At 43.2% G+C, this 1,153,433-nt stretch overlaps 6 protein-coding genes and 1 non-coding gene across 14 annotated transcripts in view; 2 read left to right on the top strand and 5 right to left on the bottom strand.

The window, feature by feature from the left end:
* Positions 1-33,996, bottom strand: part of ZCCHC14 (zinc finger CCHC-type containing 14) — a 95,584-nt gene extending 61,588 nt beyond the window's left edge. For 2 of the 3 annotated variants that reach the window (XM_073605722.1, XM_073605724.1), the window contains exons 1-4: positions 33,890-33,996; positions 28,986-29,640; positions 16,131-16,254; positions 910-983 (exon numbers count right to left, since the gene is read on the bottom strand). In XM_073605722.1, coding sequence (XP_073461823.1) covers positions 910-983; positions 16,131-16,254; positions 28,986-29,558 — 771 coding nt within the window. In that variant the 5' untranslated portion in view covers positions 29,559-29,640; positions 33,890-33,996. The remainder of the gene's footprint in view (positions 1-909; positions 984-16,130; positions 16,255-28,985; positions 29,641-33,889) is intronic. The other variant, XM_073605723.1, reaches the window with a different exon arrangement.
* On the bottom strand, positions 15,389-15,517 carry LOC141113107 (small nucleolar RNA SNORA35). Its single transcript, XR_012236734.1, has one exon. It is a non-coding gene; the product is annotated as a small nucleolar RNA SNORA35 (small nucleolar RNA).
* Positions 33,997-75,845: 41,849 nt separating the features above from the next.
* On the top strand, positions 75,846-235,335 carry JPH3 (junctophilin 3). Its single transcript, XM_073605721.1, has 5 exons — positions 75,846-76,349; positions 156,729-157,506; positions 200,890-201,014; positions 208,324-209,225; positions 228,212-235,335. Exons 1-5 carry the CDS (start codon positions 75,968-75,970, stop codon positions 228,290-228,292), a joined length of 2,268 nt encoding a protein of 755 aa, XP_073461822.1. The 5' UTR covers positions 75,846-75,967; the 3' UTR covers positions 228,293-235,335.
* A 10,794-nt stretch (positions 235,336-246,129) lies between these two features.
* On the bottom strand, positions 246,130-299,684 carry KLHDC4 (kelch domain containing 4). Its single transcript, XM_073605720.1, has 12 exons — positions 299,470-299,684; positions 293,054-293,145; positions 287,857-287,935; positions 282,168-282,266; positions 269,157-269,293; positions 266,854-266,946; positions 265,759-265,918; positions 263,824-263,893; positions 256,827-257,035; positions 255,430-255,847; positions 253,307-253,426; positions 246,130-251,606 (listed from the first exon to the last, which is right to left on the bottom strand). Exons 1-12 carry the CDS (start codon positions 299,566-299,568, stop codon positions 251,431-251,433), a joined length of 1,752 nt encoding a protein of 583 aa, XP_073461821.1. The 5' UTR covers positions 299,569-299,684; the 3' UTR covers positions 246,130-251,430.
* Positions 299,685-355,803: 56,119 nt separating this feature from the next.
* On the bottom strand, positions 355,804-410,597 carry SLC7A5 (solute carrier family 7 member 5). Its single transcript, XM_073605719.1, has 10 exons — positions 409,263-410,597; positions 387,986-388,111; positions 375,281-375,386; positions 373,951-373,995; positions 373,684-373,807; positions 369,382-369,485; positions 367,655-367,751; positions 366,373-366,522; positions 359,473-359,650; positions 355,804-356,696 (listed from the first exon to the last, which is right to left on the bottom strand). Exons 1-10 carry the CDS (start codon positions 409,771-409,773, stop codon positions 356,641-356,643), a joined length of 1,497 nt encoding a protein of 498 aa, XP_073461820.1. The 5' UTR covers positions 409,774-410,597; the 3' UTR covers positions 355,804-356,640.
* A 34,858-nt stretch (positions 410,598-445,455) lies between these two features.
* Positions 445,456-500,822, bottom strand: CA5A (carbonic anhydrase 5A). Of its 2 annotated transcripts, none has more exons than XM_073605718.1 (7): positions 500,628-500,822; positions 465,884-466,081; positions 458,797-458,915; positions 457,699-457,794; positions 457,554-457,616; positions 449,073-449,228; positions 445,456-445,970 (listed from the first exon to the last, which is right to left on the bottom strand). In XM_073605718.1, the coding sequence occupies exons 1-7, from the start codon at positions 500,749-500,751 to the stop codon at positions 445,788-445,790; spliced, it is 939 nt and encodes a 312-aa protein (XP_073461819.1). In that variant the 5' UTR covers positions 500,752-500,822; the 3' UTR covers positions 445,456-445,787. The 2 variants fall into 2 exon arrangements, with proteins under 2 accessions (XP_073461819.1, XP_073461818.1); XM_073605717.1 differs by lacking the exon at positions 500,628-500,822 and adding an exon at positions 479,241-479,431.
* BANP (BTG3 associated nuclear protein) lies at positions 481,795-1,144,665 on the top strand. Of its 5 annotated transcripts, none has more exons than XM_073605714.1 (13): positions 481,795-481,936; positions 588,125-588,239; positions 600,943-601,037; positions 609,606-609,805; positions 679,384-679,506; positions 680,441-680,619; positions 826,627-826,866; positions 911,176-911,343; positions 949,124-949,254; positions 969,031-969,093; positions 977,806-977,850; positions 1,135,619-1,135,759; positions 1,142,975-1,144,665. In XM_073605714.1, exons 2-13 carry the CDS (start codon positions 588,170-588,172, stop codon positions 1,143,044-1,143,046), a joined length of 1,527 nt encoding a protein of 508 aa, XP_073461815.1. In that variant the 5' UTR covers positions 481,795-481,936; positions 588,125-588,169; the 3' UTR covers positions 1,143,047-1,144,665. The 5 variants fall into 5 exon arrangements, with proteins under 5 accessions (XP_073461815.1, XP_073461813.1, XP_073461816.1 ...); XM_073605712.1 differs by lacking the exon at positions 481,795-481,936 and adding an exon at positions 527,891-528,047; XM_073605711.1 differs by lacking the exon at positions 481,795-481,936 and adding an exon at positions 599,673-599,895 and having other exon boundaries at positions 588,124-588,239.
* Positions 1,144,666-1,153,433: the final 8,768 nt, after the last annotated feature.

The following is a 1,153,433-nucleotide window of genomic DNA, read 5'->3' as shown; positions in this document are numbered from 1 at the left end:
CTTTCACTTACAGTGTGGTGGGGACATTAGAGTGTAAGCTCCTCTGGTACAGAAACTGATGCGATTGGCTGTGTTCTCTCTACAGCTCCATGGAATATGTCAGGACTATATCAATGTATAATCATAGTGTGTGACTGTGAGAGGACATTATAGTGTAAGCTCCTCTGGTGCAGAGGCTGATGTGACTTGCTTAGTCTGCCTTGTACAGCACTGTGGTATATGTCAGAGCTATATTAATGTATAATAATAATAATAATAATAATAATAGTAGTGTGTGATTGTGGGGGGCAATAGAGTGTAAGCTCCTCTGGTGCAGAGACTGATGTGACTGTCTCAGTGTTCCTTATACAGTACTGTGGTATATGTCAGAGCTATATAAATTTATAATAATAGTGTGAGATTGTGGGGGAGTACCCCGCTGTACCTCTGCTCTGCCACAAGATATCCTCAGTCTTCCAGGATGGATGATGCCCAGTGTCACCCAAACCAGAAGACTGAGGACAAACTGAGTACAGGGTGTCATAGCCCTGCCCCCCGAACAAGGGCCCCTTCAATTACAGTGAAGTAGGGACATTAGAGTGTAAACTCTTCCGGTGCAGAAACGGACGCAATTGGTTCAGTGTTCTCTCTACAGCACCATGGAATATGTCAGTACTATATGAATGTATAATAATAATAATAATAGTGTGTAACTGTGAGAGGACATTAGAGTGTAAGCTCCTCTGGTGCAGAGACTGATGTGACTGTCTCAGTGTTCTCTGTACAGCACTGCGGTATATGTCAGAGCAATATTAATGTATAATAATAATGTGCGACTGTGGGGGGACATTAGAGTGTAAGCTCCTCTGGTGAAGAGACTGATGTAAATGGATCCGGCATTAGAGAAATGTTTATTCGCCACATTGATACCTCAAAACAACAGTCTGCGTTCTTCTCCTTCTTCTTATGCGGCAAGACTTTAATTTCAATCTTCTCAACATTCACTAGAAAAGAGACAAACGGAAAGGATTACTCTCCAGACATTCGCTCTATTCCTGGTCTAGTGGGGGGAGTCGGGGTCTCTTGGTGATCCCCCCCACCAACCCCAGGCCAGTCTTGGCACATCAATCATTCAGAAGGAATTTACACACAGCTGGGGGAATATGGGATATGAAGTGTATGAGGGACGGCGGAGGGAGGAACACTCGGCTCTCTGTCTGATTGTTTACTTAGGACAGCCCAGAGCAGGGCAGGAAGGAGCGGCTGGAGGCTCTCAGTCCACAGACAAACAACAGACAGACTGTACGACACCGCACAACACACTGATATTAAATTAATAGGACAACGCCGTATTAACGGCAAGAAGAACCCCCTTCCTGTAAAAAAACAGAAAACAAAAGAAATATTGTTACTGTTCAGGAAGCCACTGGCATGCATACAGGTGCAAGAATTAAAGGAGACCTCTAGCACTAAATCTAGAAGAGGGAAGTCTGATATAACAAATCTGACCTCCGGCCTTCCCAGTCTTGCACAGTTGTACCGGCTCCTCTCCTGGACTGAAATGGCTTACTCTGATTTCACCGCACACTGTGAGCTTCTCACAATGTGCATTAGAAGCCGCAGCAAGTCAGATGGAGCTCCGCCTCATTTCCTGGCTGACCCGCCCCTTTCATTCATTCAATTTCAGTTCTTTCAATCATGGAAGCTCAGCATCACGTGTGCTTTACCAAGGGTGGTCTGCATGCAAAAACATCAAAAGTGAAAACACCCTGAATAATCACAGCGCACCAACCCCTGGAACTGTAACCACCCCCATACACAGATGTGCCGGTCAGAAATCGGTGTCCTGGTGAGCTAGATGTGAATTTACAGTGTGAAGTAATATAAAACTGTATGATACAATACAAAACCAAATGTCAGATGAAGCTTATGTAAGCTAGATGCTGCGGGTAGCAACACACGACTAATCTAACTCTGGAAGTGCTGCTTCATTCCAGCATGGGTGTGCTGTGTGGCTGCGGGAGATAAAAAGTTTGGAGGGGGAGAGAAGCCCAATAACAAGAGTGTAGCATGTAAAGTGCAATTTTAATAGAAAATATAAAAAAGCACTCACAAAGATAAAATAGAGCTCAGCAAGTCAGGTAGCCTCTGGGACAAAGATCAGACAGGCAATCAGGATGCCTTGGTCAACAGCAAAGGAGCGGAGGTGGATTGGAAGCAGGGAACCGCTGTCATCGGAAAGCCAAAGCCATGGATGGAACACAAGGCCCAGGGAAAGAAGCCACCCTATGTAGTAGGAAATGCTGGAGCTGGAACTGGAATGCGTTTCAAAGCAACCTTGCTTCTGGTGTGCCAACCATGGCTTTGGCTTTCCAGTGACAGTGGTTCCCTTCCCTGCTTCTAGTAGACCTCCGCTACCTTACCAGTGGCCAAGGCAAGGCATGCTGGTTGTGTGTCTGATCTCAGAGGCTACCTGACTGTCATGCTAAGCTCTATTTTATCTTTATGCTTTTTTATTTTTTCCATTAACCCCTTCACGCCGACCGTACGCAAGTTTGCGTTCATGGCTTGAAGAGGTTAAACCGTGGCGATGCCTGCAGCTGCAGGCTTCACCCCAGTATCATTTTAGAGCAAGCGGTGGGCTTTTTAGCTAGAAGCCGCTCGGCTGTTATCCCCCCAGGCCTCCCATGCCACCAGGAGACCCGAGCCACTAGCCGGTGCGTCCGCTGCCTAGGCTGAGACCCGAACAAACCCGGATTCGGCTTTGATCGGGTTTCCGATGTACAATCCCGGAAGCAACGTCACAAAGTCACTTCAGGTTTCCTCGGCTGCCAATGGCGCCGATTTGAAAATAATGACAGTTTTCAGAATCGCTGATTTTGGAGATTTGAATACTTTTAAGTGCAAAGGAGGGACCCCTGATCTCTCCATAAAGTGTACCTGTCACCAGCTATTACTGTCACAAGGCATGTTTACATTTCCTGTGACAGCAATAAAAGTGATCAGAAATGTAATTATCTTTTAAAGGGACAATGTAAAAAAAAAAAATTTATTTATTTTTTTTTTTTAATTTTAAAGCGCCCCCGTGTGCTCGCGCAGCAAAGAAAAAACGCATCTTCCCATTACATTCAGTTAGGAACGCTCCTGAACAAACAATGGTTAAGTCTATTGATTCTACTGCCTCCATGGTTGGACCTGATGATATTGGTCCCAATGGTACTATCATCACTATCATCACTACTGCTAATACTTGACCAGAATCAGATGCTGCTACATACAGTGGTCATATCATTGATTGTTCCTGCAATGTTTATGCTCTTTTACAAATTTTTATGTTAAAAAGTCTCCCTCCACCCTTGATGTCATGACCCATACCCTACCTACAACCCATGTCAATCAGTTGCATATTGAGGTCATGGCGCTAACTTTGACTGAATTGCTGAATGTGTTGTAAACACAACTTTATTACGTTCAATAAAACTTTTCTTGTGAGGAAAAAAAAAACAAAACAAAACAAAAAAAACGCATGCGCAAGTCGCGCCCGCAAATGCAAACAGTGTTCAAATCACACGTGAGGTATCACCGCGATCATCAGAGTGAGAAAGAAAAAGATCTCCTCTGTAACTCTAACCTGGTAACCGTAAGAAATGTTTTAAAGCGTTGCCTATGGAGATTTATAGGTACTGTAGTTTGTTGCCATTCCACGAGTGTGTGCAATTTCAAAGCATGACATGTTAGGTATCTATTTACTCGGCGTAACATCATCTTTCACATTATACAAAAAAATTGGGCTAACTTTACTGTTTAGTTTTTTTTTAATACATGAAAGTGTATTTTTTCCCCAAAAAATTGCGTTTGAAAGACTGCTGCACAAATACCGTGTGACATTAAATATAGCAATGATTCACATTTTATGCTCGAAGGTCTCTGCAAGAAAAAAAAAAAAAATATATATATATTGTTTGGGGGTTCTAAGTAATTTTCTAGAAAAAACACAGATTTTAACTTGTAAGCAACAAATGTCAGAAATAGGCTTAGGCATGAAAGGGTTAAAGTGACACTTTTGGAAAATTACTCCAATCTACACTATGGTTATTGCCCTTCTCTTCCCCTCCCAACTTTTTGTCTCCTGCATGCAAAAACAGTCAGTCTAGGAACGCCCACTCCTCCAGACACACCCATCAATGCATTGTGATTTTTGCACAACTCCTCCCACCGCTTGCATCGGGACTGGGGGCTCTTGAGGAGCACTGAGGCCAGGCGCTGTGATGTTTTCAGAAAGCTTTGCACAGCACCCTGCAGGCCCCTCCCACCAGCCATAATCTGCTTGCATTGCATAGAGAAGCACAGATGCCCACTGATGACATCACAGGGTCTAAAATAAGTAATAAAAATGGAAAGATTTTACTTAAAACGGTCATTAGCATGTTGGTGAGGGGGGGGGGGGGAGGACCCAGGGACAGCAAAATACACAGTGGCTCAGTGGTTAGCACTTCTGCCTTGTAGCACTGGGGTTCTCAGTTCAAATTCTAGCCACTATCTGCATGGAGTTTGTATGCTCTCCCAGTGCTTGAGTGGGTTTTCTGTGGGTAATCCCCTTTCCTCCCACAGACATGCTGGTAGGTGAAATGGCCTTGGTATGTGTATGTGGGGTAGGTACCTTTGATTGTAAGCTCTCAGGGCAGGGACTGATGTGAATGTATAATATGTAAAGTGCTGCTCAAGTTGACAGCACTATAAAAATACCTGAAATAAATATAAGCAGATTAAACTTCAGCATTAAAGGCTTTAGTGTGTAGAGGAGTGCTGACACTGCAACTCTTATTACAACATTGGGACCATGCAGGTGATAAAATCTAAACACCAGTCCTTAGATGCAGTGGCTGCATTATTTTTTTTTTCAGCCTTCTTTCCTTTATTTTCACCTGGTGATCCTGCCAGTAACACACTTTCTGTCCTAGGGTGACAACACTGCTCTTTTTTAGATACAGTACAGTACGTGTTGTCACCCTAGGCTGATTTATACTTGGAACATCTCGGCCTGTGGGGGGCTGGTGGGCATGGTGGGAGGTTTGGGGGGGGGGGGGTCACTGTAGGAGTCTTAGGAGCACTACGGAGGGCCGATGGCTCTACAACAGGCTGGGGGGGCACTGTGGAGGGGATGGGGATTCTGGAAATGGTTAGGGGACTCGGTAATAGACTTAGTGGCCCTGTAGGGGATGAGGTTTCTGGAAAGCACTGTTGGAGGCTCGAGGCCAGTGTGAGAGGATGCAGGCACTATGGATCCCAAGGGCTCTTAGGGGGCACTGTGGAGGGCTGGAGGCTCTGAAGCAGGCTGGATGGGAAATAATGTGAAGCTGAAGAGCTCTTAAGGGGCCTGAGGGGAAATGTGGGCCACTATGGGGGTGGGGAGACTATGGAAAGATGGGAGGCATTGTAGAAGGTTAAGAGATTTGCCGCTAGATGGAGGCCTTGAAGATGAAAAACTGTGGCCTGGTGGTGGAGAACCACTGATCTAGGGGATGAGGTTGGGGTGGGGTCCACTATGGAACCTGATGGTTCCCAGAGAGCCTTGGGGCACTGTGGGCCACTTTGGGAGGTTGAGGAGCACTATGGAAGTTGGAAGGCACAGTGGGAGGTTAAGTGATTTGTAGTTGGCTGGAGGTCTAGGAGAGTGGAGGCTGCGGCCTGGTGGTGGAGAACCACTGATCTAAGGGATGAGGTTGGAGGCCACTATGGAACTCTCAGAGGGCCTGGGGGCACGTGGGCCACTTTGGGAGGTTGGGGGGCACTAGTGGGAGGTTAAATGATTTGTAGCTGACTGAAGGCCTGAGAGAGGGGAGGCTGCAGCTCAGCAGTGGGCCACGGCTCAGTGGTTGAAAACCACTGGTCTAGAGGGTTGAGGAATAGCCTAGAATACTTGCCTTATTTCTCACTGCGGCCTTCTGGTTGGAAGGGGCTCATTATCCTCATGTACAATGCAGGGCTAACAAAAAAACATCTGGATAGCCGCACTCCAAGTGATGTCTTTACTGAATGGAAAGCAGCACAAACAGCATACGGAGTCACAGATGAATGGCTGACGCGTTTCACGCCTCTTTACTGGTGCTTAGTCATAGAGCACGGCTATCCAGATCTTTTTTCATTTGCTTGCATCTTGCATACAGAGCCAGCACCCACCCGGCGCAGGGGAGGTGACTTCCCTGGATTGCTACCTGGAGTGGTATATTACCTACAATGTAGGGCTATTGGTACTGCATTGTAGAAGATGACATCAGAGTGTGACTTTTGGCCAGAACACTGTTGAGAAGAGGTTTTGGAGGACCGTACGCCTGCCAGAGCGAGGAATAGCGTAAGTATAAGAGTTTCCTCTGCTCCTAGATCTAACAAGCATTTAACCCTTGCAATGTGGGGTTGGGGGAAAGGGGCACACTGCAAGGGTCATTTTTTATTTCCTGCCTGGAGTGGGGCTTTACAATGCGGACAAAACCCGCTATGTATTCCAGATGCACAGAGCGATCAGTGACCGAGGAAAATATCCAAAGTGCTGATCAAAGTCAAGTCAACTGCGGCTCCACATGGTTTCTGTACAGTACGCCGAGAGACTAAAACATTTCCATGTGCGGCGAAGCCAGCGGTGACTCAGAGAGCCAGATGTCATTTCATGGATGCAGTCCGAACACAGGGAAATCCCCCGACCACGTCCATACACTGTACGGCTCCTTCTCGTGACCTGAGCCCTCACTGAGCACACAACTCTCAGATTACACACCTCGGTGTAGGGGGGGGGGGAGGGGGGGTTGTGCCGACATCTTGGATCTGCTCCGCAGCTGTATCTAGTACCATGGACCTCCTTCCTGTAATGCACACTAGAGAGCTGCCCCAGCAGAAATTTCTCATCTCCACTCTTCTTACTGCAATCAAAGCATCAGCTGCTCATCAATGTTACTGAAAGCAGCATTGCCAGGGCTCAATGTACCCATATCATGAACGACCGGTGGCCCCTGTGCACCTTAGGGGCCAGATCACCGACGGTGTAACTTCCCCTTACAGAAATAGAGAACAGACATGATGGATTATAGTGGTACCAGAGAAGAACTTTTTACACCAATTAATTAAAAATACATTTCTTATAAACAAAGTTTATACATAGAAAAAAAACACATAAAAACATGCAATTCAATCTGAGGTTCAATGCAATAGTCACAAAAAGTACCACAGAGAAGGTTGACGCGTTTCACTTATTAGCTTTTTCAGAAAAGATTACTCAGTGATTAGTAACATCAGAACCTCATAATAGAAACACAAGATAGCTTCACCTACTCCACCTCTAAGGAATCGATATGCCCATGTCAAAAAGAGGGGGGAATCAATAGATGAACCGATGCAGGATTGCTGGTACACTGTAGCCCCTCTGCTGTAGAATATATAATGGCTCAGTATAGTTGGCCGACAGGGTTCCAACCCCAAAGAGATAATATATAAGGCACCTGAACGCAGTTGTCAAAAAGAAACAACTCATCTGCCACAAGAGACGTCCCACATAGATCCAAAATCGATGTTACTAATCACTGAGTAATCGGTTCTGAAGAAGCTAATAAGTGAAACGCGTCAACCTTCTCTGTGATACTTTTTGTAACTATTGTATTGAACCTCAGATTGAATTGGATGTTTTTATGTGTTTTTTTCTATGTATAAACTTTGTTATAATAAATGTATTTTTAATTAATTGGTGTAAAAAGTTCCTGTCTGGAACCACTATAATCCATCCTGTCGGTTATCTATTTCTGTAAAGTCTAGTAAGGATGAGGTACCCCCATAGCCTTAATGTTCAGTTTTCCATTCAGGTGTAACTTCCCCATCGTACCTTGACTGACAAGGCTAGGAGACTCATGTCCCACCCATATTGACATCATTCCTTGAGTGAAAGACCAGGAGACTCCTGATCTATCCCATCCACCATGACATCATAGCTTGTCTGGCAGGCCAGGAGACTCCTGATCCGTCCCACCCACCATGACGTTATACCTCAACCGACAGGCCAGGAGAGTACTGATGTGATCTGTCTCACCCACCTTGACATCATACCTGACTGACAGGGCAGAAGACTCCAGATCTGTCCCACCCACCATAACATCATAACTTGACTGACCAGACCAGGAGATCCCAGATCTGTCCCACCCACCAATGACATTATACCTTGACTGACCAGGCCCAGAGACTCCAGATCTGCCCCTCCCATCATGACACCAAATCTTGAATGACAGGCCAGGAGGCTGCTGATCTTTCTCCCCCACCATGACATCATACCTTGACTGACCAGGCCCAGAAACCCCTGATCTGACTCACCCACCATGACATCATACCTTGACTGCCAGTCCAGGAGGTTCCTGATCTGTATCGCCCACCATGATGTCATAGCTTGACTGACAAGGCTGGGAGACTCATGTCCCACCTACCATTACCTTATAGCTTGACTGCCAGGCCAAGAGATTACTGATCTGCCCCACCCATCACAACATCATACCTTGACTGACAAGCCAGGATACTGTATATCGAAACTGAAATCTGCAGTAAACCATAACAATGGCCATCAAAATTCCCTTCACTTCAAGTGGCTGGTAGGACGATGGACCCAAAACAGGAAAAAGGAGACTTAACCCCTCTGCTGCCAGAGCTGTTAGCATTTTTTTGCAAAAAAAAAAAAAATGCAGATTTTAGACCTACATGGTATCAATGGTTTACCAAGCCAACGCTTTCATAAAAAAAAAAAAAAAAAAAAAATATAATAATAATTTTAGTGCACACAAGCGCAATATATTACCCAATTTAAAAGATGAGGTTACGCCAAGTAAAGAGATAACCAACATGTCAAGCTTTAAAATTGCGTGTGTTGAACTCTTATTTTTTTATTTGTTAATATTGTCTTGTCACTTGACAAGTGTCATATTTGTACTACGTCGATAATGAAATAAAAATAATTTTCAAAAAGAAATTGCGTGTGTCCATGAAACGGCAACAAATGCTGGTACGCTAAATTTTCCAAAGGGGACGCTCTACAGGTCATCAGTTTGGAGTAAACCATGAATAACAGACCTAGAACGATCGCATCTCACTCTGGTTGCATGTGGCGATATGTAATATGTGTAGTGCAAGCAATGCAACCATTTTTGTACGTAGGTGCCTCCGCCCGATGTGTTTACATTCATGCGTCCAAGTCCAAACAAACCAATCAGGCCGGGGGGGGGGGGGGGAGGGTAAGCTCCAGATAGATTTCAGCATGTGTTCGCGCTCAGCGCTGCGTTTCCTGTTTAGATTGTACGGTTCGGATCTGCAGCCTGGAAAAACAAACCGCGCAGTATACGGCTGTGCGGCCACAAACGCCGATTCAGCGTAATCCTGGGAAAAAAAAACTCGCCAAAAAGGAAGCCGCGTAAATGAGTAAAAATAAACAATTTTCCAGCAAACGCCGGGCGCACGCTCGCTCATCCAGGAAAAGTTAAATCTCACCACTCAGAGGAATGACCCCCTCAAAGTGAGCTCTGGAGTGCAGGGCATTATGGGAAGCGGATAAAAAAAATGTGACTTTAAAATACATTTAAAGAGGAACTCCGCTCAAATATTAACCCAGCTGTGTTTGCAGTCACGTAGTGATGGATTAATATAAAGCCTGAAATACCTTTCCTGGAGAAAATCCTGCTTATAGATCCCTCCAGTGCTGCTTACTTAACCTACAGCGCAGGCATTTTGTCATGTGATCTCTATCGGAGTATGAGATTGGCTGATAATCGCCTTCAGCTGCGATCATGTGACCACACGCCTAGGCTTAAAGCAAATCCCTTTATAGTGTGTACTTGTCTCAGTCCAGAGCACTAACATCTGCTGCTGCATTCCTCTGCATGAATCACTTCTGACAAGTTTTCCTGACACCAAGAGAAAAAAGGTAACAGGGGAGGGAGCTCCAGCACACAGCCTGTGTTTGACAGCCTCAGCTCTGTTCCTGTGTGCAGTGAGGAGGAGGGGTGTGTCCCTTCCCTCCAATCAGCTGTCAGAGCTCTCCTCAATGATCTCTGCAATTGTAACTTCAGCTCTCTGCCCCCTTAATTCTGACAGCTCAGACAAGCTTTAAAAATTCTGGAACAAAGAGAAGACTGCAGATAAACAGGTACAACTTGTGTAGGAGGATTTGATAGATCTCTGGGTATCACCTGAGGCCAGTCACTTCACTGGAAGGGTTTACAACAAGTTTAGGTGAGCAGCAATGAGTCTGGATCAGCACTTTCTGCAGGAAAAGTTTAAGTGGGTGTAAATCCAAAAGTTTTCTTTAGTTTTGGATGGAGTGGGAAAGGGTTAGAGCCCCTGTCAGGTTTTTATTGCTGTCCGTGTCCCCGCTTTGGGAATTTATCCTCCCAATTTGCCTTGCGGATCATTGTCTCTGCTACAGAAAGTAAGGGAAACTCAACATTTTACAGCTGTCACCACAACAGGAAGTGAGAGAATTCTGCCAATGGGGACACCAATTCTGTTGACAACGAATCACGGGTTATAAAATAATGTAATGAAAATTAAAAGGTTTTTTTTTTTTATTTTATTAGAATGTTGATAAGGGGGGAGTGGGGGAACCAAGGAAGATAAAATATAAGTAGAATAATCGCCGGCATTTCCTTTCAAAAATGTAAAAAAAAAAAAAAAAAAAAAAAAAAAAAAAAAAAGGTTTTCGCTTTTCATGCTCTAAGTATTTCCGCAGTATTTGCGTGGAGGTCACTTCACTGCTTTATGAATGAGTATTCAATGACTAGGTAGGTGCTGGTTTTGCCCCCCTTCTCCTCTCTCGGTCACCCCGCACACTCTGCCGGCTCAGCAGTCTCGGGGTCAGCGAAGTGTTAACGTATCCATGCCGGGGATTAAGAGAGCAGCGTACAGACGGCAGCTGTCAGTGTGGCATACCTTCACTGGGGGATGTAATCCGCCATAACACACCATGTAATGAGATCGGATGATGGGACGCGCATTCTACAGGAAAGTAATCCGCGCGGCCTCGAACGCAGTCGGGGAATTCATACATGGCCGACCTTAAAGCTGAGGCGTTCCCTTTCCATAAATTCAACGCTGCTTCTGTACAATCTTCATTTCACCGAGATTCAAACAAAGTAACAGGTTCTCTTGACAGTCTAGGTTCTCTGCTACAGGCACTTCCCTTCCCCCGCTCTGTGTAAGCTCCATGTCAGAGCTTGCACGCAACTGAGGACATCTCTTCTCATGTGACCATGACCTAGCCTGGCGACTGGCCGCTCAGGTGGTGAGCACTGCATTGTGGGAGGAAAGGGGAGAAGGTCACATCATACTCCATACCCAGAAATACTGAATATCTCACCGGGTTCCAGCTGGCAAATGGGAATGGTAAGGTAAGTACTGGAGGGGGCAGGGGCCATCAGATGAACTTGCGTATTCTCTTAGAATGGGCAAAGCGACAGGTCTACTTTAAAGCTGAACTCCAAGAATTAGACAAAATCTACCCTTTCAGTGCACCCCCCTCCCACCAAACGATAAGGTAAGTACCGGAGGGGGCAGGTGCCATCAGGTGAACCTACTTATTCCCTTAGAATAGGCAAAGTGACAGGTCTACTTTAAAGCTGAACTTCGGGAATTAGAAAAAACTACTCTTACGGTGCAACCCCCTAACACCACCACCAGCAAGTAATACTCCCTTCACCTGAATCTAACCTGGTATCAGCTTTCTGCAGGCCCTGTACAGCAGAGCTCAGGACTGGGAGAGGGAGGAGAGCACAAAGGAGCCAATAGGTACATGTGCTGAAGCATGCTGATAGGAAGAGAGAGCACAGCGACAGAGAGATGAGCCCATAAGTCTGCCGCTTCTCCTTTCACTGTCCAATCACAGGCCACGGGCGGGTCCAGGATGACCTGCGCTTAGAGAAAGTGGGTTGAATGATGCTGGCCATCAGACTGAGGGAATCTGAGGACAGAAAAAAAAAAAAAAAAAAAAGTAGTGTGGGGGTAATCTCTAGAAAAGAGAGACCCCATATGTGTATATAGCTTTAGTTTGGGGAACAGCTTTGTAGACCAATAGGGAGGAGACTCAAGGGGCAGGAGGGGGTGGAGTTCATTCATCTGTCTATAATTTTGGCCATGTCCGCAATAAGTTTCAATTACAAAGTCCGGTCATACAATGACAATGTCATAATTTTTCTAAAACTTTATTGTTCTGGATGTGCACACTGGACGCTGGACCTGTGACCCTCAACTGACGCATTTCACCCTAGAGATGGGGCTTCCGATGCACACATTTAGCATTCAGAATAATAAAAGTGGACGGGCTCTATCCTGCCTGTACCCACCCTCCTTGGACACGGGGCATGCTTTCCTATCGTAATAAGTCTACATGAAGACTGGAACAGATAACCTTTTAGGAGTCAATTCACTAAGAGTTAAATAACGCTGAAAAAATGTGATAAAATAACACATGCGGAAACAAATGTGCAATTCACAAAGAATTGTGCGATAAAGTTTCAATGATGTGGTAATTACCGCATATTTTCATTTGGTAATTTATCTCACTGAGCTGGTTGCTAAGGTGCGGGCCGAGAAGCCACCCGCCACGTCCTAAACAACGGATGACTCATTTATTTTTTAATAATGGATTTGTCAAAAACTGTGTGTGTGTTTTTATTTCTTTTTGGTGAATGAGTAAGGGTACAATGTTGAGGGCATGTGGCCTGGTATGGTTCCTCCCTTTCCTGACCTGCCGGGCTGGATGTTCCGATAAGGGTCTGGTATGGCTTTTGGGGTGGACCCCACGTGGTTTTTTTTTTTTTTAATTGCCGACATGTTTTCTTTACATTCAGCTGTCAGCAGGGCATCTACTGCCTCTGTACTATGTGGGTCGCTGGCGGACATCGAACTACGCCGATTCGCGCAGGAGAGCTGACCTGCCGCTGTATAACGACGGCGGTTGGTCGTCAAGTGGTTAAGGACGTGGCGGCTGGCTCCCCCAGCCTGCTTTTTAACAACCATTTAAATGCGATAAAGTACCGCATGAAAATATCGCCCGCTACTGGAGGTGGGACCATACCGCATGCGATACCGCCAGCAAAACCCTGGTAATAAATATTGCGTGGTTTTTTTCTCTCTGTTCTATTTGTACATTGAACTTAACGGGGTTGTAAACCCTTGTGTTTTTTTCTGCATTAAGGTGAAAAAACTTCTTCTAGTATTGGCTCCCGCTGCTGCCAATCAAATCCAATGACGCAGGACCAGGGGGTGGGGCCGAGTCCGGCATTCTATACAGTAGATGGAAATGCTGGACTCGGGCAAGGTAACCCTCCAGGAGAGCGCTTCTCCTTGGGGGTTATACGATGTGGGGAGGAGCTACTAGAGCCGCCGGGGGACCCCAGAAGAGGAAGATCGGGGCCACACTGTGCAAAATGAACTGCACAGTGGAGGTAAGTATGACATGTTTGTTATTTAAAACATGAAGCTTTACAGTCACTTTAAGAGCTTACCACGTTTTTTTTTTTGCAATATTTACGGGCCCATTTTTTTGGTAAATACCATATAAAAAAAAAAAATTACTGCATGCAGTAATTTATGCAAATGAGTCACGTGACTGTGGTAAACGTTAGCGAATTGACACCATAGTCTGAATTCGGGACTATCTTCCCACAATGCCCTCCTTAGCAGAAATCAGTCTAAGGTCCTGCATCATGAATCAGCTGCACAATACTGTCAAGTCCAACATGTTTCAGGTACTAGGGGCTAGGAATTATTTAGTTAGCAAAATTTTCTGGGAAGACAGATGGATGGCGTTTGTTAGCTGGGCAAGAAACAGCAGGCAGGTCCTGGCAATACAACCAATGCACAGATGTCTACCTGTATTTACCCCACCACATGTGACCCCCCCCATTATCCTAAAAAAAAAAAAAAAATCTCCCAAATGGAAACATGAGATTTTACAATTCCAGAAATGCAAAGTACAGCACAGGTAAGATAATAGGATCTCCTCATCTCTTGGGGATGGTGGGCTGCTCCTGGGGCAATACAGACTACATCATAAACCTCCATAAAACAAGTCTGCACAGATCTCGGGAATAATACATCTGATGTTTTGTGTCACCTTCCTCCCCGATGATCACAGATCAATCAAATCTGGCTGAACGCTGCAGAATGCGAACAATGCAGGATTGAGATGGCCCACAAGACATTTGGTCTTAGCCAGGGCTGGGCTGAGGGGACGGCCTTGGGTGCTTTAGTAGGCTGGGGAAGGGGGAGGAGGGAGGGGGAGGACAAAAGTAGCAGAACCGGCAAACTATGCAGCTGAATAGTTCACAGCTCATGAGAAGGTGACACTTTTCCGCACGTGCGGGTCTCCCTTCATTAACTGCTCATTACAACATCCACAGCATTTCGACGGGAATGGTATGGCTGTTCGTTCTGCAATGAAATCACACCACCCTGTTGTCACCCATGGACAGTGTAGTTCTAGCCACTTGAAGGCCAGGCATAGTCTTAAAAAGGCATACTTTTGTTTAAAAGCTGAAATCTGTATTCTTTAATAATATATATATATATATATATATATATATATATATATAAATAATTTTTTTTTTTTTTTTCGTAGGGACCCTAGAGAACAAAATGGCGGTCGTTGCAATATTTTATGTCATGCAGTATTTGTGCAGCGGTCTTTCAAATGCAATTGTTTTGGGGGGAAAGATACACTTTCATGAATTTTAATGCAAAAAAACACTGTAGAGAACCCTTTTTTTTTTGTAAATTATAAAAAAAGATGATCTTATGCCGAGTAAAAAGATACCCAACATGTCATGCTTTAAAATTGCATATGCACATGGAATGGCGACAAAGAAATTTTAAAAAAATCTGCATAGGTGACACTTTAAAATTTTCTACAGGTTACCTGTTTTGAGTTACATGAGGAGGTCTAGCACTAGAATCATTGCTCTCGCTCTAACATTCACGGCGATACCTCACATGTGTGGTTTAAATATCGTTTACATATGCTTGCGAGACTTACTTATGCGTTCACTTCTGTGTGCAAGCACGGAGGAAAGAGGCGCTCTAAATTTTTATTTTTTTCTTATTTATTTTACTTTTTTTTCTTCATTTTTTTCTTTTATTTGAGAATCCTTGTATAAAATATTACAGAAATGTCATTAAGGACAAAAAAAACAAAATTGAAAATATAGGCACACACACCACTATCAGAGATCGTCTGGGACATCACTTCATTAGCTGACCACGATGGAGCCGAGTGCAACAATGAAACCCCCCCATAGGTGTGTGACGTTTAGAGAGACACAATGGATGGGTGCAGCATGTCAGACTCCAGTCACATGGCCGCCAATGTCTCTACAGCATGAACCAATCAGGGTTTAGGTGTTCCCAGCTATCGGAAGGGTCGGCCCACAGCAGAGTCCGGCCTTTCTGCAAGAAGGGGATTTTTCTGGCACTGGAATGAGACCCCAGAGTCAGAGGAAGACCAAGGAGACACTTGACAGTGCGGATTATTTTACTTTTTATTTTTACACCATCCCTTTATTTTTTATCACTTTCATTCCTACGACAAGGAATGTAAACATCCCTTGCAATAGAAATAAAGATGACAGATTCTCTTTATTGAAATATCTCCCATTTACCTTTAAAAGCAAAAGATTAAAAAAATAAAAAAACTTTTTTTTTTTTTTTTTTTTTAAACAAAAAAGGATTTACTATGGCCTGGCAACCAAAAGTGACGTCATGACGTCGCTCTGGTCCTCCAAGGGCATAGGCCTCACTCTTCTCCATACCCGTCTACAGCCAGTGTCAGATCGCTCCCGTGCTTCACCCTTACCACACACTATAGAATCTGACAACATTGTTTGAGATTTTTGTTCGGTGCACAGGAAGTCGGGAGCTCTCCGGATTTCTGGCAGGACTACGAGGTATTGTTCTGTACTTGCAATATTATTTTAAAAGTATAAAACATGGGAGCATTTTTTTCCTTTTTCCCCCCCAGACATAAATTTTAACATGTGACTTTTCAGGACAGGTTTATTTTTTTCAGATTCTGTAGGTTACAGGTTGCCGCAGAGTTCAGAAAACCCCAGAATAATACAGCCAACAGACATCGCGCTCACCTTTGGAGTGCTTTCCAGAAGGCCTCATAGGTAACGAATCTTCTATGGAATGTGCTGATGTATGTAGTGCATTTGCTAAACTGTTACCGATGCTGCTAGCCAGGGTCTCTGTCCGCGGAGCCAGCTGTGGAAGACACGACACAATGTAACGCACACACACTGCAGCTCTACACACACAAAGAAACAATACAAAAGTAACAAAGCTAGCACACCAAAATAGCATTTAGAACAGGGGCGTATCATGAAATAAGTGGGCCCGTGTACAAGATCAAAAGTGGGCCCTAGGCATCGATAAAGAAATAAATGCGGCATGCATAGCGCACTGTGGGGAAAGGTAGGTGTGATTTAAATTGTGAACAGTTGGATGTGTCAGTAGTTTTTTTTATTTTATTTTCTATTATTTTTTACAATTTGAATTTTTAAGTTTTTATTAAATTACATTTTTTAATAACTTTTTTCACAGTGCTTCTGGGGGGCAGTGGACAGTGTCAGTAGACAAGTGGGTGGTGTCAGTAGAGAAGTGGGCGGTGTCAGAGAAGTGGGCGGTGTCAGTAGACAAGTGGACGGTGTCAGTAGACAAGTGGGCGGTGTCAGTAGACAAGTGGGCGGTGTCAGTAGACAAGTGGGCGGTGTCAGTAGACAAGTGGGCGGTGTCAGTAGACAAGTGGACAGTGTCAGTAGACAAGTGGACAGTGTCAGTAGACAAGTGGACAGTGTCAGTAGAGAAGTGGACGGTGTCAGTAGAGAAGTGGACGGTGTCAGTAGAGAAGTGGACAGTGTCAGTAGAGAAGTGGATGGTGTCGGTAGTTTTTTTATTTTTACTAATTCTTTTCACAATGCTTTTTGGGGGGAGAGGGGTTAGTGGACAGTGTCGGTAGGGCAGTGGATGGTGTCAGCAGTTTATTTATTTATTATTTTTTTAATTTTTCACAATGCTTTTCTTTTATTTTATGAGGGAGGGGGGTGAACAGTGTCAGTATTTATTTATTTTTTTTATATATTTTTTTACAATTTTGTTTATTATTACCCCTGATATCTCCCCATTGAGACAGAGATAGGGAAAGAAGGACAGATTTCCTAGTCCCTTTCTCTGCAACCTCCTTAGCTGCACTGAAGAAAAATGAAGCGGAGACAGAGGCTCCTGTTCAATCATAAACTGAAGCATAGTAAACACAGTGAACAATGCATCACTGACTGTTCATTCTCAAAAGGAAGGGGCCGGTAAATTACATATTTACCGGCCTTTTCCGCTGCTCTCCATCCTGACAGTTCCCTGCAACAGTCAGCGGGAGAGGAGAGGAGGGAAGCCGGAAGCGCTGTGGGGATGCAGGGGGGGGGGGGCCAGCGGAAGACACACATGGGGGCGGAGGAGGAAACAGGGGGGTTGGAGGACAGTCGGGGATGATCAGTGCAACGATGGGGGCAGTTACAGGCACTGATCTCCCTGTATAGCTTTCAATAAAGCAGCTGACAGCCATGGGAGAGAGAGGAAGAGAAGCTCCTCCCTCTCCACTTCTCATCCTCTTATTCCTGCGGCTGTCAGCTTCTTCTCTGAAAGCTATACAGGGAGATCTGGGACTGTAACTGCCCCAACCACCGCATCAATCATTCACGACTGTCAACAAAGGAAGGATCATCCATGGGTGCAGTGTGGGTCGGAGCACAGAGGGCCCCCCTCCCCTTCAGGGCCCGTTTTCAGTGAACACCCTGCACCCATGGATGATACACCACCGATTTAGAGGTTTATATTTCACACAATATACAGTAAAACAAGCAACTACACAGTCATGTCAAAAAGTTTGTATACCCCATGAACATTGAGGACTTTTTCAACATATATGAACTGGAAAACATTTGATCTTTATTAAAACACTAGCCGTCCACCGGCCATTTAGAAATGGTCAGGAACATAAATGGTTAAAACAAGCTCCTGTTTATTCAGTACAGTGAAGGTGGTGCTTCCCCCCTGTTATGGCTCCCAGGCTCTCCCACTGCTCCATTGTGAATTGCCCATTTCAAAATCCCCAATGGGATGGAAATCAGGGCTTTGAACTGGGCATTCCAAAACCATCTATTTCTTCTTTTGGAGCAATTGTTGGTGGATTTTTCAATGTACTTCAAATCATTATGCTGAATTTCCAATTCAACCTCAACTTTTAGATATACATTATGTCCTCACATTCTCATCAAGCACACCTTGATAGGATGCAGAATGCAAGGTGAGCTATGACTGTGAGCTGCCCAGACCCAGAAGCAGCAAAGCAACCCCAAAACCATATTTCCACCACCATGCTTCCCAGTTGGTTCTGAAATAGTGCTTTGGTTCTCTACAAACAAGTCTCTTGTTATTGTGACCCAACAACCCTATCTTTAATGGATCGGTCTTTAGCACAATGTTATGGAAGGTCTGGTCTTATAATATATATTTAATGGTAAACTGTAATCTTGCTGTAATGTGCTTTTGGACAGCAAAGGCTTATTTTATTAAAAGACCTCCTGTGGCGGTTGAATTGGTACTATCGTTAAATGTAGATGCATACACTTTGACCTCAACTGTTGCAAGAGTTGCTCTAACACCCCAAAATGAAATTTTGGGGTTCTTGGAGACTGCTTTTAGCATCAAGCGGTCAGCTCTTGGGTTGAACTTGCTGGGCTGGCAGTCGTTTGAAATCTATTGGTTCTATTTGGTGTTCTTTTTAATCCTTTACCAGACTCGTAGGCATCCACATCTGAGGACATTACAGAGCTCTACTGATCATGGCATGGACACCACACGTCAATAGAAATAGGAACACAAGACCCTACATGTGTTGAGGTTTACCTGGGATACTCCCTAAGGAATGTCTAAGCATTGGCACAATATTCTGGAACATCAGATTTTAATTTGATTGATTTGATGTGGTGGAAAATGTAGAAGAGCATTTCAATCCTGCATATGAAGTGGGCTAGCCCCAAAATCAGGGACTATTGGCAACAGTATATTACTGTCATAGGAGTCATTGTATGCATAACGCTGGCGGATGACCTGTCCATTTTTCTTTTGGGTTTGATGGACAGTCTGGAGCTACCAAAAACCAAACTCCGCTTTTCAAGCCCCCCCAAAAAAAAAAAAAAAAAAAGATTCTCATACTGGACGCTGTCAGGCCCTTCTACTTTCTCACAACTGAAATTAATGGTTGATTTGGTTATTCCTCTGTATAAACTCACCTATCTTGGACCCAAGTTGGTCCAGCTGGCTGACCTGTGATTTGTTGCATTGCTTCCTTCCTGAATTGTCGTCTCTCCCCCATCAGAGGGGTCTTTAGTATGATATTGTATGCTCCTGTACAAAGCCTTATACCTCTATACAGCAAGGGAAAAATATATTTGATCCCCTGCTGATTTTGTACCTTTGCCCACTGACAAAAAAAATTATCAGTCTATAATTTTAATGATAGGTCTATTTTAACAGTGAGACAAAATGTCAACAGAAATATCCAGAAAAACACATATCCAAAAAAGTTATAAATTGATTTGCATTTTAATGAGTGAAATAAGTATTTGACGCCTTCGCAAAACATGAGTTGGTACTTGGTGGCAAAACCCTTGTTGGCAATCACAGAGGTCAGGCGTTTTTTGCAGTTGGCCACCAAGTTTGCACACATCTCAGGAGGGATTTTGTCCCACTCCTCTTTGCAGATCCTCTTCAAGTCATTAAGGTTTTGAGGCTGATGTTTGGTAACTTGAACCTTCAGCTCCCTCCACATATTTTCTATGGGATTAAGGTCTGGAGACTGGCTAGGCCACTCCAGGACCACAATGTGCTTTTTCTTGAGCCACTCCTTTGTTGCCTTGGCTGTGTGTTTTGGATCATTGTCATGCTGGAAGACCGACCCATGACCCATTTTCAATGCCCTGGCTGAGGGAAGGAGGTTCTCACCCAAGATTTGATGGTACATGGCCCCGTCCATCGTCTCTTTGATGCGGTAAAGTTGTCCTGTCCCCTTAGCAAAAAAACACATCCAAAGCATGTTTCCACCTTTATGTTTGACAGTGGGGATGGCGTTCTTGGGGTCATAGGTAGCATTCCTCCTCCTCCAAACACGGCGAGTTGAGTTGATGCCAAAAAGCTTGATTTTGGTCTCATCTCAACACTTTCACCCAGTTCTCCTCTGAATCATTCAGATGTTTATTAACTTCAGACAGGCCTGTACATGTGCTTTCATGAGCAGGAGGACCTTGCGGGCGCTGCAGGATTTCAGTCCTTCACGGCGTAGCGTGTTACCAATTGTTTTCTTGGTGACTATGGTCCCAGCTGCCTTGAGATCATTGACAAGCTTCTCCCATGTAGTTCTGGGCTGATTCCTCACCATTCTCATGATCATTGAAACTCCACAAAGTGAGATCTTGCATGGAGCCCCAGATCAAGGGAGATTGACAGTTATTTTGTGTATGTCACCCTCTTAGGCTCGATTCACACAGGGGCAACACGACTTCAACGCGACTTTGCAACGCGACTTCAACCCGACTTCAACACGACTTGTGGATCCGACTTTCAATGAACGGGGATCCGACTTGGATCCCCGCCACTGTGTTTGGTATGAATCTTTAGGGGGAACTCCGCGCCAAATTTTAAATAAAAATTCGGCATGGGTTCCCCCCCAGGGGCATACCAGGCCCTTGGGTCCGGTATGGATCTTGAGGGGAACCTCCCTACGCCGAAAGGACGGCGTGGGGGGTTTCCCCAATCCATACCAGACCCTTATCCGAGCACGCAGCCCGGCCGGACAGGAATGGGGGTGGGGACGAGCGAGCGCCCCCCCCCTCCTGAACCGTACCAGGCCGCATGCCCTCAACATGGGGGGTTGGTGCCTTGGGGGAGGGGGGCGCGCTGCGGCCCCCCCCACCCCAAAGCACCTTGTCCCCATGTTGATGAGGACAAGGGCCTCTTCCCGACAACCCTGGCCGTTGGTTGTCGGGGTCTGCGGGCGGGGGGCTTATCGGAATCTGGGAGCCCCCTTTAATAAGGGGGCCCCCAGATCCCGGCCCCCCACCCTATGTGAATGAGTATGGGGTACATGGTACCCCTACCCATTCACCTAGGGGAAAAAAGCGTCAATAAAACAAACAGTACACAGGTTTTTTAAAATAATTTATTAGGCAGCTCCGGGATCTTCTTCCGACTTCGGGGGTCCTCTTCCGACTTCGGGGGTCTCTCCGCCGTCTCCTCCCGGTGTCCGCATCTTCTGCCGGCTCCTCCGCTATCTTCTGCAGCTCAATTGCTAGCGGTGGTCCGGACTTCTGCCTTCTTCTTTTCTTCCAGAGATGTTGACACGACGCTCTCTCCAGCTGGAATGGTCTCTGAACGCTCCGCAACGGACTTATATAGGCGGTGACCCCGCCCCCTTATGAGGTCACTGTCCCAGGGCATGCTGGGGCTGTGCCGTCATAAGGGGGCGTGGTCATCACCCGGTGACCACGCCTCCTAAAACGTCACAGACCCAGCATGCCCAGGGACTGTGACGGCATAAGGGGGCGGGGTCACCGCCTATATAAGTCCCTTGCAGAGCGCACAGAAACCATTCTGGCTGGGGAGAGCGTCGTGTCAACATCTCTGGAAGAGAAGAGGGAAGAAGATGATCCAGAGGTCCGGACCACCGCTGGCAAAAGAGCGCCAGAAGATGCGGACACCGGGAGAAGACGCCGGAGAGACCCCCGGAGTCGGAAGAAGATCCCGGAGCTGCCTAATAAATTATTTTAAATACCTGTGTACTGTGTTTTTTATTGACGCTTTTTTCCCTAGGTGAATGGGTAGGGGTACCATGTACCCCATACCTATTCACATAGGGTGGGGGGCCGGGATCTGGGGGCCCCCTTATTAAAGGGGGCTCCCAGATTCCGATAAGCCCCCCCCCCGCAGACCCCGACAACCAACGGCCAGGGTTGTCGGGAAGAGGCCCTTGTCCTCATCAACATGGGGACAAGGTGCTTTGGGGTGGGGGGGGCCGCAGCGCGCCCCCCTCCCCCAAGGCACCAAACCCCCCATGTTGAGGGCATGCGGCCTGGTACGGTTCGGGGGGGGGGGCGCTCGCTCGTCCCCACCCCCATTCCTGTCCGGCCGGGCTGCGTGCTCGGATAAGGGTCTGGTATGGATTGGGGGGGACCCCCCACGCCGTTTTTTCGGCGTAGGGGGTTCTCCTCAAGGTCCATACCAGACCCAAGGGCCTGGTATGCCCCTGGAGGGGGAACCCATGCCGGATTTTTATTTAAAATTTGGCGCGGAGTTCCCCTCAAGATCATCTGAGCACAAGTCGCATGCCGAAGTCGGATCATGCGAGACGGCGATCCGACTTCAATGATAGTCAATAGGCTGAAGTCGGATCAAAGTCGGATCCAAGTAGTACAGGGAGTACGCTCTGAAGTCGGAGCGACTTCAGTAGTGTCTATTAAGACGCTCCCATGCACTGTAATGTGAATCTCTTTCTGGGGCGACTTGGGGCGACTTGAGGGCTTACAAGTCGGATCCCAAGTCGCGGTAGTGTGAACCGAGCCTTACTAAGCTGCTTGGCGATGGTCTTGTAGCCCATTCCAGTCTTGTGTACGTCTACAATCTTGTCTCTGACCTCCTTGGACAGCTCTTTGGTCTTGGTGGAGAGATTGGAATCTGATTGATTGCTTCTGTGGACAGGTGTCTTTTATACAGGAAACAAGCTGAGATTAGGAGCACTCCCTTTAAGAGTGTGCTCCTAATCTCAGCTCATTACCTGTATAGAAGACACTCTGGAGCCAGAAATCTTGCTAACTGATAGGGGATCAAATACTTATTTCACTCATGAAAATGCAAATCAATTTACAACTTTTTTGAAATGTGTTTTTTTGGATATTTTTGTTATTCTGTCTCCCACTGTTAAAATAAACCCACCATTAAAATCATAGACTGATCATTTCTTTGTCAGTGGGCCAATGTACAAAATCAGCAGGGGATCAAATACTTTTTTTTTCTCCTCGCTGTATGTCTAATGTCTGAGCTTGTTATGTGTAAAGAATATGGTATTGCTCTTTGTATGACCATGTCTAAATTATCTCTGTATGCCATTATATGATCCTTCAAATGGATGTATCTGCTCTGTATCCACTATCTGTGAAGTTGGAAAAACTCAATAAAACTCTACTGTCAAGAAAAAGAAAATGTAAGAGTGCATTAACTTTTTCCACATGACAGATCTACATTTTTGTTAACTTAGATCAGTGGTCTCTAAACTACGGACCGTAGGCCAAATTACGGCCCCTTGCATGATTGCATCCAGCCCAAAGCTACGGTTGGGTTCTCCCATCTTTGCCGACTTTCTACAAGTCAGTTGGTTGAATGCTGCCGGCATTCTAACACCCGATGACATGCTTGCCCCAGTATGAAAATGGAACTTCCTCCGTTCATGCCTGCTCCACCTGCCGTCTCCCACCCTACCGCTATGCTGTCCAAAGCCATGCTGTAAGCAAGGTAAGGGCAGACCACTGATAGAGAATCGAATATAAGGCTTTAATATAAGTTGGGTTCTGATGTGGGGGGGGGGGGGGGGGGACTTCTAAGGTGGACCCTAATATAAGGGGGGTTATGATGGAAACCTAGATGTAAGGAGGGCTTTCTAAGGTGGACCCAACTACCCAACTACAATGGAAACCATGATGAGCACCCAGATGTAAGGGGGGGCCCTAATGTGGGGGGCTCTGGTGGGGACCCAGATGGAAGGAGGGGCTCCGGTGGGGAACCAGATGGAAGGAGGGGCTCCGGTGGGGAACCAGATGGAAGGAGGGGCTCCGGTGGGGAACCAGATGGAAGGAGGGGCTCCAGTGGGGAACCAGATGGAAGGAGGGGCTCCGGTGGGGAACCAGATGGAAGGAGGGGCTCCGGTGGGGAACCAGATGGAAGGAGGGGCTCCGGTGGGGAACCAGATGGAAGGAGGGGCTCCGGTGGGGACCCTGATGTGAGGGGACTCTGGTGGAGAACCTGATGTAAGAGGGCTCTGGTGGGGACCCTGATGTAAGGGGAGACTCCTAAGGAGGACTCTAATGTAAAGGGGGGCTCTGGTGGGGACCCTGATGTAAGGTAGGCTTTCATGGGGACTCGGATATAAGAGGGCTTCTAAAGCTGACTCTGATGGTGACCCTAATGTAAGTGAGGACTTCTAAAACTGATCCAGATTAAAGGGGGGGCTCTGATGGGGACCCTGATGTAAGGCGGGCTTTGCTTTATTTTAATTAAATTCTTCCCCTTTTCTGAATCATATGCTGATTAAAAAGGAGATTCATGTAATATGTAATCATTCATTGATTCATAAAACGTTTCTTTTTCTGCCCACAAATAAGAGTAAAATATACAATGTGACCCTCATACTGATATGGAGACCTCTGGTTTAGTTTTTTTATGATTTTATGTGACATTTGTCGTGGGGGGGGGGGGAAATCACCTTTACCTGTACGGACTGTCTGAATGAAGATCTAATATTTGCCTGTTCAAACATGTCGAAAAAGTCAACAATTTCCATGGGGTGTACTGAGCCAATGAGCTGTCCCAGAACATACATGATGGAGGCTGCTGGCCTATGATCCGGATACAACAGCTGTCATACGCAGGATTCCGGGCTGTGGTTACCTGTCCAGCTCGGGGCGATTGCTATGTATAGTAAGCCGAGTCTGACTGCCAAATGACTGGCATTTCAGCTTCCAACATTCAGCCGCACTGAACGATGATAAGTCTCTTCTTTCACCAAGGTCATGTGGGCTACACCACTGACCGCGATAATTAATCTGCACGGCATGCTGGGTGTCACACACTGCCCCAAATGAATGGGGAGTGCAATTAATGGCAGGATAGTAAAATTCTCATTTATTTTAAAATTAAAGAGGCGCTCCAGGCTCCTCCCTGAAATAAAAAAATAAATTTCTGTAGCTGCTGACTTTTAATATAAAGGACACTGACCTGTCCAGGGATCCAGCGCTGCCTTCACCCGAGCCGACTCTTCAATCAGCTTCGGGTGCAGGCAATGGCATCTTAAGTAAGGGAAACTGGCAGTGGAGCCTTGCGACTTGTGAATGGTCCCCGTAGTCTTCTGGGGCTTGTGATGGAAGAAGGGGAGGCCGAGTTTCCAGCTTCGATCACTGCGGTGCATCTGACCAAAAGTGGGAGCAGGTACATGCAGAAGACGCAAACAAGCGAAACGTCCTCTTTTGGGTGAAGTTCCACTTTAATTACTTACAAATTCATTATTACGATTCCTTTATACTCATTTTGTTTTGGATTCTTGTACCTTGTGCAGAGTTGGCTGATAGTACAAAGTCAATGCGTTTGAATGTAATTATTTACAAATGGCAATTTTCAACCACAATCACCAAAACAGGCTGAGATAGCCTGCCACCACCAGAAGCTTTCAACAAAAGGTTGGCAACCTTGCTGAGTGTAAAGCCTGCATTAGGGTCTCGGCCCAGTATCTGAATCCAACTCGGTATTAACTCCTTGCAGTCCCCTGTACAGCAGAGCTCAAACTGGGAAAGAGAGAAGATCATGATATATGAACAAAGCATATCCCTCTATACTGTGTACTTGTCACAATTAGAGGAGAAGTCCAGCCTGAGCTCGTTTGGCTGGACTTCTCCTCTGGATCACAGGAGTGCAATTCATTTTGCACTCCTGTGACCCGGTTTCAGCAGACAGCGGTCTGAAGTCCGCTCTCCGCTGACGTCACCAAGTTCAGTCCAGGCACGGTGTCATCCCGACTTCCGAAGTCTCGATCCGCCAGGTGCCTGGACTGATGGCAGTCTCAGCCTCTCAGCGAGCCGCCACCCTCCACAGCTCAGCGGTCCAATGAGTGTAGAGGATCTGAGAAGGAGAGCTGCTGACTGACAGTCAGCAGCTCTCCTCTTGGGGAGCCGAGAGAACCAGTGCAGAGACGGTGGGGGACAAATGCTGCATCCACCTAGGGGTAAGTATGAATAGGGGAAAAAAAACTCAAACCCATACTTCTCCTTTAAGAGCACTGAGTGTCATTTCTGTCTGCAGCTTCATTCCTCTACTATCAGCATGAATCACTTCTAACAAATTTTCCTGACACCAAGAAAAAAAAGGTGACAGATGAGGGATCTCCAACTAAATGACAGCCTCAGCTCTGTTCCTGTGTGCTGTGTGAAGGGGGGAGGTGTGTCTTCCGTCCAATCAGCTCTTAGAGCTCTCCTCACTGAGCTCCGCAGAGTGTAACTTCAGCTCTCCGCCCCCTTTTTTTACTGAACTCTCAGACAAGCTTTATAAATTCAGCACTTTGAACAGATGTAGAGATGAGAAGACTGCAGATACAACTTATATAGGAGGATTTGTTTCAGTTCTGTGTATCACCTGATGATAGTTCAGTCACTAGGTATACAGTATGTAAGGGTTTACTATAACTTTAATGATGCTGGGGGGAAATCTCTAGACTAATGTCGTGCAGGGAGCTTGCTGATAGGAGGAGAAAACAGCGTGACAGAGACCTCATCAGTCCCCTGCTTCTCCTTTTATTGTCCAATCACAAGGTGGGGGTGAGAAGGGCACATATATGACCTGGTATCAGTTTCTTACAGTGTCTGTACAGCAGAGCTTAGACTGGTGGAGAGAGAAGCAGCACAAACCAATTAGCTGTACTGTAGTACATGGAGCATGCGGATAGGAGGAGAAAGCAGGGTGACCGAGATTAGTTTATTACTGTACTGCCTTCTCCTTCACAGGGCGGGGGTGGGCAGAGGACCTGTATATGTTACTGAACTGTAGTAGAGAAAGATTAGGTCCCCTTCCCTGTCAGACAGGGCTGTGCAAATCTTGGAACTGGATGGACAGAATAACAAATCCACTGGCAGGTAAAATAGGGGTTAGAACCTCTGATGATAATATTACTATTGTGTGTGCCCTCCTACCCCGATGAGGACTTCACCTCTAATTGTGTCACAGGGACAGGAAGCAGGGAACAACTTCTCCAGTGGGGTCACACACATACATTTTTTTTAATATGAATTTAATGGCAGTATAATGCACCCCATCAGAAAACTCTCAAAGGCAGACAACAGTGCAATTTTTTTTCCTTTCTTACAAGATTGGAAACAACTTCTGATTTTTCCTGTAACTGACGAAATAATTGCCTAGCCCTAAAACAGCAATACCCTCACTGGCCACCAGGGCGCTACTGCGGACAACCATGGCAAGAGGTGTAGATGCCTTTCAGATGGGCTATAGAACCAAAAGCCGTGGCAGGCAGGCCGATAATGGGCTCTGATGCTCCACTGGGGTACCTCTGATTCACCAGTTAAAATATTTAGTAAGTAGAACAAATATGTACATTTTAATTAAATTAAAAGTGTAATTGAGACTGAAAATATATATATATATATATATATATATATATATATATATATATATATATATATATATATATATATATATATATATAATATAAATTTATGTGACACTGGTAATAAATGGGAAGAGGGGTTTGAATTACCTAGGGCACCATGACCCACCATGGCAGGCATACTAAAGCCAGGCAGCAACAAAACGGCGTTGGCTCTCTTGTCAGAAGTGGCAGTAGAATATACAAGCTAGTAAATGGAGGACTACTAGGGGCTAAAGTCTTGCCAGCTGGGCACTAGTACAGAGCATTGACTGTACAGCGCCCCATCAGTATGGAAGCTGGTCAGGAGCGCTCATGCCATAACACAAAGGAATCATTTAGGACAACCAGAGAAATCCGTACATGAAGAGCATTTGGGGCAATCTGCGTTTTTTAGAGGCTTCATGTCATATAGTAAATTAGGTGCACTAGGGCAATAAGCCAGGAGAGGTTATGCCAAGCTGTAAAGTCAGGTCGCTGGGACAGTCACATAAGTTGGGAGATCTCACGCCAAGCAGCAAGTCAAGGCCAGCTGGGCAACCTGGAGCCAAAACGTCTCATATCATGCAGAGGATCAGGGCACAGGGGCATTTAAGAATCAGAATCTTCCATACCATGCTGACAAGGGGGGCACCAGGGCAAAAAGGAGTTAGAATCTCTCATACCATGCTGACAATGGGGGCAAAAAAGGAGTTGGAATCTCCCATACTATGCAGGTGCACAGGGGCAATCAGGAGTCTAAATCTTCCATACTATGACGATGATGGGGGCACTAGGGACAAATCGGGAATCAGAATGTCCCATATCATGCAGGGGATCTGGCCACGAAGGGCATTCAGGAACCAGAATGTCCAAAAGCATGCAGACAATAGGAGTCAGAATATCCCATACCATGCAGGGGACCAAGACACAGGGGCATTCAGGAGTCAGGATCTCCCATACTAGGAAGATGATGAGGGGGGACAATCAGAAGTGAGAATCCCCCACACCTTGGAGAGAATAGGGGGGAACCAGGTAATCAGGAATCAGAATATGGCAAGGAGTCTGAATGTCCCATACCATGCAGGAGATCAAGGCATAAGGGATGTTCAGGAATCAGAATATCTCATACCAATGCAGATGAAGGGGGGGGGGCTGGGACAACCAAGAGGCAGAATGTCCCATAGTATGTAAGCCATGGGGGGCACAGGAGCAACTAGAAGCCAAAACATGCAAACTATGGGGTCACAGGGACAATAAGGAGTCAGAATATCATGGGGGGCATCAGGGCAATCAGGACTCTGAATCTTATGAACCATGCAGACAGTGGGGGGCACAGGGACAATCAGGAGTCAGAATTTCCCATACCAGGCTGGCCATGGTGGGCACAAGGACAATCAAGAGTCAGAATGTCCCAAACCATGCAGATGATGGGTGCATAAGAGTCACTAAAACCGTACAGTAAATCAGGGACACCAGGAGATCTTACCTTGGGGCAGGTGGAGGAGCCCTTGCTGCTGGTGACAGTGGTGGTGGCGGGGGTGGGCACGCTGTGCCCAGTGGCCCCGTGCCTGCCCTGGAGGTGTGCCAGCTCCTTCCTCAGTAGCTGCTTCTGGTGGAAGCTGAAGGCTGGGTGGTTGGTGGCCATGGTGAAGAGCAGCAGGAACTCATCCCCAGTTCGTCCATCATTCAGTTGCAGGCCCAGGTTGTTGATGATGGAATCCATGTGGGTAAGGGTCCGGCACAGCACCCCTGCCGCCTCCCGGTTCTCCGAGGTCAGCAGGGCCAGCGACACCAGCAGCTTGCTGCGGACGACCTCGTCACCCAGGTTGGTGAGAGCGGCTAGATCCGCCGAGTTGTTTGCTTTGATCTCTGAGTCACGCAATGAGTGGTAGTCCTTACGGGCCAGATCCTCCAGACAGGAGCCCAGGAAGCGCAGCTCCAGTGGTAGGCACAGGTCCAGCAAGCCGCATAGGAACTCAATCCGCTGCCAGGAGCTGAGCTCGGAGAACCAGCGGTACACTGTGTCCCTCTGCACGGGGCAGCGAGCTTTTTCCACCATGGTGACACGCCAGATCTGATCCTCCTCCGTGTAGGGGGTCACCGCCGCTGCTGCATCCCAGGAGACTCAATCATCGCACCTACTGGAACACAACACACACTGTTACAATGTAACACTGCAGAAGAATGGCTGTCACCCCCCCCCATTCCCCATCATTATCTCAACACAACCTGGACAAAAGGCCCCCATCCCATCATTTACCTTACACAGCCCAAAGAAGGGGGTGACACCCCATCTTTATCCAAATAGCACCCAAGAGAAAGGTTGACACTCAATAATTTATCGAACTTTACCTGGAAGGGGCTGACACCCCACCATTTACCTGACACAGCCCAGAGGAGGGGGTACCAGCCCACTGTTATCTCAACACTACCCAAGGGAAGGCCTAACACCCCGTTTTTTATCATACACCCAACATTTACCCTGCACAGCCTAGAGGAGGGGGTGACACCCCATCATTATCCCAACACCACCCAGGGAAAGGCCGGACATTCCATCATATCTTGTACACTGCCAGGTTGGGAAAGGCTGACACCCCATTTACTCTTCACAGCCGGGGGGGGGGGGGGGGGGGTCACCAAATCTTATCTCAATACTCCTTGTAGGAAAAGTTGTTACCCCATCATTTATTGTAGACTGCTGGGCAAAGGGAGGACTGACACCCCTCCATTGTTCCGTTACCCAAGGTAAAGCTGAGACCCCATCAATTAGAACCCACAGGAGGGGGCACCCCATTGTTATATCAGCCCAAAGAGAAGACCTGATACCCCACCATTTACCCTACACTGTTTAAAGGAGGGAAATGACACCCCATTATCTCGACACCAACCCAGGGAGGAGCGGACCCCCCTCCATTACCCTCTAGCACCAGGAAAGAATATTCTACTAATGGATAAAGGCTCACAATAACCTTTTATGATCCATTACCTGAGATCTATACTCTAAATGATGAACAATATGTAATGATTAAATAATGTCTGTCTGCCTGAGGCCTCCATGACAGATCTGTCCTTCCATTCATCTTTATCATAGGAATCACATTTACATCCCTGAGATGGTGGACTTTGTTCCGTGAAACGTGTTGGAAGATAATCAGTCTATGCAGATAATCTGAAATATGATTATAGATCTCATACATATCGTCCTTTTGAACTCCTCTGAGGAGTTATGAACGAGATAAAATATGCTGGTAGTGATTTCCCCCTTCATTCTTATTAAATCCCCTCCTAGACCACTGTTCCCAGAGGTAGTGTCCCCAATTAAACATTTCACCTCCATTTCTGTTCTGGTGACAACTCAACATTTGGGATTTTCACATTTAATAATAATGGTCACCAGGAAATATAGAGAGGACGACTACACCCCCCCCCTCCCCCCCCAACAGAGACACAGATGGCAATAAAAACCTGACAGGTGGTCTAATCTTTCCACACCCCGTCCAGACAATCTAAGTATACCTAAAGGCAAAATGTTTTCTTTTAATTGTGGATAGAGTGGAGAGGGATTAGAGCTCCTGTTGGGTTTTTATTGCTGTCTATGCCCCCCATTAGGGAGATTCGCCCTCTCAATTTGTTAAATTTCTTGTTATAGAGTGAAAGAATATCCTAGATTTTGGGTAACCCCCAGTACAGGAAGTGAGGGGAAATCTTCCGATTGGGGACACTAGTTCTGGTGGCAACCAACCACTTTGAAAAGATTTCCTCTCACTTCCTGTTGTGACAATGGGACAGGAAGTAAAGGAAAATCTCCCCAATGGGACACAAAGGGCAAAAAAACTGACAGGGGTTATAACCCTCCCTTACTCTATCCAAAATGAAAACAAAAAAAAAGTTCTGCTTTAAAATCAGAGCTGATTGACCTCCTCCCCCATGTGACAGCGGCCAGGAAGGAGGGGAGGTGGTCACGTGATCCCCATAGTGGGAAGTACAGGATCTACGTATAGTAAGAGCGCAGTGAGGATATCTATAGGAGGAGAGGGAGGAGGGTGGGGTTTATAAGAAAACCTGTCACTTCACTCACTGACAGCTGTCATAGAACACAGGGGCGGAGCTCCATAATAAAATTAAATACAAAACTCGCCACAGGAGGACCCAGTGGGCTCCCCAATAACTGACCATTAACTATGAAGATCATCCATTGAGGTCCATACAAAACACAGAAGAAAACTAAAAGGCCCAAACAGGCGATAAGAAAATTGGAAGTAAAATTTTATCTGACAAACAATCGGTCGATTATCTGATTGTTAGTATAGTGCCTGCGACAGCCGATTCCGACTTTTCGGATAACAAAACCTAAAGGTGCAGACTATAAGATTTCTAACGTATGTGAACACAATGTCCGCTTTTCGTTTAATTAGCACAGGTTTCGTCCTAAAGAGCAAGACTAAGCAAGCTCAGAAACAAAAGAATACATTACAAAACCATTCAAAATATTACATCACATCCGTCGTTGTTTTCTGTCGTGTGAGAATTTTCGTAAGTTGAGTAACCTCTTCACTTTCTATACGAGACCAGCAACAAAAAACTGAGGATTATTTGTCCGATAATCTCGTCGTGTGTCACACAATTCCTGTAGTGCTGCAGAAGACGGTCAGAGACTGCAGACATACTACAGGAGACGGTCAGAGACTGCAGACATACTACAGGAGACGGTCAGAGACTGCAGACATACTACAGGAGACGGTCAGAGACTGCAGACATACTACAGGAGACGGTCAGAGACTGCAGACATACTACAGGAGACGGTCAGAGACTGCAGACATACTACAAGAGACGGTCAGAGACTGCAGACATACTACAAGAGACGGTCAGAGACTGCAGACATACTACAAGAGACGGTCAGAGACTGCAGACATACTACAGGAGACGGTCAGAGACTGCAGACATAATACAGGAGACGGTCAGAGACTGCAGACATAATACAGGAGACGGTCAGAGACTGCAGACATACTACAGGAGACGGTCAGAGACTGCAGACATACTACAGGAGACGGTCAGAGACTGCAGACATACTACAGGAGACGGTCAGAGACTGCAGACATACTACAGGAGACGGTCAGAGACTGCAGACATACTACAGGAGACGGTCAGAGACTGCAGACATACTACAGGAGACGGTCAGAGACTGCAGACATACTACAGGAGACGGTCAGAGACTGCAGACATACTACAGGAGACGGTCAGAGACTGCAGACATATTACAGGAGACGGTCAGAGACTGCAGACATAATACAGGAGATGGTCAGAGACTGCATACATAATACAGGAGATGGTCAGAGACTGCAGACATAATAAAGGAGATGGTCAGAGACTGTAGGTCTCCAGGGCCTACAGCCATACAACAGATCACATGATCAGACTGATCCAATAACACTACACAATGGTAATATGCAGATTGCACCCTCCCAGCCAATCAGATCTCAGCTCACCCATGCCAGATTGTTTATAAACACTGGTGGAGTAGGCGGGATACAATGTATCCAATGTCCGGACATTCCAATGTATCTACAGAGGAAAGGTTACAATGTATCTGATGACAGTCAGCTGGGGAGGCTCCTCCCCTCTGATGTCACTGAGACAGGAAGTGATGGGAAATCCAACAAGTTACTGTTGTCACCAGAACAGGAAGAGAGGGAAATCCTCCCACGGGGACACCTGTTTTGGTCCAGGACAGGAATTGAAGGGGATCTCTCCACCAGAAAACACAAATAGTAATAAATGTAAGCCTTGAAGAGGTGATATTGCGACCCAGTCTGCCCCCCGTATCGGCTTCCCCATCCCCCCCGTGACACAGTACAATCTGATCGCAGCTCACCAAATACCCGCGACACGTCCGGAGACGTCACATCTGGCCGCGTCCTCGGCCACACATCGTACAATCATTCGTCTTTTATGCCAATCGTTCTGAACAGGCCCCGATCGTCCAATCGAATTGCAGCATGTGGGGACAGCTGTACGGCACGACCTTGTTTACACCTCAGAACCGATCTCCGGATGCGATTACGGTCTCCCAGCTAGAAATCGCCAACGGCAGTGGCGATCCAACCTCGGCGGTCGTTGCCATGGACGATCGCATGGATTGGCAGCCATGGCGGTCCCCCAGTGTGGTTTGGCCCATCGACAAGGACAGGCTTAACTACAACTCCCAGCATGCCATGCTCAGGCAGTGAACCTCCGACCGGGCGCCGGTGACAGCGGACACCCTATGTGGTCCGGCCCAGCGGAGAGCACAGGGTTAACTACAACTACCAGCATGCCTTGGGCGGGCACTCCCAGGACCCCGCCCCCTCCCGCTTACACACACACACCCCCCATGCACAGGCCGGTACACACCGGGAAGGATCCGTCCGCCGCCTCTCCGTTTTCTGCTCTCTTCGGGAACCGTTACCAGCGAACGCCTCGCGCTGGCACCACGTCCCGCCCTCCTCCCTGCGCGCCATTGGCCGGCCGCGCTCGCCGTCCCGCCCCCTGCGCGCAGGACGTGGCTGCCGTTGGCTGCCGGCCGTGTCAATCTCCCGGCGCCAGCGCTGGCGTGTGCCTGTCAATCAGCAAGAGAAGAAGGAGGCGTGGCCAAAGCCTCCTCCCTTGAGTGGCGGTCCTGTGGGCGGGTCCTCGGAAGGAGGAGAGCAGCCTGATTGGCCAGTCACGTGACAGTAAGGGGGGGGACAAGCAAAGAGGACCTGTCTTAAAGTGACAGTTTGCATTTCCAGCATTCCAGGAAAGAAACTGTTTTTTTGAAACCAGTAAATCGGTGGGTTTAGTTCCGCTTTATGATTTACTGCTGTTCAGGGGCTTTGGCATACCTCCCAACATTTTGAGATGGGAATGGGGGACACCTACTAACGAACGTATGTAGGCATAGGACACGCCCCCTGCCACACCCCCTTAAAGGAGAATTAACCCCCAAAAAAGGTTAATTAAATCCACAAAGGCTTTTTTTTACCACTATTTTTCCTTTATATTGGCTTTTAAAATGTACAAATGTAGCAATTTAGAAATTAGATGAAAAGTTTAGCACTGGGAAACACTTTTTGAAAGATAAATAGTGCAATTTATATACAATTATATAGATCAGACCAAAATGAGGGACAAATGAGGAGGAAAGAGGGACAGAGGGACATTGCTCCAAATCAGGGACAGTCCCTCCAAATCAGGGACAGTTGGGAGCTATGGCTTTGGGCTTCAGCAAAATGGCAGCCTCCAGCAAGAAAACACAGGAGAAATGCTGGAGGCAGTTTACAGGACACAATCATTTTTGGAGCATAATTATTAATGTGGAATGTATGTTCCTTGCTAAAGAACATTGACCCTGCCTGGGACTTACAGGAACACTGACATTTACAGAGATTACTTAAAGTGATTGTAAGGGTTCGTTTTTTTTTTCCTTTAAATAACAAACATGTTATACTTACCTCCACTGTGCAGCTCGTTTTGCACAGAGTGGCCCCGAACCTCCTCTTCTGGGGTCCCCCGGCGGCTCTCGTGGCTCCTCCCCACATCAGATAACCCCCTAGGAGAAGCGCTCTCCCGAGGGGATTACCTTGCGGGCGCGCTCCCGAGTCCAGTATTCGGCGTCCATAGACGCCACATGTATGACTCGGCCCGCCCCCCGGCGCCCGCGTCATTGGATTTGATTGACAGCAGCAGGAGCCAATGGCTGCGCTGCTATCAATCTATCCAATCAAGAGCCGGGAACCCCGGGCAGAGAGACAGCGCATCCCCGCCGGGTCAAGTTCCAGGGCTCAGGTAAGTAAAACGGGGGGGGGGGGGGCTGGGGGGCCGGTCACTGCCAGGTGTTTTTTCACCTTAATACATAGGATGCATTAAGGTGAAAAAACACGAACCTTTACAACCCCTTTAAAGCGGCCTTATCCCCTTCATAACTGCCGTCAGAGTAAACCTCAACACCTCAACCAAGCATTGCAACTTTCACTTGTGTTGGTAAAAACTGTACATATCATCCCAAATACTTACTATATAAATTTCAGGACAAATTGGGCTTTTATTTGGTATGTAATGGAAATCTCTTGGCCAAAACTAGTAAAAAAAAAAATACATTTTTATAATTGATCCATATATTTTTATGCCATTACCATGACCCACCACTACAAACATCTGCAAAATAAATTCTCTTAGGCTGCTTTCACACTGGGGAGGTGAGGGCATCGGCAGTAAAACAGCGTTATTTTTAGCGCTGCTTTACCGTTTTTGCAGCGGTATTCGGCCGCTAGCGGTTTTAACCCCCCGCTGGCGGCCGAAAAGGGGTTAAAACTGCTCGCATAGCGCGGCTATAGCCGCGGTATTGCAGCGATGTAGCCGCGCTGCCCCATTGATTTCAATGGGCAGGAGTGGTTTAGGAGCGGTGAATACACCGCTCCAAAGATGCGGCTTGCAGGAGTTTTTTTCTTCTCCTGCCACCGCACCGCTTTAGTGTAAAAGCCCTCGGGCTTTCACACTGAACAAACAGTAGCGGCTGTTTTGGGTCGGTTTGCAGGCAGTATTTTTAGCGCAATAATGCCTGCAAACCGCCCCAGTGTGAAAGGGCTCTTACTCCTGACGATCGCAGTGACAGCACATAGGTGTGTGTTATCTGTTCTTTGTACCCATAGTAGGGCTAAGAAACAATAGTATGCATTTTGTTTTTTGGGGAGGAGCTTTTTTTGTAGCTCGAATTGGGCAAATTTTCATGTTTTTGGCGAATATTTATTCCCATAGAAATGAATGGAAGCGCGCCATTTGCATGTTTTTGTGCGATTTTCTGCACAAATGAAAAAAATGTTAAAAAAAATAAAAATTGTAATAATATATGAATAGATAAAGGTAAAATAAATGCAAAAAAAAAAAATCATCATGAATACATAATAAATAAATACATTTTATATTATGTAATAATATATAAATAAATAATAATTAACCCCTAACCTTAAACAAATAAAACAAATATATTATTATTATTATTATTATTATTATTATTATTATTATTATTATTATTATTATTATTATTATTAATAATAAATAAACACCCAAACCTGAACAAAAAAAATTATTAATAATATTGATAACAATAATAATTATTTATTTATTTTGTGTTAGGTTTACGGAGCTTAGTTATTTATTATTATTTTATTATTACTATTATTATTATTTTTTTAAGGGTTAGGAGTTAAGGTTAGGTGTTAATTATTTCTGTATTAGTACATACTACTCATGCATTGTATTAATTAATTTATTATTTATTTATCATTGTTTTTCTTTATTTGTGTATTTATTTTACATTTACGTATTCATTTATTTTTATTATTAATATTAGTAGTAGTAGTATTAACACCCTAACTCTAACAAAAAATAAAAATAAACAATAAATATCCCTAACCCCAACCCCTAATTCTAACCCTAACCTAACCTTAACCCGAACCCCTTACCCTAAGCAAAAAAAAAAAAAATGAATGAATAATAATAATAATAATAATAATAATAAAATCTAAGGATAGCTGTGATCTACAGGCCCCCTGGACCAGTATCAACCTTTCTTGATGACTTCTCTGCCTGGCTACCCTACTTTCTTTCTTCTGAAATCCCCACAATCATTCTCGGGTCTTCAACATCCCTATTAATACTAACACTCCTGCCACTTCCAAACTTCTCAGCCTAATCTCCTCCTTTGACTTGAAGCAGTAGATACTCGCTCCTACTTACTCTGAAGGCAATACCCTTGACCTTGTTTTCTCTCACCTTTGCACTCCATGCAACCTCTCTAACTATCCATTCCCTCTCTCTGATCACCACCTTATTAGTTTCACTCTCTCCCTCTCCTCTGCCTCCTCACCCTCCAACCACCTAAAAGTTACCCGCAGAAACCTACGTCATCTCAACCCTTCTTTTCTCTACTCTGCTATCGACAACCTTTACGACAAAATCTCACCCCTATCCTGCACCAACCTAGCCACTCCTGACTACAATGCTTCACTTCTAGCCTCACTGGACTCACTGGCCCCCCTCACTACACACAGAATCAGGCCCCGACCCCTTCAACCTTGGCAAACAGATGATACCAAAAGTCTGAAAAAACATAGTCGTGCTCATGAGTGCCTGTGGCCTAATGCCGCGTACACACGGTCGGACTTTTCGTCTACAAAAGTCCGACAGCCTGTCCGACATACTTCCGACGTACCTTCGGCGGACTTGCGGCAGACTTTCTTACGAACGGACTTGCCTACACACGACCACACAAAAGTCCGACGGATTCGTACGTGATGACGTACACCGGACTAAAATAAGGAAGTTCATAGCCAGTAGCCAATAGCTGCCCTAGCATGGGTTTTTGTCCGTCGGACTAGCACACAGACGAGCGGATTTCGGGGTCCGTCGTACTTACGACGTAAAGATTTGAAGCATGTTTCAAATCTAAAGTCCGTCGGATTTGAGGCTAAAAAAGTCAGTTGAAAGTCCGGAGAAGCCCACACACGATCGGATTACCAGCCAGCTTTAGTCCGTCAGCGTCCGTTGGACTTTTGTAGACGAAAAGTCCGACCGTGTGTACGCGGCATAAGACTTATGCCCCGTACACGCGGTCGGATTTAGCGTGTTGTCGGAAATTCCGACCGTGTGTGGGCTCCATCGGACTTTTTCCATCGGATTTTCCGACACACAAAGTTTGAGAGCAGGCTATAAAATTTTCCGACAACAAAATCCGATCGCGTCAATTCCGACCGCGTGTGGCCAGTTCCGACGCACAAAGTGCCACGCATGCTCAGAAGAAATTTCCGAGACGGAACAGCTCGGTCTGGTAAAACTAGCGTTCGGAATGGATAGAGCACTTTCGTCACGCTGCAATGTAAAAAATTGTTTAATACAGCGCACTCTCTTCTTCTTTATAATGAAGTAGTTTTGCTGCTCATATTCACACAGACTTCTCACAAACTTCTTTCTTTATTATTTATTGTGATTCCCTCAATATATTTTTTTTAACATTCAATTTTTTTTTTTTATTTAGTTATCAGAACATAAAATAACAAATAAAGACATTAAGAAAAGTATAACAGGATTCATACTATTACAGTTACATAGTATAGCGAATGCATTTTTGATAAATACATTAAGTCAGTATAATAATTGTGAATAATCCTTCAAATTCATATCTTTAATTCAGTTTCTAGCTAGTAAACCTCCAAGAATAAACCTATTCACCCCTAGGGGAGCAAACTGTGAACAGGTCTATTCTAACTTGAATAAACAAAAGAGAGAACAGGATGTCGTCTAGTAAATCAATGCATTCTAGCGAGTCAAACCAATCAGGAAATGAAAGCAGCATAAGTCTCTACAAGGAATAAGTGATACCAACAGGCTACCTAGTGGTAGTTAAGACTGAGCGTACAAGTCTTTTAGTACTGTAGATGCTTTAGGATGTATGATCCATACATACCAGCAGTGGCGTTGCTAGGGGGTGGCTTTTGGGGCTATAGCCCCGAATCTGGGGCCCATAGCCCCGAGTCTCTGCAGGGGTCCCCAAGGGGAGGGGAGGCTCTCTGGGGACCCTGATGTAAGTAGGGGGGCTCTCTGGGGACCCTGATGCAAGGGGGAGGCTCTCTGGGGACCCTGATTTTAAGGGGGGGCTCTCTGGGGACCCTGGTTTAAGAGAAAGGCTCTCTGGGGACCCTAATGTAAAGGAGGCTCTCTGGGAACCCTGATGTAAGTGGGGGGCTCTCTGGGGACCCTGATACAAGGGGGAGGCTCTCTGGGGACTCTGATGTAAGGAGGAGGCTCTCTGGGGACCCTGATGTAAGGGGGGGCTCTCTGTGGACCCTGATGTAAGGGGAGGCTCTCTGGGGACCCTGATGTAAATGGGGGGCTCTCTGGGGATATATACACACACACACGTATACTACTGTATATACATGTGCATGCCCGCCCAAGCGTATGACTTTCTTTACTACGCTGCTATGGGCTCTAGCCCCAGGTCTTTTGTAGACCTAGCAACGCCCCTGCATACCAGTGCTTCTTAAAGTGAATTACGTTATAATTTTTAAGTGCTAACGGTAATTCATAGTACGCCTGGGTGTTGACTCTAAGAATGACATCAGGTTAGGGGCCTCAATTGATTTCCACATTTTCGTTACGGTAAGTCTAGCCGCTATAAGAATATTCGCCACTAATATTCTGTATTGAAATGGGAAAGTGTCAAGGTTGATACCTAAAAGGGCCATAGCAGGTGATAGTTTTATCAAGTTGCCTGTGAGAGAGGCAATAAAGGTGGATATCGAGTTCCAGAAACTGGTCAGATTTTTACAACTCCATAAAAAGTGGAAGAAGGAACCAACTCGATCCGTACAACGCCAGCATAGTGGTGATGTAGATGGATATAGTTTAGATGATATGTAAGGAGTTAGGTACCATCTATTCAATATTTTCTGAAAGTTGTCCCAATGCTCTAAGCAGGATGTTGCAGTTTGGTTTATTCTCATAGCATTGTACCAACATTCATCCGAAAAGGATTGTCCTAAATCTTTTTCCCATTTATACATATTGTGGTTTTTCTCATATTTAGGATACTGAGAAAAAACTTTATAGAAGAAAGCTATACTTTTATGTTTTACAGGTTTGTTAATGGTGAGGTGTGACCAAATTAAAGATGGAATTTCAAAATCTTGATGTAGATTTAAGCTTTGCAGATGATTAAGCTTATTTAACTTATCATCGATCGTGGCTTTGTATCCTGAAGGGAAGGTGTACGTAAAAGTTAAAGCCCTCAGCAATCCATTTGTTCATCGAGAGTCGGCCTCTACAGTAGTCAAGGGCTCTGAGTGGTATAGGTATCTTTTGTAAATGCCCTAGAGCAGGGGTCTTCAAACTGCAGCCCTCCAGGTGTTCAGAAACTACAATTCCCATCATGCCTAGTCATGTCTGTGAATGTCAGGGCTTTACAATGCCTCATGGGATTTGTAGTTCTGCAACAGCTGGAGGGCCATAGTTTGAGGATCCCTGCCCTAGAGCATGGAAGTTTGAGACAAGACACTTCCATGCTAACAGGGTAGCTTTAATGGAAAGCAATTTAGGAACTATGACCTTAGGGAATATCATGTAAGCCACTGACAGGGCAAATAAATCATTTCCCTTGGTGATTTCTCTTTCAATGGATAACCACAGCTTATCGTCGTTTGGGAAGAACCAGTATTTCATTTGATCCAAAAGTGTTGAGTAGTAAGTAGTATTTATGCATATCAGGTAAGTTCATACCCCCTTTGTTTTTAGAAGATGTTAAAATAGAGAAAGCTACCCTTGTTTTTTGGTTATTCCAGACCACGTTTCTCAATTTAGTATTTAGAATCTTGAAAAAGCTTGAAGGCATTGGAATTGGTATGGCTCTAAAAAGGTAGAGTATCTTGGGTATTTGTCACATCTGACCAAATTTGTTTTTTGTTGTTTTATTTTTGTTTTTTATTTTTTTCAAGGCTGTTTTTTTTATTTTTGTTTTGTATTTTTTTCAAGGCTGATGTGTTTTTTTTTTTTAATTGGTTTTACTCCATAATATTTTTGTGTGTGTTTTGTGTGTCAAGTTACCACAACACCATTGGTATCTTGTGTTATTTAATCTCAAGGAGATTGCTTGGTGTTGGTGTCCCTTGTTAGTTTCACATTGTATTTTTGAAATGTACCTGCCTCCTCACAAACTGTCCTTTTTGAAGGAAAACACACATAGGCGAGTACAATTGAACCAAAAATTCCTTTATTAAGGGCTCAGAAACAAAGAGGGAGGCATTGTTGGATAAACATCAAAAATTGGCGAAGCCTTGGACCCCCAGGGCACACATCAATTCTTTTCCAGCAAAATTGGTGGCCTGAGGAGTCCATATCTAAGGGAGTGCAGTCTGGTCCAGAAGTCCCAGAGATCCGGAAAGCAGCAGATGACATGTATGTCCCCAGGCTGTGGTACTACAAGAGGCTGCATCTTTTGCCAGAGAAGACTGAACCCAGGATCATCACTCTCTGGTCTTCCTTCCACGCTTCCTTCCCGGCTGTGGCTCTGGTGTTGGAGATGTGGCAGGAGGAGGAGTAGGAAATGGAGGAGGAGGAGTAGGACCTGGAGGAGGACGAGGAGGAGTAGGACCTGGAGGAGGAGGAGGAGGACTATGTGTGAGGTCATAAATGTGGGTAGCACATGTTATTTGGCCCCTCAACCCCTTATTGAGAGCTTCCAAAATTAAAAACTCACACAGGAGTCATTGGCCCTCCTCCATCTGCATCATTTTGCAGGCAGTTAGGCCAGCAAAGTCCTCCTCCACACTGTGTAGAAGAATGCTATACCTGGCTCAAGCTGGGCTCCTCCACATGTTGCTGCCTGGAAGGCCCAGGTTGGGCGTCTGAAGCCTCAGCTGGGGGGGGGGAGGAAGCATGGAAGGAAGAGTGGAGAGTGCTGGCCTGGGTTCAGTCTGACCTGCCAGAAAATGCAGTCTGTCATAGTACCACAGCCTGGGGACATAAATGTCATCTGCAGCTCTTGATCTCTGGGAATCCTGGACCTTCTTGTGCTCCCTTAGATAAGTGCTCCTCAGGCCACCAATTAGGATCTTCAAATAGGTGATGTCTGCCGTGGGGATCACCGTCTTCACAAATTCCAACAAATTTTCCTTATTTTCCTTAAAACAAATTTTCCTTTCCTTAAAAGTCCTTATCTTTCAAGAAATCCATTTTCACTGCAAGACACAACACAAGACAAACCCTAATGTCAGCCTAAAGTCTTCTAAACTTGTGCAAATACAGGCCTCAATCTAGAAGCAGTATAGGCCCAATGTTAAATCTTACCTTCGCAATCACGATCGGCGCCTCCGTTACTCCTTCCTCCGCTCACAGATCGTACGTACTACACACGCGTGTTACGCTTTATAGACACTGCTCATGCGTGAAACTCCGCCCGCCCCTGACATTCTTTCTAGTCTATTCCCCACCCCTTCTCCTTCGCCGCTGTGGGGGAAGAGCACATGGTGGAGTCAGAACAGGTGTCTGATAATTACACCAAGGAGGAGGAAAGCCCGGAGCCTGAAACGTCCTGATTAGGAAGGAGATGATTTAAGGCCTCAAATATGTCCTTTGGGGAGATGTTGGAGATGGTTGACATCCTGAAGAGGGCCGACTATGACGGGAAGTATGGACCTTACCCCAACCCCAATGTCAGAAAGGCCAAGATCATGGCAAAAGTGGTCAAGAGTCTGCACCAGAATTTCGGGGTACGTCGATCGAAAGATCAGTTCAGGAAACGGTGGTCGGACCTCAAATTAAGAGAACATGAGCAGTACAGAAAGATCCGGAGAGTGCTGCAAAAAAGTAAGTAGTTGTCCTGTGTTCCTATACTTTATGTTTATTAAGTTCGTGCTGCTTCATGTGCTTTTCTTAACTGTTATCCAGTTTAAAATGGCAACTTTCATGTTCATGGGCACATTATTCGTTCGTATAAAACATTGTTTGTTCGGCCTAGAAAACACCATTGTTTAGGCCATATGTATTTGCCCACATTTTTTTTGGCCTACTTGTCTGCAAATAATTTGGTTGTGTAGATGGGTTAGTAACTAGACGGAAATGCAAACTAGATTCTGTGTAAGGAGAGGACACTCAGCAGCTGTTGACACATCTGGACGCTGGAGCTCTAGTGTGGGACACAAGAACACCCTTTTTATTAGGGGGCCCACACAGGTGCTCCAGTGTATACTATAGGGGTGTCTCCATCTGTGAAGCTTTACAAAACAGGTAAAGTATTGAAGCTTGACAAAGGACACTAAAAATTCTACATCTGGGAACTCTGCCAAAATAGACAATTGTACCCCACTTCCAAGCAATGTTTCATATTCCTATTTCTGCCATCAAATATCTGTGTGCTAAGTATACCTATTTTTTTTACATAGGGGATAAAAGACTCGGAGGACACCCCTCATCCGAGGAGACCACAGACCCCCCACCTCTGGAAGAAGGGAAAATCCACCCAAACCAAGCAGAGCAGGAGGAGGAAGACGTGGTGGAAATTGGCACCACAACAGGTGAGTGTCTGCGACCACAGGCTCAGGTAAGAGATGGATGGCGGCATATTTATAATACATGGTGTGTTTTTGTTTCTATCTTTTTAGGTGATCGTGATGTTGTGGATCCAGATCATTTCACCTCGGAAAGTGCACAGATCCTGATTGGGGAGATCATGGGGTGTAATAGGGACTTGGAAAACATCCAGAAAAGCATCAATGATGTTCTCCAAAAAATGAAAACATCATTGATGTTTTAGGGAGAGTTTAAAACCTCTTAAAATCCCTAATTTTTTTGCGCTTTTTGTCATCTAAAAATGTTTACCATTTTTTGACATATTTGCGAAAAGCCAAATTTTGAAGAGGCACACAGTGGGTCAACATGTGCTATCTGCCATCACGGGAGATCAAAGGACGCGTTTTTGGGGTGCAACCCCTTCCTCAATAATAAAGTAGCTGTGAGGAAGGGGCTGCACCCACAAAACATGTCCCTTGATCCCCCATGATGGCAGCTAGCACATCTTGACATTGGGCAATTGGTGTGCATCTTCAAAATTTGGCTTTTCTAGGGGTGACTTCACCCCATCTGAACGCAATATCAAACACAGTTTGTAAATACTCATGTCTGATATTGCCTTCAAGTTCTACCAAATGTGAACTTTGTAAGTTCAAGATTTGTGTCTTTCTTGTTTGTTTTAAACATGCCTGTTTTATCGTAAATGGACATTTCTACTTTTTCTAATGTGACCCCAAAAATTGATATCCAACAAACATGTTGGTTTGTTTTAAAACCTTTTCTAAATGCACATGTGATTGTGCTGGTATTAAAAAGATTGTTAATCAAGAATGTGTGGATTATTGTTTCAACGCTCCAAAACTTTTGTTGTGCTCTAATTGGTGTTTTCAGTGACAATGGGGGTTATTTGCTAAGGGAAAATCCACTTTGCACTACAAGTGCAGTTTCAAGTGCACTTGTAGTGCAAAGTGTCTTTGCCTTTAGTAAATAACACCCAACAATGCTTTGTAATGTTACACAATCACGCCATTTTCAGGACTTACCACATTTCTGTCAGGGTCAGCTAAAAAAAACACAAGCAGTAAATGTCACCAAAGATTTTAGTAGTTAAATTCTTTTTTTTTATTTGAAAAAGGTTCCAGACATTGTCTGCATATTGAAGTATTCAAGGTATCTTAGACGGACATCACGGGCACTCAGGGGGGGCAAGCCAGGACGGCTACTTTCAAGCGCCGTCAGGGTTGGTTCATTTTGAATTCCAGCCTCAGGCCCAACTGAGCCAGCATAGTTGGCAGAATGTTGCCGTAAAAAGTTGTGTAGAACACAGCACGCCAGGATGATATGATTCAGTTTGTACTCCGCCAAGTGTATGGGTGTAAGAAATAGGCGGAACCGGCTGGCCATAATTCCAAACGTGTTCTCCACCACTCTTCTGGCTCTGGCCAGCCGGTAATTAAAAACCCTCTGGTCCAGGGTGAGGGTCCTCATCGGGAATGGCCGCATAAGATGGTCCCCCAGCGCAAACGCTTCATCTGCAACGAAGACGAATGGGAGTCCTTCCACATTGTCTTCTGGAGGTGGCAAGTCCAAGCTGCCATTCTGGAGATGCCTGTAGAACTCCGTCTGGGCGATGACTCCACCATATGACATCCGGCTATTCTTCCCCACGTCCACAAACAGGAACTCGTAAGTAGCCGACACCACCGCCAACATCACAATACTATTGAACCCTTTATAGTTGAAATAGTATGACCCCGAGTTGGGTGGTGGGACAATGTGGGCGTGTTTCCCATCAATTGCCTCCGCAGTTAGGAAAGTCCCACCGCTGGGCAAAGTGGGAGGGCAAAGTGGGAGGCCACAGTCTGCCATTCCTGTGGCGTGGAAGGAAACTGTGGAGTCAAACAAGAAAAAAATATTATTCATTTTGCACATAAACAGGGAAAGCAGATTAGACACAAACATTCTTGGCCAACATCAAGATAACATTTATTTGAGGGAGTTTTTAAAGATCAAAGTATAAGGTACACCTATCAGATTCCCCCTCCCCCACCCCCCCTCATGGGCCATTTCTAACATTATAGAGGGGGGGAACTCTTGGACAGGTAACCCTCTCCACTTCATTGAGAGATGAATGCCTAAATAATGGGTATTACTTTGGCCAGCCCCTCCTTAGTTACACTATTGGCAGCCCACTGGACAGGTAAGAAGTGTCATAATACAAAGATATAAATACACAATGTACACATTTTAGCACATTTGGACATTCTGCTATTACCTATCAAGATAATAACAGGATCCCAAAACTTTAAACAATACCATTTGAAAGTATACAGGCAGGCCCTTGCGCTACATGCTTTGGGGAATTCATCCATACATCTGAGCACAACAGAGATGGGTATAGTGTGTATGGGTTTGGGAAAGTCAGTAGATGGATGATTGAGGATAGATAGAGAATTGGTATCAGCTGACTAAGCAGTTGGGGGGAGGGAGGGTTCCAAATGATTTGGGGACCCCCCAAAAAAAGCCTCTGGCACACTGCCTGAATTTAAAGCACAAATCACATTTAAAAACATTTTGGGGGTGTTTGGGGTAAAGCACTACTATGGAGCTGATAAAATACATTGTAAAGTGACTACATGAGGTGAATATAGGGCCAGGAGACCATGCTGGGGATGTAAGTGAAGGCAAATATGTATGAAGGACAAAAAATAATTACAGAAAAATCCAGCATGAGAACAAAGGGGACATTCACAGCATATTCCAATCATGGTAATTAGGGAATGAGGAAAGAAATACAATATATTAGCAAACATTAAATACAATAAAATTTGATATTAAAGGATAAAAATCTTACCTTCATATACTCCTTCTGCAGGACCTGGATGATGGCAGAACAGGTCTCTGGGATAATGATCCCCAGAGCCTGGGGGGAGATGCCTGTCGAGAACTTCAAGTCCTGCAGGCTTCTCCCCGTCGCCAAGTACCGCAGGGTGGCGACGAGCCTCTGCTCCGGAGTGATGGCTTGCCTCATGCAGGTATCCTGCCTGCTGATATAGGGGGTCAGCAAAGCCAACAAACGGTGAAATACGGGGTCCGTCATCCGGAGAAAGTTCCTGAAATCATCAGGATTATTCTCACGGATCTCACGGAGCAAAGGCATGTGAGAGAACTGGTCACGCTGAAGCAATCAATTCTTGGTCCATGAACTCCTCCCCACCCTGTTCATGGACTGGACTTGTGTCAAGGTCAGGACCCCAACAGCAAGCCCCCGCACAGCACGAACTCTACGAGGAGTACGTATACGCAACATGGCTAGAAAACGGTCGGCTGCTTAGAACAAAGTAACAGAACGCAATAAAGAACAGCAAGGCCTGTGAACAGCGACCTGAAAAACAGTAACGAACTAACAAGAACACAATGACAAGAGTCACGCGTCACTTGCTGCAGGCACTGAAGAGCAGATACAAACCCACAAGCACAAACTGAACAGCAGAAAACGATCTGAAAACCACGAGTCTGAAAAAAGCGTGAATCGTCTCTCACCAAACTTTTACTAACACGAGATTAGCAAAAGGAGCCCAAAGGGTGCCGCGCTTGGTTCTGAACTGGCCTTTTCTAGTCTCGTCGTACGCGTTGTACGTCACCGCGTTCTTAGCGATCGGAAATTCCGACAACTTTGTGCGACCATGTGTACGCAAAACAAGTTTGAGCCAACATCCGTCAGAAAAAATCCATGGATTTTGTTGTCGGAATGTCCGATCAATGTCCGATCGTGTGTACGGGGCATAAGTCTCAGAGAGATTTCAACCAATATAAATCTGCCTTCCACAAATACAATTCCAGCCTCCTCACTGCCAAGCAGACCTATTTTATTACTCTTACTAGAAAATTATCATCCCGTCCCCTTCAACTCTTCTCTACCTTCAACTCTCTACTTCGTCCTCCACCGCCTCCACCCGCCAACTCACTCACTGCCCAGGAGATTGCCAATCACTTCAAACAGAAGATTGATACAATTTGCGAGGAGATCTCTACTGTCCCTCCACGCTTTACACTTCATGCCCACAGGCACAATCATTACTTCCCTCTTTCAACCCCACAACTATAGACAAGGTTACTAAACTACTTGCTAACATCCACCTTTCCACCTGCCCTCTGGATAGTGTTCCCTTGCAAATGCTACATTCACCCTCTGGCTCTATGCTACACTCACTAACCCACATCTTCAGTCCCTCTCTCTCTTCTGGCATCTTCCTCAACTCCCTAAAACATGCACTTGACAGACCCATACTTAAAAAGCCCTCACTGGACCCATCTTGTCGTAACAACCTATGCCCATCTCCTTGCTCCCCTTCTTATCCAAACTCCTTGAACATCTGGTCTACAACCGACTGAGCATTCACCTCGCTGATAATAGCCTTCTTGATCCCCTTCAGTCTGGATTTCGTCCTCAACACTCCGCAGAAACTGCTCTCCTAAAACTAACAAACGATCTACTAACGGCCAAAACCAATCAACACTATTCTGTACTCCTACTCCTGGACCTCTCTGCTGCCTTTGATATGGTTGACCACCCCCCCAGCTACATCACTAGCCTAGTCTCTAAATACCAACCTACTCGTTCTCTTCGTTCCTCTCAAGACCTCCTGCTCTCTAGCTCCCTCGTCACCTCCTCCCATGCTCGCCTCCAGGACTTTTCCAGAGCCTCTCCAATCCTATGGAACTCCCTACCCCAATCTGTTCGATCATCTCCTACTGCATTAGCTTTTAGACAATCCCTGAAAACCCTTCTCTTCAGAGAAGCCTATCCTACCCACACCTAACAACTGTATTTTCATTTTCCCCATCAGCTCACCCCCCACAGTTACTACCTTTTGTTCCACTTGACCCTCCCTTCTAGATTGTAAGCTCTAAGGAGCAGGGCCCTCTGATCCCTCCTGTATTGATTTGTATTGTAAGTGTACTGTCTGCCCTCATGTTGTAAAGTGCTGCGCAAACTGTTGGCGCTATATAAATCCTGTATAATAATAATAAAAAAAGAAATAAAAGCTGATGGAAAAGCTAGAAAAGCTGAAAAACCTTGCAACAAAAGATTCAACAGATGATAGTTTTCTCTATTGGCTAATAAAAAACGCTCTATATAAATGCGCAAATCACGCAAGTTCGGGTGCCATTCATTTTCAATAGCACGTGGTGCAATTTTGCCTGGATTATTGGGCACAACTCACGCGGCAAACAGCAACACACGAAGCTTGCCGCCCCAAAAAAAGCTCCTTCTCCTTTTTGGGCAACTAGCTTCACACGTTGCGGTTCGCCGTAATTGACTTATGGTTTATGCAACCGCATCGCATTTTAGGCGGCATTGCAAATGAATGGCACTGGAATACGCTGCCATTTAGCAAATGCGTGGCCTTTGTAGATGATTGAGGTGCCATTAACAATTAATGGTACATTGATTGTTAAAAGAGACGTTCGAGTTTCCAAAAAAAGAAAACAATTATATTCACCTAGATGGATGAAGTATTGATGCGATGCTGTATCTGTCCCCTGCCACCTCTGCACTGAGAACTGAGCAAACAAACACTACTTATCGCTCAGTTCTCCCCTCTGCTCTAAACAGAGAGCTAGTGACTATCAGTCACTGGCTCTCTGCTCTGTCCCTCCAGCACTCACTGGAGCACTGGGCTATGGAGGGGGACAGGTGCAGCATTTTGTGCATTTTGTGCACCATTAATCCTGGATTATTGGGCACAACTCACGCGGCAATCATGGCAAACCGCAACACACGAAGCTTGCTGCCCAAAAAAAGCTCCTGCTCCTTTTTGGGCAACAAGCTTCACGCGTTGCGGTTCGCTGTAATTGACTTATGGTTTATGCAACCGCAGCGCATTTTAGGTGGCATTGCAAATGAATGGCACTGGAATACGCTGCCATTTAGCAAATGCGTGGCCTTTGTAGATGATTGGGGGTCGCTCAGTTCTCCCCTCCACTCTAAAGAGAGAGCTAGTGACTATCAGTCACCGGCTCTCTGCTCTGCCCCTCCAGCACTCACTGGAGCACTGGGCTATGGAGGGGGAGGGGGACAGGTGCAGCATTTTTTTGGAACCCCGAACTTCTCTTTTAACAATAAATGTATTTCTCCTATGGATCACAGGAGTGCAATTTATTCTGCATTCCTGTGACCTTTTTTCAGCTGGTAGCAGGCTAAAGTCAGCTGTCGGCTGATGTTATTCAACCGATCCAGGCGCTGGATCGATCTCGACTTTACAGTTTGGATTCACCACGGAGCCTGGACCGGCAGCTGGCTCAGCCTCTCAGCGAAAAAAAAGAAGCTTTGGCCATACCCCTCCTTTAATGGCGCCCCCATGCATCTGCAAATTTGCGCGTTTTTGCACGTGTCAAACCGCATGGTGCTGCATGGACTTCTTTTCCATGTTTCATGTACGTATTAAAATGAATGGGCTGCCCCACACACAACGTGCAGGAACGTGCCCGGGCTTGGTCGCAAATGTATGATGTGAACTGAGCCTTAAAGCTAAACCTTGAAGCACCTGATTAGAGCCATAGGCTCTAATAGGCGTCAAAAAAGGTAAACAGCAGGCGCCATGCTTGGTGCTCACAGTTTACCCAGCTGTGTTAGAAAAGCCAATGAATATTCGCTTTCCTAACACTAAACCGCCTCTCTGCCAGTCAGGTGCTCAGGTCTGTTATCCGTCACCTGATTGGCTGAAACCACAGGCACATTATATGACTTTATATTATTTTGTTATCACATAGGTGACAAAAAGTCCTCTATGTGATACTTTTTTGTGACAGGTTCTCCTTAATAAGTACTAAGTATAAAATTGATGCGCTTTAAATAAATAGTGCACAATATGCTGCTGCGACTACACCCTATATTGATAGCAGCTTTAATTTACTGATTTTATTATAGCACTAACTATATTGGTTTATATATATTTTTTAGCACAATTTATTTATATCAAACATATCTATCCACATCAGCGCTTGGTTTTTATTCATTCATTTTTCTCCTTAATAAGACATCAGGGGTCTATTAAGCCCCTGATGTCTCACCTACCCTCCAATAAAGCTAATGGACTTCAAATTGTGCTCCGTTAGCTTCTTTCCTGGTCACAGCAGGCAGAAATGGCAGTCCGACCTGAAAGTGATATTTTACATGTCACGTTTGGGTTGCTAGTAGGAAGGTGAGATCAGCAAATGATGTTAGCTGGTCTCCCTTCCCTCTACCTGGTGGCCCAGCCTGGTCAGTGGTGTGGAGGCCAGGAAACATGGCTGGGGGGTCTGTGGGGATTGGGGTGCACAGTGGCCTAATAACTTCCATTTGACAGTCAACAGTCGGCGTGTCAGATTTGCACACATTCACTTCCCTTTGTGCAATAACTCAAGTAAGGTTGATGCTGTGATCCCAGGACATGGCCTGGGATGAGGGCCTGGACAAGGGGTGGGCAGAAGGGATATTGTAGGAATGGGGGGCACTGCAAATTCCTTCTACTGTAAGGCTGACAGGAGTAGTGACTGCGGGATCACTACTTCTGTCAGCCCAGTGCTGGAAGCAGCAAGGAGAGGAGGAGAGAGCTGGGAGGAGGTGCAGGCTGTGCTCTTTCTCCCCCTCCTCCTCATAAGCTTGCACATAATATGGGGGGTCCAATGCCTGGGACACTGCAAGGCTTGACAGATGTGGGAGTGTCCTGGCGAATCCAGGAAAGTTGATATCTATGATATTAAGTTCCTGCTCTGGGAATTTCCATTGTACATTTCTTGTCCAACATTCTGCTAAAGAATGCTGAGACTGCCTCTAACGTCCTTCTAACTGCCCGCTGACTTTTGGAACGTTGGATCAGCGATGTTTATCTCTATATTTATGAATGCGATTAGCTGCTCTTTTACATAGAAGTTTACAGAAGTGCAGTTTTATGCCAGCTCTTGCTGGATAATCCGCAGTTGTCAGATCAGGCCAAAACATGTGTATTTCCACAAATCAGTGGATTAGGCTGAATGGGGATTTTCTGCAATCCCATTTTCATCGAGTTAAAGTAGCTTTCCGCAATCCCCGTTGATATATCAGATACCGCTGAACGCAGAGACAGCTCGGTTAGCACTTTGACAAGTGCCTCTCTCCATCAGGTGTTTTCTAGATGCTTCAAAAATTCCTGGACACTTATTTATAAAGAGGACCACCAATACGATCACCACATTTATAAAAAAAACATTTGGCTTATTATCCTGTCAGTCTAATGGTTACAGTTTGGCCAACATCTGCATTTTTTATTCTTCAATAGGAAATTGGAGTCACAAAAAAACACGTCTTTGTTTAGTTGTCTATGTGAACGTGATCACCCTAAAGTGACCATATCGAGTCTGAAAAAATTCTAAACCAGTTCCTGGCAATAGAATCAACGTTATAGTGTTATGCCGTGTACACACGGGCGAAATGTCCGGCGGGAGCTTTTCATCGTATATTCCGATCGTGTGTATGCCCCAACTGACCTAGAAAGAGAACATGTTCTAAATTTTTCCGACGGAACCAATTCCTATCGGGAAAAACGATCGTCTGTATGCTGTTCAGACGGACCAAAAACGACGCATGCTCTGAAGCAAGTACGAGACGGAAGCTATTGGCTACTGGCTATCGAACTTCCGTTTTCTAGTCCCGTCGTAAGTGTTGTACGTCACCGCGTTCTGGACGGTCGGAATTTGGTGTGACCGTGTGTAAGCAAGACAGCTTGAGCGGAATTCCATGGGAACTCCGTCGGAAAAACCTTTAGAGTTTATTCTGACGGGAAAAACGGTCGTGTGTACAGGGCATTAGCTGTTTTTTTTTTTTTCCAGTGATGAAGTCTCCATGTTATGGTCCCCCTGGCAGATGAATTGGGCTTAACCGAGACTTGGGGTCTGGCAGTTGGTCTTCTTCAGAGTTCCTGGCGGTGGAGATGGGCCAGGATTCGGAACGTTAGTGGTCCTGTTTTTCTTTTTGCTGCAAACTGACACCTGGTTTCAGGATTGTCAAACCAAGGTGGGTGGCTAAAAGAGAAAAGCTACAGTGTCGAGACTGTTCACAGGTCAGGTCATTCAGAGGTCTTAGCAGGCTGCAGACAGGGGAGTAGTCAGGTCCAGGTAGAGACTGAGGCAGGCAACAGGCAAGAGAGTAGTCAGGTCCAGGCAAGGGTCGAGGCAGGCAGCAGGCATGACAGTAATCATGTCCTGTCATGCCTTGAGGCAGGCAACAGGCAGGAGAGTAGTCAGGTCCAGGCATGGGGAGAGGCAGGCAGCAGGCATGACAGTATTCAGGTCCTGGCTAAGGTTGAGGCAGGGGACAGGCAGGAGAGTAGTCAGGTCCAGGCAGGATTTAGGACAGGCAGCAGATGAGAGAGTAGTTAGGTCCAGGCAAGGGTTTGAGGCAGGCAGCAGGCATAACAGTAATCATGTCCTGTCATGCCTTGAGGCAGGCAACAGGCAGGAGAGTAGTCAGGTCCAGGCATGGGGAGAGGCAGGCAGCAGGCATGACAGTATTCAGGTCCTGGCTAAGGTTGAGGCAGGGGACAGGCAGGAGAGTAGTCAGGTCCAGGCAGGGGGAGAGGAAGGCAGCAGCTGAGAGAGTGGGTAGGTCCAGGCAGGATTTAGGACAGGCAGCAGGTGAGAGAGTAGATAGGTCCAGGCAGGGGTTAAGGCAGGTGGCAGTCAAGAGACTAGTCAGGTCCAGGCAAGGGTTGAGACAGGCATTAGTCGAGAGAGTAGTCAGATCCAGCCAAGGGTCAAGGCAGGCAGCAGGTGAGAAAGTAGTCCAGTCCAGACAGGAAAAGCCCGGCAGGGATCTTGTGAATACTGGAAGTTCCAGGAATCCTTGAAATTCTGTAAGACCTGGCAGAAATCCAGTGAGTACTCTTACACTCCATCAGCCTATTAAGCATTTGATGCTTCCAGGATTGTGCCCTGCTGCACACTGTGGTTCCCACCCCTACATTATTGTTTTGCATGTAAAGACACAGGGGTTAGTTAATGGAACCACAGCACATGGTCAGGGAATACTTATTGTAGTACTAAATGCCGAACAAACTAACAGAGGTGGCAGCAATGGAACTGGCCACTTGGTGCCCATACCTCCCTGTTGATTGGATTTTTTTGCTTATACCCTCCTGTTAACTAAAAGGTTTTGTGCAATAACTCAAGTAAGGTACTCCTTGTTGTGTAGAAATTTTTCTGCTCATATCATTCTGCTCTAGAAATTGTTGTGCCCATATTCCATGTTGTCTAGAGATTTTTTATTCCATTACCCTCCTGTTGTGTAGAAGTATTTGTGCCCATACCCTTCTGTTGTATAAAGCAGCCCACATGGTTGAGAAATATATTTCCAATATATTTAGATTTTTTTTTTATATATTTGACATACAGTATATATACAATATATTGTAACTATATGCCACATATATCAATTTTTTTTCCTAAATATATTGGAAATATACTGTATTTCTCTTTCATGTGGAAGGGGTCTCCAAACGTTCTAAACAAAGGGCCGGTTTACTGTCCTTCACTGTCCTTCAGACTTTAGGGGGGCCAACTGTGGCCATTTGGAGTAAAAAAGGTCCTGACAGCAGGGGGAAAAAGCAATGCTCCTTCTATGGTGTCAGTGGGAGGAATTATGCCCCATTGTTTTTATCAGTGAGAGGAATTGTGTTCCATCATTGGTGTCATTCAGAGGAATTGTGCCACTTCATTGGTGTCAGTGAGAGAAATTATGCCCCATTGTTGGTATCAGTGAATGAAATAGTACCCCAAGGGCCAGATAAAAGCAAGCAAAAAGCCCCCGTGCCACAGTTTGGAGACCACTGGTATAGAGCTATTTGTGCCCATACCTTTCTGTTGTCTAGTAGTATTTGCGTCTTGTCCTCCTGTTGTCTAGAAGTATTTGTGTCCATTCCCTCCTGATCCGTAGATGTACTTCAGTCCATACTTTTCTGTTGTGTAGAGGTATTTCAGTTCATACCCTCCTGTAGCGTAGAAATATTTTTGCCCTTACCCTTCCTATTGTCTAGAAATATTTGTGCCCATACTCTCCTGTTGTCTAAATGTATTTGTGCCCATACCCTCCTGTTGTCTAGAAGTATTTGATCCCATACCCTTCTGTTGTCTAGAAGTATTTGATCCCATACCCTCCTGTTGTCTAGAAGTATTTAATCCCATACCCTTCTGTTGTCTAGAAGTATTTGATCCCATACCCTCCTGTTGTCTAGAAGTACCGTATTTGATCCCATACCATTCTGTCTAGATGTATTTGTGCATATACCTTCCTGTTGTCTAGAAGTATTTGTGCCCATACCCTCCTGGTGTCTAGATGTATTTGTGCCCATACCCTCCTGTTGTCTAGAAATATTTGATCCCACACCATTCTGTTGTCTATAAGTATTTGATCCCATACCCTTCTGTTGTCTATAAGTATTTGATCCCATACCCTTCTGTTCTCTAGACGTATTTGTGCCCATACCCTCCTATTGTCTAGAAGTATTTGTGCCCATACCCTCCTGTTGTCTATAAGTACCATATTTGTGGCCATACCCTCCTGTTGTCTAGAAGTATTTGTGCCCATACCCTCCTGTTGTCTAGAACTATTTGTGCCCATACCCCCCCTGCTATATAGAAGTTTTCTGACATATACATGCTTATATTTAGTAACTTTTTGTCCATATCCCACTGATATCTATTAGTTTGATTTTTTTTGTGCACATTCATCCCCCCTGTGTAGTTTACATCACAGGCTTTTAGTTAAGTGGGCTGCACACAACTCAAATCTATAAGCCAGGGTAGAGTTTCTCCAGAAGGCAATATGAAGGTCTTTGAATCATCATAAGATTTTCAACTTGCTAGGAATGGGCAACGATCATCTTATAGGAGACTTTATAGGATTGTTATCACAGAAGCACCACATCTACAAATCAGCCGGTCTGACAAAGGGGCGGTATTGGGGCATGTCGGTGGACGGACATTTAGCTGCCCAGAATTCTGCAGGTGTCAGGAGATAGTCATCGATATTAATCGCCCTTTTATTCCAATTCCTCGGAACATACAAAGCACAAACCAAATGACAGAAGAGTCTTAAGAAGATTTTGCGGCTTCTTTCTGGGATTAGACGTAATTTGATGTAATTATCCCCAGTGCAGAGCTAAGAGTCTCAGCATCCATTGTGTTTCATCCAGGACCCCCATCTGATCCCTATTCTATTGCGCACTAAGATTGATGGTTTGTTTAACTTACGGAATTTGCAGAATTAAAAGCGCCTCCTTTGTTCCACACTGATCGATAGCATCTCCGCAGATGGGTATGTAATGGGGGAATAATGGACTTTCTAACCAAACAGTAACAATAGTTACTTTGTATGTTAGTGTTTAGCATTCTTAAAGCTGAACCCCAGGGAAATATAAAAGAGACAAATGAATGCAGCTTTGCGCTCAATGATACATCATTAAAGGGTAAGTTCACCTTTGTACACTTTTTTTCCTTCTAAATTCCAGCTCCCCTATGCACCAATATAGCATTCATGTACTTTTTTTTGCAAAAATATCAAAGCTTTCCATTAAATCTAGAGTCACTTCTTGTCCTAATACACTTTTCCAGAGTTTCCATTAGTATTGTCTTCTTCCTGATCAGACCGTAGGTCATGCCCCAGGAAGATGTCACGTACGACGAAACATGTCGGGCGGTGCTACGCGCTGATGTCATCACGCCTCACGTGACCCCAGGAACACAGGCGTTCCTTTGAAATTTTATTGCCGGAAAGTGCTTCTTAAGCTGTTATTGTACATATTTATGGATAACTTTTTACAAATAAATGAGCAGTGTTTTTAAAAACGATAATGCACCATTGGAGCTTTTATTTTCTTTGCCTGCTCCACGCTCATTTTGGGAGATTGACATTTTTGGAAGTAAGCGGGCGGATGGTGGCCAGTGAGTGAGGAGGACATCCGTGGCTGATCCATACATCTTGGTCCAGGACCCACCTCAGACCCTGCAGAGGGCTATATCTGCTGGCATATATGACCTCGCTATAATAGGAGGTCCACATCTTCTGGTAAGAGTATTCATTTTTTCTGCCCCTCGCACCACGGAGGGATTCCACCCTTTCTCTTGATGGCGGCTGGAAACTTTCCAGCATTCTTCATCTCTCTTCACAGTTGCATCACTGGAGAATTTTTTATACCTACCATCTTTAGAGAGACTATATTCAATAAAGTCACTTTTATTAACTTTTTACTCTACAAGAGACTCTTGAGTTGTATGTGTCACTACTGCATTTTTTATCACACAGGAGTTATATATTATTCTATGTATTGAATTTTTTTTTTGATGCATACCGTAAATACTCGAGTATAAGCTGAGTTTTTCAGCACATTTTTTTGTGCTGAAAGTGCCCCCCATGGCTTATACTCGAGTCAAGCACTTTTCTGCAGCAGAAAATGACATTTTCCAAACCGAATTTGGGGCCCTGTATCTCTGGGCCACTTGGTGCTAGGGGTTCCTAGCATCAGGTGGCCCCGAGATACAGGGCCCCAAAGTCGGTTCGGAAAATGTCATTCTCTTCTGCAGAAAAGTGCTTGACATTTTCGGAACCGATTTTGGGGCCCAGTATCTCGGGGCCACTTGGTGCTAGGAACCCCAAATCTGGTGTGCAAACCCAGTGGAACTAGCACTAAAACATATCCAAAGCTGGGGTTCCTAGCACCAAGTGGCCCCGAGATACGGGGCCCCAAAGTCGGTTCTGAAAATTTAATTCTCTGCTGCAGAAAAGTACTTGACATTTTCTGAACCGAATTTGGGGCCCCGTATCTCGGGGCCACTTAGTTCTAGGAACCACAGCTTTGGATATGTTGTAGTGCTATTTTCACTGGGTTTGCACACCAAATTTGGGGTTCCTCATACCAAGTGGCCCCGACATACGGGGCCCAAAAGTCGGTCAACTGTGCCCATCTGCAGCAATGACATTTCAGGACCCTTTGGGTCCAGAGACCCCAAATTTTGGCTGCAGCTAGGGGGGCATCTAGGAACCCTTAACTACCGAGTTTGAAGTTCGGGGACCTATGGCTGTAAATAGGCACAGTGAGGCTGCATTGTTGACCCTCTTTTCCACTTACGGTAGCTGCGCATTTCTCACCCTAGGCTTATACTCGAGTCAATAAGTTTTCCCAGTTTTTTGTGGTAAAATTAGGTGCCTCGGCTTATATTCGCATCGGCTTATATTCGAGTATATACGGTAATTTATTTGCACTGTTTATTAGTGCGACTATTTTTACCTTTCTAGGTCATGATACAGGAAGGAGTTGACCAGCTGACCTCATTAGCACACACTCTGCATCATCCACCCTCCCACTCCTAGATGCACGTTTTTTAAATGAAATGCAATCAATCAGTGATCACCCTTCTCACTAAATACACAATCAGATTGCATAGTGTATGGCCATCTTTATACAAGTACATAGGAGGGAGTGGACAGAAACACTCAGCTGTCAAGCCCCGTTCACAACTCTGCATAGCGGGAACTCGCATTCCCAAATGTGTTTCGTTTTTTTTAAGCGAGGGGAGAAGCGTTTTGGAGCATTTTCACTCATCACACATAGGGCAGCCCATCCACCTGAATGTGCTGCCCTACACACAAAAATCGCCCCAAAGAAGCTTCAGAACTTCAGAAATTTTTTTTAGAGCGGAGCTTGGTGTGTTTTTTACTGCAATTTTTGGTGCAGAGCATGTCTGAAATGCAAGGAAAACGCACAGATGTGAATGAAGCCTCATTGTTCTTGTGTTACTGCACCAATTTCTAGACATGTGCACTGACAAAAAATTTGTTAGTTTTCGTTTAATTTTTTTTTTGCTTTTTTCGGAAATTCGAAAATTTGGAAATTCGAAAATTCAGAAATTCGAAAATTCGGTAATCCGAAATTTTCCGATTTTTCGAATTTCGAATTTCCAAATTTTCAAATTCCGAATTTCCGGATTTTCGTCATTCGAAAATTTGGAAATTCAGAAATTTGGAAATTCAGAAATTCGAAAATCCGAAAATCTGAAAAAAAGAAAGAAAATCCGAAAATCTGAAAAAAAGAAAGAAAATCAGTAAAATTTGAAATAATAACTGACTAATAATAACTAACTATTAAATTATAGGTATTGGAATTTCCTTTCAAATTTGGCTGTTTGTGAACGTAACAAATACAAATTTATCTGAAGTTACGAATTATCCGAAATAACGAATGCCGTATCTAAACAAATTGAATGCAACAAATTAATAATACATAATAATAATTAAATGGGTTTTATTATTATTATTGTTATTTATTATTATTAGATCGTTACGTTCCATTCGTTTAGATACGGCATTGGTTATTTCAGATAATTCGTTCAAATACATTCACTAACAGCCAAATTTGAAAGGAAATTCCAATACCTATAATTTAATATCTATTATTAGTTAGTTATTATTTCAGATTTTTGGGTTTTAGAATTTTCAGATTTTCATTCTTTTGAATGTTCAGATTTTCATTCTTATTTTTGTATTTTCAAATTTCCAATTTTTTGAATTTTTGAATTCTCCTAATTTCGAATTTTCGAATTTCCTAATTTTGAATTTTCGAATTTCCGAAATTTCGAATTTCCCAACTTCCGAAATTTCGAATTTCCGAAATTTTTGAATTTCCAAAATTTCCCAATTTCCAATCTCTGAAATCTCCAATTTCCGAAAGTTCAATTTTCCGGAATTTAGAATTCCCGAATTTCGAATTTGCGAAATTTGGTAATTTCGAATTTTCGAAATTTCTGAAATTCGAAAATTTGGAAATTCGGAAATTCAGAAATTCAGAAATTCGGAAATTCAGAAATTCAAAACTTCGGAAATTGAAAAATTTCGGAAATTCGAAACTTCAGAGATTGACAGATTTGTCAAAATTTGTTAAAAAACGAATTCGGAACTAAACGAAGTGCACATCTACCAATTTCACTTTCACTTTTGAAAAAGACTCCATTTTGTGTCCCGAGGTAAAGTTCAGTCAGCCTTGAGGGAGGGAAGAGACCAGACCTGAGGGAGAGGTTCTGTCTCTCAGATGATCTCTCTGCGCAATTCAGGCCTCCACTGCCAGTCGGGTGCATCTCCACCAACGGTGAACTGTTCCAGTGTGGGGGGACTGGTTGGGTCGCCGGGAAAGCCTGCCTGTTCCAGGACGTTCGCTTGTGCCCTGTTCACAGGAATTGGTGTGTAAAGTTGGACCTGTGGTGTCAGGGGACAGTAGAGAGAGGCCTGACACAAAGGGAGACATTCCTCTGCTCTCCTCCTGCCTGGACTCATAGAGCCAATCTGAGTAAAGGAGGAGGATCTAGCAGCACGGAGGTGGATAGTAGTGGAGGCACCTGGACCCGGACCAGCAGAAGGGGTCCCTTACCATCAGTGTAAAAGAGGGAATTCAGGGAGCAGTAAAGCTTAAGAGGGACATCCATCAAAGGCAGTCATCCTGAGACACCCACTCTTTTGCCTAATACCCCCTAGGGGGTGACGGAATCTGGTGAGTGGGGGAGCACGGGGGGGAGCACTTGGAGTCACCAGCTTCTACATGCATGGAAGTCACTTATTACCACCCCATGTCAACTGATCCTGACGTTTCTAATATCCTTGTCTCTAAAAATTAAGACTTTTTAACCCTGTTTGGGTTCATCACAGGGACTTTTTTCACAGATGTGTATTTTTATTTTGTTATTTTTTATATGAGTGTTAATGGTTTGGATTTATATTTTTATGAATTTTTATACATGAATTTATTCTATATGCATTCTAGTATTTTAAAGGGCTAATGCACTCTTGTTTCACTTTATGCACAGTGCACTTTTGTCACCATATATAATAGGGATACAAGGGGACCTCACACAGTTACTGATAGCCCCCAATTAGTGTGGTTCGTTACAAACCCCACTAACACTATAGGAGGCTACTTAATAACAATTTTTCAATAAGTTTGATATATATTAAAAGTGGAGTCCTGCAATGGAGGTGGGGCAAATCTAAATCAAACCCATATATTGTGAAATTTATTTATGCAATACAGAGGATTAGCACGTTCACGTTAAAGAAACACATTTTTATTTATTTATATATTTTGGCACAAATGGAGGGGTAAATCTACCTAAGGGCCACACAAATTATTTATTATCTATTACTTTTTGTTTTATACACAACTTTATAAGGTTCGGTGATCTTTAATTAACATCTATTGAAATTAGGGCAGCGCCAATTCCCCAGATCTCTCCTTTAAACAATTTCACTTTCAGGCCCCATTCACATCTAGCATAGTGGGAGCGCACATTTTGTGTCTTGTTTTTCCTGTGACGCGCATAGGGCAGCCTGTTGGTTGCATGTGGTTAATGGGACATTTTGGCGTTTTGTGGGTTGCGTGTTTTTTACTGTGCATTTTGCAGCATTTGCCCTCGTTTTTTCACATGGCAAAATGTGTGTTTGCTTCTGTGTTTGGTGTGCCATTAACTATTAATGGCACTGAAAGCGCAGCTAGTAGTTTTAGGTGTATAAACATTGCCATACACTATGCGATCTGATTGTATATTGTGTATTTAGTGAGAAGGGTAATCACTGATTGATTGCATTTCAACTCCTTCCTGTGTCATGACCTACAGTCTGATCAGGAAGAACGACATTACAAATGGAAACGTCTGGAAACATGGATTAGGACAAGAAAAGTAAGTGACTGTAGATTTAATGGAAAGCTTTCATATTTTTGCAAAAAAAGTACATGAATGCCATATTGGTGCATAGGGGAGCTGGACTTTAGAAAAAAAAAAGTGTACAAAGGTGAACTTACCCTTTAAATCTGAATGCAAGTTTAAAGCGCTTGTAAAGGCAAACATTTTTTTTTTACATGCAGTAACAATCATGTTATACTTACCCGCTCTGTGCAATGGTTTAGCACAGGGAAGCCCTGATCCTCCTCTTCTCAAGTTCGCCGCCGGAGCTTCTGGCTCCTCCCCCTCTGCTGAGTGTCTTATAGCAAGCAGCTTGCTATGGAGACACTCGAGCATGCTTGCTCCTGAGCCGCCACTGTGTGTCTATGAGACACCCACACATAGCTCCCAACTGTCTCCCAACTGTCCCTGATTTGGAGCAAAGTCTCTGATTTGTCCCTCTTTCCTCCTCATTTGTCCCTCATTTTGGTCTGATCTATATAATTGTATATAAAATGCACTTTTTATCTTTCAAAAAGTGTTTCCCAGTTCTAAATCTTTCATCCAAATTCTAAATTGCTGCATTTATAAATTTTAAAAGCCAATATAAAGGAATAGTAGTGGTAAAAAAAAAAGCCCTTGTGGATTTAATTAACCTTTTTTTTTTGGTTAATGCTCCTTTAAGGGGGTGTGTCAGGGGGAGTGTCCTATGCCTACATATGTATGTTAGTAGGTGTCCCTCATTCCCATCTCAAAATGTTGGGAGGTATGCACACAATGCAGCTTGGCCCCGCCCCTGCTCCCTCCTTACTGGCTGTGATTAACAGCAGCAGCAACCAATGGCTCCCTCTCCTGTGTCTCAGCCAATGAGACGGGAGAGTTCAGCTCCAAGTTACATATTCTTTTGTTTCTTTTTTTTTTGTAAAAGTCTAAATCCACTACAGTCCTATTCTACTGCTTTACCTTAAACAACACAAGAACTTTTACACGCATTTTTGAGGGCATTCAACTTTTTTTTTTCCGCATACAGAATGCACAAAGCTGCATGAAAAATGCACCATCACCACCACCACTAAAGGATCTATTTCTAAGCCGTTGCAAATAATGCAAAATGAAATGTGTTTAATATGGATATTTCGTATGACCATTAGCTCCATCTTGTGGCCAAAATGCGGTATTTTCCTGAAATAATGCAATCAGGAAAATACTGCATTATGGCCACTATATGGGGGGGGGGCGATGATAATAGTAACACAAGCACCAGAATGTTCATGATTGTGTCATCTCTAAGTCGACATCCCAGTTCAGGAAGTAGATGGTGACCCTGGATGATGCCTGAGCAAAGATGGTGCAGGCAGGGGGAGTACTGTGATCTTTGCCAGAGGTAATAAATACCTGGAAGGCTTACACTCACACATTACCTAGCATGTTGCACTTATCATGAAGTAGTATACTGTATCTGATGATGGGTCCATTTTACCTTGGAGATTGATGACACATGTTTGGAGGCTGATGACAATTGTCAGCGTTATATGGTTATATGGTCTACTGGGTCCCTCCCACAGCTCTGTTCTCTTTGTATTGCTTCCCTTATGTGAATTCCCTGGTGTTCCTGCTAGTCCCCTTGCTTTCCTATTAAAAACTGACCATACTAAGCAGGAGAGCACAATGTGGTCAGTTCTCTAGCTATGCTGGGAACTCAGCCTGTACTCCTCCAATGGTCAGACTTGTGCTGATACACCCCCAGCTGCACAGCCATTCACTGGGAAGCTCAGTGTGCTGCTGCTTCTCCCCCCCCCCCCAGCTTTTATGCAGCTGAGAACAGAGGGAACATGATCACTTTTAAAATGGGAAAAACTGTATTTATGTTTTTTTTTATATCTATACAAAAATGTTTTACCTTTCATTTCTATCTTAAACTGAATGGGTTGTTTTACTAGGTGATCCTTTACAATCACTTTAACTGGTGGGACTGCAGATCATTCACTAAGCATTGAAAATCTTTGCTTCCTGAACTCTCTCCGCTCCTCTGTCTACACACTGGAATGTTTGGGGAAAAAAAACATTCCTTCCAACTAATGACCAAAAATTTCCATTCTGGTCACAAGCAGAGGCATGCGTAGTAGAGAGTTGAAGAGCTGCGAGATGCAGTACCGGTCCCAGCCCACTAGGGGCCCCCCTTGCTCTGTGCTATGATGCTACGTGATGATTGGGGCCGCAACTGTGCTACAGACCTACCCAGATATTCCGATCACATCTCAATCTACACCGACTGACTGCAAAGTTCCAGCTCCCCCGCGTACTGCTGCTGCCATCATACAGATGATCGCTCCTCAAGGATCTGTAGAACATTGCATGACGCTGATATGTTCTACAGAGTGTTGCACCTAGAGTACTGCAGAACATTGCTCCATCCCACCTTCCTCCTGACAGATACCTTTCGATATATTCTGCTGACTATTATACCGCAAAGCTGGCTTGAGATCTGCAGAACATTGCTCCATCCTATCTTCCTCCTGACACATTGATTTTTTCTGCAGAATATTCCATCTCTGACCTCTTTAGAGATCTGCAGAACATTGCTCCATCCTATCTTCCTCCTGACACATTGATTTTTTCTGCAGAATATTCCATCTCTGACCTCTTTGGAGATCTGCAGAACATTGCTCTATCCCACTGACCCCCTAACAGATACCTTGTCCATATAATTTCTGCAGATTATGACACTGCAAACCTTGCTAGAGATCTGCAGAACATTGCTCTATCCCATGTTCCTCTTGACAAATTCGTATTGATAGATTCTGCAGGTTTTTCCATCTCTGGCCTCTCTGGAGATCTGCAGAACATTGCTCCATCTCATCTCCCCCTGATAGATCTATATTGATATATTCTGCAGATTATTCCATCAATGACCTCTCTAGAAACCTGCAGAACATTGCTCCATCCCATCTTCCTCCTGACACATATTGCTATTTTCTGCAGAATATTCCATCTCTGACCTCTCTAGAGATCTGCAGAACATTGCTCTGTCCCCTCTGACCCCCTAAAACAGGGGCGTTCAAACTACGGCCCTCCAGTTGTTCAGGAACTACAATTCCCATCATGCCTAGTCATGTCTGTGAATGTCAGAGTTTTTTACAATGCCTCATGGGATGTGTAGTTCCTCTATAAAGATCTGCAGAGCATTGCTCCATCCCATCTCCCCCTGATAGATCTATATTGATATATTCTGCAGATTATTCCATCACTGACCTCTCTAGAGATCTGCAGAGCATTGCTCCATACCATCTCCCCCTGATAGATCTATATTGATATATTCTGCAGATTATTCCATCACTGACCTCTATAAAGATCTGCAGAGCATTGCTCCATCCCATCTCCCCCTGATAGATCTATATTGATATATTCTGCAGATTATTCCATCACTGACCTCTCTAGAGATCTGCAGAGCATTGCTCCATACCATCTCCCCCTGATAGATCTATATTGATATATTCTGCAGATTATTCCATCACTGACCTCTATAAAGATCTGCAGAGCATTGCTCCATCCCATCTCCCCCTGATAGATCTATATTGATATATTCTGCAGATTATTCCATCACTGACCTCTCTAGAGATCTGCAGAGCATTGCTCCATACCATCTCCCCCTGATAGATCTATATTGATATATTCTGCAGATTATTCCATCACTGACCTCTATAAAGATCTGCAGAGCATTGCTCCACCCCATCTCCCCCTGATAGATCTATATTGATATATTCTGCAGATTATTCCATCACTGACCTCTCTAGAGATCTCCAGAGCATTGCTCCATACCATCTCCCCCTGATAGATCTATATTGATATATTCTGCAGATTATTCCATCACTGACCTCTATAAAGATCTGCAGAGCATTGCTCCATCCCATCTCCCCCTGATAGATCTATATTGATATATTCTGCAGATTACTCCATCACTGACCTCTCTAGAGATCTGCAGAGCATTGCTCCATCCCATCTCCCTCCTAACAGAGATTAGAGACATTAGATATTGCACACAGTCATATGATGATGATTTTATTCCTGGAGATAATCATCTATAGAGTTTCTTTGGAATCCTGAAATACGGAATGTGTCTTCCTGTTCTCACTTAAATTATAGAGACAAACCTGGAAACAAACAGATCCATAAATCCAGCCCCCACCCCTACTCAGCGCTGTCTCTAGAACCGAGCAGCTGCAGAAAGTGCAGAGCTTCAGACAGATAAACAGCTAGAGCATTGGTGGTTCAGTGGTAGAATTCTCGCCTGCCACGCGGGAGGCCCGGGTTCGATTCCCGGCCAATGCAAGCTCTATTTTTCAATATGTCACTACGTTTATCTTTGACTCCTGAAAAATGTACCCCCCTTCATGACCAAGCCATTTTTTGCGATACTGCACTGCGTTACTTTAACTGAAAATTGCGTGGTCTTGCAACTCTGTCCATAAATGAAATGTATGTCATTTTTTCCCCCCATAGAGCTTTCTTTTGGTGGTATTTGGTCAGCACTGTATTTTTTATTTTTATTTTTTGCACCCTGAACAAAAACATTTTGAGAAATTTTTTTTTTTTGCTTTCTGCTATAAAACATATTCAATAATAAAAAAAAAATCTTCATAAATATGTATTCAGTTACATATTTTTGGTAAAGAAATCTCAATAAGCGTATATTTTTCCCCACAAAAAAAGAGCTTTCTTTTAGTGGTATTTGATCAGCACTTTTTTTTTATTTTTCTTGCACCATAAACAAAATAATTTTGAGAAAAAAATTTTTATTTTTTTTTGCTTTCTGCTATAAAAAATATTCAATAAAAAAAAAAAAAAAAAATCTAATTTCTTCATAAATATGTATTCTGCTACATATTTTTGGTAAAGAAGTCTCAATAAGCGTATATTGATTGGTTTGTGCAAAAGTTATAGTGTCTACAAACTATGGGATATATATACTGGAATTTTTATTTTTTTATTTTTTTACTAGTAATGGCGACGATCAGCGACTCATATTGTGGCGAGCAATCTGACACTTAACTGACACTTTGTGGGAACCAGTGACACTAATACAATGATCAGTGATAAAAATATGCACTGTCACTGTACTAATGACACTGGCTGGGAAGGGGTTAAACATCTAGGGCGATCAAATGGTTAAATGTGTGCCTAACCAGTGTTTATGTGTGTACTATGTGTGCTGCTTTTACTAAGGGATGTGATGGATTTTTTCTTCCCAGCTTTGCAGGGAAAGAAAATCCATCACTTCCCCGCTGATGGGACAGAGCTCTGCCTTGTTCAGATATATGCAGAGCTCCGTCCTGTGTGTCTTCCCGATGACCGGTGGGTGCATGCGGTCATCCGTTGGCTGGCAGCCGCTGATCGTCATCTGTTGTGTCTAATCACAGCACAGCTGGGTCGCCGGCAGTGCGCGTGCGCGCCCCCTACCTGGAGGTGCCGGATCACGTACATAGTATGCGATTCAATGAAGCAGAGCCACCTTGCCCCTTTACGTGTAAGTGATATGGTCAGCAAGCGGTTAATATCCATCAGAGAAGTTAATGGGTAGTAAAAGTAAAAAATTTCACCCTACCCCCCCACACACACACCAGGACTGCCGTTAGAAATCACGGGGCCCTGTACAGCTCCCCTGAAAACAGGGCCCCCCCCTGCCCCCCCCCCCCCCCGAAATACAAAACATTTAAAAAAATTTAAAAAAAAATGTTTAACTTTTACATTTTTTTTTAACATTTTAAAAATTATTTTTATTTGTTTTTTTAATTTTTTTTTACAGTTTTTTTTTATATATTACTGTTGAGGGGAGGGGGTTCTCTAAACAGATCCCTGACATCTCATCTTCGAGACAGAGAAAGGGACTGAGTACACAGATTCTTCAATTCCTTTCTCTTTAGTCTCAGTCGTTGCACTGAAGATGAATGAACAGGAGACAAAGGCTCCCGTTCACTAATAAACCGAAGCGTAGTAAACTCAGTTATGAATGAACACAGGCGTGATCGGCACCAATCGCTCACTGTGTCCAATTCAGAAAAGGAAGGGGCCCATAAATGACATATTTACTGGCGCCTTCCCCCACTCTCCATCTGCTTGTGCGCCCGCAGCAGCCATCAGGAGAGGGAACCCGGCGGCATGAGGGGTTACCGACACAGTGACAGGGGGAATCAGATGTGGGCAGTCCAGGGAGGGGGATCGGTGCAGCGGGACGGGAGGACAATTCCAGAACAATGCACTGTGTCTGTGTCTCTCTCTTCAGCAGCTGAAAGCCAGCAGGAGGGAGAGGAGAAGAACCTGGCTTTCAGCTGCTGCAGGGAGAGACACAGACACAGTGCATTGTTCTCTAATTGTCCTCGCGTCCCACCAGACTGACCCCCCTGTGTGCCCAGGTCCCCTACAGGAGGCCCGGTGGTACATGCCTATCGGCGGGCGGCCCTGACACACACATGCAATACCCCTTTGCTGCAGCAAAATTAAATAAAAAATGCTCACCTAAATCCATGGACATGTGATCCCAATTCTGGAACTGCAGCTAGGGAAGTATTCTTATTTGATTGTCTATGTTGCTGCCTGGTGACATAGATGTGTTCCATTGACTATCCATCAGTGAAATCCTTTCCGGTCTTGAAGACTCCGGTGCAGTGACATCACAATAAGACCCCTTTCACACTGGGGCGGTGCTGGCATTAGCGGTAAAGTGCAGGACTTTTTTTCCCATCCTGCAAGCGCACCGCCCCAGTGTGAAAGCACTCGGGCTTTCACACTGGGGTGGCTTGAGGGGCGCTTTACAGGTGCAAATTTTAGTGCTAAAACACCTGAAAAGCACCCTGGTGTAAAAGGGGTCTAAAGGGCAGCAACAAGACCCATCATCAGCAGGCCACGAATATAGACTGAATCCAGTCTCCATCAGCAGAAGAGGCACTCTTTTATATTTGTCCAGAGATGAGCTACTAATTAAAGTGATTGTAAGGGTTCATTTTTTATTTTTTTTAAGTAACAAACATATCATACTTACCTCCACTGTGCAGCTCATTTTGCGCGGAGTGGCCCCGAACCTCGTCTTCTGGGGTCCCCCGACGGCTCTCGCGGCTCCTCCCCACATCAGATAACCCCCCCTCAGGAGAAGCGCTCTCCCGAGGGGGTTACCTTGCCGAATGTATGACTCAGCCCCGCCCCCCAGCGCTCGCGTCATTGGATTTGATTGACAGCAGCAGGAGCAGCAGCAGGAGCCAATGGCGGTCGCCGCCAGGTGTTTTTTCACCTTAATACATAGGATTCATTAAGGTGAAAAAACACAAAGGTTTACAACCCCTTTAAATATTTTTAATGGGTTATAAATATAACTCTTTCTTTTATTAAAGGCATTTGTTTTTTTATACATTTTAATGTCTTCTATGGTATCAAGTGTCTGAGTTTGGTAAATAGCCTGTAGGTGTCACTATTGCAGCTGCTACTATAAAGAGGGTGAGATTAGAGCGTCAGCATTGGGGCAGCATGATTGAGAGATGAGAGCATCTTCTGATCTAATTCTGTGCTTCTCTTGCATCAACTGGAAGGTAACACGTAGATATTGGGGGGTTACAATGAAGGATACAAAGAAGTCATTGCCAACTTATAGAAATATATATCTCTAACCTCTTAGGTTTCCTTAGGGGTGCAAGGGAGTCCCAATTCTGGCCATCAAGAAGTGATAAAAGGTTAAGGGACAATCAGTGCTGGGGAATAATCAAATACTTCATGAAGAGGGGGCACACAGAAGTGGGCACTCTTGTCCACAGCTAGCAACAATAGCTTTTTGTAATTTTTACCAAAACTGGAGAGTGCAGAATCTGGAGCAGCTGTCCATGGTAGCCAATCAGCTTCTATTTTCAGCTTGTTCAATTAAAATTTGACAAAAAAACAGTGTGAATAAATAAAATGTAATCCAGGGATGGGAAGTTGGAGAGGGGGAACTGGATACCTGAACACATAGATTTACCAGTTTGTTGATTCTTTGGACTCATGCTGAAGACTCCTTGTTGCTTGTGATCTCTTTTTGCTCATCACCTAATTCCCCCTACAATTCATGAGATAAAATACCAATCAATGAGCAATAGACACACGTGATCCCTGTACAATGTGACACACACAGTCTCTATACAGTGTAGGACACACACAGTCTCTGTACAGTGTAGGACACACACAGTCTCTATACAGTGTAGGACACACACAATCTCTATACAGTGTAGGACACACACAGTCTCTGTACAATGTGACACACACAGTCTCTATACAGTGTAGGACACACACAGTCTCTGTACAGTGTAGGACACACACAGTCTCTATACAGTGTAGGACACACACAGTCTCTGTACAGTGTACGACACACACAGTCTCTGTACAATATGACACACACAGTCTCTATACAGTGTAGGACACACACAGTCTCTATACAGTGTAGGACACACACAGTCTCTATACAGTGTACGACACACACAGTCTCTATACAGTGTACGGTACACACAGTCTCTGTACAATGTGACACACACAGTCTCTATACAGTGTAGGACACACACAGTCTCTATACAGTGTAGGACACACACAGTCTCTATACAGTGTAGAACACACACAGTCTCTGTACAGTGTAGAACACACACAGTCTCTATACAGTGTAGGACACACACAGTCTCTGTACAATGTGACACACACAGTCTCTATACAGTGTAGGACACACACAGTCTCTATACAGTGTAGGACACACACAGTCTCTATACAGTGTAGGAAACACACACAGTCTCTATACAGTGTAGGACACACACAGTCTCTGTACAGTGTAGGAGTAGGACACACACAATCTCTATACAGTGTACGACACACACAGTCTCTATACAGTGTAGGACACACACGGTCTCTATACAGTGTAGGACACACACAGTCTCTATACAGTGTAGGACACACACGGTCTCTATACAGTGTACGACACACACAGTCTCTATACAGTGTAGGACACACACAGTCTCTATACAGTGTACGACACACACAGTCTCTATACAGTGTAGGACACACACAGTCTCTATACAGTGTACGAAACACACAGTCTCTATGCAGTGTATGACACACACAGTCTCTATACAGTGTAGAACACACACAGTCTCTATACAGTGTACGACACACACAGTCTCTATACAGTGTAGGACACACACGGTCTCTATACAGTGTACGACACACACAGTCTCTATACAGTGTAGGACACACACAATCTCTATACAGTGTACGACACACACAGTCTCTATACAGTGTAGGACACACACAGTCTCTATACAGTGTACGACACACACAGTCTCTATACAGTGTAGGACACACACAGTCTCTATACAGTGTACGAAACACACAGTCTCTATGCAGTGTATGACACACACAGTCTCTATACAGTGTAGAACACACACAGTCTCTATACAGTGTACGAAACACACAGTCTCTATGCAGTGTACGACACACACAGTCTCTATAGAGTGTACGAAACACACAGTTTTACAAAGTGTAAGACACAAACAGTCTCTATACAGTGTACGAAACACACAATCTCAATGCAGTGTACGACACACACAGTCTCTATACAGTGTATGACACACACAGTCTCTATACAGTGTAGGACACACACAATCTCTATACAATGCAAGACACACGCAGTTTTACAAAGTGTAAGACACACAACGTCTCTATACAGTGTAATACACAATGTAAGACATGCACAGTTCAAATACAGTGCAAGACATACACAGGAGTTGATTTACTAGAACTGGAGAGTGAATAATCTGCTGCAGCTGTCCATGGTAGCCAATCAGCTTCTAACTTCAGTTTGCTCATTTAAGTTTTGACAATAAAACCTGGAAGCTGACTGGTTTCTATGCACAGCTGCACCATATTTTGCACTCTCCAGTTTACGCAAATCAACCCCACACTACAAAATGTAACACACATACAGTCTCTATAAAGTGTAAGACACATTGGGGTTAATTTACTAAAGGCAAATAGACTGTGCACTTTGCAAAGTGCAGTTGCCCCCCGCAAGTGCAATTGCTTCAGAGCTTAGTAAATGAGGAAAAGCTTCACTTTGCAAAAAGTACTCAATCACATGCAAGGAAAATAAAAAAATGCATTTTTGCTTGCACATGGTGGGATGATGGAAGTCAGCAGAGCTTCTGCTCATTTACTAAGCTCTGGAGCAACTGCTCTTGCAAAGTGTGTAGTCTATTTAGCTTTAGTAAATCAACCCCATAGGGAGAGATTTACTAAAACTGGTGCAGCTGGTTATGGTAACCAATCAGCATCTAACTTCAGTTTTTTCAATTAGGCTCCGTTCACATCATGGAATTCTGGATCAAAATTGACGCAATTCTGCCCGCAATTATGAATCGCCGCAAAACGCAGGACGCGCTTGGGATCCTGATTACTTTCAATGGCAAACAGAATCGTCGGACGCCTGTCACCCAAAAGAAGTTCTTTTTTTGAGTGACAGGTGTCCTGTGATTCTGTTTGCACGATTTTACAGAGATTAGTCGGGCGACAATCATGGCAAAATTGGGGTCTCATTGAAAGTAATGGGGATCCCAAGCGCGTCCAGCATTTTGCGGCGATTCAGAATCACGGGCAGAATTGCGGCGATTCCACCAATGATCCAGAATGCCATGGTGTGAACGGAGCCTTCAGCTTTGACAATAAAACCTGAAAGCTGATTGGTTTCTATGCACAGCTGCACCCGATTCTGTGTGTTCTAGTTTTAGTACATCACCCCCACAGTTTACAGTGATAGTCTTAACACAACACATACACATACAGTACATAAAGTACATTGTAACAATATATCACAGACACACACACACAGTATAAATAGTAACATTGTAACGGATAATACTGTACAATATATCACACATAATACACACAATACAATAAATCACACATAATAAACAGTACAATAAATCAAACATAATACACACAATACAATATATCACACATAATACACATAGTACAATATATCACACATAATACACACATTACAATATATCACGCATAATACACACAGTACAATATATCACACATAATACACACAATACAATATATCACACATAATACACAGTACAATAAATCACATATTACACACAATACAATATATCACACACAGTACAATATATCACACATAATACACACAATACAATATATCACAAATAATACACACAATACATTATATCACATATAATACACACAGTACAATATCTCACACACAATACACACAATACAATATATCACACATAATACACACTACAATATATCACACGTAGTACACATAGTATAGTAAATCACACACAATACAATATATCACACATAATACACAGTACAATATATCAAACACAATACACACAACAGAATATATCACACATAATAGACAATACAATATATCACACATAATACACACAGTACAATACCGTATATCAAACTGACTACCGTATCTACACACATAACATGTACAATGTATCACATACAGACACAACGTATCACATATAGACATGAGGTGACCCCGCTCAGTGATGCCTCTTCTGCTGAGCTCTGGCTGGAGCTGTGCTGTGTTAGGCCGCCCATGCTAGCAGATCCTGTGCAGGAAAAGAGGGGGCACCATCCACAGGAGAAGGGGCATCACTGGGGGGGGTGTCATCCACAGGAGAGAGGGCATCACTGGGGGCAGCATACATAGGAGGTGGCATTATCCATAGGAGAGGGGGCATAATTGAATGCATCACCCATGGGAGAGGGGTATCATAATCTATAGGGGAGAGGCATCACTGGGAACAGCATAAGTAGGAGGTGGCACTATCCATATGAGAGGGGGCATCATTCATAGATGAGGGGGCATAATTGAGGGCATCACCTATGTGAGAGTGGGCATCACTAGGGGCATCATCATTTATAGGGGGGGCATCATCCTAGGAGAGGGAGCATCACTGGGGGCATCACCGATAGGAGAGGGGGCATCACTGAGGGCATCATACATAGGAAAGGGGGCATCACTGGGGGCAACATCATCCATAGCAAGGGGGCATCATCCATAGGATAGGGGGCTTAACCGGGGGGCATGTATCATCCATAGGTGAGGGAGTATCATCCATAGTAGAGAGGGCATCATTGGGGATAACATACATAGGGGAGGGCATTATCTATAGAAGAGGGGGCATCACTGGAAGCATCACCCATAGAATAGGGGGCATAACTGAGGACATCATCCATAGGAGAGAGGGCATCACGGGGGGGGGGGGGGCTCATCCAAAGATAGGGGCATCACTGGGGGCAACATTATCCATAGGAAAGGGGAATCAACCATAGGAGAGGGTCAACATTGGGGGGCATGCATCATCCATAGGAGGGGGGTATCACTGGGGGCATTCATCATCTATAGGAGAGGGGCATCATGCAGAGGATAGAGGGCATCATTCATAGGAGAGGGGGCATTACTGGGGCATCATCCATATGAGAGGAGCATCATGGGGCCATCATCCATAAGAAAGGGGCATCACTGAGGGCATCATCCATAAGATAAAGGTAAACACTGAGGGCATCAACTAAAGAAGAGGGGGCGTCATCCATAGGAGGGGGTATCACTGGGGGATTATCAACAAAAGAGAGGCAATTATCCACAAAAGAGGGGGTATCACTAGGAGCATCATCTGCAGAAGAGGGGGCATAATCCACAAAAGAGGGGGTATCACTGTGGGCACCATCTACAGAAGAAGGTGCATCACTGGTGGCATCATTAGCTTCACTAGAGACATTAGAGTGTTAGAAACAGAAGATGGGTATCTTCTATTGGGGCATCTCCTGGAGGAAAGGGGCACCATTCATAGGAAAGGGGTATCTTCCATAGCAGATGGGTTTCATCCTTAAGAGTGAGGCTTCTTCCATAGCAGAGGGGTATCTTCGGCAGGGTATCATCTTTAGGAGAGGGCTATCTTTCATAGAGAGGGTTATCATCCATAGGAGAGGGATATCTCCCATTATTGAGGGCTATTTTCCATAGCAGAGGTTATCTTCCATAGGAAAGGAGCATCTTCCATACTGGAGGTGTATCATCTATAGTAGAGAGATACCTTCCACAGCAAAAGGGAATCTTCCATAGGATAAGGAGCATCTTCCATACTGGAGGGGTATCATCTAAAGTAGAGAGCTATCTTCCATAGGAGAGGGGTATCTCCCATTATTGAGGGCTATTTTCCATATGAGAGGGGCTCCATCCATCGGACAAGGGTATGATCTATAGTAGAGATGTACCTTCCATAGCAGACGGCATCTTCCATAGGAAAGAGGTATCTTCCATACTGGAGGGGTATCATCTATAGTAAAGGGCTATCTTCCATAGGATAAGGAGCATCTTCCATACTGGAGGGGTATCATCTTAAGTAGAGCGCTATCTTCCATAGAAGAGGGGTATCTCCCATTATTGAGGGCTATTTTCCATAGGAGAGAGGCTTCATCCATCGGACAAAGGTATTATCTATAGTAGAGATCTTCCATACTGGAGGGGTATCATCTATAGTAGATAGGTACCTTCCATAGCAAAGGGCATCTTCCATAGGAAAGAGGCATCTTCCATACAGGAGGGGTATTTTCTATAGTAGAGGACTATTTTCCATAGGAGAGGGGTATCATCCATAGGAAAGGGGTATATCCCATTATTGAGGGCTATATTCCATAGGAGAGGTGATTTATCCATAGGGCAAGGGTGTCATGTATAGTAGAGAGGTACCTTCCATAGCAGGGGGCATCTTCCATTGGAAAGGGGCATCTTCCATACTGGAGGGGTATCATCTATAGTAAATAGGTACCTTCCATAGCAGGGGGCATCTTCCATACTGGAGGGGTATCATCTATAGTAGAGAGCTACCTTCCATAGCAGGGGGCATCTTCCATAGGAAAGGGGCATCTTCCATACTGGAGGGTATCATCATCTTTAGTAGAGAGGTACCTTCCATAGGAGAGGGGTATCATCCATAGGATATGAGTACCATCTATAGTAAAGTGGTGTCTTCTATAGCAGAGGGCATCTTCCATACCGGAGGGGTATCATCATCTTTAGTAGAGAGGTACCTTCCATAGGAGAGGGGTATCATCCATAGGATATGAGTACCATCTATAGTAAAGGGGTGTCTTCTATAGCAGAGGGCATCTTCCATACCGGAGGGGTATCCTCTATATGGATGGGTAAATCTTTCAAAGAATAGGGCATCTTCCATACCGGAGGGGTATCATCCATATGGATGGGTAAATCTTTCATAGAATTGGGCATCTTTCTATACCGGAGGGGTATCCTCTATACCGGAGGGGCATCATCCATACCCGGAGGGATATCCTCTATACGTGAGGGGTATCCTCTATACCGGGGGGTATCAGCTATAGGATTGGGGCATCTCGGGTCCGGTGTGTCCCTCGTCTCTCCCATTGGCTGTGGCGGTGGGGGCGTTTTCTCCCGGACGGGTAGCTGCATTGCTCCTCCCGCTCCTCCTCCGCTCTTCTCCCCCCCTCCTCCCCCCCTCCCCGGTCTGCTGGGGCGCCCGCCGGGGATCTGAGCATGCAGCATCGGAGGGGCCCCTGATCTCGGTGCAGTGGCCCCGGCCAGTTACATGCATGTCCAGTGGGGGCAGATTTAATTTCGATGACGGGGGGTCGTACTGCGGAGGCTGGCAGGATGGCAAGGCTCACGGGCACGGCATCTGTACGGGTCCCAAGGGGCAGGGCGAGTACAGCGGCTCCTGGTCACACGGCTTCGAGGTGCTCGGGGTCTACACCTGGCCCAGTGGGAACACCTACCGGGGCACCTGGGCGCAGGGCAAGCGGCACGGCATCGGCCTGGAGAGCAAGGGCAAGTGGCTGTACCGGGGAGAGTGGACCAACGGCTTCAAGGGGCGCTACGGGGTACGGGAGTGTACCGGCACCGGGGCCAAGTACGAGGGCACCTGGACCAACGGGCTGCAGGATGGCTACGGCACTGAGACCTACTCCGATGGAGGTGAGAGGGGTCCCCCGACCGACACCTACTGACTGCGGGGATCGGGGGTACAAGGGGCAGAGAGGGGTCCCCCGACCGACACCTACTGAGGATTGGGGTGTGTGGGAGAGACAGTATTGGGGTGACACAGAGCTATAGGGGGTCATCAAAATAAAGGGGATCCCACAGAAGGATGAGGGGCACAGAGGATGTGAGGAATATGAGGGATGGCTGGGCTATGGGGGGCACAGGTGGATAGGTGGGTGCAGGGGTATAAGGAAAGGGCCCAGGGGTATAGAGTTGGGGGCACAGGGGTATGGGGGATCAAACTGGTATGTGGGTCGCAGGAATATTGGGGATAACATACCTAGGGATATGGGGTGATCATAAGGCTATGAGGGTATCATTGAGGATAGCAGAGGCTTGGGTATCACAGGAATGGGGGGATCATGGGGGATAGCTGGGGTATGAGGATCACAGGTATGTGGGGAATCATAGGGGTATAGTGGGAGGGAGGGGTATATGGAATCACAGGAGTATGGGGGATGGCATGGGCTTTGGAGGATTACAAGGGGTGGGGAGTGATGGGTATTGGGGATCACTGGGACATAAGGGGATGGCAGGGGTATGGGGAATAACAGGAGTATGGAGGAAGACTAGGGTATGGGGGGATCACAGGGGTATTGGGGGTGGCAGTTGTATATGGAATCACAGGAGTATTGGGGATGGCATAGGTATGGAGGATCACAAGGGGTGGGGGGTGACAGGGTATGGGGGATCAAGGGGGCATAGGGGGACCGCAGACATATAGGGAATCATAGGAGTATGGGAGAAGACTAGGGAACGGGAGTTTACGGGGGTATAGGAGGTGGCAGGGTATATGGAATCACAGAAATATGGGGGATTGTATAGGCTTTGGAGGATTACAAGGGGTGAGGGGTAATGGGCATGGGGGATCACGGGGTATAGGGGGATGGCAGGGGTATGGGTAATCACAGGAGTATGGGGGATGACTAGGATATCGGGGGATCACAGGGGTATAGGGGGTGACAGGGGTATATAGAATCACAGGAGTATGGGGGGTGGCATAGGCTTTAGAGGATCACAAGGGGTGGGGGGGGGGTGACAGGGTATGGGGGATTACGGGGGCATAGGGGGATGGCATGCATATGGGGAATCACAGGAGTATGGGAGAAGACTAGTGAAGAGGGGGATCACAGGAGTATAGGGGGTGGCAGTGGTATATGGAATCACAGGAGTGTGGGGGATGCATAGATTTTGGAGGATCACAAGGGATGGAGGGTGATGGAGTATGGGGGATCACAAGGGCATAGGGGGATGACAGGGGTATGGGGAATCGCAGGAGTATGGTGGGAGACTAGGGTATGGAGGGGTTTACAGGAGTATAGGGGGTGGCAGGGGTATATAGAACCACAGGAGTATGGTGGATGCAATAAGTATTGAGGATCACAAGGGGTGGGGGTGACAGGGTATGGAGGATCACAGGGACAGGTGGTGGAAGGGATATGGGGGATTGCAGGGGATGACAGGGATATAGGGTGGATGATAGGAAGGGGTATGGGGTAGGTTGATAGGGGTATGGAGGATAGCAGGGGTATAGGGGGGGTAGTAGGGGTATGGATAAGGTGGCAAGCTGGTATGGAGAAGGGTGTCAGGGTGGTGGGGCTTGAGATAGATGACAAGGTGCTTGGGCAGGATGCCCTGGGAAATGGGGAAGACAGCAGTGACTGGGCATGGGGAGGATGGCAGATGGTTGGGGCAGGATGGCAGGGGTGCTGAGCCCAGGGGTGGATGGCAATGTGTTGAGGCATGTAAGAGTACAGCAGGATGATGGGCAACAGAGAAGGGTGGCAGGATGACCAGACATAAGCTGAATCTGAGAAAACCTCAGGATTTTTGGTGATATGTTGGGGGTGGCAGTAATACCAGCCCTGCTTGGCAGGGAACAGATGGAGGATTGCTGGTTGGGCCTATGTTTGCACAAGGACTCCTGATTCTGCACGATCCAGAGGCACATGGGGTAGCCGTCACTAAAAAATTCTGCCATCAAATACATTTTCTTTCCTATCGTTGGCAAAAAATTGATGAGCACCTGTGCTGGTTCTTGTCTCAGAAGTTGCTGTTCTTGCTGCCATCTGTGGGGTAAATGGCAGAGCTGTGGTGGCACAGACTGGCACAGTTTAAGCTGCCTGACATAAGGGACGCTTATTCTCCAAATGTTGCTGATGTTGAATATTGTAAGAGAGATGCAGATATTACATTAGAATGGTATAATAGTAAATTGTAAACTTGATGTGTGCATGGGTATTTGGGCACCTTGGGGGTGTCATTAGATGAGGGGGGAGACATACAAATAAATAAAAACCCTTTAAAAATAAAACTTTGTCCCATTTTTATTCCCTCAGTGTGCAGTTCTTATGAGCACACTGCACTAACCGTTGCAGCCAGTAGGATTTCTTCCTTTTTCCCATGTGACTGCAGTAAATGGAAATGCGATTGGTTGCTGGATTACTGCACTTTGAACCCAATCACTGCACTTTGCCCGTTTATTTGGATCGCTTTAAATGGCCCTTTTAAACGAAGATTTAAAGTACTGTGGCAAAATGTAACAAATCACTTCCAGTTTTTACAGCTGAAACAGGTGGCTGCCATGATATATCTCTTAAAGTGAACGGTTCAGTATTCTGGGACTTTGTGAAAGGTTTTGCAGAGATTTTTCAAGGAAAGTGGCGGTGATCAGGTCATGTAGGGATCAAAGCTACTGACCTGGGTGTTGTAATTTGGTAGCAGCATGAATTGGATGTTTCTTTAATATTGAAGTAGCGTGTTAATCTATAGTAGAGATAAGTAACTGGTCAGTCCTTAGCTGCTCCCGAAGTCCCTGCATTGAAGACCAAGCTGGCATTTATAGTTCCCCATTAGCCAGAAACCTACAGGTACCAGTGGCCTAATCCAAGAGTTAATATGGGCCTTGCATGTGAGGCTGCAATAAGCGCTTTTCTCTGGAGACTTCAATTGTGACAAAGCAGCCTCCGTCCTTTCTACCTCTTCCAGATTAACAGCCTCCCTAATGCTCCTATTTTATACCTCCAGCCCTTCTAATGCTCCTGTTTTACACCTTCAGCCTCTTTTATCAACTCTATTTTATACCTCTAGCCTCTCTAATGCGCCTATTTTTATACCTCCAGCCCCTGTGATGGTCTTATTTTATACCTCCAGCTCCTGTAATGCTCCTATTATATATCTCCAGCCTCTCTATGTACCTATTTTTTTTTTACCTCCAGACTCTCTATTGCTCCTACTTTATATCTCCAGCCCCCCTAATGCTCCTATTATATACCTCCAGCCCGTTTAATGCTCCTATTTTATAACCCCAGCCCCTGTAATGCTCTAGTATTATACCTCCAGCCTTTCTAATGCTCCTATTTTATACCGCCAACCCCTCTAATACTCATATTTTATACCCCCAGCCCCTGTATTGCTCCTATTTGTTACCTCCATCCACTCTAATACCCCTATTTTATACTTCCAGCCTCCCTAATGCTATTATTTTTTACCTCCATCCACTCTAATACCCCTATTTTATACTTCCAGCCTCCCTAATGCTCTTATTTTATACCTCCAGCCCCTCAAAAGCTCTTATTTTATACCTCTAGCCCCTCTAATGCTCCTATTTTATACCTCCAGCCCCTCCAATGCTCCTATTTTATACCTCCAGCCCCTGTAATGTTCACGTTTATACCTGTAGCCCTTGTATTGCTCCTATTAGTTACCTCCATCCACTCTAATGCCCCTATTTTATACCTCCAGCCTCCCTAATGCTCCTATTTTATACCCCCGGCCCCTCTAATGCTCCTATTTTCTACATCCAGACCCTCTAATGCTCCTATTTTATACCCCCAGACCCTCTAATGCTCCTATTTTATACCTCCAGACCCTCTGATGCTCTTTTTTTTACCTCCAACCTCCCTAATGCTCCTATTTTTTACCTCCAGCCCCTCTAATGCTCCTATTTTATACCCCCAGCCCCTCAAAAGCTCCTATTTTATACCTCTAACCCCTCTAAAGCTCCTATTTTATACCTCCAACCCCTCTAAAGCTCCTATTTTATACCTCCAGCCTCAGGCGCCTTTCTGCAGTTGGTGTGGATTTAGCATTTTGTTATTTTTGCTCTCCACCCAACATTGATATATTTCAGTGGATCTCCTTCTTGCTCCTTATATCTTTTACGGACCCCAGATGTGAGATATCTGCATTTAGGTTCCCAGCTCCGCCTACTCATCCCATTCTTTTTTTGTCTAATGTCCCGTACACACGGTCGGACATTGATCGGACATTCCGACAACAAAATCCATGGATTTTTTCCGACGGATGTTGGCTCAAACTTGTCTTGCATACACACGGTCACACAAAGTTGTCGGAAAATCCGATCGTTCTAAACGCGGTGACGTAAAACACGTACGTCGGGACTATAAACGGGGCAGTAGCCAATAGCTTTTGTCTCTTAATTTATTCTGAGCATGCGTGGCACTTTGTGTGTCGGATTTGTGTACACACGATCGGAATTTCCGACAACGGATTTTGTTGTCGGAAAATTTTATAGCAAGCTCTCAAACTTTGTGTGTCAGAGATTCTGATGGAAAATGTGTGATGGAGCCCACACACAGTCGGAATTTCCGACAACAAGGTCCTATCACACATTTTCCGTCGGAAAATCCGACCGTGTGTACAGGGCATTAGTCTGTTTTAATGGCGGTTCATACTGATGCGAATTTGTTGTAAAATTGATGCTTTACAAAAAGCATTGATTCGCATGTCATCCAAAAACACATTCTGTTAAATGATGGTCGTTCACATCTATGTGTAGTGATTGCTATGCGAATGCGAGGCAGAAACGAAAAGGGTCCTGTGCGAGTTTACTGCTATTTTCCTCACCATAGACATCAATGGAAACCAACATGAAATCGCATCTAGTGTTCAGATGTGTGCGAATGCTGCTTTTTCTGTGTAGATCTTTACATATTTCCCTCCTTGCAGAAATCGCAGCTGCGCCCAATCCCATCCGAAAGAAACGAACAGGAAATTACACACGCATGCACACATTGTTCTGTTTGTATGGTCTTTTAGCAGCACCATCTTTAATGTAATGCATTGTTAGGGTGTGCCCCCCCAAGTCTGTTTGTTAATCCCATCCGAAAACGCATTCAATTTGCATTGTCTTTAGCACAAATCTCAACGCAAAATTGCACTGAACTCCAGCAAAAATCCTCATGAGAATCGCACCCATTCATATTGCATAAGTGTGAATTCAGACTTAGAGTAGATATAACTCCAAACACTACCATGATCAAGATAATATAATTCTGAACGTTTTAAATCATTTAAAATCTGCAGCTTTAAGCCCCCCGGTCACACCAGTATGACATGCGATTTACAAATCCTACCTGAAGTAGCATCTAATGTGTTTCCAAAGCATTTGTAAAGGTTTTTTTTTTATTAAAATACATGTTATACTGTACCTAACTGCTCTGTGCAATATTTTTGCACAGAGCGGCCCCAAACTTCCTTTTCTGGGGTCCCTTGCTGGCGCTGTTCACTCCTCCTATTCTGTGTCTACCCCCCTGCAAGCTGCTTGCTAGGAGGGCAGACATGCATGCTCATTTCTGAGCCGGGCTATGTGCATCTATAGCCACACACATCTTTAAAGGAGAAGTTCAGCCAAAGCTTGTTTGGCTGTACACCACCTGTGGATTACAGGAGTGCAGTTCGTTCTGCACTCCTGTGACCCGTTTTCATCAGACAGCGGGCTGAAGCGCTGTCAGCTGATGTCACAGAGCCAGTCCGGGCTTGGGCAAGATCGTGACAATGGAGTTGGGGTCCGCCCACATGCTTGGACCGGCACCCGGCTCAGCCTCCCAGCAAACCACTGAGAGCCTGAGTTGGCTGCTTCCACCCCCTCCCCTCCACAGCCCAGTGCTCCAGTGAGCATTGGGGGCGGGGGGGATGACAGAGCAGAGAGCTGCTTACTGCAGCAGCTCTCTGCTTACGGAGCTGTGAGAGCCAAGCGATCATTGGTGTTCGATCGCTCAGTTCTCAGTGTTAGAGGCACCAGGGGACAGATGCACCATCTGGGTGAGTATGATTCTAAAAAAAAAACAAAAAAAACCCCATAAATCTCTTTTAATTAAAGGTCTTTGTTTGGACACTTCCTGTTATAGGGTGACAACGCTCAGTCCCTGTCCCGCAAATGTTCTCCTGCATTGTCACCCTGTCACAAGCACTCCCCGTTGGCTGGGCAGACACACATTGCACAGGCATGGTTCACTGTTATCATCATCAGTGAGCAGGTCCGGAGCTGTATTGTGTAGCGACGCTGCAGTGCATATAGACAGGAAGTGGTGGAAAGAGGGTGCTGGAGATCAGCAATATTAGGATTGGGAAAATGAAAAAAGGTGTAAATGGTATTTTATATAAAAAAAAAAAAAGAAAAAGATAAATGGCCATGGTTTATGAAAACAGTGAACAGAGCAAACTAATATTTAATGTGTAATACCTGGGAGATCTTCCAAATTAGGTCCCACAAGGGATGGTTCAGTCCTAGGACACCTTATGCGATGTCCTATTACCATTCATTAGGACAGAGAACATGCTGATCCTGGTGCATGAGAACTGTAAGGACCAAATTCTGATGACTTATTTTATAATTGCGACATCATTTAAATATATGTTCTATCACATATTCCCGACATCAGTTCATCGCTGGTCAGAAGCCAATTACAGTACATCTAAAATTAAACTCTTATTTTGGGGGGGATAGAGTAGGAAGTAGTTAAAAACCTGGTCAGTTTGTTTTCAGTGTTTCATTAGCAGTACAGGGAAGCACTGGCTGCGTCCAGGGCCGACCACTCACAGGTAATCACCGCTTAGCGATTACCTGCAAACCGCTTCAATTACTCTACAGGTGTCCGCATTCTCCCATTGCTTTCAATGGGGCTACCTCCTGCAGTTAATCGCTGGACTCCCCTGCTGATTTTCTCGAATTTGCTCGCTGTCGGCCACAAATACAAAATGTGCCCTTAAAGCAGTACTCTTCTGTCTTCCTTTCAGACTTGCACAGTTGTACCGGCTCCTCTCCTGTACTGAAATGACTTACTCTGATTTCACCGCACACTGTGAGCTTTTTACAATGTCCAATAGAAGCTGCGGCAAGTCAGATAGAGCCCGCCTCATTTCCTGGCTGGAGGACATCCAGCATCATCTAGCCCAGTGATGGCAAACCTTGGCACCCCAGATCTAGGCCTTTCCTCGCCAGCCTGAGCTTGTCTTTGGCCCGCCCCTTTCATTCATTGGATTTCAGTTTTTTCAATCATGGAGGTTTAGCAGCACATACAGCCTGCCTAGGAACACCCACTTCTCCAGATGGACACCCACCCATCAAGGCATTTTGATATTTGCATAACTCCTCCTTAGAGTCAGCCCACTGCTTGCATCAGGACTGAGTATGAGAAATGGTATCGGCGCATCCCTATATGGGACGTATGTGATGTATGGGATGTATGTGATATACGTGATGTATGTGATGAATGGGATGTATGTGATGAATGGGATGTATGTGATGTACATGATGTACGTGGTGTATGTGATGAATGGGATGTATGTGATGTATGGGATGTATTGGATGTACGTGATGTACGGGATGTACATGATCTACGGGATGTATGGGATGTATGTGATGTACGGGATGTACAGGATCTATGGGATGTATGGGATGTATGTGATGTACGGGATGTATGTGATGTACGTGATGTACGGGATGTATGTGATGTACGGGATGTATGTGATGTACGTGATGTACGGGATATATGGGATGTATGTGATGTATGTGATGTACGTGATGTACGGGATGTATGGGATGTACAGTATGTGATGTCTGTGATGTACGGGATGTATGGGATGTACATGATGTACGGGATGTATGTGATGTCTGTGATGTATGTGATGTCTGGGATGTACGGGATGTACGTGATAGCAGAACTGCACCCAATCTCTTCCCCATCACAAAAGCTGACGATCGCAGCTACAGCAAAGTTAGAGAACCAATCAATGTTTCCCATCGTTTACATTGTGTAGGGGCACAGTGCCTCCCCCTCAGTGCAGGTGTGGCATGGGGAACTCTGAAATTGGAATGCATTAGTGTCTTACCGACACTTACCTGCACTGCTCTGCTGATGGGGAGGGAGTGGAGTGCCGACAAAAGAGACTTCGCGTGCTTGTGACACCAGTGCTGGGGGTTGCCTACCCCTGGTATATGATATACATCTTCAATAAAACATGTTTGAAACTGAAAAAAAAACAAAAAAAAAACAAAACCTGACAGGGGACTATGGTTTCAGTCTGCCATTAACTCAATATGTTCATTTAAATATAAATAGAACCAATACAACATACAGTACTAGTAATGCACCGAAATTTCAGCCGCTAAAAATTATCAGCTGAAAATAGGGTTTTCAGCCTTGTGCCCAAATTTTGCCGAGATTCTGCCACGATTTTACCTTGCTTATGGTGTTTTTTACATAGTCATCTGACTCAAAAAATTAATAAAAAATGTAACATGGATATATTTTTGATGCGTTCTTGCTGCATTTTCGAAGCATTTCAATGGGGAAGTGCGTTTTTGGTGCGATTTGCCAAATATGCACCAAAAATACAGCAAGCAGGATTTTTAACACTACTTCAAAAGGTGCCGAAAATGGCCGACAATAAATGTATTTAATTTAAATTCATGATATTAATTAAAAAGTTGAATATAATATAGTTAGTTATAAAAATATCTATTTATTTTAAAAAAATTCAATTTTGGTTTGGGCCAAGTGCATCCTGAATTTTTGGTTTCGGCTCCAAAATTTTTATTTACCAGGAATGTTCAAAGTCCAGCCCGCATTCTGGTTTAATATGGCCCCCCTGGTAATTTGGATATATATATCTTTTGTGGCCCCCAGGGCCACAAAAGATATGTACCGTATTTATCGGCGATGCCTCGGAGGGGACAGGGGTCTGTTTACTCGGCGGCCTCTATAATAGGAAGTCCCGTCTCCTGGGCTGGCATTGCACGACTGTTCTGTCTATCATAGGAGGCAGGATTTTGTATTAAAGAGGCCGCAGCGTAAACATGAGATTTTCCTGTATGTAATCTGTTGGCGCTCGTCCCGCCCCCTCCCTGTCCCCTCCAAGGCTGCAGATGGGCATGGATAAGGCTGCACTGATGGCAATGGTAAGGCTGCATTCATGGCAATGGTGAGGTGTGAGGCTGCATTTATGGCAATGGTAGGGCTGCATTCATGGCACTGGTAAGGTTGCATTCATGGCAATGGTAAGGTTGCATTCATGACAATGGTGAGGCTGCATTCATGGCACTAGCACTTGTGAGGCTGCATTCATTGTACTTGTGGGGCTGCATTCATGGCAATAGTGAGATTGCATTCATGGTAATGGTGAGGCTGCATTTATGGCAATGGTAGGGCTGTATTCATGGCAATGGTGAGGCTGCATTCATGGCAATGGTAAGGTTGCATTCATGGCAATGGTGAGGCTGCATTCATGGCACTTGCACTTGTGAGGCTGCATTCATGGTACTTGTGAGGCTGCATTCATGGCAATGGTGAGACTGCATTCATGGCAATGGTGAGGCTGCATTCATGGCAATGGTAGGGCTGTATTCATGGCAATGGTAAGGCTGCAGATGGGCACTGATTAGGGTGCATTGATGGGCACTGACCCTTATTTTGCTTCACAGTTCTTTATTTAAAATTTTATTTTTTTCCCTGAAATTTCCCTCTGAATGTAAAGGTGCGTGTTTTATACGCCGATACATACGGTATATCCAAATAACGCGTCCAAGCTTATTCTTAGTCCTGAGCGGCGCTCTGGGATTCCTTGGGGGCCACAAAAGATACATATATATATATATATATATATATATATATATATATATATATATATATATATATATCCAAATAACACGCCCAAGCTCATCTCGTCACCACACACAGCCGCAAAGGCAAGAGAATTCTTGTTGGGCAGTGTATTAGTGCTCGGACTAACACAGACCGAATTTTAATGGTTCAAAGAATGTCAGGCAAAATGGTCGGTCCTCACGCATGTTCACTTCATAAAATTGAGCCCTCTTTGAAAAAAGTTTGGACACCCCTGCTGTATACCCTTCAGCTGACAATAGATGCTGGACATGCAAGAAAGCTCTTGGTACGATTCATCAGATATACTGGCTTTGCCTTCTTATGAAACTTTATTGACAAGCTGTTCACACTTTAATCTACCACCTTTTTGATGCTTGGATCCCTTTTACACTTGTTCCTTTTAGATTTACCTCCTCCGGCTTTTTCTAAAACCTCTAAACAACTACCGGTGCATGTCCTCATGCAATGCTTACTTGCCCTTTATTGGAAATGACGTCAACCTCCCTCGCTGACGGAGATCTGCGCCAGGATCAGAGATGTCAAAGGGATGACGTATCTTACAGCTATATTAACAACTGTTGATCAATACAGTAGGGTTTGGAAAATGTAGCATATTTTAGAAAACCCTTCCTGATCTTCTCTGGTGCTCTTTCATCTAGACCAGGGGCGCATGTGGCCCCAGACGGCTATGAATGCGGCACAACACAAAATCATAAAGATTCCCGAAAATGTTGATTTTTTGTAAAAATACATTTACACTTAGTAAAAACATGCGGCCGAGCAAAAAAATTGACAGTGTCTCTATACTTGACTTTTATAAGTTTTAGCTTCCCGAAGAAAAATATCCCACTCTTTACAATCGCAATTCATGGCATCAGTTTTTGGCAGCGCCTATATTTGTAAGGAACTTTTTTTTTTCAAGGATGAAGCACAAAAATGGCAAAATCAGAACCGAAATATTTGATGAGCACCTTGAGAATTAATTGAGAATTGCTACATCCATCGAACCAGACATTGATGCCTTAGTTCCCCAAGATTAAGCTGCGGGGTGGGTTGAAACGCGTTGGGAGTGTGGCCTGGCTGGAGCCCAGGCTGAGGCTGTTACACTTTCTTACCTGGGGTCTTCAGAGATGTGCTGCTCATATGGACTTTTTCTTCCCTGTACATGACTGCTTCATGTACCACGATGGCACTAGATGACTGAGTTGCTCAGTTGACATGCTTACTCTCTGGTCTGTACATTAACAAACCCGACTCATTGCTTCTCTCCTTGACCTTTCAGTCCACAGTGCCCAAATGTGGTTTTGCAGCCCTTGACATTTGCATATCCTGTAGAACCTCTACTGCTTAAATGTCTGCTACTTTCTGTAGTCCAGCCATCCCAACCATATCCATGGAACCTAAGGGTTTCTCCAGAGGTTGCGAGGGGTTCTTTGGATTGCGGTCGATTGACCTTCCATCTGATGGTACCTACATATGGTCCTGGGTCAATGTAACTTGGCAAAGCCAACTGCATGAACCTATTGATCTCTTAATCTGCTTGTATATGTGGCATCCAGACCACCACTGTGAGGGAGCCATTCTTCTCACTAGCCACCATTATAAGGGCCATTTTCCCCTCTGGTGAATTGGGTTTATCAGGGGTTCCCTGAGACCTGAAAGTTGTTTTAAGGGTTCCTATAGGGTAAAAAAGTTGAAAATGGCTGGTCTAACCATTGTATCTTAAACTTGGCATACACTGTGTATCTTCTTTTTCTGTTGTATACCAAATTTAGGGACTCACGGATACCATTCCAATTTAGGGACTCACAGATACCATTCCTTTATTGGCGAGTACGACATATTTTCAGTCAAGTACTCGCCGATACTGAGTACTGATACTTTGCGGTGTGATTTGCGTCCATACAAAATGAACATGCGCAAGTTGCGCTGCAAAGAATCGCATGTCATTTGAACAGGAATGAAGTGCAATTCCTATCTGAATCACGTGCGAATTCCCCCACCGCTGCTGTGTGTGTGAACCCCGAAAAGTGAAGGACCATGTAGCGCAGCAATAGGCAGTTTAAAGCGGAGCTCCACCTTAAAAAAAATTATTAAAAGCCAGCAGCTACAAATACTGCAGCTGCTGACTTTTAATAAATGGACACTTACCTGTCCCAGGGTCCAGCGATGTCGGCAGCCGAAGCTGATCGATCGCTCGTCTCTCGGCTGCCCCCGCCACCATCCTCGGTCAGGGAATCAGGAAGTGAAGCGTTGCGGCTTCACTGCCTGGTTCCCTACTGTGCATGCGCGAGTCACGCTGCGCGTCTTCACTGGTCCCCGTTTTGTTCTGGAGACTGTTTGTTTCCCAGAACACAACAGGGGGGGGGGGTGTCTGCGGCTATTCTGTAGCTATCTATGCCCGGAAGTGGGTGCAGATACCTGTATTAGACAGGTATCTGCACCCCCCTCCCCCCTGAAAGATACCAGTTGTGGCACCAGAGGGGGGGAGGGTTCCGATGAGCGGACGTTCCACTTTAGGGTGGAACTCCGCTTTAATAAAATGTTATAACAACTCACAAAGTAAATATCTAGTCAAATCCATATCTGCAGTGTCCCCATCCCGCCGATGATAGCAAACCACGGCCGCTGGAGGTGCTCCCACGGCCGGAGGAGACATTGCGGGACTCTTGTGGGTTTAGGGTGGAAGTGATGTCAGCTTAGGGGTGGACCGCCGGACATCTCCTCCAGCCCTGTGAGCACCTCCAGCGGCCGTGGTTTGCTATCATCGGCAGGATGGGGACGCTGCAGATATGTATTTGACTAGATATTTACTTTGTGAGTTATAACATTTTAATAGACGTCCTATTGCTGCACTACATGGCGCTTCGCTTTCTTTACTGGGTTCACACACAGAAGCTGTGGAGAAAATTGCATGCGATTCTTTGCAGTGCGATTTGCGCTCATTCATTTTGTATGGATGCAAATCGCACCGCAAAGTATCGGTTTCGGTATTGGGGAGCATTTTCATGAGTACTCATGAAAACACTTAGTATCGGTATCAGGGCATTCCTACCAAAGTAATTTGCAATAAAACAGAGTTGTGTAAAAACCTGCCAGGGGATATAAGGGTCACGTTACAATCTGACCATACAATCTCTATACAATTAACTAAAACAAAACTATGTAATATGAGGACCTACCTAAACTATCCAATCAATTTGTTCTCAGTCAGGCAGGCCATTGCACTACATACACTATATTACCAAAAGTATTGGGACACCTGCCTTTACACACGTGAACTTTAATGGCACCCCAGTCTTAGTCCGTAGGGTTTAATATTGAGTTGGCCCACCCTTTACAGCTATAACAGCTTCAACTCTTCTGAGAAGGCTGTCCACAAGGTTTAGGAGGGTGTCTATGGGAATGTTTGACCATTCATCCTAAATGTGTTTTATCCGGTTTAGGTCAAGACTCTGTGCTGGCCAGTCACGTTCCTCCACCTCAAACTCCCCAAACTCGCTCATCCCTGTCTTTATGGACTTTGCTTTGTGCACTGGTTCAAATCATTTGGTGGAGGGGGGATTAGGGTGTGGGGTTGTTTTTCAGGGGTTGGGTTTGGCCTCTTAGTTCCAGTGAAGGAAACTCTTAAGGCGTCAGCATACCAAGACATTTTGGACAATTTCATGATCCCAACTTTGTCCTGAGTCCTGACCTAAACCTGATAGATGAACTAGAGCGTAGCCTGTGAGCCAGGCCTTCTTGTCCAACATCAGTGTCTGACCCCACAAATGTGCTTCTGGAAGAATGGTCAAACATTCCCATAGACACACTCCTAAACCTTGTGGACGAATTTCGAAGAAGAGTTGAAGCTGTTATAGCTGCAAAGGGTGGGCCAGCTCAATATTGAACCCTACGGACTAATGCCCTGTACACATAATCAGAAAATTCTAAGAAAAATACCGCTTTCGAAGCATTCGTACAATAATCGGATCGTTAGTACAGAGCTTTCGAGAGCCGATCAGGACAGTTCATCCAATATTATTTAATCGGACATGCACAAAATAATATTCATACGATGCTAGATCATACAATTTTCATTTAATCAGTACAGCTGTCATTCGAAAATGTAATACAAATGCATTGCAAGACGTGATATCACTTCCAAATTTTTATTTTGTCATACGAGAATTTTTGTGACTTTAGTAAACTCATCAGATTCAATCTGAGGCTTGCATGCAAAACAAAAAACGGACGATCATTTGTCCGATAATCTCATCGCGTGTACCGAGCTTAAGACTGGGATGCCATTAAATTTCATGTGCGTGTAAAGGCAGGCGTCCCAATACTTTTGGTAATGTAGTGTAGTTGTTGGTAGATCTTAAGGAGACGGTACAGTCAGATTGTAACATGGGTGGTGAGCTTAACTCTTTTTCAATCTAGCCAAAACTACAGAAAAAAGTTCTGGCTTTACATGCAATTTAACTGAGCGGTACCGAGGGGGGGGGGGGGGGGTTCTGCCCCAAGTAACAGGCAGACTGCTGGTAATTGAGCCCACTCTGCTAATCATTCAGCCACCATGCTGCTGCCTCTTGATTATTTCAGAATGTCCGGAGATAAAGGAATGTACACCTTTAGGCCCATCCAGCATGTAGTGCGTATGTGCGGAGCATCGAACGTGCCTTGTCTTAGCTGGCTGATCTAATCTGTGGGTCAGCATGGGGAACAATGTGCACTCGAGAGGTTATACAATGTAAATCATTCCTGCTCAACTGTAATAAAAGTCTTTCAAAGTACTAAAACAACGGCCCCATATAAATCTCATTTAATGTACGTGACCTAAAGGGGGCTCCTAGCCTCGGCCCTAATAGCATCAAATACCCAACAAAGAACTGGGACTTTTCAGGAGCTGATCATCAGATAAAAATAAGTATTGAAGAACCAAAACAGCAATAAAAATATAAAAATAATAAGCTTTATCTTTAACAACTACTTAATTTATCCAAAGGGGCCAATTTAGTAGCAAGCTTAATAGAAGCGTATTGTTAAAGGCAAGTGCATTAAAGTGGAACTTTAGGCCACAGATAAAAATGGGCAAACCGGCAGGAATTTTAATGCAGAAGAGGCATGCTTTGCCTTGCATCATTATTTAAGGTACTTATATAGCGCCGTCAATTTTCGCAGCGCTTTACATATACATTGTACAATCACATCAGTCCTTACCCTCAAGGAGCTTACAATCTAAGTTTGCATTAAAGCCTTAGGGCTGGTTCACACCATAGAAACGCAGTCCAGATGTGTTCCAGATGCTTTTCTGCATGCGTGCTTTTGATGCGTTCCAGTGCATTTTTGATGCATTTTTAGTGTGTTTTTGATGCAGTGTAGTGCATTTTACCCCCATTTTTTTTTCTTAAGGACATATGTGTTCCAGTGAATTTTTGGTGCATTTATTTTTTTTTTTAATTTCAGGTACTTATATAGCTCCATCAATTTACGCAGCGCTTTACATATACATTGTACATTCACATCAGTCCTTACCCTCAAGGAGCTTACAATCTAAGGTCCCTAACTGACATTCATACATACTAGGGACAATTTAGACAGGATCTAATTAACCTACCAGCATGTCTTTGGAGTGTGGGAGGAAACCAGAGTACCCGGAGGAAACCCACGCAGGCACAGGGAGAACATGCAAACTCCAGGCAGGTAGTGTTGTGGTTGGGATTCGAACCAGAGACCCTTCTTACTGCTAGACAAGAGTGCTACCAACTACACCACTGTGCATTTAGGTGCATTCCAGTATGTTTTTGATGCATTTTACAGTGCTCCAGTACAGTCCAGTGCAGGAAAAATGCAGCCTGTTCTACCTTTTGTTCTGGAACTGGAACGCACTGGAACTGCAAGCACTGGTGTGAATGATGCCATTGAAAACCATATAACCTACCTTCCATGCGTTTTTGATGCAGAAACAAAAACCACACTGGACTGCATGTGGTGTGAACTGGCCTTTAAAGTGATTGTAAACGATCACCTTGTAAAACAACTCATTCAGTTTAAAATTGAAATGAAAGGCAAATTATTTGTGATGTAGATATATTGTAAAAAAAAAACAAAAAACATTATAAATGCTTTTTTTCCCCATTGTTATGAGGGATCACATTCCCTCTGTTCCATCTGTTGTTGTCTGCATAAGAGCTAGGGGAGAGGAAGCAACAGCACACTGAACTTTACAGTAAATGGCTGTCACAGGGAGGGTTGTGTCAGGACAAGTCTGATCATTGGAGGAGAGCATACTGAGTTCCCAGCACAGCTAGAGAACTGACCACAATGTGCTCTCCTGCTTAGCGTGGTCAGTTTTTAATAGGAAAGCAGAGGCAGACTGGCAGGAACACAAGGGATTTTCACGCAAAGGAAGCAATACAAGATACTTTCTCACTTTATCAGGAATTTTATCAGGAATTTGAAATGCTCGGGTAACAAACACTTTTTTTTTACCTTAATGCATTCTTAAAACCTTCTGTGCTGCAGCTCCCCAAGGACCCCCCCCATTTTTCTTACCCGAGCCAGATCCGTTCCAACCATGTGCACTAGAGCAGTGGGTCTCAACGCCGTCTCCCTAGCAGATCGAAAGCAGCTGTCAATCAAATGCTGTGACGAGGGAGTGGGGGGCGGGGCCAAGCCACCCACTCTGTGTCAATCGATGCAGACAGGGCGGCTCGGGAGTGAGCGCGTTTGGGTGCCCCCATGAAAAACAGCCTTTAGTATCACTTTAATAATGCACTTAATAACGCTTATTGCTTGTTAACGTCTTTAATATTTATTTTTATCTGATGATTAGCACCTGAAAAGTCCCAGCTCCTTGTTTTTTTTTTTTTTTTGCTTCCCTTTCTGCTCATGTTATGTATACAGAAAGGGGGGCATCTACATCAGCAAAGAGGTTCCTTATGTCATTACTTCTCTGATCTCCGTTGGTTGGCCATACCAGGAAACATTTTTCAAAAAGATTGGACCAAGAGTCCAAAGTATCCGAGCATGCGTCAAATTGTTTCCGAGCAAGCGTAGGACTTTTGCGCGTCGGAATTGGTACAGACGATCGGAATTTCAGATCGGGACTTTTTCCGAACAAAAAATTGAGAACTTGCTCCCAATCTTTTGCTGGCTGGAATTACGCCAGCAAAAGTCCAATGGAGCATACACACGGTTGCATTTTCGGACCAAAAGCTCTCATCGGACTTTTGCTGGAGGAATTTCCGCTCGCGTGTACTGGGCAGTAGGCTGGCTACATTACGATTCCACCAAATTGAAATGATTTTCTCTGATTTTACTGGACACTGTGAGCTTCTCATGTCCATCAGAAGCTAAAGCAAGTCAGGTAGAGTCATTTCCTGACTGGAGGACATCCAGAATCATCTAGCTCTTTCCTCCCCAGCCTGACTGTCCCTGGCCCAGTCGCCCCATGGACTTTGTACTTCAGTGCATGGTAATGCATCATACTGCATTGCGCTAAAAATTCTGTGACACGTCCATGGCAATTTAATGCATTAGTAGCCCGTTATTATCACTGGGCTGCCTTTATGTGATGCATGTTAATTATTATTATTATTATTATACAGGATTTGTATAGCGCCAAAAGTTTGCACAGCGCTTACCAAAATGAAGGCAGACATTACAGTTACATTACAATTTGGTACAAGAGGAATCAGAGGGCCCTGCTCGTTAGAGCTTACAATCTAGGAGGGAGGGTCAGTTGATACAAAAGGTAATAGCTGTGGGGGATGAGCTGATGGAGAAAGTGAAACAGTGTATTAGTTAGAAGCAGGATAGGTTTCTTTAAAGAGAAGGGTTTTCAGGGATCTAAAGATGGATAGATTAGGGGACAGTCGGTCAGATTGGGGTAGGGAGTTCCAAAGGATGGGAGAAGCTCTGGAGAAATCCTATAGGCGAGCATGGGAGGAGGTGACAAGGGAGCTAGAGAGCAGGAGGTCTTGGGAGGACCGAAGAGAGCGGCTTGGTTGGTATTTTGGGACTAGGTTAGTGATGTAGCTGGGGGCAGAGCTGTGGAGGACAGTTTGTAAATTATTGTTAGTACTTTGAATTTTATTTATTGGGTGAATGGAAGCCAGTGGAGGGATTGGCAGAGAGGGGTGGAGGACACTGAATGGTTGGTAAGGTGGATGAGTCTTGCAGCAGCATTCATTATGAACTGAAGGGGGGTAGTGTATGTAAGGGTAGTCCAATGAGGAGGGAGTTGCAGTAGTCGAGGTGAGAGATGACCTGGGAGTGAATTAGAAGCTTGGTGGTGTCATCAGATAAAAAGGGGCGTATTCTAGAGATGTTGCGGAGGCGGCATGATTTGGACAGGGATTGGATGTGGGCCTGAAAGGACAGTTCAGAGTCTAAGGTTACCCCTAGCACCCTGGCATGTAGGGACGGACTGATAGATGTGCCATTGATCTTGACAGAGAAGTCAGGGGAAGGGGCACGTGGGGAGGAAAGATTATGAGCTCAGTTTTAGATTCAGTTTGAGGAAGTGGTGTGACATCCAGGCTGATATGTCTGTTAGTAAATCAGTGATGTGTGAGGAGATTGATGGGGTGAGCTGAGGGGTAGAGACACAGATTTGGGTGTCATCGGCATATAAACGGTAGTGGAAGCCATGGGAGGCTATCAGCTGACCCAGGGAGGACGTGTAGATCAAGAATAGTAGAGGTCCAAGGACAGAACCTTGGGGGACCCCAAACGGTAAGAGGTGTTGGAGAGGAGAAAGTAGAGTTGTAAGTGACACTGAAGGTGCGGTGAGATAGTTAAGGTTCGAACCAACGGAGAGCACAGCCATGGATACCAAGCAAATTGAGTTTTTTGAGGAGGAGGAGGTGATCAACTATATCAAAGGCAGTGGAGAGGTCCAAGAGTAATGCCCCGTACACACGGTCGGACTTTGTTTGGACATTCCGACAACAAAATCCTAGGATTTTTTCGGAAGGATGTTGGCTCAAACTTGTCTTGAATACACACGGTCACACAAAGTTGTCGGAAAATCCGATCGTTCTGAACGCGGTGACGTAAAACACGTACGTCGGGACTATAAACGGGGCAGTGGCCAATAGCCTTCATCTCTTTATTTATTCTGAGCATGCGTGACACTTTGTCCGTTGGATTTGTGTACACACGATCGGAATTTCCGACAACGAATTTTGTCTGAAAATTTTATCTCCTGCTCTCCAACTTTGTGTGTCGGAAAATCCGATGGAAAATTTCCGATGGAGCCCACACACGGCCGGAATTTCCGACAACACGCTCCGATCGGACATTTTCCATCGGAAAATCCGACCGTGTGTACGGGGCATAAGTGTGTCAGAAAATCCGATGGAGTGATGTGATGGAGCCTACACACAGTCGGAATTTCCAACAGCAAGGTACTATCACACATTTTCCGTCGGAAAATCCGACCGTGTGTACAGGGCATTAGAGTACAGAATAATAACCGTTGGTTTTAGCTGTTAGTAAGTCGTTTGTGAGTTTTAGGAGAGCAGTTTCTGTGGAGTGCTGTGGACGAAATCCAGACTGAAGGGGATCAAGAAGGTTATTCTCAATGAGGTGGTCGCTCAGTCGTTTGTAGACTAAACGTTCAAGGAGTTTGGAGGCAAAAGGGAGTAAGGAGATGGGTCTTAGGTTGTTAAGATTGGTGGGGTCCAGAAAGGCCTTTTTTGGTATGGGAGTGACTAGTGCATGTTTCAGAGGGTTGGGGAAGATGCCAGTAGAGAGGGAGAGGTTGAAGATATGAGTTAAAGAGTGTAGGATAGAGTCAGAGGGTGACCGTAGTATTTGAGAAGGAACGGGGTCCAGGGGACAGGAGGTTAGGTGGGCGTTAGAAAAAAGTTTATTGACTTCCTCTGTAGTAGTTGGGTTAAACAAGAGTTTTGATTGTACAGGAGGACAAAGAGTGTAAAGTGAGGGAGATATCTGTAGAATGGAGGGGATGCCGAGACAAATTGTCTCAATCTTTTTTTTGAAGTGATTAGCAATCTCCTGTTAATGTGATATTATTGTGACACATTAATGTGACATTAACGCATAGCAGAAATGTAAATTAGTCCTAAATCCCCTGTAACTGCTGGGCGTTTATACAGTAATAGCAATTTTAGCTCCGTAGAGTGGCCCCACCTCCTAAGCATGTCATGGTTGAGCAGGTCTGAATCGGGAGGGAAAACCTCCAATCCCAGCGTCCAACAGAAGCTTTTCCTGCTTGGCTTCTGAATGATTTGCATTGTCCAGCATCATTTACTGGGGGCTGTTATTTTGTCCACTGATTATTTCTGCATCCACTACACCAGTGTCGGGGGTTATTATTGTATTCACGGACACAAACACTGGAGGTTATTCTTGTGTCCACTGACACCAGTGCTGGGGGTTAATATTGTGTCCACTGACACCAATGTTGGAGTTATTATTGCGTCCATTTACACTAGTGTTGGAGGTTATTATTGTTTTTACAGACACCAACACTGGGGGTTATTCTTGTGTCCACTGACACCAAGTTGGGGTTATTATGCACTCATTGGCACCAAAGCTAGGGACTATTATTGCATCCTCTGACACCAGTGCTGGGGGTATTTTTGCATCCACTGACATCAGTGTTGGGGTTTTTTTTTAATTGTATTCACAGGCACCAACACTGGGAGTATCATTGACACCAGTGCTGTGGGTTATTATTGTGTCTGCTGACACCAATGTTGGGGTTATTATTGCATCCACTGACACCAATGCTGGGGGCTTTTATTGTGTCCACTGACACCAGTGCTGGGGGTTATTTTTGCATCCACTGACATCAGTGTTGTTTTTTTTATTGTATTCACAGACAACAACACTGGGAGTATCATTGACACCAGAACTGGGGCTATTATTGCATCCACTGACACTAGTGCTGGAGGTTATTATTGTGTCCACTGACACCAATGTTGGGGTTATTATTGTGTCCACTGACACCAATGTTGGGGTTATTATTGTGTCCACTGACACCAATGTTGGGGTTATTGCATCCACTGATACCTATGCTGGGGGTTATGTTGGGGTTATTGCATCCACTGACACCAATGCTGGGGGTTATTATTGCATCCACTGACACCAATGCTGGGGGTTATTATTGCATCCATTGACACCAGTGTTGTGGATTATTATTGTATCCACTGACAACAATACTGGGGGTATTATTGCACTGACTGACACCAATGCATAGAAGAGATGGCTCTGGGAAGGGCTGACAGGATGCTGTTCATAGTTTCCTGAAAACATCACAGCACCCTGCCTCAGTACTCCTCTTAAGAGCCCTCAGTCCCAATCCAAGCATAGGGTTTGCTATTGGGCAAATCTATGTCAAAATGCATAGACCACCCTAGGTAATGCCCACATGTGATGCTGAGCCTCCATGATTGAAAGAACTAAAATCCAATAAATTAAAAGGGGTGGGTTGGGTGAGTTAGGCTGGGGAGAAAAGGACTAGATGATGCTGAATGTCCTTCAGCCAAGAAATGAGGCAGGGTCTATCTGACGTGCTGCAGCTTTTAATGCACATTGTCAGAATCACACAGTGTGAAGCAAAATCCGAATAAGCAATTTCAGTCCATCGACAAATATGTAGTAAGAAAAAGTATTTCCGATGGAGACTAAAAGTGGCTGATGCTACATAATACAGTCATAAAAACCCTTCAGCTGTTGTCATTATCAGAAAACCTGCCCTGGGAAATGTCAGTGTGCATGTAGATAGGAATTGGCTGCAAAGAGACTGCGGGAGATCAGCAGCAGTAAAACATGTGACAAAGAATGCAAACATAAAAGGAACCAGAATTATATATTAAAAATTGCAATTTTTCAATTTTGGGCTTCCATCCATTTTAAATCACAGAGTCGGCAGTTTTCTAAATGTCATTTTATTAGATTTGGATTTGTGTAATCCTAGCGCAAAATGTTGTAATGAAAATTTTCAATTGAAATGAAAAATACTGATTGCAAATAGAAATCATTCGTTATCTGCGGGTTAATAGCAATAGATGTTTATTATTATTATATTGTTAAACTCTATGTTATTGTATGTTATCACCTCAGTGGCCTTTGTAGGACTTTATATTATTATTATATTATTGTTATTTTGTTACATTGTATATTATTTTTTGTTATCACCCTAGCGGCCTCCGTAGGACTTCACATTTCATTCACTGGAGTTTGAGGGAGAGGTTATTATTATTATTAGTATTGTTTTTATTATTTTGTTACATTGTATTATATGTTATCACCCCCAGCTGTCTGTGTTTGACTTTTAATTTCATTATTTGGAGGTTGAGGAAGAGGTTATTATTTCATTTTATTATTATTTAGTTACATTGTAAATTATTTTAAACTATCACCCCAGAGGCCTGTGTCACATTTCACTATTTTCTGGGGTTGCGGAAGAAGTTTTTAATAATTTGTTATTATCTATTTGTGTGTGTGTGTATATATATATATATATATATATATATATATATATATATATATATATATAATTTTTTTTTTTACATTGTACATTTTAAGTTGTCACTCCAGTGGCCATTATTTGGAGGTTGAGGAAGAGGATGTTATTATTATTATTATTTTGTTACATTGTATATTATTTTATACTATCACCCCAGTGGCCTGTGTCACATTTCAATTTTTTGGGGGTTGCGGAAGAAGTTTTTAATATTATGATTATTATCTATATTAAAGCAGAGTTCCACCCAAAAGTGCTACCTCCAAGTATCTGCCTCCTCCTCCCCTCCGGTGCCACATTTGGCACTGTTCGGGGGGGAGACAGGGGGGGGGAGACCTGTTTTTGACAGGTCCCTGTCACCCACTTCCGGGAGACTGCGCCGCGGCGACCTCAGTCCCCTTCCTCCTTCCTCCGCTGCCGGGCGGAGGTGTTACATTGTATATTATTTTATACTATCACCCCAGTGGCATGTGTCACATTTCACTTTTTTTGGGGGTTGCGGAAGAAGTTTTTAATATTGTTATTATTATCTATATTATATATATATGTTTTGTGTAGGACTTCTCATTTCCTTATTAGGAGGTTGAGGAAGAGGTTATTATTATTATTATTTTGTTACATTGTATATTATTTTATGTTATCATCCCAGTGGGCCTGTGTAGGACTTCACATTTCATTATTTGCAGGTTGAGGAAGAGGTTATAAATATATTATTATCTATATTAATATCATTACTATTTTTTTACATTTTATATTTAATATTATCACCCCAATGGCCTGTGTAGGACTTTATATGTCATTTTTTGGAGGTTGAGGAAAAGGTTATTATTATCATTATTCTTATTTTGTTACAATGTTATCACCTCAGCAGCATGTATGTGACTTCTCATTTTATTATCTGGAGGTTGAGGAAGATAGAGGAATGTGGTTATAAGGAAATAAAAAGGACCATCGCTGATAATACAAGGGGTTGGTGATCCTGAGTATGAACAATCAGGGGGTCCCGCTCGGGGTTTGCGCCAGCCTTGCAGTAATAATATTTTTCTTTGGTCCTCTGGTCGGAAGCGCGTCAGTCTCCGGGGAGAAACCAGCGCAGTGTTTCAGCAGCCCACCTCTCGGATCATGGGATTGATCGACATGCTGATTAATTTATGGTGGTGGGGGGATGGACTCAGCAGGTCACAGTCTTGATCAATACATAATCCGGGGGCCAGTGTTCCCTGGGGAGCCGCACCATCCTGCATTACGGTGCAACCATTGTGCCTTCCTCCGGCGCCCGGCTCCCTCTGCGGATGGGGGTGGGGGGGGACAAAAAATGTCACAGGACAATTAGATGCAGCTGCTGCGAAGGGCCGCAGCAAGCAGGAGGAACTGAGCAATGTAAAATGCTGAAAAAATCAATGAACGATGGCTGGAGTTGCAAGTTCCTTATTAGCAGACAGCACCCCCCCACCCCCCCCTCCTCCTTCTTCCCCTCCCTGCGAGGAAAATGTCAGCGTAATAACCAAGAGCAGGTCTTATTTGCTGGATTCCCCTAAGAGAGCAATATATATGCAGCTCAGCTCTGCAGTGCCTTCATCACTACAGAAAGGCCCAGTCCTGCCGGATACCAACCAACCTGAGCCAGCTGAGGAGGGGAATACAGATTCATAGAGAAAATGATAGATATTGTTATTACCATTAATATTTATTAACACTGAATTGTAAAACACCATCAGAGACGGATAGACAAATAGACAGATATACTGTAGATAGATCGATCTTCCAAAGGAATCAATGTTAAAACACTGGGAAAAATCAATCACTAACTATATGAATTGAATACATGTTTACAGAAATTTAAAGTGAACAAGGTCAGAGATCATACTGCAATAGGGCATACATCTAAATTGTACTGAAAGCAGCATCTCTCCTGTGTGTAGTGCAGCCGGTCCATTGACTAGAGACCAGTGACATCACTGAGAATGGAGCCTATCCATTCACTAGAGAGCGATGACATCACTGGGAATGCAGCCTATCCATTCACTAGAGACCGGTGACATCACTGAGAGTGGAGCCTATCCATTCAGAGACCGGTGACATCACTGAGAATGGAGCCTATCCATTCACTAGAGAGCGATGACATCACTGGGAATGCAGCCTATCCATTCACTAGAGACCGGTGACATCACTGAGAATGGAGCCTATCCATTCAGAGACCGGTGACATCACTGAGAATGGAGCCTATCCATTCACTAGAGACCAGTGACATCACTGACAATGCAGCCTATCCATTCACTAGAGACCGGTGACATCACTGAGAATGCAGCCTATCCATTCGCTAGAGACCGGTGACTTCACGGTGAATGTAGCCTATCCATTCACTAGAGACCTGTGACATCACTTTGAATGGAGCCTATCCATTCACTAGAGACCAGTGACATCACTGAGAATGTAGCCTATCCATTCACTAAAGACCAGTGACATCATTAGGAATGCAGCCTATCCATTCACTAGAGACCTATGACATCACAGTGAATGGAGCCTATCCATTCACTAGAGACCGGGACATCACTGAGAATGCAGCCTATCCATTCACTAGAGACCAGTGACATCATTAGGAATGCAGCCTATCCATTCACTAGAGACCTATGACATCACCGTGAATGGAGCCTATCCATTCACTAGAGACCGGTGATATCACTGACAATGCAGCCTATCCATTCACTAGAGACCGGGACATCACTGAGAATGCAGCCTATCCATGCGCTAGAGACCAGTGACATCATTTGGAATGCAGCCTATCCATCCAATAGAGACCAGTGACATCACAGTGAATGGTGCCTATCCATTCACTAGAGACCTGTGACATCACAGTGAATGGAGCCTATCCATTCACCAGAGACCTGTGACATCACTGAGAATGCAGCCTATCCATTCAGTAGAGACTGGTGACATCACTGAGAATGCAGCCTATCCATTCACTAGAGACCAGTGACATCATTAGGAATGCAGCCTATCCATTCACTAGAGACCAGTGACATCACTGAGAATGTAGCCTATCCATTCACTAGAGACCAGTGACATCACTGTGAATGGAGCCTATCCATGCGCAAGAGACCAGTAACATCATTAGAAATGCAGCCTATCCATTCACTAGAGACCAGTGACATCACTGAGAATGGAGCCTATCCATTCACTAGAGACCGGTGACATCACTGAGAATGCAGCCTATCCATTCACTAGAGACCGGTGACATCACTGAGAATGCAGCCTAACTATTCACTAGAGAGCAGTGACATCACTGAAAATGCAGCCTATCCATTCACAAGACACCAGTGACATCATTAGGAATGCAGCCTATCCTGTGCTGAGTTTAGAAAATGTTTGTTTTGTGTAATTTTTTCTCACTATGTTTCTAAACACGTATTTGCTATTGGAAATCCTCCTCTATCGCAGTGCTTAATTCAGAGTGCGCGGCGTGTTGCTGATAACCGTAATTATGAGACAAGTGATAGAAGCGACAAGAGGTCTCTGCTGAACGGGGGAATACCTAGCTGTCATACGGATGTAAAGTAACCAACTGTAACTGTTCTTGTGAGTGACATTAATTGCTGCAATCAGCATTTATTTCTGCCCCCGGCCAGCGGGATTGTAAAATGACCAGACAGCACAAAGCCATGTGCCTGCAGATCCATGTCTCGGTCTGTACCCGGCTCACTGTACTGTGCTTCGGACTACTGGGAGGAACCACAAGTATGGAAAACTATAATTCTGCTTGAAGATTATTGGATGTCGGTGGGAGGCGTGCCGTGTTAGTGTCTCAGAGGTCGCTCTTCTCCAGCACCACCTTTTCTAAGAGATGATTGGTGCCAATAAAGTGAGAGCTTGCACTGAAAAGAATCAAGTAACAGGAGGTTACAGTCCTACCTAGAGCAACCATGAAAGCCCACTTAATGTGGCTATACGTAACTCTATAACATTCAGGACCTACATTACATCCATAGGCACACTGGCATGCTGCACGGCACAGAGTGATCTACTATCATGCTTCAGTCCTACCTAGAGGCACTCTACAAATATCAGATAATAGGCAAACAAAAGGAGACTGGTAACATCACTGACAATGCAGGCTATACATTCACCAGAGGCCAATGACATGACTGAGAATGGAGCCTATCCATTCACTAGAGACCGGTGACATCACTGAGAATGCAGCCTATCCATTCACTAGAGACCGGTGACATCACTAAGAATGCAGCCAATCCATTCACTAGAGATCGGTGACATCACTGAGAATGCAGCCAATCCATTCACTAGAGACTGATGACATCACAGAGGATGCAGCCTATCCATTCACTAGAGAGTGGTGACATCACTGAGAATGCAGCCAATCCATTCACTAGAGACCAGTGACATCACTGAGAATGCAGCCTATCCATTCACTAGAGACCAGTGACATCACTGAGAATGCAGCCAATCCATTCACTAGAGACTGGTGACATCACTGAGAATGCAGCCTATCCATTCACTAGAAACTGGTGACATCACTGAGAATGCAGCCAATCCATTCACTAGAGACTGATGACATCACAGAGGATGCAGCCTATCTATTCACTAGAGAGTGGTGACATCACTGAGAATGCAGCCAATCCATTCACTAGAGACTGGTGACATCACTGAGAATGCAGCCAATCCATTCACTAGAGACTGATGACATCACAGAGGATGCAGCCTATCCATTCACTAGAGAGTGGTGACATCACTGAGAATGCAGTCAATCCATTCACTAGAGACTGGTGACATCACTGAGAATGCAGCCAATCCATTCACTAGAGACTGATGACATCACAGAGGATGCAGCCTATCCATTCACTAGAGAGTGGTGACATCACTGAGAATGCAGCCTATCCATTCACTAGAGACTGATGACATCAGTGTGAATGCAGCCTTTCCATTCACTAGAGACCGGTGACATCACTGAGAATGCAGATTAACCATGTGCTAGAGACCAGTGACATCATTAGGAATGCAGCCTATTCATTCACTAGAGACCGGTGACATCACTGAGAATACATTGTATGCATTCACTAGAGACTTTCACAGTTACTGTTGGCGGTACTGCTGCCTTTGGTTACTTGATTCTCTTCAGTGCAAGAGTGTTTTGACTTTGGCACAGTCTAGCTACAGTATGTTTCCTGGACAGGAAATTGAATTTGTTGTCAGGAACAGATTTTCAAAGACCGTCCATGCAGCCGATGAGACCCTGTCAAGGTAAAATGGACCTACTGTTATAAACGTGTGATAAAGCTATGTTAGATCCTTTCTGGGATGGAAACAAACAAGTAGCAGAAGGGCTAAAGTACTTACCTTTGCTGAAGAACCTGCTGCTCTAGGTTTCTGTTAATATAGACAAAAGCTATGGGGGGGTGGACAATCAGATTGGCTAAGATGCAGAATGAGGAGCACATCCATTCAGCCAAGTCCATATAAAGGCAAAGTTCTCACACAGGAGCTAAATCTTGTATATCTTCCTAGTTTGGTCCTTGACTCTTTCCCCTCATACTCATTACCTCCAGCTCTTCTCCTTCATGTTGATGGTTTGTCTTGAGGTCAAAGATTCACAGTCGGAAGTCATTGGAGACTTAATGGTGAACATTAGTGCAGATCGTATTGTAAAATATCGACGTCTGCTACCGCAAATTCAATTGTGCCTCCCAGGGACACGTATGGAAGCGTTCAGCGCAGACGTATATATGTTTCAAATTAACGCTAAATGGAGAAACGTCGTGACTGAGCCCACGAAGGGCAGAGACCAGACCCATCATGCTGTAGGGTTTAATGCTGGAAAAATGTCATGACTGGGTCCAAGAAGCACAGAGACTAAGCCCACCACGTTCTCGGGGTGACCTCTGAATGGCGTTCGGTCATCTGTCTGAATAATCTTCTGGAATTTGGCTCTGTGGCCGATTTGTCTGAGCTCCGGCAGATTCCCTGTTTCTGTTATGCTCTGTCCAATATTTTTCAAGGTATTCCCCTCCACCTTCTGCGCCCCCATTACCCATCCTCCCCTCCCCCAAGAAGTCACATTGGAGGCCACGTTGGCAGCACCCCACTATGAGGCCACTTGTTGCCTTGTCCACTGCCCACCCACTTGTGATTTATCAGACAGCACAGCATGGCAGGGTGACAACATTTTGTGCAAAAGTAACGAAAATACAGTGGTGTCACCACCCCTCCCTTAGCCTGCTGATTTTACAGAAAAGAAGCAGAAGCCCCTTCTCATGTGAATTCTTCTTGAAGCTCGGTGTGCTTTGTGTATATCTTCCAGATCTGTGCAGTAATCCAGTGTGAGACTTTGGGGTTGATTTGCTAAAGGCAAATAGACTGCAGTTGCTCCATAGCTTAGTAAATAGGGTAAAGCTTCACTTTCGTAAAAAATTACCCAATCACGTGTAAGGAAAATAAAAAAAAAATAAAAAACTGCATTTTTGCTTTAATTTTTTATTAAACATTTTTTAAAATACTATAACAAATATAAATTATTATATACATGGAAAATACCACGCTAGATATCAAAAAAAGAGAAAAAAACTAAAAATAAAAATAAAAAGCAGCTGCTAAAAAATGTGAGATACACACAAATACAGATATAAAATTCAATAAAGCAGCGCTAAGAAAAATAAAGGATATATATAATAGTGATATGAATAAAGTCCAGAACGGACACACACAATGAATGTGTGTGAGCTCCACACACAGCAACCCATGTGTTAGCAAAAATATATATAGTCCATATAGTGCACACTGGTAATATTAATGTGAACACCTTTCAAAGACAGTGCACCTCCACCACACAGAGTGCGTGCTGACCAAAAGGCAAGCTCTGATGAGCCTGCAGCTTATTAACCAGCCAGGGCCTCTATCCGGAAGAGTGTTGAATATCCATAGATATTGATTGGGAAGAATTTTGAACTAAGCACCAGACGACCAGGGAAACTCAAACATCAACTGCCAGGGGAATAGATCAAGCGTTGCCCAAAAGATATAAAAAGACTCACCATAGTGTAAAAACGTACCATATAGGTTTATTGGGGTAAAAGATTGCACTTACAGAATTGCTGGAGACGACGTCAGATTGTGATGAAACGCACGTCGGGAGTTTTGACGTGCTGACGTCATCACGCTGTAACACAATGGACGGGTGTCTGCAAACCGGCCAGCTCTTTTCTTGACTTTTATTACCAGCAATTCTGTAAGTGCAATCTTTTACCCCAATAAACCTATATGGTACGTTTTTACACTATGGTGAGTCTTTTTATATTTTTTGGGCATTTTTTTTTTATATATATATATATTTTTTGGGCAACGCTTGATCTATTCCCCTGGGTTGATGTTTGAGTTTCCCTGGTCATCTGGTGCTTAGTTCAAGATTCTTCTCAATCAAGATCTATGGATATTCAACACTCTTCCGGATAGAGTCCCTGGCTGGGTAATTAGCCGCAGGCTCATCAGAGCTTGCCTTTTGGTCAGCACGCACTCTGTGTGGTGGAGGTGCACTGTCTTTGAGAGGTGTTCACATTAATATTACCTGTGTGCACTATATGGACTATATATATTTTTGCTAACACATGGGTTGCTGTGTGTGGAGTTCACACACATTCATTGTGTGTGTTCGTTCTGGACTTTATTCATATCACTATTATATATATTCTTTTATTTTTTATTTTTCTTAGTGCTGCTTTATTGAATTTTTAATATAAATCATTGTAGGGGCAACCCGAAAGGAAGCTCCCTTGATCCTGATTGGATGATGGAAGTCAGCAGAGCTTCCCCTCATATAATGAAAAAGTCACCCCCATTTAGATTCACTTTCCACACTGACATTATTACAGCTTTTTCTTCAGGGATGAAACAGGTAGGAAACTGCAACAAAGTTTGTTAAAATCCTTACAATGTATAATGTACATTGATCACCCAGAGGGGAATGTTTTGTTTTTTCAACAAAAGTGGAGTTACTCTTACATGCAGATTTTTTTTTTTTAAATATATTCCTTCAGGCCCTATTCACACATGAACATATTGGAATGACATGTAGAATCGCAACAAATTGTGCGTTGTGCTTGCGGTGCCATTATTTCTTTTTGGCATGCCATTATTTCCTAATGGCACCCCCAAACGTGCGATTAACTCTTTTGTCTCTGAGCAGGAGCTTCCTGTAGTAAAGACCGCTCACCACTGTTCTCTCTCAGAGTGCAGGGTGACTGGTCTTGTCTCCGCCCCCTCCTGTAGTTTTCTGCAGGCAGCCTCTAGTGGGTGGAGCCTGTCAGATCCCTCCCAGAGCTTTGTTCTCTGCACAGGCTACATGCAGCACAGTGATCATCTCACTTCTATTTTTACTGGGAATCTGTTTCACTAAACATTTTTTGTGCTCACAGTTAAAGTGTTATTAAACCCTTTTTGAAAATATGAATGAATAAATGTAGATGCATACTTTGTTACTATTGCTTCCTGACCCCAGAGTTGTGTTTCCAGCATTACTAGCCTATAAAAGTTTCCCCTATTGAGTTTACATCTATAGGGTGTCACCTTTGTCTCCGGTGTTTCCCTGGGGCCACACCAACATTGTGGAACGCATACTCAGGAGGCGGCACTTGCGCTGTGTCTAGCCGGTGCATGCTCAGTAGTGTCCATTCCCTTTCTGTGCTCTGTCTCTTTGCCCTGGCACCGCATGGCAGCGCTGTGCTTGTGTGGGGTATATGCCAAAGGCATCTACTGGGCAATGCGGCGGGCAGACACAACACTAGCAACCCCCCTACTGCTGTGAATAGGGAGTGTATATAAAAAAAGTAAGCATTTGGGCCACACATAAAAAAGTAAACAGTGTTACTTTGTATCTTTCAATCTTCTCTATGATCATTGTTTTTAAACAGTGTTACTATGTATCTCCCTATCATCCATCTGTACAATGTTTACAAGCGTTGTTATTTTCTATCTCTCTATCTCCCGGCTGAACAAAGTTTATAAACAATATTACAGTGAATCTTCCAATCTCCCATCGGATCAGTGTTTATAAACAATGTTACTTTGTATTGCTCTGTCTCCCGTTTGAACAATGTTTATAAACAATGTTACTGCCTATCTTCCAATCTCCCATTGGATCAATGTTTATAAACAATGTTACTTTGTATCTCTCTATCTCCAGTCTGAACAATGTTTATAAACAATGTTACTGTGTATCTTCCAATTTCCCATCGGATCAATGTTTATAAACAATGTTACTTTGTATCGCTCTGTCCCCTGTCTGAACAATGTTTATAAACAATGTTACTTTGTATCTCACTCTCAAGTCTGAACAATGTTTATAAACAATGTTACTGTGTATCTTCCAATCTCCCATCGGATCAATGTTTATAAACAATGTTACTTTGTATCGCTCTGTCTCCTGTCTGAACAATGTTTATAAACAATGTTACAGTGTATCTTCCAATCTCCAATCAGATCAATGTTTATAAACAATGTTACTTTGTATCGTTCTGTCTCCTTTCTCATCAATGCTTATCAGCAATATTACTTTGTATCTCTCTCTCTATCTCCAGTCTGCACAATGTTTATAAACAATGTTACTGTGTATCTTCCAATCTCCTGTCGGATCAATGCTTATAAACAGTATTAATTTGTATCTTGCAATCTCCCATCTGATCAATGTTTATAAACAATGGTACTTGTATCTCCCTACCTCTCGACTGAACAATGTTTATAAACAATGTTAGTTTGTATCTCCCTATCTCCCATCTGTACAATGTTTATAAGCAATGTCACTTTGTATCTCTCTGTCTTCTGTCTCATCAGTGTTTATAAACAATGGTACTTGGTATCTCCCGATTGAACAATGTTTACAAACATTGTTACTTTGTAGCTATTTATCTCTAGTCTGTCCCCTGTTTATAAGCAATGTTACTTTGTATCTCTCTATCTCCTGTCTGACCAATGTTTGTTATAAACAATGTTAATTTGTATCTCTCTGTCTTCTGTATCATCAAAGTTTATGAACAATGGTACTTTGTATCTCCCTATCTCCCAGTTGAACAATGTTTATAAACAATGTTACTTTGTATCGCTTTATCTCTGTCCATTGTTTATAAATAACCTTACTTCATATCTTCGTAAGCAATATTACTTTGTATCTCTGTATCTCATATAAAAATAAAAAATATTTCACACTATTTGGGTGGAGCTCAATGTAAAATGCAATGTTACTCTTTGGGTTTATTATTACTTTATTGCTTGTACTGGCTTTGGAGGTATCCACGGCCTATCAGGACGGATCTCCACTTTGCCTTGAGATTTGATATGGGAATCACAGCTGCATCTGCGGAACGCTGTGTCTCTGCGCACAGCTAACAACGTCGCCCCGTGTTTCCATAACGCAGCGAGTGTAGGCTGGGTGGCAGATACTTCAAAAGCCTGTACAGGTAGAAAGGAACAAGGTTGTAAGGAGTGCGGACAAAGCTGTGGTATTACATGGTGTTGGGCTGCCCGGCTTTAGAGCAGGTTGGAGATTTATAAACCGATAATTACTCATTTTGGTGATCTGAAAAGCTCCGCAGATCCCCCTCTCTGCCCGGGAAGGTTATTCATACATGTCCAGATGTTTTCACACCCCTGCAATAATAGTTCAGTGCTTTCTGTAGGCATTGTGTGGGCTGCCAGCACCGTTCTCAGATCCCTGCCTGCAAAATGATACAGAATAACCTTTTCATTGCAGCAACAACATTAGTCTAAAGAGAAAGTCCACCCAAAATGGGTATTTCAGCCATGGGTGGCACCTGGATGGTTGCTTCACCCACTGGCAACTTTTGGGGTCCCTAGGGGTGAGATCTCCTCTCATTTCCTTATAGACTTTTCTTTTCTTTCTATTAAACAGAATGCAGCAGAAGGAGTGAGACTAGTGTGCACATCACTGAATAATCAAGGCATGTAGAGTCCACGTATAACTTAACACACCATCCCTGTACACTATGTGAAAAGAAGGTATGACCTCTTAGCCGCGCACTCTGGAACCAACCAAATACATTTCAATTCATAATTAATTAAATAAATAAAGTGAGCAGCCCGTAGTGTGACCATAAAATCAAAATGTGAAATAGAAATGAATACATTTCATACCGCACTCAATAGAACCAAATCATGGGATATAAATTACTCATATAAACATATGCATGTGACAAATAATATAAATAAACTTTATAAATACAACAATCAAATTATAATAGTAAAGTCCATAAACCGCCACCAAACGAGTCTTCAATCCAGTGCACAATGAAAATAAGTTTTGTGAAAAAGAAGGGGGGGGGGTGTGCCGTCCTCCACCAATCTAGGCAAACATGACCCCCGAGGACGTCAGACGTGCTGACAAAACGCGTCGGTTTACGTATGTGATACGTCACTTCCGCCATCGTGGTTGCAGCGCAGGTGGAGCGCAACTTGGCGTACCGGCTCCATTTTATGTGTTCTTAATGGAATGAATCTATTTTTCGAATAAAGGGCTACAAGCTACACTATGAGGAGCTTTTCTTTCTTTTCTTGATTTACAAATCTCTTTTGGCCACATCGTTGGAGAGAGACGCGTATATTCGGTGGGGACATCGTGATATACATTCTCTGCGTATTTGACAACTGTCATGGGTGTCAGAACCATCCGGTGAGTAGGATGTTTGCCTAGATTGGTGAAGGACGGCACCCCCCCCTCCTACTTTTTCACAGAACTGTTATTTTCACTGTGCACTGGATTGAAGAATCGTTTGATGGTGGTTTATGGACTTTACTATTATAATTTGATCATTGTATTTATAAAGTTCATTTATATTATTTGTCACATGCATATGTTTATATGAGTAATTTATATCACATGATTTGGTTCTATTGAGCGCGGTATGAAATGTATTCATTTCTATTTCTCATCCTTGTACACTAATCTGTACCTGTGCGCTCTTTAACTTATATTAAAGTGGACCTGTCATCAGATATGTCTTTATATTAGGTATTCAGTAATGTGTCAGTGTAACCCTTCCAGGTATTTATGACCTCTATCAGGGATCACAGTACGCTCCCTGTCAATGTAAAAAAATAAATAAAATAGATATCATTATGCTTGTCTTCTAATGACTGTTGGCTGGGGGGGTTCCCGGGGGGGGGGGGGGATTCCCTGGACAGGGGTGATGCAAGGCTTGGGTTGGGGCTCAGCTCATCATGAACAATACGCAGTAGATTGGCTGAGCCACATATCAAGTCAAAGCCTGCTGTGTGATAGTGAATGGCAGCCTCAGCCTGGACCCCCGGTTGCCTAATCTGACAAATCACCGGCAGGTGTAGCATGTATTGTTTTATGCTAGGGGTGGGGAGGGGCAGTGCTGTGAAGCCGGTGTTCTGCCGAGAAAGTTCCGCTCGGCGGATAAGGACCCCCCTCTACTGCGCAGGCGCTGCGCCTGCGCAGTAGGATCCGGCGGAAATAGCCGAAGATAAATAGGGGAAAATCAGCTGTACACGGCGCCTGTAAGAGGGCCCCTCGCGGGCTCGCTCTGCTCGCCACGCTTCGGGTATGGCCTCGCTGCGCTCGGCTCTTTTAGATTCCCCCTCTAGGTCCACTTGGATGGTGGGGAAGGAACCTGGACCCAGGGCGCAGGCGCCGTGTACAGCTGATTGTAGATTTTGTCGTTCGGCTATCTCCGGCGGCTGCTAGTAGTTCGTACTGCGCAGGCGCTGCGCCTGCGCAGTACAGGGGGGGAACTTATCCGCTGAGGAAACTTTCTTGGCAAGACACCGGGTTAAAGTAGGAGAGGGGTGGGACTGTGAAGGGCAGGTTAGGACAGATACGGGGCTGTAGGGTAGTAGGAGGGGTGGGGCGGGGGAGAAGCGAAGCTGACAGGGGTGGAGCAGAGCCCTTGGCAGGAAGCGTCCCTTGTGCGTCTCGCTTCTCCCTCCCGCTGGGTGCGTGTCTAGATGGAGGCTCCCTGGAGCAGGAACCGGCAGCTCTAAACAGGCTCGGCAATGGCCCTGAGCCAGGCACCACCTCACAGGGCATCCCCCGAATGCTCCAGTTTCCCCTCTGGGTGGGCTCCGACTGCGGCTCCAAGTGGGTCTGGAAAGAGCCCACTACCCTCTTGGCAGCCAGTGTGGCCTCCTTTCAGTGCACATCAATGCTGCCGTATCAGTGCACATCAGTGCCGCCTCATCAGTGCCCTATCAGTGCAGCCTCATCAGTGCGGCCTCATCATTGCCCCATCAGTGCAGCCTCATCGGTGTCCTATCAGTGCCCTATCAGTGCAGCTTCATCAGTGTGGCCTCATCATTGCCCTATCAGTGCAGCCTCATGAGTGTACTATCAGTGCCCCATCAGCGCAGCCTCATCGGTGTCCTATCAGTGCACCATCATCAGTGACCTAGCAGTGCAGCCTTATCAGTGCCCTATCAGTGCAGCCTCATCAGTACCCTATCAGTGCGGCCTCACCATTGCCCTATCAGTGCATCCTCATGAGTGTATTATCAGTGCACATCAGTGCTCTATCAGTGCGGCCTCATCGGTGTCCTATCAGTGCACCATCATCAGTGCCGCCTCATCAGTGACCTATCAGTGCAGACTCATTAGTGCCCTATCAGTGGACCATCATCAGTGCCACCTCATAAGTGACCTATCAGTGCAGCCTCATCAGTGCCCATCAGTGCAGCCTCATAGGTGTCCTATCAGTGCAACCTCAACAGTGCCCTATCAGTGCAGCCTCATCAGTGCAGCCACATCAGTGCCCATCAATGCTGCCTTATCAGTGCAGCCTCATCAGTGTTCTATCAGTGCAGAATCATCAGTGCTCATCAGTGTGGCCTTATCAGTGCCCATCAATGCAGCCTCATCACCTCACATTAGTGAAGAAGAAAAATTACTTATTTTGTTTTTATATATTTTTTTAGTTTTATAACAGAAATGAAGAAAAGTTTTGTTTTTTTTTCAAAATTTTCTGTCTTTTTTAATTTATTTCGCAAAAAAAAAAAAAACCCCACAAAACTCCAGTGGTGATTAAATACCACCAGAAGAAAGCACTATCTGTCTAAAAAAAAAACGATAAAAATGTCATATGGGTACAGTGTAGTATGACCGCGCAATTGTTATTCAAAGTGCGACAGCGATGAAAGCTGAAAATTGGCCTGGGCAGGAGGGGGGTGAAAGTGCCCGGTAGGCAAAAGGTTGAAAAAAAACTGGCTCCTAACTTTTTTTAGCTGGCTCCTAGCATATTTGTCCAGCCCTGATATACATACATATCATTGTATTTTATTTCCAGTCATTTTAATGATTTACAGTATTTTGTTTGTGTTTTATCTGGAACCTTCTATTTGCTCATGGCCGGTGACAGGCACATCTCCCTGTCTGTCGTCGATAAGATTTGCGCGGGCTTTGACTGCAGGCCCCGGCAATTGCAAATGGCCGCCCCAGCGCCAGGCGATGTTGTCAGAGCTGTCACAGCGCGGTGCCCTGATTGATGGCGCGCTGGTTGCGTAGCACCATATGCCAGTCACTCGGCTCCACGGGGAATTTGACGTCGGCTGTCACACATGGAAATCAGACGGCAGACTCGGAATAAATGAAGTTCTGCGGAGAGGCATCTCACACTCCATTTCCCCCCCCCGCGTGCGTTTTTCCGTTGGGTAAATATTACCGCGCATCCCATGACAAATTTAAAGCCGTAAATGGTTTTATGGGCATTTTATGGTGCTTTACATGTAGATGACTTCCGTGACATTGCGTTCCCCGTCACCGTGCAGAGGGGAAAACTTATTGCCGGCGTCGGCGAGACAATAATTCACAATTTTTTTTTCTCAGATCTTTTAAGAAGAATTCTCCCATTACTACTCCAGATTTTTTATTTTATCCAGATTTTTTTAATTTTATTTTTATCCCATTGGGATCTCCTGTCTGTTACACCCGTACTGGAAATTGTGAGAGTGTCTGTCATTGAGAAAGGAAGACAGACAGCAAAGAAACAGGCTCTCTTATGACTTGCTACACAGTTATAATGCTGCAGTCTGATCACTGGGGGAGGGGAGACAGAGGAAATGCCCCCTTCTGCCTGCAGCAGACTGATGACATCATCTCAGCCTAGGCAAAGTCACTGACTAGAGGTCAAAGGTGGCTTTTTAATGATGAAAGGCAAGGCTTGCCTGATAAATGATACGGTTGGTGCATATTGTGACGTGTCAGGGTTTTAATCATACAGACTTGTGATGTAACTGACAGGTCCACTTTATTCGCCTCCCACCCGCACCAGAACAACTCCACTAGGCAAAAAGTTCTAGAAAACATACAAACCCTATTAAAGTTTATGGGACACGAACATGAAAAATCAAAAGTCCTAATTTTAAAGGCTTATATGCAAGTTATTGCCATAAAAAGTGTATGGGGGCCTGGGTACTGCCCTGGGGGACATGTATCAATGCAAAAAAAAGTTTTTAAAATGATCGTTTTTAAAGGAGCAGCGATTTTAATTTTGCTTAAAGTGAAACAATAAAATGAAATATCATGCCTGAGGGGTCCCCTTAGTCTGCCTGTAAAGTGGTGCATCTGTGCGATGATTAGAACATGCCGCAGCATAAATGTAATTTAAACTTACTTGCAGCTGCAATGTATTGCTGGCTCCCGGCAATATAGATGAAAAAAAAAATGAAAAAAAAACAACGTTGCCCCCCTCCCCCTCAGTCCATACCAGGCCCTTCGGGTCTGGTATGGATTTTAAGGGGACCCCACGCCAATTTTGTTTTAATTTTTCGCTTGGGGTCACCCCAAAATCCATACCAGACCCTTATCCAAGCATGCAGCCTGGCAGGTCAAGAAAAGAGGGGACGAGCGAGTGCCCCCCCCCTCCTCCTGAACCATACCAGGCCACATGCCCTCAACATGGGGGGGTGGTTTGGGGCAGGGAGGGTTCTACACCCCAAAGCATCCTGTTCCCATGTTGATGGGGACAAGGGCCTCTTCCCAACAACCCTGGCGGGTGGTTGTCGGGGTCTGCGGGCAGGGGGCTTATCGGAATCTGGAAGCCCCCAGATTCCGCCCCCCCTATGTGAATTTGTAGCGGGTACATTGTACCCCTACTCATTTACCAAAAAAGTGTCAAAAAGTAAAAAACACAAGAGAGTTTTTGACAAGTGCTATATAAAAAAAAAAAAATAACAAAAATCGAAAACGCTCCGACTCCATGGGAGGCCTCCTGCCGACTGTTGTCTCTTCGCTTTGACCATGCCCATCAGTGACACCAATCTGTGCCCATCAGTGATGCCAATTTGTGCCCATCAGTGAGGCCATTCTGTGCCCATCAGTAATGCCAGTCAGTGCTTCCTTTCAGTGCCACCCATCAGTGCCCATTAGTGCCACCCAAAAGTGCTGCCTATCTGTGCCACCTATCTTTGCCCATCAGTGCCGCCTATCAGTGCCCACCAGTGCTGTCTATCAGTGTCTATCAGTGCCGACTATCAGTACACATCAGTGCTGCATATTAGTGCCACCTCATCAGTGCTCATCAGTGAAGGAGAAAAATTACCTGTTTGCAAAATTTTTTTTTTCTCACAATTTTTGGTCTTTTGTCCTTTTTTTAGCAAAAGATAAAAAAACTCAGGGGTGATTAAATACCAACAAAAGAAAGCTCTATTTGTCACATATTCCCCCTGAACTCCCTTCTTCCCCATTGAATTAGAATAAAATCTCCATATCCTCAGTCTCATTGTTCCTCTCTGTGCTCAGTAGACACCGAAGTGTCAGCAAGACAGGAGAAATTAAAACTCATTGTCGGCAGGCTCGATCCGTAGGCCGCCATGAATTATGCAGGCCTCTAAAGGAACGCACATTAAGAATCCCGCACTGGAATTCACTCGCCGACGTGTTTTCAAAGAGGGATTACTTCAGCTAATAATCAGGATGAATTTCGCCTCTGCGCCCTTCTGCCACTTGTGCCATTATTTGCCTTGATAGTGAAACTGGCCATCTCTAATTATAGCAAGGACAAAAAAAAAAAAAAAAAAAAAACAAGGCAGAAATCCAGCCATATGGCAAACATGGGGATGGTCAGAGGTTTTGCAAAATGTATTCTTAGCTGTGTTCACAAATGTCTGACACAGATCAGACCCAGCTGCAGCCTCTCATCTTGTGATTTGCTACAAAGTTACAATGTTGCAGTCTGTTCACTGGGGGGTGGGGAAGAAATACTTTGATTTTGTTTTAGTTGTTTTGTGCATTTAAGAAAGGTTCCAGTGAAGTGATAGCGATAAAGATTATACATTATTCAGAAATATCATTGGCTTCCTCGCGCCTCTGGGTGTCTGTCTTTAGTTTTTCCATGAAAAAAAAAAATCTGAGCGACTCTCCTGCATTGCGTTCTTTGCGATTTTTGTGTGCGTCTTTCTAGTGGCGCCATTCATATTTCTCTCCGCACCATAAATGCGTCAAAAAAGTATTGAATTTGCCAAGCACACTTTGCAACGTGTGTTTTTGCATGTTGTTTGCATGAAAAACGTATATGTCCCATTAGGAAATAATGGCATCGCAAGCACATTGTGCATTTTAGCTCATTTTTTTCGCGCATTTGCAGAAGCGAGGGAGGAAAAAGTGCGCTTCTGCCAGCATTTCCTCTACACCCAGATTTGAACAGGGCCCAAAGATCAAGTTTAATCTGCTTCAATTTTGCCTTCCCTGGTTCCTCCCTTCGCCCAACCAATAGGCCAATGATATTTGGAAAAAAAAAAAAACTTTCCATTTTCATTACAAACCTTATTTTAGAGCCAGAGATGTCATCACTGTCACATGTCTCTGTAAGAGAAAAACTCACCCAAGCGCTACCCCTATATATAGCATAGTTGGTGTGTAGAGTAGTCGTGTGCTCTGGTTGATTAAAGTCACAAATGATCCATAGAAAGTACAGGCCAGCAACTCGACAGCTTCTCCATAGAAAATATTTATTTAAGCATTACAGCAATAACATCATTCAAAAGTGCTGACGCATTTCGGCCTTAGGCCTTCATCGAAAGCATGTCTCTGTGTTTCTCTCTTCAGTGCAGGCAGATCAGGCTGGTGGGAGTGGCAGGCAGGGTGCTGTACACAGCTTCCTGAAAACATCACAGCACCCCACCATATTTAATAACATTATTGATATAAATATTATTATTATTATTTCTATTGATAATATTATTATTGTTTTAAATATATATGTTATATTTAATAAAATTATATATATATATATAGATAGATAGATAGATAGATAGATAGATAGATAGATAGATAGATAGATAGATAGATAGATAGATAGATAGAGATAGATCTATCTCTATCTATCTATCTATCTATCTATCTATCTATCTATCTATCTATCTATCTATCTATCTATCTATCTATCTATCTATCTATCTATCTATCTATCTATCTATCTATATAGATATAGATATATACCTATATCTATATAGATAGATAGATATATCTATCTATACATATATATAGATTTTTTTTATTAATAATAATAATAATAATAATAATAATAATAATATTATTATTATTAACAACAATAATAATAAATATATATATATATATATATATATATATATATATATATATGTTTCTGGTCTTTCCTATGTGCCCATCTGGTGCCCCTGACCTCTTTCATATCCTCCTCTAACCCTCCTAGAGATGGGTCAGTAATCAAGCCCATATTGCACAAGGGTGCTCATGATGTCATCGGGTCCAGGTCCCCGAGAATAATCCGGCCATCAAAGTCTATCTGTCTGTCTTTTATATCCACACTGTAACCATACAGGTTATACGGAGAGAAGGGACTGAAAGGATCAAAAAGATCTCCAACCAACTCAAAGGGTCGACCAGTAAAGCCTTCCTAAAACAGAAGGTATTCACATGTCTCATCCCATCACATATCCCAAAAATAAGAGGACTATTCCTTACTTTAGGAAAGTGGGCGGAGCCAAGGAAATCATTCCGTCGCACCACATTTTGCCAGATGACCATCCAGAAACGCTGGTGTAAAGTGAAAATATAACCTAATATCATTGAGCCATTTATTCCAAACTGCATACAGCTGTTTCGGGCTTTTTAACTATCATCAGTGCAGTGTTTGGAAACCATGCACTATATACACATAGAATTCTGCTTTTGTATTTTTATTATTTTGATATTGTAGGACCGCTATAGAGTTGCTGGTGGCCTTTCCTCCTCTCTCGTCGGCTGCAGTATTTGAGGAGGGGTAGTGTCAAGGAACGCGTTTGTAGCTCAGTTAATTGACAGGGGGAGGGGGGAATAGGAGACTCATATCGCTACATCAACACCTCCACCGCGATGGGCGTCTAAGCGTTGTGTTGGCGGCTGGGAAGTAATGAAGACGGATGGCCCCGCTTCTCCTGAGAAGCCATCATGCAGTAATGCAATATATTCCTCGCATTCCCTGCCATCTCCATATGGAAGTGTGCCGGGATCTGATTAACTGCGCACAGGCAAATAGGAATTTAGAGATCTCTTCTCTGGGAGATGGATTTGGCCACTTATGTCCTCTCCTACACGTTATCGGGGGCCTATTTTATAGATGTATGAAAAAAAAAAAGGAATTTGCACCCCGAGGGTGTAAAGCTCCCAACCAGGGCAAAAAAAGCGGTTAATTGGACAGAAATGAGACTTGCTGGAAAGAACAAAACTTGTGTTTATTAAATATCAATAAAAGGAATAATGCTTGTTAGGCACACAGTGTTACAAGGAAAATACATAAACAAAACTGTTGCCATTAAAATAAAACAAAAAACAAAAACAAAAGGATGCAATCAAAAAGTCCAGTAACATTATGCAAGATTACCCGAGTTTTTGAATTTTAGACAACCAACACTATTGGCTTTTGGATATTTGGTTTTAACTATGACCCCAAGGAGGGGATACTACATACCTCCCAACTTTTTGAGATGGGAATGAGGGACACCTATCAGCAAAAGTATGCAGGCATAGGACACACCCCCTTGCCACACCCCCTTAAAGGAGAATTGTACAAAAAAACAAGATTGCTTAAACCCACAAGTGCTTTTGCTACCACTACTATTCCTTTTATATTGGCTTTTGGAATTTACAAATGCAGCAATTCATAAATCAGATGAAAGGTTTAGTGCTGGAAAACACTTTTTGATAGATAAAAAGTGCATTTTATATACATCTATATAGATCAGAGCAAAATGAGGGACAAATGAGGAGGAATGAGGGACAGAGGTACATTGCTCCAAATCAGGGACAGTCCCTCTAAATCAGGGACAGTTGGGAGCTATGATACTATACTGATATTTTACTCATATAGAGATGTTCTTTCAAGCCTTGATGAAGGGGGTTTTGACCCCCGAAATGCATTGGTACTCATTCCATTGTATTAATAAAGTGAACAACAGTGGTAATGGTACGTGTATATATATATATATATATATATATATATATATATATATATATATATATATATATATACACACCTGCAGTGCTGCAATCCTCCATGACAAAACAGTCAAGTGGATAAACTAAATAAATGTAGTGATAAAATACTCAAAGGAAGCCACCTGATTGTGGCTAGCCTGTTCACAGCGGTCCTATTAGCAATTTCTCCCTCACTCAAAGTTATACCGGCTTCTTTCAATTTTCAATGTTCTTTCAGGATTTGAAAGACAGTGGTTCTCATAAAAAACAAAGAAAAAAGCATATCACTGCGCAATGCTGTTTGTAATAAAGCTCTCCAAAAGGAAGGTGATTGCATTCACATTTGTTGATAAACAACCAGCGCTTTATGTAACGATCAGACGCTTGTAACGAGTGTCTCCTCACTCCGCATCTAGCATGCACAAGCACCATAGATGTCGTCACTAGGCTCCTCCCGACACGTTGCGTCACATGTCACGTGACTTTTTCAAGGCCCTTCTTGTGAAAGGGACCTTAAAGCTAAGTTCTGCAGCAAAACATTTTTTTTTTAAAAGTCAGCAGTTACAAGTACTGTAGCTGCTGACTTTTAATAATGACATTTACCTGTCCTGGCCGATTTGTCCACCGGCTCGGGTGCAGGCGCCGCCATTCCAACAAAGGGAAACTGGCAGTGGAGCCTTCAGGCTTCACAGACAGTTTCCTACTGCGCATTCGCGAGTTGCATGGTGCTTTGTAAATGCCCAGCTCGTCTTCTAGCACACACACAGGTCCCAGAAGGCAGCGGGGGAGAAGGAAGAGGGCTCGCTGCAGAAGAGGATGTGACGTACTGCAGCGTGCCCGGGCTATGACGGAAGTAAATTTATTCTTTATAAAAAGGTAGGTAAGAAAAAAAAATAGATATTCAAAAACGAGGGGTGGTCTTTAGTTTAGAACCACCTTGTAAAAGTGGGCGGAGCGTCGCTTTAAATAAATAAATAAAAGCTGATCATTGTAAGCACACTTGCCAGTGTTAAATGTTTTGTCTCATCCCTATAAACTGATACATCTGGAGGGGACTGGAGGACCTCAGTTATGAGGATCAACTACAAGCATTAAACTTATTCTCCCTGGAGAAGAGACGATTGAGAGGAGATATGATAGCGATTTACAGAAATCTTAATGGTGATTCTAGCATAGGAAATAATCTATTCAGTCTCAGGAATATAAGACTCAGGGCCACTCAATGAAATTGGAGGAGAAGCGGTTCAACCTTAAACTGCGTGGGGGGCTTTTCACTGTCAGGGTGGTAAGGATGTGAAACTCACTTCCACAGTTGGTGGTGTCAGTAGGAAGTATTGATAGTTTCAAAAAAACTCTTGGATGGGCATTCTAGCAAAGACAATATACAGTACAGGGATATGGACACACACCCACACAGGTTAAACTGGTTTCTTTATTCAACCTTACCAACTATTTAATTTAATAAATGTTTGCTTTTGGTATTAACACTGCTTTAACCCTTTCATGCCGACCGCCTCCCGACCCTTTAAGGGTTCCAAAAGCCGGGAGATGGGCATTCAGGTCATGTGACCTCTGTGACTAGCTGTCACAGTGGTCACATTATCGGAAAGCTCCCAATCGTAAGTATGCATTGGGAGCTTACTGATCTTCGCTGGCTACCATGCTGGGAGTGCGCAGGGAGCGAGTTCTCAGTGCGGTATGTGGTTTACACACGGTCACATATATGCATATGGCCGGCATTATGAGATTAATAGTATAATACAGTATCTCACAAAAGTGAGTACACCCCTCACATTTTTGTAAATATTTTGTTATTTCTTTTCATGTGACAACACTGAAGAAATGACACTTTGCTACAATGTAAAGTAGTGAGTGTACAGCTTGTATAACAGTGTAAATTTGCTGTCCCCTCAAAATAACTCAACACACAGCCATTAATGTCTAAACCGCTGGCAACAAAAGTAAGTACACCCCTAAGTGAAAATGTCCAAGTTGGGCCTAAAATATCAATATTTTGTGTGGCCATCATTATTTTCCAGCACTGCCTTAACCCTCTTTGGCATGGAGTTCACCAGAGCTTCACAGGTTGTCACTGTAGTCCTCTTCCACTCCTCCATGACAACATCACAGAGCTGGTGGATGTTAGAGACCTTGCGCTCCTCCACCTCCCGTTTGAGGATGACCCACAGATGGTCAATAGGGTTTACGTCTGGAGACATGCTTGGCCAGTCCATCACCTTTATTCTCAGCTTCTTTAGCAAGGCAGTGGTCGTCTTGGAGGCGTGTTTGGAGTCGTTATCATGTTGGAATACTGCCCTGCGGCCCAGTCTCTGAAGGGAGGGGATCATGCTCTGCTTCAGTATGTCACAGTACATGTTGGCATTCATGGTTCCCTCAATGAACTGTAGCTCCCCAGTGCCGGCAGCACTCATGCAGCCCCAGACCATGACACTCCCACCACCATGCTTGACTGTAGGCAAGACACACTTGTCTTTGTACTCCTCACCTGGTTGCCGCCACACACGCTTGTCACCATCTGAACCAAATAAGTTTATCTTGGTCTCATCAGACCACAGGACATGGTGAGGAGCACCAACCAGGTGAGGAGTACAAAGACAAGTGTGTCTTGCCTACAGTTCCATGTCCTTAGTCTGCTTGTCTTTAGCAAACTGTTTGCGGGCTTTTTTGTGCATCATCTTTAGAAGAGTCTTCCTTCTGGGACAACAGCAATGCAGACCAATTTGATGCAGTGTGCAGCGTATGGTCTGAGCACTGACAGGCTGACCCCCCCACCCCTTCAACCACTGCAGCAATGCTGGCAGCACTCATACATCTATTTCTCAAAGACAACCTCTGGATATGATGCTGAGCACGGGAACTCAACTTCTTTGGCCGACCATGGCGAGGCCTGTTCTGAGTGGAACCTGTCCTGTTGAACCACTGTATGGTCTTGTCCACCATGCTGCAGCTCAGTTTCAGGGTCTTGGCAATCTTCTTATAGCCTAATCCATCTTTATGTAGAGCAACAATTCTTTTTTTCAGATCCTCAGAGAGTTCTTTGCCATGAGGTGCCATGTTGAACTTCCAGTGACCAGTATGAGAGAGTGAGAGCGATAACACCAAATTTAACACACCTGCTCACCATTCACACATGAGACCTTATAACACTAACGAATCACATGACACCGGGGAGGGAAAATGGCTAATTGGGCCCAATTTGGACATTTTCACTTAGGGGTGTACTCACTTTTGTTGCCAGCGGTTTAGACATTAATGGCTGTGTGTTGAGTTATTTTGAGGGGACAGCAAATTTACACTGTTATACAAGCTGTACACTCACTACTTTACATTGTAGCAAAGTGTCATTTCTTCAGTGTTGTGTGCGATTTCAACAGTAATGCCGTGTGATTCCTGTCCGAATGTCATGCGGTTTCACCCCACCACTCCTGTGTGAACCCAGGCTGAAATCACTATAAGAAGCCTGGGTTCACACAGGAGCAGTGCGGGAAGCCGCATGCAATTCAGGCAAGAATCGCACCCCATTCCTGTTAGAAACATATGCGATTCTTTAGAGTGCGATTTGAGCCTATTCATTTTGTATGGACTTGAATCGTAACGCAAAGGTATCTTAGCATTTTCATAAGTATGAGTATGAAAATACTCAGCATCTGCACATCCGATATCAATGCAACCCTAATTTATAGAATAGAAAGCTGCATTAATTTGCGTCTTTTATATCTGCCCAGAGTTCAGCTTTCATAGACATTTATTAGGTTGGGGATTTTAGAAATGACGTTATTAATGATGATGAACACTGAAGATATGAGACGTTGTTTATAATAAATGTGATGCATCGGAGAAGAATGTCAGAGCGAAGTATGGGAGTTCTTGGTTTTTAGAACGTTACATTCTGTTCTTTTTGGGAAGTCCTCCTGGACCGGCTCTTTAATATGTATAAAAAAAAAAAAGACCGATATATGCAAAGCAGAAATCCAGCGTCCGTCAAACTGGCAGAGACATTATAATCCTGACCACCATTAATCCCTACCTGTCGAGGGGTAGAGAGCGCCCCCCACAGGCAGATCTGTTATGTATCAGTAGGACAGAGCGCCGCGTCCTCGTGATGTATAATAAAGTCTATTATTAAAGTGCTCAGAAAAAGATACAATTGTGAAGCAATCAGCATGGAAAAGAAGAAAGGTAACAGCGCTCTCTGCAGGGACAACTCAATCCATACACCAGGTCCACTCACAGGTGCCGAGGCTCGATGTGTCCCAACACACTCCGATGTAACAGTAATAAGGAGAGCCGGCAAAACTGTAATCCTTGAAGTGTCGTTTATTGGTACATCAGAGTGACAATAAAACAATAAAACTGACGCGTTTTGGCAATAGCTACGACTAAGGCTATTGCCGAAACGCGTCAGATTTATTTTATTGTCACTCTGATGTACCAGTAAACGACACTTCAAGGATTATAGTTTTGCCGGCTCTCCTTATTACTATACTTGTGAAGCAATCAACCACTAATGAAGACTTGGTTCTGTTAAACACAAAAGCTGTCGGGCCAGATTTTACAAAATTATCTGTAGGCCGGCCACCACCAGTAATAGAAGATGAGGCTTGAAGGGAGCAGGACGCCACTCAACCGACCTCAATGCTTATTGGAGTGTATGGCCTCAGCCACCACTGCTTCACTGGCCACGCCCCCCTGATGCATTTCACCCCACCCACCCGGAGCTTAGTCATAGCCCCCAGTGGGCGTGACAAAAAAGATTAGTGGGCGTGGCCGGTAGAGCAGTGCTGGCTGAGGCCATACACTCCAGTAAGCATCGAGTCGGTTGAGTGGTGTCCTGCTTCCTTCATGCTGACATTCCTGGATTAGTGACATCGGATGCCCCCTCCTTTATTCTGAGTACTGGCGGCGTTGCATGTTTTCTTAGGTTGTAGATCAGGGATATGCAATTAGCGGACCTCCAGCTTTTGCAGAACTACAAGTCCCATGAGGCATAGCAAGACTCTGACAGCCACAAGCATGACACCCAGAGGCAGAGGCATGATGGGACTTGTAGTTTTGCAACAGCTGGAGGTCCGCTAATTGCATATCCCTGTTGTAGATGATGAGGCTTAGGGTGTTTTCAAAGGTCACGCCCCTTTGTCAAAGCCATCAAAATTATCCATACCGTAAAGGTTTATCGCTGTTCCATCAAGTCTGAACCCTCCAACCTGCATGACTGGTTCCACCGCACATCAGGCAGCGCACCAGCCAATGGCAAACAGTGTGAATCAGGCCTAATATCAAAGATCGGCATTGTTTACTCCCACTGGCCACAGTCCGGCCCCCCCGTAAATGCAGAGATTGGGGACCCCTGATCTAGCTCTTTCCTCCCCAGCCTGACTGTCCATGGCCCACCCCTTTCATTCATTGGGTTTCAGTTCTTTCAATCATGGAGGCTCAGAATCCCATGTGGGTGTTCTGCATGCAAATACATGCAATGCAAACAAATACAGCTTGCATTGGAACGCCCACCCCTCCACACTGACACCCGCCCATTGAGGCGGTTAAAAATTTGCATAACTCCTCCCACTGCCTGCATCAGGACTGAGGGCTACTGAGGCGGGGTGCTGTGATGCTATCAGGAAGCCATGTACAGCCTCTTCCACCAGCCATAATCTGCCTACATTGCATAGAGCAGGGGTCTCCAAACTTTTCAAGAAAAGGGCCAGTTTATTGGCCTTCCAACCTTAGGGGGCCAGACTGTGACCAGTGGAAATATGCAATGCCCCATCATTGGTATGAATAGTGCCCCATCGTTGGTATCAATGGGAGTAATAGTACCACATTGTTGGTAATAACGGGAAGAATAGCGCTCCATCATTGGTGTCAGTGGGTGTATACAATGCCCTATCATTGGTATTAGGTGGAGGACAAGTGCCTCATTGTTGGTATCAATGGAAGTCATTTACCACATTGTTAGTAATAATGGGAATATTAGTGAACCATCATTGGTGTCAGTGGGAGGAGAAATGCCCCATTGTTGGTATCAGTGGGAGGAATAGTGTCCCATCATTGGTAACAATGGGGAGAATATCGCCCCATCATTGGTGTCAGTGGGAGGAAGAGTACTCCATCATTGGTGTCAGTTGGAGTAATAGTGCCCCATCATTGGTGTCAGTTGGAGTAATAGTGCCCCATCATTGGTGTCAGTTGGAGTAATAGTGCCCCATCATTGGTGTCAGTGGGAGGAATAGTGCCCCATCATTGGTATCAATTGGAGGAATAGTGCCACCATCATTGGTGTCAGTGGGAGGAAGAGTACTCCATCATTGGTGTCAGTTGGAGTAATAGTGCCCCATCATTGGTGTCAGTTGGAGTAATAGTGCCCCATCATTGGTGTCAGTGGGAGGAATAGTGCCCCATCATTGGTATCAATTGGAGGAATAGTGCCACCATCATTGGTGTCAGTGGGAGGAAGAGTACTCCATCATTAGTGTCTGTGAGAGGAATAATGCCCCCATCCTTGGTGTCAGTGTGATGAATAGTGCCCCATCATTAGTGTCAATGCGATGAATAGTGCCCCATCGTTGGTATCAATAGGAGGAATAGCTCCCAGTCCTCGGTGTCAGTGGCAGGAACTATGCCCCACTGTTGCTGACAGTGGGGGGGGGGGGGGGGGGAATAATGCCCAGAGGGCCACGTATGGCCCCTGAGCTGCAATTTGGAGACCACTGACTTAGAGAAGCACAGACTAAAATAAGATATGTAGTGAAAATTGAAAGGTTTTATTTGATAATGTCATTATCCATAGAGGTGCGCACTGGGTGTGCCAGTTGTGCCTGGGCACACCCTAATCACCCTGTGTGGTGCAGATTCTCTCGCCAAGGCTCCCTAACAAGGGCTCCTTAAAAATGTGTAAAAAATAAGAAAAAACAGATTAATACAAATAAACCTATGACCTATGGACACCATCCATTGTCCTACTGACACCAATCTCTGTCCTACTGACACCGTCAGTATATTGTATATACACATGCACACACTCATATGTATTTGAGCTTAGGGGGGACCCTCCAATGCAATAGGCTGTGCACACCTATTTCATTATATTGAAGAGGGGGGGGGGGGGGGGGAGAAACCAGAGAAGGCAAAATATTAAAACCACCCAAAGCCCTTCCCATTGACTCCAATGCATTTTGCCAAAATCCTTAGATTTTGGTCGAAATTTCATGGAATTAAAAACTCGCAGTTTTTCTCCTTTCTCAGTAACAGGTTACATTTAAACAACAGGCCGCCTGCTATGTAAGAAGGAAAGTCCCTGGGTAATTTCAGCCGTCAGTGAGTAGATGTGGCGGCGGGGGGCCCTGGGGGGGGCCCCTCTGTATATCAGGGTTGCATGATGTGCGATGGCAGAGCGACCCCGGCGGCCGGTGATAGATTATTATAACACGGAGCCTCTTGTGTGCCATTCCTGCGAGATCAGCACCATGGACAGCCCCCCCTCCCCCCCCCATCCTATCTTCCAGCACTGAGTGCGCAGACAGGGCCACCCTGAGCTACCCGGCCCCAATGCAGCACAACCGAGAAGGGCCGGCGGCATTTTCTGCCGTCTAAGGACTTTGTTGATTGGCCATTGAGTAACCGGGTAGTGCCAGAGCAGTTAATGGATAATGGAGATTACATCTGGTCAGCATTTTATCCCCAACCCCCCCCCTCCCCCACCTCCCTCTGCATACACCGCAGCCAACAGTGACTCAAGAATCTGCTTCATTAGAGAATGTTTTATATCTCAGGTGCTCCAGCTAAGACGCGCTTTCATCGTGCGCCACTTTCATCGCTTTCTCTTTTTTTTTTTTTTTTCCATTCACGTTTTTATGCGCCACTTTCATCGCTTTCTCTTTTTTTTTTTTTTTTCCATTCACGTTTTTATTTTCCGTTATGAATCATTCCTGTTTGTTGACATAAAGAGCCAAAAAACTGCAAAATCATATTTAAAGGACCCCCCCCCCCCCCCCAAATTAAAAAAAAAAAAAAAAAGCAAGAGCAGTGTGTGGCCCCTCCCCCTCTTTGGCGCGTCATGGCTGAGCTGGTCTGATCTGGCACAAAGGACGATATTTAGAAAGCCGTGTCACCGGCGGTGAATCAATCACTGTCATATAAATCGCATGAATCCGGGAGATAAAAGGAAGACTGACACTATTGGATGATAGATATATATATAGATAGATAGATAGATAGATAGATAGCTAGATAGATAGATAGATAGATAGATAGATAGATAGATAGATAGATAGATAGATAGATAGATAGATAGATAGATAGACTATATTACCAAAAGTATTGGAACGCCTGCATTTACACGCACATGAACTTTAATTGCATCCCAATCTAAAGCTGGATACACACTATACAATTTTCTTTTAGATTTACCAAAACCATATAATAGGAGGTCAAACCTAAACATTTTTAATTTGTATGCAATCAGGCCGGCCCTTGTACTACATAGTTAAAGGTAAATCTAAAAGAAATCCAACAACAAAAGTTGTGTATCCAGTCTTAGTCCGTAGGGTTCAATATTGAGTTGGCCCACACTTTGCAGCTATAACAGCTTCAACTCTTCTGGGAAGGCCGTCCACAAGGTTTAGGAGTGTGTCTATGGGAATGTTTGGCCATTCTTCCAGAAGTGCATTTGTGAGGTCAGGAAAGGATGTTGGACGAGAAGACCTGGCTCGCAGTCTTCTGCTCTAATTCATCCCAAAAGTGTATTATCGGGTTGAGGTCAGGACTCTGTGCAGGCCAGTCAAGTTCCTCCACCCCAAACTCGCTCATCCATGTCTTTATGGACCTTGCTTTTTGCACTGGTGCGCAGTCATGTTGGAACAGGAAGGGGCCATCCCCAAACTGTTCCCACAAAGTTGGGAGCATGAAATTGTCCAAAATATCTTGGTATGCTGACACCTTAAGAGTTCCCTTCACTGGAACTAAGGGGCCAAACCCAACCCCTGAAAAACAACCCCCACACCATAATCCCCTCCTCCACCAAATGATTTGGACCAGTTCACAAAGCAAGGTCCATAAAGACATGGATGAGTGAGTTTGGGGTGGAGGAACTTGATTGGCCTGCACAGAGTCCTGACCTCAACCCGATAAAACACCTTTGGAATGAAATAGAGTGGAGACTGCAAGCCAGGCCTTCTCATCCAACATCAGTGCCTGACCTCACAAATGCACTTCTGGAAGAACGGTCATACATTCCCATAGACACACTCCTAAACCTTGTGGACGGCCTTCCCAGAAGAGTTGAAGCTGTTATAGCTGTAAAGTGTGGGCCAACTCAATATTGAACCCTACGGACTTAAGACTGGATACACACTGTACAACTTTTGTTGTTTGATTTATTTTAGATTTACCTTCAACTATGTAGTACAAGGGCCGGCCTGATTGCATACAAATTAAAAATGTTTAGGTTTGACCTCCTATTATATGGTTTTGGTAAATCTAAAAGAAAATTGTATAGTGTATGGCCAGATTTAAACTGGGATACCATTAAAGTTCATGCGCGTGTAAATGCAGGCGTACCAATACTTTTGGCAATATAGTGTATATCTGTATATATAAGGGAGTCAGTGGGCATCCCATAATGCATTGCATCTGCCTCACCATATCCCCCTAATTGCCTTTAAATCTGACCTCGGGCCTTCCCTTCAGTCTTGCACAGTTGTACCGGCTCCTCTCCTGGACTTAAATTACTTACTCTGATTGCACTGCACACTGTGAGCTTCTCACAATGTGCATTAAAAGCTGCAGCAAGTCACATAGAGCCCGCCTCATTTCCTGGCTGGAAGACATCCAGCATCATCTAGCACTTTCCTCCCCAGTCTGACTGTCTCTGGGTGCAACATATAAGCAGAATAAGCTTTATTCTTAACCAGACAGAGTTACAATTGCACTGAAATAGGACTCAGGCAGTATAAACAAGAAGGCACTATCTTGATTTGGGCGGATGCATCCGGTGGACGGCCCATCCCATTTCACAGTAGCCGGTTGGGTGAAGGTTCACTTTAAATGCAAGCAATGTAAATACCTGAATGTGACCTGGTGCAGTCCTTGTACAGCAGAGCTCAGATTGAGAGAGGGAGAAACAGCACAAGGAGCCAATCAGCTGCTATGTGATAACAAGGAGAATGCTGATAAGGGGAGAAAACAGAGTGACAGAGAAATGAGCTCAACAGTCTGCTGCTTCTCTTTTCACTGTCTCGTCACAGACTGGGGGGGGGGAGACCTGTAAGTGTGACTTAAAGTGGTTGTAAACCCTTCCATACTCCCAGTGAAACAGGTGCTACATGAGATGAAACAAATCCTCCTACATGAGTTGTACCCGTTTATCTGCAGTCTCCTCTCCTCTATATCCATTCCAGAATGTATAAAGCTTTTCTGAGCTGTCAGAACACAGGGGGTGAAGAGATGAAGTTACACTCCGCCGATTTCAGTTAGTAGAGCTCTGAGAGCTGATTGGTGGGAAGGGACACACCCAGTGGCGGGGCACCCGGGCGACGCCCCCTTTGTCACGCCACCCCCCTCTGTGTAGAATGGATAGATACATGCATAGCATGATTCAGGCATACGGCCCCTTTTCGAAAAACCAGGCGCCTGAATTCCAGCGGCGGGGGTGTATTTTTGAAGCACCTGATTTGAGCCATAGGCTCTAATAGGCTTCAAAAAAAGGTGAACTGGTGGCGCAGAGCATTGCGCTCGTAGTCCACCCAGGTGTGTTAGAAAAGCGAATAAATATTCGCTTTTCTAACACTGAACCGCCTCTCAGCCAGGAGGCATGGGTCTAATATCCGTCACCTGATTTGCTGAAGGCACAGAAGCTCCGACTGGACTCATCCCACAGCTCGCCCCCTGACCCGCTGCCTGAACCCCCACCAAGATGGGGTGAGTTCCGGGCAGTCAGCGAGCGGGTGGGGGGCTAAGTGGCTGCATTTGACGGGCACAGAGGCTGCATTTGATGAGCATAGTGGCTGCATATGATGGGCACAAGTGGCTGCATTTGACAGGCACAGTGGCTGCATTTGATGGGCACAGTGCCTGAATTTGATGGGGCACAGTGGCTGCAATTGATGGGGCACAGTGGCTGCATTTGACGGGCACAGTGGCTGCATATGACGTGCACAGTGGCTGCATTTGATGGGGCACAGTGGCTGCATTTGATGGGCACAGTGGCTGCATTTGATGGGCACAAGTGTCTGCATATGATGGGCACAAATGACTGCATTTGACAGGCACAGTGGCGGCATTTGACGGGCACAGTGGCTGCATATGATGGGCACAAGTGACTGCATATGATGGGCACAAGTGACTGCATTTGACGGGCACAGTAGTTGCATTTGATGGGGCACAGTGGCTGCATTTGATGGGGCACAGTGGCTGCATTTGACTAGCACAGTGGCTGCATCCGATCCGATGGGCACAGTGGCGGCATTTGATGGGCACAGTGGCTGCATTCGATGGGCACAGTGGCGGCATTTGACGGGCACAGTGGCTGCATATGACGTGCACAGTGGCTGCATTTGATGGGGCACAGTGGCTGCATTTGATGGGCATAGTGGTTGTATTTGATGGGCACAGTGGCGGCATTTGATGGGCACAAGTGTCTGCATATGATGGGCACAAATGACTGCATTTGACAGGCACAGTGGCGGCATTTGACGGGCACAGTGGCTGCATATGATGGGCACAAGTGACTGCATATTATGGGCACAAGTGACTGCATTTGACGGGCACAGTAGTTGCATTTGATGGGGCACAGTGGCTGCATTTGATGGGGCACAGTGGCTGCATTTGACTAGCACAGTGGCTGCATCCGATCCGATGGGCACAGTGGCGGCATTTGATGGGCACAGTGGCTGCATTCGATGGGCACAGTGGCGGCATTTGATGGGCACAGTGGCTGCATTTGATGGGCACAAAGGGCTGCATATTATGGACTCAGTGGCTGTATTTGATGGGCACAGTGGCTGCATTTGACTAGCACAGTGGCTGCATCCGATGGGCACAGTGGCGGCATTTGATGGGCACAGTGGCAGCATTTGATGGGCACAAAGGGCTGCATATTATGGACTCAGTGGCTGCAATTAATGGCACAGTAGCTGCATTTGATATTCTTTTTTTTAGAACTTTAGTTTTAGAACTTATTTTTCAGAATTTTTTTAGTTTGTTTGCGCCCCCCAAAAAGTTTAAGCACCAGCCGCCACTGGACACACCCCTTTTCACACAGCACACAGGAACAGAGCTGAGGCTGTCATTCACAGGCTGTGTACTCAAAGTCCCTCCCCTATCACCTTTTTTTCTCTTGGTGTCAGGAAAACTCATCAGAAGTGATTCATGCTGATAGCAGAGAATGAAGCAGCAGACAGAAATGAAACTTTGTGCTCCTAATTGAGACAAGTACACACTATAGAGGGATAATCCTTTGTTCATATTTCATGTCTGAGGTTTCCAACCGCTTTAATTTTGGCTTGGCTGTTGTATCGCTAAGACACATGAACTTTCTTCCTGGAAATGGCGGCGGGCCTGCGATTCGATTGATTTCTAAGGCACCAGGAGGAATCTGCGTAGAGAATTTTCATCTTGAAAAAATATGAAACAATTATGATGAAAGGGACTTTGACAGACGCACAATGGGAGCGCGGCGCTGTGCGCGTTACGTCGTGCATGCTGGAGAGAATAATGCAGGACTCTTCGACAATTACAGACAAAAGAGACGAGGGAACTGTTGGGGAATTAGGCGATAACTGAAGCCAGCCGCTAATTCAATTGATGGGAATCCGCCGAGACCTTCCTATAAAAGCGGCATTAGAGAGGAGCGTGATATCAGGTGTGCCGTGGCTGACTTCATTTACTCCACCTAAAAGTGAAATGTCCACTTTTATAAGATTAAGGCTACGTTTCCACTTTTATAAGATTAAGGCTACGTTTCCACTTTTATAAGATTAAGGCTACGTTTCCACTTTTATAAGATTAAGGCTACGTTTCCACTTTTATAAGATTAAGGCTACGTTTCCACTTGTGCGACTTGTCATGTGCCTTGGGATTTCAAAGTCGCATAACAAGTCGTACCCCATGATTTCCAATGAGTACCGTTCATATTTGTGCGACTTCAAGTCGCAGCGACTACAAAGTACTACTTTGGTCCCACTTTGATGGGACTTCAGGTCCACAGACCTCAAGAATACACAGGAATTCTTTCCAGTTGCATCAAAATCGCGGCAAAAAATTTGCGACAAAATTGCATGACTTTCAGGTCGCAATAGTGGAAACCTAGGCTAAGAAACATAATATTTCCAAGTCAATAGTATAGGTTGTAAGGATTGTAGTGCCTTGTAGATTCTTACCTGCTTCCGGTATGTAGATACTGAGATAGTCCTGTTTTTTCTCAATTATTATTTTATAGAGGACACAGACAGCACAGGAGTTCTAACCCTTCCATACTCCATTCAAAAGAAAAAAAAAGTTTTTATTTTCACTGAAAAATTCAGGCAGTGTTCAACAGATGGAAAAGGGGAGCAGGGAGCCGACTGAATAACAGCAACTGTACTTCATTGAAGGGTTTTAAATTCTTACATATATCCAGTGAAGTGACTGGCCTCGGGTGATACACAGATATGAAATACATCCTCCTACATAAGTTGTACCTGTTCATCTGCAGCTGTCTCTCCTCTATATCCATTCAAAGTACTGAATTTATAAACCTTGCCTGAGCGTTCAGAAAAAAGGGGTAAGAGAGCTGAAATTATAATCTGCAGTGCTCAGTGAGGAGAGCTCTAACAGCTGATTGGAGGGAAGAGACCCCCCCCCCCCTTCACACAGCACACAGAAACAGAGCCAAGGCTGTCAATCACAGGCTGAGTGCTGGAGCTCCCTCCCCTGTCACCATTTTTCTTTTGTTGTCAGGAAAACTTGTCAGCAGCAGCAGCAGACAAAAATGACACTTACACTTAAATGACAACTACACACTATAGATCAGTGGCCTCCAATCTGCAGCCTGGGGGCCAGATGCCGCCCTTTGCTTGCCTTTATCTGGCCCTTGGGGCACTTTTCATTCCACTGATGCAAGATGCCAACAATGGGGCACTATTACTCCCACTGACAGCAATGATGGCACTATTCCTCCCACTGATTCCAATGATGAGGCACTATTCCTTCCACTGACGGCAACAATGGGACACTAGTCCTCCCACTGACACCAATGATGGGGCACTATTCCCCCCACTGACACCAATGATGGGGCACTATTCCCCCCACTGACACAAACAATGGGACACTATTCCTCCCAATGACACCCAATGATGGGGCACTATTGCTTCCACTGACACCAATGATGGGGCACTATTCCTCCCACTGACACCAACAATGGGGCACTATTCCTCCCACTGACACCAACAATGGGGCACTATTGCTTCCACTGACACCAATGATGGGGCACTATTCCTCCCACTGACACCAATGATGGGGCACTATTGTTTCCATTGACACCAACGATGGGGCACTATTCCTCCCACTGACACCAACAATGGGGCACTATTCCTCCCACTGACACCAACAATGGGGCACTATTGTTTCCATTAAATCCAACAATGGGGCACTAGGTGTTTTTTTTATTTGGTGCACCAGGTTATTGATTTATTTTATTTTGTCTGCTAAAAAAATTAGCAACTGGTAGAGCGATTATTTCCGCCTGTTTGATTGAACACATATTGGTCGCAGGCCATGTCCCTCGCCTTCCTGCTCACGGGCGAAGACCAGCTTAATCGGGAAGGTGAATTGGGTTTAGGAGTGTTTTCAAAGCACATAATCCTCTTTGTGCTTTGTCTACTGAGACCTGATGGGGGTTGTATCTTATAGCGGACCTGGGAGCTGCAGACAAACAGGACTTATCATGGACCTATGTGCCCTTTCACTGGCTGTGTCCGCGCAGCACTACATGTACCAGCAGAGCCTACAAATCCCCATCACTTCCATGACTATGGAGCATACTTATAAAGCTGTGAAGGTGACTTTCATCAAACTTTCCCTGGTGGTGAATCAATCGCTGTCATTTAAAATGCATGCACATTGCACATGGAAGATTCACTTGCAATGAATGTTCGGGGGAATGTCCCATTCACATATTTTTTAAATATGCCCCTATGTGTTGATTAATAATACTCCAAACCCAATCATTCATAAACTTTAAAAAGTTACTAGACCCACAACAGTAAAATCTGTAGATGCAGTAAAGCATGCTTGTTCTACTCACTGTGGAATCTAAGGGGTTATTCATCCGCACTGTGTAAAAAAGGCTATTTGATCCGGTCTTCTCTGATCCTCCCCTTCCTCCACAGTCCCCAGTCCATCTCCTGATAGTACAGAGCCTTGGGGGCAACTCTACACATGCTCAGTTTGGTGTGTATTGCTAGAGAGTTTATTTTTTCTTGGGAGAGCATATGTGATCAGCACAGGACCAAGCAGCGCTGTTCAGACAGAGGGTCAGGGGTCCTGCAGCCTCATAGGACAGTCAGAGTAGAATGAAAACTCCTCCTATAAGCTTTAACCCATGTGGGCACAACCTGTGGCCCTCAAGCTGTTACAGAACTACAAGTCCCACGAGGCATTGCAAGGCTGCCAGTTACAAGCCTGACTCCCAAAGGCAGAGGCATGATGGGACTTGTAGATGGAACATGATGGGACACCTGGAGGCAGTGTCCGGACAAGGTCATCTAGAGCCCAAGGCGAACTTGCCAACCTGCCCCCCCCCCCCAAAATGTATGAGAATTATGTATTACAAAACCACCCTGCACCAAATCCCCCCTCCCACCACAATAGCAAATTATATTTACTGAAATAATTGCATTTCCATGTTCTGTGTACTGTGGGAGACCAGATATATGTGTTGTGGTTAAGTGTTTGCCGCACCCCCAGGAAAAAAAAAAACTACCAGCAGCCACTGCCTATACAGCAATTCCTCTGATAAGATGACAACACTTTGCCCTGTCTCCCAATTGTCCTGCATTGTCACACACATGCTCCCCTAGTGGAGACCAAAGGCATTGCTCAGGCATGGTCCACTGTTGTCACTATAATGAAGCTGGTCCAGAGCGTCTGAAAAAAGCCGGAGGAGATCAGCAGCACTGAGATAGGATTGGGAAAATAAAAAGCAATGATTTTAAGAAAAAGAATATTATGCAAATCACACTGCATTACTTTCTTTTGTGGCCTCGTAGGCCGGGGGAACTGTGAATGGTGCAATTGAAATCTTTTGGGCCAAAAAAATATGTTGATGCACCAGAAAAAGCAACTGTACTGCTATCCTTGATGCATGCCATCGCAGCGTCAGCGATAAAAAACATAGAAAAGAACAGAGGTTCTCCTGCACATCAGGCAACACATGTTAAATTGCAGAGGTGTGAACAGGGGCCTATTAGGCTAGGTTCACATTTGTGCGTTGTGTGATTCTGTGCGTTCCCGCAGCACAGAAAAAAACGCGCATCCCTTTTGCAGGCACATAACTGTGCAACAAAGTACCATGGGTTCTAGTGCAGTGCAAATAAAAAAAAAAAAAGGTTCATGCACCTCTTTTGTGCATTTTTTACATGTAGGGTAACACATTGAAATGAACGAGCTGCCCTAAACAAGATGCACAAAATCGTGCAAAATCGCATTGATACCTACATAGGCAAGAACACAGCCTCAGACCTGGTTCACACCTATGTGTTTTTTTGGTGTTTTTTCTCTTTTTTTGCAGAAACGCACTACAGTTCATTTAACATGATTTCCTACGGGACACGTTTACACCTATGCTTTTTTCAGCCGCTGTGTTTTTGGAAAGGTTCAGGAACTTTTAAAAAAAAAAATGTTTTAGCTCAATAGACATCAATGGAGAAGCTGCAGAATTTTATTTATTTTTTTTTTTTTACTGCGATTTGCAGTTTTTAATCTGCCCAACAAGAAATTGCGCCCCCCCCCCCCAAAAAAAAGCATAAAAAAATGCAAAATGCAAATCGCGGCAAAATCGCATATGCAGAATGCAAAAAACACTGCTGAAACGGATCAACAGCAAACTACACAGAGTGAACATTTACTTTAAATACATTTTGGCCTAGGTTCACGCTGACTGCAGGTTAGAAATCGTGCGAGTTCAGCTGAACGATTTCAAACCTGCAATGCAGTCTGACTTCAGGGGCGATTTGACAGACATCTGCGCCAGTTCCTGCAGAGATGTCTATACAAATCGCCCCCCCCCAAAAGCCACCAAAAGTAGTACAAGAACTACTTTTGTGAATCGGTGCAGCGCCACAAAGTTGGCCCAGCACCGATTCGGACAGTGCCATTGCCGGCAATAGCTGCCGATTTGGCATGCGATTTGACATGCCAAATCACATGCCAAATCCACCCGATGTGAATGTGGGCTTAAGCAATGGCAGAACTACCAGACTCGCAAAGGTCGCACTTGTGGCCGGGCCCTGGCATTCCGCCACCGTGGGGGGGGGGGCAAGACGGTAGGAAGGGGGCCCGCTGCAGAACATGAGCTCGGTTGGGACCCCAAAATCATGGGGGGGGGGGTGGCAGTGACCAGAGGAAAAGGCCCTGAGACTAATGGAAATGGCCCCGGCAGTTAGGGGTGGTCAGGGGGTCTCTGAAGGTTCTAGTTACGCCTCTGATTTTAAATACTCAAAAGTTCTGATTTCTGCTAGTGGGGAAAAAGAAACTGTCAGCATTGACAATACGGAACTTTCACTGCAGAGTTTGATACATTTTATTGTTACATTTTCTTTATTTGTTTTTTGTGTGTATTTTGTATCTTTTTTCATCCAATTTAATTTAGCATTAAAAGTATTAGTGTTAGTAAAATATACTCAGCTGCCATGTTCTTAAAGTGAACCCCACACCTTCTAATCGAATATGCTAAATAATCGCACTCACAGCCCAGCCAATCCAGCGTCGTTCTCTTCCGGTGCCGCCATCGCCTTTTCTTTGCCAGATTCCTCAGCCGACCCCTGATGGTGCAGCACCAGATCTGGCAAATGTGCAGAGAGAGATTTCATGCAGTATTATTATTATTATTTTTTTTTTTATAGGAACAGGGATGTGGGAGGAGCCATAGCATGACAGGCGAAAAAAAGGTATTTGTGCATAAATTATAAAACCTGTTGGCAGTGCCAGGACAGGGTCATCCAGCGCCCAGGGCAAAGATCCAAACTGTGCTCCCCCCCCCCCCCGCTGCTAACGCATGACATAGATGGACGTACCCCCATATATACTCTTTTTTTGCCGAAAGGTCCGTTTTAACCTTTAAAAAAAATTCTGAGTTTTTTTGCTTTGCAGTTATGGCGTACAGGGAAAGTTACACATTGCACGGGAGCTCACGTTCCTCTTTGCGATTTTGGGTGGGCGATTTTCACATGTGTCGCGCATAGATCAGCCTATTCACTTAAAGGTGTTGCCCTATGCGCGTTTGTTGCCCAAAAGAAGCTCCTGCCCCTTTTTTTGGGCAACACGCTTCACACGATTTTTTTTTTGGGGGGGGGGGCTATTTGTAATGAATGGCACTCAAACACGCAATTGCTGTGCAATTTGAAATTGCTGGTAGAATTGCCGTGATTCCGCCCGCAATTCCAAATTGCCAATTGTAAGTGGGGGCCTTCAATGGAATTAAAGTCATTCAAATAACTATTTCCCCCCCCCCCACTAATAAACTTTATTGTAATCTAGGCAGTAGGTTATTAGGTGGGTTTCCACCCATGCGCACAAATGCCGCTGGGCGCTTTATTACCCATCTACCAGAAGCTGGTGGTATTTGTGTGCATGTGTGGAAATTCAATGCACATGTGCAGATGTGCAGCAGGTCTCCGTTTCAGCTTTAGGCTGGGTTCACACACGTGCAATAGACATGGGCACTGCTAAAAAAATTTGTACGGTTTCATTTTCGTTTCGTTCGTTTTTTTGTTTTTTTTCGAAAATTCAGAATTCGAAAATTTGAAAATAAGAAAGGAAAATCTGAAAATTCGCAAGAACGAAAATTCGAAAGAGATAAAATCAAAAATTTTGAAATAATAACTAACTATTAAATTATAGGTATTGGAATTTCCTTCCTAATTTGGCTGATAGTGAACGTAACGAATACAAATTTATCTGAAGTTACGAATGATCAGAAATAATGAATGCCGCATCTAAACAAATGGAACAAAATAATAATTAATAATAATAATACATTCTTATTATTCTTATTGTTATTTATTATTATTAATTTGTTACGTTCTATTTGTTTAGATACGGCTGTAATTACAGATGATTCGTAACTTTGGATAAATTCGTATTCATTACGTTCACTAACAGTCAAATTTGAAAGGAAATTCCAATACTTATAATGTAATAGTTAGTAATAGTTACGTTATTATTAGTTAGTTATTATTTCAGATTTTCAAATTTTCGGGTTTTTGAATTTTTTTAATTGACAAATGTAAATACGGTAAAGTATTTATTACAGAAATAGTCACACATAAAAAAAAGTAACATACAAAAGGCAAAGCCGATACAATATTGCACATAGTTAAAGATTGCATTGCATTTAAAATACATGAGTATACATGACATCTATAACACCCAACGCGTTTCGTGAGATGTGGCTCCCTCTTCAGGAGTGGATGTATGTGGGATATATCTGGAAATGAATAATCAATAAATAAATAAGTAATGTAACACATGAATAAATGATGGACAAGTGGTAAGAGGGGCCTCACAGAAAAAGGAAAGACCCCATACTCACCAATCGGCATAGCCTAGGTGCCTGTGGCTATGTTCACCGAGGATGGCATCAATTTGCCACCTAGGCTTTGCCGATTGGTGAGTATGGGGTCTTTCCTTTTTCTGTGAGGCCCCTCTTACCATTTGTCCATCATTTATTCATGTGTTACATTACTTTTTTATTATTCATTTCCAGATATATCCCACATACATCCACCCCTGAAGAGTGAGCCACATCTGGCGAAACGCGTCGGTTGTTTTATAAATGTCATGTATACTCATGTACTTTAAACGCAATGCAATCTATAACTATGTGCAATATTGTATCGGCTTTGCCTTTGTTTGTTACTTTTTTATGTGTGACTATTTCTGTAATAAATACTTTACCGTATTTACATTTGTCAATGTTATCGGCCAATTGTGCACACCTCATTCAAAGTCCCAAGGGAGACATCCATGTTTTTGTTGTATTATTAGGGATGGAGGTGTGTTACTGGTGACACCAGACCTTTCTTTTATTTATATTATTCCAAATTCTGAAACTCTCACAAGAACTTTTGACTATGAGAATTGGTTACAACCAAAGGCAGACATTTTTCAGCATGCTGGACAATCCTCAGGATCTTTCCGTGACCTTTCCATTTCTTATACAAGGCCAGTGCTGAGAGAAGGTCATCCAGTGCCCAGGGCAAGATACCAAACTGTGCCCCCCCCCCCGCTTCTCTTAGAGTTGGGCCCTATCCCTACAAGAAAACCATTGTGCCCAGGGCAGCCCCCCCTCCTGCCCCCACCCCTTGTCCCGGCCCTGTACAAGGCTATCAGTAGCCCAGCCCCCCCCCAGAGGTGGCGATAGAGTGGGGAGCGCAGCAGTGAGACATCCGGATGTAGACACGTTCTCGGCTCAGTGAAGACCCCATCGCCGCAGGTAGAAGAGTTAATTGAACGTTCGGCATGAAAACAATCTGAGCGCTCCGGAGAAGCCAATTTTAGCTTTCGGAATAAAAAAAAAAAAAAAGGTGAAATTTAAAAAAGGTCTCTTTGAAGGAAACAGTCAGTGACCTAATTTACTCATCCACCTCGGAGTACGTGCGCAGTCAGCGACAAGTGAGTCAGCGGGAGCGACAGAATATTTTTTTTTGGGGGGCATCGATTAATACCTATTACGGCACAGAGAGGTTGTTTTATAACCTTTTATTCTGTGCAAACAAAGGTGGGCGCTGTGCTTCTGAAGGGGCCGTGAGATCTATAGGGGGGAGGGTGGTGCGGCTTAGTGAGCGATGAGCTCACAGCGCATAACGCTGAGAAAGGCGGCAACCAATGCAAGGCAGCCTTTAAAATGGACCTCAGTAACTTTACAAGCCAGCATGGATACATTTCTGACACAATATACAGCACTATCTTTTTTTTTAAATGCTCCACCTTTCATGAATAAAAAGCTGTCCATATCCAGTCAGTGACTTTGTCAAGCTAAGATGATGTCATCAGTCTGCTGCAGGCAGGAGGAAGCATTTCCTCAGTTTCTTCTCCCCCAGTGATCAGTCTGCTGCAGGCAGGAGGAAGCATTTCCTCAGTCTCCCCTCCCCCAGTGATCAGTCTGCTGCAGGCAGGAGGAATAATTTCCCAGTCTCCCCTCCCCCAGTGATCAGTCTGCTGCAGGCAGGAGGAATAATTTCCCAGTCTCCCCTTCCCCAGTGATCAGTCTGCTGCAGGCAGAGGGAAATGTTTCCTCAGTCTCTTCTCCCCCTGTGATCAGTCTGCTGCAGGCAGGAGGAAGCATTTCCTTAGTCTCCCCTCCCCCAGTGATCAGTCTGCTGCAGGCAGTAGAAAGCATTTCCGCAGTCTTCCCGAACCCAGTGATCAGTCTGCTTCAGGCAAGAGGAAGCATTTTCTCAGTCTCCCCCTCCCCCCAGTGATCAGTCTGCTGCAGACAGGAGGAAGCATTTCCTCAGTCTCCTCTCCCCCCAGTGATCAGTCTGGTGCAGGCAGAAGGAAGCATTTCCTCAGTCTCTCCCCCAGTGATCAGTCTACTGCAAGGCAGGAGGAAGCATTTCCTCAATCTCCCCCTTCCCCAGTGATCAGTCTGCTGAAGGCAGGAGGAAGCATTTCCTCAATCACCCCTCCCTCAGTGATCAGTTTGCAGCAGCAGGAGAAAGCTTCTCCTTAGTCTATCCCTTCCCCAGTGATCAGTCTGTTGCAGGCAGGGGGAAGCATTTTCTCAGTCTCCTTTTCCCCGGTGATCAGACAATATAATATTTCAGACAAGCTTTTTTATCATTTAAAAACCTTCTTTTGCCTCCAGTTAGTGGTTTTGCCAAGGCTGAGATGATGTCATTAGTCTGTTGCAGGCAGGGGCAAACATTTCTTTAGTCTCTCCTCCCCCCAGTGATCAGTCTGCTGCAGGCAGGAAGAAGCATTTCCTCAATCACCCCTCCCTCAGTGATCAGTTTGCAGCAGGCAGGAGCAAACAATTCCTCAGTCTCCTCTCCCCCAGTGATCAGTCTGCTGCAGCAGGAGGAAGCTTTTCCTTAGTCTATCCCTCCCTCAGTGATCAGTCTGTTGCAGGCAGAGGGAAGCATTTCCACAGTCTCCCCTTCCCTTGGTGATCAGACAGTATAATTTTTCAGACAAGCTGATTTTTTAATATTTAAAAACCATCTTTGGCCTCCAGTCAGTGGCTTTGTCTAGGCTGAGATGATGTCGTTAGTCCGTTTCAGGCGGGAGGAAGCGTTTCCTTGGTCTCCCCTCCACCCAGTGATCGGTCTGCTGCAGGCAGGGGGAAACATTTCCTTAATCTCCCCTTCCCTAGTGATCAATCTGCTGCAGGCGGGGAGGAAGTATTTCCTCAGTCTCATCTCCCTCAGTGATTGGTCTGCTGCAGGCAGGGGCAAACATTTCCCTAGTCTCCCCTTCTCCACATTTGAGAACACGGCCAAGAACTGCACCGACACCAGGATTTACATGACCGTGTGCCGGCATGTCAATTCGCCAAGTAGATGGTGACCCTGGATGATGCTAGAACATAGATGGCGTCGTCATTCTGGAGAGAAAAGCAGATGAAGGCCTTGTCAAGGAAAGCACTGTCATTTCTGTAACAGGTGGACACCCTAAAGGGGGTGGCTATAAAATATACGCCTTCAAATTACATTATCTACTTTTCCTGAACCCCACATCTTACGTGTGTCTGGAGATGGCAGCAGGCAGGTCATGTGAACCATTACAAGCACTCCTTGTCTTCTGTAAACCTTCCAGCTGCTGCAGCTTGGCAGTGATCACTACGGAGAGGGCAAGTATATTATATTTCTTAGATATTACAGGAAAATCTTCCCTACAAAATTCCATTTTCTCTTAAAAAAAAAAAAGGAAAAAAAAATGTAATTATGCATGTCGTAACGAATTCCGTTGGCGCCTGAGCTTCCGCCGATAACGCTCGTGCTATTATAAGACGTGGAAGGTGTTGTGCGTATGACTCACATCTGCTGAGAAAGGAACATGTTTTGTTAAAGAAGCACTCCGATCGAATTAACATGCAGGTTGTTATTTTTAAAATAAGTATTCCGGTTGAAATCAGGATATCGATAAAAATCCTTTCCTTGCGACGATATGCAATTAATTAGCAAATCCAGTACCTGACGCCCGTACATGCTATGTGTCTGCACCGCTATGTCCTGCTGGTTTAGGAAGACAGGAAACTTGCCTATACAGTAGGGCTGGGGAAAAAAATCGATTTAAATCTTGAATCGAGTTGAGAGGTCAAATCGATTCAAAATTTAAGCAAATCGATTTTTTTATATATTTTTTTTTTTCACCGCGCCGGTCCCGAGGCACTGTGGGCATGAGTTTTTAGGCGAGGCCGCGGCTTCGGCCTAGTCCGCGGCTACGGCCGGACGCTGTGGACTAGGCCGAAGCCGCGGCCTCGCCTAAAAACTCATGCCCGCAGCGCCTCCGGGCCTGAAGAGCTGCGCGCAAGGAGTTTTTAGGTGAGGCCGCGGCTTCGGCCTAGTCCGCGAGGCCGGACGCCTCGGACTAGGCCGAAGCTGCAGCCTCGCCTAAAAGCTCATGCCCGCAGCACCCCAGGACCGGCGCGGTTTCCAAAGGAAAAAAGAAACTCGATTCGAGTCGTAAATCTAGTTTTTTTTAAGAGAATCGAAGATTTTTTTTTTTAAAGAAAATCTCCCAGTCCTACTATACAGTTCATGGTTATGTTCACAAATGTCTGACACAGATCAGCCCCTGCTGCAGCCTCTCACCTTGTGACTTGCTACAAAGTTACAATGTACAGTCTCATCACTGGATGAGGGGGGGGAGGGGCTGAATGAATGCTTCCTCTTGCTTGCAGCAGACTGATATCAGAATCTTAGCCTAGGCAAAGTCACTGACTGGAGCTCAAGTTTTTAAAGGTTCAATAAGGATCACCAAGAAAGGGCCACTATGCAGCAATACTAGCTTAGTAGCTTAACTAGGCAATCCTCTAATATGGCTGCCCTGATCTTTGCGTTTCATGACATTATAAGCAATGTACCAGATAGATATGGAATGCTGCAGATTGATATTATGCAGCCAGCCAGCAGGTGGAGCTGTGCTCTCCTTTTAACAACTGAACCATTGTATCATCTCACCTGTGCTGAAAGAAGCTCACTCTTCATGGACTGTGGCTTATAATTGTGTCTGTCATTGTTGCCCCTTTGGAAAGCGGTATGCGGTGAATCTCTTTTCAGAGGTGTTTGACAAGCGGCTTGAATTGATGTGTCTCCTTCAGAGGTCATGTTTTAACCCTTGAAAGGTTGCAGCACTGTGCCTCAACCATGTGCATTAAACGCCTTTTGCGGCACGGCCCTATTCACTTGAATGGGTTGAGTTTGGTGGAGGTGCCACATGCCGAATGCGACCTGTGGTATCATTTTTGCCACAGCCGTGAAGCAAAGCATCACAACTTCAGCAGGTGAATCACCTCCTCTGGTTACCATGTTAGGTTAAGGGGGTTGGTAAAAAGGCAAATCAACCGCCCATTTTTACCACCCCGCCAACTGCAGGTGTAAATGAGGTTTTATATTAAAAAATGATCCGCACTCTGGTTGTTGCTCTTACAATTTCTTCATTTTATTGAATAGCCACAGTGAACAAACGCAGATTAAGCCAGTTGACGAGTTTCAGCCTATAAGGCCTTAGTCATAAATTAGGTTTTAGGCTCCATTCACGTCTGAGCATTCCGTGGATGCATCCAAAAGTGCAAATTTTTTGCGTGCGTTCATGGAATGCGTGAAAACCGCACATCAGGCTTGTGGTACGCTTCATTCTTAATGGCTCCCCAAACACAGCATGCAAACGTGTGTTTTTTGCGTGTGTCAAAACACACATGAAAATCAACGCCCAAAAAGGTATAGGAGCTGCTTTGGCACATTCATATTCGCATGAAGGGCAGCCCATTGCGTGCAGCATGAAAAAGCCCCAAAAAAGCATATTCACGCGACGCTAGGTGTGAACCTCATCATAGCTTCCATTCACATCTGAGCCTTCGGTGCAAAAGTGTGTGTTTTCGCGCGTGTTCAAAGAATGCATGAAAAATGTGTGTCATGCTGGAGATGACATTCATTATTAATGGCACCCCAAAAGCAGCATGAGTTTTTGCGTGCATCAAAACTCACCGGAAATACACAAAATCGCATAGAGCTCAACGTATAGGGCAGCCCATTTAAAGCCGAGCTCCACCCAAACGGAGAACAGTGGCAGCCGCTCATAAGGGGCGCTGGGGCGCTGCACTCCCAATCCATGCGCTCGACCCCTAATCTCCATGGAGGGTGCCGGACACATGGATTTCTATGGGGTTTTTTTTTTGAAGCACATGATTAGAGCCTGAGGCTCTAATTGGCTTAAAAAATGGGGGGCTCGGGGCACAGAGCACTGCGCCCCGAGCCCACCCACCTCTGTGACATTAGCGAATTAATATTCGCTAATGTTTTCCTGCTTCTCCTCCTGGCCAATCAGTAAGTGGGTCCTAAGACCCGATTGGCTGGGAACAGAAGCGACCGCCGGGAATGCAGGGGGGAAGCCGCGACCTGGATGGGGTAAGCGTGGGGCTGAAGGGCGATCGATCGAGCGACGGGGTGGGGGAAGTGAGGGGGCAAGGTTTGTTTGCTCCCCCCCCCAAAAAAAATTGAGCACGTAGCACCTACTGACGTGGAAGCTCCGCTTGTTTGCACCCCCCCCCCCCCACTGCCACATTTGGAACTTTTGGGGAGGAGCGGAGTGGTTTTGACAGGTACCCGCTCCCACTTCCGGCTCAGCGCCGCAGCGAACTGAGCCAGAAGTTTGGCCTCCCCTCCTTCCCATACAGTCTTCTGGGACACATAACAGGTCCCAGAAGACTACGGGACCATTCACAAGGTGCAGTACGATTTGCGCATGCGCAGTAGAAAACAGGCTGTAAGGCCGCAAAGCTTCACTTCCTGTTCCCCTTACTACAGATGCTGCCACCTGCACCCGAAGCCAATTGAAGAATCGGCTCGGCAGAGGACACCGCGGAAACCCTGGGACAGGTAAGTGTCCTATTATTGAAACACAGCAGCTGCAGTATTTGTAGCTACTGACTTAAAAAAAATCCTGTAGGAGCTTGCAGCTCCTCTTTAAATAATTAGGCTGCCGTATGCATTATGTAAAGCGTGGCAACGTGCAAAAAAAAAAAAAAAAAAGCACAGAAAAACTCACATTCCCATGATTCTCAGATGTGAATGCAGCCTTAAGCTGGGTTCACATATATGCAAATTCGATGCGTTTTTAACCGCATCCAATTTGCATAACTTGTGAATGTGAACGCCTTCCAATGCAGCTGGTTCACACATGTGCGGGGCAGGTGCAGTGCGGTTTCAAAAAAGGTCCTGTGCGTTTTTGGGTCTGGTTTTGATGCGATTTCAGATAAAAATTCGCACCTGAATTGCACGGGAATCGGTGAACAGGAACGCACTGAACTGCCACACTGAAACCGCAGCCGCACATGTGTGAACTCAGCCTTGCAGTCATCATTTCAGTGATTCCTCTCTTATCAAACAGCTCAGTGGGAGGTTTCAATCAGAAATACCGAGCCTCAAGGCAAAGCTACTTCTGCAATGCTGTCCCCTTTAGCTATCCCACACTGCTCTAGAGATCCTTTATTTGTAAATCAGTAATTGCATGCTGTATGTATAGTACAAAAACAGATATAAAAAAATAGTTTTAAAAACTAATAAAGAGTGACAACTAAAGTAAATGTCATCCAAACCCTGAAGATTTGGAGGCCGCGGACCCTCTGATGTACTGTGAGCGGGGGTGGGGGATTTGTTTTGCACGTTTTGTGTTCTGCGGGTTTATGTTTTCTTTATTTCTCCATGAAGTTTCCCCGGAGATTCCGCCTTTGTCTGGCAACAAAGACTTCCTTCGGCTTGGAGAAGAATGATTAATAGAGTGATATCCAGGCGATTGATAGCGCATGATAGGCCACTGATGATGCAGCGTCAGGCGTCCTTTTTGACGTTGTGTTTGGCATGTTTTCTTTATTATTATGTCTAGTGAATTGAATCTCCTGAGGCCGCCATTGTGGCAGGCTCCCGGTGAGCTCTGCACGGTGTAGAAAGGAAACTGTGACAACGCCGGGAAGTCCTCTTCAGGGGGTCTCTGCTTTGCTGAGAGGAGAGATGGATCCAGATCAACTTCCAACACAAGCGGCTCAGACATTGATTATGACTAATAGGGCCCATTCAGACCTCGGCATCCCGGTGCACATGCGTGTTAATACTCATTTTTCTGGCATTCATTTGCACTGCGTTAAGGCAGCCTGCTAAAATAAACGGGTTGCCAGTGCACTAAATCGTGCAAAAAAATGGACATAAACCTTATTCGGCAACACTGCGTGCCGCAAAGCATAGAAGTGCGTTACCATGCTTTGTGGTGCTCTGCACCTTGGCGCTAGTGCCTCCTGTCCCTTTAAGAGGTTTTAGATGCCAGGAGGCGGGGCTGGGTTTATAAATATGTGACCGCAGTGATTGGCTCTCATGATGGTCACATGATCAGAAAGCTCCAGATTGCAAGCCGCCGGTAACTGTGTCGGGACAGTCTCAGCACAGCTGTGTTTGCAATGAGGTACGCAGATATGCAGCCGCTCGGCACCAAGGCCCGCCCACTGAGAGGCGGCGTATTTGCATGCCGTCGGCACCAAGAGGTTACAGTGGTTGTAAACCCTTACATATACTCAGTGAAGTGACTGTCCTCAGGTGATATACAGAGATTAAACAAATCCTCCTACATAGGTTGTACTTATTTATCTGCAATATTCTCTACATCCATTCAAAGTCCAGAAATGATAAAGCTTGTCTGAGCTCTCAGAAAACAGGTGGAGGAGAGCTGAAATTACACACTACACAGCTCAGTGAGGAGAGTTCTGAGAGCTGCTTGGAGGGAAGGGGCACACCCCCCTTCACACAATACACAGGAACAGAGCTGAGGCTTTTAATCACAGGCTGTGTGTCAGAGATTCCTCCCCTGCCCCCTATTTCTCTTGGTGTCAGGAAAACGGGTCAGAAGTGATTCATGCTGATAGCAGAGGAATGAAGCAGCAGACAGAAATGATACTTAGTGCTCTGGATTGAGACAAGTACACACCAAAGAGGGGTATGCTTTGTTCATATTTCATGTCTGAGGTTTACAACCACTTAAATGCTATGGCGTGCCATTCAAACTGTGTAATGTGTGCATGTTATAAGGCATCCCGATGCCCTAAGGCATGGGTCTCCAAACTGTTGAAGCAAAGGTCCAGTTTACTGTCCTTCTAACTTTAGAGGGGCTGGACTCTGGCCAATGGAAGTAGAAAATGTCCCGGCATCAGTAGGAGTAAACAATGCAATAGGCCTGATGGTCAGTGGGAGTAAAAAAAAAAAAAATTGCATTGTTGGTGTCAGTGGTAGGAATAGTGCCCTATCATTGGTATCAGTGGGAGGAATAGTGTCCCATCATTGGTATCAGTGGGAGGAATAGTGTCCCATCATTGGTATCAGTGGGAGGGATAGTAAGTGCCCCATCTTTGGTATCAGTGGGATGAATAAGTCCCGTTTGCAGTTTGCGAGAAGCCATGTGGGGGACACAGAAAACATGTGGAAGAAGGTGCTCTGGTCAGATGAGACCAAAATTGAACTTTTTGGCCTAAAAGCAAAACGCTATGTGTGGTGAAAAACTAACACTGCACATCACCCTGAACACACCATCCCCACCGTGAAACATGGTGGTGGCAGCTGCTTTTCTTCAGCAGGGACAGGGAAGCTGGTCAGAGTTGATGGGAAGATGGATGGAGCCAAATACAGGGCAAGCTTAGAAGAAAACCTGTTATGCCCTGTACACACGATAGGATTTTCCGATGGAAAATGTGTGATAGGACCTTGTCGGAAATTCCGACCGTGTATAGGCTCCATCACACATTTTACATAGGAATTTCTGACACACAAAGTTTGAGAGCAGGATATAAAATTTTCCGACAACAAAATCCGTTGAATTAAGAGACGAAAGCTATTGGCTACTGCCCCGTTTATAGTCCTGACGTACGTGTTTTACGTCACCGCGTTCAGAATGATCAGATTTTTGTTGTCGGAATGTCCGATCAATGTCTGACCGTGTGTACAGGACATAAGAGTCTACAAAAGACTTGAGACTGGGGCGGAGGTTCACCTTCCAGCAGGACAAGGACCCTAAACATACAGCCAGAGCTACAATGGAATGGTTTAGATCAAAGCATATTCATGTGTTAGAATGGCCCAGTCAAAGTCCAGACCTAAATCCAATTGAGAATCTGTGGCAAGTCTTGAAAATTGCTGTTCACAGACGCTCTCCATCCAATCTGTCAGAGCTTGAGATATTGTGCAAAGAAGAATGGGCAAAAATGTCACTATCTAGATGTACAAAGCTGGTAGAGACATCCCCAAAAAGACTTGCAGCTGTAATTGCAGAGGAAGGGGGTTCTACAAAGTATTGGCTCAGGGGGTACTGAATACAAATGCCCCCCACACTTTTCACATATTTGTTTGTTACAAAAAAATTGAAAACCATTTATCATTTTCCTTCCACTTCACAATTATGTGCCACTTTGTGTTGGTCTATCACATAAAATCCCAATAAAATACATTTATGTTTTTGGTTGCAACATGACAAAATGTGGAAAATTTCAAGGGGTGTGAATACTTTTTCCAGGCACTGTACATCTGCAGTCTCTGATGCTGAATATTAACTGAATTTCATGTGTGGCCCTTTTATGATGTCAGGGGCCCCATATGTCAAAAATGTGACCGCCCATGCTACAGCGTATCACTTGAGTGACAGTTCTGAGTCTGCTGACATCACATCCAAGATGGCAGCACCCAGCAGCAGTCTGGGCACATTTGGATGCCAACACAAGAGAGGCTTTTACATAATAAAATAAAAAATAAAATTTATATAAATATATATGAATGATCTGATGATTGATCAATGGGTACATAGCAATTGTCAGCACCCAGCTTCTGCTGCACTCATCACGGCCTGTTAACCAGCGACGGCGCCAGAACCATTAAGCTTGGGTGACAAGTTTGACGATTAAATTAGAACAAGGCCTTTGCGATTCAACCGCTTGTGCAAACAGCCGCAAGCGCAAACTCTCTGAGCTACTTAGACGCAGCTTTGACATAACGCATCCCCCGGCTGAGCTGCCGCAACATCTGCTGCCTCGGCACCTGAGACCACGTACCTGTCATAGAGAGAATCTACCATAGAAACAAATCTTCACATATTCCTGGCTCAGTGCCAGAGCTGCAATCTGTGATGTAGTACCGGGGATCCCCCTTATCAAAGTAGGGCTAAAGGGGGGCTTAGCCGGGGATAGGTCACTTTATTGGAGAAAATTCAGGGAGCTCATTATTTACTCTTGTCTTTATTTTTTTTTCTGTAACTTTTACAGTTTGCTGTTCCATGTTTTCACAACTGATTATTTTTCTCTTTCATGGAAGAAACTCCTCTTCCTTGCTAAACAACTGCTAAAATAAAATTTCTGTCTTGCTGGTAGCCCATTGTCCAATCTATCTATCTATCTATCTATCTATCTATCTATCTATCTATCTATCTATCTATCTATCTATCTATCTATCTATCTATCTATCTATCTATCTATCTATCTATCTCTATCGACTGTATCTTTCTAGTACCTGTCAATATCTATCTTTGATATATTCTTCCTATGCATAATAACATATAATACATAATGAATATACAATATATTACAACTATGTAGTCGGGCATTATGAGAAAACTTAATATATCGTCTATCTATTATCTATCTACCTATCTATTATCTCTCTATTATGAATTCTATCTATCTATCTATCTATCTATCTATCTATCTATCTATCTATCTATCTATCTATCTATCTATCTATCTATCTATCCAGGGCCGTCTTTAAGGCAGGGCAAAAGGGGCAGCTGCCCTGGGCCCTGTCATTGTTGTGGGGCCTAAAGCAGCTGCCTTATACTTGCCAACTATCCCAGTTTAAATTCCCTTGTCCCTTGAAGTTTTAGTCCTGTGCTGTGTCCTGATATCTCAGTGTGAAGTGCTGGTACTAATGCTGCCCAGCTCTGCCCTATTGTTGTGTACAGATGACTCACCTGCAGACCCTGTGTTTACATGTAAATAATTGTCATTCATATGTAAATAGCGGCAGCATTACTAATTAAATATTTGCTCTTCGGTTCCATTGATATGTAAATAAAGGTAGCATTCATATGTATAACATGCTCCCCTGCAGCGAGGAGATGATGTAATGTAACCTCTAGCAACCAATCAGTGAGCAGTATTACTGTACAGTAATCTCTAGCAACCAATTAACAAGCAGAAATAATTTGCTGTAACCTCTAGCTCTAGCAACTAATCAGTGAGCCATAATGTGTGCTGTAACCTCTAGCAACCAGTCAGTAAGCAGTAATGATATGCTGTAACCGCTGGCAACCAATCGCAATTGCTGCCTGATCTGACACAGTAAACAGAGCAGGTGGAGAGTGAAATTGCATGGGGGGGGGGGGCAAGAAAATTTTTGCCCAGGGTCCAATCAATACTAAAGGCAGCCTCTATCTATCTATCTATCTATCTAGTACCTATCTATTCTATCTTTAATTCATTCTTCCTATACATAATTGAAATATAATACATACAGAATTTACAGTATACTGTATTACAACTACAGTGGGGAAAATAATTATTTAATCCCCTGCAGATTTTGTAAGTTTGCCCACTTACAAAAGAAATGCAGGGTCTATCATTTTTATCATGAAGAGAATAGAAAAGTGCCTCTAAGTGTAATATTTATTGTATATAAAGACAGAAAAAACTGCGCTTGTCACATACAAAGTCAATATTATGTGAATAGCAGCACCACTAATGTGAGATATAATCTTATTAACAAGTATATAGAAACAATTGTGTTGCACTTAAATAATTAAAGTGAATTAAAAAAAATAATATAAAAAAATTTAATCAAAGAAATTCAAAAAAATGTTGGTCCATGTGTCTTCAATATGACATCATTATAATGCTCTCTCATTAGTAAACAGGTACAGAAGTTCTCATTCACTCAGCTTTTCCACCTTGTGAGAAACACCACCACCATAAGTATGGATTTACTCTTACCAGAGAGTGTTGACCACCTATTACGTGGGGGGGGGGGGGGGGGGGTCAAAAGGGGCTCTTATATCTCATATGCTCCATCCACAGTGACTTCTCAGCATCAGAAAGACCAGGGGGATCATCCAAACGTCACATGGAAACCAATACTCCTCTTAGTCTTAGATCTTGGTGCTCAGTGGGATATGTCAGCAAAGAGATAAACGCCAAGATAGTGTAAAATTCATGCAACACAGAATGGTAGGCCTATTTTTCTACATATGTGATGCTAGATGAAGAAGAGGCAGTTAGCTGAGTTGCATAACCAGTCAAGATATGGACTCCTCTATACCTCTGGAGAGATGCTGTGGTACTGGCCAATTCCCTGTTGCATGGATTTTACACTATCTTGGCATTTATCTCTTTGCTGACATATCCCACTGAGCACCATGATCTAAGACTAAGAGGAGTATTGGTTTCCATATGACATTTGTATGATCCCCCTCTTCTTTCTGATGCTGAGAAGTGACCATGTAGTATTTCAACAATAGATTAATTAAACAAACGTAGTCACTTACAGTTAAAATTTGAGGTAAACAGCGTAGTAATCACATAGAATTCCAGGCCCTTTGAAAAAGTCACGTGGACAGTGACGCAACACGTCAGGGAGAGAGGCGGGTGATGTCACTTCCTGTTGCGGCCGAGACTGGAAGTCTATGTGATTACTACGCTGTTTACCTCAAATTTTAACTGTTATGCCGCGTACACACGAGCGGACTTTACGGCGGACTTTGCCCGGCGGACTGGATTTCGTCGGACAATTCGATGTGTGTGGGCTCCAGCGGACTTTGTTTTCTCAAAAGTTGGACGGACTTAGATTTTAAACTTGTTTAAAATTTATCCGTTGAAATCGAGTCCGGTCGAAAAGTCCGCTCGTCTGTATGCTAGTTCGACGGACAAAAAGGCACGCTAGGGCAGCTATTGGCTACTGGCTATGAACTTCCTTGTTTTAGTCCGGTCGTACGTCATCACGTACGAATTCGACGGACTTTGGTGGATTGTGTGTAGGCAAGTCCGTTCATTCACAAAGTCCGTCGGAAAGTACGTCGAAAAATCCGCCGGGCAAAGTCCGCCGTAAAGTCCGACCGTGTGTACGCGGCATAAGTCACTACGTTTGTTTAATGAATCTATTGTTGAAATACTACACTATGGAAGCCCCCCTCTTCTTTTCCATGCCAATGAGTACCTTTAATCCTTGATTGGAAAAACACCAGAGAGGCCCAATTTAGCGGTATATAAGGTGAGAGGCTGGGGCAAATAGTGTGTCACACTCTGGATGGTGGAAACATATTGGACGGTGGCACTTGTACTTTAATGTGATGAACGTTTTGCAGCACGTTTGGACACATTTATAAAGAATTTTGGATCACTGCTGCACTTTATATGGGACTTTTTTCTTAAGCACCAATAGATATTTAATATCTGTCCTTTGTCACTTTTTTTGCTTTTTTGCACAATATTTTTTGCACATTCCTTTTGGATTTTTTATGATGAGTTATATCTTGTATTGATTGTTTGCACCCTATTTATGCACTTTAAATGCACATTAAGTCATCTGGGATTTACCCATGTGATTGGATTATACTTTGAATTATTATAGTCATTGAACATTATTGAACACTGGATTTCACATTATTTGGAAGTTTATTAATCATGTTCCACCTGTGTTAGTGGGATACTCACCTAGGTTTATTAATTGCTCTCATTGATGTTTACTGATCAGTCAGTCATCACCTTTGTTTTATATTTGTGAGGATTTTAGTTATTTTAGTAAGCGCCGCATTACTTGCTATTTATTAATGACCTTAATGTGCTTCTTATTTGGCTGCAGCTAGGGGGGCACCTAGGAACCCCTAACTACCGAGTTTGAAGTTCGGGAGACCTATGGCTGCAAATGGGCATTGTTGATACTCTTTTCCACTTACAGTAGCTGCACATTTCTCACCCTAGGCTTATACTCGAGTCAATAATTTTTCCCAGTTTTTTGTGGTAAAATTAGGTGCCTCGGCTTATATTCGGGTCGGCTTATACTCGAGTATATACGGTATATTTACCACTGCACATAGATATTGAATTAAACTTAAAAGATTTAAAATTGAAGTTATTAAACTTTACATATCAAATAAATTATACACCAAACTTTTTTTTTTTAGGTTTTTCATCTGAATAATCGATCAATCGAAAACAATAATCGGCCAACGAATTGATTATGAAAATAATCATTAGTTTCAACCTATCCATGACCCATCTTCAGTGTTCTGGCTGAAGGAAGAAGGTTCTCATCCAAGATTTTACAATACATGGCCCTGTCAATTGGCTCCTCAATGCAGCAAAGTCAGCCTGTACCTTTAGCAGAGAAACAGCCCCAAAGCATCATGTTTCCACCTCCGTACTTGACTGTAGGGATGGTGTTCTTAGGGTCATAGTCAGCATTTTTCTTCCTCCAAACACGGCAAGTCGAGTTCATACCAAAGAGCTCAATTTTGGTCTCATCTGACCACAGTGCTTTCTCCCAATCCGTCTCTGAATCATTTAGGCTCCGTTCACACCTAGGCGTTTTATGGGCGTTTTTCTGCTGTAAGCCTCAGCTCTAAAATTGCCCAACAAGCAAAATCCCATTCATTTAAATGGCCCCTGTTCACACACATGAGCGTTCTGTCATCTGAAGCAAAATGCCCGTCGCTCAAAAAAGTACAGGAGCTTCTTTTTTTGGCGGATTACAGGCGTTTTACTGCTTTTACATTGGTGACATTTTAACCTTGAAAACACCTGTACAAAAATGCTGCAAAACTCTGCAAAAACACCAGAAAAAACTCTAGAAAGACGCCGGAAAAATAGCAATGACTAGGTGTGAACAGAGCCTTAGATGTTCATTGGTATGACTGTACATTTGTCTTCCTGAGGAGGGGGACTCGCCATGTTTGGAGGAAGAAAAATTCTGACTATGACCCTAAGAACACCATCCCTACAGTCAAGCACAGAGGTGGAAACATTATGCTTTGGGCTCTTTCTCTGCTCAAGGTACAGGCTGACATTGCCGCATTGAGGGGCCATTTATTGTAAAATCTTGGATGAGAACCTTCTTCCCTCAGCTAGAACAATGAAGATGGGTCATGGATGGGTCTTTCTGCATGACAATGACCCAAAACATATTGCCAAGGCAACAAAGGAGTGGCTTAAGGCTCGGTTCACACGGGGGCGACTTGTCAGGCGACCTAGCCGCCTGACAAGTCGCCTCCCGTTCTGTACAATGGAACCGTTCTAATCGTCGCTCTGACTTAGAAGAAAGGTTCCTGAACTACTTTGGGGGCGACTTGCATAGACTTCTATACAGAAGTCGTCTTGCAAGTCGCCCCGGCAGTCGTGTGCAGGTCGCCTCGGTGAGGCGACCTGCAAGTCGTGCCGCGTCTAGTGTGAACCGGCACTAAGAAGAAGCACATTAAGGTCATGGAGTAGCCTAGCCAGTCTCCAGACCTTAATCCTATAAAACATTTATGGAGGGAGCTGAAACTTCAAGTTGGCAAGCGACAGTGAAGAAACTATCTTCAAGCCGGTCACGTGACTCGCGGCCGCTTTACAGCTCTGATACATGGCTTCTGCGAAAGGGGCCGAGATCTCCCTCTGACGTCAGCCGGGGAGATCACGTGGCCTCCCGTAGAAGCCCTGTCTCAGAGCTCTAAAGCGGCCGCGAGTCACGTGACCGGCCTGAAGATAGCTCTAAATAGGTATTTACAACGCTCGTTTTTAGAAATGACTTGCGTAGTGTGGTATGCCAGGCTCTAATAGAGGGGCTGGCATTGACCATTGTAGGTTTTTAATTTTCAATCATAGTAGCGGTGGGGGGGGGGTGGGGCGGGGCGGAGACAGAGACACAGAGAGGGAGCTGACAGGCAAGAGGGAGGGAGAGGGAGAGAGGAGAACAGAGAAGAGAGCTGCGGATGACAAAGGGACGCACTCTGACCACGATGGTCAGAGCTCAGCAGCCCTGATTTTCGTGGTCAGTACAGAGAGGGGATACAGGAAGTGGCATATTCAGGGAGGTTTTTTTACAGTTTAGAGGGGGGCAAATTACACAGCACAAGCACTGTGCTGTTTAATCTGCTTTAAGGGACCAGGATCTGAATTTCTTTTTTTTTTAATTAACAAACACTTTAATATTTTTTAATAATAAATAATACATTTTAATAATAAATAATATATTATTATCTATTTATTATCAATTCTATCTATCTATCTATCTATCTATCTATCTATCTATCTATCTATCTATCTATCTATCTATCTATCTATCTATCTATCTATCTATCCAATACATAACAACATATAAATTACAACTCCGTAGTGGGGCATTATGGGAAAGGTGAATTGTGTTTTCTCCGGTAATTGTCTCAGCTGGAATCTTGAAATGTTTTTTTCTATGAACAGTCTCTGTACACAAATACAACAAAGAAGTATCACCGTGTAGTTTCATAGTTGACGTTTGTCTTTGTTCCTTTACAGAGAATTATTTTTCAATTATCAGTGCTTTTCAGCCAATCAGATTCAATCTTCCATTCTTTCAGCTGTCACTTTCTTTAAAGAAGACCAGTCATTTCCACACAGATACTAAATGGGCTGCAGCAGTACAAGGCTTGTAGATCAGAAATACGGGGCCCCAAATCCCCAGCCAATCAGCTTCAGCTTTTTACTGGTAGTATCATGAGCTTCCCCTCCAATTGGAAATAAGTCCACTGATCATAGTTATGGGCCAATTGGAGATTGCAGGAAGTGGGAGAGCTCTTGACACTACCAAAAAGTGTTGAAAATGATTGAGATTTGGAGGACCCAAGGTGCTATAGTGGTCCTTGTATTGTCACAGCCGTCCCAGTACCTTTACGTTGATGGTGTCTATAGGGCACCTCGGACATTATTATTTCAGACATTTTGAATAATGAGGTCCATTGCAGTTTTTGGTAACGCTGTCCTCTATTTTTGTCTCTTCCAGGTACCTACCAAGGTCAGTGGGCCGCGGGAATACGACAAGGGTTCGGAGTGCGCCAAAGCGTTCCCTATGGGATGGCTGCAGTTATCAGATCCCCTCTTAGGACCTCTATAAACTCGCTCCGTAGCGAGCATACCAATGGCACGGCCATGCACCCGGACGCCTCATGTGGGGTGGCCGGCAGCCCCGCCGTGTCCAGGGGAGGGTTTGTGTTGATGGCGCACAGCGATGCAGAGATGTTAAAGAACAAGAAGAAGGGCATCTTCCGGAGGTCCATCCTCAGCGGCCTGAAGTTGCGCAAGTCGGAGTCGAAGAGCTCATTGGCCAGTCAGCGGAGCAAGCAAAGCTCCTTCCGCAGCGAGGCCGGCATGAGCACCGTCAGCTCCACCGCCAGCGACATCAACTCCACCATCAGCCTAGGCGAAGGCGAGACGGAGCTGTCGGTCATCGAGGACGACATCGATGCCACCACCACCGAGGCCTACATGGGCGAGTGGAAACATGATAAGCGCTCTGGCTTTGGGGTGAGCCAGCGCTCAGATGGGTTGAAGTATGAGGGAGAGTGGGCCAACAACAAGCGGCACGGCTATGGTTGCATGACCTTTCCGGACGGCACCAAGGAGGAGGGAAAGTACAAGCAGAATGTCCTGGTGAGCGGAAAGAGAAAGAATCTGATCCCGCTCCGGGCAAGCAAGATCCGGGAGAAGGTGGACCGGGCCGTGGAGCAGGCCGAGAGGGCGAGCAACATTGCCAAGCAGAAGTCGGAGATTGCGGCGTCAAGGTGAGGGGGACGGGGTTCTTGTGCATGTGCAATCTTGGAGGGAAGAGATACATGGTTGCCAACATTACCCCAGGTTGTGGGACAGCTGAAGGGGTGGAGCTTTACCCCGAAATAGGTGGGGTTAAGGCATGATTTAATATGTTTTGGTTGGAATTATATTGGACCAGGGGTGTGGCCTGCTTTACAGTGGCATATAATCAAGAATGTTGGGAAATGTGTAAGTAGAGTTTTAGTGTTAGGGTTAAGGGCAAGGTGTTAGGACTGCAGTTAAGGTGTAGGTTAGGGTTACCATTAAAATCAGGATTATTGTTAAGATTACCATTACGGTGAGGCTCAGTGCAAGCATTACTATTAAGGTGACTTTTAGTGTTAGGGTTCCCAATGAGGAGAAGTTTAGTGTTAGGGATACTGTTAGAGTAAGGATTAGTGTTAGGATTACTGATAAGGTAAGGGTTAGTGTTAGGGTTTCTGTTATGGTGTAGGTTAAGATGAGGGGGTACCATTAGGGTGAGAACTAGTGTTAAGGTTAGGGTTACCATTAAGGTTTAGGTTGGTGTTAAGGTTACTATTAAGGTTTAGGGAAAAAAATATCCAATAGGTGCTTAGACTCTGATGTGAGTTTGTACTAAGTAGTGAGAGGACAAAAACATTCAAATAGCTCACTGGCTCACAACAGACAAGGGTACCCACCAGTGGATACCCCAGCAGGTTACCAGAAAAAAAACACAAACTACAAATTTTAAGGTGAGCCAGACCAAAGAATAACAGAGTCCAAGTAAATTTATTAGCTATTTTTAAAAAAACAGCTAATGCATTTTGAGGATCAAGAACCCCCCCTCAGGGCTTCAGTTAAAGAGTGTTACCCTAAAAAAAAAAGGATTCTGTCCTTTTAAAGCATGTTATGCAGCACAGTGCTTGTGCTGTGTAATTTGGACCCCTGTATCACCTGAAATACCTGGCTGATCTTGCCTGGCTATAACCTCCCCCTTGTAAACTGACCACGGGTAATCATGGCTGCTGAGCCCTGACACTGTGGTCAGTTTATGTGCCTCCGTCATCTGCAGCTCTCCTCTCTGCTCTCCTCTGTCCTCCTCCTCACCCTGCCTGTCAGCTAGTCTGTGTGTGAGCCGCCCCTCCCCTCCCCTTGTAGCACCGCTCCGAGCAGTGCAAACATTACTGCTCACAAGCTCTGCCAGCCCCACTGCTAGTATAACATGTAGTATATACCATATGCCATTTTTTTAACATTTATCTTTTAAATACCTTATTCTTTCTTCCCGATCAGTGGTCACGTGACCGTCCGTTGCTCTCTCCCTCCGATGTATACAATACAGAGGGAGGTCACATGACCGCCCAGCAGGTGTCATAGGAAGAGCTCGGCCCTTCCCCCCCTAGTACATACATCAGAGGAAGAGTGCGACAGGCGGTCACGTGACCGCTGATTGGGGAGAAAGAAAAAGGTATTTAGAAGATGAATTTTAAAATAAAAACGGCATACAGTATATACTACATGTTATACTAGCAGTGGTGCTAGTACCTTAACAACCCCTTTAAGTTAAGAACATTGAATGGACTCAAAATAGAGCTTTCCTGTATAAATGATCTTAAATAAATCAGGAGAGTTACTGGCCAGAAATTAGCTTTCCTACTTCCTTCACACAGGAAAGCTCTGTTTTGAATCCATTCAAGGTAAGGTGACCAGATTTTTAAAATGAAGTCCGGGGACATTTTTTTTTTTTTTTATGGGCAAATGGTATACTATTTTATAAGCATATTTTCCTCAAATGATATATGCAGTGTATGTGGTATGTGTTTATGAAATGATTGTATGATATATACGTTATTTCTCACATTTCGTCCATGAGATTAAAAAAGAAAAGTTAGTTCTTAGAATTTTTTGGGATATGACTACCAAATGTTAAGACGATAAGAAGAAGAAAGGAAAAAACTTTTCAATGCATATTTTGTATTTTATTCTTACCAAAGAATTTTGGTTCAATAATAACAATATAAATGACCAATTCAGAACAGTAAATGATTGCATGGTAAGCAGAGCTTTCTTTTGGTGGTATTTAATTGCCCCTGGGATTTTTTGAAAAAACGTTTATCTTAGTTTCTGTTATAAAATGTTATAAGTAAGTCATTTTTCTCCTTCACTGATGTGCACTGATGAGGCTGCACTGATGGGCACTGATAGGTGGCACTGATATGTGGCAATGATGGGCACCGATAGGCAGCACTGATAGGTGGCAATGATGGGCACTGATAATGATGGGCACTGATAGGCGGCAATCATGGGCACTGATAGGCAGCACTGATAGGCGGCAATTATAGGCACTGATAGGTGGCAATCATGGGCACTTACAGGTGGCAATGATGGGCACTGATATGCAGCAATGATGGCCACTGATAGGTGGCACTGATATGTGGCAATGATGGGCACTGATAGGCAGCACTGATAGGCGGCAATGATGGGCACTGATAGGCAGCACTGATATGCGGCAATGATGAGCACTGATAGGCAGCAATGATGGGCACTGATATGCGGCAATGATGGGCAGTGATAGACGGCAATGATGGGCACTGATAATGATGGGCACTGATAGGCAGCACTGATAGGCGGCAATTATGGACACTGATAGGCGGCAATGATGGGCAATTATAGGTAGCAATGTTGGGCACTGATATGCGGCAATGATGGGCACTGATAGGCGGCAATAATGGGCACTGATAGGCAGCACTAATATGCGGCAATGATGGATACTAATAGACGACAACGATGGGCACTGATAGGTGGCACTAATATATGGCAATGATGGGCACTGATAGGTGGCACTGATATATGGAAATGATGGGCACTGATAGGTGGCAATGATGGGCATTGTTAGGTGACATTGATGGGCACTGATAGGTGGCAATGGTGGGCACTGATATGTGGCAGTGATGGGCACTGATAGGGGCACTGATATGCGGCAATGATGGGCACTGACAGGCAGCACCGATATGCGTCATTGATGGGCACTGACAGGCGGCGATAATGGGCACTGATAGGCAGCACTGATAGGCAGCAATGATGGGCACTGAAAGGCGGCACTAATATGTGCTGCATTAGTGGCAGTGGTGTCAGTGTTTCATAACCCCTTTGTGCTGGGGCATGAAGGGGATAATAAACACTGCCACCAATGCAGCCCAAAGGGGTTAATTAACTGCCGCTGGTCACTAATGTACCAGTGAACAATGGCAATACATTAACCCCCTGCATGCTGCATATTACAAGTAGCACTTTAGATTAATTAAACCCCCCCCCCCCCAAAAAGAAAAACAAAACTAAAAACTCTTCAGTAACATCACACATTTAAGCCAAAGCAGTGCAGCATTTTTAGCAGCTTCACTCACTTTGTCACAGTAGTGGACGCTCCCCGCAGGTCGAAGCATCAGCACTCCTCCTCTTCCATCCCACCGCCCGGCCTCTTACTGACGTCACACCGGGCCGGGCCTAGGAAGTTCCTGTTGGGCTGGGTGGAGATTCCTGACAGGGAAGTGACAGTGTACCGCTTCGCTGCAGCTCTGCTATCGTAGCACTGTGTAGCAGCAGCCGTCCGCCCCTGCTACCCGGGGACAAAACTGGGGACAGACTTGGTCCGGGGACAGTGGCCTCAGTCTGGGGACTGTCCCCGGAAACCAGGGATGTCTGATCACCCTAATTCAAGGTTCTTATCTGATTCCCTGATGAAGGGGGAGTCATTCTTGTCCCCAAAAATGCGCTGCCTATTTTTTAGCATAACTAATGAATTTGTCCTTTGGTCTTGTGTTCCTTCCATTTGTGAATGTTTTTTTCTACTATTAAGGTACCATTAAAGTAAGAATTAGTGTTAGGGTTACCATTAGGTTCAGGTTGGTGTTACCATTAAGGTTAGGCTTAGGGTTATCATTAAAGCAATATTAAAGCCTTTTTAAAAAAAAAAAAAAAACATACGTTATACTTACCTGCTCTGTGCAATGATTTTGCACAGAGCAGCCCGGATCCTTCTCTTCTCGGGTCCCACGGCGGCTCTCCCGGCTACTCCTTCACTACTGGTGGGTGTACCCAAGCAGGCACGCTGCCGAGCCACGGCTCCATGTATCCATTTACACATGGAACCGTGACTCAGCCCCCCCCCCATCTCCTGATTGGCTCACTGGCTGTGATTGATAGCAGCAGGAACCATTGGCTCCCACTGCTGCCAAAAGCCAATAAGGAGTGTGAGTCCCTGGAGAGGCAAGGCTCTCATGAGGGCTACAGCGCGGCCAGCTAGTTCTGGGATGCCGTCAAATGAATGGCATCTCAAATCCGAGTTCCGCGTTTTTTAATTCACACCTTGGCGCTGTCAAATCCCGCCCGCGATTCAGAACGCCGTAGTGTGAATGCAGCCTGAGGCCGTTTTCAGGTGTTTTAGCGCTAAAAATAGCACCTGTAAAGCGCTTGAAAACTGCCTCTCATGCCTCCCCAGTGTGAAAGCACTCTGGCGCTTGCAGGATGGGAAAAAGAGTCCTGCAAGCAGCATCTTTGTGGCGTTGTAGGAGTGGTGTATACACCGCCCTGCCTATTGGAATGAATGGGCAGCGCTTCCGAATCGCCGCAACACGGGCGGTTATAACCCTTTTTCGTCCGCTAGCGGGGATTAAGAGCACCCCACTAGCAACCGAAAAGCTCTGCTAAAATGACGGTAAAGTGCAGCTAAAATGACAGTAAAACGCCGCTAAAACGAGCGGCACTTTACCGCCAGAGCGCCCGCGACTGCAGAGAGAAAGCAGCCTTAATGTGAGGACTATGTTGCTGTTGAGGTGAGAAATAAAAGGATGAAAAGAATAGATGACGCTGGACATCCTCCGGCCAGGAAATGAGGCGGGATCTATCTGACGTGCTGCAGCTTCTAATGCACATTGTGAGAAGCTCACAGTGTGCGGTGAAATCAGAGTAAGCCATTTCAGTCCAGGAAAGGAGCCGGTACAACTGTGCAAGACTGAAGGGAAGACCGGAGGTCAGATTTAATGGTTATTTATTGGACAGCCATAGAGTGTTTAGTACATACAGTATATGTGGAGTTGCACTAGTCGCAAGGCAGTAAGTTGTGTCTGAGCACCTGCAGCTGTCACACGGAAGGAATTCCTCTGCTTGACCCAGTTCCCTTCCTAATCCATTAAAGCCTGTTGTGTTCACCTGTCCGCCCTCTCTGATCACCTTGATGCGCAGTCAGTGCCGTCGTCTCCCTTTTCAGACTCTCAGATGTGACAGAGCATACGGGGGGAATCGCTTTGTGCTGCCGCCCACCTACCATGTGTGTTCAGCGCTGGGCTCCAGCGATTCATCACCTGTGTGATCGCAGTGGCTCTATGGGAAGTGGGGGGAGGGGGAGGTGCAACGACACCCGTTAAAATCCAGACAGATCATGTGCCAATACAAAAAAAAGAGAGAGTGGTGCGGAGTGATGCTTTGCACACTAAAAAGGAGATTATGGAGAGAGACGAGACAGAAAAAGTGATCAGACATTACCGGAGCCTGACATTTGTTGTAAGGAATGATAATTCTCATGTAATGCAAGATAAAGATAGAGCTTTCTGCTTCTATGGGGTCTGGAGGACATAGCAGCCATCGCACACAATGTGATTCCATCTGGCTGTGATCTCACTTCATTTAGTAGTTCAAGTTTCAGTTGAAACATCAAATTGTGCACCCTGTATGTAGTTTAGGGGGCCAGATGCATGGATAGAGGGGGCTGCGCCTGTGCCCCCTAATGGGCGGGCAGCCACTGGTTAGTGTTAAGGTTAGGGTTAATGTTAGACCCCTTTCACACTGGGGCGCTTTGCAGGCGCTACAGTGCTAAAAATAGCACCTGCAAAGTGCCCTGAAAGAGCTGCTCCTTACACTCCAGTGTGAAAGCCCAGGGGCTTTCACACTGGAGCGGTGCGCTGGCAGGATGCTAAAAAAAGTGTATACCGCTCCTTCACCGCTCCTGCCCATTTAAATGAATGGGGCAGCGCGGCTATACCGCCGGCAAAGTGCCGCTGCAGCGCTTTGCGGTGGTTTTAACCCTTTCTCGCCCGCTAGCAGGGGGGTAAAACCGCCCCCGCTAGCGGCCGAATACTGCTGCTAAAAGGACGGTAAAGCGCCATTTTACCGCCAGCGCCCGCACCGCCCCACTGTGAAAGGGGCCTAAGGGTATTGTTAAAGTGAAAGTTAGCGCCAGGGTTGCTGTTAAGGTGAAGGTTAGTTTTAGGAATAATGTTAGGGTGAAGGTTAGCGTAACGGTTAATATTGAGGTGCAACTAAGGATTACCATTAAGATAAGGGTTAATGTTAGGGTCACCATTCATTTGCAGGTATGTGTTAGGATTACCATTAAGATAAGGGAGGGTTCTAACCTCTTTCAGTTTTTGTTTTGACATCTGTGTCCCATTGGGGAGATTTCCCTTCGCTTCCTGTCCCATTGCCACAACAGGAAGTGAGTGGGAATCCTGGCAAGTTAAGGGAATCTCTTGGAAGATTTCCCCTCTATTACTGTTCTAAGGACAACCCAAAATTTTGAATTTTCTTTTACTTTCAATTTTATCAGCAATTAAAGTTTCATTTTAAATTTATAATCGTTAATAGGAAGGGAGGATCCTCACCATGCCAACATCCAAAATATGTATATAAGGATTGAGAAACTCAAAAAATTGGTGGACTTTGTGGACACATAATGAGAGGAAAGATCATTAAAAAAAAAAGTATAAATTTTATTACAACTTGATTAAAAAACATATAAAGGACATACAAACAACACATATAGACACAATTATCAGTTACCCAATAGTGCAGTTACAGAGGGCTGAATCAGAAGTATAAAGATTGACTTTGTCATATGTCTAATAAAGACAATTGATCCAGTAACGCCTCCAAAAACTTGACGTGTTTCACTAAATTATTAGCTTCCTCAGGACAAATACTGGGTAGGTGCTGGTAAATCTGTGGCTCGGGGTTTGGGGACATCTCACAACACTAAATAGACATCCAAGATGACAAAGTTTCAAATCTCATGTGTGTACGTGTGTACGAAAACGATGTGTATACAAGTCATGTGGTCTATAGTAGACACAACTGATGTGTAGCAGGTATGTGAGTTTGAGATGTAAAAATGTCATAGTGTAGGCCAACAAGAGAGGTAAATTGCCGTGAGTTATCACTACAAACGTTTCCAACAAGATACCAACAGCCCCAATTATGACCCAAAAATGCAGTAACAATATATCAAGTGAATAACTACATAGGATACCCTACATTATGAAGACCGATAGCACATCTGAGTGTATAAGTATAACACTTATCCCAAATGGGAAGGCCTATTATTGAGGCCCGAGCAGATAATGCCGTGTAGGAAAGGGAGAGTTTACACCCCTTGGAAGATGCTCCGGTGTATACAGCTTTCCTCTCCGTGTGCAACCTTCCAGAGCACCTTCTCTTGTTGGCCTACATTTTGATATTTTTACATCTTGAACTCACATACCTGCCACACATCAGTTGTGTCTACTATAGACCACATGACTTGTATATACATCGTTTTTGTATACATATATATGAGATTTGAAACTTTGTCATCTTGGATGTCTGTTTAGTGTTGTGAGTTGTGAGTGTTATGTCCCTATTCCCCCGAGCCACAGATTTCCCAGCACCTACCCAGTAGTTGTGTTGAGGAAGCTAATAATTTTGTGAAACGCGTCGAGGAGCGAGTTTTCGGGGGCGTTACTGGATCAATTCTCTTTATTAGACATATTACAATCAATCTTTATACTTCTGATTCAGCCCTCTGTAATTGCACTATTGGGTAACTGGTGACCGCATCTATACAGGGTGTTGTTTGTATGTCCTTTATATGTTTTTTAATCATGTTGTAATAAAAAGTATACTCTTTTTAAATGATCTTTCCTCTCCTTATGTGCCCGCAAAGTCCACCAATTTTTTGAGTTTCTCAATCCTTATAATCGATAATGTTCTATCATCAACAGTGAAGACAGCATGGAAATTTTCATTTGGACCCCTATCCTTTTTTGGGGAAAATTTTGCCAGATGGAGGGGGTGATTGTTCTTGAAGTAAATGTCAATGTTAACTGGGTGACACGAGTTTGCTCTGTGCAGTGAATACCATAAACAATTGTTCTTTTTAAAAAATTCTCGTTTTCACTTTTTTTGTCATCTGCTGTTCCATCTCAGCACTGGTGATCTCTTGCAGCCTCTTTGCAGTCACTTCCGGTTTGCATGCTGCAGGGGTGGATGCATGGCATTTCTCTGGGCAGGTTTCCTGATATTGTCAATACGCCATGTCTGTGTAATGTGGTCTACATGGAAAGTCCATTGGGTGACATCACAGGAACACAATTAGGCAGGGGTGGAGAGTTGTCACCTTTTAGCGGGACGTGCCTAAACAAAAGCAAATAACCTTCATGACAGGATCAGCAGGCATTATTTTAAAGCGGAACTTCAGTCATTTATTCATCTTTCCATCTATTAAATCTTCTGCCCTTGTTGTTTTAATTTTGCATAGTAAAACATTTTTTTTTCTGCCAGTAGATCCCTTATACAGCCCACTTCCTTTTTCTTGTCTGGAAGAAAAGCCTAGGCTAATGACATCATGCGCAGCTCCCTCTCTCACTCATGTGAGAGTTTGCCAGGAAGGGAGGAGGGGTGAGTCATAAGAGGGCCAATGAGAGCTGACGAGCTGGAGGTGTGCCTCTGTGTGTCTGTTTAAATCCAGGAAGTGAACAGGCAGCAGCTTCAGCTGCCCACAGTTAAAATGGATGCATCCAGACTCAGTGGAAGGAGATTTCTGCAGCATATTTGGCAAGTACAGAGCCACAGTATATATTAAATAATATGCAAAGTGGTTGGAGGGAAGCTTCAGAATGGCAAAGATGTTTTTATTACAAATTATATGAGCAGACTGCAGTTCCTCTTTAATGAATTTTGAAGTGATAATAACAGGTTAAAGCGTATACAAGATTTTAGTGTTTGGGTTTACATTTACTTTAATGACTTCCTAAATTAATGCATAAAGGTATTAAGTGAGATATATACAAACACACTGGGGTCAATTCACTAACGTTTACCGCATGCAATAACATGGTAACATGACTAATTTGCATAAATTATCGCATGCGGTAAATACGTGTACACTGCTGCTGGTAGACGGACGTTTAGGAGCAGTTGGGCATTTTTTTTCAGCTGCCCCTGAACTCTCCTCTATGTTATCTTATCAGTACATGTACACAGGGGCGTTTATAGTCGTTTCCAGGCAGTTGTGTTTAGAAGCTTTTTTGGAACGCAAAAAAATGGGTTCAGGCGGATGTTCAGAGGCATTTGAAATGCCTGTAACAGCTTGTAAACGCTGCTAAACGCGGTAATTCACATTTAGCAGCGTTTTGTTTACAGTCGTTTTTCATTTTAACAAAAAAAAACATTTTTTTTTACAAACGCTTCTAGACGCAAACACGGCTAAACACGGCATGTAAGCATGGCTAAACAGACATTTTTAGACGCCGGTTTCTAGCTGTCAAGGTAAATCGTTTAGGATTGGTTAAACAACCTCCCCGTGTACATGAAGCCTTATGCAGTATTCACCGCAAAATTAAAAATGTGCTGGTAAATATCGTCAAAAAAAACATGTGGTAAGCTCTTAGTCCAATTCACAAACAGAACAGAGAGTAAAAAAAACATCCGATATTTATCACCAGGGTTTTGCTGGCGGTATCACATGCGGTATTTTCCAGAAATGGCCTGGGGGTCCCCCCCCCCACACCCATAGCTGGCTGGTAAGAAGCGGGCCAGGAAGCTGGCTGCCGAGTCCTTAACAACGGATGACTCATCAGCTGTCAGCGGGTTCCCTGCTGACAGCTGAATGTAAAAAAAACATTGACGATGGATCTACATCGGCGGACAGTTGTTTCTATTTTTTTATTAAAGGAATTGTCAAAAACTAGTGTACTGTCTTTACTCACTTTTTTGGGGGAATAGGTAGAGGTATTATATACTCCATACTCATTCACAGAAACAGGGGGGGGGGGGGGGCGTGATCTGGGGGCCCCCTAGTTAAAGGAGGCTTCCAGATTCTGATAAGCTCCACCCCCGCCTGCAGAACGCAGTCCCCTTCAACATGGGGACAAGGGGCTTTGAGGTGGGAGGGGGCATCTAAAGCACTCCCCATGTTTCGACCCTTCTCCATAGCAACTAGCTCAATGTGCTGAATTATTGCATGAAAACAAGTGGTAATTATTGCTCAATCGAACAAACACTGCATTTGTCATTTAACGCAAAATTCTTAGTGAACTGCACTTTCAAAACTGATTTAATTCAAGCACTATTTTACTGCATTTTATTGGCTGTTATTTAACTTCTAGTGAATTGACACCACTGCGTGTTATGTGTGTTAGTATATAGGAGTATATACTGTATATCATCATAGTTGAGTACTGTTCACGATATTATTTTATTTGCAATAAATATATACAGGACCACTGATGGGGGCAGCCCTCACTTACCAGGCTGGGCCCCATCAGGTTAGCAGAAGGGTTCAGTAGGGGCAACTCACAGTCCACCACCAGAATCCCCCACACCCATAGTGGGTGGTGTGGCTCAGCAGAGCTTACTGCATAAAAACTTCAGAGGATCAGCTGTGTGCCATGCAGAGGGCGCCATAACAATTCCTACAGAAAGGGCCCCAGGGGCCAGTGGGTGCACCCTCTCCTGGTGAAGTTTAACTCAAAAGGGTGCAAAATGTGGTGTATTGGGGGATCTAGGGGTGCCAAATTTAGTGTAATGGATGCAGGGGGAGCAGCGTGTGGGTTAATGTGGGATGCAGGGGGTGCAGAATGTTGGGTAATGTGGGATGCAGGGGGTGCAGAATGTAGGGCCAAAGGGGTGCAGGGGTGCAGAATGTGGCATAATGTGGTGTGTAGAATAATGTGGGGTAATGGGGGGTATTGGGGGATCCAAAGGATGCAGAATGTGGGGTAATGGGGGATGCAGGGGTGCAAAATGTGGGGTAATGGGTGATCCAAGGGGTGCAGGAAGCGGGGTGATGCAGGAGGCAAGGGGTGCAGACTGTGGAGTAACGCTGGAGGCAGGGGGTGCAGATTGTGGAGTAATAGGGGGCGCAGAATAAGGAGTATTGGGGAATATAGGGGATACAGAGTGTGGAGTAATGAGAATGCAGAATGTGGAGTAATGGGGTATACAAGGATGTGCAGGGTGTGGGGTAATGGGGGAATCAGGGGGTGTATAATGTAAAGTAATTGGGGGGATGCAGAGTGTGGGCTATTAGGGGATGTAGAGTGTGGGTGCTGATAATTGGGGGTGGAGTGTGGAGTGATGCAGTGTTGGGTAGTGGAGGATACAGGAGGTGTGGACTGGGGTAATGGGGGATGCAGGGGTGCAGAATGTTGGGTTAATGTGGGATGCAGGGGGTGCAGAATGAAGGGCAATGGGTGATGCAAAATGTAGAGCAAAGGGGGGTGTAGGAGGTGCAGAATGTGGGGTAATGTGGGATGCAGAATATAGGGCAATGAGTGATGCAGGGGGTGCAGAATGTGGGGTAATGAAGGATGCAGGGGGTGCAAAATGTTGGTCAATGGAAGATGCAAGGGGTGCAGAATGTGGGGTAATGTGGAGTGTAGAATTTGGGGTAACATGGGATCTAAGGGGTACAGAATGTGGGGTGATGGGGGTGCTGGAGGTGGAGAATGTGGGGTAATGGGGGATCCAAAGGATACAGAATGTGGGGTAATGGGGGATGAAGGAGTGCAAAATGTGGGGTAATGGGTGATCCAAGGGGTGCAGAATGTGGGGTGATGCAGGAGGCAAGGGGTGCAGAATGTGGGGTAATAGGGGGGTGCAGAATGTGGGGTAATAGGGGGTGCAGAAAAAGGCGTATTGGGGGATATAGGGGATACAGAGTGCGGAGTGATGGGGATGCAGAATGTGGAGTAATGGGGGATAAAAGGAGATGCAGGATGTGGGGTAATGGGGGATTCAGGGGGTGTAGAGTGTGGGCTATTAGGGGATGTAGAGTGTGGGTGCTGATAACTGGGGGTGGAGTGTGGAGTGATGCAGTGTTGGGTAGTGGAGAATACAGGCGGTATGCAGGGGGTACAGAGAGCAGGACAGTGGGGACTGTGGGGTAGTGGGCAGGATTGAGATGTACCAGGGGGGTCCTGTCAGGCAGGCTGTACGGGCCCCCATGATTTCTTCTAGTGGCTATATATATATATATATATATATATATATATATATATATATACTGTATATACACACATTTGTTGTGCATTATTGCCATGGCAAAGTCAGAGACTTGGTATGAATCATGCCGAGGACAGCCTGGTTCCCTGTCCAGATGGCTCCTCTCTGCCATGGCACTCCGTACAGCAGGCCCCGTCATGTATGGCGTCTGTCCATAGCTGTTACTCATTATGAGTCACTTTCCAGCATCTCGGAGCGAGAGCCACTTCTGTGTACTAAATGATGCTTCTAAGCATCTCTTGTCTCTCCTCTGCAAAATATGGGTCCGGAGGCAAATCCAGCAACCAAACGCCATGTGTAGCGTGCTGCGTATTGTGGGACTGCAGCTCATCCTAAGAAATATGCAATGGCACCGCCTGGGCCCACAGTGGCATCATCTGAAAATAAAACGTGTTACTCTTATAATACTATTAAACATTTGGGGTTGGTGGGTCATCTGAGCACCAAATCCCTCCAAATAATGAAGTCGATAACCTTGAAAGTTTAAATACCGGTAATAAATAAATATACATGGCACTATTCAGGAGCCAAGCAGAAAAATTGATCTAGAAAACTATTATTTCAATCTTTTTTGTTTATATTAATATGTTTGTAAATTGCATAAAACATATGACAAGGTTCATTTTTCTGTATAGATTGTTATACAAAATTATAATATAGAAATGATCTGTAAAATGATACAAATGTTCTACAAAATTATATTATACAAATGTTCTACAAAATGATACAATTCTACAAAATATTGTAGAAGTGTTGTACATAATGATACAAACGTTAAACAAAAATATACTGTATTATATAAATGGTATACAATATCATAAAATGTTATACAAAATCATATACAAATTTTCTACAAAATGATATTATAGTAATATGATACATAATAATACAAATGTTAAACAAAAATATATTATACAAAATGTTTTACAATATTATAAAATGTTATAAATGTTATATTATAAATATATAATATTGTAGAAATGTTTTACAAAATTATATAAATTTTATACAAATCTTATACAAAAATACACAAATATTATACAAAAATATATCCTAGAAGGGTTCTACATATTGATATGAATGTTATAAAATTTTATTATTTTGATATTTTGACCTGACCAGTCTGTATAACAAAATGAACCCTTTTTTATGTTCTCTTATGTGATTTTAAAATGTATTTACTGTATATTAATAAAAAATAATAATAATTAAAATACTTTTCTTTTCATATTTTAGTTTGTTAGATCTTTTTGTATGCTTGGCACTTAAAAAGTCTGATATACTTTCAAAGGTTATTTACTTTGTTACCATAATGATGGCGATGTAGGGAGGTAAATCCCTTTTAGATTGTAAGCTCTAAGGAGCAGGGCCTTCTGCTTCCTCCTGAATTTAATTGTATTGGAACTGCACTGTCTGCCCTCATGTTGTAAAGTGCTGTGCAAACTGTTGGCGCTATATAAATCCTGTATAATAATATTAATAATGATGTGTGGAGACTATAATGATTATATACCTGCAGAGACTAAGATCCCTGGTGGATAGACATTCAGCCGGCTCACCAGGAACCAGACAGATTTCTATCCATGTATGGGCAGGTTGGTTGTACAGAATTCAATCTACCGAATACCGATCCACTTCTGTTCAACCAGCATGTCGTATTTCCCCGCTCGATCAACACTGCAGGCTATAGCTGCGTCAGTGTATTCTGACGGAGGGGAAGTCCTCCCGCTGTCAGAATACAATACCTCAGCAGGGAGGATTTCCCCATCCAAATCAAGTGTGTGAATTTGGGAATAGAGTCATTGATTAATCTATGGGCTGCTTTAACGGGTCGTGGGAGAAGGTTCGTAGGCCTTCAGTTTCTTTATGGTTGGGTCACTCACAGGTTTTGTGGTCTTGTAGTGGGACATATCCACTCACTGGCCACTTTATTAGTTGTTCAATTGCTTGGAAACACAAATTGCTAATCAGCCAATCACATGGCAGCAACTCAATGCATTTAGGCATCTAGACATGGTGTAGGTGACTTGCTAAAGTTCAAACCGAGCATCAGAATGGGGAAGGAAGGGGATTTAAGTGTTTTTGAATGTGGCTTAGTTGTTGGTGCCAGATGGGCTGGTCTGAGTATTTCCAAAACTGCTGATCTATTGGGATTTTCACCATCTCTAGGGTTTAGGCTGGGTTCACACCGCCGCATGGAGCGACTCACAGCAGGGGTCCAGAGCATCCCTGTTCACCATTTCAGGTCCGATTTCAGTCCGAATTTTTGGCTGAATTCGGACCTGAAATGGACCAGAAGACTCACAGGACTCCTGTGCAATTCACACCGAAGATGCTCCAGAGATGTGTGGACCGGCTTCATAGAGAGCTGATCACAATCTTCTGACATGCAAATTGGATGCAGGGAAACCCACATCCAATTCGCAGTAGTGTGAACCCAGCCTTACAAAGAATGGTCCGAAAAAGAGAAAATTTCCAGTGAGCGGCTATTGTGTAGACGAAAATGCCTTGTTGATGTCAGAGGTCAGAGGAGAATGGGCAGACTGGTTCTAGATGATAGAAAGGCAACAGTAACTCAAATAACCACTTGTTACACCCAAGGTATGCAGAATATCATCTCTGAACAAACAACACATCGAACCTTGAAGCAAATGGAAACAGCAGCAGAAGACCACACCAGGTGCCACTCCTGTCAGCTAAGAACAGGAAACTGAGGCTACAATTCGCATAGGATCACCAAAATTGGACAATAGAAGAATGGAAAGTTATTGTCTGGTCTGATGAGTCTCGATTTCAGCTGCTACATTCAGATGGTGGGGTCAGAATTTGGTGTAAACAACATGAAAGCATGGATCCATCCTTCCTTGTATCAATGGTTTAGGTTGGTGGTGGTGGTGTAATGGTGGTGGGGGAGATTTTCTTGGCACATTTCGGGCCCCTTAGTACCAGTTGAGCATTGTTTAAACACCACGGCCTACCTGAGTATATTTGCTGACCATGTCCATCCCTTTATGACTACAGTGTCCCCATCTTCTGATGGCTCCTTCCAGCAGGATAATGCACCATGTCACAAATCTCCAATCATCTCACCACTGGACAATGAGGTCACTGTACTCCAATTTTCTCCACACTCACCAGATCTCATCCAATAGAGAACCTTTGGGAAGATTAGCATCATGGATGTGCAGCCAAAAAATCTGCAGCAACTGCGTGATGCTATCATGTCACTATGGACCAAAACTTCTGAAGAATGTTTCCAACATCTTGTTGAATCTAAACTATGAAGAATTAAGGCAGTTCTGAAGGCAAAAGGGGGTCCAACCGGGTACTAGCAAAGTGTACCTAATAAAGTGTCTGGTGAGTGTATATTACCTCTATGTGGAGTCACTGTAAAGGGAAGGTTAGTGCAGCCTGCATCTTTATGGTGACCATCACTAATAGGCTGTGGCAGGGGAAGGATTGTCAAAGCTGGACTGAAGATTGGAAACACATTGACTCATTGTAAACCTATGTTCAAACCTTTGCATGTTGGGAACACGCAAAACATCATGTGGTTTTGCACTTTCCCACCATGCAGAGAAGCACGCTGCCATTTAGCAGCCGTATGGCAGTGCCATTAATTTGTACAGCCAAAACTGCATGGTGCCGCACATTTTTTGGAAAACGGTCTAGGACTTTTTTCCTGTGTTTCTCGTGGAAAATGTTTTAAGCATCTATGATGTAGTGGGGATTTTCCTGCCATTCCAATGCTTCATAACAAAGATTTCCCTTCACTTCCTGTCCTGATGGCAACTGGGTTGATTTACTAAAACTGGTGCACTCGGAACCTGGTGCAGCTGTGCATGGTAGCCAATCAGCTTCTAACTTCAGTTTGTTCAATTAAGCTTTGACAATAAAACCTGGAAGCTGATTGGTTTCTCTGCAGAGCTGCACCAGATTTTGCACTCTCAAGTTTTAACGAATAACCTCTGTTTCATCAAACAGAAAGTGCGGAAAAGTCTCCAGCAGCAACACCGACACAAAAAAGAATAAATAAAAATATTAGGGTTGGGGAAGGCTAGAACTCCGAAGTTTTATTCTTGTATCCCTGTTACAGTTTTTCTCTCACTTCCTGCCTGATAAAACGTGGCCAACACGGCGGGCTCACCACGTGGTGGCAGAAATGTCCGCACAGTGACATGACGGAGGGCAGACGTCCTTCACACTCTCTTCCTCTAAATTGGGACTCTGATAAGGAGGCCAGGCGGCAGACCTCTTATCTGGAGACACAAGGTGCGGCTCTCCACTCATAATGACTACAACACACAAACTCAACAATTGTTCAATGTATTCATTACAGTGGAGGGACATTAGAGTGTGAGCTCCTCTGGTGCAGAAACTGATGTGACTGGTTCAGTGTTCTCTGTACAGCACTGTGGTATATGTCAGCACTATATAATTGTATAATAATAACAGTGTATAGTTGTGGATGGCGGGGGACTTTAGAGTGTAATGCCGCGTACACGCGATCGGACTTCTTGTCGGAAAAAGATATGATGGCTTTTTCGGCGGGATTCCGCTCAAGCTTGGCTTGCATTCACACGGTCACACAAAAGTTTGCTGAACTTTCGACCATCATGAACGCGGTGACGTACAACATTACGACGAGCCGAGAAAATTAAGTTCAATGCTTCTGAGTATGCGTCGAATTGTTTCCGAGCATGCGTAGGAATTTTGCACGTCGGAATTGCATACAGACGATCGCATTTTCGGATAGGAACTTTTTCCGACCGAAAAATTAAGAACCTGCTCTCAATTTTTTGCTGGCTGGAATTCGGCCACCAAAAGTCCGATGGAGCATACACACGGTCGCATTTTCTGACGAAAAGCTCTCATCGGTCTTTTGCTGGCCGAATTTCCGATCGTGTGTACGCGGCATTAGCTCTCCTGGTGCAGAGACTGATGTGACTGGCCCAGTGTTCTCTGTACAGCACTGCGGTATATGTGAGTGCTATATAAATGTATTATAATAATAATAATAACAGTGTATAATTGTGTGTTTGTGTGTGTGTGTGTGTGTGTGTGGGGGGGATATTAGAGTGTAAGCTCCTCTGGTACAGAGACTGATGTGACTGGCTCAGTGTTCTCTGTACAGCACTGCAGTATATGTCTATATAAATGTATAATAATAATAGTGTAGAATTGTGGGGGTGGAGGGGGGCATTAGAGTGTAAGCTCCTCTGGTGCAGAGACTGATGTGATGGGCTCAGTGTTCCTTGTATAGCACTGTGTATGTATATGACTGTATATGTCAGTGCTATATAACTGTATTATAATAATAATAATAAATAGTGTGTAATTGAGGGGGGGATATAGAGTGTAAGCTCCTCTGGTGCAGAGACTGAAGTGACGGGCTCTATGCACTCTGTACAGCACTGCGGTTAGGGTTGCCACCTGTCCAAGATTCACCCAGACAGTCCGGGGTTTTGAATCATGTGTCCGGGTTTCAGTCCTTCTGAAACCCGGACACATTATTCAGACAGGAATGTGGCTTTGAACAGGGCTTAACAGGAGGGTAAGGGGGGCACTATGTGCGCCACATTACTATTCTCTTTGGAGTGCCCAAAGGTGTCCCAGGTCTGTATATCCCAGGTATACAATCCTATAGTGTATACTAAAACAAAACAATTTTACTGTGCTGCTAAAGTGTTCGGGTTTGGCTTGAAGAAAAAGTGGCAACACTAACTGCGGTATATGTCAGTGCTACTCACACATATAATAATAATAATAACAATAATAATAATAGTGTGAATTGTGACTGGCTCAATGTTCCCTGTACAGCACTGCATATGTATAGGTCAGTGCTATATAAATGTATAATAATAGTATGTAATTGTGGGGTGAAATTAGAGTGTAAGCTCCTCTGATGCAGAGACTGATGTGACTGGCTCATTGTTCTCTGTACAGCACTGCCGTATATGTCAGAGCTATATGATTGTATAATAATAATAGTAATGGTGTGTGTTTGTGTGTGTGTGTGTGTGTGGGGGGGGGACATTAGAGTGTAAGCTCCTCTGGTGCAGAGACTGATGTGACTGGCTTAGTGCTCTCTGTACAGCATTGTGGTATATGTCAGAGCTATATAAATGTATATTAATAGTAAGGACTCTGTGTGACATGACGGAGGTCGGACATTCTTCACGCTCTCTTCCTCTGAAGTGTGACACTGATACAGAGGCGAGGCGGCAGACTTCATATCTGAGACACAGGATGCACCTCTTGACTCAACAACTACAACCACTTCTGGGAGGCCAGAACTTTTCTTTTTAGTTTTGACTTGAATATGGAAGGAGATGTGGGAGGACCCCATGCCATTCCTTTTTTTTTTTTTGCATGGGGCCCCCCTTAAAAATACACCTCAGACCCTTATTCGAGCATGCAGCCTAGGTTGCCACAAGAAGGCGGCAGCAAGCATGCCCTCCCCCACCCCTGTAACACACCTCCCTACTGTCCCTGATTTCGAGGGACTGTCCCTGATTTGGAGCAATGTCCCTCTGTCCCTCTTTCCTCCTCATTTGTCCCTCATTCTGCTCTGATCTATATAGTTGTATATAAAATGCACTTTTATCTTTCAAAGTGTTTCCCAGTGCTAAACCTTTCATCTGATTTCTAAATTGCTGCATTTGTACATTTTAAAAGCCAATATAAAGGAATAAAAGTGGTAAAAAAAAGCCCTTGTGGATTTAGTTAACCTTTTTTTGTGGTTAATTCTCCTTTAAGGGGGTGTGACAGGGGGCGTGTCCTATGCCTACATACATTTGCTAGTAGGTGTCCCTCATTCCCATCTCAAAATGTTGGGAGGTATGGTGTAATAATATATCAGGCACATGCCCCGCTGAAGAAAAAAAAAAAATGACATTGGGTCCCTCCTTTCCCCCTCCCAAAAAAAAAGGGGGGGGTGGAGTGTGCCCCCTCCCCCACCTCCTGTAGCATTTCAGTTCTGGCAATGACGGAGGCTCAGCATCACATATGGGCATTACTTATGCAAACACAGCCTGCCTAGGAACGCCCACTCCTTCAGACTGACACCCACCCATCAAGGTATTTTTATATTTGCATAACTCCTCCCATTAGCCAGCCCACTGCTTGCATCAGGACAGCGGGTCCTTGTGAGGAGTGCTGAGGCCGGGGGGGCCTGGGATGTTTTCTATCTACAGCACCTTGCCAGCCCCTCCCACCAGCCATGATCTGCCTGTATTGTATAGAGAAGCGCAGACACCCAGTGATCACATCAGTGGGTCTAAAACAAGATAAGTAATAAAAACATGTCATAAGTGTGTTGATGAGCGGGGAGGGGGGAACAAGGTAAGGAAAAATATAAGCAGGTTAAACTTCAGATTTAAGCTCTCACAAAGGTAAACGGAGAGGACTCCCGAATCTCCTGACTTGAGCTTGCTGCAGTGTTTGCTGGTTGGGATTGGACGCACACAGAGCGATTTGTCTTGTGGTTGGAGTCAACCTTTATTGAAGCCGATAAGAAAAGAACCGAGGAGGGGAGAAAATTTTATAGAAAAAAGTTGAAAAAAAAAAGAAAAAAAAAAAAGACCAGATGGCCAACTTGATCCCAAGAAAAGAAGTGGGAGTGATGACAAGTGTCGGCAGAAAATTCATTTGGCACAGCGGAATTCTGCAGCAAGATTATCTCACAGAATAAAAATGTTCTCTTATCACTTCTTCATCTGCATATCCAGAATATATCCAGGCAGAGGAGAGGACAGCATGGCTTCCCGGTGGACATCGCTGAGGTCCTGGGCTCCATTCCCCATAGAGTCCCCATAGAGTCCCCATAGAGTCCCCATAGAGTTCTGAATGTGGGCGATTAAATGGTTTCCACACAAAATTTCCAATCCAAAAAATGAGTGTAAGCTCCTCTGGTGCAGAGACCAATGTGAATGGCTCAGTGTTCTCTGTACAGCACTGCAGTATATGTCAGAGCTATATTTATTTATTTATTTTTATTTATTTCAGGTACTTATATAGCGCCGTCAATTTTACGCAGCGCTTTTACATATACATTGTACATTCACATCAGTCCCTACCCTCAAGGAGCTTACAATCTAAGGTCCCTAACTCACATTCATACATACCACGGACAATTTAGACCGGATCCAATTAACCTACCAGCATGTCTTTGGAGTGTGGGAGGAAACCGGAGTACCCGGAGGAAACCCACGCAGGCACAGGGAGAACATGCAAACTCCAGGCAGGTAGTGTATAATAATAGTGTGTGACTGTGGCGGACATTAGAGTGTAAGCTCCTCTAGTACAGAGACCGATGTCACTAGCTAAGTGTTTTCTGTACGACACTGTGGTATATGTCAGAGCTATACACATGTTTAACAATAATAGTGTGTATCTGTGGGGAGATATTAGAGTGTGAGCTCCTCTGGGGCAGAGACTGATGTGACTGGCTCAGTGTTTTCTGTACAGCACTGCGGTATATGTCAGAATTATGTAATATGGGATGGTGGTGGGAGATAGAGATGACACAGATGGAGTTGGATGAAGAATTTTGAGTGTGAGATGCTGCAGGTTGCAGAGTTGTCACCACCAGAGGAATTGCAGAGGGGATATTGGATGGTGGGAGAGTTGCGGTGTAATCCTGATAAGGAGGATGAGGCTCTCTCTCTCTCTCTCTCTCTCTTTTTCTCTCTCTCTCTTTCTCTCTCTGTCGTCTTTGCTGCTTCGGGGTTAGAATAAAGCGTGTTTCCTTAGACAGGCTAACAGCTTAATTGCTGCCTTTCAGCGCAGCTCTCTGAAGCTTGTAAACCCAACCGCTTGACTTAAAAAGCCCTTAATCTGTACAGGAAATGTTAGTTCATGAGCCTGCGTACAGTGAAAGTGATCTTGATAGAGTGGACAATAAGAGGGACCCCGGCTATTCACACTCCTTGTGCTCCTACCTTCTGTAAATTATTCCTGGGTGCTCCCACTTCCCCCATATTATTCCTGGGTGCTCCCACTTCCCCCTTATTATTCCTGGGTGCTCCCACTTCCCCCTTATTATTCCTGGGTACTCCCACTTCCTCCATATTATTCCCGGGTACTCCCACCTCCACCATAATATTCCTGGGTGCTCCCACCTCCTCTGCATTATTTCACGGTGCTCCCACCTCCCTCAAATTATTCCTAGGTGCTCCCACCTCCCCCATAGTATTACTGAGTGCTCCCACCTCCCCCATATTATTCCCCGGTGCTCCCACCTTCCCCATATTTTTTCTGGGTGCTCCCACCTCCTCCATATTATTCCTGGGTGCTCCCATCTCTTCTGTATTATTCCCAGGTGCTCCCACCTCGTCAGTATTATTTCTGGGTGCTCCCACCTCCTACATATTATTGCTGGGTGCTCCCACCTCCCCCACATTATTCCTGGGTGCTCCCATCTCCTCTGTATTATTCCCAGGTGCTCCCACCTCGTCAGTATTATTTCTGGGTGCTCCCACCTCCTCCATATTATTGCTGGGTGCTCCCACCTTGTCTGTATTATTTCTGGGTGCTCCCACCTCGTCTGTATTATTTCTGGGTGCTCCCACCTCCTCCATATTATTGCTGGGTGCTCCCACCTCCCCCACATTATTCCTGGGTGCTCCCATCTCCTCTGTATTATTCCCAGGTGCTCCCACCTTGTCTGTATTATTTCTGGGTGCTCCCACCTCGTCTGTATTATTTCTGGGTGCTCCCACCTCCTCCATATTATTGCTGGGTGCTCCCACCTCCCCCATATTATTCCTGAGTGCTCCCATCTCCCCCATCATATTCCTGGGTGCTCCCATCTCCGCCATATTACTCCTGGGTGCTCCCACCTCCCCCATCATATTCCTGGGTGCTCCCACCTCCTCTGTATTATTCTTGGGTGCTCCCACCTCCCCCATAATATTCCTGGGTGCTCCCAACTCCTTTGTCAGAATGGCCAAACTCACAGTGCCAGCAATGTAGCCAAAGGTGGTGGAGAAATGGCTGTCCCGCATCCGTGAGGGCTGTGGGGGCTTTCTGATGATTGTTCCCATTAGTACGGTGTATTGGTTACAGCAATAAACTGTTTTAAATTTCACATGGATTCCATCTCCAATTGATTCCTTGCCACCTCCTGGATCTGCGCTTCCCAATTCTCTTATATATTTACAGTATGTACAAAAAAGTTCCCCTCCCCCCTGTCCCCCTGTGAAATTCTGTAATCCCGAAAAAAACCCTTAAAGTCCTTGTAAAATCATGTAATCCGTTCTGTAAAAAGATGATATAATGTGCAGTGTGTCTCCTTGTGTAACATTATTGTGGAAAATACCTTATTTACAGCGGCGCTGGGCGCTCACGTAACCCGCCGGAGGTTTTCTTCCCCGCTCTGAATACTGCCGAGGGTGGGGCCAAGATCCCCACTAATGTCAGATGCAGTGGGAGGGGCTTCTGACATAAGCCAGGAGGAGAGGAGAAGATCTCCGGCGGATCACGTGAGCGCCCAGCGGCCCTGTAAAGAAGGTATTTTCCACAATAAAGTTACACAAGGAGACACACTGCACATTATATAACCTTTTTACAGAATGGATTACATGATTTTACAAGGACTTTAACTAGGGCTTATTTTCGGGTTAAGGCTTATAGAAAACTCACGCTAGGTCTTACTTTAGGGGTAGGGCTTATTTTCAGTGAAATTTTCAGGGTATTATTCCTGGGTGCTCCCACCTCCTCTGTATTATTGGGTGCTCCCACCTCTGTATTATTCCTAGGTGTTTCAGCATCCTCTTTATTATTCCTGATTGTTCTCTCCTCTTATGTATTATTCCTCAGTGCTCCCACATCCTCCATGGTATTCCTTTGTGCTCCCACCTCCTCTGTATTATCCCTGTGTGCTCCCACCTTCTCTGTATTATCCCTGTGTGCTCCCACCTTCTCTGTATTATCCCTGTGTGCTCCCACCTCCTCTGTATTATCCCTGTGTGCTCCCACCTCCTCTGTATTTTCCCTGTGTGCTCCCACCTTCTCTGTATTATCCCTGTGTGCTCCCACCTCCTCTGTATTATGCCTGTGTGCTCCCACCTCCTCTGTATTTTCCCTGTGTGCTCCCACCTTCTCTGTATTATCCCTGTGTGCTCCCACCTCCTCTGTATTATGCCTGTGTGCTCCCACCTCCTCTGTATTTTCCCTGTGTGCTCCCACCTCCTCTGTATTTTCCCTGTGTGCTCCCACCTCCTCTGTATTTTCCCAGGGTACCCACAGCTCCTCCATTTAATTTCTGGGTGCTCTCCCCTCCCCATGTAATCTCTGGGTGCTCTCACCTCCTCCATATTATTCCTGAGTGCTCCCACCTCCTCTGTATTATTACTCGGTGCTCCCACCTCTGTATTATTCCTGGGTGCTCCCACATTCTCCATGTTATTCCTGGGTGCTCCCACCTCCTCTTTTTTATCCCCCCCGATGCTCCTGCCTACTCTGTATGATCCATGGGTCCCCCCCCCCCCCCCCCGATCCTCCATAGTAACTCCTGAGTGCTCCCACCTCCCCCCATATAATTCCTGGGTGCTCCATGCTCTGTATAATTCCTGGGTGCTCCATGCTCTGTATTATTCCTGGGTGCTTCAGCCTCCTCTTTATTATTTCTAATTGTTCTCACCTCTTATGTACAGTGCTTTGAAAAAGTATTCATACCCCTTGAAATTTTCCACATTTTGTCATGTTGCAACCGAAAACACAAATGTATTTTATTGGGATTTTATGTGATGGACCAACACAAAGTGACACATAATTGTGAAGTGGAAGAAAAATGATAAATGGTTCTCAAAATCTTTCACAAATAAATATGTGAAAAGTGTGGGGTACATTTGTATTCAGCCCCCCTGAGTCAATACTTTGTAGAACCTCCTTTCACTGCAATTACAGCTGCAAGTCTTTTTGGGGATGTCTCTACCAGCTTTGTACATGTAGAGAGGGACATTTTTGCCCATTCTTCTTTGCAAAATATCTCAAGCTCTGTCAGATTGGATGGAGAGCGTCTGTGAACAGCAATTTTCAAGTCTTGCCACAGATTCTCAATTGGATTTAGGTCTGGACTTTGACTGGGGCATTCTAACACATGAATATGCTTTGATCTAAACCATTCCATTGTAGCTCTGGCTGTATGTGTCGTTGTCCTGCTGGAAGGTGAACCTCCGCCCCAGTCTCAAGTCTTTTGCAGACTCTAATGCCGCGTACACACGAGCTGACTTTTCGACGGACTAGGTCCGACAGTCTTTCCGACAGACTTTGCAACGTAGGTCCGCCGGACTTGCAAACGAACAGACTTGCCTACACACGAAAGTCCGTTGGAATCCGTATGTGATGACGTACGACCGGACTAAAATAAGGAAGTTGATAGCCAGTAGCCAATAGCTGCCCTAGCATCGGTTTTAGTCCGTCGGACTAGCATACAGACGAGCGGATTTTTCGACCGGACTCGAGTCCAGCGGAAAGATTTGAAACATGTTTTTTTTCTAGGTCCGTCGGAGTTTTGGGGAAAAAAAGTCAGCTGGAGCCCACACACCATCGAATTGTCCGACGGAGTCCGGGCCGCCGGACCAAGTCTGCCGGAAAGTCCGCTCGTGTGTACGGGGCATTACAGGTTTTCTTCTAAGATTTCCCTGTATTTGGCTCCATCCATCTTTCCATCAACTCTGACCAGCTTCCCTGTCCCTGCTAAAGAAAAGCATCCCCCCAGCATGATGCTGCCACCACCATGTTTCACGGTGGGGATGGTGTGTTCAGGGTGATGTGCAGTGTTAGTTTTCCGCCACACATAGCGTTTTGCTTTTAGGCCAAAAAGTTCAATTTTGGTCTCTTCTGACCAGAACACCTTCTTCCACATGTTTTCTGTGTCCCCCACATGGCTTCATGCAAACTGCAAATGCAACTTCTTATGGCTTTCTTTCAACAATGGCTTTCTTCTTGCCACTCTTTCATAAAGGTCAGATTTGTGGAGAACACGACTAATAGTTGTCCTGTGGACAGATTCTCCCACCTGAGCTGTGGATCTCTGCAGCTCCTCCAGAGTTACCATGGACCTCTTGGCTCTTCTCTGATGAATGTTCTCCTTGCCCGGCCGGTCAGTTTAGGTGGACGGCCATGTCTTGGTAGGTTTGCAGTTGTGCCATACTCTTTCCATTTTCGGATGATGGATTGAACGGTGCTCCATGAGATGTTCAAAGCTTGGGATATTTTTTTATAACCTAACCCTGCTTTAAAAGTCTCCACAGCTTTATCCCTGACCTGTCTGGTGTGTTCCCTGCCCTTCATGATGCTGTTTTTTCACTAAGGTTCACTAACAAACCTCTGAGGGCTTCAAAGAACAACTGTATTATTTTATACTGAGATTAAATGACACAGGTGGACTCTATTTACTAATTAGGTGACTTCTGAAGGCAATTGGTTCCACTAGATCAGTGGTTCTCAGCTCCTGTCCTCAGGACCGACTAATAGGCCAGCTTTTAAGTATTACTTTGGGGAGATGCAGACTAGAATACTGCAATCACTGAGCAGCAAATGATATCACCTGTCATGTATTTCAGTTATCTTGCAGACCTGGCCTGTTAGTGGGTCCTGAGGACAGGGGTTGAGAACCACTCCACTAGATTTTAGTTAGGGGCTATCAGAGTAAAGGGGGGCTGAATACAAATCCACGCCACAGTTTTCACATATTTATATGTAAATAAAATTGAAAACCATTTATCATTTTCCTTCCACTTCACAATTATGAGCCACTTTGTTTTGGTCTATCACATAAAATCCCAATAAAATACATTTACGTTTTTGGTTATAACATGACAAAATGTGGAAAATTTCTAGGGGTGTGAATACTTTTTCAAGGCACTGTATTATTCCTTAGTGCTCCCACCTCCTCCATCTTATTCCTGGATGCTCCCACTCCCTCCGTATAATATCTGTCCCACTATACTGTATGTAATGTGATTTTCTCATCATTCAGAGAGAACCTTTGTAGTCGCATACACGAAGAAAAGCTTTATTCCTTTCTTTGGAAATGTGAAAAATCAATTTTCACTGACAATGAAAACTCCTAAATCTCAGGTTGATTTGGAGTGACAGAAGACGTCTGAAGGAGCTCAGCTGTGACAGTTCCTCTCAGTACAGGATTCCTTCATTAAAAAAATATGAGCAGGCTGTGTATGGTGGGCAATGAGCCATGAATTGTGTACGGAGGAAGGAAGATTTTCTTATCAGTACAGGAAGAGTTCTTTACAGTAAGAGCGGCTCAGCTATAGAGTGCATCACCACAGGAGATAGTAATGGTAAAATCAATAATGGAATAAGGGACTGGTGAATGTTTTACAGTGTATGGAATCCACAGGGCGAATTTTATAATATATAATACGGTATGATGGGAAGAGTTTGATTCCAGGAATTGATCTGAGTGCATGTTCTGTGAGCAGAGAAAGAGATCAATTTCTTTTCTTTTTTTTTTTTTTTTTTTTAAATCAAATAATTTTTATGTTATTTTTTTGTTGTAATACATATAATCAAAATATATCAAATTAATCCATAAGATATTTTTGTTGTAATATATATAAACAAATAACATATCAAATTAGTCCATAATATATTCTTATTGAGATACATATAAACAAATCCCCTGTTTCCCCCAAAATAAGACCTAGCGTGATTGTCGGTGATGGCTGCAATATAAGCCCTACCCCCCAAATAAGCCCTAGTTAAAGTCCTTGTAGGTCTTATTTTCAGGGTAGGGCTTATTTTTGGGAAAACAGGGTAGGGCTTATTTGGGGGGTAGGGCTTATATTGCAGCCATCACTGACAATCACGCTAGGTCTTATTTTCGGGGAAACAGGGTAATATATCAAGGTAATCTGTAAAGTATGATAAAGTAAGAAAACACACAAAACAAACAAACTTTGATCAGTTTCTAAAGAGAGGCAAAGCAATACCTTTTCAGTTCACCGGGCTTTGGACAATTTCATCAATTATACGCATATTCATAAAACAATGCAAGGTCTGAGTATACTCCCAAAACCTACCAATCAGAATCTATCCTGTACTGGACATCAGTAAAGTGAATTCTGATTGGCTGGAATAGACTCCTCAGTGTTGTTTTTAGTCTGACAGAGGAAATCAAACTAAAACAAAATGTAACAAACTGATACACAACATCATCTATTATCAGATATTATTTATTTTATTGTATTTAGAATTTACACCCGTTTTAAAATATTTGACTTCAGTTATGGTGTCTCTAGCCCTGACGAAGAGGGTGGGGCCTGGCCCTCGAAACGCGTTGTTATGATTCGCTTAAAATTAGGAAATCAGTACATTTATGCCGCGTACACACGGTCGGACTTTTCGTCTACAAAAGTCCAACGGACGCTGACGGACTAAAGCTGGCTGGTAATCCGATCGTGTGTGGGCTTCTCCGGACTTTCAACTGACTTTTTCAGCCTCAAATCCGACGGACTTTAGATTTGAAACATGCTTCAAATCTTTCCGACGGACTCGAGTCCGGTCGAAAAATCCGCTCGTCTGTATGCTAATCTGACGGACAAAAACCCACGCTAGGGCAGCTATTGGCTACTGGCTATCAACTTCCTTATTTTAGTCCGGTGTACGTCATCACGTAAGAATTCGACTGACTTTTGTGTGATCGTGTGTAGGCAAGTCTGTTCGTTAGAAAGTCCGCCGCAAGTCCGTCGAAAGTCTGTCGGACAGGCTGTCGGACTTTTGTAGCTGAAAAGTACGACCGCGTGTACGCCCCATTAGACTTTCATCTGTCTTCCCTAAGAGCCCTTGCACACTGGGGCGGGGGGCGGCGTCGGCGGTAAAACGCCGCTATTATTAGAGAAAGGGTTAAATACCACCGCAAAGCGCCTCTGCAGAGGCGCTTTGCCGGCGGTATAGCCGCGCCGTCCCATTGATTTCAATGGGCAGGAGCGGTAAAGGAGCGGTATACACACCGCTCCTTCACCGCTCCGAAGATGCTGCTAGCAGGACTTTTTTTACCGTCCTGCCAGCGCATCGCTCCAGTGTGCAAGCCCTCGGGGCTTGCACACTGGAATGAAAGCAGCGGCGCTTTCGGGGCGGTTTGCAGGCGCTATTATTAGCGCAATAGCGCCTGCAAACCGCCCCAGTGTGCAAGGGCTCTAAGAGCCAGTTCACACCATATAGGTCAGTGATGGCGAACCTTGGCACCCCAGATGTTTTGGAACTACATTTCCCATGATGCTCAACTACACTGCAGAGTGCATGAGCATCATGGGAAATGTAGTTCCAAAACATCTGGGGTGCCAAGGTTCGCCATCACTGATATAGGTGCATCTGAGCTTACGTGTTCCCACGCGTTCCTGGCAGCCCATTTATTTCAATGAACTGCCAAACGTACCAGAACGCACAAAAAGTATGGCAAGCACAATTTTTAAAATCACGCCGCAGCAAACTGCATGGTACTTCTGTACCATGCATTTTGATGCCCGGGTTTGCTAAATGCGTGGGCAGAGGGCAGCGTGTTTCCGTGCAGCGTGGGACAAAGCGCTCTTGCACGCGTTCCTGCATCGCAAGTGGTGTGAACTAGCCCAAAGTTTGCGGCAACGTGCATTGCGGGGCTGTGATGCCATAGGGCTGGGCGGTTTTCTAAAAAAAAAAAAATCTGTGATTTTCTTAAAAAAAACTCAATTCACGATTCGAATCAAGTTTTTTTTCTTTTTTTTGGACACCGCGCCGGTCCTGAGGAGCTGCGGGCAGGAGTTTTTAGGCGAGACGAGGCTGCGGCTTCGGCCTAGTCCGCGGGGTCCGGCCTCGCAGACTAGGCCGAAGACGCGGACTAGGCCGAAGCCGTGGCCTCGCCTAAAAACTCCTGCCCGCAGCTCCTCAGGACTGGCGCGGTGAAAAAAAAAATCTAAAAAAATTGATTTGCTTAAATTTTTAATCGATTTGACCTCTCAACTCGATTCAAGATTTAAATCAATTTTTTCCCCAGCCCTAGTGCCATTCATTCCTAATGGAACGTGGGCTTTAGCCACTTACAATGCGCAGTAACCCATTACCATGCGTTGTGGTGCGCTGCCTTTCCCAAAAAGTACATGCACCTTCTTTGGTGGAGTTTAGAGCATGAAGAAGCCCAAATAAATAATTTGGCTGTCCTAAAACAACGCACTTAAATGGACAAAGTAACGCACTTTGTGTTAACGCACCCCAAAAGTGTGAACCCAGCCTAAAATGATACACTGGGGACATGTAGATGAGGCAACATTCACAATAATCAGATGCCCATACAGTTTAGGCCAGGGGTCTCAAACTGGCGGCCCTCCAGCTGTTTGCGAAACTACAAGTCCCATCATGCCTCTGCCTGTGGGAGTCATGCTTGTAACTGTCATCCTTGCAATGCCTCATGGGACTTGTAGTTTCGCAACGGTTGGAGGGCCGCCAGTTTGAGACCTCTGCTTTAGGCGTTCACAATGATTGCTCAGTGATTAGCTCTACATGGTGCACAGCTTTTACATTGCATTTTATTATTATTATTTTTTAGTTTTTTGTATGCATTTTCTGGACGGGGCAGTATTTTATGTACTTGTGGTGCATTTTTCATGCATTGAGTCATTTTGAGGGTTTAAATAAACTGCAGCAAAAATGCTGCTTGCAGGACTTTTATAGCTGTTGTCTATATAAATGATTTAACAGCCCCGTCCAGTACAATGGCTCTGACCGCACTACCGCACTATGCATTGTGCGCACCGCTTCAACCAGAAGTGTGAATGGTGCAGATCAGCCAATCAGCTTGCAGATGACCCAAGTCAGATTAGTGGGGGGGTGACCCCTGATTGTGGGTTTCGGTCACCTGCACATTATCAGTTACTGTAAAAGTTTTTTTGCTTTTCCTTTCTTTTTCAGCCACGTTTTTTGTTGATGCTGGAAACAATATTACATGGCATTCAAACCACACATGTGAGGTATTGCCACGAACGTTAGAGCGAGAGCAACAATTCTAGCACTAGATCTCCTCTGTAACTCTAAACTGGTAACCTGTAAAAAAAATTTACAGATTTTTAAGTACTGAAGTTTGGTGCCATTCCAGAAGTGTCCGCACTTTTAAAGCGTGACACGTTAGGTATCTATTTACTCGGTGTAACATCATCTTTCACATTATACAAAAAAAATCGGGCTAACTTTAGTGTTTTTTTTATTTCATTTTTTTATTCATGAAACACTTTATTTCCAAAAAAAAAGCGTTTGAAAAATGTTTGCGCAAATACCGTGTGATATAAAAGGTTGCAACGACCACGATTTTATTCCCTAGGATGTCTGCTAAAAAATATAAATATAATGTTTGGGGGTTCTGAGAAATTTTCTAGCAAAAAAAAATTATGATTTTTTTACATGTGGGAGAGAAGTGTCAGAATTGGCCTGGGTGGCAAGGGGTTAATTACCATAGGTAAGTAATATACAAATTATTATATATTGTTTTTAAGGTCATTTATTATATTTTTCTGTACTCAAGCAGGTGGCTTAACGGACACATTACTGAAGTTTGAAGTTGTAACTTCCAACCAGTGATTGCACAGTAAATAGATAAATAATAAATTATTATGTTATAACATATAGCATTATAATATAGGATTTAGCTTGATTTAAAAAGTACCTTTTCAGCAGCAGCAGATTCTCCCTCTTAACTGTGTGAGAAAAACATGGGATTGTGGGTAAATCTTATACACATAAACATGCTTTTTTCCTTGTAGTTAAAGCGGGGTTCCACCCAAATTTTGAACAATATCTGTATGTATTCTCTTCCTTGCCTAGATGCTGACATGCCGTTTAAAAAAATTTAAATCGCCCTAATTACCTTATTTTTCTATTCTTCTTTGCACTTCCTGGTTCTCCTCCCGTGAGGGAGTAGGCGTGTTTCTAGCCTCTCCCAGACTCCTGGGAGCTAGTCTCAGGCTTCCCAGGATGCCACTGAGCATGTGCGGGAACGAGCGGTGAATGCTGGGAGCACAGCATTCACCGCATCCAGGAAATAAATGCTTGTGGGCTTCAAATGCCCACAATGAAGATGGAAACCGCCTGCAGTGAATAATATAAGTTATTCTTTACGACGAAATCTGACACAGGCGGACATATTACACACAATATGTGAGTATGTAATGCTGAGAAGAAAAGTTTGTGAATGAACTCAAAAAAAAAAAAACGATAGATAGGTGGACCCCCGCTTTAAGAGGGCTGGGCAGGAAGGGAGCATTTGTCTTTTAGACACACCCCCCTTCCATGACACTGCAGTGAGAGACATGCCTCCACTGCAGCATTTTTATTGGACAGCTTGGACCAATGGTACTTTACCATTGATCCAAGGCTCCAAGCTGTCCATTGAGCTCAGAAGTTAGAGGCACTGTGAGCACATCCTCTCAGTCTGCTGCAAACAGAATGTGCCAGCTTGTATTTAAACTGGCTGCGCTGTATGTAGCTACTGACAGGCTGTGCAAGGAGCCTTGTATCTCCGGAAGTATATCGCCGAACTATGACTCTCGAAGCTCGATCTTTTTTTTTTTTATGTTCATGGCTCTGCCTTACCTGCCTCCCCTGACTGCACGTCCCTGTAAGGAAGTGCCTGAACAAGGATCTTTATGGCAGGATCACCAGGGATTATTATATTGAATGTTGTAGATCTGGACCCCTGGCACAGTGGGGCGTTTCGTTGCAGAGTGTCCCTCTCGGTTCAGGAGTGACAGGTGCAGCATTCAGCTCATTAAAGTCAATGGCAGGCTTCGGCTGAGTGGACTGTTGTCACCATCAGGAAACCTTCCTTGAGGAATGCCATTGTTGGAGTGCATGTAGACAGGAAGTGGCTGCAGAGAGGCTGCAGGAGATAGATAGCACTGTAACAAAGGATGAAAAAGATGAAAATAGGATTTTAAAGCGGGATTCCGGCCGTAAAAAAAAATTTAAAAGTCAGCAGCTACAAACACTGTAGCTGCTGACTTTAAATAAGTACTTACCTGTCCTGGGTGCCCGCGATGTTGGCTGCCCGAGGCCGACCCGTCCCTCGGCTCTCGGGGCCCGGCACCGGCATCCTAAGTAAGGGAAACAGGCAGTGGAGCCTTGCGGCTTCACTGCCAGTTTCCTATTGCGCACGCGCGAGCGGCGCTCTGTGAATGGCCCTGTGGTGTTCTGAGAACACACACAGTTCCCAGAAGACAACGGGGCCGCTGACCGAGGAGCAGAACACGCCGCGGAATAGGAAAAGGCAGATTAGGAAGACTGCCTAGCAACAAGGGTTTAGGTAAGTTTAAAATTTTTTTTTTTTTCAAATGTTTTTTTTTTTTATTTTTTTTAGGATTTTTGGTGAATTTTTTTTTTTCTTCAGGGTGGCCCTCCACTTTAATTTTAAAAAATGGCAATTGTATACAATATTAAATGCATAGAGCAATATAAATGTTATCCAGTTTGGGTTTAAACCTACTTTAATTTTTTTATTCCTCATTTGAGGAATGTCAACCAACAGACTGTGCTGGAATCAAGAGGGCCAAAGGTAAAAGTCAGGGTTTTTTTTATAAAGAGTGAACATGCTTTCTTCTTCTTTCTTTTTTTTTAACAGAAATTAATAGTAATTAATGAAATAGTTTCTCAAATAATACATTTAATTTATTAATAAGTAAAACATTAATATATAATAGATAAATAATTAATAAAAAATAAATAACAAATAACAAGTTAATTAAATAGTAATTAAGGGGGTTGTAAACCTTTGTGTTTTTTCACCTTAATGCATCCCATCCTATGCATTAAGGTGAAAAAACACCTGCCAGTCACCCCCCCCCTCCCCAGTTTTACTTACCTGAGCCCTGGAACTTGACCCACCGTGAAGTGCTGTCGCTCTCTGCCCGGGGTTCTCGGCTCTTGATTGGATGGATTGATAGCAGCGCAGCCATTGGCTTCCGCTGCTGTCAATCAAATCCAATGATGTGGGCGCCAGGGGTTGGGGCTGAGTCCAGCATTCGGCCTCTATGGATGCCGAATGCTGGACTCGGGAGCGCACCTGCAAGGTAATCCCCTGGGAGAGCGCTTCTCCCAGGGGGTTATCTGATGTGGGGAGGAGCCGCGAGAGCCGCCGGGAGACCCCAGAAGAGGAGGTTCGGGGCCACTCTGTGCAAAACGAGCTGCACAGTGCAGGTAAGTATTATATGTTTATCATTTAAAAAAAAAAAAAAAAAAAAACGAACCCTTACAATCACTTTGATACAGAATATAATTCTGTGTGTGTGAGAAAGAGTGTGTGTGTGTGTGTGTGTATGTATATATATATATATATATATATATATATATATATATATATACATACAGTACCTTGAAAAAATATTCATAACTCTTGAAATTTTCCACATTTTGTTATGTTATAACCAAAAACGTAAATGTATTTTATTAAAGATTTTTTCCTTCCACCAAGTGGAAGGAAAATGATAAATGGTTTTCAACATTTTTTACAAATAAATATGAAATGTGTGGGGTACATTTGTATTCGGCCCCCCGGAGTCAATACTTTGTAGAACCGGCTTTCACTGAAATTACAGCTGCAAGTCTTTTTGGGGATGTCTCTACCAGCTTTGCACATCTAGAGAGTGACATTTCTGTCCATTCTTCTTAGACACTTAGAATTTCCCCATATAGTACATCTGTGTCCCTATCAGAGTCTCCTTGCCCATTTGTGCCCCAAACAGAATCTCCCCACACAATTGTGTCCTCATCAGACTCTGCCTGCACATTTGTGTCCCCATTAACACCCTATTGCACCTTTGTGTCCCCCTTTACAGCCACCCTCCGCACATTTTCAAGTCTTGCCACAGATTCTCAATTGGATTTAGGTCTGGACTTAGACTGGGCCATTCTAACACATGAATATGCTTTGATCTAAACTATTCCATTGTAGCTCTGGCTGTATGTTTAGGGTTGTTGTCCTGCTGGAAGGTGAACCTCCACCCCAGTCTCAAGTCTTTTGCAGCCTTTAACAGGTTTTCTTCTAAGATTGTCCTGTATTTGGCTCCATCCATCTTCCCATCAACTCTGACCAGCTTCCCTGTCCCTGCTGAAGAAAAGCATCCCCACAACATGATGCTGCCACCACCATGTTTCACGGTGGGGATGGTGTGTTCAGGGTGATGTGCAGTGTTAGTTTTCCGCCACACATAGCGTTTTGCTTTTAGGCCAAAAAATTAAATTTTAGTCTCATCTGACCAGAGCACCTTCTTCCACATGTTTGCTGTGTCCCCCCCAGCTTCTAGCAAGCTGTAAACCAGACTTCTTATGGCTTTCTTCTTGCCATTGTTCCATAAAGTCCAGATTTGTGGAGAGCACGACTAATAGTTGTCCTGTGGACAGATTCTCCCACCTGAGCTGTGGATCTCTGCAGCTCCTCCAGAGTTACCATGGGCCTCTTGGCGGCTTCTCTGATTAATGCCCTCCTTGCCCGGCCTGTCAGTTTAGGTGGACGGCCATGTCTTGGTAGGTTTGCAGTTGTGCCATACTCTTTCCATTTTCGGTTGATGGATTGAACAGTGCTCCGTGAGATGTTCAAAGCTTGGGATATTTTTTTTTATAATCTAACCCTGCTTGAAACTTCTCCACAACTTTATCCCTGACCTGTCTGGTATGTTCCTTGGCCTTCATGATGCTGTTTGTTCACTAAGGTTCCCTAACAAACCTCTGAGGGCTTCACAGAACAGCTGTATTTATACCGAGAATAAATTACACACAGGTGAACTCTATTAAGTAATTAGGTGACTTCTGAAGGCAATTGGTTCCACTAGACTTTAGTTAGGGGTATCAGAGTAAAGGGGGGCTGAATACAAATGCACGCCACACGTTTCACATATTTATTTGTAAAAAAAATTGAAAACCATTTATCATTTTCCTTCCACTTCACAATTATGTGCCACTTTGTGTTGGTCTATCACATAAAATCCCAATAAAATAAATTTATGTTTTTGGTTGAAACATGACAAAATGTGGAAAATTTCAAGGGGTATGAATACTTTTTCAAGTCATTATGTATGGTAAAATTGCTCTGTGCGATCCTCGGCTCATTATGACGACAACCCAGCAACAAGAATTCTGCAGCCAATTTATAGACATTTTGCTGTAAATCTCGCAGATGATTGGCTCCTCATTATACCATCATAATAAATAATTCAGAATTTTTATACACTGTATTACAATGTATCAGTTCAATGAGAAGAGATCCATCTTACTGGGCTCCATATACTGTGTTCCAACGTAGAGGAGTTTAATGACGAATATATAAAATCCAGCAGACAGATTTCATACAACGTGTCTATGGTGCAGATCTGTCCTCATGCTATAGTAAATTACATGTAATTAAAACCTCATTATCCTAATAAATGTGTGCGGTGATATAAAGCTTCCCACACTTGTAGCAAATCCTCTCCTGTGTACTCTCACTTCCATCTCCACGGTATAATCCTATGAAGCTGCAGCAGCTACACTATATTACCAAAAGTATTGGGACGCCTGCCTTTACACGTACATGAACTTTAACCGGTTCAATACAGGGCATTTTCACCCCCTTCCTTCCCAGACCAATTTTTAGTTTTCAGCGCTGTCGCACTTTAAACGACGATTGCGCAGTCGTGCGATGTTGTACCCAAACAAAATTGCCGTCCTTTTTTCCCCACAAATAGAGCTTTCTTTTGGTGGTATTTGATCACCTCTGCGGTTTTTATTTTTTGTGCTATAAACAAAAGAAGAGCGACAATTTTGAAAAAAACACAATATTTTTTACTTTTTGCTATAATAAATATCCCAATTTTTTGTTTTTTTTAATTTTTCCTCAGTTTAGGTCAATATGTATTCTTCTACATATTTTTGGTAAAAAAAAATCACAATAAGCGTATATTGATTGGTTTGCGCAAAAGTTATAGCGTCTACAAAATACGGGATAGATTTATGGCATTTTAAAAAAAAAAATGTATTTACTTTTTTTTTTTACTAGTAATAGCGGCGATCTGTGATTTTTTTTCGTGACTGCGACATTATGGTGGACACATCGGACACTTTTGACACATTTTTGGGACCATTCACATTTATACAGCGATCAATGCTATAAAATTGCATTGATTACTGTATAAATGTGACAGGCAGGGAAGGGGTTAACCACTAGGGGGAGGGGTTAAATGTGTTTCCTAGGGGAATGATTCTAACTGTAGGGGGAGGGGACTCACAAGGGGAGGAGACCGATCGGTGTTCCTCTGTACTGGGAACACAGATCGGTCTCCTCTCACCTGACAGGACGTGGATCTGTTTACACACACAGATCCACGGTCCTGCTCGGTTAACGGGCAATCGCGGGTGCCTGGCGGACATCGTGGCGGGAGCGCGCCCCCTAGACGGCCAGGAAGCCCAGGATGTCATATGACGGCCGCCCAGGATGGGAGATCCCATCTGCGGCCGTCATTTGACTATGGGCGGGTACTGAAGTGGTTAATGGAGTCTTAGTCCGTAGGGCTCAATATTGAGTTGGCCCACACTTTGCAGCTATAAGAGCTTCAATTCTTCTGGGAAGGCCGTCCACAAGGTTTAGGAGTGTGTCTATGGGAATGTTTGACCATTCTTCCAGAAGCGCATTTGTGAGGTCAGGCACTGATGTTGGATGAGAAGGCCTGGCTCTCAGCCTCTGCTCTAATTTTTTCCAAAGGTGTTCTATCGGGTTGAGGTCAGGACTCTGTGCAGGCCAGTCAAGTTTCTCCACCCCAAACTTGCTCATCCGTGTCTTCATGGACCTTGCCTTGTGCACTGGTGCGCAGTCATGTTGGAACAGGAAGGGGCCATCCCCAAACTGTTCCCATAAAGTTGGGAGCATGAAATTGTCCAAAATGTCTTGGTATGCTGACACCTTAAGAGTTCCCTTCACTGGAACTAAGGGGCCAACCCGACCCCTGAAAAACAACCCCCACACCATAATCCCCCCTCCACCAAATGATTTGGACCAGTGCACAAAGCAAGGTCCATAAAGACATGGATGAGCGAGTTTGGGGTGGAGAAACTTGACTGGCCAACTGGGTGGAGTCCTGACCTCAACCCGATAAAACATCTTTGGGATGAATTCGAGCAGGAATGCGAGCCAGGCCTTCTTTTCCAACATCAGTACCTGACCTCACAAATGTGCTTCTGGAAGAATAGTCAAACATTCCCATAAGCCGCGTACACACGAGCGGAATGTCCGACAGAAAAAGTCCGACGGAAGCTTTTCATCGTCTATTCCGATCGTGTGTGTGCCTCATCGGACTTCTTTTTTTGAAAATTCTGACGGACCTAGAAATAGAACATGTTCTAAATATTTCCGACAGAACCAATTCCTATCGGGAAAACCGCTCGTCTGTATGCTGTTCCGACGGACCAAAAACGACGCATGCTCTGAAGCAAGTACGAGACGGAAGCCATTGGCTACTGGTTATCGAACTTCCTTTTTCTATTCCCGTCGTACGTGTTGTACGTCACCTCGTTCTGGACGGTAGGACTTTGGTTTGACCGTGTGTAGGCAAGACCGCTTGATCGGAATTCCGTCAGAGTTCCGTCTGAGTAACCTTCGGAGTTTATCCCGACGACAAAACCGATCGCGTGTACGCGGCAATAGACATCCTCCTAAACCTTGTGGACGGCCTTCCCAGAAGAGTTGAAGCTGTTATAGCTGCAAAGGGTGGGGGAGGAGAAGCAACAGCACATCGAGCTTCCCTGTGAATGGCTGTGCAGCAGGGTCATGTCAGGACAAGTCTGATCATTGGAGGAGAGCACACTGCGTTTCCAGCATGGAGAACTGACCACTCTGTGCTCTCCTACTTAGTGTGGTCAGTTTTGATAGGAAAGCAGGGGGGCTGGCAGGATCACCAGGGATTTCACACAAAGGAAGCAATACAAAGAGAAGAGGATACTTCCTCATACAAGTACATGGTACAGCAGCAACAGATCAGGAATATGAAGTGTGGGGGGTAACAAACGCTTTAACTTTAACAATGGCAGCCTCTTATTTCTTTCAGGTTAGATAGTTGGGAACAAAAAGGGGGCAAATTTCAGTCTTTCAGATTTCTGACATCAGAAGTTCTTGCACAAGCCCAATCTTGGCTGCCATGGCATGCTGGGACTTGTAGTTCCACAGTCACATATAGAGATGTGATATTTGTTCATGAAACGTGGCGAGTTCCTCCTAGAGAAGTATCGCCGCAGCGAGGGAAGATGAAGTAGGAAGGTGCAAGGAGGAGGGGGGGGGGGGTATTCGCCTCTCTGTGCTTCCACCGCCGTGCAAATTGTCCCTGAATTATTAATATCCGCTGCAGACAGCTGGCCTTCTGCAGACAGTGTGGAGGGCTGGGAGTGGAGCCTACGCAGCCTGCAGAAACCAGCTGAACCATGCCACCTGTCTTATGCCACCTCACCCTCTTTACACCCCAAATTCCACCTACAGGGAGCTCCCGAGAGGCGCTCAGTTGGGGGGGCGTTCTGTGCCCGCCCCACCCCCATGACACCTGGCAGTACAGCAGGACATACTGCATAATAAATATCCATATTAATGGACTGACGGAGGGGGCCGCTGCATAATTAATCACTAATCTCTGACACAAAGGACCCCGGAAGATTTATTTTTATTAATTCTAATTATTCTCTTAATATCAATGCAAAAAAAAAATGAGATGTGGGGCCCAAGTGACAACCTATCACAGCTCCCTCAGTATTATTCAATTATATGTAATACTATTCATTTATAATATTATTATTTAATGTATTTATTAATATTATTCCATTACATTTTAGCATGATCTCACTAATGTGACTACTTCCATTTAAAGCACAGCCAGCTCCCGCCATGCGCTCCCACCATTAACATGCCAAAATATTTTTAAAGTAGACCTGTCAGTAACTCCACACATCTGCATTAATTCTACCTCACATTGCACAATACGCAGCAATACTTTCATTTTCAGCAAAAAAAAAAATTAAAAAGCCATGTTCCAGCTCCAGCCAATGACTTTGCCTAGGCTGAGATGATGTTTGCTGCAGTTAGGAGGAAGCATTTCCTTAGTCTCCCCTCCCCCTAGTGATTAGACTACAACAATGTAACTTTGTAGCAAGTCACAAGGTGAGAGACCGCAGCAAAGGGCTGATCTGTGTCAGACATTTGTGAACAGGCAACCAAAATGTAGATGATTAGGTCATCTCTGAACAGGCATCTCAGTCCAGGGAGTAGACGGTGACCCTGGGTGATGCCTGAATGAAGATGGTGCCATCCTTCTGGAGAGAAAAGCAGAAGAAGATATTATCAAGGGGAGTCCTGTAATCACAGTGAGAGGTAATATATACACGGAAGGGTTATACTGACACATTACTGAGCATGCAGGGACTTGCCAAGAAAATATATCTAATGCCTTGTGATTTGATATTGTGAACAATGCCTAGCCAAATGGGAGTGGGGCTCCATTGCCATAGAAGACATAATATTAAATAATAGATGTTGGGAAACAGAGTATATTTTGGGGAGCCATTGAAGCCTATTTTCACCCTCATACCACAGGTGAGCTCCTTCCCTTCTATAGGCTGCCCAATTATTGCATGTTATATAAAAGATATATAAAGATATAAGAAAAAAAAATAAAGTAAAAAATTATATATATATAAACACACATATATTGGGACGCCTGATTTTGGCCACTTAGCTGTACAAAAGTGGACAAATGAAGCAAGTAACCTCAATATACAGGAAAGTGGAACTCTATACAAATGCAGAGAATGGCCTTTGGTCCAGTGATGTATTATATGAGATTTACAAATAACTAGAACGTACAGAGCCCGCCGTCTCTGCTCTAATTCAAGGCTGACGCCTTAAGAGTTCCCTTCACTGGAACTAAGGGGCCAAGCCCAACCCCTGAAAAACAATCCCCCCACCATAATCCCCCCTCCACCAAATGATTTGGACCAGTTCACAAAGCAAGGTCCATAAAGACATCGACGAGTGTGTTTGGGGTGGAGGAACTTGACTGGCCTGCACAGAGTCCAAGACCTTAGGGATGAATTAGAGCAGAGACGGCGAGCCAGGCCTTGTCATCCAACATCAGTGCCTGGGCTCACAAATGCTCTTCTGGAAGATTGGTCAAACATTCCCATAGACACACTCCTAAACCTTGTGGACAGCCTTCCCAGAAGAGTTGAAGCTCTTATAGCTGCAAAGGGTGGACCAACTCAATATTGAACCCTACGGACTAAGACTGGGATGCTATTAAAGTTCAGGTGTGTGTAAAGGCAGGTGTGTGTGTGTGTATGTAGATATACTGTACATTCTAGTTATTTGTAAATCTCATATAATACATCACTGGACCAAAGGCCATTCTCTGCATTTGTATAGAGTTCCACTTTCCTGTATATTGAGGTTACTTGCTTCATTTGTCCGCTTTTGTACAGCTAAGTGGCCAAAATCCTATTGTCATACAGCATGTCATACAGCAGCCCCCAAGTGAGATTGTGCTGGGTGGACTGAAGATCTTTGTGATACTTATATGTTTTGATATTTATTGTGGCACTATTGATAAACTATAGATGAGGAATTTTCCTACCACTCACAGTTGAAAACCAACAAGGAATAAAATTAGGAAATACTAAAAAACGTGCAGCTGCTCACGTTAAAAGTATGTGCCCTCACATAAATACAGTTATAAATGCATAAATAATGTGGTGCTTGCTCTAGTAATTAACCATACATCATAGTTAGTAAGAACAGAAAAGAAGAATGGTAATACTATGCCAATCAGTGCCACATCCAGTATTGAGAACAAAGAAGAGGAACAACTCCCCAACTCCTTATGCTTTTTAAAACATATTTACAACGCATATGAAGTCCTCTTTGCACCCAAAGAGGACTTCATATGCGTTGTAAATATGTTGATAACATCCAAAATTGTTTAAACATTCCATTGCTCTATATTTGTATATGTATCATTTTTAGTGATAATGTTTAAATATCAATAAATATTTTTGTACTACAATTACTCTATACACCTTTTTAATTACATTTTTATGTGCCTTTAAAGTCCACCTTAAGGGAGTTCCTCTTCTTTATAGTTAGTAAGAAGAGTAATATTCTACCATAGTAAAAAAAAGTTATATTCCTGAAGAAGTCACGTGAGCGGTGGCACAACGCATTTCTGGTCACGGCCGATACTTCCTTTTATTTGCATGATTGCTATTACTGGGGCATACTAAGGAGAGGAGCGGCGATTGACGTTGCGGTAACAGGAGTGGAGAACTGCATGAGGATTTCTGGTTTAAGCGTTACTAGACCTGTATGAAAATATGGGTCTATATCCAAGGTGAGCGGGCACGCTACACATAGGTGGAGCATGGGGTCTGTGCGCACAGCGAGGTGGAGTGAATTTATTTGGATCAACTATTGACAGAATTGCATGGGATTGAGAAATTTCTGAACACCAGATATTGGATTTGATTTGTTTTCCTGCTTGCATGGACATTTACGGACAGCACTTTAGTGAATAATACAAATTTCACTGACAGCGCCGGGACTACGGTATCAATTCCCACTTGTGAATGATATGTTGTCAATATTGGATTATCTACTCTTTGCACTTTATCTAAAGCATTGGAATTGTGAATTCAATTTCCAGTAAATCACACAGCATTATTAGCGTACTCATTGATAAGTACCATTTCTTGCAATTTTATGAATGAATTGATATGAGTGAATTTGTTTTTCATGAATATTCTTTAGCACGTTTTGTATATATATATATATATATATATATATATATATATATATATACATTTTATTGTTTGTACAGATCACATTAACTCTGTAGCTTCATGAGAATGTTACTCCTCTTACTAACCATGGTGTATAGTTAATTACTAGAGCAAGCGCCACATTATTTATGCATTTATATTGATAAACTGCCACTATCATTCTATAAAAATGGTGTCTGGTGGGTTACATGAAACAGTCAATCAATAATCAATAGTCAGTCAGTGACAAGCATCTCCATTGACCAAGCTCCAAAACCTTTGAAGCGAGGAGGGCTCTCTGGCATGCATATGTTGCTGCCAGCAGCAGACTGGGTACTTGTGTGCCAAGAACTGAGCGGCCACAGTAGCACTATATTTCTGCTGACAAGGACTTATGGGAAAAAATCTATATAGCGGGCAGCCGTGATAGCGGGGTTTATCCTCCAATAGGAGGGTCATGTGGTTACACGGCTCTGGCAGTAGAATGCAGACGGGCGGTTCACCATTTTTGTTTAAAGTGATACTAAACCCACAACAGTGAAATCAGTCTGTATACGCAGTAAAGCATGCTTGTTATACTCACTGTCGAACCTAAGGGGTTAATCCTCCGCATTGTGTAAAAAGGCTGTTTGATCCTGTCTTCTCCGATCCTCCCCTCCTTCCAATGTCCCCTAATAATTTCCTGATAACACAGAGTCTATGGAGTCAGGCTGCACATGCTCAGTTTGGTGTGTATTGCTAGAGAGGGTTTTTTTTTTCCTTGGGAGGGTGCATGTGATTAGCACAGGGCCAATCAGCACTGTCCAGACAGAGGGTCTTGCAGTCTCATAGGACAGTCAGAAAACTTCTCCTACAAGCTTTAACCAATGCTTGGCTGGACACTGATAGAAGTTATAAGACTGCTATATACGGCTGATGAGAAAAGGTATTTAGCAGTTTATATTTATGAAAACTATTGCATTTCCATGTTCTGTGTACTGTGAGAGACCAGATATAGTGAATGCCGGGTCCGGGGTTTAGTTACACTTTAGGTTCTCTGGGTTTTGTAGCTCAGCATGCTGTCATGTTCTTGTGGCTGCCTAGCTCCATCCTTCTTTCCACCCAGCACAACCTCACTATGGGGCTGCTGTACGAGGAAAGCCCACCCAGCTGTTACTTGGATTAGGGGTTAGTCTGTTACTTTGGTGTTCTGGGATTTGTAGTTCTATAATGGATCGTAGGTTACATCTCCTCTCCCTACCTTTTTCATCGGAGGATCTATGTCTTCTCTCACGCAGGACGTCCCACTCCAGAGCCAAGGCTGAAGCGGCAGCTACTGCAGCTCTGAAGGCGCAAGAGGAAGCTCAGATCGCCAGGATTGCTGCCAAAGAATTCTCTCCATCCTTCCAGCACCGAGAAAACGGTCAGTGCCTAGTTCTGGGTCTCGGGGGGGGGAAGGGGGGTAAGAAAATCATCAGAAGATGGTCTGTCAGACCCAGATACGTCTATCTGACCTTCTGCATCAATAAGGCCAAAAAGATTTGTAAAGTAGGACAGTTTTTAGACCCCCCCCCCCTCCCCCACCGTACTATATGGCTGCAATGGGACAGGGTGACAACATTATTCTACAGGCTCCGTGCCACTGGTCTGCCTCTGTGCCCACCATGAGCTCTCTCCTTCCCCTAAAGCTGAACTTCGGGGGAAACTTCAGAACTTCTTTTCGGTACCATTAAAAAGCACTTTCATGTACCTGATCGATCGCTCATGCAGGCTTCTTCCTTACCAGGCCACTGGTTTCCCAAAGCAGCTTCCCTTCAGTGCTTCATTGCTCGCACTGTGACGTCATCACGTACAATGCAGGACCAGCAGACCTGCATTGTAAATAAGGATGCCGAGGGCCCCTCCACAACCAAGAGAGTCAAGAGAAGGAGGGATAAGGTAAGTAATTGTGTTTTAGCCCTTGCAATGTGGGGGTAGTATTGAAATTTCCTGGAGTTCAACTTTCAGCTCGCTCTCCTGACCATCATCATACAGATTGGGCACACCCGCTGCCAGCCAGATGTTAGCTTTCAACTGCAGACTTATCAAGAAACAGCCGAATTTTATACAACATACATTGTAATCTCCCAGCCTCAGTGGTGTCATAGGACCAAGCAGCAGTAAAAGGCTAACGGCTTTTCAGCTGTCAATATGGCTGCCTCCACTGCATCTCTGTGACAGGTTCACTTTAACGTGTGTATATTTAGTTTTGGATAGAGTAGAGAGGGATTAAATTGAATAATTAAATATTTTTTGAAGTTTGTTTTCCATTGTAAAGATTTCCCAGCACTTCCTTTCCTGGAGACAGAACAGGAAGTGACAACAAATCTCCCCAAAGTGGCAGGAAATCCCCTCTAAGACAGTTGTCACCCAAACAGGTGCCCCCAAAGGAAGATTTCTCCTCTATTCCTGTTTGGGTGACAATTGTAAAATTTCGGATTTGTAGTTGTAGTCCCAGTGACGAATAGAGAGGGCGAACCTCCTCAGTGGGCAATAAATTCCTGTCCAACCCTCCCTGGCCCCACATACACTTTAACAGGTTCTCAGTTGGTAGGATGTTAGAGAACAAAGAGGTATGATGTCGGTCTTTTCCGAAAACCCAACTGTTCTGATTGGCTGCCCTGATCCACTCCAGACCCCCTTCTGCCCCCACGCCCCAAGCTGGCAGTCGAGCATCTTGGAAAAGACGCTGCACAAGTCTGAGCTAATCCTGATACTAGGGGGAAGGGGCAGACCAGGAAGCAATTAGGCGGCACGTCCCTAGAGCCAGGGCTTCACCGCAGTGACTGCTGCTACGTCCGCCATCAATGCCGCCCGCCTTCGAGTGATCTTCTTTCACCCTCCCATTAATAAACCCCAGCGGGGCCGAGCTTCACTGTACAGAGTCTAATGCAACACGCCGCTAAGAACGAATGTCAGGGCATAATTGGTGCTTCTACTACAATCACAAGGAGGACTCACAGGAATTAGAGTTTTTTCATATACTGTGTATACAGTATATATATATATATATATATATATATATATACTGAGCAAAATTATAAACGCAACACTTGTGTTTGCCCCTATTTATCATGAGCTGAATTTAAAGAATTACAACTTTTTCACGAAAGGCCTATTTTTCTCAAATATTGTTCACAAATCTGTCTAAGCCTAGGTTTACACTGGAGTGGTTTTCATGCAATTTGAGAGATCAAATAGCATGACAAGTCGCAGCCTATTGGAGGCAATGTCACTGTTCCAATCGGCGGCACTACTTCTGTTGATTTCAGGTGCGACTTCAATAGATATCTGTGCATGAAGCCACAAAGATGTCTATCAAGTAGCAGCTGAAATCGCGCTGCTAGAAGTGTTAGTGAGCACTTCTCCTTTGCCGAGATAATCCATCCACCTCACAGGTGTGGCATATCAAGATGCTGATTAGACAGCATGATTATTGCACAGGTGTGCCTTAGGCTGGCCACAATAAAAGTCTGGGGGGTCCGAAAACCAGTCAGTATCTGGTGTGACCACCATTTGTCTCACGCAGTGCAGCACATCTCCTTCGCGTAGAGTTAGGTTGTTTGTGGCCTGTGGAATGTTGGTCCATTCCTCTTCAATGGTTGTGCGAAGTTGCTGGATATTGGCAGGAATTGGAACACACTGTCGTATACGCCGATCCAGAGCATCCCAAACATGCTCAATAGGTGACATGTCCGGTGAGTGGCATGCTGGCCATGCAAGAACTGGGATGTTTTCAGCTTCCAGGAATTGTGTACAGATCCTTGCACCATGGGGCTGTGCATTATCATGCTGCAAGATGAGGTGATGGTGGTGGATGAATGGGACAACAATGGGCCTTAGGATCTCGTCACGATATCTCTGTGCATTCAAAATGCCATCAATAAAATGCACCTGTGTTCGTTGTCCATAGCATACGCCTGCCCATACCATAACCCCACCGCCACCATGGGCCACTCCATCCACAACGTTCACATCAGAAAACCGCTCACCCACACAACGCCATACACGATGTCCGCCATCTGCCCTGTACAGTGAAAACCGGGATTCATCCGTGAAGAGAACACCTCTCCAAAGTGCCAGACACCATCAAATGTGAGCATTTGCCCACTCAAGTTGGTTATAAAGATTAACTGCAGTCAGGTTGAGACCCCGATGAGGACAATGAGCAGATGAGCTTCCCTGAGACGGGTTCTGGCACTTTGTGCAGAAAGTCTTTGGTTATGCAAACCGATTATTGCAGCAGCTTTCCGGGTGGCTGGTCTCAGACGATCTTGATGGTGAAGATGCTGGATGTGGAGGTCCTGGGCTGGTGTGGTTACAGTTACACATGGTTTGCGGTTGTGAGGCCTGTTGGATGTACTGCCAAATTCTCTGAAACACCTTTGGAGATGGCTCATGGTAGAGAAATGAACATTTCATTCAAGGGCAGCAGCTCTGATGGACATTCCTGCAGTCGGTATGCTAGTTGCACGCTCCTTCAAAACTTGCGACATCTGTGGCATTGTGTTGTGTGATAAAACTGCACATTTCAGACCCCTTTCACACTGGGGCACTTTGCAGGCACTACAACGCTAAAAATAGCGCCTGCAAAGTGCCCCGAAAGATCCGCTCCTGTCTCTTCAGTGTGAAAGCACAAGGGTGAGAGCGGTGCGCTGGCAGGACGGTAAAAAAAAAAGTCCTGCTAGCAGCATCTTTGGAGCGGTGAAGGAGCGGTGTGTATACCGCTCCTCCACCGCTCCTGCCCATTAAAATCAATGGGCAGCGCGGCTATACCGCTGGCAAAGTGCTGCTGCAGAAGCGCTTTGCGGGTGGTTTTAACCCTTTTTCGGCCGCCAGCAGGGGTTAAAAGTTAAAAGGCCGAATACCTCCGCAAATATGACGGTAAAGCGCCGCTAAAAATAGCGGCGCTTTACCGACGACGACGCCCCCCCGCCCCAGTGTGAAAGGGGCCTTAGAGTGGCCTTTTATTGTGACCAGCCTAAAGCACACCTGTGCAATAATAACGCTGTCTAATCAGCATCTTGATATGCCACACCTGTGAGTTGGATGGATTGTCTTGGCAAAGGAGAAGTGCTCACTAACACAGGTTTAGCCCAGGTTCACACTGAGCCGCGCGATTTCACTCCTGTATGTCAGTCCCGATTTCGGCCGCGATTTCAGAGACATCTGTGCAGGTTTCTGCACAGATGTCAATGTAAATCGCAGCCTGAAATCGCAAAAAGTAGTACAGAAACTACTTTTTGAAATTGTTGCTGCGCCGCAAATTCAGAGTCGTACCGATTAGGACGGTGCCATTGCCGGCAATTGCCGCCGATTTGACATGCGATTTGACATGTCGCATTGTACCAATGTGAACCAGGGTGAAGACAAATCTGTGAACAATATTTGAGAGAAATAGGCCTTTTGTGTACATAGAAAAAGTCGTAGATCTTTAAGTTCAGCTCATGATAAATAGGGGCAAACACAAGAGTGTTGCGTTTACAATTTTTCTCAGTGTATATACACACACACTATATTACAAAAAGTATTGGGACACCTGCCTTTACACACAAATGAATTTTACTTTTTTTTTTTTCTGAAACAAAAAAGACAATTATTGAGCATTAAAAATAAGACATACAAAATTCCAGAACACATTGGATATAGAAGACAACAGTCAACAGGCGTGGAAAACCCCGTACCACATACATTGGTGTACAGTTTACCTATAAAAGAAGGACAATGAAGTGTTATTGTTGAACAATTGTTACACAATCATCCAGCTCATAGTGCAATGTCAGCATAACTATTGAAGTAGACGGTCCATGACTAGGTCCGCTGGAGCCAGCCCTGGAACATCTAACCACGAGGACCACAATTTGTCAAATTTTCCCCTGCTACCTCTGTGTTGGTAAATTAACTTCTCAAGTTGGATGGTATCACCCATTTGTGTAATCCATTACTTCAAGGTAGATGGTTCTGTGGACTTCCAATGTCTCAAAATTAGTTTACGGCCTGAAAAAGGGCTCTGGCCATAGGTCATCTAATATACCCAACAAACAATAATTAGGGTCTTCTGGAATCTGGACTTAAAAACCTTATTAAGACACACATGAACTTTAATGGCATCCCAGTGATGTATTATATGAGATTTACAAATAACTAGAACGTACAGTATATATATATATATATATATATATATATATATATATATATATATATATATATACACACACAATATATTACCAAAAGTATTGGGACAACTGCCTTTACATGCACATGAATTTTAATGGCATCCCAGTCTTAGTCCGTAGGGTTGAACATTGAGTTGGCCCACTCTTTGCAGCTATAACAGCTTCAACTCTTCTGGGAAGGCTGTCCTCAAGGTTTAGAAGTGTGTCTATGGGAATGTTTGACCATTCTTCCAGAAGGGCATTTGTAAGGTCAGGCATTGTTGTAGATGAGAAGACATGGCTGGCATTCTCTGCTCTAATGCCGCGTACACACGAGCGGACTTTACGGCAGACTTGGTCCGGCGGACCGGACTCCGTCGGATAATTCGATCGTGTGTGGGCTCCAGCTGACTTTTTGTTCCCCAAAAGTTCAACAGACCTAGAAATGAAACATGTTTCAAATCTTTCCGACGGACTCGAGTCCAGTCGAAAAGTCCGCTCGTCTGTATGCTAGTCCGACGGACAAAAACCGTACGCTAGGGCAGCTATTGGCTACTGGCTGTGAACTTCCTTATTTTAGTCCGGTCGTACGTCATCACGTACGAATCCGTTGGACTTTGGTTGATCGTGTGTAGGCAAGTCTGTTCATTCGAAAGTCCGTCGGAAAGTCGGTCAAAAAGTCCACCGGACCTAGCCCATCGAAAAGTCCGCCCGTGTGTACGCGGCATTATTCATCCCAAAGGTGGTCTTTCGGGTTGAGGTCAGGACTCTGTGCAGGCCAATCAAGTTCCTCCACCCCAAACTCGCTCATCCATGACTTTATGGACCTTGCTTTGTGCACTGGTCCAAATCATTTGGTGAAGGGGGGATTATGGTGTTGGGTTGTTTTTCAGGGGTTGGGCTTGGCCCCTTAGTTCCAGAACACATAGATGCAAAGGGCGGACCAACTCAATATTGAACCCTACGGACTAATGCCCCGTACACACGGTCGGATTTTCCGACGGAAAATGTGTGATAGGACCTTGTTGTCGGAAATTCCGACCCTGTGTGGGCTCCATCACACATTTTCCATCGGATTTTCCGACACACAAAGTTTGAGAGCAGGCTATAAAATTTTCCGACAACAAAATCCGTTGTCGGAAATTCCGATCGTGTGTACACAAATCCGACGCACAAAGTGCCACACATGCTCAGAATAAATAAAGAGATGAAAGCTATTGGCTACATTTATAGTCCCGACGTACGTGTTTTACGTCACCGCGTTCAGAACGATCGGATTTTCCGACAACTTTGTGTGACCGTGTGTATGCAAGACAAGTTTGAGCCAACATCCGTCGGAAAAAATCCTAGGATTTTGTTGTCGAAATGTCCGATCAATGTCCGACCGTGTGTACGGGGCATAAGACTGGGATACAATTAAAGTTCATGTGCATGTAAAGGAAGGTGTCCCAATACTTTTGGTAATATAGTGTATATATATATATATATATATATATATATATATATATATATATATATATATATATATATATATATATATATATAATGTGATTTCCTGGTGGTGAGTGTAATCAGAAAGATAGAGAGAATGTCAGGAGCAGACTATTTTCTACCTTATGGAGGGTCATGTTGCTGGCGTCACATTTCAATGGTGAGTATAATCAGAAAGGTAAAGAGAATGTCAGGAGCAGAGTACTGTCGACCTTATTAAGGGTCATGCTGGAGGTGTGATATCCTGGTGGTGGGTGTAATCAGAAAGGTAGAATGTCAGGAGCAGTGTATTCTCTACCTTCGCCATTGAGCTGATATGGCCACATGACCAAAACATGGACAACGTCATTAAACAAATATGACCGTGTGGCCATATTAGGTCAATTATGTCACCTGCATCCCCGCCCACAGCCGCACATAACAAATAGGCAGCGATGTGGTGACATCATTACCTAACATGGCCATGCTATTGACCTAATTTGACCATTTTTGGTCAATGATGTCACCAGCATCCCCACCGCACAGCCCCATGTAACAAAGGGGCAGAGATGTGGTGACATCATTAACCTAATTTGACCATATGGCTATATTTAACAAATTTCATTGACAAAATCTAACCAGGTAGCCATATTAGGTCAGTAATGTCTCCAGCATCCCTGTCCCACAGCCACAAGTAACAAAAAGACAGGGATGTTGACATCATTGACCTAATATGGCCACATGACACTGAGCAAATATGGCCAAAGTTGGCCAGGTGACCATATTAGGTCAATGATGTCACAAGAATCCCCATCCCTTTGTTAAATACTGGTGGCATCCTATGGCCATATTTGGTCCATGACATTATTCAGATATTGCCATGCAGGGAGGGTAATTTCAAGACTGCAGCAGACTGAGCCAGCAGCCAGCTATCATGTAACCATTCTCCTAGGTTTGGGCCAAACTCTAGCAAATTTCTAGTCATAGGTATCCATATGTTGTTACAGGAACATGGGTTGTTTTTTTTTATGCCTGCATAACATTGGTTTTCCCTTTCTCTGTGCCCAGGGCTCAAATGCCAGAGGCCAAAACACCAACACTCCAGTGACGACATTGAGGTCATCTCAGCAGAAACCCCACCGCAGCAAGACAGCCCAGAACTGTACCGGAAAGGAACCACCCCGTCCGATGTCACTCCGGATGACAGTCCGACAAGGAGCCCGCTATGCAGCCCACCCTCCACCCCTCCTCTGTCGCAGCCAGCCCCCAAGTCCAGGAACAAGAGTGCCCACTTCTCCCGACAGCTGTCTGTGGACGAAGACAGGGGAGGGGACATCCAGATGCTGCTGGAAAGCCGAGGCGGGGACTATGTAAGACCCAACAGTTGGGGAGAAGTTGGCGGGGGTAGAGTGGGGATAGGGCCGGGTAACCCGCTGGGACCTTGTTCCATCCCAGAAGACCTGGTGATGAAGAGCACTGGCCACAAGCACCAGGTCTCCAACCACAAGCCGAGGGAACGGTGGGCCGATTCACCCACCACAGTATCATGGACTTCCCACCGAACCCACAACCACAGCCCAGGTGGTAAGCTGCTGGAGGTGGACGAGGAAAAGCTCAGCAACTACGAGATGGAAATGAAACCCCTGAAGAGGATGGATTCTTATATGCAAGAGATACAGACCCAAAAAAGACACTACGGCAAAGGCGGCCCACGGAATCCCGCCGAGGGCCACCACCTAGAGGAGCGCACGTACGGCGTTCAGAGACTGAGGTCCAAACCGCAGAACAAAGAGAACTTCCAGCCGGCAGCCCTGGCCGAGCCCACCGTGCAGAAACTGGATACACTGCGGTTTGGGGAGAAGGGCGAGTCGCGGCTCCTGCGACGGGATTTGACCCTTTCCCCGCCGCAGAAATCTTTACCTGTTGCACTAGAATCCGATGAGGAGAGCCCGGCGGAGCTCAAACCCACGGTAAGGGCTGAGCTCCTTATCTGCTCTTCGCTATCATTTTTTTTATACTTTCTACCCTGTTTCCCCGAAAATTAGACCTAGCGTAATTGTCGATGATGGCTGCAATATAAGCCCTACCCCCCAAATAAGCCCTACCCTGTTTCCCCGAAAATTAGCCCTACCCTGAAAACAAGACCTACAAGGACTTTAACTAGGGCTTATTTGGGGGGTAGGGCTTATATTGCAGCCATCACTGACAATCATGCTAGGTCTTATTTTCGGGGAAAATGTATAGTATCAAAGAACAGACTTTACGGTGTATGTATAGCCAAAACTTTTTGTATATATTTTGGATAGAGTAGGGAAGGAATAAAACCCCGATCAGTTTATTTTCTGCTGTCTGTGTCCTATTAGGGAGAATTTCCCCTAAAGGAAGTTTATTCTGCTATTTCAGTCCAGGAGAGGAGCCGGTACAACTGTGCAAGACTGGAAGGATTTAACTTTCTGCATGGCAGACAGAACAGGAAGTGAGAGGAAATCTCTCCAAAGTCTCTTAGACAGCTCTTACCAGAACAAGTGTGCCCAGTAGAGGATTTCCCCACTTTTCCTATTCTAGTGACAACTGTAAAATGTTGGATTTCACTTTTTTTTCCTCAATAACAGTGGGGACACAGATAGCAGTAAAAAAAAAAGTCTAACCCTTCCTGCTCCATCCAAAAGGCTATACGTAGGCTTTCTAAAAAAATATATATATATATGTATATATATATATATTCCACAGTTAGTTTTACGAATTCACAAACGTCTGACACCCCCACACCCCACAAAAGATGTTTCCGTGCCCACCCTCCACCCATGTTGAATGAGAGCGCTGCTTAAGCTGGAGCAGAGCAGGGAAAGCTGTCTGCTGTCACTGTATTCCTGTGGTAGCTCAGTGAGATGAATAGATACAGTGCCTTAAAAAAGTATTCATACCTCTTGAAATGTTCCACATTTTGTCACGTTACAACCAAAAAGGTAAATTTTTGATTTTATGTGATAGACCAACACAAAGTGGCACATAATTGTGAAGTGGAAGGAAAATGATAAATGGTTTTCAAAATTTTTTACAAATAAATATGTGAGAAGTGTGGTGTACATTTGTATTCAGCCCCCCGGAGTCAATACTTTGTAGAACCACCTTTCACTGCAATTACAGCTGCAAGTCTTTTTGGGGATGTCTCTACCAGCTTTGTACATCTAGAGAGGGACATTTTTGCCCATTCTTCTTTGCACAATATCTCAAGTTCTGTCAGATTGGATGGAGAGCGTCTGTGAACTGCAATTTTCAAGTCTTGCCACAGATTCTCAATTGGATTTAGGTCTGGACTTTGACTGGGCCGTTCTAACACATGAATATGCTTTGATTTAAACCAGGGTTCTCCAAACTTTTTACTTCGAGGGCCACATCATATATTTCACAGATATTCGTGGACCGAAAAAAAAGTTATTTATAAATGAATCCTCAGCCATGAAATAGAATAGAATTTGAAAGGCTGCCATCAGAGCCCAGAGCCTCATGCACCAGGGCTAAACACTTATGCCCCGTACACACGGTCGGACATTGATCGGACATTCCGACAACAAAATCCATGGATTTTTTCCGATGGATGTTGGCTCAAACTTGTCTTGCATACACACGGTTGCACAAAGTTGTCGGAAAATCCGATCATTCTGAACGCTGTGACGTAAAACACGTACGTCAGGACTATAAACAGGGCAATAGCCAATAGTTTTTCGTCTCTTAATTTATTCTGAGCATGCGTGGCACTTTGTGCGTCAAATTTGTGTACACACGATCGGTTAACGATCGGATTTTGTTGTCGAAATGCTCTCAAACTTTGGTGTCGGAAATTCCGACGGAAAAAGTCAGATGGAGCCCACACACGATCGGAATTTCCGACAACACAATCCGATCACACTTTTTCCGTCGGAAAATCCAAGCGTGTGTACAGGGCATTAGAATTTCCCCATACAGTACATCTGTGTTCCCAGAGACTCCCTGCACATTTCTGTCCCCAGCAGGGTCTCCCCATACAACTGTGTCCCCATCATAGTCTCCTTGCCCATTTGTGTCCCCAACAGAATCTGTCCTCATCAGACTCTGCCTGCACGTTTGTGTCCCCATTAACACCCCCTTGCACATTTGTGTCCCCCTTTACAGCCACCATCCGCACATTTGTGTCCACATCAGAGACCCTGCCACACACTATCCTCAAAGCCACCTCCCCACACCCATTAAATCCCCTCCTGCCCATTTGTGTCCCCATCAGCGCCCCCACATTTGTGTCCCACATCAGAGTCCCCCACCCACACTTGTGTCCCAATCAGAGCCCCCCTGCACATTTATGCCCCCATCAGAGCCTCCCCTCATCTTTGTGTCCACTATCAGAGTCCACCTCCCACATTTGTGTCCCCACCAGAAACCCCCCTGCACACCTGTGTCCCCATCAGAGCCCCCCTACATACTTGTGTCCCCATCAGGGCTCCCACACTTGTGTCCTCTATCAGAGTCCCCCCACACTTTTGCCCCCATCAGAGACCCCCTGAACAATTGTGTCCCCATCATAATCCCCCTTGAATATGTGTCCTCATCAGAGCCACCACCAACACTTGTGTTCCCGTCAGAGCCCCCCCACAATCGTGTCCCCCTTCCACATTTGTGTCCCCACCAGAGACCCCCTGCACAATTGTGTCCTTATCAAACCCCCCCTGCACACTGCCTACCAGAGCACCCCCCCCCCCCCCCCCAGCACATTTCTTTCTCCACCGATCTCCCTGCACCGCCCTATACTTCCCATGTAGATCTGTGTCCATTACCGATGTGGTACTCCTCTGAAGGGCTGGCTGCAGTGCAGATCTACTGCACTTCCCGGCTCCCGCCCGGCTGTTACACAGGCACGCTGTATGTGAAATGACAGCGTTAAGGACACTGAATTTAACTGCGGCTGGGAGGTTCACTGAAATAATCGGAACTTTGACGGTTTTCTCAAGTTGCAGGACTTGCGCTGCACACCCCTATGCAGAGCAAGCCCCGCTACCCAAGCAGAGACCGTCTCTGTAGTGAGTCTGATGACACTAGCTGCGGGCCGAAAGAAACGTCCTAGCTTGCCGGATGTGGTCCGTGGGTCGTACTTTGGAGAACCCTGATCTAAACCATTCCATTGTAGCTCTGGCTGTATGTTTTGGGTCGTTGTCCTGCTGGAAGGTGAGCCTCCGCCCCAGTCTCAAGTATTTTGCAGACTCTAAACAGGTTTTCTTCTAAGATTGTCCTGTATTTGGCTCCATCCATCTTCTCATCAACTCTGACCAGCTTCCCTGTCCCTGCTGAAGAAAAGCATCCCCACAATATTATGCTGCCACCACCATGTTTCACAGTGGGGATGGTGTGTTCAGGGTGATGTGCGGTTTAGGTGGACGGCCATGTCTTGGTAGGTTTGCAGTTGTGTCATACTTTTTCCATTTTCAGATGATGGATTGAACAGTGCTCCAGGAGATGTTCAAAGCTTGGGATATTTTTTATAACCTAACCCTGCTTTAAACGTCTCCACAACTTTTTCCCTGACCTGTTTGGTGTGTTCCTTGGCCTTCATGATGCGGTTTGTTAACTAAGGTTCTCTAACAAACCTCTGAGGGCTTCACAGAACAGCCATATTTATACTGAGATTAAATGTCACACAGGTGGACTCTATTTACTAATTAGGTGATGTCTGAAGGCAATTGGTTCCTCTAGATTCTAGTTAGGGGTATCAGAGTAAAGGGGGCTGAATTCAAATGCACGCCACACTTTTCACATATTTATTTGTAAAAAATAATTGAAAATCATTTATCATTTTCCTTCCACTTCACAAATATGTGCCATTTTGTTTTGGTCTATCACATAAAATCCCAATAAAATACATTTACGTTTTTGGTTGTAAAATGGCAAAATGTGGAACATTTCGAGGGGTGTGAATACTTTTTCAAGGCACTGTATCATTTACATTCATAGAACGGTTTCTGACACCACCAAAGGATTTCCATCAATCCTGCCACTCTCTAAGTAGACCAAAAAGACTTTTAACAAATTCTTCTGATTTGTTGAGAATTCTGACCCCGGGGGATCCAACATTTTCATTTCCTTTTTTAAAGTGTTTTTTTTTTTTTTGTCAGATTTTGCCTTTTATTCATTCTGTTTAGCACGGAGGAACATTTGTATTCGATTTTGGGTTTCAGGAAGCCACTACTAATAATTATTATAGCTACAGCCTTAGGGGACATTGACTGAACAGTAAGCTGAGAAATAAGGATACATAAAAGAATACAGAACCGGGCAAACTAAAAGTATTTACCCATAAAAACTATGTTTAGTAGTAATAATAATAAAAAAACAAAAACAAAATAATGGGCAGGAAAAAATGCAGATCGTAAAAAATTGTAGCATTCCCTCACATTAGTGGTTATGGCAAGAACGCTCATTACATTAGTGGTCAGTGGGAAAAATGCTTGTTACATTTCTGGTCAGTGGAAAGAATGCCTCTTTACCTTGATGGTCAGTGGGAAGAATGTTCCTTACATTGGTGGTCAGTGGGAAGAATACCCCTTCATTGGTGGTTAGTGGGAAGAATGCCCCTTACATGGTGGTTAGTGGGAAGAATGTTCCTTACATTGGTGGTCAGTGGGAAGAATACCCCTTCATTGGTGGTTAGTGGGAAGAATGCCCCTTACATGGTGGTTAGTGGGAAGAATGTTCCTTACGTTGGTGGTCAGTGGGAAGAGTGCCCCCTATATTGGGGGCAGTGGGAAGAATACCCCTTCATTGGTGGTAAGTGGGAAGAATGCCCTTTACATTGGTGGTCAGTGGAAAGAATGTCCTTTATATGGTGGTCAGTGAGAAGAATGTTCCTTACATTGGTGATCAGTGGGAAGAATGCTCCTCACATTGGTGGTCAGTGGAAAGAATGTCCTTTATATGGTGGTTAGTGGGAAGAATGTTTCTTACGTTGGTGGTCAGTGGGAAGAGTGCCCCTTATATTGGGGGTCAGTGGGAAGAATACCCCTTCATTGGTGGTTAGTGGGAAGAATGCCCCTTACATGGTGGTTAGTGGGAAGAATGTTCCTTACATTGGTGGTCAGTGGGAAGAGTGCCCCCTATATTGGGGGCAGTGGGAAGAATACCCCTTCATTGGTGGTAAGTGGTAAGAATGCCCTTTACATTGGTGGTCAGTGGAAAGAATGTCCTTTATATGGTGGTCAGTGAGAAGAATGTTCCTTACATTGGTGATCAGTGGGAAGAATGCTCCTCACATTGGTGGTCAGTGGAAAGAATGTCCTTTATATGGTGGTTAGTGGGAAGAATGTTTCTTACGTTGGTGGTCAGTGGGAAGAGTGCCCCTTATATTGGGGGTCAGTGGGAAGAATACCCCTTCATTGGTGGTCAGTGGGAAGAATGCCCCTTACGTTGGTGGTCAGTGGGAAGAATGTTCCTTACACTGGTGGCCAGTAGGAAGAATGTTCCTTACATTGGTGGTCAATGAGAAGAATGCCTCTTACATTGGTGGTCATTGAGAAGAATGCTTCTCACATTGGTGGTCAGTGGGAAGAATGTTCCTTACATTGGTGGTCAGTGGGAAAAATGTCCCTTACATTGGTGGTTAGTGTGAGGTATGCCCCTTACATTGGTGGTTAGTGTGAAGTATGCCCCTTACATTGGTGGTCAGTGGGAAGAATGCCCCTTACATTGGTGGTTAGTGTGAGGTATGCCCCTTACATTGGTGGTTAGTGTGAAGTATGCCCCTTACATTGGTGGTTAGTGTGAAGTATGCCCCTTACATTGGTGGTTAGTGGGAAGAATGCCCCTAACATGGCGGTCATTGAGAAGAATGCTCCTCACATTGGTGGTCAGTGGAAAGAATGTCCTTTATATGGTGGTCAGTGAGAAGAATGTTCCTTACATTGGAGGTCAGTGGGAAGAATGTCCTTTATATGGTGGTCAGTGGGAAGAATGTTCCTTACATTGGTGGTCAGTGGGAAGAATGCCCCCTTACATTGGTGATCAGCGAGAAGAATGCTCCTCACATTGGTGGTCAGTGGAAAGAATGTCCTTTATATGGTGGTCAGTGAGAAGAATGTTCCTTACATTTGAGGTCAGTGGGAAGAATGTCCTTTATATGGTGGTCAGTGAGAAGAATGTTCCTTACATTGGAGGTCAGTGGGAAGAATGTCCTTTATATGGTGGTCAGTGGGAAGAATGTTCCTTACATTGGAGGTCAGTGGGAAGAATGTCCTTTATATGGTGGTCAGTGGGAAGAATGTTCCTTATATTGGAGGTCAGTGGGAAGAATGCCCCCTTACATTGGTGATCAGCGAGAAGAATGCTCCTCACATTGGTGGTCAGTGGGAAAAATGTCCCTTACATTGGTGGTTAGTGTGAGGTATGCCCCTTACATTGGTGGTCAGTGGGAAGAATGCCCCTTACATTGGTGGTTAGTGGGAAGAATGCCCCTAACATGGCGGTCATTGAGAAGAATGTTCCTTACATTGGAGGTCAGTGATAAGAATGTCCCCCTTACAGATATCTAAGAAAATTACTGATCTAAAGAAGAAATTGCTTATTCTGAAGGAACCTCTATCGGTCTCTGGAGGAAGTCTGGTGTTCTATGGAACCCTGGTTGAGTTGGGCTGCTCTATACAATGTATCAATTTCAAACTTTCAATAATAACGCTTTCACTGCTGGCCAGGGCTTTAGGATTCCGCACTGTGGGCTAAATTTGACCCCGTCCCATGGCCGAGTCCGGACCAAATCCCAGCTCATCTCTTCTCCTGTTCCTCTCGGAGGAGCTGCAAGATCCCGGGGGGTTAAAGATGGACGGTTACGGCAGGGTGTTGGTGCATGTCTTGTATCCAGCCAGCTGACTGTCACCCTGTCGCATTTGGTTGGCTGCCTTGTTGCTAGGCAACATCTTACGCTTCCCCTCTCTCAGCAGCATCTCAGTCAGCTGACAAGGGGAGAGGCGATGCAGAGGATAACAGGAGGGGCTGCAGCAGACGATTAGCACTGATTAGCTTTTGCTGGGCTTATAATACGGTTTCTACGATGTGCGCATAGTGTGTGTACGTGTGCATATGGTCGATGTCTGACATCCAATCACATTCTATCATTATATCTGCCCCCCACAGTCACACACTTTTATTATTATTATTATACATTTATATAGCTCTGAGATATACAGCAGGGCTGTACAGAGAACACTGAGCCCGTCACATCAGTCTCTGTATCAGAGGAGCTTACACTCTAATGTCACTCCATAGTCACACTTTGCTATTATTATACATTTATATAGTTCTGACTGACATATATATGATATATTGTACAGGGAACATTGAGCCAGTCCAATTAGCGTCTGCAGCAGAGGAGCTTACGCTCTAATGTCCCTTCACATTCACACATTATTATTAATGTTATACAATTATGTAACGCTGACATATCCCATAATGCTGTACAGAGAACACTGAGCTAGTCGCATCAGTGTCTGTACCAGAGGAGCTTACACTCTAATGTCCCCCCACAGTCACACACTATTATTATTATACATTTATATAGCTCTGACATATACCACAGTGCTGTACAGATAACAATGAACCAGTCACCCCAGCCTTTGCACCAGTGGAGCTTACACTCTAATGTTCCCTCTCAGTCACACTATCATTGTTATTAATATTATCATACATTTATAGATCTGACATATACAGTGGGGCTGTACAGAGAACACTGAGCCAGTCACATCAATCTCTGCACCAGAGGAGCTAACACTCTAATGTCCCCCCAGTCACACTTTACTATTATTATACATTCATATAGCGCTAACATATACCACAGTGCTATACAGATAACAGTCACCCCAGCCTTTGCACCAGATTAGCTTACACTCCAATGTTCCCCCACAGTCACCTACTATTATTATTATACATTTATATAGTGCTGACATATACCACAGTGCTATATAGATAACAGTCACACCAGCCTTTGCACCAGATGAGCTTACACTCCAATGTTCCCCCACAGTCACACTATCATTGTTATTAATATTATCATACATTTATAGATCTCTGACATATACTGTAGTGCTGTACAGAGAACACCAAGCCGGACACGTCAGTCTCTGTACCAGAGGAGCTTACACTCTAATGTCCCCCACAGTCACCTACTATTATTATTATACATTTATATAGTGCTGACATATACCACAGTGCTATACAGATAACAGTCACCCCAGCCTTTGCACCAGATTAGCTTACACTCCAATGTTCCCCCACAGTCACACTATCATTGTTATTAATATTATCATACATTTATAGATCTCTGACATATACTGTAGTGCTGTACAGAGAACTCCAAGCCGGCCACGTCAGTCTCTGTACCAGAGGAGCTTACACTCTAATGTCCCCCACAGTCACCTACTATTATTATTATACATTTATATAGCTGTGACATATTCTGTAGCGCTGTACAGAGAATACTGGTCCAGAGGGGAGAATAATAAATATGTGTTCAGAGACACCCGGGGCTTACACAGCAAGCTAAAAATTTTGTATAGTAGAGGGGTATCCTGCACTAAGCCATCAATGGGCCGATAATTATTCCGATGGTTCGCTAGCGGTCGGACAGAAGATGGCTCTTCGAATCTTTCCGTTTCTGAAATAATGCCACGTTAATAATTTTTCATAACATAATTACACCACAAAAGAATGAATTCACCGGGAGGAATCAGCATGTATCACCATACTGAATGTTTTAGTGGTTTAATCAAGATTCTTCTGTGACCCCGGGAAGAAGCGTTCTGTCTATAAACTCCATCCAGAACTTTGTAATTCCTCATTTACAGGTCAGCTAACCCAATAGATTTTACTCGCAGTGTACTAAAGGTCCGTAGGACATTTGCAGGACGTCTAGGCAAGTTATACAGTTTATTGCATTATGCAGTAACCCAGATTACGGAAAATGATTATCAGATACATACCGTCATTTTCCTTTCCTGGGATCTCCTCATGACAACATACCTTGGGTCAGCTCCGGCCACTATGACCCCAGAAAGACCACCTTAGTAGCAAATAAAAAAAGAGCAATCGTCCCTTACCCAGCGTTCTATTTCTTAGTCTGGTGACAGGACACTGGATGGGAATTATGCTGTCATGCGGAGATCCCAGGAAAGGAAAATTAAGGTAAGAATCTGATAACAATTTTTTGTATTCCTGGGTCTCCTCATGACAGCATACCTTGGGACATACTGTAACTAGCAATACATACAAAAAGAGGGAGGGAAGAATAAGACACAACTAAGAAACCAAAAAATGCTGCGAAGTACTCATTTACTTTTGGGAACAGAACAGCCTTGCCAAAATGGGAATGGGAGGTTGACATTACATCAAGTTTAAAATGCTTAACAAATGTATTTGTTGAGCTCCAGCTGGCTGCATTGCATATAATTTACGTTGAAACCTTAGCATGAGATGCCCAAGATGCGGATAAATTCTTCGTATTCAAGAAGCGATGACTCTCTGAGAGACTGATTTCCCTTTCTTTGGTCCTTTCGGATAATGAGATTTTATCTACTCAGAACTCCTTGGTTTTTAGGAGATACAGTAGGTCTTGTTAGGGTAACCATGTCCAAGCCAGAGAAATCTTCTGACTCCCCTGCTAGGGAGCGTAGAACTGCTTCCCAGTTGTAATGGAAAGCAGAGGAAACTTTGGGTATAAATTCCAGAGAAGGCCAAAGAAGGACTTTGTCGGAATGGATGATACAGAAAAGTTCTTCTGAGGAGAGTGCTTCAAGTACAGAAGCTCTTTGAGCTGAAGTTATAACACTAAGGAAAACTACCTTCCAAGTAAGCTGTTCCATGGGACATGATTCAATAGGGTGGAAAGAAGGACCTCCAAGGACTTCCAATACCAGAGTCAAATCCCATGAGGGAAAAAACATTTTCAACGGTGGTTTTACTTTCATAGCTGCTTGGAGAAATTGCTGCACCAACTTTCAAGCTATTGTAGCTGAGACCCATATCTAGACCCGTCTGAAGGAATGTCAAAATTTCCACTAGTTTAGGGACCAGGGGATTGAATCCTTCCGATTTTGCCAAGGAAAAGAACTTCTAAGATAAGTGACTTTCATGGAGGATAGTTTGCAAGACAGACAGAGGAAAAACCTATGTTAACAATTTCTCCCTTTCAATAAGAACACAGTCAGGCTCAGCCTCTGCGGATTGTGATGTTGCCAATGCTTCTGAAGCAACAGGTCTGTCCTCCAAGGTAGATGATAAGGAGGAGCTATCATCATCTGGATTAGGAGTAGAAACCACGGCCTCCTCGGCCAAAATGATTGCTATCTTCCTGCTGATTTTCAGAAGGGTCTTCAAAATTTAGGCTGTTGGTGGAAATACATACAAGAGGTTGAAGTTTCAGTGAATAGAAAAGGCATTCTGAGCCATTGCTTGGCGACTGAAGAAGTGGGAGCAGAAGTGAGGAAGATGGGCATTCTTGGGAGTTGCCATCAGGTCCACTTCTAGAATCCCCCAATTGTTGGAGATTGGTCTGGGATTTAAGGACCATTAGCTCTTGCCCGGAAACTCCCGGCTTAGTCTGTCCGCTAGGGTATTCTCCCTGCCCCGAAGGTAGGAATGCAGTCAAGGTCTGCAGGTGTTCCTCTGCCCAAGCAAAAATTTGTGCCGCTATTTTGAAAAAGGGGGAGACTCCTCGTGCCGCCCTGATTCGCTATATAAGCTACGGCTGTCTTGTCCATCAGGAATTTGACACAGGTCCCGTTCAGAAGACTGGAACATGCCTTTAGCGCATGTGATGCCACCATGAGTTCCAGAATATTGGATTGAGAAGGAAGAGATGTTTGCCATCGTCCTTTAACTTGGTATCCTAGGCAATGCGCCACCAACCCTGGAGACTGGCATCTGAAGTAACAATGATTCACTCTCCAGGGTTGAGGGGAGCCCCCGAGTCAACTTGTCTCATGTTGACCACCAGATGAGATCTTGGTGAAGAGAGTGGGAAATGAGGATTCTTTGATCTGGGGACAATCGATCAGACAGAAGGAAAGAATTCACTCGGCACTCAGTGATGGGTATAACACGTCCATTTGGGTACAGGTCAGTAACTGCGCAATCTTCCGATGGGGAAAAATTAGACTCCCTCTAACCGTTTAAAAAATGACGCCAAAATACTCCATCGATTGCTGGAGAAACAGTTGGCTTTAACCAGTCAAACCTCGTCAGGATCCCTAGCACCAAGATTTTTTGTTCCCTCAGGATCTGTGGAGAGCTTGGCAGGACAAGAATTGTCTAGATCAGACCCAAGGTATACTGTCATGAGGAGACCCAGGAAAGATCTGCAGGACATTTGCAGGACATCTAGGCAAGTTATACAGTTTATTGCATTTTGCAGTAACCCCAGATATACACATTATTCACCATTTACATGTGATAATGCCATGCCACTTCCATTGCTCTGCTGTAGTCATTTTTGATATGACACTTTTTTTTACATTGCTCTCCCTGGTGGCTCTGCTTGTACAATGCATGGTCAATGTCTGTGAGCACCTGACCGTCACACCTATATTATATGGTCAGATGTACATAAACTCCCCTCCCGAATTATGGAGTTCAGGTGTCTCCCGTGAAGGCTACTGTTAATACTATATTATACTAAGACATTGTAGACAATTGTGTTCTTCAAACCTTGTGTTAACAGTTTAGTGAAGACCTTTATCTGTTCCCCCATGACTGTGCCCCTGTGTACAAAGCCAGCTCCATAAAGACATGGTGTGACCAGTTTGTGTGAAGGGACTTATGTGTCCTGTACAGAGCCCTGACCTCAACCCTACTGAACACCTTTGGGATGAACTAGAACGCCAATTGTTAGCTAGGTCTTCTCACCCAACATCAATACCTGACCTCACAAATTGGCACAGATTAACCCCAAACACCCTCCAAAATCCTAAAGAAAGTCAAGAAGAGTTGAGGATTTTATAGCTACAAAGGGGGCAACTCCATAATAACTGGCCATGGGGGGAGGGGGCAACTCCATATTAGTGGCCATTGGGGAAGAGGGGAAACTCCATCATAATGGCCATGGTGGGGATGGGGCAACTCCATATTAATGATCATAGGGGTAAGGGGCAACTTCATTCTTATGACCATAGGGGGAGGAGGCAACTCCATATTAGTGCCCATTAAGGAAGGGAGGCAACTCCATTTTAATGAGCATGGGGGAGGGGGCAACTTTATATTAACGGCCATAGGGGGAGGGGGCAACTTCATATTAATGGCCATGGGGGGGGGGGGCAACTCCATATTATTGACCATGGGGGAGAGGGGGCAACTCCATAATAATGGCAATGGGGGGTGGGAATGCCATATTAATGGCCATGGGGAAGGGGGCAACTCCATAATAATGACCATGGGGGGAGGGGGGCAACTCCATATTAACTGGAATGGGAGGAGTGCACAACTCCATATTAATTGGAAAGAGGTGAGGGCACAACTCCATATTAATTACAAGGGAGGGAGGGGGCAACTCCATAATGGCCATGGGGGGAGGCAACTCCATATTAATGACCATAGGGGGAGGGCCAGCTCCATATTATTGGCCTTGGTTTTGGAATGGGAGTCTAACAAGTGCATGTAGGTGTGATGGTCAGCTATAAACAGGTTTCAGCTATATAGTGTATCTGTATGGGTATACAATGTATATCAGCCTTCTGAGGGACTGCTGAGATTACAGGATAAGCCATGTCCCACATCTGCAGCTTTCAATCAGTGTTAAAGTTGATCTCTGGGAATTAGACAAAATCTACCCTTTCAGTGTAAAAAAACAAAAAAAAATAATATTAATAATGATAAAAAATGTGATAAACTAACAAAAATATAATATATTCCAAAACTGTATATAGAGTATTTTGATTGCTGTGATGATAAATTCTGTGTTAAGTGTCACATTCTACAGACAAAATAAAAATAATAAGCAAACTAATAAAAGTTAAATATATGGTGCCACAAACGTGAATCATAAAGTGCTATAGTGCATATAACAGTGACGTTCTAATCAAACACAGATCAGTCCAACATATTCGGTATATAGTCCTTATTAAAGGTATAATGGTGACTTCATAAAAACGTGAAAATAACGTGTTGCGGCGTCCCCACTCAGGTGCTCCCCACCCTCTGGCAATGGCCGCTCACCTTAGAGCGTACCACCAGTTTGGTATACCGCCAAAAGAAGGCTCTATTTGTGTGAAAAAAACTATAGAAATTTCATTTGGGTACAGTGTTGTATGACCGCGCAATTGTCATTCAAAGTGTGACAGCGCTGAAAGCTGAAAATTGGCCTGGGCAGGAAGGGGTTAAAAGTGCCCTATATTGAAGTGGTTAATGAGCAAACATTGAGGCCCTCACATCAAAATAACTGTAGAGAGGTAGAGTCATTAGACATGTAATCTTGATTTCAAGTAACCAGGAAAAAAGTTGAACTCAGAACAAACAAGGTGCATGCAGGCTAAATCTAGAGGAGCACTTTTTTTCTCCTATTTAACTTCCCTCCTCTGCACCGAGCGTCATTTCTTCCTGCAGTCTCTGCCGCCTCCCGCACTCACTAATACGAGCTGGGGAGATGTCTGCTCTCTGTCTGTATTTTCTGCTTTAACTCTCACCACCCATTGAAGCAACCAATGCATTGTTATCTCCCCTCCCACTTTGACCAATCATTATTATTTCAGGAGGAGAGATTTTCCCGCAGGCGTAACTTCCTCTGCAGCTTCAGATATTCCAAAATGCTCAACATCGCCCTCTAGTTGGAGCTTTAAAGGGGTTGTAAAGTAAATTTTTTTTTTTTTTTTTAAATAACAAACATGTTATACTTACCTTCACTGTGCAGCTCGTTCTGCACAGAGTGGCCCCGAACCTGGTCTTCTGGGGTCCCTCGGCGGCTGTTTCAGCTCCTCCCCGCAAGCATTTACCACCTTAATGCGAGCTCCCTCGCACGGTGGTGAGTGCTTGCGGGCGCGCTCCCGTGATACAGCCGGCGGCTATAGCCGCTCGCTGTATCACTCGGCCCCGCCCCCCAGCGCGCCGCGTCATCGGATGTGATTGACAGCAGCGCGAGCCAATGGCTGCGCTGCTTTCAATCCATCCACTGCAGCCAATCAGCGACCAGGCTGAGCTGCAATGAAGATGACGAGGACGAGCAGCGAAGATTCGAGGCGTCAGGTAAGTAAAACGGGGGGCCTGGGGGCGGCGGTACTGTCAAAAGTTTTTTCACCTTAACGCATAGAATGCGTTAAGGTGAAAAATTTTTTACCTTTACAACCCCTTTAAGGCTGGGTTAACACTATTGCGATGCCAGACACCGCGTGTGATTCGCACTGCATTGCTGTGCAGACTGTATGGCTGAATTTGCACCATTTGAACCATAATGGTGCAGGACCCTTTTTTTTGGTCCGCACTGGAATCAGATTGCATGGGTGTTCACACCTGTGCAATTACGATTCCTGCACCATTTTACAGTTCGCACTGCGATCTGCAAACTGATCTAATGCCCCGTACACACGGTCGGATTTTCCGATGGAAAATGTCCGATCGGAGCTTGTTGTCGGAAATTCCGACCGTGTGTAGGCTCCATCGGACATTTTCCATTGGATTTTCCGACACACAAAGTTTGAGAGCTTGCTATAAAATTTTCCGACAACAAAATCCGTTGTCGGAAATTCCGATCGTGTGTACACAAATCCGACGGACAAAGTGCCACGCATGCTCAGAATAAATAAAGAGATGAAAGCTATTGGCTACTGCCCCGTTTATAGTCCCGACGTACGTGTTTTACGTCACCGCGTTCAGAACGATCGGATTGTCCGACAACTTTGTGTGACCGTGTGTATGCAAGACAAGTTTGAGCCAACATCCGTCTGAAAAAATCCTAGGATTTTGTTGTCGGAATGTCCGAACAAAGTCCGACCATGTGTACGGGGCATAAGGGTGTCATTAACTTTGTATTGACACCCGCAGCAGTACGCATAGGGCAGTATGAACTGCCTGCAAGAGACATGCGATGCGGAAACCCGCATAGGAATCGCGCTGGTTTCCAAATCGCATATGTGTGAACCCAGCCTTAATGTCCTCATAGTTACATTATATCATTGTCAAGACTCACTGACTGAAACTTTTCCAGTGCAGAAAGAACAACTAAGGAGTAAAACACGCATCTCCGTCATTATAATAATGCTCAAGTCTAGCCAGGACTTTTTCTCAGACTTGAATAGAGTGGGAAAAGGTCTCTTTTTAACTTTTGCTGCACAAACATTTTCCTGTCTTGTTGTGAACGTGTCCAACAAATCAGGAAGTCAACAAAAAATCTCTGCAATAGGGAAACAACTGAAACAATATTTGTAGTACAAACAGGCTTTTATTTATTTTCACTGTGTGTGTCCCCATTTTGGGACATTTCCCCTCACTTCCTGTCTAGGTAACAGAACAGGAAGTGAGGGAGAATCTCCCCATTGGAGGCATAGACAACTTTTAAAATCAACCTCTCCGCAACCAAAGCTAAAATAAAGTTCGGGTTTGACACTTTACTAAACTCTGTGTATATACTGCATGTAATCTGGCTTGGTGATTCTTTTTAAAATGTATGTCAAAACAAAAATGTGTCTTTTTTGCTTTGGATGGAGCCGCGGGATATTAGAACTCCTGACTTGTTTTTGCTGCTATCCGGGGCTCTGTTTTGCCAGATGGGACGTGAGTGGAACTTTACATCAGGGACACAAACAGAATTTAAAATATTAGAGTGGGGGGAGGATAGAACCCAAACTAAATTTTTATTTCTATGCCTAATAAGGGAGACAGAGTGCAAAATCTTTTAATTAGTCACAATATAGATAACATTGAACAACCAACGCGTTTCATGGGGTTTAGAATCTCCCCCTTCCTTCATCATGTACATGATTGACTGCAAATGGTTATACTGGGGTTATCGCTGCAGCTGTCAACCATAACCCTGGTTTTAAAATTTTCAGCCAGCAATCCTAGTGGCTAATTAGCCGCTGGATTGCTTTTACAGGTGGCGGGAGGGGGGCGGGGACTCTAGTGCCCATCAGATGATTGTGCCCACTTACAATAGAGGTGTTCGATGACAGGGGTCTCTAAACTTTCTAAACCAAGGGCCGGTTTACTGCCCTTCAGACTTTAGGGGGGCAGGCTGTGGCCAAAATGTCCCACTGTCAGTGGGAGGAATTGTGCCCCATCATTGGTGTCAGTGGGAGGAAATGTGCCCCATCATTGGTGTCATTGGGAGGAACTGTGCCCCATTGTTGGAGTCATTGGGAGGAATTTTGCCCCATTGTTGGAGTCATTGCGAGGAATTTTGCCCCATTGTTGGGTGTCATTGTGACCCACCATTGGTGTTATTGGGAAGAACTGTGCCCCATCCTTGGATCATTGGGCCCCATTGTTGGTGTCAATGGGAGGAACTGTACCCCATCATTGGTGTCATTGGGAAGAACTGTGCCCCATCATTGGTGTCATTGGGCCCCATTCTTGGTGTCAATGGGGGGGAGGCGAGTACCTGTTTTTTACAGGTATCCTGTCCCCATGTCTGGGAGACCGTGCCACAGCGAAGTACGTCAGCAGCTCAGCCTCCCTCCTCCTCTCCCCCTTTACCAGCAATGGTGGCGGCAGCACCTGACCAGCTGATGTAAACATCGGCTGCGGTGCCGGCATCGCTGGACTCCAGGACAGGTAAGTGTCCTAATGTTAACCACTTGCAGACCGCCGCACACCGATATACGTCCTAAATTTGAAGAAGTATATCTTTGTTATGGCAGCAACTAGCTGCCATAACCCCGGTATCCTCTTCTTCAGCGGGCGGTCCAGTTTCCGATAATAGTGGTCTCTGCAGCGGATTCACCGCAAGATCACTTTTAACGGCGGCAGGAGAGGGCACCCCGCCGCTCTCCGGTGCCCTCCGCCGCTTACCAGAGCCATCGGTAGTGGCAGAGGCGATCGGATCCTTCCCCTTCCTTGGTATGGAGACGAGTGAGGGGAAGATGGCCCCCCACCCGTCTCCATACCATTGCAGGGCGGAAGCCACGTCAAAACGTCACTTCCGCCCATAGATCTTAAAGGGCCTTTGTTTTTTGTTTGTTTTCAAATGACAATTTTTTAGTGTAAATATGAGATCTGAGGTCTTTTTGACCCCAGATCTCATATTTAAGAGCTTGCTGTCATGCTTTTTTTTCTATTACAAGGGATGTTTACATTCCTTGTAATAGGAATAAAAGTGACACATTTTTTTTAAAGAACAATATAAAAATAAAAAATAAAAGGTAAAAAAAAAAAAGAAAAAAAAAAGTAAACACGCCCCGTCCCGCCGAGCTTGTGTGCAGAATCGAACGTATACGTGAGTAGCGCCTGCATATGAAAACGGTGTTCAAACCACACATGTCAGGTATCACCACGATTGGTAGAGCGAGAGCAAGAATTCTAGCCCTAGACCTCCTCTCTAACTCAAAACCTGTAGAATTCTTTAAATGGAGGTTTTTAAGGGTAAAAGTTTGTCGCCATTCCACGAGCGGGCGCAACTTTGAAGCGTGACATGTTGGGTATCAATTTACTCGGCGTAACATTATCTTTCACACTATAAAAAAAAAATGGGCTAACTTTACTGTTGTATTATTTTCTAATTCAAAAAATTTATTAATTTCTAAAAAAAAAGTGCGCTTGTAAGACCGCTGCACAAATACGGTGTGACAGAAAGTATTGCAACGACTGCCATTTTATTCTCTAGGGTGTTTGGGGGTTCTAAGTAATTTTCTAGCAAAAAAAAAAAACTGTTTCTAACTTGTAAACAACAAATCTCAGAAAGAGTCTCGGTCCTTAAGTGGTTAAAAGTCAATTTTTAAAAGGGGTGGGCAGAACTCCTCTTTAAGGGGTGTACCTTCATTCCTAATAATAGTTCCATAAAGAGTTATACCAAAATAATGGGACTGTCATGATACCCAAAAAGTCTACTTAAACCTAAATCATTACTTAATGCTGACATTGGGGTGACGTCATGTGATTGTCCAATGTAGTGAATACTAGCAGTGTGATGTCATGTGATCGCTCAGTGTAGTGAATGCTGACATTGGGGTGATGTCATGTAATTTCTCAGGGTAGTGAACACTGGCAGTGTGATGTCGTGTGATTACTTAATGTAACGAACGCTGATATTGGGATGATGTCATGCGATCACTCAGGCACACATAAGTCTAATGATGTACATGCTCTAGATTTTTACTTCTGTCTATGCACCTGTTGCAGATTTCCCTCATTTTCTGTCTAGTGAAAAAGTTGTCAGCAGGACAGGAAGTAAAGGGAAAATCTGTTTAATGAAGCACTAGATAGCAGTAAAAAAAAAAAAAAAAAAAAAAAGATAGTGGGTTCAAATCCTTTTCTAGGCCATCCAAAATAAAAAAAACATTTTTGGTTTGACATACACTGTAAGGGGTGTATTCCTAAAATAAATTGCAAAGCTATGCACTATGCAAAACTGCACCAATATTCATTTTAATGTTACTAGGCAATTATTATTTTTTTTTCTCCAGGTTGAATGTTCTTCTTTCATGAGAATAACGTGAATCAGGAAAATACCACATTATGGCCACTAGAGGGAGCTGACGATTATAGTAAATAAGTATTAATTTCTTATGATTATCAGCTCCATCTAGTGGCCATGATGTGGTATTTTTCTTATTCACACTATTTATCAGAATGAAGAACATCCAACCTGGAGTAATAATAGCCTAGGAAAGCACATGCAGTTTCACAGGATGAATAGCTCTGCCAATTTTTTTGTATAAATACACCTGTAAGTCTTTCGTCCACATGGACTATGCTATTCCTTTTTTTCTGTTCTGTTTTCTAACTCTTTCTGTCTCCTTTCTTTCTCTTTCAGGGCTCCGCCCCCATCCTGGTAGTCATGGTTATTTTGCTAAACATCGGAGTTGCCATTTTGTTTATTCACTTTTTCATTTGATGGGACTGCTCCAACGTTTGCAAAAAAAAAAAAAGAAAAAAGATAAATAATAAAATTTTCAAAACTAAAAACAAAAAACATATATATGTAAACTAAAAATTCTAGAAGTCTGGACGCAGCTTATAGAGCCAGGAATGCAACTATGGCTCCGTCATCGGCTGAATTTTCTGATTGAGCCTCTACATTTTAATATCCATTATTTTATTTTATTTTTTTCTTCCAAAGGAACAAGAATTAAGTTTAAATCACAGTTTGCCTTTCCCCTCCCGTGGGTAACGTCATTTATTTTTTTTCTTTTTCTTTCTTTCTTTTTTTTTTTTTTTTTCTTTTTTTCTTTGTTTGTTGGGTTTATTCTTTCTTGCTTGTTTGGCATGTGAGAATGCAAAAAGATATTGACTTACTTTTTTGGTTTTCTTTTTTTATCCTGGTCAGTCCTTTCCTGAAAGCTGCGTTGTACATGTGAAATGGGTTTTAACAGGAAAAAAAAAACCTAGAAAAAAACAAAGACACTTGGTTGACCCACTTAATGGACGATGTTGCAAACCGTTTATGGTCAGAGGTTACCCACGACTGTTTAATGGTCTTCATTCTAGGCAGATGCTATGAAAAAAAATGGAATGTGTAGTGCCATTGCTGATTAATATTTGAATACTTTTTTTTTATTGTAGAATTTTTTTTTTTTTTTTAGAGTTAGACTTTAGACAGGTGGACATTCACTTGAGTTCACAGCAAATGGTTCTTTGTGAGGTCAGTTCTATTATTTTCCACTTTTTATTGGACCCAAATTCTAAATCGTTTTTTTCCCCAAAAAATACATTTGTAAAAATTGTCTACAAATTATATGTTTATTTCCAGCCAAAAAAAAAAAATGTTTTGGCTGGACAGAGAAAAAAAAAGTTATACATTGAAATGAACCCCTTTCTTTTGTTTAACACTAAACGAAACTGGACAACTCAAGGGCAGATAATTCTTGAAGCTTCGATTGTCATCAACCAAGGGTCCACTTCCACCTCTCAGTTCCATTGTTCACAATGGCGCCCCAAGACACCTCGGACACGTGAAAAATAAAAATTGAATAAAAAAAAAAAATTTGGATAACGATCCATTTGTGGTCTTGCAGAATTACTTAAAAGATTTTTTTTTTTTAGGATGCACATGTTCAGAAAGAAAAAAAAAATGGATAACGACCCATTGGTGCTCTTGGAAAACTATAGAAAAAGTTTTTTTTTTTTTGTTTTTTACTGAATGTGGTCCAATAAAAAGTGCACTTAATAGATAGTTCACTAGCATACATTTTTATGTTAAATTGTGTTCACTTCATACATCCAATTTCTTTCTGAAAAACGCATACTTTTTTTTTTTTTATTCACTTTCTATATACTGCTCACCAATAAATTAGACTCTGCCAAATCATTTTAGAAGACACAACCAATCAGTCTGCAATGGGAACTGATGGCCTAGGTCTGTGATGCGGTGATTGGCTAGCCAAAAAAAGCAGCTACCTCCATTATTTTCATGTCACCTTTGTACCTAAACGGACCTGTGAAGTGAACACAATTTTGCTTAGCCCGCCAAGAATGCTTTGGAGGATGTCATTTTCATGTTGCAATATTCACTTCTGACCGGCTAAGAACAGCACCCCTTCCTTCTACCCCCACAAAAACTGGAATGTAAACTGCGGGGCATTATACAAAACTCGCTCTGCCGCTGCTGAAAACCATCCCTTCCCCAAATCGGGATTATAACAGCAAAGTGAACATTGTATCTCTGGCAAAAAAAAAAGTTATTTTAATCAGCTGAAAAAAATACCCGTACCCCCGTCTGTTCCTGCATGCATGATGTTGGCTTCTCGTCTTTCTTTTCATCCACTGTAATTTTTAATCAGAGTGCCACCTGTCTCTTCACTAACACATTTTGGGCCATGAGAAATTTTGGGAAATGTTAAAATTGTTGGTTTTACTTAGAGGGAGGTGTTTTTCTGACCTGATACTCTTCCTTTGTCTTGGCACCAAATTGGTGGCATTGATGGGTTGGCCATAAACCGCTAACCAATTCTTTGCTAGTTAATATTTGGGGCTATGGACTATTGGGTGTTTCACGTAGGAAGACTTACTAATAGAGATGCTGGGACTTCAAAATTAATTTGTACAGTCAAGTGAAGGAAGATTTCCAATAAGCCCACTAGCTTTGGTGAGGTGCCTCACATGGTTTCCTCAATGGGTACTCAGAGGTGACTCAAACCATGAAGTATAGAACGGAGCACCAAACCACAAGATGAGAGAGTCCAGGAAGCAAGTGTTCATAATTTGATCATATAATAGCCAATGCCTTTCCGGAGCCAAACACTCTTCCTTCATCAGGGCTTTAAAAAAAAAAAAAGAGTTTAAAGTGGAGTTCCACCCACTTTTACAACTCTTCAGCATCCCTCACTAAACTGCACACTAAACAAATTGGATATTTAAAAAAAAATGTTCTCAGCACCTACTGTATATCTGCTGTATTCATTTTTCACTTCCTCCTCCCTGGCCGTGGCCCATCGCATCATTTCCTGTTTGCAATGCCTTCTAGGAAGGGGCGGCAACTTCCTCTGACACTGCCGTTGCTATGGAAACCTGACCTGAAACCTATTACACTGCTTGTGCTGCACTGAGCATGTGCGAGATCTGCAAGGATGAGATCCAGGAAGAAATACAGTCTGGCTTCAGATGCCCACACTTAAGATGGCCACGGCCTGCTCTAAGTTTATAAAATAACAAACTACTGCTATAAACTAACAAAACAGACCTTAGTTTACAGACTAACTTTAATAGAATACATTAAGCTTGTGTATTATAGGGGTATTTTTATTTAAAAAGTATAATTTCGGCCGGAACACCACTTTAACTTCTGCTATTCATTTTGGTATAGCGGTTTTTAAAGAGAACAATGTCAGATTTAAGTTCCATTTGTGTCCAATTGTTTTAAGCCCTGGTGCAGCAGTATGTTTGATCCCCAAAACGCTTTGGATTTTATATGATGAAATTATGAGCAATTAAAGACTTCTTGGACTTTCATCTTGTGGTTTGGCTTCCTTTTCAAAACTTCTATGGTTTATACAGGAAAGGAGCATCCTGTATACTATCTGTAGAGCAGCTGCATTTTCATAAACACGAAATTACAATGATCAGCAGGACCTTTCCAAGCCAGCCAACCGGTTCTGTTAATTTTTTTTTCTATTATCGGAGACAAAGTTATAAGAGAAAGGTTGTATTCAAAGATTTGGGGATTTAAAATACCACACCCCCGGATTATTTATTTTTTTATAAATGTCTTTACAATCTACAAAACCTGGAAGAGGAAATGTCATTTTATGAGTGTGGTCATCAGAAAGAACATAAAGGAGTTGGTCCGGGTTTAACTATGTGAGATTTCCAGGTTCCAAGGCCATTCTACCCTGACAGCTAACAAATGAGAAGTATCAGATCACCAAGCAAAAGAAAGGTCATTAATCAGACAGAGGTCAGGGCAGGCAGTGTTAGGGTTGAGCCATTACATGGGCAGAAGGTTAAGACAGGAGGCAGATAGGAGTCATATCACAGGCAGAAGGTCGAAAGTACGTGCCCTACAGACAACAGGAACCAGAAGACAGCCTTCATTAAAACAAGAGTAGTAGTCTGATGTAGAACAGAAGAGCCCAATTTATCCTCCATACAAGGTGCCTGCTACAGTCACCCAACTTCTTTGTCCCAATCCTTTTCTCTGCTATATGTGAAGTCACACGTACCCCACTGCCACTGCCAGGCAAGATTGCAGGTGATCCGGTGACTTGATCCAACCTAGCCAAATATCTTCTCAGTCTGTCTATCCCAGTAAAACTGCCTGACATATTTTACACCGTGAGACAACTTTCATTCGATTGATAGTTCATTTTATCAGCCTGCTACCATTTTAACCACTTCAGACCCAGAAGATTTTATCCCCTTCCTGACCAGAGCACTTTTTACAATTTGGCACTGCGTCGCTTTAACTGACAATTGCGCAGTCGTTCAACGCTGTACCCAAATGAAATTTGTGTACTTTTTTTCCCACAAATAGAGCTTTCTTTTGGCAGTATTTGATCACCCCTGCGGTTTTTATTTTTTGTGCTATAAACAAGAAAATAGCGACAATTTTGAAAAAAAAACAATATTTTTGACTTTTTGCTATAATAAATATCCCCAAAAGTTTTTTTAAAAAACAAATTTCTTCATCAGTTTAGGCCAATATATATTCTTCTAAAAAAAAGTGGCAATAAGCGTATATTGATTGGTTTGCGCAAAAGTTATAGCGTCTGCAAACTATGGGAAAGATTTATGGCATTTTTATTCATTTATTTTTCACTAGTAACGGCCGTGATCTGCGATTTTTAGCGGTATTGTGATATTGCGACGGACAGATCGGAGACTTTTGACACTTTTTTGGGACCATTGGCATTTATACAGCGATCACTGCTATAAAAATGCACTGTTTACTGTGTAAATGTCACTGGCAGGGAAGGGGTTAACACTAGGGGGCGATTAAGGGGTTAAATGTGTGTTCCCTCAGCATGTTCTAACTGTGTGGGGATAGGAGTCACTAGTGGAGGAGCCATATCGTTTTTCCTACTTTGTAGGAACAAACGATATGGCTCCTCTCCTCTGACAGCACAGGGATTTGTGTGTTTACACACACAAATCACCATGCTGACGCTCGTGCATGCGATCGCGCGTGCCCGGCAGCAATCATGCCTGCCGGCCACGCGCATTGGGTCACCCGCTGTGCAGCAGGCACCTCCGTCTACGCGCACTCCCTCTGGTGGCCGAAAACCAGTAGGACATACCCGTACAGGATTTCGCCCAGGGGAGCCATTATGCCGCAGTATATCTGCGTGACACAGTCGGCAAGCGGTTCATGCAAGGTTCTGAGCAGGATGGCATCATAGTAGCTTGTGCGAGGTACTAAGCAAAATGACATTATGGTGGCTCATGTGAGGTTCTGAGCAAGATGATATCATGGTGGCTCATGTAAAGTCCTGAGCAGGATGACATTGTGGTGGTTTATGTAAGGTCCTAAACAGAATGACATCTTGGTCGCTCATGAGAGGTCCCTCGCGAATCGACATCATTGTGGCTTATGTAGGGTCCTGAACAGGATTTCATGGTGGCTCATATGGTCCTTACCAGGATGACATCATGGTGGCTTGTGTGAGGTTCTTAGCAGTATGACATCATGATGACTCGTGTGAGGTCTATAGCAGGATGACATCAGGGTGGTTCATGTGAGGGTCTTAGCAGGATGACATCGTGGTGACTCGTGAGGTTGTGAGCATGTTAACATCAGGCTGGGTCATATAAGGTTCTGAGCAAGATGACAGGGTGGCTTGTGAGGTACTTAGAGGAATGACATCATGGCAGCTCATGTGAGGTACATAGTAGGTTTACATCATGGTGGCTCACATGAGGTCTGAAGCAGGATGACAACTTGGTGGCTGGTGAGGTCCTGAGCAGGATGGCTGAGCAGGGTGGCATCATAATGGCTCATGTGAGGTCTTGAGCAGAATGACCTCTTGGTGGCTCATGTAAAGTTTTGAACCGGACAACATCACTGCCTCGTGTGTGGTCTTCAGCAGGTTAACATTATGGTGGCTCATTTAATCTCATTAGCAGGATGACATCATGGTGGCTCATGTAAGGTCACAAGCAGGATGACATAATGGTGGCTCATTTAAGGTCCCGAGTAGGATGACATCACAGTGGCCTTTGTGAGGTCCATAGCAGGATGACATCACCGTGGCTCATGTGAGGACCTGAGCAGGATGACATCTTGGTGGTTAGTGAGGTACTGAGCAGAATGACATCCTTAAGGTTTTAAGCAGGACAATATCACTGTGGCTCATGTACAGTTCTTAGCTGGTTTACGTCATGGTGGCTCATGTGATGTCTCTAGCAAGATGACATCATGGTGGCTTATGTGAGGTCCTTAGCAGGATGACATCATGGTGGCTCATGTAAGGTTCTGAGCAGGATGGCATCATGGTGGCTCACATGAGGTTCTTAGCAGAATGACATAATGGTTTTTCATGTGAGGTCCTTAGCAGAATGACATCAGAGTGTCCAACGAAAAGAAACAAATTCTCTTAACTGCCCTTTCCTGCAGCTTATGCTCATCTTCCCTTGACTGCCCTTTTTCTCTGGTAGAGCAAAGTGAAATACTTTCATGTTTTAAGATTGGGATCCTTTCCTTTCTCCCGCTATACAGTGCTGGGTACCTAAGCGGCTAACCCCAGGACTCCAGTTCGATAGCTTGGGGGTGGAGAGAGTCCTTAGCGACTACAGGGACTTGGAGCTTACAAAGCCCTTCTACTCTTCTTTCTGGAGGTTGAATGTGGCAAGGTGCAGAGAAGGAAAGCTAAAAAAATAAGCAGCAGGACAAGAAGGGGGGCAATTAGGTAAACCTGTTGCAAAGCACAGGTTCACCTTCAAGTGAATGTATTACAATGCACACAAGCAACCTATCACTCCACTAGAAACGTCTGATGGCACCAATTTTCAGGGCATTGATAGACTTTGTTCTGCCCCCCTGACCACTGCTTGGGACTTGTAGGTAATAAATAAGTCAGAAGATTCTTCAGTGCTGGATGGTGCAGCTACAGCATTATCACCAGGTCTTACATTCTTCACCACCAGATATTGGGGGAGGGGGGGCATCATTTATTGGGGGTGGGATGGAACCGTTAAGTGGGTATCAGAGGGTCCATGGATGTCTACGCTTGAGATTAACAGCATGTTATTTCTTTGCACAATATATGCAGAATCTGACTGACCTTGTACAGAGATACTTTGGAAATGACAAAAACAAAAAAAAAACAAAACAAAAAAAAAAACAGAAGAAAAAAAAAAAAAAAAGACAGAAACAATGTATTCTTTTCTATATGTCCCCCAATCTCCATTTGTTGGAACTTCTTTGTACCATGCCTGCTGACCCCGTTCCCTCAGTTCCTTATGATAAATATGCATATTCATTAAAAATTACGCATTCTTGTTTCACCTTGCTTGTGGAGCCTCGTATAATTCCACCATCGTGTGGGGTCACCAGTATTAACGCTTTTGTTCACAGGTCCCACGAAGAGGTATTCTAAAAAAACAAATGGCGAAAATCAAGTGGATTTTTCTACCTACTTTCCTGAATCACTCAACATTCGACTTGGAGAGGAAAATAGCCTAGGAACATTCGATGTTGCCCGCATTCCCCGAGGAGGAATGTACATGTCGTTTTTTCGGGTTATTAGCTCTTTTTTTAAATAAATAGACCTGTAGGCGTTTGTCAGGGCACAAAATAACATATTTATTATTTCTTAGCAACACATGCACATTTCACTGCCTTTTATCCCTTTACAGCCAACAAGAGATGGCCCTTTAAAAGTTTGTAAAACCAGTGGCGTTAGATGGGCTTCCTGGTCATGTGATCACTGTAATTGGCTGTCAGAGTGAAGTGATCCACAGCCTACCCCTCTAGCTCCCAGTCATTAACAGTGCCTGGGAGCTTGCAGTGACAGCAACGCCACTGTGTTGGGGATGCTGAGTGAGCACACTCCCAGGATGTCGGGTGTATGCATATACAGTGTCTTGAAAAAGTATTCATACCCCTTGAAATTTTCCACATTTTGTTATGTTACAACCAAAAATGTAAATGTATTTTATTGGGATTTTATGTGATAGACCAACACAAAGTGGCACATAAGGCCTCTTTCACATGAACGATCCGTTCAGGTCCGCCTGTCAGTTTTTTAGGTGACATGTCCGCTGACATCCGACCCGCTCCGATCCGAAAAAGTGTAACGGAGGAAAAACCTACTTTTACATCCTTTTTCGGATCGGATCAGGTCAACTGATTCCCCATAGGGGAGAGCGCCTCTCTGACAGGTCCGTCGCTGCACAGTGTGCAGAGACAGACCTGTCATCTTCCTGCTCAGCGGGGATCGGCAGAGCGATCCCCTCTGAACAAGCGGATGTTCACGGGGCGGATCATCACGGATCTGTCCCGTGTGAAATGACCCTAATTGTGGAGTGGAAGGAAAATGATAAATGGTTTTCAAAATTGTTTACAAATAAATGTGAAAAGTGTGGCGTGCATTTGTATTCAGCCCCCCTTTACTCTGATACCCCCAACTAAAATCTAGTGGAACCAATTGCCTTCAAAAGTCACCTAATAACTAAATAGAGTCCACCTGTGTGTAATTTAATCTCAGTATAAATACAGCTGTTCTGTGAAACCCTCAGAGGTTTGTTAGAGAACCCTAGTGAACAAACAGCATCATGAAGGCCAAGGAACACACCAGACAAGTCAGGGATAAAGTTGTGGAGAAGTTTAAAGCAGGGTTAGGTTATAAAAAAAAATACCCCAAGCTTTGAACATCTCACGGAGCTCTGTTCAATCCATCATTCGAAAATGGAAAGAGTATGGCACAACTGCAAACCTACCAAGACATGGCCGTCCACCTAAACTGACCGGCCGGGCAAGGAGAGCATTCATCAGAGAAGCTGCCAAGAGGCCCATGGTAACTCTGGAGGAGCTGCAGAGATCCACAGCTCAGGTGGGAGAATCTGTCCACAGGACAACTATTAGTCGTGCTCTCCACAAATCTGGCCTTTATGGAAGAGTGACAAGAAGAAAGCCATTGTTGAAAGAAAACCATGAGAAGTCCCGTTTGCAGTTTGCGAGAAGCCATGTGGGGGACACAGCAAACATGTAGAAGAAGGTGCTCTGATCAGATGAGGCCAAAACTGAATTTTTTGCCTAAAAGCAAAATGCTATGTGTGGCGGAAAAGTAAAACTGCACATCACCCTGAACACATCATCCCCACCGTTAAACATGATAGTGGCAGCATCATGTTGTGGGAATGCTTTTCTTCAGCAGGGACAGGGAAGCTGGTCAGAGTTGATGGGAAGATGGATGGAGCCAAATACAGGGCAATCTTAGAAGAAAACCTGTTATGCCGCGTACACGCGGTCGGATTTCTCGTCGGAAAAAGACATGACGGCTTTTCCGACGGGATTCCGCTCAAGTTTGCCTTGCATACACACGGTAACGTAAAAGTTTGCTGAAATTATGACCGTCAAGAACGTGGTGTTGTACAACACTACGACAAGCTGAGAAAATTAAGTTCAATGCTTCCGAGCATGCATCGAATTGTTTCCGAGCATGCGTTGGAATTTCGCACGTTGGAATTGCTACAGACGATCGCATTTTCGGATAGGAACTTTTTCCGCTCGAAAAATTGAGAGCATGTTCTCAAGCTTTTGCTGGCTGGAATTCGGCCAGCAAAAGACTGATGCAGCATACACACGGTCGCATTTTGCGACGAAAAATTCTCATCGGTCTTTTGCGGGCCGAAATTCCGATCGTGTGTACGCGGTATTAGAGTCTGCAAAAGAGACTGGGGCGGAGGTTTACCTTCCAGCAGGACAACGACCCTAAACATACAGCCAGAGCTACAATGAAATGGTTTAAATCAAAGCATATTCATGTTGTAGAATGGTCCAATCAAAGTCCAGACCTAAATCCAATTAAGAATCTGTAGCAAGACTTGAAAATTGCTGTTCACAGACGCTCTCCATCCAATCTGACAGAGCTTGAGATATTTTGCAAAGAATAGGAAAAAATGTCACTCTCTAGATGTACAAAGCTGGTAGAGACAACCCCAAAAAGACTTGCAGCTGTAATTGCAGAGAAAGGAGGTTCTACAAAGTATTGACTCCGGGGGGGCTGAATACAAATGTACCCCACACTTTTCACATATTTATTTGTAAAAAAAAATGTTGAAAACCATTTATCATTTTCCTTCCACTTCACAATTATGTTTTTGGTTGTATCGTGACAAAATGTCAAGAGGTATGAATACTTTTTTAAGGCACTGTATGTGGAAAGCCGGGCTGCCACATTATGTGCATGGCAGTGTTGGGGCTGTATAGGTTCTGCAAGTACAGAAAAGTGCCTGTTGATCTGCTGAAAATCCAGTGAGCTCCTAACTTCCTGTAGTGAACTGAAAACACTGCTTGTGCTGCACTGAAATCCCAAGCGTCATGGGCAGCGCTCCCCAGTGACACGACAGGAAGTGAGAGTGTATGTACCGGCAGCAACACAGACAGCATCGAACATGTAACAGAATTTATCAAAGCAATGCCTCGGACACAAAGCCTGACCTCCTGTAGTCACTGTGAGGAGCACTATCCATAACCCTCATCTCCTGCCCAGCCAATTAGGAGTCACTGTACATGCAAGCTGCTCAGCTTTGTGAATGAGGCCCAGATCTTCACTGACCTGTGCAAGGCAAGGCATTTCCTAGCAGCTGGTGGTGTCAGGCGTTGAGGCCTCACATGCAGCTTAGTGTTAGCGCCATACATCATATTAATAAAGCTTCATAGGCAGAGAGAGAATTGTTCAGACAACACTTGTGGACCCGACAGGACAATTCTTCACACCCCATGTAGCAGCGCCTTCACGGATTTAAGTCATGGCTGCAAAACAGATGGCAGCAGCCCTTTTCTGGAATGTGGTGGAAGAAAACGGGGACAAGGCAAAGGTGGTATTACCAATGAAAATTCAGGTTAAAAAGGAACATATATATAAAATATATATTCTAATAATGAAAAGAAATTTATATATATATATATATATATATATATATATATATATATATATATATATATATTACACAGTATCTCACAAAAGTCAGTACACCCCTCACATTTTTGAAAATATTTTATTCTATCTTTTCATGTGACAACACTGAAGAAATGACACTTTGCTACAATGTAAAGTAGTGAGTGTACAGCTTGTATAACAGTGTAAATTTACTGTCCCCTCAAAATAACTCAAAATTAATTGCCATTAATGTCCAAACTGTTGGCAACAAAAGTGGGTACACCCCTAAGTGAAAATGTCCAAATTGTCCCCAATTAGCCATTTTCCCTCCCCGGGGTCATGTGACTCGTTAGTGTTACAAAGTCTCAGGTGTGAATGGGGAGCAGGCGTGTTAAATTTGGTGTTATCACTCTCACTCTCTCATACTGGTCACTGGGAGTTCAACATGGCACCTCATGGCAAAGAATTCTATCAGGATCTGAAAAAAAGAATTGTTGCTCTACATAAAGATGGCCTAGGCTATAGGAAGATTGCTAAGACCCTGAAACTGAGCTGCAACACGGTGGTCAAGACCATACAGCGGTTTAACAGGACAGGTTCCACTCAGAACAGGCCTCGCCATGGTCGACCAAAGAAGTTGAGTGCACGTGATCAGCGTCATATCCAGAGGTTGTCTTTGGGAAATAGACGTATGAGTGCTGCCAGCATTGCTGCAGAGGTTGAAGGGATGGGGGGGGGGGGGTTAGTCTGTCAATGCTCAGACCATACGCAGCACACTGCATCAAATTGGTCTGCATGGCTGTCATCCCAGAAGGAAGCCTCTTCTAAAGATGATGCTCAAGTAAGCCCGCAAACAGTTTGCTGAAGACAAGCAGACTAAGGACATGGATCACTGGAACCATGTCCTGTGGTCTGATAAGACCAAGATAAACTTATTTGCTTCAGACGGTGTCAAGCGTGTGTGGAGGCAACCAAGTGAGGAGTACAAAGACAAGTGTGTCTTGCCTACAGTCAAGCATGGTGGTGGGAGTGTCATGGTCTGGGGCTGCATGAGTGCTGCCGGCACTGGGGAACTACAGTTCATTGAGGGAACCATGAATGCCAACATGTACTGTGACATACTGAAGCAGAGCATGATCCCCTCCCTTCGGTGACTGGGCCACAGGGCAGTATTCCAACATGATAACGACCCCAAACACACCTCCAAGATGACCACTGCCTTGCTAAAGAAGCTGAGGGTAAAGGTGATGGACTGGCCAAGCATGTCCCCAGACCTAAACCCTATTGAGCATCTGTGGGGCATCCTCAAATGGAAGGTGGAGGAGCACAAGGTCTTTAACATCCACCAGCTCTGTGATGTCATCATGGAGGAGTGGAAGAGGACTCCATTGGAAACCTGTGAAGCTCTGGTGAACTCCATGCCAAAGAGGGTTAAGGCATTGCTGGAAAATAATGGAGGCCACATAGAATATTGAGACTTTGGGCCCAATTTGGACATTTTCACTTAGGGGTGTACTCACTTTTGCTGTCAGCAGTTTAGACATTAATGGCTGTGTGTTGAGTTATTTTGAGGGGACAGCAAATGTACACTGTTATACAAGCGGTACACTCACTACTTTACATTGTAGCAAAGTGTCATTTCTTCAGTGTTGTCACAAAAAGATATAATAAAATATTTACAAAAATGTGAGTGGTGTACTCAGTTTTGTGAGAATATTTTTGGAACCTTTTTTCTTTACTAGTAATGGCGATTAGCGACTTATAGCGGGACTGCAATATTGCGGTGGACAAATCGAATACCTGATACTTTTTGGGAACCAGCGATACTAATTTAGTGATCAGTGCTAAAAAATATGCACTGTCACTGCACTAATGTCACTGGCAGGGAAGGGGTTAACATCAGGGGCAATAAAAAAGAGTTAAATGTGTTCCTAGGGAGTGCTTTCTAACTGTGTGGGGAGTGCTTTTACTGTGAGAAGGCAGAGATCTGTGTTTCTGCTTAGAAGAAACACAAAATCACTGCCTTCCCTTGTTACAGGTCTGCCTTGTTTACATAGGCAGATTGGCGTTCTGCCTGTGCCTCGAACAATCAGCAGGACCAGACCCGGAAGTGCAGAATCACGTACCTGTACGCGATTCTGCACAGAGTGGCCGCCCTGCCACAGTAAATGTGCGTGGGACGGTCAGCGCAAGGTTAAACTGAGAAAATTTTAAGAAATAAATAAGGTCATTTTGAAATTAATGGCAGCAACACGTCTCAAACAAAGTTGGGACAGGACAACAAAAAGCTGGCACAGTAAGTGGTACTAAAAAGGAGGAGCTAGAAGAACATTATACAATTAGGTTAGTTGGCAACAGGTCGGTAACATGATTAGGTATGGTAACATGATTGGGTATAAAAAGAGCATCTTAGAGAATCAGAGTGTCTCAGAAGTAAAGATGGGTAGAGGTTTACCAATCTGTGATAAGCTGCGTCTTATAATTATTGAACCATTTTAGAATATTATTCCTCTACGTAAAATTGCAAAGACTTCAAAATATATCATTATCTACAGTATATATCATCAAAAGATTCCAAGAATCTGGAGAAATCTCTGTACATAAAGGGACAAGACATAAATATTGGATGCCTGTGATCTTTGGGCCCTCAGACAGCACTGCAATAAAAACAGACATGATTCTGTAATGGACATCACTGCATTGGCTCATGAATACTTCCAAAAATAACTACAGTATGTGAACACAGTTCACAGGTAAATCTCAATTATGCAAAGAAGAAGCTATATCAGAAACGCGGCCGTCTTCTCTGGGCCAAAGCTCATTTAAAATGGTCTGTTGCAAAGTGGAAAACTGTTCTGTGGTCAGGCGAATCGAAATTTGATGATCTTTTTGGCAACCACAGAAGTTACATCCTCCAGACTGAAGAGAGGGACCTTCCGGCTTGTTATCAGCGCTCAGTCCAAAAGTCTGCTCCTCTCATGATGGGGGGGGGGGGGGGGGGGGGCATTAGTGATTATGGAATGTGCAGCTTGCACCTCTGGAAAGGCACCATCAATGCTGAAAGATATATCCAGTTTTTAGAGTAGCATATACTCCCGTCCAGGCGACATCTTTTTTAGGGACGGCCTTGCATATTTCAGCAGGACAATGATAAAGTGCACACAGTACAGGACTAGAGCATGGCTTCATAGTAGAAGAGTCCAGGTGCTTAACTGCCCTTCCTACAGTCCAGACCTTTCACCAATTGAAAATATTTGGTGCATCTTCAAAAAAAAAAAATACAACAAAGAAGACCCAGGACTGTTGAGCAGGTCTCTTAGAATCTTAGGTCAGGCAAGAATGGGATAACATTCCTCTCCCAAAACTCCAGCAATTGATCTCCTCAGTTCCTGGACATTTATAGAGTGTTGTTAAAAGAAGAGGGGATGCTACACCGTGCTAAACATGGCCCTGTCCCAAAATTGTTAAGATGTGTTGCTGCCATCAATTTCAAAATTACCAGATGTTTTTCTTAAAATGGTACTTTATCTAAGTTTAAACAGTTAATATGTTTTCTATTTTCCATTGTGAATAAAATATGGAAATCATTGCATTGTTTTTATTTAGATTTTACAGTGTGTGTTATCTTTTTTGGAAATGGGTTGTACAGTATATATTATTTACCAGTACAGAGTTATTAGTACTAGGTAGACAGTAGATTAAGTAAGTTTAGTTGCCTCTCCATTTTAATCTGTACTCAACCATGACTTTTTATAATTGCCCAAAATGTCCAATTGTTGCTACCTTACAACTGTGGCGTTGTCCTCTTCTTTGTTAGTTGATTGACTAATTGCTTTTCCTGGCAGTTATTGCACCAACTATCAGTGATCATGTGACTATACAAAGCTGCCTTCGCCCACTTCCTTCAACTTGAGAAATGTGCTTTCTTTTAAAAGGTAGCTTTGAGAACGTGAAAAAAGTTTGTTTAAAACATTTGCAAATTTATTAAAAAATAAAAAAGGAAAAACATCCCATGTACGTAAGTATTTACAGCCTTTGCTCAATACTTTGTTGAAGAACCTTTGACACCAATTACAGCCTCAAGTCTTTTTGAGTATGATGCTGCAAGCTTGGCACACCTATTTTTGGGCAGTTACTCCCATTCTTCTTTGCAGAACCTCTCAAGCTCCATCAAGTTGGTGTCGGTGCACAGCCATTTTTAAATCTCTCCAGAGATGTTCAATCGGGTTCAAGTCTGGGCTCTGGCTGGGCCACTCAAGGACATTCACAGAGTTGTCCCATAGCCACTCCTTTGTTAGGGTCTTTGTCCTGTTGGAAGATGAACCTTTTCCCTAATCTGAGGTCCAGAGTGCTCTGGAGCAGGTTTTCATCAAGGATGTCTCTATACATTGCAGCATTCATCTTTCACTCGATCCTGACTAGTCGCCCAGTTCCTGCCGCTTAAAAAACCTTGCCACAGCATGATGCTGCCACTACCATGCTTCATATTGGCCAAGTGATGAGCGGTGCCTTGTTTCCTCCAGACATGACGCTTGCTATTCAGGCCAAAGAGTTCAATCTTTGTTTCATCAGCCCAGAGAATTTTGTTTCTTCAGGTGCCTTTTGGCAAACTCCAGGTGGGCTTTCATGTGTCTTTTACTGAGGAGTGGCTTCTGTCTGGCCACTCTACCATACAGGCCTGATTGGTGGAGTGCTGCAGAGATGGTTGTTTTTCTGGAAGGTTCTCCTCTCTCCACAGAATACACTGGAGCTTTGTCAGAGTGACCATCAGGTTCTTGGTCACCTCCCTGATTAAGGCCTTCCTCCGCCGATCGCTCAATTTGGCCGGGCGGCCTGCTCTAGGAAGAGTCCTGGTGGTTCCAAACTTCTTCCGTTTATGGATGATGGAGGCCACTATGCTCATTGGGACCTTCAATGCTGCAGACATTTTTCTGTACCCTTCCCCAGATCTGTGCCTCAAAACAACCTGTCTCGGTGGTCTAGACAATTTCTTTGGACTTCATGGTTTGGTTTGTGCTCTGAAATACATTGTTAACCGTGGGACCTTATATAGATAGGTGTGTGCCTTTCCAAATCATGTCCAGTTAACTGAATTTGCCACAGGTGGACTCCAATCAAGTTGTAGAAACATCTCAAGGATGATCAGTGGGAACAGGATGCACCTGAGCTCAATTGTGTGTGTCATGCCAAAGGCTGTGAATACTTATGTACAGGTGATTTTTTTCGTTTTTTTATTTTTAATAAATTTGCAAAGATTTCAAACCAACTTCTTTCATGTTGTCATTATGGGGTATTGTTTGTAGAATTTTGAGGAAAATAATAAATTTAATCCATTTTGAATTAAAGCTGTAACATAACAAAATGTGGAAAAAGTGAAGCGCTGTGTATAGTTTCCGGATGCACTGTATACTATAATTGATGGGGGGTTCCTTGAGCTGCCCATACATTAAACAGTTTTCTTGTACAATTTTCCTTTATATTTACCAAAGCCATACAATATAAAGGCCAAACCTAAACACTTTAAATGTGTATGCATTTAGGCAGGCCCTTGCACTACATTGCACCACATAGTTAAAAGTAAATCTAAAGGAAATGATTAAACAAGAAAAACATATAATGTATGGCTAGCCTTAGAGTGGATTTAGATAGATAGATAGATAGATAGATTAGATAGATTAGATAGATAGATAGATAGATAGATAGATAGATTAGATAGATTAGATAGATAGATAGATAGATAGATAGATAGATAGATAGATAGATAGATAGATAGATAGATAGATAGATAGATAGATAGATAGATAGATAGATAGATAGATAGATAATGTCTTGCTATCCACAGAGCAGAAGAAGGTAAAAATCCTATATGAAGCTCGTGTATAAGGTATATCATTGCCCCAAAAGGGATTTTTTTTTTTTTTTAGTTCTAAACAAAAGTGGAGTTCAAAGTTAAGAGCTCTTGGAACTCCCCAGCCAACTGGAGTGTCAACAAATGCGGATCAGTGATCTTCAGTCTGCACCCGCGACCTTTCCCGAGTGTCGGAATCCTGATAGGGCTGCAAACTCTCTGAAGAGTGAGGTGGCATCACTTGACCGGCAGACAATGCATTCTACACAATTGACAAGTCACTGATAGAGCCGAGGTCCCACTTGACATGAAAGTGCTTCTGTCTAAAATAAAGGGCTTTATCAGCTGACACATGCTTACCATTTAGCCAGCAACAGATGAAGAGAGAGAACGGACAGCAAGAAGATTTTAAGACTTACAGCAGTCAGGGTATAAAAACAAAAAGACAAAAAAATACCAAGCCTCATTTCTTGACTTGAGTAATCAAGCCTTATCTAGCTTTTTTCTCTTTAACTGTCTCTGGCCCAACCCTATCATTCGTTGGATTTCATATATTCTAATCATGAAGGCTCAGGATCACATGTGGAAACTGCTTAGGGCAGTCTACATGCAAATATATTGCATAGAGACCCAGTGATGACATCACTAAATCTAAACAAAGGTATGTAATAAAAATGGAAAGACTTATTTAAAAATGTCATTAGCAATTTGATTGGGGTGGGGGGTTGCCTGGGAAAGCCAAATACAAAGTGGATGTGGTATTTCATGCACCAATGTCCAAGAGAACAAAAAGCTGGACCTTCACGGTTATTTCATGCAGTACTTGACAGCGCATGGTATGTGCATTGTGGTGGGCTGCAGTGCAGGTCCTTCACCACCTCCTGCACATTTGCTTTTTGGTGCCATTATACATTAACAGAACTGCACAAAGTTCTGTGTAACCATAACACAGTGGTGTGAAGCTAACCTTAAAGAGGAACTGCAGTCTGCTCACATAATTAAAAAAATAAAAAAAAATAATAAAAACATCTTTGCCATTCTGAAGCTTCCCTCCAACCACTTTGCATATTATTTTATATATATATACTGTGATTCTGTACTTGCCAAATATGCTCCAGCAATCTCCCTCCACTGAGTCTGGCTGCATCCATTTTAACTGTGGGCAGCTGAAGCCACTGCCTGTTCACTTCCTGGATTTACACAGACACACAGCTCCAGCTCTGCCGCTCTCATTGGCCTTCTTGTGACTCATCCCCTCTCCCTTCCTGGCAAACTCTCAAAGAGTGAGAGAGAGAGCTGTGCATGATGTCATAAGCCTAGGCTAATAACCAGACAAGAAACAGGAAGTGGACTGTATAAGATATTTACTGGCAGAAAAAAAAAGTTTTACTATCCAAAGTTAAAACAACAAGGGCAGAAGATTTAATAGATGGAAAGATGAAAAAAAATGAGCGAAGGTCCGCTTTAACCAGTTCCCAACCAGCCGCCGCAGTTATACTGCGGCAGGTCGGCTCTCCTGGGTAAGGCGTCGTAGCTGTATGCCGGGCACGGGCAGCCGCGGCGATCGGATTCGCTTCTGAACTGATCAGTCTCCATGCCCAGGCCAATGATTTTTGGCCTGCTGATCGGTTCTGGCGAATGGGAGACTGTCCCCTGCCTGTGTAAGTGTAAACACAGGCAGGGGAAGTGATGTCATCTCCTCTCGTGGAATCCTTTTCGGTTCCAGAGAGGAAAGAGGACATCCAAACGTGAGTTGCACCAACACAGTACACATGGGCACACTTGCCACCCCCCCAGTTAATCCCTTCACTCCCTGTCACTGTCACCAAGTGCAGTTTTCATATTTTTCTTTGATCACTGTACTGGTGTCATTTGTGACACTAATCAGGGTTAGGGTAGTTAGTAGTAGGGCCAGGTACCCCCTAATAAAGGTTTAACCCCTTGATCGCCCCCCAGGTAACCCCTTTACCCCGTCACCAATATAGTGTACAGATCTCTTTTCTGATCGCTGTATTTAGTGTCACGGGTGACGCTAGTTAGCCAATAAGCTAGTTACTGTCACCGTCAGGTTTTTATAGCGTCAGGGTACCCCCCATATATTGCTGAATAAAGGTTTAACCCCCTGATCGCCCCCCTAATACAGGTTTTAGCGTCAGGGTCAGCGTCAGCCCCAGGGAGAGTCAGATTAGTGCCAGTAGCGCTAACACCCACCATACACCTCCCTTACTAGTATAGTGTCTGAACGGATTAATATGTTTGATCTGATCAGATCTATACTAATGTCCCCAATAGTTTAGGGTTCCCAAAAACACAGCGTTAGCGGGATCAGCCCAGATACCTGCTAGCACCTACGTTTTACCCCTCTGCCCAGCCCACCCAAATCAGGTGCTCTTTTTGCGTGTCAGTCTCACTAGTTGTACTAGTAAATTTATAAGCCACAATGTCCAAATCGGAGGTACACTAGTGAAGAGGCCTACACATTTCTGAGCATGACAGATGAGAGTGAAGAGATGGTCAACCATCTGTCAGAGTCAGGCTCAGAATACAATCCTGTAGACAGCAGCGGCACCCTGACAGATAGCTCTGACGATGGAGTAGTGGCCCCTGCTAAGGTCAGGCATACCCAACACCGTTCTTCTGTTGTTGAGGTGCAAGAACCGCAGGGCTCTCTTATGGAGCAGAGAGTCAGTACTAGTGCCGCTCATCCTTCTGGTGATCTGGCAAGCACCAGCAGCCCAGTACATCCTGGTCGTACATCCAGCACTGCAGTAACACAGGGTCACGTGATGTCCCATAAGTGCAGTTCAAGCTGGTGCAGTGGCTAGCACAAGTAGTGTCCCGCTGCCACCAAGAAGACAAAGACAGGCCCATCGAGCCCATAGTGCCCTTCCCGCTGCATTTGCCAATCCTAATTGGGAGCCCACCACTTCTGCAGCACCCGTACGTCCCATTCACTGGCCAACCCAGAATTCTGGTGGAAACAGTGTTTTTTCCGTCACTTGATTTTTATTCGCCGTTTTTCACGGAAGATCTCTGTAGATCTATTGTGGACCAAAGCAATTTGTATGCTGGTCAATTCATCGCCGCTAATCCCCAGTTGACCCTTGCTAGAGATTGGAAACCTATTACGGTTTCCGAATTCAAGACCTTCCTGGGCCTATCCCTCCTCATGGGCATAGTTAAAAAGAGTGAGTTGCGGTCATATTGGTCCACTCACCCAATTCATCATATGCTCTCTGCCTCCAAGAACAGGGCTAGATTCATGCATTTTAATGACAATGAACTCTGTCGTCCCCAGGGAGACCCTGGATACAATTGGCCCTACAAAATTCGGTCCCTCATAAACCACTTCAACCAACAGTTTGCAGCCTTGTTTACTCCTGATCAAGTTGTCTGCATTGATGAGTCCCTGATTAAATTTTCTGGCCGCTTGTCTTTCAAACAGTATCTTCCCTGCAAGCATGCCATATATGGGCTCAAGTTGTAGAAGCTCTGTGACAGGGCAACAGGCTATACATGTAGTTTTATGGTTTACAAGGGAAAAGATAGTCACGTGGAGCCCAAGAACTGCCCAGACTACATAGGGAGCGCTTGTAAGATTGCGGGGGACTTGATGTCACCCTTATTCGGAAAGGGGTACTTGTACGTGGACAATTATTACACGAGCGTGCCACTTTTTAGTCACCTTTTTGATTGTGGAATTGGGGCATGTGGCACCGTGCGATCTAATCACCGGGGCTTCCCCCAACGGCTTGTAGAATCCCGACGGGGGAGAGAGCCTGCTTGAAGTGTAATCATTTGTTAGCAGTGAAGTGGAGGGATACACGGAATGTTTTCGTTCTGTCCTCCCTTCACGCAGACACGACGATTCATATTCTAACGACGACTGGTGTTGTGGAGAAACCCCTCTCTGTCCATGAATACAACCTTAACATGGGAGGGGTGGACCTCAACAACCAGTTGTTGGGGCTGTACCTAATTGCCCATAAGGCCTGACACTGGTACAAAAAAGTGTTGGTATATTTATTCCAATTGGCTCTGCTGAATGCTTATGTGCTATACAAAGCTTCAGGATGAATTGGATCCTTCCTTAAATTCCAGACGGTGCTGTGGCCCACCTTCCTAGTGCAAATGTAGTGAGCCGGCTGCATGAGAGGCATTTTCTGTATGTTTTCCCTGGTATCCCTACCCAAAAGAAACCCCCAAAGATGTCATGTGTGCAGAAAATGCAGATTTAGGCGTGACACCCGATTTTACACACTAGTGGAGTATTAGCGTAGCACAGTGCTAAGGCACACTTAGACAGGGTCTCGAAAGATGAGATGGCCATTACACTTTGAGAGACCCTAATCTGGAACGTTTACAGGTTATATAAAAGTGCAAAAAACAAAAACACACACACAAAAAAATAAAATAAAAAAGCCAAAAATAGTTGTGGTTTTATTTTTCTTCTCTATTGTTCTCTCTCTATTGTTACTGTAATTTAGAATGGTAATGTTTTATTTCAGGGGTAGGCAACCTTTTGAGCACGGTGTGCCGAAAAATGTTTTCAAAGAAATTGGGCATGCCGATTTTATAACAAAAAAATTTCAACTTCACACTCTCAATTACGAAAATGATTTTTTATAAAGTAAATGCTGTAAACTACTTTAGTAGTGAGACATTAACATCCCGCACTCTCACGCCTCAAATAAGCCCCAATTACTGCAACTCCACACTTCAGATCAGCCCCAATTCATGCACCTTCACACCTCAGATCAATGTCCCCCCTGCGAATCTGTTTACCACTGTACCCCCTTGCTCATCTGTCCCACCACTGTACCCTCCTGCACATCTGCCCCACCACTGTAACCCCCTGCACATCTGACCCACCACCGTAACCCCCTGCTCATCTGTCCCACCACTCTAACCCCCTGTACATCTGCCCCACCACTGTACAACCCTGCTCTTCTGTCCCACCACTGTAACCCCCTGCTCATCTGCCCCACCAATATACCCCCTTTCTCATCTGCCCCATCACTGTAACCCCCTGCTCATCTGCCCCACCAATATACCCCCTTTCTCATCTGCCCCATCACTGTAACCCCCTGCACATCTGCCCCACCACTGTACCCCCCTGCTTATCTGTCCCATCACTGTAACTCCTTGCACATCTGCCCCACCACTGTACTACCCTACACATCTGCACCCCCCTGCTCATCTGTCCCACCACTGTAATCCCCCTGAACATCTGTACCACCCTGCTCTTCTGTCCCTCCACTGTCAGCCCCTGCTCATCTGCCCCACCAATGTTCCCCCTTTCTGCCCATGCCCATGGCATGTTTGAGCAATATTATTTAGTGCCAACTTTGTGCAAAAAAAAAAAAAGTTTGTAATTTTCCCGCAACTTGTGGCAAAATATAAAATATTCCATGGACTCAACATGCCTCTCAGCAAATAGCTTGGGGTGTCTACTTTCCAAAATGGGGTAATTTGGGGGGGGGGGGGGGTTTGTGCCATCTTGGCATTTTATGTCCTTCAAAACTTCCCTATTGTTTGCATTCCCTAATATGGGACCTCGTGGCCAAAGCGTCAAGTCACAAATTGGGATGAACGTTAATTTTCTCAGAGCTGGAAAGAGCTACTATATCTTTTGTGGCTGGCCCATTATGTTTCCCCGCAGCACAGAGAGGAGAAGCCAGCTGGGACAATGTGCCATTGTTTATGTTGTCACATTGCATCAGACGCAGCTATCAGGTGTTTACTCCAACCATAGAGGAGGATGAGAGCCCATCGGGAGTTTATAAAAAAGGCATCAGAGGTGCTAAGCAGGTCCCAAGTCACTCAGCTTCAGGATTCACTTACTAGAGATTATAACATGAAGCGAGTGTGTGCAGTGTATGTGAGAGAACAAGATTTAATTTATCAAAATGGAGCCTATTTACTAGAGACCAGTTACATCACAGATAATGCAGCCTATCCATTCATTAGAGACCAGCAATACGACTGAGAATGGAGCCTATCTCCTCACTAGAGACTGGAGACATCACAGAGAATGCAGCCTATCCATTCACTAGAGACCAGTGATACGACTGAGAATGAAGCCTATCCCCTCACTAGAGACCGGTGACATCACAGATAACGCAGCCTATCCATTCATTAGAGACCACTGACATCATTGTGAATGCAGCCTATCCATTCACTAGAGACCAGTGACATCACTAAGAACGCAGCCTATCCATTCACTAGAGACCGGTGACATCACTGCGAAAGCAGCCTATCCATTTACTAGAGACCGGTGACATCACTGTTGAATGCAGCCTATCCATTCATTAGAGACTGGTGACATCACTGTTGAATACAGCCTATCCATTCATTAGAGACCGGTGACATCACTGAGAATGCAGCTTATCCATTCATTAGAGACCGGTGACATCACTGAGAATGCAGCCTATCCTTTCACAAGAGAACATTAACAGCTGATTGTTCTCAAAAATATTCTCTCTTGGTTGAATAATAGACATCAGAGAGCCAAAAATACATATAAAATTAATTCTCTGTTAATTTTGCAGCAAAAACCGTCAGAAAACATTCTCTCTCAGGAGTCAGTAAACAGTCCAGAAAAGTTCTATAAGAACACCGAATTGTTCATGGAGCTGTGAAGACGGTCTAATCCCTAAACTCATAGAAAGTCTTTGCCATGGCATGTGCCACTTTTAGCACTTTTTTTTCTTTGGCCTCGGACCCCAGGTTGGTTCGAGCCAGCTGGATCCAGTACTGTTCTGTCCGGGGCAGGTAATCCGAGTACTTCTCCTTCGGTTCCACTGCGGGATGCTCGTCATCGTCTGTGGGCGGGACAAAGCATGACATGAGGCTTAAAATAGGTCCATACAGAATCTCCACCACAAACTTCACATACCTGTTGCGCTGCCACTCCATTCAACCACTAACAGTGAAGGTTAGCTTATGAAAGGTCCACCTCATGACTGGTTGCTCCCTCCACTCCCATTCAACAGCGCTGAGCCAATCACCAGGCATGAAAGGAAGGGGAGTGAGTCACATGTTCCCCTACGCTCAGAGGTATAAGATACTTCAGTACCGATTGCCGAATCAAGCAGTGGAGGAGGCGGCTCACTTTAACCACTTCATGACCGCCCTATAGCAGTTTGACTGCTACAGGGCGGCCGCTGCGCTGGATCACATATATATATATATATATATATATATATATATATATACACATGATCCCGCACTTACGGGTAGCGGCTCGCACCCACTGTGATTATGCATAGCGGGAGCCAATCTGCAGGTACCGCAGACTCGATGTCCGCCGGCACCCGCTGATCGTTTGTTACAGAGGCAGAACGGCAGTGTGCCTATGTAAAAAAGGCAGATTGCTGTTCTGTCAGTAGGGAAGGCATGGATCCTGTGTTCCAGCAAAGCAGGGACAACAACCAATGTCTTCCCTTAGTAAAAGCACCTCCCACACTGTACACAAACACTGGCTAGGCACACAGTTAACCCTTTGATCTCCCCTGATGTTAACCCCTCCCCAGCCAGTGTCATTAGTACAATGACCATGCATATTTTTAGCACTGATCACTGTATTAGTCTCACTGGTTCCCAAAAAAAGGGTCAAAAGCTTTAGTGTCCAATTTGTCCGCCGCAATATCACAATCCCACTATAAAAGACGCTGACTGCAGGCAGTCCCCGAGTTACGAACACAATAGGGACTATAGGTTTGTTCGTAAGTCGCAACACTGCATTAGTAAGTGTAACTTCTGGTCGGAACACTGCGTTTGTAAGTGTAACTGCCGCATGTGCACGGATGTGGGATGTTCCGGGCGCTTGTTATGTTATCTGGGGCATAGTACAGCAGTGTGGGATGTATTCAGAAGTGCTCGAAAGGTATCCAGGACCCACGTGGAGCACAAGTGGCCGGCGTTTGAGGCCGTTCGAAAGTAGGAGTCGTTCGTAACTCGGGCGTTCGTAACTCGGGGACTGCCTGTACTAGTAAAACTTAATAAAAATTTCATAAATATATCACATAGTTTGTAGACGCTATAACTTTTGCCCAAACCAATCAATATACGCTTAGTGGAATTTTTTTTTACTAAAAATATGTAGCAGAATACAGACTGGCTTAAATTGATGAAGAAATTATATTTTTTACATTTTTTTTTTTTTATTTGATAGGTTTTATAGCAGAAAGTAAAAATTACTTTTTTTTTAAATTGTCGGTCCTTTTTGGTTAATAGTGCAAAAAATAAAAACGCAGAGGTGAGCAAGTATCACCAAAAGAAAGCTCCATTTGTGGTAAAAAAAAAGGACATACATCTTATTTGGGTACAGTGTGGCACAACCGCGCAATTGTCAGTTAAAGTAATGCAGTGCTGTATCGTAAAAAATGGCCTGGTCATAAAGGGGGGGGGGGTAAACCTTCTGAAGCTAAAGTGGTTAAGTTGGGGTTCTATAAGGGTGCAATCTTCTGCACATGCTATACACAAACAAATCTATGAAACGCATACAAAGATCTCATCATACCGCTATCCTCCTCGCTTTCATCATCTTCATCCTCCTCTTCCTCTGCCCCTCCCTCTGCGCCTTCGGTCTCTTCCTCCTCGTCACCATCAGAGTCAGATTCATCCAGCCACTCTTGTGTCTCTGTTTAGACCAAAAAATTGCAGTAAACACAATACTGCTTAGCCAAATTATTCTTTAGATCAGTAATAGTCAACATACTAGATACAGGGGTCACCAACTGCAGCCCCTGATACCCACAGGGGGACTTCCATAATATTCAGCATATGTAATGTCAGGAAGGACTGTCAGAGACTGAGAATAACCTGCTGGAGATGGTCAGAGACTGGTGACATGCTATCGGTGTATCCAAAAAAAGGTGATAAAACTGACGCCATTCAGTAAAAAAAAATTACATATGAAATGAAAAAATCATGTGAAAATAGAACTAAAACCAGCAGCTGCCCCTTTAAAGTAAAAGTGTTGCTTCAAATAAACAATAACCATATGAAAGGTACGGCGATACTTTTTGACAAACAGTGATTAAACAGTCCAAATGAATAGAAGATATCATAAAACGTGTATAAAACTTAAAAGTTCTTCACAGCTTTTCCAATCACTGTGCTTCAAAAAGTATGTGACTTGCACACTCACATGATGCACAGGAAGCTTCTTGATGACGCACTTCCTGCGAAATGCATTAAGGCTGCGCAGTCGCCACATCTGACGTCACCTGCGAGGGACCCACATCACTTCTGGATATTGGAACGCACGCCGCACCGGTGCAAGCGGCTGAGCGACTTTACTGACAGGCTGTCTGTATTGGTACTTACTTAAAGCACCTTATAATGTAAGTGCAACATATACATTTTTTTACTGGCAATTTTTAAATAAAATACTACACTATATATTACTTATTACTCTCTTTGGGACTGGCTCATTATCATCGAGTGAGGAAATTTCTTGGGGAGTGTCTGAATGTGCTGGATCCACGATTGCTGTTGGAGGTCATAAAAGAGAACGTTATTGGATTAGTGGGAAAAGCGATTGAGGCCTTATAAGGCCATTTGCAGTTGGTGAGTGTGCATTTTATCTTCACTCTGCTGGAGCACCTTGAATGAATCTACAAGTCACATCCTTTTTGAAGCACGGTGATTGGAAAAGCTGTGAAGGACTTAAAAGGTCACTTCAGAGTGCAGGTGCCTACATCAGGGGTTCCATCAGTGCAAGGGGGGTCCAGCTTATACAGTCACCTCTGTCTCAGCTTCCGATGGGAGGGCTATCGTCTTTTGCTGCCTGAGGAGGAGGGTTATAGGGGTTTTGGTTTGGGAGAGTATAGGTTACTGGGGAGATGGTGGTGTTTTTCTAGGAGGGAGGGAGGAATTAGAGTGTTGTAAGAGCCTTTTGCTTTTGTTGATGCTGTTTTACCTATACAATAAATTATGAGGAAGTAACCTTTGGGTGGTCAATTGTATTACTTTTTTGTTTTTTGGCCTTGCAGAGTGTTTTTATTTTTTATCAGAAAATTGGGCAATATGTTGCACACGTGTGCCCTAAAATTAACTGTGTTTTTTACTGAAATTTTGTGCTTTATAAAAAATATATCAGAAAATAATATAATAATATAATATATTATAATATATCAGAAAATATATATTATTTGGTGGTTTTAACTAATCTTTAGGCCTAAAATGATTTTTTTTATAAACATGTGTGCAAGAAACTGGTCATGAGAGCACACAGGGGCTTTCATTGCTGAACTCCTCACTGGTAATACTCAAGTATTAAAGTGGACCTGTCAGTACCTATACCTCTCTAATAATATATTACAGATATGTTCCAAAATACAGCAACTGTAGATGGTGATCCTAGATGATGGCAAAGGCATTTCACATTACTTAGCATTCACATATGTAACATGGGAACATATATCTAATGACAGGTCCGCTTTAAAAGCCAGGGGGATCAACAGAACCAAACAGCTAGCACGTTTAGAAGAGAAGAGCTGTGGCAGTCTCCATGTTTCCTTTCTTCCACTTAGCCTGGCTTTAAGTTACATCTCTATGTATGTGCTGCTTATAGTAACCAATCATATTCTTCCTTCCAGGGGAAGTTGCGCAGTACAGACAGATAATCTCCTGACTTACTCGGGTCCATTTCCACCAGCACTTTCCATTCCTCCATCTTGTGAAGGTCAAGGCAGTAGAGGTCATTCAGGGTGAACTGTCGGTCGCCAACCTCGAACATTCCTCCGTACACATACAAGAGCCCTTGCTTGACGGTGATCATGGTGTTGGATCGCGGGCACGGCTCTACCCGCGGCCCTGTTGCTTCTTCCTTCTCGTCGTCCTCTTCTTCTGCGCTGTCCTCCGGGTCGCTGGCTGGTCCTGCCTGGTTGGAGATCACCTGCTTGATGGTCATCACAGTCCCATCTTCAGCCACAATCTCCTTGATGATTTCCATGGGTTCTGCTGGGCACTGTGCAGATGCCTCGTCACTGCCGGCTGGCTCGGTCTCTGCGTTCTTCTCACCACGCCGCCTCTTCTTGCGTTCTGATTTGGGGCCCTGAAATAATAAAAGACACAGACTACAGATTAAACAAATCTCTGGAGACAACAGTCAATGAGAGCATGAACGTGAGATATCTTTTCTCTTTACCCCAAGATTAAAAGGTGTGCTCCAGGATAGTTTAAAAATTTGCTAAATGCAGCTTTTAATAATCAGTAACTTAATTTCTGTATAAAATGAGGGACTGAAGAAGTGCCCTTGTTAGTGTACATCGCAGCTGTTCAAAGCTACTTCAAAGCTACTTCTTGTACAATATGAATTGTTGTATTCAACCGGCGTGTCCACGGTCTAGAAGGCACAAGTGGACATGGCAGACCAGAAATCTCCTGGCCAATCAAGGTATGATGTCATGCTGGGCGGGAAAGATCAAGTGTCTCCTGGCTTGTCAGTCAAGGTATGTCGTCAGTCAAGGTTCAGCTGGTGATCGGCTTTCTTGTAAAAGTGATCTGGGTGGCTGCAATGGCCCCCTTCCTCCCGCTGCCAGCTGCAGTGTTTCCTGAGCCTAGGACTCCAGTAAACAGATGGTTGTCCACAAAGGAGAGGGAGGAACATCCGTCCCCCGATCTCCTCTGTGATGAATTAAACCTGGAAGCGACGATTATTTAATCACTTCTGGCTTCAGAGCTGTCATCCCCTGGCTGTTACAGCCAGGGGAGCAGCTAACCAAGCACAATCTGTACTTGCTTAGCTGCTTTGCAGGGTAGGGGAGACATTGGGGGGTCTTATAAATCCCTACGTCTTCATAAAGAGGGCCTGTCGCCTGTCCAAAGGTATTATAAGGGGGTATACCCCCTTGTGGCAGGAATGAAGGTAGATAAAATGTAAGAAAAAAAAAAAAAAAAAAAAAAAAAAAGGAAACCCTGGCTCCCCAAAGTGTACAAATTCAAATGCACACATAGGTCCGACACACACACACGTAAACGGTGACCGCACTACACATGATATATTGCTCCAAACATCAGAATGAGAGACTTACTTTAATTTGGCCAGCAAACCAGCGGTTCTTCGCCTGATCATAAAAGTAGATGTCGTTAAAGAAATCCCCTTCGATGCTTTCCTCCTCTTCCTCATCGAAGACACCCCCAAAGAGAATGCTGCGGTAATTAACGCCGACTGCCATGGCAAAACCTGTCCGAGGGTTAGGCTTCACGCCAGATGGGTTTAGTCTAGTCCAAGTCCATTTATCTGGAGGGGAAACGAAAGATATTGGGTTCAGACTGTGGAAGAAACAGCCATGTTGCTGTGAGCTGCATTGTGCATGAGTGCCTGAGGTATCTGGACATACACACATGGTGTAATGATGCGCAACAGTTGGAATTTTTTTAAAACACCTACAGTAGAAGCTGCTGATCCACATACACAGAGGAGAACGGATCCCCTTTTGTTTGTTTTTAGCGGACCGGGCTGGATCAGAGGTAGGTGGGTGTAAAAGAACAAAGGTCTGTTTACATCCACTGCTCTGTAGGGGTGAATGGACCGTCCAATCAGGTCTGCCTGAAGAACTGACTGACACGGTCGTGTGAAAGGGGCCATAAAGAGATACAAAACAACTTTGTTTATAACCACCTGCGACGTACCCGCATGCCACTGGACTTCAAGTGGCTATATTGGAATGATGCCTGAAGCTGCAGGCATCATCCCAGTACCGTTTTTCTTTTTTAAAAGAGCAGGCGGTCAGCTCTCTTGTAAAAGCAATCCTAGTGGCTAACTAGCCGCTGGATTGCTTTTATAAAGGAGCAGGAGGGGACATTCCCCTCTCCCAACCGCACTTCCACTGGCTGATCGGAGAGCCGAACAAGGCCCAAATCGGTTTTAAATCAGCTCTCGTCTAGCGTAAACCTGACACCCCCTCTGGTTTATTGGGAGGTCAACGGCGCCATTTTCAAAAATCAAAAGCATTCGAAAATACCGATCTTGGCATGATCGAATGCTTTTAAAGGGCAGAGGAGGGATTTTGGATTCTTATAGACCCCAGATCTTTCCATCAAGAGTACCTGTCACTGCCTATTGCTGTCACAAGGATGTTGACATTCCTTATGACAGCAATAAAACTGATAAAAAAAAAAAAAAAAAAAAAGCAACAGTGTAAAAATAAAAAATCAATAATAATAAAAAAAATAAAAAAAATGTAAAGTGCCCACCTCCCCCTGTGCTCAAACACAGACGAAAGCATGCATCGGTCCAGCACGCACGCAAACAGCAATTGTCTCAAACATGAGGTGTTGTTGTGAATGTCAGATCACGGGCAGTCATTCTAGCACTAGACCTCCTCTGTAAATCTTAAGTGCTAACCTGTAAAGGCTTTTAAAACTTCGCCTATGGTTAGAAACATCTATGGCGTTTATCGCCGTTGCACAGGCGTGTGCAAAATTTAAAAAGTGACATGTTTGGTATCTATTTACTCAGCATAACATCATCCTTTATATATATCACAAAAAAGTGCGTTATGTATTGTGTTTTTTTTTTTTTTTTTGCATTCAAATAAAAAAAAATATTTTTTCCAAAACAATTGCGTTTGAAAAAACGCTGCGCAAATACCGTGTGACATAAATTTTTTTTTGCAAAACCCACCAATTTATTCTCTAGGGCCTCTGCTTTAAAAAAAAACGTAATTTTCTAGCAATAAAGTTTTGCAAGTGAGACTGAAATCAGCGTTCTACTTTCTGTTTAGAGTTTAAGGTGCAGTGATGAGGCCCGGACTTCACACGACGCCACTGACCAGAGTACAGCTTGGAGCTTTTGAGCGGTAACTTATCTGGCTATATGTAGAACTACAAGTTCCAGCTTTCTTGACTGTCAAAGAAAAGTCTGCCACTAACAATCAAGATGGATGGGAAGGCTACAATGCACAAGTGTGACCTCCTCCCCCCCCCCTCCATGTCTCTCCGGCGGCCCAGTTGTTCCACTAATAAAATAGTTTCAACTTTTTTTGCCCTTTTCTTTTCTTGAAGCGTCTAAGTGCGTCCGAAAAGCCTAATCACCCGTGTTTATCCATATGCTCCCTGTAACGTCTGCAGGCCCACGGGATATGTGTTTATTCAGATGAAACAGCGGATCAGCTGGTTAACGCGGCTGCTCAACATTCTCCATGTTTTTTACTAGGATGCAGATTTATAGTATTAAGCAGGACGCCGCATAACAAGTGCAGCACAGGGCTGATAACACCACAGAGAAAATATTGCAGCCATGCTGAAGATAGTAAAGTCTGCTTAAAATCTGACCTCCTGTCTCCCCCTCTAGTCTTGCACAGTTGTACCGGCTCCTCTCCTGGACTGAAATGGCTTCCTCTGATTTCACCGCACACTGTGAGCTTCTCACAATGTGCATTAGAAGCTGCAGCAAGTCAGACAGAGTCCGCCTCATTTTATCCAGCATCATCTGGAGCTTTCCTCCTAAGCCTGATTGGATTTCAGTTATTCCAATTATAGAGGCTTGGAATTACATGTGGTCGTGCATACAAATACAGCCTGCCTAGGATCTCTCACTTCTCCAGACTGACACCCACCCATCAAGGCATTTTCATAATTGCACAACTCCTCCCAAAGTCAGCCCACTGCTTGCATCAGGACTGAGGGCTCCTAAGAGGAGTACGGAGGCCGGGGGCTATGATTAGGAAGCTATGAACAGCCCCCTGCCAGCTCCTCCCACCAGCCAAAATGTGCCTGCATTACATAGAGATGCACAGAGATCCAGTGATGACATCACTGGGACTAAAACAAGGTATGTAATGAAAATGGAAAGGTCTCATTGAAAAAAAAAAAAAAAAATCGATCGGGGGGGGGGGGGACTAGGAATAGAAAATAGAAGCATTATGCTTAACCACTTCTGCTCCGAGCCTCTTCTTTACACTTGTTGTTTACAAGTTAAAATCATTTTTTTTTTTTTTGCTAGAAAATGACTTAGAACCCCCAAACATTATATATATATATATATATATTTTTTTTTTTTTTCTAACACCCTAGAGAATAAAATAGTGGTCGTTGCAATACTTTCTGTCGCACCGTATTTGCGCAGCTGTCTTTTTGGAAAAAATACACTTTTTTGAATTAAAAAAAAAGGACAACAGTAAAGTTAGCACAATTTTTTTTTATATTGTGAAAGATAATGTTACGCCGAGTAAATTGATACCCAGCATGTCACGCTTCAAAGTTGTGCCCGCTCTTGGAATGGTGACAAACTTTTACCCTTAAAAATCTCCATAGGCGACGTTTAAAGATGTCTACAGGTTAGCAGTTTTGAGTTACAGAGGAGGTCTAGGGCTAGAATTATTGCTCTTGCTCTCACGATCGCGGCGATACCTCACATGTGTGGTTTAAACACTGTTTTCATATGTGGGTGCGACTTATGTATGCGTTCACTTCTGCACGCGAGCTCGACGGGGCGCTTTAAAAAAAAAAAAAAAAAATTTCTTATTTATTTTACTTTTAATTTTGACACTTTTTTTTTTTTTTTAAATTGTGTCACTTTTATTCCGATTACATATTACATCTCTTGTAATAAAAAAAAAAAAAAAAAAAAAAAAGGAACAGGACCTCTTAAATATGAGATCTGGGGTCAAAAAGACCTCAGATCTCAAATTTACACTAAAATTATTTAGCGTCAGTACTGACGTACGGGTACGTCGTTTTGCGTGAAGTGGTTAAGGGATTGAAATGGAAATCTGAGCAGGCATTATGTGTTATGACCTAAAAAGGCTCTGTTCACACCTGGGTGATTGGCATTACCGCCATTCTGCCCGCAAATCCAAATCGCGTGATGCCATTACTTTTTAATGGCACCCCAATGAATCATCGCACAAGCGTCCCATGATTCCAATCGCCCAGGTGTGAATGAAGCCTTATGCTACGCACACACGATAGGATTTTCCGACAACAAAACCGTGGATTTTTTTCCTTCGGATGTTGGCTCAAACTTGTCTCGCATATACACGGTCGTACAAATGTTGGAAATTCCGAACGTCAAGAACACGGTGACGTACAACGAGCCGAGAAAAATGAAGTTCAATAGCCAGTGCGGCTCTTCTGCTTGATTCCGAGCATGCGTGGAACTTTGTGCGCTGGAATTGTGAACACACGATCGGAATTTCCGACAACGGATTTTGTTGTCGGAAAATTTGAGAACCAGCTCTCAAATTTTTGTTGTCGGAAATTCCGACAACAAAATGTCTGATGGAGCCTACACACAGTCGGCATTTCCGACAACAAGCTTAAAGCGAACATTCGTTGTCGGAAAATCCTATCGTGTGTACATAGCATTAGAGTTACTAATATACCAGTAAGGCTGGCGGCACATGACAAACTGATCCAACAAATGCCTCTGCCTAGGCCAAGATTAGGTCATCAGTCTGCTGCAGGCAGGAGGAAGCATTTCCTCAGTCTCCCCTCGCTTCATAGATCAGACCGCAACATTGTAACTTTGTAGCAAGTCATAAAGTGGGAGGCTGCATCAGGGGCTGATCAGTGTCAGACATTTGTGAGCAAAGTGAAGAATTACAGACACCAGGATTTACACGATTGTGGTTCAGCATTTCAGTCCATGAAGTAGATGTGACCTCAGGTGATGCCTGAACAAATATGGGGTCATCCTTCTGGAGAGAAATGCAGATAGAGGCATTGTCTGGGGTAGTACTGTGATTTCTGCGAGAGGGAATACAATACCTGGAAGGGTTGCACTGACTCTGTCCCAATCCAGGTCGTGATAAACCATGAGGTTAGAATAATCCAAGTAACTGTGTGCAGCAATATGAATAAAAGCACATGTAAGCTGATGCTGCAAGCCCATATACCCCATACAAAGGAAATAGATGTTTTTTTTTTGCTGAATAAGCACGTGTTAGTTGCATGCTGCGACTCCCCAGAGATCCGCCCCGCCCCCAAGCCTTACTGTCTCCCAAGATACAGCATGTCACCAGCCACCCGCTGCTCCTGCTAATTACTGGTTGGCAAGGCCGGCATCGAGCGCATCACCACCTGATGTTTGTTTTGTGGGCTGCATGAACAAGGCATCAGCCCACTGGTGAAATTATAGTGTGCCGCTCGAGGGGGAGAGTCAGTTACATAACACACAGGGAGCGGGGGAACGTTTATTATATTTAATTCAGCCACAAATGGGGATCCTAAAGTAGTGGTAGAAGGTATAGGGGTCCTCCTCAAATGTGGCCCCCCAACCGTATATAATGTTTATTATACAGAAAACTGTCATAGAGGGAAGACCTACTGGAGGAAATGGCTACAGACAGTTCTATGGAGGTGGTTGGAGAAGGGAGTTCATGCTATATATATAGGATATTGGTCTCCAAACTGCAGACTTTTCCTTACCTTTATTCAGCCCATGGGCTCCATTTCTCCCACTGACACCAAAGATGGGCCACTATTCCTCCCACTGACCCCAACGATGGAGCACTATTCCTCCCAATGGCACCAATGATGGGGCACCATTTCTTCCACGGACACCAATGATGAGTAACTATTCCTCCCACTGACACCAATGATGGGGTACAATTTCTTCCACTGACACTAATGATAGGGCAGTATTCCTTTCCTCCCACTGACACCAATGATGGGGTACTATTCTTCCCACTGACACCAATGATAGAGCACTATACTTCCCACTGACACCAATGATTGGGTACAATTTCTTCCACTGACACCAATGATGGGGCACAGCTGACCACAGCTGCTATGTGATCTTTTTACTCCCAAGTGACCACCAAGCCTGAAGCATTTTTACTCTCATTGGCCACAATTCAATCGAATATTAACGGCCCCTTCCAAACCAATACTCCCAGTGCGGACTGTTTGGGTACCACTTAAACACCAAAGGGCAGCATGTTGACCTCCGTTTGCAGGTTGAGCACCAGAGCCCAGGATCTTCTATATCTGACCCTGATATGCTTAGCAACATGTGACCAATCAGATCGCCCAAGCACAGTCATGTGGGATAAAGAAAGGAGCATGGCCATCCCTGTGCTGATACCAGTCCTCAGAGGTATCGGGTAGCTAGATAAGCGCTGTAAAGGCACCGTAGGGTCTTTTCTGTACAGCCACTGTGTAAACAACAGCTTACAGGTTTGCTTTTTGGCTAAAGTGGCTGCTGACAGCACCATCTTTGTTCAGCCATCATCCAGGGTCGTCATCTACTTCCTGGACTGAGATGCTGACTTAGAGATGACACCGTCATGTAAATCCTGCCTGTGCAGTTCTTGGTTGTGTTTTTCAAAAAAATGTCTAACACAGATCAGCCCCCTGCTGCAACCTCTCACCTTGTGACTTGCTAGAAAGTTACAGTTATAAACAAAAGAACACCGTTCTAGGCCCAGGCAGGCTCATGGTGCATCCCACCTGCTAATGGAAACAGGTGCTGGCTCTGCATGTAGTAATGAATCGAAGAAAAGACTGGACAGCCGCACTCTGTTGACACCTTTATTGAAGACGGTTTAAAAAACACTGGTACAAAGACATCAGAGGCACAGGATCAATGAAAAGCTGACATGTTTCACACCACTATGGGGGTGCTTAGTCATAGTGGCATGAAATATGTCAGCTTTTCATTGATCCTGTGCCTCTGATGTCTTTGTACCAGAAGGATTTTTAAACCGTCTTCAATAAAGGTGTCAACAGAGTGCGGCTGTCCAGACTTTTTTTTGATTCAAAGTTACAGTTATGTCGGGGAGGGGAGACTGAGGAAATGCTTCCTCCTGCTTGCAGAAAACTGATGACATCATCTCAGGTTATACAAAGTCAATGGGTGGAGATCAAAGACAGCTCTTTAATGATAAAAGGTGGAGCTTTTCTGATAAATGACACTGTTGTTGTGTAACGTGACACGTCAGGAATTTACTGTTATGGAGTAAACTAAAGGACAGGTTTGCTTTAATCATTGTAGCGCCTTTCACTTACCATTCAGGTTTTGTGTAAATTGCTTTTTAGCTTTCTTTTTAGTTTGCAATCAAGAAAACGGAAGATAGTGCTCACCTGCACCCTCAGTCTTCAGTAAGAACAGGTCTGTGTGGACGGTCCCTTTATCAACATCCTTCTTTATTCTCTGGAAAGAATGATTACGGTCAGAGACCACCAAAACTAAGACACACAGGGTGAAATAATTCTGAACTGGCATCATATGTTGGCGCTGCTGCCAGCTAGATTAAATCTGACCTCCGGCCTTCCCTTCAGTCTGGCACAGTTGTACAGGTTCCTCTCTTGGACTGAAATGGCTTACTCTGCTTTCACCGCACACTGCGAGCTTCTCACAATCTGCACTAGAAGCTGAAGCAAGTCAGATGGAGCCCTCCTCATTTCTTGGCTGCAGCATCATCTAGCCCTTTCCTCCCCAGCCGATTGTCTCTGGCCCACCCTTTTCATTCAATCGTGAAGGATCAACATTATATATGGGTGTTACCCAGGGTGGTCTGCATGCAAACACACCCTGCCTAGGAACACCCACTCCTTCAGACTGACACCTATCCATCAAGGCATTTTGAGCCTGCCTACTGCTTGTATCAGGACTGAGGGATCTTGAGAGGAGTACGGAGGTAGGATACTACAATGTTTTCAGGAATCTATGTACAGCACCCTGCTGGCTTCTGCCACCAGGCTATGACCTGCCTGCATTGCACAGAGACCCAGTGATGACATCATTGGGTCTAAAATAAAAAACATAACGCAGCAAACAAGAGAAGCAGACTGCTGGCGTTTTACTTCACATATCCTATAATGGAACGTTTTCAGCAACAGAATTTGATGCATACACATTGGTTAACAAGTTGTGTGAGGTCATGTGATGCTCACATTGGGTCCTTTCATGAAACTGGAAGGCTACAGATTACCTAAAGGTTTAATTAATAAGGTGGACAGGAAAGCATTTCTAGATGAGGAACCGCAGTATTGGTAAATATTCTCCACCTACAATATTCTGTGATGTAAAAACCAGATGCAGTTTAACAGCGGAGTCTGAGAGTCACATACTTTACACTGGCTGCATGAACAGATCTTGGCTATTCATAAAAAAACAAATAATTTAAAGTGATTCTGGCCGCACAGTCTCTAAACATTTACCTCTCTCAATCCAGCGCTATCCCATCTGCAGCAGCACCACTGCACTCTCTTCCTGGTCTCACAGGAGACACAAGCAGCAGTGGGAGACATAGGCCCTGCTGCAGTCAGTCAAATCCTGTGAAGAGAGAGTGGGGGGTGTAGTCGAGCCGTATTGTCTATGGACACAGCACGGCTTGGAAGCGCACCCACACAGGTACCCCCTATCAGGGCTGCTGTAAGGAAACCACAGGGCCCCATACAGCTAACATGACAGGGCCCCCCCACCCAAATAGACACAATTTACTATGCTTCAGTTATGAATGAACACAGTGAGTGATCGGTACCGATCAATCATTGTGTTCATTCAGGAAAGGAAGGGGCTGGTAAATAAGACATATTTACTGGACCCTTCCCCCACTCTCCATCCTGAAGGATCCTATTGTGTGCTTGCAGTTGCCGGCGGTAAGTAAAGAAGTGAAGCAGCCCTGCCGTGGTAGGAGGGGGTGGGACACACAGGAGGACCTGGGCAGCAGGTGGAAATGTATGGTGCACAGGGAGGGTGATCAGTGCGGTAGGGGAGCAGTTTGTAGAACCAATCCCCTGTATAGCTCTCTTGGCAGCAGCTGAAAGCCGGTAGGATTAAGAGGGGGAGAATCCAGCTTTCAGCTGCTGAAGAGAGCCACACATGGGATCGGTTTCAGTAACTGTCCCTCCGCCACGCTGATCACTCTCCCTGCCCACATCCAATTCATCCTGCTGCCTGGGCCCCCCTGCTGGCCCGAACCCCGTACCTTTAATATCACTTTAATTTTGTATGCATTACCCATTCCACTATTAAAAGCAACACTGCAGCCTGTATGCAAACACACAACTCACCTGCTTGGAATAACCGCCATAGATGACCAAGCTGCCATCCTGAGTGGTGGTCACTTGGCATCCGGATCGTGGTGAAGGACCCGTTCCAGACGGAGTGATCTTGGCCCACGTAAAAGTGTCAAGGTTAAATGTGTATAGGTCATTATAGTAGATGTAGTCCCTAGAAACGAGCAGACACTTTTTACAGAAAGTAGCTTGGAATGGGCAGTAAGACGGAGGACATCCAAGGCAGAGAAGATGAGAAAGCACACAAAGAGCAGGCAAAAAAAAAAAAACCAGGAGGAATGGGCCAGGTCGAAAAAAAAAAAGTAAAGAAAAGGGCAAGCGGGAGAAAGAGAGGGCAGGGAGGAAAATGTAAGACAGGAGAACAGAGGGCCCAGGCGAGAGAACACAGGGCAGCGAGGGCCCAGGCGAGAGAACACAGGGCAGCGAGGGCCCAGGCGAGAGAACACAGGGCAGCGAGGGCCCAGGCGAGCTGAACAGAGGCAAACAGAGGGGGTTAATGGGGCAGTCCAGAGAACAGAAGGCAGTGAAGGGGTAGTCGAGAGAACACAGTGCAATAAAGGGGCAGTCGAGAGAACAGAGGGCAGTGAAGGAACAGATGAGAGAACAGATGACAGGGAAAGGGCAAGCAGGATGGCTACGAGGGGGCAGGTGAGAGCACAGAGGGCAAGGAAGGGGCAAGAGGGAGAAAAAAAATAAAAAGGGCAGAGGTGGGGTGGGAACAGGATAGGACAAGCAGGAGTATGAGATGGGAGAAAACACAGACACGGCCTCACCGTGTGTGTGAGGCAGGTAGTAGAAGGAGATAGGGAAGAGGAAGGCAGAAGAACAGAGGGCGGGGAAGAGGAAGGCAGAAGAACAGAGGGCGGGGAAGAGGAAGGCAGAAGAACAGAGGGCGGGGAAGAGGAAGGCAGAAGAACAGAGGGCGGGGAAGAGGAAGGCAGAAGAACAGAGAGTCGGGAAGAGGAAGGCAGAAGAACAGAGGGCAGGGAAGAGGCAGACAGGAGAACTGATGGTAGGGAGAGGAGGTATACACTTAGGACTAGGACAGGCAGGGGTATGAGTTGGCAGGACACACTGACACAGTCTCACCTTGTGCTTTCATGGAATCCTCCAAACACGATTAGTTGTCTCTTGGTATAAACCATACGGTGCCCACTTCTTCCAGAGGGGCCTCCAGTAGCCCTACACATGAGAAAACAGCAGGTCAGTCAGTACTTTTGTTTACCAAGTAGGAAAAGCTGATTAACAGGAACATTATGGGGCTGATTACCTAAAACTGGAGAATGCTAAATCTGGTGCAGCTCTTCATGGTAGACAATCAGCTTCTAACTTCAGCTTGAATTAAGCTTTCACAAAAAAAAAAAAACAAAAAAAAAAAAAAAAAAAAAACTGAAAGCTGGTTTCTATGCACTATTTTTTTTTTTTTCTATGAACCGCACCAGTTTTTGCACTCTCCAGTTTTAGTAAATAAACCCCCATGTGAAATAGAGCCTAAAAAGAATTTTTAAAAAATCCTTATAAAATGTAATGAGAAACCATTGATGGAAGACACTTCCATATCCTTCCCCCACCTGTCTACTTGTGGTAGCTAAACATTTAAAAGGACAATATTTGACAGTATCATATTGCTGGGAAATAATTATTTTAGGACAGCTCTGATTCTTAGAATATCCTTATATATTTTTTTTTACTCTCTAGAAGACTATAGCATGTATTTATTATATCAGGTTCAGAGTCACTTCTATTTTACTCAGGTATTTATCCATCTTTCCTGCACAGATGAAAGCTTCTCATCCTGTGAAGTATCTGGAGAGACACCTGCAGGAAGGACGGGATCTGTCACATCTGTCCTAGCAACCAAACGCTTCACGACGGCAGGCGGACCAGATGGGATGAGCGCTCTGCAGAGCTCCTCTGGCGCTGCACTTGTCACCTGTGCACCTGACACCTGGCCAGCCCGGGGACCTCCGCACAGCCGCCAGAACCAATCACTGCTAGATAAGCAGCCTCCTGGGAACTGCCGTTGTTGTGGTGATGGTAGGCTTGACACAAGGAGGAGACAATTAACTACATACAGAGACCCGGCACACAATTAGAAGACTGTGAAAAGAATACAACAGGTCCTGACATCTAGCCAATTAGTCCATTACAAATTCTGCAGAGATCCCAGCTGTTTAAATTGAGCATCCAGCTATAGTAAGAAAACAAATCCCCCAGTTCGGTTTAATACAAATTGCCTGGCTTTAGCAAACTTTACAGTAGAGTGAGTCCTACATGCTCCTGTCCTGTAGATGCTGATCGCAGAACACAACCGTGCAGGCAATGAAATTTTGCAGAATGAGGACCAAGTGAGACCTAACACTATGTTCACACTTTATGCGTGTCAGGAACGTGTGTAAAATCATGCCTCTCCAGACATACAAAATCACGCTGATTATTAGCAGATGCCTGGCGGAGCCACGAATTCTTAATGGCACCCCCATGTATCTAACATTCACGTTTTCATGTGTGCATGGATACATAGGCTAACATGGAGGGCGGTTTAGAGACCGAAAAAAAAAAGTAAAACAGGTGTTTTTGAGCTGCAGTATGCATAAGGCCTTTGGGTAACAATGCCTATCGCAGTGTGAAGAATCAGGGCAAGAGGTGTTTTTGATTTTCTATATTACTTGGCTGGTCATCACAGATACTGAATGGCTAAGCACAGCTACCTTGCAGCACTGCAATCCCAGATTTCTTTCTTAATACGGTCATAAGCAAAATGAAGTTTGCACGTTTTCTGCAGGTGTTCCAGCTAATTCCTTGGACCCAAAATCATACTGGTAGGTTGAATAGTGTGCTGAATAAATTGGGCCTGGTCTGAATTTCCCACGCCACAATGTCCAACCTCACATACGTGGCAGGAAAGCACTGAGCTGAATGAATGAATGAGTGACTTGTATAGCGCTACCTATGCGAACTGAATCGCCTCAGGGCGCTTTTTACCACTGGTGTCCATCTGCGGTATAGCACCTTCCTTTACCCCATGGGGTCCCGAGGCGCTTACAAACACATACACATACAACATACACATACAACATACACATATTTGGCCAATTTTTTTGACAGGATCTAATTAACCTACCAGCATGTCTTTGGAATGTGGGAGGAAACCAGAGTACCCGGAGGAAACCCACGCAGGCACAGGGAGAACATGCAAACTCCAGGCAGATGGTGTCATGGTCGGGATTTGAACCAGCGACACTATTGCTGCTAGGTGAAAGTGCTAACCACTACACCACTGTGCTAGCAACCTGTGCCCACAAGAACAGTCACCTGTCACAGCCAAAGCAGCAACTGCCACCTGATGTGCCTAGAAATGCGGGAAGCACTAAACTCCTGTCAGTCCTTACTTGATATGCTCCCACGTCTTGGTGGTGAGATGAAGCACCCACAGGTCCTTGTAGTGGTAAAACTGCTCCCCATCAGGAGATGCAAATTCTCCTCCGAAGACCCAGATCTGCCCACCGGCCTGCGGTACTGCCACTGCCTAGGAGCAAGACATAAGAGAGCAAAAAGGTAACAATCACACTATGCAATTTTTTTTTTTGGGGGGGGGGGGGGTCCCCAGGAGTGATAGAGACAGTGATAAAAAAGTGTGCAAGGAGGCAAATGCCAAAAGCATAACATATAAAAGTCGAGATTCAATTTCATTCAGACTTTTATGCCATAAACAGCCAACACATTTAAGGGGTTCAAAGGTTTCCTCCTTCACCCTGGCTACAAACAACACAAAGGATTATGATCAGTATATAGTATTGACTAGTGTGTAGTGTGGTATTGGATATTTGCCATAAAGGCATAATGTTACGCAATACAAAATTTGGAAGTCAGGTACAAATGGACACACAGTGTGTGTGTGTGTGTATGTATGTATATATATATTTATATCACACATACACAAACACGTGAGGCGAACAGCACTTAGTTCTCTTCCAGGTGCATGCAATCTCGCCCTACAAAGGCCACATATAAGAAAAAAGTCCAGGTTTGCTGCACTCAAATTTATTGAAAAATAGAAGAAAAATTCATGGTAGTTCCATATCGATACAAGATATACATATCTATATTATGAAACTACCATAAAATTTATAAATATTTTTTCTTCTATTTTCTAATAAATTTGAGGGTATATATATGTTTTTTTTTATCTCACATACATACATACACACTGTAAGTAACATGTAGATCAACTATAAAAAGGAAGGGTAGAGAGAATTAAAAATGATTAAAAATCAGGTACAGCTGTAAATACAACAGTTTTAAAAAGGATGGGAATAAATCAATCATTATACTTGGTGGGAACAATTTGGTAAATCCTCAGAGTAATACATAAGTGAATATGGAACAAATGCAAAAGGATCCAAAGGGCTGAACACTTGAAAACCGGATCCACTTTATTATTAATGTTCAAAACACCATGTACAGCAAAAGTAGACATCATGGGAAGAAAGAAACACAGTCAACGGGTTTCGCGGTGATAGCGCTTATTTACGATTAGTGACTAGTCATGAATAAGCGCTAGCAGAGCAAGATGCGTTGACTGCTTCCTTGCTCCCACAGTGAAGATTATTAATAAAGCGGATCCAGTTTTCAAGTGTGCAGCCCTTTGGGTCCTATTGCAGTTGTTCTGCATGGCTGGATGAGCGGTGCTTGCACCTGAATATACAGGAGGTGAAAGAGATTGTGTGGGGGACCTACCTGGAACAGCAGCATGCACATTTAAATATGAAAGTGAAACTTTGTAAAAAGGAGACTTTTTATGGAGTGAACTGTATTGTAAATACGTCCGTTGACACTGCACTGTACTGCTGAACTATAAAACCTGACAGGGGTTCTAACCCCTCAACACTACCCAGAAAAATAAAATATTACACTCTAAGTGCAGGGCACTGCAGTGACAGCCCCTCGGGAACAGGTCTATGCTGCCTTGCGCTCAGAGTATTTTTTTCAGTCTTAGGACATCTAGTGGTAAAAAGGAATTACTGCAGGGGACAGCAGGTTTACTGAGTTTGGTGGTCTTGCTGACCAATAAGGAGGCTTGAAAACAGAGAATTGAGGATTTCTTTCTTTGTACGCTTTAACTTAGTAAAAAAAAAAAAAAAAAAAATTATATATATATATATATATATATATATATATATATATATATATATATATATATATATATATATATATTATTAATTATATATATATTTTCTTTTTTTTAATGAATACATTATTGGGCTAATTATATCATACATGCCAGGAGCTCCATATTAATAAAACATCTCCGCACGCCGGAGGGTCTTCTGAGAGCAGGCGCTGTACACGTTTCTCTGTCAATCAAGTCTATTAGCCTGAGCGGCGCACAGATAATTGTCACGGCAGACAAACTGCTGTACTCGTTCAGCTCCAGCGCCTCCACCTAATACAAGCAGCAAATGAGGCTTCACGGACGGCACGGCTGCTCACACTCATGTTTATGAAGATTACATGCATGACATGATGAGCGCAGCCGTCTCACTTCCACACACAACACATCCAATCCCATCACATCTATAGGAATTATTCCTGAATAAACAGAAGGGGAAGAATTCCTGGAAAACAACAAACGCCATTCCAGGAATTATTTTACATAAAAAGGACCTTTCCAAGGAAACAGCTGGTTCGATGTTAACACAATGTCCCCTCCTACTCTTATTCACATGTTTATCAAAGAGACCCTGTCACCTTGCCCATACAGAGGAAAGAGGAACTAGTTTTGGACACTGACCGTGCCCCAAAAAAAAAAAAAAAAACAAACTATCTGTCCTGATTGCTGCTGCTCCTCCCCTTGCACTTGCCAGCAATTCCCAACTGTCAAAATGACAGCCGGGTGTTGCTGTGTATATACAGAAGCTGTAGAGGCTGCTGTCAAAAAACTGGCACAGTGTATATAAAAATTATTCAGACAGATACATGGTTTTTTTAAACATTGTTCAAACAGGAGATAGAGAGATACAAAGTAACATTATTTATAAACATTAAGGCTGCGTGCACACAGGAGGTTCTGCAAACTCTCCCAGAAGACTTTCCTCCCTGCAGCAGCGTTTTGGAAAAAAAAAAAACAGCCGAGGCTTATAAAAGTGTATAAAACCTTTAGGCACATTTACAGGTGTCAAGCACGTGGGCATTAATTCATTTAATTGGCCGGAATAATAAATAATTTTGGCCAAGGAACTGAATTAATGTTCAAGCGCTAAACGAGCCTAACGTTATCACACATTCAGACGCGTTTACAAGCATCAAGTGTTTTAGCTTCCAAAACTCTGCTGCTCCTGGACGCACTGGCAGAGGGTTTTTTCCTGCCTCTAAAAGCTGCTAAATATGTCTATGTGTGCGTGGACACATAGGCTAACATGAAGGGGAGTTTAGAGGCAGGAAAAAAAAAAAAAAAAAAAACACACAACACGCCTGACACCCCTAGAAGCAGCTGCAAAAAACGTCCAGTGTGCATGAGGCCTGATCAGATGGGAGATAGAGCGATACAAAATAACATTGTTTATAACCATGGATCACACAGGAGATGAACACAAAGTCATAGACTGGAGATAGAGAGATACAAAGCAACATTGTTACTTTTGAATCTACTCCATTCACCTGCAGATTAGAAGGATGAGCTTCCCTCTGCATACGAGGTCAGTTACAGCAACCCAACCGGGAAAAAAAAAAAAAACAACTGTAAATGGGTTCCAATTAAACTCCTTATTAACCCCTAGTTTACCCCAATCAGCCCTAATTAATGCCTTCTTACCCTTCTCCACTTATCCATCTGATTTCTTAAAAGACTGAAATAAAGTTTTTTCTGGTTTTGATACTTTTTTTGTCTATGGATTGCATAGATTATGATAGCGTTTTTGCAAAACAATATCACCATAAGAAAGCATTGCTTGTCCTAAACAAATTAAAAAAAATTTAAAAAAAATACCTTGGTATCTTAAGAAAAAAAATAAGAAATGTAAAAATTGTTGGGCAGGTACAGGTGTGAGCAGGGTCAGGACAAGGGGTGGGCAGAAGGGACAGCTGCCCTGGGCACAGCATGTATTGTAGGGATGGGGGCGCTGCAAGTTCCTTCTACTATGAGGCTGGCAGGAGTAGTGACAGCGGCATCACTTCTTCTGTCAGCCCAGAGCTGGAAGCAGCAAGGAGAGGAGGAGAGAGACGGGAGGAGGTGCGGTCTGTGCTCGCTTTCCCCTTCCTCCTTATAAGCTCACACATAATGAAGGAGGGCGCAATTTGGCATCTTTGCCCTGGGCACTGGGTGTGAAGACTGAATTGCTTAAAGTTCACTCTCTGACCCAGTCAAACTAAACTTTACACCTCTCCCCATTTGCTCCTCCTTCTGCTAACTTTTGTTAGGGCTTATAAAAAGTAATCAGATCACCCCCTCCATCATGTGAGAGTGTTCAGGCCTAGCACTGCATTGTGGGAGATTGTATGCTACCCATACCCATCATGTGTTTTACAATGGAAGCAGGAGCTGTGGGGGGACATTGTGAAGAGCAGTAGTAGAAGTAGGTGATAGGTGGGCTTTAAATAGACCCTGCCAACATATACAGTATGTATTTTTCAAGTATTTGGTCATTAGGTCTGTAACATTGAAGTCAAAAGACCAAATAGCAGGTCCAAAACACTACAAATCTTTGCTGGGGGGGATGGCGGTGCCATACCCCATACAATGCGACTCCATGCAAGACATCTGGAAAAGGCAGAGATCAACTGTAAAAGCATGAAGAAAACAGAATTTGGGGAATCATGATCTATGTGACTCCATGCAAGACATCTACAATCTACAAAATGAATACTATTGTAATTGAAGCCTGCTACAGATTGAAACAGAAAATGAATTTAAAAAAATTACAAAACTTATGTAGCAATAATAAAGTTACATTGGTGTTTAAAAAAAAAACAAAACACTATTATCAACACCCTTCCCCCACCCCCACTAGAATGAGAGCCCCTCTGTTTCTGGGTTTTCCAATATTTGTGCGGATTTTAGAATTTTGATCCTTTTACTGATGTTATACAGCACTCCGGAGCCTGCTAGCATTCTATAATTTAATAAAATAATGAATGCCGACATGTTATTTGCTCAATGGATTACATGTGAAATGTTTTCATTTCCTGAAAGAAATACCTGCGCTGAGCCCGGCAGCAGAACTCACTTTAGAAGGACCTTCAGAGCTAAAAATAAGTCAAAGTAACAGTAATTAAAAAGGAAACGGATGTTGTCATGGAGATATTAAGCGCTAATGATACCGTTTGGGGTTGTATTATATAGCACTTTACAAACTGTGGTTTTTAATTAAACACCAAAATGTTAAATGAACTTTGTTCTATAGGGAAGGGGGGCGGGTGTCATTTGTTTTAAAGTGGTTCTAAAGCAAACATTTTTTTCTCACCTTCATACACATGGGTCAAACACAAGGCCTGCATCTGAATCAGGCACTCCAGGCCATTTCACGAGGCCCCCGCACCTCTCCTGCAGCTTCGGTACCTCCCCTCACCTTGTCTCCGTAGTCGGCAACGGAGAGGACAGAACTCCTCCTACAGATCCTGCGCCTCTCTTTGCAGCCGCAGCACCCCCTTGTCTCCTCGCCCCCTGATCTTGTGCAGGTGACTCCAGCCCTCCTCCAGACCCTGCCCTTTCCGCTTCCCAGCTCTGCCGCCAGCTTCTTCATGGAGGCAGCAGCACAAGGTAAGGGGGGGGGGGGTTCTGTTATGTATGGGAGTGTGAAGGACTCTTGACTTCCAATGGTGGGGAGGCTCTTGACATCTAATGTAAGGGGGGTGGGGTACTCTAAACATCTGCTTATGATTATTATGAGAATAATATAACTCTATGCCAGTTCAAAAGGCGGGTTTGCACACCACTGGTATCATCCTCAAGAAATGTTACTGGAGACTGCAAGGACAGAACACCATTGTAGAACCAGGTTCTCTTTGAGAAGCCTCCAATAAAGCTTCTTGTGGATGATACCAGTGGATTGCGACCCTCCTTTTCAGACATACATTGTCTGCTACAGAAGTGTGAGTGGGCATCGTGCCAGTCTGCACCTGCCCTTCACAGCTTAGCCCACCCAGATGTGTAACATTAGCGAATATTAGCAATCGATTGATCGAGCTCTGGGGGTGGGGGGGTTGTTGGCCGGCGGGGGGGAGGTCGCTGGCTGGGTGGGGGCCGTGTGAAAATTGAGCACCAGCTACCATGGTAAACAGGTACAACATGTGTAGGAGGATTTGTTTCACCACTTTAATGCAGGGAATTACTAAACTAAATTACTAATCATGTGCTTCAAAAAAAATAAATAAATGAAAAACTCCATTGATATCCATGCGTCCGGCACCATACATGTAGATTAGGGGCAGGGGCATGGATTAGGGGGGCGTATAAGCGGCCGCCACTGTCTGTTTACCTGCAGTCTTCTTTTCTCTACATCCGTTCAAAGTGCAGAATTTATAAATCTTGTCTGAGCTGTCAGAAAATACGGGGCAGAGAAGGGAGAGAGGAGAGCTCAGAGCTGATTGGAGGGAACAGACCCACCCCCCCCCCCTTCAAACAGCACACAGGAACCGAACTGAGGCTGTCAATCTGCTGGAGGTCCCTCCACGGTCACCTTTTTTCTCTTGATGTCAGGAAAACTTGTCAGAAGTGATTCATGCAGATAGCAGAATAATGAAGCCACAGACAGAAATGACACTTAGTGCTCATAAATGAGACAAGTACACACTATAGTGGGATAAGCTTTGTTCATATTTCATGTCTGAGGTTTAGAACCACCTCGAAGAGGAAGTAAACCCTGATGGCTTTTACTTCCTTTTTCATTCCCCTGCAAAGTAAAAGCATAATGGGCTAGTATGCATCGCCTACTAGCCTATTATGTTGCACTTACCTGCAAATGAAACCCGTGATATCCCCGAGGTGGCCGCATCCATCTTCACCCCTCTTCCTTCCGGGGCCGTAGACTCCGGCTTTGTGACTGGCCGGAGTCGCGGGAGCTGCCGGTCACGTCACAGCCCTATAAAAACTTCAGGATCGTGGCCTTTCAGTACATTGGCGCTAGCGTATATGGTAAATATCTCCGAAACCGTGCAGGATCAGGAGATATTTCAGTACCTACAGGTAAGCCTTTTTTTTTATAGTCTTACCTGTAGGTAAAATGGTGTGTAAGGGATTACAGCCACTTTACCCTCCTTGGCGGTTTTCCAGAGTGTGGCTCGGGGTTAAATTTCAGCACCATTAGGGGTAACCCAAAGTCACACTCGGGATTACATATCAGGATCCTGGTGCGGTGTACTTACCTTGTCCCCAGGATCCTGCGATGTCCCCCCTGCTGTGTCCGTGGGCTGTGTCCTCCGCCCGAAGCCTTTCTGTGCCGGGCTCTGTTCCCTGCGAGCGTCGCGGAGCCTGGCGGCAAATTCAAAAAAGTGAAAATCCATAACACATACAGTACACTGTAATCTTACAGATTACATTATTGTATGAAATCATTTCACATCTGTTCTGTCCCCAGTGTTTTGTCCAGTGCCCTGCATGCAGTTTTATAGAATATACACTGTTCTTTCTGCCTGGAAACTGGAGATTGTCCATAGCAACCAAAAAGTGTCCCTTTACGTCAAAAGTGGTTTCTAGACCAGCTAGAAAACAGCGATAGTAAATTAAAACACTTGCAGAATCGTGCGATAGTGAATTGTGGGGAAATTTATTTTATTAATATTAAATTATTATTTTTTATAATTATTTATTATATTATAGTTTATGATTTTGTGTTTCAAACTTCACAACATCATACCCGGGATATCTACTAGACTCTTGGTGGACAGATTTAAATGTGTTATTGCTAAGAATTACAGGCCTACAATATAGAACACCCAATTTCTATGCAAAATAATTGTACCGCTTTGAGACGCAAAAATCTGAAATAATCATACCGCCAGGGAGGTTAAGGTAAAAGGCATTTTAACATTGGCATCTACATGGGTACCCCCCTCAGCACACAGCTTGCTATGGGGCACTCACAGAAGAGGAGGAGTGCACAGCTTCCTCCAGAAGAGGAGGAAAGGGACTGCTCTGTGCAATACCATTACAGAGCAGGCAAGTATAACAGGTTTATTATTTTAATTAAAAAAATTTACAACTACTTTAAGCTTTTTTTTTTTCGGCATGCTTTATCTTTAATAGCAGTTTACTCAATGTCCCCCCCACAATCACACACTATTATTATAAATTTATATAGCTCTGACATATATAGCAGTGCTGTACAGAGAACACAGAGCCATTCACATTAGTCTCTGACCCAGAGAAGCTTACACTCTACTGCCCCCCCCCCCCCCCCCAAGAAAAAAAAATAAAAATCACACACTATTATGCCCCGTACACACGGTCGGACATTGATCGGACATTCCGACAACAAAATCCATGGCATGGATTTTTTCCGACGGATGTTGGCTCAAACTTGTCTTGCCTACACACGGTCACACAAAGTTGTCGGAAAATCCGATCGTTCTGAACACGGTGACGTAAAAAACACGTACGGCAGGACTATAAACAGGGCAGTAGCCAATAGCTTTCGTCTCTTAATTTATTCTGAGCATGCGTGGCACTTTGTGCGTCGGATTTGTGTACACACGATCGGAATTTCCGACAACGGATTTTGTTGTCGTAAAATTTTATAGCCTGCTCTCAAACTTTGTGTGTCGGAAATTCCGATGGAAAATGTGTGATGGAGCCTACACACAGTCGGAATTTACAACAAGGTCCTATCACACATTTTCCGTCTGAAAATCCGACCGTGTGTACAGGGCATTACTATTCTACATTCATATAGCTGCAACATATACTGCAGGGCTGTACAGAGAACACTGAGCCAGTCACATCAGTCTCTCCACCAGAGGAGCTTACATTCTGAATTCAGCTCACAGTCACACACCTGGCTGATGTTTACTGGTACTGTCATCTATCACGCTGTAATACATTTTTTTCCTTTTCCTGTTGCAGAAGATCAAACTAGGCGACCTTCACCTGTGTATTATTGATAGGAGATTCTGTGGTAGTGTCGCCATCTGCTGGTCGATTGCAGCACACAGTTCTGGTGCAGGAGAGATTTCCAAACTTTGCACAGACTGGAGACTGAGTACTTTGTGTTTTCTGTTCTGTCCCGTTTTGAGTATATCAGAGATCCAGGAACCCCCTATTTTTACCCATTTTTAAAGTGGGCCTTCATTCACACAAAACACTTTTTTTGCTTTACAGTCAGGGCAAGGACAAGGAGGGGGGCGGAAGGGGACATGTGCCTTGGGCACAGTGTTTCTATGTGAGGGGAAGCAAGTTGGGACCCTCAGCCGGTCCCTGTCTCTCTCTGACTGATGTGATTGCAGTGTCACTATTGTTAGCATGCTTCTTTCCCATCCAGAATGCAGCAGTAGTCAGTACCACCACCTTCGGCACTAGCCCTGAGCTTGCAACTGTCACCTATTGTCGGCTTCCTCTGCCAACAGGTTTATCAAGGAGCATATATAAATTTATAATAAAAGATTTTGTAATAAGTCTGCTGCTGTGCCGAACGCCCACGTCTCCTCTCATTACTTAGATAAAGTGACGCCCACTCTTCCCGGGTACGCCGCTCTCCACAGCTGACAGTGGGCGGAAGGAAATCCCAGGTTCCCTGACAGGATCGCTCTAACAAAGCATTAGCTTGTCATCTGGAGGGCGCAATTAAACTGTTAGTTGCCACGGCAAACAAAAAAATAAAAAAAGTAATCTATGAGACACAGCCCAAGGGGCAAACCTGGAGGCAGCATCTGTAGGCATGGGCAGAGTGCCAGTTGTTAGTGAACTACAACTCCTAGCAGGTCCTGGCACTCAATGGCATTTGGCAACACAATGTGCATTTGTGAAACAATCTTAGATAAGTTGAGAAAACAAAAAAAAAAAAAAAGGTTACCTGTGTGAGTGCAACATCTGGTGCAGCTATGCATGGTAGCCAATCAGCTTCTAACTTCAGCTTGATCAATTAAGCTTTGACAAAAAAAGCCGGAAGCTGATTGGTTTCTATTATATACAGATTACTGATCCAGCACTGCCTCCTTCTCCACTATCTGACAAGACACACTGTCATTGTATATATATATATACACACACACACACACACACACACACACAGTCGGGACGGAAAGTATTCAGACCCCCTTAAATTTTTCACTCTTTGTTATATTGCAGCCATTTGCTAAAATCATTTAAGTTCATTTTTTTCCTCATTAATGTACACACAGCACCCCATATTGACAGAAAAACACAGAATTGTTGACATTTTTTCCAGATTTATTAAAAAAGAAAAACTGAAATATCACATGGTCCTAAGTATTCAGACCCTTTGCTGTGACACCCATATATTTAACTCAGGTGCTGTCCATTTCTTCTGATCATCCTTGAGATGGTTCTACACCTTCATTTGAGTCCAGCTGTGTTTGATTATACTGATTGGACTTGATTAGGAAAGCCACACACCTGTCTATATAAGACCTTACAGCTCACAGTGCATGTCAGAGCAAATGAGAATCATGAGGTCAAAGGAACTGCCTGAAGAGCTCAGAGACAGAATTGTGGCAAGGCACGGATCTGGCCAAGGTTACAAAAAACATTTCTGCTGCACTTAAGGTTCCTAAGAGCACAGTGGCCTCCATAATGCTTAAATGGAAGACGTTTGGGACAACCAGAATCCGTCCTAGAGCTGGGCGTCCGGACAAACTGAGCTATCGGGGGAGAAGAGCCTTGGTGAGAGAGGTAAAGAAGAACCCAAAGATCAATGTGGCTGAGCTCCAGAGATGCAGTCGGGAGATGGGAGAAAGTTGTAGAAAGTCAACCATCACTGCAGCCCTTCACCAGTCGGGACTGGCAGAGTGGCCCGATGGAAGCCTCTCCTCAGTGCAAGACACATGAAAGCCTGCATGGAGTTTGCTAAAAAACACCTGAAGAACTCCAAGATGGTGAGAAATAAGATTCTCTGGTCTGATGAGACCAAGATAGAACATACTGGCCTTAATCTAAGCGGTATGTGTGGAGAAGACCAGACACTGCTCATCACCTGTCCAATACAGTCCCAACAGTGAAGCATGGTGGTGGCAGCATCATGCTGTGGGGGTGTTTTTCAGCTGCAGGGACAGGATGACTGGTTGCAATCGAGGGAAAGATGAATGCGGCCAAGTACAGGGATATCCTGGACGAAAACCTTCTCCAGAGTGCTCAGGACCTCAGACTAGGTCGAAGGTTTACCTTCCAACAAGACAATGACCCTTGGCTTCACAACAACTCTGACTGTTCTTGAATGGCCCAGCCAGAGCCCTGATTTAAACCCAATTGAGCATCTCTGGAGAGACCAAAAAATGGCTGTCCACCAACCATCCAACCTGACAGAACTGGAGAGGATCTGCAAGGAGGAATGGCAGAGGATCCCCAAATCCAGGTGTGAAAAACTTGTTGCATCTTTCCCAAAAAGACTCATGGCTGTATTAGATCAAAAGGGCGCTTCTACTAAATACTGAGCAAAGGGTCTGAATACTTAGGACCATGTGATATTTCAGTTTTTCTTTTTTAATAAATCTGCAAAAATGTCAACAATTCTGTGTTTTTCTGTCAATATGGGGTGCTGTGTGTACATTAATGAGGAAAAAAATGAACTTAAATGATTTTAGCAAATGGCTGCAATATAACAAAGAGTGAAAAATTTAAGGGGGTCTGAATACTTTCCATCCCCACTGTATAACCAGTAGCGTCTCCAGCTCTCACACAGCTAGCAAGAGACCAAATCAGGACGGGGACGGGCCGCAACCTGTTTCCAAGGCGCCGCCTCGTTCTTCAGGCAAAAAACGAAAGAAGGAGGTGGCGCCTCGGAAATGCATTGCGGCCCGCCCCCGTCCTGATTTGGTCTCTTGCTAGCTCTGGTGAGAGCAGGTCTGAGAGCTGGAGACACACCTCCATATGGCAGGTCTTAGCTTATCCCTGCAGTGGTCTTGCATTCCCTTGTGATGGCTGACTGCTTGATAGGTGATCCACATCCACCCTGTGTGCAGCTCACAAGATACTTTTATATAAGTGTATCTGAATAAAGTGTTACTTGCTTTTACTATCACACTGACCCAGGAGCCCTCTTTCTGCTGTTGTTCGTCTGAGGGAACTCCCATTTCCTGCTGAGGAGCTGTCGGTGACTGTGTGTGCAATCCCCATCCACCGGTAGATCCATCTGTCCTGTGGACTACTTCTTGATATCTCTTACTACTATGGACTGTATGGACTAATTCTTATTATTTCATTTTGGGTATATCTTGTTGTTCTCCTCCCCTCCCTGTTATTGATCCTTTATGATCCACCTTATAGCTGCCAGTGAGAGCTGACACACTACCTGACAGTTGTGTGTGATATATTGCTAATGATTCTAACACAAGACCCCCTGTAACACTAAACCGATACCTATAGGGTACTGAAGTTTAAAGCCATTTTGCGGGTGCACAAAAATTTAAGGTTTGGCATGTTGGGTATCTATTTACTCTGTGCAACCTCATCTTTTATATTTTACCAAAAATGTGAGTAATTTATTGCGTTTGTTTGCCCTAAAATTCCACTACCACCATTCTCTAGGGTGTCTGCTTTCGGAAAATATATGTTTGTGGGTTTTGTGTAATCTTCAGGCCTAAAATTATTTTTTAAACATGTGTGCAAAAAAGGCAAAAATGGCCCTGGCAGCGAAAGAGTTAATGGCTGTGTGTCGATTCATTTTGAGGGGACAGCAAATTTACACTGTTATACAATCTGTACACTCACTACTTTACATTGTAGCAAAGTGTCATTTCTTCAGTGTTGTCACATGAAAAGATAAAATAAAATATTTACAAAAATGCGAGGAGTGTACTCACTTTTGTGAGATACTGTATACATAATAGTTTGTAGATGATATAGCTTTCAAACAAACCAACCAATCAATATACACTTATTGGGATTTTTGTTACCAAAGACATGTAGCAGAATACAATTTGGCCTAAATTCATGCCGAAATTAGATTTTAGTGGATATGTTTAATGATAGAAAGTAGAGAATATTGTTTCTATTTCAAAATATTTCAGTTTTTTTTTTTTGTTTATATCGTAAAAAAATAAAAAAAACCAGTGGAAAAAAAAAAAAGATAAAAATTTCATTTGCGTACAGTACTGCATGACTGAGCAATTTCCAGTTAAAGTAGCGCAGTGCTGAATAGCCAAAATGCCCTGGTCATAAAAGGGGGTAAAACTTACCGCAGCTAAGGTGGTTAAATGGACTTGGCACTGCCAAGGAAACGGGAGAAGGGTCTTACCTGATGCGCACAGCGCCGAGGTGGCGGGTTTGGGACGTCAATTTTATTCCAGCTGTTCTTCTTTATATTGTAAATATACAGCTCATTATACAGAAAGGTCTGAAAGAAATAAAAGACAAAAATATTAAAAAAACAGAATACATTTCCAAACCCTAAAATAAAAAAATACGTTGTTTTGTAAAAAAAAAATAAAAATAAAAAAACAAAAACAAAAAAATAAAACCATACTAATATATACTGCATTTGCTACACAAACCAATGGGTGGGGTCTGTGCCCAGGTACGACCTCTGATTGGGTGGCCCTGCTGGCCTTATACTGTCCTATGGCTCCACACAGAGCCCAGGACTGTACGAAGAGAATTAGGACAAATTGTTGGCATTTGTATGGATTTTAGAAAGGGGTTTGGGGTGTAACATAGACTAGCATTAGGTTATGGTTTATTTTGATTTTTATATAATATTCCCTTAATCCCTTGCAGCCCTTTTGAACAGGGCTTTCTGGGCATGACTTCTCTCTGGTCAGTCATTCTTTGCCATCCCTTGCAAGGCCCCCAGAAGTCTTCAGAGATCATGGGGCATGAATAATTGAATTTAGAATGATAAGGCGTGTACCAATTACACTGCACCACCAGAATACAGTGCCTTGAAAAAGTATTCATACCCCTTGAAATTTTCCACATTTTGTCATGTTACAACCAAAAACATAAATATATTTTATTGGGCTTTTATGTGATAGACCAACGCAAAGTGGCACATAATTGTAAAGTGGAAGGAAAATGATAAATGGTTTTCAACATTTTTTTACAGATAAATATGTGAAAAGTGTGGCGTGCATTTGTATATAACCAGCCTGCTGGATTTACTTGCGATTATCTGAGAAGACAATTGCTTGACAGGAGGGATTCCCCTGTCAACACGGTCTGTGTTGATGTGGGAATAGTGCAAATTTCTTTTCTGCAACCCGTGGTTGCAGGAAAGAAATTTGCACCATCTGAGGTCTGCCTTAATCTATCAGCGAGACTGGATTGTGCCTTTAAAAGCTTGAAGGAGTCTGATCCACACGGTTTGTCATAGGTGAGGAGGCAGATTTATTCATTCCCACCATGGGGGCTGACACTGATCTGCAGATTAGAGCACAAAACACGCCACAGCCTGCAGGCAATCAGAGCCCATTAAATATTAACAGGGAGCTGACACTCGGAGACCAGTAATGGGCACAGATTTCTATTGGTTTATGTTTCAGCGCGGGAGGGGGGGCGGTATTGATGTCTGGAGGGGGTTCGCTGGGAGTCTCGCAGGATGTGAAATATTCCAGGAACTCAGATCTGTCAATGTCCTGGGCAAAAGAATTACAACATACAGTATATATACATACATTTCAGTGTTTTCTAATAATACCCTGTCCTAACAAATGAATTTTCACACATTGCAAAAATACACGGCACACTAATTACCCCACACGTACAATATGATGCAGAATTACAGTCGCAATTACAATATACTTGGAGCTCAAAAGAAAAATTCCAGATATGGATATTTTATACTTAGTTATATTGATCCACTGGACCAACTACACTGTCAAAAAAAAAGTATGTGAACCCCTTGGAATGAACTGGTGTTCTGGAGTATTTTGCCATAAAATGTGATCTGAGTCACAAGAATAGACACAATGTGCTTAAAGTGGGTAGTAAAGGGAGAAGATTTTTTTTATCTTAATGGATGCTATGCATTAAGATGAAAAAGCCTTCTGTGTGCAGCAGGCAGCCCCTAATACTTACCTGAGCCCCATCTCGATCCAGCAACGTGCACGAGTGCCTCAGCCATCCAGGATTCTCCCTCCTGATTGGTTGAGACACAGCAGCGGCTATTGGCCCTCGCTGCTGTCAAAGTCAGAAAGCCAATGAGGAGAGAGAGGGTGCGGGGCCGAACCGCGGCACCGTGTCTGAATGGACACAGGGAGCTATGACTCGGCTCGGGAGCCCCCATAGCAAGCTACTTGCTGCAGGGGCACTCGACAGGAGGGAGGGGCCAGGAGCGCCGGCGAGGGACCCGAGAAGTGGTGGATCGGAGTGAGAGAGGTGAGATCAGGAGACTGGACTAAGGTAAAACTTATGGTTAACTAATAGCACTTGTGCATTCTATGTTCTGCTAATGAATAATTAAAAGCTTAAAGTGAATGTCTGCATTTAAGTTTAGGAGAGCGTTTTTTCCTCTGCTTGGTGCTAAATTAAATACGTCTGTATAAATGATTAGCATAACAATAAGAGGTGATCATGTTGGGCACAGATTTGCATGACGGTGACATTTGCATAGGTTTGTCATTACTAAAATTCTATATGACATTGCACTCACCCATGTGACTGTCGCTCACAAAGTAAATGAAAAAGTAATTTAAAATCAACTGATACATCTTTCAGGAAGGAATGTTTTTTATCTTAATATTCTGTTTAACTTTAAATAGATATTATCATTACTTGGGCTACAGTTTTCCTGTACCAGGTCCAGGCTCTTCTACTATTAAAGCCTAAACAGGATCACATCAGCTGCATCCAAGTTGCTCTGTCTTGCAGCCTCTGTCCAGGACCAATCAGATGCTGGCAGAGAGGCAGGAGAAGGCAGCTCTGTGCTGCGAGGCATCCTATTGGACATCTCACAGCTCAGTCATCACAGCTTTTGCAGACTCCCTCTGAAGATAATAGACATCCTTGTATTAGAGGAAGAGGACTGACTGCTCTTCACAGTGCTCTGTAACTGTGTAGAGATGGCACTGTTACAAAAATGACCTTAAGCTCTGGAGGTTGGTGGAGATCTGGCCCTCCCAGGCAGATCTGCACCAATACATTACCTGTAATAGTGATCCATGGCTGCAGGAAGAGGCAGGACAGAGCTGCATCAAAACTGGCGCTAAAGCCCACAGGGAAGGGCCAGAGTCCTGGCGCAATTTTAAAACTTGAGTTGGGACAAAAATTGTCAATGATACAATATGACAAAGAATCAAAGTCAGAGGTACTGAAATATAGCACACTGGTGCCCCCAAGTGGCCAACCAAAACAAAAAACAGTGAATTGATTTCTATTATCAAAGCAGAACTAAAAGCATTTTTTTTTCTTATTTTGGATGGAGTAAGGGAGGGTTATAACCCATGAAAAAATTTTTTTGCATCTGTGTCCCATTGCGGTGATTTCCCCTTCACTTCCTGTCCTATAGACAAAAAAGGAAGCAAGAGGAAATCCCTCCAAATTAAGGGCATCTTTGGTTGACACCAAAATTATCGCCCCACTGGAAAATTCCCCTCAATTCCTGTTCTGGTGACAACACAAAATTTGGGATTTTCTTTAACTGTCAATGATAACTGTAAACGGGACAAATAGAGGAGACAAGTCTCTCTAATGGAGGCACAAAACAGCAAAAAAAAAAAAACAAAAAAAAAAACACACATACACAAACAGGGACCCCTCTCTACTCTATCCAAAACAAAGTTTTGCCTTTTCATTTTAACAGCTCCTTATCTTCAAAGTACATCAAGGCATTTTTTTCCACATTTTGGATAATATAGGCGAGGATTAAAACCACTGTCAGATTTTCTTTTCTGGCAATCTGTATCTCATTTGGGAGATTTCCCTTTACTTCCTGTCCTATAGACTCAACTGGGAAGTGAGAGAAATCCCCTTTTAGACAGTTGTCAGGGTACCAATTGTCCTCATTTGAAGACATCCCCTCTACTGCTATAACATATTGGATTCCCCATTACTTTCTCTCCCAGTGACAACAGTCACAAGGACAAACAGAGAGAGCGAATCTCCCCAATGGGGACACAGACAGCAATAAAATATGACAGGGGGTCATATTTCTTCATACTTTTGGCTGTGGACAAACTTTTATTTTGTGACACCTTACTCCACGTAAGGTCTCAGCCTTATGGGCGTATCTAAGCGTACATCCAAAGGGCCGTGTTTGCCTGTATGGGATGCACAGGTGTTCAGTAAATCTGCATGAGGCCAGTCCCCATTCAGGTCTATTGGGATGCAGTAACTGCACGAACACAGGCGCTTTTCCCAACGCGATAGCCGTGCAGGTGCGTGTCCCTGAATGCAAGCAGTGTGCGTTCAGGTGCACATCTGTGAAATTGGGACCAGTGGCTGCGTCTGTGCAGCTACTGCGTCCAATTAGACGTAATAGGACTGCCCATACACAGATGCACAAACACCTGTACATCCCACGTGGGCAAACACGTCCCTTTTCGGGAAAGTAAGCTTAGGCTAGGTTCACACCATACAGGTGTGACCTTGGATGTTGCGTGTAGGGCAGCCCAATTATTTTAATAGGCTGCCTTACATGTGAGAAAGCAGAAAAAAATAAATCGATGACCCTTTCCAAAAATGGAGCACACCAAACTGCATTGTCCTGCGGCACCACGTATCTTGGCGCACATGAAAATGGGTGCGTTAGCAGATGCGTAGGGAGGCTAATAATTAAAGGCACCACTAAGCATCTGCTAAAGGGCCGCAAGTTTCTGTGTGTGTTGGAAAAACGCCCCATTTTGCGGACATTGCCAGCATGCAAAAGAGGTAAGCTTAGCTGAAGATATACCTGTGTGAACGAGGCCTTAAAGGGGTTGCAAAGGTTCGTGTTTTTTCACCTTAATGCATCCTATGCATTAAGGTGAAAAAACACCTGTCAGTGACCGGCCCCCCAGCCCCCCCCCCCCCTTTTACTTATCTGAGCCCTCAAACTTATTCCACGGGGACGTGCCATCTCTCTGCTAGGGGGTTCTCGGCTGTTGATTGGATAGATTGATAGCAGCGCAGCCATTGGCTCCCACTGCTGTCAATCAAATCCAATGACGCCACCGCCAGGGGGCGGGGCTGAGTCCTGCATTCGACGTTTATGGATGCCGAATGCTGGACTCGGGAGCACGCCCGCAAGGTAACCCCCCCGGGAGCGTTTCTCCTAGGGGGTTATCTGATGCGGGGAGGACCCGAGAGAGCCGCTGAGGGACCTCAGAAGAGGAGGATCAGGACCACTCTGTGCAAAACGAGCTGCACAGTGGAGGTATGTATGATAGGTTTGTTATTTTAAAATAAAAAATAAAAAATTAACCTTTAGTGTCACTTTAAACAAATATATATGTAATCAGGAAGCCTACAAGAAGAGTCAGCATTACAAAGTATCTATAGAACGATACATACAATAACTAAGCGAACTTTGCACTTCAGACAAGGTCTGCTCATCTAACGTGACCCCTCCCTTTTATTAATGTAGCATAAAATAACTCATCAAAGGATAAAATACTCACTTTCTCTGATCTCTGTAGTGTGTGTGTGTCACATCATCCTCTTGCCAACAAGATCCCTTGGAATGCTGAGTAGCTCAAATCTCATGGGACAATAGTGCAACACATTGCAGGATCATCTTCTCACGAGATTTGAGCCAAGCTACATTCTCCGAGATCCGTCCGGAAGATGACGTTATTCTCACCTATGCACTTTGGGAGGAAGCCGGGCAATTAAGTATATTTATTTCACGATTCCTCCCCTCCCAGGTTTGCTTTTTGTTTTCAATTTCATACAGTTTTTTTTTTTTATGGAGGAGGAGGAACTTAAATAAGCAGACCTTGTCACCGAGGTGCAACATCAGCCTTAGCTCAGACATGATAGAGTGATAAGTAGGAAGTAAAAGAATACTGTACTTTTTGGCCATTGAAATATTCACCTCCAAAGAGAATCAGCTCGTCCTTGTCAGGGTGGGAGGTGAGTGAGGCATTCAGCCTGTGGGGAGAGGAAGAAAGTGGTAAGTGATGGATTGCTCTATATTACATAGGATAAAACTAGCACATGGTAATGTACATTTCTAATCTACACTGGAAAATATAGACTGTACTAACAAATTTTATAGACTTTTTTCATCATATATGTGGAATCCAATGGAGGGTGCTGTGTGCCAGAGCAATAAATAAAACAGTCGTACATATACGACAGAGGAAGGACCTCTCCCCTCTCCTAGCAGACACTTAAAAAAATATCCTGACACCTTTCTTTTTCAGAAGAAAGTGACTCGGTCTGTTTAACCATTTGCTGTGGATAAGAGTCCTGCATTAAGTTGGTCATAACAAAAACATGGCTCTGTGAGAGCCTGGAACCACAGTAAATGGCTGGGATAGCAAGCTACAAAGAAAATCAAGGACCAATCATTCCACAATCTCCTCTGTAACTAATAAATCTGGAAGCGAGGACGATTTCGTCACTTTCAGTTTCGGAGCCGTCATTCCCTGGTTGTTACAGCCAAAGAAGCAGCTGATCAAGCAATCTGTACTTGATTAGCTACACTGGAGGGTCTAAAAGACTCTTGATGTCTCCATAAAGAGTACCTGTCACCTGCCCAATGTTATCACATAGGGGGATTGTTAGCCCCCCTGTAATAACGTACATTTTAAATGAAAAAATAAAAAATGAACAAATGAATAATATTTAAAACAAATAAAACCAATTAAAAAAAAAAAAAGTTGAAGAACCCCCTGTCCTCCCTGTGCATGCGTGCAAGTGCAAACATGAGCGCAGGTCCTGCATGGGTATGTAAAGAGCAATTGCACCACACATGTAAAGTGTTGCTGCGAACAGAGTGAGTAATAATTCTAGGGCCATCATTCACGATTAACTCTACAATGATAACCTGTAAAAGGTTTTTAACGCGTCACCTATAAAAAATGTTAGGTACTGTAATTCATCGCCATTTCCCAGGTGCACAGTTTTGAGTCTTGACATGTTTGGCATCTATATATTCAATGCAACAGTATTTATTATTTTGCCAAAAAATTTAAAATTTGTTTGTCCGCACCAAAATATATTTTAGGGTATTTTTTTTCCAGAAAATGTTGCGTTTGATGAACAGCTGTACAGATATTTTGTGACATACAGTGCCTTGAAAAAGTATTCATACCCTTTGAACTTTTCCACATTTTGTCATGTTACAACCAAAACTGTAAAAGTATTTAATTGGGATTCTATGTGATAGACCAACACAAAGTGGCACATACAGTATCTCACAAAAGTGAGTACACTCCTCACATTTTTGTAAATATTTTATTCTATATTTTCATTTGACATCACTGAAGAAATTAAACTTTGCTACAATGTAAAGTAGTGAGTGCACAGCTTGTATAACAGTGTAAAATTTGCTGTCCCCTCAAAATAACTCAACACACAGCCATTAATGTCTAAACCACTGGCAACAAAAGTGAGTACACCCCTAAGGCCTCATGTACACTACTACTGGTAAACAGACGATCAGGAGGCAGTTGGATGCTTTTTTCAGCTGCTCCAGAACTCATCCAATGTTATCTTATGTGTACATGTACACAGGTTCATTTAATGTCGTTTTTAGTTGAGTTTAGAGGCCTTTTCTGGAAAGCAAAAAAAATTAGTTCAGACGCTGAGTTAAGACGCATTTCAAGAGCCAAACGCTTCTAAACGCGGTAACTTGCATTTAGTCACGTTTTGTTCACAGGTGTTTTTCATTTTTGGCTATTTTGAAAAAAAGAAACTTTTTTCCCCAAACGCTTCTAAACGTAAATGCGGCTAAACGCAGCATGTAAAACGAGGCAAAACTGACTTTTTACAGGTGGGTTACTATGTCAAATTAAATCGTTCAAGAGAGGTTGTAAAAACGTCCCGTGTACATGAAGCCTCAGTGAAAATGTCCAAATTGGGCCCAAAGTGTCAATATTTTGTGTGGCCACCATTATTTTCCAGCACTGAATTATCCCTCTTGGGTATGGAGTTCACCAGAGCTTCACAGGTTGCCACTGGAGTCCTCTTCCACTCCTCCATGATGACATCACGGAGCTGGTGGATGTTAGAGACCTTGCGCTCCTCCACCTTCCGTTTGAGGATGACCCACAAATGCTCAATATGGTTTAGGTCAGGAGACATGCTTGGTCAGTCCATCACCTTTACCCACCTTTTCTTTAGCAAGGCAGAGGTCATCTTGTAGGTGTGTTTGGGGTCGTTATGTTGGAATACTGCCCTGCGGCCCAGTCTCCAAAGGGGGGGGAATCATGCTCTGCTTCAGTATGTCACAGTACATGTTGGCATTCATGGTTCCCTCAATGAACTGTAGTCCCCAATGCCGGCAGCACTCATGCAGCCCCAGACCATGATACTCCCACCACCATACTTGACTGTAGGCAAGACACCCTTGTCTTTGTACTCCTCACCTGGTTGCTGCCACACAGCTTGACACCATCTGAACCAAATAAGTTTATCTTGGTTTAATCAGACCACAGGACATGGTTCCAGTAATCCATGTCCTTAGTCTGCTTGTCTTCAGCAAACTGTTTGTAGGCTTTCTTGTGCATCATCTTTAAAAGAGGCTTCCTTCTGGGATGACAGTCATGCAGACCAATTTGATGCAAGGTGCAGCGTATAGTCTGAGCACTGACAGGCTGACCCCCCCACCCCTTCAACCTCTGCAGCAATCATACGTCTATTTCCCAAAGACAACCTCTGGATAGGACGCTAAGCATGTGCACTCAACATCTTTGGTCGACCATGGCGAGGCCTGTTCTGAGTGGAACCTGTCCTGTTAAACCGCTGTATGGTCTTGTCCACCGTGCTGCAGCTCAGTTTCAAGGTCTTGGTCTTCTTATAGCCTCGGCCATCTTTATGTAGAGCAACAATTCTTTTTTTCAGATCCTCAGAGAGTTCTTTGCCATGAGGTGCCATGTTGAACTTCCAGTGACCAGTATGAGAGTGAGAGCGATAACACCAAATTTAACACACCTGCTCCCCATTCACATCTGAGATCTTGTAACACTAACGAGTCACATGACACCAGCGAGGGAAAATGGCTAATTGGGCCCAATTTAGACATTGTCACTTAGGGGTGTACTCACTTTTGTTGCCAGCAGTTTAGATATTAATGGCTGTGTGTTGAGTTATTTTGAGGGGACAGCAAATTTACACTGTTATACAAGCTGTACATTTACTACTTTACATTGTAGAAAAGTGTCATTTTTCAGTGTTGTCCCATGAAAAGATAATAAAATATTTACAAAAATGTGGAGGGGTGTACTCACTTCTGTGAGATACTGTATGTGCCACTTTTTGTTGGTCCATCACATAGAATCCCAACTGTTATTGTGAAGTGGAAGGAAAATGATAAATGGTTTTCAAAATTTTTTTTTTACAAATAAATATCTAAAATGTGTGGGATGCATTTGAATTCAGCCCCCCTGAGTCAATACTTTGTAGAACCACCTTTCACTGCAACTACAGCTGCAAGTATTTTGGGGGGTTGTCTCTACCAGCTTTGCACCTCTAGAGGGACATTTTTGGCAATTCTTCTTTGCAAAATAGCTCAAGCTCTGTCAGTTTGGATGGAGAGCGTTTGTGAACAGCAATTTTCAAATCTTGCCACAGATTTTAGATTGGATTCAGGTCTGGACTTTGACTGGGTCATTCTAACACATGAATACGCTTTAATCTAATCCATTCCATTGTAGCTCTGGCTGAATGTTTAGGGTCGTTGTCCTGCTGGAAGGTGAACCTCCGCCCCAGTCTCTTTTGCAGACTCTAACAGGTTTTCTTCTAAGATTGTCCTGTATTTGGCTCCATCCATCTTCCCATCAACTCTGACCAGCTTCCCGGTCCCTGCTGAAGAAAAGCATCCCCACAACAGGATGCTGCCACCACCATGTTTCACGGTGGGGATGGTGTGTTCAGGGTGATGTGCAGTGTTAGTTTTCCGCCACACATAGCATTTTGCTTTTAGGCCAAAAAGTAAAATTTTGTTCTCGTCTGACCAGAGCTTCTTCCACATGTTCCAAATGGCTTCACGAAACGGCAAACGGGACTTCTTATGGCTTTCTTTCAACAATGGCTTTCTTCTTGCCACTCTTCCATAAAGGACAGATTTGTGGAGAGCACGACTAATAGTTGTCCTGTGGACAGATTCTCCCACCTGAGCTGTGGATCTCTGCAGCTCCTCCAGAGTTACCATGGGCCTTTTGGCTGCTTCTCTGATGAATGCTCTCCTTGCCCGGCCTGTCAGTTTAGGTGGACGGCCATGTCTTGGTGGGTTTGCATTTTCTGGTGATGGATTGAGCTGTACAAAGCTTGGGATATTTTTTTTTTTTATAACCTAACCCTGCTTTAAACTTCTCCACAACTTTATCCCTGACCTGTCTGGTGTGTCCTTGTCCTTCATGATGCGGTTTGTTCCCTTAGGTTCACTAAGAAACCTCTGAGGGCTTCACAGAACAATAGGGATCACATTTATCAAGGATTGCATATATATTGGGGATCACTTTTGTTAGGGAGAAAATTTAACAGGGACCACAGAGTTAGGCATTACATTTATCAGCTATCCCATTTATTGGGGGGGGGGGGGAATCACAGAGGTAGGGCTAACATCTATTAGTGATCCCATTTTTACCCTGAGTGGCAGGGACAGATTAGTTAGGTTTTCTTTTCCAGCTAGCATGAAGGTGTGCTGAAGACCTCTTTACATGGTTTTGTAACTTGCCACACCCATGAGCACCTTTCTCCTTGTTGTTGGTTTCAAACTGATCTGAGCACTTTTTTTTTGCTGGTGCAGCAGGTGGGTCCAAACACCCAGGAGGGACTAAGGCTAGCCATACAATATACAATTGTCTTGTACATTTTTTTTCTTTAGAGTTACCAAAACCATATAATAGGAGGTCAAACCTAAACATTTTCAATTGGTATGTAATCAGGCAGGCCCTACCACTGCATAGTTGAAGGTAAATCTAAAAGGAAATTGAATAAGAAAATTGTATACTGTATGGCCAGCTTAAAAGTCCCAGCATCCCCTGTTCTTCTATGTCTGAGAGATCCCACCCCTGCAGGAGGGGCAACAGGTTGCCTTGCCTTGGGCTGGGTGGAGCACACGCCGTCTCCACCACCTGAGTCTTCTTGGCATCCAGAGACTGGAACTCGGCAATCAGAGCCTCCAGATCCTCCTGGGGGAATACAAAGAGAAATCCAATTATACAAAATATAATCAACAGTTTCTCACATGGAAATACACCGTACACAATTCCTGCCTGTCCAGATCCATTCTATTGTACACAAGAACACAGTCCCACTTCTGGGCTGCTGTATAACAGACACTCCAAGCTTAACTTACTTAATGCCTTACTCCAGGCAGGGGTTATATACAGTTGAGCTCAAAAAGATTACATCCCCTGGCAGAAATTGTGAAATTTTGGCATTAATATTGAAAATATGACTGATCATGCCAAAAAACTGTCTTTTATTTAAGGATAGTGATCACATGAAGCCATTTATTATCACATAGTTTTTTGGATCCTTTTTAAATCATAATGATAACACAAATCACCCAAATGGCCCTGATAAAAAAAGTTTACATACCCTGGAATGTTTGGCCTTGGTACAGACACAGAAGGTGGCACACACAGATTAAAATGGCAATTAACCACTTAAGGACCGCCGCACGACGATGTACGTCCAAACTTTGAACGGGGATATTGTTGTTATGGCAGCAGCTAGCTGCTATAACCCCGGTATCCCCGTTTTCGTGCGGCGGCCGGCTTTCAGGTAAAAGTGGTCCCTGCGGCGGATTCGCCGCGAGATCACTTTTATCGGTGGTGGGAGAGGCCACCCCCCCTCCCGCCGCGATCCGGTGCCCTCCGCCGCTTACCGGAGCCGTCGGTAGCGGAGGCGATCGCGTCCTTCCCTGTGGTGTGTCTGGAGACGAGTGAGGCTAAGATGGCGCTCACTCGTCTCCATGACACTGCTGGGCAGAAGCGACCTCAAAACGTCACTTTTGTCCACACCTTTTAAAAGGCACATTTTTTTCAAATGTAATTTTTCTAAATGACTTTTTTTTTTTTTTTTTTTTTATTGGATTTTAGTGTAAATATGAGATCTGAGGTCTTTTTGACCCCAGATCTCATATTTAAGAGGTCCTGTCATGCTTTTTTCTATTACAAGGGATGTTTACATTCCTTGTAATAGGAATAAAAGTGACACCATTTTTTTTTTTAAAAAAACAGTGTAAAAATAAATAACATATTGTAAAATAAATAATTTTAAAAAAATAAAATTTAAACCCCCCCCCCTCCCGACGAGCTCGCGCGCAGAAGCGAACACATACGCGAGTAGCGCCCGCATATGAAAACGGTGCTCAAACCACACATGTGAGGTATCGCAGCGACCAGTAGAGCAATAATTCTAGCCCTAGACCTCCTCTGTACCGCAAAATATGCAACCTGTAGAATTTTTTAAACGTCGCCTATGGAGATTTTTGAGGGTAAAAATTTGACGCCATTCCACGAGCGGGCGCAATTTTCAAGCGTGACATGTCGGGTATCAATTTACTTGGCGTAACATTATATTTCACAATATAAAAAAAAAAAAAATTGGGCTAACTTTACTGTTGTCTTATTTTTTTATTCAAAAAAGTGAATTTTTTCCAAAAAAAAGTGCGCTTTTAAGACCGCTGCGCAAATACGGTGCAAAAAAAAGTATTGTAACGTCTGCCATTTTATTCTCTAGGGTGTTAGAAGAAAAACCATATATAATGTTTGGGGGTTCTAAGTAATTTTCTAGCAGAAAAACCTGTTTTAAACATGTAAACACCTAAAATCCAAAAGGAGGCTGGTCCTTAAGTGGTTAAAAGGTTAATTTCTCACATTTGTGGCTTTTTAAATCACAATTAATGTCTGTGTAGAAATAGGAGTTTGTTAGCTCTCACTTGGATGCCCTAAGCAGGCTAGATACTAAGCCATGGAGGAGGTAGAAGAGAACTGTCAAAAGACCTGCGTAACAAGGTAATGGAACTTTATAAAGATGGAAAAGGATATAAAAAAAAAAAAAAAAAAAAAAAAGATACCCAAAGTCTTGAATATGCCAGTCAGTACTGTTTAATCCCTTATTAAGAAGTGGATTAGGGGCTCTTTTGATACCAAGCCAAGGTCAGGTTGACCAAGAAAGATTGCAGCCACAACTGGCGGAAGAATTGCTCAGGATACAAAGAAAGCCCCACAGGTAACCGCAGGAGAAATACAGGCTGCTCTCCAAAAAGACAGTGTGGTTGCTTTTAAGGAACACAATTCAACGGTACTTGAACAACAAAAAAAAAAAAAGAAGAAGAGTTGATTGGTTGAGCTGTCAGAAGGAAGCCTTTACTACGCCAATGCCCTAAAAAAGCCCAATGAGGCATGTCAAGGTGTTGTTGGGCATATTGTAACCAAGTTTTTTCTCTGGAACTTGTGCAGTAAAGGCTTCTTTCTGGCAACTTGACCATGCAGTTCTAAGTATCATCCTATTGTGCTCCTTAAAAACAACCACACCATCTTTTTTCAGAGCAGCCTGTATTTCTCCTATGGTTACCTGTGGGGTTTTTCTTTGTATCCCGAACAGTTCCTGTGGCAGTTGTGACTGAAATCTTTCTTGATCTACCTGACCTTGGCTTGGTATCAAGAGATCCCCAAATATTCCACTTCTTATTAAAGTGGTTGTAAACCCTTACAAGCCACTTTTTACTACAGGTAAGCCTATAATAAGGCTTACCTGTATCTACCCCGGATATCTTCTAAACCTGCACGGTTTAGGAGATATCTCCTGTATCAGCATGTGCCGACGTCATCGGTACATGCGCACTGAAGCTACGGCTTGTTCCTGCCGTTGCTTCAGCTGTCGTACCATTGATGGCGGCTCCCGCACTCATGCGAGGGAGTGACATTTACGCCGCTCCGGCCAATCACAGCGCCGAAGCCCACGATACCCTGAAATAATGACGGGAGACATGTCGCTGGGCAGAGCAGTGTGCTGGGACTGCTGCAGGGGCTTCAATCTAAGGTGAGTATTTAACCCCTTCCCGCCGACCGAACGCACATATGCGTCCTCGGCTTTCCGGGGTTATACCGGGATGATGCCCGCAGCTGCAGGCATCATCCCGGTACCGTTGTTTTCAGCGGGCGATCGGCTACCCGAATATAACAACCGATGCGGCTAAAAGCCGCTCGGCTGTTATACCGGAGGAGCGGGAGGGGACATCCCCCCCCCTCCCGCCGCCTCCCGCCGCTGTTACCGTGTCCATTCGGGAATCTCCGGCGGCTGGGGGCGGGCTGGAACGAAGCTGCAAGCGGCTTCGTTCCAGCCTTCTAATTGTAAACGCGGAAGCGACGTCATGACGTCACTTCCCGTTTACTCGGCTGCCAATGGCGCCGAATTTAAAAAAGTACACAGTATTCAGAATCGCCGTTTTCGGCGATCTGAATACTTTGAAGTGTAAAGGAGGGATGGGGGGTCTTTTAGACCCCCCATCCCTCCATAAAGAGTACCTGTCACCACATATTACTGTCACAAGGGATGTTTACATTGCTTGTGACAGCAATAAAAGTAAAAAAAAAAAAAAAAAAATTTTAAACACAATTTATAAAAGTACAAAAATAAATAAAATAAATAAATAAAAAAAAAAAAAAAAATTTTTTAAAGCGCCCCCGTCCCCGCGAGCTCGCGCAGCGAAGAAAACGCATACGGAAGTCGCGCCCGCATATGTAAACGGTGTTCAAACCACACATGTGAGGTATCGCCGCGATCGTCAGAGCGAGAGCAATAATTCTAGCCCTAGACCTCCTCTGTAGCTCAAACCTGGTAACCGTAAAAATTTTTTAAAGCGTCGCCTATGGAAATTCATAGGTACCGTAGTTCGTCGCCATTCCACGAGTGCGTGCAATTATAAAGGGTGACATGTTTGGTATCTATTTACTCGGCGTAACATCATCTTTCACATTATACAAAAAAATTGGGGTAACTTTACTGTTTGGATTTTTTAAAATTCATGAAAGTGTCACTTTTCCAAAAATTTGCGTTTAAAACACCGCTGCACAAATACCGTGTGATAAAAAATATTGCAACAATCGCCATTTTATTCTTTAGACTCTCTTCTAAAAAAATATATATAATGTTTGGGGGTTCTAAGTAATTTTCTAGCAAAAAATACGGATTTTAACTTGTAAACACCAAATTTCAAAAATTGGCTTAGTCATGAAAGGGTTAATTTCTATGCTTACTAGCTCATTATGCCTTTGACTTGCAGTTTTTTTTTTGGGGGGGGGGGGTTTAAAACCACTTTATATGATTGAACAGTGCTGACTGGCATATTCAAGGCTTTGGGTATCTTTTTATATCCTTTTCCAATCGTTATAAAGTTCCATTACCTTGTTACGCAGGTCTTTTGACTGTTCTTTTCTGCTCCCCATGGCTTAGTATCTAGCCTGCTTAGGGCATCCAAGTGAGAGCTAACAAACTCATTGACTATTTATACACAGACACTATTTGTGATTTAAAAAGCCACAAATATGAGAAATGAACCTTTAATTGCCATTTTAACCTGTGTGTGCCATCTTCTGTGTCTGTACCAAGGCCAAACATTCCAGGGTATGTAAACTTTTTATCAGGGCCATTTGGGTGATTTCTGTTATCATTATGATTTAAAAAGGATCCAGAAAACTATGTGATAATAAAAGGCTCCATGTGATCACTATCCTTGAATAAAAGTTTCTGGGCATGATTAGTCATATTTTCAATATAAAATTGGCATCCATGATAGGAATCACTCGTTCCACCACATCCCAAAGGTTCTCTATTGGATGAGATCTGGTGAGTGTGGAGACCATTGGAGTACAGGGACCTCATTGTCCAGTGGTGAGATGATTGGAGCTTTGTGACATGGTACATTATCCTGCTGGAAGGAGCCATCAGAAGATGGGGACACTGTAGTCATAAAGGGATGGACATGGTCAGCAACAATACTCAGGTAGGCCGTGGTGTTTAATCGATGCTCAGTTGGTACTAAGGGGCCCAAAGTGTGCCAAGAAAATATCCCCCCCACCATTACACCCCCACCACCAGCCTGAACCGGTGATACAAGGCAGGATGGATCCATGCTTTCATGTTGTTTACACCAAATTCTGACCCGACCATCTGAATGTTGCAGCTGAAATCGAGACTCATCAGACCAGACAACGTTTCTCCAATCTTCTATTGTCCAATTTTGGTGATCCTGTGCAAATTGTAGCCTCAGTTTCCTGTTCTTAGCTGACAGGAGTGGCACCCGGTGTGGTCTTCTGCTGCTGTAGTCCATCTGCTTCAAGGTTCGATGTCTTGTGTGTTCAGAGATAGTATTCTGCATACCTTGGTTGTAACGAGTGATTATTTTCCTTCACACAACTGCCACTCTCTGGATATTTTCTCTTTTTCATACCATTCTCTGTAAACCCGAGAGATGGTTGTGTTTGAAAATCCCAGTAGATCAGCAGTTTTTGAAATACTCAGACCAGTCCGTCTGGCACCAACCATGCCACATTCAAAGTCACTTAAATCCCCTTTCTTCCCCATTCTGATGCTCGGTTTTAACTTCAGCAAGTCGTCTTCACCACATCCAGATGCCTAAATGCATTGAGTTGCTGCCATGTGATTGGCTGATTAGCAATTTGTGTTACCAAGCAACTGAAAAAATATACCTAATAAAGTGGCGGGTGAGTGTGTGTGTAATATATATATATATATCTCCCCAGGTCTCATCAGCCCAGTGACGTTACAGGTTCTCTTCATTCTCTATTGGCGGGTGGATCCTAAATGATGCACAGTGCAATGACATGGCACCATTATCTGCAGCATTCTCCTATGAGCCCAGAGTGGGGGCGGAGTCTTGACAACCCAGCCTCGCAGAAAGTGGGGGGCGGAGCACTGACAATCCAGCCTCACAGAAACTGGAGGCGGAGCCTTAATAACCCAGGCTTGCAGAGAGGGAGGGGGCGGAGCCTTGGCAACTCAGGTATACAGAAAGTGGGTGGAGGGCAGGGCCTTGACAACCCAGGCTCGCAGAAAGTGGGGGTGGAGCCTTGACAACCCCCCAGGCTCACAGGAAGTAAGCTGAAAGAAGCTGGGTGTCATTCAACCATAAAGTGGAGTGGGATGATGATTGGAGGAGAATGTCAGCTGATTTTTCTTTTTTTTGCCCATGCTAGAATCAGGCTTTAAAGGGGAACTCCAGCTTTTCCCATGAAGCTGTCAAACAATACAGAAATCCCCTATAAAAAAAAAACAAAAACAAAAAAAAAAAACACTCTGTATAAAAAGTTCACATTTCTTTCAGTAATTTGGGTGAGGATCTGACCGGAGAACTTCTCCCTCACTTCCCTTTTCCATTGAGGATGAATGGGAACATGCAGGGGTGGGGCTTTATAGGGGTGAGTGATAACATGAGAACCTGCAGTGGATGGCCCCTTTAATACCCAGGTCCCGCCCCTCACCTCCTCCTTCTTGGACCTCTTAGAGACTTTCTTCTCCATTTTGGCGGCCGTCTTCTCCGCCCCCTTCACCTTCTTCTCCTTCTTCCCTTTCTTCCCCATGGCTGCGCTTCTCCACACCGGGGACAGGGGCACGGGGTGACGTCACCGCAATGCGACCAGAGTCCCCGGGAGATGACGCCACGGCCATGCGGCTGACTGGGTCACATGATTCCGAGACGCATTCTAACCCCGCCCCCGGTGTACCGTGTATTCTGGAGTATAGCGGCATGACAGAGGCCTGTGTGCCGTACTGTATGTAATAGGAGGTCATTAAGCTATGGGAGCCGTGTACCGTATGTAATGACGGGGGGGGGGGGGGATTATTTTGCCTTATAAAGTAACCAATTCAGATTAAAAAATAAAATGTCATGCAAAACTTTGTGTATAGATTAAAAAAAATTGTAAATATTTGTTTTTTCATAAGTGATCACATGACATTAGTTCTATGCTGCAAAGGGGGTTTAGAAAGCTGGGGGGTGGAGACTGCAGGAGGCAGAGAAACAGCAGTGCACTAGTCTTCCCAATGAAGAGCTGTGTGGGGGAAGGGTTGTGTCACCACAAGTCTGACCAATGGCGTACAGGCGGACTGAGCTCTCAAATACAATGCAATTTGGATGGATGTGCTCTTATGCCTAGCGTGGTCAGTTTAAAATAATGAAGCAGAGGGACTGGCAGGGTCACCAGGTATTTCACACATAGGAAGCAATACAAAGAGAACAGGCTTTTTAAGGGCTGGCCCACACTAGATGCACTCCATTGCTTTTATTCTGCATCGAAAAATGCATGGACAGTATTAAACATGAATTCCAATGGTCCTTGTTCACACCAGTGCAGTGCATTCCAGTGCAATCATCGAAAGTTAAACATGCTGTATTTCTTCTCTATGAAATGCATCTGAATTGCGCCCAAAACACATTAAAAAACGCCCCAGAATGCACGTCATCAATTGAGATGAAGGGAAAAAAGGTGGGAAAAAAACGCCCTGGGAGACATCAAAAACATATCAGACGCATACGTTCACTGACACCGACACTGGGGATTATCATTGCATTTTTATTGACACCAGTGTTGGCGTTTATTATTGCACTTATTAAGACCAGTGTGGGGGGCTATTATTGCATTCACTGACACCAAAATTGGGTATTATTATTATTACATCCACTTTCACCAATGCTGGGGGTTATTATTGTGTCCACTGACACCAATGCTGGGGGTTATTATTGCGTCCACTGACACCAATGCTGGGGGTTATTATTGTGTCCATTGATACCAATGTTGTTTTTTTTTATTGAATCCATTGACATCAATGCTGGGGGTTATTGTGCCAACTAACACCAAAGTTGGGTATTATTACACTCACTGACACCAATGCTAGGGGTTATTATTGCATCCACTGACACCAATGTTGAGGGTTTTTATAGTATCCACTGACACCAAAATTGGATATTATTATTATTACATCCACTGACACCAATGCTGGGGGTATTATTAATGTCACTGACACCAATGCTGGGGGTATTATTAATGTCACTGACACCAATGCTGGGGGTATTATTAATGTCACTGACACCAATGCTGGGGATTATTGTACTCTAACCTCTTTAGTGTTCACTGTGATATGCTGCAAAAAAAATCAGCAGGACCTAAATTTATGGGCATTGCGGTGCTCTGCTATTGTACAGCCCTGTAGAAGCAATGTGGGCTCTCTATAACTTTCAAGTTGAAAATAAAAAAAGAAAAACTGCGCTGTACACTCAAAAACATATATGTGAAATATATAACAAATATTCCCAAATCATTAAACAAAGTGAAATTATAAGAAATCAAACTGGTGTCTAACTATTATCACGTGCATATATATAAAAAAAAAAAAAGGTTGCCAAAACACTTGTGGTGAAAATGAAATGAAAACACCAAGTCCATAACCGGATGAACAGATGTCCAGTGGGCAATGAGAAGAGACCCTTGATCGCTGTTCATAGGGATCGATGTGGAAAAGTGGAAAGTAGGAAAACACCCATTATAGTGATCCACCACCACCTAAAATGCAACTTACCAGATAGCAAAGCTTAATAAGCTTGTCAAAAAATCAAGAAGCCGAATGGACATGGATCAAAAACGTCCCTCTGTACGCTTATGACAGGCAGCAGACAAACTGGATGAAGTGAAGATCTGAATATCCAACTTTTTAGGTTGACCTCCACTAGTGTGCGGCCACCTTTTACACCCCATCACCCCAATGTCAGTTCATTTCTCTGGTGACCCGAGTAATGATGGGTGACGAGTCCCCCTCCCCCACTCCCTTCCCCCCCAGGGATTGGGATTCTGTCTACCCCAGCAGAGTTTACGCCTGAAGTGTTCAATCCGCGTTCATATAAAAAGTGCGGCTGGGAGCCTCGCAGGGCGGCATGTTGGCTTAGCTGTACTGAGGGTTCAATCAGCGGGGAAATCATTTCTGCAGTGTCAGCAAATCTTCACACATGGGTGACATGGAGAGCTAAAAAAGACTGAAGAATTCCGCCATTCTTTGTTATGTCCGGTTATCTTATCTGCATCCTAAAGGGGACTCTATATTCTTTTTATAGTAATTGGATGTGATTGGCTTAGAGGTCCACTGTAGTGAATATTTTATTCAGGTGACTGTATGAGATCATTACCTGCAATGATCATGTTCAGTATTTAAGATCCTTCTAATATTTCACATGCCTTCATTTATATGTTTCTCCATGCAGGCCAAGCTGTCCAGCAAAAGTGACAGGGTGACAACTCTGCTGCATGATTTAACTGTACAACAAACAGTGTTGTCACCCTCTTACAGGAAGTGGAGAAATAACTGAGTTACTAACAGGATGCTCCCTGCTTATTGGAGAGCTCTAGCTCTTGATTTAACGGTGGGTGTGGGGGGACCTCTGCAGAGAGACTGCTGCTTCCACACGGAATCCTCTGCAGCATGCTGGCGGGGGACAGGCTTTTCTACTAAGGCTGTGGCTGCTTTCTAAAGTAAACAAACTGTAAGGCTAGTATAGCAGTGTGTGAATGTGTGAAAAAACACACGTCTCTCTTGCGATTCTTTGTTATCGGCATCCCAAACGTTGCAAGCATTAGCAAGTTTTTTTTTGCAAGAAGCTCGAAGCCCAAAAAAGGTGAATGAGCTAATTTGCCACATTTGTCACGCATTGGGCAGCCCATTGAAGTGAATAGGCTGCCTCAGGCATGTAGCGCAACAATGGTAAAAAAAAAAAAAAATGTGCGTCATTATGTGAATGGGGCCTGAGACTTTGCACACTGCTTTGTTTTGATGCACCGGGAATGTCTTTAGCACATTCAATCATTAACCACTTGCTTACCGGGTACTTTCACCCCCTTCCTGCCCAGGCCAATTTTGAGCTTTCAGCGCTGTCACACTTTGAATGACAATTGAGCGGTCATGCAACACTGTACTCATATGACATTTTTATAATTTTTTTCACACAAATAGAGCTTTCTTTTGGTGGTATTTAACCGCTTCAGTCCCGGAAGATTTTACCCCCTTCCTGACCAGAGCACTATTTGCGATTCAGCACTGCGCCGCTTTAACTGACAATTGCGCGGTCGTGCGACGTTGTGCCCAAACAAAGTTGACGTCCTTTTTTTTCCCCCACAAATAGAGCTTTCTTTTGGTGGTATTTGATCACCTCTGCGGTTTTTATTTTTTGCGCTATAAACAAAAAAAGAGCGACAATTTTGAAAAAACGCAATATTTTTTACTTTTTGCTATAATAAATATCCCCCAAAAATATATAAAAAAAAAACTATTTTATTCCTCAGTTTAGGCCGATATGTATTCTTCTACATATTTTTGGTAAAAAAAAATCGCAATAAGCGTATATTGATTGGTTTGCGCAAAAGTTATAGCGTCTACAAAATAGGGGATAATTTAATGGCATTTTTTGTATTAGTATTTTCTTTTTTACTAGTAATGGCGGCGATCTGCGATTTTTATCAGGACTGCGACATTATGGCGGACACATCAGATAATTTTGACACATTTTTGGGACCATTGGCATTTTTACAATGATCAGTGCTATGAAAATGTATTAATTACTGTAAATATGTCACTGGCAGTAAAGGGGTTAACCACTATGGGGCAGTGAAGGGGTTAAGTGTGTCCTAGTGTGTTTTCTAACTGAAGGGGGGATGGGGACTGTGCAGGGGAGATGACAGATCGCTGTTCATACTCTGTTTGAACAGACGATCTCTCTGTTCTCCCCTCAGAGAACCGGAAACTGTGTGTTTACACTCACAGATCCTGGTTCTCGGTGTGCTCCGAGTGATCGCGGGAGCCCGGCGCTGATCGCGACCACTTGACACTCGCATAGGCTCAGTGGGCAAGCGGGGGGCGCGCATATGCGCCCCCCTAGTGGCCGAACATGTTACCGACATAACATGACGGCGATTCGCGCAGCCGAGCCATGTTGCTGCAGTAAAACTGCGGCGGCTGGTCGGGAAGCGGTTAATCACCATTGGGTTTTTTATTTTTTGCTAAACAAACAATGATGGGCGCTGAAAGGTTCCACTGATAGGCTGCACTGATGGGCACTGATAGGCACTGATGAGGCAGCAATGATGGGCATTGATCAGAAGGCGATGATTAGTGGCACTGATGGGCACTGAAAAGCAGCACTGATGGGCACTGAAAGGTGGCACTGATGAAGCAGCACTGGTGGGCATTGATCAGGAGGCACTGATGAGTGGAACTGATGGACACTCATAAGCGGCACTGAAGGGCACTGAGAGGTGGCACTGATAGGTAGCACTGATGGGTACTGATAGGTGGCAATGATGAAGCAGCACTGGTGGGCATTGATCAGGAGGCACAGATGAGAGACACTGATAGGCAGCACTGATGAGCACTGATAGGAAGCACTGATAAGTGGCACTGATGGACACTGATTGGCAGCACTGATGTGCACTGATAGGTGGCACTGGTGAGCACTGATTAGTGGCACTGGTGGGCAATGAGGTGGCCGATGTCCCTGTAACAGAAACCGTTTAACGGCTTTTTTCTTTTTTCCTCACGCTATGAAAAAAGCCGATAACTGGCTTCTGTTTACTTCCGTGATCAGCTGTCATTGGCTGACAGCTGATCACATGGTAAAGGGCCGCTGTGATTGGTCCTTTACCCCAATCTATGATCAGCTGAGTCCCAATAACTCGGTGATCACAGAGCAAACCGCCTGCGTGTTCCCAGTGTGAGACTGGGAGGACATTGATGGAAGTCCTCCCGGCATTTTAAGCTCATACTTTAGCCGCCTTTCCGCTATAGTAAGGGTGGGAAGGGGTTAAGATTAGTTGGGCTTTAAATCCAGAGCTGTCCCCCGGCAGTACTTCTTTTTTGCCACAAGATGTCCTTAGTATTCTGGGCCGAATAATGCCTCTGTTACTGGCCGGAGTCGCGTGACGTCACCCCGCGCATGCATGCGGGAGCCGACGGTCGCGGCACGGGCACTAGAGAATCGGCACGATCGTGCCCTTTCTTCAGTACACATGCACCGATGACGTCGGCACAAGCGTATATGGTGAATATCTCCTAAACCGTACAGGTTTAGGAGATATTTCCAGTACCTACAGGTAAGCCTTATTATAGGCTTACCTGTAGGGAAATATGGCTGTATAGAGTTTACAACCACTTTAAGGTCTGTTATTTTTTTTCTAAAATAACAAACATGTTAGATTTACCTGCTCTGTGTAATTGTTTTGCACAGAGCAGCCCGGATCCTCTTCTTCTCGGGGTCCCACGCCGGCGCTCCTGCCGGGTGCCCCCACAGCAAGGAGCTTGCTCTGGCAGCACCCAAGCAGGCGCACTTCCGAGCCGCGGCTCTGTGTGTCCGTTCACAGAATGCATGAAGGTAGAAAAACTTGTGCCTTTACAACCACTTTAAGTTAAAAGTAATAAATAAAGCAGGGGTCTCCAAACTTTCAAAACAAAGGACCAGTTTACTGACCTTCAGAAAGGGGAGCCGAACTGTGGCCGTTGGGATTAGAAAAGGTCCCAAAGTCAGTGGGAATAAACAATGCCCCATTTTTTGGTGTCAAATGAGAGGAATAGCGTCCCATCGTTGGTGTCATTGGGAGGAATTGTGCTCCATCAATGGTATCATTGGGCCCCATTGTTGGTGTCATTGGGAGAAATTCTACCCCATCATTGGTGTCATTGGGAGGAATTGTGCCCCATCATTGGTGTCATTGGAAGGAATTGTGCTCCATTACTGGTATCATTGGGCCCCATTGATGGTGTCATTGGGAGGAATTCTGCCCCTTCATTGGTGTCATTGGGAGGAATTCTGCCCCTTCCTTGGTGTCAGTGGAGGGAATTATTCCCTACTGTTCAGTGGATGAAAAAGTGCCCCAAGTGCAGGATAAAAGCAAGCAAAGGGCTAAATCACGGTAAAAACGCACAACATGCTTTTTTGCAGCTTCTCCTTTAAAGTCTATTGAACCAAAAAAGCAAAAAAAGCACCATTTTGCATTTAGGGCTAGTTCACACCACAAAAACGCACTCCACATCAATCCGGATACGTTTCTGCCTGCGCATTTTTAAGGCGTTTTTTTGACGCGTTCCGTTGCGTTTATGATGCGTTTCCGGATGCTCTCCAGATGCTTTTTTTACTTTTTTTTTCCCTGTTTTTTTTTCCACTGTCCTGAAGACCAGTGCATTTTTTGTTGAGTTTTTTATGCGTTCCAGTGCATTCCGGTGCTTTTTTGATGCGTTTTACCGAGTTCTAGTACAGACTAGTGCAGGAAAAATGCAGCATGTTCTACTTTTTTTTTTTTTTTCTGGGACTGGAACGCCCTGGAACTGACTGCACCGGTGTGAACTATGCCATTGGAAACTATATGGCCTATTTTCCAGTTTTGATGCAGAAAAAAAAACCACTTGACTGCATGTGTGTGAACTGGCCCTCAAAAAAGTCCCTGACCCTTTCCAAAAACACAGAGGCACAAAAATGCATTGATGTGAATGTGTTCCACAGAAACCCACGTTAAAAATAATGTCCTGCATTTCTGCAAAAAGCGTGAAAAAACACATTGGTGTGAATAGAGCCTTATAGGGCGTACACATGGTCGGACTTTGTTCGGACATTCCGACAACAAAATCCTAGGATTTTTTCCGACAGATGTTGGCTCAAACTTGTCTTGCATACACACGGTCACACAAAGTTGTCGGAAAATCCGATCGTTCTGAACGCGGTGACGTAAAACACGTACGTCGGGACTCTAAACGGGGCAGTGGCCAATAGCTTTCATCTCTTTATTTATTCTGAGCATGCGTGGCACTTTGTCCGTCGGATTTGTGTACACACGATCAGAATTTCCGACAACGGATTTTGTTGTCGGAAAATTTTATCTCCTGCTCTCCAACTTTGTGTGTCGGATAATCCGATGGAAAATGTCCGATGGAGCCTACACACGGTCGGAATTTCCGACAACACGCTCTGATCGGACATTTTCCATCGGAAAATCCGACTGTGTGTACGGGGCATTAGTGTGTAGAATATGGCCAAAGAGTGCAATTCCTGAAATCTCCCATCAGAGGGCGGTCTATTCCCAGTATTCGCCCTTCTATTCTCTTCCAATGTTCATCTTGCAGGCGTCTTCTGCGATCGTTAGATTCTTTCTAATGCAACTCCCCCCCTAGTATTGCATCATTGTCTTATGTGAATGGCTCTTCTGCAATCCTAGACAAGAAAAAGGAAGAGACTCATGAAATCCCGGGCGTGTCTGATCATATATAATTATGTCTGACGCACCACACCGCCGTAATTATACATATACATTTTTTGCTTGCCTTTGAAGAAGACGGGTATATGTTAACAATGGAAGGATTCTTTCTGAGTCTAAATTCTGCGTGCAAATCTGAAAACAAAATCATTTTTCGTTAGCGGTCGTGGAATATTACTGAACCGCAATTAACATTTTAAATCTGCTTCGTGGTGTTCCGCCAGCAGGAAATCCTCCGATACGTATTTGTTTTCCTCTAAATTATATCCATTTGTTTACGTAGAAAAAAAGAGCGGAGGTTCATATTTCAGCCTGCATTTGTTAAAGTGGACCTGTCACTTACTTTACAAATCCGCCTGAATAAATCCCTGGCATGTTACAACAGTATCATTTTTGAGAAAAGTTCCACCTGTTACCATTAAAAAGCAGTCCCTGAGCTCCAATCAGTGACTTTGCCTTGCCTTGGCTAAGATGACGTTGTCAGTCTGCTGCAGGCAGGAAGAAGCATTTCCTCAGTCACCCCCCCCCCCTAGTGATCAGACCAGTGGCAGCCTGTCCATTAGGGGCGCCCGGGCGCCCCACCCCCTCTCTCCACTCCACCCCCCTATATGGTCATGGATAGATTCATGCATCCCCTATTCATGCGTCCAGCCCATTTCAGGGCACCGGGCGCATGAATTACAGCGGCAGGTTTTTTTGTTTTTTTTTAAGCACCTGATTAAAGCCAGAAGCTCTAATAGGCTTCAAAATCGGGTGGGCTCAGGACGCAGAGGATGCGCTCTGATCCCACCCAGGTGTGTTACAACAGCGAATGAATATTTGCTGTTGAAACACTGATCCTCAATCCGGCCAATCCGAAGCGGGTAGGGTTGCCACATCATCCCTTTAATCCAGGACACCCAATAATTACACAGGTTCTGCAGCTGATTAAGGTGGTAATTAAACTAATTTGGTGCCTTATCTGCATTAAATCAGCCTCAGAACCTGTGTAATTAACATGTGTCCTGGATTAAAGGGATGATGTGGCAACCCTAGAAGGGGGGTGTGAGACACATTTTCCGATTGTCCGAAAAGAGAAGATTCCCGATTGGCCGCCGGAGGAGGAGGGAGGTAACGTAAGCCGCCGTGATGACCCCGGAGAACAAGAAGCTGCAGGAGAACAGGAGGAGAACGGGAGGTCGCCGGGGAGGGGAAGCCGGCGGTGATGGGGTAAGTGCTACCAACCGACCAACCCGGGGGGGGCATTTTGTCTGCTGCTTCCCCCCCCCCCCCTAAAAAAAAAATTTCCACCACCCGCCACTAGATCAGACTGCAACATTGTAAAAATATTGTCATCTCTGAGCTGTCCTCTCAGTTCAGGAAGTAGATGGTGACCCTGGATGATGTCTGAACAAAGATGGCGCCGTCCTTCTGGAAAGAAAAGCAGTTGAAGGCATTGTCAGGGGGAGAACTCTGATCTCTGTTAGAGGTAATTAATAACTAGAAGGGTCACACTGACACCCGACTCAGCATTAATGGACCTTATAAGTGAACATATATGTTATGCTAATTCTGAATTCAGACATTCTTGCCATGAACAAGCACCCTTTGGTAACCAGAGTGCACCCGACTGATCACTGGAGGGAGGGGACAGGAAGAACAGACACTTTAATGCCAGCACAGTCCCCTCCCCCTCCACCAGGGGAGCCATTCATTATTTATACTACTGGTTTCATTTACCAGCAGATAAGCCATACGGAGAGTTCCTTTTAAGTGCTGCCAGCAGAGTTACCTACATTTATTTTATTTTCTTAAAGTCCTCTGTACACCAGAAATTAGGCTGGGAGTGGGGGTGTCCGCACTGTCAGGTAGTCAGGATCTAATGCATTGCATAGTGAAGGCAAAACATGTTTCAGGCACTGGGGGGGGGGTTGGGTTGAGACTTCAGGTTAGCAGAGTATAGGGTGGACCTCAGCAGTTGGAACATGCTCATTCACAGTCCAGTGGACAGGCTGAGTGAGAGGAGGTGACACGGGAAGATGCAGGCAAGCAGACACATTATTATGTGTGACAAATGTGTCAAAATAGCGGTTAAAAAAATGCGCGGCACTCACACGTACAACAGCCCATTGAAATAATGGGCTGCCCTATGTGTGAAGCACAAAAAAAAGCACACAAAAACGCATGTTCACAAAACGCTTATGCCGCGTACACACGATCAGACATTCCGACAACAAAATCCTGGATTTATTTCTGACGGATGTTGGCTCAAACTTGTCTTGCATACACACGGTCGCACAAATGTTGTCAGAAATTCCGAACGTCAGGAACGCGGTGATGTGCAACACGTACGACGAGCCGAGAAAAATGAAGTTCAATAGCCAGTGCGGCTCTTCTGCTTGATTCCGAGCATGCGTGGAATTTTGTGCGTCGGAATTGTATACACATGATCGGAATTTACGACAACGGATTTTGTTGTCAGAAAATTTGAGAACCTGCTCTCAAATTTTTGTTGTTGGAAATTCTGACAACAAAATGTCTGATGGAGCCTACACACAGTCGGAATTTCCGACAACAGGCTCGCATCAAACATTTGTTGTTGGATATTCCGATCGTCTGTACCCGGCATAAGTGTGAACCTAGCTAAGACTGCATAGACATTACCAATAGTTTTCTACATATACTATACAGGTCTCTGATTATAATAATTCGTTACTGTTTTGGATAATTGTTACAAAGAAATACAAATTGTATGAATCAATAAATAAATGAATGAAGTGCTGCGCTGTCCCTTAAATCATATCATCAAAGTGAATATGTGAAAAACACCCTCAATTTTATATATATATATATATTATAAAATAAAATCAAACATAAGTTAAAATCTGTGTATACCTTGACTATTTAGCTCTAATTTAACTCTGTGTATATATACAGCGTCTTGAAAAAGTATTCATACCCCCTTTTCCACATTTTGTCATGTTACAACCATAAATATAAATGTATTTTATTGGGATTTTATATGATAGATCAACACAACGTGGCACATAATTGTGAAGTGGAAGGAAAATGATAAATGGTTTTCCACTTTTGTTACAAATAAATATCTGAAATGTGTGGCGTACATTTGTATTCAGCCCCCTTTACTCTGATACCCCTAACTAAAATCCCGTTGAACCAATTGCCTTCAAAAGTCACCTAATAACTAAATAGAGTCCACCTGTGTGTAATTTAATCTCAGTATAAATACAGCTGTTCTGTGAAGCCCTCAGAGGTTTTTTTAGAGAACCTTAGTGAACAAACAGCATCATGAAGGCCAAGGAACACACCAGACAGGTCAGGGATAACATTGTGGAGAAGTTTAAAGCAGGGTTAGGTTATAAAAAAAATATCCCAAGCTTTGAACATTTCACAGAGCTCTGTTTAATCCATCAACCTGAAAATGGAAAGCGTATGGGACAACTGCATACCTACCAAGACATGGCCGTCCACCTAAACTGACAGGCTGGGCAAGGAGAACATTAATCAGAGAAGCAGCCAAGAGGCCCATGGTAACTCTGGAGGAGCTGCAGAGATCCACAGATCAGGTGGGAGAATCTGTCCACAGGACAACTATTAGTCGTGTTCTCCGCAAATCTGACCTTTATGGAAGAGTGGCAAGAAGAAAACCATTGGTGAAAGAAAGTCATAAGAAGTCCTGTTTGCAGTTTGCGAGAAGCCATGTGGGGGACACAACAAACATGTGGAAGAAGGTACTCTGGTCAGATGAGACCAAAATTGTTTTTTTTTGCCTGAAAAGCAAAACGCTATGTGTGGTGGAAAACGTGAAACATGGTGGTGGCAGCATCATGCTGGGGGGATGCTTTTCTTCAGCAGGGACAGGGAAGGTTGTCAGAGTTGATGGGAAGATGGATGGAGCCAAATATAGGGCAATCTTAGAAGAAAACCTGTTATGCCGCGTACACATGAGTGGACTTTTCGACCGGACCGAGTCCGGCTGACAATCCGACCATGTGTGGGCTTCATCGGACCTGCAGCTGACTTTTTCGGTCGAAAATCTGACAGACTTTAGATTTGGAACATGTTTCAAATCTTTACGTCGGAACTCCGCCGGACCCAGTTCCTATCGAAAAGTCCGCTCGTCTGTATGCTAGTCTGACGGACAAAAAACGATGCTAGGGCAGCTATTGGCTACTGGCTATCAACTTTCTTATTTGAATCCGTCGGACTTTGGTGTGATCGTGTGTAGGCAAGTCCGTTTGTTCGGAAAGTCCGCCGAAAGTCTGTCGGATAGACCGTTGGACCAGTCCGGTCGAAAAGTCCGCTCGTGAGTACGTGGCATTAGAGTCTGCAAAAGACTTGAGACTGGGGCGGAGGTTCACCTTCCAGCAGAACAACGACCCTAAACATACAGCCAGAGCTACAATGTAATGGTTTAGATCAAAGCATATTCATGTGTTAGAATGCCCCAGTCAAAGTCCAGACCTAAATCCAATTGAGAATCTGTGGCAAGACTTGAAAATTGCTGTTCACAGACGCTCTCCATCCAATCTGACAGAGCTTGAGATATTTTGCAAAGAAGAATGGGCAAAAATGGCCCTCTCTAGATGTGTAAAGCTGGTAGAGACATCCCCAAAAAGACTTACAGCTGTAATTGCAGTGAAAGGGGGTTCTACAAAGTATTGACTCCGGGGGGCGCCATACAAATGTACCCCACACTTTTCACATATCTATTTATAAAATATTTTACAAAAACCATTTATCATTTTCCTTCCACTTCACAATTATGTGCCACTTTGTGTTGGTCTATCACAAAAAAAATCCCAATAAAATACATTTACGTTTTGTAACATGACAAAATGTGGAAAATTTCAAGGGGTATGAATACTTTTTCAAGGCACTGTATATATAACCAGTTTTCAAAAAAGTCTCTGTGAATATATAACCAATGTTCAAAAGTCCACCAAAAATATTCCTTCAATCGCAAATAAAGTTCTTGTGTGCAGTGCTCCTTCACCCAGATCGGAATCTTCTTACTCTTGTGTTTAGTACTAAAATCATTTATCATTACATCTGCTTCATGCGCATCCACCAATGCTATCCTCTCACCAGATAATTATGACCCCTATATAGCAATATATTGGTCTATACAGGCATCTGAATAACTCTCCCTCTAATCGGCTGTCCGGCCTTCCATGTCCCCCAGATGATCACCTCTCAATTCGTATTACCTCCGTTCATCCACCAACCCCCGAACAGTTCTTACATGGGGTGGCTGCATTTGTTTCTAGTTTTCATTTTTCAGGCTTTCTTCCTTTATTTTCACCTGGTGATCTGGCCAGTAACCAGGGCCGCTGATAAGGCAGTACAGCCGGCCCTCCGGTACCGGGCCCAGGCCCCATCACTTCAAAAGGGTATTACCTTATTGCAAACACCGATTCTCTTGTGCCTCCCTCTGCAGTGCTCCCAGCTTCTACTCCTCTTTCTTCCTTCAACTGTGCTGCAGGAGGATCGGCTGCAGCATCTGCACCAGTAGAGGCCCATCCATTAGGGTCGCCCGGGAGCCGCCCCCTCTCTCCAGGCCACTCCCTTTATTCAAAGGATAGATTCATACATAGCATGAATCCATCTTCAGGGCACCAGGCGCATGAGTTACAGCTGCCAAGTTTTTTGTTTTTTTTTGAAGCACCTGATTAGAGCCAGAGGCTCTAATAGGCTTCAAAATAGGATGGGCTCGGGTCACAGAGAATGCGTCAGGAGCCCACCCAGGTGTGTTACAACAGCAAATTAATATTTGCTGTTGAAACACTGATCCTCAATCTGGCCAATCAGAAGCGGGTGTGAGACCTGTTTTCCGATTGGCTGAAAAGAGAAGACTCCTGATTGGCTGCGGAGGAGGAGGGAGGGAACGGAAGCCTCCGTCGCTGTGATGACCTATGGAGAGCAGGAGAACGGGAGGCCGCCGAGCAAGGGAAGCCTCCGGTGATGGGGTAAGTGTTAAGTGTTACCGACCAACCGGCTGACCAGGGGGGGGGGAATGGCATACTGTTTGAAGCCCCCCCAAAAAAGATTTCCACTGACAGCCACTGATCTGCACGTTTATCTCCCTGTTGTCCAGGCCTCTCTGTGTGCTCCTTTCCCCTATAACGCTGCCAGCTTCCCTCCTCTCCTCTCCTCTCCCACCGGCAGCTGCTGCGGGCACACAGGGGGATGTTTCAGGATGGAGAGCTGGGGGACTGGGCCGATAAATATGTCATTTACAGGCCACCTGAATGAACACAGTGAGTGATTGGTACCAATCGCTTCTGTGTCCATTCATCACTGAAGCACAGTAAACTGTTTACTATGCTTCAGTTTGTGAATGAACAGGAAGCCTCAGAGCGCTTCCAATTCATTTATCTGTTCAGCTGAGGCTGCAGAGAAAAGGGACTGATGAATGTGTGTCCTCAGTGCCTTTCTGAGTCTCAAATGGGAGACATCAGAGGTCTGTTTAGACCCCTGATATTTTGCCAAAGCCTCCCCAACAGGATAGTTAAAAAAATGTAAGTAAATAAATAAAAAATACAATTCTTAAAATAAAGTAAAACAAATTAAAATTCCAAAAAACTATTTTAAATAATTAAGGACTCGTTCACATGTGCTTTGCTTTCTATAAATTCTGCCATGCCTGCGAAGCATAGCGTCACGGCTGTGGAATGTGGACACCCCTAGCCACTGGCTCTGTTGATAAAGAGGGTAGTGGTTGGTGGACGGTAAAAGCGGATATAGTGTGAATGAGTGGATTGTTCATGCTGGAGGCTCCTGTTAGGTAAGCTGTACAGGGCCCCGTGATTTCTATTGGCAGCCCCGCCAGTAACGCACTTCCTGTCTCAGGGCAGCTCCACTCTATGGAGGAGTAATGGAGGCAATATTGGACAGCAGCAATGTCAACTCTATATTGTGAGCTGCATGTTGCTTCAATGTAGATTGTGAGCTCTAACAAGCAGGGCCCTCTGGTTCCTACTGTATTAACCACTTGCCGACCAATGCACGCCGATATACGTCGGCACAATGGCAGCGGTGGGCAAATGGACGTACCTGTACGTCCCCTTTAATTGGCGGGGCTAGCGGGATCGCGCGCGCGCCGCATACGGCGTGACCGTGCCCGCGGGTCCTGCGATCGTGTCACAGAGCCGCAGAACGGGGAGATGCCTATGTAAACAAGGGATTTCCCCGTTCTGCCTAGTGACATGACAGATATCTACTGCTCCCCGTCATCGGGAACAATGATCTCTGTCATGTCAGTGGTAGCCCATCCCCCCCACAACAAAATCCATGGATTTTTTCCGACTGATGTTGGCTCAAACTTGTCTTGCATACACACGGTCACACAAATTTTGTCGGAAATTCCGAACGTCAAGAACACGGTGACGTACAACACGTACGACGAGCCGAGAAAAATTAAGTTCAATAGCCAGTGCGGCTCTTCTGCTTGATTCCGAGCCTTCACGGAACTTTGTGCTTCGGAATTGTGTACACACGATCGGAATTTATGACAATGGATTTTTTTGTCAGAAAATTGGAAATCCAGATCTCAAATTTTGTGTGACGGAAATTCAGATGGAAAATGTCCGGTGGAGCCTACACAGCTCGAACATTTCCCGTCGGAAAATCCGACAGTGTGTACGGGGCATTAGAATCACTCCCTAGGACACACTTAACTCCTTGATCACCCCCTAGTGTTTAACCCCTTCCCTGCCAGTGTCATTTACACAGTAATCAGTGCATTCATGCACTGATCGCTATATAAATGACAGTGGTCCCAAAATAGTGTCAAAAGAGTCCGATGTGTCCTCCATAATGTCGCAGTCATGATAAAAATCGCAGATCGCCGCCATTACTAATAAAAATAAATAAATTATAATAAAAATGCCATAAAACTATCCCCTATTTTGTAGATGCTATAATCTATATATGATTATTGCGTTTTTTTTTTTTACCAAGCATATGTAGAAGAATACATATCGGCCTAAACTGAGGGAAAAAAAATTACTTTATATATTTTTGGGGGATATTTAATATAGCAAAAAGAAAAAATATTGCCTTTTTTTTCTAAATTGCTGCTTTTTTTCGTTTATAGCGCAAGAAATAAAAACCGCAGAGGTGATCGAATACCACCAAAAGAAAGCTCTATTTGTAGGAAAAAAAGGACATCAGTTTTGTTTTGGTGTAACTTTGCACGATAATAATAATAATGATGTTGCTAATGCTGTGCAAGCATGTGTGTGCCTGATGATAGATTCAATAGTAGTCTCTGATGACTCCAGAAGCTTCCTTGAGAAAGATTGGTGGTATCCAACCGAAACATGTTGATTAAAGCCCCGTACACACAATCAGAATATTGTACAAAAAATACCGATTTCAAAGCGATCGTAAGATAATCTGATCGTTAGTACACAGCTGTCATCCAAAATTTTTCCAAAGGGACAAACGCGAAAATGTTTCTCGTACGATACCAGATTGTGCGATTTTCGTTTAATCAGTACAGTTTTCATTCAAAAATACCATACAAATACATTCCATCACTTCCGAAATTTTTATTCTGTGGTACAAGAGATTTTGTAACCTATTCATTTTCGATATGGAGACGAGCATCCAAAAAAAAAAAAGGATGATCATTCGTGCGATAATCTCATTGTGTGTACTAGGCTTTAGGCAGTAGGGGACAAGGACATTGTTGTAAAGTGTGGACTGTCATCAGACTTTCCGTAGGCCGGGGCCCAGCCTGTTTGCGTTAAGTTGATTAACCGCTTGCTGACCGTATACTGAACAATATTGGATAAGTTTGCAGAAAGTAAAAAATGTTCTTTTTTTTTCAAAATTGTCGGTCTTTTTTTGTTTATAGCGCAAAAAAAAAAAACAGCAGCGGTGATCAAATACCACCAAAAGAAAGCTCTATTTGTGGGAAAAAAGGAAATATATTTTGTTTAGGTACCGCGCAACTGTCAGTTAAAGTAACACAGTGCCGTATCGCTAAAAATGGCCTGGTCATGAAGGGGGGGTAAACCTTCCGCAGGTCAAGTGGTTAATGTGCCTCTTCCTTGCTCTGCTCCTACTAAATCTGTCATCTGGCACACACATGCTTGCACTGAATTAGCAACATTGAAGTGACACCGCTCAGAAGAAACATGCAGATGGCAATATAAAGTTGACATTACTGCTGTCCAAGCATGCCTCCATTACTCCTCCATAGAGCAGAGCTGCCCTGAGACAGGAAGTGCGTTACTGGGCAGATCACCAGGTCAAAATGAAGGAAAATGCCTGAAAAATTGAAACTAATGCAGCCACCCCATGTAAGAACTGTTTGGGGTATATGGATAAATGGAGGAAATAGGAATCGAGAGGTGATCATCTGGAGGACCTGGAAGGCTGAATGGCCGAAAAGGCTCGGTTCACACTGAGACGACATAGGATGGCAAGTGAATGTTTCCCTATGAGAGCCGTCTTAACTGATACTACACAAGTCTGCCTGACTTTAGAAAAGGTTCCTTCACTACTTTGGTCCAACTTTGACTTCAGTGCCACAGAGTGTAATAGGCCCGGTTCACGCTGGTGGGACATGACAGTCGTACCATTGTCAATCCGACTTTGCTCTGCGACTTCGGTCTGATATCGATCCGGCTTCCATTCGACTTTAATGAACGGGATACGATTTTGATCCGACTTTGAGATAGTCCGGCTTGTCCTTTGACCAATCAAAACAATACCGGTGTGACATAAGTTCCTTTTCCTGCTGCTGTAATCCATGTCGGATGTCACAAGTCGGATAGTTAAAATGATGATCTGACTTGGATAGGACTTCAATGATAATGAATGGGCTAACATCGGACCAAAGTCGGACCAAGTAGTGCAGAAACCTTTTCCAAAGTCGGACTAGTTAGGATGGCTCTCATAGGGAATCATTGATTTAAACATGTTTCTGCGCAAACAACAAATTAATAATCAAGTGAAAAAACTGCTTATTTCAAAATACAGTCCTGACTAAGATAACACAGTTTAAACAAATAAATGCAGAGTGAAAGTCCATAAAAAACGTGCATCAAGGTGACTGAGGTGTTAATAAAATCACACAAATCATAAAATCATATGACTGGTGGGTGAACATGCGTTGCTAGGTGATCTGGTGACTGTTCGTGGAAAAGGACACCCACTCGGGGCTCCCAGAACTCTCACCTTCCTGGCACAATATGAGTGCCTGTAGCTTTCAATAGATATGTAGTTGCTATAGTCCGGTGGTGGTAGTGGCGTCCTGGACCTTCTCCGGGGTGGTGTCACTTCCTCTAATGGATAAGCTCCATATGGTGGTGATAGGAAACAAAAAGGCTCCAATAGTATAGTAGGTTTAAGCCAAGGAGTTTAATAAAATATAATAAAATGGCTGCTTACATCAAAGTAAACGAAAAAAGTGCCAAACAACAGTGGGGACAGCTTGTTTGCGATACTCGCTACGTCACTTCCGGTCCGCGTTCTCGTATCTCCGGTTACGTGCCTACGCGTTGCGTCATATCACGTGACTTCTTCAGGGCCCTGAAGAAGTCACGTGATATGACGCAACGCGTAGGCACGTAACCGGAAATACGAGAACGCGGACCGGAAGTGACGTAGTGAGTATCGCAAACAAGCTGTCCCCACTGTTGTTTGGCACTTTTTTCGTTTACTTTGATGTAAGCAGCCATTTTATTATATTTTATTAAACTCCTTGGCTTAAACCTACTATACTATTGGAGCCTTTTTGTTTCCTATCACCACCATATGGAGCTTATCCATTAGAGGAAGTGACACCACCCCGGAGAAGGTCCAGGACGCCACTACCACCACCGGACTATAGCAACTACATATCTATTGAAAGCTACAGGCACTCATATTGTGCCAGGAAGGTGAGAGTTCTGGGAGCCCCGAGTGGGTGTCCTTTTCCACGAACAGTCACCAGATCACCTAGCAACGCATGTTCACCCACCAGTCATATGATTTTATGATTTGTGTGATTTTATTAACACCTCAGTCACCTTGATGCACGTTTTTTATGGACTTTCACTCTGCATTTATTTGTTTAAACTGTGTTATCTTAGTCAGGACTGTATTTTGAAATAAGCAGTTTTTTCACTTGATTATTAATTTGTTGTTTGTGCAGAAACACGTTCACAATCTGACACGATTGTACACATTTTAGTCTATTAGTAGTGAAGAGTGTTCACTACATCTGTTTTTGCAGCACCAATACGTATCACCTTCATAGCTCATTTTATTTAGCCCTATTTTTTAGCGCAGAAGTTCTTTTTTTAGATTCTATTGATTTAAACATGTCATGTGCTCTCAAAGTCTGTCGTTCCAGTGTGAACCGGGCCTAAAAAGTCACATCAAAGTCGTATCAAAGTCTGACTTCAAAGTTGCACTGAAAGTCACACTAGAGTGAACCGAGCCCTAGAGGGAGAGTTATTCAGATGCCTGCAATGGATTATAATTATCTGGTGAGTGCATTGCAGTGGAAGATGCACATGAAGCACATGGTGTTGTTTTTGAAGCAGGTGGAATGATATATGTTTTTGGCATTAAACACAAGACTAATGCATGGGTCAAATTCCGAATGATTTTTCTTTCGTAAATCAGAAATTTCATGCTTTTTGTTATCCAATGGTACCACCGTTGATTTCAAAATTTGAACAACCAAGCCTTCAATTTTACTTCATGTTGCTACAGAAAATAATTTTCGTGGCTGGGAATCTTCTTTTCTTTCCAGGTCACAGAGCATTTCTTTTTCGATTATATTTCTCGCACGATTCTCCCATCATTGATTAGAAATTTGTTTTTCCAAAAATGTCCAACATGCCTGATCACTCAAATTCGATAGCTGCACGAAAATTGCCCGTTGCTGCAGACCACCAATGGTGCGAAATTCGAATGAAAATTCTTATGCCGTGCACACACGGGCGGACTTTTCGACCGGACTGGACGAATCCGTCGGACAATCCGATCGTGTGTGGGCTTCATCGGACCTGCAGCGGACTTTTTCGGTCGAAAATCAGACAGTCTTTAGATTTGGAACATGTTTCAAATCTTTCCAACGGACTGGAGTCCAGTCGAAAAATCCGCTCATCTGTATGATAGTCCGACGGACCAAAACCAACGCTAGGGCAGCTATTGGCTACTGGCTATCAACTTCCTTATTTTAGTCCGGTTGTACGTCATCACGTACGAATCCATCGGACTTTGGTGTGATCGTGTGTAGGCAAGTCCGTTCATTCGAAATTCTGTCGGAAGTCCGTCAAAAGTCCGTCGAAAGTCCGTCGGAAAGACCATCGGACCTTTGATGCCGAAAAGTCCGCCCGTGTGTACACGGCATAAGTTACAATTTTCAAAAGAAAATTCCTTTGGAATTCAACCCATGTATGGCCATCTTAAGAAGATTCCGTTCTGGGTGGAGGAGCACTGTATACAAGAACTAGTCACAGCTGAAGGAATATTTTTGGTGGACTTTTGAACATTGGTTATCCATTCTCAGAGATTTTATTGAACATTGGTTATCCATTCTAAGAGACATTGGTTATATAGACACAGAGTTAATTTAAAAGCACTAGTAAATGTATACACTGATTTTCACTCATGAATGATCTTATTTATGTTTTTTATATATTTATTTTAGGTTATTTTCACATATTTACTTGGTTTGATATGATTTAAGGGAAAATACTTTATTTATTTATTTTTTATTTATTCATATTATCATACATTTTGGATTTCCTTGTAACAATTATCCAAAACAAAATTATTGTAATCAAAGACCTGATAGCTTGTTTGAGTCTCTTTTCTTAAAGACAGGTTTCCTTTAAAGGGAACATTTATGGATACGATGCTTTGGAAGACAAAAATAAATACAAATAAAGGAAAAGAGTAAAAGAAAGAAAGCAACAACTTCTTTAAACCAGCAAATACTAACAAATACTGTATGAAAATTTCAGCAGTCAGCTGGTCCTAGGGAAAGTACCAGCAGCTTCAACAACACCTCCTTCAGCTGAATAAACCCGATAACGCAGAACATCGATTCAGCTCGAGACAGGAAACAAACTTCCTCCTACTATATATAATTCTACACATTGTTGACGCTTGTACTTAACACTTCTGTACAGTGCCTTGAAAAAGTATTCATAGCACTTGAAATTTTCCACATTTTGCATGTTACAACCAAAAACGTAAATGTATTTTATTGGGATTTTATGTGATAGACCAACACAAAGTGGCACATAATTGTGAAGTGGAAAGAAAATGATAAATGTTTTTTCAAATTTTTTACAAATAAATATCTGAAAAGTGTGGCGTGTATTTGCATTCAGCCCCCTTTACTCTGATACCCCCAACTAAAATCTAGTGGAACCAATTGCTTTCAGAAGTCACCTAATTATTAAATAGAGTCCATCTGTGTATAATGTAATCTCAGTATAAATACAGCTGTTCTATGAAGACCTTAGAGGTTTGTTAGAGAACCGTAGTGAGCAAACAGCATTATGAAGGCCAAGGAACACACCAGACAGGTCAGGGATAAAGTTGTGGAGAAGTTTAAAGCAGGTTTAGGTTATAAAAAAATATCCCAAGCTTTGAACATCAAACGGAGCTCTGTTCAATTCATCATCCGAAAATGGAAAGAGTATGGAACAACTGCAAACCTACCAAGACATGGCCGTCCACCTAAACTGACCGGCCGGGCAAGGAGAGCATTCATCAGAGAAGCAGCCAAGAGGCCCATGGTAACTCTGGAGGAGCTGCAGAGATCCACAGCTCAGGTGGGAGAATCTGTCCACAGGACAACTATTAGTCGTGCACACCACAAATCTGGCCTTTATGGAAGAGTGGCAAGAAGAAGCTATTGTTGAAAGAAAGCCATAAGAAGTCCAGTTTGCGAGAAGCCATGTGGAGGACACAGCAAACATGTGGAAGAAGGTGCTCTGGTCAGATGAGACCAAAATTGAACTTTTTGGCCTAAAAGCAAAACGCTATGCGTGCCGGAAAATGAACAATGCACATCACCCTGAACACACCATCCCCACTGTGAAACATGGTGGTGGCAGCATAATGTTGTGGGGAATCTGGGGATGCTTTTTTTTACAGCAGGGACAGGGAAGCTGGTCAGAGTTGATGGGAAGATGAATGAAGCCAAATACAGGGCAATCTTAAAAGAAAACCTGTTTAGAATCTGCAAAAGACTTGAGACTGGGGCGGAGATTCACCTTCCAGCAGGACAACGACCCTAAACATACAGCCAGAGCTACAATGGGATGGGTTAGATCAAAGCATATTCATGTGTTAGAATGGTCCAGTCAAAGTCCAGACCTAAATCCAATTGAGAATCTGTGGCAAGACTTGAAAATTGCTGTTCACAGACGCTCTCCATCCAATCTGACAGAGCTTGAGCTATTTTGAAAAGAAGAATGGGCAAAAATGTCACTCTCTAGATGTGCAAAGCTGGTAGAGACATCCCCAAAAAGACTTGCAGCTGTAATTTCAGCGAAAGGCGGTTCTACAAAGTATTGACTCAGGGGGGCTGAATACAAATGTACCCCACACTTTTCAGATACTTATTTGTAAAAAATTTTAAAAACCGTTTATCATTTTCCTTCCACTTCACAATTATGTGCCACTTTGTGTTGGTCTATCACATAAAATCCCAATAAAATACATTTACGTTTTGGGTTGTAACATGACAAAATGTGGAAAATTTCAAGGGGTATGAATACTTTTTTAAGGCACTGTATGTATAACAAATTCAGAATTGTTGTAACTTCGCTAACCTTACTTCTGGAACAGATCTATAGTTATTATCACTAGAGGGATCACCAGCAGGAGGAAGCAGGTCCTGATCCCTTTATATAGATCTTTAGTTATCACTAAAAGGATCACCAGCAGGAGGAAGGAGGTCCTGATTGCTCTATATAGATCTTTATATCACTAGAGGGATCACCAGCAGGAGGAAGGAGGTCCTGATTCCTCTATAAGGATATTTAAATCACTAGAGGGATCATGGATCTGGGAAGGGGTTAACACTGCAGCACTCCTGTCCAAGGGCTCTTTCCATTACGCAGTGACGGTTCTGCCGTAAAGGCAACTCATGTATGCTCTCCATCCCTGGGATCATGCCGTTTTATGTTAGTTCTCATTATCTCTATTACTGCTTCTTATCACAGAGCACTAATGCAACAGATTGTGCCGGTCACATGACCCTGCTGCACCGTCTACCCCCCTCCAGGCAGTGTCACGACACATACACTAAAAACGCATCTCCGTCCTTGGAAAGCCTTTATAAAAACCTGTAGCACGAAGCGCCTCGTGCTTCAGTCCTGTTGCCAGTTCCTTAAAAAGGATCTTCAGGCTGTATGAAAAAAAAATCCAAATACTGTAGCTGCTGACTTTTAATAAAAGGACACTGACCTGTTCAAGGATCCAGCGCCGTCCTCACTGTGGTAGGTGTGAAGAAATGTTGTGAAGAATGCTTTCAAAAATATATATTTTAATTGTCTATTCTTATCAGTTTATAAAATGCAAAGTGAGCAAACAAAAGAGAAAACTAAATAAAAACAATATTTGGTGTGACTACCCTTTTGGCTTCAAACCAGCATTAATTCTCATGCCCCGTACACACGGTCGGACGTTGATCGGACATTACGACAACAAAATCCTAGGATTTTTTCCGATGGATGTTGGCTCAAACTTGTCTTGCATACACACGGTCACACAAAGTTGTCGGAAAATCCGATCGTTCTGAACGCGGTGACGTAAAACACGTACGTCGGGACTATAAACGGGGCAGTAGCCAATAGCTTTCATCTCTTTATTTATTCTGAGCATGCCTGGCACTTTGTCCGTCGGATTTGTGTACACACGATCGGAATTTCCGACAACGGATTTTGTTGTCGGAAAATTTTATATCCTGCTCTCCAACTTTGTGTGTCGGAAAATCCGATGGAAAATGTGTGATGGAGCCCACACACGGTCGGAATTTCCGACAACAAGGTCCTATCACACATTTTCCATCGGAAAATCCGACCGTGTGTACGGGGCATAACACTTGCACACTTTGTACACTTGCACAAACTTGGGAAATTCATAGGATTAAAGTCAGGTGTATGATTAACCAATTAAACAAAACAGGTGCTAATGATCATCAATTTCATATGTAGGTTGAAAAACAGTCATTAATTGATACAGAAACAGCTGTGTAGGAGGCTTAAAACTGAGTGAGGAACAGCCAAACTCTGCTACTAAGGTGGTGTTGCGGAAGCACACAGGAGAGGGGAGGGGGGAGAAGGGGGAGCCGTGAAATCAGCTGTGTGTCCTCTCTCATCCGTGCCAGAGAGGACCGACAAATAGAACATTAATGCCGCTGCCGGTGTCTCTCTGTGCTATTGTTCCATGACACACGATCTCCGCTCAGACCCTGTGTGAAGAGCAATCCCGCTGGCCCCCCCCCACAGTGGCGGAATGCCGGGCCCCGTCGCAACTGCAACTGTTACGACCCCGGTAATTCCGCCACTGATGTGTCTCTTCCCTCCAATCAGCTCTCAGGGCTCTCATCACTGAGCTCTGCAGTGTGTAACTTCAACTCTCTGCCCCCTTTTTTTCTGACAGCTCAGACAAGCTTTATAAATGTTGGACTTTGAACGAATGGAGAGAACAGAAAACTGCATTTAAACAAGTACAACTTATGCAGGAGGATTTATTTAATCTCTGTGTATCACCTGTGTGTCACTTTACTGCGTATATGTAAAAGTTTACAACCACTTTAACCCTTCTGCACTTTTAGCAGCTGATTTAACCACTTAAGCCCCGGACCATTTGGCTGCCCAAAGACCAGAGCACTTTTTGCGATTCGGCACTGCGTCGCTTTAACTGACAATTGCGCGGTTCTGCGATGTGGCTCCCAAACAAAATTGTCATCCTTTTTTTCCCACAAATAGAGCTTTCTTTTGGTGGTATTTGATCACCTCTGCGGTTTTTATTTTTTGCGCTATAAACAAAAAAATAGCAACAATTTTGAAAAAAACACATTATTTTTTACTTTTTGCTATAATAAATATCCCCAAAAAATTTATAAAAATTTTTTTTTCCCTCAGTTTAGGCCGATACGTATTCTACATATTTTTGGTAAAAAATTCGCAATAAGCGTTTATTGATTGGTTTGCGCAAAATTTATAGCGTCTACAAAATAGGGGATAGTTTTATGGCATTTTTATTAATAATTTTTTTTTTTACTAGCAATGGCGGTGATCAGCGATTTTTATCATGACTGCGACATTATGGCGGACACATCGGACACTTTTGGCGCGATTTTGGGACCATTCACATTTAAACAGCGATCAGTGCAATTAAAAATGCATTGATTACTGTGTAAATGACACTGGCAGTGAAGGGTTTAACCACTAGGGGGCAATGTGGGGGTTAAGTGTGTCCTAGGGAGTGATTCTAACTGTGGGGGGGCGTGGCTATGTGTGACACGACACTGATCACCGCTCCTGATTACAGGGAGCTGTGATCAGTGTCCTGTCACTAGGCAGAACGGGGAAATGCTTGTTCACATAAGCATTTCCCTGTTCTTCCTCTCCGTGAGACGATCGCGGGTATCCACGCGGACATCGGGTCCGTGGGACCTGCGATCACGCTCACTGAGGTCGCGGCGCGCCTGCAAGGGCTTCTTAAAGGGCAACGTACAGGTGCGTTAATCTGCCTGTACGTGCCCATCTGCCGTCGTATATCGGCGCGAGCCGGTCGGCAAGCGGTTAAAGTGATATTAAAGGCGTTAGAAAAAGAAAATAATACTTACCTGCTCAGTCATACTTACATGCTCCATGCAGTGGTTTTGTGCAGAGCAGCCCTGATCCTCCTCTTCTCAGGTCCCCCACCGGTGCTCCTGGCCCCTCCCTCCTGCCGAGTGCCCCTATGACAAGCAGCTTGCTATTGGGGCACCTGAACAGGCATCCCTCCCGAGCTGCTGCTCTGTCTGTCACACCCAGAGTCGCAGCTCAGACCCGCCCCCTCTCTCTCCTGATTGGCTCAATGGCTGCGATTCGTTTAGTGTATTTTTTCAGGAAAATATGCATTTGAGAAATAGTTATGCAAATATTAAGCTGCATCCTGTAAACAATGAATAAAAAAGAAGAGATTTTTTTTTTTTTTTTTTACATTTTGCATAGACAGGTAAATTAACAATATTGAGATTTTTCATTTTCTGAGATCCCTCCGCCAGCCGCCATCTCACCGGATCGTCGTCTAAAGCTTGCTGCAGTGTGCGTGTCGTCAGCGCTCTTCACACGCGTGTGTTGAATGGTGATATGATTATTATTGTCTGTAGAACGAAGGCGGAATCACCCAACTGATATGTCAATAACGTGCTCTGGGGTAATCTGAGTCATTAACACAACATCCTCCCGCTGCTCAGACCGCGCAGACCAACGTCACCGCCGAGACCAGGAGCTGTACAAACATCACTGCCTACTCTATACAAAGAAAAGTATCACTGATTACACTGAGGCTCGCTTCACACCATCGCCGCATCCGGCGCACAGCAGGGGTCCGGTGCGTGCTGCTTCACTGTTACAGATCTGATTTTGGGCTGAATTCGGACCTGAAACGGACCAAAAAAGACACACACATTTTTCCTGCAAAAAACGCACCGCACCCGCTGCGGAGATATGTAAACCGGCTCCATAGAGAGCTGCTATACGAAAAATCCACATCCAATTCGCATAGTTGGGAACCCGGCCAGAATTGGATACTGTGGGGATTATTTACTAAAGCTGGAGCGTGCAAAATCTGGTGCAACTCTGCAAACAGACCAATCAGCTTCCAGGTTTTTTTTTGTCAAAGCTTAATTGAACAAGCTGAAGTTAGAAACTGGCCACCATACACAGCTGCACCAGATTCTGAGCACTGTGCGTGTGGATATGGTCAGCCCAAAGTGGACCTGTCATCAGATATACATTTCCATAGGTATTTATTACCTCTCACAGAGATCACAGTACCCCCTCCCCCGACAATGCCTTCATCTGCTTTTCTCTCCAGAAGGACAGAACCATCTTTGTTCAGGCATCCTCCAGGGTAACCATATACTTCCTGGACTCAGATGTCAGCACAGGGATGACACAATCATGGAAATCCTTGTGCCTGTGCAATTCTTGGTTGTGTTCACAAATTTCTGATACAGCCTCTCACCTTGTGCCTTGAAGTTTCAATGTTGCAGTCTGATCACTGGGGGAGGAAAGACTGAGGAAATGCTTCCTCCTGCCTGCAGCAGACTGACCACTGGAGAAGGAGAAACTGAAGAAATGCTTCCTCCTGCCTGCAGTAGACTGATCCACTGAGGGAGGAGAGACTGAGGAAATGCTTCCTTATGCCTGCAGCAGACTAATTACTGCAGGGATCCTCAAAATACAGCCCTCCAGCTGTTGCAGAACTACACTTCCTGAACACCTAGGGGGCCGCGGTTTGAAGACCCCTGGATTACTGGGTAAGGAGAGACTGAGGAAATCCTTTCTCCTGCTTGCAGCAGACTGATCAATGGGGGAGGAGAGACTGAGGAAATGCTTCCTTCTGCCTGCAGCACACTGAACACTGGGGGAGGAGAGACTGGGGAAACGCTTCCTTCTGCCTGCAGCAGACTGATCACTGCGGGAGGAGAGACTGAGCAAACGCTTCCTTCTGCCTGCAGCAGACTGATCACTGGGGGAGGAGAGACTGAGGAAATGCTTCCTCCTGCCTGCAGCAGACTGATCACTGGGGGAGGAGAGACTGAGGAAATGCTTCCTCCTGCCTGCAGCAGACTGATCACTGGGGGAGGAGAGACTGAGGAAATGCTTCCTCCTGCCTGCAGCAGACTGATCAGTGGGGGAGGAGAGACTGAGGAAATGCTTCCTCCTGCCTGCAGCAGACTGATCACTGTGGGAGGAGAGACTGAGGAAACGCTTCCTTCTGCCTGCAGCAGACTGATCACTGGGGGAGGAGAGACTGAGGAAATGCTTCCTTCTGCCTGCAGCAGACTGATCACTGGGGGAGGAGAGACTGAGGAAATGCTTCCTTCTGCCAGCAGCAGACTGATCACTGGGGGAGGAGAGACTGAGGAAATGATTCCTTCTGCCTGCAGCACACTGAACACTGGGGGGAGGAGAGACTGGGGAAATGCTTCTTCCTGCCTGCAGCAGACTGATGACATCATCTCAGTCTAGAATAAAGTCACTGCACTGGCGATGTCTTTTTAATGATAAAAGGTAGAACGTTTTAAAAAAAATGAGACTGTTGCTGTTTGTTGTGACTTGTCAGGAATTTATTTATGGAGACTTTTAAAGTTACTAACTGGTCCACTTAAAGAAAAAAATTGCACAAAAATTCACAGCATGGACAAGATTACAGGGGTCATGTGCTGAGCATCATGGGAGTTGTAGTACAGCAGATGTTGTGCAGTGCTTGGTCTGTGGAAGGCTCCATCCACTCAGGCAGAAGAACATTCCACATGAATGGTCAATGAGCAGAGACTGCAGACACAGAGAAATTTCTATTATTCTCCTCTGACGCTTTCTGGAATAACGGGGCTCCCTGATTGGTGGAAGGCGGGGGGTGTGTCTCCCTCCATGATCGACCATTAAATTGTGTTTTATTAAAGGTGGTGTCAGTATAAGGCCAATGAGCTGCAGTTCTTCAATAGTCTGGAATACATTCAGGGGACGTGTTTCAATCAGACAATTAAAGCGAAAGTAATAGAAAACTGCTTCTTATTCCTTCGGTATTGAACTGTATTGTAATTGTACTGCCCCCTTTATATTGTAAAGCTCTGTGCAAGCTGTTGGCGCTGTATAAATCCTGTAAGATAATAATATCTTCATTTCTGAATAGCTGAAGTTTAACCACTCGATCTGCGGAAGGTTTACCCCCCTTACTGGCCAGGCCAGTTTTTGCGATACGGCATTGCGTTACTTTAACTGACAATTGCGCGGTCGTGTGACGTTCTACCCAAAAAAAAATTGATGTCGTTTTTTTCCCACAAATAGAGCTTTCTTTTGGTGGTATTTGATCACCTCTGTGGTTTTTAATTTTGCGCTATAAACAAAAAAAAAAGACCAACAATTTTGAAAAAAAAATATATATATTTTTACTTTTTGCTATAAAACATATCCAATAAAAATGTAAAAAATAAAAATCTAATTTTTTTAAATAAATTTAGACGAATTTGTATTCTGCTACGTGTTTTTGGTAAAAAAAAAAAATCCCTCCCAATAGGCACATATTAATTGGTTTGCGCAAAAGTTAATTTTTTTAATTTATTTTTTACTAGTAATGGCAGCGATCAGAGGGACTGCGATATTGTGGCGGACATTCTAACACTAACTGACACTTTTTGGGAACCAGTTACGCTAATACAGTGGAACCTTGGATTACGAGCATAATCCGTTCCAGGAGAATGCTTGTACTCCAAAGCACTCGCATATCAAAGCGAGTTTCCCCATAGAAGTCAATGGAAATGAAGATAGTTTGTTCCGCATTGACTTCTATTGCATGCAATACCGCATGTGGCCAGAGGTGGGGGGGCGCCAGAGAGCCTCGGAAATACTCGGGGACAGCTCGGCTGAACTAGGAAACACTCGGAAAGGCTCGGAAACACTCAGCAACGTAGTATTCCAGAGTGGTTCCGAGTATTTCCGAACGGCTCCCAACCGTTCCGAGTGTCACCGGTGCCACCGCACCTCTGGCCAAATGTGGTACTGCACACCCCATTGGCTTGAATCCTGCTCATTTTCCGAGACAACACTTGCAAACCGAGTCAGAATTTTTTTTTAAAAGTTGTTCGTCTTTCAAAACGCTCGCTAACCGCATTACTCGTAAACCAAGGTTCCACTGTACAGTGATCAGTGCCAAAAATATGCGCTGTCACTGTACTAATAACATCAAGGGCGATCAAAGCCTAACTGGCATTGTTCTTCGTAGATTCTGGTGAGTCACACAGACGCCTCCAGCCAGACTACAGTTACCTGTTTAACACTGTGCACAAGTAGGTCAGGTATGACGCCCACATTGTAATAAAAACTCATATTTGTCTCTGGTGATCAGCATGATACAACCCATCCTGCGTCTTCTCATCACGTCTGCCCTTTTTCACATCGTCCTGCAACCTGCATAATATCTGTTCTTTGCTACACACTATTATTTTTCTGTATCAAATCCTTTTTTATTAATTATTAATCAAAATTTCATAAACTTAAAACATTTCAATACATGATGTAGCAATATGGACTACAATTGTAAAGCACCGTACCCTCCGGTGTTTCAAAGCATCGCCTGTCCCTTTTAGTGATCAGTGTATCAGGTGACATCATCCCCAGCTTTGGATATGTTGTAGTGCTAGTTCCACTGGGTTTGCACACTAAATTTGAGGTTCCTAGCACCAGGTGGCCCTGAGATACGGGGCCCCGAATTCGGTTTGGGAAATGTCATTCTTTGCACCAAAAAAGTGCTTGACTCGAGTATAAGCCAAAGGGGGGCACTTTGAGCACAAAAAATTATGCTGAAAAACTCGGCTTATACTCGAGTATACTGTATACGGTACATGAAATACCTGCTAATAAACAATAAATGAATACATACCGTCCTTCACTGTCAATCCTCTCCTGCCTATAGGTGAAAGGCACCGACCTGTGTATTAAAATGCTTGTTCCTCGTGAGTACAAAGTGTACACTGAATGATACAGGTGGAAAAATTCCTTGTGTTTCAATTTTATCACTGTCTCCTTGGTAAGGTGCGTCTCCTGTAGGCAAAGGACCAAGGCCTTGAGAGTGGAGACAAAATTAAACATACAGTAAAACCTTGGTTTGAGAGCATTTTGCAAGACAAGCACAATTTGTAATTAAATTTTGACTTGATATACAAGCAACGTCTTGATATACAAGTAGCGTCAAGTCACAACAGAGTATTAAAGAGAAGAGAGGCGCCTCTAAGTGTAGCAATATGGTTACATTTAATGAATGTACAACATTTAGCAACTCATATGGTTGATGATTAAACTAGACACATCTAAGTATGCAGGCATCCGGGGTAAACCTGTCCACATAGACCATCCTCCGCACCGCCATCGACGTCATTCAGATCACTCTACTGCAGGATAGTCTTCCCAGTCACGATTGTAGATTGACAGCGGTGAGAGCCGGCGATGTGACGGAACGGTCTATGTGGATAGCTTTACTCCGGATGCCTGCATACTTAGATGTGCCTGTTTTTAATCATCAACCATGTGAGTTGCTAAATGTTGCACCTTCATTAAATGTAACCATATTGCTACACTTAGAGGCGCCTCTCTTCTCTTTTATACTCTGGAGCTCCTACTGGATTTTGCTTCTAATCCCCTTGTGGAGGCTTCCATCCGTGGATGGACATTTTATGGTTACACAACCTATCACATTGCTATAATCTTTTTATATGGACTATAAACTGAAGGACCTATGAATAAATGGTCGTGGAACGAATCATCTGAGTTTCCATTATTTCTGTTTGCAGAACGAATTATGCTCGTAATCCAAGGTTTTACTGTAGCTATTTTTGTAACTGGGACTCCCAATCCGCTCACATTCCAAGAACAGATAGTTACTGGTTTGCTCATCCTGGAAAGAAACAAAGGAAATGTATACAATCAAATGAGTACTTAACCAACAAGCAGTTATAACTTTTTATCCCTTCATCTCTCCTCATGGTCCACACTACCCTTATATATCTATGTGAAAAATCTAATTTTTTTAAAAAAAACCTCCTTTTCCTTATTGTGCGTTTGCTCTTTTGTGTCATAAACATTCCCAATTGTGTTTTCTTCCAAATGAAAGAAGGGAGAAAACAAGGAGAGAAAAAAAAACACTGCATCTGTGTTGGACCCTCTGCCAAAAAAAAGAAAAAAAAACACTCCCCAAAAATATGAGAAAAGTGTATACATATATTCTTGCCCTCCCCCCCCCCATCCCTCCTGGGGGCTTTAGATGTGACCCCATCTTTTCTTGTGTAAATAAAAGGATTTTCCCTTCCCTCTCTACTACTGCTATCTTGTATCAGTGCCACTGCACTAGAGACTCTCTAAACAATTACACACTAGAGCTTAAAGTGTGAACTGTGTGTCTGCATACTGCTATTCTTTTAAATTAGACAAAATGTTAGATGTCTTGTTTCTGGGTCCTAATATGCTTGCAAGGATTGCTTATTTTTTTCCAACCAAGAGGCTGCCAAAGCGGGTGTATCAAAAAAATGAGTTCCCCCGTTTGCAACGACCCTTGGTCTCGCAGGATATAACATAACATTTTGCACCTTTAACTGTCGCATGCGCCTCTTGATCTCTACAAATTTCACTCTCCCAGACTGTACCTCTGTCGAAAAATCTGGAAAGAATGAGATTCTTACTCCATTGTACACTATTTCCTCCATTGCCCTGGCTTTCCGCAGTATTATCTCTGTGTCCTTGAAAAATAATTGTTTCATAAGAACTGGCCTTGGCATTCCTCTGGACAGCGGGGTCTTCGTAGGAATTCTATGAGCCCTTTTCGATGGCAAACAGAGAAGAAATAAACTGTGTTGCGCTAAAACTAAAATTATAAATAAACAAAATATCAAAAAACACTAAATGTGTATAATATTGGAGAGTCCAACTGTCAACCAATTGACAATGACAAAGAGTCCCAAAACCGTGAAACAAACGAGATGAGTTTTGATTTCCAAAATACCAAAGACCACCTTTGTGAGTTCACCGCCACCACATATAGATGTGCTTTTACCAGAGAGCATAGACCTCCTATTATGGGAGCTCAAGAAAGCTTGTGAGTATTGTAAATATCATCCTCTGTTGTATCCAGCCAGGAGGAGATGATGGAGGTCTCTATATCAGCCCACACACGTGCCAACAATTTTCTTGTCTCAGAGCATCAGAACCAATGTCATAAATCAATTGAGAGACAAGCGCCAATAGTGTAAAACCATTTAAATTTCAGCTTTAATAAAAAGTAATGTACTTACAATTTCTCAAGATAAAAACAGCATTCAGTCAAGCTAATAAGTAATGATTGTTGTTGGATCCGAATAGACGCGATGACACGGATATGACCCACCGCCCGACCGGTTTTGTCTCAAAGAGGACTTCTTCCGGGGCATCAGTTTCTGCACCAAAGGAGCTTACACTCTAAATTTTAATAGGTGACACCAATAGAAATAAATATGATATCTCATTCTCGAATGAGTGACTTGTATAGCGCTACCTATGCAAACTGAATCGCCTCTGGGCGCTTTGCCGCCGGTGTCCATCTGTGGTATAGCGCGGTCCTTTACCCCATGGGGTCCCGACTCGCTTACAAACACATACTCATACAACATACACATTTTTTCGACAGGATCTAATTAACCTACCAGCATGTCTTTGGAGTTCTCAGGAATTGGCATTCTCAGGAACATGGGGTCATGACGAAATGCATTTCTTGGACTTGACAATATTAACATATGGAGATAGGCTGCATATAAAAATGCACTTCAAAGAGACTGACAGAAAAATAGTTTCCTAACCACTCATAGCTGCCACCACCCAAAATGGGTTATACAACATACCTAAGGAACAAAGGGACAAATGTTCAGAATGATCAGAATGCGGAGAAAGTGTGACTTTGATAGGGACTATCATGAACAAAGTAACATCTTGATAGAGAGGCACTGAGGAATATGGTAGTTAAGAATGTTATGATCCCCCCACCAAAAAAAGTAAAATCTTTTGGACACCAAAGGATTTACTAGGTGTAAAAGATGCATTGCATGCAAGACCAGTAAAAATAAAGAAAGAAGGAGAATGCATTTGCAGTCTAAACATACTAACAGGGAGTATGAGATAAAGTCATTCATCTCCTGCTGTAGCACCCATGTCACCTATGTACTGGAATGCCCTTGCAGCTTTCAGTACGTAGCAAGAACCATTTGAAGACAATTGAGTAAATGTATCAGTGAGCATATTACCAACATAAAATACGACAGTGCATCAAAACATTTTAAGGAATATCACAATAAAGATGCTAGGGAGCTGATATTTTTGGGATTGATAATGTACAGGGGCATTGGAGAGGGCCAGATAGGAGAAAGCAGGTATCTCTGAATGAAACCAAATGCATTTATATCTTGGATACATTAACACCATTTGGATTGAACATCTATATGGATTTAAATTGTTTCATTACAAATTATTAGTTGTAAGGGTGTAGAGAGAATATGATGTTTATGGCGTTCATGATATGATTATGGTATGTGTATGTGTATGTGTGTGTGTGTGTGTGTATATATATATATATATATATATATATATATATATATATATATATATATAATTTTTTTTTTAATATATACATTTTTATACTATTTTATATATTTTTTTTTACATATATTTAAGTGATATCATAAATTGTTCTGTTTGAAGGATTTGTTCATGTATTGACCAGTTGTATGAAATTAATAGCTTGCATACCCCTTTAAGAATGTAAACTGTGGCGATATGACCTAATTATATATATTGATTGATGTAGCATGCTTATGGATACTCTTATATGGCCATTGCATAGGCGATTCAATTGCCAATCTGTGGCAGAAAAGGCAATTAAAGGATAAGTTCACTTAAAGGCTGTCAGATTTCTGTGAATGAACAATGCGGCTAGGTAGGCGGAGCCCCACGCGGCCAATTTTTTATTAAATTATGACAGCGAGCAGGGGGAGAGAAAACAGGGGATCGGGGGGGGGGGGGGGGGGCGGTGCTACAGTAAAATGTTACACCCTGAATATATTATATGTTACGAAAGGTGAGCATATCCTTTAAGGGTTAATTGCTGTGTATAAAGTGAGTGGGGTGGAAGTATCCTGCTGCACCTTTTGAGAACGGCAGAATGACGAAACACATCAGGATGGAGCAGGAAGTGACATCATCGCGACACAGTACTCCCAGAAGTGACCCAAGTTCACCTGGAAGTGAGGTCTGAATAATGAGTCCCTCGCCCAGATTGTTTGTGGAGTCAGCATCCCATAGAAAACATTGCTGTTTTAACCTTTGTGCTGGGCAAAGCACTTTATCATGTGAGTGGGCATTACCTATATTTTTATGGGTAGATTTTAAAATAAATGGTTTACACTATAGAGGATTTTCTGCTTTCTCTATGGAAACTTCATAAATGAATGGAGACGCATTGGTACGAGGAGTGGAGATGGTCCTGGTTTGAGAGTGACCTTGGAAGGAAATAACCCCTGGAACAACATAAGCCCTTAATGACTTACCTGACATAGGTGGTCATGGCAATTTGTGAGTTCTCTGATGTAGACATGGAGGATCACAGATGTTTTCTCATGGATGGAAAAGTGCTTTTGGAGAGAATTTGCACATCACTAAGCACTTTTTTAATCATTCGGACACCTTATTTAAGCATAGACACTTTAAGATGTCTTTGTTTGTTTGATGAAGATTATGCTAGCGCTGCATATATAGTGATTTATATTATTATTATGCATGTATATATATATATATATATATATATATATATATATATATATATATATATATATATATATATATATTCGCTATTGTCTTCCTGATTGTCCTCCTGGCCAATCAGCAGGTGGGTTCTGAGGCCCGTCACCTGATTGGCTGAGAGGAGAACCGATCCTATTGGCCACCGCGGAGGAGGAGGGAGGAGACTAGGGGAAGCCGCCAAAGCCAAGGAGGATGAGACGCAGGGTGAGGAGGAAGCGGGGCCCTCGACCTAGATGGGGTAAGTGCAGGGCAGGTGACCGATCGGGGGAAGGGGTGTGGGTGCCTGTGACCTGACTGACTGGGGGGGTGGATTGTTTGCTGTTTTGCTGCCCCCCCCCCAAAAAAAAAAAATATACCACCAGCCTCCACTGGTATATACAGTATGTAGCTCTGATATATACCACAGTGCAGTACAGAGAACACCATTACCATCAGTCTCTGCACCAGAGGAGCTTACACTCTAATGCCCCCCAAAGTCACACACTATTATTATTATATATTTATATAGCTCTGACATATACCACAGTGCTGTACAGAGAACACTGAGTCAGTCACATCAATCTCTGCACCAGAGGAGCTTACAATCTAACATTCCCCACAGTCACACATTGTCCTGTAGTCAGCTGTATGACACCATTGATGAGTGTGAATGTGACTGATGGCTCTGATGTTGCACAGACCGCTCTTATATAAGATATTTTACAGAATAGGGCCTAACGGTCTATACACTAAAAAGACATCTATACAATTGTATAAACATGGCCCTTGTTTAACAAGCATTCACCACACCCTGTCTCCACCTGTAAACTCACCGATTACTCCATCTAGCCATATAATGTTGGTGGGTTTAAAGTCAAGTATTTTAAAAGCGTTGTAATTTAAGTATTAGGCGAGAAGACTCAAATAAGTTACCGCAGGGTGTATTTCCTGAGCTTGACGCAGCTACCAATAAGTTTAATGGCTGTTTAATGGATTTAATGAGGTAATATACAGTATTTTCCTCTTAAGGGGTGCGGGAAAGACACAAGGGTGTGATCAGCAAGACAGATTTGTGACAGCTGAAGATAATGGAATTTGGATAAAACAGGTACAGTAAATCCGACTTCTCCAGTGGGCAAAAAAAAAATCACTGGGCCAATGAGCGTGAAAAAAAAAAAAAAGCTTTGGCTGCAATATTCTCCTTCTGTCCAGAGCTGTCCTTCTGCATACTCATTACTCCCTATACAAGCACTGAATCTCTTCTGGGATGAGTGATGCCTATGTCACTTCACATGCGGCTACCCATCACATTTTTGCTACCAGCTGGAGTGCGCATGCGCAACACTGCCATATGCGTTTCAACACTGTTGTAAGACCACTTTGCTACAGGGCCCCTCGCAGGCTCTCTTCGCTCTCCACGCTTCGGGCATGGCCTCGCTTCGCTCAGCATAATTGTAATCTAACTCTATGTCCACTTGGATGGTGGGGCTTGAACCTGGACTCAGGGGTGTGGCCACAGAATTCTCAAGCGCAATTCAAGCGCAGATCGCCACAGTGTTGGAACGCATATGGCGGCGTCGCACATGCGCAGTCCAGCGGGCCGCCATATGTGACGCTACACCCAGTGTCATCCAACTCACTTCCTGTGAGCCCAAGCTGCCATGGACACACCCCCCTGGAGGTGTGTCATCATTTTGATTTGAGCTCACTGTACTCCTGGACAGTGCGCACAGCACTCCTGGTGAACACCTCATTGCCATCATATAATAACCTCTCACTGCTAAGAAACAGTGAAGAAGGGCTTGTGAAATCACAGGACTGACAAGAAGACTACAGTGATAAAGGTATGTATATTAAGCGCAGGGGGCTTCAGGGAAGAAACCGGCAGCAATAGTAAAGTAGACTGGTTTCAATGCCCTGTATGGACAAGTGCAAGTTCACTTTAAAGTCTGTGCCCAGTCAAAAAAAATTTCACATTTTAAATGGAGCAGGGGATGGTTAGAACCTCCCGGGGATACAACAGTAAGTGACAGTAAATCTCTCCAAAGTAAGAGGAACAGGTGTCCCCATTGGAAGATTTCCGCTCACCTCCTGATCCTGTGACACTTTGTTTCAGTGATAATGGCCACCAGGACAAATAGAGAAGGTGACCCTCTCCACTGGGGACATAGGCAATGATAAAAACCCTACAGGGGGTCTAATGTTTCCTTACTCCATCCAAACCTAAACGAAAACGTTTTTCACTTAGTTCTACTTTAATTTCCAAAAGGAAAACAAATCTTAAAGTGCTTCTAAAGAACCAGCACAATATGTGGCCCCAAAGAAGATGGGATACTGACCCAGGTGTCATTTTGAAATGTTATTAGCCCCCCCCCCCCCGCTGGACAGCTTGGTCTGCATGCAATGGGGAGAAGAATAAAGGTGAAATAAAAAGAAAAAGGAATCCATATCATTAATCTTTATTCTGTATATAGAGACATGTGAAGCAGTGCTTTACATACTGTACATTCAAATTTGTCCCTGCATCAAGAAGCTTACAATCTAATGTCCCTATCTCATACACATACTGTACACATACCAGGGATGATAAAGACAGGAGCCAATCAATCTACCAGCATGACTATGGATCATGGGAGAAAACTCACACAAGCACAGAGAGAACATGCAAACTCCATGCAGACTGTGTGCTGGCTGGACTTTGAACCAGGGACCCCAGTTCTGTAAGGTGAAAGCACTGAATACTATTATTACATGTATTAATCACATACATATTGTTCACAAAGCTGCCCCTAGCTTGTTTTTTCAATGCCAGCAGCCCGGTTATCCGAGAGAAAAGTGACACTATGATAATGGCAGTGCACATGAGCCAGACAGATGCTGGGGTTTGGCGGGGGGGGGGGGGGGGGGGGGGGGGGTTGGGGATATATGGAACGTGTTATCCTGATGGAATTTCTTCTTGTTTACTTGAATTTCCAGTTCCAACTAGTCAGAAATCCATCCTCTGCTCCAGAGACATGCTTTCCTTCTATGGAGAGCAGAGCAGCCTCAATCACAACCTTCCCGAAGATCATAGAGTCCTGGGGCCCAATCTGCAGCCCCAGGGGCCACATATGGCCCTTTGATGCGTATTGTATAGCCCTTAGGGTCTTTAAAGATTTGTGTTATGGTGCTTACTTGAAGTATAAATAAAGGCAAAAGTTTTTTGTTTTTTTTTAGTTTTGGATAGAATGAAGAGGGATTAGAAGTTTTTATTGCTGTCTGTGCCCCCATTAGGGAGAGTCACCCTCTCTATTTGTCCTGTTTACTATTATCATTGAAAGTAAAAGTAAAAGAAAATCACACAAATTTTGGGTTGTACATAGTCAGATTTGCCTCTGTTCCAGCTTGGCTGAGTTGCATGTAGTTTCACACTGTGCTTGTGGGTGTCGCTATCGCCATGGGTCGGTGTTGGAAAGGCAACACGCTGAAGCGTATGAGTGCTCCTCTGTCCCGGAGATAACTCGGTGTAGGTGGTCCTCCGAGTTGCATTCTGGGGGAGGGTATTTATGGGACAGACGCCATGTTTGGGGGTACATTTCGTTCCACCTGCTGGCCCTCCTGGCCGACAGGTATGTGCTAGTAGTACTACCTCGTGGTCCTCCGTCCGGGAGGCCCACGTAGCTGCAGCGCGTGGGTGGCCCAGAAGCCTGTCTGGGGCCTACCACAGCAGCAGAGGAATGGTCCTGGGCTGTCTGTCCTAGAGGGAAGAAGCTGGACAACTGAGAAGATCCCAGGGGAGGACCCGTCATGGAAGGATCATGCAGAGTGCTGGTCTGGAGAGGGGCCTGGTGACTCAGTTGGAGGACGCATCCTAAAGTAACCTACCGCATAGTACTGCCGAGTCGGCTTAAAGGTTCTAGTGCTGTGTTTGCTGTTCATCTTAAACCATTACATCCTGTGGCAGAGGATCGTAGGGGTTTCAATCCAATCAAGTCTGTGGCAGAGACTTTTGTTCGTGCTGCGTACTGGCTGCTAGGTTAGTGAGAGAAACCTATCCAGGGGGGCAAAGATTCAACTCTACAGAGAGAGTATATCCATCTACAAGCTTTCACGTCCTAATGCTACACTAAGACAAGGTATTTGAACTTCCCTGCAACTTTCCTTCTACCTCTTACCTGCTACTTCCTTCAATTCATGTTTATTAAAGCATTGGAAAAGATACTCAAGTGTCCGGTGCCTATATTGACTGGTGTTAAACTCAACGTGAGATCCTAGACCCGGTTCTGGTGAAATAGAGGTAACGAAGGTGACGGTAACAGCCCGCTTAAACCAGCAGCTACACCGAGAGTTATTGCTACACCTCTATTAATTTCCCCAAGGGAGTACGAATAATCTACTTGAATTCCTGAAAGAAGCTGTAGTTTGCAGGTAACATCTTAGCACTTTGGAGATGTCCAATTCATGCAAGGACCCTGACTCTGGATCTGGGAAGGCAGGTAGTGCCCATGGCTCTGAGAGAGGGGACCGAGAAGAAACCTTTGGAACAAATCTTTGAACGGTCCGCAGTTCCACTCTATCTGGGAAGAAAGAAATATGTTCGTCCTCTGCCCCCAAGGCTTGAAGTTCTGAGGCCCTTTTACCGGAAGTAACAGCAATCAAGAAAGCTGTCTTGAGCATCAGGTTCCACAAAGAAGAGGATTTTGATAGGGCAAAAGGATGAGCCATTAGAATGTCCAACATAAAGGATAGATTCCAGGCAGGGAATGCTCACTTCACTGGCTGCCGAATTTTCTTGACTGCTCTGAAGAATTGGATTATAAGCATATCTTCTGCCCATCTCTTTTGTGTAGCGGCTGAAATTGCTGCCACTTGGACTTTTAAGGAACTCAATCCAAGACTGAGGTTTAAGCCTGCCTGCAAGAAATCCAAGAGAAGCGAGGAAGAAGGAACAGCGGGGTCTGAGCCCTTGCCGACTGCAAACATCTTGAAATTGTCCCACATTTTAGTGTATACACAATTTGTGGAAGGTTTCCTGGCTTTCGAAATTACTTCTGATGAGCAGCCTAGAGACTGGAACTTTTGCCTCTCAGTGTCCAAACATGAAGGATCAGCTTGTGAGGTGCTGGGTGTACAAATCTCCCTTGAGAGAGAAGATAAGGCAGGAGCAGAATCTTTATGGGATGACAGGTACTGAGATACATTGCCCAAGGAAACCATGGCCTCCTGGGCCAGTATGGAAGAATTGCTATCACCCTGACTTGCTCTCTCAATAATCTCAAAAGAAATCTTGAGAATTAGAGGCTTGGGGGGAAAGGCATATGCTATCCCAAATCTCCAAGGACTCGAAAGGGCATCTACTGCATCTGCTTGGGGATGAGGCAGACGGGTGAGGAACCTCGGCAACTTGGTATTCACTGGTGAGGCAAAGAGATCCACTTCCGGGGAATCCTGGAGGTTCACGATCCAGAACACTGACGGATGAAGGGACCATTTGTTGCTGTCCTGAAAGTTATAGATAGATGGTCTGCTTCCTCGTTCAGGTGGCCGGAAGGTAGACCGCCCTCAGTTCCAGCAGGTTCCTCTCTGGGCACAACATAATGGGCTCCACCTCACTCAATAGAGGGGTGCTGCGAGTTCCCCCCTGTCGCTGGATATAAGACACCGCTGCCCTGTTGTCCATTTGCAGGAAAACTGGTTTGTGTTGCAAATGATCCTCCAGGTTTATCAGGGCTAGATAGGCCACCCGCATCTCTAGTATGTTCGAGACTATCTCTGCTGCGGGAAAATCCCATTTTCCTTGGATTGCGAATTGATTGCAGTGTGCTCCCCAGCCCCTTGTGCTTTCATCAGTAGTAAGTATGGTCCAGGAGAGGCACTCCAGGAGACTGAACTGTGAAAATCCTATTTCTTGAAGATTCAAATTTTGAAGAAAACACTCTAAATCGTCTCATCCTTCTGTCTTGGGGAAGTAATCTTTCTTTCCTCCATTCACCAGGGAGATCACTTTATGGAGCCTGTCCCCAAACAAAGCTTTCCCATCAAAGGGGATTTTATACCAGTTCTGCTTAGAGGCTGCATCCGCCGCCCATGGCTTCAACCACAAGGCCTGCTTGGCCATTACCGTACGCAGCATAGCCCTGGCTATGGTATCAATGGCCGCTTCACCAACAAAATCGGCTGATAACTTGAGTTCCTCTAGAGCCTTCATTATGTCGTCTTTCGGCACGTTTTTACAAAAGGCCACCTCTATGTTATCAGTCCAGACCCTAATCATGTCTGAAACTGAAGTTAAAGCAACTGCTGGCCTGCAGGTGCCCCCGGCCGATTGGTAGGCCTTTTTAAGATCAGAATCAATGCGCCTTTCTAATGGGCCCTTAAAAGATGCAGAATCTTCCATTGGCAATGTGATGTTTTTGGCCAGGCGAACTACTGCTGCGTCAACTATCGGTGAGGTGTCCAAGAGTGCTGAGTCTGGTTCTACTAACGGTTAAAGCTTATGTAAGCGATTCAGGGAAAACCGTTTCTCTGTTTTCTTCCACTCATCCTCTATGAGGTCCTTCACTTCCTCCATAAGGGGGGAGGACTGGTGCAGACACTAACGGACCATTGCCAGAGGGGCCTGGAATGCTTACATCCGTGGTTATATCTTGGACACTTGTTGCAGCCTGCTGGGAAGGTGTTGACCCCATCAGTTCCAACAGTCTTTAACCACTTTTTTTATCAAGTCTGTCACCTGTTGAGCCTCCACTTCTCCTTGAGCAGCATAGCTTTGGAAATAGTCTTTTCAGACTAACTTATCTGCCATAGGGGACGGCTCCACAAGCCCGACACCCTCTAGAGTTTTCCCATCTAGGAAAATTTGAAGATCAGTGCCTCTTAGAAGATGTTCTTCCATCAGAGTGGTGTCGTGATCTAGATGATCAACTACGATCAGAGCTTGGGTGCGAACGATCTTTATGTCAGCCAGAAGTCTTCTAATGCCGCGTACACATGAGCGGACTTTACGTCAGACTTTGCCCGGTGGACTGGATTTCGTCTAACAATTCGATCGTGTGTGGGCTCCAGCGGACTTTGTTTTCTCAAAAGTTGGACGGACTTAGATTTGAAACATGTTTTAAATCAATCCGTCGAAATCGAGTCCGGTCGAAAAGTCAGCTTGTCTGTATGCTAGTTCGACGGACAAAAAGCCACGTTAGGGCAGCTATTGGCTACTGGCTATGAACTTCCTTGTTTTAGTCCGGTCGTAAGTCATCACGTACGAATTCGACGGACTTTGGTGGATTGTGTGTAGGCAAGTCCGTTCATTCAGAAAGTCCATCGTAAAGTCCGTCGAAAAGTCCGCCGGGCAAAGTCTGCCGTAAAGTCCGCTCGTGTGTACGCGGCATTAGACTTACTTCGGCATACAGGGCTGTAACAAAAAGTAACAGCATAAATGCTTTTTTTTTTTTTTTTTTTTCCTTTTTCAAGCGGACCCGAAGTGAACGTCCTTAGCTAAGAGAGCGAGGGTCTTGATCTGTCGGCAGCTGACTCATTATTGCAGGGCAGACAGAAAAAGCTAGATGATAGATGGAATTAACTAGACATATAGAGAGTGAAACAGAAAATATTGAATATGTCAGCTCCTTCCTGCCCACCATACACTGTCCCCCTCTTTTTCTTTTTTCACCAGAAAGGCAAGCTTTAAGGGCTTCCAGGAGCACGCAGTATACACAACCTCCCAATTCCAGGCAGGCTGCCACACTGACATCCCCATAGCCCTAAACAGGGCACGGGGGGAGAGGCATGGTCTCTCACCAGAAGCACGCAACTCCACCCCACCAACGTGAGAGCAAAAAAGAGACCTCTTTCCCCTAACCAAAATGGCCACCATCACCATGCACAGGATTTGCACCCAGCCTCTGCTGCCTAGAAATTATATCAAGACGCCGATGGCTCGTGTGCACGTGCGCGCGCATGCCAAACAGCACAAGGGACGCTAGGGGCAAATGAGATGTCAGAGTAGAAGAAATAGAAAGAATAGCAAGAGCCGAAGACAGTTTTTTAAACAAAAAAATGACAGAAAGCAGAAGTAGCAGAGCCGCTCTGTCTGCCCACACAAAATACAGTATATGCCATAGTATGACTGCAGACCTACCGCTCCTGGTTAGGAGACTGCTGCTGTCCCAAAAGACCCACAGAATGGACTCCCCACCTTACCAGTGCATTTAGCAGCCCAAGGATGATGACTAAGGATGTGCTCCGGCGTGTTCGCACAGCCCACGTGCAGAGCCCGCCAGGAAGTCGGCACTACTCTGCGCTAATCACAGACAGTGAGACATTGTCCCGATGTGCGGCTGCAGAGATCAGGAAATGTCTCACTGCCTGTGATTAGCGCGCAGTGCCGACTTCCTGGCGGGCTCTGTACGTGGGGTGTGAACATGCCGGAGCTCATCCTTATTAGGCACCAGGAAAAAGTTTTGACCAATGGTTCTAGTTTACTCCAATTAAGAATATATATTTAGTAGGAGCCTGCATATTGTCCCTGTGCTGGTGTGATCTATTATGATGCTGAGGGAAATATCAAATGCGGCACTAGTAATTTTTGTTAAGGAGTCTCTGACCATCTCCTGTAATATGTCTGCAGACTCTGACTATCTTCTGTATCATGTCTGCAGTCTCTGACCATCTCCTGTAGCATGTCTGCAGTCTCTGACAGTCTCCTGTAGCATGTCTGCAGTCTCTGACAGTCTCCTGTAGCATGTCTGCAGTCTCTGACAGTCTCCTGTAGCATGTCTGCAGTCTCTGACCATCTCCTGTAGCATGTCTGCAGTCTCTGACAGTCTCCTGTAGCATGTCTGCAGTCTCTGACAGTCTCCTGTAGCATGTCTGCAGTCTCTGACAGTCTCCTGTAGCATGTCTGCAGTCTCTGACAGTCTCCTGTAGCGTGTCTGCAGTCTCTGACCATCTCCTGTAGCGTGTCCGCAGTCTCTGACCATCTCCTGTCCATGTTTGCAGCCTCTTGACAGTTTCCTGTAACATTACTTTCACTGAGTATTATGTGTGGCCCTTCGGTGATGTCAGGGGCCACACTTGAAGTCCACTTCATCTAGTAAGTTGACCACAACTGTTTTAGAGAGTGATCAATCATTCAGGCAAGCTCTGATGGTCTATGAGGGAAAGTGGTTATATGGAGTGTGTATTGGGATGCTGACTTTGGTTTATTAATGGGGAGGTAACAAACACAAGGGAAGTTATTATTCTGATGGCAGATTCGATGACAGACTGGGGATCGTTATCAAAAACAGGCAGTTGGTAACTCATATTGAGAACTCCATCAGATCTCTGGTTTTGGAGTCTTGTCAATGAAGGACGATTTTTGGAGGTTGTGGAGGGTGGGGGAGGGGGAAGACTTATGGAGAAGACCTTTTTTATTTTGGTAACAAATGGGGTAATGAGTGCAGCCCAGATAAACATTGTGTGCATGGCGCTGCTCCTGTCAATGGGGACGGGGGAAGATCTGCCCGGCCTCTACCGGTTGGCTGAGCTTTTAGGGCGGACTTCAATAAAAAATTCAAAGGCCAATTACATCCAGACGGGTCCCTGCGGGCGCAGCTTGTTCACATTAGAGTTTTTTGCTGGCATTGATGAGAAGCCGACTTGTTTTTCACTTCTATGGTATTGCAAAACAGGACAATCTAATATCCTGCAGACACTTTTCTTTTTTGCCTCTCTGTGCATGACGGCACAGCAGTATGAAACAAAGGGCAGCAGTGCTGTTCTTAAAGCAGAACGTCAGTTTGGATTTCTTTTCTCTTCAGAGGGGCTCTGGACTCCTCTTCTTTATTCCTGGTCATTACAGCTCCATGTTCTGGACGCCGGGCCCCTCTGTGTACTCTCCTCCAGGAATGGCTTTGCGGGAACTTTTGGCTGCACAACATTGAGCCTCAGCAGCCTCTTTCTGTCTTTTTAATGCCCCCCAGTAGCTCATAGTACTTCCGGGGTGACATAGCGATGAAGCAGCTGCAGCCAGTAGTCGATAATATTGGTCTAAGCCAGGGATATGCAATTAGCGGACCTCCAGCTGTTGCAGAACTACAAGTCCCATGAGGCATAGCAAGACTCTGACAGCCACAAGCATGACACCCAGAGGCAGAGGCATGATGGGACTTGTAGTTTTGCAACAGCTGGAGGTCCGCTAATTATATATGCCTGGTCTAAGCAGTGAAGTAGCCACACCCACAGTTTCTTGAATGGCACAGACTTCTGGGACATGTAGTCCTTTCAGTGCCGCTGCTTTCTCCTCACCACCATACCAACAGAAGTAGAATGGGGCTGGAATAGTCATGTGATCATTACATTATATTCCTGAAAAAGGGATTTAGCTAGAAATATAAGATAAAAGGGTGTATATTGTCCAGGGGTGGGAGAGGGGACTGGGGTAAATGATTAATATGATGTCCGGCTTTATTAATCCTAAAATCAGGATTTCAACAGTTTATTTGCCCTCTTAATGTGATGTCCTAAGAGTCCTTTCACACTGGGGTGGGGGGCGGCGTCGGCGGTAAAAGGCTGCTATTATTAGCGGCGTTTTACCGTCGGTATGCGGCCGCTAGCGGGGCGATTTTACCCCCTGCTAGCAGCCGAGAAAGGGTTAAATACCACCGCAAAGCGCCTCTGCAGAGGCGCTTTGCCGGCGCTATAGCCGCGCTGTCCCATTGATTTCAATGGGCAGGAGCGGTATACACTCCGCTCCTTCACCGGTCCGAAGATGCTGCTGGCAGGACTTTTTTACCGTCCTGCCAGCGCATCGCTCCAGTGTGAAAGCCCTCGGGGCTTTCACACTGGAATGAAAGCAGCGGCACTTTCGGGTCGGTTTGCAGGCGCTATTATTAGCGCAATAGCGCCTGCAAACCGCCCCAGTGTGAAAGGGCTCTAACAATTGTACGAGTTCAGGTGAACTTGCATGATCTTATTTCTGCATGTCAGTCCCGACTTTGGGGGCGATTTGAAAGACATCTGTGAGGGGTTCTGCATAGATGTCTATTGAAATCGCACCCCAAAGTCACCAAAAGTAGTACAGAAACTACTTTTTGGAATCGCTGTGGCGCCGCAAATGTGGCATCGCACCGATTCAGATGGTGCAATAGCCGCCGATTTGGCATGCGATTTGACATGTCAAATCGCTGCAATGTGAACCAGGGCTAACTGTTAGAAGTTAATTTATTCGAGAAAAACTTCCCAACTTCCCATTTTTTTTAAATTTTATTTTATTTTTTTTTTAATCACTTTAATTCCTTACAGGGCATGTAACCATCCCTTGTAATAGGAATCATTTGTGACAGGTCCTCTTTATGGAGAGGTCAATAAGACCCTACATCTCTCCTCCAGGCTGGAAAGCATGAGATTGGAAAAATTTCATGTTCTCATGCTTACCAGCCGCGATCACGGCTTTGTTTACATCTGCAGCCCGGCCGCGAAATCATAACATTGCGCCCGGGCCTCCGGTCATAGAAATGACCGGAAATCTCTATGGTCATCATCCGGCGGCGGGCGATTCTTTCTCCGGGTCCCCGATGGCACAGGAGAGCCCGGAGAAGCACAGGATGGCGGCGGGAGGGGGGGTGTCCCCTCCCATTGCCTGTAAGAATGATCAAGTGAAGGAACTGCTGCTATGATCGTTCTTATGGTGCACAGAATCGCCAGCTGAAAACAAGGATGTCTGAATGATGCCTGTAGCTGCAGACATCATTCAGATATTCCCACTGAAAGTCAAAGACGTCATATGGGTGGGAAGTGGTTAAACAAATCCTCCTACATAAGTTGTACTAGTTTATCTTCAGCCATCCCTTCTCTACATCTGTCCAAACTGTTGAATTTATAAGCTTGTCTCAGAAGTCAGAAAAGGGGTGCAGAGAGCTAAGGTTACACTCTGCAGAGCTTAGTTAGGAGAGCTCTGAGAGATGATTGGAGGGAAAAGACTCCCCTTCACACAGGATAGAGCTGAGGGCGTCAATCACAGGCTGTGTGCTGGAGGTCCCTCTACTGTCACCATTTTTCTTTTAGTGTCGTAAAAACTTGTCAGTAGTAACTCATGCTGACAGTAGAGGTACAAAGCAGCAAACAGAAATTACACTTTGGGCTTTTAATTCAATCAAGTACACACTACAAAGGGCTATTCTTTGTTCATATTTCTTATCTGAGGTTTACAGCCACTTTAAGGATAGGTCAGAGTCATCTGATTCATCAAAGTGCTTTAATTCATTAATAATTATCCAATGTTCATTAAATCAGAGGACTCCGGACCTGTCCTAGGACATATGACAACGGTGTCTCTGCCTATAGGAGCACCACCTAAGAACACTGCGGAGGATCTGGGACTCTGCAACACTTGGTGGGCTTGTAGGGGGTATGAGGTTTCTGGAGGAGGCTGGGGACAACTATAGGGAGTGGGGTCCTTGGAGAGGTCAGGGGGTCTCTCCAGGAGGCTGGGGGCTTTGTGAGGAGCACTGCAGGACACTTTGAGGTTGTGAGCACCATGGTGGGCTGGAGGGTTCGCCGATGAATGGAGGCACTGCACTGAAATGGGGGGGCACTTTGGGAGGATGGAGGGCACTATAGGGGCTGAGAACTTCAGAGGAACTGGGGCACTCTTGGAAGTTGAGAGCTATTATTGGAGATTGGGGGGGGGGGGGGACTATAGGAGTTGTTAAGCGCTGTGGGACTTAAGGGCTAATTTTTATTTTTTATTTATTTAAGGTACTTATATAGCGCCGTCAATTTACGCAGCGCTTTACATATACATTGTACATTCACATCAGTCCCTACCCTCAGGGAGCTTACAATCTAAGGTCCCTAACTCACATTCATACATACTAGGGACAATTTAGACAGGATCCAATTAACCTACCAGCATGTCTTTGGAGTGTGGGAGGAAACCGGAGTACCCGGAGGAAACCCACGCAGGCACAGAGAGAACATGCAAACTCCAGGCAGGTAGTGTCGTGGTTGGGATTCGAACCAGCGACCCTTCTTACTGCTAGGTGAGAGTGCTACCACTACACCACTAATGCCTGCACATGTGTAAACGCTGCTTTTAGGGGCATCTGGAGTTTTGTTTTTTTTTCTGCCTCTCAGCACCCCTCCATGTTAGCCTATTTGTCCATGCACACATTGGAGTTTAGGAGGCAGGAAAAAAAAAAACACCGCCAGTGATCTAGGAGCAGCTGCGCTTTGGCAGAACAAACATTTGACACGGTAAACTAGAGTTTTCTTCATGAATACTCGTGAAAATGCTCCAATACTCGAAACCAATAACTTGTGGTGCGATTTGAGCCATACAAAATAAAATGGGCTCAAATTGCACTGCAAAGAATGGCATGTGATTTGAACAGGAATGCAGTGTGATTCCTATCTGAATTGCATGTGGCTTCCCACACCGATCTGGTGTGAACCCAGGCTTGTCGTAGTGACTTCAGCTTGGGTTCAAAAAAGAGCGGTGGGGAAACCGCATGCAATTCGGACAGGAAAGGCACCACATTCCTGTTCAAATCGCATGCAATTCTTTGCAGTGCAATTTGAGCCCATACAGTTTGTATGGGCTCAAATCGCACCACAAAAGGTATCGATACTCAGTATCGGCGAGTACTTGACTGAAAGTATCAGTACTCGCCGATAAAAATCAGGTAACAGTGCAACCCTAGTGTAAATGCGTCTAGAAGCGCATTAACACCAGGCATGTCAAGCACTTGAGCTTTAATTAAATTTCAATGACCAAAATTCTGGCCAATGAGATGATATAATGCCCAATCGCTTGAAGCACCTAAACACATCTAAACGCATTTACATGCACCAGGCATTTTTTACAGATAAAAGTAAAGGCATTTAGATGAGATTAGCTAATGCCCTGTCTGCAAGCGGCCTAAGGGATCTGGAGGCCCAGAGGGAGGCTGCGACCTGGCAGAGGGGCACGGCCCAGTGGTTTTTAGCTTTATAAAGGATTAATATTATTTTTGTTTCTGATTGGTTGGTTGTTGTAGTTTCGGTAGCAGGTATATACTGTATATAAACTAGGAACTAATTTGTGGTGTAAGTCTTTAAATGATTTATAATGGTGTTGCCACAGTCTGCACTTCCAGATCCTGTCTTTATCTGAGCACCATATTTACAGATTATCAATTCATTTTGAGTTTTCATGATAAATATTTGATTTTGATTTCCAGAAAAAAAAAAAAAAAATAAACTCAAGCAAAATGCAAAATCATGAGCATCAGACTTTATTTTGGGGGAAAAAGAAAAACATAAAAAAGTACAATATCAGCTAACACTACATCCAATTCTTAGAATACTGCAAGGCCTCCAATACCATTCAAAGGTCTAAAGTATAAAACACATCAATACCGTTTCCTCTAAGGAGTACAAATAACACAACTTTAATTAAAAAAAAAAGACAAAAAGAAAGTTTCATTGCGGTGACCTCTCCAGGAAACAAGACTAGCGAGGAGCACAATGGTCCCCAAATTTCTGCAAACTGTTGAGGGGGGCGACACCTAAAAAAAAAAAAGTTTCTCCTTTAATCTGTGTCCTTACAAAACTTTTTCCTTTTAATTCGGCAAATCTACAATTGGCACAACAATTTGTAGGCGGGGGATGAAAATTATTGAGGATTGATTCTTATGTCCATTTTGTATTTGACCATTTTAAATGTATTTAAAGGGAAAGTCCACCAAAAACTGACATTATACCCTCCTCCCCTTTGTTAACCCTTCTCATTCTGACTGCTGCCCATCTTGAATCACTCACATCCCTTACAACTCGTGAAGTGTGAATGGCGGCACCGAAACAGGCCACACTCACATCACTGTTTTATTTATTTTTTTTTTTTTGTAGACTTTCCCTGCTATGAACAAATTCTTAAAATTGTTCAACCAACATTACCCCAAGCAGAATCATTTTCCTACGTATTCAGCTGCCGTTAGATTAGATCTAATACTCTGGATCAATTTACACCTGTGTGGTGAGCTAAGGCATGTGTGTTAATCATAGACATGCACAGGGGGTGTGCCCCCGGCGCACCCTAATCACTATGTGCAGTGCCGATTCCCCCTACTGCCCAGTCTCCAGCCCACCCCCACAGTGCTACATGCTTCCCTCCTCTCCTCTCCTCTCCCCCCCAGCTGCTGCAGGGGAAGTTTCAGGATGGATAGTGGGGGAAGTGGCTAGTAAATATGTCATTTACCAGTGCCTTCCTTTTCTAAATGAACACACTCACTAACTGTGTTCATTCATAACTGAAGCATAGTAAACTGTTTACTATGCTTCAGTTTGTGCATGAACAGGAAGCCGCTCAGCACAGAGCCCTTCCCATTCATTCACTGCCCCGTGCAGCTGAGGCTGCAGAGAAAGGCATGTGTGTTTGAGCTTCGGGGTGCACACCCTAATGCAAGAGGCTGCACACACCTATAGAGTTAATACATGTCATTTCACGTGTAACATGCACTGCATAAAAGTGGTTGTAAACCCGTTACAACCACTTTAACCTACAGGTAAGCCTAGATTAAGGTTTAGGAGATATTTGCAGAAATAGCGGCACCAATGTCTATGGTGCATGCGCCGTAGACATCAGGCGCACTGAGCGTGCCGTTACTAACACCGATCATGCCGTTAGTGGCGGCACCAGCGCGCATGCGCGGGAGTGACGTCATTGCGGCTCCAGCCAGTCACAGCGCCGGAGCCGTGATACCCAGAAGTCATTCCGAGATAGATGGCGGTGTCGGAGGAGGCAGAACGGGGGCTTCGATCTCAGGTAAGTAATTCATAATGAGCTAGTATGCTATGTATACTAGCTCATTATGCCTTTGTCTTGCAGGGTGTATTTTTTTTTTTTTCCAGAGGCTTTACTTCCTCTTTAAGGCAAGCCCATTGATTTTGATGGCCTTTCGATGCACCAAAATGTCCCAAAAATCAGGCGTGGTACAAAATCTTCACCACAATGCACGACAGCGAGTTGCAGCCTTGCAACACGTGTTGGCTTAGTGCTTTGGGGTACTATTCAAACAGAATGGCACCTAATGCATGTAATGTGAGTTTCCACGCATTGACATGTGCATTCCTAAAATGCACAAATGTAAATCAGCCCTGATGTGCTTCTGTGTGTTTTTGCTTGATTGAAATTGATGGACACACATCAAATGTGCATCATGACGCACAGCGACAGGTCATAAGGCAAGCAAAAGCACCACAATGTGTATCAATGTGCATTATGATGCACATTGACAGCCAATGCAAAGTGCATTTCAACGCATGACATAGGACATTAACGTGCGTTGATATGCATTTGGATGTGCTTCCATTCATTTAAATAGACACCACATCATGGGTAAAAACACATAGCCTAAAAAGGTTCCCAGACACTTTGTCCTTAATAAATCTGATCGCATATCAGAAATTTGGCAAAAAAATTAACTTAAGCCTTATGTAGGCAACTTAAACTCCCACCACTGAATTCTCAAATTCAAATGCAGCAGCAGGAGGAAGACGCCATTAACACTAATAGGAAGGGGGTGCAAGGGGTAGATCTGGCTGTGGGATTTTCTAAACTATATATGGCAGCGTATGCCACAACCTACAATCACCCAACTGTAACCGAAATATGAGTCTTTGGTGGCCTTGCCCATGGATACCATAGATGAAGGGGTTATTTAAGGTGCCATATCTGAGGGTTTGTGGTGAATGGATTATGGCTAACGGTTTTACTCAGCATTTTTGTCACCCTGTTCCAGAAATGTTTCCATTTCCCATGAATGTCAGGTTCACAGCAGCAGTTAGATCTTACATCTGGCCATATATACATTGTACAATCTGATTGTAATCAATCATAAAGAAGACTGTTATGTAGGCTCTGCACAATCACCTTAAAGTGGAAGTTCAGGCAAAACCTAACTAACGCTAAACCTAATCTAACCCTGTAAAGCAAAAAAAAAAAAAAAAAAAAGCTATACTTACCTATTCTGCAGCCAATCCGGTCCCAGCATCAGCTGTCAGCGGCGGCTTCAGTGTGGAGGTGGATGCAGGAGAGGCAGCCGACAACGGAAGCCCCATAGCAAGTATATGGGTGACGTCACTTCCCATCCATTTCACAGCCGTTGTTGGTCCTCCCCTGCACACAGCTTCCGCCGCCAGAAACCGGACCGGATTGGCTGCAGAATAGGCAAGTACAGCAATTTTTGCTTTACAGGGTTAGAGAGATTAGGCTTAGAATGTGGCAGAGAGCAGGTTTATGCTGCTTTCACACTGGGGCGGGTGGGTGTTGATGGTAAAACGCTGCTAGTTTTAGCAGTTCTTTACGGTCGTTTTAGCTGCACTATATGTTAGTGCTTTTAACCCCCACTAGAGACCGAATAAAGGGTTAATAGTGCCAGTGTAGCGCCATTGCTGAAGCGCTTTGCAGGCGATTGGGCAGCAGTGCCCATTCATTTCAATGGGCAGGAGTGGTGTATACAACGCTCCTCCACTGCCCCAAAGATGCTGCTTGCAGAACTTTTTCTAACTTCCTGCCAGCACAGCGCCCCAGTGTGAAAGCACTCGGGCTTTCGCACTGGGACTGCGGGGGAGACATTTTTCAGGCGCTATTTTTAGCCAAAAAACGCACCTGAAAAATGCCGCAGTGTGAAAGGGGTCTTATAGTTCGTTTCTGCCTGGACTTACATTTTAAAGTTCACCTCTGTGAACTACAAATCACCCCCCCCTGCTAGGGAGCTAAGGGGAGGTGTTCTGTAGTCCTAACACACCCTCCCAGGGTGACAATGCTCCATATTACAGTACAGTACAGTTAGTGTAATGTAAGTGACCAGTTTTGGAGTCCTTACATTAGAAAATAAGCTGCTTGGATGATTCACCATTTCAGACAGTAACGCATTTTAAATGGAGTGCATCAGAGTAACAGGCATTGGATATAATCAGAGATGAACACAGTTAAAGCCGAATTCCAGGCAGACATTAGCAAAAAAACCTCCAAATAATGCAGAAACGTAACCACTATGTGGATGCAGCTATTGTAAGTACCTGATTCTTTCTTGGCATCAGCTTCCTGCAATGCCCTGTACAGCAGCACTCAGACATAGACCTCCATACACACTATTAGATTTTCAGATTTACCAAAACCATATAATATGAGGTCAAACCTTAAGAGTTTCAGTTTGTATGCAATCAGGCAGGCCCGTGTACTACATGGTTTTGGTAAATCTGAAGACAAAAATCTGCAGAGAATCGAATAGTGTGTATGGGGGTCTAAGAGAAGGAAGGGCAGAGCTAGGGGGCCAACTAGGCTCTAAAAGCAGTGCGAGGAGAGGGCGGAGTCATAACCATGCTGCTGCTACATTGTCCAAGCAACAAGACCGGGATTGGGGGGGGAGGGGCGTGTCTGACCAAGCTGTGCTTTACAACCGCAATAGAGACCCCCCCCCCCCCCCAAACTACCTAGATCACAACGCTGGCAAAAAACAGAATTATATGGCAGGCCAGAGTTCCCATCTGTAGGTTTTAAAACATGTATTAGTGGCTTTGCCTGGAGTTTAGTTTTAATGAAAAACACTACAAGAACAGTTAAACAGTTATGAAACACAAAGTAACAAAAAAAGTAACAATTCTAAAAAGTAAACATTAAAAAGTAACAATTCTAGTTGGGTTGCCCGTTTAGTAAACAATGAAACAAAATTTAAAAACTGTAATGCCATGTGATCAGCATAGAAAGTGAAATGCTCCCCTCCCCCGCTGTCAAAATGCTATATTACAGAAAAACAAACAAACACTGCAGTGCGCTGGGCTCTGCTGTACAATGCATTGGGAAGCCATTCAAAATAAGCAGTGTGCATTCCATGCCTTGTTGCATGTTAAACGCACACATTTTAGCGTATATTTCCAAAAAAAAAAAAAAAAAAAAAAAAAAAACAAGTGTGGATAAGCCCTTTATTTCTGCAATGTAGTGTTTTGTCAGCAGGGGGCGGGGCAGCCGCATAAGCGGACTTTACATTTTAGCGCAAGGTCAGTTTTTATCAGCACAGGCAAGAAAAAAAAAAAAAAACTAAATTCTAGACAAAACAATCAGCTGTAAATGGCAACTAATAAAATTCAAGTTAAGAAAAAATGCTGATACTAACTCCATTAGTGGTTGTACTGCTATTAAACTACATTTCACATAATACCCAGCCAGGTCCAGGGGGCCCGTTGTGTGACGCTTCGAGGGCAAGTCCACCTCTCAATTGTCAGGGAGGCCAGTGGAATGTATCTAGATTTGTACAGACTCTAGAGCAGGGATATGCAATTAGCGGACCTCCAGCTGTTGCAGAACTACAAGTCCCATGAGGCATAGCAAGACTCAGACAGCCACAAGCATGACACACAGAGGCAGAGGCATGATGGGACTTGTAGTTTTGCAACAGCTGGAGGTCCGCTAATTGCATATCCCTGCTCTAGAGGTATCCACAGTACTCCATATCCAGTTTTGCTCACTTCCATAGGGGTCTATGGAACGCTTGTACGGACATAGCAATGTATGCACAACTGCAAATAGTTTAAATGTATTTCTGCTTAATACTTCCAAGAGCACATATATGTTTATAGTGTTACTGAACCCCAGGACCCTGCATTCACTATATCTGGTCTCCCACACAACATGGAAATACAATTATTTTAGGAAATAAACTGCTAAATACATTTTCTCATCAGCAATATATAGCAGTCTTATGCCTTCTATGAGTATCTGGTTAAATCTTGTAGAATGAGTTTTCATTCTCCTCTGACTGTCTTATGAGGCTGCAGGACCCCTGAACCTCTGTCTGGACAGTGCTGATTGGCCCTGCGCTGATCACATGCCCCCAGGACTCTGTCCCACCAGGAGATGGATTAGGGACAGTGGAAGAAGGATTAGAAAAGACAGATCAAACAGCCTTTTTTACGCAATGCAGAGGATTAACCCCTTAGGCTCCACAGGGAGTATAACAAGCATGCTTTACTGCATATACAGACAGATTTTACAGTTGTGGGTTTAGTAACACTTTAAAGTGTATGTCAGGACAAAATTACATAAAACAAACATTCAGTACATCTCTGCACTACATATATTGCCCTGTGGTAGGTCTCTTTAAAAAATGCTGCAAGTACAGAAAAATCCTGGCTGACCTGCCATAAATCCAAGGAGCTCCTAACTTCCTGTAGTGAGCCAACAACGCTGCCTCTGCTGCACTGAAATTCCAAACAGTGCCGCCAACCCCCGCCCAGTTCTCGCCGCAAGACTGCAGCACCCCTCCTCTCCTCAAGGGGCAGTGTTCTGTAGTCCATTGCTCACTACAGGAAGTTAGGAGCTCCTTGGATTTCTGGCAGGTCAGCCAGGATTTTTCTGTACTTGATGTGGAACTAAAGGCTTTTCATGTTGGATGGAGTAGGGGAGAGTTATAACCCCTGTTTTTTTTTTGCCATCTGTGTCCCATTGGGAATTTTCCCTTTGCTTCCTGTCTTACAGCCAAAACAGGAAGCGAGAGGAAATCCCTTCAGCGTGTCACCAGAACTAGGTGCTCCCACTGGAAGAATTCCCCTCTTCCTGTTTCGGTGACAGCCCAAAATTTGAAATGTATTTTACATTTTCACTTTTTGTGTACACAGTCACCAGGAAAACAGAGGGTGAATCTTCCCAATGTGGGCACAACACAGCAATAAAAAAAAAAAAAATCTGACAGGGGTCAGATCCATAACGATAAAATATATTTGCCTTTAGTTATACATTAGTGCCAGTAAGTGGGATGGACTTTCTGATCATGCGTGGTGGTCACATGATCGGGAGCCTGTTTTGACAGCTCCCAATCCTAAACGGAGATCAGTAGCTGTCTGTGATAGTGAGCTTGGAGCACAGAAACCTCGGCCATTGACCCATATGTGCCAACCTCCCTATGCTTACATTGTCAGCAAGGGAGGTTCATTTTTACTTTAAATGAGCAAAATTTGTAAAAAAAAAAAAAAAAAAAAAAAAAAATATTATATATACTAGAATAAATAAAACAACAACTATAGGAACTAAGTAAATATTAAATTAGTAACTAAAACGGCATTTAAAAAAAAAAAAAAAAAAAAAAAAGTTCTAAACATTCTAATCCTGCACACGGAGTGGCTTGCAGTCCCGGAATCTCTATAGAGGATATTGGTTATTGACGATCGGTAGGGAATACAAAAATAACAAAGTAACATTTCTCGGAGTTCTGCGGGAATGAACTGTCAGTAGTTTTACTTTAAGTGCTATAGAGATAAAATTGAGATTGTTTGTTTTTCTTCATCGAACAAAAATAGAAAACCTTTACCAAAGAAAAAAAAAAGCAAAATGTTTCCTTGATGTCAGTAGAGAGGACAAGGGGGAGCGCCAGAAGTATCCAGTCTCGGGATATGCGCAGCGTCCAGTGGTTTTTTTTTTTTTTTTTTTTTATAGACCGTTCCTGCAGTAGCCGCGACGGGATTGGTCGGTCTGTGTCTCAGGCGCTGTCCGAGGAAGAGGCCGTGTTTTTTTCCCTCTGTGGCTTTTTTTTTTCCCGAATGAGGTAACTGGATTCTGAGTAAAAAGAGAAAAAAACGGCAGAGATACAAAAAGGCACCTCGCCACCTGGCCAGGGTGCGGTCAGGAGCGGAGTGCTGGAGTCACTTGTTGGTCAAATGAGGAACTTTTGCCTGCACAGGCCACGTGGTGGAACGGTCCGTGTTTGGACCACTGCATGTGAATAGATTGCCCTCAGGGGTGGGAGGTAAAGATGATTTCTGTGAAAATTCTCGATTCCGTTACAAAATACCGTTCTTCTTGTGCGTGTTGGTGGAGACAGGGCTCGGCCGCAGCTTAGGACTCTTGAGGTACGACCGCCAATACCTTCTGAAATGCAACAGTGCTGGAATCTACGGAGGAAAGGATGACACAAGATTAATCAAGGCCTGTGGAGGAGGCAAAGCAATGAGACCCATGTATCCGGGACTCTCGACTGCTGAACTACAAAACAGCGCCATCGGGCCACTAGTAACTGGAGGGGACATAAAATATGAAAGGGGAATCTAATTCTCCATTATAACTGAGGTCTAATTCAGCAGGGAGCATATTGGACTTCTGCAGAGAGCCCCCTGCTTGCACACAGAGAGCAATAGATTGTAAGCTTCTGAGCAGGCCCCTCTTAACCCTTTTGTATTTTATTTTATTGCAACTGTACAGACTCCCTTTTAGAATGTAAAGCACTGCATAAACTGTTGGCGCTATATAAATCCTATAGAATAATAATAATATAAGAATTGTCTTTCTCTGCAGCATGCCGGCATAGGGTAGGCTTTTCTATGCAGGCTGTGGCTGCTTTCTAAAGAAGCCTGTAAACTGGTCATTTATGCTTCCAGTTGGGGAGGGGGTAAAAACACATGGCTGAGCCACATTCTTACTGCCCTCTAACTGCTCACACAGACTGATGCGGCTCACAGCAGGGGTCCGGTGCGTCCCTGTTCTCCGTTTCAGGGACAAATCAGGGCCGAATTTTTGCCTGAATTCAGCCCTGAAACTGTGCCAAAGATGCAAGCCGCTCCGCAGCCACAAAGGAGATATGTGAACCGGCTCCATAGAGAGCCGGTCACAATCTCCTGTCATGCGAATTTGTATAGGTGTGAACCCAGCCTAAAGTGCTAAAAAAAAAAAACAAAAACAAAAAAAACTTTACAAACATGTTGGTCTTGTACAGAGCCTCCTGGATCCTCCTCTTCTCAGGTCCTTCTTCTGTGCTCCTGGCCCCTCCCTCCTGTTGAGTGCCCCCACAGCAAGCTGGTTGCTATAGGGGGCACCCAAGATGAGTCACAGCTCCATGTGTCCATTCAGACACGGAGCCAGGACCTGGACCCGCCCCCTCTCTCCTGATTGGCTGAATGATTTTGATTGACAGCAGCAGGAGCTAATCATGTCACGCTGCTGTCTCAGCCAATTTGGGGGGAGGGGGGGGGGGGGGGGGGGGAGTCCCTGCAACGTCACTGGATAAAGATGGGCTCAGGTTTGTATTAGGGTGGGGATGCTGCACACAGATGGGTTTTTTTATTTTAAAGTGATTGTAAGGGTTTTTTTTTTTTTATATATATGACATATCATACTTACCTGCACTGTGCAGCTCGTTTTGCACAGAGTGGCCCCAAACCTGCTCTTCTGGGGTCCCCCATCGGCTCTTGCGCTCCTCTCCACATCAGATAACCCCCTAGGAGAAGCGCTCTCCCGAGGGGGTTACCTTGCGGGCTCGCTCCCAGATCCAGCATTCGGCGTCCATAGCCGCCAAATGTATGACTTGGCCCCGCCTCCCCGTCATTGGATTTGATTGACAGCAGCGGGAGCCAATGGCTGCGCTGCTATAAATCTATCAAACCAAAAAGACGAGAACCCCGGGCAGAGAGACAGCGCGTCACCGCCGGGACAAGTTTCAGGGCTCAGGTAAGTAAAACGGGGGGGGGTCCTAGGGGGCCGGTCACTGCCAGGTGTTTTTTCACCTTAATGCATAGGATGCTTAAGGTGAAAAACGCGAACGTTTACAACCCCTTTAATTTATAGAATGCATTAAGATAAAAAAAAAAAAAGAAAACACAACCTTCTGCCTTTACAATCCCTTTAAGCTTCAAAGGCAGCGGCATGAATGATACCCCCCTGTTGCACTCAGCGGACACTGCCACCCACCAAATGAAACCCATTCAAGTGAACAAGGCTGCGCTCCATTGCGGTGTGGTAGTGCAGCATTTTGGGGGGTTAAAACAAGGGGTGACTTACAATGCACTGCCTTGTTTGGATATTGTAAACGATACTGCTGACGTTATCACACATTTGTACTACAAGTCATTATATCTGTACAAATGTAAATTGCGCTTTGTTTTTTTTTGTACATTGGAAAACCTTAATAAAAACATTATAACATTAAAAAAAAAAGGGGAGGGGGGGTGACGAGGCAACATTTCACCTCTAACGCCGGTCACACTTGTACCTCATGCTGTAAATGATTCTAGTTATTGTGGCAGCAGGTATACAGCAATGGCTCCAAACGCCCCCGATAACTGCAGAGACACTCCGGTGGTGAACGCCCTTGGGGCTGGCATGGGCATGCTCTGGTTTTATTAAAGTTTTTTTTTTATTGCTTTAGATGTTCTATGTTGCTGTATGTACTTGTCAAGTAATCTCAGAAATCATTTTATATGAAATGCTGCAGTAAAAATACATCCAGTAAATCTGAAATGCTGGCATTGAAAAATACATTTAGGCTGAAGATTAAATTGTTTATGTTTTGTCCTCCTTGGTTCCTCCCTCAACATACTAGAGAGAAGTTTTGGTCAGGGCTCGTTCACATCAGCCTGCATGCTAAACAAATGGCCCCTTTTCACATTGGCTGATGTCCACTATGGAACAGCGATGAAGAGCGGTGGTTGTTTTACAACGCAATGCACTGTTCACCTTGTTTTTTCACTTTTTTGAATTGTAAAAAAAAAAAACTAAAAAAAAATTATTTGTTTCTATGCACCACATAAACCGAGAGGTAATGCAGTACAAAACATGCTGCATGACTATATAAACGGTACCACAGAGCTGAAAAGAGCATTTGATACACTTAATGCTAATATTACATATTTAGACATAATCAGGACTACTGATCCCATCACCCCAAGAGATACGTACATATACCCTGCTGGATCCACAATGGCTTATCCTGCCACCAGACTCCAAAATAGTACACAGGGACCCCCGATAAGATGATGATGAAGCCGATCCCACATTCCACCGGAGTCATATAGAATGACACAACGATCAGGAATACACAGGCCAAGATGAAGAAGATCGGGAGAGTCACATTAACCTGCAAGAGAGCAGAGACGGTACAATATAAAACTATATCCGGAGAGCAGGGATGTCACTCTGTATAATATACCTTATATCTGGAGGGTGGTGATGTCACTCTGTATAATACATATCATGTCTGAGAGCAGTGATGTCCCTCCTGTATAATAATAATATATCTGGAGAGCGGTGATGTGATTCCTGTATAATATAGCTTATATCTGGAGAGCAGTGAGGTCACTCCTGTATAATACAGCTTATATCTGGAGAGCAGTGATGTCATTCCTGTAGAATATAGCTCAGGGATCTTCAAACTACAGCCCTCCAGCTGTTACGGCATTGTAAAACTGACATTCAGACATGACTGGGCATGATGGGCATTGTAGTTTCTAAACAACTGGAGGGCCATAGTTTGGAGACCCATGATATAGCTTATATCTGGAGAGCGGTGATGTCATTCCTGTATAATAAAGCTTATATCTGGAGAGCAGTGAGGTCACTCCTGTATAATATATCTTATATCTGGAGAGGGGTGATGTCACCCTTATATCTGATGATCACGCTGTCGCAGAGTGTGCTGAGTATGGGGTGCACACATTCACCTCTCTTCTATACACATTCTATTCCCGTGTGTCAGCCTGCAGATCCCCACCTATATCCTCAGGTCATGTACATAGATTAATCTGCAGCTTCTCCTTGAGATCTCCGGGCCCCATGCATGTGTGAACCACACCTCACCGCAGGTGAACGTCCTCAGGAAGCCTGACAATAGAGGCTCTGGGATCAAGGGACTCCATCACCTATAAAAAAAAAAAGGGCCATGGGGTCTGAAGGAAGCCATAACAAAAACACTGACTCCGCAGGAACAGGGGCCCCTGACACCAGCCGAGATCACACAGTACGGAGGATGACCTGAATGGGGAGGCAGCGGTTTGTATTTCCAGCTATTCTCTCTCACCTCAAACACCAAGGGTCAGTTCTCCCCGAATGCCCGCTTCGAGTGAACCTGCTGCACTCGGCAGGCTAATGAAAGACTCACTTTAAATAGTCATCGGAGATAAACAAATCCCAAATCATTTTCCTGCAGCCTGGGAAGTTCTGTGATCTGCCATTATTAGAAAAACTTCAAATGAACTTATTGTGTTTTTCTTCCTGCTAACCTATTTCTGCTCCTGTATCTTCAAATGCAGAAATGGGATGTGTGATCTGTGAAGCTGCTACACAGAAAGATCAAAAACTATACAAAACAATAAATAATAATAAATCACACTATTAAAGTGGAACAGCGGCCATTTATTTTCTTTTTTGGACAAAGATGGGAAAGGGTCTGATCCTCGGTTAGGTCTTTATAGCTGCCTGTATTCCTGGTGGGAAAATGTCTTTGTGTTCAATCATAGGTAACATAGGCAGGTCATACAGAATACATTTTTTCGTTCAACAAAAAAATGATGTGAACAGATTCATCAAATGTGTGGACGTGGATGGAAAAATCACTCACGCTATATGTTATGATATTGTATTCTTATGGTGGGAAGCCTTCCCTGCCACTAGAATACAATAATCAGTGTTGCCAGCGGCTCTGATCATTTGGGAAAAACCTAACAGGCTGGTTGTATACAAGTAAATGGATAGATAGGGCGGCCCAGTGGTGTAGTGGGTAGCACACTCGCCTAGCAGTAAGAAGGGTCACTGGTTCGAATCCCAACCATGACACTACCTGCTTGGAGTTTGCATGTTCTCCCTGTGCCTGCGTGGGTTTCCTCCGGGTACTCCGGTTTCCTCCCACACTCCAAAGACATGCTGGTAGGATAATTAGATCCTGTCTAAATTGTCCCTAGTATGTATGAATGTGAGTTAGGGACCTTAGATTGTAAGCTCCTTGAGGGTAGGGACTGATGTGAATGTACAATGTATATGTAAAGCGCTGCATAAATTGACGGCGCTATATAAGTACCTGAAAATAAATAAATAAAATAAATAGATCCACTTCTGTACGACCAGCAAGCCCATACATGGATGATGATGGATCGAAATTTGTCTGTTTCCTGCTGAACTGGCTCAATTTTTATCCTTGTTTGGCTGGGTTTACACACTATAGCTCTGACATACTGCACCACTGCATGGAGAACACAGCCTGTCACATCACCAAAGGGGCTTATATTCTAATGTCCCCTCTACAGTCGGACACTATTAATATATATTATAGATCTGACATATACCACAGTGCTGTATAGAGAGCACTGGGCTTGCCACACACACTATTATCTTTATACATTTATATAGCTCTGACATATACCACAGTGCTGTACAGAGAACAGTGAGCCCGTCACATCAGTTTCTGCACCAGAAGAGCTTACACTCTAATGTCCCTTCCACAGTGACACTATTATTCTACATTTATATAGCTCTGACATATACCACAGTGCTGTATAGAGAACACTGGGCCAGTCGCATCAGTTTCTGCATGATAGGAGGTTACACGCTAATGACCCACCACAGCCACACACTATTATACATTTATATAGCTCTGACATATACCGCAGTGCTGTACAGAGAACAGTAAGCTAGTCACATGAGTCTCTGCAACGGAGGAGCTTACACTCTAATGTCCCCTTCACAGCGATACACTATTATACATTTATATAGCTCTGACATACCACAGTGAGCCAGTCACATCAGTTTTAGTACCAGAGGTGCTTACACTTTAATGTCCCCAAAAAAGGTTTAACCCAGGATGCTGGTTCTGTAAGGCAAGAGTGGCAAGCACCAAGCTCTGCCTCTATCAATCTTTCAGTTTGTGTGTCTCTACAAACAGCCATTAACCAAAATACCAACATTCAGCATACTGTTGAAACTGTGCCTAAAAAAGGCAATAGTACAAAGGATTAAATCACCAGTATTGCCCAGTGGTCTACCTGCAGTTGATCTTCTCACCATTACTGTCTTACCATGCCTTATCCTGCACTGCCTATGTGGAGGAAGTCATGGCAGGGGAGCAGAGCTTTGTTTCCACATGCCAGAGATGCTCCCTGATGACTGGAGAGCAGCGGCGGCCCGTAATGCAGGGTGCACACCACCCTAACCCCCCACCCCCCCCTCCCATGAAGAAAGAAGAAAAGAAGAATAGCGATTGAACATTTGCTATGGTCACACTGATTCTCCTCCCAGCCAATCAGGAAGTGGGTCTGACTGTACTGCCGCGCCCCCCGAAAAAAAAAAAAAATTTACCACCAGCTGCCACTGTTGGAGAGGTAATGCCTAAAAGTAGAAGGGGTGAAGAAAGCACAGATCGACAGAATGCATGAAGCAAAAAGAAAATCCTTGCACTACAGGTCCTCAGGTGCAGCTTCCTTTCCAGCAAGGAAAACCATGAGCAGCACAGTAGTGACATTACCAAGTCTCACTCTGAGACTAGCAGTCAGAGGCAGCAGTGCCTTATATGTTCTCACGCTGCAGATATATGGCTATGAGGCTACAGAACAGGAGTGAGCTGCTATTTTAGGAGGAATAGACAAAAGTTACATTTATATAGGTACTGCTTAGATGTCAAATCTCCAGGTCCTGGACAAATTCCTTAAAATGGGCCATTCCCTTCCAGCCTTCCTGTATCTGCTCTTAAATCTGTTTTATTGCCATGCAGGCATAAACTGGCTTCATCGCGTCTCCACACCGCAGATAAAAGCCACCCTAGGGCTGATATTATCGTCTGTGCGAAAAGTGCGAATTCCAAACACTTATTGAGATTTAATGGCCTGGCTTAATCTTTTATAGGTATAATTGCATATAAGCCCTCAAGCCTTGACAAGCCAGACGGGAAGCCTAATAATGATGATGCCTTGACTCCTGCGGCTGATCTCCCATTATAAAAAGGCACATGTTCAGTGTGATGGTTGGTGGATCAAATGACCCGGTTCCTACTTCTCTACATCTTTCAGACCACTGATGAAGTGGTAAACGCAAGCATCTGAGAGCTCCAGATGGTTATCTGTCTTGTTACAACTCCCTCTTGCCATGGAGAACGGCCAGTTCCAGCATCTCCTGTCAGGCTCTATAGAAGAACTTGTGGTCACATAATAGAATTTGTGTACCCAACATAAAATCCAAGTCCTTTTCATAGAGTATATACATACATACGCTATAAAAAGTTTACACACCCATGTTAAAATGTCATGTTTCTGATAAAAAAAAAAAAAAAAAAAAAGACGAAGATAGATCATTTCAAAACTTTTTCTACCTTTAATGTGACCTATAAACTTTACAACTCCATTGAAAAACTGAAATCTTTTAGGGGGGGGGGGGGGGGGGGGGGAGTAAAAAACTAAAACAATGTGGTTGCATAAGTATGCACACCCTCTTATAACTGGGGATGTAACTGTGTTCAGAATTAGGCAATCACATTCAAACTCATGTTAAATAGGAGTCAGTACACACCTGCCATCATTTAAAGTGCCTCAGATTAACCCCAAATAAAATAAAGTTCAGCTGTTCTAGTAGGTCTTTCCTGACATTTTCTTAGTTGCATCCTACAGCAAAAGCCATGGTCCGCAGAGATCTTCCAAAGCATCAGAGGAATCTCATTGTTAAAAGGTATCAATCAGGAGAAGGGTATGAAAGAATTTCCAAGGCATTAGATATACCATGGAGCACAGTCATCATCAAGTGAAGAAAATATGGCACGACAGTGACATTACCAAGAACTGGACGTCCCTCCAAAATTGATTAAAAAAACCAAGAAGAAAACTGCTCAGGGAAGCTGCCAAGAGGTCTACAGCAACATTGAAGGAGCTGCAGGAATATCTGGCAAGTACTGGCTGTGTGGTACATGTGACAATCTCCCGTATTTTTCATATGTCTGGGCTATGGAGTAGATTGTAAGAAAAGACTTTCGTCTTGCCAAAGAAAAACATCCAAGCCCCCTAAATTTTGCAAAAGAAAACATCTGAAGTCTCCCAAAAGCATGTGGGAAAATGTGTTATGGTCTGATGAAACCAAGGTTGAACTTTTTGGCCATAATTCCAAAAGATAAAACAAACACTGCAAATCACCAAAAGAAAACCATACCCACCGTGAAGCATGGTGGTGGCCACATCATGCTTTGGGGCCGTTTTTCTTCAGCTGAAACAGGGGCCTTAGTCAAAGTAGAGAGCATTATGAACAGTTCCAAATACCAGTCAATATTGGCACAAAACCTTCAGCTTCTGCTAGAAAGCTGAATATGAAGAGGAACTTCATCTTTCAGCATGACAACGACACAAAGCATACATCCAAAACAAAGGAATGGCTTCACCAGAAGAGTAAAGTTTTGGAATGGCCCAGCCCGAGACCAGACCTGAATCCGATTCAAAATCTGTGGGGTGCTCTGAAGAGGGCTGTGCACAGGAGATTTGGAGTGTTTTTGCAAAGAAGAGTGGGCAAATATTGCCAAGTCAAGATGTGCCATGCTGATAGGCTCATACCTCAAAAGACTGAGTGCTTTGGTAAAATCAAAAGGTGCTAGTATTATAGTTTAAGGGTGTGCACACTTATGAAACCATATTATTTTAGTTTATTTTTACTTCCCTCCACTAAAAGATTTCAGTTTGTTGTTCAACTGAGTTGTACGGTTTATAGGTCACATTAAAAAAAGGTTGAAAAAAAAAAAAAAAAAAGTTCAAAAAGTTCTGAAATTATTTGTCTCATTTTTACATCACAGAAACCTGACATTTTATATCCAAAATATATAAAAGACCTAACAATGTTTTTCAAGAGTGAGCACCCCAGTCATCAGGGCTATAAAAAGTACAACAAAGGTATGAATAAATCAGTATAATTTCACATTGGACATATGTAAAATTGTGTGTGTAATATATTATATATATATATATATATATATATATATATATATTTTACACACACAATTTTACATATGTCCAATGTGAAATTATACTGATTTATTCATACCTTTGTTGTACTTTTTATAGCCCTGATGACTGGGGTGCTCACTCTTGAAAAACATTGTTAGGTCTTTTATAAAGTCTATGTGATCTTACATTGGAATGACTTTGTATCTACCGTGTTTCCCCAAAAAATAAGGCCGGGTCTTATATTAATTTTGGCTACAAAAAAGACCCTATAGGGCTCATTTTCTTATTATCAGTATTTTGACATAATTTTAATCCCCCAAAAAACATCTTGGTTAAAGTACTTTTTAAGATGATGTAGTCCGTTTTGTGGGAGAATTATGCTGGTGTAGGGTGCAGTGCGTCTCCCTTTGTGGCGGTCTTATGAGAAGTACATTTTTACAGCAGCCCTCGGCGATCATGTAACCTGCCTGAGCTCTTCTTCTCCGCTCCGAGATCCCCGCTGACGTCAGCCCGCTCCGAGCACTGCAGAGGTAGGGGCCGCAGATGTCAGCCGGGAGGAGAGGAGAAGACCTCCAGTGGGTCAGCGGCAGCTGTGGATGGGTATTTTTCATGATCGTTGCAGGGGGGGGGGGGGGGGGGGCACTGCACCTTATGCCAGTGTGTACATTTTACAAAGCGGATACATTTTTAAAAAAATTAACTTTACTAGGGCTTATTTTCAGGGTAGGGCTTATATTGCAGCCCTCCCCCATAATCGCGCTAGGTCTTATTTTTTGGGGAAATGCGGTATTATCTCGTGAGTTGGCTCTTCAATGTCAGATTCCTATAGTCTTCTTACTTTCATGACAGGTCCTCTTTTATTACAATCATGTTCTATGGGTGGTCACCCTTTTCTTACCTTGATTGGTCTCTCCAGTTCTGGTTTCTTGTACCGGAGCCACATCATGCCGATGATGGCCAAAGCCACGCACAGCCAATTGAAGAAGCTGAAGAAATTGATGACGGAGAAAATGTCGTTTGAGAAGGCGTAGAGGAGAGTCATAGCGCACTGCGGGGGGAGAATCAGGCAGGACACGCAACATTAGCAAGTCATAAAAAACAACATTTAGTTTTATGTAGCTTTAAAATTGTGACTGTAAACTGTTTTATGTGCCAAAGGATTTGTATTTCTGTGCACCCGGTCCTTAGATTCACCCAGCTTTGTCAAATAGCACAGAGCAGGGCAGAAGACCTGATTTTTCTCTGCTGCAGTTAGGTAAACATACATATCCTGTCCCTCCTCCAGGTTGTAATTGGTCCGTGAAAGGATAAGCAGCAGACTGATAAGCTCATCTGTCATTGCTTTCTCCTCCTATCAGCTTTCCCATTGTTAGCTCCACCAGGACTAAGAGGGTCAATCTTTCAAGGAAACCAAACCACAATAAAAAAAAAAAAAAAAAAAAAAAAAAAAAAAAAAACTTGACAGGGGATCTAACCTCATTCCATCCAAAACTAAAAAGAGTTATATATACACAGTAGATATTTTTTAGTGGTCTGTTTACTTGTGCTTTTTTACACCGAGCAACACAAGGCTTTCCAGTATTCGTGTAACATCATATGGTGACGGTCTCATGCTCAGACACATGATGTCCTCACTGACCACAGCCTTTATTTATTTATTTATGTATTTTTATTTTAAAGTGAACTTGTATTCTTTCTCAAGGAATCCAACAGGCTCACCCAACCAGGTTCACTTAAAGCTGAACTCCAGGCACAGAGCAGAATTCCACGTTGTGTGCACCAGATACCTTTGTAAACCGAGATATTACAGTCACACCGTATTGTCAGCAATGGAATTGTTCAAATCAGTGCAACTCTGACTTTGCAGTGCTGCACCAATTTGAAAAAAAAAAAAAAAAAAAAAAAAAAAGGTTCCTGCACTATTTTTTGTGCTTTCAGGTGCGCCTTACATAGACATCTGTGCATGAAGTCGCACAGATGTCTGGCAAGTCACACCTAAAAATCACTGACCTGCAGCTTTGAAATTGCGCAACTTCAAAGTCGCATTCAGTGTGAAGGGGGGTGTAAACTGACAATTAATCTGCTCTATTTTGCCTTCCCTGGCTCCTACCTGAGCGCTACTACAATAAAAACAGCTCTTCCTTCAACCCAGACTATAAATCCATGGAAACTGAACTCACCGTGAAGATGAGAGATGGCATAGGAGTCAGCAGTTGTGGATGAATCATCGCCAGGAGAGATGGTAGGTGACCTTCTCTGGCTCCCACGAAGAACAATCTGGGGAAAAGAGTCGGGATTTTACTGAGAATGAACATCTGGCACCCTGATCAAGAAGAATGGTCTCAATTTCTTTATTGCAAATCTGTGAAATATCTCATTCATTCAGCCTATTGCATTAGGGTGCGCACCCTAAAGCTCTAGCACATGTGTGTACATATAATTGAGATAGCGATATTAATATATTATAATATATACATACACATACATATACACACACACACACACACCTCTATCAATCTTCCCGCCGGCACAGTGAAAGACGTGCGTAAGCACTTCTCTTATGGCAGAGCCAGTAAGATGGAGATCTTTCCCGTCTTACTGCTGGCAAACAGAGCAATAATGCTAATGTGCATGGAGTGATTAGGGTGTACCAAGCACATCCACACACCCTGTGCACAAGCCTATGGTTTCAAGCAAGTTCTGGCTCTTTGATAGATTTCATTTGCCACAAATGTCCATATTCAATTACCCATTTCCATAAAAACACTTGCCTTTCAGCTGAGTCAGGCCTACAATGTCCACTTTATGAGATTGCTTCCATATACTGTCTGTCCTCTCCCCAGTCTCATTTCCCCTAGTCAGGCTGACTCTTCCCCCAATCTAGTAAAGAGATATAAGAGATATAGCCTAGGCTTTTTTGGCTATACTTCTATGGATCACAGGAGTGCACTTCATTCTGCATTCCTGTGAAGTCACAGAGCCGGTCCAGGCTCTGAAAAGATCCCGACCATATGGTCAGGATCCACACAGAACCCTGGGCCGGCACCTGGCTCAGAGTCTCAGCAAACCCCCGAGAGCCTGAGCCAGCCGCTCCTGCCCCCTCCACAGTCCAGCGTTCCAGTGAGCACTGGAGGGGAGAGCAGAAAGCTGGTGACTGATAGTCACATCTCTTCACCCAGAGTTGAGGGGAGAACTGAGTGATCAGCAGTGTTTGATTGCTCAGTTCTCACTACAGAGCCGGCGGGGGACGAATGCCATACTGCTCTTTTAAAGCATAACTCCAGGATTTTTACCCCACCACCTGCCTATATGATGACACACCCCCTATGGGGGAGGGGGGACGTAAATGACAGTTTGGGCTTGCAGGAAATGGGCAGAATGACAGAGGTCATTCTTCCTTGAAGCGGTAGACTAGGAAGTCAGGGACAGCTCTGGAACATGGAGGGGGTAAGTGGAAATTTGAAAGGGGCAAAAATATAAAAATCCCAAGAATGCCACTTAACCAATATAGTAAAATGAGTAGAAAATTAATTTTTCCAAGGACAACCAATCAGGTTTCACGTTTCATTTTATATAAAGGCAGGTTCACACATCTCCGGCTGCGGTTCCTAGCATGGGGTCCGGTGCATCCCAGTTTAGGTCAGAATATTTGTCTGAATTCACACCTGAACCAGACCCAAATACACACAGGACCCTTCTACAATCCGGACAGCAGACAGCCACAGGCTTGTGTGAAGCGGTTCCATTGAGAGCAGGTCACACTTGCTTGGCATGTGAATTGGATGCGGGGATATGTGAACCCAGCCTAAAACGCACACAAAATCTTTTTTTATAGAAGTGTACATGTAAAGGTAAATTAGGAACCAAAAAGATGCTGGTACAAAGTTTTAATGGACAGCCAGATTACCTGGAGGAGGTAAAGAGAGACCCATTGACGGATCCAAAACAGGAGAGCCCCACAAAGACGGGGATGATCCAGGCCATAACACCCAAGTGGTAATTTCCAAAATCCTGTAAAAAAAAAAAAAAAAAAAAAGGCATTAGACATGATGCATTACAAAAAATATATATGCAGCAAGTTCAGTGAGCCTAGGTTCACATTGGTATGATTTGACATGTCAAATTGCATGCCAAATTGGCGCCTATTGACACCATCCGAATCGATTTGTATAGACATCTGTGCAGGAACCCGCACAGATGTCTGTCAAATCGCTGCTGAAGTTGGACTGCATTGCCAGGTTAAAATTCGTGTGAGTTTTGCTGAACTGGTACAATTTCTAACCCGCTTCCATGTGAGCCTAGGCTATAAAAAGTTAAAAAATAAAAAAATTGTTAAGGAGGGGGGGGGGGGGAAGGGAGGATCTACACTGGACTTGTCTCTTCCATTGGTGAAGATTCTTCGTATGTTTGAGGTTGCTTAAAGCTGAACTCTGAGCATTTTGCCCCCCATTTTTGCCCCCACCTATGGCTGAGTCAGTAAGAGGCAACCACCTAGAACACTTAAGCGGGGGGGGGGGGGGTGCAAAAAGGGTAGGACCTGCAACCTGCACTGCTGAAGTAGTTCATAGCTAATGAGGAGGGTTTTTTTTCCTTGAGTGCTGATGGACCTTCACCTAGCACAGCCCCCACCTGCCTTTCCCTAAAGCTGGCCTTTCATAGATCACAATTCTGCCACAATCCAGTAAAAGGTCAAATTTGAATCCATGTATAACCATTGTGTGTACAGAAGTCAATTTACTGATCAACTTCTACAAGAAAAACAGAAATGGAAGGTGTGCACACCTAGTGCACTACCAGAGAGAATTTAATAAGAAGTTCTTGTATAAAAAGTGGGTACTCACAAAATGCAACCGATAAAAGGCCAGGGGGTGTGCCCCTGAAACGCGTTAGCTGTACCCCATGTTCTGTGCATATCCATGCACTGTGTTTATGGCCTTTTGTGAGTACCCACTTTTATACAAGAATTTCTTATTAAATTATCCCTGGTATTGCACTAGGTGTGCGCGCCTTCCATTTCTGTTTTTCTTGTAGTTCCTTTCAGATTACCCCATCTGAGGAAGGCAGCATCCACCTAGTTCTGGGCTACCATATATACATCTTTCACACCACTATTTTATCTGACCTCTGTTACTCCTCACCTTGGAAGACCTATTGGCACTGGAAGTGACTTTTTTGTATCTCTACTGATCAACTTGTGTACATTCACCCTGACGGTTTTTCTCTGCTCAATCAGCGCAACAGGCTATATATAGCATGTAACAATGATCAGCTGTATTCTGACAGCAGGGAAGTCTCTCCACTGTCAGAATACAATGACACAGTGAGAAAGATTCCCTCATCCACCTCGAATGTTTAGATGGGGGAATGGGGTCAATTTTTTTTTTTTTTTTAGCATTCAACTCACTGTTTAAACAAAAAAACTGACTCATTACTTGCTTTGCCCTGAGACTGGCTAGAAGATATTCAGTAGCCCAGAGTCTCCAAATTGCCAGCAAATTAGGCTGAGTGACATTTAGATTGTTATGTATAATTTAGTAATAAAAGATTCAGAGATTAGGAAACAATGAGTAATATAAATTCTGTACAGTAGAAGCTGCAGAAATTTGAGATATTGTTTATTTTACAAGGATACAAAGTTTCTTATGGTGAGCAAATCTGATCATTGAATGATATTGAATCAGAATAATCTGAAACAATGTTTCAGTCTATCTGGACAATTATATAATACAGGACATCACAGATGCTTAATAAGTATTAATATATTTTCCATGATAGTCAACAGCCTAACCTTACAGCCACTCTATACAATAATATACACATGGCAAGACAAATCCTAGGCGCAAACTTTTGCTTTTCTTTTTAAAAGATAATTTTTATGGAATTTCTCACACACACTATACAAGACTTCATGTAGATGGGCGTCTGGGGTTATACAACATAAAATTTAGGCATAGATGTGTATGAACACCGCTCTAGGTCAGTCTCCCATCTCCACCTCCACTCACACAGACCAGGTGCTGGCCCCGTCCAATACGGATTCCAATGAGCAAAAATAATTCTGGTTGGCCGCACGACCATTGTCACCAGCTGGTGTTACTGTTCCCTCTGTTTTTGGATAGGTTTTTATGGACTTGCTGAAATAAAGGTGATTTTACTGGACGTGCGGCCAACCAGAATTTTTTGCTCATAAAATTCAGGTGCATTACCCCACCACAAGGTGCTGCATATATAGACACCCACAGAAACCATTGGCTGTATAGGTTGGTACTTTCAAAACGTGCATACAAATGGAAAAATGCGTTCCTGGGTGTAGACAGTCTATCTCCAGAGTTGTATGTCCAACTACCCACATGTAGCCATTGATTTCTATGGGCACCAGATTGGATGGCCCCATGAGGCTTAAACAGTTCCTACCCATAGTTGTTCATTAATACATCAGCACAGCAAGAAGTAGGAATACAATAGGCACTTAGCTTGTGTATGTATGTATGTATGTATGTATGTATGTATGTATGTATGTATATATATATATATATATATATATATATATATATATATACACACATACATACACACACACACACACACACACACACACTTCTGGTAAGGAACACAAGACCTAATACAGAGGAGGGATTTATGAAAAATCGTCATCACTATAGTCAAATCAGGGACAGTTTGGGTTAAATGAAGACAAGGGCCCTGTAATTTCTAAAAGTACTGACATGTAATTCAGAGTTCCATATAAGTTATACATTTTTTCCATTCTGGTGAAAAGGTTCTTTTCCAGCTCAGGAGTATCCTCTTACTACCATAACAATACAATATACATAGGAAGGATTTGACATAAGCTGGGGGTTTACAAGTCCCCCAGTGTGTAATTATGTGGGGTAAATTACAAATGACTAACAACAAGGTAAAAATGGAAAGCCCATCAAAAGACAAAGTAATAAAATGATTTGGAGATGACATTTTTAGTCTCAATTCCACAGTGCTTTTTTTTCTGCCATGAGAGGTCCTTATTCGGATGCCTAGCATCATTTAACCCATGGCCTCTGAGCCCAGGTCATACTGGACCCATCCCCAACCTGTGACTGGACAATGAGAAGAGACCCACTACAGTGAGCTCATCTTTCTCTAACTGCTCTCTCCTCATATCAGCATGCTCCATGTCTGCAAGGAACTAAACTGATTAGTTCCTTATACTGCCTTGGTCCCCCCAGTCTGAGCTTTGATGTGCAAGGCCTGCAAAAGGTATTGGTTAGATTTCAGAAAGTTATTTTGTTTCCATTTAAAAAAATAAGTTACATGATGTATTAAGCTCTTGTCACCCAAGTAACACCCATGCGTTCATTGATGTCCAAAGTTTCTGTGCCGGGAGCACGATTACAATATACTGACTGAGCTATTATGGACATCTCTCGGTCTTCAGTCATGATCGGGAGCTGGTGGGCCAGGCTCTCCACCGTGTGACCTGACCACTGCAATAGCCAATCAGTGGTAATGTGATCAGAAAATCCGTCCATAAAGACCCATTTAAAGGGACGCCAAGGCTGGGTAGGAAGGGGCTTATGATTACAGAAGTGCATTAATATGGTTTTGTCTGGGTCTACCTAGGGTTCAGCTTTAAGGATGTTAACTTGATAAAAAGGTGTAGACCCTGGACCTAAATTGTTGTATATATCTACAGTTCTAGAGTATGTATATAGTCAGCCTTGTCTCCACAGCCCCTGAAGCTCATGGTAGAGGGGTTTGGAGGTCTAACTTATGTAATTAAAGTGGCATATAAATAGACAGCAAACACCGAGGTGGCAGGTCAGTGTGGATTGTTACACATGCCATCTAACTTCTCACCCTTTACTGCTGAGGGTGGTCTAGCTGGCTCCTTCAGTTGAACGTCCCCTACAAGACTGATCCAAGTCATTCCTAATCTCTTCATATAATCTGTCTACCCCATAGAATCCTATACACTGACAGGATTCATTTACCATCTGGACCTATTCTTCTGTAGTTCCCTTTGATTGTAAGCTCTTGAGGGCAAGGCTGCCCTACCTTTTGTTCTTCTGTTTGTTATGCGGTACACTGTAAATCTTAATATATTTGTTCTGGGTTTTCCCCGGATTGTACATATGTTCTTTTTATTAACAAAGTATAAAAAATAAAAAACCACACCACACAAAAAAAAATAAAAAATAAAATAATGACTTACCACGGCCACAGCCTCAGAGGTCAGCATCTCCTCCGGTGTAAGCGTAGTGAAGTATGCCAGGTTGGTGAGGACGTACACCAAGGTTACGATGGGCAGAGAGATAATGATGGCACGAGGTAGATTTCTGCAGACAAGGGAAGTGATACAATTATTTTATATAAATATTGTATCTCCTGGATCATGTAACATAGGTAGAGGTATGAGCCCTCAATCAATGGGTTTATCTACATGGCATGCCAAGGTAGTGAAAGCTGGCAGTTTACTTACTTGTAAGGTTCTATCATTTCTTCAGTGACGAAGTTCAAGTAATTCCTGCAGCCAAAAACAGAGTAGACGAAAAGGTTAGAGAAGAGTCTGTTCAATAGAACAAAACCCAAACCAACGCAGCCAATCAGAACTCACAACCATTCAACAAAACAGAACCCAACCCAGAGCAGCCAATCAGAAAACTCAGCTTCAACAATCAAATATATTGATTCATTGTTGCACTTTGTTCCAGGTATAAAAAGTACTAATGCAAAGTGCTGTAAATGTAATATATTTTTGCTTTTAGCACTTAAAGGGGAAATACAGTCTCCCCTCTATGAAACTACTATGTTTAAAAATGCACCAAGGGCTCTGCCCCGCCTTTTTTAAACTCCAATTCTGAAAGGGGGAGGAGCCAGATGCAAATAAGTTGCTTTACTGGGTCCATTATAAGGGCCAATTGTACAATATATATATATTTTTAAATGTTCTGCAGCAAGTGTAAGAAAAAAAGCCGGATCTGCCTGCAATACACACCTCATCTTCGGCGCTGTCCCCACAGTAATCTCTTAACTAGGGCTGCACTGATACCGCTGCTGATACTAAGCATTTCCAAGAGTACTCGAGCAAATGCTCCGATACCTAAAACCAATATCTTTGCAGTGCGATTTGAGCCCATACAAAATGAATGGGCTCAAATCGCAATGCAAATAATCGCATGTGATTTGAACAGGAATGAGGTGCGATTCCTGTCCGAATCACATGCAGTTTCCCCACCGCTTCTGTGTGATCCCAGGCTTGTCAGTGATTTCAGCCTCTGGTGTGGGGAACAGCATGTGATTTGGACAGGAATCACACCGCATTCCTATTCAAATCACATTGCAAATTGAGCCCATTCATTTTGTATGGGCTCAAATCGCACTGTTAAGGTATCGATAATTGGTATTAACGAGTATTTGACCACAAGCATATTTACTGGTACAGAAACAGGTATCCGTGCATTACTACTTTTAACCACAAGATGTCCCCAGTCTTCTGGGTTTGATGCACAACATTCAAATCAAAAGACTGAGGACATATTGTGAGAACAGGGGGTCATGAACCCAACCCCATTTAGTGTATAACAATGCTGAGAGCAGCTCTTATATCATAACTTCAGCGCCACAATCTGCACTGAAGTGGTGAAGAGGACCCGTGACCAATTTGTAGACCTTTGAAAAAGGTGGTTATATTTATATGTAAAGATTGTTAATATTTTATAGTTTAAGGAAGCTAGGTAATGGTCTGCTTCCATTGTAGAAACTACCACGTGACAGGGGCAAAACAGCAATTACAGTAAGTGGGCACTCACCATCCGCCGTATGCGAACAGCCCGCTGTATAATGCCAAGACCCATTTGCCGACATCCTTACTGGTGTTATCGAAGGAGTGTTCAAGACTCAGACTGGTGATGTCTCCTGCGGAGTGAACAAGAATCTGATTACAATTGATGGTCATACAGACCAGCAGCTAACATACAGGTGACTCAATCTCACACTCTTCCTCATTGTGGGAGGGGCAGAGACACAAACTACTGCAGAGAAAAATCGCACCATTGTGGGAGGGGCAGAGACACAATTTAAACACTAGCCACTTTAACAAAGATTGAGGACAGAGGATCATAGAATTAAAATGACAAATTCTAATGCTTCCTGTCCAAAACTATAAAAATTAAAGTAGAACTATAGGCAAAACTTTTTTTTAGCTTGGATAGAGTAAGGGAGAGTTAAAACCCCTAGAGTTTTATTTCACCATTTGCAGCCAAACTTCTGAGATTTCCCTTCACTTTCTGCAACACAGCCAAACAGGAAGTGAGAGGAAATCCCTACTAATTAAGGGAATTATTTGGGGATCCCCATGCCACCAGAACTGGTACCCCCATTGGAAGATTTCCCCCTCTATTACTTTTCTGGAGACAACCCAAAATTTGTGATTTCCTTTTATATTCACTATTAATGATACTGGTAAACAGGACAAAGAGGGCGAATCTCCTTAAAGTGGTTCTACAGGCAGAAAGATTATCTTAATGCATTCTGTGAATTAAGATTAAATAAAAAGTGTGCAGCAGCCCCCCCCCCCCCCCCCCTCTACTTATCCAAGCCCCATCTCCATCCAGCGATGTTGTATGAGAGCCTCGGCTGTCCGGGACTCTCCCTCCTGATTGGCCGAGACACAGCAGCTGGCGCCATTGGCTCCCGCTGCTGTCAAAGGCAGTGAGCCAATGAGGAGAGAGGGGGCAGGGCCGAACTGAATGTACACAGCAGCAGCTTGGCTCAGGTGCCCCCAGAGCAAGCTGCTTGCTCTGGGGGCAGGAGGGAGGGGCCAGGAGCATCGGCGAGCGAAAGAGGATCGGGGCTGTTCTGTGCAAAACCACTGAGCAGGTAAGATCATTTTTGTTATTTTTAAACAAAAAAACAAGAATTTAATATCACTTTAACAGTGGCACAGACAGCAATAAAAACTGACAAGCATTCTAATCACTCTGCACTCTATACAAAAAAAAAAAAAATTTGCCTTTAGTTATTCTTTAACTTCTAAAGTGATGTATACCATAAACCTCCTTGCTCTAATTTTTTTTTATTTTTTGCTGCAGGATATTCCAAATGTTATATTGTTTTGCCCAAAAATGTTTAGCACTCATCTGAGAATGTTACAAAAAGAATACAAGACCTATCCTCAAGTTATTAAAAAACATACAGCATAGGAAGATATCCTTCCCACAACACAGAGTGTCCTTGGATGACTGGGGCAGAGTGACTGGGCGATAAACCTCCACCTTCCTCTGGAATAATGAATAATGTCACATGATCAGTTCCACCCAACAGCTGCCAAGGATATAATAGGACTTGTAAATTCAAAATGCAAATCCCATTATGTAAAAAGGAGCTAAAAAAAACATTCACAGATGTAAATGTTCAAATATCAGGTAAGTTTTCAAAAATTACAAGTTTACTTTTGCGCAGCCTATTGCCATTTCAAGTTTCAGTTTTGGAGACGTTTCATTTTTAAAGTGGAAATTTAGTCAGGAAATCCTAGTAGATCACTTCAGGCTGGCCCATTTGGCAGGTATAGCTATGTAAAAACTTAAAAAAATAAGTGCCTAGACAGTTTAAGATACAGGAATACACTCTCACCCTGCTCTGCACATGCTCAGTTGCCATCTATTTTTAGGCACCACTGAGTTTGTAGAGGCTGATTTGCTGAGCAGAATTAAACCTTCCTCTCCTTTACAGCCAAGGAAGCTGCTTGTTTGATCTGCAACTGCCATGGTGCTGGACATGTGATCAGTTATGACACCAGCCATTTGATGGTTTGAGGTTGGGTTCACACCATCGACGCATGCGGCTCCCAGCAGGGGTCCAGCGCGTACTTGTTCACCGTTTCAGGTCTGATTTCAGCCCAAATTTTTGGCTGAATTTGGACCTGAAATGGACCAAAAGATGCACAGGGCTCCTGTGCAAATTCGCACCAGAGCCAACGGCGGAGATGTGTGAACCAGATCCATAGAGAGCCAGTCAAAATCTGCTGCTATTGCAAAATCTGCATCCAATTCGCAGTGGTGTGAACCCAGCCTGACAGTTTGGTTGAGGATACAAGCAAATGTGAAAGTCAGCAATCTCAGAATGTAACACGGGACATTTTTGCAGCTGCTTTTAGGGAAGTCTAGCAGGTTTTTTGTTTTTACTGCCTCTGAACTCTCCTCCATGTTCGCCTATGCGTCCATGCACACAAACTTTGAGGAGTTTGGAGGCATAATCGTTTAGGGGCAGTAAAAAAATAAATAAAATAAAAAAACTGTGCGTCCTGGAGCAGAGGCTGCTTGGCTGTAAAAACGCGGCTAAATGCTCTAACAAGTTTTTAACCTCATTTAGTCACATTTGGCATTTTTACATTTTATGGAGTGTTTTTATTGTAAAAAAACGCTACCTCTCAAAAACATGGAAAAACACTCATAGACGCTTTTCAAAAACACGTCTAAAAGGGCATTTTCAATGCTGCTTTTTCCTGACAACAGCACTGGCATTTTTTTTTTTTAAATGTCCTGTGTGCATGAGCCCTAAAAAAAAAAAATAAATAAAAATAAATATTGCAGAGAGGATCATCCTGTGAAACTGCATGTGTACTAATTGAGATGACGATCATAGCAAAAGTAATTATTTCCTATGATCATCAGTTTTTTTCTGATTCACTCTATTCTGTATAAAGAACAACATTTAACCCACAGAGAAAATAGCCTAACATTTGATTTTGCCCTCATTCAAAAGGAATGAATGTACATGCAGTTTCACAGGACAAATAGCTCTTTTTTTTAAAAATATAAATACACCTCTTAGAAGAGGTTCAAAAGACACATTTTTTTTGTATGTAGTTACTGACATTTCCAACTGTTGCCATCAGCAAGATAGGGATGCTACACAAATTTGTGCGTTTCAAAGAAATTCAATGCCATCATGTTAGTAAAATAAGTCAGGAAATGAAAGTAACATTTGAGCAGCTGCCAAGTATGGAAAATAAAGAGAAGAGCAATAGAAAGACTCCTAGGACTAGGAGGTCATCAGGAAATGTATTTCTAAATTTCCAAAGCAATCCCGAGAGACATCCATGTAGCAGAGAGGAACAGACAGATTTGCCTCTAAGAAATGGCGGCTGGAGGCTTGGGGTAATAGTCGCATTCCTCGACTGCATGGAATAATTCCAATGCGCCTGAAGCCGGTAAGGAGCTGAAGCATCTGACGGACGCCTCTCAGGCCATGTGAGGCTTCTCAGCCTAATCTTTGGCATGGCTTGTCACATGATGGGCAACCCAGTCATGCTCACTCCTAGACAATGCTACCTTCTAGTAGCTGTTAACCCTTATATTCCTGTAATTTAAAAATGAACATTTTATAAAAGTCACAGTATAAAACATGCTAAGATTAAGCATGAGGGTCTCCATTGCTACACAACCTCAGTAGGACCTTCTGGTGTACGAAATGTGCTTCATTACAAGTTTTTAGCCTTCAACCTTAACTCAACACTTACCCCGGCCTTCACATGAACCCCATCATAACCCAACTCCTAAAAATAACCCTTCACTTTCAAACCCAATTATTTCAATAACCCAATTATTCAAAAGGACCTTTGGTCTGCCATCACATTCTGCAATCTTCATCCGATTAATTTAAATTGGGAAACCAGTGGAAAAGGGGGCAGATTGCTGCGTTTAAATGCAGGCTTCCAAAAAAAAAAACCTGCCACATGAACGAGCAGCGCAAGACTTCTATCCCTATAATTCGGAGGTCTGCAAACTACAGTCTGCTAGAGGATTTTACCAGGCCCACTGGGTCAGTGGCCTCTCACATGGGTCTTCAGGTCAGTGTCCCCCCCCCCCCCCAACTTTCCCAACCACCCCTTTCTCCAGCACAGTCATCAATGAACCATCATTGGCTGCTAGGACTGATGACGTTCCAACCACCAATCATGTGCTTTCCCCAACATTCACAGGAGGAAAGCACTTTACCCGGACCTGATGGGGACCCTAATGTAAGGAGGCTTTGATGGAGACCCTGATGTACAAGGGACTATAATAGGAACACTGATGTAAAGGGGGACCCTGATGGTAGGAGGGACCCTGAAATTTCTTAGCTTTGGTTCACTAACATTCTCTGTTGTTCTTGGGTTTGGAATTCTCCAATACCTGTAGGAGCACACGCTGAACAAAAGCATATTGAAACAAGTAAAAAAAAAAAAAAAAGTTTTCCTACTTTGCTCAACACGCCACTTGTGTGAATGAAGCCTGAATGTTCCATGTGACCCTCACAATCAGTGTTCTTTTATCAGAGGCGGTGAACAGACTCCTCATAGACAGACATCACTGCACCGTGTGAATGTGCTTTTGTTTCACACTGTTCTGCTGACTGGACACTCTGCTTATCAGACAACACAGAGGACTGAATGTAGGAAGAAGTCTAATCTGAGCGATCTCCCTGACTGTCCACTGGAGGATGTCAACTGTGCAGGACTGACATAAAGGTTATTGAAATAAAAATGTGTCCAGTACTGCAACTAAAATATGATGTACACAGGACTAGAGGTCGACCGATATGGGTTTTTCTCTGGCCGATGCCGATGCCGATATTTAGAAATCGCGGTGGCCGATTCTGATATGTGATGCCGATTTTTTTGGGGCCGATATATTTGGCCGATTTTTTATTTTTTTTCCCCTTCATCTCATAAAATCTAACAGTTAGACCCCTTTCACACTGGGGCGTTTTTCAGGTGCTTTTGGGCTAAAAAGAGCGCCTGTAAAGTGCCTGTAATACGGCTCCCCTGCAGTCTCAGTGTGATATCCTGAGTGCTTTCACACTGAGGCGATGCGCTGGCAGGATGTAAAAAAAAGTCCTGCAAACGGCATCTTTGGAGCGGTGTATACCACCACTCCTGCCCATTGAAATGAATGCGCACCGCTGCCGAAGCGCCCGCAAAGCGTTTTGGCAGCGGCGCTTCAGGGGCGCATTTAACCCCTTCCTTGGCCGCTAGCTGGGTTATAAGCACCCCGCTAGCAGCCGAATAGTGCCTCTAAAATGACGGTAAAGCGCCGCTAAAACTAGCAGTGTTTTACCATCAACGCATGCCCGCTCCAGTGTGAAAGCAACCTTAAGTGATAAGTGATACAGAAAATTTTTTACATTTAAACATTAAACAAAACAAACCTCCAATCAGTTCACTTGTATGTATAATTTAGAAAAAAAAAAAAAAAAACAACTATCTTAAATATTAAATACACAAAAACAGGTAATCAAAACTTTTGGACGAAAAAAAAAATGGGCTAACTTTACTGCTTAGTTTTTTTTTTAATTCATTACTGTATTTTTTTTTTTTTTAAATTGCGTTTGAAAGACCGCTGCGCAAATACCGCGTGACATAAAATATTGCAACAACCGCTATTTTATTCCCTAGGGTCTCTGCTAAAAAATATATATATATATAATGTTTGGGGGTTCTAAGTGATTTTCTAGCAGAAAATACAGGATTTTTACTTGTAAGCAACAAGTGTCAGAAAAGATTTAGTCTTTAAATGGTTAAACTGAGAATTCCTACACGGAGTTCAGTCTATTGATAAAAAAGAACTTGAAGAGATACAATGTATCTTCTTATCAGACTTGGCAGGCTGCCCAGAGGAGGAGAGAAGATAACTTTCAGGCAACTTGCATTGACTCTATTACAGAAGTCATTTGCAAGTCACGGCTGAAGTTACAATTGGCCTTTTTTATCAGCACAATCGGCCTATGCCGATTAAGTAAAAAACGCCAAATATCGGCCGATATATCGGTCGACCTCTACACAGGAGACAGGTCAACATCTGTCTATACCAGTGATGGCCAACGTTTCTGAACACCCCCCCCCCCCCCCCATATCAATATATAGTGAATGTACTGCTACGGAGAGGGCCAGAGACTGCAGACATATTACAGGAGAGGGCCAGAGACTGCAGACACACTACAGGAGAGGGCCAGAGACTGCAGACATACTACAGGAGAGGGCCAGAGACTGCAGACATACTACAGGAGAAGGCCAGAGACTGCAGACATACTACAGGAGAAGGCCAGAGACTGTAGACATACTACAGGAGAGGGCCAGAGACTGCAGACATACTACAGGAGAGGGCCAGAGACTGCAGACATACTACAGGAGATGGTCAGAGACTGCAGACATATTACAGGAGAGGGCCAGAGACTGCAGACACACTACAGGAGAGGGCCAGAGACTGCAGACACACTACAAGAGAGGGCCAGAGACTGCAGACACACTACAGGAGAGGGCCAGAGACTGCAGACATACTACAGGAGAGGGCCAGAGACTGCAGACATACTACAGGAGAAGGCCAGAGACTGCAGACATACTACAGGAGAAGGCCAGAGACTGCAGACATACTACAGGAGAGGGCCAGAGACTGTAGACATACTACAGGAGAAGGCCAGAGACTGCAGACATACTACAGGAGAAGGCCAGAGACTGCAGACATACTACAGGAGAAGGCCAGAGACTGCAGACATACTACAGGAGAAGGCCAGAGACTGCAGACATAATACAGGAGAGGGCCAGAGACTGCAGACATACTACAGGAGAAGGCCAGAGACTGCAGACATACTACAGGAGAGGGCCAGAGACTGCAGACATACTACAGGAGAAGGCCAGAGACTGCAGACATACTACAGGAGAAGGCCAGAGACTGCAGACATACTACAGGAGAAGGCCAGAGACTGCAGACATACTACAGGAGAAGGCCAGAGACTGCAGACATAATACAGGAGAGGGCCAGAGACTGCAGACATACTACAGGAGAAGGCCAGAGACTGCAGGCTGTAGATTAAGGTCATCTGTGATCATCAGAAGTTGCTCCCACATCGGACTCGCCCAGACAGTAGCAGGCATCTTATCAGCTGCAAAAATACACAGATGGTTCCTTCCCAAATGTAACTGCCCGAGGTCACCCACCCAGCTGTGCGATTACCAATATTGAAAGATGTTCAAATGACACCACGGCCAAGATTGATCATCGACCAGAGATAGGGGCCTCAACTATATTCAGTGACATTTTATGTGAAAGTTTTCTGCTAAAGTAATGTGACAATTTTTTGCCAATTCTTAAAGTAAAAATGTAATTTGCTTATAGGTTACCTATCCTAATTTCCCTCCCCCCTTAACATGGTAAAAAAAAAAATTCCTGATTAAAAGAATTTCATTTCATGCCTCATTTTAGACCCGTGATGTCATCATTGAGTCTCTGTGCTCCTCTATGCAATGCAGGCAGATCATGGCTGGTGGTAGGAACCAGCAGGGGGCTGTACATAGCTTCCTGGAAACATCACAACACCCTGCCTCGGTACTCCTCAGCCCTGATGCAAGCAGTAGGAAGAGATATGCAAATACCAAAATGCCTTGATAGGTGGGTGTCCGTCGGGAGGAGTGGGAATTGCGATCCTAGGCAAGCTGTATTTGCATGATAACACCTACGTGTGATGCAGAGTTCCCATGTTGAAAACCTAATGAATGAAAGAGGTGAGCCAGGGACAGGACTAGATGATGCTGGACGTCCTCCAGCCAAGAAATTAGGCGGGCTCTGAATTTCTGTAGCTTCTTAAGCACATTGTGAGAAGCTCACAGTGTGCAGTGAAATCAGAGTAAGCCATTTCAGTCCAGGAGAGGAGCCGGTACAACTGTGCAAGACTGAAGGGAAGACCTGAGTTCAGACTTAAGTCACAGCTTCTTTTTTGGCAGGTCTCAATGAAAATATGATTTTTTTTTTTATACTATCCAACTACAAAGTCTGTACATTTCTATTTAGATTTTCTACAAATCTCTATAGCCGGTCTGACCTGTAATTGATGTCACAACTCCCTCTATGCTGCACAATGTAAAGGTCTCCGCTATCACATTTCTGGCAGTTTTGTAATGCAAATATATCCTCGGCAGTAACTTGCACGTTCTTCCTTCTCAGTGACCTACATCTGTCTAGAGATCTGGGTTCTGCAGATTGTTCGTGGCGCACCTGAAACCCTCAAACCTGACCTCGTCGCCCCAACAGCCAATCCTTCCTACTAGACAGGGCAACAATGGGTGGAGCCTCACCACTACAAAACTCAGGACACGATAGTGGGATCATCCAAAACCTGGTTGACAAAAATTATTTTATTATAAATCTGACCTCCGGCCTTCCCTGCAGTCTTGCACCGCTGTACCGGCTCCTCTCCTGGACTGAAATTACTTATTTTGATTTCACCGCACACTGTGAGCTTCTCACAATGTGCATTAGAAGCTGCAGCAAGTCAGATAGAGCCCCGCCTCATTTCCTACATCCCGTATCCACTCTTTCCTCCCCTGTCTGACTGCCCCGCCCCTTTCATTTACTGGATTTCAGATCTTGCAATAATATAGGCTCATCACCACATGTGGGAGTTACTCATGCAAATACAGCCTGCCTGGTTACACCCACCTCCAGACTGACCCGCCCATTAAAGGTATTTTGACATTTATAAAACTCCTCCCACCGTTTACATCAGAACTGAGGGCTCGAGAGGAGTACTGAGGCTGTGAGGTTCTCAGGAAGCCATGTACAGCCCCTCCCACCAGCCATGGTCTGCCGATGTTTCGTCACATATGGCGACCCATCACATTTGGCTACCCGCTGGACTGCGCATGCATGACGCCGCCATATACGTTTCAACACTGTGGCGATCTGCGCTTGCGCAGAATTTTGTGGCCACATCCCTGAGTCCAGGTTCAAGCCCCACCATCCAAGTGGACATAGAGTTAGATTATAATTATGCCGAGCGAAGCGAGGCCGTGCCCAAAACGTGGCATGTTCGAATATAATTATGTCCGAAGCGTGGCGAGCGAAACGAGCCCACGAGGGGCACTGTGGCAAAGTGGTGTCTTACAACAGTGTTGGAACGCATATGGCGGCGGCGCGCATGTGTACTCCAGCGGGGTAGCCGAGTGTGATGGGTCGCCATGTGTGACAAAACATCTGCATTGCATAAAAAAAGCACAGAGACCCAGTGATGACCTCATTGGGACTAATATAAAAAAGGAATTTTATTGATAAGGAAAGACTTTATTTAAAAATCAGAACACCCTGGCTGCATCTTAGTGGTCACAGATCCATTGCAATTCAGGAGATAAAGACACCGACACCTAAATGAGTTGATGCCTGGGTTTACACTTGTGCGTCACAGACGTCGCATGTGATTCGCACTTCACATGCAATGTCTGTGCGGTGCGATTTGCGCCATACATTTTGTATGGCGCAAATCGCATCAGCGCGAATATGGTGCAAGACCTTTTTTCCCCGCTCCTGAATTGCATCGCATTGGCGTTCACACCCATAGGATGCGATTCTGGCAATCGCACTGCGTTTTGCAATCTGTTTCGGGATGTCATTAATCTAACACCTGCAGCAGATCGGATGGACGCCGTGGGAGTGCAATGCAGTGCGGTAAACATACACAGGATTCGCTGTGTTTTCCGCATCGCATCAGTGTGAACCAGGGCTAAAAGGTTGAACAGCCAGGCGCTGAAGATCGGTGAAGGGAAGAGGAGATTGGTGGGGGTGATCACCTGTATGCAGCTCTGACAGTGTCATATTACATGTGCTCGTAAAAGTCTGACCTGAAGCCGCTCTAACTGAAGTTTTTCGCTCTTCTGACTGCGGTTACTTTTGGAATGCTAATCAGCAATTTGTTATAATTTGTACTTTGGTTGGAGAGAACCGCGAGGCTCCGGGATTTAGATAAACATTCGCTGGGAGTCTGAGCAGACGCGCGAGTAAAGCACCGGCGCAGACAGAAAACAGGTTGCTTTAGGTACAAAGCCAGCCCGAGAGCTCAGGATTTGTCCGTAATCCTCTTAGGGTGAGATTTTCTGATGAGGCAAGCAGTGAATTTATCATGTTAATTCCAGTCGAGGTGTTCAACTCTTGTGACGGCTGCTGGCAGAGCAAGCGGCAGCAGTGAGAGGTCAGGGGGGAGGGAGGGCGAGCGGAACGCAGCGGTCGGAGCGCGCACGCTTGTGCTTTGCAGCACCCTGGGAATAATTGTATAATTCTTCCAAAACTAATAAGTGCTGGAAAAAGCACTTAATACCTCTCGCCTTTAAAAGGAGCGTTCACTTTGGAGTGTAGGAGACGGTCCTCGGGACGGTGTCTGGCTCTTTTCATTTAAAGAGAACTCGTCACAAGCGGGATGATGCAACAATATTCCGCCTTAAAGCTGTGTTTTCCGGCCGAAATTTTACTTTGACAAAAATACCCCTTTAACCACTTACAGACCGGAAGATTTTCCCCCTTAACAACCAGGCCATTTTTTGTGATATGGCACTGCGTCGCTTTTACTGACAATTGCTCAGTCATGCCACGTTATACCCAATCAAAATTTACGTCTTTTTTCCCCCCACAAATAGAGCTTTCTTTTGGTTTTTGATCAGCTCTGGTTTTAATTTTTTGCACTATAAAAACTAAAAAAACTATTTTTAAAAAAAATTAAAATTTTTTAACTATAATAAATATCCCAAAAAAATAAATAGTAAAAACAAAAATTTCTTCATCAGTTTAGGCAAATATGTATTCTTCTACTTTTGTTTTTAACCAAAAATATCGCAATAAGTGTATGTCAATTGGTTTGCGCATAAGTTATAGCGTCTACAAAATAGGGGATATAGTTATGGTATTTGTTTTTTTTTTTAACTAGTAATGGCGGCGAACTGCGATTTTTAACAGGACTGCAACACTGCGGCAGACAGAGCGGACACTTGACACTTTCTTGGGACCATTGACATTTATACAGCGATCAGGAGATAAAAATAGCCACTGATTACTGCATAAATGTCACTGGCAGGGAAGGGGTTAACACTAGGGGGCGATCAAGGGGTTAAGTGTGTTCCCTGGGAGTGTTTCTAACTGTATGGGGTCTGGGCTGACAGACAGAGACAGAGAGATCGCTGTTCCTAATCACTAGGAACAGCAGATCTCTCGCCAACTCCCCTGTCAGAACGGGGATCTGTCTGTTTACATTGACAGATCCCTATTCTGGCTCTCGTTCCCACGATCGCGGGTGGCCATCGCGGCCGCTGGCTACGTGCACTGGGTCCCCCGCTGTACAGCAGGCACGCCTCCGGCAGCGCACGCGCCAGCTACGGCTCCTTGAAGGAGCCGATGTACACCTACGGCGATTTGAGGGAACGTGCTGACCTGTCGCTGTATAACGACGGTGGCTGGTCAGCAAGTGGTACTCATGCTTAGTGTATTCTAGTAAAGGTATCTTGTATGCCAAGGTCCGTTTAATAATTTTGCAGCATTGTTTCCTTACTTTTTGTAATTCCCAGCAGACCGCGGCCATCTCATGTGTGGGCATCTGAAGCTAGAGTGCATCTCTTCCTGTATTCCATGCATGCTGAGTACCCAGCATGCACCTGCCGATCTTGCGCATGAGCAGTGCGGCTAGAGACGTATAATAGCTTGCTATGACCCAGCGATGGCCCTTTGCCTCCCAAATATCACAGGAGACAATACAAAAGCAGTGCCAACAGTGCCCACCAGTGCCACCTATCAGTGCAGGAAAAAAAAAAAAAAACACCCGTTTGCAAAATTGTATAACAAACTATGAAAAAAAAAAAAAAAAAAAAAAATCTCTTTAATTCGGTCTCTCATTTTTTTGCTAAACAAAAAACCCCAGTGGTGATTAAATACCACCAAAAGAAAGCTCTATTTGTGTGAAAGAAAAATAGAAAAAAAAAAAAAAAAAGATTTTATTTGGGTACAGTGTTGCATGACCACACAATTGTCAAAGTGCAACAGTGCTAAAAGCTGAAATTTGGCCTGGGCAGGAAGGGGGAAAAGTGTCCAGTAGGCAAGTGGTTAAAGAGGAGTTCCACCTGGGGAAAAAAAAAATAATAAAAAAGTCAGCAGCTACAAATACTGTAGCTGCTGACATATTTGGACACTCACCTGTCCAGGGAGCCCGCGATGTCGGCACCCAAGCAGATTTTCAGATCGAGTGCTGCCATCATCATTCATCGTAAGGAAAACCAGCAGTGAAGCTTTTCGACTTCACAGCAGGTACGCTTTCTAACTGGCCCGACGGTGGAGGAAGGAGGAGGGGGACCAACTTCCGAGGGACAGCGCTGCGGCGCAGTCTCCCAGAAGTGGGGAACGGGTACCTGTCAAAAACCTGTTAACAGATAATCGGAAGTTCCACTGTTGGGTGGAACTCCGCTTTAAGACCTGTCAACATACATTAGTTGGAAAACTAGCAAAAAAAAAAAAAAAAGAGGTTGCCGATTAATGAGAGTCATGTGACCACGTGACTTTGCAGCTCTACAACATTATTATTATACAGGATTTATATAGCACCAACAGTTTGCGCAGCACTTTACAACATGAGGGCAGACAGTACAGTTACAATACAATTCAAGACAGGAGGGATCAGTGGGTCCTGCTCGTTAGAGCTTAAAAAAATCCTCCATGCAATTGTCAGCTCACCTCTGCCCAGCTGTACGAAGCCCAGGATGATGATCAGACACAGGGCCAACAGCTTCGCCGCAGCAAATGCGTCCTGGACACGCGTCGCCGCTTTAACACTGTAGCAGTTGATCGCAGTCAGCAGCACTAAAAGAGAAAACAAAAACCAAAGTGCAATTAGTAATGGCGCTCACTGTCAACCTGATTTATATAAACATTACATAACAGCCGCAGTCCAACCGATCTCATTCCTGGAATTACTGTAATGTTACAATGACAGATATTATGTAACAGATGAAATTACATTTTTACATTTGTGACTCAGATCAGTCTAGAAATGGCTACAATTCACTACAATGACTGCAGAGTGAGATCACTGTCAGGTCCAATCAGCTAACAGGGTTTTTTTTTTCTTTTCAAATGATACATCGTACAGCAACATTTGCATCTCACACTGAAATTCCATCAACTATCAAAGAACCAAAAACTACTATTTTATTTTTTTTTTTTAGATCTGCCATTTGCTGTTCTCCCCTTCTGTGCACTGAAACTACAACAGAGCGACAGCTGGATCTTTACCACTATGAACTCATGGACAGGTGTTGTATCATGTCACCTTGGTATTAGGCTGAACTCCAAGCACAAAAACTTCATATACAGTACCTCACAAAAGTGAGTACACCCCTCACATTTTGGTAAATATTTTATTCTATCTTTTCATGTGACAACACTGAAGAAATGACACTTTGCTACAATGTAAAGTAGTGAGTGTACAGCTTGTATAACAGTGTAAATTTGCTGTCCCCTCAAAAATAACTCAACACACAGCCATTAATGTCTAAACCGCTGGCAACAAAAGTGAGTACACCCCTAAGTGAAAATGTCCAAATTGGGCCCAAATGGTCGATATTTTGTGTGGCCACCATTATTTTTCACTGCCTTAACCCTCTTGGGCATGGAGTTCACGAGAGCTTCACAGGTTGCCACTGAAGTCCTCTTCCACTCCTCCACGACGACATCACAGAGCTGGTGGATGTTAGAGACCTTGCGCTCCTCCACCTTCCATTTGAGGATGCCCCACAGATGCTCAATATGGTTTAGGTCTGGAGACCTGCTTGGCCAGTCCTTCACCTTTACCCTCAGCTTCTTTAGCAAGGCAGTGATCATCTTGGAGGTGTGTTTGGGGTCATTATCATGTTGGAATACTGCCCTGCAGCCCAGTCTCCGAAGGGAGGGGATCATGCTCTTCTTCAGTATGTCACAGTACATGTTGGCATTCATGGTTCCCTCAATGAACTGTAGCTCCCCAGTGCTGGCAGCACTCATGCAGCCCCAGACCATGACACTCCCACCACCATGCTTGACTGTGGGCAAGACACACTTGTCTTTGTACTCCTCACCTGGTTGCCGCCACACAAGCCGACGACAGACGACGTCTAAGAGGACGAAATGCGTCGGGTAGGACCCCACTGCCGCCATATATTTACAGCGCTGATTTTAAAAGATTTACATGTGAGTGTATCTCTCATTTTTTAATAAATTTGCTACCTGTTTTATGGATTTACACCATGTGGCCTTTCCTTCTTCCTCCCCATTTATCACTACCGCCATCTGTGTTCTAACATCATCCTGAGGGACACACCAGTCCATGGTACATCCCAGGACCTCCACTCTTCTGGATCACCTATAGCCATTCACCACCTAAGCCTGTTTTGACCCAACTGGGCGTATGTCTCTTTGGGTCCAATAGATCCGGTAAGCCTCCTCATTGTCGGTGGTGGTGTGCTTTGTCTGTCTTCACTTCAGATGTTATGCACCTATTGATTTGCTATTCACATGAAGTCACATAATTTCTATAGACCACCAGCCATTAGGAGCCATACAAACATGGAGGACTTTCCTCTAATTTGCATCTAGAGGTTTTACCAACTCCTTTTATTGTCTCTATGTTGGACATTTAAGATTGTTTTAGCGCTACACTTATTTTGTTTCCGGCCTTTGTACTCCTCACCTGGTTGCCGCCACACAAGCTTGACACCATTTGAACCAAATAAGTTTATCTTAGTCTCAGACCACAGGACATGGTTCCAGTAATCCATGTCCTTAGTCTGCTTGTCTTCAGGAAAATGTTTGCAGGCTTTGTGCATCATCTCTAGAAGAGGCTCCCTTCTGGGAGGACAGCCATGCAGACCAATTTAATGCAGTGTGAAGTGTATGGTCTGAGCACTGACAGGCTGACCCCCCACCCCTTCAACCTCTGCAGCAATGTTGGCAGCACTCATACGTCTATTTCCCAAAGACAACCTCTGGATATGACGCCGAGCACGTGCACTCAACTTCTTTGGTCGACCATGGTGAAGCCTGTTCTGCGTGGAACCGCTGTATGGTCTTGGCCACCGTGCTGCAGCTCAGTTTCAGGATCTTGGCAATCTTCTTATAGCCTAGGCCATCTTCATGTAAAGCAACAATTTTTTTTTTAGATCCTCAGTGAGTTCTTTGCCATGAGGTGCCATGTTGAACTTCCAGTGACCAGGATGAGAGAGAGAGCGATAACGCCAAATTTAACACACCTGCTCCCCATTCACACCTGAGTCCTTGTAACACTAACGAGTCACATGACACCGGGGAGGGAAAATGGCCAATGGGGCCCAATTTGGACATTTTCACTTAGGGGTGTACTCACTTTTGTTGTCAGCGGTTTAGACATTAATGGCTGTGTGTTGAGTTATTTTGAGGGGACAGCAAACTTACACTGTTATACAAGCTGTACACTCAATACTTTACATTGTAGCAAAGTGTCATTTCTTCAGTGTTGTCACATGAAAAAATAAAATAAAATATTTACAAAAATGTGAGGGGTGTACTCACTTTTGTGAGATACTGTATGTCTTACCGGGCCCTTTCCTCTTTGCACTTCAATTTTTTTCTGTCTGGAAAATGCCCCAACTATAAAATGGGCACAAATCTTATTTTACATTAAAATACAAAACATCTCCTAATCTGATAATTTCCTAAAAATTCCCTGAGTACATCCACGATTACTGAAGTCTAAACATACCTAAACCAATTTTAAATACACTATGCAATTTCCATGCAGCGGCTCTTTAAACCCCCTCTGCGGCCTCTGTAGCCCTGGGAATGGTGCCACCACGCAGCACCCCCTTACGGGGCCCCAGGCTGCCATTCTTTGATCAGTTCAGTCACAGCCCAACAAAGGTTAGATTGTGTCCCTTGCCAGGTATGCCAGTCTTTTAGTGCTGTGCCAATTAGCACTGAACACAATGTGGAAGAAGAAATGAAATCCCTAGGATGGCTGGCTCCAAAATCACTGAAGCAGCATAACAGAGGCACAAGGAAAAGCCCACTCCACACCTAAAGGATGCCACCTGTTCGCAATCAACCAACGGGCTTTTGGAAAAGTGACAACTTTGTACCATGGATAAAGATGGAGGTAAAAAATTGGAAGGCTTAAAAAGGAAAAAATGAAAAAAAAAAAAAAAAAAAAGTTAATGGCATGAATAACCAATACACCATTTTATTATATTCCTTTCCTCAACAAAAATCTTTATAGATCAAACCATACCCAGAATGAGGATCTACCCTCTGATGGTTTTTAAATATACAGCCTGCTATTCAGTCACACCCCTGAGCTTCTCAACTACACCCCTGAGCTGCTTAAACCGAGTGATATTACAACTCTGAGGGAGATAGACGTGTCTGGGAGCAGAAAAAAGGAAAATGGAAAGCTCATTTCAGGTAGGGATATTTTTGCATAGTTACATTGGTACAGCTTCAGGGGTCTCAAACTGGTGGCCCTCCAGCTGTTGCAGAACTACAATTCCCATGAGGCATTGCAAGGCTGACAGTTACAAGCATGACTCCCATAGGCAGAGGCATGATGGGACTGGTAGTTCCGCAACAGCTGGAGGTCCGCCAGTTTGAGACCCTTGGCTTAGATCAATGTAACTATGTGCCATACCTGGCCACTCCCAGTGAAAGCAGGATATCACTGTAGTAGACATCGCTATTACAGTGATTGCCGCTGTCCTATGGGTCCTGTGCTGAGCATCTATTTTGCTCCCTCCTGATGGGTGCCATTCAGAGAATGCTTTGCATTTTCGCAAGCATACCCCAATTGGATGAGGTGAAGATCATTATGCCATCAGCCCACCTCTACACCCCACTTTAGAGAATACTTTGCATTTATTTAAAAAAAAATAAAAAAGTAGTCCCTGAATGGTGCCAAAGCTGAGTCAGCGATTTCCTGTGTTTGTGCATCAGGGGATCCGCTTAGTGCAGGACCAGAGGACTGCGGCAAGGTAGTGATGCTTTCTACAAGGATTTCTGGCTTTCATAGAAATTGTAAAGGGGAGATGAGAGAGGGTGTATCTCCCCTGTGGAAACACACAGCAATAGGACTTTTTACCTTCCCCACTCCATCCAAAGCTTAAAAAAAAAAAACCCACACCACACACACACACACACACCTTTTGCCCCCTTATATACACTTCCAATTACAGCGAACAAACATGCATGGAGCATGGAGGGGAGAGATGCTGGAATATTTTGCCCAGAAGCAATTTTTTACATCCTCTACAGCATTCCATATCCTGGATGAGTCAGAGCTGGTATTAAAGTTTTGGCATGTTCTCAACTTCCGTATAAAGAGAGAGTGTCAGGGGCCTCCAAAACATGAGGAAGAAAAGGACTTCATGTGTAACGTGTGTCACTGACACATAACCCCAGAGAGTTTACTGGAAGAGCTGACTCAGCATGATATTTACTATAAGAAGTCTTTTATCAACCATCAGACCCCTCCCCGGAACCCCGCCCCGATAATTCTACTAGTAAGAGTCAAAGCTGAGTTATTACACAGACAGGGAGGACAGACACACTTACTGCCGGGAACTAAGAGTCTATTGAGGCAGGATGACTGAATGTGACAGTATGAAGAAACTTTTCAATGGCAACAAAGTGTTGTTGCTCTGGGATACCAAGTGCCAGTGTGCCATTGCTCTGAGCCACCCCCCCCCCCCCCCCCCAAGTGCCAATGTGTCATTGCTCTGGGACCACCAAGTGCCAGTGTTCTGGGACCACCAAGTGGCATTCCTCTGGAGATCACCAAGTGCCAGTGTGCCATTCCTCTGGGGACCTCACATGTCAATGTTCTGGAACCCCCAACTGTCATTGTTCTGAACTTCCAAATGTCAGTGTGTCATTGTTTTTGGCTAACACAAGTACCCAAATTACTCACTTCCCAATATGATGCACCTCATCTTCCAGATCTTGGAAACCTCAAGTAGACAACCAGTGCCCCTTCACATGGTCCTGTTTGGCACATTTGCCCAGCAGCACATTGTGGGGATTCCAGTCCATGGGAATATTACATATACATAAAAATCTGCTGAATGTAGCTACAGGGCAATCATAAGCCATATTGCAGGACAGTGTAGTATACCACCATATTATAAGCACATAAAGCAGTCCTGCTCACACAGACTCTACAGGTGCTGCAAACAGTGGGAATAAGCCCCCGTCTGTCTCTGCTCGATGTCCTGCTGGGCTATGCCGACCCGTGTTTTTCATGGTCACAAGACCAGCCGCATTATGACATGATCAGGGCCCCAGGCAGGATCAGTTCCTCAAGAACAGCTTGTTTTTCTATCCAGCGGGGTTACCATAATACAAAACATTTGAATAAACTGTTGCGATCTGCAGCCCAGCCAGACGGGAGCTGTGCGGAATAACCAACACTGGGGATGAGAATTGCAGACATTTCAGTTACTGAGTTCTTCCCCTGACCCGGCATAGCAGGCCATACACAGGTCACTGGGCTTCCCAACTTCTGGTGGAGATCAAAGCCGTGTTATTACTACAAGTCCCCAACTACAACCCGCGCAGCCAGCTCCCGACTCCCTGACATCATGTACCAGCCAGAGTGTCGGACTCTGAATTGGAGCATTAACTCCACACAACTGGAAAACCGTTCCTTTACAGCTAAAGTTTAACCAGCTTATATTTTGCCATCCCTGCCGACCCCACCATCAACATACCAACATACATTTCGAATAAAAAAAAAAAAAAAATCACCCCACACCTCACCTAGGATATTAATGGGGATAAAAAGGAAACATTTGTAAAACCGGTTCCACTCAGACTTTGGTGATCTGAGTGGCAGTGGTTTTACAAATTTTTCCTTTTTATTCCCATTAATATTAAAGGTGCTGTGTGTTTATTTTAGTGTTAAAAATATATAAATAAAAATGATACCAAGAAAAATTTGTGGCGCTGGTCTAGAATCCCTTTTGTAATCAATCTGGCTAATACTAGTAGTGAAAATATAAAATGAAAATAATCCTAATCAAACATTTGACATGTGCAACTAGCATGAAAAAATAAAAAGTAAATGAATGATAAATATATATATTATATAATTGTAATGTAAATATTGTGTAATACAGTTGTGCTCATAAGTTTGAATTTGTGAATTCTTGACCATTTTTCAGAGAATATGAATGGTTAGTGTTTGGCTGAAGCCATTTATCAACCATTTACTCTTTTTAAATTATATTGGCAACAGAAACCATCCAAATGACCCTGATCAAAAAAGTTTACATACCCCAGTTCTTAATACCGTGTATTGTTCCCTTTAACATCAATGACAGCTTCAAGTCTTTTGTGGTATTTGTGGATGAGGCTCTTTATCTTCTCAGATGGTAAAGCTGCCCATTCCTCTTGGCAAAAAGCCTCCAGTTCCTGTAAATTCTTGGGCTGTCTTGCATGAACTGCACATTTGAGATCTCCTCAGAGTGGCACAATGATATTGAGGTCAGGAGACTGAGATGGCCACTCCAGAACCTTCACTTTATTCTGCTGTAGCCAATGACAGGTTGACTTGGCCTTGTGTTTTGGATCATTGTCATGTTGGAGTGTCAAAGTACGTCCCATGCGCAGCTTCCTGGCTGATGAATGCAAATGTTCCTCCAGTATTTTTTGATAAAGTACTGCATTCATCTTGCTATCAATTTTGACCACAATTCTTGTGCCTTTGTAGCTCACACATCCCCACCTCCATGTTTCACAGTAGGAATGGTGTAGCTTTCATCATAGGCCTTGTTGACTCCTCTCCAAATGTAGCGTTTATGGTTGTTGCCAAAAAGTTCGATTTTGGACTCATCACTCCAAATGATTTTGTGCCAGAAGGTTTGAGGCTTGTCTCTGTGCTGTTTGGCGCATTGTAAGCGGGATACTTTGTGGCATTTGCGTAGTAATGGCTTTTTTCTGGCGACTCGACCATGCAGCCCATCTTTCTTCAAATGCCTTCTTATTGTGCATCTTGAAACAGCCACACCACATGTTTTCAGAGAGTCCTGTATTTCACCTCAAGTTATTTGTGGGTTTTTCTTTGCATTCCGAACAATTTTCCTGGCAGTGGTGGCTGAAATTCTAGTTGGTCTACCTGATCGTGGTTTGGTTTCAACAGAACCCCTCATTTTCCACTTCTTAATTAGAGTTTGAACACTGCTGATTGGCATTCTCAATTCATTGGATATCTTTTTATATCCCTTTCCTGTTTTATACAGTTCAACTACCTTTTCCCCACAGATCCTTTGACAATTCTTTTACTTTCCCCATGACTCAGAATCCAGAAATGTCAGTGCAGCACTGGATGAAAGATGCAAGAGTCTGTCAAGAGTCTACACATACATACACACACACACACACACACACAAAGCAAACAGATCACAGGTGACGATGGTTACCTTTAATAGCCATTCAAACCCCTTTGTGTCAACTTGTGTGCATGTTATCAGGCCAAAATCAGCAGGGTATGTGAACTTTTGATCAGGGTCATTTGGGCAGTTTCTGTTGTAAACAGTTGATTGATAATAAATGGCTTCAGCCCAACACTAACCATGAATGAAAGAAAAGTCTGTGTTATCATCCATATTCTCTGAAAAATGGCCAAGAAATCATAAATTCTGCCAGGGTATGTAAACTTATGAGCACAACTATATGCAAAAATAAATGTCCAATCAAAAAAAAAAAAAAGTTAATTTGTGCTCCCAGGAAACCACTGAGGCTGGGTTCACACTGCTGTGCGGAGCAGATCACAGCAGGGGTCCGGTGTGTCCATGTTCGTTTCGGGTCCAAAATCAGACCTGAAATGGTTGACCAGAAGATGTAGAGGACTCCTGTGCAATTCACTCTGCAGCCATCCTGGAGCTGTGTGATCCAGCTCCATCAAGAGCCAGTCACAGCCTCCTGACATATGAACACATAGATAGTGGGAACTCAGCCTGATAGTCTTCTTAAAAGTATTGATCAAATCACTATATGTGACACAGTACGAATCCTTCACTATCCACACTATACTGACTCACCAGAATTAATGGCTGGTCACATTATGAACCAGCTACTGCACTCCACAATAGACCCAAATAGGGATGCACCGAAATTTCGGCCACCGAAAAACATATTGGCCGAAAATGGCCTTTTCGGGGTTTTGCTAACACTGCCCTGTCCTGATCCTGTCTGACATACTAAAGCAGGCTGCATGATGGCCACTGGTAGGCTGCATTTAATGGACACTGGTGAGGCTGCATTGATTTCCTGTACCATGTCTGCAGTCTCTGACCATCTCCTGTACCACGTCTGCAGTCTCTGACCATCTCCTGTACCACGTCTGCAGTCTCTGACCATCTCCTGTACCATATCTGCTAGAGGTGCACCGCATGGAAATTTTGCTAATACTATTAGCAATGTGTTATATAAAAGTGTATATGTTTCATTTAAAATATAAAAATACATTGTTTTTGAAACAGTCATTTTCGGTTTCTGTCAAGTTCGGTTTTTGGCCTAGTGTATTTTTCATTTTCGGTATCAGTTTCGGCACCAAAAAACCCATTCGGTGCACCCCTAGACCGAAAGGGGTTAATTGCCACAATCCTGGTTGCCAAGATGGTCTCTCGCATTTGAGCCCGCTCAAGCAAGTCCCAGCCACACATGGATACAAGATAGAGGAAGGAAGGCTTCCATAACGTAAAAACGTTTTTAAAACAAACTTTCATTTAAAACATAGATCCATTCACACTAGGGTTGTCCCGATACCGATACTAGTATCGGTATCGGCACCGATACCGAGCATTTGCCCAAGTACTTGTACTCGGGCAAATGCTCCCGATGCTTCCCCCGATACCTGAACTGTCAGCTGTGATCGGCGCGTGGGGGAGTTACAAGATTCTCCCCCAGCGGCTTTCACCAGCTTTAGTGACAGACAGCGGTGATCGCTCACAGCTGACTGTCACTGCATCCTCCTCCGTGCCCCCTCCGTTCCTCTGTCCCTCTCAGCTGTCCCCTCCATTCTGCTCTTATCTGTCCCCTTCGTTCTCCCCCTCAGTTCCTCCGTCCTCCCCCTCCTCCTTCCTTTGTGTATGGATAGAGTCAGCTGACTCTGTCCATTCACATAACTGAAACATTGTAATCTCCTGTGATTACGATGTGTCAGTTTATGAATGGAGAGAAGCTGCGGTCTTCTCTCCATTCATTGTCAGTGCAGCTGACGCTGCAGAGAAAGGGACTGGGGATTCTCTATCCTCTGTCTCTTTCTCTGTCTCAAGGGGGAGATATCAGAGGTCTGTTAAGACCCCTGATATCTCACCAAAGCCCCCCAAAAGGGCTGATTAAAAAAAAAAAAAAAAAAAACAATAAAGAATAAAAGAAATATTATTGTAAAAAATAAAAATTGTAAAAAAAAAAAAAATAACACACACATACAACGTTCACCCCCCCCCCCCCCCCAAAAAAAAAGCAAGCACTGTTAAAAAAAAAAAAAAAAAAATGAAAAAAAAAACACTGTCACGTGACATTAAAAAAAAAGTATCGGTAATCGGTATCGGCGAGTACTTGAAAAAAAGTATCGGTACTTGTACTCGGTCCTAAAAAAGTGGTATCGGGACAACCCTAATTCACACATTAAGAGTCTCCCTGACACTACGGTGAAACTGCTTGTTAATGTTTGCCTGTCGCCTCCAGCTGTGATCCAAAAGCCGTGAATGCAATACAGGCGTGTGATGACGTCAGCCCCTTTGCGTTTTGTCATTCAACGTCCTGACGAAGGTGAGGTATTAGCCAGATTGTTTACAAAAGGGATTATAGACCAGCTTTTTGAAAAGCTGTGGCGTGTGAAACCACCCAAGAACTCCACCCGGTGCCAAAAAAGTGCACACACATAAAGAGTGAGCACAAAAAACATGCAACGGGTGCTACACGGTCCACCCTAAGAAGGACCTTACCCTGATCCCCCAGGGCGTTAGGCTCCAGACGGGGACAGAGGTACTTCACTTGGGTCCATCTGGCTGAAACCAGACGGACCCCCTTTCTCTGGAAGGTCTGCTGAAATAGACCCACCCAAGTACTCAGAGGGACTCCCCCGAAGGGAGACCCCATGAGAGAGGGCGAACCAAGCCAAAGGGCCTATGTCCACCCCCTCCCAAGACTTTCAGGGCAGGCCCGAGAACCCGCACCCTACTCATCACACTGACAAAACATGTAGACCAAACAAATACAAAAAAAATGACAAACACTGGGGAAAAATAGGAACGTGGGGGAGAAGGAAGTGGGGGAAGTGAAAGAGTGACCATTGTAACATTGTGCAATACGATGGCCAGGCCCTTCGGCCAAGAATAAACATTTCCCCTGGTCCTAGCCAAAAGGCTCGGCCCTAGAGGCAGGTGTGAAAAAAAAAAAAAAGTGTGTGTGGTGAAGTGACCATGGTGCCATAAATCAATGTGATCCTCACTCACAGTGATTGAGTGGCACCCCTGAACTGCCACTTCAGGGGCACATTTACCACAGGCTTTTCGTCACAACCCTGAACAGCCCAGTCAGCGCAGCCCCCCACCCAGCGAGGAAGGCCTGAAGTTCCGGAAGCTTGGGGAGAGCTCCCATCACTCCTGCCTAATCACATTCAGGAGATACTAACCACTCCACCCCCCCCCCCTTACAAAGAGGAGCCGGTGTTCTCTCCCGAACTGCTGACCAGAGCTAGGACTACACCAATCTAGGTCAGAAGGCCAGGGACCCGATCCTCTGGCCAGACCCAATGCAGCACCCATCCCCAGGGATTACAGACCAGTGCCACAAAAAAAAAAAAAAAAAAAAGTTTCTTGGTATACTTTATTTTAGACCTGGTGATGTCATCACAGGGTCTTTCTGCTTCTCTATGCAATGCAGGCAGATCATTGCTGGTGGGAATGGCCAGTAGGGGGCTGTACATAGCTTCCTGAAAACATCACAGAAAACTGCCTCAGTACTCCTCAAGAGCCCGCAGTCCTGGCGCAAGCAGTAGGCTGGCTCTTGAAGAATTAGGCAAATGCCTTGATAGGTGGATGCCAGTTTGGAGGAGTGGGCATTCCTAGGCAGGCTTCATTTGCATGCAATGCGGAGCCTCTAGGACTGAAAAAACTGAAATCCAATTGATGAAAGGGGAGGGCCAATCATTATGGAAAGGACTAGATGAGTGGTCAGCCTGTGGCCCTCCAGCTGTTGCAGAACTACAAGTCCCATCATGCCTCTGCCTTTAGGAGTCATGCTCGTAACTGTCAGCTTTGCAATGCCTCGTGGGACTAGTAGTTTCGCAACAGCTGGAGGGTCACAGGTTGAGTACCCCGCCACAAGATGCTGGATGTCCTCCAGCCAGGGAATAAGGCGGGCACTATCTGACCTGCTGCAGCTTCTAATGCACATTGTGAGAAGCTCACAGTGTGCAGCGAAATCAGAGAGGGCAATTTCAGCACAGGAGAGGAGCCGGTACAACTGTGCAAGACTGAAGGGAACACTGAAAGTCAGATTTAAGTGATATCAGGACAAGACAAAAAGGCCCCGGGTGTGAATTTCGGGCCCTTTGTATTTATTTCCTGCTTACCTTTCTCAGATTAACTGGAGGGCACTTTTAATAGCCGTGGCGGCATAACAGCCACTAAAACACAAGATCAGTAATCTCCAAGCAGCGAGGTAAACAGGATTCTCAGGAGATGTAGGCGGGAGAGGCGTCTTACTTTACTAAATCGTTTCTTAAACCTGTTTAACCGATTATTGAACACTTCATCCCTATAGTTTTAATAGATGACCTGGAGCCAGGGCTGAGCCCGGCGGGTCCAAATCACAGGGGTTCTTGGACACTATGCACAAAAAATCTCCCTGCCCAAAGACAAAAGAGAGCCTAGTTCCAGAGGCTGGGGGGTTGCCTTACCCTGCATCAGCTAGTATTTTTATCTACCTATTAATAGGAGCGGTTATACAATGACTGGGCAAATTCTGCTTTTCATACAGAGTCATGGGGTGTGCAGCTACTGTAGTTCCACCCATACACCTGTCAGTATCCTAATTTTTTTTAAACCTGTATGGGAGGGGGGCAGTAACACGCTGTCGAAAGGTCTTTTTAACTGTTCCCCCCTAAGCTGCAAAGGCAACCATACTGGGGTATACACATGCCGCAGCAAAAATTATGTCCACTACGCACTCAAGCAAATGGTGCCAAGCTACAACTGCCCCGCAACCACATTCAATGCGTGTGGTCATGGCACAGTGGTGAGGGTTCTTGGGGATTAAAGCAGACAATGAGAAGGTGGCACAATGGACCAGCGCAAGTGCAAAATGAGCACTGTGAGTGCAGCTACTGTGTTCACAATGAATGGATCTTAAAAGGCAAACCCTGGCAAATTACAATATAATACCCCTGCAGTAGAGCCCACCTGAACTACAAGGTTTAAATGCCTTTTGAGGAAAAGACTGCAATACACACCTTATCCCTCCGCTCCCTCCAGCCACCATTGCTCTTCTCGCTGATGCTCTGGTTCGTGGCTGAGCCCTCACCATCCTCACATACACTATATTACCAAAAGTATTGGGACACCTGCCTTTACACGCACATCAACTTTAATGGCATCTTAGACTGTAGGGTTCAATATTGAGTTGTCCCACCCTTTGCAGCTATAACAGCTTCAACTCTTCTGGAAAGGCTGTCCACAAGGTTTAGGAGTGTGTCTATGGGAATGTTTGACTATTTTTCCATAAGTGCAGGTCAGGCACTTACGTTGGAGAGAAGGCCTGGCTCGCAGTCTCAGCTCCAATTCATCCCAAAGGTGTTCTATCAGGTTGAGGTCAGGACTCTATGCAGGCCAGTCAAGTTCCTCCACCCCAAACTCGCTCATCCACACTATATTGCCAAAAGTATTGGGCCACTCTTCCAAATCATTTGGTGGAGGGGGGTGATGGTGTGGGGTTGGGCTTGGCCCCTTAGTTCCAGTGAAGGGAACCCTTAAGGCATCAGCATACCAAGACATTTTGGACAATTTCATGCTCCCAACTTTGTGGGAACAGTTTGGGGATGGCCCCTTCCTGTTCCAACATGACTGCTCACCAGTGCACAAAGCAAGGTCCATACAGATATGGAGGAGTGAGTTTGGGGTGGAGGAACTTGACTGGCCTGCACAGAGTCCTGACCTCAACCCGATAGAACACCTTTGGCCTTCTCGTCCATCATATAATGCATATGGCCGACGGGAAGAGGTTAACAGACTACGCTGTCTGGCAAAAGTGTCAGTTAGAGGGTGGGGACAAACCGTTTATCACTGACAGGGGTGCGTAAAGGGTCAACTTTTAAACTGTTGCTGTCACTGCTTATAAAGTGTGATCTGGAGTTTGGCTTCAATTTGTTAGTCGAGTCCACCTGAATCTGCTAGTCTAACACCAACCTCCCTTCTGGAGGGACAGGGCTGCTGTCAAAGGGTGGCTCCATTGCACCCCAAGACAGAAAAATGTGTTACTGGCAGGATCACCAGGTGAATGAAAGGAAAAACGTATCTCGGGACCATCAAGCTGCAATAGATTACATTTCTATTTTTAGGTTTAATATTGATTTGGGCTAGGTTCACACTAGAATGCGGTGCTCGTTTCCCGCCTGCGTTCAAAATGCATTACAGATGTGATCTGCAGCAGGTGTCAATTTTAGTGACACCCCAAAGCAGATCGCAAACGCAATGCATTTGTCTGCACCTGATCACATAGTACAAACGTCCCAATGCGATCCAGTTGCAGTGCATGCACTGCTTTTGATGCGATGCCAAAATCGCACCACACTGAACTGCATGTGGATTATCACAGGAATGTGCAGCACTTTCCTGTGCGATTCATAGTGTGAACCAGGGCTTAGGCCGACCATACACATCTCAAATCTCAGCCAGGTCAGCAGGAACCGGCCCTGGTTCGAACCGTGAATGGGCAGGCTAAATGTACCAAGGTGATCGATCAACTTGGGTACAACCAGCCTGACGGATTCCCTTACGATTATCACTAGCGGCTGTTATAGCCACTAGCAATAATCACCATCTTATTCCGGCAGGGATGGCTTTGCCCGCGCCTGCCCCCACCAAGAACAGACAATTGCCGATTCCCATCAGCACTGTCCGTATTGATGGGGGAATTGTGCAAATTTCTTTCCACCGTGTATGGCCAGCCTTAGACCCCTTTCACACGGAGCACCTTCCATTTTGATCAGCAGGAGGAATCGATCAGCTGATCAGAGCAGAGCGGGCTCTGCATAAACTGAGCGGACACAGACAGAGCCCCCTATGCTCTATGGATAACCGGGTGTAAATGGACAGCAGAGACTACCTCCAATCCAATCACACAGAGGGGTTTGTTTTTAGGGGACCACATCGGATCAGAGGTAGGCGGGTGTAAAACGGACACATCTCCATTTACTCCTGCCGGTCCATAATGATGAATGGACCGTCCAATCAGGTCCGCCTGAAAAACTGACAGGCGGACCTGATAGGAACAGTCTTGTGAAAGAGTCTTAGGTTATCCAATCAGCCTGGAGAATGTCTTCAAGCATCTGTTAATAAAAATATTTAATGAAAAACAATTACAATTAAAAGCAATTACCTTCAGCAATTCCAAAACAGACAGAGAAGTGTACACACTGAATGTCTGTTACACATTGTTTCTTTGTATCTCTTGACACCAGCAGGGTAAACATTAGTCATACAACAAGCAGCATGGGTGGGGATGTGGATGGAGTCAGGTAGGATCAATGAGAAGACAGCAAACAATCGCCTAGAATTCCCAATTTGGTGAAGATAGTGACAAGCACTAGATGGAATGTGGATCGATGACCCCTCCATGACCTCCTACAGCCATACAGTCCATGTGTGAATGTTTATACAGGGAAGACACCCTGAGCACCAGTCTTATTATGGGGGGAGACAACTGCAATCAGCCATAGACATTCAATCATCTGTTACACTTAACAATGATCCAAAGACACATTATTATAACCATGGATTCAGGTGGCATTATCTCTTGTAAAAAGTCAATGGCCAGGAAAGCTGTCTGCAGACTTTAGAACAGTCGGTGATAATCCAACCACTCTCCAGTTTTAGTATCTTCAGAGCTCTCCATACACTTGTATGCTGGGCTCAGCTATGCAATGGAGAGGGGAAGAGGGACTACAATATGTGGGAGGTTTCCTGCCCCGTCTGATCACTTGATCCCTCATACCGGTGGTCAGCTAGTAGCATCAAAACACCGAAGTGAGACTGTCAACTGAGCTAAAAACTGTAAAGCTGACCATACACTATACCAGTGTTTCTCAACCTTTTTTCAGTCAAGGCACCCTTTAACCACTTCAGCCTCAGAAGAATTTACCCCCTTCCTGACCAGAGCACTTTTTGCGATTCGGCACTGCGTCGCTTTAACTGACAATTGCGCGGTCGTGCGACGTGGCTCCCAAACAAAATTGATGTCCTTTTTTTCCCACAAATAGAGCTTTCTTTTGGTGGTATTTGATCACCCCTGCGCTTTTTATTTTTTGCGCTATAAACAAAAAAAGAGCCACAATTTTGAAAAAAAATATATATATATATATTTTTTACTATTTGCTATAATAAATATCCCCCAAAAATGTATAACAAAAACAATTTTTTCCTCAGTTTAGGCCGATACGTATTCTTCTACATATTTTTTGAAAAAACAAAAAAAAAAACAAAAAAAACAAAAAAAAAAAAATCGCAATAATCGATTATTGATCGGTTTGCGCAAAAGTTAGTGTTTACAAAATAGGGGATAGTTTTATGGCATTTTTATAATTTTTTTTTTTTAAATGGTGGTGATCAGCGATTTTTATTGTGACTGTGACATTATGGCGGACACATCGGACATTTTTGGGACCACTGTCATTTATACAGCAATCAATGCTATACAAATGCACTGATTCCTGTGTAAATGACACTGGCAGTGAAGGGGTTAACCACTAGGTGGCAGTGTAGGGGTTAAGTGTGTCCTAGGGGCGTGTTTCTAACTGTGGGGGGTCATGGCTGTGTGTGTGAAACGTCACTGATCTCTGCTCCGATGACAGGGAGCAGAGATCAGTGACACTGTCACTAGGCAGAATGGGGAGATGCTTGTTTACATTAGCATCTCCCCGTTCTTCCTCCCCATGAGGAGATCGAGTCCGTGGGACCCGCGACTTACGGAGCTTGCCGCGGGTGCGCGCGCCCCCGATGGCCGCCTCTTAAAGGGGAACGTACAGGTACGCGATTCTGCCTGTACGAGCCATTCTGCCGCAGTATATCTTCGTGAGGCGGTCGGCAAGCGGTTAAAGTGGTTGTAAACCCTTACACACCACTTTTCACTACAGGTAAGGCTTACCTGTAGGTACCGTGGATATCTCCTAAACCTGCAAGGTGCCGATGTCATTGGCACATGTGCACTGAAGTAACGGCTCGTTCAAACCGTTTAGTCAGCTGATGTGCCATGAGCGGCGGCTCCCCCCCACACATGCGATGCATACTAGTGCATTATGCCTTTTTGGCTTGCAGGTTTTTGTTTTTTTGTTGTTTATGGGTTTACAACCACTTTAAAATTATAGACAATCGCAGGGCACCCCATTCTAAAATGTAAAAAAACTATTCTTATAGTTTTACAAAATGCAGCAATATTCACACGTAGGACACCCACGTTAGAGGGGATTTATTCTTCCAAAGCAAATACGCTTTTGCACACTGGTACTGACTAGTGTTCCAATGTTTCTCTTCTCCCCCAATTTCTCTCTATCAGGCTGCTAACATGACCCCGGGGCTGAGGGAGAGGGGCAGAGGAGGGTCAAACAAGGATGCTGCAGAGGCAACAGATATCCTTCTTATCAACTGATAACATGACTGGTTGTTAGGATGTCAGTGTCTAGAAAGTCATGGTGCATAATAAAAAAAACCTGTGGCTTTGTGTAACTAAAAGGCAGACTTGATCCACCTGCTGGTTTGTATACAATTTTTTGATCAATTTTTAAGCATTTTGCCAAGGCACCCCTGAAGAAACATCAAGGCACCCTGGTTGAAAAAGGCTGCACTATACAATCAGATGCAATGTGTAGTCTCCAAACAGCCCTCTTTAGATTTACCAAAACTGTAATATAAAAAGGAAAAACCTAAACAATCCATATGCTTGTATCAAATCAGGCAGGCCCTTGCACTACATAGCTGATGGTAGATCTAAAGAAAATTGTACAGCCAGATTTTATAGTTTATGACCAGCCTTAAAGCTAGCTATACACGCGCAATACAATTTCATTTACCTTCCTTTTGATTTACCAAAACCATATAATATGAGGTCAAACCTCAACACTTTCAATTTGTATGCAATCAGGTAGGACCTTGCACTACATAGTTGAAGGGAAATCTAAAGAACAATATAAATGATCAAATGTGTATCCAGCTTTAGATCAAGCAGTGGTCATCTCAGGTCTGTAGTGGATCTATGTCAGGTAATACAACAGGCACACTTCACCCATTGCTTCATCTGGTCAGAATTAACACAGGTCTAAAGACTCCCTCCCCACCCCAGGGGTCTTGGTGGTTGGCAATTTTGGCACCCAGCACTGCACAGGGTAAGGCTAGGTTTACACCTTTGCTTATCGGGAACGTGTGCAAATATTGCACAGAAAAACACACTCTGCCCTTTAGCACCCCCACACATCTTCTAATGCATTTTTTCATGCGCACAAACCACATGGTGCTGCAGCCTCATGCAGTTCAGTGCAGCATGTTTTTTTGGAAAGGGGTCAGGACTTCTTTTCCATGTTTTTTTGTGCGTAGGGCAAATTAATGGGCTGCTTTATACATGGAAGACACTCCACATCTCATGAATGAGAATATACAAAAACGTGTGCATGCTGAGTGGCACTTGCAGGTGTGATCCTAGCCTTAGGGAGACTGTCACATTCTCTAGAAGTAACGGTCACTTGACATCACTCCAGCAGGTGGAAGGAAGGTGAGTAAACGGCAGGACTGAGGAGGATGGGGGCAAATAATTGCACCTAATGCTTTCCCTGCTTGGGAAAAGCATGGGTTCACTTTAAGGTCTCATTCACACCAGCCTGCACACTAAAACGTGCACTAGGGTGTGTTGAGGAGGGGCAGGAGAATGTGTTGGTACAATGCATAGAACTGTTTCCTTGTATTTCTTCTCCTCCCCCCCCCCGTCACAAAAAAAAAAAAAAAGAAAAAAAATGTACTTTATGATGCAACACGTTGAAACTCCCTGTGGTGTGGCGACATGCGGTGCGGCGCATTGTGCGGTGTAAGGATGCAGACATGCTGCCTTTTTATGCAGAGTAACCCTAATGCACATAAACGCAGTGTTATGGTATGAACAGAGTGAACAGAGAACATAGCAAGCAATTGTTTTACATGTGCCTTGTGTTCGATCTACACAGATCTTTACAGCTACACGGTCAGAATGGGGCCCTAAGTGTGCAACGCCACACTTGTGAGCAGATGCCACTAAATTGGGCAGAATCTGGCACCAATCAGTTCATTGTGACTAGGAGCCCCTTGAAGAGGCCAATAAGCCCTACGATTAACGCAATCATTCGATATTGTGAGCATATCTAGCAAAGGTCTTGTGCTTGTTACTTTGGGGTTTATTTATGAAAGCTGGAGAGTGCAAAAATCAGGCTCACTTCCGAATAAAGGCCAATCAGCTTCTAACCTCAGCTTGTATAATCAAGCTTTGGCAAATAAACCTGGAAGCAGATTGGTTTCTATGCAGAAGTGAGACTGTTTTGACACTCTCCAGCTTTAGTAAACAAACCCCTTTGTGTCATTCTTTAAGTATATATTTTTTTTATTTTCATGTCAACTTAAAATGTAGCAACTGGAAAAAAAAAAATGTTTGTATAATATAAAGTTAAAATTTTTAACCCGTCGTTCCTCATCTGTAACAGTCTCACAAATGATCACTGAATGGAGGAGCGATATTGGATGTCCCCCCCCCCCCCCCTTGATTCTCGCTAAAAAAAAAAAAAAAAAAAATTGTATCCAAATTAAACAGATGCAGAAAACATGACAATGACAGAGCTCTGCGACCAGAAATGGGTACGCACACCCACCAAAAATATTTAGAATCTGGTGACAGATGCCACAGGCGGGGGCCCTGGTGGGGCTCGTCACATTACTGCTATTGAGGGCCAATCTCCAGAATGAACCAGTTTCTCCTAAGCAGAATGTTGGCTGATGTAACATGACAGCATGCAGAAGGGGGAGGGGCTATGACAGGAAAATGAATGGGAGGCGGGCCCTGCAACATGTGCTACTGAAAAGAAGGTTTATTTCACAACGGAAGATGATGAAAGCTATTCAGGCGGCAGGATGTATGTGATGGAGAATATGCTACACGTGTCTGCATGCTAGAAGACCATGTCCAAAAAATATATTAGATAGATAGAGATATATATCTCTATCTCACACAATATGATACACACGATGATCTTCTATATAGACCATACAGAGAATGTCATTAGACAGTGTAGATGATATATCGTTCATTTATTGGGTGTACAGGCTACTCACTGACAGTACAGGTGGTCCTCAGACACAAAGGAATACATACATGTGTATACAGGAGATGAAGAATAGCAGTGGTGGTCAACTTACATGATACGAGGAGCCTCAAATGTGGCCACTGACATCACAAAAGGACCACACACACATTACTCAGTGATTGTAATACTACAGATAAAAGGCTGTATATGTATATTCAAAGTGGAGTATTTGGGGGATGAAGGTACTCACCAACACAGAGTACAAGTGTATTGTGGGTGGAGGATAGGTGGATGAAGGTGCTCACACAGGCAGTACAGGTGTATTGTGGGTAAAAGATAGGTGGATGAAGGTGCTCACACAGGCAGTACAGGTGTATTGTGGGTGAAGGATAGGTGGATGAAGGTGCTCACTCAGGCAGTACAGGTGTACTGAGTAAAGTATAAGTAGGTACTCACAGACACCAAGGTCTATTGGATGTAGAGTCTAGCGTGGATGCAGGTACTAACAGACATTGGAGTATAGGGAGAAGGTAAGTACTCAGATTTTGTGGGTTGAATATAGGGGGGATTCGAACACTCACAGACATTATTGTGGGTGGAGGCAGATATTCACAAACTGCACTATGGGTGATTGACGGTTGGTACTCACAGGCTGCACAGGTGTATTATGGGTGATTGACGGTTGGTACTCACAGGCTGCACAGGTGTATTGTTGGTAGAGTATAAAGTAGGTACTCACAGACACACTAGCAGCACAGGTGTATCATGGTTGGCGTACAAGGTGAATGAATGAAGGTAGGTACTACTCACATAGGCAGTACAGGTGTATTTTGGGTGGAGTATAGGGTGAATGAAGGTAGGTACTCACAGACACCCAGGCAGTGCAGGTGTATTGTGTGTGGAATATAATATAGGGTAAATTAGGGTAGGTGATCAGACACACAGGCAGTATAGGTGTATTATGAGTGAATGAAGGTAGGTTACTCACAGGCACACAGGTGGTACAGCTGTATTGTGTAGGGAATTTAGGGTGAATGAAGGTAGGCACTCACAAACACGTACAGGTGTATTGTGGGTGGAGTAAAGTATTGGGTAAATGAAGGTATGTATTCACAGACATACAAGCAGCACAAACGTATTGTGGGTGGAGGAGGACAGTATAGGGTCAATAAAGGTAGGTACTCAGACACACAGGCAGTACAGCTGTATTATGGGTGGAGTATAGGGTAAATGAGGGTAGGTACTCACAGACACACAAGTAGTACAGGTGTATTGTGGGTGGAGTATAAGGTGAATAAAGGTAGGTACTCACAGACAGGCGGTACAGGTATATTAGGAGTGAATTTAGGTAGGTACTCAGTACCGGTGTATTGTGGGTGCAGTGTAGTATAGGGTGAATAAAAGGTAGGTACTTACATATACACAGGCAGGCCACTAGCTTGGCGGCGGAGTCGGGCACAGGGCAGCTGGGGAAGACGGGTTTGAGCAGGTAGGTGGCGAAGACCAGGGCCACAATGTACTGGGACGAGGGTCGGATAATCAGCAGCTCCACCCAGAGTTTGAGGAAGGCCGGCAGGGGCCCGTACACCTCCAGCACATAGGCGTAGTCCCCCCCGGATTTGGAGATGGTGGTCCCCAGCTCCGCATAGCACAGGGCCCCCACTATGGAGAACAGACCGCACACCGCCCACACGATGAGGGAGAGCCCGGGGGATCCCGCCTCCCGGAGGACCCCGGTGGGGGTGACGAAGATCCCGGAGCCGATGATGGTCCCCACGATGATGGCCACCCCGTTCACCAGGGTGATGTTCCGCTGCAGCTCCACCGCCTCTGGAGCCCCGCCCCCGCCGTTCTCTTGGAGCATCTTCTCCCCGGCCTCCTCCTCCGCCCCCGGGGAGCCCGACTGCCTCCGCTTCACCGCCGACATCCCGCCCCGGCGGCGCTAACTGTCACTTCTGACCGGCTGCGACCACGTGACACCTCGGCGCTGTCCTGGTGCTGAAAGCTGAAGGGGGGGCCACACAGCTCCGGGCAAATACCCTTCAGAGGGCGCTAACAGGGGCCCCGGGCACCTCTCCTCCCCCACCTGCCTCTAATACTGCCTCCACGTGTTCCCCTCCGCAGCCTGGCACCGAACCTGCCCTCCCTACTACCCACCCCTCCTCTGCTGCCCTCTCTACTACCCCTACTCTCTACCTTATTGCCCTCTCAGCCCCTCTGATACCCTCTTCTACCCCCCACCCGTGTTACCATCTGGTACTCCTCTGCTGCCCTTCTCCTCTCCTCCTATGACTCTCCTCTCCTCCTATGATGCTCCTCTCCTCCCTCTGTGATGCTCCTCTCTTCCTCTTCTCCCTCTGTGATATGATGCTCCTCTCCTCTCTGTCCCCCTGTATTGCAGTCCTCCAGCCAGCTCGGTGCCGGTCTCAGCTCTGTGCCAATCCTCCTCTCCCGGCTCAGGTTTTATTTGCGGCCTCGCCGACCGACGTCACACATGCATATTAATTGTCATGATGCATCCAGGAGGTGTGAGGTCGCCGCCTGCTGGCCGCTAGTAATCACTACACCCGACATCTACGACTGCTGGAGGCGAACAGGTGCAATCACACTGCTGGACCGTCACTGCGCAACTACAGCGCTGGACTGAGAATTCACCGCTGAACTGTCACTGGACATCCAATGCTTAAAGCAAAGGCTGCTGGGTGTTCAGCTATAAGCTGGGTGTTCAGTGTGCCCCTGTACCTTTTTAAGAAGGGGTGGCTCCCCTTCAATCCACCAGCTCTCTCCTATCCATCAGAATGAATGAGCCTCCACTGTGGGGACACTTATAAGTTAATGTTAGGTACCACAGATACCGGCGTGCCTTGACGTGGCTCTGTGGCTTACGCATGCAAATGTGTGCAGACTAAACCCCTGCTTTTAACGCATACTGTTAGACAGATTGGTTGTCTGCAGGCTGGTCGGTAAGTTAAAGTGACACTAAAGGTAATTTTTTTTTTTAATTATTATTATTTATTTATTTTTTAAATAACAAACATATCATATGTGCAGCTTTTTTTTTTTTGCACAGAGTGGCCCCAATCCTCCTCTTCTGGGGTTCCTCGGCTCCTGCCTGCATCAGATAACCCCCTAGGAGAAGCAGGTTACGTTGCGGGCGCACCCCTGAGTCCAGCATTCGGCGTCCATAGACGATGATTGCAGGACTCGGCCCCACCCCTCCCGGCGGCCGCGTCATTGGATTTAATTGACAGCAGCGGGAGCCAATGGCTGCACTGCTATCAATCTATCCAATCAACAGCCGAGAACCCCCTAGCAGAGAGACGGACAAGTTAGAGGGTTCAGGTAAGTAAAACGGGGGGGGGAGTCACTAACAGGTGTTTTTTCACCTTAATGCATAGGATGCATTAAGGTGAAAAAACACGAACCTTTACAACCCCTTTGAGCTTGTTTTTTTTTTTCTCTTGGATTTATCCCTGGCCTGGCTTAAAGAGGAAGTAAAGCCTCTAAAAAATAAAAAAAAAAATACACCCTGCAAGACAAAGGCATAATGAGCTAGTATGCATAGCATACTAGCTCATTATGAATTACTTACCTGAGATCGAAGCCCCCCGCATCGGCCCTCGTTCGCCTCCTCCGATGCCGCCATCTATCCTGGAGTGACTTCCGGGTATCGTGGCTCCAGAGCTGGGACTGGCTGGAGCCGCGATGATGTCACTCCCGCGCATGCGCGCTGGTGCCGCCACTAACGGCATGATCGCCATTAGAAACGGCACGCTCAGTGTGCCTGCGCCCGATCCGCTATTTCTGCAAATATCTCCTAAACCTTTTAGGTTTGGGAGATATTTCCTGCACCTACAGGTAAGCCTTAATCTAGGCTTACCTGTAGGTTAAAGTGGTTGTAATGGGTTTACAACCACTTTAAAGCAGTAATAAACCCAAAACTATAAATGTAATATATTGCAGCTTTCCATTCAATAGATGTGGTGGCTGCATTTGTTTTCTTTTTTTCTCGCTGTTTTCCACCTGGTGATCTGGCCAGTAATACACCCCCTGTATGACCCTAGGGTCACATCTTTACTTTTGCACAGCCTATTAATTTCAATGGGCAGCCACGCCCCCATTTTCCACAGAAAAAGGTGCATGCACATAGGGAAATTGTATGGTCTTTTTGACTATGCTATTTGCTTGCGGTTCCCGCATCTGCGTTTTTGCGTGTGTGGTGGTGCCGTTTTCTCTTAGTAGCACGTTTTCACTGCGGGTGTGGAAATCACTGTGATTTCCACTGCCACACACATAGGTGTGAACCTAGCCTAAGGCTGGGTTCACACTATTGCGATGACAGACATTGCATGTGATTCGCACCGCATTGCTGTGCAGATCACATGCAATATCTGTGCGATGCAAATTCAACCATACAGTTTGTATGGCTGAATTCGCATTGCATTCAGACCAAAATGGTGCAGGACCCTTTTTGTGGTCTGCACTGGACTAGGCTTGCATGGGTGTTCACACTCATGCGATCCGATTCCTGTCTGATTTCACAGTTCGCACTGTGATCTGCAAACCAATTTCGGGGTGTCATTAACTTTCTATTGACACACGCAGCGGTTCGCAGAGAGTGGTGTGAACTGCCTGCGAGTTAGATGCGATGCGGGAACCATGTGCACAGCCCCTGACCATTTCCTCCTGCACCATGTCCGCAGCCTCTGACCATCTCCTCCTGCACCATGTCCGCAGCCTCTGACCATCTCCTCCTGCACCATATCCGCAGCCTCTGACCATCTCCTCCTGCACCATGTCCGCAGCCTCTGACCATCTCCTCCTGCACCATGTCCGCAGCCTCTGACTATCTCCTGCACCATATCCGCAGCTTCTGACCATCTCCTCCTGCACCATGTCCGCAGCCTCTGACCATCTCCTCCTGCACCATGTCCGCAGCCTCTGACCATCTCCTCCTGCACCATGTCCGCAGCCTCTGACCATCTCCTCCTGCACCATGTCCGCAGCCTCTGACTATCTCCTGCACCATATCCGCAGCCTCTGACCATCTCCTCCTGCACCATGTCCGCAGCCTCTGACCATCTCCTCCTGCACCATGTCCGCAGCCTCTGACCATCTCCTCCCGCACCATATCCGCAGCCTCTGACCATCTCCTCCCGCACCATGTCCGCAGCCTCTGACCATCTCCTCCTGCACCATATCCGCAGCCTCTGACCATCTCCTCCCGCACCATGTCCGCAGCCTCTGACCATCTCCTCCCGCACCATGTCCGCAGCCTCTGACCATCTCCTCCTGCACCATATCCGCAGCCTCTGACCATCTCCTCCTGCACCATGTCTGCAGCCTCTGACCATCTCTTCCTGCACCATGTCCGCAGCCTCTGACCATCTCCTCCTGCACCATGTCCGCAGCCTCTCACCATCTCCTCCTGCACCATGTCCGCAGCCTCTGACCATCTCCTCCTGCACCATGTCCGCAGCCTCTGACCATCTCCTCCTGCACCATGTCCGCAGCCTCTGACCATCTCCTCCTGCACCATGTCCGCAGCCTCTGACCATCTCCTCCTGCACCATGTCCGCAGCCTCTGAATATCTCCTGCACCATATCCGCAGCCTCTGACCATCTCCTCCTGCACCATGTCCACAGCCTCTGACCATCTCCTGCTGCACCATGTCCGCAGCCTCTGACTATCTCCTGCACCATATCCGGAGCCTCTGACCATCTCCTCCTGCACCATATCCGCAGCCTCTGACTATCTCCTGCACCATGTCCACAGCCTCTGACCATCTCCTCCTGCACCATGACTCTTGCTTTACTTTCTTCCCACATATCAAATTTATTTACTTTATATATGGTAAAGGTGGTCAACAGTTAGGTTTCTATATTCCTCAGTCACATATGTGGGTACAGATCTCATTAGTAGAAATTTAAAAATCTGAAGTGAGATATATCGTTAAATTTTTTATACAGTATATATCAATAATAACAAACCACACACACACACACACATGTATGCCCGTCCAAGCGTATGACTTTGTTTACTTCACTGCTATGGGCTCTAGCCCCAGATCTTTTGTAGACCTAGCAATGCCCCTGCTCACGGCTAAACTGTCACTGAGCACCCACCAACTGCCACCTTCATCAATGACATGGTTACATCATGCAGCATGTGTTAGTGTCATGGCTGCAATCATTTAGCTGTTTGTAAAGGCTAGGGATGGGAAGATGTCAGAATGCAGGTGCACAATGATGGAAAGTTTTAGAAGTCTAAATATTGTACAAACATTCCTATCAGAACAGCCTGAGTGTGCTGCGAAGGAGCAGATACTGCGCCACAGGCGCCACCTAGTGGTAACTTTACAAGTCTACATGAGCGAATCTCTGAAAAGTCATTTAGGGTTGAAAATGTTTTTGTTGTTATTATCAAAAAGAACAACATTGTTCAAAATACACAAGTATGACATTGAGTATTAAAATAGGGTAGTGAGTTAGCACAATGGCTATCGCCTACAGCGTGACTCGTATCAAAAAACAAGACAATGTAAGAGATATCAACTGTTGCATTCAGAAACAAGGGTCATTGTTGTTCTTAATAAAAAGGAAAGAAAGGGAAAAAAAGGGGGGGTTAGAGAAGTGAGAAAATAAAACAAGAAGAAAAACGAAAAGAAAAAACAAACCCAAGAAAGAGAGCATAGACAAGAAAGGGTGGGGGGGGGGGGGGAGCAGAAAGGAAGAAGAGTCATAGAAGGGAGGAAGAGCTGCTGGGATTCCCGGAAAATTACCATCTCTACCAGACCTATATTTAAGCTAAGTTTGAGGGTGACCCTGTCGGGTCGAGAGCATATTTGTGAGGGTATCTGATGAGGAGAAGTGGAGCCAAATGGACCACAATACCTTGTATTTATCAAAGGTGTCGTTGTCTAACGCCATCATTTCATCCATTCTCATAGTATCGTTTACAGTTGAAACCCATCAGCGACAGTGGAGGTGTGGTAGTAGTCTTCCAGTATAATGGAATGTTTCCTTTTCTTTCCTGTGATGAGCTCTTCCGGATGTGATCCTGTGACCCGTGACGTCACTTCCGTGCATTCCACACTGGTTCCGGCTTCTCTCCTGTGGCCACAGGACATGGTACGGACCTGCCATCAACACACCACGCACCAGGAACCCCTTCCGGACTCAAGGAGACCTCGGGATAACCTGTACAGATGAGCCTGTACCTTCCTTGCTTCTTGTGAGTGTTTATATCTACCTTGCTATTAAAAATCAGCTTCTAATACTGCACTTAGGTGGTGCTTCCTTTGTTCTCTCCCTCTATTTCAGTGTAATGGAATGAGTTGTCGTGCTGCAGGCAAAAAAAATAATGGAGAAGACTCCTTTTCTGCGAAGCCAGAGGTCCAGGGAGCATAAAGAGGAGGGCAATTGCTGGGGTGGGCGATAGGGATTCTTCATAAATTCTATTATAGATGTTAAATACCTGAGTCCAGAAAGGTCGTATCCTCTCACATTCCCACCAGACATGTAAATATGTGGCTATAGCCGTGCCACAACAACAGCATGAGGCAGGAGTAGATGGGGAAATCTTGTGCAACCTAAAGAGATCTCTACACCATCGGGATAGGATCTTGTAATTCTTTTCTTGTGAATAACAGGAGATAGTAGATTTGTGAGTAAAATTAAACAAAGTCTGCCACTCTGCCCTGGAGAGATCCCTTCCCAAGTCTGCGGACCACATCCTGGTATAGGGTGGTAAGTCATCATGTGTAAGAGCTTGTATGAGACCATAGAGAGCAGATAGTAGATGTCTAGGCCTATCAGAGAGGGAGCACAGCCTTTCATATTCAGTGTAGGGGCGGTGTTTTTGGGAGGAAACTAACAATCGTTTTGTAAATGAAGATAAGTGGAGCGTGGTAAGTCAATCGCGGGAGCCCGCAAGGGTAATGGGTTTCCCGCAGCAGTTGTATAAATGAATGCACCTATGGCCACTCAGAGGGTGCGAATGAGCATGATGCCCTGGGAAACGCGGGATTTTTAAACAAAGGGGTCAAAGTAGAGGGATCTGAGGATAATATTGAGCCCCCTGTTATACAATAACCTAAGGGCAGCGAGTGTCAGTGGTGAGGAGGAAGAAAAGTGGGACAGGTCATTTTTAAAACCCCATAGAAGGGCCCGGAGTTCGACAGGAGCCAAGTCCTGTTCGACCATAACTGAGGCCTTTAGGAATGGGCGGGTGAACCAATCGAGAATACATGCCATAAGAGCAGCTTTATAATAAAGAGCGTAATCTGGTAGTCCTGCCCCCCCCCTTGGAGTTTCGAGAGGGTGAGCAGGTTATACTTGACCCTAGAGAGGCCATGGTTCCCAAGAAATTGGATGGTGAGGGCGTAAAGAGACAAAGAAGGACTTGGGCACCAGAACGGGTACAGTTTGAAAGAGGTATAGCAATTTAGGTAGGGTACCCATCTTAAGAGTGTTAATACGTCCAAGGCAAAGAGGAACCTCCCCAAGCCTCCAAGTCTTTCCAAAGCACGAAAGGAGGGGAACATAGTTCAGGCAGAATAGATTAGACAGATTGGCAGGAATGGTGACCCCCCATGTAGGAGATGCCTTTAGCTTGCCATTGAAAGGAATAATTTGATTGTAATGATGACATTATAGAAACAGGTAAAGATATATTTGAGAGCTTCTGTCTTGGAAATGTTTAGTTTAAAGTTGCTGGGCAAGGGGAAAGGAAATACGGGTTTGTTGAACCAGACCAGAAGATAGTACCGCATATAGGGGTAACTTATGATGAGAAGAGGGGGTGTGGATACCCTGGTTAGAAGCGTTTTGATGGAAGGCACATGCCAGGTGTTCAATAACGATAACATATAGAAGAGGGGTGAGGGGACAACCCCGTCGAGTGCCATTCGAGATGTCAAACGGTTTCGAAGAAGAACCATTCAGGTGGAAGATTGGGACTAGAGGGACATCACCTTAGAAATGAAAGAGGCTCCTAAACCTATTTGTTCCAGTGAGAGTTGAAGAAATCTCCAGCTGACCCTATCAAACGCCTTTATGGCATCAAAAGATAAGAGACAAGCTTTCAGGTTTTGGTGTTGAATGTAGGATATAAGGTGGATCGTTTTGGTTGTGTTGTCCCTGGCCTCATGGCCCGGGACAAAACCGACCTGGTCCCTATGAATTACCCCCGATAGGAGAGGAGACAGGCGATTGGCCAGTAACTTCGCAAAAAGTTTAAGATCTATATTCAGCAAAGATATCGGACGATAGTTGCTGCATTGGGAAGGATCTTTGCCAGGTTTCAGTAGGTTAGAAACATTAGTGGACAGGAGCCCTTTGAAGGGGAGATTGGAGGCATCTATAGCGTTAAACGCCTTATGCCGCATACACGCAATCGGACTTCTCGTCGGAAAAAGATATGATGGCTTTTCTGACGGGATTCCACTCAAGCTTGCCTTGCATACACACGGTCACACAAAAGTTCGCTGAACTTTCGACCGTTAAGAACGCGGTGAGGTACAACACTACGACGAGCCGAGAAAATGAAGTTCAATGCTTCCGAGCATGCGTCGAATTGTTTCCGACCATGCGTAGGAATTTTGCACGTCGGAATTGCTACAAACGAACGCATTTTCAGATAGGAACTTTTTCCGACCGAAAAATTGAGAACCTGCTCTCAATCTTTTGCTGGCTGGAATTCGACCAGCAAAAATCCGATGGAGCATACACACGGTTGCATTTTCCAACCAAAAGCTCTCATCGGTCTTTTGCTGGCCGAATTCCCGACCGTGTGTACGCGGCATTAGTCAGAAGTAGTGTTAATAGGGGAGCAAAGGTTTTGTAGAACCGAGGCATGAACCCATCCGGGCCAGGACATTTGCCCGTCTTCAAACCCTTGATGGCACCTATAAATTCGGGCTCAACCAAGGGCATGTCCAAATCCAGGGAATCTTCGGCGTCAATCGTGGGTAGGGCTGTTTCCGAGATATAATCTCGCTTGTCATCCCTAGAGGAGGGGCTAGGGTTTTTGGAGGCGTCAGTTGAAAGTTGGTAAAGTTGAGAGTAATACCGTCTAAAAGAGGAGGAAATGCCCTTTGTATTAAAAGTCTTGTCTTGATTGGATAGGGTTATAAACAGAATAGAATGACGGGGAGGCCTTGAGGCGATTCAGTTCGCATTTGCAGCGCTTTACAAATCATTCATTCAAATTCATTCATTCAAGGGTGAAGAATCCGCGCCAAGTGTTGGCCGCATTTGTTGGCTAGAGAATAGTGGTCATTACGGGCCCTGTCATGTGCAATTAAGGAGTGAGAGTCTAGGAGTTGGAGCAGGTTGTAACGGGTGCTGGAGAGCTTAACGAAGGTGGCTGGGTCTAAATCACGTTTATGGAGTGATTCAAGCTCCGCAATGGTGGATAGCAGGCAACAGATGTCATCTGCCCTGATCTTCTTCAGACGGGAACCATGCTGAATAAGTACGCCCCTAACCACACAATTTAGTGATTCCCACTGTATGAGGGGATGAAAAGTCATTTTATACAGTATAAACTACACAGTATCTGAGCACCACAACCCAAAAGCGCTGTTTGATTCATTTTTAATATTAAAAGCAAACTCCCCTATCCATCCATGTCTCCATGTTTTATTTTGATGAGAAATCACTTTGAGAAACACCCCCCAAGCATTTCTGGCTGTGGCCATCTTGAGGAAGGGCAAATTTATTTATGTAGCAATTACTTCCTGGAATCCATCTGCCCTTAGCTCAGGCATGCAGGAAGGAGGGTGTGCTTAGCTGAGAAAACCCCTCCTCCTCTCCCGAAGACTCTTGGGATGTATGGCATCATTTGTCTAGGCATGGAAACTGAGAAGTAACTAAAAAAAATGTAAAAAAAAAAAAAAACAGGTAAATATATATATAATAATATAATATTATTAATGCTAGCAGCATAAGGATTCAAAATAGTCGATGTTGATTGAGGGAGTGAAATTCCACTTTAAAAAGCTGTCCTTGGGCTCCAGTTGGTGACTCTGCCTAGGCTAGGATGATGTCATCAGAATGCTGCAGGCAGGAGGAAGCATTTTCTCAGTCTCCCCCCTCCTCCAATCATCAGACTGCAGCATTGTAACTTTTGTAGCAAGTCACAAGGTAAGAGGTTGCAGCAGGGGCTGAGCTGTGCCAGACATTTGCAAACACAGGTCAGAACTGCACAGGCACCAGGATTTACATGTTTGTGTCATCTCGTGAGCTGATATCTCAGGCCAAGAAGTAGATGGTGACCCTGGATGATGCTTGAACAAGGATGGCGCCATCCTTGTGGAAAGAAAGCAGATGGAGGCCTTGTCAGGGGGAGTCCTGTGATTCCTGTGAGAGGTAATAAAATACCTGGAAGTGTTACACTGACACATCACTGAGCATGCTGCATATAAGATTCAAATCTATTATAGATGACAGGTCCATTTAACGTGCATCATGCAACGAAAAGGACTGCCCTGTTTATCAGTGCTTTATATTTGGCTGCCAGGGCATACAGAAAAAGTATTCATACCCCTTGAAATTGTCCACAATTTCTCATGTTACAACCAGAAACAAAAATGCATTTTATTGGGATTTTATGTGATAGACCAACACAAAGTGGCACATCGTTTTGAAGTGGAAGGAAAATTATAAATGGTTTTCATTTTTTTTTTTTTTACAAATAAATATGTGAAAAGTGTGGCGTGCATTTGTATTCAGCCCTCTTTACTCTGATACCCCTAACTAAAGTCTAGTGGAACCAATTGCCTTCATAAGTCACCTAATTAGTAAATAGAGTCCACCTGTGTGTAATTTAATCTCAGTATAAATACAGCTGTTCTGTGAAGCCCTCAGAGGTTTGTTAGAGAACCTTAGTGAACAAACAGCATCATGAAGGCCAAGGAACACACCAGACAGGTCAGGGATAAATTTGTGGAGAGGTTTAATGCAGGGTTAGGTTATAAAAAAAATATTCCAAGCTTTGAACATCTCACGGAGCTCTGTTCAATCCATCATCCGAAAATGGAAAGTATGGAGTATGGAACAACTGCAAACCTACCAAGACATGGCCGTCCACCTAAACTGACAGGCCGGGCAAAGAGAGCATTAATCAGAGGAGCAGCCAAGAGGTCCATGGTAACTCTGGAGGAGCTGCAGAGATCCACAGCTCAGGTGGGAGAATCTGTCCACAGGACAACTATTAGTCGTGTTCTCCACAAATCTGACCTTTATAGAAGAGTGGCAAGAAGAAAGTCATAAGAAGTCCCATTTGCAGTTTGCGAGAAACCATGTGGAAGAAGGTGCTCTGGTCAGATGAGACCAAAATTTTACTTTTTGGCCTAAAAACAAAACGCTATGTGTGGCGAAAAAACTGCACATCACCCTGAACACACCATCCCCACCGTGAAACATGGTGGTGGCAGTATCATGTTGTGGGGATGCTTTTCTTCAGCAGGGACAGGGAAGCTGGTCAGAGTTGATGAGAAGATGGATGGAGCTAAATACAGGGCAATCTTAGAAGAAAACCTGTTAGAGGCTGCAAAAGACTTGAGACTGGGGTGGAGGTTCACCTTCCAGCAGAACAACGACCCTAAATATACAGCCAGAGCTACAATGGAATGGTTTAGATCAGTGGTTCTCAACCTCAGTCCTCAAGTACCCCCAACAGGACATGTTTTGAAAATTTCTCTTAGATAAAATAGCTGTCTAAAATACCAAGCCATTGACTGGAAAACCTGCAAACATGGCCTGTTGGGGGTACTTGAGGACTGAGGTTGAGAACCACTGTAGAATGGCCCAGTCATTTCCAGACCTAAATCCAATTGAGAATCTGTGGCAAGACTTTTTGCAAAGAAGAATGGCCAAAAAATGTCACTCTACACAGAGGGTGCCCAACAAAATATAATAAGATGTGGGAGGTGTGGTGCGTATCTACCCTTAGAGCCCTTGCACACTGGTGCGGTTTGCAGGCGCTATTGTGCTAATAATAGCGCCTTCAAACCGACCCGAAAGTGCCGCTGCCTTAATTCCAGTGTGAAAGCCCGAGGGCTTTCACACTGGAGCGGTACGCTAGAAGGATGGGAAAAAAGTCCTGCTAGCAGCATCTTCGAAGCGGTGAAGGAGTGGAGTGTATACCGCTCCTTCACCGCTCCTGCCCATTGAAATCAATGGGACGGCGCGGCTATACCACCAGCAAAGCGCCTCTGCAGAGGCACTTTGCGGTGGTATTTAACCGTTTTACCGCCGACGCCGCCCCTGCCTCAGTGTGAAAGGGCCCTTACCATTTCCAGTAATTGAGAGGCCTATTGACTCAGACATAAAGTATAACAACTGTCAAAATTCGAACCTCTTAACTACTTAAGGATCGGAAGATTTTCCCCCTTGATGACCAGGCCATTTTTTGCGATACTGTGAGGCTGTGCCCAAACAAAATTGACGTCCTTTTTTTTCCCACAAATATAGCTTTCTTTTGGTGGTATTTGATCACCTCTGCTGTTTTTATTTTTTGCGCTATAAACAAAAAAAGCAACAATTTTGAAAAAAAAACCCCAATATTTTTCACTTTTTGCTATAATAAATCCCCCCCCCCAAAAAAAAAAAATTAAAAAAACAAATTTCTTCATCAGTTTAGGCCAATATGTATTCTTCTACATATTTTTGGTAAAAAAAATTGCAATAAGCGTATATTGGTTTGCGCAAAAGTTATAGCGTCTACAAATTAGGGGATAGATTTATGGCATTTTTATTATTTAATTTTTTTTACTAGTAATGGTGGCAATCAGCGATTTTTAGCGGGACTGCGATTTTGCGGCGGACAGATTGGACACCTAACTGACATTTTTTTTTTTTTACACTTTTTTGGGAACCAGTGACATTATTACAGTAATCAGTGCTAAAAATATGCACTGTTATTGTACTAATGACACTGGCAGGGAAGGGGTTAACACTAGGGGCGATCAAGGGGTTAAGTGTGTTTACTAACTGTATGGGGGACTGTGTCACTGGGGAAACACACAGATCCGTCTTCCTGCATAGCAGAAAGACAGGACCTGTGTGATCTCCCCTGTCAGAACGGGGATTTGCCTTGTTTACACAAGCAGATCCCCGTTCTGTCAATGTGAGGAACGATCGCAGGTGGCCGGCGGACATCGAGTCCACTCCACCCGCTGATTGGCTCCCCCCCCCGCGCTGGCCAGTGGGCACGCGCGCCCAGAAATTGCTGTGTAAGAGCCGACATACAATGACGGAGATTCGTGGGATTGAGCCACATTGCTGCAGTACAACTGCGGCGGCTGGTCTTTAAGTTGTTAATGTTGATTTTTTTTCATACCCAGGGAAATCACAACGACTCATTTAAAGCTTTATATATCTCTCCTCTTATTTTCTGTTCCAAGCAAGCTGTATATACATTTTCAAATAACCTGATACATATTGGATCAAATGTACTTTATCTGCTATGGTGCTCATGTTGAGCATGTTGTCGAATTTGCTACTGTAATGTACATTCGTTAATAAAAAGTGTTAAAAAAAAAATATCCCTCTCTAGATGTGCAAAGCTGGTAGAGACATCCCCCAAAAGACTTGCAGCTGTAATTGCAGTGAAAGGGGGTTCTACAAAGTATTGACTCCGGGGGGCTGAATACAAATGTACCCCACACTTTTCACATATTTATTTGAAAAAGAATTTGGAAAACCATTTATCATTTTCCTTCCACTTCACAATTATGTGCCACTTTGTGTTGGTCTATTACATAAAAACCCAATAAAATACATTTATGACAAAATGTGGAAAATTTCAAGGGGTATGAATACTTTTTCAAGGCACTGTAGCTGGTCCTTATTGTTCTGCAGCGACAGATTGTTCCCTAAAATTTCAAGGGGTATGAATACTTTTTCAAGGCACTGTAGCTGGTCCTTGTTGTTCTGCAGCGACAGATTGTTCCCTAAAAGCCTCCTGTACACTGCTGCTGGTAAACGGACATTTAGGAGCAGTTGGGCATTTTTTTTTCACCTGCCCCTGAACTCTCCTCTATGTTATCTTATCAGTACATGTACACAGGGTCATTTATAGTCATTTCTAGGCAGTTGCGTTTAGAGGCCTTTTTTGGAAAGCAAAAAAAATGAGTTCAAAGGCTGAGTTTAGAGGCATTTCAACTGCCAAACGCTTCTAAACGCGGTAACCCACATTTAAGCCGCGTTTCATTTACAGGCATTTTTAATTTTTGGATATTTAAAAATATATATAGATATATATAGATATATATATATCTATATATATATATTTTTTTTTTCACACGCTTCTAAACGCGAACGCAGCAAAACGGCGCTAAACGCGGCATGTAGAAAACAGACGTTTTAGATGTGGGTTACTATCTGTCAAGTTAAAGTGGTTGTAAACCTTTACAGACCATTTTGACCTACAGGTAAGCCTAGATGAAGGCTTACCTGTAGGTCCAAGAAATATCTCCTAAACCTACACGGTTTAGGAGATATTTGCAAAAAGACAGGCACCGTAGACAGCGGCACGCAGGTGCACTGAGCATGCCGCTGCTAACGGCTACGACTAAGGCTATTGCCGAAACGCGTCAGCGTTATTGTTTTATTGTCACTCTGTTGTACCAATAAACGACACTTCAAGGATTACAGTTTTGCCAGCTCTCCTTATTACTGTTACATCGGAGTGTGTTGGGACATATCGAGCCTCGGCACCTGTGAGTGGACCTGGTGTATGGATTGAGTTGTCCCTGCAGAGAGCGCTGTTACCTTTCTTCTTTTCCATGCCGTTAGTGGCGGCTCCCGTGCGCATGCGCGGGAGTGACGTCATCGCGGCTCCGGCCAATCACATCGCCGGAGCCACGATACCCTGAAAGAAGATGGACGCTCCGTAGCAGAGCGGACAGCGGCGACATCGCAGGCTCCTGTGTCAGGTAAGTGACACATAATGGGCTACTATGCGATGCATAGTAGCCCATTATGCTTTAGCTTTGCAGGGAAAAAAAAGAGGAAGTAAACTCATCAGTATTTACTTCCTCTTTAATCTTCAGGAGAGGTTGTAAAAACATCCCGCGTAGAAATTTAGCTAATCTAAACCATAACTGGTAAGAGGAGTGTAGATGGGACTTGTGGCATAGCTCCCAACTGTCCCTGATTTGGACCAAGTCCCTCTTTCCACCTCATTTTGGTCTGATCCATATAGTTGTATATAAAATGCACTGTTTACCTTTTCAAAAAGTGTTTCCTAGTGCTAAACCTTTCATCCAATTTTTAAATTTCTGCATTTGTAAACTCCAAAAGCCAATATAAAGGAGTAGTAGTGGTGAAAAAAGCACTTGTGCGTTTAACCAATCTTGTTTTTTGCACAATTCTCCTTTCAGGTGGGTGTGGCAGGGGGCGTGTCCTATGCCTGCATACTTTTTGCTAATAGGTATCCCTCATTCCTATCTCAGAAAGTTGGGAGGTATGCTTGTAGTCCCACATGGACATCTGGCAACAGAAGCAGCATATGATCCATTGTGCAACACACAAATCTGCCAATTCATGGGAAGAAAATCCAAGGAAACAGAATTATTACATAAATGGTTTTCATATAATTGGGGGAAGAGTTGCGGTTTGACATTTTTGAGAGATGTAATGTGACAGACCACTTCAAAGAGGACCCGTGACACCGCTATAAGCCTTCCCGTCCACAAATCAAAATAAGATGTTCCCAGACAGAATGCAAAGGAAGAAAAAGTAAAAATACTTTCCTAAAGCTGAACTCCGGGCACAAAAACTTTCATCCTAACTATATTCCTGAATAGCCACACGGGATATAAATCCACTTTTTGTGCGCCAAAGGCCTTTAACCCAGATTTTACATTGTAAAAGTAGCAGCAACATCATCACTGTGCTGTATATATTCTGTACAGAGAGCAGAGGTGTGGGAGGGGCCAGTAGGCTCCACCCACTGCAGATAACTACAGGAGGGGGTGGAGACAAGACCAGTCACCCTGCGCAAGGAGAGAGAGCAGCAGTGAGTGGTCTTTATTACAGGAAATCTCACACTGGATTACTGCACAGATCTGGAAGAAATACACAAAGCACACCGAGATTCAAGAAGCACACACATCATGAGTAGATAATATTTGTTTTATTCCAGAGTTCATCTATAAATACAGTGGAGTTTATTTCTGTCTGTGTCCCCACTGGCAAGATTGCACCTCATTTGCTGTTCTAGTGACATGACAGGAAGCAAGAGAACCTCTCCTGAAAGTGATAGGAGATCTCCCCCAAGTAAGGAAAAATGCCATGTTTATTATTTGTCACTGAGACGTGTGTCCCCAGATTTTATATTTCCCAAAACGGGAATCAGTGGAAATTTCCCCAATGACAAGCAGAAATTTAAGCCTGACAGGAGTTCTAACCCTCCTTGCTCCATCCAAAACCATTTACACCCAAATCAAGGGTGTTATAGAACAGTGAATGTATTATGTGACAAAACAATAGCACAGAACTGCAGTCAAAAATAACAAGGTAAAAAAAAAAAATCGCCAGTTAAAATAGAGAAAATAATAAAACCAGCTTTAGCAGCAATATTCCCCTTCGATCTATAGATTTCCCCGACAGTGTTTTTTTTTTTTCTGCCACTAGATGTCCTCAGTCTGAGGCTAGCATCATTCAAACTGCTTCCTCTGAGCCCAGACTGTTGTGGACCCGCCCCCAAACTGTGATTGGACAGTGAAAGGAGAAGCAGCACACTGATGAGCTCATCTCTCTGTCACTCTGCTCTCCCCCCTTATCAGCATGCTGTTTGTCAGTACACAAACTGACTCTTTGTGCTGCTTCCCTCTACCTGTCTACGAGCTGTGCAACCTGTAGATCGCAATCTACCAGTAGATTGCGGCTAGGTGACTGGTAGATCTCAGTCTGGGCTTGCTGACCCGTCATCCCAGAGCATAAAACAGAGTGCAATGCAGAGGGATTACTTGTAAAGCTGGAGCTGTAGTAGGGAGCAAGAGCCACATAAGACAATTCTAAACAATGGTGATCTTGCGAGCTACTATACACAAATTGTCAGTTCTAATATATTCAGCTGCTAGCACTGATCACGTCCCATAAGGCCGTGCATTCAGCAAAAAAATATAATAGAAAAAAGTGCTGCGCTAAAAAATGCCTGTGTGTTTAACCGCTTGCCGACCAGCAGCCGCAGTTGTACTGCGCCAGAATGGCACAGGCAGGCAAATTGCCGTTATGTAGGTTCCCAAGGCGGCCACTAGGGGCCCCCCGGAGCCCACACGAGTGTGGGCTCCCACGATCGGTCGTAACATGGCGAGAACCGGGATCTCTGTGTGTAAACACAGAGATCTCGGTTCTCTGAGGGGAGAAGTGACAGATCGTCTGTTCATACAGAGTATGAACAATGATCTGTCATCTCCCCTAGTCAGTCCCATCCCCCTTCAGTTAGAACACACACTAGGGAACACAATTTAACCCCTTGATCGCCTCCTAGTGTTAACCCCTTCACTGCCAGTGACATTTTTACAGTAATCATTTTTATAGCACTGATCACTGTATTAATGCCAATGGTCCGAAAAATGTGTCAAAATTGTCTGATGTGTCCGCCATAATGTCGCAGTCATGATAAAAATCGCAGATTGCCGCCATTAACAGTAAAAAAAATAATAATAAAAATGCTATAAATCTATCCCCTATTTTGTAGGTGCTATAACTTTTGCGCAAACCAATCAATATACGCTTATTGCGATTTTTTTTTTTATTTACCAAAAATATGTAGAAGAATACATATCGGCCTAAACTGAGAACAAATTTGCTTTAAAAAAAAAAAAAAGTGGGATATTTATTATAGCAAAAAGTTCAAAATATTGTGTTTTTTTTTTTCAAAATTGTCGCTCTTTTTTTTTTGTTTATAGCAGAAAAAATAAGCAGAGATGATCAAATACCACCAAAAGAAAGCTCTATTTGTGGGAAAAAAAGGACGTCAATTTTGTTTGGGTGCACCGTCGCACGACCGCGCAATTGTCAGTTAAAGTGATGCCGTGCCGAATCGCAAAAAGTGCTCTGGTCAGGAAGGGGGTAAAACCTTCTGGGGCTGAAGCGGTTAATACACATGTATACACACGCTGTAACTATGTCTGTAGTAAACCACATAAAAAATAATATAATGACACCACTAACATACCTCCCAACTGTCCCTGATTTTGTGGGACTGTCCCTGATTTGGTGCAATGTCCCTCTGTCCCTCAATCTTCCTCTTTTGTCCCTCATTTTGCTCTGATCTATATAGATGTATATAAAATGTACTTTTTATCTATCAAAAAGTGTTTTCCAGAGCTAAACCTTTCATCTGATTTCTAAATTGCTGCATTTGTAAATTCCAAATGCCAATATAAAGGAATAGTAGTGGTAAAAAAAGCACTTGTGGGTTTAACCAATCTTGTTTTTTTTTTTGTACAATTCTCCTTTAAGGGGGCGTGGCAATGGGTGTGTCTTATGTTTGTATGCTTTTGCTGATAGCTGTCCCTCATTCCCATCTCAAAAGTTGGGAGGTATGCACTAACTCAAAATGGTGTAACTCTGTGCTCAATTATATTGCAGCATGTGAACTACTAATTGATTAGTATCTCTGCTTATCCTTATATCCAAAGCAACTGGTGATGGCAAAACGTGTCCTTGTGTCCACTCTGGTGCTCCCCCCCTTCAGTATATTCACTCACCTTAGAGCGTGTGACCCTGCAATTAAGCCTGGTCAGAACACGCATATGAACCGCCTCTGGGTTCAGTGTTTATGTTGAAATCCTGGGCTGGTTGCTGGACACGTGTTCCACATGTGTATGATGAAAAAAAAAAAAACTTGATAGTGTGATATCGTTTAAACAATTTTTTGTATAAATAAAATCTAGCCCCTACTGTGGGGTACTCACATTTCGTGGGTACTACAGTGCACCACTCTTTACAAGCTCAGGGATACTGCTGAAGTAATGTGTCCTTTCCTTTAGCTGAGAACACTCCACTGCCTACTGCACCGTCCTATTCCCTCCCCTACATGTGTCGATACTGGGATTAACTCGTATCTTCCTCAGGGGGATAAATATAACAACAAATAAAAAACGCAGAGGGGATCAAATACTTCCAAAAGAAAGCTGTATTTGTTAGGAAAGAAGGACATACATTTTATTTGGGTAAAGTGTCACACGACCGCGCAATTGTAAGTTAAAGTAACGCAGTGCCATATCGCAAAAAAATGGCCTGGCCATGAAGGGGGGTAAATCTTCAGGAGCTGAAGTGGCTAAAGATGGACCTGATAGCCATAGGACTACAAAGCCCAGCATTAGGCCAGAAATGGATTAAAGCTGAAACATACCAACGCATTTAACAGTAATGACTGCGGGACTGCAATGCTTAGCTTAACCTCCCTGACGGTATTCCAGAGTGTGGCTCGGGGTGAAATTTCAGTACCAAAAGCGATAACCACGAGCCACACTCGGGATCGCATCGCAGGATCCAGGTACAGCTTATTTACCTTGTCCCCAGGATCCTGCGATGTCTCCCTGCTGTGTGCGGCGGCTGTGTCTCCGCTCGATTCGTCACAGAGCCGGCTCCGTTCCCTGCGAGGGCTGCGACGGACAACGGCACCAAATTCAAAAAGTGAAACACACACTATACATACAGTACAGTGTAATCTGCAAGATTACATTACTGTATGAAATTATTTCACATCCCTTTTGTCCCTAGTGGTTTCTCCAGTGCCCTGCATGCAGTTTTATATTATAAATACTGTTTTTTCTGCCTGGAAACTGGAGATTGTCCATAGCAACTAAAACCATCCCTTTGCATCAAAAGCAGTTTTAGACCAGTTATAAAACAGCGATAATAAATTAGAATCACTTGCAGAACTGAGCGATAGTGATTTCTGGGGAATTTAGTCATCAAACACTGAAAGTAACGACAGCGACAATTCTGCAACTGAGCAAATTTCAGTGTTTTTGATTTGATTACATTATTGAATCATTTTTATTATTATTTATTATTATTATTATTATTATTATTATTTGTTATAATTATTTATAGTTATTTATTATATTATAATTTATGATTTCGTGTTTCAAACTTTATCATACCCGGGATGTCTACTAGACTCTTGTTTGGACAGATTTAAGCGTGTTATTCCTAAAATAAAACGCCAAATTTCTATGCAAAATAATTGTACCGCTTTGAGCATCAAAAATCTGAAATAATCATACCGCCAGGGAGGTTAAAACCAAACAGCAATAAAATTAAATTTATGCAAAATATAATCAAATATATGTTGAAAATGCTAATAGATGCTGCATACAGGTTAATAACATTATGTTATTAAAAATGTCTCTAGATCACTGGGGTTTTTAATACGTCTAAAATTTCATAACAAAAAGATAAATAAGTTTTTAGAAAAACAATCAAGTGATATATTGTAGATACAAATGTTCTCTTCACCAGATGAAATGTATATCCTACTAAAAATAATGCTAGATTTCTTTTATCAAACCACCCATGATATGGAGGGAATGGGATTATCTGTAAATAATTGTGAATAATGTAGGTAATTATAACCAATAATTAATAATTCTTAATTATTTTTCCCCAATCAGAACCAAACCCAAAAATAACCAAGAACAAGACTAGAATCCTTGTACCTATTACCCCATACGATTGTATATTTTTAATGGAAGTATAAACAGAAAATGACAGTCACATACAGGAGGGCTCCCAGCTTGAAAAATATGGTAGCTTCTAGCAAATTCACTTAAAGAGATAGGAGACTGGAAATGGAGAGTAGACTGGAGACTGGAGACTGGACTGGAGTGCAGGACTGGAACCAGGAACAACAAACAGCAGGCAGGTAGACTGGAGACTGGAGTGCTGGACTGGAACCAGGAACCACAGCAGGCAGGTAGACTGGAGACTGGAGTGCTGGACTGGAACCAGGAACAACAGCAGGCAGGTAGACTAGAGACTGGAGTGCTGGACTGGAACCAGGAACCACAGCAGGCAGGTAGACTGGAGACTGGAGTGCTGGACTGGAACCAGGAACAACAGCAGGCAGGTAGACTGGAGACTGGAGTGCTGGACCGGAACCAGGAACAACAGCAGGCAGGTAGACTGGAGACTGGAGCGCTGGACTGGAACCAGGAACAACAGCAGGCAAGTAGAGAGGTTGGGCAGGCCAGGCCAGGTCAGGTATTAGGCAGGCAGAGGAGGTACCAGGGAACAGGCAGAAGAATCGTCAGGCAGGCCAGTGGTCAAGTATCAGGCAGACAACAGAGGTACCAGAGATCAAGCAGAAGAATGGTTTTAGGCAAGCCGGTGGTCAGATGCAGGCGGATAGCTGGATAGGTCACAAACAGGAAGCCGGGTCTATAACAGGTAATCTCAGGTCAGATTAGATAAGGCACACAGAACGCTGTAGAGCAGACAGTGGAGACTGTGTGAGACAGACAGGCTTAAATAGCCCGCCTGGCGCCAACAGGGATGCGCGTGCGCGCGCCCGTGCGCCTGCAAACGCGCACCAGTGAGCCTGGGGTCCCGATTACTGGCAGGATCTTCCTGACAGTGGGCAAGACATACAAAACCGACGACTTTTACAGCTGTTCATCTAATTTTATACTGTACCGTGGACTGCTATATGTGGGTTGCAATATTAGGCCCTTAAGGAAAAGCTTTGGTGAGCACCGCTGCTTCATCGAAGGAGAGAGACAAGCACAGTGTCCCCTGCCACTTCTCTGAGTTTCACAATAAGTCCACCCTGGGGCTGCATGTCTAGGTCATTGAATCCATTCCCAGAGGTCTCCCTGAGGAAGAGCATTTCCATAAGCTCTGTCAACGGGAGACATATTGAATTTACATTCTGGATACCCTCTCTCCCGGAGGGCTAAATGAAGAGGTTGGTACCATTTTAAAATATAATATATAGAAATGTTCTCATAAATGTAATTTTATTGCTGTTTGGTTTATAGTCCCGCAGTCATTAATGGTTAATGTGTTGGTAAGATTCAACTTCAATTAATTTTTGGCCCAATGCTGGGGTTTGTAATCCTACAGCTATCAAGTCAGCCTCTCATGTGTTTGTATAAATAAGGCTCCATAAGTTGTCCATAAGTTGTCCCTGTAGTTTTACAAAGGAGCACGCATGTACCACAGTGGCATTGCACATGCTTGTAAATGCGTTGCTTGTTCCAGTGACGTCATCACGCCAGCACTTTTTTATGGGGGGGTGGCAAACAATTCTCCCCTGGGCCGGCACTAGCACAACTGCCAGCTACCCCCCCCTGCACGCAGCGCTAACACCACCCCTCCACCACCCGCTGTCCTTACCGTGGATGTGGACGGTGAGAGCAGCATGGCGGGCTCCGGTGTCCTCTCCTGGAGTCTCTGCGATTCGTCTCCTCTGCTCCTCCCGGCGCTAGGCGTCCATTAGGATCGCCTGACGTTTTGGCCAATCGGGAAACGGGTTTCATACCTGCTTCCTGATTGGCCAGGAGGAGGATCAGTGTAGCAACAGTGAATATTCATTTGCTGTTGAAACACACCTGGGTGGGCTGCGGACGCATTCTCTGCGACCCCAGCCCACCCGATTTTGAAACCTATTAGAGCCTATGGCTCTATTCAGGCGATTAAAAAAAAAACCTGGCCTCTGTAATTCATGTGCCTGGTTACCTGAAAGGGGCCGGACACATGAATAGGGGGCGGCAGCTGCGGTCGTGGATCAATTCATGCTATGCAATGAATCGATCCACTGCATATAGGGGGTGGAAAGGAGAGAGGGGGCGGTGCCTGAGGGCCCCTAATGGAAGGGCCGCTGCTGATGGGATGGGAGACAGTACTGTGAAGGGCATAGTTGCCAACATTTTAAAAACATTTTTAGGGATCCTTTTTTTTTGTAGATTAGGCATGAGGCATTCATTTGTAGGCATGGTCTAGTAGGAGCAAAACAATGGGCGTGGCTTAAATTACGCTAAATATTGGGCGTGGCTTAAAGGGGTGTGGTTAAATAAAGTCTGAGATGCCTTACAGGGAGGAAGGGAGGGAGAGAAAAAGAAAGAGGGAGGAAGGAAGAGAGAAGGAAAAAAAAGAAGGAAAGAAAAAGGGAAGGAAACAAAGAAAGAGGGATGGAGGGAGAGAGAAAGAGAGATGGATAGTGTGATACTGTGTTTACATGTAAATTACCGTAATTTATATGTAAATAGCGGCGGCATTCATATGTAAATAACGGCGGCCAGCGGCATTGATATGTATATCATGCCCCCCTGAGGTCATATCCACAGCAATTTCTAGCAACCAATCAACAAGCAGAAATCATGTGCTGTAACCTCTAGCAACTAATCAGTGAGCCGTAATGTGTGCTATAACCTCTAGCAACCAGTAAGTGAGCGGTAATGATACACTGTAACCTCTAGCAACCAATCGCAATAGCTGCTTGATCTGATTCAGTAAACTGATTTTGAGTCTAGCTGCTATTTATTGTATGTCTCAGAGCAGGTGGAGAGCAAAACTGCATGCGGGGGGGGGGGGCCAAGAAAAGTTTTGCCCAGGGTCTAATCAATATTAAAGACGGCCCTGCTCCTGCTACCTCCTCAGGCAGTAGCTGGCTGAAGTTTTCTGTTACATCCCTCCATCACCCAGTTCCGACTTCCAGCCCACCCAGCTTACTATGTAGGCAGCCCAGGATGACACCTTTCCTAACCATCCTACCATGCTCACACCACACTTGGTGACTACAGAGCGGTGTGGCTTTTTTTATGGGGATCAATACCCCCCGGCCCAGTCTGCCCCTGCCCGTGACAAAGCCTAGTTTTTGGCATTCTGCTCGGGACAGGCTCTGACTGGGACACCAGTCTGATTTCTATGAATGTCCCGGGCAAATGACTGTTGGCAACTATGAAAGGTCTGTTGTGATGGGAGGACCTCTGATGTGATGGGAGACTCTGTGAAAAGTAGGGATGGGCTGGACACCCCCCGGTTCAGTTCGCACCAGAACACTGCGAACAGGCAAAAAATTCTAGCGAACATGCAAACCCTATTAAAGTCTATGGGACACGAAAATGAAAAATCAAAAGTGATAATTTTAAAGGCTTATATGCAAGTTATTGCCATAAAAAATGTATGGGGACCCGGGTACTGCCCTAGGGGACATGTATCAATGCAAAAAAAAAGTTTTTAAAACATCCGTTTTTTTCGTGATAATAATAATGCTTAAAGTGAAACAATAACAATGAAATATTCCTTTAAATATTGTGCCTGGGGCGTCCCCTTAGTCTGCCTGTAAAGTGATGCATCTGTGAGATATGTAGAACAGTGCTGCAGCAAAATGACATGTCTAAAGGAAAAAATGTCATTCAAACTTGCTCGCAGCTGTAATGTATTGCCGGCTCCCGGCAATATAGATGAAAAATGAAAAACAGTTTAGCCCCCCCCCCCCCAGTCCATACCAGGCCCTTTGGGTCTGATATGGATTTTGAGGGGAACTCCATGCCAAAATGTAAAAAAAAATTGGCGTGAGGGTCCCCCCCAAAATACATACCAGGCCACATGCCCTCAACATGGGGAGGGTGCTTTTGGGTCCCCCCCAAAGCATCTTGTCGGGTGTTGATGTGACAAGAGCCTCTTCCTGACAACCCTAGCCATTGGTTGCCAGGGTCTGCGGGCGGGGGGCTTATTGGAATCTGGAAGCCCCCTTTAACAAGGGCGCCCCCAGATCCCAGCACCCCCCATGTGAATGCATATCGGGTACATTGTACCCTACCCATTCACCAAAAAAAGTGTCAGGGACAAAGAAAAAACGTAACCGGATGGCCCCACCCACCTCTGATGTCACATGATGTCAGAGGGGGGTGGGGTCACTCAGTAACGTCATCGGGTGGCCCCGCCCTTACCTATATAACAGCTGTCAAAGCAACGAGACAGCAGTCGCCGGGAGGCCTCTTATCAAGATATACTACACTGACTGCAGTATACACTCTGCAATGTATTATATATACTACACTGATGGCACTATATACTCTGAACTGCATTATATATACTATGTGGACTGCATTATATACTCTGAACTGAATTATATATACTATACGGACTGCACTATATACTCTGAACTGTATTATATATACTATACGGACTGTACTATATACTTTGAACTGTATTATATATACTATATGGACTGCACAATATGCTCTGAACTGCATTTTATATATATATATATATATATATATATATTACACTAACTGCACTATATTCTCTGAACTGTAATATATATATATATATATATATATATATATATATATATATATATATATATATATACACACACACACACACACACACACACACACACACTACACTGACCGACTGCACACTACACTATCTGTCTAATCTCTATTCATTCACTATATACGGCCGCCGTGTAAGCAGCAGCCTTATATATTGTGGGGCGGGGACTTAGCTCCTGAGCCATGATTGACCAAAGGCACCCTGCCTTTGGCCAATCATAGCTCTCACAGCACATCACACTGTTATTGGCCAAAGCATGCAGGTCAGGTGCATGCTTTGGCCAACCTGCAGCCTTCAATGCACTGCGATCTCGCAGTGCATTATGGGGTGCACCACGGCGCTCGAATTTGGCGCAAACGCCCCATATGTTCGTTTGTTCTCCCATATGTTCTGTGAACAAACACCCGATGTTCGAGTCAAACTTATCCCTAGTTAAGAGGGATCTCTGATGTGAAGGGGGCTCTGTTGTGGCGAGAGGACCTCTGATATGAAGGGGGACTCTGATGTAAAGTGTTACTAAATCCACAACAAATCTGTCTGTACATGCAGTAAAGCATGCTTGTTCTACTCACTGTGGTACCTAAGGGGTTAATCCTCTGCACTGTGTAAAAAGGCTGTTTGATCCCATCTTCTCTGATCCTCCCCTTCTTCTACAATCCCCAATCGAACTGCTGAGCCTTGCGGGCAAACTGCACATGCTCAGTTTGGTGTGTATTTCTGGAGAGATTTTTTTGTTGGGGGAGGGGGGGGGTGCGTGTGTGATCAGCACAGGACCAATCAGCACTGTCCAGACAGAGTTAGGGGTCCTGCAGCCTCATAGGATAATCATAGGAGAATGAAAACTCCTCCTACAAGTTTTAACCAGACACTGATAGAAGTCATAGGACTGCTATATACTACTGATGAAAAACGGTATTTAGCAGTTTATATGGGAGACCAGATATAGTGAATGCAGGGTCCTGGGTTTAGTAGCACTTTAATTTTTTTACAGAAGTGTGTGTATCGTCCCAGCCAGGTTTAATTTTTAGATTTGAGGGGTGTGGCTCTGGATTTTGCATACTTTTAAAGGGTGCTGCAAGGAAAGGAAGGTTGAGAAATGCTGCTGTAGAGTTCATCTTTAAAGTGGACATAACATTGGATACATTTTTTTCATGTTACATGCATTCTATTTAATACAAAAATTAATTGGCTTTATTTCATCACCTCAGCAGCTCTGTATCCTGCTGTTTAATTAGTCCTTACTTATAGCACCCCTTGAAGAGACGAGCCTCAATAGCCTAGGAACCCGGAGAGGAAGTGGACGGAAAGCAGATTAAAGAAACTTTGGGGGTTATTTATGAAAGGCAAATCCACTTTGCGCTACAAGTGCACTTGGAAGTGCAGTCACTATACATCTGAGGGGAAGATCTGAAATGAGGGGAAGCTCTGCTGATTTTATCATTTAATCATGTGCAAGCTAAAATGCTGTTTTTTTATTTTCCTTGCATGTCCCCCTCGGATCTACAGAGACTGCATTTCCAAGTGCACTTGTAGTGCAAAGTGGATTTGCCTTTAGTAAATAACCCCCTTTGTTTCCATTTTTCACTCACAAGATTTCTGTTTTGGAAGGTGGTCTGTAGAGGGAAGGAGGAAAGGAGGGAGAGCTCCACTGTTCAGAATTCAGGTTTTGTTCTACAGAAAGCTGCCTGGCCAGGTCACCAAGTAGCATTTCAGAGGCCACTTCTGGTCTGACACCCACAGAGGTTCTGCAGCCAACAAAACAGCCTTTCACACAGTACATGGGAAACTCGTAAATACTGCAGATTTATTCTGAACAGTTTGGCTCCAGAAATGTCCAGAAAAGGCAAAACCACCAAACAGGAAAATGCAGATGTTTAGGTAAAATTCATGCTGTCAGCTACCTAATAGGTGACCAAAATGCAGAGGATGACCTCTCTTGTATCACCAGCCCAAGCAGGAGAAACACAAAAGCCTGGAGATGTTGACTGCAGATCCTTGACTTGAAGATGCTGGCAGGACATCAGGCGATCAGGCAGCGCAACCACAGGAAGCACCAGCAGAAGTAAGGAGGAGGAGTAAAGGAGAACTCTGTCTTGGCAGTGGGTTCCACACAGTAGAGTTTCCCAGTGACACCAGCAGGCCAATGGCAGATGCACTCGTAGGGGTGCATTTATAAAAAATTCACAGAGCTATTTGTCCTGCAAAACTGCATGAACATTCTCTCTTAGCAGGCTGTTTTCTCTCAAGGTCAGAGGTTCTTCATTCATAAAAATATTGTGAATGAGGAAACACTGCAAGTCAAGTTAAAGCAGAGTTCCAACTAAAAAAAAAAAAAAAAATTAAAAAGTCAGCAGCTACAAATACTGCAGCTGCTGACTTTTAATAATCAGACACTTACCTGCCCCAGGGTCCAGCAATGTGGGGGAACGAAGCCCCGCTCCTCTCCCCTTCTTCCTCTTCACAGCCGGGCACGCACTGCAAATGCGTGAGCCGCACAGCGCGCTATGACTGGCTGGACAATCATCTGGGACCTGTGACGTGTCCCAGATGATTGCCGAGAGGGAGGGGGGAAGAGGTGAACTTGCGTCCGGTGCCCCGGGAGGAAGTGGGAGCTGGAACCCTCTAAAAGGGTTTCCACCCCCCCCCCCTTCCAAAAAAATGACATGCCAAATGTGGCATGTCAGGGGGTCACCTTCCCTTAAAGCGGAAGTTCCATTTTTTATGTGAAACTCCGCCTTAACGCCAAAGAGCTTGATTTTGGTCTCATCTGACCACGGCATGTTCTCCCAATCCTTCTCTAAATCATTTAGTATAGATGTTCATTGGCATGAAAGTACATGTGCCTTCTTGAGGAGGGGGACTCGCCGTGTTTGGAGGAAGAAAAATGCTGACTATGGCCCTAGGCAGAACACCATCCCTACAGTCAAGCATGGAAGTGGAAACATTGAGCTTTGGGGCTGTTTCTCTGCTAAAGGTACAGGCCGACTTTGCCGCATTGAGGGGACAATGGACGGGGGCCATGTATTGTAAAATCTTGGATGAGAACCTTCTTCCCTCAGCCAGAACACTGAAGTTGGGTCATGGATAGTCCTTCAGCATTCCACCAAGGCAACAAAGGAGTGGCTCAAGAAGAAGCACATTAAGGTCAGGGAGTGGCCTAGCCAGTCTTCAGACCTTAATCCTATAGAAAATTTAAGGAGGGAGCTGAAACTTCAAGTTGCCAAGCGACAGCCAAGAAACCATAAAGATTTTGAGAAGATCTGTAAAGAAGAGTGGACCAAAATCTCTCCTGAGTGTGCAAAACCTGGTCACCAACTACAAGAAACATCTTACTTCAATGCTTGCCAACAAGGGTTTCTCCACCAAGTACTAAGTCATGTTTTGCTTGAGGATCAAATACTTATTTTACTGACTGAACTGCAACTTAATTTATAACATTTGTATCATGTGTTATATTTCTGTATTTTTGGTTGATATTCTGTCTCTATCATTTAAAATACACCTATGATAAAAATTATAGACCCTTGATTTCTTGTAAGTGGGCAAACTTACAAAATCTGCAGGGGATCAAATCATTTTTTTCCCCACTGTACTGTTCCCCACAATACCTATTTCACCTGCTGTATTTATTTCTTAGGATCATCAACCCCATCTAGTGGCCATAATGCAGTATTTTCCTGACCCAGGCTAAAGCAGATGAAGGCATTGTCAAGGGGGGATACTGTGTGAGAAGCAACAAATATCTTAAAGTGTTATACTTGCACCTAACTCAGCATGCTACCTTTAAGCCTTTAACATGAGAAAATATTGCATATCTGATGCTGGATCTGCTTTAAATTTAGCAGGCCTGAAATTCGCCTTTTCTGTTGAGCTGTCACACATCAACTGTAGGTAAAATTAAGCTTACAGTGAAAGTGGCTTCTCTGTGAGAAGAGGAGGTAGATCAATATCTTCTTATACAAGTGTTTCAGCCGTGTACTTTTATTTAGTATTTTGGCTGTAGTCCAATTCAAATACCCCCTCCGGGAAGAACGCATCCACCTTGTGACATTTCGGAGTTCGCTGGAATCAATAGCAAAGTGTGCTCTTCATGCTCGGGTCTAATGGCACAGAACACGTCATTCCCTTCATTGTGTAAACAAACTCACAAATCTCTTTCTGTGCAAACTTCCCCATCTGGGTGTATTCTGTGCCAGGGATGGAAATGCTATAATATAGCCCAACTTCCAGCATTAAAGACAAATGTTCACTTTCAATTGTATTCACTGTTCTGTCCCCCAGGGACAATGTAGTAGTTTGTCCCAATGTTGTACTTTGTAAGCCTAGCTATGAGGTCAGACAGGGCGCCCGACAACGTAGCTAGCAAGGAGATTGTTAATCAGCTCTAAACACTTGCCCAGGACAAGCTCTGGCAAAAGGAATGCAGGGGAGGGGGAGGTGTCAGCCTCCCACTCCTTCTGCATTCCTCTTGCAGCCGCATGTCTCAAGCAAGTACTTGGAGCCAAGGATAAAGCAGCCATCTCCTTGATAGCTAGATTGTTGGATGGCCAAGGAAAGAAGAGGGGGGGGGGGGGGGTGTACTCTGTCTGAACTCATAGCTAGGCTTAGGCAGGCCATACATGGTTGGAATCTTGGCCTGGTTCAGCAGGAACCGGCTGAAATTCGAACCATTAATGGGCAGGCTGAATGTACCAAGTTGACCGATTAAATTTGGGTACAACCAGCCTGCCCGATTTAGCTTCTGATTATCGCAAGCGGCTATAACCGCTAACAATAATCACTGTCTTCCCCTGCTTGCCCTCGCCGGGAGAAGACAATGGCTCGGCAGGAGGGATTCCCATTTAAACACTGTCTGTATGGAATCATACAAATTTCTATCCTGCAACCTGTGGTTGCAGGAAAGAATTTTGCACCACCTTTGGGCTGCCTTACACACATAGGAATACGGGAAAAACTACTACATTTGGCCTCTGGAGGACAAAACACTTAAAAAACATTTAAATTAAAATTAGAGTCCATCTCGAAAGAGCATCTGTAGGCCCACAGGAAATGATATTCTGCAAAAGGAGAAAACAATGTAACACCACCTGAAATAATAAAATGGGAAAGTTTGGGACTTTATATGAAGCATACAACTAAGGAGGGCAACACGAACAATAACGCCTGGCAAATATGTCATTATTGATGATAACTATACATGTAGAAACATAACATGGTAGAATTAAAAAAAAAATTGTTTTATTTCATACATAGTAGATAATGATATGATAACAAATTAACAGGATAATCCATACTAATGGCATAATAAAACACCAACCTCAGCGTGTCTACACAATATAAAATATAATAGACCAAGGATATGCAATTAGCGGACCTCCAGCTGTTGCAAAACTACAAGACCCATCATGCCTCTGCCTCTGGGTGTCATGCTTGTGGCTGTCAGAGTGTTGCTATGCCTCATGGGACTAATTGCATATCCCTGTAATAGACCATACTAAATATGTGGTTTACATCACCCCTTACCAATTATGGGTGAGCTCCCCCTCCCCAGGCACCTTAATGTCTCTCCCCCTTCTTTCCATCTTTTGCATTGGGAAAGGTGGTACACATTTTTTATGGTATTTTCCATTAATATTTTTATTATGCACTTTTTTTCATCTTTTCACTAATGCCAGTGATTTGCACATCTACACCCTATGCTATATACGCTATGGAATAGCTTATAGGGTTCTATGTAGAATCTTGCACTTGTTGTGGACTTTGGTGCACATTTCACATTTTTTGTCCACATACACTTATTAATATTTTTTATCCATTTATTTTTCTTGGTGTTATTTTGGTTTGTTGGTTTTTTGTTTTTTTATAGTTTGTGAACAGCGCCACTCTCCTATTTAGAACAGAATGATAAAGTGATCTCAGCTCATCACTCTGCTCTCTTCTCCCATCAGCATTCTTTTTGTTGGCACCTGAACCGATTGGCTCCTTGTGCTGCTTCTCCCTCCCCCTTTTCTCAGCTCCGCTGTACAGGGACTGTGAGAGGGTAATACCGTGTCAAATTCAGATACTCACACTGCTTGTGTTTAATATGCCATTACTGATTACTGAGCTGCATTCAATTTGGAAAGGTGAGAGGAAGCAGAAGAGAGTGTAACAACCATAGATGTACAGCCTCTGCATGTTTCCATGGCAGTGATAGCAAACCTTGGCACCCCAGATGTTTTGGAACTACACTGAGTATTAATTGAGGATAAGGCCATACGTTGAGCGGACTTCTTTTTTGCAACCACGGGTTGCAAGAAAGAAATTAGCTCTATCCCCCCATCAAACACAGGCAGTGTTGCTGCGGAAATCCCCCCTGCCCAGCCATTGTCTTCTCCCGGCAGGGGAGGGCGTCCCCGCCAGGAGAAGATAGTGATTATTGCTAGAAGCTAAATCCTAGCGATAATCATGGGATCGGTGATATCCTAGCGATAATCACAGGTAAAACCTGGCATGTTGGTTGTACCCAAGTTGACCGATCAACTTGGTACATTCAGCCTGCACATGCAGTTAGAATCTCGGCCGGTTCCTGCTAAGATTTGAACCATGTATGGCCTGTCTCAGGATAGAGATGAGGAATGGCTGCACATTTTACCATTCGGCAGCAGCCATTGTCATTTTTGACCGTCACTCATAATCCCGGATGCCTGACAGTGAACCAAGGCCAATTATGAGCCTAGTAATTGGATTATACAATCAGATTCTGACCACGGTGGAAGTGCTTTGTGTGCCAATCGACCTACATAGAGCAGCCAACCAGGCTGGACATGGGAGCGGCACGAATTTCAATAGAACCTTTTCTCATTATTTTCCCACGTTAGGGGAAAAAAAAAAAAAAAAGATTCTCTTTCCCACCGCAGCATGGGAATCTCGGGTACTGCGCACAGAAAACAATCAATGGGCAGATTGTTACAAAGCACAAAGTAGATTGGACTGTGATATGTATGGGAACGGCTCTGCTCCTGAACTGAAATTACTTTCTAAGATTTCACTGCACACTGTGAGCTCCTCACAATGTGCATTAGAAGCTGCAGCAAGTCAGATACAGCCTGGTTATCAAAAGATTCAGTTCTTTCAATCACGGAGTCTCAGCATCAGATGTGGGCAGTCTACATGCAAATGCAGCCTGCCTAGGAACGCCCACTCCTCCAGACTGACACCCGCCCATCAAGGTATTTAGATATTTGCATAACCCCTCCCAAGGACCAGCCCACTGTTTGCATGGGGGCTCCTGAGAGCAATACTGAGGCAGGGTTGCTGTGACATTTTCAGGAATCTATGTACAGCCTCCTGCTGGCCCCTCCCACCAGCAATGACCTGCCTGCATTGCATAGAGAAGAACAGAGACTGAGTGATGACATCATTGGGTCCAAAATAGAAAACAACAGGTTTTATTCTTAAAAATGTCATTAGCATGTTGATTAGGTGGGAGGGGGAACCAGAGAAGGCAAAATATAGGAAGATTAAATTTTAGCTTTCATTGTACTTGTTCTGTAAAAAGGTGAAGATTTGAACTGAGGAGCTACTTGGATGAGAGGTGAAACCTTCCCAATATTACAAACAAGTCCAGCTGAATGGCTGAATGTGAACTTCTCATAGATCAACCACGACTGCGAGATCCTTCACACACGGCTGCTGTTAGAAATCATGGGGCCCCATACAGCCTACCTGACAGGGCCCCCTACCCCCTGTCCAAAAGTGACCGAGGACAGATTTAGCTCTGTAGCCTCAGCTACACTAATAAAAGAATAGGAAGTGCTTCATTCCCAAACTGAAGCATAGTAAATACAGTTTACTATGCTTTAGTGATGAATAGACACAGGTGTGATTGGTACTGATTAAGCACTGTGTTCATTCAGGAAAGGAAGGGAAAGTAAATTACATATTTACCAGCTCCTTCCACCACTCTCCATTTTGAAACGTCCCTGCAGCAGCTGCCAGTGTGAGAGGAGGCAAACTGGCAGCGCTGTGGGGGAGAAAGGGGCACAAAGGGGGGCCCGGACAGCAGATAAAAGGGGCACATGTGCTAGAACTAATCCCCCTGCAGTACAGCCGGAGGGGAAAAGAAGGAGAAGCAGGAAGCACTGCAGGGGGAAGCAGAAGAGGATTGGGGTCTGCAATAAGACAGTTCAGCCGGACCTCCTTCTCAACAGGTGCACTGGCTCCCCTTTTGAATGGATGGGGCCCGGGCCCAGTACAGGACGGCTGTACTACCTTATCAGCAGCCCTGCACAGACACTCCAAGATCAGAATAATAAGAGACAAGAGACAATCACATGTAGAACATCTTTATATACTTCTTCAAAAGTGTAGTTACAATGTTTCTACGTCAGGAAATAAAAAGGCCGCAAAGAATATAAAATCTTGGAACACCCCGCATCTAGAAGTATTTGGGGTAATTATTATGTATATTTAATGTAACCAAAAGACAGACGATAAACTCAGACCCAGATCATAGACATTGAATGAGGATTAAAACGTTGTGTTCATTAAATGATCGCACAGGGAAAGCACGCAATGTAACAAAACAGCTCGCCTTCTTCTATGTACATTTCTATATTCCTCATTTATACACCATCAGAGCTTAGTTAACATTAAGACGTTCAAAAGCACAAAGGTTGTACAGTAACTGGTACATTATTAACATGATATGAATGAAAAGGTTGCAAAGTATAAAAACACAAACCATGAAAACGGAACATTTAGGCGCACCGTTGACCTACACAGCGGCAGCCATTTTGGCCCTGAAGCACGCAGCCAATCAAATCATTAGTAGCTGACGACATCAGAGACAACTTGGCCTTTTTTTTTGTAGTTCCTTATGAAATGAGGACCATTTAATTTTGCCATGAGTTAAAACCAGCTGCCCTTTAAGAAAAAAAACAAAAAAGCAACACAAACAACTAAATCCATGTCCCCCCCTCCCCAGAATAGTTACAAAATGAGAACTACTGTGTATAATATGAGACAATAAGATGCTTTTATGATCTACAAGACCCACCAATGTGCAATACAAGGACAGAAATCCCTCCTCTGCATACAGGAGGATCTACAGCAGCTTTATAGATACAGTTCATATGGAACATAAAACAAGCTTCATCAAAAAAAAAAAAAAAAAAAAAAAGGTAGGACTACAAAACATCCCCAAACCTACAATTTCTCATTATATAGCGTGTGTGTATATAAAATAATGTGTGTATATAAAAACCAACGGTCAGAGAGAGCTCACCTATCCTAACTTCAGCCAAGACCATGTGACCAGTGCCTTGGCACTCAATCACATGATCAGCTCCAGAGACAGCAGGGATTTCTGCAAGTACTTTTTTAGCTTGTTTGAGTATACAGAGACATGATTAATAGAAAAGGGCAACCTGACTGGTGCAAAATCGAATGTGCGTAAAAGAAAACCTGTGCCCATGTGCAAAGCAACAGGTTCACTACGATGATGGCCCCATCAGCTGCACATAAATACCTGCTCTTTGCTCCCCAGCTGCTGAAAGAGAAGAGTAATACTCAGTACTTCCAAGTAAGGGAGAGCATGTGACTTGCTCCCCCACAACTTCCAGTGTAACTCACCTCCCTCATATCCCCCCTCCCCCCATTTGACTCACTTCCCTTTACCCCCCCCTCAACATAGCACACCAACTACCCTCATCCTCCCCCACCAATGAGTCACTACCCTCAACCCCCCCCCCCACCGAGTCACTACCCTCAAACCCCCCCACCAATGAGTCACTACCTTCAACCCCCCCCCACCACCAATGAGTCACTACCCTCAACCCCCCCCACCAATGAGTCACTACCCTCAAACCCCCCCCACCGAGTCACTACCCTCAACCCCCCCCCCCCACCAATGGGTCACTACCCTCAACCCCCCCCACCACCAATGAGTCACTACCCTCAAACCCCCCCACCAATGAGTCACTACCCTCAACCCCCCCACCACCACCAATGAGTCACTACCCTCAACCCCCCCACCAATGAGTCACTACCCTCAACCCCCCCCACCAATAAGTCACTACCCTCAACCCCCCCCACCAATAAGTCACTACCCTCAACCCCCCCACCAATAAGTCACTACCCTCAACCCCCCCACCAATGAGTCACTACCCTCAACCCCCCCCCACCAATGAGTCACTACCCTCAACCCCCCCCCCCACCAATGAGTCACTACCCTCAACCCCCCCCCCCCCAATGAGTCACTACCCTCAACCCCCCCCCCCACCAATGAGTCACTACCCTCAACCCCCCCCCACCACTGAGTCATTACCCTCAACCCCCCCCCACCAATGAGTCACTACCCTCAACCCCCCCACCAATGAGTCACTACCCTCTCAACCCCCCCACCAATGAGTCACTACTCTCAACCCCCCCACCAATGAGTCACTGCCCTCAACCCCCCCCCCCCCCAACACCAATGAGTCACTGCCCTCCACCCCCCCCACCACAGTGTCACTACCCTCAACCCCACTTCCCTCACCCTACCCCCCCAATGAGACTCACCTCCCTCACCCCCCCCCCCCCCCACACACACACACACACCAATGAGTCACTACCCTCAACTCCCCATGTGACCCACTTCCCTCACGCAACACTCCCCCTAATGTGGCTCACTTACCTCCCCCCCCCTCAGATGACTACATTTCCCTCACCCCAACATAAGAGCGTTGATGCCTGGCCCCCAAGGCTTGCTGTGTAAGCTCCAAGTCTGAAGATTTCCTCTCTTCGCTGAATGGAGCAGAGAGAAGGAAAGAGGTGTATGTACAGCTGCAATGGCTACCATTAAAGTGGACCTGTCCCTTCATCCTGCATGGGCAAATTAAGGCTGGACACTTACAAAATGAATGCACATTTATGATTAATTAAAAGTCAGCAAATACTTCTCTAACCACAAAATAACCAAGCCAGAATAATAGCAATAAAAGTAACACATGCTATAAGGCAATATGGATTAGGTAACTCATAGCACTGAATAAGGGGTTGTACAGCTAAACCCCAATAAACATAACCCTAACCCACCTGTGAAAAAAAAAAGCCACACCAATTTATGAAACATCAGCACCATGGCTATGGTCCCTCGCCCTGATCAATATTGTGCTGTTCCTATTAAATCCACAGAACCGCTAAAACCTCAGTCCACACTGCGCCCCGGTGAGGTGGGCACAGTGCCCACTAACCTTCACTAGCCCGACAACTAGGTAGTATCAAGATGGACCACTTTTCACAGGCCTAAGTCATGTGACCAGATACAGCCTCCTCCCACAGCCTAAAATTAAGACAGATATTAAGTCTTAAGGTCACTTAGAACCATTATTTTTTTCCAGAAAGAGTTACAAAACTAACAAACACACATGAACAAAAAGGAAGCAATCTTAATCCCAAAGTACCCTGTAAAACAATATATAGTAAAAGTGTTCTATAAAAGGTGATCCCATCTATGGCGTTGTTGATTGATATGGTCATACGCAGTAACACTACATGTATCTGGAAGTATAAATCCAGGTAGATTTGCGGAGCTGAGCAGTTTTCAGAATGGCAAGTGCTTCGGATTTCGCCAACGTTCCCGGCCTCTAGCAAGCAAGGCGATTACACCTTCTGCTGGTGTTGCGATTTGGCATCATCCTTTTTGAAATCAGACAATTTGAGTGCCGGCTGAAAGGTGGAATGGACGGTGCGGTTCATTAGCGGCTGAAGAGGGCGGAAGTTGTCCACCATGTTTTTTTCCTCCTCCCCTACGGCGCTGTAGAGGAGACTGCGAAACACTGCCAACTGCAAGGGAGAGACCAAAGAGGCATTAGTTGCATATTCTTAAGGTGAAACTCCAGGCAAACAGTGAAATACATTGCTCAATATATTTAGGGTTTTATCTGCCAAGGGATTTGTCATTTTGGCGAGCCAGTTGACAACATCCCAGCTGCCGGAGCCCCTTGGGACACGAAGTGCCACTGCTCACCTAAGTACTAGTGCACTGAATACCCTTAGTGCTGTGAGGTGGCTCTATTAGGTCCCTCGGCTTCAAGTTCCTCCAGGGTTTATACTCTGGTCCTTTTGTCCCCTCTGTGGCCCCCAGCCGTTTGTGGCCTTGACTGTGATAGTCGGCCGTGGGTGTGACTGTAACAGAACTGCTGCCCCCCGCAACTTTGGTTGAACTGGGATAGAAGCACTGCCCTGGGAGTGGATACACAGAAGGCCTGTACCTCTGCAGGGACAGCTTCCCTGAAGAAGCCCGATCTACGGGCGAAACATGTCGGGTTACGTATGCTGTCCTGTTTTAACATCTTGACAATAATACTGTACATGCCTGTGTCCTTTGATTTTATGTACATATATATATATTTTTTTTTTGCTCCTCAAGACAAGAAATAAAATATTTTTTACTGAATGCATCTGATATCATTTTGCACCTTCAAAATCCCCACCCTTTTCTCCTTTGAATTTTCTGTTTATTTGGGGACTAGTGCCATCATATGACTGTGCTTTCCACGATCAATTATATGTTTCTCAACATCCCAGCTAGTCAGCAGACCAATCTACTACTTCCTGGTTTAGGATCACTGCATCTGGGGTCAGCTCTCTGCTCACTGGACAGGGGTGATATTGCCGATTTAGTGTCCAACGAGGTTGGAGGCAGAGGGGGGGGGTGACACTTTTCTTAAAGTGTACACCTAGCTAAAGGGTTATAACCCCTGTCGTTTTTACAGCTATTCAGGGCTGCAATAGAGCCCACACCAGTTTTACGTAGAGTACCAGGACCGCGGCTAATCAAGAGACAGCTCTTCTGATTAGCATGCTCCTAATGGCGCGTACACACGAGCGGACTTTACGGCAGACTTGGTCCGGCGGACTTTGACGGACTTGCCTATACACGATCAACCAAAGTCCGGCGGATTCGTACATAATGACGTACGACCAGACTAAAACAAGGAAGTTGATAGCCAGTAGCCAATAGCTGCCCTACCGTCGGTTTACTTCCGTCGGACTAGCATACAGACGAGCGGACTTTTCGACCGGACTCGAGTCCGTCGGAAAGATTTGAAACATGTTTCATTTCTAGGTCCGTCAAACTTTTGGGAAAAAAAAGTCCGCCGGACCAAGTCTGCCATAAAGTCCGCTCGTGTGTACGCGGCATTAAAGGTACTTTCAACACATTGCTCTGCATTTGAAGAATGCTTTGCCACACCTAAGCCGAACCCCCTGCTGCAATAATTAGTGCCCGTCTCTAGTGATCCCTGTGCCCTCCCATGTCCCCAGTGACCCCTGATGCCCTCTCATGTCCTCAGTTACCCCATGCCCTCTTGTGTCCCCAATGACTCTGATGCACTCCCTTGTCTTCAGTTCCCACCCCATGCCATTCTGTGTACTCAGTGACCCCCCCCGTGTGCTCCCGCCTCTCCGGTGACCCCAGTGCACTCCCATGTCCTCAGTGACCCCCATGTGCTCCCACCTCTCCAGTGACCCCATGTGTGCTCCCACCTCTCCAGTGACCCCATGTGTGCTCCCGCCTCTCCAGTGAGCCAGTCTTTAGTCAACCCCCCCCCCCCATGTGTTCCCATGTCCCCCATGCCATTCTGTGTCCTCAGTGACTGCCGTGCGCTCCCGCCTCTACGGTGACCTCAGTGCACACCCATGTTCTCAGTGACCGCTGTGCCCTCCCATGTCCTCCGTGACCCCCATGTGCGCTCCCACTTCTCCAGTGACCCACATGCCCTCCCATGTCCTCAGTGACCCCCATGTGCTCCCACCTCTCCAGTGCCCCCATGTGTGCTCCCACCTCTCCAGTGCCCCCATGTGTGCTCCCACCTCTCCAGTGACCCATGTGCCCTCTCATGTCCTCAGTGACCCTCGTGCACTCCCGCCTCTCCAGTGAGACCAGTGATTCCCATGCACCCGTGTCTCCAAGTGCACCCCTGTGCCTCTGCCCAGCCTCAAGTATACCCCGCAGTTGTCAGTACCCTCTGCTGCCCCTCCACCCTCAGTTATGCTCCTGTCATCATCTGGACTATCCATCTTTCCTTGGGTACAGACCCCAGTCTGACATTTTTCCTCACTTAATGTCACACTGACAAACACTTCATCAGGCGGGAAGTGAGAGAAAGTCTGCAACAGGGACAATTTCTCTAACGGAGTCCCAAATAGTAATAAAACATCATTAGGGGTTCTAATCCTTCCCAAATCCACCCGCGTCAGAGATCTATGAATAAATAAACTGCAAGTCCCATTTGCCATTGTGGCAGAAGGACTCGTAGTTAACCTCTGTAACCAGTCTACAACATGGAGCTGGAGGAAAAGTCTGCAGGATCATGACTGCAATGCTCTGCAGGGTCCAATGCAAATAAGTAAATAAATCCCATTTTTTCCTGTTAATGTGGGTCTGTTTATCATTTGTTTTTTATTTTGCAAAAAATGGACTTAACCTTTAAATATTCCCTGTTCCGTTATATTGCAGAGAAATCACCGGCTTAAAAAAAATCTTCAGGATTCAGGAGAAAATTTAAAAAACAAAACACTGCACCCAATGATTCCTTTTGCCATCCACATGACCACAGGACAGGGGGTGGCAAGGGGAACACATAACCTATACTCCCTGAAGTGTGTTTCTGAAGATGCTTCGAGAGGCAATTTTTCTCCAATACAAGGCCAATAGAAGAAAGTCCTGAATACCGTCCTTTGCAGAAGGCACATTCGTTATCAGTTTTACTTTAGTGACAAAGTCACTCTAAATTCTAATACCACCGGCTGTCCCTTTCTCACGATGGAGAGAAATTCTCAGACGCCCATCAAATCTTAACACATCTTCGTCACATTTCTGCGGGTGAGTGGTTGGGTCACCAGCTCCCTTGGACTTTAAAAGAATTTCAGAACAGGCGTCACCTGACTGTGGTCCACTTCAATGGGTTTCTTCATGATAATCCAGGTCACGGACTCGGTCAGCGGCGGTGTGGTCAAGGAGCCAGCATATGTCCAGTAATCGTTACAGGTTGGCAGAAAGCAGGAGGGGTCAAAATAGTTGAATTCAGTAAGAGAATCCTAAAAGAAACAAAGAGGAATGTGAGCTGGATGACATTTAGTTTGATTTGTGCAATGTGTATGAAATAATTGTCCTGTGTTCATTTTATTTTTTTCCATAAAATTTAATGGTTAGCATCCCCCCCCCCCCCCAATCTCAGAGTGCTGTTGATCTTCTCTAACCTTTTTAAGTCACTTCCTTCCTGCATGCACTAGCTCCAGCATTGCTGGCAAATCTTTGCTCTGTACAGTGACCACAGTGGACAGTGCATCGTGTACGATAACCCATTTCTTTTTTTTTTTTTTTTTTAATGAAAATATTTATTATTTTTTTAAATATCAATTAAATTTATTTATTTAATATAAAGCAACAAAAAAGGTATACAAAATATATAACGTGACATTTTTTTTTTTATATCCACATTCTGGAATTTTTTTTAAGTTTTTATTTATTTTTGATTATTATTAGTCGTTTTATATCCAATAGAAATCTGGGATGGGATGGGATGGTCTTAAAATAGGGGCAGGTTCCCCGTCAAAGCTCCATGATGTGTTGTGTTATCCAACTTGCTTTTATTAAAAAAAAAATAAAAAATAAAAATATATATATATTGCCTTTTTATAACCTTTGTTACATCTCACTGCTGCAGATCTATTGCAGCTTCTTTTTAGCCAACTCACAACTACATGTATTCCAGCGACGCCTGCATGAAATTTCACTTGATTGCAACTACAGTGGACCATACCTGCAATGTGTGTCAGAACAGACACTTGTAGAATCCATCAGGGTGCATGTGACGGGGTGACAATGCAGGAGCCCAGTTGAAAGTGTCACTGTGTACCAGGAAGTGCCTGAACAAGCACCTTCATGGCAGGTTTTTTCAGGCATATTTTAAATGAAAGTAGCAAATTAATAAATGACACAAAGATTATATGAGATTTTAGTGGGAAGGATTCCAAAACCAAAAGAAAAATTATAATATATATATATATATATATATATATATATATATATATATATATATATATATATATATATAATGGTGTTGTGGTGTGGTCCACTGTGTTCTAATCAAGTCCAAAGTCAGCGCAGCCCTCTAGCAGGAATTTCTAGAGCACTTCATGCTTCCCTCTGGTGACCAGCTTTATGGAGATGCGGATTTCATTTTCCAGCAGGACTTGGCACCTGACCACACTGCCAAAAGTACCAATACCTGGTTTATTGATCATGGTATCACTGTGCTTGATTGGCCAGCAAACTCACCTGACCTAAACACCATAGAGAATCTGTGGGGTATCATCAAGAGGAAGATGAAAGACAACAGACCCAACAATGCAGAGGAGCTGAAGGCCGCTATCAAAAGCAACCTGGGCTTCCATAACACCTCAGCAGTGCCACAGGCTGATCACCACCATGTGACGCCACATTGATGCTGTAATTCATGCAAAAGGAGCCCCGACCAGGTATTGAGTGCATACTATACTGTACACGGGCATACTTTTCAGTAAGCCAACATTTCTGTATTAAAATCCTTTTTTTTTTTTTTTAATTGGTCTTATGTAATATTCAAATTTATTGATATACAGAATTTTGGGTTTTCACTAGCTGTAAGCTATAATCATCAAAATTAACAGAAAGAAATACTTGAAAAAAAAAAATATCACTCTGTGTGTAACGCAACTATATAAAATATAGGAGTTTAACTTTTTGAATGGAATTACTGAATTAAATAAACCAATGGAAACTCGACATTTGTATATTCAAACAACTACAGTTGAAACACACCCAGGGATTATGATAAGCAGGCAGCCCCTCCTTACACATCCCCCACTGGGATGTGTCTCCACACCTTTTGCCTACCTGCCATGATCGAACATAATTAAACACAATAACAAGAGGGGGGAGTGGGGGAGAAGGGATGCAACTTACATAGAGACCTCATTACATCGCCATTTTGTCCCCAAGTCTCTCGTTCTCTGCTGGGCCATAGTCTGTGGGTAGGAGGCCAGCCCACAGCCCCCTCCAAAAACAGAGAGACAGTGGGTTCTGTCACAATGACATTCTAATTTTGAGGTGCACACCTATACAATATATAATTTTTTATATTTATTGTGTGTGCACGCGTGTGTGTATATATATATATATATATTTTACACACACACACATAAAATAATTATATATATTTATTATTTTGTGTGCGTGTGTATAATATTATATATTTATATATGTTTATTAAAAATAATAATAATATGTATGTATATATTTTTTTCTGTATACACAGCAGTTTGAATGCCTATAAACGTTCAGGTATTTTGCATTTCTAGCTCTGCCCACTACCTTCTCACATCCTTCATAAAATAACGGGAACAACAGATCCAGTAAGTAAAGCAGGACACCCTTGTATTAGCCTCAGCATGTGGGAAGACCTCGCTATTCCTGAGGTCTACATCTGAACCGCCTTAAAGCCCAACTCCAGGAAAATTTTAAATTTACCAGATGCGGTGGGGCTGTGCTTGCACTACAAGGGTTAACCGATTGTTTTTTCTAGTGGAGAGGAGAAACGCTCCTACTCCTCTGATCCTCTTTTCTCTCTTCGATGTCAACATGTGCAAAGCAGGGCTATGATAAGATATTACGGTTGAAGAACATTGTATAAAATGTAGGTAAACAATTTAGGAACTGGTAAAAATCCAGAAATTTCTTGCATTCCATGAAATGGTATAAAAAGACAAATTGTTCGGAGTCTTCAAATTATTTGTCTTGGCAAATCAAAGTGCTCAGGAAACTGGGGAGACACAAAAGCAGCAGCAGAGACTCTGCCGGAGGAGAAATGTTAAGTCGTACTTAAGGATCTGAAAAAAATCCCAAAGGGAATGAAAATCTTTTATAGTGAAGCTTGATGTGAAGGCCTTCGAGTAATCTTATTACAGCGAGGAAACACCAAAAACTTCAAAGTGGAAACAAGATGCCCTTAAAAAAACACTAAAGCCTTAAAAGAGCAATTAGATATATAGAGCACTGGGAGGAAAAATAGGGATTTATTTTTGTTAAAGCTGAACTGTGGGATTAGTAAATATTGTCTAAATCCATTCATCGTGTATTCTTGAATCTTGGTGTGCTTTGTGTATTTCTTCCAAAATCAGTGCATGAATCCAGTGTGAAACTTTTCCTTCCTGTTATAAAGACCGCTCACTGCAGCTCTCTATCCATGTGCATGGTGACTGGTCTTGTCTCCTCCCCCTCCTGTCGTTTGCTGTAGTGGGGGGAGCCTGCTGGGCCCCTCCCACGGCTCTGCTTAGTGCACAGGCTATTTACAGCACAGCAATTATATCACTACCAATTTAATAAGGTAATATCTGGGCTTGCGAAGGCATCTGGTGCCCACAAACTGGATTTATATTATTTGGCGTTATTGGAGAATACTGTGCATTTGCATTCAATTTTTTTGGCGCTCAGAGTTGAGCTCAAAAAAACAAAAACAAAAAAGAAACCACACAACATTTTTTCCCCTCTCTTTGTTCAGGTTTTCTCTGCCTGTACATCCTGTAAATAGTTTGTATGAACTTCCAGTAGATGTGCATGTTCCAGCAGCTGATAAATACATATTTACTGGAGGTGGCTACTAGAGAATGTGCATTGCCATGGCGGCTTGTAGTTCAAATCAGGAGTGTGCAGGAAGAGGCGTCAACACTGCCACGGAACAGAGTACGTACCCATGCACAAATCTGACGTGTTAACAAGAGTTGCACTGAAAGGCCATTCGAAAATGAATGGCAGAACACGTGAAAATGGACCAGGCTGCATTTTATCACAATGCAATGGACTCCATACTTTCTGCTGCGCTGCATTGCAGGCCATATGCATTCTGCGGGTTTGTTTGGGTGTCATTCATAGTGACGATCAATGTACCAACACATGCAGCGTGTGTGTTACTACAGTGCACTGGTGGGAATGGCCCCAAGCATTGTCCCCCTAGTGTCTGTGGGTTCTCTTGCTGCTACGATTACATTAAAAGCAGGACACAGCCAAAATTAATTAAGCTTTTTGACATTATAGGATCATGTGCAATAATATATATTATTATTATTATACAGGATTTATATAGCGCCAACAGTTTACGCATCGCTTTACAATATAATACAGTAAAACCTTGGTATGAGAGCGTTTTGCAAGAGATTTTTAATAAAATTTTGACTTGATATACAAGCGATGTCTTGATATACAAGTAGCGTCATGTCGCAACAGAGTATAAAAGAGAAGAGAGGCGCCTCTAAGTGTAGCAATATGGTTACATTTAATAAAGGTACAACATTTAGCAACTCACATGGTTGATGATTAAAACAGACACATTTAAGTATGCAGGCATCCAGGGTAAATCTGTCCACATAGGCCATCTTCCTCACCGCCATCGATGTCGTCCCTTCTATGCTGCGCTCCACGAGAGGTTCAAGCCTCACTTTCAGATCGCTCTATTGTAGGGTAGGCTTCCTGGTCAGGATTGCAGACAGCTTTACCCCGGATACCTGCATACTTAGATGTGCCTCTTTTAATCATCAATCATGTGAGTTGCTAAATGTTGTACCTTTATTAAATGTAACCATATTGCTACACTTAGAGGCACCTCTCTTCTCTTTTATACTCTGGAGCTCCTGCTGGATTTTGCTTCTAATCCCCTTGTGGAGGCTTCCATTTGTGGATGGACATTTTATGGTTACACAACCATTGCTATAATCTTTTTATATGGACTATAAAAGTGAAGGACTTATGAATAAAATGGTTGTGGAACAAATCATTTGAGTTTCCATTATTAAATTATTCCATTAAAGTGCTTTGGATTACAAGCATGCTTCCGGAACAAATTATGCTTGCAATCCAAGGTTTTACTGTCTATGGTAGGATTTAGATACACTTTAACATATCTCAGTGGTAGTCTGGAGACCTCTAGTGGCTGAATTTGTGTAATGCTGAAAAGAAAAAAAAAAAAAAGTAATGGGTCTGTACATAGTTACATAGTAGGTGAGGTTGAAAAAAAGACACAAGTCCATCAAGTCCTACCTATGTGTGTGATTATACACCTGCTGTGCTCATTATGAGGGGTTCCCACCATCCCTGTGCTAAGTTCCCAGGTCTGAACCCATTATGAGGAGTTCCACCATCGCTGCACTAAGTTTCTGGGTCTGTACACCTGCTGTGCCCATTATGAGGGGTTCCCATATCCCTGTGCAGAGTGCCCAGGTCTGTACACATTATGAGGAGTTCCACAATGGCTGTGCTGAGTTCCCAGATCTGTACACCTGCTGTACAAATTTATAAGGGGTTCCTACTATCTTTGGGACCTGACATATGATGCAAGCACACTACGAGCCACGACCATTTTGCCTGATTTTATGCTATGTTTGTAAGTAAATTTTTTTTAAAATAAAGGTATTGCAATTTTTAAACGTACTTCACTATGTGACCTTTCATGTCTATTATCCCGCTGAATGTGATGTAATCTGGGAGCTGATTGCATACATGATCGTGATACCGGTTGCATGAATTGGGAGTATACATGTACAGCCTATAGAGATCTTGATGTGAGCCGCTTTCACCGGATGTCCAGTGCTGGCGCACCATTGAGTGCTGGAGGGGCAGAGCACAGAGGGGCGACTGACAGTCACTGCTCTTTGCGCAGACCAGAGAATGGAGTGATTAGCAGTCTTTGATCGCTTAGTTCTGTGTAGAGGCAGCGGGGAACAGATGCAGTATCAAAACCCTGCTGCATCCACCTACAGTGGATATAAAAAGTCTACACACCCTTGTTAAAATGTCAGGTTTCTGTGATGTAATGAGACAAAAGATAAAATAACTTCAGAACTTTTTTCACCTTTAAAGTGGATGAAAACCCTCACATATGCCGAATGAAGTGAACAGCCTCAGATGATACAGGGATGAAACAAACCTCCCTATATAAGTAATACAGGTATATCTGCTGTCTTCATGTGTACATATCCTTTAGAAAGAGTTCTTTGTGTTAGGAGATTTTCTCTTCCCGTTTAACACTACAGTGAAGCCTGGGCATACAGCCAAGATAGCTGATTGGAGGAAAGGCACACTTGTTACACTTGTTCTTAGAGGCAAGCTGACTGCTAATCTATTCTTAGCAACCTCCCCAACACACACTTCTATCTCCCCTGTGAAAACTTATCAAAAGTTTTCAGGCTGATAACAGAGGAAGGAGCAGGAGACAGCTATGGAACATAGTGCTTTGAAGAGAGATAACAAAACACTGCAGATATATGTGCCCGGCTCAAATTTCATAAATCAGGTTTACATCCACTTTAAATGGCTGGGCCATGCCAAAACTTTATTCTTCTTCCTTTGTTGATTTGGATGTATGCTTTCGATCGTTTTTCATGCTGAAAGATGAAGTTCCTCCTCATGTTCAGCTTTCTAGTAGAAGCCCAAAGGTTTTGTGCCAATATTGACTTTTATTTGGAACTATTCATAATTCCCTCTACCTTGACTAAGGCCCCTGTTCCAGCTGAAGAAAAACAGACCCAAAGCACGATGCTGCCACCACCATGCTTCACGGTGGGTATGGTGTTCTTTTGGTGATGTGCAGTGTTTTTGCGCCAAACATATCTTTTGGAAATATGGCCAAAAAGTTCAACCTTGGTTTCATCAGACCAAAACACATTTTCCCACATGCTTTTGAGAGAATTCAGTTGTGTTTTTGCAAAATTTAGCTGGCGTTGGATGTTTTTCTTAAGAAAAGACTTCCATCTTGCCACTCTACCCCATAGCCCAGACATGTGGATAATATGGGAGACTGGTGTCATATGTACCACACAGCCAGTACTTGCCAGATATTCCTACAGCTCCTTTAAGGCCTTATGTATACTGCTGCTGCTAAACAGACGTTTAGGAGCAGTTGAGCGTTTTTTTTCAACTGTCCCTGAACTCTTCATGTTATCAGTACATGTACATCAACACAGGGTCGTTTACAGTCGTTTCTAGGCAGTTGAGTTTAGAGGCATTTTTTGGAACGCAAAAAAAAATGCGTTCAGAAGCTGAGTTTACAGGCATTTCAAGCGCCAAACACATCTAAATGTGGTAACTCGCATTTAGTCACGTTTCGTTTACAGGAGTTTTTAATTTTTGGTTATTTTAAAACGTTTCTAAAAACGTAAACGCTGCAAAACGCACATTTTAAACATCGGTTATTATATGTCAAGTTGAATCGTTTAGGAGAGGTTGTAAAAATGTCCCGTGTACATGAAGCCTAATGCCCCGTACACGCGGTCGGATTTTCCGATGGAAAATGTGTGATAGGACCTTGTTGTCGGAAATTCTGACCGTGTGTGGGCTCCATCACACATTTTCTATCGGATTTTCCGACACACAAAGTTTGAGAGCAGGCTATAAAATTTTACAACAACAAAATCCGCTGTCGGAATTTCCGATCATGTGTACACAAATCCGACTCACAAAGTGCCAGGCATGCTCAGAATAAATAAAGAGATAAAAGCTATATGCTACTGCCCTGTTTATAGTCCCGACGTACGTGTTTTACGTCACCGCGTTCAGAACGATCAGATTTTCCGACAACTTTGTGTGACCGTGTGTATGCAAGACAAGTTTGAGCCAACATCCGTCGGAAAAAATCCTAGGATTTTGTCGTCGGAATGTCTGATCAATGTCCGACTGTGTGTACAGGGCATAAATGTTGCTGTAGGCCTCTTGGCAGCCTCCCTGATCAGTTTTCTTCTCGTCTTTTCATCAATTTTGGAGAGACGTCCAGTTCTTGGTAATGTCACTGTTGTGCCATATTTTCTCCACTTGATGAGGACTGTCTTCACTGCGTTCCATGGTCTATCCAATGCCATGGACATTCTTTTGTACCCTTCTGCTCACTGATACCTTTTAACAGCGAGATCCATCTGATGCTTTGGAAGCTCTCTGCGGACCATGGCTTTTGCTCTAGGATGCAACTAAGAAAATGTCAGGAAAGACCTACTAGAACAGCTGAACTTTATTTGGGGTTAATCAGAGGCACTTTAAGTGATGGCAGGTGTGTACCGACTCCTATTTAACATGAGATTGAATGCAATTGCTTAATTCTGAACACAGCTACATCCTCAGTTATAAGAGGGTGTGCACACTTATAGCTGTGCGCAACCACATTATTTTAGTTTAATTTTTACTTTTAATAGGGGTGTGTAGACTTTATATCCACTGTAGGTGAGCATGAATGTTTATTTTTTTTTAATCCTGCACTTCTCTTTTAAGGCATCCCCAACGCTGTCTTTGGATTTACTGCATTGGCGTTTATTGTTATTAGTGAAATATGCTAGAAGGTTTACCCTATATCTGACAGATGGTAGAATGTCCACCAACTTCTGCAGCTTCGAGTGGTGCCGGCCAACCTGCAGAAACAACAACATTTATTGTAGAACAGCAAGAATAAAAAGAGTTTGCAAATAACGGTAAGGAAACGTTTAGATCTACCTTTAAAAACACTCCGATAACCGCCAGACCGTTCTCCTCCATGATGGCTTCCTCAAAGGTGCGATACCGGGAGCAGTTCCAGTGCACAAGGTGAACCTGAAAAGATCGGAAATTTTATTGAGTCATTTAAAATGCCAGCTTTTAATCTGATGATATTTTTGCCTTCCCTGAGACCCTCCTCTCCCGTACGGAAAGTGAGCTTCCCACAATTTGCATTAGAAGCTGCAGCAAGTCAGATAGAACCCGCCGCATTTCCTAGCTGGAGGATATAACATTTTATAGTCTGCACATCCAACTTTTGTCATACGAAAAATCGGAATCGGCTGTCGAAAGCACCGTACTAACGATCTGAAAATCGGCAGATTGTTCGTCAGACAAAATGTAACTTCCAATTTTCTTATCGTGTGTATAAAGGATAACTAAACCTTCGTGTTTTTTTTTTTTTTAAATAACAAACATGTCACTCTTACCTCCTTTGTGCAGTTGGTTTTGCACAGAGCAGCCCCGATCCTCTTCTTCTGGGGTCCCTCAGCGGCGCTCCTGGCTTCTCCTCTTCTCTAGTGCCCCGTTGGAAAAGCGATCTCCCTCGGGGGCGCTCGTGCGGGCGCGCTCCCGTGTCCTGCTGCTGCGTCTATTAACAGACAGCAGGACTCGGCCACGTCATTAAATTTGATTGACAACAGCAGGAGCCAATGGCTGCGCTGCTATCAATCTATCCTACCAGGACCCGAGACACTGACTGGAGCTGCTGTGCTCGTTCTCGGTGCTGGAAAGACCGGGTTCAGGTGAGTAAAAAGGGGGTGCTGCACTATAGAAGGTTTTTCACCATTAATGCATTAAAGGTGAAAAACCACAAGGGTTTACAATCCCTTTAAGCTTCTCTTATCAACGTCTTTAGCAACAGGAGTTTTCCAGTCAGGTTTCATAAGGTAATGGCCTACACTTACAGCAAGGGCATTATTCAACTTTACTCAAAGTTGCACAGTTTGTTTTTATCTACACGTGCGCCTTATCTGCACAGGCTTTTTTTTCTTGGTAAACTAACCCAGAGAACAGACAATCAGTACAGCACATAGGAGATGTAGAGGAGGTGCTGACCTCTGCCGGGAACACCTTGCTGTCCACCGTATGCTCGGAGCCCCAGTCGTTGTTCATGCCCCAGTGGAAGTGGAACTGTTTAAGCCTGTAGGGGTTCTCCAGGGGTCCTCCGCTCACCACTGGAGGAAGAAAAGCACAAAAAGTATTGTATCAGTGACGGGAATACATCACCTGATCCTTCAGAACGACCATTTAATAAAAAATAAAGAAATAGATACAGGAGCAGGAGGGTAGAGCGGGGGGGCGGGTACAGTGATGGGGCAGATGAGAAGGGGGTTACAGTGGAGGGAAAGATGAGCAGGAGGGGTTACAGTGGTGGGGCATATACTTTAAAAAAAAAAAAAACTTTTCGTGATTGAGAGTGTGAAGTTTACATTTTTTGGTATAAAATCGGCACTCTCAATTTCTTTGAAAACATTTTTCGGCACACTGTGCTCAAAAGGTTGCCTACCCCTGATGTAACGAATGGAGCTGTATAAAAGATATCACTGTGCCCAATCACAGCAAAGTAACAGATGCTCCTATGAACCCACTGCCATCCCACTTATACAAACAGACATATCAGCGACAATGACGGGCAGCTAGACATTTATTTTTTTAAACTCCCTAATACATAACACTACTCATTTTTTCCCCCTCTTGTTAGGTTACACACACACACAGTAAGTCCAGCAGTGAGGGATCTGCTGCAGCACACCCAGTCCTGTGCCATCTTCTTCTCTGTTGTAATAAAAGGGGTGACTGTCTCTTTTGGGTCCTAGCAGCCAACCCCCTGATGGGCAGGGGCCGAAGAGTACCCCGAGGTCTACCAAGATGCATGACGTGGTTATCCCAGGAGGCTGCGGCCAACAAATACATAACTTTTTTGTCTTGGTGGTTACCCCATTAAAAAAAAAAAAAAAAAAAAAAACAACACACACAACTGTAAGCCCCCATTCACACCTATGCGAATTAGATGCGGCTTACACCGCATCCAATTCGCAGGACATTTTAAAATACATTCATATGGATGCATCTGGTTCCCATATGTGCGTTGCATTCGCACTGCGCATTGCACAAAAATACATGTGCGTTTTCTGGGCATTGCGGTGCAAATTACAAGCCCATTATCTTCTATGGGAATGCATCTGATTCGCAGATGCATTGCGTTCTGAACATGGATTTTCTCCTTATCCTCACTACACCTCCGCCCCCCCCCCCCCTCTCCCTGCTCCACAGCTAGAATGCAGAGGAATCTCTGAACAACTGATTTTTATCTTCCCAGTGAAACCGGAGCTTCAATTCGCACTGCACATGTGTGAACCCAGGCTTAAAGAGGAAGGGAGTACAGGTTAAATGACAAAGTGGGTGGGGAAGGTGAAAGTCCACTTTTTTTTTTTCCCTGCATGTGTTTAGTTGATGAGGTTTCCTTGGACTTCCTGTCCTGGAGACAAAACAGGAAGTGAGAGAAATCCGACCAAAGTGAGGAAGAATCCTTTTGTAGACAGCTGTGACTAATCTAAGAAAATAAAGACCCACTGGTGCAATGTCCGACATCGGATGTGATTTGCACCGCACTGCAAATCACATGCGATCTCTGTGCCATGCGATTTTAGCCATACAGATAGTATTGCTGAATTAGCATCGCATTGGGACCAAACTCGCACAGGACCCTTTTTTTGGTCCGCAGCAGAATTGGATTGCATGGGCGTGAACATCCATGCGATCCGATTCCTGTCCGAATTTGCAGTTCGCACTGCGATATGCAAACTGATTTGGGGGCGTCATTGACTTTTAATTGACACTCCCAGCAGTTCACATAGGGGCTGTGAAAATGTACAGACCATACAAAGGAGAATAGAATTACATTTCTCCAGCTGTACCTGACAACCAATTGGAATATATATATATATATATATATATATATATATATATATATATATATATATATATATATATATATATATTATATATATACACACACACACACACACACACACACACACACACACACACACACACACATATATATATATACACACATATACACACACCAGAATATGACTAAGTATTTTTTCATAGAACTTTTTTGTGTTTACATCTTGGGGGTATATTCAGTATTGATGATTTAAACATCAGGCATAGTATACAGCCATATTGCGGCCGATCGACCTGTATTAGCAGTGGATGGTGTGAACACTCACGTGAGAGAGAGTACGGCGGGCTATTTACACAACACGCAATGTGCAGATTACAGATCAGCAAGATGAGGAACATTCACTGCACTCGTATTATCAGCGGTAAATATTAGCCAATAAGACTCACATGAGGGATGTGTGACACTCATTCATAATATGAAAAAGGGACAGGAATAAGCGAAAGAATATTTAACATGCAGCTAATGTTAATGGGTGCAAAAATTTAACCTTCAGGACAGATAAATAAAAATTAAAAAAAAAAAAAAAACACACACCACAAACACAAATATTCCAGAGTTTTAGATTGTAATCTCATGAGCCAGGGCCCTCTTGTATTGAACTGTATTATAAAACTGTACTTTTTTGAAAGTCCCGCACAAATTGTTGGTGCATTATAATAATACATTTTAAACCCATAAAAATACCTGTTCATAGACAATTAGTTGCAGATCAGAACAGTGCATTGTCTATTATTGTTATAGGATCATTTTCATCCAACACATTTCCTGGAACAAAGTCCACTTTTTCAAGGATGCACATGCAGTTCAGATCATAAAAGATAATATTATAAACAAGCTAATCAGTAAAAACACATCTCTTATGCCATGTACACACGAGCGAACTGACAGGCTGAACTCCGAAGGACTTTGACGGAGTTCAGACAGAGTTCCAACGAAATGGACTTGCCTACACACGATCACACCAATGTCCGACTGATTCGAACGTGATGACATACGACCGGACTAAAATAAGGAAGTTCAATAGCCAGTAGCCAATAGCTGCCCTTGCGTTGTTTTTGGTCCGTTGGACTAGCATACAGAGGAACGGATTTTTCGATAGGACTTGAGTCCGTCGGAAAGATTTGAAACATGTTCTATTTCTAAAGACCGTCAGATTTTTCGTCAGAAAAGGTCCGATGAAGCCCACACACGATCGAATTGTCCGACGGATTCGTATGTACACGGCATTATACACAGTACCCTAAGGTCATTGTTTTAAAAACTAGAGAATATTTATATGATCCCTTTATGTAATAAAAAATTGTTACATTTTCCCAAAGGCGTCATTAAAGAGGAGTTACAGTCTGTAAAATTTATTTTTTTTTTTTTTTTAAGTCAGCAGCTACAAATACTGCACCTGCTGACTGTTAATATAAAAGGAAACATACCTGTCCAGGGAGCCCGTGATGTCGGCAACCCTAGCTGATTCGTCAATCAGCTTTGGGTGCAGGCACCGGCATCTGTAGTAAGGGAAACAGGAAGTGAAGCCTTGCGGCTTTACAGCCCATTTCCCACTGTGCATGCGCGAGTCACGCTGTGCTTTCTCAATGGTCCCGCCGTCTTCTGGGACCTCTGCGTGTCCCAGAAGGCAGCGGGGGGGGGGGGTGATTTACTAAAGCTGGAGCACTCAAACTGAATGGCTACCGAGCACAGCTGCATCAGATTCTAACATCAGCTTGTTCATTTGAGCTATGACAATAGATGCTGGAAGTGGATTGGATTCTGTGCAGAGCTTCACCGTATTTTGCACTCTCCAGTTTTAGTAAATCTCCGCCAAATGAGCCCAGAGATCTGGCAATGCTTCCAATCTCTGCTACATGGTTGCTGATGTGACTTGGCCCTTAGGCCCCTTTCACATTGGCGGCAGTCTCTAATGTGATTTGCGGTGGATTACTTTTCAGAGGGTGGTAGAGCTGTGGTTTCCAGAGGCAATCCTGCTACTACCTAAATGAACTTATTTTTCTTTTTAAACCCTCCAATTTTCTATTGAAATACCTTGTTAAATCGTTTCAGCTCACAGTGATGGCGCAGCCCCGTTGACCTCAACTGGCAAGTTTGACAGGTAGCACCTCCTGTCAAACTGACAAGCCAAGTTATATTTGCTGCAGCACATAAGCCTATATTTATCTTGCCATTGCCATCCTAAGCAAAAGTGAACCGTCCTTGAAAGCCACCTGGTGCTTTTCAAATGCAAAAAGCTGCAACAAGCAGAACAGTTCTGCTGACCTTGCATAGTTAGTTAATTTAGATCAGGTATGTGAAGAGTTAAGTGGAAGGTAAACAGGTGTTGTAATGCTGCAGCCCTGATCCCCGGGGTATTGGGTCACGTGGTAGCAGGATAGGAACACAGAGTAGATCACGCCTCGTACACGAGTTCTCAGGTACTGCCATACAGAGTCTATTCCAAGAAAAGCTGTAGGTTCTGAGCTTTAGCACAAGAGTAATATTCTAACCCTTAATATTTGGATAATGAACAGTACTTCATTTACATGAATATTTCATTGTATGCTATACCGTGACACACAGTGTATTAGATATTTAACCCCTTGTCTACTAACGTACATTTAAAAACGGCTTAGTATACAAGGGGTTAAAGCAAGTTCATGGCTGCTGCTAAATTTTGCTTTTTTTTTTTTGTAAAAGCCTACAAAGGGCTTTTAGATAACAATGATCTACCCACCCAAACAGGGGCTCTGAAGGTTTGCCCTACCCCCCTCCAGTGGCGCCCCCAGGTCGTTCCCAAGCTCTCCCATTCCCCCAGTGAATGGCATCCACAGTGCAACCATAAGGTGATCGGGAAACATCCATTCCCATATCCCTCCGTGACTAATGAACCCAGAAGCAGTGAGGGGGGAAAAAAAAAAAAAAGTATTTGATCCCCTGTTGATTTTGTAAGTTTACCCACTGACAAAGAAATGATCAGACTATAATTTTAATGGTAGGTTTATTTTAACAGTTAGAGGCAGAACAAAAAAAAAAAAAATCCAGAAAAACGCATTTCAAAAAAGTTATAATCTGATTTGCATTTTAAAATGAGTGAAATAAGTATTTGACCCCTTCGCAAAACATGACTTGGTACTTGGTGGCAAAACCCTTGTTGGCAATCACAGAGGGCAGATGTTTTTTGCAGTTGGCCACCAGGTTTGCACACATCTCAGGAGGGATTTTGTCCCACTCCTCTTTGCACATCCTCTCATTTTAAGGTTTCGAGGCTGATGTTTGGTAACTCGAACCTTCAGCTCCCTCCACGTATTTTCTATGGGATTAAAGTCTGGAGATTGGCTAGGCCATGCCAGGACCTTAATGTGCTTCTTCTTGAGCCACTCCTTCATTGCCTTGGCCGCGTGTTTTGGGTCATTGTCATGCTGGAATACCCATCCACGAACCCATTTTCAATGCCTTGTCTGAGGGAAGGAGTTTCTCACCCAAGACTTGATGGTACATGGTCCCCGTCCATCGTCCCTTTGATGCAGTGAAGTTGTCCTGTCCCCTTAGCGGAAAAACACCCCCAAAAGCATAATGTTTCCACCTCCATGTTTGACGGTGGGGATGGTGTTCTTGGGGTCATAGACAGCATTCCTCTCCCTCCAAACACAGCAAGTGTTGAGTGGATGCCAAAGAGCTTGATTTCGTTCTCATCTGACCACAACACTCTCACCCAGTTCTCCTCTGAATCATTCAGATGTTCATTAGCAAACTTCAGACGGGCCTGTACATGTGCTTTCTTGAGCAGGGGGACCTTGCCAGCGTTACAGGATTGCAGCCCTTCACGGCGTAGTGCGTTACAAATTGTTTTCTTAGTGACTATGGTCCCAGCTGCCTTGAGATCATTAACAAGAATCTCCCATGTAGTTCTGAGCTGATTCCTCACCATTCTCATGATCATTGAAACTCCACAAGGTGAGATCTTGCATGGAGCCCCAGATCGAGGGAGATTGACAGTTATTGTGTTTCTTCCATTTACAAAAAAAAAAAAAAATCACACCAACTGTTGTCACCCTCTCACCAAGCTACTTGGAGATGGGCTTGTTGCCCATTTCAGCCTTGTGTAGCTCTACAATCTTGTCCCCGACATCCTTGGTCTTGGCCATGGTGGAGAGATTGGACTGAGTGCTTCTGTGGACAGTTGTCTTTTATACAGGTAACAAGCTGACATTAGGAGCACTCTCTTAAAGGGAGAGCGCCTAATCTCAGCTCGTTACCTGTATAGAAGACACCTGGGAGGCAGAAATCTTGCTGATTGATAGGTGATCAAATACTTATTTCACTCTTTAAAAATGCAAATCAATTTATAAAACGTTTTTGAAATGTGTTTTTATGGATATTTTTGTTATTCTGTCTCTGTTAAAATAAAATTATAGGACTGATCGTTTCTTTGTCAGTGGGCAAATGTATGAAATCAGCAGTGGATCAAATACTTTTTTTCCCCCTCACTGTATTATGTCACTTCCGGGTTCACAGATGCAATTCCTTAGCTACTGCAGTCAAGGTTGTAGCTAATCACACATGATCTGTGCTTGATTAGCTGCAGTGGAGGGCAGGGGGAACATCTGGGGGTTCAATAGTTCCCTGAAATCTCCATAAAGAGGACCTGTCACAGCAATAAAGTTAAATATGCAAATTTGACCACGCCAGGAGAGTCAAATTCCGTAGCCCAGCCCCCTTTCCTCGTTGCAAGTCATAGCCCTCTCCTCTTCTGGACATGTCTAACTACTTCCTGTGTTGGCCCAGCTCCACCACCCCTCCTCTAACTTGCAAACATAACATTTTATGTACTTTGAGGGGGAAGAGCAAAGGGAATACTACAGAGGGACTTGTTAGTGCAGGAGTCAACATCACATCCAGTATGGCAGCACCCAGCACCAGTCTCAGCTTTTGAGATGTACACGAAGGAGACTTTTACAGGACAATACCAACCCCAAAAAACGTAAAATGCACATATAATTTTATGGGAAGATTGTTGTTGAAAGTAATGGGTCTCTTACACTTTGCATGGATTACTGGGATCAGTGGTAAAAGAAATGAACTCATTTAGCTCCTGGGAAAAAGCTCAGGGAAAAGACATATCTGACTTTCCTCAATCCCCATACAGGGCTACAGACCAATAATCATGCCACTACTCCATCGTACCTGACTTGTTAGTGCAGTCGTCATACTCCACCAGGAACGAGTAACCGTTATTCCAGACTTGCAGGCAAGTGTTTGGGTCATACTGGGTCTTGATGGGGGTGAGCTGGGGGTGGAAGATGCTGTCACGTACGCGGATGTCGATGGGAGACTGGCGGGAGCCTCCAGGGATATCTATTGGTCCTTTCCACAACGGGTGCACTGCGGAACAAAACAGAGTGTTAGAGTGCCGGAGCAAGCAAAAAAAAAAATAAATAAATAAATAAATTAAAAAAAAAAAAAAAAAAAAAACACCATACACACAGAAAATATATGAATATTTAATAATTTTAGCTGTTGAAACATTGCAGAAAGGATGAGAGTTCCACAGATCTAGTGTGAGCAGAGTAGGTCTTTTACTGCACCTGACAAGATGCATTTTAGGGGCTCAGTCCTCTCCCTTTCTCAGGGCTGGCAGGAATTGAGAAGAATAGGCAACAGATTGCAAAATATATAAAAAAAAAAAAAAAAAAAAAACACAGCGGGGGGGGATAAAAATTGTGCTAGGCCCCAGGTCACAATTCAGGCAGTCCCTGAAATGTGTTGGCTCTTTCACCTCTTGTCATTTGCAATAAAGGCCTACAAAAACCTCAGTAGATCAGTGGTGTTCTCATCCTTTCTACACCAAGTCCAATAGGTCTAATTGCACTTGGCAAGAGGTCCAATGAGAGCCGATGCATGTCGAGGGTGGCCAGACTAACTACCCATAGGATGAAGACCAACAACCATTAGGATTTAAGCACCTCAGGGCTAATGAGAATCCAGCAGGTCTTTTTTTTTCACATGACAAGAGGTCAGAGAGAAAAATCAATGCATTTCAGGTGCTCAAAGCTCCCCTCTTCTTCAGGGCATAGATACTGGCATTAATTAGAATCCTGGACAACAGATTGCAAATTAAAAAGGATAAAAGTTGTGCTAGTACGAGTCACTGGTCAGGGAGTCCCTGAAATGCATTGGCTCTTTGACCTCTTGTCCTTTTCAAAAATAAAAACTACTGGTCTTGCATTAGGTCTCTGTCAATGTCATCCTTTCTACACCACGTCAAGTAAGTCTTTATTACACATGACAAGACAAGAGGTCACAGATCCAACGTATTCTGGGGACTCCCTAACCAAAGACCCATAGGAGGAGAGCACATCAGATCCAATAGGTCTTTGGGAAAGAGTATAATGCTGACCACACACCAAGGACGTCACCTTTTTGTAAAATCTTTATTAAACCACAAAACAGCATGCAAAGTGTCTCTCTCAAAAGGACCTCCCATCCTTGACGGATCTCACCCTAGTTGGCTTATTCTAGTAGGTCTTTATTGTACATGGCAAGAGGTCAGAGAGTCAAAGCATTTCGGGGGCTCAAAACTCCCACTTCATCAGGACTTACATGCCAGTAGTAATTGGGAAAAATACTACACAATATTGCAAAATAAAAAAGGAGAAAAAAAAATTGTTCTATTGTGGGTCACAGGTCAGGGAGTCCCTGAAATGTCTTTGATTTCTGACCTATTGTCATGTGCAATAAAGACCTACTGGGCTCCCATCAGATCTGTGGTGCTCTCATCCTTTCTACATCAAGTCCTATAGGTCTTTACTGCATATGTCAAGAAGTCAGAGAACCAATGCATTTTGAGCAAGGCCGGGACAAGGGGTGGGCAGGAGGGTTGGCTACCCTGGGCACTGTGGTATCATGTGAGGTGGATGGGCACAGGATTTGTGTTGGGAAGTGGCAAGGGATAAAAACTGTTCTAGGAGGGGAAATTTTGGGAGGTGTGCTAGGAGTGGTGGTTTGAGGGGGATTTGTGTTGCGGGGGGGGGGGGGGGAATGAAGGATTTGGGGGGTTTGTGCCAAGATTGAGAATTGGGAAGAATTTGTGCTCAGAGGGGAAATTTGGAGGGGGGGGGGGGGGGGGATTTAGCCCTGGGCTTTAGATAACCTTGTTCAGGCACAGGTTTTGAGGACATCACATATCAAGCCAATCACTAGGCCCTGGCACTGTCAGAGAGTGGGGGAAAATCAGGGTATGTCCTTTGCAGAAATACTGTCAGGAGATCGTGTATTTAAATCTGCGGCTTCCAATAAGTCCCTGGGAATCCTACCATGAAGGACCTTGCTCAGGCACTTTCCGTTAGAAGATGATGATGCCCTGTTGCACTTTTTCATTGTGCTCCAGCATTGTCACCCCATCATGTGCCTCTGGTGGAGACAAGTGGCCATGCCAACGTTGGGTGTGAGACTGAGTGCATGTAGACAGGAAGTCTAATGCATCACCCAATATAAAGCAGTACGGAATATTATGATACATTATCATTAAAACATCCCAAACAGTTCTGGGTTTACCAACACTGTGGGTGGTTTTTTGTTTTTTTAATTCAATTTTTATTGAAAATTATTAGGCAACAAAACAAATTCTCATCAACTTTAGTTATTATTATTATTATTATTATTATGATGAAATGGTGTTGTGTATTTATAGAACACGTTATAAATGTGTTCAACCAAGACTCACACAACTTTTACACATAAGCTTTTACATTTGAATTCAGTTAGAAAACTATGCAAAAGCTTGAGTGAATCTGGAGTAAAAACCATTTATAAATAGACCTCTTTAAGAACCTTGCAAATCTAATAATTGTAGATTTGTGTACAGCAGGTGACAATCCTCTGCGGCAATCTCAGCTCTGGTCTCTTGTGTAACCTCCGGCACAAAGAGTTTCTATGTAATCCATGGGGAGGGGGGCAGTTGTTTGGCAACTTTGTTCTACTTCAAATAATAAATGCAGATAATTATGCTGCATGAACAACACAATTTCAATGTTTTTACATCGGAGTGTATGGAGGTGAAAGTTCAGAAAAGAAACTCAGTGTACAAGTTGTGGCAGGAATGGCACACGCAGAAGTAGTAGCGATGTAAACACATTTCTCTGTAGGGCTGGGGAGCTGATAAACAATCGCAACTGAAAAACGAGACATCACCTGGCGTGGGTATGCAGAACAATAACCCCTCCAAGGCTTAGCATGGTTAAGGGAAAGTATTTTATAATTATCTGGGCTATCCAATGAAAATATAACAACTTTATATTATGTGTATCAAATTTTTAAATGAGTTAATGAAAAAAAAAAAAAAAAAAAAAAAAAAACCACACAACTCTCATTACTCATTAATTATTACATTACATATAATATAATACATTTTATTCTATTTGTTCTGTTTTAAATGACTCTATAATTAATAACGATTCTGGTACAAAGCACGGTAAAGTTGTTTACAAATGAAATAGGCATACCCCACTTTTAAGTACACAATGGGGTTTATTTACTAAAGCTGAAAAGTGCAAAATCAGGCTCACTGCTGCATAGAAACCAATGAGCTTCTAACCCCAGCTTGTTCAATTAAGCTTTGGTAATAAAACCTGGAAGCTCATTGGTTGCTATGTAGAAGTGAGCCTGATTTTGCACTTTCCAGCTTTAGTAAATAAACCCCATTGTGTACTTAAAAGTGGGGTATGCCTGTAGTCTTGAACCGAATAAAAAAAAAAAAAAAAAAAATGTTAAAGAAAATGTAAAAAAAAAAAAAAAAAAAAAAAAAAAAAAAAAAAAAAGGGGGAAGTAGTTGTTAAATAGGAATATATAATATATTAATAAAAATGAATAAATAAAAAAACAAAACAAACAAAACACCACACACACTTTACTTGCCCGGTTGCTTTAAATGGTGAGTCCTTTTTTTTTTCTTTTTTTACTAACATACATGTCATAGGGGTTGATTTACTAAAGGTAACTAGACTGAACTTTTGAAAGTGCAGTTGCTCCAGAGCTTAGTAAATGAGGTAAAGCTTCACTTTACAAAGACCCAATCACATTCAAGAAAAAAAAAAAAAATCCAGCATCTTTGCTTGCACATGATTGGATAATGGAAGCCATAGACACACAGAGCACAGCTCAGCCCATCCTCTGCGCCCTCCTCACTGGCTGTGATCGACAGTAGTGGGAGACAATGGCTCCTGCTGCTGTCTCTGAGCCTATGAGAAGGGAGAGAGCCAAGAGAGATGCTGCTCTTGCGCACAGTGCTGGATCGAGGGCAGGCTCAGGTAGGTATAGGAGGGGCTGCCGGGGGTACCTGCACTTAGAATGTTTTTTACCTTAATCCAGAGAATGCATTAAAATAAAACAAACAAAAACCACACATTCAGCCTTAAGCCCACGTTCACACCAGGCCAATTTGGCATGCGATTTGACATGCGAAATCGCATACCAAATCGGCGGCTATTGCCGGCAATAGCACCGTCTGAATCGGTGCAACACCGACTTTTTTACGGCACCACACCGATTCCCAAAAGTAGTCCCTGCTCTACTTTTGGCGACTTCGGGGGCAATTTCAAATCGATACAGAGGTCTCCAAAATCGGTCCCAAAGTCGGACTGACATGCGGGAATGAAATGGTGCGAGTTAAGTTTCTTTTGACGTCTTGGCAGTGCTTTTTGCATATGCGCTTTTATTGTGAATTTGTTTTGTGTTTTTTATGCTTTTTATTTTATTTTTGGCCAATTTGTTGGGCCAATCTAAAAAAAAAAAAAAAAAAAGAGAAACCACACCACACACACACACACACACACACACACACACACACACACACACACACACACACCAGAAAATAAAGCTAAAAACATGTAACATGCTATTCTGCAGCTTCTCCTCTGAAGTCCATTGAACAAAAAAGCAAATAAAGCACTGTTTTGCATTTTAAAAAGTCGCTGACCCTTTCCAAAAATGCAATGGCTGAAAAAAAGCATAAAATGTGAACATGTCCCATAGGAAACCATGTTAAATGAACTGTAGTGCATTTCTGCAACAAGCACCAAAACGCATAGGTGTGAACTGAGCCTTAGAACCACTTTAAACGACATATACAGATAGAAGCTTCTCTAATCTGCAGACAAAAGAAACAGCCAAAACAAAAAGGTAAGACCCCTTTCACACTGAAGGCACTTTTTAGGCGTTTTAGTGCTAAAAATAGCGCCTATAAAAAGGGAATGAAAAGCACCTCTAAAGCCTCCCCGGGTTCGCTTGCAGGACCGAAAAAAAAAAAAAGTCCTGCAAGCAGCGTCTTTGGGGCAGTGCGGGAGTGGTATGTACACCGCTCCTAAACCGCCCCTGCCATTGAAATCAATGGGCAGCGCTGCCGAAGCACCTGCAAAGCGATTTGGCAGCGGCACTTTTAACGTGCCCCAGTGTGAAAGGGCTCAAGTGTAACTGTGGGGGAGATTTACTAAAACTGGAGCACTCAGAATCTGGTGCAGCTGTGCATGGTAGCCAATCAGCTTCTAACCTAAGCTTGTTCAATTAAGCTTTGGCAATAAAACCTGGAAGCTGATTGGTTTATATGCAGAGCTGCACCAGATTTTGCACTCTCCAGTTTTAGTAAATAACCCCTTTTGCATTTCTCTCGTTTACAAAAGTTTATAAAACAATGTTATGTTGTATCTCTCCATCTCTGAACAATGTAACTTTGTATTTCTTCATCTCCTGTGTGAACAATGTTTAAAAACAATGTTACTCTGTATCTCTCTGTGTCTAAAAACATTGGGGGTTATTTACGAAAGGCAAATCCACTTTGCACTACAAGTGCAAAGTGCACTTGAAATTGCACTGAAGGTGCAGTCACTGGAAATCTGAGGGGTAGATCTGAAATGAGGGGAAGCTCTGCTGATTTTATCACCCAATCATGTACAAGCTAAAATTAGGGATGCACCGAAAAATATTGGCCGAAAATTGCCCTTTCGGCAAAAAGCCGAAAGAGAATTTTTGCCGATACCGAAAGGGGCGGGGCTCCATCCCCGCCCCTGGTGCCGCCTACCAGGGGGGCTTCCTATATTGTAGAAGAGAGGAGAGCCGTCGCCCAATGGGATGGGTGATCTGTCTATCAAAGTGCCCAGACAAGGGGGAGGGGCTTTATGTGACGGCGCGCAGCGGGGAACACACAGCTATTGAAATGAAAGCTGTGATGTTCCCGGTGCTGTAATCAAACAGGCGGCGGCTCTCCTCACCCTTCACTGGCTGCAATGGGGACACAGGCTGCCCTACTGGGGACACTGGCTGGCTGCATCTGACAGGCACTGGGGAGGCTGCATTGATCTCTTGTATCATGTCCCCAGTCTCTGACCATCTCCTGTATAAAAATATTTTTAAAAACAGTCACTTTCGGTATCGGTGTTGTTTCAGTATCGGCTTTCGCGATCAAGGAAGATTTATTTTTGGTTTCGGCACCAAAAAACCCATTTGGTGCATCCCTAGCTAAAATGCTGTTTTTTATTATCCTTGCAGGTCCCCCTCGGATCTACAGCAACTGCACTTCCAAGTGCACTTTCAAGTGCACTTTGCACTTGTAGTCACAGTGCAAAGTGGATTTGCCTTTTGTAAATAACCCCCAATATTTCTAAACATCACCTTGTATCTCTCTAAGGCCTCTTTCACACGGGGCAGATCAGTGATGATCCGCCCCGTGAACACACGCTGGCTCAGCGGGGATCGCTCCGCCGATCCCCGCTGAGCAGGAAGATGACAGGTCCATCGCTGCACACTGTGCAGCGACGGACCTGTCAGAGCGCCGCTCTCCCCTATGGGGGGGATCGGATGATGACGGTCCGTAGTGTCCGTCGTCATCCGATCCGATCACGGATGGAAAAGTAGGTTTTTCCTCCGTTACACTTTTCGGATCGGAGCGGGGTCGGATGTCAGCGGACATGTCACCGCTGACATCCGACGCTCCATAGGGATGACTGTATGTCCATTTTTCATCCGAAAACGGAAGGATGAAAAACGGACAAACGGATCGTCCGTGTGAAAGAGCCCTAACTCTGTCTGAACGATGATTACAAACAAATGTTACTTTGTATTCCTTTTTTTTTTTTTTTTTTTTTAACAAGGTGTCAGTTTGTTTCACAGCAGCTGCTGTATACACAGCAACTCCCAACTGTCAGTTTGCCAATTGTAATTGTTGTCGAGAAATGCCCCCCATTGAATAGTGCCCGCGCATGCGCAGAACAGAGCTGCACTTCAGCTGATTTGCCGATCAGCTGGAGTGATGTAACCATGGCGCATGCGCACATCATAGGAGGCATCTCTCAATGGGAGATGGGGCCACAATTAAAACCTATACAAACAGCGGGGGGAGTCCGTAGTTCTCACATTGTGCCTCGCTGTTGCGGCGCGGCTTTACAGTGTGCTGATGGTGCGGTTTTGTCTGTGTTGCAGGGCGGGTTTGCTGTGCTGAGCAGCACCGTTTTGCCCGTATGAAAGGGCGGGTTGCACCACAGACAAAACCAGCTCTTCAACACAGCCCTCCAGCAGCAGCGATGCACATCTGAGAACTACGGTCTCCCCCGCTGTTTGTAGAAGTTTAAATTGTGCCTGTGAAATGGTATCTCCCATCGAGAGATACCTCCTACAATGAGCGCATGCGCCGTGGTTACGTCAGCCCAGCTGATCGGCAAATCAGCTGTTGTGCTGTTCCGTACGGTGCATAGGCAGTACATACCGGGCGCTATTCGGGAGCAATCAGCCTTCTATTGCTTTCAATGGGACTGCCTCCCGCAGCCAATTGCCGGGAACCCCCACTGGGGTTCCTGCATACGATAGCACACACCCCTATTCACAAGTGTGCATGGGGCATTAAAATGAATAGGTTAAAGTGCACATCAACCCAAAACCCATTTTCTAGTTCTGATTGGTGTGGGGGAGGATTGCAACCCCTGTCAAGTTTTTTACTGCAATCCAGGGCTCTTTTAGAGAGATTTCTCCTCACTTCCTGTCCTGTTGACAATGGATTCATCAGACAGGAAGTGAGGGGAAATCTGCAACAGACACAGAGATAAAATCTTACAGGGATTCGGCTTCCTCTACTCTCCTAAAGCCTGGTACGCACTACAGGATTTGTTTCATTCAACCCAGTGGGCTGAACGAAAAATAAACTGACAGCTCCGGTCAGAGCCACTGTACTAACTATCCGACGTTAGTACATCGACCTCCCCTGCTGTCCTATTGTGTTCTGATAGGGGGGTGCCCCTCCACTAGAACACTCCGGTCAGCAAACCTTTTTAGGTCATGCCCCTTCAACAGAAGCCGGTCAAACGGCCGGCTTCTGTCGGACCGGATGCAGTACACACCGGCCTAATGTTGGCCGGTTTGTTTTGAACCGGCTGATGCCACCCGACATTTTGCCCACATTTACTAGGCTTAAGGCTAGATTCACATTTATGCTTTGCAGGAATGGGCACAAACTCATGCACTTTCCTGCAACACACACACAAATGTGCTGCCCTTTTGCAGATGCACAGTGGTGCCATTCGTTTGTAACGGCATCTGAATGCATGCATTTTGGTGCAGTGCGATTTCTCACAAGGGTCAGGGACTTTTTTTTTTTTTTTTGCAGGTTTCATATTCTTAGGGCATGAAAATGAAGTGAATAGGCTGCCCTATACACAACCCATGGGAACGTGTGCATGCTCGGTTGCACCTGTGGGTGTGGGCCAGGCCTCAGGATTACATCTACTTTAAATAAATGCAACTACGTATTTTTTTTTTGTCCTGACCCGACATGACATAAGTTGCACAATCTGTAATATCACCTCCTATAAAAACCAAGAACATAAAACATCCCACAACAACAGAGGAAGTTACAAGCCGGGGAAGATGAAGCCGGTGCATCTGGTGACCCCACACACCGTGCACACTGCAGGGCCAGGAGATTGACTGCTGGGCCAGCTTGTAGCCATTTATTTTGTTACATTTTTATATTTATTCTATTTTTCGTGAAGCCATCACACATACAGTGCCTTGTAAAAGTATTCATACCCCTTGAAATTTTCCACATTTTGTCATTTTACAACCAAAAACATAAATGTATTTTATTGGGGTTCTATGTGATAGACCAACACAAAGTGGCACATAATTTTGAAGTGGAAGGAAAATGATAAATGGTTTTCAAAATGTTTTATAAATAAATATGTGAAAAGTGTGGGGTACATTTGTATGGCGCCCCCCGGAGTCAATACTTTGTAGAACCTCCTTTCGCTGAAATTACAGCTCCAAGTCTTTTTGGGGATGTCTCTACCAGCTTTGCACATCTAGGAGAGTGACATTTTTGCCCATTCTTCTTTGCACAATATCTCAAGCTCCCTCAGATTGGATGGAGAGCGTCTGTGAACAGCAATTTTCAAGTCTTGCCACAGATTCTCAATTGGATTTGTCTCCATCCATCTTCCCATCAACTCTAAACTGTTTCCCTGTCCCTGCTGAAGAAAAGCATCCCCACAACATGATGCTGCCACCACCATGTTTCACGGTGGGGATGGTGTGTTCAGGGTGATGTGCAGTGTTAGTTTTCCACCACACATAGCGTTTTGCTTTTAGGCCAAAAAGTTAAATGTTGGTCTCATCTGACCAGAGCACCTTCTTCCACATGTTTGCTGTGTCCTCCACATGGCTTCTTGCAAACAGGACTTCTTATGGCTTTTTCAACAATGACGATCTTCTTGCCACTCTTCCATAAAGACCAGATTTGTGGAGTACATGACTAATAGTTGTCCTGTGGACAGATTCTCCCACCTGCAGCTCCTCCAGAGTTACCATGGGCCTGTTGGCTGCTTCTCTGATGAATGTTCTCTTTGCCCGGCCTGTCAGTTTAGGTGGACGGCCATGTCTTGGTAGGTTTGCAGTTGTGCCATACTCTTTCCATTTTCGGATGATGGATTGAACAATGCTCCAAGAGATGTTCAAAGCTTGGGATATTTTTTTTTTTTTATAAGCTAACCCTGCTTAAGGCTGGGTTCACATTGCAGCATGCAGCAGCTCACAGCTAGAGTTGGGTGCGTCTCCATTCACCATTTCAGCCTGAATTTTGGGCGGAATTTGGACCCAAGACGGACCAAAAGACGCACAGGGCTCCTGTGCAATTTGCACTGGCGCCACTGCAGAGATATGTGAACCGGCTCCATAGAGAGCCGGTAACAAACTTCTGCTGTGCAAACTGGATGCAGAGAAATCAACATCCAATTCACACTAGTGTGAACCAAGCCTTAAACTTCTTCACAACTTTATCTCTGACCTGCCTGGTGTGTTCCTTGGCCTTCATAATGCGGTTTATTCAGGAAGGTTTTCTACTAAACCTCTGAGGGCGTCACAGAACAGCCATATTTATACTGAAATTCAATTACACACAGGTGGACTGTATTTACTAATTTGGTGACTTCTAAAAGCAATTGGTTCCACTAGATTTTAGTTAGGGGTATCAGAGTAAAAGGGGGCTGAATACAAATGCACGCCACACTTTTCACATATTTATTTGTAAAAAAGGTGGAAAACCATTTATCATTTTCCTTCCACTTCACAATTATGTGCCACTTTGTGCTGGTCTATCACATAAAATACATTTCCGTCTTTGGTTGTAACATGACAAAATGTGGAAAGTTTTAAAAAAGGGGTATGAATCATTTTTCAAGCCACTGTACAAGTCAGAGAGCTGACTGACCCACTAAAGCCAATGCACTCCCTGTGTGGCTGAAATGTTATCATAAGGAAGACCGGTCAGTATCTTAAAGAAGAAGTAAAACTTCCTCTGCTGACATTTACCTATAGGCAGTGTAATGATTACATGCAGCCAGTGACATCACTGGCGCATGTGCCCTGAAGGAACAGCCACCGGTGCCGTTTCTTGCGGGGCGGGAATGATGTCATCACGGCTCTGGCCAGTCACAGAGCCAGAGCCTGCGAACCCAGGAGCAAGACGGTTGAAAAAGGGAAGTGGCTGCAGTGCAGGAACAGCTTAGTTTTAAGGCAAGTTTCCCATAATATGCAATGCATACTAGCACATTATGACCATACCGTAAAAAAACAAAAAAAACAAAACAAAAAAAATAAAAAACTGTCTAGCAGTATACAACCGCTTAAACCTCCAGCCAGAGACTTTGCCTAGGCTGAGATGATGTCATCGGTCTGCTGCAGGCAGGAGAAAGCATTTCCCTAGTCCCCTCCCCCCCCCGATTAGACTGTACATTGTAACTTTTAAGTCAAGTCAGAAAGTGAGAGGCTGATCGGTGTCAGACATTTGAGCATAGAGAACACCAACAGATGAGATCATTGTGTGACCCGTCCAGTAAAAGGCTGGATTGGCCAACCGCACTTCATGTCTGTGGTCTGATTTTCCAATACTTGTCTTTGCTCACAGAGATTTTCTAGCATGGCAGAAAAGCAGATAGACATTGTATATACATTTTATACGGAGAGGAAGGAAGACTGTCATGTACATAAAGCTGGACAGGCAGATAGAGCTTTAACAAAGATTATAAACAGAGCTATAGAGAGCCCTGAGCATTGCATTTAGAAAAAAGGTCACTTAATCCTCAACCTGCATGCAGGTTAAAAAGTGGAACGTCACTCTCACAATCAACATTGACAATTTTTTTTTTTTTTTTTTAAAAACAAAACATTTTTTATTGACAAGAATAATGTGGTAACTGTAAAGTACAATAAAAGGATATGCAAAAGGTAATAGTACCAAAATCACATGCATGATATAAAATACATAACAGTAAAGATATAACATGTAGTTTACCCATCACATAGCACATGTAAGAACTTTTCTGAAAGAACACAAAACAAAAGAAAAACCATTGACAATTTTTAATCTTCATGTTGCTAGCATTAGTAAATAGATAAATAGATAGGAAAGTAAATCATATTTATTTGCTTTAAACTATTTTTTCCTTTTACATTTCTTCAGTTACTTCCTGGTTTCCATGGCTAGACAAATGATGTCAGGAGTCTTGGGGGGGGGGGAGATAGGCTGTCTCAGCTAAGCACACCCTTTCCTGCTTGCATGCCTGAGCTAAGGACAGCTGGATTCCAGGAAGTAAATGCTACATGAAGCATCTTCCCTTACTCAAGATGGCCTCAGCCAGAAATGCTAGGGGGGTGCTTTTCTAGAATGATTTCCAATTTGTGTTGCTCAGATGTTAACAATGATCATATTTAGGATGGTACTACAAACACTCAAAGCCCTCATTCCTGAGCCTGAAGGAGCCACTGACAGCCCTCCGTCCTCAGCCTGCAGGTTCAAGAATATTCTATTTGGATTGTAACACACACACACACACACACACACACACAGCCCACGTTCCTTAGCCTGCAGACATGATTTACAACCTTGGATTTAGATAGAACAGGTAAGAAAACATTGTATACACATTGTAATACAGCCAATCACAGCCCTCAATCCTCAGCCTGCATGCAGCTTCATAAAAACATTGTATTTAGATTGCAACAGCCTTATCACCCTCCATGCAAGCCAATGAACAGTGTACATTAGATTGTAATGGGGGCCACTCACAGCCCTCATTCCTTAGCATGCAGGACAGGATTTAAAACGTTGTATTTAGATTGCAACAGTCAAAAACAAAAACAAAAATAATAATTGTACATAGACTATAATGGAGCAACTCCCAGCCCTCATTCCTCAGCCTGCAGACAGGCTAAAAAACATTGTATACAGAATATATTAGAGCCACTGACAGCCCTCAATCCTCAGCCTGCATGCAGATTAAGTAACATTGTATTTAGAATTCAACAGCCTATTCAGCCTCCATGCATGCCAATTAACATTGTATATACACACACACACACACACACACACACACACACACACACATTATAACGGAGCCACTTCCAGCCCTCAGCCTGCAGACAGGATTTAAAACATTGTATATAGATTGTCATGGAGCCCCTCCAAGCCCCTTTCCTCCATGCAGACCAGTAAACATTGTATATAGATTGTCATGGAGCCCCTCCAAGCCCCTTTCCTCCATGCAGGCCAGTAAACATTGTATATAGATTGTCAATGAGCCCCTCCAAGCCCCTTTCCTCCATGCAAATCAGTAAACGTTGTATATAGATTGCCATGGAGCCCCTCCAAGCCCCCCTCCTCCATGCAGGCCAGTAAACATTGTATATAGATTGTCATGGAGCCCCTCCCCTCTATGCAGGTCAGTAAACATTGTATATAGATTGCCATGGAGCCCCTCTCCTCCATGCAGGTCAGTAAACATTGTATATAGATTGTCATGGAGCCCCTCCCCTCTATGCAGGTCAGTAAACATTGTATATAGATTGCCATGGAGCCCCTCCAAGCCCCCCTCCTCCATGCAGGTCAGTAAACATTGTATATAGATTGTCATGGAGCCCCTCCAAGCCCCTTTCCTCCATGCAGGCCAGTAAAACATTGTATATAGTTTGTCATGGACCCCAACCCCTCATTGCAGATTGCAGTACTCACAGTCCACATTCCTCAGCTTGTAGGAGCAGGCAGAAATGTTGCACATCCTGGCAGGCACTGCTCTGGGGGCCCCTGTCCAGGGCCCCATCTTCTCCACCCTCCCATGGCCCAGCACTGGGGTCAGGAGCCTCCAGCAGCCTCTCAGCACCATATTGTTGTCACTTCTACACTGAGCAATGGGCAGCTGCTGAGCACAACACCCCCTGGCTCCGCCCAGCACCTCTAACCCAGCCAGCACGGCCACTCACAGCGGGCACCCAGTACGAGGCTTGGAACGCACACATCCTGCTTCTACGGACTCTCAGCCAATAAGGGCCTGTTTTCCAGCCACGCCCCCTTTCTTCTGCTCCGCGCCAGGACACAACTGGATTTAAAGAGACACTGATCATTATTTATATAGTGACATGGAAATCATAGAAAGGGATAGGTGGAGCTACCGAGATGTGTCAATAGGGACGATTGTTCCAAAATGAAAACTGAGATTTGCTTCTACTAACTCAAAATAAATAAATCATTTTTGAAATGTGACATTTGCATCTCGCTCAGTACCATTTACATGGGAAATTATAATTTTCTGAATTGTTCTCTTTATTAATTCTCTTAATTATTTATTCAGTAAACTCACTAATGATCAGGAGGTGGTGGGGGAGGGGAAGCGGTTTACATACTAAATGAGAACATAGCAGAAAATATTAATGAAGCTAAAAAAAAAATCCATATTTTGCTATTGTATTAGCAAACCTCAACAGTAGCAATCGGGGACAAAATAGAAAAATGTAGTCTACTGTCAATAGGGACGTCACATCATATGCAGTGGGATGCATTTTTGAGTGAACTCCAACAGTATAGCGAACATCCCAACCTGCAAAGACTCATTTCAGGGAGGTGACACTTCGTCGACACTTAGTTCCTACCCAGTAGAAGGACCCTGGCACTGCTCTGACATTCTATATATCTGCTTGCAGAGGGCAGTATCACTGATCTGGCATTTTATATATTTGCCCTGCAGAGGGCAGCATTGCACTGCTATGTCATTATATATCTCTTATCTCTTCCCTGCAGAGGGCAGTATTGCTCTGCTCTGGCATTTTATATATCAGTCTGCAGAGGGCAGCATTGCACTGCTCTGGCATTTTATGTATCTGGATGCAAAGGGCAACATTGCTCTATTCTGGTAGTCTATGTGTAGGGGCTGCTAAGTGATGTGGCCCACCTGTCACCCTGCCAAGCCCGGTGTTCACTCCTCAGTCACTCTCAGGCAGAAAACAGTCCATGTGTGTCAGAAACCATGAAATCAGGCCAAGACAGAAGTACAGTTAAATCACACTTGTTTAAGAATAAAAGTAATAAGAACAAACGTAGTCAAAACATAGCCAAAGTTCAGTAACCGGAACGGATAGTCAGCAAAGCCAGAAGTCAGGGATCATTGTAGTGGAACAGCAAGCAGGATATGGAGCCAGAAGGGATGTCAGCTAAGCACGTCTTGAACAGGATCGCAGTAGATAGTTTCTGTGATGTTCGACCAAGGCGAAAGCACAGATCCTCTGGATGTGGACAGCTTAAGTAGGCAGGACTGACGAGCAGGATATCATCAACAGCTGAGTAACTGTGAAGAGAGATGGGAGCTGGCAATTAGCCGACAGCTGAGCGGCCAGCTCAGAGAAGGAAGCCAAGCCCTGAGCCAAGGCTGAGCCAAGCCCTGACAATGTGCTTGTTTTTTTGTTATTTTTATTAGGGAATATAACCACTTAAGGACCGGGCCTATTTTTCAAACTTGTTGTTTACAAGTTAAAATCAGTTCTTTTTTTGCTAGAAAAATTACTTAGAACCCCCAAACATTATATATACATTTTTTTCTAACACCCTAGAGAATAAAATGGCGGTCGTTGCAATACTTTCTGTAACACCGTATTTGCTCAGCGGTCTTACAAGCGCACTTTATTTTGGAAAAAATACACTTTTTTGAATTAAAAAATAAGACAGTATGTTTTTTTATATTGTGAAAGGTGATGTTACGCCGAGTAAATTGATACCCAACATGTCATGCTTCAAAATTGCGCCCGCTCGTGGAATGGCGACAAACTTTTATCCTTAAAAATCTCCATAGGAGACATTTTAAAAAAATTGTACAGGTTGCATGTTTTGAGTTACAGAGGAGGTCTAGGGATAGAATTATTGCTCTCGCTCTACCGATCGCGGCGATCCCTCACATGTATGGTTTGAACTGTTTTCAGTGGCGGGCGCTGCTCATGTATGCGTTCGCTTCTGCGCGCGAGCTCGACGAGACGGGGCGCGTAAAAATTTTTTTTTTCTTTCTTAATTATTTTACTTTTTATTTTTTATTTTTACACTGTTCTTTTTAAAAACAATTGTGTCACTTTTATTCTTTTTACAAGGAATGTAAACATCCATTGTAATAGAAAAAAAGCATGACAGGTCCTCCTAAACGTGAGACCGGGGGTCAAAAAAGACCTCAGATCTCATATTTACACTACAGTGCAATAAAAAAAAAAAAAAAAAAAAAAAGTTGTTTGGAAAAAAAAATGTTCCTTTAAGAGCTATGGGCGGAAGTGACGTTTTGTCGTCGCTTCCGCCCTGCAATGGTATGGAGCCGGGTGGGGGCCATCTTCCCCTCACTCGGCAGCCAGCCAAGCAGGGGAGAGGATGCGATCACCTCTGCGCTGCCAGTGGCTACGGTAAGCGGCGGTGGGCAGCAGAGCGCGGCGGGAGGGGGGCCCCTCTCCCACCACCTATAAAAGTGATCTTGCGGCGAGTCATCTTTCATCAACCATCTTTGCCCAGGTCACCATCTACTACCTGAACTGAGATTTCTGCTCAAAGATGACACAATCATGAAAAACCTGGGGTCTGTGCATTTCTTGGCCGTCTGCAGAAATGTCTGACACAGATAATCCCTTGCTGCATCCTCCCATATTGTGGCTTTTGCTACATAGTTACAATATTGCAGTCTGATTACTGGAAGAGGGAAGACTGAGGAAATGCTTCATGCTGCCCGCAGCAGACTTATGACATCATCTCAGCCTAGGCAAACCAAAGCTCAAGGATAGCTTTTTAAGGATACTGTTGCTGTATATTGTGACATGTCAGGGATTTATTGATGGAGACTTGTTATATTACTGACAGATCCTCTTTAAATCGCTAACCGGCTTGACATATGACTCTCCCACGTATTTCGGACCTAAATGTTGATTCATTTGTCCTGCCATAGCTGTACATCCCCTTTAAATATCTTTTATTTTCTTGCCCCTTGTGGCCTCCCCCCTCCTTTCCGCTCCATTCAGAATGCGATGTTCGCTGCTCCCTCAGGGTTGCGCCACACCCAAAACCAGCATGCATTGCCAGCTCATGCCAAGACAGTGAGCAACCCAACCAGCAAAACAGTAACACATCATAGACTATAGCCATAGTGGATCCTATGTGGGATCATGTAACAAATATGTCCTGAAAGCAATATTCTTCATTGCAAAAATCCGACATTTAAATCTGACCTCCTCTCTGGTCTTCCCTTCAGTCTTGCACAGTTGTACCGGTTCCTCTCCTGGACTGAAATGGCTTACTCTGATTTCACTGCACACTGTGAACTTTTCACAATGTGCATTAGCAGCTGCAGCAAGTCAGCTTGACTTCTGCCCCCCCCCCTTTCATTCATTAGAGTTCTTTTAAAGTGGTTGCAAACCTAGTTACACCACTTGTACCTACAGGTAAGCCTATAATAATAATATTTCTGGATGTGGATGGAAGAGGTTCCCCTGGGACAGAAGGTTGCGTGTCACTGGAAGTGTTAAAGGATTGCAAAGAGACAGCTTGGTCAATAGAGTAAACCAGGGCCTTCCCGGCCAGTAAGGGATTACTGCTAAGATGGTTACTTGTTCTTCTGTTAGGCATTGAAGCAATCTCAGTATCAGAGGGATCGGAGGGAATGCATATCCTACTTGGAAGATCCATCCACTGAATCCCGGACTGGAAACCTCGTGAAGAAGAGGGGTGTTTTGGCATTGAGAGTAGATGCAAAAAAGGTCTATTTGAGGGCTGCCCCATTGGTGGCAGATGCATTGGAAAACCTCCTGGTTCAAGGACCATTCATTGTTTTTGATGAACTTCCTTGATAGGCGATCTGCCAGGTGATTTTCCAGAGCTGGGATATAAGTTGCTCTGAGGTTGGTGAGATTCCTTTCGGAGGATGTTGTCCAACGAGGATTATCGGGGCTACCTCGTTGGACAACGACCTGCGTGTGTCCCCCCTTGGTTCTGGACATAGGCTACTGTCGATTTGTTGTCAATCTGTAGCAGGAAGGACTTGCCTCTCAGAGAGGATGCCAGATGGGATATCGCTATCCAGGCTGCTCTTAACTCCAAAATGTTGGACACTATGCCTTCCATGTCGAACTGCCATTTCCATTGGGCTCACTTCAAAATTGGGATGCATGAGGAAAATGATCCCAGGAGACTCAGACAATTCGCTGCTGACATTGTTCTGCTCGCCATAGCTCTCCCTACTTTGGCTATGATTAGAAGGATTAGAGGGTGGGACACCGCTCTCTTCGGGGTATTAAACAATGCCCCAAGGTATATAATTTTTTTGTGCTTGGAAAAACTGACTCTTTGGATAGTTTATTAGCCAACCATATTTTGTTAATGTGTCCATGACTTCCTGTAGGTGAGTTTGGAGCGTTTCTTTGTGTTGATACAGGATTGGTATATCGTCTAGATCAGGGATCCTCAAACTACGGCCCTCCAGCTGCTGTGGAACTACACATCCCATGAGGCATTGTAAAACTCTGACATTCACAGACATGACTAGGCATGATGGGAATTGTAGTTCCTGAACACCTGGAGGGCCGCAGTTTGAAGACCCCTGGTCTAGATAGTGTAGGATACGTATCCTCTTCTCTCTAAGAGGAGCTAGAATCGCCACCAACACCTTTGTAAAGGTTCTGGGGGCTGTCGATATGCTAAACGGCAGACATTGAAACTGTAAATGGAGTTCCCCTACTTTGAATCGTAGAGAGGGCTGGAAATCGTGATGAATTGGAATATGTAGGTAAGCGTCTTTGAGGTCTATAGAGACCATCCAATCCTCCAGTTGTACTGCTAGGATTACTATATTGAGAGATTCCATGTTTAGTCGCTTTACATCCAGAACCGGCCTCCAGCCTCCAGTTTTTTTGGGTACTAAAAAAATTGGGGAGTAAAACCCAAAAACTTTTCTGACTCCGGAACTGATATTACTGTTTCTTGATGTATTAGCATCTGTACATACTGGATAAGAATTTCCCATTTTTCTCTGGAACTCGGATCTTGGTGGGTAGAAAAGAAGAACGGGGTGGGTGGTGCCTGAACCTCTAGAAGTGCCCGTGGAGTATTGTGGAAGTGACCCACTGATCTGTGCAAGATTTCACCCAAACTTGAGCGAAAGCCCTGAGATGAGCCCCTACTGGACCGGTTTGGGTTGGCAGGAAGTCAAAGACTTTTGGTTTTCGGGCGTAGTATATGTAGTCTTCTGCTTTCCCATCTTTAAGAAGGTAGCCCGGGAACCTCTCCAGTTTCTTCTATAGTCTCTCCCTTGCCTAAATTACCTGGTGTCTTTGTTCCTCTGTTGAAAGGAAGGGCGAGCTGCAAACTTTTTCCTCCTGTTCCTATCCTGAAGTATTGGGCCACTCGTTCCCCCTGTTACTCGGTTAATGGCCGTATCAAGCTTTTCGCCAAAGAGGGCTTTTCCGTCATAGGGTATGCGGCACCATGTTTGTTTGGAGGAGGCCAAAACCATGGTTTTAACCAAAGTGCTCTTCTGGCGGTCACTTAGTATAGCATGGCTCCTGCAGAACATCTCAGTGTATCGATGGCAGCTTCAGCCAGAAAATCTGAAGCCAATTTCAATTCATCAAGGGATTTAATAATCTTGTCTGACTCGATACCCTGCTTCAAAGCTAGCTCAATATTATCAATCCAAGCCTTTGTCTCCCTGGAAAAAGAAGTCAGAGCCACTGCTGATTTACAAGCTCCTCCAGCTGCTTGATAAGCTTTTTTGAGGTCTGCGTCAAAATTGCGATCCAGCACGTCTTTAAAGGAAACGGCATCTTCTAAGGGCAGTGTCTTATTTCTTGCTAACCTTATGATTGAGGCGTCTATTGATGGTAAGGAATTGAATAGCTGCGCATCTGAGTCAACTAGGGGATATAACTTCTGAAAACGAGTATAGCCTTTTTCCACCTTCCGCCATTCCTCCAATAACTACCTCCCTTATTTCTTCCATAAGCACAAAGGTCGGTGCTTTTTTCTTTAAATGAGGAAAGTATTTCCTGGACTTGGCAGGAGGTTCGGGAGCTTCTTCCCATTGGATCGCATCTTTCACTGCAACTACAAATGGTTCAAAAGAGGAACAGTGTTCTTCTGTCGTGTCTTTTCGTCATCTGAACTGATATCTGCGTTTGTTTGCTGAGCCGGGATCTCCACGGAAAACTAACTTGTTGAGGGAGTTGCTAAATCCTGGGATGAAACCAATTCCTGAATTGAGTCCTTTATCAATTTTTTCATAGTGTCTATGGACTCTTGCTTTTCCTGTTCCTTATCCCCAGCTGCCTTCAGAAAACATGCCTTGCAGACTAATTTCTCTGGAAGTGCTTCCCTTCTGCAGACCCAGCAAGTCTCGTCTCTGGGGCGGTAGGAACAATGTGGAGAGGGAGCTCTTCTAGCCATATGTAGGGGGGACCTGCGGCTATGAGATGCATGAGCTGAAGAAGAGTGTTCCCTTCTTACGGTACTGTGACCTTTTGACCTCCTATCCGGCGAATCTCTTGCGGGATGCTCTTTTATTTGTACTTACCTGGCAGTTGCAGCCACTTACCTAGTGGTATGTTGAGGATCATTTTGTGACACTGGGCTGCGGGAAGCCGCTGTCAAAAAGAAACCAAAAGGGTTAACTTTTTTTTTTTCAACTGATCAGAAAAAAAAGGATTTTTCTTTTTTTTTATAATTTTTTTTTTTTTTTTTACTCTGCCCCACTTCTCTTACCCCAGGCTTGCTCCATAATGAAAAGCATGAGTCTGCTTATAAGAGGGAACCTCTCCTAGCTCTCAGGAGATGATTCCCTGATTTCTCTGAAGCCACCGCGCATGCGCTGATGAGGTCACCCGCGACGCTGCTCTGCCTCTGAAGGGGATAACTAAGGCCTGGGAGGCGCGCAAAGGGCCGCAGATGATACACAGTGAGGGGAAGCATGCGGCCACGCTTTGCAGTATAACTACTGCCATTCCAAGAAGAAAAAGGAGTGGTAAGGAGCGGAAGAGAGCCCAAACAGGTGGGGGATGTCTTTACCTAGGAGCAGTTTTCTTAGCAGAGACATGGAGGGAATGCCTGAGCTCCTGACCACAAAAAGATCCACAGAAAAACGGGTTCCCAAACTTTTTGGCGCATTTAGCAGCCTAAGTTATGGGACTCCATATACAGGGGAGCATGAACCTGTAATGGTTGTACCAACATAGTGGTATAGTAAGAGCTGTATCCAGGTGATCCATGATTCTGCAGGTTTGAGGACAGAAAAAAGAATGGCATATGGGGGGGGCTGACTTTCTGTTTTATAGAGTTAAAGTTAGCCCTGTGGGTTGGTTGGGGGCGGAGTAACCATGTGTATGCTGCCATGAAGGCACCAGGAAAGTAAAATGCAGTATTTAGAAGTCCGTAACACGGTTTTGATGTTCAATTTTAAAAGCAGCGGCAAGCCTGATGATCTCACAGGTTTGCTGATGCGACGGAACATCGCTGCTTTTAAAATTAAACATCAAAACAGTGTTACGGACTTCTAAATACTGCATTTTACTATATAAGCTGAGTTTACTTTTAAAAATAACTATAAAGAAAAAAAAAGACTCCGGTTGGTGTATAAGGATGTTCGCTTGCCGGCTTCTAACTCCAGGCTTACTGCGGACGAGTGCAGGTGTGCCAAGATGGCCGCGAGGCAACCTCACTTCGGCTGTGCATCATACATGCAGAGTAGGCCGGGTAGCGGCATTTTGATGGGTAGCGGCTATCTGATAGAACGCCTGCACCATTTTAACCACTTGCCGCTCGCCATATAGCAAAATGACGGCGGCAAAGTGGTTTCATATGACGTGATCAGGATATTAAGCCCCCGTGGGCGCGCATCGCGGCGATCGTTGTTGCGGTGTGTCAGTCTGACACACCAAAATTTTCGGTCTTTTTTTTATTTGTTTAGCAAAAAATGAAGACCGCAGAGGTGATCAAATACCACCAAAAGAAAGCTCTATTTGGGGGAACAAAATGAAAAAAAATGTAGTTTGGGTACAGTGTAGCATGACCGCTGAATTGTCATTCAAACTGCGACAGCGCTGAAAGCTGAAAATTGGTCTGGGCAGGAAGGTGTATAAGTGCCCTGTATTGAAGTGGTTAAAAATCGTCCTGCACCAAAACGCATGGTACTGTGGCATCATGCATTTGTGTGCATGCTAACGCATGCATGTTTGCAAAATGCATGAGAGTCATAGGTGTGCACAGCCTATTGCATTAGGGTGTGCACCCCAAAGCTCAAACACATGTGTGTGTGCATGTGTTTATATACTGACGGTGTCAGTAGAGCAGTGGACAGTGTCTTTAGGGCAGACATTGGTGTCAGTAGAGCAGTGGACGGTGTCAGTAGTTTTTATTTTTATTATTTTATTTTTTACAATTTTATTTTTTTAATTATTTATTTTTTCAGGAGCCCCATTAGGGGGGGGTTTGGGGAATAATTAGGGGTCTAAATAGGGGAATCCGTGCCACGCAGGGTGATTAGGGTGTGCCCAGGCACATCTGGCACACCCTGTGCGTACGCCGATGATGAGGGTAGCATTAAGAATTAATGACACACCTACAAAGGGGCAACGTGTTTTTGTGCCCTGAGTGAACGTGTGCAATGCACTGGTGTGAAGGAACCCTAAATCTTTCAGTAGTAGGGTACAAAATCCCTCTGTGTAGCCCCAACAAAAGAATGCCGACTGGGCTCTATCAGAGAATGACAGAACACTCGGCGATAGGGCCCGAGGGCCCCACAAACTAGGTAAACATTCAAGGCTGCAGCGTGGTGTACAGATTCTATACATAGGTGAACTCTGACCGACATAACTTCAAACTCGCTGACACGATGCCGGAAACGTGAAACTGAAATCAACTTTCTGACAACAAACTCATTGATTGAAGAGAGGAGAAAATCACAGCTTTGTTGAAAATAAAATGAAATTTATATTAAATTTGATGCACAATATAACATATAAAATAGTGATGACACCATGGTGGGAAATCTAGATGATGAACTACAAGATTCTCCATCCAATATGTTTAAACTCACAGAGCCTATTTTGGCCTCATTTACATTTAAAGTTGTAGGGTGGTAAAAACACGTGGCTGAGTCACGTGTTTACCCAACCCAAGCCCCTCCCCTTATTGCTCCCCCTTAAGCTTCAAAGGCAGCGAGCAGAGGTGTACACATGCTGCACCGGCAATGCTTTGCTTTGTGGGTGCAGCAAGAATGATCACTACTGTCGCACTCGGCGGGCGGTACCAGCCATAGAACGTAACCCATTTGCTTGAATAGGGCTGCACCGCAACCACCTTGCAACCACATTCATGCACACGGTTGCGGCTCAGCGGTGCAGGTTTGTAGGGGTTAATATAGGTGAAATAGCACCTCCTTACTGACTGTGAAACACCTTCTTAAGAGCGATCTAGCTTGGATTGCTCTTTAGAGGGCTATCACTAGTGCAAATTAGCCCCTTATGCCGCGTACACACGATCGCACATTCCGATCCAAGGATTTTTTTCCGACGGATTTTGGCTCAAGCTTGTCTTGCATACACACGGTCGCACAAATCTTGTCGGAAATTCCAAACGTCAAGAACGCGGTGACGTACAACACGTACGACGAGCCGAGAAAAATGAAGTACAATAGCCAGTGCGGCTCTTCTGCTTGATTCCGAGCCTGCATGGAATTTTGTGCGTCGGAATTGTGTACACGCGATCGGAATTTACGACAACGGATTTTGTTGTTGGAAAATTTGAGAACCAGCTCACAAATTTTGTGTGACGGAAATTCCGATGGAAAATGTCTGATGGAGCCTACACATGGTCAGAATTGCCGACAACAAGCTCCCATCGAACATTTTCCGTCGGAAAATCCGACCGTGTGTATGCGGCATTACACTTATGTGTTGCAGTAACACATTATTACATGTACTAGGGGAAGTAACTCATGTAACATTTTGAATGACACCCTAATGCATTAAGGCAAGTCTGCTGCTTCTCCTTTCACTGATCATTCACAGGCTGAGGGCCTGGATGACCTGGGCTCAGAGGAAGTGAGTTGAAAATCTGACCATCAGGCTGAGGACATCTAGTGGCAGAAAAAAGTACTGCATGAAAAATCCCTGTACTGAAGGCGACTATTGCAGCAAAAGCTGGTTTTGTTTTTTTTTCTTTTAATGAGCTATTTATTTTTTATCTTGATTACTTTTTTTCCCAGTGTTTTGCTTTGTAGTCAAGTTTTTATTTTTGTCTGTGACTCCAATGGAAACAATTCCCTGTCCCTGTAACCCCCGCAGTGTTTGTCACTTGGACAGCAGGGTGCAGACAGGAATAAAACCTATTGTCAAGATTGTAAAAGTTCCAACCCTTCCTGGCTGTACAGAAAAATGTGTTATTGTTTTTGTCTGTGTCCCTGTTGGAGGGATTTCCCATCACTTGATGTCCTTTAAAGTGGGACTCCAAACAAAACATGTTTTTATTTTAGGTGGAGTGAGGGAAGTATTATATTCTCTGACAGGTTTTAATTGCTGAGCACCTTTTGTGTAGATATCCCCTGACTTACTGCTCCGATGATCAGTGCCAACAGCATTACATCCCCTTCTAGTCTTTACTAATGACAGGTGTCATTGAAACAGGAAATTAAGGTAATTTCTTCAAGGGGGACACAGACCGCAATAAAAACTTGCAAAGTCCAATCCCTTCTTCACTCCACAAAAGAAAAGGATTGGGTGGACTGGATTTTTCTGTAAACATTTTAGCTTTTTTTTTTTACTGTAAATATTATCCTGAGCGGATCTATGTGTTCAATGGATTTCTGCACATATAATTTCACATGCATGTCTCTGCTATAATTGTTATAAAGCTGAAAAAAAAAATTTAATTTAAATATTTCTCAATATTAACCACTTGCTGACCGCCCTATAGCAGTTTTACTGCTCTGTGCAGGATCATGTATATATACATGATCCGGCACCTCCAACTGCAGGGGGCCGCTTTTGCTGTGAATATTTACAGCAGAAGCCAATCTGCAGGTGCCAGGCACTCAATGACTTCTGGCTCCCACCAATTGTTGGTAAACAACACAGAACGGGGATGTAAACAAGGCAGATCGCAGTTCTGATAGGGGGGAAGGGATGGATTCTGTATTCCTGCAAAGCTTCTCTTCCCCTAGTAAAACCAGCACACATATACGTAATACACATAAACACTGGTTAGGCACACATTTATCCTTTTGACCGCCCTAGATGTTTAACCCCTTCTAAGCCAGTTTAATATCGCATTCCTGCTATAAGCCGCTGATCGCCACCATTACTAGTACAATGTTGCATGACCGCATAATTGTCAGTTAGACCCTTTTCACACTGAGGTGGTTTTCAGGCGATAGAAATAGCCTCTGAAAAGCACCTGAAATGCGCCTCCCATTCATTGTAGTGTGTCTTTTCACACTGGTGCGGTGCGCTTGTGGGACGTCCCGCAAGCAGCATCTTTGGGGGGGTTGGGAGCGCTGTAAATAGCGCTCCCAAAACGCCCCTGCCCATTGCAATGAATTAGCAGTGCCTTAAAAGCGCCACAAAACAGGACTTTTTAACATTTTCGGGGGGTAAAAACCGCCCCACTAGTGGCCGAAAAGCACCGCTAAAGAGCTGCTCATTTTTGCGAACGGCACAGGCGCTCAGTAAATTAACGCAGTGTCGTATCGCAAAAAATGGCCTGGTCATGAAGGGGGGTAAGCCTTCCGGAGGTCAAGTGGTTAATCAATAGCTGCTAAGTATATCAATCCCAGAAATTACCTTGTAAAAGTAGCAGTGACATCATCACTGTGCTGTACATAGCCTATGCAGAGAACAGAGCTGTGGGAGGGGCTTAGCCGACTCCACCAACTACAGAAAACTACAGGAGGGGGAGGAAACAAGACCAGTCCCCTTGCAAAAGGAGAGGAAGCAGCAGTGAGCGGTCTTTATTACAGGAAGTCTCACACTGGATTACTGCACAGATCTGGATGAAATACACAAAGCACATGATAATCAAGAAAAATACACATGACGATTGTATTTAGATGATATATACTCGTCCTGGAGTTTTGCTTTAAATTTATTCCACTTCGAATGAAAGGCTTCATTTATCGTCCAATCAGCCGGGTGAGTCACAGTAGGACACGATGAGTCACAGCACCAGAATACAAACTCAGTTTTAGGAAAAACAACTTTCCTGTCCAACATTACAGAGAACCTGCAAATACTTCATTCCACTTAGGGATGGGTGAAATTGAGAGTTTTTTTATTTCACAAAGTTTCTGTGAAAAATTGGGAGATTCCGGAGACATTTCACCATTTTGGAAGCATTGGCGGAGGTCTCCAAACCTAAAATCTTTTTCAAAGTTTATGAAAACCTAAATTTGTTTCACGGTATATTTGACATCATTCCTCTCTGTATACAAATTGTAACGAAACGTCCCACACTCCACTTGAGTGCTTTCGTCATATACCGCTTGCTCCCAGTCTGAATATAGATATCAGATATTCCAAACCGTTGACAACCAATAACTAGACAGTACTCGTTTTGGTTGCTAAACATGAAACTGTTTATTGAAACACAGGTACACAGAGGAGACAATCAGGACAAATCCCCCCCCCCTTTGCATTCAGGATGGGTAGACTGTCCAATCAGCAGGGAGAGCTTTTGGAGGAATTTCCCCCCCTCCCCTCTCACAGCTAATCTACATACACATCCCATAATACCCAAGGCAGACATACACAATAGAACAATGGGATACAGCCACAGCCCAAACGACCCAACACAGAGCACACCATAGTATGAGACAATATACAATATATGTGTGTATATATATATATATATATATATATATATATATATATATATATATATATATATATTTATTTATACACACACACACAACTATACAACATTCCAGTGTGGCTGTACAGTGAGTCCGATTAGTACAGATCAGACTGCGGTTCTTGGTCACCCTGTGCCCCTATTAGAGATTAGAGACACAGGGTGACTTAGACATAGGAGGTGCATGTGGAGCTGAAACAAGGATTTCTCAACCTCCCCAAGGGATTCTGGGTTCCACGGGCCCCCCGCCCAAAGTGACTCCCGTCACACAAATCTCTTCAATAAAGTTGCTTCTTCGTGAATCTGTTACAAGGTTTCATACCTTGAGATCCCGCCAGTAATAGCACTTCCTGTTTCAGGCTTCAGTTGCTGCCTCCTGATTAGGAGCAGCATTATCAGCCTGCCGTGTGCAGGCTTCAGTTGATGTTGAGCTCCCAATCAGGTCTGTCCCTCCACTTTAGAACCGCCACCCCCATGCTTTTCTACTGGCAGCTTAGGTAGAGGCTGGAGAGACAGTCAGCCATGCCACCAAGAGGACTGTCTTACCCAATAGGTAAGTAATGGCAACTGTGTATGAGTAAGTGTGTGACGCTGTATGTAAGTGTGTGTGTCATTGTGTTTGTCAAGTAGAAATGAACAGGCCGCACACTGATGTCATCACTGAACTAAAACCAGATTTAAAATAATAAATAGAGGATTCACCGCATATAACCCTGCCTGTCTACCTCTCACGCTACATTGCGTTTCACCCCACAAAGGGCTGAATCATAGAACAAAACATTTCACATACTGTGTCATTGTGCTTGTTTGTGTGTGAGTGTGTGTGGTTTTCAATGTGTCTAATAGTGGTTACTTTTGGGCAACGAATAAGAGGGTGATGTTTAAATTAATCATAGGGAGTGCTGTGTGCTGCATTGTATATTATCCTGATCCCTGCGCTCTGTATGTTACATACTGCTGACCCCTGTATTCTGTACCCAGATAGCAAGCAATTGAGCTGCAATTTTGAAAATGACTTGCTACGCTATTGCTAGACCTGCCAGGCTTCACAAGTTTGTTGCACAATTGCAGCAAATCTGCATTGCATGATTCCAGATCAACTTTCTTTGCAAACATTCTGCAAGTCTGCTGTAAGTTCTGGTTCATTTATGTTGTACAACATCATCCCACCATAGGGGGCACTGTGACTGAATTTTCATGCTGTAGACTTGCAGAGCTCTTGCTGTAGACTCACCACTGCAACTTTGCACTTGCTAGAGTCTCGCCACGCAAATTTGCTACAAATTGGAAAAGTGACAACTAGAACTTGTGCTTCAAGTGCTCTGCTAACAGGGTGGATAAATTAAAAATCAATAAAAAAAAAAAAATCCAAAAATCAGATTTCTTTTGATTTAAATCAGTTTTTTTTTTAATCAAATTTATTTTAATAAAATGCTTTTGGAGTAAAAATCTATCTAAAGATAGTTTTCTATTTAAGATACATTAATAATTTAGTTTATTCAGCATGAAATGGGCCTTAATTATGTAGCATGAGGCTGTATATTCTGCAATATTTACATTTGTGGTAAACTCATTCAAAAAATCCAAGCTCTGCAAGCTGAGATAACATGCACTGTATTGAAGCATTCACACAATTTCACAGAAACCATGGGATAAAACAAAGTTCAGGAATATTCCTTTATCCCATTGTTTTGCAAATCTATGTACACTACAAACTGTATGATTGAATCGTTTCTGATATTGCTGTTTTACTAACCTGACAGCTTATTATTCTAAATAGGAAACCTTCATTTTGTTTGCAAATATTAAAGATTCTAACTACCAGCAAGAATAAGTCCTCACATTTATAGAGCCCCTGTCATTTCAGATCCATCATGGCAGCGCTCGTAAGCGGGCATCCACTCACCTGCTTCCGCCACGTCCCTCACCTTGTTGTGTCACTGCTGCAAAACCAGCCGCCCTGTAAAGTGAATGGGACTGTCGGTGAGTCAACAGATGGTCAGAGAAGGAGCAGCTGCGGGGCAGAGATGACAGTTGCTCTTTAAAAATTATGATTTAAATCAAGCCTTTTTACTAGTGATTTAAATCAAATCCACCCAATAGTGGTGCTCACCGACCCTCAATATGTCATAATAGGTGCTATGGCTACACAGGCTTATATACTAAATTAATTCCATCGAAGCTAACAAATTCTCTATACAATGTGACGTTATGGTATCAAAATTGAAATGTATGTTTCTATCTATGTGTTAATGTACGATATACTTGTGTATTGTATACCTCTCCTTTCTTAATAAAATAAGATTGAACTAAATCAAATCCACCCTGTCTGCAAGTGTACAACTTGCCAGCGAAAATGTGCAGCAAGATAACAGACTTATCCCGCGTACACATGATCGGAAATTCGGCCAGCAAAAGACCGATGAGAGCTTTTGGTCAAAAAATGCTACCGTGTGTATGCTCCATCGGACTTTTGCTGGCCGAATTCCAAGTTCTCAATTTTCGGTTGGAAAAAGTTCCTATCCGAAAATGCGATCATCTGTGGCAATTCCGACGCACAAAATTCCTACGCATGCTCGGAAACAATTCGACGCATGCTTGGAAGCATCGAACTTCATTTTCTCGGCTCGTCGTAGTGTTGTACGTCACCGCGTTCTTGACGGTCGAAAGTTCAGCAAACTTTTGTGTGACCGTGTGTATGCAAGCCAAGCTTGAGCGGAATCCCGTTGGAAAAGTCATCATATCTGTTTCTGTCCAAAATCCCAATCGTGTGTACGCGGCATTACAATTCAACACTGTCACAAATTTGTGGCAAGTTATCCTTGCTTTCTGGGTATGTTACATACTCCGAGTCCTGACCCCTACATTTTGTATGTTACATTCACCTGATGCTGGTGCTTTGTACATAGTCCACATACGCCTAACCCTTGCATGCTGTATATTACATACTCTTGACCCCTGCATTTTGTTACATACTCCTGATTATACCACTCTGTATGTTACATACTTCTGACCTCTGCAATCAGTATGTTACTTACTCCTGACCCCTGTACTTTATTTGTTACATACTCCTGACTTCACCATTCTGTATGTTACATACTCTGACCCCTGCACTTTACATACTCATGACTTCACCATTCTGTATGTTACATACTCCTGACCCCTGCACTTTACATAGTCCTGACTTCACCATTCTGTACTGACTTCATCATACTTCTGACCCCTGCAATCAGTATGTTACATACACCCAACCCCCACCTTTAGTAGGTTATATACTCCTGAGCCCCATACTTAGTATATTACACACTCCTCATCACTATACTTAGTAAACTGCATACTCCTGACAGCTGCACTCTGTATTTTACATACTCATGTCTCCTGCACTCTGTATGTCTGTGCATGCCTTTAAATTCACTTTAAAGAGTATTTTATTGGTACAATACTGCAGAATATGTGTGCAGTGTATACATCAAGTAGGTTCTTATTCAGTTTAAGTATTTACCTTTGTGTGCCCCTGGATAGATAAATAGATAGATAGATAGATAGATAGATAGATAGATAGATAGATAGATAGATAGATAGATAGATAGATAGATAGATAGATAGATAGATAGATAGATAAATAGATAGATGACAAATCGCTGTAAAATTTAGAGCGTTGGCAATTCTACAGGAAATAACTATGATTTTTTAGTGAGATATCGCTTTCAGGAAAAAAAAAAAAAAAAGTTGCTGCAAATAAATCACTCATCCAACATGGCCCTAAGTGAGCAAACAAAGGGCCGGCCACCCAATGCATTAAAATGCAGAAAAAACAGACGTCATATTTTTGAAAATGCATTTCAGCGCTGAGATTGGAACAAGCATTATTTTTATTTTTATTTTTATTTTATAGGGAAGTGCATTTTTGCATGTGGCAACAATATAAACTGTCCCTTAATGAACACCATAAAATATAAGAAGTCAAAAACACAATTTGTGGGAGGGACACATTTTTATTCAGTAACTTTCCAGAACTTATCAAATGTAATTATTGTATACTAACATCAACTTTTCTTTCTAAAATAATAAATAATAACAGGAAAAACTCAAGGTGGAACTGCTGCAGGCACCGAACATGGGTCAAGCCAAACCCATAGGGCAATGAAATAAAAGTGGAGGTTGGTTCTGCGCTATTCCGAGTAAAGTGCAAAAACTATATATTGCTAAAGGTAGCAGTACACAAACATAGTGTCCACATGCACAGAAGCATCCAATATTGAAAGGATATATAAATACTGTTAAAAGACTTTCTGTAAAACAATACGTGCAATATAACACAATACTGATGACAAAGTGCAGCGTGCAAAGGTAAGTTGATAGTGCCACTAGAATGGATGTGTTAAGTATCAAACTACGGATAGGTGTGATATATATACCGTACATACACAACAAAAATAAATAGACTGTGCAAATTGACAGAACAAAGGACCTGTGCAAAATGCAAAAGAAGATATAATCCTATTGGACTATATTCTCAGTTATTTTGCACACTTTGGAATTAGTTTGCACACCTTTGATTAATTTGGACTTCCATCGTTTTTGCAGCTGATACACCTTTTTTGCTGTATGCGTGGTTTGCACACTGTTTTGCATTTTGCACAGGTCCTTTGCACTCTGCACAGGAAAATGTACTATTGATAATCTTCTACATATATATATATATATATATATATATATATATATATATATATATATATATATATTTGATACTTTTTATATATATTGTTCTGTCAATTTGCACAGTCTATTTATTTTTGTTGTGTATGTATATATATCACACCTATCCGTAGTTTGATACTTACCACATCCATTCTAGTGGCACTATCAACTTACCTTTGCACTCTGCACTTTGTCATCAGTATTGTGTTATATTGCACGTATTGTTTTACAGAAAGTTTTTTAACAGTATTTATATATCCTTTCAATATTGGATGCTTCTCTGCATGTGGACACTATCTTTGTGTTCTGCTACCTTTAGCAATATTTGCACGTTACTCGGAATAGCGCAGAACCAACCTCCACTTTTATTTCACTCATAGAATAATTCTTTTCTATAATTCTCCAGAACCTAATTGGCTCTGTGACCTGAACAAACTTTAAGAGCCATGATTATTTCTTGAGGACAGGGACTGCAATCTTTTTTAGTATGGGAGGCCACATCTTATATATTTTACAAATAATCATGAGCTGAAAAAACTCCCATCATAGCTCCCCTTACATCAGATTACCCACCAGGGTCCCCCCTGGCATCAGGTACCCATCAGAATCCTCCCTCACATCAGAGTCCCCATCAGAGTCACCCCTTACATCAGGGTTTCTGTCAATGTCCCCCCCTTACATCAGAGTCCCCAACAGGGTCCCCCCATACATCAGAGTTCACATCATAGTCCTCCCTTACATCAGAGTCCCCAACAGAGTCCCCCCATACATCAGAGTTCACATCATAGTCCAGCCTTACATCAGAGTCCCCAACAGAGTCCCCCCATACATCAGAGTTCACATCATAGTCCAGCCTTACATCAGAGTCCCCAACAGAGTCCCCCCATACATCAGAGTCCACATCAAATCCCCAATTTAAATCAGTGTCCACATCAGAACACCCCCTTACATCAGGGTCTTCATCTGAGTCCCCCCCTTACATCAGAAGCGGAGACCATAGGCAGCCTCTGCTGATCCTAACCATCTGTGCACATCATGTCACTGACCATAGCTACTAGGGTCTGGATGAAATCTAGCAGTGGGACAACTGTGGGCTGTAGTTTGGAGACCTCTGCTTTAGTAAATGTTCAAAGTGGAACCGATCGGAAACAGCCAATGAAGCTGCATTGTACGGATTGTACTAAACAACCACAGAATATGTTGGAATCTTTTGTTCACTTCACCTTTCGTTTAAAAAGTTTAGTTGAATTTTTGTTGATTCTTCTGAAAAAAATAAAAATAAAATCTGTCAGTATGTGACTAGCCTGAGCCTCTAGTTCCTGGTGTCCATACTCCAGCCTGAGGGCCACCTGTGACCTTTCTGTGCTTGATGTGCGGACAAGATTGGGAACATTTTTACTTAGGAGTTGTAATGGCAAGTGATCCCTATTAGTGACATGTCCTCATTCTCTGACTGTCCTCTGCAGTATATCCTCAGTTTCTAATTACTCCTGTAGCATGGGCGCAGTCTCTGTCTATCTCTTGCTGAATATCTCCAGTCTCTGACCATCTCCTCTAGTATGTCTGTAGTCCCTGACCATCTCCTGTAGTATGTCTGCAGTCTCTGACCATCTCCTGTAGTATGTCTGCAGTCTCTGACCATCTCCTGTAGTATATCTGCAGTCTCTGACCATCTCCTGTAGTAGGTCTGCAGTCTCTGACCATCTCCTGTAGTATGTCTGCAGTCTCTGACCATCTCCTGTAGTATATCTGCAGTCTCTGACCATCTCCTGTAGCGTGTCTACAGTCTCTGACCATCTCCTGTAGTATATCTGCAGTCTCTGACAGTCTCTTGTAGTATATCTGTAGTCTCTGACCATCTCCTGTAGTATATCTGCAGTCTCTGACCATCTCCTGTAGTATATCTGTAGTCTCTGACCATCTCCTGTAGTATATCTGCAGTCTCTGACCATCTCCTGTAGTATGACTGTAGTCTCTGACCATCTCCTGTAGCATGTCTACAGTCTCTGCCCATCTCCTGTAGTATATCTGTAGTCTCTGACCATCTCCTGTAGTATATCTGCAGTCTCTGACCATCTCCTGTAGTATATCTGTAGTCTCTGACCATCTCCTGTAGTATATCTGTAGTCTCTGACCATCTCCTGTAGTATATCTGTAGTCCCTGACCATCTCCTGTAGTATATCTGCAGTCTCTGACCATCTCCTGTAGTATATCTCTAGTCTCTCACCATCTCCTGTAGTATGTCTGCAGTCTCTGACCATCTCCTGTAGTATATCTGCAGTCTCTGACAGTCTCCTGTAGTATGTCTACAGTCTCTGACCATCTCCTGTAGTATATCTGCAGTCTCTGACAGTCTCCTGTAGTATGTCTACAGTCTCTGACCATCTCCTGTAGTATATCTGCAGTCTCTGACAGTCTCCTGTATTATGTCTACAGTCTCTGACCATCTCCTGTAGTATGTCTACAGTCTCTGACCATCTCCTGTAGTATATCTGCAGTCTCTGACCATCTCCTGTAGTAGGTCTGCAGTCTCTGACCATCTCCTGTAGTAGGTCTGCAGTCTCTGACCATCTCCTGTAGTATTTCTGCAGTCTCTGACCATCTCCTGTAGTATGTCTGCAGTCTCTGACCATCTCCTGTAGTATATCTGCAGTCTCTGACCATCTCCTGTAGCGTGTCTACAGTCTCTGACCATCTCCTGTAGTATATCTGCAGTCTCTGACAGTCTCTTGTAGTATATCTGTAGTCTCTGACCATCTCCTGTAGTATATCTGTAGTCTCTGACCATCTCCTGTAGTATATCTGTAGTCTCTGACCATCTCCTGTAGTATATCTGTAGTCTCTGACCATCTCCTGTAGTATATCTGCAGTCTCTGACCATCTCCTGTAGTATATCTGCAGTCTCTGACCATCTCCTGCAGTATGTCTGTAGTCTCTGACCATCTCCTGTATTATATCTGTAGTCTCTGACCATCTCCTGTAGTATATCTGCAGTCTCTGACCATCTCCTGTAGTATATCTGCAGTCTCTGACCATCTCCTGTAGTATGTCTGCAGTTTCTTACCATCTCCTGCAGTGTATCTGCAATCTTTGACCTTTCCTGTAGTATGTTAGTATCCTCTTACCATCTCTTGTATCATGTCAGCAGTCTCTGACCCTCTCCTGTATGATGTCTGCAGTCTCTGACAATCTCTTGTAATGTATCTACAGTCTCTGACTATCTCCTGTAATATATCTGCAGTCTCTGACAGTCTCCTGTAGTATGTCTGCAGTCTCTGACTATTTCTTGTAGTAAATCTACTGTCTCCAACAGTCATCAATAGCATTACAGAATATTATATGTGGCCCCTTGGTGATGTCTGGGGCCACAATTAGGGCCAATCCCCCCAATAAATAATGGTGATGCATATTTTGATGCAAAGCATTTGTCAGGGTGCGTGATGCACATAGAACCTTTTATCAGACATGCTGTCAGCTACTGCTGTGCAATGAACTGCAATGGTGAAGGTACTCACAGTTTGCATCTTTGTGCTGCAGGGAGCAGGTTGCCAGGATGCAGTGTCGGACGTGATGCTTATTGGGGGGGAGGCCCCCCCTGGCCAGCTGCCTGCTGAGGACCAGGATAGATCTGCCCCTCATCTTGGATGCTGAGTGTCACCTCCTGTCCTGGAGGATGCTCCAATACACAGACATCAGCTCCTCTAATCCCTCATATATCACTGACTGTCTATTTGTTTAGCACAGAAGAGTTAATATTCCACTCAGGTCTCCTTATTGGCTGCAAGTTTTTGTGTGGGCGGGGCTGGGAGTGATCACGCATCAGGCTGTGGCTGAGAGTTACTGAGCATAAATGCAAATAGATTGAAGTGAATTTTTCCATAAAGAGAAAATCCAGGCAACAGGTCAGTAAGTTGTTTGCGCTACCTATGAGGTCGACAAGTCAGAAAACCCATTCAGTCCACTTCTAATCCAAGATAGTGCCTTGCAGACACATTCAGCAGGGTTTTCACAGTGCTTCTGGCTTACTCCTACTCCTAAATAAAAGAGATTACAATTTAAATTTAAAGTGGACCTGTCGGTAACGTTACAAGTCTCCATGAATATATTCTTGATATTACACAGCACACTATAATTTTACAGAAAACCTCCGTCTTTTATCATTAAAAAAACATCCTTGAGTTCCACTCCAGTGACTCTGTTCTAGGCTTAGATGATGTCATCAGTCTGCTGCAGACAGGAGGAAGTATTTTCTCGCCCCCCCTCCCCCAGTGATCAAACTGTACATTGTAACTTTGTAGCAAGTCACAAGATGAGAGGCTGCAACAGGGGCTGATCTGTGTAAGGCATTTGTGTACACAGCCAAGAACAGCACAGGCAGCAGGATTTACATGACTGTGTTATCCTTGAGCTGGTATCTCAGACCTGGAAGTAGGCGATGACCCTGAGTGATGGCTGGGCAAAGATGGTGCTGTCTTTCTGGAGAGAAAATCAGATGAAGGTATTGTCAGGGACAGTGCTGTGATCTCTGTGAAAGCTAATAAATACCTGGACCCAGATTGTCCTCAGCCTGCAATAGAGAGTGCTATTGCTTCAGAGCTCTGAAGAAAGGGGGTGCGTCCCCTGAAACACGTCAGATTGCCGACACGGTGGTGCACGGGTTAAGTCACTTGATGCCAGACTGGATCATGGTTGGTGTACCATCCACACAGTAACTTCATTTTGTGGGAGTCCTCTGAGCACTGGGGGTATTTGTTTGATTGTCCTTCTGTATCCGTACCTTACTAAGAAGGCCAATTGGATGATCCAAAGGGGCAAACGGCTTGAAAGATTGGAAGCAATTCAAAGCTGGCCATAGACCAGCGGTCTGCAAACTGCGGCACAGGGAACGAATGTGTCCATTTGCTTGCATGTACCCGGCCCTTGGGGCGCTATTCTTTTCACTGACACCAATGATAGGGGCACTAATCCTCCCATTGATACCAATGATGAGACACTATTCCTCCCACTGACACCAATGATGGGACACTATTCCTCTCAATGATACCAATGATGGGGCACTATTCCTCCCACTGACACCAATGATGGACCACTATTCTTTCCACTGATACCAATGATGTGACACTATTCCTCCCATTAATACTACTGATGGGGCACTATTCCTCCCACTGATACCAATGATAGGGGCACTAATCCTCCCATTGATACCAGTGATGAGACACTATTCCTTCCACTGACACCAATGATGGGACACTATTCCTCTCAATGATACCAATGATGGGGCACTATTCCTCCCACTGACACCAATGATGGGGCACTATTCTTTCCACTGATACCAATGATGTGACACTATTCCTCCCATTAATACTACTGATGGGGCACTATTCCTCCCACTGATACCAATGATGGGGCATTATTCCTCCCACTGATACCAATGATGGGGCACTATTCCTCCCACTGATACCAATGATGGGGCACTATTCCTCCCACTGATACCAATGATGGAGCACTATTCCTTCCACTGATTCCAATGATGGGGCACTATTCCTCCCACTGATACCAATGATGGGGCACTATTCCTCCCACTGATTCCAATGATGGGGCACTATTCCTCCCACTGATACCAATGATGGGGCACTATTCCTCCCACTGACACCAATGATGGGGTACTATTCCTTCCACTGACACCAATTATATTGCACTTTTACTCCCCTTAATGATGGGGCATTGTTTACTCCAACTGACACCAGGACATTTATTTCTCCCACTGGCCACAGTCCGGCCCCCTAAAGTTTGAAGAATAGTAAACTGGCTCTTTGTTTATAAAGCTTGAGGGGCCCTGCCATAGACAATACAATCTGATTGTACAATATTCTTTAGCTTCACCCAAAGGATGTAATATGAGGACATAATAAATCACATTCAGTATATTCTTACCAAGAAGCTATGGAAGACGTGCATGCAGCTATGGTTATCAATGCAAAGCATTTACTATTTCCTGAATGATGGCTTGGAGAGAAATAGTTTTTTGTTTTTCTTCACATAACAGATTTGAAAAATGTGTTTTTAGCGATTTCCCCGTCTGTCCAGTCCTTCCTGTTTACCTGCGAACCACCCCCCAGGCTTCAGCATCACAGACGTACACGAACTCTTCTCCAGATCCTAGAGAACAGAAAAACAAAAAGATGCTGAAAGAGCAAAAGAGACAAACACGAGGAGGATACAAAGTATTCATTAAGATATAGATACGAAGACATAATCAGTGATCAATGAGAGTCAAGTTCTAAATAAACAATATTTATAGAATAAACACCCAGCAGAGCATTTCAGAGAGGAGAGTCAGACAGAGGAAGGAACAGAGTATTGGGATTGGATAGTGGGGCACTTTGTAGCACAAAAGATTTAGGTGCCCGAATTGCCAGGACAGGCTTCTCTACCAGTGGCGGCTGTTGCTCAACATTTTTGGTGGGGCACAAACTGAAAAATTTAGAAAAAAAAAACAATCAATTGCAGCCACTGTGCCCATCAAACGCAGCCACTGTGCCCATCAAACGCAGCCACTGTGCCCATCAAACGCAGCCACTGTGCCCTTCAAGTGCAGCCACTGTGCCATCAAACGCAGCCACTGTACCCATCAAACGCAGCCACTGTGCCATCTAGTGCAGACACTGTGCCATCAAATGCAGCCTCACTGTGCCCATCAAATGCAGTCATTGTGCCATCAAACGCAGCCAATGTGCCCATCAAATGCCGCCACTGTGCCCATCAATAACGCCACTGTGCCCATCAAACGCAGCCACTGTGCCATCAGTTGCTGCCACTGTGCCATCAGATGCCGCCACTGTGCCCATCAAATGTCGCCACTGTGCCCAGCAAATGCCGCCATTGTGCCATCAAATGTCACCACTGTGCCCATCAAATGCTGCCAATGTGCCCCATCAAATGCTGCCAATGTGCCCTATCAAATGCCGCCACTGTGTCCATTAAATGCCGCCAGTGTGCCATCAAATGCCACCACTGTGCCCATCAAATGCTGCCACTGTGCCCATCAAATGCTGCTAATGTGCCCCATGAAATGCCGCCAATGTGCCCCATGAAATGCCACCACTGTGCCCATCAAAAGTTGCCACTGTGATCCCCCCGCCAGCTCGCCGTCTGCCCGGCACTTACCCTATCTCAGTGGCGGGTCAGGCAGCGGGTGACGGCAGTGAGCTGTGGGACCTTGCAGCTGCAAGCAGTGTCCTCTGCGCCTATCTTTTCAGCCAATCAGGTGACGGGTAACAGACCCGCACTTCCTGATTGACGGAGAGGCAGTTCAGTGTTAGAAAAGCAAATATTCATTTACTTTTCTAACACACCTGGGTGGACTCCAAGCGCAATTCTCTGAGTTCCAAGTTCACCTTTTTTGAAGCCTATCAGAGCCCATGGCTCAAATCAGGTGCTTGAAAAATACATCCCCCCCACTGTAGATCAGGCGCCCGGCGTCCGAAAAGGGGCCGGATGCCTGAATAGGGGGTGGCGGCGGTAGTCATGGATAGGTTCATGCAATGCATGAGTCTATCCTCTAGTCAAGGAGGGGGGTGGCTGGAGAGAGGGTGCGGCGCCCATGTGCCCTTAATAGAACAAACATTCTTTCAGACTGACACACACCCATAAAGGCATTCAGGTATTTGCATAACTCCTCCCAAGAGCCAGCCCACCGCTTGCATCAGGACTGAGGCTGGGTTCACACTATTGCGATTTGGATGTGGGTTTTCTCCACATCTAATTCAGGAGATTGTGACTGGCTCTCTATGGAACCGGTTCACATATCTCCGGAGCGGTGAATTGCACAGGAGCTCTCTGCGTCTTTTGGTCCATTTCTGAGCTGAATTCAGCCCAAAATTCGGTCTGAAATCGGACCTGAAACGGTGAATGGAGATGCACTTCTGCTGTGAGCCGCTGCGATCTCTAGTGTGAACTCCGCCTGAGGACTCTGGAGAGGAGTACTGAGGACCACCACTCCCACTAGTCATAATCTACCGCCATTGCATAGAGAAACACAGAGATCCAGCGCTCACATCACCAGGTCTAAAAGAAGGTATATAATGAAAATGGAAAGGTTTTATTTAACAAATCATTATCACCTTGATGAGGTGGGAGGGAGCAACCAGGGAAGGCAAAAAAAAGCAGATTAAACTTCAGCTTTATGCCCATAATTGGATGAAATGCAGAATGAGGTTACTGCGGTCATCTCTGCATTTCTTTCTTCACAGGGTACCCTTAAAGCGTAACTCCACTTTTGTTGAGGAAAAAAAACATTCCTGTCTATGTACATTGCAAGGATTATAACAACCTCTGTTGCTGATTCCTACCTTTTGTTATTCTGAAGAAATCCCTGTGTGTGTTTCTCTGTGCTGAGTGGGTCTAATGGGAGCGGTTTCATAATTATCAATCAGCTGTGCAGCTGCAGAGCACTAATGAGGAAATCTGCTGGGTCTGCATCCCTTTAGATATGTTCCTATTGGGAGTACCTCACAAAATTACATTTTTGTTGCAGGGGATGCCTGAAATCTGACTTGTATCTTAGGCAGACTTCTGGGAAAATCAGTGAGCCAATCACACAAGCAGGAAATGATGTTTCTGGGGGGTGGTCAGTACACACTCTGTGTACAGGACACCTCCAGGTAGCCATATTGCTTTGCTTTTTCAGAAAATTACAGCAGCTGCAGATTGAAAAGGAAATGTCATTTTAAATAACATTCATTTACAATATGACTTGTGTCCCAATTGCATACGCTATATTATTTTTTCTTTATTTGCTATTTTTGTTTCCCTTTAAATTTTGAATTGGCTCAACATTACAGCACTGCACCCGATGATTGCACAACTCAGAACCAATAATAGTGGAATTGGCCGTTTCAGTCTTGGCTGCCAATTACAGTCACCTAACCTTCTCCTTCTCCCTTCAATGTGCGTGTTTTATTGTATTTGGTGAACACACAGCTAGGTGTAGATAATAATTATAGGCTCATAATTCAATTTGTCCTGGTTTGCAGTTTTACAATTTTAGACGCCTTGTAATGATTGGACTCTGTTTACCAGGCAGATGTTTTAATTTGGATACACTGTTGGCCGAAACAAACTTTGCTGCTGCTCTGTGTTGTAGTAATGCACTCTTTAGCATGTGGCGGTGCCATTCATTTTGAACTAAAGCCTCGTACACACGATCGGATTTTCAGGAATTGTGTGATGACAGGCTGTTGGCGGAAAATCCGACCGTTTGTATGCTCCATCGGACAATTGTTGTCGGATTTTCCGCGGACAAATGTCGGATGGCAGGTTTTAAAATTTTCCGCGGACAAATGTCTGTTGTCGGATTTTCCGAGCGTGTATACACAAGTCCATCGGACAAAAGTTCAAAGTACAAACGCGCATGCTCGGAAGCAAGGACGAGCTAGAAGCGGTCGGTCTTGTAAAGTAGCGTTCGTAATGGAGAATTAACATTTGTGACGCGGCAAAATATGAAATCTCGAAATGCAGCGCACAATTCTCTTCTTCTTTGATGGGATAATAATGAAGCTGCTTTGCTTTGCTATCTTTGATACTGATGGAGTTATTGCAAACGAATTTTCAAAGGCTTTTTTTTCTAGTGATATAAAAATAATATTATTATGCTTGTTTTTTGTTTTTTTTGTGCAAGTTACCACAACACCATTATCCGTAGTTTTTAAGATCAAAGATACAACTATGTTGGTGTCCCTTGTCAATTTTACATTGTATTTTTTAAAATGTAACTGCCGACTCCCAAACTGTCATTTGAAGTAAAACACATAGCCAAGTATTATTCTCCACAATTTTTTTATTGTGCATTAAAAAAAGAAAACAAATAAAATTAGACATGATATCTGCCAATAGAACTTAACCAAAAAGTGCATTCTATGCATCCAAAAATATAGAAAATATACCAAATCAAATCATTATTATTCAACCAAAAAATTAAATAAAAGCCTCATGCATGTGTCCTGCTTCTTAATATAGGGGGTCAACAATGCCAAGAGTTGATGAAAGCAGGGGTCCGTCATCCGGAGATAATTTCGAAGATCATCCGGATTATTCTCCTGGAGCTCCCGCAGCAAAGGCATATGACATAATTGGTCACAATTAATAAAGCAACCAATGGTCCAAGAAATCCTCCTCCTCCTGTTCCTGGGCTGGACTTTGGTCAAAGCAATAACTCCAAGGGCAATAATAAATAACACGTTATCTCCTCCGATTCCGCAACATGTCTGGTTGACGAACGGCCGTTCAGAAACTAACTGAAAAGCACAAAATGAAAAGCGCGAACTGAAAAGCGCTAAATGAAAAGCGCGAATCAACATTCACCAAACTTTTACTAACACAAAATTAGCAGAAGGACCCCAAAGGGTGGTGCTAAAGAGCTGAAAAACCACGTAGTACATCACTACATTCGTGTTTGTTGGCCGACAACTCCTTGCCGTTCGTATGCAAGACAAAATGCAGGCACACGCCTTCGGACAAAAGTCTGAGGTTTTGTCTGCAGAAAATACAATCGTGTGTACGAGGCTTAAGACAACACAGCTCCAGCGCTCACGTGCCGCAATGTACCACATCGCACAGTAATGCACTGCCATGCTTTGTCAGGTGATGCATTGCCAAAGATGATGCATGTACATTTTTTTTTACTTGGTGTGTTGCCATCTTATTCATTTTAGTAGGCTGCCCTAATGCAACACACGTTACCGCCAGAAAAATACCTTTACCCATGTGCGTTAATGCAATGCACCAGGACACCAAGGTCTTAGAGGGCCCCATGAGAATTGTACATTTGTCATTTAAGCATTGAGATGAAGATTGAATTGGCTACACTGAATTCTCAGTTTCAGAAATATTGTTGCCAGAATTAGTACCACATCCCAAATATGTATGTTCAAGAAAAAATCCCCAAAACAGGAAAAATTAGAGGACTTTACTGGTACCAAGGGAAGACACAAATGTCTAAAATTCATACACTTTTAGGGGCGAAACAACTAATCGATTAATCGACTATTTTCATAATCGATTAATCAGCCTGCATACAGAATGCATTGTTTGTTTACATATCAGGAAATACAGTGCAGCACACAATACAGCTCAGTACACTGTCCATACATGTCAGAAAGTGCCTGAGAACTTGTGAATGTGAATGTGTGAGGAGCAATGCCTCATGGGACATGTAGTCCTGGGCAGGAAGTGGTTCCAAAGTCAGAAGTTTTTTTTACTTGCTGTAGGGGTACTCTATATTACACTTTGCAGCTTGCTATAGGGGCACTCTGAAAGCAGGTGGAGCCAGAATCGTCGGTGGGGGGACCCCAGAAGAGGAGAATCCGGGAGTTTTAATAAAGTTAAAATGTATAAAAAAAGAAAACATTTTAGCTATGGAGTAATGAAGGGTTAGAACCCTTGTTAGATTTAAGGGCTTGTTCACACCAGGTGTGGTGCGGGAATGTGTGAGAAATTGTGCGTTTTCCTGCACCACATAGAAAATGCATTGCCTCCTGCATATGCATACAGATTCCAATAATCTTTAATGGTACCCCTGTGCATCTAGCAAACGAGGGTGCGTTTGTTGTTGTCAACACCACGTGGTACTGCAGTACCATGCGGTTTGGTGCTGCCCTATTTCAAAAATCATGCTGCACTATTTTTGCACATTTGACGTGCAGAGGGCAGCCCATTGAAATATATGGGCTGCCCCAAAACATGATTTGTGGGAACATGCTAAAAAACATGCACCTTTAATGTTTGTGTCCCCGCTGGACAGATTCACCCTTTATGTACGTCCTGGTAATCATTGTCACCAAGACAGAAAGTTGAAAATGAAAGAGAAATTCATCCACTGGGGGCACCAGTTCCCGAGACACCTGTATAAGGAGGGGGGAAATTCCTTTATTTCAGAGGGATTTCCTTTCACTTCCTGGAAGTTAGGAAAACAGGAAGTTAGGAAAAATCTCCCCAAAGGGACACAAGCAGCACAAAAAAGTGCTTATTTTATCCAAGACTAGAAAAAAAAGGAAAATGTTTTAATCAATAATTTTTATTATCAATAATTTTTATTAATTTTTACAGATTATACATTGTACAATTGAACATTGTACGTCGTGCAACGACGTATAGGTGGACAATGCATTGAAAATAGCTCCACATTGGGTAGAGTAAAACTTTGTCCATACACAATGAATTAATGCATTTAGTACATAGTAACCAGTAACGCTAGCATCGGTAATATTGTAGACGTTGCTGGACCACTTCACTAGTGTGACACCCCAAGTGGGATCTCTAGAGTCACAGGAGCGAAGTGGACCATCTATTTTTGATGCATTCCAAAGAGCGAGGAAAGAAATTTTCTGGAAGGTTGTCAGTTAAAAACATACATGTAAACATACTTTATTCATAGTATTGCTCAGGTCAAGAGGAAGGAAATGTAATGCAGTAACTTAGACGTGAATTGCGCAGTGTCTAGTCCAGGTGGTCCATGGTTGCCAGCTGGATTGTATTTTTTTATAATGGTTTGTGTCAGAAGCAGATGTGTGCTCATAGCTGTAATGTAATGATACCAAATCTACGACTTGGGTTAGGGTTAAAGATGTGTCCGACTTCCAGTGTCTAGCTATGTTAAGTTTAGCTGCCATCAGGATGTGGGTGGTCACTATTCTAAAGGGGTGAGGAAGATCCTCAATAGTAAGATTCAGGATCGCAAGTGCTGGGGAGGGGGGAGTTTTGATGTGGGTGATGCTTGAGATTAACTGGAAAATCTATCCCAGTACGTTTTAAGAAGGTGCTGCAAAACACAAGGAGAAGGAGGCGCCTCTGGGTGCAGACGTTTAAAACAATTTATTTAAAACAAAGCAACAAGTGGTATAGCACTCACATTTGCGTGGTCAATATAAAGCATAAAAGTGTCCCAGATCAATCCGGGGGGTTCGTGGAGTCATTTCATCTCTGCTGGTAGATGTAGGGGTCTGGGCAGTCTCACAGCGCTGGATATGCTCGGCCGAGCAGTAGAGACAGGCACCAGAGCGAGGCTTGAATGGCAGCCGGTCCAGTCGAGGGATGATGACGTCACACGATGTGCGACGCGTTTCCTAAGCTGGCACGCCGTGAATGGTGTGACGGCGGCGCTCCTTTGTCAAGCTCTGTCTCTACTGCTCGGCCGAGCATATCCAGCGCTGTGAGACTGCCCAGACCCCTACATCTACCAGCAGAGATGAAATGACTCCACGAACCCCCCGGATTGATCTGGGACACTTTTATGCTTTATATTGACCACGCAAATGTGAGTGCTATACCACTTGTTGCTTTGTTTTAAATAAATTGTTTTAAACGTCTGCACCCAGAGGCGCCTCCTTCTCCTTGTGTTTTGCAGTACCTTTGGGATAATGGCTTTCACTCCCACCAGAAGGCAGCCCTGAATGTGGACTCTACACATAACTTTTGCCCCCATCACTTACTGTGTTACATTATGGACTCAGTTTTCATGCTATATTTATGAGATATATATATACAATGTTTTTTTTATAACCCATCTTTGCACATTACTGTTATCTGGATATAGCTGTCATTACTTGCGCCGAATACTTGTTACACGTTTTAAGAAGGTGGCATGACCAGAAAACATGGAGAAGATCCCCTGGGGATGAGTTACATCTCCAGCAGATATTGGGGATTTGAGGGTTAATGGACGCGATTCTGGCTGGGGTCATATACCAACGCAGAGAAATTTTTTGCGCCAGTTCCCAAAGGGCCGCGCATTTCGTGGCCTTGTATATGTACTTGAAGGCTTGATGCCATTGGTTGTCTGTGAATTCGTGTTTCAGATCTATTTCCCATTTCTTGTGTGGCTTTAGTTTGGTGAAGGTGTGTTTTTGGTGTAGGGAGTTGTAGAAGTATGAGATTCCTCTGAGACTTGTGTTAGGGTTGGTGAGATAATCCCAAGTCTTGGGGTGGATGTTGTACAGAGGGAGGGGGACCGTTTTGAGGCAGTGTTGTATACGGAGGTAGGTGAAATGTTCAGATGTGGGTATTGTATATTCAGATTGCAATTGGGAGAATGGTTTGAGGGAGTTGTCTTGCAGTAGATGTTGTAGGGGCCCTATGCCTTTGTGTGTCCATGAGGTTACTGGCAGTTCAGGTGATATATGTTTCAAGGAGGCTAGAGGGATGTGTGTTTGTGGTTCATGGGGGGTGTCACTCATTGAGGTGGACAATTTTTTCCAGGCTTGCGCTGATGCTTTAATGGTCGGAGATAAGGACTTTGGGATCAATGAGCCTAGTGGGGTGCTTAGTAACCAGGTTTTCAGGTCTGATCTTGTGATTGAGGAGCATTCAATTTGCCCCCATAGAGTAGTTGGAGATGGTTGGAACCAGCAGGGCAGCTGGGCCAGAATGGCTGCTATATGGTAGTCTTCAAAATCTATAGAGCTCGTGCCCCCCACTTGCTTGTGTTTAGTCAGTTGGTGGTGTGCACACCTGGGACGTTTACCGTTCCACAGGAGTTTGTTGTACATTGTGCGTAGGGATCTAAAAAACGTAGTAGGTAATGGGATTGGTAGGGTTCTGAAATAATAGAGTATTTGGGGTAGGCATATCATTTTAAAGGCCGCAAGCCTTCCTGTCCAAGATAGTTCTTGTTTTGCTATTTGTTGTGTCGTTTGTTGTATAGTCTGGAGTAATGGGGGAAAATTACTTGAATAGAGGTTTTTAGTGTTTCTTGGGAGTTTAATGCCCAGGTATGAAATGTCAGTGTCTGCCCATACAAAGGGATATTGGAGTTGTAGAAGGTTTTTTATGGTGGCGTTTATGTTTATGTCTAGGATGAAGGATTTGGATGTGTTCACCTTGTAGTAGGAAATCGAACTAAACCATTGGAGCATATGGTGTACCTCAGCCAGGGAAACAGTCGGGTTGGATAGGATAAGAATGATGTCGTCCGCAAATAAGCTGATCTTATGGTGCGTAGTTCCAATGTGTAAGCCAGAGATGTTGGGATGAGAACGGATACTTTCTGCTAGGGGCTCCATGAGCATGTTAAATATAAGGGGAGATAGAGGGCAGCCTTGGCGGGTACCATTGGTTATGGGGAATGGGCAGGAGAGCATGCCTTCTGTGTAAACCTGAGCTTCGGGATTGGAGTATAGTGCCATGATGGCTCCAAGAATCTGACCCTGGAATCCAAACTTTTGGAGTACCTTTTCTAGATAGGTCCAGTGTACCCTGTCGAACGCCTTCTCTGCATCCAAGGATAGGAGCAGAGAAGGCGTTCCGGTGGATTCAGCATGGTGGATTAGGTTTATCATCCGTCTGGTGGCATCAGACGATTGTCTGCCCTTTGTGAACCCCGTCTGGTCATGGTGAATATGAGTGGGCATAATTTTGATCAATCTTGTTGCTATGGTTTTTGCGTAAATTTTAAGGTCGAGATTAAGTAGAGAGATTGGGCGGAAATTTTGAGGTACATTCGACTGTTTCCCTGGTTTCGGCAATGTGATCACCAACGCATTCAAGTATTCTTTAGAGAAAGCAGAAGAGGAGGCAACGTGGTTATATAATTCCGTTAGGTACGGGGTCAAGTGGGGTGAAAATTGCTTGTAGTATTCCCCAGTTAAGCCGTCAGGGCCTGGGGCTTTGCCGCTAGGTAGTGAGGTAATAGTCTTTTTTATTTCTATTTCTGTGAAGGGGCCATTTAAGGTATTCAGTTGGTCTGTTGTCAGTGTAGGTAGCTTGACTTTCCTAAGAAAGTTGTCAATGTCGTCTGGGGTGGGTTGAGGTGTGAGCGGGTCTTGTTTTAGATTATATAAGTCTTCATAATAGGCACTGAAGGCAGGGCCGTCTTTAGCGCAGGGCAAACGGGGCACTTGCCCTGGGCCCAATCTTTGTTGGGGGGCCCGCGCTAGCCGTGAATTGGGGCCCCGATCACAGCTTTGCAGAGCGCACAGAGGACACGGGAGGATGTATTCCTCGCTAGCCAGCTGAGAAGGGGCGGGGCCGGGAGCTCCACTGACGCTCTGACCCCGCCCACGTGCAGCCTGTGTACTCGGAAAAGAGCTTCTGTAGTGAGGGCCAGTGATCGGAGTGGGAGTGTCAGTGGAGCTTCCGGCCCCGCCCCCTCTATACTGGCTGGTGAATACAGAGGTCCGGGGGTGGGGCCGGGAGCTCCAATGACACTCCCACTCCGATCACTGGCTCTCGCTACAGGCGCTCTATTCCCAGTACACAGGCTGCACGTGGGCGGGGTCAGAGCGTCAGTGGAGCTCCCGGCCCCGCCCCTCTCAGCTGGCTAGCACGGAATACATCCTCCCATGTCCTCTGTGCGCTCTGCAAAGCTGTCATCGGGGTGACAATTCACGGGTGACGTGGGCCCCCCAACAAAGCATCAGTGGAGCTTCCAGCTGCTTTAGTGAGAGCAGAGAGTGGAAGCCCCGCCCACAGTCCTGAATGTATATAGTGAGTTTGGCTGGCCAGGTATGTCCTTACACCCATAAAATGCCTGAATGTTTAAACTCTGAGCTGTGTTATTTAACTGTAAAGCTGTGCATTGCTGAAAGTTCTCTGACCATCCCCTGTATATTGTCTGCAGTCTCTGATTGTCTCCTGCAGTATGTCCGCAGTCTCTGATTGTCTCCTGCAGTATGTCCGCAGTCTCTGATTGTCTCCTGCAGTATGTCCGCAGTCTCTGAGCGTCTCCTGCAGTATGCCCGCAGTCTCTGATTGTCTCCTGCAGTATGTCCGCAGTCTCTGATTGTCTCCTGCAGTATGTCCGCAGTCTCTCATTGTCTCCTGCAGTATGTCCGCAGTCTCTGATTGTCTCCTGCAGTATGCCCGCAGTCTCTGATTGTCTCCTGCAGTATGTCCGCAGTCTCTGGTAATTTCCTGCAGTATGCCCGCAGTCTCTCATTGTCTCCTGCAGTATGTCCGCAGTCTCTGATTGTCTCCTGCAGTATGTCCGCAGTCTCTGATTGTCTCCTGCAGTATGTCCGCAGTCTCTGAGTGTCTCCTGCAGTATGTCCGCAGTCTCTGAGTGTCTCCTGCAGTATGTCCGCAGTCTCTGAGTGTCTCCTGCAGTATGTCCGCAGTCTCTGATTGTCTCCTGCAGTATGTCCGCAGTCTCTGATTGTCTCCTGCAGTATGTCCGCAGTCTCTGATTGTCTCCTGCAGTATGTCCGCAGTCTCTGATTGTCTCCTGCAGTATGTCCGCAGTCTCTGAGTGTCTCCTGCAGTATGTCCGCAGTCTCTGATTGTCTCCTGCAGTATGTCCGCAGTCTCTGATTGTCTCCTGCAGTATGTCCGCAGTCTCTGATTGTCTCCTGCAGTATGTCCGCAGTCTCTGATTGTCTCCTGCAGTATGTCCGCAGTCTCTGGTAATCTCCTGCAGTATGTCCGCAGTCTCTGATTGTCTCCTGCAGTATGTACACAGTCTCTGATTGTCTCCTGCAGTATGTCCGCAGTCTCTGATTGTCTCCTGCCGTATGTCCGCAGTCTCCGGTAATCTCCTGCAGTATGTCCGCAGTCTCTGATTGTCTCCTGCAGTATGTCCACCGTCTCTGGTAATCTCCTGCAGTATGTCTGCAGTCTCTGGTAATCTCCTGCAGTATGTCCGCAGTCTCTGATTGTCTCCTGCAGTATGTCCGCAGTCTCTGATTGTCTCCTGCAGTATGTCCGCAGTCTCTGATTGTCTCCTGCAGTATGTCCCCAGTCTCTGGTAATCTCCTGCAGTATGTCCGCAGTCTCTGATTGTCTCCTGCAGTATGTACACAGTCTCTGATTGTCTCCTGCAGTATGTCCGCAGTCTCTGATTGTCTCCTGCCGTATGTCCGCAGTCTCCGGTAATCTCCTGCAGTATGTCCGCAGTCTCCGATTGTCTCCTGCAGTATGTACACAGTCTCTGATTGTCTCCTGCAGTATGTCCGCAGTCTCTGATTGTCTCCTGCAGTATGTCCGCAGTCTCTGATTGTCTCCTGCAGTATGTACACAGTCTCTGATTGTCTCCTGCAGTATGTCCGCAGTCTCTGATTGTCTCCTGCAGTATGTCCGCAGTCTCTGGTAATCTCCTGCAGTATGTCCGCAGTCACTGATTGTCTCCTGCAGTATGTCCGCAGTCACTGATTGTCTCCTGCAGTATGTCCGCAGTCACTGATTGTCTCCTGCAGTATGTCCGCAGCCTCTGAGTGTCTCCTGCAGTATGTCCGCAGTCTCTGATTGTCTCCTGCAGTATGTCCGCAGTCTCTGATTGTCTCCTGCAGTATGTCTGCAGTTTCTGATTGTCTCCTGCAGTATGTCCGCAGTCTCTGATTGTCTCCTGCGGTATGTCCGCAGTCTCTGATTGTCTCCTGCGGTATGTCCGCAGTCTCTGATTGTCTCCTGCAGTATGTCCGCAGTCTCTGATTGTCTCCTGCAGTATGTCCACCATCTCTGGTAATCTCCTGCAGTATGTCTGCAGTCTCTGGTAATCTCCTGCAGTATGTCCGCAGTCTCTGATTGTCTCCTGCAGTATGCCCGCAGTCTCTGATTGTCTCCTGCAGTATGTCCGCAGTCTCTGGTAATCTCCTGCAGTATGTCCGCAGTCTCTGATTGTCTCCTGCAGTATGTACACAGTCTCTGATTGTCTCCTGCAGTATGTCTGCAGTCTCTGATTGTCTCCTGCAGTATGTCCGCAGTCTCTGATTGTCTCCTGCAGTATGTCCGCAGTCTCTGATTGTCTCCTGCAGTATGTCCACCGTCTCTGGTAATCTCCTGCAGTATGTCTGCAGTCTCTGGTAATCTCCTGCAGTATGTCCGCAGTCTCTGATTGTCTCCTGCAGTATGTCCGCAGTCTCTGATTGTCTCCTGCAGTATGTCCGCAGTCTCTGATTGTCTCCTGCAGTATGTACGCAGCCTCTGATTGTCTCCTGCAGTATGTCCGCAGTCTCTGATTGTCTCCTGCAGTATGTCCACCGTCTCTGGTAATCTCCTGCAGTATGTCTGCAGTCTCTGGTAATCTCCTGCAGTATGTCTGCAGTCTCTGGTAATCTCCTGCAGTATGTCCGCAGTCTCTGATTGTCTCCTGCAGTATGTCCGCAGTCTCTGATTGTCTCCTGCAGTATGTCCGCAGTCTCTGATTGTCTCCTGCAGTATGTCCGCAGTCTCTGGTAATCTCCTGCAGTATGTCCGCAGTCTCTGATTGTCTCCTGCAGTATGTCCGCAGTCACTGATTGTCTCCTGCAGTATGTCCGCAGTCACTGATTGTCTCCTGCAGTATGTCCGCAGCCTCTGAGTGTCTCCTGCAGTATGTCCGCAGTCTCTGATTGTCTCCTGCAGTATGTCCGCAGTCTCTGATTGTCTCCTGCAGTATGTCCGCAGTTTCTGATTGTCTCCTGCAGTATGTCCGCAGTCTCTGATTGTCTCCTGCGGTATGTCCGCAGTCTCTGATTGTCTCCTGCAGTATGTCCGCAGTCTCTGATTGTCTCCTGCAGTATGTCCACCATCTCTGGTAATCTCCTGCAGTATGTCTGCAGTCTCTGGTAATCTCCTGCAGTATGTCCGCAGTCTCTGATTGTCTCCTGCAGTATGCCCGCAGTCTCTGATTGTCTCCTGCAGTATGTCCGCAGTCTCTGGTAATCTCCTGCAGTATGTCCGCAGTCTCTGATTGTCTCCTGCAGTATGTACACAGTCTCTGATTGTCTCCTGCAGTATGTCCGCAGTCTCTGATTGTCTCCTGCAGTATGTCCGCAGTCTCTGATTGTCTCCTGCAGTATGTCCGCAGTCTCTGATTGTCTCCTGCAGTATGTCCGCAGTCTCTGATTGTCTCCTGCAGTATGTCCGCAGCCTCTGAGTGTCTCCTGCAGTATGTCCGCAGTCTCTGATTGTCTCCTGCAGTATGTACACAGTCTCTGATTGTCTCCTGCAGTATGTACACAGTCTCTGATTGTCTCCTGCAGTATGTCCGCAGTCTCTGGTAAGCTCCTGCAGTATGTCCGCAGTCTCAAAACCTCTCCTGTAGTATGTGTATTAATGTGCCCCTTTGCTTGCTCAATTATTTGGGATTGCTCCACTGCTCAGTGAGAGGTAATGATGTGCATGAACCTCTAGCAACCAATCAGCAAACAGTAGTGATCTGCTTTAATCTCTAGCAACCAATCAGTAAGTGCTAATGATGTGCTGTAACCCCTAGCAACCAATTAATGAGCGCTAATAATGTACATTAACCTCTAGCAACCAATCAGCAAGCAGAAATTATGTGTTGTAACCTCTAGAAACCAGCCATTGAGCAGTAATGATAGGCTGTAACCTCTGGCAAACAATTGCAATCGCTGCGTGATCTGCTGCAGTAAACTGATTTTGAGTCTACCTGCTATTTTTTGTATGTCTCAGAATGGAGGGGGGGCCCCAAGAAAATGTTTGCCCAGGGCCCAATCAAAATTAAAGATGGCCCTGACTGAAGGCATTGGCTATGTCTTGGGGGTTGCTCAGCGGGGCTTTGGTATGAGGGTGGATAAGTTGAGAGATTTTGGCTTTGGTGCGTCTACCTTTTAGTCTTTGTGCTAGTTTCTTCCCTGCTTTGTTAGAGGTAGAATACGATGTCGCCTTAAATTTTTTCTGGAGGAATTCATAAGAGTGAAGGAGTATTGTTCTAAGTTCCTGTCTAAGGGACAATAGGTGATTTGTCAGTTGGTCTCGGGTGTCAGATTTGTGTTTCGATTCTAGGGCTGCTATTTGGGTCGTTAGGTCGTTTATACGTTGCGTCCTCTTTTTCTTATGGTGGGAACTTAATTTAATTAACATTCCTCTCATGTATGCTTTGTGCGCACTCCACACCACGGCAGGGTCGGGCACCGAGCCTTTGTTTAGTGAGAAGAAATCAGTTATTTGTTCTGCTATGGATGGCGCATATTGATTGTGTTGAATGATGTGGTTGTTTACTCGCCATATAAATGTATTTTTTTGTAAGTTAGAGTCTTGAATCGTGATAGAGATTGGGGCATGGTCCGACCATGTCGTGGTGTGGATTGTGGAGGCAGATACATTTTGTAGAATAAACTTATCGGTCAAGAACAGGTCTATTCTTGAATATGAGCGATGCCTGGAGGAAAAAAAAGTATAGTCCCGTTCGGAACCGTGGTAGCAGCGCCAAACGTCGTAGAGGTCTTGGGAGGAGATGAATCTTTTCAGAGGTGAGACTCTTCTAGTTGCCGATGATGTTGAGTCGATGGCTATTTCAGGGACGAGATTAAAGTCTCCACATAGTATCAGGTGACCTTTTTGAATGTGTTTGGCTTGACGCAAGACTTTGTGGAGGAATTTAGTTTGGCAAGAATTCGGGGCATAGATGTTGATTATGGTATAGGTCACTTTGTTGACTTTGCAGGCAAGTATGATGTAGCGGCCTTCGGGGTCTTTTTCAATATCTAAAAGCTGGAAGTCCAGTGAGTCTCTGATTGCGATCATGACCCCTCTGGTTTTAGTTGAATGGGTGGCGTGGAACACCTGGGGAAAGCGGTTGTTCTTGCATAGGGGTGTATCAGTGGTGAGCAGATGTGTTTCCTGGGCACAAAGGATGTCGCTGTGGAGATCTGTAGCGGATCTCCATAGTGAGTGTCTCTTGGCAGGATGATTGAGGCCGTTGGTATTTAATGACAGTATAGTGAATGGCATTTTGTGTCCGTGGGGGTGTTGAGTGTAACACTTACGGTTCGTTGCTGGTGGATGAATCTGATGGTAGATGTGGTCGGCTACTTTGATCCTGAGGCGGAAGTTCGAGTGCAGATGTGTTGAGGTACCGGTATAGGGGTGTTGATGCTTCTGTCTGTAGGTGAGTCCTGGAGGTAGAGCGCAGAGATGTTCCAGTGGCAGTCCAAGGGTCTAAAATAGAAGTGGACTAGAGTGCTGCGGATAGAGCAATATGTCAGTAACCAATAGAGAAATGCATTGACAGATCACTTGTATAAAGTATGGAAACTAGTGGAAAACGAACTTGGATTTTCGGTTTGCTGTTGCTGGGTATGATGTTGCTGAATATTTCAGCTAGAGCGAAGATTAGAGGGGGTGTTTGACACCGTTAAATCCTCTACGTGGGGGTAACAGAGTCAGTATCACCGGAGGAAGAGAGTTTAGGTGTCAGACTGTCAGAGCTCAGGGGAACTGTGGGATGAGTTGTCGGCCATTGTTGAGGAGATGCGAGCATCCTCAGGTGAGAGGATGATTTTGTTGTCTACGAGGAGGAATGGCACCGGTGGTTAGTGCGGAAGGGGCAGCCATATCAGGGATTATGCTCCAGGAGTGGAGGAGCTTTAGGCCTTTATCTAGGTCTCCTATTGCGTGTGTCTGACCATTGCGGACGACAAGGATGGTAGCTGGGTGGCGCCATTTGTATGGTACCTTGTGGTTCTGCAGACTTTTGGTTATCGGGTTCAGTAGCCGTCGCAGTTGGAGAGTGTACTTGGACAGGTCAGGGAAAAGTTGTATCCCAGTATAGGGGCCAGGTAGTGGAGATTTTGCTCTAAGGCCCAGAAGGAGCTTTTCTTTGGTTTGATAGAAATGAACCCTCATCAGTACATCTCTAGGGACTGAGGCCGCCAGGTGGGACGGTTTGGCAATTCTGTGTATTCTGTCAATAATGACGTCTCGTGGGGAAGCTTCAGGTAACACTAGATGTATCAATTCTTTCGCGTAGCGTGGTAAGTCCACTGGAAGTATGGACTCTGGGACTCCCCTCAGCTTAATGTTGTTCCTGCGTGACCTGTCTTCTAAATCCGCCATTTTGGCGCGCATCCATGCCTGTTCCTCCTTTATATTGTCATAAGAATCAATCATTTCATTTACTGTGGAAGTACAGGCCTGTATTCCCCTCTCAGCATTAGTCATTCTGTCATCAAGCTTGTGAATGTCAGAGGTGACTCTGTGAAACATGGATGAAAGATCATTCATGAGGGAGGATTGGAGGGACAGAAGCATGTCCTTCAGAGTTGTGTCCATGACTGGCTGCCCTGATGTGGGGAAGGAGGCCATGGAGGAGTGCAGGGCCTGGTCTATGGAGAAGGGGATGGGAGCCTGGGCCTCAGTTAGCTGGCGCTGCGTGTGCAGCGTCAGTGTGTCTAGCCTCATCCTAGCTTTTGCTGGGCTGCTGGGGAGAGGGTCACTCTCTGGGGCTTGGTACTTGTCAGGGATCGTACCTGTGGAGTGTTGTGCGTCCTGGATGTCATCCGGGAGGTCCGTGTATGATTCGGACGGCGCGGCATGGTCGGCGCCATCTTGGGAATCCCAGCCCGCCGGCTTGTAAGCGAATTCAGTTAGTTTTTGGGGCTTGTGCTCCGTAAATCTTTTCCTGGATGGCTGCATCTTTGTCTCCTGAGTGCCTGGAGCGAGGATGGGTGCGGATGGAGTCGTGGTGTGGGCCGATTGCGCTGGATTGTGTCCCCTGGCTGCTGAGCTATGCAATTAAGCGTCCATCTTCAGCTCCGGTTGGCCACGCCCCCAAGGAAAATGTTTTAGATGCGCTTTAATCTTGAAGTAGAATTAGAAGAGATCTCACTATTGGAGTCCCAAAGTAATCCAGCAAATGATCCAGCGTGGTAGAAAGAATATGAAACTGAAATATCAGAGGACTCGTCCTTAATTGACATTGACCGAATTTGTTTTAAATGTGTTTCAGAAATGAAGAAATCGCCGGTTAAGCAATAAATATTCCATCATCAGATGTTTGTTACTGGCACAAAAAGTGCTGGAAACCAATGTGAAGGCTATGAAAGGTCATCAACTGACTTTAAAACCCATGAATTTCCATGTCCCGGTTTGAGGGACAAGCTAGGATCAGCAACATTATCCCCATGAAGGGGTGGATTTATAACATTGCCCCACAAAACTGATCGCTGTTGCAACACTGATCCTCCTCCCGGCCAATCGGGAAGCGGGTGTGATACCCGTAACCTGGGTGGCTGAAAGGACAGGCGATCCTATTGGATGCCTAGGAGGAGGGAAGGAGATGCACGGCGGAAGCGAGGAGGAGAAGAGCCGCTGGTCGATGCCTGGATCCTGCCAATGCCTGGATGCTCAATCTCCGCAACCGCTCCTCGGATTTCCGATCCTCACTGTCTAAATAGGGAAAGTGCCAGTGGACCGACCGACCAACAGACAGTGGGGAGGGGGGGACGGAGGGGGTTTGAGTTGCCGTGGGGATGGGGGGGGGGTTCAGTTGTTTGCCGCCACCCCCAAACAAGAAAACACCAGCCGTCACTGGATCTGACTTCTAACTCTGATGAAGGATCGCTGTGGTGGAGAAATACAGCGTAGGTAAGTATAGGAGGGACAGGGAGTGGGCTTTCAAGAGACTGTAGACTGAATTGTCAAAGTGACAGGGTCTCTTTAAAGTGGTAGTAAACTCTCTGGAAAAAAAAAAAAAGTTTCTTCCTGCAAGTCAATATCATAACGTGCTAGTATGCCGCATACTAGCGCATTATGAAAGACTTACCTTGAAGCGAAGCCCTCCAGCGGCGTGCTGTCACCGTTACTGAGGCTTTTTATCTTCATCATCCTCCTTCCGGGTTTGCGGCTGCTTGAATGGCTGCGCCGCGATGAAGTCGCTCAGCCACACTCGGCCACAGCACACAGCTCTGAAGGAACGGCACGGGTAAGCCGTTCCCTCAAAGGGCATGCGCTGATGACATCACCGGCTGCTGCTTGCTAGAATATCTCCTAAACGGTGCATGTGTAGGAGATATTCACTTTACCTACGGGTAAGTTTTATTATAAGTTTACCTGTTGATAGAAATTAGAAAAGAGAGTTTACTATCACTTTATTGCTTCTAAGTTTATAGTGTATAAATATTTTTAAAAGTATTTTGTCTGTTTTTAAATAACATGCAACAAATGAAAGACCTGCTGAGATCAGTATGTATACTGTACTTAATAATAACTATAATAATAATAGTAATATTATTGCTATTATTTATTGTTGTTCTTGTTATTATTATTGTTGTTGTCATTATCCACTTGCCCTCCGAAAGATTTACTCTCCTTCATGATCTGGCCATTTTTTGCAAAAGGCCACTGCGTTACTTTAACTGACAATTGCGCAATTGTGCAACACTGTACCCAGATTTAATTTATGTCCTTTTATCCCCACACATAAAGCTTTCTTTTGGTGGTATTTGATCACCACTGGGGTTTTTTATTTTTTGCGCTATGAACTTAAAAAAAGACCAAAATTTTTGAAAATCCTTAATATTTTTTATTTTCTGCTAAAAAACATATCCATTAAAAATTTTAATTTCTTAATAAATTTAAGCCAGTATGTATCCTATTACATATTCTTGGTAAAAAAAAAATCCAAATAAGCGTATATTGATTGGTTTGCTTAAAAGTTATAGCGTCTACAAACTGTGGGATATATACTGGAATTTTTATTCCTTTATTTTTTAATTTATATTAGTAATGGTGGTAATCAGCGACTTATAGCGGGACTGCGATGTTGCGGCGAACATTCTGACCCTAACACTTTTGACACTGTGGGAACCAGTGACACCAATACAGCGATCAGTGCTAAAAATAGGCACTGTCACTGTACTAATGACGCTGGCTGGGAAGGGGTTAAACATCTAGCATGATCAAAGGGTTAAATGTGTGCCTAGCCAGTGTTTTTGCGTACTGTATGTGCTGTTTTTACTAAGGGATGCATTGCAGGGAAATAAAATCTATCAGATCCCTGCTGACAGAACAGAGCCCTGCCTTGCTTACATGGGCAGAGCTTTGTTCTGTGTCTCTCCTCACCGATTGGCTGGTGCTTGCTGACATCCATTGGCTGATCGGCTTGTGCTGTGTCTAATCACAGCACAGCCGTGGTGCCGGCGGCGCCCTCTACCCAGAAGTGGTGGATCATGTACTATGTATGTGATCCAGCGCAGCAGAGCCGCCGTACATCAAGTGATGCAGTCGAAAAGCGGTTTTTATTATTATATCATCTACTTATTTATTTATTACATGTTTCAAGTTTAATTTATGTATCTAAATATATTAGTGTAGGATATTTACACAGTTTCAGGACGTCTTTAATTAACGAACATTGGGCAAATGTAAGTATGCAGGCTTTAGGTTATTCATTCATTAAAAAGAGAATTCTTGTCAGGGAACTGCTCATTATCTATTTACATGTTCAAATGTCGCTCACTAGCTGAAAGCTGAAATCAGGCTGGAATGGCTGTTCTGCTAGGTGAACGGAGAGAGGGGGGGATAGCTTAGTAGGGCCTGCTGGAGGGAGAGCTCAGGATTAGGGTCACCAATATGGTAATATCACTGGTAGTCCAGTGGGCAGGAAGGAAGCGGGGCATCGGCATATACTCTGCAGAACTGCAGGCTCTGAAAAGCATTGTCACCCCCCCCTCCCAAGCTAAAAAGCACAGATGGGGGGGAGGGGGATCACAGATATTTTGACAATTAAAAAGATATTTGCTTTGTATGTTTGTTAGCACATAAGTAGCTGGGGTCTGTCTTTAAAGTATAATAACTAAAGGCAAAACTTTTTTTGTTTTGGGTATAGTGCAAAGGCTTTAGAACCCCATAAGGTTTTTTTGTTTTTTGTTTTTTTGCTGCCTGTGCCCCCATTTGAGAGATTCCATACCTCCCAACATTTTCAAATGGGAATGAGGGACACCTACTAGCAAATGTATGAAGGCATAGGACACGCCCCCTGCCACACCCCCTTAAAGGAGAATTAACCAAAACAATAGGTTAATTAAATCCACAAGAGCTTTTTATTTACCACTACTATTCCTTATATTGGCTTTTAAATTTTACAAATGCACCAATTTAGAAACTGGATGAAAGGTTTAGCACTGGGAAACAGTTTTTGCATCTTATATAAAACTAATTAGATCAGACCAAAATGAGGGACAAATGAGGGGGGAAGAGGGACATTGCTCCAAATCAGGGACAGTCCCTCGAAATCAGGGACAGTTATGAGATTCACTCCCTCTTTTTGTTGAGCTTATCGTTATCACTGAGAGTGAAAGAAAATCCCCAAATGTGGGTTGTCACAGGACAGGAATAGATGGGAAATCCTCCAATGGGGACACTGGTTCTGCTAACAACCAAGGATCCCCTCACTTTGGAGGGATTTCCTCTTAATTTCCTGTTTTGGCTATGGGACAGGAAGTGGAGGGAAAACTCTCCAATGGGGCAGAAGATGGCAAAAAACTGACAGGGGTTTATAACCCTCCATTAAGTTATTAAAAAAAAAAAAGAGTTTTGCCTTTTGTACTACTTTAAATAGCATGAAAATATGACAGCTTCTCTCCCGGTTGTACTGACATGGGCATCGGGTTAATCTTTATCTGTGATATCTCATCTGACCCGGTGACATGGGAGGAGAACACTGAGTAGTACAACGCACATTGTAAGCTGCCAATGCACATGACAGCACTGCGTAACTGGTGCCCCGGTTTCCCCCTGCCAAAAAGAACATCCTATGCAAAGGGCAAAGCATGGACACGTCACAAAGTGAAATACCTGTGTGAGAAGCCTCTGACTGAAGTTCTCTAATTCACATATCTCCCAACTGTCCCTGATTTTGAGGGGGCTGTCCCTGATTTGGAGCAATGTCCCTCTGTCCCTCATTCCTCCTCATTTGTCCCTCATTTTGGTCTGATCTATATAGATGTATATAAAATGCACTTTTTATCTATCAAAAAGTGTTTCCCAGTGCTAAATCTTTCATCTGATTTCTAAATTGCTGCATTTGTAAATTACAAAAGCCAATATAAAGGAATAGTAGTGGTAAAAAAAAGCACTTGTGTGTTTAACCAATCTTTTTTTTTTTTTTGTATAATTCTCCTTTAAGGGGGCGTGGCAAGGGGTGTGTCCTATGCCTACATACTTTTGCTGATAGGTGTCCCTCGTTCCCATCTCAAAAAGTTGGGAGGTATGAATTCATGTACTTCCATAAGTGTGCGCAGCCTATTGTATTAGGGTGTGCACCCCAAAGCTTAAACACACATTCCTTTCTCTGCAGCCTCAGCTGCGCTGGACAGTGAATGAATGGGAAGTGCTCTGTGCTGAGCGGCTTCCTGTTCCTTTGCAAACTGAAGCATAGTAAACACAGCTTGCTATGCTTCAGCTACGAATGGACACAGTGAGCAAATGTGTTCATTTAGAAAAGTAGGGGGCCGGTAAATTACATATTTTATTAGCCCCTTCCACCAATCTCCATCCTGAAATATCTTCTCCTGCAGCAGCCAGAGAGAGAGAAGAGGATGGAATCCAGGAACACTGGGGGGGCGGGGTCACAGCAAGGGTGGGAGCCTGGGCAGTAGGGGGAATCGGCACCACACATAGCGATTAGGGTGTGCCCAGGCACACCTGGCACACCCCCTGCTTACGCCTATGTGTACTGCACACTGAATGGCAGTGAAGGTGCTCACAATTAATCTGAATCAGCTCAGCTTCACTTCCATGAGCCAGAATGCAGCCTGGGAATCGCACAGTGCAGGACAGTGTTTTTTGTTTTTTTTTACTTTGGGAGAACAAACATGACAATTGGAAAACAAATGAGTGTACAGGTGAGCGTAGGTTATTTAATGCAGGAGCACCATCTATTGGATATGATGTACATATTTAAATAAAATATAACAGCAGCTTACAAGAAATAAATCTGTGATTTTTTTTCTAGCCCTTCCACCACAGAAGAAAATACACACATTCTAAACTTTATCTGTTGATTTTATACATTTGAGGTTCTATCTTATTCTGTGACAAGCAGAGAACCTGATTAAAGTTATATACTTTTGCCCTGCCTGGTTCCTCCCTCCCCCTCATCAACATGATAATGGAATTTTTAAATAAAACCTTTCTATTTTGATAAAATACCATTTTCTGGGTCTAATCATGTCAGCCTAGGGTTCGTAGAAACCCTTTCGCTGAAAGAAAAATTACAGTAAGTATGAACAGTTTTCTGTAATTTTACACCCATTGATGTCATCTCTGGGTCTTTGTCCTTCTCTATGCAACACAGTCAGATCATGGCTGGTGGGAGGGGCTGGCTAGGGGCTGTACATAGCTTCCTGAGAACATCCCAGTAGCCTGCCTCTGTACTCGTCAGTGAGAGCTCTCAGTGCTGATACAAGCAGTGGGTTGGCTCTGGGGAGGAGTTATGCAAATATCAAAATGCCCCTTCCCTGCCAGTGTCATTTATACAGCGCATTTTTTTTAGCACTGATCAATGTAATAATGTCACTGGTCCCCAAAAAATTGTCATTTGGAGTCAGATTTATGCGCCGCAATGTCGCAGTCCCGCTAAAAATCGCAGATTGCCACCATTACCGGTAAAAAAAAATAAAAATGAATAAAAGTCCCTAAATCTATCCCATAGTTTGTAGACGCGATAGAAGAAAATATATCAGTCTAAACTGATCAATAAATTCGTTTTTTTTATATATATTTTTTGGATATGTATTATAGCAAAAAGTAAGAAATTTTTTTTTTTCAAAATTGTCGCTTTTTTTGTTTATAGCGCAAAAAATAAAAACCGCAGAGGTGATCAAATACCACCAAAAGGAAGCTCTATTTGTGGGGAAAAAAGGATGTAAATTTTGTTTGGGTACAGCGTTGCACGACCGCGCAATTGTCAGTTAAAGCAACGCTGTGCCGTATCACACTAGTCATTAAGAGGCTAAAACCTTACCGGGGCTGAAGTGGTTAATGTTTATTATACAAGTCTATGGGGTCTATGATGGTAGAGGTGTATTACTCCTGCAATTCTATTGTGGAGACTGCACTTTCCCAGTGAAGCCAGCAGATGGCACCACTCTGCATTGTAACATGTTGATCTCGCAATTAAATTCTGAGTCCTGCACTTCTCAAGTGTGGCCAGTAGATGGCGCAGTCTAATAATAGTAGCACGTTGACCAGCAGAGGGCGGTGTTTTGTGTTTTGCAAATCTTTGATACTGAGGTTTTGTGCTAAGCGTTGCGCCTTCCTAATCCGGCTATCAGATGGCACCACTATTTCTATTAGTCTCTAATGCCGCGTACACACGAGCGGACTTTTCGTCAGAATGAACTCCGAAGGACTTTTCGGCGGAGTTCCGATGAAACGGCCTTGCCTACACACGATCACACCAAAGTCCGATCCTTTTGAACGCGATGACGTACGACCGGACTAGAATGAGGAAGTTCCTAGCCAGTAGCCAATAGCTGCCCTTGCGTCGTTTTTGGTCCGTCGGACTAGCATACAGACGAACGTTTTTTTCGATAGGAATCGAGTCCGTCAGAAAGATTTGAAACTTGTTCTATTTCTAAGGTCCGTCAGATTTTTAGACAGAAAAGGTCCGATGAAGCCCGCACACGATCGAATTGTCCGACGGATTCTTTCCGTCTGACCTTTGATGCCGAAAAGTCCGGTCGTGTGTAAGCGGCATCAGACAAAAATATCAGATAAAATGATCCTGCGCTTTCATTTGTAGGTTTTTGCACTTCTCCAAATTGCTCAGAAGATGGCGCAGTCGAGCAGCTAGGCTCTGTGCATCTCCTGTGTGCTCTCCTATTCTAGCCTTGAAACTGCACTTCCCCAGTTTAACCAGCAGATGGCGAGGATTTATGCAGAGCCAAACTGTACAACGCACTAATCCTGTTATATTCTGAACGCTGCACTTCCAAAACTAGCCAGCAGAGGGCCCACTGTGCATTGGAAACGCATTGGATTCAGCAGTTCTACAGCGGAGGGTGCAGTTGCACACTCTTACCCAGCAGAGGGCGCGCCCTCGTTTCCCACGACGAACAGCACCGCGCATGCGCTCGTTCGTTCCGTCCAGCGCAGGCGCAGTGTGCCCTGTCAGGATCGGCGGCAGCGAGGAGAGGTGCGGGGAGTGCCTGGATTCTCTCGCGAGGAAGGACGCCATTATCGCCCATCAAAACACCACGAGAACTCGCAGAGCCCACACGGTAACTGCAGCCGGCGGCTGTGCTGACTTACAGCTCCCACTTCCGTCCGGTCCCCGGAGTCCCGCCCGCACCCCACCCCCTCCTACCGGCGGCCTGCCGCCTCAGGAGACACCGGGGACTCGGCCGGGAGTGCAGGCCTCAGCCCGCCCCCAGAAACATTTATATGTGAGTGAGGGGCCCGGCCTGAGGCCTGCTCAACCCCCCCCCCACCCCCACCCCCCCAACACGTACCGACCCCCCCACAGGACTAATATTATTATTATTATTATATTATCATGTCTGTGTCATGGGAGTCACCTGAGAGACCCGCCTATCATTTACCTCACACCCCATTATATCTCCTGTATATAGAGATCATTACCTCACACCCCATTATATCCCCTGTATATAGAGATCATTACCTCACACCCCATTATATTCCCGTATATAGAGATCATTACCTCACACCCCATTATATCCCCTGTATATAGAGATCATTACCTCACACCCCATTATATCCCCTGTATATAGAGATCATTACCTCACACCCCATTATATCCCCTGTATATAGAGATCATTACCTCACACCCCATTATATCCCCTGTATATAGAGATCATTACCTCACACCCCATTATATTCCCGTATATAGAGATCATTACCTCACACCCCATTATATCTCCTGTATATAGAGATCATTACCTCACACCCCATTATATCCCCTGTATATAGAGATCATTACCTCACACCCCATTATATCCCCTGTATATAGAGATCATTACCTCACACCCCATTATATTCCCGTATATAGAGATCATTACCTCACACCCCATTATATCCCCTGTATATAGAGATCATTACCTCACACCCCATTATATTCCCGTATATAGAGATCATTACCTCACACCCCATTATATCCCCTGTATATAGAGATCATTACCTCACACCCCATTATATCCCCTGTATATAGAGATCATTACCTCACACCCCATTATATCCCCTGTATATAGAGATCATTACCTCACACCCCATTATATCCCCTGTATATAGAGATCATTTACCTCACACCCCATTATATCTCCTGTATATAGAGATCATTACCTCACACCCCATTATATCCCCTGTATATAGAGATCATTACCTCACACCCCATTATATCCCCTGTATATAGAGATCATTACCTCACACCCCATTATATCCCCTGTATATAGAGATCATTACCTCACACCCCATTATATCCCCTGTATATAGAGATCATTACCTCACACCCCATTATATCCCCTGTATATAGAGATCATTACCTCACACCCCATTATATCCCCGTATATAGAGATCATTACCTCACACCCCATTATATCCCCTGTATATAGAGATCATTACCTCACACCCCATTATATCTCCTGTATATAGAGATCATTACCTCACACCCCATTATATCCCCGTATATAGAGATCATTACCTCACACCCCATTATATCCCCTGTATATAGAGATCATTACCTCACACCCCATTATATCCCCGTATATAGAGATCATTACCTCACACCCCATTATATCCCCGTATATAGAGATCATTACCTCACACCCCATTATATCCCCGTATATAGAAATCATTACCTCACACCCCATTATATCCCCTGTACATAGAGATCATTACCTCACACCCCATTATATCCCCTGTATATAGAGATCATTACCTCACACCCCATTATATCCCCTGTATATAGAGATCATTACCTCACACCCAATTATATCCCTGTATATAGAGATCATTACCTCACACCCCATTATATCTCCTGTATATACAGATCATTACCTCACACCCCATTATATCCCCGTATATAGAGATCATTACCTCACACCCCATTATATCCCCGTATATAGAGATCATTACCTCACACCCCATTATATCCCTGTATATAGAGATCATTACCTCACACCCCATTATATCCCTGAATATAGAGATCATTACCTCACACCCCATTATATCCCCGTATATAGAGATCATTACCTCACACCCCATTATATCTCCTGTATATAGAGATCATTACCTCACACCCCATTATATTCCCTGTATATAGAGATCATTACCTCACACCCCATTATATCTCCTGTATATAGAGATCATTACCTCACACCCCATTATATCCCTGTATATGGAGATCATTACCTCACACCCCATTATATCCCCTGTATATAGAGATCATTACCTCACACCCCATTATATCCCCGTATATAGAGATCATTACCTCACACCCCATTATATCCCCGTATATAGAGATCATTACCTCACACCCCATTATATCCCTGTATATAGAGATCATTACCTCACACCCCATTATATCTCCTGTATATAGAGATCATTACCTCACACCCCATTATATCCCCTGTATATAGAGATCATTACCTCACACCCCATTATATCCCCTGTATATAGAGATCATTACCTCACACCCCATTATATCCCCTGTATATAGAGCTCATTACCTCACACCCCATTTTATCCCTGTATATAGAGCTCATTACCTCACACCCCATTATATCCCCGTATATAGAGATCATTACCTCACACCCCATTATATCTCCTGTATATAGAGATCATTACCTCACACCCCATTATATCCCCTGTATATAGAGATCATTACCTCACACCCCATTATATCCCCTGTATATAGAGATCATTACCTCACACCCCATTATATCCCTGTATATAGAGATCATTACCTCACACCCCATTATATCCCCTGTATATAGAGATCATTACCTCACACCCCATTATATCCCTGTATATAGAGATCATTACCTCACACCCCATTATATCCCCTGTATATAGAGATCATTACCTCACACCCCATTATATCCCTGTATATAGAGATCATTACCTCACACCCCATTATATCCCTGTATATAGAGATCATTACCTCACACCCCATTATATCCCCGTATATAGAGATCATTACCTCACACCCCATTATATCTCCTGTATATAGAGATCATTACCTCACACCCCATTATATTCCCTGTATATAGAGATCATTACCTCACACCCCATTATATCCCTGTATATAGAGATCATTACCTCACACCCCATTATATCCCCGTATATAGAGATCATTACCTCACACCCCATTATATCTCCTGTATATAGAGATCATTACCTCACACCCCATTATATCCCCTGTATATAGAGATCATTACCTCACACCCCATTATATCCCTGTATATAGAGATCATTACCTCACACCCCATTATATCTCCTGTATATAGAGATCATTACCTCACACCCCATTATATCCCCTGTATATAGAGATCATTACCTCACACCCCATTATATCCCCGTATATAGAGATCATTACCTCACACCCCATTATATCCCCGTATATAGAGATCATTACCTCACACCCCATTATATCCCTGTATATAGAGATCATTACCTCACACCCCATTATATCTCCTGTATATAGAGATCATTACCTCACACCCCATTATATCCCCTGTATATAGAGATCATTACCTCACACCCCATTATATCCCCTGTATATAGAGATCATTACCTCACACCCCATTATATCCCCTGTATATAGAGCTCATTACCTCACACCCCATTTTATCCCTGTATATAGAGCTCATTACCTCACACCCCATTATATCCCCGTATATAGAGATCATTACCTCACACCCCATTATATCTCCTGTATATAGAGATCATTACCTCACACCCCATTATATCCCCTGTATATAGAGATCATTACCTCACACCCCATTATATCCCCTGTATATAGAGATCATTACCTCACACCCCATTATATCCCTGTATATAGAGATCATTACCTCACACCCCATTATATCCCCTGTATATAGAGATCATTACCTCACACCCCATTATATCCCTGTATATAGAGATCATTACCTCACACCCCATTATATCCCCTGTATATAGAGATCATTACCTCACACCCCATTATATCCCCTGTATATAGAGATCATTACCTCACACCCCATTATATCCCCGTATATAGAGATCATTACCTCACACCCCATTATATCCCTGTATATAGAGATCATTACCTCACACCCCATTATATCCCCTGTATATAGAGATCATTACCTCACACCCCATTATATCCCCGTATATAGAGATTATTACCTCCCCCATTACATTCCATTCCTTTTTCCTTTTTTTTTGTTGCTAAAGGGGAATTTCTAATGGGACTAATGCACTACAAATTAGTACAAAAATCTACATACTAATATGTAAATGATTTGGAAATGTGATTGGTTGGTGCCTATAGGTGATAAGGCACCTAGAATAATAAAAATGTGCCTCGTCCCATAAAGTATATAGAGTTTGAAAGGATGGACTTTAAAGGCACGTATATACATTTTTTAATCAAAATAGATTTATTAATATAGATATATATCACAATATTACTTTACGTATATAGCGCCAAACATACAAGTTGAAATACTAGTGGTTCCCCTAATGTACAAACTAGATATCATTTTACTGTGTGACAATACTGAGGGTCCATCCACACAGGGGGATCCCCTTAGTTGGGGTTCCACATCTCCGTTAAAAGATTAAAAAACAGTTCCGCTCTATATGTTTCGGATCAAGTCGTGAAACATGTAGAGCAGAATTGTTTTTAACCTATTAACTTCTTTCAGATCCGCGCTATACCCGATTGACGGCTACGCCGCGGATCTACTTTGCCAGGAGGGCGTCAATAGACGTCCTCCTGTGCTCGATCGGCCTGCGCGCCCGCCCCCTGTGATTGATGAAGTCTATGAGATTCGGCTGATCACAGGGGGAGTAAGATCGGAGTAATTGGGTCGATCCGGTCTATCAGACTCGGCTGATCGGTAGTAAGGGGTCGATCCCAACCCCATACCACGTGATCAGCTGTCAGCCAATGACAGCTGATCATTTGATGTAAACAGAGCTGGTAATCGGCTATTATTTCTTCTCACACTGATAGCATGAGGAGAAGAAAAAAAAAAAGCCAATCACCGGCGGCTCTCAGAGGGACATCGGTCCCGATCAAGGAGAGCTGCCACCAGCTCATCTGTGACCACCTGTGCCACCTGCCAGTGCACAACAGTGCTGCCTACCAGTGCCCACCAGCGCCACCCATCAGTGCCTCATCAACAGTGCTGCCTATCAGTGCCACCTGCCAGTGCCCATCAGTGGTATCTATCAGTGCCACCCATCAGTGCCATCTTATCTGTGCCCATCAGTGCCGCCTTCTCTGTCCCCATCAGTGCCGCCTGATCAATGCCCACCAGTGCAGCCTATCAGTGCCTACCAGTGCCGCCTCATCAGCGCATATCAATGAAGGAGAAAAATGACCTGTTTGCAAAATTTTATAACAAACTATGAAACATGATTTATTTTTTTTTTCAAACTTTTCCATCTTTTTTTTGTTTGTTTAGCAAAAAATAAAAACCCCAGGGGCGATTAAATACCACCAAAAGAAAGCTCTATTTGTGTGAAAAAAATGATAAAAATGTAATTTGTGTTCAGTGTTGTATGACGGCAGAATTGTCATTAAAAGTGCGTCAGCGCTGAAAATTGGTCTGGGCAGGAGGGGGGTTTAAGTGTCCAGTAAGCAAGTGGTTAATGGAGAAGAGGAACCCCAACTAAGGGGATCCCCCCGTGTGGATGGACCCTCCGTTTTGTCACACAGTAAAATGATATCCAGTTTGTACATTAGTACTAGTAGTTCAACTTGTATGTTTGGCGCTATATATATGTACTGTAATGTTGTGATAAAAAATGTATATTAATCTATTATGTTTAAAAAAATGTATATACATGCCTTTAAAGTCCATCCTTTCAAACATTGCAAACTCTATGTAAATGATTTGGGTAACTAAAAGCATCTAGATAAAAGAAAACCAAAGATCTTTAATATGAATATGTGAATTGCACAATACTAATACTATTATTCATTGAAAAAATAAAATAAAAGGTGTTCCCTATTACCAATACAGAACATAGACCTGGAAGGACCTGTTTTTAAGTATCTCTACAGCAGGATTAAATTATTTTTTCCACTTGAGCTCTGGCTGTTTGCACTCAATTACCTGATATCTGTGTGTTATTTATCTCACTGTATAGTATTTTATGTACAGTTGAGCTCAAAAGTTTGCATACCCTGGCAGAAATGTTGGCATTTAATATTAAAAATGTGCCTGATCATGCCAAAAAACTGTCTTTTATTTAAAGCGGATGTAAACCCATCCGTAAAAACAGATTAATTTCCGGCACTCCCATTGGTTGTGCTATCAACCAAACTCTCAAACCATCCAATGGTTGGTGTCATAACTGATCACACGTGCAGCATCATGGCAGTTGTAGATTAAACACAGGCAAAGATGGCAGCTTCCTTGACTGCAAAGGATAGGGGGGTTTACTTACACTTTAAGGATAGTGATCACATGAAGCCATTTATTATAACATAGTATTTTGGATCCTTTTTAAATCATAATGCTAACAGAAATCACCCAAATGGCCCTGATAAAAAGTTTACATACCCTGGAATGTTTGGCCTTGGTACAGACAGAAGGTGGCACACACAGATTAAAATGGCAATAAAAGGTTAATTTCTCACATTGTGGCTTTCTAAATCACAATTGATGCCTGTGTAGAAATAGTCAATGAGTTTGTTAGCTCTCACTTGGATGCCCTAAGCAGGCTAGATACTAAGCCATGAGGAGGTAGAAAAGAACAGTCAAAAGACCTGCGTAACAAAGTAATGGAACTTTATAAAGATGGAAAAGGATATAAAAAGATACCCAAAGCCTTGAATATGCCAGTCAGTACTGTTTAATCCCTTATTAAGAAGTGGAAAATTAGGGGCTCTTTTTACATACCAAGCCAAGGTCAGGTTGACCAAGAAAGATTGCAGCCACAACTGGCAGAAAAATTGCCCAGGATACAAAGAGAAACCCCACAGGTAACTTCAGGATGAAATACAAGCTGCTCTCCAAAAAGATGGTGTGTTTTTTTTTTTAAGGAGCACAAATCAACTATACTTGAACAAAAAAGAGTTGCATGGTTGAGCTGTCAGAAGGAAGCATTTACCAATGCCACAAAAAAGCCCAATTAGGCATGTCAAGGTGTTGTTGGGCATATTAGCCAGGCTTTTTTGTGGAACTTGTGCAGTAAAGGTCTCTTTCTGGCAACTTGACCATGCAGCTCTTTTTTCTTCAATCATCATGCTATTGTGTTCCTTAAAAACAACCACACCATCTTTTTCCACAGAAGCCTGTATTTCTCCTGCAGTTACCTGTTGGGTTTTTCTTTGTATCCCAAATAATTCCTGTGGCAGTTGTGGCTGACATCTTGCTTGATCTACCTGACCTTGGCTTGGTATCAAGAGATCCCCAAATTTTCCACTTATTAAATGACTGAACAGTACTGACTGGCATATTCAAGGCTTTGGATATCTTTTTATACCCTTTTCCATCTTTGTAAAGTTTTATTACCTTGTTATGCAGGTCTTTTGACTGTTCTTTTCTGCTCCCCATGGCTTAGTATCTAGCCTGCTTAAGGCATCCATGTGAGAGCTAACAAACTCATTGACTATTTATACACAGACATTAATTGTGATTTAAAAAGCCACAAATGTGGTTTTAATAGCCATTTTAACCTGTGTGTGCCACCTTCTGTGTCTGTACCAAGGCCAAACATTCCAGGGTATGTAAACTTTTGATCAGGGCCATGTGGGTGATTTCTGTTATCATTATGATTTCAAAGAAGCCAAAAAACTATGTGATAGTAAATGGATTCATACGATCACTATCCTTGAATAAAAGACATTTTTTTGCCAAGATTAGTCATATTTTCAATATAAATGCCAACATTTCACAATTTTTGCCAGGGTATGCAAACTTTTGAGCACAACCGTATATATGTGATAGTGTAAATGATTTATGTTCCAAAAAGATAATGTGCGGAACTCTGATATCCACTCAGTTGTTAATTTGAAAGAAGTTACATCTCCTGCCTGTTAGACGCGTTTCACTCTTTTGTGTGCTTTCGTTGATGCTTTTATCCACTATTGCATTTAGTCATATGAAATGGTTTGCTTTCTAGTCTATATATTCTACATTTTTCTGCATAAGGTATCTCTCCTGGTGTGTGTTGATAAAAATAGCTTTAATTATGACCTGGCACACTACCCCCCCCCCCCCTTGGTGTTAGCAATATGTTGAAAGGTGTCTTTACTATTAGCTGGAAAACTACTGAGGACTAATTTTAATTTGAATAACAATACCAGGTGGCCAATGATAAAGTGATAGTGGAAAAAATGCTTTTACGCCTACTAGAGATCTGAGACTTGTTGGAAATATTACCTTCTAGCAGGAAAATGACCCTGTAAACACAAAACCACACTGTAATGGTTAAAGCTAAGAACCAAAAGGAATTAGAATGGTGAAGTAAAAGCCCAGATCTCAGTTGATCCTTAAAAAAGAAAGCATACACATTTATTTATTTTTTGCACTGGGGCCTACAAAGCATTGCATTGGGGATCAATTGATTGCAGGCACTTGGCTCATGCAGACCTTTCCTCCATAACCAAAGGTATGGACCTCCTGGTTATGGAGCTGGAGGAAGTAATCAGCGAACTTCAACTGCGGTGACATCACCACATAGGTGCTCCATTGAGAACTATGGGTCTATCTGCCGCTGTGCATGCTTAACCACGCACAGCCCTGCCAAACTAAAAATAAAATGCTGTGGGGAGAGTAACCCTGCAATCCAGTTAAAGGGGTGGGGGCTGTGGAATGGAACCTTATATATGGGTATAACGTTCAGAAAGGAAGAATTACACTATACCAAGCTGACAAGACTAAAGCAAATTTAACTACTAACATTTTAAGCTGCAGATGTGCAGAAATTTGCACCAAAAGACTCACAGCCATAACTTCAGCTAAACACGTTCTACATGTCTACCCATTATTATTAGACATGTGCACTGACAAAAAAATTAGTTCGTTTTCGTTTCGTTTGTTTTTTTTTTGCTTTTTTCAAAAAATCAGAAAACTGAAAATTCAGATTTTCAAATTTCCGAAATTCGGAAATTAAAAAATTTGAAAATCTGAAAAAAGAATGAAAATCTGAACATTTGAAAACCTAAAATAATAACTAACTAATAATAAATATTAAATTATAGGTATTGGAATTTCCTTTCATATTTGGCTGTTTGTGAACATAATGAATACAAATTTATCTGAAGTTCCGAATTATCGAAGGCCGCATCTAACCAAATGGAATGGAACAAAATAATAATAATAAAAAGGTTTTATTATTGTTACTTATTTTATATTAGATCGTTACGTTCCATTTTGTTTAGATACGACATTCAGATACGGCGTTATTTCAGATAATTCCTAACTTCGGATAAATTCGTACTCGTTACATTCACTAACAGCCAAATTTGAAAGGAAATTCCAATACCAATAATTTAATATTCATTATTAGTTATTATTTTAGGTTTTCGAATTTTCAGATCTTCATTCTTATTCTTGGATTTTCAAATTTCCAAATTTTAGAATTTTTAAACTTATGAAATTTTGAATATCCTAATTTTGAATTTCCGAATTTCCAAAATTTCCAAACTTCCAAATTCGAATTTAAGAAAATTTTGAATTTCCGAATTTTGAATTTCCGAAATTTTCAATTTCCAAAATTTTGAGTTTTTGGAAATTTGTGCGCCTCTGCACTGGTCCCTGTTGTGTTCTGGGAACCCTGTGTTTCCCAGAATACAACAGGGGGGTGTGTGGGGGGGACGGGCATTTGCGGATATTCTGCGGCTGTCTAAGCCCGGAAGTGGCTGCAGATACCTGTATTAGACAGGTATCTGCACCCCCTCCCCCCTGAAAGGTGCCAATTGTGGCACCGGAGGGGGGGGAGGAATCCGATGAGTGGAAGTTCCACTTTAGGGTGGAACTCCGCTTTAAGTCTAGTACACACCACTAGATTTTTTTTTAATTCAACCCAGCGGGTTAAAAAAAAAACAAAAAAACTGACCGTTCAGGTCGGAGCTGCTGTACTAACAATCCAATGTTAGTACAATGATCTCCCTGCTGAGCTATTGTTTTCTGATAAGGGGACCGCCAGAACACTCTGGTCAGTGCTCTCAACCATTGGCTGAGAGCGCTAATTGGGAGGGGGTTGGCAGACTTTCGGTCATGAGCCTTCAACAAAAGTCGAACGTGGGACGGTTTCTACTGATAGTGTAGATAGTAGTACTGCTCATGAGAGTTTACAATCTAAAAGAGCAGTACAAAAAGTAATAACTGTGAGGTGGAGGAGGTGTAGTGGGCTTCCCTGAAGAGGTGAGTTTTCAGGGATCACCTAACTGCAGACAGATTGGGGGAGGGTGTTCCAGAGGATGGAAGAAGGCGATGATGAAAGTAGAAAGCAGGATATGTAGGGAGGAGCAGAGAGGACAGTTTGGGTCATATTTTTACCTGGGCTTGGTGATGTAGCTCAGCGCATAGTTGTAAATGGCTTTTTTTATGTTGTTTTGAATTTTATTCATTAGGCGATCAGAAGCTAGTGGAGGGATTGGCAAGGAGGGGTGGCTGACACCGAGTGGTTGGTAAGGTTAATGAGTGTGGTGGCAGCAGCATTCATGATAGAGTGAAATTTTGTATGCGACCAACAGCTTTCTGTGCTTTTATTTAACATTTTTCCACATTAAAATATTTTACACCTTTAAAGAGCGTATATTGATTTTATTCCAGGTTGTAACGCTATAAAATATGGAAAAATCCAAAAGGATATTAGTACTGCACAGAACTGTATTTACCCAACACTATCATTTACTTAGTATGGTGCAGTACTCTATATAACAGAAATATCAAACATATATATAGGTGCATCTCAAAACATTAGAATGTCATCAAAAAGTTGAAGTGGACCTTCAGTCATTTTTTTTTAACTTTCCATAATTTAAACCTTCTGCCCTCGTTTTAACTTTCGATAGTAAAACATTTTATTTCTGCCAGTAAATACCTTATGCAGCCCACTTCCTGTTTTTTGTCTGGTCATTAGCCTAGGCTTATGACCTTATGCACAGATCTCTCTCACTCTTGTGAGAGTTTGCAAGGAGGAGAGGGGGGATGAGTCATAAGAGGACCAATGAAAGCTGCAGGGCTGCAAAGCTGGAGGTGTGCCTCTGTAAATCCAGGAAGTGAACAGGCAGCAGCTTCAGCTGCCCACAGTTAAAATGTCTGCAGCCAGACTCAGTGGAGGGAGATTTCTGCAACATATTTGCCGAATACAGAATCACAGTATATATAAAATAATATGCAAAGTGGTTGGGGGGAATCTTCACAATGGCAAAGATGTTTTTATTACAAATTATGTGAGCAGACTGCAGTTCCTCTTTAATTCAATTTAAACAGTGAAACTTGTATATTATATAGATTAATTACACACAGAGTGATATATTTCAAGCATTTTTCTTTTGGTTTTAAAGATTATGGCTTACAGCTAGTGAAAACCCCAAATTCAGTATCTCATAAAATTTGAATATTACATAAGACCAATAAAAAAAAAGGCTTTTTAATACAGAAATGTTGGCTTACTGAAAAGTATAGAGGGATGTGAAATGTAGCGCTAAAAGTGAAAAAAATAGTGATAGTGAAAAACTGTGAACAACCTATAACACTCTGAGTCACATCTATATGTGAATGAGAGAACAAAACAAGTCCAAGGTAGGTCAGTCCAAACAGAAGGAGAAATCCACCCCGGCCGAATGGTTGTTCTCATATGGAAACAGATGATAGGCTGAGTATGTACAACATCCAAGGAAATATGACATCCAATGTAAGATAAGATTAATTACTTTTACTGGAATCAATGGACCTGGATGTCAGCGACACCAGGTCAATCAGGCATGGAAATCAGCGTGTCTGCAGGAACGATCCAAGAGGTCAAGGAAGGTCCAGAGATCTCTCAATGGGGTCTCGATGGTGACGACTATCTCGATGATGATGGCCACTAGGTAGGACGAAACGCATTGGGCTTGGTTTCACTGCTCCCCATATTGCTTTTACTTGTGATCACATTTTATCCTGTATGTTGGTTTTTACAAATAAAAAACCCACCTTTTTTGATCTGCACCATTGGTAGCCCCCGTTGTTTCTGTACATACCTTCCTCGATGTCAGTTTTTTGGTCTTTCCTGGTCAACAACTTCTCAGTGGCTGTCGTCATCATCAAGACCCCATTGAGAGATCTCTGGACCTTCCTTGACCCCTTGGATCGTTCCTGCGGACCCGCTGATTTGGATTTCTATGCCCGATTGACCTGGTGTCGCTGACATCCAGGTCCACTGGTTCTGGTAAGGGCCCTTTCACACTGGAGCGGTTTGCAGGTGCTATTGCGCTAATAATAGCGCCTGCAAACCGACCTGAAAGTGCCTCTGCTGTCTCTCCAGTGTGAAAGAATTTTAAAGAGTCGCCTATGGAGAGTTTTAAGTACCAAAGTTTGGCGCCATTCCACGAGTGTGTCCAATTTTAAAGTGTGACACGTTAGGTATCTATTTACTCGGTGTAACATCATCTTTCACATTATACAAAAAAATTGAGCTAATTTTACAGTTTTTTTTTTAAAAAAACAAAAATGCGTTTAAAAAATTGCTGCACATATACCGTGTGACATTAAGTCCTCATGCACACGGACGTTTTTACAGCTGCTTTTTTGAGCTTTTTTTGCAGCTTAAAAAGGCCTGTCTATGTTAGTCTATGGCTTCATGCCCACCTAGGCGTTTTTGAGCTGCAAGTGGCATAGGCGTTTTTAAGCTGTAAAACAAACCCAGGACCAGTGGGTTCTGAGAGACGTTTTTCAGCTGTAAAAACGCTCTAACGCTGAAAAACGCTCAAAAACGTCATTCACCAACATTTTTTAGCGTTTTTGATCCATTGAAAAAAAAAAAAAATTTGAAAAAAAAAAAAACACTCAAAAACGCTAACGCGGAAAAACGCTCAAAAATGCTAAAAAACGCTATTGCAAAAACGCTGAAAAAAGCTGAAAAAAGTTAAAAAAAATCACTGAAAAGATACTGGCGTTTTCATAACGTTTTTTTAACAGCCTGTGTGCATGAGGGCAAAACGTTTTATTCCCAAGGGTCTCTGCTAAAAAAAAAAAAAAAAAAAACGTATATAATGTTTGGGGGTTCTGAGTAATTTTCGAGAAAACAAATGATGATTTTTACATGTAGGAGCGAAGTGCCAGAATTGGCCCTGATGGGAAGTGGTTAAAAGAAATGCTTGAGATATATCACTCTGTGTGTAATGAATCTATATAATATGAGTTTCACTTTTTGAATTGAATTACTGAAATAAATTAACTTTTTGATGATATTCTAATCTTTTGAGATGCACCTGTAGAGATTCCCTGTTATAATTCATGATGCCCGATTAAAAAATAAATACTTTTTTGCTACTTTAGTTGTAGTTTTTAAATCCTTATTGCAAGATTTTGCAGGCATTTCAGTAGTGCAAACATCAGGAAAAAATGGACCAGGGGATGCTGACTCTTATGAAACATTTTACTAGGGTTGTCCCGATACCACTTTTTTAGGACCGAGTACAAGTACCGATACTTTTTTTCAAGTACTCGCCGATACCGATTACTGATACTTTTTTTATGTCACGTGACAGTGTTTTTTTTTGTTTTTTTTAACAGTGCTTTTTTTTTGGGGAGGGGGGGGGTGAACGGTGTGTGTGTGTGTGTGTTTTTTTTTTTTTAATTTACAATTTTTATTTTTTACAATAATTTTTTTAAATTCTTTATTGCAATATGTGTTTTTTTTTTTTTGTTTTTTTTTTAATCAGCCCTGTTGGGGGGCTTTGGTGAGATATCAGGGGTCTTAACAGACCTCTGATATCGCCCCCTTGAGACAGAGAAAGAGACAGAGGATAGAGATTCCCCAGTCCCTTTCTCTGCAGCCTCAGCTGCACTGAGAATGAATGGAGAGAAGTCAGCGGCTCCTCTCCATTCATAAACTGACACATCGTAATCACAGGAGATTACAATGTTTCAGTTCCATTCACAAAGGAAGAAGGAGGAGGAGGACGGAGGAACGGAGGGGACAGAGAAGGAGAGGGGAACGGAGGGGACAGCGGAGAGGCACAGCAGAACAGAGGGGACAGCGGAGGGGGACAGAAAAGGAGAGAGGAACGGAGGGGACAGCGGAGAGGCACAGAGAAGGAGAGATGAACGGAACGGGACAGCGGAGGAGGATGCAGTGACAGTCAGCGGTGAGCGATCACCGCTGTATGTCACTAAGCAGCTGAAAGCCGGCGGGGGGAGAATCTTGTAACTCTCCCACGCGCCGATCACAGCTGACTTCCAGGTATCGGCGGAAGCATCAGGAGCATTTGCCCGAGTACAAGTACTTGGGCAAATGCTCGGTATCGGGACAACCCTACATTTTACCCTGTGAAGCTAAGGATGATGGTTGGACTGATTATGTCAAGGCAGCTGGGATTCGAGGATATTTTTTATTTACTTTCACAGTTCTCCGCCAACTTGCATTTTGTCAATGTTATAAGGCCGCCCTGTGCATTATGTAGTCTGTAGCTCTACATAAGTAAGCATTGAAACACTATATTAAAAGCGCCAGGTTTATCACCTGTGAATGTGTTATATTTTATCTAGAAATATTGGTAGTTAAATTAATCATTCTCTGCACATCTGCACAGTTTGAAACTTAACAGAAGTATATTTTGTGCAGACTTGCAAATGTCATTGAGATCTGAGCATTCTTACAATGAAACCTAATGACATGAACTGAAAGCTTTTATGCCTTTTAGGCCTTAAAGCAATAAAAAAAAAAAAAGTGTTTGTTTTATCTCAGCCTCAAAGTTTTGGAGGGATCCCAGCTCAATACCTCACAGGATACTGAGCCACCTGCACTGCGTCCTATCCACAGCTTAGGGCTGAGAATTTTATATCTCAAGGTGCTAGATGTATGACTTGTTGAGGAAGGATTAAGGTGCCGTCTGTGTCTCATTAGACACGAGCCATTCTCAAACACCAGGATTTTAGATGGAGTATTTGCCTGGAAGTCATCGACTCTTGTAGAATCCCAATATAAGCGAAGGATGTTCAACTTGGTGGAAGTTTGAAAGTGTACTTAAAATTTTTATCCATGGATAATCTTAAATCGGCTGCCCAAAAATACTTTCAAAACAAAGTAACACCTATCAGTAAGTGCCAGAGCTCACGTGTAAAAATATTTGCTCGCCATGTATATCATTTTAACATTTGCATTTGTGTTGCCAAATTCAAATTAAAGTTCTAAGATTCCAGAGAATCAATGTTTTTCCTGGATAGAGGTTGATTTGTGGATGTTGCATTTGGCCCTTTTTCATTAGTAGCTTGCTATTGACATAGAAAACCCTTACCAAAGAATTAAAAGGTAATTTTAGTAATCTTGCGGATGCTTTGAGTTTGGTTGCCATTTGCTTTTCAGAGTAGGATGAGCAAAAAACAATTTGTATTCAGTTTAATCGTTACGTTGGCTTGGAGGGTTTCTTTGTTATACTAAGGGCGCTTTCACACGGCCAAACCGCAGTTAGATTAGACATTTTTGGTGCGTTTTCTGAAAGGGCACAAAAACGCCTGCATATTGCATCTTTGAGATCTGTGAATGAATACATTTCAAGTCCCATCGGCAGACGGGTTTGAAATTCTCATATTCAGTACCTGGCTGATCCCCCGTGGCAGTGGAGAATTTCTTATAGTAGCTGCTGCTGCTACAGTATAAACAAAAGCAAACACACGCAATCTAGTGATGTAACTCCATAAAGGTCCCTCTATTCGTTGCAATAAGAACCACTGTAAGCAATGTGAGCTGCACGCTGAGCCGCTCTAGTGGCAGGTACTGGAACTGACCTTCACAGCCAAACATTTCCGGGTGGAGGGACGAGGGAATGTCTCCATAACAATATCAAGACCTCCGACCCTTCTCTCAAGTCAGTTGACTTACAGCAGTTCTATAACCTGTATAGGATATATCTTTCAGTATTGATGAAGTCTTTCCAGATGTGAATGCTGCCCATTCCACACGCACTAATGCACTCTCATGCCATAAGAAGAGATGCAGGCTTTTGAACTGAACGTCGATCACAGGCCGGAAGGTCCCTCTTCTCTTTAGTCCAAAGGATGCGGCACCCATGGTTCCCAAAAAGAATGGCAAATTTCGATTCGTCTGCCCACAGAACAGTTTCCCACTTTGCAACAGACCATTTTAAATTTTTGATTTTTGGAAATATTTCTCAGGCCATGCAGTGATGTCCATCACATAATCATGCCTGTTTTTAATGCAGTGCCATCTGAGGGCCGGAAAATCACAGGGATCAAATACTGCGTTTTGGCCTTGTCCCCTGTGCACAGAGATTTTTTCCAGCTTCTCTCAATCTTATGCAGTTATGTACTGTAGATGATATATTTAAAGCCTTTGCAGTTTTACATTGAGGAACATTATTCTGATGTTGTTCAGCAATTTTTAGATGCAACTTTAACCACTTCAGCCCCGGAAGATTTGGCTGCTCAATGACCAGGCCATTTTTTGCGATATGGCACTGCGTCGCTTTAACTGACAATTGTGCGGTCGTGCGACGCTGTACCCAAACAAAATTGATATCCTTTTTTTCCCACAAAAGGAGCTTTCTTTTGGTGGTATTTGATCACCTCTGCGGTTCTTATTTTTTGCGCTATAAACAAAAGAAAAGCGACAATTTTGAAAAAAAACACTATCTTTTACTTTTTGCTATAATAAATATCCCAATTTAAAAAAGAAAAACAAATTTCTTCCTCAGTTTAGGCCGATGTGTATTCTTCTACATATTTTTGGTAAATAAATCGCAATAAGCTTATATTAATTGGTTTGCGCAAAAGTTATAGCGTCTACAAAATAGGGGATAGATTTATAGCATTTTTATTATTATTATTTTTTTACTAGTAATGGCGGCGATCTGCGATTTTTATCGGGACTGCGATATTGCGGCGGACAAATTCGACACTTTTGACACATTTTTGGGACCGTTGACAACTATACAGCGATCGGTGCTATAAAAATGCACTGATTACTGTATAAACGTCACTGGTAGGGAAGGGGTTAACACTAGGGGGCGATCAAGGGGTTAACTGTGTTCCCTCACTGTGTTATAACTGTAGGGGGGTGGGACTGTCTAGGAGGAGAGAGAGATCGGTGTTCATACTTAGTATGAACACACGCTCTGTCTCTACTCCCCTGAAAGAACCGGGATTTGTGGGTTTACACACACAGATCCCAGTTCTCGCTGTCACTAGCGATCGCGGGTGCCCAGCGGTCATCGCGCCCGCCGGGCACTCGCATCGGCTTCGGGCACAGGCTGTGCGTGCCCCCCTAGTGGCCAAAAGGAAAAGCGTCATAAGGTAATGTCGATTTGCCCAGCCGAGCCAACCTGCCACAGTAAAACTGCGGCGGCTGGTCCGGGAGTGGTTAAACAGATTGGTGATTCTTTGCCCAACTTTACCTCTGAGGCACTCTGACTCTCTAAGATGCATCTGTCCCCCGCCGGCTCTAACACTGAGAACCGAGCGATCAAACGGAGCCGCTCGCTTGGTTCTCAGTGCTCCCTGAGTAGAAAGCTGGTGACTGCCAGTCACCAGCTCTCTGCTCTGCCCTCCCATCACTCACTGGAGTGCTGTGGAGGGGGAGGGAGCGGCCCCGCTCAGGTTCTCAGCGGCTCCTCGAGAGGCTGAGCCAGGTGCCAGTCCAGGCATGTGGGCAGATCCAAACTTTAGCGTTACGATCTTGCCTGAGCCTGAACCGCCTCTGTGACCTCAGCTGACACCGGGCTTCAGCCCCGTCTGCTGAAAAAGGGGCACAGGAGTGCAGAATGAACTGCACTCCTGTGATCCACAGGAGCCCAGCCAAAACGAGCTTTGGCTGTACTTCTCCTTTAACAAGGAAGCTGGAAGAACATTTTGCAACTACTTAGGTTAATTGGCAACAGGTAACATGATTGGGTATCAAAAGACTGATGCTTCATCCACCGTCCTAGGTAAGCATGTTTTTGAGACGGGTTGCTGCCATCAAATACAAAATTACCTTTTGTTTTTTTTGTTTTTTTTTTAATGTACATTTTCTCAGTTCAAACTTAAAATATAGGATTATGAGATCAAATCATTGCATTCTGTTTTTATGTAGATTTTACACAGCGTCTCAACCTTTTTTTAGAATTGGGGTTGCATAGACTGGAAGATTTTTTGTTACATAAGGCAACACTGAATTATCCATATCTTCCCCTATGAAGCTCGGCATTTCTTTGTGCCTGCTCACTGCCTGACTTGTCACGGCTGTTTATTTTTGGTTTTTGTTTACCGCACACACTTCAGTGTGGAATTCATTATGCTCAAAGTTGGAACTTTTTAAATAGGCCCTCTGTTCAGCCTCACTCCATGAAAGAAACAAGTCAGATTATGTTTTCAGCGTGAAAATCATAAACAGTTTATTCTGTAAATATAAATCAACATAGATTTCTGCTGGGCTGTGTGGCTCATATATAAACATTGGGAGAAAGAAAAGGAGGAGATGCTGGACATAGTAACAAATAGGATGACATTGTTTGGAGAAGTTAAGTATTCTTGATTAGTGGTCAAACAATGACATAGATGAGGCTGTCTGTCTTTTTTAGTTTGAAATAAAACTCCAGATTTAATAAGGAAGAAATCGCTTCCAGGAAACTTAGATTTTATGAATGTTCCAAAACTTGATCGAAGAGCCTTACCTGCTCCTGATACTGGGGTAGGCAATGCTTGATTTTACTGAAAGTTAGTTCTGGGGGGGGAAATTAACAAAGAGAAACACATCAGTTTTGTGCTATAAATATAGGAGCATTTTCTGTGTGGTGTTCTGTATAACAATGGACAAGTTGCAGAGGCGTAACTAAAACCTTCAGGGCCCTGTTGTAAGAAGCCATGAAGGGCCCCCCGGACTGCCGGGGGCCCTTTTTTCTCTGGTCCTGGGGCTTTTCATTTTGATGGATGCTGTCTTAATCAATGTGACTCAAGTGGCAACCACAAAAAAGAAAAGTTATTGCACTACTTTTCTGCGACTTTGGTGCGATTTGAGTGCCATAGACTACCATGTTAAAGCGGAGTTCCGCCCCCGCATGAAAAATTAAAAGTCAGCAGTTACACATACTGTAGCTGCTGACTTTTAATAATAGGACACTTGCCTGTCCTGGAATCCAGCGATGTCAGCACACCAGCCAATGTGCCCATCGGCATTCTGGTGCTGCCACCACCATAGCTGGTAAGCGAAACTGGCAGCCTTGCGGCTCCACATCCGGTTTCCTACTGTGCATGCGCGTTGCGCTCTCTAACTGGCCTGACAGCGGGGAGGAGGAGGGGGGGCCGGACTTCTGACGTAACGCGCCACGACGAGGTCCAACGGAAATGGGGAGAGGTACCTGTGCCTCCCCCCCGAAAGGTACCAAATGTGGCACCGGAGGAGAGGAGACAGCTAAGCGGAGCTTCCACTTTTGCCAGGGCGACTTTTGTGACCCTGGTAGTTCCTCTTTTATTTATTTGTTACCCAAAGAGCTAATTAATCAGGCATATAGAAAGTGGTGCGTTTTTTGGTGTCTTTGATCTTTCCTCTCCTCCCCTCTTAGTAAGAGGGTCTGCCCACTTTAAACAATCAAGACAAAATTAAAAAAAAAAACTTACATTAACACATTTGCCCGTGTTGAAAGTAGGGCTGCAACTAACGATTATTTTCATAATCGATTCGTTGGCCGATTTATTTTTTCGATTAATCGGTTAATAACCTTAAAAAAAAGTGTATTGTATAATTTAGTTAAAGTGGTGTTCCAGCCGAAATTATACTTTTTAAATAAAAATACCCCTATAATACACAAGCTTAATGTATTCTAGTAAAGTTAGTCTGTAGACGAAGGTCTGTTTTGTTAGTTTATAGCAGTAGTTTGTTATTTTATAAACTTACAGCAGGCCGTGGCCATCTTAAGTTTGGGCATCTGAAGCCAGACTGTATTTCTTCCTGGATCTCATCCTTGCAGATCTCGCACATGCTCAGTGCAGCACAAGCAGTGTAATAGGTTTCAGGTCAGGTTTCCATAGCAACGGCAGTTTGAGAAAGTTGCCACCCCCACTTCCCAGAAGGCATTGCAAATGATGCGATGGGCCGCGGCCAGGGAAGAGGAAGTGAAAAATGAATACAGCAGATATACAGTAAGTGCTGAGAAAAAAAATTTAAAAATATCCAATTCCTTTACAGTGCACAGTTTAGTGAAGGATGCTGAAGAGTTGTAAAAGTGGTTGGAACTCCACTTTAATATGTCAAGTTTTAAAAAAAGGCAATTTTATTCTTAAATATCTCTATGCAGTGGTAAATATAAATAACCAACTATATGGTTAGGGAGCAAAATCTCTAATCCACTCTGAGAATAACAGACAGAAGAGATATACTGTATATACTATTAGAGGAGAGATATACTGTATATACTATTAAAGGGTGAATCTGGTAAATATCATCAGACTCAGAGATCAAATTGTTTATTTAAAAAACAAAAAAAAAAACAATGTCTTCTTTCAAAAAAATTGTCATTTTAAGAGCGTTCGTTCGACTTTCTAATTGTTAGTGGGGTCAAATCGACGTTCATTTTCAACCACAGTGACGGGATCATTTGGAAATAATAGAAAACTTCTTGGTCAAAGGAATTTACAGTCACTGTATGTGATTTTCGTTCAGAAATTACAATTATTTTAAAAACAGAATGTTAAAAACAAGTGAAAATTTCAAACATTCTTTCATTCAGCGAATGTACAAAGATTTTTTGTCTGAATATTCTCGTCTGAAAATTGATCCGTGTGGCCAGCATAAGGTTCAGTACACACCTATGCAGTTTGCTTTTGATCCGTTTCTGCAGTGCTTTTTGCTGTGCGTTTTGATTTTTGCGCACGTGATTTTGCAGCGATTTGCGGGTTTTTTTTTGGCTAATTTGTTGTTGGGCAGTTTAAAAAACACAAATTGCTGCAAAAACGCATTACATGCTTTTCTGCAACTTCTCCATTGAAGTATATTAAACCAAAAAAAGCACAGTTTTGCGTTAAAAAAAAAAGTTCCTGACTCTTTCTAAATATGCAGCGGCTGAAAAAAGCATGGATGTGAACGTGTCCCATAGGAAACCATGTAAATGGACTGTAGTGCGTTTCTGCAAAAAGCACCAAAATACACAAGGATGTGAACCAGGTCTAAGACGTTTAGAGCCCTTGCACATTGGGGCGGGGGGCGGCATCGGCGGTAAAACGCCGCTATTATTAGCGGCGTTTTACCGTCGGTATGCGGCCGCTAGCGGGGCGGTTTTACCCCCCGCTAGCGGCCGAGAAAGGGTTAAATACCACCGCAAAGCGCCTCTGCAGAGGCGCATTGCCGGCGGTATAGCCGCGCCGTCCCATTGATTTCAATGGGCAGGAGCGGTGAAGGAGCAGTATACACACCGCTCCTTCACCGCTCCGAAGATGCTGCTGGCAGGACTTTTTTTACCGTCCTGCCAGCGCATCGCTCCAGTGTGCAAGCCCTCGGGGCTTTCACACTGGGATGACAGCAGCGGCACTTTCGGGGCGGTTTGCAGGCGCTATTATTAGTGCAATAGCGCCTGCAAACCGCCCCAGTGTGCAAGGGCTCTTAGTAACACATAATGGGGTTAAAAAACTAATAGCACTTTTATAGTACAAAAAATTTACAGTAGCGATTACTTGCTCTTTTTGTACTTTAAAGGGCTCATTTTAGTTTTTTTTAACCCCATTATGTTACTGGCCTATTAATCAATTATGAAAATAGTAATTGATTCATTTCATAATCGATTACTTGTCGATTGATCGATTAGTTGTTTCAGCCCTAGTTGAAAGGTATAAAATAGGCTGCAAGTACAGGAAAAAACAATGTTGATGTGCCAGAAATATAGTATACTCCTACCACCTTCTTTGGTACTTGCTGTATGAGCTTAGGTTTGGTACAAACTTGAGTTTGGCCAGATCTGGAAGGCAACTGTTATTCCTGGGTAATGAGCTACAGCTGGACGTACCCATTCAGGCAGGAATGCTTGTGATGTACTTGACCTAATATGGGTACATGGCCATATTAGATTAATTACCGTATTTATCGGCGTATAACACGCACTTTTTTACCCTGAAAACAAAGGGTAAACTGCGCCAGCGTGTTATACACCGATATCTGTTTTTTTTAACCAACGGGGGGCGGGGATCGGGCGGTCCGTCCGCCTCTCCTGGCCCTGGGACAGCGCTGCCAGGACAACTCCAAATAACATTACTGCCAATCCCCTCCCACACACCGCTCCCCCATGCCATTATATGGCAATTCAAACCCCTCCACCAATGCCGCTCTCCTCCTCCCGCCCCGCCCCCTTCCTCGATTGTAGCTTGTGATTGGAGGAGGAGAGTGGTCATGTGACCGTCAGTGGATCAGAGGAGAGCTGTCACATGACCGGTCCACGGTGCCAATGGAGGTGTTCGGATCCACAAGTGACACAGGAAGAGCGGCGCATGAGAAGGGGCCGGCAGCGATGGCAATGCAGGTATTCAATAGCTCCGATCCAGAGCATGCTGGTAATGCTGTCCCAAGAGGCTGGTGGTCTCCTGGGAGTACAGAGGAGGAGGGGGGCTTTATAATGAAACGGGTCTGTGTACCATGTGGGAGCTCAGTGTGTTATGCAGGGGGCTCAGTGTGCTATGCAGGGGGCTCAGTGTGCTATGCAGGGGGCTCAGTGTGTTATGCAGGGGGCTCAGTGTGTTATGCAGGGGGCTCAGTGTGTTATGCAGGGGGCTCAGTGTGCTATGCAGGGGGCTCAGTGTGCTATGCAGGGGGCTCAGTGTGCTATGCAGGGGGCTCAGTGTGTTATGCAGGGGGCTCCATGTACCATGCAGGGGGCTCAGTGTGTTATGCAGGGGGCTCAGTGTGCTATGCAGGGGGCTCAGTGTGCTATGCAGGGGGCTCAGTGTGCTATGCAGGGGGCTCCATGTACCATGCAGGGGGTCTATGTGTTATGCAGGGGGCTCAGTGTACCATGCAGGGGGCTCAGTGTACCATGCGGGGGGGCTCAGTATACCATGCAGGGGTCTGTGTGTTATGCAGGTGGTCTGTGTGTTATGCAGGGGGCTCAGGGGTCTGTGGAAAGTTTTTTTTCCTGAAATTTCCCTCTTAAAGTTAAGGTGCGTGTTATACGACGGCGCGTGTTATACACCTATAAATACGGTATGTCACAAGCATTCCCTCCCCTTTTTGTACATACAGCTGGGGGGGCAGGGAATCTCTCTCCTATAGCTCATTGGCTTGGCACTGACAATCTGGGTTTCAACTAAACCAAGCCGAAGCTTCTCTTTGACGTGACAACATAGCTCTCAATTCCAAAGCATGTGTTGTCAGCCCTACTTCTTGGATTATACAGACCTCCTTATCTCCCCCTTCTCGTTTACATTATTCCCCCCCCCCCCCTTTGTGTATAGGCAGTTATCAGCTCACAGAATCAACAGGTAGCGTTTTCATTTGTAAAACAGAAATAAAACATTTATACTGGTATATTTAGCAGACCAAAACGGGGGCAAGCAAAAGCAATTTATTGTTGTCTGAACTGAATGGCTGTGTAAAATAAACTAAGCTACAGCGCGGCTGTCCAGTTCTGGGAGGGTGTCCTATGACGTCCTCCCAGAACCGCGCCCCTGGTGTGCTCTGTGATCGTTGTGTCTTTCGGACTCATGGATCAGGGTAAAGAGACAATCACAGCGGTACTTTACCACGTGATTAACTGTGTCCAAACATAGCTGATCACAATGTAAATTCAATTATCGGCATTCCTTTCAGGGGAGAAGCTGGTAACCAGTTAGTGTGAAAGGGGACATCTGCACTGATCATATTAGTGCCCATCAGTGCAGCCTCCTCAGCACACATCAACATTTTTGGTCTTTTCATTTGTTTAGCAAAAAAAAAAAACTCAGTGTTGATTAAATTCCACCAAAAGAAAGCTCTATTTGTGTGGAACAAAAATGATAATTTCATATGGGTGCAGTGCTGCATGACCGCGCAATTGTCATCCAAAGTGCGACAGCTTTGAAAATTGGCCTGGGCAGGAAGGGGGTAAAAGTGCCCAGTAGGCAAGTGGTTAATGTGTGTATCTAATCTAGACTGTAATGTGATTCCCCTGTTTCAGTATGTTTGGTCAACAATTATCTAAGGCACTGTTCGCACGGGCGTTTTACCATCCAGTGAATCCCAGTGGCAGGAATCTGTAGATTCCTGTTGCTGGGATTCCTAGCGTGGCAAAATGCCCATACAAATGGTGCTGTTTATGGATACCTCTAGTGTTGGAATGTGTGGAGAGGAGATTGTAAATGTGGTTTTTCCATTTTATAGATGGACATCTCATTTGGTCTTGTATGACCCCGCTGAATTTTTGGGCTTTGCACACAATATCTGTTTTATCTCTAAGCTGCCAGTGATGTTTTATTCCTTGGAGTCGCTCCCCAGCTGTGATAATCAAGAGCCTTGATGCCATTAAGATTCGTAGCACATCATCCCAGCATATTTGAAGTTTTGTACCGTCTTCAGTAAGTGAGGCCAGATAGCCCTTCCCAAAGAACATTTCTCATTTCTGGGCCACAGGGACCTTGGTAATATTTCTGCGGAGCTGACATGAAATATAATATATTTTGTTTTATGTTCTTAGAATTTTGGGAAACATTTTGTGGCGATGTGTGACTTTCTTTTCCTACAGATAATAAAAATTGATCTTTCTTCTCTCTGCACGATTTACTTCTACATTCTGGAGAGCCAGGGATTTTTGTGCCCTGCACAGTGCTGTGGATATTCTCTTGGGATGTACAGAAAGCTTAGATTATAGAAGAAGAAAACACATTTGATGGTTAATGCACAATGATCTTTAGCCCAGGTTCACACTGACCGGGATTGAACTCGCATAATTTCACTCCCGCATGTCAGTCCGACTTCGGGAGCGATTCTAGAGACATCTGTGCGGGTTCCTGCACTGGAATTGCGCTGGTTTCCACATCGCATATATGTGAACCGGGACTTAGCGCACTGCTGAGGGTGTAAGCCAGCTGCTCCCTTCCCCTGCACAGCCCCGCTGATGGCTACAGCCATGATCCTGATATAACCACTTCCTGACGGGCTGTGTATGTGTGTATACGTATATAAAACCACTTCAATACCGGACACTTTCATCCTCTTCCTGCCCAGGCCAATTTCCATCTTTCAGCTCTGTCACAATTTGAATGACCCTGTCATGCAACCCTGTACCCATATGACGTTTCTATTAGTTCTTTCAAACAGATAAAACTTTCTTTTAGTGGTATTTAATCACCATGAAAAGAGACTGAAAACTTTGAAAAAAAATGTTTTCTTCATTTCTGTTATACAACTTTGCAAATAAATAATCTTTCTTCAGAGATTTAGGTCAAAATGTATCGATCAATCCTGGTGTACTGACGACCTACCTCATTTTTTGAGGCCTGAAAACACCAGGACAGTACAAATATCCCCCAAATGTTGTCCCCCATTTTGCAAAGTAGACAGTCCAAGGTATTTAGTAAGAGGCATGGCAAGTTTTTTTTTTTTTAAGTTGTAAATTTTTTTTGTAACAATTTTTTTTTTTTTTTATACATACGGTCACCAGTGCAGTACAGCGTTATCATATAATGGGTGTGGCAGTAATCAGGGACACTGATTACAAAAAGTATCAATTTTTATTTTTTCTACGATTTTTCTTTAACACACTGTGACCAGCGCAATACAGTGTTACCATAGTAACACTGTACTTTGGGGAAGTGATCAGGATCAAAGCTAATCACATGGTACAGATGGGTTGTGATTGGCCCTGTCTGTACCTCTGTACCATGTGATCACTGTGACCAATCAGAGCTAGCAACACAAAAGTACACAATGAATGGCATGAAAGGAAGCCATCCTTTTTGTTTACAATTATCATGTGATCTGCTGTGTTTGGTCACAGCGATCACATGGTGCCGATACAGTGATCAATCATCGGCGTCATATGAGGACGTCATATGAGGATCGACGAAAGCTCCATCTGGTCGTCATTTGGCTATAGGCCAGGCGGGAAGTGGAGATTTTGTGTGTGTGTGTGTGTGTGTATATAGGCAGTCCCCAGGTTACAAACAAAATCAGGTCTCTAGGATTGTTCTTAAGTTTAATTTTTATGTAAGTCAGAACAGGTACATTTTTTAGGTGTAGCTCCAGCCCAAAAAAATATTTTTAAGATTTTTGAATAGCATAGGGAAGGGTTAACACCCCTGTAACATTCGTTTTGCTGTCTGTGTCCTCACTTTCTGTCCCTATGACAATTTGATTTTAAAAATGTTTGGGTTGTAGTGGAAACAAGGATTGGTGATAAAGCTTCAGTGGAGACACCTTTTTTCCCATGATAACTCTTATGCCCCGCACACACGGTCGGATTTTCCGATGGAAAATGTCCGATCGGAGCGTATTGTCGGAAATTCCGACCGTGTGTGGGCTCCATCGGACATTTTCCATCGGATTTTCCGACACACAAAGTTGGAGAGCAGGAGATAAAATTTTCCGACAACAAAATCCGTTGTCGGAAATTCCAATCGTGTGTACACAAATCCGACGGACAAAGTGCCACGCATGCTCAGAATAAATAAAGGGATGAAAGCTATTGGCCACTGCCCCGTTTATAGTCCCGACGTACGTGTTTTACGTCACCGCGTTTAGAACGATTGGATTTTCCGACAACTTTGTGTGACCGTGTGTATGCAAGACAAGTTTGAGCCAACATCCGTCGGAAAAAATCCTAGGATTTTGTTGTCGGAATGTCCGAACAAAGTCCGACCGTGTGTATGCCCTATAACAGGAGTGAATTTCTCTTCTTGTGGTAGAATTCCTCTCACTTCCTGTTTTCTCCCTCAGTTTGTAAGTCGGATGTTAGTAACTCGGGGACTGCCTGTATATGTGTGTGTGTATATATATATATGTATATATATATATACACACACACAGGGGTCAGCAAGTGGTTAAGTTGTTCTACTGGTAAACTAAAAGTTCTGTTCTTTTATTGTTTATTTATTTGACAGAACAGATGTATTTCAGAATTTCACCTAAAAAGAGATGTCCCCCCCCCTCCAACCACTATTGGAAGTTTAAAAAAAAAAATTACATTAACATATCATAGCGCATGTAAAGTTTTAGTAACTGGGTTTCCATTCACTTACACACATACGCATACATAGACGGTGCATCCAACGATAATAGGCTCAAAGGGTCAAGGACATATGTGGAGTCTATTTCCAGTTTTTGTCTGATGCCATTTGTGTGCATCACTGAGCAGTTGCTACAGTGAGGGAAAACAGTATTTGATCCCCTGCTGATTTTGTACGTTTGCCCAAAGAAATGATCAGTCTATAATTTTAATGGTAGGTTTATTTTGACAGTGAGAGACAGAATAACAACAAAAATATCCAGAAAAACATTTTTAAAAAGTTATAAATTGAATTGCATTTTAACAAGTGAAATAAGTATTTGACCCCTTCGCAAAACATGACTTTGTACTTGGTGGCAAAACCCTTGTTGGCAATCACAGAGGGCAGATGTTTTTTGCAGTTGGCCACCAGGTTTGCACACATCTCAGGAGGGATTTTGTCCCACTCCTCTTTGCAGATCCTCTCCAAGTCATTAAGGTTTCGATGCTAACGTTTGGTAACTGGAACCTTCAGCTCCCTCCACGTATTTTCTATGGGATTAAGGTCTGGAGACTGGTTAGGCCACTCCAGGACCTTAATGTCTTTCTTCTTGAGTAAGGATGAGCTCAGGCGTGTTTGCAAGTTCACGTGCCCGTTCCCTCCAGGAAGCTGACACTCCGCAGCGCTAATCACAGGGAGTGAGACATTTTCCGATCCGGGGCTGCACAGATTGGGAAATGTCTCACTGCCTGTGATTAGCGCTGCGGAGTGTCAGATTCCTGGCGGGCGTGGGCACATGAACTTGCAAACATGCCTGACTGAGCTCATCCTTATTCAGAGCCACTCCTTTTGTTGCTTTGGCCGTGTGTTTTGGGACATTTTCATCCTGGGATACCCATCCAGGACCCATTTTCAATGCCCTGGCTGAGGTTCTCACACAAGATTTGACAGGACATGGCTCCGTTTATCATCCCTTTGATGCGTTGACATTGTCCTGTCCCCTTAGCAGAAAAACACCCCCAAACCATAATGTTTCCACCTCCATATTTGACGGTGGGGATGGTGTTCTTGGGGTCATAGGCAGCATTCCTCCTCTTCGAGGAGCTAGATTTCGGTCTCCTCTGAGCACAGCACTTTCACCCAGTTCTCCTCTGAACCATTCAGATGTTCATTAGCAAACTTCAGACAGGACTGTCTATGTGCTTTCTTGAGCAGGGGGACCTTGCGGGCAATTTCAGTCCTTCATGGAGTAGTGTGTTACCAAGACTATGGTCCCAGCTACCTTGAGATCATTGACAAGATTCTCCCGTGTAGTTCTGGGCTGATTCCTCACCATTCCCATGATCATTGAGGCTGCATTCACACCTGAGCATTTTCAGCTCATAAAAGGCCAGAAAAAACGCCCAACAAGCAAAATCCCATTCATTTCAATGGCACCTGTTCACATCTGAGCGTTTTGTCACCTGAAGCAAAACGCCTGAAAAATGCCCTAAGCTCAAAAAAGAACATGAGGGGCAGATTACAGGCGTTTTTCTGCCTTTTACGTTGGTGACCTGAACAAAACTGCTGTAAAAACGCGCAACTTTGAAATACTCAGGTGTGAATGCAGCCTAAAACTTCACAAGGTGAGATCTTGCATGGAGCCCCAGACCGAGGGAGATTGACAGTTATTTTGTGTTTCTTCCATTTACAAATAATCGTACCAACTGTTGTCACCCTCTCGCCAAGCTGCTTGGCAATGATCTTGTAGCCCATTCCAGCCTTGTGTAGGTCTACAATTTTGTCCCTGATATCCTTGAACAGTAATTTGGTCTTGGCCATGTTGGAGAGATTGGAATCTGATTGATTGCTTCTGTGGACAGGTGTCTTTTATATAGGTAACAAGCTGAGATTAGGAGCACTCGCTTTAAGAGTGCTCCTAATCTCAGCTCGTTACCTGTATAGAAGACAATTGGGAGCCAGAAATCTTGCTGATTGATAAGGGGATCAAATACTTATTTCAAGCTTTAAAAAGGAAATCATTGTATAACATTTTTGCATTGCGTTTTTCTGGATATTTTTGTTGTTATTCTGTCTCTCACTGTTAAAATAAACCATTGAAATTATAGACTGATCATTTCTTTGTCAGTGGGCAAACATACAAAATCAACAGGGGACCAAATACTTTTTTCCACTATCTGTAGCAGAATGTCTGCACCACTAAGTACTTAACCAACCGAGCTGACCCTGCTCCAACAAAGACCCGATGGCATTTAGCCCCACTCTACAAAAAGTGAGCCTGTTAACTGCTTACTGGGCATTTAGTCTGCTTCTACACTGAGGCGTTTTTCAGGCGCTAAAAAACACCTCCCTGCAGCCCCAGTGTGAGAGTCCTGCAAGCAGCATCTTTGGGGCGTTGCGGGAGTGGTGAATACACTGCTCCTAAAATGCCCCTGCCATTAAAATCAATGGCCAGCGCTGCTGAATCGCCTGCAAAGCGCTTTGGCACTTTTAACATTTTTCAGCCGCTAGCGGGGGTTAAAACCACCCTGCTAGCGGCCGAAAAGTGCTGCAAAAATTATGGTAAAGCGCCGCTAAAACTAGCACCGCTTTACTGCCAAAGCTTCCCCCCCGCCCCAGTGTGAGCCCGGTTTCACACATGTGTGGTGCGAATTGAAGCTCAGGTTTACTGGGGAGATAAAAATCTCCTGTTCAAAGGAATCACTGCGTTTTAGCTCAGGATCAGTGAGCAGGGAGAGGGGGAGGGAGACGGGGGGGAGAGGGGGAGGTGTAGTGAGGAGAAGTAGAAAATCCATGTTCAGAACCCAATGCATCTGCGAAGCAGATGCGTTCCCATAGAAGATAAGGGGCTCGTAATTCGCACCGCAATGCCCAGAAAACGCACACTTTTTTGTGCAATGCGCAGTGCGAATGCAACGCACATATGTGAACCAGATGCATTCATATGAATGTATTTTAAAATGTCCTGTGAATTAGATGCGGTGTAAGCCGCATCTAATTCACATAGGTGTGAACCCGGGCTGAAAGTGCGTTTAGGGTCATGTTTGCATCCAATACCCCATGCCGTATTGCTACTGCTTCATAGGATTCCTGGATTGCTTTAGACCACACTTCTGGCTTTGTTCTTAGGAGCTACAATTTGGTGCTAATCAAAGTTGATGAGACTTTTTTTTTTTTCTGATGAAAAATTGAAACTTGTCACTGTTTATTTGAGGCAGTGGATTGTTAAATAACTTTTCTTGTGTCAGTCATAAACAATGTTATTTCGATTTTTCCCTCTGGGCTTTGTACTAATTTGTGAGCTCCAGCTGCTGATAATTCATCAGTAAGTTGTGAAGGATTTTGGTACAGCGTCAGTGCGCATTACCTGGGCGGGGGGATGATATTCTTGAAACCTATCCACGTTGGCAGAATTAATGCTTTTGAAAAAGCGAGCCTGCAAGCTCTGATAGTAATTACACAGCCATGGAGTGTCTCTCCAGTAATCCCTCCCTGAGGTCCATCCGATTGCAGAGTTCTGTATCTCCTGAAAAACACATTTTTCCTTCCCAGACACCCTTTTTGGACAGGAATTTATCCACCTCGGTTGCCTTCCCTGCTCTGTTACTGTAATCACAAAGCTGTTTAATCCTCCAATTAGGTCTATAATTAGATCACCACTTGCCAAGTAAAACAAATTGGCAAAAATAGGAGTTTACTCCTACTAATTAAATCACTGTCTCTTGTGACAGGTAGATGTTGCTGAACTATGGCTTGGGTCTAAAATGTGTTGTTTGTAAAGATTGGCAATATTCTATTCCATAATGTACAAAATAGATTGCAGCTTCTTATCTAATGTTGAACACTAGCTGGCTGGAAGGTCATTGTATATTTTATGGAAGGACTGTGTCCCGTTACAATCACTAACATCAGCCTATTCTAAAAAAAAAAGTAACTTTTACTATTAGTGATTTATAAATAACACCCAACTAGAAAAATGAGGACTCCTCTAAAAGGGCTTGAAGAATGGAAATGGTAGAATAGAAAGGTGTTCAAACCTATTCTTAGATTTTAAAGCGGTGTTCCGCTTAAAAAAATAAAAAAAGTCAGCAGCTACAAATGCTGCAGCTGCTGACTTTTAATAATCATACACTTACCTGTCCCAGGGTCCAGCGATGCGGGGGGATCGAAGCCCCGCTCGTCTCCCCCTCCACTCGGCGACGGCGGCATTGTAACTGTGGGTGCCCGGCTGTGACTTCACTGTGCATGCGCAAGCCACGCCATGACTGGCCGCGCAATCATCTGGGACCTGTGACGTGTCGAGGGAGGGGGGAGAGGTGATCTTTCTTCTGGGGTGCGCCAGAAGGAAGTGGGAGCTGGAACCCTCTGAAAAGAGGGTATCTGCTCCCCCCCCCCCCCCCAAAAAATGACATGCCAAATGTGGCATGTCAGGGGGTCACCTTCTATTACAGCGGAAGTTCCATTTTTGGGTGGAACTCCGCTTTAATATATGTGTCGACAGAAAGTTTTGCCGTTTATACATACAGGCACCAAAAGGCATTATTGAGCATGTTTTTGTGGAGTCATTTGGAGAAATTAGGGCAGAATAAAGTCACCACCAGGGAAACTCTATCCTAAAAGGGAAGTACAGGAATCTGTTTTTTCTTTTTTTTTTTTTTTTATAAACATACTTACCTAGCTGGGTGCAGTATCGGTCCTATGCTGCATCTGTCCCCCACTGGCTCTAACACTGAGAACCGAGTGATCAAGCACAGCCAAATGCTCTGTTCTCAGAGCTCTGTGAGCAAAGTTGGTGACTAGCAGTCCCTGGCTTTCTGCTCTCCCCCCCTGCACTCACTGGAGTGCTGGGCTGTGGACGGGCGAGAGTGGCAGGCTCAGGCTCTCCGAGAACCTGAGCCAGGTGTTGGCCCAGGGCAGAGCCCAACCATATGGTCGCAATCTTTCCCGAGCCTGAACCGGCTCTGTGACGTCGGTAGACTTCAGCCCATTGTCTGTTGAAAACGGATCACAGGAGTGCAGTTCGTTCTGCACTCCTGTGATTCCCAGAAGTACAGCACAACAAACTTTGGCTGTACTTCTCCTTTAATTATAGGATTTACCTATTCAGCACCAAGGATGAGTAAAGCTGGCCATAGATGGATCAAATAGCTGGTTCAGCAGGGATTGGCTGTGATTCAATCCATCTATGTGCAGTCTGATTGTACCCAAGTCAATCTATGGATTGACTTGGGTACAACCAGCATGCCAGATTTGTAATGTGATTACTGCCCATGGTGGAAGGAAAGAAACTCTGTTAATCTATGGCTTAGTGGAATGTAGAGAGGTCCCCTTTAATACTCGGATGCTTTGTACATAACAGGAAAAGTTATTTTGCATTGTGTATGTGTATATATGTGTGTGTGTATGTATATATATATATATATATATATATATATATATATATATATATATATGAAAACCTTCATACGTGCAGTGAATAAGTGTAAAATGTGCTTTAGTGCAGCTTTGCTCTTCTGTGGTCCTACTACAGGCCCGGCTCACACTGGCATTTTTAAATTGAACTTCATGTAAGGCCATTTTTGCATACTTGTATCGATCCAGCTTGGATCAATATAAATATATATGTGCCACACCTGGCCGATCCCTGTGGAAGCTGGAGTCATAACCCTCCCTTACTCTATCGAAAATTGAAAAAGAAATCGCCTTTAATTCTACTTTAACAAACTTCATCCTAATGAAAAGGAAAGTGAAAGTGTTGCCCATGAATATCAATCATATTTGGCCATCTTGTATCTTTCAATTTGTTCTTGTTCTGGACCAGTAATACCGGGAATTTGTGCAGTTGCTGGGGGTGACATCACATTGTTCCTTTGATCTGGCTTACACAAATAACCGCCACTACAAATGGAACTTTATTAACTGAAATGAAACAAGAATCCTGTAATGACACTTTTTTTTTTTTTTTTATGAGAGAGAACAAAGACATAAACCTGTCTTCCAGCACCCTCTAAACACGGTGTGACTTGGAAAGGATGCTCAGAGCTTCACGCTCCTGACTTTAATGGCAAACCTGCAGAAAATCCCGTACTTAACGAGTTAGGAGAACTGACTGTTATGTGCTGAAGAGAACTTCATGTCAGAATCCATTTTGAACTGAAATTGTACCCATTACACAGAGCTACTTTAGCCTCCTACGTAAAACCTGTAAAATATAAGAAAAGCAATAAATGCTATACTTTATCAATGTAATTTACTATGCACTGTGTCCTCGGAGCACATTTTACTGCACTTTAGATCCTCCTAATATCTACGTAAGAATCATGGAATTTGTATTTTTATAGGTAGGTTTTTTTTTTTTTTTATATCCCCAAACGACCATAGCAGAATAACTTTTAAAGATCGAAAGCATTTTCTGTCATTTCAAAGGTGCACATGGGACAAGTGCTCCGTGTCACTTGATTTAATTATAATAGGTATACACCAGTATATATATGACCTGCCCCTGACTTTTCGGTCTGTATATTGCTTGACTATTTTTTTTTTAGTATTATTAAAGTTTTTATTGTTGAGAGTAAACCAATGACAGAGTATACATGATAAATATCATTGTACACATCGTAATAACACAAAACGGGGTGATACAAATTTTATGGGATGTGCTTTTGTAGCACAAGTACATAGCTGGCTTAGCCATGTCAAACGGTGACAATTGTAGTCAATAAAGCATGCATTGATGGTGTGTGTATGAGAGAGAAAAAATAAAAGAAACTTATCTGATAATCTGTTACAAAACAAAGTATATTATATCTTCAAAAGAGGTCCATGTGTGTGTGTGTGTGTATGTATGTATGTATGTATATATATATATATATATATATATATATATATATAACAAAGGGAATTAAAAGGAATCAAGTTTACGTGTGTAGGTCCATGTCTGGCCACACATCTGTAGCTCGCATAACTTGGGTACAATAGAAAAAACAAAGAAAACAAAATAAAACATAAGAACAAGAATCAACCTACTAGGTATAATTGTAATAAAGAATCATTAGGAGTTTGTGCAATGTCGGAGGTGTGCATAAATGAAGGGCCAAAAACAGAGCCATCCCACATGGGCCCATATTTTGTTAAATTGGATCAGAGTATCCTCATTCAAGGCTGTCATGTATTCCGTAGCTCGAATCTCGGATATGGTGGAATTGAGATGACTCGCGTAGACACCTCCACAGATTTCCAGTGCCTAGGGATCGGACATCTAGCTGCTGTCAATATGTGCATGGCCAAGATTTTGGAGCTTTTTAACCACTTCAGCCCTGGAAGAATTTACTCCCTTCCCGACAAGAGCAGTTTTTGCGATTCGGCACTGCGTCGCTTTAACTGACAATTGCGCGGTTGTGCGACGTTGCACCCAACAAAATTGACGTCCTTTTTTTCCCACAAATAGAGTTTTCTTTTGGTGGTATGTGATCACCTCTGCGTTTTTATTTTTTTTGCACTTTAAACAAAAAAAAAAAACGACAATTTTGAAAAAAAAAACCAATATTTTTTACTTTTTGCTATAATAAATATCCCCCAAAAATATATATAAAAAAACAAATTTCTTTCTCAGTTTAGGCAGATATGTATTTTTCTACATATTTTTTGGAAAAATATCACAATGAGCGTATATTGATTGGTTTTCACAAAAGTTATAGCGTCTTCAAAATAAGGGATAGCTTTATGGCATTTTTATTATTAATTTTTTGTTTATTAGTAATAGCGGAGATCTGCGATTTTTATCGTAACTGCGACATTGCGGCGGACACATTGGACACTTTTGACACTATTTTGGGACCAGTGACATTTATACAGCCATCAGTGCTATAATAATGCTCTGATTACTGTATAAATGACACTGGCTGTGAAGGGGTTAAACACTAGGGAGCGATCAAGGGGTTAAGTGTGTCCTAGGGAGTGATTCTAACTGGGGGGGGATGGGCTCACTACAACATGACAGAGATCACTGCTCCCGGTGACAGGGAGCAGTAGACCCCTGTCATGTTGCTAGGCAGAACAGGGAAATGCCTTGTTTACATAGGCATCTCCCTGTTCTGCTGCTCTGTGTCACGATTGTGGGTCCCCAGCGGCCATCGAATCCGCGGGACCCGACGCTCACGGAGTGCGCGACGGGCGCGCGCGCCCACTAAGCCACATCTTAAAGGGCACGTACAGGTACGCCCATTTGCCCAGCCGTGCCATTGCACCAACGTACATCATCGTGCGCAGGTCAGCAAGCAGTTAATACACCTTTAAATGGGATGCCCAAAAGATAGTGTAATGGATCTAGAGGAAGGTCCATAACTAGGACCTGTTCCAATACTTTCTGCTCAGTGGCCCAAAACTCCTGAATTTGGGAGCAGGACCAAAAGATGTGCACTAAGGATCCAGTTTCCCTGAGACATCTCCAGCATTTTGCTGGAATAGATGGATTTATAGTGTGTAAAAGTGTTGCGCTGAACACAAAAGGTTTTACACATATAGGACAAACAAATCCCTATGTAAGTTACTAATAGATTTGGATCATTGTGTGGTTTTATAGCCATTAATCACAACTAAATGAAGCAAAATCGCGAAAGAAAAAAAAAAATCACCTGTGGACTCCTATCCTAATGACCTCCCTTGTATCTGGCTACAATCTAACATCTGTGGTTACTTTGATAACTAGAAGATCATTTAGTGACCCTTCATATATGCACTGTACATGGTCTTTCCACATCTTCAACTTTAAAATCCTGTCTTCTGATCATTTATCATCTTGTTTACTGCCATTTAGATGACACTTTATGATTCTGTTGAGGATAATGGCCCATGAAACAGGTGCACAGCTGGCTCATTTGACATTGGGTTTGTTCCAATTGATATAAAGCAAATACTCCTCATTTGTTTTGGTTAGAAAGACTGATAATATATTAGACTAGGTAAAATCCTAATGATTTTACCCAGCCTAATGAGAAGTCCCACACCATGCACTCAGGGGACATCTGTTTTTGTGTGCACACAGCAAATAATAGCAATGCGATCACACCTGACCTGTGATAAAGGGGCCTTTAATGGATCATTGTTGCTTTGTAATGTTTACATGAGATCAGCAACACAAGCAGTCAGGTGTGTTATTTACAAAGGATAGAGTACACTTTTCATCAGTATTTTAGTATGTTTTAGCAAATGCTTTTACATGGCTAAGACATGGACTACAGAGCTACTCTATGGCTAGGGTGTGATTGGATGGAGTTTAATTTATAGAGCAGTCCAAAGGAACAAGCAAAATCTATGAGACCCGGTTCACACAGGGGTGACTTGTCAGGCGACTTAGCCGCCTGACAATTTGCGTTCCGTTCTGTATTACGGAACCATTCTAATAGGAGTGACTCAAGTCGCTCCGACTTAGAAAAAGGTTCCTGTACTAATTTTGGGGAGACTTCAGGCGACTTGCATTGACTTCTATACAGAAGTCATTTTGCAAACCGCCACTGAAGTTATGTGCAGGTCGCCTTTCTGAGTCACGCTGCAAGTCGTGTCGCCCCTGTGTGAACCGGCTGTTAGTGAATTGATTATGATAAGGGAAGAAAAATGGCAAACTTTTCTAAATGTAATTAAATTACATCAGTTTGTTGCTATATAAAACAGGCTTTTACAGGTCTTGTTACCCATCAGTCTGGCAGTTACTAAAATGTACATATGTTGAAAACAGGGCAGCTTTTGCTTTTTACTAAAATATAAATTGGTAATGATTTAAAGAGATTAAAAGGTGAATTGCAAACAAATGCTTTTCTTTTCTGTGCTGTGCAACCTATATTAGTCACATGTGCAGATGGGTTTCCCTCTGTATGTAATGGTTGCTGCAGACTGGAAAAAAAAGGTATAGATCGTTTCTTTCAGAAAAGTCAAGGTTTGCATACAGACTGAAGATCTGCTTTCTGTAGAACCATAGCATTGGAATAGTTGTTACCAAAAAAAAACCAAATACAGTAAAACCTTGGATTGCGAGCATAATTTGTTCCAGGACCATGCTTGTAATCCAAAGCACTCTCATATCAAAGCTAATTTCTCCATAGGAAATAATGGAAACTCAAATAATTTGTTGCACAACCATTTATTCATAAGTCCTTCAGTTTATAGTCCATATAAAAAGATTATAGCAATGTGACCAGGTTGTGTAACCATAAAATGTCCATCAACAAATGGAAGCCTCCACAAGGGGATTAGAAACAAAATCCAGCAGGAGCTCCAGAGTATTAAAGAGAAGAGAAGCGTCTCTAAGTGTAGCAATATGGTTACATTTAATGAAGGTACAACATTTAGCAACTCACATGGTTGATGATTAAAAGAGGTACATCTAAGTATGTAGGCATCCGGGATAAAGCTGTCCACATAGACCAACCCCCGCACCACTGGTTCTCACCGCTGTCATAACCGGGAAGACTACCCTGCAGTAGAGCGATCTGAAAAAGACTTGAAGTGCTCATGGAGTGCAGTGTGGAAAGGACGACGTTGATGGTGGTGAGGAGGACAATCTATGTGGACAGCTTTACCATGGGTCTGTTTTAATCATCAACCATGTGAATTGCTAAATGTTGTACCTTCATAAAATGTAACCATATTGCTACACTTAAAGGCTCCTCTCTTCTCTTTTATACTCAGTTATGACATGACACTGCTTGTATATCAAGACATCGCTTGTATATCAAATCAAAATTTATTTAAAAATTTTGCTTGTCTTGCAAAACGCTCTCAAACCAAGGTTTTACTGTATAACAGACTTCTGGCACTTCTGCGGACCTTACACTGGGTAGGGTGGAGTGTATCCAGTTTGCATGAAAATATAAATTTATGGGCAGGTGTATTTCTCAATACAACCAGAGTTCACAGTTAGAAGTCATAATTTTGGTTTATTTTTTAAAAGTGCATGAAGAAGTATGAAGGATAAGAATATATTATATATATATATATATATATACAGATTACAAACTCAAAAAAAAAAAAAAAAAAAATAGCCCTTTATTGAGGTGTAATATGGTAACCTTTAGTCACTGGAACATTTTGGACAGTCCAGCCTGTATGGGCTGCAGTGATGTGTTTACATGATAAGAATCTTAAAGGTTTTACTCTCCTGTTCTCAGCCTCCTGTTGGAAGAGGTGGCCTCTGTAAGGCTGGAGGCTTTACCTGTGGCCTCTCCTTAAAAATATGCTTATTTGGAACTTTATTATATAAGATATTATTTAAAATAGATGCCATATGGGACAAGGTTTTTGCTTTTGCTGTGTACCATTAACATGCCATTTTAGTACATCTGATGGCATCAGAATACAGATTTGTGAACTGTTAAGAAAAAAAAAAAAAGATGTCATACATCCCAGGAGACCTCATGGACATTTTTTTCTTTCACAGATAAGCCCACCTTCCTGCCTGTATGCCTGAGCTAAGGGCAGACAGATTCAAGGAAGTAAATGATACAAGAATCGTCTGCCCTTACTCAAAATGGCAACAACTAGAAATGTGGGGGGGGGGGGGGGGGGGGGGTTTATACCGTGACTTCTCGACAAATAAACCATGGGGACATGGATAAGTGAGTGTGCTTTAAAAATGAAAAATGAATTAAAGAGCATTTTTAGCATGTGTTGCTCAGTTTAGTTCAGCTTTAATTAGTGTCCAAGTGAATTGTCCCTAGGTAGTAAATGTGTGCCCTGTTGCTGTGGCAGGGGGAACTATAAGCTACAAGGACAGATAGAGAAAAGCCTTATATGCACTGTTCAAAGGACTGTAAAAAAAAAAAGTAGACACATAGAATTATGGGAAACAATACCAATGGTTTACAGTCCTAAAGAATGATTTCCTGTGCTGTAATACCTTATATTTGTCACAAGATGTCGCTGTTGTAGCACATAGGTCTCTTTGGCACATACCTTTGTTTCATGGCACTGACATGCTAGTGAATAATATAGGCTGCAAAATAAAAAGAAGAGGTACTCTGTGTCTAAACATTTGCAAGTAATTTCCATAGAACAGTGAATAGGTAAAATTCCAAAGTCTTTTTTTTTTTAATGGTCCAAGCTTTTTTTTTCTCATGAGAGGCCCCCAAAAATTATGTCATTTATTGAATTTCATAAGCTCCGTTTTTCTCTCTAATTTTTAGTATGACATCATCTATGGCTGTGATGAATGCCAGTTCCCTTCCTCGGAGAGCCATTGTGCCCCAGAATAACAACATGAACATCCTGTAACCTTGTGATACACTCCGAAAAGTAGTTTTGTTTGGATTATAGAAGTATTTTGTATCTTGACTTTCCAATAATTAAGTTCAAGCAGTGTGTGCATCACTCAATTAAAAGTCATAAAGATTGGTAATTATTCTGGTGTGGGAGATTGCTGTCTCTCAGCTGCTGAGTTGTTTTAGGCTGTTTTTCAAAGTACAAAAACATTTTCACATTAGACTTTTTTATTTTCCTGTAATATCATTGTTTTGGTATTTTTCTAATTCTGACTTAAAACTGCTTGATCTTCGTCTGATTATTTCCCATGAGACGCTTTTGCTGAAAGTTACAGTTCTAAGTGTATTTTGTCAGTACAAGTTATTTCAATAGTTGTGTATGCGCTGCAGTTAGTAACTGTAGAGGGGCACAGCATTAAAACAAATCATAGGGGGCTATCTGACTGTAAGCAATTGGCAGGTTTTTTTTTTTGTTCTTAAAGTGATAGTTCTGCTTTTCATTAAAAAAATTCAAAGGAGAACTAACTGTTTTTGTATTGATATGGCTTATTGGGGCTTTAATGAAAGAAAAAAAAAAGAAAAAAAGCTGGGAACCGAGTCCTCTCTGTGCTTTCCTCAATGCAGCTGGTATAGTTGTCCAGAAATTTGAAATCTCTGCTTTTCTTCCCCTTCTTTCTGCAGGGCTTCCAGGACAGATCATAGCAATTTTGATTGGTCAGCACTGGCACAGACAGTTGCTCTGATCGATTCTGGAAGCCCTGCAGAAAAAAAGTGTGAAAAGCGCATTGATTTCATAACCCCCTGACAACACTGAAGAAATGACACTTTGCTACAATGTAAAGTAGTGAGTGTACAGCTTGTACAACAGTGTAAATTTGCTGTCCCCTCAAAATAACTCCACACACCGCCATTAATGTCTAAACCACTGACAACAAAAGTGAGTACACCCCTAAGTGAAAATGTCCAAATAGGGCCCAAAGTGTCAATATTTTGGGTGGTCACCATTATTTTCCAGCACTGCCTTAACCCTCTTGGCATGGAGTTCACCAGAGCTTCACAGGTTGCCACTGGAGTCCTCTTCCACTCCTCCATGATGACATCACGGAGCTGATGGATGTTAGAGACCTTGCACTCCTCCACCTTCCGTTTGAGGATGCCCCACAGATGTTCAATAGGGTTTAAGTCTGGAGACATGCTTGGCCAGTCCATCACCTTTACCCTGAGCCTCTTTAGCAAGACAGTGGTCGTCTTAGAGGTGTGTTTGGGGTCGTTATCATGTTGCAATACTGCCCTGCGGCCCAGTCTCCGAAGGGAGGGGATCATGCTCTGCTTCAGTATGTCACAGTACATGTTGGCATTCATGGTTCCCTCAATGAACTGTATCTCCCCAGTGTCGGCACCACTCATGCAGCCCCAGACCATGACACTCCCACCACCATGCTTGACTATGCAAGACACACTTGTCTTTGTACTCCTCGCCTGGTTGACGCCACACACACTTGAGACCATCCGAACCAAATAAATTTATCTTGGTCTCATCAGACCACAGGACATGGTTCCAGTAATCCATGTCTTTAGTCTGCTTGTCTTCAGCAAACTGTTTGCGGGCTTTCTTGTACATCATCTTTAGAAGAGGCTTCCTTCTGGGACGACAGCCATGCAGACCAATATGATGCATTGTGCGGCGTATGGTCTGAGCACTGACAGGCTGACCCCCCCACCCCTTCAACCCCTGTAGCAATGCTGGCAGCACTCGTACATCTATTTCCCAAAGACAACCTCTGGTAATAAAAAAGAGGAAAGGAGGGAGGCGCACCTAAGTGTAGTATTATAAGATAGGTTAATAGTGCAAATGTAATGCACTTACAAGAAAGAAGACATCATAAGCATATCTACGGTATGGAAGGTCCTCCTCGAGGAGTGCCAGCTATCCGGTTTCCCAATGTTTGGCAGGTGTATGAGCCTGTGCAGGACGCTGAATCTGAGACAAGGAAGTGAGGAGAATCCAGGCAGCCTGACGTGGACCGCACAAAGGGAAATTACGTCACCCAGTGGGCGGACCTCGGTGTAGGAAGGACAGGAAGCTAGGCCACGCGTCCTGTTCTTCCTACATACACCTGCCAAACATTGGGAAACCGGATAACTGGCACCCCTCAAGGAGGACCTTCCATACCGTAGATATGCTTATGATGTCTTCTCTCTTGCATTACATTCACGTTATTAAACTATCTTATAATACTACACTTAAGTGCGCCTCCCTCCTTTCCTCTTTTGCATTTCTCACAGAGTACTCCGAATATGCTCTGGGGATGGCTGGGACCTGAACTTTGGACTGATTCTAACCATATTAAGGACAATACCACCCACCTATATAAATTTGAATTACTATGCAGGCTTTCTCATTGCTATGCCCTGGGTAACCTTTTCTTTTTAACCTCTGGATATGACGCTGAGCATGTGCACTCAATTTCTTTGGTCAACCATGGCGAGGCCTGTTCTGAGTGGAACCTGTCCTGTTAAACCGCTGCAGGGTCTTGGCAATCTTCTTATAGCCTAGGCCATCTTTATGTAGAGCAACAATTCTTTTTTTCAGATCCTCAGAGAGTTCTTTGCCATGAGGTGCCATGTTGAACTTCCAGTGACCAGTATGAGAGAGTGAGAGCGATAACACCAAATTTAACACATCTGCTCCCCATTCACACCTGAGACCTTGTAACACTAATGAGTCAGATGACACCAGGGAGGGAAAATGGCTAATTGGGCCCAATTTGGAAATATTCATTTTAGGGGTGTACTCGCTTTTGTTTCCGGCGGTTTAGACATTAATGGCTGTGTGTTGAGTTATTTTGAGGGGACAGCAAATTTTCACTCTTGTGAGAATATATATATATATATATATATATATATATATATATATAGAGAGAGAGAGAGAGAGAGAGAGAGAGAGAGAGAGAGAATATATATTGATATTGTGTAGGGGAACTAATCATTTTATTAACTAAGGTGGGCGGTCTCCTCTGGGAATGTCTGTGTACGAAGCAATGGTAATTTACCGCTGCTTAATAAACAGACACCTCGAGTGTTTCAGTGAATTTCTGGTACTGTAATCTCGCTATGGCTCACGAGATTACAGTATCTAAAGGCGTTCTCCACTGTTTGAAGCGTTTGTAGAGCGCTTCACTTCTCAAAAGGTGAAGCGATCTACACAGCTTCATAAACAGGCACCCAGAGGAGAGTGATCTCCGCTGTGAATGTCGGAGAACGCAGCAGTGAAAATTTTCCACCGCTTGATAAACGGACACCTATGATTGTTTATAACAGTGAATATCACTGTTATAAACAACAGTTTTTACTGAATGAAATAGATTCATTCAGATTGTTTTGTTACGATTGGCCACAGCTAATCACATGGTACAGATGGGCGGTGATTGGCCCTAGCTGTACCGATCACAGTGATCAACACAACTGCACACAATGAATGGCATGAAAGGTAGCAATCTATTGTTTACAATTGTCATGTGATCTGCTGTGACTGGTCACATCAATCACATGATAGCGGCACCGTACAGTGATCTGTTATGGGCTGTGTCCTGTGAACATAGTGGGTGACAAATCGTACTGGAGTGCGGCCCGATCCTGGGGGGGACAACATATGACGTCCACCCAGAATAACAGTGCTCCCACCTGGTTGTCACTTTACAATAGGCTGGGCTTGAAGGGGTTAATGTCCCAAGGAAGGTTTTGTATGGTGTCGAACAGTCAGCAGTGAACACCCGGGGCATTTCAAGGGACAAAATTTACTATGAGGGGTTAATGTCCCAAGGACGAATTTGTATGGTGTTGAAAGGACAGCAGTGAACACCCGGGGCATTTCAAGGGACAAAATTTACTATGAGGCGCCGAAGTTTGTTCCAAATAATTAGGACAATTGGCAAATATGCTGCTTTTAGACAATGTGTGCTGTAATTCATTAAAGGGCTCTTCAAATCATGAGTTATAGACGGTATGGGAATATATTTTAAAATATTCTGAATCAGAGATTTATTGATGTTGTAAAAGTTTTGTAATATGCTGTAACTTTACAACAAATACCATTTATTTTACATCAGTCTCTCATTTTATTTGCATGGATTTTAGCTTTTAAAATGTCCATTAAGAACCAAGGGACACTTAGCGGTCATGGCATGGTATAATGTTTGTTTTCGTTGCATCCAAAATCCAGATTCACAGAATTGTGAAATGTGGAATAATTACCCCAAAAAGCTTTTATTTGATTGATTTTATATTGTTTTCAATAATCTAGTTCCCTTACAGTATACAAAAGTGGTGTTATTGATGTTTTATTTGTTTTATTTTGTATGAACCAGGGGGTTTATTAAGCTTCTTTTGCTTGTTTTAATAATACCCTAAATCCAGTAGTTTAAGGAAAAGTATAACATATTCTGTAATCTCATATCCTCGCTATTATTATAATGATCACCATTAACTACTTGGCGCCCGCGCTATAGCTGAAAGAAGGCTAAAAATGCCTGGAGGTCGCACATAAATATCCTCCTGTGCTTGTGCTACCGGTGCCCCCTGCGGCGTGCGGGCGGCTCGCTCTGTGATCGCCAGGTCCTTGGGACTCGACTGATCACAGACCAGAGCAAAGGGCCAATCATGGCCCTTTGCCACGTGATCAGATGTCAGCCAATGAGCGCTGACCACATAATGTAAGTAGAAGCAGACAGCGTAAGGAGAAAAGAATAAAGACGATTACCAGCTTCTGAAAGAGGGACAATGGTCCCACACGGTTCCACAAACCGGTGCCCCTCACTACTGCTAATCCGTGCCCACCAGCGCCGCCTCTCAGTGCAGCCTCATCAGTGCCGCCTTATCAGTTCCTATTAGTGCCCATCCGTGCAGCCTCATTGGCGCACAATCGCACATCTATAAATACCTGTTTGGAAAATTTTGTTTGTTTAGCAAAACAATAAAAACCCAACGGTGATTAAATACCACCAAAAGAAAGCTCTACTTGTGTAAAAAAAAAAAAATGATAAAAATGTCACATGGGTACAGTGTAGCATGACCGCAAAATTGTCATTCAAAGTGTGACAGCGCTGAAAGCTGTAGATTGGCCTGGGCAGGAAGGGGGGGGTATATGTTCCCAGTAAGCAAGTGGTTAGGTAATGTTTGATGTAACCTTCTAATTGCATAGGTCTGCTGTACCATATTTCCATTTTTTGATTAATGTGTACTGTTGTAGATTCATCACATTTACAAAACTGCATGAGTTGTTTTACAAGTTTTTATTTTATATCATTGTAGTTTTCACATCAAAATATTTAACTTCATGTGAAATTTGTATTTTTGAGATTGAACTAATGAAAGCCTCTGTGGAGCCTCGTGAATCAATAGTTTATCTCATGATTGATATTTTCCCTACTTCAGAGGGCTCCTTCTCTTACTCTGCTTAGTAGATAACCCCTTATTTCTCCAAGTAGCAATTTAATACAGATACCCCCTCTCTCTACAGCAGCCAAATATACAGCCCCTTTTCCCACACAGGCTTTGCCCAGAACTGAACGGTATATTCAGAGGTGCTTAGCCTGCTTAAAAATACGTTTACTGAGATCTGTAGGAATTTACTTACACACACACACACACACACACACACACACACACACACACACACTACATTTAAAGAAAACCTATACTCATGGTAACTTGAAGCAGTATTAAAGCCTCATTCACATGAGGCGGATTCGCTCAGCGGAGTCCGCCAGCTCAGCAGGAGATCTCTCCGTTGATATCTGCTGAGTCAACGTATGACACTTCCGTCTCCGTTCACTGAGCAGGGAGGGGCCTGTCAGAGCACCGCTGATTCCTATGGAGAGATCAGACGAAAACAGACAGCATGTCCGTTTTCACCAGATCTCATCCGATCCGCCAAGACGGATGGCGAACGTATCGCCATACGTCTGATTTTAGCGTAACGGATTGCAGGTGGGTGTCAGCGGACACATCTCCGCTGACATCCGTCTCCCTCAATGTCCCCACAATGGATGGCCCGCTCAATTGCCGGCTAAAAAAATTCAAGAAAAAACTGCATGGGGTTCCCACGTTAAAATAAAATTTCAAAAAATGGCGTGGGTGTCCCCCTCCCCCCAAATCCATACCAGATCCTTATCCGAGCATGCAGCGCGGCAAGTCAGGAAAGGGAGGAGACGAGTGAGTTCCCCATTTCAAGTGAGTCTCTGAGTCACACAGGTGTCACAAATATACAGTTAATACACAAACTAAAATCTTTCACCATGTGATAAACCATCACCAATAAAGGATATGCTCTTACCAGAGAGCATTGACCACCTATTACGGGGGTCAAAGAAGGCTTAGTATCTCAAATGCTCCATCGCCATTCATAGGTCAACATACGGAAGAGTGGGAAGATCATTCTAGGCAGCCAATGAGAAAATCACAGGTTCTCTTGCTCCAAGTGGACGCACCAAATGGCATACCCCAGCAAGAGATAAAATGCCACAATAGTGTAAAATCTCAATAACAGGGCTTTTATTTAACCTAATCCCGTCCGCACTATAGCCGAATGATGGCTACAACACGGACCTACATTGCCGGGAGGCCATCAATAGACACCCTCCCCTTTGCACGCTCCCCGCGTGCCTCCTGCAGGGCGCGTGCAGTGATCACCGAGTCAATGAGACTCGGCTGATCAAAGAAAGGGGCCGATCCTGGCCCCTTACCACGTGATCAGCTGTCAGCCAATGACGGCTGATCACGTGATGTAAACAGAAGATCGGTAATCTTTTTTTTTTTTCTCCTCACGCTGTCAGCGTGAGGAGAAAAATAAGGCGATCACCAGCTTCTGTGTAAGGGACATCAGTCCCGAAGAGGACGAGGCACGGACACTTTATCTGTACCGCCTGCCAGTGCCCACTGTGCATACTGTGTCAGTGCCACCAATCTGTGCCCATCAGTGTATTTCAGTGCCACCTATCAATACCCACAAGTGGTGCCAATCAATGCCTCATCAGTGCTGCCTATCAGTGTCACCAGTGCTCATCACTGTCCATCAGTGCCAGCTATTAGTGCCCTTCAGTGCCACCTATCAATGCCCATCAGTGCTGCCTCATCAGCGTACATCTATGAAGGAGAAAAATTACCTGTTTGCAAAATTTTCTAACAAAATATAAAACTGTTTTGTATTTTTTTTCAAAATTTTCTGACTTTTTTCATTTTTTAACAAAAAATAAAAACCCAGAGGTGATTAAATACCACCAAAAGAAAGCTCTATTTGTGGAAAAAATGGTTAAAATGTAATTTGGGTACAGTGTTGCATGGCCGCGCAATTGTCGTTCAAAGAGTGAAAGGTGAAAATTGGTCTGGGCAAAAGGGGGGTTTAAGTGCCCAGTAAGCAAGTGGTTTAAAGTAATGCACTTACATATCAGCAGATAAAAACGGCGTGTGTGTATAAGCACAGAAACGTCCGTGTGCTCTCTGGGTGTGATGAAAGGAAGGGATACCTCAGCCCGACCGGTTTCGTCGCTACCATGACTTCTTCCGGGGCAAGTGCGTCCACTTGGGGCAAAAGGACCTGTGATTTTCTCATTGGCTGCCTGGAATGATCTTCCCTGTCTTCCGTATGTTGACCTACGAATGGCGATGGATCATTTGAGATACTAGGCCTTCTTTGACCCCCTGTAATAGGTGGTCAATGCTCTCTGGTAAGAGCACATCCTTTATTAGTGGTGGTTTATCACATGGTGAAAGATTTTAGTTGGTGTATCAACAATCAAGACACTCATCTATATTTGTGATACCTGTGTGATTCAGAGACTCACTTTTTGTTTTGTTTTGTTACGCTTAGCACAATATTTTATTTATTTCAATTTTTGTGATATCTCACTAGAGTGTTGCAGCTTATATTCACATCGTTATCATAAGCGCAGCTTATTTTAGTTTTTTTATTCCTTACCTATTTAGAAACTGTCACCCAGCGGTGGAGGAGACATTCGGTGGTCAGCTGTCAACGAGTACGGAGCAGGTTTTTTTTTCGGGTGCTGCGAGTGTCGTGACTGATGTTGGATCTACAGCGGGGGACATTATTATTTGCTTTTTATTAAAGGAATTGTCAGAAACTATCTGTTTTTTTTCTATGTGACACTTTTTTTGGTGAATGAGTAGGGGTACAATATACCTCTACTCATTCACATGGGGGGGCAGGCCCTTCCAGATTCTGATAAGCCCCCTGCCCGCAGACCCTCCATAACCACAGCCCAGGGTAGGGCTGTGGTTGAAGGCATGCAGCCTGGTATGGTTTAGGAGGGGTGCTCACTCGTCCCCTCCCTTTCCTGATTTGCCGGGCTGCATGCTCGGATAAGGGTCAGGTATGGATCGGGGGGGGGCGCCATTTTTAATTTTTTTTTACATGGGGTTCCTCTCCAAATCCATACCAGACCCGGAGGGCCTGGTATCCGTTTGGGGGGGGGGGGCACGCCGTATTTGTCGCCATCAAGTATCTTGACACCCCCCCTTTTCTCTCTCAATGGTTTCTACTTTGATCCAGTAAGTCTGCAGACGCTGCCTTCCTCCTCTGGTGGTTCTGGAGTCTGTGCATTACAACTGTTTGTGCCGGCTGCGCTGTTCTTCACTATCCTCAGTTTTGCAGCCCTTCGCTTACCCATATGTACTGTAAGTGTGCTTTTATGCTCTTAATACATGCTCCTAAATTGTAAGCTCTAACGAGCAGGGCCCTCTGATTCCTCCTGTATTGAATTGTATTGTAACTGTACTGTCTGCCCTCATGTTGTAAAGTGCTGCACAAACTGTTGGCGCTATATAAATCCTGTATAATAATAATAAATGCTCGTATTGATGTTTGCGCTGTGACCACCTTTGTTTTCGACATGTTATTAAGATCACTGGAATAGTGTTGCCTACTACATTGATTTCCAGCTTCCATACGGATTTCACAGGTATGGCACATTCATACTTACCATATTTATCATCGTATAAAACGCACCCCAAGTTTAGGAGGGAAGTTTAAGGAAAAAAAACTTACATTTAAATGCCCATCAATGCAGCCTTATTAGTGTCCATCTGCAGCCTTGCCCATCATTGCAGAATGATCAGTGTCCATCTGCAGCCTTGCCCAAAAGTCCATCTGCAGCATGATCGTTTAAATTAAAGCTGCCGAGATAGACAGAGCCGCATGTCCTGTGTACTCGGCTCCTCTCGGCTCGTCTTGCAGTCCCGCCCCTTGGCTGGGCTCCTATGATGGACACAACACCGATCCAATGGCGGGACTGGGTGTGACTGCGAGCAGAGCCGAGTACACAGTACACTCGGCTATGTCTATTTCGGCGGCGCTCGTTCCCTCCCTCCCCTCCGAGGCAGCGGTTCGGCTTAAAACACGCACCCGCGATTTCCCCCAGATTTTAAGGGGGGGAAAAAAGTGCGTGTTATACGCCGATAAATACGGTACTTTGTTTCAAGCTGGACAAAAATAGCTATGTAAAAATACCTAAACTTCAGCTTTCATAATAATCTTTATTACTTTATCAGCCACGACATTTTAATTTACAATTCTTGCTAATCCCACTCTAAAGGGTACTCAACGGCAGAAACACTTTGTTTTACATGTGGGGTGAGCCATCCGTCCAGTCCTGGGGGGACAATAACAGGTTGTGTAACCCTAGGACCTGTCTTTATATGATAAACAGCGAGTTCAAACTTTCCACAAGCGTTTGATGTCTTCTGATTTATACAGCAGCTTCACTGAAATCTATTGCTTGTTACATTTTTTTTTTATAGCTGCAACTTTTTAAATTAATCCCTAATGTGGAATAAAACAAGGGGGAAGAAAAGATTCTGTCCTGTGTCTGTTTTTAGTTAGTCACACTGTGTGAGTGGTATCTGGACAGTGTCCGGCATTTTCAGGTTCATTGAAGAAGTCAAGGAAATTTTAATCATCGGATGCTCCGCTTTTCGAAAACTTTAAGCCTCAAAGTTTTTGTTACTACCCAAAACATTACCGGTGAAGCACATACGGCACCTATAACACTTGTTATCACTCTGTGCCCATTAGCTGATGCGCCTGTTATTATTACACCATTAGGCTAGGTCATCATTTAGAAGATTGCTTAGCTTTACATAGTAATCACCTCTTTGATCAGTAATAAACACACGAGTAGCCGATAGATTTGGTGCCATAAAAAGCTGCATGGATTTCTTTGAAGCAGAGCTTAGTCACTTGAAGCAGCCAAATATGACATTTCTTGACTTAGATAATTAATGGCAAATGAATCTGAAAATATGGAGATTGTACCTCATTAACTATGTTGGCAAGTAGAAAATGTTTTAATAACCCTAAAATTCCAGATGTATTTGTATTGGGACCAGACTTACAGGGCTTGTCATCGTGCACTACGATGAAGTTAATTTATATAGAAAGACTTGCATGTAATAATCCAATAAACAAGTTCCCATCGCTTACAGAAACTTAAAGTGATTGCAAAACTTAATTTCTTTTTTTTTTTTAAATAACAAACAGATATACACTTCAAATTGCACAGATGGACCCTGAACATGCTCTTCTTATGTGCCTCGCCGGTGCTCCTGGCTCCTCCCCTCCGGTGAGTGCCCCCATAGAAAGACGCTTTCTATGGGGGCACTCGTGTGGGCTTGCTTCCGACCATCACTGCCTGCGTCTGTAGACACAGACAGTGGGGATCGGCCCCGCCCCCCACTCCCTCGTCACTGGCTTTGATGGACAACACTGAGAGCCAATGGCTTCTCTGCCTGAGCAAAGCCTGTGGAGATCAGGAAGTGAGAGTAGAGCTGCAGACATGCACAGTGCTGGATCAGATGAGGGCTCAGGTAAGTAAAAGTGGGGGAGGGGAATACTGATGCCGAAACATTTTTTTAGCCTAATGCAAGGAATGGCCCCCAGTGGGCTGAATGAAAAAAAAAACAACTCAATTCCCTCATCCACACACTTGATGTGGATGGGGGAATCCTTATAGGAAGCTCCTGCACAAAGGCAAATGTTTCATGGCGGGGATGGTGTGTTCAGGGTGATGTGCAGTGTTAGTTTTTCACCACACATATTGTTTTGCTTTTAGGCCAAAAAGTAAAAATTTGGTCTCATCTGACCAGAGCACCTTCTTCCACGTGTTTGCTGAGTCCCCCACATGGTTCCTCACAAACTGCAAACCAGACTTTTTATGACTTTCTTTCAACAATGGCTTTCTTCTTGCCACTCTTCCATAAAGGCCAGATTTGTGGAGAGCACAACTTATAGTTGTCCTGTGGACAGATTCTCCCACCTGAGCTGTGGATCTCTGCAGCTCCTCCAGAGTTACCATGGGCCTCTTGACTGCTTCTCTGATGAATACTCTCCTTGCCCGGCCTGTCAGTTTAGGTGGACAGCCATGTCTTGGTAGATTTGCAGTTGTGCCATACTCTTTTCCATTTTCGGATAAACAGTGCTCTGTGAGACATTCAAAGCTTGGGATATTTTTTATAACCTAACCTTGCTTTAACCTTCTCCACATCTTTATCCCTGACCTATCTGGTGTGTTTCTTGGTCTTCATGATATTGTTTGTTCACTAAGGTTCTCTAACAAACCTCTGGAGGCTTCACAGAACAGCTGTATTTATACTGAGATTAAATTACACACAGGTGGACTCTATTTACTAATTAATTTACTAATTAGGCGACTTCTGAAGGCAATTGGTTCCACTAGATTTTAGTTAGGGGTATTAGAGTAAAGGGGGCTGAATACAAATGCATGCTACACTTTTCAGATATTTATTTGTAAAAAATGTTGAAAACCATTTATCATTTTCCTTCCACTTCACAATTATGTGCCACTTTGTGTTGGTCTATCACATAAAATCCCCAAAAAATACAAGTATGTTTTTGGTCGTAACATGACAAAATGTGGAAAATTTCAAGGGTCATGAATACTATCCAAGGCACTATATATATATATATATATATATATATATATATATATATATATATACACACACAGTATCTCATTTTATCTTTTCATGTTACAACACTGAAGAAATTACACTTTGCTGCAATGTAAAGTAGTGAGTGTACAGCTTGTATAACAGTGTAAATTTGCTGTCCCCAAAAAAACACAGCCATTAATGTCCAAACTGCTGGCAACAAAAGTGAGTACACCCCTAAGTGAAAATGTCCAAATTGGGCCCAATTAGCCATTTTCCCTCCCTGGTGTCATGTGACTTGTTAGTGTTACAAGGTTTCAGGTGTGAATGGGGAGCAGGTGTGTTAAATTTGGTGTTATTGCTCTCAATCTCTCATACTGGTCACTGGAAGTTCAGCATGGCACCTCATGCCAAGGCACTCTCTAAGGATATGAAAAAAAAAGAATTTTGCTCTACTTAAAGATGGCCTAGGCTATAAGAAGATTACCAAGACTCTGAAACTGAGCTGCAGCACGGTGGTCAAGACCATACAGCGGTTTAACAGGACAGGTTCAACTCAGAACAGGCCTTGCCATGGTTGACCAAAGAAGTTGAGTGGACATGCTCAGCATCATATCCAGAGGTTGTCTTTGGGAAATAGATATATGAGTGCCTCCAGCATTGCTGCAGAGGTTGAAGGGGTGGGGAGTCAGCCTGTCAGTGCTCAGACCGCACACTGCATCAAATTGGTCTGCATGGCTGTTGTCCCAGAAGGAAGCCTCTTCTAAAGATGATGCAAAGAAAGCCCGCAAACACTTTGCTGAAGACAAGCAGACTAAGAACATGGATTACTGGAACCATGTCCTGGGGTCTGATGAGGCCAAGATAAACTTATTTGGTTCAGATGGTGTCAAGCGTGTGTGGTGGCAACCAGATGGGGAGTACAAAGATAAGTGTGTCTTCCCTACAGTCAAGCATGGTTGTGGGAGTGTCATGGTCTGGGGCTGCATGAGTGCTGCCGGCACTGGGGAGCTTCAGTTCATTGAGGGAACCATGAATGCCAACATGTACTGTGACATACTGAAGCAGAGCATGATCCCCTCCCTTCGGAGCCTGGGCCGCAGGGCAGTATTCCAACATGATAACGACCCCAAACACACCTCCAAGTCGACCACTTTCTTGCTGAAGAGGCTCAGGGTAAAGGTGATGGACTGGTCAAGCATGTCTCCAGACCTAAACCCTATTGAGCATCTGTGGGCCATCCTCAAATGGAAGGTGGAGGAGCACAAGGTCTCAAACATCCACCAGCTCTTGATGTCATCATGGAGGAGTGGAAGAGGACTCCAGTGGCAACCTGTGAAGCTCTGGTGAACTCCATGCCCAAGAGGGTTAAGGCAAAATAATGGTGGCCACACAAAATATTGACACTTTGTGCCCAATTTGGACATTTTCACTTAGGGGTGTACTCACTTTTGTTGCCAGCGGTTTAGACATTAATGGCTGTGTGTTGTGTTATTTTGAGGGGACAGAAAATTTACTCTGTTATACAAGTTGTATACTCACTACTGTTCATTGTAGCAAAGTCTCAATTCATCAGTGTTGTCACAAGAAAAAATATAATAAAATATTTACAAAAATGTGAGGGGTGTACTCACTTTTGTGAGATACTGTGTGTGTGTATATGTGTATATATACATACACCGTATTTATCAGTGTATAACACGCACAGGCGTGTACCACACACAGGTGTATAACACGCTCATTCATTTGAAGAGGGAAGTTTCAGGAAAAAAACTTACATTTTCATAAGGAACTTTGCAGCAAAATAATGCCGCGTACACACGAGCGGACTTTCTATCCTACTTGGTCCGGCACACTTTCCGACGGACTTTGTCCGCCAGGTGCGCCGGACTTTAAAACGGACGGACTTGCCCACACACGCCGGGACTTTCCGGCGGGCTAAGTCCGCCCGTCTTTCCGACGGACTTTCGCCGGAGTTCCGGCGGACTTTCAGAATGAACGGACTTGCCCACACACGGACAAGTCCGTTCATTTTGAACGTGACTCAGGTGCGACGGGACTAGAAAAGGATGTCAATCTTGCCGCTTTTATCGGCGAGATTGACACCTTACTAGCCCCGTCGCGGGGCATACCAGGCCCTTAGGTCTGGTATGGATTATAAAGGGAAGCCCCTACGCCGAAAAAAACGGCGTGGGGTCCCCCCTAAAATCCATACCAGACCCCGATCCGAGCACGCAGCCTGGCCGGTCAGGAAAGGGGGTGGGGACGAGCGAGCCCCCCCCCCCTCCTGAACCGTACCAGGCCGCATGCCCTCAACATGGGGGTGGGTGCTTTGGGGGAGGGGGGCGCCCTGCGCCCCCCCCCCAAAGCACCTTGTCCCCATGTTGATGAGGACAAGGGCCTCTTCCCGACAACCCTGGCCGTTGGTTGTCGGGGTCTGCGGGCGGGGGCTTATCGGAATCTGGGAGCCCCCTTTAATAAGGGGGCCCCCAGATCCCGGCCCCCCACCCTATGTAAATGAGTATGGGGTACATGGTACCCCTACCCATTTACCTAGGAAAAAAGTGTAAGTAATAAAACACACTACACAGGTTTTTAAAATATTTTATTAAACAGCTCCGGGGGGGGGGGATCTTCCTCCGGCTTCGGGGGTCCCTCCGCTTCATCTTCTCCCGGCGTCCGGTTGGTTCTTCTCCCGGTGTTCCAGTTCTTCGGCCGGCTCCTCTGCTGTCTTCAGGTAGCTCTCTTGCCAGCAGAGGTCCGGACTTCTGGGCTTCTGGGCTTCTTCTCTTCTCTTCTCCAGATGTTGACACGACGCTCTCTCCGGCTGGACTGCTCTCCGAGGGCTGCGTTGTGACTTATATAGGCGGAGACCCCGCCCCCTTTTGATGTCACAGTCCCTGGGCATGCTGGGACTGTGACGTTTTAGGGGGCGTGGTCAACATCACCCAGTGACCACGCCCCCTAAAACGTCACAGTCCCAGCATGCCCAGGGACTGTGACATCAAAAGGGGGCGGGGTCTCCGCCTATATAAGTCACAACGCAGCCCTCGGAGAGCAGTCCAGCCAGAGAGAGCGTCGTGTCAACATCTGGAGAAGAGAAGAGAAGAAGCCCAGAAGCCCAGAAGCCCAGAAGTCCGGACCTCTGCTGGCAAGAGAGCTACCTGAAGACAGCAGAGGAGCCGGCCGAAGAACTGGAACACCGGGAGAAGAACCAACCGGACGCCGGGAGAAGATGAAGCGGAGGGACCCCCGAAGCCGGAAGAAGACCCCCGAAGCCGGAGGAAGATCCCCCCCCCCCCGGAGCTGTTTAATAAAATATTTTAAAAACCTGTGTAGTGTGTTTTATTACTTACACTTTTTTCCTAGGTAAATGGGTAGGGGTACCATGTACCCCATACTCATTTACATAGGGTGGGGGGCCGGGATCTGGGGGCCCCCTTATTAAAGGGGGCTCCCAGATTCCGATAAGCCCCCGCCCGCAGACCCCGACAACCAACGGCCAGGGTTGTCGGGAAGAGGCCCTTGTCCTCATCAACATGGGGACAAGGTGCTTTGGGGGGGGGGGGCGCAGGGCGCCCCCCTCCCCCAAAGCACCCACCCCCATGTTGAGGGCATGCGGCCTGGTACGGTTCAGGAGGGGGGGGGGCGCTCGCTCGTCCCCACCCCCTTTCCTGACCGGCCAGGCTGCGTGCTCGGATCGGGGTCTGGTATGGATTTTAGGGGGGACCCCACGCCGTTTTTTTCGGCGTAGGGGCTTCCCTTTATAATCCATACCAGACCTAAGGGCCTGGTATGCCCCGCGCTCGCCGCAATAGGAAAATTTGTTTTTCCTATTGCAGCGAGCGTGAGATGCAATACCCTGCCCTCGTGTTGTATCTGGTCCGTCGGACCAGCCTACACACGAGCGGGCTTTCCGTCAGACCAGCACACACACGAGCGGACTTTCCGCCCGAAACTGAGTCCGGCGGAAAGATTTAGAACTTTCTTCAAATCTAGGTCCGGCGGGCTTTTGGGAAAAAGTCCGCCGGAAAAGTCCGCCGGTGCCTACACACGGGCGGATTGTCCGGCACACTCTGGTCCGCCGGACCAAGTATGCCGGAAAGTCCGACCGTGTGTACGCGGCATAAGGGTCAGTGCCCATCTGCAGCTTCACCATTGTCATCAATGCAGCCTGATCAATGCCTATCTGCAACCTCACAAGTACCATCAATGCAGCCTCATCAGTCCACATCAATGCAGCAGCCTCACCATTGCCTTCAATGCAGCCTGATCGATGCCTATCTGCAACCTAGAGGGGACAGGGAGTGGGGGCGGGATGAGCGCTGACAGATTACATACAGTGAGAATCTCCTATGATAGACAGAACAGTGGTCCAATGGTGGCCCAGGAGACAGAACTTCCTATTACAGAGGCCGCCAAATAAACAGGAGATTCTCACTGTATGTAATCTGATGATGCTCATCCTGCTCCCTCCCTGTCCCCTCCGAGGCAGCTAAAATTGAAGTATTGGCGTATAACACGCACACGCTATTTGCACCCGATTTTCAGGGTGAAAAAGTGAGTGTTATACGCCAATAAATACAAATACAATGTGCGTGTATGTATATATATATATATATATATATATATATATATATATATATATATATATATATAAAATGTGTGTGTGTATTGATTTATTTAGTCTTATTGGATTAACCTGATATTCTGTTTGTTTTGCATTTGTTTGATGCATAACACTGTTGAAAATAGCAATAAAATAAGATTACACTAAAATATACATTCTTATAAAGTAGAAGGGAGAAGTTCTCTTGTTGGGGTTTTGGTCCCCTTCATTGTTGGCACCATTGCACATTTGTCCTCATTAATACTCTTGAGAAGAAAATTCCTTCCCAGTGTCTCATGTGAAGTCTGCAATGCAAGCCAGCGGTAGTTTTTAGACATTCTTATTTTGGGTCCGGAAAAACAGATTGTACCGTTTTATACAGCTAATTTGTGCGTTTTTTGTTGTTTCTTACGAGGAAACAAAGCATTCGTTGTGATAGAAACGTTACAACCATTTGAGATTCGGCTCTTTAAAAACATCCCCTTGGCTTTTGAGTTGGCCCTTCCATTTGTGTGCTAGACATCTGTTGGGGAGTAAAAGTCATAAAGTGCATCGTAGCAGAACGCTGGAAACCTCTCAACAGGAGTAGAATGAGAATCGCATGCATTGAAGCCAGTGCTTGCCGTTACCATTGCGTTTTTAGGCTAGTTGCTGCCAGGACTATGTGGTTGAATTTAGTGTCCCGTAAACTTGCTAGAAATGATGGCTTTGCTTTCTAAAACAAGGTTCTGTATTTTAAATAGAGGGCTGACAATTTGCCCACTACCTTGAAACCCCGGGGCCTGTGATTTATTTACCTTAAAATGTATATCTAAACCCAAGAACATAACTGTAATATATTACAGCTTACCAGTCTAAAGCACCATTCCTGTTCACATTGCCAGATCCATTGACCCTTATGACTCAGGTTGTAGGTTGATGTCTGCAGATAATCACACTGTATTGAATCTTGCCATATTGTATTTTAAAGCTGAACTCCAGCTTTTGTTGGACTTTACAAGCTGGCTCAAATAATGTCCCTCACATGTGAGGCCGCTGGATGTGTATAAACTGTATGTAGCTGAGGCAACAGATCTCTGCTATGAGTGAGTCGAGACTTCCTGTCTCATACCCGGAACACAGTAGAGTCCATCTGATCGGCGCCCAGCCATTCAGAGAAAGAAATATTCAAAGAGGCGGGCTAATGATGTCGCCAATCAATGGAAGCTTTGTATTCATTGCTAAAATACATTGCTTTCTCTGAATGGCTGAGCACCGATCAGATACTCTCTACTGTGTTCCGGGTATGAGACATGTTAGTGAGGGACAAGCTGGCCCAAAACAAACTATGTAAAGTCTAACAAAAACTGGAGTACAGCTTTAACTTCAAGGGGTGTATTTATAAAAAATGCACACAGGACTATTTATCATGTGAAACTGCATATACAGTACATTCGTTCTGCGCAAATGAAGGGGCAAAATTGAATGTCATTAGGCTATTTTCTCTTCAGGTCAAATGTGTGAATTGGGAAAATACTGCCAAATGGCCACTGGATGGGGAGCCGATGATCATAGGAAATAAATACTTATGTACTTTGACCTTCAGCTACATCTAGTGGCTATGATGAAATAGTTTCCGAATTCAAACATTCACCCTGGAGATGTAATTGCCTAGTAACATTCAATTTTGCCCTCATTTGCACAGAATAAATTACATACAGTTTTTCACAGGACAAAGAGCAATATAAATTATTTAGAAAAATTCAGAAGAGGGACAGACACTCCAGGGTTGTTGAGATTAAACTTTATTGTATGTATAGGAAGATTTGCAGATAGACATAAGTAAATACACATCCCCACACTCCACTAGCTGTATCCCCGAATTCCTCTCCGCCCCACCTCCCCCCCATCCTCATGCAGACCCCCCCCCCCCTCACCCCCCCATACCCATAATATCCCCTCCCCCATTCCACCTATATCTATCCCACCTATCATTCTGTTCTTCCGCTTGCTAGACTTCTCTTTCTCTCTTAAAATGATAAAATAATTAGGGAACCGGTCAGCTGAGCTTATGTTCCCCCTTCTATTTTGCATCCACACACAATACACACCGACGATACAGGCATACAGAGAGTTATATGTTATGCTCCTTATATTATATCTGAATGTAACACATGTATTGTCAACATAATCGATGTATCTGCTGTCATTGAATGCAATTACATTACTGTTGTATGTCCCGGTGAACCGGTTTTCTGACATAAATAAATAATTAAAAAAAAAAAAAAAAAAAAATTATTTAGAAATACACCAACAAATATATACTGAAGATTCCTACAGGTTAAATAATAATAAAGGAGATCTACGGTCACAGCACATACATTATAACATCAGCAATACAAACAATAGTTATTCTTGGCTATCCAACATTAGTGTACTTGAAAAATCTCCTTTTATGCTGTGAGTTTTGCCTATCTGCTGGCTTTCTCTTTAAACAACTTCCCGGATTCCCTGCATGCTTTGCGGCTTTCCCTCTGCTGTTTACTATTTATATGTCTAAGGACTACATGTACCTTGCTGCCTGCAAGCTGTGATTTCTGTACTGACTTCACCTCCGGAGACTCCTCCTCTCATCACCTCTGTTGTTCAGAAGGAATCCTCTGTGAAATGTGTGACACAGCAGTGCCTACTTACAGGTCATATTGAATGTGCCACCGAATTAAAGGAAAACAATGTTTGGGGGTTTTTCACATAGTAAATTTACAAACTTCAAGATTGTTCAGATTAAAGGCCAGAGCTATTTTGGCTATACTTCTCCTGTAGGTCAAAGGAGGGAAGTTTGTTCTGCCCTCCTATGAGCCGATTTCAGTCGGCTGACATCACTCAGCCATATGGTCGTAATCCACACAAATGCCTGGACCAGCACCTAGCTCAGCCTCTCGGCAATCCGCTAAGAGCCTAAACCAGCCCCTTCCATCCCCTCCACAGCCCAGCACTCCAGTGAGCGCTGGAGGGGCAGAACAGAGAGCCAGTTACTGATGGTTACAACTCTGCTTAGAGCAGATAGGAGAACTAAGCGGTGCATCCACCTAGGTGAGTATAAATGGTTTTTGTTTTTTTGAAAGTCCATACTTCTAATAGGAATAATTACATTGCAATGCAAGGTGTAAATGAATATATGATTTTTACATTTTGACCATAGGTACACTTTAACTGTGAAAGGTTTACATAGAATATTCCTTTTGATGTCATAAGTGTTTTTAAAGAACAAAAAACAGAGGATAGGACTTTAACGGTTGCCATTTGTAATAGGAAAGAGAGGTACTCCTTTATAAAAAAAATTCTAACGTTTATTTAACAACATAGTTAAAATATCATAAAAACATACTGGTATATCAAAAATATTGTGCAATCAAATGGATGTAACCTTCCCCCATAGGCTAAATAGCTAAAGCATGTGCATATACAAAGAGACCTGTCTTTGTCTATTTGTATATGCACACACTTTAGCCTGTGGGTGAAAGTTACATCCATATTATTGCACAAAATTTTGTTACATGTTTTTTATGATAATTTAACTATGTTGTTAAATAAACTTTGGAATTTTTTATAAACATGAGTACTTCTTTTTCCTATTTGGGATTACATATCGTGATTACAACGGTTAAAGTCCTATCCTCTGGTTTTTGTTCTTTTGTGCTGTCTATGGATGTGGTGCCATACTAAGCGGGTTACATCTCCTAAATTTTTCACGGTCATAAGTGCTTCACTTTGCAAGACTTTAGTATTAATACTTCAGGTAAATAAAGTCTGTTAGCAGTATATTAGCGCTGATAGGGCTTTTCTTTTTTCTTCTTGGTATAATAACATTGTCTGTACATGAGCAACATCTACTGATATGCTGTCTTTAGTCTTCCATTGTTTATCTGAAGATTCTTAGCTTACAAAAGTTTGACATTTTAAGTCGGAACCCTTGCTGAGGTATTAAATACGTTTTTGTGTAATTTTTGCAGGACGATTCATCGCATTGAATTTGCGAAGAATTTGGGCAGCTATCCATGATGTCAGGCGAGGAGCTGACAGAAGTGGTTCAAATAACAGTTGATGATTTACATGTTAACCACCCTGGTGAGTTAATTTCTAATCGCCTTTTATAACTTGCCTGTCATGTACGTTGATTAGACAGTACCTGTCAGTGTAAGGACCTATGTGTGCAGGCTTTTGTCTGTGTTAGAACTTTGTCTCTAATCATACAAGTCAGTGGAGGTGCAAAAGCAGGTTGGTGCAGCTTTGGTGGTCAAATGCAGGTCTGAGGGAGGTCAAAAGTACTTGTTAGTGAGCTCCTAATGCAAGCATCATTGATCTCGGAGGCAACTCAAAATGATCAAATGCAAGCAGAATACATCCAGATGCAAGCTGCATTTTCCCATGAACACAAGCCTTAAAGCGTTTGTTACCCCACCACTTCATATTCCTGATATGTCTCTTCTGTATCATGTATTTGTATGAGAAAGTATCCCGTTCTCTTTGTATTGCTTCCTTTATGCTAGTTCCCTTGCTTTACTATTAAAATCTGACCACACTAAGCAGGAGCGCACATCGTGACCAGTTTCCTAGCTATGCTGGGAACTCAATGTACTCTCCTCCAATGATCAGACTTGTCCTGACATGCCCCCGCTGCACAGCCATTCACAGGGAAGCTCTATGTGCTGCTGCTTCTCCTACCCCAGCTCTTATGCAGCTGAGAACAGAGGGAATGTGATTAATTTTTTTTTCTTTTTTTTCAAAATTGTCTGTCTTTTTTTTTTTGCGCAAAAAATAAAAACCGCAGAGATGATCAAATACCATCAAAAGAAAGCTCTATTTGTGGGAAAAAAAGGACATCAACTTTGGGTACAGCATCGCACAACCGTGCAATCGTCAGTTAAACCAATGCAGTGCCGTATTGCAAAAAAATTACCTGGTCATTAAGGGGGTAAATCCTTCTGGGGCTGAAGTGGTTAATTAAAAAAGGCAATGGGCTGAAATTTAGATTTTTTTTTTTTTTTTTTTTGGCCCAGCTAAAGTTGGGCTTCAGTGTACACCAAAAACATTAAGCATGGAGGGAAACATGCTTTTTAAAGTCAGGATTTGTTGTACATTGGGTTAACCCCTTACGACAGTGTAACACATATATGAAGCATATATGAAGCATCCAGAAAGTAGGCTTTATACCTGGACATCACATATATGCCCCCTGTGTTTGTGCTGGAAGTGCGCTCCCACCACTGAGACTGAGCTGTTACTGACAGCTCTGGGTCTTCTAACGACTGGGAGCCGGGAAAACCAGCTCTCAAAACATGGTCACATAGCCTGTGATTGTGAGTGTTGTTTCTTCTATGAGTAATAGAAAATATACTTTGTATCTAAAAAAGAGGTCTGCCGATCTCTGGACAGTTAAGTGCTGTGTCCCTGGGACACGGCGCATCCCTGACCTCGGTAAAGAGCCGATGACACGGCTCTTTACCCATGTGATCAGCTATGTCGAATCACAGCTGATCACATGTAAATAAGGAAAGGCTGGTTATCGGCTTTCCTCTCCTCACACTGACAGAGTGTGAGGAAAGGAGAGCACATCGGCAGCATTTCCTCACAGGGGAGACCTGCACAGATAATCAGTGCAGCCCCAACAGTGCCCATCAGTGATGCCAGTCAGTGCTGCCTTTCTGTGCCTATCAGTGCCCATTAGTGCCTCCTCATCAGTGCCATCTGGGGGGGGATGACGACGCATGCACGGAGTCTAATGCTGGCCATACACTATATGAAAAATCATCCGAAATTCGGTCATGTAGACAGTCCGTTCGTTTTTCAGCCAGTTAATGGGCACAAAATCGATAATCATTGGGGCGTTTTTGAGCCAATAAAACGAAGGTCAAGTTTGGAAATTTTCTATCAAACGATAAATTGAAAGGTTAATGCTTTTCCCGTCCGAACTGTTTGTACTAGGTATATGTAAAAAAACGAACAAAGAAAGCATTCATTTATGTCCACTGAGCAATTTATCATGTAATGACAGCACTATCGTTTGCGCTCACGGCCAAAGGTTCGTTCTTTGAAAATGGGTTTGGCCGATTTTTCCTATAGTGTATGGCCAGCATAACTGAGCGGTTATGCACTGTTAGAGCTCCGCTCCGTGAGGGACAAAAAGCCGCCTTATATAGCAAGGCCACCGGCTGCGAACTTAGCGATACTCACCCGCTAGCACCCCCGATCCCCGGAGCTCTGTTTGGACCGGACACCATGGTGCTGGGAGGCAATTGCATCAAGTTAAAAAAACTCCTCCATTAAGGAAGCACTAGCACAAGCTCCAGCCCAGAGCTCCTTCTTCCTCCAGCAGCACAGCTCGCTCTCACAAACTGAAGCTGACCCAGCCAGACTCCCCAGGTGAGTCAGACACTGAACTTTGCTTACCTCACAGCTCTCCACATGAAACCTCTGCTCCCCCAGCTCTCTTAAAGCAAATTGAACGCATGCTGCACAAAGCCCTACAACAGACCTCTGAGTACATAACCAATAGCCTTACTAAAGAAATAAGAGAGCTGGGTAACCGCGCAGCAGCCCTGGAGATTAAAGTGGATGAGATAGAACATACAGCACAAGATTACATGGTAAATCCTTAAAGAAGAAAACCTAACTTTGCAGTCCAGACTAGAAGATTATGAAAACCGGGCTAGACAATCCAACTTGCGCATCAGAGGCATTCCCGAAATGGTAATTGACCTACAATCCACCATAACAGCACCATTCCAAGAACTCCTGCCAGCCATACCAATTGAACGTCTGGAAATGGATAGAGTGCACTGGGCCCTTACACCAAAGAAAACGGATGGCCCCCCTCGCGACATTATCACAAAATTCCACTTCTTTCGTACTAAGGAACAACTCTTAGCAGCGGCCCGAGACAAGGACACCCTAACCTTTCAAGGTCATGTCTATCAACTCTTTGCTGACCTGTCCCACCTAACCATATCTAAGAGGAGAGCCATGAAGCTTCAGCTCCAAGAGTTGCAATGACATCACATCATATATCAATGGGGCTTCCCGTTCTCCATCCGTTTTACCTACAGGGGCTCCAAACACACCTGTAGATCACCGGAAGAGCTCCAACCGACCCTGCAAGACCTACAACTGACGGAAACTCTCCCCAACACCAACTCTTTGCGCAGAAGATCGGCCTCATCTTCCCCGCGCAAACCTCCCCAATCCTCAAGAAAACATGGAAACTACCACACAAGAGAGGACGCTTCACATCCCCTTCTCTGGACCAGGAAGACTCTATGGACTGACAACTTGCTATACTCTTGGGTACTCCACCTCACCCACACTGGGTTTGGACTCTGAAAGGCCATTACGTTGCCTACTACACCTATTCTCTGGGTACCTTGTTTTGAGACTTGCACCTAATGTTCACCTCAGGTCACTTGCTCCGTCCTCTACTCCTTTTGAACGCTGACCATATCCTCCTGTCCAACTGTCTTGTCACTATACTAGCTTAGACCTCAACCTAGTTTCCAAGCCATGGAGCGCGGCATACCGCATTTTGGAACTCCATTAGCTATATGCCACGGAAATCCAGCTCCTTGTCATTTCCAGATTGACATATATAGCCGTGGTCAATTTCACTCGTTCACGGACTGGATACGGCTCTCCAAGCTTGTTATGTTCTTATCAGCTCAAACAGTTGACGTTGTGTTGTTACATGCAACTGGTTAGCACATGTGACACACTATAGTACCCTCATGTATTTGCCGATATCACTGAATCTGCTAAACTAATCTCTGCCTACCCCGACCATTAGATCCAAACGCTCGCCCCCCCCTCCCTAATTCCTTCCCTCATTCCCTCCCTCCTCCCCATCCCCCTTCCCCCTTCCCAACCCCCTCCCCCACCTTGGACAAATCAGGTCACACCCCAAATTAGAACACAACCCATATTTCCCCCTTTACGAGCATTCGGAGCTATATACCATAAATTGGCTCAATGCCCTGTAGGCTAAACACCTATACATCTTACAGATGTTTTTCTATATTGGCTTTCTCCCTCACAAGACTCATGTGCCCCACCTCACCCCCCTCGGTTGCCCATCCTTAATATGTGGGCGATCAATGATTGCTCCTTCTCCCCTGATAGGGTATTAAATCCCTCATCACGGGCTTCAATTGGAATTGTCTATAAGTACATACATAATATGTTATGTTATACAATATGTAATTGTCTATAAGTACATAATATGTTATTTTGCCTCTCATACTTTGTTTGCTCTTTACCCCAAATTCTCCTCCTCCTCCTCCTCCTTGTCCACACAGGTTAACCTACCTGGCCAGTGTGTCACGATAACCGGTAAGTTCTATCTCCCCAATCAGCTACCATAGCACCCTCAAACATACTTTCCCTGTTCAGGGTATCAATGCACCGCAGAAACACACCAAAGCTTTCCGTTCCTTCCACACTTTGAAAGCACACATAGTATGCCTACAGGAAACTCACTTCACAGTGCGCTCCACCCCTACATTTCTGAGCTCCTTCTACCCGCAAGCATTTACTGCCTCAGCTACCACCAAACAGCGCGGAACCCTCATAGCTTTCCACCACTCTGTGCCATTTACTCCTCAATCCGAAATTAAAGACCCAGAAAGACGGTACGTAATCCTCACAGGCCAAATAATGGATACAGCGGTTGCCATCGCCTCGTATTACGCTCCCAACAAAAAAGCCAACATCCTTCTTCTCACACCTAATGCAGGTAGTATCTGCACATAATATGGGAACAATTATCACGTGTGGTGACTCAAATCAGGTCCTCCTCCCATTCCTAGACAAATCCCCCTACAACCCGGCCCAAAGCCCTACTAAACTGTCTTTCTCCCAACTTCTCACTCAACACAACTTAGTTGACTCTTTGCGGGAAAGCAACCCAACTAAAAGACGATACACTCATACCCGCATCAGACCTTCTCTCGCATTAACCACATATTTTTTAATTACTGGTATGGCACCTGAGATCCTCACCTCAAGCATTGTCCCTATTCCCTGGTCGGACCACAATGCAGTCTACACTACCATCGCTTCAACTATACCAAAAACCCACAACGCTATTTGTTATCTCCCGGACTCAATGCTCAAACATCCTACCCACCGTCTAATCATCGAGCAAGCCATAAAACAATACCTAACTCACAACATCAGTCCTGACATTTCCCCACTAACACTTTGGGAAGCACACAAACCTGTACTGCATGGAGTGTTCCAGCGGCAATCTGCAATATTTAATCGAGAACGTAGGAATCTTGCACGAAAACTAGAATCTGAATTCCATATTTCCTTCGCTTCCTTTCAGACTAACCCCACCCCAGACACGAAAACCCAACTAGATAAGGCACGACTGAAATACAAACTATTCCTCACTGAATCCGCTGACAAATCCCTGCGCCATGCTAGACATGCTTTTTATATGAAATCCTGATACATTACTGGCGCGCACACTCAAATCCTTAAACAAACCAAACAAGCCAATCCGACTTAAACTGTCAAACGAGGTCTACTCTAGTAATCCTGTGAAGATAGTTCACTAATTCCATTCCCACCTAGCCTCCTTATACTCAGCAGCAAACAAATTTAACCTGGCGGGTGCCGACGCCCTTTTCTCCCATATAAACCTACCCGGGCTATCCCAAGACCAAAGAAGCCAACATGAAGACCCTATCACAGTAGAGGATGTATCGACGCGATCAAAGAACTACAATTGTACAAAAGACCGGGCCCAGATGGATACTCAGCCATATACTACAAAACATTTACAGAGACCCTTTTTTCTATCCTCGCCACTACCTTCAATGTACTCCTAGGTGTACTCTTTCAGACAGGAGACACTGATGGCGACTATCTGTATGATCCCTAAACCCCACTCCGATGACACCTCCTGCACAAATTACCCACCCATCTCCCTCCTAAACCTTGATATTTACTAGCCTAAACCGAATCATTGGCAGTCTTGTACATCGTGATCAGGTGGGCTTTATGCCTATACACCAAGCAAGCGACAATGTACGCCGGGCAGGTCTCTTAGCACATATAGCCAGAACCCGCCGTATCCCTTCTTGCTTTCTTTCTTTTGATATCAAGAAGGCTTTTGATTCTGTTTCCTGGTCCTATTTACATTATACCCTCCAGAAATGGGGTTTTGGCCCTCACTTTACCAAATGGATTGCCGCACTTTATGACAAACCCCAAGCATACATAAAATACACAGGTTACAAATCTGACTCCTTTAATATAGAAAGAGGCACACGCCAGGGTTGTCCACTTCCCCCCTTTTATTTGCCCTTTTAATGGAACCACTAGCTCATCTAATTAGATCCGACCCAACGATAACGGAATAGAATTAGGAGGCTATCAATACAAAATATGCCTCTTTGCAGATGATATCTTGCTATTTCTACCATCTCCACAGGTCTCAGATCCCAATCTCTTACCCATTCTCAACAGGTTTGCCATCATCTCGAGCCTGACAGTCAACCCTAAGAAATCTCTAGCACTGAATATATCCCTCACCAAAGTGGAGATAGAGTCTGCGAAAACTGCACTCCCCTTTGCCTGGATGGTGAAAACAATCCCAAATCTAGGGATCCACCTCACGGCCTCTATCTCAGAACTTTTCTCTGCTAACTACCCACCAGTCCTGAGACAGGTGCCAAACCTGATGGAACAATGGTCCTCTCTCCCATTATCATGGCTATGCAAAATCAATGTAATAAAAATGGCGAACCTAACCAAACTACTATATTTGTTTAGTGTCTTACCAATCCCAATCCCTGTCTATTGCACGCGGCTTGTGCAGAAACGAGAAGCGGCTTTCGTCTGAGGTTCATCTAAACCCTGTATACTTAAGTACATACTCTACCTCCCAAAAATCCACAGCCTACTACAGAGCAGCACACATTGCCAGCCTACCCAAATACCATGCCATGCATGAAATTCCTTTATTGGGTAGCGATAGAATCAGCAGAATGTGACCCCCTATCAGTCACTAACTTACTATGGCTGCGTCCCAAAGACCAACCTAGTCTACACAACCCCGTCGCCAAACACTTTATATCCCTTTGGGATAGACTCAAATTTATTATCATCTGCAATCCCTCACAACCCCCTCCTCTCCTTCCTCAAAAACCTTACCTTTTACCCCACCTGGGACTCCCCCAAGGCATTCAATGCGTCCTTGGGCTTATTAAGGTTACATAAATTAGTCACAGCCCCAAATTTCCTCCCCGACTCTCTACGAGACCTTCGGTTTACTTCAATCAGAACTGTTCCGGTACCTCAAAATTAAAAACTTTTACATGCCCAATAATGGCACAGACACTCCCCTAAATCAATTCACTAGCTTTGAATCTACATGTATAAGAGATCCACATGCTAGAGGACTGATCTCATTCCTCTATTCCCAGCTTCTAGTCAAACCTGACTCAAGCAAACCCCCCTACACCCAGAAATGGGAGGCGGACCTAGGGCGTACCCTAGACATTGCAGACTGGTCTGAGATCTGGTCAGTAACTAAATAATCCTCTCCTAACATCCTAGCGGTGGAAGCCAACTATAAAGTACTGACCCGTTGGTACTTAGTACCATCCAGGGTAGCTACATTTTTACCCACTTACTCAGCTCTTTGTTTTCGTGGCTGTTTGGATCAGGGCACCCACTTGCATATTTGGTGGACCTGCCCAATAGCCCAAACCTTCTGGAATGATATTTTCGCTCTTACCTGCAGAATGTTTGACATGTTGGGACAGCCTGACCCATTCACTGCACTCTTTAACTCAACACCAGAATGCTTGTCACGCACCCAATTCAAGCTTCTTGTCCATCTCCTTACAGCTACGAAACAAACCATAGCGAAAGCATGGAAATCCCTTTCTTTGGTAGTAGCTGAGGCGAAGCATGGGATTAACAACACCATGATACACGCCAAGATGGCAGCTATAGAAGGAAATCAGATCCCCAAATTCGACAAAATTTGGCACCCCTGGGTAAAATACTGTCTACTGCTGACCTTTTACGGCACTGTCCTCCTGCCATGGTAGCTGACATTAAGCTGTGACTACTACACCTTGCAATGGCTCTCAGGTCAACCTTGTGGACTCCTCCTCCTGTCTCTTTAACCTTTCTTTCCTCCCCTGTATGGTTTTGAAGCTCTTGTTATCACACAGGACACAGCCATTCCACACTGTCTTCCAACAGCAACCGATTTCTGCCCCGCCGAACAACCTGACCTCGCTTGTGCTCCCTCAAAGCACTACATTAACGGAAATTGTTAAATTTTGTTACTCATTGTTTGTTCAACATACAGACCAGCCTATGTTTTGTTGAGCTTCACTCTCTTTGCACTTTTATGTTCAATTAGCATCTTTGTTATGTATGCTCTTGTAAACTCAATAAAATCTTTTAACAAGGAAAAATTTCATATGGGTACAGTGTTGCATGCCCGCGCAATTGTCATTCAAAGTGTGACAGCGCTGAAAGCTGAAAATTGGCCTGGGCAGGAAGGAGTGAAAGTGTCCGGTATTTAAGTTGTTAAACATGCTGTAGGATGACCTCTTCATCTCAATTCGATGTGGGCCTCATAAGAATCTAAATTGTTCAGTATAATTATAAATACTTTTGTTAGAGGCACTTTCATGCGGCATAAACTGCCGTGTTTCTTTAATGGTAATTTAGGACTTTGTTTATGAAGGGACCTCTTAAGCTTTCGTATATAAAGCTAAGATGTAACTTGTCCTGGTCCTGTCAGTTGATTTTTATTGGGTAGTAAAATGTTGTACAGATTGCCTGGTGTTTATTAACTGTTCCTTTAGCTTTCTTCATTTGCAGTTTATTTGGCAGTTAATTAGACTTGCTGGTCTTTGGTACAGATAGCTCACTGTTCTCCTCCTCCATATCTATGCTTGTCTCGTTCCTCGCCTGCTTTTAAGATGTCTTAAAGATTTGTGATGTAAGTCCTTATCTCTTGCTTTCTCCAGCAGTAGTTTCAATTCCATTTTAAAATACACATTATCTATTTGTGCAGCTGTGACTGGGAAATAGCGCGATGGGGAGGAGAGGTTGTTTCTGTAAAGCGGTATAAGCGGTATAATCGCTCCTTATAGTGCAAGGAGTCGACCTTGTTTTTGTTTGCTGAAGAGATTGTAATTGGCATCTTTAGATTGTGATCAGGGTGATATACCCCTTGGCCTGCCCTTACTTGCTTTCTGACTCTGCCGCTATCCCTGCACCCTCCTCTGTGTTACCAGCCCAAAATTCTTCACACCCCCTAACTTCTCAACAGTGTGATTGAAATGGCATAGCCCGTATAGAGTCCTTACGTTGACTGTTGCTAATTGAATGGGCTCTGTGCTGTTTTTTTTTTATTGAGACAGTGAAAAATAATTCAGAGGAGGCATGTAATCATAGGGGAACATCACTGTTTTTGCTATAGATGTTTATCTGAATATAGTTTTTATTTAATGTTCACTTACATGCTTGCTGTGCCATACATAATGGTATTTCATATACAGAGTTGTCATAGTGGTGGCTATCTGTATATCTTCGCAGTCAGTGATGTGTAATTGCAAACTCTTTTAAGAAGTGTCTTCCAACCTTTTTTTATGTCTTCTTACCTTATATTTATTCATACATACTTATTTTTGTGACTATAATGCTACTTAATGCAATCATTGGTCACTTTAATCTCAACAGCTACTTAGAACCCAAAAGCGTATACATGGTAACCAACATTAAAGTGGTTCTAAAGGCTAAAGGTTATTTACCTCCATGCATTCTATACATGAAGTTAAAAAAACCTGCTGTGTGCATTCCCCCAGCCACCCCCCCCCCCCCCCCAATATTACTTTCCTAAACCTGATTTCAATCCAGCAATGTGCACCAAAGCTAAACTAGTATTACCCTAAGACACAATATGCAGAATGGGGACACAGTGTAACACATTTTTTTTAGAATGTCAATAACAAAACTTTGAAAAGAAACTCCTGAATTGCGTTAAGCTCCACTCGAAATTTCTATTTCCATGACTTGATGAATTTTACTATCACAGTTTAGACACATTCCAAGGTAAAGGTTTCTGTTGTTCCAAACTTGGAGAAGAGGAAGTTTGAATTTGCATCATAGAGAGAACCAAGCGGAGAGCGCAGAGCAGGTTTAGCAAAAAAGCACAGATTGACTTGTATTTTTTTATATGTGGTCCACCTTGGTTGGTAAGTGTTCTAACTGTTGGGTGTGTATTGGTCCAGGGACCAAAAACTGTTCTAGTTTCATTATAACATTTATTTGCTGCTTAAAGTGGTTGTAAAGTCAAAAGGTTTTTTATCTTAATGCATTCTATGCAATAAGATAAAAAGCGTTCTGTGTACAGCAACCCCCCTCAGCTCACCCAAATAATTACCTGAGCCCATCTCGATCCAGCGATGTTGCACCAGAGACTCGGCTGTCCAGCACTCTCTCTCTCCTCATTGGCTGAGAAAGCAGTGAAGTGCCATTGGCTCCTACTGTTGTCAACCAAAGTCAGTGAACCAATGAGAAGAGAGAGGGGGTGGCACCCGGCCGTGGATCAGCTCTGGTGCCCCCATAGCAAGCTGCTTGCTGTGGGGGCACTCAAAAGGAGGGAGGGGCCAGGAGCGCCAAAGAGGGATTCGAGAAGCGGAGGATCTGGGCTGCTTCTGACAAAACCACAGCAGAGAACAGGTAAGTATAACATGTTTGTTATTTTTAACAAAAAAAAAAACTGAGACTTTAGTATTACTTTAAATAAGCACGGTATATGTGTGTGTCTGTGTGGAGACTAAGTACAGCTGCTAGATTTACATATGAATTTAAAAAGCATAATAGAATTAGGCTTCTGGAAACATTAAAGCATCCCACACCTTTGAAAATAATGCATGCTTCATTATCCTGATTCTGACTTCATTAGCTAGTAAGTCTCTAACCTGGTACAAGCTTGCAGCCAGAGAAGACTGAAAAAAGTGTTTTTTCGTATGTTTGCTCCAAATCAAGAAAATCTATTTTTAAAAAAGTTAAAACGCACAAACATGTATACCTAGGTACAACCCCAATTCCAAAATAGTTTGGATGCTGTGTAAAAATCTACATAAAAACAGAATGCAATAATTTGCAAATCTTATAAAACAATATTTTATTCACAATAAAAAACATATCTAATGAAAAAATGTACCATTTTAAGAAAAATAAGGTAAAAGTTGGCATAGGGCAACAAAAACCTTGCAAAGTACAACCTCAATTCCAAAAGAGTTGGGACAGTGCCATATTTGTCATGGTGTAGCATTCCTTCACCTTTTAACAACACTATGTAAACATCTGGGAACTGAAGAGACCAGTTGCTGGAGTTTTGGGAGAGGAATGTTGTCCCATTCTTGCTTGAGCACTTGCTGCTCTAAAACCTGGATATAGCTTTTAGCATTGATGGTACCTTTTCAGATGTACACGCACTAATGCACCCCCATACCATTCGACATGCAGGCATTTGAACCGAGTGCTGATCACAAGCCGGAAGGTTCTTCTCCTCTTTAGTCCGTTGGATGTGGCGGCCATGGTTGCCAAAAAGAATGTCAAATTTCGATCTTCATCTGACCACACAACAGTTTTCCACTTTGCAACAGACCATTTTAAATGAGCTTTGGCCCAGAGAAGAGGGCAACGTTTCTGAATCATGTTCAAATACGGCTTCTTCTTTCCATTCCAGGTATGGCTTCTTGTATTTTTGAATGGTATGGCGAACTGTGTTCACAGACAGTGATTTTTGGAAGTGTTCCTGAGCCCATGCAGTGATGTCCATCACAGAATCATGCCTGTTTTTTACTGCAGTGCCATCTGAAAGCCCAAAGATCATAGGCATCCAATATTGCATTTCAACCTTGTCCCTTGTGCACAGAGATTTCTAAAGATTTTCTGAATCTTTTGATGATATGTACTGCAGGTGATGATGTATTTAAAGTCTTCGCTATTTCACAGAGTGGTGATGATGACCATTTTTTTACCCAATCATGTTACTGAGCTGTTGCCAATTAAACTAATTTGTTGCAAATGTTCTTCCAGCTCTTCCTTGTTAGTATCACTTCCCAGGTTTTTGTTTCTCTGTCCCAACTTTTTTGAAATTTGTTGCTGCCGTCGATTTTAAAATTTCCTATTTTTTTCCCCTAAGATGGTACATTTTCTCAGTTTAAACATGTGATATGTTTTTTATTTTCCATTGTGAATAAAATATGGGTTTGAGATTTGCAGATAATTGCATTCTGTTTTACTGTTGATTTTACACAGCATCCCAACTTTTTTGCAATTTGGGTTGTATATAATGTTATATAGGTTGTGGAGTTTGCAATTGGGTAAGAGATACTACACATGCACTAGCACAGACTATATCAAACAACACATAAAAACAGATGCATCTGTGGCTGCGGACCAAGCATGTGGTCACTTGAGTAGATATTTAGACACTTGGAGTTTATGCAGATCCTGCTACGTATTTACTCTTTCTAGGTTTTACAAATTGTTCTCACATTGATCTTTTCGCAGCCAGTGGAGGAGCTGCCTAACCCAAGGAATCTGTTCACACGTGCCATTACTCCACCCACTCGGTGTCATCTGTTAAGATTGCGGGTGTACTCACAGCCACAGGACAAAGGGTCACAGGGTGGACAGCCTGGGGAGCAATGCCAATAAACATTTCAGTTGTTGTGACAAACTCCTGTCACAATTATTGATTATTATTTTTTTCTCTGTTTCTCCACAGTCATGTTAGAAAATCATGAGGTAACAGAAGACGACATACCACCTTCACTGAAACGCCAGCGGATAGAAATCAACTGTCAGGACCCATCCATAAAGGTTTTCACATTTGCCATTTATTTCTGTAGCTTATTCTTTGATACAGTTATGCCATGATGGGATAACTGCTTGTCTGGAAAAGAGACGTAGCCCGAGGAGGTGTAAATCTTTGGATGATAAGAGCTAGGGCTGGTTCTATGTCCAAGTCACGCCAGTGGCATTAAGCTTTATGAGAACTTAAGTGTCTTAAGTGCTCCATTGCCCATTTTCACACAGTAAATCAACCTCTATATGAAAGTGTTGGGCCTGAGTGCCTAGAAGAGTCTCAGAGGGAATTATTTCTCTCTCTATATCATTTATAGAGCTTCAAGATACCTTCTAATAGGGGGATCTATTTGACAAAGGCAAAGGAATACTAACTATTATTTGGCCTGTGTTTCCCATACTTTCGTCTAACTAATTGGTTCTCAGCTCCGGTCCTCAGGTCCCCACTAACAGGCCAGATTTTAGGTATAACCTTGGGAAGATGCAGTCTAGAATACTGCAATTACTGAGCAGCAAATGATATCACCTGTGATGTATTTCAGTTATCTTGCAAAGCTTGCTTGTTAGTGGGCCCTGGGGCCAGGAGTTGAGAACCACTTAGCAGTGGCTGAGTTCAACCCTTCACCCTGCCACTATTGAGAAGTCTGAGCCTGGCTAAATATGTACATTCAGATCTTATTACCTATCACTGATTTTTAAAAAAAATTTTTATTAACCACTTGCCGACCAGCCACCGCAGTTTTATTGCGGGAGAATGGCACGGCTGGGCGAAACGACGTTATGTAACATCGCTCCTCCCTGTGGCCACTAGGGGCGCCCGCTGCTCGCCTCCCGAAGCCGATGCGAGTGCCCGGCGGTCACAATTACCGCCGGGCTCCCACGATTGCTCGTGGCACACTGAGAACCGGGATCTATGTGTGTAAACACACAGATCCCAGTTCTCTGAGGGGAGAAGAGACAGATCGTGTGTTCATACATAGTATGAACAGCGTTCTGTCATCTCCCCTAGACAGTCCCATCCCCTCTTCAGTTAGAACACAGAGAGGGAACACAGTTAACCCCTTGATCTCCCCCTAGTGTTAACCCCTTCACTGCCAGTGACCTTTTTACAGTAATCGGTGCATTCTTATAGCACTGATTGCTGTATAAATGCCAATGGTCCCAAAAATGTGTCAAAAGTGTCCGATGTGTCCGCCATAATGTCGCAGTCCTGATAAAAATCACAGATCGCCGCCATTACTAGTAAAAAAAATAATAATAATAAAAATGCTATAAATCTATCCCCTATTTTGTAGACGCTATAACTTTTCCGCAAACCAATCAATATACGCTTATTGTGATTTTTATTACCAAAAATATGTAGAAGAATACATATCGGCCTAAACTGAGATAAAATTAGCTTTTTTTTAAAAAAAAAATGTGGATATTTATTATAGTAAAAAGTACAAAATATTTTTCAAAATTGTCGCTCTATCAATTTTGTTTGGGTGCAACGTCACACAACTGCACACTTGTCAGCGACGCAGTGCCGAATCGCAAAACATGGCTTGGTCATTCAGCAGCCAAATCTTCCGGGGCTGAAGCGGTTAAAGATGATCCCTAAGCAAATACTGAGAAAGAAACAATTTCATTCAGTCATATATGTTAATAAAAAAACCCTTAGAATTTCATTTTTAAACAACTAGCATTTTTACCTAAATCTGTCTTGATTTTAGGCTCCTAGGATCATCATTCTTAGCCAATCAGTTACTAGTGGAGCAGTGTTAAACTGTGCACATAGAAAAAGGATGCTTGTAACTGTAAGACAACATACTGTATATTGGGGAAAATACTGTGTATTTAAAGTGTAATCCACAGGGATTTTAACATACTTTGTTGCAGATTCCTACCTTTTGTTATTCTGAAGAAATAGCTGTTTGTCTGTTTCCATGTTCTGAGTGAATGTAAGTGATTTTATAATCATCAGTCAGCTGCTGCACTTGCAGATTTGTAATGAGGAAAGTGCATCCCTTTAGATGTGATTTCCCTTCGGGCGTGTATATAACCAAAAATGACATTTTTGTTGCAGGGGATGCCCAAAATCTGACTTGTATCATAGTGCAGACTTCTGGGAAAATCAGTGAGTAAATCACACAAGTAGGAAATGGCATTTCTGGGGAGAGTTCTGTACACCATGTGTGTGCAGAACGCCTCCAGGTTGCCATATATCATTGCATTTTACTGAAAATTACAGAGCTGCAGATTGAAAAGGAAAGGCAATTTTTTAAATAATTAAATTACAGTATGACGTGTAGCAATTGTATATGCTATATTATTTTTTATTTGCTATTATCTCCCCCATAATAGTGGAGTTACCCCTTAATATGCTGACTTTATAATGGTAATACCCCCAATATCCTTTGTTAACTACCTACACTCTTCTTACTTGTTTGTAAGAAAAATTTGCATTAAAGAGAGTGATTCTCGGTCATGCATATTGTATTTGAAGCAGATAGGCACCTTAAACATGTATGGGATTATACCGGGGTAGGCAACTTTTGAGAGGTGGAGATATGAGCAACATGAAAAATATCAAAGATCACTGGGGTTCGTGCCCCCCCTTTTTAAAAAAGAAAAAAAAAAAAGAAGAAATTAACTAGCATGGGCTAACTAAATAGCTAAATAGTAAGGAAAACTTAGAAAAATATTATAAGACAAATGTCACTGTAAAAATATAAACTTAGCCTACCTTAAAGTGGACAGTGTCAGTAGGGAAGTGGATGGTGTCAATAGTTTTTCTTATTTTTTTTAATATTTTATTTATTTTCAATTTTTTAGCAGTCCTGTTAGGTGGCTTTGGTGAAATGTCAGTGGTCTAAACAAAGAGAACACAGTCCTCAGTCTCCCTCTCTGCAGCCTCAGCTGCATAGTATGAATGAACAGAAAGAGCTTTGCACAGACTCCCTGTTCATTCACAAACTGGAGCTTTGTAAACAATGTTTACTATTCTTCAGTTATTCAGTTGCGACAGTTACCGATCACTCACAGTGTCCATTCAGAAAAGGAAGGGCCTGTAAATTACATAATTACCAGCCTCTTCCTCCACTTCCTCCACTATTGATCTTGAAGATACCCTGCAGCAGCCAGAAGGAGAGGAGAGTAGGGCAAGCAGGCGACATTCCCAGGGGTTCGGTAGCAGAAGGAAGGGGAACCAAAAAATAGGAAAAAAAAAGAGATGATCAAATACCACCAAAAGAACGCTCTTTTTGTGTGATTTTTTTTAAAAAATAACTTCCATTTGGAGTACAGTGATGCACGACCGAGCAATTACCAGTTAAAGTAGCGCAGTGCTGAATAGCAAAAAAATGGCCTGATCATGAAGGCGGTAAAGCCTTCTGTAGCTGAAGTGGTTAAGTTCTACCAGGTGAATGTTGTTGCCTCAGTGGAAGGCAGCTTCAGGAAGCCCTTTAAACTGCAGGCAGTCCCCAGTTTCTTGTTTTTTGGGCCTGTTAGTGATTGTTCACCGTGTTACTCACCCCTCAGTTGGTCTGCTTTTGAACATCAGGAATGTTTAAGACTTCCTGGATCTTTTAAAAGATGAGAGAATGAGAGAGGAGAATCTTTTTCTTGGAGTCCTTTAAATGACATGGGTTACATCCCTCTGTGTTTATGCAAAATAGTATTGCTTTGCTATGTACCTGAGGCATGCTGTTAGTGGAAGGGGGTTATCATGGCCTGGTCTACCCTATTTTTTTGCCAGTATCCTATCCTTATGTAGGCAGCAGTATAACCTCAAACTTAGGACTTCCTGTCCCCCCCCCCCCCCCAAATGGAAAAGGATTTTTATGGTGAGCACAGAAATTGTGTTTTTTTTTTTTTTTTTTTTTTTAAACATTAGCATGCAATTTGCTAATATTTATGTATAAGGTTGTACTAATATGTATAAAATGTTTGAAAGGCTGTAGAATCCATTTAAACATCTTTCCATTCTCAATCAAAGCAGAAGTAATTTGTTCAAATATGGGTTGACCATATGTTAGAAAATAGATTGATATTTAGGTTTGGTGTCCTGATTTGTAATCTCATTGTGTTTGTGTGTGTGTGGGGGGTCTTAGTACAGGGATACTTTAATATGTTTGTGGAAGTGGATTATGCTGCCTGGGAATACATCTGTTTATACACATCCATTCCCGTTATTATTATCTGCACTATGTCTAAACTTACTTGTACAGTAATCCAGAGCTGTAATGGGTGAGGGGTCAGCAAGCAGAGCTTGTTATCAAGCAAGCAAAGAATTTTGTTCTGTTTGGTAGCATACTCTGAGCTCTAAAGCTTGTGTTGTGTGGCGCTCGCAGACTATTAACACAAAAGCTCAGGAATGGGTGAGCAGCACCACTGCATGTGATGATATCTGCAAAAACCATCTGTATTCTTTTGTCGTACAAGTTATCTGATAATTGTTCACCTCATTGTGCAGCTGTGACTGATAAACACAAAATTTGAAACTGTGCCATCTAAACTCACAGTGTATAGTGTAGGAGCCCAATTGGTCCTATAGATAACAATTTCCAGTTTGTCATTTTTACTTTCCACCACTAGATGGCAAGCTTAGCATTCCTCAAATATAATCCTACAAATGATATGTTAATGCAAATCATTTTCTGAGCAAAGGTAGAGATTAAATTCCTGCGTTTTACCTCTGTTTCTCTGTCAGCGAGCTTGTAAAGAATGAAGGTAAATTATGGCCCAGCTTAATCTCGTAGCTGGATTTATTTCTGAAAATTACACATCTGGAATATGCAGCAAGGTTTGTAATATAGGTTTTGATGTTTTAGGGCATTGTAGGAAGCATAATGTGACTTTCATATATAAATATTCCTAGCGAGGACACTTAAGCTTTCAGTTCCTATGTTGTAAATATTACGCTATATTAAAGGTCAAGAGAAGTGAACTGCTCTCTTCTTACATGGAGGCTGTGTCCCATTGGTCCCATTATTGCACTCGCTGTTCCCAACACACCATATCAGAGTCATACAAAATATCTAGTATCAGAGATGTAACAGAAATCCCTGCAACAAGCTGTGTGTAAATGACTGATCAGCTTCCAATTACAAGTAATATGTTCAGTAGTCTGCTAATTGGGGATAGCTGCAAGTTCTGTTTAAACTTAAATTGTACTTTGTAAACCTGAGCTTCATGGGGGCAGATAGAGGAGAGAGATAGTAGTCTTGGCCTTTCTAGTAATGAGAGTTTAGCATGGAAGCCTTTCATCTTATGCTAAATACACAACTGAAATGCATATATGTGAATTGGGTTACCTAATAGAGCAGGGGTGCTCAAACCGTGGCCAATCGAGCCATCTGATGTGCCCAGATTCCGATCAACGGCTTGCTGATCCGCCATCCCAGAGCATCAGAGTGCATGGAGATGGCACCGGCAGTTGAGGAAGCAAGTGCCCGCGGAGGGGGCAGGAGCCGCATAAGCCGATGCTTTCTCTGTAGCGCCGGTCTCCTGTCCCACTTTGCCTGGGACCTTCTTAGCAGCTTGGAGAGCGATGCCAGCAAGAGCTGGAAGAGGAAAAGGTCAGTGTATTAAACATCACATACGCTGCACTTTTGAACAATGGGCATATTAGCATTTATAAAAGAGGCATATTAGGCTGCTTTTACACTGATCCGCAGGTAGAGCACAGTACACTTGTGGCTTTCCTGCGGGTTGGCTGCTCTGAGTCATAGACTTCTATTATATTCTGGTGATTTGGTGTGCTTTTTGGTAAAATTATAATTTCTAGGGGTAGTTTTAAACTTTCCTCCTGCTAGTAGGAGATCATGTCCCCTGGTTCTTGGTTTAGGAGGGCTGAACCTTATGCATACCCTTTATGAATTTAAAGCAGAACTACACTGCCTCTGAGCACCACAAACCAAACATGCTATTATATTATTTTAATAGTCAAAGCAAACTCCCCTATGCATCTATTGCTCCATGCTTTATTTTGCTGACAAATCACATTCAAAAACATTTCAAAGCCTTGGCCATCTTGAGTAAGGGCAGATGATTCATGTAGCATTTACTTTCTGGAATCCGTGTGCCCTTAGCTCAGGCATGCATGCAGGGGTGTGTGCTTAGCTGAGAAAACCCCTCCTCTCTCCCTGAAAACTCCTGGGATGTATAACATAATTTACCTAGGCCTGGAAACCAGGAATGTAAAAAAAAAAAGTTTAAAACAAGTAAACATGAGATACTTTTCTATCTATTTGCTAATGCTAGCAGCATAAGGATTAAAAATAGTCAATATTTATTGAGTAAGTGAAGTTCAGTTTAAAGGGTCCAGTCATGTCATTTCTTTCCTTTCTTTACTCCAGACTGTACATAGTATGTTCCTGCAGTCTCTCCTGGTATGTTTTATCCCTCAGACCTTTCACCATTTTTGTTGCCCATCTCTGGACTCGTTTTATATTATCAAAATTTTTATGTATGTGAGGTCTCCAGAAGATCTGTATAGAAAAATTAGGACCTCTTTTCTTCCCACTGGGGATTCCGCAGGTGATAATTAAAGATATATATAGGGGAAGTAGGACCTTCTTCACCCTGCTGGTGATCCCTCCAGTGATAATTAAAGATCTATATAGAGGAATTAGGACCTCCTTCCTCCTGCTGGTGATCCCTCTAGTGAGATAAAGATCTATATAGAGGAATTAGGACCTCCTTCCTCCTGCTGGTGATCCCTCTAGTTATGCCCAGAATTGTATTGACTTTCCTCACTGCCAGGACATACAGTTTTCTCATTTCTTTCCTATCGTCTGAAAAAAGCACCCCCAAAATATTTTTTCTTCTTAGTTCTGGCCAACATTGTACCCCCAGTGTTGTGCTCTTATTCTATATTGTACTCTGTTAAAGGATCCTTTTTCCGATGTCACCCTTCTGCTTCCATGTTGCTTTTTTAGATAATAAGTCAGTGTTATACTGCTTATTTATTGTCCACCTGAGTGGACAACATGGGAAGCTATAAAGTTAGACCAATAAACAGTAGAATAATCGTCCAGGTTTTGCAGGGTGGGAGTGGTGTGTGAATCACTTGACTAGTGAGACGGAATTACAAATATCAGCAAAACAGTTACACATACACTATGTTGCCAAAAGTATTGTGACGCCTGCCTTTACACACACATATGAACTTTAATAGCATCCCAGTCTTAGTCCGTAGGGTTCAATATTAAGTTGGCCCACCTTTTGCAGCTATAACAGCTGCAACTCTCCTGGGAAGGCTGTCCACAAGGTTTAGGAGTGTGTCTATGGGAATGTTTGACCATTCTTCCAGAAGTGCATTTGTGAGGTCAGGCACTGATGTTGGACGACAAGGCCTGGCTCACAGTCTCTGCTCTAATTCATCCCAAAGGTGTTCTATTGGGTTTAAGTAAGGACTCTGTGCAGGCTAGAAAAGTTCCTCCACCCCAAACTCGCTCATCCATGTCTTTATGGGCCTTGCTTTGTGCACTGGTGCGCAGTCATTTTGGAACAGGAAAGGGCCATCCCCAAACTGTTCCCACAAAGTTGGGAGCATGAAATTGACCAAAAGGCTGACACCCTAATAGTTCCCTTCACTGGAGCTAAGGGGCCAAGCCCAACCCCCGAAAAGCAGCCCCTCATCATAATCCCCCCTCTACCAAACTTTACACTTGACATAATGCAGTCGGGCAAGTACTGTTCTCCTGGCAATCGCCAAACCCAGACACGTCCATCGGATTGCCAGACAGAAGCGTGATTCCTCGCGCCAGAGAACATGTCTCCACTCCTCTAGAGTCCATTGGCGGCGTGCTTTACACCACTGCATCCAACGCTTTGCATTGCACTTGGTGATGTAAGGATTGGATGTAGCTGTTCGGCCGTGGAAACTTATTCCATGAATCTCTCTATGCACTGTTGTTATCCTAATCTGAAGGCCACACAAAGTTTGGAGGTTTGTAGCTATTGACTCTGCAGACAGCTGGCGACTTCTGCGCACTGTGAGCTTCAGCATGGGCTGACCCCGCTCTATCATTTTATGTTGCCTAAAACTTTGTGGCTGAGTTACTGTTGTTCCCAGTTGCTTCCACTTTGTTATAATACCACTAACAGTTGACAGTGAAATATTTAGTAGCAATGACATTTTATGGATGGACTTATTGCACAGGTGGCAACCTATCACACTACTATGCTTGAATTCACTGCTCTCCTGAGAGCGACCCATTCTTTCACAAATGTTTATAGAAGCAGTATTCATTCCTAGGTGCTTGATTTTATATATGTGTGGACATGGAGTTGATTGAAACACTTGAATCCAATGATGTGGAGGGGTGTCCCAATACTTTTGGCAATACAGTGTATATGTATTTCATCTGTCTAATAGGCTGTTTGCCTGGAGTACTGCTTTAAAGTCAGTACTATCCCTATAAAGCTCAGTTCTGTAACTTTGACAATGATGGTAGGAAGTCAGGCTGGGCAAGTTTTACTTCATCAGCTGTTATTTAAAATCTTAGGATATACAAGTTATACCAATAGGCTTGGTTTTATTTTCTGCGTGAACATTGCTGTTCGATCTTGAAGAGCGGTACTTTTCCTTTGCAGTCGTTCCTGTTCTCGATCAACCAGACCATCTGTCTGAGGCTGGACAGCATCGAGTCCAAGCTGCAGGTTCTGGAGGCCACTTGTAAATCACTGGAGGAGAAACTGGATATGATCATGAACAAAAATCAAAACCCCATCCAAGTACCCATGGTGGCGGGATCACCACTTGGAGCCACTCAGACCTGGAACAAAGTGCGATGGTAGGAGAACAATATGTCCAGCAGACATAAGCCACAGTTTGTTACTGTTTATTTATTTGATCTGTTTTGTTTACAGTGTTTATACTTTAGAATGTGCATGCCTATTAAATAATTCTTTCCTAATGTGTAAGAGAAATATAGTGTTTAATCTAACTGATCAGTTCTCATCACACAATAGATAGTGTAATAGTGATCTTTAAGGCCTCATGCACACTGTATAACGTTACAAAACCATCAGTAGCTTTGCAGTGAGTTTTTCAACATTTTTGCAATAGCGTTTTTTTCCGTTCTTTTTAGCTCGAAGCCACCTCTCTGCTATTAGCTCATTTACCCACAATGCATCTCTGCAAGGCCTGTTGTTTAGTGACCATTTTCAGAGCAGAGAGAGTTCTAGAGGACAGAGGAAGCACTGCATTGTTCAGGCGCTATTTTGCTTGTTCTTGCTGTGTTTTTGGATCCTTTGATGCAGAAAATTAATGAGGCTAGGCTACAGATTTTATTAAGGATGGTGTGCAGACAGAGACAACTGGGGGAGGGAAGTAGCCGTCGACGACGATTCTGGACCCATCCTTTGCTATCCCGTCATGTATCCTATGGATATTTTGCAAATATGTATACAGGGCTGCGTAGTTATCCGGGGAGATTTTTTAACTTTACGCGCATGTCCATTACATCATTTTATTAACCTTTGGAGAGGCTACAACCAAGATTACAGCTCACACCAAAATGGTACAGGATCCTTCTTTTGGGCCGCACTGGAATCGGATTTAATTGGCTGCAGCGAGAAAAGGCTTCCAACAACATTTAGTGTTGAGTGCGATCCAGTTGGAGCCATACAAAATTTATGGCTCAAATCGCATCGCACAGACATTGCATGTGAATGCTGTGCGTTTGTCGCTTACGCTGTTCACCCTTCACCAGTGTGATCCCAAGCTACTGTTCAATAGACGACACCCCAAACAGAACTCAGGCTTAAAAAATCTGCGTTTATCAGCGTTTGAGTGTTTTTACAGCTAAAAAACGTCTCTCAGAACCCTCTCTTTTTTTTTTTTTTTTACTGCTCAAAAACGTTACTGCCCAAAACTGCTGATAACAGCCTATGTGAGCATGGACAGATAGGATAACACGATGGAGAGTTTAATGACTGTAGAAAAAAACATCTACTGCCAAAAACAGCTGCTGTAAAAAGTCCAAAAATGTCCAGTGTGCATGAAGCCTTAAAGATTAGTTCCCTCTGAACTGTTATTTTAGTTTCTGGTGATGCTTGCAAATCAAAGCTGAACTTCAGGCAGATATAAAAGACACAAATGAAGATACTTCTGTATTTATTTCTACATCGATAAATGTATTTTTTAAATGCAAGCATTGTTAGTACTGAATATGGCCTAGTATTAGCAATCCCTGTAGAGCAGAATTCTGACAGATAGAGAAAAGTTGCCAATCTGTTGTGTCTCAGTGCTCATGTGCTAACAAAGGGCAGGCTGAGAAGAGAGGAGAACAGAGCGACAGTGAGCTAAACTTATCAGTTTTCTGCTTCTCTTTGTACTGTCCAGTCATGGTCTGGAGAAGGGGCAAAATCTGTAAGTTTTACTGAGCTGCCTCAGAGAAAATTCAGGACTCCTGCTTTGCTAGAGTGGCAGAGCTGTGCAACTCTCTGGACTAGTGGAAAGAAATACAAATTCTTAGGCTGGTATAACCCTCATATATATATATATATATATATATATATATATATATTTTTTTTTTTTAATCTATGTATTTAGTTTTTTTTTTTCTGGAGTTCAGCTTTAAACCATTTGATGGTTCAGTAAATCTTAGGGAACAGGGGAATCTCTGTGCTTGGGTTCTCAGATCTGTATACCAAACACAGCCATTAGGATGGAATTTTACTCTTTAAATGGCATGACATCACAAGTTTCAACAGAAGTGAGACTCCTGTAGAGAACATTGTCAGGGAGATCTCACACTGAAGTCACCTAAAGATATAAGATTCCTGCTTGTGATTCCACAAGATAGTCCAATTAGATTATTATTATTATTATATTTGTACAGGATTTAAAAAAAAAGCATCAACAGTTTATGCAGCACTTTACAATATAAAGGAGGACTGTAAATTACAATACATTTCCATACAGAAGGAATAGGAGAGCCCTGCTCATGGAGCTTACAATCTAAAGGATTCCACATAATAACTGAACTAGGTGTACTGACCCTTCAGTTCTATAAATTGTTTGGATATTAAAGTAACATCAACTTCAAAGAACCAGTTTGATCTCTGTTATGTGAAACCTTTCCAATACAGTGTAATTATTCCCCCTATATGGTGCCATCATATTTGTGGAACACTGTACAAAGCTACACTAAAAAAAAAAAAAAAAAAAAACTGTCACTGGATTTGTGCTTTTTCATTAGTGATTGTAATCTCATTTAACATGGTCTGATTGTTTTCATAATTGATATATTCATTGTGAAGGGTTTGACAAGTGTCCAAAAAAAAAAAAAAATTGTAAGTTATGCACATATTTTTTAATACCAACACCTAAGTACAAGCATTCCATTTTTTTTTATTTTTGCATATAGCATATTATAAAATGATAATAAAATTCTTCTGGTCAATCCGTAGGGAAAAAAAATCCATTAAAATTTCATAGTTACATTCCACACATCACAGATTATCTTGCATATGGTGATTTTTATCCAGTGCGCTTCTTGGAACAAAGCCTACTTTTTCGAGGATGCATATGCTCTTCAAATGGCAAGAATAATCTCAAGGAAAACTTATATATCATCCAAAGTTCCCAGATATACATATATTATTTGCCTATTATAAAGTAATAAATCCTCGAACACAAACTTCATATAATGAATTACGGTATTTACTGATGCATCTCTATATATTGTCAAAATGTCAAAAGATCACCCCCCTGGAGTAATAGGACTCCTCTTTCCTGTGGTGGTCCTCCACCCTAGGTGATTCATGGGGAGGAGGGTTGAGAGGTAGGTGTTAGGGTGCAGATTAAGTGTTTAGGACTAATTTATAAGGTTTGATTAAGTGTTAGCATTTAAGTAGGGGGAGGAGTCAGTATTAGGGTTAGTTCAAAAGGAGCAAGAGCTCACTGCTGAAAAACACATTGCAGTATTATATAGTTTTAATGCGTGTTAAAGGCTAAGTTCACAGTTTAAAAAAACATGTTAAATGCACATATTTTTGCAATTATAATGTTTTTTTTCACAGGAGCCTGCAAAGCATTGCACAATCTGTGGGTGCAATGCCAGGCTCCTTCAAACTTCCTCCAGCTCTCTTTTCATACCTCCTGTATGGGCTTTCAGTTAGAGAGCTGGAGGAAGTCTCAAAAAATAAGCAGTTTTACCAACACCCAACTGAGGTTAACCTGGCCACCTATCATGTTAGTACACACTGCTGTTACAATGTGGTGTGACAAAATTTATACAACAGGTCATGTTTGGTAGGCAGTAATGTTGCAAGGCATGACCCATTCATGTAAGTAGGGGTTTTGCCACAACCAAGAGTATGTTGCCCCAACATTTCACATTCCTGATTTGTGCCTGCTGTACCATGTGCTTGTCCTAAAAAGTATTCTGTTCTCTTTGCATTGCTTCCTTTGTGTGAAAATCTTGTTGATCCTGCCAGTCCCCCTGCTTAATTGAAAATGGCTGCGAGAGCACATCCAGCCCACCATGGTCGGTTTTCTGGCTGTGCTGGAAAGACAGCCTGTCTGTCCTCCAATGGTCAGACTTGTGATGACATGACCAGCTGCACAGCTCTTCACTGCTTTCTCCTGCTGACACACCCCACTGCAGTCTCCACCCCCACCCCTCTAAGCTCCTTATGTAGCTGATTACAGAGGTCATGTGATCACTTAGAGAAAAGGAAAAAAAGGTATTTATAATTTTTTTATATATATTTTTTTTCAAATGTTTTGCCAAACATTTCTATTTTAAACTGATTGGGTTGTTTTACAAGGTTTGGGTTCACATACACTTTAATACAGGCATTCAGAAAGCAGCTTATCGCCTCCAAGCTGTCTGTCAACCAGCTCTAAAAAGCAATCCACCACGGTCCGCTTTTCATAGCGTTCAAAAGTCCTGCCGCAGATGTAAATGAGGCCTTTCAGTGCATATCAGCGCCCGTGCTCTATTTAATTTTTTACATTTAGATTAGAACTTTTTCAGTTTTTCCCAACTGAGGTATAAAAAAGAGATTTTATGCTGCAGGCAGCGTGAACACTTTTTGATTAAACTTTGATAATGTCACTATGACTCATGTTGCATAGATGGCTGCTTTTTCTGTTTATATTCTGTTTGCCTGCTGTCTTTGTTTCTGAAATTGGCTTTCAACATGACTTCAAGCACTAATATCTTTATTATTGTAACATCACAAACAGCATTTAAAAACATAAAAGCTAGATCAGAAATGCCTAACTACAGTAAACAACAAAACCGCATCTATTGTAGCTAGATTGGTTTATAAACTTATAGGGATCATGTGAATAATGTGATCCACCTTGACTGATTAATTCTCCTAAGTCACTTTTCCCGAACACTGACTGATGGATTTTTCTCAAGGGCTCTCGCAAAGTTATATGTACATAAATGTATTGTTTCTTTTTCGTGTCTTTTTTCCCTTAAGTACTCTCTGTCATGTTCAAACAGTGCTTGGTGTAGTACCCTAGAGGCTTTCATTTATCCAGTCACTTACCACACATTTCCATCTTTTTGCTAGGGGAAAGTAACATTATATAACATTTTTATAAAAATCCAGCCAGATTTACTAGATCAGAGATTTCTTGCTTCTTAAGGCTCCGTTCACATCTAGGCGTCCCAGGACCACGGGGTCAAAACGCCTCGATTCTCTCCACGATCCTGAATCACGGCAAATCATGGGACACCTGTTGCGATTCCCGTCACTTCCAATGACACCCTGATTTTTCCGCAATCATCGCCCGACGGATCGCGGTAAAATTGTGCAAACAGAATCGCGGTTCCGCCTGCTATTCGGGACGCCTAGATGTGAATGGAGCCTAAGGGCTCTTTCACACATGCCGTTCAGGTCCGCTTGTCAGTTTTTCAGGCGGACCTGAACGGATGCTCCATGTACCTCAATGGAGCGACGGATGTCAGCAGTGACATGTCCGCTGACACCCGATCCGCTCCGCTAAATCCAGATGGATGGAAACCCTATTTTCCATTCGTCTGGAGGACCGGAGCGGATGAAAACGGACGGGCAGATCTGTTCATCCAATCCCCCAGAGGAGAGCGGGCTCTGACAGGTCCGTCTCTGCACAGTGAGCAGAGACAAACTTGTCGTCCGCCAGCTCAGTGGGGATTAACAGAGTGATCCCTGCTGAGCAAGCAGAGTCTGTGAAAACAGACAAGCATGTGTGAAAGAGCCCTTAAGCTTGCCATACATTCAGTTTGGATCTTTGCAGACAGTGCAGTTGCTGAACAGTTTTTTTTTTTTTTTTTTTTACCTATCAGGTACATGTAGAACTGGCCATACACTGTGAGCTGAAGGTAAATGTTTTTCTTAACAGATTTGTCTATCCATGTTATACAGAGTAGATGGATGTGGGCTTATTTACACCATACCTGCATGAAAACTGATGGGAACTGAAGGTAAAACCGTGCAGATTTTACTTGCAGAGACATCAGTTTCACATCAGTTTTCATGCATGTCAGTTATGTGCTCTATTCACACCAATGTTAATGTCACGTCAGTTTTTTTTCCCCATGCAGAAAACTGCATATATGTTGCAAATTCCTGCACAGAAAGAAATCTGCACGTTGTGGTGTGAACAGGGCACATAGAGAACAATTGTTTTTTTTTGTGACCTTGCAGAACATGTGGAGAAAAACTGACATCTCTACACCATGGTGTGAACGAGGCCTGAATCTCCCGCTTTGCCTATTGTATAGTGGTAGTTGCTGCAGGTGGCTGTCAGAATACCTGAAAAGTGTCTGCATTTGGATTGCATCTAAATCTAAGGATGTTAGGTGTGGGGGGGGAAGATAGGGCCACCCACGTAGCAAATTTTGACCGAATCATTTGGAACCAGATGAAATTTGCATAGTATGTGGCCAACTTAAAGTGTTAATCTTTTCAGAAAAGATGAACTAACACACTATACCATGAGTGCTCAACCTGTGGCCCTTCAGCTGTTGTGAAACTACAAGTCCCTTGAGGCATTGCAGGCCGCTGACAGTTAGAAGCATGACTCCCCAAGGCAGAGGCATGAAGAAGATTTGTAGTTCCGCGAAAGCTGGAGAGCCACAGTTTAAGCACCCATGCCATACACCCTTCCCCACCCCAGCTGGTTCCTGTTGCACCCACCTCTGTGGGTGATTCAGTTTCACCATCCACACAGCTTAGTGCAACCGCCCTGGGGTTTGAAAACCACGCTGTTCTTCCTCTTCCTTTCCTAGGATGCCAGGATGGATCATAGTGGTTCTGATTGGTCAGTATTGGTATGTGACTGTGCTGTCCAACCAAACCGGTCAAACTGTATCACTCATGTAGGTAAGTGCAGCATGGACTGGGGTGGGGGTGAGGTGGGTATAGGGTGTTAGCTCACCTTTTCATTTTTTACTAAGTCTCTAAACCAAGAATATCCCTCATGCTCAACTCAATGGGGAGAAGAAGAGGTCTGCCACCACTGCATTAGCAGAACAAGTGCAGAAAAAGTTTGTTTGCAACTGCAGTTATCAAGAAGATTATTTATTGTAGATATGGCCAATAACCTGGATAATACATCACCAGGTCTCATCGTTTGGTTGACTGTGTACAGTAGTTATATGTCATGGGTGACTCCACCATTTCACATTGGCGTACAAGTAAAGAAGTTTCCACCTTTCCTTTTAGAAGTAGGAAGCCCCTTTATGATTTGGCTGTTAGTGATCAGTTGCTCCTTTATTGAGACTGCATGTGATCAGAACAGAAAGCAGCTATTGGCTTAAGTCCTTTCATCTGTTCTTGGGCACTTTATCTAGCAAATAAGGTTTTATAATTTGGCGAAGAGCGCAAGGCTTTTTTTGTGTATGTTGTACTTTTGACTCTCTCAGCATTGTTATCTATCATATCTAAAGCCCAAAAGTCTGTTTTTCTTATATTATAATTGCCATTAGAAAGAAGCTAGCGTTTCTTCCCACCAAGTGATCCTCTTCAGTTAAATCTTATATATCTGAAAGGAATTTTGCACATTGCACATTTCTTATTGCTTTTTGTCCCATGTTTGATAATTTGTAACTGTATTTAGTTTGTTTTCATACATGTATGTGGGGGAAGCCATATTTGCTCATTCCTTATACACTACTTTTATTTGTGATATACTGTGCCACAGAACTCCCCTCCAATGCTGAGAAATTTTCTAATAACGTCTGAAGGAAAACTGACAATTCCTAGAGTGCTCACAGTTTCCTCCTGCAAACCTAGACATTACTACTGTGTCCTGTAATGGGACACCAGCAGGGGACCCAGGGGTTAGAAACTCCCAGAAGTGTCAGTTTCCCTTCAGACTTCATTAGAAGATTTCCAAGCTTCATGGCGGAGATTGGTGGTGGGCAGCTAGAAAAGCAAGTATGTCCTCTCTTTTTTTTTTTTTTTATAGGTATGTCTTTCTAAAGATACTTATAGCAACAGGTTCCCTTTATGGTAAACACTAAAATAACTCCTCAACACGTGTGATTACCTATACTGTACTTTACAATGAAATTGGGTTAAAGCCTAACTTCGTGTTTATTGTCCCTTTAATTAGTTTGTTTGGAACAAGCTGGCCACAGCTAACATGCAGCGGCTGTCTGTGCTGTATAATCAGTATGTGACCTCAGCTACATAAAGTGTACAGCACTGTGTTCCAGGAGGGGTACAGGAACTTCCCATCCACTTCCAGAACAAAAGAGTGCTGCTCAGCCATTCAGAAAAAGTTTTGTATTCTACAAATTAGGCCAACTTGGCCAAAACAAACTATTTAAAGGGACAATAAGTGACTGTAAAGGTAAAATGTTTTTTACATTAATGCATTCTCTGCATTAAAGTGTTACAAAACCCACAACAGTAAAATCAGTCTGTATATGCAGTAAAGAACGCTTGTTAATACTCACTGTCGAACCTAAGGGGTTATTCCTCCGCATTGTGTAAAAAGACTGATCCTGACTTCTCTGATCCTCTCCTTCTTTTACTGTTCCCAATCTATCTGCTGATAGAACAGAGCCCTAGGAGGCACTCTGCACATATTCAGTTTGGTGTATATTGTTAGAGAGTTTTTTTTTTTTTTTTTGGAGGGTGCTTGCTATCAGCACAGGGCCAATCAGCACTGTCCAGACAGAAAGTCAGGTCAGACACTGATAGAATTCACAAGACTGCTATATATACTGCTAGAGAGAAAAGGCATTTAGCAGTTTATATTTACTAAAATCATTGCATTTCCATGTTCTGTGTACTGTGGGAGACCAGACATAGTGAATGCAGGGTCCTGGGTTAAGTAACACTTTAAGGTAAAAAAAACTTTGAATAGTAGCTCCCTTGCAGCACCCCTAAATACTTACCTGAGCCTGATCTCAATCCAGCACTGTGCATGTCTGCAGGAGCTCTTCTCCCCTCTCCACACTCTTACAGGCTTGGCAGAGAGCAGCGGCAGCCATTGGCTCCTGTTGCTATCAAAACCTGTAAGCAGAGAGCAGGGGGTGGTGCCGAGCCAGGCTGTGTTTCTGAATAGACACAAACAGCCTGGCTCAGGTTCAAGCATGCATCAGTGCCCCCATAGAAAGCGGCTTCCTATGGTGGGCACTTGGTAAGGGTGTGGGGGGGGGGGGGGGAGCTAGGAGCGCCAGTTGGGAACCCTAGAAAAAGAGGATTGGGGCACTCTGGGCAAAAACCATTGCACAGAGCAGGTAAGTATGACATGTTTAATATTCTAATTAAAAAAAGATTAAAGCTAATGCAAAATCCTAAGTTGGTTCTGCAGGACATCTCAACTTTTTTTCAGGACTTGTATACAAACAAGAATGCATCTAGCTCACAAGATTTTGCACAGTTCACGAATAATCTCCCTATTCCGACTTTGTTAGAGGAACATAGAGAGCTTATGGAAAAGGATATTTCAGTTGATGAGGTCCTGTTGGCTATTAAACAGGCCCCATTGGGTAAGACAACTGGTCCTGATGGCTTTAACGCACTATATTATAAAAAAATTGCTCCCCTATTAGCTACACTTTAACATATTTCTTTAATGCCATCCAAAAGGGGGGTTCTATTGACCTCGGTTCCAATAGCGCATACATAACGCTTATCCCGAAGCCTCACAAAGACGTGGCTAATTATAGACCAATTTCTTTAATTAACAATGATCTGAAGTTATTCACTAAAATCTACGCTAATCGATTACTGTCCTTCCTTGATTGTTCAATACACCCTAAACAAGGGACTTTACCGCATAGGTAACTTGCTTGATCATAGAGGTATATGGCCTCCTTCATATTTTATGCAAGACTTGGAGATTCCCCCTTCTGAGAATTTCCACCTACAGCAAATATACAATTTTTTTGCGTTCTCTGCAGAAGAGAAGTCCCGATCTTACTGTATGAACCCAGTTCAAAAACAGATGCATACAGGAGACTTTTCAGCGTGGTTGCATCTCCATGTTGTACAGGTCCTTTGTTTCCCCCTCATCGAAAATTCCGTACTAAATGGTCTGGGAGGGGGACTTGGACATGACCCCTGGGGTGGGAGACTGGCAATCTTGGACTACACATATTCATAAGGGCACTATGAATGTTGCCCTGATTGAAGCAGGGTACAAAGTGCTTGTGAGATGGTACTTAGTACCAGAGCGCCTCTCTAAAATGTACCTGGATTTGTCCCCCTCCTGCTTCAGGGGCTGTGGCCAGGTGGTCTCTGTTCTCCACATATGGTGGACTTGTCCTAAGGTCCGCCAATTCTGGATACAGGTCCATTAATTCACTCAGTCACTATGGTCAACATTATCAAAGATCCTCGAATAGCATTGCTTAACAAACCTGTGGAAAACATTCCCCGGTCCACACAGACTTTGGTATACTACACGTTTTAGCTGCCAACATAGCAATCGCTACGGCTTGGAAAAGACCAGTGATTGACCTAGCTTTAATGAAGCAAAAGCTAACCTGAAACATGCTCCAGGAAAAAATGGTTAGTGTTCTCCGGGACAAACAACTCCTGTTTGAAAAGGTATGGTTCCCTTGGCTCTCTTACCTACAGGTACTGGATACTTAAGGTTGACATTGGACCGATGGCAGGGTGGATTCCTGGATTAATAAGGTCTCACTTCTTTGCTCTTTTCTATTGGTCACTTCTTTTTATTCCTCTTACTTGCTTTTTCTATTCTTCTCATGGCAAGTTATATTAAAGGATACTATATATTTGACCTTTCTAATTACCGGTATTTGCTGCTCCCAGAGTGAGATAAATAAGTCTAGTCTTAAGGTCAGAGTCTCCTCAGGTGGAAGGGTGGGCGGGTGTAGTCCTGCTTGACCCCTTCGCCAAGCTTACAATATTGGCCTGAAGTAAGGCCGGCTGAATGTTTGCTCCTCTCCTATTATATAGCTGAATCTGTATTGTTATATGGGGCTCTTTACAGTTACCCACATTGGTGACGTTCCTGATATCCAAAAAAAGGACTGTTTGAGGAGGTCTTTGCCTAAACTTCCTATCCTTTAAATCCGTTGTTGTTACTACTTTCTTGTCAACTGATTTTGATGACAGTGTCATTATGCAGTTTCTTCTGTTACATCATAACATGTTTTTTTACTGTCATTTAAAAAAACTGAATAAAAAGATTGAAACAAAAAAAAAAAAAAAAATTAAAGCTTAACAATTACTTTAAAACATGGTTTTAGCCTTTAAGAATTGTATTCACATCCTGCCTTTATCACCCAACAGCCGAAATTAAAATTAAAGGTACAGTGGGTGGATTTGTCTGAGGTGGAGATGCAGAACATCTGAATGAAATTTGCTGTAATTGACTAATGCTTCAAAAATATAATTATCACATTCTAATTCTTTAGCTGCAGACTTCCCTATTTAAAACTGTGAGTGGATTGCAATTAAGAAGGAAGTAGTTTTAGAAAGATTATCTGTTTGAATTGCCTTTTGTGTTTTTCAGGGGAAGAAAAGGTAACACCCAGAGGAAAGTGGGCGGTAGTTACATTTGGGCATTTGTGGGTGTCATTATGTAGCATCGGCTGTGTTTTGATGTCATTTTCAGATGTATGTTTACATCTGCCGGTAAGCTGAGAAGCTGAAGGGGCCGCATCCTTGTCTCAAATGTACAATTAATTATAATATTTATTTCCGTTTTGTATCAGGATGATTCCTTCTCCTAGAGGGAATAATCTGATATCGTTAGTGGTCATTGCAAATGTTTGTTTTGTTGCTCATCAGGGACACTTCATATTAACTTGATATTTTTGTTTATATACTGTATGTGCTGTTTTGAGTCAGTTTATAAAAACAGAAAATACCTTGTTTTGTTGAATCAGAGAGAAAAATATACAAGCTGCTCACTGCTGAAGGACTACACGTACCACAGTGTGCTGTCCCCAAATATGTGAATATAGCTATGTTTATTATTCACAGCTTGACTTTATATAGACAACCAAAGCTGTCCTGCTCATGCAGCCCATTCAAGATCATCGTATAACTTCTTATGCAATACCCCTAACTGGGGCTGCCGATAAGGCAGTACAACCAGTTCTGTTGTACTGAGCCCAGGCCCCATCATCTAAATAGGGTGCGCCCAGGGCAGCTTTATTGTTCATTTCTGTCTAAATGAATACATGGATTTTGCTAGACCACATCCTCACTACTACTTACATTTTCCTGGGCCCCTTCAGGTTAACAGAGGGGGCCCAGAGGTGGGAGCAGAGGAGAAACTTTTTTTTCATTTTTTGGGGTGTAGGTGGGAAAAACAGGTCTACTTTTCCAGGGGGGTGGGTGTAGGTGTGGTTGAGGTGGCCCAGTCAGGAGGGCTGTATAGGACAACATGATTTCTAACAGCGACCCTGCCCCTAACCCACCTCTAGCTAATTGGCAGTAAAAAAAAAAAAAAAAAAATCTAAATTGTCAAAGTACTCCCTCAAGTCACCATGGTCATGTTATGTGCTGGGTTCCTAGTCTTCTGTATAATGGGAAAGTCCTTCTTTGGATTGTTCCTCCTATCAGCTATGATCTGTGTGTATTGCATAGAGAAGCACAAAGGCCCAGAGATGATGACACTAGGTCTTAAAGGGGTTATAAACCCCCTCAGTTTTTCGCCTCAATGCATCCCCCCTCCTGTTTTACTCACCTGAGCCCGTTCGTTCCCACGCCAGAGACACGCACACCCTCTCTGGCCGGTGTCTCAGCTCTTGATTGGATAGATTGATAGCAGCGCAGCCATTGGCTCCCGCTGCTGTCAATCAAATCCAATGACGCGGGCCCTGGGGTGGTGCCGAGTCCTGCTGTCTGTGTCTATGGACGTAGCAGCAGGACACGCGAGCATGCCCGCATGGGTGCCCCGAAGGAGAGCGCTTCTCTGACGGGTCACTTTATGCAGCGAGGAGCCAGGAGCGCTGCAGAGGGACCCCAGAAGACCAGGTTGGGGGCCACTCTGTGCAAAACCAACTGCACAGAGGAGGTAAGTATAACATGTTTGTTATTTTAAAAGAAAAAAAAGGGAACCTTTAGTGTCCCTTTGAATAGGTAATGTAATCAAAACAGATTATATTAAAAGATTTATTTAGCGTGTTGTTAAAGGGTAGGGAGGAACCGGTAAAGGCAACATATGCGCAGATTAAACACTTCATTTTTAATAATTTTGCGTAGATATCTAAAGTGTTATTTTTTCCTGTAGACCCCTCATGCAAATGTATTTTCAAATTATACTCCGGTTGGCAGCACTTATCCTAGATGCTCACAAGCTCTTTTTGAAGTTTTACGAGTTTTGGATAAGTGGGCCCAGGCAGCTCCGGCGTTTTATGAACAGAAAGACAGCGGCAGAGGATGTTCTGGAAAATAGCTAAAATAATGGGTTTTCATTGAGCTCTGTTTCCAAAGAGATGGTGTTTTGATGGACGCTCCAGCTATTGTTCTGTACAAAACTCCCTGTTTTCCTGCACTCATTCCATACGTTTAGTTTAGTTTATTGCAACTGGCTCTGGGAACGTTGTATATAAAATTTACCACATAAAAGGACAATTAGGAGTAAAACACAAGTTGATGCAATATATAACAGAAGTATATAAAGTTAACAAAGGCTTGGATAATATTTCAAAATGTAAAATATTTGATTGGGTAAACGTTCATGTGTGTTTAAAAAAAACAAACAAACAAACAAACAAAACTGAGTTTTCTTATTCACTAAGTAAGTCTTATCATGGAACATTAAAAAACCTGCCCTGCAACATACCACCATAGCACAAAGCTGCACATTACTGTTCCATCAGGCATAAAAACAGCTTTTAACTTTACTGCTAAGTACACTTCATCCAGCATCTCTCAATGACACAGTTTGCCTCGTACTGGGGCCTAAAGAATTCCAAGCATTGGCATGCTATATATATATATATATATATATATATATATATATATATATATATATATATATAGTTAAATTGGTCCAGCTTGGACAAATGTGTCTATGTATATGGCAAATGCAACTGCAAGCTGGAAATCACTGCAGTAGACCACCATTGCTCCATTGATCTCCACCTGCTTCTGGGCCCATGTGGATTGACTGGCTGGATGCCTTGTGAATTCAGGAAGTCTGACGCTCAGCACGGGCACCCTTCGGAGAATGCTTTGCATTTTCTAAATGTATGTAAGGCATTCTTTGATTGGATGAGGTGGAGAGCATGATGTTACTGCTTTATCTCCCCACCACATTCTCTGATTGCTGCCCATGCTGAGCAGCTGACCTTCTGCTGGAGAGCAACCCCTCAGCGTGGGACCCAGAAACAATTGGAGACCACTGAAGTAGGGGTGTATACTTTAGCGATTTCCAGCTTCCAGCAGCATTAACCAGGTATGTCTTATACATAGTTACATTGGTCCAAGCTGTGGTCCATGCTGGGCCAATGTATCTATGAATAACATGCCAATGGCTGGAATTATTCTTTAACTGTCAAGGTTAATTAAGCAGCATTAAGGGTGAAACGCGTCAGTGAGAGGAGCTGGGTGGATTATTCTCAACAGTGCTGGAGTAATAAAGTTGTTTTATGCCAAATGAAAAAGTGGTGTGCAGCTTCCTGCTACATTATGTGGACTGGTTTGGGAGGATCTGATCCCAGAGATATAAACACCTGCAGTGGAAGTGGTGACGGAAATCTTAGGGCTTGTTCACACTTGACTACATTTCTAACTCTTAACACACGCTCCTATAGCGTTAATTATTATTATTATTATTATACAGGATTTGTATAGCTCCAACAGTTTACGTAGCGCTTTACAACTTGAGGGTAGACAGTTTTGCGCTTTAGTGTAGGCGATAGATTGGCGTTAATATGCTTTAGTATGGGCGTAAGACTGGCCTTTTACAAGCGTTAACGGCACTTTAAAAACGCTCCTCAAACACTCCATGTCTGGTTTTGACACATTTGAGGCAAGTTAAAACCGCACCAAGCGCCTATTTTTTAAAGGGAAGTGACATTACAGGAAATAAACAATTTGAGGTGTGGCTTGTCATACTGAACGTTTCATGTGCACACTTCATTAGCAGAGAAGGCAGCAGCATAAATTCCTTTACTATGCTTTATCTCATGTTTGGCCTCCTGTAGATGATGCTGATGTATGGAGCGGTTGGCTGAGCAGAGGAAGAGGAGAAGGGCAAACAGGTGGTATTGGGTCCATCCAATTGTCTAAAAGGGCACTTTCATGTCCTGTATCATAATTTGCCAACCTACCCTCAAAAGTTCAAGTCAGCCATCTTCAAGCAGTACAGACAGGAAGTGCATAGAAGGAAGTGACTGCAGGACACTCTGTGCTCTCCTCTATCATTACATGACATTGTGGGAGATTATATTGCTCCTACATGATTTTTTTTAAAACTCGTTTTAACTCTGAGTTCGTTGAAAGCTGCCATAGACTTGAATGGGTGGCTTCAAACTCAACATGAGGCTTCCATTTTGAAAGACACTAAGACCCCTTTCACACTGGGGCGGTTTAGCGCAAAAATAGCACCTGAAAAGCGCCTCTCATGCCTCCCCAGTGTGAAAGTCCGAGTGCTTTTTACACTGGGGCGCCGGCACCGCCCCAGTGTGAAAGTACCCTTACGCTTCATGTTTTGATAATGTGAACAGCAGCCGGGCCCAGCTCGGTGTCTGAATAGATACGCAAAGCTGCAGCTTGGCTCGGGTGCACCCATAGGAAGCTGCTTGCTGTGGGGGCTCTCAACAGGGGGGGAGGGGCCAGGAGCTCCAGCGAGGAACCCGAGAAGAGGATGTTCTGGGCTTTTCTGTGCAAAACCAACTGAGCAGGTTAGTATGATATGTTTGTTATTTTAATGATCCAGTGTCTTCATCACTCCCAGGGCCCTGAGTCGAGGTAAGGGGGAATGGAGACTAACGGTAAGACATTAACCCTTCTAATGCGAAACTTCAACTGGACACAGGCAGAAAAATACCCATTCCCCTAAAAAAAAAAATAAATAAATAAAAAAAAATTACATATACTTTCCACAACTTCTGAAAACAAAATAATACAGAAATGGCTGCTTTCAAGAAACTTTTATTTTGGCCATTTAGGTCAAGTGACAAGAAAACTCAACCCTCGACTTCCCCCTAATCGTTGCTCCATTGCTCTGTCTGAGCCATCCCAGAACCCGATGCTTCGGGTATAGAGGGACAATTCGACCTCTTTCCAGGATTCTGTACTTGGGCCTGAGCAACCATTCATCAGGCCTGATCACTGTCACTATTCGTAAGAAGTAGAAATGTTTGGCCAAGTTAACTGGTGATTTCCAGCAAGTCTGAAATTTTGGGCTAACACATTGGGAGAGAATTAAGGAAGTGTACAGCTGGTCTTTTAGCTAGCAGAACTTTTTGTTGATTGTGAGACCTGGACGCTGAATGAGCTGTCATTTTCACTTCATTGCTGATTGATTTATGTGCAAAGCTCAGATTATATATATAAAAAAAAAATTCATACAGTAACAATGAAACTTCCAGTTTGTTGAATTTTTGGCTGCGTTAGAGGATTTGTTATTTTCTCTTGTGAATTGTTTCTGGACGGTGTTGGTAGCTTTATATTAGCACTCATGCTTTTGTTGTCATTTAGTGACATTCTGATTCTGAATAACTTTTGGTAAAGTCTTTCATAATTAGTCACATCACAAAACCTATGTGTGTCCAGCCCTTGTGTGTACAGTTCTTCCTTTATGTGGTTCTTTTGCTATGGCTGTCATTCAGATGGCGTGCTTAATTTTAATACATTGGAGATGAAGTGTAGATTACATCCATAAAATACGTTCTTGGAGTACATCAGGTTATCAAGTTGTTTTGTGTTTTTCGTGTAACTGTATGAAAAACATCTGGACTTTAGTCGATGGCTGTTGGCTTAAATTCATTTAAAAAAAAAAAAGATTAAAAGGGACTGTTTCAAAGATGTGAAGCAAGCAGCTACTCCCATACTCACAGGCCACATATAAACTATAAAATATATATATGTATAGCAGAAAATCCAAATGTGGGGTTGCGGCATTTAAAGTGTTAATAAACCCAGGACCCTGCATTCACTATATCTGGTCTCCCACAGTACACAGAATATGGAAATGCAATTATTTTAGTAAATATAAACTGCTAAATGCCTTTTCTCATCAGCAATATATGCAGCATTGTGACTTCTATCAGTATTTGGTTAAAGCTTGTAGGAGGAGTTTTTATCCTCTTTCCTATGAGGTTGCAGGACCCCTGACCCTGTCTGGACAGTGCTGATTGGCCCTGTGCTGATCACATACACCCTCCCAAAATAAAAATAAAAACCTCTCTAGCAGTGCACACCAAACTGAGCATGTGCTGAGTAATTTCAAAGGCTCTGTCATAAAGGAGATGGATTGGGGACAGTGGCAGAAGGGGAGGATCAGAGATGACAGGAGCGAACTGACTTTTTACCAATGCGGAGGATTAACCCCTTAGGTTTCACAGTGAGTATAACAGGTATGTTTTACTACATATACAGACTGATTTTACTGTTGTGGGTTTAGTAGCAATTTAAAGGGTTCATTTAAAGCGGTATTAACCACTTAAGGCCGAGCCTCTTTTTGAGATGTGTTGTTTACAAGTTAAAAACAGTTTTTTTTTGCTAGAAAATTACTTAGAACCCCCAAACATTATCCATTTTTTTCTTACACCCTAGAGAATAAAATGGCAGTCGTTGCAATACTTTCTGTCACACCGTATTTGCACAGCGGTCCTATAAGCATACTTTTTTTGGAAAAAATACACTTTTTTTGAATTAAAAAATAAGACAGCCATAAATTTAGCCCAATTTTTTTTATATTGTGAAAGATAATGTTTCGCCGAGTAAATTGATACCCAACATGTCACGCTTGAAAATTGCACTCGCTCGTGGAATGGCAACAAACTTTTACCCTTAAAAATCTTCATAGGTGACGTTTAAAAAATTCTACAGGTTGCATGTTTTAAGTTACAGAGGAGAGGAGGTCTAGGGCTACAATTGTTGCTCTCGCTCTACCGATTGCGGCGAAACCTCACATGTGTGGTTTGAACACTGTTTTCATATGCGGGCACTACACACGTATGCTTTTGCTTCTGCATGAGAGACCGGCGGGACGGGGCGCGTTTAAAAAATGTATTTACAGGACCTCTTAAATATGAGATCTGGGGTCAAAAAGACCTCAGATCTCATATTTACACTTAAATGCAATAAAAAAAATAAAAAAATAGCATTTACAAAAAATAAAAAATGGCCCTTTAAGAGCTATGGGCGGAAGTGACGCTATGACGTCGTTTCCGCCCTGCATTGTTATGGAGATGGGTGGGGACCATCTTCCCCACACTCGTCTCCATGCCCAGCCAACAGAAGGACCCGATCGCCTCCGCTGCTGACGGCTCCGAAGCACGGCGAGAGGGGGGGAGGGGCACTATTATCGGAAACCGGACCACCGGCCGAACACGAGGATATACCGGGGTTATGGCAGCTAGCTGCTGCCATAACAACGATATCCCCTCCCGTATATCGGCGTGCGGCAGTCCGGAAGTGGTTAAAGCCAAAACCAAGAATGTAATATATTGCAGCTTGCCAATCATTAGGTGTGGTGACCGCATCTGTTTCCTTTGTTTATTCTTTTCCCCCCTCTGTTTTTACCTGGTAATCTGACCAGTAACACATTTCCTGTGTCAGAGTGCCTTCCCTCTGGTTGAATGAGCACAGGGGGCACTTTTAGACAGCAGTGGTCCCGGCGGGGGGTGTGGGGGGGGTGTGTTAGATGTTCTAGCAGATTTAGATACACTAACAAATGCAAGACAAACTCTCCAGCTCACACTGCAGTTACAGCAACAGTTTTTTTCCTTTTGGGATAAAGGTTTTACATCAATAATCTTTTATGTGCTGCAATCTCATGTCTGAATTCTCTGCCAGGATATCAGAGCTCTGGATGCTGGCATTTATTTTATCAGAAGGTGCTGTTTGCTATGTATTTGATATATACTGTGCAGGTTTTCTGTTTCCTATTGTGAAGTAAATATGGGTTCATGAGATTTTGCAAATCATTGCATTCTGTTTTTATGTAGATTTTTATAAATTGGTGATCTCCTAAATTTCCGTATTGCCTCTGCTGCACTGAAATTCTTACCAGTGTTGTCAGCCCTGCCTGGGTTTTCCCCTGTTGGACTACATAGTACATCTCCCTTATTATACGGAGACAAGCACATGGGAGAGTTCTGTAGTCCAGCATAGGACAACAGAGCTGTGCCGACAGTGCACAAAGTTGTCAGCTCACTGGATTTTTGGGTAAATCTACAGGTATTTTCTGTGCTTTTGTGTAGCATTTTTTTTTACATTATCCGACACATACACTTTGAAGTGGGGTTCCCATTTAAAAAAAAAAAAAAAAGTCAGCAGCTACAAATACTGCAGCTGCTGACTTTTAATTGGACACTTACCTGTCCCAGGGTTCAGCGATGCGGGGGGATCGAAACCCTGCTCATCGGCGCCGGCATTGCAACTGTGGGCGCCGGGCTGTGGCTTCACAGCCGGGCACCCACTGCGCATGCGCGAGCAGGGCCGCGCACCGTGATTGGCCGCTCAGTCATCTGGTACCTGTAATGGGTCCCAGATGATTGACAAGAGGGAAGGAGCAGAGCTGAGTCCTTCCTGTGCCGAGGGGAAGTGATGTCACCAGCCTAGGCACTGAAAGAGGCAGACTACGAGGGACCCCCTAGCAACAGCCATTTAGAGGTAAGTTGAAAAAAAAATTTCCAAATGTTTTTTTTTTTTTTTTTTTTTTTTAGGCACATTCATGCATTTTTTTTTTTTTTAGGGTGGAACACCACTTTAACGTTTTCAGCAATGAGGAAACAATGAATTAGAAGAGAGAGAGAGAGAGGCTTTTAGGAAATATTTTATTATATTCATCTATATAATGACACATTTTGGGTCATTGCATGAATTTGTCTGTTGGCAGGAGTAGCAAATTAGCTTATTCCTTTTATTTTGTAGCTCACCTTGGCAAAAACTACAGCTGTAATCTTGCAGTGGAGGCAGATGCATGCTTTTACAGAATCCTTAGGCAAAAGGATCATTTTTAGGCATTTGAAAATGAGCGCACAGTTCAGCATAGGCCAAGGTGATCTCCCTGCATGCGGCACAAGCCTCTAAGATTGTCCAAAGTGTGCTACGCCATCCGGCTATCAAACACAACAGCTTGTAGAGACTGTTGTGTCCCCACCTCTGGGAAAAAATGACACTTCTTTGGCTTGCCTTTGCTCCCCTCTGGAGTCCAGCCCTGAAATTTATTGGACTTTTGTAAACAATAAAATACATTTTACAGCAATAAATACAGTTTTTTCCTCTCTCATTCTGAGTCCTTTTTTTTTATGAGTACTAAGTGACAGTTCAGGGCCTATAAATCGAAATGTGCTCTCTCTTGCCATGGAGTACAGTAAGAATCCAGTGACTAACCCTCGGTGTATCGTTTTGGGGGAAGAGCTGGCATTGTCTCCTATAGTTCAGGCCTGAGTGTTGCAGACAGTTTATCTGGCAGTGCTAACGGAAGATAAAACCGCAGGGGAAAATGTGTTTTACTTAAAGATGCTTTCGGCTCTCGTAAAGCTGGGAGAATAGAGATTGGTAGTGTGCAGTGAGTTATACTTTACAGTCTAGTTTGAAAAAGTTTTGGCGGAGTCCAAGCCAGCAGCAAAGTTCACTGAAATAACTTGGCTTTACTTATTTATTTGGATTTTGACATTCCCATCAAAGCTCGGGGAGGGGGGTGGGGTGGATTGGTGTATGATTTAATAGAAGATCACTCAGTGTGATTATTTGTCATGTTTAATTGTGGAATTGTTGATTTGGCATGCTTGTATTTTTTGCATCTTGTGTGTGTTTTCTCTTATACTAAAAAAATAAAAATAAATAAAAAATAAGAAAAGTCACTTGGCTATACATAGAGGAATGTTTTTAGAACTTGGACGTTCTTAAAAGAAGTAGGAAATCTGTTGAAGCTCCAGCTATTATTGAGCCACATTTACCCATCATAACAGGCTAATCACTTTCTTCACCCTGGTATTCAGGGATGTTTGTTGGTTTTGGCTGTTTTATGTGCCTTTCTCAAAACAACAACTTTTTTTTTTTTTTTTTTATACATCAAAGAAGGGTTAGACCAGTGATGGCGAACCTTGGCACCCCAGATGTTTTGGAACTACATTTCCCAATCATGCTCAACAACACTGCAGAGTGCATGAGCATCATGGGAAATGTAGTTCGAAAACATCTGGGGTGCCAAGGTTTGCCATCACGGGGTTAGACTATCTTTCATTTTATTGTGAATCTATGTCCCCACTGAGGACATTTCCCCTCAATTCCTCTCTGTGATACAAGATTTGTAAACAAATCTTCCCAATGTATAAGAACATGACAGTTTCCAATACTCAACGTCCTCTATTTAAGCTAGGAATAGAAATTGGATGGAAATTCGGCTGGTATAGCAAGGCCAAGCGTCACCTTCTGTTGAATGGACATGCTGGAAAACGTTTGTGTATTTTGACAGCAGCGTGAGCCGATGGGAGGATTCCTCCATCCATCCATCTTGCTTGCTTGCGTGAATGGAGGAATGTGTTCATTTCTTTTTCATTCAGCCTGCTGGCTTAACCACTTGCCTACTCTGAACTTTCACCCCTTTCATGCCCAGGACAATTTTCAGCTTTCAGCGCGGTCACACTTTGAATGGCAATTGCGCAGTCATGCAGCACTGTACCCATATGAAATTTGTATCATTTTTTTTAAACAAATAGCGCTTTCTTTTGGTAGTATTTAATTGCCACTGGCTTTTTTTATTCTTTGCTAACCAAACAAAAAATAGACTGAAAAGTTTAAAAAAAAAAACCCAAAACAAACAACATTTTTCATAGTTTGGTATAAAATTTTGCAAACAGGTAATTTGTCTCCTTCCCTGGTGTGCACTGATGGGCACTGATGAGGCTGCGGCTTAAAACTGAACTAAACTGTAGCACCACACATTGAAAATGCCATTTAATTAATTTTTAATATTCAAAGCAAACATACTCATCCATCCATGTCTCTATGCTTTATTTTGTTAAGAAATCATAGTGTAAAATAGTAAATATAATCTACCTTCCTATCAGTTTAATAAGGCTAGAACAGTATAAGGATTACAAATGGTTCATGTTGATTTAGAGAGTTTAATTCCAGTTTAAGTCAGTAGTTGTTTGACCATTTGTCCCCATTTGTCCCCTATTAACATAGTTTATTTATTTTAGGTACTTTATATAGCGCCGTCAATTTACGCAGCGCTTTACATATACATTGTACATTCACATTAGTCCCTACCCTCAAGGAGCTTACAACCTAAGGTCCCTAACTCACATTAATACATACTAGGTCCAATATTAGACAGGATCTGGTTAACATACCAGCATGTCTTTTAGAGTGTGGGAGGAAACCCGAGTGCCCGGAGGAAAGCCACGCAGGCACAGGGAGAACATGCAAACTCCAGGCAGATGGTGTCAAGGTCGGGATTTCAACTAGTGACCCTTTTTACTGCTGGATGAAAGTGCTAACCACTACACCACTGTTCCTACCCTCATGTGGAAGTGCGGACAAGTCGCACCAAACAGGACATTGGCAGAAATTCCCACCATAAAATGGAAGAAACATTAGGAATTTATTTAGTCTATGAAGAGCAATTGAAGACACTAAATATAGTCAATTATGTCCTTTGGTTATTCAGGATATATTGCAACTATACTAAATATGAAAAGTCTACATGTTCCTTTCAGTTGATTTTTATATAATTCACTTTAGTCAGATTCAGCTGGCTTTTTTTTAGTGGTTTCAACATTAGGAAAGCCTCCTCTCACATGACACCGTGTGACCCATTCCAGAGTAAAAGGGACAGAGCTCACTCTTACAGCTTGTTCACACCAGTTGATTCTGGTTATGCCATGCCCCATCATGCATTACAGTAAGGCAGCCCATTATAGATTAATGAGCTGTCAACACCCCTAATCGCATCAAAAATGGTTCATGCACCATTTTTGGATCACACTACAACACACGTCAGAATGATTGACACTGCATCGCAGCAATGCATGTACTTGCTTGGTGAGTTTGGTGTGAGCTTCACGCTACATCAATGTGAATGGGGCCTAAACAAATGTTACATGACTAGTCAGCGTGTAAATGGGTTTCTGTGCCCACAAAGGGCATCTGGAGAATAAGCAGGGAGCACAGGATTCAACATATCCTATACTAGGATATGGCCAGACTGCTTGGGATGGGTAGTTTGGGCTCTTCTCTGAACTGTTCATGCGTGGGTTTCCTCCAGGTTCTCCGTTTACCTCCCACGCTCCAAAGACAGGCTGGTAGGTTAATTGGCTCCTCGAGGGCAGGGACTAATGTTAATGTATAATAGATATACTGTATGTAAAGCACTGCCTAAATTGATGGCGCTATATAAGTACCTGTAATAAATAAGAAGTTCAGCGATCAGAGTATATTCGGCGTTTACTTCAATGATAGGAATGAAGAAACTCATGGCCGCAGGCTCTTTATAGAGGGAGACTAGAATTAAAGACACAGCTTAGAAGTTGCTGGGACTTGTAGTTTGTATTGGCTGGTTGCTGCTATCTGTACCCAGGGACTGCTGGGACTTGTAGTTTGTATTGACTGCCTACTGCTATCTGGACATTAGGACCGCTGGAACTTGTGGTGATACCCTGACACAAGTGTTACTGAAGTTCGTGGAGCCCCTGGATTACTATTTGACCCATGTTTTTTTTTTTTTTTTTTGCCATTCTCATACTTTCTGCCCTATTGTTTGCTGAAACTCCACCTAGTAAACATCCAAGATGTTGGGTCCTGTGTGCTTAGCCCCAGTGTGCTCTCTGTGCTCCTAGTTCGTTTCAGTGTTGGTACCTTCCCAGTCGTTGTCATGTACATGATTGTAAACATTCCTGTGAAACATCAATTTAATAGCTTTCCTGAGATCTATTTTGTATCATTAGACACTGAGATTCCATAACTTCCCTTTACTTCCTTGTCCCATTCGTGAACCTTGGCTCTAAATTGTTTTATAATCCTTTACAATCTTTCATTTCTTTCTAATCATTAATTTGCCCCCTTGAGGAGGCTTGGATGACGAGAGACCTTCCACTGCAGCTCTGGCAATTGTGGCGACCTCCTCCTGAAGGCTGAGACCTTTTTTCCTTTACCTTGTCTTTGTCCAACAAACAGTAGAGTGTGATTTATTAGAAATCCTTGTCTGTGATTTGGTTGCCAGTTTGCAGATTTGAGACTTCATTTCCCGCTGACTATTTGTGGAAGGATTTCAAGAGACATTTGTGAGTCTATAGGACCACATTCAAACTTTCCGTGTTTGTGTTGAAATTGAAATTAACTGAAAATGTTACATGGCAAAAGGTTTGGTGATCAGCTCTGACAGAGACAGACACAGGAAAATGCAGCGATAAGTAAGCTGAATATGCTCCGTTTTTCATTTTAGCTTGCTTCATGAGATAAAGATGGCAAAGATATATGGACTTGTTAAGATGTTATAATTGGCACAGAGGAGTCAGAAGAGGAAAAGATATTTACTATGATTTATTGCATTTCAACATTATTATGTGTTATTAAGTAGAGGTCAAGATGCATAGGCATCGTTATACTTTCATTAGTAACAGTATTGTAGGACTTTAACTATTTACGTTGTTTCAAAGTACATTATATGGAAAACATTTGTGGACCACTGACCATTACACCTATATGACCTTTTTTTGACATCTCAGGGGAATATGTTATTTGAGACTCCGCGGCCAAAATCACCTGGACCACCCTCCCAGCAGTGACTCAGCAGCTGAACATGCCTTTGTTTCTTGTCTCAGCAATAATTCGGCAGCTAAAGCGGAGTTCCACCCAAAAAAAGGAACTTCTGCTTTAAGGGAGGTGACCCCCTGACATGCCGCATTTGGCATGTAATTTTTTTTGGGGGGGGGGGGCGGGTACCCTCTTTTTAGAGGGTCCCAGCTCCTACTTCCTCCCGCCGCACCGCGGCACCGGAAGGGAGATCACCTCTCCCCCCTCCCTCTTGGCAATCATCTGGGACACAATACAGGTCCCAGACGATTGCCCGACCAGTCACGGCGCGCGGCGTGGCTCGCTCATGCGCAGTGAAGCCACAGCCGTGCGCCCACAGTTACAATTCCGGCGCCGCAGGGAGGAGGGGGAGACGAGTGGGTCTTCGTTCCCCCGCATCGCTGGACCCTGGGACAGGTAAGTGTCCGATTATTAAAAGTCAGCAGCTGCAGTATTTGTAGCTGCTGACTTTTAATTTTTTTTTTTTTTTTTTTAAGCAGAACTCCGCTTAAGCTCACCCTACCACAGCGTCATCATCCAACATAATGGCTCAGCTCCCCCCTCTCAGCAATGACTCGGCAGCTCAGCTCATCCTGCCACAGTATTGTCACCCAACATAATGGTTTAGTTCCCTCCTCTCCACAATCACTCATCAACTCAGCTGACATTGCCACAGCATCATCACCAAATATTATTGCTCAGCTTAACCTTCTCCCATCTCTCAGTAATGACTCCACAGCTCGGCTCACCCTGCCAGAGCATCATCGCCCAACACAATGGTTCAGCTTCCCCCTCCCCGCAATCACTCAACTCAGCTCACCCTGCCACAGCATCATCACCCAACGTAATGGCTCAGCTCTCTCTTCTACTACCTCTCAGCAATAACTCAGCAGCTCAGCTCATCCTGCCACAACATCATCACCCAACAAAATTGTTCAGCCCCCCCCCCCCCCCCACAACGACTCATCAACTCAGCTCACCCTGCCACAGCATCATCACCCAATGTAATGGCTCGGCTCTCTCTTCTCCCACCTCTCAGCAATAACTCAGCTCATCCTGTCACAACATTATCACCCAGCATAATAGTTCGGTTCCCCCCCCCCCTCTCCACAATGGCTCATCTACTCAGCTCACCCTGCCACAACATAATCACCCAAAATTATGGCTCGGCTCCCCCTGCTCCCATCTCTCAGCAATAACTCAGCAACACAGTTCACCCTGCCACAGCATCATCACCCAAAATAATGGCCCAACTACCCCCCGCTCAACAATGACTCAGCAGCTCAGCTCACCCAACGTAACGGCTCAGCTCTCCCTAATCCCACCTCTCAGCAATAACTCAGCAGCTCAGCTCACCCTGTCACAACATCATCACCCAACATAATGGCTCAACTCGTCCTGCTCTCCCCTTTCAGCAATGGCAGCAGCTCAGCTCGGGTCACCTCACCCTGCCACAGTAGCTTAGCTCCCAACGCTCCCCCCACTCAGCAGTGAGTCAGCAACTCAGTCCATCATGCTTCCCCCTCTTAGCAATGATTCGATAGCACAGCTCAGGAGTAGCCCCCCCCCACACACACTTCTCTCACCTCAGGAGTAGCGGAATTAGGTGGGATTTACTTATTCTACTTCTTGTTAAAAATATGTAAATGCTTGAATGTTTATAGTCTGGTTACAGGTTCACTTTAAAGGAGTGATGGCAGCAGGGAATCTCATTTGATTTTAGTTTCATTTTATTGTTCACCATACCTGTGATGGTGAGATCCATAGTGCTGACTTTCACTATAGTAATACATTGAAATGAGACGCTCAGCAGGAATTCTAATTGCATGGAAACCGCTGCTTATATACTGTATGTTAAGTGTCGCTGTGTAAATCCAGTAAGTGTAATGTGGTGTTTCATTCTTGTCCTATAGCCACAAGACATTCTAACTGTAACTGCTGAAGAGATTTAAAGGGCATTTGAGGTAATTTTACATTAGTAGCACTCAGTGTAATATAGAGCTCCCCAAATATCTCAGACGTTCTGCTGGCTCTTTGATTTTCTTCAGATAGGTAAAGGAATTGTAGCTGATCAGGGAAAGGAATTTTAGCTTGGTGCGATTTACTTCCAGCAAAGGTCAGAGGACTCAGAGCTTTTTCTTGTGTTATAGGACTACTTTTCACGTTAAATGGTGTTAACTACCTCATTGGCAGAACTGAGTACAAAATGTCTCCTAAATGCAGGAAAAGGTGTATTATGCATCATTTCAATACCGTCTCGGTTTGTACCGTTACAGGAAATATTTCTTTAGTCTCCCCAATGATTTTCATTTTTTTTTTGGAATGTGAAAGCTTTTAGTCTGCCTCCTCTTGAAAAACTATACTATACTGTTTTTGCTTCCAGTATAGCATGCCATGATGCAAGAATTTGTATTTTAAGTAATAAAAGGTAAACGTCACCCAAAACAGATATTTCAGTCTTGGACACTAGCAGTCTGCATTGGCTGTTGTCTTTCTGCATTTCTTAGGGACTCTAGTGGTCATATTTCCCTGCAGTAGAATCTGTATCGACAGGCTTTGGACTTTTTTTTTTATTTATTTTTTTATAGCAACTATTTGACAGCAGGTTGAGATGCTTCTGAGATCATTCAGAATTTATTGGCAGGTGCAGTTGACCTTCTCCTGACCCATATTTGACCTGCTTCAAGCAGGCTTTGCATTCTCATAGACTTGTATGGGGATATAAAACTAATTTGAAGCAAATACTGGGCATTAAAGAGGTTGTAAACGCGAGATACCCCCCCCCCCCCACAAAAAAAACCCTGTAGGACAAAGGCACAATGAGCTAGTATGCATCGCATACTAGTTTATTATGACATTCTTACCTTGGATTGAAGCCCTGCAGGGGCGCCCGCACACCACTGAGACGGCTGACAGCTTCCCCGGTGTTGCTTCTGGGTTTGTGGGCTCTGGCGCTGTGAGTGGCCAGAGCCCCGATGACGTCACTCCTGTGCATGCACGCAGGAGCGGCCTGTCATGGCATAGGGCACTGAAGAAATGGCATGGAGGGGTATGTAGTAAATGTCTCCTAAACGGTGTAAGTTTAGGAGATATTTACAGTACCTACAGGTAAGCCTTATATTAGGCTGACCTTTAGGTACAATTAATAAAGAAGCCTTTACTTCCTTTTTAACAAACCATAATGACAGTGCCTCTCACAGCTGAACTCCCCAATTATTTGCTTAGATCCATCATCATAGCATGATCCTATCCTTTGGCCAAAATTGGGAACCTTGGAGCCTGCTACTATTAAAATAAAAATCATAATATAATATAATATAATATATAAAGCCTAACTACAGTTTTTTTTTTTTTTTTTTGGAAAAGGCAAAAAATACTTTCTGTCATGATCTTTTTCTGGTCTCTGATGCCATTGGGAAGATTTTCCCTCACTTCCTTTGCCTGTGACACATAAAAAAGAATTGGGGGAGTAGTTGTCACTGGGCCAGGGAAGCACAGACAGTAATAAAACAACTATCAGAAGTTCTGATCCTTCCCCATTCCGCTAGAGGTGTGCTTTTGTCTGTGCAAAGTCACAAATGTCTGACACAGATCCTCCCCTTACTGAGGAAATGTTTCTACATGCCTGCAGCAGACAGATGACATCATCCAGTCACTGGACTCAAATGGATTCAACTGAATGGGGCCGGTTTGCAAGTGCGCTATTGCAGGGAATCAAACCATTAAAGTCAAATGCTCTCTGAAGAGCAATCCACATACATGTAAACAAAACCTAAATGCTGGTGCCTGTGCAGTTTTTGACTGTGCTCCCAAATGTCTGACTCTATTGCAGCCTCTGAACTTGAGGCTTGCTACAAAGTTGCAATGATGCAGTCTGATAACTGGAGAAACGGAGACTGAGTAAATGCTTCCTCCTGCCTGCAGGAGACTGATAGCATAATTTCAGCCTAGACAAAGTCACTGACTGGAGCCTAATGATTTTTTTAAATCATAAAAGGTGGAGCTTTTTTTGAGAAGTTATTTTGCTGCTGTATATTGTGACATGTCATGAAGTTATTTTAGACTAAGTTACTGTCAGGTCCACTTTAAGGCTGAATTCTTTTATTTATTTATTTTTAAGGTTAACATTCCAGTTTTGATTGTAATTACTTTATTGTAGATATATTGAATAGAAGCACATATACTAAACCAAGGAAAATCTACTTACTCTGTGGGTGGGAATCCATTTTCCCCACAAGGGTTAGACAGCAAAGATTAGGAGCTGAACCGTGTATTACTTATTTTGGCTCATTTGATTGCGGATGATAATGATTGTTCCATTATATTGCTTTGACATTTACTTCAAATCTACTTTAAAAAATCTGCTATAGATTTTCGTTCCTGCTCAATGTTAATAAAGTGTGCATTTATAGAGCAATAACGGTTATAATCATTGTGCGATGGTGTTTGTGGGGGGAGGGATAAGGGCCATGCTATCTGTGCGTTGACTGTTGATCTGTAGACAGAACACACACCCTCCACATACCGCGGGTCAGCAGTCTGTGTGCGCTAATGCAGTTTCCCAGGACCTTTCACTTTGTGTATTACCTCTTCACTCCCGAGAAAATTCTTTCCATTTCTTCAACAAGAGAGAAAGATAAAACCGTTTCTATGAAGAATTTAATTTCATTTCATCTAAATGTCCATCATATTCTTAATTTATTAACTGGGTAAGGGAGTGCCGCTTTGCAATTTCTGTAGTGAAGTTCTTGGTTGGGATTTCTTGTGATTTTAATCGCCAAGTCCATTCAGGATTGAGCCCAAAGTAAAGGGATTGGCTTGGAGTTCAGCGACGGGGCAAAGGTTTGTGTGAGAAAATGTACATTTGGACCATTTTATGAATAACCCAAAATACTGGCTATTCTCAACCATAATTTCCATATAGTCAACAGGTAAGAATATGGATCGGACAGGAATAGGACAATATTATCTGCATAAAGGCTCACTTCCACTCCATCTCTGCTACCTTCTGTCCTCTTATTTGAGGTTGGGGCCTATGTAGTGATTGCAAAGGGCTCCTTGTCAACAAGGTAAACATGTCTGCCATGTTGTGGAACTCGCGACACAGAGCAGGACTGGTGCTCCAGGTAGACATTATTACAAAGGACCCATTGTCTGTTTTCCAAATTGCTTTTTTGGAACAGACTGCGTCAAGTTGTGATTCATGGAGGCCAGCCAGATCTAGCAGCTTTCTGTTTGATTATCATGATTATTATGTTTGATTATCATTCATACCGTTATATCTATTTTGCTGTCCACCAATGATCTTCATAAGTGTAAACCTGCAAGTTGACAGTTTTTGGAACAAAGCTTCTCAATTAGACTGTTTTTACACACTTTCTTCTTTGGAGCTATTTTCCAGTTTCTATCTCTCTTTCTCTTTTCCCTTCCCTGATTTTTCTTTGCGATGATGCAGTGCTCCATGAACTTGACCCCTCCTGTGTTTACTGGATACTTTTGTCCAGTCATGTACCAATAGGATGCCCTGAAGAAGCTATTGGCGAAACGCAAATCATGTTTTTATGTGATTCAATATATTTCTGATATTTTTTCTACAATGTAAAGACTCCCCTTTTCCTTTCCTATTTGGGATTATATTGGCAGCCTTCAAAGGCCATTTTTCCTCCTTTTTTGTTTTTTCTTGTCCACAAGGTAAAGTCAATTAATAAGGGAGACCCCTGTTTTTTACCTTGGCCTGATGGGAATGGCTCAGAGATCCATTTGTGTAGATGCATGCCTAGATTTGTATTTGTTTTCCAAACCAGCAAAGTTCTTTGTTAAAATCTGGCAATGACAACTTATTATGGAAAGTTGTTTACATCTATGTCCTTATGTATGTTTGGACCCTGTATTTGTCTGAATAAAAAGTTATTTGACTCAAAATCTGTCAAGAATAACCAATATGGCACTTTTCTAACTAAATGACTTATGTGTCACCCAGGGCTATTAAAGATCTACTTCTTGGGATTTCGTGATGAAATTCAGAATTTTTGAAGATACTGTGTATATCAGCCTTTCTCAACCTTTTTAAAGTGGTTGTAAAGGCTGATTTTTTTAAGTAAAAAAAAAATATACAGCATAGGTTATACTTACCTGCTCTGTACAATAGTATTGCTATTGAGGTCTGCTGCTGGTGCTGTTCTTACCTGAGTGCTTCCTTAGTCCCTTGCTCTGGGGGCACTCATGCAGGAGCGCTCCCAAGCTGCCAACCCAACACCCTTGCTCCCTCCTCACAGAATTTGATTGACATCAGCTGAAGCACAACACTGGATCGAAAGAAAAGCGAGGTGGGGGGGTGATTTGCAGTGGGGTTGGGAAGCTGATCATGGAATGCTTCTTGCCTTAATGCAGAGAATGCATTACCATGGAGGAACTCTTTAAATTACTTTCAGGTCTCGGGGAACCCCTGCTAATAAGTACTATATAAACCTTGTGGTACGTAAAGAATAAGGAATGTGGTGTATTTAGTGCATTTCATAACAAGAGCTGCTCTATATAGGAATTTTTTTTTAGTAATAATGATGGAATAGATTTAATATTAATAATGGTCAGAAAATAAATGCAGACAGTGAAAATTGTGGTGTTCATTTGCATTGCTGGTCAGCAAGGAAATATCCACTTACTTTGATCAATATAAAGGTGACCCTTTTGTTGGTCAGTGAAGGGCTCCCTCACATTGATAGTCGGTGAAAACGGTCCATCACAGAATGGATATCAGTAGGAGAAGGACCACCTTATATTGGTGGTCAGTGAGAGAAGTGCCCCATTACATTGGTGATCTTTGGGGAGAATATCCCTTACATTAGTGGTCAGTAGGAAGTAGGATGCTCCTTATATTACTGGTCAAAAGGAAGGAATGCCCCCTTACAAATCCCTAAAAAGATCATCGGTCTCTCTGGTTACACATCTGAGAGTCAGAAATTAGCCGATGCTCAATGAACCCTTAGCAACCCCTGGAGAAAACCTATGGTTCTTTGGAACCCTAGTTGATAAAGGCTGGTGTGCATGAATAGCTGTACATTTTTCAGGTATAAAATCTTAACACCTTATGTAGAAAGCCCGAAAATCAGTCTTGTCCTATTTTTCTTTTATTTCTGCAAATTGCAACTGCTTTTAATGACCCTAATCAAGAACATTAGTATTTTTGCTTACAGTGGAAAAAGTTATTAATACCAGAGATGGTTTCTTGGCCTATGATTGTCCTTTCCTTGCGGGGGGGGGTTGGATCCCAAAATTTCTTTTGTTATGTGTCAGCCTGTAAAATACTATTGATCAGCAAAAAGTGAGCTCAAAAAAAAAAAGAGAAAGAAAGATTGATTCCATTTAATGAAAAAATATGATGTGAATCACTTCTCTGGAGTCGAAGTATATTTGAGGAAGAAAAGAATTTAAACATCGGCAGATGGGAGAATTTGGATAGAGTTTCCAGTTTGGTTAAATGCGGGGAATGCCTATGCGAAGTATGTAACCTTCTATAAAATATGCAGGTTTCACCAGGGAATGGGTGAAATTAGGTCATGCATAATCCGATACCTGAAGCGTGAGAGGAAGTAGCATTACGCCAAAAATATAGAGCAAGTCCTTCTTTAGAGCTAGTTCTCTACTTGAACAGACGTGACTTCACATTTGTTCTTACTGCTTGCATAAGCATTAGCTTTTAAGTGTTTAATATAGTACCACTTATTTCAACAGTATAACACGATCACTTGTGTACGCATTGTTACATTTGACTGTCCAGGGGATTTTAAGCATTGAGACCAATTAGAAATTCCCTTAAAATGACTCTTGGCTGGTCAGAGTAGAGTTGTGGTTCTAGGCTTTCAGGGCAGGTAAAGTGTTAATTTGCGAACGGGTTTATATAGGAACATTTCATATTATGTTTTTTTTTTAAACAAGTTTAGTCCCTTTAGTTTTGCACATGTCAGCATAGTTGGACAAATCCGAGACTGATCCAAAACTGCAGCTAGTTATTGTCAATATCTTGCTTTCCTTGTAGTTTTGGGTGTCAGAAACCGTAACTATATATGAAGAGTGCCAATCTTTGGGCCAGAAATCATTATTCTAACCAAGCCTACGTAGTGACTCCCCTTACCTTTTGAATAGTACTGTACTTCTAGGGGGCTTTACTGTATATAAAACATTTGTTGAACAAATGTTAAACACATTCCTGCAGGCTGGACAAATTTTCCCTATATTCTCTGTAATAGATTAAAAGAGAAGTATGAATTTTCTTCTATTTTTTTCTGGTACAATAATTTTTATTGTTTCACATGAAAGTAGCAAGACAGCTGACTACCCACACAGGGGTTATACAGCAATGAACAGAAAACAAGGCATATAGGCATGAGTAATGTCTTGTGCAACTGAACATTTTTAACGACACAAAATATCAATTAACCAACCTCACGGATGGAGTCGTAGGTCTGCATTGTTTGCCTAAACCTGAAGGCCTAGTTTGCCTAAACCTGAAGGCATATCACAAGGAGACAAGAGGGGCAAGCCGGTCACCGAAGAGGTGGGGAAAAAGAGAGGAATACATTGTTGTGTTAAAAGAACATTTAGCTATGGCAGACCAGGCCTTGTTCCATTTCTCTGGGTCGATAGAGGTACCCAGATCTCGATCCCAACTGGATCTGTAGGGGGTTGAGGGGGGGGGATCGATAGCATTTAGGAGCAAATAGATCAGGGAGATGTTGACAGGTATGTTCGAAAGCTGTGGATTGAAAGGTATAGGAGGAATTACGTCTCAAAGAGGACACCCACTGTTATTTGTTATTTGCTAATTGTTATACTGTATTTGTTGTAAAAGTGTCCTTTTTCAAAAGATGTGCAATGGTAAGCACTAGTGGAATGTATCCATTCTGTAGGTGATACTCATCCTGAGAATTTAAAGTACAATTCCAGGATAAACCTAACTAGTCCTAAATGTGTTCCCTCCCAACGCCTAACATCTATGCTGACTAACATGCATAAGAAAAATGTTAATACTTACGCATTCTCAGCCCACGCTGATCCCTTGTGTCAACCTACAGTGGCTGCAGCGGAGAAGAGAGAGCCGTTGACAGTGGCGGGTCAGCATAGGTGTTAGGAGGGGTGAGGGAGCATTTTTAAGACTGGTTAGGTTTATCTTGTAATTCTGTTTTAAAGTGTATCTAAAATCAAAACCTTTTCTTAATTTTCATTCTGCTTTTTTGCTTTGCTGTCTGTTTCCTATTGGAGACATTTGCATAGGTACAATAGTGAAATTCCCTCTTAGCTGCAAAAGAGATATCCCCATTGAAAGTTTTTGACCCTATTAGGTGTTTTGGTAATAACTTAAATTTCCCCTCACTTTCTGTACCAGGACATCGGTCACCAGGACAAATGGAAAGGGGTTCTAACCCTTCCCTACACAATCCAAATTTAGGATAAAAAACTTTATCGATTTTAACTTTTTTTTTTACTTTAAACTAGGTCTGGGTAGAATACAGTACTTAAGAAGGTACAACTGTCTGTGACTTATATCAGAATGCTCTGTTTAATATCTGACTGTAGGCATTAAAGTGGAGCTTGCATTAAAATGCAGGGTTCAGTTTTCTGTATTGGGGGCCTAACCCCCAAATAATAATCAATGGAAAAATAAATAAATAAAGCGTTTAATGAAAAAAGTAAAAAAAAAGAAAAAAAAACTTGTATTTTCATCTACATTCTGAACATAGTAAAGTCACTGATCCTCAGCACTGCCTCGCTGTGTGCTCTAAATCTCATGAGAATGTACAGGACAGTGTTTTTTCTTTCCCCTCAAATGCTTTTTCCTGCAGTTTCTACTTGTGTTTTTATTAACGAAGTATGAAAGCCCACAAAAATGCATTTTGATGCAGTCTACTTTAACACCTTGGCACCGGCTCCCGCCACCCCTTTAAGGGCTTTAAAATGGCAGGAGGCGGGGCTTTTGGGCACGTTTGGCTGTCACGGCGGTCACATGATCGGAAAACTCCCGATCGCAAGTAGCGATTGAGAGGTTTCCGTTAGCCGCTGGTCACTGCCGGGAGCGCACACGGCCTGCTTTATTGGCACAGCTCTAGACCCGGGCGCCAAGAGGCCACATATTTGCGTGCACTCTGCGCCAACAGGTTAAAAAAGGGAGTATGAGGTTTTAAACCATGGACAAGACTTGTCTCCTATGGACTGCAGTAGCCATTTTGCAACATTGCAGACCTATATGGGTGAGTATGGCACAGAAGCGATGTGTTCCCAAGAGTCAGGGAGATGTACAACTGAAAAACAAAGCTTTTACTTCTCTATAGATAACATGTGTATCCTCTTAAAGCAGGCAGCAATAAACCTTCAGCGTTTTTTTTCTTTTTTTTCTTTTCTTTCTTTTTTTTTTTTTAGCTTAACACAATAAAAAAAACATTCCCCAGTAAACTATTTGTTCAAACTCCTATCCCTACACTTGTAGTTTACAACTTTCAATGCTACCAGCTCCTGCTCTCTGTGTTGCTTCCCTGAACTTCTGGTCTTCACTAGAAAGAGTGGAAAGTGTAGTCTGGAGCCAGTCTGATGGTTTGGAGGAGGGAGAGAGTAGGACGAATAATGAGCAAAGCAGTTAGTAACATAGTTGGTAAGGTTGAATAAAGACATCAATCCATTCAGTTCAACCTATGAAGGTGTGTGTGTGTGTAGACAAATAATTTCCCATATCCCCTTAAATTGTTTATGTTAAGAGGCACGTCCAAGAGTCTTTTAAAACTAAACATGCTAATATTCTACTGACTTTGGAAGCTGCAGCTTGACACTGCATGCTATTGCTCAGTCTATCTTCTACTAGGACCCCTAGATGCTTCTCCATCCCGGAAGCCCCTAGAGAAAAAGCACTGCAGAAACGCTGAAAAGCAACATGCATAGATGTGAATCAAGCCTTAGATGGTGAATAGTCATCTACTGTATCCACCGGTGTTACGTCGAGGCAGGATAACCCCCCTCTCTTCCTCCTTTTTTTCTTTTCTATTTTTTCTCTTCCTCTTCTTATATATATCTTACTATATCAATGAGTTGTACTGACTTATGTTTACTGAAAGGTCCTAAGTATCTAATGACTCCATGTTTATGACTAATGATTCCCTGAGTTTTCCCTATGCAAGGTGGAACCCTGTGTTTATTTAAATTGCCACTTGAGAATGCATACTGTTTTTTTTTTTTTTTTTATTGTAAACTGTAACTTACTCTTCAATAAAAATGTATTGAACAAAAAGACTGAGGAGAAGAAAGCACTTAGCACAGCTGCCTTCTCCTTGTCATCTATGACCATCTTCCCTTCCTTGTCCATTATGGGGCCTGTGTATTCCGTTCCTGCCTTTTTAGCCGCCCTGATTTCGTACTTACACCTCATATTGCATTCCTTGTATTGTTTGATTGCTGACACTGACCCCTCCGCTTTGTACTTTTTAAGGCCATTTTTTTGTCCTTCATATGACATTTTACTTTTTTGTTCAGCCACCCAGGTTTAATCTTTGTTCTTCTATATTCATTACCCCTTGGGATGCATTCAGTGATACATTTATTTAATATATTCCTAAAGCATTCCCATTTTTCCTCTGTGTTCAATGTTTCAAGGATTTGGTCCCACTTAATATCCTGCAGCATTGAGTGCAGTTTAGAAAAGTTGGCTCTTTTGAAATTTAGTGTTCTAGTACACCCCTCGTGCCTGCCTTTCCTATGATTTATGCAAAATGTAATAATCTTGTGGTCGCTAGTTCCCAAGTTGTCCTATATTTCCACATCTGCAATCAGATCTGTATCATTTTAAATTAAAAGATCTAGCAATGCGTTACTCCTTAGGGAATCCACCAATTGGGACATAAAGCTGTCCAGCAGTACATTTAAGAAATGGCAGGTCTTTAATGAGTGAGCTATCCCTTCCACCCAGTTAATGTTGGGATAGTTGAAGTCCCCCATTATGATGACATTCCCCTGTCTTGCTGCCATTTCTAACTGTGAAAGGAGATCCAACTCCATCTCTTCCCTCGGGTTAGGGGGCCTGTAACATACCCCCACTAGCAATGCGTTACTTCTAGTCGGGGAATCCACCAATTGGGACATGAAGCTGTCCTGTAGTACATTTAAGAAATGGCCGGCCTTTAATGAGTGAGCTGTCCCTTCCACCCAGTTAATGTTGGGATAGTTGAAGCCCCCATTATGATGACATTCCCCTTGTCTTGCTTCCATTTCTAACTGTGAAAGGAGATCCAACTCCACTTCTTCTCTCAGGTTAGGGGGCCTGTAACATACCCCCACTAGTAATTTCCAGCTTACTTCCACCCCTAGCCTGCCATTCTATGCTATGGGCCTGTTTCTATTGATACACACATCATAGGGAGACACAGTTCTATTCCCTACATGCAAAGGGTTGGTCCATAGGGTGCTGCAAGAAAAAAGAGCTATCCTAAAACAGGAAATGGGGGCAGTGATCATGGCACCAGCTTAAAGTGCAACTAAATGCAATTTTTTTTTTGTTTTGGATAGAGTGGAGATGGTTTAGAACATCTGTCAGGTTTTTTTTGCTGTCTGTGCCCCTCCTCCTCTCTATTTGTCCTGTTTACCATTATCATTGAAAGTAAAAGAAAATCCCACATTTTGGGTTGTCCCCAAAAAAAAAATAGAGGGGGAAATCTTCCAATGGGGACACTAGTTCTGGTGACCTGGGGGTTCCGATTGGATTTCTTTAATTTGCAGGGATTTCCTCCCACTTCCGGTTTGGCTATGGGACAGGAAGTGAAGGGAAATCTCCCCAAAGGGACACAGATGGCAAAAAATTTACTGACAGGAGTTATGACTCTCCCTTCCTCTATGCAAAATGAAAAAAAAGTTTTGCCCATGGTTCTACTTTAAATTGAAACACAGGCAAGGATTTAAAGATACAGTAGCTGAATACTCAGAAAGTGAATAATACAGCTGCTGAAAGTGCTTAGAAAATGGAAGGTTTATTGTCACTTTAACCCGTCTGTTCTGTAAACCCAAGAATGGGCTCAGGTAGCATCACGACCTAACAAAAGCCTTGGTGGCTTGTGCACTGCTTAACAAACTAAGCAAACAACGTATTCATAGACCATTGTTTAAAACGGCAGATAAGAATATGACCCGTGGACTTTTTTAAGTCAGCTGTGGTTAGCAATAAGATTTTACAAGTCTTATAACATGTCTTGGATTGCTATATATATTCTAAATGTTTAATAAAAATCCCAAATCGCCAAGTCGTAACACTTTTTGTAAGTGCTTTGAGTTTATGTTGGTCTCCATTCAGATAAAAAAAAACAAAAAAAACACCCGTTTATAATCATAGTTATGTGATTAATGCCAAGTTGCATAATTTTATACTTTTATTGTATGTGTTTAATTTCGCATTTGGGAAATTTCATCTTTTTTCATATGAGGTTGCCAATTTTTTTTAACATCCTGGAAACACGTTTTCAATGAACTCAGCTTGGAGGTGTCGTTTTATGTGCGGACTCCCCAATTTGTTTGTTTAATATAGTAGTGAAAGGCACGTAATTATGGGGTCTCCAGTGCTCTAGATTCTCTGTTGATGGTGCACATCAAAGGGTGGGGAGCCATTGCCAGTGAGGGAATGGGGTGTTCGTATGATGTATGTGTTTTGTAAACTGTGGCACAATATATCATTCTCGGCGGACACACTTGATAAGCTCACTTTACGTTCTCTTACACATCTCTTGGTTCCGAGTGCCAGCCACACATTTCTAATATTCTCCTTCACTCAGGAAATATGTTTTTAATTTAGAGAGTGCTGTAATCTGTGCGGTTTCACTGTTTAAACCCATCTTTGTGATTCCATATGTTTATTCAATATTCAGTGTTAACTCTTACAACTGTCGCTGCTGAAAATCTTCATACATTTGCCCTCTAAGGCCTAAGTTACTTTCTGTAATTTCTTCACTCCTTCACATATATTTAAAGTGTACCTACAGTCAGATGTTAACATAAGGGTATGTTATATGTTTTTTAAAGGATACATTTGGAGGATAGCTGAACCTTTTATCTCCTATGGAGAAAATTCTGCTTTTGCTTATTGAAAAAGATAATTTAATAATCATAGTTAAATGTTCCCCTATAGATAGTTAACATTTGATATATGAGGCTATGTTTTATCTTTGCTTACAGTCTCCACTTTTTTTTTTTTTGTAGAATTACTGGACTATATACAATGATCACATGGCTCCCGTGTGGCTTCAAAGTGTTGCATTTTCACTGCTGTGATGTGACCTCTTAAATATGCAGTTGGACACTCTCTTGATGATCCATGGTGTGCTGGCAACATATGCTTCTATATATACAATTAGGACCATGTAATAAAGCTGCTGCGCTTGTATCAAACACATCAGTGTGCTTAAAGTGGGAGTAAACTCTAATCTCTGACTATATAATAGTCTACGATAAAACAAATACTCTTCCGCACGGGTGTGTTGGCTAGGCAGTCCAAAATATAGGATGGACAATAGCTTTCGGCCTTGCTGCCCTCCAGGATAGGGATATCCTAGTAGTCAAACTGAAAAACAGAAAAGAGAGGGCACACCAGCCTTGTGCATTATCCTTTGGAACATTTATTCAAAAAAACATAATTAAAAACTACTCACAAAGGTAGAAAGAAAATCTCGCTTATAACAGTCTTTGACTTGTGACAGTCTGTCCACTGATAGCAATCTCCAGGTCCTGAAGAGAGGACGTGCGAACCGCTGCTGGCTGACGCATTTCGAAGGTATACCTTCTTCCTCAGAGCCTAACAGTGTTACTCTCTTGCTGCTACTTATACATTTAGGTTCGCACGTCCTCTCTTCAGGACCTGGAGACTGCTATCTGTGGACAGACTGTCACAAGTCAAAGACTGTTATAAGCGAGATTTTCTTTCTACCTTTGTGAGTAGTTTTTAATTATGTTTTTTTGAATAAATGTTCCAAAGGATAATGCACAAGGCTGGTGCCTCTTTTCTGTTTTTCCGTATATATTGTCTATAATAGACTTCTAGACCTATAATAAGGCTTACCTATAGTTAGTGAAAATATCTCCTAAACATACACCGTTTAGGAGATATTTACATTACTTGCAGCCAGTGACATCACTGGTGCATGCGTTCTGAAGTAATGTCCACCCGGGCCGTTCCTTCAGAGCCCTGTGCCGTAAATTGCGGCTCCCGTGTGCATACGTGGGAGTGACGTCTTTGTGGCTCTGGCCAGTCACAGCCAGAGTCCATGAACCCGGAAGGAAGACAGGTGAAGATGGGAGTGCCTGCACCTCTGACATCTCAGCGCTGGAAGGGCTTCGTTTTAAGGTAAGTTTAACATAATGTGCTAGTATGCGATGCATAATTTTTTTGCATATGCAATATTTTTTTTTTTTTACACTTTTAAAATATTTTTTTAATTCAACTTTACTGCGTTCACAAGAAATGAACAACACTCCCTGTGAAAGCTTAGGCAATGACAGGTACTCTTTATGGAGAGATCAGGGTTCTGTTAGATTCCTCCTCTGTCCTCCAAGGATTTTGTCACTTCCGGTGCTGCCAGAGAAGCAAATACAGGCAGTCCCCGAGTTACGAACACAATAGGGAAGAATAGGTTTGTTCATAAGTTGAAGTTGTTCGTAAGTCGCAACACTGCATTTGTAAGTGTAACTTCCGGTCGGAACACTGCATTCGTAAGTGTAACGTCCGCCTGTGCATCGATGTGGGATGTTCCGGGCGCTTGTTATGTTATCTGGGGCGTAGTACGGCAGTGTGTGATGTGTTCGGAAGTGCTCGAAAGGTATCCAGGACCCACGTGGAGCACAAGTGGCCAGCATTTGAGGCCGTTTGTAAGTAGGAGTCATTCGTAACTCGGGTGGTTGTAACTGCCTGTACTGTAGATCTCTATGTGATCGGCTGCTTCCCCAGCAGCCCCAAAATTAGAAGTGATAAATTCCTCATCACTTCCAGGTTCATTCAACACAGAGAAGAACGGATGTCCCTCCATTTTCTTTCTGGAAAGCCGACCAAACCACTTACATCGGTCCCAGGCTCCCAGGTGGGATGGGAGAGCTCGGGAACAGTTGCGGGAGGGGCCCACTTCTGGGTCCTATAAAAGTGATTGGGCAGCTGTAGATCCGCTCAGAACCCAATTGCCTGCTGAGAAGAATCATACCACAATCAATGGCTACAACTGCAGCCATGATCTTGTGATCTTGGTAAAACTTCTTCCCAGCAGGAGGTTTATATATGTACTCTGGCGGTTATTCATTCCTGTCTGTCTGTTGCTGCTGTGGTGATTTGTACCAACATGTTTTTTTTTTTTGTTTTGGTGTAATAAAGCTATTTGATGGTTGATTAGCCAAGATGATCTATTCCTAAACACACGTAGATCGGCGCTTCTGCCGACTGGACCTCCAACAGGCTTTTTTTCTTTTTATTTGTCTTTCTACTTACCCTATGCTCTGTGGCTCAAATGTGATGTATGTTCTCATCGTGGTATTTCAGAAAACTATAATGCATTTTGACCAATAGATGGAGCGAACGATCGTAGGGATCTATTAGACAAAGTACAGCCAGAATTCAGCAGCATGCACAAAAGTGTTTAACGTTTGTCCAACAAGTGTTTTATAAATAGACTCCAATGTGTGGTCGGGCACTTGGGAGTCCTGGCAGCAGCATGGTTTTTGCTTAGAAGAAATACAAGTATGCTTGTGGAGGGGGCAGATATAGGCCAAATTCTGTAGTCCAACAGGGGACAACTCGGGCACGGCTGACAACACCTCATGTAATTTCTGTGCAGCAGAAGCAGATATGTCGGCAACAGCAGGAATTTTCAAACACACTGGATTTCTGGCAGAAGCAACATTTTTGTTTTCTTTTGTACTTGCATTTTTTTTTAAAAAAGCATGCACTGAAGAGATGTACTGCAATTATTTTTTTCTTTTTTTTTGTGCTTAGACGTATGCTGTAGGAAAAGTAAGTTGTACAGTACTGTACTGTGGTCTGGCAATGGCCTGAGCCTGTGTTTACAGACTGACGCTGTTGTATGCCTACAGTTTACCAGAAGCGGAATCACCTTATACGTACACAAAAAGGAAGTGTTACAGTGCACGTTCTCCTGTCATTGCAGCTTTTATGCTGACCTGCCATCACACTTAGAATCCGACATGTAGGAAACTTATGGGCGGAATTTTCTGTAGCTCTGTTAATGTGAGTGACGGGCTCTTAGCATTTGGCATGGAGCGTTGTTATTTTATAGGCCTCTTCTTAAAATAAACAGGCAGATTTCAGTTGAATACACAGTGCACAGATCTTTCCAATTTGCATTTTCCTTTTGCTTGTCCTCCAACAGGAAGAATGGTGGGAAGTCGCAACGCAGCCAACTCCACCTCAGGGCCAGGATTGGTGTTAGAGCAAGGGTAATTTCTGAAGTGCGCAATGTGTTGTTAGGCAATATCCCTCATTCACAGCACTTAGCTTTTCCTAAACTGAGGTCCGAGCATGCCAGAGGGCTGGGAATTTGGTTTTCTTTTGCATGATCCTTATGATCTCTACTGTCCACCTCATTACAATTGATGCAAGTATTATTTATTTTCTGTTTTCCCGCATTCCTTGCACATGACGGCATTGGGATAGCCGATCTATGATGTATTGACAAAAGAGCTCACACAAGTGCCAGGCCTCTGCTAATGCGAACAGCCCTGCCAGGGTAGCTAGGATGACATGCTGCGCGTCACTAATTGTCAATAATGAACTCCGTGTTTGTGTAACCTTTCTTCTGCTAGAGGTAGGAGCGAGAAGCTGTTGCTGTGAGTAAGCTCCGTTCCAGCTGCCTGTAGAATAACACTCTTAGGAAAAGTCTTTCTCGCGCGGGGTGACATTGTCCAGACATACCCCTCCATTCAAATTTCCACTGTCACCTCGCCAAACAATCCTGCAGAGAGCCAGTGTTATTGTAAATCACGCTTTTATAAAAGAATCTTCGTATATTAACTTTAAAGGGACCTGCAAGTTCCCAGCACCATTCACTAGGAAGTTACTTGCTTCCAAGTAGCGGAAAGCGTTAACTGTGATTACTAGTGGTGGAAAATGACGTTTTCAAGGTTTTTTTTTTTTTTTACGTGTCTTATCCCAGCCGAAAAGTTGCCAGGTTGCCCTCATCACTTATACAGCTTCCTCTGAGACTCTAATAAACAGCTAATAATTATTAATCAAAAATGAGCGTTGGAAGAACAAAGCTAGATTTTTGAAAAGAGAAAATTTTGGAGCCGAGTCAGAACAGACACATTGGGAAATAGCATTATGGGAACAAGCAGGCAGGGTTCAGTCGGGGTCAGAGAGTTTCCTGTGGAAGGTACAAAAAAAGTGATTTTACCTTGCCAGGGTATAAAATTTGTCATTTTATGAATGTCCACTGTGACCGTGCCAACATTGAAATGACTCATCTCAAAGGAGGAATTAACCACAACAGATTTTGTTTAAACAGCTTCCTTATTGGTTCGCAAAGTTTGTCTAACGGCGGTTAAGCACCCCCTATATATTTGTCAGTCGGATCAAAGCCTCTCTGTGTCTCCTTCCAACTCTTGGGATCGCTGTCCATGGTGCACAGAGCGTGGCATAGATGCTTTTTTGTAGCTACAGAAAAAGGATCTTAATATGAGAGCTCTGTGCTTTAATAAACCCCGCCACTGCTCCCGGGTTCATACGCATCAAATTCTAGGCATGTTTATAAATGTTTGGAATTGTGAATTATCAAGGGAGGGTCAGTGGGTACATCATGAAGCTCCATAAACCTTTTTTTTTTTTTGTTTTTTTTTTATTGCTCATCCACTTTTCAAATCAGGTCATCAGCTTATGAGCTGTCTCAAAAATGTCCATTTTGAGCTCTAGAGACACCCATAGAGACAAATGGCAAAGGGATGCTCAGAGCTGTTTTAGCAGTTAAAAGATAAAAAAAAACAAAAAACAAAAAAAAAAAACAATCGTATACTGGAAAAAGAGTAGGCAACATCAGAAAAAAGAACAAAGCAGAGTTCAACAGCACACCTGCTCATACATGGCAAAATGGCCGTTGCAGTAAATGGGCAAAGCTGACCTTCCGAAAATACACAGTGTATACATATTTGTACATTCATATACCTGCCAAACACAGGCCTCCCAGACAGCAAAGCCAGGTTAATGATTTTGCATACTCTGTAGCACCTAAAGCTGAATTGTAACCCCCCCCCCCTCCCCCAATCAAACTGCTAATTAAACTTTTCATTTTCATTACATACATTATTTTATATCGAGTGATGTCATCTGGGTTTCTGTGCTTCTCTATGTAAAGCAGGCTGATCATGGCTGGTAGGACGGGCTGGCAGGGTGCTGTACATGGCTTCCTGAAAGCAATCACAGCACCCTGCCTCAGTACTCCTCTCAAGAGCCCTCAGTCCTGATCAAAGCAGTGGGCTGGATATTGGGAGGAGTTGTGCAAATATTAAAATACCCTAATGGGTGGATGTCATTCTGGAGGAGTGGACATTCCTAGGTAAATAACAAATTCAGTGCAGCCAACATAAAAATCGGCAGTAGGTAAAAGCCCAAAAGAGAGCACTGTCCCAAAATGAGAGAAGATCCTCCTGTGTGTATACAGTGCCTGATGATGAGACAGTGATGAGGGTGAATACAGCCCGTCCACCATAGGCAATCCTAGCCTCTCACCTCAAACACTCGACCTAAAAAGATCATACAGCATGTATCCCACACAATGGGGCATCGTCTTCCAAGCAGTCCAGCAGCGATATGGATCAGTCACGCCCAGTAGTGTATTTAGGTTTTGTGCTGCCCTAGGCCTGACTAAACTCGTGCACCCCCTAATTTAAATATGACCCACCTCTTCCTGTCAAGGCTACACCCCTTGCTGTTTAAGACCCGCCCAGAAATGTATGAGTGGGGACACTGGTTCTGAGGGCCTGGGGAGGGGGGGGGGCAATGGATTCCCTTAATTTCCATAGATTTCCCCTCACTTCCTGTTTTGCTATGGGGCAGGAAGTGAAGGGAAATCTCTGCAATGGGACAGGGATGGTAAAAAAATAAACTGACAGGGGCTATAACCCTCCCTTAGGCCCGTTTCACACTGGGGCAGTGGGGGCGTTGGCGGTACAACAGCGTTATTTTTAGCGCTGCTGTACCGTCGTTCTTGCAGCGGTATTCGGCCGCTAACGATGCGGTTTTAACCCCCGCTGGCGGTCGAAAAAGTGTTAAAATCCCTCGTACAGCGCGGCTATAGCCGCGGTATTGCCGCGGTATAGCTGCGCTGTCCAGTGATTTCAATGGGCAGGAGCGGTTTAGGAGCGGTGAATACACCGCTCCAAAGAAGCGGTTTGCAGGACTTTTTTCACTGTCCTGCCAGCGCACCGCTTCAGTGTGAAAGCCCTCGGGCTTTCACACTGAACAAACAGCGGAGGCTGTTTAGGGGCGGTTTGCAGGCGGTATTTTTAGCACAATACCGCCTGCAAACCGCCTCAGTGTGAAAGGGGCCTTAGTCTATCCAAAATGAAAAAAAAAAGTGTTGCCTATAGTTCTAATTTAAACACAAATTTCTGATAATTTTATGGAGAAGACTAAGAAGATATCACAATGACAATGTGCATCAGAAAACATATAGCGCAGTGAGGAAGGTTTGTGGTCCAGGATGATAGGACAGTCAAATTTAGAAGTGGCTTCCTCCCACAGTTGCGGAATGCCGGCTACCCGCATACCGGAAGCAGTGCGGCCACTTTATGGGGGTGCTAGACTAATTTGCCCCTCAGCCCAGTCTGCCCCATAAGACTGGCACTACACTTACAGTGTAGCGCAAGCTGGCGGGGACTCTTTCCGTGCTGCCCCCCTGCAAAGTGCTGCCCTAGGCCTGGGCCTTGTCGGCCTAGGCCAGGATACAGCGTTGGTCACGCCACAGGGTATATGTGTAAACATAAAAAGAGATCTAGTGCTCTCCGTTTCATACGTTTATTGTGATAAAATTCTAAATAAACTCACAAATATAGCACTATAGCCAAGTGCAGTCGTAAAGGCATTTGGTAAAGTTTCAAACCGAAGAGATGGCTGCGGGTGACATACCTGACTCCTCCCCCATACATGTTACGTCCTGTGGGTGGGACTTTGTCAGCAGTTTCCCGATTCCTGTGATGTCAGCAGAGAGCCGACTTCATAAATGGGTCACAGGAGTGCAAAACGAATTGTACTCTTGTGACCCATAGGAGAAGCTCAGCCAAACGAGCTCAGGCTGGATTTCTCCTTTAAAACAGACTCAAAGTTTATCTAAAACCAAATATTTTTTAATTCTGCATAGTAGGGAAGGATTGGACTCTTTGTATTCCCCTGCTGGGAAGATCCACTGTTGGTCCTGGTGATCTTGTTTTTGGTCATTATAGAAAAAATGTTTGAGTGTCATCAGAATAGGAATAGAAGGGAAGTTTACCAATGGGGACAGTTGTTCCTGTAAGAACTGTGTAAGAGAGGATTTTACTTATTGTTACTTAGTGTTGTGTCGCTACCTCAGGAAGTAAAGTCAAATCTCTCCAATGGGGACACCGAACAAAACTTGACCAAGGGTGTTTGAATCATTCTCTACTCTATCCAAAACTGAATTTTTTTCTACAAGATATGCTTAAAATTTCTTGCATTAATAAATCCATGTGGTGATTTTTAGGAAGTACATAACTGCATTTAGTGGCATATTTTTATGTCTGCCTGGAGTTCGTCTTAACATTTTTAGAATTTGAGACTTGCGCAGCATTTTATAGATAGCAAAAATGGTTTACTGGCGGTTTCTACACATTGCCAGAATTAGGTTTTTTATTATGTTACAGTTCACACTGCGGCTTTCACTCTCAATAATAAATACACACTTTATAACTCAACTTTTAAGTAAAATATACGATTTATAAAAATCCAATCACTGGTCGAATCTTAGTGTTTTATAGCAGCTTTTAATTCCTAATCATCTCAGTTTTCTGCACTGTTACTAGCAGTATTAGTTGTTTTTGACCGCAGGCCACACACAGACACATTCCTGGGTATATAGAGTTTCTGCGCACTGTTGTGGTCGTTATGAGCTCCTTATAGCTCGAACTCGTAGTTATCAGTCCAGGCGATGAAAGGATTGCAGCCTGGGAAAAGACTCGATGTGTCCCAATATCACACAAGCCCAATCCCGTCAGTCTTGTGCAGGAAACGGAAAACATTTTTCTGATATTTTATTGAAGCCTTAGTCGTAAATTCCTTTAAGTTCCTCTATAGTAATTTCATACGTTTGGGACATAAATAATTGCTGACAAAGCAGCGGCTGCAGGAAACTTAAACGCCAGCCAATAAATCTAGACCTGTGCTGGAGTATTTCTGGCTGTTACCTATATTACATTCAGATTGGAAAACAAAAAAGCTTTCCATGCGGTATAAGTGATCTACACTTTTATTATTTATTACAAAGACTGTATTTTCTCCGCTTTGTATTATGGCCTACTGTGAGCTGACAGGGCAGGGGCTCCTTGGTTTAATTGCCACTGAAACTGCTATGTATTTGTTTTTCTTTGTGTTTCCTCCCCAGCATAAATACATAATAGTACGTTAAGACCCCTTTCACACTGAGGCACTTTTCAGGTGCTTTCACGCTAAAAAAAAAAAAAAAAAAAAAAACACATGAAAAGCTTGCGAAAACCTATTTCCGTTAAAATCAATGAATGCTTTCACACTGGGACAGTGCGCTGGTACTTGAAATGAATGGAAAGCTCTTCAAAAGCGCCTGAAAAGCTCTTCAAAAGTGCTCAGTGTTTTACTGGCAGTTTAGACGTGCCTCCTGTGGCATAGTTTTATTGCTCTTGCTGCATGAACTATAATGTAGGTTGACAGAATCATTTCATTTTGTATTGAGAGACAGTATTATAATGACCACATTTGGTGGGTCGGGTCATAAACTCATCTCCCCGTTGAAGTTCTTTAGATGTGTAAAATGGCAAAGTAAGGGTTTGTGTAGATGTGCAAATTTACAGTGCTTTCTGGTGCATTCAAGCTGCATTTCTTAGGCCCTTTGCATATGGAGGTGTCTAGCTGCGGTGTATGCATAACAGTGGTTTACTGTGCCCGCGTAGGCACAGGGCAGCATCCAGCTCTGCTGCCTTCAGCCTTTCACTCTATGCCAAGCTGTGGCTGAATGCTGCACCAAGTGATGCCAGTGTTTAGGGCCCTATGCTTTAGGGGACTAATGCCCAGAATGTAGAAGGCCTTCATTCTGGGTATTCGTCCCTGAATGCATAGGGCCCTCAATGAGCGTACCACTCGGTAAAGCATTTAGCCTTGCCCATCCATAGCCTGCCACAGACTTTGACAGACTGCAGGCAATGGGACTGGACACTGCACTTGTGCCTCCTGGGCTCACTAAAATGCCTGGAGTTCACAATTAGCAGCCAGACTCCTCCGTGTGCAAGGTGCCTATGAACTCAGAGCACCTAAGACTTCTACAATCCTTCATAGGTGCTTCTGACCTGCTGTCGAAGTGGTTGTAAAGACTGAAGGTTTTTTAGATGAATGCATACTAGGGGTGCAACGGATCGTTGCCGATCCGTGATCCGTACGGATCACCCTCCGCGGATCGGCACACCCGCGATCCGCGGAGCACTTTTCGGCCTCAGCCATAGGAAAGGCCGCGGCTTCGGCCTAGCTCCGGAGCCGGCGGCCATCTTAGTACACCCGGAAGCGGCCGCTGTCTCGACAGGAAGTGACGTTTCGGCGCCGCCATCTTGCTACACCCCACACTCCTGCACAGTACAATAATGATAGAGTGAGAAGGGGGCAAGCGGACATCTTGTTACACCCACCGGAGTTTTAGATTTAAAAGCCATTTTCAACACAAAACTGAGCTTATATGCACAAATACTGTATTTATGCATATAAGCTCGGTTTTGTGTTGAAAATAGCTTTTAAATCTAAAACTCTGGTGGTTGTAACAAGATTTGTGTGGTTTTTTTTTTGGTTTTTTTTTTTGTTTTTTTTGCTGATCCGAAAATTATCCGATCCGTGACTCTGATCCGAGGATCGATCCGATCCGTGAGATTTTTGATCCGTTGCACCCCTAATGCATACTATGCATGAGGTTAAAAAAAACCTTCTGTGTGCTGCTCCCTCCACAGCCCTGCCTAATACTCACCTGAACTCCCTCTCGATCCAGTGATGTGCACGAGAAACTCTGCTGTCCCGGGACTCTTCCTCCTCATTGGCTTGAGACAGCAATGGTAGCCATTGGCTCCCACTGCTGTCAGTCTCAGCCAATGAAGAGAGAAGCTCTATGTGTCTTATGCAGGGTGGATTTGATTTAAATCAAGTCGATTTAAATAATAATTTAAATCACTAGTAAAAAGGCTTGATTTAAATCAACTCAATTTAAATCTTAATTTTTAAAGAGCAACTGTCATCTCTGTCCCGCAGCGGCTCCTCCTCTGACTCACTGTTGGCTCACCGACAGTCCCATTCACTTTAATGGGAGGGCTGGTGATGCGCCAGTGACACAACAAGGTGAGGGGCGTGGCAGCAGCAGGTGAGTGGATGCCCGCTAACAGGTGCTGCCATAATGGATCTGAAATAACAGGCGCTCTTTAAATGTAAGGACTTATTCTTACTGGTAGTTAGAATCTTTAATATTTGCAAACAAAATGAAGCTTTCCTATTGATAATAATAAGCTGTCAGATTAGTAAAACAGCGATATCAGAACCGATTCAATCATACAGTTTGTTGCAAAACAATGGGATAAAGGAATATTCCTGAACTTTGGTTTATCTCATGGATACTGTGAAATTGTGTGAATGCATCAATGCAGTGCATGTTATCTCAGCTTGCAGAACTTGGATTCATTGAATGAGTTTATCAAAAATGTAACTATTGCAGAATATACAGCCTCATGCTACATAACTAATCTCCATTTCATGCTGAATAAACTAAATTATTAATGTATCTTAAATAGAAAAATACCTTCAGATAGATTTTAACTCCAAAAGCATTTTATTAAAATAAATGTGATAAAAATCAAGAAAATCGATTTAAAACCTGATTTTTTAACATTTTTTTTTTACAAAATCATTGCAAATCCACTGCCCAGAGCAGGTAAGTATGCCATATTTGTTATTTTTTTTTAAATCTGAACCTTTAAAGTGAAATTAACCTCCTCCTGACTTGCATTTGACCTACTTCTCACCTGCTTCAAGTTGTTTTGCATTCTTATTGATTTTAATGGGGGGAGAGAAGTGGTCATGAAGCTAGCAAAACTGTAGAAGAAAGAGGAAGGAGAAACAGTGTTACCATATTGGTGGAGACCAAATGTACAGATGAACATTACATTTGACATTACATTTGGTTTCCACTAATATGGCGCTTGGAGCCTCTTTATTCTGAAGTCTGTAAGTGTCAGGCAGGCTTGAGAAAGAGGCAGGAACACCGTGAAACATGTTGCTACCCCATCTATAATGTCATCACACCATTATGGTGCCCTGCTTCTGCCCTGATGATTTCCATGTGGTTCTCACAGAAGCCCTTCTGGTTCCTAGCAGGAGGCTGTCCGCATGAGGAAGTGCTTGGACTGGGGAAAGGCTATCATCTAGTGGAAGAGCATTACATACTGCTTTTCGGATTACACACTGTGAGTGCATATTATCTTTGTTTAAAAGAGAGTTATTAAACTACTGCATATAGCCTGTGGTGCTGTTTCTCTTTCCTTTGTCTTTTACATACGTGTGAGTCTGCAAGTGGGAGTCACCCCAATCGTGCCATCTGGAAAGAATCTGCTGACACCGACGGTGTTCATCTTTTACATTCATGGGGGGATATGAACTTTTAGATTTATGGTTTTGAATAGTATACTGTATTATTCTTCTACTTTCCCTTATCTTTGGTTAAGTGTTGAGTTGTTTGCCGTTTTGTTCATATTTGTGCTGGGTACTTGTGTTTTGCACTTACATACATGCTTATATTTTGAAGCTAGAAAAATCCCACATACAGCTGTCCTAAGGCTATGTACACACGCTAGGATTTTCCGACAACAAAACTGGGGATTTTTCTCCGAAGGATGTTGGCTCAAACTTGTCTTGCATACACACGGTCACACAAATGTTGTTGGAAATTCCGAACGTCAAGAACGCGGTGACGTACAACACATACGACGAGCCGAGAAAAATGAAGTTCAATAGCCAGTGCGGCTCTTCTGCTTGATTCCGAGCCTGCGTGGAATTTTGTGCGTCGGAATTGTGTACACACACTCGGAATTTCGGACAACAAGTGCTCTCAAACATTTGTTGGTGGAAATTCCGCCAACAAATGTTCTATGGCGCATACACACGGTCGGACTTTCCGACAACAAGCTCACATCCAACATTTGTTGTCGGAAAATCCTATCGTGTGTACGGCCCATAACTGACAGAAAATGTGTGTAAATATGGTGTTGTACAATGTATTAACATGACAGAACTCTTAGATGATCTTAGAGTAGTGTGTGTATTGTTGTATGCCCATGTGATTTACTTATGCCGCGTACACGCGGTCGTAATTTCCGAAACAAATGTTCGATGGGAACTTGTTGTCGGAAATTCCGACCGTGTGTAGGCTTCATCGGAAATTTTACGTCGGAATTTCCGACAAACAAAATTTGGGAGCTGGATCTCAAATTTTGTCGGAAATTCCGATCGTGTGTACACAATTCCGACGCACAAAATTCCTTGCATGCTCGAAATCAAGCAGAAGAGCCGCAATGGCTATTGAACTTCATTTTTCTCGGCTCGTCGTACGTGTTGTACGTCGCCGCGTTCTTGAAATTCGGAATTTCCGACAACATTTGTGTGACCGTGTGTATGCAAAACAAGTTTGAGCCAACATCCGTCGGAAAAAAAACATGGATTTTGTTGTCAGAATGTGCAATCGTGTGTATGCGGCATTATTGTGATAATTTTTCTCTATGGGCTGAAGAAAATTGGAGTTTAGCTTTGGAGAATGTTGAATCGATTTCTCCTTAGCTTTGTTCTAGACTTCAGAGGAGAGAAAATCGTGTAATATTACAGCGCGGATGTGTTAGCACTTTACAGATCACCTTTCCAATGGTGTCTGTTTACTGTATTTCTGAGACTTTTATTGGATTTGGAGTTTTTGTTCCACAAGTTCTTAGCTTTGACATAAACCAGGCGCTTCCTGGTGACCTGATCAACTTAAAATTCGATTTATTTAGGAAGATGCTTCCCTGTTTCTCCATACTAGTGGAAGAATGAAAGGTATCACTGTACGGTGTGATGACTACATTGGGGGGACCCTGCTGGCTTTCTGTTACACATTCCCCTGCTGTGATTCTATTTTGAACAATGTCTTTCATAAGCCAGAGAGAGCAATTAAAAAACAAACCAGAATTTGGGATCTAACAACACACGAAAATTAGATTCTTGTACATGGTATTGCCAGCAAATGTTTAAGAGCGTTGGTATCTTTTCATTTATCCTATCAATCAGCTTGATTTAAAGCCTAACTTCACATTTATTGTCTCTTTAAATAGTTTGTTTGAGTCAAGCTGGTCCAAGCAAACTATTTACTGCACTTACAGGTGTTCTTGCTGGGCGTGCTTCATCAACTGTATGTAGCGTCAGCTACACACAGTATATACAGCGATGTGTTCTGGCAGTGGGATGGGACTTCCCGTCCTGCTCCTGGAACAAAATAAAGGTGGACTGAGCACTGCTCAGCCATTCACAGAGAGCTTTGTATTCTATGAATGAATTCAAAGCTGCCTCTGATTGGCTGAGGCGGAGATCATGACATCATCTGCCCACCTCTCCACCTCACCCAATCAGAGAAAGCTTTGTATTCATTCATAGTATACAAAGCTTCCTGTGAATGGCTGAGCAACACCCAGTCTGGCTCTATTTTGTTTCAGGAGCAGAACGGGAAGATTCCATCCTACTACAGAGCTGTATACTGTATGCAGTTGAGGCTTCATACAATTAATACAGCGTGTCCAGCAAGCGCGCCTGTTAGGCCCAAATGAACTATTTATAGGGACATTAATTGTACAGTTAGATTTTAAAAGAGAACTATGGTTTTCTTTTTTATTTTGGATTCATACTTGCCTAGGTTAATGCAGCGTCAATCCCCCGGTGCCTCTGCACTGAGAACCGAGTGTTCGAACATCGCCGATCACTCAGTTTTCACAGCTCCGTGAGCAGAGAGCTGCAGACTGTCAGTCACAGCTCTCTGCTGTGCCCCCTCCTCGCTCACTGGAGCGCTGAGCTTTGGAGGGGGATGGGTATCAGTCCAGGCACCTGGTGGATTCAGTCGGGATGACGTGGTGCCTGGACTGATTTCTGTGACGTCAGCAGAGAGCCGACTTCAGTCTAAATCTAATTGCACTTCTGTGATCCATAGGAGAAATACAGCCAAACAAGCTTTGGCTGGACTTCTCCTTTAACTTAAGTTCTAATATAGTTTAGAGCTGCCTCCTTCTGTATAAAGTGTTTTCCTACTCAGCTGAGAGTCAGCTTGGCATGTTAGTTTCAGTCCCAATGTTTTATATATTGCTTTTCTTTCAAATCTCCCTCATCTTTTCCAGCACAGTCACCTCTTCCTTGCTCATGTCCATAGCATTGCTTAGCCTCCTCAGTCTTCGTCAGTCCAATTTTTCTGTATTTATTACCACTCATAGCAGCAGTTTTTGGCAAAAAAAGACTGTTTTAAGATTGTATAACATTCATCAGGCTATGGTTGACGGTTGATAATTAGTGACAGATCATCCTATTTGTATTAGCATCTTGTGGCGGGGCCTATTCACACAGTTGCATTGTGTTAGTATGCACTCTTTCTTTTTCATACATCATGGGACACAGAGTCAGGCTAATATTCATTACCTGCTGAGTTATACTTCAGGTGAATGGACACTGGTAGACCAAAGGTCTTTAGACAGGAAGTGCATTGAACTTACTGGTGCTGTACAGGTCCAAGGGAGTGGACCCTAAACATGAAAAGGGTACCCGGTCCTTGAAGGTCCTCAAGTGACAGGAACCAGCCGTGATTGGTGAAATTTGGGCTCTTAGTTTCTAAGCTGCCCTGCACCTGGATGGGTAAATGAAACCTCTTAACTTCTTATTGTGGGGTGTCCCAGTGATTGTAACAATTATTCAAGCTAGCGAGAGGCCGGACATCTGTGTGCGGTGACCATGCGGGGGAGTTTTGGGCTAGCTGTGGGTGCTGCAAAGTGTACCTTTTTTTTTGCTTGTGTCTGGCTGTTTTTTACCTGTAAGATGGCGCACGACGGTGCGCCATTTTTCCTTGGTTCACCATGTCGCACGTGCGTTTTGTGTGTTAACATGTATTCCATTCACAACATTCATTTTGAATGGGCTAACAAAACTTATAACAACTCTCAGCTGGTTCACATCTATGTCTTCCTTGTCCTAAATAACAAGCGCATTGTACTTTGCTGGCTAGGTGCTTCTCAGGGCAATTCAATATGAATCGTACCTCAGTGCACTGACCTGGGTTTTGTGTTGTTGCCATTATGCAAGCAACACAATAGTTTGAATGTGCCCTGAATGTCATCAGTGTGACACTCTTAGACATTTCAGTTATTCAAGGTGTACTTCAGTCCAGGAAAACAGTACACTAGTTGCACCTTGCTTTCTTTTTCGTACATCAGGGGACACAGAGCCACAGTATTTACTGATGGGTTATATAGGCACCACTAGGTGATGGACACTGGCACACCCTAGACAGGAAGTTTAGCCCCCTATATAACCCCTCCCCTTACTGGGAGTACCTCTGTTTTTTCGCCAGTGTCTTAGGTGTTTTTAACGAGTAAAGACATGCTGTGCTGAGCTCCACTGGAATATTCCTTACTGGGGCAAGCCATGCAACCGGAACCATTTAATGTGCCTTTTCCAGGCCGAATTGAATGGTACCCGGGCCTCATGTCCGAAGAAACGAGGTTTAACCTGTAACGCTTCTCTTTTTAGAGAGCTGGACCCCAAGATCCAGTATTTTACCCCAAGATCCAGTATTTGTTTTTTTCAGCCATATTCCTGGCGGGGTGCTTTACACGCCCAGGACTGTGGATCCCCCGCTTTAAAAAAAGGGGGCCCCAGTCCCTGAAGGTTTTCTAAATGGAGCCCACCGTGAGAGGTGAAGATCCCTGAAGTGTTACCACAGAACCCTGCGGCTGGATAAGGTAAGGGAGATTCCTAAGGAATTTTTTCTCTTTTAAGTAAATGTTGTCATGCCTAAAGTCACCTCCGGGGGCTATCAAGAGCACGTACCTTTCCATGCTTGTCAGTCTCGTCTCTGTGTACAAGCTACATGCTCCTCTGAGCCCATGCTCCATGTAGGATGTGGGAAGGGGGGGTTTCTTTTCAGGAATGTCCCCCCACAGCTTCCTTCAGGCTAGAGGCCATAGGGCAGTCGGCGGTATGCCGCACCGCCTCCCGCCGCCATTATGGCAGCTCTTCATCCACCAGCCCTCCTCTCTCCTCCTCCCCAGTCTCCCCTTCATGTGCGATTCGATTAGGATCGGAGCCCTCAGCTCACGCGGGAAAAGCGGTCTTTTTTTGAAAAAGACGAGGGGGGGTGGTCGGAGGAGGGGGGGCGGAGCATTAGCACGACGTCAGCGTGGTTTAACACCCACAACACGGGCTATACAAGGCTATGAAGTGCACTCTTTTGCAGGTGCACATTGCTCAAGGAGGGACACAGCGAAGATGGATGGCATGTGAGTGTGGGTGACACAGGCATTTCCAGGCATCATTTGCTTAGCATCAGACTGAGTCTTGATAGCAGCGGCATTTGCTGGACTATTTTGCTCAGCAGTGGATGTATTTCTGGTAGTACCTCTGCATTTGTGCTTGGCACTATGGGCAGAAGGGGAGGTACAAATACCCCCAGAAATAGGGGCTCAAAGGGATCTCCCTCAGGCTCTGAGGACCCCCCCTCTGCAGCACCATCTCCCCCTGAAAGACATAGGGAGGGCTGGTCAGAGTGAGCTCTCTGGGTCAGGGGCTGCAACTGCTTCTGGCATTTCAGCCCCTGTATATATTACTCAGGAGGTTTTTTCCTCAACCATAAGTGGATTAGAGGAAAGATTAATGGTCTTAATCACATCTTCACAAAGTGGAAGAAAACGCGTTAGGTCCCCTTCTACCACCCAGGACCCTCAAACAGAGGAACTCTGGGAAAAGGGAGACAAATCCCCCTCAGAGGACCGGGATGAGACTGATGACTCCTCTTATGAGGAATCAAGTGGGGAATGACCCAATGACCCCCTTCAGCTTCACAGGCTGACAAATTGTTGGTGTAATCTCTTACTGAAAAGGTCCGCTCCACATTTAAGTTACCCGTAACTGAGTCGGTTGAAAAACCCACGTCTTGTTTGGGTTCACTGAAGTCTCCTCAAGCTGCGCATGCTTTTCCTGTTCATTTCTTGCTGGAAAAGCTTATTTATTCTGATTGGGCTCACCCAGATAAACATTTTTTCCCTCCTAAAAAGTTTTCAACACTTTATCCTATGGAGAAAAAATTCACAAAGATGTGGGTTATACCGGCAATTGACTCCGCTATATCCCCTGTGAATAAAATTCTGACTTGTCCTGTTGACAATGCTCAAATGCTTAGGGATCCAACCAATAAAAAAATTGGAATTCCTGTTAAAAAACATTTTTTCCTTGGCAGGTTCAGTAGCTCAACCTGCAGTGGCGGCAATTGGGGTATCCTTGAGAGACCACTTGAAGCAGGTGCTCAAGGTTTTCCCTGAACAGCAGGCCTGGGAATTAGCAAACCTGCCAGCGGCTTTTTGTTTTGCAGTTGACGCAATCAGAGATTCTATCCTTCAGACCTCACGCCTTACGCTTGGGTTGGTGCATATGGGTAAAATCTTATGGTTGAAAAATTGGTCAGCCGAAATGCCAGGCAAAAAGCTCCTGGCTGGTTTTCCCTTCCGTGGTGTAAGGCTGTTTGGGGATGATTTGGACAATTATATCCAAAAAATCTCAAGTGGGAAAAGTACCCTTTTGCCAGTTAAGAAAAGGAGGTAAACATCCCTCATTTAAACTGGCTCTTTTTACAGTGCCAGGGGCACTGGTTCAACCATCAGGTTCAAGAGGTAAAACTCAGAGTCAACCCCAGGTACAAAAGAAGTCCTGGGGGAGGAAATCTATAAGACAGAATGCTAAAGCCTCTTTCTGAGGGGGCGCCCCCGCTCGTTCGAGTGGGGGAAGACTGCTACAGTTCTCAAGAGTCTGGCAGGATGATTTTCAGGACAGATGGGTGGTCGCCACAATAACTCTAGGTTACAAACTAGAGTTCCGAGAATTCCCGTCTCCTCGTTTCCTCAGATCAAATGTTCCCAAACACCCAGAGAAAAAGAAGTCTCTCTTTCAAGCATTGGAGCGACTTTTGTCGCAAAAAGTAATCACGGTGCTTCCCATGCAAGACCAGGGATTGGGTTTTTATTCAAACCTTTTCACAGTGCCAAAGCCAAATGGAGATGTCAGACCCATCCTAGATCTCAAGGATCTAACCGGTTCCTAAAAATTAGATTTTTTCGCATGGAATTAATCCGATCAGTAGTCTCCATCCTACAAGAAGGAGAACTTCTGGCATCAATAGACATCAAGGATGCATACCTGCATGTACCTATTTTCCCCGCTCATCATAAATATCTGCTTTTCGAAGTGGAAAAGAGTCTTTTTAAGTTTATAGCTCTGCCTTTCTGTCTAGCTACTGCACCTCGGGTGTTCACAAAGGTCCTGGCTCCTCCTCTGGCCAGATTAAGGGCCCAGGGTATAACGGTTATAGCGTACCTAGACGACCTGCTCTTAATAGACCGGTCGGTAGCCGCTTAGACCAAAGCTTGGTCACCACAGTCAACTACCTGGAATACCTAGGTTGGGTCCTCAACCTAGAGAAGTCTTCTTTAAAACCAGTAAGAAGACTAGAGTACTTGCGTCTGGTCAAAGAAGGGTCCTTCTATTCGCCTTTGTATGAGGTTGTTGGGAAAGTTGGTGGCTTCATTCGAAGCGGTTCCCTATGCTCAGTTTCATTTGAGACTGCTGCAAAAGTATCCTGTCTGCCTGGAACAAGAAAGAAAGTCCAAGCGCTAGATTTTCCGATTCGCTTGTCACAAATAGTGCATCAGAGCCTCAGTTGGTGGTTGGTACCCAAGAATCTGCGGAAAGGGAAATCCTTTTTACCAGTTACCTGGAAGGTGGTAACAACAGATGCCAGCTTTTCGGGTTGGGGAGCAGTTCTGGAAGAGACGACTGTCCAAGGGAAATGGTCCAAAACCGAGAGGACCTTACATTATATCAACATTCTAGAGATTTGTGCGGTGTTCCTAGTACTGAAGCCTGGACATTCAGGTTGCAGGGTTGTCCTGTCAGGATCCAATCCGACAATGCCACAGCAGTGGCTTATATCAAGCCCAGGGAGAGGTAAACCAGATCCTAATCTGGGCAGAAAAGCATGTGCCGTGCACATCGGCAATCTTCATTCCAGGGGTAGAGAACTGGCAGGCGGACTACTTAAGTCGCCAGCAGTTGTTCCCAGGGGAATGGTCTTTTCACCCCCACGTCTTCCTGGCTATATGCAAAAGATGGGGGATCCCGGATGTAGATCTGTTTGCGTCCAGGTTCAACAACAAGATTGACAACTTTATGTCAAGAACAAGGGAACCACTTGCATGCGGGACAGATGCGTTGGTGACTCCATGGCTTCAGTTCTCACTGATTTATGCATTCCCTCCTATTCTGCTGCTACCATGACTTCTTCGCAGGATCAGGCAGGAAAAGAAGTCTGGGGTGCTTCTAGTGGCCTCAGCGTGGCCCAGAAGATCTTGGTATGCAGAAATAGTGAAGATGGTGGTAGGGACCCCTTGGACCCCACCACCACGTCCAGACCTGCTATTGCAGGGACCAGTGTTCCATCCTACCTTACAATCGCTAAATTTAATGGTTTGGCTATTGAAACCCACATTCTGAAGAGTCATGGGCTTTCAGGCTCAGTAATTTCTACCTTGATTAATGCAAGGAAGCCAGCTTCCAGAGTAATTTATTATAGAGTGGAAGGCATATGTCTCCTAGTGTGAATCCAGGGGTTGGCATCCCAGAAAGTATGTCATAGGGAGAATCCTTACTTTTCTGCAAATGGGGTTAGAGATGAAGCTGGCCTTGAGTACTATCAAGGGCCAGGTCTCGGCCTTGTCGATATTGTTTCAATGTCCGCTTGCTTCGCATTCTTTGATCCGAAGCTTTATACAGGGTGTAACGCGGCTTAATCCGCCGGTTAGAATTCCCCTGAACCCCTGGGACTTGAATTTAGTTCTGTCGACATTACAGAAACAGCCTTTTGAGCCGATAGGACATATTCCCCTGGTTCTTTTGACAAGGAATCTAATTTTTCTGGTAGCCATTTCTTCTGTACTCGAAGAAAAGGATTTTACAGGTAAGCTGTTATGAAAATCCTATTTTTTGGCCTTGTTTAGACTTGTGGTTGGAGGGTGGCAGTTGCGCCTCGTTTTTGCTGCCTGCCAACAACACCTATTAAGTTGCAACAGGCAGCGGATGGGGATGCTTTCATGCTGCTACAATAATGCTTCTCTTTATGCCCACTTCAAAGTTGACCCACCTTGTAGCGATCGACAGGCAGCAAGCCCACCAAGCGCTACACACTCAAGTCAATGGGGAAGCGCCTCAATTGCCCCACAACTGCATGCAATGCATGCAGTTGCGGCACATTTGTCTGCAAAAGCGGGGTTAAAACAGGCAATGAGGAGGCATCACTTCAAGCTTCATTTAAACGCACGTCTAAATCTAACTTTACTGTGTCGTTTTTCCTTAGAAATTCATTGAAAGCTTTGAGAGTGACCCTGATTGCACATTTGTATAGTGAGTAAAAATGTTGTATGGTCATTTTTTTAGGAATGGGAATATAATTTTAAAATTATTTTTTAGTTTAATGTTACAAAAAGATGAGTTACTGGTTCCCTAAACCATTATCCTACATGCCATTCCTGTGTATCAAGGGATTTCCAACCTTTTCTTTTTTGCAGTTTCTTTTATTATCATGTATATTCAGTGTGCATGTGTTACTAGAGCAAGAAGACCACGCTTATCTCTTTTTGACAGCTTTCCCTTTTGCTATAGCGCGATTTTCTGTGAAAGCACTATTTGCATGAAAGATGTTCAGTGAAAAGGGGGATTTAAAGATTACGGAGGAAACGGTCGCTTCGATTTCTTTAGTTAATTACTCCAGTGTACTGCCAAAAGGAGCAGACAGTGGATTATTGCAGTGCAGCTACAAGTTCTTTGTACGGGAAGATAGTTCCTGGAAGTACGTGGATACTGGGATTAGGCAGCATTGGATGTGCACATGGCCATGAATAAGTGCACATTTTGGTTGAGACTGTAAGATAAGATAGCAGACTTTTTATTCTTTTTGGATAAATGTTTGTATTCACTATTAAGAAAAGAGCAGGTTTACAAGACCTTTTTACCTTATTGCAGGAATTTATCATATCTGTGCTCATTTAGTATACAGCATGAATTTGTTGGAATATTTGAGAGGTAGAACTAAAACAATATAAGTAGAAAAATGTAAAAAGGTAGCAAAAGACACATCAGAAGATGGAGGTAATCATTAAAGTAGAACTAAAATTATTGATTTAAATGTTTTCCAAAACCGTTACAGTGCCTTGAAAAAATATTCATACAACTTTAAATTTTCCACATTTTGTCATGTTACAACCAAAAACGTAAATGTATTTTATTGGGATTTTATGTAATAGACCAACACAAAGTAACACATAATTGTGAAGTGGAAGGAAAATGATAAATGGTTTTCAACAGTTTTTACAAATATGTGAAAAGTGTGGGGAGCATTTGTATTCAGCCCCCTTTACTCTGATACCCCTAACTAAAATATAGTGGAAGCAATTGCCTCCAGAAGTCACCCAATTAGTAAATAGTCTAAGTATAAGATAAATGCTAACAATTCAGTGAACTGTAATGCAATTCAAAATGAAAAAAACAATTCAAGAATATTGCATTAAATGAAAGTCCATTGTGACATTTCCCAACACCAAAATAAAGTACTTCTAAATAGTTATGTCTTCTGTTTCCTTCGCCACAAGTGTTCCGAAGATAGATGGCAACTCACCAGAGGTGTTTGACTTCTTGTTACAGGAAGTCCAAAAGCGCTATTGGAAAACCAAATAGTTCCTCAGATAACACCCTTTCCACTCCAGAAATCCCTCAGGACAAAACTAGGATGTAGGAATATACCCCACAGGAGACATAGAGTAGTTCTTCATAGTGTAGTAGGTTTAATAAATGATTAAAAGCATATACATGGTAGAAAGTTGCACTCACATGGCTTCTCGCAAACAGGACTTCTTATGGCTTTCTTTCAACAATGGCTTTCTTCGTGCCACTCTTCCATAAAGGACAGATTTGTGGAGTGCACAACTAATAGTTGTCCTGTGGACAGATTCTCCCACTTGAGCTGTGGATCTCTGCAACTCCTCCAGAGTTACCATGGACCTTTTGGCTGCTTCTCTGATTAATGCTCTCCTTGCCTGGCCTGTCAGTTTAGGTGGACAACCATGTCTTGGTAGGTTTGCAGTTGTGCCATACTCTTTCCAATTTCGGATGATGGATTTAGCAGTGTTCCTTGAGATATTCAAAGCTTGGGATATTTTTTTTATAACTTAAAGCGGAGTTCCACCCTAAAGTGGAACTTCCGCTCATCGGATTCCTCCCCCCCTCCGGTGCCTCAATTGGCACCTTTCAGGGGGGAGGGGGTTGCAGATACCTGTATACTACAGGTATCTGTACCCACTTCCGGGAAAAGCTAGCCGCAGCTAGCCGCAAATGCCCACCAACCCCTGTTATGTTCTGGGAAATACACAGTTCCCACAACACAACGGGGACCAGTGTAGACTCGCAGCGCGACTCGCGCATGCGCAGTAGGGAACCGGGCAGTGAAGCCGCAACGCTTCACTTCCTGATTCCCTGACCGTGGATGGTGGTGAGGGCAGCCAAGAGACGAGCAATCGATCGGCTTCGGCTGCCGACATCGCTGGACCCTGGGACAGGTAAGTATCCATTTATTAAAAGTCAGCAGCTGCAGTATTTGTAGCTGCTGGCTTTTAATATTTTTTGTTTAAGTGGACCTCCTCTTTAACTCTGCTTTAAACTTCTCCACAACTTTATCCCTGACCTGTCTGGTGTGTTCCTTGGCCTTTATGATGATAATTAAAAAATATTGTAAAATATAAACATTCCAAAAGTTGTATGAATGTTTACTCTTCGGTCTCAAATGAAACTGAAAATGTTTATACTTTACAATATTTTTTATTACTGCTGTTGATGTTTGTGAAGTGCGGGATGGGCAGATGGGCATGTTTGGCAGCAAGAGATCCTCTTTCCAAAATTTTCTCCCCGTCCTCCATTTTGGAGTAGCCCAACCAATAGGATTCATTCTATCACCATAAATACTTTCCGGAAATGGTTCGCCACTTTCTGAAGACGCTAAACATAGTGAAATGTACGTCAGAGAGCGGGATTCGTCACTTCCGGGTCCCATGTGACTTCCCATCAGGCCCAGTGCCGAGAGCGAAGGTGTGGATCGCATGCCAGCGTCTGACTAACAGGCCTGTCTGCACATGCTGTACATCTCCAGTGCCGGGATACTGATATATGTGAGTGCAACTTTATACCATGTATATGGTTTTAATCATTTCATAAACCCATACACTATGAAGTACTTCTCTGTGTCTCCTGTGGGGTATATTTATGGTTGCCACCTCATCCCTTTAAACCCGAACACATATTACTTACACAGGTTCTGTGGCTGATTAAGGTGGTAATTAAACTCACTTGGTGCCTTATCTGCATTAAATTAGCCTCAGAACCTGTGTAATTCATATGTGTTCAGGTTTAAAGGGATGAGGTGGCAACTCTAGGTATATTCCTAAATCCTAGCTTGGTCCTGAGGGATTTCTGGAGTGGAAAGATGTTATCTGAGGAACGATTTGGTCTTCCAATAATGCTTTTTGATTTCCTGTAACAAGGGGTCAAACACCTCTGGTAAGTTACCATCTATCTTCTGAGCACTCGCGGTGAAGGAAAAAGAAGACATGACTATTTAGAAGCACGTAATTTTGAAATTTGCAAATGTTACAATGGACTTTCATTTAGTGCAATATTCTTAAATTGTTTTTTTCATTTTGAATTGCATTACAATTCACTGCATTGTTAGCATTTATCGTATGCTTAGGTAATTATTTACACATTGAGCGCCAATTTCATTTTTCCCACATTAGTGATGAATTACTCACCCATTTAAAGGGGCAGCTACACATTATTATTATTATATATTATGTTTATTATTTTCTTCAGGCGCCATCATTTGTCATATTTCTACACTATTTAGTAAATAGAGTCCACCTGTGTGTAATTTAATCTCAGTATAAATACAGCTGTTCTGTGAAGCCCTCAGGGTTATTTAGAGAACCTTATTGAACAAACAGCATCATGAAGGCCAAAGGACACACCAAGGCAGGTCAGGGAAGTTTAAAGCAGGGTTAGGTTATAAAAAAAAAAAAAAATCCCAAGCTTTGAACATCTCATGGAGCACCGTTCAATCCATCATCCGAAAATGGAAAGCGTATGGCACAACTGCAAACCTGCCAAGACATGGCCGTCCACCTAAACTGACAGGCTGGGCAAGGAGAGCAATAATCAGAGAAGCTGCCAATGGTAACTCTGGAGGAGCTGCAGAGATCCACAGCTGAGATGACAGAATCTGTCCACAGGACAACTATTAGTCATGCACTCCACAAATGGAGCCTTTATGGAAGAGTGGCAAGAAGAAAGACATTGTTGAAAAAAAGTCATAAGTCCCGTTTGCGAGAAGCCATGTGGGGACACAGCAAATGTGGAAGAACGTGCTCTGGTCATATGAGACCAAAATTTAACTTTTTGGCCTAAAAGCAAAACGCTTTGTGTTGCGGAAAAATAACACTGCACATCACCCTGAACATACAATCCCCACTGCTAAACATGGTGGTGGCAGCATCATGTTGTGGGAATGCTTTTCTTCAGCAGGGACAGGGAAGCTGGTCAGAGTTGATGGGAAGATGGATGGAGCCAAATACAGGGCAGTCTTAGAAGAAAACCTGTTAGAGTCTGCAAAAGACTTGAGACTGGGGCGGAGGTTCACCTTCCAGCAGGACAACAACCCTAAACATACAGCCAAAGCTAAAATGGAATGGTTTAGATCAGTGGTTCTCAACCTGGGGTTTGAATGACGATTTGCCAGGGGTCACCGAATCCTGGGATGTTCTTGAAGCCCGCACCGCTCTCCCAGCCTTATCGCGGCTGCCCAGCAGGGCTGTTCCTGGAGCATGTGGCTGGCCAGCTGGGCTGTTTTTGGAGCCCACGGCCGCCCACTCAGCCTCCTCGCAGCCGGCCATTCAATTCACGGCATGGGTGGGGGGCAGAGACTGCAGGTCAGCTGACTGGTGAGGAATTTGAAGTGGGAGGGGCTGGAGGAGATCAAGTGATTTCTCTCATTCAGCCCACTGCATGAACAATGGAAATATTACAGTATATGGGCAGTTATTGCTGTGTCCGTTTGGGGATTCACCTTCCTTTCTGTCTTGGTAAGCATAGAGAGTACAGGCCTTGGGAAGTATGCTACTGTTGGCCCTGTATAAAGTAAAATTGAGTGAGGTTCCTATTTCTGGCACAGCTGCAGGGTTTTCTGGTTACAGGTGCGCTTTGGTTTCACATGTTGCCTGGAAGTGCTTTTTAAAGCCTAACTCAAGAGTGAAACTTGATCCCCATTTGGTCCCGGTGTCCATCACACTAATTTCAGGAACAGAGTGTGGCAGAAAGTAGAGTACCTGTTGTTCTAAGGAGCATCCGCTACAGAGTGTAGGTCATATAATACTGAATGAGGAACCCTCCAGTAGAAAATCTATAGGAATATTTGAAGAACTCGTGAAGTAGCTTGGCTTCTCAACAGGCTTAGTTGTGCCTGAGATAAGTGGGGGTCTCCTTGTTGGGCTGACAGACAGCAGTCTAGACATGGAAGAAGGTGTGATCCAATCTTATTCCACACAAATGGGAAATTCATTTTTGATTAAAGCAGCACGTGATTTCAGGAGTTAAACACCCCATATGATGTAATTTTCTTGACTGCAGTAGAAAAAATAAGCAGAAAGCCATTGATTATAGAGGCAGTGTTTTCTTTGACTTTTGTATATATGAACCATTGTGCCTTCACTGTCATTTTAGGTAACATTTATCAATGCATATACTGGCATTGTTCTCTTTTCTGTCTGATTCTTCTGATATCCTCACATCTTCTAGATATTCTACATTGGGGCAAAGAAAATAAAGATCATAAAGTTGTCAAATAAGCAAAGAATCTGCTGTCGATAAAACAGATCTTCAGCTTACCTCTATGGCTTGCCCTAGTGCTTTTTCCACCTTGTATGCCAGAGTTTTTATGTGGAACAGAATACACCATAATACTCTGTGGTGAGGCCTCGGAAACACAAGCCCAACCAGTTTCCCTGTTAAGATGTTTGTTTTGGGGAGGCCTTCGGAGCTTTGGAATATTGGGACTTACGCTAAACTCTCTGCGAAGTGATAAGACAGAGTGTAAAATTCTGGGACTTGACACAACTTGGCTTGAGGCTGACTCGTTGAGATTTTAGGTCATTTATTGCAGAATTGTAAAATTCCATTCAAATGCAGTTAACACAGTGTCGAAGTTGTATCAAGGGTATCCAAGCTGAGCATTCCATAAACCTGTTTTCTTTGGCAGAAGTGGCATGTGACTGGTCTCTTTGGCTTTGATGGAAGGGTTGACTAACATTCACCTGAACAAAAAGAAAGAAAAGAATATTATGATTGTACACTTACATTTATGTGTCCCTTAGGCTACTTATGAGTCAGAATAGTATACTGAGAATTATATTGACAATGCACAGAGCCTCCATCAATCTAACAGCTTGGGCAGGGGATGGAATGTACATGGGCGCTTTTAGGAAATTAAAACAACTATGTTATTGGTCATCTTTATTATCGCTTATATATATGTTTCCACCTCCATAAAAATCTCCATTTGTCAGAAACGATCTTTCCTTCTCATTGACAAGGAAGGGAAATGTAAAAACACGTCTATATTGCTTCAGTACATCAGGCAAGTCACATGAGAAACAGCAATGGTTCAAAGCAGTAGACTTTCAATTCTTTTCTTAGATGGAAAGAGTAGCATCCCCTGTAGCATACAGTATTTCAGGAGAGGATAGGTATGGAAAGGAGCAGAGTCCTTCTGCAGGGCAGTGTATTTAAGGAGAAGAGGGTTAGAGGAAGGAGCAGAGTCCTTCAGTAGAGCAGATTATTTCAAGTGAGGAGGGTTAGATAGAGGAAGGAGCAGAGTCCTCTAGTATCCTAGAGTATATATGGAGAGGAGAGTTAGACAGAGGAAGGAGCAGCGTTCCCCAGTGGTGCAGAACATTTCAGGTGAGGAGGGTTAGGTAGAGGAAGAAGCAGAGTTCTCCAGCAGGGTAGAGTACTTCAGAAGAGGATTCGATAGAGGAAGGAGCAGACTTCCCCAGTGGTGCAGAGTATTTCAGGAGAGGAGGGTTAGGTAGAGGAAGGAGCAGAGTCCTCCAGCAGTGTACAGTATTTCAGAAGATGAGAGTCAAATAGAGGAAGGAGCAGAGTCCCCTAGTGGCACAGAGTATTTTAGGAGGGGAGACTTGTAGGACGAGCAGAAGATAAGAGTCCTCCAGCAGTGCAGAGTATTTCAGGAGAGATAGAGGAGTGAGCAGAGTCCTCCTGCAGATTATATCAGGAGAGGATAGTTAACTAAAGGAAGGACCAGAGTGCTCCAGCAGCACATAATATTTTAGGAGAGGAGAGAATGAGGAAGGAAAAGAATCCTCTAGTAGTGAAGACAATTGCAGCAGAGAAGATTTTGATAAGAGGAAAGAATAGTCCTCCAGAAACACAGTAGTAGGTATATAAATAGAATATTAAACTACGACGAACTGAATAAAATATTGTTTCCCTGAAGACATCATACCAATGAAATGCGTTGGACAGAGCCACGCTTGCCATGTCACTTCAAGTGCGGTGGAATGCACGACCATGTTTGAACAGGAAGTGAAAGAGCCTATAGATAAAGCATGACCTCCATTGTTTTTAATGTGTATTTTCTGCATTTTTTAACCACTTCCCACCCGCCGGCCATCATATGATGTCTTTGACTTTGAGCTGGGATATCTGAATGATGCCTGCAGCTACAGGCATTATTCAGATATCGTCTTTTTCAGCCAGCTATTCCCTTCATCAGTGAAGGCGAACCTTGGCACTCCAGATGTTTTTAAACTACATTTCCCATCACTGCCCTACACCATAAGAACGATCATAGTGGCTGTTCAGCCGCCTAATCGTTCTTACGGGCGGCGAGAGGGGGGGTGCTTCTACCGACTCACTGCTGCCATTGGTGAGTCAAAGACAGGATTCGCCAGATGGTCGCCAGAGTCTCTATGATCGTTCAGAGGCTGGGCGCGATGTTATGACGTCACGCCCAGCCTCTGCATTCAAACAAATGGCGCCGCCGCGGCTGGGAAGCCGAGATCTTTTTTTTTTTTTTCCGGCTTCCCAGCCTAGAAGTGAGATGTGGGGTCTTCATCTCACTGTAAAGAGGATCTGTCATGCCATATTCCTATTACAAGGAATGTTTACATTCCTTGTAATAGGAATAAAAGTGATCATGAAAAAAAAAAAATTTAAAAAGTGTCAGACTAAAAAAAGAAAAGTCAAATTAACAATAATAAAAAAAATGTAAAGCACCCTTGTCTCCGTGTGCTCGCACGTAGAAGCGAACACATACGTAAGTTCCTGGCCACATATGAAAACGGTGTTTAAACCACACATGTGAGGTATCGCGGCGAGAGCAATAATTCTAGACCTAGACCTCCTCTGTAACTCAAAACATGTAACCAGTAAAAAATTTTAAAGCGTCACTTATAGGGATTTTTAAGTACCGAAGTTTGGCGCCATTCCACAAGTGTTTGCAATTTTGAAGCATGACATGTTAGGTATCTATTTACTCGGCGTAACTTCATCTTTCACATTCTGCAAAAAAATTGGGCTAACTTTACTGTCTTTTTTTTTTTAAAAGCATGTAACAGCTTTTTCCCCCCAAAAAAGCGTTAGAAAAATTGCTGCGCAAATACCATGCGAGATAAAAAGTTGCAACGGCCATCATTGTATTCTCTAGGGTCTCTGCTACAACATATATAATGTTTGGGGGTTCTATGTAATTTTCTAGCAAAAATATTATGATTTTTACATGTAGGAGAGAAATGTCAGAATTGGCCTAGGTGGCAAGTGAAATAAAGTGATGGTAAATGCTTAATTTTGGTATTAATTTATATATATATTTTTTAAATCACAAATGTTATACTTATCTGCTCTGGACAATGATTTTGCACAGACCAGCCCTGATCCTCCTCTTTTGTGTCCCCTGCCTAGTGCCCCGAATAGCAAGCTGCTTGCTATAGGGACACTCGTGTGTGCTCGCTCCCCAGGCTCGCTCTGTGTGTCTATAAGACACACAGAACTGGGCGTCTATAAGACACACAGAACTGGGCTCGACCCTGCTCCCTCCTCACTGGCTGTGATCGACAGCAGCGGGAGCCAATGGCTGCTGCTGCTGTCTCTGAGCCAATGAGGAGGCAGAGAGCCAGGACAGCAGCCTCTCTCGTGCTCACCGCTGTCTCAATATCAGGGTAAGTAATAGGGGAGTCTGCGGGGAGAGCTGCATACTGAAGGTTTTTTACCTTCATGCATAGAATGCATGGTGGTAAGAAACCTTCAGCCTTTACAACTACTTTAACTGCATTACTGTTACTTTTTATTGGGATTAAAGCGGTATTACACTATTAGAGGTCCTCTTTTTATGGTGCATTCCTGAGAGCTGGTGGACTGGAAGAGTGACATTTTGATGTGTTTTTCGGAGAGCACAGCACAGAGGAACCCTTGGGTTCAGTTTATAAGCGCCTGAGGCCTTCTTATTATATAAAGGGTCCCACAGAATCTGGTGAGTGGTGCTTGCAAAGGGGTGTGGTGAATGGATTTTTACGCACAAATTTGAGCACTATTTATGAATTGAAGTGAGTCACAGGTAAAGAAGGAGCACTTTATTGGGAAGCTTACTTGGAAGCACTTTATGAAAACGAGACACTTTTAATTAATATTAATCAATTTAAATTGGCATAAAAATGTGAAGAAGTGGACTAGAGTTTATGAACACTTTATTGTTGCACTTTATAATATCACATGATTGATTAGTATTTCACATTTGGTTTTAAGTGCAAGATGGTTTGTAATATTTTATTCAGTTTGTCATATTTCATTTAGTTTAGCTGCCCCGGTAAATATATTTTTTTTATGTTCGCACTATTATCCCCCTAGGGCAGTGATGGTGAACCTTGGCACTCCAGATGTTTTGGAACTACATATCCCATGATGCTCATGCACTCTGCAGTAGAGTTGAGCATCATGGGAAATGTAGTTCCAAAACATCTGGGGTGCCAAGGTTAGCCTTCACTACCCTAAGGTATATAGGAGGGTACCTAGCAGCTCGTTTTAAAATCCAGAGGAGGGGCCATAAGCGCAGAGTGTCATTTCAACAGAATAGTAAGGTTAGGTTACTGCCCTGCATCTGTATTGAACAATTTAGGTGTTTTCCCACCTGATTACAAAAGAATGGCACACATTTTTTTGCACAACTAGTTGTTTCATACAATTTTTCATGGTTTTGCTCTCATGAAAATACATTTGATATTAAGAGAGCAATGAACCTATAAAATCTTATGTCATTTCTCTTTCTCATAGCGTTGTTCCTCAGACAACCGTTATCCTGAATAATGAAAGACAGAACTCTGTAGTGGCCAAGCTGCAGAGTCAGGAGGATTCAGTGAACAAGACGACAGAAAGTCTGGAAAATATACTTAATAGGTAATGTCTTTGTATACATTTCAATTGCATGATAAAATGGAGATTTAAGCTGGCCATAGATGGATCAAAATTTGGCCGGGACAGCAGGGACAGGCTGAATTTCGATCCATCTATGGCCATTTCTGTTCGAGAGCAGTCGATCTAAGGACCATTTGCTCTTGAACAGGCTTGTTGGAAAATTTTGCTTTGATTAGTGCTGCAGCCAATTATCTGCAGCACAGGTCAGCTTATTCTGACGGCAGGGGAGTCCCCACATCAGCATACAACAGCACAACTGGGAGAATTCGCTCATCCACCTCGAATGTGTGGATGGGGGAATGAAGTTGGTCTTTTTTTGATCAGTTGGCTGGCTGATCAACAAAAAACGATTAATTTATTTATATTTACATTTATTTATATACAGTGTATTTTGTATTTTTGTAGCTGACTACTAACAGAAAGGAGCATTCAGCCTATATCTAAATTTGTTATTTTAGTTCTTATTAGTACACCTGCAGCCAACTGTAGTGTGTTGAGAGCCTGCGTGGAGACTGTCAGCTGATGTTCGTAGTATGGTGCAGAGGCATGCATGGATCCCATTCACATACTCACTGTAAAACCCTATTTCCCTTAATCTAGAAAAAAAAAACAACATAAAGACTCTGCATTGTCAGGCCTAAGTCCGGTATATATTGGCTGGTGATCATATAGCTATCCAGTGACCAAAGAACCTTGGAGAAGTATAGGCCAGCTTGCGAAAATGAAAATGTTCTCTCTAACTTCCGTTGTATTCAAATTTATACATGATATGGCAGTTTTCTACAGCATTACAGAATGTGCTGGTGCTATATGTTCAAGCAGTGCATATAATTGTAAATTGCAGATTTTACAGATAGATTAGCCATTGTCTCTAATAAATCAAACACTGTAATAAAATGCTTAGTTTTAATTGCAGTGCGGTCCCTGGACGAAGGCATAACACAATCGTGGTGAAGGTACCAGGCCCAGATGAAAGCCACAGTCATGATGAAAATGACAGCGGATCAGAAGCCAGCGATACACTGTCAAACTCTGGACACTCTGGAAACTCCAACATGGGGAACAACGTTACCTTGATCACTCTGAACTCTGAAGGTATGTCCAGCATCGGATGTCCTGTTTCACCTGAGGAATAAAAAATGTTCTGCCCCAGCTTGTTTCTCAGGCAACCAAAAGTTGACCAAATTTTCCTTACCAGCAGTTCTGGTACAAGGCCATCCAGTGCCCAGGGCAAAAGTGCCAGACTGCACCCCCCACTGTGTAAAGTATAGGTCAGGGCTAACAGCGGTGTGCTCAGTGCCGGGTCAGAATATACTGTATGTAATGGTTTTGACGTGCTTAAATAGTGCTTATGGTTGTGGACATAGTGCATGTTCTGTGCTGCAGTGAATTATGGGATAACAGCAGCAAAGGAAGAAATTCCCCAGCATTGATGAGAGCAAAAAATGTCCCTGCATTGTTGATGTCACTGGAAGTAAAAAATGTCAATGTGTCGGTAGTGTCACTGTAAGGTAAAAAATGCCCCCATGTCGGTGATGTCACAATACGAAAAAATTGGCCCTGCATCAGTGGCTTCAACACAGTGAAAGACTGCCCCTGCATTGGTGGTATCACTCTTGCACCACAGTGAAAGACTGCCTCTGCATTGGAGGTATCACTCTTGCCTGTCCACAGTACACTGGTATTGGAGGGAGAGGAGAGCAGAATTCCCCCCTGTAGCAGCTAACGAGGACCCTGATACTTCTAACAGGAGGGACAATGCCGTCTCTCCTGTCAGTGAGGCAGCTGGAAAATGAAGTGCCTGCAAGCTGCCAGCATGCCCCCCCTCTACATAATACCATTGCACCCAGGGCATGTTCCCCTTTTGTCCCAAACCCCCCCAAAGTTCAGATTGGGCTCCCAAGGAAAATCACAGTGTGACCTGATTTGCCCATGTGTAGGAAGCCTGAAGTACATTTCATATTGTATTTGCTTTACGGATTAAGGGTGCATGTCCCCTTAGCCTAGGTGCTGTAATTTCCCAATTAACAAGTTAAATGTTTTTATTTTTTTTTAAATAATTAAATATTTGTTATTTGTATCCCATTCTCCACCTAGCTTTGAGTGTTTTTTTTTTTTTTACTGGAAAAAATGCACACTGTTTTGATAAAAGTGTAATATTGCAGGCCAGGCAAGAGAAATGAGCTCTCTATATATTATATCATTAAATAATCAAAATGCTCTGCTGCAGATTCTGTGCCTGTGCACTCCCAACTGCAGGTGCTGGCTCCCTAAGGCGTCCGTCCTCTGCTGAACATTCAAACATTGTAGAAAAAAGGACAGTCGAGGTAAAAGCTGATTTAGAAGTTTTTATAATCCCTCTAGTGCAAATTTCAGAATCACATGAAACCCCCGCCCTGTTTTACATGGACATTGACAGGAAAAATTAGAGTAAACTTAGTAAATTCCATGTTACATTATACTTCCAAAGTGCAAAGTGTAACAGATCCACTATACATTGTTATAAATTCAGCATACAAAACGGAAGCTACAATATTAAACTAAAAAATCTGTTACAAAACAAATTTGTCTCAATGTTGTGTCATTTTCCTCACTCTGGAGGCAGTATGTGATGGGAAGTGTCCTCGATGGGACACAGCGAAAATAAAAACCTGACAGGGGTTTTAACATGAATTTCAGATATGGTGTATTTTTACACAGTTATATTTGTCCAGCTTGGACCAATGTAATTCTGTATACACCATACCTGGCCGATGCCCCCAGAAGCTGGAAATCACTGACGTAGACACTGCTACTCCAGTGATTCCCTCTTGCTTCCAGATCCTGCGCTGAGCGGTCAGCCTAATGCAGTGTAAACATTAGAGGTCGGCTGCTCGGCACAGGTGCCATACAGAGAATGTTTTGTATTTTCTGAATGAATGCAAAGTGTTCTCTTATTGAATGAGGTGGAGAGTCACGCTCTCCTCACCGTCCAATCAGAGAATGCGTTGCATCCATTCAGAAAAGGCGAAGTATTCTTTGAATAGCTGAGTGGCCTGCCTCCTGTGTTTGCAATACAGTAGGCCAGCTGCTCAGCATGGAACCTGGAAGCAGGTGGAAATCACTAGAGTAATGATGTCTACTTCAGTGATTTCAGCTTTCAGGGGCATCGATCAGGTATTATTATTTATTATTATTATTATACAGGATTTATATAGCGCCAACAGTTTGCGCAGCGCTTTACAACATGAGGGCAGACATTACACTTACAATACAAATCAATACAGAAGGGATCAGAGGGCCCTGCTCATTAGAGCTTACAATCTAGAAGGGAGGGTCAAGTGGAAACAAAAAGGTAATAACTGTGGAGGATGAGCTGATGGAAAAAATGAAAAAACAGGTGTTAGGTGTGGGTAGGCTTCTCTGAAGAGAAGGGTTTTCAGGGATCGTCTAAAAACTAATAAAGTAGGAGATAAGCGGACAGATAGGGGTAGGGCATTCCATAGGATTGGAGAGGCTTTGGAAAAGTCCTGGAGGCGAGCATGGGAGGAGGTGATGAGGGAGCTAAAGAGCAGGAGGTCTTGAAAGGAACGAAGAGAACGAGTAGGTTGGTATTTAGAGACTAAGCTAGTGAAGGTACAGAGTATATACAGAGTTACTTTTGTCCAAGCTACGTATAAAATATCCATACCTGCAATTCATCTTTAGCCTTTCCCTGCTCTATCCAAAATGGAAAAAAAAAATCACAAAATGTTATGACTTTAAATATATTTTAACGACTTTGTTGCAGTGAATATGTACATTAATACTCCTCCATGGTAAAAAGTAGTGAAGTCACTGGCTTGTAATGAATCTATGCTCTTGTATATTTTGATTACAGAAAATAAAAATTGGCTCTCCTGCTTATGTGTAGGCGACAGGCCTACTTGAAAACTGTCCTTGGTTTGTTGTGCCACACATTAATGCCAGGCGTCTCACACTGTGCCCAGTAATGTGGGTTCCAAAGTCTCGTGTTTGTATGCTAAAACTGTGGGTGCAAGTCTTGTAATTCCAGAACAGTTTGTGTAGTCGGAAGGAGTGCCAGGCCCTTTTCCTTTGTTGCATGCGGCAATTCCAAACCACAGTTGGCCATCGTGCATTTGAGCATGGTTTCTGTCATGGGGGAAAAGAACGCGAAGTATGACTGATTGGCCTTGGGCAGCTGCAAGTACATTGTAAACATGGCAGCTCATTCAGCGCTTTCTGTCTCTGTACGGGTTCATGTTGAATATACACTTAAAATGACTGAAAGTTTATACCTATTGGCTGGGAGTATGAATGCGTATGACGGTTACTGGAAGCCTTAGACAGCAGGCCCAGAGGCTGGCTGCATAGCTAATCATGCCAAGTCATTGGCACATGTTACTCTTCAAAAAACAAACACTTTCATTGGCAACAATCCGTTTTTCTCCAAGCAGGAAATTCACATTGGGACGTTGTTCTTGTTTGCAGCTATGTCAGCTGCTTACTGTTTTAATTCAGTTTTTTTTTTTTTTTTTTATGGAAAAGTGTGAGAAATAGCTGTGAGTTACCACTTATCCTTTGAAGAAATTTACACATTTTTTAGCAAAGCCTTGGTGCTTCCTCCTTTTTCCAAATCAATATATATATTTTTTTTAATATATGTGGATGGCCTCCATAGTTTGTTAAAAGGAGGCCCGATGCTTGAATGTAAGGACTGTATTCACAAGCTTAGTCAATGGAGATGGAACAAAATTTTTCTGAAAAAAAAAAAAGATTTCACCTGCCAAACTTGTGTGTTTTCTCTGCAAACAAAACTTGTTATGGAATGTGCATTACTAGCTCCATAACCTACCTTCTCCAAACAGTATTCAGATGATTGCTTTCTGCCAAAAACCTCCACAACTGGAAGACATTATTTATCCCTGGTGGCACTTGCCGTGACCAAGAATTGGTGAGAAAGTAAGTTTTGAACTGTCTTTCTTTTTCAACAGTGCAAATGAAACCAGAAATCATGAGCATTTTTGGAAATCTCAATGCTTTTATCGCGGTCTGATCTGTCCTTGGAAATATCTTTGTATTGGGTAAAGCTCTGTGTAAACCGTTCATATTTTCTGATATCAATCACAAACATGTACATAAGGAAAAGAAATCTAAGTCTTGCTTATTGAAACCTTTTAACACTGCTAGGATGTCTAATTCCTGGAGATTCTCCCTATAGAAAACATGGCAGGCCTGTCTAGGTGGTATCCACAGAAATGACACTAGCTGGTCCAGCTTTTACAGGATGGTTTTGTTTTAAAGTATGCCTAAAGTCAATCTTTTATTTTTGTTTTGGATAGATTGGAGAGGGATTGGTATGGAACACCTGCCAGGTTTGTATTGCTGCCTGTGCCCCCGTTAGGGAGATTCATCCTCTCAATCTGACCATTTACTATTATTATGAGAGTGAAAGATAGTCCCAAATTTTGGGTTCTCACTAGAACAGAATTAGTTGGGAAATCTTCCAGTGGGGACAACAAGGGATTTCTTCATCATTTCCTCTTAAAGTAATTGTAAACTCTAAAAACAAATAAATAAATAAAATAAAATAAACAACCTGCAAGACAAAGGCATAATGCGCTAGTATGCATTGCATACTAGCTCATTATGAAATACCTTAGAGCGAAGCTGTTGCAGTGGTCCCCGTACACCGCTGTGACTGGCGACATGTCTCCTGGAGTTATTGCCGGGTTCGCGGGCTCCGGTGCTGTGATTGGCTGGAGCTGCGATGGCGTCACTCCCGCACATGCACGCTGGAGCCCCCGGTCATGGCACAGCTCCTTAAGAAATGGCATGAGCGAGGCGTTTCTTCCGTGCGCATGTTCCGATGACGGCACATGCGGATACAGTAAATATTTCCTAAACACGGTGCAAGTTTAGGAGATATTCATGGTACTTACAGGTAAGCCTTATTATAGGCTTACCTTTAGGTAAAAGTGGTATAGCAGGGTTTGCAACCACTTTAAGTCCTGTTTTGCATATGGAACAGGAAGTGAAGGGAAATCTCCCCAAAGAAACATAGATGGCAAAAAAAAAAAAAAAATGACAGGGGTTATAACCACCCCCACCCCCTTATTCTAAGAAAAATAAAAAAAGGCTTGCCTTTAGTTCTACTTTAAGTTGCATATTTGCAGTTGCAGAGTTGGTGCCGGTCGTTGTACTGAAGCCAGGCGAGCCTTGACTCCGCATAACTTGTGGTGAAGCACAAGTTACAGTGCTCTGGGCCTTTTCCATTTAGATGAGCCTTTGAAGTTTTCTAAAGATTGTTTCAATAAGGCATGGGAAATTCCAGTTACTCTGAACAAGCCCTTGTCATTTGCAGGCCTGTTGATGCCCGGCGCACAGACCTTCCCAGCGTTTGTTGTTCTTTGGGATCCATGTCAGAGGCTGAGTGATTTTCTCATAGAGAAAACGGCTTCTCTCTTTGTTTTCCTTTCACAAAGTAAGCACGATCTGTCAGGGGGCTCCAAAAGGCCAGACGTTTGATTGTTTGTTCGAGAAGTGTAAAATCAGTGTTATTAATACATTTCTAAAGCCTCTTATCAGCGTAATCACTGTTTCTATACTTGCAAGTGTGATAATAACACAGAAAGGTTGATATTATGAAAGCTGACAGGATGTGACCACTAATTTGTTCCTTTTTTTCTGGCCCTCTTATAAGGATTATAAATAATTTGAAAGTGTTACAGCCCCTCCACGGTTGCTATTCACTGACCCATGCTTTGTAATGGTGGCCAAAGACAGCACAATCATAAGCCATTTTCCTTATCTCTAGTACTGGTTAGGGTAATCAAGCTGTTTTTGCTCTCCTAGGTGGTAATATGGAGCAGTTAGGTTAAAACGAAGATGGTTGTTTTCACTCATCTTGTTGCTGCAGAGCAGAGAAAACTACCATTGTACCGTAGTCTAAACCAGTGGCCTGGAGGCCAGATTTGGCTCTTTGTTTGCCTTCCTCCAGCTATTGGGGCACTATTCTTCTCACTGACACCAATGATGGGGCACTATTCCTTCTACTGACACAAACATTGTGCTACTATGCCTCTTACCGACACCAAGGATGGGGCACTATTCCTCACACCAATGATGGGGCACTATTTATTCCACTGACACAATGGAGCATTGTTCCTCCCACTGACACCAGTGATGGAGCACTGTTCCTCCCACTGATACTAATGATGGGGCACTATTCCTTCCACTGACACAATGGAGCATTGTTCCTCCCACTGACACCAGTGATGGAGCACTGTTCCTCCCACTGATACTAATGATGGGGCACTATTCCTTCCACTGACACCAATGATGGGGCACTATTCCTCACACTGACCCAAATGATGGGGCACTACTCCTGCCAATGACACCAATGATGGGTCACTATTCCTCCTCTAATACCAAAGATAGGTCATTGTTTACTCCCGCTGACCCCAGGACATTTTCTACTTCCCCTAGCCACAGTCCAACCCCTTTAAAATCTGAAGAATAATAAACTGGCCCTTTGTTTAAAAAGATTGGAGACCCGTGGTCTAAACCTTTTATGAGCATTGGTGCAAGGATTGAAATGGGTCCTGGTGCTCTGGCAATGAAGTTTGAATAGAAAGCTCATACGACTGGTCCTCTCAAGCGCCATGCTCCTGTGTTCTTTATAAAATGCAAGATTGTCATCAAGAACAGTCATTCAGGCAAGTGTTACCTCTATTCTATGGCGATCCTTTTTGTTTATGGTTGTGATGTAATATGCTTAAAATCACAACATGACCTCATCAGTTTGTCTTGATAGCAAACTTTACCATGCCTTTCTATGCGGCCTTTCAATTAATCTTTGTTGTATACTGAACACTTTACAGTATATTGACACGGCCCTCCAAAAATTTGTTTCTGCGTCACATAAAACAATTGAGTTCAAAAGACTACATGGCTATAAAATACAGTTAGCTGTACCCTAATATTGCAAGAGATTTAATTTGTATTTTCTGCCATTCATAATAAATAATTCATTTAGTGTAACATTTTTTGAAAATAAACATCTTCAAATACAGTGAATGTCTGCAACACGCAAGACCTTAATGTAACACTTGTATAAACATCTATTGTAGTTGCCAAAATCATGATAAAAAAGGTTGTTGTTTTTTTTTTAACTTTCCTGTTGCTGTCCTTTGAAGTTTCTAAATGGGTAAAAGCCATTGTTTATTCCACTCCATTGGCATTGTCCCTAATTTAGTGTGATTACCGGAGGCATATGGAGGAGAGACAAATCATTCTGTACCTTTCATGAACCAAAAAGTGGAAGCCACTCAGTCAATTTAGATTTGGCAGAAGTTACGCGTGAATGGTGCCATTCGCAGCAGATGAACAACACAAATATCCTCCAGCATCCTCCAGTCCTGTTAACCAGTAAAGAGAACCTAAAACCAGTTCTGCTTCTAACATGAAGATTAAAACCAACTGTCTTAATTGCACACAATTGTATATAAAATGAAGGCACACTGCCACAAAGCGTAAAGTTTGGCAGTTTGTAAGCTGACACATTCTATCTGCAGCATTCAAATAGCTGCATTACTGGGGGGACTCTGCTAAGGTTAACACTAAGCCATTGGTGTGCCATTTTGCATATCATGGCTGTCTGACAAGTTGAAAAATATTGCAGCTGATAGACAGCCATCCTCTTAAAGTATAAGTTCATACCCTGTTTTTGGGGTGGAACATATAACATGTTTCCAATGCTGCAGATGCTGTCCGATCCCCCGGTAGCAATATGGGGAGAAGTTCCCTGCACTAGCTGTCACTTTTTAAAATCAGCGTGGCCGTGCGGGGCTCCACCCACACGGTTGAGTCATTCATTCACACAGCTCTGAGTGTGAATAAATTACAGACTCTGACATCCTTTGTGGCTATCGGCTTGTAGTTCTCAATGAAAACTACCATGGCGCTGTGGAGCGCCATGGTAGTTCATTTATTCTTCCTGTCAATGTACACACACAGTGTATACACTGACAGATCTTCAGGAGACCTGCATGGTACCAGCAATCTGCTGATCGCTAGTGCAATGCTTTACAGGCTCCAAACAATAAAAAAACAAATACACTTTTTTTTATGCGAAAAAAATGTGCATTTATTTATTTATAAAGTGAACTTATGCTTTAATTCCATCGACCAAGCACTCAGGTTCTGCATTGTAGCATCTGCTGAGGACTGGAGCATTTTACAGGTTATGTGGATCTCTCCCCACCCACATTGACAGTGATTTGCCCATTGACCCATTGACCCGTTTACCCAATGTTCAATATTCAGTGCACGCTGGGCATTTACGGACACTGCAAATTAAAAAATGCAAATCACTGCAAAATCACAACGTTCTGCTTTTTAACCACTTCCTGCCCGCCGGCCATCATATGACATCCTTGACTTTGAGCGGTGATATCTGAATGATGCCTGCAGCTACAGACATCATTCAGATATTGTCTTTTTTCAGTCTGCGATTCCCTACACCATAAGAATGATCATAGGGGCTGTACAGCCGCTTGATCGTTCTTACGGGCAGCGAGAGGGAACACCCCCCCCTCCTGCCACCCTCCGATGCTTCTACTGACTCACCGCTGCAATCGATGAGTCTGAGACAGGATCCGCCGGCCCCGAATGTTTACCATAGAGATTTCTGGCAGACCAGATGGTCGTCGGAGTCTCTATGAGCGTTCGGAGGCTGGGCGCGATGCTATGACATCACGCCCGGCCTCTGCATTCAAACAAACAGCGCCACCTCAGCTGGGAAGCTGAGATCTTTTTTTGTTTTTTTTATTACAGGCTTCCCAGCCTAGAGGGTGAGATATGGGGTCTTATTGACTCCATAGCTCACTGTAAAGAGGACCTATCATGCCATATTCCTATTACAAGGGATGTTTACATTTCTTGTAATAGGAATAAAAGTGATCAAAAAAAAAAATTAACAATAAAAAAAAAAAAAATTAAAGCGCCCCTGTCCCTGTGTGCTTGCATGCAGAAGCGGATGCATACGTAAGTCCTGCCCACATGTGAAAACTGTTTAAACCACACATGTGAGGTATCACTCCGAACATTAGAGCGAGAGCAATAATTCTAGCCCTAGACCTCCTCTGTAACTCAAAACATGTAACCAGTAAAAAATTTGAAAGCGTCGCCTATTGGGAATTTTACGTACCGAAGTTTGGCGCCATTCCACGAGCGTGTGCAATTTTGAAGCGTGACATGCTAGGTATCTATTTACTTGGCGTAACTTCATCTGTCACATTATGCAAACTAAATTGGGCTAACTCTACTGTTTTTTTTTTTTTTTAAAGCATGAAAAAGTTTTTTTCCCCAAAAAATAAACCCGTTTAAAAAATTGCTGTGCAAATACAATGCGAGATAAAAAGTTGCACTGACCGCCATTGTGTTCTCTAGGGTCTCTGCTAAAAAAAACATATATAATGTTTGGGGGTTCTATGTAATTTTCTAGAAAAAAATTAACAATGATTTTTACATGTAGGAAAGAAATGTCAGAATTGGCCTGGGTGGCAAGTGGTTAAAAAGTCCCTGACCCTTTCTAAAAACGCATGAATATGAACGCGTCCCATAGAAAATCATCTTAAATGGACTGTAGTGCGTTTCTGCAAAAATTACAAAAAAACGCATAGGTGTGAACCAAGCCTTACTGTTTCTTACAGTGATATGGGGTAACAGGAAAAGCGAACGTTAAAGTGTACATCTGGGAAAAATAAAAAAATGAACAACATATTCAACATCATACATCTCTACAATACATATAAATTTCCCTATCCCTCTAAAAACACTGCATGTATTAAAAAAAACACAGATTGCTCTGCGAGAAATCCAGTGAGTTCCTGGTTTCAACACAGTCCTGCTCAGTTCTTCTTAGCTGGACTACAGAACTCTTCTCCACTCCTCTGTGGTCTGCAGAGGATAACTCGGGATGCTTCTTGAATTTCAGTGCTGCAGAGGCAAAATTGTCAACTCAAACAGGAGATTAGGAGCTTCCTGGATGTCTGGCAGGTTCACAGGTAATTTTATGTTTCTGCATGTTTTTTTAAAGGGATTATACATGCAGAAATGTGCATATACTGCAGAGATGTATTGAAAATATTTTTTCCTTCTGCCCAGATATGCACTTTAAGGCTACAGAAGAGTCACACAAGAGGGCAGCGATGACTTGTTCTAAGGTTAAACTACATGTAAGTTGTTCATTCTGTATTTAGCTCTCAATCAGTTTGTTACATGGCTAGGATGATTAGCTGGTGAATATTTTGTCTTTCAGGAATTGTTTGTACTTCCTGTTTGTTCCTGGCATTCTTCTTTTTACTGTCAGAAACAAAGTTAACTTTCCTAACACACCCCATTATATAAAGCTTTCAGTTTTACGACTCGCTCCCTCATTAACCATATTTTGTGTAATTGTCTCAGGCTGCACTGTCGCCTTGGTTTGTGAAAAGGAAGTTTTCAATGCAGAGAAAATATTTGGTGGGTCTGTTCTGTGTGCATGGTTACTTGGCACACTGTCCAGCTAGAACAGATGTTTCTGGCCTTTTATGTGCTTGGTCCATATGTAAATGTTGAAGAAAAACTGCCAATCCATTAATTTTTCTTGGGACTATAACAATCGCCTATGAAATATTTGCGACTTATGGAGATTTTGAGCTGTTACTCCTGTCCCACCCCGGTAATTAAGTGAGCCTGTGATCATCTCTACTAAAGAAAACAAGAACTGGCTGCTGTAGTCACGTAAGAGCTAAAAGTCGAGCTTGGTTAAGGGTTTTTACACACAAGTCTGAGTACTTCACCATTTAGTGAGAATGCAGCCACTGTGGATAGAGCTCTCAGTTTTCACGGCTGAATTTTGAGACTATGATGCCCCAAAGCCTGTACCCTTTCTGTAACCATCCCTATTTGATTATTGGCATATATTGCCTTGCTGCCAGTTTTTTCTGCTGAGTTTCATTTATATGCTGTGGTAAATTTCTAAGTTATATTCACTACAGTCAAAACCCTTTTTTATGGTAGGGAAGCATTGTGTTCTCTCAGAACCTATTTTTGGGAACCCATAGTTTCAACCAGGCCATAACTCTCCACCTTTTTGTGTGGTAGACCAGGAAAGTTCTGCCTCACATAGGCAACCTCATAGAGGGGGATGAGATGATGACACTAGATCGGGGGGTCAAGAATGGCAGACAATGGTGGATAACTTGTCTCTGATTAAATCTAATTTTAAAGCTGGCCATACATGAATTGAAATTCAGCCAGTTCAGCAGGGACTGGACAAATTTTGATACATGTATGGGCTGCGTGCTTGTGGAGAAGTTGATCTACCGATCAACTCCTGTACAATTGCCCTGTGTAAAAATTTCTGTACAGTCAGCGCTGCAAGCAATAGCTGGTAGCACTGATCAGTGTGTTTTGATGGCAGGGGAGTCTCCAGCCTCCCCGCTGAGTAAAATAGCTCAGCGGGGAGCTCGAATGTGTGCATGGGGCAATGGAGTCTTTTTTTGGTTGAAAGAAAGAAAAAATGACTAATGTATGGTCAACTTAAAGTGGAGTTCCAGGCATTTTATCAACTCTTGACTTTTTTTTTTTTTTTTTTCCTGCAGTGCAAATACCTTTTTTGTGCTTTTAATTTCAATAACTTTTTATTGAATACTTCACATAGGAAAAACAGAGCAGTTGGTGATAACAGTAATACATGTTAACATATAGTCCGTAACTAAGGGTCATACATGAGTGCACCGGAACCATTAAAGTTATAACTGCCATATATCTGCTTGCTATACCATATCAATAAGTAAAAGAGGTATCTGAGCCTCCCTCCTCCCCACGACACCCCTCCTGGGATCAGTCTGCATCATGAGGTGAAGGTTCGCCCGGGCCACCCACCAAGGGCTCTCAAAGGAAATCACATGCGTTGGTAGCATTGGATCCTGAGGATGATTCCTAAGAGAGATCTTATTTTACTGTATAAGCAGATCAACCTTAAAAATTTGCCATATAAGAGGTCACAAGAACATTATGGCGATAAATTAAGCTCTTGGAGTACCAAGTCAAACAAATTCAGTGGAAGACAAAGAATAATTTATAAACAGAAGAGAAGCATCCAATGTTAATTATTAAGTGTGATACCCATATCAGATCCTTGAGAGAGTTATGTAGCAATAGTGGCTATCATGGGAAGGATCCTATAGATTCCATTTCCTTGTCATTTTTCTCAGATATTTTTAGTAGGTAACCCAGCTATTGGAAAGGACCATGAGAATTGTCCGTGTTCTCATGGAGGAATCCTAAGGTCAGGGATGAAGTAACACCAGCTCAAGAGTGAGATGTAACAGGAAGAAGAAAGGAAAAGAAAGGAAACAAAAGATAGGAGGAGAGAAAAGATAGGAAAGGAGAAGCAGCTACATGAATAGTCCCACACCAGCCCGTGATCTATAAACCAGATCAGGGTGTGAGCCCCAACCGTAGATATCGTATCCAGGGTTCCCAGATGGCTTTGTATTTCTCTGTAGTATCTAGAAGTGTGCTTACCATCTTTTCCTGGGCCATAATCCAGGAGACTTTCTTTTTAACGAAAGTGAAGGAGAACATGGGGTTGTTTCCAGGCTCTAGCGATTTTTAATTTAGTTCCAATTAGGATAAACATAATGAGACAGCTCACTAGTTTGGGTGCGTTCGGGACAGGGAAATTGAGCAGTGCTATGTGAGCAGATTTTTGTATAGGAAGGTCAGAGACCTTCCTGAGCATGTGGAAAATTTTATTCCAGAATCCCCTGATCTTGGGGCAGTCCCACCATGTATGTATCATGGACCCTACATGACGGCAATTTTGGAAGCATAGGGATGAGGATGTGGAATAAATCCTGGACAGTTTTAGTGGGACCAAGTACCATCTCATGAGCAGCTTCAGATTCGCCTTTGCTGCAGACTGTGATTCCCTTTGCCAGGTAGCCAGGCTCCAGGATTGTCCCAGGTCCCTCTCCCATTCTAGCATAAAGAGGGTCTTGGAGTCCATCTTAGCCAGTGACCGATATATTACTGAAATCCCACTCCTCTGCTCCGTGGCTTGCCCACACCAAAATTCATATTCAGTGAGTGTTAAAGGGTTAGGTGCAGAGGAGCATAATTTGTGGAGAAAATGCTTTAACTGGCGTAGTTTTTAATGTTACTCTGGGGGCATATCTAGTTTGCCTATACAGTAAGCCCGAGTGAGGGGTCCAGTGGGGTGGATGAAGTGTGCTTTTCTATACATCCCCTTATTAAGCCACCAGCTAAAGGCTTTGATGTCCATACCAGGGGGAAAAAGGGGATTTCAAAATATATGTGACAGGGGGTGCCATTTGGAGATCAAATGTGGGTTAGCCACTTTGGAGTATATGACTGAGAGTTGGGAAAGTTGGGTCGGCCTGGTAATACCAAAGCAGGTTCGGTAGTCCCACCCTCACTTTTCGCTTCTGGGTTCGAATACAGGGCACCTATTACATTCATGAAGCTATTATCAAAGCCCCAGCATTTCAAAATATGCATTAGAAATGACCAGGACACTGAGTCAAAAGCCTTCTGTAAATCCCAGAGATAACAGAAAGCCCATTTGAGGGGGTTCACCATCCCAGCGGGAATTGAGCAGAGAAATTATATCAATTGCCCTTCTAATTTGATCCGGACTCTGTCTTTCGGGTATGAACCCGACCTGGTCCTTATGGACATAGAATCCAGTAAAGGCGGAAATAGGGTCTGCTAGGATCTTCGTCAGGATTTTGAGGTCGTTATTTATTAAAGATATGGGACAGTAGTTGGCAACTAAGCTAGGGTCCTTGCCGGGTTCAGGGATTTGTCTATTGGGGTCCCTTTGCGTAGTTCGTTGAAGAAGCATCCCAAATAAGGTGCTAATATGGTAGTAAAGTGTTTGTAATAGGGGACGGCAAAGCCGTCTGGACCTGGGGTAGAGTGACTTTTCCCATTTTTGATTACCCTGGAGACCTCCTCTGCCGATATTGGTGCTTCAAGTTCATCAACGTGATGACTCTTGAGAGCAGGGATCCTAACAGTACTGAGAGAGGATTCAAATAAAGCATCTGGGGCCTCTTTCTCAGAACTATACAGCTTTCTATAGAATTCATGGAAAGCTCCCATGATTTTTTGGGGGTTTTGTGAGAGCTTGCCACCTCCGATTTTGATTTTGGGTAAGACATGAGACCGGAGTCTAGGGGTCAGCCTGGTAGCCAGCATAGAGCTCACAGTCCCTCAAGTGGTAAAACTGGGCCCCACTCCAACATAAACTCTTTTCCCCTATGGCGGTAAGGGCCAAGTTTAATGCCGTGCGAGCAGCATCCAATTTTTCAGACGACATTGATGAGGGGTTACATTTATGCTGTTTACTAAGGAGCAGTAATTCACATTCTAGGTGTTCATTATCTGCTCTGCGTGCTTTCCGTAGCCATGAGGCCATTTGAATGAGTTTCCCTCTGATAGTGGCCTTATGGGCCGCCCATAAAGTGGTTGCAGTTCTATTTTCTACGTCATTCAGAAGGAAATATTCCTTAATGGCCCTCTCTATTTTGTTTGCATGAGCCGGATTCCTAAGGATGGGGGCATTCAGTCTCCAGTTACTTCTGTGTTTTTGCTACACAGGATGCCCAAGTAGAGCACTGAGTGGTCCGACTAGACAGAGTCCCTTATGAAAGACTGGGGATGGCAGCTACACCGATAAAAAAATGATCGATTCTAGTGAAGGAGTTGTGTGGGCTGGAGAAGTGGGTGTAGTCCCACAAAGAGGGGTTCACCTCTCTACAAATGTCTACCAATCCCTATTGGTAAATCTGTCTGGCTACATTGAGACTCTGTCTGGTGGGATGAATGAGTCCTCTCCCAGCTGGGCGAGATTTATCAAGCCCCATATCAAAAGCTAAATTGGAGTCCCCCCCCGTAAATGACCGTCCCTTCCGTAAGTGGCTCTAGGACACTAAACATAGAGAGGAAGAATTTGGCTTGGCCTTTGTTAGGTGCATAGTAAGAGATCAGAGAGTATAGGTGGGTTGTCTATAAGGCCCTTAACTAGGAAGGCAAGGGGGGGTTTGAGAGTGGATGCCAGATTAGGGGAAGAGCCCCCAGAGCCTAATTTATCACAGCCTGATGATTCTAGAGCGTACAGGCGTAAACTATGCTGTAGGAGCAATAACACACATTAGGGAAAAAGCTCAGGAGAAGAGTCAATCATCAAGTGCTGAATGGGGATGGGAGTCTACCCATCTTCAAATGCGGTGCTGGCATAGTCCAGGTTTGTGGGTTTACTTGATCGAGATATCGAGTCCCCGGCCGGGATATACTCTTCAAGTCAGATCGGGTATACCATGGGGTCCCAGCAACTGAATCATATTAAGACAGGGGGAAAGTAGCTCTATAAACCGGGGGATAACAGAGTCCACAGAAGAGATTAGGGGAATCTTCTACATTGTAGGACATAACCCTTGGGGCCCCTGGGGGTTTAGTCCGTGGGGAAGTCCAGTGGGGATACAGAAAAAAGAACTCCCTTGGGATGAAGGGATGATTGGTCAGAAGTGCCAGGGTTCAAGTTCATAGAGGTAAACCTTCCTGATTTTTCTTGGTCTCGGAGCTCTCCTTGGCTTTTTTGGTTTTGGAAGTTTGCCATATGGAAGTAAGAGGGCTAGAGGGAGGTGGGCGCTTTGCCGTAATTGCGGTTAAGGTTTGCATCGGCGAAGGGGGATCCATGGAGTTGATGCCCAACTTCAGCAGGTGTTCCCTTTAAGAAAAGGAAGAAAATCGGAAATATTTGTTGTTAATTTAAAATTTGAGGCCGAAGGGGAATAGCCACCAGTATTTGATGTTCTTCTGTTGGAGGGCTGAAAGTAAAGGATTAAATGTCCATCTCCTCTGAATTGTGGAGGGAGGGATGTCGGAGAATATTTGAATTGTATGCCCCATGATCTGTAGTTGCGGTGTGGAACAGACCCTTTTCATCACCTCTTCTTTAATTCCGTAGTAGTGCGGTTTCACCACAATGTCCCTGGGCAGGCCATCAGCACGGGGTGGACCCAGGGCCCTATGAGCTCGGTCCAGTTCCTAATTGTGGGGGCAAATGTCAGGGATGAGTTCCTTGATGAGGGAGCAAACTGCTTCCTGTATCTCAGTAATGCTTTCTGGCAGGCCTCTAATCTTGAAGTTGTACCTTCGAGACCTATTTTCCAGGTCGTCGATTTTGGCCATAGCAACGTCAAGTGGATTGTGTAGGTCTTGTATGCAATCAGTGTTTATGTTCGCCCTGGCAACTGTGGCATCCACTTTGGCCTCAATTGTTTCACTACGTATGTGTTTCAATATGTGCATCTCTGTACCTGGGGGAGGGTGCCACCTTGGGGGACATTAACAGATCATCCAGGGTCTGATTTATGAGGGACTCCTTGAAAGCTGGGGCTGTAGGGTCTCTGAAGGCTGTGTGCAGGTGGTAACTCCACATACATCCGCAGCTTGCTGATTGTGACAGGGAGCCGTCACAGGGATCTCTGCATTGTCAGCTTTGTGCACTTGCTGGGCCACCGCCATCTTGGGACTCCCAGCCTGCTCCGGATCCGTGACTAAGTGCTTCTGTAGGCTTCTCCTGGCCGTCCCCGCAGCCATCTGACGGGGTCTGCACCGTCAGGCAGGTATGTGCAGGGGTGTTGTGTGGTGTAAGAAGAAAAAAAATTGGAACAAGATTTATAATATGATTTTCTCAGGGACACAGAGTTTGTTTCAAAGGATTGACCTTGATCTTCCTTGATACATGAGATGATTATTCTTGAAAATTTTGTTGACAACTAATATAACTATAGTGAAGTGTTGGAAAAAAACGACTATGTCTGACGACGATGTCAAACATAAATTGAACTGTGTGATGATTAATGACAGACTCTTGTGCACTTTTCAAAACAATTAAAAGAAACTTGAGAAAACTTGGGACTTGTAGATTCATTATATTTCATTGGCTTGCACTGCATTCAATTTTAAAGCAAAGCATTAAAAACACAGTAAAAATACACTATGTGGTTTCATATAATGTATGTAGCATTTTCCAACTCACTGATGTGAACAGACCCTAAGATCACGCTTTCTTGCCCATTTATCAGATTCTCTTCTGTCCAGACATTCACCTTTCACTGAGCCATGAGGATAGAAATGGAAAATCATAATTACATTAAACAATCTTTTCCAGGGACAAACTCTCAGGGTCTGGGAAATCGGTGTATATCAGGTAGTGCAGGCAATCGGACAATGCCCAGCATCCCCACATTAGAAGTTATTCAGCATTCCAGGCTCTGAAGAACTGCAAATACCAGCATATGTCCAACCAGAAGGTACTATGCTGAAGCTCCTTCACAGCTGAAAATCAGCTGGTTGTCTCCATCCTGAACACATCATCCATAGTCACCTGATTTCTGATGCTCCATACAATACACAGCCCTCCCTCCATTCCACTACCTGCACCCCCAGCCTCACCTGAGCTTGTTAATATGAGGACACAATTGGACCACCTCAGGCTGCCATGACTGGGGATCTCCACATCCAGCTCCACTTTCTCCTGATCCTCCTCCCCGTACAAGGCCTCGGTAGACAAGCTCAGGGCTCCATCCTGCAGCTAGGGAAGACTATCCCCACTCTCCTGCCACCCTCCGCACTGTGTGAGACTGAGGAAGCCCTAGCTCACGCCCAGGCCAAGCTCTCCAGCCCTTTCTATGCTGATATTGAGCAACTCACAGCATGCAAGGGCACAGCTGATGACTGAGCGCCGAGGAAGGCCTGAGTGTGCTAAGGGAAGACACCTCCAGGCAGTGAAAGGGCTAACAAAAGCACAGGTTCCAGAACTCACTAACAGGAGAATTTCTAGTCATCATGGCGACCTGGTGCCTGGGACTTGTCGAACCCTGTAGTAGATCATTTTTGCTACAATGTTTTAATCCCTAATGAAGGGGGAGTTTTGCCCCCGAAACGAGTTGGTACCTTTTGCCTTGCCATTGTTACCTGTGATTGTAATAAAGGACTTTGGACTCTTGAGATGACAGTTAGTTGCTCTTTCTTGACTCATCTAAACCATCTACATTTTAGTGAAGGTGAGGGGGAATCTGTCAATATGGACTGCTTTCAATGGTAGGATTTTCTGTATTGAAAATATGTCAATAAAAATGTGTGTGAATATACATATACACTTGTATCCTTTTTTTGGACATGAATCCCTTTTTGTGGTCTTTGCAGTTCTCGAAGTGAGAATAATTCATACTCATCTTCTTTACTGAATCAGATTTATTTTATGGATAATACTTTGTGTCAACTTGGACCTGGCTGTTATGATTGTGCTTTCCTCCTCTTCCTATACAGTAGCCGACTAATTGATCCCCGCTCCTGCTGCTTCAGATGTGCTTTGCTAACACAGCTTGAGCGGGCCGTCATCCAACTATAAGAGATTTAACGTGCCATCTCTCATAGGATCCCGCAGTAACTTGTCTCCGGGACATGTGTCTGTTCCCTTACGTCATGGAGGAGTACAGCATAGAGAACAGCATTTTTTTGGGGTTTATGGAGCTCGGAGGACATTCCTTGGACAAACTATTTAACAGACTGTATGATTATTCTACTGTCCCCCTACGGCTTTTTTACGAGTACAGTTGTTTCTAAGCTGCTGCAAACAGGTGCTAAATGAAGATTATTGCTGCCAATTATAGGTTGTGATGAATGAGAGTTGTCAGTAGATGCAGCAGCAATGAAAGGGAATAAGCAGCTTTTTTAATGCCTTTTAAGATCCTTTCAATGCGGCTTTGCCTATAACTGAATAATGTCCTGGGCCATATTTTCAGTTATTTGCCAGTGCAATTTGTAGTCTATTGTACGCCCTCGAGTGAATGACATCAGTTTAATTCTTTATATTTATCAGATCCTGCTCGAGGTCAGTCATGTGCACGCAAAGCTAAATAGTCCCATGTGTATCTCTTTCAACTTTCTGTTTAAATAGGAAATTGGTCTAATTGAAAGCCAGGATATTGTTTTAAAATGGGGAACGCTTGATGTGCCCAGATGAACGCGTTTACCTCCTTTACTTTCAATGGAAAATAAGCCATTCTTCAGGAGCCCTAAGTGATAAATGCGCCCTTAAATCAATTGTAATGTTTATCCAAATGCCTATTGGGCAATTTTACCCCCTTCCTGCCTGGGCCAATTTTCAGCTTTCAGCGCTGTCACAGTTTTAATGAAAATTGTGCGGTCATGCTACACTATACCCATATGAAATTGTTTTTAATTTTTTCACACAAATAGAGCTTTCTATTGGTGTTTTTTAAATTTTTTTGCTAAACAAATGAAAAAAGACCGAAAATTTTGTATAAAGTTTTGCAAACAGGTAATTTTTCTCCTTCACTTATGTGCACTGATGAGGCTGCACTGATGGGCACTGATGAAGCTGCACTGATGGGCACTGATGAAGCTGCACTGATGGGCACAGATAGGCTGGACTGTTATGTGGCACTGGTGGGCACTGTTGAGGCTGCACTGATAGGCAACACTGATAGGTGACACTGATAAGAATGCACTGATTGGCAGCACTTTTGGACACTGATTGACAGCACTGGTGGGCACTGATTGGCTGCATTGGTGGGCACTGTTGGGACTTACATCGTGATCAGCTGTGATTGGACACAGCTAATCGCGTGGTAAAGGGCTGCTGTGATTGTCACTTTACCCCGATCTGTGATCAGCTGTGTCCTAAGGACACAGCAATCACAAAGTGCATGCGATCATGGGAGGATGGCCATAGACGCCCTCCCGACAATGTGAGCACGTGCTGTAGCCGTGTTTCGGCTATAGCGTGGGTGGGAAGAGGTTAAAGCCAAACAAATCTTTTAATTTAAATCTGTTAATTATATTCCAAGTGCCTCATAATATAAGGTGTGCAAAGCCTTACAGCTCATTTTCTTTATAAAACCACCATAGCCTAGTGAAGTGGAAAGCCTGTTCCCTGCCAGCATGCTGTGGTGTGGAAGTAGTGGTCTTTCTGCAGAGGTCTGACACACCTTCTACGCAGATCAAGCTAGAGCTTTTCATCAGCAGGGAGCATCACTTTTGCTGATTGCAGAGCTCTTGCTCTGAGTCAGAAGGGGATGTATTAGACCTCTGCAGGGAGAGTACTGCTTCCACACCAGAGCAAGGGTCCTTCTCTACACATGCTGGCAGGGGGACAGGCTGTACTACTCAGGCTGTGGCTGTTTTCTAAAGAATACAAGCTGTAAGGCATATTTAACAGGCTTTGTTTTGATACACCTGGAGTTTATTGAGCTCACTTAAACTGAAATTTCAATAGCACTTTTAGGGCCCGTACAAAGGATCCAAAAATCGTACGAAAAATACCACTTGCAAAGCGATCATACGATAATCGGATCGTTACCATTGTACAGAGCCTTTGAGAGCCGATCACGACAGTTCATCCGATATCCGATCGGACAAGCACAAAAATTATACTCGTACGATACCGGTACGATTTTTAATCAGTACAGTTGTCGTCTGAAAATACAATACAATTACACTACAACACATGACATCACTTCCCATTTTTTATTCTGTCATACGAGTATTTTTGTAACTTTAGTAAGCTCTCCATGTTCGATATGCGACCAACATGCAAAAAAAAAAAAAAAATGACGATCTGTCGTCTGATTTTCAGATCGTGTGTGTGTGTGGGGCTTTAGTTGTTACATGACAACCAAAAATCTATATGGTGCCTATCACAGGTCTAGTTCTGGAATGCCTAGGCACCAGGGCCGGGACAAGGGGTGGGCTGGAGGGACGGCTGCCCTGGGCACTCTGGTATCATGTAAGGTAGAGGGGCACCACAAGAAGGCTGGGGGGAGGGGATTTGTTTTGTGAAAGGGAGTTTGGGGGGGGGCAGGGGGTAAGAATTGTTCTAGGAGGGCAAATTTGGGAGGTGTGCTAGGAGTGGCGATTTGGGGGGATTTGTGTTGGGAAGAAGAGGGATGGTAGAAGAGGATTTGTGCTAGAAGGGGGGATTTGGGGGGTTTGTGCTATAAAAGTAATATAGTAAAGTATCAATATTTTTAATTTTTTTTTTGGGGGGGGGGGGGCAATTTGGCAGGTTTGCCCTGGCCTTTGGATGACCTTGTCTCGCCACTGCTAGGCACACATAACAAAAGATTTGCATCATGCCAGTCATCCAGGAGGACTTGTCTCACCCGTTTCTTATATTTTACATATATATGTGAAATTTGTACGGCTACATCATGTTTCCTGTGTACTGTCCAGGCCTACTTTAGTTAGTTAACAACAGTGAGATACAAAGTAATGATACCTGGAATTAGCCAAATTATCTTTATGGTGCGTTCACATACAAACCCCAGACATGCAACACAAAGCTGAGGACTTTTCATGTACACGTATGCAGTACATACAGAAAAATAGCAGCTGTTCAATTCAATTAAAAATAATACTTTTTGGGCAATTCACAATTGTAGGGACATTCACCAAACTATAAATTCCAGAGCACCCCTGAGAACCTCTCGCTAGTCAGCAGAGAGGACCTACCCATTCTTTTTCTACTTGAAAATCAGGGATCTTGTTTGCTTCCATTTGCAGTAACTATGGATGGCAGTTAAAGTGAACCTATCATCAGATACATTTTTCACGTTAAGTGCTGCATGCTACGAATTCTGTAAGTGTTAAACACGCAGGTATTTATTCCCTCTCACAGAGAACACAGTAATTTCCCCATCAATGCCTTCATCTACTTTTCTCTCCAATATAACAGAGCCATCTTTATTAAGGCATCATGCAGGGTCACCATCTACATCCTGGACCGAGATGCCGGAATAGTGGTGATACTATTATTTAAATCCTGGTGACTGTGCAGCTCCTGGCTGTGTTTACAAATGTCTGATACAGATCAAGTCCTGACACACATCAAGCAAATCTATTTTAACCTCCCTGGCGGTATGATTATGTCAGATTTTTTCATCTCAAAGCGGTATATTGTTTTGCATAGAAATTTGGCGTTTTATATTGTAGGCCTGTAATTCTTAGGAATAACTCACTTAAATCTGTCCAAACAAGAATCTAGTAGATATTCTGGGTATGATAAAGTTTGAAACACAAAATCATAAATTATAATATAATAATTAATTATAAAAAAAAAAAAATAATAAAATTAATTTCCCCACGAATTACTATCACTCAATTCTGCAAGTGTTCTAATTTACTATCGCTGTTTTCTAACTGGTCTAAAACCGATTTTGACGCAAAGGGACACTTTTTGGTTGCCATGGACAATCTCAAGTTTCCAGGCAGAAAGAACAGTATATATAATATAAAACTGCAGGCAGAGCACTAGTGACAAAAGGGAGGTGAAATGATTTGATACAGTAATGTAATCTTACAGATTATAGTGTACTCTATGTGTTTATTTTTTTTGTGCTTTTTGAATTTGCCGCTGGGCTCCGCCCCCCAATGTGTTGCGACGCTTCCAGGGAACAGAGCCCGGTTCACAGAGCATCGGGCGGAGGACACAACGGGGGGGCTTCGCAGGATCCTGCGGACAAGGTAAGTTACCTGTACTAGGATTCTGCAATGCAATCCCGAGAGTGGCTCGGGGTTACCGCTAATGGTAATGAAAATGAACCCCGAGCAACACTCGGGATTACTGCCAGGGAGGTTAATAAAGTCCTAAACATTTTTAGGCGTCATCCCTAGGTTTCCTGGTGTGTGGGCAGACACACCCTGTGAAAGTTGATTGATTAATACCAATAGGAGAGACTTTTGGTTATAAGAGGTCATTGTTGTTATTTACAGATCAAGTCCTGCTGCAGCCTCTCACCTTGTGACTTTCTACAAAGTTACAGTGTTGCAGTCTGATCATTGGGGGAGGGGAGACTGAAGAAATGCTTACTTTTTGCTTGCAGCATGACTTCATATCAGCCTAGGTAAAGTCCGTAACTGGAGCTTAAAGTGTAACTGGATTTTAAAGTGTAACTCCACTTTTGTTGAGAAAAAAAACATTCCCCTCTGGGTGATCTATGTACATTACAAGGATTTTTAAAAGCTTTGTTGCAGATTCCTACCTTTTGTTATTCTGAAGAAAGTCCTGTGTTTTTGTCTGTGCCCATGGGCAGAGTGAGTCTAATGGGAGTGGTTTCATAATTGGGAACCTGCACAGCTCTAATGAAGAAAATTGCAGGGTCTGCATCCCTTTAGACGTGATTTCCTATTGGGAGTACCTTACCAAAAATGACATTTTTGTTGCAGTGGATTCCTGAAATCTGACTTTTATCTCAGTGCAGACTTCTGAGAAAATCAATGGGCCAATCACACAAGCAGGAAAATTATGTTTTTGGGGGTCCTGTACACATTCTGTGTGCAGAACTTCTCCAGGTTGCATTATTGCATTGCATGTCATAGAAAATTACAGAGCAGCTGATTGAAAAGGAAAGATAATTTTTAATAGCATTTAATTACAATATGACTTGTGTCGCAATATATATATATATTTTTTTTTTTTTTTTCTCTCCACAAAAGTGGAGTTACCCTTTAGCGATAAAGGGTGTACCTTTTATGAAAAGTGGAGCAGTTGTTGTATAATGCTGTATTGGTATAGTGTGTACTATTTAGTTTATTCCACTTTGAATCCATTTTAAGTGTGATTCTACTATAAACAATGAGAACACCAACAGTGGGACATAAACAAGTACAAATTTTGTAAGAGCAAGTCTATTCTGTGTCAGTTAAATCTGTAAAACAGAATCTTCTGTCTGTGCTTTTCAGCATGTTAGTGGCACCCGACTGATCCTTATGCTGATTCACAGATCGAAATTGACACTTGAAGTATCAGTGGTTTCCTCCACTGCTTTTTCACCCCTGGGGCGACTGTACTAGACATTTTATTGCCAATTCCCCTCTCAATGTATGATAATCATATTTCGAATTCTGCTTCTTGTCTGCTCATCCAGATGTTCAGTTTTTCTCATCCCCCTTAATTTATTGGAATCCTCAGCTAATTCTTTCCCAGTATACATGCTCTGTTTATAGGCATTGTAAATAGCTGATCTCAGAGTAAAAAAATAAAAAATAACAGGGTGGGGCTGACAAATGAATAGCCATAAATTAAATTTTTCTTTGGGCCTGCCATCCAAACAGTTTATACATGGATTAATACAGACTTCTGGAGTACCTGTCAGCTGAGGACACTCTGTCCGCCTGCAAGTGACTGTATTAAGGAAAGAATCACTTTGGGGCTTATTTTAAAGCAGTTTTAAACTCTGCAAAATTTTTAAAAGAATTGTCCCCATGCAGATTGATGCCATAATGTGCTAGTGTGAGTTATTACTGCTCCCCTCGCTTCCATCTTTGTCCAGTCTTCCTTCTGAATTTGCTCTGTCCGGCTGCTTGACAAGTCGGATTGCGATGACATCACTCCCATGCATGCGCGAAAGAGTCACTTCACCGCGGCACGTGCAGCTCCGATTACATTACCACTGAGAGACCGGGAGAGGCATTTATGACAGAAGAGACCACTAGGGACTTTTCTGCTATAAAAACTGATTGTCGATGGTTTTTCTCCTTCTCCCCTCCTCCAAATGAAAGAAAAAAAAAAATGCCCATGAAGACTCCTGGGATGTCTGAGATCATTTTTGCCTAGGCCAGAAACTAGGAAGCAACTGAAGAAATTAAAAAAATAAAAATTTAAAACATGTAAATATAATGTACCTTCATATCTATTTACTAATGCTAGCAGCATAAGGGATAACATTACTTCATGTTGGTTGAGAGAGTTTAGTTCTGCTTTAAAGTGGTAGTAAACTGCGCCTATTTTTTTTTTCTTTTAACCTGCAAGGTAAAGGCATAATGTGGCAGTATTGTAACACGTAAAGAAAGATCCTCAAGATGCTACCTGTTTAAAACTTAATGTATATATATATATTTCTATCAAAAAGAAAAGTTTGGGAGAGATGGGAGCATGTCGGCAAAACAATAGTATCAAAACCTAACACTCAAAAACCTGATTTGGCTCAACCATCAACCTAGTAATATGTATATATACAGTATCTCACAAAAGTGAGTACACCCCTCACATTTTGGTAAATATTTTATTATATCTTTTCATGTGACAACACTGAAGAAATTACACTTTCCTACAATGTAAAGTAGTGAGTGTACAGCTTGTATAACAGTGTAAATTTGTTGTCCCCTCAAAATAACTCAACACACAGCCATTAATGTCTAAACCGCTGGCAACAAAAGTGAGTACACCAATAAGTGAAAATGTCCAATTTGGGCCCAAAGTGTCAATATTTTGTGTGACCACCATTATTTTCCAGCAATGTCTTAACCCTCTTGGGTATGGAGTTCACCAGAGCTTCACAGGTTACCACTGGAGTCCTCTTCCACTCCTCCATGACGACATCACAGAGCTGGTGGATGTTAGACATTGCGCTCCTCCACCTTCCATTTGAGGATGCCCCACACATGCTCAATAGTGTTTAGGTCTGGAGACAAATTTACACTGTTATACAAGCTGTACATTTACTACTTCACATTGTAGCAAAGTGTCATTTCTTCAGTGTTGTCACATGAAAAGATATAATAAAATATTTACAAAAATGTGAGGGGTGTACTCACGTTTGTGAGATACTGTATATGTAAATATCTGGCAGCACGCTGAATCAAATAAAATCAATTTTATTAGTCAAATATAACAATATTAAAATAGTAAGACAAACAAATCCACACTTAAAATCAAGGGAAATCTCCATCCACCCCACGTTTGCAATGCATCAATTCTCTTTAGACCCACTGGAAATGATCATATGAAATGTAATCTCCCACACTCTTTTAGAGGAGATGGCTGTTTCTTCATGAATTGATATCAATTCCAAGGAAAAATCTCCTATGGATAATGAGGATAAAATGAACTTCACATAGAGTCACTGTCCCAAGCATCAGCAGATTGTGCTATGTATGATGGAACAACTTCAGAGATATATATATGTCTACAGTCTGCAACACATCATATGGAATTTAATGTCAGAGCAAAACAGGCAGTGGTCCAGAGGAGGTACACACCCAGGCTTGTTGTATAGTAATTCCCTTTTGGGTTATGTACTTGTCCCCAATTTTTTAAGCCTAGAAACCTCCCTTGCACTGCCACATCAGATTCCAATTAATTGTCTGGCATGGCTAGACATAAATTAGCTGTAAAGTGTACTTAGTTTCTTGTAGATAGCATAAGTTCCAAACAAAGAGTATGTAAATCCAATGGTGTAGTATACTTATCGGATTTCATTATCCATGAAGTAATCTTCAGACCGTATAGAAATCGTCCAATATGAGTTTTTTTCCAACTTTAAAAGACTCTCATGTGGGTCAGAGATTGGAGGTGGATGCATTGCATACTAGCACATTATGAAATACTTACCTTAGAACGAAGCCTTCCAGTGCCGCACTCTCACCGCTGACGGGTGCTTCCATCTTCACCTGGTCTTCCTTCGGGTTTCATGTCCTCCAGCCGTCTGATTGGCTGCGCCCCAATGACAGGAGTCACGGACCGTGGCACGGAGCTCCGAAAGGCATGGGTATATCGTCATGGGTATATCGTCCCTTCAGCGCGCATGCACCGGTGATGTCACCGGCTGCATGCAGTGTGAATATCTCCTAAACCTTATAGGCTTACCTGTAGGTACAAGCAAAGAATAAGTGTTTACTTCAACTTTAAGACCCAACTGCAGCCAATATTGTATTTTTTGTTTTGTAGAATGCGGGGTGCGTTTTACAAACAAAAACCAAAGTGCATTTTTGTGGAATAGGGAAGGTAATAACCTCTGCCAATGCTTTTTTTTTTTTTGCTGTTTTTCTTCCTATCCTGGTAAAAACCGCTCCCCTATTTAACGCCCTGGTGTCACAGGGAGAGCAAATGAGGGAAAATCTCCCCAATGCGGTCACAGACGGGAATAAAAACCTGATAAATTGTACTGTTTTTTTTTTTGTTCTTTCCAAAATTTTATAATAATGATTTGGGCTTTGATTTATGATCCGTCTGTAGTTATGACAGGTGTCCAGTTAACAGTCTGCATCAAAACCTAGCAAAAACTCCTTGTCATGCTACCAAGTCTCCATTACATTATTTAACTAGTAAACTAGGAAGACGTCAGGGAATCCCAGTGTACATGGGAGCAAGTGTGGAACCGGGAAGAGTTTCTGTTTTGCACTTAATAACTCATAATAATTTGCAACCTGAAGAAGTGAAACCATACAAATAGAGGTGACCAGTCCAACATACACACCGCAGAGCAGATAAAAAATGAGGCCTCGTTATTTTTGGGATAATTTTCCACATTTTTTCATAGCAGACCAAATACATGAAGTCACGCTTTTCCTATCTGTTCATTTGTGTGTATTTAGTAAGAACACCTTGCTAACTCCCTGCTGTAATGACATCTGTATTTGTAATGAAAACATTTTGGGTCACGTGCACAGTCTCCATTCTACTGTTGAAGTATATCCTGAGGAGTCTATGACAGGAAGTCTTTTATCTGTCCATTGGCTTTCAGGGTTCTTTGGAAAATAAATAAATAATTGCAAATGACCTGTCTTTCCCACAGAAATAAGTAATGCATTTTTGTTTAGCCTTGATGCAGTGCTGGGGCAAAATCCTTTAGCACCCAAGGCAAAAAGACATAACTGCACCCTCCACCATGAGCTCCGTTCTGCTAAAGCGCCATTTCAGCCTACCGCCTTGCTTGCCTTCGTGACATTTTCAGTTCTAAAGCTGGCAATAGATTGTTTGAATCTCGGCTGATTCAGCAGGGATGGGCCAAGATTCGGACCATCAATGGGCAGGCTGATCCGTCGATCAACTTCAGAATAACCAGCATGCAGTATTTTTTACATGTGATTATTGCCAGTGGCTATGGAGCCCCTATGGTGACAGCAATGCTGGTAATAGCCTAATGTGATTGTATTTGTCTGGCGTACACAGTGCAGGTTACATCCACCTCAGGAGGATGTGTATACAGACTTTTTTTTTTTTTTAATATGTTATTGCCATTAAACTTGACTGTTGAGTCTAAGTGGTTGGTAGTGGATTCTACTAAAGTGAGCAGCACATGATGAATTAAACAATGTTGTCCTATTAAAAATGACCTGTTGATTTCTTAGTGAAGACCTGCTGGTTTTGGGTGGACAGAGTGTGATCCTTCCTTGGGAACTTGTACCAGACAGAATCTACAGGACCGTTTATATTTATTGGAGAGTAAAGCAGGTACAAACGTTCATTTCCTCCGCCAGGAATTCCTCCCGAGAAAAATGTTTCCAGGAAAATTCAGAACTATGGTGTGTGTCTTTATTCATTTGGTGGTATTTTACAAGTCGTCTTCCTCTGGAGCAGCTGTTCCTACACCCCCCTTCCCCCCCCAACATCAGAACTGCAGTCATCGTCTTATTATGTCGGCTCAGCTGCATGCTATAATTGTGTGCATGTGATTGTCTTTATTATATCCTCCTGTCCGTCAGTGGTGGGATGTTCCTCCGTAAATGATTTATAGCAGGGATATGCAATTAACCACTTGACATCCGGAGGCCGTCATATGACGGCCTCCACTTTCAGGGCTTATATCTGAATGATGTCTGAGGCTACAGACATCATTCAGATACCGGCATTTTCAGCCGGCGATTCCGTACACCATAAGAACGATCATAGCGGCTGTTCCGCCGCTTGATCGTTCTTACGGGCGGCGGGAGGGGACACCCCCCCCCTCCCGCCGCCCTCCGGTGCTACTACCGACTCACCTCAGCGATCGGTGAGTCGGATAGCGGATCCGCCGGCGCCGGATGTTCACCATAGAGATTTCCGGCGGACCAGATGGTCGCCGGAGTCTCTATGATCGTTCGGAGGCCGATGTTATGACGTCACGCCCGGCCTCTGCATTCAAAAAAACGGCGCCGCTTCGGTTGTGAAGCGGCGATCGTTTTATTTTTTTTTTTTATTTTAGGCTTCCCAGCCTAGAGGTGAGATGTGGGGTCTTATTGACCCCATATCTCACTGTAAAGAGGACTGATCGTGTCATATTCCTATTACAAGGGATGTTTACATTCCTTGTAATAGAAATAAAAGTGATAAAAAAAAAAAATATTTTTTTAAAATGTCAAAATAAAAAATTTTAAGTAAAATTAACAATAAAAAAAAAAAAAAAATTTTTAAAGCGCCCCTGTCCCCGTGAGCTCGCACGCAGAAGCGAACGCATACGTAAGTCCCGCCCACATATGAAAACAGTGTTCAAACCACACATGTGAGGTATCGCCGCGAACGTTAGAGCGAGAGCAATAATTTTGGCCCTAGACCTCCTCTGTAACTCAAAACATGTAACCAGTAAAAAATTTTAAAGCGTCGCCTATGGGCATTTTTAAGTACCAAAGTTTGGCGCCATTCCACGAGCGTGTGCAATTTTGAAGCGTGACATGTTAGGTATCTATTTACTCGGCGTAACTTCATCTTTCACACAATGTAAAAAAATTTGGCTAACTTTGCTGTTTTGTTTTTTTTTTAAGCATGAAACTGTTTTTTTTCCAAAAAAAACGCGTTTGAAAATTGCTGCGCAAATACCGTGCAAGATAAAAAGTTGCAATGACCGCCATTGTATTCTGTAGGGTCTCTGCTAAAAAAACATATATAATGTTTGGGGGTTCTATGTAATTTTATAGCAAAAAAATGATGATTTTTGACATGTAGGAGCGAAGTGTCAGAAATGGCCCGGATATGAAGTGGTTAATGGACCTCCAGCTGTTGCAGAACTACAAATCTCATGAGGCATAGCAAGACTGACAGCCACAAGCATGCCAAGCATGGCAGAGGCATGATGGGACTTGTAGTTTTGCAACAGCTGGAGGTCCGCTAATTGCATATCCCTGATTTATAGGTTGCATGAGTTTTTTTTTCTTTCTAATCTTTAAATGGGAAATTCAGCTTATCCGAAACTTCTACTTGTTTAAAATATTTATGAAAAAAAGTAAAATCTCCAGTTTTGGAATATCTTTATATGCCGTAATTTAAAGTGAACCTGTCACCACCTCATGCATATTAGGCTGTCATATACAGTAAATGAATTCATATTGCAAGAGATACAGCTCCCCTTTTGTGTACCTTTGTTATGATGTACCGCATAGAGAGCTGAGATTTTTAACCTCTTCCCAAAATTTCAAGGAGGGTCAGAGGCTTTGAGGCTGATGCGCCCCCCTCCCTGTCATTGACATCACTATTCCTTCCAGCGGCCAGGGAAGCCTTGCAGCAGCTGCAAACTTGTGCACTTTGCAGCAGGCGGGACAGCGTTGCATGATCTACAACCATTTGCATATCACATAAGACTTCCTTAGCTGCTGCGGCCAAGACCGGGGATGATATCAGGACTGGGGAGTCTGGTGTGGGGGGGTGATGGGGTCACTTTAACCACTTCAGACCCAGGCCAGCTCTAACATTTCTCACATACAATACATGTAAATATCTGCATTTTTTTTTTTTTGCTAGAAAATTACTTGCAACCTGCAAACATTATAAATTCTCCGAAAGCAAATGCCTTGGAGTATATAATGGTGGTTGTTGTAGTTTTTTATGTAACATAATATTTGCGCAGTGGTTTATCAAACACAAATTCTCAGGAAAAAATACACTTACATGAATTATAGTGCACACAAACACAATATAATACCCAAATTTTGGTAACATTTTTGGGCACTGATAAGGCAGCACCGATGGGGTGGCACCAATGAGGTGGCACTGATAAGTGGCACTGGTGGGTGACACTGATAGGCGGCACTGATGGGTGACACTGATAGGCGGCACTAATGGGCACTCATAGGTGGCACTGGTGGGCACTGATAGGCGACACTGATGGGCACTGAAAGGCTGCACTGATGGGTACTTATGGGTGGCACTGATAGATGGCACTGCTGGGCACTGATAGGCGGCAGTGAAAGGTGGCACTGATAGACTGCACTGATAGGCATCACTGGTGGCACTGGCAGGCATTTGCATTAATTGCCACTGATTGGCAGCTGCCTGGGCACTGATTGGCATATCCCTGGTGGTCTAGGGTGGCATACCTGGTGGTCCAGTGTGGTGGCCGTCCCTGGTGGTCCTGGCGGCATCCTGGTGGTCCTGAGCGGGCATACGAGGGGGGGCTGCACTGATAAACAATCAGCACAGACCCCCCGTCAGGAGAGCAGCCGATCGGCTCTCCTCTACTCGCGTCTGTCAGACGAGGTGAGGAAAAGCCGATCAACGGCTCTTCCCGTTTACATTGTGACCAGCCGTGATTGGACACGGCTGATCACGTGGTAAAGAGCCTCCGTCAGAGGCTCTTTAAAAAGATCGGTGTAGCGGTGTGTCAGAATGACACACCGCATCACCGATCGCCGCGATGTGCGCCCCCGTGGGAGCGCGGCGGCTGTTATCCTGCTGGACGTCATATGACGCCCAGTCAGGATAGCTGAACCACCACCCGGCTGTCATTCTGCTATAGGCCGGGCGGGAAGTGGTTAAAAAAAAAAAAAGTCCATGCAGCCTGCCAAGTTTATGACAACATCACTTAGATGGAGATAAAGAGATACATTGTAACACTTAGTCCTTTTAGATCAAAGGAATGAACTTCAGTCTCTAAATGAGGGAAATTTAACCACTTAAAGAATAAACCTTTTACTGACACTTGTTGGTTACAAGTTAAAATCAGTATTTTTTGCTAGAAAATTACTTAGAACCCACAAACATATTATATATATTTATTAGCAGAGACTCTAGAGAATAAAATGATGGTTGTTGCGATATTTTATGTCACACTGTATTTGCGCAGCAGTCTTTCAAACACATTTTTTTTTGGGAAAAAACAAACTTTAATGAATTAATAAAGAACTAAACAGTAAAGCTAGCCCAATTTTTTTGTATAATGTGAAAGATGATGTTATGCCGCGAGCATCGTGAGAGAATTGTGATCTTTATTCTAAGCAAAAAAATTGTGATTCTCAGTTTGGCCAGAATCATGCAGCTCTACCGGAAGCTCCAGATTTCCATTCAAAAATCTTTGCTACATGAAGGTCAAGATTATATACAGCTAACACGTTTCGGCATGCAGCCTTGTTCACAGCATGTTTTTAATCTTGACCTTCATTTAGCAATAAAGATTTTTCAATGGGAATCTGGAGTTGCTGGCTTCAATTTTTTTGAAGTTAAAAAGGAGGTTTGCCACTAGAATTATTGGCCTCATTCTGACGTTCATGACAATATCTCACACGTGTGGTCCGGTCAACGTTTACATATGAATGGGGGACTTACCTACACGTTCAAATTTGCGCGTGAGCACGGAGGACAGGGTCATTAACAAAAATGTTTACATTTATTTTATTTACATTTTTTTTAGGATTAACTTTATTGCTATCACAAAGAGGGAGCTTGTGATAGCATGTGCAGTAACAGGTGCTCTTTACTGAGAGATTTGGGATCTTTTAAACCCCAGACTTCTCCTCTGCCCTCAGAAGCATCTGATTAAGCTGAAATCTTAACTATATCTAAGCACCCCAAACTAAAAATGCTATTTACTGTATTTATTGGTGTATAACACGCACTTTTTCACCCTGAAAATCGGGTGCAAATAGCGCATGCGTGTTATATGCCGATACCTCAATTTTAGCTTCCTCAGAGGGGACAGGGAGGGGGGCGGGAAGAGCGCCGTCAGATTACATACAGTGAGACTCTCCTGTTTCCTTGGCGGCCTCTGTAATAGTAAGTCCTGTCTCTTGGGCCGCCATTGGACCACTGTTCTGTCTATCATAGGAGATTCTCACTGTATGTAATCTGTCGGCGCTTGTCCCGCCCCCCCCCCCCCCCCCCTCCCCTCTAGGCTGCAGATGGGCATCGATCAGGCTGCACTGATGGCAACGTTGAGGTTGCTGCATTGAAGGCAATGGTGAGGCTGCTGCATTGATGGCAATGGTGAGGCTGCTGCATTGATGGCAATGGTGAGGCTTCTGCATTGATGGCACTTGTGAAGCTGCATTGATGTGGACTGATGAGGCTGCTTTGATGGTACTTGTGAGGCTGTGGATGGGCATTGATTAGACTGCATTGATGGCAATGGTGAAGCTGCAGATGGACGCTGACCTTTATTTTGCTTCAAAGTTCCTTATTTAAAATTTAAGTTTTTTTCCTGAAACTTCCCTCTTAAAATGAATATGCGTTGTTATACACCGATAAATAAGGTAATTAATTTTTAATATTCCAAGCAAACACACCCCTCCATCCATGTCTCCATGCTTTATTTTGTTGGCAAATCACTTTGAAAAACACTGTCCCCTTAGCATTTGTTAGCCGCAACCATCTTGAGTAAAGGCAGATGATTCATGTAGCATTTACTTCCTGGAATTCATCTGCACTTAGCAAAGACATGCAGGAAGGGGGTGTGCTTAGCTCAGAAAGCTCCTCCTCCAGATGAAAGATGTCCATGAAGTCTCATGTCCTTTATGATAGGGCTCTCCAAACTTTTTAAACAAATGGCCAGTTTACTGTCCTTCGAACTTTATGGGGGGGCCAGACTGTGGCCAGTGTAAGTAGAAAATGTCCCGGTATCAGTGGGTGCAAACACTGCCCCATCATCGGTTTTCAGCAGGAGGAATAGTGCCCCGTTGTTGGTATCATTTGGAAGGAGTAATGCCCCATCGATGGTGTCAGTGGGAGGAATAGTGCTAATAGGAGGAATAGTGTCCCAAGGCCTGGATAGAGGCAAGCAAAGGGCCGCAGTTTGGAGACCACTGATTTATGACATAAATTTGTCCTAGGCCAGAGACCAGGAAGCAATTGAAGAAATGTGAAAAAAATATATCTTACTATATATTTACCAATGTTAGAAACATAAGAATTAAAACTAGTTCATGTTGATTGAGAGAGTTTAGTCCTACTTGCATTCAGAGGTGGATATATCACTAGATGATGGTCTGACTTTTCTATGGGCTCCTAAACCTTGTGTATGCCAAGAATGGGAGGAGAGTAGAGCTGCTTACTGCACGATTCTGGATAAAATGAGAATCTCAATTTTTTTTTTTTTTGCTTAGAATAAAGATCAAGATTCTCCCGGCAGAACATCATCTTTTACATTATACAAAGAAATCGGGCTAACTTTACTGTTTCATTGTTTTTTTAATTAATTAAAGTGTATTTATTTTTTAAAAAATTGTGTTTTGAAAGACTGCTGCACAAATACAGTGTGACATAAAATATTGCAACAATCGCCATTTTATTCTCGAGGGTCTCTGCTAAAAAAAAAAAATATATATATATATATATATATATATATATAATGTTTGGGGGTTCTAACTTGTAAGCGACAAGTGTCAGAAAAAGGCTTAGTCTTTAGGTCGTTAAACTGCCCTCATTTACAGACCGAAGTTCATCCCTTTGATCTAAAAGAACCAAATAATACATTGTATCTCTTCTCTATCGGCCTGCGCTGAGGAATGTTGATAAACATTTTCCAGCTTTTTTTTTTTTTTTTTTTTTGTAGAATAGCTCTGGCTCTGTATTGTTTACATAGAATTGGGGAAATTCCAGTTAAGATCGAGTGGGGGGGTTGAATCGAGGTCGCGATTTTTTAACGATTAATCCTGGTAGGTCAGCTAGCGGTCGAAGGTGGCACTAATTAACTTGAGCTTATCACCAGTTCTGGATGAAAATGGGTAGATTGGACATCAGCCCAAAATATTAGGATTGGCTCCAAACTGAGACTTTATATTAAATACAGATACCATGTTGCTTGAAAGTTGGCAACTAAATATCTCAATGCATTTCCTCATACACAGTTAAGATTGCACAACATTTCCTCCTATAATCACTTTCAGGAGCACTGATAATGAGAGTCCCTTGCCTCTATTACCAGCATCAACAAAACTTCAACATAAAATCTTACCTAGCAGGTTCCCAGTTAGGCCCTAAAAGTGGTATTAAACCCCAAAACGATGTAATATATTGTTGCTCACCAATTCTTAGATGTGGTGTCTTATTTTTTTTAAGGCTTTGTATTAATTTTCACCTGGTGATCCAGCCAGTAACACATTTCCTGTCTTAGGGGCACTACAGCATTGCCTAGTGCAAGAGTATTTGCCTCTACTCTGGATCAGAAGCAATCAGAAGCGCTGGAGACACATTTGGACAGCAACATTGACAATCTGGGGGGAGGGTAGTGTTAGATGCGCTAGCAGATTTAGATGGACTTGACTATTAAAGCCGAACACCCTTTAAACACTAATGCCCCGTACACACGGTCGGATTTTCCGACGGAAAATGTGTGATAGGATCTTGTTGTCAGGAATTCCGATCGTGTGTAGGCTCCATCACACATTTTCCATCGGATTTTCCGACACACAAAGTTTGAGAGCAGGATATAAAATTTTCCGACAACAAAATTCGTTGTCGGAATATCCGATCGTGTGTACACAAATCCGACGCACAAAGTGCCACGCATGCTCAGAATAAATAAAGAGATGAAAGCTATTGGCTACTGCCCCGTTTATAGTCCCGACGTACGTGTTTTACGTCACAGCGTTCAGAATGATCGGATTTTCCGACAACTTTGTGTGACCGTGTGTATGCAAGACAAGTTTGAGCCAACATCCGTCGGAAAAAATCCTAGGATTTTGTTGTCGGTATGTCCGATCAATGTCCGACGGTGTGTACGGGGCATTACAGTTTTGTTTTTCTTTTGGCATTAAAGCACAACTAAAAGAAAAACTTTTTTTTTAGTTTTGGATAGAGTGGGGGTGGATTAAGACACCTGTCAGTTTTTATTGTTGTCTGTGCCCCCCGTTAGGGAGATTCTACCTCTCTATTTGGCCTGTTTATTATTATCATTAAAAGTGAAAGTAAAAGAAAATCCCACATTTTGGGTTGTCCCTTGAAAAGTAATAGAGGGGAAATCTTCCAATGTGGCCACCAGTTCTGGTGACCTGAGCGTCCCCAAGAAATTCCCTTCATTTGCAGGGATTTCCTCCCACTTCCTGTTTGGCTATGGGACAGGAAGTGAAAGAAAATCTCCGCAATGGCACACAGCTGGTGAAACAAAAATCTGACAGCGGTTTTAACCTTCCCTTGCTCTGTCCAGAATGGGAAAAAAAAAGTTTTGCCCATAGTTCTACTTTAAAACGGAGTTCCACCCATTTAAAAGTCAGCAGCTACAAAAAGTGTAGCTGCTGACTTTTAATAATCGGACACTCACCTGTCCCACGGTCCAGCGATGCGGACGAACGAAGCCCCGCTCCTCTCCCCCTCCACTCTGCGGCTCCAGCATTGTAACTGCGGGCACGCACTGCGCATGCGTGAGCCACGCTGTGATCGGCCGGGCACACTTCTGGGACCTGTGACGTGTCCCAGAAGATTGTTGGGAGGGAGGGGGGAGAGGTGAACTTCTGGCGCGGAGCCAGAGGAGGAAGTGGGAGCTGGATGCCTCTAAAAAGAGGGTACCCCCCCCCCCCCAAAAAAAAAAAATTATATGCCAAATGTGGCACGTCAGGAGGTCACCATCACTTAAAGCGGAAGTTGCATTTTTGGGTGGAACTCCGCTTTATGGTTTTACATAAATAAAAACTGGAAGCACCCCCGTCACTGGTAAATAGTTTGTCTCAACCCTCTAACTGTCACGTTTGCTGCACAGCTTGATAAGTTGAAGAATAACAGATTTACTGGCAGAAGCAACAGGTGACAATAAAAGGAACAAAATGATAAAGAAAAAAACGAATGCAGTCACCACATGTAAGAATTGTTAAACTGCAATATTGTACATTTAATGCTGCTTTAAACTTATTTAGGCAGCAAATACTCTTGCACTAGGCATCGCTGTAATGCCAGCTATGTTTTCAGTTTTCTCAGTAAAACTTTGGGAAAAACACATAATTCACTTGCCTCGATTTCCCAATTTTGTGTGCAGTTGGAATTTTTCTGCCGCTACACTGGAGAGCCACCTGCAGGGGGAGCTAGAGATCAGATTTTGAATAAAGGTTGACAAATGAACGACTACTGAGACCTCTTCCCTGTGTACTGGGCACAGCTATCTGCTGCTTCTATGTGTCCTCCCTTGACGAACAGCTATAATTAGTTGATCTCCAAAGAATTCTGAATGATAATCGGTATGATTTGTGTTTATAAGCAGAGAATGTGTGTGTGAAGATTGCGTTCAAGTGTAAACACAGAGGAGGATCTGTCTGTGAGGAGTACACAAGATTCCTGAAGTGTGTAGTGTCTGTTGTCATTTCCAAATATACAGACCCCTGACCCCCACTTCCTTGTCGTTCCTCAGCAGCTGGAGGCTTTGGGATTGCCTTGCCTGGGCCAGTTTATTTTTTTTTTATTTTAGTCTCTGTTTAATGGCTTTGAGGATTTTACAGTGGGGTCATTTCTGGGTTTCAGGTACCTCCTAGGTGCTTTCAACAGCTCTCTAGTAATTTTGACTTCCTATATAAAGGAAGTTGAAACCAGAGCTTGCATAGTTGCAGTGTAGCACCCCCACTTCATGTTGCCTGTGCCCTATTGGCTAGCAAAATGATGAGTGGCCTCATTGACCAATTTCAGGCTGCTGGTCGACTTTCCAAGGACGCTTAGAATGGGGAGGAAATTGGAAGGCAAATAGTCAGCACATGACCACTGTCTCTGGGAAGGAAGTGAGAAGGAAGTCTATTAAAGCTGAACTATATGTATATGTATGTACATGCATGTCTGTCTATATACAAGAGCCATGTGTATTCTTCTTGGTGTGTTTTGGGAATTTCTTGGCTTGTCTCTGCCCCCTCCTATAGTTTTCTACAAGCAGCCTGTAGTGGGTGGAGCCTCTCCTCTCCGCACAGGCTATGTACAGAACAGTAATGATGTCACAGCTATATTTTCAAGGAAAATGGGTTTACAAAGGCATTTGGTGCACACAGTGATCTACGTCCTTTGCATTTACTGAAGAATATATTTACATGAAAGTTTTTGTGTCAAATCTCCATTTTGTCTGGAGATATTTTTTACCCACTTAGCATCCAGCATATACCATATAGTATATATCTATACCTCCTGGATAGAAAGCAGTTATATCAGAATCATGGCTATGACTACAGCTGCAGCCATGGTCCTGGTATTGTTTTTTTTTTTTTAATCCGGCGGTCTGCTTTCAGGTAAAAGTGATTTGAGTAGCTCTACAGCTGCCCGATCACTTTTACAGGGCCCAGAAGGCACAGACAATTTTAAATCTTGACATATTTGGTATCTATTTACTGGGTGCAACATCATCTTTTATATTTTACCGAAAAATTGGGTACTATATAGTGTTTTTTTTGTGTGCGTTAAAATGCAGTTAAAGTGATTGTAAACGATTACCTTGTAAAACATCCCATTCGGTTTGAAATATAAATGAAAGGCAAATCATTTTTGTTTAGATATAAAAAAAACAATATAAATGCCTTTTTTCCATTTTTTTAAATAAGTGATCACATTCCCTCTGTTCTCAGCTGCATAAGTGCTGGGGGAGGAGAAGCAGAAGCTTACTGAGCTTCCCAGTGAATGGCTGTGCAGCGGGGACGTGTCAGGACAAGTCTGATAATTGGAGGAGAGTACACTGAGTTTCCAGCGCAGCTAGAGAACTGACCACAGTGTGCTCTCCTGCTTAGTGTGGTCATTTTTCAATATGAAAGCAAGGGGGCTAGCAGGAACACCAGGGATTTCACATAAAGAAAACAATACAAAGAGAACAGGATACTTCTTCATACAAGTACATGGTACAACAGGCATATATGAGAAATATGAAGTGTTGGGGTAACAAACGCTTTAAAGCAGAGGTCCAGACTCCTTCAGAAAAAAGGATAATATTAGTTCCCTGTCCTGTAGTCCAGTGGTTTCTTTACCGCAGCCGATTTGTCTCTCGGGTGCTGTCTCGGCCATCTGTGGGTAAAGGCTCCCTACTGCTCATGCACGAAGCATGCTGCGCTTTGTGAATGGCCCAGTGGCGGGGTAAGGAGGAGGGGTGTGAACTTCCAGGGGGACTTTGCCGTGGCAATCTCTCCCGGAAGTGGGAGCGTATACCTGTCAAAAACAGGTAACCACTCCTCCCCCCCAAAAGGTGCCAAATGTGGCAGCAGAGAGGCGTCTGCCCAAATATTGTGCAACTTAAAAAATTGCAATGGCCACCATTTTATTCTCCAGGGCCTCGGCTTTTGGAAAATCTTTAATCTTTGGGGTTCTAAGTAATTTTCTTGCAAGAAATTGTGATTTTAACATGAATGTTAAAAATGTCAAGACTGTACCGGATGGCAAGTGGTTAAATACAGGTACAATTAACTAAAGCTAAAAAAAAAAAAAAAAATCTTCTGTGCATCTTTCTCTGTCTTTTCATTAGTTTGTGGTCCTGTGAGGTAATATATCTGACAACATTAGAAACACCCAATTACTATTGGTGTCCCTGGAAATAGTTTTTATATGTTAACAACCATGAAAGGGTATTTTGATTATACAAATTAGAGTCATTAGGCTTTTCTCTTTGATCTTTGATTTTTGTATATATTACGTTTTTACCAGGCCCTTTTCTTAGAACTACAGTTGCAAGAAAATGATCCCTTTGTAATGACCTGGATTTCTGCACGAATGTCATTATAATAAACAGAGAGTTTTATTTAAAAAAAAAACAAAAAAAAAAACAAAAAAAAAACGCACACAACATTTTACAGTGACGTACCCAACTAATGGTTTAAACAATTGAATGTCTTGATAAAAAAAGTAAAGGTACCTCCAGAGTGACATCTTGAGAAAAGTTTAGAAGTGTGAATAGAGGGAGGCTCGCTCTTTCAAGTCCAAAAGAATGTAACGTCTGGTAGCTGTGATTCTCCATAATGGGCTTTTCATATCAACCGTTCTCCAAGCCAAAGAAATGTTAGATAAATAGAATCCTAGAGATGCATAAAATGTTTAATGACTACAAGTATATCAATGACAGAATGGCTAAAAGCAGAACTCCACTCCTGTCCTGAGAAATTGCCCCCTGAAGTCTGCTGGTTCCCCCACAGGGTTCAGCACTTCCTCCTAATAACTTCTAAATCACTATTGTCTCCTGAACAAAAACACAATGAAAAACGGTCTCTAAACCCTTCCTAGCTCAAAACCATATAAAACATATTGGTTGGAGTTGGGCTTTAAAGAGACCCAGTCAGGTCTCTTAAGAAATTAAACCCCCTCCCACTATAGAAGAGGTAGTATACTCACCTTTCTTCTGGCTCTTGTGTCTTATCTCCAAAGCACTGAAAGCTTTGTTGTTTTCTTCTGCATTCAATACTTCCAGCAGTGCCCGATGTCTCTGTTCTCCATCAAACCATCCTTCAACCCCTATGTCACTACAGGCATTGATGGTGAGGTCAGAAAATGGAATCGCAGCGCGGTAGGAGACACAGGAGTCTGACATGCTTGGAAGCAGTGGCGGCTACTGTTTTTTTTGGGGAGGGGCTGCAAAGACTCCCCCCACCCCGGCTGCACTTAACCAGCACCCCCCACCTGCCCGCTGTCTTCCAGTCTGTCCGGCACTTACCCCATCTAGGTGGCGGGTGACAGGCTGCAGGTGACGAGTGGCGAGCTGTGGGTCAGGCAGCGGCTCCTGTGTCCTCTCCTAGATCACGGCGGCTACCGTCGCGCGTCTCTTCTATCCTCCTGCTAGGCGTCCAAAAGGATCACCTGTCCTTTCAGCCAATTAAGTGATGGGTCTCAGACCCGCTTCCTGATTGGTCGGGTGGAGGATCAGTGTGGCGATAACGAATATTCATTCGCTATCTTCGCACAACTGGGTGGGTTTTGGGCGCAATGCTCTTCACCCAGAGCCCACCCTTTTTTGAACCCTTTTAGAGCCTCTGACTCTAAACACATGCTTCAAGAAAACACCCCCGCCGTTGGAATCCATGCATCTGGCATCCCTGTATGTAGATCAGGGGGCAGGACGCATGGATTGGGGGGTGGGGGGCGGCGGGGCCCGTGCGCCCCTAATGGGGCGGCACAGTGGCGCAGTGGGTAGCACTTTCGCCTAGCAGTAAGAAGGGTCGCTGGTTCGAATCCCGAACACGACACTACCTACCTGGAGTTTGCATGTTCTCCCTGTGTCTGCGTGGGTTTCCTCCGGGTACTCTGGTTTCCTCCCACACTCCAAAGACATGCTGGTAGGTTAATTGGATCCTGTCTAAATCGGCCCTAGTATAGGTATGAATGTGAGTTAGGGACCTTAGATTGTAAGCTCCTTGAGGGTATAGGGACTGATGTGAATGTATAATATATATATGTAAAGCGCTGCGTAAATTGACGGCGCTATATAAGTACCTGAAATAAATAAATAAATGCATGACCTGCCACTGCTTGGAAGTGTTGAATTCAGAGGAGGCTACAGTGATGGAATGCAGGGGATATAAGAGACACAGGGGGCAGGAGAGTTGGTTTGATTTCCTTAGAGACCTGACAGTTTCTTTAAAGGAGTTCTAAAATCAACACACACCTACTTTTTATAATGTTAGCATTGTAATAACAATACAAACAACATTTTTGACAGTCTAATTTAATTTTACTGGCATAGCTCCCAACTGTCCCTGATTTGGAGGGACTGTCCCTGATTTGGAACAATGTCCCTCTGTCCCTCATTCCTCCTCATTTGTTCCTCATTTTGGTCTGATCTTTATAGTTGTGTATAAAATGCACTATTTACCTTTAAGAAAGGGCTTCACAGTGCTAAACCTTTCACCCAATTTCTAAATTGCTGCATTTGTAAATTTCAGAAGCCAATATAATAGAACAGTAGTGGTAAAGAAAAAAAAAAGGACTTCTGGGTTTAACAAATCATTTTAATTGTATAATAAATAATATAATGTATAAGGGGCATGGCAGGGGGTGTGTCCTATGCCTACATACTTTTACTAATAGGCGTCCCTCGTTCCCATCTCAAAAAGTTGGAAAGTATGTACTGGAAAAATCTCCTTTCGTGAAGTGAGTGCTGTCAGCTGGCTATCACTCTTCACAAAATCCTGGATTCCCTACATGCTTTGCAGTGTCTCCATTTATAAGAATTACACATACATTCGAAGAACTTTCTGCCTGCAAGCTGCCTCAGCCTCCTGAAACTCCTGTTCTCAGCAGCTTTATAGCTCAGAAGGCAGGCTCAGTGAAATGTGTGACCCAGCAGTGCCTACTCCCAGGGCATAGTGAATATGTGTCACAGAATTCAAGGAAGTAAATGTGGGAGATCTTCACATAGTACGTTTACAAACTTCAAGATTGGATAAATTGGAGTGGGCTAGAAATAATTGAAAAACAATGTGGAAATTAATATATGATTTTAAATTTTGACCATAGATACACTTTAAACTTCTTTTGTTTGTTTTTCTGAGGTAGCTGAAGATTAGACCTTATTATTGGAGCCATTCATGCAGAATCCCAAGTAACCTAAATCCTTTGCAGACTTTCTTACAAAGAGAATTCTATTTTCTCCCAAAACAAATGTTTAAAATGGTTCTAAAGGCTAAAAAAAAAAAAAAAAAAAAAAAAACCTGTGTGCAGCTTGCCCCCCACCCCCCTTATACTTATGTGAGCCTGATATCGATCCAGCACTGTGCACTAATTCAGTGTCTCTCTCTGCTCTCTCCCTCCTCACTGGACATAGAGGCAGCAGTGTGAGCCATTGGCTCCTACTACTGTTAATCACAGCCTCTGAGGATATTTTATTTATTTATTTATTTAAGGTACTTATATAGCTCCATCAATTTACGCAGCGCTTTACATATACATTGTACATTCACATCAGTCCCTACCCTCGAGGGGCTTACAATCTAAGGTATGGCGGGGGGGGGGGGGGGGGGGAGCTGAACCGGGCTCTTTTTTTTTTTTTTTTTTATTAATTATCATTAAAAAGAGTTTTATTAATGAAATAAAACACAGAACAAAAAGCAATACAGTTAAGATAATGCCAAGGCATCCTCACAAATACAGAACAAGCAATTGTAAACACAGTGTGTACTTATAGAGAAGCACATGATAAATATTGAGGAAAAAAAATACAGCCCAACCTAGCCATCCGTGAGTTGGTACAGCATCCACCCCAATAAAAACTTTTAGGGAAGCCACTCTTCCTTTGGTATCTTTTAGAAAATTGCATAGTTACATTCAGAAAACATAAAACAAGAAAATTACCTAACCGATGAGTAATCTGTCTAACTCCCGTTCCAGCGGGCTCAAACCTGGGGTATCCACCCAGGGACCCCATTAGTTGTCAAATTCACGGGGGGAGTCTCCCATGTTGATCTATTTCTCCAACCTAAGGGTTTCCCCCATGCATTGTATCCATTCTTTATGTGTAGGAGAGTCACTAGACTTCCAGTTTCTAAGTATTACCCTCCAAGCTCGAAAGAGAGCTCTGGCCACCGCCTCTCTCTGGGCTCTGTTTTTTAATGGACACACAGAGCCTGGCTCAGAATCGAGCCCGCACGAGTGCCCACATAGCAATATGGGGGCACTCTGAAGGGGAAGGAGGAGCCTGGAACACCTGCGGGCGACCCAAGAAGAAGATCGGGGCTGCTCTTTGCAAAACCATTACACAGAGCAGGTAAGTATAAGGCTGGTTTTACATTGGTGCAATGTCAGACATCGCATGTGATTCGCGCTGCTGTCCAAATCACATGCGATGCAAATTTAGCCATACATATTGTATGGTTGAATTTGCATCGCATTTGGATCAAAGTCGTGCAGGACCCTTTTTTTGGTCCACACCAGAATTGGATCGCATGGGTGTTCACACCCATGCGATCTGATTCCTGTCCACATTGACAGTTCGCAGTGTGATATGCGAACCGATCTGGGGGTGTCATTAACTTTGTATTGACACTCCCAGTGGTTCACATAAGGCAGTGTGAACTGCCTGCTTGTCAGGTTTGATGCTGTAACTGGCAGTGGATTTGCAGGGTTTCCCGCATCGCACCAATGTGTACCGAGCCTGAGGCCTTTTGCACACTGCCTTTTAAAAAAAGCTTGGTACAGTGTTTTTTTTTACTGATATAAAATGCAGCCCAGTGTTTACAATGGACCTATACACACAGGCGAGTAAACAAGCGCTGTATTTTCCTGAGTAAAAAAAAATAAAATAGAAAAATCTGCATTCCCGGTCAGTATTTTGTGCCGATGTGCACAAATATGCACATATAAGCATAAATATTAATGAATTTTCACTAGGAATGTATTGTGCGAAAGCGCAAAAGCACATATAAATACATACAAATACGTGCAAAACAAACAGCGGAAATTACGTCAAAAAAAGTAGATGTTCAAACATCAGTACCGTGTGCAAGAGGCCCAACATATCTTTTATTTAAAAAATAAAAAAAAATTTTCCTTTACAATCACTTTAACTTTTTGGCTTCAGTTAATCAGTATTTCCTCTTGCTGAGGTTGATTTTTCTGTAGGACTGGGCCTTCGGCGTTGTGTTAGGGGATTATAAAAGATTTTTGTTCACGCCTTTCACATTGAGATTGCCTGCAAAGCTTCAAAATTAAAAGTATTTTGACCTCCACTGTACAGAAACAGCCTGGATTTGTTTAATGGCTGTGTACGTTTATGCGGAGAATAAGTTTGTTTATATTATAAATGTGCAAGTTTATTTTGTCTCATTGCTCAATATTTTATTTCAAGTTTTGTCTTTTAAATAGTAATGAAAAAGGAATCTATAATCCATCTCAGATGTTTTGCAGATTTTAACATCTCAGGGCAGATTTTATGGTGTGCTGAGTTATTAATATCCTGCACATTTTAAATGTTTAATAATTATTTTTACAGGACGAATTTTAGGAGCTAATTTAGACTTCTGATAATAAAATGCACAAACTGTTTTATAGTTTCTCTTTGTAGCCTCAGCAACGATCGTGATTGAACTTTCCACAGTGTTACCAGATAAAGCATGTACATTATCTCACAAAAGTGAGTACACCCCTCACATTTTTGTAAATATTTTATTATATCTATTCATGTGACAACTCAACACTGAAGAAATGACACTTTGCTACAATGTAAAGTAGTGAGTGTACAGCTTGTACAGTGTAAATTTGCTGTCCCCTTAAAATAACTCAACACACAGCCATTAATGTCTAAACCACTGGCAACAAAAGTGAGTACATCCCTAAGTGAAAATGTCCAAATTGGGCCCAAAATGTCAATATTTTCTGTGGCCACCATTATTTGGCCTTAACCCTCTTGGGCGTGAAGTTCAGCAGAGTTTCACAGGTTGCCACTGGAGTCCTCTTCCACTTCTCCATGACGACATCACAGAGCTGGTGGATGTTAGAGACATTGCGCTCCTTCACCTTCCATTTGAGGATGCCCCACAGATCCTCAATAGGGTTTAGGTCTGGAGACATGCTTGGCCAGTCCATCACCTTTACCCTCAGCTTCTTTAGCAAGGCAGTGGTCGTCTTGGAGGTGTGTTTGGGGTTGTTATCATGTTGGAATACTGCCCTGCGGCCCAGGGAGGGGATCATGCTCTGCTTCAGTATGTCACAGTACATGTTGGCATTCATGGTTCCCTCAATGAACTGTAGCTCCCCAGTGCCGGCAGAACTCATGCAGCCCCAGACCATGACACTTCCACCACCATGCTTGACTGTAAGCAAGACACACTTGTCTTTTTACTCCTCACCTGGTTGCCGCCAAACATGCTTGACACCATCTGAATCAAATCAGTTTTTTATCTTGGTTTCCAATGTTTTGTCAACTAAAATGTTTTCGTCAGTGGCATTTTTACAAAAACGAAACTAAAAGTACAGCACATTTTCGTCCACTGACGAAAATCAAATCCGTTTTAGTTCTTTAATGAAAATGGCAAGGAGGGACGTTTACCCTCGTGAAATTCTGTATTTATCGGCCTGTAACACAGTGCGTGCGTGTTATACACCGATATATGTTTTTACTAACGGGGGGGGGGGCAGGTATGGTGCGGTCCTCCCCGGGTGCCGCCACTCATTGAGGGAGGGGGGGTGTCAGGCCGGCCGCTCCGCCTCTCCTGGCCCTTGGATAGCTCTGCCAGCATAGTCTAAAGTTAGGAAAAAATCACTGCCAGCCCTTTCTCCCAAACGGCTCCTCCTGTGTCACTCTCATTGTAATACGAAGCTTCTAAATACCTCAATAGCTCCGTTCTTGTCGGCCGCTCTCCTCCTCCTCCGAGTGTTGTTTTAGATTGGAGGAGGAGAGCGGTCACATGGTCATCCATGAAACATCAGAGGAGAGCAGTCAGGTGACCGGGTGAATAAAAGAAGGAAACTATTGAGGTATTTAGAGACTTTGATTTACATTGACACTGACACAGGAGGAGCAGCGTATGAGAAAGGCATTGCAGTGATTTATTTTTAACTTTAGAGTACGCTGGCAGTGCTGTACCAGTAGACTGGGGGTCTCCTGGGAGTGCAGGGGGGCTGTGTACTGTGCAGAGGATGGGGGGCGTGTCATTTTAGTCAATTAAAATACGATGACTATTATGGGACTAAAACTAAAATGGCATTTTAGTCAAAGACAATGACTAAAATGAAAACACTTGCAGAAGACTAAAATTGGACTAAAACTAAAATGCCATTTTAGTCCTAAGACTTAAAGCTAAATCGAAATTTGCTGCCAAAAATTAACACCGTCTCATCAGACCACAGGACATAGTTCCAGTAATCCATGTCCTTAGTCTGCTTGTCTTCAGCAAACTGTTTGCGGGCTTTCTTGTGCATCATCTTTAGAAGAGGCTTCCTTCTGGGACGACAGCCATGCAGACCAATTTGATACAGTGTGCGACGTATGGTCTGAGCACTGACAGGCTGACCCCCAACCCTTCAACCTCTGCAGCAATGCTGGCAGCACTCATACGTCTATTTCCAAAAGACAACCTCTGGATATGACCCTGAGCACGTGCACTCAACTTCTTTGGTCAACCATGGCGAGGCCTGTTCTTAGTGGAATGTGTCCTGTTAAACCGCTGTGTGGTCTTGGCCACCATGCTGCAGCTCAGTTTCAGGGTCTTGGCAATCTTCTTATAGCCTAGGCCATCTTTATGTAGAGCAACAATTCTTTTTTTCAGATCCCCAGAGAATTCTTTGCCATGAGGTGCCATGTTGAACTTCCAGTGACCAGTATGAGAGAGTGAGAGCGATAACACCAAATTCAACACACCTGCTCCCTATTCACACCTGAGACCTTGTAACACTAACAAGTCACATGACACCGGGGAGGGAAAATGGCTAATTGGGCCCAATTTGGACATTTTCACTTAGGGGTGTACTCACTTTTGTTGCCAGCAGTTTAGACATTAATGGCTGTGTGTTGAGTTATTTTGAGGGGACAGCAAATTTACACTGTTTTACAAGCTGTACACTCACTACTTTACATTTACATTGTAGCAAAGTGTCATTTCTTCAGTGTTGTCACATAAAAAGATATAATAAAATATTTTCAAAAATGTGAGGGGGTGTACTCATTTTTGTGACATGCTGTATGTGTGTAATGAAGGCTCTTGTCCAAAGTTCCTCTTTATCTCAATAGACATTCAGGAGAGGTATAGTTGAGAGGAAAATTTTGCTTTGGCGGCACCCAAGCTGTGTCACAGCTCCCTGTGTCCATTCAGACACGGAGACCCGGTTCAGCCCCGCCCCCTCTCTCTCCTGATTGGTTAAATAACTTTTGCTGAGACACAGCAGTGGCACCATTGGCTCCCGCTGCTGTCAGTCAATCAGGAGGAGAGTCTCGGATGGCCGAGGAACTCGTGGACATCGCTGGAGAGAGATGGGACTCGGGTAAGTATTAGGGGGGCTGCTACACATAGAAGGTTTTTTATCTTAATGCATTAACATAAAAAAACCTTCTGACTTTAAAACCACTTTAATATCGAACTCTAATTTCAAAGGTTGTACTCTCTAGTTTTTCAAACACTGACACGATTTGCATGGCATTATGTGACCTAAAATCCATTTCACAGCAGAAGGTAATTCAGGTTGTAGTACACCTACAGAAACGTACCTATCCTGTGGATACCAGTGTTAAGGTTCGTTCACACTGAATGTAGCATGGGTTCAGTTCAACTTCATTTCGATCAGAACTCATACTTTCTGTTTTAGGAATAGTGAAAATCTTATGCACTTAAAGACTTAGTTCACCTTTACCAAAAAACTGCAGGTGAGGGGTGCGTGTAGATAAAATCAAACTGTGCAGTTTGGACCAAAGTTAAATAATGCCCTTGCTATAGGTGCAGGTCATCTGCATACCTCCTAAAGGCAATGAAACTGCAAGAGATGTCCTCATCCCGTCCTGCCTTGTTGCTAGGATGTTGCTAAGACAGCTGATTCAGGCCCCCCTCACATGCGCTCTCTGTACCCTGTTGCAGTAGCTCTGAGCTCAGGGATGCTGAAGCGGAGGAGATAATGGACCACACATGTGCAGGGAGCTCACTCCTGTGATTGTGGAGGTTACTGCTTGGAATGTCTTAGCAACTTCCTAGCAACAAGCCAGCATGGGATCTTGCTATCTCTGTGAGGTTTTTTTTCTGGCCACGCTTTGGGAGGTAACTAAATGGCCTACGCCTATAACAATTGCATTATTTAAAGCGGATCTTCACTGCATCTGAGCACCACAAACCAAAAACACCATTTAATTTATTGTTAATATCCAAAGCAAACTCCCCTATCCACCCATGTCTGTATGTATTTATTTATTTATATTGAGAAATCACTTTGAAAAACACCCTCCTATCAAATAAATTATTGAACCAGAAAAACACCCTATCATTTCTGGCCATGGCCATCTTAAGTAAGGGCAAAGGATCCATGTAGCATTTACTTCCTGGAATCCATCTGCCCTTAGCTCAAGCATGCATGCAGGAGAGTGTGCTTAGCTGAGAAAACCCCTCCTGAAGACTCCTGGGATGTATGACATAACTTGCCTAGGCAAGAAACCAGGAAGTAACTGAAGAAATGTTAAAAAAGAAAGTTTCACACAAGTAAATATGATATACTTTATTATATATGTGCTAATGCTGGAGGATTAAAAATAATCAATGTTGATTGGGAGAGTGTTAACTTTGGTCAAAGCTGCACAGATTTTTTTGTTTTATCTATAGGTGCCCCTTACCTACATAGGCATTTTTTTGGAAAAGGTGAACTAGCCATTTGGGAATTCAGTACATATTTTTTGTATAGTCACATTGGTGTAGCTTGAACTGATGTAAGTATATATGTGTCGTACCTGGCTGATTCCTGTTGAAGCTGGAAATCAATGTAGTAGCCACCACTACCACAGTGATCGCCGCTAGCTTCTGGGGCCCCTGCTGAGCTGCTGTCTTGCTGTTACTGAACACCGGATGTCACTTGCTCAGCATTCAGAGAACATTTTGCATTTTCTCAATAAATGCAAAGCATTCTTTGAATATACGAGGTGGTGATTGTGATGTCACTGCCCTGCCTCTCCACCTTGTCCAATTAGAGAACGTTTTGCATTCATTGAGAAAATGCAAAGTGTTCTCTAAATGGTGCCCTTGCTGAGTGAGTGCCCTCCTATGTTCACTAAGCAGCAGGGCAGCCGCTCGGTATGTGACCAAGTGGTTAGTAACAAGCAGTGTAGTAATGGTGCCTACCTCAGTGATTTCCAGCTCCCATGGGGATCCACATGTATGTTATTTAACATTCTTACATGGACCAATGTAACTATGCAAAATTATGCATCCCTAAACCGTTTCCTGCTTCAGTCCATGTCGTTGAGCCAGTTTGCCGCAGACTACATGCTTTTTTTTTTTTTTCTATGAACTTAACAAATGAAGCTGGAGTGAGGAGGACTCTGGGTCATTCTCCAGTTCATTGAATTGGTACAGCCATGATTTATTATCTATCACTGCATCAACAAGTGGAGTTATATGTTCTCCAAGAATAGCTGCGTACAGTCTTAGCTCTTGGGAGAAATAAATACAATTCAGGATGCGCCCTCAAAGTGATCTTACTGGCTTCATCTACTTCCACTTGAATAGAACAAGTTAGGGATAACAGATGTTGTTCGGGGAAAGCAGGAAGCCGTGGCAGATACCCAGCAAGGGTCATGTCAAACTTAAGCCCTGTACCTTTCTTGATCATGGAAAACGTAATGGGACTTTAACTGTCAAAAGGATTTTTTTCAATTCATTCTTGAGGTTAGGGAGCCTGCAGAAATCAGTAATCTGGGCTCTCTTCCGCAGCCACCCTCTGCCAAAGGGGACTGATGTTAAGCCAGAGCCAGCCAACGAGTTCCTCTGTCTGAACATTCATCCTTCCTTTGGTACATGAGCAGTGACTCTGATGGGAGCCCAGGGTACTATTTTCTCCTGCAAAGACAAGTGCATTCACTCTTCCTCTTCCCTTTTATGAGGTTTAAGTAAACCTGTGGCCAAGTTATGTACTACATGCACATGAACTTTGATGGCATCCCAGTCTTAGTCCGTAGGGTTCAATATTGAGTTGGCCCACCCTTTGCAGTCATAGCAGCAACTCTTATGGGGAGGCTGTCCACAATGTTTTGGAGGTCCATAAAGACATGAATGAGCGAGTTTGGGGTAGAGGAACTTGACTGGCCTGCACAGAGTCCTGACATCAACCCGATAGAACATCTTTGGGATAAATTAGAGCGGAGACTGTGAGCTAGGCCTTCTGGTCCACATCAGTGCCCGACCTCACAAATGCGCTTCTGGAAGAATGGTCAAACATTCCCATAGACACACTCCTAAACCTTGCAGACAGCCTTCCCAGAAGAGTTGGAGCTGTTATAGCTGCAAAGGGTGGGCCAGCCCAACATTGAACCCTATGGACAAAGACTGGGATGCCATTAAAGTTCATGTGCGTATAAAGGTAGGTGTCCCAATACTTTTAGTAATATAGTGTATTTTAATACACTATGGGAGTTTAGCCTTATGTAAAAGGAAAACATTGAATGAAAAAAGTATGGTGGTTGCGCTTGCTGATCCCTGTTTGAAAATGGGACATAGTAACCTTCTACCCAGCCATCAGTATTCAGACAAGATTTGGAAAGTGCCGTGAAAAATCTTTACAAAATTTGCACAGTTTTTGGAAAGCGTTTTTGAATTCTCCAGGTTAAGGGCAGCTTGCTGAGCCTTAGGGGTGTTTCATTTAAAGTGGTAGTAAACACTGCTTGGATACTTGTGCCTACAGGTAAGCTTACCTGTAGTTACAAGGAATATCTCCTAAATGTGCACCATTGAAGAGATTCAGTGTTGCTCCAGCCGGTGACATCACCGGCGCATGCGCTCTGAGAGAATGGTATACCCGTGCCATTCCTTCAGAACTCTGTGCCGTGGCCTGCTTGCACGGGAGTGGCATCAGCGTGGCTCAGTCATTAAAGCAGCCCCAGCCTGTGAACCTGGAAGGAAGACTGGGTTAAGATGGAAGCCTCTACAGCGCTGACAGCATGCCGCTGGAGGGCTTCACTTTAAGCTCCGTAAGGGATTTTTCACTATCGGGGTGGTAAGGATGTGGAACTCTCTTCCACAATTGGTGGTGTCGGCAGGAAGTATGGATAGTTTTAAAAGACTCTTGGGACGTGCATCTTAGCATAAACAATATATGGGGATACATACCTACACAGGCTGAACTGGATGGACTGCTGTCTTTATTCAACCTTACCAACATGTAACTATGTATCCACATGAAATTTTTATAATTGTTTTTTCACACAAATAGAGCTTTCTTTTGGTGGTATTTTATGTTTTATTTTTTGCTTAACAATTTTGAAAAAGTTTCTTAGTTTCTGATATAAAATTTTGTAAATAAGTACTTTTTCTCCTTCACTTATGGGCGCTAATGAGGCTGCACTAATGGGCACTGATAGGCATTGATGAGGCGGCACCAATGGGCACTGATTATCAGTGTAGATTGCTGCTTACCGACTCTCCTCTCCCCCCACGCTGTCAGCATGAGGAGAGGACTGCCGATAACCGGCAAATCCTGTTTACACGGTGATCAGCTGTGATTGGACACAGCTGGTCACATGGTAAGAGCCGCTGGGATTTGCTCTTTTCCCCGATCTGTGATCAACTGTGTCTGAAGGGATCACAGATCCCCACCGATGCACGTGCGCGCATTTAGAACTGTCAAAACGCATGACAAAATCGCACTGGTGTGAATGAGGGCTAAACATGGTGTGGGAAACATGCCGAGAACATGCCTTTCCCCTACCACATTCCGGTGCGAACCGATAGTAAGCCCGGGTTCACACTGAGCTGCGGGAATGCACACATCTGTACGGGTTTCTGAACAGATGTCAATGTAAATCGCAGCCCGCAATCGCAAAAGGTAGTACAGAAACTACTTTTTGAAATCGGTGCAGGGCCGCAGATGCGGCATCGCACTGATTAGGGCGGTGACATTGACGTCAATTGCCGCCAATTTGACATGCGATTTGACATGTTCAGTGTGAACCAGGGCTAAAGGATGAGAACGAAAATAGGATTTTTTTTTTAATTTCAGGCAAGAAAAAAAGATTTGATGGTGAGTACAGAAAGTAATAGGAAATCTAAAGTGTTGCAATTGTCAGCAGAACAAAAAGTGAGAGGAAATCTGGGGACACCTGTCTTAGGCTGGGTTCACACTATTGTGAATTGGATGCAGGTTTCTCTGCATCCAATTCACATGTCAGGAGATTGGGATCGGCTCTATGGCGTGGATCCGGTGCGAATTGCACAGGAGTCCTGTGCGTCTTCTGGTCCGTTTCAGGTCTGAATTCAGCCAAAAATTTGGACTGAAATCGGACCTGAAACGGTGAATGAGGACACACCGCACCCCTGCTGTGAGCCTCTCCATGCTGCGGTGTGAACCTAGCCTAAGAGGGGGATTCCCTCACTTTGGAGATTTCCTGTCACTTCCTGTTGTGTCTCTGGGACAGGAAGTACAACCGTGGCCAAAAGTTTTGAGAATGACACAAATATTCATTTTCACTAAATCTGCTGCTTCAGTGTTTTTAGATCTTTTTGTCAAATGTTACTTTGGTATACTGAAGTATAATTACAAGCATTTCATAAGTGGCAAAGACTTTTATTTAGAATCACAAGTTTATTCAAAGATTCAATATTTGCAGTGTTGACCCTTCTATTTCAAGACCTCTACAATTCTCCCTGGCATGCTGTCAATCTACTTCTGGGACACATCCTGACTGATGGCGGCCCATTCTTGCATAATCAATGCTTGGGAGTTTACCAGAATTTATGGGGTTTTTTTTTGTTCATCTGCCTCCTGAGGATTGACCACAAGTTCTCAATGGGATTAAGGTTTGGGGAGTTTCCTTGACCCAAAATTTCAATGTTTTGTTCCCCAAGCCACTTAGTTATCACTTTTGCCTTATGGCAAGGTGCTCCATCATGCTGGAAAAGGCATTGTTCCTCAAACTGTTCTTGGATGGTTGGGAGAAGTTTCTCTCGGAGGATGTTTTTTTACCATTCTTTACTCATGGCGGTGTTTAAAATTGTGAGTGAGCCCACTTCCTTGGCTGAGAACCCCACACATGAATGGTCTCAGGAGGCTTTACTGTTGGTATGACACAGGACTGATGGTAGGGTTCACCTTTTCATCTCCGGACAAGGTTTTTCCCGGATGCCCCAAACAATCGGAAAGGAGATTCATCAGAGAAAATGACTTTACCCCAGTACTCAGCAGTCCAATCCCTGGACCTTTAGCAGAATATCAGTCTGTCCCTGATGTTTTTCCTGGAGAGAAGCGTCTTCTTTGCTGCCCTTCTTGACACCAGGCCATCCTCCAAAAGTCTTCTCCTCACTGTGCGTCTAGATGGATTCACACCTGTTTCCTTCCTGAGCAAGCTCTGCACTGGTGGTGTCCCGATCCCGCAGCTGACTCAACTGTAGGAGACGGTCCTGGCGCTTGCTGGACTTTATTGGGTGCCCTGAAGCCTTCTTCACAAATGCAGTGGAGATGTTTATTATGGGATTAAAGTGATACTAAAGACAATTTTTTTTTTTGTTTAACCCCTAGGCTACAAATATGCAACCTTTCTACGGCCAGGGTCGTGGCGCCAAGGGGCCACATATATGCGTGCATTAGTGATGATAGAGCTGTGCCAAGAGCGTGCGCCCCTGGCACAGTGACTGGCAGTTCACAAAAAGCTACTGATTGCTTCTTAGTATCAGGAGTTTTCCAATCATGTGACCACGTGAAAGCCAATCACAGTGACCACATGGCCACAAGCCCTGCCCCGCCTCCTGGAACACCTTAAAGGGCCAACTGGAACTGGTGTAAAGGGGTTAAAAATAACAAACATGTCATACTTACCTGCTCTGTGTAATGGTTTTGCTTAGAACAGCCCTGATCCTCCTCTTATCGGGTCACTCGCCAGTGCTTCTGGCCCCTCCCTCCTGCTGAGTGCTCTCAGTAAGCAGCTTGCAATGGGGGCACCAGAGCCAAGCCACTGCTCTGTGAGTGCATTCAGACACGGGACTGCGGCCTGGCCTTGCCCCCTCTCTCTCCTCATTGGCTCGCTCACTTTGACAGCAGTGGGAGCCAATGGTGCCCTGCTGCTCTCAGCTAAAGAGACAGCCAAGCCTCTTGTGCAACATCGCTGCAATGAGATGCGGCTCAGGTAGGGTTGCCACCTGTCCGGGATTCACCTGGACAATCGAGGTTTTAAATCATGTGTTCGGGTTTCAGGTGGACTAAAATACTGGGACACATTATTCAGCCCGGGCTGTGGCTCCCCAAGTAACCAAGAAAGTCGCACACAAATCTGTTGGCATCCATGAACTGCGGGCGGCTGTCTGAGAGGCAGGTTTGGCATCACTGGGATGCAGGGTGATGATGTCAGCAAGATCAATTTGGCCACACCCACATTTTGCTGTGGCACGCTATGCACACCGTATTACTACTCTCTGCTTGGGGCACCCAAAAGTGTCCCGGGCCGCCAAAGTGTTCGGGTTTGGCTTTGAAGAAAAGGTGGCAACCCTAGGCTCAGGTAAGTATAATGCCCCGTGCAAACGAGCGGAATTTCCGTCAAAAAAAATGTGATGGGAGCTTTTGGTCGGATATTCTGACCGTGGTGTATGCGCCACCCAACTTTTTCTGTCTGAATTTCCACCAGCAAAAGATTGAGAGCTGGTTCTATATTTTTCAGACGGAAAAAGTTCTTGGCAGAGATTCCGTTAATCTGTATGCAATCCCGACGCGCAAAAAACCACGCATGCTCGGAAGCATCGAACTTCATTTTCTCGGCTCGTCGTAGTGTTGTACGTCACCGTGTTCTTTACGGTCGAAAGTTCAAAGAACTTTTGTGTGACCGTGTGTATGCAAGGCAAGCTTGAGTGGAATCCCGTCGGAAAAACCATCATATCTTTTTCCGACCAAAATCCCAATCGTGTGTATGGGACATAATAGTTGTCCTGTGGACAGATTCTCCCACCTGAGCTGTGGATCTCTGCAGCTCCTCCAGAGTTACCATGGGCCTCTTGGCTGCTTCTCTGATGAATGTTCTCCTTGCCCGGCCTGTCAGTTTAGGTGGACGGCCATGTCTTGGTAGGTTTGCAGTTGTGTCATACTCTTTCCATTTTCCGATGATGGATTGAACAGTGCTCTGTGAGATGTTCAAAGCTTGGGATATTTTTTTATAACCTAACCCTGCTTTATACTTCTCCACAACTTTATCCCTGACCTGTCTGGTGTGTTCCTTGGTCTTCATGATGCTGTTTGTTCACTAAGGTTCTCTAACAAACCTCTGAGGGCCTCACAGAACAGCTGTATTTATACTAAGATTAAATTACACACAGGTGGACTCTATTTACTAATTAGGTGACTTCTGAAGGCAATTGGTTCCTCTAGATTTTAGTTAGGGGTATCAGAGTAAAGGGGGCTGAATACAAATACACACCACACTTTTCACATATTTGCAAAAAAAAAAACGTTGAAAACCATTTATCATTTTCCTTCCACTCCACAATTATGTGCCACTTTGTGTTCGTCTATCACATAAAATCCCAATAAAATACATATTCACTTGTAACATGACAAAATTAGAAAAATTTCAACGGAGTTTTCAAGGGCTATGAATACTTTTGAGGCACTGTACCTTAATGTAGATTCAGTGAAGTCATCACTGGGTCTCTGTGCTTCCCTATGCAATGCAGGCAGATCTGGGCTGGTGGGAGGAGCCGGCAGGGTGCTGTACATGGCTTCCTGAATACATCCCAGCACCCTGCCTCAGTACTCCTCTCAAGAGTCCTCAGCCCTAATAATGCAAGCAGCGGGATGGCTCTTAGAGGAAGTTATGCAATTATCAAATCACCTGGGATGGTTGTCAGTCTGGAGAAGTGGTCATTCTTGAACAGGCTGTATTTGGATACTGACACCCCCACGTGTGATGCTGAGCCTCTACGATTTAAAGAACTGAAAGCCAATGAATGAAAGGGGTGGAGCAGGGATAGTCAGATTGTGGAGGAAAGGGCTACATGATGCTGAACGCCCTCCAGCCAGGAAATGAGGAGGGCTCTGTGTGACTTCCTGCAGCTTCTAATGCACATTATGAGAAGCTCACAGTGTGCAGTGAAATCAGAGTAAGCCCATTTCGGTCCAGGTGAGGAGCCGGTACAACTGTGCAAGACTGAGGATCATGGTTTAGCCAGGACAAAATATTGGGAGGTTTGACCACATAGAGCTTTTGGCAGACAGGAGTGCAGGAGATATGCAATGGGAAAGCGGTGGCTTTTTAAAACCAGAACAGAGCTTTGCAGTGTGCTGGGGATGATGAAAAGCATGGGAGATTTTTTTTTTTTTTAAAGTACAGAGAGGTGAACTAACCTTTTAAGTCGATGCAAGGTGGCTGCTTAACTTCTATTATCCCAACCGAGAGTCTTTTAACATCCCACTGAGATAAATGTACAATTATAGTTACAATATCACCTTCAAGGTATTATAACTTACTGGTTCAGCAGTAATTTAGTGAGCTCCATGTAATGCAGGTTCGGCATGGGGGTGAAGGTCTCCTCTCGACGTTCGTTGTCCCGGATCTGCTCCAGCTTTTCTGAAAATGGATACATTTAAAGATGAACAAATGGCTGATGGATGTTGTGCAAACCCCCATGGTTTCAATTAGGGTTGTCCCGATACCGATACTAGTATCGGTATCGGCACCGATACCGAGCATTTGCCCAAGTACTTGTACTCGGGCAAATGCTCCCGATGCTTCCCCCGATACCTTGACTGTCAGCGGTGATCGGCGCGTGGGGGAGTTACAAGCTTCCCCCCCCGCGGCTTTCAGCTGCTTTAGTGACATACAGCGGTGATCGGTGCTTGTAACTCCCCCACACACGATCACCGCTGACTGTCACCTCATCCCCCTTAGTCCCCCTCCGTTCCTCTGTCCCCCTCCGCTGTCCTGCTCTGTTGCTCTGTCCCCCTCCATTCCTCTGACCCCCTCCGCTGTCCTCCTTCTTTGCTCTGTCCCCCTCCGTTCCTCTGACCCCCTCCGCTGTCCTCCTTCTTTGCTCTGTCCCCCTCCATTCCTCTGACCCCCTCCGCTGTCCTCCTTCTTTGCTCTGTCCCCCTCCGTTCCTCTGACCCCCTCCGCTGTCCTCCTTCTTTGCTCTGTCCCCCTCCGTTCCTCTGTCCCCCTCCGCTGTCCTGCTCCGTTGCTTTGTCCCCCTCCGTTCCTCTGACCCCCTCCGCTGTCCTCCTTCTTTGCTCTGTCCCCCTCCGCTGTCCCCATCCGTTCCGGCTTTCCGCTGTCCCCCTCTCTCTTCCTCTGTCCCCTCCGTTCTGCTGTCTCTCCGCTGTGTGAATGGACAGAGTCAGCTGACTCTGTCTATTCACATGACTGAAACATTGTAATCACCTGTGATTACGATGTGTCAGTTTATGAATGGAGAGGAGCCGCTGTCTTCTCTCCATTCATTCTCAGTGCAGCTGAGGCTGCAGAGAAAGGGACTGAGGAATCTCTATCCTTGGTCTCTTTCTTTGTCTCAAGGGGGAGATATCAGAGGTCTGTTAAGACCCCTGATATCTCACCAAAGCCCCCCAACAGGGCTGATTAAAAAAAAAAAAACACACACATAGTGCAATAAAGAATAAAAAAAAATTAAATTGTAAAAAATAATAAATGTAAATGAAAAAAAAAAAACAAAAAAACACACACACACCGTTCACTCCCCCCCCCCCCTAAAAAAAAAAAAAAAAAAAAAAAAAAAAAAAACACTGTCACGTGACATTAAAAAAAAAGTATCGGTATCGGCGAGTACTTGAAAAAAAGTATCGGTACTTGTACTCGGTCCTAAAAAAAGTGGTATCGGGACAACCCTACTTGTGCCCGTCGTACGCTGCCACTTGTGCCCCTAAAATGCAGCCATTTGTGCCCATCATATCACACCTTACGGGTTAAATTTAAATATTTATTAACTAGTTTTTATTACCATTTTCTCAGATGACCAAGGGGCAAGGGGCCTTTTGAACCCACGGTGATATTCCTCAGTGGTAGGACGCCCTTTGTGTTCAGTCCTGGTGGTGGTCCTGTGTGTCCCCAAATGTGCTAAATTATTTTTTTTGCATGTTTAATGTATACGACCATAAAATTGCTCTGTAACAGTTATGTCCGCTTACTCTGCAATTTTTTGTAAAATACTTTCAGATAAATTTCAGATACATATTTCACCATCAGCCCTTGAAGAAGAGGTCTAACTACTTACAACCTTGAAACGCGTCGGGCTTTCTGTCCCAGCCCATTGCTTGGACAGCTGTGTGTGGTGCCTTTTTAGTATTGTTGTATTAGATCTACTGTATATACACATCTTGTTTGCTAACATCCGACTCTACCTGTATCCATCTCTTTTATTATTGTCATGTTTTAACTTTTTGTAATAAATTTATATTTTTGAATTAATTACTGCTTGAAGACTCCTGCCTTTTAAAGTCCCACAAGAGGAAAAAATCTTTGCTTTTTGCAGAAACGCATCCGGAACAGATCTGTGGCGCGAACATGCCCTAAGTTACTGATATACCGTATTTATCGGCATATAACACGCACCCCAAGTTTAGGAGGGAATTTTAAGGAAAAAAAACTTACATTTAAATGCCCATCAATGCAGCCTTATCAGTGTCCATCTGCAGCCTTGTCCAGTGTCGTTGCAGCCTTGTCAGTGTAGCCTTGTCAGTGTAGCCATGTCATTGCATCCTTGTCAGTGTCATTGCAGCCTTGTCATTGCAGCCTTGTCAGTGTCATTGCAGCCTTGTCAGTGTAGCCATGTCATTGCATCCTTGTCAGTGTCATTGCAGCCTTGTCATTGCAGCCTTGTCAGTGTCATTGCAGCCTTGTCAGTGTAGCCATGTCATTGCATCCTTGTCAGTGTCATTGCAGCCTTGTCATTGCAGCCTTGTCAGTGTCATTGCAGCCTTGTCAGTGTAGCCTTGTTATTGCAGCCTTGTCAGTGTAGCCTTGTTATTGCAGCCTTGTCAGTGTCATTGCAGCCTTGTCAGTGTAGCCTTGTTATTGCAGCCTTGTCAGTGTGGCCTTGTCATTGCAGCCTTGTCATTGCAGCCTTGCTCCAGTGTCATTGCAGCATTGTTATTGCAGCCTTCCAGTTTAAAAATGGAGTAGCCGAGATACAGAGCCGGATGTCCTGTGTATCTCGGCGGCACTCGGGGGCTCTCGGCTCCTCTCGGCTCCTCTCGCAGTCCCGCCCAGTCCCGCCCTATGATGGACATAACACAGGTCCAATGGCGGGACTGGGCGTGACTGTGAGCGGAGACGAGTGCCGCCGAGATACACATAGCCGAGTGTCCTCGGCTAGGCTCGGCTCCACTCACAGTCACGCCCAGTCCCTTTGTTATGTCCATCATAGGGGCGGGACTGGGCATGACTGTGAGCCGAGCCGAGCCTAGCCAAGTACACTCGGTTATGTGTATCTCGGCGGCTCGCTCCTCCGCTTACAATCAGCGGGGGGTCGGCGTATAACACGCACCCAAGATTTTCCCCTGATTTCAAGGGGAAAAAAGTGCGTGTTATACGCCAATAAATACAGGTATATCACTTTATATCACTATATATATATATATATATATATATATATATATATATATATATATATATATATATATGTATTTATATATATATATATCACTTTAATATGCTAGGAGTGGGTTTTATTAGCTCCCCTGTTGCTGGCAAGTCCAGGTTCTGGGAGAGTTTGATATCCTGAGGTCCCCCCCCCCCATGTAATCCTCCATAGCTAGTTATAAATAGCGCAGTTTGTCATTTTGTTGTGTTTTTTTTTTTTCCCCTCGGATTCAAACATATCCCGGGTGATTCTCCAACATCACAATCAGAAAGGGAAGAAAAGACCCAATGCAACAGTTGTGAGTAGTGCGAGCGCGCCGCCCTCGCAGGATAATTCCGTAGGCGCCGCGCACACATAACATTGCACAATGAGAACGCGCAGTCGGAGATGTGACAAGCTCGCCTGCGAGTGACCCGGCGTACAGAGAACGTTTCTGTTGTCTTTTGCCATCTGCTGTTCTCATCATTAAATCTGAACACCTATCTGCTGCGCAATCTCATCTCCCTGCCGCCTCTGAATTCCCAGCGAACGGCGTCACTCACTATAATGCGCTCGCTTCATCTCTGCTGTAATTATTATAAACAGGGCGCGGCTGCCACCATCTTCACATGACGAATAATCTCTTAGCACTAGAATCCTGAACTACATTAACCTCTTCAGCTCCGGAAGGTTTTAACCCCCCCTTCATAACCAGGCCATTTTTTGCGATACAGCACTGCGTTATTTTAACTGACAATTGCGCGGTCGTGTGACGCTGTACCCAAACAAAATTGATGTCCTTTTTTCCCACAAGTAGAACTTTCTTTTGGTGGTATTTGATCACCTCTGCGGTTTTTTATTTTTTGCACTATAAACAAAACAAAAAACACTTTTTTTACTTTCTGCTATAAAACACATCCAATAAAAAAATTTTTAAAAATCTAATTTCTTCATCAGTTTAGGCCATATGTATTCTGCTACATATTTTTGGTAATACAAATCCCAATAAATGTGTAGTGATTGGTTTGCGCAAAAGTTATAATGTCTACAAACTATGGGATATATTTATGCAATTTTTATTGATTGATTTATTGATTTTTCTTTTTAGTAATGGCGGCAATCAGCAACTTATACCGCTATAAGTCGCTGATCGCCACCATTACTAAAAAGAAAAATCAATAAAACAATCAATAAAAATTCCATAAATCTATCCCATAGTTTGTAGACGTTATAACTTTAGCGCAAACCGATCAATACACATTTATTGAGATTTGTATTACCAAAAATATGTAGCAGAATACATATTGGCCTAAACTGATGAAGAAATTAGATTTTTTTTTACATATTCTTATAATGACTGCGATATTGAGGCGGACAAATCAGACACTAAGTGACACTTTTTTGGGGACCTGTGACACCAATACAGTGATCCGTTCTAAACAATATGCACTGTCACTGTACTAATTATACTGGCAGAGAGGGGGGGTTAACATCAGGGGGCGATCAAAGGGTTACATTTGTTCCTAGGGAGTGCTTGCTAACTGTGTGGGGGAGGGGCTTGTACTGTAAGAAGACGGAGATCCGTGTTCCTGCTTAGCAGAAACACAGGATCTCTGTCTTCTCCTGTCACACAACGGCGATCTGCCTGGTTTACATAGGCAAACTGCCGTTCTGTCCGCCTTGGGAACGACGGAGACTAGGTCCAATCACAGCGGGAACGGGTCGCCGGCGGTGAGCGTGCTCGCCCCAGGAAGGGGGTGTTGCTGAACACAGCTATAATATATATGTATATATATAGTAGCTGGGCTGCCCACCCTAAGCTGGTCTACTAATGGGCGGGTTGGAAGGGGGGAGGATGGGGGTGCAGCTGGACACAGCTATTATATATATAATATATTTATATATTTTTATATATATATATATATATATATATAGTAGCTGAGCTGCCCAACCTGACCTGGTCTTCTAAATGGTGTGGGGGGGGGGGGGGATGGGGGTGCAGCTGGACATATCTATTTTAGATATAATATACACATAGTAACTGAGCTGGTCTGATAATGGGGGTGCTGCTGGACACAGCTATAATATATATATATGTACAGTAGCTGAACCGCCAACCCTGAGCTGGTCTGATAAGGGGGGGGGTTTACGCACCAGGTGACACCAAACCTAGTGACGCCACTGGGCTTGTCTCAGCTCATTTTAGTTGCCGCACATCCAACAAAATCTATAGGTAGCGATGGTCAGAGCAGCCTCAGACCAGACTCCATCCAGGCCATGCCCCCCCAACTCGTTTCGCCTGCCCGCGGGGCTGTATCATAGAGGTCCTCCAAGGCTGAGTCCAGTGGACAGGGCGAAACATGTCAGGGTGGGCAAGGCCTGGATGGAGTCTGAGCTGAGGCGGTTGTTACCATCACTACCTATGGGTTTTGTTGGATGTGTAGGAATGATCCTTCTCCTTGTTTGCATATTTCAGAGGAAATTGAGATATTCACGCATTTATTTCCTTGGTGAGTCAGTCTATTTCTTGGCCTATTCCTCTTTGTTTCGGCCTCCCATCTTTTTTCTTGGGCAGTTAGCACTTCACGAGCACTTCATTGAGGGTCACAGATCATCCCCATCTATTCTGATTTTTATGGCAGTTTCCGTTGGCTTTCGTTTTTTATTTTTCGACCTTAGTATCCTCCTTTTACCTTTATAATCCTCTTGGTACTACCAGCTCCTCCTGAGCCCTCAGGAGTGGAATGGCCCACAGAGTAAAGAGTAATGATCTTCTTCTATTTGCTTGGTGTCCATCCTCTGAGGAAAAGGCTTCTACAAAAGTGGCCTGCTATGCAGTGTATTGAAACATCTCCTTTTAGCAGGCCTACATTTACAGCCATGTCTCCTCCTTCTTTCTACGGCTCCCCTCTGAGGATTCAGTCACACAAATCTTCCCAAATTCAGGCTTTGTCTGCTGTGCTGCCTGCCTCTTTAGATAACCCATAATGCTCTGGGAATTTATTTTCCTGTCATCTGTTTGATGTCTATTGACAACAGAAAAATTGTATATGTATAATATCGATACAATGCATTAAGACTGTCTTTACAAGAATGACAACTACCCAAGTTTTTTTTTTTTTTTTCAAATATGAGCTTTATTCAACTGCAACGGAGGGAGAGGTCCCAATATAACAGACATTTAGACAATACAGTACATATTATATACACCACAAACATTGTGAAAAAGTATAGGTAATTGTGATATACCGAACCTTAAAATACACAGGAGAAGGTAGTAAATAACCTATGAAGTAATATATAACATTTATTCCATGTGCGTCCCGACGCCAATGGGCCTCTACCCTGCCTTTTCCCTTTTTCCATAAAAAAACTGTTTAGAGAAACAAAAGGGATGAAAAGGAGGTCTAGAAAAGGAAAGTGGGAGAAAGAAAAGGAGGAAAAGAGGCGGAGGGGGGGGGGGGGAGTATGCCAGAGCGAGGGTAGGCCTAAAGAAGCAATCTATGTTCCGGAATATTGGCATAATAAGCTATGAACCCAGGAGAGAGACTCCTTCTGAGTAAATAAAAATATTCCAGATCGTCCAGATGTCTGAGTATTTCTCACGTTTATGTTGCGCTGTGAGGACGAGGTCTTCCATTTTGTTCAGTTCTTCCACCTTTCAGAGCCATTCCGCAATGGTTGGTGGGCACTGTCGCTTCCAATGAAGCGGTATACATGCCTTGGCGGCATTCAGTAAGTGACGTATCAGAGATTTTTTATATCTTTTAATCGGGATTGTTGAGAGGTGCAGGAGGAAGAACGCCGCATCGTCAGGGATCACATAATCAGTACATTTCTGAGTGATGCGACGAACCTCCTTCCAGAAATTCTGTAGGTTAGGACCAAAAGATGTGAAGCATTGAACCCTCCCCCTCCCCACATCGCCAGCATCGATCTGAGGTGGCCGGAAAACATTTATGTAATCTGGAGGGGGTGAGGTACTATCTTGTTAGAATTTTATAGTTCGTCTCCTGTATTTTGGTGCACAGTGATGATTTGAGGGCACAGTTGATGATCTTTTGTTTTTGTATCTCCGAAAAATTGCGGTTAAGGTCCCTTTCCCATCTAACTAGACAGGGTAGATGTGGTTGTGTATAGGGCGTGTTGAGTAGCATGTACATTTTGGAGAGAGTCTTCGCTAATGGTTCATTACCTGTGCAGTACTCTTCAAAGGTCGTCAGTTGTCGAGAGAAGTCTTGAGGGTTAGGGATTGAATGTAAGAAGTGATGCACTTTCACCGCTTTCCAAAAAGGAAGTTGGTACATGCCTGTCGCGTTCGTTAATTCTGGTAGCGTCGGCCAACGTCCATCCGTCACAAATTTGGCAGCATGGTCAAAGCCCGATCTTCGCAGGGAGTCAAATTCAATGGAATGGATGCCCGGCGCAAAATTTGGGTTTCCCAGGATCGGATATAAAGGAGAGTTGCTCGAGGTAAGGGAGTATTGAATAGACACCTGACTACTGTATCATAATGTGGTACCCAATAGGGGGTGTGTTTTCAATCCCGAGGGGAGGAGGTCATAACACCAGAATGCACTTTTCAATGGTATGTCAGTTTGAGCTTGTTCTATCCGAACCCAGAGCTTAGTCGTCGCGTTGCGTCTCCAGTCAAGAATACGACCTAACTGGGTAGCCAGGAAGTATTGTCTGATATCTGGGAGCGCTAGGCCTCCATATTGTTTGGGAAGTGAAAGCATTGTCCTACGTATGCAAGTTTTTTTGTTGGCCCAGATAAATCGGGTAAATAGAGCATGTACTTGTTTAAAGAATGAGTGCGATATGTGGACTGGGAGAGCTTGAAGCAGATATAAAAATTTAGGTAAAATGCAAATTTTTATGAGGTTACATCTGCCGAACCAGGAATGTAGACCTCTGTTCCAATTCTCTAAAAGGGAGCAAGCTTTAGTCAGAATGGGGGGGAAGTTCAATTCATATGTGCGTTTGATATCAATTGGTATATTCATACATAAGTATTTTAGAGCCACTGACGTCCATTTAAAACGGAAGCTGGCTTGCATAGATTGCATGGCAAGGGGGGCTATTGCAATGCCCATAGCGGCCGATTTGGTGAAGTTGATTTTTAAATTTGAAAGAGCACCATATGTGTCAAATTCTTTAAAGAGGTTTGGTAGAGAAATCGTGGGGTTAGATAGTGAGAAGAGTAGGTCATCTGCATATGCTGAGATTTTGCATTGGGTATCTCCCATGGGTAGCCCTTAAATGTCTGGATGTTGTCTTATTTTACATAAAAATGGCTCTAGGGAGAGTGCAAAGAGAAGGGGTGACAGAGGACACCCCTGTCTCGTTCCATTTGTGATGGGGAAAGGGGACGAGAGTATCCCGTTCGCCTTCACTTGCGCCGTGGGATTGGAGTATATCTTGTTTATCCATCTAATCATCCTGTCTCCTATGCCTATATGGCGAAGTACTGTAAACATGAAGTTCCAATTGACTCTATCAAACGCTTTTTCAGCGTCTGTGCTTAAAAATACACATGGGGAGCCATTAGCGTTCACTGTATAGAGGAGATTTAATACTTTTATAGTGTTATCTCGAGCCTCTCTGGTGGGTATAAAGCCCACCTGATCTAAGTGGATTAATGACTGGAGATGTTGGGACAAACGGGTTGCTAGAATTTTGCAAAACAATTTTAAGTCAATGTTCAGCAAGGATATGGGTCTGTAGCTCCCACATGAAGTCGGGTCTTTACCTTCTTTGGGGATAAGCAATATGTGGGCCTTTAGCATGTCTCTGGGAAAAGTTGCCTCCGCTCCAACTTTATTAAAAAATGCTACCATACGTGGGCCCAAAAGGGGAAGGAAAGTTTTGTAATATTGGGTGGTGTACCCATCGGGTCCCGGGGCTTTTCCTGGTTTCATGCGCTGATGGCGTTTTTGGAGTTCTTCTAGAGTGATTGGTAAATCTAGCTCCTCACTTATTTCCGTGGCGAGAGAGGGAATTTGAGAAGATTGTACGTAATCGTCCATAACAGTTTGGGAGGCTGGGTTGTGTGGTATGTTATATAGTTTGTCATAGAAGTCTACAAACACATTTGATATCTGTTCTGGCAGTGTGACTTTTTGGGAATCCGGCCCTACTATGTGTGGGATGTAGGCTGCTTGTTTCTGTTCCCGAACTGCTCTGGCTAGAATCTTCCCACATTTGTCGCCGGACTCGTAAGTGGTTTGTCGGCAGCGTTGCAACGCTGCTTTGGCCTTATAATGTAGTAAGTCTGTAATTTGTTTGCGTAATGTCCCAAGTTCTATCGCTGAGGTCTGGGATGGGGCATGTTTATGGCATGCTTCCACAATAGACAGGGCATCGAGGAGCTTTGTCAACTGTTCATTTCTTTCCCTCTTTATGCGCGCTCCATATTTAATCAGTAGGCCCCTAAGGACTGCTTTATGGGCCTCCCACAAAACACCGGGGTCACATTCCTGTTGATCGTAAGTATGAGGTCAATGTTTGTGTCGTGTCAGCTAGAACTTCGGGAATCTGAAGGGGACTCTCGTTCAGTCGCCAGACCCTTGACCTAGACGCGGATGTCCCGGTGAGAGTGTATGTGAGGGTGATAGGAGCATGGTCTGACCATGTGATGAGGCCTATGGAAGAGTCTACCACCGAGTGTAGTTGATTATGGGGTATCAAAAAGTAGTCTATTCTGGAGTAGAGTTTGTGGGTTTGCGAATAGAAAGTATAGTCACGCTCTCCCGAGTGTTGGAGTTGCCACACGTCAACCAATTGCGCTTTATGTAGGGAGTTAGCTATGCGCTTTCTATGTGTCGGAGGTACTGAGGAGTGTCCAGAGGACGTATCCGAGAATGGGATAAGGGGGATATTAAAGTCCCCATCTAGGATCAGGAAACTCCCACAGTTTGTCTAAAATGCTTGTGATAAAGGTGTCCTGATGTTCATTAGGGGCGTAAATCGACGCCAATGTGAGTGGGGTGTCACCGACTAGCCCTCTTAAGAACACGAAATGTCCTTCCGGGTCTTTGAGCGCTGCTTGGCACTGCCATGGAAGTCTACTCAAAATTAATATAGATACTCCCTTAGTTTTGACTGTGGGGTTCGTTGAGTGATATGCCACCGGGAAGAATCTATTTTTAAGCAACGGGAACTTATTGAGCTTAAAATGGGTTTCCTGGATAAAGGCAACATCTGCCCGGGAGTTCCCGGAGGTCAGTTAAGAGCATCCGTCTCTTTTCTGGTATATTTAAGCCCTTCGCGTTGAGCGAGACTACTTTTATGGAATCCATCGCCCTGGCTGCCAACGGGGTAGGGAAGGGAAAAAAGTAGGGAGTGGAAGAGGGGAGTAGAAAGAAGAAGTGGATACTGAGGAAGATTAGAAAGAGAAGGTCCACCCAGAAGGGGAGAGAGAGTGAGTCTCGCCCCCTATGTGAGGACGGTAGTACAGAACAGGTCACAACTCAAAGACCTGAATCTACTAAGTTAACAAGTAATGACTTGAATATACACGTCACCACCCAAAAGAGCCCTGGGGATGCGTGTGGGCCTAGTTGGGGGAGGAGTTAGATCGTGACTGGAAGAGAAAGGTCCCGACTCTCCCACCCACCCAAGTAGGAACTTGGAAGTAATTATAGAAGCAAAATGAATATAAAATGAACAGTGATGACATAAAACATAAAACATTAAATCAAAAACTATCACTGAGGGATCCCAAATACAAGTAAAGGAAACCATTAACATTTTCCCAGCCAATCTGTAACACCCTGTAACTTACTCTCCCACTACTACTCCTGTCCTCAATACATCTCCGTGCCCGAACCTGCTGCAGAGGAACTCCTCTAGCACATCTGGATAAGGGATAAGGGGTGTTCCCGGTGCTTCCTACTCATCCCATCTACCTCTCTTAGGGGACGCCCACCCCCCCTACATTAGGATATCCTTCAAGCTCTTCTCCCCTACTCCCCTACATACAACAGAGCCCCCTCCCAATGATGGCCCCTGCTTGGGATCTATCTAGACTAAACCGGAACCTATCTTCTCACTGTCGTATGGCCCTTGCCAATGATCGTCCAGTCTGGCGAAAGGTACGCAAATAACCTTATGTCCTCTTCTAAGTTGGGTATTAACATATCGCCTTGCCGGTCTCCCCATGCTTTACCCAGAATACCAGTAAAGTGTTACAGCACATATGTCCCTCCGAGTAGACACCCCACATTATGGAATGATAGGAAGTAATACTACGGATCTATGTAGAAGATTAAACAGTAACCTCAGCTTGTCTCTTCATCTTTTGGGAAGACTAGTGTTTAGCCACAAAAATAAATATCATAGTTTCTAACACCATTAGTAATATATGACCGTTGTCTACACCATATTCAATATGAGTTCTAGCGACTGTACCAGGAGAGAGTCAACCTTCTCAGGGCATGTAGGTGGTCCGGCATCCACAGTTGTCCTCCGGATAACAGTGATTTGTTTTGTGTCTCCTCTGAAGTTTCACTATTCCCACCTCCGAAATCATTCCGACCATAGACAGAAAGATAAGTGTCCAGCGTATTGGTCAAGTTATTGTATTCCCACAAAATAGAAAGCAAGATGCCCGTCGTAAGTCAGGGATGTACCGGGGAAGAGTTTGGGCGCTGTCAGTCCAAATTTAAATGATGTTTGCATCGGGGGTGGGGGACCGACTAACCATTATGCCAACTGGGCAGTACAAGGTGTAAAAAACCCGGTTGCTCGGGGGGGGGTGACTTGTTCCAAAACCAGTGTCTAAATGGGCGATCCACATCAAGACCGCGTGTAGGTGAAACCCCATAGCATGTCAGGCATCAGGGGGAGACCAGGGATCCCCGGGGGGGGGGGCAAAAAGGCTCTCACTCATAGCCAGAAGGGAATTCCAGTCGAGTCCAGCTGAGGCACAGGCGGGAACAAAGGGATCCGTGGAAGGAGATCCTCCTAAACTTTGGATCCCGGGAGCAGGAGCTCACTATGAAAAAACTAGGCAGTGGGAGAGAAACCAAAAAAAAAAGGGTGCTATGGCGGGTATGTGTGAAGGGAGAAGATACTCATGCATGTCCTCAGGAGATACTGCACGGGAGCCTCGCCTATTCCTCAGAGGTCTCGGAGGCAATCCGCCGCTTGGTGTGGAGTTGTTTCTATGACTCTGAAATCTCGGTATGAAGCCCAACCAGTTCGGGACATCGATCGGCTCCGCTGTCAAGAAATCGAACAGAGCAGGCAGCGAGTCTGGTGAGCGGAGCGTGAAGGAGTGCTGATCTTTCCGAAAAGTAACCGATAGGGGAAAGCCCCACCGTTAGGTAGCATTGTGTCTCCGTGCCAAATCCAGGAGAGGTTTCAAAAGCGCCCGGCGTTGAAGCGTTGCCCTGGAGATATCTGGTAGGATTGTAAGTGCCGCTCCGTCTAGCTCCAGGTCTTGTGTTTCCCATGCCTTACGTGCGATAATGTCTTTATGGGCATAATGGTGAAGCCGGCAAATGACGTCCTGGGGTCTGGCGGGATCCTCCGATCTGGGACCCAGTGCCCTATGTATGCGAACAAACTCCAGACGACCTTGTATTTGGTCGCCCGCCACCCTCCGGAAAATGTCAGCCACAGTGTCTGCTAAATCCGCCGGCCCCGTTGCCTCAGGGAGGCTGCGGAGTCGCAGATTATTCCTGCGACTCCTGTCCTCCATTTCTTCCATGTGCAATTGTAAACCCAGCGACATCTCAGCCTGGGACCTGTGTTGTGCTTCAAATGCCGTGACTCTATGGTCGATCACCAACATAGAGGTCTCTCCCGCCGTGAGTCTATCAGACAAGGAATGTACCTCCTGTTTGACCGCGTGGAGCTCTTTGCGGTGCGCCGCCTCCACACGACCTATCAGGGTTTCAATGTCAGCCTTCGTTGGTAAGGCCTGAAGAATGGCCCTCAATTCCTCATCTGCTCCAAACATCAGGGGTGGCTGCAGCGACATCCGTGGATCAGTCGATAGGGATGGCGGAAAGTTGGAAAAGATCTCTGGGCTTTGAGGTCTTGTAGGTGAGTTTAGTTGAATGTTGTGCATAGGGCTTGAAGAATGGGAGGCATGTGCTGTCGCCATCTTGAGTTCCGGAGATCCCGACTGCTGATGTTGAAATATCCTCAGTATTTCCCCCTGTGCCGAGACCGAAGGAGTCGGTTTGTTGGTCTTTTTGTTCTCCTTTGATGTATGTTTCTTAGAAGAGAGCATTATGCAGTCAAAGGAGCTATACTAGCTGGGTGAGATAGGAGAAGGTCGGTAGCTTCACTCAAACGTGTCTCTACTCAGCCATGTCCAGACCACGTCCCCCCCCTTTTTTTTATATATATATATATATATATATATATATATATATATATATATAAAATTGTAGTTTGTATTAAAGTTTCATCCAAAAACAGTATACAATACAAGACAACTACCCCACGATTTTTTTTTTATAATTGCAGTTTTTATTAAAGTTTTGTGTAAAAACAGTATACAAAACAGGACAACTACCAGAGTTTTTTTATAAATTGTAGTTTTTATTAAAGCTTTATTTAAAAACAGTATACAAAACCGGACAACTAACCCAGTTTTTGTTTTACAAATGTAGTTTTTATTAAAGTTGTATCTAAAAACAGTGTACAAAGCAGGGCAGCTACAACAGTTTTTAACTAGCTTTTGAAATAAGGTGCACATGGAAGGGCTTTGCACAGCAAAAAAACAAAAGATTTCCCAGCACACTTACCAGCTAACCTGCAAATAAATCAAAAAGGCACAATCTAACACTTGGCATTAAAAACAGAGGTCTTAGTTGCATACATTTGCATATGGGGAAGCCGCACTTCTTCACCAAGGCTCCTCTGTAAAGTGCGGTCCTAAGGCCTCGTTCACACAAGGCGTATGAATCCGTACCCCGTGTGAGGGCGGTGGGTACAAGCGCTCCGTGCTTCCCCCATACAGGCAGTCACATTGCACACATTTGCAAATGTATGTGGAAGCTGCACTGCCTCGTCAAGGCTCCTCTGTACAGTGCAGTTTTTTTTTTGTTTTTTTTTGTATGATTATCCAGACCCCACAGTTGATGTAGAGGAAGGCGAAAAAAACCCTGATGAAGCATGGTGTAATTTGCTCCAACAGGGAAAAAATTCCTTCCTGACCCCCGAAGGCGATCGGATTGCTCCCTGGATTATACATCTGTGGGTGGACATCACAATATCTTTTGATGGTTTTCAGTTTAAAACTGCTTGTTTGATGAATATCAAGAAGTAAAGTCCAAAAATGAGGAATCTTTCTTCATCTGGATCTTCTGAAGATGATATCAATGTCTTTACAGATGAACTGTCCTCTCCAAATTTCTCATGAATATATCGGTATATACGTCCAATACAGGTAGTATGTCACATCAAGAACTATTTCCAAATATGAGGAATCTTCATCATCATGTCCATCCACCCCTTTAAGGGGACGCAGCGGCTGGACAAACACAGCCCTAATTTGACAGGTGTGCAGGAGCGGGTGAGTGGCCCTGAATGCACACAAATTAGGACCTGTGTTCCCCGGCTGCCCTGCTGCTCCGTCCCCATAGCGTAACATAGGTTGACAGCACCCTGCTGTTGGTGGGCTTGCTGGTTGGCATCCTGCTGTGGGTGGCTTGCTGGTTGGGACCCTGATGTGGGTGGGCTTTTTGGCTGGCACCCTGCTGTGGGTGGCTCCTCTGTACAGGGCAGTTTTTTTTTGTTTGATTTTGAATATTTGTTCATCTGGATCTTCTGAAGATGATATCAATGTCTTTACAGATGAACTGTCCTCTCCAAATTTCTCATGGATATATCGGTATATAGGTCCAATACAGGTAGTATGTCACATCAAGAGCTATTGTCCAAATATGAGGAATCTTCATCATCATGTCCATCTACCCCTTTAAGGGGACGCAGCGGCTGGACAAACACAGCCCTAATTTGACAGGTGTGCAGGAGTGGGTGAGTGGCCCTGAATGCACACAAATTAGGACCTGTGTTCCCCGGCTGCCTGGCTGCTCCGTCCCCATAGCGTAACATAGGCTGACAGCACCCTGCTGTGGGTGGGCTTGCTGGCTGGCACCCTGATGTAGGTGGCTTATATACTTTGTTTTCTCTATAGTCGTTCCAATCCCTTTGGTATTTTTAATTTTTGTATGTTTGATGTCTTTATCAGCTTTAGCTAAAAACTTTTGTCTTTGAGCAGATTTTTCTTTGTATCCTGACGTATCTTTGAATGGACTAAATTTTTCTTTTAATTCAGCTATTTTTGTGGCTATTTTTTGGAGTTAGAGCAGTGTGACCGCATGCAAACGGAGGTGTGCCAGAGTCACAGGGTCTAAGAAGCCACCTGGTCTTCAGGGCTCGCAGTCATAGGGGCCTTGCACAGCTGGCTAGTTTCTTTCTTTCCTTCCATCTTTCTTTCTTTCTTTCTTTCCTTCCATCCTTCTTTCTTTCGAGGTGGCCTCAGGCCTCGCAGTCATAGGGGCCTCGCACAGCTGGAAACGGAGGTGTGCCAGAGTCACAGGGTCTAAGAAGCCACCTGGTCTTCAGGCCTCGCAGTCATAGGGGCCTTGCACAGCTGGCTAGTTTCTTTCTTTCCTTCCATCTTTCTTTCTTTCTTTCTTTCTTTCTTTCTTTCTTTCTTTCTTTCTTTCTTTCTTTCTTTCTTTCTTTCTTTCTTTCTTTCTTTCTTTCTTTCTTTCTTTCTTTCTTTCTTTCGCGGTGGCCTCAAGCCTTGCAGTCATAGCGGCCTCGCACAGCTGGCTAGTTTACCTAATTAAGAAAGATGTATATAAATAACACTGCGCTAACCCAATATGCAAAAAGCAGCTACATAGAATATGACCAATATTAAAAATGTAGCGCTAATGATAATGACCAATGGTGGAAAACACATCAGTGATGGTGGCCATTAGAGAGGGCCCATGAATGAAGCACATGTGACGTGATATCAATTAGAATGTGATGGGAAAAATACAATAAAGTCCCAATATGTAGCCATAAACCAGACAATGAAAAGTCCCAGAATCAAGTTAATTGATCAGTTCTTGCTGAACTGGCCGTGATTCGAGGCAGGGAAGATGGTAACCCATGAAGTGGGGGAGAGGTTTACTAGAACTGGAGCACTCAGAATCTGGTGCAGCTGTGAATGGTAGACAATCAGCACATGTGCTTCATTCATGGGCCTTCTCTAATGGCCATCATCACTGATGTATTTTCCACCATTGGTCATTATCATTAGCGCTACATTTTTATTTGTATTTTAGTTTACCTAATTACCTTTCTTTCTTTCTTTCTTTCTTTCTTTCTTTCTTTCTTTCTTTCTTTCTTTCTTTCTTTCTTTCTTTCTTTCTTTCTTTCTTTCTTTCTTTCTTTCTTTCTTTCTTTCTTCCTTCCATCTTTCCATCTTTCTTTCCATCAGTGGCAAGGCTTTCTTGCTGGCACCCTGATGTGGGTGGCTTGCTGGCTGGCACCCTGATGTGGGTGGGCTTGCTGGCTGGCACCCTGCTGTGAGTAGGCTTTCTTGCTGGCACCCTGATGTGGGTGGCTTGCTGGCTGGCACCCTGATGTGGGTGGCTTGCTTGCTGTCACCCTGATGTGGGTGGGTTTTCTGGCTGGCACCCTGCTGTGGGTGGACTTTGTGGCTGGCACTCTGCTGTGGCTGGCTTGCTGGCTGGCACCCTACTGCAGGTGGGCTTGCTGGCTGGCACCCTGATGTGGGTGGGCTTGCTGGCTGGCACCCTGATGTGGGTGGCTTGCTTGTTGTCACCCCGATGTGGGTGGGTTTTCTGGCTGGCACCCTGCTGTGGGTGGACTTTGTGGCTGGCACCCTGCCGTGGGTGGACTTTGTGGCTGGCACTCTGCTGTGGCTGGCTGGCACCCTGCTGTGGTTGGCTTGCACCATGCTGTGCATGGGCTTGCTGGCTGGCACCCTGATGTGGGGGGGCTTGCTGGCTGGCACCCTGCTGTGAGTAGGCTTTCTTGCTGGCACCCTGATGTGGGTGGCTTGCTGGCTGGCACCCTGATGTGGGTGGGCTTGCTGGCTGGCACCCTGATGTAGGTGGCTTGCTTGCTGTCACCCTGATGTGGGTGGGTTTTCTGGCTGGCACACTGCTGTGGGTGGACTTTGTGGCTGGCACCCTGCCGTGGGTGGACTTTGTGGCTGGCACTCTGCTGTGGCTGGCTTGCTGGCTGGCACCCTGCTGCAGGTGGGCTTGCTGGCTGGCACCCTAATGTGGGTGGCTAGCTGGCTGGCACCCTCATGTGGGTGGACTTTGTGGCTGGCACCCTGCTGTGGGTGGACTTTGTGGCTGGCACCCTGCTGTGGGTGGGCATCTTATGGCTGGCACTCTGCTGTGGCTGGCTTGCTGGCTGGCACTCTGCTGTGGGTGGCTCCTCTGTACAGTGCAGGTTTTTTTTGTTTGATTTTGAATCTTTGTTCATCTGGATCTTCTGAAGATGATATCAATGTCTTTACAGATGAACTGTCCTCTCCAAATTTCTCATGAATATATCGGTATATAGGTCCAATCCAGGTAGTAGGTCACATCAAGAACTATTGTCCAAATATGAGGAATCTTCATCATCATGTCCATCCACCCCTTTAAGGGGACGCAGCGGCTGGACAAACACAGCCCTAATTTGACAGGTGTGCAGAAGTGGGTGAGTGACCCTGAATGCACACAAATTAGGACCTGTGTTCCCCGGCTGCCCGGCTGCTCCGTCCCCATAGCGTAACATAGGCTGACAGCACCCTGCTGTTGGTGGGCTTGCTGGTTGGCACTCTGCTGTGGGTGGCTCCTCTGTACAGTGCAGTTTTTTTTGTTTGATTTTGAATCTTTGTTCATCTGGATCTTCTGAAGATGATATCAATGTCTTTACAGATGAACTGTCCTCTCCAAATTTCTTCATGAATATATTGGTATATAGGTCAAATCCAGGTATTATGTCACATCAAGAACTATTGTCCAAATATGAGGAATCTTCATCATCATGTCCATCCACCCCTTTAAGGGGACGCAGCGGCTGGACAAACACAGCCCTAATTTGACAGGTGTGCAGGAGTGGGTGAGTGACCCTCAATGCACACAAATTAGGACCTGTGTTCCCCGGCTGCCCAGCTGCTCCGTCCACATAGCGTGACATAAGCTGACAGCACCCTGCTGTTGGTGGGCTTGCTGGTTGGCATCCTGCTGTGGGTGGCTTGCTGGTTGGGACCATGATGTGGGTAGGCTTTTTGGCTAGCACCCTGCTGTGGGTGGGCTTGCTGGCTGGCACCCTGATGTAAGTGGCTTGGTGGCTGGTACACTGATGTGGGTGGCTTGTTGGCTGGCACCCTGCTGGCACACACTGTCAACTAAACACTAAAGAATACACACAAAACACACAACACACTACACACTACACACCACACACACTATATGTTGACAGGCGTCCTCAGGACCAGTCGATGTTTAAGAATCCAGGAATGTATATTTTCTTTCCTGGAATGTCCAAAGCCTTTACATCTATCGCTGATGGAGGAAGTCGACAGTTTGTTTCTATGTCCAAGGGCTGCAAAATGAAAAAACAAATATGAGATTCTGTATTCATAGATCTCTGACCTGAGTAAATATCAGAATATTGCTTAAAGCCCAATTCCAGAAACAAGTATAAATTACCCTTGCAGTATTTGTGTGTGTGTGTGGGGGGGAGGGTTGCCTAGGGGTAGAGGAATAAGGCTTAATAATTTATTCCTTGCTTTGGACGGCCTTCATCTATGCAACCGATCCCTCACAGACCCTCTCTAAAGCTTTCCCAGCCACGGTCACATTTTTACCCCCTCACATACAACGTAGGACTGATAGGCCTGTATTGTACATAATGACGCAGAGGGGTTAGGGCTAGGTCCCTCTTTCTCTGCCCCTAGAGTTTACAAGCAATAAAGCATTAGAGTGCATGGTGGGGTGGGGGTGGTGGTTGCCTACTGCGCAATTTATTTATTTTTTGAGTTGGGCTTTAACATCAAACAACTTCTTGAATACAACCTAGAACCTTCTTCCTCTTTCCATGCAGTGGAGGAGCAGATAGGATACAAATCTAGAAGCAAACAACATGTCTGGTCCCATGCCTTCCACCACATCATGATGGTCGAAGCCAAATGTCCTAGACACCCCAGACGTTGTATTATGAACCATTGCACCTTCTCACTTCAACTATCACTCCCAGCTGTGCACCATTGGGGTTTATTTACTAAAACTGGAGAGTGCAAAACCTGGTGCAGCTCTGCATGGTAACCAATCAGCTGACATTTTTTTTGTCAAAGCTTTATTGAACAAGCGGAAAGTTAGAAGCTGATTGGCTACCATACACAGCTGCATCAGATTTTTCACTCACCAGTTTTAGTAAATCATGCCCATTGTGTCTGATGCATAGAAAGTTTCAGTCTTATTTACTTCTGCTGTAGAGAATGAAATATTGACTGATTAATCTGTGAGGTTTTCCTACAGGCTGGGATATGTCTGTACCCCCCTACATTAGCTGTAAGGACACAGCAATGCTCCTTACAGTGTGTAACAATCTTCTTTTTGAATCCTCATCCTATAAAGATTTGTGTACTTACCTGGCATACTGAGAAAGGGGGCCGTCCTTTCCCTTGTTCCAGCGACTTCCAATCAATAAGCCTCATGAATGAATGCCGTCTTATGTCTCTGCCGACTCCAAGCCTCTTGTCCGGACATTTGCATAGCAGCTATAAAAGAGAAATTAAGTTATTTTGAGTTAATTTTGCACTTTTTAGAAAAGAAAAAAAAAACTTTGATTACACTGCTTCTCCTCCTGGGCGGTCCTTTCACCCATTGGAGGATCATAGCATGTGAAGACATATATATAGCCAAATACAGGTGCTGCATGTCTACTGAGATGGATGGAATTCATATTATATCCCAGCACAACAAATGAGTACACATTATGATGTGCCGCCATTAGATCACTTCTAACTGCCTGAGCTCTTTAGATTGGCGGTGATACTTAAAGTAGAATTACAGCCACAAGCAAAGGGATGAGATTGGATATTTTTAAAGATCTTTTTTTCTTCTCATTAACATAATTTATCAGCACAGGGCGATAAAAGCAGTTTGATGAATGGAGTTGGAAAGGTATTAGAACCTCTCTGTTAGGTTGTGGTTGCTTTCTGTGTCCCCCCTTGCTGAGATTTCCGTGTCCCCAGGACAGGATATGAAACAAAATGTCCACAACAGGGACACAGACAAGATTAAAATGACGGCAGGTGATCTAATCCTCCCCACTATATTCAAAACAATAATACATGGGGGGGAGTTCTGCTTTAATAACCTCATACAATGTGCACATCAGTGATTGACCCCATGTGGCATCATCTTCTGAGCCCTCAGCCCCAGGGGGAAGTATTCCCATTGGATCTTCACCATGGGATGAAGAACCCAAACTACCCAACAATCCAGCTGACAACCAGAATTTGCAACACTCCTACATTATACCCCTAAAGCAGCAGTAGTAGGCATAGAAACCTTCCCTGTGCCTCTTCAAAATTAGAAAATGTCTTGTACTTACTCCGTCTATGAAGTCCTTCAGGTGAGGATCCATGTCCGCGGGGTAAACAGGATCTTCGTAATTCACAGCCTCCCAGAGTACCTCGGTGTTATAGGTACAGAATGGCACAGTGCCGGTAGCCATCTCGTATATGACAACACCCAGTGAAAACCAGTCGGGTTCAAACTGGTAGAAGTCGCCATTGATAACCTGCCAATCAGAGAAAAGAAATCAGTTACTTAGTTCCTACAAACTTACCATCCTTTTATAGGGGAAATAATAATATGTATTCATTGAACGTGTATTCTAAGGGAGGCATTTACAAAGCATCAGTATGTCCTTACTGTGGCAATAGCACTATTTTAATAAAAATTACATTTATAAAGCACAGCGGTGGAATTGGGACTTTGAGTGCTATTACAGGGAATGGGTGTAAACATAAAAAAAAAACTTGCGCGAGAGCCTAGTCATGTGACTCACCCTAATCAAATCAGAGTTCTCTTTGTTATGCTAAGTATATAGAACTTCATAGGTTACCACAGGCTCTACACAGTGGCATGCATTTAATGAATGGGCCATAAAGAGAAAAAGAGAGCAGGTAGTGATATCTGCTCTCCAGTAGAAATCATTGCAACATTAACCTTGATATAGCTTTTTACATTTTTATGTTTACTATTTCATATGTCCATTATTATAGATATTGTAGCTAGGCTTGCTTTAAGCAAGAGAAATGGCAAAGAACAACCACTGTGACCAACAGCTAAACCAGGAGGCAGAGCTGGCATACGCAATGGCTGCCCCCCCATGGACATATATTAACCACTTAAGCCCTGGATCATTTGGCTGGCCAAAGACCAGAGCACTTTTTGCGATTCGGCACTGCGTCACTTTAAATGACTGTTGTGCGACGTGGCTCCCAAACAAAATTGATGTCCTTTTTTCCCCACAAATAGAGCTTTCTTTTGGTGGTATTTGATCACCTCTGCGGTTTTTATTTTTTGCGCTATAAACAAAAAAAGAGCAACAATTTTGAAAAAAAAAAAAAGCAATATTTTTTACTTTTTGCTATAATAAATATCCCCAAAAAATATATAAAAGAACAAATTTTTTCCTCAGTTTAGGCCGATATGTATTATTCTACATATTTTTGGTAAAAAAAATTGCAATAAGCGTTTATTGATTGGTTTGCGCAAATGTTATACCGTCTACAAAATAGGGGATAGTTTTATGGCATTTTTATTAATAATTTTGCGACATTATGGCAGACACATCAGACACTTTTGGCGCTATTTTGGGACCATTCACATTTATACAGCGATCAGTGCTATAAAAATGCACTTAAATGTGACTGGCAGTGAAGGGGTTAACCACTAGGGGGCTAGGAAGGGGTTAAGTGTGTCCTAGGATAGTGTTCTAACTGTTAGGGGGCGTGGCTACAAGCGACATGTCACTGATCGCTGCTCCCGATGAGAGGGAGCAGACGAACAGTGACATGTCACTAGGAAGAATGGGGAGATGTTGTGTTTACACTGATATCTCCCCGTTCTTCAGCTCCGTGACACGATCGCGGGACACCGGCGGACATCGAGTTTGCGGGTCCCGCGAGCAAGATCACAGAGCTCGCGCGTGACCACACAGCGGCAAATTTTAAAGGGACGTACGCCCATTTGCCTGACCGTGTCATTGTGTCGACGTATATGTCCGTGCGGCGGTCGGCAAGTGGTTAACAAATTATTAAAAAGATTTTAAGAGCTTAATGATTACCAATCAGGTGATTTACATTGCAGTGTTCTGTATGCAGTCTAAAATGTTTATATTACAAGTATCAGAGGGATAGTGATTGGATTGTGATCTACTGAATAGATGAGGCCTAATGATGGGTAAATAGAGCGTGACTTACTTCTGGCGCCATGTATCCACGTGTTCCAGCTACACCCGTCACCTTCTTATCACCGAACAGATCCATTACTGCCAATCCAAAGTCTGCAATACGGACATGACCTTTGTTGTCCATTAGGATGTTGCCTAACTTGATGTCTCTATGGACGATGCCACGCTTGTGAAGGAACTGCAATCCACAGGATATTTCCGCCGCAATAAATCTATAAAAGAGAAAAAAATTCGATTATGAAGGAATTACATTTTACAGTCATTAGACTTAAGTAGAAACATTATCCATGGGCAGGGGGAGGGAGTACCTGGCTCTATCCCATTACCGGTCACACCTTTGAGGTTATTTAGGTGACCGTATGGTCAGAGTTCTGGGTATGGCACCTGCTCACCATTTCTGGTTTTATCAGATCCCAGATTCTGGAGTCTCCTTGGAGAACCCATTGGTAGGATCCAGGCCGTAAACGTGCTTGTCACAGCAATAGGCATGTAACCGGTATTATAAGACCCCAAGTCTCTACTCTGCCCTTAAAAGCATTCACAACACCGAGATCTGTGTTTTTGAATGATTTTGATTCCTTAAAAATGTCAGGTCACAATGTCATCACCATCACTGGGTTACCATAGCAGAGAGCCGATCACAGCTTTGTTCAGCTGTCTGACCAGCCAGTAGACGTGCCGGCTGGTCGTCTGGGTCTCCCGGTAGGATGAGAGTGCCTGAGAAAGCTGTGGTAGGTGCCGGGAGTGGAGGAAGTCCCCTCCTGCTGCATATAAAATGAATCCAGCGGTTAGTTAGACCACCACCTCTAAAAAACAGTACCAGGGTAATGAGGTACCGGTACATCACTGGTCCAGAAGTGTTAGCCCCTTCATGCTGGTGGTATGCATATATGTGGCCTCTAGGTGGGTGGGTCTTAACGCTGAGAGGCCGCATATATGGGTACCAGAATGTAAACAGAGCTGTCCTGAGAATGCACTCCTGGCACAGTTACCGGTGGCTAAAGGAAAGCTCCCAATCGCTACATGCGATTAGGAGCTCTCTGATCATGTGACCACTGTGACAGCCAATCATGGCGGTCACATGGTCAGAAACCCCGCTCCGCCTCCCGGCATCAGAAACCTCTTAAAGAACGTTACTAGGTCACTCTGGACTGTCTCCATCTCCTTCCCCACATGGTGCAATCACTGCCCGCTTTGGGGAAACTGGGATTGCAGAATGGCATGTGTGCAAACAGTCTACTTTGAACCCCAACCCTACTATGATAATATAGAGTATCTAAGCTTGGGAGAGGTGCGTTGTCCCCAATTTATGGGGGACGGAGTGACATTACTCTAAAGTATCTACGTCAGATCTGGGTGGACTGATGTAGCTACACATTCTAATGGAGTCCAATGTAATTCTAAACTCCTAAAAGCCTGGATTGTAAAACGACATATCTTATAAAGATTTTTTTCTATTCTATTATCATTGTGGTGATGAGACTTACCTTATGACGGAAATTGGAAGAGGGGAATTGTTTCTGGTGAAATGAAACAGATCCCCTCCAGAGATGTATTCCATAGCGAAACAGGCAGAATCGCGGGTCTGAAAAGTGGTGTAAAGCTGGGTGAGGAATGGACACCCTGCCGCCATCTTCATGACCTTCAGCTCTGTTTCAATGTCGTCCCGTTGATCTGAAGTCTTCACAACTGACTTGATGGCCATGATCTTCTTGGTTGCACAATGTGTTGCCAGAAAGACCTGAATGACAGAAAAGACAAAAATCATTTGTGTTATAGGAAAGAACGGTTCTTCATTATTGGGAAAGGATGTAACTAGCATTGGGGAGGAATCAGAAGTAGTTATTGATGAAGGCTGCGAGGCTCGATGACGGACTGTCTTCTGATATCTATGACAGGGAGAGCTTTAGAGCTGCACAATTAATCGTCAAGAATCGTTATCGCGATTTTTACTAAAGTGTTTCACAATTCTTTCTATGCAAAGAATTCTCTCTGCTCTTCTGAAGCCACAGCCCTCAAAAGAAAGGAAGTAACAATTTGTCAATGGAATAGACTGTGTGTGTGTGTAAGTGAAAAAAGTTTAACCACTTAAACACTAAACCTTTTTCTGACATTTGTTGGTTTCAAGTTAAAATCATTTTTTTTTTTTTTTGCTAGAAAATTACTTAGAACCCCCAAACATTATATATATTTTTTTTAGTAGACACCCTAGAGCAGTGAAGGCGAACCTTGGCCCTCCAGATGTTTCGGAACTACATTTCCCATGATGCTCCACTACACTGCAGAGTGCATGAGCATCATAGGAATTGTAGTTCCAAAACATCTGGGGTGCCAAGGTTTGCCATCACTGCCCTAGAGAATAAAATGGTGGTTGTTGCAATATTTTATGTCACACTGTATTTGCGCAGCGGTCTTTCAAATGCAATGAATTAAAAAAAAAAAAAAAATCTAACCAGTAAAGTTAGCCCATTTTTTTTGTATAATGTGAAAGATTTTACATCGCGAGAAGCGTCAGAGAATTGTGATCTTTTTATCCTAAGCAAAAAAATCGTGATTCTCATTTTGGCCAGAATCGTGCAGCTTCCTAATTTTGTTTTCCCGGCTCCTCCCCTCCATAAGGCAGAGTGACATAATTAAGTCTACCAGTAGCTGAATCAGTTTTGGGTGGCTGGTACACATTGGCTAGTTACTGGGGAGGGATTTGTTTTGTGGGTGGAGCTACTAATCTAGTTATAGGTGAGAAAATTTGAACTTACCTGTCCGTATCCTCCTTCTCCGAGCACACGGTGTAATATGAAGGCTGACTGGCTGTCACAGCGTAGAGATTCTGCAGTGACAGGTTCTATGCTCTTTCTAGTGTCACAGCTCGGGGGTGTGACAAGAGGTAGAACTTCTGCTGCTGCATTTCTCATAGGCTTTCTAGCTGGTGCGGCATTTTTCAAGATCTTTCTAATAGCTGCAACATTTTCCCTACTCTTTCTAGTGTCACAGCTCGGGGGTGTGACAAGAGGTGGGACTTCTGCTGCTGCATTTCTGAGAGGCTTTCTAGCTGGTGCCGCATTTTTCATGATGTTTCTAATAGCTGCAACATTCATGGTGTTTTTAGTGTCACAGCTCGGGGGTGTGACAAGAGGTGGGACTTCTGCTGCTGCATTTCTCATAGGCTTTCTAGCTGGTGCGGCATTTTTCATGATCTTTCTAATAGCTGCAACATTTACCCTGCTCTTTCTAGTGTCACAGCTCGGGGGAGTGACAAGAGGTGGGGCTTCTGCTGCTGCATTCTTCATGGGCTTTCTTGCTGGTACGGCATTTTTCATGATGTTTCTAATAGCTGCAACTTTCATGGTGTTTTTAGTGTCACAGCTTGGGGGAGTCACTACAGATGATATTGTGTGGACTGCATCCCTATTTTTTTTCATAAAGCCATTAAATGGCTCAGGTCTTATTTTTGGAATCATATTTTCCATCATCAGTTTTCTCATTTCACTGGTTAAAAACACAGAGAAAATCAGAAACTGCCAGGGAAGAAGAAATCTCAGAGAGCTCAGAACAACAGATCTTCACTCCAAGAGAAGTCAGACTCTTCTGAGCTCCTCACAGGTGACTGATCAGTTTATAGCTCACTAACTGCCGATGACATCATAGGTGAGATTCAAACTGGCCAATCACATCACAGGGCTGGTCACCATGGCAACTCCCCTAAGTTGGCAACAAGCCAGGATTCTATTTATAGCTGCACTGCCCAAGCACATCACAGTGCTAGTTACATGACTCCTCCCCTAAGTCTCCCCTAAATTGTAAACAGGTCAGGCTGTATGAGATGTGAGTCATGTCAGAGATGTGAGGCTGCTGGGTCACATGAACTCAGCCAGTACATTTCAACTGTCAAATTTCAAATTTTCTCTATTCTGTGGGGGAGGGGAGGATGAGATGACTGTTGAGATTTCAATTTCTGGAATAAACCAGTTCATTCCTGTTTTACTTCCCATTGATAAATGTCAAATTCAGATGTGTGGCAAATTACAAGAAACACGACCCCATCCATGAAATGTGCCGTCCTCATATTGACAGATTTCACAAAGATAACACATCAGGATAAGGATCCTTTTATTTATTTATTTATTTTTACCATGTCAGCTCCAGGAGGTTTTAACCCTTTCATGACCAGAACATTTTTGCTATTTAGCACTGTGCTACTTCAATTGGCAATTGCATCATTATGCAACACTGTATACAAATGAAATTTACAGTTTTTTTCCCCACAAATAGAGCTCTCTTTTGGTGGTATTTGATATCCGCTGGGATTTTTTATTTTTTATTATATAAATAAAAAACAAAAGATTCAAAGAAACGTAAAAAAAAGGTCAAAACATTTTTTTTTTCAGTTATAAAACAAAATATTTAAAAAAAAAAATCTTCATAAATTTAGACCAAAATGTATTCTGCTACATGTCCTCGCTAAAAAAAAAAGTGTATGATAATTGTTTTCTTATAGCGTTTACAATCTTTTTGTTAGAAAAAAAAATAAAATAAATGAAAAAAAGACCAAAAATGAAAAAAAAAAACAATGTTATGTTATAAAATGTTATAAAACATATCCAATAAAATAATTTAAAAAAAATCTAACTTCTACATAAATTTAGGCCAAAATGTATTCTGGTACATGTCTTTGGTAAAAAAATTAAAAAAAAGTTTATATGAATTGGTTTCTTTGTTATAGCGTCTAGAATCTTTTTGGTAAAAAAAAAAAAAAAAAAAATTAATAAAAACAACACCGAAAATTAAAAAAAAATGAATATTTTTTATTTTCAGTTATAAAACATATCCAATAAAATAATTTAAAAAATCTAATTTCTACATAAATTTAGGCAAAATGTATACTGGTACATGTCTTTTGGTAAAAAAAAAAAAAAAAAGTTTATATTAATTGTTTTTTTTTTTTGTTATAGCGTCTACAATCTTTTTGATAAAAAAAATAAAATAATGAAACACCGAAATTTTTTGAAAAAGGAATATTTTTTATTTTCAGTTAGAAAACATATCCAATAAAATAATTTAAACAATCTAATGTCTTCATCAATTTAGGTCAATATGTATTCTGCTACATATTTTTGGTAATAAAATAATCCCAATAAGCGTATATTAATTGATAATTAAAACAATTTAATTAATTCAAATTAATTGGGGCCAAAATGTATTCTGCTACATGTCTTTGGTAAATAAAGAAAAGTACATTAATTGGTTTCTTAGTTATAGCATCTGCAATCTATGGTATATACTCTATATATTTGAAAATTGATCAGTACTAACAGCCTATTTTATTTTTTGAGGCCCTTAACCACTTTTAACCAGATTTAACCCCCCTAACGACCACGGCCATTTTTGCGATACGGCACTGTGTTACTTTAACTGACAATTGGTCGTACGCCGCTGTACCCAAATAAAATTGATGTCTTTTTTTTCCCCCACAAATAGAGCTTTCTTTTGGTGATATTTGATCACATCTGTGGTTTTTATTTTTTGGACTATAAACATAAAAATATCACAATTTATTATTTACATAATATACACGTCACAATACACAATATACAAAACAATATTTTTTTACTTTCTGCTATAAATCATATGCAAAAAATAAATTTGACAATAACAAATTGCTTTATTAATTTAGGCCAATATGTATTCTGCTATATATTTTTGGTAAAAAAAAAAAATGTATGAAAAAAGACAAAAAATTTGAAAAACAATATTTTTTATTTTCGTTTATAAAACATATCTAGTAAAATTGTTTTAAATATCTAATTTCTTCATCAATTTAGGCCAATATGTATTCTGTTACATATTTTTGGTAAAAAAAAAATCCCAATAAGCGTATATTGATTGGTTTGCGCAAAAGTTATAGCTTCTACAAACTATGGGATATTTTTATTTAATAATTTATTTTTACTAGTAATGGCGGCGATCTGCGATATTGCGGCGGACATTCGGGACATCTAACTGACACTTTTTGGGGACTAGTGAGACTAATACAGTGATCAGTGCTAAAAAATATGCACTGTCACTGTACTAATGACACTGGCTTAGAAGGGGTTAAACATCAGGGGTGATCAAAGTGTTAAATGTGTGCCTGACCAGAGTTTTACTACTGTGGGGGAGGTGCTTGTAGTAGGGGAAGGCATGGATCGGCGCCCCTGCTTAGCAGAGACACAGGATCCATGTCTTCTGTACTGACAGACCGCCGTTCTGCCCGTGTACAGAATCATCACAGCTGGAGCGGGCTGGCAGCGGCGGTGCCCACTCACCCCACACCCGGAAGTACAGGATCACGTATTAGGTATGTGATCCTGCACAGCAGAACTGCCTTGCCGCCGTATATACACAGTGTATGGTCGGCAAGCGATTAAAATGTCAGGACAGTCCAAATATCCCCCAAATGACCCCTTTTTGGAAAGTAGACAGTCTGAGGTATTTAGTAAGAGGACAAAAAAAATAAATTGTATTATAATTTTTTTTTTAACACACTTTGACCAGAGCAAAATAATGTACCATATTAACATTGTACTACTCTGGGGAAGTGATCATTATTATTATTTTTTTTATTCTTTTACATATTATGTTTGCATATAGCAATGAATTTCGTTACTATAAGCAACCATTTTACTGAATGAAATGGATTCATTTCGTTTATTTTGTTGTGATTAGCTGCGATTGGCCCAGTCTGTACCATGTGATCACTGTGACCAATCACAGCACAATAACAACACAATTGTACACAATGTATGGCTTGAAAGGAAGCCATCCATCAACTGTCATGTGACCTGCTGTGATTGGTTACAGCGGTCACATGGTACTGACAGCGGGCCGGTACAGTGATCAGTCATCAGCTGTGTCTGGTAGAGACAGTCGGTGACAGATCGCACCGCAGCACGGCCCCGCGTCATATGATGTCCACCCGGAGCAAAAAATAGCCGGCCCCTGGCGTCATTCTGCCATAGGCCGGGCGGCAACAGATTGCGCAAATCCTTTTGTGTGAATCTTTTTGTCGATTTTCTTACCTGGAGATCCTGCCAGTAACAGCAGTTTTCTTAAAGTGGTACTAAACCCTTCTCTCCTTTACAGCCAGGGGAGCTGCCATCTTAGCCTCTGTTTGATCTGCAGCTGCCATGATGCTGCACATGTGATCAGTTATGGCACCAGCCATTGGATGGCTTAACAGTTCAGTTGAGAGCACAAGCAACTGTGTCAGTTACCATTATTGACACGCTTTAAATGTTACTGTTGTTAAATTGATGGGATTAGTCCACTTTAAGCAAATCCTTTCGTGTGAATATTTGTAGAGTTTCTTACCTGGAGATCCTGCCAGTAACATCACTTCCTGATGGGGGCTTACAATGCAAAGTCACTGCTTTTCAATTAGCAGCAGTGTTGTCAGCCTGCTGTGTGCACTCTGCCATTTGTCCATTGGGCTGTCTATCATGTATACAACCCAACAGCCAACTGAAGCAGCTTCCATGGCAGGGTGACAACGCTGATGTAAATTGTGTCTTAGGGTTGTCATCCTGCAACAAGAAGTGCTGCTGCTACTGGCGGGGCCTCCAGGTAAGAAACTTTGTAAAATACAGGGCATCCGGAAAGTATTCACAGTGCTTCACTTTTTCCACATTTTGTTATGTTACAGCTTTATTCCAAAATGGATTACATTCATTATTTTCCTCAAAATTCTACAAACAATACCCCATAATGACAACATGAAAGAAGTTTGTTTGAAATCTTTGCATATTAAAAATAAAAAACAAAAAAATCCCATGTACATAAGTATTCACAGCCTTTGCTTTGACACTTACAATTAAGCTCAGGTGAATCCTGTTTTCACTGACCATTCTTGAGATGTTTCTACAACTTGATTGGAGTCCACCTGTGGCAAATTCAGTTGATTGGACATGATTTGGAAAGGCAAACACCTGTCTATATAAGGCCCCACAGGTAACAGTGCATGTCAGAGCACAAACCAAGCCATGAAGTCCAAGGAATTGTCTGTAGACCTCCGAGACAGGATTGTATGGAGGCAATTTCTGCAGCATTGAAGGTCCCAATGAGCACAGTGGCCTCCATCATCCGTAAATGGAAGAAGTTTGGAACCACCAGAGCTCCTAGAGCGGGCCGACCGGCAAAGCTGAGCGATCGGGAGAGAAGGGCCTTAGTCTGGGAGGTGACCAAGAACCCGATAGCCACTCTGGCAGAGCTCCAGTGTTTCTTTGTGGAGAGAGGAGAACAGACATGTGCAATTCGTTTCGTTCCGAATTCGTCTTTTAACGAATATCGACAAATCCGTTAATTCGGATATATCCGAATTAACGAAAACCCGTTTAACGAATTTTTCCGAATATTCGTAAATTCGAATATGCAAAAATTTGTCAATTCGTAAATTCGTACATTTTGCACATTCGTAAATTCATACATTCGTAAATTAGTAAATTTGTAAAATCGGTAATTTGTAAATTCGGAAATGCATTAATCTGAAATAATAATTAACCACTTGCCGACCGCCTCACGACGATATATGTCGGCAGAATGGCACGGGCAGGCAGAATCACGTACCTGTACGTGATCTGCCTCCTGCGGGCGGGAGCCCGGTGCCCGAGGCGGTAGACTTGTGACTGGGAGCCATGAGAGGCGAGGGGGAGACCATCCATTCGTGGCCCCCCCCCCCCTCGCGATCGCTCCCAGCCAATCAGCTTCTTCCTCTGCTGCTGTATGCTAAACAACAGCAAAGAAAATGATGTCATCTCTCCTCGGCTCGGTATTTTCCGTTCTGGCGTCGAGGAGAGAAGACATCAATGTGAGTGCACAACACACTACACACTCAGTAGAGCCAGGCACACAAAACACCCCCGACCCCCCCCAATCACCCCCCCCCCCCCCCCCCCCGGCACACTGACACCAAGCAGTTTTTTTTTTTTTTCTGATTACTGCATTAGTGTCAGTTTGTGACAGTGTGGTAGGGCAGGTAGTGTTAGCCCCCTTTAGGTCTAGGATACCCCCCCCTAATAAAGTTTTAACCCCTTGATTACCCCCTGTCGCCAGTGTCACTAAGCGATCATTTTTCTGATCGCTGTATTAGTGTCACTGGTGGCGCTAGTTAGGGAGGTAAATATTTAGGTTCGCCGTCAGCGTTTTATAGCGTCAGGGACCCCCATATACTACCTAATAAATGTTTTAACCTCTTGATTGCCCCCTAGTTAACCCTTTCACCACTGATCACCGTATAACCGTTACGGGTGACGCTGGTTAGTTCATTTATTTTTTATAGTGTCAGGGCACCCGCCGTTTATTACCGAATAAAGGTTTAGCCCCCTGATCGCCCGGTGGTGATATGCGTCGCCCCAGGCAGCGTCAGATTAGCGCCAGTACCGCTAACACCCACGCACGCAGCATACGCCTCCCTTAGTGGTATAGTGTCTGAACGGATCAATATCTGATCCGATCAGATCTATACTAGCGTCCCCAGCAGTTTAGGGTTCCCAAAAACGCAGTGTTAGCGGGATCAGCCCAGATACCTGCTAGCACCTGCGTTTTGCCCCTCCGCCCGGCCCATCCCAGCCCATCCCAGCCCACCCCACCCAAGTGCAGTATCGATCGATCACTATCACTTACAAAACACTAAACGCATAACTGCAGCGTTCGCAGAGTCAGGCCTGATCCCTGCGATCGCTAACAGTGTTTTTTGGTAGCATTTTGGTTAACTGGCAAGCACCAGCCCCAAGCAGCGTCAGGTTAGCGCCAGTACCGCTAACACCCACGCACGCACCGTACACCTCCCTTAGTGGTATAGTATCTGAACGGATCAATATCTGATCCGATCAGATCTATACTAGTGTCCCCAGCAGTTTAGGGTTCCCAAAAATGCAGTGTTAGCGGGATCAGCCCAGATATCTGCTAGCACATGCGTTTTGCCCCTCTGCCCAGCCCAGCCCACCCAAGTGCAGTATCGATCGATCGATCGATCACTGTCACTTACAAAACACTAAACGCAAAACTGCAGCGTTCGCAGAGTCAGGCCTGATCCCTGCGATTGCTAACAGGTTTTTTTGGTAGCGTTTTGGTGAACTGGCAAGCATCAGCGGCCTAGTACACCCCGGTCCTAGTCAAACCAGCACTGCAGTAACACTTGGTGACGTGGCCCGTCCCATAAGTGCAGTTCAAGCTGGTGAGGTGGCAAGCACAAGTAGTGTCCCGCTGCCACCAAGAAGAAGACAAACGTGCCCATAGTGCCCTTCCTGCTGCATTCGCCAATCCTAATAATTGGGAACCCACCACTTCTGCAGCGCCCGTACTTCCCCCATTCACATCCCCAACCAAATGCAGCCGGCTGCATGAGAGGCATTTTTATGTCCTCCCGAGTACCCCTACCCAACGAACCCCCCCAAAAAAGATGTCGTGTCTGCAGCAAGCGCGGATATAGGCGTGACACCCGCTATTATTGTCCCTCCTGTCCTGACAATCCTGGTCTTTGCATTGGTGATTTTTTTGAACGCTACCATTCACTAGTTGAGTATTAGCGTAGGGTACAGCATTGCACAGACTAGGCACACTTTCACAGGGTCTCCCAAGATGCCATCGCATTTTGAGAGACTCGAACCTGGAACCGGTTACAGTTATAAAAGTTACAGTTACAAAAAAAGTGTAAAAAAAAAAAAAAAACCCCAAAAAATATATAAAATAAAATAGTTGTCGTTTTATTGTTCTCTCTCTCTCTATTCTCTCTCTATTGTTCTGCTCTTTTTACTGTATTCTATTCTGCAATGTTTTATTGTTATTATGTTTTATCATGTTTGCTTTTCAGGTATGCAATTTTTTATACTTTACCGTTTACTGTGTTTTATTGTTAACCATTTTTTTGTCTTCAGGTACGCAATTCATGACTTTGAGTGGTTATACCAGAATGATGCCTGCAGGTTTAGGTATCATCTTGGCATCATTCTTTTCAGCCAGTGGTCGGCTTTCATGTAAAAGCAATCCTAGTGGCTAATTAGTGCCCCCCCCACCATCTTCCGTGTTTTTTTCTGGCTCTCCTGTCTCAACAGGGAACCTGAGAATGCAGCCGGTGATTCAGCCAGCTGACCATAGAGCTGATCAGAGACCAGAGTGGCTCCAAACATCTCTATGGCCTAAGAAAACGGAAGCTACGAGCATTTCATGACTTAGATTTCGCTGGATGTAAACAGCGCCATTGGGAAATTGGGAAAGCATTTTATCACAACGATCTTGGTGTGGTCAGATGCCTTGAGGGCAGAGGAGAGATCTAGGGTCTAATAGACCCCAATTTTTTCAAAAAAGAGTACCTGTCACTACCTATTGCTATCATAGGGGATATTTTCATTCCCTGGGATAACAATAAAAATGATTTAAAAAAAAAAAAAATGAAAGGAACAGTTTAAAAATAAGATAAAAAAGCAAAAAAATAAATAAAAATAATAAAGGAAAAAAAAAAAAAAGCACCCCTGTCCCCCCTTGCTCTCGTGCTAAGGCGAACGCAAGCGTCGGTCTGGCGTCAAATGTAAACAGCAATTGCACCATGCATGTGAGGTATCACCGCGAAGGTCAGATCGAGGGTAGTAATTTTAGCAGTAGACCTCCTCTGTAAATCTAAAGTGGTAACCTGTAAAGGCTTTTAAAGTCTTTTAAAAATGTATTCATTTTGTTGCCACTGCACGTTTGTGCGCAATTTTAAAGCATGTCATGTTTGGTATCCATGTACTCGGCCTAAGATCATCTTTTTTATTTCATCAAACATTTGGGCAATATAGTGTGTTTTAGTGCATTAAAAAGTGTGTTTTTTCCCCAAAAAATGCATTTGAAAAATCGCTGCGCAAATACTGTGTGAAAAAAAATGAAACACCCACCATTTTAATCTGTAGGGCATTTGCTTTAAAAAAATATATAATGTTTGGGGGTTCGAAGTAATTTTCTTGCAAAAAAAAAATAATTTTTTCATGTAAACAAAAAGTGTCAGAAAGGGCTTTGTCTTCAAGTGGTTAGAAGAGTGGGTGATGTGTGACATAAGCTTCTAAATGTTGTGCATAAAATGCCAGGACAGTTCAAACCCCCCCCAAATGACCCTATTTTGGAAAGTAGACACCCCAAGCTATTTGCTGAGAGGCATGTCGATTCCATGGAATATTTTATATTGTGACACAAGTTGCGGGAAAAAGACAATTTTTTTTTTTTTTTTGCACAAAGTTGTCACTAAATGATATATTGCTCAAACATGCCATGGGAATATGTGAAATTACACATCAAAATACATTCTGTTGCTTCTCCTGAGTACGGGGATACCACATGTGTGAGACTTTTTGGGAGCCTAGCCGCGCACGGGACCCCGAAAACCAAGCACCGCCTTCAGGCTTTCTGAGGGCGTACATTTTTGATTCCACTCTTCACTGCAAATCACAGTTTCGGAGGCCATGGAATGCCCAGGTGGCACAAACCCCCCCCAAAGACCCTATTATGGAAAGTAGACACCCAAAGCTATTTGCTGAGAGGTATAGTGAGTATTTTGCAGACCTCACTTTTTGTCACAAAGTTTTGAAAATTGAAAAAAGAAAAAAAAATGTTTTTTCTTGTCTTTCTTCATTTTCAAAAACAAATGAGAGCTGCAAAATACTCACCATGCCTCTCAGCAAATAGCTTGGGGTGTCTACTTTCCAAAATGGGGTCATTTGGGGGGGGGGGGGGGGGTTTGTGCCACCTGGGCATTCCATGGCCTCCGAAACTGTGATAGGCAGTGAAGAGTGAAATCAAAAATTTACACCCTTAGAAATCCTGAAGGCGGTGATTGGTTTTCGGGGCCCTGTACGCGGCTAGGCTCCCAAAAAGTCCCACACATGTGGTATCCCCATACTCAGGAGAAGCAGCTGAATGTATTTTGGGGTGCAATTCCACATATGCCTATGGCCTGTGTGAGCAATATATCATTTAGTGACAACTTTTTGTAATTTTTTTTTTTTTTGTCATCATTCAATCACTTGGGACAAAAAAATTTATATTCAATGGGCTCAACATGCCTCTCAGCAATTGCCTTGGGGTGTCTACTTTCCAAAATGGGGTCATTTGGGGGGGGGGGTTGTACTGCCCTGCCATTTTAGCACCTCAAGAAATGACATAGGCAGTCATAAACTAAAAGCTGTGTAAATTACAGAAAATGTACCCTAGTTTGTAGACGCTATGACGCAAACCAATAAATATACGCTTATCGACATTTTTTTTACCAAAGACATGTGGCCGAATACATTTTGGCCTAAATGTATGACTAAAATTGAGTTTATTGGGGTTTTTTTTTTATAACAAAAAGTAGAAAATGTCATTTTTTTTCAAAATTTTCGGTCTTTTTCCGTTTATAGCGCAAAAAATAAAAACCGCAGAGGTGATCAAATAACATCAAAAGAAAGCTCTATTTGTAGGAAGAAAAGGACGCAAATTTTGTTTGGGTACAGCATTGCATGACCGCGCAATTAGCAGTTAAAGTGACGCAGTGCCAAATTGTAAAAAGTGCTCTGGTTAGGAAGGGGGTAAATCCTTCCGGGGCTGAAGTGGTTAAGGTAAGTATTTCATAATGTGATAGTATGCCCTGCATATTAGAACATTATACTCTTAACTTGCAGGAAGATTTTTTTTTTTTTTTTAATGTGCATGAGTTTACTACCGCTTTTAATAAATCATATATGTTTTATGAAATCTTTGAAGCCCCATATACACTATCAGATTTTCTTCAGATTTACCAACACCATGTAGTGCAAGGGCCTGCCTGATTGCATACAAATTGAAGCTCCTAAGGTTTGACCTCATATTATATGGGTTTGGTAAATCTGAAGGAAAAAATCAGCAGAAAATCTGATAGTGTGTATGGGGCTTAAGACTAAATTGCAACCTATGTACTGTATGTATTTTTTGAACAAGCGTGATTATCTAATTTAGATGTATTTTCCATATTTAATTTACATGTGCGAACATTATAATGAGTTTTAGAAGAGCTTGAATGTTGAGCTCCAGTCAGTGACTTTGCGTAGGCTGAAATCATCAGTTTTCTGCAGGCAGGAGGAAAGCTTTCCTTAGTCTCCTCTCCCCCAGTGATCAGACTGCAAAATAGCAACTTTGTAGCAAGTCAAAAGGTAAGAGGCTGCAGATTCATATATCATTTACTTCCTGGAATCTATCTGCCCCTAGCTAAAGCATGCAGGCAGGGGTGTGTGCTTAGTTGAGAAAGCCCCTCCTCCCCTTCTTGAAGACTCATTAAAAGTATCTTATCGTCTTGTTCTAGGCCAGAAACCAGGAAGCCACTAAGGAAATAAAAAGAAAAAACTTTAAAACAAGTATATACTGTATAATATACCTTCCTAGCTATTTACTAATGCTAGCAGCATAAGAATTAAAATAAGGTAATGCTGATTGAGAGAGCTTAGTTATGCTTTATTGTTAGTACCGTACCTTGTACTGATTTTTCTTTTATTTATCTAAATTTAGGCTTTAAGCATGCCCACATGATAACTAAAGAAAAATGTAGGTGATATCCAGGAATCTGTCATGTTGCCACAGATGGAAACCTATATTAGAATTTAAACACGTATACAAAAAAAAAATGTATTCGTATGAGATGCTTCCACTTTTATTTTTAAACCTACAAAGCTATACTTACACTTTAATATGATCTATCAACACTCTGTAGTGCCGCAAGGAATACAGAGATAAGGAAGGATAAACCCCTAACAGGAAATACGGTGATGAAGCAGGATAAACCCCTCACAGGTAGCAGCCCTGCCCTCTCACTAAAGACATTCCGGCCATTCCCTTTGCCAGTCTGTAAAAACACAAATTTGCAAATTCTTGCCTTTGGCTTCCGCTATTGTTTGTAGACTTTCTTTTTCTTGTTTGAAAATATTTATACATAATTCTTGTATACATAACATTCTTTATTTCCTGCCTGGAATGTTGAGTGCCTGTTTGTAGAGATTTTCTTTTCACATTGAAGCTTTGTATATTCAAGCCTAACCTGTGTTTGAGATTAGCATAACTGGAGAAGCACTCTTTGCATCAAAACATACAGTGCCTTGAAAAAGTATTCGTGCCATTTGAAATGTTCCACATTTTGTTATTTGGCAACCAAAAACGTAAATGTATTGTATTGAGAGTTTAGGTGATAGACAAACACTAAACAAAGTGCCACATAATTGTGAAGTGGAAGGAAATTGATAAATGGTTTTCAATATTGTTTACAAATAAATATCTGAAAAGTGTGGCGTGCATTTGTATTCAGCCCCCTTTACTCTGATACCCCTAACTAAAATCTAGTGGAACCAATTGCCTTCAGAAGTCATCTAATTAGTAAATATAGTCCACCTTATGCGGATTGTCACTTGCCACGTCACCTGCCATACGTTGCAGATTGTCACTTGCCTGCTACAATTGTCACTTTCCTTTGTCCCAGAGTGAAGTCAGGCAGCAGAGAAATTATGTAATCTCTGTGCTGCTCGTGGCTGCCTGCACAGTGAGGGCAGGAATGCAGGGCGGGCACCGGGTGGTGAGAGATGATGTCACTTCTCTGTTTCCCTGCCCGCCGGCTCGCTGATTGGCCAGCCGCCTGCTCACCTGCCGACTGGCCTGCCCGCTCACTCGCCCGCCGAGCCATCTGCTCACTCACCGGCTGACTGGCCTGCCACTCACCTGCAACAAATTTCTCGGGGGGGGGGGGGGCAATAATTGCCCCGTTGCCCCCCCTGGATCCGCCCATGCAAGAGGCCATAGTAACTCTTAAGGAGCTGCAGAGATCCACAGCTCAGGTGGGAGAATCTGTCCACAGGACAACTATTAGTCATGCACTCCAGAAATCTAGCCTTTATGGAAGAGTGGCAAGAAGAAAGCCATTGTTGAAAGAAAGCCATAAGAAATCCAGTTTTAAGTTTGCGAGAAGCCATGTGGGGGACACAGAAAAGGTGGAAGAAGGTGCTCTGGTCAAATGAGACCAAAATGGATTTTTTGGCCCAAAAGAAAAACGCTGTGTGTGGCAGAAAACTAACACTGCACATCACCCTAATCACGCCATCCCCACCGTGAAACATGGTGGCGGCAGCATCATGTTGTTAAGATGCTTCAGCAGGGACGGGGGAGCTGGTCAGAGTTGATGGGAAGATGGATGGAGCCAAATACAGAACAATCTTAGAAGAAGACCTATTAGAGTCTGCAAAAGACTCGAGACTGGGGCAGAGGTTCACCTTCCATCAGGACAACAACCCTAAACATACAGCCGGAGCTACAATGGAATGATTTAGATCAAAGCATATTTTTGTGTTAGAATGGCCCAGTCAAAGTCCAGACCCAATTGAGAATCTGTGGCAAGACTTGAAAATTGCTGTTCACAGACGCTCTCCATCCAATCTGACAGAGCTTGAGATATTTTGCAAAGAAGAATTGGCAAAAATGTCCCTCTCTAGATGTGCAAAGCTGGTGGAGACATCCCCAAAAATACTTGCAGCTGTAATTGCAGTAAAAGGTGGTTCTACAAAGTATTGACTCAGGGGGGCTGAATCCAATTTCTGAAACAGTAATATCTGGTAATTTATAAACATTATTCACATGATAAGATTAACCACTTAAGCCCTGGACCATTTGGCTGCCCAAAGACCAGAGCACTTTTTGCGATTCGGCACTGCGTCGCTTTAACTGACAATTGCGTGGCCGTGCGACGTGGCTCCCAAACAAAATTGATGTCCTTTTTTCCCCACAAATAGAGCTTTCTTTTGGTGGTATTTGATCACCTCTGCGGTTTTTATTTTTTGCGCTATAAACAAAAAAATGGCAACAATTAAAAAAAAAAAAACGCATTATTTTTTACTTTTTGCTATAATAAATATCCCCCAAAAAATATAAAAAAAACATTTTTTTCCTCAGTTTAGGCTGATACGTATTCTTCTACATATTTTTGGTAAAAAAAAATCACAATAAGCCTTTATTGATTGTTTTGTGCAACAGTTATAGCGTCTATAAAATAGGGGATAGTTTATGGCATTTTTATTAATATTTTTTTTTTTTACTAGTAATGGTGGCGATCAGCGATTTTTATCGTGACTGTGACATGGCGGACAGATCGGACACTTTTGGCGCGATTTTGGGACCATTCACATTTATACAGCGATCAGTGCAATTAAAAATACATTGATTACTGTGTAAATGTGACTGGCAGTGAAGGGGTTAACCACTAGGGGGCAGTGAAGGGGTTAAGGGTGTCCTAGGGAGTGGTTCTTACTGTGGGGGGGCGTGGCTATGTGTGACACGACACTGATCACTGCTCCCGATTACAGGGAGCTGTGATCAGTGTCCTGTCACTAGGCAGAATGGGGAAATGCTTGTTTTACATTAGCATTTCCCCGTTCTTCCTCTCCGTGAGACGATCGCGGGTATCCCCGCGGACATCGAGTCCGCAGGAGCCACGATCACACTCACGGAGGTCGCGGCGGGCACGCGTGCCTGAAAACTGCTTCTTAAAGGCCAACGTACAGGTACGTTACTCTGCCTGTACGTGTCCTTCTGCCGACGTATATCGGCGTGAGCCGGTCGGCAAGCGGCTAAGTAATCCACCAACATTCATGATTGGATATACACATATTTCAAGATAGCATCTGCATGATCTATGGTCTTTCTGATCCCTGTCACAATAAAAAATGTATATATGAGCACATATCTTGATGGGCGTGTAATTGAAATACAAGACATCTGATAGCTCAAAGCATTTTGCGGCTTTAAGCCACTCTTCAGGAGCAGACGTGTGATGTATCTGCAATGAGAGAGTAAATTAACTAAGTAAACTAGCTTGTATCAATATGGGGGGGATGGATTGAAAACACCCCCCCCTCTATTTTAAGCAAGATCACTTACAGGTATATGTGCACTTAATGGCGCAATGTCAGGAACCGTGAGCCACCCGAGTGCATCAGTATCGGGAGCTGTGGGGGCATGTTCAGCTGCAGCACCCATCACAGACAACGCCCCAGGCGGATCCGGGCACACCGAGCACTCCTGGTGTAAACATGGGAAGCAACAGTGATGTTTGAGTCAATCAAGTGAACCAATATTGAGGCTATATGAGTGAATTAATAATTAAAAGTGAGGGTGGACTGGATAGTAAAGATGGTTAGTGCAGAAATGAAAACTGATATTGTTGTGACTAAGTGGGAGTGAAGGTGGAAGACCATAATGGAAGGTCGCCACCAAGACACCCAAATGCAGAGAAAGGGAAAGTGGGGGGGACAGGGGGAGGGGGTGGCTCGTGAGGGTCTGATAAATACCTGGTGCTTGAAGGGAGGGAGGGAAACCAGTCCAACCTTTTTTGTTGCATCTTTGCTGCTTTTCCTGCTGCATTTTTGCTCATTTTCCACATACAGTACACAGGTAGATACATTGTTCCTGCATTGTAGGTTGGCCTCCTCAAATGAGTATGACCTCTCTATACAAACAAAATCTCAACTTTCACTGGTCCAGCGCTACCATGCACCCCAATAGATTTTATTTGCTAAAGCACTGTGTCTAATTCACTGTCTGCACTGATTTTAATAAAATCCTTGTTTTATTTCAGGCCAGGTTCATATATGTATGACTGCGGGTTTGTGCCTGGGGTCCGGTGCGTTCCTCCTCACCTGTTCAGATGCGAATCCGGTCTGAATTTTTGCCTGAATTTGCACCTAAATTGAACCCAAAGACCCACAGGAATCTTTTGAATACAGACCGCGGCCACCCCGGGCATGTGTGAACCGGCTCCATTGAGAGCCGGTCACAATCACCTGTCATGCGAATTGGATGCAGGGAAGCCTTATTGTTTTTAAATCTCATTGCTGCTAGCCTCCTACAACAATGTAAGGCTTATGTCAGCCTCCTTGTTATATCAGTATAAGAGAAAAAAAAGTGTAAAATAAACACATAATAAACAACACCTACCCCGCAAGTCCCTCATTCCAACACCCCCAATCCCACAGACATGCACATATGAACATAAGTGCATGCGCTGGACATGCCTATGTACGAAAATGATGATTGTGCTGCACATGTTATGTATCCCTGCATCCTCATGATAGCAGACATTGCTAGGGCCATTGTTCACATTTAACTCTAAATTGATGAACAGTTCTTAAAGATTGTCTATGGGCAAATTTTAGTACTGAAATTTTTCACCATTTCATGGGCTCACGCATTCTCATGGTTTGATCTAAAAAAACCAAATGTTACAATGTTTCTCTTTATCTCAGATTGAGGTCTATGTACATCAACTCACATGGAAGTTGGACCAAAGAAGTGCAGGGACTAAGCAATGGGACTAAAACTTGGCAGGCTGCCGGTTTTTTTTTTTTTTGTCAGCAGTGAGCATTTTTTTTTTTTGTCAGCAGTCTGCACTGAATCGGGAAAATGCTGTTTTAAGATCACGAGGGGGGTAGATTCGCGATCTCGATTCTTCAACAATTAAAGTGGATTCCCCCCCCCCCCCATTTTTTTTTAATTAAGTCTCATATCTGTTACAGCAGAGTATGTCATTTCATCTGTGCCCAGTCTTGCCACAAAGAGTTAATCCAGCTCTGAGCAATCCTCTTATCTTTCTTCAGTAAGATAAAAACAGACACACAGAGAAATAGGTGTCTGTTTCTTCCCCCTTGCTGTGAGTGACAGGTTATTTTCTTATCTTATACACCAGTGTGAGAGAGGCATTCTGTGTACTTCACATCCCATCTCCTTTCTTCTCCAGCTCTCCCAGGACTGGCTGCTCCACACCTCAACATTATTGGGCATGCTGAAGTCATGTGGTGCCTTTCTTGGGTTTTGACTGGATGTTAGTGATCATGGGGCATAATCTACAAGATCAGCAGAGGGGCAGTGTAAGAAATATCGATGCCTGGCCAAGGGGAGTGTAGAGGTGGGCGGGGAGTCTACTGACATCATGACTCCACCCACCGAGCCCTGGACAATAGACCTGCCCACAGAATCCGGAGTATAGCAGGGCTCCAAACAGCTAAAGGGGAGATATTTGACAGGTAAGGATACATGCAGGAGGCATGTATATCCTTATACACCAGCACTATGGAAGTAATTTGGAAATTATGAGAGTGGGTTTACATCAACTTTATTCGTGCAGCTCTAGTATATGCTGACTCAACACATTCTCCTCTTTTCTAAAATTGGGTATTATATTGCATCTATTTGTGAGCACTAAAACTAACTTTAGTGAACTGAAAATATGAGTTGACAAACAGTTGCATTGATAACGTGACCCTAAATAAATTTCAACTACCACCATTTTGTTCTCCAGGGTCCCTTTTTTGCATAGTATATAATGTTTAGGGGGCCTGAAATAGGGTTGCCACATCATCCCCTTAATCCAGGACACATATTGATTACACAGGTTCTGTGACTGATTAAGGTGGTAATTAAACTAACTTGGTGCCTTATCTGCATTAAATCACCCTCAGAACCTGTGTAATTAATATGTGTCATGAGTTAAAGGGATGTTGTGGCAACCCTAGCCTGAAATGTGTAGCACAAGGGTTAAACATGGTAGTGGCATGCCAAAGATCAGACATTACAATCTTGGCAGCAGTCAGCATTTTCTGAGCAGGTTGTTTACAGATGCTTATTTGGAATCACCTGTTACCTATGTACTGTGATAGCACAGCCAGGACCTGCTGTTATTTATGAGTGCAGCTGGGGTGATGAAGGTCAGTCAGTACAGCTCACATCTCCACATCTATTTCTGAGACAGGCCAGTTTTCCAATGTTTGTACTTATCCGACTGTCCTGACACGGGAAGCTCTAAATCAAAACTTCACCTTTGACTTGTAAATAATCAACAAGTGTACAAATATGGCTTGTTTTGTGGTGGTTTTCTTTCTACGTTATGATTCTGTTCTGGTGCCAAGTGTCTGCGCAGAGGTTTAAAGAAGGAATCAATAGATTTATGATTTTATTATTGCAGTTAGGCGCCAGCAACTAGTGATGTGGTTGTGATACAGCTGCATATCCAGCTGGATGCTTCGGGGAGTCTTATCACATTCATCTACAATAACAGGCTTATATGTTGTTTGCAGAGGCCGAGCCTCTAATTACTGTAAATCGCTTTCCTTTCAGAGGTGTCTGCAAACGCAGGAGACATATTGTGTCACTTTCAATTATTTATTCATAAAAGTGCCTTAAGAAAAGACATTTCTTGTTTCCTATAGCAGCCAAATCTCCATTTTATTCTCCAAATGAAGGACATTGGAGGGAAGACTCTCATCCGCACACATTGATCACATAAGATTCATGGAAATGCCCTAAAATGATAACTAAAAGCAAAACTTTTTTGTTTTTAGTTTTGAACAGAGTGGCGATAGATAAGAATGCCTGTCAGTTTTTATTGCTATCTGTGCCCCTGTTATGGAGATTTACCCTCTCTATTTGTCCAGCTTACATTATAATTGAAAGTAAAAGAAAATCCCAAATTTTGGGTTTTCTCCAGATAAGGAATATAGGGGAAATCTTCCAATGACACTAGTTCTGGTGACCTGGGGGTCACCAAAATTTGCAGGGATTTTCTCCCACTTTCTGTTTTGGCTATGGGACAGGAAGTGAAGGGAAATCTAACCAATGGGACACATATAGCAAAAAATAAACTGACCGTTAATTTGAATTATGACCCTCCCTTACGCTATCCAAAAAGAAAAGTTTTGCCTATAGTTTTACTTAAAAGTTTTCAAAGAATAATTCCAGGCATTGGTATATCATACATAGTGTAAGACTGGGGTGAATAAATTCAAGCGGTAAGTGCGTTTACAATGAGTTGCGCCAGTCCAAAACTGTATTTTAAGGGCGTGGCAGCCCACTTTTATTTACAAGCAAGTCAAAGTTTATACAGATAGCTCTTCCCATGCAGGGGGTTTTCACCATCACTCCAAAGACATAACATTCAGCCTCCTGGCTCTCTTGTGGCAGCTTTACTGCTCCGCGTACCTCTGTAGGGTCTTCCTGACCATCAAACACCTTTTGGTCTTCCTGATCATCAAACACATCCCAGTGGTATGTGCAGACGCTGAACTTTAGCTCTGCCTCTTTCTTTGCAGCTCCCTAGCTGAGCTTTTCCCTCCTGGGTTCTCTCTACAGCCTCTTGGCTGCTCCTGTCCCACGTGGACTTCCTCTCAGGCTTGAGCCTTCCTCTGTTCCAACCTGACCTCGATGCACAGCAGGATCTCACACGGCTCCCCTTAGATACACCAACCTCCCTCAGGAGGGTAGGGCCCTGAGCTCTAATTCTGGCTCCAATATGAAGCAGCACACACCTGAGCCATTAGTGTCCCTGCTTCTTCCAAAATCTGGTGTAAACCACCCTTTTACCGAGTAGCACAGGGTCACCCTGGTACAATAGTTAGATTGGTCCAGGTTGGAGCAGTTTAATTATGTATATACCATATTTGGCCAATACCCCTGGAATCTGGAAAGCATTGAAGTAGACACTTCTACTATACCGCTACTTCAGTGGTCTCTACGTGCTACTGGGTCCCGCTCCTAGCGCCTGCTCCTCTGTTTTCTGAATACAGGAGGCTTTGCTGATTTACATTTTCTGAGTAAATGCACAGTGTTCTCTTCTATCAAAGGGGCAGATCAAAAAAGGTCTGCCGATCGGTGAGAGAGTGGTGACCGGAGTGTTCTGGCAGGGGGGCAGTCCTCCTGTCAGAATACAATAGCACAGCAGGGGAGATTGCTGTACCAACATTGAACAGTTAGTACAGCGGCTCCTCCTGAGCTGCCAGTTTTCTTTTCATTCAGCCCTGCTGGGTTGAACAAAAAAAAAAAATAATAATATACCAGGCTTAAGGCTCTTTGGGTCTTGGTAGAGCTGCATGGATAAAATGAGACTCACATTTTTTTTTGCTTAGAATAAAGATCACGATTCTCTCAAGATTCTGAAGAACTTTTTTATTTTAAAGATTCACAACCCCTGAAAATTAGGTTATCAAACAAGATGTCAATAAAATAAGACACAATACTCTTTGCTTCAATAAAATTTAAAGATATGTAATGAAAAAAAATGTAATGTGTAAAGAAATAAAACAAAAATGACCAATACGTTTTGTATTAGGGTCTTCTTTTTTTTTTTTTTTTTTTTTTACAAAAAAGTTATTTTACAAATTAAATATTTTAAATTTTTTTTGTTTTGCGCTTTTTTTCAATGTGAAACATGTAAATATGTGTTAAATGTGTAAAAATATTAATGAACAAAGCAAAGAAAAAGAAAGTTTTAATTATTAATAGTTTATAAAATAGTAAATAAAAAAAAATTAGCAGAAAAATAATAATTAAATGGAGAAGAAGAATAAGGAGTTATTAAGGCTGATTAGAGTAAATTATGGGTTAATAAGTGGTTAAAAATAGAAACAATTTAATAAAAACAAACAAAAAAAAAATTATTTTACTTTACAAGGTTGCTTTAAACTGACTTAATTTGCAGACCGAAGTTCATCCTTTTGATCTGTAAATGAATAAACACAAAGATACAATGTTTCTTTTTATCTGTCACTTTCAGCGCTTAGCAATGTTGATAAACATTGTTGGCTGTTTTTTTTTTTTTGATAGCTGTGAGCAGGGGAACTGCTCAGCACTTTTTAATGAATCATGGAAATGCTGGATTAGGATCGTGTGGGGGGTCGATTTGAGAAAGCAATCTTTTAACGATTAATCGTGCAGCTCTATGTCCCGGCAGAGCCCATCTGCGCATGCACAGGGATTTTCCACACACACGCAGAGACAGGGAAGGTTTTGGACTTCCTTGGTAGTAGTCTTTGCGCAAGTGTTGGAAATGTCCATTTGTAAGAGTGGGGATGAGGCAGGGAACTACAAGATGACATTTTGAGTGAAGGTCCACCTTAAGCTCAGTCTGTCTTTTCCTGGGCTCATGCACAGTTGTATGCCAGGAGCCTGTATTTGTTTTTGGGTTTTTTTCATGTAACACTTGCACTCAATGCTGCACACATCAATTCATATTTTTGCACTTTTAAATCTAGAGGTGATATGTCATGTTAGTTATCCAGTTATAGAAATCATTACTTTTTTTGTTTTGCAGTTCTGGACTTCTCTCTGGAATTTTAATATCAGATTTCCTCAAATATGTATCTGTATGCCCCTTGTCCTCCCAAGTATCTCCACTTATGTACCGCTTGAATTGCAACTAACCTAATTCAGATGCAGCATTTTTCTGATGAATTGAAGTCTGCAATTCAGTGATTATTAGAAAAATCTTTGGCTCCCTTTCTTTATTTCATCTGAGTCATCCTCGTTGGGGATGAAAATCTTTTAAACTTTCCATTTATTGCATAATATTTTCCAGACTCCTTGTACAGTCTTGGTGTCTGGATTTGTGTGATTTCTTTTTCTAAGTGTACCTGTCTTTTCACAGTAATTTGTTCACAGGCCTTCATGTTTCAGCAGTGTCACTAGCTCTGTGTGAACAGATTGCCTCGTTTTTCTTTCTCTAATTTCTTTGTTATGAGTTTTATAATTTCCTGTAATGTGTTTAAAGTGGAAATCCAGACATACAGCTAAATTATGTGTATATATAAACCTCTTTATCTGATGAAAGCTTTGTTATTTAGGACAATGAAGGAGCAGCAGCACACTGTCAAGCATGTTCATTGTGGGGTCACTGTGAGCAGATATTTTCCATGGTGCAGATGTGTTAAAATATACCAAAATTACCTGATACACACATTTAGCTTTCTGAGCTGCAGTGTATAGATATAGACTGGCAACATAATCGAATTTCTGTTTAAAGCAGAACTCCGGGATTAGCAAATATTGTTTAGATCCATTCTTTCAAATGCAATTTTTTTGGAAAAAAAGACACTTTCATGAATTAAAAAAAAAAAAAACAGCAACATTAGCCCAATTTTTTTGTATAATGTGAAAGATGATGTTATGCCAAGTAATTAGATACCTAACATGTCATGCTCTGAAATTGTGCACACTCGTGGAATGGCGACAAACTACGGTACCTAAAAATCTCCATAGGCGGCGCTTTAAAAAAAAATAACAGTTACCATTCTTGGTCTCTGCTTACCCGTTTCTGTGTGTCTTTGGGCAATGTTATATTCTTATGTGTAAGCACATTTCCTTATCGTACATGTATGTATGTATGTATGCTTGTTTCTTTCTTTAATCAATAAACAAATATTAAACAAAAAAAATAACAGTTACCAGGTTAGAGTTACAGAGGAGGTCTAGTGCTAGAATTATTGCTCTTGCTCTGATGATCATGGCGATACCTCACATGTGTGATTTGAACACTGTTTACCTATGCGGGCGTGACTTACGTGTGCATTTTCTTTGCTGCACGAGCTTGTGGGGACGGTGGCACTTTAAAACATTTTCTATACATTGTCACTTTTGAAAAAAAAATTTGATCACTTTTATTGCTGTCACAAGGAATGTAAACATCCCTTGTGACAGTAATAGGTGGTGACAGGTACTCTTTATGGAGGGATTGGGGGTGTAAAAGACCCCAAATCCCTCCTTTGCACTTCAAAGTATTCTGACCCCAAAAAACTGCGATTCTGAATACTGTAATTTTTTTTAAAAAAAAAACCATCGGCAGCGTTGTGACGTCGCTTCTGTGTTTACATGAAGAAGACTGGAATGAAGCCGTTTCCGACTTCCAGTCTCACTCTAGCTGGCAGAAGTGCCGGATCATGCATTGGGTCTCCCGGTGGAACGGGAAGCCCCGGAAGAGGGTTGGGAGGGGGGGAGTCCCCTCCCGCTCCCCCGGGATAACAGCCGAGGGGCTTTTAGCCGCATCAGTTCTTATCCCTGAAGAGCCGACTGCTCCCCCACTAAAAAAACAGCTGAATGCATCACCCCGAGATACCCCCTAAAGCCGAGGCCGCATATGTGCTTGCAGTCCGCGGGAAGGGGATAAACAAGCTCTCTGCTTATCTAACTCTAAGCACCCTCCCTGACACATATTTCCAGCTGCTTTTATCTCGTATGTCGAAGAACCTGTCAGAAGTTATCATGCTGATAACAGAGGAACGGAGCATCAGAAAGACACAGCACTTTGGGCTTTGGCAAGAGATAAGAAAACACTAGAGATATATGTGCCTAAGTCAGATTTCATGAATGGGGTTTACAATTACTTTAAAGTGGAATAAACCCTTCTATCCTTTACAGCCAGGAAAGCTGCTTCTGTTTGATCTGCAACTGCCATGGTGCTGCACATGTGATCAGTTATGACAACAGCTATTTGATGGTTTGACAGTTTGGTTGAGGACACAAAAAAAGTGACAGTTAGCAATCCTGACATTCCAGGAATGTAACTGTTTGATACCATTAAATTGATGTGTTTAGTTCCCTTTATGATTTATTGCTGTTCTAGGGCTCTGGGCTTCAGCAAAATGTCAGCCTCCAGCAAGAAGAAACAGGGGCAATGCTGGAGGAAATTTGCAGCACAGATTCATTTTGGTAGCATAATTATTAATGTGGAATGTATGTTTCTTGCTATAGAACATATTTTTTATATCAAGTTATTATGAGTAAAGTTCTGCTTTAAATCAATGGGTTTAGTTTTGCTTTAAGTTCAAGGCTCACAGATGTGTGCGTTAACTTTTTACATTTTGTCTAGACAAAGACATTTCCTTTCCTCTATTTTCCTCATCCTGGTTCGGAACCTGTAGAATTCACCGCTCTATCTGTGAGCGGCTGTGACTACGTGCGGACACTGCAAAAGCGTGAGAATCTACTTGACATTCTCGATGACCAGCTTCTTCAAAATGCAAACAGTGTGTAGACACATATGGAAAAGTTATCATCCCCTCTGATGGCAAAATCCATCACAAGCATTCCTAGCGTTGCTCTGCGCTGAAAGCGGACCAATTTTCTGTTGGGACACTCAATTCCTGCCTGATTGCTCTTCCACATTTTAATCCCCATGCTGCCCCTTACAAGCCTGTCACATAGCTTAACACCCCACACTTCACTGACTCGCGAAGGCCAAGTCAAGCAAATCAATGTTTACTGAGCATAGCGGCAGTGAAACGAGAGGTAGCGGTGTTAAAAGAGTTCCGCGGGCACTGGAGAATTTTATAAAAATTCTAGCGGTTTCTTAAAGTGGACCTTTCATTAGAAATCCTACTTTTCGTCATTAGGGCACTTCTCCTCATTACATTTTTTTTTTTTTTTTTTTTTGAGTAAACCTCTTTAATAGCATGTTCTCAAGCTTCCTTGTGATGAAAAAGCCCAAGCTAAAATTATGTTTATTTCTCACAACTTTCTCAGATGGGAAAGAAGAACACTTCAGAACTAAGAATGTAGACAAAGGACATACTCCCACTACCCAGATGCCTATACCTCAAATAATTAAAGTGGATGTAAACCCAATGTCATCCTTTCTAAACTACTACCATAGGGGTTATCCATAAGGATATACACGCCTCCTGCATGTATCTTTACCTGTCCAATGTCTCCCCTCTGTCTGTTATGAGACCTGAAAAACTGCAGATTCTGTGGGTGGGACTGTTGTCTGGAGCTCGGTGGGTGGAGTCGTGATGTCAGTAGATTCCCCTGCACACCTCTACACTCCCCTTGTCAATATGCATTTTCTCCTGTGTATTTCTTACACTGAACTTCTGCTATGATCTCTAACATCCAGTGAAAAGACAGGAAAGTAACCACATGACTTCAGCATGCCAAATCATGCTGCGGTGTGGAACAGCCAATCCTTGCAGAGCTGCTGAAGAAAGGAGTGGGGGAGGGAATTATAAAATAATGCATGTCTTAGGCTAGTGCACAAAATATGTAAATCACCTGTCACTCACAGCAAGGGGGAGGATTTGACAAAGTTTTTCTCTGTTTGTCAAGATTTATCTCACTGAACAATAAAAGAGGATTGCTCAGAGATGTATTAACTCTGTGTGGCAAGACTGGGCTCAAATGATAGGAAATCTTATACTCTACATCATGACATCATTTTTTTTTTTTTTTGGGTTTACATCCACTTTAAAGTTGAAATCCATTCAGCTTTCAAAAATTGGCATTTCAATGACCCCTCCCTCAATATCAAATACTTGTTTAGTCTATGGGGATATAATAGGGAGGAATACTTATCTTTTTTGCTCTATCCCATGGCAACTGGTGATCATTTTCACTCCCCCTTCCAGAATGTGGGCGGGTTCTCAACAACATTATGTACAATGCATGGTCTATGGCCACTGCTGGTCCTGCATTGTAGTGATGATGTTGCTCTGAGAAGTATCCACATGACTGGAGGAAGAGGAGTTGTCATCAATACCCAAATCAATGGGGGCTGCATTTTTGTACTTTAATGTACAAAAACCTGAGTACAAAAGAGAGCAGCAATGTGGACAACAGGATATAAATTAAAAGGCTTCATTTCCATGTAGCATTTTTTGTATTTTTTAGGAGATGACAGGCTCTTTTTAAAACAGTAAAACTGTAAGGCCTCATGCTTTTTTTAACAAAATTATACTCCCACAAAAGCGTATGGCTCAAAAACTCTGATTAATGCTGAAAAGCAAAATTTTTCAGCTTTTTTTTAGCGTTAGAGAGTTTTTACAGCTGAAAAACTCCTCTCAAAACCCACTAGTTCTGGGTTTTTTTCAGCCAGAAAACACCCCTGCCAAAAACTGCTGATAACAGCCTATGTGTGCATGGACACATAGGATAACATTCTGGAGAGTTTATTGGCTGCAGAAAAAGACGTCTGAAGTCAAAAACAGCAGCTGTAAAAACGTCTAGTGTGCATGAGGCCTAATGGTTTACCATCTATATGTGACTGCTAAGAAGAGGCAAACATGGCAGAGATTACAGGGAAGGATTAGAAGTGGAAAATACAAAACCATTGTTTACAGTGTATTGTTTAGCTTTCTGGAAACATAGAATGAAAATAACTGCATTGGTTACATTAACGCAAGGTTTTCAACTCACTGCTTGTCTAATTAGGCTTGTTTCTTATGGATGTCATTAAATAGTTTTGCATACATATAAATATTTATGAAATAAACTGTTAATATAAAGGATTTTACTGCTAAGAAATTGTGACATTGAGTCCTGCATTTTTCTTTCATGGTTGATACAGTTCCAAAACTTTGATCGCATTTATATATAAGCTGATAGAAAATGTATGTAGGAGGTTTAGAAATGTTCTTTAACTGCTTGCCGACCACCGCACGAACATTCACGTCGGCAGAATGGCACGGACAGGCAAATGGGCGTACAGATACGTTCCTTTAAATATGCGCGACCCTGCCGCGAGCTCCGTGAGTGTGATCGCGGGTCCCGCGGACTCGATGTCCGCGGGGATACCCGCGATCGTCTCACGGAGAGGAAGAACGGGGAAATGCTGATGTAAACAAGCATTTCCCTGTTCTGCCTAGTGACACTGATAACAGCTCCCTGTGATCAGGAGCTGTGATCAGTGTCGTGTCACATGTAGCCCATCCCCCCACAGTTAGAATCACTCCTTAGGACACACTTAACCCCTGCAGTGCCCCCTAGTGGTTAACCCCTTCACTGCCAGTCACATTTACACAGTAATCAGTGCATTTTTTAATGCACTGATCGCTGTATAAATGTGAATGGTTCCAAAATAGCGCCAAAAGTGCTATGTGTCCGCCATAAAAAAAAAAATCGCAGATCGCCGCCATTACTAATAAAAAAAATATATTAATAAAAATGCCATAAAACTATCCCCTATTTTTTAGATGCTATAACTGTTGTGCAAACCAATCAATAAACACTTTTTGTGATTTTTTTTTTTTAACCAACAATATGTAAAAGAATACGTATCGGCCTAAACTGAGAAAAAAAAATGTTTTTTTATATATTTTTTGGGGATATTTATTATAGCAAAAACTAAAAAATATTGCGTTTTTTTCAAAAATGTCGCTCTTTTTTTTGTTTATAGCGGAAACAATAAAAACCGCAGAGGTGATCACATACCACCAAAAGAAAGCTCTATTTGTGGGGAAAAAGGACGTCAATTTTGTTTGGGAGCCACGTCGCACGACCGCGCAATTGTCAGTTAAACGACGCAGTGCCGATTTGCATAAAATGCTCTGGTCTTTGGGCAGCCAAATGGTCTGGGGCTGAAGTGGTTAAAGTAGTTAAAGATGATCCATCATTATATTTTTTTTTCTTTTAGTACTGTTCCATATGTCAGAAAGTGCATGTACAGTAGTACTTTGTCCCATGTGGTTAAGTGCTTTCTAACCATAGTTATGAGATCCAACCTGCCGCAACTGACAATAGCTTTGAAGGAGACAGCTGATTCATGAGCCCAGGCTCACACTGCCCGCGACTTCTGCACAACTTCAAAGATGGACCCCAGCACGACTTTGGTACAACTTGCAGTGACTTCTGTTAAAGAGGTCAAATGCAAAAGTCAATGCAAGTTGGACCAAAAGTAGTGCAGGAACCTCAGAGCGACTCAAGTTGCACCGATTAGAATAGTTCTATTGCACAGAATGGGGTCCAACTGGAGTCCAACTTCTGATGCGACAAGTGCTCCAAAGTCAGAGCAATTGTCGCATCAGTGTGAACCGGGCCTAAGTGTAACTTGTCTTGGCTGTGAGCACATTCCGCAGATGAGCAGCAGCAAGAGGAACGTGTAATGGATAAGAGATTGTCAGGCTCTGCATTCCTCTTGTTGTTGCTTGTCTGTGGATAGTTCTCACAGCCGAAAGAAGCTGCACTTATGAATCAGCCATCTCCTTCAAAGCTGTTGTCAGATTGGCCATGGCAGGAGGAGAGAGGGGCAGGTTGGATCTCATTATTATGGTTATTAAACATTTAGCAACGTAGGACTACACACTAAATGTACTTTGTAACAAAAAATAGATGATAGATCTTCTTTAAAACCCAACTTTATTTATTTAGTTATTACAGATACTTCTATATCGCTGTCAATTTACACAGCACTTTACATATATATTGTACATTCACATCAGTTGGTGTCCTCAAGGAGCTTACAATCTAAGGCCCCTAACTCACATTCATACATACACATACTATGTGCTAATTTAGATAGGAGCCAATTAACCTACCAGCATGTCTTCGGAGTGTGGGAGGAAACTAGAGTACCCGGAGGAAACCCTCATAGGCACAGGGAGACCAAGCAAATTCCTGGCAGGTAGTATCATGTTTGGGATACAAACGGACAACCCTAGTGCTGCTTCCAAGCAAAAGTGCTAACCACTTAGCCACTGTGCTGCCCACTTCAGCCCAACTTTAACATTTTTCTTAACCCTCTTTTTTTTTTTTTGTCTCAAGGCCACTGTTCCTGGCTTTCCTTGTCTTCTTAGCTAAGGTGACAGCCATGCAGGCTACCTCCCTGAACAGCAGTTTGATGGCAGCAGGCGCCTATTGCTCTGCTGCCCTCAGTATCCTCAGAGGATCAAGGAAGTTCGGGAAGTGCTGATGGATCCAGGACACGTTGTATTGTTTTGCAAAGCACATGTTCACTTTAAAGTGATCTGTGATAATGAAAATATGGATGCTGTCATTACCAATTTTTTTTTAAATGCATCAGTTGGACCAAGCCAGTAGGGACAGGTCTTTTCAGATTTGACTGAATGCATACTTCATCTAGGTCAGTGATTCACTAGTAAACAGAGCCAGAATCACAGTGATCGCCCAAAAGCCTCAGTCTTTGAAAACAAATTGGCAGTGGCAGCTCCACTATTGATATTGTCACTCGCGGTTTTGGTTTTACACACCGCAAAATAGTCAAAAGTGTGCGGTTGTGTCTAAGGAACTTGCCAGCACTTTGTAAGGAAAAAATGATGCTATATGTAGAACTGAACCTGCTTTATAAACATCCCTCTTTTTTGTTAAAGATCTGACTTAATGTATAAAACAGCCCGTGTTCCAGGATCTCTCGCTGCACACTGGCTGAGACACAGCAGAACAGTTTCCATTGTCACTCCTGACACTTCTGCGCTCAGTGCGGTGGCCCCATTTTCTGTAATGCTGCCATATTGGCCCCTGAATCAGAATAAAAGGGGAATATTCTGGCTGTACATCAGTCAGGGACAGATTATTAATGGCTCAGATAAAACTGCAGCCTGTGACAGTGCTTAATAAAGAAAATACCTTCAGTTATTTCCTTATGACTTCTCTCCAGATCCTGTCTTGTTTTTTTATATTCTATTCTTTTTCTCCACAATTCACATTTATCTCTAGCCAAAAATATTCAGAGGTCCAAGAAAGAACGGGGAAGACGCCAGGGCAGCGTGCTTTGCAGAGATAATATATGTGAAATTTTCATCATTCTGCTAAAGAGCAAAGCCTGTGCTTTGTGTCTCTAGCGAGTTATCGTGCCGCCCATCTGTATTTAAGAGTGTCACCGAATGTAATTTGCAGTATTGCTGTCCTTTGTCCCCAGTGCCCCAACTACATCGGACAGGGCACGGATTGTTAGTTACAGCATTGCCATCCACACAAAGCAACTTTCTGTAGTTTCTAATGCCAAAGCAGTCTCTAAACTAAGGATGAGCTCCGGCGTGTTCGCACAACCCACATGCAGACCCCGCCAGGAAGTCGGCACTGCGCTAATCACAGGCAGTGAGACATTTGCCGATCTCTGCAGCCACGCATGGGGACAATGTCTCACTGCCTGTGATTAGCGCAGCGCAGTGCCGACTTCCTGGCGGGCTCTGCACGTGGGCTGTGCGAACACGCCGGAGCTCATCCTTACTCTAAGTCCTTACTTCCAGGTTTTTTTCAGTCTGTGACGCCATTGGCGAGATTTTCCCTCTTGTTCAGCCCCTATGATGTCAATACCAGCAATACGGGGTGGAAGGTACTCAGCCATTTATAAAGTGGAAAGGAAGTGGTTTGTGGAGAAGTGGCACTGTGCATTAACCATACATACAGAATAGAACAGATACACAGATTTATTCCTAGCTAATGCTTACCACACATTGCAATCTGATCAGTTTCCTTCAGATCTACCAACTGTGTTGGCCAAGGGCCTGCCTGATTGAATACAGATTGCTAGATTGTAATGTGAATGATGCTCTTAAAGAATATAAAAGGTACCATTGTACAGCATTTATAAATAAAATCGGTTATTAGCACATAATTACAACACAAATCCCAATTTCTTACCAGTATAAAAGATAGAACCATATTACATGAATTGTTAATAAATAAGGTATGTGAAAATGTTGATACTAAAGATACCTAGAGATTTAAATAAAATAAAATTTTGGGTGAAGCTGGGCTTTAGCAACTTTAGTTTCCAAAGCTGGGAGATTTTCTATAATCTGAATGAGCTCAGCTCTTAAACCAGGGGTCTCCAAACTTTTCAGTATGATGGCCACAGCTCATATTTTACAAATATTTGCGGGTCACATTAAAAAACAAAAACACTTTTATAAATAAATGAATTCCCCCTTACATCACGGTCCCCATCAGAATAACCCCTTACATCAGAGTCCCCCTCACTTTATTGTCTCTATCAAAGTCCCCACTTACATCAGGGTCCCCATCAAAATTGCTCTCCTGTGAATGGTGTGGATGCCAGGAGCTCCTAACAACCAATGACAGAAATGATGACAGTTCAGCAGGGAAAGAAACAAGGGGGGGGGGCGCCTTTCTAAGTGTAGTATTAAAACAGTTTAATTTATTGCACAAGATTACAAACACTTTACTAGATATACGTGGGAGTCATGCTCATCATAAGTATGTAGTCCTGGCAGTTTCTCTGACTCCCACAGGATCCTCGCATGATCTGGGTAGGTGGGAAAGGTTCAGGTGTGATGTTGTGCTGAATAGCTATACATTCAGGAAAACCAGGAAGTAGTCAGCTCCATGCTGTCCAGCTTGAACCGGAAGAGGAAATTATGTCACCAGCAGGGGGCGGGAGGAAGGGGTCAGGACTGTCTCTGTGGAATGAAAGACTACGCGCTCGGAGCTCCGAGCGTATAGTGGGAGGCAGTAGAACTACCAGGACTACATACTTATGACAAGTATGACTCCCACTTATATCTTGTAAGTGTTTTTACTCTTGTGCAATAAATGATACTGTTTTAATACTACACTTAGAAAGGTGCCCCCCGCCCCTGTTTCTTTTATATTTTTTTGCAGAGTTGCTGTACACACTCTGAGGATGGCTGCCTCTTTTAAATCACCCCCTTACTGTGGTTCAACTTTATTTTTACCTAAAGACTGCCTAATCAAATGTACATTATTACAAACTAAGGGCATTGCCTCCTGGAGCGCCAGATATCCAATTTACCTTCACTTGTTCGGAAGGGAGTATGCCATTGATCCTAGCTGCAGGCAAGAAGAATCTTGTAATCTGAATGTGGCCTGAGGAGACCCCTGTCCTAATCTATGCTTGTTGGCAATTTTATTGATAATTTCTTCTGAATGATTTCCAAATTAGGTAACAATTGACAAATCTCCAGCATTCTAAACATTAGATTCCTTAGTATGATGGGTTAAGTTTATTGTTTGTCTTTTCAGCAGCCTTCACCCAGGTCACTCCTATAATCCATACTTTGTATTTGGCCATCCATCAAGTTGATTTTCAGATGTCGGAAATCACTTCAGGAACCTGTCAGGAAGTAGAGCTGTCACCTGTCACTTATTTATTTGGCATTCAATAAGTGGGAACATTTGAGTGAGCGTGTCAACTTCTTTCTCAGTTGTAACTCTAGCTGTGACCTTAGCAAATTGTTTCAACCAAACTGATTGTGTCACTTTCTACTTTGTCATGAAGGTGTAATGCTTGAACCTGAAAAAATCTGTTACAGCAAGTCAGATTCTTAGTTGGTCCCATCCGGTCGTTTACAGTTAAAGCTGAGGTTTAGTTACATTATTTTTTCTGGAATGTAGGTTTAGTAACATTACTTAACCTTATTGAAGCAAATCCATGTCCTGCTGATTGCTCAGTACTGTAGTAATGTTCCCTGCAGTGATGACAGGTTCTCTTCACATAACTGAACTTCTGATGCTGCAGGGGTTAGCATCCTTGGCTCTAACATTGCAGTACAATGAAGGAGTCCTGATGATAATCCCTTTCCTTCCACTCCTCCATTCAGAAATGGCTTTGTATTGTTTTTACGGGATGCAACACGTTCTCTGAACGGATGAGAAAATCCTGTTATGTCCTGCCAATGTTCCCTTCACTTTCTGACCTTGTAGACCCAAAAGAAAATGAGAAGGCATTTTTCCAATGTAAGAGATATCCCATCCTATACAGTTATCACAGAAGCATATTCACCATGGTAAGATTCCCCCCTTTTCCTGATCTGGTGACAACTCAGAATTTTGGATTTCCCCTCACTTTAATTGCCGGTGTCATTGGTGATCGGGACAATTAACGAGTGTGGATCTCCATAATGGGAACGAAGACAGCACATAAAAACCTGACATGGGTTTTAACCTTTCACCACTTTTTTCAAAAGAAAAAAAAGTTTTGTTTTTAGTTATACTTGCTGTGCAGGAATAGAGCAATAAGGAGTTTTAGTTATCTTATTCTGCACTCCTGTAGGCTTCCTCTTTGAAGCACGACCTTCTCCACTCTGCCGACTGCAGTTTTCCTAATGTCATCATGTACATTGCAGGGCAAGCAGTCCTGCACTGTAATATAGGATGGCAAGAGCCCCACCCACATCCCGGCCAGAGATCACTTATTCTGCTAATGCTAGATCTAAAGAGCATTTAACCCTTCAGTGCCCCACTCTTCCCCCCACTCAGTGGCATGCAGAGGTTTGGTGATGCCCCTAGGGGCCCCTAAGCGTGTGCGTTTGAGATTGAGGAAATGGTGTGGCATCCATATTGATTTGTCTGTTAGTAAGTTAGTGATGCGTGAGAAAACTGATGGGGTGAGCAGATAAATTTAGGTGTCATTGGCATAGAAATGGTATTGGAAGCCATGGGAGTTCATGCAGTTTCATTTCTAATCTACAGTGCTGCCAAGTGTCTATGCTTTCCAGGCAGAGACTTTACCAGATTTATAGGTTTTTCCCTTACTCATTGAGGAAATGATGGTCCTTTTCTGTTCAGATTCTTCATATGTTGATGTCACTGCGTCAGACGTCAGGTCGCCCGGCGGCCAGCAGATAGAGACAAATTGCCATCGAGTGGCTGTGGCAAAATGGCTAAGAGACTGTCCGATGGCAGTCTGCATCTGTCCTGTCACTGGATGCCCGAGGCCATCCAACCCTTGGCCCTACCCTCTGCATTCCACTGCAAGGGTCATTTTTTTCAACTGGGAAATCAGCTCTAAATGATTTATTCTAATCTCTTTTATTGCCATTTTTGTTGGACAGTTTACCCTGTTAAAATTAAGTGGAAACAGTAAACAGTAATATAACAGTATTAACAGGTAATAAAACTATGTTTGGGGGGGGGGGGGACTCAGAAAAACAGAACTGTATTAATGCTCTTATCAGACTACATAATATATGACATATTTTATTTTGCCTATACTTAAAACTAACTTCATTTTTACATTTTTGGATGATCAGCTCTAATTTCCAAGAAATGATATGTTTAGCATACAGCTTGGATCACAAAGTTGATATTTGGGGACTTAGAGATGTGTGTGGAAGATTTTCCTGTTCCCTTCTACTGCTCACCAACAGCAATGCTCTGTTCTGACATAAATACAGTTTTCTTTCATATTCAGCTCTAAATTCCCGAGTTCATTAAGTCGGAATTCTCTCAGAACATAGTTGGCCCTCTTGAACTTTTGTAACAGTAGTAAAAAATGTTCTTTAAAGCCTATGGAAGTCCCTTTCTTCCCCTTTCTCTTAAATAAATCCCTAATTCGCTCACAAATCAGCCAAAGATATTATTTAATTGCTCCAGAGACAGGGTTTATTTTTCTAAGCCAGAAACGAGCTGTTTTGATAATATTAATGCAACTCTGTGTCTTGGTAACAGAGCTACCAGGCGTTTTCCTATTCCCGGCTGAGCCCGAATAGCACCCAGCTTTGCACTGAAAATAAACATCCTGGCTTCAATAATAAAGCACGTTGATTCCTGGAATATTATTCTAGGCAGGTGGCTCTTCTGCCTCGTTCAGTATCCTGAAAGATGATTGACGGGGAGTTAGCACAGCGAGCAGTGAAAACCTCACTTGAAGTCCTTATCTGGGACAGGATCAGAAGATAAAAACATTTCATATAAAAATGTGTATTAACTGCTCACCGCGCTCAGTTATGATACAGTGACCAGTTTATTGAGTTTCAAGCAAATATCCAAGCAAAATTGATTAGCTCAGCTCTGAAAAGTAGATCTCTGACCTGAACAGTTAGTCCCCATTAGAGGGACCCTGCCAAGATAGAAATCGGGGGGCCACCATTGATGACTAGTTCTTCAACGTGCAGACTCTCAGGCTGTCATATTTATTTTGGTTCATTTAAAATATACCGCCAGCCTTCTGTTTCTGTCATTGGAAATAAAATAAAATATGCAGCTTGTGGTCTTCACACCCCAGAAAATGTTATACCATAGCCAAGTTTTCTATGTTTTAATTTCACACCAAAAAACTCTATAAAACAGGAGCAAAAAAAAAATCCCCGTAGTTGTAGCTAGATTTTATATATATATATATATATATATATATATATATATATATATATATATATATATATTATACAGTATATGATATTTTTACAATAAGTATAAAAAAAAATATGGTTTTTCTTTCAGAAATGTTGTTTCTAAGCTTATTTATACAGCGCATCCGGAAAGTATTCATAGCCCTTCACTTTTTCCACATTTTGTAATGTTACAGCCTTATTCCAAAATGGATTAAATGAATTATTTTTCCTCAAAATTCTCCAAACAATTTCCCATAATGACAACGTGAAATAATTTTTTTTGAAATATTTGCAAATTTATTTAAAAAAAAAAAACACAAAAGTATTCACAGCCTTTGCTCAATACTTTGTTGAAGAGCCTTTGGCACCAATTACAGCCTCAAGTCTTTGTGAGTATGATGCTACAAGCTTGGCACACCTATTTTAGGGCATTTTCTCACATTCTTTTTTGCAGGACCTCTCAAGCTCCATCAGGTTGGATGGGGAGCGTCGGTGCACAGCCATTTTTAGATTTCTCCAGAGATGTTCAATCAGGGTCAAGTCTGGGTTCTGACTGGGCCCACTCACGGACATTCACAGAGTTGTCTGTAGTCACTCCTTTGTTATCTTGGCTGCGTGCTTAGGGTCATTGTCCTGTTGGAAGATGAACCTTCGCCCCAGTCTGAGGTCCAGAGCGCACTAGAGCCGGTTTTTATCAAGGATGTCTCTGTACATTGCTGCATTCATCTTTCCCTCAATCCTGACTAGTCTCCCAGTTCCTGCCACTGAATAACATCCCCACAGCATGATGCTGCCACCACCATGCTTCACCGTAGGGATAGTATGGGCCTTCAGACATGACGCTTGCCATTCAGGCCAAAGAGTTCAATCTTTGTTTCTGTACCCTTCCCCAGATGTATGCCTCGATACAATCCTGTCTCGGAGGTCTACAGACAATTCCTTGGACTTCATGGCTTGGTTTGTGCTCTGACATGCACTGTTAACTGTGGAACCTTATATAGACAGGTGTGTGCATTTCCAAATCATGTCTAATCTACTGAATTTACCACAGGTGGACTCCAGTCAAATTGTAGAAATATCTCAAGGATCAGTGGAAACGGGATGGACTTGAGCTCAATTTTGAGTGTCATGGCAAAGGCTGTGAATGCTTATGTACATGTGATTTTTTTCGTTTTTTATTTTTAATAAATTTGCTTTTTAATAAATTTGCATAGATTTCAAACAAACTTCTTTCACGTTTTCATTATGGGGTATTGTTTGTTGGATTTTGAGGAAAATAATGAATTTAATGCATTTTGGAATAAAGCTGACACATAACAAATTGTGGAAAAGGTGAAGCGTTGTAAATACTTTCCGGATGCACTGTATGTAAAGTAAAATCAGGCTATTGACACATTTTGATGTTATACTAATGATGATGATTTTAACAGTATAGGGGGGATTTTAAATATACACTGGTGCTCATAAATTTACATACACTGTCAGAATTTGATTTCTTGGCCATTTTTCAGAGAATATGAATGATAACACAGAAACTTTTCTTTTACTCATGGTTAGTGTTTGGCTGAATCCATTTATTATCAATCAACTGTGTTTACTCTTTTTAAATCATAATATCAACAGAAACTAGCCAAATGACCCTGATCAAAAGTTTACATACCCCAGTTCTTAATACCATGTATTGCCCCCTTTAACATCAATGACAGTTTGAAATCTTTTGTGGTATTTGTGAATGAGGCTCTTTATCCTCTCAGATGGTAAAGCTGCCCATTCCTCTTGGCAAAAAGCCTCCAGTTCCTGTAATTTCTTGGGCTGTCTTGCATGAACTGCACGTTTGAGATCTCCCCAGAGTGGCTCAATGATATCGAGGTCAGGAGACTGAGATGTTCACTTCAGAACTTTCACTTTATTCTGCTGTAGCCAATGACATGTCGACCCGGCCTTGTGTTTTGGATCATTGTCATGTTGGAATGTCCAAGTAAGTCCCATGCGCAGCTTCCTGGCTGATGAATGCAAATGTTCCTCTAGTATGTTTTGATAACATACTACATTCCTTTTGCCAACAATTTTGACCAAATTTCCTGTACCTTTGTAGCTCACACATCCCCAAATCATCAGTGATCCACCTCCGTGTTTCACAGTAGGAATGATGTACCTTTCATCACAGGCCTTGTTGACTCCTCTCCAAATGTAGTGTTTATGGTTGTGGCCAAAAAGCTCAATTTTGGTCTCATCACTCCAAATGACTTTGTGCCAGAAGGTTTGAGGCTTGTCTCTGTGCTGTTTGTCATATTGTAAGCGGGATACTTTGTGGCATTTGCGTAGTAATGGCTTTCTTCTGGCGACTCGACCATGCAGCCCATCTTTCTTCAAGTGCCTCCTTATTGTGCATCTTGAAACAGCCACACCAAATGTTTTCACAGAGTCCTGTATTATTTAATCTGAAGTTATTTGTGGGTTTTTCTTTTCATCCCGAACAATTTTCCTGGCAGTTGTGCCTGAAATTGTAGTTGGTCTACCTGACCATGGTTTGGTTTCAACAGAACCCCTCATTTTCCACTTCTTTATTAGAGTTTGAACACTGCTGATTGGCATGCTCAATTCCTTGGATATCTTTTTATTTCCCTTTCCTGTTTTTTACAGTTCAACTACCTTTTCCCGCAGATCCTTTGACAATTCTTTTTGCTTTCCCCATGACTCAGAATCCAGAAACATCAGTGCCGCACTGGATGAAAGATGCAAGGGTATGTTAGGAGTCCAGAAACTCATTGACCTTTTATACACACACACTAATTACAAGCAAACAGATCACGGGTGAGGGTGGTTACCTTTAATAGCCATTCATACCCCTCTGTGTCAACTTGTGTGCATGTTATCAGGCCCAAATCACCAGGGTATGTAAACTTTTTATCAGGGTCATTTGGGTAGTTTCTGTTGTGATTATGATTTAAAAAAGTAAACACAGTTGATTGATAATAAATGGCTTCAGCCAAACACTAACCATGAATGAAAGAAATGTTTTTGTGTTATCATTCATATTCTCTGAAAAATGGCCAAGAAATCATAAATTCTGCCAGGGTATGTAAACTTATGAGCACACTTGTGTTAAACAATCCAGTGGGGGTCTGTAATGTTGAACATTTTTAGGATCCCCTGCAATAGATAGACGATCATGAAGGTGTAAAGCACAGAGAATTGGGCAATAATCGATGAGGAGGATTGAAGGAGGGAGGGTTGGGATACAACAGATGGACAGTTGTGGAGGAAGGAGATGGGTTGGGATACAAATGATAAACAATTGTGGAGTAATGAAGGAGATGGGTTTGGGATACATTAAATGGACAAATGTGGAGGAATGATAAGGTAGGTTAGGATACAAAAAATGGACAATTGTGGAGGAGTAAAGCACAGAGGATCCATGTACAATGGATGGACAGTTTTGCAGGAATGCGGAAATAGGTTGGAATACAATAGAAATGTGCAGATGGACAGTTGTTGAGGAGTAAAGCACAGAGGATCCACGTACAATAGATAGACAGTTGTGGAGGAATAAAGAGGTGAGTTGGAATTAAACAATTGGACAATGAGAGGCGGTGCGAGGAATAGATTCCCGAATCTGGTTGTGTTGGTGCACCACTGGCAGCTGCCAAATATGAGTGCAATTTTAGTGTTAGTTGTTTTTAACATTCTTAATAAAACTTACTACACTATGAGATTATCTATGGGTTTTCTTGGTCACTCATATTGAGTGAATGAAAACTTACAGTAGTGACATCCATAAGCTGGCTGGAATTTGTACTCCTATGGAGAAGATCTGAAATTCCATGTACAGGATTTAACACACAAGACTTGTTGGCTGCTTTGTCAGCCACAACCATCTGGTGAGCGTACATTTCACCTGGGCGTGTGGAAGAGCTCTTTTTATGCATAAAGAAGAAATTGGCACATTGCATTTGATTTCGCAAGATCACGGTGATTGGGGATTTTACTTTATCTAAAACAGTTAGACTTTATATCATATTTAAAGTGGTCGTAAAGGCAGAAGATTTTTTTTATCTAAACGCATTCTATGCTTTAAGATAAAAAAATCTTCTATGTGTAGCAGCCCCTCTAATACTTACCTGAGCCGCCTCTCTATCCAGCAATATGTACGAGTGCCTTGGCCGTCCGGGACTCTCCTTCCTGATTGGCTGGGACACAACACGGGCGCCATTGGCTCCTGCTACTGTCAGTCAAAGTCACTTAGCCAATCAGGAGAGAGAGGGGGTCGGGCCAGACTTTAGCTCCGTGTCTGAATGGAAACGGAGCTGCGGCTCGGGTGCCACCATAGCAACCAGATTACTGTGGGGGCACTCGGCAGGAGGGAGGGGCCAGGAGCGCCAGCAAGGGACCCAAGAAAAGGAGGATCCAGGCTGCTCTGTGCAAAGCCATTTCACAGAGCAGGTAAGTATAACATGTTTATTATTATTTTAAAGAGAAAAAAAAAACGAGACTTGAGCCTGGTTTCACACATGTGCGGTGCGAATTGAAGCTCAGGTTTCACTGGGGAGATAACAATCTCCTGTTCAACGGATTCATTGCGTTTTTTCTCAGGATTAGAGAGCAGGGAGAGGGGGAGGGAGGGGGGGGGGGAGAGGGGGAGGTGTAGTGAGGAGAAAGAGAAAATCCTTGTTCAGAACGCAATGCATCTGCGAATCAGATGCGTTCCCATAGGAGATAATAGGCTTGTAGTTCGCACCGCAATGCCCAAAAAACGCACACGTTTTTTGTGCAATGCGCAGTGCGAATGCAACGCACATATGTGAACCAGATACATTCATATGAATGTATTTTAAAATGTCCTGCGAATTAGATGCGGTGTAAGCCGCATCTAATTCGCATAGGTGTGAACCCGGGCTGAGTATCACTTTAAGGACATTTTAATTTATACAAACACAGGTAATTCTTAATAAGTTTAAAAAAAGGGAAAGAAAAACTGCGCTATAGACCAAAATGAACAATTAATCGTTGAAAAGCTGCAATCCTGACAATAAACATCAATTGTGGGAAAAACATAAAAAGTAAAAGGAATTGCGCTAATGCATGTGCAAAATAACATAAAAACGATATATATAAAGTTAAGTGCAAAAATAGAAATAAAACTGGATGTGAATAACAGTTGATGATAATCCACCGTAATGTCCCAATAAAATAAGAGCTCAATGTAGTATGTAAAGAACTCCAATTCGCCCAAAAAGTGCAAAAACAAAAAGTCCAAGTGATAATACGATCAGTGACAGCAAAGGAGGGTCCACCACCAGGGATAGAAGGGGTTGCTCCTTACCAGATGGCCATGACCCCCCACTACAGAGGGTCACAGCAAGCAGATAAGATTGTACTCCTGTGGCCAAGGAACCGGACTTAAGGCTTTCTTTCTACATACGCTTTGTAAGTGTTCACTTTGTTATTTGATTTTAAATAAATTCTCGATGGTTTTACACTATGTGAGCTCCTTTTCATTCTATGGTGTATCCCTGCCATTGGCTTTGCTGGAGTGACTGACGGTGAGGCGACCCCTGGTGGATGCTGATAGAAGTCCCCAATCTCTGTGTTACAATCTTATCTGCTTGCTGTGACCCTCTGTAGTGGGGGGTCATGGCCATCTGGTAAGGAGCAACCCCTTCTATCCCTGGTGGTGGACCCTCCTTTGCTGTCACTGATCGTATTATCACTTGGACTTTTTGTTTTTGGGCGAATTGGAGTTCTTTACATACTACATTGAGCTCTTATTTTATTGGGACATTACGGTGGATTATCATCAACTGTTATTCACATCCAGTTTTATTTCTATTTTTGCACTTAACTTTATATATATCGTTTTTATGTTATTTTGCACATGCATTAGCGCAATTCCTTTTACTTTTTAAATTCTTAATAAGTTGTATAAGTTGTATAGTAGGCTAGTGCCTACTTTTTGTTTTTTCTTTCTTTACAATAATTGGACAGTTGAGGAATCAAGGGATGGGTTACAATAGATGAACAGTTATGGAGCAATGAAGTACAGTTTGTTGGTGTTTTGTGGAGGAATATGGCAATACAATATGTGAACAGTCACAGAGAAAAAGGATACAAAGAGGTTGGGGTAAAATAGGTAATGATGGGGCAAAGAGGCACCGGTACAACAGACAGACAGTTGTGGAGGAAAGAGACACAGAGGATTTGTGTCACTTCTTCCAGAAGGGGGAGACACCTGAGAGTTATAAAAAATAACTGATGAGTTCTTGCAGTGGTATTACTGTAAATTTCTTTTTTTAATTTAAAACAGTGACTGTGCTCTCAGAAAAGTTTTGAGGTGGAGAGGAGGAAAGTGTCGTGCTTGTGATAAATCACGGAATACCCAAGAGGAGAGTTGTGTTTTGAGAGTGATAATTTGTGCAGCCTCTCATTAGTTCTTCCACTTGTCTCCTCATACGAGACACATTTGACAGCTGTGCTGCTTCATACTCATTATCTCCCATCATTGTTCCAAGTAAATTTTCATTATCCCGGAGACTCCCTTTGAAGTGGAAATCTGCTGTAACGTCCAGTAGGGACAGAGGTTCACAGAAAGATCTTATTACGCTATCACAGGAATTCCACCAGCTTTGCATTGCATGTCTACATTAATAACTTAACTCAATTAATCATGATTACTGTTATTATACATTACCCAGCAAAACATACCAGAGCACTTTGTAATTTGGGCCCTGAGCCTTTACGCGGGAGGGTGTCATGGGCGTATAATACAATACTTCAGGTTATTTGATAGTAATCTACACCTAGCGATTCTCGCTTCTAATCATCAGCAGAGTTCATAGTGACCTCCTCCGTTCATCATGTAAACTGTAATTTTACTATACTAGCTGGATCGCTTAATGGTCTGTTTGTTTAAAATTGAGGGGCCCATTCAAGCTTGTTCATTTTGGTGTGCTGCATTATTAACTACTTCAATACAAGGCACTTACACCCCCTTCCTGCTCAAGCCAGTTTTCAGCTTTCAGCGCTGACGCTGTTTAAATGACAATTGTGCGGTCATGCTATACTGTACCCAAGCAGAATTTGTATCATTTTGTTCCCACAAATAGAGCTTTCTTTTGGTGGTATTTGATCACCTCTGCGTTTTTTATTTGTTTCTAAACAAATAAAAAACGACCTAAAATTTTGAAAAAAAAAAAAAGTTTTTCTTTTGTTTCTGTTATAAAATTTTGTAAATAAGTAAGTTTTCTCCTTCACTGATGGGCACTGATAAGGCAGCACTGACAGGCACTGATAAGGTGGCACTGATGGGCACTGATAGGCGGCACTGATATGCAGCACTGATGGGCATTGATAGGCGGCATGGATGGGCACTCATGGGTTGCACTGGTCAGTGTTACCAACCTTCCGAGGCAAAATTTACTGGCAGGATACCAAAAATTTACAAACAGCACCAATTTTTTACTGGCACTGCAAAAAAGTACCTATAATTACAGTTTTCAGTGCTAAACAGTGCAAATATGAATATTTAAACTATAAACATATATCTAGTGCTATTAGCAATGTGTTTAAGTTTAACAAAAGTAAAAAACATATTTCTGCATTGACACGAAGGTCAGGTTACTATAACCCGGCCAGCACAGAGTTCCCCCTTACATCAGAGTCTGCAGGATTCCCTCTTGCAGTGAAATGAAACTCTTATGTAAAGGGAAATGCTGCAAATCATGATCTAAGGTGGAACTCTGATGTAGAGGGGGGCTCTGGTGACCAGAGACCACCTTATATCAGAGTCCACTTTGTTCTCTTTACATCAGAGTTCCCAATTACATCAGGATCCTCAGATTGAGTTCCTAGTTCATAGGCTGCGGACATGCTACAGGAGACGGTCATAGGCTGCGGACATGGTACAGAAGACGGTCATAGGCTGCGGACATGGTACAGAAGACGGTCATAGGCTGCGGACATGGTACAGAAGACGGTCATAGGCTGCGGACATGGTACAGGAGACGGTCATAGGCTGCGGACATGCTACAGGAGACGGTCATAGGCTGCGGATATGCTACAGGAGACGGTCATAGGCTGCGGACATGGTACAGAAGACGGTCATAGGCTGCGGACATGGTACAGAAGACGGTCATAGGCTGCGGACATGGTACAGGAGACGGTCATAGGCTGCGGACATGGTACAGGAGACGGTCATAGGCTGCGGACATGGTACAGGAGACGGTCATAGGCTGCGGACATGGTACAGAAGACGGTCATAGGCTGCGGACATGGTACAGGAGACGGTCATAGGCTGCGGACATGCTACAGGAGACGGTCATAGGCTGCGGACATGCTACAGGAGACCAAATGTGCTCACTACTTACTCAGATAAAAAAAAAAAATATAAATAAACACCTCAAGACCATCAAGCAGATTACATAATTATATTATCACCATACAGTACAAACACAATATACAGCAGCACTTTTTCATCAGAAAATACCAGCCAAATCATATTGCTGCTGCTGCTGCTGCTGCCTCCCCTCTCCTGGCATGCTTGGATTTGTAGTGCCACTGTGCCACAGACACATGAGTTGCTAACTCTGGGGAGGACTGAGGTGGCTGTGCCTGTACTGGTGGTGAGCACTGCAGGTAATAGGAGATTGGGGAGAAAACGTCCTCCCTTTAGAAGAAAAGCAGATCTGACACACAAAAAAAACATCTGCACAGTGCACAGAAGCCTGCTACAGAAGCCTGCAACACAGCCCATCCTCTGCCCCCCTCCTCCTGCCCATTAACACAAGTAAAGACACAACTGCAATTAGCTAATTGCTAGGCTAGATAAGCTTACCCCCTGCTAGGCTGAAATCCGTCCGGGCGGGCGCTTCACTGCAGGCTCGCTCACTCCACTCCTCTCCTCCCCCACCTCCCAGCATCTCCCAGAATCAAATAAGGCGCGCTGTCGGAGGAAGGGGGAGGGTACAAGACAAGTAGCAGCAGTCACAGGGATGATCGGAGACTCTCGGCAATGCTTCGGGATGCTTCGGGACTGCACATGCGCAGTTCCGAGCCGGGACCGTCATTTTTACGGGCATTAAATTTTCTTTACGGGTTTTCACTGACATGAAAAAATAGCCCCGTTTTTACGGGCTGCCCGTAAAAACACGGGCGGTTGGCAACACTGGCACTGGTGGGCACTGATAGGTGACATTGATGGGCACTAAAAGGCTGCTCTGATGGGTACTTATGGGTGGCACTGCTAGGCACTACGAGGCAGCACTGATATGCAGCACTGATGGGCATTGATAGGCGGCATGGATGGGCACTCATGGGTTGCACTGCTATGCACTGATAGGCGGCACTGATGGGCACTGATAGGCGGCACTGATGGGCACTGATAGGCGGCACTGATGGGCACTGATACGTGGCACTGATATGAGGCACTGATAGATAGCATTGAGAGGTATCACTGATGGCACTGGCAGGCATTGGGGATGGGCACTGATTGGCAGCTGCCTGTGCACTGATTGGCATTTCCCTGGTGGTCTAGGGTGGCATACCTGGTGGTCCATTGTGGTGGCATCCCTGGTGGTCCTGGCGACATCCTGGTGGTCCTGGGTGGGCATCCGAGAGCAGCCGATCGGCTCTCCTCTACTTGCGTCTGTTAGACGCGAGTGAGGAAATGCAGATTAATGGCTCTTCCTGTTTACATCATGATCAGCCGTGATTGGATATGGCTGATCATGTGGTAAAGAGCCTCCGTCAAAGGCTCTTTACCGAGATCGGTGTAGCAGTGTGTCAGAATGACACACCGCCCCACCGATCGCCGCGAAGCTCGCCCCCCGCGGCGATCGTTCTGGAGGGCCATCATATGACGTCCACCCAGAACGAGAGCCGCGCCGCCCAACCATCATTTGATGGCCGGTGGGGGGTGGGAAGCGGTTAAAAAAGGGTGCTGCCCTTGAACTGCTTTCATCTGACAGCCAGCAGTTGGCTTGTCAGATTTACATGCATTCCCAGCATTCAGGAGTGTGTGTGGAAACCCCCCTCAAACCCCCAACACTCCATGCATCCCCCCAGCTGCTGCTGACACAACAGTACAGACTAAAGCTGTCTACACGTTATACAAATTTATTGTACAACTTTGCTGTAGATTTACCAAAACCATATAATATGAGGTCAAACCTAAACACTTTCAAATTGTATGCAATCAGGCAGGCCCTTGCACTACATTGTTGAAGGTAAATCTGAAGGAAATTGAATTAAAAAAATGTATTATGTGTAGCCAGCTTAAATCCTAGTGCACACAATCAGAAAATCGTAAGAAAAAAGAAAAATACCGCTTTCAAAGCGATCGTACGATAATCTGATCATTTTTCACCAGATCATACGATTTTACATAGTTACAAAGTCGGGTTGAAAAAAGAGACAAGTCCATCTAGTTCAACTAATTTAAAAAAAAGGTAAAAAAAACCCAGCAAAGCATGATCCAAATTGCTGCAGCAGTGGAAAAAATTCCTTCCCGATCCCCCAAGAGACAAATGGATACTCTCTGGATCAACTTTACCTATAAATGTTAGTGCCCAGTTATCTTATGTACATTTACAGTGCATCCGGAAAGTATTTATAGCTCTTCCCTTTTTCCACATTTTGTTATGTTACAGCCTTATTCCTAAATTGATTAAATTCATTATTTTCCTAAAAATTCTACAAACAATATCCTATAATGACAATGTGAAAGAAGTTTGTTTGAAATCTTTGCAAATTTATTAAGAATAAAAAGCTACAAAAATCCCATGTACAGAATTATTCACAGCCTTTGCTCAATACTTTGTTGAAACACTTTTGGCACCAATTACAGCCTCAAGTCTTTTTGAGTATGATGCTAAAAGTCTAGCACATCCATTTTTGGGCAGTTTCTCCCATTTATCTTTGCAGGACCTCTCAAGCTCCATCAAGTTGGATGGGGAGCGTCGGTGCACAGCCGTTTTCAGATTTCTACAGAGATGTTCAATCAGGTCCAAGTCTGGGCTGTGGCTGGGCCACTCAAGGATATTCACAGATTTGTCCCATAGCAACTCCTTTGTTATCTTGGCTGTGTGCTTAGGGTCGTCGTCCTGTTAGAAGATGAACCTTCGCCCCATTCTGAGGTCCAGAGCGCTCTGTAGCAGGTTTTCATCAAGGATGTCTCTGTACATTGCTGCATTCATCTTTCCCTCCATCCTGACTAGTCCCCCAGTTCACGCTGCTGAAAAACATCCCCACAGCATGGTGCTGCCACCACCATGCTTCACTGTAGGGATGGTATTGGCCAGGTGATGAGCGGTGCCTGGTTTCCACCGGACATGACGCTTGCCGTTCAGGCCAAAGAGTTCAATCTTTGTTTCATCAGACCAAAGAATTTTGTTTCTCATGGTCAAAGTCCTTCAGGTGCCTTTTGGCAAACTTCAGGTGGGCTATCATGTGCCTTTTACTGAGGAGTGGCTTCCTTCTGGCCACTCTACCATACAAGCCTGATTGGTGGAGTGCTGCAGAGATGGTTGTTTTTCTGGAAGGTTCAACTTTCACCACAGAGAAACACTGGAGCTCTGTCAGAGTGACTATTGGGTTAGTCACCTCCCTGACTAAGGCCCTTCTCCCCCGATCGCTCAGTTTGGCTGGGCAGCCTGCTCTAGGAAGAGTCCTGGTGGTTCCAAACTTCTTTCATTTACGGATGATGGAGGCCACTGTGCTCATTGGGACCTTCAATGCTGCAGAAACTTTTCTGTACCTTTCCCTGGATCTGTACCTTGATACAATCCTGTCTGGGAGGTCTACAGACAATTCCTTGGACTTCATGGTTTGATTTGTGCTCTGACATGCACTGTTAACTGTGGGACCTTATATAGAGAGGTGAGTGCCTTTCCAAATCATGTCCAATCAACTGAATTTATCACAGGTGGACTCCAATAAAGTTGTAGAAACATCTCAAGGATGATCAGTGGAAACAGGATGCATCTGAGCTCCATTTTGAGTGTCATGGCAAAGGCTGTAAATGCTTATGTACATTTGATTCTTTCGTTTTTTTATTTTTAATACATTTGCAAAGATTTCAAACAAACTTCTTTCATGTTGTCATTATGGGGTATTGTTTGTAGAACTTTGAGGAAAATAATGAATTTAATCCATTTTGGAATAAGGCGGTGAAGCGCTGTGAATACTTTCTGGATGTACTTTAGAAAAAAATCCTTTTTAAAGCAATCTACTGAGCTGGCCAGAACCAGCTCTTGAGAGAGTCTATTGTACATTTTCACAGCTCTTACTGTAAAGAAACCTTTCCGCATTTGGGGATGAAATCTCTTTTCCTCTAGAAGTAGAGTGCCCCCTTGTCCTCTGTGATGACCTTAAAGTGATTAACTCAACACCAAGTTTACTAGATGAGCCCCTTATATATTTATACATGTTGATCATATCCCCCCTTAGGCTATGTTTCCACTAGTGCGTCCCCAAAGTTGCGCGATTTACACTGCAACTTTACAATGCGATTTATGTTGCGATTTGATGCGACTTTAAAAACGACTTTGATGTTCTGCGATTTAGCCAGAGTGATGTAATTCCTTATCCTGCTTAGTTACTTCCCGTTCCTGTCTTCCACACTCACGTACATCAATATAGGAAGTGATGTATTTGGGAGGAGCAGAGATCATGTGCTTCCGTAGACTTCCGTGGAAGTCGCAACAAAGTCGCGGTGTCAGACATGTACATGCGACTGCATTGCGACTTAATACCTTTCTATGGAGAACAAGTCGCACCGAAGACGGAACAAAGTAGTGCAAGAACCTTTTTTGGAGACGCTGCGACGTGAGTCGCACTAATTAGAACGGGGACCATTGAAATACATGGGTTTTGACTTGTCATGCGACTTGACATGTGTCAAGTCGCAAAACAAGTCGCAGTAGTGGAAACAGAGCCTTAATCTCCTCTTCTCAAGAGAGAATAAATTCAGTTCCTCTATTCTATCCTCATAGCTGAGCTCCTCCATAGCTCTTATCAGTTTAGTTGCTGTTCTTTGCACTTTTTCCAGTTCCCCGATATCATTTTTGAGAACTGGTGCCCAAAACTGAACTGCATATTCCAGATGAGGTCTTACTTATGATTTGTACAAGGGCAAAATGATATCTCTCTCTGGAGTCCTTACCTCTCTTAATACAAGAAAGGACTTTACTTGCTTTGGAAACCGCAACTTGGCATTGCATGCTATTATTATACTTATGATCTACCAAAACCCCCAGATCCTTCTCCACAATGGATTCCCCCAGTTGTACTCCCCCTAGTTTCTATGATGCATGCATATTCTTAGCCCCCAAGTGCTTAACTTTACATTTATCAACATTAAACCTCATTTGCCACATTGTTGCCCAATTTAACAGTGATCCTGTAAGGACGTTATCCCACTGCATAGCTTGGTGTCATCTGCAAACACTGAAATGATACTTTTAATTCCAGACCCTACATCATTTATAAATATATTTAAAAGGGTCCCGACACTGGGGTACACCACTGATAACCTTAGACCACGAATCTTTAACCACTATTCTCTGAATTCTGTCTTTTAGCCAGTTTTGTATCCATTTACAAAATGATCTTTCCAGGCCTGTAGACTTTATAAAACACATAATCTGTGTGTGCGAACTGTGTCAAACGCTTTTGGAAAATCCAAGTATACTACTTCATATTTTCGTTTAATCAGTACAGTTTTCCTCCAAAAATACAATGCGAATACAATACAGTACTTCCAAATTTTTATTCTGTCATACGAGAATTTTCGTAACTTTAGTAACCTCTGCGTTTTTGATATGGAGACTACTTATTATAGTGCCAATCATTAAAGCCCTTTCACCTTCTCTATTCTGCTGATCATTGACATCTAGACAGAAAATGATAAAAAAAAAATCCAACATTTTGCAGTAGAAGCTGAAGAAAAAGATTCAAGTGGTGACAGCTATCTAAGAGGGGTATTCCCCGCCATTTGGAGATATCGCCTCTCATTTCATGTTGTGTCTCCAGCACAGAAAAGTAAAGGAAATCTAATCCTAGAAAGATGTTCTAATCATTCTCAAAATATCAATAGGTTTGGCTTAAGATGTATGGGAAAGTTCTCCCATACTTACATTGGACATATTCTATACATGCGGACCACTGTAAAAGTTGATGCTACTACAATGTTTTTTTTGTTTTTTTTAAATATCTCTTTATTGAAGATTTTAAAAGAAGTATAACAACACCTGGTTGCCATGCCCCACCCAGGGGTGCACCAACTGAAAAAAAAGGGGGGGGGGGGGGGACATGCAGTACAGAGTTGGAAAAAAACAAATGTAACAAACTCAAACAGAACAAAAATTATCTAGTGCAAGTGTGTGTGTCTTGCACTGCACATACTACTATGGTTACCACACTCCTATCTTGTGCTGAGCAACTGCCCTTTTGCATAGTGAACACAGGGAGTACTTAACTTGCTTGGTATGGCTGCCATTCATAGAATGCCTTGTATTTGTTAAAATGAATACAAGACATTCTCTGATTGGACAAGGTGGAAATTGCAATATTACTGTCCCACCTTTGAACCTTGTCCAGTCAGAGAACACCTTGTATTCATTGAGAAAATGCAAGGCGATTTGTGAATGGTGGTGGTGCCGAGCAAGGCCCCCCCCCCGAGCTCACTGTACAGAAGGGCAGCCACTCAGCAGTGGACCTGGGAGACTGCAGTGATCACTGTAGTAATGCTGACTCCTACAGCAATTATCTACTTCCACAGTGGTTCCACAGGTATGTAATATGTATGCTTACATGGGTCCAAGCTTGACTGACTATCAAAATACGTTTCGTATTCTGGCAGTACTTTTTCTTTCCAGTTGGATAGTGCCAGCATTGTTTTTTTTTTTTTTTTGTCCTTGCGATGCTTTTTTGCAATTGCTGGGATTGATGTACAATTCAGGCAGCCTAAGACACACACTTGTATCATACGTTCATTCAGTATTGTTGCTTATCCTGAAATAAACTTTGGGTTTAATTGAAATCTGTGAGCACATGGGAGAGGGATTACAGTGAGATCCCCTGCGGATTCATCCAATATACAAACTCCATCTCTCTCCACCTGATGAGGCCTGCTTCCACTTCCAGATGTTTATCTGTAGACTGGACGGAAAGATCTTGTTGCAGGATACAGCGCTGAGTAGTGTACGAACCGTGTACTGTGTCCCGCAGTGTACGGGAGCTTGTTTGGGTGTAACCAAGGAAGTGCGGTAACTCCTCAGCTGTGCTGTAACACAAGCTATTGCTGCACCAGCTTCCAAACCTTGTCCGGTTCTTGGATCTTGTGAATGCAGCATTTCTGCAGACACCTGGTCAGCACAGAACACTGCCCTGAGGAATCGTTTATTTATTTGCGGGGGAAAATGGAGAAGCCCGGTTAATACCGCTTACGTTAACCAGTGACGTGTGATGGCATGGTCACGTGTATGCAGACGGATTCAATATATATATAGGGTATATGTATTTTTACTCCTGGGAGGAATAACTCAGTCGTGTTGGCTCTGGTCTTTTGGAGAAATTAGAGAAGATGAATGAGGTAGTACAGAGTCCCCCTTTCTGGAAATGAAACTACAGTGTAGGAGTTTCACAAGATACAAACTTTCTGGGAATTGTTATAAAGTAAGATCGGCGTCCAAGCTGTCATTTCACTGTGACCGATTGATTGTTTTGTACATCATTCCTTTTTGAGAACCAGAAAGGAAATCTCTGCTTTCCTTCTCCTTCTAGGTGTTTCACTGGAGCGTCAGTTGAGTCATGTAGCTTCATCCCTAGATATGTAAAATGGCCATATATACTCACTGCAATACTTTCTGTAGAAAAAAAAAAAAATGAAGATGTTCTCCATGTCTTTAAAATGACAGTAAACATTATCCTTATTCACTAAAAAACATTCATACATTTGCGCATATTTAAACCGATATTAAAGTCTTTTTTTTTTTTTTTTAATGTTATACTTACCTGCTCTGTGTAATGGTTTTGCGCAGAGCAGCCTGGATCCTCCACTTCTCGGGTCCCACGCTGGTGCTATTGGCCCCGCCCTCCTGCCGGGAGCCCCCAGAGAAAGCAGCTGACTATGGGGGCACCCAAGCTGAGCCACTGCTCTGTGTGACCATTCGGATATGGAGCCGCGGCCCTGTCCCCTCTGTCTCCTGATTGGCTCACTGGCTGTGATTAACAGCAGCGGGAGCCGATGGCTGCTGCCAAAAGCCAATCAGGAGTGCGAGTCCCTGGAGAGGCAAGGCTCTCCTGGACATTGGCTCAGGTAGGTATTGGGGGTGGGGGTGGGGGTTGGGGGGCTGCACACAGAAGGTTTTTTCATGCATACAATTCATGAAGGTGAAAAACCTTGTACCTTTACAACCACTTTAAAACCTAAGTGCAGTAAAAAAAATAACACTAAAATCAGCACAAGAGTCATAAGTTAGGCTGGCCATACATTATACAATTTTCTTCTACAATTTTCCTTTAGGTTTGACCTCATATTATATGGTTTTGGTAAATCTAAACACTTTAAATTTGTATGCAATCAGGCAGGTCCTTCCACTACATAGCTAAAGGTAAATCTAAAGAAAATTGAATAAAAAAAATAGTATAATGTATGGTCAGCCTTAGGATGTGTCCCTTATAGCATAGTGTCTTCTATTAGGTTAAGTCCTCCTCCATCGATGAAGCCCTAACCCTCCCCCTGCCACTGCAATCTTCCGGTGCAGGGGGGGGTTAATAGAAATGTGGAAGCTGTCACAGGCTCTCCCCAAGAGTGCCCAACTATGCCCGCCCCTTCTGCCCAGCTCCTCCATTAATGGAAGATGGTACTACAGTTTCTATGAATGAAAAGCAATCTATAAATGGATGGGGCGGGCCTTTCAATCATCTGTGCATCCCTCGTTCATAGATTGTTTTTCATTCATAGAAGTACCAACATAGTTGGGCACTCATGATGAGAGTCTATGCCAGTACCCACAGTTCTATTAACCCCCATAACCAGGCCCGTACTGGGACAAATAATAGGCCCGGGCATTTTAGACTGAGCAGCCAACTTCTCCAGGGACCGGGGGAGGGGGGAGTTTGGTCCTCCACACTGTAATGTAATGTAAAGGGGACTGTAATGTGATATAAAGGGGACTGCACTGTAGAGGGGCACTGTAACGATTACAGTGCAGTCCCCTTTTTATTACAGTGTCCCTGCATGAGAGTCCGCACAGACCCCCCTTACATCAGAGTCCAGACAGGCCCCCCCTTACATCAGAGTCCGGACAGGCCCCCCCTTACATCAGAGTCCGGACAGGCCCCCCCTTACATCAGAGTCCGGACAGGCCCCCCCTTACATCAGAGTCCGCAAGGCCCCCCCTTACATCAGAGTCCGCAAGGCCCCCCCCTTACATCAGAGTCCGCAAGGCCCCCCCTTACATCAGAGTCCGCAAGGCCCCACCTTACATCAGAGTCTGCAAGCCCCCCTTACATCAGAATCTACACAGGCCTTAGAGTCTGCAGAATTTCCACTTACTGTAAGGGGGAGCTCTGTGGACTCTAATGTAAAGGGGAACCTTTATTTAAGGGGGATCTGATGTAAAGAGGTGTTCTGAGAACCCTGATTTAAGGGGGAATGCTGTGGACTCTGGTGTAAAGGGGAACTCTGATGTAAGGAGGTCTCTGCTCACCAAAGCCTTCCTCTTGCATCAGAGTCCACAGAGCACCCCTTAAATTTGTTTTATATATAGATATGAGAGAGACACACATCTCAGCCCATGCAGCTGCTAGTTCTGCCGGAGAAGACACAGGCATGGCCGCATAGCGGTAGTCTTACCTCCCGCTGTGCGGCCTGATCATCAACAGGCCACAGGGGGCTCGGGACGGGCCTGCGGCCCCGTCGCCTGGAGGTGGGGAACAGTACCTGTTCCCCCCTCCCGCCTGAAAGGTGCCAAATGTGGCACCGAAGGGAGGGGAGGAGACAGATAAGCAGAAGTTCCACTTTTGAGTGGAACTCGGCTTTAATATTCTGACTAAAGTTCCATTTTAAGAGCTAGCTTAAAAGTTCCTAAAACACCCTTGTATAGGAGGTGTATCAGTGAATCCAAAATAGTGTAAGTGTGCAGTTTTGTTGTTGGACATGTGTTTGGCCATGGCCACCTACCTTGTCTCAAAGTGTCTCCCAACTCGTCCTCTTTGCTCCTCCCAAGACCTCGTTCTCTCTGGCTCCCTTGTTACCTCCTCTCTTGCTTACCTCTGGCTATCGCCTACTCTGATCCCTGAAAACTCATCTGTTCAGGGAAGCCTATCCCACCTCCACTGAACACCAGAGGTTTTATGTTCTCTATCACCTCCTCTGCACACAGTTATTACATTTTTATGACTTTCCCCTCTGATTGAGCAGGGCTATCCTAACCCTTTTGTATGGATTTGTAATTGTACTTTCGCCCCTATTTTGTAAAAAGCTGTGCAAACTGTTGGCATTTTATAAATCATGTATGATGGTTATATTACCACTTTCTTTTGGGCTTGTTCTTAGGTGTGTGCAACTGTTGTGTTGTATGTATTGTAGTAGGTGTTACACATTTCCTCTACTGTGCTTTGGCCCTCCCATAAGCATGTGAATGAACACCAGTCCTGCTATTGCTTTGGCTCTTGTGCTTAGTTGGCCCTACTAATGCCTCATGGGATCTCCCAGAAGGCAGTTTGTTGTCCAGAAGTATAGCTATCCACCAGAGACAATGGCAGAAGCAAGCAGCTGCCATATGAATGGTGTATTCAAGTCTGATGGGTGCGGCAATGGCTGTGAAACTGGCTCTCTTCCGCTCTGAGTCCACACTATAAAATCTGTGACTTCTCCTTTTATACTCTTCCAAGCTGAGCCTTCATAGTTCAGGAATCTTTCTGATGACGGAAGGTTTTATTTCTCCGTCCAGCAGTCAGTTTGTTTTAAAGGATGGCATTTACATTCAACACCAGAGACTATTTTTAATTTTTGCTTCCACCCAGAAATTGCTTCATAGATTTACAGTAGCAACAGGAGCGCCACCAAAAAAAAAAGCCACAAGTTCCGTCAACATTGCAGCTTGCTGTTTATTTCCCAAATAAAACCATCTATTTACTCTGCAACTTCATACTTTCCATCTCTGAGCAGTCATTTTCCAATTGGAAAGTAGCGTGGAAATGGCAGAGCCCACTGTGCCCATAACCAGTTGGGCTGCTGGCATTAGCCCTTGCGAGTTTCTCACCCGGGGCCCATTTGAAGGATATTTGTGAATTATTAGCAATGAATCATTGACCCAGTTAGGCACCAGAGCTGAGCACTGGAATTTTAAATTAGATGTTTAAATGCCTTAGACATATTATGATTCATTTGTCAAAAGGTATATTTGTCTCATTTCGACTTTTCTGTTTTTATTTCAAGTGAAATATATACTTGCATAATTTCATTTATGCATGCACAAGACATTTAATTTTTAATAGCATACATAAAATGTTTCCCTTTAGCAAAAAACTATAATGTAGTAATTTATTACAGGAAATCTCAGTGTTTAAAATTTTCATTAGAGGTAAGGAAGATCAAGGTAATTACTGCCTGCTCGCATGCATCATTTAAAGGTGAAATCTAGCAGATGAAATTATGCATATAGGAGCTGTTTTTCCTGCCAAAAGATTTGTGTTTATGTCCAACCAGTCCTGAGTTTACACAGCTCTCTGCCACATAACACAGCCCTCTGCCACATAACACAGCCATATCTGGCAAGGGAAGAAGCCACAGTTAAGGAACACCTACAGGCCCAGTCCCTCCTCCATCCTATGACTGGAGAGTGAATGAAGAAGCAGCACACTCATAAGCTTCTCTCTCTGTCACCCATATCTCTCCTCATATCACTACACTCCTTGCACTGCAGCAGAACTAATAGCTCCTTGTACTGCTTCTTCCCCTCCCAGTATGAGCCCTGCTGTACAGGAACTGCAAGATGCTAATACAAAGTCAGATTCAGGTACTTATATAAATTGTATGATGTATTAATGAATGCAGAGATGGTATAGGATCCCTTTATATCTGTCTGGAGCTTAGTTTAGAATTAACTGGTCATAAAGAAAAAAAACTTATGAGTCAGAGTACTATAAATGCTGTTTTTAGAACATGAGTAAGGTGCAGGGTTGTATCTACCTCCAATGCTGAGATTTCCACTTTCAACACCCACAGTGGCACTATTGATTTTGTTATTGATTTATTTAGTACTGACAGCAGCCTAATGTCGGAGGATTTCTAACAAAGGTCATACAATTTCATTAATTTGTTAAAGAAGGATTCCAGGTTTGGTATATTTTTACATAGTTACATTGGTCCAGTTTGGATAGATGTAATTATGTATATACCGTACCTGGAAAATGCCCTGAGAAGCTGGAAATCACTGAAGTAGATACCACTACTTCAGTGATCTCCACTTGCTTCCAGGTCATGTGCTGAGTGGCTGGCCTGATGTATTCTGAGCACAGGAGGTCGGCCACCCAGCACAGGTGCCATTCAGAGAATGCTTTGCAATTTTCAAATGAATGCAAAGTGTACTCTGATTAGACGTTGTGGAGAGCGTGACTGCCCCACCTGGTCAAATTAGAGACCACTTTGCATTCATTCAATAAATGCAAAGCATTGTCTGAATAGCACCTATGCTGAGAGGCTGACCTCCTACGTTTACAATTCATCAGGCTTGTTGCTCAGTACGGGACCCAGAAGCGAGTAGAGACCAATATAGTAAGGGGCGTCTACTTCAGTGATTTCAAGCTTCCCAGGACATCAGCCAGGTATGGTATATACATAGTTACATTGGTCCAAGTTGGTCACGTGACGTCACAAGGGGCAGGGTCTCATGGTGATGTCACCAGATGGCCATGCCCCATTGCTATAGAAGAAGACCAAAGGGCCTTGTATGGTCTTGGGGGGCACCCCACGCAGGGATTTTTTTCCATTTTGGTGTGGGGTTCTCTTTCAAGATCCATACCAGACTTAAAGGGCCCTTCAAGATCCTCAGGGCACAAGTCGTACCACAAGTCGAATCATCATGATCCGACTTGGATGCAACTTATATTCAAATCAATGTGCTGAAAGTTGGATCAGTAGATGGCTTTCATAGGGACCATTGATTTTGAATAGTGGCAGAGAAACGCTGCTAAAAGCTAACGTGGCTAAACGTGCATTAACGTCAATGCAAAAAGCTACTAAAAGCGCGTTTTTACAGCTGCTTTTTCCTGGCGTTGGTAGTGGCTTGGCAGCTCATTTTTGCTCCTAGTGCTAAGCCCAGGCTCACACTGAGCTGCGGGAATGAAGCCATGCGAGTTCAGCTGATTTCACTCCCGCACGTAAGTCTTGATTTTGGCTCGCGATTTCAGAGCCATCTGTGCAGGTTTTTGCACAGATGTCAATGTAAATCGCAGCCCGAAATTGCAAAAAGTAGTACAGAAACTACTTTTTGAAATGGGTGCGGCGCCGCAAAGGCAGCGTTGCATTAGGACGGTGCCATTGCCGGCAATTGCTTCCGATTTGACATGTCAAATCGATGGCATAGAATGCATTAAGATATAAAACTTTCTGCCTTTACAACTCCTTTAACTCTTTATAGCAATTGTCAAAATGTGTTTATGTTGTAAAATATCCATTTTAAATATGACTGAGGAAATATTGGAGGCCTTGCTGCTCTGATTCACTTCTGGAAATAAAATGGAAGCTTGTACTTGTCAGGATTTTCCTGTTCTGTTTCATTTCACACTTGATTGGCTCCTCTCAAATAAATACCACTTTGATTCTATGAATCATCAAGGCACCTTTTTTTTGTGGTAATTTAGCTCTTGTTTCTTCTGTCAAGTTACTAAATCCTTAGACATTTTAGCTTTGTCAGTTTCATTCTTTTCCATTTTATAGCTCAAATCCTTCAAGCTGACGTTTAAGTCTATTAATTTTGTTTTTGAGATGCCTGCGATAATCAGCTATGACGTTTTTTCATTTAACGTGAACTGACACCATCAACCACAAGAGGGGGCTGCTGAAATTTTGGAAATGCCACATGCTGCATCTCTTTCAAAACAAATGGTAATCTTTATTTCGCAGCGGCAGTAACTTTAAAGGCAAAGACCATCTAAAGCCTCTAGCTCTTTTTTCTTTTCAGAAAGATACATAGCCATTTTCAATGCAAGTTGGCATGTTAAAATGATAGGCAATTTCCTTATTTTAAAAATGGTAAATAGAGCTGGGAATCCTGATTTCTCATGCATGGTGGAAGCAGGGCTGGTGCAAGGATTTTCAACACCCTAGGCGAAACCTCACTTTGCCTCCACTCCCTTTGCCCTGCCCGTGTATACCTCACCTTTTTAATGATGCGCCCATCAAATGCAGCCCACCAGCGCCCATCAAATGCAGCCTCGTCAGCGCCCATCAATGAATTCAGGACGTATCCACCGCCGCTGTGGCTCTGACACTATGTGCGAACAGAGCAGCGGCTGCCTGCTGATGCTGAGACTTAGTTGCTTGCTGCAGTGAGAAGGGAGTAGGAACACCAGTGGCCGGGCGCCCTAGGCAGCAGTGCGCCCTTGGCAGCTTCCTAGTTTGCCTAGTGGTAGCACCAGCCCTGGCCAGTTGTGAGTGTTGGATGGACTGAGCAGAGGGTATACAAGTAATTTTTTAAGACGTGCAAGCTCCTGCTGTAAGTGCATATTCAGTGGTTTTACTAGCACAATCAACAGGTTTTTACAAAATATTCCAGGAGTGAATGAAGCGTTGGGTCCTAATGGAATGGGTTGCCTACATCACATATTTAGCATTTTATTTGACTTAAAGCGGGGGTCCACCTATCTATCTATCTCAGATTTTTGTCTTCATGTTTGTCTTGTGTAGATGGTGTTCTCCCCCCCACCCCCCAACATACTTGCTGGTCTCCTTTTATCTCCCTTAATTAGACACTGAAAAAGAAACCCGGGGTACTTGAAATATTAAATATTTACAGTTTGTTAGAAGGATGTCACTTTAACCTCAAACTTTTTGTTCACTCTACAAAATGGTAGAAAGAGTGGTGGTTCTTTTCATATGTCCATTAGTAAAAACCTGCATACAAGTGCCAACATTGCTGATGGTCAGGGGGCAAACACAGCTCTTCACACTCTTGGAAGTGGGGAGGGATACTGTGAAATTTTGAGGACAGCAGAATGAAGGGATAGCAGAATGCATTGCAATCTATTACATTTACATCCTGCTATTATTTATTTATTTATTTTTGCTTATCTGTGGATTGGTTGTAACAATGGAGGACTAAAGCCTTGTACACACTAATAGAAAAAAAAAAAAAAAACTGTCGGCTCCGGTCGGAGCTGTGGAACTAATGATTCAACGTTCGATCCAATGAGCTGTTGTGTTCTGACAGAGGGACGGCCCCCCGCCAGAACACTTGAGCGCTGATCGGGAGCCGGTCAGCCGCTTGTTCTCCAGCATGCTCGTCCGACTGAAGCTGGCCAAACGCCCGGCTTCTGTCGGATTGGCCGACATACACATGGGCCAAATGTCGGACTTTTTTTTTTTTTTAAACCAGCCGATGTCTCCAGACATTCGGCTTGTATGTACGGGGCTTTAAACAGCCAGTGCTTCTGCCACTTGTGTCCTAGAAACAAAGGGAGCTAGATTGCAGGAGCCCCCTGCATCCTAGGAACAAAGTACATTGGGCCGCAAGAGCCTTCTGCCTCCTAGCAATGAAAAAATTCCATTCAGTTCAACCAACAAAGCAAAACTGGATGGACTTTGGATTCCTAATCCTGGATCCACTTTACTTATAAATATTAGTATCTAATGCATTTAGGAAAGAATGTACTGAGCTGGCCAGAACCAGCTCTTGAGAGAGTCCATTGCACATTTTCACAGCTCTTACTTAAAGTGGATGTAAACCCAATGTCATCCTTTCTAAACTACTGCCATAGGGGTTATCTATAAGGATATACATGCCTCCTGCTTTAGGACCCCTGACCCTCTGTCTGGACAGTGCTGATTGGTCCTGTGCTGATCACATGCACTCTCCCAAAAAAAAAAAAAATCTCTCTAGCAATACACACCAAATTGAGCATGTGCAGAGTGATTTCAAGGCTCTGTTCTATCAGGAAATGGATTGGGGACAGTGAAAGAAGATGAGGATCAAACAAGACAGGATCAAATAGCCTTTTTACACAATGCACAGGAATAACCCCTTAGGATCCACAGTGAGTATAACAAGCATGATTTACTGCTTATACAGACTAATTTTACTATTGTAACTCAACACCAGGTTCACTATATGGACCACTTATATAGCTAGCTGTGACAGTACATGGTATATATTTGTCTTAAAATAAGGCCTGGCATTCTAAATGCTCGCTTAGGCTGAATATCTGCTTTTTGTTCTTTACATTTTCCCAAAGTTACCATATTTTTATTATAATATTTACTGTGTAATGTCAATAAAAAGTTATAGGCATGTTGTTATTTGGCAAGTAAGTAAAGAGCAAGAATCCTTTTTTTTTATTATAGTCCAAATTCCTTTTGGTGGTTATTTTTCTCAGTTTATTAAATGTCCCTTGGTAGATTGAACAGGTGGAATGAGATCTGTAATATCATTCGATAATAGATTCAGTCAGATTTGGCATACAGACCTTTAATTCATATATTCATCACGTAATTTTCTAATGTAAAAAAAAAAAAAAAGTCTGTGAATGGTCAGTGGTCTTGTTCCATCGCCGATGTACACAGCTGCACTACTCCAGCTTGTAACATTATACAGTCAAGAGCTGTCAACGGGGTCAGTACTGTTGCATATGGGGAAGCCTAAATACATGCAGTTCTCCGGCAGCTGCATCCTATCTACAAAAAAAAGAAAATGTATATTTGCAGTATTCTGCCTGTATACTGGGAAACCAAATTTGATTCATTAGCCTCATTTATTGAAAGTACATTAAATTACAAACCAAGAGACAAGGATTTTTTTTTAATGAATTCATTTCTTTCTGGTGTCTGTTAAATTGTTAACATTGTCCTGTTTATAAGAAAGGACTTGTGTGTCTGTATATCTTATTACAATCGTGTAGATCAAATGTAACATGCTTCATATATAAATTCCTTGCGGTATGTATACCCTGCGGCCGGTGCGACTAGGTAAGAATCATTTGTGACAGCAGATGAGGGAGGAGAGATCAAGTGTCTCATACAACTAATATCTTCTGGCGTTTTTCCAAAACATCATCAGCCATCAGTAAATCTTTCATTCCCTTTAACTGACTATTTTTCCAGTTATGAGACCTAAAGTAGACTTTCTGGCCATTAGGTTTGATTTTGTGTGGCTGAATTTTTCCCTAATCGTTACAGATATTTTAGGCATCAGTTATTTTAATTCAGCCATGCACACCACAAAGTCTAAATGATACAACGATCATCTCAAAATTAACCAATGGTGTTATAACTCTATTCTGGTTGATGAGGTATATTGATACATTGTAACACTACTGAAGGGTTGTAGTGCCATCACATATATTCTAAGACCCCCATACACACTATACAACTTTTGTTGTCTGATTTTCTTTAGATTTACCAAAACCATGTAGTGCAAGGGCCTGCCTGATTGCATAGAAATTGAAACTCTAAAAGGGGTTGTAAAGGTCTGTGTTTTTTCACCTTAATGCATCCTATGCATTAAGTTGAAAAATCACCTGTCAGTGACTGGCCCCCTAGCCCCCCTAGCCCCCCCCCATTTTACTTTCCTGAACCCTCGAACTTGTCCCATGGGGATGCGCTGTCTCTCTGCCCAGGGTTCTCGGCTCTTGATTGGATAGATTGATAGCAGCGCAGCCATTGGCTCCCACTGCTGTCAATCAAATCCAATGATGGGGGAGCGGGGCCGAGTCCTGCATTCGATGTCTAGGGATGAATGCTGGACTCTGGAGCATGCACGCAAGGTGACCCCCCCCCCAGAGAGAGCTTCTCCCAAGGGGTTATCTGAATAGGAGAGGAGCCGCCGAGGGACCCCAGAAGAGCAGGTTCGGGGCCACTCTGTGCAAAACGAGCTGCACAGTGGGGGTAAGTATATGTTTGTTATTTTTTTTTTTTTTTAAAAACAGAACCTTTAGTGTCACTCTAAGGTTTGACCTCATATTATATGGTTTTGGTAAATTTGAAGGAAAAAAATCTACAGAAAATTGGATAGTGTGTATCCAGCTTAAGTCTGTCTCTGTTAGTGGTGGATGATGGATAGATCTTGCCATCCGCAATATGTCTAGCATAAAAATATTTAAAGGAAACCTTTATTTTGAGGAGTACTTAGGCTTCTCCTACTGACCTCTGAACCTCAAAAGTACTAGTTTTCTGCCTTTACAGCTGTTCCAGTGGTTTCAGTATTTTCTAAATCACTTACCCAGGAGAGTTGTACAGATTAGGAGTATGGACTTCACTTTGTTTTTGAATACTTCCTGCTTATGGTGGGAAAGTGACTAAAAGATTATTAAAGCTAAATTCCAGGTTTTACTTTGCATACTTAAAGCTTGGACCAATGTAAGTATACATATTAAATACCTCTCCGATCCCCGTTGAAGTGGAAAATAACTACAGTAGCTGCTACTAGTAATTCTCACTGTCTTCTGGCTCCCACGCTGCATGGTAACCACAGTGGGTCACCCGCTTGGTTGGGACACCATTCAGAGAAGGCCTTGCATTTTTCCCAATGAATGCAAAGTATTTTCTCTTATTGGATGAAGTGATGAGAATGGGCGGTGATGATACAATCTCCACATAATTCAATCAGAGAATACTTTGCATTCATTGAAAAAAATGCAAGGCCTTCTCTGAATGGTGCCCATGCTAAGCAAGTGGCCAGATTATGCATACTCACAGTGGTCCAAGCTGGGCCAAAATAACTTTGCAAAAAAAAAATACCTTAAAAGCAGCTTCAAATTTAATATCCTAAATCTATGTGTCATGATCCAACAAAAATTGAGTAGGTCTAGATCATATTTTTATTACCATTTTTTGAATAACAGTTCAGGTCTGTCATGATTCGGTCACGGCAGTATTTATTTGGAATATACATAACTGTTCAATTTGTATACTTTCACAGTGAGTGATCTTTTTGACACCATTCTTTGCTTCTGTGTGCAATTTGCACGGACTAGGTGTCATTCTCTGAGACAAATGAGTGTGTATATGAATTCTTCAGAACTCTGAAAAGTTTAATAACCTATAACTCCCATACCGTAAAATGCACAGGTTGTAGAGAGACAAAATGTTAGACTCCAAATGTTCCAGCTTAAAGTGGATGTAAACCTGAAAAATAAATTTTCTACCTGGTACATTGGAGGATGTCAAGTCATCTGTGCCTAGTCTTGCCATGAAGAGTTAATCCAGCTCTAAGCAATCTTTTTTTTTTACTATGATAAAAAAACGATACACAGATAAGTTTGTCGCCACATCCCGCACTGCTGTGACATCTGATTTCTTTATCTCATGCATAAGCATGAGAGCAGAGGCAGTGTCTACAATTCCAGCTTCAAATCCCTCCTCCTTTCTTCTCAAGCTCTCCCAGGATTGGCCGCTCCATACCTCAGCATGATTGGGCATGCTGAAGTCATGTGGTGCCTTTCCTGAGTTTTGACTGGATGTTACTCATCATGTGATCCACGAGATCAGCAGAAGATCAGCTTGACTTGGATATTCATGGTGCAGTCAGCTCCCAGGACGCCAGCAGAAAGAGTAGGAGAGTGTACAGGTGGGCTGGGAGTCTTGTGACATCATGACTCCGCCCACCAAGCTCCAGCAAAGAGACCTGCCCACCTATTCCAGAATTTTGCAGGGCTCCTACAGCTTAAGGGGGTTACAGAGGAAAGGTAAGGGTACATGCAGGAGTCATGTATATGTGCACAGATTAATATTGTGCCATTCATTTATGCTGGGTGAGTGGAGGGTTTACATCCACTTTAATGATAGAATATGGAAGAGTATTAATAATTTGGGTCTTTTTATGCTGGTACTAGTTCTGCTTGGCTTAAAGCATCTGTGTTTGATCTCCACACATAACAGCAGCCACCGAAAACGATTCTCTTACTTTCAGATTCATACTTCACAATTCAGTTTTTGAAGGTTCTGATCATTCAATCCTACCTTTACTAATTAGATACAGTAGCCAGCCCCTTTCATCCAACTGAAAATCTAAACTATAAAGTTGAGATCCTCAATAAAATCTTGGTTCATATCTGAGGAGTCCTGTCAATGTTTAGGGGAGGTATTATTTGCATATTAATTTCATTCTAGGAAGCTGCAGAAATACTTTTTCTATATGTTTATTTATTCCTTTTATTTTCAATACTATTTGCTTATGTGTGTCTACTTCATTTTTTGTAACTTTTGTAGCTTTCTATGCACTGCTCACCTAGGAGTGCAATGTTTGTGTGTTCTACAAAGCCTGTGTACCAGAGTGCTTGAGAGCTGAGTGCACTGACTGGAGGTGACAGAAGCAAGGTTCTTCACAAACCTGTTAGTTGGATAACAGCTTAGATATTTGTGTGTGCGCTGTTGTTTCTTGTGTCAGGATTGGGGAACTTTGGCTTGACGTGTACCAGATAAGAAACTTTGACAGTTTTAGAAAAAAACTGTATGCTCAAGAAAACTTTATGCAGTGAGACGTTATGCCAAACATACTTGAAAAATATATTTTTGGTTTACATGCGCTTTGTATTTTTGTTCTTGGGTTGAGACTGTTTTATACTTGGGCTTTAAGAACTATGTGCGTAATAGTTGTGTATACTAAATGTAATGTGCTATTTTACCTTTCAGAGGATTACCCCAATGGCACATGGCTCGGTGATGAAAACAACCCTGAGATGCGAGTGAGATGTCCAATCACAGCAGCCGACATGCTTCATATCAGCACCAACTGCCGGACGGCAGAGAAGATGGCCCTTACTCTGCTTGATTACCTTTTCCACCGTGAAGTGCAGGCTGTCTCCAATCTATCAGGACAAGGCAAACACGGCAAGAAACAGCTGGATCCGTTGATGATCTATGGCATAAGATGTAAGTGAGAAAAAACATGTCAGAAATCAAAATTTCAGCTTGTGTGGTTGCCAAAATTTTGATTTACCCATTGGGTTTGTTTGTTTCACAATCATTCCCATTGGTCACAGCAAGTTGTTTAGTTTTCCTTTTACTTCTGAGCAGGGAGAAAAAGTTAAGACTGCACCTCCAGGAGGAGCAACGTTTTACTGGGTGATTTCAATTATACTATGTATATTAGCTAGATTACAATGGTTTGTTCTAGCGTCCATTTCAGAAAGTTACAGCTTTCAGGAATGGTGGAAGGAACGTTTGCATCTTACAGCACCCCTATAAGCATCCACTGTAACCTAAAGTGTATGTAAAGGCTATACTTTTTTATGTTAAGGGACCCGCCGCCAAATTTTATTGCTGGCTGTGCCCCTGCGGGGAAGATGCGCCTCTCCATTTATCCTGTTGAATATTACCATCAAGACAAAAAGTAATTAGAAATCCTAAATTAGAGTTGTCATAGGATCAAGAGGTGAGGCTAAATCTTGCAATGGAGATAAATGTTCTGAAGACAACTGTCTAAGAAGGGAATTCACCTCACTTTGGGAAGAAATATAAAATGTGCAACAAGTACTTTTAAGGGTGCTGTAGGGAGCACACATGTGGAAGCATTGATTTGTAAAGGGGCTTTGATTGCAATGGTCTCTTTGGAGGCGCTACAGCGCTAAAAATAGCGCCTGCAAAGCGCCCTGAAAGAGCCGCTCCTCGAGGGCTTTCACACTGGAGCGGTGCGCTGGCAGGACGCTAAAAAAAGTCCTGCTAGCAGCATCTTTGGAGCGGTGTAGGAGAGGTGTGTATACCACTCCTACACCGCTCCTGCCCATTGAAATGAATGGGGCAGGGCGTCTATACCGTCGGCATAGCGCTGCTGTAGCAGCGCTTTGCAATGTTTTTAACCCTTTCTCGTCCGCTAGCAGGGGGGTAAAACCACCCCCGCTAGTGGCTGAATACCGCCGCTAAGACGACAGTAAAGTTGGTTTTACCGCCGGCGCCCGCACCTCCCCAGTGTGAAAGGGCTCTTAGTGTTTCTTCAGTCTCATTGACCGTCTCATGACGCATGTCCCCAGTCTTCAACAACTCTTATAGCATATTCACAGTCTGACCATCTCTACAGCTTGTCTTCGACTATATGTTGTAGCATGCCTGTAGATTCTGACCATCTCCCGTTGTATGTTTGTTGTCTATTGACAGTTTTTTTTATTCCTGAAATAATATGCTTGGCCACTTTGGTGATGTCAAGGGCTGTACTTGAGATCTCCTATACAAAGAACTTTGCATCATCACTGTTCTACATAGTTGGTTGACATAAGATGAATGTATCATTATACATTATCTATCATATCCATAATTCGATACACCTATAAATGTGATTTGATATCTCTTATATATACATTTGCATGGTTTTTCCAGTACAGTTTTTTTTTTTGTAAGGTGAAACTTTACTTGAAATAACTATTTGACCTCTGAAAGATTTACCTCCTTCATGACCTGGCCATTTTTTGCGATATTGCACTCTGTTACTTCAGCTGACAGTTGCGCAGTCATGCAACACTGTTTCCAAATAAAATTTATATATACATTTTTTCACACAAATAGAGCTTTCTTTTGGTGGCATTTGATCACCACTGCATTTTTCTGTGCTATAAACAAAAAAGGCTGACAATTTTTGTGAAAAAAAAAAATAATATTTTTTACTTTCTGCTATAAAACATATCCAATAAAAAATTGAAAAAAATCAAATTTCTTCATAAATTTAGGCCAATATGTATTCTGCTACATATTTTTGGTAAATAAAAATCCGAATAAGCTTATATTGATTTGTTTGAGCAAAAGTTATAGCCTCTACAAACTATGGTATATATATATAAAAAAAATTTATACTAGTAATTGTGGCGATCAACGACTTATAGTGGGACTGCAATATTGCGGTGGACATTAGGACACTAACTGACATCGTGTGGGAACCAGTGCTAAAAATATGCACTGTCACTGTACTAATGACACTGGCTGGGAAGGGGTTAAACATCTAGGGCAATCAAAGGGTTAACTGTGTGCCTAGCCATTATTTTACTGTACTGTGTGCGCTGCTATTATGCAGGGAAGTGATGGACTTTATTCCCTGCTTTGGAGGGACTCATAATCCATCCCTTCCGCTCTGTCAGAAAAGAGATCTGCCTTGTTTAGTTAAAAAGATCTCTGTTCTGTGTCTCTGCCTGACGATCGGCAGGTGCCGGCAGACATCCTGTGCCCGGCACTCCCAGATTGGCTCCCGCTGTGAGTAATCACAGCAGAAGCAGGCTGCTGGCGGCCTTCTAGGTGGAAGTACAAAATCATGTGTATATATATATATGATTCTGCACAGGAGGGCCACCCTGTAGCAATAAATGTGATATGGGGTGGTCCTTAAGTGGTTAAAAAAAGTTTGTGTGCTCAGGTTTTTGGTAGATGAAAACTATTTTCCATTTTTGCCAGCAATTTGTTTTGTAATACTGCTGTGCAGTGCAAAAAAGTGAATCCTAATGCAGCAATGCTTGCGTGAGATTTGCATCATCACAGGCCATCCTATTAGTTTAGGGGGAAGACACAGGCAAAGGGTACAAGCTTCTATAAACATGGCATCATTACCAATGGAGCAGCAAGAGACAGTGTACTGTAGAGCAGCAGCACATGAATAGGTCAAATGCAAAAACAAGGTTGCCATACTGTCGTTAAAGTTTGCTTTAATACTTTGTGATACTACCCAATTAAATATAGGTTAATTGTGTCTTGTATTTACATCTGATTTTATGAAGAAAGGTGACATCATTTCAGAAGATAAGATCATTTTTAGGGTGAAGCATCTTGCATTCTGAGGTCTTTAGTCATTTACTAATAAAAATATACATTTTATGTTGCTTTTACATTTATTGCCCTTTTAGGCACCCTGAAAAAAAATCTTTATTATATACGTGACTTATAGATTTACTTTCTCCTTCAAAGGAAGCATTTCATGTCAAAATGTTATCTTTATCATTCCAATCTGTTTGGCAGTTGTCAGAAACTGTACTGTATTAAAACAAATTTCAATTTTTGTTGTACAAACAGTCATGATGATAGATTGGGCTTAAAAGCCTGGTAATATTTAGCCATGGTTTAAGATGACAGGTTTATGTTTTGTAAACCCCACCCAGTGATGTAACATGGAAGTCCACAATACATCACTCTGTTCCCATAGGCCGTATTTACTTCTAATCTAGGGACAGTGCGGGGAAGAAGGAAGTCATTTCCAGCCCTTTAATTTTTGCAGGTCATTCTTTGAATGTGTTGTTCTGTACCGGAGCACCGCCTGTGTGGGAGTCAGCACAGGTCAGAGGGAGGCCGACCTCTCCGGGGCTTGCCCCTAGACTCTGTCTATTCTCAGCCTGAAGCTCTTGGGCTTTATGTGGGCTAAAACTTGGAATGTGTCTGATCTGAGAAGAAGAGGTCCCAGCCTCCGTAGTATGACTAATAGTTTCCCACCCAAATCGATGCACACTGTCCCATTTTGCTGAATAGGAGACAACTTAAAAGGGGCAAAGGTACTTCCTGACTTATAAATAATCCACTTTTTGTGTGTTTAAATTAAAGACGCATACCCCAGCTGTCTTGAACACTCGATTCCCCTTCTGTCTTCATGTAATTATTCCAGCGTACCACACAGCAGAGATACTATGGCTGCCAGTTCCAAATGTTTGTGTATACACCCGCAAACAAACAACACCAGAAAGGGAAAACAAACAAATTGCATTCTGGCATAAACAATCCGTATACAATCAAAATATGTTTTCGCAGATTTAGCGGAGAGCGAAGACAAACCCTACCTATAATGTGGGAAGACTGCAATGCCTACAGTCCATTGTGTTCTTTTTTTGTTCTGACACACATATTAACAAATCTCAGCGGAGTCTTTTGTTTTATGTTATCCGTTATTTTAACCTTAACAGATGTTAGATGGAAACTCTGGAACAATATATTTAGAGAGGTTCTGGGAGAGGTGCAGTCAGATGAAGGACAACTTTAAGGGCTCTCACACAGCAAGGCTTCCCTCTGTGGGCACTCCATAGTAGCTTAAAACACAGAATTACAAAAAGAAGTGCCAGACCAACAATGCGAAGGAGTCATTTTAATTGTTGGCAACCAGGTCATGAAAAAAAAAAAGCGTGTTTTGGGGTGGAAAACCAATTTCTCTTCATCAGGGCTTAACACTGGATAAAACCTAGAGAAAACAGTGGCCACGCAAATCTATATTCAAACCAGTATTAAACTCTCCTCATGAAATAACAATGTCTTTAGTTTTGGATAGAGTGGAGAGGGATTAGAACATCTGTCAGTTTTTATTGCTGTCAGTGTCCCCGTTAGGGAGCTTCACCCTCTCTATTTGTCCTATTTACCATTATCATTGAAAGTAAAAGTAAAATAGAATCCCACATTTTGGGTTGTCCCCAGAAAAGTAATAGAGGGGAAATTTTTTAATGGGGACAATAATGACCTAGTGGTCCCCAAGGTATTCCCTTAATTTGCAGGGATTTCCTCTCACTTTCCTGTTTTGGTTGTACGACAGGAAGTGAAGGGAAATCTCCTCAGTGGCACAAAAATAAATTGACAGGGGTTATGATCCTGCTTTAACTGTATCCAGAATGAAAAAAAAACGTTTTCCTATAGTTCTACTTTAAATTCTCATAGCTGTATATCTTCGGCCTGAGATTTAGGGCAATGCTGTCTCTAACTTCTAGTCTCATTAGAATTAAAGTAAGATTTGGTAATGTCACTACTGTGCTACTCACTTTTTGTTTATTCATTTACAGAAGAAAGGGATGTAAGGAAAAATTTGGACGAATGGCAGCACTCCCATGTAATACAAAAAGGCTTTATTGTTTCCAAAACATAACAACAATCCATATGGGCAGGGGAACAAAAAGGCAGATGTGTTTCACACGTAAACATGCTTTGTCAATACCATATGGAAATGCGAGTGTTATCCCAATATATATATCTGAATAGATTTCAAAATTAAACTCAGGTGTGTCCAGTTCCACACTCACATAGCATGGGAAAGACACATGGTGTGAGGGACATTAGTGCTGCACACCCCAAATGAATACAATATGGGAAAGGTTCCTCCGGGGGAGGAGTTTAGCAGCAAAGTTAATAATATCAAGGAATTAATAAGTTAAAAGAAATTATTTTTTGAAAAGTTGGCATGGACACATAGCAGTAAAAATATAAGCTCTGGTAAGGAGATATAACATTCCAAATCCAGAAAATGCAAACACAAGATTATATACAGCATCACATATTAGAAAATCTGCCATATGAAATTTCCAACACGTTTCGACCTACATGGTCTTCCTCAGGGTATAGGTTTGCCATTTAAAAAAAAATTATATTTAAACATTTTAAGTGTCATCAAATAGTTAATGGATAGTTTCTTTTAAGAAAACATAGGGTATAGTTACCAATAGAGGGTGTACGTGGGGGTATCTCCTAGCCAGAATTCCTTTTTAAAATCAATTAGATGATCCCATGTGTCCCTTGGCCACTTCCACTTCAAAGAGGGATGCCATTTCACCCTGTATGACTTGCAAAGAGTCACACTGGGGGACACCCTCTGAAGGCGCGTGTGGGTGGGAGGTCCGCACCTGCAGTAAATTCCCAAAGATATAATAATATCATAGGTTTAAGAAATACTAATTAAATTCAGAGTTAGCAATTGATGTTCAAGGTCATTTCCAATGCTCACTATACATATATGCCTATTTTATAGCGGTATTGTTGCAGTATTAGTTTATTAATATCATAATAGAGGAATCCTTATTATATGTGTCTTATTGGGAATGTAGATGTATGGTGAGGATATAAGTGGTATACCCTGTACACACGATAGGATTTTCCGATGGAAAATGTGTGATAGGACCTTGTCGGAAATTTCCACCGTGTGTAGACTCCATCACACATTTTCCATAGGAATTTCCGACACACAAATTTTGAGAGCTTGCTATAAAATTTTCCAACAACAAAATCCGTTGTCGGAAATTCCGATCGTGTGTACACAAATCCGATGCACAAAGTGCCACGCATGCTCAGAATAAATTAGGAAACGAAAGCTATTGGCTACTGCCCCATTTATAGTCCCGATGTACGTGTTTTACGTCACCACGTTCAGAACGATTGGATTTTCCGACAACTTTGTGTGACCGTGTGTATGCAAGACAAGTTTGAGCCAACATCCGTCTGAAAAAATCCATGGATTTTGTTGTCGGAATGTCCAATCAATGTCTGACCGTGTGTACAGGGCATTAATGTTGGATAAGACACTGAGAAATGATAAGGTTGTTGTGTAGTGACCGACTAATACAATGTTATGTTGACTGGGATGAAGAAAAATAGGTGATTGTGTGAATGGAAGGGTGGGTGCACATGTGTTATTTGGGTGAATGTGATTTGTGTGATATTAGGATGGAGTGAGGAAAAAGAGGGAACGATAAAAAAACAAACAACAAAGAGAGGTGAGGAAACAAAAACAAGGCAAAGGCAAACCAAAGTGGAATAAACCAAAATTATAGTTTCAAGTTCCCATCATGCACAAGTTTCAAGTTCCCATCCATCATGCACAATCAAATTTAAACAACATTTGATATAATATGAACGATACAATTTTAACAAGCATCATTCTAAAACATAAACCAGTACATGAGCAAACTAAAAACATTTATAAGCATAGCATACATGAAACTGTGGAGGATCTATTATGAGGACATTGTGGATATCAATGTATACGAGAACACAAATATAGGTGTAAATACCTGAATATGTGTATACAGATATGCCACCACAAAGTTCATATCAAACGAGAGGAAGTGAATTGTAAACTATGAACTATAAATATTATTGATCAACTCCAACACTCACATGTCAAAGCACATGTATGTGCTGGTGTGTACACATATTTTATATTAGAATGGTGCTTGTTAAAATTGCATTGTTCATATTATGTCAAATGTTTAAATTATTAACTTCGTCGTTACCGCTGGAGGCTGCATCCATCTTCACCTGTCTTCCTTCCGGGTCGGTGGACTCCGGCTGTGTGACTGGCTGGAGCAGCGTGACGTCACTCCTGCGCATGCGCGCGGGGGAACGCCTTTAATGGTACAGGGCTCTGAAGAAACAGCACGGGTGGCTGTTGCTTCAGAGCACATGCGCTGATGACGTCATCGGCTGCATATACAGTAAAAATCTCCTAAACTGCGCACGTTTAGGAGGTATTTACAGTACCTATAGGTAAGCCTGGTTATAGGCTAACCTATAGGTACAAGCAATGCATGGAAGTTTTTTGGGGGGCGTGGCCTAGCACAGGATGTGAGCAGACGTGTTCCTGAGTAGCTCCGGTCTTTCCCTGCACAATCCTGATCAACCGTACCCAGCATTCGTTTCATTTTCTGCCTAATACCACCCGGTGTGTCTCCTGCGTCCCCAGAGGGTGTTGTGGTGGATGGGAAAGCGGCAAGTGAAGAAGCAACCCCCGGCAAAGATGAGCATCACCACGCACTCCTGCCAAAATGGCCGCCGCATCACTGTCCACGGACCCAGTACATCCCCAGCCTTCACACCGGAGCTCTTTGGAGATGGCCAGGACGTGTCACCGCCGCCTTCCCCTGGCGGTCGTGGATGGCGCAAAAGATCCTACTCTGGCTGAGGTCCTCACCACCATTAAGGTAAACCGCACGGACCTTATGGGGAAGGTGGATGGGCTCAAAATTGACCTAGCCATTATGCGGCAGACATGCGCAAGTTACGTGGCCGGGTTACTGAAACTGAGCAACGCATTAGTGACTTGGAGGACACTGTTACTCCTATCCTGCCCAAAATGAACACATATGGGGGGAAGATTACAACCCTAGAGGATAAGGTTGATGACCTTGAAAACCGCCTACACAGGAATAACCTATGCCTGGTTGGCTTACCCGAGTGGGTGGAAGGGTCTGACCCTTAGAGAGCTAGCTCAAGCAAGAATTTGGCCGCGAGCAGTTATCTCCCTGCATTGTCATTGAGACGGCCCACCGTGTCCCTGGACGCCCCCTTCCTGAAAGTCACCCTCCACGTACGACGGTAATTCGCCTTCTTAATTACAGAGATCGGGACTCCATCATGGGGGCTGCCAGGAGGAAAGGAAGTCTCCGGATCAACAATGCCGTGGTATCCCTCTTTCCAGACTACTCTGCGACAGTCCGCAATCACAGAGCCAGCTACCAGCCTGTCAAGCAGAAGCTCCGGGAGCAAGATATTCAATATTCCATGCTTTTTCCTGCTGCTCTCCGGGTCACCTACCAGGGGAAAGTCCATTTCTTCTAGTCCCCGCAAGATGCCCTGTCATGGTGGGAGTCACTACCCCGTCCTAAACCCCCTTCCTGATGCTAACCTCCACATTTTGCTGGTTTCGCTGCTAAAAATGAAGCCTCCTCCCTCCTCCTGATTTTTCTTTGCTTCACCCCTTGTTTTTTCATTATTGCAAGTTTATCTGGTTACTCTAACAAGTGCTGAATATGGCTGATCATACTATTCTCGCAAGGGAGAGTACCTGGACTCGGTCCCTACTGAGCTTGAGCTGCCTTGGGGTACACCCCCCCATATTTCTCCTGGGAACTTTTGTTTTTGTACGCTGATTTTTTTGTTCTGACACTCTTCCTGCTTCTTGATGCTGGCCGTACACCCCATGTATGGTGCAAGTTTTGGGTATAGGCCCACTCCTCTTTTTTGGAGCTGGGCAGGGGAACTGTTGCCCTCCCTGGGTATTCAATGTTCTAATGTAAATAGTTGGATTGTTGTATGTATGGTGTATGCATGGATGTGTGTAATCTTGGCACTGCGTCCCTTATCTTCTCTTTTAGTCGTGACCGGGGCTGGGGAGCTATTTGGGGCCCACCTCCCCCTCTCCCCCCTTTCAGGTTTTATACCCTTATGCCTGTCCCATGGCTGAAGTAAATGTCTGTTCGTAGAATGTCCGCGGGCTGAATTCTAAATTTAAGAGAGCATCTGTGTTTTAGGCCCTGAAACATACTAAACCCCATGTCCTATGCTTTCAGGAAAGTCGTCTTATGGGTTCCAAAGTCTTGGCCCTCAAAAAACACTGGGTGGCTAATCGCTACCATTCTACCTATTCCAATTTTGCCGGGGGTCGCAATTCTAATCCGTAAAGGATTACCTTTTGTATGTCATCAAGTTATCCTGGATCCTAAAGGGCAGTATGTCATCTTACATGCGTCAATCCATGGTACCCCCTTTATTTTGGTCATGGTCTATCTCCCTCCCCCGGTCACGGCTGCAATGTTTTCTGAACTTAATGTCCATTTTGCCACCTTGCCTAATTGCCCTATGCTTATCCTGGGTGATTTTAACTCGGTTCTGCAACTGGAGCTGGATAGGCTGAGACCCTTAAAGTCTGAGTCTAAACTGTTCCGTGCATGGTGCGACACTTACGGGTATGTGGATCTATGGCGCTGGAAGTGCCCTAATGACAGAGTGTTCTCCTGCCAATCTAGGTCATATGCAGCCCTCTCAATAATTAACTATGCTCTGGCCACGAGGGATTTTTTTACCCCATGTCCAGTCAACCCTGTATATCTCCCAGACGGTCTCTGATCACTCTATGTTACAGGTGAAGTTAACTATGGGACACAAGCCATCGTTTCAGACCTGGAGACTCAGTCCTCTCTGCATTTCTACGCCAGAGATCTCAGAGGCCATCCCGTCTGACATGGCCAACTACTGGTCTCTCAACGCAGACTCTGCTGCGGTGGGCTCTGTCTGGAACGCCTTTAAGGCGGTGGTCAGAGGTTCATACATCTCACGAATTAAGCATTACAGGTCTGCTGGAAGGCAGACGCGGGAAGTTCTTCACAAAACTTTAGAGGAGGCTCGCACCCGTCATTTGGGAGCTCCCTCCTCTGAGGCTCGGGGCATGCTGACAGACGCTTATAGGGCACTACAAATTCACATGGTAGATTTGACCAGGAAGCAGCAGTTACACCTCTCTGCTCGCATTCTTGAGCATGGGGGGAAAAACGGTAGACTCCTTGCCTATCTTGCCAATGCGGACTCTCAGGAGGTTCGCATTAGCCATTGACTCTCAGGATGTTTCGATTGCCTCAATTCAACTTCCAGACGGGACAACTACCTCTGATGCACTGACTATTAACCAAACCTTTGCAGATTACTATGGTGCACTGTACAGGGATACAGATCTTCCCCTAGAAACAGACTTTATGGGATTCTTTGAATCCTCCCGACATTCACCACCTCCCATCAATCCCTCATTGACAAACCCATTATGCTGGAGGAGATCACTACGGCCATACACTTACTACCCTCTAATAAAATCCCGGGCCTAGATGGCCTTCCTTCGGAATGGTATCAGACGCATCTTGAGGAGCTGGCTCCCAGGCTCCTCAAGACGTTTCAAGATTCCCTTGAGCTAGGGAAGCTTCCTGATTCCATGAATGAAGCACTCATTGTTGTTATTCCCAAACCTGGTAAGTATAGGCTGCACTGTGGGTCCTACTGACCCATCTCACTATTGAACAATGATGCAAAAATTTTAGCAATAATACTGACCCTTAGACTCCAGACGGTTATTCTATCCCTCGTACCACCGGACCATTCCGGGTTCATGCCTGGCAGGAGTACATTCTTTAATATCCATAGATTGTATTTGCACATCCATGATGCAGCAAGTAGGGGGCGCGGTGGTTTGGTTCTCTCACTGGACATATTAAAAGCCTTCGACACTGTAAGTTGGCCATTTCTATGGGAAACTATGGCACGGATGGGTCTTGGTCCTTATTTTATCCAATGGGCTTGATTGCTATACGCAGACCTGAGAGCTAGAGTCCACACAAAAAGGGATATTTCTGATCCATTTTCTTTGAAAAGGGGTGCCAGGCAGGGATGCCCTCTCTCTCCACTTCTTTTCGCATTGGCCATTGAGCCATTGGCTCTGGCGGTGCGGCAGACGTCTGAGATTGGGGGTATCCGCTCTGGCCCATTGGAAGAAAAGATCTCTCTCTACGCTGATGATGCCTTGTATACTTGGACGGTAGAGAGAGCTCTTTTGTTAAACTACTACAGGTTGTTGAGGAGTTTGGTGCGGTCTCAGGCCTTTAAGTGGGCTGGGAAAAGTCCCAAGGCTTTGCTATAGGGTCTCCCTTTCCAGTTGACTATCTACAGAGGTCACATGTCCAGTTGAAGCTAAAAAACAAAAACCCCTAGTGGTGGACTTTTCAGGCACATAAAGAGTAAAATAGTATTTTAATACAAATATAGTTTATTAAATGTGTGATATAAAAACATATTAATCATGTAACATCCGGAATGCATATATGGCATTTAACATCAATGTACATAAAATAGTGTAAAATACTCTTGCACCCAACGCGTTTCGGAGTGTGCGTATCTCCTTCCTCAGGGGTGAGTATGAGCAAGAGAAATTTCTATTCTAGAAGGATATATTCAAGAAACAGGATAAGCATCTATGATATCAGACATATATACAATAATCCATAAACAGCTTTCACATTTTACACTTATGTGTTTGTAATGAGTTGCTGAATTAGCATCCCGTATTATTCTAAATTAAAAACAACAACAAAGAGGTAAGTCTGCCAGATAGATTCTCAACTCCAAAAAGCTCTTAGTGTAATTATTTTGAAGGACTTTTTATATCCATGCCCGATCAAAACTAAAGATATTCAAAAAGTGTATAATAGTGATGGGAGAGAGAGAGACAAGAAGACTCTCTTACCCTGCCCCCCCCCCCCAAAAAAAAAGAGAGGGCATAACAACAGGGTGTATTCTGAGGATTCACTGGGGCCAATTGGCAGGTCCTGCAAAAAGCTCTTAGTGTAATTATTTTGAAGGACTTTTTATATCCATGCCCGATCAAAACTAAAGATATTCAAAAAGTGTATAATAGTGATGGGAGAGAGAGAGACAAGAAGACTCTCTTACCCTGCCCCCCCCCCCCCCCAAAAAAAAAAGAGAGGGCATAACAACAGGGTGTATTCTGAGGATTCACTGGGGCCAATTGGCAGGTCCTGCAAAACAGTGGAAATATAACAAGATACAGTGCTTTTTCTCTTATTATAAATAAGAAGAGTTTATTTTAAAAGGATAATAAATAGGTAGTGGTCTTATATAAAGGCGTTGAACAGTATCTGAAAATAGCCATTGAGGAACCAACGAATGGTGATCGTAATATATAGGTAGCTGATCGCAGTTAAAAAATATAACAGTAACATATTGATTAATTTGTTTAGATCACTAATCTTCAATGACAGACAATGTTGTATTTGTTTTAATTTTATTTGTAACATTTAAGTAAATTGATTTAATTATTAAATTATCCATATGTAGTACATTAATTGAGAGGAGTAATGGTGGGGATTAATAAAGGGTGATGGTATTGGTATTAAATAGACCCACATTACCTCACTCCTATATATTAGCAGCGGTCTCATATTGGGTAGATTACTTTTTTTATTTAGAGAAGAAGGGAGACCTAATATCTTTAGGAATTAATATTATCAGGTCATAGATTGTACCATTGCAAAAGATAGTACGAAGTGTAAGAGGCTATAGCCCATTTAAATAGATGAAATAGTGCCATACAGCAGTTTCTTACCTTTACACCAAAGAGTTTCTGAAATTCTGACAGCTCAGACCAGCATCCAGCAGCACAATGCAGCGGATGTCGGGCTTACTCTTAGAGTACTATTATATAGCCCTCCCTCTCCAATCAGTTGTCGCAACTAATTGCAACAGCTGACAATGTTGGAGAGAGAGGAAGCAGGAATCGGCCGTTGATGGCCCCCCTGAGTTGGGTGCGCGCCACCCCGCCCACGGGGCACATGCGCAAGCACGCATGTCGGAACGAGGCCATGCCCACTCCACCCGCCGACACAGCAAGCTTCCCCAGTGGACTGCCCATGTCCACTGGGGTCGCAAAATGGAGGTCAGTCATAGATGTGTACAATGACTGTAACCTCACATAATGCCACCACGGGTTGCATAGCCCGGGCGGCTTAGTGTGCCGGGCGAACCTCAGACCTGCTGACATGGAAAAGATGAATAAAAAGTTAATATAGGATCTATAGACATGGATGAAGAATCGAAATTCAAGCGTAAAAAGTAGATAAACTAGGGACCACAATAAATTAATTAAATTGTGTCCCTAAATCATTGATATATTTTACTAAGCAGCAATCAACAATTTTGGAAGCGAGAAACAGTGGCAGCAGACGTTCAATGGCATGACAGGGTTAAATAACATATTTACTTCTACGGGATAAGGAATGGCAAAAACTGACATAAATATGCAACACAGAATTTACAGAGAATATATACATAATGCATCAAAAATTTATTGTGTTTTGGTATATAATATAGTGCATTAGCATCATTTTGTGATACATACGAAAAGAATATTTATTTAAGCGTAGAATATCATAGTTTAGCCATAACTTAGGTGTCTTTGCTGACAGCTGAAGTGTAAACAAAAAAGTTGCGGTAGGTATCGGTAATGGTTTCGGAGAGTACTAAAAAAAAGAACCTAATTATAACTTAAAGGTCACTTTTTTATTTCTTTACACATTACATTTTTTTTCATTACTTTTCCTTAAATTTAATGGAAGCAAAGAGCATTATGTCTTATTTTATTGCCATCTTGTTTCATAACCCAATTTTCAGGGGTTGTATATATTTAACATTAAAAAGTTTTTCAGAATTGTGAGAGAATCGTGATCTTTATTCTAAGAGGAAAAAATCGTGATTTTCATTTTATCAAGAATCGTGCAGGTCCAGCACTATTTTTCCACTTTCCTTAAAGTGATTGTAAAGTCACTAAAGTAACTTTACATGTATCCCATGCAGATATGCTTCCATTATTGAAAGTGTAAGTGTTTGCCAGAAATGAACAGGGGAAATACCTTTTCTGACACTGCAGCTATGCGGTCACATGATCCCCTTGTGCTGGCCAGCCTCAATCTTTGCAAAGAAGTGGGAGGGGCCGAGATTCCCCTCTGCTGGCCGGCTGATGTCCCAGGGTAATCTCCGCCCCTCCTGCTTTTCTCCATAGAGCGAGGCTGGCCAGCACAGGGGAATCATGTGATTGCACGGCTGCAGTGTCAGAAAAGTTATTTCCACTGTTCATTTCTAACAAACACACTTTTCATTAATGGCAGCATTTCTGCATGGCATTCCTTAACTATGTGATGCATTATGCAGCTGAATAGAAGCAGGAGGGGTGGGGAGGAAAGCGATCTCATGATGATAGGGAGGGAGGGAGGGGGGGAGAGACTTCAGAGGAGAGAGCAGGGCTGCGGAGGACGAGGCACGTAAACTGACCACGGTAGTCTGGGCTCAGCAGCCATGATTATCGTGGTCAGCAGAGGCAGGGAGACTCGGGAACTGGCGGGATCAACCAGGTTTATTACCAGTTAGGAAGAGAAGAATTGCACAGCACAAGCACTGTGCTGCTATTCATGCCTTAAAGGAACAGGACCTTAGTTTTTATTTATTTATTTTTTTTTTTAAGGTTTACAAACATTGTAACTAGTTTCTTTTCAAGACGTGGTGCAGTCTTTTGCTGACTTAGCCAGTGAGTGAGTGCTTTATTTGATTTTCTTCATATGTAGCGCACCCCCTAAGGAGCCATAGATAAGCTGGAATCCCCCACCCTGCACAGCCAGGCACACAGATTTTTCAGAGGCACTCCAGGGACAGAGAACAGTCAGTGACTTTGTTTTTATTGAGGGGTAATAACTTGGATGGGGATTGGAAATTATGGGATGCCCACTTGACTTTAGCAACAAAGCTTAGGCAACATCTTCAGGGACATCTTCCTATACACAGTCTATATACAGCCTCCTTGACACTCCTCCTGCACTTTACTTGCTTGGAGACTCCAGCTGAATCACTGAAATATATCAGGCAGGTGCAGTCAGATTTAGCAATAGCCCTTTGCAGGCAGGAACTTGAAGCCCCTTGTTGTGCAACACAACACAGTGATCAGCTTGCATTCTCCCTCCTGTGGCTACTGGTCCCAACACCACCTTTACAGGCACTGCCAACCCACCTGGCTGCAGCTGCCCCTTTCAGTAGCCCTCCAGGCTAACTTCTCACAGCAGTCCTCCAGACTGACTCTCTCACCAGCCCACCCGGCTGACTCTGCAGAAGATCGTCCAGGGAAAGGATTTAGACTAGGCACAATGCGGTCTTCAGAGAGCTCTGACTACATTTGGCAGTCTTCCCCCCTTGTTAGTCCTCAGTAGTGCTGATATACTCACACTGTCCTCACACTTGCTCCTGTGCCTCCAGGAAGGGCTTCCTCCGTGTGTTGTGGCAGGATCCTTCCAGAACCCGATCCCCGCACCCCCCCAGACTAGGGGGCACCCCAGAGGGCCACCGACAGTCTCCACAGTACTATATCACCATCTTTCACTCAACTGCCCTACTGGCATGGCTCATGCCTATTTATGAGGTAAGCCTTGCCCCCCTGCCTGCCTTTTACTAGGGATTGGCTGAGGCCCTCAGAAATATTTCAAGCAGCTCCTGGTAGTCTCCACCCTCTCCTAGTTCTCCAGTGTCCCAGAAAAGGGGAGGCACCAGAGAGGCTGCTAGGATGTCTCATCTGGCCCCGACTCACTGAACCCTGACCCAGATTATACAGCTCTGGCTTAGCCCTGAGCTAACCTTAAATTTACCTACTCTTACAGCTGCACTAACACCCTAGCACACTAGAGGGTGCTACACAGAAAAAGAAAAAAGAAAAGTCTATATGGGCAGAAGCTTAACAACGTTTTATAAGATGTCTGTATGTGATAAACAATTCTGACACTCATAAGAATGATTTGGCATTCATTCAAAAATGTTGGCACGAGGATGGTTGGAGGCTAAAGCTGGTTTGCCAATAAAAAATATAGTACATAGATACCCTCTGCCTTCCTCATGTGATAGTACTGCAAATACTTATGGTAATATTTAAATAAGGGACAAATCTGCTTCAAAGTGATCATATGAATTTCAGCTTTGTTACAGGTATATCTCTGCACTTTTACACTTAAATAATTTACATTTGAAATAATGAAAAAAAACCACTCTGTAACACCTGATTTTCAGGGACAAGTCGAGATGTGGGAATCCCTTTAAATTCATGTTTAATTACTGTTTGTAACACGTGCCCTGCAGCTCTCTGCCCTGCAAATATTTCCATAGCATGTCTGAATCAATTTTATGAGACTTAATTAACGCACACTCTGAAATTCCTGAACACCGAGGCTGGAATATGCATTTTATGACATTTGGATGGATCATACGGATAGGGTGGAATAAGAATGAATGCTTGTATTGTGCATTTCCTTTCTTAAAGTGGAACTTTAGGCAAACCGTTAAATCCACCGTTGTCTTATATGCCACAGTGCTCAGCTAGGGGGCTCACTTTGTTACTTTCTTGTTCAGGTTTACATCATGGATCACCTCCCCCTTAATTGGTCAGTAAGCAGACTGGAGGCAGAGGAATAACATAGGAAAGCTTCAATGCTGAACTCGGATATACAGTAAAAGCTTGGTTAGAGTGCGTTTTGCAGACAAGCTAATTTTTAAAAAAATTTTGACTTGATATACAAGCGATATCTTGATATACAACTAGTGTCATGTCACAACTGAGTATAAAAGAGAAGAGAGGCGCCTCTAAGTGTAGCAATATGGTTACATTTAACGAAGGTACAACATTTAGCAACATATTGCTACACTTAGAGGCGCCTCTCTTCTCTTTTATACTCTGTAGCTCCTGCTGGATTTTGCTTCTAATCCCCTTGTGGAGGCTGCCATTCGTGAATGGACATTTTATGGTTACACAACCTATCACATTGCTATACTCTTTTTATATGGACTCTAAACTGAAGGACTTATGAATAAATGGTTGTGGAATGAATCATCTGATTTTCTATTATTTCTTATGGGGAAATTTGCTTTGCTATACAAGTGCTTTGGATTACAAGCATGTTTCTAGAACAAATTATACTCGCAATGCAAGGTTTTACTGTATATGCATATCTTGACTTTGCAGTGTAGCAGATATGTATAAATAACAAGACTGGCTGTGCAAGCCACATGGGAAAGATAGTAAACACAGATGTATTTATAGCTGCATTAAAAAAAAAACAGTAAAACTGGACTCCTGGCAGATATAAAAGGCAAAATGTAATGCAGTTCTATAAAAATAAATCTGTTAACCCTCATATGTTGAAAGGATACTGACTAATTAGTGGTTTACTTCCATCCCAAGTTTATTATTATTTATTATTATTATACAGGATTTATATAGCGCCAACAGTGCTTTACAACATGAGGGCAGACAGTACACTTACAATACAAATCAATACAGGAGGGATCAGAGGGACCTGCTCGTTAGAGCTTACAATCTAGAAGATTAGTCAATATTTCTCATAAAGATGCAAATCACAAGATAATAATCTAAGAAAATATAGCAAAAGTGCAGCATCACCACCCCGTTTTTTGTAATAAACGAGTGTTTACGTTATTACACTATGTGGATGTTCTCCTTCATTTATATACACGAGGCACATCGTTTGCCCTAGGTCCATTGATTCATATTGGGATTACTGAAAAGCATCTGTCCCTGGAGGATCTGGGATAGCTGATTGCTGATGATACACTTATGTGAGCGCATTTGACTCCGTAATAGAGTCCTCCAATGTTAGTAATAGTTGGATCACGCATATCTTCCGATATCTTCAATTTTTTTGCACCATTTTATGAACTTTATTTGTTATTCTATCTACTTTTTGCATTTCACTTTCGCATTTCACTTTCGCATTGTGATACTGTCTGTTCACCATTTATGGACTTTATTAGCGCTGCAATATTTCTTGTTAGTAACCAACAGTACCCTAAAAATTGGGGGGAAAAAGTGTCACCGTCGCAAAAAAACTCCCAAATATATCGTGCGTGACTTTATCTTAAATGAAATATATCAGTTCTGCTGCAGTTATAAATCCCCTACCAATAATGTTGGGTGGGTAATATTGCAGTAAAAGCGTAGCTGTGCTGATCCTAAAGTGATTATATATCTTACCACAAAAAAAGTGAACAGTTTTTATCTGCAATTCATGACCAATTATTAATAAATTCATTCATCAAAACTAATTTATCCCAATTCAAAAAAATATATATGATAGTGAAAAAATATTAAAATAAATAAAAGGTGTGTTAACAGGCCCAATAATCCTCTTCACAAGCTGATTATCCGAATCCCATGTGCAACAAATTTACATCCGTGATTAGGAAATCTTTCACCAATTTGTGAAACACCACCACCTTCTAAAATGGACACTCACCAGAAACCGGGAAAAATTACGCCTTTGGTTTATGCTGGGTTAACCACTCCACTCTTATAGGTATATCTGGGGTTTTCCCAATAGGTTGCCAATAGTTACTCCTTACTCCTCCACATTAGTCTTGGTATCTCATAAAAAGCAGACATCCATCATTGCACAACATGTTTTAAAATGTATTAAATCGGGGGCGTGGCCTGGACATGGCGAGGTGAGGACGCTTCTAACTTGAGCTCCCGGCTTTCATCCCGGCTGACCGAGCCTATTATGATCTAAAATCCTACCCGATGAGCGAGGCATGTACTCTAAGAAGAGGAGAACAAAAGGGAGAGCTAAACAAGTCGGACCGAGAGACTCAGGGGGAACTATAGACCATTTCTTAACTCCCCCCCTGAACTCCAAGATGGCGGAGCCACGTGGAGAAATGAGCGACGCTCAAGGGAGCCGGCCGGCGCCCCTGGCTGCCTCAATGGACTCAGACTCATATTCAGATGTCCCTGCCGCTCTCCAATCCGGTTCGGGGACCCCTCTACTAAGTTCTAGAGGCGCCAGAGGCGAGGCAGAGATCTGGGCATAGCTTAAAGCCCTCCCTACTAAGATGGACATAGAATTCCTTATCGGCCGCCTAGAAGCACAACACCGCAAAGACATGCAGGAGGTGAGAGGAGAACTGAACTCACTATCCACAAGATTAACGGCAGGTGAGACCTCCGTGACAACCTTAGAGAGAAGGGTCTCGGAATTAGAACATCTGCAGACCGCCCACGTGGACGCGGCTACGATGCTCCAACTGCACCAAGAAGAAATGGAGGACCGGAGCAGACGTAACAACCTTCGTCTGCGCGGACTTCCAGAAGCGACGGGACCAGATTTAGCCGCCACCGCGATAGCTATTTTTCTCAAACTTCCGGGTGACCCGCTCCCACAGAATATGGAGTTTGACCGCATACATCGAGCGCTGGGCCCGAGATCACAAGACCCTAACAGACCCAGGGACGTTATATGCCGCCTCCATCATTATTCCCAAAAGGAAACAATCATCCGTAGAGCATGGGAGGCGGGAGACGTAGCCTTTGACGGAGCACTGATTAAAATCCTACCAGATGTCTCCTGAGCCACCCTGCAGAGGAGAGCTGTGCTCCGTCCAGTGCTAGAGGCGGCCCGCCGACAAGGAGCTACCTATCGTTGGGGATACCCACTATCAGTGAGTTTCAAGAAAGGACAACGTTCATTTCAACTGCGATCTCCGAGGGACTTCCCAACCCTTTTCACATTCCTGGAGACACCTCCCTTTCGGATCCCGAACTGGCTGACGTCCCTTCCACAAACCGGGGGTCGATCGGGCCTACAGTCATCGCAGAGAAATCTCCAGCCAAGGCCGCAGCAGCAACGCCGGGGATCTAGGCCGCCTACACCGGACGGGACACGTGAGTCATGAGGGTGTATTACCTTCCCCTGATGCAGGACGTCTCACTGTTTGCCCCCTTCACGCTGTGATCCCCCCTCTCCGAGCCCCATGGTTGCCCCATTGTCAGTTTTCTTCTGCCGGGAATAATCCCCCGCTACCACACCCCCTATTTCTGGAGATGGGGGATCCCGGATACACCTTGCCTAGACTGGGACTACCGGATTTAGCACTGAGAGAAATGGGACTGCTGCTGATACCTTATCCTCCCTGGGGACATTGGGCGGGGGATCCTGGACGGTCGGAGTACCTGTCCCATGAGAGATTCAGAAAGCTGGGGATCTTGTGGGGGGCGGGGATGGGGGGAGAAACTTGACTTTTAAATGTGCCGGGTTTAGGAGGGGAAGCCGTTACCGTTCGAATCAATGCATCGGATGGCTGGTCTCAGGGGAGGGATGGATAGGGATGACCGTGAGATGTCCACCCTCCTCCCCCTGTTTTCATTGCCTCCAGGAATACCCGGCAATTAGTTTGACGGCTCTCCCATTACAAGTTTTGTTATATGTTTTATTTATGTTCACGTTTTTACACAGGTATATGTTGGCTTGCCTGAAGAAATATAACACATCAGTTAACATGTATGGGTGATCTCCCGCTCGATAACATGAAGTGTTCTATGCTATAGTATGCCAAACAGGCTTGCTCATATGATCAACGGCACCAGGCTGAACGATAACTTATACTGTGTCAAATATATAGATATCGATGAGAGGACCTGTTGCAGGGTGGTGGGTAGAAGTCCATTCAATTTTAACCTCTATTTACAGATGGAAACTATAAAGTGATTACTGGTTATGGTTATTATATTGTTTTGATCTTTTGTTTAGTTTACTGGAACTCATCGTGGTGTTACTGCACAGATATATGCCCAGGAAGCTCTTATATGGCCCGGGATATTCTTTCCACAGCCCCTAACTAATATATGATGAGAGAGACTTAACTTATGTATATCCCAGGACTCGGGCTGGACGGGATGGGTCGGGGGCACCTCTTTATGGCCTTCTCCAGTCACTCCCCCACATAGGCCAGCACGTCTCTCGATTGAGATAAGTGGAGACGTGTAAACACAAGCATATTGCTTGCAGTAATAGATACCCCCCCCTCTTCCTCCTTCTGTACTGAGTCCTGTTGTTCGTTTCCCCGGACATAGCTGCATTTTTTCAGATATAAGACATTGTTCATTTAAGGTCACTTAATAGAGACCTCTTACAGTACACCCGCAGCTAGTTTTCCCTTCCCTGTCCCTCCTTTCCTCTTCTATCCCCTCCCCTGCTCTGGTTGAGGATGGAAGACCTGAAAATATTTTCAGTAAATGCAAAAGGCCTCAATACGCCGGAGAAACGACGTATTTTGATGAATGACTTAAGACGCGCTCAGGTTGATATAGCCTTTATTCAGGAAATACATTTCAAAGAGGACCGGTTGCCAGTCCTTAAAAATAGATTCTTTTCCTTGACCTACCATTCTACTAACAAGACTAAATCTAGAGGAACCTCCTTCCTCCTGTCAAGTAAAATACAATGGACTCCTCGGGCCATTATGGTAGATAAGGAAGGTAGATATACATTTATTAAAGGTCTTATCGGAGATGTGATCCTGACGCTGGCGACCATATATGCTCCGAACGAAGGTCAAGCTACTTTCATGCAACACACCCTCTCTAAATTAGCTAATTTTCGCGAAGGCCAACTGATATTGGGGGGAGACTTTAATACACCTTTAGCCCCAAATGTAGACACCACTTCGGGATCATCCTCCATATCGATTAAGGCCCGTAAACTCATCACCAAATCCCTGCATGAAAACCAGCTTATCGACGTGTGGTGCCTCCAACATCCGGGTGAAAAGGACTATACGTTCTACTCCCCCCCCCATAAATTACATACAAGAATAGGCTTTTTCCTGATTCCCCATTGCCAACTACATGCGGTTAAGGAGACGACTATAGGCCAAATGACATGGTCAGATCATGCTCCGATAACATTGATCTATGCATTATCCGTTAATCCCACGTATAGAACTCCCTTCTGGCGACTAAACGAAAGCCTTCTACAAAGGCCAGAAGTCCTAGAGGAAGTAAACAGAGAATTGAAATGCTATTTTCGCACAAACACGACAGCGGACTGCGCTCCGGGATCGGTGTGGGAGGCCCACAAGACGGTTATCAGGAGCATACTCATAAAACACGGAGCACGGATAAAAAGAGAAAACGGAAAGCAGCTGGAGCTGCTTCTTAACAAACTCCACACTACTGCGTCACAACACAAAATTTCACCTGACCCCTTGGTGGAGGCAGAACTAAACTCCATTCGTAACCAAATAAATGACCTGCTCGGATACAAGGCAAAAGCAGCGCTACAAAGATGTCACCTCATTGCTTATGAATCAGGAGACAAATGCGGACGGATCCTTGCCAGAGCAGTCAAAGATCTTAAGATGCAAACGTATATCCCCCATATTAAAACGCTAACAGATATGAAGGTCAGCCTACCACATCAAATAGCTAACTCCTTTAAGGAATATTACGAAACTCTCTACAATTTACCGACCATTCCAAGGGCATAGCCCCGGACGGAGGCATACTTGTCCTCCAGCCAAATCCCTACATCAATACCAGAAAAGATAGCAGAACTAGAAACTCAGATAACGCAAGAAGAACTGACATTAGCTATTAGTTCGGCCAAACCTGGTAAAGCCCCTGGACCAGATGGTCTTACCCTCCCATACTACAAAACGCTACTCCCATCTCTTGGCCCTCACATGGTATCATTTTTTAATTCAATAGGATGCAAGGCAACTTTTCCCAATGACACCACGCGGGCTCACATCACAGTCATCCCAAAAGAGGGTAAAGACCCCCTGGTCTGCAACAGTTATAGACCCATCTCCCTATTAAACACAGACCTCAAGCTGTTTACTAAGATGCTAGCGACCCGCTTAGCTCACCATATGCAGTCTTTAGTTCACTTAGATCAGGCGGGCTTTATTCCCACTGGGGAAGCTAGAGACAGTACAATTAAGGTACTAAATCTGATATATATAGCCAACCAGACCCATACACCCACAGTTTTTATAAACACTGACGCTGAAAAAGCATTCGATAGGGTCAATTGGGAATATATGTTTGCAGTCCTCAGATATATAGGATTGGGAGAAATGATGATGGGATGGATCACCCAAATTTACAATACCCCCACAGCTCAAGTTAAAGTGAACGGAATTTTATCAGACCCCTTTAAAATCACGAATGGGACGAGACAGGGTTGCCCACTGTCCCCCCTTCTTTTTGCCCTCTCGTTGGAACCATTTATGTGCAAAATTAGAAATAACCCAGACATTCAGGGCCTAACGGTTGGGGGTGCCCAATACAAGGTTTCTGCATATGCAGATGACCTGATGTTTTCCCTCTCAAACCCAGTAATCTCCCTTCCAAACCTTCTCCGGGAATTTGAGGAATACGGCAATATATCTAATCTTAAAATTAATTACAACAAGTCGGAGGTTATGGGTAAAGTACTACCACGACCTACAATGCAAACACTTTGCTCAAGTTTCAACTTTAAATGGACATCCACAGCTCTGACATATTTGGGTACCTTGGTCCCAGCAAATCTCAACCACATTTTTAAGTTAAACTTTCCCCCCTTACTAACTAGAACTCGAAATCTATTGACATCCTGGTGAAACGGCCTTCATTCCTGGTTCAGTAGATGCAATCTTATTAAGATGTGCATCTTGCCCAAATTCCTTTATCTACTACAGGCACTTCCAATTGCGATCCCCACATCTTATTTTAAAAAGGTACATAGCCAATTTACCAAATTCATATGGGCAAACAAGAAATCGAGACTTTCTCGTATCCTACTCTCTATGCCCAAGGTTTCCGGAGGTCTGGCTGTCCCAGATGTGAGAAAGTATTACCAGGCAGTACATCTCAATAGAATTATAGACTGGTGTCATCACCAAGACCTTAAATTATGGACACATATCGAACAGGCCCAAGTGCAGATACCATTACCGGGAACTCTCTGGTGCTATGAACATCTTCGGGTAAATGACAAAAGACACCCACTGATAGGGACGACGCTCCGTGTGGGATCACAAACATGTCTCTTGCAGTTACTTTCTACGTCTAATTCCCCGCTCTATCCAATTATAGGAAATCCGCAATTCTCTCCAGGTTTAGATCCCCAGGTTAAGAACGCCTTATCTGACTTAAAACGCACACAAGCAAGACATTTCCTGACAGATGATTCTTGGCCTTCCGTAGAGACATTAAGCAGCCAAACAGGCCCCTTTAAATTATCATTCTGGACAGCTGTACAGTTGAGACATTTTCTCGCATCTATACCCAACCCGCAAGGGTTTGCCAGACCTTTGACGGTATTTGAAGAATACTGCTCAGATGAGGGTGTACTCGCGAGAACGCTATCCATAATGTATAACCTTCTCATTACCCCGAGGGATGACACGCATCTAACCGTCTTACGTAAATGGGAGGGGGACCTGAACTGTACATTTACATCAGACCAGATTCAACGCATTGTAACTTTTACGCTAAAATCCTCTATCTGCACAAGAATACAGGAAACTAATTACAAGCTCTTGACGAGGTGGTATTTAACCCCCCAAGCATTACATACCTACTATCCGAACACCTCTGAACTTTGTTGGAGATGTCGGGTGGAGAGGGGTACGTTATTGCACATATTTTGGTCCTGCTCGAAGCTATCATATTTTTGGTCCACTGTCAGGGCAACCATTCAAAGGTTCACGGAATATAATATCCCAAATGACCCGGCCTTCTTTCTTTTAGATGTGAATACAATATCAACTAAAAGATATAAAAAGTCCATTGTACGTCACTTGGTTAACGCCGCCAAATCCTGTATCCCACTTCAGTGGAAGAGTCAAATTCCACCAACGGTGGCGGGATGGGTTCGGAGGGTGGAGGAGATTAGTAGAATGGAAGACCTGGTGCTCACTGCGAGACACCAACAGGAAAAGTATAAAAAGACATGGGCATTGTGGCATCAGTTTATTTTGTCATCTGAGGGCATTACCCTTAGAACCTCCTGATAAGTTCAATTTTTCAGTTAATGCAAAACTCCAGGCCGCACTGAATCAACCAGAGCCCCCCCCCCCCCCCCTTCCCCTCTTTCCCTACAACTGCCCTATTTCCCTCCCTATATTTTCCTTTTTTTAGCTATTTTTGTAGTAGAGGGTTAGGATGACTGAGAATATCTGATGGTTACCCTCCTTTGTTAGAGATTATTTAATGGATATTAATAATTAGAAATGCAAATGAATATGCCTTTTCTTCTCTGCATATGATGAATCAATATGCCCCTCCCTTTCCCCTTCTCTTTCCTCCTGTTCCCATTGTGTGTATGTATTGTATTGTATTGTCTACGCCCATGTTGGGCATTTAAAAAATAAATAAAATTTATATTGAGTCTTTCCAGCAGTGTATTTTTGGGGTTAGCTAACACCGTTCCATCTCCCGGGATCGGCGTGCAGTCCAAGCCTCGATCTTGTAGGGGTTAGGGCAGGAAGTGACGTTGGCGTTTACCCAGAAGCCTCTATGCATTTTGCATCCAATCATGCATCTTCAGGAAGCTGAAGCCACCATCTTTATTTTGGTATTTATGCCCTTACTGGCAATTGATTGGCCAATCAATTCGCCAGGTAAACCGGAAGTACGTCACCATCTTATTTACTGGTATGTTATACCCATGCCGGAAGTGTGTCTCCTGCCATTTTAATTTTTATTATTATTATTTAAGGTACTTATATAGAGCTGTCAATTTACGCAGCGCTTTACATATACATTGTACATTCACATCGGTCCCCGCCCTCAAAGAGCTTACAATCTAAGGTCCCTAACTCACATTCATATACTAGGGCCAATTTAGACAGAAGCCAATTAACCTACCAGCATGTCTTTGGAGTGTGGGAGGAAACCCACGCAGGCACAGGGAGAACATGCAAACTTCAGGCAGGTAGTGTTGTGGTTAGGATTTGAACCCTTTTTACTGCTAGGTGAGAGTGCTACCCACTACACCACTGTGTTTTAATTACTGGCACTTTATGCCCTTTGCCTAGATGTAGTAATTTCCTCTTTACCCCTTGTTATCTTTTACCAATAAAACCAGAACTTATTGCTCCCATCAATACTCATTTTTTTCTCATTTAAACCATTACATAATTAAACGTATGCTTGCTCCAAAAAGAACGGCTGGAAGGACTTTACAATCTTATGTATATTGCACTTTATTAATCATTAAAACTTTAAAAACCAAATCCCCTTTGCTAAATTATCATTATATAGTGTCAATATTGCAAATGTATCTATTTAGGCTGTACCAAAGTTATACATGACCATTTGGAAAAGTGAAATTAGGAAAAAATATAGATATGAAAAATAAATGCGAAAAATAAAAAATAAAATTACAATTAAAAAATTAAGTTAAAATGAAAATAAATAAAAATGTGAATTAAATAAAAATGTAATTAAAATAAAAATTAAAATTAGAATAATATAATTAAATGAAAATAAAAAAATAATAAAATAAAAATGAAATGAAAGTTAATATATAATAAAAAAATAATAATTAAAAGAAAATTAAAATAAAATAAAATTAAAAACATTTTTATTTTTATATTTATTTTATTTACTTTTGTTTCATTTTTATTTTATTTGTATTTATTTTTATTTATTTTATTATTTTTATTTTTCACATTTATTTTTCATATGTTTATTTTTCATATCTATATTTTTTCCTAATTTCACCTTTCCAAATGGTCATGTATAAAGAACTTTGGTACAGCCTAAATAGATACATTTGCAATATTGACAATATATAGTGATAAATCTGCTAAGGGGATTTGGTTTTTAAAGTTTTAATGATTAATAAAGTGCAATATACATAACATTGTAAAGTCCTTCCAGCCGTCCTTTTTGGAGCAAGCATATGTTTAATTATGTAATGGCTTAAATGAGACATAAATGAGTATTGATGGGAGCAATAAGTTCCGGTTTCATTGGTAAAAAGATAACAAGGGGTAAAGAGGAAATTACTACATCTAGGAAAAGGGCATAGAGTGCCAGTAATTAAAATGGCAGAAGATACACTTCCAGCATGGGTATAACATACCAGTAATTAAGATGACGACTTCTGGTTTACCTGGCGAATTGATTGGCTAATCAATTGCCAGTAGGGCATAAATACCAAAATAAAGATGGCGGCTCCAGCTTCCTGAAGACGCATGATTGGATGCAAAACGCGTAGAGGCTTCTGGGTAAATGCCAACGTCACTTCCTGCCCTAACCCCTACCAGATCGAGGCTTGGACTGCACGCTGATCCCGGGAGATGGAACGGCGTTAGCTAGCCCCAAAAATACACTGCTGGAAAGACTCAGTGCCGGTCTAAAGGCACTGGATTTGTGAGTGTACATTTTATATATTTACCTTATTGATTTAATACATTTTAAAACATGTTGCGCAATGATGGATGTCTGCTTTTTATGAGATACCAAGACTAATGTGGAGGAGTAAGGAATAACTATTGACAACCAATTTGGAAAACCCCAGATATACCTACAAGAGTGGAGTGGTTAACCCAGCATAAACCAAAGGCGTAATTTTTCCCGGTTTCTGGTGAGTGTCCATTTTAGAAGGTGGTAGTGTTTCACAAATTGGTGAAGTTTCCTAATCACGGATGTGAATTTGTGCACGTGGGATTCTGAGAATCAGCTTGTGAAGAGGATTATTGGGACTATTGTTCATGAATCTGATAATCATGATAAAGACTGTTCACGTTTTTTGTGGTAAGATAAATAATCACTTTAGGATCGGCACAGCTACACTTTTACTGCAATAGTACCCTAAAAATGCTTCCAATGTCAGCAGGAGATATACTAGGTTTCCGGATCAACCGCTGTAAATGTATATTATACAGTGGGGACGGAAAGTATTCAGACCCCCATATTGACAGAAAAACATAGAATTGTTGGCATTTTTGCAGATTTATTAAAAAAAGAAAAACTGAAATATCACATGGTCCTAAGTATTCGGACCCTTTGCTGTGACACTCATATATTTAACTCAGGTGCTGTCCATTTCTTCTGATCATCTTTGAGATGGTTCTACACCTTCATTTGAGTCCAGCTGTGTTTGATTATACTGACTGGACTTGGTTACGAAAGCCATACACCTGTCTATATAAGACCTTACAGCTCACAGTGCATATCAGAGCCTGAAGAGCTCAGAGACAGAATTGTGACAAGGCACAGATCTGGCCAAGGTTACAAAAAATTTCTGCTGCACTTAAGGTTCCTAAGAGCACAGTGGTCTCCATAATCCTTAAATGGAAGACATTTGGAACGACCAGAACCCTTCCTAGAGCTGGCCGTCCGGCCAAACTGAGCTATCGGGGGAGAAGAGCCTTGGTGAGAGAGGTAAAGAAGAACCCAAAGATCACTGTGGCTGAGCTCCAGAGATGCAGTCGGGAGATGAGAGAAAGTTGTAGAAAGTCAACCATCACTGCAACCCAACGGAAGCCTCTCAGTGCAAGACACATGAAAGCCTGCATGGAGTTTGCTAAAAAACACCTGAAGGACTCCAAGATGGTAAGAAATAAGATTCTTTGGTCTGATGAGACCAAGATAGAACATTTTTGGCCTTAATTCTAAGCGGTATGTGTGGAGAAAACCAGGCACTGCTCATCACCTGTCCAATACAGTCCCAACAGTGAAGCATGGTGGTGGCAGCATCATGCTGTGGGGGTGTTTTTCAGCTGCAGGGACAGGACGACTGGTTGTAATCAAGGGAAAGATGAATGCGGCCTAGTACAGGGATATCCTGGACGAAAACCTTCTCCAGAGTGCTCAGGACCTCAGACTGGGCTGAAGGTTTACCTTCCAACAAGACAATGACCCTAAGCACACAGCTAAAATAATGAAGGAGTGGCTTCACAACAACTCTGTGACTGTTCTTGAATGGCCCAGCCAGAGCCCTGACTTAAACCCAATTGAGCATCTCTGGAGAGACCTAAAAATGGCTGTCCACCAACGTTTACCATCCAACCTGACAGAACTGGAGAGGATCTGCAAGGAGGAATGGCAGAGGATCCCTAAATCCAGGTGTGAAAAGGGTGCTTCTACTAAATACTGAGCAAAGGTTCTGAATACTTAGGACCATGTGATATTTCAGTTTTTCTTTTTTAATAAATCTGCAAAAGTGTCAACAATTCTGTGTTTTTCTGTCAATATGGGGTGCTGTGTGTACATTATTGAGGAAAAAAATGAACTTAAATGATTTTAGCAAATGGCTGCAATATAACAAAGAGTGAAAAATTTAAGGGGTTCTGAATACTTACCGTCCCCACTGTATTTATTACCCCAATCATCTAGTCTAAAATAGAGCACAGTAGCTTGGTGCAGTGTTTCCCAACCTGTTTTCAGTCAAGGCACTCTTTAAAATTCTGCACAATCTTGACGTACTCCCTTGAGGAAAGTAGGGGAAACTTTTTTTTTTTTATTAAAAAAAAAAAAAAACAGTGGTTATTGAATATGAGCAGAAATCTCTGTCTCAAAAAAATTAAATCAAATCTGGTTAGTGTTGCTTGTCATTCAAGCTGTCACAGCGCTGAAAATGCAAAAATTAACTGCAAAGGAAGGAGGTGGTTAAATAAAGAGGAATCTGTAAACCCTTAAGCTAATTCTGGTCAGGTTAATTGGCGTGGTATCGCTTTTCAGCACCATATTAAAATAACATTGTTTTTTTTTTTTTTTTTTTTTTAAGGCGGAATCCTTGCATGTGCAAGTGCCTTGTCAGCAGAACTGCATTTGCTGTCGGCTTCAAGAAATGTCAGTAGCTAATAAAAACACTTTCCTATAAGTTTACTTTGGTGTTTGGAGATTCCTGAGTAGGCACAAATATAAGTGCTTGCTGGAAACAGAGTACAAGGAATGGAATACCTATCAGTGAGGGGGCCCCGGGACCTAAAAAATACACTGTGTGCTTTCTGCTTATAGGGCTTACGTACAGTTAATAGGCTTTCCAGCCATTAAGAGTCATTGAAAGCATATTAACCAGATATCAAAAGGAAGCTTTATGGATATAGATGCTAATTTGAAAAGCTCTTTAGATCAGCCATCCGAAAAACCTCAGACTGAGGGAATTGAACATTTAATGAGGCTGGGATGTTTTTTCCATGGCTACCATTTTTTCAGAATTTTTTCCTGTGGCAATTAGTGTTGAACTTGTACACAATACGATGCTTGAGTACTACCAATTCAATTTGACATATATAGACCAATACAATGAAAATACGACCACTCAAATGCCCCTCCAAACCTGTGTCAGTCAGAACAGCATGGGAAAAGACTGGTGCAAGATAGACCGATTTAGCTTGTCAGGCTCCGATAGACTTCAGCAAAATGGTGACCATTTGCACACAGACACGACTCACTGCTGCATAAATGTAATGAGATGGCTAAAAGATGGCTTCAACCCCTGTTTTCCACTCAGACGCATTTCGCCCTTTTCAGGGGTTGATCACATATTTCTCAACTCCAGTCCTCAAGGCGCCCCAACAGGTCATGTTTTCAGGCTTTCAGTTACTTTGCACAGGTGATTTAAACAGTTTCACTGCCTTAGTAATTACCACAGCTGTTTTAACTGAGGGAAATCCTGAAAACGTGACCTGTTGGGGCGCCTTGAGGACTGGAGTGGGGAAACGCTGGTATAGGCCTCTAAATGGGGCAAAATGCATTTGAGGAGCTCCCTACAGTGTTAATTTTGATGTCAAATTTCTATTTAGTTTTAGTCCTAGAAATGGGGAAATTACTGTGCTAAACCAATATGGGTGAAGCTGCTAACACTAAAACAAACAAGGTCCGAAATAAATGTGAAAAGCAAAGTGTAGCGCTATATATTCTCATGAAACACTATGACAGTGGTGAACAGAAAATATTGAAATATACAAAACATGAAATATGACATGTAATATATGGGTGTTAAATATAAACATGTGAATACAATGATCACGTGTACAAAAAAGGGTGATCAGTGAAGATAATGTCCAAACAGTGAAGAAAAAATGTAAACACCAAAATAGTGAATTTCCTAAGAAGTGTGTCCATCAAATGGCTGATTTTAAAATCCTCTGTAGGGATAGTAATGATGCAGCAGGATAAATTGAAGCTGGCTGTAGAACTGTTAAAACAAGAAAGTCTTCTAATGGAAAGATGTAGATATATACTCTTACCAGACAAGGTGGACCCACTTGCCAGCGGCAGTGGGTCAATCGAGCTTGCATTGGCCGGAAGCCTAGTGGTCAAGAGTGGTACCAACTAGAATGCGGCTGGAACCCGGAAGGAGGTTGCTCCACACATGGTAGATCCGCTTATCGGCAGGAATTGATCCGTAGAATGCGATTTAGCCGGATATCCAGGACTCAGGCAATTCTCCAAATCAAATAGGACTGAAACCCAATGAAGGGTCAGTTTGAATGTAATGGATGGGGGGGGGGGTATTCTCATTCAGGCCGAGATAAAAATAAGGAAATAAAAAAGCTCCATATGGTGCAGGCTAAAAAAAGATTTTAATCTTAAAAAGTACAAACATAGGTTGCAGATGAGTACAAAAAATTTAGATCACTGAATAAAAAGGTTAAAAGCAATGTGGGGAACAAGTGAAGCAAGACCGATGCGTTTCATCCCAACGGACTTCAACTGGGGCATTTTTGACTAAAATGCCATTTTAGTTTTAGGCGTATTTTAGTCATCTGAATTGTTTGTTTCAGTCATATTTTAGTTGACCAAAATAGTGTTAATTTCATCGCCAAAATTACCACTGGTTCTCTGCAGGTGGAGAACAGGAACTGAAGCCATATTTTACCCACCTTGTTTTGACATGTTTCAAATTAGAATACAGAACCTTTATGGTTTTCTTTAGTCAATATTAACTTTACATACCAAATTCTTCTGAGCCAGTTGTATACAATGTAAGGATTTTATCAAACTTTATTACAGAATGTTATCTGCTTCTGTTCTGTAGATACTGATTTCTGTCATTTCAGAGTACTAGCTGTAATTCAGTAAAAAAATAGGCGGTTGTGCCTGCTTTATTCACAGGCTCATTCCCAGTTTTATGTTCCTCCAGCATTTCATTAGGCCAGCAGCACTCTGCAAGTGCTCCTTTGCGTATATGCTCAGCTGTTGATCCCAACAAATGTAGTGTTGACAGCCTTCCTCCTTGCTTTCAGCTGAGCTGGGGATGGGGGGGGCGCATGTGTCCAGAGGGAGGAGGAGAAAGCAGCTCTCAATGCTGAGATCTTCTCAAAGTAAAAAAGTAAGTTTACAAACTTCAAGATTGTTCAGATTAATAAGAGAAGGCTGGACATAATTGATGTAGAAAGTGCAAGAAAATATGTACTGTATGTTTTTACATTTTGACCATAAGATTTAAACGATTGTTTTGTTTTTTTTCTATTAAATATTATTCCAAATGTATTATTATTACAATTGCAGCATTGTCTGTGTGTCTTTGGGTAACAAAGGCAGAAGGCCTGCACCACTAAACTGATAATATGAAGCAGTTGCTGCTTCTAATTAACAAAAGTGAATTGCTGTTTTCTTTGAGTCTGTGCCACAAACTGGATTGAGAGTAGAAGAGCTGGGGCTGCTTACTCTGGCAACTCCTGTCCATCCTTACCACCGCTGAAGCAGTTCTTTCCGCATTGTCGATACTGTGCACGCCTCATGTGCCAGTTTCATGCACCATTATAATATTATTATTATTATTATACAGGTTTTATATAGGGCCAACAGTTTGTGCAGCACTTTACAACATGATGTCAGACACTACAGTTATATTACAATTTGGTACAAGAGGAATCAGAGGGTCCTGCTCGTTAGAGCTTACAGTCTAAAAATAGTGCAGAAGCTTTGCTAATTCTCCCCATTATTTTTAGCACAAAGCAACGTTTTCTTACAATTTTGTTCTCTGCTTGACTAGGACGGGTCCACTTTAACAAGACAAAAAAAAAAAAGTCAGTCGAATTTTGCCAGAATCTTGACTTTCATTTGTTCATATTTCTGTCCCACTTTAACCATATTTCCATCCTCAGCAGAATCTGTCAGGCTGTCCGCCTGAGGAGTCAATTTAATGAGCCTTACACCTTTCGTTTCAAGGCATGCAATTTGTATCCCTGACATGATTAAACACACCAAACTAAAACCAACCTTTTTTTTGTTTTTTTGAATTATATTCCCTGCAGGTTACGTCCTCCATTATTATTATTTCTTGAGATTGTATAACTTTTCCTAATATTCTTTAATACAGGATGGGGTCTCTGGCCTGCCTGCAGGGAATATAGTTATTAATGGAACATCTTAGCTGTTAACATCAAATATAATTTTCATTTATTTAAATTTAAATATTTCAGTGCAGCAGATTCCTGTCTCTGAGGGATGCAGGTAATGTCTTTAGAATGTTACACAAAGCCAGGCAGGATTTTAAATGCGTATTAAGTTTTATGTATTATTCCATTGTTTACCTGAAAGTCATTTTGAGTCAAGTTCCTTATTTTCTTGGATTGTATTTTAATTTGAAATGTCCAGGCAGATATAAAAGTAAAATACAAATAAATGCAGTTCTATGTTTATTGATAAATCTTCAAATGTTAAACGGGAGAGGGATGTGCAGAAGTAGGAGATAATCAGACAGCAAATCCTTACTTTTAAAGGATAACTAAACACAAGAACAAAAATGCAATATTTTTTAGCTTACAGTCCTTAGATATAGTGGCTGTATTAGTTTTCTTTTTTCCAAGCTAAAAGAACATTTATATAAAATACAGAAAATACCTGTTGATCCTGCCAGAGAAATTCCATACCCTTGACACTTCCTGTGAGTTGTACATAAGAATATCTTCTTTTTCAGTTAATTATTATTGCTCCCTTGTAATGAACTTGAAGAGATGAGGACATGTTTGTATTCTATAACAGGAGAACAGCATAGAGTGGTAAATACCCTTTTTATTTTTTTTAAATCTTCCGGCTTCCGGATAGGGCCATCTAGGCGATTGATGTCAGATGGATTGTCCTGTTGACGCCTGAGATATCGACGTCATCAATCCCGGGAGTCAACAGGCATCCTCAGCATGTGACATCACATTATGTTTTTTTTACAGGAATTAGAAGTGTGTGCGCCACACAGTGTGATTACTGTGAAGAGGTGAGAACTGGATGTACATGCTGGGTAGCCAGCTGCACTAAATCCCGGAAGTGAGTTGGTGCTGGCACATAGAATTTATGAGGTATTCTTCAGTAAATTTAACATGTATATACTTGATTTTAATGTAACAGAATAGCCTGTTGAGAGAAAACAATTGCTAGGCATACCGAGGGTGTATTTTGTGAAAATACTGTAAGGAGACTGTAACTCCTCTTTAACAACCACTAAGAGGAAAATAAGTATATGTAACAAGTCATCTGAAGTTTACAGTCAGGTCCATAAATATTGGGACATCAACACAATTCTAATCTTTTTGGCTCTATACGCCACCACAATGGATTTGAAATGAAACAAACAAGATGTGCTTTAACTGCAGACTTTCAGCTTTAATTTGAGGGTATTTTCATACAACAGTTTGTATACGTGCCTCCCACTTTTTAAGGGACTAAAAATAATGGGACAGATTAACAATCATCCATCAAACTTTCACTTTTTAATACTTGGTTGCAAATCCTTTGCAGTCAATTACAGCCTGAAGTCTGGAACGCATAGACATCACCAGACGCTGGGTTTCATCCCTGGTGATGCTCTGCCAGGCTTCTACTGCAACTGTCTTCAGTTCCTGCTTGTTCTTGGGGCATTTTCCCTTGAGTTTTGTCTTCAGCAAGTGAAATGCATGTTCAATTGGATTCAGGTCAGGTGATTGACTTGGCCATTGCATAACATTCCATTTCTTTCCCTTAAAAAAACTCTTTGGTTGCTTTTGCAGTATGCTTCGGGTCATTGTTCATCTGCACTGTAAAGCACTGTCCAATGAGTTTTGAAGCATTTTGCTGAATATGAGCAGATAATATTGCCCGAAACACTTCAGAATTCATCCTGCTGCTTTTGTCAGCAGTCACATAAATACAAGAGAACCAGTTCCATTGGCAGCCATACATGCCCACGCCATGACACTACCACCACCATGCTTCACTGATGAGGTGGTATGCTTTGGATCATGAGCAGTTCCTTTCCTTCTCCATACTCTTCTCTTCCCATCACTCTGGAACAAGTTAATTTTGGTCTCATCTGTCCATAGGATGTTTTTCCAGAACTGTGAAGGCTTTTTTAGATGTTGTTTGGCAAACTCAAATCTGGCCTTCCTGTTTTTGAGGCTCACCAATGGTTTACATCTTGTGGTGAACCCTCTGTATTCACTCTGGTGAAGTCTTCTCTTGATTGTTGACTTTGACACACATACACCTACCTCTTGGAGCATGTTCTTGATCTGTCCAACTGTTGTGAAGGGTGTCTTCATCAGGGAAAGAATTCTTCAGTCATCCACCACAGTCTTTTGATGTTGCTGAGCTCACCGGTGCATTCTTTCTTTTTAAGGATGTTCCAAACAGTTGATTTGGCCACACCTAATGTTTTTGCTATCTCTCTGATGGGTTTGTTTTGTTTTTTCAGCCTAATGATGGCTTGCTTTACTGATAGTGCAAATAGAACACTTGAAATGAACTCTGGACCTTTTATCTGCTCCTTGTAAATGGGATAATGAGGGAATAAAACACACCTGGCCATGGAACAGCCGAGCAGCCCATTGTCCCATTACTTTTGGTCCCTTAAAAAGTGGGAAGCACATATACAAACTGTTGTAATTCCTACACCGTTCACCTGATTTGGATGTAAATACCCTCAGTTAAAGCACATCTTGGTTGTTTCATTTCAAATCCATTGTGGTGGTGTATAGAGCCAAAAAGATTAGAATTGTGTTGATGTCTCAATATTTATGGACCTGACTGTGCATGACATCTGGTCGATTTCTGTTGAGAGAGATCAGTAAAATCATCTGCACTCAACTAAGCAGCAAGCAGAACTTGCACATGTAAAAGAACAAATATGGAAACCCTGTGTACATTTACACATAAATGTAATAGGTGATATCATTCCATGTCACTGGGCCTTCTCCCAGAATCCTCGGAAAAATTTTTCATGAGACGGTCATTACAGTTATGAGCAACTGCTGCTGAGATTTTGGTTCCTCAGCTATCCCAGCAGAAGGCCCAGTGACATCACCCTTCCCAGGAAGAGCTCACCAGAACCTGGGGTGTAAGGTGAGTATCCTTGTATTTTTTTTTATTTAGCTCAATGCTTCTTTTTGGTGGAGGGAGCTACTAAAGAAGCAAACTTAAAATTTTCCTTCAAGGTCCACTTTAAGAAGGCTAGTGTGTGTTATCATGTTCAGATATACATGAGAGCAACACCAAAGAGAGTGCAGCTTTTAGGGCTAGTTTACACTTGCTTCAAAACATGGCTTTGGACACGCTTTGTTAAAGCTCTCTGAACGTCAGTCAAAGCTCCTGTCACTAAATAAAATGGTTAGCTTACAGTCCTGTTTACACCTGCTTTTGCTTGGAGCTTCGATGAGGCTTTGGTGGGGCTTTGGTGGAGCTTTGATGGTCTTCAAGCGAGCTTTGCCATAGACTTCTATGGAGGCTTTGAAGACGCTTTGAAGCACCACTGAAGCTACATGGGGTATAATTTTTGAAGCGAAGACAAAGCAAAGTAAAAGCAGGTGTAAACAGGATTGTAAGCTAACCATTTTATTTAGTGACAAGAGCTTTGACTAGCGTTCAGAGAGCTTTTAACAAAGCCTGTCCGAAGCCTTGTTGAAGCCGAAGCAAGTGTAAATGAGACCTTAAAGCACCACAAACCAAAAACACTATTTGACTCATTTTTAATATTCAGTGCAAACTCCCCCATCTATCCTTGTCTTTATGCTTTATTTTGTTGAGTAATCTTATTGAAAAACACCCCCTAGCATTTCTGACCATGGCCATCTTGAGTAAAGGCAGAGGTTTCAAGTAGCAGTTACTTCCTGGAGTCCATCTGCCCTTAGGTCTAGCATGCATGCAGGAGAGTGTGCTTAGCTGAGAAATCCCCTCTCTTCTCCTCAAGACTCCTAGGATGTATGACATAATTTGCCTAGACAAGAAACCAGAAAGTAACTGACGAAATGTAAAAAAAAAAAAAATTTAAAACAAGTAAATATGATATACTTTCCTATCAATTTACTAATTCTAGAAGCATGCAGATTAAAAATAATCAGTGTTGATTAGGAGAGTGAAGTTCCCCTTTAATTACAGCCCAACTCTAGCCCAAATATTTGTTTTTCTTTTAAGAGAATGAGGAAAGAATAGACCTTTAAAGGGAGTTCAGGTTTTGTTATGCACAATATAGTTTACATTTTTAACAAGCTTTTATTTATGTTTAAGCCCTAAAATTGCTTTATCTTCCAGGAAGCCTCTCTGTCTTTTTTGCATAGACGGGGCTATTGGTAAAAGAGGCAAAACTGATGAAGGCGGCAACAAGAGCAGAGCACAATAGTGCGTTGTTCCCAGAAGACCGCTGCTCCTCCCTGGACTGCTCTTATCCCCATCACACAGCAGGTCATCAGAGTGTCCTTGATGGAATTTCTTTCATATTAAACTGGGAAACTCACACAAATTTTTCCCTAATTCTGAACATCTGATGCCCAAGCGCTGCCCATAAATCTGCCAGGAAGAATTTTTCCAAATGAAAGTTTGTTTACCTTCACAGCTTTCACGTACAGTATCCATTACACCGCAGAGGGAGCGAAGTTTATATTTGGGCTCTCCACAATGATGAGGATATGTCTCTGAGCTAAAAGGTCTCCTGCACCCTGAGTGTGCACAATCGCAGCTTAGTCTCTGCAGCTAGAAATACCTAATTACTGCAACCATAGCTAAATCTGTTCTGATACAGGAAGCCGCTTGTGCCAGTACCATCTTTCCTCATGGATTAAGTTGTCACAGTCATCAGAGCAATTTCTTAAGTATTAGTGGGATTTAGACTGAAGCCTCGGCCTTTTGGTCAGTGAATATTATTGCCTCCTCTGAAAGTCTCCCCCCCCCCCCCCCCCACCCAGTGTATCTCACCAGTCAGGCTATAAATTCTATGGCTGGAAGAAGTCCGGGGAAGAAAGGGCGGTTTCCTGTTGGATATTATCTATATACAAGGGAGTTAGCTGTTTATAGACTGTTGGTAATGGAATATGCACTAATAAAATAATTTGGAAGTATTTTACAGTTGTATTATGTAAATTTATGTGTAAAAATAATCCACCAAGGACATATAACAGTACCATAGAAACAGTTTCAGTCCAGTGGAGAGAAGGAAAGGAGAACATGAATTGTAGCATGAAGGAAAGTTTTGATCGTTTTCTGGTGCTACTGCTTCTGCTATTGTATGAACCAGAAGACATATGAAAGGTAAACACCAGGGAGATATTAAAATAGCATTCTTTACTCAGTAATAACCAAAACAAACTTTGAATGTATTTTTAAAGTGGACATTTTGGTAACTTTACAAGTGTGTATGAACAAATTCCTGAAATGTCACAATATACAATAACCGTTAAAATATTCAGAAAAGCTTCATCTTTATCATTAAAAGCCCATCCCTTTTGCCCGTTGATACCCAACCATCTATAGCACAATGTTTCTAATAGTATCAAACCATACTATTAACTAATAAACCTTCAATTTGAACTTCTACCTAAACCATATTTTGTTTCACAAGCTGAGGTCTTCAAACTGTACTATCAAAAAGAAAACTGTTGTTCTTACTTCAATATATTGGTCGAATGTTGCGGTCACTTTTATTGTCAACTGCATTCTCATGCCGAAAAAAAAGGGGCCTTCTGAGTTCCAGTCAGTGACTTTGCCTAGGCTGAGATGTCATTGGTCTGCTGCTTTGCAGGAGCTCCTGATGACGAGTGCTTCTTGGGAGATGTGATGTGGTATCCCAAATGGCTGCACGACCTAGGAGATCCCAATCCACCTGGGGTTGGGGGGGGGCTGTGGGTGGTTTGGGTAGTTGAAAGGGAACAAACTCCTCTTTTTGTGAGTAAATGTCTTCTTTAACCGCTTCCCGACTGGCGCACGCCGATGTACGTCGGCAGAATGGCACGGCTGGGCAAATGGGTGTACAGGCACGCCCCGTTGAATTTCCCGCCGTGCCATTGCGTGCGCGCCACCTGGGAGCACCGTGAGTCGGGTCGCGGGTCCCGCGAACTCGATCGCCGCGGGGATACCCGCGATCGCCTCACGGAGAGGACAAACGGGGAGATGCTGATGTAAACAGCATCTCCCCGTTCTGCATAGTGACAGTGTCACTGATCTCTGCTCCCTGTCATCGGGAGCAGAGATCAGTGACTTGTCACATCCCCCCTACAGTTAGAAAACACTCCCTAGTACTGACTTAACCCCTCCCCGCCCCTTAGTGGTTAACCCCTTTACTGCCAGTGTCATTTACACAGGAATCAGTGCATTTTTATAGCACTGATGGCTGTATAAATGACAATGGTCCCAAAAATGTGTCAAAAATGTCCGTTGTGTCCACCATAATGTCGCAGTCACAATAAAAATCGCTGATCGCCATCATTACTAGTAAAAAAAAATAATTAATAAAATGCCATAAAACTATCCCCTATTTTGTAAACGCTATAACTTTTGCGCAAACCAATCAATAAACGGCCTAAACTGAGGAAAAAAATGTTTTTTTAAATATTTTTTTGGGGATATTTATTATAGCAACAAGTAAAAAATAATGCGTTTTTTTCAAAATTGTCGCTATTTTTTTGTTTATAGCGCAAAAAAAGAAAAACCGTAGAGGTGATCAAATACCACCAAAAGAAACCTCTATTTGTGGGAAAAAAAAGCACGTCAATTTTGTTTGGGAGCCACGTCGCACAACCGCGCAATTGTCAGTTAAAGCGACGCAGTGCCGAATCGCAAAAAACGCACTGGTCAGGAAGGGGGTAAATTCTTCCGGGGCTGAAGTGGTTAAATAGTAACCCTTTAATTTAATTTTCACATATTTGAAAATGACACCTCTATTGAGCACTTCTTCTGTACAAGCCTTTATGGGACCTTCAGCCTTCAAACAATTATCCCAAAACCTGCAACTTTGTTGTCTAAAACTACATACCGTATCTTCTTATTTGTATCTTTTTTTGACAAGTGCTCTTTCTGTCCTCCAAAATTAGTGTCCAGCCAAAAGGAGTCCTCTGTACTGTGTCAGTTGTCTAGGTCTACTGTCCATAGCAGTTGCACAGCAGTTAGTGCTTTTTTTCAATAATAAACATATCATACTTACCTGCTCTGTTCAATGGTTTTGCACAGAGCAGCCCCAATCCTCCACTTCTGGGGTCCCCCATCCGCGCTAGCGCTCCTGGCTTCCCTAACCCCCCTCCTCCTGAGTGCCCCATAGGAAGCTGCTTGCTATGGTGGCACCTTTGTGAGCTCGCTTCCAAGCTGCACTCTTTGTGTCCATTGACACACACAGTGTAGAGAGACCCCGTCCCTCACTCTCACCTCACTGGCTGTGATTGACAGCAGCAGAAGCACAGCACTAGATGAAGATCAGGCTCAGGTGAATATAAGAAGGGGCTGCACACAGAAGGTATTCACCTTAAAGTGGATGTAAACCCGATTTTTTTTTTTTTAAATTAAGGTTTGTACCTTGTACAGTATAGCATTTCATGTCATCTGTGCCCAGTATTGCCACAAAGGATTAATCCAGCTCTGAGCAATCCTCTTATCTTTCTTCAGTGAAATAAAAACGGTCAGACAGAGACATAGGTGTCCATTTCTCCCCCTCCTGTGAGTGACAGGTAATTTGCATATCTCATGCACGAGTGTGAAAGAGGCATTCTGTGTACTTCCCATCCCCCCTCCTTTATTCCGGATGTTAGTTATCATGGGGCATAATCCACAAGACCAGCAGAAGTTCAGTGTAAGAAATACACCGGAGAAAATGCATGTTGACAAGGGGAGTGCAAAGGTGGGCGGGGAGTCTACTGACATCACGACCCGATTTTTTGGGTCTCATAACAGACTGAGGGGAGACATTTGACAGGTAAGGATACATGCAGGAGTCATGTATATCCTTATAGATAACCACTATGGCAGTAGTTTAGAAAGGATGAGAGTGGGTTTACATCCACTTTACTGCAGAGAGTGCATTAAAGTGGTTCTAAATGCAGAATGTTTGCTTGTTGTTTTTCTTTTTTACCTTAATGCATTCTGTGCATTAAGGTAAAAAACCTTCTGCTTGTATTCTCCTTCCCTTTCCCTCTTCCCCTTATACTTACCTGAACCCAATCTCAATTCAACGATGTGCACAAGAGCAGAGGCTTCCTTTGCTCTCTCCCTCCTCATTGGCTCAGAGACAGCAATGGAAGCCGGGAACAGCAATGGAAGAGGGAGCAGGGGCAGGGCTGAATCCCAATGTCTGTGTCAACAGACACAGACAGTGGGGCTCGGGAGCGAACCCATATGAGTGCCCCCATAGCGAGAATGGGAGAAGCCAGGATTGCCGACAGGGAACCCAAGAAGTGGAAGGTCAGGGCTGCTCTGTGCAAGTAAATATGATGTTTGTTATTTTAAAGAAGAAAAAATTACATTTAGAATTACTTTAAGATAAAACAACTTCTACCTTTAAAACCACTGAGATCTGATGGATATATTTCTGCTTATGTGAACAGAAGTTGAAAATATAGTAAGATAAAAAAAGAAGCATTTTAATTTTATTGGATTAAAAGCTCAGTGTCAATCACAACTGTCTTGATTTCAGTTTATTAAGCTCCGGTTCACCGGGGACCGCTATAAAATACCCGTGAGCGATTCTGAATTGAGGGAGCACAGCCAGAATAAATGACTTGTAGTATTTCTAACAAAACATCTGGACAGAGGCCAAACTATTTGCAATTCACGAGTGCTGCTCATACAAAAGGCTGAGTTTTTTTGTGTCTTCCTACTATCCTTCCCACCAAAGGTGTTGTTTTCTCTTCTGGGAACCAGGCTTATTTTGATAGGCAATCACCAGTGAGCACTTTTGAATCGTGGCCGACTATGCGAGGCCACAGAAACAGAGGCTTTCTTCTGTGGAGTTCATGTTTAAGGCAGGTGGGTTGGGTGAGGGTCATTGTCAGCGGGCGGTGTTGTATTCACGTCTGTGCCAAATTGCATTGTGAACATGTGGTAGAGTAGTTTCCTCTCTGTTATTTGACCGGCGTTAAGCTCTGTAGCTCTTCGCTTCTTGCTTCACCATGTGTTAATGTTGTATTACAAGTGTATGGTATATCACTGACAGATCAGATTTTCTTATATTAATAATGCTGGAGGAGTCAAAGAGAACCAGTTGCAGGACAGTAAGGAGCAGTCGTTCGTCTGGGGGCAGCGACTTGTCTCTCGAATTAGGCTGCAGATATGGAGGGTTCTTCCTCTTGCAAGTTTACTACAAACGAATCCTGGCTTTGTGAAGAGCAATTGGGGCCTGTGCCCTTTATGTTTTATGTTGAAATTAAAATGGGGGATAGCATTCAGATTCAGAGGTGCTGTTTATTGTTTAGTCTGTGATTATGTTAGGTATTCAGTCACAAGGAGAGGCATTTGTTTATAGCATTGTGTAATATATTTATATATATTTTTTACATTTACTGTGGCCTTCAGATTCTGCAACTTGCTTATAGATCTCTATTAATGTACACTCACACTGGGACCGGTTGAACTGAACCATGCCTAAGTTCTATTGCCCCCCCCCCCCCCCCTCCAATTGATCTGCACTCACACTGGATTAAAAGGAAGTGTTCCCTGGCACACTTACACCGACACCTCTGCTAACCAGAGCGCAGTGATCCCTGTTTCTGTACACTGTCTTCTATGGAGAGTTTTGTGCCTGGGACCACCTCTTGGTTTCCGGGCATTGTACGCTTAACTCATCCCGGGTGCGGTTTGGTGCACTCATACTACACAAATGAATCATGGGTGAACCGTGCCCGGGATCAGTTAAAACTGCCAGTGTGAGTGCACCCTTATCAAGATGGTGGCTTCCGTCCACCGAGTAGGTTGGTGTATCATGCCTTTAGGGAATAGAATCTCCTTTCCTCCACCACATGGTCAGGGTCCTGCACCCTTAGTTTGGATATAATCAGAAAGGGTTATCAAACCTTGTCGCTGGTGTTGCTGTTAAGGATGTTCACTCTTTCTATTTGTCCTGGTGACCACTGGAACGAGGAATAAAGGGGAAATCTTATAATGTGGACATTTTTCACCATGTCAGCTGTCTAAAAGAGGATTTTTCCCCACTTACCTCTTCCCACAGGCGTAACATACATATGCATCAGCCTTAACACTGATATGCATAATGCGTGAACCAGCTCCTCCACTCTGTGCTGAGAGCATGCTCCCAGCACAGTGACTGAGCTGTCACCAGCAGCTCCCAGTCACCGTTTATGGTTAAGAACCTGTGGGAGGGGCTCCTCATCATGTGACCTCTATGACCACCAATCACAGTGATCATATAATTTGAAAGCCCATCTTTCAGAACCACCTAATGGGTTGGTAAGAGTCAGTGCCAAGGGGTTAAAGGAATGTACTCTTTTTAATGTGTCTACAAGCCAGAAAGTGAAGGAAAGTTCCTTCGAGAAGACACAGTAATAAAGACATGCTAGGGGTTTTAACCCTTCCCTACACAATCCAAAACTAAAAAATAAAAGTTTTAGCTTTAATATTCTTGAATTTGCTGTATTTTAACAGTATCCCCTCTCTGGTCTGTAAGTATTCTCATTGTTGCACAATGCAGAAGAATAAGTGACAGTTTTCACAATGATGCTTTAATTGCTTGACCTCTGGAAGGTTTACCCCCCTTCCTGACTGGGCCAGGAAGGAGGGTAAACCTTCCAGATGGGGTAATTGCGATACGGCACTGTGTTACTTTAACTGAGAATTGGACGGTCTTTCAACACTACCCAAATAAAATTTACGTCCTTTTTTCCCACAAACAGAGCTTTTTTTTGGTGGTATTTGATCACCTTTGCGGTTTTTATTTTTTGCGCTTTAAACAACAACAAAAAAAGACAATTTTAAATAAAAAAAAAACAATATTTCTTACTTTGTGCTATAAAACAAATCCAATAAAAAATGGAAAAAAAAAATCAAATTTCTTCATCAATTTAAGCCAATATGTATTCTGTTACATATTTTTGGTTAAAAAAATCCCAATAAGCATATATTTGGTTTCCGCAAAGGTTATAGCGTCTACAAACTATGATAGATTCGGCTTCTCTCGGAAACGATAGGCGGGTTCCGGCGGACATCGGGTCCGCCAGACCCACTGATTGGCTCCCGCTGTGTCCAACACAGCGGGAACAGGTCGCCGGCGGCACGCCTCAGACTACGAAGTGCAGAATCAGGTATACAGTATATGGGCAGCACAGTGGTGTAGTGGGTAGCACTTTCATCCAGCAGCAAAAAGGGTCGCTGGTTCGAATCCCAACCACGACACCACCTGCCTGGAGTTTGCATGTTCTCCCTGTGCCTGTGTGGGTTTCCTTCGGGTACTCCGGTTTCCTCCCACACTCCAAAGACATGTTGGTAGGTTAATTAGATCCTGTCTAAATTGGCCCTAGTATGTGTATGTATGAATATGAGTTAGGGACTTTAGATTGTAAGCTCCTTGAGGGTAGGGACTGATGTGAATGTACAATGTATCTGTAAAGCGCTGCGTAAATTGATGGCGCTATATAAGTGCCTGAAATAAAATAAATATGGTCAGCAAGTGGTTAAGAAGTGTTGTGGATGGCTAAGACAAGGCCTTAATTTTCTTTTGTTCAGCCCTCTGAAATTGAACCGATTTCCCCATCTACACATGAGGGATGGGGGAATCCCTCCAGCATAATTCATAATACACTCCTCAGCACCACTGGCTATAGCCGGCAGCACTGACCAAGCTTAAATTTTCCAACGGGCTGGTTGTAAAGAAGTCAGTCCAGAGATCGACTTCTGTACAACTTGCCTATCCGTAGATGGATCGAAATTCGTCCAGTCCCTGCTGAACTGGCCAAATTTTGATCCATCCATGGCCAGCTAAAAAGCTGGAAAGAGACACTGGCTGGTATTTATTACAGGTCTGACCTATATTTGTTGTTTGTCTTGTAGAAAAATTTGACTCTGGTTTTTACGCACAGCATTTGGTGACAGAAAGAGAGGATTGGTTTGGAAGGATGGCAACCTACAGAGCAGTGATATCCCCATACCAGGGCTTTAGACATCTGAAAACGAGAGATTTTTTATTTAATTTTTGAAAGTCCATGAGGTACAACATATGGAAAACAACAACGGGAGGATTTTCATAATAATCTCCAAGAAGATATCTGGAATCTGTAGAATACTGAATAGTTCTAGTACTGGAATTGGAAGCTTTTGCTGTTTTGTCAACATTAATTTTCTTTCAAATGCTCAGCTAATTGCTGTTCGTCATTCAGTGGTCATGCATTGCGGAACACGGAAAAATATTTTCGTTGAGGTTAGTAAAATGCTCATATAAATCACTTGACTATAGCAGTTTGCAAGGGGTCATTCTGACAGCAGCATCTAATATCGTATTGCATAATACATAAAGTACATCAAAAGATAAACATTTTTTTCTGTCCCCCCCCCCCCCCCCCCGCCTTATTTTTTTTCTTTGCTGTCCATTTTGGGAGAGCTTCCTTTACTTCCTGTCCCCAAACAGGAAGTGAGAGGAGGTCACGCCAAAGGAATGGAAAACAGCTATATATTTTTCCATGGCTTTCTGGCCCTGGACAATGGTCACCAGGTCAAATGGAGAGGACGATTCCACAGACAGCAATAAAACCTCCCAACCTTTCCCTACTTTCTATTAAACAGACTTTAGAAATAGTTTTGTTGCATTTGAATCTGATATTTTGGCTTTTATTTGTTTGTAGTTTGTATGTTAATGACAACGGTCACCAGTTTTGTCTTTGATAAATTACAGGATAGTTTTGGTGCGTGAAGTGCCTGTTGTGAAAATATTATTGTGATGGCATGTGACCCTTGTGCACCTAGAATTGAAGCCCAACTTCAGCCAAAAACCTTTTATTAATTTTCAGGAGAAGCAGAAAGGGTTAGAGCCTCTGTCATCAGTATATTGCTCTGTGTCAATATAGGAGAGATTTGTTCTCACTTCCTGACAGGAAGCAATGAAGAATTTCTTCAACAGAGGCACAGACAACATTTTTTTGGTAAAGTGGAGGAAGGGTTAGAATCTCAGACAATTTTTTTTCTTTAATGCTGCCTGTGCTTTACTGTTGTAGTGACAATTGCAGCCTTAAAAACATAATGTGTAAATTATTATTGATATAATACATCCAGAATTACTTGTAAGACAGTTATATGATTTTATGCTAGGCAAGTTAAAAGAGGTCTAAAGAGGAAACAACGGTGGTCTGATCTGCAAAGGTACCTATTGTCGAATGGGTCAGAGTCATCTGTTTTAATTAATATGGAATTGCTTTATTTCACCAAAAAATGCATTTTGTGGCTTTAAATTGCTACTTCCACAGTTCAGGGTGATACACTGATGTTTTACATTGTTTGGTTGCACCATCCGTGTGAGGCAGGCCACCATTAATGACCTCTTTTAAAAGAGGCATGAAAATTAAAAGAAAACATACACACTCCCCTAGATGGCTACAGCATTGTTCTGATACTGCCGCTGTCCCCTGCCACCTCTACACAGAGAACTGAGCGATCAAAGACTGCTAATCGCTCAGTTCCCGGGTCCTCTATGGGCACAGAGCAGTGACTGGCAGTCACCGTACTGTGCTCTGCCCCTCTAGTGCTCAGTGGAGTGCCAGACTTTGGAGGGGGTGGGAGCGGCTAGCTGTGGGCTTTATAAAATGACAGCTGATCCATCAGCTGTTTGTTTGTGCCGTGCTGGTAGATGGCAAGCTCAGGAGGACCGGAATCTTATGTCAGAACAATCCAGCAAACACAACTATGCAAAACGTTAAAATTATTAATACTCGCGGAATTAATATTGTAAGAACAGCTTCTTTCTGCAGTTGTCTGTCTCTCTTGCATGTGCCTCAGTTCTTTTTCTTTAACTTTCAGCTTTTTGCCGACCAAATGCCAATTTTGACACCCTGGCATTGCTCATGGGTCTTAAGTCTTGTCCCATATGTTGTTGACGTTCTGTCCCACTTTCCTCAGTAATGGTTATTATAAGAGTGTATCTGTTATAATATTCCATTAGGAAGAAACTGTTCCAGCCTGCCGACTGGCCAAAAGAGATAGTCAGCCAAAAAAGAGGCCACAAGCGGATGAGGTTGAGTGAGAGTTGTAAGAACGAGAGGCATATTGAAATCTGTGATCACACGCAGGCTTCCTTCCCATCACTCATCGTTTCCTTACCTTCTGCAAATACTTTGCAACAAATCTCACTGAACTGCGTTCCTTGAGGGAAATTTACTAAAGGTCAAGCAGTCATATTCTGGAGCAGCTGTGCATAGCAACCAACCCGCTTCTAGCTTTCATTTTCAAAACTTAAAGTGTTACCAAACCCAGTAAAATCAGTCTGTATATGCAGTAAAGCATGCTTGTTATATTCACAGTGAAACCTAAGGGGTTAATCCTCCACATTGTGTAAAAAGGCTGTTTGATGCTGTCTTCTCTGATCCTCCCCTTCTTCCACTGTCCCCCAATCCATCTCCTGATAGTACAGAGCCTTGGGGGGACTCTGCACGTGCTCAGATTGGTGTGTATTGTTAGAGAGCTTTTTTTCTCCAGGGCCAATCAGCACTGTCCAGACAGAGGGTCAGGGGCCCTGCAGTCAGAATAGAATGAAAACTCCTCCTACAACCTTTAACCAAACACTGATAGAAGTCACAAGACTGCTATATACTGCTGATGAGAAAAAGTATTTAGCAGTTTATTTTTACTAAAATAATTGCATTTCCATGTTCTGTGTACTGTGGGAGACCAGATATAGTGACTGCAGGGTCATGGGTTTTTGTAAAACTTTAAAGTAGAATTTCAGGTTTCAATACATTTTAAATAGTTTGGACCGGGCAAATGATGTTAATTACTAAACAGTGTAGCTGCTATGTGTGTTTTAATACACTGTATTAGCTACATACAGTATGCAGCGCTGTGTTCTGACAGCAGTATGGATGACTTCCGGTCTGCTGCTGGAATTAAAGGGAATCGGGTTGAGTGCTTCTTTGCCATACAGAAGAAGCCTTATATTTTTAATCAATGAATACAAAGCTTCCTCTGATTAGCCAAAGTGGAAATCATGATGTCATCCACCCGCTCCACTATTTTGGACAATGAGAGGAAACCTTTCATTGATTGATAACAATAAAAAAAAGCTTTTCCTGGAAAAAATGTTCCAAAAAAACTATTTCATGAAAAATGCATAGTGAATGTGTATGGATTACATTCACAGAATCAAGATATTGTTTAGTCTCACTTTATTTTGGAGAGATTTCTTCTCACTTCCTGCTGTGTCTTCGATACTAGAAGTGGGGAAAAAAAATCTCAGTACACATGACAATCAAAATAAAACCTGATGACCATTCCCTTCATATGTACATCAGGCCATATATTTCTTTTTGCATACCTATATTTATTGTGAAGCAACATTGATAGTGTAAAAAGCACTTTATAGAGAATGCTATGACATTTTTGATTAATTTAATCCAGAAGAGAAACACATTTCAAGGAAATGTCCTTGCAAAGTCTTCCAATTACTTCAAGTGACGGAGTCTTCAAATGAACATTATTGTTGAGAAATTTGGTGGCGTATCTTGGTATCCAGTGTGTAATTGCAACTGAGGCACCAACCCCCTTATACTGACATAAATCAAACCTTTGGCAGCATTAATCTTTTATAAAAGAAAAAAAATGGTTCTCGTACGTCATAACACGTTCCGCCAAAAAAGAGGCCAGCATAGTGCCATATGTGCGTCTGAAAAGGTTAATTTGTCATCATTCAAAAAAAAAATATATATATATATATATATATATATATATAGACGTCTTAGAATTCCAAATGCTAGGTGAAATGCCATATTTAAGTTTCCTTCTTAAGCCATCATTTACAAAGCCACAAGCTTCTTTGGAAGAGCTGATAGCCTCGATGGTGATTCATAACTTTGTTTTTCTTGGCGGTCGGTGTGATGGATACTTGCCGTCCAGATGGATTTCTGAGATTCTCTGGAAGGGGCTTATGTAACAGGATGTCTAGGGAGTATTTTATAAAATATGTAACTGTATAAATATGAAAGTACATGTGCACACACTTCTGTTTATATAGGTGCCTTGGTAAACACATATTTATCTGCCGTTCAAAAACACACTTATCCTCCTTATTAAGAGAGAAAAGCCTGTTCGGACGCATGCTGACGGCGCATGAAAGAGGAAATAAGTTGTGCGTATGTCAAAGTTAAAACTTTAGCTGAGAAAAGGCAGTCATTCACCTACTTTAATGTCCACCACTTTCTACTTTTAGGTTGCTTTAAAGTTTCTGCCAGGGCAGTTTGTCATGTTCATTATGATATTAAGAAAACCATTCTGGAAATTGGAGCTTACAGAACAAAAATGGGTTTGTTGTATGAAGTAGTATTTTGTAATGTTTGCAACATTTTCTATCATTTTGATGTAATGTCAAATATTTGCAGCTACATTTCTTGGACGGTCCTCTCCTCCCCTTTCAGTTTGCAAAGATGATGAAGTTACAGTTATGGAACTATAAACTACAGCAAATTTAAAGGTGAACTCTGGGCTGATATATAGAAAGCACATGAATGCCACACTGTATTCAGTAACACGTTATTAAAGTGTTACTTCATCTTTAAAGAAAAGATGTAAAGGTGAACAAACACCGTACACAACCTGCCCCTCCTACCAGTCCCTGCTCTGGAGATGCTAACCTATCAGTCCCCAAGAAGCCAGTTGAGCGGTTGGGGGATTTGAAATGCCTGCTCTTCTCCCTCTTCTCTGTGTAGCGCTTCCAGGACTGACCAGAGCAGTTCTGATTGGTCAGTGCTCGCAAAATCGCTCTGATCTGTCCCTGCATAGAGAAGAGAAGGGTTTTCAAATTCCCAGCCTGCTGGACTGACTGCGGGGGGGGCACTGACAGCTCAGTATCCACAGAGGTTGGTATAGCAGGGGCCGGGGGGTGGGGAATGTGTACATTGTTAGTTCAATTTTATTTTTCTGTAAAGCTGAGCTAACGCTAATGCCCTGTACACACGATCGGACATTGATCGGACATTCCGACAACAAAATCCATCGGATTTTTTCCGACGGATTTTGGGCCAAACTTGTCTTGCATACACACGGTCGCACAAAGTTGTCAGAAAATCTGAAAGTTCTGAACGCGGTGACGTAAAAACACGTACGTTGGGACTATAAACGGGGCAGTAGCCAATAGCTTTCGTCTCTTCATTTATTTTGAGCATGCGTGTGCGTTGGATTTGTGTACACACGATCGGAATTTAAATGATCGGATTTTGTTGTCGGAAAATTTTATATCCTGCTCTCAAACTTTGTGTGGCGGAAATTCCGACAGAAAAAGTCTGATGGAGCCCACACACGATCGGAATTTCCGACAGCACAATCCGATCGCACTTTTTCCATCGGAAAATCCGACCGTGTGTACAGGGCGTTAGTGTCATTTTTAAATGCAACCAGTATAGTTACATTAAAGTGTCTCTAAACCCAATAAAAACATGTAATAGACTGTAGCTTAACAGTGCTTAGGTATGGGGGTTGATTTACTAAAGGCAAAAGGACTGTTTACTTTGCAAGGTAGGTTGCAGGTTATAAGGGGGATTTTTCCAAGACCTTAGTGAATGTGACAAAATTTCATTTCATTCAAAATTTCGAACCTTTAAAGGACAAGTCCACCCTAACACTAAAATCTCTACATCTACAGACATCTGCAATCTAACACTAACCTATCTAGCCCCATAAAGAAGAAATCAGTATACATACCTTTTTTGAAGCCGGTCCGGTCTCCAGCGGCGGAAACTCTACAGAGGACTCAGCCGACAACGGCTGTGAAATGAATGGGGAGTGACGTCACCCATAGAGTTACTATGGGGCTTCCGTTGTCGGCTGTGTCCTCTGGACCTGCTTCCCCCAGCGAATCTGCCACTGACAGCTCAGCGTGGGATCGGCTTCAAAAAAGGTATGTATACCGATTTCTTCTTTACCGGGTTAGATGTCAGATCGTGGATGTCTGTAGATGTAGATATTTTAGTGTTAAGATGGACTTAACCTTTAATGTCGCTTTAAGCAACATTTTCTCCAGGAAAGATATTTCAGCACTCCTGTTGTTAAATCCACTTCAGAAAAGACTGCTGTTGTGGTTTCAAATTGACATGCGAGCATTGGTTTTCATTAATGGATTACTAACCCAGTAACTAATCTCTTTTTTGGTGAAAAGTGTATTTTGTTTTTACCAGCTGCTGCTTTTTGCCAGTACACTTGCCTTTTGAGTTGCTTCAATAATTAGAACTAAAGATCTCTGTCTTCCCCTTTTATCCGACTCCACCATTGGTTAGGTACAGTTCACCATAGTTTATGTAACTACTTAAATAAGCCAACATCTCATTTATAAAATTTGTTGATTGAAAACACCATGTTCTCAAATGTGGACATATCCGTTAAGCTAAATATATTACAACACTTGGAATCCATTCCATTATCCAGTCCAGCACATCAGATCGCTGGCACTTTATATGACGTTTGGAATGTAAATGGAACTTGCTTCACCCATGGAGAGCAAGAAGGATTGTGTGTCCAGAAAGATAAACAGGGAGATTAATTCTATTTGAACAGAGAAGGAATCCCCCCTGGAAAACAAAGGGAAGGGTCTCTAGCCTTTCTAGAGTACGGTCCTTCACTGGGTCAGATACCTGTGTGGTCACCATGTGGAGGAGCTACTGGGCACACAGAATTCTCCCGGACAGCCTGTAGTGAAACATCTCAGCAACCATTATATTAAAACACTGGAAAGCAGGGCTCTGGTTGCTGGGGCAGAATGATGTCTTTCTTTGATTTCACAGGTTATATAACTGCACAGGGGGCATATCACTCAGCCCTGCATGGAACTAAAGAGTCTCAGCAGTCTTTGTTGTATCATTCTTTGGAAGCCCTTTGTAATATGTCAGCAGTCTCTTGTAGTTTTTCAACAATTATATATGTGTTTAAACTTGAACATTTTCCGTAAGGCTGGGGTACACATGGGCCAAAATTCACCCAGTATTGATCGGTTCAGAAGGAACCGGTTGACTATCGGGTCATGTGTCCAGCTTTTGTTTAAAGGGCCAGTGTCTGCCAGCACTCATCAGTGTGTTCTGGCTGGGGGGAATCGCTGCACTAACATCAGATTTGTACATCAAATGTAAACATGCACAAATGTACACCCCAGCCATGGAAGAGTCTGGGAAAATGTTATTAGTTTTTACAATTCAGCCAAAATAGTCCCATGCGTTTAGGGGGTAGTGGTAACCTTTTTCATCAGGGCTTGAAGCAAAGGAGCAGAGACTTGAAAGACTCAAACTTTAAAATAGAACATAACATCTGTATTAGGAATCTGTAGTCACTCGTATTTTTCCTTTAAAAGTGAAGTTTGGGTTTTTATTTTTTTTTTTAATCATACTTACCTAGGTGAATGCAGCATTGGTCCAAGGCTGCATCGGTCCCCCTCCGGCTCTAAGATCACTGATCGCTTAGCTGTCAGTGCTCCATGAGCAGAGAGCTGGTGACTGTCAGTCAGTTTTGTTTGAACTAAATTATATATAAAAGTTCATACCTTCTTGAAAATGTTAGTTTTCTTCTTCTTTTTTTTCTAGAAATTCATACTGTATACTGAGAGATGTTTTGTTGCCTTATCCAAAAGCAGCTGTCCTGTGCTTGAGGAAGAAATGCATATCTAAAGCCGGCCATACATGGATCAAAATTTGACCAGTGCAGCAGGAACCAACCAAATTTCCATGCATGTAAGGGCAGGCTGGTTGTACACAGGTCGATCTGTTGATCTAGTTCAGCAGGAACCAGATGAATTTCCATGCATGTATGGGCAGGCTGGTTGTACACAGGTCGATCTATTGATCGACCTGTATACAACCAGCCTGTGGAAAAATGTTCTCTCCATTGCTGTATTCATATGGGGGGGTGTCTCTCTGCTGTCAGAATACAATAACTTAGCAGGAGGATTCCCCCATCAAGTGTGTGGATGGGGAATCGAGTCATTTTCTTTCGTTCAACCCACTGGCCAGTTTAAAGCGGTGTTACACCCAAAAAACAAAAATGTAATATTTTGCAGTTTAGCAATCATTAGATGTGGTGGCTGCATCAGTTTTCTTTGGCTTTTTTGCACTGATGATTTGGCCAGTAACAAACCTCCCGTATTAGTGAGACACAACTCTGGAGAAATGAGCATAGGAGGCACAGCAGTGTTGTCAGTTTGGGGGGGGATTGGTAAATGTATAAGCAGATTTAATTACACCAACAAATGTAAGTTAAACTCCAGCTAACACTTTATAATAAGTTAATGCAAAATGTTTATTTCATTTGGGGATAAAGGTTTTGCTTGAATAAATAAAAGCTGATCATTTTAATCACCCCGGTCAGTGTTAAGTGGTTTGTCTCATCCATGTAAACTGATACATTCTGCTGGAGAGCTGGAGCTTGTGAAAACAACAGACTTGCTGGCTGGAACACCAGATGAATAAAGAAGAACGCAAGCCTAAAAAAGGAAACAAATGCAGCCATCACATCTAAGAATTGGTAATATAACATGTTTTATTTCTATGCTGCTTTAATACACAAGGAAGCAGTAAACAAAAAAGGTGGCTTTTGGTGGCAGAAAAGCTTATACAAAGTAGTAAACCATTGAAGTTAATGAACGGCCCCTTAAAAAAACAGAGTTGGTTTCATGTGTAAATGATTTATTACTGGATGACACCCATATCTTCATCTTCAGCTAGGATCTGTTTTTGGAACAGTTCTGTAATGCCTGGGACGGTACTGGTAGCTTTCACACAGTGCACTTTGCACTTAAGTCTTTACTCATCCTTTTATGTTGTTGTAATTCAAACCTTTAAAATTTCCCCGGGGTGTCATTTTGCACATACTTATCTACTCCATTTTTATATATATATATTTTTTAGATTTAAAAACTCACAAGGCATTTAAGCAGAATGAAACGGCACAGCTTGAATTGTAATTTGCCGCCAGACAGAAATTAAACCTTGGGGCTTACAAGTCTGTTCTCTAATAAAACGGCAAATAACATTTGTTAATACTGGCAATAGCTATACAATCTATTAGAGCCACACCTTGTATCATGGCAAGCCACTCTGCTCTACCGTCTCTCGCTTGGCATCTGCGGAGAGCCGACTTTGGCGCTAACCCTGGCTGTGGAAAGGGTGATCTCTGTGGATCCTGCTTGTTTTTATATGCAGTCAGTCTTTATTCTTTGCTGTGAGGGGGTATTTAATTTTTATTTAAAATGGACCTTCCAGTAACTTTACAATTCCTGATATGTCGTAATATACATCAGCACTATAATTTTTTTTTTTTTAATTTTTTTAGAAAAGCTCCACCTTTTATCATTAAAAAGCCCTCTTTGTGCACCAGTCTGTGGCTTTGCCTAGGATGAGATGATGTCATCAGTCTATTGCAGGCAACAGGAACCATTTTCCTCTTCCTCACCAACCCAACATTGTAGCAAGCCACAAGGTGAGCGATTGCAGCAAGGGGCTGATCTAGGCCAGAACAACTGTCAACACAGCCAAGAACTGCACAGACATCAGGATTTGAAGGATTGTGTCATCTTTGAGCCAGCATCTTTGTCCAGAAGTAGATTCGGATTCTGGATGATGCATGAGCTGTGAGACTGTACCGTGAGAGGCAATGAATACCTGGAACTGTTACTTTGACACATTATTGGAATTAAAGCAGATCTTTTACTCAAAAAGTAAATTTTTGACTATCCCAATCCTCCTACCTCCTCAGCATAAAATAGTTACCATTTTTAACTTCCCTGCATGAAGGTGCATGGGTCACCACATCATCAGGGGCCAGCTGCAGGAATGGCTCCCGATGAAGTGGAGTAGGAGAATGCCAAAAAACATTGGATACATTGGACTTGTAGGTATATTTACAAAGCATGAAAACAAGAAAGGAGCAGCGCGCTAAAAGTTTTGTTTGGCGAAGGGTGAAGTTCCTATCTGATGCTAGGTCTGCTTTTAAAGGAATTGTGGCAAACTGAATGCACAAAGAGAAATGGCTCAATGAGTTCACCTGTAATGCCTGTAGACTTTCTGCAGATGATCGTTTTCCCAGGGCCCAATTACCCATGCTATGCTCCACACAATATACCCTTTACAAAGGCAACCATCTTAGCAGACGAGAAGGGATTTGCTTCCTTTTGTCAGAGCTGCCCCTCTATTGACTGGTGATCTGATGACTGGCAGCAGTGCCGGGATATGGTCATCCAGTGCCCAGGGCAAAGATGCCAAACTGTGCCCCCCCTCCCTTCACTTAGGGTTAGGGCGCCCCCATTCTTGCAATAAGCCATTGCATCCAGGGAAGCCCAGCCCTGACACTGCCCCCTGGCAGTGAAATGATCAAGAGGCCGCAGGAGAGGTGGAGGAAGCATAGATAGATCCACAGTATGAATGAAGGTTCTTAGGTACTCCTTCTTCCCCAGCAAGCACTAAGACCCCTTTCACACTGGAGGCATTTTTCAGGTGCTAAAGGGCTAAAAATAGCACCTGTAAAGTGCCTGAAAAAATGCCTCCCCTGCGGCCCCAGTGTGAAAGCACCTGCGCTGGCAGGGCATTAAAAAAAAGTCCTGCAAGCAGCACCTTTGGGGCGGTGGAGGAGCGGTGTATACACCCATTGAAATGAATGAGCACCGCTGCCGAAGCACCTGCAAAGCGTTTCGACAACTGCGCTTTTAGAGCGCATTTAACCCTTTCTTCGGATGCTAGCTGGGGTTAAAAGCACTCAACTAGCAGCCGATTAGCGCCGCTAAAACGACGGTAAAGCGCTGCTAAAACTAGTGGCGCTTCCCCGCTAACGCTGCCCGCGGCTCAATGTCAAAGGGCTCTAAGAAGAACAATGAGCAGTCCGGGAGTAACATCACCAAATCTCCAACCAAATCCAGTGAAAACAACAGTCATCATGGAGTGCTCTGCAACTTCTCAGTCACTCAAGTCACAAAGACAAACTTTTTATTATAAGTCCACATTAATGCCATGGTATATGGGAGGGGAGAAACAATGTGTTTAGTGATGGCGTTTCTGCAGAGTTTCTGGACACACTCAGACAGGCTGCTGCTAATCAGCCAGTTTGTATGTAGCCATAACACAGTGTGCAGCTGCACAGGAGGCATTTAGCCATCTCTAAACACAACCAACTATCCATGCCAGTTGCCTGTGTTAATGTAACCTAATTCCTCCACAATGTTTATAGAAATGGAGATGAATGATGGCATGTTTTAATCACTTACATACTGGGCCAATTTTGGCATTCCTCTCCAAAATGTAAAAATCATATTTTTTTTGCTAGAAAATTACTCAGAGCCCCCAATCATTTTATATTTTTTTTTTTAGCAGAGCCCCTAGGGAATAAAATGGCGGTTGTTGCAATTTTTTATGTCACACGGTATTTGTGCAGCAATTTTTAAAACGCAATTCTTTTTTTTTTCATGAATTAAAAAAAAAACTTAACACTAAAGTTACCCATTTTTTTTTTTGCATAATGTGAAAGAAGATGTTATGCCAAGTAAATAGATACCTAACATGTTGCGCTTTAAAATTACGCACAGTCTTGGAATGGTGTCAAACTTCTGTACTTAAAAATCTCCATAAGCTACACCTTAAACATTTTTACAGGTTACCAGTTTAGAGTTACAGAGAAGGTCTTGCATTAGAATTATTGTTCTTGTTCTAACATTTGCTTACATGTGTGGTTTGAATGCCTTTTACATATGCAGGTGCGACCTACGTATGCGTTCACTTCTACGTACGAGCATGAGGGGACAGGAGCACTTTATTTATTTATTTTTTGTTATTGTTAATGTTATTTTTACACTTTCCCTTTAAATATTTTTTTTTGATCACTTTTATTCCCATTACAAAGAATGTACACATCCCCTGTAGTAGGAATATGGCATGACAGGTCTCTTTACAGACAGTTCCGTGGTCTATAAGTCCCCAGATCTCTCCTCTGTGCTGGAAAGCCTGAGATAGCAAAAAAAAACCAACAATCGTAGGCTTCCCAGCAAAAAAAAATAATAAAATTTAAAAAAGGTAGTGTTTACATCTGCCGGTGCTGGAAGTGATGTCATGACGTTGCTTCCTGCCTCAGAGGGTATAGAGATGACCAGGGACCACCTGGTCCCCGGCCAGCTCTATGGTAAACTGCCGACGGATTCATTCTCTTGCGAGCTGGGAAAAGCACCCTCCTGCCACCTGTAAAAACAATCAAGCAGCTAAACAGCAGCTATGATTGCTTATACTTTGCAAGGAATCGCCTGCTGACAAAAAAAGATATCTGAATGATGTCATATGATTTCCTACGGGCGGGATCAATGTGCTTTAACCGCTTCTTCAAAATATGTAAATAATTTAGTGACCATGATCAGGGCAGACGTTCACTTTAAAGAGGAACTTCAGTTTGTTTTTTGTTTTTTGAGTCAGTAGCTACAAATACTGTTGTTGCTGACTTTTAAAAATCAGGTAGTTGCCTGGGGTCTAGTGCTGTCTTTCCGCAGCCAGTTCTTACTACTGTGGGTTGCCAGGACTGCCATCTTGGATATGGGATATGGGAGCCGGCTGTGAATGATTCCTGCAGCAATTGCAGAAGTGGGAGCTGGTACCAATAAGAAATGGCACTCATACCACCCCCCTTCCCCCCAAAAAAAACCTGTTACAGTCTTGTGGTGAGAGAGTGAACCAGTGGGACTTTTTTTTAGTGAAGTTCCCCTTTAAGTCCTGAGATGAGTAATTTTCTTCAGTCCTTCATACATGTGTCTTTAATTCAGCTCCGCTGGTGACAGCAGGGTGATAATTAAAAAGTTAGAATGTTCATAATTACATCCACTTTTGTCTAATGGCTCACAGCTTTATCCCTCATTCGATATGTTGCGTGATGGCCTGTTTGTCACATTTCACATGTGTGTAAACTTCGAAGTCTGATACGCTTAACAAATGACTTCTTCTGGAGCAGAAACAGAATTTTTTTTATGACTGGATATGGATTATTCATTGACAGTAAAAGTTTTATTTGTTCTGGAGTTGCCTCTGTTTTCTCTTATTACACATGCTGTGCACTCATCAATAATACTGCAGGATTTTCTTTATTTCAAGTGATTGTAAGGCTTCGTTCTTTATTTTTTTTAAATAACGAACATGTCATACTTGCCTCCACTGTGCAGTTTAATTTGCACAGAGTGGCCCCGATCATCCTCTTCTGGGGTCCCCTGGCGGCGCTGGTAGCTCCTTCCCCACATCGTATAACCCCCTAGGACAAGCGCTCTCCTGGGGGGGGTTACCCTGTCTGCGTGCTCCCAAGTCCAGCATTCTACATCCATAGACGCTGAATGTAGGACTCACTCTGCCCCCTGGCGCCCGTGTCATTGGATTTGATTGACAGCAGCAGGAGCCAATGGCTGCGCTGCTATCCATCTATCCAATCAAGAGCCAAGAACCCCGGGCATAGAGGAAAAGAACGTCTCCGGCAGGGAAAACAGGACTCAGGTGAGTAAAAAGGGGGGGGCTGGGGGGCCGGTCAGTGACAGAAGGTTTTTCATCTTGATGCATAGGATGATGGAGCAGAAGAGAGCCCTGGGAGGCACTCTGCACATGCTCAGTTTGGTGTGTATTGCTAGAGAGTTTTTATTTTTTTGGAGGGTGCATGTGATCAACGCAGATCCAATCAGCACTGTCCAGAGTGTCAGGGGTCATGCAGCCTCATAGGACAGTCAGAGAAGAATGGAAACTCCTCCTACAAGCTTTAAGCAGCGCTCGGCCAGACACTGATAGAAGTCACAAGACTGCTATATACTGCTGATTAGAAAAGGTATTTAGCATTTTATAATTACTAAAATAAATTGCATTTCCATGTTCTGTGTACTGTGGGAGACCAGATATAGTGAATGCAGGGTCCTGGGTTTAGTAACATGTTAACATTAGTTTCCAATGTATTTAAAAATGTCTTTACAGTAAAGGGTTAATACATACCCCTCCTGCTTTTCTATGCTGCCAGTCTCTGCTGTCTTCAAGCACTACCCTGGCTGGAAGTTTTTCATTATCTGACACTTCTAGGATTGTGAGATACTGGTGTTTCCCTCTGCGGTTGTTGCACTGGCCTACTAGATATAATAGTTCTATTGGGATCAACAGAAGGTTCCACATAGTGCAGCAGGGAGACCAGGCAACCTACACTTCCAGAAGTCTGCATGATGATAAAAAATATTTCAGCCAGCCTGAAATAGCGCCTCAAAATGGCTGATTGATGGCAGGAAGGGAGTTAACCTTTTACATTGCAGGAAATTTCCTTTTTAATACTCATTAAAGGATAAGTGCATTTATATTTTTCCAGGCCAAACCGAACCTTCCCATCTGCTCCACAGATGAATACTTACTCAGATCCAACAGCCACAGCCCCACTGTTTGTTTACGGCTTGAGCTACAAGTCTTCACTGTCCTGGTGACACCTGCACATTTCAGTCCAATAGACTTCTATGGGACTGTCGCCACCATTGTCTTCAGCCTTGGAATGTAGCCAATAGAAGTCTTTGTGGCATTAATGCTCAGGCGTGAGGGTGGGTTAGGTTAGGGGATATAAATACTTAAATAGTTAGGCCTTTATCCCTTAAACTAGAGACATAGTTGCCGTCAAAGGAACATGTGATATGCCAAAGACTTAATAAAGATACAGGTTACAGGGATGTGGGTAGTGGTAATCCTCAGGAGACCACCTAAAAAAGCTAATTAAGACACATAGGATGGTTCAGGACAAGAGGAGTGGGAGAACCCTTGTTGTGTATATATGTATTATGGTTGCAGATTCAAAAAGAAAATTATTGATAAGTAAAAAAAGAAAAAAAAACAAGATGACTTACATCTGGTAAGGTTACGGTCACCTCATGGGGTAAGGCACACAACCCTCTGTGATTGAAGGTCTACATGCAGGGTGAACCTGGCCACTCTCAATGCCTCGGGGGTTCATCCTGATCCTAAGTCCTTTGGGGGGCTGTCAGACAGGTTGTAAAATTCTTGGGTAAGAGAAGAACAGAAAGCCTGGCAGAGGTACAGTGTAGTGGGAATTTGGCTTGTTTATGGATGCATTGGAGTTGTGATGTTGGTTTACCGGGTTGTCATCCTAATGATAGCACTACTACCTAGTGAGTCAATATTTTAGCCATTGTTGATAGTACATGCTGCTAATACTGTATATGTAACTTGCATCTCAACTTTCACACTGATTCGTAATAGTTCTTATTGGAAACTGTTGGAAATATGTTTACTATTTAGGTGAAAATCCTTTTGGTAAGATCCCAGAAAAATCACTTGTGACATTCTAATAGTTGCAACATTGTCAGTGTACTTTTATATTCTAATTGTTTATTGATATATCCACATCACTCCTAAATAGACATTCTGTAAACCTTATTGTGACACACTTCATAGATGAGTTCCAGTTCATTATGGCCCTCCATATCAGTTGTGGGAACCCATTTAACTTGGACTCAACCATACCCCTCCCTGTGCCTTCCGCTGGTGTCTTGCCATACACTTCAGATGTTACGAGCCTCGGGGGTCTTTGGCTAGACGGTAATGAGCAGCTTTACGGGAGTATAGGGCACTGTTCCCATATATTGCAAACTCGCACTGCAGAAATTTATGGCATAGACCCCCTTGGCGGTAGTCTGCGTGAATCTTCTGGGAAGCTTGGCCACGTAACTATGGCATCCACAAAACATGCAATGGTAAATGCTGTGCCAAATTGGACATTAGCCAACAGTAGCAAAGCTACATTTTTTCCATTGATATTCATTTTTTTTCTTCAACCTTTCCTATTTTTAAAGAACTTTTAGATATTTATTATTTTTCTCGAATGATGAAACCGATTTAGTTGTAACACTGAAACAAGTACACATTTCTGCATTAGCAGGGTGCCATGTGAATGAGGACAGTTTGTCCATTAAGCTGTTTCATTTGTCAGTGAAATCTACTTAAAACATTGATTTTATGGGTCAATATTGAAGTGGTTCTAAAGGCTGAAGTTTTTTTTTACCTTCAGATATTCTATGCCAAAGGTAAAACACTTTCTGTGTAGCAGCAGCTCCCCTTATACTTACCAGAGCTTCCTCTTGATCCAGCGATGTGCACGAGAGCATCGGCTCTCCAGGTACTCTCCCTCCCCATTGGCTGACACAGCCCATGATCCAGTGAGGAGAGAGGTGGCGGGCTGGGCCCGAGCCAGGCCCTCCGTGTCTGAAAGGACACACAGAACAGTGGCTCAGAACCACGCCTGCTTGGATGCCCCCATTGCAAGCTGGCTTGCTCTAGGGGCACTTGACAAGAGGGGGACCAGGAGCGTTAGTGGGGTACCCAAGAGGAGAAGGATCAGGGCTGCTTTGTGCACAACTGCTGCACAGAGCAATTAAGTATAACATGTTTGTTATTCAAAAAAATAATAATTTTGCCGTTAATATCACTTTAAATCCGAACTGAGAGCAGATAGTAAAGACACCAATTAATACAGCTCATAAAATCATCATTACACATATTTTTTTAATGCAGTGTAAGTAACTGAATTTGAACTAGTTTCAGCTGCTTGCAGTCCATGTACAGGAATGCTCAGAGTGTGAGAGGGAGTGTCGGCACAGGGAGCCAAGAAGCTTGCCGATAGGGGGAGAGAGTAGAGTGACAGAGGGATGATCTCATCACTGTGCTGCTTCCCCTTTCACTGTCCATTCACAGGCTGGGGTGGGTCCAGGATGACCTGGGCTCAGAGGAAATTAATTGAATAATGTTGGCCATCAAACTGAGGGCATCTAGCGGTAAAAAAAAAGTACTGTGGGGAAATCTGTGGGATGAAGGTGAACATTGTAGCGTAAACTGATTTGATCTTTCAACAGGACATTCATTTTTATCTTGTTATTTTTTGCAATTGGTGACTTACAGGAAGAAAACAAAGCTTTTATTGTTTAGTTTTTTCTGCAAGCTTTCTTGTTTTATTGAACATTTTATCCGATTTCTGCCAGACTTATCCTGGCCAGTGTGTATATCCTCCCGTATTAAATAGCATTTTTTCTTCAAGACCAAATGGTTTCCAGAGCATCTATCTCCCTTGTTTCCTTTGTGGCAGGCTGATTTTGGGGCAGAGTGTCAGCAGCTAGAGCCTATTTGTCGGCTTTTCCGGCCGTTTCTCACCACTTTATCACAGTGCATTATCCCAAGTTGTTTCCTGGATCTCTTCACTGTCTGCTTGCTGAGATTATTCTCCATTTGTAATATTTCATCACATTTTGCTGATTCCTTGATGCAGCCTGTTATCTTTTACCAGAATTCATAATTTGATTCTCCTATAATTTGTTAAATCTCCTTTCACTGTCTGTCTATGCTCTTCCCTCTGTAATATTTGGTATTTGTCAAAATGTGCCATGGAAGTTAATGTGGGAAATACACTAGTGCATCAGCTTGAATTTTTTGCAAAAGCGCCTGGTATAGAATTTAGGGGGACCCCCACGCCAGTTTTTTGTTAAATTTTGGTTCAGGGTTCCCCTGTGGGGAAATCCCATGCAGTTTTTATCAATTAACTTTTGTGTGTATTGTCGGACCGGCAATTCATTAATAGCCGCAAGTATTTTTAAATGGCTTTTTTTTCCTTTGAAATGTCATTTTGCTGTTAGACTGTTCTAAACACTGGAAACATGCGCCCCTTTACAGGCATACTATAGACACCCCCCAGGTACGGAATTGAAAGGAATATTACACTTTTATTGTTTCACTTTAAGCATTATTAAAATCACTGCTCCCGAAAAAACAGCCGTTTTTAAAACTTTTTTTGCATTGATGCATGTCCCCTGGGGCAGGACCCGGGTCCCCAAACCCTTTTTAGGACAATACCATGCAAATCAGCCTTTAAAATTAGCACTTTTGATTTCGAACGTTCAAGTCCCATAGACTCCAATGGGGTTCTAAAGCTCGTGCAAAGTTTTGGTCCGTTCGCAAGTTCTGGTGCGAACCGAACCGGGGGGGGGGGGTGTTCGGCTCATGCCTAGACCCGGCAGAAGAGGGAGAAGACAGCGCAGAGAGGAGAAGAACCGGCAGAGAGAGAAGACGTCTATGCAGGAGGGAGAAGAGCCAGAGAGGGGAGAAGAAATCGGAAGAGACACTGGAGCTGATTTAATAAATTACTTTGTCAAAAACCTGTGTACTGTTTTTATTTTTGACACTTTTTTTTAGGTAAATAGGTAGGGGTACAGTGTACCCCATATTAATTTACATAGGGTGGGGGCTTCGAGATTCCAATAAGCCCCCACCCGCAGACCCTGACAACCACCGGCCAGGGTTGTCGGGAAGAGGCTCTTGTCCTCATCAACATGGGGACAAGATGCTTTGGGGTGGGGGGCTCAGGGCCCCCCAGTCCCAAAGCACCCACACCCCATGTTGAGGACATGTGCCCTGGTATGGTTCAGGAGGGGGGGGGGGGGGGCGCTCGTCTCCACCCCCATTCCTGACCTGCCGGGCTGCATGCTCGGATAAGGGTCTGGTGTGGATTTTGGGGGGGGGGGCCACACTGGTTTTATTTTGGCGTGGGGGTTCCCCTTAAAATCCATACCAGACCGAAGTGCCTGGTATGATCTAGGAGGGGGAAACCCATGTTTTTTTTTTTAATTTGGCAAGAAGTTCCTCTTCAAGATCCTCAGAGCACAAGTCGCATTCTAAAGTCGGATCAGTTGGAAGTAAGACGATGATCCAACTTTGATCCGACTTCAATGATATTCAGTGGGCTGAAGTAGGATCAAAGTTGGACCAAAATAGTGCAGGAACCTTTTTCAAAGTAAGACCGACTTGTGTCGGACTAGTTAAGACGGCTCTCATAGGGAACCACTAATTTGCACATGTGATGCGACATGAGCTCCCAATGTTGAAACGTTTGTCGTACAAGTTTGAACCCGGCCTAATGCATGACTAAACCAAAGACAAACCAATCAAGACCAAACAAACAGGGATTTTATAGATATACATGTAAAAGAGATCACATTGATGTAAAAATTCTTATGCTTATTTATTTATTACAGGAATTTCTATAGTGTCAACAATTTACGCAGTGCTTTGCATACTGTATATTCATATCACTCCCAGTCCTCAAGGAGCTTACAATCTAAGGTCCCTATCTCACATGTGCACCCACATTAGGGGTTAAAGTAGTCAATTAACCACTTGCCGACCAGCCGCCGTCATAGCCGGCTTGCGCTTCCCGCTGCATGACAGGGGACCTGATGGGTGTGGCCGGCTGCCGTGATGTCCGCCAGCCACCCACAGTCACAGGAAAGAGAACCAGAACGGGGATCTGTCAATGTAAACAGACAGATCCCCGTTCTGACAGTGTAGGAGAGAGACATCTGCTGTTCCTACTGATTAGGAACAGCGATCTCTCTCCTCCTTCAGTCAGTCCCATCCCCCACAGTTTGAAACACTACCCAGGGAACACATTTAATCCCTTGATCGCCCCCTAGTGTTGACCCCTTCCCTGCCAGTGACATTTACCCAGTAATCAGTGCATTTTTATAGCACTTATCGCTGTATAGTTTTCAATGGTCCCAAAAAAGCATCAAAAGTGTCGATCTGTCCATCGCAATGTCGCTAAAAAATCGCAGATTGCCGCGATTCTAGTAAAAAAAATAAATAAATAAATAAAAATGCCATAAATCTATCCCCTATTTTGTAGATGCTATAACATTTGCACAAAGCAATCACTATAAGCTTATTGCAAATTTTTTTTTTTTACCAAAAGTATGTAGAAGAATACATATTGAGCTTAACTGATGAAGACATTTTCTTTTATTTATTTTTTTAGATATTTATTATAGCAAAAAGTAAAAAATATTTTTTTTTTCAAAATTGTCGCTTTTTTTGTTTATAGCGCAAAAAATAAAAAACGCAGAGGTGATCAAATACCACCAAAAGAAAGTTCTATTTGTGGGAAAAAAAGTATGTCAATTTTGTTTTTCGTGCAGCATCGCACGACTGCGCAATTGTCAGTTAAAGTGACGCAGTGCCCAATCGCAAAAAAGGACCTAGTCATTAAGGGGGAAAATCTTCCAGTCTGTAAGTGGTTAAAGTAGATGTAAACCCGATTTCATGAAATTTGAGTTATCTTATCTCTCTTCAAAGCACTATGTCCTGTAGCTGTCTCCTGCCCAGTTCTTCTGTTATCAGCCTGATAAATTCTCTGCCATATATGATTAAAGTAGCCAGAGTTTTGTGTTGGGGAGGATGCTATAAATAGACTAGCAGAGCCCTGAACTATACAACGAACAGAGCTGAAAGTCTCTACCTATGAGGAGAGGGGGTTTGTGCCTTTCCTCCAATCAGCTGTCTTGGCTGTATGCCCAGGCTTCACTGCAGTTTTGAACAGAAAGAGAAAATCTGTAACAACAAAGAGCACTTTCTAAAGGATATATACAGCTGAAGACAGCAGATATACATGTAAAACCTATGTAGGGAGATTTGTTTCATCTCTGAGTATCATCTGAGGCTGTTCACTTCACTGGGTATATGTGAGGGTTTACAATCCACTTTAACCTACCATCATATCTTTGGAGTGTGGGTAGAAACCCAGGCAAGGGCAGAAGAACATGCAGACAGTGTCCTGACCTAGTTCTGCATGGCAGATGTGCAGATGTGCTTATCAGTAAGCCACTGTACCCATTGAAAAACAAGAAAAAACTCTCCCCACTTCACCACTCTGTACCTATTCGCTAGTTTTTATTTTACAATTTTTAAAGCTCCAAATACTTATATAAAACTCCCATCATGTGACATGTCAGATCCCAGGTCTTCTTTCCAACACCTCCCAGTGTGGGAGGGTCTGATCTGTAGTTTCCATGTGAAGACCTGATGTTATAATCATTGACCATCACAGGGTCCTAAAATTCGATAGAATGTCCAACGCTTCAGGAACAGTTATAAAAGGAGAGTATTATCCTGTAGATGACTTTCCAAGCATCTTACCAGATTTCCAGTACACTTATGCCAAATCGGTCCAATAAACTGTCAAAATCGCCAACTGTGTGTCTTTTTTATTCACCTTTGCTTCCCAAATATCTTCACATGTGAAACCCAGAAGAAACCCATATAGTGCAGTATTTCATAAATACATGGAAACAAACATATCTTTATTGTGTTCACATGTGAATGTACCACTGTTAGTGCACCACCAGTGATAAAGTGCTCCGCACACCACTTGTGCAGCATCTTACCAAATAATCGATTTAAAACTGCAATGTACTGTCTGCCCCCATGTTATAAAGCGCTGCACAAACTGTTGGCGCTATATAAATCCTGTATAATAATAATAATATTTCATTCGAGGTAGGTCATCGAATCAACATCCATTTCGTTTTCCTCCTCTCGGTATAACTCAAAAAAAAATTACTTGAAATAGTGTAATACTATAAAGATTAACATCTAAAACCATATGAATAAATAAAGCATGCTCATCTGTATAGAAATAATAAAGTGCAGTCCTGTGATTGCCACACCACATGCCAGCTTAATGTGTGCTAACCCCTTAAGAGGTAGGTCCTTTATTGCACATAATCTGGTAATCTTAGATCTCTCTGCCAATCTTATCAGTGCTTAGAGCGGAGTTCCACCCATAAAATGATCTTTACATAAATCCACAGCATTCTCCTTCAGCAACAACATTTGGAATTTTTTAAACTTTTTACTCACTCTGAAACTGCTGTTGCAATGGGGTCCCTTCTATTCTGCCACTTCCGTTTTGCGGCGATTGACGTAATTTCCCTCGGCGCCTGTGCACCTGGGAGATGTGTGTCATCCTTTCCCAAGAGTCAGTGGGCAGCGCCGAGGGCTAGCATCGCGTTACTTAGAAACCGGAAATGAGCAAAGGCCACTACCTATTAGCATATATGCAACTGAAGTGACGTTGCATTGCGGCCATCTTGGTACACCTGCACTCATCCACAGTAAGCCTAGAGTTTAGAAGTCTTCTAACGGACATCTTTATACACCCACTGGAGTCTTGATTTTCACAGTTATTTTTGACTGTAAACTCAGCTTATATTGTGAAATACAGTATATATAAGCTGAGTTTACTGTTAAAAATAACTATGAAAAGCAAGATTCCGGTGGGTGTATAAAGATGTCCGCTTGCCGACTTCTAACTCTAGGCTTACTGTGGACGAGTGCGGGTGACCAAGATGGCCGCGACGCAACGTCACTTAGGTTGCATATGCTGATTGGCATCCAGCATTGGCTCTGCTGTGAGTGGCCGGAGCCGTTATGACGTCACTCCCACGCATGTGCGCAGGAGTATTCTTTTCGGCAAGGTCTGGCAGCGTCCACCGGATCTTCAGAGCACATGCGCCGCTGACGTCAGCGGCTGCATGCAAAGTGGATACCTCGTAAACCGTACAGGTTTAGGATATATTCATTTTACCTACAGGTAAGCTTTATTATAGGCTTACCTGTAGGTAAAAATAAAAAAAAAAGGCATACAATCACTTTAAAGGAGATATAGAAAGCAAAAAGAGCCCATAGTGCAGAAAATACCATTAAAAACAGTTTTATTCACCAACAATATGCTTACATGTAAGAAGGTATACAGACATCCAACACTTAAAATGGCTGCATGGGTACTTTCAGTTCCGGCGTCTGACGTCACTTTCTAACGCGTTTCCTTCAAAGACTTTGTCAGAGGCATGTGGCGTGCTTCACAGGGTCCTGCAGCATTCAGGGGTGATGTCACATGAAGGACGTCACAAGACTAGGTGGCATCTTCAGACTACCAGTAGCCTAAATTGGAAGAGGAGATCATGTGATTGTGTATTCAGGAATTGTTTAAAATATTTTTTTTCTGTACAGCCATAATGGCTTATGACATACACAGGCTCTTCTTCCTTCTTTGCAGTGCTATAGTATGGTTGTACTTTACTGTTTCTTCCCACCATGCAAGTCTGTGAGTTCACTGACTCATTAAAAACAATGCATTTTGTGCATAGCTGTTATCTGATCTCAGCCGTAGTTAAGCTGAGCCAGAGAGATGCCACTAAAAGCTCAGGATATTTGTATAACCTATAAATTTGGAAGTGTGGCAACAATGTACTTGCGATATCAAGAATAAAGAGATTTAGTTGTTCTTGTGTTACATAACTTATGCAATTTTGCTGGACTCTGAAGCATGTAAAATATTTGGTTGTCAGGTCCGCTGTAAGTTAAAACCCCTAAGCTTTCCTCTAGCTGTCATCTGTTTGCAGCAAATGAAATGTTACGTTAATACTACATGACGTTTTTGCTTTAAACATTGCCATTACCTTTGGTACATGGTGCAGTCAACGTGGCGAGTTCAGTGCCAAATTAGCACTTCCCATGTCCAGCAGTTTCTTCTTGGTTTGGGTATATGAAATAATTTTATTAGGACCAGGCTACCAGCATGTGGCTCTAAAAACAAATGATTGGCTCTGTAAGAAGCTGGATAATGCTCTGGTTAGGAAATACAATAAGTCAATGTCTGCTCATTGAGTGTGCCCACGCCTCTCTTTTAAATAACATGAAGGCTTGTAATGCCAATGAGGACAGTTTCACCCTTGTGTTTATGTAAAGCGTGTCCAGAAATGTCTTTCCAGGAGAAATCACTGTTTGTTTACGACTGAAAGCTGCTTCTCCTGGCTCTACATGTCCCTGTTTACCAAGCTCGGACGTAAATTATTGTGACTTCGTTCTGCAATTTTCCATCCTAGAAATGTCTGCAAATTAGGTCCTGAAATATTGCCATAGCAGTTTTGGAGTATCTAGAATCTATTATTCTGTAGTTCTGAGCTAGGTATAGGCGTACTTCACTTTTAGTTCAATCTCAATTTTATTGTATCAAGAAAAATATGATAACAAACTGTAGATCAGTACAGAGATGTATCTACCGTGGGGTGATATCTAGTACAAAAAAAACAATTTTCAATTTCACAGGATGGGATACAATATTCATCGGTGAACAGATATTGAGGCATACTGCATCAGCCATCAGTTTACGTTTTAACGTTTAAAGTGATATCCAGGTATAATAAGACAAAAAGTAAACATGAATAACGTTCAACCTGCAGGAGTCGATTTAATCTGCAAAAAAAATGTTGTAGGACAAGTTGAAGAGCACTTTTTTTTTTTTTTTCTGAAGAGCACATGTTGATACTTCTTTTTATGACAGAGGTAAAGAGTCAGGGAAAGAAAGGCAGGTAGGACAAGAGTAGGACATATTCTAGAATCTATAGAGATGTATGTTGGAAACACCGTCATGACCCATGGGAGGTATACATGGGATCACCCGAGGCCCAGGGGATATACTCAGACGAGTAGTAGAACATAGACCAAGAAGTCCAGGTTAGCGAAAATTGTTCTTCCTTATCAGCTTCCTACACCAACAGCCGCTCAAGGTCTCTGATTGAATCAACTTCCATGGACCACTCCCCGAGGGAAGGTATGTCGGTCGTCTTCCAATGGCGAGGTATGACCATTCTAGCTGCAGATAAGAAATGTTGAAGTACATCTTTTTTAATGGATGTGAAGGATCCGGGAAGTGTTGACAGGAGAGCTATTTCAGGTGTGGTTTGTACTGAGATCGCCATCAATCATGGTGGGCATTCCCACCATATGTGGATCATAGTACCTTTGGAGGAACCACAGAACAAACAAGTATCAGGTGTGGAACAGTTAAAATGATGTATGACCGATGGGCACCTATACCATCTAGTGGTAACCTTAAATTCTGTTTCCTGGTGTTTAATAGCTAAAGAAAGTTTATGGGTTAAGGTGAAACATTTCAGCCAGTCAGAAGGGGAATAGGATGATGTAGCTCAGATTCCCAGGCCTGGGCTTAAGAGGGTAAATCAGGGTATGACGCCGACAGACGCAACGAGTATAGTTGAGAGACCACATGTAACAGGGGGTCTTCATGTAAAAGCAGAGATTCAAATTCTGTTGGTTTAGTTTGTAGCTCTGAAAGGGAGGGAAAAGAACGTTTATACGATAGGGCCTGCTGACGATGTTGCCATTGGGTTAAACTAGCGACTGGTGGCACGGAAGCACGTGTCGTCATTATAGAAGGGTCTGCCGGAAGAATCTGAGCTATTCTCCTATGACCCTGAAGGTTCCAATTCCCAAACCTCGAGGTGTGGAGGGCTGGCAGAAAAGTCGGGCTCCCAAAAAAGGGAGTCATAGGGCCTGTAGAAGGTGATAGGTGAAGAGCAGAATTTGTATGATCCCATAGGTGAAACGTCTAGCGAGTGAGATCGGGAAGGCTTGAAAACCCGATTTGGTTAATTGGTAAAGTCCAAGGAAGTGCGCAGAGATCGATTGGGTTCAAGTGGCTCTCCAGCTGGACCCATAACTTAGAAGATTGGTGGTAGAACCAATCCAGGATTCGGGTGAAGGTTGCAGCTTTATGATAGAGAGCTATATCAGGGACTGCACCACCACAATGTTTTGGAAGGGATAGAGTTGCAAATCTAATTCTGGGACGCGACATTTGTCAAATGAATTTAGAGAACACCTGGCGCAAAGACCCTGAGGAGGGAAGAAGGATTGGGACAGTTTGGAACAGATATAGAAAATGAGGGAGGACATCCATTTTCAGTGTGTTAATTCTACCGAGCCACGAAAGTCTCTTGGTGGTATATCCCGATAAGTCTGCTTTAGTTTTATGAAGGAGTGGGAGGAAATTCAAGGAGAAGTGTTGGGATGCCTCCGTAGATATGACATCTGTATCCCCAAGTAGCGGATAGAGGTAGATCCAGTTCTGAAGGGGAAAGAGGTTGAAATTTGTTTTAGGACCGCCAGTGGGAGTGAAATATTTAAAAGTTCTGACTTGTTATAATTCACTTTAAAGTTTCTGACACTGCCAAATCTTTTAAATTCCACCAAGATCGAAGGGGGGAGGTTAGAGGTTACGTGACAAATAGAAGCAGATCATCTGCAAATAGGGCTAGTTCATTGTGAAGGGGACCTACCGATATGCCGCTTACATTTAAGTTTTGGCGTAAAGCCACTGCTAAATGTTCCATTGTAAGAATATAGAGGACAGGTGACAAGGGGCATCCTTGACGCATACAGTTGTGAATAGAAAACACAGGGGAAAGAAAGCCGTTAATTCTAATCCGAGCAGAAGGGGATGAATAAAAAGACATTATTCTCGAAACAATATGTAGACCCAAATGTTAAATGAGGGGAGGTAGATGTGGCGCTGTTCTGGGGTTCAATATTACATGCCCCTATGTGACACTCTGTATATCCTACTGTTGAATTAAAAAACAGAATTTAAAGTGTCATGTGCTTAGTGCAAATCCAAAAGTGAGCAAGTGCCGACAATGCACATAGCAAGAAAAAATATGTATGTGATGACAAGTACTCTTCAAAATTGTACCTCAGTGTTGCTCATATGCATAAATTTATATATATATATATATATATATATATAAATGATCCATAATACATTTACTGAGAATGCATAAATAAACCCCTACTTAAAGTGACTTGTGCTCTTGAAATCGTGCCTTAGTGATGCTCATATACATCAAATTCATGCAAAGAGATATATATATATATATATATATAATTGCACACTGTAATTTTAAATAGTCCATATGTCATTCAAAGTGACAGGTGCTCTTCAAATGTGTGCTTCGTGCTCTTTATAGATCCCCTATAGGAATTGCACTCACCCGAACCACTAACCCCACGCAGGGGGATCTTGCTTTCACAGTATCTGCCAGTGCGCAGCAATCATGAGATCTTATTTCCGCTGTGTCAGCTGTGTGTTTCCGTGCTTGCGATATAAGATATATATTCCTCCTTTAGATCTCCCTCTGTATCTCCCACCTGTTTATCTGCAGTCTTCTCTTCTCTACATCTGTTCAAAGTCCAGAATTTATACAGCTTGTCTGAGCTTTCAGAAAACAGGGGGTGGAAAGCTTAAGTTACACTCTGCAGAGCTCAGTGCTTTCTCTTGGCGTCAGGAAGACTTGTCAGAAGAGACTCATGCTGTTGCCATATCTTTCTTACTCCAGAAAACTGTATGTTTCAGGTCTTCGGGAAGCCTAGTGAATTGCTGCAATTCTCAGACAGGAACACCGGAAGTGGTGGGCCCACCACTTACAGCGTTCCTGTCTGAGAATTGCAGCAATTCAACAACTCTTTCCACACTGCAAAGTATTGCCTGGCTAAGAAGTTATCAATCAGTGATTTATGGTTGCAGGTACTCAAAGTAATGTAACATAGATACATATTCTGTCTGTGATTGTGGAGTGAAGGTGCAGAAATTATATATTCATTCAATTTAATATAAAATGACCTGAAAACATTGATTTTCCCCACCAGACTTCTGGAATTCGCCAAGTTGCAGAGGTTAGCTGGTAACGGTTATCCGTTCAGCGTGTTTCAAAGTATCACTAACCTGTGTTCTCCTTTTGATGTGTGATCTTGATGCTGTCACATTGTCTTTGGTATTCAGAGGTATATAATATCTACACCTGGAAACTGTTATGGTTCCTGCTGTCAGTCATGACATGGATCCAAAATCACCAATAATAAGGCATAGCATCATCGAGGGGTTAATACAGCAAATGAGAACAGGATTAGCTGGCAGGAAGCTTGTTTGGCTGGATCTCTATCTTGATTAGATGAGAACTGATCTTGTATTTTTCTTCTCCCTTCTTTCTAGAGATTTGTCATATTGCTGAAGATTCTAGCTCTGTTATAATATGTAACAGCACAATGCACAAAGCCTGTTTCTTATAATACAGATTCAGGCCTATTTTGTGATTTCATCACTGGAAACCTAAGAGGCTTAGTGGCCCATTATGAGGTTGTGAGACCATAAGAGCGTTAACCTATTGTCCCCTTATAAAACGCAGCTAACCTCAAATTATCGTGTCACATAAACCAGTTATATATGTCACCATAATTCCTGGATATTGTAGTCTAAAATGGTATTAAACCAAAAATTTAATATATTGCAGTATAGGGACATCTATTAGCAAAAGTATGTAGGCATAGGACACACACCCTGCCATGCCCCTTAAAGGAGAATTATACAAAAAAAAAAAAAAGAATAGATAAACCCACAAGTGCTTTTTCTACCACTACTATTTCTTTATACTGATTTTTGAAATTGACAAATGCAGCAATGTAAAAATTGGATGAAAGGTTTAGCACTGAGAACCACTTTTTGAAAGATAAATAGTGCATTTTATATACAACTATATAGATCAGACCAAAATGAGAAGGAAAGAGGGACAGAGAGACTTTGTTCCAAATCAGGGACAGTGCCTCGAAATCAGAGACAGTTGGGAGCTATGTAGTTCACCAATTCTTAGATGTGGTGGATGCATTTGTTTTTTTTTTGTTTTTTTATTAAAATGTATTAATACATTCATGAATGCTTCTGGAGACTAGCAGAAAGGGGGATAGTCATGTAATCTCAGCTAAAGTCAAAGAACAGATTTTAGAACAACCTATTACCCCTTCAGCAGAAGGCTTGAGCTTTGAACTGAAAAGGAACCTGGACAGGATTTTTATTTCTTACCATTTTATTTCAGCTAGACTGTTGTCCAGCGGCGGCCCGTCCATTGGGGCGCCCGGCGCAGCCCCCTCTCTTTAGGCCACCCCCTATATGTAATGGATAGATTCATGCATTGCATGAATCTATCAACGGCTGCCGCGGCCACCCCCTGTTCATGTGTCCAGCCCCTTCCAGGGCACCGGGGGCATGAATTACAGCGGCTAGGGTTTTTTTAAGCACCTGATTAGAACCAAAGGCTCTAATAGGCTTTAAAATAGGGTAGGCCCGGGTCACAGAGAATGCGACCGGAGCCCACCCAGCAGTGGCGTCGGGAGGGGGGGGCTGAGGGGGGCTGGAGCCCCAAGTGGGTCCCCAAAAAGCCCCGGGTCTCGGGCATGCACAATTCTATTATTAGCCCTGAGCCCGAGCGGGGACCGATATGACCACGAGCGTGGCTGAGTGACATAGCAGGTCCTGCCTTCTGGAGACTGCAGCGCCTATGATGGACGTCCCACTGGTCCAATGCCGGGACAGCGGGACGTGTGACATCCATCATAGGCGCTGTAGGCTCCAGAAGGCAGGAATTACAATGCGGCTGCCGCGCTGCGTCACTGTGAGAAGATCCCTAATCGACGCTCGGGCGACTCTCCTATCCTCTCCTGTCCTCTCCTGTCCTGTCATGGCTCTGGCTTTGGCTGCCTCGAGTGCCTGCTGTCTACTCTACTGTGATGGGCGCGCCGCACACTACGGCTGAGCTGCAGGAGGAGATCATGTCACCTGAAGTCTGGTCAGGTAGGTCAGTGTGTGTCAGGTAGGTCAGTGTGTGTCAGGTAGGTCAGTGTGTGAGGTAGGTTAGTGTGGGTCACTGTATGTCAGGTGGGTCAGTGTATTTCAGGTCAGTGTGCGCGTCAGGTAGGTAACACCCTTCCAGTGCTGGGCTCGGACTTCGGGATGAAGACCCTGTTTTTTCTGCCACCTAGCAATGCCCCTGCCACCCAGGTGTGTTACAACAGCGATTGAACATTCACTGTTGAAACACTGATCCTTAATCCGGCCATCCAGAGCAGGTGTAAGACCCGTTTTCCGATTGGCCGAAAAGAGAGGACTCCTGATTGGCCTCCAAAGAGGAGGGAGGAAACGGAAGCCGCCATTGCCGTGATGACCCGTGGAGATGGGGTAAGTGCTACCGACCAAGCGACTGACTGGGGGGGGTTGCGGGGTGTGGCATACTGTTTGCCCCCCCAAAAAAAATTCCACCGGCTGCCACTGCTGTTGTCATAGCTTTAAAATAAAGAGACTAAAAAACAAATGAAAGCAACAGTTCAATGCAGCCCGTGTCACCTACCCTTCTTCAGTTCTGAAGTCTCTATCAGTCTCTATGCTGTTTAACACTTCTAAAAAACAAATGAAAGCAACAGTTCAATGCAGCCTGCATCATCTACCCTTCTTCAGTGCTGAAGTCTCCATCTGTCTCTATGCTGTTTAACACTTCCAGGGATCCTTTCTCTGACTCCTACATCACTGCTGAAACATTATTTGGAGGATAAAGCCACAGCCTACAGCATGGGAAATAGGCATCTGATAACACTGGAATCATTGAATCTAATGAGACTAACAGAGGCTGAGCTGCTGTAGCAGAGAAAAGGTAGAAGACCAGAGCCTGCCCATGGGACTGACTGAGATAAATCTTTGTGTATGGCAGGTTTAAAGCTGAAGTTTAGGTATGGCAATTTTTATGTATGTGTACAGTATGTGTACTATACTGTACACACACATAAAAATTGCCAGTATGTGTACCATACCTGTGGGATTATCAGGGAAGCTGATAATCATTGTAGTAGGCAACATTACTGCAATGATCTCCACTAGCTTCCAGGTTCAGTGCTGAGCAGCTGCCCTGCTGCATTGTTAATACATGAGGTTGCTAGCTTGGCATGGACACTATTGTGGGAACACTTTACATGTTCTGAATGAATACAAAGCTGGGATTGGATGAGGTAGAGAGGCGGGACAGTGATGTTGCACTCTCCACCTTGTTTTATCAGCGAACACCTTGCATTCATTGATAAAAGAAAAAGTGTTCTCTGAATGGTGCACGTGCCGAGTGAGACTTCCTTTGTTCACTAATCACCAGGGAAGGCGCGCAGCATGGGATCGGGAAAGCTAGTGAATATCAGTGTAGCAGCAATGTCTACTACAATGATTTCCATGGGTGTCCCACAGGTATGACACATACATTTGTTAAGATGGAAAAAGGTAATTTTTTAAAAATTGCCATTCCTAAACTTCAACTTTGATTCCACTACCTCTTCTATTGCAGGTTCCTGGCACTTTGATTTGTTTACAAACTTAAAAGGTTTTCTTTAACCGTGTTGCCTATCACTACATTTGAACGCATCAGTTTGCTATAAGCCAAAAGTTCCCAAATTCTTAGGCAATTCAAGGAATAAGCCTCTCAAACCTAGCCAGCTATGATATCACTAGTTCTTTGAGCGCTTTGTTCTGGAAATTTCATAGATAGGCAACACCTTTCCTCATTGATTAGTGTTTTCAAAATGAATGATAACTACTGCAGTAGGGTACAGACACAAAAACATACACTCAGCGTCTTTCCAAAATAATTGTTCTGTTTATTCAAAGCAATAAAATTATTTAGGCACATGATTACGTAGGTATCACAATAATATTACAGTTGTGCTTTTATGGCAACAAGGGGCGTGACATAGGCAGGCTTTTTTCTAATCAGGACTTGAAAAAATGCAAACATGTAATGAAAACATTATTAGTGCCGTGTGCACAACAAGTGCAATGTGAAATACACAGACAAACATACAAAATAGAATACAATTATGTATAGATTCTACAATTTCCTTAAAGTGGTTGTAAACCGCTGGACATTTTTTTTTTTTTTGTACCTGCAAGGTAAAGGCATAATGTCTAGTATGCATATTTTGGCACATTATGTTAAACTTACTTTAAAAGGAAGCTCTTCCAGCGCCAAGATGTCAGCGCTGCAGGTCCTCTCATCTTCACCCGTCTTGCTTTCGAGTTCGCGGACTCTGGCTCTGTGACCGGCCGAAGCCGCCGCTCATGGCACAGGACTCTGAAGAAACGGCACGGGGGGCTGTTCCTTCAGTGCGCATGTGCCAGTGATGTCACTGACTGCATGTACACTAAATATTTCCTAAACAGTGTATGTTTAGGAGATATTTACGCTACCAATAGATAAACCTTATTATAGGCTTACCTATAGGTAAAAGCAAGAGATGGAAGTATACTTCCACTTTAACAGCTCTGTAATATTTGTTGTGCCGCAATTTGGCTGTCTAGCGCTAGGTGCACTTTAAAAAAAACATTTGTAAGCCAACTAGGTAACATTTTCCAGGCTGTTGTGTAATCTATGTCTGTGTGTGTGTCTGTGAATCCAGCCATTAATCTGTTTTCGTGCAATGTTGTGTTATTTAATGTTCTTTCTTCTCTTTTTAAACAAAGCATCATTAAATCGTTTATGGAGACTCCTCTCCCTCGCTGCTTTTACTGGATGGAAACACTTTAATGTCATATAATGTATTAAGATAATTTCAGCTAATTGGTCATGGCAGCTCTGGGAAAATTTATGTACTACATTAATCCCCATAATTATGGATTGTAATGCACAGACACCATCAAGTATTTTACCATTTGTAACAGGATACACCACAAAAAATGTTCAATAACTGGAGATAAAAATTACTGTCATGGAAAACAGAGATAGATGCAAGCCAGCATCGAGCACTACAGCTGCATAGGCTATACTATTGAGATCGCTTAGTGCTTTAAAAAGAGAATGCAAGCAGTGCTTCTTTAAAAAGAGAATGCAAGCAACACCCCCCCCCCCTGCTGTCCTTGTGGGTCTCCACAGTCAACGACATTATGCGCATGGAGGAAATGCTGGCTATGGATAATGACACCTTTGAGATATTTAAGGCCCTATGGCTCCTCTGGATGGTATTCTCCACCTCAGACTCCTTGACAAACATGTTACCACATGTTACCACCTATTGGCTAATACTGGACCACTGCTTGACCAAACCCCGCAGGTTTGTCCTTCAACGTTTGCTCAAACCCTCCCTTAACTTATTCCCCCTGATCTCACCCTATTCTTTAACCCCTTTCCTTTCCTTTCCTTTTTCTACTCTATTTTCCTGTTCTCCTGCTCCAAATAAGACAGGGCTGACCTTGAGACCCAACACATTCTTCCAAGAGTTGATGATTTCATATTCTCTCGTGATGGGTGGTAATTACATGCGATAATACCTTAACTGTGTTTGTGTCGTGATTCTTCCTCTTCTATTCCTGACACATTTATTGTACTATTCAAAATATGATGCTGCATATTTGGATTCTCTGTTATGTTTTCTTATCCTGAAATGCAATAAACACATATTTGACTCTAAAAAGAACGCATATCTGGGGTTTTGGACATTTTGGAATTTGCCGTTTTATGGTTTAGTGATTGAAAGGACATGAAAATAGCACTTCTTTTGCAGCTCTCTTCTCATATCAATAAATCTGTTAAGATATTGTCCAAAAAAAAAAAAGTTTGATTGGATAATTATGACCAAACGGATGTTGACAAAAAAACCCCCCAAAAAACAAGGTAATACATTTCCCATTGTGTTTGAATATACTTTATATTTCCTGTTCCCAAAACCACCCACACAGAAAAATGCATGGGATGCATGTGGGTGCCATTATTACTAATGGCACCCGCACTGGTGACCGCACTACACTAGCAGTTCCCGTGCAGGCTGTGATTTCTAAAATGCTGCAGGGACCTTTTCCCGGCATTTCAGAAGACAGCCTATTCAAATGAATAGGCTGCCATTCCCATGCAAAACTTGGCTTGTAGAGCCGCATTTGTGTGAACCTAGGCTAGGTATCGGAATGCAAGGGGTTTCATGCTCACATCTTTTGTTTCTGTGTTGGTATCATCCTTGTTAGTAATGAGGAAGGACACCCCCATTTTTCTAATTTGCTATAATTTAAAAAATAAATAAATTCTGCATTCAAATTCCCTCATGCAGCCTAGCAAGCCTGGATCACATTTTGTCTTGTCTTGGTGTGCAGAGCCTTGTGGATGTGTGACGTGTTGTTTTCTGTCAGAAAGACCTTTTCTGATAGACCTAAGCTGAAACAAGAGGGTCTGAAAGGATGTTGTGCGACTATAACAAACAGAAAGCAGAGCATGTAATAGCCAAATGTACCTTATAAGTGGAAACCAAAATAAGATCTTTATACGAAGTATACTAAAGCGGAACTATACTCCCCTCCCCTTGCTTCCTCCTCAACATCTTCTCTTGGTCTTCTTCCAGGATCAGGATCTTCAGCCATCTTGATTTGTCACACCTGAGTGATGTAACTCCCATGCATATGCATCCATCTTGGAACCCAGCACTTTGAGCTGCACAGGCAAATAAGAATAATTTATTCCGGAAGAGACATGCAACGTTTCTTCAGCAATTAGAAGCCTGGCTGTTTGAAAATTTCCATTTTCTTTGCAAATTTCAGCTTGAGGCTGAATGCTTTCATATGTTCCATATATGTTAAACTATAACTTCCTTTTAAATACTGTATCAAAAATCCAATAATTTGTTTCTAAGCTTTCTGGCCACTCTGTGTGTGGGCAACTTCGAGGATTTCAGTCCATTTAATATAAAGGCTCCCGCTGCTGTGTATATGAGCATAGAACGCGGCTTCTCTGTTGGGTTCAGTGGACTGACCACGCTTCATTCAATTTTATAGATCGATGAGATTGAATTGTTCCCTTCTGTGCACATTTGTTTTTTTTTTCTCTCCCTACAGTTGGCTTTTTTCCCTCCAGTGTTTCAAATGGCATCCAGGGACCCAAGCCCCTACCAAAACAGACCATTTCACATATGAAATCTCTAAAGCTTGTAAAAATGCTAAGTTATGATTTAAGAATATGTTTATAGTCTGCCAAAGAGTGAGCTGTCAAATGCTATAGTTTATTTCAGCTCTGTGAGTTCAAAGTTTCACGGCTACACGCCTCTGTGGCGGTGGAATCATATGGTACAAGCGTTTTGCTGAGGGGTGCTGGGCCAAGTTTGTTAATATTGGATGACTTTCACAAAGCTCTTTAAGCTTTAAATGCTCGATGTGGACTATTGTTAGCTGGTCTACTTTTCGTATGCGCTGATTTTTGTGTGGTTTTTTTTGCAATTTAATTTTGTTGGTGTGAAAATTTACTGTTATGCTTGTGTGCAACACAAGCCGTAGAGCTAAATCAGATTTGCTAAATGCAAAACTCCTAGTTCGATTTTTTTTTTTATTATTAGAGTGGTGAGAAGTTAGGATACCTAAATGGTACAGCAAAGGTGTGCAGTGCTGCTGGTCAAAAATCATATGCTCTCCTCAGGGGTGAATATACAGGGGGTTGCCATTGCAGCCCCCCTGTATGCCTGGATAGGAGGGTGGCAGCATGTAGAGGAACTGAACATTCAATGGCTGCAGGAGGGAAATGGAGGGCATTGGCTCTTCCACATGCTGCTCCCACTACCTGCATATGCCTGTCCTTCTCCCCCAGGGCTCTTGTGTCCTTCCTTTGCTTTCTCAGCAGTACTGCCAGGTTTCCCTCTCCCGCTGGCTGCTGCAAAGGATCTGTCAGGATGGAGAGCATCATTTTAAAGAGTCGTGATCTTTTTTTTTAATTGATTTATAGCTGGGACTGAGTGCTGTGAGCGCCCGTGTTCTATGAGCGCCTTTGCATTGTTGAGTACCTGTGTATTATTGGGTATTAGTGTCAGGAAGCCATTTGTTAGTTAATTTGGACAGGGTATTATCCCCAATCCCCAATAAATAAGTGGATATGATGCCCAGCGGATGTGGATATGCAACTCGGTATACATCTTGCAGCATTTATGTGTTCCTTGATCATCTAAACGAGGGCGAATACTGCTGTGCAAAATGTAAGCACATTGTTTTCCTGGAAGCCCAGGTTCTGAATCGAGGGAAGCAACTGTTAACATTGAGAAGACTCTCCACACTAAAGAAGAGTTGGGACTGTACCAGGCAGGTGCTGGCAGGGGCCAGCACAGAGGCTGGTGGAGACAAAGAGGTGCAGGCACCAGAGCAGAGTAGATGGGTTACAGTCAGGAAGCGTAGAGGGGAAAGAGGGAGGCCAATCCCAGGCTGGAACATCCCGATAAGTACGCCCTGTTGCGTGATATTGGTGAAACCAGTCAGGGACCGGCATTGCTGGAGCAGAGTGACGCCCCTAGCTGCCAGGGGAATAACTCCTCCAGTGAGGTTGGGGGTGAAGCTAAGGGAAAGGAAAGACAGATTCTGGTGGTAGGGGACTCAATTCTCGGAAGGACAGAGAGGAAAATCTGTCACAAAGGCCTGAAGCGCCAAACTGTATGTTGTCTACCCGGCACATCACGGATCTGGTGGACAGATTACTGGGAGGGGCTGGGGAAGACCCAGCTGTCATGGTACACGTTGGCACCAATGACAAAGTGAGAGGAAGATGAAGTGTCCTTAAAAAAAACGATTTTAGGGACTTAGGAGCTAAATTGAGGAATATGACCTCCAAGGTAGTATCCTCAGAAATACTACCGGTACCTCAGGTCACACCAGAAAGGCAGCAGGAGATTGGGGAAGTAAACAAGTGGCTGAGGAGCTGGTGTAGAAAGGAGGAGTTTGGGTTGCTGGAGAACTGGGCTGACTTCAGTCGGTTACCAGCTCTTTAGCAGGGATGGACTGCACCTAAATAGGGAAGGTGCAGATCGGCTGGGAGAGAAGATGGCTGATAAGTTAGAGGGGCTTTTAAACTAGGCGACGAGGGGGGGAGGGTCCAGGTGTAGAGTTAGCCAGCATGGAACAAATACCAGAGGGTAATATTGGGGCATTAGTGGTAGGTTGACTAAAGCACCTAAGCCCGTGGTAAGTACAGTAACCAGTACTATTTGCAACCTCAGAACGCCAAATAAGGAGATAGTATGTGACCGTTCAAAACTGCGTGGCTTGTTCACTAATGCCAGGAGTCCGGAGCACTAGAGCTGCTATTGTACAAGGAGAATTTAGATTTTGTGGGAATTTCAGAGACTTGGTTCAACCGCTCTCATGAATGGCTGGCAACCATTCAAGGGTATTCCCTATATAGCAGGGATAGAGAGTGTAAAAAAAAGGGGGGGAGGGGTATGCCTGTATATCAGAAATGATGTACAGGTGAAAGTGCGGGACGACATCACAAATTGTGCAAGGGAGGAGGTGGAATCCTTATGGGTAGAGCTTCAAAGGGAGGAAACCAAGGGGGAAGTAATACTGGGACTATGCTATAGGCCCCTAACCAGAGGAAGGAGGGGGTGGCGGACCTCCTATCACAGTTTGGAATGGCGGGAAGGATGGGAAGCGTCGTCATAATGGGCGATTTTAATTATCCAGACATAGACTGGGCAGAAGGAACTGCGCATTCATCTAAGGCTCGCCATTTCCTAAATGTCTTACAGGACAATTTCATGGGTCAGATGGTAAATGCACCAACAAGGTACAATGCGTTACTTGACCAATTGATTACTCACAATACCAACCTGATCACAGATGCGGAAATACGGGGCAATTTAGGAAACGGCGACCACAGGTCAATAAGTTTCAGTATAAATCACACAAACATTAAACATAAGGGGAATACAAAGACACTGAATTTCAAAAGAGCCAACTTCCATAAACTACATTCCTTGCTAGAAGATATTGAATGGGATAAAATCCTAGGAACAAAACACGGAAGAAAAATGGATGTGCTTTAGGAGCATATTAAATAAGGGTGTTAACCAGTGCATCCCAATGGGAAATAAATTTAAAAGAGCTAACAGTCCTGGGTGGCTTAACTCCATTGTAAAAATGCATATAAAAGCAAAGGAGAAGGCCTTCAGAAAAAAAATACAAGGCTGAGGGATCATTGTCAGCATTCCAACTTTACAAAGAATGCAACAAGAAATGTAAGGGTGAAATCAGGGCGGCTAATATAGAACACGAATGACACATAGCAGAGGAGAGTAAAAAAAAATCCCTAGAAATTCTTTAAGTATATAAATAGTAAAAGAGGGAGGTCAGATCATATTGGCCCCATAAAGAATGATGAAGGGAATCTGGTTACAAAAGACGGAGAGAGGGCGAAGGTTTTGAATTTATTCTTCTCAGTCTTCACGAGGGAAACGGGGGGCATTCAGTAACCAAGACTGCAATGTTTATCCTCATGCCATGTCACAGGAAGCACCCTCATGTCTAACGGAGGATAGAATTAGGAATAGACTTGAAAAACATAACATTAATAAGTCACCGGGACCAGATGGCTTGCACCCGAGGGTCCTTAAGAAACTCAGTCAAGTAATTGCCAGACCATTGGTATGGTATGGTACCAGAAGATTGGAGAAAAGCAAATGTAGCACCAATATTTAAAAAAGGACCAAGATATATCTCAGGGAATTACAGACCAGTTAGCCTAACGTCAATAGTTTGCGAGCTCTTGGAGGGGATGATAAGGGACTATATACAAGATTTTTGTAAAGAGAACTGTATCATTAGCAGTAATCAGCATGGATTCATGAAGAATCGTTCTTGCCAAACCAATCTATTAACCTTCTATGAGGAGGTGAGTTGCCATCTAGATAAAGGAAGGCACGTAGACGTGGTGTATCTGCATTTTCCAAAGGCATTCGATACGGTTCCACATAAACGTTTACTGTACAAACTAAGGTCTGTCAACATGGACCAAAGGGTGAGTACATGGATTGAAAACTGGCTACAGGGATGAGTTTAGAGGGTAGTGATAAATGGGGAGTACTCGGATTGGGCCGGTGTGGAAAGTGGGGTCCTCCAGGGTTCTGTCCTGGCACCAATCCTATTTAATTTATTCATAAACAATCTGGAAGATGGGATAAGCAGCTCAATCTCAGTATTTGCGGACGATACTAAGCTAAGCAGGGTAATAATTTCTCTGCAGGATGTGGAAGCCTTGCAAGAAGATCAGAACAAATTAATGGGGTGGGCAACTACATGGCAAATGTAGAAACATTTAAAATAATGCATTTGGGTGGCAAAAACATAAATGGAATCTACTCACTAGGGGCCAGGGGTGGACTGACCATTCGGGCACTTGAGCACTGTCCGGGGGCCCCATCAGGGTTGCCAGCCTCAGTAAAACCAGGGACAGATTGTAAAAATCTATGTTTTTTTACATCTGTCCCTGAAATGTCTGACACCGACAGTCGTTGATAAACAGGTACAACTTATGTAGGAGGACTTCTTTCATCTCTGTGCATCCCCAGAGGCTAGTCACTTCTGAGAGTATTTGTAAGGGATTATTACAACAACTTTAAATGTAGTCTATGTAACATATTTGGCTGAATTAAAATACATTAAAAGAAATAATTGTGGTTGTGTGTTTTTTTCTTACACAGGTCATCTATTCCACAAGTTCCGAATCACAGAGTCCGACTGGTACCGGATAAAACAGAGCATTGACTCCAAGTGTCGCACAGCTTGGCGCAGGAAGCAGAGAGGGCAAAGCTTGGCAGTAAAAAGCTTCTCGCGTAGAACACCTTCAAACACTTCATATAACGCAGCTGGTAAGTCGTACAGACCTGTCCCCCCTCCTCTCGCTATTACCCTCTATTGCTTTTTTTGTGATGTCAAATTTTCATCTTCCTATCACTTTCTGAGTCACAACAACGAGCAGAGAATATAAATCTCTCTGTAAGGGACTCAGACATCAATAAAAACATGAGAAGAATCATAACCCTTCCAACACTCCAAAGAAAAAAAAAACAAAAACCGACAAAATCAATTTTAAACAGCACTTTTAGAAAAACAATGTCTTTCCTTTGAAAACATACTCCAGGAACAGGAACATTTATACAATGGCTTTAAAAAGTATTCATACCCCTTGAAATTTTCCACATTTTTTCATGTTGCAATTAAAAATGTCATTGGATTTTATGTGATAGAACAACACAAAGTGGCACATAATTGTGAAGTGGAAGGAAAATGATAAATGGTTTTCCAAATTTTTTACAAATAAATATGTGAAAAGTGTGGCGTGCATTTGTAATCAGCCCCCCCTGAGTCAATACTTTGTAGAACCACCTTTCGCTGCAATTACAGCTGCAAGTCTTTTTGGGGATGTCTCTACCAGCTTTGTACATCTAGAGAGTGACATTTTTGCCCATTCTTCTTTGCAAAATAACTCAAGCTCTGTCAGATTGGATGGAGAGCGTCTGTGAACAGCAATTTTCAAGTCTTGCTACAGATTCTCAATTTGATTTAGGTCTGAACTTTGACTGGGCCATACTAACACATGAATATGCTTTGATCTAAATCATTCCATTGTAGCTCTGGCTGTATGTTTAGGGTCGTTGTCCTGCTGGAAGGTGAGCCTCTGCCCCAGTCTCAAGACTTTTGCAGACTCTAACAGGTTTTCTTTTAAGCTTGCCCTGTATTTGGCTCCATCCATCTTCTCATCAACTCTGACCAGCTTCCCTGTCCTTTCTGAAGAAAAGCATCCCCACAACATAATACTGCCACCACCATGTTTCAGCGTGGGGATGATGTGTTCAAGGTGATGTGCGGTGTTAGTTTTCTGCCACACATGCTTTTAGGCCAAAAAATTCAAGTTTGGTCTCATCTGACCAGAGCACCTTCTTCCACATGTTTGCTGTGTCCCCCACATGGCTTCTCACAAACTGCAAATGGGTCTTCTTATGGCTTTCTTTTAACAAAGGCTTTCTTCGTACCACTTTACCATAAAGGCCAGATTTGTGGAGAGCACGGCTAATAGTTGTCCTGTGGACAGATTCTCCCACCTGAGCTGTGGATCTCTGCAGCTCCTCCAGAGTTACCATGGGCTTCTTGGCTGCTTCTCTGATTAATGCTCTCCTTGCCCTGCTTTTCAGTTTAGGTGGACGGCCATGTCTTGGTAGGGTTTGCAGTTGTCCCATACGCTTTCCATTTTCGGATGATGGATTAAACAGAGCTCTCTGAGATATTCAAAGCTTGGGAATTTTTTTTATAAAATAACCCTGCTTTAAACTTCTCCACAACTTTATCCCTGATCTGTCTGGTGTATTCCTTGGCCTTCATGATGCTGCTTGTTCACTAAGGTTCTCTAACAAACCTCTGAGGGCTTCACAGAACAGCTGTATTTATACTGAGATTAAATTATACACAGGTGCACTCTATTTACTAGTTAGGTGACTTCTGAAGGCAATTGGTTCCACTAGATTTTAGTTAGGGGTATCAGAGTAAAGGTGGCTGAATATAAATGCATGCCACACTTTTCAGATATTTATTTGTAAAGATATGTGAAAACCATTTATCATTTTCCTTCCACTTCACAATAATGTGCCACTTTGTTGGTTTATCACATAAAATCTCAATAAAACACATTTACATTTTTGGTCTTAACATGACAAAATTTCAAGGGGCATGAATACTCTTTCAAGGCACTGTAGCTATGATTGATCAGGTATTGAGCAATTACAGCATAGAATCTGGAATATGATAATCTCCCATTAACCCACAGTGCAGCAGTCTTCTAATGGGGACACCTGTTCTAGTGACAATTTTTCAAAGGGCTTGTTTATGCTAGCATTTGGGGGAGGGGGGTGGTAAAACTTTTACCTCCAACTGCTACCTCTTTAGCTGCAGAGGCAGCAGCCAGAGGTCTACACATGCTACGGCCACGCTGCTTTCCTTTGCAGCTGTGGCAGGAATTCTACCCACTGTCTCTGTCAGCAGTTGTAGTGCCCACTAAACATGACCCATTCAAGTGAATGGGGCTACTCTTCAAGCACCCTGCAACCATGTGCAAAGCACATGGTTGCGGCGTGCTAGTACGGCAATCAGGGTTAAAGCAGGCGGTGAGGAAGCAATAAAACACCACCTTACCACCTGTCAAATGCTTTCAGAAGAGTGATCAGAGAGTGGATTGCTCTTCAGGGACCAAAGCTTATGTGAATGAACCTTAAGAGGGCATTTCCCATTGCTGTGTGCAGAGATTTACACTCACCTCCTGTTATATTTCTGTAACAATAAGTGACAGGAAAGCTTCCCAGTGGGGAACTGGCAGCTGAAACAAACTCAACAGAGGTCTTAACCATTCCCTTCTCCCTTCTAAAGGACATTATTCCACTTTCATAAGCTTCCAACAATGCTGCACCACCTTCTTTTCAGTTTTTGGGTCTCCGCAATGGGACGCAGATGGCAAAAGAAAATTCTGACAGGTTATTATCCTCCCTTACTCTATCCAAAAAGAAAAAAAAAGTGTTGCCCTGTAGTTCTACTTTAACTCTATTAATAAAAAGACTGGATAAATAGATTAGCTGCAGCTTTTTATAAATAGGGCAGAAAGGCTAAAGTTAGAAAGAAATAGAAAAGCCATAACTCTCAGTGCCACTCCCTTTTTAGTTTGACCAAAAAGTGACCAACCACCAGAAGAGATTAGCTAGACTTTGGTGATAGAGATGTCAATACCCAGTTCAGGGCCCAGGGGAGGTAGCACAGAGTCTCTTGTACGCCTGGTAACCTTGGCTCCTCCACTGTTTACATGGGGTATTCCTGGCTCCCACCTATGAGTTACAGCCTTGTTGTGGAAGAGCTGTACAACTTATATTAAAAGCAGCATTTTGGAGCCTCTCCCAGAGAAATGGGGAGCAGAAATAATTCCCTGTACTGGTCTTTTTTGGATGCTTATTAAGTGTAACCACTGTATCTTCAGTGCACAGGGCCAAACTCTGATTTCAGTGGAAAAATTCAATTCTCCAAACGGTCTTCATTCCAAGAGGTTGAAATGAAACAAGTAGGCAGAGAATTAGTAATTAAAAAAGTAAAAGTAGTTCTGCAGCTTTGCAGTCTTGTAAAGCTAATGAGCTGACTCAGGAGTTTTATTCATTTTACCAGGTGAGGTAAAATGTGCAACGGCCATGTTCAGGATACAGGAACTCTGAGTAGTACTGTATTGTCAGTCTTTAAAGATCCCAAATCACGCTGGAACAACTGTCAATGATCAGATCTAATAATGCTGTGACATAATATATGTTTTTATATCCAAGACGTTATTTGGCTTAGATTGTCTTCCAGGGGTTGTCTTCATTAACCTCAGTTATTGGCCACCCTCTTACCATAATAGGCAGGGCTGCAGAATGTATCCGGCAGTCTTCCTGTACCCCACAGTTACTGGAAATATGTCAGCAGTGTGTTCACACTGAGAGCTGCAGGAGCATCCAGGTATTCCACCCTCTCCTCGCCAAATTCTTGGAATGATAGTCCACTTTCCTGTGAATCAGAGCGATTTTTCAGCTGCTGCCTTTTGAGAGCCCAACATCTGCAGATTTAGATGTACATTGTAAGAGCTTTGTACAAATGAGTCACTTGGTAGATGAATTGTACAGCCATTTGTACAGCATGAAAGCTGGAGCAAATGTGGAGCCCCCAGCAACCATACTGATACCTTGATTTATTTGTTCCAGAATCTGCTACTACACTAGAAAAGTTTCAGCCCAAGGGGTGAATGAAGTTGAATCCCAACCAAAACATTTCTCTAGTTTTATGTAAAGTGGGAAATTGTTAGAATGTCTTTCAGGATATAAAAAAAAAAGCATCCCCGCCGGGAGAAGATAGTGATTATCACATCTGCTACTGATAATCGCAGGCAGGCTGTTTGTACCCAAGTTGATTGATCGATCAACATGGTACATTCAGCCTGTCCAAATCTTGGCTGGTTCCTGCTGAACCGGCCGAAATTCGAATCGTGTATGCCTGGCCTAAGGGGAAATTTTTAATTTTACACGACTATTATCATAACAGCTGTCAAAGGCCGGGTTTCCTCTCACTTGAGATTTCCCCTGACTTCCTGCTCCTGTGGAACAACGATATGTAAGACACTTCACTTAACAGGGACACAAACAGGAGAAAAAAAAAAAAACAACACTGATTCTAACCCTTTCTCACACCATCCAAAAGTAAATATTCTGTGTGTGAGGGCAGATGATAAATCCACATGTGATATGGGTTATTGTGTTTTTGGCTGGTGAGAAAGCCAAAGGAACAGAGGCAGTGCTTGCCAGGTGACCCAGGTGCTTAGTCTACCGAGTCAGTACACATTTGTGTAGCCATGGGCTTAAATCTTCTGTCAGCCACTGCTGGACACCTGGGCTTCTGCACTGCTTGCCATCAACAAATGGAGATTACATTTTTCATTAATCACAGGGTTTTTTATATTTCCTGGACCTTGTTATTAATGTGGAAGATAAAAATCTAGACACTCTTGATGCAGTTTGGAATCATGTTTTTCCCTTGTGGACAGCTTGTTTCAGACCCATGCAATCTCTTACAGACCTTGTTAAGTGGATTAAGCTTCTAATGGAAACTATTTTCTTAAAGTAAACTTGGAAGATCTAGTCAACAGCTTTTAATGAAACATCACATCATTCAACTGTGAATCAATGCTGGCACTTCTAGTAATAGGCTTTCTTTAAGATTCCGAACCTCACACTGAACACTGAGTTTTAACTCTCAGCTGGTCCTCCCCATGTTTAAAGTTTCCAGGTCCTGATTGTGTGTAGTGTAATCTCCATATAGTATATTATTTATGCTGAGCAAAAATCTAAGCCGGTTAGCCCTTTAGTGTCTGTTTAGAGGATGAAGTGTTTCACTATAGCCTAAATTATATAGAAAATGGAGGTTTATGAGGAGGACATATGGGGGAGGTAGGTATGTGAGGATGCATGGAAGAGTGAAGAAGGTGAGAAGGATATATGGAAGATTTAGGTTTCTGAGTAGGAAGTACAGAAGAATTAGTTTTGTGAAGAAAACATATAGAAGAGGGTAGGTTTGTAAGAACGATGTATGAAAGAGTGAAGTTTGTGCAAATTACATATGGAAGATGGAGGTTTCTGAGGAGGACATATGAAGTGATGAGTTGAGGTTAGGTTTAGGTTTCTGAGTGAGGTTTGTGAGGACATATAAAAGAGTGAAGTTTGTGAGGATGTATGGAAGGGGGATGTTTGTGAGGGGGACAAATGGAAGATGAAGGTTTCTGAGAAAGACAAATTGAAGTTTGTGAGGAGGAAATATGGAAAAGTGAACTTTTTGAGGAAGATGCCTGCAAGAGGGAGAATTCTGAATAGGACAAAAAATGTAAATAGGTTTATGAGGAGAAGAAATTAAATAGGGTGGTTTTAGAGAGGTTTGTGAAAAAGGAACAGGACTGATAAATATTTGTAGCAGTATCTGCTATAAGAATGCTTTCGGAGGAAGGATAAAGGGTTATAAAGGTTTGTTCCAGTATTCATTCTTATCCCCTGGAACATCTGAAACATGCATCCCAAGCCTAAAAATCTACAATGTTGGATTAACTTCCGTAAGTATACACAGTCTTTGTATTAAGGCAAATTACTTTGAAGCAAAATGTTTAAAGCAGTTGTAATCCTCAGACATGAAATATGAACAAAGCATATCGCTCTATAGCGTTTACTTGTCTCAGTCCAGAGCACAAAGTGTAATTTCTGTGTGCAGATTTGTTTCTCTGCTATAAGCATGAGTTACCTCTAATGAAAGAAAAATGGTGACGGGGAGGGCACAGCCTGTGATTGACAGCCTCAGATCTGTTCCTGTGTGCTGTGTGAAGGGGTGTGTCCCTTCCCTCCAATCAGCTCTCGGAGCTCTCTTCACTGATGTAACTTCAGCTCTCCCTCCCCCTGCTTTTCAGAGCTTAGAGATCCTGTTTAAATTCTGTACTTTGAGGAGAAAGACAGCTGCAAATAAACAGGTTCAATTTATGGAAGAGGATTTGTTTAAAGCGGGGTTCCACCCAAAAGTGGAACTACAGCTTAAAGCCTCCTCCCCAGCTCCGAATGGTGAAACAGAGCTTTGAGGGAGGGGGGGTGCGGGTACCCGGTTTTGAAGGGTACCCACAGCCACTTTTGTTTCAGTTGCCTTAGTTTTCCGTTCCCCTCCCTCTCAAAGTCTTCTGGGACACACAGGACAGGTCCTAGAAGACTTCGGGACCAATCACAGAGCGCAGCGCCACCCGCGCATGCACAGTGGGCACCTGAATTTGAAGCCGCAAGCTATCACAGCTGGGTGCCCATAGTAGAATTGCCGGCGCCGCCGAGGGAGGAGAGAGGAAGAAAACTGCTGGGGTGAGTGCACCTCTGGACCGTGGGACAGGTAAGTGTGTGTTTATTAAAAGTCAGCAGCTACACTTTTTGTAGCTGCTGACTTTTAATAAACAAACAAATGACTGGAACTCCACTTTAATCTCTGTGTATCACTTGAGGTCAGTCACTTCACTGGGTATATGTAACCACTTTAAGGAAGATATGTCGGAGGAATAATCTCACATGGATAGACAGATTAATATTGTAGTAGGTTCTCCTAACTGTTCAGCTGTGAGAAACATATGAGGATTTCTGCTAGACCAGCATTATCATGAAGATACTGCTCTTTTAGGCCCCTTTCACGATATCGGCTTATATGTCACGTTGGTGACTCTTGGACTCACGTGATGTATTATTTTGTGATTTTTTTTTTTATTTAGTGCAACATATTTATTGATTTTTTTTCCACCCATTCACCAGCTGGTTATATCTCCATGAACTTTTAAGCACAAGTCACTTTTGATTGAGGCTACATACATACATTCGCCATCTGTCCAGCGGATGGGATCGGATGAAAACAGACAGGCTGTCAGTTTTCATCCGATCTCGCCATAAAGAATAGCGGGGCTCTGATCGGTCCGTCCCTGCATAGTGAGCAGAGACGGACCTCTCATTCGCCTGCTCAGTGGGGATCAACGGAGCGATCCACCACTGAGCTGGCGGAGTCCGTCCAGCGACTCCACCCTGTGTGAAAGGGGCCTTAAAGTGTTACTAAACTCACAACAGTAAAATCAGTCTGTATATACAGTAAAGCATGCTTGTTATCCTCACTGTGGGACCTAAGGGGTTAATCCTCTGCATTGTGTAAAAAGCCTATTTGATCCTGTATGCACAGATTCTCTTCTTCTTACATTGTTCCCATAACATATCCAGATAAGACAAGGCTAGTGGAGTCAGTTTGCACATGCTCAGTTTGGTCTCTTTTGCTGGAGAGAACATTTCCTTTTTGATTGGAGCTAGTTAGATCACATGGTGTTAAGATCACACATTTCGGCGTGTATACAGATCCTAGATGACAGGCCAGTCCCTCCCTCCCTTCCTCCTTCCAGTCAGCGCTGACCGGACAGAGGGTTTGGGGGTCAGTCAGCATCACAAGACACATCAGAGGAGAGAGAAATCTCCTCCTACAAGAATATTTAGGACTCGGCCAGACACTGCTGTATACTGCTCATCAGAGAAGGTACATATCCGTTTTATTTTAATGAAAAAAAAAATGTATAGGTTGTGTGTACTTTTTACATTCATGGGTTTAGTAACACTTTAATTAGTCCTCCCCATTGGTTCCTGTGTTTTAATTACTGTCACTTGCCTATAATGCGTTTATTTTTAGATAGAAAATGATTGGTGCACATTTATTCATAAACTCAAAAAACAAATGACCAGACAGTGAGAGGTTCCAAACCACATTAGAGAAGCCAAGCCATAGATCTCTGAGCACCGACGTCTGGAGGAGGCATCGATTTTAATTTTGGCGAGGCAATTGATTTTGACAGATTAAACTCTTCTTTTACAGAAAGGTGATATTAAAGAAAAAAAATGCAGGAGAGGAGAGTTATAATTGTTTTTATTCCATAATTGACCATTAAACTTGAAAAATAAAGCTTTTTGCATGATAGCAAAATCCTCTGTTGTTACAAATTGTAAAAACACACAGCATGTTGTATAGAGATACACAAGACAGTTCCATGGTTTATAAATCTAAATTGATTAAAGAAATACAATACAGAGTGCTTCTAGACTGGCTTCACAATGCCAATATAATTTTTAAAACAACAGTAGTCTTTATTTTCAAAATGGGCTTTCCTCATGTTGTTATTATTCAGGATTTATATAGCACCAATAGTTCACACACCAATTTACATTGTAAAGGGAGACCGTACAATTACAATACAATACAAGGGGGTTAGGAGGGCCCTGCTTTGTGTCAATTATGATAATACAGTAGCAGTACATTTATAAATGGCATGATAGACAAGTGGTTAAGTGTTATCGGCTTTAAGAGCTGGCAAAGGGCTTTCTGATAAAAGTGACGGGCCTCTCAAAGAAGCCCGTGACTGCAGGGAACAGCTTCCCCAGCGAGAACAGGAGGAACTTTTTTTTTTCTTACAATATAAATGAAAAAAATACAGATAATTTAAAAAAATGTTTCTATTATAATATTTTGCAAATAATCTTTCTTCATAAATTCAGGCCAAAATGTATTCTCCTGTATTCCTTTGATAAAAATACCCCAAATCAGTGAAAGTTTTAGAGTCTTCAAATCATGGTATATATAGTATCTCACAAAAGTGAGTACACCCCTCACATTTTTGTAAATATTTTATTATATCTTTTCATGTGACAACACTGAAGAAATGACACTTTGCTGCAATGTAAAGTAGTGAGTGTACAGCTTGTATAACAGTGTAAATTTGCTGTCCCCACAAAATAACTCAACACACAGCCATTAATGTCTAAACTACTGGTAACAAAAGTGAGTACACCCCTAAGTGAAAATTTCCAAATTGGGCCCAAAGTGTCAATATTTTGTGTGGCCACCATTATTTTCCAGCACTGCCTTAACCCTCTTGGGCATGGAGTTCACCAGAGCTTCACAGGTTACCACTGGAGTCCTCTTCCACTCCTCCATGATGACATCACAGAGCTGGTGGATGTTAGAGATTCTGCGCTCCTCCACCTTCCGTTTGAGGATGCCCCAAGGATGCTCAATTTGTTTAGGTCTGGAGACATGCTTGGCCAGTCCATCACCTTTACCCTCATCTTCTTTAGCAAGGCAGTGGTTGTCTTGGAGATGTGTTTGGGGTCGTTATCATGTTGGAATATTTCCCTGCGGCCCAGTCTCCGAAGGGAGGGGATCATGCTCTGCTTCAGTATGTCACAGTACATGTTGGCATTCATGGTTCCCTCAATGAACTGTAGCTCCCCAGTGCCGGCAGCACTCATGCAGCCCCAGACCATGACACTCTCACCACAATGCTGGACTGTAGGCAAGACACACTTGTCTTTGTACTCCTCACCTGGTTGCTGCCACACAGCTTGACACCATCTGAACCAAATATGTTTATCTTGGTCTCATCAGACCACAGGACATGGTTTAACCACTTCCCGCCCGGCCTATAGCAGATTGACGGCCGGGCGGTGGTTCAGTTATGCTGACTGGGCATTATATGACGTCCTTCAGGATAACAGCTGCCGCGTGCCAGTGGGGGCGCGCATCGCGGCGATCGTTGGAGCGGTGTGTCAGTCTGACACACCGCTCCACCGATCTTGGTGTGGAAAAAAAGTGACGTGCTGTGAATACTTTCCGGATGCGCTGTAACTACACAAATATATTGTGACATACAAAATAGTAGCTACCACCATTTTATTCAACAGGATGTCTTCTTCCAGACACTATATACTATTTGGGGGGGGTTACAGTAATTTCTAGCAAATTTAACGTGTGCAAAAAATAAAAAAAATATCCTGATAGGGAAAGGCGTTAGGCTTCAAAGACAGCAATGCATTGAATTATCAAAAATTATCCCTCCATCACGCTTGGCGGACAGTACCATGAACAATCATTTGGGCCAAGCATAGATTTTTTATTTTTATTTTTTGTCACCAATAAGAGAGATTTCTGCATTTCCTGATCTGACAGTTGTTGGCCAGATAGGGTAAAGATCATCTCTTTTATATAAGCATCATTGGAACCACGTCTAGTGTATAAATAAATCACCGGATATGCTTATTAACTTTTGAAATCTTCTTTTGCTGCTCTCTGACACATTTGCATGTTTGAGAAGTCCAGCTGCCAATATAAAGCAAATTCAGTCATCTGTGCTAATGAGATATCAGAGCTTGTAAGGCAGGTGCTGCTCTATCTTCAATATACAGGCGATGTATGAGACATAACAGTTTGTTTTGACATCAATTTGAAAAGTTTCAGATGCACGTAATGCTCTGGAAGAAATAACGCTTTTTGATTCCTTGTGCTCAGAGGTAGAACACTAATGAGAGTAAATATTGAAAACATTAGGTCAGGTTTATCAGACATGCAAGTCTGTGTGTGACATTGCAGCTAATAACATGTAAATATAACATGCTTTATGGTTTTTTACATCCCCCGAAGGTGTTTGAGTCTGCATACCAGTTTTCAGCCCAGAAAAGAATGTGTTCAAAACAGGAATCAAGGACGTTAATTGAAAACTTGTGTTACAGTGCAGATGTCATTCGTTGATTAGTGGCTAAAATCCTAATAGGAGAAACAAAAGCCAAGGGCAGGGTTCCCAAAGTATATTCATATTTTAATATATTTATAGTGTGTGTGTGTGTGTATATATATATATATATATATATATATATATATATATATATATATATATATATATATATATATATATATATATATATATATATTTTTTATTTGTTGACTCCATGCTGTTAGAACCCTGGTATAAACTGAACCCAGGTCCCCAGAAGTGAGCACAGCTCTGACTATGCACTGGCTATGCTTTAGACCCCTTTCACACGGGGGCTTTAGCACTAGAAATAGCCTCTGCAAAGCACCTGAAAACCGCCTCCCATTAGATCCAGTGTGTCTTTTCACACTTGGGCGGTGCGCTTGCGGAACATTCCGAAAAGTCTTGCAAGCAGTATCTTTGGGGCGGGTTGCCCACTTGAATGAATAGGCAGCACGTTCAAAGTGCCGCAAAATGGGAGTTTTTGAACACTTTTTTGGGTTAAATGCGCCCTGCTAGCGGGCGAAAAGCAGTGCAAAAGTGCTGCTAAAACGAGCAGCGCTTTAGCGCTAACGGCCAGCGTTTTCAGTCTGAAAGTAGCTTTACAGTTTTCACCTCCTGCAGGAATACCTGTTGAACCTGCCAGTGAAATCTACCAAATGCAGCTTACTGTAATTGGGTGGCAATGATGCTGCACTGTTCCTGAATTCGGAGCCGAGATTCCACACTCATGTGGGCTGGGCCTTCTTGCACTACAGTGGAGTGAAAGAATGTTGCAGGGGGCGTGGCTATCGGCATTGATTTACAGGGCTGTAGCTTGTCAATGACCACACCTAGTCCTGCCCACTTCTCCCAGGCTTGCTGTAGTGTCTGGGGGGGGGGGGGGTCAGCTTGTGAAATACAAATGAAGGAGGATTTGGCTCAGTCAGGGGAGGTAAAGGAACGTTGTAAGCCTTGTTCATTATATAGTAACTGGATTTGGTACTTGTTTAGACTGTCAAATATAAGCATTTAATGTACTTTAAAGTATCTAAAGTCAAACTTTTTTTTTTTTTAGGATAGGAATGATTAAAATCCTGTAAATATTTCTATTGGTATCAGTGTCCCATTGGGTAAAGTGACAAAACAGGAAGTGACAGTGGTCTCTGGAACAAGTGACTCCACTGGAATGTTTCTCTTCTGTACTTGCTGGAGTGACAACCAAGATATTTGATTTTTCTTCACTTTCTGTCCCATTTATCACCAGGAAAAATATAAAGGGGCAATTCTTTCCAGTGGGGGAACAAACAGCAATAAAAACCTTACAGGATTTCTAATCCTTCCCCACTCCTTCCCAAAGCAAAAACTATGTTTTGGCTTTAGTTACCCTTTATTATTATTATTATTTTTATTATACAGGATTTATATAGCGCCGACAGTTTACGCAGCGCTTTACAACATTAGGGCAGACAGTACAAGTACAATACAATTCAATACAGGAGGAATCAGAGGGCCCTGCTCGTTAGAGCTTACAATCTAGGAGGGAGGGTCAAGTGATACAAAAGGGTAATAGCTGTGGGGGATGAGCTAATGGAGAAAATAGTGCAGTTGTTAGATGGAGGCAGGATAGGCTTCTCTGAAGAGGAAAGTTTTCAGGGATTGCCTAAAATTGGATAAAGTTGGAGACAGTCTGACAGATTGGGGTAGGGAATTCCAGCGGATGGGCGAGGCTCGGGAGAAGTCCTGGAGGCGGATATGGGAGGAGGTGATGAGGGAGCTAGAGAGCAGGAGATCTTGGGAGGAACGGAGATGGCGATTAGGTTGGTATTTTGAGACTAGGTTAGTGATGTAGCTGGGGGCAGAGTTGTGGATGGCTTTGTAACTTATTGTTAGTATTTTGAATTTAATTTGTTGGGCGAGTGGTAGCCAATGGAGGGATTGGCAGAGAGGGGTAGCAGACACTGAGCGGTTTGTAAGGTGGATGAGTCTGGCAGCAGCATTCATGATGGACTGAAGGGGGGATAGTCTGTTTAAAGGTAAGCCAATGAGGAGTGAGTTGCAGTAGTCAAGGCGAGAGATAACCAGGGAGTGAATCAGGAGCTTTGTGGTTTCATTGGTTAGAAAGGGACGTAGTTTAGAGATGTTGCGGAGGTTGAGGCGGCAAGCTTTGGAAAGTGATTGGATGTGGGGCTGAAAGAAGAGTTCAGAATCCAGGATAACACCTAGTACCCTGACATGTGGGGACGGGTGGATGGTTTTGCCATTGCTCTTGACAGAGAAGTCGGGGGAAGAGGAACGTGCGGGAGGAAATATTATAAGCTCGGTTTTGGACAAGTTGAGTTTGAGGAAGTGGTGTGACATCCATACAGATATGTCGGTTAGTAAGTTAGTGATGCGTGAGGAGACTGATGGAGTGAGTTGAGGGGTGGAGAGATAGATTTGTGTGTCATCAGCATAGAAATGATATTGAAAGCCGTGAGAGGCTATCAGCTGACCCAGGGAAGAGGTGTAGATTGAAAATAAAAGAGGTCCAAGAACAGAACCTTGGGGGACCCCGACAGAGAAGGGAAGAGGAGTGGAGGAAGTAGAATTGTAAGTGACACTGAAGGTGCGTTGGGATAGGTAGGATGAGAGCCACTGAAGAGCACAGTCACGGAGACCGAGGGAGTAAAGTTTTTTGAGGAGGAGGGGGTGGTCAACCGTGTCAAAGGCAGGAGTACAGAATAGTGTCCATTGGTTTTTGCAGTTAGTAGGTCATTTGTGAGTTTTAAAAGAGCAGTTTCTGTGGAGTGTTGAGGGCGAAATCCAGATTATAGGGGATCAAGAAGGTTGTTTTTAATGAGGTGGTCACTCAGTTGGTTGTAAACCAGGCGTTCAAGGAGTTTAGAGGAAAAGGGGAGCAAGGAGATTGGGCGTAGGTTTATCCTGTTACTGTCGACCGTATGCGTATGCAACGAGTGGGATTTAACCACTTGCCGACTGTATACTGTATATATTCAGTGGCTCTGCTGCACAGGATCAAGTACCTAGTACATGATCCTGCATGTCTGTGTCTGGAGCGCGTGCACAAGCGTCCTGCTCCTGCTGTAATTAGACACAGCGGGAGCTGATCGGCAGGTGAGGCGGCCTTGATGTTCACCAGCATCCACTGATGCTTCGGTACACAGGCAGAATGGCGGTCTGCCTATGTAGACAAGGCAGATCTCTGTTCTGTCACTATAGAAGGCATGGATCATGGGCCTCTGCTAATCAGGATGCGCCGATCCATGCCTTCTACTACAAGCACCTTCTCCACAGTAGTAAAGCACTGGTCAGGCACATATTTATCCCTTTGATCGTCCCTCATGTTAACTTATTCCCTGCCCGCAGAAGTGATCAAATATCACCAAAAGAAAGCTCTATTTGTGGGGAAAAAAAGGACATACTTTTTTTTAGGTACAGCGTCGCACGACCGCGCAATTGTCAGTTAAAGTAATGCAGTGCCATATTGCAAAAAATGGTCTGGTCATGAAGGGGGGTAAATTTTCCAGAGGTCAAGTGGTAATGTGGAGCCACGGCACATACGCCTCCATAGGGAAACTACTTTTTAGTGCTCATAGCGCTCTCTGCACAGTAATTAATCTGTCACAGGCAGCTCCTGTGGCATACTTGCGATCAGGAGCTTCCGATCATGTGACTACTGTGACAGCCAATCACAGCAGTCACGCAATCAGAAAGCCCTCCTGGCTTTTAGATTCTCTTGAAGGGCTGGGGAGGCGGCTCTGGTAAGGGGTTAATAAATATTCCCCCCCTGTGAAACACCCTTGGGGAGTGCTCTAATTTAAAACATATACTTTATTATTGGATTTTAAGAAAAAGGTCAGCGGCACAAATTGTGAAACATAATTAAGTTTGCCTTCTGTACCGCCGTTCTGGTTGACTTCCCGCACTGGTCATATTTTAAAGTCTTATCTGGTTGAACTTTCTGTGACTTCTCTCTGTTTATTGCCAGAGGGTCACTCTGTGGACAGACAAAAATACCTGCAAGCCCTTCCCGAGACTGGCTGTAGAATTGTGAATGATGGCTGGAAAAAGGAGAGCAGAGCACGATATGGACAGGGAAACCGGATCTGTCTATCCAATAATTGTTCAATATACCTAGACTTTTGGCTTGCCGACGGCTGCTCATCACAAGTTGTTATTAGGTCAAGGCTTGTTGAATTGTACCATGGCTGACAAGTCAGAGTAGATTTTTTTATTACCTTTCAGCTCCATTTAGAATGGAATAAAAAATAGCAGATGAAGTCGGATTTTGGCATGTACAAATACTGGCTAGTCGTTGGAATAGATTGGTACAATATGTTTTTAGCTTTTGATTGGCAAAGGTTTGTTTGTAATATTTTTTTTTACTCGTTTAACCCGTCAGGCCTCATTAGCTCTAAAATTCCATTTACTGAGGAGAAAGAAAAACACATTTTCTGCTACCATATCTAGTCTTAAAGTTTAAATTTTCTTTGATTTTGCTTTAGGTGGACAAAGGTGTTAAGAATGTGAGGTTTTGGTAATGATCAAATGTGCTGGAAAAGAAACACAAAAAAACGGCAACACAAGTTGAAGAAAAGGCCCTCAGGTTCCATCTTTCCTGATGATATTGATCCAAATGAAGGCAGAACAAAACCTCCTCTAGGAAACTGCCAATACATCCTCACAGCGGGGAGAAAAATACTTTTCTGACCCGGTAATCTTTAGTCACATGTGTTTCTTTGATCAGTTACTCTGGTTGTTTCATTTGAAAATAAAATGATTCCTTGAGATTCATGTTTCAAATGTTGGGAGTTGCTGAATTTAATGATGAATGTGGAAGACTGATGTACTTATGTAGCCTAAATATGTCTAAAGCTTACTCATACCTAGTTGCCATAATAACACAGGGCTAGGTGCCTCTCTGCTTTTTACACTGGGTGATTTTGTAGGAGTGGGATGAAAACACACAGCAAATTGTCAAATTAGATGAAATTTCAGCTCTTAGACTTATGCCTGTTTCTATTAGGACAAACGTAAACCTGCCAGATGTAGTTTTCCACTTTCAAGGGAAACGCCACCCAAAGCTCACAGAGGAGCAACTGCTCAGACCAATTTGAAACTAGCAATAAAGCTACATATGGACAGGGCAATATGCAAAGCAATACAAATATTCTCCAGCTAATCAGCACAAAAAACAAACTAAACGGATCCATCATCTCAAGGCACCTCTGTAAAGTGTGGTCCATAACTCAAAACCATCTGAGTTCCAAACATAGATTGTAAGCTCTAAGGAGCAGGGCCCTCTGATTCCTACTGTATCAAATTGTATTGTATTTGTACTGTTTACCCTCAAGTTGTAAAGCGCTACGTAAACTGTTGGCGCTATATAAATACTGTATAATAATAATAATAATATATGACATATATAGCTATGCATGAATTGAGATTAGGCCTACCATTTCCTTCTTATATCTGACCTCTGGCCTTCCCTTCAGTCTTGCACAGCTGTACAGGCTCCTCTCCTGTACTAAAAAAAGTTTTGTCTGATTTCATTGCACACTGTGAGCTTTATTACAGTGTGCATTAGAAGCTGCAGCAATTCAGAGCCCAGCCTCATTTCCTGGCTGGAGGACACCCACCATGATTATCCCTGGCCCGCCCCTTTAATTAATTGGATTTCTGTTATCAATCGTAGAAACTCAGCATCACATGTGGGCGTTACACAAATGCAGCCTGCCTAGGAACCCCCACGTTTCCAGACTGACACAGAACCAAGACATTTTGATATTTGCATAACTCTTTCTAAGAGGCAATCCACTGAGGGCTCTTGAGCGGAGTACTGATGTAGGGTGCTGTGATGTTTTCAGGAAGCTATATGTACAGCGCCGTGCCAGCCCCTCCTACCAGCCATGATGTGTTTGCAATGCATACAGACCTAAGGATGATGTCCCTTGTTGTTAAAAAAAAGGAATGGATTTGGAAAGGTTTCTTTCTCGTACATCGCGGGACACAGAGTCTCAGTAATTACTGATGGGTTATATAGGGTATCACTAGGTGATTGGACACTGGCACACCCTAGACAGGAAGTTCAACCCCGTATATAACCCCTCCCCTTACTGGGAGTACCTCCGTTTTTTCGGCAGTGTCTTAGGTGTTGGTCACGAGTAAAGATGTGCTGTGCTGAGCTCCACTGGAATATCCTCACTGGGGCAAGCCATGCAACCATATCCATTCAAGGTGTCTTTTCCAGGCCGAGTTGGATGGTACCCAGGCCTTGTGTCCGAAGAAATGAGGTTTTACCTGTAACGCTTCTCTTTTTAGAGAGCGGGACCCCGGGATCCAGTATTTGTTTTTTTCAGCCATATTCCTGGCGGGGTGCTTTACAGGCCTAGAACTGCGGATCCCCTTAAACGAAGGGGGCCCCAGTTTCTGAAGGTTTTTTTCTAAACGGTGCCCACCGTGAGAGGTGAAGATTGGGTCTGTCACACAGACCCTGCAGCTGGATAAGGTAAGGGAGACTCCTTAAGAATTTTTCTAATTCTAGTAGGTTTCTCCTTTAAGTAAATGTATGCTATGCCTAAAGTTGCCACTGGGGGCTGTCAAGAGCACTTACCTTTTCATGCCTGATCTGTCTGTCTCAGTGTCCATGCTGTACGCTCCTCCAAGCCATGCTCCAGGTAGGATGTGGGAAGGGGTTTTTTCTTTATTCTCCCCCCACGGCTTATGTTTAAGGCACAGAGAAGCGGTAGTATACCACACCACCCACCGCCGCTACGGCAGCTTCCCATCCACCAGCCCTCCTCTCCCCCAGCCTTCCCTCCATGCTTGCTCCGAGGATTGGAGCCTCGGCTCATGCGGGAAGCGGTCTTTTTTGAAAAAGACAAGGGGGGTGAAAGGGGTGGGCCGAGGAGGGGGGGAGCGTTAATGCGACGTCGGCGTGGTTAGACGCCCACATCGCAGGCTACACACAAGCTTTAAAGTGTACTCTTTTTCAGGTGCACACGGCTTATGGAAGGACACAGAGCAGACAGGCGCATGTGAGTGTGGGGGACACAGGCATTCCCAGGCAACATTTACTTAGGCACCAGAGACTGAGACTTGGTAGCAGCGGCAGTTGCTGGACTACATTGCTCAGCAGTCAGTGCATTCTGGTAGTACCTCTGCCTTTGCTGCTTGGCACTATGGGCAGAAGAGGTACAAATACCCCGAAGAATAGGGGCTCTAAGGGGTCTCCCTCAGGCTCTCAGGACCCTCCCTCTGCAGCACCTCCCCCACCCCAGAAGGATCAGGGGAGGCTGGCCAGGGTGAGCCATCGGGGTCAGGGGCTGCATCTGCTTGTGGCACTTCAGCCCCTGTATACATTACTCAGGAGATTTTTTCCTCAACCTTATATGGATTAGAGGAAAGACTAGTGGCCTTAATTGCATCTTCACTCAGTGGAAGAAAACGCACTAGGTCCCCCTCTGCCATCCAGGACCCTCAAACAGAGGAACTCTGGAGGAAAAAGGAGAGGAATCAGAGGATCGGGATGAAACTGATGATGACTCTTCTGAGGAATCAAGTGGAGAAGGGCCCTCTTTAACTTCTCAGGAAGTTGCTGGTGCAAAATTTTGCTGGTTTAGTCCACTCCACATTTAAGTTAACCGTATCTGAGTCAGTTGAGGAACCCTCCTCTTGTTTGGGTTCACTAAAGCCTCCTCAAACTGCACATGCCTTTCCTGTTCATGGTTTACTGGAAAAGCTTATTTATTCTGAATGGGATCACCCAGATAAACATTTTTTCCCTCCTAAAAAGTTTTCAACAATTTATCCTATGGAGGAAAAATTTACAAAGATGTGGAGTATACCGGCAGTTGATGCCACCATATCCTCCATAAATAAAAGTCTGACTTGTCCTCTTGACAACGCTCAGATGCTTAGGGACCCGACTGATAAGAAATTGGTGTTCTTGTTAAAAAACGTTTTTCTCCTTGGCAGGTTCAGTGGCTCAACCTGCAGTGGCAGAAATCGGAGTTTGTCAATACTTGAGAGACCATGTCAAGCAGGTGCCCAAAGTTTTACCTGAACAGCAAGCCCGGGGGTTGGCCAACCTACCAGCAGCTTTGTGTTTTGCAGTTGATGCAATCAGAGATTCTATCCTCCACACCTCTCGCCTTATGCTTGGGTTGGTGCATATGCGTAGAATCTTATGGTTGAAAAATTGGTCAGCCGAATCACCATGTAAGAAGCTTCTGGCTGGATTTCCCTTTAATGGTGCAAGGCTGTTCGGGAGGATTTGGACAATTATATCCAAAAGATCTCTAGTGGGAAAAGCACCCTCTTGCCAGTTAAGAAAAGGCGTAAACGTCCCTCTTTTAAACGTGCTCTTTCCCCAGTGCCAGGAGCTTCAGCCTCCAGGCAGTCGCGACGGCCTCCTCTGTCAGGCTTAAGATTTAAATATCAGAGTCAACCCCAGAGACAAAAGAAGTCCTGGGGAAAGAAGTCTATAAGACAAAACGCTAAGGAAGCTTTATGAAGGAGCTCCACCGCTCACTCGAGTGAGGGGGAAGACTGCTACAATTCTCAAGGGTCTGGCAGGAGGATTTTCAGGACAGATGGGTGGTCTCCACAATAACTCTAGGTTACAAACTAGAGTTCCGAGAATTACCCTCGCCTCGTTTCCTCAGATCAAATGTTCCCAGAGATCCAAAGAAAAAGAAGTCTCTCTTTCTAGCGTTGGAACGACATTTGTCGCAAAAAGTTATTGTGGTTGTACCCACACAAGAGCAGGGATTGGGGTTTTATTCAAACCCTTTCACGGTACTAAAGCCAAATGGTGATGTCAGGCCCATTCTCAAAGATCTAAACTGATTCCTAAAAGTACGGTCCTTTCGCATGGAATCAATCTGATCGGTAGTCTCCATCCTACAAGGAGGAGAACTTCTGGCATCAATAGACATCAAGGATGCATACCTGCATGTACCTATTTTCCCTGCTCATCAAAAATATCTGCGTTTTGTAGTAGAAAAATTCCACTTTCAGTTTGTAGCTCTGCCTTTCGGGCTAGCTACTGCACCTCGGGTGTTTACAAAGATCTTGGCTCCTCCTATAACGCTAATGGCGTACCTAGACGACCTGCTCTTGATAGACCGGTCGGTAGCCCGCTTGGACCAAAACTTGGTCGCCAGAGTCAACTACCTGGAATACCTAGGTTGGGTCCTCAACTTAAAGAAGTCTTCTTTAAAACCAGTAAGAAGACTAGAGTTTTTGGGTCTGGTCATAGATACAGCCCAGAAGAGAGTATATTTACCCCAGGAAAAAATCAGTGCCATAAAAGAACTGATTCAGGTAGTCAGGGCAAAGAAGGGTCCTTCTATTCACCTTTGTATGGGGCTGCTGGGGAAGCAGTTCCCTATGCTCAGTTTCATTTGAGACTGCTGCAAAACAGTATCCTGTCGGCCTGGAACAAAAAGATTTTCCGATGCGTCTGTCTCCTACAGTGCGTCAGAGCCTCAGTTGGTGGTTGATACCCGAGAATCTGCAAAAGGGAAGATCCTTTTTACCAGTTACCTGGAGAGTAGTAACAACAGATGCCAGTCTTTCGGGTTGGGGAGCAGTTCTGGAACAGTCGACTGTCCAGGGGAAATGGTCCAAGACCGAGAGGACCTTGCCCATCAACATTCTGGAGATCCGTACGGCATATCTAGCCCTAAAGGCCTGGACGCTCAGGTTACAGGGTTGCCCTGTCAGGATCCAGTCCGACAATGCCACAGCAGTGGCTTATATCAACCACCAAGAAGGCACCAGGAGTTGTATGGCTCAGAGAAAAGTAAACCAGATCTTAATCTGGGCAGAAAAGCATGTGCCATGCATAAAGGCAATCTTCATTCCGGGGGGTAGAGAACTGGCAGGCGGACTACTAAAGTCGCCAGCAGTTAGTCCCAGGGGAATGGTCTCTTCACCCCTACATCTTCTTGGCCATATGCCAAAGATGGGGGGTTCCGGATGTAGATCAGTTTGCGTCCAGATTCAACAACAAGGTCAACAACTTTGTGTCAAGAACAAGGGATCCTCTTGCATGGGGGACAGATGCGTTGGTGACTCTGTGGCATCGGTTCTCTCTGATTTATGCATTCCCTCCTATTCTGCTACTATCACGACTTCTTCGCAGGATCAGGCAGGAAAAGAAGTCGGTACTGCTGGTGGCCCCAGCGTGGCCCAGAAGAGTTTGGTATAACCCTACCGTCACGTCCAGACCTGCTATTCCAGGGGTCAGTGTTCCATCCTGCCTTACAAATGCTACAATTAACGGTTTGGCTATTGAAACCCACGTTCTGAAGAGTTGTGGGCTTTCAGGCCCTGTGATTTGTACCTTGGTTAATGCAAGGAAGCCAGCTTCCAGAATGCTTTATCATAAAGTCTGGAAAGCATATGTCTCCTGGTGTGAATCCAGGGGTTGGCATCCCAGAAAATATGTCATAGGTAGAATCCTTGACTTTCTGCAAATGGGGTTAGAAATTAAGCTGGCCTAGAGTACCATCAAGGACCAGGTCTCGGCCTTGTCAGTATTGTTTCAACGTCCGCTTGCTTCGCATTCTTTGGTCAGAAGCTTTATACAGGGGGTAACGCGCCTTAATCCTCCGGTTAAAGGCGCCTCTAAACTCCTGGGACTTGAATTTGGTTCTGTCAGCTTTACAGAAGCAGCCTTTTGAACCAATACGTCAAATTCACTTGGTCCTGTTGACAAGGAAGTTAATTTTTCTGGTAGCCATTTCTTCTGCTAGAAGAGTATCAGAATTAGCATCTCTTTCCTGTAAAGAGCCATATTTAATCATACACAAGGATAGAGTGGTATTGCGCCCTCATCCTAGCTTTCTACCGAAGGTGGTTTCGGGTTTTCATCTAAACCAAGATATTGCTCTGCCTTCCTTTTTTCCAGATCCCTGTTCTACAGAAGAAAGAAAGGTCACTACATTCTTTGGATGTAGTGAGAGTGGTCAAGGCTTATCTGGAAGCGACTGCTCAGATTCGCAAAATTGATGTTTCGCAACATATGAACACGTGGATATCTGATGACCGCCCCTTTCCCTTCCAACTTTGATGCACATCTCCTGAGACCCCATTGACGTCATACTGTGTGAAGCATTGGTGGCAGCTTTGGAACGGGGCCCAGCCGCATCCTTGTTGATATTAATTACAAGCTTATCACGACTTGAGAGGTATAAGCCTCTTCAGGTCTGGGAGTTCCGGTAAGCCTTATTCCTAAGGGTGGTGGTGGTGCCAGCATTTTTCTCTTTCGAGCACTTGAATTTTCATCATTTGGATATACTGGAATTTTTACTTGTTTCTGTATAGACTGTCTTTTTCTGGATTTTTGATGTCCTAAATTGATATTGCCCATACAAGACTCACATCATCACTGTTTATTAAGACATTTTGATATATATGTCACACTTTTCACTATGTTATTTATGATCATTCCTTTATTGTTTATTTCACGTGATTTCTTGTTATGATCATTTTTGGTCATTTCAAGTGACTTCTTGATATAGATTTCACTTATTTGCATATATTTTTAGTGCAACATCTGTTATATTTGTTCACTTGCTGTTTGTCTTTAGGTATTGTTTGCAGCCTTATTTATATGATTTTATTCACAGCGCAGTATATACCCACTTTTTTCATTCTTACCTACATCTGGCTTGACAGTCAGTTTCCTTTACTCACACGCACTAATTTGTAATATGTAAGCTTTATTTTATGAACATTGAGGTGCTGCTAAGTTGCTTTGTTTTTTTCCCAGCTTTGCTAAGTGAGGAAATTAAGCACCTACAAGCTGCAATCAATTTACAAAGCGACACATTTCTTGCGCTGAACAATTGGAACAGGCTGTTGGGTTCACAGCACAGTTGCGTTTCAGTATTTCCTCTGGCTCAGTGACTTGGAAACATATGACATGGTTGCGCAAGAGGCTTTGACTGTCGAAGTTTGTACCTCTCGCCCAACAGCCAACATGTAATCTTCACACCATATGCACTCTTGTTTTATTTTTCTCTTCTCAAAGGCTTTGTGCCTGGTCTTGTCAGAATAGGTTACCCATCAGCCATTGTTAGGATGGTGAACTCTTCGTCGTTCCTGCAATGGTAATCTTCTTTTCTTGCCTTCCTTGTCCCTCAAAGGCTTTCTGAGGTCATATTGCGAAACTTGTAGTAACACTGCATCAAAGCTTTTCACTTTGAGTTTAGAAAGTTTCCTAAAGTCTCCAGTTTTCATCCAAATGATGAACTGTGAAGCTGTGGTTAGACTCGATAACGTGCCAGTTCTGTATTTCAGGTCTGCATAACGAATCACTTTGATTATTTAATGTTATTGATACTTTCCGCTGGGATGCCTTGCATTGGAGTGCTCATGACTCTGAGGTTATCAAACCTGTGGACTTTCAGCAGAGCAGCCATATGGTGCAGTGAGTTTGTCTACTACGTGGAATTAACTGTTCAGTAAGACCTATCTTAACCAGAGTGGATAAGAAGGCATAAAACATTTTAGGACTTTATAACATGCCCTCATTATCATTTCGGGAAAGCTTTGAACTTGTATTTGAAAGAAATGTATTTTTCTAGACAGCTGTTAGTTCTAACTGCCTTCACAGGTAGATCTGACCTTCATCTCAGCTGCATTCCTATTAACATCTAAGGGGAGAAAAACAGTTCTGAAGAAGACAAAAGTCCATGTCCAACTAGGTAGCACCCAATGATTGAATGTAAACCATCTAATCATTTGAGGTTACTATTGGCCACCTAGTGAATGCCAGTGTGGGAATTAGGTACAACTCAACACTTAGAAAATAATGTCCCTCAGATAAAACAGCTTTAATAGTGACTAAGCCAATGATACAGATTTATTCACCTGGTCATGTTGACGAAAATCCTGAAAGTAGTTGTAAACCTCTGACATGAAAAATGAACATAGCTTATCCTTCTAGTGTGTACTTTCCTCAATCCAAAGCACCAATTCTAATTTTTGTCTGCAGTTTTGTTCCTCTGCTAGCTGCATGAGTTATTTCTGACAGGTTGTGCCAACTCCATAGGATCGAGGGGGGGGACCTCCAGCACGCAGCCTGTGATTGACAACCTCAGCTGTGCATGTTTCCCTATGAGATTGTGTAGAGAGAATGTGTCCCTTTCCTCCAATCAGGTCTCAGATTACACTCTACTGTCCTCTCTGAGCTGTGCATTGTGTGACATCAGACCCCTGCCTCTGGAAGCTGAGAAAAGTTGTGCAAGCACTGGACATGTCAATTTTCTGTCCCCTCAAAATAACTCAGCACACAGCCATTAATGTCTAAACCGCTGGCAACAAAAGTGAGTATACCCCTAAGTGAAAATGTCCAAATTGGGCCCAATTAGTCATTTTCCTTCCCCAGTGTCATGTGATTCATTAGTGTTATAAGGTCTCAGGTGTATATGGGGAGCAGGTGTTTTAAATTTGATGTTATCGCTCTCACTCTCTCAAACTGGTCACTGGAAGTTCAACATGGCACCTCATGGAAAAGAACTCTTGCTGAGGATCTGAAAAAAAAGAATTTATGCTTTACATAAAGATGCCTAGGCTATAAGAAGATTGCCAAGAACCTGAAACTGAGCTGCAGCACGGTGGCCAAGACCGTACAGCGGTTTAACAGGACAGGTTCCACTCAGAACAGGCCTCGCCATGGTCGACCAAAGAAGTTGAGTGCACATGCTCAGCGTCATATCCAGAGGTTGTCTTTAGGAAATAGACGTATGAGTGCTTCCAGCATTGCTAAAGATGATGCACAAGTAAGCCCACAAACAGATTGCTGAAGACAAGCAGACTAAGGACATGGATTACTGGAATCATGTTCTGTGGTCTGATGCGACCAAGATAAACAGATTTGGTTCAGATGGTGTCGAGCGTGTGTGGCAGCAACCAGGTGAGGAGTACAAAGACAAGTGTGTCTTGCCTACAGCCAAGCATGGTGATGGGAGTGTCATGGTCTGGGGCTGCATGAGTGCTGCCAGGACTGGGGAGCTACAGTTCATTGAGGGAAACATGAATGCCAACATCTACTGTGACATACTGAAGCAGAGCATGATCCCCTTCCTTCGGAGAATGGGCCGCGGGGCATTATTCCAAAATAACCACCCCAAACACACCTCCACAACAACCACTGCCTTGCTAAAGAAGCTGAGGGTAAAGGTGATGGACTGGCCAAGCATGTCTCCAGACCTAAACCCTATTGAGCATCTGTAGGGCATCCTCAAATGGAAGGTGGAGGACCGCAAGGTCTCTAACATCCACCAGCTCCGTGATGTCGTCATGGAGGAGTGGAAGAGGACTCCAGTGGCAACCTGTGAAGCTCTGGTGAACTCCATGCCCAAGAGGGTTAAGGCAGTGCTGGAAAATAATGGTGGCCACACAAAATATTGACACTTTGGGCCCAATTTGGACATTTTCACTTAGGGGTGTACTCACTTTTGTTGCCAGCGGTTTAGATATTAATGGCTGTGTGTTGAGTTATTTTGAGGGGACAGCAAATTTACACTGTTATACAAGCTGTACTCTCACTACTATACATTGTAGAAAAGTGTAATTTCTTCAGTGCTGTCACATGAAAAGATATAATGAAATATTTACAAAAATATGAGGGGTGTACTCACTTTTGTGAGATACTGTATGTGAGGGTTTACGACCACTTTAATCACCATGGTTCATAAAGGTGTGGTGGTCACATAACCACATGTTATCTTTAAGGACTTGAGCTGGGGAACACAGTAATAAAGCAATGTTTTTTTCAAAACCAGGTCAGATCATGTGGTTCCTGCTTTATTTAATGGTCCAGTGGCAGAAATATTATGTGCGAAATTGAGGTAATCCTGAAAATATGAGCCCATTAGGTCTGATTAGAATATTTGATGGCCGTTTGAGAAACTCTTTATCTCACTGATAAATTCCTTGTCTGTGGGCTTAATTTTGCACGTGACTTCGGGGATCAGAAAAGAGAACAAACAATCAAAATTACAGGATTTTACTTGTCAGATGCAATGTAGGTTTTTGCGAAGCTGGGAAGGCAGGTTTCTGAGCAGACATAGCTATATGATGTGTGGAGTTCATGCTAACCACACAAGACAAAGCAAAGAAACACTGAAGCAGCACAGTGGTGTAGTGGGTAGCACTTTCGCCTAGCAGTAAGAAGGGTTGCTGGTTCGAATCCCAACCATGACACTACCTGCCTGGAGTTTGCATGTTCTCCCTGTGCCTGCGTGTGTTTCCTCCGGGTACTCCGGTTTCCTCCCACACTCCAAAGACATGCTAGTAGGTTAATTGGATCCTGTCTAAATTGTCCCTAGTATGTATGAATGTGAGTTAGGTACCTTAGATTGTAAGCTCCTTGAGGGTAGGGGCTGATGTGAATGTACAATGTATATGTAAAGCGCTGCGTAAATTGATGGCGCTATATAAGTACCTGAAATAAATAAATAAATAAGCAGAGCAGAAGCTTATTCAGGGACAGGGATAGCCTGAAAACCTGAATTCTGTAAGAATTTGTAGCTTGAGATGTTCAAGCTGGGATTGGGTAAATTAATTGGCTGTGTACAATAATGTATTTCTATTTTCATAGAGAAGATAAGATGTATCGCTCATCCTGTCTTGTTCTGTTATAAATATCCATTTGGCAAAATGCATCTTTTGAATGTGCCGGCAGCTGTCTCGGCGCTCTCATGGTGGTGGTGAAATTTTGGGAAATGTGTTGGCCATAACTCATCTTGCAGCTCTCATCTCGGCGGAATCAGAGCACTATGAATCTATTGCCGGATACTGGAGTGAATTATACTCTGCCTGAAGGTCAGGTAATCCTCAAACGGGGCATCAGAGGCTGCAAGACATTCATTACACTCTGTCCCCTATCTTCCTTTCCCTTTTGTTGTGATGATAAATGTCACTGCACACCCCAGAAGTACCATCATTTATGTATAATATATACACAATATATTTGCTGACTGAACATGACACACTGCACTGTACAGTCTAAGCGTGTAGTAAACACACTAGTTAGTCTCTGCAGCGTCATCTGATATTTATTGCATAAACTAGGTGCCCCTTTTTGCTGTAAAATTAAATTATATTGGCCTGACATTCACATGTGTTTTCAGTTCTCCGTCCTTCCCTTGTCTGTCCATACACACGTTCACTTACTTCCTGCTAAGCAAAGCTAATATTCTGTTATGGGTTTTCTTGTTAATACTGCACCATAATTGTGATTTGACAAACCTGTAGCCTTATTCTGTGTAATTCTCTGAAATTGTTTCGTGTATCAAGTTACTGAATGCTAACTTAAAGTTTAAATTGGGCTTGCAGTGAAAATATTTATGTAAGATGATGCACAGGAAGAAGTGATACTTTGGCAGTCTTGCTGGAGGAATGCTGTGTTGAGCATGCAGGAGGTGGTGCAGGTCATTGATGTCGCCTGTATGCTACGCAGCCATATTGCACAGAAGGGATCATAAGAGTGTTTGCATTATTTTTATGTCTACCTTGTTGTCAAGAACAATCAGAAAGAAAGATGATCAATATCTTTAGATGATGAAGAGTCTTCAAGAAGTTAGCACAAAATAAGCCAACTGCTAGCCAGATCAGGTGCAGACAAACACAGGTAAATGGAGAAATTACAGACAGCGGAAGAGGTAACAGGCTGTTGATTAGCATTAACAGACAAGTTGAGTACATACATGGTTCAAACAATTCATACACGCGATTACGCAGATCTTTATCCAAGGCATGAGCAAACTGTTAAACCTGTTGATAGTGCAGAGTTTGAAGTTGTAATCTCCCATTAGAGTCAACTAATGAGATCAGGTGTGCACGGCAGATACAGTATCTCACAAAAGTGAGTACACCCCTAACATTTTTGTAAATATTTTATTATATCTTTTCATGTGACAACACTGAAGAAATTCCACTTTTCTAAAATGTAAAGCCGTCAGTGTACAGCTTGTATAACAGTGTCAATTTGCTGTCCCCTCAAAATAACTCAACACACAGCTATTAATGTCTAAACCACTGGCAACACAAGTGAGTACACCCTTAAGGCAAAATGTTCAAATTGGGTCCAAAGTGTCAATATTTTGTGTGGACCACCATTATTTTCCAGCACTGCCTTAACCCTCTTGGGCATGGAGTTCACCAGAGCTTCACAGGTTGCCACTTGAGTCCTCTTCCACTCCTCCACGACAACATCACAGAGCTGGTGGATGTTAGAGAACTTGCACTCCGGATCATGCTCTGCTTCAGTATGTCACAGAACATGTTGGCATTCATGGTTCCCTCAATGAACTGTAGCTCCCCAGTGCCAGCAGAATTCATGCAGCCCCAGACCATGACACTCCCACCACCATGCTTGACTGTAGGCAAGACACACTTGTCTTTGTACTCCTCACCTGGTTGCCGCCACACACGCTTTACATCATCCAGTAATCCATGTCGTTAGTCTGCTTGTCTTCAGCAAACTGTTTGCGGGCTTTCTTGTACATCATCTTTAGAAGAGGCTTCCTTCTGGGACGACAGCCATGCAGACAAATTTGATGCAGTGTGCGGCGTATAGTCTGCGCACTGACAGGCTGACCCCCCACCCATTCAACCTCTGCAGCAATGCTGGCAGCACTCATACATCTATTTCCTAAAGACAACCTCTGGATATGACGCTGAGCATGTGCACTCAACTTCCTTGGTCGACCATGTCGAGGCCTGTTCTGAGTGGAACCTGTCCTGTTAAACCGCTGTATGGTCTTAGCCACTGTGCTGCAGCTCAGTTTCAGGGTCTTGGCAATCTTCTTTATGTAGAGTAACAATTCTTTTTTTCAGATCCTCAGAGAGTTCTTTGCCATGAGGTGCCATGTTGAACTTCCAGTGACCAGTATGAGAGCGATAACAATAAAAATTAAAACACACCTGCTCCCCATTCACACCTGAGACCTTGTAACACAAGTCACATGACACCAGGGAGGGAAAATGGCTAATTGGGCCCAATTTGGACATTTTCACTTAGGGTATACTCACTTTTGTTGCCAGCGGTTTAGACATTAATGGCTGTGTGTTGAGTTATTTTGAGGGGACAGCAAATTGACACTGTTATACAAGCTGTACACTCACTACTTTACAATGTAGTTAAGTGTCAGTTCTTCAGTGTTGTCACATGAAAAGATATAATAAAATATTTACAAAAATGTGAGGGGTGTACTCACTTTTGTGAGACACTGTACATACACACTGTAATTACAAGAAGAAAATTTGCTCTCATGGCTTCCAAATAAACAGAAGACCAGTAACGCTAAAACATTGCATGTACTTACTACATCCATCCAAGGGGTATAAGAGACACACAAATATTTACAAAAATATGAGGGGTGTACTCACTTTTGTGAGATACTGTACTGTACTGAAATACCTGCAGTGCTGAGCAACAACCAACAGAGGGCAAAGGGTCAAGGCTGATAATTACATTTACGCATCTCCTAAAAGAGACGTTTGGGAATAAAAAATAAAATTAAAAAAACATACTCACTTAGATGGCTGCAGCACCAACCCAAACTGTATCTGTCCCCCGCTGACTCTACACTGGAACTGAGCGATCAAAAAACAATGATCGCTCAGTTCTCGGTATTCAGTCTGCAGAGAGCCGATGATTGTCAGTCTCCAGCTCTCTGCTTTGCCCCTCCAACACTCACTGAAGTGCCAGTCTGTGCAGGGGCGGGAGCGGCTGGCTCAATCTCCCAGCAGCACACTGAGAGGCTGACCAGCTGCCGGTCTAGGCATCTGAGTGGATCCCAATTGTAAAGTCGGGATCGTCCAGAACCTGGACCGCCTGAGTGACATTAGCCGATAGCAGGCTTTAGCCCATTGTTGACTGACAATGGGTCACAGGAGTGCAGAACGAAGGGCACTCCTATGTTCCATAGGAGAAGTAGGGCCAAAATATCTATGGCAAAACTGTTGCTTTGACCAGCATTGCATGGCTTTGCGTAAAAGTAACTTGTCGCCTGGCTTATGATCCAGCATATCTATGGGTTCACAATGATTGCACCTTAGACCCCTAGCTAGGCATGATATTGAAAACAGTGATCGGCTGCTATGGCTATTTTTTGGAGATTGCTAATGTTTCCTCTTGAGATGGACCAATAATGGACTAGGATTTTTGGCATTGCTCCACTCACCATAAATCTAATGATATTTAGATCAATTTTTTTTTTTTTTTTTTCTTTTCTGTCTCTTGCACACGGTACTGATGTTTGAGTTTCTGCTTTTTTGGATGTCACATAGATTAATCAGAGGACATTTACTGAACCTGGAGAAGGCCCAAAGCGAGTTCCAAAATTGCCCTTTAGGGTGTGCTCTAATCTTCTATGTGTCTCTGATTTGTATGCTTTAGTCTGAGGTGTGTAATGTTTCATTTACCTCTGAAATGTAGGGGAGTCAGGAAAAAAAAGCTGCATTCCAAAATTCATCCTTCCAAGGTGTGCTAGATTTTCAGCTTCTTCTAACTAAGGAATAAGAGTAAAGAAGTGATTCTCGGCTTTTACTAATGATTGATTCAAGGTGTGGATGGAGAGTTACAATATGGAATAAAGCCCCAGGGTCTGGCCCCGGGTGAGGAATGTTTGTAATGGGTTTAGACAGGGAGTCACAATTTACACCTTATTGGCAGGTCGAAGCATGCTGGTAGAAATGTATCTGTGAGGAGTGCTATGGAGAGCGCTCCGAAAAAACTGCTTTAGTTTAGTGTGTGCAAGCTTTGAATTGAAAACACATTGCCTTTTGGTTTTCCAAGTCCAAAAATTTACTCTCCCAACTTTGTAATATTAAAAGCGACCATCTGCTTAATCACCCGACAGTAGGGGGTAGTAAAATCAACTAATGAGTCACTGCTCGCTGTAGCCTTCAGAGCGCAGGCTGTATACTCGAGTGAAACCATCATAGGACAGAAAACTTGTGCTGGACCTAATAACTGCAAAACAGATGGTGAACATTTTAAACGTCTCTCATAAGGGATACATACAATACATTTTGCTTTTCTTTTTTAATATTAAAAAAAAAAAATGGCTCTCAAACTCAAAATGGGTGTATATCCATTAAAAGAGACTTCCGCAGGGAAAACACAAAATGTTATTAGAATCTGCAGAATGAATAGCTAATAATCCTTTTTTTTTCTTGGATGTGTGGTTTTAAGGAAAAAGCAAATAATTTGTAATTTTTGTAAACCTGTGGCAGGAGCATATTTACATAAGCGGACATTCACCTGATATGGCCAATCAAAGCTTTGGGTGTTTTCAGCAAACAGGCATTGCTTTAGGCTAAGGACAATTGGGCCCTCTTAAAACTGTAGATAATTTTAAAAAAATGCAGTGTCCCAAAATTGTGTATTTAAATACCACTAAAAATGTATATCAAGTGTGCAAAAAAATGATAAAAAAAAAATCATAAACACATACAATTATCACAAATTCATGTGTTACAGTAATATTTGTATCAGTTCATATATTCTGTGTATGTATATGAACCGATGCAAATCTTACTGTAACACATGAATTTGTGATCATTTTATTTGTTTATGATTGTTATTTATCATTTTTTTGCACACTTGATATACATTTTTAGTGGTATTTATATACATAATTTTAATAAATAAAACAGTGTAAATAAATTCTTAGGTAAAACTGCCACTTTTTCATCCAAATATAACCGGTGATAAAAGAATTTAAAGTTGTGAAATTTGGCAAAGCATTACCAACATTGTGCATGCACTGGAAAGATTGGCTGCTAAAATAAGCAGTATATATTACTCTATAGTAGGAATGGGCTCAGGCGTGTTCGGGATCCCACTTGCCCGATTTTTTTTTCCCTGGCCACCAGCGACTTGGTTCAATCACGGATGCCTTGAGATCTGAAAATTATTTCAAGGATTCCTATAGAGTTAAAAGGTTGAGAAAGTCTGTTCTATATGATCCAACTTAGGCAATGAGAATCAGTTCCTGACCGTACTTTAATCCTTTACTTTCAAGCTATATCTCAAACACTGAAACAAATACTAATTTTAATAAAATTGAATGCTCTTTAACAATTTATTTCTGTTGTTTTAAAAGTGAAGGTCTACAGTAGGAAAAAAATAAATAAAATAAATCAGAGGGCCATGTGCCAGGCATTAATAGAGAACATTTTTAAACGCAGCTTTCAGGGAACCCGGCTGCGGCCCAAAATTAGTTTATTTGTCCATGGACAAATAATAAAAGTGACACTACATGCATGCAGCTGGCTATGGAAAGCCAGAGAGACGGTCAGGTGAGACACAACAGCCGTTTGACCTCACAGCGTTCCTTGGTCCTCCGTCAGCTGTGCGGCCTCACGCCCTGTGCCAGCAATTCTCTCACATATCAAAATTGTGAAGGCCGAGCCAGAAAGTTTACATTACGGTGATTTATAACCACTGATATATCCTCCCTTCAAGCTGGGCCCTGTTTATGTCCGTGTTTGTTTTGTATTTTTTTTTATATGGGAAAAAATGTTTAAAAATGGATAAGTTTTACTTTTTTATAGCCAAAACTATTTTAGAGGCCATCTTGTTGAGAACGTCTGAGAAGTTTATTTAGGCCACACATACAAATTCACAGATAAAGTATTTTTTTCTGTCTGTTCTTGCATAAATATTTTAGGCCAAGCTTAAAGTGAAAATCACGTCACCAGAACAAAGACATTTCACAGCGAAGCCCCCTCTTTACCTGCAGTTACCCTTCACTCATAAAATATAAATTGTGGCTGAACCATAAAATGATCTTCTTAAATTAGGTCAAATGATCCCACTGTCCTGCTTCTTTTTTTAAGATTTGCAGCTGAAGAAAAGGGATGGCCGCAGAGCAATGCTGGGTAACTTTATTGTGATATATGAGACTGAGAAGAGGCTTGTTCTGAAAACAAAAATTGGGTTTAACCTGGATCAACCTCCAGAAATAGAAAATTATTAATAGATTAAGTGTTAGATAGGAAGTTCATCCACATAACACATATGGGATGCAGTTCAGGCTGCCCTGGCACATGCAGAAAGAAAAACAAAGAGAATGAGAGTCTCTTAAGAGGGCAAGAAACCACCTGAACACTATCTGAAAGAGCAAGTCAAAGTTTATTATACAAAATTGTAAACACCACACTAATAGAATATTACAAAAAATAGAGTGGGCTATGGTAGGTGACTATCACAGACCCTATTAAAAAATGACAACGTTGTCGTTAAAAACAGGGGAACCGCAGCCAAACATACCACTCACAGACACCATTCACCACTCATGGTCACTGATGGTATAAAGTAGGTAGAGATTGCAAAGCAGCTGCTAATGGAGTTCAATAGATCACTCTTCAGAGGCGTGGTATAATGGGAATGTGGGTATGTGTGGATGGAGAAAGTCCATTGAAGGAACTGGTGCAGCACAGTTATCAAGGGCCTGAACTATTAATAATTAGTCCGGGGATACAGCACATGTGACCGGCAAGGCTAACCTGTATGTATAAGGAGTTGTGGATATAAGCAGAGTGACAACGGTAGTTTGTGGCAGAAGCAGTAGGGGGAGTGTTAGTAGCTAGAGGAGACTTGTAAATAGTGTAGATTAAAGCGATACATATCTCACCATCCAGAGGACATCCTATGCGACTCTGAAAGTCAAGGCAGCATTATTAGCCCTGCCTGCTGAACAACAGAACTCGGCCTATCCTCTCTTTCCTTCTCCACATGCATACATTGATTTCTTTCCCAGTGAAATAGTGCCACGCATTGACTCCCAAGTGGCTGCCTACATAATTTGTTTAGAGGGGAATGTAATTCTGGGACTGTGGCTATGTCAATTGGAACTGAGCTCCCAGTAATTTTTCGTGCAAGGATTTAAGAAGCTTAATGATGATGTTACAAGAAGAAATAACAGCTTTTGGGGTAACCTTGGGTAGTACCTGGACATACACTTTAAAAGAAACTGGTCACAAGAGAAACATGGCAGCTGCTTCTGAATAAGAGTGACTCAAAAAGTATCGAAGCTAGGAGCTTACCATAATATCCAGTTAACCAGGATTTTCAGAAGGTAGGTGGCTGGCACGGGCAGCCCTCATATTCATCTCCTGGCAGGTCAGTCTTCCTTTCTATGCAGACTGGCTGTTACAGAATGGCTGCTTCCATTGGATTATGGAAACTCTTCTGAAACAGATGTCACTAGTTGTGACATATCCCTTTTAATGAAGAGATAATGAAAATTCTTTTCTTAGAGGTTATTGTGATGACTGTAAATAAAACCATATATTTGCCATTTTTCCACAGCTGTGCACATCTGTACTCACAGCTGTCAGACAGTTAATAGGGAGATCTGCAGTTTTATATGCTGTTGTCCTTAATGTTCTGTGTCTCCAGGGTGCTGGGCGGATGTGCAACTTTGTACAGCTAACCTCTCGTTTCTTGCTCGGGTCAACGGAACTCTGGGAAACACCTAGATGTCTGCAAAAAAGCTGAGGCAGGTGAATTTCTGCCCCAGTCAGCCATGTTGTAAACAACTGTCATGGACTTTCATAAAGCATTACATCTGTCACCCTGGCTACCACTGGCCATTTCCTGACTGTGTGTAATACCTGCCTGGGCCAGGCAGTGTCGTCAGAGATAGAACAACCTTGTTTGAAACTGGAAGCCCACCAGTGCAGTGATTTAGAAGAAAACTGGTATGACCCCCGGTGCATTATCATTTTTTGACTTGCATTATACAATTTGAAAGTTCATATTTTTTTAGATTCCAAAGAGTTTTGCTTTTACGTGTCACGGTTTATCCTGCAGTTTCCTACCTGTGTAAATCTTACCTCCTTGCTGCAGAGGTTCAGCTAGACTTGTGATTCTTTTCACACGTGTTGTTTGGCATCTGTGCTCACCTATAGGCATCACCTGCTATAAGGTGGGTATTTATTTTCTTCCTTTCTATCACTTCCTGACCTGCCTTCTAATTTTCTTCCCTATATAAGACATTTTCAGTGTAGTCTGCATTGCCTAAACATCTTTCTATTTCTCTGAGCTCCTGTTTGCCTAGGGTTTTCTGTATTCAGTATCTGACTTCCCGTGTACCGAGCAGGGCTTTGTCTTCTGTTTGTGCTTGTCTGCCGCCTGTCCTGACCTCGGCTCGTTTCCTGGATCCTCTTCTATCTCCTGCCATCTGTACTCTGCATATGCCAGTGGTCTCCTTATCAGCTTGGCATACCTAGCGGCAGTGACCTGATTCCAGCTTGCTGTAAGTCCATCCTCACCATCAGGGGCCCTGGTGAGGAAGCAGGCTTGGGCTTAGACTCCGTTCCCTAGGAACACCACGTTGGTGTTCTACAAGGGCTCACTACCGCAGAAACATGAGATTAGGCTCCAAAGCATTTTTTGTCAGATTCAATTTGGGTGCCTTATTAATGCCTGTCATTGCTCTTTAGTTTCCAGAATATAATCAGCAGTACCCTAACATGTATGTCGCATACATCTCTGCAGTAGATGCTAGTTTCCCCATGTTTTTTTCTCTCCGACTGTTCAGCTCTGACCCCTGTACATTCCTTATGGAGCCAAGCAAAATGTACCTGTCTCCCATGGGCCTGCTTCTTCAGCAATAATTTTGTTATTACTTAAAGTAGTTCTAAATTTCTGCATTAAGGTAAAAAAAACACCCACCAACCCCTCCTCACTACTTCTTCTCACAGGAGAGACAGGCAGCATCAGAACCATGGGCCGCTGTCAGTCAGTCAAATCCTGTAAAGGAAAGAGCGGGGTGGAGGGTGGCCAAGCTGCACTGTGTGTGTGTCTATGGATGTACACAGCCCAGCTTGGGAGTGTGTCCGCATGGGGGAGGTGAGGACAGCACCAGTGGGGGCCTGCCAAAGAAAAGGTTAGGGACTGCTCTGTGCAAGTAAATTGCACAAAGCGGCCCCTAATTTTTCTTACATAGAACAAATACCCTTCTTTGGAATGGGACCATAAAGGCACAAACTAAAGTAACACTGTGCCCTTGTACTACTGTGCTGCAGACGCCATGTCTGCCTAACGTGGGGGTGCCCAACCACTCCACTTGTGAGAGGAGCCGGCGCTATACAGGAAGCATCAGCTGTGCTTCCTCTAGCCCCGGCTCTGTTCTTCACACTGATGCTCAGGGATGGCAGGTTGGAGACCCGCGATCTGGGCTTGCCGACCCGCCATCCCAGAGCAGGAGATGGCGGGCCACATCAGGGGACTCTCCTGACCTAAAGGATCCTCCATAAGCCTGAAGATATCTACTTGGGAGGTCTTTTATCTATATATGACCTGAATCACTAACTAAGACATTGTCCTGACAGCTGGATTTTTCCTAGATCCTCATAGCCTTCAATTAGCATCTTTCGATTTTCTTATACTACACCAATATCAATTAAGCTTCTCGTTTTATGGCCTTGATAGGAGACCTCAGAGGGTGGGCCCCTGTGGCTTTTGCCTTCCTCTGTTAGCGGAATTGTTCATGGTGGTGGCATCAGCAAATATCCCTGGTTTTTTATGCAGCTGTTGACATCCTTTCATATATCTCCATTGTTAGGCAGAGTCCTCGAAACACGTCAGGTATCTTCATCTTCATCTATATCACTTTGGGACTGCACCCCTATAATCGCTGTTTTTTTAATTTTATTTCTGTAATATATATAAATCGCTGTGAACAATATGTATTATAGGATGTCTATTATAGGAGGGGTATTTGTTCTATGTATGTATTTAAGGGATGACAGCACACAGCAATATTTGGCCAGATCTATATATTGTTTGGCAGGTAAATAGTTTTTATTTGATTTAAAAAAATATACATTAGCCCTAAATTACACTTTAATGTGTGTGTGTGTTTTAAGGATAAACAAGGCTTCCTTTTGGTGATATTACAAAATGTATTACATTTTTTATCCTATTCATAGACAAACCAAATAGCAACATTTAAAAAAATTCACTTTTTCCTACTTTAACTTTTATATAAAATAAATGTTACTGTAAATAAAAAGTATACATTTTATTCTATATCTGTCCTGTTTAAAATTACATAAAATTATGATTCTGGCAGAAAGCATTACAAAGTTACTTAAGTTACTTACATTTGAAATAAAGGTTTTGTTTTTTCAACTTTGATTTTTTTTTGTAATGGAGTTCTTAATATGAAAAGAATTTTAAATGTTAACAGTTAGGAAATTAGAAATAAAGAATCATCAGGGAAATAATATGGGAAGAAGGAGTTAATAAACACAATTTTATTTATAAAAAAAAATCTCTTTGATCTACAGATGAATGAAACAGTAACAATGTTACTTTGTATCTCCTGTTTGAACAATGTTTATAAATGCTGTGTTCCATAGTCTGGTTGACAGCAGTAGCTGAAATAGCTTGTATTTACACAGCAACACCCTGCTGCCCTTTTGAGTGGCTACAGGGCAGAAGGACGGGGCGTTTTTCCCTGTGTTATAGAAATGAAGGGAGGGAGAGAGGAATTGTGTGGTCCTAAAATGCTTTCCGTCCTAGAGTGACAATGCTTCTCCTTCATAGATGCAGTATAGTAAGTGTTGTTTCTGTTGCACCCTTACTACCTGGTGATTTTACTGCCGTCTGATAGATCTATTACTATTACTGGAATTATCTTTGGCTAATGAGGCCTCGGATGCCCTAGGAGTTTCCGCTTCAGAACAAAATGGTATGTGTGATTGTAATGGGAAAACTGAAGTGTTAGCTATCTGGGGCATTGATTATAAAATGGTTTCATTTCATGTAATACTAAAGTATTGCTAAATTTGTATCAGCTATGCCAATACAGGAAGTTAACACCATCAGACTAAATACACAAAGTCTAAAACAAAATATGAAATCATGTTTAATGCCACCGCAATGGGCCCATCCTTTTTTTTTAATTCACAATTACCATATGTGCATTTGCATCTTTCTCTTCTAGATGGTGTACAGAATACCGTTTCATCTTCCAGTGACCTGCAGCAGACACCGCCTCAGGCGCTGCACTACGCTCTGGCAAATGCCCAGCAGGTACAGATCCACCAGATCGGGGAAGATGGCCAGGTCCAGGTGGTGAGTAGTCTCCTTCTTTCTTCTTTATAGAATGGGAAATAATTACAGTACACAGAGTGATGTTTATGTTGAGTTCTGTTTATGTTTATGTTGAGTTCTTATCAGACATCATCCTTCCTCTGATAGAGACCCATCTAGCAGCCAAAGGAAGTGACATTCTTGCTCTGATCTAAATGTTACCTGGCTCATGTGTGAACTGGTTTAGCATCAAAACCATTCCAGTACATTTATGCCACATACAGTATGTGTCAGGGAGTGCCTGCTTCCATCAGAGCCTAGTCACGCAGGTGCTTTGTTTCATGACTGATTTCCTTTAAGACTGAACTCCAGGAAACTTGAAAATTCCTCTGTAGAATGGGGCTGCACCTGCACTGCAAAAGTTTAACTGCTCATTTAGGTCTAGGGGGTAAGTGATACTAAACCTCCAAATCTTTTAAATAAAAATAACAATCATGTTATACTTACCTGCTCTGTGCAATAATTTTGCATAGAGCAGCCCCGATCCTCTCCTTCTGGTAACTCCCGCCTGCGCTCCAGGCTCCTCCTCTGCATCGGGTTCCCCCCACAGAAAGTCGCTTTCCATAGGGGGGTACCCGTGCGGGCTTGCTTCTGAGTCCCGCTGCTGTGTCCATTGACACAGACAGCAGGACTCAGCCCTGCCCCCTCTCCTCTCCTCACAGCTTTTGACTGACAGCAGCGGGAGCCAATAGCTCCCGCTGCTATCAATCTGCCCAGTGAGGAGAGCGACAGCGGCTTATGCCGCTGCGCTCATGCACATCGCTGGACCAGATCAGGGTCAGGTAAGTAAAAGGGGGGGGGGGGTTGAGGGGAGCTGCAGCACAGAAGGTTTTTCACCTTAATGGGTAGAATCCATTAAGGTGAAAAACCTTAAAGTATAACTAAAGGCAAAAAACTTTTTTTGTTTTGGACAGACTGGAGAGGGATTAGAAAGCTTGTCAGGTTTTATAGCTGTCTGTGCCCTGTTAGGGAGATTCACCCTCTCTATTTGTTTACCTGTTTACCATTATCATTGAAAGTGAAAGTACGGTAAAAGAAAATCACACATTTTGGGTTGTCCCCAGAAAAGTAATCGAGGTGAAATCTTCCAATGGGCACACTAGTTCTGGTGACCTGGGGGTCCACATGAAATTTCCTTAATATGCAAATATTTTTTGTTTAGCTATGGGACAGGAATTGAAGGGAAATTCCCCCAATGGGACACAGATGGTAAAAAAAAAAAAAATCTGGATTGGGTTATAACCCCTCCCTTGTTGTATCCAAAATAAAAAGTTTTGCCTATAGTTCTACTTGAAGGCTTTACAATCACTTTGGCTCATCTGGCCTGCTAGACCGGTCCCTGCAGTGTCTTCTTCCCCTTGATCTAGTGGTATAAGGTCTTGACATCATCAAGACTAGGGATGATCCGAACACCCCCCGGTTTGGTTTGCAGCAGAACAGGCAAAAAATTTGTGCAAACACCGTTAAAGTCTATAGGACATGAACGTGAAAAATCAAAAGTGCTCACTTTAAAGGCTTATATGCAAGTTATTGCCATAAAAAGTGTTTGGGGACCTGAGTCCTGCCCTGGGGGGAAATGTATCAGTGCAAAAAAAAGTTTTAAAAACGTACGTTTTTTTCATTTTTTGATTTTAATAATTCTTAACAACTTAAGGACCAGCCTCGTTGTGGAATTTAGGTGTTTACATGTTTAAAACAGTTGTGCAATTTTTTTGCTAGAAAATTACTTAGAACCCCCAAACATTATATATTGTTTTTTTTCTAACACCCTAGAGAATAAAATGGCGGTCATTGCAATCCTTTTTTTCACACCGTATTTGCGCAGCAGTCTTTTTGGAAACAATTCACTTTTTTGAATAAAAAGATAAGACAACAGTAAAGTTAGCCCAATTTTTTTTTTATATTGTGAAAGATAATGTTACGCCGAGTAAACTGATACCCAACATGTCACGTTTCAAAATTGCGCCCGCTCGTGGAATGGCGTAAAATTTTTACCCTCAAAAATCTCCATAGGCGACATTTTAAAAATTCTACAGGTTGCATGTTTTTCGTTACAGTGGAGATCTAGGGCTAGAATTATTGCTGTCGCTCTAACGATCGCGGCAATACCTCACATGTGTGGTTTGACCACCGTTTTCATATGCGGGCGCTACTCACGTATGCATATTTACACTAAAATGCAATAAAAAGAAAAAAAAAGTCATTTAAAAAAAATGACATTGAAAAAAATGTGCCTTTAAGACGTATGGGCGGAAGTGACGTTTTGACGTCACTTCCGCCCTGCAGTGTCATGGAGATTAGTAGGCGCCATCTTCCCCTCACTCGTCTCCATGCACAGCTAGGGAGCAGATGCGATCGCCTCCGCCACTGCTGACAGCTCCGGTAAGCGGCGGAGGGCACCGGATCGCAGCGGGAGGGGGGCCCTCTCCCGCCACCGATAAAAGTGATCTCGCGGCAAATCCGCCGCAGAGACCACTTTTATCTTGTAGCCGACTGCCGGCCGAAAACAGGGATACCGGAGTTATGGCAACTAGCTGCTGCCATAACAACGATATCCGCCGCCAAACTTAGGACGTATATGTACATGTGGCAGTCGGCAAGTGGTTAAAGTGAAACAATAAAAATAAAATATTCATTTAAATATCGTGCCTGGGCAGTCTCCTTAGTCTGCCTGTAAAGTAGCGCATATTTCCCATGTTTATAACAGTACCACAGCAAAATGACATTTCTAAAGGAAAAAATTTTATTTAAAACTGCTTGCGGCTGTAATGTATTGTCGTATCCCGGCAATATAGATAAAAATCACTGAAAAAAACAGCGTGGGTCCCCCCCAGTCTCCTTGGGTCTGGTATGAATATTAAGGGGAAACCGCGCCAAAAATACAAAAAAAAAAATGGCGTGATGTTCCCCCCAAAATCCAAACCAGGCCCTTCAGGTCTGGTATGGATATTAAGGGGAACGCCGCACCAAAATTTAAAAAAATGGCGTGGGGGTCCCCCAGGCACTATATACCCTGAACAGCAGTATATATACTTTACAGCCTGCCCTATTGGGCCTTTGGTTTTGGTGACGCCAGAACACTGTAACCCCTCAGAGTTACTCTTGTTGGGCGTAGGAACAGGCCGTGCTGTGAAATATAATATCAAAAATATAGCAATTTGGCATTTAGATGCTAAGCAGGTGGATGGCTGGGACAGGATTTCTTTTTATGGTTCAGCAACTGGGGTAGGTAAATTTGCCTGCTAAAATCAATTGGTGGTGTACTGCTAGCAGATTGGCTGCAAGTACTTGGGACACCTATTGCTATACCTTCATTCCTCCCAGTGCAGGTTTTTGAGAGGATGGAGGTATAGTAGGGTTGGAAAATCCCAGATGAGGAGCAAGGAGAAGTCCGCCTTTTTCTATGATGTGAGTCTTTCAAGTGTTGTTGCCAACGGACTGCATGGCAGATCATCATATGTCTGGTCAAGCATGTGGTGCCTAAGCAGCTGCTGTTCTGGCCAAGCTTGATCCGCTTCAGACATAGGATGCAAACAGCAACGGTGTGATCTGCTGCACATGTGTCAAAAAAGGCCCACACCAAGGAACTTTTAAAATTCAGTGGGGAGTCAGCAGCGCCCTGCACCTGCGGAGCTCTTCAGTGTGATGCAATAGGGTGACTGCCCTTAAGCTGCCCCCTAGAGGACATCCTTCCTCGTTGGAGTTGTGCCTCCTCCTCCTCCCTTCTCTCAGGCACCCAAGTACAGTCAGTGACCTCATCATCCCCTCCCTGCTACTAACTGGAGAAAATTTGGCAGTATGCTGCAGCTGGGGGAACATCATGACTGCCCGTTTCTTGTCCTTCTGTGGCACCCCCTCTCTCTAGGCTCACATTACTCCCTTCCTCAACCTGTTAACCAACATTGGAGCCTTCAAATCATTGTGCATCCTCCAGCAGCATATAACCGACACTGTGGTTGAATAATTGTGGGGACTCCTCCGTGCATGATGGTGGGGCTATGGAAGGAGTGACTGTGGACAAGGAGCCGGTGGAATAGGTCGCTTTGGCAGCTGCGTTGAAAGGCAAACTACTCTGAGCCTGGGTGACAGAGGATAAGGAGGATAAGGACGGCTTCATTATCCACTCCACCAACTCTTCTGCATGTTGTGGCTCAATAACACAGCCAACAGCAGGACAAGCGAGCCCCACGGCCACCTGTAGAGGATGCACCATGTCCACGACCACCACTGTTGACTGTAGACACAGAGGCTGCTTGCCCTCTTTTAGTGGCCTGTGAGCATCTGCCTCTCCTTGGTGGCCTTTCGGACATGATGTATTTTTTGTTTTGCAACACCACACTACACTGTGTTATATACTGTGTACACCGCCTGAAGTGTATTAGAAACTATACACCACCCAATGCACTGTATATATACTCTACACTGAATGCAAGTATATATATATATATATATATATATATACACTAGACTGAATATACATATGAATACACCGCCTGAATTGTATTAGAAACATTACACCACCGAATGCACTGTGGATAGGCTACACTGAATGCAGAGTATATATATATATATATATATATATATATATATATATAAATACACTGCCTGCACTGACTGAATATAGAGTAAATAATGAATATAAAGTCTATGCTAAATGCAGAGTATATATATATATATATCACTTATACATTGCTGCTAATTGAATAACCTGCCTGCTTAATCTAACTCAAGCTATCGATCTGTCCATGCCAACAACACTACACACGACCGCCGTGTAAGCAGCCTTATATAGTGTGGGGCGTGGACTTAGTCCCCCTGAGACATGATTGGCCAAAGGCACCCTACCTTTGGCCAATTATGGCTCTCTCATTAGAGCACGCTGTGATTGGCCAAAGCATGCAGGTCAGGTGCATGCTTTGGCCAATCATCATACAGCAATGCACTGTGATCTCGCAGTGCATTATGGGGCGTTCCGCGGTGCTTGAATTTCCCGCAAATGCCCCATATGTTCGGTTCATTTTAGAACAAATGAACACCCAATGTTCGAGACGAAGTTACGTAAGTTCGTCTCGAACCGCGGGCTCATCCATAATCAAGACCAGTGTAGTATCAATAGCCCTGCTCTCAATCCACCTCTGAAGAATGGAGGATTGAGTAAGTAAAACTGCTTTTACTCTCCCTCAGATTAATAAGCAGGTAACCCTTGCAGTGTGGGCACAGCTCCACTGCAAGGGAGAGTTTTCAGATTTTCAGGAGTTGAGATTTAACAACTATTGAGATTGGATTATTTTAATGAAAGCTGAAGATGTAAAAAAGATTGAAATTTGCGTTTGAAATTACATTAACCTTATATGAAATTTTATTGACTGGGCTTTCATCAACTTTAACCAAACAGTTAGCAAGGTAACTAAATACACTTCCCTATACACCAGATATAATTTACAAATCTGTTTAGACTGAAAGAGGAAAGACCCAGACAGATGGTTTCTATTCTATACTCAGCTTTACGAAGAAAATACTATAACACATGCCCGTTCTGGAGGACTGAAGCCCAGGTCAGGGATATGTACTGTTCCAGGCCTACTAAAATGTGTACACCCTAAATCACTAGATGGAGAAATACTGTGATAACACTGGCTTATGAATGCAGTGCCTTAAAACTTAGGACATTCCTCAGCAGATAAATAAAGAATAGCTGAGATCAAGTCCAATCTGTGAAGACTGAAAGGTATTAAATTCTGGGGGTTGTATATCCAAAAAAAGGGAAGTTAATTTCCTCTGGCGATGGAGTTTTCCCAGAGAATGTCAGGTTAACTTGCAAAAATATTTCCTTCTGGTTCCAGCCAATCAAAGTCTGAACAGTGACACGTAAATTCACGCTTGATAGCTACAGCTTGGATTGGAGACACAGTGATTTAAGTGCTATACAGTGATCACAGAGTCTCACAGTAATGGGAAATGAAACGGCAATTATTTATGAAATTAGAGCATCTCAGACAGGTCGAGTCTTTGTGCTTGACACAAAAATAAATGCTCTATATTGTCTTTAGTTGCACTCAAGAAAAGGTGTTGTAATTTACTCTCCCTCTACCCCTCTAGAGCAGGGGCAGCCAACCCTGGACAGATAGAGATTTACCTGAGCAACATGGAAAAGATCACTAGTTTGCAACATTTTTTTTTTTTTAAGGACATAACCTAACAAGCCCTCAAAATTGTCTAAAGCTTTTACAGGCGTCAAGCTCTTGAACGTTAAATAAGCTCACCTTTTAACAAAAAATAATATTTCTTTATCGTACATCATGGGACACTGAGCCTTAAGTAATTACTTAATGGGTTACAGGTATATATATTTCGGGTATACCCAATCAAGGAAGTTCACTCCCTCTATAACCCCTTGTCCTCCAGGAGCACATAATTTTTTTTTGCCAATGTCGAAGGTGTTGGTCATGAGTGAAGATGTGCTCTGAGGAGCTCCACTGAAGGGATCCATGCCTCCATAAAGACCAGATCCATCCAAAGTGCCACTAAGGCCTAAAAGGCTGGTAACTGGGGCCTTGTATCCGAAGCACAAGGTTTTTCCTGTAACGCCTCTCTTTGTAGGGCTGGACCCCAGGAATCCAGGGCTTAGGTCTTGCTACATTACTTAAAGCTTCCTGATGGGGTGTTTTACAGGTCCAAGGGAGTTGGAACCCCGTTTTAGGGACCCGGTCCTTGAAGGTTTGCTAAACGCAGTGATGGGTGAAGGCTGGATTGTCTGTTTATTCAGCAAATCCTGTGGCGGGGATAAGGTAAGGGAAGAAACTTGGGTATTAAAAACACCTATGTATTTCTTCCATTAGGGAAAAACATTTTGTCATGCCTTAAATCTCCACTAGAGGGAGTCTATGCACATACCTTAATCTGTTATCTTCACTGTAAAGCTCAGTCCATGTCTGGTTACAGCAGCGTGTGGAGGGAGACTTTCAAGGTAAAGGAAATCTGCAAAATGGGATCAGAGGATTCGGGGGACAGCAGCGCTGTACCCCCCTTACATTACCCCCCCCCCCCGCCGCGGGGGGTGCGGAGGTCCCGCTAATACCGCTATTTGTTTTAACTGTGGCTGATTTCACTGTTGTTTGAATTTTTCCTCGGAGGGGGCGGGGCCTAAGTGCAATGCCGTGAATGTCCACTAGGACACACGGCAGGCTAAAACCAAATACAACACAGCTGTGACAGTCTCTCCTCGGCTGACGAGGGGAACACAAGCAGCCTGCAACACAAGGACACAAGAGCTGTGGGACATGTGAGGGTTGCAAACTGGCATTCCTGATACAGGAACGACACCCTTTTCCCAGCACTAGGCTGAATTTTATAGCGGCTTTAAATGTCATGACTATTTTCAGCGATTAAGTGCAATTTGTATAGTGCCTCTGTTTTTGTACTTAGGGCTATGCCTACCAAAAAAGACACCACAAAAACCAAAGAGGTAAAGGTTTCACCCCCAGGCGCTAGGATCCTGAGTCTCATTTCCATGCTGTCATCCTCGCCTGAATTACCAGTTATGGCAAGCCAGGGTGAGCCATTGGAACAAATTGATGGTGCAACTGCTTCCCACATCTCAAAGCCTGTATACGTGACTGAAGATGTCCTTTCCTCCTCCCTGCAGGGTCTGGAAGAAAGATCAGCATCCTCCATTCAGATGGATAGAAAGCGTGCTAGATCCCCCTCCCCCACTTCAGAACTTTTGCAAGGGGAACAAGTGGGCAGAGGATGAGGTGTTACCCTCAGTCGATCAGGAGGAAAAACAAACCGATGATGATTCCTCTGCGGAGGAAACAAAGGTAGATGAGCCTTTTTCAGCCTCTCAAATCTGAGAAATTGCTGATACAATTTCTTATGGATATGGTTCGTTCTACTTTAATGCTACCCCTAACGGAGTCTCCTGAAAGTTCGGTTTCTTCTTTTCTTCCTTAAAACCCTCTCAACCTTTGCATGCGTTTCCTGCACATGCATTACTAGAACAGCTTATTTTCGCTGAATGGGATCACCCAGATAAGCATTTTCTCCCTCCTAAGAAATTTGCAATTCTCTATACCCTCTCTATAAATTCTCCAAAAGATGGAAAATACCAGCAGTTGACGCTGCGATTTCCAATGTGAACAGAGGCCTAACTTGTCCAGCAGACAATACACAGATGCTTAAAGATTCAACAGATAAGGAGTTGGAATCCCTGTTAAGATCTACTTTTTCCATGGCAGGTGCCATTACTCAGTCTGCAGTCGCTGCAATAAGCATCTGTCAATCCCTAAAGGACCAATTTAAACAGGCCCTTAGAGAGCTTCCTGCACAACAAGCTCGGGATTTGGCTGAACTACCAAAAGCATTATGCTTTGCCATAGATGCTATTAAAGATTCTATTCACCAGGCGTCCTGCCTTACGCTTATGCTTGTGCATATGCGTAGAATCCCGTGGTTAAAAAATTTGGTCAGCTGAAACACCATGTAAAGACCTCCTAACTGGGCTCCCTTTTCACGGGGAGCGACTATTTGGAGAAAACTTGGACAAATATATCCAAACAATTTCTAGTGGGAAAAGTACTCTTTTGCCAGTCAAAAGAAAGTATAGACGCCCTTCATTTAAACGGGCTCCTTCCCCTACGCCAGGAGCTTCTGCCTCTAGGCAGGGGCGATGGCCTCCGCTGCCACACTCTAGAGGAAGATCTCAGATTCAGACCCAGGCTCAAAAGAAGTCCTGGGGTCGGAAACCTGCAAGCCAGAATCCTAAAGCCTCATTATGAAGAGGCCCCCCCCTCCTCACCAAGGTGGGGGGAAGACTTCTGCAGTTTTCAGAAGTCTAAAAAGAAGAAATTCAGGACAGATGGGTCATCTCCACGGTAACGCTGGGGTACAAGCTGGAATTTCGGGACTTTCCACCATCTCGATTACTGGGGTCAAGAGTTCCCAAAGATCCAGAGAAAAGACAATCTCTGTTTCAGGCACTAGACCGATTAATATCTCAAGGGGTGATCATACAGATCCCCACAAAAGACCAAGGTTTGGGGTTTTATTCAAACTTTTTTATGGTACCGAAACCAAATGGAGATGTCAGACCCATTCTAGATTTAAGAAATCTAAATCAGTTCCTGAAGATCCTCTCCTTTCGCATGGAGACAATCAGGTAAGTAGTTTCTATCCTTCTAGGAGGAGAACTTCTGGCATCAATCGACATCAGGGATGCATATCTGCATGTCCCTATATTTCGCGCTCATCAAAAGTTTCTGCGGTTCGAGTTAGAACAGCAGCATTTCCAGTTTGTAGCCCTGCCCTTCAGGCTAGCCACAGCACCCCAGGTGTTCACCAAAGTGCTAGCCCCACCTCTAGCTAGGTTAAGGGCACAGGGCATAACAGTCGTAGCGTACCTAGACAATCTATTACTAATAGATCAGTCGGTGGCTCATTTGGAGCACAGCATACACACTACAACCAACTATCTGAAGAGTTGGGTTGGATTCTCAACCTAGAGAAATCCTTCCTTAACACCGCTAAAAAAGCTGGAGTACATGGGTCTTATCATAGACACAGCCCAGGAAAAGGTGTTCTTGCCTCAGGCAAAGATCAACTCCATAAGAGAGTTGGTAAGGAAGGTCAGGTCAGATGGCGATCCCTCCATTCGCCTTTGCATGAGGTTGCTAGGAACCATGGTGACTTCATTCAAAGCAGTTCCCTATGCCCAGTTTCATTTAAGACTGTTGCAAAACAGTATTCTGTCTGCTTGGAACAAAACAATTCAAGCTTTAGACTTGCCAATGCAGCTCTCCCCAAGTGTGTCCCAAAGCCTCACTTGGTTACTAACCCAGAATCTGCTGAAAGGAAAATCCTTCAGACAAGTCATCTGGAAAGTGGTAACGACAGATGCCAGCCTTTCAGGCTGGGGAGCAGTACTAGAAAAGACAACTGTCCAAGGACAGTGGTCAAGAACCGAAAAGAACCTTGTCCATCAATATCCTAGAGATTCGGGCAGTACGTCTGGCTCTAAAGGCCTGGACTTTCAGGTTACGGGATTGTCCTGTCAGGATTCAATCCGGCAATGCCACAGCTGTGGCCTATATCAATCATCAAATGTCTTTCAGCGCAGAGAGAGATGAACCATATTCTAACTTGGGCAGAAAGAAATGTTCTGTGCTTATCGGCAGTCTTCATTCCAGGAGTAGAGAATTGGCAGGCGGACTACTTGAGTCGCCAGCAGTTATTCCCAGCGGAATGGTCTCTTCACCCCGACATATTTCGTGCTGTTTGCCAAAGATGGGGGACTCCAGACGTAGATCTTCTAGCGTTCAGGTTCAACATGAAGTTAGTCGACTTTGTGGCCAGAACAAAGGATCCATTCGCATGCGGAACGGATGCATTGGTGACCCCATGGGATCAGTTCTCACTGATCTATGCATTCCCCCCTATTCAGTTGCTGCCTTGACTTCTTTGCAGGATCAAGCTGGAAAGAAAGTCGGTAATTCTGGTAACACCAGCATGGCCCAGAAGGTCATGGTATTCAGAAATCGTAAAGATGGCAGTGGAGGGCCCATGATCCCTCCCACTACGGCCAGATCTGCTCTCACAGGGACTGATATTCCATCCTACCTTACGGTCTCTAAATTTAACGGCTTGGCTATTGAAACCCACATTCTGAAGAAACGTGGGCTTTCCGGGTCAGTTATCTCTACCCTGATTAATGCTAGGAAGCCAGCTTCCAGAACTATATATTAGAGCCTGGAGGGCTTATGTTTCCTGGTGTGAATCCAAGGGTTGGCACCCTCAGAGATATATCATGGGCAGAATTCTTGCCTTTCTACAATTAGGGGTAGAAATGAAATTGGCCTTGAGTACTATTAAAGGCCAAGTCTCAGCTTAATCGGTCTTATTTCAAAGACCACTTGTTACTCATTCTTTATTCCGGGGGGTTTTATACAAGGGGTAACGCGGCTTAATCCGCCGGTCAAACCTCCCTTGAACCCTTGGGACCTAAACTTTTTGTCTGTGTTATAAAAACAGCCATTTGAACCGATACAACATATTCCCTTAGTCCTTTTGACAAGAAAGTTGGTATTTTTGGGTGCTATATCCTTAGCAAGAAGGGTGTCGGAATTGGCTGCTCTTTCTTGTAAAGAGCCATATTTGATTTGTCATGGGGACAGAGTGGTGCTACGCCCTCGTCCAGACTTTATCAAAAGTGGTTTCAGGTTTCACCTGAGCCAAGATATTGTCCTGCCATAATTTTTTCCAAAACCATGTTCCAGGGAAGAAAAGTCACTACATTGTCTTAATGTGGTGAGAGCAGTGAAAATCTATTTTAAAGCAACTGCTCAGATTTGTAAGACTGATGTCTTATTTATTCTGCCAGAGGGTCCTAAGAAAGGACAGGCAGCGTTGAAATCCACTAAGTGGATTCGACAAGTGATAATTCAAACTTATGATTTAAGGGGTAAAATTCCCCCGTTTCAAATTAAGGCGCACTCTACCAGGGCTGTTAGTGCTTCTTGGGCAGTGCGTCATCAGGCCTCCATGGCCCAGATCTGTAAGGCCGCAACTTGGTCTTCAGTGCATACATTCACAAGATTTTATCAGGTGGATGTAAGGAGGTATGAGGATATCACCTTCGGGCGCAGTGTGCTGCAGGCAGCAGTATAAATCCTCAAGTCTGTGGGTACCCTGCGGGTTGTCTCTGTCTCCCCTCAAGTAGCATTGCTATTGTAATTACTTAAGGCTCTGTGTCCCATGATGTACGATAAAGAAAATAGGATTTTTATTACAGCTTACCTGTAAAATCCTTTTCTTGGAGTACATCATGGGACACAGATGTCCCGCCCCTCTTTTGGGATTAAGTGTATTGCTTTGCTACAAAAACTGATGTGCTCCTGGAAGGAGGAGGGGTTATATAGGGAGTGAACTTCCTTGATTGAGTATAACCAGTGTCAACACCTGAAGGTGGCCTATAACCCATTAAGTAATTACTTAAGGGTCTGTGTCCCATGATGTGCTCCAAGAAAAGGATTTTTACAGGTAAGCTGTAATAAAAATCCTATTATTATATTTTTTGCAGGTAAAAAAAAGTGCATTTATTATTGTTTGTTTCTGGAGCCTCTGAAGCATTGCACCAGTAATCAGCAGATCGCTGGTGCCATGCAGATCTCCTGCAGACCTGTCAGTGTATTTGTGTGCCTGTACATCATAAGTCCAAGCAGATACACTTTGACAGGAAGACTCGATGCACTTCTACAGTGCTCCAGAGCACCATGGTAGTTCATTGAAAACTACAAGCCAACAGCTGCAAAGGCTTTCTATTCACATAGGACTGTGAATAAGTGACGTGGGTGGGGGGTGAAAAGATCCCTGCTAGCTGTCAGAGCGGGGACTAGTCTGTTCGTAACATGTTACACCCTGAATATGGGTGTAATATGTAACATGTTACGAAAGGTGAACTCATCCTTTAATTAATTTCCTTAGCCAGAATAAATAGCTTGTTCTGGCCATTGAAATGAATGAATGCTCAAGAGCTAAACGTGCCTAGTAGCGACAAGCGTTATTCTTGCCAAAACTCTGCTGCTCCGGGACGCACTGGCAGAGGTTTTTTTCCCTGCCACTAAACGTTGCTAAAAGTCTTTTGTCGCGTACACACGACCGGACATTCCGACAACAAAATCCTGGATTTATTTCCAATGGATATTGGCTCAAACTTGTTTTGCGTACACACGGTCGCACAAATGTTGTCAGAAATTCCGAACGCCGAGAACGCGGTAACATAAAATACGTACGACGAGCCGAGAAAAATGAAGTTCAATAGCCAGTGCAGCTCTTCTGCTTAATTCCGAGCATGCGTGGAATTTTGTGCGTTGGAATTGTGTACACACGATCGGAATTTACGACAGCGGATTTTGTTGTTGGAAAATTTGATAACCAGCTCTCAAATTTTTGTTGTCGGAAATTCCGACAACAAATGTCCGATGGAGCCTACACACGGTCGGAGTTTCCAACAACAAGCTCACATCAAACATTTGTTGTCGGAAATTCTGACCGTGTGTAAGCGACATATGTGTGTATGGACACATAGGTTAACAAGCTAAGGCTAAGAAGCCCTTGTACAAACTTCTAGTGTGCATGAGGCCTAAAAAAGTAATGAAGGTTTAACCATTTGTCTACCAACATCATTTATAAATGGCGGCTGGTAGACAGGGATTTTAAACACACTCCCAACTGCTATAGCATCTGGGAGTGTGTTTAAATTTGCTGAGCAAATGAATGCTGCTACCAGACTCGTCCACCTTACCCAACCGTTCATTGCCTGCTTTCCCTCTCTGCTAACCCCTTCATTGCCTTCTACTCACCCAAAAAATAAAAATTTAAAATACTAACAACAACCTACAAAGCCATCCACAACTCTGTCCCCACCTACATCATTTACCTTGTCTCAAAATTCCAACCATGACGACCTGCTCTCTAGGTCCCTCGTCACCCCCCTCTCCCATGCTCGCCTCCAGGACACCTCTAGAGCCTCTCCATTCTCTGGAGCTCTGCACCCCAATATGTCCAACGATCTCCTACTCTGTCTTCCTTTAGGTGATCCCTAAAAACCCATCTCTATAGAGAAGCCTCTCCTGCCTCCACCTAACAACTAAACTTTTATTTTTTTCCATTAGCTCATCTCCAACAGTTTATACCTTTTGTATCACTTAACCCTTTTTTGTAGATTGTAAGCTCTAACAAGCATGGCCCTTTAATTCCTTTTGTATTGAGCTGTGTTATAACTGTACGTCTGCCTTCATTTTGTAAAGCGCTGCACAAACAAAGAGTGCAGAGTTCAGTAGTAAGTTACATAGAGTTCAGAGATCAGTGGTAAGTAACACAGAGTGCAGAGGTCAGTAGAGAGTAACAAAGGGTTTCACAAGTCAGTAGTATATAACGCAGAGCGCAGGGGGTCAGGATTAAAGTGTTTATCACCCCACCACTTCATATTCCTGTGCCTGCTGTAACATGTACTTGTATGAGCAAATATCCTGTTCTCTTTGTATTGCTTCCTTTGTGTGAAATCCCTGGTGTTCCTGCCAGTCCCCTTGCTTTCCTATTAACTGACCACACTAAGCAGGGGAGCACACTGTAGTCAGTTACCTAGCTATGCTGGGAACTCGATGTACTCTCGTCCAATTATCAGATTCCTGATATGCCCCCGCTGCACAGCCATTCACTGGGAAGCTCAGTGTGCTGCTGCTGCTCCCCCCCCCCCCCCCAGCTCTTATGCTGAGAACAGAACAGAGGGAATGTGATCACTTATAAACAAGGGAAAAAAAGGTATTTATGTTTTTTATATATATATATATATATATATATATATATATATATATACACACAAATGTTTTACTTGTCATTTCTATTGTAAACTAAATGGGTTGTTTTACAAGGTGATTGTTTACAATCACATTAACCACTTACGGACCGCTCGCCGCAGTTTTACGTTGCTACTTTCAAGAGGAATACCGTTGTTATGGTAGCAGCTAGCTGCCATAACCCCGGTATCCTTTTCTTTAGCGGGCGGTCCGCTTCAAGATAAAAGTGGTCTCTGTGGCGGATTTGTCACAAGATCACTTTTATCGGCGGCGGGAGAGGGGCCCCTGCCGCTCTCCGGTGCCCTCCGCTGCTCACCGGAGCCGTTGGCAGTGCCAGAGGTGATCGTGTACTGTCCCTGGCTTGGCATGCAGACAAGTGGGGGTAAGATAGCCCCCACCCGTCTCCATACCACTGCAGGGCGGAAGCGATGTCAAAACGTCACTTCCGCCCATAGCTCTTAAAGGGACATATTTTTATGTCAATTTTCTTTATTGCATTTTAGTGTAAATATGAGATCTGAGGTCTTTTTGACCCCAGATCTCATATTTAAGAGGTCCTGTCATGCTTTTTTTCTATTACAAGGGATGTTTACATTCCTTGTAATAGGAAAAAAAGTGACACAATTTTTTTTTTAAAGAACAGTGTAAAAAAATAAAATAAAAGGTAAAATAAGAAAAAAAAAAATTTAAATGCGCCCTGTCCCGCCAAGCTCATGTGCAGAAGCGAACGCATACGTGAGCAGCGCCCGCATATGAAAATGGTGTTCAAACCACACGTGAGGTATCACCACAATCGGTGGAGCGAGAGCAATAATTCTAGCCCTTGATCTCCCCTATAAGTTTAAACATGCAACCTGTAGAATTTTTTTTAAATTACTATGAAGATTTTTTAAGGGTAAAAGTTTGTCGCCATTCCACGAGCGGCGCAATTTTGAAGCGTGACATGATGGGTATCAATTCACTCGGTGTAACATTATTTTTCACAATATGAAAAAAAAAAATTGGGCTAACTTTACTGTTGTCTTATTTTTCTCTCAAAAAAGTGTATCTTTTCCAAAAAAAAAGTGCTCTTGTAAGACCGCTGCGCAAATACGGTGTGGCAGAAAGTATTGCAATGACCGCCATTTTATTCTCTAGGGCGTTAAAAAAATATATATAATGTTTGGGGGTTCTAAGTAATTTTCTAGCAAAAAAAACAAACTGTTTTTAACTTGTAAACACCAAATCTCAGAAAGAGGCTCGGTCCTTAGGTGGGTAAGTAACGCAGAGTGCAGGAGTTAGTAAGACACAGTGCAAAGGTCAGGGGTAACTAGCCCCCTCAAGCAAAAATACCCACCTTTCAGTACAAACATCTGCACCACTAATCCAAATTCCCCCACAGCACAAAAATGTCCCCCTCTACACAGAGCCAGGGGCACCCGACAGAGTGAGGAAATCTTCTCTTGGCTATGTCATATGACATATCAGAGCTGAGGAGGAGCCTAGGACCTCCCTCTGTGCTGCAGTGCCTATTGCCACTCCAATGTGAGGTCTGAGAGACGGCAACCACTTGGAACAGAGGGACAACACGGGAGGGTCGTGCTATCACAAGGGGTGAACAAGACCCTTTGTGATAGCAGGGACAGTGACAGGTACTTTTTATTGAGAGATCTGGCTTTTATTAGACACCTGATTTCTCCTCTGCCGGTGCAGTTCACTTTGGTACTGTAGAAACAGCTTTTCTTACTTCTTGTGATCTCATCACCAAACGTTTTGCAGGGTAGCTGCTGTGAGCTCAGTTTGACATAGGCACATCCCCTAGAACAACATCGTTTGAGAGACCTTCATACACACATTGTGTGAGCAGGTCCTTGGGTGTAAAGGCAGCAGTATTTTTTTGCTAGGAAAGAAAACAATGTAGTCATGTGGAGAGGGACACAGAAGGGTGGAGTGATGGGTGAAATAATTTAGTTGAACAGGAAGGGCTGATTTTAGTGCAGCAGAGGCAGCGCTGTCGGCTTAACCAGGAATTAGGGAACTCAATAGAATTCTAGCAGGATTGCCAGGTATATTTCTGTACATACATCATTTTTAAAGGGGGTGAAACAAGGGCAAATGTGCATGTATTGTTAAAATGTACTGCATATGTATTTTTTTTACATTTTTCCTAGATATACACTTTAAAAGACTAAGGTGTGGCAAACAAATGAATGTAGTACTGTCAGGGTTAAATCATGCCAGTCCCCCCCAGGTCACCAGCAACAGAAGGCAAAGTGTCTCTTATCAAGTCTGAATGGAGTTTGGGCTGGAAGTTTTCCTTGGAGTTCCTATTGTCAGTTTGATAAGTTCAATCTGTTTTGTTTTGCCTCTTATGAATAGGATAACTTCCTTCCAAAGGAAATGAAGCTGTTTGATATAGAGGGAGCTGTGTTTCTTTGAAAGTTACAGGCAATTGTTCTCGCTGTAAAAGAAAAAAAAAAAATAGAAGACTTTTTGACTGAATTCCAAACTGTGCATCTTTAATCTGCTCTCCATACAGAAGTTTTATTCTTCCCAGAATATGGTCAGTGAGAAAATGAGATTTTTTTTTTCTGATGGTTGCGAATCCAGCATGGTGCATAGCAGGGGTTCTAGGTTCATTTCCTACCAGGAACATTGCACAGGGTTCCTCCCACAATCCAAAAACATGTTGGTTGCTAAGTCTGTTATCATCACATTGGTCCTTCTGTGTTTGGGGAGATTGGATTGTAAGCTCTTTTAGTATCAGTGAACATTTCTGTGTGTTCTGTGCACTTTGTAAGGTGCTGCTAAAATTTTTCAATTCTATGTATAATGTAACTGATTACTGAAAATAAAGAAGGTTTTATGTTATAATGGTGCAAGCCTAAAGGGGACCTATGCCTCAGGGGCGTACCTAGAGCATTTAACACCCAGGGCAGATCCTATATATCTGGCACCCCCCATCAGACTTTTCCCTCCTGGGAATAGTGTGATAAAGCAGGTATCACCCCCCCCCCACCCGAGAAGAATGTGCCCATGCCAAGCACGGGCGGATCCAGAGTCTAGTCTCGGGAGGGGCACTGCCAGAAAATATAATTTTTTGGGGTACATCTATCGGGGAAATGGCTGGTGTTGGCGTTCAATCATCACGGCACCATGGTTGTTATGGTGTCAGGAAGATAGAAGCACATTATTACTATTATTACATTGTTATAAAAATTTAAATAGTTTAACTCACCATAATGCAGAATCAGTGGAAGCCCCGAGTGTGTCACTTGCCACGTCACCTGTCACCAGATGCAGATTGTCACTTGCCACGTTGCCTGCCACATGTTGCGGATTGTCACTTGCCACGTCGCTTGTCACCAGATGCAGATTGTCACTTGCCACGTCGCTTGTCACCAGATGCAGATTGTCACTTGCCACATCGCCTGCCACATGTTGCGAATTGTCACTTGCTACGTCGCTTGTCACCAGATGCAGATTGTCACTTGCCACGTCGCCTGCCACATGTTGTGGATTGTCACTTGCCACGTTGCTTGTCACCAGATGCAGATTGTCACTTGCCACGTCGCCTGCGACATGTTGCGGATTGTCACTTGCCACGTCGCCTGTCACCAGATGCAGATTGTCACTTGCCACGTCGCCTGCCACATGTTGCGGATTGTCACTTGCCAGGTCGCCTGTCACCAGATGAAGATTGTCACTTGCCACCTGCTAAGGTGGTCTCTTGTGTCCAAAAGACAGGCAGCAGAGAGATGATGTAATCTCTCTGCTGCCGCAGCTGCCTGCATGGTGAGGGGGGAACTGCAGGGATGCAGGGCGGGCGCCGGGCGGTGAGAGATGATGATGGCTCCCCCGCCCTCCGGCTCCCTGATTGGCCAGCAGCCAACAAACACATTGAGCGGCGCCGGCACATCTCACCAACTGAGCCGCCTTGCCAGCCCGCTGTCTCTCTCCTGCGGAGCCACCCGGCAGCTCTCTCACCTATGGAGCCGCCCGGCGGCTCTCTCACTTACGGAGCCGATCGCCGGCTCTGTCACCTATGGAGCCGCCCGGCGGCTCTCTCACTTATGGAGCCGCCCGCCGGCTCTCTGACTCACCCGCATTTCTCGGAGGGGGCAATTGCCCCGTTGCCCCCCCTGGATCCGCCCCTGATGCCAGGTATCTCCCTTCTTGGGAAGAGTGTGACCATAGCAGGTATCAACCCGCCCTTCTGAGAAGAATGTTCCCATGCCATGACCCCCCTCCAGGGAAGAGTGTAATAATATTAGGTATCCCCCCTCCTGGGAAGAGTGTGCCAATGCCAGGATCTTCTCTCCTGTCCTTCTCCTGCACGGAGTCCGATCTCGCTGCTCAGTAATAGACAGATGGCAAGCTGGGTGAACCTGTTATTATAGAGATGTGGAGATAGAAGGTGGGATCACCTACCTGAGGAGAAGGAGGATTCGGACAGGCTGTAGTCGCTGGGCGCTGCCATGCTGGTGGGAACGATGTGCAGAGAGCGGTGTAGAAAGTGGCTCCCTAAGGGGCGCCAGCCTGACACCCCCCCCCAATGTGTGGCACCCGGGGCGTCCTGCCCCTCTGTTGGTACACCACTGGTTTGGGCCACGGGCATTAAAGTGTTTCCTTTTTTTTTAAGAAGCAGTAAATGCACATTAAGCCCTCAGTGAGCTTTCTAGTTGCAGGTACCATGGAGCAGTTCATTCTAGTTTATAACAGAACTACTTTGGGTATGATAGGCCTTACGGCTTTATGATGTAAACAAAGTACACCTGATCTGTGTTTATATTGAAAGGATGGCAAGTCACTGCTGGTAAAAAAGACTTTGATAAAGCTACTAAGAATCCAATAACAACCTCATTAGTGAACTTCGAGGATGAATTGCTCCACAGTACCTGCAGCTACAGAAGTCACTAAGGGTTTTTTTACTAAAGCTAGAGAGGGCAAAATTTGTGAAAATTCTGCAGAGAAACCAATCAGCTTCCAGGTTTTATTGCTAAAGCTTAATTCTAAACAAGCTGAGATTAGAAGCTGATTGATTTCTCTGCAGAATTGTGACACATTTTGCACTCTCTAGCTTTAGTAAATAAACCCCTAAGGGATTGTTCTGAAGCTCATAAACTGCTTGTTAAAATATTTGAAAGTCTTTAACTGCCACAGCCAGGTTCACTTAATGCTTGCCACTATCTGACCAATCTGTTTGACTAAAAGCAGTCACTTTTCCTGTTTGGTAAGCATCTGTGGGCATGTTGGGGTATATGATACAGGAGGCAGCAAAGATCAAGTTGACTTGGCCAGGCATTGATGCTACCCTGAATTTTGTGTCTGGCCTCCCACCCTCTTTCACTGAGCTTCTGAGGATGTTAATCCAATGCAGAGGGAAGGAATCCCTTATTAAATGTTATTTTCTTTCTGTCTCTTACAGGGACACCTGCATATTGCACAGGTACCGCAGGGAGAGCAGGTGCAAATCACTCAAGACAGTGAGGTAATCCTTCATATTTTTTCTCTTGAGATTATAAAGGAATTGACTGCACTGGATGTCAGTTATGGTGTAATTACAGTACATACTTTATTAAAACAGAAATATCATATATCTTGATTGAATCCCTGAAAAAAATGAAAGTGGTATTAAATACAAAAACAAACATTTAGCATATTCTAGCTTACTATTTCTTAGATGTGGTGTCTGCATTAGTGTTCTTTTTTTATTCTTTACTTTTACCTGTTGATCGACCTGTAAGTTTATTATTCTTCAATTTCCTTTAAAAGACCAAGCTGTCCAGCAAAAGTGGCAAGTAGACTGTTGAGACAAACCATTTATCACTGAGAGGGGTGCTTACAATGGTGAGCTTTTATTCATTGAGTAAACACTTTTTTTCCAAATTAAAAATAAACTGTTGCTGTAAGTCAGAGGTGTCCAAACTTTTTTCAAAGAGGGCCAGATTTCATGAAGTGAACATGCGTGAGGGCCGACCATTTTGCTTGACTTTTTCTGAACCATTAAAATTAAATACAAATTAAATATTTTATGCAAAGTTTATTGCAAACGGAATACTATTCATTTCGTAACATTGATGACAATATATAATATATATATCTCTTCTCTTCTCAGGGTAACGATGAGCTCAGGCGTGTCATGCTTAAAAAAATATATATAAATATATTTTTTTATATATATATATATAGTATATATATATATCTTCTTTAGCCTCTGACCAATCCCCAAGCACCTCTCGGGGTAAGGATGAGCTTGAGCGTTTTTTTTTTTTTTTTAAAGAATAATCTTTTCTTTAGCCAGCCAAATCCACCAGCACCTCTCACTGCAATGATAAGCTCAGGTGTTTTCTGTTATTTTTTTTAAATGATAATCTTTCCTTCAGTCGGCTTAATCCACCAGTGCCTCTCACTGACTGAAAGGAACCGCATTCCGGTTTGATGTGGCCCCCACTTGGAATTTACATATATATCCATCTGTGGCCCCCAAGTATATCCATATGTGGGCCCCAAGCTTGAGCGTGTTATTTTTTTTTGCTGTGAATATATCTATCTTCTTTAGCTGAACAAATCCCTGAGCGCCATGCTCATTGTTAGGGGGTGTGTGGCTGGGCGTGTTCAGAAGTCGATGTGCCCGAGCCCGCAAGGAAGCTGACAGCACGCAGTGCCACCGCCATTCACAGGCACTGTGACATTTCCCCCGATCTCTGCATCTGCAGTCCACAGATGCAGAGATCGGGAATAGTCACAGTGCCTGTGATTGGCTCTGCGCACTGTCAGCTTCATAGCGGCTCTGGCACATCGACTTCTGAACACGCCCAGCCACACACCCCCTAACAATGAGCGCAGCGCTCGGGGATTTGTTCAGCTAAAGAAGATAGATATATTCACAGCAAAAAAAACATAACATGCTCGAGCTTGGGGACCACAGATGGATATATATGTAAATGCCAAGTGGGGGCCACATAAAACCGGCACACAGGCCGGACTTTGGATGTGCCTGCTTTAAGTGCTTTAAAAGTCTTAGCTGGAGTTCGGCTTTAACTTATTAAATCTGCTAGTGCATCTAAAACTACCCTCCGCAAGAGTGACTGCTATCCAGGGGTGGCACAGTTGCTTCTCCGTCCAGAATAGAGATGCCCTAAGACATGAAGTGTGTTACTGGCAGAATCACCAGGTGAAATAAAGGGAGAAAAAAAACAAAAAAGGATAATGAATGCATCCATGACATTTAAGGTTTGGTAAGCTGCAATATATTACATTTTAGTTTTTGGACTTAATATTGTATTGACCGGGACCCTACTGTTAAAGTGGTGTTAAACCCAAAAACAAAACCGCCGCTTAGGGACCGTTGCAACAGCTTCAATCTAAGGTAAGTATTTCATAATGAGCTGCTATGCGATGCATACTAGCTCATTATGCCTTTGTCTTGCAGGGTTTTTTTTTTTTCCCGAGTTTACAACCACTTTAATAAAAACTGATCGTTTCTAGCACCCTGCCAGTGTCTAATGGTTTGCTACATCCATATAAACTGATACAGTCTGCTGGAAAGCTTGTTCTTTTTGAAAAACAACAGTGGTTGGGTCACTAGATAAAAATAGAAGAAAGGAATCCTAAAAAGGAAAACGAATGCAGCCATCATATCTGAGAATTGGTAAGCTGCAATATAATAAATGTTGGCTCTTGGGTTTAATACTTTAAATGAGTTTTGCCTTCAGTGGTGGAAGCAATCCCACGATGGCCAGGGAAGGGTATATCTGAATCCAAGGTCCCCAGGTTTTAGAAAAATTTTCGTATCTAGCTTAAAAATTTGCAGAGGGCACTTTAGTGGACTGCCAATGGCTGGTGATAACTGATCTGGCAGCTATAAGGAAAAAAAACCTAAGGGGCTCCTTTTTTGAGACTGTTATGGAACCCAGTATCACTCGGTGAAAAGCAAGTTGTGGAGTACGGGGACTTTGGTAGTCATAAACATCCAAAAATAATGTCAATAATTAAAGAAAGTTCAGGCATGATCACCCGATATGTATTATTGTAGCCAGATGGCTATAGCACCTCCAGAAGGAATTAGATATTGTGTGGTAAGTAGTGTGCAATCTAACTGGGTAGTGATAAATGTGCTCTATGTGTAACACAGGGATTAACAGAGCTCCTGCTATACTCCTGGGGTCACTCAGGTGTATTTACTGCAGGTCCCATAGACTAGTGCTGCAGTCGTGTCTCTGCCCTGCCTCCTCCATTTACATTACATTAGGTATGACAACTTAATTCCCGGAGTGGACCATTAAAAAAAAATGTCTCTGCTGGAGCATTGTTGTTTTGGAGAATACAAATCCTCTGAACAGAAATTTTCAGAATTTCCAAGTAATAATGTTGGTTGACTGTTGTACCATGTTCTATGAACTCGTATTGAACTATCCACTTGTACTAAAAAAAACACACCAGCATGCATGCACGAGGGTTCACACTCTGTCCACATTTGCATCCGTCCCTCCTTAAACTGCCATTGCCATTCCTGAAATTCATTTTCCGGAAAGCTGTGCATTATCTTTTTCGCGGCGCACTAGATGTCCAGAATGTGATCAAATTTGTGTCCTTTTAAGGCATTTTTTGTTTTTGAAAACAGCCAAAATTCGCAGGGTGCTAAGTCAGGAGAATAAGGAGGTTGGTCAAATTTTGGAAGGGATTTCTGAGCCAGGTACTCATGAACACTTAACGCATTATGTGCAGGAGCATTGTCATGGAAGAGAATCCACTTGTCAGGCCAGAGTTCCAGTTTTTACCTCCAAACAGGTTCCCGTAACCTTTTCAGAATTTCCACGTAACAATGTTGGTTGACATATTTGATTGCTTTTGACGCCGCTCAAAGTAGAAGTGAAAACATATTCCTGTGTCCCAGAACATGGGGTGCAGGCTTGTCCTAATACCAATCCAGGGGGTTAGTAAATCTAAAAATGTAAACACAAAACGCTGAAGCATGCAGTGGGAAACAAAGAATTCACCTCGCCCGAATAAAACACGCATGTCTTGTTCTCAGGTTAAATTCATGTTGGTGTGCTTTGGGGGTTTTCTTTATCACAAGGGGATAGTTCACTATTAGTTCATAGTACAAGGTACAATGGTCAACCTACATTGTAAATAGGAAAGGATCACCTCTACTTCCGACCAGCCCAGGTGAAAAAACGATAAAGAGCGGCCTTAGCCTATATGTCTCCACCAAACTACACGCCGTGATGATTAAACCCCGGTGGGCGTGGCCAAATGTATCATGGTGTGTGGTTTTTACATTTTTAGATTTACTAACCCCCTGGATTGGTATTAGGACAAGCCTGCACCCCATTTTCTGGGACACAGGAATATGCTTTCACTTCTACTTTGAACGGCGCCAAAAGCAATCAAACATGTCAACCAACATTGTTTGGTGGAAATTCTGAAAAGGTTACGAGAATCTGTTTGGAGGTAAAAACTGGAACTTTAGCGCCTGACAAGTAGATTCTCTTCCATGACAATCCCCCCCCCCCCATATTTAGCACCAGCCGCCACTGGCCAAATCCTCCATTATAATCTGCCACACGGTTTCCCTGTTCAATTCTCCTGCCATCATTCACACACTCAATCTTCGATCTGAGCATACAAGGGTCCGCACTCTGTCCACATTTGCATCCATTCTTTGCGTTTTTGGCTGCCCACTTCTTGCGTCATCATGGACAACTTTCTGCCCCTCCTTAAAGTGAAATTTTAGTCAGAAAATTAAGTCCTGCTAGATGACTTCATGCTGGCTCCTTTTGCAGGTATAGCTATGTAAAACATAAAAAATAACTTCCTATACTGCTTAAAATCCAGTAATACATTGTCTCATTTTGCTCTGCACATGCTCAGTTCTCTATTTTCAGGCATTAACAATGCTGGAGGCAAATTAAAGCACACAATAATTTTGGTAGCATAATTATTAAAGTGTTACTAAACCCAGGACCCTGAATTCACTATATCTGGTCTCCCACAGTACCCATAGCATAGGAATGCTGTTATTTTAGTAAATATAAACTGCTAAATACCTTTTCTCATCAGCAGTATATAGCAGTCTTGTGACTTCTGTCAGTGTCTGGTTAAAGCTTGTAGGAGGTTTCCATTCTCCCCTGATTGTCCTATGAGGCTGCAGGACCCCTGACCCTCTGTCTGCAGAGTGCTGATTACATGCGCTCTCCCAAGGAAAAAAAAACTCTAGCAATGCACACCAAACTGAGCATGCCCCCAAGGCTCTGTTCTATCAGCAGATAGATTGAGGACAGTGAAAGAAGGGGAGGTTAAGAGAAGACAGGATCAAATAGCTTTTGCATACAATGCAGATAATTAACCCTTTAGGTTGAACAGAGAGTATAACAAGCATGCTTTACTGCATATAAAGACTGATTTTACTGTTGTGGGTTTAGTAACACTTTAATGTGGAATGTATGTTCTTTCCCTAAAGAATGTTATTTCTAACAAGTTGTTATGGGTAAAGTTCCACTTTAAACTGCTTATGCCATTCAAAAACACACAATTTCTTCATGTATAGTTCACCACAAGCTTGTTGTAGTGAAACTAAAGTTTCACTCACACCTTTGCAAATATTCATGCAAAATTTGATGTTAATCCGCTGTTCCAGATTCTTGTCACTCCTTTTCCGCCAACAACACACACATACACACGCGTTATTTCTTCTACTACTCTGTAAAGACTTATGCCTTTTACACACGACCGGTTTTCCCGTTGGAATAAACTCTGAAGGTTTTTGATGGAATTTCGCTCAAGCTGTCTTGCACACACACGGTCACACCAAATTCCGACCGTCCAGAACGCAGTGACGTACGACGGGACTAGAAAACGGAAGTTCAATAGCCAGTAGCTTCCGTCTCGTACTTGCTTCAGAGCATGCGTCGTTTTTGGTACGTCGGAACAGCATACAGACGATCGTTTTTCCCGATAGGAATTGGTTCCATCTGAGAAATTTAGAACATGTTCTCTTTCTGGGTCCGTCAGAATTTTCAACGTAAAAAGTCCGATGGGGCATACACACGATCGGAATATACAATGAAAAGCTCCCGTGGACTTTTTCTGTCGGACATTCCGCTCGTGTGTACACAGCATTGGTCAACTGGTCTGTGACCCAGACGAGTGCAAGTTAGAACATGTCAGAACACTCAAGTGTGAATGTGTGTGACTCACCACTATAGTGCTATGCTGCGGGCATTCCGGGAATTAAATTGTCACACCTTCCAGATAGCCCCAGGTTTTGTTCTGTAAATGGCCGGGGGGGAGTGGGAGTCTGGGAGACTGGCAGCACTTGCATCCAAGCGACCAGGAATCACAGCTCTATTAATCCCAGCATGTGAAGGTGCAGATTTGATAGATGTAGAATAAAGCCTGCATGACGGAAGGTTACTTTTAAAGCAAAGTTTAATTGCCTAACCCTGATGAATTTATTGTGCCAAGAATTGGGCTTTAAGCCAACTATTTATTAAATGTACTTCTTGAAATGCAAATAAAAACCGGCTTTTATTTTGGGCTTTTCAAATCCTTTATATCATCAAGCTATTTTAGGTAGTTTGGAGCCATTGTTGGGTTGTTTTTTAAAACATCTGGCAATGATAATGTACTGCAGTGGAATTAAATACTCACTAAGGGGGGCATTTATAAAACCTGTGCTGAGGATTATGTATTCTTCATTATTGCACGGTTTCTGCTTTTTTTTATATAAATCTCACATATTTCTTTAGTAAAGCACAGAAAATTGTTCAGTTTTCAGCCCACACTGGTTTTTATGAACTAACCCATTAAATGCCACCATTTTCTTTCTTGGCTTTGATTGGCATGCGGTTGGCTTCTGGCCTTCCATTGTGATCGCAGCTACATACCAAGAACATTGCCGCAACCATCAGAGCGTATTTCTGTTCCTGACACTGGGTGAAAACTGATGACATTACAGGAAAATCAAATATTTTAGCCCTTGTGGTTTTTAAAGACCTGTTTCATATCTCAGCTGGGATTGCAGTTTGCAAGTTTTTGTCAGTTATGAGATTCTAGAAAAGCCATGGACTCGAATTTGCGGGGTCTTTTCCTCAGTAAACTGGATTTTTTACAATTGAATTTGGACTGTGAGGATAATGGGGGTGAAGGTGTTACAGAGACAAGCGTTTTCTCTAATATTAGTGTGTATGGTTATTTGGCAGTGAACTCCTGAGCCGCTCTGCAAATGTTTGTATGGCTCCTCTAAAATGAAGAGAGAATTATGGAGTGAGTTTATTACACCAGGTTTATTACATTTCAGTATATGGTCAATCTCTAGAATGATTAAACACCTATGGTAAAGCTGAACTCCAACTCCAGGTAGATATAAAAAGCACAAATTAATGCAGCTCTGTATTTATTAATACGTCATTAAAATGCTTTAAATGCAAGCTGTGTATGTGCCCAAATTCAACCTGGTATCAGCCCTCTGAATGTTTATACAGCAGAGATTAGAGGGAGAAGCATATAGAGCCATTGGGTGTGCTGCAGTACAAGGAGAATGCTGATAGGAGGAGACGGCAGACTGACTGAGAGATGAGCTTAAAAGTCTGTTGCTTCTCCTTCACTGTCCAATCACATTGTGGACGAGTAAAGGCACCTTTAAATTTAAGTTAAAATATTAAAGGCTATTTTTTTTGTTAAAATAAAAAAGATGTTATACTTACCTGCTCTGTGCAATGATATTGCACAGAAAAGCCCCTTACCTCCCCTTTGGCAGTCCCCTGCTGGCACGCTGTCCTCTTGTGCCTCCTCAGCAAGCTGGGTGCCCATGTGCTCCCTAGCTGAGCTGCGTGGATCCATAGACGCATACAGCACTGGTAAGCTTCCCCCCCCCCCATCCTCACAGGAGTTTGACAGCAGCTTTTGGCTCCTGCTTCCCTCAGTGTCTCCTGTGAGACCAGGAAGTGAGGGGAGCAGTACTGCAGTCGAAACAGTCCTGGAGAGGTAAGTGTTTATGGATGGGGGTGGGTAGAAGAAGACGTAGGACATTATTTCACCTCAATGCACAGAATGCATTAAAGTAAGATTGAAAATGTAGACTTTAGAACCACTTTAAACTGCAGCAGTGAATGATCAGGAATGACATCCACTGAGGGCAGCGTGAACTGCCTGTGGGAGAGATGCGATGTGGGAACTTGGCGCTGGTTCCCGCATTGCTACAGTGTGAACCCAGACTTATGGGAGGGGCACAAACTGCTGTAGAGAAATCTACCCATTATGGAAAGGGGCAGAGACACAAACTACTGCAACAAAAAAAATGTTATAGTTATTAAGCTGGGAAATTCAGATTGCCATTGACCACTCAATGCAGTAATACAGTAAAACCTTGGATTGCGAGCATAATTCTTTCCAGAAACATGCTTGTAATTCAAAACACGTGTATATCAAAGCAAATTTCCCCATAAGAAATAATGAAAACTCAAATGATTCATCCACAACCATTTATTCATAGGTCTTTCAGTTTATAGTTCATATAAAAAGATTACAACAATGTGAAAGGTTGTGTAACCATAAAGTGTCCATCCACAAATGGAAGCCTCCACAAGGGGATTAGAAGCAAAATCCATCAGGAGCTACAGAGTATAAAAGAGAAGCGAGGCGCCTCTAAGTGTAGCAATATGTTGCTAAATGTTGTGCCTTCATTAAATGTAACCATATTGCTACACCTAGAGGCGCTTCTCTTCTCTTTTATACTCAGTTGTGGCATGACGCTACTTGTATATCAAGACATCCCTTGCATATCAAGTCAAAATGTATTTAAATATTTTGCTTGTCTTGCAAAACGCTCTCAAACCAAGTTACTCACAAACCAAGGTTTTACTGTATCTCTTTTAGGTGGAGATGATATTAAAATGCATTCAGTCTATTCATTAAAATCACATAATCTCCCCAGATGGTGCAGAAATTAAAAAAAATAGAGCACTTAGACGTAGAGGATTTGTGAGTACCGGCTGTAGTTAAGCCTTTTAAACACAGGCATACACAAGGGCTTATTTTATTGCCAGCAAATGGCAGACTTGTGAAGAATTCTCTGGGTTAATACACTTCCTAGTGTAAACTGACAAAGGCGGCTCTGAGAAGAACTTTCTGAATAAATGTCACAGTGCAGCTTGTTAATTTCCCTAATAACAGCTCTGTTTGTATTGTTTTGTAGGGCAACCTGCAGATTCATCAAGTACACGTGGGTCAGGACGGCCAGGTAACCTTTGTCATTGTTAGCATCCGCTTTGCGGAAAATGTCCTTGTGTTTGTTTCTATTTGGTCCTGTGAAGACAGGCTGATCTCATCTAACAAAAATTCCAACCACAAACCAAACAAAAATACCTTGTATGACAAACAGAGGCACTCAGATTAAATACTCTCATTCTGAGAGTAAATTAACAAGACAAGGATATCCTTTCCATGAGGGCTTCGTTTCATGTTACTGAGAGACAGTTGCATAAGCGAATGCAGAGGGGTTGCTATGATAATACGTAATAATCTGTCCTGTTGCTGATGGTCAGAAGAGGGACTGAGATTTCATTTGATGGGACTAAATTATTGTGCTTTTACCAGCTCTTGTTTATTGTGTCATCTAATGATAAATGGATAAAAGGACACAGTCCACCTTTTGTAAAAATGTAATAAATGCACTCATGTCAAAGTCGGTATAAATTCCCATATTATGAAAACAATTGAAGCGCAAGTTGCGCATATAATATTACATGACCTAAATATCATCAGCAATATAGGACATACTCAAGTGTCCTTCGAGTAAATGTGACAAAGGAAACCACGACTGAAGGCAGTGTCAAAGAAAAGAAGTCCCAGCAACCTCCTTCCTATGCCTGTAAGTAAAGAAGCCAGCGATCAGTGTCTACCTCAATGTGCTCAAGTGGTTCTTACCGGTTAGATATGACCACCTATTAAAAATATGGTCAAACAGTGCTCAAATGGTTAAACTGCTCAATCTTCACAAGATCTCCACACATAGCTTATTGCTGGCACTCCAATAATTCCAAGTGGCAATAGCATACAGAAAGAAGAACTTGCATAGTGTAGTAAAGTAAAACCGCATTGTTTATTAAAAGCAGCAAAATGCATGATCACATGCACAGCATAGCAAGCCAGAAAAGCGATATTGTATAATAGACATCTGATCGGCAAAGTAGCTTCGTATAGGACCACTTCTGATATTGGCATACATGGTAACGTCTCTTCTGTTGGCCCCATCCGACGCATTTCATCGTAGTAGAGTAATCTGTTCTTGTAAAGGCATTTGGTGCACACAAAGTGAATTTATATCATATGTGGCCATTGAAGAATATGTTTAAATGAAAGTTTCTGTGCCCAGAGTTCAGCTTTAATGCAAAAACTCTAAAATTGCAAGTTAAAAATAGTGCATGCCCGCATACTTCCAAACCTATGTTACCTTTTGCTGTATCCATATTTTAAGTTATCCATATGCCATCTTGCAGAGAGCCAATTACCTCCCCTCATTAATAATGTAAGTTGATGAAGGTGGTGCTACCCACTGGGAGAAGTGATGTAATCATTCCCTCAGGAAGTTCTGTATATAAACAACTTTCATTCCTTGCCACAAAGGGGGGTATGTGTCCACAGACTAATCCTCCTTTACTCTCATTCCTTCTATGGCACATGTACACTAGGGTGTTTCATTTTTCCAAAGATGTGATTTTCATATGACTTTGCTTACGCCCCGAGTCTCAGTGATGTAAAAGATATATATGCCAAATTTCAAGAAGATTGGATAATATTTAGGGGTTGCACACATTGATCACTTTTATTAAAGCAAAGTCTGTGGGCTTCACTTGATAAGAAGTCATATACAACAATACTGGATGAAGAAAGTCCCATTCAAGGCTTTCTAGAAGAACAACGAGTGAAAATGGTTAGCTACATCCAAAATGTCCTAAAAGACGGAAGTCATCCAAGAGAAGACTACAAAGAGTTATTACAACTCTCACTCCTGTACCTAGGAGGTTGGTCTAAAAACTAATTCAGTTTCAGGATCCTTGGGACACTGCATCAAGCAAGGTGGATGGCAAAGGCAATATATGCACTTAAAATTGTCCTCTTCGCTAAACAGTTGAATATTCCTCAATGACAATTAGAAGGAATGAAACGGGTTGCACATTTTGTCAGCCTCATATATGTTCGCTTTTGACATGAGGCAATCATAAGTCGATGGGCTCCAAAGACTGATTTAGATATGCTACAGCTTTTGAGCAATTACCCAGATGCAGACGTCAAAAAATGCTTGGTAAGAGACACCTTTGGTATCTGTCAGAAACAAACGTAGGATTTGCTTTTTTGGATGACCATATTACTCAGGCTGTTAAGGAAAATATGACTAAAAATTTAGAAACCAAACCTGCAAATAAAAAGGAAGTGAAACGATTAGCGGGTAAAAACATGGTTTTTGAAGGAAAAGACCTGAGCCATTTCGTTACTAATAAAACAAAGACGTTCTTTGAATTGTTTGGGATCCACGACGTGACAGAATACTGCAGTGATTCTCTAAGAAGCCATGTGAACGCTCTTAAGGTTGTCAGTGATACCGCAGAAAGAGGAATTGCTCTGATAAAAAAGTATAACGAATCGGTCAGCGATGAACAACAAAAACAATTCTTGTTGAGGGTAGTCGAGCATCACAGAAAAGTCGTCTCTAAGTGAACAAAACAAGGGATTGCATCGTTCAAAGTTGATTAATATAACACATGTTTTGCCTATCATATTACCTATTAATCTTAGTGTATAGTTTTAATAGTATTTTAAGTTTGTGATTTCTAGTTTTCCCAATAAAAGTAATTAACATTGAAAAATCATATTTTTTGCCTACTTTTACAAAACAGATCAAAGTGTGCAACCTCTAAATATTATCCAATCTTCTTGAAATTTAGCATATATATCTTTTACATCACTCAGACTCGGGGAGTAAGCAAAGTCTGCAAAAATTTTACAGTTTATTTTTTTCCATTAGAAAATGAAACACCCTAATGTACACCCTCGGCCTCTGCAGCTAAAGGGGAAGCCGTAAAAACCCAGCTCAACCGTGACAGTTTACCGCACCTCATCCACACACGTGAACAAGCCCTGATAGGGAGGTGTGGAAAGCCTATGACCTCTGTGCTGTGTAGCCAGCAGAGATTAAGGTAAGAGTTCATAAACAATCCAATATCCAACTAGGAAACTTCATGAGAAAGCCACAAGAAATAGACTTGCAATCATGTACCTTAAGAAAGAGAATTCTTAGCTGGTTGCTGCAGGCAGCCATTTTGTTTTGTGCTGGACATCTGGAAATGTATACTATTTTAGGTGACCCATATTGTAGTGAATTTTAGGCAAGACTTGCTGTGAATATTTCATACCGCAGCTTTCCCTAAGCCGCTTGCAGCTGTAGCCGACCGTTTCTGCTTTAGGACGCAAAGCCAATTCTAACAGCAATTCTCTCCAGGCAGAGGGTTTCATTGGATATCGTGTACTGGTTATGGTATATCTTAAATATGTCAACAGTTTATAAAGCCTTGTGTTCTGGTTTTTATGTATTGGCTGGTATTCCCTAAACCATTCCAATATAACTGCACGGATTTCTTGTTGGTGGTAACATTTCTCTGTAATGCTTATTTCTGTACTGATATGACATTGCTATATTCGTTTTCCATACTGGTCTTTAGAGCAAATTATTCTCAGTGTGTGTGCATATGTAACTGTGTGTGTGAGTGTGTTTAATGTATGCATGTACCTTTCCTTACTTGTTGACATTGTCTATAGACATCTGCATACAAACAGTTTTAAAACTTCTTCCAGTTATTCCAACCCAACATATATTTAATGTTCTGATCTCCCCCAAAACAGATAAAGGGTCAGATGAGCTACTTGGCGGCTCTGTTTACACCTTTCTACATAGGATCCTGTTTTTTATAGCATGAGGATTATCCACTGCATGCTGTGTTCCCGGTTGTCTGATGTGAATCTGTTTCTGGGGTATAGAGGGGTATTGCTCACACACATGGGTTTTGTTAGCTCCCTCAGTGTTAGATTAAACTCTGGGAGACTTCTCAACACAATCAAATAAAACTGTTCTCAGTTACTCAGTTCACGGAACAATTAAACGTTTTCTTTTTTCCCGAATTCTTGCAGTTTCCAGTGCGTATTGTAAAGACTTGATAAGTTCAAATCGAGGACTGGCAGTTTTCTACTCTGGCCCTCTGACGGTTTTTGGTGATGCACACTGAAACTTATTCATCAGAAATAGATTCGACCCAAAAGTTTATGGCTGAGCTGGAGGCTGCCTGTCTCTGTCTGAAGGGATTACTCTGATGACTAAATTCAGCTGTATATTCTTTTCAGATGGGAAGTTGGTATTGAGCGCAAAGGCTTGGAATCTGGGTGTGCCATGAACTGTGATTATGCCCTAGGGACCTACAGGTGGCCCCCTGACATGTAGACACCTCTCAGTTTATTTATTGCTAAACTGCAGATTATACCTTACCATGATACAGCTGTTCCTTCCATCTCCACGCCATGCCACCACCCCAAGAACAGCCTTAAAATCTGCTTTAACATTTGGTCTGTTTATTACCTCCTGAATGTTTGTTTTGTTATTGTTTCTCATTTCAGCTGCTTTTCTTTATTTTTGTCTAGTAAAATCTTTAAAGGGGAAGTTCGGGTTTAGAAAAAAAAAAAAACATTTATACTCAGCAAGCTGGATGCAGCTTAGGTCCCCCGCCGGCTCTGCACACTGCTGATTACTTAGTTTCCCCTCTGCTCTGAGCAGAGCGCTGTGACTGTCAGTCACCACTCTCTGTTTTGCTCCTCCAGTACTTCATGGGGCGCCGGGCTGTGCAAGAGGCAGGAGCAGCTGGTTCAGTCTCCCAGCAGCTTGCTAATAGGTCGAGCCAGCTGCCGGTCCAGACATCTGGGTGGATCCCGACTGTAAAGTCAGGATTAATCCAGAGCCTGAATTGGCTGACGGACATCAGCTGACAGAGGACTTCTGCCTGCTGTTGGCAAAAAATGAGGCCCAGGAGTGCAGAACATAATACACTCCTGTGATCCATAGCAGAAGTAGGGCCAAAAAAAGCTTTGGCCATACTTTGTCAATGCAGAGACTATTGTTGTCCATGCACTGGAACTGCCCTGTGTCCATTGTCAAATTCATTCTATAGAGGCTTCCATTTAAAGAGAACTCCAAGTTAAAAATGTTGTGTGAACTGGGAGTTGTAAGACTTTATGCATATGCATTTCAGTGGAGGAATCTCTACATCTAAAGGTCCAACAACAGAAGATTCTCTGTTAATCTTCTCACTGACATAAATAAGACATGTATGAAAGTAGCAGATCATTTGATCCAGAGGATTTATGTGCAGGATATGCTCCAAAACAAAGCCATATATGAAAAATTGTATAATACTTTGTACAGTTCTTCTGTAGTAGAGGACTTCCAGTTAAGCCCCGACCCTTTCCAAAAGTGCTGTTATGGGTGCAAAAAACTGCTCTATCATGACATACATATAGAGGAGCAAAGTGAACTAGTGTTTCTGCTGTAGAAATTTTAGTCCATACATGTAACCAAAACAGGGGAAGAACCTGAGGGAGATTATATCTTTAGATCTTGATCATTGATCTGGGGGGGGGGGTGCTTGAGTAAATGAAACCTCGAGGAGGTGGGTTCTTTAAATGTCAATCATTGATCTTGGGGTGCGTGGGTAAAGGGAACCTATAGGAACATGCATGCAGCCAGTAAATTCCGAACTCCCAAGCTGCTTACATTTTCCAGGCCATTGTCTGGTTAGGTTGTAATGAAAAAAATGACAGCCTCAAAGACTGCACAAGGCAGTGAAGGCGGCTCTCATGTTTTTTTATGCTGATAGGCTAGTGGAGGAAGAAAAACTAAGCTTTTTACATTTCTGCTTCCCACTTCAGACAGTATCTTAGAAAAAGGATGTAATAGATGTTCTAGGAGAGCAAATGCTTGGGCTTGGTATGCTGTGAACGTAGGTCTCTGTTACTTTGACCGGCACCATATTTGTAGTGTTTGTTGCTGGGGAACGGTGTCTTCAGTCAGTTCATGTTTTTGTGGCATCCGAAGATTACACATCTGATCTAGAATGTCCGCGCCAGAGCATAAATCTAAGCTGTCCTCATGTCTCTGCTAAATGGAAGTATATCACCGCGCTGTTTGCCAATGTCTCTCTCATACACTTATCTCAGAATAGTTACGGCCAGAAGAAACATCACATTTAAGAGGAAAATACAATAATCAGTTGCAAAACATATATTTTGTTTTTTTACTTTTAGCATGCATTGAGAAAGTTATGACAAAGCTTGGAGCCCTCTTCTCTGGAAACATAGTGTTTGGGAGTTTACTACTTCTTGTTGTAGGTTTGCATTCAGACAGTAAAGCACACAGGAGTCAACTTACTAAGCGACAATGTGGTCTGATAAGTGCACCATCCATCTACTGCTATTCGTACTTGTGGCTTGATGAAGCAGCAACATGGCTCCAGAAGGGGCATTTCAGTGGCGAGATCTGAGATCTGATTTCAATTCAGGTTTTTTTGTCTGGCTCTGAACCACATTACATTTGCTCCTTATCAATAGACACTAAAGCTGCTAGATGCGACCTGTGAAGTAAAGCATGTCAGTGGTCAAAATGAAAAATCATATATTAATGTCCACATTATATTTCAATTATTTCTATCCAACTCATATTAATCTGAATTATCTTGAAGTTTGTAAATTTTGAGGGGATCCCCACACATTTATTTCCTTGAATTCTGTGACACGTATTCACTGTGCCCTGCTGTGTTAGTGAATTCACAAAGCCTGCTTTCTGAACTGCAGAGGTGCTGAGAGGAGGAGTTGCAGGAGGCGGAGTCGGTACAGGAATCACAGCTTGCAGGGAGTAATGTACCATAGGACATGTAGTCCTTAGAAATGGAGAAGCTGCAGAGCATGCAGGGAGTCCAGAAAAATGTGGAATGAGACAGCCAGCTCTATTTTTGAGTACAATAAGAACATGAGGCTAATGTACACTGCTGCTGGTAAATTGACATTTAGGAGCAGTTGGGCATTTTTTTCAGCTGCCCCTGAACTTTCCTCTATGTTATCTTATTAGTACATGTACACTGAGTCGTTTCCAGGGAGTTGAGGTTAGAAGCATTTTTTGGAAAGCAAAAATATGCTTTCAGGGCTGATGTTCAGAGGCACTTGTAAACGCGGTAACGCGCGTTTCGTTTATAGGAGTTTTTAATGGAGATACAGTTATGACCATTTGCAATGTAAAACACGATTCTAAACAAAAGCGTGGCACAGCAGAAGTTTTTAAACGTCGGTTACTGGCTGTCAAGTTCCATCATTCAGGAGAGGTCTTAAAACCTCCCGTGTACATAAAGCCTAAGGGCCCTTGTACGAGCTCCGCTTTGCTCAGCGGGGAATCGCCCCGTCGATCCCCGCTGAGCAGGCAGATGACAGGTCGGTCTCTGCACACTGTGCAGAGACCGACCTGTCAGAGCGCCGCTCTCCTCTATGGGGGATTGGATTGGCCGACCGTAGAGTCCTTTTTCATATGATCCGCTGACGGATGAGAAAGTAGGGTTTTCCTCCGTCACACTTTAGCGGATCAGAGCGGGTCGGATGTCAGCGGACATGTCACCGCTGACATCCGTCGCTCCATAGACCTGTATAGCGCGTCCGTTCAGGTCCGCCTAAAAAACTGACAGGCGGACCTGAACGGGGCCTTACCCTTTCCTGTGTTTGTTTTTTTTTTTTGATGATTGCACCTGATGTTTACCCCCCCCCCAAATTACACCACAAACATTTCCCTTTTAATTCATTTTTTGATTATGCATTCAGCCATAACAATAATCTTTTTTTTTTTTTTTTTAAGTTGGCGGCTTTTTTGTTGCAAGGACAGGAAGGGAAAATAACGCTATTAGTTGTTAACAGTATTACATACTTTCCTTGCAGACACTAAGGTGTAATCTAACAAATTAACCAAATGGAAACATTCCTTCCCTTTCAGACTTTGCAAATCATGAAGTCCTGTGTGCCATGTGGTCACACTGCCTCATCTCTCAGTAATTAGATAGGCTGAATGTTATTGTGGTGAGAAGTGTTTGTACGAAGGTAAAGATTACATCGCAGACTGTTTTCCTCCATGTAAACGGTTATTATTAATGCCAGCCGTGCTGTGGAGCGAGCGAGAAGTATTTGGATGCATTTGAGGTCCTCTTCATTAACATAAATATAATACGGTAGAGCGGCCGGACAATTTCCCTTTAACGGAGACCGTGTCAGATTTATAAATAGCAACCTGCAGTGTTAGCCCTGTGAGCCGCCTTTATGTGCTTGCAGCTTTGATGTCAAACTAAAACCACAAGACCCACTGTTGTTTTAAGTTTGGCAGCACGATTAGGTTCAGCACTCAATAGCTTTTCCAGCAAACATGAAAAAAAAAGCCTCCCATTTATAGAAAGAAAACATTTGCCTTGTGCATTGTATTGATGGATCTGTTCGGCAGCAATTAGGAACACACTGGAAAGTTGGAAGTTCTCTCCAGTCTCCAATTCCCAGGATCATTCATTATCTGCAGGTTGCAGCCTGGGGCCCATTCTAAGTTTGGATGTGGAGATGAATTAATTCATGGCAAGATACTGTAGAGTCATTAAGAGGATTGCACGACTTTCCATCCTATCAACGGTGTCCATCTGTGATCAGAACAAATATATAATTTGTATCCCCTTACCTAGATGTGCACACTATGGAAATGTGTTTGTAATTTGTGCCCCTTTTATATTTTGTACTCATTACAAAGTCCATTATCCACTTATAAAAACTGACAAAATACAGAGCAGGGAAGGAGAGTTTTATGAATGTATTAATAGGATGGCGTGCCTGAACATCACGTCTGCCTGGAAATGCCTTGAATTACAATTGTGATTTGAGTTACTTGTGAAATATACACATTCATCTCTCTTAGAGCATCTTTATGCTGTTGTCTGTCAGATTTCCTGCCGTCTGAACAGCAGCTTTAAAGGGAACGGGTCATGATGGGATATATAGAACTTATGTCAGCTGATTCTTTTATTAGAAGCTGCCAGTTCCTGGGCAACCATTCTTAAGTTTTTGTTTCACTGGGACACAAAGTTAGGGTAAATCTCTCTAACAGAGCCATGGATAGCAGTACAAACCTCAAAGGGGTTCTGATCTTTTACTGCTCTATTTTAAAAAAAACTGGTTTTGTTTTTACATGCACTTTAAGGGCTCATTCACATGGGTTTATGGATCTGCAAACCTATGCAAAAGGGCTGTCTTCACCCGCATGGGACACACAGGTGTCCTGTGTAGCCCCATACAGGCATCCTGTCTAGATCAGTGACCTGCTGCAAGTGCATCCAGGAGTACACCTGTGCAGGTCAGATGCACAGATTTGATTTAAACAGGTTGTCCGCATGGAACACCTGTACATCCTATGCAGGTGAAAAGAGCCCTTCGTACAGACGTACAGATTGGTACACCTGTGTGAATGAGGCCTAAGTCATGAGACCAGGGTCCAGTGATGCGGGGGATTGAAGCCCCGCTCGTTTCCCTCTCTGCTCGGCAGCACTGGCATTGTAACTGTGGGCGCCCGGCTCCAGCTTTACAGCTGGGCACCCACTGCGCATGCACGAGCTGCGCAGCGCGCCGTGACTGGCCGCGCAATCATCTGGGACCTGTGGCGTGTCCCAGATGATTGCCTAGAGGGAGGGGGGAGAGCTGATCTCCCTTCCTGCGCCGAGGGAAGTGATGTCAGGAGCCCAGGCACTGAAGGAGGCAGATTACGAGGGACCCCCTAGCAACAGGCATTAAGAAGTGAGTAAAAAAAATATTTTCTCCAAATGTTTTTTTTTTTTATGCACATTAATGAAAAATTTTTTTTTTTTGGGTGGAACGCCACTTTAAAATTACCGAGGACACTTTCTCACTAGCCTATGTGCCCAAAAATGATCTGTTTTAGCATGTGAGCTGGCGTCTGTTTTATGGGCTGACAGGTGTTTTTTTATTTATTAATTTATTATTCATTTATTTATTATTATTTTATTGAAATGTCACAAAATGACATTTCATTCATTTCTAGGTACCACGGCAGAGACAGACAAAGTCTTCATGTGAGCCCCGGTGCTGAAAAATACACAGGTCAGCTTCTCTCTGCTCCACTGAGTTGTGAACAGGGCACATGAAAACAATTGTTTTCTATGTGCCATTACAGAGACCTGCGATGTTCAGATGTTCAGCTGCAGAAAAACTCAGGTCTCCATGCATGGTTTGAAAGTGTCTGGACTCACAGAGTAGTGAAGTCTGGGGATGGAGATAACAGTGCAGGAATTTGCAGCCCTTAATGTGAGTTGGCAATAAACAGCTTCCATTTTTCTGTTATGAAGTGTTCATGTTTCTTCCTTGGCTGCAAACAGAACAAACAGGACTCCACCAAGCCTGTTATCTTACAAATGAGTGAAGAGTTGTGTGAGTGGTCTGTAACTTTGATTGACAAGCTCTGCAATCCATGTTGTGGGAACAGAATACAATAAGATTTGAGAACAAACTTTCTTCTCCTCTACAATATTGGGACATATCTATGAGATATAATAGGATTAAAGCGCTTGTAAACAGCTTTTTTTTTTTTGAGCCCGCAAGCCAATGTCATAATGTGCTAGTAAGCATCGCATACTGGCACATTATGTGAAACTTACCTTAGAACGAAGCCCTCCAGTGGCACGTTGTCACCGCTGAAGGCATTTCCATCTTCACCTGGTCTTCCTACCGGGTTCACAGACTCCGGCTGTGTGAGTGGCTAGAGCCACGATGACGTCATGCATAGGCATTTACGGCATAGGACTCTGAAGGAACGGCACAGGTAAGCCGTTCTTTCAGAGCACATGCGCTGGTGATGTCATCCACTGCATGTACAGTGAATTCACGTTTAGAAGATATTTACAGTACCTATGGTAAGCCTTAATATAGGCTTACCTATAGGTAAAAATCATACATGGGAGTTTACTCCCACCTTAACAAGTTCATTATCATGCATTATCAATGAGCTGTCATCATGCACATTTTGAGACAACTGAAGGTTGATGGGATATAAAGTTTTATTTCTAAATGCTGGTTACCTATGATGGTGATTATGGGAGTAGCATAAGGGGTTGCAGGGGTCACAATGGCAACCATGCCCCTAGCTCCAGGGGGCCCCTGCAGCCTCCCTGTCATATTATCATATCTTCCACAAAGTCCAGCTCCGATCTGCCCTGGGCCCCACAGCCATGCTCCAGTACTTGACTTCCACTTTGTCTTCCACAGTCCACACCCCTCTGTTCTCATTGGCTGGGGAGAAGCTGTGAGCCTTTTCCTGAATGGAGAGGAGCATGGGGTGAGAACAGCCCAGGATGGAGAAGTGTCTGTGCTGTGTGCTGGCAACATGGAATGGTAACCAAGCTCAGCAAGTTAAGAAGAGGAGAGTGCCATCCTGTAGCCACGATGGGACCAATGTCACTGGTGAGGTAATACACTGCTCAGTGTCTTCTAGTCACTAGCTGGGATTCTCTGTACTCCCCCCACCCCCCACCCGGGGATGTCCGCTTACCCCACTTCCCTGATAACTGGGGAAAAGATACGCACCTCCGGGAGGTGACCTTCCCCCGACACCTGCCAACACTGACAGAGAAACCTTCAGAAATTGCTCAAACCAATCCCTTAACACCTCCCGAGGGGCCGCAGGCTCCAGATTTCGTGTCACATGGCTTTGCCCACCCCAGATCTAAGTTGTGCCCCCCAAAGCCCCCTGACCACCCCCTCCGCCCTGGATGCTATGCCTGCTGCTGAGCTTCTTTCCTAGTACAGCACTCTATACTGCTCCTCCTCCGCAGGGCTGAAATCACATTCCTTTACAACACAGCCAGTCAGCCATGATCTGCACAGGGTGTATCTGCCTACTGCAACTACACTGCCCTTCCGACCAGAGAATTTCACAGGTCAGAACGGCAACATAAAAGCCAGATTACACCACATGAAGGCTGATAGACTGTGTGTAAAGGAATGTGATTTTGGCCCTCTGTATTGTGTGTGGGGGGGGGAGCTGTTTACAGAGCTGGAATGGGAAAGGAGCTCTGCCAAATGACCTGCCAGGGGTCCCTGTCCTCTGATTCTCCAGGGGTGATCCCTGTCCTCTGATTCTCCAGGGGTGATCCCTGTCCTCTGATTTTCCAGGGGTGACCCCTGTCCTCTGATTCTCCAGGGGTGATCCCTACCCCGTAATGTAAGGAGGAACTCTGGGAACTCTAAACTCTTAAGCCACTTTGAGTATCTTGGCGTGCGGTGGGTGTATCTGCACACACGGTGGAAGTGGTGGGTGGTAGTGGGGGGCGGCATGTCAACTTTTGCATCGGGGCTCACAAGCTTCAAGCTATGCCTCTGATGGTGATGCTACAAATCCCAGGCTGTCTGAGCCTGGAGAGCAGGAGATCATGTCAGTCTACAACAGCACCTCTCCAATCCTCCCACACAAAACATGGCACCCCTCCAGTGCTCTAAGGAAAATTGAGCAACTTTTGGTGTGTGTTGGGGCATCTCGGAACATTTAACTAAATTCAGGTAAATTAGTGTCTGTTTCAAGTGATGATTTAAAAAAAAAAAAAAAGAACACTCTTCTCCATAGTTCAGTTTTAATACTGAACGCTAGGAAATAATCCACAGCATCTTTTTCTGTATCTTGAGCCGGAAGAAAGGAAATTTAAACAAAAGCGTGTGCCAGCTGGTAATATTTCAGTAATTTCAGATAGCTGCTTGCTAGCATTCTAGATACATTTCCCAGAATCAAATATAAAAAGGATTTCAGAAATCTGTGCTTAGCTTCAACATTTGTGAGCAGTAGAGGGCAGTAGATTTTCAATAAACTTGCACAGATGGGGCTGTATGATATTGCTACCCTGTGTTGTCACAATTTAAATACAGTACAGTTGTATCGCAAGCTGTCAGCACCCAGGAACGTTCTTGACCCTATCCAAAGCATTGTACGTTTCCAGTAATTGCAATATTTACGTATTTTTGTGGTGCATACAAAGATCTGTTGTAAAAGGGAGCTATGGGTTACACTGACTTTCATACAGGTGTACCATCTGCAATCCACTTTATCCTTGTTTCTTGGTCCTCCAGACATGCCTGTGTATATGACGATAGAGAACAGTGTGAAGAGTGCATGTACTTGCAGAAACCTGATCCAGATACCTGTTCTAATACTCGTTCTATAAACTGGCTCTCAACCTGGCAATATGTTGATTGAAATTCAGCCGGTTGAGCAGAGACCAGCCGAATTTCAATCAGTGTTGCCTCCCCTACTCAACAGAAGTCAGTTATTTAATCGCTGGCTTAACAGAAAAATAATTGTGTGTGGAATGCCATCCAAAGCCTTTTTTCTCATTTTGACTAGAGTGATGATGGGTTAGAACCTCTGTCTGATATTTTTTTACTGTCTTTTTAACAACTGGGGAGATTTTCCAGGAAAAAAAACAGGATGTGAGAGTAAAATCTCCTGAAAGGTAAAATCTCGTCCTTCCCAACCCTACACATAACTGAAAAAAAGGGTTTGTTGAAGTTCCACTTTAACAAACTAGAGGTTCACAGAATGGAAATTTTGGCGCCGAAACCAAAAATGCAGGATGCACTTGGCCAAAAACCGAAACTGACAATTTTTTCAAAAATATTTATATTTTTTATATAATTGTATTATATTCAACATTTTAATTAATATCATAAATTTAAATGAATATTAATATATTGGTCGGGCATTATCCGCACCTTTAGCGAAATAATGTATCCCTTTAAATTCTAGGTATGTCTTCACACTGGTCCGCTTGCTTGCTTGCTGAATTTCAGCTCATAAAAAAAAAAAAAAACGCACCAAAAATGCACCTCCCCGTTGAAATACACTGAAAATACAGCAAGAACGCATCTACAGCGCACCTGTCTTACATTTTTTATGTAGTTTTCGAGTCACATGACCTATGAAAAACATACCATAAGCACAGTAAAATTGCGTCAAAATTGTATTCGGGGACACCTTATTCGGCACCTTTTTCTTTATCGGCAAAATGCAGAAAACACCATTTTCAGCCGATATGTTTCGGCTGCATGTCTATAACAAACCCATCTTAGTAATTGAATTTCCAGGACAACTAGAAATCTCATTTGTTTGTATACCCTTTGTATAATATTAAGGATAGGAGCCCCTATGATTGCTCTCATGCTTTCTGTCTTAAAACTACATTTTCACTAACAGCACCACTCTCTGTGGAAAATTAGTATTACAGCTCAGCCAAAAAAAAAAAAGGAAGTAGTTCTTTATGGGACTAATGTGTCTCACTAGTTCGTGTCCCTGCTCTGAAGAGTTCCCACCACAGACCTACAGATGTGTACAATGTGACCAATTGGGTTGAAGCCATTTGTCTTAATAAAATGTTTTGGAACGTGAAATTTAAATCTGCAAAATTTCCAAAAGAACATATGAACTCCCTACAGATATAGCCCTGGTGGGACTTGAACTCAGGGCCCAAAGGTTGCAATACAAACTAGTCTGGCTCTGGAGGATTTCATTGTTCAAGTTCTAGGACTGATAAATGATTGGGTAGCACACTTTTAACAAAAGGTGTTTGTCCCTTTTAATATCTGAAACGCTAAACTTCCGGGCCAGATGGGAGTAGATCTGAAGGGCAGGTCCCTGCTCATAACACATCTGTTTTGAATAATCAAGAGGGAAACAGGATTTTTAGAAAGAGAAAAAGAAAATGAGAAAGTAAACAGTATACAGCTGGAAATTCAGCATTTGTATCTTTGTTTTGAGAAAGGGGAAACAGATAATTTAGCATAATTTATAAGATGATTGTACTTTTACGAGGCTCTTTTGAGCCTTTTCAAAGTTAATCACTGAAAAAGTAATATCTGATTATACTCCATAGAAACCAAACTCCCGCTGACCTGTCTGGGTCCAGGGACAAAGGAATGTTGTGATGTGTCTGTAAAGGTTGTCATGTATCCAGGGCATAGTATATCTATTAGTAGTTAGTCACATTCAATAGGATTAGTTCTGTAATGTTGAAGACGGTTTTGTAGATTATCCAAGTCCCTTCTTTATTTATAATGAATGTCTGTACAACTAGTTTGTAAGAGGTGTAAAATCTACATCTACGTCAGACTAGAACAACCATCCCTGAACAGGGGTGGGGGCCTTCAATACCATCTGTCTTCCACATCCAATGCAATTTTTAACAACTCTACACCAGCAACTTAATAATTCACACCTTCAGCCATGTGAATTGAAGGATTAGCACCCTTGCAGACTTCCCAACAGTAAAGGTAGAAGTCCTGAGGAGCACCAGTACAAAAACTAATTTCACTTAACCACTTCAATACCACGCCATAGCTGAAAGATGGCTACTTCGTTGCTCCTCTGGAGCATGCATTGGCACGCTCTGTGACTGCTGTGTCCTTTGGACACAGCTGATCACAGGTCGAGGTAAAGGGCCAATTGCAGCGGCCCTTTACCATGTGATCACATGTAAACAAAATTGCCGGTTATCGGATTTCCTTTCCTCATGCGCTGTCACTGTGTGAGGAAAGGAGAGCCGATAACCGGCAAGGCTAACAGGGCACATTTGCACTGATGATCAGTGCCCTGATCGTCAGTGCATCCTTGTTGGTGCCTCCTCATCAGTGCAGCCTCACTAGTGCCCATCAGTCCAGCCTCATCAGTTGCCATCAGTGCAGCCTCAGTAGTGCCCATTGGTGCAGCTTCATCATCACACACCAGTAAAGAAACAGAAACTAAGAGAGGTTTTTTTTTCCCCTCCAAAATCTTTAGTCTTTTTTCATTAGCAAAAAAAAAAAACAGAGGTGATTAACTACTTCCCACCCGGCCACTGCACATATATGGCCAGGTGGGCGTTTCCTCCTTCTGAGTGGACATTCAGGAACGTCTCTCAGAAGGAGGGGGATCGTGCGCGTGCCCGCGCAGCGGCGTGATCCCGATGCGCTCGTGTCATCCGGACACGGCGCATCTCCGATCGGTAGGAGGGCTCTGTGATTGGCCCCCCTGATCACATTACGCTTGTGTCTAGTCACAGCCATCATGTGATGTAAATAGAGAGCCGGTTGCTAGGCAATCGGCTCTCCTCTCCTCACTTGGAAGTTGTCAGTGAGGAGAGGAGAGCGGATCGCTGCAGCCGGCTGGTGATCAGTGAGTATGAGCTGCTTTTTATAGCTTTGTACACACTGATCACTGACCCAGTGTCCCCACACATTGTAAACACACAAGTCCCCAAATTAGTATCCCCACACACGTCCCCACACAGTAAAAACACCTGTCCCTCACATATGTAACAGTAAAATCACATGTACCAATGATCATCTGCACACATATGTCCGTGATCACCTGCGCACATCTGTACATGATCATCTGCGTACATCTGTCCGTGATCACACAAACCAATTATTATACACTTAACAGGATTTTTTTTTACCAAAGACATGTAGCAGAATACATTTTGGCTTAAATTTATGACAAAATTTGATTTTATTGGTTTCATTTAAAATAGAAAAAAGAAAATATTGTTTTTTTTTCCAAATTTCCGCTCCTTTTTCGCTTATATCGCAAAAAATAATAAGTCGTGAATAAATACCACCAAAAGAAAGCTCTATTTGTGGGAACAAAATGATAAAAATTTCATTTGGGTACAGTGTAGCATGACCGCGCAATTCTCATTGAAAGTGTGAGAGCGCTGAAAGCTGAAAATTGGGCTGGGAAGGAAGGGGGCGAAAGTGCCCAGTATTGAAGTGGTTAAAGGCACAAAAGAAAAAAAAGTTCATATGGGTACAGTGTTGGATGACTGTGCAGTTGTCATTCAAAGTGTGACAGTGCTGAAAGCTGAAAATTAACCTGGCCAGGAAGGGGGTGAAAGTGTCTGGTACTGAGGGTGGTAAAGGACTTTTTGGAATATTTAAATCAGAATTCCTGCTTAAACCTATATATTAGCCTTAAAGCGTAACTCCACTTTTGTTAGGAAAAAAACATTCCCCTCTGGGTGATCTTTGCAAGGATCTGGATGATCTTTGCAAGGATTATAACAAACTTTGTTGCAGATTCCTACCTTTTGTTTTTCTGAAGAATTCCCTGTTTGTACCTCTGTGCCCCTTGTGGTGAGTGGGTCTAATGGGAGTGGTTTCATAATTATCAATCAGCTGTGCACCTGCAGAGCACTAATGAGGAAATCCGTTGGGCCTGCATCCTTTTAGATGTGTTCCTATTTGGAGTACCTCACCAAAAATGACATTTTTGTTGCAGGGGATGCCTGAAATCTGACTTGTATCTTGGGCAGAGTGCTGGGAAAATTGGTGAGCCAATTACACAAGCAAGAAATTATGTTTCTGGGGGGTATTCAGTACACATTCTGTGTACAGAACAACTTCAGGTAGCCATATTGCAATGCATTTTCAGACTATTACAGCAGCTGCAGTTTGAAAAGGAAAGGTAATTTTTAATAACATTCAATTACAATATGACTTGTGTCGCAATTGTATACGCTATATTATTTTTTCTTTAATTGCTATTATTTTCCCAACGGAAGTAGTTACTCTTTAAAATTGTCCTCTCCTCCCTCCTAAAACCTATGCTGATTAACCTGGGTAAAAAGATGTATATACTTTCCTATTTTCAGCCAGCTCTGGTCCAATCACAGGATCCAGCTTCCCTGCAACACCTAGCAGAGGAGAGGAGGGAGCACTGACAATAGATCTGCCATGGGAGCCTTTTGGTGACATCACTGCTCCAGGATTTACCAACTGCTGTTGTTGAGCGTTCTCTATTCTCACCTGAAGCCACCACTGGCTGACAAAGGGGATCACATGACCGAAGCAGGCTGAGAATAGGTAAATAGATCCATCTTTTTTTACACAGGTTAGTCAGCATAGGTGTTAGGAAGGGGAAGAGGAAATTTTTAAGGCCAGATAGGTTCAACCCTTTCATGACTAAGCCTATTTTTGAAATTTGGTGTTTACAAGTTAAAATCCGTATTTTTTGCTAGAAAATTACTTGGAGCCCCCAAACATTATATATATTTTTTAGCAGAGTGTGACGGGAGGGCCCGTGGAACTCAGAATCCCTTGGAAAGTAGGGGATGTCCTTGTTTCAGCTCCCCATATACCTCTTATGTCTAAGTCACCCTGTGCTATCCTGGCACAGGGTGAGTGAGAAAATATATCTTGGACTACTTAAAATGGGACAGTAATATTTGTCCACAATATCTCCCAGGATGTATGTAGAGACTATTATTGGTTTGTTTGATTCTGAACTCAACCTGTTAATTGAGTGAGCTGATCACATTAGCCTCCAGGACTGGCTAGGAGACGAACTGTCTAGGCTGAGGAGGGGGGGAGATTGTTGTTTGTATTGTTAATTGTAATTAGCTCCTGCTATTGTGTTTATACTACTGTGTGAAGCTCGGTGCCCACAAGTCTGTGTCCTACAGGACATGTCTCTGAGTCATCTGGTCTGGGTAAATTTTTTAGTAAATTAGCTCATGTTAATTAGGTTAGCTTTGAGTCATCCTGCTGTATAAATTTGTGTGAGATCTCAAATAAAGAGTTAGTCCTGATGTACTCCAAGACTGGTGTTGTCTAGTTCTTGGGGGTTCCTATAGCCAGATCCATTGGACTTGTGTTCCAGAACTTAGGAAGCGGTATACTGACGGAAGCACTCAAGCGGAGTGTGGGATGTTCCGTGACACAGAGAATCTATAGAATAAAATGGCGATAGTTGCAATATTTTATATCACACGGTATTTGTGCAGCGGTGTTTTAAACGCAAATTTTTGGGAAAAGGGACACTTTCATGAATTAAAAAAAAAACAACCAGTAAAGTTACCCCAACTTTTTTGTATAATGTGAAAGATGATGTTACGCCGAGTAAATAGAAACCAAACATGTCACGCTTTATAATTGCAAGCACTCGTAGAATGGCGACAAACTACGGTACCTAAAAATCTCCATAGGCGACGCTTTAAATTTTTTTTTACGGTTACCAGGTTAGAGTTACAGAGGAGGTCTGGTGCTAGAATTATTGCTCTCGCTCTGACGATCGTGGCGATACCCCACATGTGTGATTGGAACACCATTTACATATGCAGGCGCAACTTCCGTATGCGTTTTCTTTGCTGCGCAAGCTCGCGGGGATGGGGGCGCTTTAAAAAAAACATTTTCTTATTTATTTTTATATTTATAAATTGTGTTTAAAAAAAAATAAAAATTTTGATGACTTTTATTGCTGTCACAAGGGATGTAAACATCCCTTGTGACAGTAATAGGTGGTGACAGGTACTCTTTATGGAGGGATCGGGGGTCTAAAAGACCCCCGATCTCTCCTTTGCATTTCAAAGTATTCAGATCGCCATTTTCGGCGATTCTGAATACTGTATATTTTTTTAAAACCGGCGCCATTGGCAGCTGAGTAAACGGGAAGTGACGTCATGACGCCGCTTTCGTGTTTACGATTAGGAGGCTGGAACCAAGCTGCTCATGGCTTGGTTCCAGCCCGCCCCCAGCCACCGGAGGCAGCCGATTGGTCATCGGGCCTCCCGATGGAACGGAGGCCCGGTAAGAGTGGCGGGAGGGGGGGCGTACGTCTGGCGGGAAGGGGAAACTTTATTGAGTAAAAAAAAAACATCAAATAACAGCCAATGCATTTCCTGGTAAAAAAGCCTTTCACTACTTCAAGGCTTGAGGAGTTGATGTTAATAAAATCACAACAGCATGCACTAGGAGACCTATATTAAGGCTTGATGAAAAGGCGTCTCGTGTCGACACTAAAAGCAGCCAGCTGACTGTCAGAACAGAACCTGAACTGGGTCCACCTTAACAATATTTCAATCACGGATCTGCTCCTTTGAAGGAAAAATCACTTTATGGTAGATCCATCAGATGCAACTTTCCCTTCTATCAGTCCAGCACTATCATACACAAAAAATGCAACACTAAGGGTGGTATTCAGTATCTAGAATGGAGGGGTTCCACAACTTTCACACCTTCTGTCCTATTCTTGAACAATCAGCGTCTGCCTTGACACTCTGAATGAGGATTGCACAAAGGTGTTTGTGCTACATGTGTGGGTATAAATGCTGGGGTATTTTCCTGACACTCATTAGAATGTCTTTGAAATTACAGAACAAGTCCAGCTGAATGTCTAGAATGTCTAGCTTGTGGTGTGATAGATAGCTAGTTGACTGGACTGGAGATAACAAATTTCTGAATTTTAGATTTGTTATATATATATATATATATATATACTTCAGAAATAAAGCTGACCTTTAAGCTATTCTGTGGGTCAAATAATTGCAGCCCTACAGGACTGAAAAGGTACGTGTGGAAACAGATACAGTATAGGCCTGTTGGACATCACATTCCAAAGCCATGGGCCCTAATATGGAATTTGCAAGGTTTTGTTAAATTTTATTGTTAACAAAGACTCAAAAATAAGATCAGCCATGAGGAAATTGCTGCTTGGAGTCCGTTCCTATGTGCACCTCTCACTTAATAAAGCATCTAATCCTTACATGGCTGTTGCAGTCAGGCTGTGAGGTGCAGACCGTACCAAGAAACTTAAACTATCGTGAAGTACACAGCTCTCAGCTTTAGGCTTTTGCTTTGTATAATTCGTTTTTCTTTTTTTTTTATTTACCTAATACTATAGCGTAATAATTTAAAATGTACTGTATGTAAACCCAATGACAGAAATCTCATTAACGTGGAACTAAACTCAAAAAGTTGAAATTTGCTATATTATAGGGAACTGTTAGACTACCAAGTGCCGGTATTGAGCAAAAGCAGACTAGACTATGACTGTGTAGCTGTAGAAAGAAGACTGGACTAAATGCAATTATAATAAGATTTATAAATAACACGACAAGAAACAACCCACACCACAAACAGTATAAAAGCAATAGTAAAACACAAATAACAAGTGAAAACTACCTAACAAACTACTTTAAGATACACTTTTTGCAAAACAAGGGGAGAGATTGGGTAAGGCAGTGTCAGGCAGGGGGTGCAAAGAACATCCAGGGAGATGAGTCAGAAAGGTGGCCAGAGCTGGGATCGGGATATTTCATATCCCTGATATGTGCCTGCTTTACCCCATGTACTTGTATGAAAAATTATTCCTTTGTGTGAAATCCCTGGTGTAACTGTCCGTCCCTCTGCTTTCCTAATAAAAATGGACCACACTAAGCAAATTCCACTACTTTTTATCCCCTCTGCACCAGAAGAGCTTACACTTTAATGACCTTCCACTGTCACACAGTCTCTGAACTGAAAAAATGCAGGATGAAAATAAAGGCCACTTTGCTGTCAGGTTGAAATGCAGCCTTTTCACATTGGTCTGGAGCATGGTGGTAACTGATGGATACAGAACTTTCGGTTCGGTTTCCAGGTGTGTGGAGAGAAGATACAGGAGGCATATATGAGGGAAGCATGTTTTTCATCAGTTACCATAGCAGCTAATGACTTGGAAGTTAGACTATCTCTGATAAAGTATCAGGGATTATGATCAGTATATCAGATTTATTTTATTTTAGAAGCAGAGCTGACATGTATTTATTATGAATAGATATCTGCCTTATGTAGCATACTGACTTCTTTTACTGGCTTGTGCTAATTCCTTAGCCATAAGTCATTGTTACAGCACATACACTTTATCTGTAAATCCTGCACGGGACGGAAAGTTTTGAAGAGAGGCGTTAAACGACACAAGGTGGTGTAATGTGATTGGCGGCTTCTCCTTCAGGCATGTGATTACAGCAAGCTGGAAACCTGACAATTGTCTACTGCAGTTAAGTAATACAAGGCATGGTCCTTGCCTCCACCTGTGATTGGACAACAAGCGCATCTCTCTGTCGGTTAACCCCCTCTTCCTTCCAGCATGATTCTTGTTAGCACATGAACACTGCAGCTCACCTGATAGGCTCCTTGTGCTGCTTTTCCCTTTCCTTGTCTGGGCTCTGCTGTACAGGTACTTGTTGCTTTTAACCACTTGAGCTCTGGAAGATTTACCCCCCTTCATAACCAGGACATTTTTTGCAATACGGCACTTAACTGACAATTGCGCTGTCATGCAACGCTGTACCCAAATGAAAATGTATGTCCTGTTTTTTTCCCCCACAGATAGAGCTTTCTTTTGGTGGTACTTGATCTCCTTTGGGTTTTTTATTTTTTAAACTATAAACATAAAAAAGACAATTTAATAAAAAAAAAAAACAAAAACAATATTTTTGCTGTAAAACGTATTCCATAAACAAGATGTAAAAAATCTAATTTCTATATGAATTTAGGCCAATGTATTCTGACATATTTTTGGTAAAAAAAAAAAAAAAAATCCCAATAAGCTTATATTGATTGGTTTGCGCAAATGTTATGCTACTAACTATGGTGTATAAATACTGGATTTTTTTTTTTTTTTATAATAGTAATGGCAGCGAACAGCAACTTCTAGTGGAACTGCAATATTGCACAGACAGTCTGACACTTTGTTTGAACCAGCGACACTAATACAGTGATCAGTGCTAAAAATCTGCACTGTCGCTGTACTAATGACACTTGCTGGGAAGGAGTTAAACATCGGGGCGATCAAAGGTTTATATGCGTGCCTAACCAGTGTTTGTGTGTGCTGTTTTTACTAAAGAATGTGATGGATTTTCTTTCCCTGCTTTGCAGGGAAAGAAAATCCATCACATTCCTGCTGACAGAACAGAGGTTTGGTCTGTGTCTCTCATTAAATAAGCCTCAATGCTCCATCCTAAGCTTGCCTTGCTGCTACCTGTAGTTCCTCATCAGAGAGAGTGCTTCCCTTTAAGAACATTCGGTCTGTCAGTCGATATCTGAAAGAGGGCTGTGTACAGTGCCGAAACGGGCCATCACCCTCGTTCCAACATATGGCTGAACTTTCCCTCCACATACGATGGAATGTTCATGTTTAGAAAACTAATCTCTTTTGATCAATTAAAAACGCTGTCAGTGCTGCAACCCCGCGCCAAGCTCTCTACTAAAACTCCCCGATACATTTACGCAAACCGTCATCCTTTTAAATGAGCGTTTATTGAAATATCACAAAAAAAAAAGGGGTAAGAAGCTCATGTCAGCAAGTGGCGTTGATTTAAGGCAGAGTTTTTGGTCCTCGCATTCTTTGAATATGAGCCGGACTGTGAAGAAAAACAAATCGTTTTCTGTATAGAGGAAAAGCAAAGATAAGTGTTGGGCCAGGACCTTGTCTCGTCTTTGCGGCATCAGGAATGCATAATTATACATGGAATATATAGAGCAAATAGATTGAACATTCATTTGTCTGCTTTTAAGCCGGCATTTTTACAGCTTCTCTATACTACATAAGTTAATACTTTAATATAATTATAACCTTGACAAAAACTCGGCACCAGAGGAGCTTACACTCTAATGCCCCCCACAGTCACACACTATAATTATTATACATTTATATAGCTCTGACATATATCGCAGTCCTGTACAAAAAAAAACACTGAGCCAGTCACATCAGCCTCTGCGCAAAGCTATAATGGTCAAAATGTTGAGTAGGAAGGATTCTTTAATATAAGCAAGGATAGGCTCCAGAGCAGAAAGCGTAAGACCCCTTTCACACTGGAGGCGTTTTTCAGACACTACAGCGCTAACAATAGCACCTGCATAGCACCTGAAAAAAGCCTCAGCTGCAAACCCAGTGTGAAAGCACTACACTGGCAGGGCGTGTCAAAAAGTCCTGCCAGCAGCTTCTTTGCAGCGGTGGAGGAGCAGTGAATACACTGCTCCTCCACCGCTCCTGCCCATTTAAAACAATGGGGCAGCGCCGCCATACCGCCGGCAAAGCGCCGCTGTAGTGGCAATTTGCGGGCAGATTACACCCTTTTTCGGCGGGGGTTAAAAATAGCTCCGCTTTTCCGCCGACGCCTGGTGCGGCTCAGTGTGAAAGGGGTCTAACTAGGTGTAAAGCCGGCCATAGACAGAGCGATTATCTTTCCTGCAACCACTGACTGTGTTGAGGGGGAACTCCTCCTGCAGAGCCTTTGTGTTCTCGTGGCATGGGAAGCCACCCCCACTGGGAGAACAGAATGATTACTGCTAGCGGCTATAATAGCATGTAAAATCTGACAGGCTATCAACTTGGGTACATTCAGCCTGCACATACTATGGTTGGCTTAAACAAGTGTTATTTTGGTATGGAGTTCAGGCAGATTCTGTGTGAAAAGAGTGGAGACGTTGAGATAATAAATTATATCTTTACACTAAGGCCAGCTATATATGGAGCAAAATTCTTTGCACAATTCCCCCATCAACACAGACAGCGTTGACAGGGGAATCCCTCCTGCCAGGCCATTGTCTTCTCTTGGCGGGGAGGGGGCAGGGGAACACATTGTTTATCGCTAGCGGCTATAGCAGAGAATGTGCCAGGCTGGTTGTACCCAAGTTGGTTGATCGATCAATCAACTTGGTACATTCAGCCTGCCAATTAATGGTTTGAAACTCAGCCAGTTCTTGCTGAAACGGCCGAGATTCAACCAGTGTATGGCCGACCTAATGCCGCGTACACACGGTCGGAATCTCCGACAACAAATGTTCTATGTGAGCTTGTTGTTGAAAATTCTGACCGCTTGTAGGCTCCATCGGACATTTTCCGCCGGAATTTCCGACAAACAAAATTTGAGATCTGGATCTCAAATTTTCCGACAACAAAATCCATTGTCGTAAATTCCGATCGTATGTACACAATTCCGACGCACAAAGTTCCACGCATGCTCGGAATCAAGCAGAAGAGCCACACTGGCTATTGAACTTCATTTTTCTCGGCTTGTCGTACGTGTTGTACTTCACCACGTTCTTGACGTTCTGAATTTCTGACATTTGTGCGATCGTGTGGATCCAAGACAAGTTTGTGCCAACATCCGTCGGAAAAAAAAAAATGGATTTTGTTGTCGGAGTGTGCTATCGTGTGCACGCGGCATTACAGTGCAGCTGGTAAATATTGTTTAGATATGATCAGATAGCAAGTAAGGTGATATCTGCAGCATGTAAGAGTTACTGTAACTCATTTTTGTTCCCATCATATATTCATGATGTTCCATCAAGATATTGCACCTGTTGCTTTATAAACTGTTTTCAGCATGTACTAGCCTTTTCTCAAATGTTTTACCCTGGGGAAGCTATGATGTAATTTGAATGTCTAGGAGGAACTAAAGAAGAAAACAAAAAAAAACAATCATTTGGGATCCATGGGAAAAATGACCTTACCTCCTTTACATGGGTGATCGGAATACCACCCTAATGCCGCGTACACATGATCGGAAATTCGGCCAGCAAAAGACCGATGAGAGCTTTTGGTCGAAAAATGCGACCGTGTGTATGCTCCATCAGACATTTGCTGGCGGAATTCCAGCCAGCAAAAGATTGAGAGCGGGTTCTGAATTTTTCGGTCGGAAAAAGTTTCGATCGGAAATTCCGATCGTTTGTACCAATTCCGACGCGCAAAATTCCTACGCATGCTCGGAAACAATTCGACGCATGCACGGAAGCATTGAACTTAATTTTCTCGGTTTGTCGTAGTGTTGTACGTCACCGCGTTCTTGACGGTTGAAAGTTCCGCAAACTTTTGTGTGACCGTGTTTATGCAAGCCAAGCTTAAGCGGAATTCCGTCGGAAAAACCATCCAAGATTTTTCCGACGGAAAATCCACTCGTGTACGCGGCATTAGGCCTCGTTTACACTTGCAGTGCTGCATTTGACAGGCAGTGAGGAGGTGTGTTATTGCTTCCTCATTGCCTGTTTTACCCCATAAATGCTGGACTGCTGCGCTGCAACTACTTGCATTGCACATGGTTTTGGGGTGGTTGCAGCTCAGCTCCATTCACCCGCTGAGCACAACAGAGGATATAATTCCTGCCATGGCATGAACACACCCCCAGCTGCTGCTGCCTTTCCATCCAAAGGGGGAGCATATACACGATGGTTAAAACACGGCTCGGTCACAAGGTTTTAACGCCTCACAACCGTGAGTGTAATTGAACCCGTAAGCTGACCATAGATGGATCAAAATTCATCTAGTTCACCAGAGACCACACACACATTTTAATCTGTGCATCACCATCCCCATTCGGCAGCCGCTGATCAGTGTATTTGACAGTAGAGAGCCCCGCTGTCAGAATACAGTGTCCTGATGGAGAGGATTTCTCCATCCACCTCACTTGTGTGGATGGACGAATCTGTTCATTTTTATTCAATCAACCTGCTGGCTGAACGAAAAAAAAAGTATCATCCTTGGCCAGCTTTACAGCTGACAGCTAAAAAAAGAAATGTTGGTGCCATGCTAATGGCTCTTCCAGTGGGCTTTGGCCCCTAGATCTATACAGATCCCATAAGATTGGAGGGTCAATAAGTCACAGTTCAAGGAACCTCTGGGGGGACCCTGGTTGAGAACGACTGACGTAGACAGTATTTAAGATGGGGCAAACAGGTGGACATGAGCTGTTTTTACCATCTAAGGCAGCCTTTCTCAATATTTTTAACATGGAGGAACCCTTAAAATAACTTTCTGGTTCCAGGGAACCCCTGCTAGCAATGACTATATCCATAGCTCAAGACACAATAGGTTGATGGTCATCGGGAAGAATGCTCCTTACATTTGTGGACGTTAGGAATAATTCCCTCTTACAGTTAGCTGAACAGGTCATTGGTTACTTATCGGAAAGGCAGACATTGCTCAAGGAACAGGAGGAACCCTGATTGAGAAACACTGCTCTAAGGTTTTAGTGATGATCGAATGAAATTATATTTTAACGTATTTCATTGACTCAGATCATGTTTTATGTAACTGACTCTCGGTTACATAAATGGCCAATGGCTCCCACTGCTATCAATCTGTTCAATGAGGTCCCGAGACATCGGCTAGAGCTGCTGGGCTTATTCTCGTTGCTGGAAATATCGGGTTCACGTAAGTAAAAGGGGGGCTCTGGGGGGCTGCTGCACTACAGAAGGTTTTTCACCTTAATGCATAGAATGCATTTAGGTGAAAAACCTCAAGGGTTTACAATCCCTTTAACATCCTAACTGCTACATCTGCAGGACAGCTTGTTCTGTTGAAAAACAAAAGACTTACTGACCAGATCACCATGTGACAATAAAGGAAACAAAGCCTAAAAAAGAAAGCAATTGCAGCCACTACATCTAAAAAATGGCAAGCTGCAATATAATAAATGTTTGCTTTTAGGTTTATTACTACTGTAAGCATTATGGGGGTGTAACTGGACATGAGCCAGTGGCCCCCGGACAGCTATGATGAGGTCACAACGCCATTCACCCCCTGTTGAGTTGCATTGCACCCTTACATGCCAATGCTGAATTACCAGCCATTCCTATATTGGGATATTTGTACATGTCTAATCTCCGGGCTCTCATGTCAGGAGTGATATTTTCTTGGCATCATTTGATTGTCACATTTTCAGTTTCTGGCTGATGATAAGTATTTGCTCGTAGACCAGTCCCAAAGATTGCAGTGCATGTACATCTGCCAGCTGGTCCTTATAGTTTGCATTATAAATAACAAATCACTGACTTGTGATATAGTGCAGATGTGATGACCTCCCCACGAATACTGACAGACTCTACCACTCATGTATGTAATGTGTATTACAAATGCACCGTGTAGCGTACTGCAGACAGGCCGCGGCAGTGAAAGGCCCACAATGGTCATTATAGCGCTTTCCAACCTATTAATCGGGTTTGTTTGTCTACAGTCCCTGCTGAAGAACCTGAGTAGTTAACCATCCTTGGGTTGCCGTGTTTGATGAGCTGTCACTGTATCTCCCTCCTTGTATTATTCTTTGCTGTCAGACGTTTTTCAGGCCTGTCGGCTGCTCTTCTGCCTACTGGCCCAGGTTTGCACCTGATTTGGGCTCCTGCCCTCCTCCTCTTCTCCCAGTGAAACAACATATCATTCAAGAGGTCCCTGTGGATCTTGCAGAAATTTCATCCCTCTGTCTTGTCAGGCAGCTCTTAGAAGCTTTCAGCAATATGACGGCGGCTTGTGAGGTGCCGAAAATACATTGCCACTGTTCGCTGAAGATGACGGCCCAGCTGCTGCACACAGGAAACCCATCCAGCAGGCTCTCAAAAATATATATTTTTTTTCTTTCATCTTAATTATTCACAGGGGTAAACGTGTGAAAGCTTCTGGCAGCTTAGGAGAGACTACAGAAAAACATTGTTATGGCTGAAAAATGATCAAAGCAGGGAAATTTTCTTAGAAGAGTTTACACATTCAGTCCTTAATGGATTTTCGTTCTTCAGCTTTTATTAGTGGTTTTAATTAATTGTTTCTGAAAATTTGTTGGACTCGCCAAACCGTGAACGTGGACCTGTCTTTAGATATTTTAAAGCCTAAATGCAGCCAAAATCATGCTTGTAATCTTTCCTCATAACTAATATCTTTCAGTCCCTTTATTCATTTTGTTGCCCTTCACTGGACTCTCTCCAGTTCCAGTACATCCTTCCTGAGGACTGGTGCCCAGAACTGGACAGCATACTTCAGGTGCGGCTGGACCAGAGTCTTGTAGGGCGGGAGAATTATCATTTTATCTCTGGAGTTGATCCCCTTTTTAATGCATGACAATATTCTGTTTGCTTTGTTAGCAGCAGCTTGACATTGCATGCCATTGCTGAGCCTATCATCTACTAGGACCCCCAGGTCCTTTTCCATCCTAGATTCCCCCAGAGGTCCCCCCCCCCCCCCAGTGAGTAGGTGGCATTCATATTTTGGCCACCCAAATGCATTATTTTACATTTTTCCACATTAAACCTCATTTGCAATGTAGTTGCCCACCCCATTAACCACTTAAGCCCCAGAAGATTTTACCCCCTTCCTGACCAGAGCACTTTTTACAATTTGGCACTGTGTTGTTTTAACTGGTAATTGCGCAGTCGTGCAATGCTGTACCCAAGCGAAATTTATGTCTTTTTCTCCCCACAAATAGAGCTTTCTTTTGGTGGTATTTGATCAGTTTTTTTTGCCCTATAAACAAAAAAACAGCGACGATTTTGAAAAAAAAAAACATATTTTTTTACTTTTTGCTATAATAAATATCCCCAAAAATTTTTTAAAAAACAAATTTCTTCATCAGTTTAGGAAAATATATATTCTTCTACATATTCTTGGTAAAAAAATCGCAATAAGCATATATTGATTGGCTTGTGGAAGTTATAACGTCTGCAAACTATGAGAAAGATTTATAGCATTTTTTTTTTTTTTTTTTTTTTTACTAGTAATGGCAGTGATCTGTGATTTTTATCGGGATTGCGGCGGACAGATCGGACACTTTTGACACATTTTTGGGACCATTGGCATTAATACAGCGATCAGTGCTATAAAAATGCACTGATAACTGTGCAAATGTCACTGGTAGGGAAGGGGTTAACACTAGGGGGCGATCAAGGGGTTAAATGTGTGTTCCCTCAGTGTGTGAGGGGATAGCACTTAGTAAAAGAGGTGACATATCGTTGTTTCTATTTACTAGGAACAAGCGACATGTTTCCTTTCCCCTGACAGCACAGGGGTTTGTGTGTTCACACACACGAATCCCTGTGCTGGCGCTTGCACAAGCATTTGCGCCCGCCGGCCATGCGCATTGGGTCCCCCGCCGTGCAGCGCGCGTGTGCCCTCTGACGGCTCTTAAAGGGCCAACGTACCCATATGGGATTTTGTGCACCTGTGCCAGATTGCCGACGTATATCAGCGTGAGCCAGTTGGCAAGTGGTTAATTTGTTCACATCTTCTTGCAAGGTTTCCACATCCTGCAGAGAAGTTATTGCCCTGCTTAGCTTAGCATCGTCCGCAAATATTGAGATTGAGCTGCTTACCCCATCCTCCAGATTGTTTATGAATAAATTAAATAGGATTGGTCCCAGGACAGAACCCTGAGGGACCCCACTTACCACCCCTGACCATTCCGAGTACTCCCCATTTATCACCACCCTCTGAACTCGCCCTTGTAGCCAGTTTTCAGTCCATGTACTCACCCTGTGGTCCATGTCAACTGACCTTACTTTGTACAGTAAACATTTATGGGGAACTGTATCAAATGACCATGAACCTTTACAACCCCTTTAAGGCATCATACAGTCTCACCATCTACTTACTGCACGGACATGCTGGCTTAGAGATGACACAGTCATGTAAATCCTGGTGTCTGTGTAGTTCTGTATTGACAAATGTCTGACACAGATCAGCCCCTTCTGCAGTTTCTTACCTTGTGACTTGCTTCGAAGTTGCAGTTCTGCAGTCTGATAATTGGGAGAGGCGAGACTGGGGAAATGCTTCATCCTGCCTGCAGCAGACTGATGACATCTTATTAGTCTAGGCAATATCGCTGAGTGGAGCTGAGGGATGGCCCTTTAACATAAAAAGGTGGAGTTTTCTTTATACAAATAAAAAAAACAATGTTGCCATTGTACATTTTTGAATGTACCCATGTTAACTATATTTCCAGAATGTGTGTGAGCAAGTATCACTAATGCCGCGCACACACGGTTGGACTTTTCAGCTACAAAAGTCCGACAGCCCGTCCGACAGACTTTCAAACGACTGGACTTGCCTACACATGATCACACCAAAGTCCGACGGATTCGTACGTGATGACGTACACCGGACTAAAATAAGGAAGTTGATAGCCAGTAGCCAATAGCTGCCCTAGCGTTGGTTTTTGTCCGTCGGACTAGCATACAAACGAGCGGATTTCTGGGTCCGGCGGAGTTACGACGTAAAGATTTGAAGCATGTTCCAAATGTAAGGTCCGTCAGATTTGCGACTGGAAAAGTCCGCTGAAGGTCCGGTGAAGCCCACACACGATCGGATTGTTCGCCGGATTTGGTTCGTCAGACCAAGTCCGGTCGAAAAGTTTGACTGTGTGTACGTGGCATAACTGCCATCTATACATTTTTTCTCTCTGTAGTTCTAGAGGTTGCAGCTTTTGTGAACAAACTGAGTTATACAGGCACCATGTTTTTTTTTTTTTTTTTTTTTGGTGAATGTGGGTTGTGTTTTGGTGCACTCTATGCAACCTGTTAAGTATGTTTTCAATAAAACGTGTGTAATGCACAGTCATACATCTAATGTGGCTGGGGATTGGGGCAGGTGTTGACATTCCCGGCTCTATCATGCTTCAAAGATGCAACTTTCATGACTAAACAGCCTGGGAAGATTGCAGAGATCTGTCTGTTATGCCTCATGTTTCACAGAGCTCTTCGGCAGACAAGCGTGCTCCTGTGTTTAGGTTGCAGTGACATTTTCCCCATGTAATTGTATTACTTCACATAGCAAAACACTGAGCCCAGAACATAGGCAAGTTAGGGAAGACTTTTCAGTGCATGATGCACATTGCAGTTATCATTTCCCATTAGTTATGATTAAATAAACTATATTGTTGAAATGTTCTTGCAATGTGTTGCAAAATGTCAATTATCAAACTCATTTATTTGTAGCTGCAAATGGTTGTCTCAACAATTGGTTAGCACGTGTCTGCACTGCACACTGACATCATGGTGGCATCTGTGCACTCTGATAGTTCAACAATTAAATTGTTGTTTGAAAGTCGTTTGAATAATGCTTCGCTATTTAACATTAAATTTTGTAGTGAATGGACTTTCCTGAACAAAATGACATACACAGAAATTTCCAATCCTAATCTTATGATCACTGCAGTCGAAAATTAACATTGATTTGATCCCACCCTACCCCCCACTAACGATTAGAAAGTCAAACATTCTTAAAAACGAAAATTTGTGCACAAAATTCTGCTAGTGTATGGCCAGCTTTAGGGAGGCAACCACAGATCCCTTGAAGAAGGCAAGTGAAGCCAATCTTGGGTAACTGGACTTCCCACCCGGTCGTCAGGGTCCTATTTTCAGGTGTTTGACGGCAGGTGGAAGGCGGCTTCACCTCCACAACTTTCTGGGCCAGAACGGCCAACTCACAGCAGAAGCGGGGATGTCAGCCACAGACCCCCCTCTGGACTTTTGAAGCGTTCTCCAACTGCATAACTTTTTACGCCGGTGCGCATGGAACCCAGGCATATCACGCCAACTCACGGAACTGGAACAAATCTGCCACCGCAGAGAACAGATCCGCCACTGTCTATCTCTAATCTACTCCTCCCTGATTTCACCAGCAGAGGGGTTTATCCCCTCCTTCCTTTCTAAGTGGGAAGAGGGTCTAGGAGTTCGATTCAATGACTCACAGAGGGAGAAGATTCTACGCTTTGCCCAGAAGTCATCCTTGGCCACCAAGAGAGAGTCCAAGAGACGTGCTATAAAATTATGACCCGTTGGTATAGAGTGCCTACTACTCTGCACCGTTTCTTCCCGCAAGTCCCCAGTCTTTGCTGGCGTTGTGGTGTGGGAGAGGGAACGATGCACCACATCTTTTGGGACTGCCCCAAAATCAAACCCTACTGGCTGGAGGTGGCACGCACGATCGAGCACCTGACTGATGTCACTCTGGAGGGGGATCCCGGGGCTTGCCTGCTGCACCTCTCTAGACGACCCATCAAGAAATATAAAGCTTCCCTTACCATCCAGTTATTGAACGCCGCCAAGGCATGCATCCCCTTGTGTTGGAGATCAGAGACTCCACCAATGAAATCCCAGTGGTTTGCCAAGGTGAATGAACTAAGAAACATGGAGGATCTCACTGCCACCTTGTACGTAGGGAGGAGGCCTTCAGGGAGACATGTCGACCATGGCAACATTACATCCATTCTGAAGCATACCTCCGAGAGGTTGCACAGTCTGAATGATCCCTGGGGCTCAGGTTACTTCCTAGTCGGGGGGCACCGTCACCGTCTCCATCTTCCTTTCTCCCCCCTTTTTCGCCTCTCTACCCCGCTACCTTCTTACCTACCCCCCCCCCCCCCACATTCAGGGAGTACTAACCCCCCCTTTTTCCTCTCTTCCCTAGTTGTCCCTTCCCCAGATTGCTCCCAGTCATGGGCTGGTTTAGTCAGATAATATGAATATCCTGTTTTACATCACCCATCTGTTGTATCCCATGACTGGGCTAAGCTGGTATTCGGGAGGCAATCCTCCCAGTCAGCTGTGAATGTGTTTCTCACTGTATGGCCTTGGTAGCTAAACTAGCCTAAGTGGGTTATTAAGATGACAATCTTAACAGCCTCACCCATACATGTATTATTAGCTCCTGCTGCTATCAATCACAGCCAATGGGGGGGGGGGGGGGCGAGTCATGCTCAGACACACAGAGCCAGCTCGAGAGCAAGCACGCTTGAGTGTCCACATAGCAATCAGCTTGCTATGGGGACACTCGGCAGGGGGAAGGGCCAGGAGCAGCAGTGGAGGACCCAAGAAGAGAAGGATGGGGGCCGATTGCACAGAGCAGGTTAAAATAACTTGTTTGGTATTTTTAAAAATTAAAAATTCTGCCTTTAGAATCACTTTAACAATCATGATCTCTGCATGAGGAATCCCTAATTCCTTTGTATTTCACTCCCAGTTGCAGTGTTCATTTTAAATGATGCAGCAGTCATTACCATCACACAGCAGAGATGCAGTCCTGTCTTGTACGACTGGAGGGAGTTTGGGCTTTTCACATTTGACATCACGCACATGTTCAACATACCAGAACAAGGTTCTCTACTCTGCCAATTCCTGAAAAAACAGAGGAGGCATGTAACATTCCTCTGTTTGGCACTACCCAATGGTAAAAATTAAACCACATCGCCCACACACAAGCCTTAGAATAGAAGGCAGCTGTGTTCACATCAAAGGGCCTGCAGCATACTCTGCTTCTGATGTGTCTTGTGTCCCATGACGTGTCCAGTTATCCTTTTATAAGTCTTCACTGAAAACCACAAACATGTAGCATTAAATGACAAAGCCCATGTGTGGCATTGTGAGAATGATGCGCCCAGGAGTAGCAAAGCCATTTGTTATTGCAGCCTAGTCTGGAAGTATGAGTGAAGTTTGCCCTGCTATTGACCACACATCAGCGCACAGCTGATATTCAGGAACTCGGAGGAGCCAATCATTTTTCAAGAAAAGCTGGGTGGTTTATGTGAATATTGTGCCAGTTAAAATAAAGCATACTCTCTGATTCAAGATATTTATATCTCGTGACATACTGTATTTTGCGCACACCAGACTAGCTTAGACTGTTTAAAAATCAGAAGTATTAACAGAGCTGTTGTGATGGATGAAGTGAGGCTCGAAGCTGGATTGTGACTATAGCATGAACTTTGTGTCTACTGGAGAGTCTGGTGGAGGGAAGCAGCTGCTACACTTAACACATCAATATTCTCTTACCATAGAACAGTGTCTGCAAGTTGCTTTGAGATCTCAGAATCAAAGTTTTTGGGTGATGCCTGAAGCACCGCTAGACATCGATGATGAATCCAAAATCAGGACAGGGCTTGTGAAGATCGTCAAGTTCAGCTTATTTCAGATGCATTAAGCTTGCATTTGAGATTAGTTTGAGATGCTTCCAACTTCCAACCATCTGAGTTCCTTCACAAGTGCCATTGACCTTTTACTGATCTGCATTTGACCTTTGAAGTTGCATCAAACCGCTTCAAGCTATTCTTGCATTCTCATTGACTTGTAAGGGGAGAAACGCAATTTTGGAATAAATAGCCATTTAGTAACTTAATGTCCCTCAAGATGTTCAGTTATTGAGTATAATGTAAAAAATCCTTTTAGCTTACAGAATACAGAATGACTGAGTAGTTGCTGCTAGTAGAAGTCCAGCTTATCCACAATGACTGGAATAAAATGCCCTGAATACTTTGTATATAGAACCTCTAGAAAGGAACATAAAAGTTAAGTATTAATCAGACGGCAGTGACTGCAGATTTGATGTGCAGGTGCTCTGAGTTCTGAACATATCATATAAATTATTCTGAAGCATAATATTGGATCCTGAATTTCTGTTTCAAAGATTCCAGTGAGATTTAGTGTATCTGTTCTGAAATATATTAAACGCTTTTGATCTTACAAATCAAACTGCTATTTTTCCCTTCATACCACAGATTGCAGGACCTTGCCACAAGTTCGAGCCAAGCATTTGGCTTTTGGTTGCCATGCAACACATTTAACTTGCAATAGAGAATTTGACAATTGGTGCCGCCTGTTAAACTCGGCATGTAGTGTTTAAACTGCTAAACTTTGCATCGTAGCTGCGGCAATATGTACTCATCCAAGCGGCACAATGTTCACTTGTATGTGTGCAGTAAGAGCGTGGATCCACCGCTTGTTTTTGCTGCCCGTGTGAAAGGAGCCTTAAACTTGTTAATTTGTATTTTTAATTTAACTCATCCAACTGGTCCAAAAAGTACAAGTCTACGTTCTTTAATATACAGTATGAGATACTTGTTACGGTAATTGTCAAACTTGTTCCCTTGTGCATTAACTTACAGGCTTTTTGAAGCATTTTTAAACTTTATTTTGAAGCTTTCAATGGGCTTTTAAAATGGGAAAAAAATACATTGCACTGTTTCATAGGTAAAATCAATTTAAAAACGTAGAAACATACAATTGATATGTTTTTAAATACTCAAATGCAATGTTACTGGAGGCTTTATAGATTAAATATTTGGCTATTTTCATCCCACATTCATAGTGAATAAACTGTACATCTGAAGGTCAAACAAGGTTGACCCAAAACCATTATAGCATCCCTTATATAGCCAAACAATGAATCATGTGACTGCAGCTCTATACATAAAGCATGCAGATGTTGTCAAATGTCGTTGTTTGACCAAACATTTGATTAGGGGCAAAACCTACGCAACTTAGATGATGGAGTATTTGTTCGTGTAGAATGAGATTAATGACTCTGAAGCTGCAGACTTCCGAGCACTTCACATATTTCATTTTATAGAGTTTACATTGAACATCTAAAGATCCTCCATGACTAGCAGTTTTGTGGGTGAAAACCTTGTGTTTTTGAGAGAGGTCAAGGGAGAATGAGCAGTAGGGTTAAAGCTGACTGGAAATTCTTAGCTGCTCCAATAACCACCCTTTACATTTGTGAAATAGAGAAGGCTGTGTCTGAACACAAAACATGAACTACAGCAGTAAAAGACCACACAGAATTCAGCTAGGAACAGGTAAATGAGGCTGCACTGGGTACGTAATAGCCAAACTTGAAGACTGGATATTGGAAAAAGGTTGCCTGCTCTGATGAATCAACTTGACGATGGAGGGTCATTGTAGCATACACAGGCTTATTTTGTTTTAAGGTGGAGGCAAATAACACAAATTTATGGCCAAAAAAATCAGTAGAAACCCAAATTATGCTATTGTGATAGAGCTTAGTTACATAGTTGGTCTGGTTGAAAAAGGAAACAAGTCCATCCAGTTCAACCAAGGGAAAAAACTAATTATACAATCCTATACCCACAGTTGAACCAGAGGAAGGAAAAAAACAACGAAGCATGATCCAGTTTGTTCCTGCAGGTGAAAAATAAATCTTCAAATGTTCCCTGGATCAACATTACCTAAAAATATTAGTATCACATTATATTATGTATATCTAGTAAAGAATCCAGGCCTTTCTTAAAACAATCTACTGAGCTGTCCAAAACCAACTCTTGAGGGAGTCTATTCCACATTTTCACAGCTCTTACTGTGAAGAAACCTTTCCGTATTTGTAGATTAAATCTTTTTCGCCAGACATAAAGAGTGCCCCCTTGTCCTCTATAATGACCTTAAAGTGAATAGCTCAACACCAAGTTCACTATATGGTCCACTTATGTATTTATACATGGTGATCATATGCCCCCTAATCTCCGTTTCTCAAGAGAGAATAAATTCAGTTCATCTAATCTTTCCTTTATAGCTGAGCTTCTCCGTGCCTTTTATCAGTTTGGTTGCTCTTCTCTGCACTTTCTCCAGTTCCCAAATTTCCTTTTTATGAGCTTGATCTATAAGGAACATTTTCTGCACCTTCCTGAATTCATTCTGCAAACGATTTGGCAAAATAAAGTCCTGCCTCGTACTATGCAAAATAGCCACTGAATGTATTTAAGTTTCTTCATCTTGTAAATCTCTCTAGATTCTATTTCAGTGACTTGATAGCAGCAGTTTTATTCGAATAATGCCCCGTACACACGAGCGGAAATTCCACCAAGCAAAAGTCCAATGAGAGCTTTTGGTCCGAAAATACGACCGTGTCTGTGTTCCATCAGACTTTTGCTGGCGGAATTACAGCCAGCAAAAGATTGAGAGCATGTTCTCAATTTTTTTCGCTGGGAAAAAGTTCTGAAATTCGTCTGTACCTATTCTGACGCTCAAAATTCCTACACATGCTCAGAAACAGTTTGACGCATGCTCGAAAGCATTTAACTTCACTTCTCGGCTCGTCATAGTGTTGTACGTCACTGCGTTCTTGATGGTCGAAAGTTCAGCGAACTTTTGTGTGACCGTGTGTATGCAAGGCAAGCTTGAGCGGAATTCTGTCGGAAAAACCATCCAAGATTTTTCCGATGGAAATTCCTCTCGTGTGTACGCGGCATTAGGCTACAAATTAACTGTGAGGGAGTGTAGACAATTGGCGGCCTGATGTGCTGCATAATGAAGATTGGGATGCATTGGAGGTACTTTGTATTTCTTCTACGACTCTCCATAGTGCTGCTATCAGAGCCACATAAGAAATCAGTTACGGCTGATTTCTGGGAGGATTAAACTGATCCTGTTCATCACAGGGGAGTATTTTTAGGAATTCAATTGAGCAATAAGTATCTATTGGGTTCTGACACAAATAAAATGTTTCTTGTTGGTGTATCTGTGTGAACACTCCATGGATGACTATGGACTGTGCTTTCACTTCCCAACAACTGCGCTCTTCTCATTTGGCACCGGTAACCCATCCCATTCCATAGAAATGGGAAACATTTAACTCAAAAGGCTTATATGCCGCCAAAGGTGATGTGATAATACAAATACCAGTAATCAAGTACTGAAAGATATAGATTAGGCACAAAACTGGATAGTTTTCTCATTCACCGGTCCAATTCACGTGATGTAAAAAAAAATCTTGAACAGCTTTGCAGCTTCTACCTGGGAAATTTTAACAGTGCTAAAAATAAAAAAAGAGGGATGACATCGACCTTGTGCATCACCCGAGACTACCCTTTATTTTAAAAATGTTATTAAAGTGATGGTATACCTCTGAAATGAAAAATGAACAACGCATATTCTTCCATAGTGTCTCAATCCAAAGCACAGAGTGTGATTTCTGTCTTCTCTCTCATTCCTCTGCTATCTACCGAAGTCACTTCTGACAGCTTATGTTGGCACCACTTAATCCCGGGGATGGGTCGCCTCATCTGTGCATGTTTCCCTATGAGACCGTGTTGAGAGGAGTGTGTCCTTTCCCTCAGCTCAGGTCTCAGAGTACACTTCGCTCCAGGCTCTAAGCCGTGTAGTGTGTGATATCAGATCTTCACCCCCTGCTTTCTGGAGCTGAGAAATAGTCTTTGATCTGTGTGCTTTAAACTGCTGTAGAGGAGAGGAGAGAAGACTGCAGTTAAACGGGTTAAGTGTTGGTAGGAGGATTGGTTTAATCTCTTGGTATCCCCTTTAGTCACTTTAGTGGTTATATGAAAGGGTTTACAACCACTTTACAATACTCAAAAACACATGAAAATAACAGGCATGTAACCATCCATCAAATCTTGCAGGCAGGACCTTATCACATTTCCATCCTTGGTTAGATAGGAGTATACCCTTGACAGCATGCAGATGGTAAACTGTAGCAAGTGTTTCAAGGGACAAACATCTGAATCCATATCAATTAAAGAAAACTGAATTGCTCCGTGGCATGTTAACCTAGTCCCAATAACATGTGTTTGCTACAGCCAGGAAAACTCAAGTCAGTAGTAAAGCTTTCAAACGTGTCTTAATCTTCAAAATCGTTCACCTTTGAGAACATGTTTCCAATCCTTCAGCCACTCCCCGCACTCCCTGTGGCAGCAGGCAAGGGATCTTCTCCCAGTACCCGCTGTCACTATTTGAAAAGAGCACAGCTGTGTGGGGCTCTGCCCACATGACTGCATTATTGATTTGCATATCCATGTGAATAAATGAACTACAAATGCAGATAGCTTTTGCAGCTGTTGTCTTGTAGTTCTCCATTAACTACCAGTACACTATTGAGCACTCTTAGTTCACTGAGCCTTCCTGTCTTTGTGAAACTGCCTGCCTGTATGATGTACGGATATATAGCTTACACTGACAGTCTGTAGGAGTCCTGCATGGCACAATGCTTTCCAAGCGCCTACAAACTAAAATAGTAAATACATATTTTTTTTACCTGCAAAAAAAAATTGCATTTATAATTTTTTCCTAAAAAAATGAACTTATCCTTTAATAACACTCTCCTTCCTTAAATTGGAACTAAAGTCACCAAACTTACCTTCTCTATAATAGTCTGGGTTCCTCGCTGGCACCAACATCTTCTCCCTGGGTGCCAGTCTTTGGGCACCTCCATTGGCCAGTGCAGGATAACATAACCCCTGTTCATGTGTAAGGAGTCAGTCATCCTGGCACAAAAGGGGCTGTGTCAGAGATGTAAGGCAGCATTCACACTTCAGCGTTTTGAATCGTGAGCAGATTTGCCGTGAATCTGCCCGTGATTTGAAAGCACTGATGTGTGATTGCATCGCGGGAAGCATGTCGCCCAAAAAAAGGTCAGGAGCTACTTTTGGGTGACATGCTTCCCGCGATGTGTGTTGCTGCGATTGCGACGTGATTTATCGGGTGACAACCGCAGCAGACCCGCGCCGCGATTTGAGGTGTCATTTAAATGAATATCATCTCAAATGCGAGTCCCGCGATTTGCCATTCACACATCAGCGCTTTCAAATCACGGGCAAATTTGCTGCAAATCTGCCCGCAATTCAAAATGCTGAAGTGTGAATGCAGCCTAAGCTGAGCTTCGCATGTACAACTCAGTTTGCATGCCGTGGAATACTGTGAGCAAGAAGGTAGGTGTATTTTATTGTAGAAGAGAGATTGCATGTTTTTTCTGTGATAATAGCCTACCTGCTTGCAGACTTTTGTTAAATGCTTTTAGCTTTGCTGCAACAATTGCTTTGTCTAATAAAGCGCCCAGCACCTGCTGCACAAAGCGAGGGGATACATACCTGACATCCAAGATTCTTCCTATTTGGCCATTACAGTGGATACATTTTGTTCTATCAATAAAATGTGCTGTTGAATAGCAATATTTCACTATAGCTAGTGATAGTTTTTTCCTTTTGGGATTTTGGGCTTTACATTGACCCTTCCTTATTTATTTCTTTTTTGCACATATTTGTCACAGTAAATGATTCCGATCTTCAAAGAAATTTTAATATTACACAAAGATAACCCAAGTAAATACAAAATGCAGTTTTAAAATGATGATTTCATTTATTAAGGGAAAAAAGCTGTCCAAACCTGCCTGGCCCTATGTGAAAGTAATTGTCCCCTAAACCTAATAACTAGTTGTGCCACCCTTGGCGGCAACAGCTGCAATTAAGCGTTTTCAATAGCTGTCAAGGAGTTTTTCACATCGCTGTGGAGGAGTTTTGGCCCACTCTTCCTTGCAGAATTGTTTTAATTCAGCCACATTGTAGAGTTTTCCAGCATGAATGGCCTGTTTAAGGTCATGCCACATCATCTCAAATGGATTTAAGTCCCGACTTTGACTAGGCCACTCCAAAACCTTAATTTTGTTTTGTTTTTTGGAGCCATTCAGTGGTGGACTTGCTGGTGTGTATCTGATCATTGTCCTGCTGTATAACCCAAGTGCTCTTGAGATCACAAACTGATGGCCGGACATTCTCCTTCAGGCTTTTCTAGTAGAGCTCAGAATTCATGGTTCCATCAACTATGGCAAGTCATCCAGGTCCTGAAGCTGCAAAGCAGCCCCAGACCATGGCACTACCACCACTTTTGACTGTTGGTATAATCTTCTTTTTATGAAATGCTGTGTTAGTTTTACACCAGATGTAACGGGACAAACATATTCCAAAAAGTTCAATTTTTGTCTCAGTCCACAGAATATTTGTCCAAAAGTCTTGGGGATAATCAAGATGTTTTTTGGCAAATTTGAGAGGAGCCTTTGTGTTCTTTTTGGTCAGCAGTGGCTTTCGCCTTGGAGCTCTACCATGGACGCCATTTTTGCCCAGTCTTTTTCTTATTGTTGAATCATAAACACTAACCTTACCTGAGGCAAGATAGACCTGCAGTTCTTTAGATGTTATTCTGGCTGCTTTTATGACCACTTGGATGGGTTGTCCTGCTCTTGGAGTAATTTTGGTAGGCCAGCCACTCTTGGGAAGGTTCACCACTGTTCTAAGTTTTACTTAATTTGTGGATAGTGGCTCTCACCATGGTTCACTGGAGTTCCAAAACCTTAGAAATGGCTTTGTAACCCTTTCCACACTGATACATGTCAATTACTTTGTTTCTTATGTGTTCTTGAATTTCTTTAGATCGCAGCATTATGTGTTGCTTTTTGAGATCTTTTAGCGTGCTTCACTTTCTTGACTCAACAGGGCTGACATTAATGAATCCTGGGTGTGGCAAGTGAAATTTAACTCAGCTTTCTAAAAAAGTTGGTCAATCACAGTTCATTTATGATTTAGCAAGAGGGGCCAATTACTTTTTCACATAGGGCCAGGCGGGTTTGGACAGCTTTTTTCCCTTAAGAAATGAAATCATCATTTAAAAACTGCATTTTGTATTTACTTGGGTTGTCTTTGTGTAATATTAAAAGTTGTTTGAACTGAATCATTTAAGCGTGACAAATATGCAAAAAAAATCAGGAAGAAATACTTTTTCACAGCACTGTACATAAATAAATAAAATCTGATATTTGTTAGAGCCCCTGTCAGTGGTAAATATTTTGTTCCCCATCTCACTTTGGCTACACAGCTTGGTCTGTTAAAGGAAGTAAAAAAAAACAACAGACTTACTGGCAGGATTACCAGATAATACAATTGTTACAGGGGGGTTGTTCTGATAATGATAGTGACAGACGACATCCTAAATGTTTTGGTTTTTTTTGCCCATAGTTCCACTTTAATTTTCTCCTGGAAGCTGAATATTTGGCATCTGAAGTAGAATCAGATTGGAACAGGAGAATGATATCCAGGCTGCATTTTTATGTCTATAATGAGCCAACTGATTGTATTTTACAGATTGAGAAGGGAAACAGTCACATGTTTTGGCTGCCGATGGGGCGTGTTTGGCTGACCTACCCTGCCCACTTTCCCCTCTGCTATAATGTTTTAGGGAATAATAGATGGAGTTCTGTATATTTACACAAACTTCTCTCATGCATTCTTTCTGTTGTAGTGTCTATCACCTCTGTTTAAAGTCACGTGAACTTTCCAATCAGTTCTGATAAGGTGGTTTGTTTTATCTCAAAGCGAGGAAATGCAGTGTGATTAAAGGTATCCTCCAATCAAAACTTTTGTGATGTATAAAGTAAGCTTGCGCAATACTCCACCACAGGGTATTGCTATAGTCTACCCTTCTCCTCCTTTGTATTCTTGTGATACAGGAGCGTTTCCCAAAACACACCCACTGCAGCTTCTTTGATGTCTCCTGTAATATCTAATGTAATCTGTTGCTGCGATATAAACATTTTTTATGATTATTATTGTTTAGGATTTACACACAGTTTACGCAGCGCTTTATAACTTGAGGGTAGACAGTACAACTACAAGACACTTTAATACGTTAGGAAAAAGCAGTGCTATATTTAGCACCGCTTTACCAGCGATATTCGGCCGCTAGCGGGGTGGTTTTAACCCCCCGCTAGCGGCCAAAAAGGGGTTAAATCCACCGCAGCAGTGCTTTGCCGGCGGTATAGCAGCGTTGCCCCATTGTTTTCAATGGGGAGGAGCGGTGTATTCACCACTCCTCCACCACTGCAATGAAGCTGCTGGCAGGACTTTTTGTAAAGCCCTGCCAGCACAGCGCCACTGGGTTTGCAGCTGAGGCTTTTTTCAGGCGCTTTACAGGCGCTATTTTTAGCGCTGTAGTGCCTGAAAAACTCCTCAGTGTGAAAGAGGTCTTAATTAATCACTTGTGGCAGGTCAGCTCTATAGCGCGAAACAACGTACTTGTACAACATTTTGTGCAATAGCTAGCTGGGGGGGGAGGGGGGGCACACGCGCACTGATTGGCCAGAAGGGGAGCCAATTAGCGGGTCTAGTGGTCTCCCAGAGAGAACAGCGCTTTGGCAGACCGCTGTTCTGTCAGAGATTAACACAGTGATCTTGTGTGTCTGCTAATCAGGAACACAGATCACTGTGTTTATCTAGTAAAGCCGTCCCCCACACAGTTAAAAAGCACCCCCTGGGAACACACTTAACCCTTTGATTGCCCCTGGTGTTAACCCCTACCTGCCAGTGTCATTAGTACAGTACCAGTGCATATTTTTAGCACTGATTACCGTAGTAATGTCACTGGTTCCCAAAAGTGTCAGTTAGGTGTACGATCTGTCTGCCGCAATGTCGCAGTCCTGATAAAAATCGCAGATTGCCACCATTACTAGTAAAAAAAAAAAGGAACTAATAATAAAAATGACATAAATTTATCCCTTATTTTGTTGCTATAAGACAAAAGACGCTATAACTTTTGCACAAACCGATTAATATATGCTTATTGCAATTTTTTAACCAAAAATATGTAGTAGAATATATATGGGCCTAAACTGATAAAAAAAAATGTTTTTTTGGGGGGGGGAATATTTATTATAGCAAAAAGTACAAAATATTGTGTTTTTTTCAAAATTTGCGCTCTTATTTTGTTTTTAGCGCAAAGAATAAAAAACACAGAGGTGATCAAATACCACCAAAAGAAAGCTCTATTTGTGGGAAAAAAAAGGACATAAATTTTGGTTGGGTACAATGTCGCACGACCGAGCAAAAAAATGGCCTGGTCGGGAACGGGGCAAATCCTTCCGGGGGTGAAGTGGTTAAACACTTTATTTAAATCAAAATGCAATGGCTTAACCTCCTAGATAAGCTGTCCCACACACACCCACTGCATATACAGAGCCCTGAATATGTGTGTGCGGATCTGTATGGCACTAGTAGCTTCAGTCCTTTTGAAGAAAAGATAAAACTTTGTGTCTTCAGCTAGCCACTTTCGTTCGTGCACCTAAATTCCTGGATAGCAGGGCCAAACAACACAACTGGCCCAGATTATCAAGTGAAGGAGGCAGGATCTTTCTCAGCAAAGTGAAAGGACAATGATGTCTGTATGTAGTGTCCCCAGGAACAGATGGCCTTATCCTCTATCCCTGTGGCACTACAAGTGTCAGCAAGATGACTACCAGCAATGATGTCTGTAAACAGTGTTCATTTAACTACTCCTGTGGTGCAGTGTCCCTGTTTCCTGCAAATAAGCAAAAGCCCTCTCACCAAATCCTGTGGTCAACAAAACGTCCTGAAACAGCAGGCTCTCCTGGCGACCAGACTGCTCACCTCACACTTGAACTGTCGGTGCAGATGCGCCTGGATGTGCACCTGGGCCTGAATTGCACTGTGAAATCACCTGAGAGACAGCATCTCTCCCTCAGGTCTGATCTCTTCCTCCACCTCGTGCTCACTGAATTCTCCTCAGGGAATCAAAATGGAGTCTCTCTTTTCCTGCCAGCAGAGCATGCTGAGATTTGTAGTCCTGCCTCTTTAAAAGTCAGTGAGGCTGCTCTGTGCTGAGACTTCATATTCCAGAGTCCTTTGCAGCTGCTTCCGGCAGCTTAGTACAGTCCCTCTGATTGGCTGCTGTAACTGTGCCATTAATCGGCTCCTCTCCTGCCAATAGGAGCACATGGGAGGAAGGCAGAGAGTGGGCAGATTCCTATGTTAACATGCAGTAAGTGAAGAGAAAAGGGAGGGGGGAATGCCCCTGTCTCAGAAACAGACAGGCAGCTCTCCCTCTGTGAAAAGCTTGTGTAATCGCGACGGGCAGCTTAGTGGGGTCGTGGGAGAAATGAGACCACCGCTACACATTACCTTTTTTCTAATCAAGTCATCATTGTTCTCAGATGCATAAAGGGCTTGGAGAGCTGGGAGTGGGGTAAAAACACTTTACATTTGGGACAGAAATTCATATTTGATGCAGCATCTGGTTGGGTCTCATCTGCTTTCCTGTCAAACCAAGGTGGGTTTTAAAGAGGAGTTCCAGCTCCAGCTCTGAAAAAAAAATAAAAGTCAGCAGCTGCAAATACTGTAGCTGCTGACTTTTAATATAAGGGCACTTACCTGTCTAGGGAGCCCGTAGTGTCGGCACCCGAAGCCGACCTGTCAATCAGCTTTGGGTGCAGGCGCCGGCATCCTTACTAAGGGAAACAGGAAGTGAAGCCTTGCGGCTTGACAGCCTGTTTCATACTGCGCATGCGCGAGTCACGCTGTGCTTTCTGAATGGTCCCGCTGTCTTTTGGGACCTGTATGTGTCTCGCAGAAGCTAACGGGGGGAAGGAGGAGGGGCTGTAAATGACATAGATCGCCACAGCGCCCTTACACGGAAGTGGGAGTGAGTACCTGTTTTGGACAGGTATCCGCTCTCCCTTGAAAGGTGCCAAATGTGGCACCGAAGGGGAAGGGGCGAGCAGATAAGTGGAGCTTTCACTTTTAGGTGGAACTCCGCTTTAAGGAGTCTCCTGATTACAGTTACCACAACTGGTAGACTCTCTGCCATGTAGGAGTTAGCTAAAGGGAGATAATATTCCGAGCTGTGGAGGTTCTCGTTATCACACATAAACATTATCTCATAAAATCCTGTGTGGCCAGGCACTGACTCTTCCCATTCCCAAATAGAAAAAAATAAAGCCAACTTTTCACATCTACATTTTAGATAAATATGGGGAGAGGATGTGGGCGTTCAGTCTAGTTGATGTGTATACAGACAGAGGCCTTATCATGGGACTTTTTACTAAAGGCAAATAATACTTTGCAAGGAAATGTTCTTGTAGCTTAGTAAAAGTGTTGAAGATTAACTGAATGCGGGCAAAAAAAACCCAAAAACGTATTTTTACTTGCACAGGATTGGATGATGGAAATCGGCAGAGCTTCATATCATCACTAAGCTAAGGGAAATGTACAGCCTATTTGCCTTTAGTGAATCAACCACCATGTGTCACTCCTGTGACACGGTGACAATGACAATAGATGACAATGCCCATCTATTTCAGTCTTGTATGTTAAACCCAATGCTTGGTAATGTTATCCAATATTATTCCTTGGATACTCTGTATCTAAAGCTTTACCAACTGTGTCTAGGAAACCTGGCCTCCGCTTTAACACTTGTAGACAGATTCTGCTCTCTATTTTTGTTACATTAACTGGTAAGAAAAATAAGTCATTAAAGAGTCATTTATAAGTACATAACATTGCTGAGACTTGATTCTTCTCCAGATCACACACTGTGAGAAAGACACGCCATCCCGCCGCTCTGTCCAGGGACCAATGATCACAGCAATCACCAGGCTGCATTATGAGAAGTTTCAGAGTGTTAAAAAGATAAACTGCTTACATGTCTACAGTCTTGAGCAAAATCCCCCCCCCCCCCCCATGTAATCTGTAACTATAAACTTTTTTTTAATTTGCATGGCATAAGCTGCGACTATCACGTCGGTGCTTTAAAAAAAAAAAAAAAAAAAGACTGGCACTCCACTTCAATCACATTTATTTGTTCATGTAGTTTGAGGTCTCTATATTATACTTTGTGTAGGCCGTCCACATGGGAGATGTGTAGCACAAAGAGGATTCTGATACCATATATCTTTTCATTTTTCTATGTTTTAATCACATTAATTATACTATATCTGGCTGTGAACACTGAAATCTTAGATTTTAATTGCATTTTCTGCTCATGTTGCTGTTCTGCTTCTTCATGAAATGTTCTGAGCCCCGCTGCGGGGGGATGTTCACAGGTACATGGGATTTGTACTGCGGCCAGGCAGCTGCACAGCACCTGTAGCTCTTGATCATTGACTCGTGTGTGTCTGACCTTTGTAATGAAATTAGTCTTCGGGCTGTCAGCACTCCCGAAAGAGATGAGTGATCCTGCTATCTGTTGTAGAAATGATCACAAGCTCCAGATACTTTTATCTTCTTCCCCATTACCCCCATTACAGTATTATTCTGAATGTGCTGTCCATTCCACTCAGCAAAAGAGGCTCTGAAAATGTATCCGGTACTCTGTTCCTTTGTGTAGTCACTGTCCTTCTTCAGCAAGTCGCAGCTGAAAAAAGGATACCCTGTGACACAATAGGAGCGCTATGTAAACTCTTATAGGAGGGGGAGGGGACTGACATTTTTCAGGTGTCAGTTACTGAACTCCTGATGAGTTAACTCTCCCATTGTAAATAAAGACGTGATGGTTTGGTATATATTGTGATGATAAATTACAACATCTCTTCATGTTAAAATCATGCCCATACCAGTAGAACAGACTTGTTATTTAAAGCAGAGTTCCAGACAAAAAGACATCTCTGTTTTAAACAATTGACCCCCCCCCCCCCCTCGTTTTTGGATATTATTTTGTTCTTATTGATACCTTTTTGCCTTTTTTTTCTTTGGGACTTTCATCCTATGTCGCCGCAGCGAGGTACGTCACTTCTGTGGTTGAATCCGGCCCCCCCCCCCCCGCTGCCTTGTGGGACCTGTGTGTCCCAGAAGATGACGGGGGCCATTCAGAAAGCATCGCGCGACTTGCGTATGGGCAGTAGGAAACCGGCTATGAAGCCTGAAGGCTTCATTGCCGGTTTCCCTTACTTGCAATGCCTGCACCGAAGCCGATGGACGGATCGGCTTGGGGTGCCGACATTGTGGGCTCCTGGACAGGTAAGTGTCCTTATATTAAAAGTCAGCAGCTACAGTATTTGTAGCTGCTGACTTTTAATTTTTTTCCCCAGGCTGGAACTCCGCTTTAACTATCTGGAAATACAAAATTAATTGTGGATGCTTTATTATCAGCTAAAAAACACCACTTGATGTGTTATCGATGAGGTGGAGTAAAGTCTTGTGAATAAATAAATCAGGAGAAACAACATAATGGGCTTATCAGCAGCAATACTCTACTGCACACTCTTCATAATTTAACACAACATTCATTTAGAAAATCACAAATATATATATTAACCACTTGCCTCCAAATCACATACATGTATATGACTGGCCTCGAGTGGTTATACTGGGGTTTTGGCTGCAACTGTATTTTTTTTTTTTTTGTCACCAAAACATTGGGTTATATATTGTATTTTTTTCCATTAAAATTCATTTAACTGTATTTTGTTCCAAAAAAAAAAAATGCATTTGAAAAAACGCTGTGCAGATATCGTGTGACATAAAAAATTGCAATGGCCATCATTTTATTCATTAGGACCTCTGCAAAAACAAAATATACAATTGGGGGTTAAGTATGTAATTATCTAGCAGAGAAATGCAGATTTTTACTTGTAAACAAAAAATGTCAGAATAAGCCTGGTCTTCAGGTGGTTAATAAGTTGCAATATTTTATTTAATTTATATAATAAAAAAAATAAACCTATTAGAAAAAAAAATACTCTTATGTAATTATCGTTAACTAACTGTAAAGCCGATCTGGTGCCTCTATTTTGCATATACATCATACAGTAGGATAAATAGTCATATAACATTTATACATATATTGATTTATTAACAAAACCCTATACCAAATAGTTACTCAGTCCTATGCTAAGCTGCAAACTAGCTATTCCTCACACTTAGGTGCAAAAAAAAAAGTAACAATAGAAACAATGTTGCAATTAAGCGCAATTGAATCCAATGTCAACATATGAAATTAGGGACACCAAAGGTTCGTTGGTGCAGCCAAGGATATAGCACAAGTTGTGAAATAACAGCAATGCAATCAAGAATTCCAGTGATGTAGTATCCACTTGTAGCCAGGTATATATACCTGTCAGTCCACCAAGCCAGACAATCTTATAAAGCAGCTACACATAGATCATGGTATAGTGTACCTCCTTCATTGCCTCTTGATGATGAAGACAGTGTAATTGGGTATACCTTATTTTCTGTCTGTGAGCTGGAACAAATATTGGATATAACCATGTACACCGGAGCAAGAGGAATAATTCTATTAAATTATTTTTTTTACTAAAATTATAGATTTGATAAAGTAATGCAAATAGCATGTAAAAAAATGCAACTACAGTCTTCAGCTGCAGACCTCCATTTCTGGATTGCACCATGAGTGAGCATGCAGTTAGTGCATAGCTAGGACAGTTATGGTTGATAATGAACACGTAGAGCAACCTGCAGGAACTGATTTTAAAGATTAAGACAGGCCATAGATGGTGCAAATATTTTAGGAAAGAAATTTGCACGATTCCCCCATCAACATAGATAGAGCTGAGAGTGGAATCCCTCCCGCCGAGCAATTATCTGCTCCCAGTGGGGGGGGGGGGGGGGGATGACAATAATTATTGCTAGCGGTTATATAGCAGCTGCTAGCAATAATCACAAGTGAATCTGGCAGGCTGGTTGTACCCAAGTTGATTCATCACCTTGGTACATTCAGCCTGCCCATACACTGTTCGAATCTCGGTTGGTTCCTGCTGAACCGGCCGAGATTTGAGCCGTCTATGGCCAACTTAAGTCCATGCTGGACTGCTGAAATCACTTGATAATTCTTGGCTTCCTCATTTGTACTTTATTAACTCACATAGCTCTTACACATGGGCCCATCTGTGAAGATAGAGTGCCATTAAAGCAGGTAAATCATTGTTATAAGACACAGAAAGCAACCTAACCTGTTTTATTTTTGTTGCTGCTGCGCTCCAGCTAAAACACATTTATCTGAATCCTAAAACATAGGTAACATGGGCATGGGGAGGAACTGTAAAAGAACTGCAAAAGGACTCCATTGAGTGTCTTGTTTTCTTGTTAAGACATGGAACTATGTAAATTCAGTGACTGTGTCCTGTCCTTCAACACGTAAATTGAGATTAATTTATCCCTGGTAGACTTTTTCTTGAAGTTTACAACAACCAATGTTAGCGACTGCAATAATTTTGAAAACAAAAGTAAGCTATGTGATAATGATCACTCTTTGACACTCTCTTAGCAAAACATTTACTTACGCGCCAAAGATTTGCTTGAGGTGATCCCTGTGACTTCCGGAGCCAGGCGGCTTTCTGAAGGTCTTTTCACTTCTCCAACAAGTTGACTCATTATGACGATTATTGAGTTATGTCGTCTCTTCACTACTGGATGATTTGGCCACTCTAAAAACACCAAACCACAGGCATGCGGCCAGTCTTCTCCATAGGACAATGGCATCCTTCTTTAAATTGTTTTTTTTTTTTTTCTGAGCTGTATAGGAGAGCCAAATGACAAGTTTCTCAAGCACACCAAGCACCGAACTGGAAAATATTAACTGACCACAAGACTGTGGTCCTGAGAAGATTGCAGTCAGAAATATTATATTTACTTTAAAAACAGTGCATGTTAGTAAATGACCTTGTGCTGAGCCACCCATACTAGTCAGTTGGGGATTAGCTTGATTAGTGCATACCGATCTGACCAAATCTGTTGGTTCCATGGTGGCAGTTGTTACTTGACCGCTATCTCAAATAACATTTTAAAAGGCATTAAACTGTCCCCGAATTAGCACATGCATCTTCATATTCCACCCATCTTGTTCCAAGCTCAGTAAAAACCAGAACAGTCCCAAAATACTGGTTGGTAAATCAATAGTGCCCTCAATATACAGCGCTCCTACAATTGATCATATGAAATACATATATAAATAAGTGCAAAGGTGCATTATTCACAACACAGTATAACTGTCCATAAAAGTACAATAAAAAATGTCCATTCAAAATGCAAATTTCATATGTCTTTTTTAGTGTAATAAATTAGCTCCACTGTATAAAGTACTTAGTGCAATTTGTGCAACACAAACAGTTCTTTGGTTCAGTGATTTCTTCTGTGCTTCAATCCACCATCGTGAGCCACAACTACGCTGGAAAACTCACCAGATAACCATGACCTCTGGCTTTAGAATAGGTCTAAATGCACTTTGTCTCCCAGAGTATTATTATATTTATTATACAGCATTTATATAGCGCCAACAGTTTATGCAGCGCTTTAATAATATCACCTCTTCTTCCTCACAGCATCACCAGGATTATCATAAAATCAGAGGGGAGTGTAAAACCTTTTATTAAATCAACTAATTGCTACATAAAAAAGCATCAGTGAATGCTCTCACATTTGTTTGTACATTCCTCCCTGCACCTGGGTTCAACAGCTTTATATTATTATGGGCTGGCGCCACTACACCTAAGTGCGAGCGCGGCCCGTTTTAGGTGTCTCACCGCTTTCGGGTGTCTCAGACAGAAAGGAACAATGTCGCTACCTGTAGCTCTGCCACTAATGTGAATTACCTGTAAAACGGTTGCATTTATTTATTGTGGATTATATTAGTTTGGAATTGTTCTTTTATTTCACAGGTGTGTTCTGGCAGCATAGCCCTTCATGTAAATATGTAGGTAACAGTCGCACTGTGCTGAGTTCTGCTCCAGACATCTTTGACTTTGTATAAATATTTGAATTTCATACACATTTCTGTATGGAGCAGACGGGAGCTTTAGAGCTATTGTATGAAGAGTCTGTAGGCCCAGTCTGCTACATATGTCCAGATGAAGGCGGAGGTATAAATAAAAGTTGAAAAGGAATGTTGAAGTTGGATTGGTTTCATCGTCTTATCTCGAGGTTTAATAAATGTTCCCCATTGCACATTTTATCAGAGTGCAGTCTGGCAGTGAGAAACGTCCGTTTTGAAATTCCAGAAAAATGGCTGAGAGTGACTGTGTAAAATACACGCTGTGACATTCATCTCACTCTGATGTCTTACCCCTTTTTCTCAGTCCTGCCCTACAGCTTTGTCTGTGGCCTCTCACAGGCTCAGAATATCTTAATTGCATTAATTTCTGATTCACCACGTTCTTCATGCTCTGTTTCTAATTTCCAGAGTTCCATTCTCACATCATAAATAAGGGAAAAAGTTTTTCTTCTTCCCATCACTTTGGGACAGAACACAGATTGCAGCCTTGAGTAGCATTGTGAATCAAAGCTAAAGTATGGAATATGTCAGATAATTCAGTTTGAAACAAATTCCTCTTCCTCTGCATCGGCTGTGAGTTTAGGCCCCATTCACATGCACAGTTATGTGCAGTGCATTACAGTGCTAATAGTTTTCAAGGTCACACCATCACAGTGTACCACAATGCATGTTCATATTTACATACTGCAATGCACATATGTGAAAAAAATGTGCAGGTGCATTACAATGATCGTTGCAATGTGTTGGTAGACTATTTAAAATGAATGGGCTGCCTTAACGCAACATAGAATGCATGTGCAGTGATGCACTGTCACAAAGTGGATTTGACCTTGGGGTTCTAAAAACCTAGCAACCAAAAATTTGAACTGGCCTTAAGGTCCTGGGGACCTAACAACCAATCACACACTTGTTAACATGAAAAGTTGGGGAGCTCCCACCCTCTATCCTAACTTGCTGCACCTCCCGCTCTGCTTTACGGATATCAGCAGTGGGGGGGTAAACCCAGGAGAGGAAACTGGTGATTTTAGGGCACCCAGGCAAAGACGGTCTGGAAAAGGACCATCACTTGGTCCGGGTCCAAATTGCGGTAGTCCACAGAGAGAGCTGAGAATGTACAGCAACTGATAATAGTGTATCAGGGACAGAGAGCACATAAAACACTAGATTTCTGGTAGGATCAACAGGTAATTTTTTTGCTCTTAGTAAACTGATATAACAGAACACATTTTATGGTACTGTATATTTAAAGGACCAAATGGGAGTAAAATGAGTGAAGTTCATTGGTAGGTTTTTCTTACTATTTAAAGGAGCCAGGAACATCTGTTTTCATTAACAGTGGACATCTGAAACCTTTTTGTACACTGTCTGCCTCGCTTCTGGGCCCTCTGAGGACAGATCATTGGTGGATATCTTTCATGTCATTTCTTGTAGTGATGTACAAGCTTAGTTGGGGAAAGCCATATGATGTATACTTTCATATAAAGCAGGGGTCTCCAAACTTTCTAAAAAAGGAGGGGGGGGGGACCTAACTGTACTTCAGGATTTAGAAGGGCCAGAGGTAGTAAACAATGTCCCATCTTTAGTCATTGGTATTGGGGAAGGGAAATCCCATCATTGGTGTCAGTGAGAGGAATAGTGCCCCAACGTTGGTGTCAGTAGGAGGAATAGTGCCCCATCACTGGTGTCAGTGAGAGTAATAGTGCTTCATTGTTGGTGTCAGTGGGAGAAATAATGCCCTATTGGTGTCAATGGGAGGAATAGTACCACATTGTTGGTGTCAGAAGAATAGTGCCCCGATGGCTGGATAAAGGCAAACAAACGGCTGCAGTTTGGATACTATTGATATAATACTTGGCCTCATGGCACTGTACTATATTGCCTCTTAATGGCCTCATGATTCTGTGGTGTTTCACTGAGCAAAGCTTTGACTCATCAGTAAACAGAAATTGTGCAAGTAAAGCAAATTAACATGTGTATTCCTTTAGGAGAAAATGAGTGATCTTCGTACTGATTGCCAAATGAAATACCCACCATTGCAGCTCTATTTTTTCCCCTAATAAGTAATCTGTCTAGCAGATTTTATTCATTAGATGGAAAAACCTGAGAATGATCTGTGGCTTTAGGATTGCACAAGCACAGAAACAGTAATGCTGTCTGGCTAGCCATCTCCTTGTCACACTGTATGAAGAATGGTGGGAAATCTCCCCTTCTCGTGTTTGTGGGTCAGCAGTCACAGGCCACAATCCTGACCAGAATCCAATGGTCCTCTCTAAAACAGCTAATGGTTCATATGGTCTTGAATTGTAAATGCATCCCATTATTTCAAGTGGTACTTACTTTAAAAAAAACACAAATATATTAAACAAATGCATAAAATTATAATTAACTTTTATAACCATTAAAGTTTGAAAGATATCCCACATTTCATGTATTTCTATTGTTTGTGTCTTAAGCTAGTTATACACAGCTTTAATTTTACCCAATTCCTGGTGAATCAGACAAAATTCAAGGCTGTGGTTGGTGCCTGTAAGCACCACCCAGCTTGACAAAAAGTAAATTTAAAAATCAACTGAGCCGGAAAATTGGTGTCCAAACAGTAACTGCATTCTATTAGATGTGGCTGTGTCTGTGGAATGTGCAATACAAAATGTATCCTCACTTGCAGATTGTAACCGACTATTGCCATTTGCTTGTAATATACATTTAACTTAGGTTGATAGTGTGTACTGCTCTACCGTATCTACAAATACGAATAAAAATTATTGAAACAGAAACTGACACGAGGCTATAGTCAGCTGATGCTTAGTGATATATGCAGGCCTGCTTATGAGTTATCTGTCGGTTCTTCATCCAGCATTGAGGCTCTCTTGTCTTGGACATCTACGATAGTCCAAACAGTTGTGTGTTAGGTGCATTATGACCTTTTATTCCTATTTGTTGAAAAAGAGATCCAACTCATTGGCTAATTGCTGAGCATTTTGTTAGATTTACGGTGAAATTGAGAAACTTGAAGATGGTTAAATAACTTTAAAGGCCAACTCCATGCACACCTGATACTTCACCTTTGTGAGACTGCTGGTCAAATGAACAAAACTTTGTCCTTGAATGAATCTTTTGGGGACTCCAGCAATGGGACTGCTCCAAAGAAATTCCGAGTTCCACCAAAGTTCAACTGACAATCAAATTTTTTTCAAAGAAATTAATTCAAGTGTAAGCTTTGGCAAAATAATGATACTAAAAAAAAAAAACTATTTGGCCTAGGCCTATCTCTCCAATCTATTTAAAATGGTTACAGGTACAGTGAGTTTCCTGTTTACCCTGCTTTACTGAAATCTCAAGCCTTGTTGGCCCCATTTACACAGGCTGCAGCCCTTGCTGGCCCTCCAAAAATCCAGTGGATTGCTTTTCAGAGGCCAGTTGATAGTTGCGTTGGTGGTGGTACTGCCTATGGAATATGACTGTTTTATTTTCGCCACAGTGACTGCATGTGTACAGCCCATTAGAAGCTGCATGTTCTTCCATGGGTGGGTGGTCTGAGGTTAGGCAGTAGAATCGCAGCTCAACCTCAAGTTTTTACCACCTTCCCAATGGAATTCCGACGGAATTCTGCTCAAGCTGTCTTGCATACACACAGTCAGACCAAAGTCCAACCGTCCAGAACGCGGTGACGTACAACACGTACGATGGGACTAGAAAAAGGAAGTTCTCAATAGCCAGTAGCCAATAGCTTCCGTCTCGTACTTGCTTCAGAGCATGCGTCGTTTTTGGTACGTCGGAACAGCATACAGGAGATCGGTTTTCCCGATAGGAATTGGTTCCCTAGGAAAAATTTAGAACATGTTCTCTTTCTAGGTCCGTCAGAATTTTCGACGTAAAAAGTCCGATGGAGCATACACAAAATCATAATATACGATGAAAATCTCCCGTCTGACTTTTTCTGTCGGAAATTCCGCTCGTGTGTACACGGCATAAAAGTGTGCAGCAGTTTGTTACGGGGTCAGTAACAGCTGGTGGTGGACATGAAATGTCTTTTTAGCTCTTGCAATCCTTCATTCAGTTCTGGTCTAAATAAATTAGCTGATTTCACAGCTGTAACAGGCTCTAATGAATTTGGTGTCCTGACTACTTGTTTACGTTGACACGTTAAAAGCAGAACACGCTGTGGTGGGACCCCTAAACGTTTAGTGTCATTTCATTGGATTTACCAGCGCTGGAGACATTAATGATCATTAATGGTCCTCTTAAGACAGACCTGGATGGATATTCTCACAATCACTTCAACATGCGAGTTAAAAACTTCCTTCAGGTCTGGGAGCATGACCATAACCTAAACAATACATCCATCCCCGGCAAACTGGATTAGGGGTTAATAAATCAGGCAGCAATGATAATTTAGATGTAGTCTGCCTCTAACAGATGCTGTTTCTGAACTACAACATGTATTTTAAGCTGCTGTGTTGAGCCCCCCCTCACTGTAACATAATGCAAATCAGAGCAGGCTGATGCTGATGGCTAAATGTACAATACTGTTTTACTGTCCATACCTATTCCATATAATTGTTATAAATCCACATTGTGACTGGAAGGTGCCTGCAGAAACGACATTTTATGATGCAACATTCAGTGGAAAAGTGGGCCTAAAAACTCCCGTGTGTGTGATCTCTGTCTTCCCTGAAGCTTGCTGTGCTGAATATTGTATGCACCACTGTCTGCTTTTCCAAACTCTCTGTAATTAATAAAGGTGAGAATTATAGTCTAAACACCAGTAATAATTATTTTCTAGACAGAGGGGATGGAAAAACAATTTAAAGCAGAGTTCCACCCAAAAGTGGAAGCTCTGCTTATCTGACCCCCCCCCCCCCCCCCCCGTGGCCCCATTTGAAACCTTTCGAGGGGGAGCGGTACCTGTCCCCACTTCAGGGAGATCGCACCAAGGCGTGATCACTTGGGAGTTCAGCCCCCCTCCTCCTTCCCCCACCCCTGGGCCATTCAGAAAGTGTAGTGGTGGTGGCGGCACAATCCACCTGACACCCCCCCCATCAGGGCCAGGTGGAGTGTTGGGCTGAGGGGGAGGGCACAGTTTGCCATCTTCGCTCTGAGCACTGGGTGACCTTGTCCCAGCACTGGTGGCATTTATGGTTTAGTTTAGTGTGGCAGTAATTTGGACGTGGGACTGTGGCATTATTGGGGTAGACTAAGCTCTGTTTGTTTTTCAAGTCATTTTGCTTGCAATTTTTCAAACTCTCACGCAGTTCATATTAGGACAAAGTGATGCAAACTGACTGTTGACACTGAATGGGTAATCCTTCCGAGACCTCAGGGGACAAATCGCTATAAACAAGTTATTTAGAAGGATGAGAAAAGTATATTTTTGAGGAGTTAATTCTGCAATCTAGGTTTGGATGTAGCGTTGTTCAGTATTTGCTTTCTTTGCATCAGAGGAACACAGTTTTCTGTGAAAATGTCCCACACAGCAGCAGTTCCGTGTTACTGTTCGGACTTCAGATATGTTACACTGAGAAAAGGGCCAGACAAAGTGAGCGGAGAAGAAATAACCCCATTACTCACGCTCGCCATGGGAAACCCCCAGAACATATGGACCCTTCTGATGAGTAAATAAAAAAACTTTTCCAGGGCACATCAAAGCAAGTCCAGGGAACAACAAGTAGACATTCCACATGTGTTTGTCCACTTGCCAGTCATTCTCACTCCTCATGAGTTCTCTGCTTAGCTGACTCTAAAGACAAACTGCCTCCCACACACACCGTGTAACATGGAAGCCACAACCATAGTGACAAGAGATAGAGCTGTGACAACTGTCCCTCAGCTATTAGGCTAAAGTCATCCTTAAAGTGATCCTGTAAATGTAAAAAGCACATCAAAGCTGTTATAGAATTGTTTGATAAAGCTACGGTTTAAAGTGTATCAAAACCCAAAAATCAAAATGTAATGTATTGCATCTTACTAGTGTTTAGATGTGGTATCTGCATTCCTTTTCTTCCTTCAAGCTTTAGTTCCTATATTCATAGGATACATGACCAGTGCTGATACTGAGGATTGCATAGACAGTTCAAACCCCTGAACAATAGGCCACCAAGTCAACAACAATCCAACAGAGGGTATCTGACTTGATTGCCCCATGATTATTCCTTTATTTTCAGCTGGTAACACACTAACAACACACTCAGTGTACTTAAAGGGGTTGTAAAGGTATACATTTTTTCACCTTAATGCATTCTATGGTGAAAAAACTTTTGATAATACCGCCGCCCCCAGCCCCCCCGTTTTACTTACCTGACACCTCAAAAACACGCCTGCGCGTTCCCGACCTCCATTCAGCCGATCAGCCTGGTCGCTGATTGGCTATAGTGGATGGATTGAAAGCAGCGCAGCCATTGGCTCGCGCTGCTGTCAATCACATCCAATGACGCGGCGCGCCGGGGGGCGGGGCCGAGTGATACAGCGAGCGGCTATAGCCGCCGGCTGTATCACGGGAGCGCGCCCGCAATAACTATCCACCATGCGAGGGAGCTCGCATTAAGGTGGCTAGTTATTGCGGGGAGGAGCCGAGACAGCGGCCGAGGGACCCCAGAAAAGTAGGTTCGGGGCCACTCTGTGCAGAACGAGCTGCACAGTGAAGGTAAGTATAACATGTTTGTTATTTTTAAAGAAAAAAAAAATACCTTTACAACCCCTTTAAGAAGGACCTGCTTTGTCACCCTAACTTATAACTACATAACAACTCCCTCCCTGTAGTGAAGGAAGGGGGGGGGGCTGTTCTGTAGTCCACTTTAAATACTGGAAATAATGCTAACTTGCAGTCAGCAGATGCATAGAGAAAACATTTCTGGCAGGACCAACAGGTATTTTTTTTGCACTTATCAGACAAATATAAAGAAACACTTTCAATGGTATTGGAAAAGGGAACAAATTAGAGAAGTTCATTGTTGGGTGTGTCTTACTTTTGCTTTTTAAAAGGTCAGTATGTCTATTTGATAAAAGTTTAGACATACGGGCAGTAATCCATCATATTGCCTCTCATGTCTAGTTAAATATGTATCCTTTTTGAATATGCTTAGATATTTTAACTGCTTTTAGTAATGTAGCTCCCATTTTTTCTTCAAAATGGTCAAATCACAAAGCTTGCTGTGCAGGTGTTAGGTCATTACTTGACACCAGAATAACACAACAGAATGCACCAAATTAGAAAGGAATTGTCTTCACTGAAGGATGCAGTGAGGATCTTGGAGAAAAGAAACAGAGGCGCCACTCTAAGTGCAATATTTGGGAAAAGGTTTAATAAAATCTTTAAAATTGGTACTCACAAAAGTACAATGTAAACAGGCATGTAGGTAAAACTGTGATACTGCCGGATGTCCCGGGAGTTGTGTCCGATCCGGATGCTGGATGGCGGTGGTATCCATACGACAGGCTGTGCACCGCTGTATGCCGACACTTCCTGCCTTTGGAGCGCACAGTAGCAACCAGGGGGGTGGGATCGCTTCTGAAGCTGTGAACAAATAGGCGATGCGTTTGCGGAGCTACGCTCCTTCCTCAGGCCTAACATGAACTGTGATTGGTCAAGACTTGTATAGTCAGTGACTATATATACATATCTGTGAGAAATGGTGATATTGGGCTAGGAACGGAAAAGGAAATTGTATGAATAAAATAATTTCAATACACATATATATACACATACACATGTATATACATGCATATAAAAAACTAATGGTGAACATGAAATGTATGGAAACTGACTCCTGCCTCTACGAGACGACACTCACAGTGTCCCCCTACATTTCCTCAAAAAACATGACCATTCTTCATCTGGTCTTAAAGTCTGGATCATTGAGTCCATTCCCGGTACGTTCCCACTGGCAGAGCGTTTCAAACGTCTCTGTCAGAGGGGAACGTACTGGATATACACTTTGGACTCTCTTGCTCCTGGAGGTTTAAATGAGGAAATAGAGGTGAGTAGCCTAATTTGACTACTCTCCTCTACCTCACCCCCTATGCCTATTGTTCTATCATGGCCCCTTTCCTATCATTTTTTTCTTTCCTTTTGGTTTTTGTTGTTTTCCCACACTACATTAATTCCCTCTCCCCCCACCTAACCCCATTAGAGTAGTGTTCGTCACTACATTCATTGACAACCACCATATGCTTTTGTTATTTTTTGTCATTATTATTTTTACCTTTGTTTTGTTTTTATCTTTTTAATTTAATTTTCATTTCCATTTTTTACATTTATTTTTATTTTCATTTTTATTTTCACTTTTTTCATTTTTATTTTTATCTTATTTCTTTTTTATTTTCATTTTTATTTGTATTTTAATTTCATTTTTATTTTCATTTTGATTCAGTTTCCATACATTTCATGTTCACCATTAGTTTTTTATACGCATGTATATACATATGTATGTGTATTGAAATTATTTTAATCATCCAATTTCCTTTTCCGTTCCTAGCCCAATATCACCATTTCTCACAGATATGTATATATACATATTTTTCAAGTAATTTCAATACAGGTCCCCCTTGGTCGCATTTCTTCACACACACACACACACACACTTTTTCCCAGCGAAACATATTGCATTTGACACACAACACATACACCACACTACCCATTCATTTTGGTATCAGATACAACAGTATTAGCCTTGTGCCCAATAGTTTTGTGCTCCATTTTGAGTGATTGCTCGCTGCACCAACCAGCGCCATTCACTGACTATACAAGTCTTGACCAATCACAGTTCACGTTAGGCCTGAGGAAGGAGCGTAGCTCTGCAAACGCGTCGCCTATTCGTTCACAGCTTCAGAAGTGATCCCACCCCCCTGGTTGCTACTGTGCGCTCCAAAGGCAGGAAGTGTTGGCATACAGCGGCGCACAGCCTGTCATATGGATACCACCGCCATCCAGCATCCGGATCGGACACAACTCCCGGGACATCCGGCAGAATCACAGTCTTACCAACATGTCTGTTTACATTGTACTTTTGTGAGTACCAATTTTAAAGATTTTATTAAACCTTTTGTCAAATATTGCACTTAGAGTGGCGCCTCTGTTTCTTTTCTCCAGTACCCAGAGGACTGCTTCTTCCTTTCAAACGGGGCTGCCTTCTACAGTTGCCTTCTCATACATGATTATAATGGACATTACTATAGCCCATATGGACATTTAACAGTCTAATGTCTTTTGTATAACATTTCTTATAACATAGTTTTAGCCCAAGTCTTCTATCCACGTTTTTAGTCATTCACTTATTGTATTGTCTTGTCTTGTACATTTGTACCCTATTAGGAACGATAAGGTTGGGGGTTCAGATTGTGTTGGACACAGCGCTCACTCTCATATGTTGCAGTGAAGATCTTGAAGATCTTTACCATTGGGTTATAGCACCACTTTCAGGAGTAGAACACTAGGCACAAAAATACAGCCTTGACCATGGCTCATGCTGGTGACCAAATTTCCCATCTGCTTGAGTCACCTCAGTTTTTTGACTAGTGTCAAGAAAGGACCACATATGGGCACATATGACTGATGGACTAGTTGCCCCCCCCCCCCCCCCCCGAGCCAGAAAGTGCCCCCACACAGACAGGAGGTGACTCGCATGGGGTGTGTACCCTCTTTGCACTCTGCCTTAGTTGTGTTTGCATGAGGGCAGTCGTCGTTTTGTTTTTTCCTACCTTTCTGTAGGCACTTCTTTGGGATGTCCCAACGGTTGAGATCTCTGCTTTGTCCTTCAATGAATGTGAGAGTAAATGGAATTTTGTTGTACTCGCTGTAAAATCTTTTTTCTCTGCATCCATTGAAGCATGCAGCAGTCTGATAGTTCTGTCTGCGACTGTTGCCCTATTTGTTACTGTATTGTGACTAATGCTGGCCATAAACTAGCAGAATTTTGCTTGAAAATGGTTTTTATTCTGGACGTTCATTCAATTTTCTAATGGTTAGTGGGATCAATTTGACGTTTGTTATCAACGTTAGTGATGAGAAAATTCAAAGGAGCAAAATGGAAAAATGATCTCAAATGAACAAATTTCTAACTGGATATGTTTTTAGTTCAGGAAAGGTTGTATATATTGTAATGAAGTTTGTTTAAAGTGGATGTAAACCCAATGTCATCCTTTCTAAACTACTGCCATAGGGGTTATCTATAAGGATATACATGCCTCCTCCATGTATCTTTACCTGTCAAATGTCTCCCCTCTGTCTGTTATGAGACCCGAAAAACTGCAGATTCTGTGGGCGGGTCTGTTGTCTGGAGCTCGGTGGGTGGAGTCGTGATGTCAGTAGACTCCCCGCCCACCTCTACACTCCCCTTGTCAATATGCATTTTCTCCTGTGTATTTCTAAAACTGAACTTCTGCTGAACTTCTGCTATGATCTCTAACATCCAGTGAAAAGACAGGAAAGTAACCACATGACTTCAGCATGCCAAATCATGCTGAGGTGTGGAACAGCCAATCCTTTGCAGAGCTGCTGAAGAAAGGAGTGGGGAAGTAATTTAAAAATACTGCATGTCTCTTAGGCTAATGCACGAGATGTAAATCACCTGTCACTCACAGCAAGGGGGAGTATTTGACAAAGTTTTTCTCAGTTTGTCAAGAATTGTCTCACTAAACAATAAAAGAGGATTGCTCAGAGATGGATTAACTCTGTGTGGCAAGACTGTGCTCAAATGATAGCAAATCTTATACTCTACAGTATGATAAAAAAAAAAAAAATTCGGGTTTACATCCACTTTAATTCAATTGGGTTTCCATTCAAGCAAGTCTTTTGAATTAAATTAACTGACTCGATGGCAAGAAAGAATGTTCTGACAAACTAATTTTCAGAATTTCTCTACAAATGTTAAAAATCTCACCCAAACTTGAAGTTGACCCTGATAGCCTACTTTTAATAAGCTGTCGATACGGGGCTGGTCAACAACACAAGCCACTCCTGGGTTGTGCTTTTGTCTTTGGTCTAGCATCCTACTACTCCAGGTCAAGATCTCCTTTCTGTCTTTCATTGAATACAAAGAAAATGATTTTACGGTGAGTGCAAAAAGTCCTATTTTGCACAGGAGGAAAATGGCCTCTGCATTTTAACCACTTGCTTACTGCACACTTTTACCCCCTTCCTGCCCAGGCCAATTTTCAGCTTTCAGCGCTGTCACACTTTGAATGACAATTGCACGGTCATGCAACGCTGTACCCATATGACGTTTTTATAATTTTTTTTCATGCAAATAGTGCTTTCTTTTGGTGGTAATCACCACTGGGTTTTTTGCTAAACAATAAAAGCCTGAAAATTGTGAAAAAACAAAACATTTTTCAGTTATTTTTCTCCTTCACTGATGAGGTGGCACTGATGGGTACTGATAGGTGGAACTGGTAGCAGCACTGTTGAAGTGACACTGATGATGAGGCAGTGATGGGCACTGATTGGCAGCACTGATAGATGGCACTGGTGAGCACTGATTAGCAGGACTGGAGGGCCCCGATTAGCAGCACTGGTGGGCACTAAGGGGTCCGATGTCCCTCTAACAGAAGCCATTAACGGCTTTCTTCTTTTCTTCACGCTGACAGTGCGAGGGAAAAAAGTCGATAACCAGTTTCTGTTTACTTCCATGATCAGCTGTCATTGGCTGATCACATGGTAAAGGGCCTTCTGTGATCACGAGCGCGCCGCCCAAGCGCCTCAGGGGTCGCACGGGCAGGGCGAGAACAGGAGGACGCCCATGTATGCCCTCCCAGCATCTTAAGCCCCTGCTGTAGCCTTCTTTCGGCTATATCGCGGGCGCCAAGTAGTTAATCTGCTGATTTAAGTGTATAAAGACAAAAGCCAGCAGGGCCAAAAACTGCAGCATGTGTAAAGCAAGTATGGAAAAACATAATGCCTAAATATGCAGACAAAGAGGCAAAGAAGAAGACCTGCATTGTGCTGAAGTTTCCTGCTTTTGGGGAATAAAAACAAAAAGTAAAAAATGGAATTAAAGATGCCTGTGTGTATATACCCTAAAACTTTGCTCCAATAATAAAGGACATATATTTACTGTGCTACTTCATTCGGACTACATGCAGGGCCCAGCTGGTCCTCTCTGTACTATTAATACTGACGTTTATTTATACCCCCTTGGAACAATTATTGTGCCCGACAAAAGCCCTACAGAATCTGTCTGCAGTCTTAATCATTGTGTTTGTCTTGGATGGAATTCTTCAAAGAGCTTACTCAGAACATTTGCTTGTTTACCTCGGGTTGCCAAAAAAGCTTGAAATTTTGGCTCGTCTCTCTGAGTTATAATTAAGCTCTGCAACTTTCACATTTTTTTCCAGAACTTTGGTGCAGGATTTCTTCAACAAATAAAAAGCCTTAGTATTTTATAGGCCTGCTGAAAATGAGTTTGGAGCTCTATTGCATTGCTCATGATTTGTGGAACTGCTGATTTTCTACCGATAAAAAAAAGATTCAATATAAACTGGTAGGACTTTCTAAGATCTATGTTGCAAATGTAATATTCGGAAAGTAAATAGGGGTTTCAGATGCCGATGTGTTTTTATTTATTCCTAGGGGGCACAGATGGGCATGAATAAGGCACGGATGAGGCACAGGTGAGCATGAATGAGGCACGATTGAGGCACAGATGGGCACTGTTGAGGCACAGATGGGCACTGTTGAGGCACAGATGGGCATGGTTGAGGCACAGATGGGCACGAATGGGGCACAGATGAGGCATGGGTGAGTAATGCTGCAGTCTCCCTCCTCTCCTTTCACGCTGTACTGATCGGTGTGAGAGCGAGGAGAGAGCTGAACCGGACATGCGGTGGTTTAATGACAAGTCAATGGACGGAGCAATCACGTGGTAAAGGGCCACTGTCATTGGCTCTCTACCCCGATCCGTGATGCCCCGGGTCCGGAGGACCCAAAGGTTACGGACATTCCTGGGTGCACGCCCCAGGGGGTGCACGGGAAGCACAATACTGGGAGGATGTCTCTGGATGCCCTCCCAGAATTAGCTGACCGTGCTGTAGTCATCATTCAACTATGGCCCAGTCAGCAAGTGATTTAAGTGGAGCTTAACTGTATTTGAACACCACAAACTAAAACCACTATTTAATTCATTTTTAATATTCCATGCAAACTCACCCATCCATTCATGTCTCCATGCTTTATTTTGTTGCGGAATCCCTTTGAAAAACACCCCTTAGCATTTCTGGCTGGGGCCATCTTGAATAGGGATAGATGATTCATGTAGCATTTACTTCCTGGAATCCATCTGCCTTTAGCCCGGGCATGCATACAGGAAGGTGTGCTTAGCTGAAAAAGAAGAACAAAATGTCCATTAATACTCCTGGGATGTACAGTATGACATAATTTAGGCCTAGGCCAGAAACTAGGAAGCGATTAAAGAAATGTAAAAAAAAAAAAAAAGTTTAAAGCAAGTAAATACAGTATACCTTCCTATCTATAAGTTAAAGCCAGGTACACACTAGAAATTTTTATTTTTTCCTTCAAAGTGTGGGCTTAATGAAAAGATAAATAGAGATGGCCATACTTACACAAGCAAAGTTAGAGATGTAGTACGGCAATCCCCCCCCACTGTGCCTTTGTGTTCTGACAGGTGAACTCATGAACCCGGCTTTTATAGAACAGACAGCTGTACACACTGGCTGAAAATTGTCTGCTTCCTGGCGATTTTCAGCCTTGTGTACAAGGCTTAAGGTTATCAGCCTAAGGATGCTCCTTGCACAGATGTAAAGGGCTGCAAGGGCTGGGACAGTGATTGTAATGGGGGATTTTAACTACCCGGAAATTGACTGGAGTAATGGCACTGCTGGGACAGTTTAAGTGCAAAAATGTATAAACCTATTACAAGACAATGTTATGATCCAGTTTCTTGAGCCCCTGACTAGGAATGACGCTCTGCTGGACCTGGTAATCTCAAACCATGCAGAGCTTATTAACAATATTCATATAAAAGAACATCTGGGTAGCAGCGACCATAACATGATTTCATTTAATGTTAGCTGTAAGCAACAAACACATACAGGTAAGATAAAAACATTTAACTTTAAGAGAGTACATTTTCCAATGATGAGGGCTGCTCTCAAAGACTTAGACTGGGAGGGAATTTTAGCATCGATAAACACAGAACAGAAATGGGAATTCTTCAAAAAGACTGTACAGTATGCAAACTCACTGCAAAGTATATGCCCATGAGCAATACGTTTAAAAGACTAAAAATAAAACCTATGTGACTCAGGGCCAAAGTTAAAAAAGTAATAAATAATAGGAAAAGAGCTTTTAAAAAATATAAAAATGAAGGAACACTATCATTGTTTAAATGTTACAAAGAATATAACATAATATGTAAAAAGGAAATCAAGGATGCAAAAATTCCAAACGAACAACAGATTGCAAAAGATAGAAGGACAAACCCCAAAAAATTCTTCAAATATTTTAATTAGGGTTGCACCAATACCAACACCAGTATCAGCCGCTTCTCCACCCCACGGCTTTCAGCTGCTTTATTGAAATCTATACAGGGAGATCGTGCTGTGCTTGTAACTCCCCCCCCCCCACCCCTGCACTGATCATCCCTGACTATCCCCTGTGTCCTTCTCCATGCTCCTTCGGTCCTCCTCCAGTCCACCTCTATGTCCTTCATGCTCCTCCAGTCCCCCTCCCATGTCCTCCATGCTCCTCCAGTCCTCCTCTCTCCTCCTCCGGTCCCCCCACCTTCCCAGATCTGTCAGGATGGAGAGCGGAGGAAGGAGACGGTAAATATGTCATTTACTGGCTCCTTCCTTTTCTGAATGCACAGAGTCAGTGATCACTGACTCTGTCCATTCATAACTGAGCATCGTAAACTGTGTTTACTCTGCTTTAGTTTATGAATGGAAAGGAGTCACTGTCTCCAGTCCCTTCCTCTGTCTCTAAGGGGAGATGTCAGTGGTCTGTTTAGACCCCTGATATCTCACCAAAGCCACCCCCAACAGGGCTAGTAAAAAAAAAAAAATAATAATAAAAAAAAAAAATATTTAAAAGGTAAAATTGTGAAAAAAAAACAAAAAAAAAAAAACACTGACACTGTCCACTCCCCCCCCCCCCCCAATAAATACACAAATAAATAAATAAATACAATTGTAAAAAAAAAAAAAAAAAAAAAGAAGAAAAAACTACTGACATAGTCCACTGTCACATGACATTAAAAAAAAAAGTATTGATAAACGGTATTCGCGAGTACTTGGAAAAAAAGTATCGGTAGTGGTATCGGTGCAACCCTAATGTTAATAGTAAAAAGGTCAGGTCTGAGCATGTAGGCCCTTTACAAAATAATCTGAAGTGGGTGACTGGGGACAAAGGTATACAAAAGAGCATGGAGAAGCTCATGTCCATAATGGGGGTGGTATTGGCACAGCCCCAAATGATCCACAAGGGCGCAAAAGTGATATGGTCCAAAAATATTTAGACAGAATAAAGGTGGATAAAGCACCTGGACCAGATGGCATCCACCCACGGATCCTAAAATAATTGAGCTCTGTCATTTCAAAGCCATTGTTTCTAATTTTTAGGGACTCGTTAATGACTGGAATGGTACCACTGGATTGGCGTAGGGCCAATGTGGTGCCTATATTTAAAAAGGGATCAAAGTCTTTACCAAGCAACTATAGACCTGTTAGTTTAACTTCTATAGTCGGGAAGATATTGGAGAGTTTAATAAAACACAACTCTTGCTGGAAAAAAATATTTTAACCACTTCAATACAGGGCACTTATACACCTTCCTGCCCGGACCAATTTTCAGCTTTCAGTGCTGTCGCAGTTTGAATGACAATTGCACGGTCATACAACACTGTATCCAAATTAAATTTTTATCATTTTCTTCCCACAAATAGAGCTTTCTTTTGGTGGTATTTGATCACCTCTGCGGTTTTTATTTTTTGCGAAACAAATAAAAAAAAGACCAAAAATTTTGAAAAAAAATAAAAGTTTTGCTTTTGTTTCTGTTAAAATTTTTTTTTAAATAAGTAAGTTTTCTCTTTCACTGATGGGCACTGATAAGGCGGCACCGATGTGGTGGCACCAATGAGCGGGCACTGATATGCGGCACTGGTAGGCGGCACTGATGGGCATTGATAGGCGGCACTGATTGGCACTCATGGGTGGCACTGGTGGGCACTCATGAGTGGCACTGGTGGGCACTGATAGGCGACACTGATGGGCACTGAAAGGCTGCAAAGATGGGTTCTTATGGGTGGCACTGCTGGGCACTGATAGGCGGCACTACTGGGCACTGATAGGCGGCACTGATAGGCAACCCTTGTGGCACTGGCAGTGATAGGCATTGTGAGTGGGCACTGATTGGCAGCTGCCTGGGCACTGATTAGTATTTCCCTGGGGGTCTAGGGGGCATACCTGGTGGTCCAGTGTGGATGGCTTCCCTGGTGGTCCTGGGCGGCTTCCCTGGTGGTCCTGGGTAGGATCCGAGGGGGGGCTGTGCTGATAAACAATCAGCACAGACCCCCCCCTGTCAGGAGACGCGAGTGAGGAAAACCGATCACTGGCTCTTCCTATTTACATCGTGATCAGCCGTGAATGGACATGGCTGATCACGTGGTAAAGAGTCTCCGTCAGAGACTCTTTACCTAGATCGGTGTTGCGGGGTGTCAGAGTGACATCCCGCAACAACGATCGCCGCGATGCACGCCCCCGGGGGCGTGCAGCGGCTCAATATCCTGAGGACGTCATATGACACCCAGTCAGGATTTTGAAACCACTTTGCCGCCATCATTCTGCTATATGGCGGACGGCAAGTGGTTAAGCAACAGACAGCATGGCTTCATGAAAGACAGGAGTTGTCAAAGAAACCGAATTTATTTTTATGAGGAGGTAAGTAAAACCTTGGACAGAGGGGTGGCTGTGGACGTGGTATACTTGGATTTTGCAAAGGCCTTTGACACAGTTCCCCACACATGGCTAATGTGTAAGGTAAAGTCTACAGGTTTGGAAAGATCAGTTTGCAAATGTATAGAAAACTGGCTAAAAGACAGAATTCAGAGAGTAGTGGTTAATGATTCTTACTCTGAATGGTCTAAGGTTATCAGTGGTGTACTCCAAGGTTCAGTGTTGGGACCTTTACTTTTTAATTAGTGGTGCACCGAAATTTCGTCCACCAAAAATTAGCGGGTGAAAAAAAAATGCAGATAATGGAACACCAAAAAGGGGGTGGGTGTGTCATCCTGGTGCACCCCAGTCATCCTCCTCTCCTCCCTCCTCCTCACGCAGAGCAGCGATCTCTGTGTGTCACAGAGCTGAATTGTCTGGGCATCAGCAATGTCCCGCCTCCTGTAATAGACAGCACACTGATCCAATGGCAGGACATTGAATCAATGTGACTTGATCACAGGAGGCGGGATATTGTTACTGCGGCCAGGAAATTCAAGTCCAGCTTCGTGACACAGTGAGAGATCACCGATCTGATCCGGGCACAGGCCGGCTGCATCTAACAGGCACTGGGAGGCTGCATCTGACGGCTACAGGCAGGCTGCATCTGACATGCACAGGCAGGCTGCATCTGACATGCACAGGCAGGCTGCATCTGACGGGCACAGGCAGGCTGCATCTGACATGCACAGGCAGGCTGCATCTAACAGGTACTGGTAGGCTGCATCTGACATGCACAGGCAGGCTGCATCTGACGGGCACAGGCAGGCTGCATCTGACGGGCACAGGCAGGCTGCATCTGACGGGCACAGGCAGGCTGCATCTGACTGGCACTGGGAGGCTGCATCTGACTGGCACTGGGAGGCTGCATCTGACTGGTAGGCTGCATTTGATGGACAGTGGTAAGGCTGCATTTGTCTCTTGTATCATGTCTGTAGTCTCTGACCATCTCCTTTAACATGTCTGCTAGAGGTGCACCAAATGGAAACTTTGCTATTACTATTAGCAGTCTGTTTAAGTTTAAGTAAGAGATTACAGATATGATACGAGGTATTAGAAACTGAGGACATGATACAAGAGATGGTTAGAAACTGAGGACATGATAAAAGAGATGGTCAGATACAAGAGATGGTTAGAGATTGCAGACTGCATTTTTCTTGACCTTTCTTGCATGAAAGGTGCCAATAATGACCAACAATAAATTAATATTAATTTAAAATGATGATATTAATTAAAAAGTCGAATATAATACAATTATATATAAAAATATAAATATTTTTTTTAAACTGTCATTTTCGGAAAAGTGCATCCTGCATTTTCGGTTTTAGTTTCTGCACCAAATTTTCCATTCGGTGCACCCCTATTTTTAATATCTTTATAAATGAAATAGGGTCTGGGATTAAAAGTATCATTTCAGTCTTTGCAGATGACACCAAGCTATGCAGTGGAATAATGTGCATATATATATATATATATATATATATATATATATATATATATATATATATATATATACACACACACACACACACACAATGTCTCCAACTTACAAGCCGACCTCAATGAACTGTTTAATTGGGCAACTATGTGGCAAATGAGGTTTAATGTTAATAAATATAGTTATGCACTCGGGGGCTAGGAATATGCATGCATCATACATACTGGGGGGGGGTACAACTGGGGGATTAGTGGAAGAGAATCTGGGGGTTTTGGTAGATTATAATCTTAATCACTTGCCGCCTGCCATATAGCAAAATGATGTCGGCAAAGTGGTTGCAATATCCTGACCGAACGTCATATGACATTGTCATATGGCGATCGTTGTTGCGGTGTGTCAGTCTGGCACACGGCAACTCCGATCTAGGTAAAGAGTCTCTGACAGAGACTCTTTATCATGTGATCAGCCGTGTCCAATCACGGCTGATCATGATGTAACCAAGAAGAGCCGTTGATCGGCTTTTCCTCACTCGCATCTGACAGACGCGAGTAGAGGAGAGTCGATTGGCTGCTCTCCTGACAGGGGGGTCTGTGCTGATTGTTTATCAGCGCAGCTCTCCCTCGGATGCCCGTCCAGGGCCACCAGGATGGCCACCACACTGGACCACCAGGTATGCCACCCTAGACCACCAGGGAAATGTCAATCAGTGCCAAAGAAAAATGCCTGCCAGTTCCACCAGTGATGCCTATCAGTGAAATATATCAGTGCCCATCAGTGCTGTCTACGCCATCAGTGCCACCTATCAGTGCCCATCTTCAGTGCCCATCAGTGCTGCCTTATCAGTGCAGCTTATCAGTGCTGTTGGCGCTATATAAATCGTGAATAATAATAATCAGTGAAGGAGAAAACTTACTTATTTACAACATTTTATAACAAAAACAAAGAAAAACTTTTTTTTTTTCAAAATTTTCGGTCTTTTTTTATTTGTTTAGCAAAAAAAAAAAAAAAAAACAGGTGATCAAGTACCACCAAAAGAAAGCTCTATTTGTGGGAACAAAATGATAAAAATTCAGTTTGGGTACAGTGTAGCATGACCGCGCAATTGTCATTTAAAGAGGGACAGCACGGAAAGCTAAAAATTCGCCTGGACAGGAAGGTGTAAAAGTGCCCGGTATTGAAGTGGTTAATAATAGCATGCAATACCAAGCTGCGGTTTCCAAAGTCCTTTCTTGTATTAAGAGAGGTATGGTCTCCAGAGAGAGAGAGATATCATTTTGCCCTTGTACAAATCATTAGTAAGACCTCATCTGGAATATGCAGTTCAGTTTTGGGGTACCAGTTCTCAAAAAGGATATCGGGGAACTGGAGACAGTGCAGAGAAGGGCAACCAAACTGATCAGAGGCATGGAGGAGCTCAGCTATGAGGAAAGATTAGAGGAACTGAATTTATTCGCTTTTGAGAAGAGGAGATTAAGGGGGGATATGATTAACATGTATAAATACATAACTGGTCCATATAGTGAACTTGGTGTTGAGCTATTCACTTTAAGGTCATCACAGAGGACAAGGGGCACTCTTTATGTCTAGAGGAAAAAAGATTTAATCTCCAAATATGGAAAGGTTTCCTCACAGTAAGAGCTGTGAAAAAGTGGAATAGACTCCCTCCAGAGGTGGTTCTGGCCAACTCAGTAGATTGCTTTTAAAAAAGGCCTGGATTTTTTCCTAATGTACATAATATAACTGGGTACTGACATATATAGGTAATGTTGATCCACGGAAAAACCGATTGCCTCGGGGGATCAGAAAGGAATTTTTTTTCCCCTGCTGTAGCAAATTGGATCATGCTTTGCTGGGGTTTTGGATCAACTGTGGGTGAAGGATTGTGTATATGAGATTGTATGATTTTTTTTTTTTTATTGGTTGACTTGTGTCTTTTTTCAGCCTGACTAACTATGTTAATGTTGTTTAAGAGAGTTTAGTTATGCTTTAACCCCCCAGTTTACATAAAATGAATAGGTTCAAAGTGTCATGTCTCGTCTCATCTCATTACTTCTGATCTGTGATGTGAAAACCTAGTTGGGTATTTTTGTGCTTCTACTGTTAGGGGGTTTGATTGATGTTGCCCTAGAGAAGGCAAGGTGCTGTTAATGTCTTACCCACCCTCCTTGGTTTTATCCAGTTATAGGAGGAATTCTGTTCTCATCCATTCTTTATCTGGTAAATCCAGTAAAGTGGGGCTGTCAGGGATGATAACCAGGAACATCTAGAACTATGGCAGTTCCTATCTGGGAATCTTCTTTGACAGCACCCAGAGAAATTACTTCTAATAAACTAGAATTCTTGAAGTTGTTCGTAAATCTTTGTGGTTAGACCAATGACCTTTACATTCTCCATTTCCTGTCCCCAGTAGAAAGTGACAGTATTTCAAGGTGGTGCTGTTGTCCCAGAGAAGCAATTACTAATAGGTGTAATTCTACATGTTTCCATGATGCTGGTAAAGTGCTGAGCTCATGTCTGTATGTGTTAACACTTAACATTTTAATTTAGGTCACAAATACAGACAATGCCAGAAGGCACTGCTATAAACTTGGCTTTATATATGCTTTGCTGTACAGAATTATGCAATTAGATAAATTTCAGGGTTATTTGTTCCCCACTAAGTTACTGGAGGCAAGATATCAAATTAATGAACTAGTATGCTTAAGTGATGTGTGAGGAATTCTGAGCTAATGCACTGTTATTAGTTGTAACTTAGTGATTGCTAAATGCATGGACATAAGCCTTCTTCTGATATCGGCTGTCTGTTCAAGGCTTTGGCCTTCTAAACTTTCTGAAGCGATGGAACTCTACAGATTTATTTTCCCAATAAGTCACTGATTAACTCTAAAAATCATGCAATTAGCTGAATGGTACAATGACCCCAGATAAAAATATTTGAAAACGTTTGTAATGCTGTTTTTTGCTTAATTTTTTTAATGACATTTTCAATTTAATTTCCCTGTTTACTATCTAGACAACTTTTAGCAAGAGATTTTCTATGCGTGTCATTAAGGGGCAATTACACTTTCGTGGAAACAATAGCAAATAAAAAAAATAAATAAATAAATATATATATATATATGTATAGCATATACAATTGCGACTCAAGTCATATTGTTATGAAATATTTTTTAAAATTACCTTTCCTTTTTAATCTGCAGCTCTGTAATTTTCTGTAAAATGCAATGCAATATGGCTACCTGGAGGTGTTCTGTGCATAGAATGTGTACAGTACACCCCCCAGAAACTAAATTTCCTGCTTGTGTGATTGGCTCATTGATTTTCCCAGAAGTCTACACTAAGATACAAGTCAGATTTCAGGCATCCCCTGCAACAAAAATTTAATTTTTAAGGTAAGATACTGCCCATAGGAAATCACGTCTAAAGGGATGCAGACCCTGTAATTTTCCTCATTAATGCCCTGCAGGTGCAACAGCTGGTTGATAATTATGAAACCCCTCCCATTAGAGTCACTTACCACATGGGCACAGATTAACACACAGTGATTTCTTCAGAATAACAAATGGTAGGAATCTGCAACAAAGTTTGTTAAAATCTCTGTAATGTACATAGATCCCCCAGAGGGGAATGTTGTTTTCTCAACAAAAGTGGAGTTACTCTTTAAATAAATGATGTAGAGCAATGTTTCCCAACTCCAGTCCTTAAGTACCCCCAACAGGTCATGTTTTCAGGATTTCCCTCAGATGAGACAGCTGTGGTAAATACTAAGACAGTGAAACTGAATAAATGATAATGGAAAGCCTGAAAACATGACCTGTTGGGGGTACTTGAGGACTGCAGTTGAGAAACATTGTTTTAAAGCATATCACTGGCCCTGATGTGGAGGTGCAGAGTATACTTCTTGCATTCTGTCATAGTTGCTTAGCAGGTGACTCCAGATGGAGAACCTAATTGACTTTCTTCACATAGGGCTTCCTGGAAGAGTTGATGTCCCAATAAATAATTGACCTGAAACTCCCTAATGCAGAACCTTTTTCAGCTGGACTAAGAGCAGCAAATGTTTGTCTTTCCAGCATGGGGAACTTTCGGCTTCTAGTTAAAGTGGAAGTCCAGTCAAAAATGAAAATGTTTCTATTAATTACTGTATATGTAAAATGTTGCTTGGAAAGTCTAATCAAAGCCAATCAGCTTCTTCCTGTTCTTCAAGGACAACCTTACTTCCTTATTTCTGAATTCTGCATGGGGGCCTCTCACTTCCTGAAAACGTTGTCCTTCTCTGATACACGCCCCCACCCCCATCCCTCCTCTCTTTTTTAGACAGACATGCCTAGACCTGCCCAGCCCCACCCCTCCTTCACAGATCTCCTCCTGTCTTCAAAGCCTCATTTTGGATAGCAGTTTCTCCTGAGAGAGAGGGGAGGGCAGGCTTTGGCAATATGTTCTGTTTGTTAGAAACTGTACTATAGATTACAATGCAACATGCTACAGATTTTCTACAGTATACGACCACATGGTTGTTTCTGCATGGCACTGTTATGGGAACTATGATGGCATGGTGTGGCACATCCCCAGCTGAGGGAGCTACATGTGAGTAAGTTAGCTACAAATGAGTTTAAGGCTCCGTTTCCACTAGTGCTACTTTCCATGTGACTTTGGACACATAACGTCACATGACAAGTCACAGCCCATTGATTTCAATGCCAGCAACAATGATCACATGTGTGAAAAAGATCCACCAACAATATGGAAGAGGCTTACCAGAATGTGTGGACTCAATACGGCTTATTCCCAATGAGTCATCCAGGCAGGAGGTGTAACCACACCAAAAAGGGGAGCTTCCATGCCACTCTTTCCTGACCACAATGGAAGGTGATCCCTTGATCTTTGCTGCGGATCGGCCTTATGATGACTCGCAGGGCTTTTACTGCTTGCAGGGCTCCATTAGAGAGTTGTTTTTTTTTTTTGTCATGGTGACCAGAGAGAAGGTGAGGGGTAGATTCTGTAACAGAGTCCCAAATAACAATAAAAGCCAAACAATCCTCCTTCATTCAACCCAAGTCTAAAAAAAAATAAAAGGTTTTGGTTGGACAAACACTTTAACGAGAAAGTGCATAATATCTCCTCTTTTTTTCATGTAGGTGCATTAGCAGCCAAGGAAAGGGGGTTGCCTTTAGCAAATCGCCATTGGCATGGCCAGGCACTGTGAGAAATAGTTATTGCCACCTTACACTTATTTGATTGTGCCACCAACTAGAGTGCAACCAAGCTGGGAATCCTTCAGGACCACACACTGTCTTTTGAGAAACTTTTTTTTTTTTAATTATCTTTGAAAACTGGAGAGGTGTGATAATATGGATTACAAACAACAAAACACTCTTGCGCATAAGTATGATAGCCCAGGAAAGATAAGTGGCAGTCCACTTCTTAAGGGATATTGCTTCAGGCCTTGCTGCCCTCTAGAACTGGAGATGTTCTTATCTCCTCAAAAAAATGGAAAAGAAGAGGGCGCACCAGCCTAGTACATTATCCCACATACATTTATTGAAAACTAAAAAGTACTCACAAGCATGAGAATATTAGATTGCTTAACGAGCCACTCGTCCGTAGCTCCAAAGTCCTGGACTCAACAGTCTCTAGACCATGGGGGGGCGATGAATTTTGAAGGATTCTATTTTAGAGCCTCTGAGGAAGAAGGAGAATCCTGGTGAGGTCCCCCCATGGTTTGGAGATTGTTGATTCCAAGAATTTAGAGCTACGGATGAGTAGCTCGCTAAGCAATCTTATAGTCTCTTGCTTGTAGTTTTTATGATTTCATTTTTCAACAAATGTATGTGGAATAATGCATTAGGCTGGTTCGCCCTCCTTTTTTTCATTTTCTAGAGGTGTGATAATGGCTGAACATTTTGAACTCGCTACTTCAGATTGATTGGTGCAGACAACCTCACATTAAGTTTTGTTCTGAAGGATTCCAGGAAAGGAGTTACCTGTAAGTGGAATTCTCAAGTTTCCATTTCTGTGAAAGAAGAGAAGAGGACTTCATCAAAAGCAGTGACAGAGAAATTTGTTGCATAAATAAAAGTGGAATTTGACTAACTACTACAGAGAACTGATGGATGTGGGATACATGAGGGATTATGTTAAATATTCTCTTTTTTTTCCTTTTCTTTCAAATACCCTAATGCAAAGCAGATGTTTGCGTGTAGGTGAGGTCACCATTATTGTTCTTGATTAGTTGTTTGTGTGGAACGGTGCCGTTTATAAAGGAATTGTTGTTCTCCTGACTAAGCACATACAGTGTGGCCACAACATTTGTTCCTGCATGATTCATACTGTTGAGGTATTTTTAGTACTTTCAAAATAAGGAATTCTGGCTTTGGGGAGGAGAGGTAGTCATTTTTCTAAATCTCGGTGACTGAATAGGGGTGTCATGGGATGCTCACAGCATGGACTAAATATCAGTAATCTGAGAAGCTGCTGGTTCTACTCCCCCTGCAGGGACAGATTACTCTACCTGTGGCTTTTTTCGGTAGCTATTGAATTGCCAGATCTTGTGGTCTACAGGAGTATCTGTTGGACTCTAGGTTTTTCCATCAGTGCCGACATTATTTCAGAATCTATATTTAGAATGGTTTTGGTTTGCTAAAGCAAAAAAAAAAAGAAGACATTAATAGAATTTATTAACCATTGGTGATAAGTTTTGATGTTTAGCCTGCTTGGTTCTTTCAATTTTTTTTTGTTTTGGGTGGAGTGGGAAGGGTTAGAACCCCTGTCAGTTTTTTTAAATATATATTTTTTTAAATATGTTTAATATTTGTTAATTTTTGTAAAACTATTTCCATTTGTTTAAAGGCATTGCTATTACAAGGGGGCTTCCAAATCCCATATGTGAATGCACATAAGGAGTAACAAGTACCCTTTACAGAGGTATTGGGGACTTCATAGACCCCAGTTGCCTCCTCTGAGTTAGACTGAGTACAGGCTGTACTTGATCAGCTGTTTTCCTGGCCTCATCAGTTAAGAATAGACAGTTCTAAACCCAGAAGTGCTCAGAGCTGAGCTTCTGGGTTCATTGCCTCTAAGGGAGACCAAGAAACTGATGTTTCTCTTCTCCCCTCCAGTCACCATCCTGACACAGCTGGGCATCCGAGAGGGCATAGGTGAGCCTGGAAAAACGTGTGTGGGGTGGGACACCATCTCAAACATATAAAAGTGGCTCCCACTCTGCCATTGGTGCTGGAATTCCACTTTAAAGGAGTTGTAAAGTCTCATGGGTTTTCACCTGTTCTATGCATTGTGAAAACCATTCCAGAGCCCCCCTTTTTCTTACCTGAACCACGTCAATGGACGTGCCACACAAGTGCCCCCATGGAAAGCAGTTCTCTGTGGGGGCACTTGATGAAAAAGAGGAGCCAGGAGCACCGCCGAGGGACCCCAAAAAAGGAGGATCGGGGCCCTTGCACAGAGCAGGTAAGTATGACATGTTTGTTATTAAAAGAAAAAAACAAAAACCTTTACAATCACTTTAAGAAGTGAGAACTTTAAAAATGAATAGGAATATTCCCATAGGGTGCATCCAAACTTACATTTTTTTTCTTTAAAAAAAACAAAAAACTGTACAATCATGTACACCTGAAGCACACAGCTTTACTTTGTGTTCCCCTCTCCTGCTGAAAGACAGATATAGGTCTTACAATGCTGAATTAGTCACTTGTGTTTTTTTCCCTTAATCTGTGATGACAGTCTGCACTTATTGAACGAATTCCAGATGTTACTGGAAAATGGAACGTCCATCTACGGGTTGGCAAGAACCTACAGTCATTTATCTTGAGTGCCTCCTGTGACTTCTCTACAGGTAGTGTAACGGCTGCAGTCACCCAGTTGTTGAAAGTTACTTTTATTTTAGTATCGCTGTTATTTTCCAGTTCCTGTCTCCTTTATGATCAAACATCAGTCTGACATGACGTGTATTAGAAGCTGCATTGGGATTGGACAATTCTTACTAACCATAAAATACCGATAGCCCAAAAAACTGGAATTTTTTTTTTTATGCAGTCTGATTGCCAAGTTAAAGTGTTCACCTTTTCAGAAAAAAATTGAAACATGAACTAACACCGTACACCCACCCTCTCTGTCTCTGGTGTACTTACAGTATCTCCCTGGGTGATGAGCTTTCAGTGCCCACGTAGAGCAGGTGTAGCGGTCCAGGGATTCGGAATCCCCTTTCTTCTCCCTCTTCTTTCAGCAGGGCTTCCGCGACAGATCAGAGCTATTCTCTGTGCTGGCACTGAACTATCAGAATTCCTCTGATCCATCCTGGAAGCCCTGTAGGAAGAACAGTGAGGACTTCAAATCCCTGGCCTGTTACACTTCCTGGGTGGGCACTGACAGCTTATCACCCACAGAGGTAAGTACAGTAGGGAGGGTTTAGGGTCTTAGTTCACCTTTCTGAAAATGTAAATGAACCCTTTAGGGTATTTTTTACTTGTACTGAGAGTTCTTGTTTCTCTTCAGCAGTGTTGTTTAAACTTTGATGGACCATATATCACCTTCATTACCTCTGACACATAGGTGCCAATTGTATTGCTGTTCTTCATATTTGGATCAGAGCCTTTGCAGACTAAAAAGCATTTGCAGTCACTCACCCATCCTCTCATGTGACAGCACTGGTGCTTGGTGATTGGCAAAGCACTGTTACATGATTGGCAATAGAGGGAGTCCTCAGCCCAATATCAGCTCTGACTAGAGTGACCCAAAGATTACACATGGCACCCTTCCCTCAATCCTAGTGGCAGAACGGAGGAGCCCTGGAATGACGGAAAGATGAGTATGGCCCATGTTTGCTTTGGACCCACTTAGAGGGCGCAGTTCAAACTCATGTCCCTGTCCAGCTGTACTATGGGGTACGTTACAATCCTGCTTTATATAAAAAGATAGGTGATATTATGTCTACTAAAAGCATGGCTGTTAAGTGTTCTTCCAAACAATTTTGCCGTTGCTTTCCTGAATAATTAAATAGTCCACAGCCACTTGTATTTTTAGGGAAAATGATAAATGACTTGCATAGAAAGGAAGGGGGTTAAGAAAATGTACTTGAAGACACAGGCTTGTACCCCCTGGAACTTTACATCCTTAAGGTGAATCATGTTTCCGAGTTGAACTGCATTGCGGTAATGTTTGTGTTTGGGCGTTTTTCCACTTGACTGGCCAATATGTATTCTGCTACATGTTTTTGATAAAAAAAAAAAATCCCAATAAGCATATATTGAGTGGTTTGGACAAAAGTTATATTGTCTACAAACTATGGGATATTTTTATTTATTTTTAATATTTATTTTTTCAGCGACTTATAGCAGGACTGCGATATTGCGGTGGACAAATTTTACACCTGACACTTTTTTGCAGATCAGTGACACTAAGGCTACTTTCACACTGGGGTGGTGGGTGCGTCGGCTGTAAAACACCGCTATTTTTAGCGGCGCTTTATCGTCAATTTCGCAGCGCTATGTGGCCACTCGCGAGGCGCTTTTACCCCCCCCCCCCGCTAGTGGCCGAGAAAGGGTTAAAACCACTGCAAAGCACTGCTGCAGCAGCGCTATGCCGGCGGTATAGCCACGCTGCCCCATTGATTTCAATGGGTAGGAGCGGTGTATACATTGCTCCAAAGATGCTGCTTGCAGGAGTATTTTTAACGTCCTGCAAGTGCCCCGCTCCAGTATGAAAGCACTCTGGCTTTCACAGTGGAGAGACAGGAGCGGCTCTTTGCAGGCGCTATTTTTAGCACTGTAGTGTCTGTAAAGCGCCCCAGTGTGAAAGGGGTCTAATACAGTGATCAGTGCTAAAAATATGCACTGTCACTGCACTAATGGCACTGGCAGGGAAGGTGTTAACATTAGGGGTGATCAATGTATGCCTAAGGAGTGATTACTAACTGTAACTGTTACTAACTGTGGGGGAGGTGCTTTGACTGCTTGAAGACATGGATCAGTCTGTGTTTCTGTAGGATTCATGTGTTCTGTACTCGCAGAATGACAGCCTGCCTTGTTTACATAGGCAGACTGTCAATCTGCCAGAGTACCAAACGATCATCGGGTCCCGGCAGACATCAGGTCTTTAGGACCCAGGGATCAGCTCCCGTAGGACCCACTGTGTAAAATCCCACACCCGGAAGTGCAGACTCACATACATATTATATATATATATATATATATATATATATATATATATATATATATATATATATATATATATATTATGTGATTCTGCGCAGAGCCTGTAGCAGTAATTCTGCTATAAGGCGTTAGGGAAGAGGTTAAAAGAAGCTCGAGGCTCCAGCAGAAAAAATAAAAAGTCAGAAGGTACAAATACTGTAGCTGCTTTTAATATTAGGACACTTACCAGGAATCCAGCAATGTCTTCGCCCGAGCCCATTTTTCAATCGGGTGTTGCCGCTGCCATTTTCACTAAGGGAAACTGGCACAGCCGGTTCCCTACTGCGCATGCGAGAAGCTCGTTGCACTCTTTAATTGGGCCGGTTGCAGGTGGACGAGGGGGGGGGCAAACTTCCAGCTGAGTTTGCTGCGGCAAACTCAGCTGGAAGTGGGAGCTGGGTACCTTTCAAAACCAACCCACTCCCCACAAAAGCTTCAAAATGTGGCAGCGGAAAAGGGGAGGGGTGGTCAGACAGGCGGAGCTTCTCTTTTTGGGTGGAGCTCCGCTTTAATTTTTTATTTTGCTACAGCTGCAGTCACTTTAAGCAGAGTTTCACCCAAAAGTGGAGGCTCTGCTTATCTGCCTCCCCCTCCCCTCTGGTGCCACTTTTATGACCTTTCGGGGGGTAGCGGATACCTGTTACTGCCGGTTTCCCTTACAGGCAATGGCGGTGAAAGCCGATGGAAGCATCTGCTGGGGTGCCGACATTGCTGGATTCCAAGACAAAGGTAAGTGTCCTAATATTAATAAGTCAGCAGCTTTAAAGTGGTTGTAAAGGCAGGTTTTGTATCTTAATGCATTCTATACATTAAGACAAAAAACCTTCTGTGTACAGTAGCCCGCCTAATACTTACCTGAGCCCCATCTTGATCCAGTGATTTTGCAGGAGTGTCTCGCCTGCCCGAGGCCCTCCCTCCTTATTGGCTGAGGCAGCAGTGTGGTGCCATTGGCTCCCACTGCTGTCAATCAAAGTCAGTGAGCCAATGAGGAGAGGAAGAGGCAGGACTGAACCATGGCTCCATGTCTAAATTTGGAAAGAAGAAAGAATTGGCTGTACATCCAGAACTTCCGATTGCCTTTTATGTTATTTCGCAAAGATAACACCAAAGACACCAAACTGTGGTCAAGTAGACACGTTTTACACATACATCTTGTGCTTAATCATTACCTGAATGGACACACAGAGCAGCGGCTTGGCATTGGGGGCCCCCCATAGCAAGCTGCTTGCTGTGGGGGGAGGAGGGAGGGGCCAGGAGCGCCGGCATGGGACCCAAGAAGCAGAGGATCTGGGCTGCTCTGTGTAAAACCATTGCACAGAGCAGGTAAGTATAACATGTTTGTTATTTTTAAACAAAAGAAATTTGACTTTAGTATCACTTTGAAGTGCTTGTAACCCTAAAAAAAAAAAAAAAAAAAAAAAAAAAAAAGGATCCTGTTCCTTTAAAGCATGTTATACAGCACAGTGCTTGTGCTGTGTAATTTGGCCCCCTGTATCACCTCAAATACCTGGCTGATCCTGCCTGGTTCTGCCCTCCCCCCTGTAAACTGACCACGGTTTATCAGGGCTACTGAGCCCTGACACCGTGGCCAGTTTACGTGCCTCCGTCACCTGCAGCTCTCCTCTGTCCCCTCCTTGCCTGTCAGCTCCGTCCACTCCCAGATCCTCCCCTCCTACTGCTTTCATAACAGTTTAATGTCCCTACAATCCGCTCTGTTAGGTGACAATATGTACCCCACTGTATGTCCTTTGTTTTTTTTTAAAAAGCCGATATCTATGGTATTTCAGAGCTCCTTGTGGTGCTCACGTGACCGGCTGCCTCTCTCCTCCCAGCTGATGTCAGTGGGAGTTTTCAGCCTCTTCCACTGCAGCTGCCAGACAGGGAGAGGTGGCCGGTCACGTGAGCACCAGGAGGCGCTCTAAAATACAGTAGATAACGGCTTTTTTTAAATAAAGGTCATACAGTGGGGCAGATATTGTTACCTAACAGAGTGGATTGTAGGGGCATTACAAGTGGCTTTACAACCACTTTAATTTACCTGTAATCCTGCAGGCTGATGGCTTTTCTCTCCAGTGATGCCTAGTCCTCTTCTCAGTGCTGAACTTCTAACGCTGCAGAGGTTAATGGCTGCAGATAGCAAAAAAGAAATACATAAAATGTAGCTTTAAATTGACTGGATTGCACAAGAATGACAAAGTGTGAATGGGCCCTAATCTGTAGCCTATATGACCCAGCCTTTTTGCAAAAAGGTGTTGCATACCATTTTGCTGCCATGAGATTAAGTGCCGGTTCACACTAGTGAGATGTGAGATGCGAGAACCCTGCGAATCCAGTGCAGGTTCCCACATTGCACCTTAATTGCACAGTGGTTCAAACTGAGATCTAAGAACCGCTGCGGGTGTCAATGTAAAGTTAACAACACCCCCAGGTTGGTCAGCAGATCACAGTGCGAACTGTGAAATAGTGCAGAAATCGGATCACATAAGTGTGAACACCCATGCGATCCGATTCCAGTGCGGACAAAAAAAAAGGGTCCTGCACAATTTTGGTGCATGTGATGCGATTTCAGCCCTACAGTTTGTAGGGCTGAAATCATATTGTACAGACATCGCATGTGATCAGAACAGCAATGCGGTGTGAATCACATGCAATGTCTGGCATCGCACTAGTGTGAACCAGGCCTAAATCTGACAACTTTTAGGGCTCCAGCCACTTACTCTCTTACACTGTAGAGCAGTCAGTCAGTGCAGTGCAGGATATTTTACTCTGTGTACTTTTATCATCTCTCACACATTCTCTCCTTTCATTTCATCTGTGAATTATGATAGTTCCTGAGCTATGGCTGGTATTTCAGCACAGGTTGCCACATATATCTTCATCTAGAACCTCAGCCAACAAGCTGTTTAGCAATAACTGGAATCTTTGCTGCTACATAGCGCTCTTTGAAGGAGAGACATTGTAAATAATGACTATAGGATCACACAGGGCAGTAAATCCCTCCACGATTATAATCATTTAGGTTAATTATAAACTCTAAAGCCAGACTCAGAAGAGTGTGGAATTACAAGAACCAGCATGGGAGGCCATGGTGATAGTGTAAGACTAATGTGGGTATGATAGGAGTGATAGCGTGGACCCAGGGGACTCTGATTTTTACCTTATTTTTCCCTCTGTCAATATGTATAAAAGTATATCACAATCATAGGTCATAGTATTTTATAGGGTACACGGAGCCAATCATATCAGTCCCTCCCCACAAAGGAGCTTACATTCCAGTGCCCCCACTAAACTCGAACACACCCTTTCGCCAGCCCCTTAGATAAAAGCGGGCAGTGTCCTATCTGCTCTGCATAGCGGAGCGAACACAGACCTGTCATCTGCCTGCTCAGTGGAGAGATCCCCCATTGAGCAGGCGGATCTGCTGGATGGAGTCCACGCCCTGTGGAAGGGGCTTTATTGGGTTTTGGGTGGAAATTCAGGCACCCAAGGAAACCTGCAAACTCTATGTAGGTATTTTCCATATGGGCAGGGAATTGAGCTGACTTCCCTTGGGGGGGGGGGGTTTCAGGAAGGATTTTCCTTGGTTAGTTACACCAATAGTTTGGTTTTGTCTTCCTTCCTTTCAGCACTGTAGGGGCAGGTTAAACTTGATGGACATGAATCTTTTTTTTTAACTTTATTAACTATGTAACAGGTTGACACAAGGAAAAAACCTTCCTCATTATAGAACTTGCCCAGAAGCTGACATAGGGAGTGGAATTTGAGAAGATGGGCATGATTTCGATGGGTGCTTTAGTGATTTATAGAGATAGCCTGGTTTATGGTTCTGTGCTCTACTAAATACCTTTCTCCAGCCAAATTACTTTATCGAAAAAGCATAATCTGGAATGTTTATAGAATAGAGAGGTCATCTATATTATCAGCAGTGATATTTAACAGCCACTGGGATCTGATCTTTAGAAAGGATTTCATCTCTCTGAATTCTAGGAACCAGTGCTTTGTGATTCTGCTTACTGTGGCCTTTAAATATATTAAGTCAAGAATTTATTTGTATATCTGGGCTTATGAGCCAGCTGCGTAGATTTGGATCATTTTGTTCCAGGAATGTGACTGATAATACAACCATGTATCATGGAAGTGATGTAAATGACATGGGTAATCCGGCGTGAATCATACACTACAGGCCACTCTGAAGGTTAATGCAAAGCACAATGGTTCATGGTCAGTCTCCTGTCTTTGCGCCCTTCTGATAATGGTTAAAAATGGTTAAGTTCAGTGACTGCCCAGTAATGAGCTTGTTGGGAATAATTGTCTGACCTCCTCTCTAGACGTTGCTGTGCATAGCCAGCTGGATCCCAACCTGCTTCCATTCACAGGCTTCTCTGTCTAGCCTTAGTTTGGGTTTGACAGTTTCCTTTTGTGAAAGCAAATTGACTATTTATTATATGATGTCTTTGATGAAACAGATATTGTGTCTCTTATACCCCTTGGATGGATGTAGTAAGTACATGCAATGTTTTAGCGTTACTGGTCTTCTGTTTATTTGGAAGCCATGAGAGCAAATTTTCTTCTTGTAATTACAGTGTGTATGTACAGTGTCTCACAAAAGTGAGTACACCCCTCACATTTTTGTAAATATTTTATTATATCTTTTCATGTGACAACACTGAAGAAATGACACTTTGCTACAATGTAAAGTAGTGAGTGTACAGCTTGTATAACAGTGTCAATTTGCTGTCCCCTCAAAATAATTCAACACACAGCCATTAATGTCTAAACCGCTGGCAACAAAAGTGAGTACGCCCCTAAATGAAAATGTCCAAATTGGGCCCAATTAGCCATTTTCCCTCCCCGGTGTCATGTGACTCATTAGTGTTACAAGGTCTGAGGTGTGAATGGGGAGCAGGTGTGTTAAATTTGGTGTTATCACTCTCACTCTCTCACACTGGTCACTGGAAGTTCAACATGGCACCTCATGGCAAAGAACTCTGTGAGGATCTGAAAAAAAGAATTGTTGCTCTACATAAAGATGGCGTAGGCTATAAGAAGATTGCCAAGACCCTGAAACTGAGCTGCAGCACGGTGCCCAAGACCATACAGCGATTTAACAGGACAGGTTCCACTCAGAACAGGCCTCGCCGTGGTCAACGAAAGAAGTTGAGTGCACGTGCTCAGCGTCATATCCAGAGGTTGTCTTTGGGAGATAGACGTATAAGAGCTGCCAGCACTGCTGCAGAGGTTGAAGGGGTGGGGGGTCAGCCTGTCAGTGCTCAAACCATACACTGCACACTGCATCAAATTGGTCTGCATGGCTGTCATCCCAGAAGGAAGCCTCTTCTAAAGATGATGCTCAAGAAAGCCCGCAAACAGTTTGCTTAAGACAAGCAGACTAAGGACATGGATTACTGGAAACATATCCTGTGGTCTGATGAGACCAAGATAAACTTATTTGTTTCAGATGGTGTCAAGTGTGTGTGGCGGCAACCAGGTGAGGAGTACAAAGACAAGTGTGTCTTGCCTACAGTCAAGCATGGTGGTGGGAGTGTCATGGTCTGGGGCTGCATGAGTGCTGCCGACACTGGGGAGCTACAGTTCATTGAGGGAACCATTAATGCCAACATGTACTGTGACATACTGAAGCAGAGCATGATCTCCTCCCTTCGGAGACTGGGCCGCAGGGCAGTATTCCAACATGATAATGACCCCAAACACACCTCCAAGATGACCACTGCCTTGCTAAAGAAGCTGAGGATAAAGGTGATGGACTGGCCAAGCATTTCTCCAGACCTAAACCCTATTGAGCATCTGTGGGGCATCCTTAAATGGAAGGTGAAGGAGCGCAAGGTCTCTAATATCCACCAGCTCCATGATGTCGTCATGGAGGATTGGACGAGGACTCCAGTGGCAACCTGTGAAGCTCTGGTGAACTCCATGCCCAAGAGGGTTAAGGCAGTGCTGGAAAATAATGGTGGCCCCACAAAATATTGACACTTTGGGCCCAATTTTGACATTTTCACTTAGGGGTGTACTCGATTTTGTTGCCAGTGGTTTAGACATTAATGGTTGAGTAATTTTGAGGGGACAGCAAATTTACACAAACTATACACTCACTACTTTACATTGTAGCAAAGTGTCATTTTTTCAGTGTTGTCACATGAAAAGATATAATAAAATATTTAGAAAAATGTGAGGGGTGTACTCACTTTTGTGAGATACTGTATGTATGTAGGGTGTGTGAGGCACTGGCTGGCACAATTGTGGACAGCGTATATGTGCTCACCTACCCACAGGGAGGGTCTCCAGAGTTAATGATTGGCTGATATGTAGAAGACAAATCATAACTCTGGTGCTGCAGCCCAGAGACCTTGTAGAGCTTTAAGTGGGATAAAGCCTCCATTACTAATTTCACATCTTACCTGGTAGCCAAACCTCATTACTAGTCTCAGTTCTCCACAGGCCTTATATAAAGTGTAAATTATATATGTAAATAAATATATAAATTGTCTGATACCCAGGGTTCGCTCTCTCTCTGTTGTGAGGGCCTACTGCTTTTTGAAAAGGTTGACTGCTGACAACAATAAAAATGACAAACGCTGCCTGTTTGCTTGGGGACCATTGGACACCCTGTTAGTCGGGAACTGACCTGAATTGAATTAATGGCTCAGACAAGCATATGCATTGTTTATGCTATGGCCTAACCAGTTGTGTATTTAGGTTTTGTGTTGTCCTAGGCCTGACTAAACTTGTGCACCCTGTAATTTAAATACGACCCACCCTTTCCTGTCAGTGTCAAGCCCCTTCCTGTTTAAGACCCGCCCTGTCATCTGTAAACCACACCCTTTCCTCTTTAGGCTCCACCTTTTCTTCTTAGAGCTTCACCTCTTTCTCTCTGTACATTAAAGGGGTTGTAAAGGTATACATTTTTTCACCTTAATGCATTCTATGCATTAAGGTGAAAAAACTTTTGAAAATACCGCCGCCCCGTTTTACTTACCTGACACCTCGAAACTCGGCCGCTCGCTCCCGACCTCCATTCAGCCGATCAGCCTGGTCGCTGATTGGCTATAGTGGATGGATTGAAAGCAGCGCAGCCATTGGCTCGCACTGCTGTCAATCACAGCCAATGACGCGGCGCGCCGGGGGCGGGGCCGAGTGATACAGCGAGCGGCTATAGCCGCCGGCTGTATCATGGGAGCGCGCCCGCAATAACTAACCACCATGCGAGAGAGCTCGCATTAAGGTGGTTAGTTATTGTGGGGAGGAGCTGAGACAGCCTCCGAGGGACCCCAGAAGAGCAGGTTTGGGGCCACTCTGTGCAGAACGAGCTGCACAGTGAAGGTAAGTATAACATGTTTGTTATTTAAAAAAAAAAAAAAAATTACCTTTACAACACCTTTAAAAGTGGGTACCAAGTGCAGCCTCACCAGTGCCCATCAATGTAGCATCAGCAGTGCCCATCAGCGCAGCCTCATCAGTGCCCATTAATGCAGCCTCACCAGTGCCCATCCAGCGCAGCTCCACCAGTGCCCATCAGTGCAGCCTCACCAGTGCCCATCAGTGCAGCATCACCAGTGCACATCAGCACAGCCTCATCAGTGCCCAATAAGGGTTTCTAATTGCATTCTAATCATACCAAGTTATGTGAGCAGACTGCAGTTCCTCTTTAAGCACCCATTCACATTGGGCTGATTTGGCATGCGATTTAAAAGGTGAAATCGCATGCCAAATCGGCAGCTATTGCCGGCAATGGCACCGTCCAAATTGGTGCCCCTGAAGTCGGACTGCATTGCTGGTTTGAAATTGTGGGAGTTCAGCTGAACTTGCATGGTTTCTAACCTGCATCAGTGTGAACCTGGACTTAATGTAGTCAGCTTGTCAGTGCCGCCCTAGGCCTGGGCCTTGTTGGCCTAGGCCAGAATACAGCACTGGGCCTAAGTATATTTATCATTTCTACATTGATTTGTATCTGTTTTCTACCTTGCTAAATAAAGGTGCAGTTCAAACCTGCTTGGACTGTTCCTGGGTGTCCATGTCTCACGTATGGTTAACCATTGCCGCTACCAGTTGAGCCCACCTCCCTTACAATATGCAGTATGTAACTGCAGATCCGCAATTAGGGAAGACGTTACCCTTTAGAAGACATGGGTTCCAGTGTGATAAGGCTTAATAGTTTTGACAGTTATCCCATTATAGTTAATATGAAGTCTTTCTGTTGCCACCCCAATGCAATATATGGCATGCATTGCTTTGGTGCGCCAAGACTCTGCAGGCATCCATTCAGTGTTAGGTTGAGAACTTCCATTTTCAGGGTTAAACACTTTGTCCAAGAGCCAATGGAAGTGACTGAGAATCATTGCATTGACCAGCATTCTAGCCTGTGTTCATTTGTACCAAAGTGTGAAGAAAGGCCAGTGCCCCATGGACGATTTAGCTCTTTTACTGCAAACAGCATCTACTGATGCCTTATTTGAGGGCACACAGATTCTCTTTGTCAAAGCACTGACAAAGAGGACCTGTGTCACCTCAGAAAGGGTGTCAGTATTTGCTGTTTGCAGTAAAAGATATGTATCATACAATGAGTGCTGGCTATTTTACATTTTTTTGCACGGCAGCTCTCTGGCAGCACCACTACTGACTGTGCAATCTACATCTTTCAGGTATATAAAGAGGCGCAATTTAATTGTTTACATGTTTTTTTGGACCATACGGCTCAATATACTTACCCAGAACACTTTTCTGCTGTGTGCTAGGGGTTTGGTTCTCATTTGTTCAAGACTCTACAAAATGATTGTTAAAGAAAAGAAAGTCTAATATAGGATTAGGAATTGACCCAATTACTAATGAATCATCAACTCAAAATGTACAGCTGATCACCACCAAAAATCATAATTAAAATGTGGTTCAGTGAGACATCCTGTGATATGGACCAATCAAGCATTAGTTATGGATGTTGCTGGACAGATTAGAAAAGTACAAAGAGAAGCTTACATTGGCTAATGAAAGTGGAATTGTCTTACTAAGGCAATCCATATATCCCCTTCTGAAAAATTATAGTGACCTATATATGAAAGATGCACTGAGTAAGGCTTACTATAGCATCATGGTCAGCGCATATCACACAGAAAGCAGCAGGTAGGTTAGTTTGGCAGTTAAGAGTTTATGATATCATTAACCAAATTGCAACATAATGTAGACTTATGTTATTAGTGAAACTTCTTTTATCTTACAACTCTGTAACCTTTTGTTCCTGGGAAACAATGTTTCCAGTATGTATATTAGTAACGTTATTGTGAGCAGGATAATAGCGCAGTTTTCTGGCATCCTGTAAGCGGACATATGGAGAAAGTTAAATAATTTAACCCTGCCATTATTTGAAAAGGTTGAATCATACTCGGCTGTTCTTCTAGTACTTTGTTTTTTATATAGACTAATAAGAGCACAGGCCAAAACCTGTCTTATTGGAGCAAAGGGAACATATGAGTTTATTAGAAGACATTTTTATCAGGGATTGCTGGTTGTCAGTCAGGAACCATAAAGGAGGATGTTTGATCAGTCTGTATAATAAACTGCTATATTTAGTGTTCACGAAAAAGAGGATATTTGGCACCTAGAGGTATGGGGCCTATGGCACCAAGTCATCAAGGCATGATTTAGTTTCTCTAAGATATTTGGTTTAAGTTATTAAACCCAAAATCAAAAATGTACTATTTTGCATCTTACCAATCATTAGATGGGGTGGATTCATTTGTTCTCTTTTCTTAGGTCTTTTTCCAACTGTTGAGTTGGTCAGTAAAACACCTTCTGTATTAGAGTGTCCCCACTCTGGATGAATGAGCACAGCGGGCACCTTTGGACAGCAGCGCTGTCAGCCTGGGGGGGAAGGGAGTGTTATATTTACTAGCAGATTTGCATGCACTAACAAGTGAAGCCAAACTGCAGCTAACGCTTTATAGGCAGTTACAGCAAACTTTGTTTTTTCTTTTGGGATAAAAGTTTTTTTTTTTAAATAAATAAAGGTTGGTCATTGTAAGCACCTCTGCTAGTGTTAAATGGTTTTTCTTGTAACTGGAACTGATACATTCCGTTGGAGAGCTTTTGAAAAACAGCAGACTTACTGGCCGGATCACCAGTAAAAAGCGCCCCACTAGCGGCTGAAAAGTGCTGCTATTACAGCGGTAAAGTTCCGCCAACACCCCCCCCCCCCCGCATGAAAATAGCCTTACTGTCAGAATGCATACAGTGGCCTAAGATGTATGCAGCAGTGGACACATGATGTAGAATTCAACAACCAGACAGTCCAATCTAGTAATCCACAGACAATTTTAAGCAGTAAAGTGGTATATGTTTTTACTGCCAACAATAAAAAAAAATAACACAAATTTGATCGCTATTTTTTTTTATTAATGTTACTTATATAGCGCCGTCAATTTACACAGCGCTTTACATATACATTGTACATTCACATCAGTCCCTACCCTCAAGGAGCTTACAATCTAAGGTCCCTAACTCACATTCATACATACTAGGGACAATTTAGAAAGGATCCAATCAACCTACCAGCATGTCTTTGGAGTGTGGGAGGAAACCGGAGTACCCGGAGGAAACCCACGCAGGCACAGGGAGAACATGCAAGCTATAGTGATTACAGGGCTGTCAGCCATTCAGGTAAAACCCTCCCCTCTTTGGCTTCTTTGTGCTCCAAACACATACACCCTCTGCTTGACCGAACAAGCATGGTGTCTGTGACATCTCAGGGGACAAATTGGTCACCATTTCCCCTTTGAGCCATCATTTATGGTTGTCTAGCGTTACCCAAAAACCAAATTCGACCAAAAAGAGCCAAGTGATACAACTGTCATTTCAGGTCTACATGTACCAAGACCATTGGCTGTTTCCAAGGACAAGACACAGTTTATGAGTTTGCACAGAGTTTATTATCAACCCAAAAATTTGCTTAACCACTTAACAGCCGGCCCATAGCCGAATGATGGCTACAGGGCGGTTCGATAACTCTGGGAGGGCGTACAGTGATGTCCTCCCAGAATCGCGCTCCCGCGCGCCCCCTTCCCACAGGAATATCCGTGACTGCTGGGTCCAGAGGACCCGGCGCATCACAGTAAATGGTCGCTGACAGCAGTCGGTTACCATGTGATCACTTCATCAAATGACAGAGCGATCACGTAAACAAACCGGCGTGATATCCAGTTTCTCTCTCCCCTCTCCGTACAGTGTGAGTGGAGAGGGGGGAGATCGGATGCAGCAGCGCTGTGGGCTGGATGTATAGTGCCCACAGCGCTGCTCAGTGACAACTGCAGCCTAATCCAGCCATCCATCTCTCTGTATTAGCCATCCACACTGCAGCCTCTGCCATCCATCCCTCTGTATTAGCCATCCACACTGCAGCCTCTGCCATCCATCCCTCTGTATTAGCCATCCACACTGCAGCCTCTGCCATCCATCCCTCTGTATTAGCCATTCACACTGCAGCCTCTGCCGTCCATCCCTTTGTAATAGCCAGCCATCCATCCATCCCTCTGTAAGAGCCATCCACACTCAGCCATCCCGCCATCCACGCTCAGCCATCCCGCCATACATGCTCAGCCATCCACGCCCATCCATCCCGCCATCCATGCTCAGCCATCCACCCCGCCATTCATACTCATCCATCCATGCTTAGCCATCCCTCTGTCATACTTATCCACCCATCCATGCTCAGCCATCCATACTCAGCAATACTTATCTATCCATCCATGCTTAGCCATCCCATCCACCCCAGCCATGCTCAGCCATGCTCAGCCATACGCGACGATACCCAGCCATATCGAGCTGTACCCAGCCATGCTCAGCCATACTCAGCCTCTGTATGTGGCCAGGCTGTGGAAGTCTCCCACATGTGGTATCGCCATACCCAGGAGGAGCAGGAGAATCTTTTTTAGGGTGTCATTTTTGGTATGTACATGCTATGTGTTAGAAATATTGTATAAATGGGCAACTTTGTGTTAAAAAAATGTGTTTTCTTTCCACATTTTCCAAATTTGAGGAAAAAATGACATGTTCAAAAGACTCATTATGCCTCATAGATTATACGTTGGGGTGTTTACTTTCCAAAATTGGGTAATTTTTGGGGCGTTTCCATTGTCCTGGTGCTCCAGGGCCTTCAAAAGTGTAAGAGGTAGTCAGGAAATTGGATGTGTACTTTATGCTTCAGAACACCTGATGGCGCTCCCTGCATGTTGGGCCTCTCTATGTGGCCACGCTGTGTAAAAGTCTCACACATGTGGTATCGCCGTACTCGGGAGGAATATCAGAATGTGTTTTGGGGTGTAATTTGTGGTATGCATATGCTGTGTGTGAGAAATAACCTGCTAATATGACAATTTTGTGAAAAAAAAAATCTTGATTTTGCAAAGAATTATGGGAAAAAATGACAACTTCAAAAAACTCACCATGCCCCTTTCTAAATACCTTTGAATGTCTACTTTCCAAAAAGGGGTCATTTGGGGGGTATTTGTACTTTCATTGCATATTAGGGTCTCAAGAATTGAGCTAGGCCGTCAGTACTTCAGGTGTGATCATTGGCACCATAGCTTGTGGACTCTATAACTTTCACAAAGACCAAATAATATACACCAATTTGGGTTATTTTTACCAAAGATATGCAGCGGTATAAATTTTGCCCAAAATTTATGAAGAAAAATGACTAATTTGCTAAATTTTATAACAGAAACAAAGAAAAATGCATTTTTTTACAGAATTTTCAGTCTTTTTTCTTTTATAACGCAATAATAAAAAACCCAGAGGTGATTAAATACCACCAAAAGAAAGCTCTATTTGTGGGGGAAAAAAAGACAAAAATTTCATATGGGTACAGTGTTGCATGGCTGAGTAATTGTCATTCAAAATGTGAGAGCACCAAAAGCTGAAAATTGGTCTGGTTAGGAAGGGGGTTTAAATGCCCAGTGGTCAAGTGGTTAATAAAGTGTTAGTTAACCCAGGAGCCTGCATTCACTATATCTGGTCTCCCACAGTACACATGACATGGAAATGCAATTATTTTAGTAAATATAAACTGCTAAACACCTTTTTTCATCAGCAGTATATAGCAGTCATGTAACCTCTATCAGTGTCTGGTTAAAGCTTATAGAAGGAGTTTTAATTCTACTCTGAATGTCCTATGAGGCTGCAGGACCACTGACACTCTGTCTAGACTGTGCCAATCACATGCACACTCCCAAGAAAAAAAAACTCTCTAGCAATACACACCAAACTGAGCATGTGCAGATGCCTCCAAGACCCTTTACTATCAGCAGATGGATTGGGGACAGTAAAAGAAGGGGCAGATCAGAAAAGGCAGGCTTTTTACACAATGTGGAGAATTAGCCCCCTGGATTTCACAGTGAGTATAACAAAGCATGCTTTACTGCACATACAGACCAATTTTACTGTTGTGGGTTTAGTAACACTTTACGTGTGTGGTTTACGTCAAGTCAGCTCCTCAATGTTAAATTCCGTGTAATGCACTTTTACAGCTGAAGCACAGCCATTGCTTCTTCTTTCTTGTAGAAATGAATTAGGATCTCATAATGACAGATTAGTTGGAAATTTTAGCAGACAAAAATAATGGCAGACCACTCCTTTCCCATAAAAACTGTTCCAGGTAATATGTTCATTCCATCACCAAAAATGTTCACTAGGCCGGAAACCCGAAGAGCAGTTCACCGCTGGAAACCGTTTCTGCAGTGCCAGCACCCACCTAGCCCAGGAATGTTCTTAACCCCTTTCTGCCAGAGTGATTGAATACCTGAGCCAAAGGTTTTATTGTCAAGGGTTTAAAAATTGAGTTTATCACATAAACATCGAATCAGGTGGAGTATACCCTGTCCAGGAAGCAATAAAACTCACAGCTGGATGTGATGGGGCTCATAATATTGTGTTTGGCTGTGACTGGCAGGAACGGATAGGAAAATCTGAAAAGTTTATACTTTTGTCTTCATTCATTTCCTACTCCTTCAGAGATGGCGGTTTCGGATGGACTGCAAAAGATCTAATGACTAAAGTGGTTGTAAAGCCTAAACATTTTTTACCTTAATGCATTCCCCGCACTAAGGTAAAAAATGTTTAGGTGTCAGCGTCCCCCCTCACCCCCCCTTTTACTTACCTGAGCCCTCATTCGATCCAGCGCCCTGCATGTCTGCAGCTCTTCATTCCCCTCACTTCCGGGTCTCCTCGCTGGCTTTGCTGGGGCATCGGGAGCTATTGGCGAGGGGTGGTGGCCGAGTCCTACTGTCTGTGTCAATGGACGCAGCAGCAGAGCTCAGGTGTGAGCACGCATGAGTGCCCCCATGGGAAGCAGCTTTCCATGAGGGCACTGGACAGAGGGGAGGGGCCAGGGGCCCCGGTGGGGGACTCGAAAAGAGGAGGTTTGCGGCCGCTCTGTGCAATTCCATTGCATAGAGCAGGTAAGTATAGACATGTTTGTTGTTTAAAAACAAAAATACCTTTACAATCACTTTTAATTATTTCAGGGATCTGCTGACAGAGATTTAATGAGTAAAGTTGGAAAAATCACATTACAGCTGATATTTTAAAAATTTAAGGTTTGTAATTCAAACACTGTATAAAACTTGGTTGCATAAACACCAATTTCAATTATATCTGCAGTGGTAGATGTTCTGTATGTAACCTACTTGAAACATGCTAGCTAAATTATATTATTCCTAGCAGACAGCGAGTATCCCTTCAGTACTAGTATGACGTACTAGTATGGCATCAGTAGTGAGTATCCGTTCAGTACTACATCAGTAGTGAGTATCCCTCCACTAAAAGTATGGCGTCAGTAATGAGTATCCCTCCAGTACTAGTATGGTGTCAGTAGTATGTATCCACCCAGTACTAGTATGGCATCAGTAGTGAGTATCCCTCCAGTACTAGTATGACATCAGTAGTGAGTATCTCTCCAGTACTAGTATGGCATCAATAGTGAGTATCCCTCCAGTACTAGTATGACATCAGTAGTGAGTATCTCTCCAGTACTAGTATGGCATCAGTAGTGAGTATCCCTCCAGTACTAGTATGACATCAGTAGTGAGTATCCCTCCAGTACTAGTATGACATTAGTAGTGAATATCCCTCCAGTACTAGTATGACATTAGTAGTGAGTATCCCTCCAGTACTAGTATGGCATCAGTAGTGATTATCCCTCCAGTACTAGTATGACATTAGTAGTGAGTATCCCTCCAGTACTAGTATGACATCAGTAGTGAGTATCCCTCCAGTACTAGTATGACATCAGTAGTGAGTATCCCTCCAGTACTAGTATGACATCAGTAGTGAGTATCCCTCCAGTACTAGTATGACATTAGAAGTGAGTATCCCTCCAGTACTAGTATGACATTAGTAGTGAGTATCCCTCCAGTACTAGTATGGCGTCAGTAGTGATTATCCCTCCAGTACTAGTATGGCGTCAGTAGTGATTATCCCTCCAGTACTAGTATGACATCAGTAGTGATTATCCCTCCAGTACTAGTATGACATTAGTAGTGAGTATCCCTCCAGTACTAGTATGGCGTCAGTAGTGATTATCCCTCCAGTACTAGTATGGCGTCAGTAGTGAATATCCCTCCAGTACTAGTATGACATTAGTAGTGAGTATCCCTCCAGTACTAGTATGACAGTAGTGATCGTCCCTCAAGTACTAGGATAATGTCAGTAGTGAGTATTCTTTCTGCACTAGTAAAGCGTCCACAGTGAGTATCCTTTCTGTACTAGTAAGGTATCAGTCATATCTCTGCTGTACCAGTATGACATCAGCACATTCTATACTAATAAGGTGTCAACAGTGAGTATTTCTCCTGTACTGGTATGACATCAGTAGTAACTACTATCAGTATGGTGTCAGTAGTATCTATCTATTATGTACTATTAGGGGATCAGAGATGAGTATGACATACATAAACCATTTAACCTGCTTAAGAATTTGCATTTCTGTGCACAACTCCTATGATTGACATACCTCACTGCACAGGGTGACACTGCTTCTTCTCACCCCAACCCCAGAGCTTTCTATGTGATCTGCCTGGTCTGTGAAATGTGAATATAAGCTAATCCTCTGTCCAATAAGCAGGCAGAAACTACTTGGTAAAAAAATGCAGGCCAAAAGACCCAGAATGCCAGATTCCATCTTTGTTTCTCTTACCTGTCTATTGCTGCAAAACTAAGGAAATGCACTTTTATTGACAGCTGAATTAAAAAAAAAACAAAGTTAGACAACTACTTTGGCGTTATTGGGTAATTTGGCTACCTGGCTTCTATAAATTGTCAAGTCTCTTCCCAATGCAGTATCTTCATGCAGAACTACTTGGTTTCAATGAAATGGATCATCCCAGCTTCCTAAAAACCTCTTCTATCAAAATTCTCCTCTTATCTATGTAGAGAAAGAAGATGTATGGAAAAAAGAGCTGACTTGCTGCGTATTAGCACTTTAGGTTTAGAGGTAAAACTGTTATCACAACACTTCTACAGATGATGACAAACCAGACCTTGGATCACCGAGTTAATTTATGGGCATAATTTGGTGGAAAAATCTTGGGCCTCTACATTAACTGGAACCAGACACTGATAAAAGTATTTTTTATGTTCTTGTACTTTTTTTGGTGATGAGGTCAATTATTCCAGCATCTCCTTATGGAACAGGTTTGAACAGAGTGCTTAATCGGTGATGATGGAAATATGAGAGGCATCACAGAGGTCCTCCTGGATCCACAATGTTCAGAGATAGAGTACTAGAGGTGAAGTAGTCAATTTTAACCTGAGCCTAGTATATAAATTCTAGTCTGGCATCTTCTAACCTTGCCAATGTAACCAGAACTGGGGCTACACAATGAAAACAAAAGCCCTGTCATCGCCTGTAATTCCATCATCTTATGGAGGACCCTTTCCACACTTGCCTGATATTTATCCCGCACATTAAAGCATAGCATGGTCCAATATATCACCAGCGAGGCTGTCTACATATGATGCCTGTGACCCCAACGCGTCTGGTCTCTGCTCCCCAGTTCATCAATATTGTTCCTGCTGTCCAATGCTGAAATATAATTATGTACGAGGAATGCTGGGAGTTATATGAATGTATAATTCAATTACAGGCTTTATCACAAGTATGCACCTTTATCAAAATTCAATTACTTGGGTTATTTGGATTGATGACCAATATATGCATGAAGACACAAGGCAAATTGCTCTAATTGTCATCATTCTGTACTTGCAGACATATAAATTGATTCAGCCTCTCCCACCTACTTTATTGAGATAAATGAAAAGATGTCAAATACGGGACAGCAGGACTGCACTTGTTATGTCTGAACTGGAATAAAGTCCTTTCTATTAAACAATCCTAGTGACTCAGACAGTGACTCTTCCCTCTCTGCCACTGAATTATTTCCTTTTAACCACTCAGTATTTCCAGCTATGAGGTTTATAACATTTAAAAAACCATAACTGTCAATTTCCCCCAGCTGATTTGCCCACATTTCAGCTGTATAAACCAACGATCAAAAAGTATATTTGCTTCAGTTTCTATCACAGCTTTGTAATATGGGGGGCATTGTATTAAATGGATTGTTTAACTTTTTGCTAAATTTTATTGAACTGATCAATGAAAATCTTATGCCCTGTACACACGGTCGGACATTGATCGGACATTCCGACAACAAAATCCTAGGATTTTTTCCGACGGATGTTGGCTCGAACTTGTCTTGCATACACACGGTCACACAAAGTTGTCGGAAAATCCGATCGTTCTGAACGTGGTGACGTAAAACATGTACATCGGGACTATAAACAGGGCAGTAGCCAATAGCTTTCGTCTCTTAATTTATTTTGAGCATGCGTGGCACTTTGTGTGTCGGATTTGTGTACACACGATCGGAATTTCCGACAATGGATTTTGTTGTCGGAAAATTTTATAGCACGCTCTCAAACTTTGTGTCGGAAATTCCTATGGAAAATGTGTGATGGAGCCCACACACGGTCGGAATTTCCGACAACAAGGTCCTATCACACATTTTCCATCGGAAAATCATATCATGTGTACGGGGCATTACTGTGTATGATAGCTTAAAGAGGAACTGAGCTCTGGAAGCTCTACCCAAAGGCAGGTAGGGCGCAAAGAACTAGTCAGCAGTATTGCCTCTGGTCTCCCTACAGCTGAACCTTTACCTATTACTTACATACCATGCCTTGTTCTGCACTGTGTAATAGGTCAAACAAAACGCCAAATAAAAATTTCTTACAGGTCCGAATTCTTTATTGTTTACTGGTTACAGCAAGCAGGGCATAGGACAGCCAACACATTACAGTGGCCACACAATCCCTCTTCATCAGAGAATTGTCTTGTTGCTGAAAGACTTCATCTCTTTTCATTTTTTTACCATGTACTGAGATGTGCTGTAATCTAATGTGCATGTATTTTTCTTGAAAAATATTATTGAAAAGTGGGGGGATACTACACCGTGGTAAACATTACACTGTCCCAACTTTTTGGAGATGTGTTACTGCCATCAATTTCAAAATTACTTAATTTTTTCTTAAATAGGTTAATTTTCTCAGTTTAAATGTTTGACATTTTCTATTTCTATTGTGAAAAAAAAAATAAAATATGTGTTTATGAGACTTGCAAATTGCTGCATTCTGTCTTTATGTAGATTTTACACAGCGTCCCAACTTTTTTTCTAGTTGGGGTTGTATATATTTTCCATCCAGCCTGAACAATATCTAAGCAGATCGCTATCAGTTAGGTATCTATTCACATTCCAATAACCTTTGGAAAGGTCTTCAATTAGCTTTTTTTCTACAGATGGTTTGCTAGTCCTCTCTTACAGAGCTCTGGAAATCCAGTCTGTGACCCTCAAATGACTTTAGCTAATATCCAGTCATAATCAGGTTTGCTGTAAAATATAATAGAAGGTTTGTGACCCTGTGCTGTGTGTTCCTATGGGGTAATATAAGTAAAAGTTATTGCTGGTGCCATATTTCAGATTGTCAAACATGACTGAGCAGAGTAGTAAAGACAACACTGCTAAGCCTGAGATCTGTGAGATCCTTAAACCAGCCAGAGATGGTTTGAATCTCAGCCGTTTCAGCAGGGACTGGCCAAGATTTGAGCCATGTATAGGCAGGGCGATTGTACCCAAGTTGATTTATCAATCGACTTGGGTACAACCAGCGCATTGGATTTTTACATGCGATTAATGCCAGCGGCTATAGCTGCTAGCAATAATCACTGTGTTCTCCCAGCAGGGACGCCCCCCAGATTGGTTGCAGGAAATCATTGCATCATTGCAACTCAACATCTATAGCCTGCCTTAGTACAATTCAAAATTTAAGTAAGTAAAATAATATAAAAATATGTTAATAATTTCTATAATATAAATTTACCATGTCATGTACAATGAAGCAGACAGTATATCTTTCAGTACTCCTCAAGAAAGAGTGCGTGAGAAGTGCCCAGCTTTAATGGAACCATCTTATCACCCCTGTCAGGTGGGTGGTCTTCGGGAAGACTGGGTACATTACAGTTACACGGGGGTTAATCCTAATAACTAAGCAAGTTTGACAGCAATAAACTCTCTTAAGATATGACTGCCTGTGACTGAAGAGGTTTGGGAGTATAATCCGCACAGAGATTATATGTAAATATTTATATGCAGGAAGACGTGCTCCACAAATGGCTGATATGTCTTCTTTCCTCTTTTCTTCTGAATTATTAACCGCTTACTTGGAGATTTTATGTAAAGAAACCAAATTATGTCATTGTAGCTCAGTCACTAAACACCTGAACCCTGAAACCCTCTTCCATCAAATACTACTCCTGCCAAACCGGCACTGACCCAAGCCACACTTCTCCCTCTTCATATCTTTAATTAATGGTCGGTTTAATGAGATGTTAGGGCTTCACACGCCAGCCAACTGGAAAAATCTGCTCAAACATCACGGGAAGAATGCAAAGTGTTTTCTAAGACAAAATACTATTCTGAATCATAAAAACAGAAATCTTTTGGTACCAGGAATAAGGTGACATAATTGTAATAAACCCAAGGTTGTTAAATAGATTGGAAGGGATTTTTTTTAAAGAGCTAACAAAGTTTACAGAAATGAAACAAAGCACATGAAAAAAGCTTAGAACAGAGTACATTTTTTTTCATGAAATGGTGAAGTGTATTTTGCTAACCCATGCTTACCATTGTTGTACCATAAAGAAATGAGTCAGAAGACGATAATATAGAAGCAGACCTTACCTACAGTATTCCAGAAATCCCAATTACTTAAGACAACTTTATGATTATATCTGATAAATGAAGTAACCATGACATTGAAGTAGAGCGTGACACTGACATAACAAGAATTTGGTCCAATCCTTTGAAGGCGGCCACGGTCATTGATGTGCATTATATGAGCAAAAGTGTGTGGAACCCTAAATATCACAGCTTTATGAGCTTGTTGGGTATCTCTTTTCAAAACCAAGGTCATGAATAAGGAGTTGCCCCTATAACATCCTCCAATCATCTGGAATTACTTTCCACAAGATTTTGGAGGGTGTCTGTGGTAATCTGTGCCCATTTGTGAGGTCAGGCACTGATGCTGGATAAGACCTGGCTGACAATTGGCATTGTATTTCTTTTCAAAGGTGTTCTGTATGGTTGAGGTCTATGCAGGCCAACCAAGTTCCTCCACACCAAATTGGTCAAACCAAGTCTTTATGGAGCTGTCTTTGTGCACAGGGAAAATAAAATGGTCTTCCCCAAACTGTTACCACAAGGCTGGAAGAACGTGATTGTCTACAATACCTTGTATGATGTAATGTTACCGGTACACTTCTCATGAGACACCTGAACTCATTCATTTGGAGGGAGTCCTCATAGTTAAAGTACATTTCTGCATTCTTGTCACCCAGATTTTTTTGGTTTAAGCAGGTAGATACTTTTTGTGACCTGTCAGCCTTCAGCTGGGAATTTTTTTTCTAATGATTAACTGCAGAATACACATTCTTGTAATGAAGGCATACCAGGCTTTCCAACGTTGTGTTTTTGAAATTTATGCTGCATAGGCAATGATACCAAACAAGGCATTGTAGTTCTGATATTCTGCTATTTTCTGGGAGTTCACTTTAGGAAATTTCTCCTTGGTGGTCTATTATTAAAGTTGAGGAACGACCTGGAGTAGATTTAATCTATTGGTACTCGATACAATCCTGAAATGTGTTCTGTGTTGTAAATAGAGAGGGTTGTCAGAGGACAAACAGCGCACACTTCTCATCCACTCTGGTGCTATTCCTGACCAAGCCAGATCCTATAATGTTTTATAATGGAGAGTGAAGAATGAGTGATAAATCATCATTTATCATACAAATTTCAAAAATTGCTGATAAGTCTGCAATATTCCAGACTGCTGCTTTTCACCATTCAAGTTGTTCTTCCCTTCCGCTCCAGCAGAAGCTATGTGAAGATAACTCATCTCCAGCTGTGCTCTGTGTATATACATCCTTATCATTCATTTCATAAACACATGGAAGACATGTGGGGGTGTCCCCCAACAGGCTGTGTATTGGTTGTGTACATCACTGTGATTGTTGGTAACTTAACGGAGCATAGGCTGTAAACAGGATATTGAGAAATGCATTTGCCTTGATATCAGATTGAACTGGTAACCTACCAGTTGAATGGGTCGGTTAGCAATGGAAAGAATCACTTTATTTATAGAAGTTATCCAGCCTTTAATTCATGTCACAAATTACAGACCTTTGTTTAACATGCTATGTGCTCCTACAATCCCATTTATACAGCCCTCTGACTTGTCTTTTCTGTTTACCAGGTGTGCAATCTGCTAGATTTTGGGGGCCTATAAAAGCTATGTCCATCCCTTTTGAGGGGCTACGTGATATATTTATTATTAAGTATTAATAAATATGAAAGCTTATAATGTGTACTTTATTGTTGGTTTACCTACACTGGTAAGTTATCTGGTATCTACTGTTTGTCAGAGGAATTGCACGAAAGAGGAAGTAAACCGTGCCAAAGTTTCTTTTGTTTTTTTAAAACCCTGCAAAGTAAAGGCATAATGTGCTAGTATGCATCGCATACTAGCACATTATGAAATACTTGCCTTAGAACAAAGCCCTGCACTGCCGCGCTGTGAGCTCTGACAGATGCTTCCATCTTCACCCGGTCTTCCTTCTAAGTTAACGTCCTCTGGCTGTCTAGCCGCGGCACGATGATGTCACTCCCGCACATGTGCACGGGAGTCACGGACCGCAGCATGGAGCTCTGATGGGACGGCAAGGGTATACAGTCCCTTCAGAGTGCATGCGCCGGTGACATCACCGGCTGCATGAAGTGTGAATATCTGCTAAACCGTGAAGGCTTAGCAGATATTCATAGTACCTACAGGTAAGCCATATTATAGGCTTACCTGTAGGTACAAGGGTATGGAATGGGTTTACATCCACTTTAAAGCGTAAGCTCCTGTGGTGCAGAGACTGATGTGACTGACTCGGCATTCTCCGTACAGCACTGCTGTATATGTCAGAGCTATATAAATGTATAATGAAAACAGTGTGTGACTTGGGGGGGGACATTCGAGTGTAAGTGTCTCTGGTGCACAGACTGATGTGACTGACTGTCAGGGCTATATACTGTATATGTATAATAGTGCGTGAGTGTGAGGCGACATTAGCATGTAAGCTCCTTTGGTGCAGAGACCGATATCACTAGCTCAGTGTTCTCTGTACAGCTTGCTGGAATTGAAACCATTCATGCACACTGTCGGCTTTACTGCCAGCCCACCAAGAGTTTGACTTGCTTCAATAAGCACTGAAAAAGTGAAAATGTACGTTAAGCATCTGCTTTTTATCTATTGGGATACTGGGAATAAAATTGTGATCACATTCATCCAGATTCTCCTAGAAAGCTAAACGGACTGTAATACTTTGTAAATAAATGTTGCTGGAGATCACTTTAGATTCGTCCAAAGAATACCACATCTCCTCCTGGAGCAACGCAGTCCAGAACACATCTAATTCTAAATAATCACTGTGTCTTGATCTGTCTTTATTAGATTTCCGACCACAGAAGGAACACACATCCATCCCAAACATCCTTATCTTCAAGCTACTAACACTAGAACAAGTCTTAAAAGCTTTAAATCATTAACATTTTCTGGGATCAACAATGGTGTCTATTCAGAAACATTATTGCTAGCGCTCGAGGATGTTTAATAAACGCACAGCAAGAGAAGACTTTTAACTAGACGATAATTGTTTAACAGCAGGATGCATTTGTTCCACTTATTTAAATTACGTTTATCTGAAAAGTTAATTAAACCTACACAAATTTTACATAAAAAGCCTCAATTGGTAATAGCTAGTCAGAGCTTTTGGCCCTCCATAGCTGTCGTTTAAAATTATTGGGGATTGTTCTGCACTTAGGTTGGCCATACATTATACAATTTTCTTGTTCAGTTTCCTTTGGATTTGCCTTTAACTATGTAGTGCAAGGGCCTGTCTGTTTGCAAACTGAAAGTGTTTAGGTTTGACCTCATATGATATGGTTTTGGTACATCTAAAGGAAAATGGTATAAGAGAATTGTATAATATATGGCCAGCCTTACTTCTCTAAAATAGAAATGCTCCATATAATTTTCAACGTACAATCAGATCTCTGACTGAAGTAATTAGTACTTTCACTTTCAACAGGTATGTTCATAGTACAGATGTGATAAGTGATATTCAAATTGGCTGCATCACTTGGAAATATTGAAGAAGCAGCCTCAGGTGCGCTTCTTAATGGCCGTAGTTGCGCTGACCAATGACTGCTTGCCATTTCAAGCATTATGAAGGATACCCATTCTGGGACAGTGTATTAGGATGTTACAGACAGCTACACCAGCAGCACAGGGCATTATGGCCTCTATGTGCAACGGAATCCAGAGGAGTGGTCAAGATATTTGGGGTTAGTTCACCTTTTAATTTTTCGTGAAAATATGAACTTAAAGCAGAACTTTACCCATAACAATTGATAAAAAAATATTGTTCTTTAGCAAGGAACATACATTCCACATCAATAATTATGCTACTAAAATTAGTATGTGCTGTAAATTGCCACCAGTATTGCTCCTGTTGCTTCTTGCTGAAGATCAAGACCTCCTGAGCAACAGTAAATCTTTATGTTGTCAGGAGATCAGCCTTTTACATTTTCAGCACAGTGCCAAAAAAAAAAAAAAAAAAAACAGAGCAACTGAGCATGTGCAGAGCAGGGCAAGACAGTGTTTTACTGGGTTTTAAACAGTATAGACACTTATTTTAAATATTTTACATTTGCAGCTATACCTGCAAAAGGGGCCAGCCTGAAGTGATCTAGCAGGACTGAATTTTCTGACTAAAGTTCCACTTTAAAGTCATATCTATAAGGTGATTGTAGCTTTATTAGTGCACTTGCAACAACATAGTTGAGTACAGTTCATGATGCACAGAATTGTTACTGCTGGAGTCCCGGGTTCACATATATGCGATGGGGAAACCAGCACAATTCCTGTGCGGGTTCCCGCATCGCATATGGTTCGCAGACAGTTCACACTGCCCTCTGAGAACCGCTGAGGGTGTCAATAGAAAGTAAATGACACCCCCCAGATTGGTTCGCTGATCGTAGTGAGAACTCTGAAATGGTGAAGGATTTGGATCGCATAGGTGCGAATGCAATGTGATTTCAGCCATACCGTTTGTATGGCTGAATTTTGATCGCACAGACATCGCATGTGATCTGCACAGCAAAGCGGTGAAAATCACATGCGATGTCTTGCATCGCACAAGTGTGAACCCAGCCTGAACCTGGAAGAGGAGGGCATAACCACAAATGCTGGTTCTAAAAAAAAAAAAAAAAAATAGCTACTGTATAAATAAGAATTGGAGTGCCCCGCCAATAGTCCTGATACAGTTTTATTTTTATTCCAGTAAAGGTTGGCTAACAAAGCTGCTTGCTGGCGAGATTCATGCAGATCCTCACACTTGTGAAACCCTGATGAAGGGAGCATTTTTAGGTCCTTGAAATACATTTCTCACCCTTTTTGATTGTTTGATATTTGCAGGAAAAAAACAGTATCTGAACTATAAAGCAGCAGCGTGGCACTTCAGTTCTTGATGTAAAGCCCTGTACAAACAAGCCAAATGTCGGGGGACAACGTCCAGTTAAAAAAAGAAAAATGACCGACATTCGGCCCATGTGTACGGGGCTTTACACTGAGAACTGCTCGACTAGCTTCTGTCGGACGTGCATGCTAGAAAACCAGCATCCGACCGACTCCCGATCAGTGTTCTGGGGGGGGGGGCATGGGAAGACATCCTCTGCCAGAACACAACAGCTCAGTGGGGGAGATCGCTGACCTAACCTTGCAAGGTTAGTACAGCGTTGAACGAAACAAAAACAAATAGTGTGTACCCGGCTTTACTGTAGTACATTGCAAACTGTGTAGAAACCACCCATCCGCTAAACAGATTACCTACATCAACATCATCGATCAGATAACCTCACTGGTTACCTAGTAATACAAATTTTAAAAAAAGGATCACTCAGCTGAGTTTGTCATATGCATTGAAACATACAACATGGTTGTTCTTGCTGTGATTTTCAAGGTGTCTTTTCCCATGGTTCTGAAATTATTCTTCACATTAGAGTCCCCTATATGACATATTAATTTGGAGATTCTTCTGCTTTAAAGAATATGTCATTTTCTGGTGTAAACATTTATGAATCTGCAGAAAATTCTACTTTAGTACCTTTAAAGCTCACCACACCCCTCATAATCTCCATTAAAGCTACCAACTAGTTTGTACTGCAAGGACCAGCCTGATTGGATACAAATTGATTGCAGTTTAGGTAAATCCTCATATTACATAGTTTTGGTTAATCTAATTTTTTTGTACAGTTTGTATTGTCAGCTTTACTTCTATAACAATACACATTTATACAGTGCACACATTTTTGGTACCAAATCACTCTTTGGGTATTATTTAATTAGTGTGATCTGTTTATTGTACCTTGATTTAGGTTAGCCTCTGTCTACATAATAGACTTTACTCTATCTTCAAACGTCTTTGTGTTTGCCATAACCTGTTACGACTCACAGTAGACATGTACGTGTGTAATGTGAGAGCGCTGCCAATTTTATGTGTCCTCCTGGTACTGTATTAAATGTGTCTACAGGATGTAAATGGTAATTTGCCACGCGTGACTTTTTACAGGCGTAATAATTCTGCCCCTGTCCTAGAACCCGGTTTATGTTGTGTTGATTGTTTGATGTCTCGGTAATATCTGCCGTGTTTGTTCTTAAAGGGGAGCAGTAAATATAAAGCAAATTAAAGGTCAGAAGAAGAAACCTTGGGGTGGTAGGAATGTCCATTTCTCCATCTGTGTACCAGAGATGTGTCCAGAAACATGACAAGTTCTGGACTACATGTAATCCTGAATTATGTATTTATAACTAAAAGCCTACAGAGATTTATATCTCTGCTGCCATACTGTGACAGAACTGGAGATGTTGGTTTTATATTTATGGTCTCTCAAATTATATATATTGCTGAGACAATTTTAGGATATCTATAATCTATATGACTAAAGAAAGCACAGAGGTAGCAGTATGCATCAGAAATCTGACATAACATAGAGGGCTTCCCTGCATACAGTGCAAAAAATAAGTCAAGATGCCATCATTGCAGAGGGACAGTCATTAGCTGATACACATTTTCATGCATGCAAAGAATCCTTGGAGATAAATATCACCTCAACAGCAAGTCAGAAGACATTAAACCTTTCAAACCTAGTTTGAGGGAAAGTGTGTTACAGTAGCTGCATATTTGATTTGCAATGTTCTCAATGGTGCAACATGTTTGCATCCAGTTCAAAAACCAACATTGATCAATATCAGATCTACCTGATGGACGTTTTTTGGTGATAGAAGGATTTGGATCGTCCTTGAAAAATAGAGGTTTACAGTAAGGCCTGGCGCACACACACACACACGCACACACACACAGTGTCAGAGGCTTTTATGACAATTACATTAAGTATACGCAAAGAGTCAATATTTGCAGTGTTGACCCTTCTTTTTCAAGCCCACTGCAATTCGCCCCTGCATACTTTCCATCAACTTCTGGGCCACATCCTGAATGATGGCAGCCCATTCTTTCATAATCAATGCTTGGATGGTTGGGAGAAGTTGCTCTTGAAGAATGTTTTGTACCTCTCTTTATTCATAGTGGTGTTCTTAGGCAAAATTGCGAGTGATCCCACTTCCTTAGCTGAGAAGCAACCCCACACATGAATGGTCTCAGAATACTTTACTGTTGGCATGACACATGACTGATGGTAGCACTCACCTTTTCTTCTCCGGACAAGGTTTTTTCCGGTTGCCCCAAACAATCAGAAAGGGGATTCATCAGAGAAAATTACTTTACCCCAGTACTCAGCAGCCCAACAGAATATCAGTCTGTCCCTGATGTTTTTCCTGGAGAGAAGTGGCTTCTTTGCTGCCCTTCTTGACACCAGGCCATCCTCCAAAAGTCTTCTCACTGTGTGTGCAGATGCATTCAAACCTGCCTGCTGCCATTCTTGAGCAAGCTCTGCACTGGTGGTGCCCCGATTATGAAACTGAATCTACTGTAGATTGCTGAACTTTCTTGGGCGCCCTGAAGTCTTCTTCACAAATGCAGTGGGAATTTTTTTTATGGGATTAGGTTAATTTGGCAAAGAAGGACTTTGCAATAAATTGCAATTCATCTTATCACTCTTCATAACCTTCTGGAGTATATGCAAATTGCCATCATAAAAAACTGTGTAAAAATGTATATTTGTGTCATTTTCAAAACTTTTGGCCATGGCTGTACAGATGGCTAGATGTAGGCATCTAGACGTGGCGAAGACAACTTGCTGAATTTCAAACCTAACATCAGACTGGGGAAGAAAGGGGATTTAAGTGACTTTGAATGTGGCACGATTTTTGGTGTTAAACGGGCTGGTCTGTGATATACAATGCCCTATTGTGATATACAATAAAGATCTATACAGAGGGACCTTTCTCCTGGTGGTGATCCCACTAGTGATATAACGATCTATAGAGAGGCGTTGGGACTTCCTTCCTACTGCCAGTTACCGATCTATTGATGCACCACAGAATTCTAATCACTTTTTCCACTGCCTGGCCATGCTGCTCACTCAAATCTTCTGAAATAGTAAGTGATTATGAGACTTTAGCACATGACATACAGTATTTGTCTTTCTGTACTGACAGGGCATGTAAGTCATTGCAGTCAGTCTCGGATACATCTGGAAAGATCTTGATATTGGCTGAATATTGGCTTAGATCGCAGAGGTGAATTGTGAACCAGACAAGCTGTTGTGGAATTGTCATAAATAATGATTACAAACATGTTTAAATATTTACACAGTAATAAACCTCCAATCAACATAGAAGAGCAGCAGATTACAACCCTCTAGCAGAGCAGCTGTCTCTCTTTATCTTTAACTAATCCCCCACCTCACTGATTTGGTCTTTCCCACCATTAATTATAATCACATCTTTCATGGTAGACCCTGCCACCCGGCGTGGCTCCACACTCTCAACAGAAATGGAAAGTGGTTAGTGTGTTTTTTGGATATTTTCTTCGAATTTTTATTGTCTTGGCTGAAAGTTGTGTGGATGGAATGTGAAGTACTCCAAAGGGGTTAAGTATGGTTTGGACGTAGTTCTTTTTATGTGAGAGCAATATAATAACTATTTAATAGTCTTCACTAGTGTTTTGTCCAGTTGGTGCGATCAGGGCCTTCATCTACATCCGGTTGTAAACTTTTTCATTTTGAAACGCATAAAAGATTATGAGTACAAATGGCTTGTTGATTAGAAGTTCAGAATTAGTTTATTACTGGCCAGAAAACATGCCAGAATTTCCTGACGTACCGTTCTGACCTTGCTGCAATCGTGAGTTTTCAGTAACCTTTTACTAATCTGAACCAGTTACCTTGCCAGTACAATGATTTACTGTGTGACTTCAGGTGACAATAACCCTCCTAGCATACCAGCGGGCATGTACTGCATCTTAAAGAGGTTCTCTATCCATATTTTAATTTTTATTAGTGTTTCCTCCAAGGAATTGTCCTTTACCCTTAGTGGTCAGCTGTGCCATTTGAAGAAATCCTGGTCATTAGTCTGTGCTGCTTCTCAGCTACCATCCAGAAGTCCAGTCCCATGAATAATGCAGCAAAGGAGGGCAAATATTAAAAGTCAAGCCAACAATGCATGTTACTGCTGCTCAATTAGATTTTCTGACCTATATCATGTCTCTACTGTTGGGCCAGCACTGCAGACTGCCATATCATTGGAGAACTACTGTGAAACTGCACAGCAGGGGACACTGGAGAAGAAAAGCATGGCCACACATGGATTGAAATGTGAGTGGTTCAGCAGGGATCGGCTGAGATTTGATCCATGTATGGGCAGGAGACTGACTGTACCCAAGCCTGTCGTATCTTTCTACAGGCGTTTACTGCCAGTGGCTATAGCTGTTAGCAGTAATCATTGTGTTCCACCAGCCAGGAAGGCTTTCTGTGCTGGCAGAGCACAATAGCGCTGCGAGCAATAGAAATGAAAACATAACCAACTGTGTTAATGGGGGGATCAAGCAATTTTCTTTCCTTCCACCTGTGGTGGAAGTCTTGTTAGGCAGCAGATATTCCCCAATAAGCAGAGTAATATTCTCCCTTCTGAAGCTAAAGATCTGTATAGATCATACTGTCATGTATGGCAAGTCTTTCTCTCTTACAAAGAAACTAAGTAAATTTTCTTATTCCAAAACCAGAAAGCCATTTGTGCCCAGTATGCTAACCATTATTGTTTTACTTTCCCAGATAATGAGGCTTACAAAATATCTAGCTTGATGGTATCTGGGTTTATTCAGTAAAATAAACTAATTGGCAGTTACTTATAATAGGCAGTCAGCATTTCCCAATTACTGATCTACAAGTCAAAAATAATATGTATTTTCATGTTGACAGAAATTGAGCATACTGTCACATACCTGAGAGGTGACTGAAATAATGAGGTCGGCCTCTCTTGTATCTCCAGCACAGGCCCCACTGGGATCAAAACATAGGGCACAGAGGGACAGGAGGAACACAAGTGCCTGTAGATGTAGATGGGGAACTTGCAGCAGGAGATGTGGTTCCAAGGCAGCAGAAGAACCATCAAATCAGGAACAGTAGCCATGCACAGTATTTCAGCTGAGGTCAAGGAAGCACTCCACTTGCGCTGCGGGGTCAGGACGTATGGCTGGTCAGGGCTCTCAGCAGACTTGCGACAGGAACACTTGGGGCGCAGAACTGCAGCAGCAGACAGCCAGGCAGACACTCTAATGGGTCGGTAAGCCAGGATCAGAGACCGAAGCGTGGTTACAGGATTAGCCAGGTTCATCAACAGGTGGGCAGCGAGGTACCACATCAGGAGCAGAGCCAAAGTCAGGAATGAGCCGGGTCAGGAACAGGCGACAAGACAGAAGCAGGATCTGAGATCAGGTCAGGAGTAAGCTGGGTCAGCAACCAAGGGAACACACTGGAGGGACACAGGGAACAGCTGAAGACCAGTCAGCCTTAGAGCACAGGCAGAAGCATCCTTAAATAGTCCGTCTGGTGCCAACATACATTGTGCGCACGCACATTTCGATTGGCCAAACGGTTGGTTGGTATTCTCTGACACATACATTGATTTTTTTTCACTTATAGCTCAGGCCTGTTAGAGCATACAACAGATATCAGAGGTGTGTTTAATAAAGTGGAGGTTTATTGAATAACTGGGGTTATTTTATGGCGTGTAGCATTTAGTGATGGCATTGTGTGATTTGTAGGTTGAGAGCCAGGACAAGGAAGCCTGCCAAGGTAAAAGTTCAACAGCTGTGTGCTGCACTCTGTGTAGCAGGAGCAGTGTTAGCACTCCTGATAAAGAGCGAGCAGATGTTACAATGACAGCGGAAGCTCCACTGATTAAATTAGGAAAGCTGCACTCTCCCAGCATCTTCTGCAAGCCTGGACTGTCAGTTTGAGACCTTAATTCTACCCAGTGAAAGACATGGGCAGGCGATACAAAGTAAGGAAAGGCTGCAGCTCCAGATGTACCCTCCTTTCTAAACATATTACTGAGGTGGGTGTCACTGACCACCCCTGAGGCATATGCCAGTGTTGATTATCACATCATTTTAGTTCATGTTCACTGGTCCTCCTACAGTGATATCACTCAGACAAGCATTCTTTATAAACTGATGGAGCTCATTGTCATTACTTCTTTCATACCACAGAGGGGTGGTTTGTCAGCAAAAATTATACCCAAATTCTTCAAAAAGGTCATATCTCAACGTTGTTAATAAAGATTTTTTTTTAAGGGTTTGCCGAAGCACATGTATACGTCATATTGGGCTTAATGTACACGGGACATTTAAAACCTCTCCTGAACGATTTAACAGATAGTAACCCACGTTTAAAAACGTCCGTTTTGCCACGTTTGCATGCCACGTTTAGCCGCATTTGAGTTTAGAAGCTTTTTTTTTTTTTTTTCAAATAGTCACAAATATATCTCCATTAAAATTGTCTATAAGCTAAATGTGAGTTACCGCGTTTACAAGCTGTTACAGGCATTTGGCGTTTCAAATGCCTCTGAACATCCGTCCTGAGCGCATTTTTTAATTTACAAAAAATCCTTCTAAACTCAACTGCCTAGAAAGGACTATAAACAACCCTGTGTACATGTACTGATAAGATAACATGGAGGAGAGTTCAGGGGCAGCTGAAAAAAAAACTGAGGTCTTAGCTTGCCAGTGTAGAAGTCTTCCAGGAAGAGTAAAAAGTGTTTACCTGAATGCTAGACATATAATCTCCCCATAAATATATATATATAAATATGCATCTCATAAAATTATAATATCATCAAAAAGTTTATTTATTTCAGTAATTCAATTCAAAAAGTGAAACTCATATATTATATAGATTCATTATGTACAGAGTGATATAGTTCAACCATTTCTTTATTTTAGTTTTGATGATTATGGCTTACAGCTGGTGAAAACCCAAAATTCAGTATCTCCAAAAAATACAATATTACATAAGACCAATTAAAAAAGGATTTTTGATACAGACATGTTGGCTTACTGAAAAGTATGTACATTATAGTATGCACTCAATACTTGGTCAGGGCTTCTTTTGCATGAATTACTGCATCAATGCAGCGTGGCATGGAGGCGATTAGCCTGTGGCACTGCTGAGGTGTTATGGAAGCCCAGGTTTCTTTGATAGCGGCCTTCAGCTCGTCTGCATTGTTGGGTCTGGGGTCTCTCATCTTCCTCTTGACAATTCCCCACAAATTCTCTTTGGGATTTAGGTCAGGCGAGTTTGCGGGCCAATCAAGCACAGCGATACCATGATCATTAAACCAGGTATTGGTATTTTTGGCAGTGTGGGCAGGTACCAAGTCCTGCTGGAAAATGAAATCAGTAGAGGGAAGCATGAAGTGCTTTAGAATTTCCTGGTGGAGGGCTGCGCTGACTTTGGATAAAACACAGTGTACCAACACCAGCAGATGACACTGTACCCAAACAAAATTTATATAATTTTGTTCCCACAAATAGAGCTTTCCTTTGGTGGTATTTGATTACGACTGGGGTTTTTATTTTTTGCTAAACAAAACGATTTTCTTTGTTTCGGTTATAAAATAAAACACCCTGACCACCTGGAGTTTTTGTTATCCACCCCTTCACATTATGATGTACTGGTGTATTATGAACCTGTTCTTTTCTTTCCAGGAAGCATGGTTCTGTTTATTAACTTGTTAATAGTCTCTTATTCTAGCGGGATTCATTTAGCAGGTTGGTGGGGTAGAAAAGTTTATATGGCTTCATCAGGAACACTGGACTTCTAGAGCTCAGTCCTGGGAAAATCTGATTTGGAAGCAGAATGCGACGGGAAATTCCTGTAGATCTCTCTTACCATGGATACAGACATATCTTTGTGCTATAAATCGAGTGTATTTTTGTCTTCTCTATAAAACAGATGCATCTTTACTGCAGCCTGAAATCTCACTGGAATCCTTATATTTATATTATGCGTGTCTTTGGCTCCGTCCATTCCCAGTGGGCTCCTGAGTACAGCCACAGAACTTGACTTCTAGGCAGCCATTTTGTACCTCGGGGATTATTCGATGTGTGAGGGAATTCCTTTCGTGTTTATTAAGAAAGAAAGGCATAAATTGGGGACTAACACCTCTGTCACTCAGCTTTGTCCGAGAACACTCCAGTCTAGTGCTGCGGCAGAATGTGTCTTTTTACTATTTGACATGGTAGTGTTCAGTGTACCCTGGCTTTGTGGCACCCATGAGCTGGTATCTAGGCTGTCCCATTAAATGTTTTCTTTCATAGCTGGCTGAAGCGTGATAGGCAGATGTGATTTCCTCACTTCTTCTCTCTGTTTTGCACCAGTTTAAATTTTCCCTAGTGGGCAGTAAAGTGAGTAACAGAGCTGGCAGAGATTGGGGGAAAACAGATGTGTACTCTAAGAAAGCAATCATCTTAGCGTCAGAGCTTTCATTGAAGTCTGCTTTAAATTCACACCCCATATTACTCTCCTATTGTCTGCAGAATTAAAAAAATAAAACACAAAAACTGCAAAAGTAAGGGGAAAAAAAGCAACACAGTGAGTGGAAAGCCTCATGTGTCTTGAACGAACTCTGCACATTCTCGTCCGAAAGGAAAGAACTTTGGCTAGCCTGGACTGTTGGCTTGGCTGCTGCAGATCAGGAGTCCATTTGTGTTTGGACTCTCATAGCTTAAGCCAATAGCAGCTGGGAGCTCTGCAGACGGGTCATACTCAGGAAGAGGGGCCAGGAAAAAATGCCTTATTATTTTGAAATAATGTTGTAGGAACGGCTTTTATGATGATTCCATTCACTTCCAACAGTGCTTTGAAAGAAAACTGTAGCGTGATGATGTGAGGTGCACAACTTGGTTGATAATTAGTGACAAGATATGCTCTGATGATGTCTGCCAAGGTCTGCTGTACCATGGAGTTGGATTGGAATGATTATTTTTGGGTGAATCCAGGCAATAAGAAATTCTTATGATTAATGTTAAGGATTTTTCTAAATAGTCACTTTTGGCTTATTTCCATGGTCTATGCATGAATCCAGTAAAAACCTGTACAGGATATTTATAATTGTACACAGTAGAGCCAAGTGAGGGCAAAATGGTGGTTTCTCTACACAAAAACACAGATTAATCCTCCACCCAGGCAGAGATTTCTTAGACAAATATAAAATATTATGAATAATGGTTAATTATGTTCTTGCTCTTGGTCCTTTCCAGAAAGAGGTAATATAAGCATTGTATTGGTTGTATGACATTACATTATGTTTTTTTAGAAACATTTGCCCATAGACAGGTCATTTCTTTTGATCAGCCAGCGGGCTAATGGAGAAAAAAAAAAAGTATGGATTCCCCAATCCACACAAGTGAGGTGGATGGATGAATCCTCCTCACTGTGCATTTGTATTCTGACAGCAGGACTCTTCCCAACATTCTATTTCAAACATTACTGTGTTGGACTTCTAAACCAAAAATGGCCATAGACTGATTGAAATTTGGCCAGTCCCCGTTAAAACGGCCAAATTTTGATCCATCTATGGCCAGCTTTAGAAGGACATGTTTCTCAAAATACCCTCTTCCTTCTGGATTGGACAGACATGCTCCAAGGATATTCACAGATACATGATGGGGGATGCCAGACCAGGAGTTATTAGATTACAATCTCATGTCAGTATCTTTCAGTGTTGCTAATTTCATCTGCATTCAAATAAACATTCTGCTAAACAGAACCTTCCTGCATTGGGACCCACCAGTTCATCCCATTGACTGTGGGAGTTGGATTGTACATGCACACCCAGCCTAAATGGGGGGTGGGCATATGTGTGGCTATTTCTGGTAGTTTCTGGAGGTCACTAATGGAAACGTGTCTTATTAATTCCATGAAACTATAGACATCCAGCTGCTTGGGAACTACAGGTTCCAGCCATCTCTCTGTGATCAGTAGGAGAGAAATCCTGATGTGAGGAATGCAAGTGATATGATTTTCTTAAGTCTGATCAGTAGTATGAAAATAGAAGATTTTGTGATAAATGAATGCAGCACAAAGGGTTGTGTAATGATTGGATATACAAAATTGAATCCAAGGTGTACATAATTTTATATGTGAATATACATATGGACATAACCTTTGACTTTTTTCCCCATTGAGCGCTGCCTGTGTTTTTGTATATCCTGTTTTCCATTTTCCAGTGGTTGGGAGCTGCACTGGGTGTCAATTTTATTCCTATACACCTCCTATTCACTTTCAGTTTGAGCTCTTCGGGAACTTGGTGTTTGTTTTGTATAATCATTGGAGTACAATAATTTCTACATCTGCTGCACTGATATAATTAGCCGGTAGATATGTTAATAAAAAGGGACTTACGGTTTATGAGCTGGAGACATCAGAGGCTGCAGCTGTATGGGGATACTGCAGATGTCTGGTCATTGCACGCAGCTGAAGACTGGTCTACTGATGATATTCAATGTGTTACCCTGTATTTAACGCTCATTTATCATTTCTTCCAGTAGCTGCGGAATTACACCACAGGCTTCTATAACGCCACCACAACTAGAGGCAGAGTTCTGTCCCCGTTGTACACAGTCTGTAAATGGAAATGCCTTTTGTTTTGTGACCTGGGACAGCATTCACTGTTTTGCATTGCTATGAAAGATTGGTGGGCGAATTCTGCAAGATTTATTCTCGTGAAAGAAATGAGGATTAAAGTTTTAGTTTGTCTCACAAAATACCCCTTTATTGTGTAGGTGACAGTGGAAAATTAAAATTAATTATTGAACTACCATTTCACTTACAGTAAGTAGGACAAAGTGAGTTGATCAATAGCAAATTACAGTATCTGAGTGATCTCTCCAAAGAAGTATTGCTTTAATTATTGCAACCTGCTTTGGTTTATTACATATGCTGTGATTCCATAAAACCATCCAAATCTGCACCCCAGGTCTCCTGGGAGAGATTCCATTGAAGTCCTGACACCTGTAAGCAGATATTTCAGTTTGGAAATATTAACCACTTCAATACCAGGCACTTTCCTCCCTTCATGCCCAGGCCAATTTTCAGCTCTCAGAGCTGTCGCTGTTTAAATGACAATTGCGTGATCATGCTACACTGTACCCAAACATAATTTTTATAATTTTGTTCCCACAAATAGAGCTTTCTTTTGGTAGTATTTGGTCGCCTCTGGAGTTTTTATTTTTTGCTAAACAAATAAAAAAAGACCAATTTTTGTTTTAAGTTTTTCTTTGTTTCTGTTCTCCTTCACTGATAAGGCTGCACTGACGGGCACTGATAAGGCGGTACTGATAAGGTGGCACTGATATGCAACACTAATGGACACTCATAGGTGGCACAGATGGGCACTCATAGGTGCCTTATCCCTCTCACAGGTATGTACAGGTGCAATAAACCGCTATGCAAAACCTGCGCCTTTGTGAGAAACGGCCAACGTAGTTTCCAACACAAGGATAAGATATATCAGTTAGAGGGATTTTATAACTGCTCTACTGAATATGTAGTTTACTGTCTGACATGTCCATGCAAATCATTATATGTCGGCCGCACTATACGCCCATTATGACAACGTTTTGGTAAACATCGCAGGTTTATCGAGAAAGGTTGCGATGAACATAGCGTTCCTCGCCACTTTTTAGAGCACCATAACTAGTCTACTGCTGGCCTACAGGTGTGGGCTCTAGAATCAATACCTCCTAATTTGTCTGAAGCTGAACGTTTTTCCAAGTTATGTGAACGCGAGACCTTTTGGATATATATCCTCGACACTCTTGCGCCCAATGGGTTAAATGAACAAATAGAAGTCAATACCATCATATAACTACCTACCCATTTCCCCCCCCTCCCCCGTTTTACTCCCCCCCCTCTTCCCCTCCCCCTCCCTTTCCCTTTCCCTTTCCCATCCTTGCATGGATTCTTATATATATGCATTTTTTATATATATATACTTCTTGACATGTACCCCCATAGAAATAATTTTTATCCTATATGCACGTATACATGGCTTATAGATATATGTGCATATACATCTTTATTTATTGTCACCAGTACATATAATTGTTACCAGTAGCCCTACTACTATTAGTCATACTTCGACCTTGGTGCAACGCACCCTCACTTATATTTTAAATCATCTATATTTTAAATAATTTTTACTCATATCATTCTATTAATCTACCTACCATCCACTTTTAAGACAGATGCCGTTGTTATATGACACATCTTTATGTCAATAAGATTGAGTCTCTACGCAGTATAACAACCTAGTCCCTCAGGCATTATTATTATTTATTTGAGTCTTCTATTTATAGTCACCACCATCATTTTTGGGTTGTCTTTAACATATATCTTTTCCTTTTTTTTTATTTTTTTTTTTTATTTATTATATTATTATTATTTCCCTTTTTTATTATATTCCTTAAAATACATTTTTTTCATTTTTTCTTTTTTACACATCTATTAAAGCTCTTTTCTCCTTTAGAAATCTATTTAGGAATCTCCTTAATCACTAAATCAGTTATGCCCCTTATGTCAGCGGCCTTTTTATTTTCAGCCTTGTTAATCGATGTTCTCCCTATCAGCTGTAGTGTGTTTTGTCCCTCTATGCGGAGCTATTTAAGTTTCTTTTCCCCCCGTTCATCCTACACTTGAAAAAGGAGCACGCATGCACAGTGGGAACTTCACGCATGCTCTGAAATGCGTTGTGGTCCTCTCAACTCCGGTGACGTCACACGCCCACGAGCGCCCTTGTTGGATTACGGAACATCCATCTAGCGCAGCGGTTTGCTCTCTCTTTGATGGGTGACCACGGCCATCCCTTCAGACTCACTCTGCTGTATCCATGCCATGGACGCCGGGACTGATCCAGGAGCTGTTCCCTTTCGTAGTTGGTTTCTCCTTACTTGCTTGTAAGTGTGGATAACTTGCAAATTGTTATTATTAAATACCTGCACTCAGAGGCGCTTTTCTTTCGTTTTTTTTTTTTTACTCATAGGCGACACGAATGGGCACTGAAAGGCTGCACTAATGGGTACTTAATGGGTGGCACTGATAGATGGCACTGATGGGCATCACTGATATGGAGGCATTGGCAGGCATTGCTGATGGGCACTGATTGGCATCATATGAGGGCACTGATTGGCATATGTGGTCACTGATTGGCATCCCTGGTGGCCATGGGTGGCATACCTGGTGGTCATCAGTGGTGGGCATCCCTGGTGGTCCTGGGTGGGCATCCTCGGGGACTGCGCTGATAATCAATCAGCAGGGCCGCCGATCGGCTCTCCTCTACTTGCGTCTGACAGACACGAGTTTGGAAAAGCTGATGCACGGCTTTTCCTGTTTACATCGTGATCACGGTGACTGGACACAGCTGATCATGTGGTAAAGAGCCTCCCCAGAGGCTCTTTACTGAGATCAATGTTGCGGTGTGTCAGGCTGACACACAGCACCACTGATCACCGTGCTGTGTGCCGGCTTGTTATCCTGATCACATCATATGACGTCCGGTCAGGATAACACAACTACTTTGTCATATTGCTATATGGTGGGCAGGAAGTGGTTAAAATTCTAAAATTCAATAACGTGTTACAAAGAACATAATGATTTTTTATTTTATTTCTGGTTAAATCAAGATGAGGCCAGATGCTGCGTTACAGTTTTTAGAATGGACTGGAAATTACTCACCAGGCAGATTACAATGGAACAATTTCCCCCAAATATTATAATTATAATTGAAATATATTATATAATAATATTGAAACAATTGGGTTGATTTACTAAGACAAATATGCTGTTGCACATTGCAGGGGAATTTGTCCCCAAGCTTAGTGAATGGGGGGAATCTCTGGTGACTTCCATCATCCAATCATAGGCAAGCAAAAATGCTTTTTATTTACCTGCATGTAATTGTGTATTCTTTGGAAAGTGGAACTTCACCACATTCACTAAGCTCTTGGGCAAACTCATTTGCACAATCCAACTTCTCTTGCAAAGTTAAATGAAAATGCAAGGTGGATTTGCCTTTAAAAAATCAAACCCACTATGTCATAAAGTAAAAAATCAGAAGCCTCAGATTAAGAGTGTATTCGTCTTTTGCAAGTATAAATGGTGACATTTATAAAAACAAACCTTAAACCTAGCACTACACTAGGTGTGAATGTATCCTGATGCTGCCCCCACATGACTACCCCACATATACCAAGTGCTGCTGTCCCATATTCCTCCACACTCAAGGGCCATACATTTATTTGTTTCTTTAAATGACCCAATTCCCCTATCCACACACTCGATGTTCATGGGGAAATCACTCCTGCTGAGTTATTATCTTCTGACAGTGGGGAGCTTTCCCCGTCATCAGAATACACTGATCGGTGCTGCTGACTATACCATCCTGAGGCTACCAATAGATTTTTTTTTTTTTCAGCCAGCGGAAGAAAACAAACAGACAGAAACAGATTCCCAATCTACAAAAACAAGGTGCATGGATCAATCCTCCCTGCTGTGCTTTTGTATTTTGAAAGCTGGGGGGACAACTCTGCTGTCAGATTGCATTGATCAGCACTACAGTCACTGATCAAATGAACATTTTCCAACATTCCTGTTTGGCAGAAGTCATTTGTTAGGTGAATCCAGCTCTATTGACTCTTTTCTCCATCACAGAGATTGGAGACTTGTGGTCTTGTGCAGATTAGTAAAGTAACAATCACTATCCCCCCCACCCCTTCTCTCTAATTTTCTCCCACCCTACCCAATGACCTAAAAAACCTCTCGAGTTTCCAATTCCCCCTGCTCACTACAGCCGTTTCCACCTAATTATTGTGAGAGATTTGGCAGAATACATGATGAAATGAGCCAGGAAGTATTTACATCTGCAGAGTCCCAGCACTGTACAGACACAGGTGACCAATAAAGAGAGCCAAATCTATACGTATATCCGGATCTACATAATACACAGTGCTAGTATCTATACTACTGCTTCCATGCAGATATGGTTCTCATCACACATCAGCTGTTGGGAGTGGAACTTCCACTAAAGATAAAATTTGTCTCTCTCTAAAAAAAAAAAAATTCATTCATTCACATTCGTAATCTCAGATCTCAGGCAGGATAGAGCCTTTTTAAAAAAAAAAAAAAAATAATAATTCAAATTTAACTTATATAGAGTGAATGTGTGACCAAAGCTGAGACATTAGAGTGCAAGCTCCTCTGGTGCAAAGACTGATGTGACTGTCTCAGTCTTCTCTGTACAGCACTATGGTATATGTCATAGCTATATAAATTTATAATAATAATAGCGTGTGAATGTGGCAGAACATTAGAGTGTAAGCTCCTCTGGTCCAGTGGCTGATGTGAACTATTACTAGTATTTATATGATCCTGGTATAGAGCGCCCCTGGTGGACAGTTGCAGGAAATGGCAGTTGTTTGCTTTTTTTAGTAAGTGTCTGTGAATGTGAAGTGCGAGAGGGGATGCTGGGAGTTGTCAGACAGCCGAATTGTTCTGGATCTGGACCTTGGCCATGAGATTGTGAGTTCCCATCGGCTGAGATATGGTAGTGACTCATCTACAAGTAGCCCAAAGTGACTCATGCTCCCAAAGTGTTATCTAAATATAAGGGATGCACACAGGGACCGAGGGGCCATGCATCGCCCTGACTTCCTTTACTAGAGCTTCACCAACTTTTATCTCCTGTGTAGATCATTTTTATGTAGCTGGATTTATCAAGAACTTGTTTGTTTTATGTGATGAGGACAGGAAGTAAATTTCAAAGCAAACTTTTTGCAGAAAATGACTGTGTGTAAAGTGTTTGGGGATGGAAGGAAGATGTTTCTGCTCTGATACTTTTGTTCAATGTTTCTTCGTTGCTTGTCCTATCAGTAATTATTATTAATAATATACAGGATTTATATAGCGACAACAGTTAGCAACAGTGCTTTACAAGGTTGGGGCAAACAGTACAGTTACAATACAAGAGGAATCAGAGGGCCCTGTTCATTAGAGCTTACAATCTAAAAGTAATACACTATACAATGCAATGATTCCTAAACCCCAAACACTGCAATCCTCTTCTCAACTGAACAGGAAGAGGAGATCAGAAAGTTATGTTCTGTTCATGACGAAAAATCTTCTGTAATGTGTAACAATCTCCCACCAACCTACCTGACAGTCACGACTGTTGGCTACCTTGTACCTCCTAAGTAGACCGAAGCCAACTGACTCTATAAAGAATACTGTCTAAATAATCAACTGAAGCACAAGTCCTCTGTTTCCAGTTAGGTCCTAAGTTGAACTGACAATGTTCTTTATATTCTGTGTTGTAATCGCTTTCATCTTAGGTCTGAGGACTTGCAGAGAGATAAACATGAACTGGAACTAAAAAGCAGTCTTAGTTTGTGCATATGACTCACCAAGTAGACAAGCAAACCCAAAAAAACAGGTTAATGATAATCTTTGAGATTTTGCAATTTCATATTGAGTAGAAAAAATGAACTGCAGCCTTTTTGCTTCGTATCCACAACACTCCTCGATATGTTATTAACCAATTTTTCCACTAGAGGCGCACCTACCACAAGTAATAAATATAACAGATCCAGGGGTATTCCTACTTGTTAAAGTACAATAATCATCACAGATTTAGAAATCAATATACAAAACAGAACTGAATATAATATTTTGTTATTTAAAAAGACTCAGAATTATGTGGGGCACATTAGAGGATACTGAAAATAAATATTTAAAGTGTAAAGTCACATTGTGACTTTACATGTATCCCCTCCGGATTATGCTGCCAATAACTACAGAGTGTGCAAGTTGTTTTAAAATGAAAAGGCTAAGTACCTTTTCCCACACTGCAGCAGTGTGGTCATGTGATCCCCCTCCACTCTTCTTCCCCGATCTATGGAGAGAAGTGGGGGAGGCCGAGATTCCCCTGTGACATCAGCCAGATAGCAGAGGGGATCGCAGAGGGCGGTGTGGGAAAAGGTATTTAGCTTTTTCATTATAAAAAAACACACACACTGTAGTTGACAGTGTAATCCGGAGTGGATACATGTAGATTTGCTGCATATTACAGCTGAATAAAGACAGGAGGGGCAGGGAGGAGAGCCTCACGCTGGCAGGGAGGATGGGAGGGGGAAAGATTCAAAGCAGAGAGCTGGCTGACAGAGGCATGTAACCTGACCATGATATCATGGCTCAGCAGCCATGATTACCGTGGTCTGCACAGACAGGGAGACACAGGAACAGGCAGGATCAACCAGGAATATTACAACACTGGAAGGGATAAATTACACAGCATAAGCCCCGTGCTATAGATCGCCTTATAGGAACAGGATCTTTTTTTTTTTGGGTTACAAACACTTTAATTTAAGACACCCCCTCCCCCCCCCCCCCCAAATCAGGAAAATACTAGAAAAATGTACATCATAAAGCAACGACTGTTCAGTGTGATAGTGACTCCAGATATTTTCTTGTGTTTGGCCCTGGAGCTTACAATCTACAATTTGCCCCAGAGTTTTATCCATTCTTCCCTAGATGAAGAAAGGGGTACATTCAGGCTTGTAAATCTGTCATAGTGGAGCCAGCCAATCCTTATCATAAGAATACTGGCTCTGCCTGTCTGATATAAGGTGAGGGACGCATTAAATGCTGGACGTCATTCTGCTGTTAAAAGGTATTATTGGATTCTGGCACGTGCAGTGATATACAACGCTGGGCACAGATTTTTATCTTTCCCAATCCCATGATGTAATGGCAACAATCAAGCTTTCTACTCCAGAGCCGGGGCAGATTATCACACCTCATAAGGATCTGACAAAGAGCCATCACTGCCATTAACCCTTCCCTATCTGATATTAGAATGAATCCAAGCAATTATCCCTACCCTGTATGATATTAAATAGAGCGGAGCCAAGCCATTAACCCTTTCTCATCTGATGTGAGCGAGTACAAATCGGCCATTAACCCTTTCCTATCTGATATTAAGAAGATTGGGTCTTGACTAGACCTTTCTCTGTCTTACGTAACAAATATGCATCAAACCCTTCCCTCTATATGATATTAAAGAGTTTGGATCTTGGCCTTCTCTCCCTGATATTAATGAGTATAGATCAGTCTACATTAACCTTTCCCACTCTGATATTAAAGAACAAATCCAAACCTCTCTAATTTTAAGGAGAGGAGAATGTACTCACTAGTATTTCCCTTTCTGATGTTAGCAGATATCAGCCATTAACCCCCTTTACTCTTAATATAAGTAGAGCTAACCTTGACCATTATCTCTTCATTCTCTGACGTTATTTCCAGAAATCTGATTCCAGTTATTAACCCTTCACGCTAATATTAAATAGATGGTTAAATCTAGAATCGAAGCTCCATACCACAATGTTTGAGTCAGGAATTTTGTTTATTCTAAACATAAATTATATATGACATCCAGTGCATTTCAAGGGCCCACCCACTGTCCCCTTCTTTAGGGCTTGCAGAAACAAAGTTGCAGAGTAATAATGGAGACTATGAATTGGCACAGCAATGATCGGAAGCTGGTTCAACTAGACCGCATCCTATCCCTCTCTTGTGTTTCATACAGGTGAGTAGAAAACAGACATTAAATACAAATGCTGGATCCTGGCGCAGCTCTATGTCTTCTTTTATGTTGTTTGAAATTATTTACACTTTTTTTTTTTACCTTGCCACTACTTAGAAGGTTCTTTTTGAACCATCCTGTAGATGTGGTGCTGACTGATGTTGGGCTCTTGCACCCTTGGTGGTTATTTGTAAATCCCTGTGAATTGGCGGACTGCTGGCATTGCTATAGCTCGCCATGACAGAACACTTGGAAAAAGAATGAAGCTTTGTTGAAAGGAATGTTGCAGATTCCTTTGAAGCTGTGTATGGTTTAAATACAGCACAACATGCAGCCACTTAGTATAAATAATTGACTGCCGCCCACCACAGTAGTCTGTCCACTAATGTGAGGAGTTCTCATTATCTGCTGTTCTCTGTGGTCACGTGACCTGAAAGGCGCTGTGCAGAAAATCATCACTGCTTAGCACAGTGAAATTATACCTGAGGGATAACATTAATCAAATGTACTTTCACTACTGAACCAACTTCATAGTACAGTTCTTCTTGTGGCGTAAGACCTCAAAAACGGCACTGCTAGTGGCAGAAAACAATATTGCAGTCTTCATGTCCTTCAGCAATCATTCCGATTTGTACTGTATCTGTACAGGAAAGTCTACATATTGTTTTCCTGACCACTTCAATTAATTTCCCCCCAAAAATCTTAGATACAAAAGTAACCTCAAATCACAGGTTTTATGTGACATTCTCAATTCTGTCTCGCAACATCCAGCACTGAAAGCTGCGGCACAGTCAGACCTTTATTACAGGCTCGCCCCCTCAAGCCATTATTACACTATTCAGAGGTCAGCGGTGTCACATGGAACTCCAGGTCATACCAGAGAGGAGAACAGTTCTATTAGGAAATCTACTCCCAGATCCCACATAAGGGGAATGCAGACATTATTATTTATTATTATTATACAGGATTTATATAGCGCCAACAGTTTACGCAGCGCTTTACAATATAAAAGGGAGACAATACAGTTATAATACAATAAGATACAAGAGGATTAAGAGGGCCCCACTCAGAAGAGCTTACAATCTAATAGGTTGGGGCAGGTGGTACAAAAGGTTGTAACTGTGGGGAATGAGCTAATGGAAATGGTAAAAAATTAGTTAGAGACGTTATAGGCTTTCCTGGAGAGATGAGTTTTCAGGGATGGCCTGAAGGTAGCAAGAGTAGGGGATAGCCGGACCAGTGGAGGTTGCGAGTTCCAGAGGATGGGAGAGGCTCTGGAGACGAGCATGAGAGGAGGAGATGAGAGAGCTTGAGAGTAGGAGGTCTTGAGAAGAGTGGAGAGGACGATTTGGGTGATATTTGGAGACAAGATTTGTGATGTAGCTCAGGGCAGAGTTGTGAATGGCTTTGTATGTTGTGGTTAGTATTTTGAATTGAATTCGCTGGGTGATTGGGAGCCAGTGTAGGGATTGGAGGAGAGGGTTGGCAGACACTGAGCGGTTGGTAAGGTGGATAAGTCTGGCAGCAGCATTCATGATAGACTGAAGAGGGGATAGCCTATGGAGAGGCAGGCCAATGAGAAGGGAATTGCAATAGTCAAGGCGAGAGATAACAAGGGAGTGAATGAGGAGCTTGAGGATAAGAGGACATATATCAGACTGCAAAATGAACTTTGCAAATGTACAATTTCTGTCTGAAATAGAAGCCCCAGTGGTTTGTCTATCTTGTCCCTTTTATTACAGCCTGGGATTGAACTCTGTTATTAAATATCTATATTATAATTGCCCTTACAGAAAATATGCAGAATAATGGCCCGTAAAACCAGGGCAACAAAACTCTTCCTTCATCGGGTTTGGTGGATTAGAGTACAATTTTGAATGGAAATCATTTTCATATGGATCTGTCACTTCCCTTTCACGGTCCTGCACAGTCTGCCTTCCCTGCAGCTTGAGGTAGTTCTGGGTTCTTGGCCCGTGTTGTGGCTGATTACAGTTTTCTCAACTTTTGCAAAGCCTTGAATAGGCCACTGTGTGCCAAAACACCAATGCCCAATGTGCATGTTTATTCTTGCTAATGTGTGTATGCCTATTAGCTGCACGTGTTTACAGGCCAGATTCTGTGTACAGGTGCACGAACTGCGTTATGCACACGCGCATATCTTCGGGTACAGCCACATACGAGATCTTCCTGACAAATCGGTTCTGTCTATAGCAGCCAATGAGCATCTCCCATGTATTATCCTGTACTGTACTGGGAGAATTTGGTTTCTTTGACACATAACACACTTTCTGTGCCATCTCTGTAAGGCTGGTACAGACGGAAGCCTAATACTGTGCGTATATAGGGCACACATTCCACCGAGGCAGTTCAGAGAAATGTATGAGTCTGCCGTACCTCTATGGCAGCACTGTGATCGTCCGTTGGGACCTTTACCACAGATTACTGCTAGCGGCCGTCCTTTGCTGCAGTCGGCTCTGATTACCTGCTTTCTATACAGCACTTCTTTGTGTCTGTGGAAACAACCAGGGGGGCAACATATAAACAACAGTAAATGTTCAACGGTTATTTCTAGAGGTAAATTCATATCCACCATGGGACACACTCAACCACACCATGTACAATGATTTGTTTTCACCAGTAAACCTACTCACCAAAATCTCTGCAATCTCAAATTCTTCGGATTAGTCATTCCTGCCTTCTGTCAATGAATCTTTTTACTTGTCCTGCTGGGCGGACCCTACTATCCTGCATCTGTAATCTGCTTTGACAATCTCTGCCACAGTCTGTGTCAGCACAGGCCACTTTTCTTTAAAAAAAAAATATACATAATCTATCATACTCTTATATGAAGAACGGAATCTATCAATCTCAGTACTCTGCTTTTATATGAATGTTATAGAATGACTCTGTGCAAAAAATGCAGTAACTGCAATATGATCAGTTCATTAGGAGTTGTAATCATTATACATGATTTCAATCGTGAAAACAGCCAGAGCAGCACTGTACAAAATAAAAGGAAGACCGTATAGTTACAATACAATTCTAGCAAGGAGAGCTCTGCTCATGAGAATTTACAATCTAAAAGTGCTAAAGGGTAATTCTGGTTTATACCATGGCATTTCCTAACAACAGAAAAGTGAAAATGAGGTTTATTTACTAAAAGCAAATCCACTGTGCACTAGAAGTGCACATGGAAGTGCATTCACTGTAGATCTGATGGGAAGATGTGAAATGAGGGGAAGCTCTGATTTCCATCATCCACTCATGTACAAGCAAAAATGTTGTTTTGTATTTTCCTAGCATGTCCCCCTCAGATCTACAGTGACTGCACTTCCCAGTGCACTTGCAGTGCACAGTGGATTTGCCTTTAGTAAATAAACCCCAATGTGTGTGTTGTTTTTTATGTAAATATACAGTATATATAGCTAGCTAGGGGGTATGAATATATCTATATGGGTATAGGGACAAGACTGAAGCTCCTTATTGGATGCCTGTGATCTTCGGGCCCTCAGGTGGCACTGCATTAAAAACAGGCATGATTCTGTGATGGACATCAGGTATACTCACACAAATCACTGTCTGTGAACACAATTCTCCATGCCTCAATGCAAAGTAAAGCTCTATCATGCAAAGATGAAGCCATATCTGAACATGATCCAGAAACGCTACCGTCTTCTCTGTGCCAAAGCATACAGGCGGGTTAAGAACACAATAGGGACTATAGGTTTGTTCGTAAATTGAAGTTGTTCGTAAGTCGCAACACTGCATTTGTAAGTGTAACTTCCAGTCGGAACACTGCGTTTGTAAGTGTAACTGCCGCCTGTGCATGGATGTGGGATGTTCCAGGCGCTTGTTATGTTATCTGGGGCTTAATACGGCAGTGTGGGATGTGTTCGGAAGTGCTCGAAAGGTATTTGAGGCTGTTCGTAAGTAGGAGTCGTTCGTAACTCGGGTGTTCATAACTCGGGGACTGCCTGTATAATGGTCTGTTGCAAAATGGAAAACTGTTCTGTAGTCAGACGTATCAAAATTTGACATTCGTTTTGGCAAACATGTCCTCTAGACTAAAAAGGAGAGGGACTTCCAGCTTGTTATCAGCGTTGAGCTATGGAATTGTCTTTTTCTTGTTGAGTTCAAAAGCCTGCATCTCTAATAGTAAGGGGGTGCAATAGTGCGTATGGCATTGGGCAACTTGGAAGGGCACCATTAATGCTGAAAGATATATCCAGGTTTTAGAGCAGCATATGCTTCCATCCAGACAACATCTTTTTCAGGGAAGTCCTTGCATGTTGCAACAGGACAATGCTAAAACTCATACTGCATCTATGACAACAGCATGGCTTTGTAGTAGAAGAGTCCGGGTGCTTAACTGGCCTGCCTACAGTCCAGACCTTTTACCAGTCTAAAATATTTGTTGACTTTTGTAATGAAAAATATGACAAAGTAGACCCAGGACTGTTGGCCAGTTAGAATTCTATATCAGGCAAGAAGGGGACTTTTCTCTGGCAAAACTCTACTTGACCTCACTGTTACTGTTGACATCCGCTCCTTCTCAATAAACTCTGTTCCCTTGGCCTCCAAGATTCTACTCTACCCTGGTTCTCCTCCTACCTATCACAGTGCTCCTTCAGTGTTACCTACAACTCTGTCTCCTCCATTTTGTCCAATACCATCTCTACGTCGATGACACCCAAATCTACTGCTCTACTCTTCACCTCACTCCTTCAGTCTCCTCTCGTATTACTAACTGACATATCAGCATGGATGTCGCACCACTTCCCGCCCAGCCTATAGCAGAATGATGGCCGGGCGGTGGTTCAGCTATCCTGACTGGGCGTCATATGAAATCCAGCAGGATAACATGCCAGGGGGGCGCACTTGTGTGTCCCAGAAGACAGCTGGCCATTCACAAAGCACCGCGAGAGCAGTGAAGCCGCAAGGCTCCGCTGCTGGTTTCCCTTAATTAACCTCGGGGGGCCGACATCACAGGCTTCCTGGGTGCATGCATGTGCAAAAGCGCCGCTGGGCTCAGCAGTTTGGTGGCCATGGCGCACGCGGCTTCTCCGCACATGCACCGTAGCCTTTATCTGGGCACACAAAGTTCCGCTGGGACCGTGTGATCGCATGTGCACAATGTTCAGGCGCACAGCCAGCTTATTTAAGCTGTGTATGTCAAGCGTGCGGTGCTTCTGGAAGGCAGCTGTGGGACACAGAGCAGGTTCTGAAAAGGCACTTGCAGTGGATCATTTCTCCTTACCCGGGTCACGTGAGTCACCAGGTGTTGCTTGGCAAGCTAAAGTTGCTTAGCAGGATTGTTGCATAGGGGCTTGGTGAGCCCTATTAAAGGGTCTCCCTACTGAGGTGTGTTAATACTACACCCAGGTACTCTCTTTTTGTGGCTAGTAAATGTCTTAAAAAAAGAGGAGCGGGACTAACACTACAGGGAAGGGCACACCTATGTCATCAGTAGTTCCTGATGAACCTAGTCGTATCCCTAGTGTTGTATCCCCTGAAGGACCAGAGGCTTCCGGGCAATCCGAGCTGCTGCTCCTATCTGGGATTGTGCCTACAGTCAACTCTGCTGCTTCCCCCTTTATCACTAAGGATGCACTGTCCTCAGCCCTAGCCAGGTTAGAGCACAGGATTGCTCGCATAATTGCCTCCATCCCGCAGGGTGGCAAGAAGAGTGACAGATCCCCCTCTCCATAGCCTCCTAGTCTGGAGCAGGAATGGGTGGAGGATGGGGGAAGAGCTTAAAGCTCAGGATTCTATGGATGGCCTAGTGGATGAGTCTGCTTCTGAGCAATCTGGACAAGAAGATATCCAGCTGGTGTCTGCCTCTCATTCAGAGGCTTTTGATCCTGACTCTTACCGAAATGGTTCGTTCTGCCTTTAAGGTGACTCTTGCAGAGGTAACTGAGCCTCCCTGGTCCTCTTTGGACTTCCTGAGGCCTCTTCAGGCCACACAGGCTTTCCCCTTACACCCTGTGTTGGAGCAGGTGGTATATGCTGATTGGGAACATCCTGACAGGATTTTTGATCCTCCTAAGAGGTTTTCCCTTTTATATCCCATGGATGAAAAGTTCATTAAGAAGTGGAGCATGCTAGCCGTAAATGCAGCAGTCTCTTCCTTAAACAAGTAAAAAAATTCTCCATTACCGCTGAGGAAGTCCCGTTCAGGACGATACGTGTGCAGGAGTATCCTAGGACGTCACTGCAGCCACCTTATCTACCAAAGTCTTACTATGACTGTACTATTCACCATTTATCCTAGCACTAGGGTTATAGTGCTTTTTATGTGAGTACCTGTCTTTTAATAAAGGAAGTTGTTTTAGCCACACAGTGTGCACTATATATTTTTTTACATTTCATGTTACCACGGCTGAAAATTGAGAGCAAAAGAGTGCGGTCCTTTAAAGTTATGTGATAGCTTACCTCATTGATCTACCTACTCAAGCCTCCATCCATGACCACTTTGACCCATCTGTTAGTTCAGGGGTCCATTGATTAAGATGAGCGGCTTGGCTAACTGGTGGTGGAATAACGGATCTGCGTGCACCTTATGAATATTTGTGAGCACCCTCACCACCGTAGAGGAGACTACTTTCTGTTTACTCTTTTTTTCTCAATATCCACATCTAGGGGGACTTTCAACATTTATGCCATGAGCAATGTGTTAGTCTGCTGGTTACATTTATAGCGCTGCACTGTTATTTTTATAATATCTTCCTAAAACAAGAACTTGACTACAGTTCAGGTATTCAGCCAGCTGATGCAGCAATTGGTATCTGCCAGTCCGTAAAGGATCAGATCAGATGGCCTGACCAGGAGAATGAACTGCCTGAAAATAAGGCAGATATTCCTCGAGCGCTGTTTTTTTGCTATTGATGCCTTAAAAGATTCAATACAGCAAGTTCCTTGTTTGGCCCTCTTGCCTGTACATATGCGCAGACTTTTGTGGCTTAAGAACTGGTCAGCTGAACTTCCTTGTAAAAAGTTATTGGCAGGTTTCCCCTTTCGTGGGGAACATTTATTTTGTGATCATTTGGACAAATATATCCAAAAGATTTACGGAGGGAAGAGTTCTCTACTTCCTGGGAAGAAAAGCACCAGGCGTCGCTCGTTTAAAACCACAGGGACTGCTTCCTCAAATGTCTCAGCGCCAAGGCAGTTCCGCCTCCAACAGGGCGCTAGGGCCAGGGGCAAACCACAAGGTCAGAAAAAGCCCTGGGTCCAAAATTCTTCTAAACCCAGCACCAAGCCCTCCTTTTGAGGGGATGCCCCACTTCATCGGGTGGTAGGAAGGCTGCTGCATGTGGACATTTGGAGAACAATAATTCAGGATGAGTGGGTCACTTCAACTATATCCCGTGGTTACAAGCTGGAGTTGCGGGGGGGGGGTTACCCCCTCAGGTTTTTAAGATCCAGCGTTCCCTCGGATCCTCCAAAAAGAGACTTATTGCTTCAGGCATTACATCATTTAGTGCATCAAGGAGTGATTGTAGAGGTTCCTGCAACCGAATGGGGCGCAGGGTTTTACTCGAACCTATTTATGGTTCAAAAACCAAACGGGGACACAAGGCCCATTTTGGACCTAAGATCCCTGAACCAGTATCTGCTGATCTAGTCTTTTCAGATGCAGTCTCTCCCCTCAGTAGTAGCCTCACTCCAGATGACTTTCTAGCCTCCATCGATGTAAAGGACGTGTATTTACACATACCTATCTTTCAGCCTCATCAGAGTTTCTTGCAATTTGCAGTAGAGGTATCGGGTATCTGGATGACCTCCTGCTCAGAGATCACTCACTACAGGCTCTAGAACAGAGCATAACATGCACAGTGCGGTATTTGGAAAGCTTAGGCTGGATCATAAATACTGAAAAGTCAACCTTGAGACCAGCTCAAAGTCTAAAGTATTTAGGTCTGATTCTAGATACGGTCCAAGCAAGAGTATTCTTTCCACCCGCAAGGATCTGTGCCCTGAAGGATCAGGTATGTCAGATAAAGGGCACCAGACAACCCTCCATTCGGCTCTGTATGAGTCTTCGAGATGGTGCCCTATGCCCAGTTCCATTTCAGGCCTCTACGACAAGACATCTTGTTGGCTTGGAACAGGAGAGGACAAGCCCTGGATTATCCAATTCTTCTATATCTCCTCAGGCACACTTAAGCCTAAACTGGTGGTTGCAGGATCAGAACTTGCGAAAGGAAAGATCCTTCCTCCCGGTAACTTGGAGAGTACTGAATACAGATGCCAGTCTCTCAGGCTGGGGAGCGACCCTAGAAAGGTTCACAGCTCGGGGAAATGGTCAAGGACAGAACAGATCCCGCCCGTCAACGTCCTAGAATTACGGGCAGTACATCTAGCCCTACAGTCCTGGACGGCGGAGCTTCAGGACTGCCCTATCAGGGTTCAGTCCGACAATGCCACAGCAGTGGCCTATATAAACCACCAAGGCGGTACCAGGAGTCATTCAGCTCTGAAGGAGGTGAACCACATACTAGCCTGGGCAGAGGGACATGTGCCAATTCTATCGGCAGTCCATATCCCAGAAGTAGAGAACTGTAAGGCAGATTATCTCAGCCGCCAGCAGATCTGCCCGGGGGAATGGTCTCTACACCCAGGGGTGTTTCAGGAAATTTGCCAATGTTGGGGATGGCCAGAGGTCGACCTACTGGCATCCAGGTTCAACAACAAGCTACAGCAGTTTGTGCCCCGAACAAGAGATCCTCTGGCAATCGGAACAGATGCTCTGGTAGTTCCATGGAGCCAGTACTCCCTGGTTTATGCTTTCCCTCTCCTTTCACATTTGTTGCGCAGGATTCGGAGAGAGGGAGTTCATTCTGGTGGCATCAGCCTGGCCCAGAAGGCCCTGATTCCCTGAGATTGTGAGACTGACAATAGACAGGCCATGGACACTTCCACGTCACCCCGATCGACTGTCTCAAGGTCCTATATTAAACCCCAATTACAGTCTCTAAATTTGACGGCACGGCTATTGAAGCCAGGGTGTTAAAGGAACCTGTGGCATTTTGGGATCTTGGCATCTTGGGATCAGTGTTGTCTACCCTAGTGAATGCTAGAAAAGCTGTCACTAGGAAGATCTAACATAAGGTCTGAAAATAGCATCCTCGGAAATACGTGATTGGGAGAATTCTCTCTTTTCTACAGTCAGCTCTGGAAATCAAATTAGCTTTGAGTACAATCAGAGGTCAAGTTTTGGCCCCATCAGTATTCTTCCAAAGGTCTTTAGCCTCCCATGCACTGATACAAACCTTTATGCAGGGGGCAACTCGCTTGCTTCCCCTCTTTAGGTCACCTCTGTGACCTTGGGACTTGAACTTGGTGCTGTCTGTGTTACAGAAACAACCATTTGAGCCTATCAAGGAAATTCCATTAGACTTGCTGTCACGCAAGCTAGTCTTCCTGATGGCCATCACCTCAGCTAGAAGGGTGTCAGAGTTGGTGGCCCTTTCGTGCAGGGAACCATACTTGATCCCTCACGACAGGGTCATGTTACGACCTGTTCCATCCTTTTTGCCAAACGTCATGTCAGCCTTCATTTAAATCACATTATTTTGCCTTCTTTTTTCTCTCAGCCTCGTTCGGCGGAATAGAGACAACTGCATTCTTTGGACGTTGTCTGAGATCCGAGGATCAGATTCCTTATATGTTTTACCAAAAGGACCCAAAAAAGGTCAGACAGCTTCCAAAGCTTCCATTGCCAATTGGATCCGTCAATTGGTCATTCAGGCCTGCGGTCTGAAACTTAAAGCTCCTCCCTTTAAGGTGAGAGCTCATTCTACCAGGGGTGTAGGAGCCTCCTGGGCTTTTCGCCATCAGGTATCTGTTTCTCAGATTTGTAAGGCTGCCACCTTGTCTTCAGTGCATACGTTCACAAAATTTTATCAAGTGGATGTTTGAGTAGCCAAAGTTTCTGCTGCAGAGTACTGCAGGCTACCAGAACTGAAGTACTTCCTGTATGGGAGGGGTTATATAGGGGGATCAATTCCTGTCTAAAGACCTTTGGTCTATCAGTGTCCATTCACCTGTAGATGAAGTATAATCCAGCAGGTAATGAATATTAGCCTAACTCTGTGTCCTATGATGTAGGCAAATAAAAGGATTTTACAGGTAAGTATGACGAAAAAATCCTATTTTTTTTTTTGCAGTGTTTTTTGCGTTTTTTTAATTGCATGTTTTGGTGTGTTTTCCACACATTTGGCCGCAAGGCTGTTACCTGCAGTTGGGGTGATGCAAGTGTGATGCACATTTTTCACACATTTCTGCATGCGTTCCTGGCATGCCAAAGCGTAAATCGGGCCTGAAAAATAAAGGATTTTTTAAATTTAAATTTATAGTTAAATTAATGTTCTGGGTTTTTTTTATTCTGTAACTGTTAGGATCTCAGCATACTCATAGTAGTTCACACTCAAGGTAGTGAATTGCACTTAAAGTGTATCTATAACCAAAGTGTAAAATCATATATTCACTTTGTAGTTCAATTTTTTCTAGCCTACTTCTAGTAATGTGAAAGATATTGACTTTTGTAAACTTACTATAGGAAGATCCCCACACATTTACTTCCTTGAATTCTGTGACACATCAGGCTTGATTTTGCAAGTGCAGTTGCATTCATTATCCCAAGAGCTCAGTGAATGTGGTGAAGCTTTATATTGGATTACCATTAATAACTATTGTTTGTATTGTTATTTCTTTGCTGATGTAATACATTGAAAGTATAAGCTGTGACCATAAAATTTAATTAGTTCTCGGCAGTTATGGCATCAGCCTTTCAATACTGTGCATTTTTGGTGAGCTTTTTTTTTTTTTTGGAATTTGGCACTCCCAAAACTAAGACACCTGCTGATGTTGACAAATATATATACTAGTACATAGCAGGAAGCCCACACACATTTGATTTGCAGATACAAGCTTTTATATACTAGGTGTGTGGGCAGTGTACTAAGAAGTTCTGTATTCATTTCTGTACTAGTAGTCCTTATTGCTGTCACTTCAGAAGTGTCTATCTGTTTGTGACACCGTCTTTGATACATGAGTGTTCCTGGCTTGGGCCAGCATAAAGAAAGATCTAAATGACTATATCGGGTTAGTCAAACACTCTTTAGTTAAGAAGAATTAATAGTGAAAATTATGCAGGGTAGATATGAACTCCCAGCAAAGAATGTTCCAGGCTTTTTGAAGAGTTTGATATGTTAGATCATCCTCCTCATTATCAGAGTCTGATGGGCCTTCTCTTCCCTGTGGCCTCTGAGCAGATGTTCTCTGTGACATTATGAAAGATGGCTGTGGAATTTAATCTGGACTATCACTGAGTGAATAAATTTTTATATGACTTTACCTGTAATATACCGCTCATTTCTCATGGAGCCGTGCTTTGTGATCAAAGCAATAATCCTCTGCATTTTCCAGAATAAACTCTGGTAATGAGAATAGCATAAAAGATGAATTTCTTGTAAAGAAGAACTCCTCAATGTTCTGTTTACATCTAAATTCATCAAGAACCCCCACCAGGGTGTTACATGAAAGGTTAAGGTTCAGGGTTTGGTTAAACTGTATGCTACCCCCCGACACTAAAATCTCATATACGTTTTAACATTACATTGTTTCACAAGTAATTTTCAATCTTTTTAATTCTGCAGCTATGATTAAAACTATCTCTGGTGATCCTGCCATGAAGGTCCTTATCCAGGCACTACCTGTTATAGGGTGGCAAAGTTCTGTCCACAGTATGCCAATTGTGTTCTGCATTGTCATCCAGGTCTTCCGACCGAGACTAAAAATGGCTGTTCCAACGCAGTCATTGTCCACTGTTATCACCATCAGGAAAGCTGCCCTGAGAAATGCCATGCAGCCATCACTGGTGTGCATGTAGATGAGAAGTGGCTGCAAAAAAGTGGAAGGAGATCAACAGCACTAAGTTGTAACCAAGGATAAAAAGAAATGTTAAAATAAATATTTTATTTACAAAAAAAAGGACAATTGTTTGTCATTCACAGAACAAACAAAATGTATTCCAGTTACCGTTAACAACTACCTTAAAGCGGAACTAAACCACCCCCAAATTACTGAATGTGCACAACCATTACATAAGATAAGTGCTGAACTTCAGACAAAACTTTTTTTCTCACTTCAGTAGTGGAGGAGGGAGAAATCTGTTGGGCTTTTATTGCTGTCTATGTCACTGGTTGTTTCACTCTTGTTTACTTTTGTCACCAGGGCAGAGTAGGAGAAAATCTAGAGTTGTTACCAGAACATTTGCTGGCCATGCAATAACCAAAATGATTGTGGAAATCACAAATCATCTGCTAATATGGGGGCTAATACACAAATCAGTTGAGAGCAGTGTGGGATCAGCTTGTCTTTACTGAATTCTCTCACAGCTGATGAAGGACCCTCTGTAACCTTTATTTTCCCGGCATACAGATGTGATGCGATTGGTTCATTACTTTTTTGTGAGGACCAGGGAACAATTGGCACTCTGAAACTAATTTCCAAATGATGGTCAATCCATGGACTGACCAATTCTTTGACTAGCTGTTGTTTCTTTGAATCGCTTACATTTATCACACAGTCCTTGATGACCCATATGAAATTCTGTCCTCATTTCTTGCTGTTGTCATTCTTGCTTCATCAGCAGTTTTTATTTTTCTTGTCATTCAGCCTAGTCATCATATCCACAACAGCTGAACATCTTCAGCTCTTCCATCAGACAGCCGTTCAATTTCAGACGTCTTTGAACGGTTGTCCATGTTTATAAGAATCAGGAACAGTCTTGTTTTGGTCTGGCTGTCCCTTATGGGGTATGTTCTCTAGAAAGAGTCATAAAAAGGCAATTTCAAGGAAATTCCGTGACTGCAAAACCTCAACTCTACTACTCGTATATCTTTATGTGATTGCTTCACCTACTCATAAATAGATGCTTAGAAGACAGTTTACAAGAAAAAGGGTATCCCTAAGTCCTAGATTTTTTTTTCATATTTTCATGTGGCCATCTGCTCTTCTTCAGTTTATTCAGTTAACATTTTAGTCCTTTCATGGCCTCTGCTGATGCCAGACTATTAATTCCTAACCTAATTCAATTTTATGTCTGCCCTTTAATTAAAAAAGAGAGATTGAAAAGTTCTGTAAATAGAAAAAAAAAATAATTTCATGCATGTCTGTAAAAATGTTTTCCTCCCTTTTCAGATGTGTTTAATAAGTTCTGGTTGGGATAGCAAGCCTTCCTGCAGTTTATAATTTCAAAACTAATTTAACTGTTGAGGGTTCTTGTAGATAAAGTTTGGATGAGGTTTCCCATGCTTCATGACTTTTATGGAAGTTCACCCACTTTCTCCGTCTGGAAAGAATGTGTGAATGGGTGTCATAAATCCAATTTATAGCAATGAGATTTATGTTAAGATAACAATAGGGAATTCACAATCGAGGAACGCAACTTGGGTTAATATTGTTCTTTTTGCTTTGCAAGCAAAAGTGCGGGAGAGTGACAGACAGATGTGTGCAAAGTACATCTGTACTTCAATTAAAAACAGCTCTCAATGAGTCATCAAAGGCCATTTTTAATTTTTTGCTTGTAGGTCCAACGCAGACGCTCCCAACTCGCTAATATTTAATTACAGAATGACATTAAAATCCTTTGTTGGGCTCGACGCTATTGTTTTCACGGTCTGAGTTAAACCAGCCATCCATTTGCTAAAGATGAACCTCATGGAATCTCCCACCATCCGTTGGAAGCAATGATGTTTAGGTGCAGGAGCTAAACAACCTTGCGAGCGTCTGAAAACGCATTCAGCACACATGTAACATGTCTGGCATGTTGGATGGCGGTGAAAGGAAAAGCATTTTGTGGGATGTTAATTTACTGTTTGGCTGTGATGGGGTTTGAGGCTTTGTCACCATTACGTCACACAGACAAAATAACCACAGCAAAGCTGTGTATGTCACGGGGACCCGCAATGTGCATTGTATAATGTATCTTACAGCTCTGTAGAACAACATACACTTTTGTGGAATTCAGGTGGTGTTGGTCCTCAATAGGTCAGCTTGAAAAAAAAAAAACAGTAGAGAGCCCATTGAGAGGCCTAAGTATGCATAGCAAAAAAAGGGAGGGAAGAGGTGGGAGAACCCTCATAGTGTAGTATGTAACTAAAGATAAGGTTAACCACTTTGGCACTAGAGCAATTTTTTAAAATTTTGCACACATGTAAAAATCTGCATTTTTGGCTATAAAATCACTTTAAACTCCCAATACATTATATATTTTCTAAAAGTAGAAGACCCGTGGAATAAAAAAAACTAAATAAAATGTTTAATAAATGTATATTTTCAGGATAAAATAAAAGAACATTAATTTTATTGCAAACATGCAATATATTTATTAACATATAAAATACACCAAACATGCCAAGTCTTAAAATTGCTAGTGCCCGTGATAGCATGAAAAACAGTGGTACCCAAAAATCTCCATAGGCATTGCTTTAAGAGCCTTTACTGCCCATTAGTTTAGAGTTAACCGTGAGTTCTAACGCTAGAATTATTGCTCTTACTCTGACGTTGAAAGCAATATCTCACATGTGTGGTGTGATCATGGTTTACATACACATTACATACACATGCTCCCTGGGTGTATGTTTGCATTTGTGGGTGTGTGCAGGGAAATGGGGGTTATTATTATTTTTTTTTAATAAATATTATTTATTTTTACTTTTTTTTTTTTTTTTTTTACTTTTATTGCTTTCAAAAGGAGTTAACAAAGTGATAGTATTGGGCAGGTGGCAGATACCCTTTATAACATTGGGGGTCTAGTAGACCCCAATATCCTCCCTTCCAGTGTGACAAAACCATTGTGGCTTCTGGTTTCATTCCGTGCAGGGGAGATCGAGGAACAGACGTTCCTCTGCCTCTTCCTGCTCACCATTTTGGAGCCCTCGGATATGCTTCTGGGCAGAGTGGGAGAGCTCAGGAACCACGCAGGAAAAGGGAGGGACTGCGCCGCCTGCACTGTGAAAGAGATTAGCGGCTATACAGTCACTTTCACTTTTTAGCCAAGAGCCAGTTGAGAAAAACAGGTACAAACGGAGGGGTGCTTGTGTTTAACTCATTTCAAAAGATCTGAACTAGGTAATAATCTGAAATTATTGTTATTTTTTATTATTCGAGTAAAAAAAATACTTCTGATTAGATTGCAATTGCCTACATGGATGGGACCTTGCAACCATCTATAAAGACACAGGTGGAGAAAAAAATCTCCATTTCCCTGTGGGGTGAAAAAGGTCGCACCCAATGCTGTGGGGCTCTCAATCCTGGAATAAATAGACAAAATCTATTCTCCTGCGCTGGTGCGGGGGACCTAAAAATTAAGTTGGTGATATTTTCGTGGTGGTGTTAATATATAGTTGTTCATACATGCCCCGCTGCCTTGGCCGACTGGGGGAAGTCCAAAATACTATATGCAAAAGAGATGAGAAACGCACGTGGCCTGATGCACGAGTCCTTTTAAAGCATTTATTTCAAACAAAATAGGTATGTACAGAAAATATCACATATTCATAGGTGGCTAAGTTACAAGAAAAATAGCACCAAAACAAATAGTATTACGTGTAAAATGATGCCCATATAAGAGATAAAAAGGTGAACAATCGGCTTATTTGGCTAACACGTTTCAAGGATAATCCTCTTCCTCAGAGCCTTAGAAGACCAGGTCTGGTCTGTATGTTAGAATAGTGGGGGCTGGATGGATGATGTATCACAGGGTAAATACTGACCAAATGGGAGGGTTATTTTTCACTATTGTGGTATTCTTTCTGCATCACCGTGCTCTTAACACCATACGAGTATGTATCAGGTCATCCATTTGTCTTGCAATCCTTCCCAATGAGGTGTTGATGTTGTGATCTTTCAAACAAGCAGTGATCCCTGGCTGGATGTGCATGTAGGAACAAGCTCTCTCACCAATAAACCTTCATTGGTGACTATGCAGATTCCCCTGCGATAGTGTTGCCGTGCGCCCCTGTGCGGCGTTGCTGCTCTCAGTATGTGTGCTTGGGGGGATGGAGAGATGTGGCTGTATGCTGCGGCCATCTCTAGGGGCTCTCAGGTAGGTATTGAACTGGTATGCCAATGGAACTTGTACCCGCAGACATTTATGTATCATCCTGAACTGAGGAAGTGTCAAGGTAAAGCAGTTGTAAAAGCAGAAGGTTTTTTATCTAAATGCATTAAGATAAAAAGCCTTCTGTGTGTAGCAGCCTCCCCAGCACCCCCTAATACTTACCTGAGCCCCATTTCTATCCACGAGTCCTTTGGCTGTCTGGGACTCTCCCTCCTGATTGGATGAGACACAGCAGCAATGCCATTGGCTCCCACTGCTGTCAATCAAAGCCAGTTAGCCAGGAGAGGCAGGGGGAAGGGCCAAACGGCAGCTCTGTGTCGGAATGGACACATGGAGCTGCAGCTCGGCTTGCGTGCTCCCAGAGCAAGCTGCTTGCTGTGGGGGCACTCGGCAATAGGGGAGGTGCTAGGAGCAGCGAAGAGGGACCCGAGAAGAGGAGGATCCAGGCTGCTCTATGCAAATCCGATACACAGAGCAGGTAAGTATAACATGTTTGTTATTTATTTATTTTTTTTAACAAGACTTTACAATCACTTTAATGCCATAAAATAAAGCTGTTGTTCATCCAAGTTGATGACTGACCCATCCTGAAAAACACCACACAGAGTGCTTCTGCCATTTGGATCACCAATGGGGCTTTTTCCCTTCCTACACCCTACCAATAACATAAACTATTGTACACCGGATCCCGGTATGCAAAATGTAACTCTGGATGAACTTTAGATATAAAGTAGGCGCCATCTCCCAGACTAATTTGCTCCATCTTTTTCGAGGCCACCCATCTCATGTTTTGCTGTATACTGAAACCATCGTCCATGTCACACTCAGCTCAATTATTTTGCCGATGAAAACATATCAATATTTTTATGTCCTGAATTGTATGGAGCTCAAAGATCATGCGCTCAATCTCGGCAACAAAGTGCTTGGTCGCTGTCCAGATCTGGCGTTTGCCAGGAGTGCTGTAAAGATGTAGCCCTTTGAAATAAAAATTGTCTAATAGAAAACACAGGCAGACAAAGCACTCTTAAAATATTCTACACTCACACAACACATATGTCACCGATCACTACAAAGGGATGATTTCACAAGCGGGAACCATTTTATGTGCTATCAGTAAAGCCCACCCTATTGTACTCTCCAAACCTTTTAACCTTCCTTGTGGAATTTTTACTGGGTTATGGTTGCGCTTTTCCTGTACTTTCTACACAAACAAATTTAGATTCTGAATATTGCTGTGAAGTGCCCCCATACTGGCAGACCTATGCTTATGTTAAACTGTTCCTGAACATAAAAAGATAAAGATGCTGTATGGAATCCAGATCTGATTAAACTGAGTTTAGTTACTATAAGAAGTGTGCCTCAAACATTGAACCATCCCTGTAAAATAAAGTTCCATATTTATATTCTGGAGTTGGCAGACTTGGCATCTCCAAGTTTCATTCTTAATAACCATTCACTCTACATTCCTTCAGCACCAAGCTGCTGCTGCCGCCTCCTTCCTTCCTTTCTTCTCTTTTCTTTTCCTCTTCAGCATCTGTTTAAGAACACAGATGGCTGTGAAATAACTCACAATGTAAACACATCTATTGCAGATGTATGAATGGAAGCCACTTCCATTCATTTCCATTCAGAAAGTCATTTGGCCCTGTAAGGCCTACCTGACAGGGGCCCTCTGGTCAACTCCACTGTTGCATACATGATAAACACAGACTCTTCTCTCTTCCCGCATGTCCAGTGTCTCCCTATACATGTAAACAACCCCCCTTGTCTTCTCATAAGCTTTAGATGCCCTCCTGTCTGGTACCTCCTCATACACAGAGCCCAGTGGTCCTTGACCAGGGCTCACACCTAGACACCCGCCCTTGAGTAGAGTGAGAAAAATAAGTGGGCTGCGAATACCTGAAGATTGTGGTGCTTTCTGCAGTTCTGGGAAAATGTCACCCTTTATTGCACCAGTGATTTAACTGGGATCCAATAGGAGGTTTCATGGCACGTATTGCCCTGTCCTCCACTGCCAATCTGAAGTTAGGAAGAGGTCCAATCAGAGGGATGAAAGTAAGCAGAAAAGATATTTAGACTGATGCTGCACTGTTTTTTTGCAGTCTGTTGGAATGACTCCACAGAGGGGCCACCTACTACCACCCCCCTCTGATGAACTGATGGGGCCTGCGCAGGAGTACTGCCTGTATCCCCTCTTCCTATCCATCTTCTGTCATTTTTAGTATACAGGATATCTATATGTTTCTAGGGATTCACATCCCATATGGCTTTATTTTGGCAGCTCTATGTCTGTAACTGACTGGTGAAATGATAAAATGTGACCTACATACGCTTCACATTTGCATATATTTTAACAAAGGAAGAAAGAATGGAGATCTAATAACACTTCTACCTGTGACTTTGTAAGTACTGGAATTGAAGCAGTTCTAGTAATCATTTCTGTCTAGTCAGGCTCCATGCATACTAGGAGCAGGAAAAACATCAAAGTTTTTAGCTTAAAAACGTGGCATAAAAGACGCAAATTGAAAGCATATTGTACAAAGTTTAGGCGAGTCTATGAGAGTTTAAGAGAATTTCGTTTATAGGCGTTTTTTGCACTACACTCTGCAAAAGCCAGGAAATGATGTACAGTGACAACACACCTTTTTTTTACTAAAAAAACATTGAAACTTGACATTCAGAAGAAATAAGAGGAGTTTAGTAGAGATTGACGTTTTTACAGCTCCTAAACGTTTCCAGAAAACGCAATAGAGAAGGGTTTTTTTCCTGCCTCTGAACGTCCCTGACAGAAAACGCCTGTAGTCACAATGTGCAAAGACACATAGAACACAATAGAAGTGCTTCTAGAGGCAGGTGAAAAAAACGTCAAACGCCTGTAGAATCAACGTTTTTTCAGTCCAGTGTGCATGGAACCTCACAGTTTTATTGCATCTTTTTGAAAATACAGACATCTGCATCTACTATAGCGCCTAACCAGTTCATAGCTGCTGGTAATAAAGTAGATAAATAAAACTGGGCTCCTCCGTGATTTCTGTCAGGTCAGGGGTCCTGTGCTGAGTTCTTACAGAGGCTCATCATATACTGGAAGTGCAGTTGAGCCTCACGATCAGGAGCTAGAGATAGAGATTACAAGTTATAAATTAGAGATTTCCCAGACAGTGACCCGACAGTTTATATGCTCCACTATGGGAGGAAAATAATCTCACTGACTTATTAATCAGCTTCCTCTTCATTCCTTCTCCAATAAGTCACACTGACCTCTGTGTTAAAGCCATTCTCTTTCTTCCTGCATGCTCATAATCTTCATTATTACAGTAAATAGCTGGTCACATTATGGTAAAATGTGCAGCGCTAACCAAAATAAAAATAAAAATAGAAATAAAAAATAGAACAGTGATGGAAGTAACTATAAGTAATGTTACTTAACACAATATAAACCTGTGAGGTATACCAAAAGTGTCCAAAGTGAATACACTAAGTTTAGGAATGTCCAGAGGCAATAGTTGACCTCAACGTATTAGAACCAAAAAGACCGCAATTAATAGGTGTACATGGAAGGAGTCTTCTCAGACAGGGGACGTGCTTGGAAGTGAGATGTTGACTGAAGACTGAATATCACAGCAATCAAAAACAAAACGACAAAAACTTCTAGAGTAAGTACTCTTACCAGATCCTGTGGGACATATCTGCCATACGGCAGTACGTCTATCAGAGCTTGTGGAAATGGTCTCCCATGTATTCTCCCCGGAGGTTCTCCCTATGGTCACGATCTCCAATGGGTGAAGTTAGCCTGAGTCACGGTCACCGATAGCCAGGACAATCGCCGGTGGGGGTTGTCAGCTCGCTCACACACTCTCCGACTCTCGGCAGGTTCAAGGGGTCAGAAACACCCCATCATGGAAAAATTCATGGAGGAAAGAGAAAAAAAGGGGCTCCACATGGCGTAGGTCAAAAAATATCAAAGGGATTTATTGAATAAAAACCTTACAAATAAAAAGTGATCACTGGATAAAAGACAATGGCAATGTGGGAAGCTAAAACGCCCTACGCGTTTCGACTAAAAAGCCTTCAACTGCCCCACTACGTCCATTACATCCCCATTGTGTTCCCAAGTCTGTATAAATGACATCCATGGCAGATGTAGATGGAGGCATTTATGAATATGTGACATTTGCCTTTCCTGGCACCCTGCAATTCCTAATGATGTCTTTTGTCATTTAGCCATAGCTGTTTTTCTATGATATCTTTTGTAATTGACATTGTTTTGTAATGTCTGATACACTGTAATAATAGGTCACCGTATTTATTCACATACACTGATATAGCATAGCTGTATGTTACTGTACACTCCTCACCAAAACATGTCCACATCCCACACTCTCTTCCTTCCTTTCTCATGAATCCACACCCCAACCTCGGCTTTCTGTCTAGTGTCCAGTAACATGTTCTCTCCAGAGTGATACTGGAACCCGTTGCAGTAGGCCATGGGTGCTCAACCTGTAGCCCTCCAGCTGTTGCTGAACTACAAGTCCCATCATGCCTCTGCCTTTTGGAGTCATGCTTGTAATTGTCAGCCTTGCAATGCCTCATGGTACTTGTAGTTTCGCAACAGCTGGAGGGCCACAGGTTGAGCACCCATGCAGTAGGCTATTGCAATTTGCCTTCAAAGAACATCCATTTTGCTCTAGTGCTTGTCACTTGCAGTTAATCTGAAAAAAAAATTAAAAATTCTGTGTCGAAATTTAAACAGCATTTTTATACATATGAGATGCTACATAGGTGGAATATACTATTAAATGAGGTCACCCCTCTCCTTCATATTATAATATATATTCATATTATAGCTTCTATGAATAGCAAACTATCTATGAATGGAGGAGACAGACCTTTTCCACCCATCCCCTATTCTTACAGCATTGAGTGGAGGAGACAGACTTTTCATTAATCTGACGATCCTCCATTCATAGATCATTCTTCATTCATAAAAACTTCTATGAATTGAGGGGACGGGCATAGTAAGCATTGTTGCATATGATTGCATATGACAGATCCCTTGACTCTAATAACTGAAGATAGTTTGCTTCAAAGCTTATCCAGTGCCCAGATCAAAAATCCCCCCCGGGTTAGCAGTGATGTGGCTGTCACTACTCCTGTCAGCCTTGTAACAGAAACAACTGGCACAGGGCGCCCCCATTGCTGCAATAAACCGTTGAACCCAGGGCAGCCACCCCTCTCTGGCCCTGGTTTGCATATATCTCAATACATATTTAGTCTGGCCAACTCTGTCAAAATGATCCCACTTTGGTCATACCTTTTTCTACTAGTAAAATTCAATGTAGTATACTCCAATGGACATATAGAGGCAGTATGAGGTAAACTGACACAGCTGGAGGGGAGTTACAAAGAAAGGTCAGTCTCATATTTTGGGAAGAACAGCAATAGGAAGTCAGTAGACACTGGTGGGTGGCCAGCAATTATCAAGGCCTTGTAAGCATCTAACAAATGTGCAGAGATTTTTACAGTTGGCTAACATGGTTATTTTTTAATAAACTCTGCGGCACATTTATGAGTTGAGTATGTTGATATTTTGGGTGGAGTATTAGATCTAATGAGATAATAAACTATTGCATCTGGATCTCTGCTAACTGTAGTCTTTAATCTGTCTCTGGAACAATAAGATTTCCACACTTGACTTCTATAACACACAACTTTATAGGGGTTTTGTCCAACTATTTTTTATTGTGGCCTTGTTCCAAGCTTGTTAGTACCAATGTTTGCCAATAAAAGCACATCAGTAAATGTAATGATCTGTAATCACAGCTTCAGGGAATCTCATTATAAGTTGGCTTGATTTATATAGGTGTACACTTTGTGATGACTCATACATCTATACATCTCTTAAGCCATTGTTTAGGCATATAGTGACCAGGTACTAGTGAAATGATGATGCCCAATCTCGGTATTTCCATCATATGAACCTGCAGCAAAGTCTTGGTAATGGAAAAGTGATCAACATTAAATGTTTAACTAATTTGAAGGAAACCTGGAATGTTCTCACCTTCTACTCCCATCAGCAAAAAGAGCTGGCATTGTTCTTCTATGACCCCCCCCCCCCCCCTCCCCAACACCAAAACTATGTACAAAGCTGCTGGAGGAACTTCCTACAACAAAGGAGAGCGGATCACCCTAATGTGATTCTACCAGGTTGTGGTCAAGTCCACTACAGACGTCAGTCGGGTGAGAAAGAATGCATCCAAATGCAGCCGGGTCCATATGACTGACAGAGGCACAAAGCAACTCCAGCATCACTTATCAGAGGGGAAACAACATAAAACAAGGTTTTCCAGCCTGCCCGTTAGGCCCTCTGTCCATAGCCTCGCCACAAGTTCACTTTGAAGCTGAAAGCCAGGCAAATATAAAAGACAAATAAATACAGCTCTTTAACTAATACATCTGGTACCTACATTTGACTAGATTATTAGCCTTTTTTTCAGTCACTGTACAGCAAAGCTTACACTGGGAGTGGGAGAAGAAGTTCAGCTGCAGTGCTTATGTGGTAACAAGGGACATGTTGATAGGAGAGAGTAGAGTGACAGGGAGAGGAGATCATCAGTCTACTGCTGCTCTAAAGTCCAGTCAAAGGCTTAGGGGGAACAAGTCTTTTAAGTTTTACTGAACAGCAGAGAGTAATAATTTCTCCTGCCCTGGCAGATTGGGGTTGTGCTGTGTGGCAGAAATACAAATTTTTTTTGCAGATAAAATAGCTTAAGATATGCATATACTTATCTGTGCATATAGCTGTTTGCCTGGAGTTTAGCTTTCAAGTACATACTGCACTTTCTCTCAGATTCTTCACTTACACTACAATTTCCTCTATGCACATTTGGGATTCTGGCAAATGAATTCACATTGTATTTCTGTGTCGTGTTTTTCAGTAAAAGAATTTCAACAGAATTTGGCAAAACACTTTGATAAACTCAGTGACCTCTCCCTGACCTGTAGATAAAATACTTTGGTTTAATTTACAATCTTTAATGACTGGAGAAGTTGGATGAGTTATCATTCTGGTCAGATTATAAAACAACATCAGTTCTATGTAACTGAGGCCTCTGTTCCTCCCAGCGGTGGAAGCCGTCCATGCTGAGAGCAGACAATGATTATTGCTAGCAGTTATAGCAGCCGCTAGCGATAATCACAGGTAAAACCCAGCATGCTGTTTGTACCCAAGTTGATCAATCGATCAGCTTGGTACATTCAGCCTGCCCATACATGTTTCGGACCATCTATGGCCTGCCTTAGGGAGTGATCTGGAACAAGCATGCAAACAGTAAAGTCAGAACTCCTGATCTGTGTGCTTATTCTGGGTCAATGATAGTAGTGAAGCCATTGATTGCTTCAGCATCAAGTCAGACAGCTAGTCAATGGCAGCCTCCATATTTCTCGTGTCACAGGTTTACCTGTAGTAAAGTATAGTATAGTTGTAGATAAACCACTAGAGAGAGCCCTGCAATTGAATTGGCCTCATGCAATCTCTTTCTTATCAACTCTTAAGATGAATGCAGGAGATGAATTACCGTATATACTCGAGTATAAGCCGAGTTTTTCAGCACATTTTTTTGTGCTGAAAGTGTCCCCCTTTGGCTTATACTTGAGTCAAGCACTTTTCTGCAGCAGAAAATGATATTTTCTGAACCGACTTTGAGGCCCCGTATCTCGGGGTCACTTGGTGCTAGGAACCCCAAATTTGGTGTGCAAACCCAGTGGAACTAGCACTACAACATATCCAATGCTGGGGTTAAAAGTCAGTTCGGAAAATGTCAAGCACTTTTCTCTTGGCCACTTGGATCTAGGAAAGCTGGGGTTCCTAGCATCAAGTGGCCCTGAGACACAGGGCCCCAAAGTCGGTTCAGAAAATGTCATTCTCTTCTGCAGAAAAGTGCTTGACATTTTCCGAACTGATTTTGGGGCCCAGTATCTCGGGGGCCACTTGGTGATAGGAACCCCAAATTTAGCGTGCAAACCCAGTAAAAAAAAGCACTACAACATATCCAATGCTGGGGTTAAAAGTCAGTTTGGAAAATGTCAAGCACTTTTCTCTAGGCCACTTGGATCTAGGAAAGCTGGGGTTCCTAGCATCAAGTGGCCCTAAAACACAGGGCCCCAAAGTCGGTTCAGAAAATGTCATTCTCTTGACATTTTCCGAACTGATTTTGGGGCCCAGTATCTCGGGGGCCACTTGGTGCTAGGAACCCCAAATTTGGTGTGCAAACCCAGTGGAACTTGCACTACAACATATCCAATGCTGGGGTTATTAGCACCAAGTGGCCCGAGATACGGGGCCCAAAAGTCAGTTCGGAAAATGTCAAGCACTTTTCTCAGGGCTACTTGGATCTAGGAACCACAGCTTTGGATATGTTGCAGTGCTATTTCCACTGGGTTTGCACAATAAAATTTGGGGTTCCTAGTACCAAATGGCCCCAAGATACGGGGCTCCAAATGCGGTCAACTGTGCCCACCTGCAGCAATGTAATTTCAGGACCCTTTGGGTCCAGAGACCCCAAATTTTGGCTGCAGCTAGAGGGCATCTAGGGACCCTTAACTACCGAGTTTGAAGTTCGGGGGACCTATGGCTGCAAATGGGCACAGTGAGGCATGCAAATGGGCATTGTTGACCCTCTTTTCCACTTACAGTAGCTGCGCATTTCTCACTCTAGGCTTATACTCGAGTCAATAAGTTTTCCCAGTTTTTTGTGGCAAAATTAGGTGCCTCGGCTTATATTCGGGTCGACTTATACTCGAGTATATACGGTATATTTAATCACACTTAATCCTTTCCCAGTTGCCAGATATGTGGCAGAGGGCTTTAACATAGGGCACTGTTTTGTGCCAGGAGAACACCCACTAAAGCACAACCACAGTGTAATACTGCAAAGCAGAAAGTAGAATTTGTGTATGAAATGAGCAAATATGTCTGTCTCCACAAATATACATAGATATACGATACATGCAGAAACATATAATGTCAGTATATAATATGCACTGATGACATAATTTCTATTTTTTACACGTACTGTATATCTAAACTTAAAAAAAAAAGAAAAAAGACTGTACATATTCCATTTGGGGTGTAGCTTCTGCTTTTGGTTCCGGTGAAGGCAAGACTGTTAATCCAAAACATTAGGCTCTATCCACATCGCCTGTGCCAAATATAATTTGCCATAATGTTTTTTATGATCCATTAATCAGTTACTACACCTAGTCCAATCTGATAGGGTGGGACCCTGATTTTTGTTTGCAATAAAAAAATGCCCAGCAATGGAATACACTTCCACTTCTCTGACTCAATCAGCTGTCTTTATAATATTAGTAGGAGTTATTGAGTTCCACAAAGAACTGGCTTTTTTTCAATAGGGTAGCTAAGAATAGACAGGTAAATATTGGAAAAGAAGCCTTGATCTGTACCTGATGCCTGCAAATATAAACATATTGATGTGCAATATTTCTACATCTTTTATACTTTAGTCCTGAAAATAATAAAGAAAATGGAGAGTTGCTGTGTGACTGTAACAAGCCATACAAGAACAGATCAGATGTGGGTTCTATGTGGTGAAGACTGCCTTATTGTTGCATCTTCCCTCATATATAGAACAATTCTAGACTACGATATACAGGTATACCAGATGATTATCGCAGGGTGGCTAGGAAGACCTCCGCTTCATAACTAGTAGTGGATTCTTGGTGCCTGTGGCTCCATTATTGATTTTATGAATAAAGCCTTTCTTAAAAGACTTTGTGGACAACTTTTTTCCCCTGGTCGTTCCTGGTCTGTGTACTCTGATTTCAGGTTCTGAGTCACTTGTCATCTACTGTTTGTCCTAAATAAGTTGCCATTGTAGACATTGTAGGTTTTGTGTCCTCCAAGGTAGAATGATTCAGCATCTCCGGCATGCCTGCACAGAGCGTGATTCATAAAGATATCAGACTTGTGTGTCATTGGCAAGCTTTTACCATGGTGTGGTTTGTGTACGAGTCTGAGGTGTGACAAAGAATGTCTTCCTGGCTTCTAGCTCCGGATAATCTACTTCATAAATGGAGCTGACGTTAGAGGTGGCTGTTTAATTGGACTCTGGCAGTTGGAGAATACGGTTGTTGCCACCACTAACTTCCCACCCTTTTGTTCTTAAATCTCTTTCCATTTATTGGTAAGGAAGTCAGATTACAGAAGCACTGGCAGAGGACCCAGAAAACATAAAATGAAAAGCTTATCTTTGTATGGAGTTCTATTAATGAGAAGTAGTCAGCAAACTGTATATAAAACAAGCCTTCATGGAGTTAGTTGCTTGCACTTGCCAAAATCTGCAAGTTGACTCATCTGCCTGTTATGTACAAACTGCGACCTATCGGTAAACTGACATCAATTTCCAGCCTGTCCTGTTCTCGTGCCTGAATCATGGTTAGAGTGTTGGCAAGTCATCCTATATCTTCAGTGTGGCTGTAACCTATCCAAGTGAAAACCACACAGCGCAATCATGGTGAACAATGTACTATCCGGTCAGTGGTGTTTGCTCATGTTGTGCAATATGGAAAATGGCATCTAATAATTAACTTATAGAGGGAATTATTTTACAGACAACGTAGGAGAAAATTATGTGATTCACTGTCTGCAGAGAGCATCCAATCTCCCAACACAGCTGATTGGCTTCCACATTCTTCTTACTGTACCAATCTTTTTTTCCTTGCAAGAAAATATACAGCACATATTTGTATGGAAATTAACTTATTAGGTCATGACTGTTGCATTTGTGCCTCTGTCTGTCCCTGACAGCTCCATGTAAAATACAATTTATATACTATACGACCAACAATTTTTGGACACCTGACCATCACACCTATGGGACATCCCATACCCAAACCATTGAAAGTAATATGGAGTCGCCCCCCTCTTGGTGCCTCTAGCAGCCTCTGATCTAATGGGAAGGCTTCCTACAGGACTCTGGAGTGTGTCTTGGGGTATTCAGCCAAAAGAGCATTTGTAAGGTCAGGTACTGATGTTGGAACAGAAAGAGGTGTTTCCATAACTGTTATCACAGGCACAGTTGTCTACAATGTTTCTGTATGATGTAGTATCGACAGTACCCTTCACCTGAGACACCTGAACTCCATCCTGTGGAGGGGTGTTCACATACATTTTGGCCATATAGGTAAGTGTGATGGATAGGCAACCACAAACTGTTGGCCATATAGTGTAGTGTTGTTATTCACAGCCATTACTCATAATATAAGGGGAAATAATAAGAGAAGTAGAGAGTAGTTATAGTGGCCAGTTTTATGCGTTTGTGAATTAGAAGTAAAAAAAATTGTTGACTGCAGAGCCAGAGAGCATCACCTCCCTGGACTGCGATTTGAAGGATTAGTGTTAGCCTTGTGATGGGAAAGTTGACATAATTCTGGGTCAGTCATTTGCTGAGCTCGAAGCTTGGATTGGAATAAAACACTGAGCAGATTTATTTTGTTTTATGATGGCTAAAGAAGCAGAGACCAGTGAAGTAAACAGTGATTGATATTTTATTATCATTTATAGAGCTGCCATGATATGCTCTGCCCTGTCAGAGACTGTCCGCCATATACTGAATAGTTAGCATCAGAAATTGCTGGCTTGGAGTCAAAATCTCAGCAGGCTTGGACAGCAGATATAATCATCCCTGGACCTTATCCGGACATTCTGGTCAATCGCATGTGTTCTGTACATGTGCTGTAATAGATTTCTGTTCATCACAGTACATCCAGCCTGATCTTTTGGGGTTCAGAGGTTGACGGGGTCAAAACTGCAGCTGCAGTTTGCAGGAGATGTCTTGCTCTGGCACAGAGTACCTTAGGTGCGGGAATAAGTGTAAAATCACTCACACATGTGTAATATTGTGCGAAGAGCCACAGAGGATCTGCATAGAATCCAGCAAGCCATAAATAAATACATAAAACTTTGAATTAATAATGAGTCTTAAGGAGGAAGGCCAGCTGGAAACAGTGCTGACTGAGCTGCCGGCTTAAGTCGGAGAACACGTGGAAGCGGAGGAATGCGTCCATTCCACGTACTCCTAAAGAAAATGGACACAACACTGGAAGCCATCACCAGACAAGCCAATCGCTTCTCGCCAAAGCCGTGTGATCCATGTTCTGTCTGATACAAATGACTGTAATTGGTCCTATGTGAACCATATCATGGCATGGACAATACTGGGTTAGTAGTATGAATAACTCCTGAGGAGAATATGATGCCCTTATTAACAGAAGGTGTGGGGCAGCCAACTCGCTCCATTTGGTTTTATACATCTTCGCCTTTTTTTTTTTCTCTTCTGGTCGTTCCGCTGTGCAACACTAACTATTTTTGTTTCAGCCAAAACAGACAGATCACCCCCTTGTACTCTTTTCCTTGTCACCTTCTCACACAGTACTTAATCCATTTCAGATGCTGTCTGGTGAAAGTGAAGGGGAAACATTTCACGTAGTATTGTGATTCTTTCCATGAGTTGATCTTCCTCAGGCGTACAAAGTTCCTCTAGTTATTAAGTCGGGCGCAGAGATGCCTCAGTGGCTGAGCACAATGAATGAGAAGCTCAGTTCAGTATGCATTCTGTATTATTAGATTAAAGTTGAAATATCTGTATTCAGACCCATCCAAGTCGTAGAATCAATATCATATGATACAAAGCTATGAAATAAAATTAAACTTCACAATAAGAATCTTTTTTTTAACCATCCTAGGTATGGCTGTTGCAAATAAACAGCCAGACGGTGCCCTTACTAGGGTGGGTAGACATACCTGTATTACCTGTACATCCTTTCTTGCTTATTTTGTGAGTGTCATTAGACAGTAGAGAGCATCAGCTAAAGGCATAAAGCTGTTTGGAGCAGCTCTGTGCCATGTGATCACTGTGATGACCAGTCACATTGACCATTAATGTAGTGTAGTACTGTTTATATTGGTATGCCTTTCCTCTCACAATGGAGATATTAGGTCAATTTTATAAATTAATGCATTCATGAAATCCTCCAGCTGCAGTTTGGGAGGGGGGAGTAAAGTGCCAATGACCACCAATCTTGTGGGATTGTTTTAGGAGGGTTTAAAGGGCCAGCAACCACCTATGATGGGGGGGGGGGGGTTAAATTACCACTGACCACCATTGAGGGATTGTCTTGGGTGGGTTTAAAGGACCACTGAAAAGCAATGATGCCCATCAATGATTGTGGGAATGTTTTGGGGGTCAGGTGTTAAGCAACACTGACCACTAATAATGGTTGGATTGTTTTGGGGGTGGTTAAGATGTTTGGGTTTATCCTTGTCATCTAGCCACTGCTCACAGCGCACTGCAGCTTCATCCTCCAGGAAACTTGCGTTCACTAATAACAGATTTGCACTTTGCAAAATTGAAGCATCACACTCCCGTCCAGCCAACCTACTGTCTCAGCCCATGAGTCTCCAGCAAGGCCACACCCCCTGACATGTTTCTCCCTGCCCACCGGAGCTTAATGACAGCCTGCACCTTTCTTTCTGGTGACTGCAGGAGTTTGGCTTCCCCAGGTTGAGTGGTGTCCATAATTTAACACCAAGGTTACAAAGAGTTGAACTTGGCTTCAGTGTACATTTAAAGGCTAAGCGCACCTTAATTTATATTTTAACCACCTCAATACCAGCAGCTTTCATCATTTCCCCCCCCAAAAAAAGCATCAGGAAATTAGATCACCTTTGGATGCCCAATTTACAAAAAAGGGGTCATTTTGCATGTGTTTGTACCATCCTGTCATTTTTCATTGTATATGTTTTATAGCAGAAAGTAAGAGAAACAGATTTTTGTTCCTTTTTATATTAACCAATAAAAAGTGGTTATTAAATACCACCAAAAGAAAGCTTTATCTTGACAAGAAAATTATAGAGAATCCATAGTACTGCATGACAGAGTAATTGTCAGTCAAATTTTCTCAACACTGAAAAATGGTCTGAACAGTAAGGGGGTGTGGCAATACCAGACCTGAAGTGGTTGGGGCACCACATTATCAGCCCACGCTTATGCTATTGTAGAACTTCAGGAAGATATTTACAATGTACAGTATGCCCAAAGGAAGTTTTAGCATTTTAACAATTGTTAGGGCTTATTCACACATGCTTTGATCTCTGAAGATCGGTTTGCTCTTCAGAGAGCATTTAAAAGGTGATAAGAAGGTGAAGGTCCTCACCACCTGCTTTAACCCTTTAAATCCCACACTAGCACTACGCGACCATGTACTTGCAGAGCGGCTCCATTCACTTGAATTGAAAGCTACAGGTGGTATAATTCCTTTGCTTCACAGCCGCAGCATGTGTAAACCCCTGTCTGCAGCCTCTTCAGCTAAAGGGGGTAACAGAGAGGTTTTACCACCCCCCAACCTCAAGTGTAAATGAGCCCCAGATCTTCTTCTTAATCCATCTTTGCAACACCTCATATCATTCTACTTGATCTGACCACCCTCATGGCCATTTAGATCTGGTATTGTAGGTTGATCTCATAACTTTATAAACTCATGTTGGAGGAGGAAGGAACTAGAGCTGGCTTTCCAACTTGCCCGGTTGACTGTCTTTGGTCCTCCCACTGATATTGGATGACCAGCCATAGACATGAGATTGAAACTAAATTAGACAAAGTGGACAACTGTCCTCTTCTATCTGTGAATAGTTCCAAAAAGGTGGAAACAAGCCGTTAGAAGGAACTTAGAAAATATCTTTACAATCTGTGTAAGGTTTGTTCTTAATTATAAAAAGGATTTTACCGGCACCATATGCAGCTTAAATTTAAATATCAATAAGTAAGAATGTTTATAATATGACATCAGTGCGGTTTGGTGTGCACTGTTTGACCTCTGCACATCAATCAAACAGCAATTTGGTACAGTTGTACCAATAGCAGCATGAAGAAAAGACAGAGGGGGCCCCTGTTTATCTTATATTAAATATTAGCGTTAGGAATGTTCAGTAGCGACTCAGAACACTGCACCTCTCCAAGCCAAACACATATGGAACTGGCACAGACGTCTGCCTGAGTCAATACAAATGTTTGAACTTTCCACTCCAGTATTGTTTCACACTGCGCTTTAATTGAAGAAATAGTTGTAAATCCTTTTCACAATCTGTAGACACTTGTAGTAAGGTGACTGTGGGCCTCTTGTCTAAATGTGTCTGTAGAAAGAAGTGTCAGTGTGAAATGAAAAAAGCTACTGGGTTTCATTGAGTGATCCCATCTGCAGGTGGCACAGGAGTGAGCAATATTCCCTATCTTTTTTTTCCCTCCAGAAGCCTTTTTAGTGGAATCCTCCATTTTGAGAATGGGCCTACCTTCCATTTGTCAATAATAATATCAGTTGTTCATTTCGCATAAGTAATAAAGAATACAAGGTTCTCCCCCAAGAAAGTATAATCCACTTCCGTTTAGTGCAGTGGTCTCCAAACTGTGGCCCGTGAGCCAGATGTGTCCTTTGTCAGCCCTATGGACACTAGTCCTCCCGCTGTCACCAACACTGAGGCATAGTTGCTCCCACTGACATCAATAATGGGACATTATTCCTCCCACTGCCACTGATTGGGCATTATTCTTCCCACTGACACCAGTGATGGGCCACTATTCCTTCCACTGTCACCAATGATGGGACACTATTCCTCCAACTGACACCAGTGATGGGGCACTACTCCTCCCAATAATACCAATGATGGGGCACAGTTCCTCCTCCTACTGACCACAAGCACTATGTAAATGTTATCGTTGGGGTCCCCCAAGGTCCTGTCCTTGGACCTCTACTATTCTCGATCTACACGTCCTCCTTGGGTCAGCTGATAGCCTCCCATGGCTTCCACTACCACTTATATGCTAATGACACCCAAATCTATCTCTCTGCCCCCCAGCTCACCCCATAAATCTCCTCACTCATCACTGATTTACTAACAGACATATCAGCCTGGATGTCAAACCACTTCCTCAAACTGAATCTAAAACTAAACTCTTAATATTTCCTCCCCACGTGCCCCTTCCCCTGACTTCTCTGTCAAGATCAATGGCACATCTATCAGTCCGTCCCTACATGCCAGGGTGCTAGGGGTAACCTTAGACTCTGAACTGTCCTTTCAGGCCCACATGCAATCCATGTCCAAATCATGCCGCCTCTGCAACATTTCCAGAATACGCCCCTTTTTAACTAATGACACCACCAAGCTTCTAATTAACTCCCTGATTATCTCTCACGTCAACTATTGCAACTCCCTCCTCATTGGATATCTAAAAAAGGTTTGATTACCTCGTTGGATTACCTTTACATAGACTATCCCCCCTTCAGTCCATAATGAATGCCGCTGCAAGACTCATCCACCTTACCAACCATTCAGTGTCCTCCACCCCTCTCTGCCAATCCCTCCACTGGCGTCCACTCACCCAACGAATAAAATTCAAAGTACTAACAATAATTTACAAAGCTGTCCACAGCTCTGCCTCCAGCTACATCACTAACCTAGTCCCAAAATACCAACCAAGCCGCTCTCTTCGGTCTTCCCAAGACCTTCTGCTCTCTAGCTCCCTTGTCACCTCCTCCCATGCTCACCTACAGGATTTCTCCAGAGCTGCTTCCATCCTTTGGAACTCCCTACCCCAATCTGTCCGACTGTCCCCTAATCTATCCATCTTTAGACGATCCCTGAAAACCCTTTTTTTTTTTAAACTCTTTAAAGAAGCCTATCCTGCTTCTAACACTGTTTTACTTCCTCCATCAGCTCATCCCCCACGGCTATTACCTTTTGTATAAATTGACCCTTCCTTTTTAGATTGTAAGCTCTAACGAGCAGGGCCCTCTGATTCCTCTTGTACCAAATTGTAATGTAACTGTAATGTCTGCCTTCATTTTGTTAAGCACTGCACAAACTGTTAGCGCTATATAAAACCTGTATAATGATAATTAATAATAAATGTACTGACCACTAAACCTGAGGCATTGCTCTCACTGATGGTGGGACATTTTGTACCCCCACTAGCCACAATCCAGCCCCTCCCCAAAGTCTGAAGGACAGTAAACTGGCCCTTTATTTGGAAAGTCTGGAGACCCCTGGTTTGGTGTCTGATTCCAATGAATGTCCTTATTAATTGTATTCTACGCTGATTTTTGTCTGCGAATGCTTTACTAAATTTCATAACTGCCCAGGACCCAAGTACAGCATCCGTATAGTCAGTTAGTTGTCTGCATAATAGCTTGTATCCCATCTGCCATGGCCCTCGTGTTATTTTGCTTTGATTTTAATGGGTTCAGCTTATACTGAAGAGCAATGCCCTCTGGCTGCAGATAGCAGACTGGCACTGCAAGAGTTAGGTTTTGGCTTCCAATTTCTGCCGCTCTGTATACACATGCCAATCAATATTTCCTGGCCATTTCAGAAAGCACAGCGGTTGTCTGCTCCGGAATTCCACCCCTGTAATCATTACTGTGGTATGCCTTTTTGGCTGGCATTGAGTATACAATGGTTTTCTGGAGTCAGGCCTGAATTCTACTTTTACCTCTTCACTGCTGGAACCTATGGTCATATAAGTTAGAGCTGGGCATTCATAATAACTGCCACAACCCTGAAAATGATGATCTACAGTGCTGAACATGTTTGACCGTAGTCTTCCTCTATCTCCAGGTTCTCCAAGGAGCACAACTCATCGCCGTCACCTCTGACCCAACATCTGGTGTAGTTAATGGCTCCCCGCTACAGGCCAATGACATCCAGGTCCAGTACGTTCAGCTGGCACCTGTCACTGAACCATCGGCAACAGCTCAGGTAAGTTGCTGCATACCAAAATCATGGTCCTCATTTAGAAATGTATTAATATATAAAAATACAATTTAGTTCAGGAAGGCATTGGTCATAAAGAGGGGTTAATCCTTTTATAGGAGAAATCTATAACCAGTGCCTTGCTGCAGCCTCGCCCTCCTCCCTGCATCATACTGTAGTCTGTTTATATTGGGCACTTTTTCTGGACACATGTAATTTAGAATCACTGTAACGTTCTGCAAACTATGCATCAATTTTCTCTGCCACTCACTGATCCTGACAAACATTGTACAGATATTCTACCATGGGGCAGAATGGCTGTGGGGACATTTGATAAAAAAAAAAAAGAATTGGTCTGAACTTACTGAAAATCTTGGGGTGCTGCTGAAATCACTAAATAGGGCTAAATTGTGGCCTTGCTCCTTCCCCATTGGTCATTGAGGTGAACTGTCACTTTATAGAGGTCAGCCACTCAGCACAGGCACCACACAGAGAATGATTTGAATGGCGCCTGAGCTGAGTGGCCGACCTTCTGTGTTTAGAATGCAGGAGAGCAGCTGTTCAGCACGGACCCCGGAAGCAAGTGGAGATCACTGGAATAGGGGTGTCTACTTCCTGTATTTACAGCGGCAGAGGAATTTGTGCTGTCTTGCCATTTTAAGGGGCTCAAGAAATGAGACATGTAGCAGAATACATTTGGGCCTTAAGTTTAATTTTATTGGATATGTTTTTTAATGTACAAAAAATTTTGTTTGTTTTTTTAAATGTTTTTTTTTTTTTCCATTTATATCACAAAAGATAAAAAAAACTCAGTGGTGATCAAACACCACCAAACAAAAGCTCTATTTGTGTGTAAAAAATTATATAAATTTAATTTAGTTAACCACTTCAGCCTCTGAAGAATTTACCCCCTTCCTGACCAGTGCGTTTTTTGCGATTCAGCACTGCGTCGCTTTACTTGACAATTGCGTGGTCGTGCTACGTGGCTCCCAAACAAAATTCACATCCTTTTTTTTCCCACAAATAGAGCTTTCTTTTGGTGGTATTTGATCACCTCTGCGGTTTTTATTTTTTACGCTATAAACAAAAAAATAGCGACAATTTTGAAAAAAACGCATTTTTTACTTTTTGCTATAATAAATATGCCCAAAAAATATTAAAAAAAATTTTTTCCCCTCAGTTTAGGTATTCTTCTACCTATTTTTGTAAAAAAAAAATCGCAATAGGCGTTTATTGATTAGTTTGCGGAAAAGTTATAGCGTTTATAAAATAGGGGATAGTTTTATGGCATTTTTAGTATTCATTTTTTTTTTTTTTACTAGTAATGGCGGCGATCAGTGATTTTTATCGTGACTGCGACATTATGGCGGACACATCGGACATTTTTGGGACCATTGTCATTTATTCAGCAATCAGTGCTATACAAATGCACTGATTCCTGTGTAAATGACACTGGCAGTGAAGGGGTTAACCACTAGGGGGCGGGGAGGGGTTAAGCATGTCCTGGGGAGTGTTACTAACTGTGGGGGGGGGGCGTGGCTACGTGTGACACTTCTCTGATCTCTTCTCCCGATCACAGGAAGCAGAGATCAGTGACACTGTAACTAGGCAGAACGGGGAGATGCTTGTTTACATTAGCATCTCCCCATTCGTCTCCGTGAGGCGATCGCGGATATCCCCGCGGCGATCGAGTCCGCGGGACCCGCAACCCGACTCACGGAGCTCCCGGCCGGCGGCGCGCACGCAATGACACGGCGGCAAATTCAAAGGGACGTACGGGTACGCTCATTTGCCCAGCCTTGCCATTCTGCCGACGTACATTGGTGTGCGCTGGTCGGGAACCGGTTAAATTAGCACAGTGCTGAATAGCAAAAGATGCTCTGCTCGTGGAAGGGGGTAAAACCTTCTGGAGGTCAAGTGGTTAATAGCGACCACATTTTATTTTAAAACAAATCTTATACTGCAGGCCTCAAAAGTTAAAGTTAAAAAAAAAATAATAATTGGATCCTGCCCCTTTAAAGCCTGTTGTACAGCACAGTGCTTGTGGTGTGTCATTTGGCCCCCTGCAACACCTAAAAAAACCTGGCTGATCCTGCCAGTTTCTGTCCTCCCCTCTGTAAAATGAGCATGTTGTATCATGGCTGCTGAGCCCTGACACTGTGGTCAGTTTACATGCCTCCGTCATCCACAGCCTGCTCTTCTTCGCCTGTGTCCTCCTCCCCCCTCCCTCTCTTGCCTGTCAGCTCCCTGATCCTCCCTTCCTGCTCTAAAAAGAACAGTGTTTTCCTTCTATAGTTCCGTCTGTTATATAACAGTAAGCTCTGCAGTGAATGTCATTTATAAAAAATATGCTGTATAATAGCTCTTTTTCAGAGTGCCATTCGGCACTCACCTGACTGACCGCCAGTCTCCTCCTCTCCTCGGCTGACGTCAGCGGGGGTTTCCCAGCACCTCCCCCTGCATCTATCACATCGGAAGAGGAGAACAGCGGGCAGTCACCTGAGTGCCGAATGGCAATTTGAAAAAAGGTATTATACAGCAAATTTTTTTATAAATGACACCCACTGCGGAGCTTACTGTTATATAACAGACTGAATTGGAACAGTAAAATAATTCACTTAACAAACACTTTAACAGGGCTCCTTCCCTTTCTGTTCGGAAAGTATTGAGTTTAGTGTGCACACAATCTTCATCACTTACTCCTCTAGCTTATGACGGCCCCTCCTTTGGCCGACGAGTTATTATTTATCTCAATTATAGTAAAATCTCCAGAAAGCAATACAGATAGTGTGCCGAGTGACGTGGGAAACATGATATGTAATGAATGGGGTTCATCCCCAGAGTAATTAGATGGATCATCACTGTCACCCTGGTAGAAATTAGAGACAAAATGCTCCTGTAATAGAGGAATATCCCTGGGTCTGTCAGAGGAAGAGAATAGGTATCCCCCCCCCTCCTCACACCAGGAGACTCAGTCACATTCCAGTCCTGCTGGTACCAGTTACATCTCTCAATGTCTTGGCTCCACTTCCTCAGTCAGAATAGATAACCACTCCACCTAGACCCAATAAGAAAAAAGAACTCTGAAATATTATACTAACTACATTATACAGGGAGTGCTAAGAGCCACCAGTTATTGTGTGCACAAAATTTCATGAGTATTCACCTTCTGCACAATGTGCCTGCCACGGCAGACTGTGGATATTTAGAGGCAGATGCTCATTATATGACCCCCCCCCCCCCCCAGCTTAGAGGAAAATATTGACCATCATCTGTGTCTTAGGGAATTTCAGCAGTGAGCAGATCTTATGGAGGACAATATTCTGTTCACTTGCGTGAGAGAGAGGAACAGCCTACATGTGACACAGATAATAGTGGAAGGAGTCGAGCCTTCCAGCCAGGAGGTGACAGACATTGGAAGGAATTCCCTGCCAGCACAAGGTGACACGTATTCAGCTCACATCACAGTCATTTATAAAGAGGGTGCTTACACCAGTTTCTACTTTATAAAGAGTATTATTGTGATTTTCCTTTCCCAAAAAAAGCTCAGAGAACCACCAGTTGCTCACAGTGGTTCTTAAAAGAGATTCTCAGTGACCACCAAAGACAATGTCTGACAGTCCATTCTACAGCATTCCTGGCAAAAAAAATGCGTCTGAATCTTCTCAGTAGTGATTTGGTAGTGTAATCCCGGAAGGGGGGGGTTCTGCCACTTCCAGATGAATGGTTGATTCTCATGTTAGTGTGACATGAGCTCTTAGTTTACAGTAAAAAATCCTTTTATTCTTGCATTTCCATTCTTTTCAATCATGGAGTCATAATGCTAATCATCCGCATCACATGTGGACATTACCCAGGGCAGTCTGCATATGGATACAGCTTGCCTAGGAACACCCACTTTCCAGACTGACACCCGCCCATCAAGGCATTGTTTTAATATTTGTATAACTGCTCCCACTTCTTGCATCAGGGCTGAGGTATCTTGAGAGGAGTACTGAGGCAGGGTGGTGTGATGTGTTCAGGAAGTTATGTACAGCCCCCTACCGGCCCCTCCCACCAACCACAATCAGCCTGCATTTTACAGAAAATTCCAGAAACCCAGTGTTGTCATCTCTGAGTCTAAATTAACCACTTGACCTTCGGAAGGTTTTACCCCCTTCATGACCAGGACATTTTTTGCTATGCAGCACTGCGCTACTTTACCTGGCAATTGCACAGTCATGCAATGCTGTATAGAAGTTAATTTTTTTCATACATATAGATCTTTCTTTCGGTGATATTTGATCGCCACTGTTCTTTTTTAATATTTTTAAGATTTAAAAAAAAAAAAAAAACACCAAAATGATATTGTCTACTTTCTGTTATAAAACATATTCGATAAAATCAAATTCCTTCATAAAGTTTGGCCAGAGTGTATTCTGCTACATGTATTTGGTAAAAAAAAAATAAAAAATCCCAATAAGTGTATAATAATTGGTTTGTATTAAAGAGTCTACAAAATATAGTATATATATATTTAAAAACTTGATCAGTAGCCTCCAAATGACCCCTTTTTTTGAAAGTAGATCCAAGGTATTACATAAGAGGCATGACAATTTTTTTTAGCAGGGAGTTTGTCACAATTTTTTTGGAAAATGAAGAAATTAGATAATATTTGTAATTTTTTTTTACATACTTACCAGTGCAGTACAGCGTCATCATATGACTAGTGTGGCAGTGATCGGGAATCCTGACTGGTGACAGTATGTAAATTAAATAAATAACATAAAATTCAATTTTTAAAACATTTTTTCCTTTCTTTCCTGGTTACATACTTTCATCAGAGTAATTCAGTGTCACTGTAGTGACACTGTACTACCTGGGGGTGTGGGGTTACACTTTGATTGCTGTGATTGTGCTAAACACTGTAACAGCAATTTTTTTTAACTGTCAGGAATGGGTTCAATTTGTGACCGCTTGCTTTCTGTTGACATGCTGTGAGTGGCCCAGGTACTATATGATAGCTGTGGGCCAATCACAGCCCCTCCAAAGAAAGCATAGCTATTATGAATGGGACTCATTCATAACAGTTGTGTACACATTGTGATTATGTGATCCCTTGTCTCCCCAAAGCGTACGGGGAACTATATTACACTGTGTACGGTGGACACAACGGTTATGGGAACGGCGCGCTGTACGCCCCAGGAGGTGCGCATGTGCAAAACAACATAGTTATATGTTATGGAGCTTGCCAGTGCTGCCCGCCAACAGTAAAAGTAATGTGGACGGTCTTAAACCGGAGTTCCACCCAAAAATGGAACTTCCGCTTTAGGTGCTGGTGACCCCCTTACATGCCACATTTGGCATGTTATTTTCTTTTGGGGGGAGCGGATACCCAGTTTTAAGAGGCACCCAGCTCCCACTTCCTCACCTGTCGCCTGATGAAGATCACCTCTTCTCCCTCCCTCCAATCTTCTGGGACATGTCACAGGTCCCAGAAGATTGCCCAGCCATTCATAGCGTGCAGCGTGGCTCGCGCATGCACAGTGCGTGACCGGCTGTGAAGCCTCAGCCGGGCGCCCAGTTAGAATGCCTGCGCCGCATAGAAGAGCAGGGCTTCGTATGCCGCATCGCTGGACCGTGGGACAGAGGTGAGTGTCTGATTAGGGGGAGGGAGGAACCAGATTACCTAAACTTTAAATTCAATTAAAACATGTCCATCTAAGACTACTTGTTGCCAATTTCCCTGCCCAACAAACCGTGTGGTCACTGTATCAAAGAAAGTGGAAAATTCATCTATTAGCAGAATAATTGTGTAATAAAACTGTTAGTTACGTTTTAACAGAGTCAAGAAACATGTCCTTTTAATTGTTCAGATTTTTTTATAAGCCAAATCTGATTCCTAAAAAAATATAAATGAGGAAAAATTAGTTTGTCTTTTGGCTCTATATGTTAGATCTATGAAGAGTCCTTTACAGAGAAATATAATTCTCTTTCTCTGAAGATTTGACACACTCAATTACCACCCTCCATATACACAATGTAGACTGGATATCAAAAGCCCCATAAAGTTATACGACACAGAAAAAAGAACATTTCAAAGAAGTTTTATGGATTTTTGGAAACACATCAGACAGCTTTAGAAGTGGAAGTTTCAGTTTAACAAATTACCCAAGAATTTAAAAATGAGTTTTAGATGAAACAACTATATATAGTCTAAAACCTAAAAATATTAATTTATTACACAGTGGCATAATTCACGAAAAATGGCATACAGGGAGAACGTCATATATATTCCACCACAGCCCCACTATAGCACAACTGCCTCACTGCAGGAATTACTAATAAAACTTTATCAGTGCCAATAATGATGAATGCTGGGGCCAAAAGATCAGATCTGCTTTTTTTTAGGATTTTTATTTCAAGCATTTCTATCCCTCTAGAACCAATCCAAACAAAAGCAGATTTCCTCCAAGAATATTCATCTTTACATATATGACTTCACAATCTCCTTCGCCAACTCTCTCAGGATAAAACAAAAGACAAAATAAATTGTATATGTGCACAAATAGCTATTTTGCTGGAGAGATCACAGATTATTAGGTGAAAATGCTGCCAAAAGGGAAAATAAACTATGTATGAAAAGATATTCTGTTGGAATGCATTTTGGCATAGTGATCAGAGGATATCCCAGTACTGTGAGTTTTCTAATACTGCTGTAACATTGTACAATCAACACACTCTTGTGTCTTACCTGTGCAATGCTGAGATCCAGTGTGGATATTTCTGTCTTAAATGTGTGTAAGGTCCAGGAAGAACCTGGTTTTGTCTTATCTGTGTACAGCAGAGATCCAGCATGAACCTGGCCTGGTCTTACCTATGCGAGGTCCAAGAAGGACCTGGTTTGTCTTACTTGAGCATAGTTGAGGTCCAGTGGAGAGCTGGCTTTACCTTACCCATGTGCAGTTGAGATCCAACGTGGACCTGGCCTTGTATTACTTGGGCGAGGTCCAAGAAGGACCTGGTTTTGTCCAACTTGTGCACAACTGAGGTCCAGCAGGGTACTGCCTTTGACTTACTGCAGTTGCCCCCAGAGCAGTCACAAACTGTGCAGTAATCAAATATCACCTTTTATCAGTGCAAAATGAAGAATGATTGTTACCACTGACACAAAGCTTTGCCACTTATCACCATCCAGTATAACAAAAGTAGTTTTCCTAATTAATCTTTCTTGTCATTTAGGCCGTAGAACCTCTACAATCCGCTCTACAGCCAGAGATGCATATTGAGCATGAATCAATCCAGATCCAATAATCCCAGCACCTGAGCATGTCAGGAGCCCGTGTGTGTGCCAGCCGTTATGAGCATGGAGGGCACAGGAGCTGCACGCACGCCCGCCAATCTAACCCACTGAGCAAGACCTCAATGTAAATATCTCAGAGGACCAGACTGCAATGGACACAACTAGCTGTGCAGAATTCATTCAGTTGCTTGTACTCTCTAATATGCTATTTTTGTATCCTCTGTTGTTTGTATCGAAAAAAAAACAAAAAACAATTCTATCTTTAAAAGTGAAGTTTTCTGTTAATATAGATCTTTGGTTTGCAGAAAAAAACATTCAATGATCAAGGAACATTCACTCACTGATCTGCGTGTGTGAAATAATTCATAGGCCAATAAACCAAAACTGGTAAGTGTACCTGTCATTACACAAAATGGACAAGGTGATTGTTTCCTTAACAAGATAACCTAGAAGTTGATTGATTCCTGAAATATCTGTATGAGAAGTGAGCAGTGGAATGCTGTTCAATCAGACTGTATAGAATGAACCATCTGAACGTTTTATGAATGCTTTAAAAGGTGGAGTTGACCTTTAAGCAGCGAATTGGATCACTATCCTTAATGTTATAAGTGTGCAGCCTCTATAAATAACTCCAACCAAACTGGCACATTGTGTGGAAAGATTAGACTCCCATGGCTTCTGAGGAGGACAAATCAGCATAGCACCAAGTACTGCCAGAAAATTCCATTACACCCAATCGTTGGCTGGGAATCGAACCAAAATCAGCTGATTGGAAGAGAGCTATGCTCACCACTATACCACCAATCCCGTTCCACCTAAATATTATTCTGCAAGAATAAAACACATAATTGTATATAACGCTGTGCAAGGCAAGGGTGTAGTGACCATGGAAGGTGGAGCACTTGGCTGTCTTCGGCGGGTTGAACTGTCTTCATGGGTTGAACCAAAAAAAGATACCATTCCCCCATTCACACACTCGATGTGCTTATCCTTCCCACTGTGGTATATTGTATTCTGAAAGTGGGGAGCCTTCGCAGCTGTAAGAATACTGTGATCAATGTTGCTGGCTATAGCTGGTGGCACTGATCTATCATGAAAAACCCAACTTTATGACTGGTTTTATAGCGAGCAGTGCAATAGTACATGCTCTTTCTGAGAGGCCGTACACTATGCACAGTTAAACAGACAAAGCACACTGTGAAGCTGGCATTCAGAATGTTCAATGGACTCCATGCAATTTGTGGGGTGGGGGAGAAGGGGTGCTGCTCCAGGTATTCTGAGAGCTGTCCAATTCAGTCATTGTAAGGACAGCATCTTAACAGCCATTTGCATGAAACCTTCCATAAACCAGATTACTAAATTTATGTAACTCATGTATAACAGAAGATACCACAACAGGTACAATGAGGACATATTACTGTGAAAATTGGAAATTTTTATGAAAATAATCTGCTGATATAGAAGATTGTTTTATTTTATAAGGTCCTAGATCTGCTCTGGAGAACTGCTGACACCAAGAATTATAGTCAGAATATTGTAGTCTATAAGTTGTGTGATGGACAGATCATTGTAAATGGTAATGACAAGTGGGCATTTCAAACACCCTCAATAAATAACTATTTATGATCTATTTGGCTGAATTGCTGTGTGTACTGATGTGCTGAGATCGGGTATGAAGAATGTCCTGGAATGGAGGTCTGTAAAAACCAACCTATGGGTAAAGATGGAGTTGGAGCCATTTTCGATGTGTAAGGGCTCTAATTTTAGAATGACCCCACACGATACTGAGGGATACCACTGCACACGAACCACTACTGATAATGGTGCTGAGTAAACAACAGAGCACACATCGGCACTACTGATACTGTCAAAAGCACACATATCATTAATACGAAATATATCAAAATTACACTATCATCTTATTGCTCCACTAGTATGGATTTTAAAACTGATGGCCGTGTGCTTACAGAGCAACTCCACTTTTGTGGGGGGAAAAAAAGCAAATAAACAAAATAATAATACTGAATATGCAATTGCTACACAAGCCAAATTGTAATTGAATGTTATTAAAAAATTACCTTTCATTTTCAATGTGCAGCGCTGGAATTTCATGTAAAATTTAATATAATATAGCAACCTGAAGGTGTTCTGCAGACAGATGCTATACAGAAATGTAATTTCTTGTCAGTGTGATTGGCTCACTGATTTTCCCAGAAGTCTGCACTAAGGTACAAGTAAAATTTTAGGCATCCCCTGCAACAAATATGTCACCTTTTGAGAGAGTATCTCATCAAAAATAATTATTTTTAAAGCGATGCAGACTCAGCCTTTTCCTTGTTAGTTGTTGTAGTTAGTAGCTGAGAGTGCAAAAATTGGAATAAGGAGCCTTTTTCTTCAGAGCAGCATCAGGTAGGAGATCTGAAACACTATTTGTTAAAATCCTTACAGTGCACATTGACCACCCAGAGAGGATTCTTTTTTCTTCAAGAAAAGCGGAGTCACTCTTTAGGTTTGGCAGCCTACGTCACATAGTCTGTCTTCCATGAATATTGTGGAGGCATCATGTCATGACAGAGTCTCATGTTTTTAATGATTAGATCCCGTCTAGTAGGCCTGCAGTTGAATTTAAGCAACCCTTTCCATTGTCCAAATGTTTATGTAAACCACTGCCACATATATGGACTATTCAGGGTAAAAACAACTCATCAAAGCAAAATTAGTGAACAAAAGCCAAAGCCTGTCTGTCCCCAGAAATCCAGTTATCCACCCTCTTGTCTCTTTCACAAGAGACACCTTTGCACCTAATTAACCATTTCAGCCCCCAGAAGAATTTACCCCCTTCCTGACCAGAGCACTTTTTGCGATTCGGCACTGCGTCGCTTTAACTGACAATTGCACCCACACAAAATTGATGTCCTTTTTTCCCCACAAATAGAGATTTCTTTTGGTGGTATTTGATCACCTCTGCGCTTTTTTATTTTTTGCACTATAAACAAAAAAAGAGCGACAATTTTGAAAAAAAATGCAATATTTTTTACTTTTTGCTACAATAAATGTCCCCAAAAAATATATAAAAAACACATTTGTTCCTCAGTCTAGGCCGATATGTATTCTTCTACATATTTTTGTTTAAAAAAATTGCAATAATCGTATATTGATTGGTTTGCGCAAAAGTTATAGCGTCTACAAAATAGGGGATAGATTTATGGCATTTTTATTATTACATTTTTTTTTATTAGTAATGGAGGCGATCTGCGATTTTTATCTTGACTGCGACATTATGGCGGAGACATCAGACACTTTTGACACTATTTTGGGACCAGTGCCATTTATACAGCGATCAGTGCTATAAAAATACACTGATTACTGTATAAATGACACTGGCAGGGAAGGGGTTAAGCGCTAGGGGACGATCAAGGGGTTAAGTGTGTCCTAGGGAGTGAGTCTAACTGTGGGGGGGATGGGCTACCTAGGACATGACAGCGATCACTGCTCTCGATGACACGGAGCAGTTGATCTCAGTTGATCATGAACAGAGCCTGCGGGGTTAATAACCCTCCTCTCCCTCCTGCTCTGAGCTTAGCGGGTGGTCGGGGGCGGGCGGAAATTTTAGTGCATGCAGCTCCAGCTCTCCTGTGCTATACTGTATCTGTCATGGACTCAGAAATGATTTCTCTTAAAGCTGCATGATTCTGGATAAAATGAGAATCACAATTTTTTTACTTAGAATAAAGATCATGATTCTCGGTGTAACATCATCTCTCACATTATACAAAAAAATTGGTCTAACTTTACTGTTTAGTTAGTTTTTTGTAAATTTATTAAAGTGTATTTTTTCCCCAAAAAAATTGCGTTTGAAAGACTGCTGTGCAAATACAGTGACATAAAATGTTGTAACAACTGCCATTTTTTTCTCTAGGGTCTCTGCTAAAATATATATATATATATATATATATATATATATATATATATATATATATATATAATGTTTGCGGGCTCCAAGTAATTTTTCTACCAAAAAATACTGATTTTTAACTTGTAAGTAACAAGTGTCAGAAAAAGGCTTAGTCTTTTTATCTCTCTTTCAGCGCTTTGTTGATAAACATTGCTGGCTGATTTTTTTATTTTTTTGACAGCTGCGAGCAGGGAACTTGCTCTGCACTTGTTACATGAATTATAGAAATGCTGGATTAAGATCAGGGGATTGAATCAAGATCACATTTTTTTAATGATTAATTATGTAGTTCTACTCTTAGTTAACAAAAAGGCAAATTATTGTTAATTAGGAGCAGTATCTGCTCCATTTTATGTTTAGAAGAGTGGCGCAAGCATTGTGCTTGCATCACTCTGTTCATTCCACCCAAAATGGATACCTAAAATATATGCCAACAGGGGACAGGGAGGAGACCTTGGAGCTCAGCATTTGAATCCCTGGAATACAAAAAAACTTCCCAGCATCAGAAAAACATAATTGAATAGAGTCACTCTTTAACTGCGTGCCGACCAGCCACCGTCATTTTACTGCAGCAGGTCGGCACGATCCTGCAAGCCGTTGTAGCTTTATGTTGGCTCGCGGGATTGGGATAGCAGTCGTGCGCCTGCTGCACAGCAGGGTGGCCATGCTCGTGGCCAACGGTCGCGATGTTCGTGGGCACGAAAGGCAGAACAGGAACGAGTGTGTGTAAACACACAAATCCCTGTTCTGTTCTGAGAGGCGTGACAGATCGTGACTTCCTATTAGCTGGGAACCACGATCTGTCACTTCCTCTAGGTCAGTCCCCTACCCCTACAGTTAGTAACAGAAACAGGGAACACAGTTAACGCCTTGATCGCCCCCTAGTGTTATTTAACCCCTTCCCTGCCAGTGACATTTTTACAATAATCGGTGCATTTTTATAGCACTGATCGCTGTATAAATGCCAATAGTCCCAAAAATGTATAAAAAGTGTCCGATGTGTCCGCCATAATGTCGCAGTCCTGATAAAAACCTGATAAAAATGTAGAAGAATACATATTGGCCTAAACTGAGGAAAAAAAAATGTTTTTAATATTTTTGGGGATATTTATTATAGCAAAAAGTAAAAAAAATTGCAATTTTTTCAAAATTGTTGCTTTTTTTTATTTATAGTGCAAAAAATAAAAACCACAGAGGCGATCAAATACCACCAAAAGAAAGCTCTATTTGTGGGGAAAAAAAGGACGTCAATTTTGTTCGGGTACAACGTCGCACGACCGTGCAATTGTCAGTTAAAGCGACGCAGTGCCGAATCGCAAAAAATGGCCCGGTCATTCAGCAGCCAAATCTTCGGGGGCTGAAGTGGTTAAACAATTCTATAACGAACTTCCAATGTCTACCATCATTGGATGAACATGGCCCATATTTAAAATACTGCCTCTATCCATATATACAGAAAGGGTAACTCCACTTTCGTGGGGGGAAAAAAAATTAAAAAATAATATAGCGCATATAATTGTGACACTAATCATATTGTAGTTGAATGTTATTAAAAATTACATTTCCTTTTTAAATCTGCAGCCACTGTAATTTTCTGAGAATACAACATGGCTACCTGGAGTTGTTCTGTGTGTACTGACCACACCCCAGAAACATAATTTCCTGCTTGTGTGATTGGCTCACCAATTTTCCCAGTGTGCCTAAGATGCAAGTCATATTTCAGGCATCCCCTGGAACAAAAATGTCATTTTTGGTGAGATACTTTCAATAGGAGCACGTCTGAAGGGATGCAGGCCCAGCAGATTTCCTCATTAGAGCCCTGCAGCTGCACACCTGACAATTAATTATGAAACCACTCCCATTAGATTCACTCAGAACAGAGGCTCAGACAAACACAGAGGGATTTCTTCAGAATAAGAAAAGGTAGGAATCTGCAATGAAGTTTGTTATAATCCTTGCAATTTACATAGATCACCCAGAGGGGAATGTTTTTTTCTCAATAAAAGTGAAGTTACACTTTAACATTTCAAGGCTGGCAAAAAATGTTTTACAGTTATATAATTGTAGCCAAACTTCCCAAAAGCAATCATGTCCCAACCACCAGAAAGAGGAAGCGTATAAATATATCTAATCATACAGTCTCCACAGGGCACTGATGGGCTGAGCTGCAGGAGAGCTTTGTTGTCAGGATGGAAAGTCAAGAAATGTGATCCAAGGACAGAGAACCACACACACCCTGAGGAGTCTGCCTGCTCCAGCTGTGCGCCAGCTTAAATAAAGCCAGTTCTATACATTGGACGGGTCAGTATGACATCTTCTGCCTGATCATGGCAATGGTCCATTCCTGTGACTCAGGCAACTGATACAAAGAGAACATTTATGGTGCATTGTGTATGCTAGGTAAGGTACTGCAGGACAGCATACAATGACATCCTATTTAGGATGGAGGGAGGGGGTGGGTTTAAAGCTAAGTATACACTAGTCGATTTTTCAAATGAAAGTTTTGCTTTAGGAACGTTTGATCCTGTAATCGTTAGTGGGATGAAAAAGTTGTTTATTTTCAACCATAGTGACAAGAAAATTCAAAGGATTAGGATGGAAAAATGAAATTACATGCATTCCAAATTTGAAAGTTTGAAGTTCACCTTAAAAAAAATGCTGGTAAAAAAAAAGTATATATATTTTTTTTCTTCTAAGACGCCTGCAAAGCTCTGCACCTGCAATCAGCAGATTGTGGGTGCAATGCCAGGCTCCTGCAGACTCTCAGGATAGCTGTTTGCCTGTACCTTCAATACAAGTAGGCAGTTACTTGACAGCAAGAAGATCAATGAACTACAAGAGCACTCACCAGCACCCTCACAGTTCATTGAGAACTACAAGCCATCAGCCATAATGGCTGATGGTACTTGAAGTCTATTCATTCAAAGGGGGGGGGGGGGAGCTGCTCCAAAGCTCCCCTCTCACTTTGTACCTCCAGGCTCTGTCAGGTGCCCATCTGAGAGCACACCCCCACTCTGCCAGACTGATTGTCAAGGAGAAATGAACAGGCTGCACACCGATGACATTGTTAATGTGAATCAAGCTTTAATTCACAAAAAAAAAGTTCATGCCGTGTAGACCCATCTGTCTACCTCGTGCTCCAACGCGTTTCGCCCTACAGAGGGCCTAATTATGGAGGCCTCAAATGTGTGCTTGTGTGAGCTAATCTGATTCCTTTCCAAACAAAAGCCTGCCTGATCAGCATGTTTGGTGCTGCAACTGTAATGTTAAGCTGTACAAATCCAAGATGTTGAATATGTGTTCAGTAAAAGCAAATCAGAACAGGGTGAAGGTCACTACTGTTAGACTTAGAGCACTATGCAATGGAGTGTATCTGGATTTGCTAACATGTTTTCAGGTACTGGGAACTTAAACTGGCCATAGATCAGGGGTGCCCAACCTTTTGAAGAGCGAGGGCTACTTAAGCGACTTGGTAACCAGTTGTGGGCCACAATGAGTTGAGCAGGCGGATGGCAGGTCCTTGTCCACTCTGCATATGCAGCCCGCTCTGCTCTATGAGCCCTCCAATCCGATGGAAGGGGACAGATCCCCCTTCTGTTTTTTTTTTTTTTAGGGGATCAGATTGGAGGTAGGTGTGTATAAACAGACAAGTTCATTTACACCTGCCATTCCATAGAGGTGAAACTATCCAAAACTTGCCGCCTCAATTTCCGCAACATCTCCAAGATACGCCCCTTCCTAACCAATGTCGCCACAAAGCTTCTAATCCACTCCCTGGTCATCTCCCGCCTCGACTACTGCAACTCCCTCCTCATTGGTTTACCTCTAAATAGGCTATCCCCCCTTCAGTCCATCATGAACTCTGCTGCCAGGCTCATCCACCTCACAAACCACTCAGCGTCTGCTACACCCCTCTGCCAATCCCTCCATTGGCTGCCACTCAGTCACCGAATTAAATTCAAGATACTAACTATAACTTACAAAGCCATCCACAACCTGGCCCCCAGCTACATCTCTAACCTAGTCACAAAATACCAACCTTCTCTTCGCTCCTACCAAGACCTCCTGCTCTCAAACTTGCTTGTCACTTCATCCCATGCTCGCCTTCAGGACTTCTCCAGAGTCTCTCCCATCCTCTGGAATGCTCTACCCCAATCCATCCAATTTTCTCCTACTTTATCCACTTTCCCTGAAAACTCATCTCTTCAGAGAAGCCTATCTGGCCCCCACCTAACAACTGTACATTTATCTTCTCAATCAGCACATCACCCACAGTTATTACCTCTTGTATCTCTTGACCTTCCCTCTTAGATTGTAAGCTCTAAGGAGAAGGGCCCGCTGATTCCTACTGTATTAAAGTGTATTGTATTTGTACTGTCTACCCTCAAGTTGTAAAGCACTACATAAACTATTGGCGCTATATAAATCCTGTATAATAATATAATTTAGGGTACACTCACACTGGTCAATTTTAACCTGAACCATGTCCGAGTTAGATTGGCCCCCCTCCCCCCCCATATTGCCTGCACTCACAATGGGCTATAAGCAAGTGTTCCAGTTCAGACTTACGTTATCACCTCTGCCAATCAGGCCAACAGTGATCCCTGCTTTTGTGCTCTGTAATCTATGGAGAGTTCTATGCTTGGTTTGTACTCACACTGAAGCAAACCGAACCAGACCACAAGTGAACTGTGCATGGGACCTCCTCTTACAAGTGGTCCAGGACATGGTTTGGAGCACTAACACTGCACAAACCACACCAAGGGGTGAACCATGCCCAGGCTTGGTTACAACTGCCAGTGTGAGATAAGCCCACATTGCAGTGTTGTACAGAGAACATAATGCTATATCAGATCAATCTCTGCCCAGAGGAGCTTGCACTTGATCAACCCCATCACAGTCACTTACATTTAATTCCAGGGAAAGTGGTCAGAGGCCTCTAGGGTACAGCAGCAAAAGGAATCCAAAACAAACACTAGGAGAAACATACTCCATGCAGATGGAGGAGTACAGAAGATAACTGAATGCAAGAACCCAGCACTGCAAAGACTCTAATCAGCAGACTCTCTGTGCCAGTGTTGTTTAGGGTTATTCCTTGCTCCGCCATTCATTAACCTTGTTCAGCATCCTTCTCTATTGTGTTATAAAATGATGGCTTGCAGCACAACCTGCTAACATGCTCATGTATTTCTGATTCCATGAATATTCCATCCCCTCACAGCCCTTTAACCTGCAAATTATCCTTCATCGCACTTTGTTTTCTCCATGTTCAGAATTTTGGCTTTCTTCGGGCTGATCTGGCTTTGACCGATGCTCCTTGTGTGTAATATTTTCATAAAACTGAACAGGCCCCACCCCATCTGAAATCTCCAGTCCCTCCAGCCAGGTCTGAACGAGGCAGTTTTCTGTCCACACACAGCAGGACCTGAGAGGAAACAAGCCAAGACAATGCACGCCATGAGATTACCTCTGCTAATAAATATGCTACTTACAAGACTTGTTTTTGTCTAGCTGCTAGCAGACAATTTTTATGTCTTTAAGCAGTTATCAGTAAAAAAAAAAAATGTCCGCATCAAAGTTTAATCTGAGAATAATCTTCATGATTCAGACTGATGTTGTATTTTGCCAAGTGGTACATCTTATAAAAAAATACCAAGGGGCGTGGACCCACTAGTGCACTTTAGCTTTAGTTTGCAGACATGTTTTATGCATACAGATGCAGCTAAAATATTTTTGATTATTGTTCAGATGAACAGGCAAAAAAATACAGCATGCTGCAGTTTAATTGCGGTGTGGAAACTAACCTTCCTACATGTACTTGTGTGTGGAGCAGGTGTTTCGTCACGTATAGCGACCCATCACATTTGGCTACCCGCTGGACTGCGCATGCGCGACGCCGACATATGCGTTCCAACACTGTGGCGATCTGCGCTTGCGCAGAATTTTGTGGCCACACCCCTGAGTTCAGGTTCAAGCCCCACCATCCAAGTGGACATAGAGATAGATTATAATTATGCCGAGCGAAGCGAGCCCGCAAGGGGCCCTGTGGCAAAGTGGTGTCTTACAACAGTGTTGGAACGCATATGGCAGCGTCGCGCATGCGCACTCCAGCGGGTAGCAAAATGTGATGGGTAGCCGAATGTGATGAAACACAGGCGCTGGGTCCTGTAGTGGGAGGGATTAGGAAAGCTTAGAGCACAAAAAAGGTCCTCATCAGGGTTGTGTGGCTGATTTGCCGCCCTGCAGCTGATGTGCACAAGGGGGCGGGAATGTTCATGACATCATTAACCTAACATGACCAACATTTGACTTCATATGGCCATATTAGATAAATGGTGTCACAAGCATCCCCGTCCCTGCAATAGTGGCAACACGCGTGTCTAGGTGTCATTAATTTTAATGGCATTTAAACATGCATGGTAGCTAAGGTAGCATGATAAATC

This window comes from Aquarana catesbeiana, linkage group LG11, assembly GCF_042186555.1.
Source record: "Aquarana catesbeiana isolate 2022-GZ linkage group LG11, ASM4218655v1, whole genome shotgun sequence".
NCBI lineage: Eukaryota > Metazoa > Chordata > Amphibia > Anura > Ranidae > Aquarana > Aquarana catesbeiana.
The sequence above is the reverse complement of the archived record's forward strand: the minus strand, read 5'-3'. Positions and strand labels throughout refer to the sequence as shown.

Bases quoted from the DNA above. Each gene is read 5' to 3' on its own strand.
- BANP (XM_073605711.1), top strand. From the start codon at position 599,823: ATGAGCTTTGGCCCAGAGAAGAGGGCAACGTTTCTGAATCATGTTCAA. The intron at 601,038-609,605 runs GTTTTCACATTT...TTTCCTTTGCAG, and splicing joins GTCAGGACCCATCCATAAAG to TCGTTCCTGTTCTCGATCAA. The intron at 911,344-949,123 runs GTAAGTCGTACA...TTTCTCTTCTAG, and splicing joins CACTTCATATAACGCAGCTG to ATGGTGTACAGAATACCGTT.
- KLHDC4 (XM_073605720.1), bottom strand. From the start codon at position 299,568: ATGGGGAAGAAAGGGAAGAAGGAGAAGAAGGTGAAGGGGGCGGAGAAG. The intron at 293,146-299,469 runs GTGAGGGGCGGG...GTATTCCCCCAG, and splicing joins AGAGGTCCAAGAAGGAGGAG to GAGGATCTGGAGGCTCTGAT. The intron at 257,036-263,823 runs GTGAGCACTATC...TTTCCCCTCCAG, and splicing joins ACTGAAGACTGAGGGTGCAG to ATAAATGGACTTGGACTAGA.
- SLC7A5 (XM_073605719.1), bottom strand. From the start codon at position 409,773: ATGTCGGCGGTGAAGCGGAGGCAGTCGGGCTCCCCGGGGGCGGAGGAG. The intron at 373,808-373,950 runs GTAAGTAAACTG...CCTTGTCTGCAG, and splicing joins GAAATGATAGAACCTTACAA to AAATCTACCTCGTGCCATCA. The intron at 369,486-373,683 runs GTAAGTCATTAT...TTTTTTTTACAG, and splicing joins CCTCTGAGGCTGTGGCCGTG to GATTTTGGAAATTACCACTT.
- CA5A (XM_073605717.1), bottom strand. From the start codon at position 479,391: ATGGTGCTGAGAGGCTGCTGGAGGCTCCTGACCCCAGTGCTGGGCCAT. The intron at 449,229-457,553 runs GTAAACCTTCTA...TGTTTCTTTTAG, and splicing joins TACCATCTGTCAGATATAGG to GATTCTCTTACTGAATTCAA. The intron at 445,971-449,072 runs GTGACGCCTGTT...TCTCCCTTGCAG, and splicing joins TTGAAGTGGACCACAGTCAG to TTGGCAGTGTTTCGCAGTCT.
- JPH3 (XM_073605721.1), top strand. From the start codon at position 75,968: ATGTCCAGTGGGGGCAGATTTAATTTCGATGACGGGGGGTCGTACTGC. The intron at 76,350-156,728 runs GTGAGAGGGGTC...TGTCTCTTCCAG, and splicing joins TGAGACCTACTCCGATGGAG to GTACCTACCAAGGTCAGTGG. The intron at 201,015-208,323 runs GTCAGTGCCTAG...CTCTGTGCCCAG, and splicing joins CTTCCAGCACCGAGAAAACG to GGCTCAAATGCCAGAGGCCA.